At 36.8% G+C, this 1,153,433-nt stretch overlaps 5 protein-coding genes and 1 pseudogene across 5 annotated transcripts in view; 3 read left to right on the top strand and 3 right to left on the bottom strand.

The window, feature by feature from the left end:
• ADGRB3 (adhesion G protein-coupled receptor B3) overlaps positions 1-16,282 on the top strand; it is an 888,617-nt gene extending 872,335 nt beyond the window's left edge. The window contains exons 32-33 of the mRNA XM_078155299.1: positions 9,208-9,312; positions 15,472-16,282. Coding sequence (XP_078011425.1) covers positions 9,208-9,312; positions 15,472-15,660 — 294 coding nt within the window. The 3' untranslated portion in view covers positions 15,661-16,282. The remainder of the gene's footprint in view (positions 1-9,207; positions 9,313-15,471) is intronic.
• A 283,892-nt stretch (positions 16,283-300,174) lies between these two features.
• Positions 300,175-480,572, bottom strand: LMBRD1 (LMBR1 domain containing 1). Its single transcript, XM_021000136.2, has 16 exons — positions 480,489-480,572; positions 472,326-472,502; positions 462,679-462,739; positions 441,209-441,306; positions 440,317-440,384; positions 432,194-432,279; positions 412,878-412,951; positions 368,143-368,268; positions 367,555-367,707; positions 347,209-347,273; positions 346,731-346,833; positions 339,592-339,696; positions 338,008-338,157; positions 327,436-327,514; positions 301,857-301,948; positions 300,175-301,706 (listed from the first exon to the last, which is right to left on the bottom strand). The coding sequence occupies exons 1-16, from the start codon at positions 480,561-480,563 to the stop codon at positions 301,590-301,592; spliced, it is 1,629 nt and encodes a 542-aa protein (XP_020855795.1). The 5' UTR covers positions 480,564-480,572; the 3' UTR covers positions 300,175-301,589.
• LOC110217662 (uncharacterized) lies at positions 480,030-481,091 on the top strand. The gene is made up of 2 exons (XM_078155298.1): positions 480,030-480,732; positions 480,859-481,091. The coding sequence occupies exon 1, from the start codon at positions 480,066-480,068 to the stop codon at positions 480,492-480,494; it is 429 nt and encodes a 142-aa protein (XP_078011424.1). The 5' UTR covers positions 480,030-480,065; the 3' UTR covers positions 480,495-480,732; positions 480,859-481,091.
• A 110,337-nt stretch (positions 481,092-591,428) lies between these two features.
• On the top strand, positions 591,429-988,893 carry COL19A1 (collagen type XIX alpha 1 chain). Its single transcript, XM_021000213.2, has 53 exons — positions 591,429-591,550; positions 598,314-598,440; positions 612,170-612,244; positions 613,858-613,957; positions 642,604-642,727; positions 644,862-645,134; positions 648,563-648,643; positions 657,805-657,930; positions 660,021-660,083; positions 664,350-664,373; positions 665,938-665,991; positions 694,503-694,547; positions 697,814-697,858; positions 740,330-740,383; positions 753,579-753,632; positions 755,360-755,395; positions 775,121-775,174; positions 818,970-819,023; positions 858,382-858,435; positions 876,002-876,046; positions 883,322-883,384; positions 884,533-884,577; positions 895,917-895,952; positions 896,053-896,106; positions 896,827-896,880; positions 899,325-899,378; positions 899,981-900,070; positions 900,919-900,963; positions 901,069-901,146; positions 905,378-905,413; positions 905,522-905,566; positions 905,651-905,704; positions 906,956-906,997; positions 912,165-912,269; positions 912,605-912,658; positions 912,928-912,981; positions 917,665-917,718; positions 920,149-920,202; positions 924,502-924,546; positions 931,442-931,492; positions 931,575-931,619; positions 932,282-932,308; positions 939,371-939,424; positions 943,425-943,469; positions 946,303-946,347; positions 946,448-946,510; positions 949,734-949,769; positions 949,882-949,926; positions 957,779-957,949; positions 960,216-960,282; positions 973,148-973,276; positions 981,767-981,844; positions 982,014-988,893. Exons 2-53 carry the CDS (start codon positions 598,350-598,352, stop codon positions 982,145-982,147), a joined length of 3,504 nt encoding a protein of 1,167 aa, XP_020855872.1. The 5' UTR covers positions 591,429-591,550; positions 598,314-598,349; the 3' UTR covers positions 982,148-988,893.
• LOC110217713 (peptidyl-prolyl cis-trans isomerase A pseudogene) lies at positions 862,673-863,271 on the bottom strand (annotated as a pseudogene).
• A 4,606-nt stretch (positions 988,894-993,499) lies between the features above and the next one.
• On the bottom strand, positions 993,500-1,110,723 carry COL9A1 (collagen type IX alpha 1 chain). Its single transcript, XM_078156772.1, has 38 exons — positions 1,110,710-1,110,723; positions 1,110,281-1,110,354; positions 1,108,564-1,108,641; positions 1,108,288-1,108,420; positions 1,098,293-1,098,689; positions 1,078,817-1,078,894; positions 1,077,958-1,077,978; positions 1,076,351-1,076,425; positions 1,075,793-1,075,828; positions 1,075,615-1,075,677; positions 1,067,317-1,067,370; positions 1,066,994-1,067,029; positions 1,062,882-1,062,905; positions 1,062,434-1,062,487; positions 1,059,710-1,059,763; positions 1,059,135-1,059,167; positions 1,058,180-1,058,236; positions 1,056,322-1,056,375; positions 1,051,896-1,051,949; positions 1,048,142-1,048,195; positions 1,042,981-1,043,034; positions 1,041,119-1,041,172; positions 1,040,910-1,040,963; positions 1,040,658-1,040,711; positions 1,040,008-1,040,061; positions 1,037,266-1,037,310; positions 1,033,970-1,034,023; positions 1,033,814-1,033,867; positions 1,024,258-1,024,311; positions 1,023,540-1,023,611; positions 1,021,868-1,021,903; positions 1,021,672-1,021,716; positions 1,020,417-1,020,449; positions 1,015,137-1,015,283; positions 1,014,520-1,014,574; positions 1,012,080-1,012,268; positions 1,001,248-1,001,325; positions 993,500-993,912 (listed from the first exon to the last, which is right to left on the bottom strand). The coding sequence occupies exons 1-38, from the start codon at positions 1,110,721-1,110,723 to the stop codon at positions 993,728-993,730; spliced, it is 2,760 nt and encodes a 919-aa protein (XP_078012898.1). The 3' UTR covers positions 993,500-993,727.
• Positions 1,110,724-1,153,433: the final 42,710 nt, after the last annotated feature.

The raw sequence follows: 1,153,433 nt of genomic DNA, 5'->3' as shown, positions 1-1,153,433 counted from the left end.
TCGTCTCAGGCCTTGTACCAGAAAATTAGACGTAAGATACATGCTAAGATATGGCTCTCCATAGTAGAGGCAGAATAAGAAAACAAGAGACAAGGACAATAAGAAAACAAGTGAAGGAGAGCCCAAGGTCCTTTCAGTCTGGGTCCCTGTGCTCTCAGTACTCTCTGAGGACAACACTATGTCACAATATTACACATTAATTGATGTCTAGAATGATCAAGAAGGAATTAAGTTCAATATTCTCTATTTAGCAGTACGCAGCTATGTGGCACAGTGGATAGACTGCTGGGCCTGGAGTCAGGAAGAATCGTCTTCCTGAGTTCAAATCTGGCCTCAGACATTTACAAGCTATGTGACCCTGGCCAAGTCACTCACTCTGCCTCAGTTTCCCCATCTATAAAATGAGCTGGAGAAGGAAATGACAAACCACTACAGTATCTCTGCCAAGAAAACCCAAAGAATCAGAACAAATTTGTTTGAAATGTGAATAACAAATATTCTTTATTTAAAAAGGAAGGGAAGTGTATGGTTCATTTCTGAAAGACTTTTATCAAAAATGGTTCAATTAATACTTTGTCACTTAAAAGTCATTAGTTATCTGGACATTTTTACTTAGATGAAATATCATGATCCCTGACAGTGTCAAATCCATGAGCCATTACTGTTCTTTGAAAAATTCCCCTTCCTCGGTGAGGATTAGACCATATGTCCTATAGTATCTAGGACCGGAGGGGACCTTAGAGATGAACTGTGGAATCCCCTCATTTCGCAGTTGATGCTGGGTTCAGAATCAGGAAATCTAGGTTCAAAGCCTGGATCTTCCACTTACTATCTATGTAATCTTAGGCAAGTAACTACACCTCTCTGGACCTCAATTTCCTCATCTGTAAAATTAAGGGATTCAGCGAGATGACAATCTAGCATCTTCAATCTCTAAATCTATGATCTTTTGACATTCAAGGGAAAGTGACTTATCCAAGGTCCCATAAACATTGAGAAGTTGATCTGGACTTCAAACTTGCCTCTTCTGTCACTGAATCCAATACTCTTGCCTCTATACCACACCATATTACCTTGCTTTAGGTTAGTCAAGCACCTTTATGAACACATACCCCTCTAATTGCTAACCTACCAAAAATTGAGCCCTTTTCCACCTGACTCTCAAGACATTAACTGAGGTGAAGGAAGTCTGTATTAAATACAGACTCCCTTTGCAGAAATGTTGACTCACCCTCAGCTAGTAATAAAGCTGATTTAAAGCTGTTTCCTGCTACTATACATGGAACAAGTGAAGATCAGCTGTTTGTCATCTTCTCCCAAAAACTAATTGTGAAACCAAAAATCTTCCCTCCAAAAACTGTGAGTCTTCCTTCTCAACCAAAACTGATTTTTTAAAGTAGATTTTTTGAGTCCAAAGATTTGTGGGACTTGTCTGTGGTGTATCAGTTCTAAAAGGGCATTGTTTGTGTCCAAAATCTAAACTATAAATACTGAGACTTTCCAGTTTGTTGTTATCATAAAACTTGCTACAGTCTGTCTCAAAGTACGTCTACTTTGTAATACAAAAGGCATCAAATGATCACCCTGATGTTAATGTGATTAGGAAGGTTTATGGCTGTGCCACAGGTGAGACAGCAGGTCCTCTCTGGACATGGTTTGTCTGTAGCTTCTGGTAAAGATGTTTGACCATGTTGACCTGAACAACATGGATCGTACACCTAGCACTAAAGGATGTTGGTCATCAGGGTGTAGTTATTTTTTTTTAACTTAAGTAGGGAAGAAATGTTTAGAAGGCTCCATTTCATTATTTATTTTAATCACACAATTTTAGAAATAGTAGGAACTTTACAAATAAATTTGGTAGTTAAATTGTTTTTCCCCCCAGTAGCCACTTCTTTCTGTCAGTCAATCAACACGCATCTGTGAAATGCCTCCTATATACCAAGCATTGTGCTAAGTTCTCAGAATGCAAAGAAAAGCAAAAGACAAAACCCATCTGTCAAGGAGCTCACAGCCTAACAGAGTGGACAACATACAAATAAATATGTATTAAAAAGATATATGCAAGATAAATTGACAAACAGAAAGCATTAACATTAAGTAGAATTGGGAAAAGCTTCTTATAGAAAATGGGAAGTTTACCTGGGACTTGAAGGAAGCCAGGGAGGGCAGGATACAGAGATGGGGAAGGAGAGAATTCCAGGCATAGGACATAGTTAGTGAAAATGCCCAAATTCAGGAGATGGGATGTCTTGTGAGAAGAAAAACAAGAAAGCCACTGTCACTAGGTCATGGGGTACTCACAAGGAGGCACAAAGTATAAGAAGACTGGAAAGGTAGGATGGGGCCAGGTTATGAGGGGCTTTATAACACCAAACAGAAGATTTTACTTTTGATTCTGGAGAAGAGAGGGAGCAACTGGAGTTTATCAAATAACAGGGTGATGTGCATTAGAGCTTTAGAAAGATCATTCTGAAAACTTAAGTGGAAAAGGATCATTTCAAAAAAGTTGAGAGAGGTGGGGAGGGAGGGACAAGGAGAGGGAGAAGTAAATAATACCCCTTTACTCTAGCCCCAGTGCCAATAAAGAACCAAAATAACCAGAAAAGTAGACTAAGAATAAGGAAAATCTATGTGAGAACTTGTAATTAGATTGAGAAAAAGCATCCAAAGCATGAGTAATGCAAATAAATAAATAGCAAAGGGAAACCCTTGCTGTTTGTGAAACCTACAATCAGTATAGCCAGAGCTAGGGCAAAATCTCTTTTTTTTCAGGGGTGCTGCCTGGCTAGAAGCTCTCTCTGGCATGATCATCCATGACCTACAGGCAATTTCTTCTCAAATAGTAATTTTTAACCAATTGGAACTGTTGTTCTTGTGACAGGCTTAGGAGACTTACTTGAACATAGTATCATGGATCTAGAATGGAAACAACTCTAGATATCACCAAGTCAAGCTCCGTAACTGTACAAATGGGGAAAATGAAGCTTAAAGACACTGATGATTCACCTAAGATCCCAAATGTAGTAAGGAGCGGAGCTGGAATAAGAACTTCGGTAATGTAATTCAGGCATTAGCCCTGAATATGGTGAAACAAGCTACTGTGGAAGAAAGGTCCAATATGCTGGCAGGATTGAGTGGTCTAACAGATAACTCTCCAAATCATTTTAATTGACAAGCATTTGTTTTATCTTTTAAAAAAAATTCATCTATCCCTCTCATACCACTCCTTCCCTTTGAGCAAATAAAAAAGTCAAACATAAAACACAAAGACCTCAATACATACCTGCATAGTTCTGAAAACCAGAGTCCCACACTGGCCATATCCAAAGTATGTCTTCTTTCTACATTTTAAATTCATCACCATTCTGTCAGTACATATGGCATATTTTGTCTTCCTTCTTTTGTACTCATGCTTTATCATTGCTCAGTGAGCATTTGTTAAGAGTCTACTAGGTGCTGAGTATCCAAAGAGAAAAAGAAAACAAAACAGACCTTGGCCTCAAAGATCATTCTACTTGGGGGAGAATGACATATAAAAGGATAAGTGTAAAAGATGAAAATCTGAGTGGGGCAGGAGGGAGGAAGAGCAACAATATCCGAAGTGTTCAGGAAAAGCTTCCCAAAGGAGAAGGCACTTGAGGAGCCCAGCTTTCAACGATGCTAGTAATTCTAAAAAGCAGGGGTAAAGTAGGGAGTGATTTCTAGTAATGAGAGACAGCCTGTACAAAGGTAAAGAGGTTAAAACCAAGTTTGAGGACCAGGAGACAGGCCAGTGTGGCTGGAATATAAAGTGGAATGATGCTCAGTAAACTCAGAACGATAAGCAGGAGCCACAATATAAAGGACTTAAAGTGTCAAGCAAAGGAGTTTGTATTTTATACTGGAGGCAATTGAGAGATACTGAAGATTATCATACAGGAGAATGACATAGTCAGTTTCATGCTCTAGCAAGATTCTTTTAGCAGTTGTATGGAAAACATATAGAGAGCAAAAATACAGAAAGTGGAATGTCCAATTAGAAGGCTGGTACAATCGTACAGGGAAGAGACAGCAAGGGCCTAAACTAAGTTGATGGCTATGTGAGTGTCTCCCCAAATAGAATATAAGCTTTGTGAAGGCAGGAACCATTTTTGCCTTTCTTTGAATCCCCAGCACTTAGTATAGTGCCTGACATATAGTAAGTGCTTGTTGATGGACTGACAGCATCTAACTGAGTGGAGTGAAGGCTGTAGATGTGGCAGATGCTGTGAAGGAAGAATTGGCATACCTCTCACAGAACTTCTGGGGGCCCTTTGCTTTGAGCATTTACTGTCAAGATGATCCTGAAAAAGCCAGTGATTCCTTGACAGCCAGACCTATTAATAAGTAAATGCTTCCAGGTAGAAAGGTAGGAACACAAATGTTTCACATCTAGCTTCTAATAATAATTTCTATGTACTCAATTTTTTTTAACCTAGAACCATTAACAAACCATATCAGTTGTATTTTATATTCAAAAAGCTTTGCAGTCATTTTAATATTATTTTGTGACTATGTACACAGTAGAACTTTCTGTCCTCAAAGTGCTTATGAAATTCGTTGATTAGTTCCTCACAAGAATCCCACTCCTATAAGCATTTATTCATGCAATTCAGATATAGTCCTCATTCAATCAAAATGTGATTAGGAATCCTCCAAGAAAACCAAGCATCTTCTTTTTCCTAGAATAGAGTTGGGGTTAGGTTTGTTCCCCACTGATGCTGAAATAACTTTACTTCTACTAAAGTACTCTGCTGACTGACCAGATGAAGAAAATATAAGAAAATGAATAGACAAATAAGTTCAAGGGGCTAGCCAGAGAGATTGTGGTGTGTCAAAGCTGAGCATTATCAAAAGGGCAGAAATAAAAAATGAAGAACTTAAAATTGCAGGAGCATAAGTTTAGGACACGAACTCCATAGAAAGCAAACGCAGAAAGGAATAAATGGGGAAAGGAAGAGCTGCTCCGGTGAGAAAAAGAAACAGGAAATCTTCAAAAACCTTGATTAAAAGAGATCGAAAATCAGGAGAATATAAACTGAAATGGGAGAAAAGAAATGCATAAAGGTCCATGGGTGGGGGGAGGGAGGGAAGTTCTATTGCTTATAAATAATAAAGAAGCAGTGCTGCCTGTCTAGTACATGATGAGCCTGGCACAGTGTCAATTAGACCTGGGTTCAAATCCTCTCTTTTATATAAACTGAGTGACCCTGGGTAAGTCCCTTAACCACACAACTCAATGGCTGAGATTATAAATTGAAGAGTAAGTGTTGATATTCATTAGTGAAGGGAGTTTCCTCATAGAGAATTGAAATTACAGCTTTGAGCCTCATTCTCCCCCCAAAAAATCCAAGAAGCAAAATAAAATGCTCTTTTATATCACAGATAACTGAGATATAAAGCTAGAAGGAACCTCAGAGACAGTGTCACTTTACAAATGAGGAAAATGAGGTCCAGAGAAATTAATGAAGGGAACTTGACTTTATTAGAAAAGGTAATCCTAGAAAATCTGACCCTGTTATGCTATCTGGTAGATGTTTGATTTCTCTTGGTTTTTGGCTTGGACCAGTGTTTCCATTGATGAATTCCCTGTGTGAAAACTCTTTCCACTGACAGCAAAAATTCATCTATAATTTACAATCTTAGTGAGTTGCGTGGGGGCAATGAGAAGTTAAATTATTTGCCCAGGGTCACACAGGATGATGATGATGATGATGATGATGATAACATTTGTATTGAAATATTAATAGAAATAGTATCTCATTGCAGCCTTATATCAAGCCTAGGAGGTAAGAGCTAATATTATCCCCATATTACAGAAGAGGAAACTGAGGCAGACAGAAGTTAAGTGATTTGCCCAGGGTCACAGAACTAGTAATTGTCTAGGGCAGGACTTGAACCCAGGTCTTCCTGACTCCAAGGCTACATTATACTAATGTCTCTCATTATTTTATTAACATTAGCTATTTTTGAAATCCACAAGGAAAATGTCACAATGAGATGTTTGTTTTGCCCCAGTTGAAAAAAATGTAAATAGGGAGAGTCATCAACTGAAACTCATAGCCAAGATTCTACAAGCCAAATTATTTTAAGCCTTCTGATATCTATCCTTAGTTTATTTAATAGACTTGGACTTGGTACTAAGGGTAACATTTTTTATTATTAAAAAAAAAATTAGTTCCTACCTTACCTAAACAGGATGTACTATATGATATTTGCCAGCAAAGGCCACTTTGTCTTTTAAAATACCCATTGTTACAGCAAATTCTCTCTGTCATAAATCTGTACCATCTATCACTAGTCAAATTATATTTGCAAGGTGGCTCTTCACCAAGCCCTGCCATTCTGTTTCTGCTATGCTCCCCACAACTGATGTGAAGCTAATGGCTCTATAATTGCTTGTTATGTTTCATCCTATTATCATTAACAATGCTGCCATTTTCCTGTCCTCCACTATCTGATTTGTTATCAGTGAATATCTGGAGCTAAAAATGTCAAGGGTTGGGATTATTTGGGTATTATGAGATTTTAAGTGGCAACATCTCTCACAAGTAGAATGAACAGAAAAGACACTGGCTTAAATCCAAGTTTACTGTGTATAAAAGATGTGAATCAGTATTGGTGTAAGAAAGAAGATCCTTTCATGTTATTAAATTAAAATTTGAATTCTCATGATATATTTTCATTCTTGCTCCTGAAGAAGTCAAAATACACTCCAAGAACGTCTTTGGGGACAAAAGTAGACACTACAGACCTTAGGCAAATATATCACTTTAACATTTTCAAAACAAATCCTTATGTTAAGAAATTAAATTAGCTATTTGGTTCTGAACCAAGTGTCCAAATAATACTTTAAGTTAGACAGGTAGACTTACTGATATGGCACATGTATGGAAATCAGCTCTGTTAAAGACCTCTCATTCCATAATGACTATGGGACTTTGGACTAGACACTTACCCTGTCAGTGATCAAGATAGTTCTAAGACTATATGTTGCAGAGAAGGGAATAAGAGAGAGCAATTTTCCTCATTAAGAGTTCCCTAAATCACAGGTTCAGTCCCTATCTCTGTATTACCCTATGCAAATTAAGTAACCAGAAGGCCTATGAATGAACATGCTAGGGAAACTAGGGAAATAGATTATGTATCTGGTCCTAGAGGAACACATATTAATGCCCTCTTCCTCAATTTCTAACTTCTAAAAATTAATGATTTTATTTGAATTCTGGCTCTCATCCTCAAGAGTTGGGAATGACTTCTTTCTGGTCAATATTTATAAACTGTGTCCTGCAAATTCATGGTATTGCTTACATAACTTTTTTCTTTCATTATTATTTTATTAACGTTGCATTCTCAAAAAGGTTCAGTGCAAAATAGATTCCCCTAAATAATTTAACACTATATATGTATTTGTGGAGCATTGAAGTCCATAGCAATGATTTTATCAGTTTAGGAAACATCCTGATGTGAAAAATCCTTCCACACATACAGATACATATAAACAATTTATCTGTAATTTACAGTCTTAGAAAGTTGGTTAAGTCATTTGCCTGTGATCACAGAATTAATCTGTGTTAGAGCCAGAACTTGAACCCAGGTCTTCCTTACCTCAAGAATAACCTTCTATTCATTATGTCACAACTCTTGAGAATATCACATGAAAACACTTTGTAGCAACAGAGTGCTATAGTAGTCATTGTAATATTAACAACATTAAATTTGAAGGTGGAGTAGTGGGTCAGTGGGGTAGTATGAAGAAATTGGATGGGGATACTTATGTATTTTTAGGAACTACTGAATTTCACATTTTATTCCATGGACTCTAATGATTACTTTGTTCAAGTAAGTAGTCATTCAGTTAACAAGCATCTCTTAATCCTTTGCTATGTGCCAGGCACTGTGCTAAGCACTGAAAATAGAATTATAAGCAGAAAGAAAAATAGTTCCTGCCCTTAAGAAGCTTATATTTCAGTAGGGGAATACAACACATAATTGGAAGCTGAAATGCAGGTGGCAGGGAGAGGAGAGAAAAGAGGAAGGCACCAGTATGGAGGGCAGCATATCAAAGCAGTAGATAATATAGAAGTGAAGTCAAGGAACAAAGACGTGGCTGGCCTGAGACTCCTCCTTAAAGTGGAGGTCCTGGGAGGCACCAAACCGTTGGAGGGAGAGGCTGCAGGGATAACAGATATATCTAATGTCTGAAATGCAGAGCGGGAGTGAGCTTCCAGACTGAGAAGGCTTCTAGTCCAATGTAGAGAAGCTCTGAGAGAATTAGGAGTACAGCCTGGAAAGGAACAAAGAAAAGACCACCCTGTGCCTCCTCCTCAATCAGTCAGTTGTTATCATTTTTAAGATTCCACCATGAGTCAGTCACTTCACAAAGTGCTGCAGATACAAAGAAAAGCAAGGTAGTTGCTCTAAAGGAGATAACAGTCTAATGAGGAAAACAATATTCAAACAACCATATGCAAATGAACTATGTACAGGATAAACTGGAGATCATCAACAGAGGGAAATTGCTAGAATTAAGGGAGATTTGGAAAGACTTCATGTATTTGAAGCTGATGCTTGTTCTGTGAAGTTACATCAACCCTCGGCAATTACACACAAGAGTTTAGAGCCTATGTACATTTCAGTTAATGTAGTGTCTTGGGTCAATCTTTACAGCAGGACTAGGAATTCCTTTCCCCTTTAGTACAGCCAGATCAGATTTTTGTGTTTATAGAAATAAAGCATAACAAGTAATATTTACCCTTTCAAGAATTGAGGGGCTTGTGTGCTTCATGCATCCAGATTTATATATACATATGCTGTAAATATATACATTTTTATGCATTTGCATATTCTTTTATAACAATTTTGCTAAAAAACAGTTTTAACTTTGATGAAAATCTTACACTGAGGTGATTGCATTTGTAATACATCTGTACTATCACAAGAAAACTATTTTTGGCAGTCTTGTAAGCAGAAGGAAAATTCAATATTTTATGTACAAAAACTGCTGAATAAGAGACCAAAGAGGAGATTTGGTGGAACTCATTTACATTTGCGGAGTCTACAGGGACCCCCTGACTCCTGCCAAACTCAATTTGCCTTATTAGCAAAGAGAAAATAATGAATCTTAAATTTTAAAAAAAGCAAAAATCCAATTAGGAATGAAAACCATTCTGTCTTCCCTTGCAGAAGGTCATGCATACTAGGAAGAGACATATGGAACTATTTCAGGAACTAAATCAGAAATTTCAGACTTTGGACAGATTTCGGGACATACCAAATACAAGCAGTATGGTGAGTATACTCTTATTTAGTCAGCTCAATTCACTGAATGTAAATTCAGTACACCAAGTATTTAATGCCCACCCACTGTATTATGTTCCTAGGACCCTGCTAGATTGCTGCAGGGGAATGCAGAAGAAATATATCCGAGGAGGTATGATCTCTGCCCATACAAAGCTCACAATCTTCTTGGCTAGCCAAAATGTCTGCTCATAAAAAAGAGAAGAATCCATCCATGAACCGATGTAATTAGGTGCCAAAATGAGTGGGTTAGTTGACAAATGTGACAGAAACACCTGTCTTTATGCTATGGAATGACCTCACTTATCATTAAGAAGAAGATATTTTTTTTCAAAGGCTTATTTACATGGTGCAAAGCAGACTTCAAAAGATCTATGATTCCATACGTGTATTTATTTCCTCCATTGATGCAGAATACAACTCCATGATGCATTACTGTGGCATCTGCACATAGATTCAAAGGGCCCGCATTTTATAGAACAGAAAATTGAATCCCAGAGAGCAAAGGTGGCTTGTCCAAGGTCATACACTGTTGTAGGCTGGTCAGCCCTCTCATTGTTCTTCACAACCACCCTAATAAATTAGATCTTAATGCCTCATGTTACCCCATGTGCCTTGAATGCTCTTACCTCCAAGTTTTGCCTACCTAAAACCTAAGCATTCTCCACATTCAATTTCAGTCCTATCTCTCTACTCTTCCACCCTTCCCCCAGACCAGAATCCTCCAGACTGTAATAACTGTGGTTGAGAGGCAAAAAAAAAAAAAGACTGAGGTCTATATTATTTTTTTATCTTGTTTCATGAACTGCCACGTTCAAAGAATCCATTACCAAGATGCTTTTGTAGCCCCCTCATACTCAATTTCCCACCTCTGTGCCTTGACCATGACTGTCTCCTATGCCAAAATACACTTCCTCCTAACACCCACTTCTTAAAATCCCTAACTTTATTCAAATCTCAGCTAGCTTGAACTCCTCTCATTGCAGTACTAGTTAGCAAGTGATATTTCCAGCTATCAGACTCATTTAGCCTGCTAAGGATGTAAGTTCCTTGAAAGCAGGACTACTTTACACTTATTTTGAATCCCCTAATGTGCCTAAGATGGTGCTATACTCATAGCAGACATTTTATAATCAGAAATTGATTACTTCCCTCCACTTCGTCCTAACCATCGGGCACAGATTTTTGGCCGACAAATGACATTAACACAGTTCTCTGCCTTGAGATTAGGTGGAAGTAAATTCAACAATTCCTCCAAAAAGACTGAAGCTGAATTTGAAATAAATTGAAGAAATCATATCTTCAACACCTATCAAATCCAGAAGGCACACGCAGCTAATCCAGCTGGCTGACCAGTGTTGTATGCAGTCTTGATTTCCCCCTTACTCTCTAGTCTGAGGACTAAATCATTAATGGTACAAATATATGGATCTCAGTATCCTGACAGTTTCTATTGCCCTTCTGATTAAACATCTCTGTAGCTGCATGACTTTTCTCTATTTACTTAAATTTCTATGTTGTCTATAAACATTTATTACTGCATTAAATGGTAGGTAGGGGAGGCAAAAACTGTCTTTCCTAGATAATTATTGCCCTAACTCTTCAAGAATGGGGGGGGGGGAAAGAGTTCTTTATTCTGTTTTATTGATGATAAACTTGTAAGATATGAGTTCATTATCCCTAATTAAGTCACATTATTTGTAGTAGTATATTATTGCTGACAAATCTAATTGGATAGGAAAAGACATTTTAAAAATATCAATTAGGCAATTTTTATTTTTATCTGGTTATTAACTTGTAACACCTAAATGATAGTAATTTCATAAAATAATAATTTTTTTAGGGATAGAAGGAAACTTGAAAGATTATCTTGTCCATTTTCATTGCTCAAGGCAAGATAGTAATCAAATCGCCCCAGAAAGATCATTGTTTAATGATCTCCAGAGAGAGAATTTTTCCTCTTTCTTTCTTAAATATATCTGTGTGCATGTCACACCCAAATAGCTGTTCAAAATCCTCCTTGCTGCAGCCTAAACCCATTCCCCTCAGAGAACTGTGTCTCATCAGCACAAGGCTTGAAATTAGAACAGAAAGAAGCCAGGTGGTTCAGGATATCATATTAGGTGGGAAAAGCAGAAATGGGATTTTTACATTGTGCAAAAATTATTTAATACATTGAGTATTTATAGGAAGGGATGAATAGAGGGAAGGAGGAAAGCATAAAGGAATGAAGGACTTATAAATGCCTACATGCTAGACACGTTACAAATATTATATCATTTGATCATCAATACTACCCTTAAAGGTAGGCACTCTATACTCCCCTCCCAATCTACAGTGTTATTAAAAAATCATACTTTCCTGGCAAGTGCCCTCTGGTTATTACTACCTGCCACTTCTTCCAGCTCCCCCCACCCAAATTCTGAGGCTTCAGTGATGGTCATGATAGCTCCTCACCACAAAAAGACTGCCTTCAGGGATGTGACTCGTTCCTTCAGAGCTCCAGAGGTAGGCATTATAGAAAAATCAGGCAAGGGCAGAGTGACTAACTACTTGTTCAAGGAGAGCCTTAAAATGACGCCAATATTGTTTAAGTCCTCTTGTTATTTGTTATGACAGGCAGTATTCAATAGTGGATAGTGCCCTAGCCTCAAAGACCAAAAGTCTTTGTTTTCAAGTTCCACTGCTAATAGATGCATACTAACAGTGTGACTGAGCAAATCACTTAACCTCATAGCGCCCTAGGCAGCTCTGTAAAGCTATATATTATAGTAAAAGTGAAGACCTTCATTGGTAGACAGAGTTTCTTCCTCCAGGAGTACTCTAAGCCAGTGAAATCAGATCCACCCTCTATCCCTATGATTCATTAAAACAAATTCTTAGAAATTAAACAAGACCAGGGGTGTGCTGGTAGGTGATTAAAAACCAGCTCTCCAAAAGAAACTCTATAACAGCACACATTTAAGTTTAATCTTATTATTACTATTTTTTCCACCACTTTCTTAGTCTAGAGACAATCAACAAAACAGCGAATCAAGCCCTGATTGTAGTATTTGCTCATTTCCAAGGTGTAAATGCTCACAATGAAAATTTAATAGTTATAGCTGGTATGAGCTGCCTCCAGCACACCAATGGACAAGACTCTAAAGTAAGAATCAATACAAATGTTTTTCAGCTACCCCAGGGAATAGCCATCAAAGTTATTATTCAAAAATTAATTCCCTGACATCATTTTTATGTTCTTGTTATTGGTCTCCTCATAAAAGCAAAAGAGGGAAACATTCCAAATATTTAAAGACAGCGAGTGAGCTCAGTTCTGGTTGATCCAGTTTTTATACTAATGTTACATTCAGACTTTTTTTTTTAAACTTCCAAGAGAGGTGGAGTCACTGGATGGAGTGCAGCAAATAAGCCAGACGTTTGTTTTATGTCCTTCATTAGTTAATCACTACAATCACAACCTAGATGACTTTGGACAAATCACTTAACCTCAACGGGACTCAGTTTCCTCAAATATAAAAAGAGGGGCTTGAACTAGATGACTTCTCAGGTCCCTTTCAACTTTGGATCTATAATCCTGCAGTCCTATAAGAAACTGGGGGAAAGGGAGAATGTTTAACTTCTTTCCACGAAACATATTTGAATTTCACAAACATGAGCTTATTGAGTTGGATATGTCAGCATAGAAAAGAAAAGGAAGATGTTAGATCTGCAAACAAGCTGCATTGTGTTTTAAATATATTTTTAAACTAGAATAAATATAATATAAATTGTATTATATTAATCTAGAATAAATATAAAAAATGTTTTTTTCTTTAAAAAAAGAATTAATGAAGATAAACAATCCATGTTCTCAGGAGTAAAATCATTTTAAATTTCAAAGTAAAATAGCTGGGGAAGTGTAAAGAAACCTAGACCTGGAGTCAGAGGATGTGGGGATGAATCTTGGCTATGGCATTTATTACCTGCAAGGCCTTTTGCAAATCACTAGGCCTCTGTAAAATGAAAAACTTGGATTAGTTGGTCTATAAGCTCCCTTCACCTTCTAAATTTATGATCCTAAGTGAAACTATTTTTAAAACTATTCACTCTTTATTCTAATGGGCATATTTAGCAAGAGGACATTAAATAGCCAACATCCTCTCCCGAATGATGATTCATGTTAGCAAATTTCTGGATTAAATTTAATAACTGGGCAGTTGTGCAAAGCACGGTTTCCATTTGATGTTTCCTCATAGGACTAAGCAATATGACATTCAGATCAATATGCTGTAATTTCACATCAGTTTGGTAACACACAAATTGGTCTGATGGATGGTTTCTTTTGTTTTTTTTTTTTAACTTAGATGTCAGTAATGATTTCTGCTATAAAGCTCATACACAAAACTCCACCTATTATCATGTTTCTTCATTTTGTACTAATTGTCAAATAACTTGTCATTTAAAACACAGTAATTTCCATGGCCACAAAAGAGCACAAATGCTATGCCATATAGACGTGGTCAGGACTCTACCAACAGTGAGATGCACCCTTCCCTCAGAAAAGGCATGATAAATTCATTATAAGATGATATAGTGGATATAGTGCTAGATTTGGAGCGAGGAAGACATAAGTCTTCCAAAATCCTTCCTCAGATAACCAAGTTAACACTTTTCAGACTCAGCTTTTTCATCTATAAAATGGGGTAATAACACATTTCTCCAGGTTGGTGTGAGAATCAAAAAGATAACATATATAAAGCAGTCTGTAAACCTTAAAGCAATATCTAAAGTTATTAATATTATTAAGCATTAGGAGAAAATCAGGAAATGATTCTAGAAAAATAGCTGACTATTTGGCAGAGGGGTCTTCAAAAGCTCTGTTATTCAGGAAATGTTTCCCAGAAAACTGAACAATCAGAAGGAAACAATTTGTAAAACTGGAAACGAGTATCCAAAATATGTATGAGAATATGGAAAGTTGTACAATGGAAGAAGTGAAAGAATATGGAACAAGGGAAGATGAGAAGTATTTGAACAATACAAAAAGAAAAAAGAAGGAAAGGAAAAGAAAAGAAATGTGAGAAAGCCCAAAGGGGCTTAGACATCTTTGATTTTGGTCTGGAGACCACTACCAAGGTGTGTAATCATTGGCAAGTCTTATTATCTTATAATGGCTATCTAATAATCTGAGCTCCTTGCCTATATCTCAGAAGATTCTATCACCAAATTGCCAATTTTCTATCATTTAATTTGAGTTTCCCTTCCTTGCCAGAACTAAGGGCCCTGGCAAATGCCCCAAACAAGCCACTCAATGACCATAGACCATGTGGGTACAGTGGAAAGAATGCTGGATTTAGAAGTAAAGGCCCTGGCAGCAAGGTGGCACGGTGGATAGAGGACCAGACCCAGAGTTGTGAAGACTCATCTTCATGAGTTCAAATACAGCCTCAGACACTCACTACCTGGGCAAGTGACTTAACCCTATTTGCCTGTTCCTCATCTGTAAAATGAGTTGGAGAAGGAAATGGCAAACCACTCCAGTGTCTTTGCCAAGAAAACCTCAAATGAGAGCATGAAGAGTCAGACACATGAGTGAAACAACAATGAGCCAAGCCATCTGGGACAAGTCATGTAACCTTTCTGTGCATCAGTTTTCTCTCCTGTAAAACTAAGTGGCCTCTTAGGCCCATTCCAGCTCTAAATAATAATAATAGCTAGCATTGTAAAGGAAAGCTCTTTACATATGTTATCTCTTTGATCCTTACCACATCACTGAGGTAGATGCCATTATTCTTCACATTTTACAGATGAAGAAACTGGGTCTAAATGAGTTACTTGCCTACAGCCACAAAACTAGTGTCTGAGCGATTAAGAGTCTAATCTTACTAAGATTCCTTCCCTAAATGAGTTTATTCTCTGTGCTCCTCCAGATTAGCTCTATGAATCACAAGTTAGAGACAAGGTGCTCATCTACTCTTTTTTCAATGCAAACGAATTCAAATCAGGCCTGTTCCTTGGCAGCTGGCTGCAATTTCAGATCCTCTCTGTAATTACTTAAGCTGGATTAAAGCAGCAAATAGGCAGTTACCTGAGACGCTCCAAAAAAAAAAAAAAGACACCAATCCCATCCATCACATAAATGGCTTTCTTCTCTCCTTTTCTTCACAGGAAAACCCAGCACCAAACAAGAGCCCATGGGACACTTTCAAAAACCCTAGTGAATATCAACATTACACCACAATAAATGTTTTAGACACAGAGGCAAAAGACGCTTTGGAACTAAGACCAGCAGAATGGGAGAAGTGTCTGAATTTGCCTCTCGATGTGCAGGAAGGAGACTTTCAAACAGAGGTGTAACAGAAAGAAAGCAAAATATACTGCTATGGAAAAGAGATGGCTCATTGCGCTGACACTCAAGACTTGGGAAGCCTGACATTCCTCTCTGGACATTGTGGCTACCGTACATATGTCAGGATCTTCATGTGCCAAACGTCAGTGGTGTTTTCGTACCATATCGTCCCGCTAGGCAAGCTAGTGGAGAATCAGGTGTACAATTCTTACCATCCTGTGTTGTAAGTAAACGTGGAATGGATTTGTAAGGTAATCTTTATAGATAAACCTCAAGCAACGATTCATGTTGTAACTGCTTCATTTGGTTTAGTTTTCAGAAAACTTCACCATGAAGCACAATGTATATATTTATGCAGTTTTTAAAGTTTATAACAGTCTGTTTGGCCATTACTACACTTTTTACTTTATAATATAAAAGCGAAGTTTTTGTCATTAAATGAATGTTTGTTGAGCTACATTCTTCATTGCTTTAAATGCAATAAAGTAATAATCTCACTTTTATATGAATAATATATTTCACATCTTTATTATTGCAGTTTTCTCCAGAAAGCTCAGAGTAGCTTTCTCTGCTGCAGCTGTGTATAAAATATTTAAAATGTTGTATGGTGTAAATAAACTTTTGTCTACATATCAGTTTTTTAGTGCATTTTATTTGGGATTTATTGAATTGAAATTTACATATTTATAAAGTTTTTTTTTTAATTCAGATACCGAAAAATGTATTCTCGGTTTTAATGGCATACCGTTATTACTCCTTTGAGGCTAATGATTTCTCAAATGTAAAAGTAGGTTTGTATAATAGGTTCTGTATTTTCTACTCAAAACGCTCTTTGGAACAATGTACCATGTAAATTCAGCTTGTCAGAATTCTGCTGCCATCATTCTCATATATAAATATGTTTTTTTCTATCTTATGATGAAAACACAACTAAGAGAAAACAGTAAGATACCATGCCAAAAAAAAAAAAAAGGAAATGCTTATTTTAAATAATTGAGGGCAGTGCATGTATCAAAAGAGAAGCCATGTGTGCTTACAAGTTCTTCATAGCATATAAGAAAAACTGCATTTATGCAGGATTTAAAATCATCTCAGATCCATATTCTATAACAGAAACAAAAAGGGAATGTATTTGGCAGCTCATAGAGAGGGGAAGGCTGAGGGAAGCTGTTGGTGCAAACTGTCTCTAGCTTCATTATAAGCCATGCTGGTGACGTCACTAGCCCCCTCAGATCACATCAAAGGAAATTTATTGTGGGACTTGTTTAAACTTTTTTTTGGTTGTTCTTCAGATGACTGAACATTGTATTTATGATACTGTGGCAAGGAAGGGTATCTCAAGTTTTCAAGAAGTTTATTCAAACTTGTCTGATGTTAAACCTGAGCTGCATTATCTTTTGTGACCAGCCCAAGTCTCTTAGCACAGGGGCAGTGGCTGTAATGGCTTTGGAACCAGTTTAGCTCAGGCAAAGAGAAAATGACCTACTTTCAGACAGAGGTTCAACAAAAAAGCCAACTCCACCACCAAGCTGGAGCCTTAAAAAACCAAACAAACAGCTCAGGCTTCATTCCTGTCGTTTGTTTTTATTGTTCTCAATGTAAAGATTTTGAAAAGTCTATTTTTAATCAAGTTTTAAAAAATAAACATTATCAAAATATGCAAAAAAGAATATAACTGTTAACAAAAGCCTGATTTTTCTCTAGCATAAAATTATCATGCTAATTATAATATGGTCTTAAAATTCATTAATGTTCTATGAGATTTTTTTTTGTTTTAGAAATAATACTGTCAAGGTATAAAACACACACACACACACACACACACACACACACACACACACACACAAACCTTACTATTCAGCTTAATTCCTGTAACATGTAGTTGGGACTTAAGTTTCTAAATAAAATCATGAAACTATTCAGAACACCAAATGTAGAGACTGCAGAATATATGAAGTCTTGATTTTTTAAAAAAAATTAAAACCTACAAAGCATTAGCATGAACATTTTGGTAAATATATGAGTTTCATGAGAGGCAGCAAGTGTAGTGGATGACAAACTGACCTTGGAGTCAACAGGAAACCGGGTTCAAGTCCTGCCTCTGACATATATTGGCCATGTGACCCTGGTCGAGTCACTGTGCTCTCTATGCTTAAGCCACGAAGAAAGTGCTGGCTTGAATTAGTAGAAGGAGCTTTCTTAACCAATGAAATCACAGGTCTAGTCCCTCTTCCTGTGAGTTTAATACACCAGATAGAAAAGTACTGGGGGCAGGTAGGTAGAGCAGCGGATACAGAACCGGCCTTGGAGTCAGGAGGAACTGAGTTCAAATCTGGCCTCAGACACATAACACTTACTAACTGTGTGACCCTGGGCAAGTTACTTAACCCCAAATGCCTTGCAAAAAATAAAGTCTTCTAAAATATGAATTATACAGTGTATTATACAATGTAATGAAACAATTAAAATTAAATAATGAACTCCCTTTATAATTTTTTTTCAGTTCCAATGACTTACAAAATGTTTGACAGGTTAATATTTGAGATATAAGTAGTAAACTAAAGGCTTAAAATTACTAGGCCCAATTGTTGGATGCGTGTAAGCAGGCTTTATGCAGGCCAAGACTCATACACTCATAAACTGTCAGTTAAAAGGGACTTTACTTAGAGTGCAACAGATGATTGTAAGTGGGATTCAGCAGCTGTGGTTCCTAGTAGTTTTTAGTAACTCAGTCAATTGAATTACCCTAGAAGAGAGGTAGATAAACTCCATTATGGAGAATACGGATAATCAAAAAATCATTCATTTTTGCTTTGAAAGGTTTCTTTTTTCTTTCTACTAATATAGGGTACTCTGCTCTTTAGGTAATTCATAGTACCATATAAAGATATACAAACATATTCGTATATGCATATATATATGTATACATATATATATATATATATACACACACACACACACACATATATATACATATATACACACATATATATATACATACATACATACACACACACACACACACACACATATAATTTTGGACTGAACCTCTCATTTCACTGGAATGTTCATTGGAATTTCTGAGCAAACTCCCTCTACTAAAGCAAATCAATACCTACTTTGCAATTTATGGTCTTAGTGAATTACCTATACAATGACAAAGAGATTAGATGACTTGCCCCCCATTAACCAGTATATGTCAGAAGATAACTTGAACCCAGGTTTCTCTACCATACCACACAACTTCATATAAAATAAATGTATGCATGTATGTTTTGTAGCTATAACACAATTGCTCATGTACATATATACACTCATATGCACTAAATTTGTTGTTGGGCAAAAAGGACAAAGACCGTGTATGTGTAAAGTTACAGAGGGAATATGATTTGTGTCAAAGGAATGAATATCTATAATAACAAAACCGCAGAATAGATCCTTAAAGTATGAAAGTATGCAACATATATTTGTACACACATGTATATCTACATGTTATCTATGAGAATATAAGGATGTAATATGTTCTGTGTATAGATGCATTTTAATAAGTTTTTATGATTTCATATGTAAGTTCATATAATTTCATATAAGTGAAGAAATTTCCTCTACTAATAGAAATTTGCACTCGGTCTGCGATTTATAATATTAGAAACGTTCCTGAGTGAGCATTGAAATTATTAAGTTACTTGGCCAGGGTTACACAGTCAGTATGTGTCAGAGGCAGGAGGTAAGCCCAAGTCTTTCTGATACCATAGCTGGTTGGCCCTTTATCCAGTACGTCACACTGCCTCTCTTAAACCTATCTAAATATGGGATAGGAATATATTTGCATATGTGATCTAGATGCATTTTTTCATATATGTTGCTATATCCATATAGATATCTGTAGAGATGTATATTTTCATGGATATACACAGACAGATATGGACAAGGACATAGAGTGTAATGGTCAGCCCGATGAGTTTGCATTTTGTCTCAGAAACAAAGGAATTGATTTAAGCCAGGGAATGATATAGTCAGAATTTGTGTCTTTGGAAGATTCTTTTGGCAGCTGTGTAGAACGTGGGTTAAAGAGTGAAGGGAGGGGCAACTAGCTGGCGCAGGCCCTGAAGTCAGGAGGACCTGAGTTGAAATCTGGACTCAGACCAAACACTTCACACTTACTAGCTGGGCAAGTCACTTAGCCCCAATTGCCTTTAAAAAAAAAAAAAAAGAGTGAAGGGCCTGGAAACCAGAAGACCAATTAAGAACCTACCAGAATAAACCAGATGACAGGTGATATGATGATAAACTAGTTTAGAAAGAAAGAAATGAATGGTAGACATTTTTTAGAAGGTGATATTTGGTTTCTTCCTACCCTCTTGTTCCCTACCTGGAACATATTACTTCCTCTTCCAAACATATGCAAAAGACTAGCCTAAAATAAGGAGGGTCTTTCTCTAGAAATTTGTGGGATTATACTTTCTATATGGAAGAAATATAATTGCTCTGTTCTATAAAGATTTCCCCTCTACCTTCTACTAGGCTAGAATAATCCAAGACCCTAATAATGCTCTAAGCATGTAATTAAGCAAAATATGTGACAATGTTAAGAATTTGAAATAATTCTCTATAATTTATAAAGTAGATAAACTACCTAGTAGTTATTGAAGGTAAAGGGGAGGAATAAGCATTTCTATAGCACCTACTATGTGCCAGGCACTGTGCTAAGAGCTTTACAAATATTATCTCATTTGATACTCACAACAATCCTGAGAGGTCTATGCTATTATCCCCCTTATACAGGTAAGGAAACTGAGGCAAACAGAGGCTAAGTGACTCACCCAGAATCACAAAGCTAGTAAGTGTCTGAGGCTGGATTTAAACTCAGTATTCCTGACTGACTACCAGGCCCAGCTGTCTGTCCACTGTGCCACCCTCAGTTGGCTCCAGCTAGGCAGAGTTAATTAAGAAAATATACCTAAGTTGATTAGAGTAGATACAGACTGAAAAACATTTACCTTAATTTTTTACTATTATCAACATGTAAACTTCATTGCCTTAACCCCTGAACTACTAATTCATGGCATCAAAGTAAGAATATGTGTAGTGCCTTGGATGTCAGCTGTGTCAATTTATTTCATTTTGGAAGAGCTAACATATGAATTAATATTGTGATAGGATCACATAATCCTGACTCTAGAGCTGTGAAGCCATCTGGTTCTACCCACTCTTTTCACAAATGAGATAACTAATTTTCAGAGAAGTTAAGTGACTTGCCCAAGGTCACACAGGCAAATCTGGACTCAGACCAAACATTTGACACTTACTAGCTATGTGACCCTGGGCACTTAACCCCAATTGCCTTAAAAAAAAAAAGAGTGATGGGGCAAGATGATTGCAGAGTGGACACTGCCTTCCAAATAATGTGATCTTCCAGGACAAAGAACACATACATTCACAGGCATTGTTATTACTTCAGTTCCCAACTCCTGATACCAGTAATTCATGCAATAAAAATTTATTAGCGCACAGCACTCTAGGCAAAGTGGGGGGATTTTTCATTTTATAAGCATATTAAACATAGTCTCGATACTCGAGGAGCTGACAATCTAGCTAAGGAGAAAAGAATAACAGTTTAAAAATCCAGGGCATGATATGAAATAGTAGTAAAAGCAACTCAACTCCTATCTTCTATGAGATGGACTTTGAATTTGAATTGGAGAAGTGGAAGAGGAAGAGTATTGTGGCCAGGGGGAACCACATACACACACCACATACACACACACACACACACACACACACACACACAAACAGTGGAGTTGGGAGTAAGTGTGGGTTGCCCCAAAAGAATGAAGAGATTAACTTTGCAGAAGCAAAGGGGTGTGTGTGTGTGTGTGTGTGTGTGTGTGTGTGTGTGTGTGTGTGTGTGCGCGCGCGCGTGGAACATGTGGGGGTGGTTGTTAAGCTGATCCCAAACACTGGATAACCTATGTTTACATGTAGCTTTGGAATATACTCTATGATCTTCTGCAGAGCCTTTACTTTCCCAATTCTTCAGCTCAGACAAATATTATAATTTGTTGGCAGAGGAAAGTAAAATCAGATGTTTAAAAAAAATCAGGTTTTAAAATTTGCTGCAACTAATCTATAAAATTGGGTATGCCTAAGTAGATTAATTAAATTTTAACACCTTCCCAATTTTTTTTTAGGTAAGGTAAAAAAAAACAAAACACAAAAGCCAGGGTTGTGAAAGTTAAGCTCTAAGATTTTCAACCACCTGAGGCTTTCTTGGAGAATATTATTGGCTCCAGTTGGCTCAACCTCTTAAGTCTAAATCCTTAACTAGAGGCAGCTATTTACAACACTTTGTTGAAAAAACAGAGCAAAGTCTCCATGTGCCCACATCAAGGAAAGCAAATGTTTAGCCCAACAATTTCATTCAATTCAGCAGCATTTACTTTATGGCAAAGCTCTGTGCTAAGCACTAGTCTTTGCATAGTCCTGGTCCTAAAGAAACTTACATTCTACTGGAGATCTGCCATATGCACATAGGTAAATTTCCTCATCTGTTAAATGAGGAAGTTGGACCGAAAGTCCTCTCAGATCCCTTCAAACTCTAAATCTATGATCATCTGATCCTAGGTTAATCCATGGTCATTTGTAGGAGAGAAAGTACACTAACAATGAAGAGATTCATGGAAGATTTCATAGAAGTGGTAACAGAGCTGATCCTTGAAGGAAGATAAAGATGCTAAAAAGCCTAGAGGAGAATGGGGTATATTTCAGGCCTGGAGTTAAAGTGGGAAGGAATTCACTAGGCAGGACACAGTATGTTAAGTATGGAGATCCACAAGTAGGATACAATGAAAAGTGCACAAAGAGTATTATGGAATAAGGCTGGAAGGGTAAGTTAAAGTTAGACCTTAGAATGCTTTGAAAGACCACCTGAGAAGTTCATAGTTTGCCTTAGAAGCACTAAAACTTTTCCAGCAATACAATGGTATGATCAGAATTTGTACTGTAGAAATTATTTTCAGTGGTGTGCTGGAACCAGCTCCAACTGGAACCAATGGTCAAATTTTCAGGATGACATTTACACCTTACAAATCTGCAAATTTTACAAATCAGGGCTTAATATGTCCTTGTTGTTGATTGTCTAGAGCTAAGAAAGTAATGGATAAAATGTCAATAATGCAAATTAAACTTAAAAGTCTGTCACATATATGTTTTCCTGAGGGCCAGTTGTTAAACATTTACCAATAAAGTCATGATTATTTTGGTTGCTAAATGAGAGATGGAATGGATATAGGAGAAGCCGAAATCTGGGAGAGCAATGAGGAGGACAACACAGAAGTCCAGTGAGAAGTGAGGTGGGTATACACTAGGGCAGACCTGCACAATCAGCTCTTGGGCCACTTGTGGCCCGCCAAAGGATTTCTGGCAGCCCAAGAATGATATAGGGTCATCACTGCTCACTCTCCTGTTTGTCATGTGACCTTCTGCAATCAATCATTGTCAGTCTATCTCTTGTCTAACCTACCTGCAGCCCGAAGAAGTTTTAATTTTGGCCCCTACCTACTGCCAAGTTGTTCAGGTCTGCATTAAGGTGAAGAAAATGGATAAATTCAAGACTTCTTTTGGAGATAAGAGCTTAGATTGGATGGAGGTGGGGTAAAGAATCAAGTATGACTATAAGGTTACAAACCTACAAATCTGTGTGACTAACATGGTGGTGACCTCAAAAGAAAAAGGTCTATAAAAGAGGAACTTTCAGGGGAAGATGAGTTAGGTTTTGAACTTGTTGACTTCAAGATTCCAATGGGACATCCAATTGCAGAGCTACAATAAGCAGTTCATGACATTGGTTGGGAATTCTGGAGAGAAATTGGAGCTGGTTATATAGGTTTGGGAATGTTCTGTGCAGAGATTATGAATGAATCCATGGGGGTAGATGAGATCACCAAAGGAGGGAGTGTAGAAAAGAAGAAGGCCCAAGACTTGCCCTCTATACAGGGATTACCCTAATATATATACTTAGTGTGTAGGAAATAAAAAATTATTTAGCACAGGAGAATAAGAACAGCATTGCCATTGAGATGTATGAAATATGTAGTCATGTCCATGAATAAAATAATGTAATTTGGTATAGAAAAAGATATTTGGAATAAGAGAATCATGGGTTGCTTGAGCTTGACAGGACAATAAAGATTACTTAGCTTGACCCCTAATATTGTAAAGGAGACATAAATTTATGACAGATAACGTAATATGGAATTATAGAAATAAGAAATAGTTTAGAAAGAGAGAACTTGTTAAGGTTTATCCAGTGCTCACTGGGTACTTTAGCAACCTAGTCCCCAAAGTAGAGAATGATATGGGATATAGGATCATCGATGTAGAGCTGGAAAGGGGAAACTGAGTCACAAAGAGTTTTCGTTCTTTTGCCCACAGTTGCACAGCTAATAAACTTCTGAAGTGGAAGTTGTACCCAAGGCTTCTAGACTCCAAGTCTAGTGTCCTAATCATGGCACTATGCTGTATCTCGACAGCACACCACAGCTTGCTGGAAATGTCCCCTCAGAAACACTAAACTCCCTTTGTTCCAATTCTTTTCTCAAACAACAATTTTCTAATTGAAAACTTCATCTCCTGAGTGCTGATGTGACAGGACAAGAAGGTCACACACACATGACTAGCACCAATACACGGGTTGATACACACATATCTCTCTGTAAATTGATAGTTATTCTGTTTTACAAGTCAATTTCCTGTGACCTTGGTTGGCAGGAACCACTAATCCAAATCCTGATCCTTTCTAGTTGAAATGACAAAAGTGACTTTGAACCTGCAAAGCTGAAGAAAAGACATACCCCACTACCACCCCAAGGTACAGAAACCCTAGGAGGTCCAGCCTGGAATAGCCATCTGGTCTTATTCTTCTTATATTAAAACATGCTCATTAAAGGCACCAATACTTCTCTTAACTGCATCCCACTTAATGATGGGCCTGGAGGGACCTTAAGGTGTTACTGAATATATTCCATGGCCTAGGGGAAGCCCTGTCTGTGCTGGTACTAAAATAATCAAGGAAAACTTTGCCTTTTGATTTAAAATTTCCAGAGAAAAGATTGCACAAGAAAACCTAGTAGTAAGACATTCCATATTAATGCCTTATTACCAATGCCATATTAATCAAAGCTCCTGTTTTGGGTCAATGTTTCCAAACAAATACCAAGCATTTTTAGTCTATTTCCTTTATAAAAACAAAAACAAGCAGGTCACTTTACTAACCAATGTATCCATCAATCAACAAGCATTTATTAAAGATTGACTATGCGTCAGGCAGCATTCTCAGCGCCAGGCATATAAGAAACAAAAACGTGGTCCCTCTAGGAGCCCCCATTCTAATGGAGAAGACAACATGCAAAAAACATTATACATAGAAGATATATACAAAGGAGATGGAATGTAATCTCAGAGGGAAGGCACTAGCAGGGGCCTTGGGGGAGGTAGACAATGGAAAGGCAGGATTTGACCTGAGTCTTGAAGGAATCTGGGGATGCCAGTAGACAGAAGAGAGGAAAGGGAGCATTCCAAGCACACAGAATAGGAAATGAAAAGGCATGGAGCAGAGCTGGAGTATTGGGTGTGACAAGAGCAAGAAGGCCCATGTTGCTTGATCACAGAGTAAGTGCAACAGAATTAAGTTTAAGAAGTTGGAAATATAGGCAGTGTCTAGGTTGGAAAGGGTTTTAAATGCCAAGAGGAAAATTTTATGTTTCCTCCTATAGTTAATAAGGAACTTTGTTGTTGTTGTTCAGTCATTTTGGTTGAGTCTTATTCCTTGTCACCTCATTTGGGGTTTTCTTGACAAAGACATTGGAGTGGTTTGCCATTTTCTTCTCCTGCTCATTTTACAAATGAGGAACTAAGGCAAACAAGGTTAAGTAACTTGCCCAGGGTCACACAGCTAGTAAGAGCCTGAGGCTGGATTTGAACTCATGAAGATGAATCTTCCTGATTCCAAAGCCAATGTTCTATCCACTGTGCCACCTAGCTGTCCTTAACAAGGAGCTACTGGAGTTTAATGATTAATGATGGACTGGAGTAGAGAGAGAGGCCAAAAATGGTCCAGCTGTGGGGACCCATACCAGGGCAGAGAAGCTTTGAGAGCCAAGGGAGCACAGGGGAAAGAGCAAGGGAGAAGTATATGAGAGATGTGAACTTAGAAACACAAATGATCGAAGGAAATTGTGCAAATACAGATGCCATTTCTATAAGGTTTTAGCTCTGGAAAGGACTTTATAGATCAGCTATTCCATTGCCCTCACTTTATAGATGAGGAGAATAAGGTCCATAAAGGAAAGGATCACACCACATTGCTAGGCTCACACGAGCAATAGATATTCAAATCCAAGTCCTTGACTCCAAAACCAGCAGTCTTTCTGTTACATCACACAACTTTGGGAGATCAATTTTCAGATCAATCACAATCTTTAAAAGAACCTATCACCCTTCTCTTGTTGGCCTAACCTTCTTAATGCAATGAAGGGCAGGAAGAAGGAATAACTTCTGGCAGCACCTCGTCCTGGAGGATCTAGCCTCCTTGTCACTTGGAAGAGAAACAGAATTGCCATCCTAATCTTATTGCTAACTGCCCCTGTCTCAGAATCTTCCAGCCTCAGCTCTTCCAGAATAAGTATTTCACAACTCAGTCTTCACACAAACGACCCATCCATAACCTTTCATTATTTATTTTAGTTTGTTTATTTTTAAAGACTGGATCTCCCTCTCATCTAAGCTAAAAATACAACTCACCAGTATGATCTCACTGATGGTTGGCACAGGAGTTTTGACATACTCTGGCTTTTTTCCAACATGGTCCAGTTCACCCTTCTTTGGGTAACCTATTGGATCTCTTGCTTCTGGAAGCACCATATTCATACAGGGTTTAGTGAAAACACCCAACTGGCTTTAATCCTATTGAAGCTCAGAATTCCTCAGCTCAAGCAATCCACCAGCCTCAGCATCTCCTGTAGCAAGGATTACAAGTGTCCACCACCACGGCCAGCTATTCTAATCTCTTTAACCAGCGGCGTGGAGTTAGAGCATTGTCAACTCCTAGGCAATCATTCATTTTTCCTTTCGATTTTCTGATTTCCTTTGACAGAACTATCCAGAGATCAGCCACCTCAAAAGACTAACTTGTTGGGTTACTTTGTCTAAAATAAAACATTTCCTTTTGTTTTGGGGTCAGATGTAAGCAGCCAGAGGACCTAAGGTTTAAGTCTTGTCTCCACCACTTAGTATTTGTGTGACTTTGGGCGAATCACTTGGCTTCACTGGACCTCAATTTTCTCTTCTATAAAAGGAGGGAAGGGAAGGTAATAATCATTTACATAGTGCCTGCCATGTGCCAGACACTGTGCTAAGTGCTTTTTTACAAACTTTTTTTTGTTTTACAAACATTGTTTCATTTGATCATCACACCAACCCCATGAGGTAATCACTATTATTATCCCCATTTTACAACTGAGGAAACAGAGGCTAGTAGATGTTAAGTGACTTGCCCGGAGTTCAAACTAGGAACTGTCTGAAGCTGGATTTGAACTCAGGCATTCCTGACACCAGGCCTAACCCTCTATCCACTGGGTCACAGGCTGCATCCTAACTCGATGATACCCGAGGTCCCTTCTATGATTCTAGCATCCTATGATATGCACAGTGTGGGAGCTTAACCCTCACTTTATCTTAGGTAACCAAGGCCAATACAGAATTCTAAGAAACACTGCATGTACCTTACATTTTAAGGCCCAATTTAAACCTCTTGACCAAGGGAATTATAACATGACATCTTTGGTAATTATAGCATCATCACTAACAAGTTATGTACCAGTCCCCTAATGATAAAATGTAATGAGTGGATTAATCAGACAGGAGGGATATAAATTGCCACATTCAGCTCTTTGTTAGATATGTTGAATCAGGTGGCATGCTGGCTATGGACTGACTGAGCACTAGCATCAGTTTTGCCAATCCCCCAAGAAAGGCAATAAAGCCAAAACAAACCTCCCCCACTGTCAAATCTGACAATGAAACAGTGAGCTCTTCAAAAAAAAAGCCCATTCCACGGTCCCATGAAAAGATAGAGAGGGGAACTGTTGGCATACACAGATCCTCCAATTAATCAATAAGTTGCTTTCTGTGGGGAAAAAGGAAATTGAAGATGAACCTAAGTATACTTGAGTTTGGAGGTGTGCTTGGAGATGTTTGTTTCTCTTGAAGGAAACAGAGAGGGCATTTTATCGTAAGAGGTACAATTTAAAGAGAATTTTTGGTTTTGAAATAAGTAAATTGGTGAGACAGGGTCCCAAAAGTAGGAGTAATTTTTCTCTGAATTTGTGACTAAAAGAAGGGGGAAAGGTTATTGAATAATATTACAACAAAGTATCTTTGTCATAGGATCCTAAGATTTAAATTTAGGGCTTGAAGCAACCTTAAAGGCCAAATCCAATCCTCTTATTTTAAAGTTGAGGAAACTAAGGCAGAGAAAGGTTAAATAAGTTGTCCGCATCTGATTACCTTGTCCAGACTTTCTGGGGCATCTGTCTGCTGAGAGTGTATGTTCTTCCAATGACAGTAACATCACAAACACCATGTATTCCTATAGTCAGAATATTGGCTGCAGCCCACAATTTCAAATGCTCCACTTCACCACAGCTGTGTAGAGATCCTCCCGACCGTATTTTAATTAGCATAATTAACAGCCATTGCTCACAGCCAAAGTGGGATGGCTTTTCTGTGGAGCTTATCACCTGATGCTCAAAGCCTCGGACAGTCATTTCATCCTTTAAAGAAACCAGTTTTTACGGTAGCAGCAGATCCTAGAACCAGGTGGTGTCCCTAGAGTGGTCACATCAAACTGGCCAAGAAAAACCTACAGATTCCCTCATATCATTACAAAGGGATATGCATTCCTAGTTCCTTCTGGCTAAGCAAAGACTGCTACAGAAATATTGGATGTGTTGGGGATAGAATTGGAGATGGGGAAGTCCATTACAACTCTTACTTATGGCCACAGATGCTGAAGCAACAGAACCACTCCAATTTGGGTTGTTGTTTTCACCCTCCCTATGGTATCAAGGTATAGTTACTTAAGGCTGTGCCGAGCAAGTACCTGCATTTCAGAAATTTTCATGCTGTTAAAAAGAATTTTTTTTAAAAAAGGCTGCAGGCGGAAATGAAGACTTTGTGGAACAGAAATTGTAGAGCAGAAAGCAACTTAGCACTCTGCCTGAAGAAAGGTTGTCTTTCAGTACTGCCTCTCCCTAACAACCTATGGATTAGAAACCAGGACAGTCTCTCTACCTTCTCTAAATGAGAAAAGAAAAGGATTGGGGGTGGGGAGGAACCTGTAGGTAAACGGAGAGAAGTATACAGCATATGCTGAAGATAACAAAGAAACAAGAACACAGGTGTGTCTTTCTGCCTCGGAAATGAATTGTTAGAATCACTGGAAAAGAAAACCTAGGTTGTCCTTAAGAAGGCATTGTGCAAGAAGTAAGGATAAGAGGCACTGGAAATCAGGTGAATGACAGGACACAATGGAAAGGGCTAGAGAAAGGAAAACAAACAGGTGCCACTTAGGTGAGGTGGGCTGCCATGCTATTCAATTGTAAGCAGATTTGCTTTGAGCACTGGCAGTCAGGAACTGCCCCTGTGAGATCTGCTATGCAATGGTTTTCCAGGGCCAATTGTTCCAAGAAGTAATGAATTAGATAGTCTGATTTAGGTTTCTAGATGGTATAGTAACCTTTACGCTGGACCTGGAGTCAGGAAGAAGGGTTCTAATCCTTCCTCATTAGCTGTGTGACCCTGAGCTTAAAATTCTCTGTCTCTGTTTGCTCATCTGTGAAATGAGGGACTGGGCCTGGATGGCCTCTAAGGTCCCTTCTGGTTCTAAATCTATACTTCTATAACTTTGTTTCTCTTTTGAATTTCTTAGAGGAGCCACACCGGAATCCTGAGAAAATTGATATTTGAGAGAAAGAAATAATGGAGGAATTTACAGGAAAACACCTTTGGACACTAGGTGGTAATTTTTGCTCTTTGAATCAATGAATCAATCAACAGCCTCTTATTAAGCACGTACTACATATGAGACACCAGGAGAAGTGCTGGGCATACAAAGAGAAAAATGAATTGGCCCTGGCCCTCAGGAATGCTTTTCTTATAATAGCCTAAAGTTCCTTTATATAATATCCAGCACCACTGATTCAGATTTAAAACTAGAAAATCTTTTTTTTTTACTTTATTTAGCCTCAATCTTGTCCTCATCATAAAGACAAACATTCTATTCCAATGACCCAGAGGAAACTTTGTTTAGGAGATTTGTGTGGTACTAATAATAGCTGGAGAAGGAAATGGCAAACCACTCCAGTATCTTTGCCAAGAAAATTCCAAATGGGGTCACAAAGAGTCAGACACAACTGAAAACAACTGAACAATAAAATAACAGTAGCATTTATATAGCTCATTAAAGTCTGCAAAGTATTTTACATATATCATCCAATATGAATCTCATGCCCCCCACTTTATAGCCTCTTCAGGCAAAAGCAAAATGACCACTTATCAGGTATTTTATAGTGGGAATTTCATTCAAGTATACATTAGATTAAATCCTTGGATCATATATTTAGAGCTAGATGTGGTTTTAAAGACCATCAGATCCAAAACTCCTTATTTTTCAGCTGAGAAAACTGAGGCATTTGACTTCCCCAGGGGGTCTGAGACAGGATTTGAACACAGGATTTCCTGACTCCAAATCCAACACCCTATCTACTCTGCTTTTCAAATAACTGCTGAGATCCCTTCCAACCATCAAATTCTGTGATTCTGTGATTGAGTTGCAAAGTTACTTGCCCATGGTCATACTTCTGGTACCCATCAGTGAAAGGATTTGAACCTTGGGCTCCCTGACTCCAGAACCATCATTCTATGCATGGTGTCATACTCTCTCTGAAATTCAATGAGAGGAAAGAGAAACAGAGAAGATAGAGGAAGAGGAAGAAAAAGGAAAGAATAGGGAAATGAGAAAAGAAAGATAAAGAAGCTGTCCAGCTGCAAGTACTAGATACTGAATTACTCTTCCTTTGCTCTGGTTCAGGAAGAAAAGCTGTAAAAGGAGGATAATAACACCTCACCTTCTGAAGGGAGATGGACTACACAAGCTGTTCTCATAAGGTCTCTTCTAGTTCTAAGATCTGGGATGGTAGGAAATGATTTTTCTAAGAAAAATGAATACATACTACTAGTAACCATGCAAGTCTTCAAAGCTTTGTTGGAGTGACCCAGTAATAACCATAAAGATACCATATACATTAAAACTGTATTCTTAACAAGAAAGGGGTCACACTAGTTCCACATCCTGTTATAGACATCTTAGAAACAACAGATACTTGAATAGAGTGTTCGACCCAGTCTTCAGGTCTCTCTATTGGGTAGTTGATGAGGAAGATTCTTCTATTCTTCTGTTCCCCAAAGCATTGGTTTATCATGCCTATACCACCAGTAGCATTTAATGGTTTCTCAGTGAATAACTTACATATCATCATTAGCATTTAATCATTTCCCAATGGGTAAGCCCTTTGAAATTTTAGAAGAAACTTTCAAAAAACTTTGAAGTTTGTTTTTAATGAGAAGGAAACAATGAAATGTTCCTTGTTATATTGGGGGGGGGGGAATGAAAACTTCCTCATTATATTCTAAGAGAAAAGAGATAAAAGAACACATTACACTAAACTTTCAGACCAGCCCAATACATGGCTCTCTAGAGGTGAGAGAGTTCCTATCTCTATAAAGTGACTCACTCAGCATTGCCTGATTGTTGTCACAATCTACTACCATATTGATAATGAGAAGAGAAATAGGCATATATTATAAACTGTGATATATAAGAAACACACTTAATAGAATATAAGCTTCTGGAGAATAAGAGTTGTTTTATTACTTGTATTTATATTCCCCAGGGCCTAGCAGAGAGCCCAGCAACTTGGTAAAAGGCATGTTGCTTAATTGATTGGCCCTGTTTTGTATATGGACCAATTTACAACAACAATTCACTGTTTTGGTTTTTTTCTGGAAAGGAAGAGCCATTTCTTTTAGCCACCTCTGTGGTAGGCACATGCATGTGCCCTTCTTGAGTGACTAGGCCCTCTACCACAGGTGGCTTATCCAGCAGAATGTATGCTGCATGAGGGCATGGACTATTTATTTTTGTCTTTATAATCTCAATGGCCAGTGATGTGCCTAGCACATAGTAGGTCCTCAATGAATGCTCAAATTGAACTGAGGGTGTTAATAGTATGATTTCCATCTAATAGAGGATATACCTATATCTATTTAGACATAGATTGGTATGTGTGTGTATACCCACACACATTATATAACATGTGACCAGCCAAGGGAATAGATAGAAAATGGTACAAGCTTATCTTTATGAGTATTTTTTTTAATTCTGAGTTCCACTTATTTTGTCTCTTTTTCCCCTTTTGCAATGCCTTGCAAATGTTAGGAGCTTTTAAAATGCTCACTGGATTAGATTGGATTGTTGAATGAATCTACTGGGGCTTCCAAGGTGCTAGACATTGCTGGAGAAAGTCAGGAACTCGCTATTAATTCACACTATATAATCTCAGCCAGGGTCTCAAGAGCGATGTGAAATTCCTTTTATTATGTATTATTGATTCCCTAATCTATCACTAATTTCCCACAACACCCATTCTAAGCCTTTCCACATCTATTTTATATTCATTCAAAAGACAAGTATCCACTGTATGCTGAGCCCTGTTGGGGGATACAGAGATGAATATAATATCTTCCCTAGGCAAACCTCCAATCTAGAAGACAAGGTAAGTATGTAACTGTCACATGAAACAAAATATATAAATTGCTATAAAAGAATCAATCATGAAGAGCTATAAACATTCAGAGGAACAAAAGTACACATTTGTTAAAGATATCATGGGGGCTCAGGGAAGGCCTTATTTTGATCACAGTGGGCCTTAAAGAATAGGCAGGATTATTATAAGCAATGATCAGAAGAGTATTCCATGTGGAGGGAACAGCATGGGATAAGGTACAGAGGCAACAGGAATTATTCAAGTAATTGAGAGTCATCCAAATAGTGATGACAACTGAATCCATAGTGATAGATGAAAATGAATAAAAAGGGAGAGAGTCCAACTTGACTGAAGTGTAGGGTATATGTAGCAGAGAAATAGAAGCTAAGACTGAAAAAGGAATTTGGGTCTAGAACAGGGGTGGGGAAGCTGCAGCCTTGAGGCCATACATGGCCCTCTAGGTCCTCAAGCAACGTCCTTTGACTGAATCCAAACTTCACAAAACAAATCTTTTATTAAGGGCTTAATTAATAGACAACTGGAAGCCATTAAAAGATTTTGGACAGAGAAGTTAAATAATCAGAGGAATGCTTTAGAGAGATTAATCTAAAGTATTGCAAGGGATAGATTCTATCAGGAGGGAGACGAAGTTAGGGTAACCAGGAAGGAAAATATTACAATAATCCAGGTGAGAAATAATGAGGATCTGAACTTTGTAGTTCAGGGCAGCTTTGGGTGACTAACTATTGTGGTACTATTAGACAATCACTGCAGATGGTGACTTAAGCCTGAAATTAAAAGACGCTTGCTCCTTGGAAGAACAGCTGTGGCAAATCTGGACAGCATGCTAAAAAGCAGACACACTACCTTGCCTACAAAGGTCCTTATAGTCCTTAAGTTATGGCTTTTTACAATGGAAATGTATGCCTATGAGAGCTGGATTATAAGGAAAATTGAGGCTTTTGGACTGAGGTGCTGGGGAAGACTTTTGAAAGTTCTTTGGAAAGTGAGGAAGTCAAATCAGCCAATACTTAAATTAGTTCAGACTATTCACTGTAAGGTCAAATACTGAAGCTAAAACTTAAATACTTTGACCACATGAGAAAACAGGATTCACTGGAAAAGACCCTGATGCTAGGAAAGATTGAAGTCAAAAGGAGAAGGGGATGACAGAGAATGAGATAAATAGATAATATCGTGGAAGCAATGAACATGAGTTTGGACTTGGGGAGATAGTGAACTACAGAAGGCCAAGTGTGCTACGGTCCAAGGGGTCATGAAGAGTCGGACAGGACTGAACAACCGAAAAACAACAACTATTAGAAGAAATAGGAAAGTCAGGAAGAGAAGCTTGTCTGGGGAGAGGAAAGGAAAGATTCTGGATTTATTTTTGAGTATGGTTTAAGCTTAAGGAAACAGAGAAGAAAGGGTGGAAGCAATCAAAAGGCTAGGAGAATAAAGCAGCACAATCTCCCAGTGACCCAGGCTCACCTCTAGGTGTCCAATGTCTGCCTCTCTCTCTCTCTCTCTCTCTCTCTGTCATTCTGTCTCTCTCCTTCCCATCCCTCTCTCCCTCCCTTCTTCCCTCTCTTTTCCTCTTTCCATTTCCCTCTCTCAGTTCTCCCCCACCTCCGCATATCCAAATCTGTTGGCAAGTCCACTAGATTCTACCTTCATAGCATCTCTCTTTTTAAAAAGTCACTTTGCTCCTCTTATACTGCCACCCACCATCCTGGTGCCAGTCCTCCTTACCTCATGCCTACACTACTGTGATAGCCTTCTGTTTAGTCCCCCTGCCTTAAATCTCTCCCCACTTCAGTCTATCTCTCACTCAGTTACCAAATTAATCTTCCCATAATAGCAAAGGTCTGATCATGCCACTCCACTTCTCAACAATTTTCAGGGGCTCCCTATTACCTCCGGGATCAAATATAAAATCCTCTTTTTGGATTTTAAACCTTTATACTCTGGCCCACTTCCTCCTCTCAGTGTACTCCAGGATTCAAAGACACTGACTTCCTTGCTGTTTTTTCACACAAGACCCTCCATCTCCCAACATCATTTACTGTCTGTTCCCCATGCCTACAATGCTCTATTTACACATATCCCCTACCTGTAAAGCAATCTTTTCCCTCTATCTTTTACCCCTTCAAACTACAGTCTTATCTCTCCTTCCCCTACAAGACTTCTTAGGATAGTAGTCTACATTTACTGCCTTCATTTCTTCACCCCAGCCTGGTCACTTTTTAACTCCTTGCACTCTGACTTCTGCCTCTACAACTCTACTTAAATAGCACTAAGATCACCCGTTATCTAGAGTGGCTAGACTGTACAATGGATAGAGCACTGAGTCAGGAGTATGAAAGACCTGAGTTCAAATCCAGCCATAGACATCTACTCGCTGGGCAAGTCACTTAACCCCATTTGCCTCAGTTTCCTCATCTGTAAAATGAGTTGGAGAAAGAAATGGCAAACCACTCCAGTGTTTTTGCCAAGAAAACCCCAAATGGGCTCACAAAGAATCAGATATGACTGAACAACACCTCCACTGCCAACATCATCAACTCCAATAGCCCTTTCTTGCTCCTAATCTTCCTTAGCCTCACTACAACATTTGACACTTTTTATGTTGTACCCCCTCCTTTAAAATTCTTTAATCTTCTGTCTTATGTAGTTCTAATCTTCTATCATTGTTTCTTTAATGTCTCCTTTGTTAGATCTTCATATTTCTCCCTAAAGATAGATATTTCTAAGTTTCAGTCCTAAGTTTTCTTTCTATATCCAGTGTCTCCCATTTGTTGGCTACTAGTTTGTCATAGACTTTTACTATTTACCAACCCTATGACTTCCCTGACCAAGACACCTCTCTCTGACCTCCATTGGCATTTGTATATTGTCTTCCCCTATTAGAATGCTCCTTAAGGACAGAGATTGTCTTGCTTTTGGTATTTTATCCCTGATACTTAGTATAATAGTAAAGGTACATAGCAAATGCTTTTAAAATGCATTTTTCATTCATCTATTCCTTTCATTCAGATGAATGTCTTAAAACTTAGGAACACCAAAAAAATTACTCCTTATCCCAGAATCTGCCTCTGTTTCCCCATCCTTCTTCCTTCTTTTCAGCTTCTGATCCTGCCATTTGAGTCACTGACAACTTGTGAGTTGAAGCTGTACAAAGCAGAGTGGAAAACAATAGAGAATTTTGATATGTTCCTAGTCTGTGGAATAATGTGGGTTGAGAAACACATTTGCACTCTCTGCTCAAATGATCAGTTTGGTCTTTTTTCATGACTTCAGCCATCACTACTATATAAATAACTCCAAAATCCATACATCTGGTGGTCATTGCTTCACTGAGTTCTGGTACTTCATTTTCAACAACCTGCCAACCATTTTCACCTGTATTTCTATCAGCACCTCATAGTCAATATATCCAAAATGAAACTCTTTATTTTCCTCACAGGATCATAATCAGAGATCTAAAGCTAGAAGAGACCTGAGAATTTTTTCTAGTCCTACTAAATGCATTATTGATGGAGTAGTGAATGAACATTTGTTAAATTCTTACCCAGTGTCAGGCACTGGGTTAAATGCTGGGAATACAGTGGGAGAAAAAAAAAGCAAAAATAAAGATGGTCCCTACCCCAAAAAAGATAACTCTCTAAAGGATGAAGACAACACATAAAAAGGAAGCTGAAAAGGGGGAAGAAGTATGGAAGGATTAAGGAATGTGATGGCAGAGAAAGTTTAGAAGGCAGCCTGGAGAGGAATGAGACATGGCTGGCTTTCTGCCCTCCTTAAGTGGAGGTTCTGGGAGAACGCATCCAATCACGGGGAAAGAAGGAACTTCCAATATATGAATTCCAGGACTGGAATGAGCTTCCAAAATTACAGTATTTCTGTGGCATGGTTCAGAAAGTCCAGAGTGCCACCTAGAATGAGAAATGAATTTACAAAGCTAGTAAGTGTCTGAGATTGGATTTGAACCTGTCTTCCTGACTCCAAGTCCAACCTTCTATATGCTATGCCAGCTGTCTCTCCATAATAATACAATACAAATATAACACTTAATGGTCAACCAAGAACTTTGGCATGTATTATCTCCTTTGAGCTTAATGAAACTCTTTTGAGATTAGGAGTAGGGTAGGTATAAGGACACCATTGGGATGGAACTAGGATTTCATTGACAAGGAAACTCCCCCTACTAATGCAGGTTGGCCTCTTGCCTACAACTTAAAGTCTTTGAGAGTTGCCCAATTAGAGGTTAAATGATTTACTCAGGATCACAGACAATGTTTTAGAAGCAGGACTTGAAATTAGGTCTTTCTGGCTCCAAGGGGAGCTTTTCTAGCCACTAGGCTTTTCAATATTGAAAAAGCTTAAGTTATTTATCCAAGTTCACCCAGGCTTTCCGACTCCAGGTGCACTATTCTTGTCACTGCACAGCACTTGTTTCATGGTCTGCCTTGCATTAACGGTCATCGTCTCGTGTAAATTGAGTACTTGCCTTATCCCCATATTATTCCCTTAAGGCTTAGAACTGTCTTGTCCATCTTTCTATCTAACCACAGCATCTAGCAGAGTGGCTCATCCATAATAGGGACTTGAAAGAATGAGTGATTATCAGTAGGCTTCTGCTCTGAATTTGGTTTCCTAATTAGGCTTTCCTACTGGAAAGGGATATTTTTCACTGTAAAGCATTAAAATAAACCTCCTCTGAGTTTGGGTGAAGTAAATCAGGTTTTTTTTTTTTCAGGACTGATTTCTCTCTGGATAAGGCAATAATTCCAGACCTCTTCAGCTAGAAGAATGTACCCTGAAATAGGAGATAACAACAACCTAAGTCCTCTCCTGATTAGTAGCCTACCTACTAATGGGCCAGTTTTGGAGTTTGTTGATGGCACTGGGCCTAACCAAGTTATTGACTATACAGAAAAAGCTCCTAGAGAACAGGTGCTATTTCTTTTTCTTTTCTTTTTTTATATTTAATGTATTTTTATTTATTTTGCTAAATTTTTCCAATTACATTTTTAGATTAATTTGTTTTTAGTTTTTAACATTCACTTTTATAAGATTTTGAGTTCTAAATTTTCCTCCTCCCTCCCGTCTTTTCTCTCCAAGACAGCATGCAATCTGATATAGCCTATACAGGACAGATACTATTTCAAAGAATCATGGGAGCAACGTTTGGAAGGGACATTAACATCATATAGACTGACACCTCAGGAAAATGAACTCTAAAAATGGGAAGCGACTTGTCTGAAGTCACACAGGCAATAAAGTAATAAAACTGGGTTTTGTGAAATTTAGATAACTGATTTAGATTACTGATTAATAGTTAAGAGATTTAGTTAATCATTGGAATGAATATCTATGGATTACATTTGGATTTACTTGTATAGGCCTCAGCAGTAGACTTTGTAAAGAGTTTAATTTCTCTAATTTTAAGGGCTACAAACTGATCCTGTCTCTTGAGGGAAATAAAGAAGATAGATGGAAGATGAGTCAGTCTGGTCAGGAGATGTTTACCCAGCACTGGGTCTCTCTGGTTTTGAATGGTTTCTGGCACTTCCAGAGGATGTTAACTAACTCTGTATTTTCCTTGTTGTTATGGGTCCTGAGACACCACCACCACCACCCCCTCTTGCAAGTCAGCATGATTAAGCAAAATGTACAGCCCACACTTCACCTCTGTTATAGACCAATCACAGTCTTAGTCTAGTTTGCATCACTGGACCATTTTTGGTACCCTATATAACCTGCTGCCTTTTTGACTGTATAAAAAGCTGCTCTGTCAGATTTATCCATGGTCACTGAGGGGCTTGGAATCTCACTTTATTGTCAATTGCTAACCTTACTAATAAATTGATTATGCTTAAAACTTTGTGCCTCAGTTTCTCTTTATTGCATTTTTATCACAAAAGTTTCAACTGATGTTCCTTGGTTCTAAATTCAGTGCTTTTTTCCACTGTACTACAAATGCTAGAACTCATCTCTTTCTTGGTTTCCCCAGGATTTAAGAGTCTTGTACATAACAGATGTTTAATACATGTTTGTTGAACTAAATTGAATTTTATTCCCCTAAAGCAGGATTTCTCAACCTTTTTATATATCATGCCCCACCTTTGGCCCTCTAGTGAAGCCCATAGCCCTTTCTCAGGATTGTGTTTTTAAAGGCATAAAATAAAATGCAAAGGATTACAAAGAAAACAAATTATATCCAAATAAAGCTATAAAAATATGTTTTAGAAAAGCAAACTTGTGACCCCTAAATTAAGAATCCCTATCCTATACAATTCATTTCATATGATAGAGTGGTTTCAAAGCACACTGCCATTTTTCCACGGCTCATTTTTAATACTATTGGCTTCATAGTTTAATCTACTTTTCTTTCCTAAAATAACAAGACATTTGTGCTCCCTAGAACAAGCAGAACATTTTTACACAAAGAAAGATTTCTTGTTTACCGAGGTTTTGTTGAAATCATACAGAAAGATATTTTCGTTGGACCTTGAACTGCTAAAATAATGAAGAATGTCACCTTCAGCTGCTAACTACCTCACTCTGGAGATAACCTTTTCAAATGCTATCTAACCATCTATTGTAGAAATTATTGAAATAACTTCCATTTCTGGGCTTCAGTGTAGGAATATATCCTGTCATGAAGACTGGGCCTTTTCAGAACACTTTGGAAGATATTCAGATAATGAAACAAATATTACATTAAATTATGCATTAAGTTTACAGGGAAGAGGTATTTGGATTTTTAAAAAACTGTTAAAAAAGTTACTACAGTACTTGTACTCAGATGTTCAGCCTCTAATATCTTCTCCATTGGAACCAAGTAAATGAAAACAGGTGACCACTGTCATGAAGCAATTTAGTTCTCCAGTAGAGCATTACAGAATGGCTTCATTACGAAAAATTGGCTTATTTGGCAAGTTGCTTGTTTTATCCAAAGATCATAGTTAGAACCGGATGGAAAATGTTACACCACAAATTTATGTTCACAGTATGCCCTAACATCAAATTTGTAATTTCTCAAAGATGATAAAAAAAGAAGAAGAACCTGATGGGATACACTAAAGAGAATGAATGAAAAGTGTTCTTCCCAGGACATAAAGGTTCCAAATATACCTCAAGGGTAAAGGAACATAGTGTGTGGATAAGCAACTCTATTTTAGAATACGGCCTGATATTTGGAAGGAAACATAGGCCATAAAAAAGATTAGTCCATCACAAAGGGAGCTTGGGATCTTATCCCTTTATATTTTTTTTCTTCATGGTTATCATTACATTAATGAAATTGTATCAATAATTGCTACCTATTTTGACCACTGCCTCAATACTTCGGTAGATCTGGATAATTTTCACCTATGAATAACTTACAGGCCCACTCTAATTCCTGTCCATGTTGAGTTTGATGTGATTCCATGACAACCATTTCAAAATATCTCATAGGCAATTGATTATATGAGACTAGAGATAAGGAGGGAGAATAGGGTTGGATGTATAGATCTGGGAGTTATATGCATAGAAATGACATAGGTCTGGCAGTTATCTTAATAAAGGTGACAGTAAAACTCTTGAAGGGGTATGGTAGTTCAGACCCTCCTCAACTATGACTAAATACTTATGAATCTTCCTTTTCTGGGAGAAGTTGTCTTATTACCACAACCTAGTAGGTGGGAAAAGAGATTGTCAGTAGGCACCCTAAAAAGATGAGGTCTTAAAGCTGGTCCTGGTAACTACAAGAATAAAAACAATGCCACATACTGCCTATAAGTGAGTAATTCCCAGTGTGATTCAGGCAACAGTGAGAATAGTGTGGTAACATCACCAGAAGTATCAGCAGTAGGAGTTCCCCTTCCATGTGTATTCTCTAACTGCATTTATTCCCTAAATGCATGCTTCTTCATGTGTGTTCCTTAGCTACATGTGTTCCCTATGTATGTAGATATGTTTCCTACATGTATACCACTCCATACCTGTGTGCTGGTCATGTATGTTCTCTATTTGTGGAACTCCCAACTTTTAATCCCTCAACAAGTCCACTCTTTCCACTGGTGTTATGTATATTTTTATCATGGTACAGCCAAGGTCAATGGGGGAAAAAATGTTCTATCATGACTATTCTCATTATACTATTTCATTAAATGCCTTTTGCTTTCAACTACTTGTGGTCCCTAACTCATAAAAATAAACACATCAATGGGGGCTCTTGAGTAATGGTTTTGCTTAGATGTGGCCCCTATAGTATATTGAACCTGGGATAGCTTTTCAGGGGATCTATACATGAGAGTAAAGTCCCAGGTACTATATATTAAAAACTAGATTCACCACAAAGAACCAAAGTGGGCTTAAGGCATTACTGGAAATTGAGTCAAGCTGCCAAGTTTCCACAGTGAAGATAGGGTATTGTTTTGTATTCATTAGTATATTTTGATGAAGGAAGACAGTGAGATACAATGGGAATAGGACTGGGCATAGAGTCAAAAGATCTGAGTTTGAGAGTCTGCTTTGACCCTTTCTAGTTAAGTGAAATTGAACAAATCACCCTAAGTGAGATACAATGGGAATAGGACTGGGCCTAGAGTCAAAAGATCTGAGTTTGAGAGTCTGCTTTGACCCTTTCTAGTTAAGTGAAATTGAACGAATCACCCTACTCTTCTGAACCTTGATTTTTTCACTTCTAAAATATGGATAATGATACACTTGACCTTCCTCTCTTGTGGTACAGCCACACAGTTCAAATTTAAAGCACTCCATTACCATAAAGCACCATATAAATATCTACTAGTATTACTATTAGAATGAGCAAGCTTCCACTTCCTATTCCCAGATAAATTGGAAAAAAGAACGATAGAAATGATAAAACTAGCATAGCTCTTTGACTAAATCCAAACCTCACAGAACAATAATGCAGGTTTCCAACCCCTAGAGTAGAACAACAGAATTCAATAACCCAGTGTTTGATGCAGTAGAAATATAAATTGTCTAGGAAAAACTCCTTATTTGAGAAAAAAACTATTAGGAAAACTAGAAAACTGTCTGGAAGAAATTATGTTTAGACCAACAAATTATATCATATTCAACAATCTATTTTATGTGGATATATGACCTTAATATTAAAGATTAAACTATTTTTTAAATTAGAAGAGCATCAAATCATATATCTTTCAAAGCTATGGTTAAAAGATGTATTCTTAACCAAACTAGAGATAGGGGAAATTACAAAAGATAGACAACTTTGATTATATGAAATTAAAAAGCTTCTGCAAAGACAAAATTAAGTCAGCTAGGGTTAGAAGAGAAGTAGTTGAACTGGGAGAAAAAACTGTATAAATATCTCTGATAAGGGTTTGGTACTGAAGATAGGTAAACAATCAAGATATATACATGAGATCAATAGCTATCTCCAAATACTTAAGTGGTCAAAGATATGAACAAACAGTTCTCAAAAAGAACTGCAAAGTATTTACAACCAAATGAAAGAATGCTCCAAATCACTAATAATATGAAAAATGTAAATCAAAACAACCCTAAAATAACTTACATTCTAAAAATTGACAAAAATGACAAAAAATGACAATACTCAATGATGGAGGGGTGGTACACACTAATACATTGTTGGTGGCACTGTAAAATGATATAGCCAATGTGTTAAGAAATCTGTAAATATGCAAACAAAATTACTAAAATATCCATAACCTTTGAACTATGGACTCCATTACTGGACTTATACCTCAAGGAAGCCATTGATAGGAAAAAAGTGTCAACATATGCCAAATTATTTGTAGCAGTGCTTTTTGTGATAACAAAGAATTGTAAACAAAGTAGATGACCATCAATTAGAGAATGGCTAAACAAACTGGGGTACATGAACGTAACAGAGTATTATTGTGCCTTAAGAAATGTGCCTGATGAATATGGAGAAGCATGGAAAGAGCTATATGAACTGATACAGAGTGACATAAGCCAGGAAAATAATATACCCAACAACTACAACAACTTAAATGGAAAAAACATCTACTCACTATTCACCTTGATAGCTAGGTGCTACAGTAAAAGAGCATAGATTGTTGGACCTGGAGTCAGGAAGATCCAAGTTAAAATCTAGACTCAAGCACTTACCAGCTCTATGGCCTTGAACAAGTTACTTTTGGATAATAGCACCTACCTTCTAGGATCGTGAGAATCAAATAAGATCATATTTGTACTGAGCTTGGTACAGTACCTAGAAAATAATAGACATTATACAAATGCTAGTTATTATTAGCCATTCACCAAAAATATCAAGTGAATATATGAAAAGATCAAAAAGTCCAAAGATCAAACAGAACTCAAATGAAGAGATAGGAGGACACCTCCTGCCCACTCTTCATGGAGGTGGGAGGTTCAAAGTATTTTACATTGCACTGACTTTTGGACACTTTCATTGGTGCTGTTTTTTTCCTCTCTAAAAAATATACAACACATTAAAAGGGGGCCCAATGGCAGGGGAATAGAATGGGATACTTGGGATAACTACGATGAGGTGAAAAACATAAAATCAATAAAAATTTTTCTTAAGAAAAGATCCATGTTGAATGAAGAAGATCAAAACTCAGAAGATAACAAAATAAAAATTATTGCATCCAAAGCCTCAAAGAAGAATGTGAATTGGTCTCAGGACCAAAAAGAATTCTTGGAAAAGTTCAAACAGAATTTTAAAAATCAAATAACATAGAGAAAAAGTTGGGAAAATAAATGAGAATATGAAAGAAAATCATCCAAAACAAGTCAACAGCTTGTAAAGGAGGCACCAAAAAAGAAACAAAGAAAATAACACTTTAAAAAATAGAATAGGTCAAATTATAAAAGAGGCACAAAAATTTACTAAAGAAAACTCCTTAAAAAGCAAGATTGGCTGAATGTAAAAAGAGCTACAAAAATTTACTGGACAAAAGTTTCTTAAAAGGTCAATGAAGAAAATAATTCCTTTTTTTTATATAAATTTATTTATTTTTAGTTTTCAATATTTACTTCCACAAGATTTTGAGTTCCAAATTTTCAACCCATCTCACCCCTCCCCCCATCCCAAGGTGGCATGCATTCTGAATATCCCTTCCCCTAGTCTGTCCTCTCTTCTATCTCTCCCCCCCTTCTCTTATCCCCTTCCCCTTCTCTTTTCCTGTAGGGCAGGATAGACTTCTGCAGCCCATTTCCCATATTTCTTATTTCCCAGTAGCATGCGAAAGCATTTTTTTAACCTTATGTTTTTAAAACTTTAGGTTTAAAATTTTCTCCCTTCCTCCCTCCCTCCCCACCCACCCTTATTGAAAAGGCAAGCAACTCAATATAGATTATACATGTACAGTTATACAAAACACTTCCATAGTATACATGTTGTAAAAAACTAACTCTATTTCCCTTAATCCTATCCTGCCCTCCCATTTACTCTATTCTGTCTTCTGACCCTGTCCCTTCTCAGAAGTATTTGCTTCTGATTACCCTGTTTCCCAATCTGCCCTCCTCTCTATTATCCCCCTGCTCTCTTGTCCCCTTCTCCCCCTATTTTCCTGTAGGGTAAGACAGATTCCTATACTCAATTGAATGTGTATGTTATTCCCTCCTTAAGCCAAATCCTATGAGGATAAGATTCATTCATTCCCTCTCACCTTCCCCTGTTTCCCCTCCACTGTGAGAGACTTTTCTTTTCTGGTTGTTTTTTTGTGAGATAATTTACCCCATTCTACTCTCCCTTTCTTCTTCAAGTATAATCCTCTCTCATCCCTTAATTTTATTCTCCAGATATGACCCCTTAATCTTCAACTCACCCTGTGCCCATCTATCTATCTATCTATCTATCTATCTATCTATCTATCTATCTATCTATCTATCTATATCTATATATATATATAGATATATCATACATATAATTTTTTCCTCCAACTACCCTAATACTGACAAAGTCTCATGAGTTATAAATCTCATCTTTCCATGTAGGAATGTAAACAGTCCAACCTTAATAAGTCTCTTATGATTTCTCTTTCCTGTTTACCTCTTCATGTTCCACTTGAGTCTTGTATTTGAAAGTCAAATTTTCTATTCAGCTCTGGTCTTTTCATCAAGAATGCTTGAAAGTCCTCTATTTCACTGAATGACCATTTTTTCCCCTGAAGGATTATACTCAGTTTTGCTGGGTAGGTGATTCTTGGTTGTAATCCTATCTTTGCCCTCAGAATATTATATTCCATGCCCTCTGGTTCCTTAAAGTAGAAGCTGCTAAATCTTGTGTTATCCTGATTGTGTTTCCACAGTACTTGAATTGTTTCTTTCTGGCAGCTTGTAATATTTTCTCCTTGACCTGGGAACTCTGGAATTTGGCTACAATATTCCTAGGAGTTTTCCTTTGGGGATCTCTTTCAGGAGGAGATCTGTGGATTCTTTCAATTTCTATTTTGCCCTCTGGTTCTACTATATCAGGGCAGTTTTCCTTGATAATTTCTTGAAAGATGATGTCTAGGCTCTTTTTTTGATCATGGCTTTCAGATAGTCCAATAATTTTTAAATTCTCTCTCCTGGATCTATTTTCCAGGTCAGTTGTTTTTCCAATGAGATATTTCACATTGTTTTCTAATTTTTCATTCTTTTGGATTTGTTTTACAGTGTCTTGATTTCTCATAAAGTCACTAGCTTCCAATTGCTCTATTCTAATTTTTAAGGAAGTATTTTCTTCAGTAATCTTTTGGACTTCCTTTTCCATTTGGCCAATTTTTCTTTTTAGGGCATTTTTCTCCTCATTGGCTTTTTGGACCTCTTTTGCCATTTGGGTTAGGCTATTTTTTAAGGTGTTATTTTCTTCAGTATTTTTTTGGGTCTCCTTTAGCAAGCTGTTGACTTGTTTTTCATGATTTTCTTGCATCACTCTCATTTCTCTTCCCAGTTTTTCCTCTACTTCCCCTTACTTGCTTCTCAAATTCCCTTTTGAACTCTTCCAAGGCCTGGGACTGATTCATATTTTTCTTGGAGGCTTTGGATGAAGGAGCTTTGACTTTGTTGTCTTCTTCTGGTTGTATATTTTGATCTTCTTTTTCACCAAAGTAAGATAATATAGTCTGACTCTTTTTGCGCTGCGTGCTCATGGTCCTAGCCAATTACTTGAGTTTTAAACTCTTTGTTAAGGTAAGAGTCTGCTTCCAATGTGGAGAATGTACTGTGCTAAGCTTCAGGGGTTTGTACAGCTGTTTTCAGAGATACTTGTAGGGACCTGTAAATTTTCAGTTCTTCCAAGGTGGTATGATAAGGGGTGGGGTGTTTACTCCTTTCCTGGCCTGTGACCACAAGTACTCTTTTCTGACATGTAACTGTGAGTAGGGTTTGCTCTCCACAGCCACTACAAGCTCCACCATGCCAGCACTCCTCCTCACCCCAGGATAGCCACCCAGAACTGTGACCCAGATCTAAACATGATCAAAGCAAGAAATTCCTGCCTCAGCACTGGCAAAGAGATTCCTGCAATCCCCCTCTGATAAGCCACTCAATTCCCCCTCCTCAGTCTGTGGACTGGAAGCTCAGGAAGCAGCTGCCTCCCCACGGCCAGCAGCTCTTGGGGAATGGAGCTGAGACCCTGCGCTCCTCTCTCAGCACCGCAGAAACAGACTTTTCCCACTGACCTTCTACGTTGTCCTTGGCATTTGTGGATTGAGGCGTCTGGAAACCTCCACAGCTGCCCAAGATTCAGTCCTCTAAGTCTTGCTCCAGGTTTGCTGTGGCCTGCATGCCCACGCCACACTGCGCTCCGTTCCCAGCCTGGCATGATATACCTTTCTGATCAATCATCCAGGTTGTTTTGGGCTGGAAATTTGTTTCACTCTTTTCTTTTTGTGGGTTCTGCTGCTTTAGAATTTGTTTAGAGACATATTTTATGAGTATTTGGAGGGGTTTGGGAGAGGGCTCAAGCAAATCACTGCTTTCACTCCACCATCTTGGCTCCACCCTGAAAATAATTCCTTAAAAATTAAAATTGGGCAAGTGGAAGCTAATGACTTCATGAGACATCAAGAAACAATAAAACAAAATTGAAAGAATGAAAAATAAATAAATGAAAACATGAAATATCTCATTGGAAAAAATAAGTAACCTGGAAAATAAATCAAGCAGAGAAAATTTAAGAATTATTGAATTATCTATCTTTTCATGCCTTTTGGCATGATCAAAACAAAAAGCCTAGATATAATCTTTTGAGACATAATCAAAGAGGGCAGCTAGGTGGCGCAGTGGATAGAGCACTGGCCCTGGATTCAGGAGGACCTGAGTTCAAATCTGGCCTCAGACACATAACACTTACTAGCTGTGTGACCCTGGGCAAGTCACTTAACCCCATTGCCTAGCCAAAAAAAAAAAAATTTGTAAAAAAGAAAGAAAGAATCAAAGAAAACTGTCCTGATATTCTAGAACCAGAGGGTAAATTAGAAACTGAAAGAATCCACCAATCACCTCCTGAAAGAGATCCTGAAATGAAAACTCCCAGGAATAAAATAACCAAATTCCAGAGCTCCCAGATCAAGGAGAAAATATTGCAAGCAGCCAGAGAAAACAATTCAAATATCATTGAACCACAATTAGGATAAGACAAGAGTTAGCAGCTTCTACGTTAAAGGATCAAACAGTTGGGAATATGATATTCTGGAGGGCAAACAAACTAGGATTACCACCAAGAATCACCTAACCAGCAAAACTGAGTATAGTATTTCAAGAAAAAAAAAGTGAACATTCAATGAAATAAAGGACTTTGAAATATTCTTGATGAAAAGACTAGAGCTGAATAGAAAATATGACTTTCAAATACAAGACTCACAAGAAGCATAAAAAAGTAAAGAGGAAAGAGAAATAATAAGGGATTCAATAAGGTTAAAGATGATACTTACAGCTCCTAAGAACTCTCTCATTATTAGGGTAGTTAGAAGGAGCCTCCATAGATGAAGGGCTTGAGTTGAATGTGATGGGATGATTATCTAAAAAAATAAAATTAATGGGGCAGAAAGAGTGTACTCGGAGGAAGAGGAAAGAGAGAGGTAGAATGGGGTAAATTATATCACACAAAAGAGTTGTGAAAGAGCTTTTACAGTGGGGGGGTGGAGAAAGAGGAAAGTGGGGGGAGCACGTGAGCTCATCAGAATTAGTTGAAAGGTAGATAGAACTCCGGCTTTGGAGTCAGGAGAACCTGAGTTCAAATCCAGCCTCAGACACTTGGCCCTTACTAGCTGTGTGACACTGAGCAAATCACTTAATCCCAACTGCCTCATGAAAAATAATATTATTATTAATAATAATAAATAATTTGGGGGCAGCTACATGGCGAAGTGGATAGAGCACCAACCCTGGAGTCAGGAGGACCTGAGTTCAAATCCAGCCTCAGACACATAACGCTTACTAGCTGTGTGACTCTGAGCAAGTCACTTAACCCCAACTGCCTCACCAAAAAAGAAAAAAGAAAAGAATTAGTTCAAAGAAGGAATAGCATAAACACTCGGGTACAGAAATCTATTTTATCCTACAAGAATAAGGGGAAAAGATAAAAGAGGGGTAGGGCTGATAGAAGGGAGAGTAGATGGAGGAAGGCAAGAATGACAAGCAAAACACTTTTGAGAATGAACAGGGTGAAAAGAAAGAGAGTAGGATAAGTGGCAGGGGGGATAGGATAGAAGGAAATACACAGTAATCATAACTGTGAAAAAATTTTACAGTAAGTTTCTCTGATAAAGAGCTCATTTCTCAAACATATAGTGAAATTTAAAAAAAAAAGAGCCATTCATTAAAGGAAATGAACAGGCAGTTATCAGATGAAGTTATCAAAGCTATCTATAGTCATATGAAAAAATGCTCTAAATCACTATATTAGAGAAATGCAAATTAAAATAACTCTGAAGTGCATTCTCACACCTATCAGATTATCTAATATGACAGAAAAGGAAAATGACAAATATTGGAGGAGAGGTTGAAAAATTGGGATACTAATGTACTGTTGGTGGAATTGTATACTGATTCAACCATTCTGTAGGAAATTTGGAACTATGCCCAAAGGACTACAAAACCATGCATACCCTCTGACCCAGTAATACCACTACTAGGTCTATATCGCAAAGAAATTTTTTAAAAAAGGAAATGGAGCTATATATACAAAAAATATTTATAAAAACTCTTTTTGTGGTGGCAAAGACTTGGAAATTGAGGGGATGTCCATCAACTGGGAGATGGCTGAACATTGTGTTATATGAATACAACGGAATACCATTGTGCTATAAGAAATTATCAACAGGCAGATTTCAGAGAATCCTGGAAAGATTTACATGAACTTATTCTGACTGAAATTAGCAGAACCAGGAGAACATTGTGCACGTTTTTTATCACTGCACATGCACAACCCATGTCAAATTGCCTACTTTCTCAAGACAGGGAGAAGACAAAGACGGAGAGAATTTGGAACTCAAAAAAATATTTTTAAATGTTAAAAATTGTTTTTGCATTAAATTGGAGGAAAATAAAATGTTAAAATATTTTTAAAAGAAAATATTTAAATTTAGTAAGCCAAATAATATTTGTATAATACTTCTTTTTGAAAAGAATTAAAGAGGGAGAGAAGGAGGAAGGAAAGAAGAAAGGAAGGGAGAGAATAAAGGAGAGGAAACTTGGGCTTAATTTCTCCATGTCCTATGTCATTTTTGCCTTTTTCAAATAGTTGGTGATAAAGTTCAGGATTTCTATTTCAAAAAACAAGTGAGGAGGCAGTAAGAAAACATTTTAACAAGTTTAAATGAGATTAAGATGTTAGATATAGATGGATTACAATGAATGATACTAAAATACTTGCAGCTGGTAAGGAAATCTCTAAGGAAACATGGAAATGAATCTTAGAAGATAGTTGGAATAACTGAAAACTAGAAAATAGGATTTGATTTTCTAGATTACAGCTTAAGATACAAGAATGATAGAGTCTTACCCAGAGATGAAATAAATCTAAAGAATTCTTTGCATGTAATAAGCACTTAATAAATGTTTTTAATAGAACTAAAGAAGACAAGAAAGAATTTATTTGCCTAGACATTTGTTGATTGGATCAAAACATCTTCCAACTGAAGACGGAAAAGAATGTCTTCAAATAATGACCAAAAAAAGGAGAGAAACAAATATGACATGACAGTGATTATGCCCAGTAGTTCAGAAAAGAAGGACAGAAACAATGCTTATGGCTTCAGATGCCACACACTATACACTACACTAAGACTGGAGGAAGCTCTTTACTAGAAGGCCATGCTATTTTGTCCTTGATGTTGTCCTCTTCAATGTATCTACCAGTGAAAATAGATAAAGATATAGACGGTATGCTTATCATGTTTTTGGAAGACACCAGTCTGGAAAGGGTAATATGTTAGATAACACTGCCTTAAAGAGCCAAAAATATTCCAACAAAATGGAACAGCTAAAACCAGAAGTGTGAAATTTAAGAGATAAATGGAAAGTTCTGCATTTTGGTAAAAAGAAATCAGATATTCACTTAAGAGATGGAAGAAACCCAGCTAAACAAAAAAAAAAAGAGAGAGAGAGAATGCAAACAGGCTGTATTTCTTAGAGTAATTGGGGGACTGGCCAATGAGTGCCGTGTCCTGAGAGTTTGTCCGATAGGATCTGTCAGCAAGTAAATACTTAATGTCATTTATTGGAGAGGTCTTAATTTTATATTCAGAGGATGTGCCAGTATTCTGACTCTGTTGCCTATCTGCTTACCGTGTAACAGAGAAAAGCCTTTTAATCAACTGCTGAGCTGGAACTGGGTATACATGCAAAAGATTCTAATCTGCTAAATAGACTTTTTTTCTTTCCTGGTGAAAATCAAGAACTGGAAGTTTTCATGGAATTATCGACCTATCCACACCTGGGGTGACATGAAGACATGAGCTCATAGCATAGTTTATCTGTCTCTGTTTTGTTTAGTTTCTTCTTTCTCTTAGGTGAATGAATGTTGCAGATGGAACGGACTAGGCCATGAACTAGTGAGCTTCAAAAAGTAAGAAAAGCCATCAGCGGTAGAGAAAACGAGTTCATGCCAGAACATGCTGGAAGCCATGCCCAGGAAGGAGTGCAGACCAGAGGAGAGGCCTGTGGGATCCAGCACAGGAGTCAATCAACCCAGAAGCTAAATACAATGTTGCGTAGTGAGAGAGTGATTCCTTCCATGGTGTTTGAAAGTGAATTGAAAGCAAATGCTTTGTAGCAACGACTTTAAGTTTGAGCCCATTCTCCCTAGGTATTGAAGCAATTGGGGAAGACAGAGTGTTCCAATTAAGGGAGCTATTTTTGTACTTTGGCATTGCTATGTCTTTTCCAGTTTATATTCTTTTTTAAAATTAGTATTAATTGCTTGTCGACAATAGCAAGAATTTATCACTAGTTAGATTATATTGGAGTAGTAATCACTGATGATTTATATTGGGGACAGCACCACAATGAAGGCTTAAGCCTACAGCATGAGAAAGACATCTTCAACTCCTTAGGGTTACATACAGAACTCTGAGGGGAGCATTTTGTTTGGCTCTGAGAAATTGAACTGCTAGTTGAAATATGAAATAGGAGAATAGACCAAAATCCAATAAATGCTATATTAAAAACTCAAAATCTAGAACAATGGAAAGAATAAGTCCGCCTTCCCTGATCAGGTTACACATTGAGCATTGTGTTCATTTCTGGGTGCCCTCTTTTCAGAGTATCAATGACTGACTAGACTTGGACTATGGTCCATAGGAGGATAATCAAAAAGTAAAGATTCTGATGACTATATTGCATATGGAATGGTTGAAGAGACTGTATGTCTAGTCTGGGGAGAAAAAGGAGACTGAGGGGATCCATTAGAATGTGAGCCCCTTGAGGGGCTATGTGCCCAGCACTTAGTAAGGATTTAATAAATGTTTAGCCAGCCTCTCTTCTCCCTCTATGCCATTCCACTTGGTGATCTTATCAGATCCCAGGGATTCAATTATCATCTCCATGTAGATGATACTCAGATCTATTTGTCTAGCCCTAAGCTCTCTCTTGACCTCCAGTCTTATATCTCCAACTGTCTTTTGGACATCTCTAACTGGATATTCCATAGACATCATATACTTACTTTGTGCAACTCTGCCTCACTTAAATTCAATTCACACACAAACCAAGACATCACTTGTGATGTCATTGGTCCTCTTCAAAAATGAAGGACAAACAACAATTCCAAAACTGAATTCATTATCTTTCCCCACAAACCCTCCTCTCTTTCTAACTCCCCTATTATTATTGAGGGCACTATCTTCCTCCCAGTCATTCAAGTTCATAACCTAGGTGTTATCCTTGACTCTTCTATCCCTGTTACCCCTCATATTCAATCAGTTGTCAAATCTGTTATTTTTACCTTTGCAATGTCTCTCTTATATAAACCATTCTTTCCTGTCTGTCCACTGCCACCACCCTGGGACAGGGCCTCATCAACGCACTCTAGATTATTGCCCTAGTCTGCTGGTTGGTCTCCCTGCCTCAAGTCTCTCCCCACACCAATCAATCCTCTACTCAGCTATCAAAGTGATCTTCCTAATATGTAATATTTAAACCCTATCATGTCATCTCTCTATTCAAGAAGTTCTAACGGCTCCCTATTCCCTCCATGATCAAATACAAAATCTTCCTTTTAAAGTCCTCCCTACTCTGGCCCCCTTCCTACATTTCCAGTCTTCTTATTCTTTACTTGTCCTCCCCACCACCATGTAGTATGTAAGCCAGTGACTCTACCTCCCTGCCATCCTCCAAAGACACTCTGTCTCCCATCTCTGAGAATTTTCACTAGCTGTTCCTCACGCCTGAAACTCTCTCCTCATCTTCACCTACTGGCTACTTTGGCTCCTTTCAAGTATCAGCTAATGTCTCACTTTCCACCAAAAATCTTTCCCAGTCCTCTCTAAGCTTTTTGCTTTCCCTCTGAGATTATATCTAGTTTATCCTGTACATATCTTGTGTGTACATAGTTGTTTGCATGCTGGCTTCCATTAGATTGTGAGCTCCTTGAGACAAGGGACTAGGTTTTGTTTTCTTTGGTTATTTAGGCCTTTCTTTGTATCCCCAGCATTTAGCCCAGTGGCTAGCACATAGTAGGTGCTTAATAAGTGCTTGCTGGCTAATAACAGCTAACTAGTAACTAATTAACTAACTAATAACAATATTAACACCTTGCATTTATATGGTACTTTAAACTTTGCAAAATGCTTTGTGTATGTTTTCTCACTTAATCTTCCTAACAACTCTGGGAAGTAGGTGCCCATTTTAGAGATGAGGCAATGGAGACTGAAAGAGGTTCAGGGGTGGGACCTTCTAGGTCGTTGAGTGCAGCCTTTTGACTGAGTCCAAATTTTACAGAACAAATCATTTTATTAAGGAGATTTGTTCTATGAAGTTTGAATTCAGTCAAAGCGCCACACTTGAGGACCCAGAGGGCCACATGTGGCCTCAAAGCTGTAGGTTCTCCACCCCTGAAGTGACCCAGGATCACACAGCTAGTAACTATCTCAGACAGGATTTGAAGTCAGTCTTTCTGACACTCGAGCTACTGTGCCATTTAGCTGCCTGAAGATCCTTTAAGTGAGGGAGGCAGAACTTGAATCCAGGTCTCATAAATCCAAATCCAATGTTCTTCCTATTACATTATAAAAGATATGTATAAACACATGTTGTAGGATGTGTTTTGTATACCCCAAATTAATGATTTTTAGATCTCTTCCAAAGACTAAGCTTTATTAATTCTATGAGAATATGAAATTTATGGAGATCTCAGGATCACTTGGCCTCTGCCTTCTGAGCACACTGCCAGCCACAAAGTAACTACTCAAAAATACTTATTCATTGACTAATGAATTATTGATGGTCTGGATAAGTAATAAGACTTGGGAGAGGGGACAAGAGGAGGGAATGGAGAACCTCTCTGATATTTATTAGTGTTAAAATAATACGTAATATATTATCAGACTAAAAGTTACAAGTAATCTCCCCTTTTTTCATGCTTACTGAAAGAAAAGAAATCAAAGGGTTCACTTTAGCAGAAGGAGAAAACAAAATGAAGGCTGCAGCTCCAGTTTAAACCTACTGTGTCTCTTTAGGAGGTGTTGCTGAGAGAAGGTGTTTGTGTCCACGATACAACTGGGTTTGGTTTAATGCAGTGCTTTTTATGGTCAAGCTATCCCCAAGCATTTAAACTAAGCATTCTATGTCAGGCCACAGTAATGGAAGGACCGTATTGGGAAATGCACACTGCATGGTATGTGCCAGCATTGCTTTCAAGCAGACTTATGCCTATTGACCTATTTATTTCAAAGGATCAAAGGCCAGCACCATGGGGTCATCCCTTGCACCCTTTATGAAAAGTGCTCCCAGACTCTGCTTTCCACTTGCATCAGCACTGAGAGCACAAAACTGTGTTCTGCACTCTCTTCTCTTGTCTATTTTCAAGTAGGTCATTTCTTTGAATGTTTTTTGGCATTTGTCTTTCACCATATATGTTCCTTGACCAGGCAGCCAGTGACAATTCTGAAGCTTCTTAAGAAATCATATCACCACCTCTTTATCTGTCCAGAATTCTGCTTTTCCTACCTGATGCTCTAGAAGGAGAACCAGTCTCAAACACCTTATAGTTATACCTTCCACCTCATGACTTTCGCCATTGAGGTTTTGAAATATCATAGGTTGGCATAAGAAATTAAATGGGAATATGGGGGCAGTTTTGCAGAAGTCACAGACAACACATGAAAGCCAGCAGACAATACAGAGACTATAACCAAATACTTAACCCAAATTCTACAATAAACTACTGTAAATACCCCATAAAAGAAAAAAGAAAAGATTCTGACTTCTTCTCTGGTTCAAAAGGAGGGCCAAAAAAATTTTGCATGGATTTTCTAGATCATGAAGGCACCTAGTCCCTCACCCCCACAATATGAAAGGGATAACTGTGTACTTCCCCCTAACCCCTCATTCTCCCTTGGATAAGTCACTCTAGCATTGGGGAAATGCCCAGCATTTGACCATGGGCTAGGAAAAAAAACACTAGTAAACAACACCTGGACCAGCCTGAGTATAAGCCAAGTCTACTCTACATATTACCCTTTGCCTCAAGGAAGGTTTTCTCAAGGGAGGTCAAATGAGCTTAGCCTTGCATCTGCCCAATATATATTGGACAGCCACTGCATAGATATAGGAGAGGATTTCAGAAATGAATAGAAGGGGAATGGATTGGATTATGTTTGGGAAATTGTTCAATACTTTAAACAATTGTAAACTGCTTCCTTACACACACACACACACACACACACACACATACACACACACACACACATACATGCACAAAACTCATCTGTCTTATGTTGTTTGGCTATGTATCATGGAAAACCACTATCTCAGAAGAAGGAAGATTACAGGTGACCCAAAGGGCAATAAGAAAATTAATGGTCAGCATCAATGTCCTGCATGATATTACCAATGATAAATTGCACAGAAGAAGTGGCATAAAAGATACTATCCATGAAATACATGATTGGAAAAAAGTGACTAGCTATTTACCTAGTGGTATTCCATTCCCTTAGAATCTGAGAATTCTAAAAAGCAAAGGTGGCAAGGGAGAATATTCCAAGAATAAGATACACATTGTACAAAGCCATGGAGGTGAGAAATGGAATGTCATGTAATGTTAGTACATAAAGGGGTGAAATGTGAGATTGGTCTAGAAAGATGAGTTGGTGTGAAAATGTGAAGTGATACAAATAACAAAAAGATTTGTATTTTGGTCTAGAAGCAATAGATCAAATAAAGCTATGTGAACAGATTAGTGACATGGTGAGACCTATGTTTTAGAAATAGCAATCTCATACCTCTTTGGAAGATGGAAGAAGAAAGAGAAGAGAAAACAGGGAAACAAATAAAGAGGCTATTACAATAGCCTAGGTAAGAGGCAATAAGGATCAGAACTTTTTTCTGAAGACATAAGAAAAGAGATAAGGGAAAGGATGTGAGAAATGTTGTGGAAAGAAAATATATAGAACACTTGGAAATCGATTAGATATAAAGGGTGAGGGAGAATAAAGTTGAGCATTACTACCGGGTTTCAAACATCCATGACTGGGAGAATGATGATGCTTTTGACAGAAACAGGGAATTAAAGAGTTGTGAATTTAGGAGTAAAGATAACGAATTTTATAGTAGACATGCTAAGTTCAAGATGCCTACAAGAATATCCTGGTGGAAATAATCAGAAAAAGGCTTCATAGAGGAGACAGAACTTGAGCTGTGCTTAAAGAATGGGTAATATATTGGTAGAAGGGAAAAGGATGGCTATAATATTCATGCAAAGATAAAGTCTGGAAGAATGTCTGGACTAGAACAATACAAGCAGATGAAATCTATGCTATGGGCAACACAATTTTGAAATCAATGAAAAATCAATAATTTTCAAAATATCTCAAAATAGAGAAAGAATCTGCTGGTTGGAAAAAATCATGGACATAGTTATTGCCCAAAAAAGTGATCAAGAGAACACTAGCAATTGTCAATCCACTTGCCTTTTTTTCTTAAACTCTGTCAAATCATTATAATTTGATCAAAGATATCCTTTGGGAAAATATGAAAAGGGAACAGACAGACACACACAAATTATTTTCTAAAGTAGGTCAACTTTTCTTGGGCATACAACTGACTAAAATAATGTTTTGATTATCAAAAACATTCAGTAGATCAAAACATAAACTTCAAGGCTTTCTGCCAATAAGGATTGTTACATTCACATGCTAAAATCATATGAGATTCCTTGAGAGATGCAACAGAGATATAACTTTATCCAATTGTTCTCTGATCATCAACACCAGATGATCTAGAAGAAAAGGAAGATATGTGCTTACCAATGTTGGCTGCCACTATCTTGGAGAATGCATTACACAAAACCTGAATGGAACAGGGATTTGCAATGGCTGGTGAGATTCTCTAGGTTATCTTCTTTGTGGATGACACTGTGATGATTACATCAATCCCTAAATCCTACTGGGCTTCCTCAATGAGATCTATAACACTCAAAAATCAGCCTAATAATCTGTGAAAGAAGAAAATTATATTTCTCACATTATGATATGTAGTCAAATGGAAAGTTGATAAAATTAATCCAACAGAACATATATTTTGGACAGCCACTGAATAAAGATTGTGAAGTGGGTTCAGAAATAACTAAGAAAAGAGACAGCATTATATTTGGGAAATTACTTAATACTTTCAACAATTTTAAACTGCTCCCTTACATAAAACTCATTTGTCTTCTGCTCTATGGCTATGTATAATGGAATACCACCATTTCAGAAGAATGAAAATTGCAGGTGACCCAGAGGGCAATAAAAAAATTAATGGTCAGCATCAATAGTCTGCAGGATATTACCAATGATAAATTGTACAAAGAAGTGGCATAAAGGATATCATCCAAGAAATACATGATTGGAAAAGGTGTCTGGCTAGTCATCTAGAGCCATGAGGGATAGCAGATGGATAGCCCAATTATCTATATGATACCCCAGGAAATGTTATAAAACAAAACAAAACACACCTACAAGAATGCTTGCATTATGCTGGTTAGATCCTCTATGGAGAGTTTATTATAGGAAATACATTAAATGTTTTTTTAGAAACAAAAGTAATGGATAGATTAGGATCTATACCATTGGAGAGAATTCCCATGTGGATAAAAGCATGAAATCATTGAACTCAGTATTCATGACCTCATCAGCTCCTTAGGGATTAATTACCATTTCCATGCAAACAAATCCTAGATCTAGATATCTACACTATATTTAGCCTTAGCCTAGTCCTGAGTTCCAGTTCTGTATCACTATTAGATATTCCAAACCTGATGTCCCATAAACATCTTGAACTCAACATATTCAAGTTCATTATCTTTCTTCCCAAACCCACATCTCTTCCAAAGTTCTCTGTTTTTGTTGATTGGCATCTGCATCGTTCTGGTTATTTTGATTTACCACTTTAGGAGTATCACAGGCAGAATTTGAACCTTAATCCTCTGACTCCTAAGCCAGTGCTGTTTCCACTGCACCACACGGCCTCCTAATATTGTATAACTCCATTAGTCACAGCCATTTTGGGATATTAGTCATAGCCATAAATGGGATAATTCTGGTGTTAGATACATTTTTTCTTTCAATGAATCAGTTGTAATCATTAAAAGCACTGCACAAGTACCCAAATCCAACACAGCATGTACCAGCTGTTACTATATTGGTTCTATCAAGTCCTAAAATACTACTGGGCCTCATTAATAAGAGTATAACCTAGCAATTCACATAGAAAAAAATAAGTAAGTAACAAATGTATATTTCCCAAATTTTATTGTTCAGTTTGATGGCTGAATTGTAATCTCTTCTGTTATTGCTGGTCTGACTTGATGGGCAGCCGATTCAGCTCTATGACATAGTTTGAATAACATGAGTTTTCCACATAATTTGTTTCCTCACACAAAATGGATAGACCAATATCATCTGAACGAATCTGTCACTGAAGGGGCTTTCAGAGTTCAATGAAATTCATACAATGTCATATGCTAATTGGAGTATTTGGAGATCTCATTACATCATTGATTAAGAATAGCAGTGTCATTTCCCTTTCAGTGAGTAAACCATATGACTCCATGTTTTACAGTTCACTTGATGTCAATATTCAATGGAGTGTTGCACAGAAGTATTTCCCAGTCACATCTATCATAGTTTTTGTTATTAATGTTTGTGTAGAAGATTCCTTGTTTGAGAAAAGTCTTCAAGGTTGCCTTTAATTTTGTCATGTCAATTTTTTTTTATCAATAAATAACATTTATTGAGAGAATTAGCACCACACAGTGCATGGAGGGGCTTGGTTTGGAGACAAAAACAAAAAAACTTTTGTCTGCCTCTGATACATGCTAGTCATTTGATCATGAGCAAGTCCCTTAACATCTCAGTTCCCCCAGGCAACTCTTTAAGGCTATGAGTTACAGGTGAGTTACCCCTCTGTATCAATGGAAGTGTTTTCACACTAGGAATTATCTATAACAATGAAATCAGAAATGCAGACCAAAAGACCCACCCAAAATAAAAAAAGAGTAAGGTATTTGGGGTTAAGTGACTTGCCCAGGGTCACACAGCTAGTGAGTATCAAGTGTTTGGTCTGAGACCGGATTTGAACTCAGGTCCTCCTGACTTCAGGGCCAGTGCTCTATCCTCTACGCCCCGTTCCCTAATCTTTTAAGTTACCTTTGTTACAGTATATGTGTGGTCTCATGGAACTCATCATCTATGAAAGCCTGCCTATTGTGTTTTCATCAAGGATACCCACTTGATATGCATAGACCATTCTCGTAAAGATTGTAAGGAAAAGAGAAAGCAGGAACTTGGTTTATTAGTTGCTGATATCTTCTTGGACATATTTTTCCCTCTTTTGGTAGAATTCTGCCTGTGGGTTTTTTTTCCTTAATCTTCCACTCTTAGAGAAGTCTTAAAAATTGATCCATGTGTGATTTTAAAATTGTATCTCATCCAAACATCCTTCCCAACATTTTCTTAAATGCCTTTGCTACTTCCTTACGTGGTAAACCACATACTGAAGTGGTAGATGTTAACCATGGTGATGATTTTGATATTGCTGCTGACGAAAATAGATCACTATAGAAACAACAGCAGTTCTAGTCCATCTGTTTCTTGCTTTTCCTTCTGCTTTTATCTACAAATGTTCTCTCTCTCTGGGTGATCTGGCTTAGATGCCTGTTGCACCAAGAACTCAGCAGGTTCATTGTTATCCTCCTCCTCTCTAACATTTTACAAATGAGTTTGTACCCTAAACCTGTGTTACCCATGGCTGTCTCAAATCTTCACTCACCAAGGAGATTATATTTTTGCTAATTGAGACAATTATCCTGCATCAGTTAAGCTTCTTTGACTTATTGTCTTTACTTTGATTTCCTAGTTTTTGCAGGTGATATCTACTTTAAACAAGTTAGGCTGGAACTACTATAATTATATACATTGTCCATATCAATTATATCTTTCCTTCTAATCTCATATCGATTTTGACCTTTGCTTTGACCAATGATATGACTGCCCACACATATGACTATAAAATGACTGCTATCACTGTAACCAGTCATTTCCTGTCTATTAAGATGGAGTTTAGTTGTTGGGTTTTGTTTTATTTTGTTTTGCTTTGTTTAATGAGGCTTTTTCATGCTTAATGTCTAGGACCTTCTGACTATTCTGTGGAATTAAGCATTCACGATATACAAGAATGAGGTTTCTAAGTGATCTAAAGGTCTGTGTTCTCTTTAATTTCATGATCCCAATCTGTATTTTCCATCATAGTTTTCTCTAATCTTTTCTGCTTCCATTTTTACATCTGAGTCATAGAGTAGCAAAGTATATGTTGACTTAATTTGGAAGATCTTATCAAGTTCTCACTTCTTTACCCACTATAACAGCTGTTGGTATGAAAACTATGATTATTCTCATGGCTGATCTATATGAACTCTCCTATTTGGCATTGAAAGCCCTTTACAACCTTACACAACTTTATCTTACTAGGCTTATTTCACATTACTCCCCTTCATGTATTCCACAGTCCAGTCAAACTTGTTTTCTAGCACTTCTTCATACACAACATTCCACTTACCATCTCCATGCCTCTACAAAGAGAAAAGGAGATATGGAATAAGCATTTATATAGTGCCAACTATGTTCCAAGGACAATGTGCTTTACAAATATTATCTTGTTTCAGCCTCACAACAACCCCGAGAGGCAGGTGATGTTATTATCCCCATTTTAAAGTTGAGAAAACTGAGGCAAATGGAGGCCAAGTGACTTGCCTAGGGTCACACAGCTATTAAATGTCTGGAGCAGAATTTGAACTCAGGTGGCACAGTGGATAGAGCACTGGGGCTTAGAATCAGGAAGACTCATCTTCATAAGTTCAAATACAGCCTCAGAAACTTACTAGCTATGTGACCCTGGACAAGTCACTTAGTCTTGTTTACCTCAGTTCCTCATCTATAAAATGAGCTGGAGAGGAAAAGGTAAACCACTCAAATATCTTTGCCAAGAATAACCCAAATGGGATAATGGAGAATCAGACATGACTGAAAAACAACTGAACAGCTGAACATCTTCCTGGACAGAGCTCTATTCACCGTACCACCTAGCTATCTCAAAGTCCCCATGCCTGGAATGTATTCCCTCATGATCTCTACTTCTTAAAAACCCCTAGCTTCTTTGAAAACCTAGCTGAGTGCCCCATATTATACAAGAGTTTTCCTGATCACCATAGCTACTATCCCCCCTCATTACTTTTTATTTACTTTGTACATATTTATATGTATATGTTTACATGTATATGTATATGTTGTCTCTCTTAGAATGTAAGTTTCTAGAAGGCAGGGACCATTTTACTCTAGTCTGTGTTCCTAGTACCTAGCACAGGCTGGCATATAGAAGAAACTTAATGAATGGTCCTTAATCGATTGATTGCTTATGCATCTCAAGAACATTATAAGACAAGATATCTAAGTGACTCAGGAAACAATGTCCCTCATGATCTCCTGGTAAACAAGGAAAGAACTATGGGAACTCCTTTATTTGCCTCTCCAGGAAAAAATCTATAAGTTGTCACATTTACCTTCAATTTCCTTATATATCCTGTTTTTATTTATATGAATTATCAAAATGCACACAAAGATAGACAAAAACATGGCACCAGCCTGCAAAGATTTCACATGCTAATAGGGAAGATGACATGTAAACAACTGTATATGGACAAGACATGTGGAAGGTAAGTGAGGGATAATCTCAGAGTAGTGAGGGGATCTGGGAAAGGTTTCTTTCAGAAGGTGAGGCTTAAGGTGAGATTTGAAGGAAGCCAGGGAAGCCAGAAGGTGGCAACAAGAAGGGAGAGCATACCAAGCATGGAGGAAAAACTGTGAAAAGGCAAAGGCTTCATATGGAGTGTGTATGAGGAACAGAAAGGAAGCAAGTGTCACTGGACTGTCCAGCATATTTGGAGGAATAGAATATAAGAAGATTGGAGAGGCAGGAAGAGCCCAGGTTGAGAAAAGCTTTAGATTAGCAATTATTGAGCAACTTACTATCTTAGATCCTAGTCTGGAGCACTAAGAGGTTAGGTGATTTGCCCAAGATCATACAGCAAGTATCCAAGGTTGGACTTAAACCCGAGGCTTCCTGATGACAAGGCTGATTCTCTACCTACCATGTCAAGAATGATTGTAAGAATGCCAATTGTTTAAATAATGTTTTCAGATGGTCTAAAAACAATGTCATTCTTGTGAGCCATATTCTGATACCTCAACAAGATTGCTCCAGAAGTGAAAAGATGCTGCACGGGACAAAGGACAATTTTTCCTTTTGTGGGTGATTGGCCAAAAAATTCACCATTTGCTAGTCAAGCTATTAATGATAAGCCTCTTAAGAGATAGTATGCCAAAAGAACCATAATTAAGCTCCTTGCAGTTTGCTAGGAGCTGCCAGAAATTGTACTTTGTTTTCATACCTTTAAAGGATCACCTCCACATCTATGATGATGAGGCATCAGAGTAGGACTTCTGTAGTGAAATGGCTCTTCGTCTTTATCTTTGGGAAGGGTAAAGGAAATAGAAGAAAACAACTATGGCTTTACTCTTTTCTAAACTCTGGAGTCCTCTCCAGGACTTTTCAAAGATAATTGCCTATAGTTTAGAAAGTTCATGAGTTAATTCGCTTAAGAGCCTGGAAACTATCTTTAAGACTCAAGGAGATCATCTGTAATCTCTTAAGATAATAGGCTAATTGAATACAAGATTACTTTAAAGATGCTTTTAGAAGGAGAGGCAACACTCCCTGGCATATACCCCAAGGAGGTTAGTAACAGAAAGTCCTGCAGATAATAAAATATTCATAGCAGTTCTCTTTCTGGTAGCCGAAAACTGCAACAAAATGAGTGTTCATTGATTGGAGAAAGGGTGAATAAGCTGCAGTATGTAAATATTTGGAATATAATTGCACTGTACATAGCACATGAGGAATTCAGAGAAAGGTGAGAAGATTTGGATGAAATGCTGCAGAGGAAAGAAGGCAGAACCAAAAGAACAACATATATAAAAATTACCATCATGTAAATGACAATACTACAAAGCATTTGAATCCCATTGATTTTAATAAATAATCTCACTTCTAGGGATCTAGTAATAAAACATTATCATTCTCTCAGTAAGAAGTAGAGACTATTAATATGGAATGCAATATATGCTTCCAGATATAGGTTCAGTACTAGTTGGCTTCGTTTAAATATTTTCTTTGGTTATAAGGAAGAGTGCAACAGCAGCAAGGTAAAGAGGATAGGATTCAAAGGGAAATGACTTTTGTAAACAAAAGTCAACAATATTTTTTAAAAGAAGGCTAATTGATGCATGTTTATATTTTATTAGTGATTATACTATGAATGATACATGTTTATAAGACTGAAATGACAGGACATATTATCTGCTTTTAGTAGCAAGCTATATATTTTAAATGCAGCAGCATCTAAACAGAATTCATTTCCCAATATGGGACAAATGCTTTAATTTAATATTTGGCTTTGGGAAGAACATGGGCAATATCTCTCACTTGATAGAGAGACACGGTGGGGGAGGGAGTTCTCATCTGCATAACTAAAGAGAATACCCACATCAGCAAGATCACAGATAAATCAAATCTTTCCAAGTCTGAAGGATTTTTTTTCCATCAAAAGACCCTTTACTTTATTACAGGATTCCTGCTGGATTCATTTAATTAACACTTATCACAAAAATATTTAAAATCACTGAATTTATAAGAATATGATGTACACACAGCTTCAGGAAAAAATCAATTACATAAAGGAAATAAATGTTTGTTAAGCACCTACTATGTGCTGAGCACCATACTAAGAGCTTTACCTATTACCTCCTTTGATCTTTATAACAACCCTATGAAGTATGAGTCTGAAGGATTTTGAAGTAGGTTATTTCTCCACTCTTCCCGTATTAAAACACTCAATTGATCTATTAACTCATCGATGTGGGTATTCCTTCCCAAAGGTGCAGATTATTATTTATCTCTCTGCTTGCCTATTCTACTTAACTTTCGTCAATTCCCTCCCATAAGTTCACCAAGGAGAGTTCATCCAAAAGGCTACTTTCTTCATTTTCTCTTGACATCATAGATAACAATGGAGCCCTGTGGCTATCTATTACCCTTCACTCAGGGCATCTTTATCACTCATACATTTTTCTTTCAAGACCTTCTTCCCTCTTGTTTGCCTTCATAATTCCTCATTTGTAATGCATTACAGCCCACCCACACCCACCATGTGCCATTGCCCTCTGGGTGATACTTCTATTTTTAGCCCTTGGAAAAAAAATACAAAAGGATATAAAAGAAAAGCATTTTGAATCCTTGCCTTTAACATCATGCAAGAGAACAGAATAACCTAACAGGCCCATGGATTTATGTTATTGGAATACATTTCTAACCATACTTCATATTTACATATTTCACCAACTCAGCAAAATAAATGCTCCCTGCAAAACATAACAAAAAAAAAAAGAAATGCTTCATATGAGTTAATTATTTTGACAGTTGAAAAAATGCCTCCCTGGTGGCTGCAAGAGTGAGCTCCTAAATCAGCCTGCTACCGATACTTGACAATTTTAGCACAACACATAAGTACAATGGCATATAAAACAGTGGATGGAAACATGTAGCTCCACCTGCCCAGATATTCAAAAGTCATTTCATAACCATTACCATCTAGAATAAAATTTCTTGGACATGCTCAGTTACATATACCTCAAACGTGCCTCCGAGCCAAAATGAATTTCATTGTTGGTTTTTTTTTAAAGTCTGCAATAAGTATATTTTAGATCTTTTTTTTTCTTTCTGCAGATCCTAATTTATCCGGCCCCCCTTCTCCAGGGATAAAACATAGTGTAGTATATAGATACACACACACACACACACACACACACACACACACACACACACACACAGATGTTTACCCTCTCTTTCCACTCATAGTAATTTCCTTTAGAAAAGTTTCTAAGTCTCCATTTTTTCCCTGTGCATTTTAATATTTGTTGCCAAAATTGCTAAGAGCAGAGCCCAGCCAGCCATCTAGAGCTCCCTTGTCAATCTCAGCAGGCATGAACAGTTGCTGGAGCATGCAGTATCAGTTGCTAGGCAACCTGTTCTTCTGCTGAGCCTGATATTTTAATTCTATAGAGGTAAACTCCTGGTCTGTTACAGCCTTTCAGAAATGCCTTCATTACATAATGTTGGCCATTATAAAAGAAACACCAAATGTTTTTAGAGGGGTATGAGGGGAGCAAAGAAAATTGGTGCAGCTGTGGCTGTGAGATAAGGTCAATTAGGGTTTTTATGTCTAGAAGTATGAAGATGGTGACAAGTTGAACACGTAGCCCTCCACACCTCCACCATCTAGCTCTGAGAAAGTATGAGGTCTGGGACATGGGCTTGATATCACATCAGTTCTTTAGCATGTTCTCTAAAAGTTTCTTTTGCTATTTGGACAGTGAGAACCTGGAAGAGCAAGGATATTTGTAAGGTTCTGATTTTCATGTAAGGAGCCAGTAAATCCAACTACATCTGTGTTAAGTCCAAACCTTGAGAGCAGACTGAAATGTAATTACAACCAAAACCTGAGAACACCAAACTGGGATAAGATTTAAGGTTGCATACCTTGCAAAAATAGACCCCAGAATCAATGTCGGGGGCTTTACAGCCTTCCGTAGCACAGATATAAAAAGGTCGGCCTTTCATCAGTAGGATTCTTTGAGAAGAACTGGTGTCTAGCAGATAAGCTTTGGGATATTGTCACTCAGGTTGCAGCTATAAGTTACTGAGCTGCTCAGTGCCCAAATTCTCTCCTTTGTAAAAGAGGGAAAAAAAAGAATTAAAGCCAACTTTCAGTGATGTTGCATAGAAAGATTACCAAAATTAAAAATCTGAGAATGAAATTGTTAATATTATACCAACAAATGGAGAAAAGAGACAGTCCTCAAAAGTTGTATTTTTCTCTTTCCTTATTTCTCTTTCAATTTCTTCCTAAAGCCCAGGAACATTGAACCTACAGGCTAAACAGTGATTTTGTTCCTGGAGTATGATATGCAACCATTTTTGTTCTTGGAAAAAAACTGCCACAAGGGCTAAAATATGAGCTTAATTAGGAATGAATGAAAAACCATTTATTAAGCAACTATTATGTGTCAAGCACTGTAATAAGATATAAAGGATACAAGTACAAAATGAGATGACCATCGCTCAAGGAATGTACTTTGTAAAAGAGGGAGATAGCACATATAACATAATGGTGGCCAGGGAAGGGAGTTTTGGTTTAGACACCTATAGTGATGGTGAGCAGGGGTAATTGATTGAACTACTAATAGCAACTGTAATGTTGATTTGATTATTGTTCCCAGAGAGTGCTAAGGGAAGGAGAAAGTTAGGGGACAGAGATATCAGAAACAAATTTGAACCCCTTATTAAGGCAGATATAACTATTTCCTATGAAACTAATACTAGTTGAAGAAGCTATTGCTCTAGAAACCAATAGTTTGGTTGTTGTCTTTTTAAAGTGTTGATGAAACTAGCACAAGAGGGATCTCAACATGGAAAGGATGTGTAAGAAAACTTGTCTATAGCTAGATCTGTTTAGTAAATGTTTTATTCATAATCTCTCTTCAGCTATATCCATGTCATCAACATGGAAACCTAACACAGATTTAAGGCAAGGTTAAGATAAGATGTGGTAAAGTATGGAAGGGAAGTCTTGCTGGCAGAAAGCATATATAAAAGAAGGTAAATTACTTTCTGTAGACACTGAAGTCAGCATCTCAGAAAACATGATTGGCAAAAGCAAGAGCAGTGTAAATATACCTTTCTTAGCATTGAAATTAGAAAGGGTGAATTTCAGCAAGAAGAAAACCATTCCTGTTCAAAGATAATATTTAATAGTGTGAAAAAGCATAAATGTAAAATGCTCCAAGGAATCTTGGTTTTTCCTGTGCTTGAGATAAGAGAACATTTTCCTAGCCTTTTTTGACCTCTTTTCTATGATCAAACATTTTCCTATGCTACTCTTAGGATTGAAACAAGTCCCTTTTTTCAATACCATTACCAAAGCATTATGCTAGGTGCAGAAGGTACAAGCACAAACAATGAAATAATCCCTTTTGGCAAGTAGTTTACCTTCTAATGGGGGAGACACATGAATACACATACATGTATGCATATATATGTATGCATACAAATATATGTAGCATGACTATAAAATGAATAAACACAATTTTTTTGTTGTTAAGTCATTTCAGTTGTGTACAGCTCTCTATGACCCCATTTTGTTGGGAATTTCTTATGGCAAGATACTGGAGTGGTTTTCCATTTCCTTCTCCAGATCCTTTTACAGATGAGGAACTGAGAGTTAAATGACTCGCCCAGGGTCACACAGCTAGTAAGTGTCTGAGGTCAGATTTGAACTCAGAAGGATGAGTCTTCCTGACTCCATCCCAGTACTCTATCTACTACACCACTTAGCTGCCCCATAAAAACACAAATATACACAGTAGCAAACACAGGGAAGTTTGGGAGTGAGGGCACTAGCAGTTGGGAATGAGTCAGTCAATAAATCTTTATTAAGTACCTGTGTTGTGCCAAGCATTATGCTAAGTGATGAGGATACAAAGAATAGTTTTTTTAAAAGTCCCTGTTTTCAAGGAATTCACAGTTCAATAACAGAGACAACATTTTAAAAAAACTATAATTGTTGCATATTTCAAGATGCTTAAGACTAGCTACATTGATAGTTTGTATGATTATTATGATTATGGCCTTGCTGTCACAGTAGAGAGTATACTCATTATAAGTCACACACACACACACACACACACACACACACAACTATAAACAATCAAGCTATATACAGGATAAATAGGAAATAATCAACAGAAGTAAGACACTAAAATTAAGGGAGATTGGAAAAAGGCTTCCTATGAAAGGTGAGATTTTAACTGGGACTTGAAGGAACCCAGGGAGATCAGGAAGGAGAGAGCTTTCTGAGCAATGAAAATGAAAATGAACAGACAATGGAAATGCCTGGAGTCAGGAGATGGATTGACTTGTGGGAGGAACAGCAAGGAAGCCTGTATCACAGAGTACACAAAGCACGTAGACAAGAGTATGATGTAAGAAGATATGAAAGTTAAGGAGAAGGGACAGGTTGTGAGTCATCAGGAAGGGCTTCATACAGAATAATAAAATAACTAACTTTATATAGGACTTACTATTTTCTAGGCACTGTGCTAAGCACTTTATAATTTTTATCTCATTTGATCGTCACAATAACTCTGGAAGGTAGGTGCTATTATTATCCCTGTTTTATAGATGAGGAAACTGAGGCAAACAGAGGTTAAATGACTTGCCCAGGGTCACAAACTTAAGATGTGAGTGAGACTGGATTTGAACTCAGAACTTCCTGATTCCATGCTTGGCATTCTATCCACTGCACCACTTCACTGCCTAGAAGATGGTACTTAAGTTGCACTTTAAAGAAAGAGAGAGACTCATTGAACCAGAGATTATAATTAATAGTTCACATGATCCATTGGTATCATGGAGGCAGTAAGGTTGGTAATTGCTAGAGAACTGGACCTGGAGTCAGTAAAACCTGCCTCATAATATTACTTAGCTGTATGACCTTGGGTAAGTCACTTGATTTCTATCTGCTTCTGTTTTCTCATGAGTAAAATGGGTATACTAATAGCACCTACCTCCCAAGGTTGTCAGAAGGATCAAATGAGATGTTTGTAAAGCACTTTGTAAATGTTTAAGGACTACATTTAGTACTATTTGTTGTTATGGTTATGTTAAGAGAAAGTGAGGGAAATAAGGGAGGTATACATTCGGTTGATGTACCATGTAAAACTTATGGGGAGATGTGAACAAGAGTCACATAGGATGTGTAAGAAAGAAGAATAGAGTGAGGATTTGAATTGCTGGAGGGAATACTCACACCAGTGAGATCACAGGCCTACTGGAACATTATTCTGCAGTGTTAGGCAGTATTCTGCCCAAGGCAGAGTCTTTCCCTTTCCCCAAATACAACTTCACATCCCAACAGAATTTCTTCCTGATGAAAGGGGAGTGAAGCGTATATGAATTCTCCTCTATCCAATTCTCTCCTAAAACAAATAGCTCCCAAAGTATAACTTTAAAACTAAAGCCTGGCACCAACAATCTTCCCTCCTCCCTTAAAATATAAGCACTTCAAAGGCCAGGGCCTTATCTTTCCTATGTGTGATCTGAAACTCTCATCAATTATGCCTTATTTCAATTGGGGACAGTGATAGCATTGTCTTGCTGAAGTAATTGACTTTGTAAACCCTAGAGTCCCCACCCTAAAGAGGCAATAGCTATTAGTATTGGGACCCACTGATTTCCACTTCAAAGATAGAAGCCATTAGTCTCCTGGAATCTGGAGAGTCAGAGATGGAATGGGCCTCTGAGGTCCCTTCAGCTCACTTCATCTATCTAGATCTACTGCTTCTTATGCCTTTTTTTTCCTATCACATCAAGATATTGGGGTTTTAATCATCCTTGCCAAGAATGCTAAGTAAATTACATTGCCTCAAGATGCCCAGAAGAGGTAAGCAGAAAGGAGGGAGACTGTAGAATCTAGGTAGTGTTATTTTGAGCATCACTGCAAAGCAACCTGCTCTCACCCATGTTCTAGAAGGTCACAGGAATGGGTATGGCCTCTGCTTTTAGGTGGTGCCCCCTACTAATATGATTCTTGTTTTTCACTTGATCTATTATCTCATCTATATAGGGAACTCCTGATGAAGAATTTCTGTTGTTCAATCTTGCCCAACACTTTTTGTCCCCATTTGGGTTTTTCTTGGCAAAGATACTGAGTTGCATTTTCCTTCTCCGGCTCATTTTAAAGATGAGAAAACTGGAATAAGATGAGAAAACAAGGAACTTGTCCAGGGTCACACAGATAATGCGTCTGAGGCTATATTTGAACTTAGGTGTTCCTGACTCCAGGCCCTGAGTTCTAATTCTATCCACTGTGCTGCTAGGGACTTCTATTTCTAACTGCTATTCAGCACCTTCTATGCTACTGATAATAGAGAATTGCCTAGGGCACTGAGAAGTGACTTTTCCTGGGTCACACAGCTAGTATGTGTCAGAAACAGAACTTAAACCCAAGTCTTCCTGACTCAGAAGCCAGCTCTCTCGTATTATCATCATGCTGACATGATACTGGATTATAAATATAAAGGAGACTGACAAATAACTTAAACAGGAAGAAATTCAAGAGAAAAAAAACTTTAAAAAAAAAACACTGAAAGCCAGTAGAAAGGTAAGAGCTCCTACTGAAGAACAAACTGGTCTAGAGAAAGGACAAAAGGGCATCTTCATATAGCTTTCTCCTAACTGGTTTTCATATTGTGTTAACTTTTGTATTAACTTAATAAATAAGAGTTTGAGTGATGACTTATTGACGTGGGCAACTTAGCAAAACAACCATAAAGAAAAAACTTTAAAATTCTAAGTATCAATTTGCCAAAGTGATGAGAAATCTGAGTCAGAAGGAGATGGGTTCAAGGTTGACATTCTTTTCTTCCCTGTTCATTCTTTCCTTCATTTATCCATCTATTTACTTAACAAACATTTGTTAAACACCTACTCTGAGCAAAGCACTCTGCTAGGAACTAGGGATGTAAATTAAATAGTCCTTGCCCTCAAGGAACTTCCAGCTCTTCTGAGGAGAAAGGTAAGGGCTATGTTTTAAATGTGTCATATTCAGCTGAAAGATGTACCTACGGGTTAGTGAACCAATGAAATGAAAGGATGGCAAGGAGAAAATAAACAGATCTAAACAGTGCCGGAGCTATGTTGTAGTGAAAATAGTCTGACATCATCCAATGCAATGCACAGCAAGTATAAGGCTTCATAACGTCAATTTGTTAAATTAATTGATATATCCAATGGTTCATAAATGTAATTTGCTAAATCCCCTTACTCTCTTTTTATGCTCCGCATCATCAGAATTCTGACAACCCCTTTATACAGCATCATCCATTTAATACTTTGTAGGGGCTTTAGTATTATGATTGAATGTCTTGTTTTCACTTTTAATTCTTCCATTGGATAAACAGCACATAGAATAAGAGCTTGGATTTGGACAGGGCATTAATTGTGGCTGGAAGAGACTCTTGCACCTCCAACAGCACTTCCCTGATTAAGTAAAGCAATTGAATTATAGATTAAAATAGCCAGTGTGCTTCCGTAAGCAGACAAGAAAATCTAATATTCATAGTCTTCACCTTCTGTCCTTCACTTGAAGTTAACTTAGGAAAATAATGGGACTATTTGCAACTCTGTCTAAATGATCAATACTATCTACTTCAATGCATCAAGGGCTTGTACCTTCATTGGTATGAGTACTCCCTGCACCAATGCAGCGTCTCATAGACACACACAGCACCCCCCCACCCCCAATGACTTAGTGGATGTCATTTGAGAGACACTAAGGCAGAAAAATCCATCACCCTGCAGATAATCTGTTGATAGAGCTGTCTGAATTTGGCCAGGTTGGTCATTGGACAAGAAACTGACAGTCCATCTTTGGAACATACTCAACTGACTTCCTTGCTTGATGGAACCTACCAGGTCTTGAGTTTTGCTGACTCAGCCTTCAAGAACCGTGGTTATCCCTATAGTATGATAAGGCATTGGCATAAGATGTCTAGTAGTTTTAAATTCTAGAGAAATCAGCCTGTTTTTCAACGGCAAGGGGGGGAAAGTTTTTGTTTTGCTCACATTTCCTATTTACTTGAATGCAATATTAAAGAGCATGAAATATGAACAGATAATAAGACAAACCCACAATTTAATACAGATGCTGAACCTTGTATTTTCTCTCAGAACTGAGACTGATCACATGTGCTCCAACAATAATTGAAAAGAACTAAATCTTCCCCTTTGCCCCACCCCTTGATACATGTGCATTGTTACCCCAAAAGGCTGCAAATAGCTAAAAATGCCTAAGGTTGCTATTTTGCAAGTTCTATAATCTCAGTTACTTCTGATCAAGGCAAAATTTGGTCCTTTTCCCATTCAGCATGAAGTTTTTTGTTTTTGTTTTTTTTGAAGATTTTAAGAAGACCACAAAATGTATAGGTATTACAGAGTCTGCCCTAAGCAACACTGTTAAGTAAGCAGAATCTATCATTTCAGAACTGCTAATCACTGCTAAGATAAACAATCCTTTTTTTAAGGTTGTTCTGGAGTCCATAAATTTTATTTCTTTTTAGTTTAATTTAATTTTTATTTCAACCTGCAAAAATCCATTTTCTCCTCCTAACATCTCTTTCATATATTACTTTATCTCCTCTGACACTGTAACCACCCTAGTGTAGGCCCTCATTCCCCCTGCCTGGTCTATTGCAATAGCTTTCTGATTGGCCCTGCCTCGTCTCCACCATTCTAGTCCATCATCCCCTCAGATGCCAAAGTAATCTTCCCAAAGTACAGGTCTTAAGATGTTACTCCCCCAGTCAATAAACCTCAGTAGCTCCCTATTCCCTCTAGGATCAAATATAAGGTCTTCTGTTTGGCTTTTAAAGCCCTTCATAAAGTGGCTCCTTCCTACATTTCAAGCCTTACTTCTTTCCACATATTCTGCAGTGACACTGGCCTTCCTGTTCCTCAAACAAGACACTCCATCTTCCAATAAGGCATTTTCACTGGCTTTCCCCATGCTTCTGTCTCTTCTTATCTCTGCCTCCTCGCTTCCCTACTTTCCTTCAGGTCTCTACTGGAGTCCTACCTAATGGCAAGAAATTTTTTTCAGGTCTACTTAATCTGAATGCCTTCCCAATATATCTTGTTTGTATGAGGTTGCTTGCTGGCTGCCTCCTTCCTTACACTGAGCTCCTTGGGAGCAAGAAAAGGTGTTTGTGTGTGTGTGTTGTTTTGTTTTGGTTTTGTTTTGGGGGGGTTGCCTTTCTTTGCATCCTCAGTGCTTAGAAAGGCGCCTGGAAAATAGCAAATAATTAAAAGCTACATGACTGACTGACTGATAGTCCAGAGGTGGGTAGCATGCTTGAACATCAGACTTCTGGAATCCTGATTGGTCATTATATTGATCAGAGTTCTTAAGTCTTTCAAAACTGTTTGTCTTCATGTATCATTGTTAATGTACAAATTGTTTTATGAATCTTTGCATTTCACTATGCATCCATTCACATAAGTCTTCTCAGGTTTCTCTGAATCCATCTCTTTCTTAATTTCTTGTGGCACAAAAGCATTCCATTATATTCATAAGTTATATTTTATCCAATTATTCCCAATTGATGTATATGTTTACAATGGAGATGCAATGTCTATTTAGTGCTTTGTAACCCACTTTATTGCTTATTCACCTTCTTCTTATATAAGTTAAACAATTCCCCCTCCCTCTAGATCCTCAGGTAAAGACTGGATTGCTACATGGCAAGTATATCGTAGAGCTGGGGTTCTTAACCTGGAGTTCAGGGAACCCCCAAGGATTCTATAGATAGGGTAGGGGGAGGATTTATTAATGAGGATGGGGAAAAGAAAATCACATCTTTATTTTCACTAATATCTCATTGAAATTTAGCGTTTGTTTCAATTATTTAAAAATATTAGTCGATAAGCATTTATTAATCATGTTCTATGTGCCAGGCACTGTGCCTAGCACTAGGATTACAAAGACATGAAAAGACAGTCCTTGCCCTTGAATTGCTCATAATCTAACAGGGGAGATAATATGCAAGCATATGAGCTATATAAAGTATAAGTAGGAAATAATCAACAAAGGAGAGGCACTTGGGTAAAGAGAGATTGAGAAAGGCTTCCTTTAGAAGGTGAAATTTTAGCTGGGAATCGAAGGAATTATTATCATTATTATCATCATCTTCATCATCATTACTCTAATTGTTCTCATTCTTATTCTTGTTGTTTGAAGGAAACTCTTATTATTCTGAGGAGTAACAGGGTTTTTTGCAGCTAGGTAGCACAGTGGATAGCATGCAGGGCCTAGTGTCAGGAAGACCTGAGTTCAAGTCTTGTCTACACTTATTAGCTATGTGCCAGCCCACCAAAGGGGTGCATGAGACACACAAAAAGTTGAGAACCCTTTAGGTAGAGGGTATTCTTTTTTTTTTTTACTTTTTTTTGGCTAAGCAATGGGGTTAAGTGACTTTCCCAGGGTCACACAGCTAGTAAGTGTTATGTGTCTGAGGCCTGATTTGAACTCAGATCCTCCTGAATCCAGAGCCGGTGCTCTATCCACTGTACCACCTAGCTGCCCCCTGGTAGGGGGTATTCTTGCTGATACAAAGGTTTAACTAAATGATCTTTGAAATCCTTTTCAATTCTGAGATTGTGTAATTTTCTGATTCTGGGTTAACTTTCCCAATCAATCCTCTACCCCCATTCCCAGAGGTATTTGTACAAAAATGTCCTTCAGATTCAAAGGAATAGTGGAATGACAGGGAATGAAATTGACATTTGGGAGAAGGAGGCCTACCCAGGGCCCCTCTAATTATAGCCAATAGAAGGCTGGATTATTCTCCCTACCCATATGATCTACCCTGATGATAGTATATAAGTTATATTTTATCTCCAATAAAAATAAGTTACATAAACATCCTGCTACATAACTATAAAGAAGATCCTGCATCTCCATTGCAAACACATTGCCCAAAGGTGAATTCCATTCCTCCTTATTATTCAAAACTGAAAATAGACCAATTTGTCAGGTTACTGGATACATTTGATAATTACTGAAAAAAGTTTTATTTTCCCAAATTGGAAAATCTTTCAGTAAATCTTTTAGCCCAATAAAAACTTGATATATCCTTATATGGGCTCCAATTCACAAAATAAATGGTTCTTAAACCAATCAGAAGGAGACTTATTCAATAGCAATGCTGTTGGAATTCAATAAAGGTTAAATAATAATAAATAATAGTAACATTCTGAAATCATTAATCTACCATGCCAACATTTGCCACACAAAATGATCACACATCTTGTTACCCAGGCTAATAAAAATGTCACTTTTATAAAGCATTACATATTATATCATGAAGATTGGGAATTGAAAAGATTTTAAGTCAGATAGTCTTGTCTTGTCTTCTCCCAGGGCAGGGTGAGTGGCCTCCCTAGTAGACATCTGGAGCTCAGCAAATGGACGTGTCATTCCTAAAGCTGTCATGACCAGGTACCAGAGGCCTACTATATTCCATGTCTTCTCTATACTCCTTTTCTCTTCCAAAAAGGCCCTCTTTAGTGGTACCACCTTTTCTCTTATAGGCTTTCTACTACTAACCTTTGTCTGAGAAAGAGGACAGAGATTTTGTCCTTCTCTCTTATGCTGAAAACCACATACAATCATTTGCTCAAATGATTTTCAAGAATTTTATTAAAACACTATAGAGAAAAATGCAGGGGATATGATGCAGACTATTTCATGTCTGTGCTTCTTTCCCTACCAGCTAGCAAAATGCTTGCATGTATTAGTAACTTCATAATTGTTTGTTGATTGATTCTGAGGGAAGATAATTCCATATATGAAATTCCTAATTATTATTGCTGCCTTAGCTGATTGGTTTAGGAGAGAATGAAAGGATACATTTCCCTTGTGAGCGACATGCATAGACACAGATTGTAATCACTATCATTATCATCATCTTCATTTAGAAATAATGGCTGTACTCTAAGCTTTCACCGTAATGCTGTCCTACATATTTCTGCTGTGGGACACCTCCTATTATGTTCTTTCAGGTCTCCAGTGACTAAGTTCTTCTGAATAGGGTCCAAGAATGATCTGCCATATGTTGAATCCTTCTCCATGGAAGAAAAAAATGTCATATACAAGTTTAAGGTGTGATATTTCACCTATAAAGTTACCAGAGCTTTTCCCCTGATTCTAATGAACAACTAAATAGAGGATATGGGGGGAAGGTTGAACACAAAATGATTTGTCATTGAGTAAAAAGTTAGGAGAAAATGTAAAGTGGGACCTACTTTTTCATTTGTTTTGGAAACATCAATATGAAGAACACAAGTAAAATATATACCAGATTAATAAATTTGTTCTTTTGAAAATTTAGTTGATGTACCTTTTTATTGCTGTGTTGTCCAATGATGTCAACACCTCCACCTGGAGTTGTGCTCACTGGGGAGAGCTCACTACACCAGGCCAGCCCCAGCTGCCTAACCACACAATCTTCCTGCCATGTCATTGAAAATTCATGTCCTTGGGGCAGGTAGGTGGCACAGTGGATAGAGTAATGGCCCTGGAGTCAGGAGGACCTGAGTTCAAATCTGGTCTCAGACCAGATATTTGACATTTACTAGCTGTGTGACCCTGGGCAAGTCACTTAACCCCAATGCCTTGCAAAAAAAAAATAGTAAGAAAAAAAATCCAAGTCCTGTCACCCACCCATGCATACTCCACTCCCTGTTTCCCACCTCTTGCTCTGGGAACTGCAATCAAATCAACACTGTTTCTTATGTAGAGCATGTCATTTGATTATCTTATGAGTGTATTCATTATCCTCATGACTTCCCCAGACCAAAACACCCTACCCTGGCCATCATTCTCCTGTATCTGTTGTCTTCACTTAATGGGACGAAAGCTTGTTGTGGGCAGCAACTATCTCTCTTTTTTGTGTGTCCTCAGTACTTACTGAAGTTTCTGCCACATACTAAGCAATTAACAAATGCTTTTGTTTCATTTATTCATTTATTCATTCATTCACTGCTGTATTATCCAATGACATTCTTAATCAGAATCTTTTTTCTATATCAAACTCTTCTCTTTATCGATAACAGAACTACTACATTTAGACTCTATATCATAGTCCTTTATGTGTTTCTAGAGGAAATATCACAGAACTAATTCCCAAGCCTCAGTTTCCTCATCTGTAAAATTAGAGATTGGGACTTGATGACCTCTAAAAACTCTCTAGCTTTGATTCCATGAAAAGGAAAAATAACTGTGCCATTTAAATTTTACAATTTAGGGAATGGATGGACTCTATCACATTACTCATTAAAATAGTGAACACAACTTCATATGGTAGCCTGTCAAATATTATAGTATAACAGGTTACAGTTGGTACTAATCAAAATTTAGCAGTGTGAAAAGTAGAAAACCTAGCCATAATTCATCAGAGTAGTTTGAGGCAGCAGAAGACCAGGGGGAAAAGGTAGGAAAAGATGTCATTGGAAAGTGAACTGAGTGAGAGAATACACTTTCAGCAGCTGAAAATTACCCATCAATGGGTTATGAATTACTTTTTTAAATTGTGATCAAAATTCAAATCATTATTTTAAATGCTATTTGGCACTTGACACTATGGACTTGACTACTAGATAAAATATAAATTCCTAATCCTGGCATTCAATAACCTTCACAATGTGAATCCACATTACCTTTTTAGCCTTGTCTCATAGTACTCCCTTTCTTAGAATCACAGAATCTTAGAAGTGGAAGGAAATTCAGGAGTCATCTATTCCAAACTACAACAGAACAGAAATCCCCTTGACAATATCCCTGACAAGTTCCACTTGAAGGTTGCCAATGGAGTGGAACTCATTATCAGCCCATTCAACTTCAGGTCAGCTCTAACTTTTAAGGTTTCCTTGCATTGAGCCTTAAGTGACTTTTTTTTTGCAACAACCAATCATTTGTCCCACTTCTGCCCCAGAAGGCCTAGTAGCCTAATTTCTCTTTTATATGACAATCCTTCAAATACTTGAAATCATCTATCATATCTCCCTTAAATCTTCTCTTCTCCAGGTTAAAAGGCACAATTTCTTCATCCAATCCTTTCTTGTCCTTAATCCCCTCACCCTCCTGAATATTCCCCTTAGTATACTCAGACTTACTAATGTCCTTCCTAAAATACCATGCCTGTAACTGAAAATCTCGTTCCACATGTTGTCTGACCAGGGTACAATGAATCAAGACCATGGTTTCCCTTATTCTGAATAGTACACCACTCTTAATGCAACTTCCACTTATATTTGGGGTTTCTATTATTAACAATATTTTCAATTTTAGAAAAGGCATTTTAATGGATGTGTTGGTGATCTAGAAATATCTCTAAAAGTTAATGTGCTTACTTCTTTTCATTATATCTCTTTCTGAAGTAAAATTGTTCATTCAAATAAATTCTTAACAGACTCTCGCTTTCATTTATGAAAAAGATATGAAAGCATTCACTATAAACAAAGAATACATTATTACACATTAAAAGAAAAAAGAGCTTTAACAGTTTGGGTAGAGAAATACAGGTAATATTTGTAACCACAGAGTCTCCGTTATGTTTATTTTCATATAACACCCTATTTCATTTTAAGTTCAGGGGACAATGCAATAGTTGTTAAGGTCCATGTCTTTCTGTCTCTTTCAGCTCTAGGATTTTATTTTAGATGAACCCTCAGTTAAGAAATTTCTTAGCATATATGTAGAGGCTGGACTCTCTACCTGACTTTATATCTATCTACCTTAACCTCTCATTTCTTTTTAGTAGAAGCAAAACTCCATTTATCTGAAATATTTACAGTAGATAATGTTGTAATATCTGTGGACAAACAAGAAATGGGAGGGGATTTTTGCAAGGAACCAACCTTTTCTCAGAATTTCCTTCAGTATGGGTCTTTTTCCAGTTATCGATGAAGCCAATGATTCCCCTTCAATATCTTTTTCAGACCTAGCTCAATAATACCTTTGTTCCTAAGAAGTATGATGGAAAGTCACCATGTTTCAAACTCTCAAATCCATCCCTTCTCAACTCACTTAATAATTTGTAGGTGATCCTTGGGCATGGTCAAGTTTTCTAACATACCCAACCAACACTATTTTTTGCACCATATCACTACACTACAAAGGGCTTTCCCACACTTGGTATGTATGTATGCAATATTGTATGCAATGCTATGTATGTAATATTGCTTGATTGGGCATCTTATAACTTACTTTAAGTGAGGTGGGATTGGGTAAGCCAATCAGCCCACCCTTCCATTTCTCTCTCCAGTACCTGGAAAAATACTTTGTACATAGTAGATATTTGATAAATGTTGAATGGAATTTTTAAAAATGTATTTTAAAATAACGTTTTCCAGTTTTCATTTTATACTTGTAAATCCAATGTGTAAGCAGTGCCAGCAAAAGGTCCTATTTTCTAAGGATTTGCATAGCTAGGTACAAAGGGTCTCCTTACCAGTTGGCTAGCTACCAAGGGATGAATTATTTTGTCCATGGCAACACAAGAAACAAAAATTTTGTATGATCTTAGGCAACCCCTTTCTTCTTTTGTGCTAGTGACAAAGTAGTTAAAAAGAGGGCAGAAAGCGCTAAAAATTTCACATTTTGACACGGTCTAAAATGTTAACATAAATTTCGGGCCTCTAGATGTGAAATCCTTTTCCAGTGACCAACAAACTGACATATTATTAGAGGAATTGAATCATAAGCATCTTAATATTAGTTTTATGAATAAAACCAGAAGACAAAAAGAAAGAAAGAAAGAAAGAAAGAAGGAAGGAAGGAAAGAAAGAAAGAAAGAGATATTAGTGCAACTATTCCATAAAACAATTTAAAACCATACCACAAAGTCACTAAACTGTGTATATTCTTTGACCCAGCAATAAGTTATTAGGCACATTCCCTCTAAAAAGGCCAAAAACAAAGGAAAAGGATTCACATGCACAAAGAGAGAAAGAGAGAAAGAAAGAGAGAAAGAAAGAAAGGAAGAAAGGATCATTGCAACATATAAAAATACACAGAAGGAAATTTAGAAGGAGACCACATAACATGGGTTAGGCACATGGCTCCCTCTTCTTCCCCACATTATAGTTTGGGCCCACGCCTCCTCTCCTATGATGGGGATTAGTTTTCTATAAAAGAAGACAACAGAGGACAAATAGAGGTCCCTCTATGCATCTTCTTGGTCACCTAAGGCCATAAAAGATCCAACGGGATCTGAGGGGGTGCACTTCTCCATCATACCCTGCCCTGATGACCTCTTGACCAAACTTGTTTCCTTAATGAGGTGAGGAGGGCTTTCCCTACCAAAGCTAAAGCCAAGTGCTACCATATCTTTGCTGCATTAGGATTATCCCCCTTCTTAACTGTCTAATGATTTACAAGTGCCTCATTTCATCCCAAAATTGAACCTCAACTAAGAGGATGATAGCGTTAGGCCAGCCTCTAAGAGAGACACAGATAAACATGACAGTTTTGTTACTATACTGCTAAATCAATGTACACTTTAATATTCAGTGACATCAGTACAAAAGTGGACAAAAAAGGAGATGGTGAAAACTATGCTTGAATAAAAAGAATCCATAGGCTTATAGGCTATGTAGAAAACTCATGCCTACAGACCAGGTATTCCTAACCTTTTTTTGTTTGTTTGTTTGTTTGTTTCATGGACCCCTTCAGCAGGCAGGTGAAACCTATAAATCCATTCTCAGAATAATGTTTTTGAAGACATTAAATAAAATACAAAGCATTACAAAGGAAACTAACTATATTTAAATATAGTTATCAAGATATTTTATAAACAAGATATGTTAAAAATCATACAGAATTCCTGGGAAGAATCAAAAGAAGAGGTGATTTGATTCAACAACCTCCTCCAATTATTAATTGAAATATAAAAGAGAGTGACATTTGCCAAAAATGTTTCCCACTGTAATACAAGATAATCAAGAATAACTTGTAAGGTAATAGGCCCCAGGCTAAGAACCCCTGCTATAGATTACAAAAGGAAAAAATGGCTTACCAGTTCTCCTTCAAAAGCCAATTAAAGGAGTTGGCAGGGTTGTTTTTTATCACATATACAAAAGCAACTAGAAACATCATTTTATGGGATTCTTGGTCATGGAGATATTGGAGTACTCATGATAAGCATTTGCATTTGAAAAAAAAGTTAGACATCATTAAACCTTCAAAAACAAAAGAATTCATAGGCTTATAGACTATAAAGACGTTGCATGTCTCAACATACCTTTCTTCAAGGAAAGTCAGGCCGCACAGAGTAACAACAAAATTTGTGTATATCTTAACTGAAAGAACTTATCACGTATAAATGTGGAAATCATTTCTGAATCAATTGATTGCATACATTTAGATCATCAACTCCTTAGTGCAAAAATCTAAATCAGTGCTAAATTAAAAGAACTAAAAAGAGAAGATATGGTATTCAAGTAAAACAGCTGCAACCTCAAAATTTTTAACAAGCTATTGCCACTGGAGGGGGGTGGGGAACAATGGAAAATAGACAAAATAGTTGACATTGAAAGAAACTACCATGATTTTCTAGAGAATCTTAAACAATGTAAATTAACTACCAAAACAAAGAGGTCAAAAGAACCTGAAACCCATCATAGCCAGCAAACATTTATTTCCCTGACAGGTGGAAGACAATAGAAGATTATGAGCAATGTCATCTCATAAAACAATAAGATGTGGTAGAAGAAAAAAACAAATTTTAGAAAGTTTAGTGAGAGACTCAGCTGAGCCAGAACATTCCATGATAAGTTATGAAACTGAAAGAAGGAAAATAAACCAGCTGGCAAATGGAAAAAGATTGGTCAACATTTCTACAGCAATTATCATCTTTATCAATAACAGTAGAGCTATAACATTTGTACTCTATATCATAATCCCAGATGCACTACAAAGGGAGAGTCACAATTTCAGCACTTACAGGGACCTCAAGCTTCTTTCATATCAAAGTAGTCATCTATCCTTTGCTTGAAGAATTCTGAAGACAGAATAAGGGAAGGAACTTTATAAACAATACTTTAGAGTAGACCACATATCTAATCAAATAACTGATGAAGAAAAAAAGAAAAATGATACTAAATATTATTTTGCTTATTATGCATTAAATATTTTAAGCATTTGATTTTTTAAACAAAATGCCATCTTTAAGGTTCTCATGCAGCCATATTGCATTCATATGTTAAAATCATACAAAATTCCTGGGAAGAATCAAAAGAAGAGGTTATTTGATTCAACAACCTTCTCCAATTATTAATTGAAATATAAAAGAGAGTGACATTTGCCAAAAATGTTTCCCACTGTAAAACACGATAATCAAGAATAACTTGTAAGGTAATAGGATCATAGATTCAGAGGTGCATCTTCATAAGTCTAGTTCAATCCTTTCATTTTACGGATGAAAAAACTAAGACCCAAAGACCTTAAGTGACTTGCCTATAGTCAAATATCCCAAATATTCCTTTTTTTGCAGATAACCTTGTATTTATTTCATAAAGCCCTGAAACACTATAAAGTATTCTCAGTGAAATCTATAGTCACTCAGGTTCATCCTAATTATTTACACAGGAGAAAACAAGTGTAAGAACAATGTCTAGTGTTAAGACTATGATATGTAGTTTGATAAATAGCCCATACAGCTGGTGTGTGTGTGTGTGTGTGTGTATGTATGTATATATATGTATGTACATATATATGTATATATGTGTGTGTATGTATATCAGGACACTCAAAGAAAATGGATGTAAAGATGTATGGTGAGCATGAATAGACTACAATATATGACTAATGAAGAATAATGTTCTAAAAGTAGCATAAAAGATACCATGAAAGAGAGATACAACCATAAAGAGTTGACTAATCTAATAGTAAGAGAAAAGGAAAATAGATGGATAGAGCTTGTTGCTCCATCAGTGTTCCCTTAATGTCAATAGATTTAAAAGAAAATCACTAGAACATTAAGTGGACTTCTTACAGAGGATTATGGGAGGACGTGGATGAGACTCACACAGGATAAGAAGGCATAGATGGGTTGTGATCTCTACTTTAAAGGGAGTACCCACATTAAAGATCACAGATTTATTGAAATATCTAAGGACACAAAATGGGAAGGACAAAATAAGGGAAAGAAACATAGAGCTTTAAGATGTTTTCTGAAAAAAATATACTACCAAATTACTATAATAATACTAAAAACAACTGAGTCATAATAAACATTAGTCTTGGAGGCATCTAGGTGGCACAGAAGATAGAGCACTGGACCTCAAATCAGGAAGATAGTTTAAGTCCTACCTCAAACACTAGCTTTCACACTAGGCACTTAACCTGTGTCTGATTCAGTTTCTTCACCTATGAAATGAGAATGAGAATAACTGCATCTACTTCCCAAGTTTATTATGAGAATAAAATAAAATAACATTTGTAAAGTACTTTGCAAACTTTAAAGTGTCACATACACACTAGCTAGCTATAGTGGTGGTGGTGGTGATGGTGGTGGTGGTAGTAGAAGAAGAAGAAGGAGAAGTAGAAATAGTGGTAGTGGTAGTGGTAGTGGTAGCGGAAGAGTAAACTCATTTGAAAATGCTTTCCTCCTCACAGGAGTGATGCAGAGACATGGCTATGGAAGGCAGTATGCACTGCCAGATACTGTCATTTGGTTGGTATTTGGATGGCTTGCTTAAATTTTTTTTTTAATTATAAAGACTAGAGAGAGGTATTAGAAGAGAGGTTAAGGAGAAATAATTTTGTATTACCAAAATGCAACTATAACATTGAAAAATTAATGTATGTTTTCTCAGATACTTAGGTTGAATTATACTTATCCCTCTAATATCCATCTTGGAATTCAAATTCTTAATTTGAAGGAAGTTACATATGAAGCACATGTGGTTATCAATAACGGACCATATTGCCTGAATGAGCAGGGAGTAAATCAAGGGACATATTACTGACATACCAAGTAGCTACAATCTAATCACCACAATGCAATCTGAAGGACATCTTTTTATTTTGTGAATCTTACTTCTGTTCAGCTTCTCCTGTAGATCTCCATATAATTAGCTATGAGCCCCATCATAGATGGCAACTATACTATCAGATTATATTGCAAAGAAAAAATTATGGTCCAATATATTAGGACACTGGATGTTACCTTGTGTTCAATCAATTACAAACACTCTGATCTCATTCTTGTTTACCAGAAAGACTCTGTTCTCACATGGAAATGAAAGCAGGCAACAAACTACGATGTGTTTGTGATGCTCATTGTTACTTACTATGACATAATGTTATTAGTTTTTATTATTTGTAAAGCTGTGATATTAAACACTGAATCTAAATGTGCTTCTTTAGGAATAATCGTAATTTTGAGCCAAAATATAATCTACTGAAGAAGGTTTTAATTAATTCTTTTTTCTCATTTTCTAAAATGAACATGTAGCCCATTCAATGTGTGGTTTCACTGTCCCCCAGAAGCTATCTCAGAGAGATATTCTAAGCATAGAGTCCTAGCTCTTCTTTGACTTTTCATACATTCAATCAGCTGCCAAGTTCTACCTTTACAACATTTCTCACATCCATTCCCTTCAAAAAGCTGCCACTCTGCTTCATGCCTGCATTGCCTTTCCTTGAAAGTTAACATTCTGATAGCTTTACAATTGGTCTTACTGCCTGCAGTTCCTACTCTCTTGAATTCTCCTATATAGTGTCCAAATTATTATCCAAAGCACAAATCAGAGTGTGTCACTCCTGTGCTCCAAAATCATCAGTGGCTTACTATTATCTACTAGAAAAACATCAATTCACAGGTGTAGAATTTGAGGACTGCAACTGTGAGTTTCCTATTACACTTCCCAGATTTATTTTACATTATTCCTCTTCATATATTCTATATTCCAGACAAACTAAGATATTAGGTATTCTTCAATCTTGTCCTTATTTATCTGTAAGCACTGGCACAGCCATCTGGCTGTATAATGTATCGTCACTTTAAAATGCTGCTGTCATGAAACCATTCAGTAAAGCAATTTGAAATTATGCAAATAAAGTGATTGAAATGATCATACTCTTTGACCCAAATATTCCATTGCAATGTGAATATCCCCAAGGAGTTTACTAACAAAAAGAAAGGCCATATAAACATTACCATATTTAAAGCAGTACTTTTTGTGTTAGCAAAGAACTGAAAATAAAGTAAATGTTCATTGATTGGTAGTAAACAAATTGTGGCATATGAATGTAATAGAATATTATTTTATTGTGAGAAATGATACGTATGATGATTGCAGAAAAAGCATGGAAAGATTTACTGAACTGATACAGAATAAAGTAAGAAAAGTCAAGAAAAAAACATGCACAATGGTTTCAAAAATATAAGTAGAAAGACTAACCCACACAAAAACACTAAAAGTGAATTTGCAAAATTACAAAGAACACGATTGGCTCCAAAGAACAGAATTGAGAAAACACTCCCCCGCAACTCCTTTGCAGAGGTCAGGGTGCATGGGTATAAAACATTACATATCATGTCAGATTTTTTTTCATCAATTGATTGGCTTTGCTGATTTTTTCTACTTTTTTTAATTACTTGTTTTAAAAATTGACTTTCTGAGAGCTAAAAGGATATAATAGATACAAGTAATGTGAAAATAAAAGAGATTATCCATATTGTCACCCTGAAAGAGGTTTCTCCTGTTCAGGAAGACTCATTGCTAGGTCTGGTCAAATTAATACACCAACCTTAACTACTATCTCCCTTAGGCACTGAGCTTAAGAGCCTTAGGAATTCTTAGCAGAACCAGATCTCAAACCACATGACAAGCTGGTAATCATCAAAATAATCTCCTAGTGGATGAGAAATAGAGTGGTAGATCAGTGGAATAGATTAGGTACACAAGACACAGTAGTAAATGACCATATTAACCTAGTGTTTGACAAACCCAAAGATCCAAGATTTTGGGACACAAAATCACTATTTAACAAAAAATGCTGGGAAAACTAGAAAACAATTTGGCAGAAATTAGGTCTAGACCAACATCTCACATTGTATACCAAGATAAAGTCAAAATGTGTACATTATTTAAACATAAAGAGTAATATCATAAGCATATTAGGGGAGTGTAGAATATTTTATCTTTCTATCAGATTTATGGATAAGGGAATAATTAATGACAGAGAAAAGACAGAGAGCATTACAGGATGTAAAATAACTAATTTTTATCACATTAAATTTAAAAAGGTTTGCACAAACCCAATGCAGCCAAGATTTGAAAGGAAGCAAAAAACAAGGGAAAATCTTTTTACAGTAAGTTTCTCTAATAATGGCCTTGTTTCTAAAATACATGGAAAATAGAGACAAATTTATAAGAATGAATGATTCCCAACTGATAAATAGTCAAAGAATATGAATAGGCAGTTTTCAGATGGCATAATCAAATCTGTCTATAGTCCTATGAAAAAAATGCTCTAAATCACTATTTATTAGAGAAATTTAAATTAAAGCAACTCTGAGGTACCACCGCACACCTATCAGATTGGCTTATATGACAGAACAGGAAAATTACAAATGTTGGAGGAGGTGTGAGAAAATTTAGACACTGATACACTGTTGAGGGAAGTATAAACTGATTCAACCATTCCAGAGAACAGTTTGGAACTATGCCCAAAGAGCTATAAAACTATACATACCCTTTGGCCCAGCAATACCACTTTCAGGTCTGGATTCCAAAGAGATAAAAAAAAAAAAAGGAAAAGGACATATATGAACAAATATATGTATGTATGTGTGTTTGTTGCAACTCTTTTTCTGGTGGCAAAGACTTGGAATTGAGGGGATGCCTATCATTTGGGGAATGGCTGAATAAGTTGTGGTATATGATTGAGACTGAATACTATTGTGCTATAAGAAAGGATGCTCAGGATGATTTAAAAAAAAAAACCTGGAAAGACTTGTATGAACTAACACAAAGTGAGTGAGCAGAACCAGGAGAACACAGTAACAGCAATACTGTATGATGAAGATGAAGCAAAGATGAAAGATGAAGAACTGTGAATGATTTTGTTATTCTCAGCAATACAATGATCCAAGACAATTCCAAAGAACTTATGATGAAAAATGCTATATACCTCCAGAGAAAGAACTGATGGAATTTGAATGCAGATTGAAGCATATTTTTTTAAACTTTCTCTTTTTTTTCTTCCTTTTTTTGTGTTCTCTTTTGTAACATAGCTAGTATGAAAATGTTTTGCATGACTGCATATGTACAATCTATATCAAATTGCTGGCCTTCTCAAGGAGGGGGAAAGAAGAGTAGTGAGGAACAGAATTTGGGACTCAAAATTGAAAAAAAAAGTTTAAAATTATTTATGTGTAATTGAGGAAAAAAATAAAAATTAAATGTTTTTTAAAGAGCTTTGGGAATTACAATGTCCCTCGAACAGCCCTGAACCCTTCATTGAGGGAAGAAGTCCTTGTGGAAAAGAGATCTATTTCTTTATCATCACTAGAAACACCTGACCAACTGCCACCAGCAGGTAGATAGGCACAGAAACCTGGGAGGGCAGTGCACCCCTAGACCACCCATCCTGTTTCCAGCCCCACCTTCAGAGACATAATACAGAGAGGCAATTCTCATGGAGAAGGAGCCAACTGTCCTCACCAACTACCAATCATGTTGTGGGCAAGCTAGCCTAACTAAAGTAACAAGGCAACCTGAAAGAGAGACAGGAGGCAGCAGATGCCAGGAAAATCATTAGCACCACCTTGACCACAATCTCCCCTCACATTCTGATGGAGACATCCCAGGACCCTGAACCTAAGAGCCTTGGGAATGGCAATGTTTCCAGAAAAGTGCTGTCAGTCATCACCCTGGAAAGCAACCTCTGTGGAGATAGGGCCTGTCTTTGTGTTCTTGCAGGTGCTATAATCACATTTTTTGAAGATCCAAGTCAACAAGCCAAGTGAAGAGTTTATTAAGTGTTTACTATGTACCAGGCACTGTGCTAAGCAGAATACATATGTAAGCAGAAAGACAGTCCCTGTACTTGAGAAGTTTACATTCTAATGGGGAAATACAACACATAAAAAGAAGCTATAAGTAATGAGGTGGGGAGAGAATGAAGGTTATTGAAGAACTATAGAAAAAGTCTGGGAGGCCTGGGAAAGCATGGAAGTCTATCCTTCCCATTTCAGGAATCATAATAGGAATAGCTAAAAGACTTCAATTTCCTTTTATTGAAACCTACTTGTTGATACAACATATTTTAGTCCTAAATGATTCTGAGCTAAAGATTACACATGTGTAAATGTATCTGGACATTTAAAATGTCAGTTCTACAAAACTGGGTGGAAATCTTCCTTTTTTTCCTTTAGAAAATATTCTTCATTATATAGGGCTCATTCTCTGGGAGAAAGAAAAGGAAGGACACTGGAGAAAAATATGGTGATATTTTAAAAAATCAGTAAAAACTTATTTTAAAGAAAGAGAGAATACTTTCTAAAATCCCATAAAAGTGTGATTATAAGTTGTTCGTAAATGCTACTTGGAGTAAAGAGGATTTGTCCAACTGAATAATGGTAAGGACCAATATATAAGCAGTGATTGAGCAAAGAAGCAGTTTTGTGTGATGCAGATGTTCATGAATGGATCAATGTCTTCAAAATTTACAATCCAGAGTAGTGAGTTACCCCCAAATGAGTGGGTTTTTCTTTCCCTTCACTTCCCTGCCAGGTTCCCATAAGTCTGTGTCCATTTTACCCTGAAGATATTTAATGTATAGTTGGGAAAGCATGACCCAGGTTTATGTATGGATTGTGGTAATTTTGTTATTTGTGCACTTGCTTTAATATGTGCAGTGGTTTTTTTGCCTTGTTGTTAAAGTTAATTTTAAGAAAGAAAAGTGTCATTATTATAAAAGATTGATTGTGTAAATAGAAACACTTTGTAGAAACTTAAAAAGTCAAGTAGAGAGAACATTTTCCCTCAAGAGGTTCCCCAGTACCCTATGAGAACATGAGTGTAACTGAACAGTAGTTGTTCTTTCTCTAGGAACCTAGACCTGACAGTGTAAAAGCAAGTTAGAGCGAGCAAGCCAGCCCAAGAGTAGGTGCTAACACATACCATATGAGAGGTGTTGCACTTTGGGAGCTGGTAACTATCTCACTCCACACTGGCCTTACACCTGGAATGCACTTCCTCCTTATCTTTAATTGTTGAACTCTTTCTCTTCTATCAATGCCCAGATCAGATACCACCTTTTCCATGAAGCTTCCCTGATACCCCAAACTGAAAGTGAGGTCTATGACCTCAACTATTCTTAGATTCTTTTCTGGATTGCTCCTTTGCTCTGTTATATTCTACTTGGCAATATATTTATTTGTAGGCCCATACATAAGTATCTCTATGTGTGTGTTTGTATCAGAGCCATCTAGGTGGACCTGGAGTCAGGAAGACATGAGTTCAAATCCAGACTTAAACTATTACTAGATGTGTCACCCTGGACAAGTAATTTAACCTCTGTCAGACTCAGTTTCCTCATCTATAAAATAAGGATAATAGTAGAACATACCTCCCAGGGATATTGTGAGGATAAAATGAAATAATACTTGTAAAGTATTTAGCAAATCTTTAAGAACTATATAAATGCCCATCAATTGGGGAATGGTTGAACAAGTTGTGTTATATAATTGTGATGGGATACTACTGTGCTATGAGGAAAAATGAGCTCAAAAATCTTAATATGGATAAAACTTGCACAAAAAAATTAAGAGCAAAATTAATGGAACCAAGAGAATGCTGTACATAGTGACAGCAATGTTGTTTTAAAAACAACTTTGAGTGAATAAGTCATTTTGACTATTACAAATTAAGTACAAAGGACATATGAAAGAAGACACTCTCCCAAGAAAAAAACTGATAAATAAAAGTATGTATAGAATGTTTTTACATACATATACATATTTGTGTCTAATGGTAGCCATCTCTAGGGCAGGGCAGAGGAAAGAAAAAAAGAAATATAAATGATAACTTTAATATATATTTAAAAAGAATAGCAAGTTGTATATAATAGATTTACAGTTTTATATGCAGTCATTTTATTATGCTATGCTATGGAAAGTCTTGCTTTATTCTATAAATTAAAAAATAAAAATCTACATAAATGCTAACTACTATTACAGTTGTTTTTGTTATCACACAAAGATATATCTGTGTACACATACACAGATATATCTATGTGTATACATACAGATAGGTGTATATGTGTATATATACATATACACACACACACACACATATATATATACACATTTGTATGCATGTGATGTGTATATATTTGTATGTATGTACATCTTCTTGTGGTAGAATATAAGCTCCTTGATGGTGGGAATTTCTTTTCATTTTTCATTCATATTTAGAATGAGACAAATTATTGGGGAGACTGTCTTTTTTTTTCATCTTTGTGTTCCCAACACCAAGAACAGCACCTGTCACATAATAGACATTTAATGTATATCTATTGAATTGAATCCATGTGCATTTAATATTTAGAACAACTCTGGGGATTCAGAAGCAGTGTCTAGAGAAGCAAATCTAGGTTTGAAACAAGATGGCTGCTTGTGATAATGTAGAATGGTGTTATGTAAAGGGTTCTGAACTCAGAATAAGTAAACCAGTATTTAAATCCCTACTGTGTTACTTGTTAGCTATGTGGCCATGAGCAAGTTGCTTAACCTCTCTGAGTTTATTACCTTGTCTATGAAATGAGGACAAGAATACACTACTACCACATAAGACTGGGGAAAGTGCTTTGTAAACCTTAAATCAAAATAGAAATAGAAATTACTAATATTAGTGGCAATAATAATTTCATTATATGTTAATAGTCTGTCAATCAATCAATAAGTATTTATGAAGCACCTACTACTATGTGCCAGGCACTGTGCTAAGCATTGGGGATACAAAGGAAAAAGATAGATGGTACCTGCTGTCAAGGATCTCACAATCTAATAAAATAAACTAGTGAATACTAAAAGTTTAAATTTTAATGGAATATAATAACAAATCAGAATATTCATAACTGGTAATCTAATATCAGAATGGGAGTTCTGTGCATTCCAAATGCAACTCTTCTACTATATTCTCTTCAGAGACCTCCTACACGCAGACCTCATTTGGAACGTTAGCCAATCCACAGTGGCAAGAGATTTAGCCTCAGTACCACAGGGTATAAAAGAAGGGTGTTTTAACATGACATTACCATTTCCTTTCCTACTCACTAACCAGTCACTCAAAAAACATGAACTATTTGTGCCCAACCTGCAGTAGAGCTTCTAAACTCATATTGGCCTGATCAGCCATAGTCAGACACACCGTACCTTAATCCAACACAGTGATGTCATTTTGATCCTCTTCAAGAAGGAAGAACACCAACCAACCAACCAACCTCAACAATCCTAAGGGTAGTAAATAGACAAACCCCACAGGCATATCCATGACAGCTATTTTTTTTTCTTGGTTCAAGCCCGAGATTTCATCAGTGTAGAGTCGGTAATTTATTGTCTTAAGAGAGTTGTCTGGGTTACTGAGAAATAGTGGTGTGTTGTTAAATGTTTAATAACCTGCTCTTGGGGGGAGGGTATTGTACATACAACATACTTTTAAATTTAATCTAAATTATTAACATTTTCTCCATCACTTTCTTCAGTCTAGACAATCAACAAAACAATAAACCAAACCCTGATTTGTAACATTTGCCAATTTCAGAGGCAAAAATGCTCATAATGAGGTTAAGTAACATTATCTACAGTTAATATATGTGAGAATGAGGACTTGAAAAGCCTAAGGTCAGTTCTTCACCCACTATGCTGAAATACATCTGCTGAGAATTAATATTCTGACTGAAATCTTGCCTCAGCCCAATCGCAGATAACATAGGGACCATAAAATCTTAGAGATAGAAAGGACTGGAATCAAGGCTAGCTCATTTATTTGAGAAATAAGAAAACTGAGGTCCACCAAATGAAAAGACTGGCCTAAGGTTTCTTGGTACAGGGGGACTCTTCCTCTTTTTCTAGAGAGCCTGCTATTGCAGGTGTAGAATTGCATTCCTCCTCAGTTCCCCTTTAGCCTACATTGTTATGGAATAGTGTTTCAGTTGACTATCTAGCCAACCTGCGAGTTACCATCATACATAGGTTACCAGCTTTTAATGAATTCAAATATAATCAGACCCACTTAACACTAAAATTAGATTGGGTATAAAACATAATTCTTTGATGATTCAAAAGACACTATCAACCAGTGCCTCAGTGGCATAGTTAAGAGAATCAATTATCATTGTATTGTCCTTTAGATGAAGAAAGTTCACAAGATTTGAGTGGAAGCTAGACTGACCCTATGAAACCACCTAGGCATTTCTTTCTGGAGTAAAATGCCTCTATTCTGCTTTTTCACTTGCACAAAAGTAGAGTGCAGAATGCACAAACACAATCTGAGTTATTTGGGGTGTCTGGCTGTGTGGATTCCAAGGTAAAAGGGAGAAGCCATTTCAAGAAACATTTTTGTCTTGCAGAGACATTCACAAACAGGAAATTAAGTCTAGTATCTGTAATAGGAATGACAAGGGAAATGTCAGTAAGGGGAAAAATAGCTACCAGAGCTGGAACTTTTCCCAGACATAGGGTTTAAATGTCCCTTTATAAGAGGTATATGCTTACTTTTATGAGTTATCTAACTATATAAAATATGCATATACATAATTTTCAAACCAGTTCATTGATTGAGAACGTAGGCTTCTACTAATAAAATCTCATCATTTGACCAAACTCCAACAGGTTATATAGTAAATTCTTGTTCTGGTAACAATGAACACAGATCATTTTTGGTCTATGAGATGTGGAAGATTAGCTATTACACATAAAGAGTTTAAGATTCTATTCATTTAGAAACTTATGAGGAGTTTCCTTCTACTTTAAAGATATATTCTGAATACAAGATAGCAATGTTGATCATGTGCTGAATAACAGTAGCACTGGTCTGAAGGATAATGCATTTTGATAGTAATAGTTGTTCAGTCATTTCAATTGTGTCCAACTCGTTGTGGCCCCATTTGGGGCTTTCTTGGCAAAGATACTGGAGTGGTTTGCCATTTTCTTTTCCAGTTCATTTTTTTTTGGGGGGGGTGAGGCAATTGGGGTTAAGTGACTTGCCCAGGGTCACACAGCTAGCAAGTGTTGTATGTCTGAGGCTGGATTGGAACTCAGGTCCTCCTGATTCCAGGGCCAGTGCTCTATCCACTTCGACACCTAGCTGCCCCAAAAGAAAGACTTTTTTTTTAAGGCAATTAGGGTAAAGTGACTTGCCCAGGGTCACACAGCTAGTAAGTGTCAAGTGTTGGATCTGAGGCCGGATTTTGAAATCAGGTCCTCCTGACTTCCGGGCCTGTGCTCTATCCACTGTGCCCACCTCGCTGCCCTTTTCCAGCACATTTTACAGGAAACTGAGGCAAAAAGGCTTAAACAATTTGCCCAGGATCACACAGCTAGTAAATGTTTGAGGCCAGAATTGAATTCAGGTCTTCCTGACTAGTCAATGTTTTATCCACTGCACCACCTAGTTGCCCCTATTTTGGTAGTAGAATTTATTTTGAAAGATCTGTCATCTCATAGTGTATTCCACTATATCAACACAAATGTTAAATCCAGCATGCCTCAGTGGACAGTACTCCTAAATGGCAGAGGAAAAACAACCTTTTAGCACTTTCTTGCCTTCTAGTAATGAAACTAATGTAGGTTATTTTCTGATAAAGGATTAATGGGCAGAGTCCAGATACTTTCCAGTTGGTAGGATTTTCCAGAACTTGTTATCCATAGGCATGGCCTTCAACAGAATAGGAACACCTCCACAATACAATGAAGCATCTTTCAAACATTTAGCTAAATTTATTTCCTCTTTACTTTTCTGTCCAAAATGGCTCTAGAAGTTAAATGTTAGGAAGAAGTTATTTTTTCCTCTTTTCTATCACATAGTATGCCAAAAATCTGACAATGCATTTTTATAAGCTGCAAGATTTTCATCCAGTTTTATAGACCTAGCAAGTTTCAAGGGGTTCAGATATATTTATACAAGTTCAGCTCAAATTCAGCTCATAATCATTTAGGATTAATGCACATTATTATATTGACTACTGACACATTCCAATAAAAAGAATGTGAAGTATTTTAACTTTTCCTATTATACTCCACGAAGTGGGGTGAAGATAGATAAAGGCTATGATAACCTGAGACTAGACCACTTTAGTGCCTTTATGATTTGACTTCCTAGAAAAGCTAACTTCACCAAATTACTACTAACATTCTATTATTTGAAAATGGGGCCATAGACATGTTAGCTCGGTAAGCTTCCCAATATATAGCCAGTCATGGGTGGAAAATAGGTCAGATTCTATTTCCTGATTCTGAATGACAGTAAATGAAATTGTTTATTTTCCTTAGCTGCCTCTAGAGAGTCCAGTCTATAGCACATATATATATATATATATATATATATACATATATATATATATATTTATACACACACACACACGTGTGTGTGTGTGTGTGTGTGTGTGTGTGTGTGTGTGTGTGTGTATCATTGTTATTATCTGAGTCTTCCACCACTTAGGAAGGTGTTTGGGATTCAGCCTAGTAGCGAAGAGTTAACCAAGGTTGTCAACAGTCATAAACCATAGATTCCAACTCCTACTTTGAGAGATAAATCTTTTCATCTAGCCAACTGAAACTCAGCTGCTCAGCTGAAGGAAAGAAGGCTTCTCCATGTATGGTGTTTTAATTTGAATATGTCTTTTAGATTCTAAAATTCAGAGCCGCTATTAGCTCAATGCTCACTGCCCAAATGCCTTAATTCATGCAACATTAGGTTTTAGGTTCTAGGTGATACTCAGTTACTATTCTGGTAATTCTAAGTATGCCACCATCTAGTTATGGTATAGCAGAGTGAATCATAAAAAATATTATAAAATAATGTTGGAAAAACACTAAAGGGACAGGGGAGAAGAGGAATGATTTCAATGATTAAGACATGGAAAAATAATGGATTTGCATATGTACTCCTCAGCGATATTGTAAAATCCCAATGGTAGAAATAAAAGAGCTAACATCTGTCACTTAATGGTCATGGTAAAGAGAAAAAAATTATCTCATTTTACACTGATGAAGTCACAGGCAAGCCAATAGCTCCTGGTTTGTTTTGTTGTTGTTTTTTTCTTTAACTCAATCTGTGTTCTGAATAAAATTCATATCACCCAGCAGGCAGCTTCTATGGCAATTTGGCCATTGTAAGAAGATAATGACCTTTCCTTACCATTTTCCCCCTCTAAAATTTTAGCTTTCTTTATTTTTAGTTCAATTTTAATGAAAACTAACCAGACTAAATTCATTGGAGTCAGAAAGGGGGTAATTTTAATTAACTGCTCCAGGAAAGAAGTTATAGTTGTATTGAGGTTTCTGCATGATTCACTTGGGTCATTGTCTTACTGAAGAGCAACTATGGATGCAGAAATAATTGTCCCGCTTTCAGAGCAATGGTTCAAAAATTACTCACATTACAACTGAATGCTACCTTAAATATAAATGTAACAATTAGAAACTTTCTATCACACTGTGGTAACAAGGGCTCAGTGCAAGAGCAACACTGTTTGCTCTCTGTCCATTAGGGGTAATGCAGATTCACCCTACCAGAAAAGATAAGAGGAGAGCTTTTTATCTATTGTCATTTTAATGTCCATCACTACTGGTTCAATCCTCTACCAGTAAAGTCTCAACCTAGTGCCTCTTCATGGCATGGAGGTGACTCTGGATTCTCAAAGGCAATGGCCATGAAATACAAACTTCAGTACATCTTACCAAGCTGGAAAAAGCTTGTTTACAGAATTTCAAAGCTGCAGAATATATTCATTCAACAAAGATTTATTGTATACTCCAGTTATCTGCCAACCACTATATTAGGCTCTAGAGATACACACACCAAACCAAAAATAGTCCCTGATCTAAAAGCTTGCATTTTACTTGGGGGGAGGGGCGGGGTGGAGAGACCGTGTAGACTTGAGAAACATATACATTTTGTTATGGAGGAAAGGAAAGCTGAAACAACTAGAAGAGTCAGGAAGGGGCTTGTATAGGGGGTGGTTCCTGAGTAGACCCTCAAAGGAAGCTATGAATTTTTGAAGAGACAGAGGTAAGGAGACTCTTAGTGCTAAAAAGGACCTCATATGCCATCAAATTCAAAACCTTCAACTTATAGATGAGGAAGCTAAGATCCACAGAGGTTGTGACTTGCTCAAGGTCATACAGGTAGTTGACTGTCAGAGATGCGATCTAACTCCAGAGCTAATTCTTATTCTATTATACGATGTCACCTCTTCCAGGCATGGGGAAGGAACTTCAATAGACAGGCTCAACAATGGATTGTGTATTCATTGAACTGTAAATTACAAAAATCAGCCTGAGGGTCACAGAGGTTCATCCCCAGAGAATTGATTAGCAGATGAAGACATGTTCAGGAAAATTCACTTCACCAAATAAGGCAGCCTCTAAGGGAGCCGCTACATGGTACAGTGGATAGAGCACTAGGCCTGGAGTCAAGAAGACTCTTCTTCCTAAGTTCCAATCTGGCCCCAGACACTTAATTAGCTGTGTGACCCTGGGCAAGTCACTTCACCCTGGTTGCCTCAGTTCCACATCTGTAAAATGAGCTGGAGAAGGAAATGGCAAACCATTCCAGTATCTTTGCCAGAAAATCCAAAATGGGGTTTCAGATAATCAGACACAACCTTCAACAACTGAACAACACCAACAAAGGGTAATGTGTTTGAAAGTGGCATTGGCGGAAGAGGTACTCACTCCGTTAAAATCCCTTATCCTTGAAGCACAACTTCAATATAAATACAGCCATCTAAAAGAGACCAGCCCAGCATTTCCTGAACAACACAAACAACACCCACAGACAGAGATAGATCGATTATAGCAGGAGCTTAAATTGTGGACAGAACACTGAAAGGCTAATAGAATAACTCTTTGCCACATCCATTGATCAATCAGTAAATGTTTACTGAGCTCCTGCTAAGCCATTGAATTGTCTCTGGGTTTTTTGTCGTCTTAACCTCAGTTAATTCAGCTCGAGATGTTGAAAACCAGAGATACATTCAAATTACTTAGTTTGAAGACATAAAGAAGGAAGAGGAAAGAAGAGGACAGAACTTTGTGAATTTCTTGAATTTTTCTTTCCCATTTGAAATCTCCCAAGTGAGATTTCGGGACAATTGTGTGGTGCAGTGGATAGAGTGCTGGTCCTGGAGTCAGGAAGACTCATCTTCTGGAGTTCAAATCTGGCCTCAGACACTTAATCAGCTGTGTGACCCTGGGCAAGTCACTTCACCCTGGTTGCCTCAGTTCCTCATCTGTAAAATGAGCTGGAGAAGGAAATGGCAAACCACCCCAGTATCTTTGCCAATGAAAACCCACAAAGATTCAGACAAGACTTAAAGAACTGAACAAGTGAGATTTCAAAAAGAATTCAAAAGGAGAAAGGAGAAAAAAAAGCAGAAAATGTTAAGAGTAGGAAAAGAGTACAGTTTAATAATTCAGGTAAAGGACAGAATGGAAGGGAATAGGAATATTTAGGGTAAGGAAAAAAAGAATTTCAGAGTTAATCCAAGATAATAAAAATATAAAGGGGATAAGGATAGCAACATGGCAGAAGGAATAGCCTGAGTTCAAATTCTTCTACAAACAGTTATCAGCTATGTGATCCAAGGTAACCTCTCTGAGCTTCAATTTCATCAACCACACATAGAACCAACTCTGGGCTATCCCTTAACTCACACTCAACAGGTTGGGTGCATTGAATGGACAATAGCTACCTAGACTCAAGGTACTTTGTGGGTCTATATTCCTAAGTCTATAAGTCTACACTCTGAAGTCTTGTAAGACCTTACTGTTGTGTTTGCCTTTAACAGTCAGCCTATAACACAAGAAGCTCAAAGCAAAGAAATCTAAGACAGTATCACAAAAATAGTAACAAAACATTCCCCCCATAAATGTGAGGTACATCATCCCACAAACAGTGCGAGAAGGAAGAATAAGCGTATGCATAATGTACACCGTTAGACAAACATATAGAGAACACACGGCCAATATGGCAAGCTTCTTGGCACTTCTGGGCTTCAGTGTCTAAAACCTTTCTTCTTCTTGTGATATCCTCGCACTGCTCCTCCTTGAAAGTAGAATCTCAGATAGGAAAGTCCCTCATCTGGGCTTCCTGTTTTCTTAAAGCTTATTTCTGAATTGTAGGACTGGCTTTCTTTTGGATCAATAGCCGGCTATCTTTTCTGCTATCAGGGGTCACACTCTTCAAGGCTATCTTCTGCCTTGACTATCTTTTTATCCTACTGCCTATTAGGTTTGGTTTCTCCTATTGGGGGTGAGTAGCTTCACTGTGAGGCACCATACTATAATAAGGGAGCGAAGAGAGAATCAATCTCACCCTTCCACTCACTCTAATTGACAATCCAAGGAAAAAGGCAAGGTACAATTTTCTCTAAAGAGCTGGATTCTTCCTTTGTAGATGGCTTGCGTTTCTTCTGCCAGGAGTCATATTACTTGGAGTTTCCCTTCCTTGACTTTTTCCTAGCAAATGTATCTTTGCTTCTTTTTTATGCCAATTTTTGTTATTTTAATATTTTCAATTAATAAGCATTAATCTTATTTCCCTCTCAATAAAAATAAAGGAAAGCCAAACCTTTGTAACAAATCTACATAGTAAAAAAGAAAAAAATCCTGCACTGTCCACATATAAAAGTTATGTCTCATTCTACATTTTGAGTCCATTAGCTGTCTGTCAGAAGGTGGGAGGCATAGTTTTTCATCAGTCTTTTGTAAGCATGGTTGATCATTGCCTTGATCACTGATCACAAGCTCTTAAGTCTTTCAAAGGTGTTAGTATTTACAATGTTATTATTGCATAAATTGTTTTCCTAGTTCTATTCGCTTCACTCTGCACCAGTTCATATAGATCTTCCCAGGATTCACCGAAGCCATTCCTGTCATCATTTCTTGTGGCACAATATATTTCATATACCATAATTTATTCATCTATTCTCCAATAGATAACACATCTTCCTTTTTTCAGTTTCTTGGTATTACAAAAAGAGATAATGATTTTTATATGTATGGATATTTTCTCTCTTTAGAAGTGTATCTTTGCTTTTTAAAGGGCCACTAAATTCAGGGATAAGAGGAAATTCTTCATACTTGGTTTAAAATATCAACACTTTTTTGTCTATATTATCTAAACCTTCACATTCTGTGATTTTGTCAACTGAAAGGGGGGGGAGGTGTCAAGTGATCAATGACTTCCCGATGAACTCCACTCTCATTATATATTAAATGAGGAAATTATGAGCACTTGCTCCATGGGATTATTGCAATGGCCAAATGTAATGATTGTACAGGAATCATTTTGCTGACCAAAAGGTTCCACATAGAGGCAGCCTGGCATAGTGGACAGTGAGCCCAACTCAGCTTCTGAAGGCTGAAGTCCCACTTCTGATATATAATGGCTGTGTAATCCTGGAGATGTTCCTTAACCTCTCAGTGCCACCAGGAAATTCTTTAAGACTAGCCCACTTCAGAGCAGTTGTGGACTTCTAGTGGTAAAGGGATTTTCCTCATAAGCAATTGCCTGCACCAGTGTAATCACGGATCTCATACAAAGCTGAGGAAAAGTGCTACATAAAGGGCAACTAATGCTGGAAATGACCTCAGAAATCATCTAGCCCAATGCTTTCATTTGACACATAAGGAAACTGGGATTGTGTGAGGTGAAATAACTGGCTTAAACTCAAAGTATCTGTACAGTTTGGTACAGAAGACAGGAGATCTGAATTAGAAGAGGAAGGGGAGAAATAGTACAGTGGTTTTAAAAATGAAATGACTTGATGAATAACATGACAAGCTTACTTACATAGCAGCATTTTCAATCAAATTAAGAGGATACAGAATTTGAGGAGGCAATGTTTTTGATTATCAAAAAGATAAATAATAGTATATGGACAAAACTTTTCCCTGTTTTTAAACCAGTGGTTTATTACTTGATCTATCGGTGACTTCTCTACAGCAAGAGTAATCAGGGAAGACCCCAAAATGTTGAATGGACCCCTGTTACAGGACATGGGAAGTGTTAACATGGACTCTGTAATAACTGTGCTAAATGTTAGAACTTCCCTTCTTCACAGGGGAGCAGGACAGTGGAGTTATACAACAACCAGTCAATTAGAAGGATTTCTGAGGATCAGGGCTGCTTGACATACCTGTAATTCTTTGAGAGTAAACTCTAGTCAAATCTGGAGATGCCTATAGCTACCAGAAACCACAGAATCAGCCTTGACCTGCTCAAGGGCAACCTTCAGTAGCAGCTTCAGACTCAAGACCTTGCTCAGGACTTTCTAAACACCTTACTTCCTGGCTTATTGCGTCTACAGACCTTTCCTTCCCTTTAACCCCACTCCTTGCTCGGAAGCCTCTAAAAATTATTATCTCACTCTTTTCCACACCCCCTTTGAGCAGCTGAGAACACACTCACTCTCTCACTCTCTCTCTCTCTCTCTCTCTCTCTCTCTCTCTCTCTCTCTCTCTCTCTCTCTCTCTCTCTCTCTCTCAGAGATAGCGTGTAAGTTCTCCCTTGCAAGTTCCTCTTCTCAGACAATAACCACTTTTAACTGGTGTATTACACTCTGTTTAATTTCAGGTCCCTTTTAGGGGGCCTGGGGTCTTCTTTTAACAGAATATATGAACAATAATAGCATAAGATGGGCAGGAATGGATGGGTTGAAAAAGGTATTCACATTGATAATATAACAGAATCATTGGCATGTTGGGGCCTAATGATGCTATTTCTTGCTGCTTCGAATGTGGAGGTCACCCAGGCAAGAGTTTATAGGATTTAGAGATAAAAAGTATTTCAGAAATGATCTAGTCCAACTCACTTATTTTACCGATGAGGGAAAGAAAAGGCCCAAAGAAGAGAAGTTGAATTGCCCAAAATTACACAGCTAATACTATAAGTTGTTTATTGGTCTGATTCCAAATTGATTGGTCTTCTACTACACCAGGTTAGCTTTTCAACCTGAGCACCAGTTTTCTCCTACGTTTTCTTCTCAGTATTTGACTTATTTTTTTTCCCTTTTTTTATTTAGAATTTAGCAAATAGCAAATAAAATGGGCATCTGACAAAAGCTTATTTGTTCTTTACAGACTGGCTCTGTGCTCCCAAAATTACCATCCCATTCCATTTCCAAATGAATACAGGAGCCAAGGCTATATCCTTATTTAGGGAACCTAATTCTTGAATAGATTCTTGGTTTTAGATATACACTCCCTGAGGCTGTTTTCTTTCTGTTGTTGTATCCTCTGCACCTAATGAAGTGCCTGGAATACAGTAGGTGCTTAAGAAATGCTTACTGATTGATTAGTACTGACAGCTAGTGCTACAGTAACCTGAATCCAACAAATCTTCCTTCTGAATAGGGAAACTATGAGGTGGTAAAGAGGTGCTAAATACTGTTAATACTCAAGTTGAACTTTTCTCTATGACACACTCAGAAGAAGTGAAGGAACAATGAAAAATAAAATCCTTTAAAGAGAAAATGGGGAACAATATTTACCACACATCCTGGTATAAAGAAAGACAAAAGGGATATACTAATATTCTACCAAGAAGTGAGAAAAGAAAAAGTTGTTTCTGTTGAAGCTATGGGATGTCCCTTTTTTAAGAACTATCTCCCTAATAGAGAGATCTTCCACATTTGATCTCTTGTTCTTCCATTCCATCCTTCATGGTGCTGTCATGCTTATTTTCTTTATTCACAAATCTGCCATAAAATCTTTTAACAGTTCTTTATTGCCTCCCAAATGCCCTAGCATAACCTGATTCAAGGCCCTTCACCATCAGCTTCCAGTTTACTTTTTCAGCCTTATTTCATTATCTTTCTCCACTTATTCTATGATCCATACAATTGGAACTATTTTTCTACCCACTGAAAAAGCTCTGTGCTTTCCCAGCTCTCTACCCTTTGCTCCCACTATTCCCTATGCCTATTCCCCAAGTCCTTCCTCCCTTTCTTTGCTGTTGCTTTCTTACCCATTCCTCAAATGCCAATGCAAAAGCCACTCCTCCAGGCAGCTTTCTCTGATTACCTCTTACAGTAACAACCTTCACCCTTTCAGACCTTCCATAACACTTAGTTGTACACTGGGTATACCTTATATGCATTCTAGACCATAAACAACATGTCTTATCAAAATTTTACATCTTTCCCAGCACGTAGCACAATACTCTGGACCATTTCATAAATATTTATTGAATTTAATCAAAATAGCTCTACTTGAGGAGTGGTTAGTATGATTACTATAGGGGAAGTTAAACCTTTCTTATTAAACCAATCCCACTAAATGTTGACTGCCACCATAGTCTTCCAGGATGGTATTCAGGTAGGGACCACAGGTGAGCAGATAAAAGTGCAACAGCCCTCTGTCATTTGATTTTCAATTAAGACTTGCATGAGTTTCATTTTATTTTTATCATAAAGCATTTTAAAATTGGTTTTATCTTTCTTTTTTATCTTTCCTTCCTTTTTTCCTTCTCTTTCTTTCCTTCCTTCCTTCAGCCAGATAGTAGGAAACCCCATTGCCAGGAAGGGCATCCTTCTTCCTTTGTATTCATCTTGTCCTACCACCCCCCCACCCAAACCAATCCTAGAACTCTTCCACAGAGGATTGGCACAGGAGGCATTCTCCCCTTTTCTCTTCCCCTTTTCTTTAGGCTGCTTGACTTCTCTCAGGGTTACCATGAAATGGAAGTAAAAAATCATATGCCTTCCAATAAGACTAGTAGGCCTTACCATCTGCTTCATTATTGCCTTGTAAGGTCCTCCAGGCCTAATCATCTGCCCTTCCTTTATGTGACTATGTCATCTCTCCCACCACTGAACCCTTAGGACTTTTATCTAAGCCATGACTGAGTTTTCTTTTGTAGGCTGTCTCCCCCATTTTGAGTATGAGATCCCTGAGGAAAAGGACTGACCTGTGTTTCCTATTTGCATCCCTAGTGCTTGGCACATAGTAAACATTTAATAAAAACTTTTTCATTCTTCACCCCCACCCCTTTCTTCCTGTCTTTCATAGCTCCACTCAGGAATTTAGTGGCATTTATGAAAAAGATGATCTGCTTATCAGGATAAAAGTTAAGTGTTCAATTTCGAGTACTACATTTTAGTATTTTCATTTTACAGATGAGGACTATTCTTCCATTTGTACTGCACCAAGACAGATAAATTAATTTATTGAAGAATGCTGGCTCTGATTCAAAATTCACAGCTCTCAAGTTTACTATCTGGAACTTAGCCACTGGGCTATTTGTGTCATTGTTATGCGTATTTGTCCCATTTTATGATTGCATTTCAGATTAATATCCTTGGGAATGATTTATTATCTTATAAAGATGCATCTCCTAGTTGTTGTTGTTGTTGTTGTTGTTTGTCTCTTCTTGACTACTCAGTGTTTCACTTCCCTTTATTTTCTTCTGTCCCCAGTGCTATAAACTAAAGTTTCTGCTTCAATTTTTTCAGCTGTTCCATTAATTTGATGTTTACTCCTCATTCCAATTCACTAATAAAAATGCTAATTACAACTATAGCTAATACCAACTGCTGAGGCACCCCACCAGCTACTTCCCACCTCCAAATGGATCAGTCTCATTTATCATCAGGCTTTGCTTAGTCAGTGAGATTTCAATACAACCAACAGCTTTTCTCCAAGTCCAGTGAACTCCAAAGATACTGCATCCAAGACTTTTCATAAAACCTGTATGGAGAGCAATGTTATTATCTCCTAATTTAATAACCACTGGAAGGGAAATACTAAATATTAATATAATTTATTTTCATTTATTTTCCACCTTATCTATTTTTAAAATGAGCTCATAGATTTTTCTCTATTTACCCCCTCAATATTAATCCCATGCATTTAGCATTGATTTCTCCCATAAGAGGAGCAGTTATTGGTCTTCACTTCATTCTCCTAGTTAAGCTTAGATTGTTTCTTTTCTAAACCTATGATTGTCTTTATAATTTTCCAGACACTTAGAGGTATTATAAAGTGTGGCATCTCTACCTGCTCTCTTAACTATAGTTTAACATTCTAAGCACCACATCTTTTTCTTCATTTTCTTAAAAGCTGTTTTGACAAATTCTTTAGTACTTTGAACTATTAAGGTTTTCATAACAAAAAGAATTGGTTTAAATGAGTATATTACCTTGATTTGTTTTTAAGTCCTCATGAAGACTATGCAATCCTCCTTTCATTTCTTAGAATATCATACAATTCATCAATAGCTAGGACCTTGGAGATTATATAATCATAGGATCATAAGCCTTGAGCTGGAAGGGACCTTTGAAATCATATAATTCACCTTTTCATTTTATATATGAGGACACTGAGTTCCAGAGAGGTGAAATGACCAGCTTCAGGCCACACAGGTAATAAGTAACTGAGGCAAGATTTGAACCCATGTCCTCTGGCTCCAAAACTAGTTCCGTTTTCACTATATTTTGCTACCTTTCTGTATCAGCAGATGCAGAAAAGGTTTTTGACAAAATACAGCATCTGTTTATGTTCAAAAGTACTACCCTAAAAATAAAAGTCTTTTCCAAACTCTTCATTTTACACAGGAGATGGAGTCCCAGTAGGGTTAAAGGATTTGCATAAAATCACAAAGGTAACAACAGAAGTGTGCAAAGCAGGACTTCAGACATCAGAATAGATTCTTTCACCATGCCATACTTCAAGACCTCATTAAGTCAGTAGATCTGTTATCTCATCAATGCAGTATTCCTAATAATTGTATATATCAAATTCATCTGCTTGCAACTCTTATCCATGCTTTCCCATGAATCTTTCATAGGAAGTACATCCAATATAAAGGGATCCTTTTTCTAAGTCTCTTGTATTAGTACACAGACTGACCATCCCTCATTCTTTTATATATATATAAAATTGGTCCACTTCTTTTTCTGATCATATGATCAAAATGATGTTTTATATCGATTCTTTGGAGCAATTCTTTGTCCCTAAAATGTCATAATCTACTTATGATCACTTTGTGTCTCTCCAATATTTTTAGGTGACCTGCAGTTTGTATTCTTCAGAGACTATGGTATTCCATATTTGGTGGACATAGAACATCACCAGAAGAAGACTAGCATTAAAAATACGGATTATTTTTTCCCCAAGGAAAAACTTTGAGGTCATTAAAAGCACTGCACAATTTTCCAAATGCAATGCAGACCATGCTTCTCATCCTGTTCAATTCTATTCCCCATTTACTATCAGTCTATGGACTGACGCTATCAGGAAGGGTGTACGGATGGATCAGCTCAGTGAGCTCTCCATCTAACTACATATCACAGCCTGGGTAATGGGTATTCTTTATTCATGTGGGGTTTTTTCTCCCTTTTGGTGTGGTGAGGCCCAACTCTTTTGAATAATTCTATGGTTCATTTAGAAAGTTCTATAATGTTCTTGGACTGGATGAGTTAGAACAATGATTTCTACAAACAAGAACAGTGTGGAATCAAGACAACAGGCTATCTAATTTCATTATGCTTCTAGAAAGCTTGACATTACTGCCAAGGCAGTGAACAGACTAGGACATACTAATCTGAAGAGACTATGGGGGAATGCATTCCCATAGGAATGAATGGCATGTCTAGGCAGGGCAATGGAAAGCACCTATTTAGCTTGAAACACTTGTTCCTAGAATGTTTCAATCAAAACTCAATCACCAGGCTCCATGCACTGCAACTACATCAATCTCCTTGCTTGCAACGTATATTCAAATTACTAATTTCCATTTGTGTTTCAACTCTACACTACTCCAAATTGATCCTTTGTTTTCCCAACCCAGTTGTAAGACTATAAATTCCTCAGCCATATTCTGCTTGGTTGGAAAACATGGCTGTTCATATGTCCATGGTCCAGTTCTCTTCTTATACACACAATAAAAACAATGCCTTGACTAAACTGTAAAAATGTAGAGTATCCAGTAACTTCTTCCAACTTTCCATAAGGAAGTCCTCTTCCATGCAGAGTCTGCTGAACAAGCTTCATAACAGTGGCAAACAGCTCCATTAAGCACAAGGCATACTGGAATAATCACAGGATTGAATGAAGTTTTCTATGTTGTTGATCATTAAAGGATTGTTATATGATAGAGTTTTTAAAGAGGAATTTGCTCTACTAAATTAAATGTTTTTTTATGGTCACTAAGCAAGTATGGTGGGAGCTTATATTATTTACATCTTTTAGACCACTGGATACATGTAAAGATGTCCTATGCTATAGAATATTGTGTGAAAGCGTTCCTGTTTCCTTCTGATATATTTTTCAAGGATGGCCTCAATACATATAGAGATTAGGCTTTAAATTGTAAGACTAAAATTGTAGAATTTTATTTAAATGTCAATAATAATAATAGCTAACATTTATATAGTGTTTTACAATTATTTCATTTGATCCTCACAACAACCCTGGGAGGTAGGTGCTATTATTATCATCCCCATTTTACAGAAACTGAAGCAAATAAAGGTTAAATGACTTGCCCACATAGCTAATAAGAGTCTATAACTGGATTTGAACTCAAGTATTTCTGACTTCGGGTGCAGCACTTTATCCACTGCATTTCCTAACTATCTCTACCGACTGAATCTCCCAAAAGCTGTGGCAAGTCAGAGAGAAGAAAAAGATGAAGTAATTTCTGGGATATTTCTAACCTAAAGGAATGCCCTAGGTGGGGAGATGCTAATTTCTCCTAATCACAGAGGTCACTATAAAATATTTATGGCAGGACATCAGGAGTTACTGGAGAAGTTGAGATGATGTCAATATGACCTGAAGGAGACTGTGTCAGAACAGCTATGATGAACTCTGCTTAACAATCAGCTAGGACCAGAAAGTGTGAACCAGCCAGCATCTTTGCTTCTCTACTTTTCTTTGTTCTTGGAAAACATTGCCCACGTCCTTTCCCCCTCCACCACTCCAAGAGACACTGGTATGTATGGAGAACTCCCAACTCAGAATATACATTTTGCCCAAACTCTAACTCAGCATTCCATCCCCCACCTATGTGACTTTGCACATGTACTATGTGTCTGGATCTCTTCCTTCTCATCTCCACCTTTTAGAATCCTTTGTTGCTGTTTGTTTCTGAGTCATTTTTTTCAGTCATGTCTGACTCTTCATGACCTCATTTGGAATTTTCTTAGCAAAGTATTAGAATGGTTTGCTATTTCCTTCTCCAGCTCATTTTACAGATGAGGAAACTGAGTCAGACAAGATGAAGCCCAAAGTCACACAATTAATAAGTATCAGAGGCCAGATTTGAACATAGGAAGATGAACCTTCTTGACTCCAGGCCCAGCATTCTATCTACCTAGCTTCTTTCAAAAGTCATTTCATTTCAAGTGTCACTTCGCCAATGGGAAACCTTTCTTGATCCTACCCACCCCCCTTCTTCCTCATATTATTTTGAATTTACTTACTTGTGTACATATTGTATTACCCAAGAGAGAATGTCAGCTCACTGAAAGCAAAAACTGTTTTCCATTTTCTCTATCTCCAAGCAAAGTAGGTATCTAAAAATGCCTGTCGAATACATTCTTGTGAAATTAAATTGATTGCTTATCAAACACAACTATAATTGGAATGGTTTGGGAATAGTCCTATCAACCAAAAGTCTAAATTTTCACCTACTCCGTAGAAACTTTTCTGCCTTTTACCTGGTTAGGTTAATCCCACTGCATATGCTTCCTATTTCCCTCGACTGGCATCTAGGTAGTAGTTACAAAGGGAAGTTTTTTGCCAAGTCAGAAGGTTTACTCAACATGCTGTGTTGTGATCCAACTGCCCTAAGGACATTTAGTTTTAATATTTCATTATACATTACAGTCACTTGATGAACCTACCTATGATTCCTTTCCTGTAAGTTAATTCTATTGCAGCATGGACTACAGTGATTCCATTCCTTTCTATGCTGGAATACCTCACCCTCCTAGAAACAAAGTTGTCTATTGTCCTCACATGAATGCCAATAAGCACATCACCCAGGAAACCAGAGAAGCAATTCTAAAAAGAGCCCTCAAGAGCTGACAATCAGCTGAGTTGCATTGAATTCTGACAGTTACTGAAGCCCATAGACTTCTGTATGCACATGTATGAACTCATCCTTTCCTGGGGGAAAACTCCAAGAGTTTTGGACAGCTTGAGTAAGGAAGGTGGGGGGAGAAGGGAGGCAGCTAGAAATCAGAGGAAGTTATGAAATGCGTTCCCAATTCAAAGATCATGAGAGCCAACCTTTCTCATCAGGAGGGTGAATCACCTCACTCTTGGTCTATTGTAATAGCCTTCTGGTTGGCCTTCCTATTTCAAATCTCTTTCCACTCCAATCCACTAACCGCTAAGATGCCAATAAGTGATATTCCTAAAATGTAGACCTGACCATATTACTCCCCTACTCAATAAACCCCAATCACTTCCTATTACCTTCAGAATCAAATACAAAATCCTCTGTTTTCACTTCTAAAGCTCTTCACAATCTGGCTCCTTCCTACTTTTCAATTTTCCCACACTCGCCTTCCCATACTCTATAATCCAGTGACACTTACCTCCTTGCTGTTCTTCTCAAAAGACTCTCCCTCCATTCTCCTGACTATGCATTTTCACTGGCATTCCCAATGCCTGGAACGCTTTTCCTCCTCACCTCTGCCTCCTGACTTCCCTGGCTTCTTTCAAGCATCAGCTAAAATCCAACCTTCTGGAGGAAGCCAAAGAGTTAGAAGTATGAAAAAACCAATTCTTCTAGCTTCCATTCATTAGTTCAGCTAAACTTCTTATATTTCTTTGTATCTTTTCCTAGCACTTAGCACATGAATTGCAACTCAATTCAGTTCAATAGAATAAGCAGTTACCCTGTGCCAGGAACTATGTGCCAGGGGGTAGGAACAGAAGCAAAAAGTTTTTTACCCTCAAGGAGCTCACATTCCATTGCCAGGAAAATACAAAACAGGCCCATAATAATATTTATTAAATGGATTCATTCTTTCCCCATGTTTCCTAAAACCATGCAATATGATGTAAATTTATATAATTCTTCATTTTGTGGTTCTAACACCATGACAGTTTCTCATAAATCACCTAAGTTTCTGAACACAATTTTCATTAGGAGGTCAGAGATCGACTAAGACATACAATCTCATTTTAATTCCAAAATGCATAAATTAAGGAAACACTGATCTAAAAAAAACACTGGTCAGTAAATAATTGAAGGTACATCTCTGTGCTTCCAATGACATTGGGAGAAGTTTTATCTTCATTGGGCTTTTACAATCAAGTCCTTAAATAGTAAAGCTCCATTAGTTTTTTATGGAGATCAACTTTCCCAATTTAGGACAGGTTTTTTTTTTTCAATTAACAAAGCCTTTCTTTCCTGATTACTCCCTCTGAAACAGAGATGACCATGAAAGAAAAAAGGATTATCATGATTTGGGGAACATCTGATGTCAAGAGAAATAAAGAAAATGAAAAGAATGATATATCCAATGGCTCCAACAACATACATTAAAAGATACTTAAAATGAAATTGAACTGAGCAAGTGGAAAACTAAAAATTATATTGGAGATCAGATAATAAAACATGTCTCCATCCAGGGCAAAAAAGGTAGCTGCTGCTAGGGTAGAAAGTCATATACATTATCAGAGGTTGTCTTAGCTTAATTGCTTTTCTTTGTTATAAGAAGAAGGGGGAAGGGAATAAGTATTTGCATAGGACCTACTATAGACTATTCAATTTTATTTAATTAATTAATATATTTATTTTACAGATCTTACCTCATTTGATTCCCCCAACAATCCTAGGATGAAAACGCTATTATTATCCCTGTCTTACAGTTGAGGAAACAACTTGTCCAGGGTCACACAGCTAATAAGTGTCAAGGCCAGATTTGATCTTGGGAAGGTGAGTCTTCCTGACTCTAAGCCCAGCAATCTATGCCACCTAGCATTACAAAAAGGCCTGACTTCAAGTCCTGAATAAGGGTAGTTAGGTAGCATACTGCCTCTATTCAGGAAGACCCGAGTTCAAGTCTTGATTAAGTTCAGCTAGATGGCATAATGTATTGAATAATGGGCCTGGAATCAGGAGGACTCATCTTCCCAAGTTCAAATTTGGCCTTGACACTTATTAGCTATATGACTGGGGGCAACTCATTGAACCCTGTTTGCTTCAGTTTCTCATCAGTAAAATGAGATGAAGAAGGAAATGGCACCAAGAAAATCCCAAGTGGGGTCATGAAGAGTTGAACATGACTGAAAAATGATACAACTTCCTGAACAGAAGCCCAATACTCTATCCACCGAACCACTAGCTCCCTCCTTAACAAGGGAAGGTTCAACTGGAGTGGAAGTGGTGGCTGTGGGGGGACAGGGACATATTAAAATACAAGTAGGCATAAATACATACATGTGTGTATGCGTATTTTAAAGTATTTCATGTGCTTTTAATAAGAACCAGAAATAAAATGGAGGAGCATCCAACTAGGCATCCCCTGCAGGACAACATGCAGGAGGTACAATAAGGAAGATTTTTAATGTTACTTTAAAAAATAAATAAATAAATGTGTGACCTTGGGATGGGTGACTTAATTCCCATGAGCCCCAGGCCCCTCTTCTATAAAATGCCAAAGTATCTCATCATGAGTTTGTAGCTATGATGGAGAAAGATCTTGAGGAAGTATGACATCCTAGAGAGAGTGTTGGATTTGAGGGCAGATGATCTGGATTTGAATCCCAGCCTTGTCACTCACTACCCGGTGATATTGAAAAAAACACCTAGCCCTCAGGGCCTGAAGGTCCCCACCCCCATAAAAATCGATCAATAAGCATTTATTACATTTTCAGCTTTGAGTTGAAACCAATTACTCTTTTATAGGCTCAAATAGGGTTTGCATATTCATGAAAATGGCAAAGGGGAGGGAGGGATCAGTCACTATTTTCATACCTTCCTTCTTGATCACAAATGCCTGTTTCCAACTCCGATAGGACCTTGAAGATCTTTGAAACACATCTTGTTATTAAAATAGCGTTCACTGCAAAATAATAGCAGCAATTGCTTACATTTGCATAGCACCTTTTTTGCATCCTTGATCTCCTTTGTAATTAATTCACAACAATCCTGAAAATAGGAAAGTCAAGTATAATTGTTTCCTCCTTATAGATGAAGAAACAAAGGGTTAAAGAAGTTAGATAATTTACTCCAATTTAGTCAGCATATAAGTAAATTGCAACTATAAACTAGGACTTTTGACTTCTAGCCCAAAGCTACTTCCATGACCCAACATAAAAATAGCATGTTTTTCAAAGTTAGGTCATACTTTCATATGTGGTAGAACTTAGAAAATAATAATTTTTAAAATTGGCAACCTCCCCAGGCTTTTGTATTTGAAAACTAAAAAAAAAAAATGCTAAAATAATCAGATAACTTATCTTAGTATAAATATATACTTTGCAGGTGAAATATCAGCTCATACATAGACCTGGAAAGGAGCAACTCCCTCACCATATAAACATCATTTTTTTTTTCTATTTCATAACCTCAAATTCTATCTGGTAGAAATTACTCATGTTTTTATTGAGGGTTGGGAAACTAGTTCTCCAAATATATTAACTGTCTAGCCCAATGTTTCACTGACATCTATAAATGGATCCAAGCACTTGGTATTTCTATTCATAAAGTGATTCTGCTTTAAGATGAAAGACTGCAATGGTTAGGAGTAAGCCTCAAGAACACCATGTCAGGTAGAAGTGGGCAAAGCAGAGTTTTCTTCATTCCTAAGTGGCAGGTTTTATGGTTCAAAGACCACAGGCTTCAAGAGTAACATCAAAATACAGATTTGTTATTTCTTGCAATTACAGCATTTCTTTCACAGTGTGCCACCAGTCCTTTCGGGTTCTAGTCAATCACTGTGCTAAACCGCCAACACTGCTCAAAAGATGCTTTATCAGCTGGAATTTTTCCAGGATCCTTTTGGTATTACATTTCAAATAAGTCTGTTGCCATGTCTAACATTTCCTAGGGTTTCTAGATCACTACTCAACTCCAATTTTCTCCATCTACTTATCAAGAAGAGAAATCTGCACACTGAAAAATAGCAGATCAAAGATGGTTACAAGAGAAGTGAAGCCTCTAGAATATTGCGATAAGTATCAGAGAGCTCCTAGTAGCTTTGAATGAGTTTAAGTATCTGGGGGGGGAGGGGGGAGGGGGGAAAGGGGAGGGGAGGGAGAGATTGCTGAATTGTTAAACTTTGAAGAATTATAAGAGATGGAAAATGCATCCAAAGTCAGGAGATGTGCAAATATGCTCATGATTTTTTGGGGGGGAAGATAAATTCTAGAAATAACAGATAAATAAATACTAGTCTTGGATAAAATTCTGGAACATTTTTTTAAACCGATGAACCCCTAGAAAGGAAAATAGTTATTACTGGAAACTAACCAACTAATAACATCTCACTTTTTTGTAAGATTATTTGACTGGTAGAACAGAGAAGCTCTATTGACACAATATATATGGATTTCAGCCAGGAAGTGTTCAAAACCTCTCAAGATAACCTTGTAGAAGAAAGGAAGATATGCAGGCTGAATGATGCCACAATTGGAAGAATCCATGACTATCTGAGAAATCAAGTCCATAAAGAGTGATTGATATTAATATAAAGGGAAGTCGGCAAACCTCAGAGTCAGAGAAAGAATTTTTATCATATTTTTGGATGACATGAATTTGGAAGAGAAAGCTACTGTATGTGATGACAGGATTAGGATTTATGGATGTCTCAAGAGGGGATCAAAATAGCATGATGAAATTTAACAAAGATCAAAGTCAGACATATGAAATATGGGAAAATCAATTGTATGAGCAAAAATATGCAGGAAATATAATTTAATGATAGATCATATTAAAAGGACTTGGAGCTTAATATGAGGAAATAATGTGATGCTGATACCAAAGGGGATGGGGAAAAAAGGTAAAGCCAAGTTAAGCTGCATTAATGCAAGTGTGATATCTAGAATGCAGGTGATGCTAGCCTCTCTGTATTCTGCATTAGCAAGAACACATCTGGACTATTATTGTATTTGGTTCTGGGCACCACATTTTGAGATTAATATGGGCAAAACCAGAGAGCATCTATAAAAGATAACAAATATAATGAAGACTATAGAAACTATGCTATATGAGTAACAGGTGGAGGAACTGGGAATGTATAGCCTGGAGAAGAGAAAGAGCCTAGTCTTGGGAAAAGAAATAGGTTGCTAGGGTTTGTGATAGTGTCATCTAGAGGTAGGTAGAGTAAGCTGTGAGCATAGAAAGATAATCTGTTGGTCTTGACTATTCATGGTAAAAGGATATAGGGAAAGCATTATAATTGATTTCTGCAGGTAAACTCAAATATCATTTCATCCCTCAAATATCATTTCACTTGCCAACCCTCTGATATTAGGACTTATGATCAATAACCTTGTTAAAATGCAAACAAACCTGAGGAAAGAAAAGAAGATAATTATATAATAATCTATCAACAAAATAATTACTTTCTGAATATTTAGGAGTTGATTGTCTTAATTTTTTTTAACCATTCGTAGAAATATTACATTCAAAATTTGCTTGGCCAAGACATTCGCAAGTATGTTATGTTTATGCAAGAAGTAAATAAAAATACAAAATTTCATACTTTTTACTACAGCAAAAATATTACATTCTCCAGCTGACACTCAACTAAAAACCAGTAACTGTATGGAACTTCAGAAATTTTAGATATTGTAGAGTCTCCATGTCTCATTCCACTAAAGGAAGGAAATAATACATATGTGTGCATGTGAATGTGTGTATGTTCGCACATATGCTCAGCAGGTGAATTTACCTCCTATTTTATTGAAAAGATTCAAGTCATTTGAAGTGAATTCTCTCAATTTCCTTCCCTCCCCTCACCTTCACTATGTTATCATACAGTCTATTCTCCTCTCCGGTCTCAAGGGATGATGCTTTCATTTTCAAAGACAAAAACCTCACATGACAGAGCCAGGATCAAGTGAAGAAATATTTATGAGAAAGCTATTTCATAATTTGGGGCCATGTCCACCAAATATTTCAAACATTATTCTCTAGTCCTTACAGTACTTGGTGAAAAAAGCAAAATAAAATAAGGCCAGTATTTCATAACTCTAATCATGTGGTCCCTGTACCAAAACTCTAGATTTTCAGTAATGACGGAAAATTCATTTATTCAACAGTTTTTTGAACAACTAGGTGCAAGGCATTGCAGCAGATACAAAAATGATTGAGACCCATTCTCTGTCCTTATGGCACTTATAATCTAGGAGGAGAGTAAAGAACTATACTCTCCTTTACATATTTTATGATTCAGCCAAAGTGGCCTGCTTACCATTCCTTGTACACAGTGGTAGGCAGGAGCCAGGTCAAACCAGAGAGTCAGTTGTTAACTTTTCAGTGTGAGCATTTACACCTTGGGAATTAGGAGTTGGTGTGTTGTTGATTTACTATGATAGTCTACAGTCTAAAGGCATTTACTGTTTTGTTGATTGTCTGAAGTCTAGAGGCATCTATTGATTTATTGATTTGCCTAGACTCTATATTTAAGAAAGTGATGGAGGAAAATGTTAGTAATGCAGATCTGTCTTGAAAGATTGTGTTCTGCATATAGTTTTTTAAAGTTGGCTGTTAAACATTTACCATATACTACTTCTCACATGTAACACCTATCTTCGTGCCTTTCCATCTACCTCACAGTTCTAGACCTTTATTCTCCCTGCTCCCTTGTTGTTAATAACTTCTCCTTAGAAAATACTTTGCATATTATTTTTCATGCATATGTAGTGTCCCCCAATAGAATGTAAACTACTTGAGGGCAAGGGCTGTTTCTCTTTACCTTTATGTCCATATTACCTAGCATAATCTCTGGCACATAGCAAGCACTTAATACTGTTTCTTCAGTTTTAAATGCACATATGTTACTCTGATATAAGGTATTAAAGATAATATTTCTGTGAAAAATTTGCCTCATCCTAAAAATTCAGAAGAACACATTTTACAAATAATGAGAAATTACTCACTTGTTATGTAAATTGGAGTTTGGCGATATCATATACCTATTTATTTCATTAAAAATATTCTATACCTTTTATTATATTAGTACAAGGCACTTCAGAAAATGTTAAATATGTCTAATGCTAAACATGTTCATTACTCACTAAAATGTTCAACATTAACTTTAAAAAATTCCTTCTGCCAAAAAGTACTTGGATAATCCAGTGGATCTGAAGCCTCATCCATATGGCTATTCCCTTTAACAATACAGATGGCAACCTATCACGCTTTTATCCTGTGAAGCTCATCTATATCCTCTCATGAATTCTATAGAAGGGTTCCATCCAAAATGCAAGAGGCCTTCCCCTACATGTCTGGACATAAAGTAGATACTGTAATTACCTAAAATAACCAGTATTAAATTATTTATCAATGAATAGGGCAAAACATTGCTCCCTATCTTCTATGCCTACCTCCAACAAAACTACTCACTCTGAATGGAAGTCTTATTCATTCTTTCATATTCTCTTCCCTACTTCAAATGTCACAAAGTATAAAGATGATGATAGGGAATATTTTCATTTGTTTGTTGAAAAAAAAATAGTGCCATAGTAGCTTCTTTGTGCAAGACACTATCTTGGGCACTGGGAATATAAAAAATAGACCTAACACAGGTCCTGTTCTCAGGGAGCTTAGAGTTTAATTGGGGGCCCAGTAGAGATGGTAGAGAAAAGAAATCACATAAGTAAATACAATAAAAGGTAGAAGGAAAGATGCCCTGGCAAAATGCTATGGGCAATTTGAAGAGGGAGAGATCCTTATCACCTAGATGGATAAGCAAGAAGAAAGAAGGGTTACATGGATGTGATAGTCTCCGTGCTGGGCATGAGACTTCAATAGATGGATATTGGAAGTAGAGTATAATTCATTCCAAGAATGGAGGGCAGAGTGAAAAATGATCTTAGGAGAGGGAAGGATGGAGGACAGAGTAGTTTGATTTGACTGTAAGATAGGTTATATGATGCTAATAAGGTTGAGAAATTCTAGATGAGGTTGAAGATCAGGTACACTTATAGAGAGCCTGGAATACTAAGACTGGGAGTTGGTATTCATTAGGAAATGGGGATGGTTTTTGGGGGGGTCAGGGTAACATTATTAGAGAAATGTGTTAAGATTGCCGAGGGGCAGCTAGGTGGCACAATGGATAGAGTACCAACCCTGGAGTTAAGAGGACCTGAATTCAAATCCAGCCTCAGACACTTGACACTTACTAGCTGTGTGACCCTGGGCAAGTCACTTAAACCCCAATACCTCAAAACAAGAAGAAGAAGATTGCGGAGGCAAGACTGGTGGCAGCATAGTGCAGTGTGAAGAGCATCTGAGTTTTGAATCAGAGGACCTGAGTTTAGCTCCTGGCTCTGCCACTTATTTCCTTTGGGACTTTGGGTAAATCTCTCAGTTTATTTATCTATAAAATAAAGGGTTTGCCATAGATAGCTTCTAATGCCCCTTTAAGTTCTAAGTCTATGGTTGGAGAGGGATTAAATTGGAGGCCGAAAGACTGGTTAGGAGACTCTTACATTAGTAAAGGTGAGAAGGGATGATAGGTGGAATAAGGATAGTTGCCATGGGAATTGAGAAGAGGGGCCAGATGTGAGAAATATCAGGAGGTAGAATCAACAGTACTTGGCAACTGATTGATTGGATGTGTGGGATGAGGGAGAAAAAGGTATCAGAGATAGTTATAAGTTTGGTGCCTGGGAAGATAGTAGTGCCATTAATAGAAATAGAGATGTTAGGGGAAGAAGCAGAATTTGGAAAGAAAATGAGCTTAGCTCCAAATATGTTGGTTCAAGGTCCAGCAAAAATGTCCAGAAGACAGTTGAAGATACCAATCTGGAGCTTGGGGGTGGGGAATGATGGCCAGAAGTATGTAGAAATGTAGATTTGAGAGTCATTTGCAGAGAACTGATGCTCAAAACCATGGAAGAGATGAGATGATCAGAAGAGAAAGTAGGGGTAGCAGAAGAGACAAAGAGAGACCATGATTAAGGGGTGAAAAAGGAGGACTCTGCAAAAGACAGAGGAGTGGCAGAGATATAGAAGAATTACGACAACATAACATCATAGAAGCCACCAAAGAATAGAGTGTCCAGAAAGAAGCAGTAGTACAAAACCATCTAAAGCACTTGAGTAAGATGAGGGAAGAAAAGAGGTTACTAGATTTGAGGATAAGATTATTAGTGACTCTGGAAATAGTTGTCAGTGGAGTGGTAAGGATGGAACCCTGATTGCAAGGCATCAAGAAGTGAATGAACGGTAAAAAAGCGAGAGCAGCAAGAAGTGTGGAAACTTCTTTCTAGGAGTTTGGCAAAGAGGGAAAGGAGAGAGAATGGTGGCTTAAGGGAGTGGTGGGGTCAACAGAAGGTTTGTAGGCTGAGGGGAAAGAGCTAATAAAATACCACAGAGAGAATAGTTCAGGTGTTTAAGAACACAGTTAAAGAGGTTTCCTTTGACAATTAGGAAAAACACTTCTTCCTCTAACACTAAAAAGAAAGAAAATGAATGAGGACTGACAGATGAGGAGCAGAGGACAGAAGCTGAGGGAATTTACATCAAATGGTTTCAATCTTTCCTTTTAAATGAAATGGGATGTGAAGTTATCTAGATACTAAGAGTAAACTATAGGCTCATCAATAAATGCATAGAGAATTCTGTTATATGGAATCTCTCTATAGGAGGGGGGATGAAAGGGATATAGAAGGAAAGATAAATATATCAATAAAAATCTATTTTAAAAGAAACAGATGGAAGTAAAGCAAATATAAAAGTTGCTAGCATCAGCCACTATGGACAACACATATGCAGAGACCTGAGTGCACCCATACCAGTCAATGAGCTTGACTCCTACTTTTGAAACTTCGTGTAATATATCCTTTTGGGGTAGGCCAGGAAGTCCTGTAAAGGATGGAACTGTGAATTAGAAGGATAGATTTGTGAGTTTGCTGACATGCAGGGAGATGACTTTAGATTGGCTAAGAGACTCTAGAGAGAGAGAGAGAAAGGAGCAGAGAAATGTACAAAGGACAAGGCAAAGGGGGGAGAATGCTTAGACTTTGAAAAGGAATGGGAGGCCTGTGAAACTGCAATAATGGACCAAGAGTAAATTGTCCAAAACGCCACTTGATTCCTGCACCTCCCAGAGACCTGGAAGAGCAGACTTCCAAAGGGAGAATGTTCTCTCTCACCAGTTGGGCAGAGGTTTTGTTTTGTTCCTGAATAGCAGAGCCCCCTGACTTTTGTGCTTTCTATTACCCAATCTATACCTTTCTATTACCCAATCTATACAACTTTCCAGATTATTAGTGGGGTGCCTGCTCCTCCCTTTATGCTATGGTTCTAAAAGACTTCTGTGCACCCAAGTCTAAGCTTTCTCTCTCCTCACTCCACCTCTCTGTCCTTTTGTCTGCTTTTCTTTCTCTGGTTTATCATCCATTCAGGAACCAAATCTTCCTATACATACATATATATATATATTGATAATACATATACATTCACATATATATATATACACACACACACACACATATATACATATATATACATATATATGCATACACACACATTTATTTATTCATTCATTCATTCATTCATTCATTCATTCATTCATTCATACATAGCATCACAAGGCTCTCCTGAAGGGGAGCCTGCCATGGCAAGGATGTGACATTCTTATACAGGGAAAAGCTTTGAAAAGTTTAGAGCACTATCCAAAAACAAAATGCCATTGTTAGGACTTCCAGCATGACTCCAAAAATCTGCTATATGCTAAGGTATCCTAGCTCCTAATGCTTTATTAAAATATCCCAGGGGACTCCTGTAGATAGTGTGATACAGTGAAAAGAGCATTAACTGCAGAGTGACAAGATTAGAGTTCAAATCCCTCCTCTTTGACACTGCTTGTGTGATCTTGCATAAGATATTCGGCCTTCCCAAGGTCTCATTTTCCACATTTGGAAAATGAGGGAATTGGCCTCTGAGGTCCCTTCCAGCTGTAGGTCATGATGGAGTGGGAGACGGAGTGGGAGACGGAGTGGGAGACGGAGTGGGAGACGGAGTGGGAGACGGAGTGGGAGACGGAGTGGGAGACGGAGTGGGAGACGGAGTGGGAGACGGAGTGGGAGACGGAAAGATATTATCAACTGCAGTGTACTATTCTGGCTGCTACCTACCTCATGCTAATCACTAGGCTCCCAGGAAAATATAACAGAACAAGAAAAAAAACTGCAGGTGCCACATATCAAGAAATTATAAATAACTTTGCATAAGTATTGGTACCTGAAGACAAAATGAAAATCATTAGAATCATAAATGCATTATCCCCAGAAAGAAACCCTAAATATGACCCAGAAGTTTAATAAACTCCAGCCATCAGACCAGAGAGGAATGCATAACAAAGTCCCTCTATGGGCACATACAAACAGTTGAACTCCACCAAGAAGAAAACAAGCATTTATTAAGTACCTACTATGTGCCAGACATTGTACTAAGCACTTTACTATTCAAATCTCACAACAACCCTTTAATTTGAGGTAGGCACCATTATCATCCCCATTTTACAGATGAGGAAATTGAGGCAAACAGTGACTTGCCAGAGTCACAGAGCTAGTATCGGAAGCTAGATTTGAACTCAGGTCTTCCTGATTTCAGCCAGCATTCTATTCACTGTGTCACATAGCTGTAAGAAACATTACCTACAAGAGCCTGGGTTCTGAGTGACTCTAGAGCTGAGATTCTTAACTAGGGTCCATAAACTTGGGAGTTTTTTAAATATATATTTTGATAACTACAATTCAATATAGTTGATTTCCTTCTTGCATCTTGTTTTATCATTCTGAAAAAGGGTCCACAGACTTCACCAGACTGCCAAAGACATCTTTGACATAAGAAGTCCTGAGCAAAATAAAATATTATCCATCATCATCAAAATATAGAACTCTATATAACTTGTCTCCATCTCACCTCTGGGAAATTTCCTGCCCTTTGTCAACTTTGTACATGAGTGGTCTCCAAAGCGGGAGGGAGTCTATAAAATAACCCATTGGAATACAAAACAATATAGGCATGTCTTTTATATTTTTTAATCTAAAAAGGAATGGACTGAAGGGAGTTCTACAAACAAGAAGGACCAGTACCTTCACTTATTCATGCACTTTCAATGAATTACATTGTATTGTAGTTTACATGTGCTCAGTTAAGTGGATTTATGGATTCCATCATCAATTTTTAACTAAACTACCTCTCACTAGAATAGATAAGTGTCTTAAAAAGATTCCTTCAAAGAAACCAGGGGAAATGGCAGAGCTGACACTCCTGCTGCTCCTAGTACAAGCACTTTGTCAGCCACATTACAAAGTAAAAACAATGACTAACTGCATATGCCAATAAGTCAGCCACAGAAATTTGAAATTATCAAGATTATGTGAAACATGGATTTATATCTACATCCATGCTTAACAATGAATCTCTCCCTAAGAATATACTGTACCCTGAGATCTTAGCTAATCACAGTATGAAGTCATTACAATTAGCAAAATACTTTAAAAACTAAGCTTTTGTTGGCAAAAATAATGTAAACATATCACCTATAAAAACTTACATTTGCACAGCTTAAAAATTTGGAAGCAGAATTTTCTAACTGCTTTAAAAATCTTCCAAATAAAGAATTTCAGTGGGTAGTAAATCTGTTTATTAAAAATATAAAACTTCAATACCTTCTGAGTTAGCAAAGAAACTAACAAACATCAGGGAAGATGGAAATTTACCATGCCAATTTCAACAAAAACCTCTGAATAATTGGTGTATAGGACTAAAAAATGAGTCTCATGATTTAGTAAGCCAATAACAGCTATACTTCTTCTACTTGGATCATATGTGTTTGTAAGACATCTTTAATAGCCATTTTTAATAGCCATTAAAAGCAAATCTCAAAATAAATTGAACTTCTAATACATCTTTCAAACTATGTCACAGTGTCAAAAACACTATTTTAAAAAAACAAGTATATTCACATTGTTCTTATTAATATTTTCTTATACATTAATAATTAAAACATTAAGAATAATTTTGAGACTGCTGGCAAGAGGTCCTATCCACCAATAGATACACACCCCCAACACACACACACATGCACAAAAAGCCTTAGACAAAATACACTATGTTATTGTTTTTAAAAATTCATTATAATAAACATTGTCTAAAGCCACAAGCTAATGTCATTAACAACAGAGAAATATTAGAAGTTTTCCAAACAAGTTCCAGAATATCAAGTGGGGATGTCTATTATCTTTACTATTCGTCTAATATGGAACTAAAAATGCTTACTATAACAAGACAAGAAGAAAAAAATTGAAAAAAGAAATAGTCGATGAAAAGGTAAATTTATCTTTATTTATAGACAGCATAATGGTTTACTTAAGAGAAATCCAGAAATTTAATGTTAAAAAAAAAACCTGAAAACTACAGGCGAAAAAGTCCATCAATATCATTGATCTGTCTGTACACTCCCTAAAACAACAGCTGGAGGAAATAAAGTTCTTTCAAAGGAACTATAATATCCATAAAATAGTTTTGATTTAGCCTACTAAGATGCTCAGGACTTATAAAAATACACCTCCACAGCACTCTTCATAGAAATCAAGGAAGACCGAAATAATAGACTGTGATTATTTATGATTGGGCAGGAATAATATAATAAAATTGTACTTCATGGTGGGGCATTATTGGTTATCAAGCAGGCCCATAAAGTGTCTGCCTACCTGGAACTGAAAGATTGGTTAGTCAGTCAGTAAGTGTTTATTGTTTATGTTATACCAGTCACTGCGTTAAGCAGAGAGAGAGAAAGGAAAAACAAAGACAAGAACAACCACTCCCTGTCCTAAGAAGCATATATTTTAATGGAGAAACAACATGAAAAGGGAGGAAATCATTTATTAAGTGCCTACTATGTGTCATATGTTTTACAAATATTAGCTCATTTCATCCTTACAACAACCCCAGAAGACAAACGCTATTATTACAGTTGAGTAAACTGAGGCAAAGGGGGGTTAAGTGACTTGCACAATATGACGCAGGTAGAAAGTACCTGAGGCTGACAGTGAACTCAGGTTTTCCTGACTCCAGGCCCATCACGCTATCCAGGGCACCACCACATTGACCCTATGTAACTAGCTATATGGAATATATGAGAAGGTAGTCTATAAGGCAAAGGTATTAGCATTCAAGTGGACCAAGAAAGATCTATCACAAGCTGGATTTCAGCTGAGTCTTGAAGGAAGTCAAAAAAACTAAGAGGCAGATGCGAGGGTACAGAGCTTTTAATCCACAAATCTGAGGAAATGATTGAGTGTAAAACAACTCCAGGATGAGCTTCGATCTTCACTGAGTGATAAAGAGCTGGAATTCATACAATATTTAAGGTACAGGGTCTTTGTTTCTCACAATAACTCTAAGAACGAGGTATTATTATTATCTTCATTTTCTAAATTGAGAAATTGAAGCTGGGAAGTTTAAGCAATTTTCTTAGCATCAGACAGCAAAATTTAATACCAAGTCTGTCCTGTTCAAGGTCCATTTATTGACTCTACAACACATGAACAATAAATCCAATGTTGAGAAGGGCAATCACAGTCTGTGAAAGATTTGGAAATTAAAGTATATTTTTTCAAATGAGATTCCAAAAACCAACTAAAGGGAGACCCCTTAGGATAAAAGTCCTAAGCTATTTGGTCTTATGCACTGTGAACTTATCCAATGAATTATCCTTTATAAGGAAGAATATTCCTATAATTTACCTTCAATTGTACATCAATATTTAATGGTTTCTGGTGATATACTAGTTGATCAGGGCATAACTCTTAGCAGAGATAGTGGAGTAATTCAGTATTTTGGGAGTCCTGACATCCAATATCGTTGAATCTATTCTAGCATTGAACAAAATCATTATCCTGCCATGTGTGTGGCCTTGTGTTCCTTTTTAAAAGGGAAAAAGGTGTCTCTGAGGAAGAACAGGAAGTCAGAATTACCCTGATCCATGGGTGTGCTAGAGCCCTCTCCAATTCTTTTTTTTGTTTGTTTTGTTTTTTGTTTTTGTTTTTTTGTTGATGAGGCAATTGGGGTTTAGTGACTTGCCCAGGGTCACACAGCTAGTAAGTATCAAGTATCTGAGGCTGGATTTGAACTCAGGTCCTCCTGACTCTAGGGCCAGTTCTCTATCTACTGCACCACCTAGCTGCCCCTCTAATTCTTAAATTATAAATACAAGCATTTATACCTCTGAAATTGACAAGCTACAAATCAGGACTTAATTTATTACTTTGTTGATTGTCTAAACTTAAAATAATGGAGAAAATTTTAATCATATAGCATGCCTACTTTTTTTTTTTTTTTGGAGATCCAATTGTGTTTTTTTCTTAGTCAGTGGACATTCTTCAAGCCTAAACTGAGCATCACTGGCCTCTCAGCCGGGACCCAAGAGGGGAGCAGTGAGTGGAAAGAAGGGTAAAGGTACAAAGCAGATATAATCACCATGAGGCTTCCTTCATTCTGTTCTACTTTACCTTTCTCAAAGAGCTAGTCTGATTCTGAACAAATAAAGGAAGATAAATTTTAAAAATAAAATTTAAATTTAAAAAATTAGAAAGGAAGGAAGTAGCTATGAAGGAAGAAAAAGTGGCATATAGGTATAATGGAATATTTTTGTGCCATAACAAATGACAAATACAAAGAATTCAGAGAATCTTAAGGTTTATACTGTTGCAAGGCAAGTTAAGTAGCATCAAGAAAACAAATTATATAGTAACCATAAACACCTTAATAAAACCACACTAAAAAACATCAGAACTCAAATAAGTACAATGGCCAATTTTGACTTTTAGAGGACTGATAATGAACTTAACTCTAGACAGCTCTACAAAAAATGAAATTAATTCTACCATGACAAATAGGATACAACTATGCTGACATGGTTTGTTTGTTTGGTTTTTTCCCCAGAATCAACTGTCCGGATACAGTCAGATCATTCATTGGCTTAGAACAAGAGGCATAATCAAGACCAAATTTGAAGAAAGAATAAAGATGAGGAGATATAGCAGTTTCAGTCCACCTTGTTTAAACAACTGTTGGTGCTCCCAGTATGAAAAAAGGACAACAGCAAAGACATGGACACTATTACCATTTCTTAGAAAGACTAAATTCATATAAAATAATCAACATAGTAAAGAGACTGAAAATGCCCCCAAAACTGCCTCAGTCAACAAACACAAGCTCCTTGCCAAGCAGAAACATAGCAGCAATATTATTTTAGAAGAGCACATTCTAGATTAAGGAAGACCATTTCCATAAACTCATTTGTCATATCTTTACACAGTTTTCTACATGTTTATAATTGTTAAATGTCATCAAAAATAATTGCTATATTTTGCAAGATATGTTTTAAATATCCAGAAAGAGCAATCAGAATTTCCAGCATGAGATCCCTGGAAAGAACATAGATCTCTAGGATATATGCCTAGCAGAATCCATTTAATCATCAGTAAAACGTAACTTATAACATGTAATATAACAGTAACATGACTTTTACTTTGTAAACTGTTCACTAAATGCTTATAAAACACTCAAGCACTACTTTAGTAGAACATATACATTTTCTTTAAGCATTTTGTAAATGAAAACTTTTCAGTTGGGTTCCCAAATACACATATTTTGTCTGCTACGATACACAATGATAGGTTGTTGGTGACTGAACTGTTCCTTAATTAACTATTTATTTTTTTCCATGAATCTTCAGTGTATTTCTACTAAAGCAAAACATTACAAATATTTATTTTAGTTTTCTGGGAATCCAAATCCTAAAATAGCTTGCAAAAAGGACCAGAACCTAAAGTAGAATCAGAGGCTTGAGAGGCTGTGGTTCAGGGGAAAGAGTCCTAGCTTTGGAATCAAAGGATCCAAGTTCAATTCTTACCTTTGATCTTTGCTGCTTTTGCAACCTTGGTAAGTCATGACTTTTTCAGGCTTCAGTTTTCTTCTCTCATTTCAGGTGGTTCTAGAAAGCCTTAGAGGCATCTTTCAGTTTTCTTGCAGAGTTTACAACTGTCTTAAGATTTGAAACAAAGCCTCAGAAATCCTAAAAACATAACAAAATGATCATATGTGATCCTATGTATTATCAGAAAAGGAGATGAGCCGCTCGTGGAGCAAGAAGTATACTGAGTATTAGATATTAATTTATTATTAATATTAAACATCAATTTAATTTGAAGTTTATTATATTTATTACTAAAATGTGTGTTATATCATAAACATATAACTATGTATTATAATATAAAATATGTCATATGAAATATAATCATATTGTAATTTATGTTTATATTATAGTTGATTATAAATTTGGTAAATTAATATAAGGCCTCAATTTAATTACATATTAAAAGAACTAGAGAAGGGATCACACTATGTTTAACCTCTTTTAAAGATTTCTAGAAAGAAATCAGTAAGAATCACCCAGGATGAACCAGTATGGCAAGTTAGCAAACTGTGCCAATGAAATAATTTGATCTATTGAAGTAAGGAACAGACAAATTCATCTCTCTGGACTACAGTTCTCTCATCTGTATAAATGAAGGGGTTGGACTGAATGACCTCTAAGGCCCTTTGCAGCTCTAAATCTGTGACCACATCAAAAGATAGATACAGAAAACAATGCTTTATCACAAGAGACCTGAAAATAGTATGAACAGCATTCTTACAAAATGAGAAGATATCATTCTGTGTCATGTTATTGAGGGAAAGATTTTTCTTTGAGAAGCCAGACCAGATCAGTGTTTTTCATGCTGATCAGCTTAAGCAGCAAAGTCCCCCCAAAAGTAATTTGAGACTCTGGATAACCCCTTGCTGCCCACTAAGTTGGTCTTTCACATCCCTATCAATCAGTCAACAAACATTAATTAAGCAATGCTGCGTGCCAGACATTGTGCTAGATGCTTGAAGTTGAGATACAAGAACAATGAATGAAACTCTCTCTCCTTTCATTAAGTCTAAACTCTAATAGAGGAGAAAAATATGCATGCAAATATATAGTGTGAATATATACATGTGTGTGTGTGTGTGTGTAAATATACATTATGTATATGGTAAATATACACACACATACGTATATACAAGGTAGTTTGAAAGGAGGGCACCAGTAGCTAGAGAAACTTAGTAATAATAAAGACAACATTTATGCAGTACTCACTAAGGACCAAGCACTAAACTACGCACTTTACAAATATTATCTCATGATCCTCACAACAACCCTGGGGGGCGGAATTGTTACAAATATATTGTTATCCTCCTTTTATAGATGATGAGGAAAGTAAGACACATAGAGGTTGGATGTCTTGCCCAGGATCACACAGCTAGTAAGTGTCTGATATTAGATTTGAACTCAGGTCTTCCTGACTTTGAATCCAGTGCTCTCTTTATTGTGCCACCTAGCTACCTAAGAAAAATTTCAAGCAGAAGATCATGCTTGAACTGCAGCTTAAAGAAATGGGGGACTCTGTGAGGTAGAGTTAAGGAGAGGCTACATTCCAGGTAGTTAGCCCTAAAATGGTCAGTACCAGATCTCTTTTCCCAAAGTTCCAGAACTGGTGAGGGACTCCAGGACTTCAGCTAATCTGCCCCAAACTCCGAAAGAGAAATACTTTCCAGTTAGTGATTAGATGACAATTTTTCCTAAACTGTTTTCCATGATTAGTGGCTGTCTCATGTTAGGCCTGACAAAAACTGGGGCTTTCGTCATATGTTTAAAATACACAAAAAGATACACATCCATATACAACCACACACGTGTATATTTACATAATCACCTCTTAAATCTGTTGCTTTCATTCTGATCAACACAATACCAACTGTGATTTCAGAGAATTGAGGACAAAATGTACTATCCATCCACCTCCTGATGGAGAGGAGATGGATGGACTCAGGTTGTAGAATGAGACATACATTTTTGGACATGGCCAGTGTGGGGATTTGTTTTACTTGACTATGAGTATTTATTAAATTAGTTTTGTTTTCCTTTTTTTAAGTAAGAGGGGGAGTTGGGGAGAGAAAATAAGTGATTGTTAATTGAAAAAATAAAATTTAATTTTAAAAAAGTTTAAATAGTGTTTGTAATGGATTCTCACTATTCTTATAGAACAGATTCAAGTGCATAGGTAGCTACAGTACTGTCCACTTGTACCGTAAAGTGCTGAAGGATATATTCTTTGGAAATACCACCACTTAAAAAGAGGACTTAAATAGGATAGGATACCAAAGCTTGTTGGGATATATGGACTTTATGTTGTGGTAGTGATTTGTTGTTGCAGCTATTATTATTGACGGCTTTGGGGTGAGGTCAAGTGAGTACCAACATCCACTCTCTTTTTGGGGGCATCAGAGAGAAGGAAAAAAAATATATAGTGGCTTCCCTGGCCACAGGTAGCAAAAGAAGCAGATGCAATACTTTGTTTTTTGTCATTAAAGCCATCAGAATCATCAACACAGAGGACATTCATCTTTATCTCATTCCCTGGAACACACTAAATAGGTCTTCCAACCTAATAATGTGATGCCCCAAAGACACAGGGAAATGAATGAAACATTGGTTGGGAAACAGAGATAAGGCTAGGAGAAGGAAAGAATATGATCAGCGTGGAGGCTACAACCTCAATATGTCAGCCACAAATCTTATAAATATGATATATCTGTGGGTGCAGGCTCTTCTCTGCTCTTAAAATTTTATCTAACAGCAAAGACGAGAAACACTTCTTTTAATCTCTTACTGGCCCAGAGATTGCATCTTTGCTTTCAGATGAACTCCCCATTATGTTTACGTCTCTCCTTTATATCTCTATTCCTTACAAAATAACACCCTGATGAGCCAATAGTCCAAATGCAGGGCTATACATCCCAGCTAACCCTTAACAGCACACTGTTCTCATTGCTGTATGCTGGCAACTCTCACATTACCAAGTGTCGCTGACATATTAGGGGGATACAAGTAGCACAGCTGCTTCCCAAGAAACAGCTCACAAAGTGTCTCTGATCAGAAGCTACTTGCCCTAAGCCTAGCTATGCTCTTTTCTGCCAACAAAGGATATACCATATGGATGTTAAGGAGGAGATGTGATTTAAGTCAATATCTTGGTGACAGCTAGGAGTCCAAAAAGTGCTAACATCATGAATGATTGGCATAGGTGACAGGTGAGGCCAAGAGGCAGAGCTGCAATAATGAGAAAACTTAAAGGCAAGAGCCACAGTTGCTAAACAGAACCCATGAGAGTCTAGTCCAGAAAGCTCTGAACCTCGGGCATCTTTGTGATATGATCAACAGCACTGTCCTCATATAGGAAGAGCATTGGCTTTAGCAGTATTGTCAATTATAAGAATTCACTAACCTCACCTCACCTTTTTTTTTAACCAGACTACATGAAAACCGATTCTTTTTGACTCATCCAATATAACCTGGCATTCCTTATGTGTAAATGTAGACACCAGCAAAATGCCTGGCACATAGTAAAGCATTTAATAAATATTTTTTCATTCATTCATATGAGCTCTGAAAATAAATAATCAACCCATGGCAAGTATGGATTAAAGTATAAAAAGGTATGCAAATGTTATTATTGAAAACAGATATTTATTTAGCGCTCATTACTAAGAGGACAGATGCTAGGGAGTGATTGTTTCTAGAGATGAAGATGTCACTTCCTTCATCAGGCTTATAATCTAGTTGTGGACACCAGACATGAAAATTTAATAAGTGAATAGCAATACAAGGTGGTAAATGAAAGGTGTTAAATGAGTGTTATAAACAGCAAGTGATCTGAATTCATGCTATTTGACTGTAATCTCCTTGAGGAAAGCCCATCTCATTTTTTTCATCCCTGTTATTTCCAGTGCCTAGTGGAGTGTCTTGCTTGTTGTCTTGCTTGTTGTTTTTTTTTCCTTCTTTTGGTTCAGACTTGTTATTTCATCAATGTGGAAACTCCCTAGTATGAAACTCCTTTCATTGATATTTGTCAGTAACTCTTCTGTAATGTATAGTCTTAAGATTTGCTTGGGGGTACTGAAAGGCTAACTGATTTTCCCCAAGTCATATAGGTAGTATATTATCAGTCAGGCTCTGGACCCAGAGAAGCCAACCATCTGCCCACTACAGTATGCTACCTCTCTCCTTAGACAAGGCAGATCCTTAGATGTCAGACAAATGTTTATTGACTAGAACTGAATTTTAAAATTAGTCCAAGTGTGTTTGTGTTTTACTGAAGTTCCAGTGAGGGCATAGCCAATCCATATTTTTCTTCAGAGTTTTATGAGTGTACCTTGAAATAAGCATGAAGAAAAACATTATCATTGAAAATTGCTTTGCTGCTTTGACTTTATTTTTTTTTATTTTTAGGCAATTGGGTTTAAGTGACTTGCCCAAGGTCACACAGCTAGTAAGCATGTCAAGTGTTTGGTCTGAGGCTGGATTTGAACTCAGGTACTCCTGACTTCAGGGCCGGTGCTCTATTCACTGTGCCACCTAGCTGCCCCTGCTGCTTTGATTTTAAAAAAGTATATCATATCCTTGGAAATACCTAAAAAGGATCTAAAATTTCTTTGCACTATTAAGATAGTGTCAGCATGTGGGATAATTTTTCTGGAGGCAGAAGACCTGAGTTCATATCTTCCTTCTGCCATTCATGAACCATATGATCATGGGCAGGCCATTTAACTTCTCAATTTTTTTTTCATCTGTAAAAGGGGAATGAAAATATCTGTACACTTACCTCACAGGCTTTTTGTGAGAAAAGTCTTTTGCAAACCTTAAAACATCATGACATGAATTATTATTATCTGAAGTGAGGGTGACTTTAGGCATCTACTAGTAGGAGGAAGAAAAAAAAAGATGATCCCACAGCAAATCCTTTTTTCAATACCTCAAAAGATCTATGATTTCATTACTGTGGACATTTCCTCCACACCAAAACAAAAAAAATCAACCAACAAGCGCTTTGTTAAGCAAATCACCTACTGTATGCCAGGCACTAAATCAAGAATTGGGGCTACAAAGACAAGAGAAACATTATTTCCTGCCCTCAAAGAATTCATTCTAACTGAGGAGACAATATAAAATAAATACAAAGTAGCCTCAGATGGGAGTACATTAGTTGCCAAGAGGATCAGGTAAGGAGATTTATGGAGATCTCTTTATGATTTGCTAAGTCCATAAAAAAAAATCACTCATCCCATAAAGGTCAACCAAATGATAGACCCCTCCATACTCAGGTAGGCCAGCCTTAAGACAACAGATACACAGCTCATCCTCAATCTCCTTCCTGCTTGGTAGAACCTATCAGAGGTATAACCTGCTGGCATAGCTGTCAAGAAATCAAGTTCACAATTGGGAGACAGTGACTTAATGAGAAATCACGACACAGTAGAACATATCCAAAAGAATGAAAAATTAGAAAACAATGTGAAATATCTCATTGGAAAAACAACTGACCTGGAAAACAGTCCAATAATTTTTTAAATTCTCTCTCCTGGATCTATCTGAAAGCCATGATCAAAAAAAGAGCCTAGACATCATCTTTCAAGAAATTATCAAGGAAAACTGCCCTGATATATTAGAACCAGAGGCAAAATAGAAATTGAAAGAATCCACAGATCTCCTCCTGAAAGAGATCCCCAAAGGAAAATTCCTAGGAATATTATAGCCAAATTCCAGAGTTTCCAGGTCAAGGAGAAAATATTACAAGCTGCCAGAAGGAAACAGTTCAAGTACTGTGGAAACACAATCAGGATAACACAAGATTTAGCAGTTTCTATATTAAAGGACCACAGGGCATGGAATATAATATTCCAAAGGGCAAAGGAGATAGGATTACAACCAAGAATCACCTACCCACCTTCAGGGGAAAAAATGGTCATTCAGTGAAATAGAGGACTTTCAAGCATTCTTGATGAAAAGACCAGAGCTGAATAGAAAATTTGACTTTCAAATATAGGACTCAAATGGAACATGAAGAGGTAAACAGGAAAGAGAAATCATAAGAGACTTATTAAGATTGAACTGTTTACATTCCTGCATGGAAAGATGATATTTATAACTCATGAGACCTTTGTCAGTATCAGGGTAGTTGGAGGAAAAAATTTATGTAGTATATGTAGATAGTAGATAGATAGATAGAGGGCACAGGGTGAGTGAAGATTAAGGGGTCATATCTGGAGAATAAAATTAAGGGATGAGAGAGGATGATACTCAGAGAAGAAGAAAGAGAGGTAGAATGGGGTAAATTATCTCACAAAAAAACAGAAAAGAAAAGTCTCTTACAGTGGAGGGGAAATGGGGAAGGTGAGAGGGAATGAGTGAATCTTATTCTCATAGGATTTGGCTTAAGGAGGAATAACATACACATTCAATTGGGTATGGAAATCTGTCTTACCCTACAGGAAAATAGGGGAGAAGGGGACAAGAGAGCAGGGGGATGATAGAGAGGAGGGCAGATTGGGAAAGGGGTAATCAGAAGTAAATACTTCTGAGGAGGGACAGGGTCAAAAGAAAGAATAGAATAAATGGGAGGGCAGGATAGGATTAAGGGAAATAGAGTTAGTTTTTCACAACATGTCTACTATGGAAGTGTTTTGCATAACTGCACATGTACAACCTATATTGAGTTGCTTGCCTTTTCAATGAGGGTGGGTGGGGAGGGAGGAAGAGAGAAAATTTGAAACCTAAAGTTTTAAAAACATATGTTTCAAAAAAATGTTTTCACATGCTACTGGGAAATAAGAAATATAGGAAATGGGGTACAGCAGTCTATCCTGCCCTACGGGAAAATAGAAGGGGAAGGGGATAAGAGAAGGGGAGAGAGATAGAAGAGAGGACAGACTAGGGGAAGGGATATTCAGAATGCATGACATCTTGGGGTGGGGGGAGAGGGGAGATGGGGTGAAAATTTGGAACTCAAAAACTTGTGGAAGGGAATGTTGAAAAATAAAAATAAATAAATTTATATTAGGAAGGACAAAATAAATATATAACTTTCCCTCTGAGTTTTAAAATTGATAATTCTAAAAAAAAAAAAAGAAAGAAAGAAAGACTGCACAGCCAAAAAAAAAATCTTAGAAAGGACATTTCGACTGACAAGAGAATAATGTCAAAGGAATGATATTTTCTGCCAGTGTTTCTCTGAACACCTAGTGATATTTCCCTGGAAGTCAGTTGGCACTGTTGGTGGAATGCTAACATTTAAGACTTAACTTACCTTTCAGTAAATTAATGCTGCCATGTACAAAATAAAGTAATTTTTATTTTTGCTCTAAAAAAAAAAGAAATCAAGTTCACCTCCATTTCCCAGTGAGGCAACAGAGCAAAACCTTAGAGAAGAATAACAATGTGAGGCTGTTTTATAAACTTAATAGATCCAAGGGTACTACCACCATGGAAACAGATTGTTTCTATGCAATATTACTTAAATTTTCAAGTCAACAAGCATGTATTAAGTGACTGCAATGTGCTTGGCACTAAGCTAAGTAAGGCCTGGGGATGATAAGAAAGGAAAAATATTTTCTCTTTGCAAGGACCTCACAGTCTAATGGGGAAAAACATGAAAATGACTTTGTATAAACAAAATATATACAAGATGATATTTCAATGACTTAGAGGATATGTGCTCTATATATCTTCCTGTATGAGGAAATCATCAAATAGGTGTTGTAAAGGCAATCTGTTCTTCCTATTGGAGGAGGTAAAATGACCTGCTCTACCTTTTGGCTCATTAGTGAAAATCAAATTGGAAAGGGATAATAGGTGCTAGAACTGGACACCAGGATATGGGGCCATATTTTCTTCTTTAACTTTTTACCCTTCTGTATAAGACAGTCCAGGGTACCAAATTTCAAAATAATTCTCCAGGGCAAAATAAGACAAGTGTGTATAAATGAATACTACCCAATTCTAAACTGAGTAGTACTTAACTTCTAAGCTATTCTCTTTAGCTACAGTTCCCCAGACCTAGCTTGAAAGGTCCCCCTTTCTTACCTGGATTGTAATTGTAGCAGACACCCATAGAACTGATTCTTGCAGCCAATTAGCATAGAGGCTTTAATTTCCTCTGCTTTTCCAAAATGGGCTAGTTTGTCCCCTCTTAAAGTATCCTGGTAGCTCCCTCTGCTCTGGGCCTCACCATATCAAGACTGGACACCTGATCAGCTTTAGCCCTAATGTAACTCAGAACACCTGAGCTTAAGCTAGCAGCAGCATAAACTGTCCTGGGTAGCAGGAATTCTTGGTGCAGTCTACGACATCTGGCTCTGTCCACCACTCTTTACTATATTGTAAGGTAATAACCTTCTGCCATCCTCCTCCATAACATTTGGCAAATGAGTTTCTACTCAGATAGCCAGTGTTGCCTTTGGCTTACTTGGCAGAGTATCAACGGGTTTGTTGGCTGAAGTGGATTGTGGGCCCTTTAGCCTCCTTGTGCTTTATATTGGTCAAAGTCCTGTAGGAAAAGGTTATAATCAGTGTTGCCCTTTCGTTAGCTATTTTCCATTTTTCAGCATCAATAGTTTATCAGTAGGTCAGATTGGAGCTGTCATCTTTATCCTTCCTTTTACTGTAGTTTGGTATTGATTTTGACTTTTGCCCTAACAAGTCAATGGCCTGACTGAACACAAGACAGCTGATTTGGAAGAGGTTGCCACATTGGTGACCTGTCATTTCCTGTTTGCTAAGATATAGGAAATTGCATTTTTTCAATGATATTAGTCTGTACTTGCCTGCCCTGTTCCTCCTGACTCTCTTCTTGAACAGAATGCTCTTGAATCAAACACAGGAGGCTTCCATATAGCCTTTGTTCTATTCCCTCTGTTAATCCTAAATTATATTTTCTAAGATATTATTCATTGTCCTACTCTACAAAAAGTTACCAGCTATCTGTGAATTGATAACATAAGTATGTATTAAATATCTACAATGCCAGTCACTGAGCTAGGTGCCAGGGACACAAGTACAGTGGATGGGGGGGAAATCCCTGCACACAAAGAGCTTACATTCTATTGTATTTATATCATATTAGATCACAAGGTTTCACTCTGGACTTCTCTCTGATATCCCAGAAAGATCTTCATCCTGGAAGGTTGCTCCAGCCCTGAAACTCCCACTTTGGAATAAATACCCTCTGTCACTGCAGCTCCTCCCTCTGATTAGATGACTCCTCCCAGAACCTCCATTTAAGGAGGGTGCCCAGGGTCAGTCATCTCTTCACTTCTCATCTGGCTATAATCCTTATTCCTCTATCTTGTGGCGAGGTACCTTCTTCCCTTCCCCCTCCCCTGTACAGCTACCTTTTGTCTTCCTCCATTAGCATGTAAGCTCTTTGAGGGCAGGGACTGTCTTTTTGCTTCTACTTGTGTTCCTAGTATAGAGTCTGGCATAAGCTTAAGTAAGGGCTTAATAAAGAATTGTTGACTGTTGACTAATGGAGAAGACAGTGAAAACACATAAGTATGTAATATATACATATGTATAGATAATAAATACAAATTAGTTAAATATAAGGAGGAAGAGAGTTAAATATATGGGAGGAAGGGCACTAGCAGTTGGGGGATGAGGTAGGCTTTATGAAGAAAATGGTATTTGAATTTCATCTTGAAGTAAGAGAGTGACTCTATGAGTCAAAGGTGAAGAGAAAGTAGATTCCAGGCAAGTGTGATAGCAAGGGCAAAAATACAGGGAAGGGAGGCAGGGTGTCATGTGGGAAAAACAGAGAGAAGGCTAATTTGAAAGAGGGAGGTACAAAATGTTCAATGAATCTGGAAAAATATGTTGGCGCTAGCCTACGAAGGGCTTTAGAAACTAACATAGAAGTTTATGTATTTTTTAAGAGGCAAGGAGCCATGGGAGTTGACTGAATAAAGGAGTGACATGTCAGTTCTATGTTTATGAAAAATTACTTTGGCAGCAACATGTGGCATGCACTGGAATGAAAAAAGACAAGGCAGGGAGAACAATATGAATGCTATTGCAATAAAGCAAGTAAGAGGTGATGGGAGCCTGAACTAAGTTGATTAACTATGTGAATACAGATGGGATAAGATGTGAGGGATGATGTAGAAGTAGAAACAGGGAGATTTGTGGGTACAGCAAGATATGTGGGCTGAGGGAGAGTGAGGAGTCAAGGATTTTGCTGAGATTACAAACCTAGGAGTCTGGAGGGATAATGGTGCCTTTAACAGAAACACAGCAAAATTCAGAAAAGGGTAGTTTTTTGGGGGGAAAGATGGATTCAAATTTGAAAAGTCTCTAGGACATACATCCATTTTGTTCTCATTGAGTTCTTTGTAGGAACTCTTCCTCTTCATTTGCTTTGATAGATGTTGGTTCATAAATTGCAATGATTTTCACAGTAATCTTTTTGCTTATCCTCATCATAAGCACTGTAAGGGAAGACAATTAGATGTTTCATGAAATAATGTTTCCTCTTGTCATTGGGCATATTTTGAAATCTTTACCATCTTCTTTATTTGTCTCTCCAAAGAGAATCTATGAGCCGTACTTCCATTTAGTTGCAACATCCTTACATCTTTTGATGTCATTTACATGGAGAATGTCAGAATTGATATGGGGAAGTTCCTCAAATAGCATATATACTTATGTGTTGTTGGGCAAAGCTCTCACTTTTGGAATACCAATAGATAAATTATTATTTGTTAATAGATGGGTCAAAAAACCTTAACAAACTGCCCTTTTTCTGCCATTGTCAGTGGCATTGCAAAAGCAGAAGATAAGCAGGGAAGACTAAGGATCATATTATGCTTTTCTTTATTTCATGGTTTGCCAACATCAAAGAATTCATTGTCCAGTAGCCAATCCACTAGCAAAAAAGAAAAGAGAACAAATCCTTAAAAAATCATCTCCATATTTGTAATTCACCAGAAAGCAGTCTCATAAATCATATAGCAATGACCATTATCATTACAATACAGATTGGAAAACAGAGGTACCAGACAAAAAAATAACTTGCTTAAGATCTTATAGAAAATGAACAATCAGAGCTTGATTCCTGGTTAAGTGTGTTATCTACTAAATGACTCCACAGAGTTGTCCCTGGGCTTCTCTCATGCTGTTTTCTCTTTCTCTTTTTGTTAATTAGTGCTTGGAGACTGAATTGTCTGGCTGTTTGATGGGGGTAGAGGAAGGAGAGATATCAAGAAGTCTTCTGGGCATTCTGACAACTTCAATAAGAGGACATTTAAAGCCAGATTCTTTTAGACTCAATATTCTGTGTTTTGATGGAGACTTCAGTCCCATGAGGAAAATACTATTTAATTCTCCAGGGTGTTTTATACCATAATTAATGTTTCCAACAAATCCTGACCCATGTGATTGAGTATCAAGCATTATTTTAATGCTCTCTCTCCTCGGGTGGATTAACTCATATATATTTAAAAACAACACCTTTTTCTGGCAGAATCTGAAATAAAACTATTGCTAAGTTAAGAGAGTGGGCCAATCATCTTTGCAATTATTACATGAAGAAAGAACACTCTCCCACTTCAAGAAACACACCACAGAATCCTAAAGTGTGGCCAGATAGCACGACCCCTTAAAAACTGCCAGTTATCTCCTCCAACTACTCTTCTACAGCACTGGCCTCTTTACCCTGTACTTCATCACTTCAAACCAATAACCGAAGTCACTGCATGCTATGATGCTTTATGAACTCAGAGAACTGATATGGAAGATGAGATAAAACCTTATCTTTCACATGCCTGCTGTGAATTTGCTTCTGCCACCCAAACACTCTTGTATCCTTACATGCACCTGATACCTGACAAAACAAACAACTGCAATCACTTCTTGGCCTGCAATGACAGTACCATTGTCCTGAGGTTCATCTCTCAAAACTGAAAGCCCATCACTGTAAAGGGTAGATTTTCTGGGCTTGTGCCTTCTCTTTCCTCTGTGATCTCTCCCAGAAAATGCTTCTAACACACAATCTTTTCCTTCTCTCTCACTGCTTCTACCTAATCAGGTTCTGGGGTTTTTTTCTCCCTAAATAGTCTTTTCTTTTGTTCATTTTACTTTTCTAAATATCATGAAGCCAAACTACAAATTATGCTATAAATGAGACTCTAAGGAACCACATTTATCTGTTCCATTGATTATTTTATGGTTGTGTGTGACCATAAATGAAGGAGCAAATAACCTCTCATCAGTTTTATTTACTTAGATTAATGTCATTTGGTTGGGGTTAATCTAAAGGGTCCCTAAAATGTTCCAGTGGAGATTAATGGAACATTATTGAGAAAATGGAAGAGTGATTTCCAAAAAATATTCCACCGACCCCTGTAGAAATATTTACAATTCTCTCTTTCCAAGACTATGGAAAATCATCCTCAGCTCTTCCTTCTCCCTCATCCCACATATCCACTCAGTTACCAAGTCTTGATTCTACTTCCACAACCCTCACATCTGCCCCTTTCCCTCCCATCTTCTAAATCACAAACTCACCCCAGACAAGACCCTCATCACTTCCCCCCCCAACTATTACAATATCATCTTAGTCTCCCGGCCAACATTCTCTCCCATCTCAATTCTATCATCCACATAGCTGTCAAACCAATATTCCACATTGAATTTGGGGATTATTGGGGCAGCTAGATGGCACAGTGGATAGAGCACTGGCCTTGAAGTCAGGAGGACCTGAGTTCAAATCTGGCCTCAAACCAAAAGCTTGGCACTAGCTGTGTGACTCTGGACAAATCACTTAACCCCAATTGTCTAAAAATAAAAAAAAAAAACCATAAAGTAAAAAAATCAAAGATTGTCTTTTACCTTTTTTTATATCCCCAGCACTTAGCACAGTGCCTGGCACATAGTCAGCACTTAATAAGTATCTATTGAATTACTGAAATTGAATTCCAGAAGCACATCTCTGTCCATGTGACTCACTTGCTCAGTAAACTACAGTGGCTCCCTATTACCAGTACAACAATAGACAACCTTCTCTGTTTGGCTTTTAAAGTCAATTTGGTTCCAACCTATCTGTCTTAGTTGATTTCATACTCACCCTCCTCATCTATTCTACCATTCAGAGGTCAGCAAGCAATATCAGAGAGCCAAATCCAACCTGGGCTTGCTTTTCTCCCTTTAGTGAGCCAAGAATAGTTTTCATATTTTTAAATAAATGCTTATCTATTTAAATAATTTTTCATTTAAAAATATGAAATACATTCTTACCTACCATACAGTACAGACAACTGCACTGAGTGAAGGATTTGACCCGTAAGCTGTCCTTTGCTGCAGTCATGCTATGTCCCATAGCTGTGTTTTTACAGAGGTTTTTTCTCCCACCTGCCCTAAATGCCTAGAAAGCTTCTCCTTTTTCACCTTCACCTCTTGGAATCCCTGAGTTTCCTTCAAAACTCAGTCCAAGTGCCACCTCCAATCCAAGGCCTTTCTTAACCCCACCCCTGTTTTTCACTTCCTTTCACCCTACCCCTCAAATTATTTTGTATTTACTTTGACTATATTTTATATTTACTTAACTGTGTGTAGGTTGTTCTGCCCTTTCCTCTCCCCCTCCTCCCCAAACTTAAGTTTCTTGAAGGCAAGCCATTTTGTCTTTATAACCCTAGCTCTCAGTACAGTGCCTAGCACATAGCAGGCATTTAATAAATGCTCATTGAATTGAATTGGAACTAAATCTGAAAGAGAATTGAGTATGTTGGAAATTAAACAATGACAAAAACTAAGGATATTATTTTGACCAAATTGGTCAGTTCAGTTAGTGGCTCATTCAGGTTTGATTCATTCTTTTCATTAAGTTGACAATGTTTTCTGCTTTTTTTTTTAACTGATTTGTTGGCCTTTTTTTTTTTAAATGTTAGAACCGAAGAAGCATGTGAAATAGATTGGTTCTTTTTTTTTTCCTTCTCCATCCAGTAATTCACATTTAAAACCCACTTGTTTAAAAAAAAAATGTTCATTAATACTAAAAAGAAAAAAAGTTTCTGAATCACAGAAGGGACTAAACCTTCTCTTTTTAGGAAGTATTTCCTCTAACTTCAGTAAGCTTTTCTCTGCAGTTTATAGTTTTAGAAAGTTGCCTAAAGTACTAAGAAAATGACTTGCCCAGAGTCACAGAAGCTAGTTAAGTGGTAATAGCCAGACTCAAACCTAAATCTTCCTGGCCCCAAGGCCTACTCTCTATTCACTACACCATAGCCACAGTATCATAAACAACTTAAAGATTTAGATAACCATTTTATTTGTTTGTTTGTTTTTCTCTAGTGGCAAAGTTGGATGGGGTAGGGGAGGGCCTGGAGAGGGAATGATTGAAATGATTAGGGAAAGGGAGGGTGTGGCATGGTATAACGGAGAGAACACTGAAACTAGAATCAAAAGAGGTTCAAATCCCAAATCTGCTCCTTACTCTCTGTATGATTCTAAGCAAATCATTTACCCTTTCTCAGTCTCAATTTCCTATCTGGAAAAGGTGGGGGGAGGGTCTGAGGTTTGGACTAGATGAACTCTGAGATCTCTTCTACCTCTAAATCTTCCTTAAGAAATATAAGATTCAACAGGAATCATGCTGTGACGGAAAGGTATTACAAAGCAAATTCCTGTCATGATTTATATCTGTTTCTTAAATAAGTTCTTTGTTGATCTTTAAAGTAGTCCTAAGAAAAAAATTTCACCTAAGTCACATGAATGTGACTATTGCCTTCTACACAACCCCATTCCCTAGTGTGAGGCAAGTTTGCTATTGGGGAGAATATGGCCCTCCCTACACATACAGTATGCACCTGCAAATAACTGATGTTGGGCAAAAGCACTTATCTATGTACATTCATTACACTTAGCCAGAAAGCAATGCCTCTCTGTAAGGAAAAATATTGCCCCATTAAATAAAGTGTCATCATTGAGGAACAATAATTCTTTTTTATTTTCCTTGCGAGGAAATCTTAATAACTCACTCATAACAGTTATCTCCCAGTAAACACTGAGTTCACGAGGAAAGACGGTTAAGCAATATTAATCTGGTATGAATACCATAGGCTGCTTCTAACCAGGGAGAGTTTACATATATATTGCAAATCTACATACCTCTGCAAGCCATTGCCCACAGCAGGAGACAAAAGTAAAATCATGCACTCTTCCCACCCATTCCCCCACCCCTGTCCCAATTTCAACCCCTCCATTTGTGGAAGGCCACATATCAAGAGAGAGATCTTCCAGTTCACTGAATGGAACTAACTCTAACCTTCCTGGCAACCACAAATTTTCATCTGTGAGAACTATGTTTCATGAGTAATAACGAGTAATTGGCATTTTGATGCCCTTGGACTCTAACCAAGAAAAAAAAAGTCTGTTTTATTGCTTTTCCTCTAACTGGACTGGCAGTTGGGGTAGAGAGAAATGACTTGCAAGGGCAAATATTAAATGCCAATCTTGGTTCTTAAAAAATGTCTCTATGTATATAGGATCAAAGCTTTAAAATTGGAAGGAGTCTTAAAGACTATCAAATCCAACTTTCTAATTTTATAGATGAGGGAAATGAGGCACAGAGAGTTTAAGAGACTTGTCCGTGGTCATGGAGTTAACGAGTCAAAGGTGGGGTTTGAACTGAGTTCTTCGTAAGTCCAAGTCCAAGGCCCTAGGCACTTTGCTGTGTGCTACCCCAGTAGATAATATCCCTTTTGCTATACATACAGATATATATTTGTTTTTGTTGTTGAGTTGTTTCAGTCATGTCGGATTCTTCATGGTCCCATTTGGGATTTTCTTGGCATGGATACTGGAGTGGTTTGCCATTTCCTTTTCCAGCTCATTTTACAGGTGAGGAACTAAGGCGAACAGGGTTAACTGACTTGCTCAGGATCACAAAGCTAGTGTCTGAGGCCAAATTTGAACTCATTCCCTCCTGACTCCAGGGCCGGTGCTCTAGCTGCCCCCACCTACCTACCTACACACACACACACACACACACACACACGCACACACTTATATGTAGATATAAATACATACAAAATATGTAGCTATAAATACATACAAAAATATTGTGCAATTATATACCCACATGGACACACACAGAGCCCCTCTGCTAGAAGTATTTTAATCCAGAAAAAAAAAATTGGCATTCTTCTACTCACAGAGCCATTTGTCTGAACTGGCAATTTGCCTGCAGGACCTCCCTCCTGACAGAATTCTTATCATTAAGGTCAACTGTAAATTTGGAGTAGTCAGCGCAGGGCAAAAGGAAAACATAGTCTGAAATATTTCCCTGAAACTTGGCACCAGATGTAAACATTGAATGTATGGCTGGAAGCATCAGGCTTGAGGAAATAATTTGTGCTGAAAATCAATAATTTTAAATCCCTCACTAGAGTTGGCTACTTCAGTACAATATCATTTTTTTTCTTAACGATAGTTCCTTTTTTTTCCTCCAAGAAAGAAAAAAAACATTATATGTGAACAATGAAAGTGGGATAATCTGACAAAAGCACTAGATGGAAAATGTGACTTTGGGCAAGGCAGCCACGGTTGGGGCCTCAGTTTCCTCAGCTGTAAAATTAGGATGTTGAGCCAGAGGATCTCTAAGGTCCTTTTTTCAATTCTAAAATTCTATCATGGCTCTATGTTTCTACCAGGGACAATAAGTCTCTAATAGCTAACCAATTAAATTATTCCAGGGATTTTTGTCTCTCTCTCCCAAAGGATGGAACTGGTGTTTCATTCTGTTGCAGATGCTAAAACTGAGAATTGCCTTCATAATCACAGCAACAAATCGTCAAAAGGAATCATGCTTGGATGGAAAAGTATTACAAAGCAAATTCGCTTCATGATTTATATCCATTTCTTAAATCCATCAGAAGTACACAATGGATCCAAAGTGTTAAACACACACACACACACACACACACACACACACACACACACACAGAGAAACACAGAGCTAGTATTATGTAGCTTAAGGGGTTCAAAGACAAGTAACATCCCTTAAAATAGTTTTCCACTCCAAACTAAGAATACTGTTAGGATCAGCCTACCAGATGATAAAACTTGCTTTTGCCTCCATGCCTTCTACCTCAGCCAGGTTTTCTTCATTAACTATTAGTCATAGTAATTAACCTGCCCCCTGTTAATTATTTCCTGCTTTGAATATATTTCTTTGCACATAGTCTCCCCCATTACATTGTAGGACAGGTACTGTCTTTTGTCTCTTTTTGTATCCCTACCACTTAGCATAGTGCCTGGCACATAGAGAGCACTTAATAAGGGTCTATTGATTGATTTTATTAGTTGGTTACACTAATTGGCTTCTCTTGTCAGAACAACCACATAAAAATTCAGATCCTGAATTACCTGTCTGGCTAAAAATATCAATAAAAAGAAAAAGAAGATGGACTAGATCTATGATTCCACTGATATACAGTACTCCCAGATGAGGATCTCCCCTCCCTCCACCAACACATAAGAGTTGCCTAGAGCACTGAGAGGTGCCCAGGGTCACACAAGGAACAGGTGACAGGTAATATGGGAGCAAAGAAAACCTGCTAGAGGTAGGTGGCACAATACATAAAGCAGTGAACTTGGAGTCAGGAAACCTGAATTTGAATCATATCTCAGACTCTTACTAATTGTACAACTCTGGGCAAGTCATTTAATCTTTGTCTGCCTCAGTTTCCTTATCTGTAAAATGAGGATAATGATAGCACCTACCTCGCAGGGTTGTTGTGAGGATCAAATGAAATAACAGGTAAAGTGCTTTGCAAACCTTAAAGCACTAGATGAATATTATCTGTTAACTGAAGTATCAACTCCTGCCTCTGATGCATCAATAACTCATTTCTATAGTGCTTTATGGAAGCACTTTTTTCAGGGCAATCTCGTGAGAGGGGTTGTACAAAGATTATTAACCCCATTTTACAGAGAAGGAACTGAGGCTGAGTCTCAGAAATGTTGAGCGGCTTGCTCAAAGTCATGTAGCTGGTAAATGTCAGAGTAAGGATTTAAAACTAGGTCTTCTGATTCCTGGACTTCTTGTTCAGTCATTTCAATCATGTCTGTCTCTTCCTGACCCCATTTGGGTTTTGTCTGGGTTTTTGTTTGTTTGTTTGTTTTGGTTTTGGTTTGGTTTGGTTTTTGGCAAAGATACTGGAGTAGTTTGCCATTTCCTTCTCCTGATCATTTTACAGACAAGGAAACTGAAACAAACAGGGCTGAGTGACTTGTCCAGAGCCACACAGCTAGTGTCTGGGGTGAGATTTTGAACTCAGGTCCTCCTGACTCCAGGGCTATCCACCAGTTACCCTAGACCTCTTACCATTATCCAACCTAGTCTGTTCTTCCATGTTATTTACTTGCATCCTCTCACTTTGCCTTATTATTTTGATCCATGCAGGTCCTTTGGCTGTTGACTGTTTGTTTAGATTTTAGATTTCCTGCCTTTCTCTGCCGCCAATATTTGTGTCCTCCTGCTTTATTGTCTGTCAGCTTGGCTTCTGACCTGCTAATTTCCCTAAGATTTTTCTGTATGGCCAGACTCCAGCTTGCTTACTTAGTTCTGCCTCACAGCCTTGCTCTGACCTATAATATCTGGTTGAATTTTCACTCCAAGATTGTGCACCTGGTTCCAGACCCCCCAGGTTTCAAGCCCAGCATGCTGCATTGTCCATCCCATTACTTCACCCACCCCAAACCCCTGACTCCTGGCCTAGACAACTCTTCTAGGCTTGTCTCCCTACAATGTTCATCACCTATTGCCATCTATATTCTGGAGCTGACAGCCCCTCTCAGCTACCAGAAAATGGATAGTTTTCAACTTTAACAAGTTGTGTTATCCTCAAAGGTCCTCATATACAAGGATTAGCTGAAGCCTCAGGGAAGAATAAACAGCTGAAAACTGATCAGCACAGATTGTGTCTCTTGTAGATATCTACGGCATCTTTTACCCATGTATTATAGCACATGGAAGGCAGTAAAGGCTTATTAATGATTGATTATCTGACTAAGGGCCTATAGTATTATAAGGCTAATTAATTAAGTGGAGAATCAGCTTCACAAGCCTCATGTCCACCATCAGACTGCCTTCTCTAGGGATGGGAAATGGGCAGTGAATTTAGCTAGTGCCACTCCTTTAGGCAGATCTAGTTTGTAGATAATCATGGCATTCATTATTGCTCACTCTTCCAGTTCTATGGCCTGCTGTTTGTGGGTCTAGAGTAGCCATAACACTGGACCAGTGGAGACGCTAGTAACCACCCTACCCACCACCACAACAACAAACAGGCGGCAGCTAGATGGCACAGTGGATGGGGTGTTGGGCCTGGAGTCAGGAAGATTTGAGTTCAGATCTAGCCTCAGACACTTGCTAGCTGTGTGACCTTGGGCAAGTCACTTTACCTCTATCTGATGAAGTTTCTTCAACTGTAAAAGAGAGATAGCAATAGCACTGACTCTCAAGGTTCTTGTGAAGGTCAAATGAGATAATACTTGTAAAGCACTTAGCATGGTGCCTGGTATGTAGTAGGTGCTTAATAAATGCTTGTTCTTTCCCCAACCCCCCCTTAAAAAGAAGACCTAGGACCAAATATTGGAGGTACAGCAACAGCTGCTGCTCCACTCCTCCATGTTTTCACACATGGCTCCCTCTGTACTCACTCCACCCAGCCTGACTGCAAGTTCTTTCTTACCATCATTTCTAGGCTGGTTCTCCCAACGATACATAAGCCCCCTTCAACTATCTGACTATGAAATATCCTGGCAGACCTGTCAGTGCAATCAGCCACCACTCAATTCAGCTGTTGTCAGGAGCCCTAGGATCCTGGGAAAATCTCAGAGAATCATCCACTATCTTCTGCATGCTCTTCCTTTCTTTCACCACTCCCAACCCAAATGCCCCCCCAAAAGACTACCCTGCTCTCAAGGAGGTTACTATCTAGTTAGAACAAAAATTTAATGTTTACAAAATAATAGAAGATGATATTCAACTAAGGGTTCAATCGTGAGCTACAGACAGGAGCAACTAACTATAAGAGCCCAAGGAAAAGGGACTTCAGGAAGGACTAGAGTGGTCAGAGCAGATTTAATAGAGGAGGTAGGAACTGAGCTAGTTCTTGTTGAATGGAAGAGATTTAAATGAGCACTGGAGAAGGCAATCTGGATGAAGGGAGTAACATGACCAAAAGGCCAAAGGTCATAATGGGTTTTGGAGAGAATGAAGAGACTACAGCTGAAGGTATGCACATGATAGGGAATAGTTAGTGGGAGGAAACATAGATCTTCACTCTAATTTCTCCTTTCCAAAGCCAAAAATGTTCTAATCATTCATTCTGTCTCTCTTTCATGTGAATTTTAAAAGCTTAAGAAAAAATGATTCATTTCAACTTCCACAAACATTCACTGAGTGCTTATTGTATATAGAGACAGAACTATGCTAGGATCTAGGGGAAGATACAATGATAATATAGATCACAATCCTCTCCTCAGTGAGCTAACAATGGAGGGGGGGGAGAGTAATGTTATAACACAAACAGCTATCTTTAAAAATGACCCATATTAAAGGACATGAAAGGTATCAGCCAAGTGCTATGTAAGATGCAATTGGGTCTTGCATGAAGTGGTGAGTATTTCAGTCACAGGATGTACAAAGCTGCAGAGGCAGGAAGTCACAAGGCATGAAGAGGAGATGGTGGGTAGTCCAATTTGGCTGAAGTAAAGGTGAAAAATAGATAACATGAGAGAAATTTTTAAATTACTAGGTTATAAAGGGCCTTGGATACCAAGCTAAGGAGTTTGAACTTTACCCAGTAGGCCACAGGAAACTCTTAAAGGTTTTTCAGAAGAAGTGGGGCATGATCTTATCTATGCATAAATCATATTAATCTGGCATCAGTGAGAGGAACAGCTTGTAGCAGAAAGGCAGGAAGACCAAGTAGAAAGCTATTATAATAGTTCGTCTGGGCATTGATTAAGGCCTGGACTAATGTTATTCATTGGGAAAAGAGAAGAGGTGACAGTTGCAGGAGAGATTGAAGAAGTAGAGATGATAGAATTTGACTATTGACTGGATATGGTAAGGAGGAGAAAAATCAAAGACAACCTCAATGTTTCAAATACAAGTGACAGTGATCCCACTGGCAGAAACTGAGGAGCCAGGAGGAGAAGCAAGCGTAAGGGTAAAGTTAATAAAAATGATTTGTTATAGGCTGTATTTGAAGTGCTAGTAAAACATCCAGGATGTGGATCTAAAGGTTGAGAGAAAAGTCAGTGCTAGAGATACAGCTTTGGAAGTCATATGCGTAATGATGCTTAGAATCAAGGGAGAAAATGTGTTTGCAAAGGAAGACAGTATGTAAAGAGCAGAGACAGAGGATGGTGTATAACCAATGTTAAAAGGGACAGAGAGGGACTGGTTAAACAGGTAGAAGGAGAAACAGAAAAGTGCATTGTCCTGGAATCCCAGAGAATAGAGTATCCCGAAGTAGGGTATGGTCAGCCATATCAAACCTACAGAAAGACCAAGGAGGATCAGAACTAAGATTTAGATTTGTTAATGAGGCTGTTCATGATCTTTGAAAGAGTAGTTTCCAAGGGAGTGGGGACAGAAGCCAGATTGCAAGGGATTGAGGGTGAGTGGGTGGTAAGGAAATAGAGACATCTGGTAGAGACTATTTGTTTTTTCAATTTTAGCAGCAAATGAAAGGAAAGAGATACAGCAATAGTTTAATGGAGATAAAGGGTAGAGAAGACATTTTTGAGTTTAGGAGAAGCCTGAGTACCTTACAACAGTGACATGCAAAGTAGACATCAATTATAAGAAACAGCTCTTGGATTTACCCCTTCCTCTCTATTTTCCCTGCCACCAGCCTAATCCAGGTCCTTATCACCTCATGTCTGAATTACTTTTCTCTCCTAGCCGGTCTTCTTGAGTAGTCTCCACTCCCTTTGATCTAGCTAACTGCCAAATTAATCTTCCTGAAATAGTTTTCATTCTGGAATTATAGTTGGAAAGTTACATAATGATAATAGACTCATCATAATGTATCACCTGTGGAGCTGCTGGGGCATCACTATCCTTTCCACCTTAATCCTTTTGTCTCTAGAGATTTAACCAGTCACCCAGGTCATAACAATTAGCTCTTTATTTTTTTTAGCCCAGAGGTGATATAATAGCCTCTTAGGTGTACATAATTCTTTCCCTTGGTGGAGTTTATATTAAATCAAAAGTTAGGAGTATAATTACAATCACTAAGTGCCCCTACTTAGGAAAATTCTTAATACTTAGCCAGAAGTTTGACTCTCTGCCTTAATTTAAATTTATGGTTTCTCTAGCTATCTCCTGATTTCATTACGATTGAGACAAAATCAGGCTATGGGAAATATTTGGGTAAAGAAGTGAGCAGAATATTTTACAGTGTCCATTAACAAACATGGGGGCAGGGTGGGAACCTGAGAAAATGGCAGATGCTTTTTGGAACTTTCCTGATTCCTTAAAGAGAAACTTCAAGAGGTAGTCTACCTGTAAGACTTCTATTCCAAGATTCCTATGGAGCTAAAGATTTTCCTTGATTTCTCCCTTCTCTGTCACAATTCAGTCCTACTTTTTTCTTTCTTTTTTTCTTTTGGCTCTGTGCCACTGACTCTTTGTTGGCTTGGCTCCTTAAGTCCTGGGTGACTGGGGAGGCAGACACCATCTCCTGCTCACCTATTAAAAACCTTCAGGATTTCCTCTCAGTGTCTATCCCAGACTGTGAGTGTCTTTTATGAGCTCTAGGGCATGAGTCAATTCTCTCTCCAGCTCAAAGACCGAGATAATCCTAAATTATTTCTCAGGGCTGAGAAAGGAATGATTGTCCCTGTGAACTACAAATCCCAAGATGCCACTCAGTTCTCAAACTCCTGTTTGAGAAGGATATATAAGATATAGATAGATACATAGATACATATATATATATATGCACATACACATATACATATACATGTTGTATATCTATATATACATATATACATATACACACATATATACATATACACATATATACACACATACATACATATGTATATATACATATACACACATGCATACATATATATATATGTATCACATACACATATACACATACATACATATATATGGAAGGGACCTTAGAGGCCATTGAGTTCAAACATCTCTTATCACAGATGATGAAACTGAGACATAGGTTAAGTGACTTGACCAGGTTCACACAATTAGTAAATGTCTAAGGTAAGGGATCTGCCCTATCCACTACACAGTCTAATCCCCATGTTCTACAGGTAAGAAAACTGAGAGGTTAAATGATTTGCCTAGTCACAAAACTAATTAGTTACCATTCTCACCTGAACCCAGGTCAATTCAATGAAACAGATGTTTATTAAGCACTTACTACAAGAAAGGCAGTGTGGAATATTAAGAAAATATTGACTGATGGTGGAGGACCTTTCATGACAAGATGAGTTTGGTTTTCCTCTTATTTGTATGACTATTCTCAGTTTCCTCTGCCCTTATTTCCCACCTGGCTGCTTGCCTGGATTTCATGATTTCCAGAAACTCACCATTCTGCAAGATGAAGACAGCTCTGAAATTCATACCTTCTCACCACATCTCCCTGCCTCTGGTTGGATAGGGTAGAGTGTGGACATTGGAAAACTATTCCCAGATCTTTCATTATTTAAGGAGAATGTTTAGGGCATTCATCTCATCATTTCCTACCTGGTTATTTTTCTAGATCACAAACTCTTCATCCTGCAAGATGAAATCAACTCTGTGACATACCTCCTCAGATCATTTCCCACTCTAGCTGTAAGACTTCATCATTTCCTGTTAAGGGGTACCTACCCTCTTTTTCAGCTTCTTTTGCGTTCCCCCCGCCAATTAGATTGTAAGCCCTTTGAGGGGAGGAGCTCTCTTACTTCCTTTTTTAGAACCCTGGTGCTTAGCACAGTGCCTGGTACCTGGTAGGTACTTACTTAATAAATATTTATTGACTCTGACTCTGACTCTGACTTTCCTGGATCATCCTCCATTTCCCACCTCCTAAATTTGAGTATACCCTGAGTCTCTGTATTGAGATTTTTTTTTCTCTTATTATTATTCACCTCTACGCAGATAACTCACATATCTATATATCCAACTCTCATCTCTCTCCTGAGCTCCAGTCCTGCATCACCAACTGCCTATTAGAAATTTCAAACTGAATATGGCCATAAGTCACATTTCAAACTGAGAAGGCTATAAGCCAGTCCTGCACAACATACAGCCCACGGGCTGATGTTGGGTGGCCCATGAAAAACATAGCCTTGCCACAGCACACTCTCCTGTTTGTCACATGAACCACAGCAACCAAGCACTGTCAGTCCATCTCTAGTCTAACCTATCTGTGACCAGAAGAAGTTTAGCCTATTTTAATTTTGGCCCCTACCTACTGCCCAGTTGTACAGGTCTGCTATAAGGCATCTAAAATTCAATGTGTACAAAACAGAACTCACCATCTTTTCCCAGTCCCTTTCCCCTAATTGTCTCCTGTTTCTGTCAAGGGCACCATCATCAAGGCACCCAGATTTGAAAAGTGAGCCATCTTTAACTCCTCTCTCATTCCACATATCACATCAATTGCCAAGTATTGTTTCTACCTCAATATCTCACATCTGTCCCATTCTCTCTTCACACAAACACCACCCTAGTCTAGGCCATAATCACCTGAACACTGGCCTCCCTGCCTCAAATCTCTTTCATCTATCCTCCTTATAGCTGCCAAAGTGATTTTCCTAAGACACAAGTCTGAGGAAGTTATTACTCAATAAACTTCAGTAAGAGACCAGAAAAAAAAACGGTTGAGAGAACTGACAAAAAGAGGTAAGAGCTTGAATTTGAGCAGTAGAATTGACAGTGAGTATGGAAAGGAGAGGACAGGACCCTGGGTAACCAGGAGGATGGTGGTGCCATCAACAAAAGGAAGGAATAAAATAAGCATTTATTAAGTGCCTACTATATACCAGGCTTTTTGCTAAGCACTTTATTAATGTCATCTCATTTGATCCTCACAACAACCCTATGAGGAAGGTACTATCATTATGCCCATTTTACAGTTAAGGAAACTAAGATGGACAGAGGGCAAGCCACTTGTCCAGGCTCCTGCCTCCAAACACCCAGTAAGTGTTTGAGGTCCTATCTGAACTCAGATCTTCCTGTCTCCAGGTTCAGCACTCTCTCTAGTGTGCCACCTAGCTGCCAGAAATAGGGATGTTAAGAAGAATAAGGATATTTTCTGGAAAAGATGAATAATTTGTAGGATCATAATTTTAGACTGGAAGAAATCTTCGAGGCCACCGAGTACAATCCCCTCATTTTACACACGAGGGAACTGTGAGAGAGAGGTCAAGTGACCAGCCCAGGTCACATAGCCAGTATGTCTGAGGTGGGATCTGAACTCAGGTCTTCTTGACTCCAAGTCTAGTACCCTATTAACTGCCTCCCATTGTTTGTCATATGTTGGATATAATGAATCCTAACTAGGAGAACAAAGGTGAAAGAGGAGTCTCCACCAGCTCCTCTGCTTGTCACTCCCCTGTTCAGAAGCCTTCAACGTCTCCCCTTTGGGTACAAGTCTGAACCCCTTGCCTTTCTATTCAAGCTCTTCCATAACTCACCTCACCTTACATACCCATTCAGGTAAGTCCTTATTCCCTAACATGAACTGCCCAGTCTAGCCAATCACTATGCTTTCTAAAGCAATCAGTCCTGCTTGCAGAACTTTAATGAGTGAGTTTGCATAGCAGAGGGGCCATTTTAAGCAGCTATATTTAAACACAGGTCAGCTGCTGTGTGTGTTTTATCCTGGAGGCAGAAGACAATGCTTTGAGAACTAGAACCTTCGAGGGAGCGGCAACGCTGGGTGATGTGGGGCCAAGGGGCTGTCTGGCTCTTGCCATTGCAGGAATTGGCTAGAGGGAGAAGGCAGGCCTGGCCCAGGGGTGCCATAGTAATGAGACACCTGAGGCTGGCAGCTATTTCATATTTAGTAGGCTAGTGGAGGACTATGGGGATGGTGGCCACAGGAAGGAAGCACAAGCACTCCCTTGGATGTGGGCAACCATAGGAGAAGGCCCATTAGCCTTGTGCTACTTACAGTTCTGCCACAACACACAATTGGCGTTATTAAAAAGCTGACTGCAACAATTATGTGGACATGTTGCCACAGTTGTCCACAACTGGAAGGGAACAGGATAAAATCTCTCTCACCATCTAATAATCTTATTAGCGCTACATTAGATGACTATCATAATTATTTCCTAACTCTTCTTCCTGTTTCCAGTCTGCCCTTTCACCAATCCATACTTCAAATCACTGAACAATCTACCTAAGGCACTGCTCTAATTATGTTACTCCTTCAGTTTTTTCCTAGTTTCCTCTTCTAGAATGAAGGACAAAACAGTAGCAGCAGCAACCTATAAATAAAGCATAAATTCCTGATCCCGGCATTTAGACCTCACCATAACTTGGCTCCAAGTTTCCTTTGCATCCTTATCTCATCTTTAATCCCACCCCCATCACCTCTTCTAAGTTTCCTCCCAATGTGGTTACTCTTTACCTTGTCTCACCCGATCTGGCCTCTATACCTTTGTCCCTCTTTCTCACACCACTTCCATCTGTTCAAGTCTCTGCCCTCAAGGACTAAATCAGATGTTGCATCCTCCATGAAGTTTTCCTGACAATTTGGGTTGAAAGTACTTTCTCCCTCCTCATTTTTTTTTCAAAATTTCTCAAAACATTTTGAGTGGATATCTCCTTCCCACTTATTTCACTCTCTCTTGTACTGTGGTTATACATGTACTTGTCTTTCCTTCTATTAGATTATAAGTTACTTGACAGCAAGGTTTATGGCACATCTGCAGGGAATGTATCCTTTGGCATAATGTTTCCACAGGAATGCAAGGACTGAGACAATTCCCAGCTGCCTTCATTGCCAGCGTGAGTTGGAATTTTGGAATGAAAATATGACATCTGATGCCTGAGCAGGCTGCAGAATTCTGAAGGGAAAAAGAGAGATAGAGAGATGGCAGCCAGAGCCAAAATATAGTCTAACTCATTCCCCTGCCATTGCTGATGTTAGATTCGTGATAGGTGACATTCCATGAGTGCTAACTTCTGGCACATTTGAGTGGTGCCCCCTTTTAGTGATGGGCTGCAAGAAGGCTAGACCAGGAAGCCCAGAGATGATCGAGATTTTACAATGCTTAATGTAGAAGCCCAGTGCCCGGTGCTAGAATTACCTACAGTCAGAGTGGCTGTCATCATTCTTTGCATGACAAGGCACTCACTTCCACAACAAGTACTATAATTGATGGCTATCAGCTTCTCCCCCCCCTTCCCCATGATGTTCTCCAAGGCAGGAGATGGGAGGTATAAAATAAACAGCTGAATGCCCTGACTTCTGCTCACAAGTTGGTATGATAAAAGAAGGTAGAAACTGATTCCAACCTATGGGGATGAGGTTTGCCTTCAGATAGAGGGTGAGAAGCGTTTGGAATATCATGTGCTATGCTATAAATAGCAACCAGGTTGGTTTTGCTACTTAGTATTTTACTAATCTAATTAAACTATTGTTTAACTCTCACCTTAAGGTTTTGCCTTTCTTTGCATCTCCAGTGCTTAGCACAGGGCCTACCCCATAGTAGGTGCTTAATAAATGTTTACTGACTGGCTTTAAAAAAAAATACTGAATCTGAAAAGAATGGGAGTAGCTGGTAGGTGGGGGCAGAGCTCATGAGTGACAGACACATCGTGATTGATAGATAACTCCTAAAATTATAGCTTTGAATGTAACAGGAGAGACATTATACAGGGTGACTGACAGTCACTTAGCACTGACATGTTCAATCCATTACACATCCATCTTTGTATATTCAGCACCTTCTACAAAGCCATCCCTTAATAAATGGTTTTTTGAATTGAATTGAATATGTAGTATCAGTTTAGTTTCATATTGTTGTTGTTTATACTCAATTTTCAAAGAGGACTGATGACATCACAGGTGATACAAATGAATTGAATTTAAGCAAGGCAAAGTTGTAACAACTTCACTCTCTCTTCTTGAATAACTGACCTCCAGGGGCTGGGCAAAAGTCATAAGTTTAGTTTCATATTAAGTAGACCCAGAATAGTATTGTGGGAAACATGCTGACCTTGGAGTCAGGAGAGAAATGGGTTCAAATCCTGCCCCTGACACTTCAGTTTAACAAGCATTCATTAAGTCCCATCATGTGCAAGGCACCATGCTAGACACTGGATGTACAATAATTAAAACTCAACAGCTTCTGACCTCAAGGAGATTACATTCTAATGTAGGGATATATTGTGATAAGTAAATAAGAAGTAATTTGAATAAGGAAAAACATTAACATTTAGTGATATGGATAGAGATACAGTAAAGCTTCACAGGGAAGGTCAAGAGATACAATGATTCTAAGAGGTAAACAGGAGGAAGTGGTGTAGAAGGCAGCTCCAGTGAATTCCTTAAACAGAGACGATGGCTTACAGGTACAAAAAGGTATTTGTTCAAATTTTGGTTTTGCTACTTCCTAATTGGAAGCCTTGAGTCTTCACTCGTCTGGACTTCTTTCTCCTCACCTGTAAACTGAGAATGTGATCCTACAAATTTCAAGGTCAGGAACTGGCTAATTATCCAGTTTGGCTTGAATTGGAGTGATTTGATTGGGGTAAATAAACACCTCCCCTTCTCTTCTTTGTATTGTTAGAGGATTATGAATGTGAAACACTGTATCTATTTTCAGGCTTTTTTCAATGGTTATTTTTGCCAAACTGATTTTGTCTCTTTTTTCTTTTTTTTTTTTAAATAAGGGATGGCTTTGGATGAAGGGGGAATATATTAGGAAATGTAGGTAATGTAAAACAAATGAACAAAAATTTATTTTAAAAAGAATATTGCTGTAGTTCAAGGTTTAAATAAATATTTCTTGAATTTACTTGAATCTGTTTTGCCTTGGTTGGTTCCTTAACTGCTTTAGCCTTGTGGGTTTTTTTGTTTGTTTTTTTTTACTGTTACTTTTTTAGATTTGATTTCTGCATGTTGATCAGGCTTGCATTCTAAGTTGGTTTCAGCATCTGCTAGCCCTTCCCTGTCTCCCATCTTTAATATGAGGCTTTTTCTTTTGATACTAGTACTGTTAGCTTGGAATTGTATCCTACGCAGGGCCCCATGTCCCCTGCTTTTATGTTCCTCCACCACTGCCTAGCAGTCCCTACTGCCCCTATATTCTAGTATTCTGATGACTAATTCCTGATGGCTGAACTCAAGTAGTCTGGTCAAGAAACTGGGGGAAGCAGAAAATGAAGCAGGAAGGTACTGTTGGTCTTCATAAGCTATAGGTGGTACTAACTGCCATATGGCCACTGAATTGGAAAAGATAGATTTGTGTCCCAGTCCTAAAGAAGTAATGCCAAAAAATGTTCAAATTACCAAACAGTTGCACCCATTTCACATGCCAACAATGTTATGCTTAAGTTTCTGCAAGTTAGGCTTCAGCAATATATGAACCTAGAATTACTAGAACTACAGGCTATTTTTCGAAGGGGCAAAGGAAAAAGGGACCAAATTGCCAACATTTGCTGGATCATGGAGAAAGCAAGGGAGTTCCAGAAAAATATTTACTTCTTTTTCATTGACTATACTATAAACTCTTTGAGTGTGTGGATCACAACAAAATGCGACAAGAGCCCAAAGAGATGGTAGTGCCAGATCATTTTACTTGTCTCGTGAGGAACTTGTATGCAGGTCAAGAATCAACAGTTAGAACCAAAGATGGACCAACTAATTGGTTTAAGATTGGAAAAGAAGTATGACAAGGCTGTATATTGTCACCTTACTTATTTAACTTATATGCAAAGTACATCACATAAAATGCCAGGTTGCACACATCAAAAGCTCGAATTAAGGTTGCTGAGAGAAATATCAATAATCTCAAACATGCAGAAGATACTACTCTGATGACAGAAAGTGAAGAAGGATCAAGAAGCCTCTTGATGGGAATGAAAGAAGAGAATATAAAAGCTGGCTTGAAGCTTAACATTAAATTTAAAAAAAATTAAGATCATAGCATCTGGTCCCATCACTTCCTGGCAAAAAGGGGAAGAAGAAATGGAAGTAGTGTTGGATTTTATATTCTTGGGCTCAAAGATCACTGGCAGATATGACTGCAGTCATGAATTTAAAAGACCCTTGCTCTTTGGAAGGAAACCTATGGCAAATCTGGACAGCATGCTAAAGAGCAGAGACATCACCTTGCTGACAAAGGCCTATGTAGTCAAAATTATGTTTTTTCTAGTAGTAATGTGTTGGACTATAAGGAAAGCTGAGCACTGCAGATTCGATGCTTTTGAATTGTGGTGCTGGAGTCTTTTGAGAGTCCCTTAGACGGCAAGGAAATCAAATCAATCAATACTTAAAGAAATTAATTCACACTATTCACTGGAGGGTCAAATACTGAAACTGAAGCTTTAGTGCTTTGGCTGTATAATGAGAAGATAGGACTCATTGGAAAAGACCCTGATGGTGGGAAAGATTGAAGGTAAAAGGAGGGGGTGGCAGAGGATGAGATGGATGGAAAGTGTCATGGAAGCAATGAACATGAGCTTGTACATACTTCAGGAGACAGTGGAGTATAGAAGGACCTGGAATGCTATGGTCCATGGAGTCACAGAGTCAGACAAGAAAGAACAACAAAAATGGCCATATATGCCCAAGTAACATACTTCCTTTAAAACATTAATAAAATTCTAACAAAGAATTTAAAAATCCAATTATGCAATTTATAAAGAAACCAAGGTCTTGAACAAACTATTCATTAAAATTGGAAGGATTAGTATATGAGCTTCTCAGAAGAATATTCTGAGTAAAACAAATATCTGCCAGTCATTCTGTTCTCCAGCCATGTGATGAAAATACATCTACATTCGGCTTGACTTCATCTGTCTTCCAATATATGGAAATATTTTATCTCCTCCCCTTCTCTATGAAACAGGTAATCTCCAACTGTACTTTTAAAGGTTGAGAAGCTGTAAGGAATGACACTTGCTTAAAAAGAAATCAAGAGTTCTAATCCAATTATTATTTCAATAGGATTTTATTACAGGTAGGTTTGCCTTAGGCATTAGAAATTATTTCATCTCTAAGGAAGATTTAAGTAATTCTTTTTTTGTTTTGGGGTGTTTTTTTTTTGTTTTTGTTTTGTTTTGTTTTTTGCTTTTTGGTGAGGCAATTGGGGCTAAGTGACTTGCCCAGGGTCACACAACTAGCAAGTGTCAAGTGTCTGAGGCCAGATTTGAACTCAGGTCCTCCTGACTCCAAGGCTGGAGCTCTATCCACTGTGCCACCTAGCCGCCCCTAAGTAATTCTTAAGATTCTTGTTATATTCTTTTGCATATCATGGCTTAAAAATAATAATAGATCATATAAAGTTTGCAAAATGCTTCATATATGCAGTGGTCCCTCCCTGCCACCCTCTTTGGGGAAAGACCACCCAAACTTGCAAGTAGTTTTCTGGAAGACAAATTGAACTTGCCAGCTGAGGGAAGTGCCTTCTCATATTCAAGCTTAGCCATTATAATTGTACAGGTTTTTTTATTTGCAATATCCTCCTAATTAATCTTTCTGTCTATAATCTCAACCCTCTCCTTTTCATCAACTAGGTCTGCTTTGAATTTGATGCCTACTGAGGTCCCTTCCAGTTGTGAGGTTGTACAATGCTGTGATGCCCTTGATGCTTTAAATCCCGCAAAGTAAAACTCCCCTCCTCTACCCCTTTCTGCTCATTCTTGACTAAGAGCAGTAATTATATTGTACATAGTTGACTAGTAAAAAACTTAGCTGCCAACTGGCTTTCTATACAATACTTGGGACCCTTGGCACCAGATAAAATGCTAGTTTCTTTACACCCTCAAGTAAAATGGAAAACTTTTGAAAAGATTTTCTCATAATCCACTAATACTGCTCAGTATGGGCCTTTGGTCTCTAAGGACAGAAGATTTAAAAGCAATCTGTTGAAGAAAGTGGAAATGGGTAAGGAAATGGGAGAGCACAATAAAGAACAAGAATTTTTTTCCCCTTCAAAAACCTTAAATAAACAGCAAGGTACAAAAAGAAGAAAGGTACATTGCCTAACAAATGGTTTTTCTATTATAAGGTGATATTTGATCAAAAATAAAATAAACATGACTGCTTTTGAAGTATACCACAGGTCATGCAAATCTTCTACAGACCTATCTAGCAAATAGAGATATATCTAAGTAGATGCATGGAAATTCGTTAGGGGAGTCAGAGTAAATATTAGTTCATACCACTCCAGAAATCAAAATAAAGCAAAAATAAAATGAATATGACTCTCATGGTCTTGCAAGTAATTCAGATATGGCAGATCATTATTTAAAAATTAAACTACAGGTGATCTCTGGAACAATAAAATCACTGGGAATCAATGTTTTTTTCTGAATAGTTGCTTATTAAGGAAAATTGTATGTGAATACTATTTTCATGGGTTCCTATCAAATGTCTAGAAAAGAATCCTTAGGGGAACTGGGAAGGAAATGGACTCAAGATATAGATAAGTCAAACTTAAAACAGGTTTATAAATTTTAAACTAGAAGTTATCTTAAAGATCACCTAATCTGGCTCCCTCTTTTAAGAGATGAGAAAACTGAGACCTGTAGAAATGAGATGACTTTCCATAGGTCACACAGGTCGTAAGGAGCAGAGCCACGATTTAAATCTTAAACCTAGTCATTTGATTCCATATCTAGTGCCATTTCTAAACATAGTGCCTATATCTACAGCTGAATGAGAACACAAAAGCTACAGAGAAAAAAAAATGCATCCATGACATAAAGATGGATCCTTAAAAGAAGAAGAAAAAAAAATAGTAGAATATGAAAGAAAGCCAAGGACAAGGAGCTAAGAATGCATGGTTGTTAACCAGATGAGAACCATTCAGATATTCCATCTCCCATAAAAGGGTTCCAATAAGGATGGCATACCAGAGAGGAAAAAAGAAAAAGTGAAAAAATAAAAACAATTCCCAACATTTCTAACATTTAATGTTAATGGCTTCCAGGAAGAAAGGTTTTGTAATATATTGTAAGAAGAATTTAAAATAAGTCCAACATGAGTTCAAACCCAGCTTCAGACATTAGCTGTATAACCCTGTCCAAGTCACTTTGCCTGCTTCAGTTACCTCAGCTGAAAATGGAATACTAATAGCACCTTCTCTCTCAGAGCTGTTGTGAGGATAAAATGAGATAATATTTGCAAAGCATTTAGCAAAATGCCTAGCACAGCATTTAATAAATACTTGTTTCAGGGGCAGCTAGGCACAATGGATAGAATTCTGCCCTTGGAGTCAGGAGGACATGAGTTCAAATCCAGTCTCAGACATATGACACTTACTAGCTGTGTGACTCTGGGCAAGTCACTTAATCCCGATTGCCTCATCAAAAAAGCAACAACAACAACAAAAAAAACTTGTTTCCTTCTTTCCATTCTGGAAAAACAATTTGAAATTATAGAAGAAAAGAAGAAGAGTCACTAATTTGTTCATACCCTTTTCCCTAGAAATCCTAGGCTGGTACCTCAAGGACTAGAAAGATACAAGGAAAGATTTAACACGAAGTAGGCACTTAATAAGGCAGCTAGATAGTGAAGTGGATAGAGTGCTGGGCTTGGATTCAGGAAAACTCGTTGTCCTAAGTTCAAATCTGGCCTCAGACACTTACTAGCTGTGTGACCCTGAGCAAGTCACTTAACCCTATTTGCCTCAGTTTCCTCATATGTAAAATGAGCTGGAGAAGGAAAAGGTAAACCACTCCAATAGGACAACCCAAATGGGATAATGAAGAGTCAGACACGACTGAAAAACAACTGAACACCTGAACATCTTCCTGGACAGAACTCTATTCACTGCTGGAGAAGGAAATGGCAAACAATTCCTGTATCTTTGCCAAGAAAACCCCAAATGATGTCACAAAGAGTTGGACACAACTAGAAATGACCAAACAACAATAATGGGCTTAATAAATATTAGTTAATATTTCATAAGTATTTATTAATATTAGAAACACTGCTATGTATATTATTTAATGAATGTTTCTATTAACTACTTAATAAATACTATTTTAATATCAATAAATTTTAAATAAATATTAAATTTAATGATAAGATTTATTATTAATAAATATTTACATTTAGGTATTGGTTTAATAAGTATCAAATAATATTAATAAATATTTATTGATTGATAGTAATACTTCTGTGTCATAAAAAAACAGAAACAAGGTAAATGGTTATTGACTATGTCAATCAAAAATCATTTATTAAGCACCTACTATGTGTCAGGCCCTTGGCTAAGGATACAAAAAGAGGCAAAAGACAGTCTTTGCCCTCAAGGACGTAACTAATAGAGGAGACAACAAGCAAACAGATATGAAAAAACAGACTATATGCAGAACAATAGGAAATAATTAAGAGAGAAGCCACTATAATAAATAGGGGTTAGGAAAGGCCTTCTGTAGAAGATGGGATTTTGGTTGAGACTTGAAAGAAACCAGAGAGATGAGGGGGCAGAGATGAGGAGGGAAAGCATTCCAAGAGTGGAGGATAGTAAGAGAAAATGCCAGGTTCATCTTGTTGGTGGACCAGCCAGGAAGCTAATGTCACTGGATTGAAGAGGACATGTTGGGATGTAAGATATAAGAAGACTGGAAAGATAGCTAGGCGGATCTATGGATGGAGTGCTGAGCATGGAATCAGGAAGACAGAAGTTCAAATTCAGGCTCTAACTCTAACTCACTAGCTATGTGATCTTTGGCAAGTCACTTAACCTCTGTTTGCCTTAACCCACTGAAGAAGGATATGGCAAACCACTCCAGCATCTTTGCCAAGAAAACCCCATAGAGTGGTGTTATGAATAGTCGGACCCTACTGAACAATAACAAAAGTTTATAAAGGGCTCTAAATGTCAATCAGAGAATTTCACATTTGATCCTAGAGGCAACAGGGACTCACTGGAGCTTATTGAGTTAGGGAATAACACCGTCAGACCCATGCTTTGGGAAAATCACTCTCATGGCTGAACAGAAGATAGGTTTTAGTGGGGAATAGATATGGAGTATATGAATACAATGGAATACTATTGTACCATAAGAAATAAACATGAGCCCTTCAAAGAAATATGTCGAGTTAACTGATGTGATTCAGAGCAAAGAAAGAAACAGAAAAAGAATATATCAATTATTCAGTTAACAAACATTTATTAACAGTTTATTATATACTAGTCACTGAGCTTGGTGCTGAGGATGCAAAGAAAAAATGAAACAATCTTCCTTCAGAGAGCTTATCAGTTTATCAAGTAAGACAAATATTATATGAGCTAAATGTACACAGACTATATATAAAATATTAACAAATAAATGCAATTATTACAATAATATAAATTAAAACAACATAAAAGGGCAGCAAAACTCAGATGAACTACAGTGACCAGTCTTGGATCCAGAACACAGATCATGAATCATATTCCCCTTCACACCCGTGAGAAAGAAGTGAGGAGCTATGGATATGGAATGTTGTATGTAGTCTAGGTCACTGTTGCTTAACTCTTACCAAGGGAGGATTGGGTTGGCTATGTTTTGGGGAAGGTATAATGAAAACTTTAGTGATATAAAAAAAGGCACTGGTAAAAACTTGTTTCAAGAAGTAAGATATCAGTCTTCCTTTTTTCTCTTTCCTTACCCAAATTACTGGTAAGTAAAGTTCACTTGGGAATTGCATATGTCATAGACCTTGAGAGCTGTCCATCCACTTATGATCAAAAAAGAAAAATTAATATAGAACAAAGCAAAAATATAAACATTGAACATGAAAGACACTTTAATAGAACACAACGTGGTGGTATAGGATAATGAACACTGGGATAGGAGTCAGAAAACCTGGATTAGAATCATTAGCTACATGACTTCAATCAATCAGTCAATAAACATTAATTGAACACCTACTATGAGACAGGAACTGTCTAAGCACTGGAAACAAGTCTTTTCTCTTCTCTGGACCCTCATTTTTCCTAATCCATAAAATCAGGAGGTAAGGCTAGAAAGTCTCAAAGGTCACTTCCAGTCGCCACACCAAAGTTTCTAGAGTCCCTGCTACCAGAGATGTATGTCCTAAAGACAAACTCTAGAACTCTAGAGACGAAGCCTAAGATAATGGGTTTAATCTGACCATTTAATGTGGGGTATAAATTTAGTAAAGGTAAGACCGGCCACTAGACCGTTAGCTGCTCATTGAGTGGCTGTGAATTATGCTGCGCAATCCTCTGAACTTTTTAGTGACTTCTCTTCTGCTGATTCATTTACCTCAGGGACAAGAAGGCTCTTAAATCCTTGGTCTTTCTCTCTCTCATCTAATTGTAAGAGAGCAACTTTATTCTCAAAAATCACTTGTCAGATACTTCTTTGTAAATGGCACCATGCCAAGAAATTATGCCAGCAAGGGCCTTACCCTGTAGAAGAAGCTCTCTTTACCTAAAGAAATAAGGCCTAGATAATTCTACCATCTCTGGTATTAACTGCAGGTTTGAATTGAAAGGTCACCTAATGTAGTGGAAAGAAACCTAGACCTAGACCTGAATTTGAATCCTGGCCCTGATACTGTACGACAATTATCAAAGAAATAAGCATTTATATGGTACCTACTTATGCACCAGGCACTGTGCTAAGTTCTTAAGTTATCAAAGCTTTAAAAGGCACTGAGACTTTTGGGACATACAGTATATGCAGCAGTGGTGTGGTGGTACTGTATAGTTCTATGCTATGAGAGTAAGCACTGTCTTCAGTCTTTTTCACTCCTAGCCTTAGGCACAACTATCTTAAAGGCAGCTAGATAGTCAAGTAGAAAGGTTTCTGAGTCTGGAGTCAAGAAACTCTAAGTTCAAATCCAGCCTCAGACGCTCTGGACAAATCCCTGACCTTTTGTCTGCCTCAGTTTCCTCAACTATAAAATGAGGATAGTAATAGCATCTACCTTGCAGGATGATCGTGCTATATGGTGTTACTATTGTAATTATTTTGGAGCATCAAAAACCATGCCCATAAAAGATAATCAATATATCAATAAATGTTGTGTGTGTTCTAACTGTTCCACCTACCAGCCATTCCCCTAATTCTCTCCCTCTTCTCCAGCCTTCCTATGCCCTGAGACACAACAATATTGAAATTAGGTCAATTAATAACTCCACAATGGCCTCTACATGTTTAAGTGAAAGGAAGAGTCAATCAATGGGCAAACTTCATTGTTGTCTTATTTTCAAAAATTGCTAGAGCCACCCCAACCTTCAGCAACCACCACCCTCATCAGTCAGCATCCACTAACACTGAGGCAAGACGCTCTTCCAGCAAAAAGATTATCACTCACTAAAGGCTCAGATGATAGCTAACATTTTTTAGCAATAAAGTTTTTTTAAATTGAGGTCTGTACATTTTTTTAGACATAATACTATTGCACACATTAAGACTAGTATATAGTGTGAACGTAATTTTTATATGCACTGGGAAACCAGAAAATTTTTGTGATTCAGTTTATTGTGATATCCATTTTATTGAGATAGTCTAAAACCAAACCTGCAATATCTCTGAGGTATGCCTGCATACAGCTTTGCAATGCAAAAGTGTTTTTTTCTTTTTTTTTTAATCACAGTTGTGGGATTAAAACACAAAACAGAAACATAAATGAACTTTTAATAGTTAAGTCCCCTACCCTAGAAAACTTCCTCTCATATGTCTAAGAAAGAAAGAAAAAGCAAATCACCATGTTGGATATTGCCCTCTGGTTGGTTTTGGTAAAGCTGGATCAACCTTAAAATTCTCTGAGTATTGTTGTTCATCCTTTGTACTCAAAGAGGAGCAAAGACATCACTATGTTCCTGTCAAGGCACAGTGTATTACACTGTGGCTGATCAGTCTGGTACAAGCTTGGAAGACTCCACCATAGGTTGGGCACAGATAGTCTGTTTGAACTTTGGGGATGGAGATGTCTCTAGTTTTGTGTATCTCATATTTCCTTGTGCTACTGTGATTCTGCTTTGCTCGAAAAGCGCAATACATTCTTTGATTTAGGCATGCCATGTTGGTTGATCCTGGACCTGCATCTTCCACGTCTCACAATCAATACTAATTCTCCAGAGAGACCTTGAGAGTGTCCTTCTGCCACTCCTTCTGACTTCCACATGAGCACTTGCCTTTTTAGAGTAACAGTCTTTTAGGTAAACATACATTTGGCTTTCGGGCTCTATGGCAAGCCTATTAGAGGTGTGCTATCTGAAGTAGAGTTTGAAGGCTTGACTGTTCAGCTTGAGAAAGGACCTCAGTGTTCCGTACTTTTATCTGGCCAGGTGATCTTCAGGCTCTTCCCAAGACAATTCAAATTGAAGCAATTCAATTTTCTGGCATGTTGCTAGTAGATCATCCAGGTTTCACAGGTATACAAAAATGAAGTCAGCACAATGGCTCTGTAGGTTTGTAGTTTCGCATAAGCTACCCACAAAGTTTCTGATCTTGGCATCCAGCACTGAAGAACTCATGGCATAGACTCATGCTCCCACTTCCACGTGATTATTTGGCTTCCCAGCTCCTCAAGTTCTGTGGACCCCTTTCCCCACAATTCTTTAGGATAATCAGGAATAGCTTGTCAGTCAAAGTCTAGCCTCAATCACAGCTCTGCCGCAAACCAGCAGGCATTCCCCTGCAGTGGACTGATCCTTGGCAATACCAAAACAGTGCTATACACTGAAGAAATCATTTATATCTATATTCTTGAACTTTAATCAATTCTGTAAAAATGTGGTTTTAAAAGTTAGAATCTAGTATAAGCTAAAATTTGTATAACTCCAAGATTTTTAACAGAAATCAAAGATGTATGAACCAAATTCTAAAGAAGTTCTTGGTATTTTAACAATGGCTTTTAAATTAGGAATATTTAAAATTCTAACTTCAAAATGCAAGGATTAGGAAAGGGACCTTTTCTGTCTTCTTTATGAATGGAAAAGTACACCTCTCTGATTGGAAAAAGGCATTCATGCTTACAGTTATATTCGCAATTATATAGATTCTAAAATCATTTTTATCATCATCTACTTCTTCATCTTGACTCCCTGCTGAACCAGTTCAACTTTACATTGTTCTCTTCTCTTGAGTCCCTTGCCCTACCAAGTTTCAGCCTTGGATTATTTCTACCACTCCTACTCATATGGTACCTAACAAAGCTGGAGAAAATCATGAAATTGTGCCTCCTAGGTCCACTGCCAATTCAAGTTATATAATCTCACTTGGGCCCCTACTGCAGTAAGGCAATCCCTGTTTTGTTGTTCAATCATTTTTTCAGTTGTGTCCAATTCTTTGTAATCCCATTTGGGATTTTCTTGGCAAAGATACTAGAGTGGTTTACAGATGAGAAAACTGAGGAAAATAGGATTAAATAACTTGCCCAGGGTCACACAGCCACTAAGTGTATGAGGACAGATTTGAACTCAGGAAGATGACTCTTTCTGAACTTCAGGCCTTCAACTCTATCCACTGCACCACCTAGCTGCCCCTATCTCTATCTCTATGCTGATAATTCTCAAATCTACTTATGCAGCTCTAACTTTTCTGCTAGCCTCCAGTCTTACATCTCTGACTGCCTAATTAGAAATCTCAGATGGATATTCTGTAGACAACTTAAATTTAATATGTCCAAAACTGAACTTGTTATCTTTCTTCCTAAGCCCTCTCTTCTTCCTAACTTCTATATAACTGTCAAGGGCACCAGCATCCTCCCAGTCACCCAGACTCACAATCTAGGTGTCCTCCTCAACTCCTCATTCTCTCTCACCCTCCATATGCAATCAGCTGCCAAGCTCTGTCAATTCTACTGTCATAACATCTTCTGTATATGTTCACTTCTCTTCCCTGACATTGCCATCACCCTGGTGAAGGCGGTTATCACTGTATGCCTGAATTATTGCAATAGTCTTCTGGTTGGTCTCCCTGACACAAATCCTTCCATCTCCTACTCAGCTTTCAAACTGATCTGCCTAAAGGGTTAGTGTGACCATTTCATCCCCCTCCCCTACTCAAATGTATAAAGATAGACTAGAAAGGGAAGAGATTTGAGGTAGGAAGACCAATGAAGAGACTGGTGCAATAATCTAGGTGAAAGGTGATAAATTCCTAATGGGTGATTGCCATGTAAGTAGAAGGAAGGGGAAAGATGGAGCACATAAAATAATAAACTTGGAAACTTACTAAACAGAAGAGCGAGGGAGGGGGAGGAAGAGAGAGGAGGGAAAATTCCAGGGCTTCATACAAGCGTAACTGAAAGGATGAAAGTGGGAACATTAGGAAGAGAAGAAGGCTTAGGAGAGAAGATTATGATTTCTCTCTTAGACACGTTGAGTTTGAGATTCCTAGGGTACAAACAGTTAGAAATGACTAATGTGCAATTTGTAATATGGAGGTAAAGCTCCAAAAATCAAAAATTGAAAAAAGACAAAGTAGAGAGCTAGACTGCCTATCTCTATCACTGGGATCCAACCTGTAGATTGAGCATACAGCCTCTATCGAGTCTCAAATCCAGCCAGAAGACAGAGCCTTGCCTTCAGATACATAGTCTGAAAGTTCATGGACTAATGGAGATCATTCCCCAAAGATTAACCATTCCCATTAAAGATTTAGTATTACTGAAAGCCCAAAAAATACTTTCGAGGGAGGGGAGCCATTCAGATGACTTTGGACTGCCTAAAGATAAAAGTTACAAAAAGCCTAAGATCTTGATCAATAATTCCCTCTAGGTCTTAGGGCCACTTTGAGTTGTGCCTGATTTGATGTTATGGTCATGCTGACCTCAAACTACCTGACTAAATCTCTTGTTTCATTTCTTGAGTCTTCCTTGAACCCTATTGCTTTCACTCTACTTGCTTGTTGCTGCCACTTCAAGCCCTGGTGACTTAGGACTCCCTGACTTTGATATCGCCTGATCTGTGATACTCACTCTACAAGGTGGTCATGACTCCCTCTATTCTATAGAAGAAGACAAAAAAGATAAACCCTCAAAGAAAGAAAACCTAAAAAGCCTCAAGGAGAAATGTAGCTAGGGTCCATGGAAATTGCATATAGGAATATATGGAATATAGGAATAATAGGAATAATAAATATAGGAAATTGCAATGTACTTTAATATCATGCATCTGTTCATACAGATAAACTTACCATATAGGGCATGTTTCATACACTGGGTCATATACATAGCCTAGAAGGACTTTTGACTCTAAATATAAAAATCATGGTAAATTGAAAGAAGCATTCTACTTCAGTCTTAGAAGAAAAGAAAAAAAAGATTGAGAACAATTTATAACAGTGAAGAATATCTAACACAGAGGTATAATATTTACTTAACTTTTAATTGCGTATCATCTTTTTGCATGTGATGGAAAGTGATTACTAATAATGGTTAATGTTGATACTTACCTCTTTAAATAAAGAGCTATATTCTTCAGGTTTAAAAAAGCATAATTGAATCAAAATGTATTTACATAGTTATTTCTCAGTTTTCATGAATATTAGAAACCTAGTTTCTCTGACCATCAGGCACTACCCCTACCTAGTGGAAATGTGCATATCCAAAGAGCCTAGGATGAAATAAATATCCTCCGGGGTGATTGCCTTGGAAACTCAAAACTAGAAAATGTCAGCAAACATCCCAATCATCACAGAATTAACTGAATCCCAAAGGACTTGCTGGCAGCTTACCTTCTAAAACATTATATATTCTTCAGACTACAAAATAAAGAGATTAAACTAGATTCACCATTTTCAGATCATCACATTTGTCACTTACATCAAAAAATATATCTGTTTTAAATGTTCTCCATAAATCATGAACAGTGACAGTTTTCAAAACAACAGGCAATATATATACTGCCTCTAGTCTGCATCTCTAGCTTGTCAGTGTTCATGTGACAGGAATATATCCTGATAATTTGCTTTGAATTTGCAGTTTATGATGCTGCCGAATCTTTCCAGTGATTTATTGTCTGTGTAGAAGGCCAATATTTGCATCTTGACTCATTTCTGTAGTCCTATTGAAGTAGTCTTGTGTCCCAGAACCTTCAAGGATTGCTATGAGAACAATAAACCCTCTGTTATATAGAGACTTGTAAGAATTCCATTCCTGTTATTTCTGAATAATATCACCCTTTCATTCTTATCCTAAGTGTGACACATTCAGCACTGAGTTCACCAAAGGGGTAGAATGTTTTGGAGTGTCATTACTGGAAATAACAAAATAGCAGAGAACCATCCTTGGCACTTACTGGTTCTAACATTTGTCCCTCGCTTCACTTGAGAAGGTTAGCACTCATTTGGGTGGATAGGGGGAGAAGTAAAATAACTGGTCCACTCTGCAATTGTACAAACTATACAAAATGATAGTAGTTTGAGTTAGAAAAGTACCAAATTTTCCATTTTCAGATGCCCGTTTTGGAATTTGAAAATATGCAATGGCATTAGTTGTATGGGATTTTTCAAGTTGGTCAATACCCAGGTGAGTACCACAAAAACTGAATTTGAAATTAATTTTCTTTATAATAATACCTTTGACATTTTTCAAGGTATCCCCTTATTATGTTCATTTTCATTCTAAGTTTTTACTTGGGGAAAAAATGAAATTATTTTGTGTAAATCCTATTTCTGTAATTTTGTCATTCAGTTGTTTAGTCATGTCTGACTCTTTATGACATTGTAGACCATACTGTCTGTGAGGTTTTCTTGCTAAAGACACTGAAGTGCTTTGCCATTTCCTTCTCCAATAGGTTAAGGCAAACAGAACTTAAGTGACTTGCTCAGTGTCACGCACTAGTAAGTGTCTGAGGCTGGATTTGAACTCAGGTTTTCCTTATTCCATACCCAGTGCTCTATTTACTGAGCCACATAGTTGATTCCTAATTAAAGTTTTATTTTACCCCACTTAGATTCTCTCTCTCATACTGAAAACCAAAATAAAAATGTTAGTCCAGTGCTTGGATTTTATAATTGCTTGTTGACAATTTATTGTTGATAGGAATGTGAAAAGGACATTTTTCTAGTCTGTGTGTGAGTCCACAAAACCTAAATAACCTTGCAAGCTCACAAGAAAAGTTTCCTGGTCTGGAACTTTGATTCTCACATCTACGACATGTTGCATGACATCTGTATAAAACACTATGAAGAAGCATGCTGTTGGCATGTTCATTCCCGTGGTGTTGTCCCCTCAGTTCTTCAGGGGGAAAGGGAACATGCAATACTGGTTATCTTTGGTACCTACCTGGTACCTTACAGCCTGAAACTATCATCATGACAGGGGCTTTCCTAAAGCGGCACTATCCTTTCCCCTACTTACCCTCAATCGAGGGGATCATGGCAGAGTAACTTTCAAAGCAGGTATGCAAGGAGCTTTGATTCCTCACTTGGCTGTATCTTAAACAAGACTAAATAGAATTGTTTCTTTGTACTTTTTATTTGTATCATGCCATAACGTGATCCAAAGTGTTACACATAGAAAGAGTACCAGATAGAGAGTTGCAAGACCTAGATTTTTTCCGACTTTGTCATTAACAGATTAATTAAGGTCTACATGACCTTAGTCCTGTTGAATGGATGGATTTTAAAAAAAAACATTTATTCCTCTCTTGGGAGTCAATTTCCTTTTTTGTTAAATGTAAAGGGAAGCAGGAGGAGGATTCAAATTCTATCCAAGGGGCAGCTAAGTGAATAGAACACTGGCCCTGTGTCAGAAAGACCTGAGTTCAAATCAAACCTCAGATACTTACTATCTGTGTGACCGTAGGCAGTCACTTAACCCAGATTGCCTCAAAAAAACACAGTCCTATCCAGCTCTAAAATAATGTGATTTGAAGCTTAACTCCATCCAATAAAGTGGAAAATACAGAGTGAAGCAGATGGCAATCTCATCCAGTTTGCACTCCTCGATATTTTTACATTAGCAGATATATGTCTTGGGCTTTTTCATGCTTAATAGAAACAAAGATATTAATCCATCCATTCTAATCATTCCCCATGGGGATTTGAACAGATTCTGAACTGATCCAAAAATCTAGAATGATTTCCATAGCACATGTTCTATAATTATATGTTAATAATGGAAAGGTAGTATTTTAAGGTACAGTGCTGAACTTGAAGGCATTTTTTACGTGTGTTCAAGTCTTTCCTTTAACACTTACTAGATATGTGACCAGAAGAAGTCATTTAAGCCCCAGCATCTAAAACTACACCCTTGAATTTGCCTACTAAGTTCTAGATGGCTTACTGCCTATATTAGTGTAAGGGGTACCTACACTGGGAGCTCCACATGCTTACAAAATCATAGATCATTCATGTATTTGGATACAGAAAGACTGTACCTATATACCTTTGTTGTTGTTTAGTTGTTTCAGTCATGTCCAACTCTTGGTGACCCCATTTGGGGTTTTCTTGGCAGAGATACCAGAGTGGTTTGTCATTTCCTTCTCCAGTTCATTTTACAGATGAGGAAACTGAGACAAAGAGGGTTAAATGACTTGCCTAAGGTCACACAGCTAGTAAGTGTCTGAGGACAGGTTTGAACTCAGAAAGATGAGTCCTCCTGACTCAGGCCTGGCACTCTATCCACTGTGTTAACTAGCTGCCCTCTTTCCAAGTACCCAGGTTCAAAAAGCCTTAGCAGTATCCTTGTCTCTTTCCAGCATTTTCTTGAAGTCCCCCAGTGAGGGGAAACTCATTAACTCCTCAGGAAGCCCATTCCACTTTTGGAAAGCTCTAAGTATTCAGAAGTTTTTGCTTATATCAAACCTAAATCTCTCTCCACAACCTCTACCTGTTACTCCAAGCAAAAAACAAGCTTTTTCTATGTTAAGGCTCTTTAATACTTAAAGATAACTATCATGCTTCTAAAGACCTCTCTTCTTCACGTTGAACATCCCCAGGCCTTATTCTAGGCCTGGTACTCTATCCACCGTAGAACTCAGCTGCCCTTATATACCTATAGTCAGCTATTTAGCAATCTTCCCTACCTGGAATGCACATAAAAACCAAGAAAACAAAAGCATAATCATAGCTCACATTTGCATAGCACTTTTAGGTTTACAAAATGCTTTTCTCACAGCCATCATGTGAAAAGGTAGCATAGGTATTATTGTCCTCATTTTACAGGTAAAGAAACTGAGGCTCAATCTGGTTAAGTGGCTTTCCCCAGTGACAAGATAGGAAGCCAAACCCAGGCTTCTTGATTTCAAAACCACTATAGAGGGCTATCTTTAAAAAAAAAAAAGCCCTTTGAGATATTAAAATAAGATGCCACACATTCTCTATCTATGCTTTGTTAATTAAGGCCCTAAATTTCACTGTCTGACCAAATATCAATGTTCATGCCCCTATACACACACACAAGTTGAGACTACAGGTTCGGTCCAGGACCATTCCAAAGTGACTGAAACACCCAAGGTGTTTGGGTCTCAATTTGGCCCAGATACTCCCATTTAGTCTCTGCTCAAGGCTAGCTGGCTGTTTGGAAGCCCTCCTGCCTGGAGCTATTCCTCAGCTTGATGAACTCTAAGCCCCCTGTTTTGTCTTTGCAATTTGACTTTCCCAGTTCTTAAAAAACAGCTTGGTTCACTAATTTTATGTGAGCTCTGTTGAACTTGAGTCTGGTAGTCAGCCACTCTCAGTACTGGAAAGAATAAAAATCAAAGATCTCCTCCCTGTAGGAAGGCCTTTCTATTTACAGCTTTCTAGCTGGGCCTCTGCTGCTACATCCATTTTCATACAGGATTTCATGGTCTCAGCTGGTCCTTTGAATTTCAGGTCCTTCCAGCAAAAGATGCAAGTCCTCACTTAAAGCATATTCACTCTTGATTTACACATGATTCTAATAAGTTTGTTTAGCTGCTTTCCAGGTCCCCAGAAGATTAGAAGCAGCAAATTAAAATGGGGGAAGTTGGAATGCTGGAAGCAGATATATTTATAGAACCAAGAAGCCATTGCCTGATTGGGGAGTGCAGGGGGAAGGAATAAGCATGTGCATAGTATGTCTTATGTGCCAGGCACTGTGCTAAGCACTTTTAACCAATATCTTGTTTGCAATAGTAAGCAAAAATTGAAAATTATAAAAAGTCAACAAAGGAACTAAAAAAACAACAAAGAAACTTAGGACCATTTAGTGCAGAGGCAAATAGCCATAAACATCAGAATATGAATAAATGGGAAACTAGGGCTGATTGGCGATTACTCTACCCAGACTATTATTTGAAAAAAGCCCCAGTCAGAGAAGACTTGCAAGAACTGATGCAGAGTGAAGTGAGTAGCACCAGGAAAGCAGTTTGTACAATGACATTATAAAGAAAAACAACTTTTAAAAGACTTTAAAAGGGGTGGGGAATCTGTGGCCTCAGGTTTTTGAATGTGGCCTTTTGACTGAGTCCAAGTGTTACAGAACAAATCCTTTTATTAAGGGGATTTGTTCCGTGAAGTTCAGATTCAAAGGGCTACACTTGAGGATCTAGAGGGCCACATGTGAGGCTGCAGGTTCCCCACCCCTGGACTTGAGAATTCTGATCAATTCAATAATGAATCTGATTCCAGAGGACCTAAGATGAAGCACATTACCTACTTCCTGAGAAAGAGAGGATGCACTTAAAATGCAGAAAATACACACTTTTGGACATGGTCAAAGCAGAAATTTGCTTTGCTTGACTATGCCTATTTGTTATGAGGGTTTTTCATTTCCTGTTTCTGTTCAGTTGAAAGGGGGCAGGGAGATAGAAGAGAAAAAAAATATTTGTTCATTGGGGAAAAAAAGTTAAAATTTTTAAAAAATAATAAAACCCCAGTCATGATGATTTATTTTGTTCTTAACTTTCTATCTCTATAGCCATCCCAACCTCTCTGCTGCCAAATTTATACCTTTCCTTCCCCCCTACACCTGAATCCATGTTGTTGTTGTTCGGCCATTTTTCAGTTGTGTCTGACTCTTCGTGACTCCGTTTGGGGTTTTCTTGGCGGAGATACTGGAGTGATTTGCCTTTTCCTACTCTAGCTCATTTTACAGATGAGGAAACTGAGGCAAACGAGGTTAAATGGCTTGCCCAGGGTCACATAGCTAGTAAGTAAGTGTCTGAGGCAATGATCCACAGTCAAATCAACTTTTCTACTATTCAAGAATGGAAAATCTATTTTCTTCTTTGGTCCTATTCTCTATCCTGGTAACTTATCAGACCAAAATATCTCCCCTCTTTGGGTATTGTCTCCCCCATTAGAATGAACATAAGCTCCTTGAGGGTAGGAACTCTCTTTGCTTTAATACTTATATCTCCAGTGCTTAGCATAGTATCTAGCTTTAGCACTTAGTAGGTACTTAATAAATGCATTTTGATATAATTCATTCTTTCAGGATATGAAGCCCTGAGTTATAAAAATATCCATTTATGTTTCAGATATTTAACTTAGTTTAAGAAGAAAAGGAATTACATAATATATGTTACAATACATTCCAACTCTTGTGGTTAATACAAAACAAAGTTTAAAATATATGTGTGTGCGTGTATATATACATATATATATATATATGTATGTATATATATATGTATATATATGTGTGTGTGTATGTGTATATATATATATATATATATGTATGTATACAAAACAAAGTTTGGTATTTAAAGGAGGAAAGCATCAGAGATGCAGAATACTCAGCTGTCAGAACACAGAATAATTCCTTTCCCCAAAGGTCTAGATGGACCATGTTTACAATCTAATGATCATGGGATTATAGTTCTTATGGCTGAAAGGGACCTTAGCTATTAGAAGACTGTTCTGAAGAAACCCATCCAATGTGTTCACCTGCTGGGCAATTTCGCCTAGTAAATGATTTCTCCAAAACTGCCTGTGCAACCACCAGCTGCCATAATGACATTGATCTACCTGTGTCCCCATTCCCTCAGCAGCAAAAACTAACCAATATTCCTATTACCTTCCACACAAGAGTGCACTGAGAATTAATTAGCTGGTATTTTTCAAAACAGTTTAAAGGTATAAAATACTGATTATAAATATGCTAAAAGTAATTATTATTATAGTAGCCACTAGACAGGAGAGAAATCCAGCAATCCTGATTAGTGACTTGTAGAGAAGATAGCACTGGCCATCTGTGAAAGAAATACAGAAAAGAGATTTGATTTCTGCTGTGTCAGAAGCAAAAGCAGGAGAAAAAAAAAACAACCAAAGCCTAATGAGTCTGAAGACACTGATAATCTCCTATCCCAGATCCCTCAAGGTCCCTCTCCCACTTTTTCCACATCATGAAATCTCACCCCCAGCCACAAAACCCTTTCCAGTGAAGTGAAAGTGAAGTAGATACTGATAGCCCAAGACATTCTACAGATCATGTAATCTGAGCCATCACAAGTAACAAATGTTTAATGTCAATAAGAGTTTCTTTTGTATGTCAGCTGCAAGCTTTGCATTCACAGATATGTACCTACCTGTAAGGATAATCCATGCCCATTTCAATATTCCTTTCATGGATAAATGTCAGTTTTCAGAAGTAGGAGGGTGACCGTGATTCATTTCTCACCAGGCTGCCCTCTGGACTTCTTCAAGCTGCTGAGCTGGGTACCTCCCTCTTCCCCTTTCCAGTTTCCTTTTGTGCGTTATCTTTCCCTATTAGAATGTAAGTTCCAAAAGTTCAGAGACGGTCCTTCTTTTTGCTTATATTTGGCTTAGCACAGTGCCTGGTAAGTAGTAAGCACTAAATAAATGTTTGTTGCCTGACTTCCATGTCACACACACACACACACACACACACACACACACACACACACACACACCCCTTCTAGAACCTTCAAATAGCTACCTGTTGCCTTTAGGATGGAATTTTGAATTAAATTGGAAATCCTTCACCATGTGGCTTTATGACTAGGCTTATTGCACATTATCACCATGATACATTCTATCCCAATTGGCCTGCCTTGCTGTTCCCCAAATTCGGCACTTATTTGTATGCCTTCGTATCTTTCTTTACCCAGGCTGTCCCCCATGCCTTATAATCACTAATTCCTAAACAATTCCCCTTAGGATCCTTAGCTCCCTTCAAGGCTTAGCTCATGTGCCATTTCCTATGGAAAGCCCTTCTCATCTTCACCCTTAAATTATCACATTTATTTTTATCTGCCAAAAGGTAAAGGGGTAATATGATATTGGATAGAGAATTGGCATTGAGATCAGGAAGACTTGGGCCCAAATTTTATCACTGACCAGTACTGGTTTGTGACTCTAGGTTAAACTGCTTAACCTCTCAGTACTCTAGGCCAGAGGTAATAAACACAAGACCATTGGTAACATGCAGCCCTCAATGCTCCCAAGTATAGTTTGAATTCGATTAAAATGTAATTGGGAAATATTTAACAAAATAAATAAAAATACAATAAAAACATAGATAATATTACATTTTAAAGCAAAGTCACTAAAACAAGCCAGAAGGATCTGTGTGAATGGATTAGTGTCCCCATTTCTATTTGAGTTTGATCCCACTGGTCTAGGCAACTCTCTAATACTATAAGCTACAAGAAAGGGTTGACCTTTGCTAGCATAAAGAGTGTTATCATCTAGAAGTTCTTTTTGTCAATTAAGTCACATGTTCAGTCCTTATACCCCTAATGTGTTATAATCTACCTCCTCCAATAGAATGTAAGCTCCTTGAGGGCAGGGAATGTTTCATTTCTATGTAATACAGAACCTTATACATACTATTTGATTACTAATATTAGTTTTTGTTTGGATTCTGTTGTATACAGACTTTATTAGTTTGCTTTGTACTGGATTCACCACAATAACATACACATGAACACAGGCTTTCAATAAATGCTATTTGTTGATGGTGGATGGTTTCCATATACATGCATGCTTCATTTTATTGCACTTTGCTTTATTGTGCTTTGCAGATACTGCATTTTTTTTTTTACAAATTTGAGGTTTGTAGCAATCCTGGGAGCAAGGCTATCGGTACCAATTTTCAATAGCATGTGATCACATCATGTCTCTATGTCACATTTTGGTAATTCTCACAATCTTTCCAATTTTTTCATTACTATTATATGTATTATGGTGGTCTCTAATCAGTGTTTTCTGATGTTACTATTATAATTGTTTTGGGGCACCACAAACCAACCCATGAAAGATAGTGGACTTAATCAATAAATGTTGTATCTCTTCTGACTGCTCCACCTACCAGCCATTCCCTTGTCTCTCTCCTCTCCTCAAGCCTGTCTCTTCCCTGAGACACAACAATATTGAAAATAGGCCAATTAAAAACCCTACAATGACCTCTAAATGTACAAATGAAAGGAGGAGTCAATCAATGAGGTAAACTTCATTGTTGTCTTATTTTAAGAAACTGCCACAGCCACCTCAACCTGCAGCAGCCATCACCCCAATCAGTCAGCAGCCATCTTGTCTTAGACAAGACCCTCCAACAGAAAAAAGATTATGACTCACTGAAGGCTCAGATGATGTTTAGCATTTTTAGCGATATTTTTTTTAATTAAGGCATGTACATTGTTCTTTTTAGACATAATACTATTGCACACTTAATATAATACACTATAGTACAAATGTAACTTTTATATACACTAGGAAACCAAGAAATTTATGTAACTCACTTTATTGTGGGGATCTGGAACTGAACCTGCAATATTTCTACAGGTATTCACCTGTAGTAAATGGCATCCCATTCTCTGGTAAGTTGAGTTCTCCTTATTTGTTTATATTTCCCTTTACTTCCTCCATTCCATTTTTCCTTAGCTTGCTTTCTCTCCCTCCTAGGATGATTCTTTCTCTTTTGAGCAAAATACTTATTACTATAAATGTGATCTTCCATATACTCTGTCAATCTCTCAAAACCTTTTCATCATTCTGCTGTATTCCTCTCTGTCCAATTTTCTTTGGGTTCCCAACACACCTACCTCTGCTGCTGACAACTTTTCTCCTACCTGCTCTTAGCACTATAATTAAGAAAACCCACTCATAGTGTCCTGTTTCTCTCTTATCAGTAATTCTTGTATGGTACCATCTGTCTTTTCAGAAGCTTGTACATCTTCCCATCTGCTGTCTGCTAAACCACTACTCCCCTATCATTGAAAATCCTTCCTAAATGCTAACTTATTTAAGAAGAATAAATTCAAGACTAAAAGATTCAAATGAGATGTCTCACCTTCAGTTTCAAGCTTCCATGTCTGATACTTATTCACATCAGGCTAGTGATCAAGAAAAGCTAACAATAAAATAGAAAAGGGAGAAAGTTTTTTTTTAAAGAAAATATTTTGGGGAGCCAAGATGGCGGAGTGAAAGCAGCAACTTGCTTGAGCTCTCCCCAAACCCCTCCAAATACCTATAAAAATGGCTCTAAACAAATTCTAAGGCAGCAGAACTCACAAAAAGACAGAGTGAAACAAATTTCCAGCACAAGACAACCTGGATGATTGATCAGAAAGGCATATGGTACAAGGTTGGTAGCAGAGCACAGCGCAGCGTGGGCCTGTAGGCCACAGCAAACCTGGAGCAGGCCTCAGAGGACTGAATCACGGGCAGCTGTGGTGGTTTCCAGACTCCTCAATCTGTGAATGCCAAAGACAACCTAGAAGGTCAGTGGGAAAAGTCTGTTTCTGTCAGTGCTGAGAGAGGAAGGCAGGGTCTCAGCTCCAGTTCCCTGAGAACACAGCCCTAGGGTAGGTAGCTGCTTCCTGAGCTTCTGGACCACAGACTGAGGGGACATCGAGTGGCTGATCAGAAGGGGATTGCAGGGATCTCTCTGCTGGTGCTGAGGCAGGAATCACTTGCTTTGCCTGTGCTTGGATCTGGGTCACAGTTTTGGGAGGTGGTCCTGGGGTGAGGAGGAGTGCTGGCACAGCAGACCTTGTAGTGGCGGTGGACAGGAAACCTTCCTCACAGTTCTGGGACAGAAAGGAGTGCTTGTGGTCACTAATAGACCACAGCACAGGCCAGGAAAGGAGTAAACACCCCACCCCTTATCATACCACCTTGCAAGAATTGAAAATTTATGGGTCCCTACAAGTATCTCTGAAAACAGCTATATAAACCCCCGAAGTTTGGGACAGTATACTCTCCACATTGGAAGCAGACTCTTACCTTAACAAAGAGTTTAAACTCAAGTAATTGGCTGGGATCATGACTTTGGTGACAAAGAAGATCAAAATATACAACCAGAAGAAGATGATAAAATCAGAGCTCCTACATCCAAAGCCTCCAAGAAAAATATGAATCTGTCCCAGGCCTTGGAAGAGCTCAAAAGGGATTTTGAGAAGCAAGTAAGAGAAGTAGAGGAAAAAGTGGGAAGAGAAATGAGAGCAATGTAAGAAAATCACAAAAAACAAATCAACAGCTTGCTAAAGGAGACCCAAAAAAATGCTGAAGAAAATAACACCTTAAAAAACAGCATAACCCAAATGGCAAAAGAGGTCCAAAAAGCCAATGAGGAGAAGAATGCCCTAAAAAGAAAAATCGGCCAAATGGAAAAGGAAGTCCAAAAGATTACTGAAGAAAATACTTCCTTAAAAATCAGAATAGAGCAATTGGAGGCTAGTGACTTTATGAGACATCAGGACACTGTAAAAAAATCCAAAAGAATGAAAAATTAGAAAACAATGTGAAATATCTCATTGGAAAAACAACTGACCTGGAAAATAGATCCAGGAGAGAGAATTTTTAAAATTATTGGACTATCTGAAAGCCATGATCAAAAAAAGAGCCTAGACATCATCTTTCAAGAAATTATCAAGGAAAACTGCCCTGATATGTTAGAACCAGAGGGCAAAATAGAAATTGAAAGAATCCACAGATCTCCTCCTGAAAGAGATCCCCAAAGGAAAACTCCTAGGAATATTGTAGCCAAATTCCAGAGTTCCCAGGTCAAGGAGAAAATATTACAAGCAGCCAGAAAGAAACAATTCAAGTACTGTGGAAACACAATCAGGATAACACAAGATTTAGCAGCTTCTACATTAAAGGACCAGCAGGGCATGGAATATAATATTCTGGAGGGCAAAGGAGATAGGATTACAACCAAGAATCACCTACCCAGCAAAACTGAGTATAATCCTTCAGGGGAAAAATGGTCATTCAGTGAAATAGAGGACTTTCAAGCATTCTTGATGAAAAGACCAGAGCTGAATAGAAAATTTGACTTTCAAATACAAGACTCAAGTGGAACATGAAGAGGTAAACAGGAAAGAGAAATCATAAGAGACTTATTAAGGTTGAACTGTTTACATTCCTGCATGGAAAGATGATATTTATAACTCATGAGACCTTTGTCAGTATTAGGGTAGTTGGAGGAAAAAATTATATGTATGTATAGGTAGATAGATAGATAGATAGATAGATAGATAGATAGATAGATAGATAGATAGATAGAGGGCACAGGGTGAGTTGAAGATTAAGGGTCATATCTGGAGAATAAAATTAAGGGATGAGAGAGGATTATACTGGTAGGGAGAAGAAGAAAGGGAGAGGTAGAATGGGGTAAATTATCTCACAAAAAAACAGAAAAGAAAATGCTCTTACAGTGGAGGGAAATGGGGAAGGTGAGAGGGAATGAGTGAATCTTATTTTCATAGTATTTGGCTTAAGGAGGGAATCACATACACCTTCAATTGGGTAAGGAAATCTGTCTTACCCTACAGGAAAATAGGGAGGAAGGGGACAAGAAAGCAGGGGGATGATAGAGAGGAGGCAGATTGGAAAGGGGTAATCAGAAGCAAATACTTCTGAGGAGGGACAGGGTCAAAAAAAGAATAGAATAAATGGAGGGCAGGATAGGATTAAGGGAAATAAGAGTTAGTTTTTCACAACATGTCTACTATGGAAGTGTTTTGCATAACTGCACATGTATAACCTACATTGAGTTGCTTGCCTTTTCAATGAGGGTGAGTGGGGAGGGAGGAAGGGAGAAGATTTGAAACCTAAAGTTTTAAAAACATATGTTTAAAAAAAATATTTTCACATGCAACTGGGAAATAAGAAATATAGGAAATGGGGTACAGAAGTCTATCCTACCCTACAGGAAAATAGAAGGGGAAGGGGATTAGAGAGGTGGGGGAGAGATAGAAGAGAGGACAGACTAGGGGAAGGGATATTCAGAATGCATGCCATCTTGGGGTGGGGGAGGGGTGAGATGGGGGAAAATTTGGAACTCAAAATCTTGTGGAAGTAAATATTGAAAACTGAAAATAAATAAATTTATGTTAAAAAAAAGGAAATATTTTGCAATAGATGAAATATCCCAGAATGAAATGGAATCAATAAATCAGTCAATAAACATTTATTAAATACTATTCCCTGCCAGGAATTGTGCCATTTACTGGGAATAAAAATATGAGTAATGAAACAGTCCCTATTCTCAAGGATCTTAATTCTATTAAGGAAGACAATATGTGCACATATACATACACATACAGAACAAATATCCAGGACAAGGACAGGACCTGAGATTCATTAATCTAGAGAGTTCCTAGATTAGGAAATTTCATCAGTCAATGAAAATCAGCACCTGTCCTGTAACATGGAGGCGTAAAGAGCTGCCAGGAGCACTGACAGGTTTAGGAACTTACCCAGAGTCAGACAGCTACTCTGTGTCACAGTTAGGACTTACAATTAGATCCTCCTGGCTCTGAGGGCACCTCTCTATCGCTACCCCATAGTGCCGGTCACAGACTAAATATATACAAAATAAATACAGGTATTAAGGAGGCAGAGACTGTGTGTTGTGCAGTGCCCAAAACTTTATGGATGCTCAGTAAAAATTTAAAATGAACAAAGTAAAAAGTAATGGTAGTAGAAAGAGTAGTTCCCTAGTTAAGAACGTAAGCTCCTTGGGGGCAGGGACTATTTTGCTTTTTCCTTATGTCCTTAGCATCTAACTCAAATAGAGTTGGAGCTTGATTAATGTTTAATTAACAAATTAATTGATAAATTAAATTAATGAATGCTTGTTGATTGTTGGTTTCTATGTATTCAAGGCTGGATTAACTAAGAAAAACAATTCGCTTACTAAGATACTAGAACTTTTAGTCAGATGGCCCATTGCTCTTCTTACTCCCGCAGAGCTCTAAGATGTGCATGGCAACATTTGGGATTGTTGACTTCTTCAGGGCTATATAAAGAAAAGGGAAGTGAGCCAATGTGGAGACTTGCCTAAGGTCATACATTCCCAGAATTCTAAAATAAGTTTGCTTCAGAGGACTCCTTTCCTTTATTATGATAGTGCATAGACACTCCAGAAGATTAGTACCTCTCCGAGCATAGACTATGAATAGCTTCAAAGATGAAAAATAATAATAATAGTAATATCCCAAATCATATCTAGAAAGTAATCCAATGAACTATAGTGATCTAAATTATGAAATAACTGAGTTAAGAGTCTAAAGGAACCTTAGAAGCCATCAAATCATCTGACAAAGAGTCCTCTCTACAAAATTTAGTCTTTATTTGAAGACTTCTGATGATGGGAGGCTACCCACTTACAAAGCAACCCATTCCACTTTTAATCAGTTCTAATTATTGGGACTTTTTTCTGCAAATCAAGCTAAAATCTGCCTCTCTACAACTTCTACCTACTGTTTCCCTTTTGACTCAATTTCAGAAATATTCCTTAGTCATCTACTTAGTGCCAAGCACTGTACTGGGCACTAAGGGTTCAATGACTTGATCTCAAGGAATTTATATTCCAGTGAGGTGGTGGTATTGGTGAATATAACATGCACACAAATAAGCAGAATACAAGCTAGTTTTTTTTTAAAAAAAAGAGAGAAAATTTTCCACTGGGCATCCAGGAAGACCACAGACAGAAGACACAGACTGAGCTAAGTCTTAAAGGAAAATGAGAAGGACTAAGAGAAGTGGAGATGAAGGGGCCACGCATGCCAGGCTTGAGGGTGGCCAGCATGAATCCACGGAACTGGGAAATGAACTGCTAAGTTCAGGGATCAGCAGAGGCCAGTGTAGCTGGAATGCAGCAAGCATCATGGGGAATAGATTAAAATAAGGCTGGAGAGGTACATGAAAGCCTGATGATGAAAGGCTTCAAAAGTCAGGCAAAGGAGATTGTATTTTATCTTATAATCAATGAGGAGTGACTGAAAGATTTGAGTAGCGGAGTGATATGTGCCTAAGTAAGATTATGTTGGCAGCTATGTGGAAGATGGATTAGAAAGGGGAGAGACTGGGGAAAAGAAGACCAATTGGAAGTAAAGTATAGCTGGGAAGTCATAAGAAACTGTGGAGATATGAGTAGAGAGGAGGGGATCGATGCAAGCCATGCTATGGAGGTAGAATTAACATTTTCAGGCAACTTATTGAATATTTGGGCTGGGGAGAAAGGTTCAATATGAGACTGAGATTTTGGAAACTGGGTGATTTGGAGTTAGGTGGCCCTCTCAAATGAAAACAAGAAGGTTAGGGACAGGCGTGGGCCTAGAGTGTATGTTTTAGTCTTTGAAGTGCCAACTAGGTATAGATCTCAACCTGGGAGATGGTAATGTGAGAACAAAGTTAAGAAGAGCAATTAGGTCTATAGCTCATCATAAATGAGTAATGGTTGTAGGAGGTACTCCATATTTCAGCTACCTGCCCTGGAAAGGTAGAAGACTTCTCTATTGTTGACAGTAAGTCCACAATTAACAACTCAATACCTTTCAGCTTGGCATCACCAATCATCACTATTCATCTTCTCATCATAACTGGATAATCGCTTTCCTGTTACTATCAATGGATTCCACACCATCATTTCTTGTAGCACACAAAATAAAAATAAAAATGCTTCCCATTTAGATGCTTCAATTCTCAGTTCTACATGAAAAGCCTTGTATTTATTAATTAGCTTGGAATTTTCAATGGCCTTTCTCCTTTCCTTCCTTTTTGGGAACATTTTTCCACCATTTTATCTTTAACTAAAAGTTAGGATTTCTCTTCTGCCTCATCACCATTTTCTCCTTCTTTGTTTCCTCCTTGAATCTTTTTTTCCAGTCTTTCAAGGAACACTTCATTCTCCTTGATAATCTGGAGAGAGAATATCTATTCCTTTATCCATTTTACCTTTTCCACAAGAACACAGACCAACCTGAATTTATTGCAGACATAGGCTTTACTTGAAACTGGCAAAAACACAAGCATAACTCATTCACTGCAGACCATAGAAAGTTCTCTTTGCCCTCTATTGTTACATGAAGCCAGATTCTCAGTCTCTTGGTTTTTTTCTTAGTAGCTCTCTTGGCTAACTCTTGTGACTGGCTAACTACTGCAACAAGGTTCTAGTTTACCATGCATGTTTGCTATATTGAGAGCTCAAGAGTTGTTGCTTGTTGCTCTAACTCAGCCACCCAAAGGTTCCTTGATGACCTGATAACTAACTAAATTAACTTAGCATCATCAACAACAGATATTTGTGGAGTGATTACTGAATGTCAATTAAGGTTCTTGGAGTTGTGAATACTAAGAATTTGAGATATGGTTCCCCTTTTCTCAAGGTACTAACTCTTAAATGCAGCAGTAAACTTTAATCAATTGTCCTTTCACCGTCCCAAGCCCCCTCCATAAAGCATGTCTGCAAACACAAAAAAAGACACTTTTAGTTCAGGGCACCTGAACACCAAGACAAGCTTGATAAATAACACAATGACTAGAGAGGAAGCCTCAAAAATGACTAAGGCAGGCAGGCAGGCAGATTTATGAAAACAAGTAAGAATAATTAGGTATACAAAGTATGATTACACAAAGACATAACTGCATGCACATATCCGAAGTAAACGAAAACAAAATATAGAGAGAATGTATAGTGATTTAGGTCTCCCATTCTGTTCCTCTCAGCAAAGTAATAAAATAAATTCAATTCAATTCAATTCGGTTCAGTTCAGTTCAATAAACATTAATAACAGCAGCAATGGGGACAGAACTATGCTATGCAAGGCATTAAAGATAAGAAGTTTAAAGTCCTCTGGCTTTAAGCCTGTCACAACCTGGTTCTAACCTACCTGTCTAGCTAAAAAGGAAAAAGGGTAGGGGGTATTAACAGAAGTTTGGGAGAGAAGAAGCCCTTCTCTGGCTGTTCCCATCTCTCTATCCCATGGGATGGGGGTTGGGAGAAGAGGGGAAAAGTAGAAGGAAAAAAAAGTGCATCCCAACTGGCAGTTGGGTATAGTTCTAGAGGTTGGGTCCTGAACGATAAGGAAGATAGCAGCTAAGTGTTTTTCCTCTCTAGAAATAGGTTAGGGGGAAATGGGATTATATCTTGTTAAGAAAAATTTATATTAAAAATTAGATTTCTTCATACTGAAAATAGTAATAAAAAAAGGAATGAGATCTTGATTTAAGTTAATTAAATCTCTATCCTTAGAGATTTTTAAATTATGTTAGATGGTTGTCTATTCAGTATAGCACTGATTTTAGAAGACAGTAGTTGGTTGTAGAAAAGTGCCTGAACTTGATAGCTTTTATCGGGTCCCTTCAGAACAAAAATTTTCTCACTCAACTTTCTGTGATTCAATTTTAAAAAAATATTTCTCTTTATAAGAACTTGTGTTTAAACTATATCTATCTCAATGGAGTTTAAGATTATCTTAAGAACATTGCTCCTCAATTTTAGAAAATTTCTGGGATGCAGGGAGAGGGCAAACATTACCTCATTCTACTAATATGAAGACTGAAGCACTCAGTGGAGAAGTAACTTGCCCAATACTATAGGTCAGGTGTGAGGCAAGATTCTCTCTCCCAGTCTTCTTTCCTCCATACTTCTGAAGGACATAGATGACACAGTGGCACACTGCAAAGGCAGCAGCAGCTTCTACTAAAATGAAAATCAAGACAAATGTTAAAGATGGAGAACTTCATAATTTGAATATGCCACAAATACGGTATGAGAATTGGCATTCATTAGTCTCAGAGGTGGCTTGGTTATCAATTTGCAACACTGTTCATGAGTGATGGGGTCACCCCTGTATCACAGGTATAAATTCCAATATCCTTTGTCTAGTTATGACGTTTTCCCTATATGTAAAGTGCTTGATGGCTGAGTCCTGTCCTGATCTTTATCTTTCCTTGTGAGTGCAGACCTGCGAAGTTTAGCAATCACACAAAACAAACACCTCAGCAAAAGCAACAGGAAATCCCCAAGCTTGATCTTTATTTATAACTGGGAAAAAATGGAATAGAAACAGCAGGTCAACACACAGAATCTTTAAAAAAAAAAAAGAGAGAGAGAATATGGCAGACTCAGGGAATATATAACATCTTCTCTATTAATGTCTCTTTAGACACTCTTACTTGAAGCAAAAATAAAAACATTCAGACAACTAAGCATTTTATTTAAATAAGTTTTTATTGATGTGGTTTTTTATGTCATCATAGTTCTCCCCAGTATCCCTTCCTATGCCCCTCACAGAGAGTCAGCTCATAAAACAAAAGGTTTTTTTTTTTAAAGAGAGATTATGTTATTTAAAGGAGGAAAAAAAAACCAGGACAAGGGACCGATACATTGAAAGATTCCAAAAACATGTGTAATATGTATCACTTGTGGATGTCCACATTCCACGAAGAGATAGGTTAGGAGCATCCTTTCACATCTCTTCATTCAAGTCATACCTAATCATTATAATATTATCACATTAATTTTTGATTTTTTTTGGTGTATGGTTGTTCTGTCAATTTGCGTTGCTGCAAATTATTGTACATGTTGTTTTCTTGGTTTTGCTTACTTCATTCTGCAACAGTTTATGTAGATTTTCCCATGATTCTTTGTGTTCATCACATACCTTATTTCTTCCAACACAGTAATATTCCATTACATTCACGTACCACAATTTGTTTAGCCATACCTCAAGCGATGGGTATCGACTTTGTTTTCAATTCTTTGCTATCACAAAAAAATGCTACTATAAATATTTTGGTGTACATGGGGACTTTCTCTTACCACTGACTTCCTCAGCAAGCCTAGTAATAGAGTTTCTGGTTCAAAGCATACAAACATTTCAGTCACTTTATTTGCATGATTTCAAATTGCTTTCCAAAAGGGCTGTACCTTTTCACAGCTCCACCAATACTATATCTATCATCCCACAATCCCTCCAACTATTGCTATTTTTTTGTTATCTTTGACAATTTGCAGGATGTGAAGTGAAACTTCAGAATTATTTTGATTGCATTTTTCTTATTATTAGTGATTTTGAGCATACTTTCATAAGCAAGTGTTTAAAAATTGATGTGCTATTGAAAAACAAAGCCCACCAAAGAAAGGGGCCAAAGGAAAAATTCTGCAATGTGCCTTGAATGTAGGAAATACTCAATAAATATTGGTGGAATTCAATTGAATCTGAATAAAAAATACTAAAAAGTTCAGATAATCATCTAGATGTTCCCAAATATCCAGATATCTGATCTTTATGTATGTAAAACACGTAGGTGATTAACTGAATGTTGCAATTTTCACCCAGATGCTTACTATCACTTGGACAGAGCCAAATACTAATGTTCACTTTTTGCTAGTGTATTTCCAGCAAGTTTTTTGTATGAAAAGATAATAATACTACTCTGAGGCTGGTTTTCCCATGTGAAAAATGCCAGATCACTGAAACTTTACAGTTTAAACTTGTTCAGTTGTTGTTGTTGTTCCACTTGGGGTTTTTCTTGGCAAAGATACTGGAGTACTTTGCATTTCCTTCTCCAGCTCATTTTGCAGATGAGGAAACTGAGGCAGAGTTAAGTGACGTACTTAGTAAGTCTCTGAGGCTGGATATGAATTCATGAAAATGAGAGCTCCTGATTTGAAGCCCAGTGTTCTATCCACTTTACTTGACCAATGATCGATATCACAGATAATATATATACACATATATGTACAGATATATATATATATATTAAAAAGAGAGATCAAGAGCATGAGACAAAGAAATACTTGCAAATATATATATATATGTATACATATACATATACATGTATACACATACATGTATATGTATATATATATATATGTATATCTAATTTAATGACATGCCAGGTTCTAATCCTACCTCTGCCTTTAATTTGTTATTGGTGCTACTATTTGACTATATTTGAATTTCTAAATTTGCCAAATGAAGGTAGTAAAAATAATAAGTTTGCCAACATCCTGAGGTTTCCAGTGAGTGTAATAATAAGGATATTCTGAAATAAAGAAAAATGTCCTGATAGTAAGCTTTGTTACATGATTTTGATCTGCTCAAGATAGTTTAGGAGAGAGCCACAGAGCTTAGATCATCAAAGACTTTTAGATCAAGAAAGGGACTTGAAGATCATCCATATGTAATCTCAGAGCTAGGAGGAACCTTGATGATCATCAATTACCAAGTAGTATCTGAAAAGGAATTCTTTCAGCAACGTATCAGAGAAATGACCATTTGGACTCTACCTGAAAACCTTCTAATGAGAAATGAATCAATGAATAAAAATAAATTTGTTAATAACTTACTATGTGCCAAATAGTATAATAAACCTGGAAGATAAAATACAAAAATGGGGTAGTTCCTGCCTTCAGAAAAGAGTCTAATTTAAAGTAGGAGACATTACAAATTACAAAGACATTACAAAGTAGACGTTACAAAGGTGTTTTGGTCTGGAAGTTCACAGAAATGTGGAATGTACTGATTGATTGACACACCCTTATTAGACATAATGATAACATTGATTTGATTACTGTTTCCAGGGCAAAAGGTAGAAAGAATGAAATGGGAGAGGGAAGGCTTCTTAATACCAAACAATTAGGCAGGAATGCATTCTGAGGAAGGGAGGGGTGGAGAAGAACACCCTGAGGGAAGATAAAGTTGGGAGATGAGATGTTATGTGTGAGGAAGGGAAGACTTTCACTACATACACTTGATTCTTACTTCAAAATATCCATCATTTCATTACTGTGACTACTGTTCCACCTACCATTCCCACTGCACCTCAGTACATTGTTAAGTAAGTTATTGTAGTCAAAAAGACCTAGCACCTTTTGGTGCTTGGTTGTGTCTGGGACCAGCTAGATATAGCAGGCTGAGGTTTCACCAATCAAGTCAACATGACCCCAATCCCATTACTTGCTTGTACAACTCAAATTGTTAGAAAGTTGGTCACTGTGTCATGCCTAAATCTACCTCTCTGCATCTTCTAACAACTACTCCTTATTCTACCTTGTGGGACCAAGAAGAAAAAAATTAATTTCTCCTCTACATGACAGTCCTTCAAACACTTGAAGAGAGCTATCATTTTTCTTCATTTTCTTCAGGCTAAAAATCTCTAGTTCCTTCAACTGGTCCTTGTATGGCATGGTTTACTATACCCTCACCATCTTCCTGCTCCTTCCCTGTATGCATTCCAACTTGACAATATGGTGTTTTAAATATATTCATATTATATATCAAATATCAAATATCTTTTGCTTATATCACTTTCACCTCCAAGTACATCCTTCATTTCCCCCTCCTTAGAAGAGCAATCTCTTTTAACAAAGAATTCAAAAAGGATTCGGAAGAGGAAGCAATTTAGTAAAAGCAACCAACAAATCTGACCACGGATGCATTGTTCCACCACCATAATCTCCCAACTCTGTAAAGAAAAGAAGGAGGGGGGTGACAATGTGTTGCTTGTTTGTTTGTTTTTTTAATATAGCTCCTAAGACTGGACACAGTACCCTCAATGTGTTCAGACCAAGACAAAATACAATGGAAATATTACCTTCCTCATACTAATCACTAAATTTCTCTTATTCAGCCTGAGATGGTTTTTAAATTTTTAGTTACTTTCGTGACAGTATTGGATTGTAATAGGGTTGAAACTTATTATCCATTGTATGGGAATTAAAACATCACTTTTAAATTTCATCTTAGATTCAGGTAATCATTCTAACATGTAGATATCTTTTTGGAATTCTTTTCTACCATCCAATATCCTAATTATGTCTCCCAAAGTTGTGTCATCTGTAAATAATATGAGGAGCATGCATTCTATGCCTTCATCTGTGTTACTGATAAAAAACCATTGAACAACCAAAGACATATTCCTGTTGCACTCCAATTGAGACCTTTTTCCAAGTTGACATGGACCTATTGATGACTACTGTTTGAATCACTTAAACAGATCCAAATCTAACAAACTTTATCATCAAGTCTATCCATATCTTTCCAACCTGTCACAAAGATAACTTGAGAGGCTTTATTGAAAGTTTTTGCTAAAATTTAGGTATGTTAGCTTTATGGCATTCCTCTGATCGCTGGAGTAACAATCCCTTCATCAAAGGAAATGAGATTAGTTAGACATGATGTGTTTTTTAAAGAACGTTTTTATTTTATTTTTCTCACGTATAAAAACAATTTTAACACTCATTTTTTATCATTTTTTAATTCCAGATTCCCCCCTTCTCCCTCTTTAAGTAGGAAATCACTTTGATATAGATTACACATGTGCAGTCAAGCTAAAATATTTCCATATTAACCATTTTGCAAAAGAGAACACAAACAAAAAAAAAGGGGGGGAAGAAAAACAAGAAAAAGGAGGTTTAAAAAAAGTATGTTTCAATTTGAATTCAGATTCCATCACTTCTTTCTCTGTCAGTGGATAGCATTTTTCACCCTAAGTTCTTCAGAATTACCTTACATCATTGTATTGCTGAGAATAGCTAAGCCATTCACAATTAATCATGGGACAATATTGCTGTTACTATGTACAGTGATCATCAGGCTCTTCTCACTTCACTTTGCATGAGTTCATACAAATCTTCCCAGGGGTTTCTGAAACCATTCTGCTAATCATTTCTTATAGCACCATCATATTCCATCACAATTATATACCACAACTTGTTCAGCCATTCCTCAGTTGATAAGTATCCCTTCAATTTCCAATTCTTTGCCACCACAAAAAAGAGCTGTGATATATAGAGAGACAGAGAGATAGATAGATAGATAGATAGATAGATAGATAGATAGATAGATGATGTGTGTGATATATATTTTTGTATATATAGGACCTTTCCCTTTTTCTTTGATCTCTTTAGGACACAGAACTAGTAGTAGTATTGCTGGGTCAATGTGTATGCACAGCTTTATAGCCCTTTGGACATAGTTCCAAACTGCAGAATGGTTGGATCAGTTCACAACTCCACCAAGAGTACATTAGTGTCAAAATTTTTCCATATCCCCTCCAACATTTGTTATTTTCCCTTTCTGTCATATTAGCCAATCTGATAGGTATGATGTGGTGCCTCAGAGTCATTTTAATTTGAATTTCTCTAATCAGTGGTGATTTAGAGCATTTTTTCATATGATTTAGAGCATTTTTCAGATAGTTTGATTTCTTCATGTCTTTTGACCATTTATCAATTGGGCAATGACTCATATTCTTATAAATTTGACTCAGTTCTTTATATATTTGAGAAATAGGGCCTTTATCAGAGAAACTTGATGTAAAAAAAAATTTTTTTTCCTGGCTTTCTTGCTTCCTTTCTAATTTTGGCTGCACTGCTTTTGTTTGTTCAAAACTTTTTTAATTTTATATACTCAAAATGATCTATTTTACATCTTTAATGTTCTCTATATGTTGTTTGGTCACAAATTCTTCCCCTATCCATAGATCTGATACATAAGGTGTTCTATGCTCCCCTAATTTGCTTACATCACATGATGTTGATGAAGCCATAATTTTCTTTCCCAAAAAAATTATTTTATTCATTTTTACAAACATTTCTCTCTTTTTCCTACTGCCACTCCCAATTAAACAATTGAAAAAGAAACCCTCATAACAAATATGTATAGGACACAGCTTCCCTGGCCACCCTTTTCAGTACTTGTACTTTCACTTACATACCAGAACTCACAGGTCATGGTGGAGGAGTTGGTATACTCTTAGTCCTTATTGCTATTTCTAGGCTCTCCCTCTACCACCATCACACATTATTATCTCTCCTCAGTTCACTGAGTCCATATTTACCACCTAATCAAGTTTCTGGTAGCTATTTTCTACCCACTCCAAAACAATCTCCTTTTCTCTACCAATTCAGTGTTTAGCTCACAATCTTTCCTCCTCAACTCCTGCCCTCACACTAGGGGTCTTCAAGATAGAAAGATGGATAGACAGACAGACAGATGGATAGATACTCCCTCAAACACCCTAATGTTTCAGCTCCTCAATTTACTCATTTCCCATGATCATACCCCTCTACCCCATCTCATGTACACAAAGAAATAATCATAACCTTGATCATATCATAACCACAAGTGCTCTACTTCCATTTTCATGAACTCTGAACTTCCCTTATCTAATCACAGTCCACTGTCATTCTTCCTCTCCTTCTTCCTTACATCTCCTAACCATGTTCTTGGTTCTCATGACTTCTAATACCTCCACCCCTCAGTTTTTCCCCAGATCATCATGCCTACATTCACTGTATTCTCATTCTTTCCACATCTTGATACTTTGTTGAACCAGTTCAACTCTACAATGTCTTCTTTCTAAAGATTATTGAAATGAATTATTTGGATTATTTCTGCTGAACACTGTCTTTGGTCCTACTCATGTGCTGTTGAATGAAGAAAGAGAAAATCAAAGAACTGTAATGATTGGGTCTGCTACAGATTTATATTACATAATTTCCAAAGGGCCCTGTCTGCAGCAAAACAATCCTTTTACACCAACACTCCTCCCCAAAATTGACTCACTATCCCATTCACCACAGTTGGCTTTTCCAAACCTTTTCATCTCTCTTCAAACCTGCCATGGCTTTTCCTCCTTCCACCCTCTAACCTGAGAACTTTGCCTCATATTTCACTGAAAAGTTTTCCATTTTGTTTCATATTTCATTTACCGAGGATTCTCTCTTCTCCCCCTCCTCCTCATCTCACATCATTCAGATGCCTTTTGCCACTGTTTTCCTCATTCACTCCTGTCTTACATAAAAAGGCAGCCCTTTTTCTTACTAAGGCAAACTCATTCCTATTCCATCCAGTCTTCACCAAAAGACTGCCTCCTCTAAACATCCACATTCTCTCACTTATCTTCAATCTCCCTGTATATTGCTTGCTTCCCTACTACAATCTTTTAATTGCTAAATCTAATGGCCTATTCTCAACCATCATTCTTCTTGTCCATACTGTAGCCTTTGATACTGTAGATCACCATCTCTTTGATATTTTCTTCCCTCCACGTTTTTGTGACACTACCCTCCCCTTGGTTCTCCTCCTACCTGTCTGACTGATCCTTCTCACTATCATTTTCTGAATCTTCATTGAGCTCACATGACTAATGACTAGTGTCCCTCTACATTTACTGATTTCCTCACCACCCATGGATTCAACCTATGCTGATAATTCTCAAATGTACTTTTTCATCCCTAACCTCTTTCCTAACCTATAGGCTCTCACCTCCAACTGCCCATTAGATATATCAAATTGGACATCCTGTAGGCATCTTAAACTCAACATAACCCAAGCCAAACTCGAATCTTTTCTCCCAAGTACTCTCCTCTTCCTGTCATTTTTATTATGGTCAATGGCACCATCAACATTCTGGTTACCTGGGCTCACAGCCGATGTGTCATCATCCTTGACTCTTTCACTCTCCTTCACCATGCAGATCTAATCTGTTACTAAGTCCTGTCAATTTTACCTTTGTGACACCTCTCTTGTATATCCCCCTTCTCTCTTCTGACAGCACCACCATCCTGGTTTAGGCCCTCATCTTTTCACACACAGATTATTGAAATTGTCTGCTGATTGGCCCTCCCTACCTCAAGTCTCTCCTCCTTTCAGTCTCTTCTCCACACAAATGGCAAATTGATCTTTCTAAAGCTAAAGTCTAACCATTTCACCCTACTATTAAAAAAAAATCCATTGGCTCTCTATCACTCTTAGGATCAAATAAAAAAATCCTGTATGTTTTTCAAAGCCCTTCATAACCTAGGCCCTTCTTACTTTTCTGGTCTTCTTATACCTTACTCTCCTCCACTTATTTTGATGTAGTGACACTGGACTCCTTACTCTTTCTTACACAAGACCCTCCATCTTCCAGCTGTGTGCATTTCCTTAACTGCACCCCTTTGCTTGGAATGCTCTCCCTGCTTGTATCCAATTCCTGGGTTCTCTGGTTTCCTTCAAGTCACCTTCTACAAGTAGCCTTTCCTTATCCCCTTTAATACCAAAGCCTTCTTTCTAAGATTATCTCCAATTGTTTATACTTCAATTGTACATAATTGTTTGCTCTATTTTTTGTTTGTTTGACTGATTGTTTTTACTTTCTTTGCTTCCTCAATGCTTCAGGACAGTGCCTGGCCCATTATATGCATTTAATAATTGTTTTGCTGATGTTAATTTATTGACTACAGCAAAACCAAGCTCCACATTGGCCTTGTAAAGAAATGTATGTTTTATTCGACATCTTCAGTTCATCAACTCTCTGTGGCAGGTAGAGAGTGGCATGTTTCATCTTCAACTATCTGGTCTCATGGTTTATCTTTGCATTGATCAAAGTTCTAAGGTCTTTCAAAGTTCTTTTTCTTTATAATGTCATTTTAAAAACTGATTTCCTTGTTCCGTTCATGTCATTCTGCAGAGGTCTTCCCGGTTTCCTCTAAAACTGTCCATTTCATCATTTCTTAAGACATGTGACAAATTAGAAGTCCGAGGGACATAATTTCTAGCAATTAATAATCAATTTATTAATTATGGCTAACAAATAATTAATAAAATGAGGCCAGTGGCTTTCTCTTATAAACCAAAGACACCCCCTAGAGGATATCCAATGCTTAAAAAGCCTTTGGAAAAGGGGGTATACCTGAGGGTGGAAATCAACTCTGGTTGGTTAACAATGAGGGGGTGGACATATTAATGAAGAAGGAAGCAAAGTCTTTTAGCTCTTCCTGCTGAGAAGTGGTGGGATCACAAGATTTAGCCACCTCTAACAATCTGGACAAAAGAATCTATCTCTACCCAGACTTCTCTGGCTGGTTTTCCCCTTCATAAGCTTGGTCACCCTGAATTCTAATGGAAGGTCCCAAGGACAGGAGCTCATTTCCTAAGGGTAAGATCTCACCTAAACTGTATTCTGTTTGTAAGGTCTTCTAGTTGGGTAGAGTCCCACCCAAGATCAAAAGGCATGTACCATGAGGATTTGGGCAATGTCATCTACCAGCAATGTCCTTCAGAGGCTGGCTGAATAACTTACAGGGGTTGGTTTCTGAATGAGGAAATATCAACGGGAAACCTTAATCTTAATTTAATAATTGGCTAACATAAGAGAAAAATAATCATTTCTCTCAGACACAATAATATCCCATAGGTCCTTTGTTTCTAGATTAAGGCTATTACAAAAAGAGCTGCTATAAATATTTTATACTTACGGATCTTTTTATTCTTTTTTTGATTTCTTTGTATAAATAGGTCAAAGAGTATGCAAAATTTAGTGACTTCTCGAGCATAATTCCAAATTGCCTTCCAGAATGACTAGACCAATTAATTCTTTTGCCTACAGTGCATCAGTAGGCCTAGTTTCCCCATAGGCCCTCCAACATAAAGCATTTCTTCATATGACTATAAATTTCTTCCTTTGAAAACTATCTATTTATATCCTACGACTATTTATCTATTTGGGAGTGCTTCTTAGTTTTATAAACTTAAATCAGTTCCTTTATATCTTATAAGGGAAATCTTTATCACAAAAATATGCTACAAATAAGTCAACTAGATGGCTCAGTGGATAGAGTGCTGGGCCTAGAATTAGGAAGATAGGAAGACCTGGGTTCAAATCCAGCCTGTTCAAATCCCACACAACTGTGTGACCCTGGGTAAGCTACTTAACCTGTTTGCCTTAATCCACTGGAGAAGGAAATGGCAAACCACTCCATTATCTTTGCCAAGAAAATCCCATGGAAAGCAATGATCATAAAGAATTGAACATGAGTGAACAACAACAACATGCTGCAAATATGTTTCCCAGTTTCCAATTTCCTCTTTAATTTCAGTCTTTTTTTTTCTTGCAGATATTTCTGACTCTTGTGACCCCATTTGGGTTTGTTTTTTTTTTTTGACAAAGATACTAGAGTGATTTGCCATTTCCTTGTCCAACTCATTTTACTGATAAGAAAAGAAAGGCAAACAGGGTTAAGTGACTTGACCAGGGTTACACAGATCATAAGTATCTGAGGCCAGATTTGAACTCAAGATGAGTCTTTCTGACTCCAGGCCTGCTACTCTATCCGTTATGCTACCTAGCTACCCTCCCCTTTAATGATAATTGCATTAAATGTGTTTATGTAAAAAACTTTTGTTTCTTTTTATTTAGTAAAATTATCCATTTTATCTCTGTGATTCTCTTTATTGCTTGTTCAGTTATAAACTTTTCACCTAACCATAGATATAAAAGATAATTTCTTCCTTGTTCTTCTAATTTACTTATGCCATTTGTTTTAGATAGATATTTTTTACTGTATTAAGGAAAAGGCCATTTATTCCTATTCTTTCTAAAGTTTTTTTTTTTTTTAACAGAAACAGGACTTGGATTTTGTCAAGAAACTTTTTCGGCATATATTGATATATTTATATGGTTCTTGTTACTTTTGTTAGTAGCATGATTTATTATATTTATAGTCTTTCTCATGTTGAACCTTTCTTATGTTTATACCTACGATCCTGGTATAAATCCAACATGGTCATAGCATATAATATTTTTAGTATTTTGTTGTGGACTATTTGATAATCTTATTTAAATTTTTTTTATTAGTGTTCATTAAGGAAAATGGTTTTCTTTTCTAAATGCTCACAAAACATTATTTTCATAAAATACTCTAGGATTTTGTTGAAATCCAAGTAAAATTCATTAGCCCATAGGTTACATTTTCTACACTGCTTCCTTTTCCGAAAATGTAGACATTTGGCCATCTTAAGTCTTGTAGAATCTCTCTAATTTCTTCCTAATCTTTCTGGCATCAACAACAGTAGCTTATCAATGACATGTCAGTTTTTCTAGAACTTGCCTAGTGCATCTTTCCCCATCTCTTCACTTACCTTGATTCTCCATCTCCCTGTTATCATTTTTTTTTCTCTGCAGTCTGATAATAATTCTTCTTGGAAAAGAAAATGGAAGCAAAGAGTTGAGTAGTTTGGCCCTTTGTCAATTATCATCGTATCATGTACCCTGAGAAACAAATCTGCACCATCTTGAATCTTTCTTTTACCACCATACACCTTAAGAAGCCCTATTTGTATATTTGTGTTCATTTGTATCATAAACATAAATTGCAATCTCCTCTACTTAATTATGACATTTTTCCTTTATGTAAAATGCTTATCATTGCCCTTTCATCTTTTCTTATGAATAGAGACCTGCAGAAATTGGTAATCATTCAAAACAACACCTTAACCAGTCAAAGCTAAGTAGTCTCAACTCATTCTGAGCTTCAGTGCCCCAGTCCTACTGTGAAAAGGACCATGTCAATCTTTTGTATTCTTTCCATGTGACTTGCTGTTGTTTCTACCTTTTATATATGTCTTTTTTTAAGTCAATTATTCTAACAACCAACCAACCTACAAGAATCTGTACCAGCTATATGTTATTCACTGTGCTAGACACTAATTATAAGATGACAACAATAGAACAGACCCTTTCTTCAAGGTTGTTGTAATTCAGTTGTTTCAGACTCTTCATGATCCCTTTTGGGCATTTCTTGACAAAGATACTGAAGTGATTTACCATTTCCTTCTACAGCTCATTTTACAGATAAGGAAACCTTGGCAGACAGGGTTAAGTAACTTGACCAGGGTGACACAGCTAGTAAGTGTCTGAGGCCAAATTTGAATCCACGTCTTCCTGTCTCTAGGCCCAGAGCTCTATCACTGCATCACCTAGCTGCCCTTCCTCAATGTAACCACATGCATCTCCTAAACTATTTCCTTCTTTTCTTGTTTATTGGAATAGTTTGTGTTACTTGTTAGTTCTCAAAAACAAAATTCTAAAAACAGAATTATAGGGACACAAAATTTCAGGTAGAAGGCAGTGTACACAATCCAAACTATTCCTGAAAAGGAGTTCAAAAAGTCATGCAACCTGTGTTTGAAGGCCTCCAATGAAGAGCAATCCACTACTTCCTGAGGCAACCCATTACATCATGGAACAGCCGAACCTGCTAGGAAGTATGTTCCTTACATCAAGTCAGAGCTGGAACTAATACAGAGCAGTCAAGGTTTTGCCCAAGGTGCTGATATCAATCAATCAATAAGTATTTATTGAACACCTGCTAAGGCACCGTGCTAGGTGAAATGAAATAGTCCTGCCCTCAAGGAATTTATATTCAAACAGAATAAGGCATTCAAGAAATAAGCTTCCTCCCTTAAGGAAAATAACCTTCCTCTTCAGCCCAAATCTGGTGTAGCATGAGCCACTTGGCCCATTCCTGTTCCCAGCATGAGGATTCTTCAGCTGTGACAGCCCTCTCCAGGGCCAGGCAGCCTGGAACAGACAGCCCCAGATGTTCTGCTGGCATAGATATCTGTGCTAAGTGGGACAGCTGGGATCAGCGGGATCAACAGGGAGAGCAGCTGGGAATCAGCATGTACATGTCTTTTTAAATCTAGCTTTAGCTGTCAGTGGAGACATCAACGTTGATTTCAGTTGACAGCTCCCCTTTTTCTCCTTATCAGAATCATTTCTCATTGTGTCTTCATCATTTCCTTCTCAATAACTTCTCATTCCTCCACGATGACTTCACTGTAGAATTTTGGTCTATCTATCCTTTGAACCTTTTGAAATATGCTCTTCCCAAAGACAGGCGCATGTGAGATTGTCTTAGCTTTTCTATTTCTCTGTCACAAATTTTAATATGGAGTGATCATCTCCACCAAAAGTTTTCATCACTAATCCATTATGCCCAAGTTACTCTACTATCATCCTTGGGTCATCTTTCTCTGTATGGTTTTAGCCCACAGGATCCTCCCTTTTTTTCTCTGAAGTCTTTGAAGTCTGCTGTTCCAAAATCTAGGGGTATATCCACGATGGTACCCAGTTTTCCTGTCCTGCATTACAAATTCTAAGAGGGAGCAAAAGGTTTCTATTATTTATTTTTCTTTGTCTATTATGTTGTGTCTTTTTTAAAAAAATTAACATCTGTTCTACCCTTCCATTGAAAAAAAAAGAAATAAAAATAAAACCTTAAATATGTGTAGTCAGGGAGAGACATCTAGAAGGTTAAGTGGGCAATGCCTGGACTTGGAGTCAGGAAGACTTGAGTTCAAATCCAGCCCCAAATACTTACCAGCTATGTGATCCTGGACAAGTCACTTAACCTCTGTCTGCCTGTTTCCTCATCTATAAAATCAGGATAATAAAAGCACCTACCTCAGGGTTTGTTGTGAGAATAAAATGAGAAAATTTATAAAGTCCTTTGAAATCTAAAAGTGCTCTATGATACTATTATTATCAAGCAAAACAAATTGCAAGATTAGCCATTATCCAAAAATGTGTGTCTCAGCCTGTAGCCACTCCCCTTCTTGTCAGTCAAAACCAAGTCCAGAATAATTGTTTTTCCTCTACCTTTTGAAGGATGAAATTATCCTTAAGGCCCTTAAAAAGGTATTCACCACTCTGCTTTTGGGAGAGACAGAGACAGACAGAGACAGAGACACAGACACAGACAGAGACACCAAGAGAGACAGAGACAGAAAGAAAGAGAAGGGGAGACAGAGACAGAAAGGGGGAGACAGAGACAGAAAGAGAGAGACAGAGACAAAGACAGAGACAGCACTCAAGCAAATGTCCAGATAATTGAGTTTATCCAGTGTTAATTCTGTCATGCTTGGAGTCTGCTTAAACTCCTAATCTGTTTCCTTCTGTGCAAGTAGTCTGCAGTATACTTCCATCTAATATTGCTTCTATTTTCCCCTCCATTTATCCTCACCTGAATGTTCCCCACAATGGTTCCTTCCTTTGAATCTTAGATTTCTTTAAATTAATTTATCTTCTGAATGTATTACTTCCCTGTCTCTTTTAGCTATTCTGTTCCTTTTGAGTGTGATATTCAAAGTCATATTCTGATCATGAGTCCCATTTCATCAAGTCTCAGCAATACTCATGAAAGTGATTTTTTCTCTTTTTGATAGTATGTCTAGGCCACCTTATTTACGGTCTGTATTTTACATGTTAAAATTTGAGGTCACAGATTTCATTACTGACCCTTTTCATTTGTTTTACCTTCTACTCTTTGTGTTATCCTGTTTGGCAGGAAGTTTTCTTCCTCCTCTGTCCTTTTCAGTTTAAAGTGTTCTTGATCAGGTTCACAAGATTCAAAGGAAAATGTATTTTGGTCAATACTTTTTAGATACAGTCCATCCTTGGCCAAAATTTCATCATTCCTCATCTATTGGATAGATTGTGAGACCTGCAGTCAAGAAGACCTGTGTTGGAAGCTTGTCTCAAACACAGATTAGATGTGTGACCCTGGAGTCTTTGTCTGGTTTTGTTTTTGGTTTTTTTGATTTTAGGCAATTGGGATTAAGTGACTTGCCCAGAGTCACACAGCTAGTAAGTGTCAAGTGTTTGGTCTGAGGCCGGATTTGAACTCAGGTCCTCCTGACTTCAGGGCTGGTACTCTATCCACTGCACCACCTAGCTGCCCCGCTGGAGTCTTTGTCTGGATTTTTTTCTTTATCTATAAAATGAGGATAATAATAGCACCTCCTTCCAGGTTTGTTGGAGAATCAATTGAATTAACACTTGTAAAGCACTTTGCAAAATTTAAAGTACTAATTCTAGCTATTGTTATTATAGCTATTATATAAACTCCTCTGTTTGGATTTTTTTTTACACTTTTCCCACATGGAATCTATAGACTTTCCCATGTATTTTGGTTCTTCCAAACTTTTCCACACACACAGGACTCAGTCTCCCATTCTGTGACTTTGCACTGGTCATCTTCCATACCCCAAAAGTACTTCCTTCTTATCTCTACCTCATAGAATCCATTATTTCCTTTGAAACTTACCTCAAGCAACACCTTGCATAGGATGGCTTTCTGGATTCCTTAACTTAAACTGCTGCTGTCCTCCTCTAAATGCTTACATATTTATTTGATATTTATTCTTCACATATACTTACATATGTACATATTATTTTCCCTATAGAATGTAAGCTCCTTGACAGCAGGAAGTGTATCATTTTTGCATTTGTATACCCAATGCCTGTCACGGTGCCTAGCACACAATGGACATTTAATGAATGTTTGTTGCCTAATGGATTGATAACTCACAATCCAAATCTCATTCTCAGACATGTCCTTCTTAGCTAGTTGTTCATTTCCCAATCATATACTTTCTCTCCAGTTTTTCATTCATTTCATTCACACATTTATTCTGAACTTACCACCTTCAGTCAGCAGTAATGAAAACATGGCCTGTGACCATAATAGCTCCAGTTTTTCCTGCACAGAGCATAGCATTTTGCACAGTGTGTACTTAATAAAGAGTTTGGGTCCTGCCTCTGACACATACCAGCTCTGTGACCCCTGGGCAAGTTACTTGACCTCTCAATGTTCTACCCAGCTTCTAAGATTATAAGCTGTAGAAAAGGTGCTGACCTTCCTTGGTAGAAGAAATTTCCTTTCCTGGAAGTTCACCAATGTAATCACAGGTTCGGTCCCTTTCCTTATGCCTATAAATTTAATTTAACAGTTGCTGCTTTCAAAAGTTCCTAACATAATATTAGTGATAATAGCAATAAATTTTGCATTTGCATAGTCCTTTAACTTCCCAAAGAGCTTAATATACAGCATGTTATTATATTTGTGCCTCAGAAATAGAATTTATTACACTTGTGCTCTTTCAATGAATCATCACTAGCTTCCTCTTTTTCATCAGTAGGAGTAGACCAGCCTGGAGACGAGCCACCTGGAAAATAGCAGCAACCTTCAAGGAGATTATATTCTATCGGACAAGATAGCATGTATAAGGATATACAAAATATATGGAGTAATAGGGAAGTTTGGAAGAGGCACAGGTTGGGGAAGGAAGGATAATAAGGCATTTGGTAAGAGCTGTATCATAATTCTTCTCTTCTATACAAGTTAGGCTAGTTTTTCCTTAACAGGCATTGAAACTATGCTCAAGACTTAATTGACTCAGGGACTAAAGACTCAGGCTGTTGATATTGCTTCCTGCAAAGGTGCTCTTTGATGCTTGGCCAACAGACCACCAGGGGCAATTCAGAGTCAGGGGACCTTTGCTCAGGTGAATCAGCTGTCTTTGATGATTACCTTTGTTGACTATCCTTCACCTACTAGGGCTAAGCAAACCTTATTTTGTTAATCATTGAATGACTGACAAATTTCTCATTTCATTCTAATATCAGTTTCAAACTACCAGAGGACTAGACTGAGTCAGGTCCAAAACAGAACACAGCTATTGCTCACAGCTTCAGGGAGAAGGAAGTTCCATGAAGCTTAATGCTATGGAGTGGAGAAGTAGGTGTAGGAGGGAGGTAGTAGTGGCATATTCCATGGAGCAGCGGGATTTCCAAGCTTCATAACTAATATAAGAGCTGCCTTCAGACTGAAATGAGAAAAAGTGGAATGAAGACAAATAAGAGTGAATCATTTGTGTCAGCCTCTTACACCTCCAGAAAAGACAAATTTCCTGTGATTTCTTGCTATTCTAGATGTCCTAACTTTCCAGGAGCCTTTTACCTTGTGATAAAACATTATATTTGTGGCTAGGAAATGCTTATTTAGTTAGAAGGACAGTATGGCATAATGGATTGAATACTGGACTTAGAGTCAGAAAAACCTGAGTTTAAGTCCTGCTTTTTGTAATTGTGCTATAGCTGTATGACCATGAAAAAAAATCATAATGTCTCTGAGCCTCAGTTACTTCATCTGGGAAATGGGAATAATAATAATAATGACATGGTGCCTGCATCACAGGGTTGTTGTGATGTTCAAATAATGTATGTAAAGTGCTTCATAAAACTTAAGGTATATAAATGATAATTACCATTATTATTGTTGTGGTCACTTTTAGAAAAAATTACCAGGTTTCACCCAATAGGTCTTCTTTTATATCATGATTTATATAATTATTCAGTATATATAGCAGCACTATAACTAGCTAATGTTGCACCAAAGGCAAGAATACTAATGCTTTCAATATTCATTTGATATTTTTAATCTTCATTTTTCAGTTTTGTCCTCCAGAGGTAAGCACTTCATTTGCCTCACTATTCTTCCAATTCTGACATATCATATGTCCTAGAAAGAAGAGAGGAGTAAACACGGGGAGGTGGGAAGATACAGAAAACCAGCTTTGCTTACTTCAAAATTTTGCATAAGGTTGACCGGTCTGTTTGGTATACTAAGCACCTTATTTTGGCACTGACGGGCTATTTTCAGATGGCTACGCTAATATTGCCCTCACCTTAAATGGAATCAATGGCATTCTTCCTTCTTAGAACAGAAGAATATAGTAATGCTTTTATCTGGTCCTCTTTAGCTTCCTCCTGATTCTCTGACTAATAAGTAGTATTCTTAGATCAAAGAAGCAGTCCCACCCACTAAATGCCTCCTCCCATGCATTGGAATAGAAGTATCAATTTTTTCCTGAAAACTGCCATCCTATTCTAAAAGAAAGTAATCATTATATTGAGCAATTACCTTCCTTAGATGGACAGGTAATAGTTTATCATTCTCCTGGACCCAGTTACAAACTCAGTATGAGCCAGAAAAAATCCACCTGAAATATCTCATCCTCTATGACCTCTTCTCCTTTTGTTTTTTTCTCCCATGATTGAAACGGGCCCCAAGTATACTATTATATTTCAAATTTTATCACAGATCAGACCTCTACTAAAGTAGCTGAACATTTAAGATATTATTGATATTGCCATGAATTAATAAGAAGATAAAACAAATATGGGGACAAGACAGAAGTGAGCATAATGGAGTTTTTGATGTTAAGTGAGAATGAGAACATGAAAGTAGCTCAGTATTCTATACATATAAACAGCTCAATAAATGTTTAATGAAGAAGAGAAGGGGGAAGAAGAGGAGAGTTAAAAGATGGAATGCTGTTTCAGTCAACACCCACATACTAGTAAGAGAATGTTCAACAGTCATTCTGTTCCATTTCTTCTCATTCCTATACTGCCTCACAGTGGAGCAAAAAATGTCATACAATTCTCTTCTTCTAGTGATAATAATAATAATAAAAATAACTATTATTTATGTAGCATTTCATGGTTTTCAAAGCACTTTACATATGCTACGTCATTTAATCCTCACAAGAACCCTATGAAGTAAGTGCCATTTTATAGTCATAACAGATGGGGAAATAGAGGCTGAGAGAGGTTAAGTGATTTGCCAAAGGTCACACAAGCAGTGTATTTGAGGCAGGACTTGAACTCAGGCCTTCCTGACTCCTAGTCTAGCATTCTTTCCACTACCTAGTTGAAGTTAGTTATAAATAGATCAATTTAACGAGTAGAATAACCAAGGTAAAGATAAGTAACTACTTCAAGGAACCAATAAAATAGACAGATTTTCAAAGAAAAATGACAACTTATTGCTTCTTACTAGGAAATTTTAATTTCCCCCAAATTAATGACTTGTTTTATTCCTAAACATCTTCTATTTTATTCAGAAAAAAAAATACTAAATGTCTCCTTTCCACTAGTTGCTGACATATCTTGATGAGAACCCTCTGCTATACTCAAAGGTCTGGGAGAGCAAAAAAAATGAGGTTTAGCAGATATCTGGAAGTGGATATAGCATGTCAAAATGCTCAATCTACTTCTTTTTTTACACTATGTACAATAAACTACATGATCACAGTATGCTAGTTCCCTGAATCTATAAATATTGGGAGTTGTGAACTAACAGGGGGAGCCCCAAAGGGTGAGCACTCATGAAGAGCTTTTTTATTTTAATGTTCTGAATAATATTTCATTCCATCCTCTATATTAACTCAAACCCAGACAGTAGGGATTGAATCCAACCACTAGGTGAATGAGAGAGAAGTAATAAAGTACGTATAACTAATCACAAAAAAAAAGAAGACTGGAGAGGGGAAGGGAGGGGTGAGAAGAGGAGAGATCACGGGATCATATACTGAAATGGACTTCTTAGACCATCTAGTTCAACATGCTCATTTTACAGATAAAGAAAGGATCTGACAAGGTGGCAGACGAGAGTAGGGGAGCCAGATCTATATGATGTAATAAAGCAATCAACACCTTTTCAAAACTGAGTTGATAAAGATTCAGTCTACATGACACAGTTAAAGGGTGTTAGACAATTAGAGCAAGATGATCTAAAGGCAGGAATAGAATCAGAGTCAGCAAGCCAGTGGGGAAAAGATAACCAGAGGAAAGGTCAAAGGCATGATCAGGAAGCTTGTAGTAATGTGTTGCATGCAGGGAGCTGGGCTTGAGGGGAATGGGGTGGAGTGGGGCAGGGTTTAGCCAGGGCTGAAAGCCTGCAGACTCTCTGGTTTGTGTGACTCACCTCTACATTCTCTGGTTCTCCTGAAAAAGAGATGTCTGGTGTGACTGGCAGCAAACAGGTCCTACAGATAAGACTTTTCCTTTTCATTCAGAGTATCAAAATGCCTACTGTTCACAGCTTCTGCCTGTTGGATTCAATTTAACCTCCAAAGTCGCTTTCTGCTGCAGCTGGTGTTAATGACCTTACTATCTTGCAATAGATAGATAGTAAGTAAAATTCTTTCTTATATGGAAATGGGTCTTGGCTATCTCCTTGTAGCCCATCTCCAATTTGTTCCCTTTAATTTCTCAGAATGAGGAAGGAAGGCCAGGGACGGAGGTGTCTAGAACTGGTAATTCCATGCTTTGGGAAGAAGCTGTTTAGAGACCATTTAGAGTTCTGACACCCACTTTTGCCAATCATGAAAAGGTTTCTATAACAAACAAGTCTCTCACTCATTTCTGCCCATTGGAAAGCTTAGAGGAGTTGTAAAAGTTATTTTCCATAAAATGCAAAGATTATTTATGGGACCAACTTGTCTTCTTCCTTTGGTTCCAAGCACTAAACATTTGAATATAACAGAACTACATTCTAAATATATTTGTATTATTATATGATGCATCTGTAATATGTTTATATATTATAATGATATGTAACATATGTATATATTGTATGCTATGTGTATAATATAAATGTGTTTAGAATATGGTTCTAAATTATATGCATTAGTTATATATAATTACTAATTACATACATATGGAGAGAGAAAGAAGGAAGGAGAAAGGGGAGAAACTTCTAATTGTTTCCAGAAAGAAACTTCCTTTCTTTTGGTGAGGCAATCAGGGTTAAGTGACTTGCCCAGGATCATACAGCTTGTGAGTATCATGTGTCTGAGGCCAGATTTGAATTCAGGTCCTCCTGACTTCAGGGCCCATGTTCTATACCCTGTGCCACCTAGCTGCCCCTCTTCCTTTCTTTTCTAAAGGAAGATATTCTGTATTTAGTCTTGGATGAAATAGCAATGTTCATTCCAAATTCCATTTGGGTTAGACTAATAATTTCTTTTTTATTTTTTTTCTTTTTCTCTCTTTTATTTTTGTTAAGACAATTGGGGTTAAGTGACTTGCCGAGGGTCACACAGCTAGTAAGTGTCAAGTGTCTAAGGCCAGATTTTAACTCAAGTCCTCTTAGTCCACCTAGCTGCGCAGTGGATAGAGCACGGGGCCTGGAGTCTAGAGGACTTGAGTTAAAATCTGGCCTCAGACACTTGACACTTACTAGCTGTGTGACCCCCGGCAAGTCACTAAACCTCATTGCCTAGCCAAAAATAATGATAATAATTTCTGGGAAATTTGGGAGGGGGAGGCTGTGATGTGGTGATGGTAGCATCCCTGTTTGTGATTTCATCACTATTGGGAAAAATCGGAAGGAAATTTTCTCACCAATAAAGATTGCCAACTCGTATCATGTTAGAGAGTTCTCTGGTGCACTGAGATATTAAGTGACTTTCTCATGGTCATAAAGCCCATAAATATCACAGGTAAGACTTGAACTAAATCTTTCTGATTTCAAAACCAGTCTTCTATCCACTTATACCACACTACTCTAAGGAAGTCATAAGCAATATGCCAGGCAATTGAATTTTGCTTTTTTACTTATCCCTATAGGATCTAAGTGATATCTTTTTCTGAGGGATAAAATTTGATGATCTTTTATCGTTTGATCTTTACAACTAGCAATTTTGATCACTTATGAGTCCCAAATGCCAAGATTTATCTTTTCAGTTTGTTTTAAGACTCTTAAAGTGAGAATGATAATAGTTAGTTAATACAGTAGATAATGGTATAGTGATTAAGGAATATGGTTGTTGTCAAGAAGACCTGAGTTCAAGTCCTTCCCATAATTCATCTTAGCTGTGTGAACCCTAGGTAAGTCATTTAGCTTCTCAATGCCTCAGGAGACTGTCCCTAAGGCTATACCTTGCTGGATGGCTGCTGACCTGAATTGGTAGAGGGAGTTTCCTCATTGGGCATTCTCTACATACACAGTGGTTCTCAGAGTTTGGTCTGAGGTGTCTCCAAGACTTTTTGAGGAGCTCTATGAGGTCAAAACTACTTTCATAATAATACTAAGATGCTTTTGTTTCTAATATGGTAAATACAAGTAGATATAATTGACATAAACAAAAGCTCTCAGAAGAAGGTTCCTTGATTAATTTTCAGAGTGTAAAAGGGTCTTCAGACCAAAGAGTTTGAGAACTACTGTTCTATGCCAATGAAATCCTAAGTCTAGACTGCCCACCAAATATCGGAGAATCAAAAGTGTATTTCTTCCACACACTGGAGTAGATAAGTACCTCAATATTATTTTACGCCATTATTGTTTATAAATGTTACTTATGTTAATGATATCATCTTTGATTTATTGAGTCCAAGGAATTTTAATTATGTTACATGTTTGCAAACAAATGTTTAATTTGTCCTGAGATGATCAAACAGCCATAGACTGTGATAGCTGGAATGTTGTTATCCATAAATCTAAGTGATAAATAGCCTATTTATCCACTTCCTGTGTTAGTCCTTCCAAAGGTGTTTGTATTCTAAAAGAAGGATTGTTCACCCAAAGGAATGACTCTCTAATGGTGAGATTTCAGGTAGTGTGACAGGCAGGAAGGGAAAATTGGGGAAGGGGAATATGAGACCTTTCTGGCACCCCTCCAAATTTATTAATGTTCCAAAAAAGCTCAGCACCTGAAGGCTGGACCTCTTAGGGAAGCAGTAACTGAGAAACACTAATACCTCCACTCTCCTGTGCTTCCCTGAGTTATTAAACAGTGTTGTATGAAATCTGAGGGGGAAAGGTCATTAAAAACTGAAGGAATCAATGAATGTTTCCTAGAAGAGGTAGCATTTGAGCTTTAAAAGGTGGTAGGAAGAGGGAAGAAAGAAAAAGAACGAGCTGAGATGCAAGCCAGGGAGCATAGCACATGTTTAATGGACAGAGAGTGGTACAAGCTGGCATGATATTGGATAAGGTTGGAATTGAAGTTACAGGTTGGGGCCATGCTGCAGAGAACCTCAAAAATCAGACAGAGGAATTCAGCCTTTATAGGGAGACCAAGCAACTAAATATTTTTGAGCAAAAGATGATCTAACTAGATATATCCATTAAAAAAAGCATATTCTAGGGGCAACTAGGTGGCACAGTGGATAGAGCACTGGCCCTGAAGTCAGGAGGACCTGAGTCAAATCTGGCCTCAGACCAAACACTTGATGCTTACTAGCTGTGTGACCCTGGGCAAGTCACTTAACCCCAATTGTCTAAAAAGAAAAGCATATTCTGTCAGTGATATGATTAGGGTGAAAGAGAGATGGGGTAAAGGCTGGAAGATCTGCAATAAAGCACCAACAATGATTCAATTGGGTGGTTATGAGGGCCAAGACTAGGGTCCTAGCTATGGAAATGGAAGGCATAGGGCAAATTTAAGAGATCCATCTTTATGCACTTACCATGGAATACTGTTTCTTTTAGTTATATTTCTTATTCTTCCCCCACCTCCCTAATTTGATTGTAAGCTTCATGAGGTATTTCTTGAATGCCTAGCATAGTATTCTCTATATAGCCGACACTTTATGTTTATTGTATTGTACAACATACCATTGACATGGTATTGTACGAATGAATGAATGAATGAATGAATGAATGAAGCATTTAATAAGCACTTATTAAGCACTGTACTGAGTACTGGGATACAAATAGAAAATTAAGACAGTCCCTGCTCTCAAGGAGCTTACATTCTAATGGCATGGTTTATAGTATGGCATAGGATCATATATTACATTATATCTCATTGTATCATATCACAATGATTCCAGATCACTGATTCCCAACTCACAAATATCACTCCAATATCACTAGGTCCTGAGAAGCAGCATGCCAGAGTTGATAGAGAGCCAGTCTTAAAACTAAGAAGACCTAGGTTTAAATTCCATCTCTGATATATGTGGGCTGTGTGATCTTGGGTAAGTTACTTAACCTCTCAGTGATCTAGGCAACTCTCTAAGACTAGAATTTTCAGAGAAGGTCCTGACTTGCTTTGATAGAGGGAGTTTCCTCTGCTATGTGTCAGATTGTTGCAGAGTGTATTGCTACTGTCCAGGTATAGGTTGGACTAGACAGCCTGCAAAGTACCATTAAGCATTGGTATTCCATGATTCTATGTCTTCACTAAAGTGAAGTCATATTACAAGAGTGAAGCCATATATTTCAAGAAGCTGAGATAAAATGAGCCCCAGGAAACATACACTACGTATTTCCTAAATTAAGCAAGAATAGGGAAGCACAGCAAGATCATAGGTTCATAGTTTCAAAATGGGAAGTATCTTAGAGGCCTTTTAAGTCAGCCTCCCATATCAGACAGTATAGTACAACATAAAGCAAAGTAACACTACACAATACAATACAATACAATACAATACAATACAATACAATACAATACAATACAATACAATACAATACAATACAATACAATACAATACAATATAATACTAAAGTCCAGGAAACTGAAGTGAATTGCCACAAAGTCACATAAAGACCAAGAGTAGGGGCCTGGATTGGAATCCAGGTTCTCTGACTCCAAATCCATTATTCTATACCATGCTCACCCTTAAAACTGTGAGGATCTTCAAGTAAAGAAAAAAACAGGGGTAAAATATCTCATTTTTCCTGTTCAAAATAAGTTCCTTAAAGGCAACTAATGTCATTTTTGTATTTTTGTATCATGTTGTATTTTGCATTATTGTATTTAGTGTTTAGTATTTTGTATTGTATTTTATATTATTGTATTAATATAGAGCTTAGGAAACAGTAAGCACTTACTATATATGGGTTGGGGTTTTTTTCATTCATTCATTCAAGGGTCTATCTTTGGATAGATGACTAAAGGGAAGAAAGAAGTTTCCTAGAATATTTAGAAAGTACTCCCCTTTCCTCCATTCCCCTACCTCTAATCTTTTAATTTTCTCTCTATTTTTAAAACTAGCTAAAATATACATTTACTAATCTTTGGAACCAAGAACTGCAACTAAAAGACAGCAAAAATGATGGTAAATATCCTCACAGCAACATTTTCATAATTAGAAACATGATCACGTGCATGTTCATTATTCCCCAGATTTCTGAATGTTTTTACATATCTGTATTTGACAAGCCAGAACAAGCAGCTGAATCAAACATGTTGAAATTCAATAGGGACAAATATAAAGTCCAATTGTAGGTTCAAAAAATCAATCTCCCAGGGGCAGCTAGGTGGTGCAGTGGAGAGAACACTGGCCCTGGAGTCAGGAGGACCTGAGTTCAAATCTGGCCTCCAACACTTGACACTTACCAGCTGTGTGACCACTGGCAAGTCACTTAAAAGTCAACCTCCCAAGTAGATAGCAGGAGAGTGTGGTTAGATACTAGTTAACGTGGAAATGCTATTTGGGTTTCAGTGGACTACAAACTCAATATAAATGAGCAATGTGACACGGCAACCCAAAAGAGAAGTAACGCGATTTCTGGCTATTGAGTCATAGTGTCCAAAATGAATGAGGTAATATCCCCATTTTACTCTACCTCAGTTATATCTGTATCATTGTGTTCAGTTCCCAGCCACACATTTTAGGAAAAGCATTAACAAACTTCCAAAGGTGGAAGAAGAGACCATCCTACTATTAAAGGATCAGTTGAAGGAACTTGGAATATTTAGTCTAGAGAAGTCTTTAGGTAAATGAGATATTTATCTTCATGCATTACAAGGGAACACAGAGGCCATCTAGGCCAACCTATACCTGAATAAGGATTCCTGCTACAGGGACAGCTAGATGGTACAGTAAATAGAGCACTGGCCCTGGATTCAGGAAGACCTGAATTCAAATCTAGCCTCAAACACTTGACACTTACTAGCTGTGTGACCTTGGGCAAGTTGTTTTACCCCATTGCCTCACCAAAAAAAGGGGGGGGCAGCTAGATGGTACAGTGGATAGAGCACTAGCCATGGGGTCAGGAGGACCTGAGTTCAAATCCGGATTCAGACACATAACACTCACTAGCTGTGTGACTCTAGGCAAGTCACTTAACCCCAATTGCCTCACATACACACACACACACACACACACACACACACACACACACACACACACACACACAAAGAATTCCTGCTACAAAATCCCTTGTTAATTCCTGTTAATTATTCCTCTTCTATCCATCCCAGATTAATTAGGCTTATTCTCCATGGTCCCAAAAAGCAGAACTAATGATGATGATGATGATAGATAGCATTTATATAACACCTTAAGGTTTGCAAAGTGCTTTACAAATATCTTATTTTATCCTCTCAAGTGAGGGGAGGGAAGGGATTATACATTTATTAAGTGCCTTATTATATATCAGGCATTGTGCTAAGTGCTTTAAAAAATATTATCCCATTTGCTTTTCACAAAAACCCAGTGAGGTAGGTGCTATTATTATCCCTATTATATAGTTGAAGAAATTGAGGCAGACAGAGGTTAAATAACTTGTTTAGGATCATACAGCTAGTAAGTTTTTTAAGCTAAATTTGAACTCAGATCTTCCTGACTCCAGGCCCAACTAGCTGCCTATAGGAGTAATGAGTCAAAGTTGCAGAGGCAGGCTTTAGCTGTATGTAAGGAATACTCTTCTGCCATATTAAAACTATTCAAAAGTAGAACCACATAATCAAGAGCTAGAAGGGACCACAGAGGCCATTCAGATCAACCTATAGCTAAACAGAATTCTTGTTAACAAAATGCTTGCTACAAAATCCCTCGTTCAGGCTATTTCTCTTCTATCCATCCCAATCCAAAGATCATTCTCATTAGAAATAAAAACAGAGGCCCCTGTGCATTCATATTAGTCTCTTAAGGAAGGTATCCTTTTTCTTTCTCATCTCTGTTTTCTGTGTTCACTGGGGGCCAATCATCAGGATTGTTGTAAAGGGAATTCCAGTTCAGGTACAAGTTAAATTAAGTGATTTCTGTGTTCTAATTCTGAGATATCATGTAGTACTTTTTATTTGGGAGCAGGGAGTAACATTTGTTATACTTAGGGATGCTGCTTGCTATTAAGGGAGGGATGCCTCTAGGTAAGGGAATAAGCCAGGGGTGGGGAACCTGCAGCCTTGAGGCCACATGTGGCCCTCTAGGTCCTCGAGTGTGGCCCTTTAGCTGAATCCAAACTTCACACCTAGGAGGGCACATGTGGTCTCAAGGCAATAGATTCTCCACCCCTGGAATAAGCTATAGTACCCAATCTGGGCCTTGAAAGAAGGAAAGAATGTCAATATTCAGAGATTGGGTGGAGGGCAATTCATTCAAGGTATGAGAGACAATGGATGCCATTACTAACCCATTTTTTACAGACAAGATATAGGCATTGTAGGACAGAGGCAAAATCATTCAGCTGGAACTCAGCAGACCAGAATTATTATCTTCATTTTGCCACTACTATGATGAGTGGCCTTTGACATATTATTTAACCTCTCTGGATCTCAGTTTCTACATTTGTCAGTTGATCTACATCAGCGGTCTCCAAAGTGGGGGCTAGTCACGGCCCATGCCCAAAGAGGGCTGTGGCCTGAACCCAAAGGATCCATGAACAATGAATAGAAGAAAGGAAGACATTCTCTCCCTTTGCTGTACTGGACAAACCTCTACTCTCCACCTTTCTGAGCCAGTGTCAACACCTCAGAGCAGTTATAACTTAAAGCAATAGCTACCAAGAGAAGTGCAAGAGCCTTTAGGAAAATTTCTGACCTACCTCCTACCCCTGCCTAGATCCCTTCGGCTGTGGCAGGTACCCTTCGAAGATAGGCTCTGCATTCTGGGCTCTGGGGTAGGGACCAGTCAAAAAGCCCCACCCTCTTCCTTTTCATTTTGGGTAGAATAGAGTGAGGATGACCACTGCTCACAGCTTGAGCAGGCATGGATGGACTGTGAGCTTCATCACCGATCTCATTACATTATCTTTTCCTCTCATTTTCCAAGCTTCCATATTATTGTGGAAAACCACCATTTTTCCAGGATATCACAACCTCATTGCCATACTCTGTTCCACACTTTCTCTCAAACCATATATCCGATCAGTTGCCAAATCTTAGCATTTCTACCTCTGAATGTCTCACATTTGTATCTACTAAGTCACTGTGCATATGATTTTCCTGGTTTTGCTTATTTCACTTTGTATCTGTTTCTGTAAATCTCCCCATGCTTCTCTACATTCATCATATGCATTGTTTCTTACAACACGGTAATATTCCATTGCATTCAGATACCACAATTTGTTTAGCCCCACATAATGAGGGGTTTTTTGCTACTACAAGATGTGCTGCTATAAATATATTGGTGTACGTGGGTCCTTTATTTTGTCATCGATCTGCTTGGAGTATATCCCTCGTAATGGAATCTCTGAATCCAAGAGTATGAACATTTTAGTCATTCTCTTCATATAATTCCAAATTGCTTGCCAGAATGAAAATACCTTTCCACATACCCTCCAAAACTGAATAGCCCATCTTTAGTCATCTTTGCCATCTTTTGCTGGGGATGAGTAGAAACCTCAGTATTGTTTTAGTTTACATTTCCCTTATTTCACTGATTTAGAGTATCCTTTCATATGGTTGTTAATCGTGATTCTTCTTTTGAGAACTATTTGTTTACATTCTTTAAACACTTCTCTATCAGGGAATGGCCTCTGCTCTTTGGAATGTGTGTGTGATGGAGGAGGTAAGTGCAAGAGAAGGAAAAATAAAAAATGACTCCTAGGCTTCAAACCAAGGTGACTAGGAGGGTGGGTTACTATCACCAAAAATATGCTGATTTAGAAGGGGCATTGATTTGAGGTGGGGAGAAGTGATGAGTGATGAGTCCATGTTAAGTTTGTGGTATTGGTATGGCAACCAGGGAGAGAGATTTAGTTGAAGATATTTAGGGCTGTAATCCAAGGGAGAAATTAAGTCCAGTATATGTATTTCAGAGTCATCCGTAGAGAGGTAATAATTGAACCTGTAGGAGTAGAAGAGATCAGCAAGGGACAGCATATATAAAGAGAGGATCAATAAGTTCTCTTTTAGCTCAAAGAGTCTGTGAGACTGTAGAGAAAATCATTTAAGAAAACATTTATGCTTTTTAAATCAGTGACTAGATAACTAGATGATGGGAATCAAAGAGAACATGGCAACACATTAGAAACACAGGTTAGAGTATTATGACAACAGTCAGTGAGTACCTATAAATTCTGCCATGATAATTATTCATCTGTGGAAAGATTAGGTATATATAATGACACGATAAAACCCTCTCTAAACATCTCTGAGTTTTAAAATCCTATGGAAATGAAGGTGACTAAACACAAAGCTACAGAACAGTCATCATGAAAATAACTAAAGCCACACTTTTCTTATTTAAAAAAGCAAGACTCATAAAGTTTTAAGTGATGTTGAAATGACAAAGACAATGATATTGAAAATAATTATTGATGGAGAGACTAATTTCCATTAGTCCTCAATAAGTGCTTTAGAATGACTATGGACATAAGGCTAGAAGAGATCTTAGACTTATCTATTCTAACCTGGTTATTTTACAGATGCAAAAACTTAGACTCAGGAATGCAATGTCTTGCCAAAGATTATTCATTCATTCAGTTAGTCAACCAGTCAGCCAAAAAGAATCTATAAAGCACTTATGTTTCAGGCACTGTGCTAAGCACTGGAGATAAAAGGTATCTTAGCGATGGCACTGTCAGGATTTGAACCCAGCTCCTCAATCCAGCATTCTTATTACTTAACCAAAGTGCTGTATTTTTATGTGGAGGATATGAGACCAAACCTACTTTTCATTCAGAAGCAGTTAATCAATCAGTTAACAAGTATTAAGTGCCTACTACATACCAGGCACCATAGTAGGTGCTGGGGAGAAAAGAACAAAGAATGAAGCAATTTATCAAGGAGCTTATGTTCTGTGATGATTAAAATGGTTTTGAGAGACAGTTTCTCTGTAATTTAATAATTTTATTAATAAGGCCAGCACATTTATTAATAAAAGGATGGTCATTTGGCCATCTCTCTTAGACCAAAGACCCCTAAAGATGGTGGTCTCACAGTTTATATGCCCTTCAAAGAGTTGGTGCTCCTGAGGGGTGGCAATTGACTCTGATTGGTTGACAATTAATGAGAAATGAATATTACAATGAGAGGCTGGGCTATATTACAATGAGGGTCTTGAGGTACATGACTTGGATCACCCAAATTTTGGTCAAAGGGACTTATCAATTTCCATATCACCTGTCTGACAAAAGGGGGAATCAACACTTCCACAGAACTGTCAGAGCAAACACAATGAGCAGAAATACACTCATTAGCCCAAACTTAGAATTTCTTTTACTGTCTGATTAGATCTTGGCCTGGATAAATCTTTAAGAGAGATTTCCCACACTGGTTGGTTTCTGGATGAGGAAGTAGAAAAGGGGAAAAACCTCAGTCCTAATACAATTATTAATACAAGTTATTAAATACAAGAAAGAGATAATTAATTTCTCATAGGTCTAATGTACATGTATAATTATATGTGGCTTAAATAGAAAATGAATAAATACAAATATACACATACACTATAATTTACTATATAGTATATATACATATATACACATACATATTGTCGTTGTTCAGTTGTGTCCAACTCTTCATGACCCCATTTGGGGTTTTCTTGTCAAAGATACTGGAGTGGTTTGCCATTTCTTTCTCCAGCTCATTTTACAGATGAGGAAACTGAGGGTTAAGTTAGTTGTCCAGGGTCACACAGCTAGAGAGTGTCTAAGGCCAGATTTGAACTCAAGAAGTCTTATCTTCCTGACCTTAGGTCCAGCATTTTATCCACTGTACCACCTAGCTTATACATAAACACACACACACACACACACACACACACACACACACACACACACACACATATATATACATACATATATATATATACATATATATACACATATATATGTGTGTATATATATATACATATATATACATACATATATATACATATATATACACATATATATGTGTATATATATATACATATATGTATGTATATATGTATATATATATGTATGTATATATATGTATATATATATACACATATATATGTGTATATATATATACATATATATACATATATATACATATATATATATATACACATATATATGTGTATATATATATATACATATATATATATATACACATACTATTTGTAGTATTGAAGTACAAGGTAGTTTGGAAGGGAATGCACTGGCATTCAGGGAGATCAGAAAGGTGCAGAGGAAGGTACATATTTTCATGCAAAAATTGATGTTTGAGCTGCATCTTAAAGGAAGCAGACTGACTATTATGAAGAGGAATTGTACTTTTAAAAACAAACAACAAAAATGGCTTAATGGAGAGAGCACAAAGTAAATACCCATCAACTGAGGAATAGCTAAACAAGTTAAAGTACAAGAATGGGATAGAATATTACACTGCTATTAGAAAGTAAGAACATGATGAACTTTGAAAAGCTTGGGAAGACTTATGGGAACTGATATAAAATGAAATAAGCAGAACAGGAAAATAATCTACACAATGACTATAGTAATATAAATGGAAATAAAAACAACAAAAAAAATAGAAATGAATGATTTCACATAGTAATGACCAATTTTAACAACAAAAAAGACATCTGAGATGATATTTCCCCCCAGATTATTTGCAGAATTCAGGGAACATAGATGTAAATGCTATATATAACACCAGGCTTTTTAAAATAAGCTGGTTAGTTTTGCTGTGCTTTTTAAAACCTTTTTTTAATTCTTTACTATAAGGGAACCTATAACAACTCTCTGGGAGTTAGAGGAAAGATACAGCAGGGAAATATAGGGAAAGTAAAAGCAAAAAACATAAATAAAAACTTTTTAAAGTGAGTAATCAAGCAGAGCCCCAAAACCAGTTCTTCTAATTTCAAGGTCAATATTCTTTCTGTGACAACACCTCCCCCAAACCCTCCTTTCTTCTTTGTGATCTCTCTTCTGGCCATTTGTCATTTTTCTGTCTCTTTCCATTAATAAGTTGGACTGGTTCACTAGCTTCTTCTCTCCTACTTGCAAGTAATTGAAAATGATAAATAGGCATGTCTGAAGAGAAATATAGAGATGGGCCGTATTCACTTAAAGTATACTAAATTGGAAAAAAAACTTTTGGAGGAAAATTTGAGAAATAAGAGCTATTGTGTTCACAAGACACACAGGATTATAGATTAGAGCAGGAAGGGATCTTAGAGGTTACCTAAGATACTTTACAGAGGAGATGATTGAGGTTTAAAGATGTTAAATCAATTGCCCAAGAGTACACAGATATCAAGCAACAGACCTAGCATTTGAATCCAGAACCTCTGATGCCAAATCCAGCACTGGTCACTTTGTACCACTCTGAAGAAAACTCCTTAAAAAGAAACTCTTTCCTTCTCCTATTAATACTTCTACGTTCATGACATTAGTTTCCCATTCCACTTTAACTTTATTCCAATGAGGGAATTATAATTCAATGTCACATTATATTATCCTTCATCTCTCTTTTGACCTCTATAATATTTCTGTTATAGGCTGAGCATCTTGCGTGAAATTCCCACCCGCACTTTATGCAAGTCATTTATGTTGTTCCCTTTTGTCTTGGCCTATGTGTTTTAAGAAGCACAGGCCTTCACATTTTAGCCACTTGTTAAGCATTTGATTTGATTTCTTAAACTTGTCAGTTTGCTACTGTCTCAATGGTGACATCCAGAACAAAAATCTGTCTCATCAGTTCTAAGTTAACCTAGCTGAAGCATACTACATGGCCAATTTGTTCCAGAAATAGAGAAAAACATCCTGAATTGGAGCTGCTGGTGTGTGACCTACAAAGATGAAAACGCGATTGATGAAACTGGGGCATTTCTACATACACTCTCAGCTCCTAAAATAGAAAACACACAGCTGACCCCATTTCCAGGCTAGTGCTTGGCTGGGCCTGCATTGAGAGGGGTGAGAGAATGCTATGGAATGGAATGAGATGCAAGCTTCCATATGGTTATTTAATATCTGTGGGATGCAATAAAGGGATAGTTGCTGTCCTAATATGGCATGCTTTTCTAAAGTAGCTGATAACTGAGGGCTTGGCCTTCCTTCCTTGACGAATCTTTCTGCAACATTTGTGAAAGGTGATCTCTTTTATCTCTTTGACAATGAATGGCATTTAGGTAAAGAGATAAAAAGGTGGTTGATTTTTTAAATATTTCTAAATTTCTGGATTTTGCTGCCCTATAGACAAAATATTCAGATGTGACTAAATTTTTCACTTTTTTAATCCACACGTATAGCATTTTTATATACATTTTGGTCATAATATGTTCTCATAGGTTTGGAGACTTAAAAGAGACAATAAAAACAGAAGACATAGCACTAATAATAATAATTGACATATGTTATACTTTAAGGTTTCAAATTACTTCATATGTATATATATATATATATATTATATATATATAATTTTATTTGATTCTGACTGAAGTCTCATGAGGTAGGTGTTATTAACATTACTATCCCCATTTTACAAATGGGAAAACTGAAGCCCTGAAAGTTCACAGAATCACAGATTTAGCAGAGGTTATTAACCTTTTTATTATATCATGGACCCCTTCAGCTTTCTGGTAAAACCTATAGAGCCCTTCTCAGAATGTTTTAAATTTATAAAATAAAACAGAATTATAAAGGAAACCAATTATATTAAAATGCAATTATCAAAATATCAAAAATAGTGGTGCAGTGGATAGAGCACCAGCCCTGAAGTCAGGAGGACCTAAGTTCAAATCTGGCCTCAGACCAAACACTTGACACTTACCAGCTGTGTGACCCTAGGCAAGTCACTTAATCCCAATTGCCTAAAAAAAAAAAAAATCAAAAATACAAATTCCTGGGCCTCAGATTAAGAGCCTAAGATTAGGTCTATAAGGAACTTTATAGGTCATCTAGTCTATCCCCTCAGTGTAGAGATGAGGATACTAAGGCCCAGAGGATTAATTTGATTTTCCCAAGGTCACACAAGTAAGCAGATTTGAACGTGGGTGGTATGGCTCCAAGTTCAGTGTTCTTTCAAAGGCATCACATTGCCTTGATCCTGGTCAAGTAGCATATAAGACAAGATTTAAACTTCCTATCCAGACCCCTGGATCCATTATGAGAGGTATTTATTTGGCAGATTTTAACTCTCATAAAGGAAGATCCAGGGGCTAAAATGAGACCCCAAGGGGTGGGGGCAGAAACAAGAGAGAGCAGAAACAAGATAAGAGGGATTCAGAGGGGTTCTAAGCAGCTGAAGGGAGAAGGATACATCTGGGGTTGGTCTCAGTCAGCAGAGGAAATATCCAGGCCTCAGGACTTCAGGCAAAGGCAGGCAGAAAAAGGGGGTTGGGTCGGTCATGGTTCTGCAACAGGCCACCTTCTGACTGGTTACATACAGTTTCTGCCAAGCACTTCAAGTCCCTAAACCTAGTTAATATGTGGAATGTCTGAATCTCACCATTTCTACACCCAGTCAACTCAATGGTACTATCAAAAGCCATAGGTTTTATAGAGAAGGCAATGGATTCTTGTTCAGTTACATTTAATAGCTTTTCCCTCTTTTATGTAATAGGCAAGGAGATGATAGGGATTGGCTAGAGGAGGCCTAAATCATACAAGCATGGTACACAGAAATTTCTAGTATGGAGGAGGGTAGACGTGGTATATAGGAGGTAAGGACTGATCTAAGAGACAGCCTGATCTAAGCAAGACCTAAGTATATCAGAGAGGCCTCCAAAACTGAGATGGTTTTTGTCAGGTTTAATTTTGTTTGTTTGGGGATTTTTTTGCTTGTTTGTTTTGTTTTGTTTGAATTTTCAAATTAATCTCATTTTAGGCTATAAAGGAAGGATTATATTCTGAATTTAAAATTTGTGAACTTTTTTTTCTTACTTTCAAGCAATCTGAAGAAGGGAAGATTGAAAGTGTTCTTCTTTATCTCTATCCTGTGAGAAAACAAGAAATTTCAATTTTTCAGTAAGCAAAAAAAGTGAAAATATAGTAATGCTAAAAAAGATGGTAAGTAGCTCAAAGCTGTCCTGAGTTTTTGGTAATAATCAATCCAAAAAAGTAACTTAATCCTAAATTCAAATTTTCTTGCTTAAACACTGGAAACAGAATCTTATTGTTTTTTGCTCAAATGTAAAAATATTCCTACTCTTCACCAGGCATTCAATATATCAATAAAATCATAGATCTGATTAAAAAACAACAAAAACAAAAAACTTCCTATTACTTCCTCTAGTATGCAATCTTAACACAAACATTTGCCTATTCTAAGGATGAAGTAATTTCTTGCTTTCCAACTCTACCTCTTGCTTTATAGTCCATAATGCTTTCTTCTGGATTCTTCCTAATCTGGTAATTTCATAATTTCCACTACAACAATTGCTGCCTAATTCTTTCCTCCAATAATAGTCATGACCACTGCTTTCAATTTTTGTGGATACTTTGTGGATACTTACCTATTCACAGACTCTATAGCCCAGGAACCCAAGTGGGGGGGGGAGTATAGTGGGGGGGTGTTGAAGGGTTAGGGGGGAGGCAAATGCCCTAACTCATTTTCAACCATAGCCATTGCAGCCAGTTGGCATGACTTCAAATACTCCATCACTACACAGATGGCCTACTCATACTTGCAGAAAATATGGCAGCTCTTAAGAGATTCATTCATACAACAAATGAGTTAATGTTTGTAAAAGAGTTGAAACCTAAATGAACTATGTCACTGCTAAGTAGAATCATTTCAGGGTTGGTCCAAGGAGATATAACTAGTGACATGAAAAAGAAGTGCTAAATTATGACCTAGTTTTTGTTGAAGTCAACATTGTTGGGTGCCTACTATATGCTATTCTAGAATAATAAAAACCGCCAACAATTACATAGTACCTTAAGGTTTGCAAAGGTTGCTTATGCTTTTTCACTTCATCATTACAACTCTGAGAGGTAGGTACTATAATTATCCCCTTTTTACAGATGAAGAAACTATGGCTGAGAGAGATTACTTGCCGAGGATTACACAGCTAAGTGAGAGGCAGAATTTGACCTCAGAACTCCTTGATTCCAGGACCAGTGCCCTATCCATTATACCACCCAGCTGCCTGAGCACAAAATAAGGATGAATGAGACAGGGTGTCTGCCTCCATGCATTTTGCAATATAGTCTGGAGTTTGTTATCTGCTATTAGCATTTCTCTATCAAGAAAACTTTGAATTGGATATAACTTTTCCCTAATCTGCCTCACCCTCATCTCACAGGCACACAATCTTAGAAATACCTTTCCCTCTCATCTCAAAAATCAAATTACTAGTCCTTTCATTTCTACTTCTGCAGTATCTATAGTATCATTTCTACTTTTGTAATATCTCTTGAATCTGTTCCTGCCCTACTCCCACTGAACTATCCTTACTCAGGCCCTCATTTCTTCTACCTTAGGTTATTGTAATAGCATTCTAATTGATTCTACTGCCCCCAGTTTTTCCTTTGTTCAATGCATCTGCCATGAGGCTGCTCAAGTAGTCTTCCTACCACATTAGTCCAATCACATCACTCTTCTACCAAAACAAAACAAAACCAAACCTTCCCTGGCTCCCTGTTTCCTACCCAATAAATATAAACTCCTGGCATTAGGTAAAAGCAACTCACTTTCTGGTGCTGCAAGGTCTCAGTGTCCTTTCTCTACTTCTAGAGTCCTAGTGTAGATCCCCTCCTTTTCTCCTCCATCTTCCCTTCCCTTAGTCTCTGCTAGGTAGAAAACTCATCAAAGGTCCCTTGGTCTGCCCTTCCATGAAATGCAACTATCAATTGCCAAGTCTAGATAGATAGATAGATAGATAGATATTAGGTACTTACTATATGCCAAGTGCTACTTAAGCACTGGCAATACAAATATAAGCAAAAAAGATAGTCCTTACCTTCAAGGGACTTACATTCTAATCAATAAAAACAAAACATCATAGTGAGTTGGAGACGGAAGGCTCCCTCTGTTGGCTGTCTTTTCTATAGCTAGAGGTCCTATTACTAGAAATTGCTTCCTCCCTCCAGTCATTGGCTCTCTGTGTCTTTCTGTCTAGGGAATGTTCACTTCTGCTCTCTGATGGAAGCATTGCACCTGTACCTCTGAGTCTTTCCAAGTGACTTCCCAATTGTCAGGCCAAGGTGTCCCATGGCATCCTGGGCCATCTCCTGTCATCCTGATCTGTATCTTGCCACTGGACACAGATGGCTCCAGAAGAGAAAGTGAGGGTGGTGCCTTTGCACAGCCCTCCTTTAAATCCAATTCACTTGTGTGTCATGGCACCACCTCCCTGATGTCATGGTCCTCTTCAAAAACAAAGGACAAACAACAACAACAACCAACTGTCATATAGAGATATACTGGTAAATGTTTAACAACCAGCTTTCTATAAGAGAAAGAGAGAGAGAACACTTGACAAATTTTTAAGTTCAATCTTGATCGCTGATATTTTCCCATTACTTTCTTAAGATCAGATAATCAATAAAACAATAGGTCAAGCCCCAATGTGTAGTGTTTGCCCTTTTTGAGGCATAAATGCTCTCACTGAAAATTTAACAGTTGGCTCTTGTGAGCTGGTTTGAACTGGCTCAAGCTCACCTCTACAGTTAGAGCATTTTGTGCTGGAAATGTAGCTCTGCTGTGATACACATGGCTGATGGGAATGGGAGAGGAGAGAATCTCTTCTCTCTCTTCCTACCTTGTGATAGAAATGCAAGGGTCTCCACATAACTGCTCTCAGGTTGGACTGATTCTCACTCTTTAATTGCCCCACTGTCTTTTTAAAGATCACCTAGGTAGGTGGCAAATAATTGTTGATATGAAAGCATTTCTCTCCTCTGACTCAATAAGGGACAGAGGTGTTCATACTTCACATAAGGATGACAGGATATTAACATTCTCACAAGATTGCAGCACCTTATCACCTGTGACCACATTCCATGACTACCTGTTCCTTGAGGGAACCAAGGGGAACCAAATCTCCCTTCCCTTACACTGGCATTCGAAGTCCTCTACAATCTGACTTCAGGACAGCTAGCAGGAATGGCCATATCAAATAGGTGTTTTGCTTTTTAAACTACTGGGAAGACCGGGGTATGTGTGTAGGCAGCATGGAAGCAGCCAGTGAGAGACTGAAGATTAATGAGAGCAGGATGACAGAAGTGGTAAACTCTTAGAGAAATGGAATGGTATGGAATGGAATCGAGGCTCCATGTAGAGGGGTTTGCCATGGCAAAGAGAAGAGATATCTCTTCTGTGAGCCAGCTGAGAAGGAGAAGTTAGTAGGGAAAGACATCTCAGTGATGTGAAATGAGGAGGGATTAAGAGGGAGTCTCAGCAACTCGGTTTTTTTTTTAGTGAATTATATACAGCAAGGTCCCCAAGAACTCAGAGAGCAGAAAGAGGGTGACAAAGAACAGAGTTAAAAGTTATAAAGCATAGGGAAAGATGGAATGATAAAAACAATAATCAAATAAAGGAATTTGGAAATTATTATATTTATATATTTTACACAATTGGGGCCAGAATGTGCCTTATTATTCTGATTCTCTTTCTTCACTCTAGTACTTCATATAAGCTTTCCTAAATTTCTTTGCAATCTTTATATTTGTCATTTCTTATGGTGCCATAAGATTCTAATACATTCACAGACCACAATTGATTTAGTTATTCACCAATTATTCAACATGTGGGTAATTCCTTTTTTTTTTTTGGCTGTTACAAATAATTGTGCTATGAATATTATTGTACATATGGGCCTCTTTTTCCTTATAATATCATCCTTTGGGTTTAATCATAGTAATGGGATCACTGGGCTTAAGAGCATGAACAGTTTTGTAGCTATTTTTTTGCATATTGCCATAAACAGCTATATGTGATGCCATAAAGTTTTTTTTTAATAAGTGAGTTAACTTTAACAAGATAATAACAGAAAATATCATGTTGGTTTCCTTGTCCACTTCTGTATATTTTTCTGGATATTGTTGCTGGATACATATGTGTTTGTGTGTGTGTATGTGCACATGCACATCTGTTTGTGTTTGTATGTGTGTGTGTGTGTGTGTGTGTGTGTGTGTGTGTGTGTGTGTGTGTGTGTATCTGTGTGTATGCCCGGATGCATGGAGAGGGGTAGAGAAAAAGAGAGTGAGTCCTGGTCAGTATTATGTTTATCCTTTAACCTTTAGTGACTAGAATGTTACTTTACATATAGTGAGTGCTTAAAGCATGTTTGTAAAATTGAATTAAATTTTTTGTTGTTGACTAATAGTGTACTTCATACTCTCATACTTCATACTCTTCATAATCTATTTTTTGAGAATTTATTTTTATTTCTTATACCCAGTAGCAAATAAAGCACTGGACTTAAAGTTAGGAAGTCCTGAGTTCAAATCTTGCATCAGTCACTTACTAAGTGTGTAACCTTGGACAAGTTATTTAATTTTTCTCAGCTTCAGTTTCTTCACCTGTAAAATGAGGATACTAACAAGTCCTACCTCTTAGGGTTTTGGGAAGATCAAGTAAGATAGTGAATAAAAAGTATTCTGCAAAGCTTAAAGGACAATATAAATTATAGTTATTAATGTTATTTAATTCAATTTAACAAACTTGTGCTTTCTATATACTAGGCACTATGCTTGGTTCTGGTGATATAAAGTAAAAAAAATAAAAATAATAAAGACATGGTCCATGTCTTCAAAGGCCTTGTGATCTAAAACTCTGAGGATATATTTACCTACTTAGATCAATTCAGATGACACTTTTTGGAAAATAACAGGGATTTTATAATAAGCAGCAAAAAAGAATTTCTTATCTAGATTACACATGTTAAAATCCTAAGAGCAACAAATCATGATAAGAGCTTTCCCTGATAAGAGCTTGGAAGCAAATGCATATCCATGGCATCTTGATTTTATTCATTTGGGTGTTCAGAAAAGTTCGAAGGAAGCAGACCCAGAGAAATGATGGAACTGGTGGGCCCTGAAGGGATGCTTCTCATTAAAAATCATCTAATCAGTTTCTAGGACATTTATTAAATAATTCTTGCCCAAGTATTCTAACTCAATTAACTATTATATATTAACACTTTTATCAGTATAACATATTAGACTTTTCTATTGGTCTTATGCAACATATAATTTTAAACTTTGTATTTGATAATGTAATTATAATAAGTATGAATCTAAAGCCAAGTCCTAAATTTCTTCCTCCATCTTGTATGCCCATGATATGTTTATGATGAATGGTAGGCAGGCACTAATACAGATTTTATCCTCAAAAATTCTAATCTATGCAGGTTGAAGAAAGAAAATCAGAATAACAAAATGGGAACTGACTAAAACTATTTCCTAAAATAACAATAACATCAAGAACTTATTTTTTAAAAGAGATCAAAAGGGAAAATAATCAGGATACTTTTGTTGCTAATAAACACCTTTAAAATTCATTATAAATAATTTTAAGCTTATAGCATTTCACATTATTATTTTTATTTTCTTTATTTGAATGTTTGCAGATGGTTGCTCTTTATAATCACTTTTAAAAATTACATGTTTCTCTCAGAAGTACTAGGCATACATATCAAAAATGGATTCCACATTACTATGGATTTGTTGTTATTGTTGCCATATGTAATGGGGTCCTTCCTACACATACCCAGATCAGCTAATATGGTGGCACTGAGCTTCTGAGAGAAAATATTCTTGGAGGTAGAGAAGAATTGGAATCTGAGGGGGTGCCTATAATGAACTAGTTATGGTATATAAATGTGATGGAATACTATTGTGCTGAACTCTCAGCAGTGTAATGACCAATCAGGATTCCAGACGTCTAATGATAAAACACCCTTCCCACCTCTTGCTAGAGAGGTGAAGGACTCAGAATGCACAATGCCACAATTCTTTTATATGGCCAATGCAGACATTTGTTTCGACTAACTATGCAGGTTGTAATATAAAGAAAACAAAAGAACCATGGATCACTTTCATGCTTTGATAAGGCATGATGATAGGGCTTTATGGAGGAGCAATATCTTAGTAGGGAAAAAAATGAGCATAATTAAATTTTAAAGAGAGACAGAGAAAGAGAAAGAGAGAGAGCAGAAGGAAGGAAGGAAGGAAAGAAGGCCTTTGTTTCAGGAAAAAATATCTAAGTCATTAAAATCACTGCATACAGCCAAAAGAAGAGATATCAGAAGATACCTGCCCATACTCCTTTGTACAGGTAAGAGATTCATGAGCATGGGACATTGGACAGATTTTTTACTTTTCTTTGCATTTATTAGTTATACTGAATTTTCTCTATTCTTCCTCTTTTGTTTTTCCTTTTAAAAACTTAGCTGCTATATGACTCTCTGGGATGGGAGAGGGGAAGGGACACTTAGTGAAATTCTGGAGATATAAAAAACAAAAGACATCAACAGAGATTTGTTTCAAAATAAAAAATAAATAAAATAAAAGCACTGCACAATTTCCCAAACTGAATCTAGTCAGCTTTCGTCCTCCTGTTTGTTACTGGTCCCACTTTACTCTCCATCCTCAGTGTCTGTCCAAGTGAATGCACTGATGGACCAGTGCTCTGGGCCATCCATCCAATCACATAATAAAGATTGGCTGTTATAGATGACATCAAGCTCCTAAACATTGCAGAGCCTTCTAAATTAGATCTATAATCTCTCAAAAGGGTAAAACAAGTGAAACTACAAAACTATCTGAATTCAATTTAACAAGTATTGAAACTGATTTTGTGCCTACTCCTGCACTCCATTTCTCTATCAGGTGGGATCAGACAATAACATCTTCCGCAGGAGGTGGGCTCTCTTACCTATTAAGTGACAGTCCCCTCTCTTCTGCAAATATTGAGAGCCCTTGTACAGTTTCAGCCTTAGCATTTAATCTCCACCACACTTGGAGTTGGGAGAAAAGGAGAAATATTTCATTTCCTTGATTAGGCTGCCACTCTTTCAAATTACTCCCAGGAAATGTCAGTGCCAAGAAGAAATATCTTGGGGACTGTGACTGAATTAAAATTGTACAGAAGAAAAGCGGGCTGATAATGAAATTATCCTGGATACCTGTGTTGTCTGGCAGGTGAGCTCTCTTAGCTGTTGGGACATATTTTCTCTCTGGTTCTTCTGCTCCAGGGATGAGCACAGCTCACCCCATCTCTCTGATGTTCTCAGAGTTCCCAGGGAAGCCAGCTGGAGCCTTCAAAGTAATTAAGGATACCCTGGTGTGGCAGATGCTGCTTTGCTGTGATTTCCTCAGAGTCACAATGCAACCCTTTTTGTTCTATGCCTATTTTTAGATTGGCGTATAATAAGAGGATGAAATATGAGTGACTTTTTGAACTCAAGTTATCTGTCAATCACAGAGAGCAAACAGGACTGGCCTATGACAGTTACCAAATCAGAGCTAAAGAATCTTTCAGCATTTCAGGGATGAAAGCAGAGAGAAGTAAGAAGGAAAGATGAGTATATTTTCAGTTTTATTTAGTCTGTATCTTTCCTAAGGGTATTCACTCTGTAGTTTAGATGTGAGCTTGAAGGTTGGATGATTTTTGCTGCTGTCCAGCAAAAATCAGTTTCTTGCAACTCATAATGGCATAAAACACTAGCAGTAAAATTTTGTTCATTAGTTCACATTCACTAAACCCCTCCTCCAAAGGTTACAATACAACACCTTAACTCACCCAGCATGATATACACATGTATGTGTCTATGTATGTGTGTGTGTGTGTGTGTGTGTGTGTGTGTGTGTGTGTGTGTTCCTACAGAAGCAGTATCATATAGTAGATAGACAAATGGCCTCAAAGTCAAGAAGACATGGATTCAAATCCTACTTCGGCCAACATACTGACTGTGTGATCCTGGGCAAATCATTTACCTTCTCAGTACTCTAGGCAGCTCTCTGAGGCTATAAATTGTAGCGAAGATGCTATCTGCATCAGTAGAGGGAGTTTCTTTACCCAGGAGATTCTTAGACCACAGAAATCTAGTCTCTCCCTATATTACTGCAGTATAAAATTGCACAGCAATGCATCTTAAATATGGAAACAGGAATGCTGGGGATATGAAGTAAGCAAAACTAGAAGACCAAGAAGGGTATTATCTTGAAAATTCAAAGGAAATTAAATGCAAATTGCCTTTAAATGTTAGTTCTGTTCTTTCTCTAAATCAATGAATGAAAATAAAAAATTCAACCTATTGTTTCTTGATTTCATTTTCCCTTCTCCATTATCCTTTTATATTATCATCCTAATCCAATTCCTCTAAATATTAGCTCCCTTGTTTGATTTTATAAAATTATTTAAAAGAAAATAATTTAATCTCTAGAATTCTAAAAGAATAATTAAAAGCTCGTCACAAAGGTCTCCATCCAATAACACCAATGATGTATTTTAGTCAAGATAATCAGAGCCATATAAAGATAGTGCTACTGAATCTGCCCTACTCATATCCACCATAAATACACACACACACATGTGCGCACACACACACACACACACACACACATCACCACCACCACCACTACCACCAGCACTGACCATGGAATCGTAATTTCGTTGATGAAGATAATTCCCTTCTACCAATGTAGATCAAATATTCTACACACACACACACACACACACACACACACACACACATCACCACCACCACCACTACCATCAGCACTGACCATGGAATCGTTGATGAAGAGAATTCCCTTCTACCAATGTAGATCAAATGTTCTACACACACACACACACACACACACACACACACACATGCCTGAGGGCACTGAGGTTAAATAATTTAGCCAGAGTTACACAGCCAACATGTACCAGAGGCAGACTTGAACTTAAATATTCTAATTCAGAGGCCAGAGCTCCAACTACTATGCTGTGCTGAAGCATGGCCTAATAGGGAGACTATTGGTCTCAGAGCCATATAGTTTAAGAGTCCTGAGTCCTGGATCAGAAAAATAAGTTGTATGACTACTAAGCAAGTTACTTCTGGGCTACTTCAAGAATCCTTTCCAACACAAAGTCTTTCCCAGTGTCCACAGTAATTGGTCTTCCTCATCCCAGCCCCAGATTATTCTGTATTTTGTTTGTACAGATTTTATACTTCTTTATTTGCATACCTCTCCTTTCTTCCTAGTAGAATGTAAGTTCCTTAAGATACAGAACATGGTATCCCAATCACCTGACAACAAAAGGCGCTTACTAAATGCTAGTTGAATTGAAATTAATCATCTTAGTGCGTTTTTTAATGGTTATAATAATACTTACATTGCCCAATTCACAAGAAGGACTGCAAATACAAGTAACTTTATTACAAGAAAACATTTTTATTGACTCCCACTCTTCAGACATGTACTATTCAAATTAATGAAAACAAAAGACACAATGTGGTATAGTAGAATAGATAGAAAGCATGTCTGGGAATAAAGATAACCTGCGGCCTCTGACACACATTAGCTATGTGACCTGGGGCAAGTGATTTAACACGTCATTGCTTCCAGGCAGTTTTCTAAGACCATAAATTACAGAGCAGCTGCTGATCTGCATCCATGGAGAGAGTTTTTACACTGGAAGTTCCATGAAATCACAGGTTTATAGTAAAAAATAAAAATTAAAAATAAGAATAAGAATAATGGTTGACATTTATATAGCAATTTATGTTCTGTGAATCATATCATATACATTTTCTCATTTTGTCTTCACAACCCTATGAAGTAGGAACCACTGCCATTAAGAATAGGAACTGGACTTATGAATTCTAATGTACAGGAAAATCCCAGGGGAAGAAATTTCCTCCACAAATACAAGTAAACACCTTCTCTTTAAATTATAATCTTAGAGAGTTGCATTGAGAGTTTAAGTGACTTGCCCTGGGTCACAAAGACAGTATGAGTCAAGGGAAGAACCTGACTTGAACCCATATCTTCCTGGCTTCAAGGCTGGCTCTCTATCCATTATGCCTCACTCCCATTTTCCACAGCAAGCTCCAAGTGGACTAAGTGAACACTGAGCATAATCATCAGAGGCAGGCTTTAAACACTAACCTCTCTGACTCTCAAAGTCAAGCATCCTTTCCACCACACTATTACCATCCTGACCAATGTTATCAAAATAGAATAATGTTTATTAAATTCCCACCTGACACAGTTTGTGCTGCACATCGTAAGTGATAAAATGATCCCTGTTTTCAAGGATCATGCAATGTAAATAAGACAATGAGACAGGAAAGAATGCATATAAGCATACTTTATGAAATAAATGTCCCCCTAAAAGTTGGTTATAAAGTCAATTTCTGAAAATTGAATCAGAGTTTCCCTTTGACTGACTCAGATTATAAAAATGGAGACATGTCCTCCTAGAAAATAATTTGGCCCTAGGATATGATAAAAATCACACTAAAGACTTAATGAGCCTCTTTCAATCATATTGCTGAATGTATTAAAGGAGGAAAATGAAGAGTGTCTGACACTAAAAATAATCCTCAAGAAAAGTCTGTGGTTTTTCTTAAGAATATTGAGCTGGGCTGAAAAGAAAAACTTGCCTCTGATTTAAAAAGAATAATTTCACAGACTCCTTTCTTCTTTGAGAGGAAGGTATTTAAGCATTTTTCCATTAGAGGTGAGAAGAAATCACTTGGCATGCTGTTCGCTACAGTAGAAAAAGCACTCTACTGAAAGGCAGGAGATCTGGGGCATAGGCCTTATTCTGCCAGGTGACTTAACTGAGTTGTAGAAGACCTTGGATAAGTAATTTTCTGGGCCTCAGTTTCCTCACCTGTAATATAAAGGAGAAAGACTAGATGCTAGTTGAGTAACCTCTTAAGGGATATAAACTGTTTTGGATAACATTCTTGGAATATTAATTTTTGAAGAATTAGGTTTTTGAAGGGCTATGTATACACATACATAAGTGTATATGTATTATAAACACATGCATATATGTATACTCATATATGAATATGTTTATATGTATCGATGTATACTTATGAAAGGTAGAATGATGTAGTGAATAGAAACCAAAAAGTCAGAAGGCCTGAGTTCAAGTCCCCTCTCTGACCCATACTTTTCAACTCTGAGTAAGCGCTTGACTTCTCAGACACTCAAACAACTCTAAGACAATAAGCTATTGTAATGTTGCTTATATACATTAGAGCTTCCTCACTAGAAGTTCCCTACACCAATGAAATCATAGATTTGGGTGGGCATGCATAATGGAACAAGTCAGGGGGATGTGGTGAACGGAGGGGAGGGTTGGGGACCATTAGGCTTGGAGTCAGGAAGTCCTGAAACCCAGTAATGCCTCTAGTATTTACTTGCTACCAGGCAAGTCACTTAACCTCTGCCTGCTCCAGGCAATTCCCTAAGACTTACATATTAAGTCATAGAAATGTTTTTGTGTCTCATCTTCCATCTATTTAACTGCTCCTTTTTTAGATCATCATCCATTATACACAGAGAGACATAGTCCAAGAATGGATAGAATGCTATCCAAGTGCCTTCACGAGGTATCCTGGGACCTATTCTCTCTCTCTCTCTCTCTCTCTCTCTCTCTCTCTCTCTCTCTCTCTCTCTCTCTCTCTCTCTCTCTCTCTCTCTCTCTTTCTCTTTCTCTCTCTCTCTCCCTCCCTCCCTCTCGATACTCTCATGGGTTATCTTGGGCAAAGAAATAGTAGTTCCCCTCAGCTGAATCCTTCCCAATTCATCATGTATGCATACAGTTCAATAGAATATTCAGTTGACAAACTATTCATTTATCTTATCCCTTAAAGTTCATTTGTATATATCCAATCCACATGTGGACTTTAGGACAGTTTGAAATATTGTCCTGCCATATTAAAGTGACCCATTGAAAGCAGATTAAGTATTTAAGGGACCTTTTATTAGTCTCTTAAAAGTTAAAAAAAAAATAAGGTCACTTCTATGTAATATGGTGACATGAAAGGACTTAGAAGGGCCCAGTTTGTCTTTCACAAGCACTTAAGCAAATTTCTAAAAATGCACCAGGATGATAAACAAAACCAAAGAAAAGTAGCAGTAAGGTCCCATACACATACGCAAATGATTCTTTTTTCAACTGATGCCAAAGAGATTTTATAACACGCATACACACACATGTATATAGGTATGTACATATACCCATATATAACAATCTAATCTGCACTGGTCTATGATTTTTATTTTTTTAATGGAACAGTTTATAACAGTTAATGTGACATAATGTTTATATCAGTCAATATGATATCTGTAATAGTTAAAATGATATAATACGAAGACCAAATATTGAATATTTGTGATTTCTATTGAGGACCTCACTATAATATGCAGGTGGTATTTCTGTACACTTCTTCCTTGAACAGTAGAAAAAGATTATCAGATTTGCTAATCATCACATTAGGAGGTAAGCAGAGCTTAACTCTGAGGGAATAAGGTCTGGAACAGGAGGTAGAGGATAGAAAAAGAAAGCAGTATAGCACTAAGCCCAGGAAGCTAGGAAGTCAATGAATGGAGTCAATGACTAAGTGCGAGGAGGCCCACATAGGGTCCCCTCTGTGTTTGAAGTAGGGCAGAGAGGATAGAACCCAAGGGCTCTAAGCATGAATCTATCCGCCTCCAAAACTAGCTGTTTTCTCTTTCATCATACCTAAATTTTGCCCATTAGTGGGATTAATTGAGACACAGGCACAAGTTTATTCTATTCTCTTGGCTGAAAGAACCCCAGGGTATGTATTTAAGGAGACAAGTGGTTTTTAGACCATTGTTCTAGATGATCTCTAAATTTCTTTCCAGCTCTTACATTCTAAGATTCTAGCTAACATTCTAGTTAAACTAAGAGTTCTATTTTATTTCTTGACTTTTAAAAAAACGAATATTGGCCCAATAGGTATATAAAAAATACTTATCTGCTTTGGAGAATGTCCTGGCTAGATCTATGTTCCTTTTCCCCCATCTCTCTCCTCTCCCTACTCCCATCCCTCTCTAATTAGAGAGATTAGCAAGTCAGCAAGTATATTTTAAAGGAGCATTTTAAAGATCAGAAATCCAAATTGAAATACAAATTCAGGGGCAGAGCCTCGAGTGCCACCAGGGAGCTTTTTAGTCCCAAGTCACATTAAACAGTGAATACCACATTTTTCTAAAGAGGTATTTGCTGGATTGGTCAGTTTATTTGCTATCCTTTCTAAAAAATGTTTTAAGCTAATATGTCTGAATCTGATTATGTGTCCTGGTTTGGACTGGGGGAAAAAAGCACTTATTTCTCTTTGTGCATGAAATACAATTCTAACCCTAATCACCCTGCCCCCCCGACTATCCCATGTAAGCTTCTTGGGTACCAAGGCTATGCTGTACTTTCTTTGTATTCCTAGCATTTAGCAAAGAACCTAGCATATAATAGTTGCTTTAAAATTTTGTTGACTTTTATTGAATTTATTTGAACAGTCTTTTTTTCAGTCTTCATCCTTCTTGTACAGTCCTGGACTGGTTTGAGGAAACTTTTGTTCTTTTCTTAGATTTTGTTTATCATTCTTTCTTTGGGTACATTTTAAAAAATTTAATTTAAGTGCTTGTGAGAGAGAAACTGGGCTCCTCTAAGACCTTTCATGTCTTTCATATTAAATAAAAGTGGCATTATTTTTTAAAAAGTTTTTAAGGGAACAATAAAAGGTCCCTCAAACACTTGGTCTATCAGTTTTCAATGGGTCACCCTAATGTGACAGGACAAATATTTCAAACTGTCCCCAAGTCCATGTGTGGGATAAATATACAAATGAACTGTAGGGAATAAAATGAATGAATAATTTGTCAGATAAGTATTTAATTGAACTGAATTGAATTGAATTAGGTCCAACGTAGTACCAGAAAAAGGACAAGTATTATATTCGGTTTGAGAGGGTGATGCCTATGTTAATATCATCATGGTAGCAAAAGTAGTAATGATGAGGTAGAAAAGGATGCATGAGGCAGATGGAGCAAGCAGGAGATGAGATAGGAGATAGGATGCAGGATGTGACCAGCCAGAAAAGTGATCAAAGAAGACTATGCATTGAAGCCTCCACCATGGACTTAGCTGTGTGCTTTCACAAAGCACCCTCAATTCCAGAACAACTCTTCTCCTCCCTTTTTCTTATTCTCTTTGCTTATCACCTCCAGACCACCTGATATCCCAGGCATTTTGAAGCATACTTGCTCCTTCCATTCTCTTGTCCCCTTCCCCCATTCCATAAATTATATTTAAACCATACTCTAGATGAAGCTTACCGCCTTTGCCTCCTACAGGAATCAGGGGCTACTGTGCTACCCTGGGGAGCAGGGCTTATGGCCTATGCTCTGTCTCCCATGTGGCGTAGAGCCCACTGGGGCTCTGCCTCATGGTAAGCAGGACTGCTTGGATGCATCACCCCAATAAATACATTTCTTTAAGTTGAAGACTTTCCGAGTGAATTCATTCAGAACTCTAGGACCCACACGTCTATTCCTCATCATTTCCGGTAGCTCCCTTGGGGTCCACCTGAACTCATTACCAATGGCTATAGAGAAGGTTTAAGTGAATTCTTTCACACCTGAACTAGTTCTCTCGACTCTAACTTCAACAGTAATAATAGTGGCAATAATAGCTCACATTCATATAGGGCTTTAAGATTTTCAAAGTGATACACACACATATAAAATTTGGTCAGATCTTCATGTCACCTACATGAAGCATATGTTATTACTATTCTCGTTTTACAGATGACGGGATTGAGGCTCGGAGAGGTTGTCAATCAGTCATTCAACAAGTCAGGCACTGTGCTAAGTGCCAAGGACATGAAGGCAAAAAACAAACCAAAACAACAAAAATCAATCCCTGATCTCAAAGAGTTCACAATCTAATAGGGAAAACAACATGCAAGCAACTATGTAAAACAAGAAGCAGCATAAATTGGAGGATAATCCCAGAAGAAAGGCACTAAGAAAAGCCTGGAACAGATCTTGTAAAATGTAGAACTTTCTTTCTTTCTTTTTTTTTTTAACTAGTCCATGGGGTTAAGTGACTTGCCCAGGGTCACAGAGCTAGTAAGTGTCAAATGTCTGAGGTCAAATTTGAATTCAGGTCCTCTTGACTCCAGTGTCACAAAGCGAGTTAGATGTCAGATGCTGGACTTGAAATTAAGTCTTCCTGACTCCAAACCCAGTGCTCTATAAATTATGCCACTCTATTATAACAGTATCAAAATGTTTGATTAAATGAAATCGACAAAGTGGTATAATAATAACATCCAGATCGCATTATGATGGCTCATTCCACCCTCCCTGGCCAACTAATATCAGTCTTAATCTTAATCAAACCTTAATTCACATTCCAGAAGAATCTAAGCTTTTTGTGGACAGGGATAGTTTTGCTTTGTTTTAATCTTTATACACTCAGCACCTAACCCGATACCTGGCATATAGTAGCACTTAAATGCTTATTGAGTGAATGAATTGAATAAACTAGAAAGATTGCAGCCTGGGGTTATATCAGTATCACTAATGAAGTCAGGATCATGGATCCAGTGCTCAAAGGGACCAGTTAGCTTCACGTAGGGGAAATGTCTATTATATCAACACAGACAATACCCTTAACCTCAGCTACCTGTCTCAAAAATGTATGCTGCTGAACAGAATGAATGGGAACATGAATGGTTTTGTAGCCCATCACTGCTACTGGAAAAACAAATCCAACTGTCTGCTCAACTGACAGTGGGTCAATAATAACATCCTTTCACACTACGTTATTAACCTTGCTCAGCTCAGCAGGATTGTCAGAGTCTTTTACCAGAATGTGATGAGGCTATTCAGAATCTTCCTTGACTATTCCACCTTGACAAAACTGAATGGAATGGAATGGAATGACAAAACTGAATTACATCCATCACTTAGAAAAGGGTTATGGGAATGAGGCTAACATAAGCACTGGAAACTAATGTCTGACCACGAGTATCTCCTTCAAATGGCACGCAGTCTTTAAATGTTCAGATCTCAGTCAAGTGCTCACGTTAAAGTCAGTTTTATATAAGCCAGGTGATAGTTACACCTGCCATTTTGAGCAAATGTTTCTGCATATTTAAAAAAAAATGACTGGAAATCAATAGTCACTTTCTTTCAAAAGCCTCTAACAAGGAAAGCTGCTTTTCGAAGAAAATATCTGCTTTGATCCTGACTTGAAAAGGATAATAGGAAATCAATGGCTCTCTCATGAGACCCATTTTTGAAAGAGAGATTTAATATTGCCACCACCTTCAGTCATTAAGCTAAACAATTAATAGGCCTTGTAGGACTTCTGATTGCTAAGGAGTATACAATTCAGGCAATTGGCTCAGAGTAAAGATCAAGGTACTTTCAAATGAAAATATCTGGTGAGCTAGTATTTAGGGGATGTGGAAAGTAGGAGGGTGGGAAGACAAAACTAAACAGACTGAACTAGAACTAAGTACCTAGGGACCTAGTTAAGATAGAAATAGTGAAATAGTTTCTCTTAGGAAAATGTGTTTCCTGAACATATTATTAGTTGGTCCTATCCATAATAAATTTAGGAATTAATGAATAAGTGAAAAAAAATGTACTAAATGCTTAAAATATGCCAAGCACCATGATAAGTGCTGCGGATACAAACACAATAGCAAAGACAGCTTATATTTGTAATGAAGGACTGGCTAGCTTGGGCCCAGGCTTTAAAGTGCAAACATTCTCTACCTGCTGCCAATCCAACCCATGGAACTTCAGAAACCATTTTTAGATATGATAACCCAGGGGTCCAAACTTCATGGTGCAAAGTTTCCTAATTGGCTTCAGTGTCAGAAGGACTGATAACTCAAGAGGCATAGAAATGGAGCCGAGTTCAAATATAAAAGAATTGGTGCAACTCATATTTTTCTTCCTGTCAAGAAGTGCTATGAGGGAGAGGCATTGGTCATGTGTCTGCAAAAGCAAGCTCCTCCTTTTCTTTTATATTTATTCTTTCTTGGTCTTAGATGAATGAGTATTCAGAGAGAGAGGAGTGCCCAGGTAACCAGTGAGCCTGAGATCCATCAGAGTCCTAAGAGAGACCTCACCAGCAACTGTAACTTGTTGCAAGAGTGATCAAGTCTAAGAGCCAGGCAGCCTGCTTGACCTAGCCTGGCAGTTGATTAACTTATGAGGTGAGATATGTCTCCTAGCAAGGAACTGGCCCAAGGCCGAGCAAAGGAGCAATTCATTGATCACTGAAGCAATACCATGAATCAAACTTGATAGGGTTTGGGGCAGTTAGGTGACACAGTGGATAGAGCACCAGCCCTGGAGTCAGGAGGACCTGAATTCAAATCTGGCCTCAGACACTTGACACTTAACTAGCTGTGTGACCCTGGGCAAGTCACTTAACCTCCACTGCCTTGAAAAATAAATCAAACAAAAAAAACCCAACTTGATAAACTTTCCTCAAAGTTAAGGTTTCTTCAAAGTTAAACTCCCAGGGCCAAGAGTCTCAAGATATCCATGGTTCTACATGTTCCCTACATATGTGCCTCTCTACCCTTGTGCTAAAGTTTAAAGGTCCTTCTGTAAAAGCAAATCAAAAGCAATGGGTTATTCAATATTAGGAAGTATATCAGAGGACCACTCTTGATCAATAGTATTAGAAGTCACAATGTTTCAGCACCAATCCTAGAGCCTTGAAGGGAATAGTATTCATTGTCTCTTGGGATCCTAACTTTCTAGCCTAGTAGAAATGAGGTGCGTAAAGCCAGAAGGGGTATTACATATTCTAATGGGGTAGAAAACAAATATATGGGAATTGGGATTCGGGGGGTATATTTTGGTTTGGAAGTTACAGGATGGTGAGTAGAGTCACAGGGGTGTAAACCAACATGCCCTTTCCGGGAACAATGACAGAGATAAATTAATTGTGATTTTCTAACAGGAAAAGGAGAAGGTTAATAGGAATTACCTGCGCAATGGTATGGCAGTTAGTGAGAAGACCAGTTGTGAAGTGAAACATGGCTGGAGTCCAGATCTATATAGAGTAGTTGACTGAGGCAACCACCGGTCAAGACAGCTAGGGCTAAGGGCAGGACTTCTGGGAATGAAAAGGTCACACTCTCCTAAGCCTAGTATGGCCCTTAAGGAAAAAAAAAAGTTTTTAGTTATTGTAGTCAATTAATATGCTCAAAAGCAGACTGAAATGCTAACCCACTGCCTAGCATGGTTCTTTGTCACAGCAGGTATTCAAAAAGTATTTACTGAATTGGACACAAATGAAACTTCTATGTTACCTTTTTTTTTTTTTGCCAGGAGCAACATTATATAATAAAAAGAGCACCGAATGCAGAATATCCCAGCATGAAACCCAAGCCTCTCACTTATCAGTGGGACAACTGTGGGGGGCTCTGTGATCTTGGTTCTCTTCAGGAGAGAAGGCCAGGGCCTCTGCTGCCAATCAAGCTTCAGCTTCATTGATTATCTAGCATCCAACACCAGAGAACACAATGGGGAAATTGCCAGGTTCCTTGTGTCTCTGAGTGAGCTAGCTGGATGCCATTCACTCCTTGGCTTTATCTCTTTGGGAATAATGGCACTTTTCTCTTGTTAATCTGAGGTTGGTATCGATTATCTAATCAGATCAATATGCACACATGTATAAGCACTGTTCATGCAGCACACAGGCACACACACACATACACACTGATCACAGGTCTAGAACCAAAAGAGACCTCAAAGGTCATATAGTATACCCCCCTCCACTTTACAGATGAAGAAACTGAGGCCTAAGGAGTTTAAGGGACTTGACTAAGATTGCATAGGTAGAAAGCAGCATCAGGATTTGAACCTAGATCCTCTTAATGCTGAAATCAGCACTCACTCCATTGTGGGATTATCTGGGGGCTTATAGCCCCTTTCCTACTTAAAGAAACTTCTCCTTTAGCTCCTATTCCTCCATCATTCCTATTGAGGTTCTTACACAGACTTAGCTGTTTACAGTCATTTTAAGCAGAATTATAGAAATGAGTCAAAGCATGTTAATATCAGTGTTCCCAGCACTCATATTTGATCTCTCTGGGATCCTCTAGTCTCTGAATAAATTCCCCTAGCTACAGGCAGGCCCAAATCCTAGAAGTTATGTTCCTCCCAGTTAGTCCCAGAGGTATGATTGCAAAGTTATCTTCCCAGGGTTTCTCACGAATGGTAGAGAGCACCCACTGATGCAATGCAGGAACTCTGAACAGAAATGTCTCCCCAGGGGTGGGGGAGTACAGCTTGAGTAGGCAGGGTTGGCACTGAGAGTTGAGCAGTAGGTTCTAATTCCTTTACTTTCCTTTGGTCTTCTCCCTAACTCTTTGTCCTATTGATTTGGGGGAACGTTTATTGGCCTTTCCCACTAGGAAAGATTACTGTCAGAGTAACTAACATTAAAGCAAATGGATAAGAGAGGCAGGAAGTAAACTTCTCTGATTTGACCATTTGCTGTCCCCCAGTATCTTCCTCCAATAACCCTCAAAAGTACTCATCTCATGTCCCTCCCCGCTCCTTGTACATACCACCCAGCTCTGAAAGTTAAAGAAGCAAGTGAAATCTGTCTCACACCAGGAATGGTGGGAGAACCTAGAATAAGTTACTTAAATTCACTGGACCTCAGTTTTTTAATCTGTAAAATGAGAGAGTTTGAGGGGCAGCGAGGTGGCACAGTGCACAGAGCTCTGGCCTTGGAGTCAGGAGGAGCTGAATTCAAATCCAGCCTCAGACACTTGACATTTACTAGCTGTGTGATCCTGGGCCAGTCACTTAACTCCGATCACCTCACCAAAAAGCAAAATAATAATAATAATAATAATAATAATGAGAGAGTTGGCTTAGGTCATCTAAAATTTCTTCCAGTTCTATGTACTATTGATCTTCTGATCAATAAATAAGGATAATATTTGTTTATCAGTTTCTCAGGTTTCCTGTGAAGATCAAGTATGACCAAGCAGCTGAAAAAATTTGTAATAAATATAAGTTACTTAAATCACTAACTGGTTACTGTTGATCTGTAAGACATATATAACCATAGTATCACAGAATTTAATTTCTATTCTAAATAATTTTAAAACTGAAGAAAAAATATTGCTTTAAAACTATTTCTTCCTTAAGAAATCAAGATATCTAAAATTTTCCTTCTATTCTTTCATTAATCATCTCTCTACTTTATTTCAAGATACTTATAATACTATTTAAAATTAAAGGGTTTCGTAACTAGTCTTAGAATTTTAAAGCTAATAACTCTGAGTCAGAGTGACTTCAGGAGAAACATTGAAATAGATTAAGGAAGACTATTCACACAACTGTGTCCCATTCAGCATTGTCATTCTGATTTTTGAAAGAACACCACTTTTTTTTTTAAAACAACAGGAAAACATGCCCAAAATACACTGGAGGCAGTAAATTGAAAAGCATCCCAGTTTTGTTGAGTCTTTCATGCAATGTTACACTTCCTGTTAACACGAAATAAGGGTGTATCAGAAAATTCTGGGAATTTACTCTTTTTTTCTTTGTTTTTAACAATTAGGATGAAAATCTCCTGTCCCTGAACTACTTCAGTCAGATGTTGTTTATCTTAATACCCTTTCTTAGGTTGTGCTCACAGATCAACTTATGCATTTCAATTGTTTGATTTACTTTGGAAGTTTCCTTCCCCACGCCTTTCAGTGAGTGAGCAACCAGACAAACATACAAAGGCAGAGACTATTGCACTATATTCATATTTGTCAAGACCTATGATAAATTGCAGAAGGTCATCTCGACTGGTAAAGAATGTTAGACACTGGTGCGAACATCATTGTAGAGCAGACTAAAAGAGGCAGTGGATGTGGGAGGATGATTTGTGACAAGTCCACACTTAGAGGAAAAAGCAATTACTCAGAGAAGTTCAGCAAATTTGTTTCATCTTTTCTCTGATTATTTTATATTCCAGTTTCATGATGAATTCTAAAAACCATGCTGATTAAGCCTGCCAAAAGAGCTGGTCAGTGGTAGGGTGTGATTTGAGAGACAACATGAATGATGTTCTTTGAGGGGATACATAGCATCAGGCAGAAATCAGCAATCCTGTCACTGTGGAGTCATTCTGAGCCAGTGCTTAACACAGTGCCTGGTACATAGGTGCTTAATAAATATTTGTTGACTGATTATTTCCTAATCCATGGTGCACCTATTAGGTCCAGCAGTATATAGCAGTAGTTGGGACATGCACACACACACTTTGTGCTGAATTACCCACCTCTATTCTGGTGTAGACAGGGTGGTTTTTTCCTTTTTTTTTTCCTTTTTAATACTTTGTAAGTAATTAGATGGAGTAGTAGATAAGAGTACTGGGCCTGGAGTCAGAAATCCAACATTAGATACTTACTAGTAACACAAACCTGGGCAAGTCACTTAACCTGCTTGCCTCAGTTTCCTCAACTGTAAAGGGGGGATAATAGCACCTACATCCCAGGATCAAATGAGATATTTGTAAATGGCTTTGTGTAGTGCCTGACATATAGCAGGCACTTAATGAATGACTTCCTACTGCTATTTCCTCCAAGAAAGCAAACAAGCATTTATTAAGGGCTTATTTTGTGCCAGGCCCTATACTGTGCTAAGTACTAGGAGATACACATGAGGCATGCTGGTAAATGTTTAAGAATGGGATCTCCAAGCAAGATAGATTTTTTTAGTTTAATCTGTATTTTTTAACAGTGTGGATTTTTTAAAAATGTATTTATTTTATTTTTAATTGATGGAATAAAACAAGCATTTCCTTAACAGTGTAATTAAAAAAGATTATTGTGCATGAAAATGCAACTCTATTATGTGCAACTTGTTATAAATTCATAATAAAGTTATCATGTAAATTTCTTCTCTTTTTTTTTCCTTTTTTCTTTCCTCCCCCTGCATACTTCTATTTATCAGTTCCTTCTCTGATGCAGATATCATCTCCCTTCATATGTCCTTTGTAGGTAATATCTGCATTATTAACATTTTCTCAAGGTCCCTCAAATCTAGGTGATCAACAAAACAATAAGTCAAGCCCTGATTTATAGCATTAGCTGATTTCCAAGATATAAATGCTCACACTGAAAATTTAACCATCCACTCAAGAACCAGGTTAAGCTGGCTCCAGCATACTCTGAAATACACCGAAAGGCAAAAACATGATCCTTACCCTCCATGAGTTCATATTCTGAGGAAGACAAGATGCAAATAATCATTTATATACAAGATATATACAATGAAAATGGAAGGAAATCTCAGAGGGAAAGCACTAGCCCGGGAGGAGAGGGAAGTCAATATATAATCAGGGTACAGTGTAAGACAAATTACAATATCTCTTTCAAGCAATGTGGTATTTTCCAGCAATGTCTGTCTTCATTTGACTTACAATGCAATTGGGGAAACAGGAAATACACATAAAATAAAAACTGACTCGGGGCAGCTAGATGGTGCAGTGAATAGAGCACCGGCCCTGTATTCAGGAGGTCCTGAGTTCAAATCCGATCTCAGACACATCATATTCACTAGCTGTGTGACTCTGGGCAAGTTACTTAACCCCAACTGCCTCACCAAAAAACAAAACAAAAATAATGACTGACTCTATAAAGCAGTATATGCCTTGTGTGGAACAAGTAATAAATGATATTGAAATTCAAAGAAGGGAATAAAAATTGAGGGCTAGGATGGGCAAAAACTATGGAGCACTTCTCAAGTGGCTATTTGTCCTAATGTACTCAAGGGTTCAAAAGTATTGAATTTAATGTGTTCATATCTGTAATATCCAGAATGGCCCTAACAGATTCGGAAAGAAGAAAGTTAAAGATATCGCTCTTCATATACAAATACATGGTTGGATGAAATGTGCTTTTATATGTCTGTCCACACGCAGATTAGTGAGTGTTAACAGTTTCAACCCCTCTTCTCCTCCACGGGGCAATGAGGACAACATAGGCCAACATAGGGTTTGGGGTATTATCTGACAAAGAATGGTACTGATAAAAAGGGAAAAGATAAGAATAAGACTACAGTGATTAATAATAATAATGATAGCTGATGTTTATGATTTATAAAGATTTATAAAGCGGTCTCTATCAATTATCTCATCAAAGATAGAGAAATAACCATTGGATCCAAATCTATGTGAATGAGAAGGCCCGTCTATAGGAAAGGGCCACAGGGCTCTGTTTCTAGCTTAGTTCTTTTCAATATAGAATAATCATAAATTTAAAACTGGAAGAGACCTTAGAGATTATCTAGTCCAACCCTCAATTTACAGATGAGGAAAATAAGGCCCAGAAATGTTAAATGACTTGCCCAAGGTCACACAGGTAATAAGCAGCAGAGACAGGATCTGAAGCTAAGTCATCTGATTCAAATTCATAGTTCTCTCCACTGCGTCACTCCCTGACTTAAAGTGAAGCATAAATAGCAGGCCAAATAAATTTGTTGGATGACATGGAACTGGAAAGGATTTCAATGAGTGATACAATTAGGATCCACAAATATCTCAACAAGCTGAAATAATAAGCCAAATATAATAATGATAATGACAATAAGAATAATAATAAGAATAGCTTGCATTTTTATAATGCTTTAAAATTTACAAAATACTTTACAAATATCTCATTTCATCCTCACAAAAATTCTAGAAGTTAGATGCTATTATTGTCCCCATTTTACAGATCAAAAAACAAACAAGTGAAATCATTTGCCCAGGGTCACTCAGCTAGAAAGTGTCTTAAGGAGGATTTGAACTTTGTTTTTCCTGATTCCAGATCCAGTGTTCTGTCCACCAATTCACCTCGCACAGATAGGGATAAATGTAAGGTCTTTTATTTAAGCAGAAAAACTCAAGACGCAAATACAAGATGAAGGAGACATGACTAGACAGTGACTCATCTGGGTGGAGAAAAAAAAAACTACAGGTTTTAATGGACTAAAGCTTTTGTGTGACCCTGGTAAGTCACTTAACCCTGTTTGCCTCTGGTTCCTCACCTGTAAAATGAACTAGAGAAGGAAATGGCAAACTACTCCAGTATCTCTGCCAAGAAAACCCCAGAAAGGGGTCACAAAGAGTTGGACATGAATGAAATGACTGAACAGCAACAAAAGCTTAATATAAGGAAACCACGTAGCATGACAATAGGTGAGGCTCATTGGGAGAGAGAGAATCTTCCAATATCACTGAGTATAGGCTCAGTGGCCACTTGTCTCAGATGCTATATCAGGGATTACTGTTTTGACAGGGGTTGGACTAAACAGCCTCCACAATCCCATTCAATGCCAATTATCTATGATTCAATGAATGAGAAACACTACTTGAGGTTAGTTGCAGCAAGTATTCATTCATTGGACTCTAATAATTCAAGGCCCCTCTTCCTGAGGTCTAAAATTGCAGGGAAAAAGAACACAAAGGACCTTTAGCACCCTGTAAGTGCACCTTTTATGTAATCACCCTGGGCACTTCCATTAGCAGATGCCACAAAGCCTCCCACCTATTGCAGTGATGGGAATAATAGTACCTGCAATATGTATGTACTTTAGAGGGTTATGGTGAAGATCAAATGAGATAATGGAGGGAAAGAGGTTTGCAAACCTTAAAGTGTTATAGGAACGCTTGTTATTAAGGGAACTAGTATGATGTAGGCGAAAGAGTGCCAGATATGGAGTCGGAAGAGAGTGAACTTCTAATCCCTCATCTATGTGATAATGCAAATGTCATTTAGTCTCTCAGTGTGTCAGTCTCCTCAACTATAAGATGAGAATGATATCAGTAGTACTGCTTTGAAAAGGTTACCAGGATCAGAAGATATAATGTTTAGTCAGTGAAGGAACAAATGAAAAGCATTTATTAAGCACTTACTGTGTGCTAAGCTCTGAGAATACAAATGCAAAAGCAAGACAGTCCCAGTTCTCAAGGAGTTAATATTCTCTTGGGAGACAACACATACTTGAACCTCTGTTTTTGGCCTTCCTACTTTTGCTAGGGTCACCTAGTTAGGAAGTGTCTAAAGTAGGATTTAAATTTTAGTCTTCTTGACTCCAGGTCCAATGGTCAATCTATTCTACCACCTAGCACTCATAACTCAGTCATTTATCAGTTGTGTCCAAATCTCCATGACCCCTCTGTGAGATTTTCTTGGCAAAGATACTGGAGCGGTTTGCCATTTCCCTCTCCAGCTCACTTTACAGATGAAGGCCCTGAGGTAAACAGGGTTAAGTGACTTGCCCAGGGTCACACATCTAGTAAGTGTCTGAGGCCAGATTTGAACTAGGAAGATGAGTCTTCCTGACCTGGCATTTGTTCCACATTGCACAACCTAGCTGCCCCACCTAGCATATCTAGAGATAAATGTAAGGTCCTTTATTTGGGTACAAAAAAATCAAGATACAAATGAAGGATGAAGAAATCATGGCAGTCTTATATCTGTATATAGGTATCTAGGGAAAGGAATTATGTTCTGGCAAGTCACTAAACTGAGAGTGCAATTAGAGGGCAATCCATTGACACGCTCTTTGCAGAAGCAATCGTTGGGGGTGTTTTCATTACTGTTCTCAGAACAAGAGAGGGAAAGTAGGTTGGGCAGTGGGGAAGGTAAGGTAGTATACATGCAAGAGAAGTGGGAGGAAAATGGCTTGGGTGAAGATGGGGACCCACAGCCCCAGACAGTGCAGAGTTGAGTGGCTAAGTGCTTAGCCAGTCCTTTAAAAACTTCGAAGTACCATCTATACCAGAGTTTCCTTGCCTGGGATAGCCATAGCCCTAGTCGTACTGACCTTATTCGTCAGGAGACTAAAGGGAATATTTGGGGAATAACTACGTATTCTGAATGTAGTAGTGTTAGTAAAATAAAATAAAATATGGCTTGGAAAAAGAATGATGAGGAGGGAGTGGGGTAGAAATGAAAGGTAGCAAAATAGTCAATTTGGAAAATCTGAGACAGCTGAAGGAATAATTTCTGCTGAGCAAAACCAAATTAATGAGGTTTAGATACAAAACCATTTTCATATTGAGCCAGAAAAAAATCAGTGACAATGATCCAGTGAAAGATAAGCTCATTGATCTCTGCAGTAACCAGAAACTCCGAATTGATTTCTAATCAATAAAGTTAGAAAATTTTTGCCATGCCCTTGTAGAAGCACATCCAACTCTTACTACATGTGCTTACAAGACTTTTGAATTCTGCTTATGACATCTCAACTCTGTGAATCAGAATTCTCAGTCTTGCTCTCAGTGAAATCCAAAGCAAGAAATAAACTGGCACTCAACATGATGTACAGCTCTCTCTTTCAAAGCCTACTTGATTAATAAAATGCTTGGTTGATAAGAAACAGAATCAAGGATCTAGTTAATTTGTTTCACTATGTTCAGATAAGCACAATGCATCAATTTTGTAGTATTTAACAGCTTCATGATGCTAAAAATGTTATGTAATGAATAAAGTTTTGTTTTTGAAAAATTAATTAACCTCTTCATTTTATCTCTCATGTGTATATACATAGTAAACTCTAGGATTCCTTCCTTCCTCTTTTCTTTCTGAATGAGGAATATGGGAAAATTTGCTAAAAACAAGGGGTATAGGGACCCCTATACTCTATAAATAATTTTTATTTTCTTTCTTATATGCAACTTGCCCCTAACTACATTTTAGTTAACAAAGAGTGTGTGTATTATTCACTCTTTGTCCAAAAATTTTGCCATGTTCAAAAAGTTCTTCCTGATGAATAAATATAAGTCCTTTATCTCATCTCTTCCTGGTTACTTTATAATTCCTTCTTATAATTTATATATTCCTTCATAATTCTTGTCTGTGTATACATATATTTCATTTTAATCCCATTAGAATAAGTACATTAACTCTGTATTTCATTTAAATATATTAGATCCTGACAATCAAGGGATGAAGTGGTGTTTCAACTATATTATAACACAAAAGAGATTTAACTCTTCACTACCTAACAGTGAGGGGTGAGGAAGGGCAGAAACACAATGAGCACAGTTATTATCTGTCATATCTTACCCTGGTTCCATATGCCTTTATGAATTTCATATTCCTACTTTCCAGCATTAGCCATTGACAAAACTGTAAAAAAGCAAAGTGATAAAAATAAAATAAATGAAACTTTTCTTTTTCATTTCTGAGCAACAACAACAACACACACACACACACACACACACACACACACACACATTGTCCCCCTTTCTCCAACGACTTCAATATTTTCATTCTGTCTACAGGTTGCACAAGATGCAACAGAAATGATATTAAAGAAGATGTACGTCGATGATTTTAGCTAAGGTAAAAAGTACTCTCAAACTAAAATAAAGTTTTACCCTTAAAAAAAAAAAGATGCATTATCATCTCCCTGGGGCTATACCCTAAAGATCTTTGGGCCTTCCAATTTAACTTGCAACTGAATCTTCCTATATTCCTTGAAAGGAAAGACTGTCTCATTTTTCCATCTTAGCATAGAACTTGGCACACAGTAAGAATATTTTTTTTCCCTTTCATTCATTCTCTAGTGTAGCATAGCAGCTAGGCCTACTTTCTTTATTAGTATCCTCTGGATCTTCCCTGACTCAATTTCCACCATCAAAACAAACTTAGAGTAATAGAATAATAGAATCCCAAAGTGTGAGGACCTCAGAAGTCATCTGGTCCAAATAGTATCTAAACAAGAATCTTTCCTATAACAAACCAGACAATTAGCCTTCTGGTCTCCACATGAAGACTTTATGGAGAAACCAATTACCTCCCAAGATAATCCATTCAACTTGGGGACATACCTAATTGTTAGAACATGTTTCCTTATTCAAGCCTAAATCACTTTAATCCTCTCTTCTCTAGGCTAACCATCCTTCATCTAATTCCCTTACGATAACAGCTTTTAGTCCACCACACTCTCTTTTCTGAGCCTTCCTCTGGATGTCCTTCCTAAGTGTGGTACCCAGAGCTGCAAATGATATTCCAAGTATGGTATGACTACAGCATAACTGACCCCTGATAGCCAAATTCCCTCATTTTACAGTTGAGGAAACTGAAACCAAGGTAGATTAAATTATTTGTCCAAGGCAATATGGGTAGTAAGCATCAGAGGTGAAGGATTTGAACCCAAGTCAACTGACTCCATGGTCAGTGGTTTTTCCATTGTACACTGCCTACTGCCACCTCTCCCTTCCACCTGTACTATGCACCCATTGTATCAGGATCTCATTAAAACAACTAAAACAGGGGCATCTAGGTGGTGCAGTGGAAAGAGCTCCAGCCTTGGAGTCAGGAGGACTTGAGTTCACGTGTGACCTCAGACACTTGACACTAGCTGTGTGATCCTGGGCAGGTCACTTAACCCCTATTGCCAAAACAAACAGACAAAACAACAACAACAACACAAGCACTAAGACACACCCAAAAAAATGCATTCTCTGTACTTGGGATGCAGCTATGATCCAATGGAAAGAGCAATTTGGAGTTAATCAACCTAGGTTCAGACCCCAGTGGTTGTATGACTGTGGACAAGTCACTTAACTTCTCTTGGCCTTAGTTTACTCATCTGTAAAATGAAAAAGTTGATGTAGATGATCTCTAAAGTTCCTTTCATCTGGAAATCTTACGATCATATAGCCAAGGAATCTTTCTTGAATGAACAATAAGTTATTTCTTGAATCGAAACCCATTGAAAGAAGAACTTATTCAGTGACACAGAGAGAGAATTTATTGAGAATAATCAAGCATAATGACAATTAGAAAAATGTTTTTCTCAGTTACAAATACATAAACCCATCAAAATGACTTTCATATATTGAAATGATCATTCTTAATTGTAACCCTGTGTTACAAAGCACCCAAGCATTTCTCAAAGCAGTATTGCACTGAACTGCGTTCCCTGGATACATTTGGGCCACATGGACATAGCTGAACATGAATCCCTTGTACAACATTCAAGACCTCCAGTGATAGTGAGGTCCCTTTTTCCTGGATCAGCTTATTTCTTCTTTTGGATAAATTTAATTGTTAGGAAACTTTTCCTTATATGGAGCCAAAGCATATGTCTGCAAATTTCTACCCTTTTCTTTGATTCTGCCCCCTGGGCATAAGTGGAACAAGTATAATATCTCCCTCACAAAAGGGTTTTTTAAATACGTAAAGCCAGTGATCATATTTCCCCTGAAGTTTTATTATCTTCTATATAAATGTTCAATTCAAATCAACAAACATTTTTTAACTATCTGCTCTACTAGCTATCCCTTTTGGGGTGACTGCTCTATCCAGTTATCCAATAAGGGAAGGGTACCCAGCAGAAAAAAAAACACAAAAGTTATTCCTTCAAAATGAATAAGGAAGGGAAAGATTAGAAACTTCAGAAAATTATCCTCAAACCCCACCTACTACTTCCTGTCTAGTAAGACTACATGCCAGCATTTTCATGTCTTTTCTTCAGTTCCTCTTCTTGGGGGTTGTAGGAATACTGTACCATCTGCATTTCAAGGTCTTCCAGATCTGAAGGTCAGGGGAGGTAGCCATAGCCAAGAGATAAGGTGGTTTTGAATCAAGGAAGTTCTGCCTTCTCAAGAGCATAAAAAGTGCTTCTTCAATCAAGCCATATGACTTATGCTAGGGTCTGCTTACCTGAGACCAATTGTTTTGATTTGACTTGAATGTGAAAGAGATGAGTTTTTATCCCCTCCCCCACAGCACATGCATATCATTTTAAATAGTTAGAGGTAACAGATAATTATAATGTTGTACAGATAGCTAATTGGGTAGCTTCCTAATACTCTTCCTTTCAACAAGGACTAATGTGATAAAGTAATTCATACCAAAGGGTTTTTGTCTGATAATATCTTAATAGGTTGTTAGCCTTCCAAGGTAACATACTTGTAAAGAGGCTGTCAATGCCTTAACCCAAAGGGACAATCCATCAATCAACAATCATTTATTAAATACTCACTCTGTGCCAAGGTCTAGAAATACAATGCCAAAAGTGAAATAGTCCCTCCTCTGAAGACCTCAAAGTCTAACCAATTAAGATCATAAAGTTAGAGTAATCCTCAGAGGTCATCTAGTTCAATTCCCTCACTATACAGATTAGGAAACTGAGGCCGAGGGACAGTAATTTATTTGCCCAACATCACAAAGGTACTAAGTACCAGAGGCAAGATTTTAACACAGTTTTTCAGCCTCCCAAGCCAAGGCTCTTTCTACTATATCATGCTGCTTCCCAGAATGCAGGCTCCTTCAACTGTCAGCAAACATGTATTAAGCACCTACTAGTGCATTCTACAGTACTAGGAAGCAGAGGTACAAAGACAAAAATGAAATAATACCTGAACTTAAGTTGTTTGATACTGGGGATATCAGACAATGCCACAGGCTGATGGGAAAGCTACCTTAGGAAAAGAGGATTTTTAGCACTACTCAATTCAATCAAACCACATCATAAACAAGTTCCACCTGGCTTACCCTTAAATGGTAGTTAGATGGCACAGTGGAGAGTGCTGGGCCTAGAAACAGGAAGATTCATTTTCTGGAATTCAAATATGGTCTCCAATACTAGTTGTGTGATCCTGGGCAAGTCACTTAACGCCAATTGCCTCACCAAAAAAAAAAAAAAAACCAACAGTAATAAAATAAAATGAGCTAAAAATCATTCCAGTATCTTTGCCAAGAAAACCCCAAATGGGGTCATGAAGAGTCAGATATGACTGATACAAATGAACAATAACCCTTAAAACCAACTTTGCTGCTATCTACTGGTTTTTGCCACATAAAAGGCTCTTCCCTCAGCCACCACACAATCAGGATCCAGGCTGCAGTAACATCAAAAGAGCCTGACTTTAGAAGATCTCAGAGAGGATGGAGTGAGAAGCAATTTTTTCATCTCTCTGTTATCAGAAGGGTATGGACCCTGGTGATAGAGAAAAGTGATTTTCCCCACATCATTTTATCTAGGAGTAGGTTGGTGTTGCTTAGCAGGGGCAAATCAAAGCACTTTTAGTGATCTTTAGATTGAAGAAGTTGCATATCTGCATTTCTTTTAAGATATAAATCCCTGTAATCATTTCAGTTTCAAATATACTGTGCCAGATGTCTTAATAACCTTGGCATTTATATAGCATTTTTCATTTTCAAAATGCTTTATAAACATTAACCAATTAACCCTCCCAGTCACCCTAGATATAGCTGCCCCAAGTAATATGTTGATGAATATTGACTTCTTGTAGGTAAGTGAGGAGGTTTTCCATAATTTGGGGATGGCAGACATTTTCCAGAGCGCAGAGGATATTGTAACCTCTGAAAAAGAGTCCAAATTAAACCACTGTTCTTAATAAAGGGAATGAAACCAGCAAGGAAATAAGCACAGTGAAAGGAAATTTTCTTTTTTTTTTCCTCTGTTCCTTGATGAAATTCAATGCCCATTTCCAGGAGCTCATTCTTGCAAATGAAAGGAAACAACTGGAAGTCTTCTCTAAACTGACAATTTGCTCTTTGTGTGAATTAAAAGGTTCCATGCCTAAGAATATAAATCAGAGTTCATGGTAACATTCAAAATCGGGGAAAAGTTCAAAGTATTGTTAATTGTAACAACACTGGTGTGTCCCACTTTAAGCAAACCCATTATATGAATTTCTGGCTTTGCCAAAAAAGGTATATTTTACTCTACTTAAGGATTTACTGCAGTATGCTTTCAAATAGAAACATTCCTAGCATTTAAAATATTATATAATTTAAAGAACTTGATTTATACATAGCTGGAAATTAACATGTGGATTTGTTTTGGAAACAGTTTGTTTTTATAACTATAGCCTATGCTTGGATGCTCACAAATTCTTGCTTTTCTTTTTCTTAACAAGCAATTCCTAATTTATAAACTAGTTATGTTCAAAAAGTGACCTTTTGACTTTTTAGTCAAAAGACAGGAAAGGAAGTAAGGGCCCATCAGTTGAGGGTTGGCTGAACAAATATACAGATATAAAGACAGGTCATATGATTTCACTAGTACAAGAAAATCATTGGCAAGGAAACTTCCAGGTCAGCACCTTCTCTGAAACTTATGTTCTTAGAGGTTCCTAGATCACTGAGAGGGTAAGTGACTTCCCTGGGGTCACACAGCAAGTATATGTCAGAGGAAGAATTTGAACACATCTTTCTAGTTTTGAGACTGACTTTGGATCCACCACCCAGTACTACATCTGTAGATGTAAAAGAACATTTAAGTGAGCCATAAGAAATGACAACCATGGGGAATTCAGCAAAACATAGTAAGGCTTTTTTAAACTGATACAGAATAAAGAAAGCAAGGGTGGTAGAACAATATATTAGTAGCTGCAATATAGTAAATGAAAACAACACTAAAAGGCTGCTGAATTCCATTAGAGTACAAACTCCAAATCCATTAGATTGTGAGTTCCTTGAGGGCAGAGACTATTTTTTTACATATACATATATACATACCTACATATGTATGTAGGTATATATATATATTTGTGTGTATGTGTGTGTCTCTCTCTCTCCATATATATATATATATATATATATATATATATATCTCCAGTGCTTAGCACAATGCATGGCACATAGTAGGCACTTAATAAATGTTTGCTGACTGAATGACTGACTTCTGAACTCAGATGAAACAATGAGCAAGATTGGTTCTAGAGAGCAGATATTAAAACATACTTCCCTCTCTCCTCAGGATAAAGAAGTGGTCCCCAGTTTCTAATCAGCTTTTTCCAAGATTGTCTTTCCAACTTCCTGGTGATGGACCTTCCTAAACTTAACATTTTTATCCTTAGAGCAATCAATCAACAAACATTTATAAAGCACTTATGGTCTAGGTACCATACGAGGCACTAGGGATACAGAGACAAAAATGAGACAGTCCCTGTCCTCAAAGAGCTTACATTCCATCAGAGCATACAGCTAGTCAGTCAATAAATATTTATTAAGCACCTGTTATGTTCTAGGCACTGTGCTAAATGCTAGGGTTACAAAAAGAGGCAAAAGACAGTCCCTGTCCTCAAGGAACTCACGGTTTAATGAAGTCCGTTGCTAGGCCTGTACTCAGAGACATTCTGTCGAATCCACTAGAGGTTTCAGTGTCACCTCCATGGTTCTATGAGTTAACAGAGTAGGGCCCTGTGGTCATAATTATAGCATGTAATGCTGACAATACTCTCTTGTTCACTAATTGTGTCAAGTGTATATATCTCATTTTTCCAAGTGGAGGGTCAGGGACTAAGTCTTACATTTCACTTTTAACTTGTAATATTTAGCATATTACTGGGAAGATAATAACTTTGCATCCAGGACTGTGATAGCATGAGATTCAGCATAGCATAATGGATCTCTGAGGTCTAGCCTTAGATTTAGGAAGACCTAGTCTGACACATACTGGTTATTTAAGTCTGGGCAAGTCATGGAAATTCTCAGATTATTTGGCAACTCTCAAAGCCTATAACTTATGAAAGAATTATTGATCTCTAACCAGTGGAAGGAATTTCCATAGAGATGAAATCATCTGTCTGGATTACTAACCCGAATAAAAACTACTCAATAAATATCAGTTGCTTAATTAGCTGGAATGGCAATGTGATGTAGTAGAAAGAATATCTGCACTCTAGCCATGGCTCTGCTCAGTATATGCATGACACTGAGTATTAAAAACCATCATTTGCATGTGTAAATCGCATGCTAAGTACCTAATAAATATCATTTTATTTTACCCTCATGACAACCCCATGAGGTAGTATTATTGTTATTACTATGATGTAGGAACTATTATTATCTCTATTTTAGCTGTGAGGAAAATGAGGCAGATAGAGATTGAATGACTTGTCCAGGGGTCACTCAGCCAGTAAGAGTCTGAGGTAGGATTTGAACTCAGGTTTTGTTCCCTCAAGGTCTGGCATTTTATCTACTGTGCCACTTAGCAGTCACCAGAGAAGTCTTGGAACTTCTCTGAACTTCTGTGTTCTTATCTGCAAAGCTGGGTGTGCGGGAAGTTAGACTAGGTGGTTTGAAGCTCTGAAATTCTGGGACTGATCCCACCTACTATCTACCTATCCAAGATGGGGACTTAATGTTGAAGGACAGAGGGATGGTAAAGAAGATTAGATGAGGATATGATGAAATATTAGAGACTGATAGTGTTATAGGGAATGGTTTCAGTATATTTGTCCAGTTATCTAAGACCCCAGTTGATCAAAAAAAGTGAACTAAAATAATTTTTCTTCTCCCCCATTGTCTTTCTCTTATCATGTTGGTGTTATACATAGTCAACTATCTTAGTACAAGGAGTAATTTGAGGGATTCTGGGAAGATGAGCTACCCCAAACTATCTTCCTTGCCAACTTTTTCCTGATGCCTGAAACTCAGCAATCAGAACACCATTCAATTAACATAAGGCCCTTATTCTATACAAGCACTGTTACAGGAACTGGTGATATAATGGTAAATATGACATGACAGTTTTCCCTATGTTGTTGACAGGATAGGACAGGATAGGTATATTTATGCCCATTTTACAGATGAAGAAAACCTGAAAGGGGCAGCTAGGTAGCACAGTGGATAGAGCTCTGGTCTTGGAGTCAAAAGGACCTGAGTTCAAATCCAGTCTCAGATACATGACACTTACTAGCTATGTAACCCTGGGTAAGTCACTTAACCCTGATTACCTCACCAAAAAAGCAAAAAACAAGAACAAAAAAAACTGAAACCTAGTACAATGGAGTGATTTGTCCACTGTCAAGCAAGTTTTAAGTTAGAAAAACTTAGAAACAAAAAGCACAGAATAATACCCATGAAGTAAACGCCAAAAGAGAATCCCTCAATATGCAAATTCAAAAAAAAAAAGGGTTAAAAATCTGGAGTCCTGGATATCTCAACTGAACATTCAACCTTGCCAAGGACCATAGATAAACATTCCTACTTCTGGCTGCCATAGCATACAATAAGTATATGGAAGCAAATTAGTCCCGAACAATTTGCTTGTAGCATTTAATTTTGTACCAAAAAAAAAAAAAACCTGCTGATGTGAAACAAGGTTCTGGCATAATTCACTTTTACAATTACCCAAGAGCACTTCATATCCCAGGCCAGTCTAAATTCACAGAAGTAAGTTACCCAAGGAATTAATTACTGTCCAATTTATTACTTCTCCTATCATCTAAAACTGTAGAAGAAACTGGTTACCTGGAAAATTATATATTTTTTGAACACGTCATATTTAATTTGAGGAGAATGATAAGGCAGAATGAGCAAGAGTTTTGTTTCTTGTGACTTCAGATCCACAGGTGTGCCCTCTCTAAAGGGAGCTGAAGGCAATGTGTCAGAAGCCCCTTAGCTAATGCAGCTGTGTGTTTTCAGCACCTCTGGGAATTTACCATCTTGAAGTCCAGGGTTGCAGAAATCAGCCCAGAATTTAGCAGCTGCCAACTGCTAATTACCCAGTGCCAGACCTAGTCCTAGAACACAACAGAAATCGATTTAAGCCATGGGGTGATCAACACTTGATTTATTTTGTCAAGGATAGTAGTGTTCTTTGAAGCAAAACCAATAGTAATACAAAATCCAAGTCTTTTCTGTTTACTTTATTCCCCAATTTGGGAGGAATATATTCAGTCCTCCTCCCTCCTGGAGTTAGAATATCAAGTAGCCTTCACAATGAACACTGTTGCTGATTTTTTTAAGTATACAAACATTAATATTCAGATGTGTTGCTTTCAGATTCCTTTTTAATTTTCTACATTTAAAATTTTCCCCTACATCAGCACAAAAGAGAAAGTTCTGAAGTTCAGAGAGAATTCTGAAATTCAGGTTTAGAGAGAAGTTCTAAAATTCTTAAGAGCAACAATTTAGAAAAGGGAGAAGTGAACCAATTCATTTTTCATTTCATTGACTGCTTTTATAGTTGCTGAATCAGAGGCTACAGTGTGTGCCTCTGGGATCTTTGGAAATGAATGAATGAATGTATGAATGAATGAATCAACATTTATTATGTACTTTGTGTCAGGCACTTGGCAAGCAACAGTCAGCTGTATGCATTCATCTTAAATAAGTCTTGAAGACACATTTTCACTTAAAAGCAGGGTCAGTAAATCCCTAGACCTGATGCTATGCTGCAGTACAGCTAGGAACACTTATTCTCACTCCATAATAGATCTATGTGGATTTACAGTGTGAGACACAGAGCTGGGATACTAGGTTCTAGTTCTGGCTCTGTCAATAATTTAGCTTTATTATGTTAAGTAGGTCATCCTACATGTCCTCCATGGACATGAGTTTTTAACAGAACTGAAAAATGTTAGAGCTGAATGAGATTTGATGGAAAGCAACGTTTGGCTGTGAGAGCTGGACTACAAGGAGAACTGAGTGGAATCAATACTTTCTGATTGTGATGCTGGAGAAGACTTTTGAGAGTGCCTTGGACAGCAAGGAGGCCAAATCAGTCAATATTTAAAGAAATTAATTCAGGTTATTCACTGCAAGGTCAAATACTGAAGCTGAAGCTTAAATACTTTGGCTTTATAATAAAAAGATAGGACTCGGAAAAGACCCTGATGTTGGGAAGGATTGAAGGCAAAAGGAAAAGGGGACAGCAGAGAGAGAGAGGGTAAGATGGGTAGATAATGTCACGGACACAATGAACATGAACTTGGACAGACTTCCAGAGACAGTGGAGGATAGGAGGGCCTGGAGGTAAATGGACTCACAAAGAGTGGACATGACCAAGCAACAACCTTTATTGTATAGAAAAGGAAACTGAAGCTCAGAAATGGGAAAGGGCTTGTTGAAGGCAACAGATAGTAAGCTACAGAGCTGAAAACTGAACTTCCAGCTGACAAAGTTGGAACGTGAGCCTGATCTTTCAACTACGGAACAGAAATTTTTCCTGATCTACAAAATGAAAAGGTTGAGCTAGTTAATCTCTGCCATACCTTTCAGCTCTAAAATTCTATGTATTTAAGTTTGTACAGTTGTGACACATTGAGTAGTGCATTAGGGAAACGATAATCACATACTGGAAAATCAGTCCAATAATTTTATCTTACATTGACAATGGTGAGAGAATAATTTTATTTGTTGAGGGAAAGATGGGGGAAAGTAGTCTTTCAGTGATATAACAATCTAGTTGGATTTTTACATATTGAACATAAGCATTTATTAAATATTTCAAGGTGTATATATTGCCTTCCCTTCAAGAAAATGTAAGTTCCTTGGGGGCACGGACTGTTTAATTTATGTCCTTTTATCCCTAGCACTTAGCATGTAATAGATTGTTTAAAATGTTTGACTGTTATTAAATCTATCATTATCAACATCATCATTATTGTTGTTATTGCTAATAATAATGATAAAAGAAGCAGTGTGGCATAGCAAATAGAATGTTAGCTAACCTTTGAGTTAGGAAGATATGGGTTCAAGTCCTTCCTCTGATAGTACTAAGCTACATGATGCTGAGTAAGTCACTTAATTTTTCAGTGCCCTGGGAAACTCTAAAACTTTAAGATGCAGAAAAGTTGTTTATATGGAGAAGAAAGTCTCCACACCAGCAAACTTCTCATACTGATTAAAATCACAGGTCTATATAAAAATAAAACAAAACAAAAAATATACCAATATAATAGTAAATATTCATTTCTGCTGTTTCCCTAGTTTTTGATGTATAATGGTGTTACTATAGAAAAACTCATGTTTTTTTAAAAACCTCTTATGAACTGCTTAAACGTATTTAATCAATTTTTCTTTTTACTGTGAATATGACAATTGTCAAGGGAAATATTTAAATATACAAAGAACAAGAGAAAATGTTGCATAAGAAACCGTGACTTTCTGTTACAATTTGTTTTTAAAAAGAATATATATATATGTACATATACATATAATTTAACAAGGTAGTAACAAACCAATGCTTTTGCTTTCCTTTGTACATTTAAAAAAATTATTGATACACTTGTTGGGCATGTCTATCACTATCCACTCACCTATCACCCTTATACCCCTCCCAGTAGAAGCCCTCCCTTGTAACAAATACGTATCATCAACATACTGGCCATGTCTAAAAACACGTCTCGTTCTGCATCTTAAATACATTACTTCTCTATGAAGAGGTGTGGGAGTTTTATTTGGTTCATCACAAGTCTTTCAAAGTCTCTATGGTTCACTGTTTTGATAAGAGTTCCAGGGGATTTCAAAGTTGTTTCTGCTCATATCACTATTGACATCCAGGAAGTAGTTTTGCTTCTGCTTGTTCAAATCCTATCTTTAGAGCTTTGTTCCATATTGGATTTACAACCTGAAAAGGGATATATCCTCTTTTAAATAAGAGCCAAGTATGTATGTGGTGCTTGCTGCAGAAAAACAATGCAAATTCTTTGAATTTTCCCTATAGTTACCAAAAATACTGATCAAAAGGGAAAACGAGATGCTTGGAGTAATTCATCTCCCTTTTCTTAAAAAAGAAAATGTAGTGGAGGGAACCTATGCTCATTCAATGAGGAGAAATCTTTTCTTGATTGGGGAAATGAAAGTCATTGAAATCTCCTGCTGATGGAGAGGAGATATATGCTATGACTATGAATTTTTTCTTTCCTACCAACCTGGATTAGAAAGACAAACCAGGAGAAAGAAAAAGACTGGGTAGTTAGGAATGAGGAGTGCTGAGTACCACTGGCTAAGTAAGAAACCCCACAACAATCTTTCTAGATAGGGTAGTTAACATCTGCAGGAAGGCTTGAAGGAATTTTGATACCTGGTGAAGTGGCCACAGAGTCCTTCTGAACTATGAACAAATCCCAGAAAAACCCAACTCTAAATTTGAGAAATAAGAATATGTACAAAGAGGCTATAGCTTATTTCTGGTAAGAAATGCACAAGAAATGATATAAGATATAACAGAAAGGAAATACATGATTGTGGCAGTTACCTGGTAAAGTCACTAGAGACCTAGGCCTGGAGTTAGAAAGACCTGATTTCAAAAACCACCTCATACACTTCTCAGCTATATGACCATGGGCAAGTCACTTAACCTCTGCCTGCCTGTTTCCTTGTCTATAAAACAGGGATAATAATAGTACCTACCTCTCAAGGTTGTTGTGAGGATAACATGAGATAATATTTATAAAGTGCTATGTAAACTTTAAAGCACTTTATAAATGCTATCTATGATGATGATGAGAAAAGGAGGTGAAGTGGTCATTCAGTAAAAGAGAGGTAAAGTATAACCAATGTTACACTGAAACCCATAAAATGAAAAAAAAAAAAGCCAGAGGAAGGCCTCCAACACATTGAGTAGATCCTTTCTGTAAGATTTATAGGAAACCTTGGCCCCAAATTGTATAGGTGTGCTTAAGAAGGTACGTATCTGCACCAATGGATTGAAAAGATCATAGACCCACTGAAGTTGGGTTCAAAGTTAAGTGATCATCCTTATAGTACAAAAGAAACAGGCATTTAATGGAATATTAATAATAATAGCTAGTATTTATATAAAACTAAAACACAAAATGCTTTACATATATTATCTCACAAGAATTCTATGAGGTAGATACTATTATTATCCTCATTTTATAAAGAAGAAAACTGAGACAGAGAGCAATTAAGTGACTTACCAAGGAGGGTCACACAGCTAGTAAGTATTGAAAGTAGGATTTGAACTCAGATATTCCCGAATCCAAGTTTGGTGCTCTATCTACTGTAACACCCAGCTACCAGTGTGGGTTCAAAGCTGGACTGTGTAACCTTGAACATGTCACTCTTATTTTTCTGGGCCTCAGTTTCCTCATCTATAAAATAAGGGGGTTGTACTGAGTGATTTCTAACGTCCTTTGTCATTCTAAATCAATGATCCTTAATTTTTTCTTTAAGCCTTTTTTACATATATACAAAAATATATCTTCAAAACATAGTAATTAGGAATACAATTTTATGTTAGGCTACTTAATCAAGAATTTTATCCTGATACCTCCCAAATAGAATAATTGAGTAGAAAAGCATTTCTTGATGCAGTCACCACCATCAGAAACCTCACTGTTCAGACCATACTCAGAGCATTATCATGATAGCTCACCTTAATGACAAAGTGTCTAGTGAAAATGAACAGCCTCCTTTGTGCAGGCCTTAAAAAATCCAAACCTATAAAGTGATGGAAAATGCCAAAGTAACCAAACTTAAGTCTCCCTGTTAACATACAAATAAAAATCAAATTATCCGAAAACCTGATCATGATGCAGATTTTCCTAGGCCATTGCAACATTTTTCCTTTTCTTCCTGGAAGTGTATATTCATGAATATGATGGCAATATAGTGTTGGGATTTGGGGAAGAAAGGCTTTTAAAAATTGAATGGGAATGGGACAGCATAAATAGCTACATGGTAGTTAGGCGGTGCAGTGAATAGAGTGCTTGGACCTGAGTTCAAATATGGCCTTAGAGACTAGCTGTGTGACCCGGGAGAGTAATTTAATCATTGTTTGCCTCAGTTTCTGCAACTATAAATTAGGGATAGCAATAGCACTTACCTTTGAGGATTGTTATCAGGATCAAATGAAATAATGTTTGGGAAGTACTTAGCACAGTATCTGGCACATAGCAGGCATTATAGAAATGCCAGCCATTATTATTAAGTCAGAAATTCTTGATCCCTTTAACAGAAGGCAAAGAAATGTAAATGGAGCTTCTAATTATATAGTATTTTTGGTGGTTAGAAGGTGGCACCTGAGAGCCTTGCGTGGAGCATTCAGTTTAAGGGACCAAAAGCCAAAGCTGATAACACACTGAGCATTTTCTCTGTTCTGGATCTGTCTTCTAAGGTTCCTCCAATATTGTCCTCCAAACAGTGTCTTTGTCATTGACATAAATTTAGAATCATAGGATGTAGAGTGATCATTTAGTCATAATAGTAATGCAGATGCTTCTTGCTTGAGAACAGAGGAATAACAACAAATTCACACTATGCAAATTCAACCGTATGTAAAGAATTCTGAAAGAAATCCTCATTAAAAAAAAACACCTATGTTAACTTTGCCGTACAGCACCCTCTCTTTCTGCTAGATGTTCCCAGCCTCCCATATCCTCATCCAAAAATATAAAACCTCCAAGTGAAAATAGAAGAAGGGACACTCATGGAGAGATGGCAAGATTGGAGGCTTAGCTTGAGATCTCCGGTGGTAAGAAAGGAGACCTTTGCCCCACTCTGCCCACCCTCCCTCCCCACTAGTCTGGATGCATGTTTGTCTCCCATCAGTCAGCACTCAGGTCACTACATGTTTCTCCCTGGCCCTGTGTGTCTGGTTCCATGTCTGGCCCCCACTCGTCTGCCCCCCAGTGTTCTTCCTCTCAGTTCTGGGCAGGCCTATACCCGGACTACAGGTCCCTATGTGTTTTGTTCTTCCTCCTATTCTCACTTGTCTTTCTCTGTCCCTCACATGTCCTTGTACCATGTCCTTGAACCATGCACCACCTTTCCTCCTTCCTTCCCTCTCTCCCTTCCCCACATCTGTAGGCAAATTCCCATTATGTAAAAATCACAAGAGGTCTTCGGAAAGGTCCACTTACATAAGGCAAGAACTGTCTGTCTGTAAATAGCAGTTTGGTCCCATTTATATAAGACTCTCTTCATTGGTGGAGATCAATGACTCCATGCTAGGTGCCCACATAAGGAATAGAGCTGATGAGAGCTTGGGAGAAGAGAGACCCTTGTCTTCTGACTTCCCCCTTCAAGAAAGAAAACACTTAGCTCCAGATTCTCTTTAGGGAGAAGTCCCTGAAAGGAGAGAGATTCTGGGAAGAAGCAAATATGTAGAGGAATTGACAGTAGAAGTTATTCCTGGGAATTTCATACTAGTCCACCCTTTGAGGATGAAGAATTGCTTGAAGAGGTAGAAGCTTTTCTAATCAAATGAAGCATTACTATAAAGAAACAGACTATCACAATTAAAGAAAGGGATTTTACTTCATCTGTGAGTAAGGCTGAGGCCATACCCTCTGTGGTAGACAGATACCATAGGCCCCAAATTGGCATTTTCTCAGAACATGAAGCACGTCCCCCAGGAAAACAACCTTCAACAACTTGGATTGGGCAAGCAAAAGAATGAACCTGAGATACGGGAAGCTAAAGTGACAGGGAGCCTAAGGGGGGACAGCTGCGGTGGCAGTGAATAACCTCATTAAGAGATGGCCAGCTGTCACCTGACATGAATATACACAAACTTTAGCTGAGACGTACGAGGTGGTAGATCAGAAGAATTCTATACTAATTTTGTCTCTAATACTATGCAGTGCAAAGGAGAAAAGCCTGTTGAGTTTCTCCTCAGAGTGGAACAATGAGTTTGAATGCTGATACAAATAGGCACTACGGATCCTGAGAATGCAGGTAAAATTGCCCTGTGGAGATTAGGACAGGGCCTGATGCATGACTGTCATACATCTGATGCCAACTACTCATACAAAGAAACTATTGCCAGCAATGTCTGAAGTGAGATAGGTCCTCCTTATATAATACTAAGGAAGACTCAGCCTCAGCAGGCCCAGACCTTCTCCAACATGAGTCATAGAAACAAAACAGAACAGCACCTCCAGTGCTGAGAAGCAGGAAAACGTCTGAAGACAATCAGATGAGCGGGGCAGCTAGGTGGCGTAGTGGATAGAGCACGTGCCCTGGATTCAGGAGGACCTGAGTTCAAATCCGGCCTCAGACCCATAACACTTACTAGCTGTGTGACCCTGAGCAAGTCACTTAACCCCATTGCCTAGCCAAAAAAAAAAGACAATCAGATGAGAGATGCGGGGAGTATACAATTCGAGATGACCAAGAGAATCAAAAGCATGGTATGAGAGCACCTCCATTAAGTTATCATCAGAGTAATGGAACCACCTTCTGCTGTAATTGTGGATTAGTTGGCCATGTTCATGTTGTGCATCATGTACATGCAAAGAAAATGCAGCACTAGTCATGCAGAAGCTAAAATCTTCTGATCTAGCTTCAGTAAGTCAGGGACAAGGGAAAGAGATTATGCTAGTCCCAGAAGACAGTCATACCGACCTCAATCGTCAATTCCTTATGGGTCTATTCCACCAGGGACTCATAAGACCTAATGCAGAAGTGATGATAAAAATTGAGAATGTGAATTGAAAAGCTGTTCCCAAAAAATGGATCTCTAGGTACCACCATTTTCCAACCATTTTATGACAGATATTTGGGGAAAATACTTTTAAAAGCCTTTGACAATCCTTAGATCTGGTAGTTTGAGTGATAAAGACCATACACGCCTGAGTGAGCTTGAAATTTCCCAAACAAGTTATTGGTGTCAACAGAAAAGTGGACAACATGTCTCTGGTCCTCTGATTGTAAAGCCAATGCAAGTTACAATACAACACAACACTTTTCAAAATGCCTCACTTTTGGGGTGCACTGAAGACTGGTTACAGATCAAGTGAAGTCAGTACACTTTGTCTTTGGGGCCTCAGCTCAAATGTACCTAGACTTCCTCCAAATGCCTTTCAAATGACTCCTCTAAGTAACTACTTGTGCATGGGTATGTGCATGGGCATGTGCGTGGGCCTGTGCACAGGTTTGACCTTGAATACAGGAACCTCCTTCCTACCTTCCCTCCTCACCCTGCCTCCAACCAATGAGGTAAGAGCCAGTTTTCTTCTGCTTCTGCAAATCAGGCAACATTAGCAAGAAGGGAACTGGAGCTAATGTGAATATACAATATGTGAGGATCTATGATAGCTGCCAAGGTGAAGAAGTAGCACAGAAACTTGAGAGGGAAAGAGTTTTGTCCTTTGATCATAGCTGAGGGCTTGAGGCACACAGAATCTGAAAGCAATTGTGTGACTGCCGATTGCTACCTGGAAATGACTGTAAAATCATCCAAGAGAGGAAAAACCCAACTAATACAGCTTAAGGTCTAATGTCCTGCTTCCATTGAGTTTGGTTTATTGCCTGCATCTAGAAGGGTATTACCTCAATCTGCTTTCTCTTTTCTTTCCCCTTCTCTTTTAAAAACTCTCAGGAAAGGGGTTGGGGAGGGGAGATACAGTACTCTGCCACTAGGGTATCTAATAGGGCTTTAAATTTAGAAACAGTTTCTTTCCTTATGGGTTATGTGAGATTGTTTTCCATACAGCCTGATTCCCTCGGGGTAGGAGTAGCATTGGGGCTTTTATCCTCTAGGGGAACGGAAGGGGAAAGAGCATGGTATATGTATTGCAGAAAAGAGCCCAAGCAGGGAGGGAAGGAAAGGGAAAGAGATGAGTTTGGACAGGGAAAAGTCATATGGCTAGGGACAAAGGAAAAATAGGGAAGAGGAATTAACATTCTGCTCCTGAGCTCACCAGCCTACTTCTGCAGCAGGCTTTGCAGCTGGCCAATCAGAAGAGAAAAGCAGCCAGATTTTCTATTATAAGCCTGTTTTTTTAAGTGTGCAGAGTTGGAACAAGGCAAATGTCAGCTCAACATGTAGTTCTTCGAAAACAATTTTGAGAAAGTTGGTGAAATGTACTGGTAGATGTGTGTGTGTGTGTGTGTGTGTGTGTGTGTGTGTTGTGTGTGTGTGTGTGTGTGTATTTGAAGAACTGAAGTACTGCTAGTTCAGAGAGACAATACCATATATAGGGCAACATCGTGAATAGGGCTGGACTCAGGGTCTTGGGAACCCAGGTTCACATTCTATGACAGCATTTAGTTAGCCTTGTGATGATGGACAAGTAGCTTAACCTCTCAAAGCCTCAGTGTCCTTAACTGTAAAATGGACATGATGATGTATGTGCTTCATGGATTATGTGATGAAAGCAACTAGCAAACTTTACAGTTATTTAAAGTTGTTAATACCAAAATTTAACTGTTTTGACTGTAAATTGCTGGGTGTTTTAAATTTTTTTTAATTTTTAAATTTTTTTTAAATTTAAAATTTTTTAAATCATGGATAGTTTGAGAGTAATACCTTCCAATATGGGTCAACCTCCTTGACCACATGTGCAAATCCATGTTAGTGTCGTGAAGTTAATTGAATTGAATGTAGCACATTCGAAAGAGTGATGATTGAGAGTTCAGGGACCTCGATTCAAAGCCCATTTCCTCTGCTTATTTATCTGAGACCTTAGGTAGGTTCCCTCATGCCTCGGTTTGCTCATCTGTAAAATGACAATGTTGGAATAGATAACATTTAAGGTCCTTCCAACTCTAAATCTATGATATTATAAATCTGTGCCTGAATTTACACATTTTTTTTTCAAAATTGGAACTGAAGGCATCCCAGCTAATTGTCCTGTTTGTTGCCTCAGTGACCTTCCTCCCACTTCACTACAATAAACTTTCCTCTATGGTGCTCTTTCTCTTATTTTAATTTTGTGGCATTAGTCTGTGGTCTTGTTTTTCTCAGTTTTCTGTCCTGCCTTACTTTTATTTTTTAAGATTTTCTGATCTTGAATGTAAACAAAACTCTAGATAAAGGACTGTGTTGGACTTTAATTGCTTTAATTAAATTAATATTACTTTAATGGGGGAGGAGGGAGGAAGTATGCAGTTATTCTCAATGATTGGTACAGCTTGAGCAACTAAGGATGAGCCCTGGTCCTGCCCAGCACAGGGACACTCTGTAACTAGGAGTCAAGAGACATGAATGTGAGTTCTAGCTCTGTCCTTAACTGTCTATATGACCTTGGGCAAGTCCTTCTACCACTCAAAGAATCAGTTTCTTCATTTATAAAATGAGGGCATCCAACTAGATGATCTTTAAGGTTCTTTCTAGCTCGAAATCCTATGATCTAACATTTCCTTTGACCCTCCTCCTATTAGAGGTGATCATCTCCCTCCCAATCTTGCAATCAGTTATAAACTTACGGATCTCAAAATCTGGAGGACAAAGAAACAAAGAGTTATGGGATTATGTAAATAAAGACCATAAAGTGGTATTTGATTCTCCTGGCAACAACAGGCTGAACCAGGTTGATTCTCTCTTGAATAGAGCCTCCACTGTTTAGAGATTATTACCAACACAGGAGATTCTGATAAGAGGAACCATTGAGAAATCCATTTCCCACTGGAACAAACTAGACCCTTAGTAACTCTTCACACCCTGAGGTTTGCAGATTTCCTCCATTTCTTTTCTGATTCTGACTCTTACCTTCTCCTACTGAATAGCTGTGTACTCTAAAAACCTATATATAAAAACCCAATCTGTACACTTCCAAGTTTGTAGATGCTCCCAACCTGAAATGATCTTCCTTAGAGCAATAATAAATATCTTTTCTTTTTGTTTTGGCTTCTCACTTTCTGACCCATAGTCTTGCAGACATGATAGTGGGTGACATTTTCCTGGGCTCTGAAGAAACCCATACTGGGAAACTCCCACAACAATATGGGCAGCCCAAGGGGTAGAATTTTAGGCAGAGAGAATTTTCAGCAGGAGTTCTTTTTTGTTGCACTTTAAATCATACCTTCTCATCAGGCTCACTCTGAATCACCAATAGGATAATTTGGTTTGACTTACAAGACTGATGATTCACCCTGAACTCTTCAGGAATATTTCTATGGCACAAAGTAAGACAAACCTATAATCTTAAAATACTCCACTTCAGACACAAGACTTATGATGAAGCTCTATGATAGTGCCAGACTGACAATGAGAAGATCTGGATTCTTGGCTCTGTTTCTCAGAATCATAGAACTGCAGAGGTAGAAGAAACCTTATACTAACATAACTACTTGAACCCTGACTGAAACCTTTCATTCAGCCAAAATTCCCCTCTACTTTGCTTTCCACAAAAGATAGCAAGAAAGTTGTCTTGAGACACACACTTTTTGGAATGGGGGCTTCAGTTACTCTCATGGCACATTTTCCTATTAGTCTTTTTCTTGGGACAAAAAAATATGAAAGGAGAAAATTTGCAAAATTCTCATGCATAGATAAAATGAAGAAAACAATACAGTGTTTTTAAGAATATTCCCATTTTCCTTTATATATTCATACTTCAGAAAAAAATAGCTTCAAAATAATTTCATTCAAGTTGCTAGTGACAGAAAAATCTCAATTTACAAACTTTGTTTCAAATTGGTCCTGGACCTTTCAAAAATCCTACTACTGCTATTGGGGGGGAAGGGATTAGATAATTCTGTTTACACAAAGGGTTGCCAGAGGCACAATGTGCAAATCCATGTTAGTGTAGTGAAGTTAATTGAATTGAATGTAGCACATTCAAAAGAGTGCCGATTGAGAGTTCAGGGGGTGGGGGGGAGGTTCCAGGAAGGTTAGTACATTAATACACTAGTGGAGGTATGAGTTGGTACCACTGATGGGGTGCTTGGGTGCCTTGCTTGGACCCCAGTTCCAAGACCATATTTATTTCTAGCCTCAGAAACACTATCCCTAGCAAGGGGACACTATGCATAGCAGTTACTCATGAGTGGGCCTCAGCAACACACTTCTCTCTCTCCCTGGTGCAGTTACAAATCTTACCTACAGGAGTTATAAGTTTGAACTAGCTTTGTACTGGCTTATAAAGATGTTCGTATCCACTGGACTCCCTACCTCATTGTCTGCATCCAGGACCCCTCGTGTATATCTTAGACTTAGGACATATGTACACTCCCTACATCTATCTTGTCAAACAAGACGTTGATTGGTGGCAAACTGAAAAACCCTCAATCGGTCCTGACCACTAGTTAACTTAGCGATGTAGCAGGCCTAAAAACCACACCTCCCTGTAGCTCCCCTTGAACTTTTCCTGGTGAACTCTGGGTAAAGTGCCTGCCCAGTAGATACAAAAAGTGCATGTTCCTTTAAGAACTGACCACTCCTTAACCACTTCCTAATCCCACCCTGAATCACCTAGTTAGCATATTTGGCCCATGTTTTACTACAGTTTATTCTATATAAACTTCAACTGAACCCCTCCAAGATCACAGGTTCCTTAAGAACTTTTGCCCACTGAAAAGTATAACAATAAATCTTTGCCAACATGACTTAAAGAATGTCCATGATGTCCCTGTCCTCTACTTGGGTCCTTAAGGGGGGGTGTCTCTGAACCTTTCTGACTGCAACATCACCATCATGGCAAACAATTTAGAATTATTTCAAGTCAAGTCAATAAGCATTTATTGCATACCTACTATGTGCAAGATACTTTGTTAAGTGCTACAAATAGAAAGCAAAGCCAAAAAAAAAATCGGTCTCTCCTTTCAAAGACCTCACAGTCTAATGAGGGAGACTACATACAAACAAAATATACACAAGGATAAATTAATGGCCCTAGCATTAAAGGTGGCAGGCAGAGGCTTTTTGTAGAAGGTTGGATTTTAGCTGAAACTTTAAGGAAGGCAGGAAGACACGGGGCAAAGATGAGGAAGAAGAGCACTCCAGGTATGGAGGACAGCAGTGAAAATGCCTGGAGTTAGGAGATAGACCTTCTAGTGTAAGGAACAACAAGATCAGTACAATGTGGAGGGGAGTAAGATGTACGAAAACTGGAAAGGTAGGGAAGGGTCAAGTTAGGAAGGATCTTATTTTCTTTTCTTTTTTTAGGAATGTTAAAAGCCAAACAGAGGGTTTTAGATTTGAACCTGGAAGAGTCCCTGGGGTTTATTAAGTGGAGGGAGCAGGGAGTGGTGACGTGGTCAAGATGGCGTGATGGTACCAGGACCCCAAAAGGAAAGACCATGTCTCTGGGAGCAACCCAAGGTCTCAGTGGGCCCCTGTGAGAAAATTCTTTCCTTGTTGCAGGCAAATGCAGATCTGACCCTCTAATTCCTCAGATAAAGGCTATCTGTACAGGTTTAGGGGTGCTTACCTAAGGGCTCCATCCCTGGAGCCTGGCCTCCAAGAATTGTGCCTCTGGCAACCCTTTGTGTAAACAGAATTATCTAATCCCTTCCCCCCAATATCTGGTGTCAATTTTCCCATTCATGCCAGAAACCCAGATCACTGGCACCTGCTCCCAAGGCACCTGGACTTCTTTTTTGTTTGTCTATTTGTTTTTGTTTTTGCTAGGCAATGGGGTCAAGTGACTTGCCCAAGGTCACCACAGCTAGTAAGTGTTATGTGTCTGAGGCCGGATTTGAACTCATCCTCCTGAATCCAGGGCCCGTGCTCTATCCACTGCTCCACCTAGCTGCCCCGCACCTGGACTTCTTGCATATTCCTTTGAAGACTGACCACTCCTTAAAACCCTCCAGAACAGCTAATTAGCATACTTGCATTCCTTTCCCTGTTCCTTTTTTGCTTATAAGCATTAGCATCTTCCTCATTAGCTTGAAAGTTCCCTAAGGAACTTTGCAGCTTTATTAGTATCACAATAAACTTTGCTATTTGACTGGAAAATGGTTTGAGTGTGTAAATTCATTCCAAGGACACTGCCCTGTACCTGGTAGAATCAGTTGAACTGTTCATGCTCTTCGACTCTGAGATCCCATTGTAGGGCAGCTACTCCAGGGAAGTCAAAGGTAGAAAGATCCCATATAAATCAAAATATTCCTAGTGTCACTTTTGTGTGTGTGTATATATGTGTTGTGTGTGTGTTAGCCAAAAATTGGAAATGAATTATAACTCATCAATTGAGAAATAACTGAACAAATTGTCATATGTGAATATATAGTATTTCTACAAATTACAGAAATATTATTGTATCATAAGAAACAATGAAGGAATTCAGAACAACATGGCAGGGCAATAAAAGTGTGCTGGATTTGGAGATGGAGGAACTGGGTTCAAAGTATAGCTCTGCAACTTATTATTTGTGTGACTTTGGACAAGTCACAATTTCTTTGGGCCTTAGTTTCCTTATCTGTAAAATGATACTATGCTTAGATAACCTTGAGATGTCTTCTCGCTCTAATTCTATGATTCCATGAACAGTTAAAGGTAGTTGACATAGAGAAGGCCAAAACAAATTTACTATAGGCATGTTAGATTAGAAATACTTTGCCTTTTTGGGTACTTAGGAGTTTATTTTTTCTTTCTTTCAATTATTTGACATCGTTGGATTTCTACAAATGAATGAATGCACTGTTTTGTAATTAAATATTCGCATTCTTCTTCGCCTCTTCCAGACTACAAGAACACTTCTGGGGAACATTTAGGTTTCAAGTCCTAACGTTCCACAATTCTAAACCATTGTGCTTGCCTCCTATCTTAAAAAGTCACCTGGCAGAAATAGCTAGAAGGAAGGACACATATAAACAATGTGTCCGTGTTTGGGGCAGTCTCTGACTTTTAAATATAAATTGCCTAGATTAGCAGAAGAGGAAATAGAATATCTAAATAGACCTATTTTAGAACAAGAAATTGAACAGGTCATAAATGAGCTTCCTTTACAAAAAAACATCAGGACCAGACAGATTTACAAGTGAATTCTATCAAACATTTAAACATCAACTAATTCCAATATTAAATAAATTATTAGGAACAATAGGCAAACAAGGGGTCCTACCAAATTCCTTTAATGAAACAAATATGATACTGATACCTTAAACCAGAAAGAGTAGAAAGAAAGAAAATTATAGACCAATTTCATTAATGAATATGGATGCAAAAATCCTGAATAAAATACTAGCTAAAATATCACAACGATATATTACAAAGATTATACAGTATGACCAAGTGGGATTTGTACCAAGAATACAGGGATGGTTTAACATAAGGCAGACTATTAATGTAATTGATTATATCAATAACAAAAGTAACAAAAATCATATGATTACATCAATAGATGCAGAAAAAGCTTTTGATAAAGTACAACACTCATTTCTATTAAAAATACTTGAAAGTATAGGTATAAATGAATTCTTCCTCAAGTTGATAAAAAGCATTTATCTAAAACCATCAGCAAGCAAGTAGTGGAGATAAGCTAGAAACCTTCCCAGTAAGATCAAGTATGAAATAAGAATGACCACTGTCACTAATATTATTCAATGTTGTATTGGAAATTCTAGCAATAGTAATAAGAGGGAAAAAAAAGAAATAGAAGGATTCAGAATAGGGAATGAAGTAATAAAACTATCTTTTTTTGCAGGCAATATGATGGTATACTTAGTAAATCCCAAAGACTCAAATAAAAAGTTAGTTGAAGCAATTAATAATTTTAGCAAAGTAGCAGGATGTAAAGTAAATCCACATAAATCATCAGCATTCCTATATATCACAAACAAAAACCCTGCAAGAAGAGATTGTAAGAGATACCCCATTTTAAAATAACTCTTGACAGTATAAAACACCTGAGAGTACACCTGCAAAAACAAACCCAGGAACTATGTAGAGAAAATTATTTTGAAAATTGTATACGAATTAAATCAGATTTAAATAATTGGAGAAATACTAACTGATCATGGGTAGGCAGAGCCAATATAATAAAAGTGACTATAATTGACTATTTTACCTAAACTAATTTATATATTCAATGCTATCCCAATTAAATTACTAAAAATTATTTTACTAAATTAGAAAAATAACAAAATTCATTTGGCAAAACAAAAAGTCAAGAATCAAAGGAACTAATGAAAAAATATAAAGGAACGAAAGTTAGTAATACTAGATCTTAAACTATATTATAAGGCAGTAATTATCAAAACTAGTACTAGCTAAGAAATAGAAAGGCAGATCAATGGGACACAGTAGACATACAATTTACAGTAGCAAATAAATAACTTTGTATTTTACAAATGTAAAGACTTAAGAATAAATTATTTGGTAAAAATTGTTGGGAAAACTAGACAGTAGTATGACAGAAATTGAGCATAGACCAATTTCTTAACCCATTTACTGAGGTAAGGTCAAAATAGATGTATTTCCCAGATATAAAGGGAGATATTACAAGAAAATTAGCAGAACACAGAACATATTACTTATCGAACTTACAAACAGAACAATTTGTGAATAAAGGACTAGAGAACATTATGAGGTATAAAGTGGATAATTTTGATTACATTAAATTAAAAAGGTTTTATACAAATAAAACCAATGTAGCCAAGATTACAAGGAAAGCAGAAAATTGGTGGGAGGGAGAGGGAATTTATAGACAATTTCTCAGATAAAGTTCTTACATTTCAAATATACAAAGAAGTTGGTCAGATCTATAACAATACAAGTCATTCCCCAATTGATAAATAGTCAAAGGATATTAACAGGCAATTCTTAGATAAAGACATCAAAATAATTTATAGCCATAACAAACGCTCTAAATCATTATTGATTAGAGAAATGCAAAATAAAATAACCTTAAGGTATCATTTTGCACCTATCAGATTGGCTAAAATGATAGAAGAGGAAAGTGACAAATGTTGGAGGGTATGTGGAAAAACTGGGACCCTAATTCATTGTTGGTGGAATTGTCAACTGATGTTTTGAAAGCAATCTGAATTATGCTCAGAGCTATTAAACTGCCTATACTCTTTGATCCAATAATAACACTAGTAGGTCTATTTCTAAAGATAATTAACAAAAAAAGGAAAAGAAACTATATTTATAGCAGCTCTCTTTGTCGTGGCAAAGAACTGGAAATTGCAAGGATGCCCATCAATTGGGAAATGGCTGAACAAGTTGTGGTATATGATTGTGATGCAATACTACTGTGCTAGAAGAAATGATGAGCTCAATGATCTTAGACAAACATAGATAGACTTGTATGAAATAATGAAGAGCAAAATGAGCAGAACCGAAAAAAAGTTTTATACAGTAACAGCAATATTGTTTTAAGAACAACTTTGAACAAATAAATCATTTTTACTATTATAAATATCCAAATTAAATACAAAGGACATATGAAGGAAGATGCTCTCTGCATCCTGAGAAAGAACTAATAAATCAAAGTATGTATAGAATTATTTTACATTCATACATATATACATAGACATACACACACATTTGTGTCTAATGGTAACCATCTCTAAGGTGGGGGGAAGAAAAAAAAGAAATTTACATGATAACTTTATTATATATTTAAAAGGCATAGCAAGTTGTACATAATACATTTGCAGTTTCATGTGCAATCATCTTTTTTATTATATTATATTATATAAATGCTTGTTTTATTCCATAAATTAAAAAGAAAATAAATAAAAAGAAAAAATCTCAGATGAGAATGGTACAAATTAGCAGTTGATTTCAACTTACCAATTTAGCAGTTTGGCTTTGACTCTGGTTATTATTTGTAGTAGTAATAATAATTAGTAAAAACTATTATTCGTTATACTAATAGCATTAATATAATACCTTCTATGTACCAGCCCAATGCTAATTGCTTTGTAAATATAATCTCATTTGATCTTCATGACAGCCCTGGGAGATAGGTGTTGTTATTATTTTACAATTGAGGAAACTGAGGCAAAGAGAAATTAAGTCATTTGCTCAGGGTCATACAACTAGTAAGTGTCTGAGGCTGGAGTTGATCTCAGCTCTTTGTGACTGCTGGCCCAGTGCTCTATACTGAGCCACCTACCTGCCCTCAGGTGAACAGAAACATTGTTGTTTGTCTTTTGTTCTTGAAGAGGACCATGATATCAGGTAGGTGATGTCATGACTTGCAAATGAATTGGATTTAAGTGAGGGAGGGTTGTGCAGTCATCAGCCTAACACTCTTCTCTGGAGCCTTCTGGGTCCAGTGGCAAGATATATGTCAGGATGACGGGAGATGGCCCTGGATACAGTGGGAGACCTTGGCCTTTTTAAACTAAGATTTTTCCCAGGTCTCAGTTTGTCTGAGGCAATGCCCTTTCAGTGATTAAGGCTAGGTAAGAATGAGGCAAAGAAGGGCCTCTTTTACCTAGTCAAAAAAAAAAATCAATCTGGGAGGGGAAGACCCTCGTGGTTTCTGGCCAAAACAGAAACAATTGCTATTTACATTCACTCTGAACCATTAAAGCCTAAATAATGACCAAATAAGGTTTGGGCTGGGACCTATTGTTGGCCAATCAAAGAGAGCCAGAGTGATTTGGGTTTAAGGCATGGTCCTTAAAAAAGAAATCTAGCCTGTAAATCCCAAGATATCTTGTGATTGAAATTTGTATTCCTTTAGGCAGAGCACCCACAGGTAAGAGTATGACCCCCTATATGGACAGAGGGAGGTGAGGGAGGGAAAAAAGGGAAGGAAAGAAGAAAAGAAGAAAGGAAGGAAGGAAGGAAGGAAGGAAGGAAGGAAGGAAGGAAGGAAGGAAGGAAGGAAGGAAGGAAGGAAGGAAGGGATTGTATTGCCCAGCTGGAATTATCCAGTTGGGTCCCCAGTGGGTCAGCTACTGATCTTACACTTGTCGTTTGTCCTTCATTCTCAAATAGGACCATGACATCCAGAAGGTCATATTATGACTTGAAAGTGAATTGGTCACCAGCCTCATTCTCTCCTGTGTAGTCACTTGGGTCCAGTGAGCAGGATGACTGCAGATGGCTCCACAAGAGAAAGATTACTTTCAGATGGAAGGATGATGATGATGATGAAGATGATGATAATGATGACAGCTAATATTTCTATAGAATTTTAGAGTTTGCACAGCAGTTCAGGTACATTTTCTCATATTAGCTTCATAACAGCCCTGCAAGGTACTTACAGATATTTTTACACCCATTTTACAAATTAGTAAACTGAAACTCAAAGAAGTTAAGTGTGCCACAGGCACACAGTTGGTAAGTGTCAAAGGTAGAACTTAAACTCAGCTATTCCTGACTTCAATTTCATTATTCTAATATAGAATCAGTGACAGCCTTAAAGCCCAGTTCAAATACCATCTTTCTCATGAAGAAACAAGATTTCACTAAGCAGAAATAGGGAGAGTAAATAGAAGAAATGGAAGAGATTACTTTTTAGAAAAAGGAAATTGTGAGGGGCAGCTAGGTGGTGCAATGCATAGAGCACCCACCCTGAAGTCAGGAGGACCTGAGCTCAAATTCGACCTCAGACCAAACACTTGACACTTACTAGCTGTGTAACCCTGGGCAAGTCACTTAACCACAATTGCCTTAAAAAAAAAAAAAAGAAAATTGTGTAAGTGAAGATAGGTAAGGAGGAAAGCACAGGGTAAGTTTAGGGAATGGTAAGTAGTTCAATTTGATCATATTATGACATCTATGAATGGGAAAAATGAGAGATAGGATGGAAAAGTATGTTGGAACCAGCTTCACATGCGATACTCCATTTCCCATCCTCCTGCCTTTGCATTTTTCCCCACCTCCTTACCTCCCACCATCCCTGTGTAACTCAGGTATTAAGCCAGGAGCATTTTGTGCAATACTTTCCTAAATGACAGAAAGAGTGATGTCTTGGTGGTGTCTAAGACGCAAAAACCCTAGCTCAGACTTTCTTTAGGGAGAGATTCATGGAGAGAGAAAGAAGACTGAGAAATAGCAGACATGTAGAGGTGATAGAGTCTTCACATGTCCCTGATTTCCAGCTTGCTTCCCCAGACTTCAGAAAATTTCCACTAGGGTGAGATTGAAGTGGTTCTCTTGGTTAAGTGAGTTCTCAGCTTGATCCCATCTAAAGAGTTCATTCACTTTGAATATATTTCCTGGTATATTCTAATTGGCAGAACTCGAATTTCTGTTCCCTATCTATGATATTTGTATTTAATTTGCTTACTATTCGCTGTTGGTCTTTTGCATAACTAACATTTGGTGGGAAGGATTCATACTTGAAGCTGAACCCTCCCCCTTTAAGAGACCGCATCCAGGAAAGTGACTTGAACCTTAAAGAACTATGCCCCAAGGCCAGTTATATTTAGGGGGCAGACAGATATAATTCTACTCTGGTATACCCTTTTATAAAAAAAAAAAAAGAGTAGCCACCCTTCTCTCCCTCCCCTCAAGAATGGGATCACAGTCTCTTTTGGAAAGGAATAAGTAGAATTCCAGAGCTATCTATCAATGCCTTCCCACAAGCTGCATTGGATGACACATGTGGACACATACATCTTATATAAGCAGCACACGTGTCCTATACCTGGACACCCTCTTAACCTTCCACTTGCAGATCCATGCCACCTCCTCCAAAAGACCTTTCTTGGTTGTCCCTCTTCTTCCCTCCTATTAGGAGCTATCAGCTTTCCCTCTAAGCTTACCTTCTATCTACTCTTATCTTGTATATCCTGATTTATGTATCTGTTTTCTATCCCATTAGAATGCAAGCTTTTTGATGGTGGGGATTATTTTCCCCTTTTTTTTATATATCCCCAGCACATTGCACAATTCCTGGCACTTAGTAAGTGCTTAATGAAAGCTTGTTGACTGATTATAGAAAGCCTTAGTCACCAGGCTCTTTTGAGTTTATCTTGTAGGTTATGGGTAGCCACTGGGGAATTTTAAGCAGGGGGAGTAGCATGAGATAGATCCCTTTCAACTCTAAATCTCTGATACTATGAGCCTATGATCAGAGCTGTGCCATTAGGAAGATTCATCTGGCAGCTATGTGGGGACTGGATTAGCATAGAAAAAGAATAAATGTGTGTGGGGGAAGGAGGGAGACATGGGGAGGTGGGAGCAGAGCCTTTAGGAAATTATTGAAATCATCTAGGTGATGAGGAATACTCACCTGAATGAAGGAGGTGGCCGAGAGAAAGAAAGGAGACAGATGGGAGAAAAATTGTGGATGTAGAATGAACAAAATGATGGGACTGGCTAGAAACAGAGGAAGAGGAAGGAGTCAAATATATCTGAGGTTTGAGGCTGGGGTGACTGGGAGAACTTCTGGTGTGCCCTAGTTTAACAAGTAGAAAAACAGGAGCAGCTAAATTGAAATCACATAAGCTACGTTGATAAAAGAGCTGTCTCTGCTAGAATTAGGGAAACAAATGTACTCTTTCTCTAGTCTAGGCAAGACTACTCCAGTCACACTAATTTATGGCAGAACTAATAGCATAACCAGAAAGGCTCTAAGTCACCACTGCATACCTTGGCTGACAGCCGCTTACAAATGCCTCTGTCAATGGCTCATAGAGGGGAAAAGAAACCCCATGCAATTATGTGTTTCGTTTTCTGTGGGAGGTAGTAGCACAATACAAAATAAACCCCTGATCAGAAAATTTCAGATGGTTAATAAAGTATTACAGGGGTGAAAAAAGCAAAAGGAGGAAAGATGTTGGCTCACAGATTCTGTATTAGATTAGGGAGCTGCAGCCCAGCAAGCAGTGAATGCTTTGGAGGAAGCCAAGTGACATTCAGTCCTTAATCTCTATCAATTTACTTGTTCGCACGGAATCTTTCAAAGTCGTACTTTGTATTAGAGCTTGGGAAAGTAATAACCTGAAGTTTTCAGGATAATATAATATTAGAATGTAGGTTTTAAAGATGAGTTAAAGAAGCCAGTGAAGAGGTGGGGAAGGGGTGGGAGGGAGTTGTGATTTACTTCCAAAGAATAGAGCCACTGTTTTCTAAAGAGAAACCTGATATTTATCGAATAATGGAAGCACACTATTACTTTAAATGAAAAGTAGAAAACAAGTCGTGTACAATAACAAATGAATCTCATTTTTTTTCTGGAAATAATTTTACATTGTAATTATATAAAATTAAATGTACTTACTGTGAGAATCATTGTGAAATTGAGGAAAAAAACACTGGGTCAAATTGCATGCTGACATTTCATAATATGTACTATGTATGAATTGCAAGTGGGCCTACATACACACAAAAGCTGTTTCTTTTGTGTTTTTAGAGGAAATATATCTATATGTTATTAAAAAGTACCATACATTCTGTCAGTTTGCTAGCTGTAACAAACAGGTTGTTTTGTACATGCTGTGAATTTTAAATTTACGCCAGAATTTCGTGATATTGCAAACATAATTTTTTTTCCTTAAGATTTCCCATTCCATTCAATGTTTTAATTATTCAAATCAAGCTTTTCTTCCTTCTGGTAACCCAGAGAAAATGAGTTCTAAGAAGAGTAGGAACCCTCTGATGATTCCAACTCTTTATTCATTATTTTGGCAACCCCATTTTTCTCTAACTTCAAGATTCTTTCAAGCCTCCTCTCATTCTTCTCTTCTACTTTGATCATGAATAACAACCTCCATTTTGATGTTCTGGTAATTACCTGATATAACACAAGTTGACTTGAATTTATCTATTTTATCTATAAAAACTATAAGCTTTGGCTATAGTTCCACCAAAATTCTACCAGAATATATGTTCCTGAAGGGTTGGAATTGTTCTGTTTTTGTCTTTACACCCCCAGCACCTAATACAGTGCTTGGCACAAAGCAGTCACTTAAATAAATGGTTTGCTGGTTATTTCTTCTCATTATCACTGTCCAGCTTTCACCTTGAAATCCATTGTCTCTCCAGCCAGTGAATGTAGTCCTCTTATCAAATTCAGTTTCCCTTTTGTCATCCTTTTCCTTGACCAATCCTGTGTCTGCACATCTCCACAATTTGAAATATGACATATTCCTACTGCAATGAGGCTGCCCTTGCCAAATTCCCTCAGCATTGTGCTTTACTTCATATCCATTCTTTGCTTGTTTAATACTGTGCATGTTACTTCAGATGGTGTAGTGCTAATGATTTCATGATCATGTGGTCCAGTTGACTGAGGTCTATACCATTAAATAGTGAATAACACCCTCTTTGTATATACTTATGATTCCAGTTTAAATAGCCTGTCTCACAGAGACTCTGCAACATAATCTTTAATAGTCATTGTGAAGAAAATTAATTGGCATGGCTGAAAGTGTGTGAGGCACAGAGAAAAAGGATTTAAGAGAACTTCTTTCCTAAGAGACTAACTGAATTAACTGATACAGAAAGAGCCAAAATAGATATTTTGAGAGACCTGAGTTTAACTCTTATACTATGGAGAAGACATCTTGATAAGACACTTTAATTACTAGCCTGAAAAATGGATTCTTGAACTATGGTTTCAGTTATCCTGGAGGAATTAGTACTTGAAACCTACAAATACTGGGGATTCTGGCTGTGACTCTTCTCACTTTTCACTGATGCATTGTTGATATATTTAAATTTGTTTTAAATTATCTTATTAATAAAGTACCTAATCAGAAACACTGATGTTTGTCTAATTTTATGAAATCAGGGTTTGATACTGAAAAGAGAGAAGGGTCATGGGAATAGGTTTTTCAAATCATGGTAGGGCTCAGAACAAATTGATTAATGAGAAAGATTGTACATTTCTATTAATTTATGATGAAACATGACAATATGCCCCTTACTCAAGAACCTGGGATAAAAATGAATAAGGAAATGAGTCAATAGCAGTTAGAAAGGGGTGAGGGTTAGTGGGTGGTTGATTACTATATTGTACAGTATAAGCTTCCATATAAGCTACACATAAAGTGTTATCCCTAAAACCTTGCTACATGCTGTTTATGTCAAGTGTTAAAGGCCAAAGTTTAGGCCCTCTGTACATATCTGTGACTTTCTTGACTTTACATATTCTGAAATTTTGTCATTTTGTGTCAGCATCTATATTAGAGTTCTCTTTCTTGCAAGATCTCCCTAGTAAAGGCTGGGGATTTTGAGAATCTCCTTACACGGGACCTTTTTGAGGTGTGTCAGTTAACAGAGACATACAATTCCTACAGATTAATTCCCATGGTGATTATTCAAGCCTGCAGAGAGTTATAAGTTTCTTTTTGTAATGGCAGGATCACATATAGACCAGAAAAGTTTCTGTGCTAGTCTTCCACTGAACACAAAATAGGACTTATTTATTCCTGAATGGAGAAATCAGAACACATGTAGAATTCACACAACAGTGTGAAAGGAGAACTGATTCCAGTACTACTGGAAGTATGGTAGCAATTCTGATCCCTTGGGCCCATCTCTCAGAATCTGGGTTGAAAATTATCTCAGATAGCATCAAGAAGAGGGATACTTATCCATTTTTTGTGTCACAGACACCTTTTGTAGCTTGTTGAAGGCTAGGAATACCTTTTCAGAATAATGTTTTAAAATGAATAAAATAAAATGCATATTATTACAAAGGAAACCAATTATTATGAAATAAAGATGCAATTTTTCACCATCCAAGTTCACAGACACCTTGAAATCTATTCATGTCCCCCCCCCAATCTAGAATCTAGAATAGACTCCAGAAAGAATAAGAGTCCCCTCTATGATATATACCTGACATTTGGTTATCTAAGCTTTAGTTGAAGATGGCTATGCTGTGTTTCCCCCCTCTCAATTCTTGACCCCAAAGTAGCCCAGTCCACTTTTGAATAATTCTAATTATTAGGAAGTTTTCCCTTTTATCAAACCTATATCTGCCTTTGTAACTTCCACTCGTTGCCCCTAGTTCTGTGGTTAAGGAGAAGAAGCATGGTAGGATGGAATATGTACTAACTCTGGAGGCAGATGACCTGGGCTTAAACTCTGCCTCTAATGCTTACTACTTCTGACCTTGGGCAAGTCAGTAAACTTCCCTGGGTCTTAGTGTCCTCACTATAGAAAGCAGTTGAACTAAAAGGCCTCTGAGATTCCTTCCAGTTCTAAATATATGAAGTTTAATCCCATTTTGATAGGACAAGTCTTCAGATATTTGGTGGCAGCTGTTATGGCCACTTAAAGCCTCCTTTTCTCCAAGGTACACTTTTCTACTTACTTTAACTTATCCACATCCACCCCTTTCACCACCCTGGTTTCCTTCCTCTGGATACTCTATAATTTATCAGTGTCCTTTTTTTTTTGAGGGGTGGGGAGTGAGGTAGGTGTGATAACAATAATAGTACTAATAGCTAACATTTAAAGATTTGCAAGATTAGCTATTTCATTTGACATGCCCTATCTTGGAGGCTATAATTTGATCCAATATAGGTTTTTTGGGTTTTTTTTAATGCAAACATTTATTAAGTGGGCACTGTGTACAACACACTGTTCTAGGTTCTGTGCATAATAAAATGACATAAGTTATGGCCCCTGATTTCAGGAAGCCTAAACTCATGGAATCATTACACTCCCAGAGTAAAAAGGGACAGGGAATCCAACCTGACCAGATAAGGGTTCATCCAACCTTTGTTGGAAGGCCTTTAGTGGTAAGAATTCCACTATCTCCCAAAGCAACTCTTCCCAGCTTGGATTTGTTAGGAAGCTCTTTCTTCCATCCAGCCAAAGCCGGCCTCTCTATCAGTGACCTTGAAAAACTGCATGCAGCTCACAGGCACGGTACAACAGGACTATTGCCTCCCTGGCTCTGGATATTGTGCTTCTTTAAGGTACACTAAAAATCTGTTAGTTTATCACACTGGTGACTCATATTGAGCCTACAGTCCCCTAAAGCTCTCTTATCTTTGTCAGGCAAACTTCTATCTAGCCACACCTTCCCAACTCCCTGTGGAGTTGATTTTCAACTCAAACATAAGAATTTACACTTATCTTAGTTACATTTACATCCCTATTACATTTTATTCTTTTAGATATTCATAAGTATACCTAAGATATAAGCAAGTGATGAAAACAGGTAGGGGTATGGATTTGGCCCTTGAGCCATAGTTTGCCAATCCCTCTAGTCTCTGAAGACTTTTTTGAAGTCTGCCTGTCATTCAGGGTATTAGTTATCCTTCCTAGCATAATGTGATCTGCAAATTTGGTCAGCAAGCCATCTATGCCATTGGCAAAAATGGTAAATAGCATTGGCCTAAGTACAAATTTCCAAAGCAATCTACCATCCACCAAATGCACTTCAGTGAGTACCCAGAAGCAACGTGGCTGGCCTTGGCAAATCCTCAGAGATGGTGACATTCCAATAGGACTTTAAAAGACTAGGGTTGTGGAGCAGCTAGGTGGCAAAGTGGATAAAGTACTGACCCTGGAATCAGGAGGATCTGAATTCAAATCTGGTCTCAGACCAGACATTGACACTTACTAGCTATGTGACTCTGGGCAAGTCACTTAACCCCATAGCCTCACCAAAAAAAAAAAAACACCAAAAAAACCAAGGGTTATAATGACAGATGTTTGTCTCAATGCTCCTGATCTTCACTCGCAAAGTCTACAATAGGGGCAGCTAGGTGGCATAGTGGATAGAGCACCGGCCCTGAAGTCAGGAGGACCTGAGTTCAAATCAGGCCTTAGACCAAACACTTAACATTTACTAGCTGTGTGACCCTGGGCAAGTCACTTAACCCCAATTGCCTCAAAACAAAACAAAAAAACAAAGTCTACAATAATGAAGAGAGTTCCTCTGCTGAAGTATAGGATATGTCTAATCTCCACCTCTATATGGCTGTCAGTTTAATAACTCTCATTTTTTTCTTTTAATGAGAAATGACCATCTTAGCCTGTTTGTTGCCCCCACTAACATTTTATTATTTCTTGAGTCTTGTCCTTTTTTTTTGGGGGGGGGCAGAAAGGCAATTAGGGTAAGTAACTTGCCCAGGGTCACACAGCTAGTAAGTGTCAAGTGTCTGATCTGAGACCAGATTTGAACTCAAGTCCTCATGACTCCAGGGTCAGTGCTCTATCCACTTTGCCACCTAGCTGCCCCCAAGTCCTTGTACTTTTACAAACTGTTTTCTTCAGGCACCTTGAACTGGACCTTCTTCTTTTTCCTCTTTATACTTTCTCACTTGATAATCTTATCAGATCCATGGTTTCAATGATCACCTCTATGTTGATGACTTCTAACTCTATATGTTCAGCCCCAGTCTCTCACCCAAGCCATAGTGCAACAATACCAGTGGCCTATTTGACATTTTGAACTGTATATCCTACAGACATCTCAAACTCACCATGCCTAATACAGAAGTCTATGTTTTCCTCAAAACTCATCCCTCTATTGAAGTCCCTTATCACTATCAACCAATGGTACCACCACCTTTCCAGTCAACCAAGTTGAGAGCCATGTTATGATCCTCAACTCGTTCTCACATACTCAATCTACCTCTCTTTCTCACCACATATCCAATCAGATGGCAAATCTCATCTCTATTTCCACAAAATTTCATGCCTACATTTCATTCTCTCCATTTACAAAGCCACAGAGCCCTAAGTTTAGGCCCTTATCACTCCTTTCTAAGACCATTGCCATAGCTTCCTAATTAGCATTCCTCCCTCTAGTACCTCCTCACTTCCATCTATTCTCCACAGAGCTACCTATGGGATTTTCCTAAAGTAGATCTGTCCCTATCACCTCCCTCTCCTCCTTTTTTAATAAACTCTAGTGGCTCCTTATTACATCTAGGATTGAATATAAACTCCTCTGGATGGCATTTAAAAGTCTTCACAACCTAGCCCTTTTCTGTCTTTCTAGTATCCTTACATATTACTCTTTTCTACTCACTCTATGGTTCAGCCACACTGGTCTATTTGCTGCTTTTCAGCACAATTCTTCCTCTTCGTGTTCATGCCTTTGCACTTATTTTCATGCCTAGGATTCTCTTCTTCCTCACTTCCATCTCTTAGAATTCCTGGATTCCTTCAAGATTCAGTTCCAAATCCTTCTACCTGCCAGTGGCTTTTTCTCTAAGATTACCTTGTATTTACTTTGTACGTGACTTGTACATACCTAGTGTGTGCACCCCCCCCATCCCCACACAAAAGCATACATGTGTTGTCTCCACCTTTAGAATGCAAGCTCCTGTAGGGAGGTATTTTTTCACTTTTTTTCTTTTTGTCCCCAATAATAAGTATATACTTAGCACTTAATAAATATTGATTGATTGATTTTTGGCTCACTATTTGCTCTATTTTTAATGAAGGAAAACATGTTTTAGACTTAGCAACTAATGTAGCCTTGGGTCTTGGGAACAGCTATCTACTCACCAAGGACAAATGAAAACATGTGCTAGAAGAATAACAAAGAATGCTGATTACAACTATGTTATTTCACTGCTTCCTGGGAGAAAGGAAGGGACCTCCTCTCCCTACCTCTACCAACAGTTAGAACTTGTCCGTGACCTTGTTTCAGAATGAGAAACAAAAGTCTATACTGAATCATTTCCCTTGAATAGAGCACGTAGACATAGGTTGGAGGGTGCAAGATAAAGGAATATGGAAAATAGAGGCACAAAATGCTAGCCACATTGGAAAAAATACATCTGAAATAGTCTGCTGAAATAACCTTGTTAAATCTAAGCTTAAAAAAAAAAAGATTGTGACACACATCTAACAGATTATCATAATTAAAGATAATAACCTAACATTTTGAATATGCCATTTTCAACAGAAATAGAACTGATAGAAGGAGAAGAATTTTTAGGGAAATATAAAAAGCCTCATGGTTTTGAGTTATATTTGTTATTGTTGTCGTTAGGTCATTTCAGTCATGTCTGATTCTATGTGACCCCACTTGGGGTTTGCTTGACAAAGATACTGAAGTGGTTTGCTATTTCCTTCTCCAGCTCATTTTACAGATGAGGAAACTGAGGCAAACAGGGTTAAGTGACTTGCCCAGAGTTACACAGCTAGTGTCTGAGTCCGAATTTGAACTCAGGTCTCCCTGACTCAAGGTCTAGCATTCAATCCACTGTGCCACTTAGTATCTCAAAAAAGTTAATGTAGTTTTAAGCTATTGAAACTTATAAAGCAGGAAACAAATTGCTTACATACAGGGTATCCCAAAAGTTGTAGTGCAGTTTTAAGCTTTGAATCTTTAAATAATAGCTATTTTTAAAAATTAAGACTACAGTAAGACTTTTGGGATACCTTGTATATAAGCAGTTTGTTTGCTTCTCATTAAGTTGTGACATTTTAAGAGTGTTCAGAAGATGATGACCAAGATAGTAGAGGAATTTGAAACCATGCTATATGAAGAAAAGTTGAAGTGGATATGTTTAGACTAGAGAAAGCCTATGATACAGTTTCTTCCAAATATGTGGGCATTTTTCCTGTGGAAGAGGCATTAAGATCGTTTCTCACAGCTTCAGAGGAGAGAAGTGTGATCAATAGGCAGATTTCATAGGATTGTGGGTTTAGAACTAAAGGGGATCTTACAGATCATCCAGTCCAACCCCCTAATTTATAAATAATAAAACTGAGACCTGTACAGGTAGTTAGTCGAGCACCTGCCCTGAACATCTTGCCATCTATCCTGCTGCAGCACTCACCTCTCTTAGTGGCAATAGCACACTCTGGATGTAGAACACTCTGGCCAAGAGCTCTAGGAACCATGGCTCCTTCCTAAGAGGAGTTAACACATTCAGCTTTGGAATTCTAGTCTGGGACTAAACTGTCTGATTCATGTGTGATTACATGCAAATATATTTAACCCAATATATCTAGCTGACCCCAAAATCTTTTTTTTCACATCCATTCCCCCTGAACACAGAAAGGTTGCCATCGCATCAAGAGAACCTGGGTTTTAATCCTGTCTCGGACACTTGACAAATGTATGACCCTGGATAAGTCACAACTTGTTTAGCCTGTTTTCTCATCGGTAAAATAAGGTGATCAGACTCCCGACTTCTAAGGTCCTCTTCAACTCTAAATCTATCTTATCACCTGCCCTTGACCCCTCCCTCCTTACAACTCTGGCTAGAGAACAGTAACAAAATCAACACTACCATTGCCTTTGGGAAGGATGTGCAATCATCTGCTCCACTTTTCTACTCATTCTATTCACCATTCCTCTCATTCCCTAGACTAGAAATTCCCAAACTTATTTGGCCTACCACCTCCTTTAAAAAAAAAAATTACTCATTGCCCTCCTGGAAAATCGACTTTCTTTAACCCTTTAGTGGATTTTTTTTAAAATTTGCACTATTTCAAAAAATATATATTTTTTCCAAAAAAATTCCACATCTTATACTTAATAATTTATTATAAATTTGTAGGGTTTTTTTTCCTGCACTGAAATGCTGATGATGCAATATTGTGTCATGTAACCATATAGCATCATACTGTAAACAAGTCATTACACACACACATTCCTGCTGATGCATGCTGGACTTCCAAACAATGCTCCACATGCTCGCCTGCCAACACTTGCTTGTTAAGACCTCTTGATGGACTTGACCATTGATTGGTTATAACTTGCATTTTGTGTGTTTACTTGGAAAATAGTGTGATCCCTATTGCTTTAACTCTGTTACACAACAGATGAAACATGTACAAAGCATGTACAAAAATGGTTTTTCAAAATTTTCTTATCTTTTTTTCTTATTCTTCCACAGCCCCCTTATTTTTTATCCAATACCACCCAGTTGCACCTCAGGCTATTACTCCTCCCCTGGATCATCCCAGCATCCCTCAGGGAGCAGTATTGCCCACTTTAGGGACCTATGCCCTAGACCAAAGTTTTCTGTCCTAACACATACTCTCTTATATGCCCCATGGGCTGCCTAGAGAGATGGTGGGTTCTCCCTTCTTGGAAAGCTTCTAGAAGAGGCTAGATGGCCACCTTTCCAGTATCTTACAGTGGGGATATCTTTCAAGGAAAGATAAGTCAATGAACATATTTTAAGCTGTCACTATGTGCCAAGCACTGTGCTAAGTTCTGGGGATTCAAAGAAAAAAAAAGGCAAATAGTCTCTATTCTCGGGGAGCTCAGCGTCTAATGGGGAGACAACGTGCAAATAACTATGTACAAACAGAATATATACAAGATAAATTTCAGGGGAAGGCACTAAGATTAAAGAGAACTAAAAAAGGCTTCTTGAAGAAGGTGGGTGATTAGCTAAAACTTGAATGAAGCCAGAAAAGCCAGTAGCAGACAGAGAGGGGAAGGAGAGAGTTCCAGTCATCAGTGACAGCCAGGGAAAATGCAGAGTTGGGGGTATGAAGCATCTTGTGCAAGAAATTGTAAATAGGCCAGTGTCACTGGATCTCAGAGTGTGTGGAGAGGAATAAGGTTTAAGAAGACTGGGAAGAGCCAAGTTATGAAGAGCTTTGAATGCCAAATAGAATATTATATTTGATCCTGGAATTAGGAGTTAGGGGTATCATGAGGCTCAAATGAGATAATGCATATCTCTGCAAATCTGTAAATGCAATGTAAATTCCAGTTATTATTATTAGCCTACAGACTTTTAGTCTGGTGATGACTTCATTTCCTGAGCTTCTACTGAACTGCTGAGCTCAAGCTATATTTATAAACCAACATAAGGGTATGCTGGTAAATGTTTAACAACCAGCTTTGGGAGCAGGGGTGGGAGATGTACACACACACATGTATACACACAAACACTTGTGAATTTAATTTGCATTATTAACATCTTCCTAAGTCTAAACAATCAACAAAATACTAAATCAAGCCCTCATTTGTAGTCAGTTGGTCAATTTCTGAGCTATACATGCTCACACCAAAAATTTAACAGTTGGCTGGAAACAGCCGGTTAGAGCTGGCTCAAGCACACCTCTGGTAAGAGGAGCCATTGGAATTTGTAGACTAGGGGAGTAATATGGTTGGAAGATCACTTTGATAACTGAGTGGATGTTGAACTGGAGTGGGGAGAGACTTGAGGCAGGGAGACAAAACAGAAGGCTACTGAAATAGTCCAACTCTGAGGTGATGAGGGCCTACACCAGGGTAATGTCAGTGTCAGAGACATCAAGAGATGTATAGGTAGAAATTGACAACTGATTGGAAATTAGAGGTGTGAGAGAGGAGTCCAGGATGATACCTCAGCTGCGAGGCTAGACTGACTGAGAGGATGTTATACCATCAACAATAATGGGGAAGGTGGGAAGAGGGGAGAGTTTTGAGGGGAAAGATGAGTTCAATTCTGGACATGTTGAGTTTAAGATGTCTACAAGACATCCAATTTAAAACATGTAAGAGGCAGTTAGATAGGCAACACTGGAAGTCTTAGAGAAGTTAGATCTGGACAAATCTGAGAATGCATAGTGCTCATAACTGAATCCATGTGAGCTGATAAGATTACCAAGTGAAATAGTATAGAGGGAGAAGAGAAAAAGGCCTAAAATAGAGGGTTGGAGGATATCCACCATTAGTTGGAATGTCCTGGATGAAGATCCAGCAAAGGTGACTGAGGAGCTGTCACACAGGTAGGAAGAGAGCCAAGAACGAGCAATGTCATGAAAACCTAGAGAGAAGAGTATCAAGGAGAAGGGGGTGATCAATAGTGTCAAAGGCTTCACAGAGGCCATTTAATGGTTCACCAAGGGGCCCAGATGAGAGCAGGGAGGAGAATATAGCCAGTGTAGGGGTGAAAGAGCTGAGGGGGTAGAAGGATTAGAAGACACGATGAGGAAGAAAACTAGGGTTAGGAATGCAAGGCAGAGAAGTGGAATAATAGATTATGATGGGTCGGAGCAGATGGCTGCTGAGACCTCTTTCACTTCTCATATTCTATGATTCTGTGTTGTTTACTACTATTAGAATGTAAGTTTCTTGAGGGCAGAGACTATCTCATTTTTGTATTCGTATGTATTCTCTATTCTAACACAGTGCTTTACACATAGTAGACAATTAATAAAGTTATTTTTTATTCATTCAAGTATTCATTCTGATTCTTTATATCCAGCACTTACTCTTTCCAGTGCCCCATACTACCTCTCCCACACATCATAAGGAAGAATTGCCTAGAACTCAGAACTTTCTGGAAAATGCAATGATTTTCCTGAGATAGTGAATTCCTCACCCAGCAAATGCTGGATGGTCACTTACCTATGGTTTGGTCTTTGGTTAATGCTTTGAACTAGCTAAATTCTAAGGGCCCTTCTCATTCTAAAATTCCCTGAATTTTTATAGATTGAGTTCATCTATCTTGAGTCATACCTGTACAGTAGGAAGGGGGAAGTCAATTTCATTTCACATCAGTCACCACCCAGGAAATAGAACTCTGATGAATTTTTCCTTCCCAAAGCCAAACAATTCAAAACAAAGCAGTTACAACGAAGCAGGAGACGATTCCTCTGGTATATCAGACATAAGCTGGAAATCAAACAAAATAAACAACCTTCCACCTTTTAAAAAGGTATCAGGGAAATGTATGTCTCCGTCTTTCTGAGGACTTAAGGTGGTCATTTTTCTGAAATCAGCTAGAACATCATTAATTCATGACACTTTTGGAAAAGTCTATTGTAAATCATGGAACTTCCCAGATACATTTAGCTCTTTTCTGGAACAGCTAGCAAAAGGCACTAGTGGAAGTGCCTCGTGTACTTAGTTGGTACATAATCAAAATTAGGTTACCTTTGAGACTTAGTTGCCTCATTTGCAAAAGGGGGATAAAATACTTTGCCTATCTCACGATTAGGGGGTGGGAGGACAGACTTGTAAATCTGAATTCATAGATTCAGAACTACAAGGGACTTTTAAAGGCTAACTTGTCCCTCTCTCATTTTATAAATGAGGAAACTGAGGCTGCGAGAGGTTAAGCAATTTGTCTATGATCACATAGCTCGTGTCAAAGATAGGATTTGAATTCAGGTTTTCTAGACTACAAGTCCACGGTTCTACCTGCTAAACTAGTATGCTACACTATTTACTTGAGGTTATTTTTCAGGAGGGAAACATGCGTACTTGTAATTAGATATAACAACATAATTAGCTAAATGAGAATAACAAGATGCAAGTTAATGTAGGAAAATGATTCTATCTGCCCAAGGGTGAAAGGTGGGGGCAATAAGAGAATGGATTGCTTCTGGAAGGCAAGGTGGAGTAATTGCCATGTGCAGAAATAAGGATTTAGCTGAAGAAACTCCATACTGCTTATACCCTTTGGTGGGGGAAAAGGGGTGGGATAAATTAGCCAATCAATCAACAACTGCTACTTGTGAAATTGTGGAAAGAGCACTAGATTCAGAATCAGATGATCTGTGTTCGAATCTTAGCTCAACCACCTACTACTTGTATGACTGTAAGTTGCTTCACCTCTTTCTGTCTGTTTTCTCATCTGGAAAGGTAATAGGTTATCTTTATGTTCCTTTCTAGTTCAAACATCTTTGATTCTGTGCTTCTATGTAAACAATTGTGCCATTCATCCTTGCTCAAAATTTGTAATGACTTACCTTCGACAATCTTGCTTTCAAAATCCTCTGCAATATGAGGCCAAGCTACCCTTCCAGGCTTCTCTCAACTAGTACTTTTTCAAGAATCCTGTTCTCCCTAGTACTCATTCAATAACACAATACACTAAGTATAGTGAATGGGACATTCAACTGACATTCTCTATGATCTCCTGTGTTCAGACTTGAATCGTTTCTTTTCTGAAAACCCTTTCCCATTACTACTTGTCCTAATTTTATTTATCACTCCAAGGCACCACCACAAAACCTTCTTTGAGTCTCATGATCTTTTCTCTCAGCCAAAGATAATCCTCCCTTCCTTCCCTAAACTCCTATATGACTTGTTTATATTTCTTTTGTGGTAGCTATCAAATTCTATTTCTACTGTATTTCCATTTATTCCTATCCTTGCTGCTCTCCTTGATTTTAAGTGCCCAAGGGAAGAAACTGTATCTCATTCATGTTTGTATACTTCATAATCTGCTTTGCACAAACTAGGTACTCATTGAGAGGCATCATAGTTCAGTGCAGGGGTGGGGAAACTGTGGTCCTCCAGGACCTCAAGTGTGGTCCTTTGACTGAATCCAAACTTCACAGAACAAAACCCTTTAATAAAAGGATTTGCTCTGTAAAACTTGGACTCAGTCAAAAGGACGCACGCAAGGATCTAGAAGGCCACATGTGGCCTGGAGGCTGCAAACTCCCCACTCCTGGCTTAGTGTAAGGAGTGCTGAATTTGGAGTCATAGGTCCTGGGGTCAGATCCTGGGTCATCTACTTATTGCCTGTGTAACCTTGAGCAAGTCACCTCATCTTCCTTTGGCTTAGTTTCCTCATCTATAAAATGAGTTGGATGAGGTGACTTCTAAGGTTTCATTCACTTCTAAACCTGTGATGCTATATATCAGTGAATCTCTCTGTCCAACTACTCAACTATCCAAATAGGTAGTGAACAGAATGCTTGGGGATCAAGAGCTGATTTGATTCTGAAGGCTTACTGATCTGGGCAATCCATGTGATTTGGAGAACCCATAATCAGGAACCAACTGTAAATGATGCTGCTTTTTAAAAATGGCATCAAAATCCAAAGACTTGGAAACTAAACTTTATTCTTTTACTTTGCAAATATAGCTTAACTTTTATTATTGAAATTTCACAATACAATCCAGAAGGATAAAGTAAAATCTCAAAAGATTTTAAGTGGAAAAAGTCTTAGAAATATCAAATTTGGGAATGCCAACCAACCTTGACAATTATACTGCAAGTGAGGAAACAGCCAGTAGTTTGACATGAAACTGGCAAGATTCTATTTTTTTCTTCCAGTTCACGGCATAAAACTGACATCATAAACCACAGATGTACCTCATTGAACAGAAGTACTCCTGAGAAGTTGTCTGTAAAGTGAATGTCTGCCAATTAAATCACATTCTTTCTCCTTGTCTCATACTTTCAGAATGATTTTATGCATTTTTTTTGTTTTCACATAATCTTCATTTCCAAATATATCCTTCCTCCTCCCCTACTCATTAAGTTATCCCTTAGAATGGGGGGAGGGGAAGAAACAGAGGAAGAGACAGAAAGACAGAGACACAAAGAGACAAAGACGACAGCAGCAGTTCAGTAAAACTAACCAACCTATTAACTAGAGCTTGACAGTACGTAGGATGTTCCTCATCAATAGTCTCTTCCATCTCTTCACAGACAGCAAAGAGATACAGTGTCTTTTATTTTTAGAGCCAAGCTTGGCCGTTATAATTAAGAAGCATTTGGTTTTGCTTTGTTTGTTCTGTCCAGTTACATTGTTGCAGTCATTGTATTTCTTGTATCCTGGTTCTGCTTACTTGGCTTTGTGTATTAGATCATGTAAGTTTTCCCATGCTTCTCTGAATTCTTCAAATTCATTGTTTATTAAAGAGAAGTAGCATTCATGTCCCACAATTTGTTTATGTTTCCTAATTAATTTTCCCCTTATTTAAATGCTTCCCTTTGGGAAAAAGGTTGGTCTTGAGACGCAACAAAACAAAGAAGGACATTGTAAATCTTTAAAATTAGTCCCATATCTTTTAAAAATGAAAAGTATATGATTAAATATTTATAACAACATGAGTGTAATTGGACATGAAAATACAAATACTACTTGGTAGCAATGGTATGGGCAATTGGATGCTATCGTGGATAGAGTACTGGGCCTGGCCTCACATACTGACTAGCTGTGTGACTATGGGTAAGTTACTTAACCCATGTTTACCTCAATTCCTCATCCATAATATAGGAACACACTGGAGAAGGAAATGGCAAACTATTTCAGTACCTTTGTCAAGAAAACCCCAATGGATAAGTCACAAAGAGTTGGACATGACTGAATGACTGAACAGCAAGCCATCGGTATCTTCCCCCTCTTTCCTCTTTCCCAATATGAATGTTTGTCTGAGGTCATGAGAAGTCTAAGCAATAAGAGCAGCACGGTTCTCACTCACTCCCACTTTTCTACACATGCCTTTCTTCCTCTTCCACCTTATCCAAGGATTAATTAGAGGAAAATATTGAGAGTGTTGCTGGCTTTGAATGATTTAACTCAGTAGCTAAAATGAATCAATTAGGGAGAATTGGGGTATTTAGCTCCTGGAGAGGTACGGCATATTCCCTTCAGAGAGGGAAAGACAGTCAAGAGTTGGGAATACCTATATTTGAACTTAGAGCTACTGAAAGGGGTATCATTCTATGGTGGAAAGAAAATTAACTCTTAAGTCAGAGGGCCTGGTTCAAATCCCATCCCTGATACTTTCTACATGTGATACTTTTGGACTGGATGGGTTATGGATCCATAATTGTATAACTCTGCTCAAGCTAGAGAACCCGAAAGACCTTTCTCCTGTCCATCAGTCAGTCAAAAAGCATTTATTGAGAACCACTACATACTGGTCACTGTGCTATATCCTAAGGATATACTAAGAGAGACAAAAACAATCCCTGCCCTCAAGGAGCTTACATTCTAACAGTGGAGGAGACAACATGTAAACAACTAGTTACAAACAAGATATATGTAGAGTAGATAGGAGGCAATCTGAAAAGGGTAGGGACTATCAGCTGGGGGGAACTAGGAAAGTTCTACAGAAAGGACTTGAGATGGATTTTGAAGGAAGCCAGGAAAACTAAGAGGTGGAGATGAGTTGGAAGCACATTCCAGGCATGGAGTACAGACAGTGAAAAGGCATAGAGTTGGGAAACAGAGTTATATTGGAGGATCTCCCAAGTAGTTTAGTGTGGCTAGAAGGGAGTAAGGTATGAAGACTGGAACCAGGTAATGAAGAGCTCTTGCTCCATTTCCCCTCAGGCTTCCAGGGATACCCGTGAAGGGCTGTGGGGTTCTTCTAATGCTATATCCTCAAGTACCTATCCCGGGGGGCTTGAGTTTCCTCCAATAACAATCTCCTAGTGCCAGTTAGTTTCTCCTCACTATTACTGATACCATTACTTAGCACCCCACTCTCAACTAGTTAACATTAGTTAGCTTGTATGAAGGGACATTTACATAAAGGACATAGCAATCACAGATGTACAAAACATTATCTTGAGCTGAGAGCCAATGGACTTGGTCTCTCATTTGTTTTTAAGACATTGTATCTTGCCTGCTGAATCACTCCACAGCGGAGATGGACTCTGTAAGAGTCTCCTTGGGGTTGTACTCCTCATTTGGGCTTGAAAGGGGGAGAGGGAGCCATAGAGACAGGGAAGGAGAGAGAGGAAAACGGGGATGGAGATGGACATGGAGAGAGGAGAACAGCAGAGTGAGTCATGGTGCTTGGTTAAACCTGCCCTAGGGTGCAAAGAGCTGCAGAAGGAGCCATCTCCAATTGAAAGTGCAAGTAGCAATACCTCAGCGCAGGCTGGAAACAAGGGAGAAATTAATACATCCATTCCATTAGCAAAGGGAGAGAGCCATACCTTAAACCACTGATCCTGACAGTCAATGCCCTCTGCATCTAACTCCAAGCCACCTTTCTAGTCTCATTTCATACTATTTCCTCCATGTGTAATTTAACTAGGATAAAAATTCTATGTCATGGGAATTATATGTAGGGTTTTAAAAATTATTTCAAACCAAAGTATAGGAATTTAAACATAACTGTTGATTACTGGGAAGAATTCGTAACAGCTGAAAAATGGAATATCACTAGATTCAGAGACTTTGAGAAAAGGTCAGTCGCAATACCTAACCAGCAGGAATTCTAGAACCAGTAGCCACAGATGCAATCTAAAAGAAGTAATTAATTTGTGTAATAATGAGTGTTGGTCTTTTCTATTATACACATTCATTCCTCCCTGAAATAATGCAGGGTCTCTCAAAAGTTAGTGCTGTTTTCAGCTGTTTCTTTGGGACACTGTATATTTAGGAGTTCTGTGGGTCTCTATTTGCATGAGAACTCATGGCTAATATCATGGTTCTGTCCTGGGCCATCTTTTCTTCTACCTCTTTACTACTCCTCTTGGCTAGGACTACAATATTATATTCAACTATATATCCCATTTGTATCTAATCTTAGTATATGCCTGACTTTTGGTCCTGTCCTGTTCCCAAGAGTGCTACAGATACTTTATGTATAAAAAGGAGCACAAATTTAATATTGCATATAAGTGCTAAATAATGCCATACAGTCTTGAGTACCAATCTGGGATAAGGAGCCCCCAAAAATGTAGAACGTGGTCCAAGAAAATGATCCATAGGTTGTCTTGGTCATATCCCATACTGATTCCAGGACACCTTTCTTTTATTCCCCACAGGGTAATTTTATTTTTTTGTAGTGAGTTAAGCACAGCAACCAAAGGATGAAGTGTCCTGTTTAGCTTTTCCATTTACAGTGCTGTGACCTTCCTTACGGTTGGTTCAATGTATTACTGATGTGTGAATTTCTATTTGTAGAAATGAATTTAAGTAATGGATGAAACCACTGCATTTGTTAAGATCATAGAATAATAGATTTAGACCTGGGAGGGATTTTAGAGGCCATTTAGTCCAATTTCCTTATTTCGCACAAGAAGACCCTAAGGACTACATTGGTTAAGTGATTTGCCCAAGGTCATGAAGGTAGCAATTACAGGGGCAAGATCTGAATCCAGGTACTCTGACTCCAGAACCAGTGTTTTCTCCTCTGTATTTGTTTAACTGTGATATACTGAAACAGAACTACAAATGCAATTCCCATTTTGGCAAATTCCATAAGTAGCAGAATTATTTGTACTCATGGTTAAATGTAATATTTTGCACACATACGTAAATTTGTGGGGTTTTTTTTATACCTAGCTGCTTTACTTTTAATTTGCACAAAAAATTTCAAGTTTTTTCTTTTTCACACCGTTTTTTTTTTTTTGGCTAGGAAATGGGCTTAAGTGACTTGCCCAGGCTCACACAGCTAGTTAAGTGTCAGTGTCTGAGGCCAGATTTGAACTCAGGTCCTCCTGACTCTAGGGCCATTACTCTATCCACTGCACCACCTAGCTGCCCCCTCACTTTTACAGCTTTTGCAAGAAAGTTAAAACATCTCTCTTTCTTCTCCCTCTCTTTTGATTTTTGGCATTCCTATACTCAAATATCTTTAATGGCTGCCCACGAAGTCTAAACTCCTGAGCCTTGCAATAAGAGGTTCAACGGGGATGTCCCTAGGTCTCTTTCCAGCACCAGTCATGTCTTCTTGTCACAGTTATTGCCTAATAAATGTTTGTGTTGCTCTCTTTTATCTTCCACTACTCCCTTAAATATACTCTATATTGCAGGCAAAATGAATGCCTTTCCCACTTCTATTACGGTGTTGATTCTACTTGTTTTTCTGCCCAAATAGCCCATGTGTCAGTACCTCTTAAAATGCTAATAATAGGATCTTTATCGAATTTTAAAATATAAAAAGTACTTTATGTATATTATCTCATTTTACCTTCATAAGTCTATGTATGACATAGGAGACAGAAAAAGGTACAAGCATTTATTAAGCACCTACTATGCATAAAGCAATATGCTAAGCACTTTATACATATTATCTTAGTTGATCCTTACAACTCTGTGAAGTACTTCTTATTTTACAACTGAGGAAACTGAAGCAGAGATTAAGTGACTTGTTTAAGATCACACAGCTAGTGTTTGAGGTAAAATTTGAACTGAGGTCTTCCTGACATCACGCTCAGTGCTTTATCTATTGCATCATATAGCTGCTTCTTACTTGTCATTATTCTTATTTTATGGATGAGGAAACTGAGGCTACAAAGAGGTTAAGTGATTTGACTAGGGTCACATAGCCAGTAAGTATTAGATATAGGATCTGAACTCAGGTGTTCATGATTTTAATTCTACTCCCATATCCATTATGCTATCTTTTTTCCAGGGCACAAATTTAAAAAAAGAAAATTTCAGTTCCAAAATCTCTCCTTCTTCCACCCTGCTTCATCCATTGAGAAGGCAAGAAATAATGACAGCTATTATACCTATGAAGTAATATATTATTTCTACATTAGCCATGTCAGGGATGGGGGAGGGGGAAGCAAGGAAAATGAAAAGTAAAAAATATGTTTTGATCTGCACTCAGAGTCCATCAGTTCTTTCTTTGGAGGCAAATAACACTTTTCATCATGAGTCTTTAGGAATTATCATGGAATAGCTGTCTTTCCCAGTTGATTATTATTACAATATTGTTGTTACTGTGTACTGTGTTCTTCTAGTTCTGCCCACTTTGCATCTGCTCATTTAAGTCTTCCCAGGTTTTTCTAAAACCATTCCATCATTTCTTACAGCACAATAAATGTTCCATCACAATCATGTACCACATCTTGTTCAGGCATTCCCCAAGTGATGATAGTCCCCGCAGTTACCAATTCTTGGCCACTGCAAAGAGCTGCTATAAATATTTTTTGTACATATGGGATTTTTTCTTTTTCTTTGAATTATTTGGGATATAGCCCTAGTAACGATATTGTTATGTCAAAGGGTATGTAGTTTTCTAGCCTTTTGGACATAGTTTCAAATTGTTTTCCAGAATGGTTGGTTGGACCAGTTTATAACTCCACCAAGAGTGCATTAGTGTCTCTTATGTTCCTACGACCCCTTAGCATTTCTCATTTCCCTTTTTTGTCATCTTAGCCAGTCTCATGAGTGAGGTGGTATTTCAGTTATTTTAATTTGTATTTCTCTAATTATCAATGATTTAGAGCATTTTTCATGACTATTCATAGCTTTGATTTCTTCTTCTGAAAATTGCCTATTCATATCCTTCGATCATTAATCAACTGACCAATTAATCAATACATTTGGCTCAGTTTCCTATGTATTTGAGAAATAAGACCTCTATCATAGAAACTTGCTGTAAAATTTTTTTCCTGTTTCCAGCTCGCCTTCTTTGGTTGCATCAGTTTTGTGTAAAACTTTTTAAATTTAATGTTATCTCCCATGATCCTCTCTCTTATTTAGTTGTGAACTCTTCCCTTATCCATAGATCTGACAGATAATTTTTCCCGTGCTCCCCTAATTTATATCATTCTTTATGTCTATACCATGTATCCATTTTGAGCCTGATGCATGGTGTGAAATGTTGGTCTATGCCTAGTTTTTGCTAGATTGCTTTCCAGTTTTCTCAGGAGCTTTTGTTGAATAGTTCTTGCTCCAGTAGCTAGAAAGTTTGGGTTTATCAAATACTAGGTTATTGTGGTAATTTTTTTTAGATAAAAATCTTTGACTTTATTATGACAAAAAAAAAGCTATCAAGAGAGCCATAGGCATACTTTCCTACTTAAAATTTTTTGAGAATAATCTACATATGAATTGAGGGCATCCTTGATGAGAGTATTAGAAAGGATTTCACAGAGGCTTTCACAAAACTTTTAAAGACTCTTAACTTTGTATTCATATTCAACATATTTTTATATGTACTTTTTAACTTTTCTTCTCCATTAGAATGTGAGCCCCTTGCAATAGGGATTGTTTTATTCCTTGTGCTTGTATCCCAGATACCTAGTACAATGCTTGGGATGTAATAGGCACTTAATGCTTTATTGAACAAAGGTTATCTCCTATGCATATGAAAAAATAATACAAGAGTTCTTGATTTAACACAACTTGTAGATGGTGAGGTCTTCCAGATGCTACCATCTGTTAATGCAGATTGCATTAAAAAAAAATCCACACTCACTCAGGAATTCAGCTTAATTATTCATACAGGAAACACAAGTGGATGAAGAATACATGAGGTACAAGTGATGATATGCAGTTGAATAGATAACTTAGGTATTACTGGTATTTATATATTAGACAGATACTACTAATGAACAATCAGGCCCAGAATTCAACAGAAGAATGGATTGGATTGCCTTCAGAAAACTACAGACTTCTTTTAATGACACCCAAATTTTTCCTGGAACAAAGATCCACCAATATTCTTCTGGTGATTAAATACTACTGTCTGTAATCCTCTAGAGTTGAGAATTACCCAAAAGGCCATGGAGAAACACACGTTGTTTTGACCACATATATTTATTATAAGGGCTTATTGGGAGGATGGAGGGGTGGTACAAGGAAAGAAAAAAAAAATCACAAATGAAAACTGCCCAGACCTATTAATATCAGAAGGCCAAGTGAGAATTCATTGGTCACCAACTAAAAGAAACTCCCAAATGAAAACTACCAGGAATGTCAGTCAAAATGCAGAACTTTCAGGTTAATATAAACAAAGAGGGGTGGGGAGCAGAGAGAGAGAACAAGCAGCTAGAAAGAGCTGAAGTACCAAGAAGCCAGAGTTTGCAAATTACTACCATTATGTAGGAGCAAAACGCTTAGAATTCTAAAGAGAGCAAAAGAAAAAGCTTACAAGCACGAATAACTTAGTAAAACTGAGTATAATCATATGGACCTTCAATGAAATAGAGGACTTCCAAATATTCCTCATTAATAGACCACAGCTGAGTAAACAGAACTGGAAGGAACTATATCATGATGAAGTATTTATAACTGGGGGAAAAGAAACAAATATAACCTCAGAAGATTAATATTTCACGTTGAAAGAGCTAAGATACAGGGCAGTTTTGTTATGTTTTTATCTTAAAATGAAAGAAGTAAAGAACACACTAGGAAATAGAGGGAAAAAGAAGCTAGAATGGATTTCAAATAATCACAAGACTATACAAATATGAAATGGATGAAAACAGGATGCACTTGAACCTCAATGGACAAATGAGGGTTGAATTACACACATACACACACTCACACATACACACATATGCACACAGAGAGTCTGGTATAGAAATTAAATTCCACAGAGAATCAGGTAGGGACAGGGAAACAATAGAGGGGACTGAGAGGGCAAATTCAGGGAGGGAAAGGCAAACTCTATCTTTGGAAGGCATGAAGGGGTGTGGGAGTGATTACCCTAGGTTACTGTGGTCATTTACTTCTATATGTTGTGTGCCTAATCTATTTCATTGATAAACCTAGTAACAGATTGTTCTGATGATTACTGCTTTGTGGTTTTAGTTTGAGATCTGATACTACTGGGCCACCTTCCTTCACTTTTTTTTTCACTGATTCCCTTGGTTCTTGATCTTTTGTTCCTCCAGCAGAATGTTATTATATTTTCTAGCCCCATAAAATAAATCTTTGGTGGTTTTATTGGCATAGCACATCAAGCATATTAGTTAAAAGAATTTTTTCTTTCCTTTTTTTTTTTTAAACTGGAGAGGAAGTGATAGGAAGGAGAGAAAATAACTTTTTAATTAAAAAAATTAAATTAAAAACACAAAGTTTGGACTTATAAGACCTCTTCCAGCTCCAAAGCTATAATTCTGTGATGTACATAAATTTAAGCAATTAAACCTTAAAACTGCACTAAGATTTTTGGGATATCCTATAAATGTAAATTAACAAAAGGACTAGAGGGTGACTACTTATCAATACAAGAAAATTTAATGTTATTTTATGGAATTATTTACTTAGTACTGGCTAAAATGCCAAAAATTATTCCTATCTCCTCACCTAACTCCAACCTGTGGCCACAAGGGCACATAAACTTGAGGAGGTAGAGAAGGGTGCAAATGAAACGTGAAAGCCATGTAGGCCCCAAGGTACAGTCCCAGAATAATGGATTCTTTCAAGCAACCCCAAAATGGCCAAATACTGAAATACTGGGGTGGGGAGAGGAATCAGTTCCTTTTCTTTTGGCAATGATAGACTTAAGCACAAATTTCAAAATGAATTAATACTCTATTAATTTGGAATTACAAGGAATAGACAGTAGTACCCTGGAAGTTTAATTCCTTTGGTATCATTTAGGTATATGAAGATACTACAGCAGAAACCCTGGTTCCAATCCAGAAGTCAAATTAAGGTTTGGGAACACATTCCTTCTTATCAGTGACATCTTTTTTTTTTTTAAAGCAATTGGGATTAAGTGACTTGTCCAGGGTCACACAGCTAGTTAAGTGTCAAGTGTCTGAAGCCATATTTGAAGGCCGCAGAGCTATCCACTGCGCCACCTAGCTGTCCCCAGTGACATCTTAGCGTAGGAGAATATTGATGTTTAGACCCTAAATTGTACTTGAAAATTGTAGACTTCAGAAATTTGGAAGGGATTCTTTCCACTCCTTTTACTCAATCTCAGTTTAGTCCAAATTCAAAAGATTTTATGATATCACCTAAAATTTAAAAAGAAAAAAGCTGGCAACCAAACCTTACTAAGTTGAAAGCCTATGATGGCCACACTAACCACTTTGTTCAAAAAGACCTAATTTGTATGGTACACTAAATCATTATAACTACAATATTCTACCACTTATGTAAGGGTTGACTCAGTTTTTTTTTCTTCTCCACATTTAGTCAAAGTCACTGTCAACAGGTGATTTATGGTACATTTTTTTTGAGGGGGTGGTGGTGATCACAGTCAGAAATGTTTAGGGATGAACCCATTATGATTAGAAAACCAAGAACCACCAGAAAAATATGACATTAATACTTATATACAAGCAATTCTTTATGACAAAAATGTAATTTATTCATTTATAAAACTGAATATCATCAAATGGATTTAACACATCCAAAGTGTACATATAGTTGAATTTTTATTAAGTATTATATAAATGTAAGTTACTGTTGCACTTGGGTTCCCCTAATGTTTACCAATAAATCAGGTGACTAAAAGCTGGGAGGGGCCTTAAAAATATCCAGTCTAACCACTTCATTTTGCAGATATAGAAATTAAGGCCTCCCAATTTTGCATTTTGCTTAGGACACATGGGGAATAAGTAAAGCCAGAATTTGAACTGAGAACCTCTAACTTTCCACTGGTAGCAAGCTGTCACTCCTAATAACTGGCACATTTAAAAAATATATGTGTGTGTGTACGTATATATGTATGCACACAACACACATATGGGTTGTTTATAAAGCAACTAGACTGTATCTTGTTTGAACAACTTGTGATTATGTTCAGCAGTCCACACTGCTTTTCATTAGTGCTAACTCTTTCTTACATCCCACACAATTTTTTGACTATACAACCTGTTAAGAAAGTCATTTAACAATTAAAGCTATTAAGAATAACACAGTAATCATTCACCAAGCAACAGATTCAGCTTTGATCTTTGCAGAGCAAATTTATTAGTGTCATTAGGAAATAATGCCAGTACATATTATAATTCTGGTTAATGTTTCTCAATCTTTCTCTGACTTGGCTTTCTCACTTAGAAATGGTGAAAACTACCTATTCAGCTGCAGATATAAATGTAATACAAAAAATGTCAGTTTGTATTACACTGATACAGAATGAGATGCTGCTGGATTCCTGAAGGCTTTGCCAGGGAAGTGCAAGCTAAAAGGATCAGAGTATAGTGCCAGCTGAGGACCAGCCTAGCCCAGTCAGGCACAGCTTCAGCTAGTGATGACTTCAAGGTAATAAATTTTTCCAATAACTCACAAAGATAGTCTACTAAGGCACAAAGTGGTTTGTGATGCTCACTGACGAAGGAAATGCCCATACTGATGAAATGACATCCTCAAATTATTTATTGTTAGTAATCTCATAATAATGAGGCCATCAAGTTGCCTAGGTTTTTATCAGCCCAACCACACTAGATAAGGGTTTAATATACTTATTATTCAGATGCTTAGAATGAGACACTTTCAGTTAAATAATAAAACACAACAGTTCTGTTTCATAAGTGCTATTTTAAAAATCCCTAATCCATAGCTTTAACCACTTTTCAGAAGCAAGTATTATTAGCAATGACAAATATGACCCGATTTAATACAGGAACTTGAAATTTAGGCTTAGCTAATAAAAAGTACTTCTAATAACCCAGAAGTTTTTATTACACCAAACTCTGAAAAATGTATCATAAGAGTTTTAGGGAACCATAGTTTCAAGCATAATGCATTTGCAATAACATGCATGTTACTATTTACAATTTGAAGAGAAAAATTTTTTAAATCCTTATACATAAACTGCATTTGAATGGTTTAGTGACTACAATACACTTTTTATTTTAGCTGTAACTTTACATAGTAAGTGAAAAACAGAAGCTGTGTATTGGGAGCAATATTTATTTATCACCTGTAATTACATGAATATTAGGTACCAGACAATTAATAAAAGACATTTTATAATTCCATATGACTTCAGAGAGCTAAAGGCACAAGTACCAGTGATATATTACATCTTAAAAGAGCAACAAAAGGGAGCATTAATTTCAGAAGGTTTTAAATCAATTTCAACACTATTATACATCAGAGAAAAAAAATTCCTGAAAACATTCCCTCACTGAACCAATGGATGTATACTTACATGTTATTATAATTATCTTCAACATTAATATGCTATGGTACAGTAATATTCTTTTATAAAACAACAAAATACATACTTTTTGATAAGTCCATGCTCCCACTTTTGATGGAAATCAGTTGGCTCAACCTACTTAGGCTAATGATTTATATTTATATGAATGTTATATTCAATTAATGGACAATTATTAATTTGAGAAATGTTGTCAAGAATACACAGATGGTTCATCATCACTTAAGTCTGAATCATCTTCATCCACTTCCCCTTCAATGACTGATTTCTTCCCTTTACAACATGATACTATTAATCCAATTAAGAAGACCTGCAAATTTAAAAAAAAAATGCTTTATTGAAAAAGAGGATGAAAACAATGCCTTAAAGTTCAATGACACTATTGGCCTACCAATAGGAGAAAAAAATGAAAAATTTAAAAATACTCTGTTAGAGGCAGAATAATCACTGATAGACTTACTGCAATGAAGGCCCAGTTGCCAAAATAATAAACAGCACTGAAGAACCAGAACTTATGAAGGAACAAGTATGTTCTTGTGACAATGCACTGATCTATAAAGTAAAATTGAAAAGAGAATTATCACAGAGCAGTTGCAAGCTTGGCTATTTAGGATGTCAAGAATTTTATTATCTAAGTAAACACAAACTTTTAACAAATAAATAATACAGATAAAATGATGCCTTTTATTGAAAACTGAGGTATTTGCTGGCTAATGCATTTGTAATATATTAAGTCTTTCTAATGAAATAAAATTACAGCTGAAACAAATAAAAAATGTTCTTGGTGCAAATCGATCAGAACTGAATGAAAAAACAATTGCAATCTAGTTATTTGTTATATTTTTTAAGGACTCCTTAAAACTTAAAAGGGATTTCTTGTGTGCCTCTGAAAAAATAGAAAACATAAGAAATCAAGAAAATAATGATCTGTTATCAAGTTTCTTGCTTGAATTTTACAGTGAGAAGAGTAAGATTAATCTTCTATCATTTTCTTATTGATCCTATTTACAATTAATTGATTTTGTCCTGTCATTGTTCTTTGTCTCTGAACTTAGTTGAGAGGTCAGTTGCATGTAATGAGTTAAGTTTAAAAACTCTGCTCTCCTGCTTTAAAGAATTTAACTGACCTTGGAGAATGTGTGTGAACAGAAAGGGAGTTTGGGCCTAATATCTTTACTCCATCAAGGTATCCTTCAAGTATGTCTGCTTTGCTGTTCAAAAGTCTAGGCCACTATTTCACACCTGGACTCAAACAAAGAGTACTCCTTAGTCTCATGAGAGGAAAAGGGAGAGGGGAGTCATTGCTAGCTCCCGTTACCAAACTTTCAACCAATAGGTTGTTTCCTGCACCTCAGCTCTGTAACCAATTATGTTGCCCTTAATCCCATGATGTCATGGGATTAACTCAGTTCTGTCTTTTGTTCTGTATTCCCCCCAAAATATGGGGAACTGTCCTCTTGCTTGAGGTCTTTGTCATTAATGGTGGCAAGCCACTGACCCATTTATTGACAGGTAGCATGCCCCTGCCAATAAACGTCATCTTGTGTGGAGATCTACCTCAGTTTGACCTTTTGTTAAAATTCAATCATGACAACAGAGAGTACTATTCAGATGAAACATGTAATGAATAATGTTTTTTCTTCAACTAAGGTCACTCTGCTTCCATAAAATTGCAATCTTGATTTATCTAAATGTTTCATAGGGTCATATATTTAGAGCTGAAAGCAATCTTAGAGGCACTGAGTCTACTCCCATTCATTTTAAAAATGAGGAAACTGAGGCACAGAGAGGTTAAATGATTTGCCCAGAGCCATACAGCTAAGAAGTTTCTAAGGGAGAATTTTAGCTCATGTCTTCCTGACCCCAAATACAATACTACGCATTATTCATTATGTCATTCAGCTGCCTCCATTATCTTAACAATTTATCTGCTTATATTAAGTTGTGTTTTAGCAGATATCTTAAGTGATCATTAGTATTAAACAGGACTACTCAGACTTGTTTATAAACAAGTCTCAGACACTGGAAGTAAATCTTACAATGTGTTCTTACCTATTTTTCAGTATTAATTGGACATGAGATTAGAAATACATTTTGGATTTGTTATTCAAAACAGAGACAGTACTGAATTTGATTAGCAGGTTCAAATCTTAGCTCTGATACTTAACTAGCTGTCTGACCATGGGCAAGTCACTTAACTCTCTGGGCCTTCCTATTCTCAAATGAAAAATGATAGGGTCAGACTTTTCCAACTCCAAATTCTATGATTTTAAGACAGATGTGTTTAAACTATCTGCACAAAAATACATTTATAAGAGATCAAAACCAAACTATTCATTTTTTGTTCTCATTGTCTATTGTAAGTTTCAATACACAAGAGCTATTTTTCTCAAAGCATAATATGAAGAAGTACTGTTTGAGATTTATCTGTTTTTTAGAGTCTAAGACTTTGATGTCATAAAAAAACACTACACAATTTACTAAAAAAAGAAGCAATTTGACATCTTACTTGAAGCACTCTTCACCTATAAGCAGTACCTGTCCAAGATTTTATATACAGTATTATACATATTTTTGGTAGAGATCTGTGATTTCATCTATGTAGGTGACTACTGGTGTCAGAAAACCTTCCAATCATTTTATACACACACATTGTTGATTATCCCAAACTACTCACTGCCAACAAAGGCCCATACATATGTTAATGTTATATGACTACCATGATCCCACAAGAAGTTAAGATGGTAAGTAACCCCAAGCACAATGGAAAGGGCCATAGTGGGAATTAAATGTTACAATGATATTATTAACGATCATTTGCACAGAAGTAGCATAAAAATGCTTATATATAACTGGAAAAGGAAGTGAGCTGGTTATGTATCAAGAATGTGACACATCAAATATAGCCTGAGTGCTACACTGGTACCCTCATAGGAGGCCTCCTGTATACTGGATAGAAAATTTATGGGAAGATATGGAAAAGAACTGCATGAAACTGGACGATATAGTGGGGATACAATTGGCTGTACCAATAAAAACCAACAGGTCAAAGAAGAAATTTAAGAACTAAAATATTTTTTCTTTTGCCCCAACACCTCTAATTCTCCTTTGGTTCTCTTCCCTATCACAAGTATGATGTATCATGTATCATATATATCTGTATACATGTCTTATCTCTCCATCAATAAGACTATGTAAGTTCCTTGAGTTTGGAGGCTATGCTATTTTGTATCCCTAGCACCTGGCAGGTGCTAGGCGTTTAAGAAATGTTTGCTGATTTTGTTAAGTGAAGTCTCCTTACTGAAAAATAATTTCAGCAGGATTTTGGCTGTACCTGCCCCTAATGCACAAATATTACAAGCATACCTCATTATTAACAGTATAATTTAAGACTAAGGCACTCTACACTTCATACTTGGACTTCAATATTTGTTCCTGCATTAAGATCCCAACAAAGGACAGTCACCGAAGGAGTCTGTGAAGAGCTAAGGTCCCTTTCAGACCTAAAATTTTATTACAATAATTGTAGATTCTTACAGGATATTACATAGCTCTATACCTAAGATACTTTATTACCTTTAGCTACAAAGGACTACAAAGCCAATCATCCCAGCAAAGTGCTCTTCATATCATGGCTATTCTTTTCAAAGAGCAGTGTCATTTTACTACTATATCAAAGAACTTTTTACCTTTTATTCTTCTATGCTTGAGATTTATAGAGGAAAAAAATTACAAGTTTTAAAACTGGCAATATTCCAACAATTTCACTAAAAATGAACTTTCTTGCTAAGAAAGATAAAGTCTAACTAAAGGGATACTTAAAAAAAAGGCCTAAGGCATTGTAGTAGAAAGATCAGAGGTGTCAGATAAACTGAGTTTAAATTCTGTCTCTTACAATTAGTATCTGAGTGACCTTGGGTAAGTCACTTAACTCCCTGAGCCTTAGTTTTCCTCTCTGCAAAAAAAAAAAGGGGGGGGAAGGGGAGGAGGAGTTTGGACTAAATGACCTCTGAGTTCTCTAGGTCCCCTTCTATTTCCAGATATATGGTTCTAGGATCTTACAAAGAAGAATTCAAGATTAATACTAGTAAGACAATATAATTCTAAAGAAAAAATCCTTAACATGAACTTTAAGCTCCTTTTAAAGCAATGACAATAATCACAGATGATTTAGTATTAGTGTCTACCACAACCACACCTCTACACGTCTAAATTTATTCTAGTTCTTAAAGTTGTCCTCATCTTTCAGTTTCTTATACAAGTCTCAAATGGATTTCTTCGTAAGGATAAATAGTTGTAACATGCAGTAACAAAATAATTGGCTAAATATTAATGCATTTAGAGAATTTCCTCTCGATATTAGTGTCTTATTTGAAAATAGGTTAGGTCAATGACTATTAAAAAACATAACTGATGACAATGGTTGTGAAAATAAGAGCATCATCTTCTAAATTTATGTTTTTCCCATGGAGAAGTCAAGAGTCCAGTGTCATCATCTGTAGACTTCCAGCTGGTCACCTGAATTACAGATACTGTAGTTGAGAGATCTTACAGATGGCTCTTTATAGTTACGTGACTAAACAAATTATGAGAAGCATTTTGAACTTGATTCTTCTTCAAGATATATTTAAACTGGGGCAGCTAGGTGGTGCAGTGGATAGAGCACTGGCCCTGAAGTCAGGAGTACCTGAGTTCAAATCCAGCCTCAGATCAAACACTTGACACTTACACTAGCTGTGTGACCCTGGGCAAGTCACTTAACCTCAACTGCCTAAAAAAAAAGATACATTTAAACTGCAGAAATTTAGTTATTGAACTACAGAGAACAAGAAGGGTAATAAGGTTATGACCTGGATAGGTGAAATGAATATCCACATTCTAAAATCACACAACTACCACAGTTAAGTTTAAGTGTCCTGAAATCATTTAGAGTACTACAATAATTTTACTGTACACTTCTGATCAAATCATAGTTACTTAAAATAGTGTAGGGATATTCTCATTAAACTATAGGGATAAAGTCAACAATGAGGATAAGTAAGTATATGAATGGCTTCTGATGGATAGATCTGTTGAAGTAGTACAGCAAAAGTTCAGAAGAAAAAAAGAAAAAAGAATGACATTCTAAAAGGTTTACTTCCAGAAGCAGAGCACAGGAATAGGAAATGTTTCTCTCTAGCTCTCTCTCTTTTTTTGACGGTATCATTCTTTCATCTCCTCTAAGTCTATATTCATATTACATAATAAAATCCATCTTACAAGAAATCACTGGAGTCTTTGCTCTTCACACAAGAGTTCAGAGACATTGACTGACCTGACTAGTCAATACATGATATATAAATGACAATAAGTAAACCCTATATAACACTTCTCTGACCAATTATGACATCATCAATAAGCAATTATAAGCCAAACCCATCATAACATCAAACCTCTGCTATAGTCATTCTGCTGATCACTCAAGATGAAAACTGAAGTCAACATTGGATTTAGCTATTTTTTGAGAACTTCTTGCACTAACACTCTCCTTAACTCACACTATATATTATATGTACACAAATGTTGTTCATATAGCATAAACCACCCACTAAAACTTTTTTTTAAACACAAAGTCATGCTTTCAAGAAACCAATTAATCCAAGTGAAGGTCTGCCAGCATTCTTTAGCTATATTATAGCTGACTGGATAATTGGCTTTTCAAATGTGCACTAACTTTTACAAGGTCAATTTCTAGTAGGAAGCCTCTGTCATTTTAAAGCACACTAGAAAACACTATTTTCTCTTTTAGGATGGGGACTATTTTTTGCTTTTCTTTGTTATCCCCAGCACTTAGCACAGTGCTTGGTACATAGCAGGTGCTTAAAAAATGCTTGTTGAGGGGCAGCTAGGTAGCCTAGTGGATAGAGCACTGGTTGGAATCAGAAGGACCTGAGTTCAAATCCAGCCTCAGATACATAACACTTACTAGCTGTGTGATCCTGGGCAAGTCACTTAACCCCACTGCCTAGCCCCCCCAAAAAAAAAGCTTGTTGGCTTGATTTAACAATATATTTAAAAGTGCTAATTCATGGTAGATTTAAAGTTATATTCAATCTTTAGCTATAAAGATATAGATCATCATCATTGAGCATTCTATAAGATAATTTTTTTGTTTTAAGGTCTTTATGGAGTTTGTGTAGTTTGCAAAAAAGAAAAACAGAAATTTGAAAGTAAGTAAAATTTTGTAGCAAAGCTGACAGAAAAATTAAAAGGTAACCTACACAAAGAATAATGTATTGGCTACACAATGAAACATGCTAGCTTTTGCCTTCAATTTTGAGGTTAAAACAAGGAAGATATGAGAGGCATATGTCTTGATTGTAACTACTAGCATTGTATCTCAAATAAAAGCTGCTGAATTTGATATTTTCTGATAAGTATCTTACCTTTCCTAGACAATTGCAATAAGTATTCTAAGACTTCAAAATGTTTTCAGTTACACAAAATAAATAGTAATGGTTCACAGACCTAAACTACATTAGAATACAGAGGCACCAATCAATTAGTAAACATTAATTAAGCACTTACTATGAGCCTAGCATGGGGAAACAAAAGACAAAAATGAAACTCCCTTCTTTGAAGGCATTTAGATTCTATTGGACCTTAATTTCCTCAACCATAACATGAAGGAGCTGGACTAAATGATTTCTAAGTTCATTTTGACCCTAAGATTATTTAAATCCCACGATTCTAAGTTACCATTTTGAAGTGAATTCTGCACCTATAAGGTTCAAGTTCATGTTCAGAGTTCTAAAAATATGGTTTCACAGTTGGTTAGGACACCTATGGAATATCAGGTAAATCTATAATAACTAAGTATATAGCACTTTAAGTTTTGCAAAGTGTTTTACATATATTACCTCACTTAATTTACATTTAAGAATATGATTTCAGCAAGCTTCTTGCACATAAACCCTAGAATGATGACTAGGGTATTGCAGCATTTCAGTTCAGCAGACACAAATTTAAGCTTTGAATTTAGAATTATCAAATGTCCATATATTTACAATGGTGTGGTAAGACCAGCAATTCGGATGTAGGAGAAAACATGCAATAGAAGGATTTCTAGTTCTACTCCAGTGTAATTGAAACTAGAGTAATCTACAGACAATAAGTGCTAGCTGCCAGGGGCATGAAGAGATGTGAAAGAAATTTACTCCCAACCCAACTATCAGATGGCCTCAGGGAAGTTGCCCCTGTGGGGAAAGTGAAATCAGAAGGTAGATTTAACCCGGCATATTTTTACTGTACTGTCTGGGTACAACTCTGGGTCTGATTCACAAAAGAATAAAATCCTGGGTTATGGGTTAGTTCACAAAAGATTTGTGACCACTGGGAAGAGGCTGACAAGCAGGAGCAATTAATAAGACATATCTGCCCAGTAGATGACAATATCAGACTAGGAGACAGAAGGATCAGTCTAATGCTACAAAATTTATACCTACTGAGGGCAAATTCTTTGTTAAAAGTCTCAAACTTTCAGCTACACTTTCAAGCTTTCATGGCCCACCTTGCTACATGTCACAGATTGCTTCCCCTCTTCCTACAGGTATTGTTATGGCTTCAGAAATACTGCCTGTGGGATAAGGCAGCTATATCCATGTTTCTGTTCACTGGATGGTAATTACACTGATTCTTCTAGTGCTGCTATTCACATCAGGAAGGCAGCATATGAACAATGCATACATATATACATAACTGAATTGCTACACATCCAAACTTAAAATCAAGTTCTGAGATTTTATGTACAGAGCTTATCAGCAAAGGTCCACTTCAAAGCCACAAATTCCAATTTGTATATGACTGAGAGCCCACTGTCAGTAATTTTTCTACTAGAGAATGAAAAAGGCTTCAGATGGTCCTTACTTTGCATCGAAATTTATTTCTAGGCCTTATAGGCCAGTGTCTATGTGCAATAAAAAGAGCTTGCTTGGATTTGCAAATGCAAACATGGCTGCAAACATGAGGTAGCTGATTAAGTTGTTGAAGGTCTAATCACATTCCTCATCTCAATCTTTTTCAAATGGTGCCAGAGGGTTCAGACTAGTGTGTGCTTTAGCCCCTCTGTCTCTGGTACTTCACTCTATGTCTATGAATGAAATCACTTAGAGCTTTAATGATAACAATGTCACAATTCTGTATCAATGTGATAACAGCACCAAAAAATGCTAATAAAGTCTTTAGCTCTTGAAAAATCTTCAGACACAGACCAATGAAGAACATATCCAATTTCTTGGGAGTCAGTCTTCATTCCCTGATAAAACACTACCCAACTCATGTATTTGATATAGCCTCTACAAAACTGAGACTTATCAGCTGGCAACTTCAGGCCAGGATCTTCTAAGTTTTGTAACAGGCTTTCTCTTCATGTTCTTTTATCAATCTTTTTAAACCCAGTAAGACTGTCCAGAAATAACAATGTTACTTCCTACTAGTTGAGATCACCAACTACCTTTTCCATGAGCCACCAGAAAGTTGAAGCCACCCAGAAAATTCCTTGGGACATACACTTCAACTAGCAGAAACCTATTATGTTGATAAAAGCCACCTTTTTCTTATCTTCCAATACTGAAAATCACAGGCTACCTAACAGATAGTATAGGCCACTTTGAATTTGTGGCATGATGTACCTACCCATCTTAGTTCTTTTATCTTAAGTCCTATCGTCTTTTACCTAGACTACTTTACTTAGACTTCTTCAATAACATCACTGTGAGGGAGGTATACAAACTATAGTATTCCATGACAATCCTGCTGACTAACTTGTTTGGTGTACTGAGATCCTCCATCCTAGAAAGAGACATCCTCCAAACTTGAGCTTAAAAATGTGAGGAGTTAAGGTAGATTGTGTATACTGATACACAGGCACATATCATTCATCAGTCAGATTTTGATAAAAATAATAAACTGGTTTTGTTAGTTAAAAAAAATATGATCAGTTGCACTGTATGTTGAATTTTTTCATCAAAGACCATATGGGTTTGTATCCTCATCTGGGTGACTGAAATTGGTAAGTTAATTTGTTTTTAATTTTCTCCATTTATATCAAGACTCCATAATTAGATATTTATGGCTACAGATCTGTGATTTAATTGAAGGAAGTCCAGGGAGAAAACTATCCCCATCAAAGAAGACTGGCAATTTTATGCCAGTTATTCTACAACTTGTAATCCTAAAGAACTGTTCAGGGCACAGAGAGATGAAAAGTGACTTATCTAGAATAACACAGCCTTTATGTGTCAGATGTGGGTCTTGAAACTAGGTCTGACTATAAGGCTAACCTTCTATCTGCTATGTCACACTAGCCTGACCATCACTACATAATTCTCATAAAATATTAAAAACCAGAATGGAAGTTCCCAAATATGATATTATAGTATAGTAGGTTTTAATGTGAAAATCCTAATAATGTACTTGCCAAACCCCTGCAAATGATTTATAAAGCAAAGATGAACAATCATTATAGATATTATTAAAAGTGAGGACACTGTCAGATGAACTAAGAAAAAAAGTACTTTCTAATTAAAAAAGAAATGAGTAAAATTAAATTATCTAACAGGATACTAAAATTAGACATTTATGAAGAGTATAATATTTGAAAATATTTAGCAACATCACCTTTCCCTAAAGTACCACTTAAAGATACTACTTTTATCTAGGTATTCACCTTGTATCTTGTTTACACCTTTCCTTCAACAGATCACCCTTATATGAACCTCACTAGACTACGCTTAAAATAACCATAAGTAAATCTGCATTATGACAGTATTTGTTTTGTTTTTAAACCAAGAAGTCTGCGTAGCAGAAACAAATAGTTCAGATTCCATTATGTGTTTAGAAGCAAATAACCAAAAACAAGGGTCCAAGAAGAGAGGCAGGGACTTGGAGCCTAGCAAACCCTACCCCTGAGCCTTTGTTGGTACCAGAGCACAAGTAAGGAACCATACATTCTAACATGTAAAAACAAACAATCACTCATCCTATTATTAGCATAACTATGTTTTACTATTGTTAGGGATAGCCAAAACTCTTACTAGAAACTGCAAGAAGTGTACAGGCTTTTGGGCTGCACATGTGGTTCAAAGGTAGGAAAAAAAAGTATTCTATTTTTTTTGGAAAAAAGCTGCCATAAAAACTTAACAGCTTTCTTTAATGAGCTCACAAGGGGAACCAATTAGATGGATTATTCATTATCCTACCTACACGTTTTTTGCTTCTTTGGAAGGCAGCACAGTGTAAAGTGTACCGGAAGTTAGAAGACAAGAACTATATATAGTTCCTGGCTCTGTCACTAATAAACTCGGTGTGATTCTGGGTAAGTCATTCAACTTCCCTGGAACTCTGCTTTCCTAATCTGTAAAATGAGAGCCTGGGGCACATTAGTGATTTATAAAGTTTCCTTTATAGTTCTAAAATTTTATGACTAATCCTTGTACTGAAAATGTTCTGGATCATGGATCAATGGTGTTCTAAATCATTAATTTAGGTACTCTGAAATGGATTGCATTCTGTTTTGCAAATTTATTGTACTTCTCAATTCCATCCCCAAATGAGAAGACTGGATTAATGGCAACTTACATTTCACACAGTTCTTTATAACTTATGAAGCCCTTCCTGACAATGATCCTGTGAGATAGGTCAAAAAAATATCATTAGAATCTCCCTTATTAATAAGTAAACTGAGGCTCAATTAAATTCAGCAAGTACTTACTAAACACTACGGGCAAGGCACTATGCTAGTTCGTTGTCAGAGGAAAAAAAGAAAAGCAAAGTGAAAAAGCCATACCCACAAGGAATTTAACAATGTGCTACATAGAGCAGGAAGGGAAAATAACATGTGCAAACTCAGAATCTAGTATCAGATCTGGAACCCAAATCTGGGATCTTCTGATCCCCAGGTTTAGAGTTCTTTATGGTTCCCATTCTGACTATCACACACTATCCCATCAAGATGTTTGTAAGCTTCAAGCCAAGTTTGCATGCATTGTAAAGCATGTGTTAACGAGTATTCAGAGTAAAAAACTAGAATGTTGGTTCTTGGTGGCAAACTTTTCCTAATAATTAAGCAATTCTACATTATTCATCTTTAAAGGACAGCAAATGGAACCAAACATTTTAGGAGAATCTTAAATTGCTCAAAAGGAAGAAGGAATGTATTTAAAAAAAAACTTCTTAAGAGTATAAATGTTTATTTTAAAAATCTACCTAATAAATAATATGGCAATATTTTCTTTAATAAACTACTGATAAATATTATTAAAATACAACATATGCAAAACCATCTAGAAAATGATAGGGAAAAACCTCCATTTAACATAACTGCAAAAGATCTAAAATATCTGGGAGTCTACCTGCTAAGACACAAATAGGAACTATATGCATACAACTAAAAATACTCCTTAACAAATGAAGACATCTAAATAACTGAATAGTAATTTTTCATGGGTAAAGCAAGTTAAGTATCATAAAAATGACATTATTATTTATTCAGTGCCTTATCAACCAAATTACCAAAGGAAAGAGAATAATACTAAGGAAATTCTGGAGGAACAAAATGTCAAGAAACTCAGGAAAAATAATAAAAAGTGGGAAGGAAGGGAGCATAACAATATAAGATCTTAAACTAAACTATGAAGCAGTAATCATCAAAATGATTTGGTACTGTGGAGTCATCCAACCATTCTGAAGAGCAATTTAGAACTATAACCAAAGGTTTATAAAACTGTGCATATCCTTTGACCCAGCAACACCATTACTGGATACTACTGTATCGAAGAGAAGAGGACCTATTTGTGTAAACATTTATAGCAGCCCTTTTTGTTGCAGCAAAGAATTGGAAACTGAGGGAATGCCCATCAATTGGAGAATGGCTGAACAAGTTGTGGTATATGATTGTAATGGAATACTACTGTGCTACAAAAATGATGAGCAGGATGTTTTCAGAAAAACCTGGAAAGACTTATGTGAACTGATACAGAGTCAAGTGAGCAGAACCAGGAGAACACTGTACACAGCAACAGCAATACTATATGATGATCAACTGTGAATGACTTAGCTATTCTCAGGAATACAAAGACCCAAGAGAAATCCAAAGGACTCATGATGAAAAATGCTATCCACCTGCACAGAAAGAACTGATAGAACCTCAATGCAGATCAAACACACTATTTTTCACTTTTTTTTTTTTTGGTCTGTGTTTTCTCTAACATGACCAATATAGAAATATATTTTGCATGACTGCACATGTATAACCTATAATTGTATGCCATCTCAGGGAGGGGGGAGGGAGGAAGATAATTGGGAACTCAAAATTAAACAAAAAACAAATGTTAAAAATTGTTTTTACATGTAATTGGAAAAAAATAAAAACTTTCTTAAATGATGTAGTACTGGTTAAGAAATGGAGAGTGATCAGTGGAACAGATTAATTATACAAAATATAAAAACAAATGAGCACATAAGTTTGATAAACTAAAAAAACTCTTTAAAAAGTAGAGTGAGAACTTACTATTTCCCACAAAAACCCAGGTAAAATTAGAAAGGAGTCTTAAAGAAACTAGGCAAAAACAGTATCTTATATCACATACCAAGGTAACCTCCAAATGGGTACATGACTTAGATATAAAGGATGTCATCATAACCTTTCAGATCTATGGGTAGAAGAAGAGTTCATGACCAAATAAAGGATAGAGAGACTCACAGAAGATAAATTTGTCAATTTTGATTAAATAAAATTAAAGAGACTTTGTTGAAACAAAATAAGTACAGCTAAAATTAAAAGGAAAGCAGGTAACTAGAGGGAAAAAAAATCTTTTCAGCAAGTTTCTCTAACAAAGAATTTCACTGCCAAAATATATAGGAAACTAATTGAAATTTATAAGACTAAGCCATTTCCCAAATGATATGTGGTCAAAAGTTATAAATAAGTAGTTTTTGATGACAGTCCTTTATTTCTAGGCTTAAGGAACATGCATTTTATTTGGCAGACAATGGAAAGGTCAAAAGAGAGAGACCAAAAGATGTAGCTAAGACGACAAGCACAGGGAGCCCCTAATCAAATCAGTGATGATATAGTCAAGACCCAACCAAATAGGCTTGAATTCTAAACTAGAAAATGATCTAGATAGGTAAGTGTAGAAAGAATTTTGTAGAAATGTGGATGTCCTTTAAAAACTATGGGGAAAAAAAACACCAACCTATACATAATATATGTCACAATAAATCATCAATAACATCCTGCCATTATTATAATGCTTTGAGCATTAGCATAATGTTTTGATACCGTGTGTGTGTGTGTGTGTATACACACACACACACAAACACACATATATGTACTATATACACACATATATGTATCAAAGGAACATATATGTATATATATATAAATGTGCATGTATGTATGTGTGTATACACACACACACACAGATATATGAAAGAGAGAGAGAGGGAGAGATTCCATAAAGGTGTGCGAAAACTTTTCTTTTTGGTATACTTAAGTATTTTCTCTTTGCTTTATATTCTTACTTTAGGAATGCTCTTTGTTTCTAATTGATCTTTTTTTGGTGGGGTGAGGAGAGACTGGATCTATCTTGCCCAACCTAAAAGAGTAGTAGCTACTACTCAGAGAACTGACTCCACTGCTGATCAGCACAGAAGTTTGATCTATTCTGTTTCTGAGTTGGGCCAGTTCAACTTCTGTAGGCAGCTTTGTAACTCATCCCCAACCCCTTGATCTTCGACCTCACCATAACTGTGCTAGACTTAATGTGAACATCCTATCCACTTTAGCCCTACTGCAGCTCACAATTCTCAAAATTCAAGCACTCTCCAGTAGTAAGGAGTGCAGACATGTGCCACCAGGTCTACTGACAGCTGCTCCTAGTATTTTGGCTTTTTAAATTTCTTGATACTCCAGACATCTTTAAAAGTCTGATTTTCCTATGTGTTAGATTTATATGAATGCAGCATACCTCTCTACATTTACTAAATTAAGCCAATTTTGTAGCTTCCTTCCAATATTAAATATAGGTGGAGAGGGTGAATAATTTTTGAAAGCCTAAAATAGAGCTGCATTTCACTAAGATCTTTCTTAAATGGTTAAGGGGGGAAGTCCTTAAAAGATAAGCTGTTTAAATCCCAACTCTGCTTTGTAATCCTGACATAAACCAATTAACCTCCCTGTAGCCTAGTTTCTCACTTGTAAAACAGCACCTACCTCTCTGGGGTTACTGTCAAACTTAAAATAATGTATATAAAGTGCTTTAGAAACCTTAAGGAGAAATAAAAATGTCAGTTAAGCTAATGTTATTTAAATTACATATGCCATAATAAACTTATTACATGCAAAAGTTACAGAAAAAATAGGCCAAGGAATGAAGGTATCGATTTTATTTTTTAGCTAACAGATTTTGTCTCTATATTTATACAGGGCATAGGGATCGTGGAAAGGCTGAGTTGTATAGTTTTCAGAGAGAGAGAGAGAATCTGTCAGCTAACATTACACACACACACACACACACACACACACACACACACACACACACATACACACACGTACTTTTTTGAGAGGGAACTATTCCTTTTATTTTTGCCTAGACCTATGATTTCATTGCCTGGGGCAATGGCAGGTTCAGTAATTTGCTCATGGTTCCAGTGCCAGTGGAATCAAGGTCTTCTTGGCTCTGAGACTAGTTCTCTTTCCACTATAACAGGCACTTTCCCTAATATTATTAATTACCTTTGCACTTGATAAAACAGTTTGTGAGCTCAAAAACATGCAATACAGGTGAATTTCACTTTAAACAACCCTGAAACGTATTAATATGAATTTACACAAAATAACTGGTTTCACAACTTTCATTTTACAATATAACTGATTTCAGTAGAGATCTCAGTAAACACACAACAATTCAACTTATTTATAGTCAGTGTTTTAGGAACTGCAACCAGATATGTCTACATGCTTAAAGTCCATGTGACATACAGTAAATGAGGTAAAACTGTTAATTTTATGATGAGAACACACAAAGAGCTCATCACATGACCTAGGGAGTTAAGGGCTCTAGTCCTTGACCATCTCAGGAATTGGGAGTCTCCTTACCACCAAGACCAACTGGGAGGTTAGGTGGGAAGACTGACCTTAGGAAAGGGGTACCATGGCTATAGGATCCTAGTAGTGGAGCTAGGTCAGAGGTTCCCAAACTTATTTGGCTTATCACCCCCTTTTCAAAAAATAAATTGCTCAGTGTCCCCCTGGAAATCTACTTTCTTTAACCCTTTGATTTTTTTTAAAGGAGTCATTTCAAAAAAATATAAAATATTTTTTGAAAAATATGACATCTTAAATTTAATAATTTATTGTAAATTTGTGTTTTCCTTTCCTGCACTGAAATTTTGATGATTCAGTATTGTGTTATGTAACCATATGCTACTGTATTGTAAACAAGTCATTATATGCAAATATTCCTGCTGATGTACCCTGGACTTCTCAACAATGCGCAACATGCTCACCTGCCAACACTTCAAGACCTGTTGGCAGACTTGACCACTGATTGGTTATAACTTGCATATTGTGTGTTTATTTGGAAAATAATGTAATCACTATGAATTTAACTACTCTGTTACACAACAGATGAAACACGCATGAACGGTTTTTCAAAATTTTCTTCTCTTCTTTCTTATGCTTCTACCACCTCCTTATTTTGATTCAATGCCTGGCTTGTTCCAGCACCTCCTAGGGGCTGGTATTGCCCACTTTGGGAAGCTATGGGCTAGGAGAAAGAACAGGGATGTGCAGACCAGTGGACTACAAAATGCAGAAATAAAAGTATCCAGAACTCTAAAGGAAGGAAGCATTTCTTACTCAAGGAAGTGGGTTCCCTGGGCCAGTCACCCTGCCTTAGTTATGACTCTGGTTTTATACTGTTGGGGACAATATGACTCACAATCATCATTATTATTGATACTCTTTCTCTTAGTAGAAGCCCTTTCCATGGATCATGATGGAGAGGAGAGGAAGAACAGTGAAATGACAGCCTCATTTACAGGGTTGGGGGTGACTTTTACTACATGGCTTTTCCTATCACCATTACAACTGACCCTCTGGTCTGATCAACGGTCTCTTACTTTCACCAATCTTCTATCTATTCATTCTATCTATTCATTTTCTTCATTCATAGGTGGTATAACTAATTCAGGCCTTTATCATCTCCTACCTAAACTACTGAAATAATCTCTAAATTGGTCTCCCTGCCTCTAGCATTTCTCCTGTACCATCAATTCTCATACCTGCTAAAATAACCTCTTTAAGGTACAAGTCTACATATGCTAATACTAGACTCAAAATCCTTCAGTGGCCTCCTATTGCCTCTAGGATAAAATAAAAGTTCCTCACATACAGATCTTTCTAGTAACTCCCTTTTTATCCTTAGTTCACACTACTGCCCTCTGTATTATCTTCTAATAAAACCTGATTGTCTCTTTCCTACATTTATCATTTTATTTCCAGCCTCTGTACAACTATTTGCATAATATATACACCATGCCTAGAGCTCTCAGACAGAAAGGACTCTTTCATTTTCGTGAGTTTTGGCTGGCCATCTCCCCTCCTCTCATTCTCTACCCATGTATTTCTTCCTCCTCTCCCCTACCCCCATCCCACCTCTACTTCCCACAAAGTCTGGATGCTTGGATTTCTCTTTTCTTTGCATATAGTAACAACTGCTGCCACCTCACATTTGTAGAGCATATTTAGTTAAAAAACACCTTACATTTATTCTCCTTTGATTTTCATCATAATCTAATGAGGAGGCAAGTATTATCCCCATTTAAGGGGTCCAAAAAGGATAAAAAATCTCCCCAGGTGGCATAATTAGGGAAAGAACCATGATCAAAAAATTCTTTGACCCCAAATCCAATTTTCTTTTTATGACAGTATGCTCTGTTTCCCTTTTGCACCTTCAATTATCTGCTTATTACTTATGAAAAAAATTCAAAAGGCAAAGATCACTGATGAGACATCAGAAGAATTGAGTTCTAGGCTTGGTTTTGCCACTAGGTAGTTGGATCATGAACAACTCAGAATTTTTCTATGCCTTCCTTATCAGAATAACACAAATTCGGACTAGAAGATATCTAAAGTCCCATCCAGTTCTAAAATTATTTTTTATTCTTCATTATAAAATACTTCTTAATTGAGGTGCTTTTTATATGTCAGTAGGCCTTAAAAAAATTGCCACCTGAGTCTATGCTATTTTTTTTTGAAAGTATCCAGCTTTCTTGGAGTCACGCTTTGAATGTGACATCACATGCCTACCATCTCTTGTATAATGAATCATCATGACAAGGCTATTTTTTGGTCATAGCAAATCATCATCATACACAGATTTGCTTGAATGGAATATGAATTTCTACTGACAAATTGTTTTTTTCCTCTAAAAATATATTTTAAAATTCTTAAAACAAGCTATTGCCAATGATATTATTCTCTTAATTCCTTTATATCCATTTAACTTTCTACATAGTATCTAGGTATTTTTTTCCAAAAATAATTCTAAGACCTTTTCCCATTATAACTCACATACAGATAGAGGACTCTGAGCCTGATTTTCTTAGTTGTTAAGTCTGTTCCGGTAATTCATAAGCCAAATTCTCATTTCTCTTTCCAGCTTAATTGCCAATATCACACTCTAGTTAGAGAGTTTTTTTTTAATTCCTGTGGTTTAATGCATCAGTTACTTTTAGAATCATAGACTAACCTGGTGTTTTAACCCCCTTTTCTAGGGATGTAATTTTATAGGAATAACTTCAAGGTAAAGCCTGTGCTTAAAGATGATTGAGAGTCCTCCTTGCACTTCCTTTGGGAAAAAAAAAGTCTGCAAAAGTCCCCTAAACTGGAGGATATATTTAATCAAAATGGATCTGTAACAATCAGGTTAAGAAATAAAATGACTTGTTTATGTAAACTAGGTTTTTCAATGCCCAAAAAAGACAACATGCTACATAACAAAAAAATGTGGCAAAAATCAAGCAGGCAAACTGATAAAAGACAAAAAATAAAAGGTCTCATGATTGTTTTGTAATAAGAGTTTCTTCTAAAACATTCCCACCCATTAAATACCTAATATTCATTCCATCCTACCCTGAAGACCAATTGCAGCACTGACCCTAGGTAATCAAAGGCTGTACCAAAGAAGTGTAGGATCTATCAGGTTTTACCAAACCAGCAAGGCTTTTTAAAAGTGCACTAACCCTCTGGCAGCTAAGTTACCAGGTTGGTTTTCAACATTCACTTCCTTAAGATTTTGAGTTCTAAATTTTCTCCTCCTCCCTTCCCTCCGCTCTCCCTAAGACAACGCAAACTGATATAGGCTCATCATATTAAACATATTTTCACATTTGTCATGCTGTAAAGATGAATGGACTTCACTTAAAAAACAAATTCATTTTATATAAGAAAAACATTAAAGTTCTAGCCAAGATAGGAACTAGAGATTAGAGTAATCCACTAGAGATGAAATCAAACTAGATTAAATAGAATTTTTATACTTTAATTTTAATCTTTTCTTTAACTTGTTGGTAAAGCTTCTCCCATCTCCCCAAATTAGACCATTTTCTTGTAGCAAATATGCTTGGAGAAAAAGATGGAACAGAATTTTCTATGTTATGGTTAAATTGGTGGTAGAGAGAATGAGAAGGTGGTAGAGACAATATAAGAAACCCTTTGTGGCAACAGCTGTGGTTTCTGCTATGGAGGCTTTCTTCCAACTTTTCAATGGCATTATATCCCAGGGGAGTATAAGGATAAGACATTCTCTGTCCTCATGGGATTTGGTAGCTAGTAGTAGAGATAAGACACAGAAATATGAAAATATAATAAAATATACAAAGTATCATTTCAGTTTGGAAGAAGGGATTATTTCCAGGTGATGGTGGAGAAATCAGGGAAGACTTCAAGAGAAGGTCTAGAAAGACAAGTAAGAATTTATAGTCTAGAGTGGAAATGAAGACAGCATTCTAAATAGGAAATACACACCAAAATGTTAAAATAAGAAAATATATTATTAACAAATGAGTGTTATAGACAGGAAGTGCTAGGAGAATTCAAAGTAGGGGAGGGAAAAAAAGATCACTCTGCTGTATTGTTGAGGGTCAAAAGCTTTTTCTTTTTCTTCTTCAAATTAGGAACTATAAAGCAACTAGGACCAGTATCAAAGCCATTAAGATAGATGATGATCCATATAAAAAGTTCTGGGAAGGGAGAAGCTGACTTAAAACAGAGGTTGGCAGTCCATCACATTATGATGCCCTAAAATGAAGCTGTACTGATCTCTCTCTAACAGATCTAAATGTAGACTTTTAATAAGAATTAGAGACAACATTTTTTAAAATGCCCTGCCTCTTCTGCTTACTGCTTAAAAGGGAGGTTCAAAGTAAAAAAAAAAGTCTTACTAACATCCTATCACCTTAAAAGAAAAGACCACCTTGGAAGTATCAAGCACAGTGTCTTGCACACAGTAGGCACTTAAAAGATGACTGAAGAATGAAACAATCAGGTTCTTTTAGCCCTGATTATATTCCAATACTGTGAGGGGTTTTGCTTTAGTTTCTTTTTTTTTTTAATTAATTAATTTTTGGTTTTCAACATTCACTTCCTTAAGATTTTGAGTTCTAAATTTTCTCCTCCTCCCTTCCCTCCTCCCTCCCTACGACAATGCAAACTGATATAGGCTTATCATATTAAACCTATTTTTCACATTTGTCATGCTGTAAAGATGAATTAGAACCAATGGGAGAAACAACGAGAGAGAGAGAGAGAGAGAGAGAGAGAGAGAGAGAGAGAGAGAAATAGCAAACATTATGCTTCCATCTCCATTCAGACTCCTTAATTCTTTTTCTGGATATGGACAGTACCGTACATCATGAGTCTTTTGGAGTCGTCTTAGATCCTTGCTTACCGAGAAGAGCTAAGTCTATCAAAGTTAGTCACCAGACAATGTTGCTGTTACTGTGTACAATGTTCTCCTGGTTCTGCTCACTTCACACAGCATCAGTTTGTGTTAAGTCTTTCCAGGTTTTTCTTTAAAAAACATCTTTGCAACAAGCATCTTTGATAAAGATTTTGTTTCCAATATATATAAGAAACAGATTCAACTTTATAAACATAAGAGCCACTGCTCAATAGATAAATGCTTAAAAATATGATGAGGCAATTTTCAAAGGAAGGACAATCATATATGAACAATCATATAAAAATGTTTTAAGTCACTAATAATTACAGAAATGCAATTAACACTACTTTGAGGTTCTACCTCACACCTACCAGTTTGGCAAATATGACAAAGGAGGAAAATGACAAATGCTATACGGGCTTTGGGAAAACAGGTATAATAATGTACTGCTGGTAGAACTGTGAACTGTTCCAGCCACCTAAAAAGCAATTTAGAACTATGCCCATAAAGTTATCAAACTGTTAATACTCTTTAACCTAGCATACTCTATTAGACCTATAACCCAAAGAAAAAAATTTTTTAAATGAGGAAAAGGATCTACATGTACAAAAATATTTATAGCAGCCTTCTTGTGGCAGCCAAAAAATGTAAACTAACGTCCTTCTAATATAGAATGACTCAACAAATTGTAGTACATGAATGTAATGAACCATTTTTCCACAGGAAATTGGGAAGGCTTTTATGAACTGATACTGAGAGCAGAGAAAAAAACTAGGGGAACAATTTATACATTATAGTGGAAAAACAACTTTGAAAGATTCTGGAATCTTGGCAACAATAAACCATGAGTCCAAAAGAATGAAAATGAAACATGCCACTCATTTCCTGTTAGAGGTGATGGTTTTACAATGCAGAGACAAACACTGTTAGACACGGTTAATGTGGGAATTTGTTTTGCTGGACTATGTAAATATGTATTAAGAGATTAGTTTTTTGGAGATTTGTTTGGTTTTTTAAAAGTTTGTTTAAAAGGAGAGAGAGACAGTAGAAGGGACATATTAAATAATGTTTTTTCTTAAAAAAAAACTAAGCAAATACTAACACACTAAGAGAATGCTTATGCAGAAATATATAATATAGACATGTTGATTTTTTTTAAAAAGATAACCCACTTTACTGCTTAAACAAATAAAATTTAAGTGCAATATACAATTATTTAAATTAACTTCTCTACTAGAATACTTTAGAATTATTATTTTGGAACCGAAACTTACAGTTCAACAATAATTTCACTAATCTTGTCCATGTCTACTGGCTAAAGGCAAACTTTTGATGCAAACATATTATCATTTGTGAATATCTCTAAACTCACCTCACATTAAAGAAAATGGTAGTTTTAACTATTTTTTGAAATTGTATTGCTATAACAACATCTTTCTTAGTGGAGGATTATTCATTAGCACAGGAAATTTCAATTTAAGCATTTATGAATTTCAGAGTTTTCTGGAGAATAGCCATTTCCTTTAAGTAGCTATTTCCTATAATTACTAAATTAATGCAGTAAAAAGATATAAGCTTAATATATATACATACACATATGCATGCATACATACATACATATATAATATCACACACATATTTAAGCCATTAAAAACTGAATAGATTTAATTTATATTATCTATTCTGGTGTTTCTAGTTACCATGTAACAAAAATATAACTGGCTCTCCATAGCTCTACTTCCTCCCCAACAGAAGCTGATACAACAATCAGTCTCACCAGCTGCTTTCCATATTTCTCCTCTTTTCCCATCTCCTTAAATGCAACCTCAAGAGTTTTCCTAAGGTGTATACTATCTGTGGCACTTAATCTGAGTCTTATGTTGTATTGGCTAAGTCCCTTCTCATGTCTTCCCTTTCTTCTTCAACCCCAGAGTCACTAATGGAATCAATTCTTTTCAAAGGCTATCTTGTCCTTCAACTCTCAGCACTGCACTATCAACAGTTTAAGTACATTTGGAAACATCAAGGCGTGAATTTACCAATTCCTAAGTTTATAGGTGTTCTTCAGAGTTAAAGGTGACAAGCATTAATCTATTATTAATAAACAAAACATGGCAAAGTAATGTACTTGACTAAAATTTTCTGAGCTAATTTTCTGATCTCAGTGAAAAGGTAATGTTATGCCAATAAAAAATATTTTCAACAGAAAATATGAAACAACCAAAAGAAAACAGGTTTTGTTTTAATTAGCATTTCCTCTTCACAATGTGTGTGCATGTGTGTGCATGTGCGTGTGTGTGTGTGTGTGTGTGTGTGTGTGTGTGTGCATGTGTGTTCAATGTCTGTGATTAATCTGAAAATTAAATTCAGGTACACTGTTCACTAACTGTATTAATTTGCAAATGCAAAAGTTTATGATTCTAAGATTATTCAACCAATTCTCATGTGGTATGATCTCAAAGCCCTTCTCTATTCTTGGAGACAGATGGGTCATATACTTTGTTCTTGTCATCACCCACAAATATTCCACTTTGACATCCATAAACTCTGAAATTCCTTTGCTTGATCACAATCTGTTGTCATTCCACCTCTCATTTGCCTTAAAACCTCACATCCTATTCTTCATCATCACCTTACCCTCCAATCTCAGTTCTTACTCCTGCCTACCTTTTCTTCCCTTCTTCATCTTGCTCCAGTTTATTCCCACCACATCAGTAAGCCTTGCTAACTGGACCCATTACAAATATGCTAGATAATCTCAACTGCGATGTCATTGCAGCAACAGTCTTTTTATGGTGCAGTGGATAGAGCACTTGGAATCATAAAGACTCATCTTCCTGAGTTCAAATCTGGCCTCAGATATTTACTAGTTGGGTGACCCTGGGCAAGTCACTTAACTCTGTTTGCCTCAGTTTCTCATCTGTAAAATGAGATGGAGAAGGAAATGGCAAACCACTTCAGTATTTTTACCAAGAAAACCCCAAAATGGGTTCACAAAGAGTCAGACATAACTGAAATGGAATAACAACCATAAAATGACTCACTATACCATTCACCAGAGGCTTTTTCCAACCTTTCATTATTCCTCAAACCTCCTAGAGATTTACCTCTCCTCACCCTCTTGACTGAGGACTTTGCATTATATTTCCCAGAAAAAAATGAGGCCATTTGCTGAGAACTTCCTCTTCTCCCACACTTCTCATTTTATATATGCTAGGTGGCTTCTTCCTGCCAAGGTCATTTTTACAGATGCAGAACTGAGGTAAACCGGGTTCAGTAACTTGCCTAGTATCACAAAGCTTGTAAGTGTCTGAGGCTAGATTTGAATTCAGGAAGATATTTTCTTTACTTTTCTTTATTTTAAAAGGCAATTGAGGTTAAGTGACTTGCCCAGGGTTACACAGCTAGTAAATGTCAAGTGTTTGGTCTGAGGCCAGATTTGAACTCACGTCCTCCTGACTTCAGGGCCAGTGCTCTATCCACTGCACCACCTAGCTGCCCCCAAGATATTTTCTTGATTTCAGGCTGAGCAGTCTATCTATTGTGCCACCTAACTGCCCCTTCTTAACTCTTACAGTCTGGCTTCTGACCTGATAATTCAATCAGAAATACTCTTCTTAATTGCCAAATCTAATGGCCTCTCTCAAACTGCATTATTCTGAACTTCTATGCAGCCTCTGATACTATTCCTCAACAATTTCTCTCTCTGTTTTCAGGACACTATTCTCTTCTGGTTCTCTTCCTACCTATCTGTCTGCTCCTCCTTGATACTCCTTTGCTGGATATATGTCCAGGTCATGGCCTCTTACTTGGGGTGTTCCAAAGGACTCAATCTCTTTTCCATCTATGGTATTTCACTTGGTGAGCTCATCAGCTCCCATGGATTCAATTGTTATCTCTATGCTGATAATTACTGCAAATTTACTTAATTCAGCTCTAACCTCTAGGCTGACCTCCAGGCTCACATCGCAAACAGTTTATCGGATATCTCAAACTGGATATCTCTTAGACATCTTAAACTGAACATGCCCAAAACTGAATTCATCATCTGTGTTCCTAAGCTTCCCTTTCTTCCTAACTTCCCTATTACTGCCAAGGTACTACCATCCTCCCAGCCACTCAGGCTTGCAATCTAGGTATTATTTTCAACTCCCTACTGGTCTCACTCCCCATAACATCCAATCAGTTCCCAAGAACTGTTTATTCTATTTTCATAACATCTTATATCCCACCCCCTCTCCTTCCTCCCCTTCTCTTCTCTGACACTACCATCACCCTGGTACAGGAAGTCATCACATTACAGTGACTGGCACACTGTAGGCCCCTAACAGTCAATTGATACTAGGATTACTGCAACAGCCTGCTGGTTGGTCTCCCTTCCTCAGGACTTTACCCAGTATAGTACATCTTGCACTCAGCTATTAAATTTATCTTACTAACATACAAGTGTGACTATGTGGCTCCTCACCCCCATGTTCCATAAACTTCAGTGACACCTTACCACCTCCAGGATCAAATATAAAATCTTCTGTTCACATTTAGAGCCCATCATAAACTGGCTTCCTAATACATTTCTGGTTTTCTTTTACTACAAACACAAACTCTGCAAGCCAGTGACACTGGCCTCCTCGCTGTTCTCTTCACAAGACACTCTATCATCTGACTCTGCAGATTTTCACTGGTTGTCTCTCCTGCCTGGAATGCTCTCCCTCCTCAACTCTGCCTCCTGGCTTTCCTGGATTCTTTAAGCCCTAGCTTAAATCCTACTTTCCAAAAGAAGCCCTTCCAGATTCCCCATAATTCTAGTGTCTTCCCCTCTGTCAATTATCTCCAATTTGTCCTATAAATTTTTTGTTTGTAGACAATTGTTTTCACGTGGTCTCCCCATGAAACTGTGAGCCACTTTCTTTAACCCCCAGAACTTAACACACACCTGACACACAGCAGGTGAGTAATAAAAATCTTGCTGACTTGACCTGGAGTCAGAGAGACCTGGGTTTAAATTCTACCTTAAGATACTTGCCTAGCTGTGCGACTAGAACAAGCCACTACATTTCTAAGACTCTAAGTTTCCTCATTTGTGAAACAGAGACAATAATGGCATCTACCTAGCAACTTAACAGGGTTGTTATGAGAAGTCAATAAGACAATATATAAAAAGCATTTTGCAAACCATGAAAAACTATACAGATATGAACTATTATTATTGTGGTCATCATCAACCTAGTTACATTCCTCTAGATACTCTCCAACTTACAAAAACCAATGCTTAAATCTGGTGCCCAGAATTTAACATTCAATACTCAAGACAGAGAACAGCAAGATTATAACCTTCCAAATTTTGAATGTGACCCCTCTTTTAATGAAGTTTAGCTTAGACTGCATTAGCTTTTGTGGCTGACAAATCATACTGATTCACAGTGACCTCGCAGTCTATTAAAAGCTCTAGATCTCTTCTAAACAGAATGTTTTGTATAGTTATGCTTCGCCCCTCTCTCTGAGTCTACTTTGCATTTATCTGTATCAAGTTTTATTATATTAGATTTGGCTCAATGTCTTAACCTGTCAAGACACCTATAATTGTTATGAGGCTTGGCCAATTTCACATAGTTAGTAAAGGCCAGAAATAAGACTTCCATACTCCAAACCCAAAACTAGCTACTATATCAGGTTGCCTCCAAATAAGAAAAATAAAAATGAACAGACCAAATGAAACAGGACTGCAAATGACTAATTCTACAAATTACACATTTGTTAACCTCAAAAACAAAAGATCTGTATACTGGATTTTAATTCAATAGTGAGCGCCCCCAATTTGCCTTTTTGGCAATTGGGGTTAAGTGACTTGCCCAGGGTCACACAGCTACTAAGTGTCAAATGGTTGGTCTGAATCCGGATTTGAACTCAGGTCCTCCTGACTTCAGGGCCGGTGCTCTACCCACTGTGAAACCTAGCTGCCCCTCCCTTTTTTTTTTTTAACTTCTTTACCATGTATTTAGCATAGATTTGTGATGCCTAAGTATATTAAAATATTTAACAAAAATCTCTCACCTTCTGGAGCATCTGCATCACATTTCCTTGGCACAGAGAGTGTATGGTTCCCTTTATGGTCAACATATGTTGCATTGCTCTGGAAGAAGAAAAATAGTTAGGATACAACTTCTTTCAATGGAATATTATATTTCTAATGATTTTAAAGTGTTTTAGTAAAAATGCTTTAATCTGAATGTCAAAGCTCACAAATTTCTGTAGTAAAGGGAAGCAAAAAAACCAAAACCAAAAACAAAAAACCAAAGCCACCTTAAAACAGAAGAACTATTGACGGAACAGGAGCTAGAGGAGTTCTGATAGAATACAAAGAGGTAGGGCAGCTAGGCAGCTCGGTGGATAGAGTACTGGGCCTGGAGTCGGGAAGACCTGAGTTCAAATCTGGCCTCATATACTTACTAGTTGTGTGAACCTGGGCAAGTCAGTTAACTTCTGTTTGCCCTAACCCACTGGAGAACAAAATGGCAAGCCATTCCAGTATCATCTGCTAAGAAAACCCCATGGACAGTACTGGCATGCTATGGTTCAAGGGGTCACAGAGCTGGACACAACTGAACAGCAACAGCTGAAATAGATATACTACAAACTCCTATAAATAAGCCATTGTAACACAATAATACTTTACAATGATAGCACTGGTGTCATGTATTGTTATACTAAGTTACATACGATGTAGTATAAGTAGTACTTACACAGTAACCTACTTCAAGTTTACAAAGTTTGTTACGCATTAGCAAACCTAAGACAGTATATCCTATGGTAGCAATAAACCAATTCAGTGGCACAAGAGCCATTGACAAATGACAGAATAGGCCACATTTTTTTTAAGGCCATCCTTTTTTCCCCTCTAAAATCTCTTGTTGCCAACCTGTCAAAGTCCAAGAGAAGCATTATGTCTAATAATCTCTGAATGGTAATAAATTTGAACCTAACAAATAACAAGACTTAATTTAAATTCATATTTTTTTCTCCAGGACACACCAGGGTAAGCCATCTATTCTAACCTGTCTTTTTTACATCATCCCTGGCAGTTAGTCACCAGTTTCTTTTTAAAACCATTCAGTGACGGGGAACACTGTACCTCCAGAGACAGCCTGCTTTGATATAGCTCTATTTGTTAGGAAGTGTCTTCTTACATCAGTGGTCTCCAAAACTTATGCAATAATATATCCTCCTACTCTTAAAAAATAAGTAATAAACTGCTATGCCTCTCTTCTTTTTTGTGGTACAAATAGCTTAAAGTGAATTGATAACAGTTTAATTACTAACCTATTTAATTATTTTAATAACAGATTTTAAAGATTTTAAAAACTAGACCAAAGATATTTATTCCTTTACAATTTTCATATTTATAACATAACATAAAATAACAACCAAGTACATGTAGCTGTCCAGAAGCCACTGGTCCCAGGAGCTCATTCAGAGTTGAGGGAGTCCCAGTCTCTAGTGAATAATGTGCTACCAGAATCATATGATAGAGACACAGAGGGAATTCAGGCTCCAATAATCTACAACTTGAAAGACATAATGGTAGAGTAGATACAGAGCTCACTATAGAACCAGGTTCAAGCTCCTCCTCTGACCCATGCTGGCTCTGTGACTCTGAACAGGTCGCTTAACCTCTTTGTGTTCTAGCCAACTCTCAAGCCTCTAAACTGGATGGACACTGCATTGATAGAAGGTACTTCCTCACTGAGAGTTCTCTGCACTGAAGAAGTCATGATATGTCTCAGGGAGGTTTGTTTTTCACCACAAATTTCTGAAAAGTTATATAATGGATAATACTGAGATTTATAATTTTTTTCCTGACCATTAATTGAGGTAGATATTTTGTCTTCCTAACAGCTACTGCCAAAAATCCAGTTTCACAGAAATAATGTTACAAACAGTAGTAATATTTGCTATCATTCTGTTTGAAATTCAACAAAGAGTTCCTTTATGGGTCACCAAAACTGAGTAAGATTTTCAGGTTCAAACATTTGTTTTGACTTTAAAACTATCAATTCTTACTATTTTTGATCACATGGAATAACATCAAATGTATTATATTTGTCCATGGCTAATTGGTTATCTTTCATATTTAGAAATATCAAGGTCTTTATAAAAAGAGAATTGTATCTCTAGATCAGTAAAATGGCAAGTAATTGAATCTTTACTTTTTTGACTGACCTCATAATTGCAGGGCAGGTATTTTTAAGATTGGCAAACATGAAAACATATTCTGCAAATGTTTGCCATAGTTCTAATTTTTCATAACTGCAACTGCAATCATTTTCATTAATGTAATTTGCCTTTCCAGATCAGAATATTAATTTGATAACCTTGAACTGATTTAGAGTAATTTTTTAGAAACTGTCTACCAAATACAAAAGTTTTGGGAGGAAATTGTTACAAAAGTAATTTTTTTTGTTTCATCTTTATTATTACCATCAAGAAAACAACAATTTCTTCTAGTATATCTCCTCACAAAACACCATGTATTTTACCTACTTGCTATTTATTCTTCTTATTCTGTATGTATTTCCATATGTCATTTTTGTCTTCCCTGTCAGAACACTAGTATTCTTTGTGAGTAAGGATTATTTTATTCTTTGCATTTGTATCTAAAGTGACTGGCACATGATACATAAATACTGACTGATTAAAAAAATTCCAATGATACTGACCATTGCTTTTTATCTTTGATTCTTGTATAATTAAATATACTTTCCCCTCCAACAGAATTCCTAGCCAGCTTCCCAGCCAGTTTATTCTGAGTGTTAGAGCTCCTGACACCTTTTAGGACAGTGACACTCATTTGTATTCATGATGTTATCTGTCCTTGCTTCCATCTTCCATATAATAATCTAAATTGGTTGAGTTCCCTGCAAATCCATATCATTCTTTTGAGATAAGCTCCCTCATTCCATCTTCAGAACCTCATCCTTAAGAATTTCTAATTCCTCACAGGCAGACTTCCTCTTCTATAGCATGATTGAGTACAGGGTACAGGATCCTAGCTAGACTTTCTCTGAATCTTTTTGAAGTATGTTCTCCAAAAACCAAGAGTGCATGTCACTCTGTGCCTGGCTTTCCTCTTCTTTCATGAATTTTAAGATAGAATGGTCACATCTTTTCCACTCTATAGTTCTCAACATTTTTAGTTCAGCCACCAATTATTCTTTATTTGGTCACTGTAGGTACAGAGTAGCAGTTCCACTTGTCACTTCTATCTTTGAAAGGACCAAGTCACCACAAAAGCAAGCCAAGAATTTAGCTGCTCTGCTTTTGGCAGAGAGACGTAACACATGATTGGAGAGCTGACATAGTCTAACACTTTTATAGCACGCCTCCAAGACAGGCTTGTGATCTCTGTCCTGAGCTCCTAGTTGATCTCCTGCCTTGGTCTAGTTTATCTGTAATACACACTTCCACAAAAAATAACACTAGTTTCTCTTTCTGGTACTTATCCACATGATCACTACCATGTTTCCTGCCTCAGATTCCATAGTTCCTCAAAAAAAAAAACACCTTTCACTTCAATGCTTTGAGGCACCTATGTATGATCTTTGGCATGTCATAGTCCAAAAACACAGATCTACACAGCCCTCATTCATGTCTGCCTATACTGTACAACTCTTCCTCCAGTCATCTTGTAAATTCACAATCAGGGATCCACCAAACATGCTGGTAGAGTAGGGGATGTTGGGGGTGAGGAGTGGTAGGGAAAAGGAAGAGCTTCTTCAAGAACTCTTGATATTTGAATGTATACAACTGAAATATGTATCCTATCCATCAATGACTTCCTGACTTTTTCCTTCAGTCATATATTTTTGATGATCCACTGTGGTGGATTTATGGGAAGACACAGGGAAAAAAAAGTCACATAGTAGAAAGGCATGTATGGGAAGCAAATATGTATCACTAGAAATAGTATCAACATCAATGAATCAGAGATTCATCTAAGTATGAAGAATAACTTCACAGAATGAAAAGGTATGGATGGGGTGAAATCTATCTCAATGAAAGGAGTACATACCTACATCACCAATATCACTATATTAAAGATTTGTTACTTCACTGATGTTACTACATTGATGAAGATTACAAATTATGTAGATAAGTCTGAGAGAGTTGCACAAGTCTCAAAAAGGATCAGATCAGTATTTGTGAGAGTTATATAAAAAGGCTTACAGAAATAATGAGGAAAATACACATCTTGAGCTATCACTGGATTATTTAGCTCCTACCCTTCCATATTCTCTGTATTCTCTCCTAAACCTACTCATTATCACCTTAACTTCTAGCTATTCCATTTCCTTTCAATCACCCAGGCCAACAGTCCTATGCTGGACTCCTTTTACAATTCTTTATGCTATAGTTCATCAGTTCAACTACACACTGTCCTTTACTCCCTAACCCCTTTCTCTCTTATCCTATAACCTTATTTACTCCTTCCCAAATCAAACCTTGGGTTACCCCCACCACTGGCCTACTTTGCTTCCCTCTCACCTATGCTGCTAAATGGTGTTGGAGGAAATCACAAAACTAAGCTGACTGAGTCAAGTGTAAATTTATGCTAAAACCTTAATTGGGTCTTCACTGCTGCGTGGCTACTTTTTTTTATTGTTCCGTAATGGATTACTGTGAATTCCACAACAATTGTAAACCCTTTTTCCCTCCCTCCTCAAGCCTCCAGCAGCCTTTCCCCACCCTAGCAGCTAAGAACTTTGCCTCCTAATACAGGATGAAAAGAGACCAATCACAAGGTTCTTTCCCTCTAGTTTATATTTCAAAACCTCAAAAATTATCCTTTATTTCTCCTTCTTAGATCCTGTCTCTGATCAAGAGGCAGACTTAGATTCCATCACCCCCTGTCTTCTCTGGTAGCTTATTCCCCAAATCATAAGTTTTCTTTCTTAGCTTCAATATCTCTCAACCTATAGTTCTTTCCCTAATGCTTAAAAACATTCCTAAGTCACCCTCAACCTTAGAAAACTTTTACTTGACCTTGCCATGCTCTAGTGCTATTCTTCTCTTTGACAGCCAAACTCCTAGAAAAATATCTACTTTTTTCTCAAACCCCTGAAGTACTATTTCTAACCTCACCATTTGGCTTAAAACTTCTCTTTAACTGCGAAATCTGATAGATTATTCTCAGTCTTCACCTTCTTGACTTCTCTGCAGCACCCAACATAGCTGAGCTCCCCTTCCCTTGTCCCCTGGATATTTTCTCCTCCCCAAATTTTTGTGACACTGACTTTCTCTTGATTCTCCTTCAAACTGATTGTGCATTCTCAGTCTCTTTTACTGGATCATCATTACTTCCTGTCAAGGGGTTGGTCTTTGGTCCGCGCCTTTACTCTCTCATCCATTTCTCAGTAATCTGCTCCCATGGGTTCATCTAAATGACTATGAAAATCAATCTATACAATATCCATTCCTATTAAAAACACTAGAGAGCATAGGAACAAATGGAGTCTTCCTTAAAATGATAGATAGCATCTATAGCATCTAACTAAAACCATCAGGAGGAATTAAAAGTATTGGGGATAAGCTAGAAGCATTTCCAATAAAATCAGGGGTGAAACAAAGATGTCCATTATCACCACTGTTATTCAATATTGTACTAGAAATGTTAGCTTTAGCAATAAGAGAAGAAAATAAAAATGAAGGAATTAGAATAGGCAAAGAAGAAACAAAACTATCACTCTTTGCAGATGATATAATAGTATGCTTAGAGAATCAAGTAAAAACTTACTTGAAATAATAAACAAATTTAGCAAAGTTGCAGGATATAAAACAAGCCCACATAAATCATCGGCATTTCAATATATTACTATATCCCAATCAAACTACCAGAAAATTATTTCATAGAGCTAGAAAAAACAATAACAAAATTCATCTGGAAGAACAAAAAGTTCAGACTATCAAGGGAAGAAATGAAAAGAAACTCAAGAGAAGGTGGCCTAGGTATACCAGATCTTAAATTGTATTATAAAGCAGCAATCATCAAAACTACTTGGTATTGGCTAAGAAATAAGAGTGGTGGATATATGGAATAGGTTAGGTATGCAAGACACAACAGTCAATGACTATAGTAATCTATTATTTGATAAACCCAAAGACCCCAGTTTCTGGGATAAGAACTCACTCTTTGACAAAAACTACTGGGAAAACTGGAAAAGACTATGGTAGAAACTAGGCATAGACCAACATGTTATACCCTATACCAAGACAAAGTCACAATGGGTACATGATTTAGATATAAAGACTGATACTAAAAGCAAACTAGGAGAGCAAGGAATAGTTTACCTATCAGATCTATGGAGAAGGGAAGAATTTATGAACCAAACAAGAGATAGAGAACATTATGAAATGCAAAATGGATGACTTTGATTACATTAAATCAAAAAGGTTTTGCACAAACAAAGCCAATACAACCAAGATTAGAAAGGAAGCAGAAAGCTGGGAAACAATTTTCATGATTAAGGCCTCATTTCTAAAATACATAGAGAATTGAGTCAAATTTATAAGAATATAAGTCATTCTCAAATTGATAAATGGTCAAAGGACATGAACAGATACTTTTCAGAGGAAGAAATTAAAGCTATCTATAGTTATACAAAAAAATACTCTAAATCACTATTGATTAAAGAAATGCAAATCAAAAAGACTCTGAGATATCACATCACACCTATTAGACTGGCTAACATGACAAAACAGAAAAATGATAAATGTTGGAGAAGATGTGGGAAAACTGGAACACTAATGCATTGTTGGTGGAGTTGTGAACCAACCAAGCCATTCTGGAGAGCAATTTGGAACTATGCCCAAAGGGCTACATGCAATACCACTTCTATGTCTATATCCCAAAGAGATTATAAGAATGGAAAAGGACCCACATGTACAACAATACTTACAGCAGCTCTTATTGTGGTGGCAAAGAATTGGAAATTGAGGGGATGCCCATCAATTGTGGAATGGCTGAACAAGTTGTGGTATATAAATGTAATGGAATACTATTGTGCTATAAGAAATGATGAGCAGGTAGACTTCAGAAAAACCTGGAACAACTTATATGAACTGATGCTGAGTGAAATGTACAGAACCAAAAGAACACTGTACACAGTAACAGCCACATTGTGCGATGACTGACTTTGATACACTTAGCTCTTCTCAGCAGTACAAGGATCTAAGAAAACTCCAAAAGACTCATGATGGAAATACTATCCACATCCTGAAAAAGAACCATGGAGTGAGAATGCAAATGGAAGCATGCTATTTGCTCTCCTTTTCTTTTGTTGTTTTGTTTTATTTCTTCTTCGTGGTTCCTCCCATTAGTTCTAATTCTTCTATACATCATGACTAATGTGAAAATATGCTTAATATGAATGTATAAGTACAGCCTATATCAGATTACACACCTTCTTGGGGAGGGGGGAGCAGAGGGAGGGAGAGAAAATTTAAAACTCAAAATCTTATGGAAGTGAATGGTGAGAACCAAAAATAAATAAATTATTTAAAAAAGAAAGAAAATCATTCTATAAGCATTTATAAAGTTCCTATCATGTGGTAGGTGCTGGGGATACCAAGACAAAAATAAAATCACCCCCACTCTCAAGGAGCTTCTAGATCTACATAACCAACCCTAATCTTTCTTCTGGTTTATGGTACCATACCACTAATTGTCTGCTAGACATTTCTAAGCAGAGGTCTCACGAGCATCTGAAAACATTATTTCTGAAAGAAAATTTAATATATTACACTCCCAAATGTACCCCTTTCCCTAACTCCCTCTTTTCTGTTAAAGGTGCCATTCATGATTCCAGCTAGGCTGGCAACCATGTCATCCTCAATTCTTTCTTCTCCTTCACTTTCCATATCCCTTCAGTTGCCAAGTGTCATCAGTTTCACTGGTTCAGTATTTCTCATATCCATCCCCATTTCTGTATTCCCATAACCAATTACCCTAGTTCAGGTTCTCACCATCCCCAGACGAGACCAATGCAAAAGCATCCTATACTGAACTATGGGCTTCAAGTCTCTACTAATGCAAAAGAGTTATTAATTCCCTTCTACATGCAAAGCACTGTGTATATACTAGGAACTGAAGATACAAAAAACAAAATGAAAGACGGTTGCCACTTGAGTTTACCTTTTGCTTGTGGGGTTAGGGAGGCAGATATAAAATATAAACAGGTAAGTTTATACTTAATCATTTAAGTAAAGCTGGGGGTCTAACAATTACAGGTTATAGGAAAGGCTTCCCTCTGGAGGTGGCTCACAAGCTGAGCCTTGAAGGAAGGAAGCTACAGAATCTGAAAAGTTAAGGTGAAAAGGAAGTGCACTTCCAGCCTGACTGACATCCTATGCAAATGTGCAGAGTTCAAGTACAAAGAATGGTCTTCAGAAAACAATAATGGGCCAGTTTGTTTGGAATGCAGAATGCATGAACATGTAGAGCAGGGTAATATGGACTAAGTCTAAAAAGGTAGGTTAGTGCCAGGTTTTGAAGGGTTTTTAACGTCCAAGTGGAGTTTCTATTTTATCTCTGTGGTAAGAGGGAGCCACTGAAAGTACTTTGAGACATGGGAGTGACAGTCAAACTTACATTTTTGTAAAATTACTTTGGCAGCCATGTGTAGATGGACTGGAGAGGGCACCATATAAAACGAATGTTACAAGATGCCTAAATATTGCACATTTGTGTTACAGACTTCAGAGGACAACTATTTGAGAGAATAGCCAAACTGCTCACAAACTCTAGTCTTCAGTCAAATTAAACAGGAGCCAAAGAATACCACAGCATGGGCATGAATCACTGTTTGTTTAGCACACACATTTAGTATATATACACACAACATTGCTAAGTAATGGCATAGCTTCTTCATGCAACAAGTAAGGGTGTGAAGAGAGGTGATAAAAGAACAAGATATACTCCCTTTCTTCTAGTAGCTTATAATCTAACTGAAACCAAGGCAAAACAAATATGAAACACGTATACAATACAGCGCATGGCAACACATGAAGATATGCCACAATGAGTACTATACTTTGATCTCTAACACTCAGCATAGTATCTCACACGTAGTAGGCATATACTCATGTTTGACACATTCAATTAAAAGACAGTCACCAATGGAAGATACTGTGATTTCAGAGGGCTTTGTGAAGTAGGGAAAATAAATTTGAGAGATTTGAATAGTCAGAAGAAAAAGGCAAAAATATCTCAGAAAAGGGAATAATCAAATGATTTTCAAATATAAAATATATATATTTGTGGAGACAAAGATAGTTATGTGACAGAAAAAGGCCAAATTAGTGAAGGTTTTGAAGGCTCATGTCAAAAGGTTAACCTTTGTTCTGTAGCAAAACACAGCCAATGAAGTTTTATGAGTGAGGAAGAAACATGATGTTATTTTAGAAAGATTAGAATGATTATGGAAATAGTACATAACATAGGCTGGAAGAGAGAAAAGATTAGAAAGAAGGAGACACAGGATGTTGAGTTGTCTTCTCTCTCCACATTAGTTAGAACAGAACTAGAAGAGAGTATTCTTCCATGCTCCTAGAAAATAAATGTAACTGAAATAGCAGAATTAATAAAGGAGCTCCCTCTGGGCCAGGACCTATGGGGGCTAAAATAACATTCTTCTAAACTATTTCCTTTTGGGAACTCATATTATTAGTCACATAGTCATTCAGTTAAAAGGGAATATTAGGAGTTTTAATAAAGCTCTGAACTAAAATGCAACAGCTTAGTACCTTAGGATTCATTTAAGAAAGCTTTCTAATGAAATTTAGTACATATTCTAATGAGAATTTTACAATAAATATGAATAATATAAATATAGTGTTATATAAATTAAGAAGTAGTTTAAGAAGTAATCTGATGAAACTGATAATCTTATGTCATACATCATTTAAACCACATCTACTTTCTCAGTATAATTAACATTAACTTGTAAATCAGGTTAAAAAAATCTTCAAAGATTAGAATAGTAAGGTGATGTAATTAAAATGAGGAAAATTAAGAGGATAAAAATAAGGTCCAAAACATGGATTAAAACACCAGTTACCCAAATACAGGATGTGGGAGACTTGATTAGGCTGCAAATTCATATGATGAAGGTATATGGATTTTGGTGGACTATAAACCTGACTCAACATGAGTAGGACTCAACTTAAATAGTGGACAAAAATGCTAATGCTTTAGGTTGCATTAATAGAGGCATAATGTCCAGAGAAAGTAATATTATAGCTCCATTGTACTATGCCTTAGTCAGATAATATGTGGTACTGTGTCTAGTTCTGGGTATTATCACATCATAGAGAGGTTACCAGTAAGAGCTGCGGATAGCCAGGATAGCAAAAGGGACAAAGAGTTATGCCATACAAAGATCAGTTGAAGAAATTGGAAATGTTTAGGTGAGAAAGAGAAGACTTAAATAGGAAGAGGGAGGTCATGATAATGTTCTAAAAATATATAAAGGGTTATCATGTGAACTAGATGGCCTCTATGTTCTGTTCCAGCTCTAAGATTCTATAGTCAAGCAAAATATAGATGAAAATATCTTAATATATAGTGCTCACCTCTATTAAGTATTTTTGGCTTCCATACATAACATACTGGGGGGCAAGACTGTAAATCATATAGCTAGTGTGAAGGACAATCAGCAGAAGTATCATGCAGAGAAATAAGAGTGCTTGGGGTCTGGTTCTACCTCTTCTGATCCTGTACAACTAGGGAAAAAAAATGTAGCATTAATACATTAGCAACACTGTTTAAGTAAAAAATTAACCTGGAATTCTCTGTTAAAGGAAATGCTTTTAATAATCAATCTTTTCCAAAAAAAAGTCTAAAAGCTCCTAATCACTGCTGGTGGTTATAAATGTGATGAAAAAAAAAAGCTCTTTCCACATAGGGCTTTTAGGTTAAATCTAGCTTATTTGTTTATAGAAAACAGTTACTGCAAAAGCTGCTAAGTCAAAAAGGGCCTATAAATGATCAATTTTAAAAATCAACAATCTAGATACTATAATATTACTTAACATAGTCAATATTTTTGTATTAACTTGAAGAGCAGGAGTTAATAATCTGGTGTTGACAAGTCTTTTTTCTTCTTTTTTTTAATGTTGATACCTATTTCAACATAACTGGTTTCCTTTATAAGCTGAAGTACTTTGTTATATGTATTTAAACACATTATTCTGAGAAGACAGCTATAGATTTTACCAGACTAATAAAGGGATACAAGGCACAAAAAAAAGTTAAGAACGCCCTGTTCTAGAGCATCCTTGTTTATATGAAGATAATGAGTTGATAAAGTATTAAAATCCACAAGAATTACCTCTAGTTTTATCTGAAATCATTAGGATGATTTCAGTATTAAAATTTTAAATATTTTACTTTATATTTAAGTTATAATATGAAGTCACATGAAGTCAACTGAGTGACACTACCATGTCCATGAAATATATTTATGAAACGTTTAAGTAAACTGCTATGAAAATTGGTTTGTGACAACCTCTGAAATGGGTATTTTTACATTCATTCCAACTATGGGTAAACCAATATTAAGAACAAGTGAAATATAAGGGAATCAACTGATTTCTTTCAAGTCACTAGAAACATTAAAATATGGTCCATTAACTTTGACATCAAATCCAACATCATTATATTATTGTTTGATTTTTTTTTAAGCTTTCCACACCTATTTTTATGTCTGTACATATAAAATGGCATCAAGGAGGTGGATTTTTATTAAATGAACTCCCAAAGTTCAAACATCTTCATGGGTTTACCTTAAATACTACATTTAATTTGGGTGGATATTTAACATAATAAAATTGAATAACTTCCTTCCTCTAGCTGCACAGAAAAATATATTTGTGTATTGTATAGCTTAGTCTCAAAGCTCTTAGATTAAATGCCATACTTTAAACTTCAGTGTATAATGAATGCTATCAAGCCAATGTTACAGAAAATTACAACTAGAATATAAATTCTATAAATTTAAATGTCTAATGAAAAATTAATAATCATTTTTTGATAACTTTGGTGAAATTGTTCCCTTTATCCTCACAAAACAAATAGTATAGCTTGGTATTAGATGCTGCATATATAGGAAAAAAAAACTAAAGTGATTTTCATTAATATATATTTTTATTACTCACTCTGATCCAAAAGAACCATATGCCAATATTCCGAATCCCAGCCATTGAAGTGAAAATAAAGTACATAATTATAGTTGTTATAAGAAGATAATCAAGTGGGAAAACCTGAAACAGAAAAATTCAAATTTAATACAGAAATACACTGTGAGAGTGGTACAATATAAAAATCTGCCCAAGATAGTTCAAGATAATCTTAATATAGGCAAGAGTTCAAAACATAAAATTCCAACAAATTCTAGGGTTACTATGACCAAATGAGAAGGAGGGAAAAATAGACTGCCTAATTAATAAGAACCTATTTTAAGCAATGCTTTGGAATAAATTAATATTTATAAGTATTTTAGTAAGTGGCAAAAAAGGTCTCATTCAAAATCAATGTGAAAGAAAATGCATAATTCTTTTAGGACTTCAATGAGCTACCTATATGTTTAAGAAATAATTTAGGGAAATAGATACAGATATGTAATTATAATTTAAAAATAACAGAATTTAAGAAATTAGTCAAAATAGAAGTTACTTTCAAATTAAAAAATATAGTGGCATACAAAGCAAATGAACCCCTTATTAAATTACAAATAGTTATTTCTTAGCTAAAACCTTATAATGTGAACAATACCAATTGGTGTACATCCTTTGCAGTGTTAAGCAATGTTAAAATTCTCAAAGTCTTTCTTAGCAACACTGTCAGCTGGGTAACACTGGTTTCTAAAACTGCTAATGGCTATTTAGTTTCCACAGAAAATATCTTCAAAAAATGGTATGCTTCCATTCAGGAAATGACAGCCACATTAACAAGTTATTAATTTGTAAGGGAAAAGAGAGGTGATTATGACTTATTAAGAAGTAGCAATGTCTTGATATGTTGACACTTAAGCAAATTATGCTTATGAAATCTGAATTTTATAAACAAGATTTCATTTGATGAGTAACTGAATTTTCAAATGTTTAGCTTAGTGATGCAATTTGATCTAAGCTCTTAGAATGCATCTATGTATTCATATTTCATATTAATTTCAATTAGTAACCATGAAATTATCTGTTATTCTTATTTGAAAGAATTAAAAAGTTTAAAATTGGGGAACATTTACTAATGCTTAATTACAGTAATATCTTACCTACAAAGAGGTCATTGATCTACTAATATTGACACATCCACAACACAGCTAACAACCAGATGCAAAAAAAAAAAAAGATTTTTCTAAGCAGTCAAAATAGAGGCCATAAAGTCCATACACATTATATTATGAAAACTTAGGCATTTTAATACTGTGAGTGCCTAAGACTTTCATTCATTTAAGTCATCATTACTTTCATTTGTACAAATTGGCAGTTTCAAACCTTCTCATCTCTGCTCAAGGGCTCTTATAGCACATCTTTCTCCTCATCTTCCCAGTAGAAGATATTGTTTTATATTTTATTGAAAAAATTTAAGGCATTTGTCAAGAGCTCCCTTTTTTCTACTCATATCACAACACTCAGGCATCTTCCCCAGCTATTTCTTCTTTCACTCCTGAAAGGTGTATTTTTCCCTTGTCAAGGCCAACCCCATTTCTATCTATCTATCTATCTCACATCTTCTTCTTTCTTTTAAAGAAAACTGTCCCCATTATTATTCCCACCCTATTATCTTCAATCCCTCTCTCTTTACTAGATCCTTTCTTGTTCTATATAAACAAATCATCACCATTCTTTAAAAAATATTCTAACCTGATCTCACCATCCTGACTATTGTACTCTATCTCTTCTCTGCCTTCACTGCTAAACTCAAGAAAACAGTCCATACACAAATGTCTTCACTTCTCTTTTCACTTTTTTTCTAAGCCCTGTACAACCTTCTGACTTCATAATTCAACCAACACTCTGTTACCAGTGCTCTTAACTACCAACTCCAATGTCCTTTTCTCAAACCTCAGCTTTCTAGACCTATATAGCATCTGATAATGCTTATCACTTCATCTTACATAATCTCCTTTCTAGGTTTTTGTGATACTGTTCTTTCCTGGTTTTCCTCCTATTTATCTGCTCCTTCTTAATCTCTTTATGTCACTCAACCAACCCTTTTGTTCTCCCTCTACACCACCTATGATTTGTAATTACATTAGCTCCCATGGGCTCAATAATCATCTCTATGGAAGTGATTCTCAAGGCAAAGTGTGCATCGCTGCGTGTTCATAACTAAGGCTGCAGTGAAGTTATGCAATGCAACATGGGCAAACACCACCAGAAACACCATGGATTCATTAAGCATTTGATTTTGGATTAATTTGAGCATTCAGAAATCTTTCACTCCTGCCAAATTTTTCACAATCCCCACAGTTAGTTACATGACCCCAAATGGGGTCATGACCCAACCCACATTTTAAGAAGCACTGTTTAAGACTACTCATTTGAAAGCTGAATTGAAATAAACCCAGAGTCAATGTCTACGTTAAAATACAGAAAATACTTATTCTATTTACTGCTAGAAGACTGCAGTGATTTAGTAGCTCTAGACTGATTCTGAGAGCCAAATTCAGAGGACCTATGCTGATGATCTCATTTCTTACTATATTTTCTATATGTCTGTTTCTACCCTTTAACTCCTAGTGTGGTAGGTACACATACTCTTTCTGGACTACTGCTTTCCCTGTACCCTGAACAAGACCATCCCAGAGAGTATATCATAGGGATAAAAATTCCAACTAGAGCCACAAGGACCTCAGGGGGAAATTTATGAAAAAGTCATAGTGAGTCATTGGCCAGGTAAAGTCAGCAAAGAGAGACAGCCAGAGATCAGTGGACACAAGGGAGAGGATCTGGTCAGAAGTAGGCCACAAGCAAGCATTATAACACCCAGGGAAAGCTGTGAAATGGGGCAAGATGAGGTCCTACACTTAAATTGGAAAACCCTCAGAACCTAATGGAACACCTCATTCAAAGTAGCAAATGGCAGTTCTGTTTACCCTCTACTCAGTTGCAGGTCAAGGCTCTATGATGGATGAAGCAAAGCACTTATGCACGGAGGCTGCAATCCAGGCTGAGCAGTTATAGGCCCAGAGAGAAGCAAGTTTAGAGACATGCAGCAGTGATGTGGCTCAGATCTCAGGGGCAGAGCAGGAGGATCTCTGTTCTAGCTCCTGTCCTATTGTGAAGCCTGTAAAGGAAGAGTCAAACCAGGCCTAACCTGCACAGGAATAATCAGGACCAAGGGGAAGCTTGTAGTTCTGGCTGAATGCTGTTCTAGCTGAATCAAGCAGTAGTTTACTACTGATCAGACCCAAACTCAGATCAGGAATTCATACAGCTCAGACCAGGGGAAAGCATACCATTTTTGCCCTGTGTCAGATCATACTGGGAGCACCAAAAGCTTGCAAGGTTCGCAGCTAGAACTGTCACTGAGATCCTGGAACCACACAATACTCAATACCCCAAGTCAACAAAGCAGTCTCAGCACAGATCTTCCCTCTAGAAGTACACAGAATCTGGCTCCAACATTAAGTCTGAGATCAAAGAAGTAGTTTGGAAAAATGAGCAAAAGAAAAAAGAATCTCACCATAAAAAGCTCTTATGGTGATACAGATGCTCAAGACACAATCTAGAAAAAGAAAATGACCTCAAATATCTATAAGCAAAGACTCAAAGGAAAACAGCATGGTTACAAATTTAACTGGAACTCCTGGAAGAGATGAAGAGAAGTTTTTTTTTTAAAGTCAAAAATATTTTTTAATAAATGAAATGAGAGTGCTAGAGGAAAAACATTGGAAAAGAAATGAGAAATATGGAAAGATAATTAACAGCTTGGCTCAAAAGGTACAAAACTTGTCCAAGCAAACTCACTGAAAATTAGAATGGATAAAATAGGAGCTCCATGATTTTCATGAGATGACAAGAAGCATTAAAGCAAATTCAAAATACTGGGGGAAAAAAACCAGAAGAAAACATAAGGTATGTCACAGCAAAAACAAGTGACTTTAAAAACAGGTTCATGGGGGAAAAAATTTAAGAATCATTGGACTATTTGAATGCCATAACAAAAAAAAAATAGTCTAGCTATCAAATTTTAAGAAACTATGAAAGAAAACTGCCCAGATTTCTTGGAACCAGAGGATAAAGTGAAAAGATATATCCTGAAAGAAACTCCAAAATTAAAACTCCTAGGAACATCATAGCCAATATTCAATTACTAGGTCAAAGGAAAAACACTGCAACAAGCTGTCAGAAAGAAATTCACATACTGAGGACTCATAGTCAGTATTCACACACAATTAGCACCATCCATTATAAAGAAGTGAAGAGCTTAGAATAAAATATTTCAAAAGACAAAACATATAAGCTTATAACCAAGAATAACTGATTCAGTAAAACTAAGTAGAAAAAAAAAGGGCAACCCTTAATTCATAAATGGTCAAAGGATATGAACAGGCAGTTCTCAGAGGAAGAAAGTAAAGATATCTATAGTCATATGAAAAAATGTTCTAAATCACTATTGATTAGAGAAATGCAAATCAAAATGACCCTGAGGTACTATATCATACCTATCAGATTGGCTAACATGATAAAACAGGACGATGATAAATGCTGAAGATGTGAGAAAATTGGAACAAAATTGGTGTTGTGAACTGATCCAACCATTTTGGAAAGCAATTTAGGGCTATGCCCAAAGGACTATAAAATTGTGCATACCCTTTGACCCAGCAATATTACTTCTAGGTCTGTATCCCAAAGAAATCATAAAAACGGGAAAAGGACCCACATGTACAAAAATATTTATAGCAGCTCTTTTTATGGTGGCAAAGAATTGGAAATTGAGGGGATGCCCGTCAATTAGGGAATGGCTGAACAAGTTGTGGTATATGAATGTAACGGAATACAATTGTGCTATAAGAAATGATGAGCAGGCAGAATAAAAAAAAACAAACTTGGAAAGACTTACATGAACTAATGCAGAGTGAAATGAGCAGAACCGGAAGAACATTGTACACAGTAACAGTCACATTATGGGATGACTGACTCTGATAGACTTAGCTCTTCACAGCAACACAAGAATCTAAGATAACTCCAAAAGATTCATGGAATCTTTGGAAACTGCTATCCACACCCAGAGAAAGAAATATGGAGTGTGAATGCAGATGGATGCATACTATTTGCTCTCCTTTTCTTTTGTTGTTTTTTTTTATTGCTTCATTCTCATGGTTCCTTCCATTAGTTCCACTTTAAATCATGAGTAATAGGAAAACATGCTTAACATGAATGTATACGTAGAGCCTATATCGGATTGTACGCCATCTGGGGGGGGCAATAAGAAATGGGAGAGGGAGAAAATTTAAAACTCAAAATCTTATGGAAATGAATGCTGAAAACAATAAATAAATAAACAAACAAACAAATAAAGACAAAAAGGGGAAATATAGGCAAGAGAATAAAAAACCAGACCTTTAATGAAATAAGGGACTTTCAAGCAATTCTGATAAAAAGACCACAGCTGTATAGAAACTCTTAAGTTCAAATACAGGAATTAAGAGAATCATTTAAAAAAAGCAAATACAAATGAACAATTATAAAGGACTAATAAACAAGGACAAATTGCTTAATTTTAATATGGAGAGATCATTCTCTTTGAGCCCTATCATCATCAGAGCTTACAGATGCTTAATTAATTAGAGAAAACTTGGGGGTAGTTCTATTATGTCTTGATAAGAGAATAAGCAAAAAAGGGGAGTGGAGCAATATACTGGATGGGATCAAGGGAAAAGAAGGTTAGGGAATATTACTTCACATAATCAGGGTGTGTAAGTAGCCATCTATAAAGGTTTGGCAAGAGAGTTACTGCCACTTGAACCTCATTCTCATCTGACCTGGTCAAAAGGGGGAAACATATATATATATATATATACACACACAGCTGATTACAGAAATCTATTTTCATCAACAAAGATATACAAGGGAAACAAGGAGGAAGAAGGAGGAATCAGAGAGACAACAGATTGAGGGAGAGATGATTTCTAAGCAAAAGAAACTAAAGATGTACTCAAATATTTATAATAGATCTTTCTCAATTGGCAAAGAATGGCAATCTAGGGGGTTATTATCAATTGGGAGAGACTAAACGAGTTATAGTACATAAATGTGACTAGAATTCTATTGTGCTCTAAGAAATGATGAAGGGGATGGTTTTATAAAAACCTGGAAAGACTTACATGAACTGACGCAGAGTGAAGTAAACAGAACCAGGAGAATAACTGATATAATGATAACATCATAGTAAAGACAAACAACTTTAAAAGAATTAGGAACTTTGATAGATATAATGATCAATCACCAATCCATAGGACTAATGATGAAACATGCTTACCCACATCTCCTGATAGAGAGATGAAGGACTCAAAAGTACAGAATAAGACTTTTTTTTTTTATATATCCAATGTGGAAATTTGTTTTGCTTGATGACACATTTGTAACAAGAGTTTTGTTTTTCTTTCATTCTCAATTGTGAGAGAGTTAGGGAGGAAGAATATAGATTTGTATTGATTGAAAAAATAAAATATAATTTAAAAATATTCTTTTAGAAAAAATAGCTGACCATGAAGAAAAAGAGACCAAAAACCTATAAAAAGTATATGGAAACTAAAACAATCTAGTATCCATGAATCATTTAATGTAGGTCTAAACAATTATACAAATCAAAATAGGCCTAGGCCCTAGGAAATCACCACATTCAGGTACAGTTCAAGTAATATACATATTAGGCTCCAGTCATCAAGAAAATTTTGAATTATGATCACTATAATTTGAGACTAAGATCCATTTAAGAAAGATTTTCATAATAAAATTTTAAATCCAAAACAGAGGAAAAACATTTAAGTTATTTGAAAAACTTTGTATGAAATGATTCTTTCCCCAGTGATGGAAGTTAAGTGAAGGGTTAATGAAGTTTTAAAATTTTCTGTCACTAGTTACAAAATTACTTCAAAAGTATTATATTCTCTTGCTCTTCACTTTCCCTGATTATCAAGGTAATGTTTTTATATGAAGCAATTAAGAGATTTAATTTATATTCTATTCTAAAAACAAAATTCTAGGTAGGGTTGAGTTTTGAAGCATCTAATACTATACATTTATTATTATTATTATTATTATTATTATTATTATTTATTACTCACCGTCTGTAGTATAGGTAAAAGCATATTCAGTGGATTAGTCAAGTTGGTTCCAAAAATTATGAATCCAGAATCAATGCCAGCTGAATGAAGAGCTTTGTCCAGGCTAAAGTTAAAAAAAAAAAATTAAGGCTTGAATTTTTACATGGAACATTGCATATTTGAAAAAATGGAGAAATGACCATAACCTAAACACAGAATGCAAACTGGTGGTAGAAATATACGTACAGAAAATTGAACTTCATTTAAATATTTTACAGAACTACATTCAGTTGATTCAATTGAGACAGGATAAAGAAATACTGCCCTTTAAAAGAACACAGTTAGCCATTCTTTATGAGAGTTAACACTGTAAAATATTTCAAATAAAGTAGGTAACTTAAGATGAATAGACTACACTAATGGATTTCAGCAAGGAAAAAGTATAATATTACATGATTTGTGTAAATGATTTAGGAAAACTACACTGAAATGTACTTACCTGGACAGAAAGAGAGAAACTGTGAACAGCAGTGCCACAAGGATGAAAAATATTCCCCATATGATCTAAAAACAAAAATATATTACTAAAATGTAGCTCAAGATGCTCTAAAAGTTTATATTAAAAGCACAAACACATTATGCTCAATCTTACTGATCATGAGCTATTAGTGTGCCAGTGTTTCAGTAAAAATCAATCCAAGGTACATTTTTATTTAGGATATAACTCCAGTTCTCACATAAGTTTTAATAACTTGAAAGACTATTTGAGTGAGAATGCTTATACAGGATAAATGGTATTCACACAACTTCTGCAGCAAACTTTATTGGTAAGTAAACAAAAGAAACAAAGATTCCTTGCTAGATGATATAATTCATCCTGAGAGACTTACACCTGAGATTATCTCATTAAACTACATATAAAAAACTCATGAAAGAGTTCTCATGACCTTATTGAAAACTTTAGTTTTAGTTGGAAAAGGACTCAAAAATGAAGGACTGAATTAAGTGCTCTGAATGAAAAGTAAGAGAGAAGCAGGACAGAAGAGAAGAGAAGTATTGTACCACTATTCATTTCCACCATTATAGACTCTGGAATGAATGCCCACTAGGGCACCATGAGAAGCAGGTACTTAAATTGAAGAAAGAGGGCCTAAGCAGCAGTGAGGAGCTAGGAAGACCAGACAAGAAAAGAAATCACTGGCATGCATGGGGCAAAATGAGCTTAGGCCCAAACTCAAACTAACTTCTTATGTAATAAAGAACTTAGCTGTAGGGAACTTTAAAAATGCAGTAGTTCAAAATAGGGGAAAAATTTCCCAACTAGTAGTATCAGGGCAGGATTCCAAGAAGAGCTGGACTCTGAAGACAGAGTGCTGACAGGACACTCAAGAAAGAGAAGTCCTGGGACAGGAAAGCACAAGAGTATATGAGGAGAATGCTCTGCCATTCAATTTGGCTATAGATGACAAGGGAATGGAAGGTAATAAGGCTAGAAAGGCTGATGGGAGTTCTGTTATAAAGATACTCGAAAACTTAAGTGAAGGAGCTTACACTTTTTTTTCTTTTCTTTCTTTTTTTTTTTTTTTTTGCTTTTAGGCAATTGGGGTTAAGTGACTTGCCCAGGGTCACACAGCTAGTAAGTGTCAAGTGTTTGGTCTGAGGCCGGAACTGAACTCAGGTCCTCCTGACTTCAGGGCTGGTGCTCTATCCACTGCGCCACCTAGCTGCCTCCAGGAGCTTACACTTTAAAGAGTATATGATGGAGAGCTGTTGAAGGTATTGTACTTGAGTAAATAAGTGACATGATTAGAACTGTGTTTTAAGAAGAGTAAAATGATTACAGTGTCAGATGAACTAGAGAGGAAAAAGAAGGCTACTGATATAGTTAAAAGCAGCTCTAGGAATGTAAGGAGAAAGTTTCCCTTTTAACTGAATTCCCACAGCATATAGTAGATCCTTTATAAATATTTGCAGAATTGAAACTAAAGAAGGTAAAACAAGCATTACTTATTAAGCGCCTACTATATGCCAGGCATTGTACTAAGCGCTCTGCAAATATTCTTTCACTTGATCGTCACAATAACCCTGTGAAGAAAGAGAGGCAAACAGAGGCCAAGTGCCTGGCTCAGGTCACATGGTAAGCATCTGAGGCTGGATTTGAACTCAGGTCTTCCTGACTCCAGGCCCTGTGCTATTGCCTATGTCATCTTGCTGCCTCTGGAACTTTAAATGGGAGAAATATTTTGGAGAAAAAATACATAGATCTTAGTGACTAGACTGGTGGTGAGATGAGAAGGGGATATAAGAGAGTCAAAAGACAAGGAAGCTACAAAGCTTAAGTAAAAGGTAGGATATTTATGAATTTTATGAAACAATGGTAGCTTCATTCCATATTTATCTCCTCTGGAATGGAAATGTAGTAACAAATTAGAATGAAGAGCACTATGTAATTGCCTCAGACTATTCTAGGTATACACATATGCCTCATGGTAGAGTTGAGGGGGAGGTAGGTGGGGATAAAAGCAAAAACCTGGTGGCTGAAGGTAGTGGAAGGAGATAAAATCAAAAGAATGTAGAATCTTAAGGATGAACTATATACATGATGATATAAATTTAGTTTTTAAAATTCAATTTAAAAATTTACTGAATACCCATAATGTGTAAGACATGATTTGTTGTATCTCCAATAAAGTTCTGGAAACATATCTTAAAATTTATTTACAAAGTATTCAAAGTGCTAAAGAAAATGCATCTAATCCCCCGCAAACTCTGTCACTGACTACGATGATCACAAATTTAACCTGGCTCACTTAATTGGTATATAAACTAAAGATAAACACATTATGTTCTCATTACTTATATAAAAATGATAGCTTACATATGTGCATGAGTACAGTGATTAAAGGCTTATGAAACACTTTATGCATTTTGTGGATGTATACAACAACCCTGTGAGGTAGGTAGTGCAAGCATTATTGTCCCCATTTAAAAAAGAGGGAGAACTGACTGGAAGTGAAGGTTAAGCAACTTGCCCAAAGTTTCAGAGACAGCAAGAGGCAAAACAAGAATTCAAAGCTGAGGCTCCAGTCCACAAATCTAGTGTTACTTCCACTAGAAGGATGCTGTTTCACATATATAAATGTTAATATTTAAGGTATTTTGGAATCCTAATATATGTGTTATAGATGAACACAAAATTAGAGCTAATATAGTTAGTATAAAATGCTAATATAATATACCATAAGAATTTCTAGTAGCCTATATAGTACTGAACTCGGAATCAGGAAACCTGGGTTGGAATTATGCCTCACACACTTACTTGTAGTGTGTCACCTTGTCAACACCTTTCTGGGGCCTCAATTTCCTTATCTGTATAATTCATGGCCTCTAATGTATCTTCTAGCTCTTTTTTTTAAAAATTAATTTTTTTATTTTTAGTTTTCAACATTCACTTCCATAAGATTTCGAGCTTTAAATTTTTTACCCTCTCTCTCCTCCTTCTTCCCCAAGATGGTGTGCAATCTGATATAGGCTCTACTTATACAATGATATTAAACATAGGTTGAAATTAGTCATGACATAAAGAAATTTTAGAACAAGAGGCACCACAAGAAAAAAGAAACAAGAAAAGGAGAGCAAACAGTATGTTTCCATCTACATTCAGACACCAAAGTTCTTTCTCTGGATGTGGATAGCATTTTCCATTACAAGTCTCTTGGAGTTGTCTAAGATCCTTGCATTGCTGAGAACAGCTAAGTATACCAAAGTCAGTCATCTCACAATGTGGCTGTTACTGTGTACAATGTTCTCCTGGTTTTGCTCATTTCACTCAGCATCAGCTCATGTAAGTCTTTCCAAGTTTTAAACAACATATTGTGGGATTATGGTTCTTAATCCATTCTGCTTTCTGCTTCAGTTTTTTTTTTTAACTTTTTTTTTCTTTGCTAGGCAATGGGGTTAAGTGACTTGTCCAGGGTCATACAGCCAGTAAGTATCAAGTATTAGAGGCCGAATCTGAACTCAGGTCTTCCTGACTCCTGGGCTGATGCTCTATCCACTGTGCCACCTAGCTGCGCCCCCCCACCCCCAGCTTTATGGGAGAGTTCATCCCATTCACATCTGTGATTATTATTTGTGTCTTTCTCTCCATCCTATTTTCCCCTGTTTATGTTTATGCTTTCCTCTCTCCTTTCTCTCTCTTCCTCCTCATTAGAAGTTTGTTTTCGACCACTGCCTTCCTCAGTCTGCTGTCCCTTCTATCAGTCCCCTCCCTTTTTTCCCCCTTTACCCTTTCTACTTCTTCCCTCCCTTCTATCCACCTCCTCCCTTTTCTTTCCCCTTTTCCCCCTATTTCCTATAGGATAAATTAGATTTCTATACCTAACTGATTATGCTATTCCCTCTTTGAGTCAAGGGGGGGAATCTATCAGAAATAAAAAACTAAAATTAATATTTTGAAATTTATATTTTAAGCATAAGAACAATGTAAAAAAAATACACACTCATTAGAGACCAGATACCTCTCCTCCCACAACCTTCACTTAAGAAGGGAGCCCAGGGCAGTAATCTTTTCATTTCCTACCCAGCTATATCCCTCTGGACTTCTCCATCATGTCCCTACACTGGGTATTTTCCCCTCCCCCACCTCTGCCTTTCTGCTTCCTCTGCTCTGTTGTCTTTCCTGGTTAGATTATAAATTCCTTGAGGTCAGTAAATATCTTTTGCCTTTCCTTGTATTCTCAGGGCTTAGCAGGGTGCCTGCCACATAGTAGATGTATTAAACTAACTGACACACTCGTTTACAAGCCTTTAAATGAAAATAAATCCACGTGAATTGAACTATTATATTCATATTTGGACATTAAAAATGATTATTTTTTAATTATGTCTACAGACAAGTAAATTCTTAAATACTAGCAGGTAAAGCATAAAGTCCTTGACTTTAATTTTTTTTTAAAGTATAACACAAACAAGTAGTGTCAGAATGCCAGTCATATTAAAACTTCAGGATTAAAAATTAGGAAGACAATAAAAAAGGTTCTACATGAGATCATCTTAACATGAAACATTCCATTACAAGTAACATTTACATTCTCAAAGAGTTTATCCAGGGATTTATTATTTCCTCATCTTTTGGTTGGCTGCTGATCCTACCTGGGTTGCTTTATTTCAATAAATGAGCTTTGCTTTATCTTACTGGGACCAGGGTTAAAATAATCCCTTTCCAACTCACATTCATGTATTGTTTTCCATCATTTAAATGTGAGCTCTTTGAAGGCAGGGACTGTCTTGCTTGCTTATATTTGTATTCTCAGCACTTAGAACGGTACCTAAAAAGCATAGCAAATTCTTAATAAATACTTGCTCGCTCTATCTACCTATCTCTCTCTCTCTCTCTAGTATTTTTATCAAGTACCTGGAGCCACATTTCCATTTTACTAGTTGTTCTTTTTCTTCTTATATAAAATTTAGTGACGGGGCTAGATCTTCTTTAGTCCTACCACAACAATAACTCTGCATTTAGAACAAAACTGAAAAATTTCTTCATGTCTCTCCCCACCTCCACCAGGCCCTGGCATAGTACTTCACATACATGGTAGTCACTTTTTTAAAAAAGGGTTTTGAATAAACATAAAGAAAATCAGATATTGTGAATTTCATAAATAAATATTTTTAGAGTTTAACACAGGAATAGTTTTTTCCCTAAAATTAGAATATATTAACATTAAGGAGGATTTCTTGGTTTAATTCTGACAATTGAAAATTAATGGCTACTAGAATCTTGATTATTTACAAAAGACTTAAAATGCCAAGCAATTTTAAGCAGTTAAACATCAGAGATGTATTCTTTTAGAAAGATTAAGGGGCAACAAAATAAAAACAAAATAAAAATAAACAAACAGGTTTCTGGACAAACATATGCTTTAGTCTAAAAAGTTGAAGTGCAAACTCTAACACTCCCTTAGTGACCTTTTAGCAAAGGATTTCTTTACAAATGTTTTCCCAAGATGTATATTAAATGGTGGTTAATAGCTACCTCTCATTCTACTTCATGATCAATGACTATGAAACCAGAGATATCTAATTTGAAAACTTTAATTAACAAAAGAATCTATTTAGAAATGAGAATTTTTCTAAGTAAAAAAAAATTTCTATGGAATAAATCAAAGATAGATGTAGAAGTTCAGTGACACATACAGCAATGTTTACAGAACCATGCCAAAGACTATTATTTCATATGGTACTTAATGTCACATTTTTTTTTCCTGCTTGCTCTATTTTAAAAGCCTCATCTTAAAAAGTTAACTTATGATATATTGTACTTTAGAAAAAAACATTTTCAATTTATTCCCCAAAATAAAAGTGCAGTTCATAAGTTGTAAGCATTCCAAAAAAGTGCCCAAATATTTTTTAACCTTTTATTTATATATACATCAGTCAGTGCCTCAAGGTAGCACCCCCTCCCCTACCTCCCAAAAAAGGTTCTTGTCAAAGGTCAATCAGACTGACTGTCAAAGGACCCTGAGGGTAAACAGATGTCACCAGAGACCAAAAAGGATAGAGAAGCAGCTCATAGCTGAGCTCTGGAATCTTAAAGTCCTGGCAGGTGATATACAGTGCCTGGCACACACACTGAGATAGTCAGTCACATGGAACAACACGCTCAGAGATGAACCCACCCAGAGACGGACTGTCACAGACATATGGAAGGACCCTCACAGTAACTCTCAGAGGTACAACCTCAGAGCCAGTCACACACACAACACTAGACACTCAGAACTAGTATAGAGACAAAGAAACTCTCACAGAGGGCACTGAGACAAAAAACTGGTTTTCACTGGATACCTCTTTGGGACTCCCTTCAGAAGAAAAAGCTATAGAACAAATACCAATAAAGAAAATTATTTTATCTAATATTTAGAAGAGTACCCATATCTCATAATTAAAGTTTTTAGATTTTATCATAAAAATATTTATTGTGTGGAGAATTTAAATATATATGAAAAAACTTACCATTTGCAAAATAAACAGAAACCATAAAATATATTTTATTTAACAATTAAAATAAACATTTTGTGATTTTTTTGTTATTCTAGTAGTTTACTTTTTAAAAATCCAAATTACAGAATTAATCAAGATCTGGGTGAAAAGTGTGTGTGTGTGTGTGTGTGTGTGTGTGTGTGTGTGTGTGTACACATACACACAAACATACATATAAAGATATATATGAAAGCAGGCAGAGTTGAAAGAGTGCTTTAGCTAAAAAAAAAAGGAGTGAAATAAGATAGAAGAACTTCCAGTTTTTTATAACCTAATTATCAACACATTTGGAATAGACTAAAGCTGATCCACCACCAACCAACATATTCTCTGGATCTACTACACACCTCCAAACAGGGATTAACTTGGCTATCTAAAGTAACTTAATGTCATTCATTCTTTAAGTATGGAAAAATGTTCATTTTTTTTAAATTTGGGGCTCTGTTTTTGCTGAGAACTTATCACTAAAGTCATATTGAAATTAAACTCTTGGAATCCGGCCCCAGTCTTGAACACTATTGAAAATGTTCTCTCAAAAGACAAACAATGATATTCTAAATTAATCCAATTTGCTCAATCCAATTTGAAACCAGTGACCTGTGTTTGAATGCCAACTTTGCCACTTACCACCTGAATAAAATTGGGCAAGTCATTTATTTCACTGCTTTAATTCAGTTTCCCCATCTATAAAATTAAGAGGTTAACCTAGATGATTTCTAAGACTTCCAGTGCTAAATACTTTGATTCAATAGTCTTTGTTTTAGTCACCAGGTTTCTTTGCCATTCTACAGTATAACACATCACTAGAACTTCTCTCCCTGAAACCTCATTTTTTATTTTCCTCCATTAGTCATCACATTCAATCAAGTCCTTTCAATTCTTGTTAAAATTTTCATTATTGTTTATTGAATTTCAGCAAAAAGGATGATGACTAGTATAGTCTCTCAACAAGGGAAAAGGCGGCTTGCAGGAGAAATGGTTATGCTTTTCTTTTTCCACTCTGCATTATTTCATGAAGGTCTTTCTAGATTTTTTTTTGTAATAGTACTTAGACATTCCCCTCTTAATTGTATCATGGTATTCTAAAACATTAATTAACAAAATACATTTAACTAGTCATCTACTGTTGGACATTTAGATTTTTTGCAGTTTTTCTGTGATTACATATAATACTGCTATAAAAATTTCTGATCAGATAGTCTTTATAGCACATGCTATAAAATAGCATTCCCAGATTAAAGTGTATGTTTATTCTGTATAATTTTTACTCTGTACTATTATATTGCTCTCCAAAAAGATCTTTACAAAAGTCTGAAATTTCATTAGCAATAAATGAAATTCTGTTTCTCTACAAATTCTGCCAGGATTGAGTTTCATTGCTTTTAATTATTTCTGAAAATTTCATGGGTACAAAGTGGTAATACAAAGTTGTTTTAGTTTGTAGTTCTTTGCTTAGTAAGGGTGAACAATTTGTCAAGTAAATATTAAATATTTTCTAATCTCCTTTTGAAAAAGATTTATTTATATCCACATCAATTCTTATTCAAATTATTTGTCATACTTCCCTTCATTTCTAACTCTATAGCTATCTGCTATCTCACTCTGATTACTGAAAACTTAACTTATCTTCCTTTATTTTACTGAATAATAAATTCAAAACATGGCTCGAAATTCCTTTCCAAGGCACCCAAACACTAGAATAACCACAATCAGGATTTTTTTGGGGTAATGTTACATTAATATTTACAAGTTCAGGAAATTTAAGATTAATTATGCTTTTAAATGTTTTACTTTTCTAAGTTTACAGTGTTTAATTTGAAAGGCAATTTGGAATGATCCAAGTTAGAGTTGGAGTCAACCATTCTGAGCTAGTTTTTTCATCTCGAAAACAGGGGCAAGAGGACATATCTCACAGAGCAGCTGTGGGTCCCAAATGAGATAATAAATCTAAAAAGGTATGCAAACATTAAAGCGCTACATAAATGTGTGCTATTGTTAATTTTGCTATTGCTAATATTTGAAATATCGTCTAAATAATTACTAATAAAACAAGTAGAATGGTCATCTGTCATATGAAATAGTAGCTGCTAGCCTGAGGAATTACTCTTATACTTCTGGTGCTAATATCTGATGGTTAAAAATTAATGAATCTCAATCCTTACCACTAATCCAAGTAAGATAATGGATTATTTATACTCAAATGGAAGGTACCTGATTTATCCTGGTAAATATTCTACATATTCCTTATTAGGGATAAGCTAGATGTCTCCTGATAACATGCTTGTGCATTATACTTCAAATTACAGAGATGTAATAGATGGAAATTTTAGAAGAACTGTAACTTACATCAATCTTAAACTATACAATAAGCTTAGAGATTTGCTTTCATGTTATTGCCTGCTGGTTAAACATACTTAAATAAGCAATTATATCATAAAGTCTTTTGTCACAAAGTTGTTTTTGTTGTTGTTGTTGTTGTTGTTAAATCACTGGCTTAAAATACTTATCATGTAATATCATTAAATGGAATATTTTTCTAGAGCAAAAAAATCTAATACATGATTAGTTTGGCACATATTTCCTCTGATGATTACTCTGGTCTTTAAAAGCTTTTATGAAGTGATACTGACACATGTCCAATCAATCACTATGTTCATTAACTATAATGACAAGGTTCTCATAGAGAATACAATTCTTGACTTTGACAAACATTTAGGCTCTGTACACAACTACTATAGAAGAAAAGTACTGAGCACTTTTTATTATATCTTTCTGCAAAAGTTGCTGGATTTCTCACTTCCCTACGGGACCCTTTTCCAGAAAACCATGCATAATTGAAGAAAGAAAAGGGGCTAGACCCCAGAGGCCAAGGTAGTCTGTCTGGAACCCCCTCCTACTCATCCTCTGTCTATCCTGCAAAAAAGTGGTTGATGTTGATTTACTCCAGTAGTGAAAAAGACCTCTCCCCCCAACTCAATTAGCATACTAGAAAAATCCACAATTTAAAATTTATAAATAGGTGAGAGAGATATAGATACAAAAATCCTTAAGCAGAGGAAAATTTGGCAGAAGAGAAGCAAAAAGGTCAACAATATTAAAAGAATATTAACTTACAATAGGAAGAGTATTAAAAAATCCAAAATCAAACTATTTTATTTTGCACAGAAGGGTGAAAATTTTGAGTTGCCCAATAAGCATTAGATAAGGCCATAAGTTCAATGTTAATGAATCATCCATAAAGAGAAAAAGAAAATTCACCTATCTGCACATGAGGCCTCTCTAGAAAGTACTTATATAAATATTGTGACTAGAGGCTTGCAGAACCTAACCCTATATTTTCACTTGGGAGCTATTACTTGGTATTCATTAATTCAATGTTCATACAGATTTTATAGAACATAAATACTGTGACTGACAAGAATTGACTATATATATCTGTACCTAGAGCTAACCTTAGGCAAAACATAATAGTAACAGGTTTTAAAAAAATTTTCCTAACTTCTTTTTTGTTTCCTTCATTCAATTCCTAGTAGCACTTCTTCCTAATATTCCAGAAGCTTCACAGAACTTTTTAAATACCCAAAGTCCCTACTATAATGGCACCTTGCCAACAGCTGTCTCTCATTTTCCTAATGTCGTAAGCTGCAAAATTATCATTTTCTTTCAAGTCTACTTCCAACCAAAACCTTCCGTTTGCATATTTCTATGAGAATAAGTGACAAATGTCTGGAACTAAACGGTATCTTAGAGATCTAGTCCAAGTCCCTCATTTTACACATCAGGAGACTGAGACCTAAAGAGGATAAGTGACCTTTCTAAAATCACAAAGAAAAGGAAAGAAATGAACCAGGATTTCAGCCCTGATCTCTAACTCTAAAACCAATGTGTTCCATTAAACTATACTGTCTGTCTATTAGCACAGATGAATTTCTAATTGTTGGAATCGGTATAACTATAATACAATGAAGTGAATTTTGTCTTTTAAGAAACTTCTTAAAACAACTTTTGGGTAGGATCATTAGATAAGTATGTTTATCTAATGAACAAAACAGACAAAGAATGCAGAAAAAATTAACATCTCACACATTTAATCCATGTATAGGTTCAAATATAAAATGCTGGATGAAGTAACATACATAATGTGTTCAATAACTGAAGTGGATGATTTTTTAAACAACCTCCACACCTTTCAACAAAATTATTTTCAGCAAAAATCACAAAATGAAACAAATAACAATGGCTAAGGAAAATAGTGAAAATTTTCTTTAATCAAATTTCATATAAATAATTATGCCAGTAAAATAGATAAAAAGTAGATATTATAGTACAAAAAGAAAAAAAAGTAGCAGATTAGTACTTTAAAATATATTAATGCAGGCCTGCATAATCTGTGGCCCAAATGTAGAGAATGTTTTCCTCTACATTTTTCGTGCTTTGCCCGAAATCCTTTGGTGTGCTGCAAGCAAGGCAGTGGTCCGGTTGTGCAGCTCTGCATTAAAATTTTTTTTTTAAAGAAAGAAAATCTACATGTTGATCTGTCATGGTATCGAAAGGCTTACCTTCTATAAATTTTCAATAATTTCATCAAAAATAATCTTCACATATCAAAAAGCAGTAACGCCATATCTATAAATCTGTTTATAGTTGACCAAAGAATACTTTTTTATTAATTTTTATTTTGAAAAGTTTCTTTCAATAAAGCTATGGCTATACAAATAGATAAAAGTTTTAAGCTTGAGGATAAGTTTGGCAGAGATTCATAAAAATTCTATTTCACAAGTGAATTTTAATAAAACTGAAATATCTGACTGAAATATCTGCAAAAGATCAAAATTAGGCAACTAACAAATAGCGCCACTGACGTACTTCTTTTTTAATTTGTCTTTTAGTTTTAAAATAATCAATTAACAATTTTAAAACAACACATTTCAATCATAAAATTTTAGTGAATAAGTTCAATTAAATGTTTCATAGATGTATTTAAATTTGCACTTAAAAATATTACATATCTGGCAGTTCACGTTCTGTTTAGCTGTTTTAAATTTTAAACACAAATACAAACTCAAATTGTCACACAGAAGGATAGAACTGAATAAAGTTCTGATTCTTCTTTAAAATCACTGCGCTATTACTGTTTATTTTGAACCTACTGTTTAAATGCATGATTACATAGAACCACAGGGGTTGGACACATGAACACCTGAAATAAGCTAGAATGATTCCAAACCATTATGATCTTATTATTGAAACTAATACATTTAACTGAATTCACATGTGTCAGGGGGCCCACTGTGCTCACAGAGCAATTGTTTAGAACATTTAAAAAAAGATATTTTTCAAGGAGCATTTTATGACTGACATTGTTTGGAATTGCTCATCTATGATGATAACAAAAATCAGAATAACTTTTAGTTTTAAGAGTTTTAAAATTCTCTACAAACAATGTATTCCTATATTTCCTGCACCCAGTGGACTGATCCCACCACCCTGTCCCTGGTACATCAGAAGCCAGATGACTTCTCTGTTGAACTTCATTATTAATGTCTCTTTAAAGGGGGGAAAAAGTCTTGTATATTTTTAAGCAAATGGAATACTTACACAGAATATTCTATTAACTATTAAAATTTAAAGTAAAGTCAGTGACAAGTTTTTAGAAGAATAGTAAAATTCATACTAATATACTTTTAACATAGGTAATTAAGTATAGGTAAAGAAACTGAATCAGAAAAGTCAAAGACTTACTTGGGATTGTATACACAGTTCATGAATAACACAGATCAACTCCTATTATAAGGCTTCTTCTACTAGAAAATATACTATTCAATTTGTTACAATATTTACTCAAATTCCTAACACACACACACACACACACACACACACACACACCCCTTCACTGTGGCTAGACGGTGGAAATACAAAAATTGAAAAAAGATGATCCTTGTCCTCAAGAAACTATATTCCAAAGAAATGTCAGAGGAGCAAAACTTTAAAAATAAATTGGGGAGTAGGGGAAAGAGACATGTTGGGGGACATATGTAAAAGTCTAATTAGATTAATTTCCAAATCAACTCACTGATATTATAGTATTTAGTCCTTTTTTGGAGGTATGTGAGGGGCACATCCTATGGAGGTGTGGGCATACAAAGTAGCATCTTGTTGAGAAAACTAAGAAAACAACTGAGTGGATCTGAGAAACAAGATGATTAGCTGACTGGGACTTGGGAGCTCTACCCATCAGAGGAAGACCCTCTTTCTGACATCTAGAAAAACAAGTTGAAAGACAGGAATTCTCCCTTGGACTTCTACCTTTTTCCAGTTCAGAAGAAGCAAATGATTCAACTGAGCCAATAAACAGAAAAACACAAAAAGCATTCAAACAGCCTAACAACTCCCCCTGAAAAGGAACTGAACTTAGAGTTGCTACTGTACTTTGGAGTTACTAACTTCAAAGTTAATAATGATCTCTTAGTTGCCAAATCCACTGACCTTTTTTAAACCCTCATTTTGCTTGACCTCTCTATAGCCTTTGACACTTGATCACTCTCTCCTCCTTGATATTCTCTTCTCTCAATGTTTTCAAGACATCACCCTTTGCTAGTTCTACTATAAATCTGATCATTCATTCTCTGTGTCCCTCCCTCTATACTATATCCTTGATGATATCATTAGCTCATGTGAATTTAATTACCACCTCTATGTGATGAATTTCAAATCTACTTATCCCGATGCAAACTCTGCAGTCTTCCAAGTCAACTGCCTCTCAAACACCTTGAACTGGATGTCCAGCAGACATCTTAAACCCAATTATGTGCAAAACAGAAGTCATTATCTTTCTTCCTCAACTCCTTTCTACCCTTCCTACCTTCCCTATTACTGTAAAGGATAACACCATTCTTCAGTACTTAAAGCTCACAACCTAGGAGTCATCTTGGATTCCTCACTCTCTCTCACCACCCTACCCCACCATATTCAACCTGTTGCCAAGGCTTGTGGTTTTCACATTTGCAACATCTTTCAAATTTTCCCCCTTTTTGTCTCTGACGCTGTCACCACCCTCATCACATTTTGTCTGGATTATTGCAATAGCCTGCCGGTAGGTTTGGCTGCTTCAAGTCTCTTTCCACTCCAATCCATCTTCCAATCAGCTTAATGATTTTCCTAAAACCCAGGCCCAGCCACATGACCAGGACACCCTCAATAAACTCCAATGGTTCGCTATTGACTTCAAGATCAAATACAAAATGCTCTGGCATTCAAAGTCCTTCATAACCTAGCCCCCTTCTACCTCTGCAGTCTTCTTACAATTTACTCCCTGACAAATACCCTTCCCTCTTGTAGTAGTGGACATTCCATTTCTCAGCCCTAGGCATTTTCTCTGGCTGTCCCACATGCATGAAAAGCTCTACCCACTCCACTCCAACTATTGATCTCTCTGGCTTCCTTTAAGTCTCAACTAAAATACCATTTTCTACCAGAAGCCTTCCCTAACCCTCTTAATTCTAGTCCCTTTCTTCTGTTGATTTCTTTCTATTTATCTTGTACATAGCTTGTGTGTATATACTTGTTTGCATGTAGTCTCCCCCATTAGATTGTAAGCTCCTAGAGGGGAGGAATTGTCTTTTGCCTCTTTTTTATTCCCAGGGCTTGGCATAATGCCTGGCACAAAGTAAACGCTTAATAAATGTTTATTGATTGATTAGCTGAGGCAACACTTTGCATTCTAATGAGTGCCTCTTTTCCCACAGAGTCTTTAGGTCTTCCCTGTCCAACAATCATACCACCTGTTGTTTTATAATCTTCCCTTCCTATATGCCCCAAGAATAAAACTACTTTGAAGACTACCGAACAAGCTATTTTCCTTATTGGATGTATGTGGACTAAGAACCTCTACATATCATCATTCAGCAGCAAATGTTCTCTAAATAAATACCTTTTGTCTTATTTTCAGGCTGTTGGGGAGGATGGTCTTGTTCTTTAAAAAAAATGAATCAGTTCCATCCCCCTAACAGTCAAAGGAAATGAACAACCAATTTTCAAACAAGAAATCCAATCTATCAACATTCAAATAAAATCCATGCTACAAACCACTAGTCACGGATGCAAAAGATCAGAGATAGTGCCTTCCCTCCAAAATAAAACAAGAGAAACAAAAGGGAGGCTAGAACAAATTACAAGGAGGCAAGGTATTGTTAAACATTACATATTGAATTTACTATATATTTTAAAATAAAATTAAGTTGTACTTAGTAGTAGAGAACCAGTTTCATACATAATCCTCCCTTTCTATAAAGTATATGGAAATATTTTATTTGGTGTTTGTTAAGTTCAAAATTTTAAAAATGCAATGAAAAATAAGTAAGTACCTTTTGTAGTAAATTTGTAGTCACACTAGGAATGAAAAATAGCTTTATGACAAAATCTGTATCTGAAGCCAAATTTACTGAGATAACATTATAGAATGCTATTTGTGGGCCTCAGAGCACTATCTGGCTAGAGGCACCATGCTGATCTCTATTAATATAAGCACTAAGCTAGTTAAACAGCTGCAGTAAGGTAGAATTCTGGCCTTTTCCTATATTTGAAGAAGTCTCACTTTTACACACAGTTTTCCTTTTTTCCAAGACATATATCATATGGACTGATAGGATCACAGGCCAAACAATTGTAGATTTGAGAAAGAACATTCCAAGTCTCTCGTGTGTGTGTGTGTGTGTGTGTGTGTGTGTGTGTGTGTGTGTGTGTGTGTGTGTGAGAGACAGAGAGAGAGAACAGGAGTGGGGTGCAGGGGAAAGGAGAGGGAAAGGAGAGGGATGGATTTAGTTCTGTGGATGTATGTTGTTGTTGTTCAGTTGCTTTTCAATCACACCCAAGTCTTCCTGAGCGCACTCTGGGTTTTCTTGGTAAAGATAACTCATTTTACAGATGAGGAACTGAGGCAAACAGAGTTAAGTGACTTATCTGGAATCACACAGCTGGTAAGTATCTGAGGCCAGATAAGAATGCATGAAGATGAGTCTTCCTGACTGTAGGCTGAGAACTCTATCCACTGCACCACCTAGCCACCCTTATGAATGCATAGCTTTTGTTAAATAACTGTAAGGCAGCAAAACCCAGTAAGTTTCAGTAATTCAAAGTTAATGAAGAACAAGGAGCTATGGGATCATACAAAAAAAACCCCAGAATATAAATACATAGCTATATCCATTCATTCTTCATTATATCATGAGTTTTTTTCCCTAACAAAAATCATACAAATAGTCAAGCATATGTTTGTGCAAGAAATTCACTGGTATAATATTTTTCAGATAATTAACTACTTGTTATATCTAGTAAAGTAAGTCTCTAATCAAGAAGAATAATCAGTTTGTGTCCCTTGTGTTTTAGATTTATACTAATTTAAAAGAAAAGAAAAAAATGCTAACAAGACAAAGCAGAAATCGTAAAGATTTTTCTCCTCTAGTTTTTTTTTCCCCCCTGTTCTGTCAGGGTAAAAACAAAGAAAGATACAGCTTGTTCTTGAACTGCTTAGCTAAAGAAAGAAAAGTAACTCTATTAAAAGTAAAAGTTCATAAAGGTACATATGGAAAAGGAAGAGCAGCAGGCAGCACTACTATTTACATTTAGAACAAGTTTATCTTTTAACAAATATCCCAGTCTGGTTCTTGCTGCTGAAAGTGAACATATCAGCCCCTCCTCTTCTTAAGGGCACGTTCAATAAAGGGAGACAAGACACTAACAACTATCCCCTTAGTTGATGGCCACTGCCAAACCACGCTGCCTCCACTTTAGCCATCTGCCTCAACCGTCTCCCATAGGAACAATACAGATTCTGTCCCTCAGTCTTTGGGTTCTGGCAGGTGACTTTTCACCTTATCTTGTCTAGAGCAGGCATCTACTGCACTTCTTGGCCATTTGCATATCACAGGGCATCCTCTCAGGCTATCCACCTCAACCTCCAGCTACTAGAAAACACTCAGACTCTGCCTCTGGGCCCCTGAGATGTTACAGATGAGCATTTCATTTATCTTGCCCAGAACCAGGCCTTTACTTCACTTACCAGTCATTTCTAGACCATGCCACAGAGCATCCACCCTTGTTTTTACCTCCTCTTTATGGTTGCCTTTTCCCATTAACATAATTCCTTGAGGCAAGTTTAAGCACAATGTCAGAAAAAGCTTCCAACATTTAGGGCTGTCAAAAGAAAAATGGATTGCTTTGGAAGGTAGTTCTCCCTCCTTGAAGGTTTTAGAGCACAGGATGGGAATGCTATAATGAGTATCACTTTTGTACATGATTTGGGCTAAAAGACTAACATTCTTTCTAACTCACAGATTCTTTGATTCTGAAATTAGGAATTTCTTTCTATGTCTTGGATGATATTTCCCTTGCCTTGGTTTTACTTATTAAATTCTAATTATTCTTTAACATGCAAATCACAGGTCACTTATTCCATGAAATCTTTTAGCCAGAAGTAATTTTTCCTTCCTTTGAAATTTTAACACTTCGTACCCTTCTTAGGTACATTCTACCTCATAGAATAATAACTTGTGAACATGTCTTTTCTTCTCTTCTAAGCTTTTTTAGGGGAAAGGATCATATAATATTCATCTTTGTATCCCTCTCAGGGTCTAGCACAGTACCATGTTCTTTATGTGTTTGAATGAATTGCTGTTTTCCTGACTAGGTTTTTTTCCTGCTAACAATAAAAACAAAAATCATGTGATTATATCCATAGAGGCAAAAAAGGCCTTTGACAAAATATATGCTCATTCACACTGTTACTTAAAATCAAGAGCTAGCACTACTCAAAATGAGGAAACAATAGCACTTAAGGATTTTTTCTTTAAATTGATAAAAAGTATTTATTTAAAAACATCAGCAAGTGTTATCTGTAATGGGGATAAACTAGAAGCCTTCCCAGTAAGATTAGATGTGAAACAAGGATGCCCACTGTCACCAATATTATTTAATATTGTACTGGAAATCCTAGCTATAGCAATAAGAGAAGAAAAAGAAACAGAAGGACTCAGAATAGGGAATGAATAAAACTATGTCTTTTTGCAGACAATATGATGATACATTTGGAAAATTCCAAAGACTCAACTAAAAAGTTAGTTGAAACAATAATTTCAGCAAAGTAGCAGAATATAAAGAAAATCCACATAAATCATCAGCATTCCTATATGTCACAAACAAAACTCTGCAAGAAGAGATAGTAAAAGATATCTCATTTAATGTAAGTCTAGACAGTATTAAATACCTAGGATTACATCTGCCAAAAACAAATGTAAGAACTACATAAACAAAATCATAAAAAAAACTTTTTACATAAATAAAATCAGATTTAAATAACTAACTGTTCATGGTATTATAAAAATGACAGTTTAATCTAAATTAATATTTATTAAATGCCATCTCAATTAAATTACCAAAAAATTATTTTACTGAATTAGAAAAAATAATAACACAACTCATTTGGAAGAACAAAAAGTCAAGAACATCAAAGGAAATAATGAAAATGGATAATTTTGATTACATTAAACTAAAAAGGGTTTGTACAAATAAAACAAATGTACCCAAGAGCAGAATGAAAGCAGAAAATTGGGGAAAAAATTTTTGTAGGCAGTTTATCAGATAAAGATCTCAAAAGAGTCATTTCCCAATTGATAAATGGTCAAAGGATATAAACAGGAAGTTTTCCAGTGAAGAAATCAAAACAATTTATAATCATATAAAAAAATGCTCTAATTCATTATTGATTAGAGAAATGCAAATTAAAACAACCTTGAGATATTATTTTATACCTATCAGATTGGCTAAAATAATAGAAGGGTAAAGTGACAAATGCTGGAGGGGCTGTGGAAAAATTGGGATACTAATTCATTGTTAGCGAAATTATGAACAACAGAAACCTTTTGAAAAAAGGCCAGTGGCAGAGTGAAAATGTCCACTGTCACCATTGTTATTTGATATAATTTGATATAATTCTAGATAGCAATGGTACTATGACTAGAAACAATAAGAAACATAAATTGAGATGTCAACCAGAAGGAACCTGACTCTAATCTGTGGGTGGCCAGAGCCAATCAGAAAGGGTTAGGACAGGAGAGTCAGGAATCAAACAGAAGTTAATTTCAAAATGAGGGAAACAACTTACAAGCAAGGAAGGACACATGTGTCAGGCCCAGCCCCTACTTAGCCTGGGGGTGGGGGGAACACCGGGAACCGGGCAGAAAAGGCCGCTTTAGTGTGGCCAAATCTCAATACTCATACTAATAATGGCTGTGCAGTGAACTGTAGTCCTGACAATGAAGGGTAACAGCAACAATGTGACAAGTTTGATTCATAGCAGAGTTTCATGACTAGAACATGGATACAGCAGAGCACTTATCTGAGCTCAGAAAAATACCTGGTGCTGGTCAAAGCAATATAATAATTACATGAAACAATTCTGGGATTTTGCTGTGGTTGAGATGATCCAGAGAGTGAGCACGAAGGACTGTTTGTTATCCTAAGTCCAGGGCAGAGATTGCTTGCTGAGCCTTAGCTCTGGAAAACAGGGTATCTCCTAGTATCTTGACACACCATACTATTCTACCATTCTATGCAAGTGTAAATTTTTCCAAAGCGCTTTTAATGAGACAGACAAGGCTAGATAGTCTTTCTATTTTACACTAGGACCTAATGGAAGGTTAGTTATATATATTTATTCCTAGGAAACCGTGAAGTAAAACAGAAGTAAAAGCCCAAGTATTTGTTTATGGCATTTCTTTTAGGATTAGCTGGGGATTCTGCTAATTTTCTACAATGCTGAATTTAGTTCAAATGTCATAAGTTAAGGACCAATTCCCACTCTGCCTATGGGGAAAAATTAAAGAAATCCAGTGTACCTAGGGGGAAAAAATGATTACATGTGTTAAATGCATGGTCATAAAAGTAGTCACAACACTGATCTTCACCCTTTGACCCATGGCCTTTTTTGAATTTCAATTTCTTCACCAGAAAAGCATTTTGCCAGCAAAAGAAAACAAAGTATCTTCTTCTCCTACGGGACAATATTCAGATGAAACCACGTATGTCATATAGTGTCTAAGCTATAACTATGAGCTACAAAAAAGAGGAATTATATCATTCTGGTCTTCTAGTCACTCTTGGCGATGAACACATATGCTCCTCCTACTTTAGTCTGAATTGTGAGTGATGTGATATTTACTAGTGATGTGACCTTGATACCAGTGATCACAGATGATTCAATTTCATCAGAGTAATTAGATTTACTTTGGGTTCCTGGCTCCTTGCTTTCGGATCAGTGCCAAAATAGATGTTCTGCTTGCCCAGTAATCTGTATCCTTTCTTCTGCCTTCTTTCTGTTACCCCTTCTAAAACTAAAGCTTTTAGGTAAGCATATAATGAAATAAAATTATAGCAAACTGTAACAAGATCCTCTAGCTAAAAGTTACCCTAATTACTAATCCTTCCTCAACTCACATGTCAAGGTAATTTTCCTAAAATACACATCTGACTATTCCCTCTCCCACCTCTATTCCCCCCCTGCTCAAATGGCTCCCATTGGCTCTGTCCAGATTGGGGCATGTCTATGTGGGTGCTAAAGAAACTATTTTTGGCAATGAATAACAGTATAAACTCTACAAAATATCACAGAAATGTGCTAGATTAAAACGTGCTGCTCAAATGATGCTCCCTTTCCTCTTGGAAGAATAATTTTTGAGTTTCTATATAAACCTGAGGCACTGTATAAAACATGGGAAAGTGACTAATATTATTTTATTTAAACTCCATTTACCTTCAAGGGTCGTAGGACACCACAAAATTTTGTCCAGCAGCTCTTCTCAATGAATTCTAGGTGCCTCTCTCTCCTTTTAAGTGTCCTCAACCTTTCTTCAAAATGTTTTAAGGCCCGTCTATCCTTTGCTGGCAGAGGTCGACCATCTTTGCTCTGTAAATAAAAGTAGAATAAGTGTAACATGGAATATAATCATTCATTTATAAGCTTCCAATTGGCTTTAGTGTTTCTGAAAGTTAAAGAGTGTGACTCACAAATATACTCTATGTATGTATGTTTGGAAACATTTTTATCATGTATAGAATCAGGGAACAGAATTATAAAGAGTTTTAGAAGTCATTATCTCATCAGCATTCTTATTTCAGAGGAGAATAAAGAGGCCCAGAATCATAAATTAGATTTAGCCAAGGTCATATAACTAGTTAAAAAATAGACTCTGGGCTAGAACTTGGGTCTCCTGACTCCCAGTTCAGTAATCTTTCTATTATACAACTAACTACTAGAAAAGACAATTCTGTCAATGATTGAGTCACAATCATATCAGCAATAGAAAGAAAGCTGATTTTAATTTTAATAAAATAGTCTAACCTTTGATTTAATCCTTTGAATGTGCTGTTCCACTTCTTCAATATCTTCAGTGTTCTCTAAGCGTTCATATGCAGCACTTCTAGTACCTTTTATTAGATTTAGAGGTAGGGCTGACATACCATAGGCCTAAAACAAAAATATAAAAGAGAATTAAAGGCATGTTTACAATATTAGTTCAAACTAAATTCCATATTATTTCGTAAGTCTAAACATATTTTATGCTTTTAACTTTTACTATCAGTATAGAAAATAAATTTTAAGAGAACTGAAAAGTTACAAATTCAGATTAAATTTCTGATACTTTAAATGGAAAGTAAAATCTCATTAATTTAAGCTAACTAGGAGTAAGATCAGTGTGAACTAGTAAAAATTACAAACTATTAAAAATGTCATAAACTAATTTTATTATTTTGAAGCTAAAAACAGGTACTCAGAAAATGTTTTGATGACTTACTTATGATAATAATTACTCACTTAAATAGTGCTTTAATAATTGAAAAATATTTTACCGAAACCCTAATATAGATAACATAAATATTATCCTCATTTTAAAGAAGAGAAAACTAAGGGGCAGCTAGGTGGTACAGTGGATAGGGCACCAGCCCTGAAGTCAGGAGGACCTGAGTTCAAATACGGCCTCAGACCAAATACTTGACACTTACTAGCTGTGTGACTCTGGGCAAGCCACTTAACACCAATTGCCTAAAAACAAAACAAAACAACAACAACAAAAAGAAGATGAAACTAAGAATAAAAGCCTAAGCAACTTGCCCATGGTCACACAACAAGTAAAAATCTTAGGTGGTACTCAAATTCGTGTTACCTAATTCCACAACCCACAATGCTACAACGTCTCTGGGACACATAGCAGGAAGGAGCTTGAGGAATTACTTAATCCAACCCCCTCAAATTGACCGATGAAGAAAATGAAGCATAGAGAGATGCAATAACTTTCTGCAGATCACACAAGTGGCTAAGGTCATCACAGAATACATATTCCTTGAGTCAATTAAGTCACCAGGCATTTATTAAGTACCACTATGTGCCAAGATCAGTACTAAACTGGGAATATAATGAAGGGAAAACAGACAGTTCCTGCCCTCAAAGAGCTTATATTTTAATAAAGAAGCAAACACGTAAACAACTAAATTTATGCAAGTTAATTACAGAGTAGACGGTAGGCACTCAGAGGTGATGGCATTTGTAGCTAGGATGACTGGTTAAGGCTTCCTGGAGTAGATGGGGATTTGAGTAGAGTCTTCAAGGAAGTCAGGTAAACTAGGGTGGGCATTAGAGGGAGAAGACTTCCAGGTATGGGTAGCAGCTAATGCAAAATCATGGAATGTCTCTGTGAGGAACTGCAAGTAGTCCAGTGCTGCTGGATCATACAGCGTATTAAGTAAGGTGGGAGAATAATGAAAAGGTAGGCAATGGCCAGGTTATGAAGATCATGAAGTGCCTAACAAAGGAGTTTATTTGATCTTAGAGTTAATAGGGCACTGCTGGAGCCATTTGAGCAAGGGGCTGTCATGGTCAGATGCATGCTTTAGGAAAATTACCCTGACACCTGGGTGGAGGAAGAAATATAGTGCAGAAAGGCTCAAGGCAGTGAAGAGGAGATGAGATTCCGATATATTAATCAGAGATGTTGTGAAGATAGAAACTATAATATTTGGCAAAGGACTGGATATGTGCAGTGAGTAAGAAGAATTGAGAACAACACAGGATTTGAGCCTGGGTGAGTAAGGGAAATAGTAGTATGTCTGACAACAGGAGGGAAGCAGGGAAGAGGGGAGGCTTTTGGAGGGCAAAGGATAATGAGTGATGTTTTAGGACATGTTGAATTTAAGACACCTGTGGGATCTTTAGTTTGAGATACCCAAAAGGTAGTTGATGATGTGGAACTGGAACTCAGCAGAGAGATGAGGATATATGTATATGATGATGTGTAAGTGTGTGTCTATGTGTGTGTATGCACACAATACTCATTTATATATATATATATATATATATATATATATATACATACACACACACACACACATATATACCCATTTCTTTCTTTCTATATCTTTCTAGCAAGCTAGCTAATCTCTCCTGTCCCTCAACAACTGACCTATAGAGATTTAGACATATAGATATAAATATACCTCTCTCTCTCTCTCTCTCTCTCTCTCTCTCTATATATATATATATATATATATATATATAAATATAAACACATATATGTATATATACACATACATACACACATATATGTATAAATCAATTGCATAGAGACAGTAACTAAACCTGTAAGAGCTGATGAGATCACCAATGAAGACAGTATATAGGGAGAAGAGCATGAGGACCCCGGATGGAGCCTTGGGAGATGCAATTTGAGAGGAAGACACAAATGAAGAACCAAGAAGTTGGGCCAGGGACATCAATCTGGATTCTACTATGCAGGTCATTAGTTTTCCTGAACCATTTTGGTCACAGACTAGAGGTTTCACTAATCATCAATGTGGATAAGTATACGTGTCACTCATTCTTCAACAAAAATTGCTGGGAAAACTAAAAGCAGTTTGACATAAAACAACATCTGACAACACATCTCAAGTTAAGCTTCAACTGGATGCATGACTTACATATAAAAAAGATGACATAACAAACAAATTAGAGGAACAAGAAAGAAATTATCTTTCAGATCTATGAATGGGGTAATTGCTCATAACTAAACATGGGAAAGAAGATCACTGAAGATAATTTTAACTACATAAGATTTTTTGAAAGTTTTTGCACAAACAAAACTAATTCATCTAAAATTAGAGGATAAGCAATTAACAGGGAAAAATACTTACAGCAAGTTTCTTTTCCCAGTTGATAAAAGGTAAAAAAAAATACAGACAGGCAGTTTCCCGAGGGAGAAATTAAAGCTATAAACAGCCAAATGGGAAAAAAAAACCACTTCAAATAACTAATAATTAGAGAAATGCAAATCAAAGCAACTTTGTGGTTCCACTTCATACATATCAGATTAGCAAAGATGACAAAAAGGAAAATGACAAATGTCAGCGGGGCTGGAAGAAGGGCATATTAATATACTTTTGGCAGAGCTGTGACTTGATCCAGCCATTCAAGAAAGTGATTTGGAACTATGTACAAAAAGTTACATAACTGTGCATATCCTTTGACTTCATAATACCATTACTAAGAATATAACCCAAAAAGATCAAAGGAAGAGGGAAAAAAAGCCTATGTGTATGATAAAATATTTATAGTAGCCCTTTTTGTCATGGCAAAGAAGTGGAGCTACCCATCAATTGGGAAATAGCTGAATAAATCATGGTATGTGAATGATGGATTACTATAGTTTCAGAGATACCTGGGAAGACTTATATGACCCGAGGCAGTGAAGTGGGAAGAACTAGGAGAACAATTTATACAATTAAACATTGTAAAGACAAACAACTTTGAAAGACATTAAGAACACTGTGATCAACACAAAGACCTATCATGATTCTAGAGGATTAATGATCAAGCACACTATCTACACCTCCTGACACAGGGGGAAGGTCTCAAATGCAGAATGAGACATTTGTTTGCTGGAGATGGCTAATGAAGGAATTTATTTTCCTTGACTATGCATATTTGTTATGAAAGGTTTTTTTTTTGTTTTCCAGTGGAAGACAGGAGAAGCAGGAGAACAGAAAAAAAATTTCTGTTCATTGAAAAAAAAGTACACTAAGTACACCTGTTCACTCAAGTGAATGTTGTGCATTATGGAGTATTTTGATTGATTTTTAACACAAATGTTGCTAATTAAGTCTTTAAAAAATCATAACTTCACAAAACTAGCTGTTTAAATATATTGTTTTCTTTCCTATTTAATATCTTAATGTTTTAGAAAATGTTATTAAGAATTGGTTGGTTTGAATATAAAAATTATATTATGGCCCTGTGTAGGTAATAATACCCAGTGATTTCATTTATAGCACTCATTTTTAATTATAATTTTCCTTAATCTTTTTTCTTTAGTTTGATATCAACATCATGCCAAAAAGTTCAAATAAAAGTCTTAACTTCAAAACATTTATGAGCAAAGCCTCAAAACACAGCTTGGGCACAAATTTAATGAGAATTCATGTAAGAAATAAAGCAAGAATATACAAAATATAGAAATAAGAGCCCTTAAAGAAAAATCTGGAAAAGAAATAAGGGCTATGGAAGAAAGACTTAGAAAGACAATTAATAGATTGGCACAAGAGATTAAAAACCTTATTCAAACAACAAATTCCCTGAAAATTAGAACCAACCACCATGAGACAACAAGAAATATTAAAACAAAGTCAGAAGACAAAAAAAAATTAATTAACAAAAACGTAAGGTAATTCATAGCAAAAACAACTAACCTGGAAAACAGATTAAGGTAACTTTAGAATCACTAGACTACCTGAAAGTCATGACCAGAAAGAAAGACTAGACATATTTTAGGAAATCCTTTAAGAAAACTACTCTATTATCTTAGAAACAGACATCAAAAGGGAAACAGAATTTGCTGGAGACCTCCTGAAAGAAACCCCAAAATGAAAGCTCAGAAGGAATATTACAGCAAAATCCAGAGCTTCCAGATCAAAGAAAAAAAATACTACAAGTAGCCAGAAAGAAAGAATTCTGGTACCAAGGTTCCACAGTCAGTATTACAAGTGATTTAGCAGGCCCCACTGTAAAAGATATTCCACAAGGCAAAGATTATAGGCTTATAGCCAAAAATTATTTACTTAGAAAAACTGAGTATAATCCTATAGGAGAAAAAAAGAATGGGCCTGAATGAAATAGAGCACTAATAAGCATTCTTGATGAAAAGATCAGAACTGCATAGAAATTTTGAAGAACATAGGAATCAAGAGAAACATGGGTAAACAGAATAATAAGGGACTAAACAAGGATAAACTGTTTATATTCTAATATGGAGATGTATTATATGTGTGCATATATTTATTCCTTCTAAACCTCATTATCATTCTCCTATTATCATCAGTAGTCAGAGAGCTTGTCTAATTAGACAGAAGTCCTGGGAGTGGCTCTATTATGTTCTGATATTATTAAGACAAGAATGAAAAGAGAGGGGAAGAGGAATACATGGGGATGGAGATGGGAGTGGAGGCAGGGAGGGTGTGAAAGGAATAATAGGAGAAATTATCATCCCTAAATGGAGTGCACAAGTAGCAGGCCATAAAAACAAGGAGGACAGGATGAAACCAAACTGGTCAAAAGAAGAAAAGAATACATACACATTTAGAGCTGGATGTTGAAAAAGGGATACAGGAAGGAAAGGGAAGAACAGAGGTAGGAGAATAACAGGGAAGGAAGATTAAGGGAGTGATTAGTCTTAAGCAAAACAAAATTTAAGTATTTACAAAGCTATTTATAGCTTTTTTTTTGCAGTAGCAAAGAATTGGGACTCAAGTAGGAAATGGCTAATCATGTTATAGCACATAAATGTGATGTAAATATGATAGAATATTATTATGTAATAAGAAATAATGAAGAGGATGGTCTCAAAGAAACATGGGAAGATCTGTATAAATTGATACTAAGTGAAGTGAGTAAAATTAGGAGTACAATTTATGTAATCACAATAACATAATAAAGACAAACTGAAAGATTTGGGAACTCTGATCAATGTAACAACCAACCACAATTCCAGAGGACTCATGATAAAACATGCTGTCCACCTTTCTGATGGAGACGTAAAGGACTCAGGGTACAGAATGATCATGGTGGGGAAGAAACAGGACAGGAAAAAAGGCAGATTTTTGCTGACTGAAAAAAAATTCATTAAAAAAAAAAAGAAAGGCATAGAGAGACATGAGAGAGATTTCTATGTAGATGGAACAATTTAGCAGGCCACTCTGGCTACAATACAGTTTGTGGAAAGGAAAGTAGTATGTAATAAGCCTGGAAAACTAGGGTAAAGCCAATTATGAACAACTAAATGCCAAATAACATATGTATTATATCCTGAGAGACACTATAGCTTCCTAAGCAGAGAAGTGACATGGTCAGGCTTGAATTTCAAGAATATTAATTAGGAGGGCAGGTTGGAAAAGAGAGAGACAAGATGAAAGAAGACCAATTAAGCTATTGAAAGAAACTAGATGAGGTCTTGAACTAGGGTGGTTGCTGTGTGAGTAAAAAGAAGAGAAGAGATGCAACAGATACTATAGAGGCAGAATTGATAGGACTTGGCAAATGATTAGATATGGAGGCAAGACAATGAAGAGTCAAAGATGACTCTCTAAAGGATGTAAAATTAAGATTAAAGCCTTTCCAAATAAAGTTGAAAGTTGGGAGAAGTAGATATATTCTGTTTTTGACATTTTGAGTTTAAGAAGTCTACAGGACATTTCAGTGTAAGTGTGGAACAGGCAGAGATGTAGGACTAGAGTACAAGAGAGATGTGAGAATTGGATACCTAGACTATTATCAGTAAAGAAATAATAGTTAAATCCATGGAAGTTAATAAGATCATCAAAGGAATGTAGAAAGAAAGAACCCTGTAGTATGCAAGCACATAGAAGATGGGACATGGATTAGTATCCTATAAAGGAGACAAATAAGGATCAGCCGGACAGTCAGTCATTGGAAACATACTGAAATACAAAGAAAAAAGAGAGTGCACAGGCAAAGATATGGCAGATGGGCTAGAAGCCTGAACAATAAGAGTAACTGAAGTAAAAAGGATGATCTAGAGAGGAGAGAAGATAAATCACTGAGGTACTATTAGATAGTGGTCAAACTTTAAATTACTGTTACACAATGGCTTGTTGAACCTTCAATACAAGGTCTAGTTTTGCTGAAAACATACTATGTTCTTAAAACGTCAGGCAAAGAAAAGGTTTATAATTGAAACCCCTCCCCTCCATAAGTCACAGCAGTATCTGATCACTCAAAGTCAAAATGTTAAGCCAAACAAAAATCTTATCTATTTTCTATTATTTGCTCCTTTGCAGATGTGAAAAGGAATTGCCAACAACTTTCTTATGAAAATCTTTTATGTTTGAAGACAGTAATTAAATCACCATTTTTCTAAGACTGAACCCAAATCCTTTCATCCTTCCTCATTTTCCAATCTCCTTCATCACTTTGGCCACACTTTTCTGTACCATCTAATTGTTAAGGTTTCTATGGAAATGTTACGGAAATGACTTTATAAAAGATGTGTTACCATCAACTTGAGTTTCTTGGACATCAAGGATCACTGGGCCTTTTCATCTGACTTATAGCTAAAACTTCCTATGTGTGCTTTCTTCCCCATTTGGAGTGTGTGCTCCAGGGCCTTTCTTGTTTTTCTATTTGCATTTCTAACACCTGACACAGTATTTTATGCATATGTACTAAATAAATGTTTTTATATTAATTATTTTATATCCTTTTAAAGTCATTCTAAAAGAAGCAAAAGATTAATTTATAACCTATGTCAAACATTTAAAATATCAACCTAGTATTATTGTCTCACATTTTCAACAGCACTTAGTTGATGGTTCTAAATTTGTCTGACTATAACATCCCCTCACTCAGGCCTTTTAATAAACCTAGTCTTTCCCACTCAAAAAAAAGTGCTTTTTGTTTTGATGTCTAAACTTTGCCTTTGTTACTATTTAATTTAATCCTATTTCAAAAGGATCATTTTCTACTTACATTTAATAGAATTATGCAGAACATGGGATACACTGGATACCCTCCAATGGGCTTTAGTTTTACAGAGTAAGAAACCATGCGGCAGTAATTGGTAATAGTCTCATTTTAAAGTATTTGCTAATCATTAATTAATTGGTTTGTTGAACTTTCATTTCAAGATCTAAGTGTTGCTGATCATATATAATATTTGCTACAATATTTAATATAGTGAGCCAATTTCTTAAGCAGAAAATAACTTTAAAAATGGGAGGTTTATATAAAACTCTTGATACTATTTTTTAAAAAGAAAGATAAATAAGGGCTCTTAATCCATGAATACCATTACAAAGACCTTTAGCTTTTTTTTTTAGAGGGGTTGGATTTAATCTTCACACATATGAAAATAAAATATTTTAAGAGAACAGTAAATATAATCTTGGTAAACAGTCACTGTATAAGAGCATAGAAAACCTAGTCTTAAAAACTGTTCTAAAAAAGTGACTAAAGAAAAGACAATTCTCATTTAGATGACTAAACTAACATTTTCATCTCTGTATACAAGTTAAATTTCAGTAAATACTAAGAAATCCAAACAAAAACATCTGTCTATAATATACTTGATTTTCACATATTCCACAAATCCCAGAGTTATTTTAGCTTTTGGATTCAACTTTAAATTTTTTTTTAAAATTTAACTTTGAAGAAAAAAATTTAATGAGTTTTTTAAAAATAGAAATACTACCTTTTGTAGAAACATACAAAACATTCATTGCTTACCACTGCCCTCTAGTGAATTCTCCCCAAAAGTAAATTAAAATTGAGTTGAAAACTGAATCAATTTTTAATGTTTCTCAGGATGCACAGCAACCTCCCTGACAGTATTTATCTCAAATGTAAAAGAAATTCCAAGGTCCTTTAAAAATTAGCATAATATGAAGGATTATATATATGCATGTGCATATAAAATACTTTCATTACTAATGTCTATGCATGTACACAATATTTGCACTATATTATCTAACTAGTATTTATTAGATGTTTTCTTTGCCACTTCCACTCTCTTCTCACCTTAAACTACTTGACCACCATGAGGTCTAAGAACATGTTTTTAAAGATTTTTATTTTGATGCTTAGGGAAGGTAAAGATCAGAAGAATGATAAATTAATAATATTAAAAACAGATATTAAATACTACAGCATATTATTATCACATCCCCAATGGCCAGGGATGTTCCAGAAATATCTCCCCCAAAGACAGCTGTGAAGAGAAAATTTAAAAGCAAAGGGAAGGAGGTAGAGTAAAGTCAGTTATCAGAAAGCAAGCAAGCAAGTTGTCCTCTTGTTCTACTGCATTCCCTTTCTTTCAAAAACATTGGGCTGGGGGTGAGTAGGCAGAAATGTTTCATCCAAGCTGTCAGAACTAAAAGATAAACAAAAGTGGAATGAAAGTTATTTTTGTATTTGGATCACTGGATCTGAAACCAAAGTTTGATACAAAATACGGAATTAGCAATTGCTTGCTGACTGGTTAATGAATGTATGATTATACAGTGCTTTATAATTAGTCTCTTCACATCCATTATTTCATCTGGTCCTCCCCAAAACCATCTGAGTTAAGTGTTGTGTCCATTTTAAAGTGAGGAAGATAAAGGCTTAGAGTTCATAGCCATGCAGTTCGTAGGAATAGAGCTAGGTCTTAGTACTCCAAGTATTATATTCTTTGCATTACAGCTTTCACTAGAAGACAAAAACACATCTTCAGCTGCAAATATAAATGGAGAAGTACCTTCTTGGTTAGAAGAGTAGTCGAGGGCACTATTGAGCAACTCCAGTTAGACATGCGTAATACTGAAAGTAAAACATCTTTTTTTTTTAAACTGAGGCAATTGGGGTTAAGTGATTTGCCCAGGGTCACACAGCTTGTAAGCATCAAGTGTCAGGTCTGAGACCGGATTTGAACTCAGGTCCTCCTGATTCCAGGGCTGGTGCTCTATCCACAGCGCCATCTAGATGCCCCAAAAGTAAAACATCTTATGAGGTCAAGATGAACAGTCCATTTTACAGGTTCTATTTAATCATATCTCAGATATCAACAATAACTCCTTAGCAGAAATCATTTGTTTTGGAAGGGTAATATTCTTCCTTATTTTCCTTTTTTTTTTTTAAAGCTAGCATTTATATAGTGCTTTTAGAACTGCTTCATTTAGTCCTCACATCAAAGCTATAAAGCACTTTATCCTTTTTCTTTTTTTTTTTTTACAGATAAGGAAACTAAGGAGAGTTATGGTTAAGTGACTTGACAAGGGTCACAAAACTAGTATGTATCTGAGACAGGAATAAGTCTTTCTGAATCCAAGTCCAAAGCTTTCACCCACTTTGCTAGCTCACTACCTCAAATGTAAAATCACATATATTTATAGTTAAGAGGACAGTGTTTATTTCACCATGATAATATATATTTAGACTCTCATGATATAAGTTAAATAGATGAAAATACTATGAATATTTTGTTACTTTACAATCCTTGAGATCTCAACCAGTAATACTGCTAATAAGACAATATCGATAAGTTTATACCTCAATTTTTTCCCCAACAGCTGTGCTCATCTATTTTCTTCCTAAAGATTTTCTAGAATTATGTCAGATAAAGTAACGCTTTTGTGATAGGCTAGAAATATATTTTAAAATTGCTTTTGACATTACTAAACCTAATAGCTAATGTGATCGAAATCTATCTTTTCTTCCTCTTCAACCTTCAAAGTATTTCAGGGCCTATCTGAGCAACTCCAGCAAAATATCCCTAATACTAGAAATGAAGATTAATAGTCCATTCTCTATATATGTTTAGTCATCATCTCAAATATTAGCAGCTTATTCCCGGAAGAAATTATGTTGATTTTTGAAAGACACAGCACTGTGTAGTAGACTTTAGAAGGCTGATCTCAAAAGAAGACACTGGGTTCAATTCTTGCCTCTGATAACATAATAACAAGTCCCTTAAAATTCTCAGTGCTTCTAGCAAACTTTTAAAGAAAATAAGTCAGTCAGTCAACAAGTATTTATTAGGCCTTTACTCTGTACCTGGTACTGTGATAAGTACCGGGAATATAAAGACAAGCAAAAACACAGTTTCTTAACTCAGGAAACTCATGTTTTAATGGGGATGACAACATGTAAACAACTAGGTACAAAACAAGATATGTATGGAGTAGATGGAAGGTAATTTCAAAAGACAGGCATAAAGGAGGAAATGAAGAAAATTGGGAAAGAGCTCCATAAAAAGTAGGTTTTGAACTAACTTCTAAAGATGTCAGGGAAGCAAGAAGGTGGAGGTGAGAGAGAATATTCTAGGTAGAGGAGATAGCCAATGCAAAGACACAGAGATGAGAAAGGGAGTGTTCTGTGTGACGAAACAAGTAGGCCAAAGTAGCTCTATCACAGAGTACACAGAGTGGAATAAATGTAAGAACACTAGAAAGGTAGGAAAAGATCAGGTTGTAAAAGGGTTTTAAAAGTCCAATAAAGAATTCTATATTTGATCATGGAGGTGAAAGGAAACCAGTGGAGCTATTTGAATGGGGTGGGGGGAGAAAGGAAAAGGGAGGATGATATAGGAAGATTTGTGTTAGGAAAAATATTTTGGCAGATGACAGAAGGATGGATGGGGGGGAGGCTGGCGAGGGAGATGGGGATTTGAGGCACAAATATCAACCAGAAGGTTATTGACATAGTCTGGGCAAAAGGTGATAAGGGCCTGTCCTAGGATTGTGGGTGTGTTCATATATAGGAAATACCAGTGAAAGTAAAAGTATAAGATCTGACAATAGGTTATATATATGTAGTCTTTGGGAGTGAGGAGTCAAGGATGACATCGACAGTGAGATCTTGGGTGACTAGAAAGATGGTGGTACACCTGACAATAATAGGAAAGTTAGGGAAAGGGAAGGGTTGGGGGAGCAAAGATAATTATTTTGAACATGATGGAGATACCAACAGTTTGAGATGTTCAAAAGTACATTGGTGATGGGGAACTAGAATACCAGAGAAACTAAGGTTGGATATATAAATCTGGGAATTATCTGCATAGAGATGATCTCTATGGCACTTACGGAAGCTGTTGAGATCACCAACTGTACAGGTAGTGTAGAGGAAAAAAAAGAGGTCCCATGATGATACTCCGAAGGACCCAGGGAGTGGTTGGAATCCGGACAAAGATCTAGCAAGGGAGACTAAGAAGGAACAGTCACAGAGATAGGAAGAAGACAGCTAGGAGGATCAGTGTCTTGAAAATCTAGAGACGAAAAAGTATTTAAGAAGTATCTGAGGACAGGGTCATTGACATTGTCAAAAGTTGCAGACAGTGCAAGAAGGAACTCTTGAATGCAATAAAAATTGAGGAAAGGCAGTTTCTAAATTGGTAAAGGGAGTTTCATCGCCAAGGAGCTCCCTTTACCAATGAACCAGAGGTTCAGAACAAAAGTCAGACAACAAATTACTAAATATTTTTGTTGCTCAATCTGGAAGAGAACTTTTCTTTTCCCCAGGTAAGCTCTATACTTTATTTTATTTTTAAAATTTTTTTTGAGGGGCTAGGCAATGGGGTTAAATGACTTGCCCAGGGTCACACAGCTAGTAAGTGTCAAATACCTGAGGCTGGATTTGAACTCAGGTTCTTCTGACTCCAGGGCTGGTACTCTATCCACTATGCCACCTAGCTGCCCTTATGCTTTATTTTTAAAAACATTCAACACCTTGACTAAATATTTAGCCAACAATGTATATGTTACCTAGATATTATATAAATTTTCAAAATTTCCCTACTTGGTGGCAATAAAAAATGTAAATATTAGTATTACTATTTCTGATTAGGAGTCACATATGTTAACTAAAAACAAAGTGGTATATCAATTCTAAATGTAAGCTAAAAGTCTTAAGCAAGTAAATATGAAGTATTGCTTTATTTTTCTAAAATTGAATGTTGGGGCAGCTAAGTGGCACAGTGGATAGAGTAACAGACCTGAAATCAGGAGGACCTGAGGTCAAATCCAGCCTCAGATCAAACACTTACTAGTTGTGTGACCTTGAGCAAGTCACTTAACGCCAATTACCTAAGCAAATAAATAAATGAAATAAAATTGAGTGTCTAATTGTTTAGCTATTTTTATAATTAACAAGGGTGGTCATAATTTTAATTAAATTTAAATAACCAATTAATTTTTAAGGCATGATAAGCTCTGAAATAAGTGATGCATAACTTAGGATCCATACTTGGCTGACACATGTAAGACGTCCTTTGCCTGAGTCCTAATGCCTTAATACTTAGATTACTGATGTTATAACAAAGCACAGTATTTTCCCTTTTGAGAACTGATTATTCTAAATGCCAAATTACTCAACATGTTGTTTTCTTACTTCTTACTCTCATCTATCTTCAAAGAACTTTTAAACTGATACATTCAACTTCCCACTATATTTAATTTCATCTTCCATTATTTACCACTCTTCAAATACACAGAAAATAAATTTGTGGCAAGAGAGGAAGCTCTTAAATAATCTACCAACTTCCTTCTCCTAGATTCTGCTATTTATTTGCCAAATAAGAATGGACTGCAGCAAATTGGAGGACTCATAGAAGCTTGGTCAACTTTAGAATTTGTTGGTATAACCTTTAAATAATTAGGAAACTGATGGTGTATTTGTGCCTGCCACAAAGTCGGTGCTTAATAAATGTGCGATGACTTGCTAACTTGCCAAGAATTGTGCTGAGTGCCAGGGACATAAAGAAAAACAAAAACATGGTCATTGGCAGAAGGAGCTCACCTTCTAATACAGGAGTCAGCTTACAAACAATTAAGAACATACAAGATATATACAAAACAGGAAGAAGGGAAAAGACATTTATTAAGTGCCTACTATATGCAAAGCCTTGTGCTAAGCGCTTTATAAATATTATTTCTTTTGAATACATGGAAATTAATCTCAGAAGGAATCCACTGAGGGCAGCATAGGGCAACTAAGAAGTGGAGATGAAGGAGAACATTCTAGGTTTATGTGACAGCCTATGCAAAGACACAAAGTCCAGAGACAATTATCTAATGAGAGGAAAAGCAAAAAGGATCACAGAGTTCACAGACAGGAAGGGTCAAGTGGTGAAGGACTTTAAATTGCCAATGGATTTTTTTTTTAATATGATCATGAAGGTAATAGGGAGGCACTGGAATTTATTGAGTGTATTTATGGGTGTTGGGGCGGGGGACTGGCTACATGGTCAGATCTGTACTTTCGGATGACCACTTTGGCAGCTAAGATTACTTTCAAATTTTCAATTCATATTCAAATGAGGTAATATTTGTAAAATGCTTAGCACAGGGCTTCATCATTCCACCCAAACTTCACTCTCTAAAGTTACAAATGATCACTTGGTTGCCAAATCCAACGGCCTTTTCTCAGTCCTCATTCTCCCTGACCTCTCTGCAGCCTTTGACACTTGCTGATCACTCTCTTCTCTCTAGATTTTCAAGACATCACTCTCTCCTACTTCTGACCATTCCTGCTATCTTCTTTGCTGGATCCTTTTCCAGATCATGCCAACTAACTACAGATGCTCCTCAGGGTTTGAACCTGGGCCCTTTCCCCTCTCCCTCTACACTACTTCATTTGGTGATCTCATCAGTTCCCACAGATTTAATTACCATCTTTATGCTAATGACTCTCAAATCTATCCATCTTGTCCCAAACTTTCTGCTGATCTCTAATCTCACATCATCAAATACCTTTCAGATATCTCAAACTGGATGTTCATTAACATCTTAACTCAATATCCAAAGCAGAACTTATTAACTTTCCCCCTAAACCTTCCTCTTCTCTTAACACCATCCTTCTAATCCTTCTGGCTCATAACCTAGGAGTTATTCTGGATTCCTAATTATCTTTCTCCTTCCTACCCCCAATCTAACACGTTGCCAAGGTCTACTAATTTTACCTTTGTAACAACATCTCTTATACTCCCTTCTTTTCTCCTCTGACACTGCTCCAACTTTAGTGTGGGCTCTCATCACATTATGGCTAGATTACCGCAATGGCCTGCTGGTGGGTTTGCCTCCCTTAGGTCTCTTCCCTCTCCAATCCATTCTTCATTCAGCCACTCAACTGACTTTCCTAAAACACATGTCCAATCATGTCATCCCCTTCCCCCAACACTCAATAAACTCCAATGATTCCTTATTGCCTCCAGGATCAAATACAAAATCCTGTTTGGCATTCAAAGCCTTTCATAACCTAGACCCCTTCTACCTTTCTAATCTTCTTATACCTTACTCCTTGACACACATTTCTCCATCCACTGACACTGGCCTCTTGGCTGTTTCACAAACAAGAGATTCCATCTCTTAGTTAGGGGCATTTTCTCTTGCTTTCCCCCATGCCTGGAATACTCTCCCTCCAACTACTGACCCCCATGGCTTTCTTTAAGTCTCATCTAAATCCCATCTTCTACTTGAAGCCTTCCCCATCCCTTCTTAATTTCAGTGCTTTCCTTCTTTTAATTATTTACTATTTATCCTGTATTACTTTGCTTTGTATGTATTTGTTTACATGTAGTCTCCCCCATTAGATTGTAAGCTCCTTGAAGGCAGGGATTGTCTTTTGCCTCTTTTTGTATCCACAGTGCTTAGCACATAGAAGGTGCTTAATAAATGTTTACTGATTGATCAAAGATGTACAGGACTAAGAAGAGATCTGAAGTAGGGAGACCAATTAGAGTGCTACTGCAAGTCAGGTAATAAAGGGTCTGCACCAGGGTGGTGGCAGTGCCACAAGAGAACAGCATATACAAGAGATGTTGTAAGGACAGAAACAACAAGATCTGGCAACAGACTGGATATGTAGGATAAGTGCAAATGAGGAGTCAAATGAAGCTGAGCCTGGGTAAGTGAAAGGATAATAATGCTCTTGACAGTAATAACAAAGTTGGTAGGAGGGGAGGGCTTTTTGGGAAAAGGTAATGAGTTATTTTGGACACCTGGAACTTGAACTGGCTAAAGTACATCCAGTTCAAGATGTCTGAAAGGCAGTCAGTACAAAACTAAAACTCAGCAGAGATATTAAAGTTGGATATATAGATTTGGGAATTATCTACAGAGAGATGGTATTTGAATACATAAGAGACGATGAGAACAGTAAGTAATATGGACTGGAGGGAAAAGGGAAGAGGACCTAAGACAGAGTCTTGAAGAACTCTTGTATTAGGTGGTATCATTTGGAAGAGAAGGAATGATCAGGAGAAAGCACTCTCACCAAAACCTAGAAAGAACACATTACACAATAGAGGGGGATCAGCAATATCTAACTAACTTAGGACAACTCCCAGGTACTTTAATTTCAGTATCAGAACAAAATGAGACATTTGTAAGTCATTTAAGTCAACAAAAGGAGATGTAGCCAAAGCAACAGAAAGATACACCTTCAACAAAGACAGGCATTGAGAACACCCTGAGCTGATTCAATTGAGCTCCCTAGTCTGAAACACTCATCAGTGATCCATCAGACAAGCATTAGAGAAGGCAACTAGAGCTCCTCAAAGTTACACACTCAAGTAAGCAGGAAGTGATGTCAATAACCTGAGTCTTCTGTCCCTGAGAGGACCAAGCCTCAAAGATGGTCTCAATAACTTTTAAGGAAAAAATAATTTGCATGGGGGGCAAGGTTAGGACATTGGTACTAAGACAGTGTGAGAAGACATAATAGTAATGTTAAGATAAGGAAGGAAGAAGAGTAAGCTTTCAGCAAATTAATAGTTTCTTGGAGCCTTTGTGTGTTGGGGAATGAAAGGGTAACACTTTAAATGTACAAATCCTTATTATCATTTTAAGAAGAATGAGTAGCAAAATCAGGATTAGATTCTTGACATGATTCTTAATTCCTAGTTCAGTTTTCCTTCCAAAAAAGCATTTTCAGTTCATGGCAAGATGAAAAATTTTAAAGTGTTATTACCCTTTCATTCCCCACAGATAGGAGGGTCAAAAGATATGAACACAAAGTACTCAAAAGAAGAAATGCGAATTGACAACTATATGAAAAAAAGTTCCACATCAGTAATAAACACACACACACACACACACACACACACACACAAAACCCTGAGGTTCCACCACTCAATAAACTGTCAAAGATGACAAAAGACAAGTTAGTCAATGTTGGAAGGGTTAAAGAAAGATTGCCACCACTATTAATAGTTAATTTTAGTGGAGATGTTAATTAGTACAACCATTGTGTAAAAAAAACTGGAATTATGTTAATAAAGTGGCTAAAATAATTCCACTGTTAGGCATATAACTGAAGAGATCAGTGACAAAAATACACTCCACACGCTCCAAAATATATTTATAGAGTACTTTTTATGATATCAAAGAACAAGAAACAACGTAGATATGCAAAATGTAGTACATGAACTTAGTGTAATATTACTATGCTGCAAGAAATAACAAACATAATGAATACAGAGAAACATGGAAAAGCTTACATCAATTGATGCAAAGTGAAAAAGAGCCGAGAAAATAATACATATAATGACTACAATAACATAAATGGAAAGAACAGCAACTGTAAAATAACAGAAAATGAATGGTGTAAAATTACAAAGAACCAACTTTAGTTCCTAAAGGAGACTTGAAAAGTTACTCCTCTACTTTCTTTGCAAGGGGGCGAAGGTTTCATAGGTATGGGTCTTTTTGGCTCCTCTTTTTACTTTTTAAAAAAATATGTTATAAGGGATTGTTATAAGGGATGGTATGAGGGGAAGAGGAGGGATCTGGTGGAAATCTAAGTGATTGTAAAAACAAAAGGTATCAATGCAAATTTTAACCATTGTTTAATAAAAGATATTATTTAAAGGGCAGTATTTTATGCGGGAGTTCTTTTTCATGTTAGGAAAGTTTACTTTTCAACAAAGAAAAATCTAGCACAATCTTTCTAAAGAGTGAAAAATAGGCTTTTCTGGTCTGACAGCTGGAATTACTCTCAAATCTTTTAAATGTTTTGTTCCCTCAAGAAAATAAAGAGAGTAATTGCTCAGAAGTTACACCAAAAAGACACAAAAAAATCAAATAAGTTATTAAATCTTTTAGCAAAATACAAAACAAATTATGTTAATCTTTCGAGGACAAGTTAAATGAGAAACCAAAAATCACTCAAAAATTAATCTGCCTATCATACTGAAAGTAATATATTATTTGGCCATGCACTCAAATAGCAACTTACAGTTAACGACAACTATTGTATTAATACCTGGGGCTAGATAAAATCATTTCAGTGTAAAATACATTAATAAAAATACAGATGCAAATTATATCATCTGTGAAACTGCTTCACAGTACCGCTGCCTCAATTTTTCATTTTATCATGAGGCTCCATGAAGACAGATCAAGAAGGTCATGGAAATACACAAGCTCCATGAAGATCATGTATGTTTAATACAAAGTTTCAAAGTTTGGGGTTTGTTTCTATTTTATTAAAGTATGTGATATATTACAGTACTGTAAGATGAAAGGTCTGTTCCTAATTCAGTCTAAAACTTACTAAGGTTATAAGCTTAAATAGGTTGTTCAAATATATTTACAAAAACTCCATTTGCTTTCCCTTAAGAAAAAAAGTTTGAGAGTAACTTCTCTTCACATGTTTGTAGTTCTAATAAAAACTTGGTAACTTTCCTAAGTAAAAGATTTTCCAATCTCTTCCCACTAGAATTGTAATACCACTCCCATATCACATCAGACCCTTAAAACCAAGACTGAAAAGAACTACAGGATTATCTAGGAGAAAAAAGTTCCATTTTGGGATAAGACTAGAGGTCATTAAGAAAGTGAAAAGGAGAGAAAGATAAAACTATATCAAAGTTCATTCACTAATTCATTTAGTTAGTACCTATTAACCCCTGGTAACACTGAGCAAAACACAAAATTAGTGAAAAATATTGTCCTGTGTTCTAGGCATGTTAATTTAGTTGGGGAAACAAGATATACTCTTCCTGAGGCAGCTAGATGGTGCCATGGATAGACACTGGGCCTGCAAGCAGAAAGACTTGGTTCAAATTGAGCAGAGGACAAATACTAGCTGGGTAACACTAGACAAGTGACAAGTTCTTTATACCTCAGTTTTCTCAACTGTAAAACTGGGATAATAATAGCACCAACCTCCCAGGGTTGACACAATAATAAAATAAGATGATATTTGTAAAGCACTTAGCACAGTGCCTAGCATGTAGTAAGTGCTTTTAAAAATGTTTGCTAAAACTAAGAAATCAATTTTTCTCTCTCTCTCTCTCAGCAAGAAAGCCTGTAAAATTCTCTTACCATTTCCCATTAGACTGTAAGCTCAAAGGCAGGGGCTGTCTTTTGACTCTTTTAATTTCCCCAGCACTTAGCAGTGTCTGGCACAAAGTAGGCACTAAAATGTTTACTGACTTGTTGTTTACTGATTTCCATGCTGTTTAACAGCAAATGAATGATCCAGACAAAATCCCTACAACAAAAATTTCGGAGAGAAGAGAATGCCTGTAAAATATAATCTCAGAAAATAATTTACAGGTTAATCTAAGAATCTCAAAGTTCGAAGGGGACTCAAACCCTTATATTAAACCTACATTTGCCTCTACAACTTCCATCTACTAATCTCATTTTGCCCCCAAGGTCCAAGTAGGACAAATTTAATTACTCTTCCAAATGAAAGTCCTTCAAATACTTAAAGACATCAATCATATCCCAAGTCTTCTCTTTTCCAGGCTAAAAATTCCTAGTTTATCCAAATAATTTTAAATGACATGAACTAGAGGTTGCCCTCTTCTTTACTATATCCAACTTATTTTCCTTGTGATGTTTATTTCAGCCACAAAATAACTGCCATCAGCACATAGTTGGGAAAATTTGCAAATTTAATCAATCAACTTGGTCCCAATTCAAGCAGGATACTAAAAAAACCCCAAAACTATTATAGGCATTCCAGTTCATATAGAATTTTGTCAAGCTTCTGAAGTGTTCTATTACTGAAATATATGTAAGCCTACCCATATTTGTAAATATAATAAAACAAAAGAGAGAGTTTTGATTCAGCATTTTTACAAACTTGGATTTCATGGGTCACTTTGTCATGAGAAAAGGTCCTATTTGGGGACTATAACAGGGGAGGAATCACTGGGCAGTGGTTTATTGTGCTTGTATTAAGATTGACCACTGAATGTAGAATACTCCATATACTATCAGGCTCAGTAAATATGTTGGTTAGTTTCGCTAAACTGAATTTTCCAGTTTTCTTTTTAAAGACAGTCTGCTTAGTAGTGGAAGTGGAAAGGATATGTTAAAAAATGGTGATGTAGAAATAAAATATGTTAATAAAAAATTTTAAATACTGACTCATCTGTTATGAGGAAAGACAAATTGGGAATCAGGAAATCCGAGTTTTAGTTGCAGTTCTGCTAACTAACTAGCTGGATGAACTCAATAAAATCATTTTTCCTCTCTTGGCCTATTTCATTACCTATAAGATGAGGGGTATTGGTTTAGATGAGCTTTAAACTCTAACAATCTATTTGCAAATGGACACATTTCTAATAAATGGGCCATGACAAAGCTAAAGCACACAGGTACTTCCCTCTAAGTATGTAAAACAGCAAGAACAGAGAAACTGCCACGCAGGGGCAGCTGAGAAATATGGCCTACCATACAGCTGGCTGGCAGCAACTGAGGATAGCACAGTAGTCAGCTCAGCTTAGAAATGAGAACAGTTAATGCCACAGAAGTGACCTGTGAAACCAAGCAACAAACTCCCTGGAAATGGCCTATGAAAAAAAAATTCCCCAAGTCAGACTGTGATAACTCTGACAAAGATCTCATAGCCAAAATGTGTATAGGAAATTGATATAAAAATATAAGAACAAGAGCTATTCACCACTAAATAAATGATCAAAGGATAAGACCAGGCAGGCTTTTTTTTTATTAAAATGCTTTATTACTGCTAAAAAAAAATGACAAGAATACAAAAAAATTTTAAAAACCCTGAAACATATAAAACAACCAAACTAACAAAGCCAAACAGAAAATTTAAACCTAATCTCAGAAAAGGAAATAAAATTCTTTACCACTGCTTTAAAAAAAAAAATAAAGTAACTTTCCAATGACTTCTGGCACATTCCCCAAACAGAAACTTCCCCAATGACAAAGTTAAGCAACATATATATTGGTCATGTCTAACAATAAATGATTCTTCCACAATTATTTTCTACCACTTCTGGAGAACATGAGAAATGTTTCATCAAGAGTCATCTGAAGTCTAAATCAACCTAAAGGATCAGATTCCTTTAAGTCTCTTAATATTGTTTACAAAAGAAAAAAATGCAAATTATTAATAACCATACAAAAACATGCTTCAAAATCGCTAACGCAAATTAAAACAATACTGAAGCTTTTACCACATTCACAGATTAGAATAGATGAAAAGAGAGAAAGACAGGCATAGAGATAGATTGTTAGTGGAGTTATAAACTGGTTAAATAATTCTGTGAACAACAGGAAATCCTGCAAGTCAATAAATAGTTTACATTCTTTGATCTAGCAATAACCATTATTCTTAGTATGTATATACCCAAAGGAACCACAGACAGGGAAAAGTCCCATAAATACAAAAATACTTGTAGTAGCAGCAAATGTCACAGAAGAAAATGAAAATAAAGAATTCAAGGGAACTTCCTTGTATGAAACTGATAAGGAGTTAAAGCAAATACAACCAGGAGAACAATTCACCAAATGACTAAAATAATGTTAAAGTAAACAACATTAAAAGACATCAGAATTCTAATCAATTCAGTGACCAATCACGATGTCTCAAGATTGACTGTGAAGCATACCTTTTTTGCTCATCAAAGAAGTTATATGATATAGGTAATAGATTCAGAGCAGAAGGCGTCTTTACATACCATCTAATCTACCTCTCTCATTTTATTAATAAGGAAATCAAGGCCCTAAAAGCTTAAATTACTTGGCCAAGGACACATAGATAACATGCAGGAGAGCTGGGATCAAAACCTAGGTTTTTAAGTCCAAATTCAGTATTCTTCTCACTATACCATGATGTCTACCAATGCCTACTACATTGAATGAACTAAGAAATTCAAGACATACAATGCTTACAAGAAACCTATTCTGAAATAACAATGTGTGGCATAAGACCAACCTCATCAATTCTTGCGACCTTATATCAGTAGGATTCTGAGCTTTCAAAGAATGAGGTATTTTAGTAAAGCTACTGGGGAATTCAAAGATAAAGTTCCAAGTTCCAGTTACGAATCAGGATAACATAAGTGAAAACACTCGGGAAATAGTAAAGTACTACACAAACATGTTATAACTATCAGCAAACTGCTTCACTAAAGACATTGTCCCTGCCAGACATTAAATCAAGCAATCTACCTACACTGCTCAGTATCTAGCACCACAAAAGACATTCCTTATCACTTCTGGGCCAAAAATAAATTCTACCTCCCAATGGATTTGTGGCCAACTTATCCAATATCACTTGATGACCAGTCTGAGAAGTAAGATGTTAGAATGGACCTAGCCAAAGCCTTTCTAGCAAAAATAAGATTCATAGTTGCTAACCGAGATATTACTGGAGCTTTTTCAGTGAGAGGAGATATAAATGTCATCTTATAACTATGTCATTCCAGGAGGTAAAGAACAAGATTAAATCAAGAACTGTCCCTGTAGAACCTATAATGTAAAATCCTTGAAGACACGGATTGTTTAATTTTTGTGTTTTTATCTCCAGTGCTTAGAATAGTGCCTGGCTTATAGTAGGCATGTAATAAATGCTGATTGATTGAGTGGTAGGCCAGGTCTAAGAAACAATGTTTTGACAAAGACTGTGAAGAAAACTAGGTAGGTGCGCTGTAATCCTTAGATATAGAAAATTACTCAGATGCTATGTAGCTTTGGTCACTCTCTTCCTGACTGAATGGACTATAACCCTGGACAAATGGTACAGACTGAACAGATTTCTCAAAAGAAGAAATACAATCTACTAATCAGATGGAGGATTTTTTAAGATGGTTTAAAATTTTTTTAAATTTACTTTATTTTGAACTTAAGAAATAAAGCGAGCATTTCCATAACATTATAGAATAGAAAAAAAGATGACTGTACATGAAACTGTAAATTATATACAACTTGCTATTCCTTTTAAATGTATAATAAAGTTATCACATAACTTTCTTTCCCTCCCCTTTTTCTTCCCCTTGCCCTAAAGATGGTTACTATTAAACATAAATAAATAAATAAATAAATACACACACACACACACACACACACACACACACACACACACACACACACACACACACATACAGATAGATAGACAGACAGACAGACACATATAGACATACTTCTATTTATCAGTTCTTTCTCTGGATGCAGATAGCATCTTCCTTCTTATGTCTTTTGTAGTTAGTTCGGGTATTTATAACAGTCAAAATGACTCAATCACACAAAGTTGTTCTTAAAACAACATTGCTGTTACTGTATATCATGTTCTCTTGGTTTTGCTCATTTTGCTCATTATTTCGTGCAAGTCTATCCATGTTTTTCTAAGATCACTGAGCTCATCATTTCTTATGGCATGGCAGTATACCATCACAATCATATACCACAACTTCAGACATTCCCCAATTGATGGGTATCCCCACAAATTATAGTTCATTGTCACCACAAAGAGAGCTACTATAAATACATTACAACATACAGGTTGTTTTCCTTTTTCCCTAATTATCCTGGGAAACAGACCTGGTAGTGGGTATTGCTGAGTCAAAGTGGACAAGCAGATTAATAACTCTTTGTTTAAAATGGTTAAATTAAACAGTTAAAATGGTTTTAATCATACAACATATGCTAACAGCTGAGAAGACCTGCTAGTGTTACTTCTGGTCCTTCCTATCCTACAACTTAAGAAATTCTTAAACCAAATCTGGAGAGACAAAAAGAAGATATTCCTAAGGAACTGTTTATTGGCTGATACTGTTATTATAGAGTCTAAAGGGTAAAGCTGTAAGGGGCAAACTTAGGATATAGTTTAGTCTTTAGAATGACTGAATTAAATAATGAATTCATCTGCATTTCAATCAAAGATTATTCAACCAACCTCGCCAACCACCAACCTTTCCATCTGTAAGTCAGGAAAAAAAAAATCACAAGTTACTTTAAAGAGTTAATGAAATAACACATGATAAATGGTCTTCAAAAAGGAAAACTGGTATACTACTGCACAAATTTAGATAGCACTGTAATTACTATTTGGCTAAAAAGACGGTACCTTAAGGAGTAGATTTTCTTGAACACTTGAGAGGTAATGATCATGTTAGTGTATAACTGGGGGACAGGAGTCTGATGCAGGATTTAAGTAACTTCTCCCCTTTCAAGAAATACTCTGATGGAAAATAACCAAATAACCATAACCCTTGAGGAAAAAGAATGAAATGACAGCAAAATGGAAATTAATCAAATGAACAATTTGAATTCTGATGATCTCTTCTACAAAATACTTTTAAATAAAGGTACTATGGGCAAAGAAGTTAACGTCTTAAGAGCTGAGCCAGAAAAATTATCGATTCCTCTTTTGTGGATAATTCTATTAGGAGGGGAAAGGAGTGGTTGTTATACAGGCAATCATAAAGACTAAAGTTTTGATAAAAGTTCAGCTCCTGTCCTTGCCCTCTCCAGGACTTCAGGAACTGGGGAGGGAATTTTGAGGTCTGAATAAAAGTGTGCAGTGTAGTTACAAGTTAAAAATAAATAAGAAAGATACATTTCATTCATTCTTTAAATTTCTTATTTATTTATTGTATTCTTTTCTTTATAAATTTTGAGTTCCAAATTCTCTCCCTCCCTCCACTGCCTCACATATCCACTGAGAAGGCAAGCAACATATCAGTTATACATGTGAAATGACGCGTATTTCCATATAAGCCATATTTTTTTAAAGCAAGAAAAATAAAGTAAAAAAATTATACTTAAATTTATACTCAGAATTTATCAGCTCTCTCTCTCGAGAGGTGGATACCATTTCTTTCATCATGAGTCCTTTGGAATTGTCTTGGATCACTGTATTGATCAGAAGTTAAACCTTCCACAGCTGATCATCATTACAACACTGCTATTATTGTGCACAATGATCTTTTGATTTTTCTCATTTCCCTTTGCATCAGTTCATATAGGTCTTGCCATGTTTTTTCTGAAACCAATTGCCTTGTCATTTACCATAGCAAAATAGTGTTACACCATAATCATATGTCACAACTTCTTCAGCCATTCTCTGATGAAATATTTCCTTGATTTTCAATTCTTTGCAACCACAAAAAGAGTAGCTATAAAAAATTTGTACATATAGGTACTTTCCCTTTTATCTCTTTGGGATACAGACCTAGTAGTGGTATTGATGGGTCAAAGGGTATGCATAGTTTCTGGCTCCAAATTGTTCTCCAGAATGGTTGGTCCAGTTCATTACTCTACCAACAGCTGATTAGTATACCGATTTCCCCCTCAGCTCCTCCAGCATTTGTCATTTCTGTTAAGTGTGAGGTGGCACCTCAGGAGTTGTTTTAATTTGCCTTTCTCAAATCAATAGTGATTGACACCATTTTTTCATATGACTATAGATAGCTTTGATTTCTTCTTTTGAAAACTACCTGTTTATATCCTTTGAACATTTCTCAAGTGAAGAATGGTTCTTTTTATAAATCTGACTCAGTTTTATACTCAGTATATATATCTTTTAAATAAGACTGTTATCAGAGAAATTTGCTATAAATTTTTTTTTATAATACTTCATTGTCTATAGTACCTTTTAGCAAAAGTAGTTTCCCTGATTATCCCATTTAATAACATGTAGTTTTGCTTTAGCTTTGTCTGAAATCAGGATTGCTACCCCTGCCTTTTTTTAGTGCAGCTGAAGTATATTAAATTCTATTCCAGCTCTTTATTTTAAAATGTTGTGTATGTCCTTCCCTTTAAGTATCTTCCTGTAAACAACATATTACTAGATTTGGGTTTCTAATCCATTCTGCTATTCACTTCCATGTAACCAGTGAGCTCATCTTATTCACATTCATGCTTATGATTACTGTGTTTTTCCTACATCCCATTCTTCTTCTTTTTCTTCTTCTTCTTCCTCCCCCCCCTTTCTTGTCTCTCCTCAACAGTTTATTTTACTTCTAACCACTGCCTCCCTTAATCTGTCTTCCCTTTTATCACCACCCCCTTCTATAATCCCATACCCCTCCTATTTCCCTACTGGGTAACATTTCTATATACAACCTAGCGTGTACATATATTCTTCCCTCTTTGAACCAATTTTGATGAGACTGAGGTTCCAGAATTGCCTACCATAGACTCTCCATTTCCCCCCATTGTAAAAGCTCTTCCTTGTGTACCTCATTTATGTGAGAAAAATTTTCCCATTCTACCTTTCCTTCCCCCTTTCTCCTAGTGCATTTTTCTTTCTCATTTTTTTTAGATCAATTACAACATAATTGACTCACATTCATGCTCTCTATGTAAATTCCTTTTAACTGCCCTAATATGATAAAGTTCTTAGGAGTTAATATCATCTTCCCATATAGGAATGTAAACAGTTTAACTTTATTAAGAGTCTTATAATTACTCTTTCCTGTTCACCTTTTTGTGTTTTTCTTGAGTCTTGTGTTTGAATGTCAAAATTTCTATTCAGCTCAGGTCTTCTCAAGAGAAATGCTTGAATGCTCTCTATTTCATTAGATATCCATTTTTCCCCCTGAAAGATTACACTCAGTTTTGCTGGGTGATTCTTGGTTCTAATCCTAGCTCTTTTGCCCTCCAGAATATCATACTCCAATCTTTCTGCTCCACTAATGTGGAAGCTGCTAAGTCTTGTGTGATCCTAACTGTGACTCCATGATATCTAATTGTTTCTTTATGGCTCCTTGCACTATTTTCTCCTTGACACAGGAAGCTCTGGAATTTATCTGGGAGTTTTCATTTTGGGATGTCTTTCAAGTGTCTGGTGGATTCTTTCCATTTTTATTTTACCTTCTTGATCTAAGATTTTGGAGCAGTTTTCCTCAATGGTTCCTTGAAATATGATATTTAGGCTCTTTCTTTGATCACAGCTTTCAGGTACTCCAATAATTCTTAAATTATCTCTCCTTGATCTATTTTCCAGGCAAGTTGTTTTCTTGATGTCTCATGGAGTCATTAAATTCCACTTGCCCAATTCTAATTTTTAAGGATGTATTTTGTGAGATTTTGTACCTCTTTTTCCATTAGGCCAATTCTGTCTTTAAAGGTGTTATTTTCCTCAGTATTTTTTTGTGCTGTAAATTTACCAAGTTGTAAATTCTTTTACCAGCTGTAAATTCTCTTTTCATAATTTTATTGTATCACTCTCATTTCTTTTCCCACTTTTTTCCTCTACCACTCTTATCTCTTTCTTTAACTCTTCCAGCATTGGGTCCAATCAGCATTTTTCTTTGAAGTTTGTTGTAGGTATTTTCACATTATTGTCTTCTGAGTCTGTGTTTTGGTGTTCCCTGCCATCACAGTCGCTTTTTATGGTCACGTTCTTTTTTTGCTGTTTGCTCTTTTTTCTAGCTTATTTCTTGACCTGCTTCAGGCTTTTTTCTGCTGCTATTTTCAGAGCTAGTTCTGGGGGTCTGCAAGTTTTCTGTGCTTCCAAGGTGAGGTAATATGCAAAGAGACAGGGTCACTGCTCTACTGATCTGTGCTCTTCTCCAGGCAGGACCCCAGGTCCCCTGCAGCCACAAGCACTAGCATCCCTTTGTCTTGGAACTACAACCAGGGCCCCTGATCCCTTATAACTGACTCCCAGTGCTCTTCTCTACCCTGGAACCGCAACTCAGAACTGTGTGTGGGCAGTAGAGTTGTCAATCAGTGCCAGCTTACCCAGTGCAAGCAAAGGTTCTGCAGTAATCTCTTTTTGACCAACTGTCTGACCCCCTTACTGTCTTTGGGCTGAGGGCTCCCAAAGTTGCTGTTACTGCTGCCCTGTGGGTGAGCTTCAGACATACCTCCACCCTAATGTCACAAACTTCTCTGATGACCTAAGTTTTCTTAGGCTGGGAAAATGTCTCACCCTGACACTGGCTCTGTCACTTAAAATTTTGAATTGAGACATTATTTTAAAGTTGTTTGGAGGTGAATGTTGAGAGGGTTCAGCTGGGTTGCCTTTAGTTGCCATCTTGGCTCCCAAAAGATGTACTTTAAAACCCAAGACATATTGTGGTTAAATATGATCTAAGTAATTATTTATTTAAAGGAAATTTTAAGCAGAATCAAGTTAAACTTATAGTCACCAGGACGTGGGACATTCTGTCCTATATCTCCTATTTCCGGGTATTGCTATTTCTCTTTTTTTGGTTCGAGGATCACTCATATACATTTGCAGTAAGGTGTCACTATCTTTGCTTTGTGCTGTGCTCTGAATCACTCCCAACTGCTTGGTAACCTGAATTACCCTTTAATGCCTTTGATGTGGAAAAGTAGTAAACACAAACCTTCTTGCCTGATACAGTAATTCTTACTATTTTAGCCTTGCTTTAAGATACAAAAAAACCAAACAAACCAAAAAACCACACCACCACTACTCACTACTCACTATTCCCCAAACACAACTTGTTCTTTCCTGCCTCTATGCCTTAGTTAACACTGTTCCTCCTACTGACTATTTAAATAACATCTGTTCATATCCCATTTATAAACATCTCTCCCTCCAACAAAGCTTTGTACCTCTCATATAGTAATTATCACATACTGTCACTTTGTTATTTAGTTATTGAGGTAGTTGTCTTGTCTCTCCCCTACCAGATCATAAACTCCAAGAAGCCAAATAAGAAACTCCTTTCTATCCTTCACAACACTTAGTACTGTGCCTTGTACATATCAAATATGTGAATGAGTGAAAAGGAATTCAAAGTGCTATTAGTAATGTCATTTTTAAAACAGTAACCAAAATACAGCAGAGACTACTATGTATTTTATTGGACAGACTTGGGAAATAATACAAAATCTCAGGGCTATAAAGGACCTTAGGTAATTTATTTTAACTTGTACCTGAACAAGAATCCCACCTACAGCATATCTAAGTGGTCATCAAGCCTTTGCTTGAAGACCTCTAGTGAGGGAGAAATCACCACCTCCAAGGAAGTCACTCCATTTTTTGACAGCTGCTAGGAAAGTTTTCTTCACAGCAAGCCAAAGCTGCTTCCTTGCAACTTCTATCTTCTTTCTCCTAGTACTATACCCAGTGAAGTTGGAAAGAACAACCATATCTCCCTGCCCACCATTCCAGGTCTTCTAATCTCTGGGCTTTCTTCAACCAATCTTCATACAGCACAGTCTTGAGGCCCTTCAGCATCTGAGCTGCTTTCCTCTATACATTCTCCAGCTTAACAATGTCCTTTCTAAAATGTGACACCCATAATGTTTTGTCTATTCTGGCCAAAGCAAAGTGAAACAAAACTATGTTCTCCTAAGTTTTGGACACTATGTCCTTCTTAAAGCAGTCTATGATCTAATTAGCACACTGTCAACATAGCTTATACTGTAGTCTACACATAAAAATGGGTAAGTTAGTGGGAAGCAATTCATATCAATACAGCCACTGAAGGATTTCTTTAGACTACCAAGTACATCTACTGAATTTAAAATCTGATCATGATTACAAGGAGAGATGTTATATATTTTTATTCAGATTTTTTTTTCAGGAATACATCAGCTGTGAAAGAGGAAGTAAAAATCTAATTATATCTACTTAAACTTCAAGAAAACAATTTAAAAATAATAAATTTACTTTAACACTTCCGATACTTTAAGTGCAAAGAATAAAAAAGAAATGAAGGCAAAAAATAAGAAATCCATTAAAGCAATAACTAAGGGAAAAAATACTAGGCAAATTAACAGTTAAGCAATCTACTGAGATCTGTTTTCATAAAAGCATGATAAATATAAACTGACTAGACCCAAGGATATGACTATTTAGACAACTTATTAATAATTTAGGACATTAACAAGTAGGTTTAAGAAAAAATACCATATAAGTATAAATAGAATCTTAGAACTGAAAAAACCTCAAAGGCCATCCAAGCCACTATAGCTGAATAAACACCACCTCTTCAACTTCCACCATGTTGGTCAGAAAAGGTTTCCAAGATGCTAGGACTGAAGAATGACACACAGACTTTGTACTTTGACCAAATCACTTCAATACCACCTCTCAGTTTGCAGAATAAATGAATAGCTAACATAACTAATTTAAAATATTCAAAGAATTTACATACAGAAGAAAGCACAAAGATAGATAACAAAATAAAAAGGAAAAGCAACTGAAGTATAATTAATTTGCCTATAACTCTGAAGTTATCATTAATTATCTAACATTCCAAACCCTGAGAGTAACCTACAAGCCACTACAAAATGAGGTAGGAGAAGAAGAATAGGTACACTCAGGAAGGGTGGTTAGTAAAAGCAACTGTGGTCACAGGAGTGGACGTGTGTGTCAGGTAATATTAATATTGTGGCTTTAAAGATGAAATCCAAAAGCAACTCTGTGTTGTTCTGATTATGGGGGGGGGAATAAAGAAAGAGGGAAGCAGAGGGGAGAGAAGATGTGCACAGTATAAGACAGGCAATCCAAAGTTCTTATATTCCAATCTGGGAAAGAGTAGTATAAAGCTGGGAGCTGTCACACAATCTGTTAGAAACAAAGGGATGGGTACGAGGAGTCTGCTCATTCCCAGTTTAGGAAAATCTCTAATTTTCTGCCCATAATGACTTGGGGGTAGTAAAACAATTGAGTTAAGTGAAATTGAAGGGTGGGGTGACAGTGCCACTAAAGATTCTTAAAGTTATCCTTAAGCATCTTAATAACATCAAGCTATAAGTTGGGTTTTTCACAGATGTGTCAAAACAAATGGTATCAACACAAAAAGTTAAGGTTTTTTCACCTCTTTGTATCTATCCAGGAACTAATGAAGACAAGAGGAAATTCTGACTTGAACTAGCCTATTTTAAGTCAAAAAACATATTCCTTAATTGTTTAACAACAACAAAAGTGCAATGAATGTGATAAAAGGTGTGATTAAAAATGATAAAAATAACTGGCTATAGAATTCAATTATACAATTTGTACAAAACAGAAAAAGCAAGAAAACACTAAGTTCTTCCTCTATATGACATGAATTCAATCAACCAGTGATATGCAAAGCAAATCTGAACCTGTAGAAGAGTTTCATCCTCATAACCAGTACAGATGGTTTAAAATGATTTTGTGAGACTGCATGAACGTATACTGGCATTTGGAATATAAAAGAGGATATTCACAACTATTTAAGAACATCTTGAATATAGCATTGGAATTTAAGAAATCACTTCTGTAGTGAACAAATGCTACTCTGGATATGAAAGTCGCCATTTTTCTTATAGAAAGTATTTTAGGGAGTGATATAAAATGACTGTACATGGAACCAATTTTCTATTTATAACCACATCTTCTAAGTAAAATCATACATTGTTTTCAGTTATCTAATAAAGATCAGCTTACCCATCACTCTAATGCCCCATCATAGAGTATAAAAATAACTCTAGATTCAAGAAATACAAACTCTGGAATTCAACCAATCCATCAATCAAAAGGAACTTAATTGTCTTTACTGTGTGTCACTGTGCTAAGCACTAGGGATAGAAAGAAAAAAAAAAGTAAAAAATAGTCCCTGCCCTCAATGAACTCACATTCTAATGGGAGAGATAACATGTGCATAAATAGAAAATTACAAGACACATACACAGTAAATGGAAAAGGTAATTGGAGAGAGGAAAGCAGTGTAGGAAGGGGAATGGGGAACAGTCTCCTGTAGAAGATCTGTTTAGAGCTGAGTTTTGAAAGAAGTTAGGGAAGCTAAGAGGTAGAAGTTAAGAGAAAGAAGGAGGGCTAGTGTAAAGACACAGAGATAGGGAGATGGAGCATTATGTGCAAGGGGAAGTAAGTAGGCCAGAATAACCAGGCTGGAGAGTTCATGGAGAGAAGTAAAGTGTAAAATGCTTGGAAAGATTAAAAAAAGAAATGGTTAAAGGTTGTGAAGAACTTTAAATGACAGAGAAATTTATATTTGATCCTGGAGATAACAAGGAGTCACTGGAATTTACTGAGTGACATGGTCAGACTCATGATAAAGGAAAATCATTTTGGCAGCTGAGTAGAAGATGGACTATAGCAAGAAGAAACTTGAGACAGGGATCCCAACTAGAACATTATTGCAGCAGAACAGAATACAGATGATGAGAGACCAAACTTGAGTTGTGGTTGTATGGGGGAAGAGAAAGGGACCTAAATAAGGAATATCGTACAGGTAGAAATGACAATATTTAGCAATGGACTGACTAATTATGTGGGTGAGAGATGACACTGATGTTGCAAATCTGGGTGATAAGAGCTAACAATAATAATAGCAACCATTTATATAGAGCATTAAAGTTTACAAAGCACTCTGTATTTCATTCATTCAATTTTCGTAACAATCCTGGAAGTTAAGTGCTATTATTATCTCCATTTTACAGATGAGAAAACTGAAGCAGACTAAGGTTAAATGACTTGCCCAAGGTCATACAGCTAGTAAACATCCATGCCAAGACTGGAACTATAGTCTTCCAGGCTCCAAATTCTATGCTCTAAACACAGACAGAGAAGTATCCTCTACAGTAACGGGGAAGTAAGGAAGGGGAGTGGAGGAAAGATAATGAATTCTGTTTTAGAAATGTTGAATTTCTGATGTCTATAGAAAATCCAGTCCAAGATGTCTAAAACGCAGTTTGTGATATGGGACTGTAGCTCAGGAGACAGACCAAGGCTGGATATATAGATTTGAGAATCATCTGTATAAAGATCACTACTGAACCTAGGAGAGCTGATGCGATTACCAAGTGAGATAGTATACAGCAGCAGACTTTCTTTGGCAGACAGACTCTTTGGCAGACTAGTGAAGTCTACGGGCACCTTCTAAAAAAAAAAGTATTTTTTAAAAATGTTTAATTTTTAGGCAATTGGGATTAGATGACTTACTCAGGGTCACATAGCTAGTACATGTGAAGTGTTTGGTCTGAGGTCACATCTGAACTCAGGATCTCCTGATTTCAGGGCCAGTGCTCTATCCACTGAGCCACCTAGCTGCCCCTCCAAAAAAAAGTATTTAAATGTATAAAATACATAGGATTAGAATACCAATTAGAGTGAAAAAATAAACAAACAAAAAAGAAGTTTCTGTACCTCAGGTCAAAAACCCATGGTATAGAGGGAAAGTCAACAGATCCATAAGCATTTATTAAGTGCTTACTATGTATAAAGCACTGTAATAAACACTAAAGACACAAAGAAAGGCAAAAACTATTTCTGCCATGAGGGAGTTCACAATCCAATGGGGAAAAAGAGGAGGGCCCCAAAACAGAGTTTTTGGGAACACCTATGGTTAATAGATATGACATGAATAAAGAACCAGTAGGGGAGACTCAAAGATCTAAAAGCTTTAGTAATGACCCAGAGGCAAACTGTATGTCAGCCAGGGGAGTATGAGCTCATGTCTCTCTCACTTTTCAATTAAGGACTGTTTCACTTTTCTATTAGTATTCTAAGAATAGCATGGCATGTAGTAAATGCTTAATAAGTGCTTGCTGTCACCCAACTGAGGTTAAGCTAGAGCAGACCTGCGCAATTTGGCAGTAGGTAGGGGCCAAATTAAAATGGGCTAAACTTCTTCAGGTCACAGATAGTTTTTTAGCAGCTCACTTTCCAAATAAAGGTATAATTAATGACTAAACTTTTGCAAATAAATCATTTTTTTTAAAAAGGGAAATTTCAATTAATATCAATTAATTACACTTTCTACTTAAGGTTTTTATTTATCATGAAATCACATTAATGTTAAAAATTACTTTACTAAGGGGTACAAGTTTTAATACATTTTTCATGTTTTCTTACTGTTTAAATTTAATAATGACTGAAAACGCAGCAAAAAGATATGACTCTCGCTCCTCTGGTTGGTTGGCAAAGATCACATGACAAACAGGAGACAATATGCAGTGACAACCCACCTGCCAAGTTACACGACGGGCACAATAGTGACTAGTGGAAGGTGGGTTAGCAGGGCACAGACAAAGCACTCGTTGCATCTTTACTTTCTTTTACATCCTCTACATCTTTTGTGGGTCACATCCTTTGGTGGGCCGCAAGTGACCTAAAGGCCATACGTTGTGCAGGTTGGAGCTAGAAAGGCATAATCAGGCTGAATTTAGAGTCTTTTAGTTTTAGACTACAGAAAGTCTTGAAGGCCATGTACTAAGTCATAGATGCCATAGTGAACAAAGTACCCACAGTGATGAAATAACAGTTTTGAAAACTGACAAAGTTTTTGATTCTTTTTATTTTTTAATTTTATTTTTTAAATTGGCTTATTTTTAGTTTTCAACATTCACTTACACAAGATTTTGAGTTCCAAATTTTCACCCCATCTCACCCCTCCCCCAACCCCAAGATGGCACGCATTCTGAATATCCTTTCCCCCAGTCTGCCCTCCCTTGTGTCTCTCCCCTCCTTTCTCTTATCCCCTTCCCCTTCTATTTTCCTGTAGGGCAGGATAGATTTCTGTACACCATTTCCTATATTTATTTCCCAGTTGCATGTGAAAATATTTTTTTTAATATGTATTTTTAAAACTTTGGGTTCCAAATTTCCTTCCTTCCTCCCTCCCCACCCATCTTCACTGAAAAGGCAGGCAACTCAATACAGGTTATACATATGCAGTTACGTAAAACACTTCCATAGCAGTCATGTTGTAAAAAAATTAACTATTTTCCTTAATCCTATTCTACCCTCCATTTATTCTATTCTTTCTTTTCACCTTGTCCCCCCTCAGAAGTGTTTGCTTCTGATTATCCCCTCTCCCAGTCTGCCCTCCCCTTCATCATCCCCCTGCTCTCTTGTCCCTTTCCTCCCCTATTTTCACGTAGGGTAAGACAGATTTCCATACCCAACAGAGTGTGTATGTTATTCCCTCCTAAAGCCAAATCTGATGAGAATAAGATTCACTCATTCCCTCTCACCTTCCCCCATTTCCCCTCCACTATAAGAGCCTTTTCTTTTCTGTTTTTTTTGTGAGATAATTTACCCCATTCTACCTTTCTCCTCTTTCTCTCTGTATAATCCTCTCTCACCAATTAAATTTATTCTCCAGATATTACCCCTTCATCTTCAACTCACCCTGTGCCCTCTATCTATCTATCTATCTATCTATCTATCTATCTATCTATCTATCTATCTATCTATCTACATATCTATCTATCCATATATACACATAATTTTTTCCCTCCAGCTAACCTAATACTGACAAAGGTCTCATGAGTTACAAATATTATCTTTCCATGCAGGAATGTAAACAGTTCAACTTTAATAAGTCTCTTATGATTTCTTTTTCCTGTTTACCTCTTCATGTTCCACTTGAGTCCTGTATTTGAAAGTCAAATTTTCTATTAAGCTCTGGTCTTTTCATCAAGAATGCTTGAAAGTCCTCTATTTCACTGAATGACTATTTTTACCTCTGAAGGATTACACTCAGTTTTGCTGAGTAGGTGATTCTTGCTTGTAGTCCTATCTCCTTTGTCCTCCGGAATATTATATTCCATGCAGAAGCTGCTAAATCTTGTGTTATCCTGATTGTGTTTCCACAATACTTGAATTATTTCTTTCTGGTTGCTTGCAATATTTTCTCCTTGACCTGGGAACTCTGGAATTTGGCTACAATATTCCTAGGAGTTTTCCTTTGGGGAATCTCTTTCAGGAGGAGATCAGCAGATTTTTTCAATTTCTATTTTGCCCTCTGGTTCTTGAATATCAGAGCAGTTTTCCTTGATAATTTCTTGAAAGATGATGTCTAGGCTCTTTTTTTGATCATGCCTTTCAGATAGTCCAATAATTTTTAAATTATCTCTCCTGGACCTATTTTCCAGGTCAGTTGTTTTTCCAATGAGATATTTCACATTGTTTTCTGATTTTTCATTATTTTGAATTTGTTTTACAGCATCTTGATTTCTCATAAAGCCACTAGCTTCCAATTGCTCTATTCTAATTTTTAAGGAAGTATTTTCTTCAGTAAGCTTGTGGACTTCCCTTTTCCATTTGGCCAATTTTGCTTTTTAGGGCATTCTTCTCCTCACTGGCTTTCTGGATCTCTTTTGCCATTTGGGTTAGGCTATTTTTTAAGGTGTTATTTTCTTCAGTATTTTTTTGGGTTTCCTTTAGCATCACTTCAGTTTTTCCTCTACTTCTCTTGCTTGCTTCTCAAAATCCTTTTTGAGCTCTTCCATGGTCTGGGACCAATTCATATTTTTCTTGGAGGCTTTGGATGTAGGAGCTTTGGCTTTGTTGTCTTCTTCTGGTTGTATGTTTTGGTCTTTGTCACCAAAGTAAGATAATATAGTCTGACTCTTTTTGCCCTGCTTGTTCATGATCCCGGCCAAGTACTTGAGTTATAAACTCTCTGTTAAGGTAGGGATCTGTTTCCAGTGTGGTGAATGTACTGTCCCAAGCTTCAGGGGTTTTGTGTAGCTGTTTTCAGAGATAATTCTAGGGACCTGTAAATTTTCAGTTCTTCCAAAGTGCTATGATGAAGGGTGAGGTGTTTGCTCCTTTCCTCGCCTGGGCTCTGGTCTATGAGTGACCACAAGCACTCTTTTCTATCTTGGAACTGTGAGGAGAATTTCCGCTTCACCATGCCAGTGCTCCTCCTAGAGCTGGGACTGCCACCCAGAACTGTGACCCAGGTCCAAGCACAGGCAAAGCAAGAGAATCCTCCACCAGCAGAGAGATCCCTGCAATTCCCCTCTGATCAGCCACTCAATTCCCCCTCAGTCTGTGGGCCGGAAGCTCAGGAGGCAGCCGCTGCCAGGGGCTGAGCTCAGGAGCTGAGGCTGGGACCTAGCTTCTCTCTCTCACCATAGAAACAGACTTTTCCCACTGACCTTCTAAGCTGTCTTTGGTGTTTGTGGGTTGAAAAGTCTGAAAACTGCCACAGCTACCTGTGATTCAGTCCTCTGAGGCCTGCTCCATGTTCACTGTGACCTGCACGCCCATGCCGAACTGCGCTCCTCTACCAGACTTATGTGATATACCAGCCAGGTTGTCTTGGACTGGAAATTTCTTTCACTCTGTCTTTTTGTGGTTCTGTTGCTTTAGAATTTGTTTAGAGCCATTTTTTTTACAGGTATTTGGAGGGGTTTGGGGGAAGAGCTCAAGCAAGTCACTGCTTTTACTCCGCCATCTTGGCTCCACTCAAAATTTTTGATTCTTTCATGAACAGGGTGGGTACTCTTTCAGCCAAAACTGAATGGAATTCTTCATACATCTTACTTTATTCTTATACAGGTTTTTTTCAGAAAATTGTTATAACCTTTGGAGCCTCATTCCTGTTCTTTCAGTATTAGTTCTATTTTCACAAAACTATTTTATAGCTATCAGAGTGGGGAAACAGAGGGGAATGTGTGAATTTAATCTAAAGGATTTGAATAAGTGATACTGTTAAAATGTCTGGAACAATATAAAGTCAGGTCAATAAATCTGTAAATTCTTAGACCAGGTTTGTGTAAAATAAGAAAGGCAATGAAAGGAACTAATCTATCTTAAGCTAAAAAATATTACATAAGAAAATAAACTTTTCATATGCAGATATTGGGGGTAGAGGAAGTGGAATATGAAGACCAATTTGCAATCACACCAATCAATTCATTTGCAGGAATTAGCCTAAATAATTTTTAGCTTGTTTAGGAAAATGACAATTCAAACTTTACTTTATAATAAATTATATTAAAGATATGAAATGTTTATAGGAGATTTAGAAATCTTAGCTAACAAAAATTCTCATATATGCATTACAAAATTTTCATAACAAAGCTGAAGTTAAAGCAAACGTGGTTATCTAAATTTTGTGTTAACAGCAGAGCACAGTATATTGTTCTGCACATGGTAGAGAACATTTGTTTAATTTGTGAAAATTTTCCCATTTGATATCATGCCCCTTTTTCATTCTTATTCTAAAGGAAATTTCCTCATCTTTGGCATGTACCCATTAAGATCATATGTGTGTGTATGTGCATATATGTATGTATTTACATATATATTATCGAACCAGAAAGTCTTCTAGAAATCATCTAATGCAAGAGTCTTACTTTGGGGGCGGTAAGCCCCCAAAACAAAGATTTCCTTAAAATCCTGAGATTAACAGGCCAGGAAGCAAATATCAAGGGAGAAAAGTATTTGCAATGAAGTCCCTGTCTAAAATGAGACAGGATGAACCATTTGTTCATTGGATTTATATTCCTCATAGGAACCCTAATAAAACACAAAAAAGAAAATTTAATGGGACATCTAGTTGAATCTGCCAAATAAGGCTTTGAGATCCATTATAGGGAATAATAAAACCTAAACCTAAAATATTTTCAAAAACTTCAGAAAAGGCCCACAACTCTATAAAAACTACTCTATATGTCCCCAAAAACTTTAAGATTAAAATGATTTGGCTTTAGGATATCCCTTGGTAATACTGTTGTGTAAAATTTCTAAGTACACATATTTATTATTAACATTAAAATCCCCAAGAATAAAATACTGAACCAATTTTGGGACTAAATGCTTTTATTCATTCACTTTTCTTGTACATAAGAAAAAGAAAATATTGATTATAATATATTATAAGATGTATGCTAGAGGATTGTGATCAGAGTTGAATAACTGACTATAAATCTCTAGACTCCATTTTATGTCTTCACCACTAAGCATTTTTTGGGGGAAGAACTAAATAAGATATTTATTATCACTAAGGAACTTGACATTCCATTAGCAGTAAAGTATGTTTCACAATTGACCTTAATGGCATTTTTCCATTTGGGGGCAGCAAAGTCAAGGGCTTTCAATTCTGCTGTCTCCACCATGTATCAATGACTAACACAATTTAGGATCATTAATTTCAGGAGACTAAACATCCAGAACTTAGAAAATACAAGGTCCAATACTATCCATGAAATTTATCTGTTTGAATTTTCACACACAACACAGTAGATTTCAGATTGTTTTACAAAGTACACCAAAACTAGTAATTTCCCAATACCACTAGATCAAAATACTCATACAAATCTGGGACCTCAATGATTTGTATGTTCTCTTCAATGACGCAAGTACCTATCTGCCTATCTTGCATGACTCCAGTTCATTTCTTCATTTTCAAGGGCACCCAACCAACCTGAATCCCTTGCTTTCTTCTAATATTCCAAAGATACCAATGGAATACTCAGTCTGTCTGGCTGCTACTCCTTACTCTCAATATGTGATTAGCTCATTTTCTCTCTTGATATATTTTCCTTGATGACAGACTATATTACGGCTCTTCTTCATATTTATTTATCTGTCATTATTTGTTATATGAACAATCTACTCACACTCACAATGTGCTTCTTCACTGCCCTCCAAGTGACACATTTTATATCAATATGCTACTTGTGTTGTTGTATGGTTGTCATAGAATACTACAGGCTCTGAAGAATTATAAATGAATACCACTAGTCCAAAGTATCTTTGGATCATGATATGTCAAATGCTAGTTTTATACACTGTCAAAAAAGCATATGCCACCAAATTTTATATAGAGAGTCTTTTAAAAGGCAATTTTTAAAAATTGCTTAATTTAACTATGATAATAAAAGAGCCAAAAGTAATTTTCTTCCCCAGGTAATTCTAATATTCTAGCAGAATGAACTAGTTCGTTGTACTTAATGGTACTAAGGTAAAGAATTTTACACCTATGTATGCATATATATGTACTTACATATATATATCTATGTATATGCACATATATAGATTATATACAGACAAAAAAAATGTCATTATCAGAGACTTTTGTTTTCTCTTAGCTAAGGCTATAACATTAAGTAAAAAATGTAACAAAGTAACACATCATACTTTAATAATATAAGTTTGCAAATGTGAACTTTCCAGATAACTGAACCTCCCCATCACCTGGATGTGACTAAACTTATTATATCTCAGCTTCAGTTCAGGCACACAGATTTTAAATCTTCTTCTTCTTCTTCTTTGTTTTTTTTAGTATACATCAAACATATCGTCATGAACAACAATTATTAACAATTAAACAACATGTTGTTAAAAAAAAAAACAATGCCTTCAGGGATATAAACAGATATAGGTCAATTTGCTACTAATTAAATTACTTCAGATAGCTTAGATGATTTATCCCCCTCTTCCTTTCCCTAATGCCAGCATTTTCTTTCTATTACTCACCGTGTAGCTGACTAGCATTGTTTTAATTTTTTTCATTCATTTCATTGCTTTGCACATTGTGCTTAATGAATGGTTGCTACACTGAATTCCTTTACTCGACAACTTCCATGGGTTTTTGGACTATACCTGTAATTTCTTTGAGCTAGTGATATTCCTGGCCAGAAAACTTGTTTGTCTGATGAAAACTGGCTTTTATAATGCAACTTACCCTTTTACAGTTTAGTATATTTATATATGAAACACTGTGGGGTACAAAGATAAATATAATATGATCCTTGATTCAAGGAATTTACAGTACAGCAGGGAAAATGCAGTATTCAAAATAACATGCATTAATTTAATCTGTTACTGACAAAAAAATAAAAAAACAATTAAGTAGGAATTATGGTTTTATGTACATGACATAAAAACATAATCTCTTCCTTACCATCAGTGTGAATGAACAATTAACAAGTATTTCTTAAGCACCAACTACTGGCCAGAGACTGATAGGAACTGGAGATATAAAAACAAAAATAAAGTAATTCTCTTTCTTAATAAACTTACATTTTATTGGGGAGACAACCATGTATATATGTAGGCATAAGCAAAATAGATGAAAGTTTTGTTTCAGGGAGGTGGCACTGGAAGCTGACATAGGGGTGGTATAAAGAAAGCCTTAATGTAGAATGAATGGAGCCTTGAAGGAAACAAAGCCTTGAAGAGATTCTAAGAAGTTGGAGTGAGGAGGGAATATATTCCAAATATGCGGAACAGCCTAAGCAAAGACACAGATTTAGGATAGAGAGGATCATGTGTAACAGTAAAAAGGTCAGTGTGCCTGGACTGTAGAGTACAAAAAGGAAAATAATAAGTAATAAGATTAGAGAAGTAGGTTGGGGCCAAGTTACAAAGGGCTTTAAATACAAAAAATAAAAAGTTTTAATTTTATCTTAAAGGTAACAGGAAATCCCTGGAGTTTGCTGAATAGAGGAATAACATGGTCAGCCTGATGCTTTAGGAAAATCACTGACAGCTGTTTGGAGAATGGATTGGAGTGGGGTAAGACTTGAAGCATCAATCATTCTATGTGGGATACTGCCAACTTTTCTGAGAAAAACTGCTCTGGTAGGGAAAGATTAACTATGGAGTCTTTTAAAATCTTCTGTTAAGCTAAAGACAGAAAGCAGAGAATAAATTCTACCTATAAGTCTATGAAGAAACCAAAATGGCCTATGGACTTCTAATGCCCAAGATGAAAATAGTTTTCAGAAGTCATATGAAAACAGAAAGAAATCTGATTCAGCTAATGTGATATAAGGAAGCTGGTGTTTTAGTGAGAAGGTCTGGGTTCTAGTCACAGGTCTGGGATTACATCATTTAATTAATTAATGACTCAATTTTCTAACCTGTAAAATGAAAATAATAGCTATGCTGGCCAAGGAGATTATCTAACATAATGTAGATGCCAGCATTTTACAAGCCCTACATACTTTCCTTTACCTTAGTTAACAAGGTTTTTTTTTCTCTTTTGGTCCAAACAAACTTGAGATTGCATTGATGTGGTGAACTCCAGATGAGCAAATGCAGATCACAAATGCTCTGCAATTTAGAGTCTTAATGAGTTACCTGAGGGATACTAAGAGATTAAGTGACTTGCCCAGGTCACACAGTCAATAAGTAAGGTCTTCCTTACATAGTCAATAAATAAGGTCTTCCTTACTCGAAAGCCAGATATTTATACATTGCTCCATTCTCAAATATGTTATACTGAATATAACTTAACCTTTTGATGAATCAGTGACATTAACTGAAAACATTAATTACTGTACTGTCCTTTAATACTCAAGGACAACTACAGAACATAAGGCTAGTTTTTTCACCACTAAATTAACACCTCCAAATTACTATGCTTTCATAATTTGTCTTCTCTCTCTTCTGTAACAGTTATAACTGCTGCCTTATTTTATGCTGTAAAACAAAGAACTTAAGGGTAGATCCATACCACTCCTTTGAAGCAGAATGCAATGATTTAATGATGACTATTTTGCTCACTGTTCAGAGAGTTTCCATGTTTACTTCTGGGTTTGCAGCTATGCACAGCTAACATAACCACTGAAGATAGAGCACTCTGGTTCTCTGGATAAGTGTTCTAGTGTTACTATATAAATGTTTGCTAAAATGAGGGCTAAAGACTAAGTGCTAAGGGAATTAGTCATATGAGCACAACCTAAAATTTAAAAAATTTGGATTACCGAATTATTATGAAAGTTCTAAAATACCAGATTTTGAACAACCTTGTTATCAAATCATACAAAGCATGTCACTCCAGCTTAATAACGTGTTTAATAATGATTACTGAATTAAACATGTTGCATTCTATAAACCATAAAAGAAATAAAAACATAAGATGATTATTATAAATGAGAATAATCTTTCAGTCTTATTGGTTTTCAAGGAAACTTAGTCTCAAAACAGAAGAACATCTCAAAACAGAAAAACAGCCAACTGATTAAGACCACTGACTTAGGAACATTATGCCCTATTACATTTTTTTTTTGGCGGGGGGGGAGCCAGATTCAATTTAAATCACTTTGACTTAAAATGCTCTTTCTAGATAAACTACTTGACAAAAATCAGAGGACAGTCAGGAGTATTCCACAAGTTTTCACATATATGTAACTTTACTGTCATAAAAAACCTAAATGAAGTCAAGTCAACAAATATTTATTAAGCATTAAAAATGTGCACAGTGCTAAGCATTGGAATTACAAAGAAATAAAAGAGCAATTACTTCCCTCAAGAAATTTACAAACTAATGAGGGAGACAACATGCAAAATAAAACTATGTACAAAAAAGACATACACAGGATAAATGGAGATAATCAACAGAGGTCAGATACATAGCATTAACAGAGACTGGGAAAGGCTTTTTGTAAACGGATTTTAGCTGAGCCTCAAAGTAAGAAATGGAAGCCAGAAGACAGAAATAAAGAGTTAAAAAATTCCAACTATGGGGGACAGCCAGTGAAAATGCAGTTAGGAGATGGGAGTCTTGTGAGAGGAACACAAGTAAGACCGGCATTACTGCCCTTAAGAGTTAAGAAATTGAATCACAAAGTTGCAAGAAGCCCACCAAAAAGTTAGTTACAGTGTCAATATGAAAACCTAGGACTTCTGACTTATAGTACCATGATTGTTTTTCCATCCGTGACTTGCTGCCTCCATCTATAAACCAAATATAAATTAATCATCTCTCTCTCTATATATATACATATGTATGTGTATATATATGTATGTATATATGTGTATATATATGTATGTATTGTGTATATATACATGTATGTGTGTGTATGTATGTATACACACACACACACACACACACACACACACACACACACACATATATCAAATGGTAAATTCTTATGTTTGGAATAAAACTGACCTATCTAAACACTTGAAGAAACAAGAGAAAGAATTATAGCTTTGTTGGTCAATTTTGTTTAAAGTTTTTAATAACATATCAGGATGTTTGAAATTAAAAATAACAATTATTCTGCTAGTCCATTGTTTTACAAAAACTTCATATCTTTTTTTGCTGAGACAAAGCTATATTGGAAGAATATCGTAAGCTTTTCTTTTGTATGGACTGGTCTCCTTTTCAAACAAGAAACAATAAAAGTTAGGTGCTATAAATCTTTTTTTTTTAAGTTCCAGAATTTTTTTTTAAAAGCAATTAGCTCTCTCTTGTAGTGTGAAGTAGAGAAATGTTTAATCTTGAAATTTTCTCCAGTAACGTGACCAAGGGAGTACTACATAGTCTACTTATAAATGAGCTGAATTCAAATTTACCTATTATAAAAAGCCTTAAGAAACAAAGGACATGTACATACAAGAGTTATATTCCCAAAGACCATTCAGGGTGATAGCAACGTAGGCTATATTACAGGATATAACAGCCTTGCATAGAAAACGATTGTGCCTTCACGAGTCAAGATAAAAAGCGTGATTTCTACTTTTGGTTGTTGCTTCCTTTATGAATTGACATTTCTAGAAGTTAAACACAACAGAAAGCAGCACCAAAACCAGATCAAAATAAAACAATTACACAAAGAGTAAAAGAGGACAGGATGAAGGTAACAAAAGCACAAACAGAAATGGTTTGGAGTAGGACTCAAATTTTGTACCCCAGAAGTCCTACCTCTCAAAGGGGACAGAGAGAATAAAGAAGGAAAATATAACAGTATAATTCACAGTGATATAGTGGCTATTCTGTCTTGGATTGCAAAAACATTTTATTATAAAAGCCACTGCAGATCTTTTCCATTTTTCTTTAGTTAGTTGTTCCATTTTTATTTGTAAATGCCCTAAGGATGACTTAATTTAGCTGGTTTCTTCTAGTTCCAAATCTATAATCCTATGATCATTCATGAGATGACAGTCATAAACTATGGGAAAAAAGCTAAAATTATAATGATCAAAACTCTTGCTCAAGTTTAGTTTAAAGTTTTTGTTCTTCCTTAATAGCATGAGTATTTAGTATTCTTCAATGTCTAATGTTTGCAGGGTGACATGAAAATACAAATTTCATTAAACTGTACAAATACATAAATGACTTTAATAAAACACTAGAAGAGGTTTTGGGAGCTAGGAGACAAATCAGTGACACTTACTGTGTATGTGATAGCTGCCAGCATTCCAATCAAGGTCAGAGTACTGATGGAGAATGACAAGGCAGCTAAACCATCTGTAATTAGAAAAAAAATACTGGTGAAAATTCACACAAGGTACAGATATTTACTTATGACTCGTCAATAATATTTTTACATAATTTACAAAAGATTAAATAAATGATATGTAAGCTACTTGGCACTCTTTTACCAACTTACCAAGAAAATGCAAAGATAAATATTTGATCAGAAAACCTAATACTTACAAATTCTTTTGTTTTTGTTGGGGTATTTTTGGTGAGGCAATTGGGGCTAAATGACTTGCCTGGAGTCACACAGCTAGTGAGTGTAATGTGTCTGAGGCCAGATTTGAAATCAGGTCCTCCTGAATCCAGGGCCAGTGCTCTCTCCACTGCGCCACCTAGCTGCTCTGTGTGTGTGTGTGTGTGTGTGTGTGTGTGTGTGTGTGTGCACCTAGCTGCTCTGTGTGTGTGTGTGTGTGTGTGTGTGTGTGTGTGTGTGTGTTTTGGCAAATTCTTTTGTAAAAGCCATTTTTAATCTACCTTTTACAGACTGGAAATCCTTGGTAGAAAGGAATTTGTCTTCTTCTTTATATCATGCTCCTCTCACGCCACCTTGAGCTAGCTCCAAAATATATTCCATATGTCTGGTACTAAATAAAATACTGAATTTAAACAAATTAACATCTTGCCTGATGTTCATGGTATTGAAAAGGGAGGTGAGCAGATAAGACATTCAAGGAAAATATTCCCCTACTTTCCACATCCTACACCAGAGTTCCTCTTAATGACAAAATATATAAACACAGGTGCTAAATCAAAAGGCAAAACAGGTAATCTTAGTATCACTTCTCCCATTTCCTCCATAAACATTTCTGTATTTTGAGTACTGTTATTTTGAAGAATATTTCAAATATGTATCAAAAGTAAGATTTAGTACTCTGGAAAGAACAGTGGACTTGGAGTCTGAAGATCTGAGTTAAAATCCTGACTTTGCCTCTTTCCTTAGGTGAGTCATTTAACGTTTTTGGGCCTGAGTTTCCCCATCTATAAAATGAGGTTGTTGGACTAGATGACATCTAAGATTGCTTCCAGCTCCAAATCTATGATCCTATGATAATATGAAGGGACTGGGCATTAATTTTGTTTTTGAAAGGTTTTTAATATGTACTCCAACTGTAAAAGGACAAAATTATTTTCTGAGGAATACACCTCATTATTATGAAGAAAATAGAGAAATAAAGAAAGATTACCTGATATAGAGCTTTATTTCAGATATAACTTCAAGAACATATTCTTTCTAAGACTCAAGGGATATTTATTTTTTAAACCCTGAATAATTATATAAATATAACTGATACAACAAACTAGACTACCTGCAAATAATTATATTTGGAGGACTGGAAGAATTATACACTTAAAACTTTTGTTTTAAGAAGAGGCATCATGGCATAGTGGAGAGAGAGGCAACCTCAAAGTCAGAAAGACTTGAGTTGAGTCTTACCTCTGACATGTATCTTACGAACCTGGGTAAATCACTTAACCTTTAAATACCCCAAGAAACTCAGACTAAAGCGTAGGTACCAGTATGCTTTAGTGAAGATAGTTCCACAGATGTTCCTTATTTGAATGAAACCACAAGTCCAGACAAAACACACACAAACACAAGAACCTTTCAAGGGATAGAGACTGGACCTGTGATTTCACTGCTATTATAGGGAGCTCTCAGCTAAGGAAACTTCCTGTCAGCATAAAATCTCTAATTTCTCTGCAACTTATAGTCTTAACAAGTTGCCTAGGGTGTTAAGTGGTTAAATAATTTGCCTAGGGGGTCACAAAGCCTGCATCCATCAGGTGTGGAACTTGAACCCAAATCATTTTTTTAAAATTTTATTTGAACTCAAACACCAGAATACAAATAAAGAATAGAGAAAAAAATCATAAATTTAAATATTGGAACTTAATTGCAAAGTAAGAAAAAAAAAGCACGTCATGTGCACAGCAGAACATAAGAGAGGATTCAAAATATGTAACAATTAATTTTCATTTCAAGAAAAGCTATACCATAAATACTACATGTTGTGTCAAGAGCTGGCCATCTTTTCTTTGCTTCCTTGTTAAGTTTTCTTTCGTTCTTTGCTGGGCACTTTTTAAACTTTGTTCTTTTTTTCCTTTGCCCCCTCACCTCCTTCCTCCCCTTGTCACCCCTTCCTCTCCATTACCCGCCACCTCAAGGTTGCAATTGAGCATGGATACATTTCTAAATAGGTATTGATGTATACATACATGTATACACACATAAACATACATACATGTATACATAAAAACATACATTATTTTCCTTAAGAGATTATACTCCTGTGTTTCTGTTTGTGCATCTTTTTTTCCTATCTCTCCTAACTCCTCTACTTTTACAGGTGGAGGGTAGTTAACCTTCCCTTATTCTCCCATCCCCCCATGTCTAAACCCCATTCTATAACCCCCTTTTAACCTATCCCTTTACCCTCCCCTTTAAAGATCCCTCCTTTATCCTCTCCCCACTCCCTATCCCCTTAGAGTTTTATTTCTTTTAAATTTAGAAGACTTTTACACTCTTCTAAACATATAGGTATTTTCTCCTCTTAAACCCATTCTCAATGAAAGCAGGTTTCCAGAACTAAAAGTCCCCTCCCCCATCTAATTCCCCTGTATTGGTTCTTCCTCTTGCACCTCATTTGTGAAAGATAATTACTCTTTTAGCTGTTCTTGAATGGTTTTACTTTTTGAAGTCTAATCATACTCAGGCCTACCACAATCTTTGCTTTTTTTCTTTCTTTCTTTTCTTCCTTTCTTTTTTTTTTTTTTGCAAGGCAATCCGGGTTAAGTGACTTGCCCAGGGTCACATAGCTACTAAGTATCATGTGTCTGAGGCCAGCTTTGAACTCAGGTCCTCCTGACTCCAGGGCCAGTGCTCTATCACTGCACCATCTAGCTGCCCCCACCGAAATCTTTCTTATAAGTTACTTAATTACTAGTAACAATCTTAGATATAGATTTTACATCTTCCATACATAAAAGGCAAACATTCTGTCCTTATTTAGTCTCTTGTAACTGGTCATTGGTATTTTTTCTCTTGGCCTTGTATGTCAAATCTTTTATTGAGTTTAGGGCTTTTTGTTTTTTTAAATGCCTGTAAGTCTGACAATTGATCAAGCGTCCATTTTTTTTTCCATTCAGAATTATGCTTAGCTTTTCTGGGTATGATATTTTTGGCCAGAAACCCAGTTCTTTTGCTCTTCAATACACAGTGTTCCAAGACCTGCAATGTTTTAGTGTCACCACTATTATGTCTTGTGTGATTCCAATTGTGTTACCAACATATGCAAATTTTTTTTTCTTGTTGCCTGTAACATTTTGTCTTTGAGCTGGGGGTTTTAGAATTTGACTATGATATTCCTGAGTTTTCATGGTAGGATCTCTTTCAGGTGGTGATCTTTCTATTTCTGTTCAACAAAAGGAGTGATATTTGAACGATTACAACTATTCAAAGATAAAATAGATTGCCTCATGAGAATGTAAGATTCCTGTCATGAGAACATTCAATTAAAGGCTACCTTACTATGTTGAAAAATATCATCTTTGCTTTTGATGAATTCATTTCCATCTTTAAAATTTTATGATTCCACCGCTAACTTTATAACAGGCATTTATTAATAATTCGTTATCAATTTTAAGTAAAACAAAATATATCATTAATATTACACAGGATTATAGCTATAGGGTGGTACATTCAATCACTACCTTATTAGAACTTAACAGACTTCAGTAGGAACCTGTATTATTTCAACATTATATAACTCCTAGAATTTAGCACAGTTCTCTGTATATATCAGGCACTTAAATGCCTGATGAACAAATCAATCAATTCTAGTCCTTAATATTAATTTACTGAAGTGCATTTTAATACAGTACTCAGGATTCAGTACCATAACAGGGCTTATATTACACAAATCAGCCCCTTCCCAATTCTATTACTACCCTAATAAATAACAAAGATCTCAAAGCTTCACAAATATGATAGTAGAGGGCCACTTTAAGGCAGCAGTGTCAAACTCAAAAAGAAAAGGGGACTACTAAACTGTATATGGGACAGCTAGGTAGTGCAGTGCATAAGTGCCAGGTCTGCAGTCAGGAAGAGTCATTTTCCTGAGTTCAAATCTGGCCTCAGACATTTACTAGCTGCGTGACCCTGGGTAAGTCACTTAACCTCATTTGCCTCAGTTCCCTGTCTGCAAAATAAGCTGGAGAAGGAAGTGGCAAACTAATGCAGTATCTCTGCCCCAAAACAAAACAAAACAAACAAACAAAAAAAACAAATGGGATCACTAAGAGTCAGACACAATTGAAATGACTGAACAAAAACTAAACATGAGGATCTTGGGGAACCCATATTGACTAAGAAAATTATCTTAACATTATCTATGTTTTATTGAATTTTACTTATTTTGTTAAATATTTTGCTAACTACATTTTAATCTAGTTTGAGCCACACTTAGGACTGTTAATGGACCACCTGTTTGATACCTCTGCTTTAAGGTATGGATGGATTATAACAGAGGGCTACTAAAGTTCCTTCCAAATCTGAAGTTTTGATTCTTTAAAGCATATTTCTCTCTCTCTCTTTCACACACACACACACACACACACACACACCCACACACACCAGTGTCAGTCTGTTTTAAGGGATCTTTTTGTTCCCCCAAAACAATTCAATTTCTCTGGTCCTCAATTCTTCTGGCAAATTTTAAAGACTGAAATAGAAAGCCAAAACAATCAAACTGTATCACAATATACAGGAAAGAAGATTAAATTAATGATCTAGTGCAGTTATTAGCAATACTGTAAAACAAAGATTCCCTTATAACCTGAGACAGATGGAGAATGGCTCTTATTGATACAAATTCAAATCAATTAACTACATATATTAGGAATGAGATCTTTATTACAGAAACTTGATGCAAAGATGTTTTCCCCTAATTTCACAGTTCTCTTTCTAATTTTAGCTAGGTGGGTTTTGTATGCTCAAAAATTTTAATTATAACCACAATTGTCCATTTTACCTCTCGTAAACCTGTCTCTCTCTTGTCTGGTACATGAACTCTTCTCCTAGCCATGGATTTGACAGGCAATTTCTTCCATATTCCTCTAATTTGTTTATGGTACTACACTTTCTGTCTAAATCACGTCCCCATTGGGTCTATTTGGTATGCAATGTGGGATGCTGGTCTAAGCTAGTTTCTGCCAGACTGCTGTCCATTTTTTAAAACAGGTTTTGTTAAATAGTGAGTTCTTGCTCAAACAGCTCATCTTTGGACTTATCAAACATTATGCTACTATGTTCATTTGCTTCTATATAACGTACATCTAATCTGATGAACTTCTCTATTTCTTACCCAATACCAAACTGTTTTGATTACTATGGCTTTGTAGTATAGTTTGAAATACGGTGCTACCAAATTACCTTCCTTTCCCATTTTTTTTATTAATTCCTTTATAATTTTTCACCATTAATTCCTCCAGATGAATCTTGTTTTTTCCTAGCTCTATAAAGCAAACTTTCGGTAGTTTCAATACTATGAACAAGTAAATTATTTTGTAGCAACATCTTTTTATTATATTGGTTCAGCCTACCTATGAAAACTTGAAACTTCTTCAATTATCTAGAATTGTCTTTATTTCTATAAAATATTTTATAATTGTAGTCATATAGTTTCTGTATATGTCTGAGCAGGTAGACTTACAAGTATTTTATACTATCTGTAATTATTTTAAATAGAATTTCTCTATCTCTTCATGCTAATATATTGAAATGCTGATAATTTATGTCGTATTTTATGTTCTACAATTTTGCTAAAGTTGTTAAATTATTTAAATTAGTTTTTAGTTTACTCTCTAGAGTTGTCATGTCTCGTTTCCTCTTTGCCTATGCTTATTCCTTTAATATTTTATTCTTGTCTTATTGTTGCATCTCACATTTCTAGCAATATAATAAAGGGCAACAGTAATAGTGGACATCCTTGCTTTACCCCTGATCTTACTGGAAAGGCCTCTATCTTATCCCCATTATAGATAATTCTAGCTTTTGATTTTATATAGATACTAGTTATCATTTTTAGGAAAGCTCCATTAATTCCTATGCTTTCCAGGTGTTTTTATATGAGGAACAGATGTTGTATCTCATCAAAAGTTTTTTCTGAATCTATTTACATAATTATACGCTTTTTACTATTAATATGGTTTCTAATTTTCCTAATATCAAACCAGCCTAGAATCTTTGTGATATGCTGCTATAGACTCCTAGATAAATTTAAAATTTCTGCATCAATCAACATTCATTAGGAATATTATTCTATAGATTTCTTTCTCTGTTTTGATTCTCCATGGTTTAGGTATCAAAAATCAATTGTTCTTATAATTAACTGTTCTTTAAATGTTCAGTAGAATTTAATTGGAAATCCACATGATCTTGGGGTATTTTCCTTTGAGAATTTAATTATGATGAGAAGATAAAAGATTGTTACTATATTATTTTCTTATTGATCATATTTGTAATTAATTGATTTTGTCCTGTAACAGCTTTTGTCATATAATTGCTTGAGTCCTGGTTCTTTGTCTTTGAACTTAGTTCAGAATTCAGCTGGACAGTAACGGGTTAATTTTAGAATCCAGTTTTCCTGCTAATCACTGATCCATTCTTGCCTCAAAGAATTTTGCTAACCTTGGTGAATATATGTGAAAGTGATGGCATAGGGCCTGATATTCTACTCCACCAAGTTATCCTTCAAGTACGTCTAATTTGCCGTCCAAAAGTCTAGGCCACCTGGGCTCAAACAATGAGTACTTGTTATTCTTAATCTCATGAAAGAAGAGGGGTTGTTGCTAGCCCCCATTACCAAACTTCCAGCCAATCATGTTGTTCCCTGCACTTCAGCTCTATAACCAATCATGCTGCCCTTAATCCCATGATATCATCTACCTTGTTCTATACTCCCTAGAGTATAGAACTTGGGGTCTTTGGAATAAATAGAGGTAAGCCACTGACCCATTAACTAATAAATACCATGCCCCTGCTAATAAATTTTATCTTGCTTGTAGATGTGCCTCAGTTTACCCTGCTGTTAAATTCCAGTTTCTACAATGGCTTGTTAAATTTCTTTTTTTGAAGATGGAGTTATAGAAGTACTTTATTTCTTGTTGTTAATTTGGGCAATTTATATGTCTGTAAATATTCAACCATTTCATTTAGATTGTCAGTTTTATTGGCATGTATTTGGTCAAAATAGATACTAACAATTTTTTTTTATTTCTTAGTTGGTTATGAATTCAACTCCATTTCTGATAATGGTAATTTAGTTTTCTTTCTTTTTAAAAATCAAGTTAGCTAAAGGCTTATCTATTTTTTTAATTCCAAAATTTAACTTATTAATTCAATGGTTTTTGCTTTCAATATAATTAATCTCTTCTCTGACTTCAGGAATTTCAAATAGATATGCTAGTTTATTTAGCTTAACATCTAATTTGTTGATGGGCTCTTTCTCTTATTGATGAAAGTGTTTAGAGACATAATTTTTTCCCCTAATAACTGCTTTGGCTGCATCCCAAAAATGCTGGTACGTTGTCTTGTCATTATCTTTAATGAAATTGACTATTTCTATGACTTGTTCTTTGACTCATCTATTCATATCTCTCTAGATAAATTTCTCTATATCCACACATATGTGCATATATAGGTTGTCATACATTATATATGTATATTGATTTAATCAGACAAAAGTCCTCCTCCTTCCCCATCCCTGTCTCGAGAAAATTGAAACCCACTACAAACATGGATAGTTGATCAAAACAACTTTTCACGAAAAGTTTCATTCTATATTAAATCCTTTACCTCTCTATCAGGAGGGAAAGTGAATGTTACGTATTCCACTAGAATCATTGTTGGTCATTACATTTATAAGAATTAAGAGCAGTAGTTTTCCATTACATTTATATACCATAATTTATTCATTGATTCCCCCAATTTTAGATATCCCAAATTACCATTCTTTGACATTTCAAAAAGAGCTATATTTATAATCACCATTCCTCTTTTCTCCTTTTCCTCCCATTTCCCTACTAAATAAAATGTATTTCTGTACCTGTGTGTATATATATTCTTCCTTCTTTTAAGTAGTTTAGATCAGTGAGTTTCAAATGTCAGCTGTTGCCTCAGCCCCACCCCTTCCTTCTGTATTAATGTCTATTTGCACACTGATTATGAGAGGTAATTTTCCTTAACTTTCCTTTCTCTTCCCCTCCAGTGTATTCCTCTTCCCTTCTTTCCATTCTTAAGATCATCAAGACATAAGAGAACCACTACTAGGCATTGTCCAACTGTACTCCTTTTATGACTCTTCATGATGACAGGCAGAGAGGACACATGTATTATCTCCCAATATGTGAATACAATCAGTTTATTTAGTCCTTTTTCATTATTCATTTGTTTACCTTTTTAACTTTCTCATCCCTCTTGTATTTTAATTTTAGAGTTTCTAAACAGCCAATCAATATTAACCTTTACAACATCGGACTTTCCTTTCATCATGAGACACATCTGCAGCTGAGTTTCCTTTCAGCTTTGGCCCATACACTTCATTAGTCCTAGAACTACTTGTAGTCATTCTCCATTCTTCCTCAGTAGTGTACTGGACACTTTCTGATGTGAGGGGCTCATCTTCCAATGTCATTTCTTCTATTATCATTTTAGCAGTCTATGGGGTTTTCTTGGCAAAGATACTGGAGTGGTTTGCCATTTCTTTCTCCAGTGGATCACCCTTTGTCAGAGCTCTCTACTATAACCTGTCTGTCTTGGGTAACCCTGCATGGCATAGCTCATGGCTTCACTAAGCTACACAAACCCCTCCACACTGACAAGGCAGTGATCGGGAAGGGGGCTAGGGTGTCAATATTGAATTACAGATCAATATTGTATAGGAACCTGCAATGCAAAATCCAACCAAGGTAACTAAGATAAGCTAAGTGTGGCCAAAGAATAGATGAAAAGATTAAACATCAACATCTTGGGTGTCAGTGAACTTAAATGGATGGGAATCAGTGAATTTAATTCAGGTGATCACTACATATATTTCTGTGGGAAGAGAATAAATGGAATAGCCCTCAGTCAATAAAAAGGTAAGAAAAGCAGTAATGACTGTCAAAAATGACAGACTTATGATATCTGTTAAAATCCAAGGCAAACCATTCAACATCACAGTAATAAAATCAAAGCTCCAACCACTGATGTTGAAGAGGCCAAAGTTGATCAGTTCTATGAAGATGTACATTTTTTAGAAATAACACCCCAAAAAAGACATCATACTCATCAATAGGGAATTAGAATGCTAAAGCAGGAAATCAAGACAACTGGAGTAACAATCAAGTTTAGTCTTGGAATATAAAATTATACAGGGCAGACACCAATAGAGTTACAGAAATATTCTTGTTCAACTACCCAAAGGCAACTCTACACATGGATCTCACCAGATGGTCAACATGGAAATCAGACTGATTATATACTTTGCAGCCAAGTGAAAAACCTCTATACAGTCACAAACAAGACCTAGAGCTGACTGTGGCTCAGATCAGGAGCTTCTTATTAGAAAATTCAGACTTAAATTGAAGTAGAGAAAACCATCAAACCATATAGGTATGACCTAAATAACATCCCTTATGAATATGAAGAAGAAGTGTTAAATAGATTTAAGGGATTAGATCTGGTGCCTGAAAAACCTTGAATGGCAGTCCACAGTACTGTACAGGAGACAACAACGAAAAATATTCCACAGAAAAAGATGGGCTAGAAAACAAAATGGCTGTTTCAAGGCTTTCCAAATAGCTGAGGAAATTAGAAAAGCAAGAGATAAAGGAAAAAGGGAAAGATATACCCCACTGAATGCAAAATTCCAGAAAACATTCAGGAGAGATAACATTTTCTTAAATGAGCAATGCAAAGAAATAAAAAACAACACCATGGAAAAGAAAGATCTCTTCAAGAAAATCAGAGGTATCAAGGTAACATTTCATGCAAATACAGACACAATAAAAGATAAAAAATGGTAGAGACTTAAAAGAAGCAGAAGAGATTAAGAAGAGGTGGCAAGAATATACAAAAGAACTATACAGGAAAGACTTTAACATCATCAATAATGATAATTGTATAGTTAGTGATCTAGAGCCAGCACCCTGGAGAATGAAGTTACATGGGCCTTAAGAAGCACTGCTAACAATAAGGCTAGAAGTGAAGGAATTCCAGCTGAGCTATTTAAAATCCTAAAAGATGACACAGTTAAAGTGCTGCACTCAATATGGTAGCAAATTTAGAAAACTCAACAGTGGCCACTTGATTTGAAAAGATTAGTTTATGTCTCAATCCTAAAGAAGGGCAATGCCAGAGAATGTTCAAATTACTGAACAACTGCACTCATTTCACATGCCAGCAAGTTTAGGTTTAAGATTCTGCAAGCTAGGCTTCAGCAATGTGAACTGAGAATTACCAGAAGAACAGGCTGGTTTTTAAAGAGGCAGAGGAACTTGAGACCAAATTGCCAATATCTGCTAGATTATGGAAAAAGCAAGGGAGTACCAGAAAAACATCTACTTCTGCTTCACTGACTACACTAAAGCCTTTGACTGTGTGGATCACAACAAAATGGAGCAAGTCAGGATCATCAAGTTCCTCTCCTGAGGAACCTGTATATGGGCCAACAAGCAACAGCTAGAACCAAACATGGAATAGCTGACTGATTTAAGATTGAGAAAGGAGTATGACAAAGCTGTATGTTGTCACATTATTTATTTAACTTATATGCATAACAGATCACGTGAAGAGCCAGGCTGGATGAATTAAAAGCCAGAATAAAGATTTCCAGGAGAAATATCAACAACCTCAGACAGATGACACTACTCTGACGACAGAAAGCGAAGAGGAATTAAGAAACTTCTTGATGAGGATGAAAGAGGAGAGTGTAAAATCTGTCTTGAAGCTTAAAAAAAAAAACACAACCTAAGAGCTTGAAAACTGGTCCCATCACTTCCTGGCAAATAGAGGGAGAAGAAATGGAAATACTGTCAAATTTTATATTTTTTGGCTCAGAGATCACTGTAGACAGTGGCTGCAGGCATGAAATTAAAAGACCCTTGCTTCTTGGAAGGAAAGCTATGGCAAATCTGGACAGCAAACTACAAAACAGAGACATCTCCTTGTCAACAAAGGTCCATAGAGCCAAAACTATGGCTTTTCCAGTAACAATGTATTGTGGCTGTGAGAGTTGAACTATACAGAAAGCTGTGCACCACAGAATTGACGCTTCTGAATTGTGGTGCTGGATAAGACTTTTGAGAGTCACTTGGACAGCAAGCAGATCAAATCAACCAACACTTAAAGAAATAAAGACTATTCACTGGAAGATCAAATACTGGAGCTGAAGCTTAAATACTTTGGCCACATAATGAGAAGACAAAACTCATTAGAAAAGACTCTGATGCTGAGAAACAGTGAAGGCAAAAGGAAAAGGGGACAGCAGAGGATGAGATGGATAGATAGTATCATAGAAACAACACATATGAACTTGCTCAGACATCAAGAGATAGTGGAGGATAGAAGGAACTGGTGTACTATGGTCTATGCAGTCATGAAGAGTTAAACACAACCAAACAACAACATAGCTGTTGTCTTTTCATCAGGAATGCTTAGAAGTCTTCTGTTTCATTGACGGTCATAAAATTATATGCAGTTTTGCTTTAAAAGTTATCCCTGACTATAAGCCTATATGTTTTACCTTCTGAAATATTGCATTCGAACTTCTCTGCTTCTAACTGTGACTCTTTGGTACTTGAATTCTTTCTTTTTGGCTGTCTATGGGATTTTTTTTCTTTGACCTGGAAGCACTATATTTTGGCTATGATGTTCCTGGAATTTTTCATTTTTAAGTTTCTTTTAGGTGGTGACTAGTGGATTCTTTCCCATTTCATTTTGCTCTCTGGTTCTAAGATATCTGGATAGCATTCTTTTAATATTTCTTGAAATAAGATGTGTAGGGGTTTTTTTGGCATGGCATTCAGGTAGTCCAAGGGTTGTTAAGTACTTTCTTCACCACTGGTTTTTCAGGTCAGTTCTTTTTGCTACGAAATAATTTACATTTTCTTCTATTTTTTTCAACCTTTGAACTTTATTATTTCTTCATGTCATGGAGTCCTTGCATTCCATTTGGTTTACTCTAATGGGAAGATTTGTTGCTTGGGCAAGGTTTTGTACATTTTGTGACAAGCTGTTAATTCCCTCTCCAATACTTTCTTCCTTAGCTTTCATTTCTTTTCCATCCTCCCCTCCCCCAAGTACTCCCACTCCACTTAATAAAACATTTTAAAGTTTTTCTTCTGTTAAATTCTTACTTCATCTCTTCTAGGCATTCTAGTTGAGCTTGTGCCCAAGCTTTATTTTTCTGATATTTTGCTTAAAGATGTTTTGGAGTCATTCTCTTCTACATTTGTGTCTTAATCATCCTTGCCACCATAATAAATTTACTGCATTGGTGTTCTTTGGGTTTTTTTTTTTTTTGTTAGCTCATTCTTCTTAGCTAACTTCTTGACTTTTTTTCCCCCTTTAAAAAAAACCATTAATTAATTTAAATTGTTGCAACATTCACTTCCACAAAATTTTGAGTTCTAAATTTTCTCCCCTTCCTTCCCGTCCTCCCTCCCCAAGACAGCATGCAACCTGATATAGGCTATACATATTCATTCATATTAAACATATTTTCACATTAGTCATGTGGTAAATAAGAATTAGAACTAATGGAAGGAATCACGAGAAAGAATGAAAAAAAAAGAGAGAGAGAGAGAGAGAAAATAGTATGCTTTAATCTGCATTCAGACCCCATGGTTCTTTTTCTGGATGTGGACAGCATTTTCCATCATGAGTCTTTTGTTGTGTTTTTTTTTCTTTTTTTTTTAACTCATCCTCTGCCCTCTATTTATCTATCTATACATATACACATACAATTTTTTCCCTTCAACTACCATAATACTAATACTGAGAAAGGTCTCATGACTTACAAATATCATCTTTCCACGTAGGAACGTAAACAGCTCAACCTTAATCTTAAGTCCCTTATGATTTCTCTTTCCTGTTTACCTCTTCATGCTTCTCTTGAGTCTTGTATTTGGAAGTCAAATTTTCTATTCAGCTCTGGTCTTTTCATCAACAATGCTTGAAAATCAAATCCTCTATTTCACTGAATATTCATTTTCCCCCCAGAAGGATTATACTCAGTTTTGCTGGGTAGGTGATTCTTGGTTGTAATCCTATCTCCTTTGCTCTTTGGAATATGATATTCCAAGCCCTGCAGTCCCTTACTGCAGAAATTGCTAAATCCTCTGTTATCCTGATTGTGTTTCTACAATACTCGAATTGTTTCTTTCTGGTTGTTTGCAATATTTTCTCCTTGACCTGGGAACTCTGGAATTTGGCTACAATATTCCTAGGAGTTTTCCTTTGGGAAATCTCTTTCAGGAAGTGATTGGTAGATTCTTTCAATTTCTCTTTTACCCTCTGGTTCTAGAATATCAGGGCAGTTTTCCTTGATAATTTCTTGAAAAGATGATGTCTAGGCTCTTTTTTTGATCATGGCTTTCAGATCAATAATTTTAAAATTATGTCTCCTGGACCTATTTTCCAGGTCAGTTGTTTTTCCAATGAAATATTTCACATTGTTATCCATTTTTTCATTCTTTTGGTTCTGTTTTACAACGTCTTGACTTCTCATAAAGTCACTAGCTTCCAATTGCTCCATTCTAATTTTTAAGGAAGTATTTTCTTCATTGAGCTTTTGGACTTCCTTTTCCATATGGCCAATTCTACTTTTGAAGGCATTCCTCTCCTCATTGGCTTTTTGGAACTCTTTCGCCATTTCAGTTAGGCTATTTTTTAAGGTGTTATTTTCTTCAATATTTTTTTGGGTCTCCTTTAGCAAGCTGTTTACTAGTTTTTCATGATTTTCTTGCATCACTCTCATTTCTCTTCCCAGTTTTCCCTCTACTTCTCTTACTTGCTTTTCAATATCCTTTCTGAGCTCTTCCATGGCCTGGGACTGATTCATATTTTTCTTGGAGGCTTTGAATGTAGGAACTTTGGCTTTGTTGTCTTCTTCTGGTTGTATGTTTTGATCTTCTTTGTTACCCAAGAAAGATTCTATGGTCTGACTTTGTGTCTTTGTTTGCTCATGATCCCAGCCAATTACCTGAGTTTTAAACTCTTAGTTAAGGTAGGGATCTGCTTCCAATGTGGAGAATGTATTGTCCCAAGCTTCGGGGATTTTGTGCAGCTGTTTTCAGAGATAATTTCAGGGACCTGTAAGTTTTCAGTTCTCCCAAGATGGTACGATCAACGGCGAGGTGTTTACTCCTTTCTTGGCTTTTGCTCTGGTCTATGAGTGACCACAAGCACTCTTTTCTGTCTTGGAACTGTGATGAGGATTCTCTCTGCACCACCACCACAAGCTCTACTATGCCAGCACTCCTCCTCGCTCCAGGATTGCCACCCAGAACTGTGACCCAGATCCATGCAAGGGGAAAAAGCGAGAGAATCTTGCCTCAGCACCAGCAAAAGATTCCTGCAATCCTCCTCTGCTCAGCCACCCAATTCCCCCTCAGTCTGTGGGCCGGAAGCTCCAGAAGCAGCTGCCACCCCAGGGCCATGCTCAAGGACTGGGGCTGGGACTGCGCTTCTCTCTCAGCTTAGTCACAGACTTTTCCTACTGACCTTCTAAGTTGTCTTTGGTGTTTGTGAGTTGAGAAGTCTGGAAACCGCCACAGCTGCCTATGAGTCAGTCCTCTAGGGCCTGTTTCAGGTTCGCTGAGACCTGTTTTGCCTGTGCACCCACACCAAAATGCAGTACTCTCCCAACTGGGCACGACAGACCTTTCTAAACACCCATCCAGACTGTCTTGGGCTGGAAATTTGTTTCACTCTTTTTGTGGGTTCTGATGCTTTAGAATTTGTTTAGAGCCATTTTTTTACAGGTATTTGGAGAGGTTTGGGGAAGAACTCAAGCAAGTCACTGCTTTTACTCTGCCCCTTCCATCACGAGTCTTTTGGAGTTGTCTTAGATCCTTGCATTACTGAGAAGAGCTAAGTCTATCAAAGTTACTCACTGCACAATGCTGCTGTTACTGTGTACAATGTTCTGGTTCTGCTCATTTCACTCAGCATCAGACCATACAAGTCTTTCCAGGTTTTTCTGAAGTGTGCCTGCTCATCATTTCTCATGGAACAATAGTATTCCATCACACTGATATAGCACACTTGTTCAGCCATTCCCTAATTGATGGGCATCCCCTCAATTTCTAATTCTTGGCCACCACAAAAAGAGTTGCTATATTGTGGGTCCTTTTCCTATTTTTATGGTCTCTTTAGGATACAAACCTAGATAACTTCTTGACTTTGGAAATGGTGTTAGGGATAAGCTCTGAAGCACTTCTGGAGGAAAGGTCTGTCCTGTTATTACTTTTTCAGAGTATTGAGTGTTGTATTTCAGGGACAGGCTGAGGAACTATAAGTGTTCAGTACTTCTACAGATCCAGGGCAAAGTCTGATCACTGCCATCTGGTTTAAGTTCTGCAAGTCCTTGACCTGGGTTTACTTCTGAGCAAGAGTTGACTGCTGTTGGACTCAGCCTCTATCAGCTAAGTGTAAAGTTCCATTGGTTCAGAGTGGCAGAACTGTATGATCCCCTTTGGTCTGGGATTCCTGTCCTGGTTATTATTCTACATGTTGTACTACATGTTTGAAATGAGCCTTCGCTGTACTCCTGTGGTTTGAGCCATACCACTGCTGCTGGTTTCTGAACTTTTTCAGTTCACCAACGACAGCCTCCCTACCCAAGAACATCACCCTCCCCCAACCTATAATCCCCCTATGTGCAAGTCTCTTTGTCTATACTAGACCTATGACTTGGAACTAAGTAGTGGGTGACAAAGCTGCCAGTTCATACCTGTCCCTGTGCATACTAGTATCTCAGTATGGGTTTGGAACCTCCTCTTGTCCTGGTACACAGCCTCTCCCTGGGTAATGGAGCTGGCAGGTGACGTGCTCCTTGCCAATCCTGTCCCCAATCTGTAGTCTTCCCTATCTCTCTAGGTAGACCTGAGCTGGAGAAATGACTCACTGTGACCTGTTCTGGATTTTCTCATTAGAATTCTTTGTGGTGCACTTTCTAGAAGTTTGGATGAGTTTTGTGAAGGGGAGCTTGCTGCAGTGCTTCCTACCACTTGGTCACCTTGGCACACCTATTCTTTCAGATTAATTTATTTTGTTTCTAACTGATGTAACAGCTTTGCTTCAAAGACCCTTTACTGAAAATTATTTTTATGTCATTGTGCTCAGTAAGGGAAGGGAGTACAAATTTACATAGTACTTGTTATGTGCCAGACATGGCATTATGTGCTTTTCACAAATATTTACTAATTTGATCCTCATAACATCCCTGGAGGGCAGGTGCTACTATTACCCCCATTTTATAGTGATAAAACTGAGGCAAACAGAAGTTAAGTGATTTGCCCAAGGTCACACAGCTAGTAAGTATCTGAGGCTAGATTTGAACTCAGGTCTTCCTGACTGCAGGCCCATCACTCTACTTATTGTGATACCAGCTGCCTCCTGGGAAAATGAAAATGCATTTAAAAGATGCATTTAATATTTCTGATTTTAAGCATTTGTGAGGTTTTTGTGCCCTAACAGATGTGCATTCATTATAAGACAATTTCTATGAAGTTGCCATACACAGCTGAAAAATAGGTACACTCCTTCTATTCCCATTCAATAATCACCAAAGCTCTATCATATCTACCATTTCTAATACTCTATTCAGATCTTTTGGGGGTTTTTTTGAATTTTTTTTTCCTATTGTGGTTGTTGACTTAGCTAGATTGTGGTTTTTGACTTATTTTGACTAGATTTATTTAGGTCTGAGAGAGGTAAACTGAGATCCCTGATTATTATACTTTTACTATTTCTTCCTGAAACTCATTTAACTTTTCCTTAATCAATTTAAATGCTGTGCCAAAAATGGCACATGTTCAGCATTGATATTAATTCACTCTCTAAAGTACATTTCAACAAAATGTTGTTCTTTATCTCTTCTAAGTAGGTGTATTTTTGCTGCTGCTGACCATGACCTATGTTTTTATTTAACTTCGGCTGAAATATTATAGATTTTGCTCTAGCTCCTTGTTTTAACCTTACATTATCTTTCTATTTCAAACCTGTATCTATTAAACAAAATACTGTTAGATTCTGGTTTCTAATCCATTCTGATATCCTCTTCCATTTTATGAGTGAGTTCATCTCATTCATGATTAGGATTGGTAATATATTTCCCTCACCCTGTTTTTCTAAGTTTCCTTTCTCTTGCTTCCCACCTGCTCTTTAAGAGTTTGTTTTACTTCTGACTTATCTTTCCCTCTTATTCCTCCCTTTCCCTTAACTCCTTTCTCTTGTATAAAAACACATGGTTTTTTTCCCCCCTCCTTTGAATAGTTGAGGTGAGTATTGTTCAAGTGTTATCCACTCCCCTCCCCCATCCCCACTCACTCCTCATTTTATGGACTTTTACTTATGCATTCTACTTACAACAGATAGTTTTCTCTACTTGTTTCTCTCCTTGTCCTCTCAAAGTGTATTCTTCCTTCCTTCTCTTTCTTTTTTTAAGATCATCAAAACATAAAAGAATCATTCCCAGATGCTCTACCTAATTATATGGCCTCTGATAACAATAGAATTCTGAAGAGATATAATTTCTTTATTTGGGAATGTAAACAGCTTAACCTTGCTTAGTCCCTTGATTCCTCACTCATATTTACTCTCAAGGAGTTCATAGTTAAATGGGGGAGACAATATGCAAACAACTATGTACAAAGACAATACAGACAGGATAAACTGGAATTAGCTGAAGAGGAAGGTGCTAGCAATAAGGGGGATCAGGAAAGGTTTCTTGTAGAAGGTATTATTTTAGAGGGGACTGCAAGGAACACAGGGAGCCAAAAGATGAAGAAGAGAATTCTAGGTGCAGGGGACAGCCACTACAAATGTATAGAGTAGAGAAATGGAGAGTAAAGGTAACTAGTTTAAGATTAAAAGCTAAGTGTTAGGCCAGTCCAGAAAAGGATGCAATAGAATGTAACTTACTAATTTTTCCAATACCCTAAACAGTATCTAAATGTCTTAAAAGAGAAAACAAATACAAAGAAACTACTAATTTACTCTGTACCAAACAGAATCAGGTGCCTCTATCCAGGACAGTTTGTATTAGCAAGCCTGGCAGCCACTATCTCTATTTTTACTGATAAAAGCAAGATATTAATAAACAATTACAAGATGAGAAAATTAGGAAGTCATACCTAAACCTCTAAACATTAATCTAATAATCTTTTTAAATCAGGGAACAACAGAAATGTTGATTAATAGAGAAAGAATGTATCTATTAAAAAGAAGTTGTCACATATACAGCTATTGAGTTTGTATTGTTCATAAGATCATTAAAAAAGATCTTTCATGTGTTAAAACATACATACACATTTTTGTACAACAGTCACTTTTAATATATACACTGCAAAGTCAGTTTCAGTATTTAAACTGTCTTCTACGACAAAAGCACACTCATTCCTAATTTAGATCATTCAACAAATATTTATCAGTTACTATGTGCTGAGTACCATGTTAGACCCTAGAAGAAGATTAAAAGTTTGGGCAAGACAGTTCCTGCCCTCATAGAGTTCAGGATAATAGCAAATAATAATAAATAGGACCACAAATTTAGAGTTAAAAGGATCATAAAATCAGAGAATTTGTGTTATAAGTGACTGAAAAGCTACCCAGTTCAAGTCTCCAATTTTTTAGATGAGCAAAGTAAGGCACAAAGATGTTAACTGACTTGCATAAGGTAACAGAGATAACAAAAGTGGGATTTTAATTAAGATCCTCTGCATGCCACTGCTCTTTCTAATACGCTAAATATAGTATTTAATATCAGAGTAATGACATAAATGTGGTGTCATAAACCACAAAATAGACTGCATTTCCTTACTTTTAATAATTTATAAAAACATATGCAATCTCTGATATACATGCATATATATATATATATGTTTTCATACATATATATTTAGTTATGGCTGTTATAGTTATAGATCTATTACTCTTGCTAATGCTTTCCTTAAAAGAATACTTACGACTACTTCCAAGTTCTTCAAACAGGAATTTCACTTTTTCCCACTCCGTAGAATTTTTGTTAGGAACACTCAAAGGAACAAAAGCACTATAAACAAATAAAAAAAACACCTTAATGTATTTAAATATATAAGACTTAATTACAAAGTTATTAATAGAGATATCACTAATGGTTATTTCCACCAGAAATGGATCTAAGAACCTCACAAAAGAAATCAATTAGTAGTATAGAAGGGGAGTGAAGAAAAATTTCCTCTAATAAACTTCATTATGATAAAAAATTAACACTGTCAAAACTTTTCTGCTTCAATTTATTTTACATTTATGTCAATTTGTACTGCTTTAATGTTTCATACTTTTATGCAATCTATTTCTCATATATTAAAATACTTTTTAAATACTGGAATTATATGAACTGCCAAAGTATGAAGGAATAAGTGGTATAAACAGCATCCACTTATAAGATAGTCCCTCAATTCATACTGAAACATTCTTGACTATATTCAAAGTGCATGGGGGAAAAAAAGTCATAGTGGTCCAGTTAAGATTAAGGGAAAAAAGGTGAAAGTTGAGCTTCAATACTGCTAAGCAGTTCTAACAAATCTTACTGTCCCTTGCAGTAACTCATTAACCACAGCAAAGGCTTTAAGATTTTCTCTCTCCTCAAGCCCAACTCTCCTTCTAAAGATCCCCTTCATCACATACACAAGAAACTTGGCCTCAACCATCCTGAAACCATTTTACAATGCCTTTTATGTTATACTTATGAAAGAGATGGGGAGACAAGGGCTGAATGATAATACAGTTGGGTGGATTTGCAACTACTTGAACAAAAAGATCCAGAAAAGAGTCATCAGTAAGTGTAAAGGTTTTTTTTTTAATACACTATACATCAAATTTAATTTTTAAAATTATTTTTACTTAAGTTGAAGGCAGGTCTCTTGTAAATATCTTTTTTTTTTTGCTTTTTTTTTTTTGGTGAGGCAATCAGAGTTAAGTGACTTGCCCAGGTATCAAGTGTCGGAGGCCAGATTCTTGTAGATATCTTGTAGAATGTCCTCGGTCCTGAGCTATTCAACATTTTGAATCAATGACTTGAAAGTGTACATACCCTTTTGTAAATTTATAGATGGTATAAAACTTGATGTAATACTAAAACTATGGATGACTGAGTCCAAATCCAAAAAGATCTCAGCAGACTAGAATGATGTGCCACATAAATGAAATTTAAGAAGATTAAATGTGAAGGGTGCTGATATATAAATGTAATGGAATACTATTGTTTTATAAAAATGATGAAAATGAGAGTTTCAGAGAAAACTGGGAAGCCTTCTATGAACTGATGCAGAAATATGAGAACAATTTTTTAAAAATAACAACGCTGTAAAAAAAAAAGTCTGAAAGGCTTAAAAACTCTGATCATTGCAATCAATAAATCAACTACAATTCCAGGAAACTGCCAACGAAGGGTGTTACCTGCCTTCTGACAAAGAGACAGACTCAAGGTGAGGAAAAAGACCGCTATTTTTGAACACAGCAAGTGTAGACATTTATTTTGCTTAACTATGTATATCTGTCACAAGGGTTTTGTTTTTTCTTTCCTTTTTTTCAATGAGGGGAGGTATGAGGTAGAAAAAATAAACTTGTTAACTGACAAATATATTTTAAAAAGAAATTGCTATCAAAATAACAATAAAATGTAAAAAAAAGAAGATGATAAATTCTATTTGAAGAAAGATATCGATGGAACCCCCAGGTGTAGACATTCAATAAACAGTTGAGAACGCATAGAGCTAATAACTGAATCTATGAAGCATGCCTCTATCACCAGGGAAGGAATTGCAATATGAAAAGAAGGGAGTCCAGGACAGAGTTTTGAGGAACATCAATATGTAGGGGGTGAAAATCAAATGTTTAACCAAAAAAGGAAACTGAAAAGGTAAGATGGGTATTAAGAAAACTGGAAGAGAGCCCATCCAAGAGTACAAAATCAGTCAGAAGATTCATACATTTCAGTGAGGGTAGGGACTGAGAAAGGGCCATAAGATTGAATAGCTAAGAGATAAATGGTAACCTTGAAGAATTATTCAGTAGAATAATGGAGGTCAGAAGTCAGATTTCAATAAGGGGGAAGTGGAGGTAATGAGTATAAACAACTCTAGGACTCTGATTCTAAAAGGCAAGAAAGATAGAAAGGATAGCATGAGGGGGTGAAAGGGTCAAGAAAGATTTTGTAAGAATAGAGGAGATATGAATGTGTTTATACATAGCAGGGAAGGACAGAGTCAAAGATAGATTGACGATGAAAGTGACATGGCAAGGTCAAAAAGGAAAAGCTGCTGAAGGCAAAAGGATAGGATGGAGGGCATAAGTAAAAGGGCTATATGTGACACAAAGGGTTAATTCTTTGCAAGAGCTGGGACCAAAGGGGAAAAAAATAAAAGGATGGGTAAAGTGAGGACATGTATATAGCAAGAGGAGACAAGTCTTTCTAGGTGCATGGCAGAGAGAGAGAGACAGACAGACAGAGAAAAAGAGAGATCTCTCTTCAGGCAATGGAAAGGTCAGACAAAGAGTTGCTTTTTGTATTTTTACATGAGGAGCGAAAGGAACCTGGATATATTCATAGGCAGTAAGTTAGAAATCAGTAGAAAGGGAGGAATTAAAAATGAAAGAAAATGAGAATGATCACTGGGACAAACTCCTGGAGGAGAAAGGAGGAGCTGAGATCAAGAACACAAGTAGAAGTGTTCTTGCCTAGAACAATGATAGGAGGAAGAGGAGTGTCTAAAAGTGGCAATGGAGAGAATATGCAAATTTTTCTTTCTGGCCTACTGTGCAAGGGGCATGACAGAAGTAACAACCTGCATGGAAGTAAGTGTCCAAAGACACTCTTCTGAAAGGGTCAGGTTTTAGGGGGCAGCTAGGTGGCACAGTGGATAGAGCACCAGCCCTGGATTCAGGAGGACCTGAGTTCAAATCTGGCCTCAGACACACAATAACATTTACTAGCTGTGTGACCCTGGACAAGTCACTTAACCCCATTGCCTCACCAAAAAAAAAAGAAAAAGAAAAAGAAAGGGTCAGGTTTTGGTGAGTACTGAAAGATGGAAAAAATTTGAGATTTAAGGCACAGTACAGAAAGCAAATCTTATCTTTGCAATCACTTGCTTAGTATGTTGTTCATATCCAATATTTTTCTTTCTCTTCTCAGTTCCCAAACTCTAAATGAAAGCAGTGATGAAAATTCCACAGTGTCCCCAAATTTCTTAGTTCCCTGCCTAAGACTTCACGTGATTCTTTTCAGATATCTTATAAAAGACTCATAACAGCACACCCGCCAATTATTCCCCACTGCTGGTGGTTCATGTAAAAATCAAGCGTCTCGGTAGGTTCTTAGTCATATTCTGTAAATGTGACACTTCTTTTCCTTCTGCTAATCTGTTCATAATATTCTTTTATTCTTTTCTGTCATTTGAATCTTTCTTCCTCATCCCCTCCTTGGACCATTTCTTCCATTGTGTCTAAAAAATTTTTGCTCTTTATTATACTAGAGTACATGCGGGCATTTATCAAGTTCTTTTCTTTAGTAAGAAGAACAATTTTCACAATACATATATGATTGCCTCTGGCAAAAAAGCTGGCACTATCACTAGTAGCTTTACCTTTGGTAGTAAAAAAGGCTAAAAGTTCTGAAGTGGAAATGGTATTTTTGTGGTAATCTTGAAAACATCTACAGAATTAGCAGGCATATCTAAATAGAGAGACAAGGATATGTAAAGTGACAGGGATATCTAATAGATGACACAGGGAATCACCAAAAGTAACTAGAATTAGGAAGGGCTGATCTAAAAAGGCTTCACAAAATAGGTAAAATTCAATTTTTCCAGTTCCTCAACTCTTCAATTACTACTTTCCTAACTAATTAGAAACATATTAATAATGTTAAATCAAAAGCTAGTACAATAGAATTTGTAGGCAATAAAGGTTCAGACAACCAGACTATGACATATCCTTTGGTAATGAGAGTCCCAACAGAAAGAAAATTAATATAATCCATCTCCTTAATATAATCCATAGACTGAGTGCTGGACCTGAAGTCAGAAAGAGAGACCCAAATGCCACCTCTAACAGGCCATGTAGCCATGGGCAAGTCACTTCATTTTTTTAATCCTCAGTTTCCTCACCTACAAAGTGGAGAAAATAACCCCATATGGTACCTATCACACAAGACTACTGTTAGGTTTAAATGAAATAATATACATAAAATAATACATAATACACGAAATAATATGAAACAATATACACAAAACAGTTTATAGTGCTTTAAAGTACCATAAAAATGTCAGTTATTACTTGGAAACAGGACAATAGCTTTCAAAACCAACTTTAGAAAGATAAGTTTTACAAATAATTCTTTCTACATATAGGTATTTACATTTTCCCATGTCTTTCAAAATGGTTAAATCTGAAATTTTTCCTTTAGTCAAAATATAGGTTGCGCAACCCAATTTATTCCTCAAATGAACTTAACATGGACTCTCATAATACATAAAGTTCTTAAATACCAACAGTCTCATTTCGCCCAGTAGATAATCCTGTGGGATAAAACAAGTGTTATTATCTGCCTTTTATAGAGCGGGATTTATAGAGTCATTTGATCTTCACAACAACTCTGCAAGGTAGGTGCTATTATCCCATTTTACAGTTGAGAAAACTGGGCCAAATAGAGGTAAAGTGACTTGCCCATGGTTACAAAACTAGTTAAGTGAAAAGGGAAAGATGTAAAAAGTATGGGGGAAAAAAGAGAAATCTATATCTTCTGATTCCAAGTATAGCATTCTTTCCATGTTATCTTGGAAAAAGCAAAGTTAAAGTATTTCAGTAGGTGAGAGAAAGAGGTAAGGAAGGAAAGATATATTGAGCTTCAAACCTATCAACCTTGAAGGTCTTAAAGGCGTTCCTCACATTACCATTTTAGAGACTAGACTTGGCTAGAATCAAACTCACTAACTTTACCATAAAGTCAGGTGCTGTTTTTACCAGCAGTTATAAATCATTTATTTACAGGCAAATTATAAGAAAGTTATAAATATGTCACTTTCAATATAAGCCATATTACTTCCAGGAAATAAGATGAATCAGTTTAAATTTAAACATGACTTGAAGTATTTTTTATGTAATAATTAGAACAATATTACTCTAGATATAACCAAACCTCAGTTAAAAAAAAACACTACTTTTTATATCTGCAAAATGACAGAACTGCTCATTACATTTACTAATAAGATGAAAAATGTATTTATTTTTCAGTGGCATACTCTTTCCAGATATCCAAAAAATAAAATTGAGTCAAGCAAAAATAGCATTCAACATCTTTTGAGTCAAAGCAAATCAACAAACATTTATTAAGCATTTAGTCTGTGCCAGGCACTGTGCTAAGTATGATGAATAAAAGGAAAGGTAAAAACATGGTCCCTGCTCTCAAAGAGTTCATATCCTATTAAGGAAGACTATGTAAACAAGTATACAAGAAGGCCTAGTGCCGATTAACACTAAGAGGTGAAATCACACAGCCAGTATGTGACACAGGTAGGAATGGAAATCAGCACTAGCTCCAAGATCACCTCTAGCTACAATGTCAGACTGCCTCTCAAGTAACACTATCACACTAACATATTTCATTTTTTAAAAGTATCTGCACGAAAACTAAATTTTCATTATGGACTGATGAATAAATACAGAAAACAAAACAGCATTCTATTTGCATTCTTCCCTTTTATCTTACATAGGGCCTATCTCTTCCCCTCTCATGCTTTCTTCAAAGGTATTCCTGATGTATCTATAGATTCTCATACAAGTTTTATAAAAATGGAAAGTGTAGTATAATGGATAGAGAGTTGGCTATAGAAAACCTGAGTTCAAGTCTAAGAGATATTATGTGTCTCTGGACAAAACACTGAACCTCTTAGCTCACCTATTTTGCCCAGGGAAATCTTCACATAGTTGGAGGGGACATCTCCCTAACTCACCAACAGGTCTGAAGCCTGTCAGTTACCCTCAACTTAGCCCATCTGCTAAGATAGTTTACCAGGGTGTGGCTGCTGCAGATGCTACAGATTCTTGGAGCCACAGGTGAGAGCTGGGTGAACACCAAAGGTGAATGAGCAGCCCTGAAAATAGCTTGGCAGGCCCTCACATCAAATGAGCTACTCCTCCTGAACACCTCATACACCCAATTTCAATGTGAATTCCGTGACTTAAGTGTGGCTTCAGGATGAGCAGCTGCCTAGAAACGAAGACTCTCCATATTCACTGACTTCCTGTATCACTTTGTTCTCATTTCTTCTGTTGTTGTTAGTCATTTTTCAGTCATGTCCAACTCTTCAGGACCCCATTTGCAGTTTTCTCGACAAAGAAAATGGAGTGGTTTGCTATTTCCTTCTCCAGCTCATTTTGTAGATGAAGAAACCAAGACAAAAAGAGTTGAGTGACCTGCCCAGGGTCACACAGTTATTAAGTATCTGAGGCTGGATTTGAACTCAGAAAGCTAAGTCCTCCTAACTTGAGGCCTGGCATTCTATCCACTGTGCCACCCAGCTGCCTCTCAGCCCTCAAATCAAGAATGTCTTCCTTCACTCATATACCCAAATCTCATCTCCACTCAGCTATTCTAGCTCACAATGATCTCTTATACTTCTCTAAATTCCTACCGTATTTACTTAGTACTATAAACTAGTATATCATGTGTACATTTGGCTCCTTGAGCTAGACTATAAACACATGCTTTTCATCTGTCTTTTTGCTTATTTTCACACTATAAGTGATCACTTCTTCCTATCAGTGTGCTTGCTTAGAATAACTCCTCCTCCCTACCACATACACATACATACTTTCTAATGATTTACTGTCTAGAAAAAAAAAGACATTAAAACTTGTTGGAACTGCATTTAAAGGAAAAGCAAGTACTAAGTAAGGGTCTCTCTTTCAAGTAAAATCAATGCATTAATTATTTAGTTTGCTAAGTTCCACATAATTGAAACTATTGGATAAGTGTAATATGTTACTGTATGCACAGAAACAGCCTTATGTATAAATAGGAAACAAATGAATAGGAAATATGTTTCTATATACATACACACACACACACACACACACACACACACACACACACACAGAAATGCATGTGTGTGAGAAACCAAGCTGAGCAGTGGGGGGGGGGTTTGCGCGCGTGTGTGCGTACACCCACACATGGGTGACCAAATGCCTTCTTGGTTTGGCTCCACCATCATCTTCATTATGTCCCATCCAATCACAAAATGTTAAACTGGAAAGGACTATGGAGTTCATTTAATCCCAGAGCCTCATGTTAAGGACAAGGAAACCAAAGCTTAAGGAGGTGACTTGTAAAAGGTCAAACAGTTCAATGTTTTCTCCATCATATTAACCTCCCTCTCTACTTCATTTCTTTTTTCAATTTTACTTTAATTTGCTAATCAAGAGGTATTTTAAACCAAGACTGCCATATATCAAAGTACACAAAATTAGTGACAATTCAAGCTAAAAAATAAAACAAATTTTTTTCCAAATAGAATATTTACAATGAAAGTAAGAAATTAGTGTGCTAATGAAAAGTGGAGAAAAGTGGTAAGGAAAATTTTTGAATGGCATTTATATTGTACTTTGCAAACTCTAAAGTGTTTTACATATGATAACTCTTTGAGGAAAATAATTTTTTGGACCAGTCTTGGGATTTCACTGGCATAGAAACGTCTTAGAGAGGAAATTTTCCAAACAATGCAGAAAGTCTTAGAGAGTTGTCTGTAGCACTAAGAAGGTAAGTGACTTGTCTAAGGCCACAAAGCATGTGAGAAACAGGGGTGAAACTTGAACCCAGATCTTCCTGACTTTGAGGTTAGCTACCTCAGGTAAATCTCAGAAACTGCTTTACAGTCAAGGAAAAGACTCAAAGTTATTAAGTGATTTGCCCAAGACTACATACCTACCAAGTTTCAAAGGTCACTCTGAGCCCAGCACTCCTTCCTCTTTACCAAATAACCCCTCAAATAAGCACAAAAAAATGATGAAGAATGTTAGTATTGTTCACACAAATGACAATACTTACCCAACCAAAAGAAGAAGTGCACAGATGACAGCAAATCCCAAAGTATACTTGAAGGCTGTTTTAATTTGCTAGAGATATTAAAGAAACAATGAAAGATTTAGGAGACATTGTAAGTTAAATTTTTTTCTATCATAAAATCTACAAAGTGGTTATGTCAAAAGCATATTTAATTTCAAAATGGAACATTTTTCATTTTCAAGGTTTAAAGATTCAATAAGTTTTAAAATTGTAACATGTCACCTTAAATACACTTTTGCAAACTATACCGTCTAGTCTTAAATTTTTATTGGACAATTAGGCCTTTATATGAACTATAATGCCTAGCTTCCCATCTTTCAGTGCCCTACCAGTAGGAGACTATTTTAATAAAATCCTTAAGGATAGATCTTTCTCCTCAAAGTAAGAAAAATTAACTAATTTTCTTCCTTTCCTCCCCCCCTTTTTGAATGAAAAATAAGAACTGAATTTAAAATAAGATGCAAAAATAAGCATTTTGAATGAAGCTAAGTGACCATTATATTCAAAGTTTTGTCAAATACTAATAATAAAGTTAATGGCAATTAGAATATCTAAATCTTGTAACTATAAAACAAGTTAAACCAATTAGCAACATCTACCATACAAGCCTTAATAAAAGTGTGTGAGAGAGCAAGAAAATGCTTCATGAAAATTTTAAGCTTTTCTTTTATAAAGCTAAGGAACTTGGACTCCACAATGAGAAAACAGCACAAAGACCACTAGTCTACCTTTTCGTGTTTTCCTCTGACACTCAAGTTCTTTATACTTTTTATTTGGTGGAAAAAAAAATGAATAAGGAAGAACATCATCCATATTCTCATTCTTAGGCAATTTTTCCTAAGCTAAAATGTCTAAATAAAATAGGGATACTTACAGTACATCTACTAGCATCATCTTCCTCCTTCTCTTCGTAATAGAAATAGACAAATGGTATCCACAAAAACACACAGAACAATATTACAGAATATAAAGCTGTGAACAAAGAGAAAAGGCTCAATGATTTTATGGAAAAGTGTACTGATAACTTAATTGCACAGTATAATAGATTATATTACAATGGATGATCTAAAATACAACAAATTTCTATGGCATCTCCATTATAAGCATTCCCTACTCTGCCATATATTTAATTTCTCTTTTTTTCCCCTCCTATGATCATACATCTAAAGCTAAAAGTATCCTAAAAGACCAATTAGTACAATCCCCTCTTTGGAGGTTAGGTGACTTGCCCAGTCACATAAGCAATGACTGTCAAAGGCAGGATTTGAACTCAGGTCTTCTGATTTTATAATAAGTTGATTTTTCCCTTCCATTTCTCCCATTTTGCCTCTGTCCTCCCTTAATCCTGACCCTATCTTCTTACCCTCTCATTATAACTCAGTGAATTGTTTAATTATATTAGTTCTAATCATTTGAAGATCAGCAAAATGGTAAATAAATCTAAATAATATATTGAATAAGTATATCTAAGTTCATTCCATTATATTTCACAACTAATACAGAAGTTACAGATTTACCTCAGAAGCTAAGCTACATTTTAGAATCTAAACGATAATAATTATGTAAATACAAATACGGAAAAAACTCTGTAAGATTTAGAGACATTATTCCTTCCTGTTTTGACTGAGATATGTACATACCAAGTATTCCCAGTATATAATAAATAGTTCCTTTTTTTTTTAAGCTTTTTGGTGAGGCAATCGGGGTTAAGTGACTTGCCCAGGATCACACAGCTAGTTAGTGTTGAGAGTCTGAGCTCAGATTTGAACTCAGGTCCTCCTGACTCTAACACCACAGCTCTCTCTACTGCCAGAATAAATCTAAGAAAGTTTCACAAAATCAATCATATTTACCCTTTACTTCTACAATAAAAATTAGATAAATATGCTCACATAAAGAATTAAGAGGACAATTTGCAGAATGAGAAGGGCTAGGAAAATCACCAACTCCACAACGCTGTGACTATTTCCATTAGTAATTTATTTTTACTTCGGCATAATTTGCCAACTTTGGGAAGCTCTCACTAATCTCCCTATCTCAACACCAGCATCATCAGCATCAACAAGAGTTTATTAAGCACTTATTCTGTGCCAAGTACTGTGCTAAATGCTAGGAATAAAAAGAAAGACAAAAACAATGCCTCCCACATTTTAATAGGGGAGAGAACAAGTAAACAACTATGTACAAAAAAAGTTAAATACAAGATAAATTGGATAATCAATAGAGAAAAGGCACTAATAGATTACAGACAAAGAAAGGCAAAAGGTAGAATATGAGCTGACTCTTGAAAAAACCAAGGGAGCCAATCTTCAAGATAAGAAGGAAAATAATTCCAATAATGGGGGGGAGGGGGGAATGGGGCAGGGGCAGCTTACAGTCAGTGCAAAGACTCAACTAGGAGAAGTACTGTATACAAGGAATAGCAAGAAGCCCAGAGTCACTGGATTACATAGAATACACAGAAGGGAGGTAAAGTATAAGACAAAAAAGTAGAAAATGGGAAGTAAAGAAGATGATTAGAAAACAGAAAGGGGTCAAGATTTTTTATCTCATCCTGGAAGTAATAAGAAGCCACTGAAGTTTACTAAGTGGGAGGAAAGGGAGAAGTCAAGGAGAAAGGGAAAGGTGATATGATCAGAACTCTGCTTCAGAAAGATCACTTTGGCAGCTGAGTGAATGAGACTGGAGTTGGGAAAGACTTGAGTCAAGGAAATGAACCAGAAGGCTATGCACCTTATACCACCAGGTATAACATGAAAAGGACCTGCATCAGAGGCAATGGCTATGTGAATGGAGAGCAAACGTTGTTTGTTAGGAGTGAGATTGTGTGGGTAGAAGCAATAAAATTTAGTAACAGACTGGATATGGGGGGTGAGCAAGAATGACGAGTCCAGGATGATACCTAGGTTTTAAGTTCAGGTAACTACAAGGAAGGGTAGTGAGCTTGACAATGAGAGAAAAATTTGGAAGATGAGAGGGTTATAGAAGGAAGATAACAAGTTTAGTTTCTGAACATGTTCACTTTCAGGTATCCCAAATGACAGATCAAGACATCCAAAAGAAAGCTGGTGACTTTAGACTGGAAGTCAGGAGATAAGTTTAGGACTGGATAAAAAAATCTGAGAATCATCTCCATAGAGATGATAATTTAATCCAGGGGAGCTGATGAGATCCACAGATAGTATATACAGAGAAGAGGGCCAAAGACAGAAGAATATGGAGAACATCTATGGTTGGTGAATAAGACCTGGATGAAGACTCAACAAAGTAAACTATGGGAATTTCTAGATATGTGGATCATCTAACTCAGTAACTTCCCAAAAGAGAAAAAAATAAATGAAGACATTTACAAACATGCCTGATCTCTAGACCTAGAATCTGCCAGCTGATGCTGCCATCTATATTTTATGACAAGATTTTCCGGCCTAGAAAAATCTATAAATAAATGCAAGTTTCAATTTTATAACTCCAAAGTGTCAAATATGAAGTTTACTCATAACAAAGGAGCCCAGATTACACACACACAGAGTTATTTAGAAGGGTGGAATGTTGAGATTTAAGTGGCTCTTTTTTCTTCCTTTGGAGACTATCGTAAATAAAAATAGGGCATTTTAGGCTAGTTTGAAACACTGTGAGTAGACTATTAATACGTAGTTTACAAATTATATTAAAATTCCTATCATATAGAGCTAGATTTTTCTATAATTCTTCTGATTTAAATTTTTTTTTTAAATTCTACTCATTTTTGATGGGGTCTAACATAGCTTCAGGGGTTCAATGGCTACAAACATATAGAAGTTTACAAATTTGAGCATCAACCAAATTTTGAACACATAGAGTATATTTGTGTAAAAACTACTCCCTTAAATAAGGGGGTTCATAATCTGGGGGTCCAAAGATAGTTTCTGGAAGTCCATGAATTTGGATGAAAATTACATTTGTGTTTTTTCATTGTTCTCTAACTAAAATTTAGCATTTCCTTCAGTTATCTAAAAACATTCTGAGAAAAGAGTCCATGGACTTCCCCAGACTGCCAATGGCATCCACAGCACAAGAGGTTAAGAATGCTTGCGTTAGAGAAGAAAAAAAAGATGAAAGAAGTAACATTAGCAGAAAAGATATGCACTTTGAAGGACAAAGTTATAAGAATAACATTACAGAACATTTAGTTTTGAAAAAAAAATGTACTTACCAAGTTAAAAATATATCCCTGTTAGTTCTAAAGTAGTAAAAATCACTAGTCAAAAGTATTTATTAAATCTTAATAATTCTAACTTAAAAGAGGCTATAGCATAGTAAAGAGCCAGGCTCAAAGCCAAAAAAGACCTGCATTCAAGTCCAGCCTCTGACCCATACAGCTGTGTGACACTGGGCAAGTCTTCCAGCTTCTCAGTGAATTTAAGCAATGCTAAAACTAATATGCAGAGAAAGTATAAGAATACCAATCAAATGACAGGTCTAATCTCTATCTAACTCTAATTCAAGATATACAGTGTGTCTAATATAGGCTTTCTTTGATATATATACAAAATTGGAACAGATCAATAGTCCTTCTCAGTTTCCTTTGCTGGATCCTCATCCAGATAACATGCTGTACCTGGAGGTGTCCCATAGAAGTCTGTCCTGGCCCCACTTCTCTTCTCCCTCTGTAATACATCATTTGGTGATTTATTTTTTGCCTCTTTTTTTTATTCCTAGTGCTTAGTATAAGGTCCTAGAATGTAGCAGGTACCTAATAAATGTTTACTAACTGAATGATTAGTGATATTGCTAGATCAAAAGTATACGCACAGTTTAGTAACTTTCTGGACACAGTTTCAAACTGCTTTTTATGACAGAAAAATGCAATAGAATATTGCTGTAATGTAATTAATGACAAAAGAGAGGATTGCAGAGAATCTGGGTAGTATTAAGTGGTACACAATGATATAAGCAGAACCAGAACAATTTATACACGGACAACAATATTATGAAGAAAAACAACTTTGAAAAACTTAAGAAATCTTAACAAAGCAATAGCCAGCCATATCCCCAAAGGATCTATGATGAAATATGTTACTTCTTAATAGAGAGGTGATGAGCTCAAGATGAAGAAAGAGGTATATTTTTGGATATAGTCAAATATCTGGCTTTATTTTGCTTGACTATGCTCACCTGTTGCAATGGTCTTTTTTTTTTCTTTTTTGGTTTTTCAGTTGGGAGCTGGAAGTATGAGAAAAAAAGGAACAACAGCAATACTGTTGCCTCAAAAAAAAAATACAACTTTTTTTAAATGCAGAGGAACTGAAAGAAGTTCAGAAGAAGCTAGACATACAAGGCATTTTTGAAAGCAATATATATGATGAACTAGAAACTCTTAAAAAGTAAGAGCTATGAAATGCAGATTGAAAATTTCATACAGAATCCTTTTGTTGTGGCCTACTGTGTATATGGAAATGTTCTCTCTATTTTTTTGGCATTTAAGTTCTGAATTTTAAGAAACAAATAATGTAGAAAACAAAATCTAATCAAGTACTAAAATAATTTAAAATTTAAACAATTCCTGTAGTGACTGATTTAATAAAGGAAATAAATCACCAATTTTTCTATCAGTTTCCCACTGCATTGCAGACACCTTTAAAAGATGCCCAAGACTTGGTGGCATTTACATAAAGGAGAACACTTATATTTTCTCAAAGTAACTAAGATCTATATCAATATAGTTTTCAGCTCCTGCCCCTACATATTGTTTCTTCTACCCCACACTGGTTTGGTTCTGCTTTTCTGATGATAGTATTTTTTAGCTACCCCCAGTTTCCTTCCATAATTTAAGAAATGAAAGAAAAGTAAAAACAGTATTGAGATACATGAAAGAAAACCAGTCAGGGACTTCATGAGGAAGAGCACTGTGGTGACACACTGGGATAAAGAAAATTATGAAAAGGAGAAGTCCTGACACTGCCACACCATTCCACCTGGACCTCCAACTCCTACCACTGGGCCATTATGACTGATGAGAGTTCGCTACAGCTGGCCTTACTGCAGTCACATGACTCTGTCTCATGTCCATATTCTTGTCATCTCACCCCAGGCCCGCTTAATTGTCCTATACAGCCTCATTCACCAGCCCTGTGATTTCACCCTTCCCTGGCCACCACTACCTCACATATGTTGTTTCACTATATTAAGATGTAAGCTACAAGACAAGAAGGATAGAAATGTCTCTCTTTTGTATTTGTATTCCGAATACTTAGCATACTGCATTTAGTAAAAGTTCAATAAATGAGATTTTTTTTTCATTTGTGAGAATGAAAGGTAATTATTTTGTACCTAATTAATATGATAAGAGTAAAATCATAGATACCACCTCCTAACAGAGTTGTTGGTTTCTGCTCTCTTCTAAAGCCACAGATTCAACAGTTGGGAAGGAATTGATGAGATCTCCAAAGGAAAGAGTAAAACAAGGATCCACAGGGCTGGAAATTCAGGCTGGCCTAATAACTACAGTTTTAGAGACAGTTAAGTAATAATAGAGAGAGGAAGAAAATATAGCTAGTATAGTGTCACAGAAGTCAAGAAATGGTTCCTTTCACCATCCTTCAAAACAGTGATTAGATCACAATCAAATCAAATTGATCATGGATCACAATCAAACCAAATTGATCATAAGTTTCTCTAGAGTAACAGTAATGATGTTATTAGTTTGCAGATTTTGCAAAACAATACTCCTAATGAGGTAGACACAGCAAGTATTTTCACTATTTTACTTATTAGTTCAACCTTAGTTTAGTAATTTGCCCTGTTAACTATTCAGGTCCTAGCAGAATGTAAGCTCCCTAAGGGAAAGGGCCAAGTTCCCTTTTGCTTTTGTCTTGCTACCGCTTAGCACAATGCCTTGTAACCTTAATTTTTGATGAACTGAATTTGAAGTCTAGCCAGCCCTCTAACAACTCTATCATGCTGCCTTCTCAAGGGACTTTTATGCTTTTCATATTTCCCAGTAACTGACGAGGCACAAAGATGTCTTAATATGTATTTACTAAATTGTGCAGTCAACAAGCATTGAATGCTGTGTGCCAGGCACTGTGCTAATCATTAGGGATCCATAAGCAATAATTTCCTATTGTTTTTATTATTCCACTACTTTAGCCTTTTTTTTAGGTATAAAGTTGACATTTTTAGAGCTAATTAAATTTGTTCAAAAACCACTGTTGATATTTATAGCATTATATAGCTCCCTCTCACTCACCCAATATTTAGTATTTAGTAGATTTTTAAAAAACATTTTCTCATTCAATCTCAGTTATTTGTATTCTAAAAACTAAGCATGATTTGGTCAACATCTTTCTAAGTATGCTTTTACCTAAGAGATAAAGTATAATAAAAAATTGAAGATCTCAGAGTGAAGCTAGGAAGTCCTGGGTTCAATTCCGGCTCTCACCCTATGTGACTATGGACAAGTCATTTAACCTTCATGTCACCTTGAACAAGTCACTTAACCTCTGAGAGTTTCAGGGAACTCTCTAAAACTAAGTCTTCCAGTCTTCCTTAAGTGAAATAAGTTTACAAAAAGAAATAACAGCTCCTTAACAGACTGAGGATTGCTTTCACTAAACATTGTTGGCTCAGCTCTAGAGACAAAGTATCTTTAAAGAAATATTTGTTTTGGTATGGAACACATTAACACCAAACGAAAAAATGTTTAGAAAAGAATTCATAATACTAATGTTAACAGGATTGTTTGGGATACCTTTAGAAAGCAAGGTAATAATGATGAAATGGTGATTTTATTTGTTTTTAAAATGTAAAGAAGTCCATATAGCATGAAAAGATCCCATGATGACACCAATGCTTAGAGGTACCTCCTTGTCAAACAAAGGATAGAGGTAAATAGGAAGATTAAATTGCATTTGTTACCTATTTTCAACTGTATAAAATTGAAAACCTTTTTTTGCACAAACAAAATCAATGCAACTAGCAAAAAGAAGCTGACAGAAAAAATTTCACATGAAACATCTTCAGTAAGGTCTGATATCCAAAATATGTAAACAGCTAACAAATATATGAGGTTAAAGCCATTCCCCAATAACTAAGCAATCAAAGAACAATTCTCAAAAGAAATTTTACCAATTACTATTAACCACAGAGTTCCAGAACACCAATAATAAGGGAAATGCAAATCAAACAAACTCCAAGGTTTCACTTCATGCCCAGCAAATTGGCAAAGATGACAAAAAAAAAAAAAGGAAGTCAATGGTGGGTAGTGTGGCAAGAGAGCAAATTAATACAGCTAAGGATAAATCCAAATATTTTGGAAAGCAATATGGGATTATGCTTTTTTTAAAAAGTGACTAAAAAGATCTAATACACCTCTTGACCCAGGAATTCTACTGCTGGCATAAACCCCAAAGAAGTCAATGATAAAAAGAAATACCCACATATGTGAAAATATTCATAGCAATAGTAGCAAAGAAATGAAAATAAAGTAATGCCCAATAATTAGAGAACTGTGTAAGAAATGATTAACATGACGACTGCAGAGAAATATAAGACATGAACTGATAAAAACTAAAGTATGCAGAAACAAGAAAACATTACACACAATGTAAATTAGAAAAGAAAACAGATAACCTCTAAGTTCTCTTCTAGCTCTAAATATATCACACAATAAAAAACTAAAATTGAATATTGAGAAATTATCATGCTCAGGTTTGGCTCCAAAGAAGAAATGTAAGAAGGCACCTTCCTCCCTGCTATGCAGAGGTAGGAGACTATGGGTATGGAACACTATATATAATGCTAAACTTGGCTGATGTACAAATTAGTTTTGTTAACTTTTTTTCTTTTATCTTATTCTTTACTATAAGACGTGTTTCTCTGAGAGAGGAAGGGATATACTGGGAACATAGGTAATAGAAAAGAAGTACAAACAAAAACTATAAAATAAATTTCCTATCCTTTGGTAAATAGCCACCCTGGGCAAAGAGGCAATAGGCAGCCACTGAATTTTTCCTTCTAGTACAGTGGTTAGCTATGGCCATACCATAACATAATAATAGCTAATAATAGACAGTATTACATAGTGCTTTAAGGTTTATAAAGTGTTTGACACAAGTTTATCTTGTTTAATCCTCAGAACAATAACGTGAAAGAGATACTATTATTATCCATATTTTACAGTTGAACCACCTAGATGCTAGAGGGAAAACTGATTGAAAGAGTAATTCAGAAACTACTTAAAACAGTGACAAGATGATAAGGGTCTAAATTAGTATCAATATGAGTGGAGAGAAATTCTAAGAGATCCTGTGGAGGTAGAATCCATACAATTTAATAACTAATTGGATTTGGAGGGGTGGTGGGAAGCAGTGAGGGAGAAAGATGAATCAAGGGAGGACATAAACTGTTTTGGTTATGCTGAATTTGAAATACCAATGGGACACCCAAGTAAATATGTCCAGCAAGCAGATGGTAATGGCAGACTGAGTTCAAGAGAGGAAATAAGGCTCAATAGATATGGAAGATATTTCATAAAGGTGATGAATGAATCCGTGGGAGCTGATAAGTTTGCCCAGAATACAGCTAGATCTATATCAGAGATCAATCTTGTAAGATAGAGTAAGTTATTAATGGGGAAAGGGAATAAGCATTTATATAGCACCCACTATGTGCCAGGCACCTTGCTAAATGCTTTATACAAATATATCATTCGATCCTCATAATAATCCTAAGAGACAGGTGCTATTATTATCCACATTTTACAGCTGAGAAAACTCAGGCACAGGCAGGTTAAGTGAGCTGTCCAGGGTCATACAGTTAGCAAGTGTCTGATGTTGGATCTGAACTCAGATTTTGTTGACTCCAGGCCTAGTGCTTTATCCACTGCTTTATCCAGCTGCTTCTATTAAACCAATTGTCTTGACAAGGAAAGTGAGGCTTGGAAAAGTTAAGTGACATTCAAAGCCATGGCTTATCTGACATCAGGTTTTCACCGGGACACCTATACTTTTAAGAGTTGTACTATATACTAGTAGAATAACTAGGACTACAACCCTGATCACCAGACTCAATTCAGTACCCTTTTCAATACATCTCATTCTTATTCCATATCAACATTATCTCTCTTCAGTTCAACTAGTACGTTACATTTTACACTATAACACATCACTATCCAGAGATCATTATCAAACAACCTCAACTATCTGGAATATAAGCAAAAAAAAAAAAAAAAGAAATGGCATGTGACCAAAACAAATGTCATTAAATCATAGTACTTAACTCACAGGAAGCTCTTCTGAACCTCTGTATTTGTTTGGATTTTTCTGAACAATTCTATCATACTTAATTAGCTATTTTCCCAGCTATCTGTAATAGACATGTTTATTTATTACACTTCATGTAAACAATAACGAACTATTTGTATTGATTTAAACACGTTGCAAGATGCTTCCCAAAAGCAAAATAGTACTGTGAATGATGCTCTAAACACTCTAGACGCTCCATTACAAATCCATGACAACTCAAACAAACCTCATGTGAAGCTACAATTCTTCCAGCTTTAATTTAATACACATAAAAATACAGGTACATTCAAATATCTCCTATGCTCAGGATACTGCACAGGGAACTCCTAATTTAAAAAAATTAACATGAAGCTAGGAAAGAAAATGACAAAAATCCTGATCAAAATTTATAAATTACCAAGAAAATTACTTTTCTAAATACGTACATAAAACTTACCACCACCTGGAGGCAATACTGTATCAAAACAGTAAGAGATTTAACTGTAGTCCACAAAAGAATTCCTTTTTTATTTTCAAAACTGACTGCTTATAGCTCCATACTTGCATTCTCAATTTATAGCACTATTTTCAGTGCTTTCCAAATTTATTAATACATATGAAGAACTAACAGCCTTGTAGGAAACATTCCAACAAAATACAGAATTCTCTATAATTCCAGCAGAAGTTATGCATTTTTCATGTTTTCTGATTCAGCAGTGATTCACCTGGACAATCAAAAACTTTCTAAGTTATAATATTCTACATCACTTTGTGAAAGACGCCAAATGTTTTGATACTTTCTCAAGAAACGAAAAAGACATAAGAACACAAACACTGGGATTTCCCAATACATCAAATACTCTGTACACAAAATGTCAAGAATCCTATTGAAAGATTACAGGGGAAAATTTTTTCTGGATCTGAAAATGTCCGTGGGTTGCCTTTTTTCACTAATGGTCATAAAAGTCACATTATGGAATTAATCTAAAATTATTTAAAAATTTCAATTTGGAAAACACACAAGGCCAAAGGAAGTTAAGTCAACAAACATGTTAATAAGAGCCCATTATGTGCCAGATACTCTGCTAACTGCTAGAGATACAACAGCCAAAATGAAATAAATGGTCCCTATTCTCAAAGAGGTCAGAGTTTAATGGAGGAGACAACATGAAAACAAATATGTACAATTCAGATACAAACAGGATAAATTAGAGATAATCTTAAGAGGAAAGGCAAGAGGCAGAGACAGGGATGGCAAAAATTCCAGACATTAGGGTCAGCCAATGAAAATGCATCAAAAGATAGAATTTGGAGTGTCACATTCAAGAAACAGCAAGGAGGCCTGGATTGAAGAGTATGTAAAAAGGAAAACATAAGACGACTGAAAAAGGCAGAAGGAACTAGGGTTATCAAGGTCTCAATGTCAAACAGGATTTTAAATTTGATCCTGGAGGTAATAGGGAGTTTACTGAATTAGGTGCTGAAATGTTCAGACTTGAACTTTTAAGTAGGTCACTTTGGCAACTGAGTAGAAGATGGACTGAAGCAAGGAGAGACTGGAAGCAGGAAGACACTACTGTAAAGTCTAGGTATGAGGTGATTAGGGCCTGCCCCAAAGTGGTGGCAGTGTTAGAGAAGAAAAGAGGAGTGAGAAGGGGAGGATGACTCTTGGGTTTTCAGCACTGGCAACTAAGAGGATGGTGATGACTTCAACATTAATTCAAATCTTTTTAAACAAGTTCTGGGTCAGTTTTTAGATTGAATGAGATTATAAAAAACAAGTATTTTTTTTATTTATAATTTCTATTTAAATTGGATAAAATTTAGTGTTAGCATTAACGACTTAACTTGGGCAGCATTTATAATGCCTCCTCAGTATAAATCTAGTTTTTAGCTCTTTTGAGGCAGGTACTGACTTTCATTTTGTCTGTGCATCCCCAGAGTCTAGCATAAGGCTTTATATAAAATAAGTTTTTAATAACCGCTCACTGATTTTTTTTAAGTTACCACACACTGGATCTCAACAATTGAGTAATTTCTACTAGTTAGATCAAAAAATAAAGTGAGTTTTCCCTATATTTCTATCCTCTAAAATACAAAGCATTAAGGTTCTAGCCACCTACTATATTGCTGTGGTTACCCTTAACTATATAGATTATACCATTAAAAAAGTTCTCTCAAAGGGAGACACACACACAAATGCTTATATAGACATACACACATATGTGTCTCCAGGGATACTGAAAATAACACTAATTGTAGACTATATTCAGGTTTTATACAAAGTAGATATTTTGGGAGGAAAGACCTACCTTTGCACTAACACAGTAGCTTAAAAAAAAGAGAATAACAATCTTTACACAAATACATACAAGGAATTCTCTTATAAAGTGAATGATACTTTTAACTCAACAAGCAATCTGGACTGTTGAAGGTCATTTTACCTAAAATCTACATATTCTTATGTCCAGAGTTAGCTCTGCTTCTCTCTTCAATCCAAAGCTGGCACTGGCATCATAGAGGAAACACCGGTAGTTGGCAAAGACATATGTGACATATAAAATGAGAAATGCTAACAAACACTCTCCAATCTCTTCCTTTCAAGACCACCTATGTAGATGACCCTCAGGTATCTCTCAGAATGAAAATCAATTCCTCCAAGTCTGACTCCAACTCGCCCATACTGAAAAGTTGTTTTTTTTTTTCCTTTGAATTTCCAGTTCTGTGATTCTACTGAATTCTTTCATACCTGGTGATTTTATATATTAACTTCTAACTTGGTGTTTCACATAGTAATTTCCGTAAAACTTAAAGCCAAAAAAAACTGAGAAAATGCCAATTTTTGAATGTCAAATCAGCTTCATTTTTTAATACCTGAATATCTTAAGTCCTCCTAGTTAAAACATCCTGGGTCAACTAACACATCCTCTTGAACAGTCAAGCTCTCAAATGGAGATGAGAGACAAAGAAAAACAAAGAGTCCTAACTATATTGTCTCAAAAGAACAGACACTAATTATTCTAGTCCAAAAGAAAATAATTTATATCTATATACTTGAATAATTGGTAATTTAAAGGAAACAGAAAGAAGTCTTAAGCCAGACAATCTGTTAAATTTCCATTTTCAATTGTACTCTCATGATTTCTTTTGCTCCCTGCTCTTATTTCCATTTACATCTCATTTCAACATCACAATTTAAATCTCTAAAAGTACTCCCCCTAAATGAGATCTGCTTTTATTAATTTCACATGAGATTCTCATCTAAAATGAATTTTAAAACAGAAGGGCTCTCCCAAATGCAACATAAATGGTCGAATACCAAATACTTCTCAATAGAAGTTGTTCATTCTATTTGAACGTGGAAGAATTTTTAAACTTGATTTCTATTTCATTATTTAAGCTTTCTATTTAATGATCCAAACACTTTAATAAATCTTAAATAGAATTTTACACTATACAATTTCCAACTACGACAAGGCCTAGATCATTATTTTACTACTCATAACACTAGGAGATAACTGTAAAGAAAATATTTAAGAGTAAAGAGAAAGAATAATGTAAAATTATAATATGATAGTACAAATAAGAGAAACATAAGTTTCAGTTTCCTAATCCTATTTTATGAAAACCTTAGCAATAAGAATAATGGCTTTTATTTTAAGTATTATTGCAAATTATTTGTCATTTACTTCAGAGTATCATACAATTGTAACAACAAAACCACTACTCAACTTTTAAGTTAATATCATTGATTGAGAGATGGCTAAACAAGTAGTGGTACATGAATGTAACAGAATACTACACATTAGAAATGTCCAATGCGATTAACATGAAAAAACAAAGATTTACATTAACTGATGCAAAATGATGCAAACAGAGTCAGCAAAACAATACACACGACAACATATGCATAAGATGACAATAATTTAAACGGAAAGAATAATGACTTCAAAATAATAGAAACTGAATATTGAAAAATTATAATGAACCAGGTTGGGTAGTGGAGCCAAGACTGCAGAGTAATGGCAGGAACACATCTGGCGCTCTTTCAAATTCCCTCCAAACACCTCAAATTTAAAAGAACACCTCAAAATGAATTCTGGAGCAGCAGAACCAACAAAAAGATGGGATTAAATAATTTTCCAGCCCAAGACAACATAAATGGTCGGTACAGGTGAGAGTGGAGTGCAGTCCAGTGTAGGGCACACCCTGGCAAGCCAGGAGCAGGCCTTGATGTAGTCTTCCAGAGCTCTCAGCCTATAGACAGTAAGGGGGGTCAGACAACTTGTCAGAAGGAGATAACAAGGGACCCTTTGCCAGCACTGGGTGCAGGACTCTGTTTTGGGTCGGAGGTTCTGGGTGAGGAGGAGCACTGGCACACTTGAATATGCAGCCATAGAAGAGTAGAGACCTTAGTTACAGATCGAGGATGGAAAAAAGTACTTGTGGTCACTCACTGACCAGAACACAGGCCAGGAGAGCAGTGACCACATCTTTCCTTAGATCATACCACCCTGGTAGTATTGAAAAATTACAGATTCCCAGAATGAGTTCTAAAAACAACAGCATAAAAAACATGAAGCTTGAAACAGTGCTTCACCCCAGGAGCAGAGCCCAACTTTAATATAAAGTTAAAAGTCAAGAAATTGGCTGGAAAAATGATCACACAACAATAAAAACAACAAAAGAATCCCACCATAGAAAGTTACTTTAGTAACAGGGAAGATCAAAACACAAACTCAGAAGAAGTGGCATATGAGTGTGAAGGAAAACTGTTACACTATAAGAAATGATTAGCAGGATGCTTTCTGAAAAACCAGGAAAAACTTACATGAACTGATGCAAAGTGAAGTGACCAAACCAGGAGAACAGTGTACACAATAACAGCAACACTATATGATAATCACCTGTGAAAGACTTTGCTGTTCTCAACAATACAATTCTGAAGAAGTTATCGACAAAAATGCTATCCACCCGCAGAGAAAGAATTAATGGAGCCTGAATGCAGATCAAAGCATACTTTTTTAAACTTTATTTTTCTTGGGTTTTTTTTTTTGGGGGGGGGAGGCTGGTCTGTGACAAGATGACTAATGTGGAAATATGTTTTCCATGACTGCACATGTATAACCTGGGCAGCTGGGTGGCACAGAGGATAGAGTGCCAGATCTGGAGTCAGGAAGATTGCTCTACCTGAGTTAAAATCCAGACTCAAACACTTACTAGCTGTGTGACCATGGCCAAGTCATTTAACCCTGTTTGCCTTAGTTTCATCATCTGTAAAATGAGCTGAAGAAGAAAATGGCAAACCACTTTAGTTTCTTTGCCAGGAAAACCTGCAACAGGGTCACAGGGAGTCAGATACGACTGAAGACAATTGAACATGTATAACCAACATCAAACTGCTTGCCTTCTCAATAACGGGAGACAAGAGGATGTGAGGTAGGGAAGAAGATAATTTGGAAATCAAAAGTTTAAAAACCAAACATTAAAAATTGTTTTTACATGTAATTGGAAAAAAATAAAATATTTAAATCTACTAAAAAAAAAAAGAAAATTGGTCAATTTTGGCAGGGAGGAAGGGAGGCATTAATCTTTACAAAAGGATCCCTCTGGGTTCCATACTGACTTAGAAAAGCCCATATTAGCATTATCTATGTTTTATTGTATTTTCATTTGTTTTGTTTGATACTTCTCAAGTATATTTTAATCTGGTTCAGGAATGTTGTAGGCTACATATATGTGTTTGACAGCTGAATTAAATCTCCAATTCTTATCAATTTTTATAACTTCTTTTAAGTCCATTCCCACTGCTACTACTCATATTCTATAGCACGTCATATCTTTTTCCATAAAATAAGTGACTGAAAGTAATTAAAAATATTGGATACCCCTGTGATTATTGTTTGTTAATTGTGAAAAAGCCCTTAATTTGGTGGAATAAAAAGGCCACCTAAAGGTTCTCTTCTGCATGTCAGTCATATAAATTCTCTTAAAGATACAGAGAATTGGCCTCATGATACTCTGATTAAAACAGTCAAGGCAAAAACAGGACAGTCTTTGTTTGCCAAAGGTGTTTGTCAGGGGCAGAGAAGATTTCAAATGAAAGACTGCTTCCCTAGACTAGGTGAAGTCATCTAGATGCTACTATTTGCAGAAAACATTACCTACTACTTGCAGAAGACATTACGCTGATTGCATCAAGCCCCCAAATATTAATACTGACTCCTAAGTGAATTTCATGGGCACTTAAGAATTTGGCTTTACTATCCACAAAGGGAAAAAAAAGCCAATACAGAATGCTTTTTGTCCAAATTTGATATGCAGCTGAATGAACCACTGGCACATACAGGATGCTCCAAAAAATGTTCGCACTATTTTAAGCTGTTTAAGCTAAAACAAAAGCTATTAAAGCTTAAAACTGCACTAACACTTCTAGGACATCCTGCATATATTTTGGACAAATGTTACAAACCAACAGTGAGGTGGGCCCAGAATACAACAGGAAGAGAAAACAGACTGGATCAATTTGAGGAATTGCACATTGATTTTAAAGACCCTAAGCTCCTATGTAAAACAAAGACCTACTGTTTCATAATGATATTCTTCCAGAAATAACCCAAGGCTCTAAGTCATAGAATGTCACAGTTTCCAAAGAATTAAAGTTGGTCACTCAAAGCATCAAGGAAAGACAGGTGGTTGGCATGAACAGACTACTAATACAACTTCATGCTCCACTTCTACCTAGGCAATGTCAAGAGATCTAAAGTTTCCCAATCACATTAGGTAGATCCCCTGTAGAGAATGTACATAAAGACACGGACCAGAGTTATATAGGATGGGAAAAGTCAGGTTCAGATCTGCACTTTAAGAAAAGAGTACCCACACTAATGAGATCTGTTTCAGTAAAAGAAAAGCAATTTGGTATAGTAGAAAGAATAATGGACCTGGGGTCAGAAGACCTGGTCTGAATGCTGGTTCTATCTACTGCATACCAGTTGTGTCCTTGGGCATATCACTTATCCTTTCAAGGCATAAGTTTCTTCATTTGCCTATTTGAGAGCATCAGATGATCTCTGAGGTAAAAAAAAAATCTTGGAGGCAACCAGCATTAAGTGACTTGCCCAGGGTCACACAGCTAGTAAGTGTATGAAGCCAGATCTGAGCTCAGGTCCTCTTTATTTATTCCAGGGAAGGTATTTATACACCTATGCAGCTTCCTGTGTAATCTATGAGCCTAAATGAAAGCAGAAAAGGTAGATAGATCATACAGGCAAAAGCAAAGGATACTCACTAGACTATCCAACATCTCCACTGGTATACATGCAATACCAAGAGAACTAAAAAAAAGGTCCCAAGTACACTGAGTAGACCTTCTTTAGAGGATTACATAGGAGGACACTGATGAGAGGGTAGACATAGGTTATGATCTACATCATAGGAGGGAGTACCCACATTGTTGTAGTATTTCACAAATTGAAAGGCTGGAAATAATGAGGACTATCAGAGGCTAAATTAAGTTTCATTCATACCTATACCAATGTTAGTCCTTTTTTTTCTCTTCTCTTAAGTGTCTGATCTACTCAGATATCCTAAGCCATAAGCATAATTAATACCACTATATAACTACACCTTTATGTAATACATGTATTTAAAATTCAATTTTTGCAAATCAAGTCAATTTAAATATGCTGTCAAACTGGCTATTTAAAAGAATCCTCTGCCAAGATAAAAATTAAAAAATTACTGCTATCTTTTGTGTAAATTCAAAATTTTTCAACATGTTTATCTTAAATTGAGGCAGATATTATTGTTAGGTATCCATAGACTAAACATTTGAATAAATTCCTTAAATAATATGATAAATTTGTAGTGAATTTAATAATATCTTAACTCCAAGAAATAAAGTTCACTTTAAAGCATGAGTTAAAATGGTATTTTTAAATGAAATAAAATAATGTGCAATTATAATAACCAAAGAATTCATGATTAAAGGACAGATAGGACCTTAAAAATAAACGGACAATTTTAATGCATAAAACTTAAAAATGTTTGCAGAAACAAAGACAATGCAGCTGAAATTTGAAAGGAAGTAGGTAAGAGAAATGTTTGATACTAGTGTCTCTTATAAGGGTCTAGTTGTATAAGGATACTGACAAATAAGGAACTGATTCAAGCTTTTTTCTCAACAAGTACTTTTAAATTAATCTTGATTCAAATTCATAGGAATATAAGCCAACTTTAATTCAGAGATGGGGAATCTGGGGCCTCAAGACCACACGTGGCCTTCTAGGTCCTCAAGTATAGCCCTCTGACTGAATCCAAACTTCACAGAACAAATCTCCGTAATAAAAGGATTTGTTTGGTAAAGTTGGACTTAGTAAAAAGGTCACACCCAAGGACCTAGAAGGCCACATGGGGCCTCAAGGCTACAGGTTCCCCACCCTTGCTCTAACTGTTATGGACAAGGTATATGAACACCTTGATTTCTAATGAAGCAATTAAAGTTAGCAATAGCTACAAAAAAAAAATTCTCCAAATCACTAATAATTAGTGAAACGTAAATAAAAGGAACTCAGAGATTCTACCTCATATCCATAAGATCAACAAAGTTCACAAAAAAGGAAAATGAGTTTTACACAATTGTACACATATCAAATTGCTTACCATTTTAGGAAGAGAGAAGGGGAGAGAGGGAGGGAGAAAAATCTGGAATTCAAAATCTTGTAAATATAATTATAAAGCTATTTTTGTCATGGTAAAGAACTAGAAAATAAGGGAATACTCATCAGTTAGGGAATGGCTGAACAAATTTTTCTATATGAATATAATGGAATATATGTGCTATAAGAAATGATGAAACAGGCAGTTTCAAACAAATCTGGGAGGAGCTCTATGAAATAATACCAAGGGATTAGACGCAGGAGAACAATTTTTATACAATACGATTTTTATACAATAATAACAGTGTCAAAACAAACAATTTTGAAAGACTTAACTTGGATCAAAGCAATGACCAACTTTAATTCCAGAGGAAAGATGATGACCCATGCTACCCACATCCTGTCAGAGAGGTGACAGACTCAGGGTGCACGATGATAAATTAATTTTTTTGAAATGGTCAATATAGGAATTTATTTTTCCTTTTTTAAAAAGGTATTGTTTGTTGTTGTTTTTAAAGCAGATGAGGAAGGAGAAAGGTGAGAGGGAGAGAAAATGAGATTGCTATAAAATGGAAAAAACCAAAAACAAGCTTGACCCTAGAAAGGAGATAAGAAAAAGCACCTCCCTCCCTTCTTTGCAAAGATGGTGGACTACAGACATGTAACATTTCATACACTTTTCGGATTTGTTTGAGAGTTGGTCAGTTAGTATCACTATATAGATTTCTTTTTATTCTTTGTTTATGGCTCTCAGAAATGTTAGTGATATAAATAAAAAGTTTTTTGAGAGATTTTATAACATGTTAAAAGTATTCATCAAGAATGATCTACATATTAACAATACAGGTTTAACAAAATTAGCACCAAGGAAAATAATGAAATGTATTGTCTCTACTACATTCTAGATGAAAAAAGGATAGAAAGGGGATAAGCATTAAACTTCTATAATATAATATTTAGTATATCAGCAGCTAGAATTAAAATTCAAGGGGTACTTACAAATATGATCAGATCTCCACACAAGCTGCCAAAGTAATTTTCCTAAAGTGCAGGTGTGACAATGTCACTTCTCTATCCAATCAATTTCAATGGCTCCCTAATGCCTCTAGGGTCAAGGTAGGCTTCTCAGTTTAGCTTCTAAAGACCTTCACTAGTGCCAATCTACCTTTTCAGCCATATTATAAATTGCTTCCCCCTTCCCATACTGCTCAGTCCAGCCAAACTGGCCTTCAGCTGTTCCTCACACACAGAGCTCCTTCTCCCAGATTTTTCAGTAGCTGTCAACCATGCTGGAATTTACTCCCATCTCACCTCCATTTCTCAGAATTCCCCTTTTCCCTCAAAACTGCTCAAATGACACCTTATACACGAAGTCTTTCCTGATCCCCACAGTTACAGTGCTTTCTTTCACTCCTTCCAAAAGTGTGTGTATGCATGCTTGTTTACATATATTTATATATCTATATCCTATGTAAATTCTTTGTTGTTGTTAAGTTGTTTCAGTCACATCAAACTCCCCATGGCCCATCTAGGATTTTCTTGGCAAAGATAATGGAGTGGTTTGCCATTTCTTCTCCAGCTATTATACAGATAAGGAAACCAAGGCAAATAGGAATAAGAGACTTGCCTAGGGTCGCACACCTGATAAGTGTCTGAGGTTGCATTTGAATGCAGGTATTTCTGACTTCCAGGACCAGTGCTCTATCCATAGTGCCACCTAGCTGCCCTAAATTCTCTGAAGGAAAGAATTGTTTCATTTTTTTGTCTTCGAGTCTCCAGCACATAGCAATATTTGGCACATAGTAGGTACTTAACAAATGCTTGTTGATTTCTTGATTTTGTAAAGACATAAAAGCTTTCTACATTGTCAATTTAAGAGATTTTTAATGTGAATTTCAAACTTAAAACAATCATCACATACTTTGCTCTTTATCAGAAATAAAAAATTATAAATCATCTGAAGCATTAGCAGTTTCTTATTTTGTCTTAAAACTGAAATATACCTACTATCAAAAACAATCACAATTTTTACTTAAGGCCTATTTACTCTAAATAAGAAAACCATGAACAATTCCAAAACTATTTGAAAACATGAAACAAAACACAAATCAGCCTTGTCCATATCTACTAAACTGGCTGATATAAAAGGCCATTTCTTACCTCCAGAAAGCAAAGCTAAGAAGCCTGCTTTTATTTGTATATAGTCTTTATAGTTTATTAAATGAAGGAAAATGCAAAAGTGAGAGAAAAAAAGAGTTTATTATCCTTTCAACTTAACAGGGGATATACATGGATTTCTGACCTGAGGAAAAAAATTTTAAAGTGACCCTAAAAATAATTATTCACAATCATAAAATTTTAAGAAACTGTCACTCTCAATTAATCATGCAAACCACCCTGAGACTTCGAGCATCTACTTTCATTTGTGCCTTTTGCTAAATATCACACATCTGAAACTGGTTATTATGCCCTGCCTATAGAGGCTTAAAAAGTAAGCTAGGAAAAAAAAAAGTAAGCTAGACAACATGGCTACCAAGATATTACCCGCCTCCTTTATTTTTTTCTAAAATCTCCCCATTATCCAACTTTGCCATTTTTCTCTTAACGGCAGATTTCATTATTCAAACTTTTGATCACCAAGTTTTGCTACTTCATTTTTATGAACTTCCACATCTGAAAATTCTCTTGTACCTTGTTTGCTAGCAAATACTTTTTCTTATTACTTGGCATAAGAGAATATGAAAAAAGTACCCAATATATTCAAAACCTCACAAAACAGCAAGGAATAGAACAAAGTAAGGTCTTTTCCCACTTCATCTTTTGCTACAGCAATTTAATTTGAGTTGAACTTATAAGAAGACCTCATAGAGTGTAGCAAAGCTGCTACTACTGAGAAACCTATACAGCCAACTTTTCAGAGACTCGGAAAACCAAAAGTTTAAGTCAGAAACTGAAGTTTAGGTATCTTATAAAAGAAAGATAAAACTGAACGGAAAATAAGGAAGCATTAAAGATGAATTTGGGTTTATGGTTTTTTTTTAGTAAGAAGGCTAAAGGCTTAATATTATACAGTACAGCTATAGTATTATTATTATTATTATTATTATTATTATTGCTTTTTGATGAGGCAATTGGAGTTAAGTGACTTGCCAGGGTCACACAGCTAGTAAGTGCTATAAGTCTGAGGTCAAATTTGAACTCAGGTCCTCCTGACTCCAGGGCCAGTACTACTGCGCCACCTAGCTGCCCCTAGCTATATTATTTTCTTCTGTGGTATAAGACATGGAAACAGCAACTTCATACATAATATTGCCTTACATTTGACCAGATAATAATTATTAGAAGATTCAAAAGTCAAAAACTTGAATCTTCTTAGACACAGAACAATAAAAGTAGTAAATAAAACACTAAAAGTTACTTACTGTAATATCCATATAATACAGTGTCCTCAATTTGTTTACTAACATTACTGTTAGCCCAGTCCTAACAAGAAAAGAAAACAGTAGAAATGTTTCATTAGGCAACATTCATTTGTATATCAAAATTTAAGATTATGTTTTTGTGAATAGTTAAGTAATTTTCCATGAACATTTACAAACTGGAACTGTTTTTGGCATAGTGTTGCATACATTAAGTGGGAAAAAAGGAATCTGTAAGAAAAAAAGTCAGTTGTTAGGTACTCCTTTCAATTCATTCATTATCTATATTATTCTTTTACACTTTCAACTTTTAAAATGTGACTAATTCAAATGCACATTTTTTCAACTTGGGTAATGAATAATTATACCAATGCTGAAAAGAACCTGAGGTGTAACCTAATTCACCTCCTCATTTTACATGTAAGAAAACAAGATCCAGAAAGGCTAAGTCAATTGCCTAAGGTTAAAAAGAGTTGAAACAAGAACCTAGGTCTCCCAATTCCCAGTCCAGGGCTCTTTCTGCTATAGGAAGGTAACAACAAAAGTATAAGCCTAACATCTAATCTAAAACTTCTTTACTATCATAACAATCAATAAGCAGGCATTATGGAGCTTGCATATCATATAAGTACCATTCTAATTTATCCAAAAATCTGTACCTTTAAAACATTACAAAGGGAATTGGGGAAAGGCACTAAGGAACTTTCATAAACATAAAAACCTGGCAGTCTTTTAAAATTCCTCACACCGAAATGTATTAAATATTTGAAAACAAATCAGAAATTTTTTTTGCTAATTTCAAATATTATGGCATTAATAACTACTTCTAATAAATTATCTTTAAGTACATGTGTTAAAATTTTCAAAGGCTATTTATTATCAGATAATTATATTATCTGATCTTCACAATAACTCTGTGATATAATCAAGGCAAATACTATTGTTTTCATGTGGAAATGAAGAAACTAAGGCTCAGAGAAATAAAATGATTTGCTCAAAATCATTTATTATGCTTGAGATAGAATCCAGTTATTGGCTTCAAGGACAGTATTCTTTTTTACTACTTTTCTACTCTCTCATTTACAAACTGTTTTTACAATATCCTTTATAGTTATGACCAGGCACTTTTCAGATGAAGAAATTAAAGCTATTTATAGCCATATGAAAAAGTGCTCTAAATCACTATTAGAGAAATGCAAATTAAAGCAACTCTGAGGTACCACTCACACCTATCAGACTGGCTAATATGACACAAAAGGAAAATGATAAATGTTGGAAAAGATGTGGGGAAAATTGGAACACTAATGCATTCTTGGTGGAATTGTGAACTAATCCAACCATTCTGGATAACAATTTGGAACTGTGCCCCAAGAGCTATAAAAATACCACTTCTAGGTCTGTATCCCAAAGAGACCATAAAAAAAGGGAAAAGGAGCCAAATGTACAAAAATTATTTATAGCAGCTCTTTTTGTGGTGGTAAAGAATTGGAAATTGAGGGGATGCCCATCAACTGTGGAATGGCTGAGAAAGTTGTGGTATATGAATGTAATGGAATACTATTGTTCCATAAGAAATGATAAGCACATGGATTTCAGGAAAACCTGGAAAGACTTGAACTGATGCTGAGTGAAACGAGCAGAACCAGGAGAACACTGTACACAGCAACTACAACACTGTGCAATGATTAACTGTGATAGACTTCTCTCTTCTCAGCAATACAATGACCCAACACAATTCTGAAAGATTCATGATAGAAAATGCTAACCACATCCAGAGAAAGAACTATGGACTCTGAACACAGATCGAAGCACACTATTTTCACTTTTTTTTTTCTTTCTCATGGTCTTTCCCTTTTGTTCTGATTCTTCTTTCAACAACATGACCAATGCAGAAACATGTTTAACATGATCCTACATGTACAACCTATATCAGATTGCTTGCAGTCTTGGGGTAAAGGAGAGAAGGAGAAAAACTTGAAACTCAAAATTTTACAAAAATGAATGCTGAAAACTATCTTTACATGTAACTGAAAAAAAAATAAAATAATATTAAGGAAAATAAAATAAAATATCCTTTCTATTGATCTTAAAACAGTAGCATCTATAATTCAATGTTTTTTAAATGTTTTAGGAACTGTCTATCAGAATTATTACCAACTGAAACTTCCAAAATATTTCTTATTACCTAAAAAACCTCAAAAGTACAAGTAGAATGAAAAATTTGATATTCTTCTAAGTCACTATTCTAATCTATTAATATAAGGACTTCATACATAACAAAGGAGAATGAAGATTATACATGTATTAACTCTATCCCTCATCAAAGGTCAGTGACAGCACAAGGTTTTATTTTCTTCCTTTTTAAACAACTACATCTTGGGGGAACAAAATTTTTACTTTGTCAGAGACTGCTGTATTGCCACTTATCCTTTTTTATTACTTAAACTAAATAATTAGGATTAAATTTGAAAATAAAATAAAATTTGACCTTAGAAGACAAGAAAATATATGACACTCTTAAATTAATAAATTAAGTTTTTGTACAGACACATTTAAAAAAAATAACAATCTCTTTTAGTGTGGGCATAGACAAAATCTTGGTGTTTAGGTCACCAAGATGACTCAAAATCCCATCACATAACACCTGAGACAGTAAACATTTGATGATAATATGTAAAAGAAAGAATTTCATATTAAATTTTATACAGTAGAATTATCATTGAACATTTAAGGAATCATATTGGCTTGTGTTTGCTCCTAGGAACTGAAGATGACTCCATCGATCAATGGTACCAAACAGGTGGGACTACTTGGCTCTGTCTCATCTATCTCTCGCTGCCAAACGCAAGGCAAACAGATACTATAATTTGACCAGCTTTTCAAAGTGAGTCTTGAGTTCCAAAAACAATCACAAATCCTGTAAACTCCCCCTACAGAAAAAATCCACAGAACTATTTATTCAAAGGCAACAAGTGAGCAAATCCCCCAGGACCTACTTCTTTCTTTCTTATTCAGGGTCCTCCAAGTCTCTTCCTCTCAGTAAAGTTTGAGAATGAAGAGAATTTTCCCCAGTGAAGAAAACAAAAACCCTCCAGTTTTTTGTAAGATTAGGTTTTGGATTGGGTTGTAGTTTGGCAGTGAATTTCCATGCTCCTCTGCCCACTTTCTCAGCTGTATGCTTCTTTTTTCTTTTTTTAAGGTCAAAATGTGAAAGCAGTTTTTACTGTGACTTATTTACTAAATTCATTTGGCTTTTAAATTTTGGGTCTAGCTCCTAGGATCTAAAGCAAATGTGTTGAGCCTTGCTCCTTTCATTTACCCAAATCTCATCAAGTAAACTGTTACTATTTTGAAAGCACAACTACGTACAACATATACAACATCACTCAAGCATGATTAGATTACTTGGCGTTTATACATAGCCTTTCCTCCAAGGTGTTTGATGTACTTACTGTCAAAAGAGCTTAGCTCATGAAACAGACTTTTTTCCTTACATACCAAAGAATGTTAAGCTTTTGATATGTTTTATAAACCACTAGTTCCCAAAGTAGCATCCAATGAAGTCTGGAGTCAAACAGAGATCTTGAGTGTCCAAAGAGTTACAAGAGAGGTTCAAGGACTGGCACAGAATAGAAAGAATAGAAAGCAAAAAGTAGGAGACAGAATTCCAGAGAGAAAGGGACAAAGAAGATTGTGGCTGAAAACAGGAGAGGATCAGACGGTGATGAAGAAATTATAAAGTTCTTAAGACTAAAGAATGACTAGCAATGAGTTATGAAGAAAAAGATCTTAGAACCTTAAAATCTAAAAAGATTTTAAACACTGAATTTTTTAGCTACCAAAGTACTAAACTGGTTTTGACCTCTCCAAGTTTTACTTATTAAGATGTTTTATTCTCATTTGACATGTAGTCTAAAACAAGAGTCTTGTTCATTTTACAGAAATCATGAAAAGGGCTTTTAAGTTTAGCTTCCTAATTTCTCCTGAGAGGTAGTATAACAATGGATAGAGCTGGCCTTGGAGTCAAGGAGACCTAAATTTAAGTGTGGCCTCTGGATTCACCATGGTAGAGTCAAGTTAAAAGATGTCTGACTGTGGCTGATCAGACCAATATGAGTTTGGAATGCTCTACCATAGGCTGGGCACAAACAGTCCATGTGAACATTTGGGGTGGATTCTCTAAATTTGTGCATCTCCCATTTCTTTGGAGCTTACTTCAATTCTACTTTGCTCACAGAGCACAGCACCTTCTCTAAAGAGGGCACACCATGCTGGGCAGGCTTGTGTCAGTGTCTCCCACGTCACACAATCAATTCCAAAGTTCTTATGAGGGACCTTGAGAGAGTCCTTGTATCACTTCTTCTGAGCATCATGTGAACACTTGCTCTGTGTGAGTTCTCCATAAAATAGTCTTTTTGGCAAGCATATGTTTGACATTCAAACAACACAGCCAGCCACTGGAGTTGCACTCTCTGCAAAAGAGTTTGAATGCTTGGCAGTTTAGTTCAAGAAAGGACTGGTATCTTACCTTTCCAGGTATCTTCCTAAGAGAATTCAAACAAAAGCAATTCAGTTCCTGTCACAGTGCTGGTATACTGTCCAGGTTTCACAGGCATACAACAATGAGGTCAGCACAACAGCTCTGTAGACCTTCAGTTTGGTATGCAGTCTAATACCTATCTCTCCCACACTTTCCTTCAGAGCCTCCCAAACACTAAGCTACCTCTGGCAATGCCTATGTCAACCTCATTATCAATGTGTACATCCCTAGAAAGTATATTGCCAAGGTAAGTGAACTTAGCCACAGCATTCAAAACTTCTCCATTTGCTGTAACCAATGGTTCCACATATGGATGATATGGTGCTGGCTGATGGAGCATCTGTGTTTTCTCAGTGTTAATTGTTAGGCCAAAATTAGCACAAACAAGAGAGAATCAATCCATATTTTGTTGCATCTCAGCTTCAGAAGCTGCACTGAGTGCACAATCACCAGCAAACAAAAAAAATCATGTGCCAGCACTCCCTTGGTCTTGGCTTGTAGCCTTTTCAAGCTGTAGAATTTACCATCAATACAGTCGCTCACCTTGAGGCCATGTTCATCTTCTTTGAAGGCATTTGACAACATAGCTGAAAACATCGTAGCTAAAAAGCATGGGAGCAAGCACACAGCCTTGTTTCACTCCACTGGTGACTGGGAAAGTTGCAAGAGCATCATCCATTATCCAGAACCTGGGCAAGCATGCATGCCACCATGAAACTGATATACAATACTGATGAACTTCTCCAGGTAACTAAATTAGGACATAATTTTCCATAAGCCCTCATGACTGACAGTATCAAAAGCCTTGGTCAGATCTACAAATGTTATATACAGAACTGTGTTCTGCTCTTGGTATTTCTACTGGAGCTGTCTGGCAGCAAACACCATATTGACCATTCCTCGGGCCTTTCTAAAGCCACACTGGCTCTCAGGTAGATAACTCTAATGCATATTGACTGTGTGACCCTAGGAGAGTTACTTAATCTACTTTTTCAGTGTTCTAGATAGCTATCTAAGACAAAAGGTTGTAGAGAAGGGGCCTATCTGCATTGGTGGAGGGAGTATTTGCTTTTCCAATAGCTTCTTATTAATGAAATCATAGGTCCAGTATCTATCCCTTCCTAATAATATTTAAAACTAATTAGTATCTTATCCGTGTTGCTCTAGACATATATTACTGCCTAAATTTATACTTTAGCTACATAGAGGATCTGTTGTTTTTTAGTTGACTGCTTATAGCAAGAAATAATAAATCCTTTAAAACGTCATACCAAAAAGGCAGGAAAGAGAATTAATAATGTAAACTCCTGGGGGTACATTGCACTAGCCACCTAAAAATACACACTTTCTCCTTCTCAGTGCCTCCACCATTAAACAAAGACAGAAGGAACCAAGAAGAATAACCCAAGGGCCAACAGAAGAGGAAAAGCAGTGATGACAACCCCAAACTGTGCCAGATTATAAGCAAACTGTTTTGGTACACTTCCTTCTGGCCTTTATATGAAGGGATTGCCAGGCTCTGTAGCATCACACACAAAATTAAATCTCACAAAGCAAGTCCATCTTCTTTTTTAGAACATTTTAAAACAAGCACTATCAATTTGGAGAATGACTCATCAGAGAAAGACTTCAAGGTCTACTTATATATCCAACCTATATGACAAGGCTAGGCTATATTAAAACTTATTACTACCTGCTCTGTTTTACTCTGTTGTAGCTAATTTCACAGCTGTTCCTCATATTCTCAACAACTGCCAAATCTAAAATTTCTTTTGTTTATGTAAGTGTACAGCTGAGAAGAACTTAGTAATAGTTCTGTGAGACAGATATCGAAAAAATTCTTCCTAGAGCAAGGCAAAAAGGCATAGTAGAAAAAAGTTCTGGGTCTGTGATTAGAAGTAGGGATTTAAACTCTAGCTCCACTACTTAATGCCTTTATGACTCTGGGAATATCACTTAATCTTTCTGGGTCTCAGTTTCCTCACCTGAAAAATTAAGAGAGAGTACAAAATTACTTCTAAGGCCTCTTTCAAATCTATATCTTAAAGCATGAAAAACGGATCTGTGATCTTACTGATTTTGACATTTCCTCCAATGTAGCTCATAACTCATCAATACCCATCCTGTGTGATTCTTGTCTTCCCCTACACTTGTCAAAGGAAGACCACCCAAGATGGTGGAGACCTTCCCTTTCTCCTAACATCATGGAGCATTCAGGTAATCTACTGTCATCCCTCAGCATATAACCAGCACATCTTGCTTTCCTATCACACATGTCTCTGACAACATCTTTTACTTATGTTCTTCTGCAAAGTTCCTTATGGGTAATATAGGGAGAGACTTGCTGGCATCCATCACGAAGCTCCCCATGACAGAATCTTAATGTAAGAAAACAGGTACTAAATAAATGCTTACTGAATTAAGTAAGTAAATTGGCTAATCTAAAAGAATTAGCTTTATAAAAAATATTTTTAGAAAATTCATAATGAAAAAAAATCTGTCAGATCATAAATCCTAAAGACATAAGCCAGGGCTCAATGACTTTGGATGTAGGAGCTATTCTAAGTCTTTAGGAGCCAAACAATACTATCTGACTTGCAAAGAAAGAAAAACAAGAGTAAGATAGGAAACATCTTACTGCTGACTCCAGTTTGGAAAAGCTAAATGGGGCTTATGGGGATCTAAAGTAAGGTCTTAAAGCATCCTTTGGAAAGGCTCAGAAGGAATTGAGACTATTTAGCGATTGTACTGGCAATAAACAGCCTCCATCATCCACAATCCTGTCCAGAAAAGAATGAGCCTGAGCTGAAAGGCTGGTACATACATATGGCAGTTGAAAAACCTAAAGAGACGCTAGGCATATACCCATACCAAACGACACTGTGGATTTCAAGATGTAATGGTCGTAAATTACAAAACACTCAAGCAAGAAGTATAAAGTATACTGTGATAATTTCTGATGGACTGTGCCAAAAATATTAAGCACCACAAGCTAGGCAACATGGCAACCTGGTAGCTAAACATCTTTGGAGTCAAGATATAATTGACAGAATAAGACTCTATTCCTGAATAAATAAGCATTAAAGCTATATCTGTGACTATACTGAAAAAAAATTAAGTTGCTATAAAAGCTCAATATTTAGATCACTTATCTAAACACAGCAGAGTCTTTTACATGTAATCCAGACTGGGCAAGAAAAAAATCTTAGAGACCGAATAATGTACTGTATGTTCAAGAAGTATACTATCTAATTTAAAAATAGGAAGAAAACTTTTAACACTCTGAAGCTGCCAAATCCTTCTATCCTGGAAATGTACAAAGTTTACAAAGAATTAAACATTCTCACAGCTTTTAAAGCTTATTTATAACTTGGTCCTAAAATGATAGAACTATTTCTCAGAAAGGACTATTTTACATATCAGTCATTTTTAAAAAATAAAGTGCTCATCACCAAAGTTCTTGGCTCTGATTTGACACAACACATTGATATTTTATCAGTGGAAAGTATGTTAAAGAAGCATTATTATTATATGCTCTAACACTGCACACTAAGGACCATGGTAACTTTCCACCTGACTTGCAGATGAGACCCTCCTTCAATTCTCAGTGTCTCCTCTTCATTGAGAGCAATGACTATCTCACTTTTGTATTTGTATCCCCAGCACTTAAGGCAGTGCTTTGCATATAGAAAGCACTTAATAAATGCTCTCTTTTATTTATTCTTTCATTCCAAGTATCCCAGGACTAAAATGTTTGAAGAATGAACAGGAAAGGTATACTTTCTATTCTTATTAAGTAATACAGATCAGAACACAACTAATGGATGAATGAATGAAACCACTGAAAATACTGCATCACTAGGAACTTAAAACAAAAGTGCAAGTCCCAGTCAAAAAGACTGACAAATATAATTGAGCTAATGAAAAGCAACAATACAGATGATGATGATGATGATGATGACAATAATAATAATGATGATAACTTTTATATAACACTTACAATGTTACAGGCCCTGGGCTACGTGCTTTACAATTATTATCTCATTTTATCCTCACAACAATCCTGAGAGGTAGGTGCTTTTAATATCTTCAGTAGTAATTGCTATTATTATCTGTATCGTTGCTTTTCATTAACTCAGATTTAGAGCTCAATCTTTTTGAGTGGAACTTAAACTTTTGTTTATATTACTTTCAGATTATAAAAGAGGAAACTGAAGCAAACAGAAGTTAACTTACTTGCTCAGGGTCACACAGTTGATATGTGTCTGAAGCCAAACAAATTCTGGTATTCCTGATTCCAAGCCCAGGGCTCTATCCACTGCACCAACTAGCTGTCTGAGATGATAAGGGTCACTAACAATAATGATATATATTCTTAAATAGGAAACCAGTTTTTTGGAGTCTAGCAAAACAAAATAATAGTCAACAACCTAAAACTCATCTTAAGTTTTGGAAAGTCAGTTCTGACTTCCGTATTTCTGAAATGCTTACAATAGATTTATAGACTGTTTGAGTTTAAAAGTCCTTAGAAATCAGTTAGTTCTATTTCCCCATTTTATAGATGTCAACGCACAAAGATGAAGCAACTTTCCCATGCCATACAACTAAGTAATGGCTAAGCCTTGACTAGAACTTGGGTTCCCTTACTATCGGTCCAGGGCTTTTTCCTAATACCATGACGCTTCAAAAAGGTTTCCAGCACAAAGCTTGAATCCCAAACCCTGATCTTAAATACTTTATCCTCTAACAAACAGACCAACCAGTCAAAAGTACTTCCAAATCAACATTTACCATTGTTAAAGGACTAAGTCCTCCAATTTTACCATAAAAGTCCCCAAGTTTGGAGAAAGCTGGGTAATAAAAGTCTAACAGCAGTACTTAAAAATGTTTTCAGATGATAATACATATCATTTGGAATTAGAACAAGAATGAAAAAAAATGAAATTAACTGAATGAAATCTGGTATTTAACTCTTATTTGCCTGCAACATTCCAAAACAGAAACAAAAAACACATATCTGAATCAGCTACTAAAATTTTTGACCCACTTAAATTTTTCTAGGCATTTTGTTGGGGTGGGGAAGGTTTGAAACTGCTATATGGTATATTACCTTAAATGTACCATTTTGATTTTTCATATAAGAAACCAAAAAAATGTCCACTGGTAGAAGTGCTGATGTGATGAGTGCAATCGCCAAGGAAAAAATTGCTGTTATGGTGGAGACAACTTCACTTTCTCGTTGACTTTGGTATTTCCGAACATACACCCAGCAGAATGCCAAAATTGCCTAAAATTAAAAAAAAAAGTAGTGTTACTATAATGAGCAGGTTCCCAAAGATACATAGATAACATTATTATGAAAGTTCATGAAAAGCACCACTCTGTATAACCAGAGAATAACTGAGGATTTATAACATGAGTGTTAAGTCAAATGCACTTTGAGATGGATGAAAAAAATTATTACTGGCATGGTGCTCCCTTAACTCTGCACCTATCACAAGGAATAACCCAACCTATTTCATGAATGCAACACAATCTCAATCACAATGCTTAAAAAGTAGATACTAAGTACTAAAACCTAACATATGAGCAGAATTCAGTACCTAATGGATTCACACAATATTGCTGTCAAAGCGAATTTGAAATTTTTTTTTCCTTATATCACTAATCTAAGGGTGTTAATTAACTGTTGCTCTATCCTAGAAAGATACTTGCTAGTGGAACATCAGATACTAACATCAGAAACCGAATACTATTTGAGTCAACTGCTGACAGAGAGAGGTTAAAAAGTACAGCTGAAAATTACAGATAACCACATGCAATTAACACATTAAAACACATTAGGTCTTAATGAACCCTAGACATAGGTTTGGGTAATCTATCAGAGGAAAGCATACTAGAAACATGAGTACAATATAAATACATTATACATCAACTTCAGGTCTCTAAAAATTCTATAAAGGAATGTTATAAATACAAAGTTCACTCTGTCCCTAGCTCTTTTGTTAAATTGATAACAATCATTAACTTTACCTGACCAGGCAGGTGCTGCACAGTTTTCCTCCCCAAAAGCTTAGACACCACACAGGCTAGCCTTCACCTTCACCCCTCTCCAAGGTAACAGTTATCTGGGACCTTTACTTGATCTATGAGGTTTTATGCCACTTAGCCATTCATGTCCCAATGACATAAATGAGAACATCAGCCTAAAATTGTAGTGTTAATAAAATCACCTTCCAGAAACAAATCAGATCTGTCTTTATTCCATGGCCTCAGCTACCTTTATTCCACCCATCTCAACAACCCTTAAAAAAATTAGAAAGAACAAAAAAAATTTATATATCTTACATACACACACACACACATATACACACACATACACATATCTTTAGTCCAATCCATCATGGACACTGCTGTCTGATTAATCTTTTGAAAATACAATTCTGATCACATCACTCCTCCAACCGTATACCAAATGGCTCCTTATCATCTATAGGAAAAACTCCAAATTCCACTGCTTCATACAAGGCTTCAAAAGCAATTCAGAACCAAACTACTGAGTCCAATATTTTCCACTAGTCATCTGCATAAAAACTCCAAACTAATCTACTCTACAAGTTAACTCATACCATTCTTCTTTCCCTTAACGCTCCCCAAAATGCTGTCTCCCCTGCTTCTCCACCTACCCAAATTCTACTAATGGCCTATAGTATCAATGTCATTTTTCCACAGCATCTTGTTTTTCTATAACACTTCAGCCCACAATAACTTTATCTGTAAACTCAAAAGCATTTATTGCTTGTGACACTCTTTGGCAATTAATCATGTATTGCCTTGTGATCTCTTTTAACGTTCAAATGTCTTACCCTCTAATAGATAAGCTAAGGTCAATCACACCTTATACTTCTTTGTAATATTATTCTACCAAGTATAAAGTTTTACACTTGTCCAGAAGTATTTCAACATCTGCTAATTAAATCATTCATTTTAAATACAAGTTATTTCTTGTTCTGGAAAGGATTTTTTTTTTTAATTCAACTTACTTCCAAAAAACCAGCATAAGTATGAAAGGGAAGTGAAGTTATAATAATAAAAAGCAGCATTTGGTTTACTTTAAGTTAGAAGACAATGGGCTCAAGTCCCAGCTTTGTCGCTCATTCTTCATATAATCTTGAACAAATAACAACAAATTTGAGCCTCAGTTTCATGTGGAAAAGTGAAATGATATATATCCAAATCCTACCTACCCTTATAAAGTTGTTGTAAGCATCAAATGAGATAAAGCTAGGCCTAAAAGCTCTTTACAGTTTTAGTAGCATGTCAATAATTTAGGACAAGCAATTATTTTGATATAGTTTCATTCTATAGCAGCTATGGCCATGTGTATGTGCTTCAGAACACAGGCTGACTCAGAGCCTCTACCCTAGTAAAGAAAAATTTGGATTGAAGTGGTCCCTCTTTATTATGTTCTCTAGAAGGTGAATGCTGGATTTCATGCTATATAGAGTTCACTTAATTTTTAATTGTGATTTTTGGATATTATTTCAAGAAACTGTGCAAAAGTTGTAGCTTTTTTTTTTTCCTTAAAAGTTGTAGATCTTAAAGAGCATATTTAAATGACTGTTAGAGATATTGTGGTGGTTGTTGCTCTATTGAAGTCAATCATTCATTTATTTTTTAGATGTGATCAGAGAATTTTTCTTGATTGTGCATTTGTTATAAGGGTTTTCTTTTGTTTTTCCGATATGAATGAGGGGATTGGAGCAAGATCTCCTGCTGACTCCATTCCCCTTATCTCCTACTGAGCTTGTCCCGAGGGAAAGTAGCAAGGGTCCTAGAGTCAGGCAGACTTCCACCCATTCAGGCCACCGTTTCCAATAGTGGCTACACCTTCACTAATTTCCTTCAGCTCACTGGTCAAAGCCATACAGTTGGAATACTCTTTGCTCCCCATGACCACTTTCAAATTCTCTTCCTACCTTTATTATTAAGTAATTTCTTCTCCTTTGAGATTCATGAAATTCATATCTACCATCCAATCAAACCCCCTGTAGCTGTTGTCCACAGATATCCAACTCACTCCTTTTCCTTCCTCAATGAAGTTGGTACCTCATTCACAAATTCTCTCCTCTTCAACTTCTGCCTTCATACTGGGGGGTTTCAACATACAACTGACTCTCCTTCAAACACTTTTACCACTCATTTCCTCAACCTACTAACTTCTCATGAACTAATCCTCTATTCTAGCTCAGTTACAGGCAAAGACAGTCATGCTCCATTTTTGCCATCATCCAAAAATGCACTTAACCCTCCCTTATCTGACCATAATCTACTGTCTTTCCACATCTCCCTCTGACCTAACCTAACTCTACTCTTCATCCACGCCATCACCCCAATCCCTCAATCCCTTGGTTCTCTCCCAGGTTATTTACCCTGCACTAGTCTCTCTCCCCTTGACCCTTTGGTGAACCAGTTCAATTCTACCCTATCCTCTTCTCTTGAATACCTGACCCTCTTATAGTGGTCATTGTGTCTTGCCTCCACCTTGGATCACTGCCAACATCTGCCATCTTCACTCTTGTAAGACATGCCTGTTGAAAAAAGGTAGAGAAAATCAAGCAGCTATTCTGACCCAGTTCACTACAAATCTGTTACACAACCTCAAATGGGTCCTCATTGCCATTAAGCGATCCTATTATATCTCCCTTATCAACTCTATCCCCTTCTCCACAACTACTTTTCCATATGCTTTCATCCTTCCTTAAACCTCTCATGGCTCCCCACCCCCCAACCTTCTCAGCTGAAAACTTATTTTCCTATCTTACAGAAAAAGTCCTCTTCTCTTCCTCATCCCTTATCAATCAGATACTTTGTGCTATTACTGTCTCCTCCACCCTTGTCTCACATGATAAAGTGGTTAATCCCTCAACCTGAACAAGCAATCCCATTCCACCCCTTCTCTACCAATAGACTGCTCCCTCTGTCATCACTACTCTATCATTTATCTTTAATCTGTCTACTGTCTCCTTTGCCCCATCTACAAACATGTCTATGACTCCTTCATCCTCAAAAAAATCATTTGATCCTTTTTCCATCTTCACTATCATTCTAAATCTCTTCTGCCTTTTGCAACTAAACTCCTTGAAAAGGCTACCCTTTCCTCTCACTCTTCTTAACTCCTTACAATCCAGCTTCCAACCTCATCATTCCATAAAAACTACTCCCTCCAAAGTTACCAAAAATCTTTTCAGTGCCAAATTCAATGGCCTTTTCTTAGGCTTCATTCTTCTCAACTTTTCTGCAGCCTTGGACTCTGTTGATCACTTATGGCATACTGTACATGATTAATAAAGGCTTATTGACTTGGAAACAAAATAATTTTTAGTCATAAAAAAAGAAATGGAATCAATCACACCAAAGCACAAAGAAAAGTGAGGTAAAAAAACAAATTTTAAAAAACACCAAGAACTAGGAAAATATTACTTTAAAAAAGCTGAATAAATCTGCAGAAAACAGAGACCTTCATTAGGACATGGCACCTGGATGGGTTGTTACTGATTCCTCTACATAGTCATCTTGAAGTTGGAAAAATAGTGGGAAGATAGTAAAAATGAAAAAAAAATGTTTTTCATGGATAAGAAAATATAAAGTGGAGTACTAAAAATCTGAAAAAGGTAATTTCTACTGATGAGACTCATAGTATTACAAAAATTCCCAAATGGGGATATAATACTACAACATGACCTTCAACCATGTCCAGGACACATGTTACAAACAGTTAAAAATATATCAAAGAAATGGAAGTAAACATTATTCAGTGGCCTGGGAACTCATGTAATTTAAACTGCACTGAAAACTTCTGGGTTATAATCAAGCTAGATTTGGTTTAAAAAAAAAAAGAGTTGTTTGTCAAAGGTACACTTAATATCCAATGTGATAAAAATGTGATGTCATGATGAATAAAAAAGGTGTAACATCTTGTGATGTCAATGCTATATAAAAGTCTAAAATAAATCCTGCAACAAATGGAGGATATACTGCACACTAGAATTTTTTTAAAAGAGGTTCAATAGAATAAAGATGAAATATGCCTCTCACCTCCTGATACAAAGGTGATAAATTCAAAATTACAAAAAAAAAGGGCAAAATATTTTTAGACATGGCTAATGTTTACATGGCGCTTATTATGTGCCAGGCACTGTGCTAAGCATTTTATAATTATTATCTCATTTGATCCTTACAACAACCCTGTATGGTAGGTACTATTATTATTCTAATTTTACAGATGAGAAAAGAGGCAAATAGAAGTTGAGTGACTTGCCTAGGGTCACACAGATATTAAGTGACTAAGGTCACATTTGAACTCTGGTCATCCTGACTCCAGTTACTGCTCTATCTCCTGAGCCACCTAATTGCCCAAGAAGGATTAGTTTTGTTCTGCTTTGTCCCTGAAGGGCAGAACTAAAACGAATAAATATAAAAGCTGCAGAGGGACAGATTTATTAGGCTTGACATAAAGCAACTTCTCTAACATTCAGAGCTATCCCAAAGCATAATGGACTTCCTCAGTTGGTAATGGGTTCCCCCTCACTGAATGGCTTTGAGAAAAGGCAGAATGACCACCTGTTGGTACCACATTTATAAGCATTTACTTTATAAGCATTTAGTGCCAAATAATGTTGTTCTAAATTGATTAAAACCTCCAATATCAAGGTCCTGATACCTGCTTCTCACAACTTCAAAATGCAATGACTATACCACTGCTAAAGAATCAGTCTAAAAAAAAAAACCACTTCCATCACACCATTATCCTTCTTCAGTTTAAAATGCCCTTCTATATTACAATGCCCTTGATATCACATCAAGTTCAAAATATTCTGCCTAACTTTCAAAGGGGTGGGGAACTTTTGGCCTCAAGGTCACACGTGGCCTCAACGGCAGGTTCCCCACTCCAGATCTAACCTATCTTATGTTTCCAATCCTATTTACCACCGCTCACCAATAGCCTACTCAAATCTTGCAGGTCTATTTACAATCCCAAAAGACATTTCATTTCACCACGGTTCCTGTGTCCTTCCTCTACACCAATTCAAATCCAACCTTTTAAGATCTACCTCTTCCTTGAAGCCCTCACTAATTATGCCAATACTGACTCCCTTTTCTAGTACCTACTCAGTTTAGCACTTATTCTCTGATTTGCTCCATGTTAAATCTTGTCTTCCCTACCAGATGTCTAGTCCTAGAGGGACCATTTTCTTTCTTCTCCCCAGAGGCCTAGAACCCAATAAATATTTGAAGACTGATTTATAACAGCTACCCTAATGCCACCTGACTATGCCATTGATGACCTGACTTTTTTCTTCTAATCCTTCAACCTGTCTAAATCATTTTCTTTGAAGGCTTTCTGCTACAGCACTAACCTGACTTTATTTACTAGCTGAATTAAATTACTGCATTAATTCCAGACCCCAGTATGGAAAATGCAGAGTAATCACCTAGGTAAACAACCCAAGTCTTTACTACAGCTTAGACATCCTGTCAAAAGTGGGCAAAGTTAACTAGGAGAATAAAGCAACAGCAAAGAGGAAAGGAATGAAGAGAAAGTATAAGACAAAGTGTCCAAGGATGTCCAAAGTTTTTACACTTCACAGGAAAATGAGTCACAGGACCATAGTGCTAGAGTTCTTAACCTGGGGTTCATGAATGTTTTAATATTTTGATAACTGAACTATAATATAATTGGTTTCCTTCAAAATTCTATGTTACATTTTACAAATTTAAAAACATTATTCTGAGAAGGGATCCATAGGTTTCTCCAGACTGCCATTGGTCAATGACACAATAAAAAGACTAAAAATCTATGATCTAGAATAACCCAAAAGAAACTAAGCTCCTTAGGAACAAGTGGATGTTTCTTTTTAGTCCTTTGTATCCTCAGTGTCAACCACAGGGCCTGGCATATAGAAAGTACTTAAATGCTTTTTTATTTTAAGGTTAACAGACTTAAAGCTACAAAAGGCAAGTAGTCTAACCTCTCATTTTACAAATTGATACCCTGAGTCAAAATGAGTCAAATAAATGTCACAAGGTTGCAGGCTAAGGGGCATCAGAGGCCAGGTATGCCAAGCACGTCATTTTATAAATGTGAAAATCCAAGCCCAGATAAATAATCAATTAAGAATTTATTATGCTTCAGGCACTGTGCTAAACTACTAAAGTTCAGCTCTAATCCCTAGCCCGAAATGCCTGCAACCTTACTGAGTAGGGCTGAATCAGATTAAAACGTAATTGGAAAATATTTGACAGAAAAAAAAAACCACAACACAATATAGATAACGTTAATTTAAGGTTTTCTAAGTCAGTATGAAGCCCCAGGGATCCGCTTCCACTTAAGTCTGACACCACTGAACCACATTATTTCCTAAGGTCTCTTCTAGATCTAACTATATTCAGAAGCTTTTGGAGTTTGTGATTCCTTAAAAAATCTTGATAGCTGTACTTCAATTTGTTTTCTTTGTAATCCTGTGTATTTTATGCACTTAGAAACATTGTTTTGAAAAGGAGGTCCATAGGCTTGACCAGACCAACCCATGGGACAGGGGGGAGAGTGGGCGCCTGACCCAGGAAGTCCGAAGCGGCACCCACGTCACGATGTCGAGAACCGTACAATGGGAAGAGACCTTGAACTCGGGGCGTGGGCAGTGGGTGGGGGTGCGTGGGATGACGAGGGGGGAAAGGGGGAAGGGGGCAGAAAGAGCCCCCGCTCCCCACGTCTCTTCTAAATATGCCCTCTGAAGGCTCCCGGGCTCCCGAGTCCGAGCACAAACACGTCCTCCCACCCCAGCCCGGGATGCCACCCTTCTCCCTCGTGTCAGTGTCTCCAACACAGGGGAGGCCGGCACACGTCCCCCAGTGCGGCCCCCGCAGTGACAGGCCCGATGCCTGCTCCCCCTCCCGCCCCAGGCTCCTCCCTAGCCCCGACCGGGAGGAGACAAGGGAGGGGCAGGAAAGGAGCCCGCAAAAACACCCAGTCCCCCCACTCCCAGGCCGTGGAAAGGAGGCGAGGCCAGGCCGGGCCGGGCCGGAGTCGGGGCTGCGGAGGCCTGCGCTCACGGGTCCCGTCCGGTCCGGCCAGTCCCCTCGCCGGCCGGGACAGGGGAGCCTTTATTTTCGGCGGAGAGGGGCCGGCTCTGGGACCAGCTCCTCCTCTCTCCACAGCCACAACAGCAGCAACGACGTGACAGGCGGCGGCGGCGCCTCCTCCTCCTCCTACCAGTAAAAGCAGCCCGAAGATCCACCAGCCCATCACCAGCTCCGCGGAGGCGGACCCGCTCCCTGCCGCCGCCATCTTCGCTTCCGGCCGGGTAATCCCGGGAGTACAAGGTGCCCGGCGAAGAAACCTGCGAGCGGCCTGGGTCGCGCCGCTCGCGCAGCCTAAAGGTTAAAGGGGCAAAGGGGGCGGGGCCACCGGTCACCAAGGAGACCAGCCCACTAGCGTCCCCTGCCGACCGAACCCAGTGAGGCTAGTAGGATGAGGTGTGAGGAGGGGTCGGGGGAGGGAGGAAGTTGGGCTCTGTGGCGTCTGACGAGGGTGACGTCATAACCCCGCCTCCTCCCCATCCTTCTCCCTCGTTCGCCCCCAGCTGGTGTCTAGTGATGCTGCGAGCCTGAGGCCTGCAGATGGTCTATTTTTGAGCTGCAAGTCCTTTAAAGAGTGTGAGGACTGAGTCTGATGAACTGGGGAAGGCAACACAATAGAACCTCAGGAATTGGAGAAGACGAGACCTGGAATTCCCAGCAAATTTTTACTATGAAACTTCAGGTGCTCCAGGAATAAAGAAAAGTATATTTTCCTAGTGTCCAATTATACCAATCACTTTACAGTTTGCTAAAAGTTTTCCTTTCAAGTGTCCTGCGACATAGATAATGAAAATATCATCCTACGTATTTTACAAGTGAGCAAATTGAAACCAAGAGAGATTACATAGGTATCTTTCACATGATCACACCATTTACTCCCAAGACCTATTCAGTCAACTAATCCCAAACAATAGTATGGGGGGGGGGGTATCAATTGCAGAATTTAGAATCACTTAATGTGAAAACTGAAAATGGCCTTAGAGATGATCTAGTACACTCTCATTTTACAGATGAGAATATTAGAGCCTCACTGAGAGGTTAAATGGCCAGTACCTTTCAGGTAGGACTGAGTTGCTGAACGAAATGGCCCAAAGAGTTATCTAGCTTGTGCTCTTTCCACTTGATTTCATAGATAGACATTCATGTTGAAAATTAAATACTTTCCACTACTATATTTATACCCCAAAGAGATCACTGATGAAAAGAAAGTACCCATATGTACCAAAATATTTATAGCAGCACTTTTTGTAAGTGGATTCCAATCCTAATGATTTATAAACAAAGTAAGTGCCCGTTTATTGGGAAATGGCTAAATAAATTGTGGTGCATTAATGTAATGGAGATTGATTTACAGTATTAATGATACATCAATCCAACGCTCAAAAGACCCTTTAAAGAATTTGATAAAATAGTAAAATTCATTTGGAGAAACAGAAGATCCAGAATATCAAGGGAAATAATTGAAAAAGGTAGGAATTAAAGGGAGATTAGCACTTCTAGTGCTCAAACTACATTATAAAGAGCAACAGCCATCAAAATCATTTGCTAATGGTTAAAAAAAGGTAAGTAGATCAATTGAACAGGCTAGATGACAGAGATTTAGAAACTCTGGGACTCAATAATTCAATGTTCAATATAACCAAAATTATGCAGAAAATTACTTTCCAGTTCCTAAACACTGTTGGGAAAACTGAAATGCAGTCTGGAAATGTTATTATTAGTTTTGAGTTTAGACCAATATATTATGCCTCGTTCCAAAGTAAATTTAAAATGGATATACCTTTTACAGCTATGGATAGGACATGTATTCTTAACTGAACAAGGGATAGAGAAGCAAAAGATCAAATAATTTTGATTATATGAAATAGATTTTTCACAAAAAATTAATGCATATGAGTTAAGAAGTAAAGTACCTGAACAGGCAAAATTTTGTATCAAATTTGTCAGAGAAGGATTTAGTATCCAAATATATAGACAAATAAAAGATACGTAAGACTAAAAGCTATTCTATAATAGATAAGTGGTCAAAGGATATAAAGCAAAAATTCTCAAAATAACTGTGAACTATTAATATTTGTATTAAAGAATGCTCCAAATCACTAGTAATACGAGAAATGCACATTAAAGAATCTTAAGATTTTATTTCATACTCAGCATATTGATAAATATAATGAACAGGTGAATAGTCAATGTTGGGGAGACTAAAAGAAAACACACTAGTACACTGATGGTAAAGCTGTGAATCAATACAGCTATTCTGGGATGCAATTTGGAATTATGCAAATAAAGTATCTAAAATGTTCATACCCTTTGACCCAGATATTCCTTTAGTAGGAATATAATCCCAAAGAAGTCACTGATAAGAAGAAAATCCCCATATCCACCAAAATATTTATAGCAGCACTTTTTTAATTAGCAAATAACTGGAAACCTATTAATGCCTATCAATTGGGGAATGGCTAAATAAAATGTGTTGCATGAATGTAAGAGAATATGTTCTGTAAGAACTGGCTAATATGATAAATACAAAGAAGCATAAAAATATTGACTTAAATGAACTGATGCAGAGTGAACTAAGCAGAGCAAAGAAAACAGTATACAAAATGAAAACAACAATGTAAACAGAAAGAACAACCATCACAAAAGTATCAATGCTGCAAAATTACAAAGGACAAGCCTGGCTCCAAAAAAGAGAAATTAAGAGACTGCCACCTCACTCTTGAAAGGAGGAGTAGTCTACCTGTTGATACGATGTGTATATTTTCAGACTTTTTCAATATATTTATAGGTTTTGCTGATTTTTTCATCATATCTCTTTTTCTTTCTTAAAATTTTTTATTAAATCTAATCAAGTGGGTTAAATGGATCCAAATAAGTGGATCAATCTGATCTTAGAAAACATACTGAGAAAGGAGGAGGCAGACAAGGATAAATTACATTACAGGAAAATACACAAAATCCTATTACAGCAGAGGGAAAGAAGGGAGGGGGAGAGCATTGTTTGAACCTTACTCTCATCAGATTTGGCTCAAGAAGGGCATAATATAATCAGTTAGGTATAGAAATCTAACTTGCCCTATAGTCAGTAAGAGGGAAAAGGGGAAAGAAAAAGGAGGGGGGAAAGAAGGGAGGGAAGAAGCAGTAAGAGTAAAGGGGAAGAAAAGGGAAAGGGGAAAGGGACTGAAGGAGGCAGTGATCAAAAGCAAAACACTAGTGAAGGGGGGAAAGGAAAAAGGAGAAAGAAAAGCATAAATGGGGGGGGAAAGGATAGAGGAAAAGACACAGATAATAATCGTAACTGTGAATGTGAATGGGATGAACTCTCCCATAAAACGGAAACAGATTGCAGAATGGATTAAAAACCATAATCCTACAATATGTTGTTTACAGGAAACACATTTGAAAAAGAGTGACACATACAGGGTAAAGGTAAAAGGCTGGAGCAGAATATGTTATGCATCAGCTGAAGTGAAAAAAGCAGGGGTAGCAATCCTGATCTCGGACAAAGCAAAAGCAAAAATAGATCTAATCAAAAGAGATAAGGAAGGAAACTACATCCTGCTAAAAGGCACCATAGACAATGAAGTAATATCATTACTAAACATATATGCACCAAATGGTATAGCATCCAAATTCTTACAGGAGAAGTTCAGGGAGTTACAGGAAGAAATAGACAGCAAAACTATACTAGTGGGGGACCTGAACCTCCCCCTCTCTGCACTAGATAAGTCTAACCACAAAATAAACAAGAAAGAAGTTAAGGAGGTGAATAGAACATTAGAAAAGTTAGGTATGATAGACCTCTGGAGAAAACTGAATGGGGATAGAAAGGAATATACTTTTTTCTTCGGCAGTACATGGCACATACACAAAAATTGACCATGTACTAGGGCATAAAAACCTCACAATCCAATGCAGAAAGGCAGAAATATTAAATGCATCCTTTTCAGATCATGACGCAATAAAAATTATATGTAATAAAGGGCCATGGAAAGATAGACTAAAAAATAATTGGAAACTAAATAATCTAATCCTAAAAAATGATTGGGTCAAACAACAAATCATAGAAACAATCAATAATTTCATTCAAGAGAATGACAATAATGAGACAACATACCAAAACCTATGGGATGCAGCAAAGCAGTTCTTAGGGGAAGTTTTATATCTCTAAATGCTTACATAAATAAAATAGAAAAAGAGAGATTAATGAATTGGGCATACAACTAAAAAAACTAGAAAAAGAACAAATTAAAAATCCTCAACTAAACACCAAATTAGAAATATTGAAAACCAAAGGAAAAATTAAGAAAATTGAAATTAAGAAAACTATTGAACTAATAAATAAAACTAAGAGCTGGTTTTATGAAAAAACAATAAAATAGATAAGCCTTTGGTTAATTTAATTAAAAAAAAAGAAGAAAACCAAATTACTAGTATCAAGAATGAAAAGGGGAAGCTACCACCAAGGAAGAGGAAATTAAAACAATAATTAGGAATTATTTTGCCCAACTATATGCCAACAAATTTGACAATCTTAGTGAAATGGATACATATTTACAAAAATATAAATTGCCCAGATTAACCGAAGAGGAAGTAAAATACTTAAATAACCCCATCTCAGAAAAAGAAATTGAACAAGCCATTGATGAACTCCCTAGGAAAAAATCTCCAGGGCCAGATGGATTTACATGCGAATTCTATCAAACATTTAAAGAACAATTAATTCCAATACTATATAGACTATTTGGGAAAATAGGTGAAGAAGGAGTCTTACCAAATTCTTTTTATGATACAAATATGGTGTTGATACCTAAACCAGGAAGAGTCAAAATAGAGAAAGAAAATTATAGACCAATTTCTCTAATGAATATAGATGCAAAAATTTTAAACAAAATACTAGCAAGTAGATTGCAGCAACTTATCACAAGAATAATACACTATGACCAGGTAGGATTTATACCAGGAATGCAGGGTTGGTTCAATATTAGGAAAACTATCAGCATCATTGAGCATATCAACAACAAAACCAACAGAAACCACATGATCATCTCAATAGATGCAGAAAAAGCTTTTGATAAAATACAACACCCATTCCTATTAAAAACACTAGAAAGCATAGGTATAAATGGAGTCTTCCTTAAAATAATAAATAGCATTATCTAAAACCTTCAGCAAGCATTATATGTAATGGGGACAGGCTAGAAGCATTTCCAATAAGATCAGGGGTGAAACAAGGATGTCCATTATCACCACTGTTATTCAATATTGTACTGGAAACCTTAGCTTTAGCAATAGAGAAGAAAAAGAAATTGAAGGCATTAGAATAGGCAAAGAAGAAACAAAGCTATCACTCTTTGCAGATGACATGATGATATACTTAGAGAATCCTAGAGAATCAAGTAAAAAACTACTTGAAATAATAAACAACTTTAGCAAAGTTGCAGGCTATAAAATAAACCCACATAAATCATCAGCATTTCTATATATTACCAACAAAGCCCAACAGCAAGAGATAGAAAGAGAAATCCCATTTAAACTTACTGTAGACATTATAAAATATTTAGGAGTCTACCTCCCGAAACAAACCCAGGAACTCTATGAACACAATTACAAAACACTTTTCACACAAATAAAATCAGATCTAAATAATTGGAAAAACATCAGTTGCTCATGGGTAGGCCGAGCTAATATAATAAAAATGACAATCCTACCTAAGCTAATTTACTTATTCAGTGCCATACCAATCAAACTACCAAAATTATTTTATAGAGTTAGAAAAAGTAATAACCAGATTCATTTGGAAGAACAAAAGGTCCAGAATATCAAAGGAACTAATGAAAAGAAATGCAGGGGAAGGTGGCCTAGCAATTCCAGATCTTAAATTGTATTATAAAGCAGCAATCATCAAAACTGCTTGGTACTGGCTAAGAAATAGGGAGGTGGATCAGTGGAATAGGTTAAATATGCAAGACACAGTAGTCAATGACTATAGTAATCTATTATTTGATAAACCCAAAGACCCCAGCTTCTGGGATAAGAACCCACTCTTTGAAAAAAACTGCTGGGAAAACTGGAAAAGAGTATGGCAGAAACTAGGCATAGACCAAAATAAAGTCAAAATGGGTTCATGACTTAGATATAAAGGCTGATACCATAAGTAAACTGGGAGAACAAGGAATAGTTTACCTATCAGATCTATGGAGAACAGAAGAATTCATGACCAAACAGGAGATAGAGAACATTATGAAAAGCAAAATGGATAATTTTGATTACATTAAATTGAAAAGTTTTTGCACAAACAAAGCCAATGCAACTAAGATTAGAAGGAAGGTAGAAAATTGGGAAAGAATTTTTACAACCAGTCTCTCTGATAAAGGCCTCATTTCTAAAATATATAGAGAATTAAGACAAATTTATAAGAACACAAGCCATTCCCCAATTGATAAATGGTCAAAGGATATGAACAGACAGTTCTCAGATGAAGAAATTAAAGCCATCTATAGTCATATGAAAAAATGCTCTAAATCATTATTGATTAGAGAAATGCAAATCAAAACAACTCTGAGGTACCACATCACACCTATCAGATTGGCCAACATGACAAAACAGGAAAATGATAAATGTTGGAGAAGATGTGGGAAAATTGGAACACTAATACATTGTTGGTGGAGTTGTGAAATGATCCAACCATTTTGGAGAACAATTTGGAACTATGCCCAAAGGGCTACAAAAATGTGCATACCCTTTGATCCAGCAATAGCACTTCTAGGGCTATATCCCAAAGAGATCAAACCAATGGGAAAAGGACCCACATGTACAAAAATATTCATAGCAGCTCTTTTTGTGGTGGCAAAGAATTGGAAATTGAGAGGATGCCCATCAATTGGGGAATGGCTGAGCAAGTTGTGGTATATGAATGTAATGGAATACTATTGTGCTATAAGAAATGATGAACAGGCTGACTTCAGAAAAACCTGGAAAGACTTATATGGTCTGATGCTGAGTGAAGTGAGCAGAACCAAGAGGACTTTGTACACAATAACAGCCACGTTATGCAATGACTAAGATTGTTAAACTGAACCCTTCTCAGCATTACAAGGATCTAAGACATCTCCAGAGGCCTCGGGATGGAAAATGCTGTCCACATCCAAAGAAAGAACTATGGAAGTCGAATCGCTATCACTTATTTTTACCTTCTGTTGAGTTTTGTTTCATCTTTCTGATGGTTACTTCTATTGGTTTTAATTTTTACTTATAACTTCACTAATGTGAAAATTTGTTTAATGGGTATGTAAATGTAAAGCCTATATCAGATTGTGTGCTGTCTTGGGGAGAATGGGGAGGGAGGAAGGAGGAGAAAAATTTTCAACTCAAAAGCATATGGAAGTGATTGTTGATAAATCAAAATAAATTAATAAAAAAATTTTTAAAATTTTATTTCTTATATGCCATGGCTGTCTAGAAGGTGGGAGGGGGTTGAATACTGGAAGAATTCTGTTAATATAAAAATAAAGGATACTGATAAAAATTTATTTTAAAAATAAAAAATAAAAAAATTTGCAAAATTGCAAAAAATAAGCATGGCCCCAAAGAAGAGATGTGAGAAATCATCTCCACCCCAACTCCTTTGCAATAAGATGTGAAAAGGCATAGAACATTACATATGTTTTCAGACATTTCAATATTTTGATCAGTTTTGATGATTTTTTAATCTTCCTCTTTTTCTTTTTTCTTTGAAAATAATCTTGTTCTAAGAGATGGCTATTTTAAAGGGTTAAGAGGAAAGACACTGGGAGAAATTTTGATTATGTAAAAATGAAAGCAATAAAAACTTATTTTAAATGTATTTTTCAAAAGAAAAAAACTAAAAAACTACATACTAAGCTCTGTAGTAGGTAGTTTAGGAGAATATTAGATAACAGAGATAATAGTCTCTCAATTTGTCTAGTTTCAATTTAAAAGGAAGTTGGTATTTCTTATTATCAAATATTATCGAATATCTAATATCCAGTTGGGGTGTTGTTACCTCTGTGATCTCTTTGGTATTTTTCAGAGTTAACAGCAGTTGCATTCACCGCTCTATTTTTCAAACCCATCATGGTATAATAGAACTAGGTTCTGGTCCTAGCTGTGTCTCCTTAGCCAAGTCACTTAACTATACTGGGGCCACAGCTTCTTCATCTGCAAAGTAAGGGAGTTGGCTTAGATAACTTCAAAGTTCTCATCTACTCTTAAAATTCTATATATCTTCAAAATCTTATGGAAGTGAATGTTGAAAACTAAAAAGAAATAAATTTATTATTTAGAAAAAAAAATTCTATAAATCTAAGTTGACAGCCTGTATCCATGGGGGAAAAAAATGTAAGTTACAAATTACTTCAAATTAATACCATACTCTAGAGGCAAAGATGTCATGTACAGTGATTACAGTGAAAATGAATGATGGAAAATTTCCTAGAAGAGATAAATGTTGATATATATTATTGTCCCAGGATTGTTTACAAAATTCTATGCGTAGAGGGTATGAACAGCAGGGCCTATTCTGGAGAGATGACATTAAAGGAAGCCTTTGTTCAGCCTTTGACATCCTCATTAAAACACCACATTTAGAAAATTGGTTACATCTCATTTAACATTTAACAAATATGTGTGCCCCTACTCTTTGCCAGGACCTGTTCTAGGTACAGAGGGATATAAAAACAAAAATGAAACAGTAAAGAACACATAAATAGAAAAATTAAAAACAAAGTATGTACAAAGTGCACAGAAAGTAATTTGTCTGGGAGGGGTCTCTAGCAACTGGAGGTATCAGCATAGGCTTCTGGTAGTAGGTGGCACTTGACTTTAGCTTTGAGGAATGCTAGAGATTTTAAGAGAAAATAGAGGTAAGGAAGGAGTGTATTCCAAATATGGGTAAAATCATCCAGATAAGAAATGGAATATTTGGGATTCAGTAAATAGATAAGTTTGATCAGAAGGTCTGCTATGTGAAAAGTAACTTGCATTAAGTTAGGAAAGGTAGTCTCAAGCCAGATTGTGAAGAGTATTGAAGGCCAAAAAGAAACTTTATGTATCTCATTTATGGTGTGTGGGCAGCATCCTTGGACTGGCTACTTGTTTGCCCACCAGCATCAGCCTGAGGATGAACTATTGAGTCAAAAGATTCTAAATGATTATTTTGATCTATGTCAGTTATACAGTTGAGTGCCTACCAGCCTCCCAGCCTAACAAAAAGGATCAGACAAATCTTCAAAAGATCAGAAAGCTGGACAGAAGAGAGATCAGAATTGGGCTCCCGAGGGAGGAAAAACCTGCTTATCCAAACATTTCCACCAGAAAACTATTCTGCTCCAGAGATGGCAGCAAAGAGGAGAAAGAGCTCCTAGAACCAGTCTTCTGGAAAGAAAAGGAAATCCACTCAAGCTTCCAAATCAATTTCTTTTGGGGAAAAGAAGCGCACATCTAGCACAACCTGAAGAGCACCAAAAAAAAAAAAAATCTGTGTAGCCCCAAATAGCTTCCTTATTATTCTGGTATCATATCTTTATGCACTCCCATAATTAGTTGGCATCCACACAAATTACTATCACTGACTGTCCAACTATTAAATATGTGTGAATCTATCAAACATTGGCCTGACTCATCACAGTGTTCTTGCTTTGAAACCTTTACTTGGAATACATTGCTCCCTTCTGCTTTGTCAGCTCTCCTAATCCCTCTGTTCTCTTCTACACATAAGAGATAGCTCTCTATTCTTCTGTCTACTCTCTAGCCTTCTACTACAGTGTTATGCCATGCCATTTGTCACTTTCGGGTCACCTCAGAGGCTATCTCTCTACTCTTTCTGATTAACCACTTGAGAAAAGATACCTTGCACTCTTTCTATTCCGTCATGTTCCAACATTGAGTCGAGAAAATTATGAGCCAAAAGGAGTTTTCAAGTTCTGAATATACTATTGTTTGTTCTTTGTTTCTGAAGAGGACCAATGACATCATGAGTGATGTCTTGACTCATGGGTCAATTGGATTTAAATAAAGCAGAGCTGCACAAAGTTATCAGCCCCACTGCTGCCTTCCAGAGTCATTCAATTCCAGTGGCAGGACAAGGTCAAGACAACTAACAGTGGCCCGAGATGAATGGATGATTTTGGCATCATTGCCTGAACAAGCTCTAACTGCTCCACAGAATCTGTTTGAGCCTCCTTTGTGGCGATTGGAACAATTGTTCTCATCCACATTCTACCAGGGGATGTCTTTACATGCTTGGGGTAGACATGCTCCTAACTCACCAACAGGTTTAAGGCCTCTCAGTTACTCTTAGCTTATTTTATTCTTTGGTATTTTAAATACATTCATTTAAAAAATAAAATAAAAATATAAAAGATGAACAAAAATGAGTTAATAAAAATGAAAGGATTTGTTCTGTGAAATTTGGATCCAGTCAAAAGGCCTCACTTTAAGGACCTAGAAGGCCACATGTGGCCTTAAGACTGCGGGTTCCCAATGCCTGGGCTAGAGTTATCTCTCTCATTAGAATGCCAATAATAGCTAGCTCATGAAGTGCTTTAAGGTTTATGAAGCACTTTACAGAGATTATCTCATTTGATCCTCGCAAGACCCCTGTGAAATAGGTGCTATTTTTATCTTCATTTAACAGATGAGGAAACTGGGGCTTAGAGAGGTTCAGTGACTCACACTGAACCCACAGTAAATGTCTAAGGTAGAATTCAAATTCAGGTCTTCTTGACTCCAGGTCCATCCAGCACTCTATTAACTGTGCCACAGCTAACTATAAAAGATGCCAGCACAAGCAGGCACAAGAAAAGGACCAAAATATTGGGAAATCAGGTTGAATAAGACAGCAGATCAACTCCCTAGTACTCCCTGTATTTTCAATTTGATGTAACACATACTTCCACATCCTAAATCCCTTGTTCTATCAATCAGTCTCACTATTTGTATTGTCCCTTGGAGTTCAGCTTTCTATGGATACCATAGTAAAAACCCATTCTAGCTTTTCACTTTATCTTTGTTCTCCTCACAACTCTCTCCTCTTCCCCAGGTAAGCATAATCCTTTCCTATGACTAGGGAGGTTTTGGACACTCACTGTTGGCTTTACCTTTGATGGAACATGATGATCTCTTTGAAGGATAAAGTTTAGAATCAGAACACAAAAACAGGAAGCAGAGAAGAAACAGTGTTTAGAGCAATAAAGTACAGTTAAACCAGGAATAGTGGTGAAGATTGTCTATTTACAGTGAATTTAGGGGAATTTGGAAGGCCTAACATTCATAGGCTTACTCACTTATCTGCAAGAAACTGAATGCTGCATGTTCTGTTAAACTCCATATATAACAAATCCTCTTTATGTACCAGAATTATACTCTTCTGTCCAATTCTCCAAATTGCTACTTGTCTTTGAATTCTGCTGATATTGGCATTAACCCAACACATCTGATCCAAGCACCATTTCGTCCCTCTCCCTCCATTCAGTGTTGTGTCATAGACTCTGCAATTTGGGGAAACCTATGAAATGCTTCTCAGAATAATGTTTTTAAATGCATAAAATGTTGTTCAATCATGTCTAGCTTTTTGTGACTCCATTTGGGGATTTCTTGGCAAAGGTACTCAAGAGGTTTTCCACATCTTTCACTAGCTTATTTTAGAGATGAGGAAACTGAGGCCAGGGTCACACAGCTAGTAAGTTTCTGAGGCCAGATTTGAACTTGGGAAGATGAGACTTCCTAACTCCAGGCCTGGCACTCTATCCATTACACCACCTAGCTGTTGTTATGTGGAATATGACTATACAAAAGCCATATGAAATAGTGGATAGAGGACCCAACTTGGAATCATGGAGACCTGGGTTACTACCTGTGTGGCCATAGGCAAGTCACTTAAACTCAGTACTCCTAGGCAACTCTCTAGTAATAAATAGCATTTATAGTGCTTTAGTATTTGCAAAAGAGCCTCTCTGAGATGTTAAGTTACAGGCAAACTGCCAATCTGCATTGGCAGAGATTGTTTCCACACTGAGAATTCCCTATATGGATGAAATCACAAAACCTAAAAAAAATACTATGTTTTACTGTACTCAGAATATCACTTATTTTCACAAATAATGAACTGGATGACTCCTTGAACTTTCCAATTGTTTTTTTTCCTAAAAACTATTTCTTTGGTTTATCATTATAAGCAAGATGAGCCTCTGCAGTATTCATATTCAAAATTTAAACTTTCCCAAGTTGAAATGGGGTCTTCTTGTTATATTTGTTATCATAAACATAAGGATAAACTGGACCAAAAGTAACAATAATGTAAACTTATTGAATTCTCTTTTCATGTAAGATGAGAGGCAATGTGCTTTAGAGGAAAAGCCACTGGGCCTAGAGTCAAGATGAAATAGGTTCAAATTCTGTTTTGAACACTTACTGCTATTTAACCTTGGGCCAGTCATTTAATCTCTCTGAGTTTCAACTGTTAAATAGGAATAATAATGCCTACAGTACCAATCTCACAGGATTGTTGTGAGACTTAGATGAAAGTAGAATACTTCATGAACCTTCAAGTGTTACGTAAGTATCAGCTCTTGTTAATTCTCAGTCATTTTAACATTCTATAACATAGGAATATATTCACAGTCAAGTAAGATAACTTCTCTTCTTCCCTTTCCTGGCTGCCCATAACCCATCCCCAAAAGCTGAAACACTGACCACCACCCTACCGTAGCCATAGGACCTCTAGTTTACAGGGCTGCAATAAGATGGGAGTAACTAATTTGCTTCCTTTCAGTAAGACTGAGGACCACAACATTTTACCATCTGTCTTATTTCCATACCTTCCAGTTACTCCTGCCCCATATGACTAATAACATAACAAAAGGATCTTTGGGCCATGATAGCCACTTTACCTGTGCAATGGAATTTTCTGTTATATATTGCCTCCCCCAGATAAAGTAAACTCCTCGAGCAAGACTGGATCACTTTTTTTTTCTTTTACCCACAGTGTTTGCATTACAGTAAGGCTGTAATAAATGATTTTTTATTCATTCTTTAGGTTTTAGTTTCTTTTTTTTAAATTTTATTAATTTCTTTTGATTTTTCAACAATCACTTCCGTATGCTTTGGAGTTGAAAATTTTTCTCCCCCTTTTTCCCCCCTACCCTCCCCAAGATGGCGCACAATCTGATATAGACTTTACATTTACATACCCATGAAACATATTTTCACATTAGTGAAGTTGTAAGTAAAAATTAAAACCAATAGGAGGATAGGTTTTAGTTTCTTCATCTGAAAAAGGAGGGGACTGGCAGAAATCTAACAAGATGGTAGAATGAGGAAACATGAAAGAAATGGGATTCTCAGTCCTCCTGCATAAATACATTAAAATGTCCCCTAAATAATTGAATAAATGGATAAACAAGTACATTTTATAAAAGGGGGAAGAAAGAAAAAAAAAAGGAAGTCATGACCTCTCAGATTTCATTAAAATAACTCCCAGTGAGGAAACTCCCACTGCTAAAACAGATTAATACCTACTCTGTAATTTATAGTCTTGCCCAAGACTCTGATAGATTAAATGACTGTCCAGGGTCATGTAGCCATTATGTATCACAGATGGAACTGGAACCAAAGCTTTCCTGACTCAGAGGCCAATCCTCTATCCACTAAATCAAACTACTTCTCTTAAAGGCAAAGAAATGAGCAAACAACAGGAAAAAAAAATCCTCCAACATGATAAAAAAAATTGTAGAATAAAATATTCCCATGAGAAATTGCTAGATGTAAAAAATAAAAAATTAACTTCAATAATAATTCAAGAAGCTAAGCCAGACCAAGCACAACACATCAAATTAAATGACAAAACTTTTTAAAGAAAAGAAGGATGATCTGGTGTCCACTAAAAACCAAAGATCTGGGCCAGCTAGGTGGCGCAGTGGATAGAGCACCAGCCCTGAAGTAAGAAGGACCTGAGTTCAAATCTGGCCTCAGACCAAACACTTGACACTTAGTAGCTGTGTGACACTGGGCAAGTCACTTAACCCTAATTGCCTAAAAAAAAAAACAAGAAAAGAAAAAAAAGATCTGTTGGTTGTTGTCTTCATTGTCAAAGAGGGTCAAAATGACATCACTATGATGGGGTCAAGGTACAATGTGTTCAACCGTGGCTGATTAGACCAACATGATCTTGGAAAGCTGTTCCACAGGTTGGACACAAGTAGTCTACATGAATATTTGGAGTGGAGATGGCTCTAAATTTGTATATCTCCTGTTTCTTTTTAGCTACTACAATTCTACTTTGTTCATAGCGCACATGGTCTTCTTTGATGCGGGCATGCCATGCTGGGTTGGCCTATGCCAGTGTCTCCCATGTTTCACAATTGATTCCAAAGTTCTTCAGAGAGACCTTGAGAGTGTCCTCATATCACTTCTTCTGACCTCCATGTAAGCACTTGCCTTGTGTGAGTTCTCCATAAAATAGTCTTTTAGGCAGATGTATATTTAGCATTTGAACAATGTGGCCAGTCCTTTGGAGTTATGTTCTCTGCAGTAGATACTGAATGTTTGGCAGTTTAGCTCAAGTAAGGACCTTAGTGTCCAGTACCTTATCTGCCAGGTGATCATCAGTATCTTCTTGAAACAATTCAAATGGAAGAAATTCAGTATCCTGGCAAGGCACTAGTATACTGTCCAGGTTTCACAAGCATACAACAATGAGGTCAGCACAATGGTTCTGTAGACCTTCAGGTTGGTAGGCAGTCTAATACCTCTTTTCTCCCACACTTTCCTTCAGAGCCTTCCAAACACTGAGCTAGCTCGGGCGATATGTGTGTTAACCTCATCATCTATGTGTACATCCTTGGAAAGTAGACTGCCAAGGTAAGCAAACTTATCCAGAACATTAAAAATTTCTGTATTTGCTGTAACTAATAGTTCCACAAATGGTGCGGTGTTGACTAGCGGGGAACCTCTGTTTTCTTGGTGCTAATTGTTAGGCCAAAATTAGAACAAGCACAAGAGAATCAATCCAAGCTTTGTTGCATTTCAGCCACAGAGGCTGCATTGAGTGAACAATCATCTAGAAACAAAAAGTCATTCACCAATTCTCCCTCCCTTTGTCTTGGCTTATAGCCTTTTCAAGTTAAATAATTTACCGCACTCAGAAGCTGGTGCTGATGCCATTGTTGTTCTAGTTGAAGGTGTCTGACGTCACTGAAAACATGATGCTAAAAAGCATGACAGCAAGCACACAGCCCTGCTTCACTCCATTGGTGACTGGGAAAGGGCAAGAGCATCATCAATTATCCAGAACCCATGCAAGCATGTCATCATGAAACTGATGTACAGTACCGATGAACTCTGGGCAACCAAATTTTGCCGTGATTTTCCACAAGCCTTCATGACTGATAGCATCAAAAGCCTTGGTCAGATTGACAAACACGACCTCTCTTATGCCCCTGGCATTTCTCCTAGAGTTGTCAGGCAGCAAACACCATGTTAACCATTCCCCAGCCCTTTCTAAAGCCTCTCTGGCTCTTAGGTAGATGACCATCTTCCGAATGAAGGATCAGCCTCTGACAAGAATCTTCCGGCAATGACTAAGAGACACCCCACCTCCACCCTGTGATTGTTACAGAACAACCTATTTCCTTTTCATTTATAGAGATGGATAATGGAGAAATCCTTGAATTCCTGGAAGATAACTTCTTCTTGCCATATAACCCACAATATTTCAGTCAGCTTTTGTAAATCCCCTGCTTTGTAACTCTCTGCTGGAATAGAATCAACACCAGACATTTTGCCATATAAGAATAGCCTAATGGCATTCAAAGCCTCTTCTTCAGTTGGAAGTTTGGCTAGAGAGGGATTGACTTCAACCTGAGGTATAGTTAATGGTTTCAGCATTGATTGATGACAATCTGTAGAGAACCCTATGGAAGTGTTTAGCTCATCTTTTCAGGATTATGTCCTTATCACTAATCAATGTGGGTCCATTGTTACTGAGTAGTTGAGATGCACTATATGTCTTTGGCCCGTAAATAGCCTTCTGGGCACCATAAAAGCTCTTTGAATTGTTACTATCAACATAAAACTGAATTTCATCTGCCTTCTTACTGAGCCAAAAATCCTGTTTCCCTCTAAGCTTCACTTGCACTTTACTTTTGAGGCAGTTAAACACTGCCTTCTTAGAGAAGGACAAACTGTCCTGCTGTAAACCCTGTGGAGTTCTCATTTTTCATTTATCGGCTTCTGAATTTCCCCATCATTTTCATCAAAAAAATTTTCAGTTTGAAGGCCAATTCTCAGTAACAGCAGTAAATAGAGCAGAATGTTCAATAGACACCCTGACTGGGAAAAATTTATAAGCAAATATAAAGAAACTAGAAGACAAAAGTTGGAAAGATTATAGAATCATAGAGCAGGTAGAAACCTTAGAAGCCATCTAGCCTAACAAACCACTCATTTTATAGATGATAAAACTATCATTTTGACAAAAACTATCAGAGACATTAGGTAACTTGCCTAGGGTCACATCCATAGCAAGTGGCGGGGTTAGGATTTGAACTAAGAGACTTTGATACCCGATCCAGGACTCTTTCCATGCACCATATTGCTTCCTTTCATTCACTGGTCACTGGCAGAGAGAAATACCATTCAAGAATTTCATTGATAAAGTGTTTTACCAGAGGTTGAGAAGACAAAACCATTTATCAACACACTTCAATTCGTATCATACAGAAATATTCATCCATCAGAAGAAAACAGAAAAAGCTCAAACACAGTTTGGAGAAAGTCAAGAGAAATTGAACTTCACCTAGGATCAGAATGGCTCTTGTGAGCTAGTTATTAAATTTTCATTGTAAACATTAGTACCTCAGAAATCTGAAATAGTTACAAGTCTGGGCTTCATTTGTTGTTTGAAGAAAGTGATGAAGAAAATGTTCATAATGCAGATTAAAAGTTAAAGTGAGTCATGTGTACATTTTTGGAAATCCTGGCTTCACCTTAGAATCTTCTACTTAGCTAAGCTATGAATAATATTTGAAGATTAAAAAATATTTTCCTATCCTCCACCCTTTCAAACATTCCAAGACTTGTTTATATTTATTGACTCAACTTCTTCACTTCCTACTCACTCCTTCTATCTTGATATCTGGCTTCTGAATAAAAACTGCTTTTACTGGATAGGTTACTGATGATGTTTTAAATACTAATGAAACTAACACTAATTAAAATACTAATACTAGGCTTTTCTCAGTCCTCATTCTACATGGCCTTTTCATAGCTTTTGACACTGTTGACTACCTCCTCTCTCCTTCTGGTCACTCTTTACTGGCCTCTATGGTGTTACTAGCTAAGTTTTCTCCTGCATGTCTGATTTTTACCACTGAATTGTCCTTTATTTGGATGTTCCCCAATGATCTGCTCTGGGCTCTCTTCTCTTCTTTGCGCCTACTATCTTTGTTAGAAATCTCATCAATTCCCATGGGTTCAGTTATCCTCTCTATACAGATAAATCTTAAATCTATAATTCAGTCTTTATTTCTCCCCTGAACTACAGTCCTGTATTTCCAAGAGCTTGTTGAACTCCTCTAACTCAAGTCCAGAATGATACTCTTTATATTTCTCTCCACATTGTCTCTTCTCACAAATTTTTCTATTTTTGTTTTACCATTCCTGTTGCCAATGTTTACCTCTTGAAGGCATCCATTAAGGAAGGAGGGAAGGAAGGAAGGAAGGAAATAAGGAAGGAAGGAAGGAAGGAAGGAAGAAAGGAAGGAAGGAAGAAAGGAAGGAAATAAGTATTTAATTATGTCAGGCATTGTGCTAAGCACTTTAATAAATGTTATCTCATTTAATCCTCCCAACAACCCTAAGAGGTAGATGCTATTATTATCCCCATTTTATAGTTGAGGAAACTGAGGCAAATAGGGTTAAGTGACATACCCAGGGTCACACAACTAATAAGTATCTGAGTTTGGATTTGAACTCGGGTCTTAACTCAGGTTTTCCTGACTCCAAGCCCCGCATTCTATCCACTGTACCACCTAAATGATCATATCCTACAAGTTGCTAAGTCTTTTCCATCCTGTCTTCAAAACATCTCTCACATCCAATTCCCTTCTCCCCATTCCCCTATTTCAAACCCTCATCTCTGATCTGGACTATTTTAATAACCTCTCAAATGGTTTCCCTGCTTCCAGTCTCTCCTTTCCAACCACCTACCAAAAGTGTATTTCTAAAACACAAACTTGACAATGTTACAACCCTTTTCAAAAATCTTCAATGGTTCTCTATTGCTTCTAGGATTAAAAAAAAAAATCACAATTTGGATCCCCTCTAACTTTCCAGGGTTACTTGGTATTACTTCCTTTCATGTCTTCTCTCCTCCAGTCAAAGTTGCCTACAAGCTATTGCCTGGGCACAGTGCTTCATGTCATGCTCCCATACATTTGCCATGGTTGTTCCCCATGTCTGGAATGCACAGGTCCTCACCTCTAACTCTTAAAACACTTAGCTCCCTTTAAAACACAGTTGAGGTGCCACCTCCCACACGAAGCCTTTCCTGACTGCCCTCTTCCTCCTCACCACTTTTATTAGTGTTCTCTCCTTTGGAAAAAAAAAGTTGTTTTTTAAAAAATAACTCTGATGTGCTCTGGATTGTTTTAATTGCATATGTTATATTCTACCCCCCCCAAATAAAAGCAGTAGAATTTAAGCCCCTTAAGGACGAACCCTGTTTTGTTTAATTTTTTTTTTAAATCCCCAATAGTTAGCATAGTGGCTTGTATACACTAAACATTTAATAAATGTCTGCTGAATTTAAATTTCTATAGGGAAAAAAGAATCCTACCTGAAGTCTTTGATATGAAACCAATCCTTAAATAAACCTGGAGAGTTCCGGGTGAAAGTTTGGTAAGCCTTTGAAAAAGGAGAAGCCAGGTAAATATTCATCTGATTTGGCAAAACAATAGAAATATTATGAGCTAAAATTCAAGGTAAGCAGAAATCCAGAAAAATTCATTATGAACTATTTGAAGTAGTCCCAAGGGATGAGAGGTACTATGGAATAGTAGAAAGAGCAAGAGATTCAGAGTCAGAGAGCCTAGGTTCAAATGCTACTTTTGAATCTAATATTTGTGTGACCTTGAGCAAGTCACCATCTTTCTGGGTCTCAGTGTCCTCATCTGTAAGATGAGATGGTTGGACTAGTCAAACCTTAAGGTCCCTTGTAGGCAGCTAGGTGTACAGAGCATTGGACTTAGAGTCAGAAAGTCAGAGTTCAAATTTGGTCTCAGACAGTTCTAAGGGAACCTAGCGGAAAAACCGGTAAAGGAGTTCAATGTGTTTAGGGTAACTCACAGCTCTAGACTGCAAGCTTCAATTTTATTTGCCTATTAGAAAACCTCTGCAATGCAGGAAACTGCTTCTCTCTTACTGCTTGACTGTTGATCCTCACTGCTCTTCAGCTGGGTAAATCCTGTTCTTTTCTTTACTGGAACAGCCTTTAAAGCTCTTTCAATTAATCATCCTCTTTAAAAGGCCATTTAGAAAGGCTTAGCCTTTAATGTGAATAACGTTTCTGTTTAAGCCAGACAGGGGTCAAGTTCAACAAACTGTCTCTGGGCTATACAAACCAGCCCTGCCAGTTATTCAAGTTAGCCCAGGTGGTACTGTGCTGTTCAGTCAGAGCTCATAGACACACATCTAGTCTCACTAGGATGTGAAAGCAGCTGCAAAGCCCCTTAACTTTTCTTTCTCAGGCCAGAGGTGGCAGCAGAGAGCAATGAGGCCTTAAAAAAAAACTTCACCTTTCTCCAACTCTAGGGAGTACCGAAGGGCAATAGCAGTCATTAGAGAAGCCAGTATCATGGAACAAAGAGTGATTAACAGTATCAAAGGCTGCAGAGAAGTCTAGAAGGATGAGGATTGATTTTTAAAAGTGTTATTAGATTTGGCAATTAAGACATCATTAGTAAATTTGGAGAGAGCTGTTTTGGTTGGTTAAAAGATGTCCCATCAACATTTCAAATTCAGAGAGTATAAAACACAACCTAAAATACTTCCCCCTAAACTTCCGTGTTGTCAAGGGAGTGATGCTATGTTCAGTCTTCCAAGTTCATAACCTTAATTCTGAAATTTAATCATTTGCTCTTTACTGTATCACTCTATTCACATACCTCTTGCATCCATCCCCTTTTATTTACTCATAAAGCCACTACTTCTTTGGTCCCTCTTCAGATGGATTATTATAATAATAATTAATGTGTAATCGATCTCCTTGCTTATGTTCTGTACTTCTCTCCAGTGCATCCCACCACTTATCTGCCAAAACAATCTGGCTAATACATAGCTCTGACCATGTCGTTTCTGAATCAAAAACCTTTAATGATTTATTGCCTATAAGATAAAATACCACCTCTTCAGGGTGCCATTGTCAAACCCTGATACCGTGGCTTAGATCTTCAGTTTAGAGTATAAAGAAGGCATTGGGGGCCATCTCCAGTCTTCCTGATCTATATCTTGCCACTGTGCCCCGATGGCTCTGGAGGAGAAAGTGAGGCTGGTGATTTAGCACAGCCCTTCTTCACTAAATCCAATTCACTTGCAAGTCATGGTATCGCCTTCCTGGTGTCGTGGTCGTCTTTGACAACAAAGGACGAATAACATAAAGAGTGCATGAAACAGAATAATGTGAAATGAAAATTGAAAGGTATGTTGGAACCACATTATGGAATGCTGGAAAAATTAGGTTTGAGAGATATATAAAGAGTTGTAAGGACTTTTCAGAGAACTTACTTTTTGATACAAATATATATAATATATATATATATATATATATATATATATGACACATAAAATTGATTATGCTCTATGGCATAAAAATTTTTATATAAATTCAGAAAAGCAGAAATATTGGCTATTGCTTTAAAAGAATATAATATAATTAGAATGGTATCCTTATTACTTTAATACTTTTAATGGATTTGTGATCTCAAAAGTGTGGGTTCTCCCTCCAAGGCTACAGATCACAACTGATTCATGCCTTTTAGATTCTTAGAATTGATGTCCATTTCCTACCTTAAATCTTCCACAGGGGTTCTGCGGTAGGCCGGCCCAGGTTCAGACTAGACTGGTACGTCAGTTTGAGATTGAAATGAAATGAGACACACATAGTTCATCTCCCAGTTAGCAAAAGGATTTCTACTTAACGGTCTCAGGGGAAATATATTTATCAGAAATGCAACATGAATTCAACTGAGTGCATCTTTTCTGCATTGGTGGTGTTGGTCATATTGCTGATTTGCTGGTCAGAAGATTAAAGAGAGAGGACTGAAGACTTCACGAACTGGATTTTATATTTAGGGCACCAGGAAGATACATCAATGGCAGGAGTCTTTCTTTAATCCCTAGAACCAATTAAGCTTCCAGGACAGCTTCAATACCTATTAAGGAAAGAAATCAATCCAGCCCACATGGTGGAGGAACTCTAGCAGATATTCCTTCTATGACAGGTTTCAATCAATATTCCAGGGTTCTTTCTCCAGATATTTTAAATTAATGCAGGTACTAATGAAGCATGCAACTGCTATTACTTTACTCACTCTCACAACATAACTGACTCAACTTCTATTTCTGATTATGCAACTGTTTGAAATATTTTGTGCTACCTTTTACAATCAGTTCATTGATTATTATTTCCTAGTCACCCAAGAAACAAAAAGGAAGATAATCTTTGGTTCTGTGTGGCCCCCTGCTATTCAGTGATGACTGGAGAGTAAAGGAAAAGGGAGGCAGAGAAAATCATAGAGTTACCAGGTATGATGGTACTTACCTATAATTTCTGCCACTAGGGAGGTTGAAGCTGGTCAGTTGCTTTAGCTCAAAAGTTTTGAGCTGCAGTAAGCTGCTTGGGTATTTACACTAAGTTTAGCACCAGTAAGGTGAATGAGTCCCTGGGAGCAGGGGCCACCAGGCTGCCCAGGGAGGAATGAACCAACCAAGGTCAGAAAAATGGAGCAATTCCTTATGCCCATAAGGAATGAGATTGGGCTATGAGTACCCACTGCACTTCCAGCCTGAGTGAGATAGGGAGACTCAATCTCAATAAAATAAAACAAAATAATAACCAAACAGTTTTTAAACTGTTTATAAATATTAACTTAATGGATGGTACTCTAATTTTGAAATCCATGTTCAATGAATAAGTTTATATAATATTGGAAATACTGATTCAAATCAATGTTGATATTTTCACTACAAATGAAATCAGAAGTTATCAATAAAGGAAATATTAATAAAATTGCAGTAATGACTAATTTGGAAATAAAAATTATATGCTTAAGAATGATGGGACCAAGGACAAAATTATAGGAACAATAAGTTAAAGATAATGACAACCATAATACAACATATCAGAATTTATGTGATGCAGTTAAAAGAGTTTTCAGAGAAAATTTTATTTCTTTGAAGGAATATAGTAACAACAGAGGAGAAGAATGAGATATTATCACTTGAAATAACTTGAAAACCAGCAAACTAATAATCAGAAATATGCACAAAAAGAAAGCTCATCAAGATTAAAAGAAATGTTACCAAAATCTGGAGCAAAAAAATTAATTCATAAGCAAAACAAAGAATTGGTTTTTAGAAGTCCAATAAAATCTTTCACCTTTAACTAATTTCACTAACATGAAGAGATAGGAAAGCTAAAATATCAAAATGAAAAGAGCAAAATTGCAATGAATAACAAAGAAAAAAGTTAATTAGAAAGTACTACACATAAATTTATGAAAATAAAATTGAGATTTTGAAGAAAATGGGTGATTGTTTACAAATCTATATAAGTATGTATGTATATATATAGTGGCTACAATGATAAAAAAAATAGCCTAAATAAATTAATATTACAAAGGAGACAAAATCAGTATTTCTATATGTAGACAATAAAAATAAGAATAGTTATAAGAAGCAAAATACTATTTAAAGTAAGAATGGAATATATTAGTCATCTGGAAATTTATTTGCAAAGACATGTAAAAGACACATAAAATCAAGTTTAAACCAGTTTTTAAAGAAAGGAAAAACTTGGGGCAGCTAGGTGGCGCAGTGGATAGAGCACCAGCCCTGAAGTCAGGAGTACCTGAGTTCAAATCCAGTCTCAGACGAAACACTTGACCCTTACTAGCTGTGTGGCCCTGGGCAAGTCACTTAACCCCAACTGCCTTTAAAAAAGAAAAAAAAAGAAAGAAAGGAAAAACCAAGTAACTTGAAACATCCTCAATGGAAAGATTCTCAATGTTCATTGTTAGGTTGAGTTAATATAATGAATAAGCCAATTATTGATCTAATACTATAAAAATCAAAATGCCAATGACATACTTTAGAAAATTAGACAAAAATAATATCAAGATTCATTTGGAAAAATAAAAGGCAAAGAATATCAACGAAAATTATGAAAATGAAAAAGAAGGAAGGAGGACTTGCATTCTCAGATTTCATGTTACAGTATAATGCCTTAATTACCAAAATTATTTAGTACTGGATAAAAAAATAGAAAAATAGATCTGTGGGATAGCTTAGATAATAATGGACTATATTAAAATGTGTACCACAATCTCATATTTAATAAACTTTCCATCATAAAGCATTGGGAGAATATTCATTATTCCACAAAGTTTATTGAAAAAATAGATAGTTTGGTGAAAAATAGGAAAAGATGAATATACTACACCATATATCACAGTAAATTCCAAATGGATAAATGATTTTAATGTTTCTTTTAAAATATTATTTTTTAAAAAGCCACAGACAATAGGTTGTTTATCTCTGAACAACTATGAAGAAAGGACAAATTATTACTAATCCATAACTTGCTTCTGGGTGATGTGAGCAACAAGATGATAGACTAGACATTTTCTCTAATCCTCACAGCCTCTCAAACCTCTCTAAAACAGAAATGATGTGCCAAAGATAAAGCAATTTGAACTGTTTCCATGGTCCAGGACACCTAGAATCCAAAAGAAGGTAAAAAACAAAACCAAAAAACTCAGGACCTGTTGCTCGCTGACCTGAGCTCACTCAGCATCCCTCCCCTACCTGCTACACTACTGGCAGTGGAAACTGCATTAGCAGACACAGGGACATGACACAAGCTTATATCAGAACCCACTCCTATACCCTGCTCTTCCTTCTTCTTTCTAGTTCTGTGGAGATTTGGCCTCCAGGCTGAGGAAATTTGCTTGGACCTCAATAACCAGCTGGCCACTGCCCTTCAGTAGCAGAAGTTCAGGAGCTCACAATTGCTGGAGCCAGGCTAGAAAACTGAGAAGCAGAGATAGTGGAACCAGTCACTAAGACAGGATACTGTGCTTGTGAGGGGCTATTTAGCACTCCAACGAGACAGATGGAAAGAGCGCATCACTTAGCTGGAGCCAAGTGTGACCACCCAAAAGTCATTTGGGGCAGAGATCTAAGCTAATGAACCATGAATTGCCCGGTGTGGAAGGAGGCTGGGATGCTCTGAGATCCAACCTCCGAGAAAACCACAGTCAGAAGGGAGGGAAGTGACTGAAAAGGAAAATAAGAGAGAGGAGGAAAAAAACCTAAAAATACCAACGATTTTATAAAGAAAAAAATCGCAAAGACCCTGAACATAAACAGATGAATCAATAGGAAAAACAGTAACAATCAAAGGAAATATGGCTTCCATATCCAGTAAATAAGTTCAGGCATCTATGAATAAATACTACAAAATAAAGGAAAATGATCTGATACTTGGTGAGACAGAGGACCCTGTGGAATTTGAGGAGAACATGGAACCATACAACATGCTGTTCCTGAGTGGATTTAAAAGAGAAATGAAAATTGTGAGAGCAGAATTTATGTCCTACACAACAAAAATATTAAGTATAACAAAAAAAACCCTTGAATCTGCAGTAATAAGCCTTACCAAAGAAATAAAGAGAAAAGAAGAGATTAGGAATGTAAATATATAGAAGCAAAAGACAGCATAAAAGAAGAGAGGCAAAAAACCAATAATATTAAAAGAAAAGATGCTCACTATGCAAGCAAAATGAAATCATCTCAAAGATAATTTGCATAGAATTAACCTAAGATCATAGGTCTCCAAGAAGAACACAACAGGACAAAAAACCTCAACACTGTAATGAAGGAAAATTCTGGACAGAGAACTGTTCTATGGAACTTCTGAACATAGAAAATGAAATTTCAGTTTAAAGAATTCATATATCCAGAAAAAAAAAATCAAGGTTGCAAACTAAAAGACACATAAGTGGTTAAATTCAACAATTCAGTTCAGAAACAATCCATGACTTAGGATAAATTGCTAGATATAAAACATGAAAGATATTGTATAAAATTAAAGACTTTTTGCACATTGAAAAACAATGCAGTATGAATAAGAAGGAAAAAACAGAGGAAACTATTTCCATTAAACAACTCCAGTTAAAATAGATGTAAAGTATGTAAGGAACTACAGCAATAAGCAGCATGGGACAACACTCTGGGGATTTGTCCTGGATGCTAATGTCCAAGGGTCATATTTCCTTCTCATAGATCACCACTTTCCCATGTAAGGTCACAACAAATGGTTTAAGGCTGACAGAGAACCACTATGGGTAGAAGAGTACCACCCATTATGTGGGCAAGGACATATCCTACCACCATCATCTGGCCATAGGTCACCAAACCTTGAGGATCTCATATCCCTCTTCTGGGGCTTGCCCTTCCCCATTTCTATGCTAGTATGATTGCAGCAAACCAGGGTATATTATTGTAACCTGGAGAACAAAGATCCCAAGATCAGCTTTGGGATCAGAGATTATGACTGTAACAAAAGCAAAGTGTCTTAAGGGCTCCATGTCTTGTTCATCAACTAAATTTTCCTCAGGTTCCAGAATTCCATGTATAAACTTCAGAGTCTTTTTCCAGTAGACAAGTAGTCAAAGGTTTTGAATAGAACATTGTGTAAGAAAGAAACACACATTTTCAAAAACAAAATGAAAAAAACTGTTCAAAATAGCTAATAATCAGAGATGTGAATTAAAATAACAGATTTTGCCTTACACCCTTCAAATTGGTGAATATAATCTAAAACAACAAAACTCAATGCTGGTGTGGCTAAGGTAAAGTAGAGAAACTTTAATGCTGCTGGTGGAATACAAATTTGTCTAATCTTTGAGAATAACAATACGGAATAATAACAATGAGTTATAAAAGTATACATAACATATGACCAGAATTAGAACTATATCTCAAGAAAGTTAATGATGATTTTTTGAAGACCCAGTAGCATAAAGAAAAACAAACTGGAAATAAACTTCTGGTGTAAAAATTGTGGAAACATCAAATAAATTGTGGCATATAAATGTAAGGGAATATGACTATACCATAAAAACTATGAAATTCAAGAAATATAGGAAGATATAAAGTTATGCTTGTTAAAAAAAATAACACAAAAATAAAAATACACATATTAACTTTTTTTTGGGGGGGTACAAAGTAATTGGGGTTGAGTGACTTACCCAGGGTCACACAGCTAGTAACTGTCAGGTTTCTGAGGCCATATTTGAACTCAGGTCTTCCTGACACTAGGGCCAGTGCTCTATCCACTGCACCACCTACCTGCCCCTCCAGTAACTATTACTATGTAATTAAAGAAACAATAACAGAGACAAATTTGTTATATATAAGTGAAGAAGTTAAAAATAATTTTAAAAAAATCAGGAATAATGTGGGTATCGCTATTTTGGAGTCAAAAGGAATTTTTTCATGGTGGAGTTAACTAGTAAACAACGGAAGTTTACAGATGTGTACAATCATTTAAAACCTTTGTTTTGTGTTTCATCTTCATGATTATTTTTCTTCATCTTTTTCTTATGCTTCTTGTTCATGTATTTTTAACATTCTGTTTAAAAAATTGGCATGGAAACACTAACAATACCAATTAAACTTGCCTAGTAACTATACTTATATTAATTACTTTCAATGTATAAAGTATCATTACAATTTTTCAGTCTTTTTACCTAACTCTTGTTTGTATTCTGTTTTGATCCATATATTTTCATTCACTTTCCCTGAGACTGATCATATTCCCACCCTCCAGAAGGAAAGTTTCAGATAGTTTACTATGAAATATTTAGTGCCTTGGATCCAGAGATGGCCCTGAGGCAGAATGTATTCCCCAACAAGGGATGCAACAGTCTTTTCAAGTTTGTCTAATCCACATCACATAATTCCATCAGAGCAGAGTGCTGGGTGTATAGTAATCACTTAATGAGGTGGATGGATAGATGGCTAGATGGATGGATAGATGGATGGGGATAGATGGATGAATGGATGAATAAACATAAAAAATTACCCTAGATCACTCCTTTGTTAACCAGACACCCTAAATCAACTAAGCATTTTTAAATGCGAATCTCTAGCTGTTTAGAAAGAGTATGCATTTACCTAGCTGGAAGATAAGGAGGTAGATTAACAATTAAGGCCTCTTACTAGAATCCACATCCCAAACTTTCTATGCATTTAATGAGTAGCAGACATTTTAAAAAAGTTAGAAACAAAGATGACAAAGGTGACGTGGATAGCTTTATAGTTTACAAAGCACTTTACATATGTCATTTTACAGTATTAATAATAATATTTATATTTTCTGCATTACAAAGTGCTCTCCTCACAACAATTCAGTGTTAGGGGGTAATAAGGTAGCACAGTGGATCAAGTGCTGGACCTGTGGTCAGGAAGACCTGAGTTCAAATCCAGCTTCTAATACTTATTAGCTATGTGACTCTAGGCAGTCACTTAACCTGTTTGTCTCAATTCCTGTACTGTAAAATTAGAATAATAATAGCATGAACCTCACAAGGTTCTTGTAAGGATTAAATGAAATAATATTTGTAAAGCATTTAGCATAGTGCCTGTCACATAGTAGGCTCTATAGAAATGCTTATTCCCTTCCCCTTTCCTTCCTTTAGGTGGGTGGTACAAATGGTATCATTCTAATTTTACAAATGTAGAAATTAAGGGTCAGAAGGTTGACTTGCCCAAATTTACCCAGTCAGTATCGGCAACTGGAACATGTTGCAATTCCAATGTTCTTTCCTCTACATCCCAGCTGCCTCAACAAATATTCTTGGTTTAGCTAATATCTTCAATAACAGTCTCTTTTTATGTGGTACTGTTCACATAGTATATAATGAGGGCAGTCCAAAAAAGACCCTGATTCTATGGAGCCTGAGCACAGATGTGGTGTTTCATCTGTATATTAAAATGCAGATTTTTCATTAAAAGGCAAAGTCTTCATTTCTAAAAGTTGAATGAATTGCCACTTTAAAAAATGATTACAGTTGATTAAAATTGGCTAATGAAAAATGGTCAATGCGAAAATATTTTGTAGGCCTTCAGCTTTTTCATTTAGTTGTAAAATGGATCTTTCACTCATTTCAAATCCTTGCTATTTTGTGTTGATAAAGTCAATAGAGTATTGATAGACCAATAGAGCTCAGCAATATTGCTTCCCTTATCTACTTGAGTTGTAGCACCAATTAAAGATGACCTTGTTCAAGTTGACATATTTTCAGCAATATTATAAGGAAGCTGATTTTTTTCCCTATATTTTTTCTTCTTTATGTATTATTCTGGGCCTTTTTGTCCATCATTACTCCTTTCTTTCTAATTTCATTTGCAAAAAGTAAGAATATTATCCTTCCTTTTGCTAAATAATTTTTTAAAAGCCTATCCACCTACTTGCTTACTCCTACTCATTCTGGACATAGGCCCAGTCAAAAACCTTGCTGTCCATCACCCACTGAAGCCTCCTACTGCCTATCATAGGCCCATCTGCTCTGTCCTACCTATCTGGTAATATTGAAGCTTCTACTCCCTTATTTTCTAGGCCATGTGCTGTGTTTTAGGAAACGCTTTCTTAACCTGCCTAATTTTATCCAGCCGTGGGAAAGAAAATGCTAGGAACCTATCCTGTGAGTAAGAGCTGAAGGTCTAAGCTAAGTCCAAATTGATATTTTGCTCCTGAGAGTAGCATAGGGACAATATTTAAGGCTGAGTCTGCTTTCCAAGGATCAACCTCATAAAATACTGAGAAGCTTATTACTAATAAGCTGTTTTTTTGGTTATGAATTCTATGGCCATGGCAATTCATAAAATGAACTGAATAGAAAATTATTCTCTGTCCTATGCAGCTCTCTTCTACTTCTGCAGTCACTATGGCAGAGTGGCAGAAAATGAGGCAAGTAATTAACAAAAAGATCAACAAATTTTAGGCTATACATTAACATTTACTTAGCTGTTGTTACTCTAAATGAAGGGTCTTTGTCCAGTGGCCCATAAGTGGATAAAATATTACTGGTAGAACTAAGTTACATCAATCCACATTCTTAATATAAGTGAAACTTGAAGAAAGAAGAAAACTGAAGCTAAATGGAAGAATGGTTCCAAGGTCCTTTTGGTAGAGGCCAAAAAAAAGGTAGCATTTGGGGTTTTATTATACATCCAAAAGTATAAGAAAAGTAGTTTTACAGAAGACTTGTTCATATCATATGGTGGTACTCATAATAAGTGTTTGCAAAGCAACTATAAAAATATTTGCAGCTTATATACCAACATTTGTTGGAAAAGATGAAGAGGTTGAGAAATTATACGAAGAATCAAGAAGATGGCCCAAATTAAATCAATGAATAATTTGGTAATTGGTTAGGTAGATGAAAAGATGAAAATAGGTAGGAATGTTAAATCCATTGTGCTTTATGTAGGTTCAAATGCCATTATTCTGGTTAACTTTTTCAGCTGAAATTAGCTAGAGTTCTTCTATTGACTTAAGTATAAGCACTGAAGGCAGTATGTAAAAAAGAGCAACCAAAACTAATAATATAACTTCCAAGGAAAGGCAAGCACTTAATGATTTGGTCGATCAAATTGCATTTATTTACTTGTTACTTTATCTATTTTACTTAATCACTCAATTACTTAATGAAGGAAGGGGAATCCCTACTCTGATTCCCATACCACATAAACTAAATCACATGTTGACTGAGATATACAATAGAGAATACTGAATGCAACATTTCATTTAAACACCCCGAACAATCTTATCATACCCAGAATGGCAGAAACAATGACAGTGTATTGGCGTTCTGAATGTGAAGTTCACAAAAAGGTGAATAGAGGACAAATACCACTTCTGTGTACAACAATATAGTGGAGAGGTCACTGTATCTAACCAGCCCCATGCTCCGTTATGCTCCTTCATCCTCTAGGCCCAGAGGGAGAAAGAGCAGTGGAAGGCTGCATGTGCCAGACAAGTAAAACCATCGTCGCCACTTTGACCACCATTTCCTCAAGACCTCAAAGGAGACAGCCCATAGCCCTGAGTGCAAGAGCCTTGAGAATGATCCCCCCAAACCTCCAGAACTTCTCTTATTCTAGCTATCACTGAGGAGAGAAATCACTGTGGAGAGGTGGTCCATTTTTCTCGCCACCACCAGTGACACCTGCTGCACAAACTCTTCTGATATCTGGCAAACTTGCAATCAATGTCTTTTAGGCTAGAGAAAGCTGGAGGTTTGTGGTACTGTTTCAATGAGCTAGGATTTAGCACCTACTCCATGTCAGGCACTGTGCTAAGTATTGATTGACATTCAGTTATTTCAGTCATGTCCAACTCTTCATGACTCCATTTGGCATTTTCTTGGCAAAGATACTGAAGACATTTGTTTGCCTTCTCTTCTCCAGTTCATTTTACAGATGAGGAAACTGAAGCAAGTGGAGTTAAATGACTTGCCTAGGGTCACACAACTAGTAAGTATCTGAAGCAGGGTTTTACTCAGGTCTTCCTGATTCTGGGATGGGGACTCTAACTGTTGCACCACTGCTAGCTAAGTATTAGAGATATAAGTGCAGAGATGTAGGAATACTTCTCAATTCTCAGGTTAGTACCTTTGTGGACTTTACTGGTTTAGCTTCTCTTGGCTTAAATAGGCTCTCCACTGTGGCATTGAACCCCTCTGTGATGATCAGAAATTGTACCTTGGGCTCAGTGTGGCCTGGTTTTATAGGAAACTCAAATAACCAGCTTTTAGCTGATACAATGGGTTCAAAATTTGTTTGTGCCAATATACTAATATACCAATATAATACTTCAAGGTATCTATTAAGTATTTAGTAAATAACTTATGATAAAACAAATTGGTCCATCCTGATCAATACAAACAGTACTGGGTCAAGATAACCAGATAACCTTATTATAAACATTTGTTTATCAGACATATGTAAGAAAATTATTTACATGCTCATTAAACTCAAGATGGAGTCACTCATAGTAAGAGTGTTCCTGTAACATATGATGATAAATATATTAGCAAATATGGGTTAGAAGCTTTATATCTAGATCATGAATATTTTTTTCAAAGGAGAATCTCTTTTGTAGAGATGGGCACTCTTCAGGTGCATATAATACTACATACAATGTCAGGTATTTTTTTGGATGTATTAATTAGCTTTGATGATTTTCTTTTTCTCTTTTTTTTAAATATTTTTGCAAATAAAGGATGGCTGTCTACAAGGAGAGAGGAAGAGATATAGGGGAGAAATGAAGTGATGTAAAAACAAAAAAAAATCAATAAAGTATACTAAAAATATTACCAGCAATGCAAGGCATTTTGTGAACTAAATAAGTAGTAAAAGTAATAAGTGTTTCATGAATTCAGAGGAATGGGAATTCACTGTGTGCTGGGGAATAGATCACTATTTTGGAAACTGAGCCAGATTATGCAGGATATATAGGATTCATGCAGGTGAATAATTCAAACTCAGCAAACATTCATTAAACAAACAGATTCAGAGTATTGTGCTAGCCACTTAGGGAGTACACAAAAGTTAAACAAGGACATCATTCCTGCCCCCATGGAATTTTTACTCTAACAAGGGAAATACAATGCATATACAAATAACTCTAATATGAAATAGGAAATGATAAGCCTGTGAGAGAGGTACAAAGTACTATTCAATTTCAAGGAAGATAAGATCATTTCTGTCTCTAGGGATCGGGGAAGGCTTCATAGAGGAAGTGGCATATGAGCGGTATCTTAAAGGATGGGAACGTGGAAGAGAAGAATGTTCTAGAAATAAGGAATGGTGTGAGCAGAGGCTTGGAGGGAACAGAATGCAACATGTCCAAGAAGAGGAAAATACAATTACAACTGTAACAGAGGGCCTGGACAGTGAGAGTCCCAACCCTAGAGTATGCTCTTCCTCCTGTCAGCCCATATGGAAAAGTCTGGGCAACCTATTTAGAGAAAGATATGTTGCTGCATAAAATCCAAAGACTCTGCCCCAATTCAGAGCATGTACAGGTAGGTATTCTGTTTCTGGTCCATTTACATTAATGGTGAAGAGGAACCTTTTTGGTTGATTGCTAAACTGGAACTGAGAGGCAGCAAAGACACCCACAGGGGCAACTCTGCCCTCTTTGCTGCACGGCTGGACAAAGGTGAGGAACTCTGTCTCTCTACCGAAGCTGACTTATGGCCCATGAATACAGGCCTCTCTGTCTTTATGTTTGTTCTTTCTTGCTCTTAAGTGGAATATTTTATATATCTATGTCCTTGTGAGCTTCAATAGGTGAGGAGAGGGAGCTGTTTGAAGTTTAGGCGCTGGAGTACCTGCCAGAGTTTTGTACAATCCCTATAAGCCATGGTGATCCAGCACAGCATCAGATGGGATCCTGTAGTCAAGATTCTGTTTTCTGAAGCAACTCCATTCATTGGCTTTGCCACAGTTGGAAGTGAACTTGGTGGGGCAAATGTTTGTAGCAACCACTTTAAATGTGAGTCCGGTCAGGGGGAGAATGACGCACACTTAAGGGAAATGCTTTTGTGTTTTTGTTCTTGTTAGATCTTTTCAGCAAAAAAAAAAAGCTATTTGGTGCTATCAGACTGGCTAACATGACAAAACAGGACAACGATAAATGTTGGAGAAGGTGTGGGAAAATTGGAACACTAATACATTGTTGGTGGAGTTGTGAACTGATCCAACCATTCTGGAGAGCAATTTGGAACTATACCCAAAGGTCTATAAAATTGTGCATACCCTTTGACCCAGCAAGACCACTTCTAGGTCTGTATCCTAAAGAGATCATAAAAATAGGAAAAGCATCCACATGCACAGAAATATTTATAGCAGCTCTTATTGTGGTGGCAAACAATTGGAATGGCTGAACAAGTTGTGGCATATGAATGTAAAGGAATACTATTGTTTATAAGAAATGATGAGCAAGCAGAGTTCAGAAAAATCTGGAAAGACTTACATGAACTGATGCTGAGTGAAATGAGCAGAACCAGGAGAACGTTGCACACAGTAACAGCCACACTGTGTGATGACTGACTTTGATAGAGTTGGCTCTGCTCAGCAATGCAAGGATCTAAGAAACTCCAAAAGACTCACAATGGAAAATGCTATCCACATCCAGAGAAAGAACTATGGAATCAGAATGCGGATGGAAGCATACTATTTGCTCTTCTTTTCCTTTGTTGTTTTGTTTTATTGCTTTATTCTCATGGTTCCTCCCATCAGTTCTAATTGTTCTTTATGTCATGACTAATGGGAAAATATGCTTAATATGAATGCATAAATAGAGCCTATATTAGATTGCACACTGTCTTGGGGGGTGGGAAGAAGCAGATGGAGAAAATTTAAAACTCAGAATCTTATGGAAGTGAATGTTGAAAACTAAAAATAACTATATATATATATATATATATATATATATTTAAAAAGCTAATTGATGTTAATTGGTTAAATGATAATAGAGGAGATTCTAATTGTAACTGGTAATTAGTATGGGATAAACTAACCAGAATCAGGAAGTCTCTCACATAGTATTAGAGAACTGTCCCAATGACCCTCAGGGCCACTCTCAGATCCTCAAGGGGCAATGTAGCCAGCTTTGCTCTGGGGAACTAGATCATCAGTTTGTGTGAGTTGAGATAAAGAACTCCAGAACATATGAAGACTATATGTGGGGACTCATCTAGGATAAAAATGTACCCCTTCACATTGTCATGGATCCATAAGAGAGATTCTCCATACATAAATTTTGTTATGGTTAGTTTGGGGGATCCACTGGAGAAAAACTAGCATTTTTTATCTGGTTAGTCATTAGGTTACTAGTTGTTAGTATCTTCATATATTTAAAAAATGTTTAGCTTCCTCTCAACCTTTAATTCTCAAAGCTAAAGATTGAGTACATTTCTTAAACAATTTTAATATACAACATATTTCCTCTGGGTATCTTTTTGTATTTCAGAAAACAACATAATTAGACATTCATTAAGTTTTTCACCATAAAATGTCTTCGTTCATGTTTTTTTATTTTAATTTCATTTCTTTTGCATATCAAGGAACCACAACTGTCATAATCACATGGGAGGATTATAGTATGTTTTGAAAATACTAAAAAACCATCATCCTCCCAAACGAGAACTTCGACAATCTATTTTTACACTTGTAAGTCTTACATGGTCTTACATCACTAGAGCAAAGTGACTTGCTAAATATTACAATAATCAATCAATAAGCTAAATAATTGACTAATATCACAATAATTAGATTTTAAAAGAATTCTATTAGATTCATTTTCACCACACAGTGAATTTTAAAAATTGACATTGTTTTCCAGCCTTAAGTAAAATCCAGGAGGTACTTTAAAATCAGCAAAGATTTTGAATAATTGATAATAATTTGATAAGATTTTGAATTTTTCATCACTACAGTGTTTTAATGGAGCTTATATGTGGGTGCTCTCTACACGCCTGCTGATTGTAATTCATACATACCTTCTTATCCTTAATTGTTATTATACACATTTTTATGTAAATTCTCCATAGATGATTCACCCATGGAACAGAATTTTTCCTTCCCTTATTTAAATGGAACTTAAAAAGGAAAAATTATGAAGGCATAATTGAGAATATAGGTATTTCTTACTCTTGCTAATTTTATATGATTTTTCATATAAACAGAATCACGACGTTAACTTTTTCATAGGTATCCTGCAGTTTTAGTGTTTCCATAAAAAAGGTAATTGATCTGTTTTTTATGCGTGGGTAGTTATGAAAATATTAGATTTCTTTACAGAGCAAAGAAATAAAATTTAACTGCATTTATAAATGCTACAAATATTTCCTTTAGTTACTAAATTCATGGAAGAGAATAGTAGCAGTTAACACTTATATAGCACTTATACTGTGCTAAATGCTTTACAATTGTTATTTCATTTGGTCCTCACAAGAACCTTGTGAGGTAGATGCTATTACTATCTCCATTTTACAAATGAGGAAACTGAGACAAGGCAAACTGGCTCAAGATCACACAACTAGTAAGTGTCTGAGGCTAGATTTGAACTCAGGTCATCCTGACTCCAGGCCTGGTGCTCTATTCACTGTGCCACAGAATAGGCCTGGAGAACCCCTGGAATTCCCATTGTAACATAACAAACAAGCGATTATCCAGCTTCTGCTCAAAGACCTCTAAAAGAGGGGAAATCTTCAACATCTAGAGGCAAACCATTCCATTTTCAGATAACACTAATTGTTTGGAAGCCTAAATTTACTTTTTTGCAATTTCTACCCCATGCCCTTTGAGGTCAAATGGATCAAGTCTAATCCCTCCTTCACATGCCAACTTTTTAAATACATTTTTTAAAATAAAATTTCATTTTCAAACAAAGATCAGTCCTCTCTCTCTCTCCCATTTCTCTATTGTCCTTCCCCTTCCTTTCCCCCTTCCCACATTGAGAAGCAATAAAAACAAAACTGTTGTTACAAGCATATGCAGTCGGGCAAAACAAAATTTCTCATTGGCCATGTCTAATATATATACATATACATATATATGTATATACACATGTGTATTGTGTGTACACATATACACATACACAGACACATATACACATATATGTATATGTGGGTCTCAATTAGCACTCTGAGAGAATCACCTCAACATATTTCATCATCAGTCCTTAAGAATTGTCGTTAGTCATTAACTTGATAAGAGTACCCAGGTTTTCTTGTTTTAAAAATATATTTTGTGTTAATCAGCTGAGATTAGCCTTCTTGCCACCCCTCCTCAGCTCGCTGTGAACAGAAGATAAGCAAAATTCATTAAACATGTCTATAGTCAAAATAAATGTCCACATTGGCCAAGTTAAGAAATTTTATTTTCTTATTCTGCATTCTCAGCCCTTCCTCTCTCTATCGGGAGATGGGTAATATGTTTCATCATTAGTCTTCTGGATTGGTCATTATTCTGATTAAGAGTTCAATACAATAGTATTCCATCACATTTATATACCATAACTTGTTCATCCATTCCCCAATTTATAGGCATACTCTTAGATTCCCATTCTTTGCCATCTCAAAAAATAAATCTATAAAACTTTTCATACACTCTTAGAATTTGTTTTAGGGCAGCTAGGTGGCATAGTGGATAGAATGCCAGTCTTGGAGTCAGGAAGACATCTTCCTGAATTTGAATCCAGCCTCAGACACTTACTAGCTGTGTGACCCTGGGCAAATCACTTAATCCTGTTTGCCTCAGTTTCCTCATCTGTAAAATGAGCTGGAGAAGGAAATGGCAAACCATTCCAGTATCTTTGCCAAGAAGACCCCAAATAGTTGTCAAGCACAACTGAACAATAACAAAACCTTTCAAACAACAACAATAACAATCTCCACCTTAATCTACTCCCTATAATTCCCCCCTCCCTCCTTTCCCTTATCCTCTAATTTCACTAGTGAATGAAATGTATTTCTGCATCCAAACCGTGTGTTTGTGTGTGTGTGTGTGTGTGTTTTCCCTTCTTTTGATCATTTAAGATGAGAATGAGATTCAAGTGTCTGCCTGCCCCAGTGTCACTCCTCTTTGTATAGATGTCTACTTGTGCCCCCTTATCATGTGTGATAATTTTCCCTAATCATCCTTTCCCTTCCCACCCCCCATCTCTAACTCCAGAGTACTCCTCTTCCCCTCTGCTTCCATTTTTTTTCCTTAAGATCATCAAGACATAACAGAACCACTCCCAGACCTTGTCTAATTGAACTCCCTTTATGCACCCTGATGAGAGATGAGTGGACACATGTTCATCTCTCAATATTTGCTGTTTATATAAGAATATAAGCAGTTCATCCTTGTTTAGCCCTTATGTTATTCCAGAATCGTTGGGTTAGGCTGAGGACGTGTAAACTTTCTGTGTTCCCAAAGTAACCTGATCCAGTCTGATTGCTGACCCCTTAGTCTGAGCTCTGCAAATTAGACTTTGGCAGCTAGATGGCTTAGCAGGTAGAGTACTAGGCCTGGAATCAGGAAGACCTAAGTTCAAAATAGGCCTCCGACACTTACTGGCTGTGTGACCCTGGGCAAATCATTTGAGTCGTTTGCCTCAGTTCCTCATCTGTAAAAAGAGCTGGAGAAGGAAATGGCAAACTACTCTAGTATCTTTGCCGAGAAAACCCCTACAGGGGTCACAAAGAGTAGAATGTGACTGAAATGACTGAATAACAGGAGTGGACTGCTGCTGGTCTCTGCTCTGTTAGCTCAGAGTGACAGAATTATAAGATATCTTTTTTTCTGAGATTCCTGACCTTCTTAATCCTCTGAAGGCTAGGATAGATGTTGGAAGTCAGATTCTACTTTGCCTCTGAGGTGTGAGCCATACTGCTACTGCTTTTGCTGCTGTTGCTAGCTTCTGAACTTTCTCCTTTCTCCACACACAATCCACAGCTACCCCACTGAGAAACACCACTACCTTATGTAGGTCTCCTTCTCACTCTACTCTGAATCTGTGACCTGGAACTGGGTAGTGAGCAAGAAAGCTGCCAGTTGGCACCTGTCCCCATCATAGTGCTCTGGTGTGAGTCTGAGACTGGGGGAAATCTCTCCCTGGGCACAGGAATGCTTCTCTAAATATCATACTCCTGGCCTTACCCCACCTCCAGTGCCTACATATCTCCCTGTCTCTCTATGCCCAATTGAGCTGCACAAAGGACTCACAGTAACTTTTCTGTATTTCTCCATCAGGATTTGGTTTGATACCTCTATAGATATATTAGGAGGAGTTTGTAGAGAGGAAATTATTGTATTGCTTCTGACATAGGAAAAATATACTATCTTTGAGTTCATGTGGCAGGTAACTGCCACTAAAATATATTTATCAAAATGAAGAAATTATATAGGTAAAAGCTTAGGTTTTATTATTATGTTCAAGCACACTTTCAGACCTCAGAGAGAATAATAAACCTGAACAATCATTAGAATTCTAACAAGTCCTCTTATAGGCAAAAGTATATCAGAGTGACAGAGAAATAATTATTTTACACATTGCAATCTCATACATTCATTCCTCTTAGGCCGTAAAAGTTAAAGAAAAGATAGCATACTTCCTTCAATGTCATAATAGTTGAACAAACTTAGTTAAACAGAATCATAACCACACACATCCACTAAGGAAACAAAAGTTGTCAAAAATGTTATTGGTAAACTAAGTAAGGTTATAGACTGAACTATATTTAGAGGGTTCACAAATAGGCTAATTGAGGAGGAAGATTTACATGTTACTAAGAAGTCAAAGATAGTCAAGATTTTTTCTCTGGTTCCTTCTTGTCTAAGGAATGTTTAAGGCCCTAAGCAAAATTTCACATTTCGTGAGACAAGTTTCAATCAGCTCAACAGTCTCTCAAGGAAGAGAAACAGCCCTGACCGTCCCTAAATCTTATTGTTCCATAAGTCAGGTTTTGGTTAGGTGAGGTCGATATTAACCGAAGATAGGGGGCTTTAGTCAACCAAAAGTTGAGGAAGAATGGCCCTGAGACCTAATATAAAATAATTAATAAAAGGAAATAAAAAATTCCCATTATACTTCCTATCATCCTGCTATCTTGCCTCCATTTCCCCTTTAAATATTTGAAAACAGTTGTCATGTCTCTCATGAATCTTCTCTTCTCCAAGGTAAACATTACCAGATACTCACATAAGGACTCAAGGCCCTTCACCTTCTTGAAGACTTTTTCAGCACTTCAATGTCCTACTTAAATTCTGGTGCTTATGGTAATTTAGATGAAATTTGATGAGGACAGAACACAAAGGAAAATCCTATAGTTATTCCTTGGAAACTCTGCATCAAAGAAAAAATATTAATGCTATATTTTGTATTTGGCACACAAAACTTTCAGAAATATTTTTTTCATTTAACATTAGCCTAATATCCAAACCATTTCTAATTTAGAGTGAAAAATGTCCAAACTGGTATATGTTCTATAGGGTCTCAAAATATATTTACTCCAAGGTGATTTCAAGTAACATTTATGGGAACCTTGAAGAAGAAAAATAATGACATTAAAATACAGTTTCATGTTAACATTTCAGAATAGTTGTGACAACTGTTATTATTCTGTTCCTTCTTTGACCAATAATCTTTGCTGGGATGAATATAGAAAAGCTTTTCTGAATAGCAGAAGAAGGTACTTCCCTTTTGAGGAATGGAAGGCACTTCCCTTGGGTGGATCAGAGGCCAACTGCTTCAGGGGATGGAGAAGGAAGAGACAGCCCTTAGGTGGGTCAATAACCCAAACATTTCAGATGGTTTGTCATCTGGGCTTATCATTGCTTTAAATTTGTTTTTCACCCTTAAGTCATTTCCTTGAGAAAGGTCTCCTGTTCTTAATCTAACTGGGCTTCCAAAGGGGACAGGTTTGGAAAGGATTTTAAGGTAAGTTAAATATTTATTTCTTAACACTTTTAGTTGAATAACCAGAGACAAGTACAGATCTTTGAGATACTCTACCTCCGGCCATGTTGACATTGAGCCATTAATGACTGCTCTTTGGATTGGCTGGTCTAACTGGTTGTGAATCTTTCTGATAGTATTATTATTGTCCACATCTTTCAATCTTCTCCATAAGAAGAGCATGTGACGTGTGATAAAAATCTCTGTTTAAAAATCAATGGAGTTCATTTCATCTATCAGTTCAGTACCTTAACAAATGAAATAAGGTTTGTAGGGAATGACCAGCTCTTTGTGAAATGTTGCTGACTCCTTGTAATCGCTGCTTCCTTTTCTTGATATTCACCAACCACACCTTTAATGATCAGTGTTAGAATTTTCCAAAAAGTGGAACTCAAGATCACCGGCCTATTGTTTGTATAGGTCTTCCCTTTTTTCATTAAGGCGCAGCTAGGTGGTGCAGTAGGGGCAGCTAGGTGGCACGGTGGACAGAGCACCTGCCCTGAAGTCAGGAGGACCTGAGTTCAAATCCAGCCTCTGACCAAACACTTGACACTTACTAGCTGTGTGACCCTGGGCAAGTCACTTAATCCCAATTGCCTAAAAAAAAAAAGAAAAAAATGTTAAAAAAAATATTAGGCAATGCCTGCTGTATAGATTACTATAGTGTAAGATCTAGGATTTAAAACTACAGAACAGGAACTATCTTTTACTTTTCTTGGTATCTCCAAAGTCTATCACAGTGCCTGGCAAATATTAGGCACTTAACAAATATTTATTGGCTGACTGACTTTTACTTTTAAGTGTATATGAAGTTCTACATGTAACTTTCAAAGATGTCCTGCTTGCCTGTATTTCCTTTGAATCTTCCTTATGTTCAATTGAAAAAGATTTGTCAAGGACTCTCTCATTCTCTTTTTGGCAGTTCTATAGATAAACCTCCCCTCTTTCTACTCTACCTCCCCAAATCAAAAATTAAAGAAAAACAAAACTTTTTTTTTTATATATAGAGTCAAGCAAAATTAATCTCCATATTGGCCCTGTCCAAACATGTAGGTCTCATTCTTCACCTTGAATGCATCACCCCTCTGTCAATGTTTTATAATTGATCTTCTGGGATAGTGGTAGGTCATGAAATTGATGTGCTCTTAAGTCTTTCAAAGTGGTTTGTATTTACAATATTGATGTTATAGAAATTGTTCTGATTCTTCTCTTTTCATTCTATATCAGATCATATAAATCTTACAAGGTTTCTCTCAATTTTTTCTTATGGCCCAGTTATACTCATTCCTCAAGTTTTCTATTTAAGCCAACATATCTGATAATTAAGATAGTTTTGCCCACTTTTTGCTGATGCTTATTTCTCTAATTTCTTTCTCTTATCTTATTGTTACAGCAAGCTTTTCTAGTAGTACTATGTCAAATGATAGTGGAGAAAGATGTTTTACCCTTGAATTTCCTGGGATTGCTGTCACTGTTTCTCCTTTGTAAATAACACCAGCTCTTCGTTTTAGATATATGGTTTTGATCATACATAATTAGGGTCCTTCCATGTCTATGTTTTTAAGGGTTTTTTTTTTAGACAAAAGAGTGCTGTAGTTTATTAAAGTCTTTTATCAACTTCTATTGATATAAGCATGTGGTTTTTGCTCTATTTCTTATTCATATGATGAATTATGTTAATCGTTTCCCAGTGTTGAAACATCCATGCTTTCCTGGTATAAATCAAGCTTGATCACCATGATTAATTTTTTGGATATGTTTCTGTAGTCTCTTTTCTGCCAAAATTTTACTTAAAAGTTTTATTTCAATAGTCCTTAGTGACATTGGGTAATGGTATTTTTTCTTTCCTTTCTTCTTCTTCTGCCAGTTTTTCTAAATGGGGTGTATTAATCTATTCCACTATGGCCTCACTAGCCATCCCTATATCTTTCTAGACCAAAGTGCTATTTCATGATGACCATTGTCTTTTGTGTGGTGTCTACACCATTTAAAATACAACATCTTTGAAAATGAGGACTATCTTTGCTTTTTGTTTTTGTGTCCCCAGAGCTTAGCAAACTTGTCATATATAAAGTATCTAATAAATGTCCTTTCACTCACTCTACACCCTCACTGTCTATGAAGATACCCCATGTTGCCTTTTCCCCAGCTGTTTCCTGTCATTATTCTCTGCTATTTCATTGCAGAAGGTGTGGTGATAAGATAATATTAAACCTTTTCATGAACTGGTCATCACATCCTTAGCTCCACCAATCCATCCATCCATGCTCTCTACTTCCTACAGTTCTCTTCAGCAGGCATTGTAGCCACACTTTACTCTCATTATGTGGTTATTTTCCCGTCCTCAGTTCTGTTGTTGTCCTCATCCTAATGAGGGGAAGAGAAAGAAGTGTTAGATTTTGAAGTTCTCAGATCATCTGCCAATGAACTAGACAATTAAGAAGTTCCCCATAATATAATTAAATCATTTGTATGGGGATGTGTGGTTCTTTTAGTGAGGGTTACACCTTTCCTAATTTCTCCTAAAGACTAGAAGACTAGGTGTTCATCATGAAATTATTGAACTGTCTGATTCTATCAGTCTTAGTACAATATGCATTTGAGAGTGGAACTCAAAAAATCTGTGCCTTTTAAAATCTAAATCTTGACTCCTAGTTTTCATCCTCAGTTTTGCCATAAAATTTCTAATGCATAATTCTTGAAATAATATGAAATAAACTACTTTTGGTATATAATGTCAGTTGTATAACATCTTGGTTGCCCAAATATAGATATACACAGAATATTCTCTATTTTGGTCTATAGAAACAATAATGAGATATTGAAAAATAAAGATGCTGGAACTTATTCTTATTTTCAAAATCTGTATTAGGTTTTTATATAGTTAGTTACTATTTTGAACATAACAGAGGTAGAAGCAAACAATGCACATTAACCTCATTCTCTTACACACTATGTCCACAGAAATATGCCTTTTTTTTTGTCTCAAGGCTTTTTGTTTTATTTTTTATTTATGCTTCATAGCATATTTCTATATTGTAAGTGTAAATATGGTATAGAAAATATTTAGTTAAAATAACAACTGTGTTTGGAGCTGTCTGTTCTTTCATCTTAGCTATGCAGATCACTAGACTAAGAAAGAGGGAATAGCCTATTCTGACAGTCTTGGCTATTTCAGGGTAATCAAGTGGTGTGTATCAAGGCACTGGTATGGGGGAAGGGTAGGCTGCACTCCTTTCTGAAAAGGTATACTTCCTCCTAGTGGCAGTCTAGCAGCCACTATTCCTGACCCCTGTGCTCCTCCACAAAATTGTGCCACCTCTACCCACTACTAGGTCACCATCCTAGGTAGCTATGGTAATACTTTCCTGTGGTCTCCCTCTCCACCCTTCTCCAAAATGATTTCATCTGTGGTAGACTATTCTCTGTAACACTGCTGGCCTCTACTCCCCTCAGTGTCTTTTGTGCTTCTGCCACTAGCCGCACTACTATAGTCGGCCCCAAGTCTCCAGTCTCACCACCATCTGTTTTTGTCCCCAGGTGAAAGGATTCCTAGTTATGCTTAGGCACTCTGGTATGTACTTTTTTCTCATACTGACATCCTTCTTCCTGCTCCCTCACTCTGCTACTTATGACTAAGTCAGTCAGTAAATATTTATTAGGCATTTATTATGTGCCAGGCATTCAACTAAGTGGAGAATAAAAAGAAATGGAAGAAAGTCCTTACCTTTAAGGAACTCATATTTTAATGGAGGAGAAAATATGTAAATAAGTAGTCAGTAAACATGTATTTATTATTTACTATGTGCCAGGCACTGTGCTAAGAGCTGGGATTACAGAAAAAGGTAAACACACAAAAAAAATAGTTCCTGCCCTCACAGAGCTTATGTTGTAATAGGGTAGACAACTTATAAATGACTAGATTAATGCAAGATATGTACAGGGTAGATAGAAGGTAATCCAAGAAAGGAAGGCATTAGCAGCTGGGTTGACTTGGAAAGGGTCAACCCACAGGTGAGATTTGAGCTGAATTTTGAAGGGAGCCAGGGAACCTAAGAGATGGAGGTGAGGGGACAGAGTATTTCACATACAGGGAACAGCCTGTGCAAAGTCATGGAGATAGGATATGGAGTGTTGTATTTAACTAGTAGGCTAGTAGGCAGCTCAGTGGAGGAGAAATTGAAATGGGGAGAGACTTGAAACAAAGAATCTAGTTAGAAAGCTACTGCAATAATCCAGGAAAGAAGTAATGAGGACCTGGAGGAGGATTGTGGCTGTGAGACTGTATTGAAGGGGTTGTATACAAGGTAGAAATGACAAAACCTGACAACAGATAGGACACATAGGGTAAGTGAAAGTGAGGCATCAAGGATGAAATCACGATTTGGGGCTTGGGAGGTATCCTTGACAGTGCTAGGGAAATTGGGAAAACAGAAGAGGTTTGTTGGAGGAGAATATAATGATTCCTATTTTGAACATAAGAGATCTTTGATATCTTTCATGAGGGTAGCTTTAGTCAAATAAGACTAAAAGCAAATTTCCAAAGGTTTAGAAGAGAATAAGAGGAAATGAAGTGGATTCACTTAGATGTTTTTCTCAAGCAATTTTGCCATACAGGGAAGGAGAGATAAAGGAAGATAGTGGGGATAGGCAGATGAAGTGAGAGTTTTTTAAGGGTGAGGGGAACACGGACATGTTTGAAAGTGGTAGGGAAGGAGCCAGTAGCCAAGGAAGGATGGAAATCAGTGAGTGCTTCTTGATTCTTTGGGAGGATCCTAGAGCTCTTTTGCTTTTGCTCCTCCTCTGATGCTTCTAAAGGTCTCATTTGCTAAAACTCCATCTTCTAGTGATACTCTTGGTCTCCAAATTTGTTGTTCTATAAATTCTTTGCCATGAAACTGCCATTTTTGTTTTTTCCTGTTGCAACTGTTGCTAATTTGAGGAAATGTCTTTACTCTTTTAGAGTAAGTCTGCCTGTACCACCATGCCTTGGGACTCTATTATCAGTCAGCTTCACAGCTTTGCCCTGAATGTCACAGTGGCTCTGTCACTTATTATATGTGTGACTCTGGGTAGGTCATTTAATCTTCCTGGGCCCCAGTTTCCTCTTCTGCAATATGAAGGGGTTGTACCAGATGGCCTTTGTGGAAAGATTAAAACACTTCTTTTATAGTTCAAATGAAATATCGAGAAATGAATATTTCTCTAAAGTCATTTCTAGACTCTTCTGTTAGTTTTTTTTCCCTTGGAGGGAGGGGATTAGAATACAATACTGTTAATTACATTGCCACTGGAAACATAAATTAATGATAAATCAACAAGAGGATATTTACTCCAAAGCAAGTAACATGGGAGCTGTTTGCCAGTACAAATGGTTAACCTTGATCTAGGTGGCTACAGTCAGCTTTGATTGCAGGATTGTCCTATAGGAGTATTGGGAAAATTGGGCCATGGGGATTCGGAAGTAATGTGGCAGGAGCCCATGAGTTAGGGAAGAGATGGAACGAGCCTTTGATTGTCACATATTTATTTATACCTCTTAGGCCACTAGACAGGCAATATGAAATTAGCGCAGAAATTTCTAAATTAAAAAAAAACACCCACTAAGAAGTCAAATTCCCTGCACCTGCCAAGATAAATGACTTTAAAAAAAATTACTTTTAAAAAATCTGTCTGTCTCTCATCACTAAATCTATTTCTTCATCTGTAAAATGAGGGGTTTAGAAGGCCTTTCAAGATTGTCCATGACTCTGTGATCTTGTAAGCCAAACAATTTAAAATGACAACCAAGTAGAAAATCTCATTTAGACAAAAATCTTCACTAGTTTGTACATTTCTACTGAAAGGGATTTGTTTTAAAGCTCAGGATCTTCTCAAATAGTTATTGAGGTCCCTGGGAGGAAGCTCCAATGCTAGGGGCATAGATTGGCATTTGCTTAATTTCCTGGAGCAGTTATTGGTTTTTCAACAAAAATGACAGAAACTTTAATTTCTATTCCTTCCCCTACAATCCCCTCACTTGCAATATTCTTCGCACCATCTTCTGTTAAGGATTTCTCAGGAAATCCTTGGGAAATCAATACATCCTTAACTCCTATGGGGTTTGGGGGTGGGAGGGTGTCTGGTATTGATGAGGGAAAAACCAGTATGAGGGCCAAATGAGTGGAAAAAATGAGGGCTTTCTTAAATATGGTATATAGTAGGATACACAGAATAGTCAGAATGAAGAGCAATGGTTTCTATGTGTCCCAGAGAACAACTCTGGCTCTATACAAGGCCCGTAGATCCCTCCCACCTCCACTCAGTTCCCTACCCCCTACCGTACCTCCTTCTACCTTTCCCTAAAGTAGCATCAGCAAACCCAGATTTCTTCTTTTAGGAGAATGTGTAAATGATCAAGATCAAATGCTGAAGTCACAGAAAATGGATTAATGGTGGTAACCAAATCTAAAACAATAAAAACAACAAAAAGCCTCCTATCTACTTTTTTCCTATTCTGAAGGGATTAGGTTATTGATGCCTGAGAACCATAGAAGATAGTGATCAAGGAAGGAATTGAATAGTGTAGGGTGAAAATTCAGTGACTTTTCTTCTATTTGATGAACTAGAATGTTAACCCAAAATTGTACTTTGACATATCATACCTTTTCCTTGTTCAAGATCGCCAAAATATGACATCAAATTGTCTTAGGTTAGGGAGATATATGAGGACTTGGGAGGGCCTATGTCAGTTTGTATATGTCTTTCTATAAGCTAGAGATGCTATGACTTAGAATAATTTTAAATTAATAAAAACTGTTTCTGGCAGATATGCCTAAAGTGCTGAGTACAGTATTAGTATTTCTTCTTCAAGACCTCTAAAGTCCCTTCTAGCTCTATAACTATGACTCTGATTCTAGAAAAGAGATGCTAAAGCATCTGGAAACCTTTTTTTTTTTAATTCTTTACCCAAATCACAAGAAGGTTTCCAGCCTTGATTACCAATCTAGTTTAGAGCAAATTAATTCCCTTCACCCAATCCCTGTCTCAGTACCCCATTCCATGTTTAGCACCTCCTAATGGGTATCTCTGGGTCTAGGTACAAATACTTGCATCTCGTTTTTCTTTTTTTCTTTTTAAAGGCAATTGGGTTTAAGTGATTTGCCCAGGGTCACACAGCTAGTAAGTGTCAAGTGTTTGGTCTGAGGCTAGATTTGAACTCAGGTCCTCCTGATTTCAGGGCCGGTGCTGTATACACTGTGCCACCTAGCTGCCCCCCTGCATCACCTTTTCAATTGTCCTTTCCAGTCCCATTATATCCCTCTCTTAGCCAAGAGAGAGTACAGAACTAGGCAAATTATTCAACAATTTGGACACGCCTCAAGAAACCACTGGAAGTACTAGAGGGAGTAGAACAAGCTTGTGACCTCTGCCTTACTCTTGCTAACACAGTAAAACTATTATCTATCCATTTCTTCCCCTTATTACCATCTAATTATCATCAATCCTAATCAGTTAACCCATCTGACCCAAAATCTACCCCTACAGGTTTAAGAATTACTGGAGTTCAGGATGAAATTAGATGAATCACCATAAAACCCCTGAATTTGTCCTGGATTCCCTATAACTTTCACAATAATTCCATCAGAAGACAGGTATGTTTACAATAAGCAGGCTGATTTTCCTAGTGGATGCACAGCACGAAAGCAAAAATTGCTTCTGGCAACATCAAGGACATGATCCTACTTGGGAAATACAAAGTGATGAGAAAAGGTTCTCAACAGAAACACACTTGCTTTAGGATTCTTTCTGATCAGTTATTTTACAACCACTCTGATCCCAAGAGAGAGACTTTGGGATTACTGATCAAAGTCGCTTTCTGTGTTTGAACATTTGGTTCTCCATTAATGTGAGGTCTAAACTTCTCATCTCCTGCCTGTTGCATTAGTTCTCTGGGGATTAGAATTTACTCTGTAACTCTTGATTCTTAGAGAGTAGATTTTATTTTGCTTACACAATTACAAATTCTGTTTAATATATTTTCCCACCAAAATCATCTTATATGTAAATTGTTTCACCATTATTATTAATGTAATATGTTTGACAAGTTTTTGAATTTTTCACCTACAAAGCTAAAAAAAAATTTAAGATAGCTTTTGGGCAAGTATATATACACATATACATTTATATATATATATATTTTTTTCTTTGTAGCTTTTCTTAAATTTATCTTTAAAAAAAATCTATTTGTGATAATACCAGGGTGTTCCCTCCTCTCTCTCTTTCCCTCTCTGTCTGTCTCTCTGTCTCTGTCTTTCTCTATCTCCTTGGGATAGGCTAACTTCCCGAAAGTCAACAAAGTTATCACTATATTTGACTGGCCCAAGGGACTGTGGCTTAAACTTGAATATGCCTTTCTGGCCATATTGACATGACTTCCTGGTTACCTAAGGTTATGAAAAGGCTCCCTCAAGTAGACTCGGTGTCCTTCCATTTAACAGATATCACAAGACTGGGTGAGACAACATACCCTGTCCTATTGACCCAATATTCCCATAAGGAGGCAAGGGAGAGACCTTATCTACCCAAGCTAAATGCTACCACAAGTATCCTTGTTGAATATCTTTTCTACATTTTGGATTTTGTTAAAAGTTGCATGAGATACACAGGTCTCATTTCATTCCAGGGGCAGCTAGGTGCACTGTGGATAGAGTGCTGGGCCTGGAGTCAGAAAGAGTCATCTTCCTGAGTTAAAAACTGGCTTCCAATACTTACTAGCTGTGTGATCCTGAGCAAGTCACTTAACCCTTTTTGCCTCAGTTTCCTCATCTGTAAAATGAGCCAGAGAAGGAAACGGCAAACCATTCCAGTATTCTTGTCAAGAAAACCCCAAATAGTGTCATAAAGACTTGGACAAAATCAACAACATTTCATTCCAACACCAAATGTGAAATGGCCTGAGTCAGGCCTGCTCATTAAATCATGCATTTAAGGTAAACGTACAAGATGAAAATAATGGCAGAGTATAGATAAGAATAATTATGTATAAACTTATTTTTGAATAGAATAGAATTAATTACCTTTAAATGATTTTTATATACTAACGATAAAAATATTTTAAGGAAATTCATGGCAACTGACAATTACAGTATTATGGATGGGTTGTAATCTGCCATGTTAGACAGAGAACCAGTGTCAATGAGATCTCAGATCCATGGATATATCTTTTGTATCATCAGTTCTTTTAGTTCTACTGTGTCTATTTGGTTCATAGGATCATGATTTAGAGATGGAACAGACCTATGTAATAGTTGAGGAAACTGAGGCCTAGTAAGGTGACTTGCCCATGGTCACACAGAGTAAGTGGCAGTGTTGTAATTTGACCTCAGGTCTTGTGACTCCAAGTTCAGAATTCTTTCTACTCTATTATTTTACCTCTCTCATTGTGTATTAATATTTTAGATATATGGAAGGGCAACATGGCACAGTGGAAAAGATGCTAGAGGATCCAGTAGTAGTCAGAGGACCCAGGTTTGAACCCCAGCTCTGATACTATATGTGTAACCTTGTGTAAGTCATCTGTAAATTGAGGGGGAATGGACTAGAGGACCTCTAAGGTCACTTCCAACTCTAAATATATGATCATCTTTTTCTAGAATTACAGATCCAGTGTAAATATCATAGGATGTCACCTATTATTTGTAGGTATTTTGTACTGGGAAAAGTGAAGAAGAGGACAAGCTCAAACTGATTTAAAGTCTTACACTGAGAACTATTGCTCTAAGAAATAAGGTTACCTCTTTTGTTATAAGGAGCTATTTTAAAATATGTTGAATTTCTACTGTAATAACGTTTCACCTTTATGAAGTACCCTATAGTTACTCTCATGCAGGCTGCTTCGTTTGATCCGCAGAACAATTCTTTGAAGTCAATGGTGCTGTTATTATTAGTCACATTTTATAAAGGAAGAAACCAAGGTTCAGAAAGGTTAGGTGACTTGCCCAAGATCATGCTGCTAGTAAACAGTGAAGCTGGGACTCAAATTTAGTCCTTTTGGTTCCAAATCTATTGTTCTTCTCCCTACACCATACTGCTTCTGTAAATAGATTATGACTTTGCAGCATTTATTGTCAATGTGAATGTTCTAAAATTTTGAAATATATTTCTGAGTATATGCTGGTTATTCTGTCATTTTAGTTACTTAATGAATAATTGAAAAAGCTCATATAGGACACATCACACTGCTTACATATACAAGACTGGTGAGTTATTGAGCACAAATAGATGTTTTTAAATAAAAATAATTTGGGTTAACTAAGTCAATATGTATTCTCTTTCTAGTATAATTTTAATTCTATTCTTTTTAAAGTTTGTTGGTGGTTTTATACACATACACATACACACAAACATTGGAAAATCAGAGTTTGAAATCCAACTAAAGCAAATCAAACTTGAATAAAAAAGAGGAAAATATAGATATATACATAGAGCTTTAAGGGAGGAGAGGACAGAGCAGGGAAATTAGGCTGAAGGGGCAGAATTTTACAATTGAGAAGTGCTCTATGTTTAAGGTATTTTAAAACTTTTATAACTTTATTTTTCATTAAAAATTAATATATACTTTTTAGGAGAAATGCAGTTGGATTAAATGAAATCATTCTTCACATAACAAGCTAGATTTTGTGGGAAAAAAAAGGTACTTTTAAGTTTACTTTATCACCAAACCAAACTTACAATGAATTTGTGCAGTTGATTTGTCTCTGAAAATAGAGGCTGGTAATGAAAGTACTGACATAGACTTAACTGTGTATAAATCTTCCAAATTATGATCTGTTTTATAACCGTGGCTGTGTACCTACAGATAATTCATTTCATAAGAAACTTTAATGATCTAAGATAACAGCAGTTGTTGTAAAGCTTATTCATTCTTTTAAGGGAATAGGAAAACACTGGGTGCATTTAGAGTTCTACTAATTAAAAACTTCAAAATACTAAGCCATCTATCATTTAGCAAAACTTTCTACCTATAGTCTTGGGAATCTCAACTCTCCATTGTAATTCTTATGCATCAAACCAGATGATGCTCTGTAGTTGTTTGAATTGCTATCAATTCCCAAAATAAATGTCCTTGTGTGTATGTGTGTATATATTCAAGTGTAACTAGTATATAAATATTATATATACATATGTATGTATATACACACTTGTAATAATAAGAGCTTAAATAAGGAGGGAATTGAGAATTTCAAATCTATTGCGTTCTTCTGTCCTCTGTGTGTGTGTGTGTGTGTGTGTGTGTGTGTGTGTGTGCGTGCGCGTAAAACTCCACCCACAAAAACCATCAGTCATATAAAGTAGTTAAACTTCGGAGAATAGGAGAGGGGAAGAGGGGGAAGATCAGTTAATCAATCAACAAGCATTTATTAAGCACCTACTATGTACCAGGCATTGTGAATACAAAAACAAAAATACAACATTCTCTGCCATCAAGGGATTCATCTTCTATCAATTGTCTTTTAAAAAAAATGTGTATGTGGAAGGCACCTCAAAGAACAGCCAGTCCAAGCCACTCATATAGCTGAGGACATTGAGTCTTAGTTGCTCAAAGTAGCAGCACCAGAATCAAGTCTCCTGCCTCAGTTTATCATACCATGCCATTTAGGACCATGGGATAAGATCACAGAGTTAGAGCAGGAAGGGGCCTTTAAGGGCCTTTAAGACCATTTAATCCAAACCCCTCATTTTACATATGAGGAACTGAGGCACAGAGAGCTTAATTGACTTTGTCAAGGTCACACATGTAATAAAACGCAGAGTTGGGATTTGAACCCAGAATCTCTGAACTTCCCATTGTATCAAACTACTAGCTATAAAATAAAGGGGGAGGGGAAGGGATAAAAAACTTTAGTTGGGGCTGGAGGAGGGGTGAGGAATAATGGAATAAGAGAAGAGGGGAAGATTTAGAAGAGATAATAATTTAATTCCTCCCTCCCTCCTCCCCACTTTGCTTCAGTTTTCTGCCTCATTAGTCCATGACTGTGTGATGGGTTTAAACAGGGCCACAGAGACCTATGTTGTAGAGATATATTTAGGTAACTATGATCTAGAATGTCTCAGTACCCACGTATGGTATTCTGGTGTTACAGACCTCCACTGTTGATCTTCTAAATTGTCTTAGGCTGGAAAAATCTCTCCCCCTGATCTTTTCTTGTCTCTGCTGATCCAAGATTTGATTTGAAGGATTATTTTAAAGTTGTTTGGAGGGGGAATGTTGGAAAAGTTTGGCTATGTTGCTGCCTCTAATCTACCATCTTGAAATGATTTTTAATCTTGAACCCCTAAAAGAATACCATACTTGCCCAGAGCATAGCAAAAGCACCAGTGGTGGGCCTTGGAGGCAGATGTGACAGTGGTAGCAACAGCAGCAGCTTTGAGAGCTCTCAATACAGAGATGGTAAGGGAGTCAGACAACTGGTCAGAAAGAGATTACAGGGCACCTTTTGTTGGCACTGGGTGGAGCTGGTGCTGATTGGCATCTATATTGCCCATTTTTAGTACTTGTGTTCAGTCACAAAGGAGGAGGGTCCCTGATCACAGTTCAAGGCAGAGAAGAACACTAGTGCTTGTGGAGACAAGAGAACAGGGAACATGGTCACAGTTCCAGGCCAAGAGGAGTGCTACCATTTGTGGCTGCAGGGGAGCAGGGGCCCTTCCTGGGTAAAGAACAGAGACCAGACCAGGAGAGCAGTGACTATACTTCACCCCTGATTATACCACCTTGGAAACACTGAAAACTTGCAGATTCCCAGAACCAGCTCTGAAAATAGCAGCACAAAAAGGCCTGAAGCTTGGGACAGTGCACCCTCCAGTCCCAGGTGAGCAGAGTCCAACTTTAACATAAAATTCAAAGTTAAGAAATGAGTTGGAAAAATGAGCAAACAACAAAAAAAGAACTTGACCATAAAAAGCAGTGGTAGGGAAGACCAAAACACAAACTCAGAAGAAGACAACAATGTGAAAACACCCACAACCAAAACCTCAAAGAAAAAATGCTAATTGGAGACAAGTACAATGAGAATCCCTGAGTTAAAGAAAGAAATGGGGGGGGGGGGGAGAAATGAAAGCAAAGAAAAAAAAACAATAGGTAGGTAAAAGAGGCACACACAAAAAAAGCTGAAGAAATTAATACCTTAAAAAAAACCAGAATTGGCCTAATGATAAAAGAGCTACAAAAATTCACTGAAGAAAAAAACTCCTTAAAAAACAGAATAGGCTAAATGGAAAAAGAGGTACAAGAGCTCACTGAAGAGCTTAAATAAGGAGGGAATTGAGGATTTCAAATCTATTACATTCTTATGCCCATTGTGTGTGTGTGTGTGTGTGTGTGTGTGTGTGTGTGTGTGTGTGTGCAAAACTCCACCTACAAAAACCATCAGTCACATAATTAGTTAAACTTGGGAGAGGAGAAGGGGCTGCCATTTCCTTCTCCAACTCATTTTACAGATATGGAAATTGAGGCAAACAGGTTAAGTGATTTGCTTATAATCACACAGCTATTAAGTGTTGAAAGCCAGTTTTTTTTAAAAAAAGAATGTTAAAATAAATAAATGTTAAATATTTTAAAAATTATATCCCCTTAAAAAAAAGATTAAAAAATCTACTTTTCCTGATCACTTTAAAGGTGAAGATCCCAGCTTACTCTAACTCAGCTTTGCTCCCTCCCAGCAAATATTTATTATGCAAAAGAGCATAACAAATAGCAAGCCAATATATTTATCAAAGTAAGTAGTGACTTAGTCATCAGGGATGTTACGAAGATAAGATGAGATGATAGAACATACAAGGGCTAAGGGACGTTTGACTTGAAACCAATATGAAAACTCAGCTCAACAAAGGAGAGAATGATGTCTTCTGGGAAGTCTATTAGCAGTTCCTGGAAGTGTAGGTGCTGAGTCAAGAAATACATTGGCATGCCAGCTTTCCCCACAAGTCTGTGGCTCCAGAGAGGTCTTCCATCTGCCATTCAAAGTTCATGCTTATCCAGTCTTCTTTATCCGCCTACTTCTTTCTCTTTCTTTGGTTCTGTAGTCTTTTATTTTCTCATCATAGTAAAGATATCCTTCCCCATTCCTGACTACATAGGTTCTATAAGAAAATATGAATGCTCATTGTTATGACTGTGATGTTCAGGAGAGAATGTCAAAGGTTCCTTGCTGGTGTTTTGAGAGTCATAGAAATGTCAGCCTTAAATTTATATTTCTTGCTATACTTTTCAAAGTACCTACATGTATAATACCTCTTTTAATTCTTACAATAGCTTTATGAAGTAGATGAGATAAGGATTAGTATTCTAATTCCACAAATGGGATTATTCAGACCCAAGGAGCACAAGGAACCTACCCAAGGCTACAGAGTGAATTTTTGAGGAATACTAAGGGTTACAAAAAACTAATGAAAATAACTTCAATAAGCCCCACATGAAATTAGTCTCATGTTTTAATTTTTGGGGGGAATCTGAACCTGTGTTTTTCTTTGCATAGAGAACTACCAGGTAAGGAAATTCCTTCTACCAATATAAATCTGTAACTATTACTCAGTTCATAATACTAGAGAGATGCCTGTCCTAAGAGGTTGGATAACTTACCTTGGGTAAGTTGGGTCACACAGTGTGAATCAGAGCCAGGACTTAAACCCAAGTCTGCCTGACTCCAAGGTTGTCTTTCTATGTACCTGACAACACTGTCTTTCTCATAATTTAATATACCCTGTAAGCTAAATAAATAAATATGAAACATGGTTTCTAAATTCATGTTATTTAGGATGTGGTTGGAAAGATAACAGTTAAATGTTTGAAGAGTTAATACAACTAATCAAATAATAATAAAATTATTGTTTCAAACAATAGTGTTAGAAATGTCACAGAATCTCAGGGTCAAAAAGGAACTTAGATGTCATCTATTCTAATTTAAATCTGCGTAGAAATCTTCCTTAAAGCATCCCCAATGACAATCAGTCATCTTGGCTCTACCTGAAGCCCTCCAATGATGGAGAAAACACTGACTCAAGGCAAGCCATTTTATATTTGAACAGGCAAATGGACAGAGAATTTTGCCTTATAAGGAGCATAATATAGCAGAAAAATTCCTGGATTTAGCATCAGAAAATCCATCTTCAACTTAGATTTATAAGTTCAATTTTGGGCTGTGCCATTCACTTACTCCTTATGTGAACTTGGGCAAGTCATATATATCTTCTCTGGTCCTCAATTTCATCAATAAGGTGCTGGGACTATATCACTTCTCAGATCCATTTTAGCTCTAAATCTACAATCCTCATGTGTGATGACTAATATTGATAAACTTAACCCTTCTCAGCAATACAAGGATCTAAGATATCTCCACAGGACTTGTGATTGAAAATGATATCCACCTCCAAAGAAAGAACTATGGAAGTTGAATTGCTATCTTTTTTTTCTCTTCTGTTGAGTTTTGTTTCCTCTTTCTGATGGTTCCTCCTATTGGTTTTAATTTTTACTTACAACATCACTAATGTGAAAATATGTTTAATAGGAATGTAAATCTATAGCCTGTATCAGATTGTGTGCCATCTTGGGGAGGAAGGGGAAGAAAAATTTTTAACTCAAAAGCATATGGAAGTGATTGTCGATAAATAAAAATAAAATTTTAAAAAATCTATGATCCTTATGTCCTAAAATCTGACCCCTTGTTGTATGATGAAATATAAGGACATATCATAAATATTTCATTCATTCACTCATTTCTACAGAGCACAGTCTCAATTTTGCCCTCTGAGACTATGAAGAAAAATATGGTCTTTCTTCCATATGACAGCCCTTCATGTACTTGAAAACAGCTATCATGTCCCAGTAAGTATTTATTTTTATGTTTCATAGATCTCATGAGCAATCTGATAAAGCCTATGTATGCTTTATCAAAAAATTTGTTTTTTAAATGCATAAAATGAAATACAGAGAATTACCAAGTCCAAAGTGCAGTTATTAATTTTTTTTAGAAGTTCCTGGACCCCTAGGTTTAGAAGCCTTTTCCCAAGTCTTCTCTCTTCCTAAGGGAGCACATGTATAATTGCTAAATGAATAGTATGGACCAGAGGGAGGTGGGGAATCTGAGACTTGAAGTCACAGGTTCCCCACTTCTGGGACTATAAGTATCTTAGGAATTTAGAGGAAGAAGAGATTTCAGTGAGTAGTGTAATTTGGGAAGGCTAATACACAAAGAGATTTGAGTCAGGTCTTGAAGGGTATTGAGAAGCCACATGATAATGGATAGAGAGCCCACCTTGAAGCCAGGAAGAGCTGAGCTCAAATCCTCCCTCTGTCACATACTATTTATGCAATCCTGAACAAGTCATTTAATCTCTCAATGTTCTAGAACCAGAGGTATCAAACTCAGATAGAAATGGGGGCCACCAAACTTTACATAAGGATTTCTGCCACAGATCAGCTTAGAAAACCACGTATTAACATTGTCTTTAACCTATTGTATTTTTGTTTATTTTGGAAAATATTACCAATTTCATTTTAACCTGGTTCAGCAGTACTTGGTGGGCTATGTGTTTGACATCTTTGTTCTAGGTAAGTCTCTAAGACTATAAGTTGCAAAGAAGGTGCTGACCAGCATTAGTAAAGTCGTCAGGGAGTTCCTTAAACCAGTGAAATCATTGATCTGGTCCTTATCTCTAACCCTTGAAAGATGCATAGGATTTGTATTAGTAAAAGGACAAGGAAATGATGGAAGGAGGTGGGGGAGACAAATTTTGTATCCAGAGAAACCGCGAAATAGTCATGTTAGCTCTGGAAAAAGAAATTGTGTGTGTGTGTGTGTGTGTGTGTGTGTGTGTACTTTGTATAAATGGAAACATAATGCTAAGCTTGTAGCACAGGCCAAAAAAAAAAAGACAAATTTTTACTGAATAATAGCTTTCTGGATTATAGTAGTTAACTTTTTTGTTCTAAATGGCATAATCTAGGAGGGACCCACGTGACGGTTCCCAATTTTGCTCAGTAAGATATTTGCTGATAACTAATAATTACCATGGCCTCATTTTCAACCAGGCTGTTTCCCACATTCTGAATTTGTCGCACTTGAATTAATTTTCCAGCTGACATTTTGAAGCATTGTACCAGCTTTTCCTTAGTATTTGATTACCATATCACCATGCGACCAGGGATGATGTTCATGCTAAAACAAAAATTTATGGTCAGCAGTAGTATAGTTTTTTGAAGTACAGCAGAAAGAGTGCCGATTTGGAGCCAGGGGATCTGGGTTGAAATTCTGACTCTTTCCCTTACTGTGTAAATCTTTCAGCTCTCTGGACCTTATTAATTTCCTCATCTGTAAAATGAATGTGGTGGAGTAGATAACTGCTAAGGTCTCTTTTAGCTCTAAAATCGATAGAGTTATCAATTCAAGGTTCAACATCAGGGTCACGGACTGGAGATGGTGACCATGACAGCTTACCATTAAGGAAGAATTCTCTCTATACTAGATTTGTATATGGCTTGGAGGTGTTGGGCTATGAAGTAGCAATTGACTAGAGGCAAAATGTTCATATTTATGGCATACAGGGTGGAGTAAGTATCTCTTAACTATCTTTTGCAGCTAGCTAGCTTTGGGGAAAGGTAGGGTGCATTTGTTTGTTTATATGTATTACTTGTAAATTCCATTACTCATTTCACTCAGTTTCAGCATCACACCAGCTATTCAGTTAATGGATGGCCATCGTGAAACAAATAAAGGAGAGAGACCTGAATAACAGATCTCACTCTTCAGTTTGATTCCACACATTTTTTTTGGAACCACTTTATGTACTTGGTCATTCTGTTTTGGGCTCACTGTTGACTCTCAAGTCAAATTGAGACTGATACTGTGCATTAAAATATCTATTTTTAAAAATTAATTTATTTTGATTTATCAACAATCACTTCCATAAGTTTTTGAGTTTTAAATTTTTCTCCCCTTCCTTCTCCACCTCCCTCCCCAAAATGGTGCACAATCTGATATAGGCTATACATATACATTCCTATTAAACATTTTTTCACATTAGCGATGTTGTAAGTAAGAATTAGAACCCATAGGAGGAACCACCAGAAAGAGGAAACAAAACAAAGCAGAAGAAACAAAAATAGCAAATAGTATGCTTCGATCTGCATTCAAACTCCATAGTTCTTTCTTTGGATGTGGATAGCATTTTCCATCATGAGGCCTTTGGAGATGTCTTAGATCCTTACATTGCTGAGAAGGGTTAGTCTATTAATATTAGTTATCTCACAACATGGCTGTTACTGTGTACAAGGTTCTCTGGTTCTGCTCACTTCACTCAGCATCAGTCCATACAAGTCTTTCTAGGTTTTTCTGAAGTCTGCCTGTTCATCATTTCTTATAGAACAATAATATTCCATTACATTCATATACCACAACTTGTTCAGCCATTCCTCAATTGATGGGCATCCTCTCAATTTCCAATTCTTTCCTACCACAAAAAGAGCTGCTATAAATATTTTTGTACATGTGGGTCCTTTTCCCATTTATATGATCTCTTTGGGATATAGCCCTAGAAGTGCTATTGCTGGGTCAAAGGGTGGGCACACTTTTATAGCCTTTTGGGCTTAGTAAAACATCTCTGTAAAGGAACATCCCAAAGAGATGACAATTTGGATAAACCTCAGGTGTTTCATATTAAGGGAATTGGTAATTATGGTATCAAAAAATAGCCTCACACTAAATGCTATTGTCATGGTCTCATAGCCATGTCAGTGGATCCCAACATTCCTTGATCTTGTCTGCTCTCCAAGCTCTGTGTTTTCCCTGAACGCCCTTTGACTGGTTTCAGTAATTCAGCATATGTGCTCTCTCGGCTTTGTTCCATTCTTGCATCATAAATGAGTCTGACTTTTTTTTTGGCACCACAATGACTTGCTCAGCTCCTACTTTGCTGCATCTGCAGCTGTTACTCATGAATCCCACCAACACAGAGCTCAGGCTTCAGGTTACTATTGTTATTCTTAGTGCTGCTCATAACAATAACCATAATACCATTAACATACTTTCATTATTTGCTAATCACCTGAAGTATTCAGGGTAATACAATACACATAAATGGATTGTGACGTATGCTCTGTCTTTTAGGAGTCTCCAGTTAAAATGAAGGAGAAAGGGAAATTAAAAAATTTAGTTGTCTTAATCATTTAACATTTGTTGATTACTTGTCATTTGTCAAACATTGTGATTGGCCCCAAGAATTCAAAGACATATGACATGATGCCTACCCCAAAGAGCTTACAGCTTACTTTGGAAGCTTGGCAGGACATAGATCTAAATAAAAATAAATAATAACAGAAGGTAGTATGTGCTAAATGCCAAATAAAAGGCATAAAAATATGGGCTACAAAAGGAGAAAACTCTGCAGCCTCAGACATATTTTGTAAGGAAGTGGTTAGACCTGAGGTGGGCTTTGAAGGAAGCATACAATTTAGATCAGACCTGTACAACTTGGCAGTAGATTCAGGCTGCAGAGAGGTTAGACTAGAGAGAGACTGACAACGCTTGGTTGTCACAGGTCATGTGACAAACAGTAGCATGCATAGTGGTAATCCTAAGTTTTTTTTTGTTGGATTTTGATTCAGATCATACCTGCTGACTATGGGTGTCCCCCTAGGCTCTGTCCTGGGACCTCTTCTCTCTTCCCTCTATACTAATTCACTTGGTGATATTATTAGCTCCCATAGACTATGGAATCCAACTCAATGAATAATCATCATCTGTACCTAGGCTTCTTAAACTTTTTCTATTTGTTTTCCTTTCGGGAGTTTAGGTTGTGTTCTTTGGTGTTGCATGGCCTGAGGGCATGCACAGTGCAAAGTGCAAATGATTGGTGTTCAGAACCAAGGCTGCAGTGAAGTTGTTTCATGCAACACCATGGACAAGCTGCCAGAAACACCTCAGATACATTAATGTATTTGATTTTTAATTAATTTTGATTGTTGTGCATTCAGAAACCTTTTACTTTTTTTTTCCCTCAGCAAGTGCTCCTTTTATTTTATTATTTTTTTTCTGGGCATCACACTTTAAATTTATTTATTTTTAGTTTTCAACATTTACGTCCACAAGATTTTGAGTTCCAAATTTTCACCCCATCTCACCCCTCTCCCCACCCCAAGATGGCATGCATTCTGAATATCCCTTCCCCTAGTCTGCCCTCCCTTCTATCTCTCCCCACCTTCTCTTATCTCCTTCCCCTTCTACTTTCCTGTAGGGCAGAATAGATTTCTGTACCCCATTTCCTGTATTTCTTATTTCACAGTTTCATGTGAAAACATTTTTTTAAAAATATGTGTTTTTAAAACTTTAGGTTCCAAATTTTCTCCCTTCTTCCCTCCCCACCCACCCTCATTGAAAAGGCAAGCAACTCAATATAGGTTATACATGTGCAGTTATGCAAAACACTTCTATACTAGTCATGTTGTGAAAAACTAACTCTATTTCCCTTAATCCTGTCTTGCTCCCCCATTTATTCTATTCTTTCTTTTGACCCTGTCTGTCCTCAGAAGTGTTTGTTTCTGATTACCTCCTTTCCCAATCTGACCTCCCCTGTATCATCCCCCTGCTCTCTTGTCCCCTTCTCCTCTTATTTTTCTGTAGGGTAAGACAGCTTTCCATACCCAATTGAGTGTGTATGTTATTCCCTCCTTCAGCCAAATCCTATGAGAATAAGATTCACTCATTCCCTCTCACCTTCCCTTGTTTCCCCTCCACTGCAAGAGCTTTTTCTTTCGTTTTATTTTTTGTGAGATAATTTACCCCGTTCTACCTTTCTCTTTCTCCTTCTCCCAGTATAATCATCTCTCAACCCTTATTTTTATTCTCCAGATATGACCCTTATCTTCAACTCACCCTGTGCCCTCTATCTATCTATCTATATCTATACATACATATAATTTTTTCCCTCCAACTACCCTAATGCTGACAAATGTCTCATGAGTTATAAATATCATCTTTCCATGCAGAAATGTAAACAGTTCAACCTTAATAAGTCTCTTATGATTTCTCTTTCCTGTTTACCTCTTCATGTTCCACTTGAGTCTTATATTTGAAAGTCAAATTTTCTATTCAGCTCTGGTCTTTTCATCAAGAATGCTTGAAAGTCCTCTATTTCACTGAATGACCATTTTTTCCCCTGAAGGATTATACTCAGTTTTGCTGGGTAGGTGATTCTTGGTTGTAATCCTATCTCCTTTAGCCTCTGGAATATTATATTCCATGCCCTGCGGTCCCTTAATGTAGAAGCTGCTAAATCTTGTGTTATCCTGATTGTGTTTCCACAGTACTTGAATTGTTTCCTTCTGGCAGCTTGTAATATTTTCTCCTTGACCTGGGAACTCTGGAATTTGGCTACAATATTCCTAGGAGTTTTCCTTTGGGGATCTCTTTCAGGAGGAGATCTGTGGATTCTTTCAATTTCTATTTTGCCCTCTGGTTCTAAAATATCAGGGCAGTTTTCCTTGATAATTTCTTGAAAGATGATGTCTAGGCTCTTTTTTTGATCATGGCTTTCAGATAGTCCAATAATTTTTAAATTCTCTCTCCTGGATCTATTTTCCAGTCAGTTGTTTTTCCAATGAGATATTTCACATTGTTTTCTAATTTTTCATTCTTTTGGATTTGTTTTACAGTGTCTTGATTTCTCATAAAGTCACTAGCTTCAATTGCTCTATTCTAATTTTTAAGGAAGTATTTTCTTCAGTAATCTTTTGGACTTCCTTTTCCATTTGGCCAATTTTGCTTTTTAGGGCATTTTTCTCCTCATTGGCTTTTTGGACCTCTTTTGCCATTTGGGTTAGGCTATTTTTTAAGGTGTTATTTTCTTCAGTATTTTTTTGGGTCTCCTTTAGCAAGCTGTTGACTTGTTTTTCATGATTTTCTTGCATCACTTTCATTTCTCTTCCCAGTTTTTCCTCTAGTTCTCTTACTTGCTTCTCAAAATCCCTTTTGAGCTCTTCCAAGGCCTGGGACTGATTCATATTTTTTCTGGAGGCTTTGGATGTAGGAGCTTTGACTTTTGTCTTCTGGTTGTATGTTTTGATCTTCTTTGTCACCAAAGTAAGATAATATAGTCTGACTCTTTTTGTGCTGCTTGCTCATGATCCTGGCCAATTACTTGTGTTATAAACTCTTTGTTAAGGTAGGAGTCTGTTTCCAATGTGGAGAATGTACTGTCCCAAGTTTCAGGTGTTTTGTGCAGCTGTTTTCAGAGATACTTCTAGGGACCTGTAAATTTTCAGTTGTTCCATGGTGCTATGATGAAGGGCGAGGTGTTTACTCCTTTCCTGGACTCTGCTCTGGTCTATAAGTAACCACAAGCACTCTTTTCTGCCTTGGAACTGTGATGAAAATTTTCTCTCCACAGCCACTACAAGCTCTACCCTCCTCGTCGCCCAAGACTGACAACCAGAACTGTGACACAGATCTAAGCATGGGCAAAGCAAGAGAATCCTGCACCAGCAGAGAAACCCTTCAATCCCCTTCTGATCAGCCACTCGATTCCCCCTCAGTCTATGGGCTGGAAGCTCAGGAGGCAGCCCCCGCCCTGGGCTGCACTTGGGGAATGGAGCTGAGACCCTGTGCTTCTCTCTCAGCACCACAGAAACAGACTTTTCCTGCTGACCTTCTAAGTTGTCTTTGGCATTCCTGAGTTGAGAAGTCTGGAACCCACCATGGCTGCCTGCGATTCAGTCCTCTGAGGCCTGCTCCAGGTTCACCGTGGCCTGCGTGCCCATGCCCCCCTGTGCTCCTCTACCAGACTTGTGCGATATGCTTTTCCAATCAACCATCCAGGTTGTCTTGGGCTAGAAATTTGTTTCACTCTGTTTTTTTGTGGGTTCTGCTGCTTTAGAATTTGTTTAGAGCCATTTTTATAGGTATTTGGAGGGGTTTGGGGGAAAGCTCAAGCAAGTCACTGCTTTCACTCCCAGCCCAACATTTTTTGTGGGTTGATGGAAATACTTTGGTAAGCTACAAGTGGTCCTTGGGCCATATGTTGTGCAGGCCTGATTTAGATGAATAAAAAAGGGGAAGGAAAGGAATGACATCAATAAAGGAAAAGAGGTAAGGATTCAAATGGTGTGTTTTGGCAATAGTCAGAAGACCACTTTAGCCATAGGGGATATAAGGCTGGATGGGTAGGTTAGGGTCCAAAGAGTCTTAGCTTGGTATAATGCAAAAATCACTGGATTTGGGATCAGCAGACTTACTTTTAACAACTGGCCTTGCTATTTATTATCTGTGTAAATTAGATAAATTGTTTAATCTTTTTGGGTTTCAGTTTTCTCATGTGTTTGTCTATATACACAATCTTTCAGGTATTTCTTCCTCTAAAGCCAAAGAATGATTTCTTTGAAAAAGATTGAGAGTTTTTTAACAGACTAGCAGTACAGTACAGTACAGGTGGTACAGTAGATAGAGTGCTGGGCCTGGAGTCAGGAAGACTCATCTTCCTGACTTCGAATCTGCCTCAGACACCTACTAGCTATGTGACCCTGGGCAAGTCATTTAACCCTGTTTACCTCAGTTTTCTCATATATAAAATGAGCTAGAGAAGGAAATGGCAAACCACTCTAGTATCATTGTCAAGAAAACCCCAAATGGGGTCACAAAGAGTAGGATACAACTGAAAAACAACCGAACAACAACAAACGCAATATGAGTCAGTACTGTGATATATCAACCAAAGATGTAGATGTGATCTTAAGCCACACTCAGAGAGGCTTGCCTTCCAGGAATAAGAAAATGATAATCCTGATGTTGTCAGCATTGGTCAGCCCGTGATTGGAGAATTGTGTTCAGTTTTGGGCACCATATTTCAAGGAAGGACATTGATGAATGGGAGAGTCTCTGGAGGAAGGCAACCAAAATGCTCAAGGACCATGAGATATGCCTTGATGATCCTTGAGATCATGCCTTGTAGTAAAGGAAATGAGAATATTTAGCCATTTAGAGATGACCTGGGGAGAACATGATAACTCTCTTCAAGTATTTGAAGGATTATCAAGAGATTAGACTCATTCTCCTTGGTCCTGGAAGACACAAGGTGAAACAAAGGGCAAAAGCCTCAGAGAGGCAAATTCGGGTTGATGTAAAATAAAACTTCTGAATAATTTGAACTATCTAAAGATAGTCTTGAGAAGTAATGGATTTCTCTTCCATGGAGGTCTTTAGGGAAGGGCTGGATGGCCAATTTTCTGGTATGTTGTATACAACTTTCTTATCTAGAATGACTCTGAGACCCCTTCCAGCTCTGATATTCTGTGATTCTGTTAAATGGCAAATGACAAGAGACAATCTATTCATCCTATTCCCTTTAATGTAGGCTCCTTGAAGGCAAAGACTGTTTCTTTTGTGACTTTTTATCCTTTCCACAGTGTTAGATGTTTAATAAATATTTGTTGACTGAGCTGAATTACTCACTCTTTCCCACTATCTATTGCATAGCTGTTGCTAGAATCTTTCCCCCTTTCTCCTCTCTCAGATCAAACGGTTTTACTTTGAGGGAATGGATACTTGAGGATTTCGAGAAGTGCAAAATAAAATAGTCAAAGAATACGAATAGGCAATTTTCAAAGGAAGATATCTAAGCAATCAACAACTATACTAAAAATGTTTCAAATCACTAGTAATTAGAGAAATACAGGTTAAAGTAATTGTAAGGTTCTACCTCACATCCATCAGACTGTAAAAGATAACAAAAAAAGAAAAATGGCGATAGTTGGAAGGGCTATAGGAAACCAGTGCATTGTTGGTAGAGTTGTAAATTGATTCAGCCATTCTGGAAAGCAATTTGGAACTGTGACCTAAAAGTCATTAAACCATTGATAACATTATGAGGCCTATACTAGCCCAAGAGATCAAAGAAAGAAGAAAAGGACTTATACGTGCAAAAATATTTATAGTAGCTCTTTCTGTAGTAGCAAAAAACTGGGAACTAAGGTGGCATCCATCTGTTGGGAAATGGCTAAACAAATTGTTGTTTTTCAGTCATGTCCAACTCTTCATGACCCCATTTGGGGTTTTCTTGGCAAAGATACTGGAGTGGTTTGCCATTTCCTTCTCCAGCACATTTTACAGATGAAGAAATTGAAGCAAACAGGGTTAAGTGACTTGCCCAGGATCACACAGCTAGTAAGTGTCTGAGGCTAGGTTTGAACTTAGGAAGATGATCCTTCCTGACTCAAGGCCCAGAACTCTATCCACTGTATCCCCTAGCTGCCCACAAAACAAATTATGGTATATGAATGTGATGAAATAAGTGCTTTCAGAGAAAACTAGGAAAGCTTATATGAACTGGTATATAGGGAATGAGCAGAAGTAAGAAAAGATTATATAATAACAATATTAAAAACACAAGCAACTTTGAAAGACTTGAGACCTTGGATCAGCACAATGACAAAACCATGATTACAGAAAACCAAAGATGATGCATGTTATCCACCCACCTGGCACAGTGGTGATGAACTCAAAATGCAAATTTTTGGTGGTCAATTCTGGAATTTGTTTAATTTTCTTTTCTTTCTAGTTTTGCATAGTGCCTGGTATGTAGATGACATAAATGTATAAATGATAGTTGCCTTGACTTGTTGATTTTGTTCAATGGGTAGGGAGAGGTAGTAAGTAGAGAAAATTAATGCCTGTTAAATGAAAAAATAATAAAATTAAATTTAAAGCAGACAAAAAAAAAAGACAAATATCACTCACACCACCCTTGACCATTGACTGCTGATAATATTGGGGAATCTGAATAGTCCTCTCCAGCAATCCAAGATATAATTTGCTATAGAAAGGTATTGAGGGGAGAGATTGGTCAGAGTCTGAATAAGTGTGAAGTGTTCCCAGAGGTGGAGGACACTTCTTTTAGGTGTCAGAGAGGGAAAGAACATCAAGATTATTTTTCACCATACCTGAAATAGGAGCTGGTGATAAGGACTCTCTGGAAATTAGAGTCTAATAAGGACCTTGCTCCTTAGGAACACTTTTGTGTAGCCAAGTTTCAATAGGAATGGTAACAAAGCAGAATAACTTCAGTGAGAAGTCCCTACTTTGATGCTCTGCCTCAGGGATAATGGCATCTTCTGCCAAACAGGGGCAAGTTTTGAGGTTTCCTCCCCTGGTGAAAAAGATGGATTTAGGTCCACACCAAGGACACCTCTTCCCGACTGATTCATCAAAGACAGAAAGCAGAGGCTTGTGAGCAATAAGAAAATACATGAAGAGAGACAAGAGGGAGCAACACCTGGCCACGTTTGCTAGGAACAACAAAGAACTGCAGGAAAAGGCCGTGATAGATCACAGCCATTGCCGGTAATGACTTCTCCCGGGGCCTTTCTCCAGGAGAACAATGGCTGGTGACATCTGCTGGAAGAAATAGAGAACTACAGAGAAAGGGGAACCAGGGTATCCAAGTCTCTTAAGTGATAGGACAGTGTAGATATAGTGTGCCTAGTGGAGAGTTTCTGTTGGCTTCCCAATGGTTTTATTTTAGGTTGAGTTCAACAACCGTCCCTACCCTTACGAAGCTTTGTTTCTACTAATAAGGCACACATACAGATCTGTATATGACAAGGCTGGGAGTGAAGATGACAAGGGAGAAGTAAGACAAACCGTTTTAGGAAAAACATCTGAGGAGAAAGGGGATTATAGAAGGCTTCATGGAGCTGTGAAGGAAGAAGATAGGGATTCTGAGAGCAAGATTTCAGGGGAAAATATTTTGCAGGCAAAACGTAAACAGGTTTATATAAATGCAGGGAGAAGGGAGGTGGAATATTACTTTTTATCCTGACAAAAAGGCCCTGAGGCAGCACAAGAGTACTTGCATGGAGGGGAAGTGGATTGGCTTGCAGAACTATAGGGACATAGTAGGCATCACTAAAAGTGGAAAGAGCACTGTCAGAGAGCCAGGGTTTGAATCTCCTCTGGCACCTGTGGGACCTTGTGCAAGTCATTTAACCTCCTTGGGCTTCAGTTTCCTCAATTGCAATAACACTAGAAGGACTTCAAGATCCCTTTTATTTTCAGATTTATGATCTCATGTCAAGAAAAAAAAGTTGTCGCAACAGAAGTGATAAAACTTGCCTGTTTTATGATTTTTCCTAGGTCAATTCAATTCAATAAATATGTATTAAGTGTCTACTGGATATCAAGACATCTCTATTCCTTCAAAACCCAGCTTGACAGAGACTCCTTGTAAATATACTCAGAGCTAATTTACGTGATAAATGTGACACAAAATGGGGTAGAAATCCACCTATCTTCCTCACTAGAAACTGAATAATATAGATATTCCCTTGCCCTTCATATGACTGGAAAAAGACATATGTATTGAGTTTTCTCCTAAAGTATAGTGTCTGATATATACTAGGTGTGGGACCCTGAGTAAGTCACTTAAGCCCTCCATGCTCTTGGCAGCTCTTCAAGACTAAGTTGCAAAGAAAGTTTTGATTGGCATTTGTAGAAGGAATCTGTTGACTCAGGAGGTCAATATATCAATAAAATCACAGGTCTAGTCCCTGTCACAGTCACAGTAGAGTGGAAAGAAGTTTAGCTTTGGAGTCAGAATATTGAGGTTAAAATATCACCTCTGTTCCTTGCCCCACTGTGTGACCTTGGCAAATCACTTAACCTCTCTGGGTCTCACTTTCCTCATTTGTAAAATGGAAGGTTTAGATTATATGAGGTCCTTCAGATGAGGGTCTCTGAGGTCCCTTCTGGTCAGGGGGTTTGTTGGAGCCATTCTGTATGGGCTTTCAAGCAGCAGATTGCTGAATTTTCAGTGTGAGCATTTATAACCTTAAGAGAGACACTGCAAATCAGGACTTGAATTATTGGTTTCTTGATTGTCTAAGAAGATGATGGAGAAAATGTTAATAATTAAATTTAAACTTATAAAGATTAAATTTGTGTTTGTGTACTTTTTTTTGAGATCTGGTTCCTAAACATTTATTAGTGCATTATGTTTCCAGCCAAAAGTCTATTTTCCATTAATCCTTCGGCTGTCTACTTACAAATAAATGGAAGGGAAGAGTGGATTAACAATTATTCTTGACTCTTAAAGCTTCGAGGCTCCCTCTCTTGTTATTCAGTCATGTCTGACTCTTCATGACCTCATTTGGGGTTTTCTTGGCAGAGATACTGGAGTTGTTTGCCATTTTCTTCTTCAGTTAATTTTACAGATGAGGAACCAAGGCAAATAAGGTTAAGTAACCTGTCCAGGATTACACAGGAGTAAGTGTCTGAGGTCAGATTTGAACTCAGGAAGATGAATCATCCTGACTTCAGGCTTAGTTAGCACTTTATCCACCTTGCCACTTAGCTGCCCTGTCCTCTCAATGAAAACGAAAACAGGTGCTCATGGGTATCTTTGCTCTTGAGTCTCTGCAGCACTAGCAAAATTTTGGCAAAAGGGCTTCCTGGATCATTCTGGACTGATTAGCTCCAATTCTAAACTTCTAGGCTTAGGTGTGTCAGTTTTCACCTACTATGAAGACTTTGCTTTTTGTTTTTGGGTTTTTTTGGCCCTGGGCAAACATTTTAGGGCCATTTAAAAATCTTCAGGTTGCTCAGAGACTTAATAAGCAATTATTTAGTGAATTTGATCAATGTAATCAGTGAAACTGGGTAAGTGGGGCCAAAACATCCTCTTTTAAAAATTAAATTAAACCTTACTGACTCACTTATCCAGGTCATTGATCTCAGCATTTTATTTTGTCTGTCTGCTTATAATTACCAGAGAGAATTTTTTTCCCTTGTGGTGGTGGTGGTGATGATGATAATGATGATGCAGACACTTGGCTCTGTTTTTTTTTTTTTTAATATAGATCCTGCATGGTACTTTTTGGGAAACTGTCTCCTAGCATTACCAGATCACCTGATCTCATCTGATTGCCAAACAATTCATTCTGTATTCACAGATGAGGATTGATGCTTTTGCTTCTGTTGGCAAATGTTCTGGAACGCATGTGACTTAGCCTCTACCATTCTTCTACTACAAATTTTACTTCAAAATTACATCCTAATGATTGTGATGGTGGCGGGGGGGGCTGGCTAATGAGGAATTTACACAGAATTCTTAAAGCATGAGTTGTATACTCTGTAGATATATATATATATATATATATATACATATATGTATATATGTGTGTATATACATATATGTATGTATGTGTGTGTATATATGTATATATGTGTGTATATATATATGTATATATGTGTGTATATACATATATGTGTATATGTATGTGTGTGTATATAGATAGATAGATAGATAGATAGATAGATAGATAGATAGATGGATAGACAGATACTGTCTACTACTATGTAAGTATGAATTCCTGAATATGAATGTTGGAATATCCCTTTCCCTAGTTCAGAACATGCATAGATATTTGATGACTGTTTCTTGTCAGCTAATTTTGTGGTAATAAATAGCCTTTCAATTAGCTGGTGAGCTGGAACTGAGCATGTATACAAAAGTTTTGAGGAAACAAAATCCAACTCTCTTACCTGGTGCCTTTCAAGTGAGTATGAAGATATATCGTGAGCTGTTGGTTGGGGAAACCTTGAATGCATGGTGTTGCTGCGTTTCTGTCCCTGCTGCATTTACTATTTCCTGATCTTAGGTGAATGGGAAGGAATAGAAGTGATTATGATGTTGGGAACTTCCAAAGTTCAGAACAGTGACAAGAGGTCTAGCAATTGTAGTCCACAGCAAAGTCAGCTGGTAGTTACAGCAGCTGGGCCTGGAAGAAGCACACCCTGAGAAATGACTCGTTTGACGTAACCAGCAATGAATAGACCCAGCAGCTGAGATACTGTGTCTTCCTACTGTGTCATACCCGGAAGTGAACTTTGCGATGATCATCACTTAGAGTCTACTCTTACCAGCAACCAAGGTGACAGATGAGAATGCACTCCCTACAGTGGTGTGATAGTAAATGTTTAACAGCTAGCTCAAGTACATGATACACTTTTTTCTTTCTTTCTGTTTTTTCTTTTTGGTAAGGCATTCGAGGTTAAGTGACTTGCCCAGGGACACACAGCTAGTAAGTGTCTAGTGTCTGAGGCCAGATTTGAACTCAGGTCCTCCTGACTCCAAGGCCAGAGCTCTATCCACTGAGCCATCTAGCATCAATAAAACAATAAATCAAGTTCTGCTTTGTAGTGTTTGCTTATTTCCAAGGTATAAATACTCACACTGAACATTTAACAATCAATTTCCTGCCATGGGGCAGCTAGGTGGCACAGCAGATAGAGTCCTGGTCCTGGAGTCAGGAAGATTCATCTTCCCGAGTTCAAATCTGGCCTCAGAAACTTATTAGCTATGTGACTCTGGGCAAGTCACTTATCCCTATTTGCCTTAGTTCCTCATATGTAAAATGAGCTGGAAAAGGAAATGACACACCACTCCAGTATCTTTGCCAAGAAAATCCCAAATGGGGTCATGAAGAGTCTGAAACAACTGAACAGCAACATCTCTGTACTCCCTGGCTCCAGCACATCTCTGGCTCCATCCCACCTCCATCCCCAATTTCAAAGGTTTTCCTAAGGACTGGGCCCTCATTGGCTGGTCCCCTTATTACATAAGAAACATTCATTGCTAAGATTTCAAATAGGTCCTATCTTAAGATAGTACATTTTCCCTCACAGATCTTATCCTTTAAATACCTGTGTTAAGTAAGAAAGAAAGGCAGAGAGAGGCATAAAGGGTGGGGGTGGGAAAGCCTTGGAATTCTCAGACCTATTAAAAGTATAAATCATGAGTAGATTTTTTTTTCTAATCCCAGCTAGTGATCAGTGTATATACTAAAGGATGAGGATTTATAGCCCTTGTAATTTTATCTTAGATAGTGTAACTGCAGTTTCTATTCTTAGCTATATAAATGCTTTATCATTTTTTCACTATTACAAAACCATTTGCCCCAAGATCCTTGAGCACAGTAAATTCCACTGGCGCCTCAGGGTTAAAAGGAATAAGGACAAAAAGTTGCTTGTTGTTGATATTATAGTTGTGATCTTATTAGTTTGTTGTATGATCATTTAAAATATCTTCTTAACATATTTTTCAGAGGAGTCCTGTAATTTTATTGGCATAAAGAACTTCTGGTGACAAAAAAAAATCCCTCTACCTATGGAAATCATCAGCTATTTTGCCACTTTTAGGATTAGAAAGGTGCCAGGGGGCCCCAGGGATTGATGAAGAGACTTATTCAGGATCACACAGTTAGTATATGTGAGAAGTAGGACTTGATTCAAGGTTTTCCTGACTCCAAGGCCAGTTCACTGTCTACAGAGGGACACAACTTCTCTTTTTTTTAAATGTGGATTTAAAATTTTCTTTTTCCTAGTTTATCACAATCTTCCCAGTGATCATAGATTTAGAACTGAAAAGGGACCTTAGAAATCATCTAATCCACACCACTCTCATTTTATAGATGAGAAAAACTTAGTCCCAGAAAGGTTAAGTAATATACCCACAATGACAGCAAGCAAGAAGGGGAGAATTCAAACTCAGGTTATTTGACTCCAGATCTAGACCTCTTTCTACTATATGATACAGTCAGAGATTTTAATTTGTTCAAATCAGCAAGCCCAAGCAAAACATGCTCATGCAATGAAAGTAAAGAAACAAGCATTTATTAAGCACTTACTATGTCCCAGACATTGTACAAGCACTATACAAACATCTCATTTAATCCTCACAATAACCTTGGGAGGAAGATGCTATTAGTATCCACATTTTACAGTCAGGGAAACTGAGGAACTGAGAGGTTAAATGACTTGCCCAAAATCACATAGCTTTTTGTCTGAAGCAGGATTTAAGCTTAGGTCTTCCTGACTGCAGGCTCAGTGATTTAACTACTGCACTACCTGGCTGCCTATAGAAACAAGTGTGAACTGTGATTGCTGACCTACAACTGAATTAGCAGACAATTTTTATAAAAGTAGATTAATACAGATGCTCTCATTCAAACAAATGACCACAAGTGCTCCTATGTAGCAAGCTATTATTTCAAGCTATTATCCCATTATGATATTGGATAAATATATAATGTCTTCATATGGGAAGGATTAAGCAACTATCCCACTCACTACAGCAGTTCTTCCACATCTTTTCATTTTTTCTCCAATCTCCCATGTCTCCTTCTCTTCCCACTCTCTCAGCTGAGCACCTTGCCTCATATTTTACTGAAAAAGTTGAGGCACTGAAAAGCCCTTCTCCCCTCTTTCTCCCTTCACACCATCCAGATGCCTTCTGCCATTATCTCTTTCTTCACCCCATCTCACATAAGGCAGCGAAGGCCCACTTGTACTTCTTTCTGCTACTCTGCCATTTTGGCTCTGCCTCTTCTGTTACCTAATTTCAACAGGGCTCTCACTGGTGCATTTATTCTTCACTGATTGACTTTTTATAGTTTCTATTCCCAGCTTTCTCTTCTCTCCTCAAGCCACTTACACCATTCCTTCCTACCTCCCTCTCAGCAGAGAATGTCAACTCGTGCTTTTCTGAGAAGATTGAGGCCACCAATCATGAGCTCCCTCTTCTCCCTAATCCTTGACCTCAAATTTTTTCAATGAGATCCTGGTTCTCCACTATTCCTCCATTCCAATCTCTGATCAAGAAGGGATTCTTTTCTTTGCCAAGACCAATCACGCTACTAGTGCTCTTGGAGTCGTCCATCTTCTCCAGGAACTTGATTCTTCAATTATCCCTTTGTTTTTCTCTCCTTATCCACTGGTTTCTTCACTGCAGCTTACAAACATGACCAGATAGTGTCCATTTTTAAAACAAACTAAAACCTTTTGTTTGACCTCACCATCTCTTCAAATCATTATATATCTCTCATCCCTTTCATGACAAAAATCCTAGAAAAATCTGTCAACATTCATAATTGCCACTTCCTTACATTTCACTTATAATTTGACTTTTTCCCCATTGGCTAACTGAAATGGTTATTTCTAAGGTTACTAACGTCCTCTTCATTGCTAAATTCAAAACTATTTCTCAACGTCCTGTTTCTTGACCTCTCTTCAGTGTTTTACATTGTTAATCATGCCTGTCTCCCTCTCACTTTCACAACTTTTCCCAAGACAACTTTCTCTTATTTGATTAACAAGGGACTATTTTTATCCAGAATAACCAAGATAAAAGAAAATCACCATATGGAAATGCTAATTGAAGAATTTTATTTGTGTCTTTTTGAATCACCAGTAAAGTTGCATACACATTTGGAGGTGTTGTTTAGTTGTTCAGTCATGTATGACTTTTTGCGGACCCTATCATGAGCCATAGTATGTCAGGCCCTTCTACCCTCTATTATTTCCCAAAGTCTGTCCAAGCTCATGTTTGTTACTTCCATGACACTATCAATCCATTTCATCCTCTGTCATACCCTCTTCCTTTTGCCTTCAATCTTTCCCAACATCAGAGTCTTTTCTAATGAGTTCTTTCTTCTCATTATGTGGCCAAAGTATTTAAGCTTCAGCTTTGGTATTTGTCCTTCCAATAAGTAGTCTGAATTATTTTCTTCAAGTATTATTTGTAGGTATAGAAATGTACAAATGTTATTTTTAATTGCTTGGAATTATATGTTATTGTATAATCCTAGGATAGAGATATGCTAGTCTTGATCTCAACACTGATACTTTCTACCTGTGTGACCTTAGGCAAGTCAGTTAATCACCCTGAGCCTCAGTTTCCTAATTTGTAAATTATTGGCATTAGATGATGTGACCTCTAAGGTACCTTCCACCTCTCAGTCTGTGATCTTCTTGTTTGAGGGGTTTGTGATCTCAAAAGCAAAAACAAAATCACACATTCTTCCAATTTTGGGATTAATAATATACAAGTCACTTCTAAAATATTCAATACAAAAAGGATATAAGGACTCTTGGGCTTCCACATTATTGCCACCTTGGGTCACAGCCTTGTTCTGGTGTCCCAGCATAAAGTTGTAAATGTAATCACAATGCTGCCTAGAACTGCAGGCTGATTTTTAATGGTCTAGTTCTTTGAGTGGCCCAGCCTAGTTTCATATTCAAGAGGACAAAGGGATCTGGAGTCTTTCACAAATCCTCCAATCCAGAGTAAGTAAAACAATGGTAGGCTGAAGTAGCCCATACTAGCTGTATAGAGTTGATTGTTAAATTTTCAATGTGAATATTTATATCTCAGAAATCAGTAATTGCTACAAATCAGGGTTGATTCTTCATTTTATTGACTGTTAGATGAGAAAGTGATGGAGAAAATGTTAGCAATGCAGATTAAACTTAAAAGTTTATCTTAAGTATATTCCCCCCTAAGCCAGTTGTTAAACATTTACCAGCACACCCCTGAAATAGACTTCCCTCCAACCCCCAGAACCTTTGATTGCAACCAATCAGGAGTAGGCCAGATAAAGATAAACATAAGAGTTAATAGAATTCTTTTGGTATTGGACCTGTATCCATGGATTCACCAGGCATTATAACTTCTTCTGTTACTGCACACCCCATCCTCTTTCCTCTGAGGGAAAGATCATCATTTAATCAGACTGTATCTTGAGAGGAAATGTGAAAAATCTGTTTCACTACTTCCAGTTAGGACTGCATTTAAGCTATCCCAGAAAAATAATTGTCTATGGCCTTTCTTCAAAACTCTCCAAGCATCCTTTGGTCACATTTTTCAGTGTCACAAAAATTAGTCAGGAAACTCTTCCAAATGTCAAACCTAAATTTCTTCTGCTACCATTTAAGCTAATTCATTCCTTTCCCATTAGATAGATTTTGAAGGGTTAGCAGCTGTGCACCAAGGTGAAGAGGGCTCACAGCTGCCCTACATTGTGAATTCTATCCCCTTACTCTCTCCTCCCCCCCTTCTCCCACCCATTAAGAGAGGCAAGTGTGCTTAAGTAAGGAAGTAGGTGTGAGTGGAAACCAGTCCCTGGATAATGGGGATGAATCCTAGGGCAGATTTTAGTGTGTAAGGCACTAGAGTTAGCCTTTGATTTGTGTGACTATGTTGAAATAGACAGTAATTAAGTTAATAATTTGAAAGAGGAGAAATGCTGGTTGTTGTGGATATTATTGGTGAATGATGTTTCCTTTTGTGTCAGGTGGAATTTTGGATCCACAATCCATTCCTAGTGGGTGCTTATCCCTTTAGGGTCTGAGGACAGATATGAAGAGAGAGTATATACTGGTGCTGTATGGAAGCTGGTCTTACTCATTAGTTTTTTGTGCTCTGATGTGTTGGGTCCTAGTGCTACTTGGAGCAGAAGGAAAAAAAACCCATTAAGAATGTACTATTTGTCAGGCACTATGCTAAGTGCTTTACAGATATTATCTGTTTGACCCTCACTAAGGTGCTATTATTATTCTCATTTTACAGTTGAGGAAACTGAGGCAAGCAAAAGTTAAATTGCCCAGGGTCACACAGCTAGTAAGTATCTGAAGCTGAATTTGAACTCCAGCCTTCCTGATCAGCACTCTCTCCACTCTGCCACCTTGTTGCCTCTAACACTTCAAGGAGTCCTTGATGATGGCATTTACCAAGTGGAGGTGGTGGTGTTGAGGATTCTATGATGACAAAGCCCTGACAGAAATAAATATCTTGTTGATGCAGTTCTTGATCTCCAATAGTCTATGCTCTGGAGGACAAAGAGCCCAAGATGAGGTCAGGGTTGACTCAGAGCCTAAGCAAGAGAGAATGAATGGATCCATATATGATATCTAATCTCCAATGGACACAGAAAGCAACTGCTACAATTAACTTAGGAGCAATGGGACCTTTCCAAGCAGGGGATTTGAATGTACCAGTTCAGAGTCCAACAGATTAATAATACATCATTTTAAGGGCAACTAGGTGATATAGTGGATAGAATGCAAGGCTTGGAGTCAGGAAGAGCTATCTTCCTGAGTTCAAATCTAGCCTCAGACACTTATTAGCTGTGTGATCCTGGCCAAATCACTTAGACTTTTTGCCTTAGTTCCTCAGCTGCAAAAGGAGCGGGAGAATGAAATGGTAAACATTTTAATATCTTTGCCAAGAAAATCTCAAATGTCAGACGTGATGGAAACTCCTCAACAGCAAAATAAACATTAGCAAATACAAATTTCACGCTCATGTCAAGACATCACTTTTGATGTCATTGGTTCTCTTCCATAATGAAGGACAAACAGCACTTAAGATGAGCTTTCAGTGAAGCTAAGAATTATAAATGGTTAAAATGAGGATGAGTGTATCTCAGTTATGAGGACTAGATTATGCAAAAGTACAGACATGGGAGAAAGAATATTAAATTTGGGACGCAGTTAATAAGTCAGTTTGGCTGGAACATGGAGTACAAGAAAGGGAATAAAACTTTTCTTACTCTCAGTTGTTCCATCTGTAAAATGAGATGATAATTCTGAAAAGTACCACATCACCCTTAAAGTTATTCCGATTGTCCTGGTGTAAGTAGGCAGCAGCATATTGTCAGTGCCAAATAAGATGTGTCGTAAAAGACATCATGAAGGTGATGTATAATTGGAGAAAGAAGTGGGCTGGTCATGAAACAAAAGGAAGGATTAACAGATGACAGGTTGAGTGCTGCACTGGTATCCAAGAAATACTAAATGATCTAGAGGGAAACCCTAGTACATGGGGTAAATTCCACATCAAGGAATTTTTGAGGAGGATTTGAGCCAGAAACCTGGGTGAGAAGGCATTCTTGAGTTGCAACCTACACCAGCAGAGGGAGTTACCACACTGATAAGGTGATGGAGCCATTGACACAAAGTATTTTTCTTAACCCAGTTCTTTTCACAGCCTGTAATTAAGGCAAATGAAAGGAAATGGGGGAAAATATTTTGGGTCACAATATTCAATGCAACTGTAAATATTTTCCTTGTCTTGAGAGTGCATTGTGTAGATATGATTAGAAAGATGTTTTTCACATTCCTTCTTTGTAGTTCTATTTTCTCTTTATCATCATTCTCTAATTTTAATTTTGAGCCTTTTTCTTTATCCTTTTCAGTCCTCCCCTCCCCTATTTTAAAATTAGTTTTGTCTCAATCTCATCACTTCTATTTCTTCCCTCTTTAGTCTCACTTGATTCCCTCACTTTTTCTCCGTTTCTATCTATGAGCAGCAGATGTGTGTAGGCACAGTCATGCTACAGCAAGAATCTGGACTCTAAAATAACTGCTCCCCATGCCAGGGTGTGTTTGTTCCAGGAGAGCAGGTGAGTGATTACTTGTAAAGCTTGTGATGAGTCAGCCACATTTATATGTTTAGACTTTTTTTTAAGGGTAAATTTTACAGTATGAACAGAGATTCAAAATGCAGGGAACTTGAACAGCAGGGCCAGCAAACTTTTTAAAAAACAATGTGCCAAGGTTCTGACCCTTCCCTTTTGGTGTGGACAGCATGGATCTGCACATGTTCTGATTCTTGAGAAGTGGGGTATTGAACATTTGATGAGTGTTGGAAGGGAAATGATGAAGGCAATGAAGGTGTGTGTGTGTGGGGAAGTAAATTCTTCCAAGCAGTGGAGGATTGAAGGGACTTTAAACATTTGATGACTTCGATTATGTGTGTGTATGTATATGTGTATGTGTACCACACATGACTGATTCTTAAGAATAGAGATATTTGACTTTTGTCTAGCCATTGGTACGATGGAAAAATCACTGGTTTTGGAATCAGAGGACATGGGTTTAAATTCAATCCCTATTGCTTATTCCCCATGTAACTTTGAACAAGTTATTTAATCTTCCTGGGTTTCATTTTCCTCATCTGTAAAAATGAAGGGGTGGGACCAGCTGACCTCTAAGATTTCTTCTACCTCTAAATCAACCATCCTATGAATACATGATCCTGGGAAATGGCTGGCAACAGCTTCCCCTAATAATGGGAAATGAGTGATAGGAATCAACCCATATTTCTGGTATGTGTTCTCTAGGCTGGGTACTGACCCTATTTAGATGAATGATTTAGACTTGAGATGTTGCGAACTCAAAAAGGTTTTAAGGAGAGTAATGGAAATGGTTGGAAAATTAGAAAATAGGTACTGTTGGGAATGACTAAAAGAATCAGAATTATTTAACCTAGAGAAAAAGTTAAGTGATGTCATTCATCAACAAATATTTATTGAACACCTAAAATACAAAAGATTCTGTATTAAGTAATTTGAAACTTTATTGGATGTGTGATCTCATCCATACTGCAACCCATCTACACATTATTATCTTATACCTCTTGTTTGTATTCTCCCATATATCCTTAATAAGAAGTTCACTCAACATGATGGAGGCCTTTCTCTATCTAAAACTTATTTTTGATGCATACCCATAGGAGGAAAAAAAAGTTCAAATCCAACTTCACACACTTAAAGGCTTGGGCAAGTCACTTAACCTCTGATTGCCTCGATTTTGTCAACTGTAAAATGGGGCTAATTACCACACCTGCCTTGCAGAATTGTATGAAGATAAAAAGAGATAAAATTTGTAAAGCATTTAGCACGGTGCCTCACACATAGTAATGCTATATAAATGCTTATTCCCATTATAAAAATATAAAAATCAGAATGAAAAAGATGAGAAAATATTAAATAAATCACAGTATAAAATATTTTTTCTATTTTAATCATTAATATTAGAAAATACTTTTTGGTCTCACTAAACTATTTTAAGAATAATATTTTTAGTGAAGGCAATACGTTTGCATGTTTATTTTAAGAAATCTTGTTTTAATCCTTTGTGATACAATGATTTGACACTCTGCTTCTAAGTTCAGTTTATTCTGACACTTAGTTTTAATGACTGTAATAGCTGAAAAAGACTCAAATGGATGAACTGCATCCTGCAAAATTATAATATTAATTTTAAAATTCCATCCATCAATTATACAATTTTTGTTGTTTTGAGGCTAGTAAATTTCCATCTTCCCAATGTTAATCAGTTGTTCTTGGAAACTAATCCATAGGCGTTGCATTTTTATATTTTTAATAGATCAGTTTAAAACCCACTGAAACTCCTCATCCAGAAAAATTTTTAACAACTTAAAAAATTCTGTTTTCAAGTTTTTAAAGCATGTAGATGTTTGTTATGGGTGGGATGCTTACGTTATTTTTTGAAACAAGCATAGTTTTTAAATGTCTGCTAATTTTGATGCTTTCAAATAATCATTGGCTAATATCTCAAGGTACAATATATATATATAAGATGATGTTTGTTATTATTGATAGTGGATATAGATTCAAATTTTAAATAATCTCAATAATTTTAATTTTTTTTCTAGCCCTGTCAGATCAAGTAGATCATAATTTCTCTGCATATTTTTTTAAAAAGCTGGTTATATGACTAATGAAGAGCTTGTACTAGCAGGGGTTCTTAACCTGGGGTTCATGAACTTTAAAAAATATTTGATAATTGCATTTCAATAAAATTGGCTTCCTTTGACTCGTATGTATTTCATTTTATGTATTTAAAGGCATGATTCTGAGAAAGGTCAGAGGTTTCACCAGACATAAAATAGTTTAAGAACCTCTGTACTAGGGATAGGAGAAATGTAATTCCTATAGTTTTCTTGTTGCTTGTGTGTGGTCTCATTACAAGTATTATCTTTAATCTATTGTGTCTTTTAAAGAATCTTCTTAAGCCCTATGTTTGTGAGGGACAGTTTACTCAAAGCTAGATAATATGATTCATAAATTCAGTTTCCTAGCACATAATCTGCAATATATTGTAGTATATTGAAAGTCAATGAACATTATGGAGATGGAGCCAAGATGGCAGAGTGACAGGGAGAAATACGGCTGAGCTGGTTAGAAAATCCTCCAAATAGTGCTAGAAAATGTATCAGATTGACTCCTGATGGGGAAATAATAATAATAATAATAATGAAAAGCCACAATGAGTCTGATTCAGCCCAGTTTGGCATATGGTAACAAAGAAGTCTATAGACACTGAGAACTGGGTCAGGGCAGGGGGCACACAGAGCACCCTGGCACCAGGGAGAAGCTGTGCACCAGGGCAAGGTGAGGTCCCAGACCTAGGCTACCCCCAGACCCATACAAGGCACTGAACAGGAATAGGACCCATTGGCCAACGTCGTTGCCCATTACCCAGCTCTGGGTCACAGATCTGTGGCAGACTAAAAAGAAGACCTTCCTATGTTCAGAGTAGGAAGGCTCTGGGTAGTATACTGAGAAAGGAGGCATTTTAAAAGCCAGAATAGCAGAGCAGGACCTAAGTTCCAAGTTCCTAAGTTCTGTCACTCCGAATCAGCAGAACTTCCCAGCTGACTGATATGGCTGAGTTCAACAGAATTCTACTTTTGCTCAGACTTAAACCTGGGTCAGGAACTTGCAGAGCTCAGACCACTTGAACCTTGCTTTTGGGTAAAGGAAAGAATAAGTCACACACAGTTGAGTACAGGAATATATTTTATTCAAAATAAATATTTTTTTCAGAACTGATTTTATTTGGGTAGGTAACTGAGCGAGTCTCATTTGTAACCAAGGTGGAATTTGCAGTATGATGTTATGTTCACACTTTTAAAATATATCCGTATGTATGAGAATTTGTAAAAAGATGTAAACAAACATTGCTTTCCAAGGTCCGGTTTCCATTCCCTTGTCTCCCCCCACCAAAAAACAAACAAACAACCAGCCTCAAATTCAGCAAGGCCAATCTGTTCAAAATAATTTTAAAATTAAAGGACTGATAATATCAGGTATACCAAGAAACTCTGACAACAACATCATGTTTTTAAAATAAAATTCATAGGATTACAAAGGAAAGCAATTATATTGAAACAGTTATGTGTCTGTATTTATATACAAAATACATACATACATACATATATATATATATATATATACATGGTATATACATACACATGTGGTATGTATGGTTCTCATCTCTAAGTTAAGAACTCCTGACTAAGGTGATGAATTCTTTAGCCATGTATGTCACCTCTTGAAATAGATTTAAAAAAAAAAGTGGTACTCAGGCTTGTATAATGCCTTGTTTAAGTGGCAGAGTAGCAGAAAAGGGAGAAAAAGGTGCCAAGTGAACCAGTGTGAGCCATAAAATAACATTTTTTCTCATCTTCCCTGGCATCTAAGGAAATGTAAAATAAGTTACTTCAAAATTATCTCCAAGTTTTTTTCTTTTTCATCTTTTTTGTTAGCTTACTGGTAAATGGGTCAGATACAGATTTGCAGCTGAAAGGGACCTCAGATGTCTTTGAGTACCACCCCTTCATTTTCACAGATGAGGAAGACAAGGCTCAGATAAATTAAGTAATTTGTTCAGAGCCACAAAGCTTGTACCTGAAGCAGGATTTGAATCAAGATCTTCCATACTCCAAGTCCAGTATTCCATCCACTATACTGTGGCATCTAGATGTCTTTAGGCAACATTGCTGTCCATGTACTAAAACTCTTAGAGGTTATTCTTCTCCCTTCTCCCTCCTCCCTTGTTAGAGATAGAAAATAATTCAATTGTCATTAGTATTTTCTGAAGTACTTACTAGACTGTAAGTTTTTTAAGGGAAGATATCAAATCTCACACATTATAGTATTGCATTTTCCACAGTGCTTAGCTCAGAATATTGCAGAAGCTTCTAAATGAAATTCATAATTATTCATAAGAGTTCTACATTTTTACAGGAAAACCCAAGTAGATGAAGAATGCCAATTGCCTAGACCATGATACGCAATTGGATGGACAACCCATAGATCTTGTCCGTCACCACAAATACCTTATGAGCTGTGCCCAGAATTGAGAAGAAACAAAAGAGTATATTGGGTTTCTTTTGGGAAATTGTGCAGTGTTTTTAATGACCCCTGTTAATGAACAAGCTCCTCTCCAAAACAAAGATCCATCTTTTTTTTTCTTTTTAGTAACAGTATTGTTCCAGTGCTGCTGTATGACTGAGAGTCAGGGAACACTACTGTTTCTAAAAAAAAATTCAAGTTGAAAGGCACTTAGTGGACTGACAACAGAGGGACACATAGAGGCATGAATAGACTGTGACACATCACTAGCAAATAATTGCACAGAAGAAAAGTAGAAAAGATTCATTCAATAGAAATATGATTGAAAAGGGAATTATGTAGCAACAATAATACTCAGCATTTACATAATGCTTCAAAGTTTGCAAAGCACTTTTCATAAGCTCTCTCATTTGATCAGCCTGCATGTTCCATTGATATCCATCCATCAATTTGGTGTCAAGAGATCTAGAACAGCTGTCTCCAAAGTGGTGTGCATGAATCCCAGGGGTGCATAAGACAATCCATCAACATATAGGAAGTGAATATAACTTCTATTTATACTTTTTATCTAAAAGAAAGAAATTAAACTTTACTAATATTTAATAAATGGGTTGACAATGGATATCTCTCACTCAGTATGTTATATGGTTCCATGTCATGTATACCAAGGTATCTTGAGGACAGTGTGTTTCTCGGGCTTATAGATTTCAATATAGAAAGGACCATATGTCAATGAATCCAAATTTCTCATCTTACAGATGAAGAAACTGAGCTCAGAGTGGTTAAGTGAATTATCATATAGCTGGTAAGTATCTCAGGTTGGATTCAAAACCAGGTCTTCCTGACTCCAGGAAGCACGCCACACTGCCTCTCAGTTCCGCAACAAAGAGGTGTTAACAGTGGCACCATCACTTGTTCCTTCACTTTCTTTTTTAAAATAATATTTTTTTCAATCATCAAAAATTTGCCTTCTTACCCTGACCCCCCCCACACACACACACTTAAAAACTAAGGAAAAACAAAGCTGTTACAAACATGTATTATCAATTAAAACAAATTTCCACATTGGCCATGCCCCTCCTCCAAACTGTCTCATTCTATAATCTGAGTCCTTTATTTCTCTATGAGAAGGTTGGTAATATGCTTCATCATTAGTGTTCTGGAAGCATGATTGGTCATTACCCTGATAACAGATCCTAATTCTCTCAAAGTTGTTTGCCTTTACCATATTGCTGTCAATTAATTGTTCTTCTAGTTCTGTTCACTTCACTTTGCATTAGTTCATGCAAATCTTCCCAGGTTTCTCTGAAACCACTTCCTTCATCATTTCTTACAACACATTTATGTACCATAAATTATTCATCATTTCCTAAATTTATGAACACCCCCTCTGATTTCTATTCTTTGCTACCTCCTAAGAGCTATAAATATTTTTGTTCATCCTTAGAGTTTGTTTTGCTTAGAACTAGTCCATCTCTTAATCTACCTTCCTTTGAATTCCCCCCTCCCCTTTCCTTTCTATTCTTCTGTTGAATGGAACATATTTACTTTTTTTAAAAAAAAATTTAAATATTTATTTTTTGGCAAAATAGTTGAACAGCAGGGTACCTTGTATATATTGCTACACACTGCAGTACAGAAAGGGAATGGAATGGTGAACTTAAATTCTAGTGGGCCTTCTACAGTATGGGTTCTCGTATAGCTATTGCAAAGCCAATAATAGTGTAACTTTATGCACTTGATTAATTTAAAATTAGTTGTTACTGCACTGGTATGTATATATTCCATGCTGGTCACAGGAATAAATATACATTCAGATATTAAATTGGCATAACCCCAAAAGTACAGTACAAATTTAAAAATTATTATGAAATGTGATGGAAGATTATCAACAGCGTTGTCTCACAAAACAGTGAAAAGGAAGAAAGAAGAAAATGAGAATGTAAAAGGCTTAGCATGTGATCCAGGTCATTCTGAGAGGATTTATAGATGAAACTGGAAGGACAACAAGAATTCTCATAAAGGTATTATAGAGATGAAAAATGGTATAGGTCAGGCAGCATTTCTATAGCAGTCTATTTTCATCCCTAGTGACAGTTGATGAAACCACTACATTTGGACTCATTCACCTCATTCCCCAATGTCCTATATGAGGAAGTAGAAATGACACTCAAGAAAATGAGGTCAAGAAGAGTGGTTGCAATCAACCAATGATCAATGGTAGAGGCAATACAATTTTAAAGGCATTTGGGGATTGGTTTTTAGGATATCTCAAAGAGGAAGAGATTACAGACTAGAAATATCACCAGAGAGTATTGCTATGTTGTAATGAAAATAGATCCAGATTTGGGTTCAGAAGTCCTATGTTCAAATCTTGGCTCAGTAACTTCATTCCTTTATGACATGGGGAAAGTCATTTAACTTATCTCAGCCTCTGTTTTCTTGTAATCCATGTGTCCCAGCACCAAAGACCAGGTCTACATGAACTGGGTTTCACCATGAGGATTCCTTATAGAAATGTGTCTTTGGCTGTTTTTGGCCTTATCCAGAAGATTAGAATTTGACTTGAGTTTAGACCTTAATCCAGCTACTGCAGGAGCACCATCATAGTGCTCCTGTGGAAAAGTGTTTCCAAACCTTGCATAGCAATTTTCCCCTTTTAACAAGAGAAAAGGTCATATTCCACCCTCTTTTTCAGAAGACAATCTATGCAAATAACGTTCTTGGCTCATTTTTTGCTCAAAAAAAAGTTAAGAATTTATTAAAATTTTATAACATTACAAAATAAATCTTGCACAAACAGCAAATATAGTAAACACAGATATTAATGTGTTGATAAAATCCTTTACAATAATTTTTATAACAAAATAATAAAGTTAGTGTTTATATAGTGTGTTAAGATTTGCAAAACATTTTACATGTGTTATCTCATTTGATCCTGACAACAATCCTGTGAGATAGGTGCCTTATGAGGGCAGCTAGGTGGCACAGGGGATAGTGTGCTGGGCCTGGAGTCATGAAGACTCATTTTCCTGAGTTCAAATCCAGTTTCAGATGCTTAGTAGCTGTGTTACCCTAGGCAAGTCACTTAACCCTGTTTGCCACAGTTTGCTTATCTATAAAATGAGCTGGAGAAGGAAATGGAAACCACTCCATTATCTTTACCAAGAAAATCCCAAATGGGATCATGAAGATTCAGACGCTACTGAACAATAACAGTTTTACAGGTAAAGAAACTGAGGCTCACAGGGTAGGTGACTTGCCCAGAGTCACACAGTTAGTAGCCATTGCTTTTCCCAAACTGAATAGGGATCTCTTAGTGCCATATTTGATAGCCTTTTCTGTCTTCATTCTTTATGATCTCTTTGCTGCGTTAACTGACATTGCTGACCATAATTTTCTCTTATATTCTTACTCAGTCTCTCCCAGGTTTTCCTGCCACTACTCTCCTCTCCCCTCCTATCCTAGTTCTTCTTCTATCTGTCTGACCATACCTTGTGCTCCTTTGCTGGCTCATGATCTGTATCATGACTCCTAACTGCATGTGTATGGGAAGTGAGGTGGTGCAGTGGATATAGTGCTGGGCCTACAGGTAAGAAGACTCATCTTCCTGAGTTCAAATTTGACTTCAGACATTTACTAGCAGGGTGACCCTGGCAAATCACTTAACCCTGTTTGCCTCAGTTTCCTCATCTGTAAAATGAACTAGAGAAGGAAATGGAAAATCACTTCAGTATTTTTGCCAAGGAAACCCCAAATGTGGTCCCAGAGAGTGGGACATGACTGAAAAAAGACTGAACAAACTGTGTGTGTACCCTAAGGCCCTGTCCTGGACCTTTTATTCTATAGTTTCTCATTTGGTAACTTCATCAGCTTACAAGGGTTTAATTATTTTATGTATGAAGATGACTCACATATTCATATTCCTAGTCTTTCTCCTGAGCTCACCTGAGCTCACATCACCATATACTTATTGGATATTTTAAACAGGATATCCTGGAGATATCTCAAAGTCAATATTTTGAAAACAGAACTCATTACTTTCCTGCTAAATCCATCCTTCAATAGAACTTCCTTATTCCTATTCAGTTTCCCCCATTGGTGAGTCTAGTGTCAGCTTTGACTAGCCACTCTCCTTTATCTTAAGTAATAGGTCAGTTGCCACTTCTTGCTATTTCTTTCATTCTTTTTTAGAAGAAATTCATTATTTGCTTGTTTTTAACATTCATCTTTCCAAAATTTCAAGTTCTGAATTTCATCTTCCTCCTGCCCCTCCTTCAGCTATCATTTTTACCTTCACAGTTTCACTCCCATTCAACAATTTTTCTTAACTTCTTCAGCCAGCTTTAGTTTAGACCTTCATCACCTCTCACCTGGACTACTACAATGACTTCCTAATTGGCCTCCTTGTCTTAAATCTCTCCCCACTGACTCAAATTTGTATTCACTTGAATATAACTGTATTAAATAGTTGTTGTACTACATTCACTGACAGTAAGAGGAATTCACTGATGATCCCTTAATTTGTTGACCCTCCTTTGAACTTTGTTTTTATTGAACAAAGGGGATGTATTTATTTAAGAGTTTTATTGAGTCGATCCCCACACAGAGGCCAATGTGATTTTCCTCAAGCTCAGATCAATCCATGCCACTCCCCTATTCAATAAACTCCATTGATTCCCTAGTGCTTCTAAGTATAAATTTCTCTATTTGGTATTTAAAGCTCTTCACAATCGGTACCAACCTAACTTTCCAACCTCATTGTATACTACTTCCCTTTCCACACTCTGTGGTTCAGCCAAACTCTGTTCTTCACACTAAAACACTTCATGTTCTGTTTCCATGCCTTTGTACTTCTTGTCCCCCATGCCTGGAGCATACTTCTTCCTTAACCTTGTCTCATAGACTTAGGCACATCCTTCAAGACAGTTGAAACACTGCCATCTACATGAAGCCTTTGCTGTCTCATAGATTTAGGCACATCCTTCAAGACAGTTCAAGCACTGACATGTATATGAAGACTTTGCTGATCTTCCCAACTGCTAGTGCTACTCCCTCTCTAACCTCCTTGTATTTTATTATCTTGAATTTATTTTGTATTTATTCTATAAATTCTTATAAATGTATGCTATATTTCCTGATAGAATCTATACTCCTTTAGGGCAGGGATTATTCCAATTTTTTGTCTTTATATTGCCAGCAACAAGCACGGGGCTTGGCAGTTGCTTAGTAAATATTTTTGATTGAAAAACTTATTGTTCAGATGGAGGCAGACTAAATATATAATTTTATTCATCACAAATGAGTTTCCTACATATTTGGATTTATAAATATTTACATCTTTAAAGTGAGAATTATTTCTGTGGACCAGTTAAGTGGCTAGCAAATAGGCCTTTACTTTCTTCTATTTAATTTGTGGTACAGGTATTTTTTAATGAGATAAATATATAAAAAACTACTCTTTTTTTTTTTTAGTGAGGCCATTGGGGTTAAGTGACTTGCCCAAGGTCACACAGCTAAAAATACTATTCTGTAAATTTAATATTCACATAGCCACTGTATCTTGCTAGATCAGGGTATGAATGATTTTACATTGATATTTTGAGTATTCAGTTTCTTAAATATATACACTAGATATACAAGAGTCAGGAGAAATTTTCCATTATGAAATTATTTTCTTTCATCTTTGTTGTTATCACTAAGAAAAATGACAATTACTTTTTTTTTAGTTTGAATTCTTTTCAAGATACAGGAAAATCAGAATGTTTTGCAAAATTATATAAATACCTAATGCCCTATTCTCACACTACTACACAATTTTGCACAGAGCCTTCCTGCTAATGGAATTTTTTAATAAAGCTGATTACTCTTGTAACAAATGGAAAAACCACATGTAGCTCTGCATTCATATTTCTCAATACAAGTGATTGTATGGAAAGCATAGAATGTGCCCAAAATGAATGAGAGGCCAATAGATCTGCATTTCATCTTAATATCAATTCAGCTGTTCAATTGAAGACTCCAATACAATTTTTCTACATTATATAATTTTCATTTAAAAAAATCTGTCATTTATATTACAAATTTCTCTTGATATGGCATTGCCATCAACAAGCTTACAAAGTAGCAAATCTTCCCTTATGTCAGTTCTAACAACATATCTTATATATGTAATCATGCATTTTTACCTTTAACTACATCTGTTGTCTCATCCACTTGTGGCACAAAATAGAAAAAAGTTTAGTTTTTCAACAAATTGATTACAAACGTCTTTCTTCACTAATACAGGCAATATTTAATGCCACACTGTTTTCCAGTAAAATGAAATCCTTTGAAGATCTTCGTATATCATTTATCAAGATTTGATCTTAACACGTCCATAGCTTTGGGTAGCACCAATGTTTCTATTATCAAACGGGTTTTTTACATTTAGCAGTTCTTTAATCAACCCTGTATAATGCAAGAAATCCTTCTGATGTTACATAGTGTTTTAAAAGAATATTTTTCACACTACAGCACACAATTTTCTCTGGAAAAATTCCCATATCTTGCCAATGTATTCTGCATACACACTTTCAAAATATTTCCGTTCATTAGTTACACACTCTATGGAAGTAAAATATTTGCACAAGGCAAGCATAATGATCTTTCCTTCAAAAGCAGAACTTGTGAATCTCAATTATAAATATTATAGATCTTATTTTCTGGTCTTGGGCTTTTTACTTTGTATTACTTTATTTCTACTACTTATATTATCTCTTTATTGCTTTCTTTATTAGCTTTAGCTGATTTGGGGGATTTCCTATTCCAGCCAGTTATGTATTTGTCCATTATGAAAAGATATTATTTTCTTTAAAAATTAAAGCAATAAACATTTTAACATTAGATGTAAATGTGACTGGTGATAAGTTTGATCTATTAACTGTAACTGTTCTTTAGTTGCTTCATTTTTAAAAAAAGTTGCATATAATTTGGGGGGAGAGACATTTTATATTTATTATTCTTACCAAAAGGAATTATGTGGAGAAATGTAACAGATATTATGCTATTTTAACTTCCATACAAAGCTTGTTTAACTTCAAATTTCGATACTTTGTGTTCAGATGAAGGAAACAATGCAACATCACAACTTATTTTGTGAGGAGTCTATATTGACTGAAAATGATAATGGTAGTTCATCCCACATGAAAATTCCACATGCACTGACTCAAATTTGTATTAACTTGCATATAGCTGTACTAAACAGTTATTGTATTACATTCAATGACAGTAGGAAAGAATTCACTGATGATTCCTACATTTGTTGAATCTCATTTGAACTTCGTTTTCATATATTTATGAAAGGGCATATATTTATTTAAGACTTTTACTTGAAAATATTCAATAATTTTGGTCATTGCTTTGAGCCCTGATACCTCCCCCAGACCCAGGAGTGGGGTGGTCTTTGTCCCACAATTTGGCAAATTCTGGGTGGATAGATATTCATACACAGAGATGGATGGATGGATGGATAGAGATACATAGGTAAGTGATAAAGAGATAAATAAACTGTTTAATAAATGCTTACTATTTTCCAGGCACTGAGTAAAGTTCTGGGAATACAAATACAAATAGACTTATTTTTCTTTCCCTGAAAATGCAGGATTTGCTTAGGTGCTATCTATAATTTCAGGTAGTGTCAAGTATCACATGATATATTGTAATTTCTTCTGGACAACATCATAAAAATTGTGTAACAGCTTTATTTCTATTACCACAACAATTTAGATTAAATATAGACAAAGAAATTTACTTTACATCTTAAATTTTTTATTAGTCAAAGAAACACATTTCACCTGAATTTTAAAAAAAAATTCAGTTTTTGGTCCTTAAAAACACTACCAAGATTTGTTACTTTTCTTTTTTCTGGAAAATTGTTTTTTCTAAATAATAGACTGTTTCATTCTACATAAATTTGTTTTTGTTGTAGCAAAAAAGGAAGTCCCAAATTTGAAAGTGAACTTTTATTGAAAGAAGATAAGTGCCAATATGAATTATGTGTCATAAAATATAATGAATCTGTAGAGTCTAGTCATAGAATCATGTGGCATAATTAATTAGTAATGTTTTAAAATTAATTTAAAATACACACACACACACACACACACACACACACACACACACACACACATATATATATATAATCAATAAGAATTTATTATATGTCAACCACAGCCAAGCAGCAGACTAGGAGATGGGGATACAAAGATATAAATGAAACAATCCTTACTCACAAGTACCTTACATTCTATGGGAGGAGGAGAGAAGACAACAAATACATATATGATTATATACAGATGTAAGGGTCACCTGAGTCAATCAATTAAATCATCCCACCCCACTTAAAATAAAATGGAATGGATAGCCTCTCAGTTTCCTTTCAGCTCTAAAACTATGATTCATGTATCACAATTTGTTGGGCATTCCTCAGTTGATAGGCACCTGGTTTTTGCTATTATAAGAAGTAATGTTATAAGTTTTTTGGTCTAGATAGTGCCTATCTTTCTGTCTTTTCCCTCTTTGGGGTATGTATCTAGCAGTGGGATCTCTGGGTCAAAGGAAAAATGTTGGATTTTTCTAAATGCTGGACCTATGCTTCTGTTTGGTGGTCTCCTCCAGTCTAGTATCAATTAAAATGAAATGACTAATGGATATACTACAGCTATTACTGTTCAATATTTATGAATAAGCATAGTATGTAAGACATGTTTTTACATTTGGTCACAATGGAAAGTGATGGATAGGGAAAAAAAGCCCACATAAGGGACAATGACCTATAAAATGTGCATTTATGAATCTAAATATAGGCTACAAAAAGGATGCTGTTGTGACTCACAAAGGGGATGACCTATTGTAATTAACTTGTATGGAATGTGATAGATTAGCTCTTGTCAGAATTAGGTGAAATTTATTCAGCAGATTGTTATATTTCCTCTACTGATTGCTTTTGTTGTTTTATTTTGATATTTGGGTTTTTTTTCACTTTTTGGTGAGGCAGTTGGGTTTAAGTGACTTGCCCAGGGTCACACAGCTAAGTGTCAAGTGTCTGAGGCCTACTTATTATTTGAATACATTTCCTTAAGAACTTCAGTTCTTACTTCCTTAAATGGTAGCAGACTGAATAGGACAACCAGAGACAGAAGTGTATAGTAAAGATCAAATGAGCTATATCTATGTATATGTATATATAGTATGGGTATCTGAAGGCTCAGATTGGTGGGAAGAAAACAGGAATTGTGAGGATATCACTTTTTCTCTATTCAATGACAGGCAGCATTTACTGATTTGGAAAAATGCCTGCCACTATTATTTTTGTAGGATGCTCCATTCTCCTGTCTTGGCCACTGATATACATTCTCTTAGTCCCCCTTAAAGACTATACATTCCTGGTGTTATAGTTATCAGAGATGACAAATAGCCCTTGGGCTTTTGGGATGACAATTTGGGATGCTAGTCCAAAGGAGAAAGCACTGGTAACCCTACATTAACTCACATTGAATGACCAACTTGTAGTGGAAAGACTATATGTGCAAAAAATACAAAAAAGAAGTCCCCCCGAAAGGCTTTTCTGAGCACTTTACAAAGGGGGCAGAGTGGTACAGTGAAAGAGAATTTGATTTGGAATAAGAAGATAAAGGTCGAAGCCTTAGTTCTGTTATCTGTCTCACTTTGGGCAAATGGACTCAGTTTCCTTATAGGCAAAATGATATCATTGTATTAGATGACTTCTAAGAGCCATTCTGGATCTAAACTCTATCTCCTGTGATCACATGAATTAAATAAAGCATCATCCCAAAACAGTGGGTACAAGAAAAAGTATATTTAAAATTTTTTTTATTTTTGTGTAGAAAGATCATCAGGACAGGCAACCTAAGTTCCACCTCTGGCATTGTCACTAATTAACTTTTTAACATTGGACAAGCCATTTTATCTTTATGGAAAAAAAATGTTCTTCATTTCTAAAATAAAGGGATTGGACTAAGTCATCTCTAAGCTTTCTTCTGAATCTGAAGATAAATAATTATCAGTAGCATAAAGACAGACTCAGTTCTAGCTAAGACTATTTTCTTTTAAAATTTCTTCCAAAATGTTTTTCTAAAGGTTCCATGGAGATGGAGCATTGCCATCTAGAGACAGAACTTACAAACATGAACATAAATATTGTGTACAATCTACCACATAAAGAAGGAAGGAAACAAATATTTATTAATTACCTACTATATGCCAGGCATTACACTAAATACTTTTTTGTTGTTCAGTCATTTTAGTAGTGTCTGACTCTTCATGACTCCGTTTGGGATTTTCTTGGCAAAGATATTGGAGTGGTTTGTCATTTCTTTCTCCAGCTCATTTTAAAGATAAAGAAACTGGCAAATAGGGTTAAGTGACTTGCCCAGGATAACACAGCGAGTAAGTATCTGAGGCTGGATTTGAACTTGGGTCTTCCTGTCTCTAGGCCTAACACTCCATCCACTGTGTCACCTAGCTGCCCCAAGTGTTTTGCCCATATTATCTTATTTGACCCAGCTCTGAGAGGTAGAACTATTATTATCCTAATTTTAGAGTTGAGGAAATTGAGGCAGACAGCGGTTAAGTGACTTGTCCAGGATCTCAGAGCTAGTAAATGTTGAAGGTTAGATATGAACTGAGGTCCTTCTGATTCCCGGCCTATCAGTCTATTCACTGTGATTCCTGGCTGCCATAATCACTCAAAAGGATTCAGCATAGCTATCCACAGTGGAAAAACCAAATGGATAAAGAATGCATATTGTCCAAACTGATAAACTGTTGGATGGACAATTCAATGAGCTCATCAATAAGTATGTGTTCCATGGTTATACATCACGCACCAACGCACAAACTAGATTCAGAATTGGAAAAGAGGGGGAAGTTGTATGAGCCTCTCAAATCTGATCCTTCAATATTAGCCTTAAATGATTAAAATTATTTTTTAAGATCACCTTATTATTCCAGTGCTTCTGTATGGGTATTAGCCACGGAATACCATGTAATAACATTGCAATACCAAATGGAATACCATTTAAAATATCCTAAAGAAATAAATTTGAGGAGCACCCAAAAAGACAACAAAGAGGTAGGTATGGGTACAAGCAGTTGATGATACAACACATTATCAACAAAAATTTGTTCAGGAAAGGTAGCACAAAGAATGTCATCAGAGAAATGTAGGACTGGAAAAAGAATTGGGTTTTTCATCTAGTAAGAAAATTGATGGACAGCATGCATTCTGCATTGGTATTCATGTAATGTCAATTTTTTTATTTTAATATCCATATTCTCTCCCTCTCCCTCCTTTTTTCCTCCTCTTTCCACCTATTGAGAAGACAAGCAATATGATATCCATTACACATATGAAGGTATGCAAGATATATTTCTAAAATGTCAAGGGACCAAGAAGTTCCCTAGTATTTTGAGAGGCCTCTCTGTGGAGTATATATAGAAGGATATGGGCAAGAATCACACCAGATGAGCAGACATGGATGGATTGTGTTTTGTATCATTGGAGAGAGTATGTACACCGATAAAAGTCACAAATACATTTCAAACTATGTGTTAGTCAAGGCATTGGAGGAGAGAAGAGATTCAAATAATTGAAAATATGGCTTCTATGTGATTTTACAATCTAGTTGTATGAGACACTGGCATTTCAAACCTTCTCAAGTCTTTATTGACAGTCATCATATGGAAGACAGATTAACTTATTCTGTTTAGTCCCAAATGACAGAACTAGTAGCAGTGGATGAAATGTGCAAACAGGGCAAATTTAAGCTTAATTGAAGGAGAAAATTTCCAGTAATGAAAGCTATTCCAAAGTAGACTAGGCCAAATCATGTTGGAGAGGATTAATTCATGTAATTAATTAATTCAATAAATATTTGCTATCTATTAAGTACTGTTTTAGGTGCTGTGAGAAATAAATACTTCCCATTCTCAAGTAATTTAATATCATGGACCAAAATTTATTTGCCTTTCATTTCTAATTTGCAGGAAAATCTTTCCTATGGAACTTTGTACCTGTCTTGATAGCACTCCTGGCCAATGGAAGGGAAAATTTCAAACAGATTAATCCCAAAGAACCACTTCAAAAAAGCCCTGTGCTTTAAAAACTAGCTAGGTGACACAGCAGATAGAGTACTGAGCCTGGAAGGCTGGAAGACCTGAGTTCAAAACTTGCCATAAACATTTATTAGCTGAGTGACTCTGAACAAGTTTTTGTCTGCCTCAGTTTCCTTAATTGTAAATTAGGGACAGCAATAGCATTTACCTCACAGAATTGTTCTGATGATCAGAGGGGATAATCTTTATAAAGCAGGTACTTAATAAATGATTTTTTTCCCTTCCTTCTCCTTTAAAAAGTAACTAATGATTGATCACTGATAGAAAACTTTCCTCCTGAAAGTTCTTTCATCAGTGTAATATCTACATACATCAGCATTTCCAGAATTTAAATATTTCTCATGGTTTAGCCAACTCCCACCCCATTCACCTTTTAATACCAATTCAGTAAATGTAGCATATACATTACATTAAAAAAAAATTCCAAAAAGTGAAATGAGAGGAAAAAAAGTTTATTATTCAAAAGATTCATATATTTGGAATTGGAAGAGACTTTAGAGGACATCTAGTCCAACCACTACATTTTACAGATGAGCTCCACTGGGATGAAATGATTTGTCCAAGGTCACCCAGAGTAGTGTCAGAGCTGGGATTGGAACCCAGATCCTTGGACTTTTAAATCCAACACTGTTTCCACAGTACTCTGATTTTCCTCTGATCCAGATCCAGGGCTCTTTCCACCGAATCAACTAGGCTTTAGTGTAAATGTTTTTCTTCTGCTATTTCCAAAGAAAATATGAGTCTTGATATCATTATGATTCCTTGTATACTTCTTGTACTGTAGATACTTTCCAGAGTTTTCAACTCTTTTGGACAAATGGGATGGGGAGAAGGGAGGAGATCATTATACACTGAAATTATCTTTAACTGAGGATGAGAAGCAACAGTACTTAAAGAAATTATTGTGTAACCACCTTTCTAAGTAGAGCAATCTTGTCTGTAACTGGATAGCCAGGGAGGCCTGATAAAATAATTCTGATTTTTCTGCCTTTCTATAAACTCTCCCCTTAATAAGAATGATGATGATGATGATAATGACAACTAACATTTATATAGTACTCACTATGTGTCAGGTATTATGCTAAGTGCTTTACAATTTTTATCTCATTTTATCCTCACAACAACCATGGGAGATAGGTGCTATTATCACCCTCATTTTACTGGTAGGGAAACTGAGGCAAATGGGGGTTAAGTGACTTGTTCAGGGTCACACAGCTAGTAAGTGTCTGAGGCTAGATTTGAACTCAGGTCTTTCTGACTTCAGATCAAAACACTCTAATCATTGCATTACCTAGCTGCCCCATTCCCAATGAGCATTCTTTATTTGTTTGTTCACATCACAAAGGTCTATGTTTCCAAATGAGTCTTCAAATATTGCACTGGACCAAATGTTGTAATGTTGTAAATGACCAAGGTATTATCCACAGCCAGCTGCAACATATAAATGCTCCTTTTTAATATCAAGGCAATTTTGGCATGTGTTCTCTGCGGTATTATATAACATTTGATCTCTCCTATTCGTGCCTTCCAAATATTTATTATGGCCCATAATCTTTCTTTATGTGGATGCGCTAAACCCAGCAATGAATTTGTTATATTCTAGAAAAGAACATTGGCATTATTTTCAAAAGTTCATCACTTTCACCCAGAAAATGGTTACCTGATAAGAACCTGGACCTTGGAATTCCTTACTAACAGTCTCTGTGAATACTAACTAAGCTGTATATCAAAGTGCCAACATAAATCTGTGAAACCATTGGCAAACAGCATCGAGGAATATAAAATTACTTTAAATAGGCAATAAACAGATGTTACAACAGGAGACTTGATTCTCTCTGGTGCCCAAGTCACTCCCTAGTAGAAAGTAAGGTGCTTAAGAAGGTTACATTAACTCTTTCAAGCCACTAGGAAACTATTCAATACTGTAGAGGGCACAATGCAATGGTTTACTACCAGAGGATGACAAGGACTGGAAAAAAATGGTAATTTACAATATAATTGTTTCACTCTCTCCTTTCTACCAAGTTAAAAAAATGTTGACCATTGAAGTATATTGCAGTGGTACTATTCAGAATGTGACCCCAGGGTACTAATCAATTAACCATATCTAGTAAGTGCCACCCACTGTTCTAGACACTGGGGGATAAGGAGGGGTGAAATTAAAAAATGAGACAGTTCCTACCCACAAGTAGCTTGCATTCTACTGAAATCTGGAAAGCCCTGGGATAGGAGAAAGCACTTGAGCTGATTTTGAAGGGAGCTAGAGATTTCAAGACACAAAAGTGAGGAGAGAGAGAACTGGGGAGATGTATAGAAGACAGCCAGTACAAAGGCACATAGGTAGACAATGGAACTTCATTCAATGGGGTGAAAGAACTATTTGAAAGAATTTTTCTTTATTTTTTCCCAAAATTTGGCTGGAAAAAATATGCAAGGGAGGGAATCATGTGAATAAATATACTAACTTTGGGAAATTATACAAACTTTTTTTAGGTCCCTGGGGGTCACATTTTGAATAGTACCACTGCAATATACTTCATAATTCTCAGCATTTTTTTGAACTTGGTAGAAAGGAGAGAGTAAAGTTAGCCAATTAGTCTGGAGCATAGAGTATGTGAGTAATGTGAAATTTAGAAAGATTGGCGGCACACAGAAGGCTTAGGAGTTTGTATTTTGTCCTAGTGGCAACAGGGAGCCACTGAAGCTTCTTCAGCAAGGAAGTTTCACAAATGTAAATTAAGTAGCTATATACTAGGTGGATTGGTGAAGGGAGAGATAAAGAGATCAATTTCAATAGTCAAGTGAGGGGTGAGGAAGGCCTGAACTAAAGTGGCTAAGTACCTACTGTACAAGTGCAATACACTGTGGTAGGAACAAAAAAAGACGCTTTAAAAACTGACTTCCCCTTCTCATTTGATTCATTATGTCCCTAAGTGTGTGATAGTGAGTTAAGCCCCACTGGAATAATCAAAAGTATATATCTATATGTGTGCATAATTACATTACATCTATAATTTATACAGGTATATATAACTGGGTTACATTATGTATATACATATATATATATATATAATTTATATAAGTATAGGAATATGTATGTGTGTGTCTATTTCCCCCCACTCCCCTTCTCAAAGAAAAGAAGATGGAATCATGGTGTGGCCTAGAATGGAGAGGGTCTTGGGCTAACTCCTCAGGTAACTGACACTTCCCAGCCTGCAAGATATCATGCTCTTGGATGAATTGGTTGAGTTGTAGATTGTGGACAGATGTATAGAAAACCATATTATGTTCCAGGCTCTCAGACATGACCTGTGGTTATTAATAGGACAGAGTCTCATCCAACTGCCACATTTTTGATAAAACAAAAGATGTCTCTTATTATCACAGCCTCACCTGTAAGTAGAAGGCTAACTGCCAGCTAATAGCTGCTATTGCTGCAACTATTGCTAGCTCACATTCATAAAGACTATTAAGGTCTGCAAAGTGCTTTGTATTCGTTATCTCAGGTTTTTAGAAACAACACTGTGAAGTAGATCTTTTATTATATACCTTTTACCAATGAGGAAACTGAGGCACAGAAAAGTTAAGTGATGTGCTCCAGGTCACATGGCTAGTATGCGTCTGGGTGAAATTCAAACCTGTATCTCCCTATTTCCAAGTCCTGCACTCCATCCATTATGTTGTGCTGGTCCTCTAAGCATAGTCTTGACATGTAAACCACGCAGGGGAAACGAAAACAGTTCAACACACAGTCCCCTTGGCTGCATTTCCATGAGTCAGCATACCAGAAGAGACATACAGAGATGCCCACAACTGAAAAAGTTCCCAATGATTGCAAATAATGCAGCTACAGTTTTCTCAAACCCCAGAGGCTTATTTGGGTCCTGGTCTCTCTCCTTCTCCAGTAACCTAACCTGTTACAAAGCTCCCTGGTAGCTGCCAGTCTATCAACTATCAGAGCCTCTGCTCTGTTCTTCATCCCTGCCTAAGACTCCTCACCACATGCTATCCTTGTGTATGCATAATGATTCAATGTAGCTCAATGTAGACTCACTCAAGCTCAAGTGGCCTTGATACTTTGCCTAGCCATAGTACTGACCCAATTCACTGCTCTCAGCTTTGCTACTATGTCTGGGCATGGTGCTAACAGATGAAAAATTACTGATAAAATTAGTATCATTTGGTCGGTGCCTATATTTCTAAGTGTGCATGGGCTAGCTTAGCCCTGTCAGGTGTAATCAAACAAAAAATATTCCTTTAATTCCTTTCTCAGAGGAAGTAAGGCAGAACCACATGGCCTAGGATAGAGAGGATCTGGGACTAACTCTTTAGATAACCTTTGGCATTTTGTGACCATATCATCTACCCACAATGTGCTATTTTACTGGAGAGATTGTTGATGTATTGATGATGAAGGGGATATAGGAGGATTATGTTATGTTCAATACTCCCAAATATGTGGTTAATGAGTCAGAGTTGTTGAGTCTTTAAAAATATATCTTTTATTACTTATGAGACCTTTTTCCAGAAATTCTCCCAACATTATTTTTGTTGTGAAATATAAACGATAATTTAACATGTAGTTTAACAATGCAAATAGTTTTCACCTTTGGGTTGCTTTTTGTTCTTATATATGCACGTTAAAAGTAACAAAGAGCAAAAGATCACATAAAGAATACATTTTTGTTTCATCATGTCAGCCACCAAGATCCCATTCTAATGAGTCTTTGTGAGACAGAGGTGACACTGGATGTTAGCTGCACCTGCAAAGTGCCTCCTCTGACAAGGATGACTGTGTAAGCTTTGAATGCAGCTTGAACACAATTTATATGTATTTGCATCCGAGAACCAGTGTAGGCAAGTCCAGTGAGATTTATCTCGTCCCTGAAAGGTTTGTCATCGAATAATCTTTTTTTTTTTTTTGGTCACAGAAACTCCGCATCAACTTAGGGTAGGTTGGGGATTTGTGAGAGTTTGTGATCTGCACCAGTGGGGTGTGAGCTATTCTCACTAATGAACACAGCATGAATGGTATGGTAGAAAGAACACTGGCTCTCCAGTTAGATAACCTAGACTTAAAATCTTGGCTTTGCTATTTAATTATCTGTATGACACTGGGCAAATCACTTGACTTCCCTGGGCCTGTGTCTTTATCTATAAAATGATAAAATTAGATTAAAACACCTCTGAATTACTTTATAGCTTTAGATCTATGATCTAAATTACCAGTGTTCCTTTACATGACTATTATATCCATCTCTCTTACTTTATCTCTTCCTCTTGCCTCTAGGATCAAATACAAAATGCTTTATTTGCCAAGCCCTTCAAAACCTAGATCCCCTCCTAACTTTCCAGTCTTCTTACACCTTATTCCCCAACAAATACTCTTTGATCCAATGGCACTGGTCTCTTGGCTCCAAGCATTTTCTCTTGCTATCTAGCATTCTTGTGCTCAGACTACTGACTTTTCTGGTTTCCTTTAAATCCTAAATAATATCCCACCTTCTACAGGAAGCCTTCCCTAACCCCTCATTAAAAGATACATATGTGGGAATTTTTTTTTAATTTTCAATTAAATATTTTTTATAAGGCAAAATTTTTAAAATGCTATTTGATGCATGAATTTCTGGTGCAAATAGTAAAAGTAAACTGCACCATTTTTTTCATATAACAAATTTTCTTTGCTATAATCAAGTATATAGAAACACAGAACGAAAAATGCTAGAACAAAAGCTGTATGACAAGTTTTAAGCAGAATATTCAATCTTTAAAGAAAGTAAATTAGATCCCGAAGGAAAAAATTATTTCTCTGTATTTTCTATAATATATATCCTTGTGATAGGTAACAAAGTCAGAGAAGTTAGAACAGGTAAATTTAAATGTAGTAGCACAGCAGCTGTAAAAATTGATTTTCAACACAGAAAATGAATCTCAAAGTGTTTTGTAGGCTACTTTTGTGGATCAGCTGCTGTGGTTCAGAGAATACTGTGCTATGAACTTCAGTTTTTGAACCACTGACAGTTTTTTTTTCTGATCTTTTGAAGCTAACGAAGTTATGACCTGGTCAATTTCATCTCTGATACTTGGTCACTTAAGATAAAAGAAAAAGAAATATAAAAGAGACAGAAACAGTGGTACCATGTGTTCATGGCCACATGGAGAGAGGCTGCTAGCAGGACATTACTACTACTTCTTTCCCATCTGGAGGCTTATGGCATTTTTTCCTCATTACTTGAACAGCTCCAGGGAAAGAAATTTTGTCTGTTCATGCCTTATGAATGCAAATTCAATTCCAGCTCCACAGCCAATTAAAATGCTATAAAACACACAGACAAACAATCTTGCACATGCTGTAAAGAGATAGGCTTTTCTGATGCCTAGAAGCAAACTCCCTAAGCTTCCACGTGGATTTGCAGCAGGAAAATATATATGCTCCAAGAGCTGAGCCCCATTGGCTAGTCAATTATTACATTAGAATCAAAGGAATGCAAATAATTTTAATAATTCATCAAATATTCATCCTCTTTGGATCTGCTAACTTTCTTATCAGTCAATGAGGTTGACCTTTATGTTATCCCTTACGGTCATTATCATCTTTATGCTTTTGATTATCCTGTTCTATAGAATCACAGAATCTCAGAGTTGGAAGAGATCTCAGATAGAAACCTTTTATACTATTTTTAAAAAGATCCTACTACATCTATATTTTGTAGAGTATTTGGCATAAATAAATATTTTAATTTGTCCAAAGACCTTTTCTGAATCAATCAATGTGATTTGGGATTGTTTTATTTTTGATTTTGTTGATTGTTTTCCTAATGTTGAAGCATTTTTCCTAACCTTGGTTTAAATCCAATTTGTTTATAATGAATGATTTCTTGGCTGAATTGCTGTAGTCTGACAGGACATTATTTAGGATTTTTGAATTGATATTTATTAATGGTTTTTTCTTTGCTTTATCCTTTCCAGGCTTATATATTAGGTTTATATTTGTCCCTAAAAGGAATTTAATAGAGTGCTTTCTCAATTTCTGAGAATAAATGTATAATATTGGTATTAATTGTTCTTCAAAAGTTTGATAAAATTCTCCTGCAAATTTTCAATTAATACTAGGTATTACTTTATTCGATCTCATCATAGTTTCAAGTGCTGTCATAACCTGGTTGCCTTCCTTTGTACCAGCTCTAGCTTGCCAATATTCTTCCTAAAATGTGGTGCTCATAAAAGCACTCCAAATATGATCTGACCAAGGAAGCAAACAATATAAATATCTCATTCCTATGTCTAGAAACTTTGCTTTTCTTAATGTAGCCTAAGATCAACTTACTTTTTTTGTTTGACAAGTCATTCTTGCCTCACATTGAACTTATGGTCTACTAATACTCCTAGAACTTTCTCACATGACAAGTTGCCTAGTTATGATGTCTCCATCTAGAACTTGTACTTAGACCAAATGTAATAGTTTTCATTCCTCCCCCTCCCGCCCCCCCCCCCCGCTTTAGATTTCATCTTCTTATATAATGCTATTATTCTGGTCTGGGTAACTGACAAAAAGAAAGAACTACTAACTCTCACTAAATGAAGAGTAGGGAGGAGGGAGAGGAAGGGGAGTATCTTTCTCACTGGCCACTATTCTGGATCACAGAGCCTGCCAGTGTGGTGATAGGATATTGGGATATGGAAGAATGTGTCAAAATTTTCCTGCCTATATGCTACATGTACCTGGGTTTGACTTGGTAATATCCTTCCTTTCTTGAGGGGCTCACATCCAGTGCAGGCAGGGAAGGCTAGCAAATGGAATGAGGAGAGTTAAGCTCCTTGAGAGCAGGGACTGTGTTTTGCCTTCCTTTGTATTCTTAAGGGCTTAGCACAGTGCCTGGCATATAGTAGATGCTTAATAAATGCTTGTTGACTTGACAATTGTGGTGTATTTGACAAATCCATGATTAGTTACAGAGGGGAGTGGGGTGCAACTCATCTTCTCATCCTCTGATTGGTTAATTGCCCACCCGTTGGGGTAAATTGACAGTCTCCTGGAAGACATTCCAAATTCCTATTCCTAATCATCATCTCTCTTCAAAGGGTTTTTATGATGCTGCTCTCTCCTGGCTGTCTTCTTAATTATCTATCCACTTCTCTGTCTTTGTTGGATCATCATCCATGTCCTTCTTCATTACCATAAATGTCTCCCAAAACTCCATCCTGTGCCCTCTTACCATCACCATATTCTTCCTTGGAGAACTCATACCTCCTATAGGTACAATTATTATTTTTATGCAGATAATTCCGAGATATCAATATCTATACCTACAACACTGATCTCAATCCTGATCTTCTATCAACAACTACCTGTTGGTCATTATCAACTGAATATATCCCTCGCATCCTAAATTCTACATTTCCTTAACAGAATCCCACTAAACTCACCTCTCCTCCAAACATCTTCATTCCTATTGTGGGTACCACTAGTGAGTCAAGTTCCCAATTTGTCATTTTTAATTTTACCCTTTGCCTTACTCCTACACCCAATCAATTGACAAGTCTTGCTGATTCTACTTCCACAATACACCTATCGTCTGAACTCATCTCCCTCTCTTGGAATCCTTATCTTCCCTTAAAACTCAGCTTATGTGGTACATTTTATGGGAAGCTTTTCCTGATCACCCTAGTTATAGCTGTCTCTCCCTCATTAAAGCAGCATGTACAGTCAGTTATGAATTACTTCGGATAAGCATTCATTTTGATGTAATTTCATTTTGTGACAGCAGTGGTTGTATTGTATACCTCTATTGATACTAGAATGACTCAGAAAATCTGACCTTCATCAGATGAAACCAGACAGTTCTCTGCTTATTGAGTGCTGGATTTCATGCCATATTTATATGTTCCATTGCCCTCTTTTTACGTATTTTAATTAAGTAGTTTTTAAGAATGGATGTTATTCCAGGGAAACCTGGAAATTCCATGATTATTAGAGACATTATGCTTGCTGCTAGTGTAAAGAAGCTAAGTATTTCAAGGACCACAGTAAGGACCACAATGAAATAGGATCAATTGCACCCCAGCTCAAAGGCACATGCAGTCAAAATTGAGAAACAGTGCCAAGAAGTGACAAACTATTGCTGTAGAATTGCCTAATTAATTCTCAGAAAAAAAGCAAAGACTTTTGGAGGAACTTGGAAGATCCAGGAGTAGTGATTGATTCCTTCCAGTTCAGCATAGGTTTCCCAAAGCTGGAAGAACACTGAGATGAGTAAAAACAAACCTCATAACCACTGCTAAGAAGAAAGAAAATACTTGTTATTTGCATGACAATATGAAGACTGGAGTACTAGAGATTGGGAAAAGGTAGTTTTTACTGATACAACTCACTTTTTTTATTCAAAGCTATGTTAAAATCATTTTCAGAAAAAGTTTAAGTAAGCCTGTAAGATTCAGAATTTTCCATCCATCTGTAATATATCCCAAATTTGTTATGGGATATTTTTACTTCCAGTGGGCTTGTAAGTCTTGTCCTGACTACAAGAATGATAAATTCTAATAAATATATTTATGTGCTGAGACAGAATTGTTTCTGAGTTGCAGAATTTCCCAAATGGAAATGGGATACTAAAACACATCCTTATATCATGTCACACATCATAAAAGTTTAAGAAATTTATCCTAGAAATAGAGATGAACATGCTTCGGTGGCCTGAGAACACATCTGGTTTAAACCATATTAAAAACCTCTAAGCTATACTGAAAAAAAACCCCAAACTATTTGTCAAAGATATACTTAATATCCAATGGTTTTGTGATGAAGAATTAAATGTGTGTCAAAAATCTTGTGAACTCAGTATGATAGCATGTAAACCAAGTGAGAACAGGAAAAATATAACATACTTTGTAAAAAAGCTTTTTTAAGATATAAAAGATATATATATATATATATATATATATATATATAAGATACAAAAAAGTTGTAAGACCTTGATATGTCAATAAATTTGACTATAACTATGACCCAGTTAGTTTGCACACAACTATAACTATCTGTTTAAATGTTGGATCCTTTGAGTAGAATGTCAGCTCCTTGAGGGCATGAAGTGTTCTTTTTTCAGTTTGTTTCCCCTAGTACTAGGTACTTAACATTGTTTGGTTGGAGAGAATTCATTTCAGGGTTGAGGAAACAGCATAGGTAAATGTATTTTTGTGAGAACAAAAAAAATAGAGTGAATGGCATTCATATGAAATAAGGTTGGAAAGGTGAGATTAAGTCATACAATAGAGTGTATTGGATGTCAGAGCAATTTTTAAAAATATTTTATGGTATGTGTAATTGACTGTTTTTGATCAAGGGAGTTACATGGTCAGATATGCTCATAGAAAGAACACATTGGGAGTAATATGATAAGGGAGATCCTGGAGAAAGGCCAGTCAGGAGGCTATTATTAATATTCCAGGTGAGCGGTAATGAAAGCCTGAATTATACTGATGGTTCTAGGAGTAGAGAGAAGAGAATGCATATAATAGGTATATACGGAATTAATCAGACTTGGGAAATGGTTAAATTTATAAGTTAAAGAAAAGGGGAAAACTAGAGATGTCTGAATTTCCCAGTCTGATTTCAAACCTGATTTTCCTTATCTATAAAATGAAGGCGTTCGACCTTGTAATCTTTCAGCTCTTTCCAGGCTCTATAGTTTAATGGCTCTATATTGGAGTATTACATAAGATTCTTACATATTTAGATTCAGTGGCATTTTTTAAGCACCTACCATGTATTAGGCACTGTTCCAGGCACTGGGGATACCAAGACAAAAATAAAACAGTCCCTAGCTTCAAGAAGCTTAAAGTTTATTAGTAGGCGGCAACATGGAGAAAGCACCAGCTGCGGTCTGAAAAATGACTGAAAAAGATGTCTCAGTACAAAGGGAACTGATCCTGGAGTCTGGAAGATCTGAATTTAAATCCAGCCTTAGATATTTACTAGACCAAAGTAAAACCACTTAACCTCTGCCTACCTCAGTTTCCTCAGCATAAAATGGGGTGATGATAGCACCTACCTCACAAGATTGTTTTGAGGATTAAAGGAGTTCATATTTGTAAAGTACCTACCATAAATGCCTGGCCCATAGTGGGTGCTCAATAAATGCTTGTTTCCTTCCCTTTCAACTTTCTATTGGGAAAAAAACAACACGTACCCAGATAAATACAAAAACTTTTGCAAAGTTAATACAAAGTCATTAGAGGCAGAAGAAAGAGCATTAACCACTAGGTGGTATCAGGAAAGGTCATATATTGGAGGTTACAATTAATTTGAGTGCTGAAGAGAATCGATTACTAATCAATAAACATTTATTCAATGCCTGCTATGTGCTAAGCACTATTCTAAGTACTGGGGATACAAATATGAAGAAAGACAGTCCTTGCCCTCAAGGAGCTCATGATCCAATTGGGAAGACAACACACAGAAGGAAGTTGAAAAGGTGGGGGGGAGGGCAGAGTACCTGATGTGGGAACATTGTGCAGAAGTCCATCAGAGAAATACCAAAGTAGTCCAGGCAGGTGAGAAATGAGATGTCTGAATTGAGCTCTCTCCTTAAATGGAGTTCATAGTCCCATCCTCCAAATAGAGAAGCAGAGGGTAGTGATGAGGAGAGTACCAAGAGAACTAGGGATTCCAAGAAATAGAAATCAGTAGGGAAATGATTCTAGCTATTGGAGATAGCCAGTGTAAAGGCATAGGAGCAGGAGATGAATGTATTTAATAGCAAAGTGCTAATGGGCCAATTTGGTTGGAAACATAAGCCTGTGAAATCAGCCTGGAGATATAGGTTGGAGCCTAAATGTGAAGAATTTTAAATTATGAACAGAGGAGTCAGTGCCAAAGGCAATAGTCACTGAAATTTCCTGAGCAGCAGAGTATGATGCTCACTCCTGTGCTTTAGGAATATCAGTCAATGTGCCACCTATATGAAGGATGGATTAGAAAAGGTAAAAGCTAGAGGTAGAGAGTCCAATTAGAAGTGTATGGTAGCAATAGTCTAGGTGAGAGGTGATGAGGGTCTAAAATAGGGTAGTGACTATGGAACAAGGGAAACAAGCATTTGGTAAATGCTTGCTATGTTTATTCCCTTACCTCTCTTTCCCCTTCTATTGGAGAAAACAACATGTACCCAGACAAGTAAATACAAAATACATACAAAGTTAAAGTCATTTGCAGGGAGGAGAGACAGCACTAAACACTAGGTTGTATCAAGAAAGGTCATATATTAGAGATTATAATTAATCTGAGCCCTGAAGAGAATCAATTTAAAAATATTATTTCATTTAATCTTCACAACAACCATGAGAAGTAGATATTATTATTTCCATTTTACAGTTGAGGAAGCTAAGGCAGACAGAGGTTAAGTGACTTGCCTAGGGTCATAAAGCTACTAAGTGTCTGATGCTGGATCAGATTTTTCTTTTTCTAGTTCTAGCACTATCCACTGCTCTACCTAACTGCCTCTATTCTTTAGGAGTGAAAGACTGGTTTTCTTTAATACTTAGTTGGAAGATCCTTTAAAAAAAAACTAACACAATGTGTAGTATTTATTACATAGGCTTTCTTCAACATTCACTTTCGTAAGATTTTTGAGTTCCAATTTTTTTCCCCTTCCCCAAGATGGCATGCAATCTGATATAGGCTATGCATGCACAATCATATTAAATACATTTCCACACTAGTCATGTTGTGAAAGAAGAATCAGAACAAAAGGGAAAAACCCTGAGAAAGAAAAAAAAAGAGAAAATGATGTGCTTTTATCTGCATTCAGACTCCATAATTCTTTCTCTGGATGTGGATAGCATATTACATCTTGAGTCTTTTGGAATTGTCTTAGAACATTGTATTGCTGAGAAGAGTTAAGTCTATCAGAGTTGGTCATTGCTGTTACTGTATAGATTGTTCTTCTGGTTCTGATAACTTCACTTAGCAGCAGTTCATGTAAGTCTTTCCAGGTTTTTCTGAAATCTACCTGCTCATCATTTCGTATAGAACAATAGCATTCTATTACATTCATATGCCACAATTTGTTCAGCCATTCCCCAACTAATGAGCATCTCCTTAATTTCCAATTTTTTGCCACCACAAAAAGAGTGCTATGAATATTTTTGCACATGTGGGTCCCTTTCCCTTTTTTATAATCTCTCTGAGATACAGAACTAGTAGTGGTATTGCTGGATCAAAGGGTATGCACAATTCTACAGCCCTTTGGGCATACTTCCAAATTGCTCTCCAGAATGGTTGGATCAGTTCACAACTCTACCAACAGTGCATTGGTGTCCCAATTTTCCCACATCTTTTCCAACATTTATCATTTTCTTTTTTTGTCATATTAGCCAATCTGATAGGTGTGAGGTGGTATCTCAGAGTTGTCTTAATTTGCATTTCTCTAATCAATAATGATTTAGAACATTTTTTCATATGACTATAGATAGCTAGATTTGATTTCTTCATCTGAAAACTGCCTGTTCATATCCTTTGACCATTTATCAACTGAGGAATAGTTTGTATTCTTATAAATTTGATTCAGTTCTCTATATATTTTAGAAATGAGGCCTTTATCAGAGACATTGGCTGTAAAATTGTTTCGCAGCTTTTTGCTTCCCTTCTAATCTTGGTTTCATTGGCTTTGTGCAATTTTTTTAATTTAATGTAATCAAAATTATTCATATTGAATTTCATAATGTTCTCTATCTCCTGTTTGTTCATAAATTCTTCCCTTCTTCATAGATGTGACAGGTAAACTACTCCTTGCTCTCCTACTTTGCTTATGGTATCACCCTTTATGTCTAAATCATGTACCCATTTTGATCTTATCTTGGTATACAGTGTAAGATGTTGGTCTATGCCTGGTTTCTGCCATACTATTTTCCAGTTTTCCCAGCAGTTTTTGTTAAATAGTGAGTTCTCATCCCAGAAGCTAGATTCTTTGGATTTATCAAATAGTAGACTACTACAGTCATTGACTATTGTGTCATGTACCTAAACTATTCCACTGATCCACCACTCTATTTCTCAACCAGTACCAAATAGTTTGAAGATTCTTAAAGTACATAAATGAAATGTGAGATTTAAAAACACACTTCACAACTTTTTTCCACATGGAATGGAATGCTAGCATTGACACCTCTGCTTTATCCATACCTAATGCTAATGTCTTACTTTGTGTGAAAGATACTAATCCTTTGAAGATGTTCTTATAAACTGTTGAAAACCATGCTAGTGATAGCCTCATTCTCTCTGATTTCCAAGCCATGTGCATTTCACAAGCTAGATCATTTTTTAAAAATGGAAGAAAACATATAAATAACAAATGAGAGCAGTGTATCTTCCAATAAAAATCTCTACTACAGAAGCAATGGTGGAAACAACACCTTGAGTCAAAAGTTAAATACTGAATATAATTGAGACTATAAAAGTTGTAGGTGACTTCTTTTAACCCTTAAATGTAAACATTTAGGCCAAAAATGAATAGAACTTGAAGGGAATGTTGACGATGATAAGTCTGTATTCGGTAATTACAGTTAACAGTAACGTCTGTTCTATTACTATTGATGCATTGAAGTAATTTGCTGGGTTTTTGTGTAGAAGTCATGTGTGCCAGTGCCCTGAAAATTCACTGAAGAATGAATACCCTTATGTTTTGGTAACTGAGAAGTTAGCTTGGGGCACTGCAGAATTTCTTTCTCCTTGACAAATGGAAACTATGGAATAACAACAATAAAAAAGAAAGTAAAAAGAAAATACAAAAGGATCTGATAAATGCAATATTAAAAAATTTGAAAATGAAGAGGCATAACGAAAAGGATTAGACAAGAGTGAGGCTCCTTAAGGGGAAAATGCTCCCAAACATTACAAACCTATTGTTAACGTACTGAATAATGTTCATTTTAAATGGGTTATACTGTACATCTGGTGTATTCAAAGAATAGAACTAACTTTGAAAAAAAAAACATCAAATGTAGTTCACTCCTCTGGTGGCACAAAAACAGTTAACCATGTCCTACACAGAACATAAATGTTGAAAGGTTTTCATTTCTAAAATAGCTTTTTTAGTACAGAAGGGATTCCCACATGCACACAGCTAAACTGGGCATTAGAAAGGCAACAAGCTGTTTGCCAAGATTCAGAGTTCTGTCAGAAGCCCCTATTATTTTCAGATGTTAGGTCAGGGACAGCAGTTTCAGGGGACTGTTAAAGGAAAGACTGATCCTTTCAAATTTTACTTAGGATACATAAAGTGCTGCTGGTTAGGAAGAAGAGACTTTCTATTTTAGGTCACTTTCAAATTCAATGACAAGAATTTTAGAAAAGACCAAAACTTGGCAGAGGATGAGTGTGAGTGTGAGCGTGCGTGTGTGTGCATGTGTATTTGTGGGGGGGGGGCTGTATGGAAGAGCCTGATGATCAAAATGTCATTTTGAAACCAGCATTATTAAGACAGTGAATGAAATGGGAATACTTTCTTAATAAAAAATGGAAACTAGATCATGTAGCTGAGGTTTAGGGCAGATGCAGTATAATGAATAGTAGTAATTTGAAAGTAAAGAATATAGTTTCTCCATTTTTTATTGTGGATAGAACCTATTGGTTCTAATTCTTCCCTACAACATCACTAATGTGGAAATATGTTTAATAGGAATGTATATGTATAGCCTATATCAGATTGTGAGCTGTCTTGGGGGGGAGGGAGAGGGAAGGGGAGAAAAATTTAAAACTCAAAAGCCTGTGGATAGAAAGAGATATATTAAAGTGATACCATAATGGATATAATCATGCTTGGATATTTCAAATGACTGTTGAAATATTTTAGAGAATTGTGAAATTTAAAAAATGTTTAAATTATTTTATTTTTATTAAAAACAAATCAGATCAATTTCTTGAGTATTTTTTTTATTTTCATGTACCAATTAAATATGTATCCATTGTGTAGAGCTTTATTCCAAGAGAAATTAGAGCCAGAATGCTCATTTCAAAATAATAAATGTTTTTGAATATAGGGAATATAACTTAACAGAAAACAAATGTTAAAATATGGATTCTAAGGTAGGTTTTGTTGTTGTTGTTTGTCAATGGAATGAACACCAAAAGATATGAAGTTATGAATCACGTCTTTCAAAATGGTCATTTGAGCAGTGTGACTCACTTGGTATTGTGGCTAGTTGGCTCTTCTCCATTGCAACTAAAAATTAATGATTAAAATCATGTAAGAAGAGAATATTTTATGAGATTTAAAAAGATGATATATAAGGAGAAGGTTTGTATCACTGTGGATAAGGATCTAGATGATAAATGATCTGAAATTTCTGATACTTATGTCAGCCAGGAGGACATACTAAAAAAATCTATCAGTCCATTCTTTTACCAGCACTTCTAATATTTATTAGTCTTACCAGTGAATGGCATGTCAGGGGACATCAAATATCTGTGCTGTCAAGTTATATTTTAAATCATTTAGACCCAGCCCATGATGATATAAGTAGCTTACTTTTTTATTCTTCATTACAATTTTAAGCTTCTAAGACTTCTGATTATTATTAATCAATAAAGTGATATCTCTAATTTGTATAAAATCACGTTCCTAACCAATGACATCTCTGAGCTACAGCAAAAAATTAAAACAAGATATTATTCTCCAATGTCCAGGTTACCTTTCTATGTGCTACCTATTTTTCTTTCTCCAGTGTTCCTATTTAAATACAAAAGATATGAAGAAAATGGTCATATTCAGATGTCGAGTAGCCCCAAAGTTCAAAACGAGAATTACTGGCGAGCATTAACACCTGGACAAAACTATTTCACTTTAAGAATGGATGATATGGCCTTAGAAACAGTGAAAGTGTTACTTGAAATACACTGTATCTTAACATTATTTAAAAAAATGATCATGCTTTAGCTCCCCCCCCCAAAAAAAAAACTTGTAATAGAAAACTGGGGGTGGGGAGATGATGTTCTTATTGATCAGCTGTTAAGATCCCATTCTCCACCTGTGGGTACCTGCTATACACAATACTTTCTATTTACTACTTCAAAACCAGAAGTCAGCTACTCCCCAAACCTGAAAATCAAATAGTCCATTTTATTATCTATGAAACAGCTTGCAAAACATACCACATCACATCGTTTTCTGGGATAAACCTTATGGTGATTAGAAAAGACCTGTGCATTTCTTGTTGGTGTCCCGTCTTGCAGTGTTTTCAGTTCTTGCTGAGTGGGAGGGTCACACTGTGTGAGACTAATAAGGACAGAGATGCATCCCCTTTCCCACTCATAGGGAGACTCACTCAAGCAACTCCTCAGCAGTTACAGCAGCCTTGTACGGACCTCTACTGTGCTTCTGAGGGACTTATACAAAAACTGAAGGTAAGCTGTTCAAATCTGTAACTGGCTCTGCTTTCCCTGGCATACACACATACATTCTATGCATGTAATCTGTCCACGTAAATGGTCATTCGTGTTTATCTACTTCTCAGTGTTTTAGCTATGCTCAGTAAGTCATTTACATAGTACACTATGGACAAGTATATAGAACATACTCAAGTGAGACTACATAGACACGTATGTACCTTTCATTATAGATTCCATACAAATTTAACATTATAACATGGCCATGTCAGTTTGGTGTGCTACATACTGGGCAGTATATCTGTAACGCAGGTTTGTCCATATTATAGCTTGGCTGTAGATAGGTATGTCTGAATACAGGCAGGGCAGTTAAGTATGTGCTGCTGTGTGTAGACACTAGCAGTGCATTGTCGTAAAGAATATCCTAATGATTCTCTTCATAGTGACGATGCCCTTGCTATAAGAATATAAATCCAGAATAGGCAATGCTGTTAGATATTAATGTAGATATTCTGGTGGCCTAGGTCCAGTAACTTAATTTAAGATGTGTTAATATGTTAGACATTGAGAACATAAGTATAAATTGGTGAAACGAGAGGTTCCTGATCTTCAGTTCCTGCTTAGGGTGGCACTACCTACCGGGACATTCTGGAATCTGCTCCTGTGTCATGGCCTAGGTGACACTACGGGAGGTAGGAGAGGGGAGGAGGGAAGCAGCTTTAGCTGCAGCGGCCCGGGCACTGTTTCTGCAGGAGTGCCCCAGATCCCCCCCTTCTTAATTACCATGCAGCACGCGGCTGCTACTCTCCAGGCTAGCGGCCACCTCCCGAATCCTCCAGTTGCATCCGTGGCCGCCGTCCGAAAGCCCAGGTCACCGCCGCTAGAATGCTGCTGGCCGCGGTCGCCGCTGCATGAATGCCTTCCGCGGCCCTAACCGGCGCCGCTGCACGAACGCCCGCCTCTGTTCGTGTGGTCTCAGGCGCCGCGGGAGTGTTCTCGCCGCCCTCAGCGCGCAGTCTCGAGGCTCGGGCGCAGCCTAGCTAGGGCGCTGCAGGGTCCCGCAGAAGTTTACTGGCCTGGTGCCAAGAGCACTATTCCCAAGTGGGGCGGCGAGGAAGTCAGCAGCCAAAGGAGCGTGCCAGCAACTGAACCAGAGACCTAGCGGGACCCGGGAGGGCGGAAGCAGGGGAGGAGGGTGCATGGAGAAGAGCTGGGGACAGGCTAGGTTAGGACCAAAACGAAGAAAGAGACGATGATAGAATTGAGTAACTAGTGTGAGTGAGGTGCATACAGCTAACAGTACCCAGAGAAGCTGGAACTAGTTTGGGAGACAAGCTAGGGGAGAGAGGTAGTGGGTGGGAGAGTATCAGGAACTCTGCAATCGTGGGCGCCTAATACATGTTAGTTATATTGAATTAGAGAATATTGGAGAGACTAAGAGGGGCTTGGTATCAGGTTATGAGACAACAATTTGAAAGAAAAAATTAGGAATATCCAAAATGAGAGGTTGAGGTTTAGGGTTGGGCAGAAATGACTGAAATTGTCCCCTCGCCTTCCTTTTCAACTCTGACCACACTTCTTTGCCCATAATATTGTTTACAGTTACTGTGGGGAAAGTGCTTCTATAAACCTGAAAGCTCTGTGTAAATATGAATGATAATTTATTATCCTGGTTTTGGGAGGTCAAGAGGAATTAGGAAGTAAAAGGAGATGAGAATAGAAAGGGTTCCCGGAATCACTTTGTACCAGCCCAGAAGTGGCATTGTGCGCAAGGTGTGCACAGTTAAAGCTATCAGAAGAAATAGGTAGCCAGAACTTTCACTTTGTCCCTAGCTCAGGAGTCGACAATGTATACTGGAAAGTGCTGAATTTGAAGTAAGAAGACATGGGTTCAAATGTTAGCAATTCATTCAAAATCTTTGAGCTTCAGTTTTCTACTTTGTAAAATAGAGAACTGGACTAAATGACCTCTGAGGCCATTCTGGTTCTAAAGCTATGATCTTACGACCAATGCTGTGATTTTTAAACTAAAACAAGATCTGTTCACGTTTCTTGGGGAGTGCAGTTCAAGTGCCAGTTTCTAAAGTAAGGATTCTTAACTTGGTGTCCCTGGAAACTTGGCAGGAAGGAAGGGGGAGTCTGTGAATTTGGATGGGGAAAAATTACATCTCTATTTCAATACAATTGGTTTCCTTTGTGATCCTGTGTTTTATACATTTTATACATTTAAACACACTACCAGAAGTTTCATAGGTTTCATCAGACTGTCACAGGGGTCAATCTCTCTTTCTCTCTCTCTCTCTCTCTCTCTCTCTCTCTCACACACACACACACACACACACACACACACACACACACACACACAACCTTTAAGAACTCCTTACCTAAATGAAACCTATGCTGATCCCTCCTCACCCCAACTTGCTAGTGATTTCTCCAGGCCACTCCACGGTATTTAATTTTAGATATGTGTATTGTCTCCCCCAGTAAAATGGAAGCTCATTGAGAGCAGTGGCTATTTAGTTTTTGTATTTTTATCACACTGACTACCACAGTGCTTGGTACACAGTAGGCATTTAGTAAGTGCTTATTGAATTGACTTGTTGGTCCTTTACACAACAGCATTTTCTTAAATGAGGCCTGTGGAGGCAAGGTATTGCAGCAGAAAGAACAAATCTCTCTTGATCTATTGTACTATTTGATCTTGGGGAAGACACAACCTCCTTGGATTTTGGTTTGGAGAAAGTTGGACTAGATGGGGTCTAAGGTTACTTTCTTGCTCCGGGAGCAGTGACTTTAGGGATCAACTTTTAGAATAATTTGTCTAGATTTTCTAGATTTGTCTAGGATTTTCTTAGTTTGTAGACTATTGGGAATTACCTGTGAAGATGTTGGTTTGGAACTGTGGATGTGAATGTGGTCCTGAAAAGCATCCCGATAAAAACCACCTCTCTGAGGAGAAGAAAGTTGGTCAGTGTGAATAGCCTTCCAAGTAGCAGAAGAGGAAGGTGGTGTGGAAGTAGGGAGTCAATTGCCTGGGACAGAAAGGGGATGAACACTAAAGTGATGATTTCCTACATAAAGCATGTCCAGTCCTATTGCTAAAAACTTTGAGGAATTTAAGGGTGTGGTATTTACTTTTTTCCCCCAGAAGAGGCAAGAGAGGTCACAGGAAGTAGTTAGTTCATTCTGAACCTCAATATGAAAATGCCATTCAGATAACAAAAAGAAAGATGAAAGGTGATTAAAAATCATTATCCCTATTGTGACTTTCTGTATCCGAATTACTGACTCCTACAAGTATGATGACAAGTAAACTGCCCAACACACATGGATGCCTATCCTATTCTTAAAACTTTCTAGTAAGAGAAGTTAACATCTACCATATTATTTAATTTTAAAATCACCTTTTTGGTGAGCAAGCTTTTCTTCTGTCATACCTAAATCTCTCTTGCTATGATTTTAAAAACTCACCTTCTTACTGTTTCTCACACACAGCAATTCATCTTCCAATTCTGTGCCTTTTCCCCTGGACATAGTCCCTCTTTCCTTTTCCTTCTTAGAATCCTCTACTTCCTTCAGGACTCAGTTCAGCACTACTTTCTATCTAAAGCCTTTCCTCATTCCTCCAATATCATTATATAAAGTAGAAATGATGGAAATGAATGGATCTGGATGAATTTAGTCAGGAAAGGCTTCATAGGGGAAGAGAATATTGAACAAAATATTACAGTCAGGGAATAGCATGGTTTGCCCAAATAGAGCAGGGAGGGCATTCCGGGCAAGGGGAATGGCATGTGTCAAGGCTTAGAGTTGAGGGTGAGCAAGTCATGTGCCTGGCTGAAACAGAGAATCCCAGCTGGAATGTAACAGGAGATGAGGGTAGTTAGATAGTGAGGTTGGTGGGGGAGGGGAAAGAGGCAGAGGAAGAGGCAAAGGTAGAGGATCTTCAAGCAAAAACAGTTTAGCTGTAATATGGGAGGTATAACTGTAGATTTTGGAACAGAGTAATGGATTATGTGATTCTTGCTGCTTTTCATATGATGTGTTGGAGTGGTAGAAACAAGGCTATTGAACATGTTGTTTTAGTCATTAAAGCACAGCTGGGACAAGGCATTGGTACTTATGAGGCAAGATCTGAAAACCAGTGACATGGGGAGTGTTTCTATGCACTAGTGGCCTTGAATCTTCACTATAACACATGCGCTTTTAAATTTATTACAAAGTTACATTTACAGAGGACTTTGCAAAGTGTTATGTTATTAGTACCTCTCTGAAACAAAATAATAATAGCTCAAATCTGTCTCCAGAAAACCCTTGAAGAGTTAACTTAATGATGGAAATTTTAGTCACTTGCAGCAGGGTCAGAGGTAGGGAAAGGTTCATAAGATTGTAGATCCAGAGCTGGAATGGACATTAGAGATCATGGAGTCTAAGCCCCTCATTTTAGAGAGGAGAAAAAAGGAGGGCCTTAGAGGTAAAGTGACTTGCCCAGGGTCATACAATTAATAAATAAGATGATAACAATAATAACAGGTGGAGTTTACATAGTACCTACTGTGTAGCAGGCACTGTGCTAAGTAAGCACTCTATAATCATTTTCTCATTTGATCTTCAGACAACAATCCTGGGAGTAAGTAGGTGCTATTATTATCCTCATCTTACATTTGGGGAAACTGAGGCAAACTGTGAAGTGATTTGCCCAAGGTCACCTAGCTAGTAAGTATGGTAGGATGGAAAGAGTGTTGGCCTTGGAGTCAGAAGACCTAGGCTCAAATTCTGCTGAATGGGCAAATCATTTAATTTGCCTGAGTCTGATTTGTTATCTGCAAAATGAAGGGGGCAGACTAGATGATCTTTTAGCCTATGATTCTGCTCTGAAATTTCCAAGTCTGTGCTAGTCCTTGTAGTCCTTTGAAATTGGACTATGTAAAAAGAAAATACCAAGTGTCTGACTCCTGTTTGAGAAAGCATGATATAATGGATAGAGAACTAGACCTGGAGACAGGAAGATGTGAGTTTGAATCCTGCCTCTCACACTTCCCAGCTATGTGACCCTGGGCAAGTCACTTAATTTCCCTGGGCTCAGTTCCTTCATCTGTAAAATGAGAGGGTTGTATTTGATCTCTAAGATCTCTTTCAATGCTACATCTATAATCTTATGTGTCTAAGGCAGATTTGAACCTAGGTCTTTCTGATGTGCAGTCAAGTGCTGTATTAATTATACCATACTGACACTCAGAAAGGATGAAGCTGATTGGTCAGACAGATCTTCTAGTGACTGCTTTTTTGTGGAGTGAATCATTTCACTCACATTCCCTAAAGTTAAATACAGAACTCATGCCAGCCTTGAAGTGTAAAAATGAAAACACAAAACTACACTTATCTGGCATTTTTATTTTCACTCATTTTGGTTTATTTCAGGAAATATATATTTTATTTGTTAACTCTATTTGTTGTGCCCCTCAATCTATTCCTATCGCACCCCCATACTGGTCTTGTTTCATTTCATAAAATTCCCAGAGAACTCATTCTATTGACTTAAGGCCCTGGAGGTACCTGTTATTAGCCTGATTTTACAGATGAGGAAGATGCACCTTAAAAAGGTTAAGTAACTTGACAAAGCTAGGTAAGTGGCAGAGCTGAGATTTGAACTCTGGTCTGAATCCAAGACCTGTGGCCTTTTTTCCCATACCATACATATTAGTGAGCTAACTCATTAAAAAGATTAATTTATCTGACTAACTCTTCACCATCTTTTGTGACCTAACAGTAAACAGGGTCCTGAAGGAATGAAAACCAAAAGAATAATATTTTGAGGGGAGGAGGTGGTGGTACAAGAGTGACATTATGAAGCATGTCTTGCTTTGGCATTAAATTGTTCACATGTTTATGTTTTTTATCCCCAGTGAAATTTCAAATTACTAGAAAGTAGGCATCATTTCTTAGAACATTGAGCCCCCAGGTTGAAAGAGCTGAAAAGAGGAGCTAAGTAGAGAGGTATAGATGTTACCATTTTCACAGTTCTGCCAAAGACTGGCCTTAGTAGCTGATAAAACAGAAAAAAAAATAGTAACTATATTTCTACTGACTGTTGCTTACATCTGTACTTAGGGTACCAGAGGAGATGGTGACTGAAGTTTTTTCTAATGATTTTTTTAAAGCCCCCACATCTTGCATAACACTCTTCTTCATTTGTCCTTGGCAATTAAAACTTTTCTTCTGGTTTTCTCAATTCAATTTGTCTAATTCAGGGATTGGCACACTGCCCTCAGGCCTGCCACCTGTCTGCTTTTCTACAGCCCTAGACTTAAGAATGGGTTTTTTTTACATTTGTAAATAAAGTTTCATTGCATTTTAAAATGTAAAAATCATTTGCTCACTGGCCGTGCCAAAAAAAAAACAGGTGGTAGATGGGATTTATCAGCCCTTGGTCCAAGTTGCTCCTCCATTCAGAATTTCAAAGAATTGCCTGACACACTGCAATGGCAAGTGACTAGCTCAAGGTCACCCAACCAGTTAGTGTGAGAAATTGTACTGGGACCAAGGTTTTCCTAGCTCTGAGGCTGTTCTCTAACAGCTAAGCCACCCTGCTTCTCATTGGTCACACATCTGAAACTAAACTGTAAACTTTCTCAGAACATTTTAATGTGAACTAAGACATTCACATTACATAAGATGCACATGTTTTTTGCTTTTTTGTGGTATTTTTATTTGTGAAGAGGGAAATAAAGGGAGTTTGGTAAAATTAGCCTCAATCTGAAAACTTTCTCTTTTGCAGGTTTGTGGCCACTGGTTCACCTGAATTCCAGGGGCCATGAAGGACATTGGCTGTTGGATACTTTGGCTTTGGATGGCTCTCTTGCTACTTCCTGCCTCCACTCCCATGACAGTCACAGCCAAGTCAGGTAGTCAGGCCAGCTTTTTGGCAAGTAACCAAAAGTTGGTCATATCCTTGTCCTGTGAATCACTCAGTCACAAGAAATAGATATGATAAAGGTTGAAGAGCCCATCCTGTCCAACTGCCTCCTGGGGTGGAATTGCTTATAACACATTTAGTCATATCTTTGTCCCGTTAACCTTTAGGGGATAGAACTTCCATCATGTATCTTTGAAGGATTCTGGGAGGTTTTCCATAACATTTGGTCTAATTTAATTTTCATTCTCTTGTTCTTATATTACTTAGTAACAGGCTAAAATAGCCTTCTCTTTCCTTCTTAGAGATTCTTACAGTTTTCAAATATGTGAAATATTGCATAACTCTTTTCCTCCATAGCAATAGCAACTCAGTTCAATTAAAGAAATACTGGTTAAGTGAAGATGAGAGGTGGCATGGCACAGTGGATCCTTTGAGGACCTTGGTTCATGTCTTGTTTGTGTCCCTGACCAAATCACTTAACTTCTTGGTCACCAGGCAGCTCTCTAAGACTATAAAATGTAGAGAAGGTGTTGATCTGGGCAGAAGTCACAGGTTCACTCAATCAACAAGCATTTGTTAACGGCTTACTAAATGCCAGGCACTGCACTGGGGATTTAAAGAGAGGCAAATAGATAATCCCTATCCTCAAGGACCTCACATTCTAATGGGGATATCAGGAAGAGGTAATATTCGAATAACTTTGTACATATGAGATAGTTGCATGGTAAATTAGAGGTAATCTCTGAGTTAAAGTATAAGCATTGATAGGGACCTGGAAAGGCCTTCTGTAGAAGGTAGGATTTGGTCTAAAAAAGGAAAGCAGTTACTATGTGCCAAGCAAAGTGCCATCTTTTTAATTTAATCTATAAATACAATAAATCCTCAATAATTAGGGCTAATTGAGGAAGTGTTTGGTCTTAATTAGTGTAAAATAAAATAGCTTAGAATATTTCAAAAGGAATGCAATTTAAATACTTGTAAGTATTTATGGCAATTCAAACTAGGTTTGGTTTTAACTAGTTAAAGGTCCCTAGAAGTCTTCCTATACTGAAGGAATATGAACAGTTTGGAGGAGTGTCAGTTATGTCTGAATGGAAATAAGTGCTTTCAAAAAATTGTTATTTGTCTCAGCAAGAATCTAGAAGCATATTCCATATGTCCAGTGATTGGGAGGATGGCTAACAAATTGTGATGTGTGGATTTAATATAATATTATTCTATTTCATGAAAAACACAAAGAAATATGTGAAGACATGTGAAATGATACCAAATGAAGGAAGCAGAAACAAAAGAACATATAAACTGATTATAGCTAAGTAAATAAGAATAATAGCAGCCGCAAAATTACCTGGATTAAAACACAGAAAAGAATTTCAAAATAAGAATAAAAACAAACAGGGGTCATTTGTTTTATACCTTGTTAAAGTTAATACATACTTTTTAAAAATAAGCTGCAAGTAACAGAAGTTTGTGGTTTCATAGTTTTAAAAAGTGCCTCTAAAGCATTTAAAACATTTACGTCCCCAGTGGTGTTTTTGTACACTGTTATTTGATAATTTTAGCATGCAAAAATATGCACAATGTGAAAAACAGCTCAACTTTTCTCTGAATTGTCACAAATTCTGAATTAATAGAGTATAATCAATTAATCAAGCATTTGTTAATCACCTATATTCTAGACATTGAGGATGCAAAGACAAAACTAACAACAGTCCCTGTTTTCAAGGAACTTATATTCCAATGGGGGAGAAAACACACATACACACACACACACACACACACACACACACACACACACACACACATATATATATATATATATATATGGATATACAAAATCTTTTCCTCCAAGGACTTTGGCTTCTTTATCCACACAAGAGAGCTCAAGAGGTTGGACAATATCTACTATCTAGATTGCAACATGCATTGGGATGAAAACCCACAGAGCTTGTCCAATAGTATGTCTAATATCTAGAAAAGACAATAGAACTGGCCGACATGTTGGTGTTGCAGAAGAGCTTTTAGGAAATTACAAACCTCTTTTATTGACCCTAAGTTTCTCTCGAAAACAAAGGCCCATCTTTTCAATACTAACATAGTACTAGTGTTGCTATATGTTAATGATACATGGAAGACCATTGCCTCTGAAGAGCTAAAATAGGTATCACACAGAGGGCAATGTGGAAGAGCATGGTGGGGGATAAGCAGACTGAAAGAATGGAGGAACATTATGGTGGGAGTGAATGTAATGGGAAATAAAAACAAGAATAAAGATTTCATTCAGGAATTTTATGATAGAGAAGATGAGCTAGTACCCTCTTTTTACAGATAAGGAAACTGAGGCCCAGAGAGGTACAGTGAGTTTGAAAATTAAATTATTTACTTTACAAATGCCTTTGTGTGTATCTCCTACTTCTTCTGTGGGAGAGAGGAAAGGAGGGAAAAGTGATGTTTTTCCATAGAAAGAAAAAAAGCCATAGTAACTTATTACAAGAGAGTTTGTGACAGTGGTAAAGTTGGCTCTGATAACATGTTTTTGTTCTCCAGAATTTCTGTATAAGAACTGATAGTAGTGCTAATTGCTAAAATTGGCTAAGGGGAGTTTGGTTTTGTATTAGTGGGTAAAGATTTGGAATTTAGCTAGAGAACAGGAGACTTTTTAAAATACATCAGAGAAGGCTTTGTAGAACATCGTCCTGGGCATGGGTATGGAAATAAACAGTTCAGATGATGACATTGGTATTAATAAGTGAGTCTTCAACAATAGTGACAAATTGCAGGGCATGTAGTACAAATAACTGTTGTTTTCTTCCTCCTGATTACCTTCCCTCTTTTTTATATTCTGTAGTCCATCTTGTCAGGGACAGTCACCAATTTTAGACTTCTTACTCCTACAGTTTGTGTTATGCCATCAAATCCAAGGTACGTTGTACTTGGAACTAACTTTTCAGCTTCAATATTTACTACCTCTGTGACCTCAAGCAAGTCAGTTAACCTTTCTAGCCCTCAGTTTCCTCATGTGGAAAAAAAATAATAGGTTGGATTATATGTACTATTAGGCTTGGTTGATTTATCAGTTAGTTTTGCTAAATTATTTCTAACCCTTCCCACTCCCAACTCTGTTATTTTATTTTATTTTTGTTACAAAGGATAGTTTGTTGGGTGGGGGGGGATATATTCAGAAATATCTGTCCACATAGATATAGATACATCTGTCTATGTAGCATACTAATGAAGGATTTGGACTAGATGATCTCTAAAGTTCCTTCCAGTTCTATGATCCTTAAAACACTTTACTGCTCTTTCTTGAAAAGGTTTTTCCCAGTGGAGAAAATTCAAAATTAGTCTGAATTTCAATGAGAAACATTTATATTATATGATACAATAAAGAGAATTAATAAAACAAGCTATAGGGGAAATTGCTTTTGTGGTTGATTATAATTATGGAGTAAGAGAAGAGGCACTTGGGAAGGCTCATATCCTGAACATGCCTAGGAAATAATTCAAGTACAGTTCACTTTGTGTTAATTGGCAAAATGTCAGCTTAGTGTTCCTGTTTTGATTGTCAAAGAGACTGCCAGGCTGTGCAGGGCCAGATTTGGACCCCTTTTCTACGTGTTAAGATCGTCTTAGTTCACCAGGTTCTGTTTTTAGTTTTGTCTTGTGCAGACCTGGTGGTGCACTCCCTAACCATTTACCGGAGGGAAGTAACTACTTCTAAAAATAAAATATAACAAATCTAAGGCAGAGGATCGGGTTTCAGCTCTGGAGCTTGTGAAGTTGTCAACAGTGTTCTGTTAAACCTAAATATATGTAGGATAGGTTGTGCCTTCTAATTGCTTTTCTTTATCTGCATGATATGCTTACTGGTTTCTTTTCAGAGGACTTTCTTACTTTGAGGGAGGCTTCAGATTAATAGGGAGAAATGAATTAGTCAGATTTTTAAATCTTGACTATGTTGTGGATTCTCCTCACCTAGGTTTTTTGATTGTCCTAATTGTGATACAGAAATCATCCACGGTGTTGCTTTGCATTGGTCAGATAAGGAACACTTGTAAACTGGAAGACCATGGATGGACTTCCATTTGCCCTATGCTTCACAAAATAAAAAGTTAAGACGTATTATCAATTTTCACTTATCTTGGCAAAGGGGTATAGGGAAAAAGGGCATGGGGAAAGAAACATGCATTTATTAAGGACCTATTTGTACCAGGCACTGTGCTAAAGCACTTTGCAAATATTTTCTCATTTGATTCTCACAACAACTCTGGGAGATAAGTGTTATTTGTAGTTGTTGTTCAGTTATTTCAGCCACGTCTGATTCTTTGTGAACCCATTTGGGGTTTTCTTGGCAAAGATACTGGAGTGGTTTGCTATTTCCTTCTCTAGCTCATTTTATAGATGAGAGACTGAGGCAAACAGGATTAAGCGACCTCCCCATGGTCACACAGCTACTAAGTGTCTGAGGCCAGATTTGAACTCAGGAAGATGAGTCTTCCTAACTTTAGGCTTGGCACTCTATCCACTTCACTACCTAGCTGTCCCTAAGTGTTATTATCATTCCTATTTTACAATCGAGGGAACTGAACCAGATAAAGGTGAAGTAACTTGTGTAGAATCACAAAGTTAGTAAGTATCTGAGGCTGAATTTGAACTCAGGTCTTCCTGACTCGAGGAACAAAGTTCTTACCCCCTGCACCACCTAGCTGTCACGAGGTTAGGGTAGAGAGAACTGAATGGATAAACTAAGTCCAGAGATAATCGCCCAAATCCAATTTAGTAAAAAAGATTCAATCTATTTCCCCAAATTTCAATATATCAGATTTTTTAACAAGGAGCCACAATTTGAGTTTCATTTGCTCTTCAGCTTGTCTTGATAGGTAGGGGTGCTAATGTGTAGCAAAAAAAAAAAAAGGGACAGAAATAATGTAAAACTCAAGTCCCTTCCCCTTCCCTTTCAAATCGATCCCTCTTTCAGCTGCCAGTGATATTCCTAAAGCACAGTTCTCTTCATGTACTCTCCCAAGCAAAAAAAAAAAAATGCTCTAGTGGCTTCCTATTGTCCCCAGGATAAAATAGAAACTCATTTGTCATTTAAAGCACTTTACAAATTGATTCCAGTCTATCTTTCCAGATTCCAGATTCCAGGCTGATTATTCCCCCTCATGTCCCCCACAGTCCACTAAGCCAGGTTGCTTCCTCCTGCCTTTGCCTAAGCTGTTCCCCGCACAGTGTCTTTACTCTTCACTTCCGACTCTAAGATCCCAAACTCCCTTCAAATTTCAGCTCAAGTGCTACTTCCTACAAGAAGCCTTTCCTGATCCCCTAGATGCTTCTACTTCTTCCCTCTGAAAATTACCTTGTATTTTCTTTGTGTGTGCTTTCTAGTTACTTGTATGTATTCGTATTGTTTTCCTTAAGCCCCTTGTGGGCAGGAAAGGACTGTGGTTTCATATTTGTCTATATGTCACTAGATCATAGCATAGTACCTGGCATATAGTAGGCATTTAAAAATACTTGTTTGGGGCAGCTAGGTTGTGCAGTGGATAGAGAACGGGCCTTGAAGACAGGGAGGACCTGAGTTCAAATCCGACCTCAGACATGTAACACTTACTAGCTGTGTGACTGTGAGGAAGTCACTTAACTCCATTGCCTAACCAAAAAAAAAAACCTGTTGATTAATTGATAACTGGTTAAGTCTCTAGGTACTTGAGAGTGCCACATAAGATAATGGAAAGAATGTTGGATTTCAAGTCTGTGGTCCTTGGTTCAAATTTCTGCTCAACTTTTTCTGTTCAGTCATTTCAGTAGTGTCCAACTCTTTGTGACCCCATTTGGGGTTTTCTTGGCAAAGATACTAGAGTGGTTTAGACATTTCCTTCTCCAGCTCATTTTACAGATGAGGAAACTGAGGCAAATAGGGTTAAGTGACTTGCCCAGGGTCACATAACTAGTAATTATGTGAGGCAGAATTTGAACTCAGGAAGAGGAGTCTGCCTGACTCCAGGCCTAGCGCTCTATCCACTGCACCACCTAGCTGCTCAGCTACACACTGCTCGTGTGGCCTTGGCCAACTCACTAACCCCACTGGGTCTCCATTATCCTAGTTGGACCAGATGACTTCTAAAATCCTTTCCAGCTCTATGCCTGAGATCCTATAAATATCATTGTGGCAGTAAGTTTTTCTTTTGTTTAGATTCTTTTATTTCTTTTATTTAGAATTAAACTTGAGCCTATGTAAAATTTGAACTGCTAAAAAACTTACTGCAGTACTATAACCCAAAAAGGAACGAACAACTTTTTATTAACAACTTAATCTAAACGAACAACTTTTTGTACATGTATTTCTACTAAATTACAAGATTAACTTTAGTAAAACATGGTTTCTTTAATTTGGTTTGCAATATTCAATTAAAAAATACCATTTTTACTTTCTCCTAGCCCACAGTATTCTATGTGTATTCTCTCACATGAATAACCAGTGTAGTTATATCCTAAGGCTTGGGGCTTTTAGTAACCATTGTAAAGACCCACAGGCTGTTTCCTCCCTCTGTTAGGAATTTTGTTTTGACATTTTTGTTGTTGTTACTATAAAACACCTGAAGGCTCTCATATTGATCCACTTATGAAAAAGAATGCAAAACAATAAGCAATAGTTGCATGCCTGAAGCAAATTGCTGTTCTTTTCTACTCTAATCTTCAGGTTAAGTGTTATAGTAGCAGCACTGCTATTAAGTGAGCTGATGGAAAATGGAAATTTACCATTAGGACAAACTAGAAAACCTGCTAATGGAGATGTAGGGATCATGTATCTGCTGTATATATTTCTATTGTCATAATACTATTGATAAAAATAGTTACATGATATAGACAGATAGACATAGATATAGATACAGTTACATAGTGCTTGAATAGCTAAGGAGCTTTGGAAAAAGTTGCCTATATCTGCACCTTCTGTCCCTTGCCCTCCCCCCCCAAAAAAAAAGATTCTGGGAAAAGTCAGAATGAGAAGAAAAGAGATAATAGCTGGGATGCCCTTAATTCAATGAAATATTTCCCATTAGGATATATTTGGCCTACGTGGATTTGCAAAAACTGTACTACTCTCCATACTTGGAAATACACATCCTCCTCATTTCTGACAATCAAGATCCTTATCTTTCTTCAGAGTTCAAGTCAAGTTAAGGGACATTTATTAATAACCTACCATCGGGTGGATTGGGCTAAGCCTATAGGATTCAAAGAAAAACAAAACAATAAGAACAGCAATAACATCAGTCCCTGATCTTAAGAAGTTCACAGTCTATATACAAACAAGATCTATGGAGTGAAGGCACTAAGATGGAGGACTGGGAAAGGTAGTAGTGTACTTAGCTCTAAAGACACAGGGTGCAATAGATTAAGCACTGATCCTATACTCCGAAAAGATCTGAGTTCAAATCAGATCTCAGACACTTACTAGCTGTTTGATCCTGGGCAAGTCACTTAACCTCTATTTGTCTCTCAATCTGAGATTCAGATAAGATATTTGTAAAATATACTCAGCCCGGTACTTGACACATAGGAATAGGCAGTATATAAATGCTTATTCTCTCCCCTTCCTTTTTCCTTTGTTATCTGTTATATTTTCTGTGGAACTTAAACTGGCCAATTACTAGTGGTCTCTCTACCTTAGTTTACCTTGTATTTGTTTCTCTGTGTGCATAATGTCTCTCTACAATAGAATGTAAACTCCTTAAAGACAGGAATTCTACTCTCTCATTCTTGTCTTTATACCTCCTATGACTGGAGCCTTGCCCATAGTAGAAACTTGGTAAATGTTTATGAGTTAATGAGATCAGAATTGTTTATGAAGGAATTTATCCAGAAGATGTAAAGACAAGTGGAGAAGAAGGAAAATCCTAAAATGCAACATTTATTGGCTACTGCGAATTTTTAAAAGTGTAATTAGCCTTGAAGGTTTGTAAGAATTAAAGGCTTTGGAAACAATAAGAGCATTATTACAAGGACGTTATTTCGAGAGGGAAACCTGTTTCAATGAGAGCTTCCTAGCAACATAGGAGAATGTTTAAGCTTAAATATTAGAAATGATCTTTTAAGCCAGGGATGGTGATGATATTTATTTTTGCTCTTGAAAAAGAAGCATCAGATAAATTTTTTTTTCTTTCAAGCAGAAATGCTTTGTTATCTTCTCTTTTAAAAGTAAGAAGGCCGTATTGTTCTCAGAGTCACCATGGTGTAGTGGAAACTTCCTTGGACGGAGAGTTAGAAGATTTGCATTATGGTGTTATAATACTACGTAACAGAATTATATATTAATTCTTCTTTACTAAAGAACTACTCTGTTAGAGAGCTCTCTGACTCGGAACATTGCCTAATCTCTTTCTGCCGCATTTTTGTCATCTTTAAAATGAATGTGTTAGCCTAGAAAGGAAAGAAACTAGTGTTTAAGTGCCTAATATATGCCAGGTGCTTTACAAATATCTCATTTGATCTTCATCGCTACTGTGGGAGGCAGAACTTATTTCCCTCCCTATTTTAGTTTATTATTGTTATATTATTATTTTAGTTTATTTAGTTTATTCCCAAATGACATTTGAGGAAACTGAGGCAGATACAAGCAAGTGACTTGCCCAGAGTCACAAAGCTTATAAGTATCTGAGGCAAGATCCAAATTCAGATCTTCCTGACTTGGGGCCCAGCTCTCTATTTACTGCACCATGTTGCTACCTAAATGATTTTTAGGGTCACTGTCAGCTCCAGCACCTACTAATACAATGATCTTTATGTAGAAATAATAAAAATATATGCATGTTATTTATGTGGCCATGAAGTTTGACAGCATAGTAGATTTAGAGTACATAGGTACTTTAGAAGCCAGTCTAGTCCAACCTTCTAGTTTCCTAGAAAGGAAAATGTGTCCTAGGAAAATTAAGTGTTCTCCCTGTAGTCACATAGGTAGGTAGCATCAGAAAATAAATTGAAACCCAGACGCTCTAGGTTTTTTTATTTTGATTCAATTTTATTTTTATTTACAAATGCAAAGTATTGCCCTCTCACTTCTCCTCCCCCACCATTGAGAAGACAAGAAAAATAAAACCCATTACCAGTATGTATGGTCAAGCAAAAAAAAATCACAAATTAACCATATCCAAAAAGAAAAGAAGGAAAAAGAAAATATGTCAATCTGAATCCATCACCTCTCTATCTGGAGGTAGAGAGCATGTTTTGTCATTAAGTTGTATAGATATACCATGGCTCAGAATTCCTAAGTCTTTCAGAGTTGATTATCTTTACAGTATTGCTATTATAGTATAAATTGTTCTCCTATTTCTGTTTACTTCACTTTCCTTCAATTCACAAAATCTTCCCAAGTTTTTCTGAAAACATTCCCTTCTGCTCTGACTCCTAAGGAGGGGATGCTTTTAAAATTCTACCATATATCTCTTGAATGCCCCAGTTTTCTCTTCTGGAATATTTTTATCTTTTCAGTATCTCCCCTATTAAAGAGGCCCTGGTGATATTTTATCTCAGTCCTTTTATTCAAAAGAAAAGTGGATTTGGGAAGCAATTAGTTCCCCTTTAGGAATCAGTTCATGACTATTTGCATTTTCAAAGAAATGAACAGAATAAAATTTCAAGCATAGATTGAAACTGAATTGCAAGCATATTTTGGGGATTGTGTCTTTCTTACCACTCAGGTAACTGCCTCCACTGCCTAAATATGAAACTGTGCTCTATTGACATGTTCTCACAGGAAGAGCTTATAAAAGCTTGGACCTCTGCACTGTCTCCTCTTCTACCCTCATGCATTCTTTACTTTGTTTTCAAAAGATGTGTGTATACAAACACACGCAATATAGATACATGATGTATACACATATGTATATACATCTGCACAAATATATATACACATATGTATATACATATATGTATACATATGTGTATGCATACATGCAGGTTTTTTTTTTTTTAAAGGAGAGATGGTAGAGACCCATGATTTCATTTGGGTAGGGAACTTTCACTTTCAAAACTCTCTTCCATGCTTCCATCCATCTGTCTGCAGTTTACAATCTTAGGGAGTTTACCAAGGCCTTAAAATGTTAAGTGACTTGAGTAGGAGAACACAGTCAGGACATATCGGAAGCAGGGCTTGCAATATGGCCAGGCTGACCCTCTATCTATCATTCCAGGCCACTTCTCTTTACCAGTACTCAAAGGGATTAAAATATCTACACAGTATGAGCTGCATTGCTGTTGCTACAATTGATATTTAAGAATCATGTACAATAAAACAATGTTATATTATTATCAACCTAAAATAATTAGCTTGTAAATCTAAATTACATGTTTTGATCTCTGTCTTTGTATCCCTAGCCCCTAGCACACTTCTAGGCACCTAGTAACATAATAGATACTTAAAAAATGCTTGGTGATGATTGATTAACTGTGATTACTGAATTTTTTTTCCGAATGGGTAAAACTTACTAAGCTTACTAAAACTAAAGTTTTCCCAACCTAAGTTCATGGATATTACCAAATAGACACTGAATGTTATCCATATTAGCGTGACATATAGATTTTTCAGACCATCTTGTATTTAATAATCCCTTCAAAGAATTTAACTAAAACATATTTGGTTTCTAGTTTGGCATTAGACCAGACCTTCTCCCTGTTACTAAAGAGTCAGAGTGGAAAGTCCCGGATTTTGCTTCTGTCTTCAAACTGATTTTGACAGGCTTGTGTAGGGACTTCCCCCACATATGCTGTGAGGAACTAAAAACTGACCTAGCTGAATACTAGCAGAGTTGTAAGGAAAATAAGAGTAGAGCTTACTTTTAAAAAACTAAGGTTTATATTAGTAGTTGATCTTTTAAAATATAATAAATGTTAGCTGCTCCAAACCTACTTATACATCAGAAATATAGTCCCTTTATTATATAATATATATATATATATATATATATATGAAAAATTCTTATCATTACTCCCTTAAAAGTGGATTGAGTTTTAGTTAATTTTTAACATTACTTAATTTAACATTGTTTACAAAATACTTAATGATACTGCTTTTTAAACCTCACTTCCAAGTCAAGGGGGAAGAAACAAACATTTTAGATTTTTCTAGGTAAACTAAAATTGCTAAATGTTACCATTACATTGGACTCTGTTCAATTTTTTATTATTCAAAGTCCCCGAATCCACCCCCACAAAAAAAACCAAACAACCCAACTCATCCCTCTACTGGTAAAGAATTCAGTTCAACTTAACTTTAAGTTTAATTAGTTTAAACTAATTAATTAGTTAAAGTTCAATTAATTAAACTTTAAGTTTAATGAGAATACCAGCTTTGGGTGTTGATGGTGAGGTGTATTGCCTTCTTCTTGGTGTGTCCTAGGAAGGAGTTTACCTTCGTTATTGGCTTACAAGGCCAGTATTTTTGTTAAATTACTTGGACTCTTCATTTAGGTTTCAGTATGTAGTTTTCAAATAGTCCTGCTGTAGGTATTAGGATAATGATTAGGAGGAAGTATGTGATGGATGCTACTTGGCCAATGGTAATGTAAGGTTGTTCTACTGGTTGGCCTCCAATTCAGCTAAGGGTAAGTAGATTCAGAACAGGATTTGTGAGATTGGTCGGAATATTAAGCTGCACTATTTGGATGTGTGGAGGAGTGGGATGATGAGGAGTACTTTTGTCGAGAGTCTACTGTGTAAGACATTGTGCTAGGTTCTAAGTGATATGCAGTACATAAATAAGAAACTCTACTGGAGTTTCCAGGCAGCTAGGTGATACAGTGGATAGAGCACAGGGCCTGGAGTCAGGAAGACCCAAGTTCAAATCCAGCCTCAGATACTTACTGTGTGATCCTGGGCAAGTCACCTAACCCTGTTTGTCTCAGTTCCTCATCTGTAAAATGAACTGGAAAAGGAAATGGCAAACCATTCCAGTGTCATTGCCAAGAAAACCCCAAATGGAGTCATGAAAAGTCTGAGACAACTAAACAACAACAAAAATTTGAATTTCCAGTATATTAGGCAATGTGACACATATTTGCATCTCTAGCATATGAAATAATACATGATAAATGCATAAGAGAGGTGCAGGCATAGTTCTACTTGAAGTTTGAGGAAAGAAGGGTCATTCCTGACTGAGGAGAATCCTTCAAGAACAGCCATTGTTCCCTCAGCTGTAAATTGAGGATAATTTTATTTATCTAATAGGATTGTAAGAAAAGCCTTTTACAAACTTTGAACCACCATAAAAATGTGTTATTATTAATGTGATTCCACCGTTGGGATAAATTAATATTCAATTAGCCCCTGAATTGCTCTATAGAAAAAGTAGCATAAAACTATGTATATTATTGATTAATAAATGTTATTTGATGATAGCAGTTGTATAGTGGAAAGGACATTGGGTTTAGAATTAGTACATCTGAGTATAAAGCGCTGATGTGCCAGCTGGTCCCTCCCTAACCTTTAGTAAGTTACTGTACCCAAGAGGGTGCTGGTAAGTGTTTAACAATCAGCTCTCTGAGGCGAAAGAAGTAGGCATAATACACTTGAGTTTAATCTGCATTATTAACATTCTCCATCATTTTGTTAAGTCTAGACAATCAACAAGACAAAAACTAAAGCTCGGGTTTGTATCATTCGACTATTTCTGATGTGTAAATGTAGTAGGTTAGAACAGGCTTGAGTGTACTCCTGATTGTATGTATTGGGCCTCAATTTTACCATTTGTAAAATTAGGTGATTGAACCAGATCAAAAATTCTTAACTTTTTGTGTCGTAGAACTCTCTGGCAGTCTGATGAAACCTGTTTATCCTTTGTCAGAATAATTTTTTAAATGCATAAAATAAATACATGGATTACGAAGGAAACCAATTATTTTGGAATGTCAAAATTTAAAAAACAAATGAATCCACAGACCTTATGGACTAGAAGGTCTTTATAGTCCTTCTAGTCTGATGTCCTACAAGTTGACATTGATTGTGGCAGTCACATATTTAAATAGAATATAAACTCTGTGAGGTTAGAGGTCTGTCTACCTTATGCAACTCTGAGTGTCCCAAATTTCAACACACATAATAAACACTCAATTGCTGGTTGATTTCATTGGGTGTGTGTGTGTGTGTGTGTGTGTGTGTATGTTTCATGTGTGTATGAGTGTGTACATGTTTTAAATCTACTATATAGCATTGGTATCTCTGTATGCTGTTTCAGCAAAAGGCCTTGATCTTTCTGTTTTCATTTCCTTAATTCACGATTGTCTTACCTTTTATTCTAACGCTTAACGTCACTTGGCACTCTAATTTGTGACAGAATGAAAGGTGTTGTATTTTAACTTATTCTCTTTTTGGTGTAAATAGTAAAAAGCAATCACCAAGATTATTTTTCCTAGTGGATATATGATTAAATGTCTTATTTTTATAGTGAATTGGAAAGTATAACTTTTCTCTTTTAAAATACCATGTTAAAACATAATTTGAATAAGAAAATTTAATCAAGTTTAAAGGATATGCTTTTTATTTAATTCCTCTTGGATACAAGGGAAAGGTGGCATTCAAGTAACTTATTTACATGTTTTTACTGTAGTTGTAGATTATAATTAGAAGAATGACTGGAAAGCTTTAATGTAAAATGATTAAATTTTTATTTGCAGTGTTGTAATGAGAACCATAATATGTATTCTCACTGTATTCTCTTATAGAAAATTTGTGTCCTGAACTGACAGCAGATGGACAACAATTTATACAAATCAGTAGAGAGAACTTCTCTATTTCAGGTGAGCATTATAACTTCATCCAAAACCATGAAAAGGATGGAATTTGACACAATATGTCTTATGCAGCTTTTTTTTCTGGGTATATAATGTATTAATTTATGTGAGTCTTTGCCATTAATCAAGGACAGTGTGTTTTCTATTCTTTGTAATCCGCTGAGTACCTAGCAAAATGCTGTGCACATAGTGGGTATTTAGGACACATTTATTGACTTTTATGGAATGGTATTTGCCATATTCTTTGTAACTTGGAGCCAAGGTAGAGCTATTTGAAAGTTCAAATGCTGAAGATCCTGGCATAGAATTTTTGGAAAGTGTTTTCACTTTTACAGAAAAAGAAGAAACACTAGAAAATCGTCCAAGAAAGGGATAATGGACAAGGTTGAAATCTTGAGATTCAGAAATGATTTTTGAATGAGTGAATGAAAACACATTTATTAAAACTCTGTGCTAAGCTACCAGGATTGCTCCCTTGGATGATGGTCTCAGTGGCCTTGAAATAATGTTTTTTTCTTCATTACCTTAGAAAGAGGGAACTAGATTTTTCATAATTTCTTTGTCACATTGTAGAACTGCAATCTAGTTAAACTTATTACTAATTCTTGTCCCTGATATACATTGCCAGTGTAACCCTGGGCAAGTCAGATAATAATAATAATAATAATAATAATAATAATAATAATAATGATAATGATATTGATAGCAGCTAACATTTATACAGCACTTATTATGTGCCAAGCATGGGGCTAAGCATTGGGGATACAAAGAAAGGTGAAAAACAGGTCCTGTCCTCAAAGAGTTCATAGGGGCAGCTAGGTGGTGCAGTGGATAGAGCTCTGGCCTTGGAGTCAAGAGGACCTGAGTTCAAATCCAGCCTCAGACGCTTGACACTTACTAGCTATGTAACCCTGGGCAAGTCACTTAACTCTGATTGCCTCACCAAAAAGAAAGAAAAAGGAGCTTACAGTCTAATGAGGGAGACAACATGCAATCAACTACATACAATCTATGTACAGGATAAATTGGAGATAATCAACAAAAGGAAAGCACAAGCATTGAGACATCAGAAAAGGCTTCTCATAGAAGGTGGGATTTACCAGGGAAGCCAGGAAGTGGATATGAAGAGAGAAAGAATTTCAGACATGGGGGACAACCAGTGGGATGTGGAATTTGAGGAATAGAGAAAACCAGTTTGGCTCGCTTATGAAGTGAAAGAAGAGGGCTAATAAAAAAAAATGAGACAAGAAAGATAGGTTGGAGTCCAGGTTGCAAAGGACTTTAAAAGTCAAAGAAGAGTTTATATTTGATCCTGGAGAGAATAAAGAAGAATTCACTGGAGTTGATTGAGTAGGGGAGTGTTGTGATCGGATCTACACTTATGGAAAATCACTTTGGCAGAATCATTCTGCAACATCAGAGAAGTAATTTCATCCTTTTGTCCCCTATATTGAGAAAATTTAATCTGGAAATTCTGCTGACCAACATTAGTAGCATTTGAAAAATCTCATCAATCAATCTATATAGAGGAACAACAATAACCCTTCCAAAAGTCAATGTCTCGCCAATTTTTCTTAAGTTTACCTACTGGCTGAACCAAGTCATCATTTTTTTTACAGGTTTTGATTTGGGACATAGCTTTTCTCTGAGGAAAGTGTCCTGTGGAGATGAAAAAACTTGTTTTAAACTGGGAAATGCACTTCTTATTAGAGATACTCAGTAAGTAAAACTGTTATATTTCTAATAGTTCCACATAAGCTTCTTTCCTGAATGATTAAACCTACTATTAACTCAGAAAATGGGTCCTGATATTGTATGTCTCTTTAAAGTCCTTAATCAATATCCCATTATGATGCCTTAAAAGATTCAGTGGCAGAGCACAATATCTCACAGATTCTATGAAGGTGGAAAGGTTCTGAGTACAGGCCCAAAATATGGGCTTTATGTCCGCTGTCTGAGTCACAACCTAGTAAAGTTGAAACTTACCTTCAGAAGGTCCTACTCCAGGCAGGAGCAGGTAGGAGGCTAGGGGCAGCTAGGTGGTGTGGTAGATAGAGTGCCAGACCTGGAATCAGGAAGACTCATTTTCCTGAGTTCAAATTTGGCCTCAGACACTAGCTGTTTGTCTCTGGGCAAGTTACCTAACCCTATTTGCCTCAGTTTCCTCATCTGTAAAATGAGCTGAGAAGGAAATGGCAAACCACCCCAGTATCTTTGCCAAGAAAACCCCAAAGGGGTCACAAAGAGTCAGGCATGATTGAAAAACATCTGAACAACAACAACAAAAGGAACAACACAATGAAATCATAGTTCTTTCTGGGGTTCTGAAGTAAGAGATTTTGTGCTCTATATTGAAATGCTTCGGGGAAATTAGCCTACTGTATGTTTTTATTTGTAATAAGTTTTCCATTAGAATTGCAAATACATAGACACACACACACACATATATATTTATATACGTATGTGTATGTACCTCTCTCTCTCTCTCTCTCTCTCTCTCTCTCTCTCTCTCTCTCTCTCTCTCTCTCTCTCTCTCTCTGATAGGGCCTGGCACAAAATATGCTGATTGATTAAATGGATCTTCATTTTAGGAACTCTAGAAACTTGTGCTATCTATATAGTAACTACAGAGACACTACCATCATGTGAAAGCATAGGAGGTAGGGAATGCACCTTCTCTACAGCTTTAGGGAGTTTTAGAGACTTGCAGAGACCTGAGAGATTTAAGTGACTTGCCTAGGGTCACTCAGGTAGTACATATCAGAGTCAAGACGTGAACCTAGATTTTCTATGTATTATGCCACATTACCTTTCATATGAGAGGAATTATGAGAAAGGAAATGAAAATCAGTTTTGAAGAGATATTTCAGTTATTTGAAAGTGCCAATTTTTAAATTTCTATGAGACTGTAATATTTTACTTTTACCATGGAGATTTTTAAAATGTGAGATTCTAAATCTCTAGAAAAAATGCTATTTGATAGCTAAAGCAACTGCATTCAGAGTCCAAAGTTAATGTATGCTATATTTGCATATGTTTGCTATATTTGCATCTTTTTTTTTTAAACCAGCAAGTTGCCTCTTCCCATGGAGCCATGGTGTGTACAAGGGCAAATGACTTTGCTTTTATGTGTTGGAGCAACTTCATTTACATCCTTTCTCTTTGACCATAGTTTATAAAAGAGGTCAGTCTTTATTCCTCTACTGCTTTGAATCATAAAGAAGAGAAATTATTATACAACAAGAGCTCATATTCTTAGTGTTCATGGTATATACTGAAAAAGATAAATAAGAAAACAAAAGCTCTCCTGATTGCATGCAGTCCCCACCCCCTTCATTATTGATATTTCCCCTCTTTTAATTTAAAGATACGTTTTCCATAGTTTTCTTTGGGAATTTGTGTTGTCTAATGACCACATAGGAGCCTAAGAATTGAATGCTTCAGTATTTTTTTTTATTGTAAGTTTGTTTTGTGACTGATTTGTTCTGTTCCCTTCAAAAAAAGATTTTTTTTGCAGCAATATCTTTGATTTTTAAAATGGTTTATTGATAATTTTTGGTTTTGTATATCGTAATAATTTCCTAATGCTTCTTTTCCCAGTTCCCCCTCCACCAAAAGATTTAACCCTTGAAATATTGACAAAAAGATAATTTACTCTACTAGTTAATAATAGTTGACATTCAATATTTTGAGACAGCTATGGTGTGGTGGATAGTGAGCCAGCCTTAGAGCAAGAAGTCCTAGCTGCAAATCCTATCTTTGACACAAACTGGTTGTGTGACTCTGGGCAAATCAATTGACTTCTCAGTGCTCTAAGCAACTCTCCTAAGTTGCCCAGAAGGCGCTCACCTACTTTGGTAGAGGGAGTTTCCTCATCTGGAAGTTACCTATGCCCGGTGAAATCACAGGTCTAGTCCCTATCCCTAATAAGGATATTAACAATAATAATAGCTGACATTTATGCAATATCTTAAGGTTTGAAAAGCACTTTAATAATCAGTTGCACAAGAGTGAATGGTTGATATAGTGTTTTACAGCTTTTAGAACTAAGAGTTTGGCTCTTGGCAGGTGGCATGTAAACACAAAATACTACTAGTTGACATTGCAATCACAACATAAGAGTAAAGCAGACAGAGTAAAAATAGAATTGAAGCTCTCTTTGATCTCATATGAAACAATGAGGAGTGTCTCTAGTTATGTGTGTTATTTCATTGTCATGTTGGGTAATTTAATATGTGAGTTAGCCAAGTTAGCTGACAAGTCTGCTGAGAATCTCAACATTGGGATTTCTCAGTGTGAATAATCACTGGACTCTCCTACTCTTAAATGCTCCAGATAAGCAGCATAGGAAAGTAGGCAACAATTCATGTAGAAATGTGTCCTTCCTCCACTCTTCTTCACCGACATTTTTTTCTTGTAAGATACACCCTTCCCAACATTGCTTTTCAAATGACCCATTTAAGAACATTTTAAGTGAATTTATTTTCTAATGAGATTAGACTTCAAAAAATAAAATCTTCATTAAATGTTAAGAAACAAATGTAGGTGAAAAGAGAGTCATTGGATATAAGGGATTATCACAAATCATGGCCAGACAGGGTCAGCTGAGGCAGGTGCAGCTTCACCCAAATTTGTGTCTTAGCAGTATTGAGTTCTGGTGACATCAGGCGCACAACCTCACACACTTAAATTGCGTCAGTTCATGACTAGAGAGTCTGTCAGAGGTCATAGAAAATCTACAGTTAGAACAGCCTCTTTAGCAATCTCTCATTATCAAACCATTTATTTTTATTATAAAGTTTTTATTAGTAGTTTATTGTTATAGTTTATATTATCAACATAACAATTCATTAATTTTAATTGTCATTAATACATTATTAATAATAATAACATATTATTAATAATTTAAAGAAAGGTAGCCAGTTCTACTCCAAAACTCCAGTTCCACGCCAAAACTGAAGCTGTTACCTCAACCTCTTCATCTTCTTATCCCCATAAAATGTTGCTGATTTAAATCCCATCAATGTAATTGAGTGGAGAAAGGATTAAAGTGGAAAACTTAAAAACATTTTTTTTGAATCATTATTTTTGTGGAAACATTTCATACGGTTTAGTCACTGGAGAGAGAATATGTCTTTATTCAGGCCCAATGACTGTTTGCCCTTGAATCTTTATAAACACAACTATGTGGCACAATTTTATATTTATTTTAAAAGCCTTTCACTTTAAATCTCTACTTGATCCATTGACATATGTAAATAACCTTTTTGGCTGTGAGTAGCAGAACTCTGGTACCTCTACTACAGGAAACTGGAGGGTGTCTGATTAAGCTGACTAGCTAGTGTCAAGTACCTTGGCGCCTCTCCACTTACATTTCACTCATTCAGCCAAAGTGTAGGTAATAGTAAACTGTGCTGCTAGGGTACTTCTCTTGCATGATGCCATTTTGATTTTTCAATGAGCCCAGGGTAAAGTTACAGCTATTTATATGTTTGTAAATAAGCTACCATGCAGAGTCAGCATGGGAAAATGTGGGTGCTAATTTATATTGAAATGGAAATATATCCTGTGACTGTACCAGATGAATGAATGAAAAAGCATTTATTAAGCACTTACTATGTGCCAGGCCATGTGCTAAGTGCTGGAAGCATGAATACAAAAGAACTTATAATTCTAATGGAAAGGCAACACAAATAGGGAAGTAGTGGCTAGAAAGGAGTGTTTTGGTTTGGGAAATTACAGGAATGGCAAACAAAGTCATAGGGCAGCAGATGCAATGCTGGTGTTGATTTGATTATTGCTCCTAGAGCACCATGTGGAAGGCAGGGAGTAGTCTATGCAGTGTGGTGAGAAGATAACCCGAAGGAAACATAGTTGTAGATCTGGGGCCAGATAGATACAGTATGACTAATATATACTTACATACTGTAAGGTAGTGAGCTTGCTGGTCATTGTGGCTCTAGTGTCTAGAACCTGTCACTGATAAAGGGAACTCAAAGGTCATTTATACATGAGGCGGTAAATGTAAAGAGGGAAAAGAAATCCTAGTGTAGTGTCAATCAGGCCAGATTTAGTCAGATAACCTCAGGTTTAAATCACAGCTCTGCCACCCACTAGTTGTGTAACCGTGCATCTGTGTAACCATGCAAATGACTACCTCTCTGGTCATCAGTTTTCTCATTCATAAACTAAAGGGATTGGACTCAATGGGCCTCTCTATGACCCTTTCCAGTTCACAAATTATTATCCCATGATCTAAGTGTAGGATGGATTGGGAAAGTGGGTTTGGGGATCCAGAATGTATCTAGACTCCCAAAAGCCCTCAAGATACCAATAGTCAGAGAAATGAAAGACCCCTAGAAGTAACTCACACCCTAGGATTATAAGCTGGACCCAGCTGGGTGACTATTCATGGGAATACTTAATGCTATTATCTAAGCATTCCCCCAAATAAAAAACAATGGGCCCAGATGCCATGTTACCCAGTTTATAAAGTTCTTGTTTGAAAGAGAAAATCCTAGCTTGTTTCTTTTGCAAATAGCCTTGATTATGGATGGAGGCAGGGATCATACCTTAATTATGTCTATACAAGTTTTTTCTTGGTGATTATCTGGGCAAATTGGTGAAGTTTCAAATGAAAATACTCATTAAAGTTTCCACCAGTGGGGGATAATCACATCGTTATCCTGGCTTATTTGGTAAACATGGTATTTACCAATGTTTCAATTGTTGCATTTAATGAAACTTGTTACAAGTAAAAATCTGTTGGTAATTATGTATTTTAGAAAGGGTAAAGCACTTATGATAAGTAGTTTATATACACATTTTATACATAAATCAAGTCTGTAATTCTAATGGTACAACACACATGCCAAGGGTGATTAGTAAGCCAATCCCAGCTTTAAAAGGGAAATAAACTCCATCATTCAAAGTGATTTCTATGATGAGTTGATGGCTTTAGAAAGTGAAGCATTTTCTAAAGATATGGGGTTACATGAGTTTAACAACAAAAGATGAAATTTTTTGTTGATAAAATTAGATTTTCAGATGGTTCTAGTCACATAAATGCAGCTAAAAATTTGGGGTTCTGTTCAGCAAAATATTTTTATAAAGGACCTTCTTCCCTTTAAAAAATTACAAAATAAGTGGCTCTCCAAAAAAGGAATCCTTCTTTCTGTGGGTTTTGCCTGGAACAGGGGCCACTCATATGATCTTACATCTAAGAGACTGAAATAGGAAAGTATTGTTTGGAGCTTTCTCTCTTCTCCTGCCTCTGTCTACATAGTAATAATAGACATAGATATAAAATTTCTTTTTGGGGGCAAGGCAATTGAGGTTAAATGATTTGCCAAGGGTAGAAAAGTGTCATGTGGCTAGAGCCAGATTTGAACTCAGGTCCTTCTGACTCCAGGGCCAGTGCTCTATCCACTGTACTACCTAGTTACCTTGATACAGAGCTAAAGTGCTTCAGAGCACTGCTTGGGTTGAGCCATACTCTAAGCCTTTGAGTCAAGTACTATAGGCTCATTATCCTTGTGTTATAGATGAGGAAGGGGCTCAGAGATGTTAGGTGACTTGCATATGGTGACATAGCTGGTAACAGAAATGGTATTGAAACCCAGGTTTTCCTGACTGCAGTCCTAGAAAAGTCCAGTACTCTATCTATTGTCATGCTATCTCTCATTTTCCCCATCTCCTAATTTCCATTGTTGTTAATATTTTTACTATTAGAATAAAGTTATAAAAATAGAATTTCAAAGCTAGAAGGAACCTTAGAGATCTTTTGGTCCAATCCTCATATTTCATAGAAGTCTAGGCTCCCACAGCTAGGTAGGGGCAGAACTAAGAGTGCAACCTAGGTCTCTTGACTCAAAATTCAGTATTCTTTCTAGTCTACAATGCCATCTTCACACATTTTACATGAGCAATTAACTCTCAACAAGCAAAATAATAGACCCTAAGCAAATGGTTAATTCATAAAGCAGTGTTGTGCTTAAGTACAGTATTTTTAAAGAACCCTAGAGGACCCCATTAATATACTGAATATATTTCTTATTGAATTGAGCTCTTGGGTCCTCTTCAATGCTAAGCCCAACAGGGGCTGGCAGGATAGTAGAATTGTCTGTATTAAGATATAAAGAAGAGTGTATGTCTATTCTAGGCACTTACTTGTTTGTGGCTTAGGAACTATTTTCTAGCAATTGATTTTTAAACCAAAGAACTTACGGCTTTTGAATACAAACGATAGTCTAGTACAGGAAATTCTCTAGTCAGTAAGATAGAGACAATAGAATTTAATGGGAAAACCCTGGATTGGGCCTGGGAGACTAGATTTATAATTAATTAGCTATGTGTTTTGTGGCAATAAACATGAGTATTCTAGACTTTAAATTTTAAATGAGTATTGGTCTAGATGCTCTCTATGGCCCTTTTCAGTTTTAGAATTCTGTGATTTTTGTAACAGAAACAGATATCACTATTGTAATTTATACAAATAAACTTTTGCATGTTTTAAAAGTAGTGCTCATTTTACTATCTAAGGAAGGAATTTCAAAAGAACATATGTTAATTGGTGGTTTTTTCATGAGAATGATTGCAATGGATTAAATGGCCAGCTTGGAAGTCTAAAGGTCATTATGTGTACCAGCCACTGATTCGGAGGTCCTTATCCTTGTTTTATGTCATGGATCCCCTTGCCAGCATGATGAAGCCTGTGGATCCATGCTCAGAATAAAGTATTGAAATGCATAAAATAAAATACTTCAGATTGCAAAGGAAACTAATTATATTGAAATATTAACAAAAACCAAGTTCAGAGACACCAGGTTAAGAAACTGAACTAATATGATCATTGACAAGTGAGAGAAAAGAAATACATGTCTCAGAAATGTAATAGCTATCAAAAAATGGAGTTATGAGCCTGAGTAAACAGATGTTTGTACAGTTCCATGATAAGATATATAACATATTATACTAGAATCACAGAACATTAGAGCTGGAAAAAAATATCCACAAATTATTTTGTCCAATCACCTTCTTTTTTAGAACAGGTAATTCAGGTATGGGAATCTTATCTGATTTGCCCAAGGTCACCCAACTAGTTAGTGGTAGAGTAAGGACTAGGAGCCAGGCATCTTGATTCTTTGTTTATTTCTCTTTCCAATACACCTATGAATTGTGGTTATTAGTCAATAAATTTAATTTGGAGATTAACTTGTGCATTAATAGCCTTAAAGCACTTAAATCCCAGTAAAAGATCATTGTCTATCTTGTTCTTTAAAGCCTCTAGCACTTCCAGAAGACTACTACAGAAGAGATTGACTTTATTAGATGGTTCAGTGTTAGGAACTCTTCCTTGACATTGAACCTTATTCCTGTTGATTGTTTGTTTCATTGTTTGAAATGGAGAACAGCTATGGAGGATTTTAGACTATACTAAGAGAGGCGCAGTGAGGTGATAGTACCTCTGTACTCTTGCCCTGGTCAAACTGCCTCTGGAGTATTGTGTTTAACAATGGGCAGTAGTACACTTTAGAAGGGACGTTGATAAGCTGGAGAGTGTCTATAGCAAGGTGACCAGGGTGGTCAAGAATTTCTATATTATGCCATATGAGGAGTAGCTGAATGAACTGGGAATGCTAGCCTCAAGAAGTGAAGACTTAGGGAGCACATAGTAGCTATCTTAAAGTATTTGAATGGCTGTTCTCTGGAAGAAGAGTTTGATTTGTTTGTCTTGGCTCCAGAAGGCAAAACCAGGAGCAGTGAGTGGAAGTCACAGAAAAGCAGATTTGGACTTGATGTATGGAAAATCTTCCTACCAAAGAGAGCTCTTCTGGACTACTTGGAGTGGTATAGTGTCTTTTTCATTAGAGGTATTCAAGGAAATACCAAGTAAGATTTATCAATCAAGCACAGATTAAACTAGATGGCCACTGACAGCCCTTCTAATTTTAAGATCTTGTGTGATTTAGGTTTGAAAAGGATATTGGAGGTCATCAAATCCAACCCTTTCATTTTACTTATGGGTTAACTGAGCCCTAGAATGACTTGCCTACATTGCCTACAATAATTATAGGTAATATAAAAGACGTGTGGATATTCAAACCTGGGTTCTCTGATTCTAAATCCGGTATGATCATTGATTTGTATATTTGAGTAGAGAAGCCCTCGCCCTTCTCTTATAAAAGCTACATTTCCTTCCTTCACACATACAATTCAAGTCTAGAATTCACATATCTTTCCTCATAAGGCTTATTTTCTTAATTCACTTTTCATTTTTATTGCTTTTCCTTAGAGCCTCTCCAAATACTCAAAAATCTGACTTTAATCCTAAAACACAAGTATGTACAATACTTAAGTTAGGGGGCTGCTCATTGCTTATATGCTGTGCTCTATAACTATTTATACGTCCTTTTTTTTTTTTATCATTTTAGGTATGTTGTCATTTTGTAGAAAGGAAGTTCCCCATATAAGGCCATGTGACTTAGTTAGTAAGCTCTCCAGCTGTTTTCATGAAGCACTGACTGTTGCACATAAATCTTACTGTCATCACATTACTGTTTGTAATTATTAGTTTGGCAAGGAGAGTCAGCGAAATCTTGGGTACTTTAAAGTCTTATTCTGCTTTATAAAAAGTAAAATTTAAAATTCAGAATAATTAGATTTTTGTTAAATAGTGATATTTATTTTAAAAAAACTGCATATGTCAGTTTGAAATACATTTGTAAAATTATCAGTACACAGCACATATATGCTATTTAGGATGGCATTATATACAGAATATTTAATTTCTCCTATGAAATCTCAGCTACCACAGTAAATAAATAATAATCTAACGTAACATATCTCCCTGAAAATGTCAAGGGAACTTAATTTATGAACAACAAATTATCCAAGGGCAATTATGCCCTGGGAAAGGGGTATAAAATGAAACAGCATCAACTGAAGGTCTTAAAATACTTTTCTTAGAAAGGCTTGGTGCTGCCAACATGAACTTCAAAATTTTTTTCTTTCTATACATACACATATATGTGGAATAGTTATAAACTGATTAATTTATATAAGAATCTAGAGAATTTAGAAGAGGAAAGAATCCCACCTTCTCTTCATACTATCACAAAATTCACACTCTGTAAGTAAAATTACCAGAATGTTGTTCAAAAAAGGTAAAGAGAACATGAGTGGTTTGAATTATTGCTAAGGCAAAAACTGTGAACAACCAACATTTTTCCTCCCTCAAATGCTTTAGAAGCTAAGAAAAAAAGGTGCATTGGGCTAACTAATGACATGCTTCTTCTTTGACACTGTCCCTCCATCTCTTTTAACTTTATCCTCTTGATATAGTTTCTTATTTATTCTTTTGAACCACTAAACAAAGATAAAGAAGCAGGGAAATAGAACAAGTTATTGAATCTCATTTAAGATATTAAAGGGATACTAAATAGGCAAAAACATATTAGATGAAGGGTAAAATCCAGCTTACTTTTCTTATTTTTGTTTTTGTTAACAATTAGTCTTCCCTTTGTGTGGAAATGTAAAACATTCCACATTTCTGATAATGTACCCAGAATCAAGGATGAACAAGTAGGAACAATTTATGTGCTATAAAGTCAGATATTGTAATCTCATTGGTTAAATCTCATTTCTTGAGTCCCCAGTTGATGTTCACACCAGAAAAAAGCAGTGCTAACTCTTCAGAGATGTTGTTCCCATAGATCAATCAGTCAGTCAGTTAGTTTATCAGTCAATCAGCAACTATTTAATTTAACATCAAGTGGGGATGAAGCCCTGTGCTAGGCATTTTAAGGATGGGGAGGATGCAAAGTAGAATAAGAAATTTCTTACAGAAGCCTGCAATCTAGTAGGGGAGATGATATGAACACAGATAGATAATGGCATGAGATATATGTGTCATATGGCTGGTATGGCAGTATATGCTATATCAGTTCAGAGGAGGGAAAATTGTGACTGATAGGATCAAGAGATTCTTCATGAAGGAGGTAAAAAAGGCTCTGAGAAGAGGGAATGGTGGACAAGTCAGAGAAGTCCCAGAGTAGTGAAGCCCTGTGATAAATGAGATGTTCTAAACTGAGCTCTTTCCTTAAATGAAGGTTTTGGAATTCATGGCTCTAATCTCCAATCAGAGAGGCAAGGCTGATGAGATCTTGTGGGATGATGAGATAATCTCAATAATGAGTTTTGTGGGGCATGGTGGGAAAGATAGAAAACTCCCAAAGTGTGTAACCATGTGAGAAATGAGTATGTACATACATACATACATACATACATACATAATATACACACACACACACACACATACACACACACACACATACTTATCATTATATGTGCCATTCCATAATAATAGCTAGCATTTATATGGTTCTTTAAAGTTAGCAAAATGCTTTATATGTTACCTCATATCTTGAGATTCTCTGGATCTCTGTACACATGTACACAAGTATATGTACAAATACACACATGCATATTTATCTGTAGTACAGCTTGGTAATAGATGTTTTTTATCCACTTTGTTCTACCAGTGTGGATGGTTAATTGAAGCTTTTGTACTACTGTAGATTTCCCTGAGGCTTTGTGTTCTGAGCTTAGTTCGATTAGTAAAATGACATTGGTAATATGAGCATTTTATCATCTGTCTCACCATTGAAGGAGAATTCTTTTATTTGATCTTCTATTTGAAATCCTCTATGATACTGGAACCACATAAGTGGTTCTTTTTATGCCTTATTAGATGTTAATATTAAATGTATTATTGAATTCAACCATCTCTGGGTAATAGTTGTCCCAAAAAACTCATTTAATTCAAATATATTTATGGAGATACCTTGTTTGAGGATGCATGTGCAGAGGAAATACCTTGTTTAAGGTTTCGCTTTAACCTATTGAGTCAAATGCTTTTTAAAATCAATAGACAATACAGTGAGGTTTTATATTCTCTACATTTCTCAATAAGTTGTGTGACTGAAGATGTGATCTGTTTTAGACAATTATCTTTGAAAGCCTATTTGTTCCTTTCTCACATTTTAAAAACAAATATTAGAAATATTATTATTAATTTTTAATTACATCATTATTATAATTATAAAATTATCAATTAAATTAATTATTAATTAAAAGGCTCCTAGAGGGTGGGGACTGTTTTTTTCCTTGTATTTATATCACCATTACCCTTCACAGTGCCTTGTGGAATAGACCCTTATTTGGTTGAATTGATGTGCATATAGCTCATTTTCAGAGATATTTTTAGACAGGAGGAATTAGAAGTAATATAATAAATGTCTGGGGTAAAAAGGCTGGGTTGTGAAGGTCTTTAAATGCCAAATAGAGGAGTTTTTATTTGATCCGGTAAGTAAAAGGGCACAACTAAAGCTTCCTGAGCAGGGAAGTAATATGGTCAGGCCTGTGCTTTAATGTCATTTTGGCAGCTTTGTGGATGATGGTTGGGAGAGGGAAGAGGAGAGAGACCAATTGAGAGCCTATTGCAACAGTATAGATAGTAGGCTGTTGAGGGGCTGAACTAGCCATGTGAAGATAGAGAAGGGCACAATGAGAGAGATGTAAATGTAGAAGGGTAAGGAAGAGTGAAGAGTCAAGGATGACTTGAAGATTATACAACTGTGAGATTAGAAGGATGACAATGTTCTTGACAGAAATAGGGAAGTTAGTAACTGGAGTAAGGAATGTGGGGAAGAACAGGTGGGGAAGAAATGCAAACTCCCTATGCAACATTGTCCCCTCCTCTCCCCCCTCCAATGGTCATTCTATCTTTGTTTAAGGATCTTCAGTAATGGAGAAACTTACAAACTTTTGAAACAACTCATTTTATGTCATGTCATTGATAACCACTTACAGTAGAATGGTGGTAGTAGAAACCAGATGGTAAAGGCTTGGGGAATGAGTAAGCAATATGATTAAGTAGAGGCAGTAAATAAAGATTACTTCTGAGACTTTTTCTGGTCAAAAACAAAACAAAACAAAAGTGATGGGACAGTAGTTTCAGGTAATATAGCTTAGCAGGAAGGTCTCTCTCTCTCTCTCTCTCTCTCTCTCTCTCTCTCTCTCTGTTTCTCTCTCTGTCTCTGTGTGTGTGGGGGGGTTGGTTTTTTGTTTGTTTATTTGTTTGTTTTTGGTGTGTGTGTATTGATTTTTGGGTGTCTCCAAAATGACTAGGGACTTTCAATAAAACACATGAATTTTGACTATACATTCCTGAAATAATCTTAATTGGTTACTGTTATTCAAGGAAATATTTTATGTTGTGCCTGAGCAAAAAATTTTTAAAAATCACAGAGAAATGTGCCAGGGCATTGTAGCTCGTTTGGGGGTGGGAGGGACTTAGAGACCTCCACAGGAGAAGCTAGCCAAAATGATGTTGAAAGCAATAGGTTTTTATTTGTTCCATTTGAATTTACATAAGGGAAATTTGCTAACTTAAAATATCTATAAGGAATGGGATGAGAAAGGGAGAGAGGGACTGGGATATATTGAGATCATTCCTTAGTGAGGTCACTCCTTACCTTCTGACCAAGCACTCAGCATTTGCTAGGTTCTCGCCACTCCTTCTACTTTGTTGTGGGCATTTGTGGGTTCTATTCCACATGGCAGGGTCAAGAGGGATGCAGAAGAGGTCCAGATGTTTTATAGGGAGTGGAAGTGTCTTTAGCAGGTGCATTTGATTGATTACCTCATATGTCACACACTGGGAATTGCTAATCAGCTAGGAAGCTGAAAGTTTCTAGCAAGGAAGATTCCAAATATGGGATGTGCTGGGGCAGGTATTAATAGAAGGGGCTAGGTAGTGGGAACCAAGGAGGAGGAGAAGTTGCATCCAGAACAAAAATGACCTCTGACCAAAAGTTCCCCCTAAATGAGAGGATTTCAAACTATTACAAGAATTCATATAGATTCTTTTAGATTGATGGGCTCCATGTAACAAGTGTATCTTTTGGAAAGAGAAATTTATATTCTTATATAAAAATGACAACTATTGTAGAAGTATTTAATCCACAATATATTTTAAGTTTTATTATAATGCCTTAACTATAATTCTATGAGGAATCTGTGAGGGGATTGATAGTTCATCATTTTCAAAGGTTCCATTGCTTCTTAAAAATATAGCAAGCATACCCACTATAGATTCTGTGGGAAAAGCTATTGAAGCTAGTGATACCCTAGAAAAAAGGATATTGTTGTGTGTCAACTGATAAATATCTGAAATACTTAAGATAAACTGTACAAGTTAAAAATGATCGAGGTAGCAAAAGGATTGCCAGCATCATTCCCCACTCAAATTGTTGAGCTCCTCTTCATTAGTTATGTCTATGAAACCGTTAAACTTTCTACTTGTTATTTTGACAAGCTTTTAAAAATACCAAAAATATTTTAGTAGATTTTGGTAGAATTTTTAGGCTTACTAATTTATGTATGAGTATGTTTTTATATATACATACGTATATATTTGTATGTTCATGTTTAAACATATATGTAATTGGTTTCACCAATTCCTCTGGGTATGACCATTAGTTTAGTGAGATAGCCAAATACTCCAGGTATATGGGATTGTATAGAATGAACATCTCAATAGATGCCTGAGATTTTGACTAAATTTATTATATATTTTGGTGTTATGTGGATACAATTTGTGAGCCAATGGATTTAGAAAACCTAAGAATTCAAAAATATTCTTCCTTTCATATGAATTATACATTGGAGAAGTCACTGTGCTCCAAATGCATTTATTTTTGGGCTGATCCCAGGGGAAATAAAAGAAGGCAGGAAGGATAATAATTTTTTAAAATTAGAATTATTTATAGGAGGGAAAAGTGAGATTTAGAAGATTTAGTCTCATCATTTAGAAAAACCTATTGAGCCACATGGATTGGAAGATCAGGAAACATCCTTGATTTGGATTATCTTGAGACAAGTTTTATTCTGAGGTCTTCTGGAAACTTTGCTTCTAGAATCTGGATAGGTCCAGATTAATCCCAATCAACTGTGAAGTGGAACATAAAAAGCCAAAATAAGAGAACTAAAATGGTATTTCATGGACCTTTTACATCACAGGAAAATATGAGCTAGTGTTCCCACACCTACCTTGGGCCTGCTTTCTAAAATCATAGTCCACTAATAGGAAAAAAAGGGTAGGCCATGGACAAGATTTTGTCCACGTCTTATACTACAGATATTGCTACTCTATCTTTAAGAGTCAAAAAAAATGTCACAGAAAAGGCAGTTTGTGCTAGCAGATTGAAGTCAGTTGAAAAACATCTTTTTATGAAGTGCTTCTCTATGGAGTCAGGGAGAGAGTGTGCATGTCTGTTATCTATGAGAATTCTTCATTTTTCGATTCTGTTTGGCTCTTTAAGATACAGTAGCAATATCTGTAGTCTTAAAGAGAGAGCCATTTGAAACTAGGTAACTTGTATAAATGCCACGTTATAGGAGATCTTGTTTTAAAATGGAAAGCCTTTTATAAATACTATATTGCTATTGTTAATATGTACATCCTGAACAGTTTGTAATGGGAAGAGAGATTATTAGGATCAGTTGCCTAAGCTTTGTTTTCCCATTAACAAGCAGTCTCAGTTTGAATCCCCTCTGCAAACACAAAAGGGCTAAGATTTCAGTCTTGGTAGATATGGTGCTAAATACATCATCACCCACCCCAGGGAAGGCTTTTCAGACTAACCCTCTGAGCTCTGATAGCCAAATTGTTTATAACATGACAGGTGACGGCATATGTCAGCTGGAAAAGAAATGTCTTGCTATAAACTCCAAGCATCTCTCACTTCACTCTCAGGAAATGTAATTTGTATCATATTTCTCTTCCTGGAAGATATTCAGCAGGTCAGAGGCTTCATTGATACTTGTAAATACGGAAGTTCATCATAAACCCTGCCTCAGTCTTGGTCAGAATGGAAGAATTAGCTTGGAAGCTGGTTCTTGAGATTTAAAAATAGAATTTTTCCATCATACTTTTTTTTCTTCTTAAAGAAAAAGGTAAATAAAGGATTGTCTTATTAAATATGATCTAGAAAAATTTCATTTCAGCTTGACCAAAATAGCGCTGAAATGAAAGATGATTTTGTTGTGTTGTGACTCAAAAGAATTGCATTTCAAGTAATTATAATTTCATCAATGAAGTCTTAAAAAAAACAACCTATTTCTTCCCAAACACAGTGTTTTAGATAAGAAAAGCACATAAGCTTCGCTTGAGGCATCACTTATATTTTGTTCAGATCACGAAGACTCTTCTTCCAAGAAACTGATACTTATGGGCTTAAAAAAATCAAGGGTTTGTAAATGTTTGTTTTCTCTAATGGTTTAAACATACTCATTGAGCAACATCAGTTGCAAGATCAGGAAGCCATCCCTGATCTGGGACATCTCAAGAGACAATTTTATACTGGCTCAATTTTCTTTGACAATACTTTAATTTTTTTTTTCTTTAGGAGAGTTAAGACTCAGGAGTTTTTTTTTTCTTCCTAATTCAGTATTTATACTGCAGCACTCACAGAGTATTTAACTATTCATTTCTATATATGGAAAGAGACACAGAGAGAGAGAGAGAGAAGGAAGGAAGGAAAAAAGGAGAGAGGAGAGAGAGAAAAAGAGAGAAGAGAGAGGGAGAGAGAGATCTTCCTTGTCATATTCCAAGCAAGGAGAAGCAAGGATTGGCTTAGGTACCTTCAGAATCTGAGATGAGACCAGCGGAGCCAAGATCGTGGAGTGAAAGCAGTGACTTGCTTGAGCTCTCCCCCAAACCCCTCCAAATACTCATAAAAATGGCTCTAAACAAATTCTGAAGCAGCAGAACCCACAAAAAGACAGAGTGAAACAAATTTCCAGCCCAAGACAACCTGGATGATTGATCAGAAAGGTGTATCGCGCTGGGCTGGGAGCGCAGGACAGCGTGGGTGTGCAGGCTACAGCAAACCTGGAGCAGGCCTCAGAGGACTGAATCACAGGCAGCTGTGGAGGTTTCCAGACTCCTCAATCCACAAATGCCAAAAACAACATAGAAGGTCAGTGGGAAAAGTCTGTTTCTGTGGTGCTGAGACAGGAAGGTGGGATCTCAGCTCCATTCCCCAAGAGCATGTCCCTGGGTGGGGGCAGCTGCTTTCAGAGCTTCCGGCCCACAGACTGAGGGGGAATCCAGTGGCTGATCAGAGAGGGATTGCAGGGATCTCTTTGACAGCGCTGAGGCAGGAATCTCTTGCTTTGCCCGTCTTTGGATCTGGGTCACAGTTCTGGACTTCAGTGCTGGGGTGAGGAGGAGCGCTGGCGTGCTAGAGCTTGTAGTGGCTATAAGAGAGGAACCCCTCCTCACAGTTACAGGACAGAAAGGAGTACTTGCGGTCACAGGCCAGGAAAGGAGTAAACACCTCGCCCCTTATCATACCACCTTGGTAGAACTGAAAATTTACAGGTCCCTACAAGTATCCCTGAAAACAGCTATACAAACCCCCAAAGCTTGGGACAGTACACTCTCCACATTGGAAGCAGACTCTTACCTTAACAAAGAGTTTAAAACTCAAGTAATTGGCCGGGATCATGAGCACGCAGCGTAAAAAGACTCAGACTATATTATCTTACTTTGGTGAAAAAGAAGATCAAAATATACAACCAGAAGAAGACAACAAAGTCAAAGCTCCTACATCCAAAGCCTCCAAGAAAAATATGAATCAGTCCCAGGCCTTGGAAGAGCTCAAAAGGGATTTTGAGAAGCAAGTAAGGGAAGCAGAGGAAAAACTGGAAAGAGAAATGAGAGTGATGCAAGAAAATCATGAAAAACAAGTCAACAGCTTGCTAAAGGAGACCCAAAAAAATACTGAAGAAAATAACACCTTAAAAAACAGCCTAACCCAAATGGCAAAAGAGGTCCAAAAAGCCAATGAGGAGAAAAATGCCCTAAAAAGAAAAATTGGCCAAATGGAAAAGGAAGTCCAAAAGATTACTGAAGAAAATACTTCCTTAAAAATTAGGATAGAGCAATTGGAAACTAGTGACTTTATGAGAAATCAAGACACTGTAAAACAAATTCAAAAGAATGAAAAATTAGAAAACAATGTGAAATATCTCATTGGAAAAACAACTGACCTGGAAAATAGATCCAGGAGAGAGAATTTAAAAATTAGACTATCTGAAAGCCATGATCAAAAAAAGAGCCTAGACATCATCTTTCAAGAAATTATCAAGGAAAACTGCCCTGATATTAGAACCAGAGGGCAAAATAGAAATTGAAAGAATCCACAGATCTCCTCCTGAAAGAGATCCCCAAAGGAAAACTCCTAGGAATATTGTAGCCAAATTCCAGAGTTCCCAGGTCAAGGAGAAAATCTTACAAGCTGCCAGAAGGAAACAATTCAAGTACTGTGGAAACACAATCAGGATAACACAAGATTTAGCAGCTTCTACATTAAAGGACCGCAGGACATGGAATATAATATTCCGGAGGGCAAAGGAGATAGGGTTACAACCAAGAATCACCTACCCAGCAAAACTGAGTATAATCCTTCAGGGGAAAAAATGGTCATTCAGTGAAACAGAGCACTTTCAAGCATTCCTGATGAAAAGACCAGAGCTGAATAGAAAATTTGACTTTCAAATACAGGACTCCAGTGGAACATGAAGAGGTAAACAGGAAAGAGAAATCATAAGAGACTTATTAAGATTGAACTGTTTACATTCCTGCATGGAAAGATGATATTTGTAACTCATGAGAACTTTGGCAGTATTAGAGTAGTTGAAGGGAAAAAATTATATGTATGTATATATATAGAGATAGATAGATAGAGGGCACAGGGTGAGTTGAAGATTAAGGGGTCATATCTGGAGAATAAAATTAAGGGATGAGAGAGGATTATACTCAGAGAAGGAGAAAGGGAGAGGTAGAATGGGGTAAATTATCTCACAAAAAAAAACAGAAAAGTCTCTCACAGTGGAGGGGAAACATGGGAAGGTGAGAGGGAATGAGTGAATCTCATTCTCATAGGATTTGGCTTAAGGAGAGAATAACATACACATTCAATTGGGTATGGAAATCTGTCTTACCCTACAGTAAAATAGGGGGAGAAGGGGACAAGAGAGCAGGGGGGTGATAGAGAGGAGGACAGATTGGGAAAGAGGGTAATCAGAAGCAAATACTTCTGAGGAGGGACAGGGTCAAAAGAAAGAATAGAATAAATGGGAGGGCAGAATAGGGTTGAGGGAAATAGCGTTAGTTTTTCACAACATGTCTACTATGGAAGTGTTTTGCATAACTGCACATGTACAACCTATATTGAGGTGCTTGCCTTTTCAGTGAGGGTGGGCGGGGAGGGAGGAAGGGAGAAAATTTGGAACTCAAAGTTTTAAAAACACATGTTTTAAAAAAAAGTTTTCACATGCTATCGGGAAATAAGAAATACAGGAAATGGGGTATAGAAGTCTATCCTGCTCTACAGGAAAATAGAAGGGGAAGGGGATAAGAGAAGGGAGGGGGGAGAGATAGAAGAGAAGGAAGACTAGGGAAAGGGGTATTCAGAATGAATGCCATCTTGGGGTGGGGGAGGGGTGAGAAATTTGGAACTGAAAAACTTGTGGAAGTGAATGTTGAAAACTAAAAATAAATAAATTTATATTTAAAAAAATTTTAAAAAAATAAAAGAACCAGTAAAAAAAAAATCTGAGATGAACAGTCTTGCATTGCACTAGATGACCCCTGAAGTCCCTTCCCATTTTGAGTGTTTTTGATTCTTTGTAGCAGTTGTTTTAATATGGGGAAGAGAAGTAGGGTTTTTTTTTCTTCCCTTGAAAATGTGTATAAACTCCATAATAACCTTGGGGTCTTTAGCAAAAAAGTCTTAATGAATGTGTGAGCATGATCTTCTCCCCACCCCATTAAAACGTGAATCTGTTGGCTACATATCATCATGTACTTCATTAAAAATGTTTGTTATTTCTTCAAGTTTCTCCTTCATCCCTTGCATCCCCACCCTAGTGATGCTTACCATCTGGAAGGGAGTATGGAACATGAAGTTCATTTTCTAAGACAGCATTTATTGGTTTCTCATTAATTGGGCAGCAGGGAATGTCCGTTATTTGTGCAGTTGGCGCTCACCTGGTCCTGAAAGACCAAACACTTCACCTTCATTAAGCTAGGCCTTTTGTGCTTGGGCTGCCAGACACTGTCTTTATTCTATGGAGAGGGTTGTGAGCACAGACTTACACTCATCTTTATACTTCGAAAATAATTAACTCAGAAGAGGCTGTAAGGATGTTTTATATCTATGATAAATTGAAGATTTTTAACATGATAGCAAAGTATCTTTAAAAAAAATTTTAAGCAACTAGGTATCTATTTAGTCAGGTTGCTTGTATTTATTTTGATTTCCCCAGGGCACTGAAAAAATAGCAGATAGTTTAGTGGCTAGAGAGTTGGCCTCAGAGTCGTGACTGCTGGGGTTTGAATTCTATTTCTGGCACATACTAGCTGTATGACCCTGGCTAAATCACAACTGCTCAGTGATCTAGGCAAATTCCTGAGACTCAAAGTTGCAGAACATTTTGCTGATCTGAATCAGTTTCATTACCTGATTCTTTCTATGCTCATGAAATCGCAGGACTAAACCAAAAATTAGCAGATATTGAAAACCTGTGACTGTTGCTATAATGTACAGCATAATACTTGAGAGACTGTTGTGTATGGTGTTATGGAAAGAGCCTTAGATACAGGAACAATCCTACCTCTGGCACTGACCATTGACTTCTGAAAGCCTCAGTTTTTTCACCTGTTAGATGGGGATTCTAATATCTACACTACTTGCCTCAATTTATGAGGATTAAATGAGGTGGTATACATATGAAGTATTTTGAAAAAGTAAAAAGGCCACACAAATGCCATGTTATGGGAGGTCTTCTCCTTTAGAAACTGTAGTGTGCCACGACTCCCAATAGCATCCCAGGAAGAAAATTGTCTTCAAAAAAATTTGGGCCTATGTTTGAGGGAGAAGTGCTTAAAAGTCCATTCTCCTCCTGTTCAGTTTTGGGCCTAGCTCATTGTTTGTTCAGTCACATCACTGAGATCACAGATCCATCAACTATCAAAGAATTTTGTAACTGAAAGACAAATACAGATGTCTTTTATCTCCATTAAAAAGATTTACATATTTTAATCCCCAAGTTACTGTGTTCTGTACTGTAGTCTCATAATGTTCCGAGTATCTTCTGAACTACTTCTCATTTCTTATAAATTCTTGGTAACTATTTCCAATTTCTACGAAATTCCTAAAGAGCAGAGGAAGCTAAGTGTTTAGCAGCTTCTTTTGGAGGTAAAAAATGAATCTGTACAAATCTAAAATAAAAAGTGGTCCCTATTTTAATGCATGTGGGCAGCATGTAATAGAAAATGGAAGCCAACTTTGAAGTCAGGAGGATTTGAATTCCTGTCCCTGGCACATATTGCCTTTGTGGCCCTGAGCAAGTCATTTAACTTCTTAGTACTTCAAGCAATATTCCAAGTTGTAGGATAAATATTTCTACTTGCATTGGTGAAGGAAGTTTCTTCACTAAGACTTCCATAAATTAATGAAACCAGAAATCCAGTCCTTATCTTATCGAATCCTTATCTATATTAACACCTTTGTAAGTCATCTATAGGTCATTCATTCATTCACTGATTCATTCAGTGTATCTATTACTACAGTACCATGTGCTAAGCACTTTTTGTTCTGATTTCCTCAAGAAACATTAAAGGAAGGAACTGTAATAATGTGCTTCTTAGTAAGACTATCTGGTCTGAGGAAAGACCATAATAATCACTTTACTAAGTGCTCAAAATATACTTTATCATCATTATTGGAAATGGGATTTAGAGCTGGATGGGGTCTTAGAGATTATTTAGCCCAAGTTCCTTCATTTTCTAGATGAGGAAACTGAGGCACAGAGAGATTGTTACTTGCCCAAGGTCACACAAGTAACAAGAGCCAGGATTTGAATTTTAACTCCAAACCCATTGTTCTTGATACTGCCTCATGTTCCTTCTACTTTGCATCATATCATTGTTTTTGTCCACGTATTTTCCCGTTATTAGATTGTAGGAAAAAGGAGAAAATTAAATCTAGTACTCTATATTTTTATATAGAAAATGTTTCCCTTTTAAATCTTGCCCATCTTAGTCTTTGTCCTGGAGTAGTCAAAACATTTTTCTGGTATCCTTCTACTTGATTCTTTATCACCTTACTTTTGCTGTCTTTCCAGACAGTGCCCACATGCTGCCCTCCAAGTGGCTAGGGTCCTTACATTGCAGGGTCTAACCTAGGATTATTCTAGCCAGTCAGCCTACACTTCTTCTCTCTTCCCTCCATAAAACCTTATAGATTTATGTGTCCTGTTTTCTACTTTTCAAGATAACTGCTAGTTTTCTGATAAACTAATCCCTACTGAGGGGGTTAATGTTTTACTCCTTGCAGCAAGTATTTGCAATTTAGTAAGAGTCTTCTATAAACACAATACTTTAGCAAAAATAGATGCATCTCTAATGCTGAGATTTTCAGATTCTGTGGCCAGTAAGTGAGAAACCTGAGGGGGTGAGGGGCAAGGGAGAATTTTAGCAACCTTCAGAGAATAGCCTTATTGTTAAAAATATTTTAAAACTTTGATTAAATTTTATTTCTTCTCCTCTGGTTTCTTCATGTAATTTAAGTGATCTAAACATGTTAGTCTTCCTCCCTTTTGACTCTCAGGATCGTATATAAATTCTGACCAGGAAGGAATTTTTCTTCAATTATCTGGCAAAGATAATGGCAAAGCAGAACAACTAGACTGATATTGTAGACAAAAGTTGATCCGTGACAATGGTATGATTTCAGTATAATTTATTATTTGAACTGTCTAGGATATTTTGAGGTTTGCATCAGTAATAAAGGAATTTGTCATCCTTCAGTCTTCAAAAAATATGAGCTTCTAATATATAATCCTAGGTACCAGGTCATGTCTCCCTATGTCTTTGGTAGGTGCTAGATTTTTGCAACTTAGTGACGTGCTATACAGTTTCTACCATTTCTCTGTGTAATCTACATTGACCACTAAATGGGGGCTGCTAAAGCATAACCCTCCTGTAATTTCTGGCAGCAGTGACCTCATCCTGAATTGCCATCACAAACCCTCCATTTTCACAAATAAATCGCCATGACTCATATATTTGTTCAATGGTTCTTTGTTGATATATTGGTGGCTCAGTTTCATGTGAATGTCTCCCACGGAAGGATCTTTGATTCCATCAACCAATCAATAAGCATTTTTTTAATCACTTCGATCTCTGCTGTTTCAGAGGCTACATTCAGAGATAAACCATTCTCAATGACATTAGACAAATCCAGTAACATGCACCTATTTTCAGTATTTGTTACTTCTCAGTAAAGTGACATCTACTTGATCCAAAAGCATTTCTCCAAGTTTTGCCTTGTTTTATCACATGCTCTGAGAGTACAATCTTCTTCCTGCTTTTTGGTGAGGAATGCTCGTCTTTATATAAGCTGCATTAGGGTATCATCTTCATCATCATCTCATTCTTATTTCTTTTTATGGGATTTGCATAAAAATAGTCCTGGGGCAAGCCAAGCCAGTCAACAATTATTTATTAAGCACCTACTAAGAGGCAGACACTGTGTTAAGCACTGGAGACACAGATATAATACACTAAACATTCCCTGACTGCAAGTCAAGTCAACAAGCATTTGTTAAGTGTCTACTATGTGCCAAGTATTACGCTAAGTGATGGGGAATAAAAAGAAGGCAAAAATCAGTTTCTGTTCTCAAGCGGCTCACATTTTAATGGCAGAAATAATATTTAAGCAACCATGTATGAACAAGATATATAGGGTAAATTGGAGATAATCTTAGAAGAAAGGCATTATGATTAAGGAGAACTAGGAAGGGCTCCTTGCAGAAAGTGGAACTTTAGCTGAAACTTGAAGGAAGCCAGGGAAACGGGGAGGCAGAGATGAGGAAGGAGAGAAGTGTCAAGAGTAAGGGATAGCCATTGAGGAAGGAGATGGTATCTTGTATAAGAAGAACAAGAATATCAGTATCACCGGATCCCATACCACTTGGAGAAAAGGAAAGGCAGGTGAGGGCCAGGTTGTGAAGGACTTTAAAAACCAAATAGAGGATTTTATATTTGATCCTGGAAGCATTTGGGAGCCACTGGAATTTATTGAATGAGGAGGAGGAGGAGGTCAGATTTGTGCTTTAGGAAGATAATTTGATACCTGAGTGGAGAATGAACTGGAGTGGGGCAAGACTTGAGGCAGGGAAAACAATCAGCAGGCTAGTTCAGGGGTGAGGTGATAAGAGCCTGCAATAGGATAGTGGCAGTGCCAAAGGAGAGAAGTGATCATATAGGAGAGATGCTGTGAAGGTAGAAATGACAGTACTTGTCATCTATTTATATAGAGGGGAGGTGAGAAAGAGTGAGTCAAGGATAATAACTATTATTCTTTTATATTTAGTATAATGTGGGATTTTGCACAGCCAGATGAATTTTTGAAATTTCAATAATGAAATGATTGTTCTTTGTATTTTAGTAATGATAATAGCTAGTATATAGCACTTTAAGGTTCAGCTAGATAGATAGACTGCTGGGCCTGGAATCAGGAAGACTCAGCTTCCTGATTTCAAATCCAGCCTCTGACACTTATTAACTGTGTGACCCTGGACAAGTCACTTAACCCTGTTTGCCTCAGTTTCTGCATCTGTAAAATGACTGGAGAAGAAAATAGCAAATCACGCCAGCATCTTTGCCAAGAAAACCCCAAATGGTATCACAAAGACTTGAACACAACTGAAAATGACTGAACAACAACAAATTAAAACTTGTGAAGTGTCATTTGATCCTCACAGCAAATCTGTGATGTCGGAACTATTATTATCCCCCTTTTAAAGATAAGAAAACTGAGGCTGAGAGAGATTAAGTGACTCATCCAGGGCCACACAACTATTAAGAGTCTGAAACTACATTTAAACTCAAGTCTTCCTGATTTGAAGTCCCATGCTGTATCCATTGTATCATCTAGGTGTATTAGAACGTAAGCCGATCCTCTATAGGCTCACTGAGAGAATTCTTAGTATAATTCCAGCAGTGGGCAGGACAACAAGGATGATATGCACTTGATCCTGTTCCCACATAGTTTTAACTTCTGTTGCTAGGCTCCTGTATTTTCAAATATTTTTGTTCCACGTAGCTTGGGGTTTGCATTTAGTATCAACATCTATTAAAATATTCTTTAAAGCTATTATTGATTATTAATATTTTCATTTAAGAGTCAGATGAGACATATAAAAAAGGGAATTAACCCTCTCTCATCCTATTTCAATGTTTGTACCAGAAAAATCTGACTGTATTTTACATGAATGATTCAACAAGTGATAGCAGCAATATTTATTTTCAATGGAAGTGTCACTGAATAAAATGGATAGAATGTCTTAGAGGAAACCACGCCCCTTTCAAAAATATTCAAGCTCAAATAGCTCAGACATAGTGTGCTGTCATTGTATATCTCTGGTATTTGACCAAAGTATGATTCAGTTGGCTACCTTTATATTGGAAGCTGCTACATGGCACAGAGAAATGATATTAAAACATTTATTGTTAGTATTTGTGAGGTTGTGAATGCAGAGTTATGCCCTAAAGTTAAAAGTGTGTTTTTATTTTTTTATTATTTTAAATACAAGAATTTTTAAAATCATTATGAGCTTAATAGAAATGTATTTTGATACACAAAGAACAAAAAATCAGGATTGTATATGAAAACATGAACTTCTAACATGTACATTTTATTTTTTTAACGTATAAGTTAAGTTTAACAAGGTAGTAATGAAATTGCCATTTGCCACCAGGATTTTTAAAATTTTCTTCTTTGTGTTTTAAATAATGCTTTATTGATACTCCTTTCTATTTTTTTTTTTTGGTATCTTTGTTACTACCCACTATTTCATATCTCCTTTCCTTCCCCTGCCCAAAGCCTTTCCTTGCCACAAATACAGTCCAGCAAAATGCATCAACGCATTAGCCAAACCTCAAAATGTATGTCTTATTCTACAGCTCTAGTAAAACACCTCTCTGCCAAGAGGTGGAAGGGATACTTCATTATAATTTTTTTGAAGTCATGATTTGTGACTGGGTTCTAAGGACTTTTCAATGTTATTTTTCTCTTACATTATTGTCATCATAAAGTAAATTGTTCATTTGGTTCTGCTCATTTCTTTCCACATCAGTCTATAAAATCTTCCCAAGTTTCTCTGAAGCCTTCATTTTCATCATTTCTCTCAGCAAAATCATAGTCTATTATATTGATATAATACACTTTGTTGATCCTTTCCCCCTACTGATGGGCACTCACTTGGTTTCCAGTTTCTTTTCTAAAACATGAAGTGTATTGCAAATGGATCTTTCCCATAACACAGAGATTTTTCTGCCTACAACTGGCAAAGAGTCTAGCTAGTGCATTTTTAAACGTAGATTATATAACCACAAGAAGGAAGATGATAGTGGGTTTCTTCCTTCATTAATTACCCTAGGCTAAGTATTAGATCTGGAGAAAGAAGTGGCAAACCATGCCAGTATCTTTGCCAAGCAATTGCCAAATGGGGTAACAAAGAGTTGGACATGACTGAAAAATGACTGAACAACAAAAGTATTATATAGTACAATGAAATTTATTAATCTTGCATAATATCCTTTTTGCATAATATTAGTTTAAATAATTTCTCTTCAGCAATGGAAAAACTGTATTCTTGAAGTACAATACCTTTTAGTTTCTGGAATTAGATTTTTAATTACTGAGCAATTCACATTTCTTGGAATTGTGTGTCATGTCGTTTTTAGGAGATATTAAGAAATCTTCCTTCCCTAGATTAAATATATTATTATATAGTAACAGTAATAAAAATTTATCTTATCAGCAGTATGCATTTCCAGTAGAAATTATATTTTAGAAGCATTCATGTGTTCTTCCATAAGCTTAAAAAGGAGTTAGTATTGCAAGTCATTATCTACTACTTGCCCATCCTAGTTGGTCTCTGACAACGAGTTTGCGGAGGAATAAAGTGCTACTTACCGTTGCTACATATTCACTTTGATCAGAAGTAGCTGAATTATGGGCTTGTGTGTTTTCCAAGTTACTAAGAGCTATAGACCAGTTCTTGACTTACATGTTTGCTCTAAGATTTTCTCTATTTCCTTTATTTTTACCCATGAAAACATATAATTTTGAAGAAAAAATTAGTTTCCCTAGTAGCATAGAATTGTGGAGTGAGAGGTGGCTTTGAGAAAACCAGATGATAGAATGCTGAGCCTGGAATCAGGAAGCCCTGAGTTCAAATCCAACCTTTGTTTTCCTCAGTTTTCTCAACTGTAAAATGGGGATAATAGTAGCACCTACCTCACAGGATTATCGTGGGGATCAAATGAGCTAATTTTTGTAAGGTGCTTAGTGCAATGCCTGACACATAATAAGAACCATATAAATGCTTATTTCTTTTCTCCTTTCCCCTTCCCCAAGTTAGGAAGACCTGATTTTAAGTCCCCTGTCTGGTTCATGAAGACAGTGTGACCCTCAGCAGCCTTCACACTTTTCTTAGCTGGCATGAGAGTGGGGAATTCTGCTATTTTTCTTAATGCATTTGAATTCATAGTATATTTGAAGTGTTTTTTCTAGGTTTGTTTCCTTTTTAAATGCAGATAATACTGAGGGAAGGAAATGTGGAGCATTTCTTTTGCCCACTATGGTAGGAGTAGAGTTTATTTTATATAGGCTGAGCCAGTCCTTTAAGGGAGGCAGTTTGGTTTCCTTGCTGCCTGAAGTATAAAAGTCCTAAAGGCCATTGAGGATTTGGTGTTAGAAGACTTAGTGGAATTCCCATTGCCTTGCTGAGATATCTTTCTAGCATTGCCAATTGTCCTGGAATATGAGGTGGAGGTTGGGGTCAGTCAATAGTCAATAAACATTTATTAAGTGCCTACTGTATGCCAATGGATAGAGCACTGGGCTTGGAGTCAGGAAGAGCTGAGTTCAGATCCAACCTCAGACACCTACTAGTTGTAGGGCAAGTCATTTAACCTATGTTTACCTTAATCCACTGGAGAAGGAAATGGCAAATCACTCTAATATCTTTGCTAAGAAAACCCCATGGACAGTATGGTCTACACAGGGTCACAAAGAGTCAGACATTACTAAATGACTGAACAACAACAATAACAATAAAACGATATGCCAGTTGTTCTGATAAATTCTGAGGATACAACAAGAGGCAAAATACAGTTGCTGTCCCTCAAGGCACTAAGGATCTGATGAGAGGCACTAAAGTGGTAGAGTGGTAAACTTTTGTTTGAGTAAGTACCCTTTTCAACCTCAGGAATTGATTCATCTTAATTATTCTCATTAAGTTATTTTTATTTTGTTTCATGGTCTGTTGCTGCCTCATTACGTTCTAATCCTGAACCTGAATCACAGGAATGGCCTGAGCTAGGCCTGGCACAGAATACAATATTCATGAATTCATTCATCAAACATTTATTAAGCTTCTGCTTTTTGTACCACTGTGCAGGTGCTAGAGGAAAGATAAAATTTAGAATGTACATGACCTCTGCCCTCCTAAAGTTTACTGCCTATTAGGGAGCTAAGACACAAACACAGATGCTTATATCATAATAGCTTTTACTGTCATATGGAAGGAATTTGTTTATTCCCTTTTCTATAAGAGTAAAAATAAGTCAAAAAATTGAAGCTACCTTTAGTGATATTTTGGGATTATTACTAGAGGTTTAAATAGCCTTATAATCAAAGGAGTTTAATGTGATAAAAGAAGTTTAATGTGATAAATCCTCAGCTTTAAGTAACAGACAATATAATCCTTTATATTTATGTCATTACTAGATCCCTCTAAAATTCAGACTAGCTTCATTAATTGCTGGAACTTCACTATTAGAAGTTACTATATAATTTACCCCCTCCTCCACTTCAGTTTCAGTGGCAAAATATCTGCAAATATACAAAAGCAAAAACAATGTAAGTGTGTTCTGCATCTTCCATTTTGCTTTACATAATTATAATTATCTTACAATTCTAATAATGGTTTTAATAATAGGTAGTATTTATATGGCACTTCATGGTTTGTAAAGGACTTTACACAAATTATCTCACTTTGTACTGACAGAAGTGATAAAGAAGCCATAGCCAAGAAGTTGTGTCCCATTCAATGTAATGGTTGAGTTTGTCTTTTTTTAAAGCTATTTTTTAAAGTGTTCATATGTTCTCTTTAATAGATTGATAGCAATAGCTTGGATTTTGTTTTTTTTTCCATAGGAAGATATTTCCCAAAGGACTTCCAGGAGAATATTCTGTAGCAGCCATATTCCGTGTAAGACGAAGCACCAAAAAGGAACGATGGTTTCTGTGGCAATTGTTAGATCATCGTAATGTACCACAGGTAAGAAGACATAAGAGTTCGTACTACAGTTTTGTAAGATAAGGTTAAGGAAATATTAGCTTGTGCCAATACACATAAAGACAAGTCTATTCCCAAAAGTCTTCCCATAATTTTAAGAAAAAATAAAATTAATTAAATGGCTGACACAATGGTTGAGGGTCAGAATTCTTCTTAAGTCTTTTCTGTTATAACGAATTTGACAAAAATCAACAAATACAAACATTTCCTAAATTCAAGAGCGGAAAAAGAGTATCGTGTATGAAACTGCACTATCTGATGGAATTTATATGACTTGGTTTCCTGGCTGCATGTGGTTGAGTTAAAGGGAAGGAATAAAATATCAAAAATAATTTTAAGGTTGTGCAAATGGGAGAGTAGATGAATAGTGATAGAAATAGTTGAGTCAGAAAGAGAAATGTGTTTAGGAGAAAAGATAAGTTTTGTTTTGGCACATTGAGTTAGAGGTACCTCTGGTAAATCCAGGTGGAGATGGCTTATAGGCAGTTGAACATTTGGGTTTGGACCTTAAAAGAAAAGTCAGAAATAAAAATATATTTTTAGAAATCATGCATGTAGAGGAGGTAGTTGAAGTCATGGTAGTGAATGAGGTCATCGAGGCACTGAGTATTATATAGGAAGAGAAGGGAAGAGGAACAAGGAGCAAATTGTGGGGGAAATGTCCAAAATAAGGAATCTGGAAGAATGAGCATGTGAAGCCAGTGAAAGAGACAGAGAAGAAGCAATTTGAGAGGAGAATATATTTCTCTCCGAAATTAAGAGAAGAGAAAACATTTGATAAGGGGTTGTCAATAGCTCAAAATGCTACAGAGAGGCCAAGGAGGATGAATACACATTGTATTTGGTGATGGGGAGGCTGTCCCTTTAGGGAGAACAGCTTCAACATAGTGGTATGCACAGAAGTTCAACTGTAAGGGGTTGAGTAGGGAGTAGGTATTGAGGAAATAGAGGCATCAAACAGACAACTTTTTCAAGACCTTTTGCTTGAATGGAAGGAGAAATATAGGATGATAACTATGCAGACTAACAAGTTTGAGAGAGGGCTTATTTTACATTAAGGAGACCGCAGCAAGTTGTCAGGGCATGATTGAAGATAGGAGAGAGTGGCTCTGCCACGTGTTCACAGAATCACACCTCAGGCAAGTCACTTAACATTTCTGAGGTTCAGTTTCCTCACCCGTAAAATGAGGATGTTAGACCAGATCACCTTGAAGGTTATTTGCTCTGAATGTATGATCCAATGATCCTATTCCCTGATTGTAGGAGAAAAGATAAGAATGCCGACAAGGTTTCACGAATGAGACTGAAGAGGCTTTCATCAGAAGACCTCATTTTCTAATGGCAGCTAGGTGGTGGAGTGAAGAAAGCATTAGCTCTGGAGTCAGGAGGACCTGGGTTCAAATACAGTCTCAGATCAGACACTTGACACTTACTAGCTATGTGACCCTGGTTGAGTCATTTAACCCCAAATACCCCCCCAAAAAAAACCCCTCACTTTTTTCAGTCGAGGAGGCTGTGTACCCAGTTGTCAGTGCTAGTGTTGAAGATGAACTTAGTGGTATGTTCAAAGGTTTGGAGCAGTAGTTATGGGAAATGAGATAAAAAGTCTTTGAAAGTTGATAATATCTTAACTGAAGCTATAGTTACCTAGACCTTATTGGCTAATGGGATTTTAATTAACTTGGACACCTAATTTCCTCATTTTTTTGACATCCAGTCAATAAACATTTATTAAGTACTTATTACACACTAGTGGTTTTGCATTGGCCTGGTGAGAAAATGATTCATAGATTTGGTTTTTCTCTGAGTTCTTAAGATATTGCTTGTACACATCTTGTTGTGGCAGTCTTAATATTTTTTAAAAATTCTTTTTGTGATGAATTTGATCATTAATAAAATAATTTAAATATACAGAGAATTAAATGATTACATTAGAAACAGTGAACTTTTACACAGAGTTTTTTTTAAACCACAGGCATGTTAAATTTAATGACATAACTCTGTTTATGTCACTTCATTTCTTTTTGTTTTCTTTGATACCACTTTCCATTTTTAAAAGCATATTCAAAATATTTTTTTAAAGAATAAGGTATGTAAACGTTTTACATTTTTGCAGGTATCTATAATAATTGATGGTACAAAAAAGGTGGTGGAACTGATGGCCTTTCATCAGGGAGAAATGCTACACTACATTTTTAGAAGTCGAGAAATTTACTCTCTATTTGACCGGCAATGGCATAAGCTTGGCCTCAGCATGCAGTCCAGGATCCTTTCCCTCTATGTGGACTGTAATTTAGTTGAGAGAAGACAGACAGATGAAAAGGACTCCATTGACTTCCATGGCCGAACTGTCATTGCTGCCCGGGCTTCAGACGGCAAACCTGTAGATGTAAGTAGCAATGCTGTGGCCAGAACAGCAAATGAGTGATGCTTCTATGTTAAAGCAAAGTATCATTTTTCTTTGAATCCTTATTTTATGTATCATTCCAAAGGCAATTGTGCCAATATTAAGTAAAGAAGATCACCTCATGTAAGCTCATTAATAGTTGCATTATATGTATATACATACAGATGTGGATGTATATACGCAGAAATGTATGTATGTATACAATTATCTCTTCCACATTGTGGGAACTGAGGTGTGACATGCCCATGATCTGGAAAATCTACATAAAATTTTTTGGCCCTCCCTTCATACCAAAGAAGGAGTCTGATTTTTTTTCTTTTTCTTTTAAGGGATGTTTGCAGTGCCTTATTGTAAAATTTAGGTTAAGTATTTGGTCATAGGATCTGTGTTGTCCACTGGCCTTTGTGAGTTGCCTGCAGCTTCTGCAAAACTCCCCCCAAATTCCCATTTAATTTCTTATGCTGACCGGTCATATATAGAAACCATGATGAGAAAAGTCATGATGTGGAAGGTATAACTGTACCCATGCACATATATGTTTGTATCTGCACACATCTAGTATAAAGACCAGAAAGCTGGCTTCAGAATCAGGGAGACTTGGTTTGAATCCCTACCTCTGACTCCTATTGACAAGTGGCTTATCTTTTCAGGTACCTAGACGACTCTTTAATACTATAAATTGCTTAGCTGTGTCAATCTCCATTGGTAGAAGAAATTTCCTCACTGTGAGTCTTTTACCAATGAAAATCACAGGTTCAGACACATTCATATCCAGATTGCCACCGCCCCCCCATACTCTCTCTCTCTCTCTCTCTCTCTCTCTCTCTCTCTCTCTCTCTCTCTCTCTCTCTCTCTTCTCTCTCTTTCTCTCTGTCTGTCTCTGATACTAGACCCATGATTTCATCTATGTTGGAACATCCTCCACTGATTAAGAGCAGCAATTTATCTATAATTAAAAGTCTTAGAATGCAGTTGGGGGCCCTAGGACATTGAGAGATTTGTTCATAGTCACACAGTTGTTAGGTATCAAAATCAGGTTTTGAACCCAGGCAGGTCCTCCTGATTCTAAGACCAGAACCTCTATTTACCATGCTACGCTGGCTTTCATAATATTCATATAAATAGGCATAATATTTTGACACATAATATAGGCTGGACAAATTATCTGGGAACAGCAGGTTTAAAAGAAATTGGGTCCAGTCAAAAAGAGTAATTTTATAGAAAATTAAATTCTGTAAAATGTGAAAGTATGATGCATAATATAATTACATTAAAAGGTTGCTTGCTTGAAATGCAAAGGGCTGGGGAAACATGAACTTTAAATGATTCCAGATTATCTGACATTCTTATTTAAGAACAATAGGCTCTGTACATTCAGCTTCATAATAGCAGTTGCTTTGCATTATGCACTATATTAAATAAGCAGCTATTGGTTTAATAGTATTCTCTTGGGCTCCAGTTCTTCAGGCAACATTACCATCAACTGTATAATTTGGGGAGGTGGTGGATGTGGTACAATATAAAGTGTGCTACTGGAACTGCAGGTAGAGGAACTGAGTTTGAATCTTGCCACTGAGTACCTGTGCAACTTTGTACAAGGTGTTTAACCTCTCTAAGCCTTAGTTTCCTCAAAGGTAAAAGGAAGGCATTGAACTAGATGATTTCTAAGGCCTCTTCCAGTTCTAAATCAACGATGTTATGACTTTGGGAAGAGTAGTCCAGGCTTACAAAATCTTACCAATCTGAAGATGCTTTTACATTTATCTCTAAGGCTGAGATGATTAATATACAATCTGGAGAAGAAAGAATATAAAACTGGGCTTTGAAGATTTTTTTAAGAAGCAAACATTTACAATATAGATTTCATATTGGTAAATTTACATAAGTAGGATTGCAAACCCCCTCCCCAAAAAAAAAACCCTAACCACAATTTGGATGCTTTCAAAGTCACCTGTAAGAATATTTTATTGAGGTAACTCACAGCGCTTGGGCAGCTAGGTGGGGTGTAGTGGATGGAAGATGAGTTCAAATCTGTCCTCAGACATTTACTAGCTATATGACCATAGGCAAGTCACTTAACCCTGTTTGCCTCAGTTTCCTCATCTGTAAAATGAGCTGGAGAAGGAAATGGAAAACCACTCCAGTATCTTTGCCAAAAAAAACCTTAAATGGGGTCACAAAAAGTCAGACATGGCTGAAATGACTCAACAGCAACAAATAATTCACAGCTCTTAAAACAATTGTACTTAATTTCCAAAATACACAATTCTGATCATTAAAAGTACCTTGTGCAACTAAAAGCACTTTTGAGAGAGTTTTAAAATAAAATTAAGAAAAGGATAAGGATTAGACCTGTGATTTCATTAGGATAGGGAATTCCCACATGAAGAAAGTCTTTCTCAGGTTAGAATCTAGTCTGCAACTAATAGTCTTAGAGAGTTGCTAACAGCACTGAGGTTAAGTGACTGGGCTAGGGTCACACAGTTAGTAGGTGTTAGAGGCAGGACTTGAATTCAGGTCTTCCTGGCTTCAAGGCCAACTTTCTATCCGCTATGACACATCACCTCTCAAAATAGATAACATTAAACATAAAAGGAGAAGTTTTAAATATCATTACCCAGGAAAATGTTTTCCATTTCAGGGGTATCAGGTAAATAAGAGCAAAGATTGAGTAACAAATAACTATAAAAGATGGTACAATGAACTATAGTAATTATAAGATAATTTAGTAGCTAGAGGTGTCTTACTGCAAAATTAAAGGCATACCAAAAGTATCAGTATCCTTTTAGAGGATTCAGATTGGGGATTAAATCAGCCTTGAAAAAAATTTTTTTTAAATGAAAGAAGAACTCTGGTACTACAAAAATGTTAAAATTCATAAATCTTAAACATAGTTTATATGGACATATAAACTTGCAGACTTATTTCATTTAATTATTGAATTCAGATTGAATAGTATCTGTGAACTAATCATTCTCCACTAAGAGCTCTGGTAAAAGGGAGTTAAGCGTTTTCCAGAATAGGCTTTGCTTTTTTGTATTCCCTCACCTCCATTTTTGATAGACTAGTTACTCAGTTTTGGTATATCTTCTCTTTGACTTCTCCACTAGATATTCCTTTTCCTTTCTGGTATAAGAAGATCAATAGACTTGTCAATTCATAACATTGTTATTTGGTTTCTTCTAATGAGGACAAATATGCCTAATGACCTAGGAAATGGTTAAATCCCAGCATTAACCCATTTAATCTGTCAAAAGAGCTTCCAAGAAGTCAGGTTTAATTCCAAGTTTTCACTTTGGATATGTTCACACATTCCATGTGTGTTTAACCTCCATACATACAGTGCTTATAAATAAAAATAGCAAGAAGAAATCTATAATGGTTGTTTGTCACTTTATGTTTTTCAATAGATTGAACTTCATCGCCTTCAAGTTTACTGTAACCCAAACTTTGTAGCCCAAGAGATGTGCTGTGAAATATCAGATGCTAAGGTGAGTTGTTTTTGTGTGAAAAATAAGTGACAATTGACTTGCTCAGTCCACCTTTTACCTTCCTCATCTATAGATTTTCAGTCATTTTAGTTATGTCTGACTCTTCATGACCCCATTTGGAGTTTTCTTAGCGAAGACACCAGGGTGGTTTGCCATTTCCTTCTCCAGCTCATTTTATAAATGGGGAAACTGAGGCAAACAGGGTTAAATGACTTGCTAAGGGTGACATAACTAGTAAATGTTTGAGAGAGCATTCTGGTCCTAACTCCAGTTATTTTCCACATTTGCAAAAAGAAGGGATGTGATCAGATGGCTTCTAACATCTATTCCATCATTTTTGCAGCCTGTGGGGACTGTCCAGGACTACAGATGCAGCAGCAGCAAACTCAGCAGGCAGAAATGGGCTGTCGCTGTGGCATCAGACCAGTGCTCAGGGACAATAAGGGGACTGAGCACCTTGGCAGGAAAGATGCCAGGGGGCCCCTGAACTAGCACTGGCAGCAGCAATGGGTGCCACCTGGCAGCTCTGTTGCCCGTTTCCCAGTTCTGGTCAGAGTTCATAATTCAGGGCAGAGAAGAGCAGTCAAATTGCAGGGGAGCAGGGTCCCTACCTGTGTAAGGAGCTAGGAACAAGTTTCAGAATATAGCTGTGTGTCTGCCCCAGAGCAGAGCGGAGACTCAGTTTTAACCGCTAGGCCCACATGTAAGCCTGCAGTAATAAACTAGGGTAGGAGACTAAAACCAAGGCAGAGCCAGCAGTTCAATCACTTCTGAAATTGCAGAGTATCCCAGCAGAATAAGTGTGACAGAGTCTAGCAGCAGTCTACAGGAACTCACTCACTCACTAGTCAGCAAATCCAAACCAGGTCAGGGATTTGCAGACCAGGAAGGCAGGGAACAGACTTCTGCCCGGAACACACGACTCTGGAAGCACCAAAAATTTACAGGCCCCCAGACTGTGCTACAAAAGCAATAGAAAGACATAAAAGATAATGTCAGGCAGACATTCCACCTTCACCCCGCCTTTTACCTCTACCCCAAAGCAGAGTCCAATACCAACATAAGTTCTCAAGTCAAGAAATAGCATGGAAAAATGAGCAAACAAAAAAACTCAAGACAAAAATACAGAAGAAAGTTGGAAGTGGGCCCCTTTCCTTCCAGTGACTGAATCAGCAGCCGAAAATCACCTATACTATGGAGCCTTTGAAGACCCTGATGGAGTATGTGACCAATCACAAGGGATCATTTAAAATTCTATGTATTTAGATTTTTTCTTATGAGACTTCATCCTAAGTGCTATGCAGAATTGCTGAATGGGTAAAAAAAAATCTTGAGATTGAAAAAGATCTGAGAGTTTTAGTGTACCACAAGTACCATATGAATCAAAAATGTGTTATGGCAGCCCCAGAAGCTAATGAGCTCTTAAGTTGCATTAAGAGGCATAGCAGGACTAGGGAGGTGATAGTCCTGGCATGACTGTATCCAGGGTTTAGTGTTCAGTTCTGTGGACTATGTGTTAGAAAGAACATTGATAAGATGAAGAAAATATATAAAAATATAAGCTCCTTGACGGTAGGAATTATTTCATTCTTTGTATTTTCATCCCCAGCACTTAGGCACTGAGGCCCAATGTACCTGACACATAGTAGGTGTTTAATAAATGCTTACTTTTGTTTGGTTGATCCAGAGTTGGGCAACCTGATTGGTTGGTGAGGGCCTTGAGTTCACATTACATGAGAACCATATGAAGGAAATGGAGATGTTCAGCCTGAAGAAGAGAGGTCTTTAGAAGCATGATAGTTATCTTCTAGTATTAAAGGGTCTTAACATAGAAAAAGCTTGTTTTGCTTGGAGTAGTAGGTGGAGGTTGTGGAGAGAGATTTAGGTTTAATATAAGCAAAAACTTCTGAATAATTAGAACTTTTCAAAAGTGGAATGGCTTCCTGAGGAGTTAATGAGTTTCCCCTCACTGGGGGACTTCAAGAAAATGCTGGATGCTGCTAAGGTTTTTTGAACCTGGGTAGTTGGAAAGAGGGCAGCTAGTTGACATAATGGATACAGTGCCAGGCCTAAGTCAGGAGGGCTCATTTTCCTGAATTCAAATCTAGCCTCAGATACTTACTTTGTGTAACCCTGGGCAAGTCAGTGAACTCTGTTTGCCCCAGTTTCCTCATCTGTAAAATGAGCTGGAGAAGGAAATGGCAAACTACTCCAGTATTTTTCCAAGAAAACCCCAAATATGGTCAATGAAGAGGTGGACACAACTGAAACAATTAAACAACAAAAATTGGAAGCATGGTAGTGCCCCAAACAGAAATAAGAAAGTTTAGTAAGAGGAGTGAGTTTAGGGGGAAGATTATCAGTATTCCTCTGGATATGCTGCATTTTGGGTACTGAGTAGGACATGTTTGGAGTTGTTCAGTGGGTAGTTGTGGATATGGGCCTGGAGTTGTGAAGTATTGGATATTTAGATTTGGGAGTCATATGTGTGGAAGTTATTACTGAATCCATAGGAGTTAATGAAATCACCAGTTCCCATTTTCTCAGTTGCCAAAATTATCTTGCATTAATTCTCTATCTTATTTGTCATATTAAGTCAATCACTAGGTCCTACTGATCCTTTCTTTTGCAATGTTTCTTGAATTCCCTTCTATCAGTACTCCTCTTCACCACCACCACCCCCCTCACAGAAAATAACTTTTTTTTATATTAATGCTGCTTTATCCTGTCTTTACTTTAAAGTGCAGATTGAGTTTCTTAACCTCATGGAAACCTTCTTCAACTATCTCAGTCTACAGGGATCTTCCTTTCCTGGGTTCACCTAACACTTATTATCTGGGCCATTCTTTTAGTTATTTTAATCTGTTACTTTGAAATGTCCTTTTCTGACTAGACTGTGAACTCCTGAGGTTTTGAGCTATGCTTTATCTCTCTCCTCTCCCACCTCGGTGCCTGGCATATAATAGCATTCAATAAATGTTCTTGTGGTTTGCTTAATTTTTCCTCAAGTGAAAAATGTGTCCCGTAGAGGTATATAAAAAGGATTAGTACTAAAACAGAACAGAAGAAACAGATGAAAAGTGAAGGATTAAAAACGCATTTCTTCTTTTCTTAAGCTTTTCCCAAAGTATGCTTCATTCATTTTCCCCCTAAAAAATTCATATGAAAGTTTCAGCAATAACTCATTAATTCAAAATAAACTTTTACTTCTGTATTCAGCTTGGTCAATTGAATAAAAAAGTCACCTACCCAATTGAAAAACAGAGCCAATGTATTTTTCTATTCCTACCAAGTTATTTTTTCATATATATATATATACCACACACACATATATACACATACATACACATGTATGCACATATATTCATATGCATATATATAGCTACATAGATATAGATTTATGCTATGTAGCATGCTCTTAGAGAGGGCATCCTAAATTCAATGTATAGATCCCAGTCCAAGTGAGATGAAAGGCAGCCAAATATCCTTCTATAAATAGAGAGGAAGATAATTTTGTGTGCCAGCTCACAGGTTTGAAACACCTAGACATCTTGGAGCCACACTTTTGAGTGCAGAAATTATTAGTTCTTAAGAGAATTTTTTTAAAAGTTAGAATGACATGGATTTTGGTGGTGGAGCTCTTAAAATCTGTTCTGTTGTGGTTGAAAAGTAGTTTTTTTTAAAAGCCCTTTAAATAAGTTTAAGCATGAAGTTCTTGACCAGTACTAGCAGAGAGAGAAAGAAAGAGAATAATAAAGCTATGTTTAAAAGAGATGTAATTGAAGTTAGTTTTAGTATAGTAATATGGGATTAAAAGCACCACATCAATCTAGTGTGTGCTGAAACCTGGAAGAAAAATTTGTGTTTTACTAGGCATAGTGCCTGATAGGTTTTGAAAGTTTATCAGAGCATTTAACAGTATGGGTATTACATATGAACTAAGAGCATAGAGATATTTCCCTGCCCACAATCTTCTTTTGGGTGTACAGGAATCATTGACCATGTAAGGAATATTTTGTAAATTGTTTACAAATAACAATACTTTGTATGGAAGATTAATGTATTATGTTTCTTGTAAGCAAGGACTTATTCATATTGGAGTCCTCTCTAGTACCCAGTATAGTGCCTTCACATAGAAAGTATTTAATAAAAGTTTGTTGAAAGAATGAATGTTTTATTTGTAAATAAAATAAGTTAATGAATGAAGATATGTTTGAATAAATCAACAGCTTTCACTTTTACTGACTGCTTCTGTTAAACTTCTGAAAGCAATTATATACCACTAAAAATGCTTTTAACTTTGAAAATTAAAAATGTCATTGAAAGTCTAGCTTTATGTGCCCATTTAAAAATTTATGTTAGAATTTTAAATTACAACAGTGTTTCAGTACTATAATTTTACTCTTTCAGATGACACTGTCTTCACTTTAACCTGCATGCATTCTGCTATTTAAATTAGATTTCCAAGAGGCAGTGGCCTTGTATTGTTGTTTCACATTTGCTAATTCAGTAGGAATTGTGGGGAATTAAAATATGGGGTTTTTTTTAAAGAATAAAAAAAAAAGAAAGTTTAAGAAATCCTAGACAAGAAAAAGACTTAAGAAAGAGAATCTATATAGGGAGAATGAGGAGCAGATATAAAGAGCAAGAAGTTGTTAGTCTGTTGAAAATGTTTGAGAAATGCAATAGTAAGTTTAAAGGACAATTAACTAACCCTGTCAAATTAAACTAAGAACTTTCGCTAATAAGGAGGCCAGCCTTGTATCTTGAGCCTTGTATTTAAGCTTGTACCTTTCCACAGCCTTATTTTGATCAGAATCTTTTATTGGCACTCTTTCATTATAGTAGCAATAACAACAGAAATTGGGAGAGAGGTAAATTAATAATTACTGTGGGTGAAAACCAGAATAATCCTACCCTCCTGGGCTCTGAATACACTAAAAAACCTGGGGTACTGCTTTGGCTTAGGTACTTAGTAGTGACTAGACTATAAATTTACTTGTCAAGCCTGGCCCTAGTAATATACTCTAGACACACTAGGCACTTACTGGTATTTGTTAAACTGAATCATGATATGTATTACAATTTCTTATATAACCACCAACTGTTTTAAAAATGTTTCTTCCTTCCCCCAAATAAATAAATTCCAATACATTTGTATTTGCCAAAGCTGTCAGCTGGTTCCAGCTGCTAGCCAATTACAGAGAATATCCAGGAGCCTAAAACAGAGAAAAAACAAGTTTGCTCAAGATTAAAGTCCCCCAAAAGAGGCATGTTTCATCTTGCTAAAGTGAATCAAGCTCCTTTGGTAAAGCTTGGACTTGGCTTGATGCTCTGACTCCCCACCCAGCCTCCTTCACTCCATTCCGTGAGGAGTCCCATCTCCTTTCCTTTCTCTCCACTCCCTGTGCCCTTTCTCTCCTTGGACTTTCAATTCAAAGTCATCTGTTGCTTTCCAGTTTGGATTCCCTTAGGAACATAGATCCTAATTTTTTTTTTATGGTTTTGAAAAACTCATTTTACTATTGAGGAAAAGGAATCCCAGAGAAGTTCAGTCCTTTACCCAAGGTCACAAAGGTAGTAAGTGGAAGAGTCTGGATTCAAATTCAGTTCTTTAGTCTCCAAGTTCAGAGTTCTTTCTATGGTACCATGTTGCTTTTCCTGTGTTTCGTCTGAGGTCTCTCTTTGTGATGGCTCTCTGCTTTCTCTTCTCAAGGCAAACTCACTACCTGTCCTGTTCTTTATCTCCATATTAGCTCAGATTTCAGTGGCTCAATCTAGTGGTGTGAATAGAGCACTAGGTCTGGAGTTAGGAAGATCTGAGTTCAAATTTGGCCTGAGACACTTACCAGCTGTGTGATTCTGGGCAAGTCACTTAATAATTATCTGGCTCAGTTTCCTCAACTGTAAAATGAGGACAATAACAGCATCTACCTTCCAGGGTTGTTGTTAGGATTAAATAAGATAATATTTATAAAAGCATTTTATCACTGTGTCTGCAACATAGTAGGTGCTTAAGGCTTGTTTCCTTCCATCCACCCAGGTTCTGTTGCCACTTGCATCTCACTTTGCCATTTAAATTCTTGTGGGCACTAGCTTCTGAACATATCTATCCCAACAGATAGCCAAAACTAAGTGGAGAAAATATATCTTTTTTTATTCCTGGTCAAACTGGAAAACACTGAATCTGATACATTTAATTGTGGTCGCAATGAGGGTCTAAACATTCATTGAATCACTGACCTCTGTTTTTTGTGATTTTTTTGCATTAAAAATGTTTTAGACATGTTTAGAGTGAAGGAATGCGCCTAAAGACTTTGTTTTACATTTTATTTCAACCCTCGAGACTAACTGCTTGCCTAGTAGGCTTGTCAGTCATCCAGAGCAAAAGGTGAAACTAGGTCATGAATCACTGACTGAGAACCAGTGACCCAAAGAATATAATTTTATTATAGGTTACACTGTGCCTGGCTTTTGAGATAGAGAAAAGTTCATTGTTTTATTAATTATATTGCACAGTTCAAATGTGCTTTAATTTTTAAATTTAGTACCTTTTCTTTTTCCAATTCAGCAATCATTGGTGAAGCTATATGTTGTAGTGTACTCTAGCCAGAATGACCTGGATTCAAATCCCATCTTAGATACTTCTAGCTGTATGCCTTTGGATAAGTCATTACCTCTCTATGCCTGAATTTTCTTGTTTTTAAAAAAAGATGACTGGACTCAATTGCCTCTCAGGTCACTTTCTACTCTAAATCTATGAGCCTGTGATAATTTATTAATTACCTGATGTGGTTAGAGCACTGCAGTGGATGCTGGGGGAGATATAGAATTAAGATAAAACAGTATCTGTCCTTAGGAAAGTCCATAGGAGACTGAGGAGTGGTTAGAAAGATAAGAAGTAAAATAGGAGGTTATGGGCTCTCTGAAGTTTAAGGAGAATTATCTAATAGGAGAGAGTCAGCAGTGTCAAATGCTGCAGAAATCTCAAGAAGGATAAAAATTGAAGAAGAAAAAAGTCCACTGGGTTTGGTGACCTCAGAGAGAGCAGGGAGATATGAGCAGAAGCCTGATTCCAAAGAGAGAATGGGTAGTGAGGAAGTAAAAGCAGCCTGAGTAGACAACTTTTTCAGGAAGTTCAGTTGCAAAAAGTAATGGATATAAGGGACAGTAGTTGGAAGGGCTTGAAGAATATAAACTTGAGGGCAAAGACTTTTTTTTTTAAATCTTGGTGTTTTTAGCAGCTAGGATAGATACTGGCATAAGGTAGGTATTTAATAAATGAATTAATTTGAAAGGGTCAAGAGAGGCCTTTAGAAGGGAATATTGAAGCTTTGTGGAAGAGGGAGAGAAAGGAGATGAATTCTGGAATAAGGTCCTGAAGGAAGCATGAGGGAGGACATTCACAGGCTTGAGAATAGGAGCTTTATAAGTAGAGATATTTCTTTTCTTTTTTTTAAATAGTATTTTGTTTTCCTCCCTAATTACATGTCGTGACAATTTTTAACATTCATTTTTACAAGATTTGGAGTTCCAAATTTTTCTCCCTCCTTCCTTCCCTTCCCTCCCCTCTTCCTAAAATGGTAGGCAATTTGGTATAGATTATACATGTAAAACATGTTTCCAAATTAGTCAGAGTTGTGAAAGAAAAAACATCAAAAGGAAAAAAAAATCATGAAAAAGAATAAAGTAAGTGAAAAAAGTATGCTTTGATCTTCATTCAGTGTCCATCAGTTCTTCATCTGGATGTTTACTTTGTGAGTCCTTTGTGCTTATCTCAGATCATTGTGTTGCTGAGACGAGCTGAGAAATTCATAGCTGATCATGATACAATATTGCTGATACTGTGTACAATGCTTTCCTGGTTCTGCTCATTTCACTTTACATCAGTTCAGACAAGTCTTTCCAGGTTTTCCTGAAATCTGTCGGTTCATTATTTCTTGTTGTAAAATATTATTCCATTACATTAATATACCACAGCTTGTTCATCCATTCCCCAATTGATGGGCATCCCCTCAGTTTCCAATATTTTGTCACCATGAAAAGGGCTGCTATAAATATTTTCGTACATGTAGGTAGTAGGGATATTTCTAAGTATGTTATGTTTACGAAATAGCTTATTATCATTTGATCTAAAGATAGCTATCAAATAGAGGTACAAACTTTATGACATTGTAATTGTTGGCAATAGTGCTAAGTGTCATTTTCTGTCAGCAATTTTTCAATGTAAGTATTTTAGTGCTTTCCATTATTAAAACAGAAAATTCATTGGCAACCACTGGTTACATTCTCAGGCAAATTCAAAAGGGACAGGTCCTTATTGCTGAAAGGGATAAAAGACTATTTTATCCTATAAATTTAGGTCTGTTTAGAAACCTATGTGGACAAGTATTTGGGAAAGAGAGAATTGTATGCATGCATGCGTGTGTGTGTGTGTGTGTGTGTGTGTGTGTGTGTGTGTTCTGTTTGAATTACTCTATAGAAATTCTCTAAATTGTTTCTGAGTCACTGGATAATTACCAAAAAAACCCCTCAAACTTCCCACTTTTCTTTGGCAATTTGTGTCTTTTAGCATCTGTTGAAATCACTGGACTGTGTTAAAAATACATTGTGACAAAGTAAATTTTATCTTGGTTCAATTTTTTAAAAAAACTATGACTATTTTCTATTGTCCATAACTTTAGGTCTCCTTTGCTCAAGTAGCCAGCATCATAAAGCTCAGATGGTGTGCTTTTTGTGTGCTGATTGCCTTTACAAAATGATGTATTTATTTACTAGTTTTATCCAGCTATGAAATTTAATATTGTTATTTCAGTATAACAATATAATAATAAACATTTTATAGAATTGTAGCAGTCAAATACTTGTATAAAGTACCTGTAGAATTCCTTACTAAAGGCATTATTTTAGTGGCTTTTCAGAGGAGTATAATTTTATCACAGGGGATACATTTCTGTTGCACAGTGCTGCAACAATAATCTCTGTGCAAGAGCAAATGTTATGTTTCTCTATCATCAGTGGCCACTTTCTATTAGTAAGGGATCAGTGGAACTGCCTTTCAACAATCCGGGCAGCCATACAAAATGGAAAATTGATGGGGGGGGGGAGCATTGTTGCTTAGGAACTGATTTCATTCACTATACCTTCAATTTGTATTTTAGTGCCCACAGCAGGACAGCTTTGGAACTACGGCTTCACTGATGGCAACTGCTCATGCCAGTAAAATTTCTGCACATCTGCTGGCAAAGCCGGAACTTGCTGAACGATGCCAGTGCATTCCTAACAAGGTAGGAGAGCTTCAGCCCAGGTCATGTTGAAAAGATATAGAATAGGGTGAATCAGACCCCTCAAATGTGACCGCAGGTACCCAGGGCAGGCCTGAACACGTTGAAGATGGGAACTAATGTCCCAAGCTACTCAGGTTGCTTGTTGCTATTTCCCCTGGCTAGTTCTGAGACCACTTAGCCTGACAACTGGGCTCTGAGCTAGAGGAGCCCTTTGTGCCCCATGTACCTGGGAAGTAATTAATTTGGTTTAAAGTAGAAAAGAGTAGAATTTTAGAATTGGAAATAAGCCCTTCATTTTACAGATGGGGAATCAGAGGACCGGGGAAGATAAACAAGTTTCCTAAGGTCACATACCTAGTTATTCTTCATCATTGGTAGAGATGGGATTAGGTCTCCTGGCTACCAGCTCTTTCTGCTCTATTGCTCTATCTCTTTAGACTTTGGAGAGAAAGACCCAGCTGTCCTCTCTCCACTCCAAAGTCAATTGCCAGTGCCAGGTTAAACAAAAACAAGAAACAAAAACTGCAGTAATATGAAAAGCAACAACAAGGAAGATCAGACATTTAGAACTAGAAGATACTTTATTTGCAGATGAGGAAATTGAGGCCCAGGGAAGTTTAGTGACTTGCCCAAAGTCAAGGGCGTACCAAATGGCAGAGCTAGGATTTGGACCCACGCCTTCTGATTCCACACCTTTCCTCTATAAAAACAGTATGCCGGCCTGCCTTTATTTTTTAAAATTTATCTCTGTGGATGTTTCAAGGTTTCCTCTCCCCAAGGCTGTCCCCCTGTTCCTTTACTTAGGAATTCCCCTTATTCTGATTCTTCCCTCCTTTCCTTCTTATTCCATTTCTATCCTCTTTCAAGGCAATTGCCCCTCCTGCCCTAGAACTGTCATCCTTTCTTCAGTACAGGGCCAAAGAGAGAATATTTAACATCTTTTCTTTCTACTTCTGTCTCATTGTCATAGGTTGATGTGAGGGTAGTTTCTTGACTATCACCTAAATCCTAAGAGAAGTCCTGCTAGTGTGCTTCCTTGGACTTACTCAATTGCTCCTGAGACATTAACCTCATACTCTTTCACTAAGCTTGCAGTCTTTGTTGGGTTTTAAGTCCACTACACAGATAACTTTGACTGTGTTGAGGATGCCTTCTGTTTGTGTTCTTTGTGTTTGGATAGATCTGTAATTATAATTTATGAAACATTACATTGTGTGTGTAAGCTGATGATCCTGTATATTATGGGTTCTTTTAACCTTTTTTGTGTCATAGACCCTGCTAGCAATTGGTGAAGCCCATAGATCTCATAATAATATTTTTAATTATATAAAATTAAATATATTTAATTGCAAAAAATTGTATCAAAATACAATTATTGAATTATTAAAAATGCAAGCTCACAGACCTTAAATTAAGAATCTCTGCCATGGATCTTTCACTTGCAAAGTCAGGAACAAGATATGGTACATTTAGTTTTTATTCAGTGGGTGTTAGGGGTTGGGAAGTATGTCTTTTGCTGGCAAAATATAGTGGAAGAAATTTGCTCCTTCATTGTTCTTTTTCATAATTGGCTACATGCTCCAGGTTAAAGAATGGTATTCACTATACTGTAGCAAAGGTTTTTATTATTATATTCAGTCTCAACCAGCAAATACAGGCAACTGTTGGTTGTCTATCCTAAGTGGGAAAGATAGCACACACAGATCAATGAAATACTCATAAAAACCAAGAACTTTAGCGTGGTCATTAGTTTCAGCTTCCTCCCCCATCATAGTTTACAAGGCCAATTTGAGATTCGCCTCCTCTCTCTTCCCTGGATTTCTTTTGGTAAAAAGAAGCTAAGAAATAGCTAAAAGCCTAAAAGGAGGAGCAGGGAAATAGCTCATCCATATATTAGGTAACCAGCCCTTGAGCTATTAAGAGTTAGTTGACTATACAAAAGTAGACAAATGCCTTAGACAGAATTTAATGATGACCAGAAGCTATGCTGCTTTACTCCACCATTGTCAGTCGAATATTTATGAGCAAGAGGATTTTATATCAATATGTTAACTTTTGGGGAAGTAACTTGGAAATTTATTTTTGTGCAGGGAGAAGCAGGATTGCCTGGAGCTGCTGGCTTACCTGGTCCTAAGGGTGACAAAGGGGAGCAGGTAAGATAGCCAATCTAATGTCTGTTTGTTAGGGAAAATGTTTAGTATGAATAAAAAATTATACACATGGTTCTGTTCAGTTCTGCTCTGGCCTTTTCTAGCCTAGTACACATTGAAGATGTAGGGCAAAACTTGCATTTAATGAACAACATAAAAATGTTAACAGCTGAAATCTGCAAGAACCCAGTAGGCTTGAAGCAATAGTTTTTAATTGCCATGTTGAAATCATAGAGAAGCTGGCAACTATCGGGGCTACATGCCTTTGTAGCTTTAAAGAACTCTGGGCAAAATTGTGAATTAGGCAGAATTTATTTTTGGCTCTTCTCCAATCCTTCTTTTCCTTTTCCTCCTTTTCTTCCTCCTCCTCTCTTCTTCTTCCCACTTTTCCTCTTCTTCCTCCTCCTGCTCTATCTCTTTGTTTCTCTGTCACTGCTGGTCTCTGTATCTGTTTGTCTACTCCCTTGTTATATTCTTCCTCAAGCCCCCAGTGCATTAAGTCTGATTCTGTTTGCCCAGGTCCCAGTCCCAGGATGGGCCCTGGCATGGTATCATGCTCTAGACCAGGAATTCTTAATCTGTTTTGAGGCATGGCAGTCTGGTAAAGCCTGCGGACTCCTTTTCAGAAAAATACTTTAAAATATATAGAATAAAATACATAGGAAAACAAAGGAAGGTAATCATATCAAAACATATTTATATAGTTATCATTATATCTTAAAAAAATAAATTCATAGACCCCTGAAATGTGTCCATGATTAGAAACCCTTGCTCTAGACCTTCTTCCTCTCTCTGTTCCCCCACTTATCATTCCAATCAAAATTTATTCTTCTGATATTTAATTCCTTCAAAGCTCTGTTCTCTGAGGACTAATAAAGATGAGCTCATTTGTGCTATGGCAGTGGCTAAGCAATATATAATGTATTATGCCTCTCAAGCAGTAGAGTTGCATTTTAGGAGAGTCTTTCAGTGCCCTAACTTTAAGGAGTGAATAATGTTGGAATTTCAGACAATGTGACAAGTCAGTGAATGAGTGGGACATTCACTGGCACCCCTCAAGTCACATCATGGGGGTGCCTGTGTGGCAAAAATATAATATTAATGGTGATACAATTTAACTGGCCATAACTATAAACTTAACATTTGAGTAGGATCTCATGATTTAAAAAGCATTTTAATGTGTATTATCTCATTAAATTGGTTTTTAAAACAATTCTGTGAAACAGAATAAATATTCTCTCCATTTTACAGATGAGAAAACAGAGGCCAAGAGATATGAAATGACTTGCCTAAGGTCACAGCAAAGCAATAAAAGTGGGATTTGAAGTAAAATTTTAGGGCTCATCCCACAACTTCAAACTTTTTTGTTGAAAAGTAATTAATATCTGAGATCATAATTTTATAAGCCTTACCTTCAAGATGTTTATAAAAATTCCCCTCCTTACCAAGCAATATCATTTTGTGTGATTCTCCCCCAAAGTCAAGAGATGTGTCACAGAATGGAACACATTGAGAAATACTAATTAAGGAGATCACTGACACAGATAATTTACCTTTGGGTTTGTCTTGCATGATAGGATTTCTTCATTCATTTTCACAGCTATATTTTACAAATGACATTTCACTTGTGTTAGTATTTACATTTTCATTTTGCTAAGTACACAACAGCAAAAGTATCCCTAAGGTTGTGCTGGGAAAGTATGAAAACAGACTAGGATAAAAAAATTGGCTTCGGATTATCCATGAACTAGAAAACGGATAAACTTTTTAACTATATGCGTATTAACATTTTTGTGATTTTTCTTTTATCACCTTCATTTCCAATTAAGTTTTCTCCTTGTGCCCTACCCAACAAGATATCCCTTATAAAAATAATTTTTTTTAAAAGAGAAAGAAAAAAACTTTCAACAAACTTAATCAAAACTGATGCCTGACAGCATATGTAATGTTCCACACACATAGTACCCCACCTCTGCAAGGAAAAGAGGTGAATTTTTCTCATCTGTTCTCTAGGACCAAGCATGTTCATTATAATTGCTGCTCAGCATAAATTCAGGTTTTAAAAAGATATAATCATGAGATGGAAAAAAGGGGAGGCACATTAACATTTTATGAAGCTAATTAGACATTACGGCAAGCGAAAATGACTTCAGAATGCTTGGGGTGTCAACTAACTTTTCTCTGAGCTCAAGCAAAGCTGAGCTGAGGTCTCCTTAGGCTTTTATTCTCAAGTTTTTCTGTTGTCAGTTATTTTTCTCTTCTTTTTCTCTGTGTCCTCCTAACTTTAATGTACATTAGATGGAAAAGTGCCATCTTTTGTATTCCATACTAGCATAGATTTTACAGTGTTACAACAGGTACGCCAATAATGACTATGCAGTGTGAAAATTAAAAAGTTAGTTTGCTTCCAGGCACACTAAATAGTTATTTGAAAATGACCACACAAAGTATAATCATACTGAGGGAATGATTTTTTCCTGCCCAGGTTTCTCCTGTAGATTACCAGTATAGGAAAGGACAATTTTCCCTACTTATATAGTTGTTATTTACAATTTTCAAGATTGGTGAGAACAAATAAATTAATCCGCAAGCATTTATTAAGCACCTACTGGGTGCCAGGTACATATGAATGACATCATGGTGAAGGGGATAGAGTCAGGACATAGACCAAGTCAAGAAAACCCAGGTCTATCACATCCTGGCTATGTCACCCTTGGTAAGTCATTCAAACTCAGCGCTCCAGACAGTGCTGTAAGATGATAAATCATTGAGGAGATACTTTTCCTAATACCCCAAGCTCCTGATATCTATTCCATCTCTCCCCCAATCTTCTTGTACGTATCTAGATATGTACATGTTGTCTCTCCCTCATTCGAATGTAAGCTTCTGGAGGGCACATGATGTTTCACTTTTGTCTTGGTGTCCTTAGCACAATGTTTGGTACATAATCCAAACTTAAGTGCTTATTGACTGACAGTCAGACCTAAATTAGTTGAAAGAGTTTCCTCGCTAAGGGTTCCCTGTAGCAATAAAATCACAGACCTGATCCAAAAATAATATGCCAAGAAATGCTCTTACAGTGATTTCCAGTCTACAAATGATTTGATGCTAGTAAAGGCTGTCAAAAATAAAGTAAGCCTGACTTGGGACCCATGTCTAGTAGTAGAAGGAGTACTAGACCTGGAGTCTGAAGCACAATGGTTTAGTCCCAGCTCTGGCACTTACTAGTTGTGTCCCATTGGCGTGGCATTTGACTTGACGTTTAATATTCTGTCTTGTAGGTAACATGGGAATAATAGTTTTACTACTTACCTCCCAGGGTTGTGAGGAATGTACTTTATAAACTTATTCAAATAGTAGTTATATTTATGTATTTATTTTGTGTATTCTTATAGATGGACAAGTTATTCCTCTTGATAGAATATGAGCTTCTGGAGGGCAGGGACTATTTCACTTTTTCACTTTTATATCTTCAGGACCTAGCAGAGTGCTTGGTGCATAGTAGAAATTTAATAAATTCTTGTTGATTGATTGTTATTAAAAATAAAGAATCTGCCACTGAATAGATATTTTACTCAACGAAATTTTTGAGTCCTACTAAAGAGTGCAGCCATTATATTATAATTTATAGGCCTTTTCCTAGAAAAGACCATTGTGGCAGCTGAATATTTCGTATGTGAACCACGCCTTGGACGTAGACTTTTCTAGAGAATGAGTATCAGAGTACAAATTATTTCCTGTCTTTGGTAAGGAGGCAGTGTGACAAAGAGGATAGAGTACTGGATTTGGAATCAGGAAGATGAGTTCAGTTCTCACTTACTAGCTATGTGTGACCATAAAGAATTCACTTAACCTTTCTGAACCTCAGTTTCCTCATCTGTAAATAAGGATAACAATACCTGCAGTGTTTATATTACAGGGTTTTTGTGAGGCTCACCTGAGAGAATGTTATGTAATATGTTCGCAAACTTTAAAATGACAAGCACCACTCATTATTATTATTATTATTATTATTAAATGAATTTTAATAGCACTAATAATAGCTATGATTAATTAGTGATCATCCAGGATCAGTGTGAGGTGTTATTATTATTATTATTTTTGCTTATCCTGCTATAATATTTGGGTCACTACTCTTAAGTGGCAAGTGATGTTTTGGGGACCTGCTAATTTGGAGTAATGTGGAATTTGATAATAAATGTTCAGGCCTCTTTCAGAATGATATAAATTTCCCTTTCTTTTTTCCCACTTGCTGCATAATGCCTGAAGACCTTCTGTCCTGACAATCCTTGTGTAAGTTGGCATCTATGCAAACAGCTGTTCATGTTTCTATTTAAGTATTATTTCAATTTAATTTTATAACCATTTATAATTATGAGAAAAACATCATCCAGAGTAGTCAGAGAACAAAGTTTTTGCTCCCTACTAGATTATGTTTTGAGAAACTGAGCAATTCTAGATCCTTCTAAGCACCATTTAACCAAGGGAGTCTGTCAAGAGGTACAAGGTAAGCATTTTTTGAAGCAAATGAGTTTTATGCTCAAGTCCTATCTGTGGCAATATATTACTGCCATATGTTATGGTATTGCTTTAAAAATCATCACACTATTATTGTTTTTCAGTTTTAAAAAGTTTTCTTATTTCTATTAGAACTGAATTATTTTTAACTTCTCATTGTGAATGATATTCCAGTGTATCTGTGATGTCAAAGATGTGGGAAAACCATGTTGGTATGCATCAAAACTCATTCATGTCCTCCCATAAATCCTTCTTAGCAAATCTGTCTAGTGTTCTGGAAGCCTTTCTTTATGAAATAAAAGTGTTTCCCTATTTCATGAGTACTAAGACTCTCTATCATGCTATACTTTTGGTACATGACCAGCCCAACTCATTTTCTAGTCACATGGTTTTGATGATGTCTTCTATACCACTTTTCATTCATTGATAATGCTATATAGTACGCTTATGACTCAAGTGTATTTTTCTATTGCCCTTTGTGAATGAATATGTCAAAAATGTTTAAACTAAAATCACTATCTTTGAGACAGATTTATGTTCATTGTTTGTTCTTTGTCTTTCCATTCATTCTATGTCACTCCATTAATGTGGTATACTTATTTATTCATTAATCTTTATAACTTCTCATGGAAAAAAGTTTGAATACTTATATTTGAATATAGAATTGTAATTGATGTTCTACTTCAGTGGCCTCTTACCATGACCATCCTAGGAATGCCTTCTCTGTCAGACCAGAACTCACCCTAATATGATTTGAAATAATAATTAATACTTTTCCTTCATTCAGACTTGGTTATTATAATTTTTCTTAATCTATTCATTTCATTTGCTTAGCAATTGTAGTTGGCAACCAAATTACTTAGCAACGAAATTACTTTCTCAATTCTATAAGACCTGTGATATTATCCTCTTCCATTTCATAGTTAGAAAATTTCATTGGTTTTATAAAAGAGCAGTTCATTTTCATGGTTTTAGAATTTGAGGTTTGGGGAGATTGGGTTCTATTGTTGTGGTAATTTTCTAGAAATGTTTTTTTTTCAGACCTTTCCCCTCCATTTCTCCAATTTATAGTCATATGGTTCTTCTAAGATCTCTTTTCATGGTTGGGGCTGGAATTGGGAGGATGATGGTTGAATTGTTATTTTCCCCTTCCCTTCCAGAGAGCTAGAATGTTACAAAGCATCAATGGAAAATTGTTAACATTGGGAACCTCTTATCATACATTTAAGGGCTGGACAAGGGTTAGTTTAAATTTTAAACTAAGAAGTAATTCATCTGTGAAGTATCATATTATCTTTGTCAAAAATATTTACAAAGCTTTAAAATTTCTCAATTTTAGGGTACAGTTGGTATCAAAGGAGAATATGGGGTCCCTGGAATTCCTGGGGTAAAGGTAGGTTATTTTGGTATGTGAATAGACACAAAATCATAATGAAGCATGATGAGTGGGAAGAAACAAAAACAAAAACAAAAAACAACAATACTCATGTAGGAATCAGGAGACCTAGTTTCAAGTCTCAATTGTGACTTTGGGAAAAATTGCTTAATGTCTTGAATACTGTTTCATCTTCTATAAAATGATAGATTTTGATGAAAGATGATCTTTAAGTATTTTAAAAATCCAGAGTGTAAATGAAAGTCTTCTGGCAATTTTGTAAAGAGTATATAGAACCTATAGAAAGGCCTAAAGCCTTAGCACAGTGCCCTGCACATAGTAAGTGCTCGATAAATACTCTATCATTTATTTATCTATCATCTTTCTGTCTATCATTATTATTAAGGTCCTTATAAAGTCTTGCTACTCCATATTCTTATATTTGGATTAAGATGCCATGTGAAACAAATTGATCTGTTTAGAATTTTATCATAGTGAATGAAACTAACCTTTAAATTCTAGTGGGCTAATGTGTTTTAATAATTAGAAAAATTATTAATGAACTTTGAGAGGACAATGTAAATTCATATAGCATATCAGATGCGGTGTTTTAGTGTAAACCAAACTTAATTTCTCTGTGCCTGTAATTGTATGATGAGTTCAATTTGAAAAAGAAAGAAACATGCTAATAACATAACATAAGAAATAGAGAAATAGTAAAAATTGTACACTCAAGGAAGTCATAGATATTTGGCTGAGATTGCAGGTTAAAATTTCTGAAAGTAAGATAATAATGACTTTGTGCTAAGATATAGGAAGGAAAGAAACAAGAATTTATTAAGTGTCTACTATTTGCCAGGCTCTGTGCTAAGCACTATACAAATATTGATCCTCACAATAACTCTGGAAAGTAGGGTTATTATTATCATCCCCATTTTGCAGTTGAGAAAACTGAGGCAGACAAAAATTAAGTGACATGTCAAGGGTCACACAGCTAATAAGTGTGGGAGCCCTCATTGAACATAGATTTTCCTGACTCCAGGGCTAATACTTGATCCAATGAACTTCTAGCTGCCTCTATATATGGGGATACAAAATTTTTAAAAAAAATTGTTATCCCTGGCTCTTAAGGAGTTTACTTTTGATTGGAAAAATGTACATATGCTATGGAAGACACACACATATGTAAATATTTACAGAATAAATATGAGCTAGTTTAATACAAGGTTGTTAGAAGGAGGAAAGAAGTCTGCAATTGGGGTGGGGATCAGAAAAGGCTTCCTGTTAAAAGTGGCTCTTAAGCTGTATTGGGTAGGGCACAAGGAGAAGACTTAATTGGAAATGAAGGTGATGTAAAATAAAAGAAAAATCACAAAAATGTTAATATGCATATTGTTAAAAAGTTGATCAGTTTTCTAGTTCATGGGTAATCCGAAGAGTCAGACAAGTAGGAGGAGAACCAAAGAGAGTTGAGTTACAAAAACTCAGAGAGGAGAGATGCATAAGAGGAGAGAGTGTAGAAACAATGTACATGAAGTACTTTGTATATCTTAAAAGTTTTACATAAATGTCAGTGATCAGTAGTAAGAATATTAGTGATGATATGGGAAAAAACTTGCTCATATAATAATGTCAATTTGGAGATATAATATTGTGGGAGCTTAATTTAAATAAATAAAATTTCTTTAAAGAAATTGTCTAATACTGACTTGAATGCACAGAATCCCAACTGAAAACCAAAGTGATATAATTTAATTAATTCAGGATGAATTATCATCTCCTGATGATGCATATCAATTTATGTACATTCTTATGTTAAAATAGGATTATGGGTTGATTTACATATTTATATTCAGACAAGCTTTGATTTACCTAGACTCTCATTTACCAATGATTCTCTAGTGACTAATTCATAGGAACTTCCTCTCCTTTACTGTTCCTTGAAGCTTACCTAGGGTAGAATTCTAAATAGGACAGGATAGCCCATGACTATGACAGAGTTTACTACATGAATATGTGGTCTCTGGTCTAAATGGACAATTTCTTGTATGATAAGAAGCAACATGTGGGAATTTTTTTTATTTTTGGACTGGACTGTGAAGATATGTATTTTTTTTTACTTTAGCCAAAATTTTTTAAAAAGCTTTTAAAAATTGTATCTCAAATTTTATTTATGTGTGTGTGTGTGTGTGTGTGTGTATATATATATATATATAATATATATATATATATATAAAATATCTATTACATATATATTCACATGTGCGCATATAGCTGTATATACATACTTCACATATATTTGTTGAAGGAATGAGGATAAATCAGGTTCATCTTTTCCATTGTTATTTAGGAACTATGATGTTCTTTGCTAACAAAATAAGAAAAAACAAGGTTTTTATTTCCACAAAAGCACATCAAAGAGTAAAAGTCCAGTGATTGTCTCTATCAAGAAAGAACAGAGCTTCGCTAGTCTGTGAAGGAAGATCGTAGCTTCAGGATATAGGGTTTCCCGATTTTAGGCACTCCTGTAAATAGGCTTTAACTATCTTGATTGAGGACTATTATTAAATCTGATGCCAAGGCCTCCATTTGCTCAGAAGTGTTAGTTGTGATATCCTCTTCAATGGACCGAAGTTGGTAAGAAAAGACTGCCCCTAAGTTGCAGTGTAGTAGCTAATTCAATATTTCAGCAAAGTTTAGCAGGACAGAATAGCTCTAAATTCTGGACGTCTTCTAATGCAGTTGTCAGGCTCACAAACAAACCTTCAGTTTTAACAATTCCTACTCCAGGACTCAGTGATATGCTGTTAAACTCCCTTTGTCATTGGTCCAGGTATCTCTTGACGAAGTCTTTTGAATTCTAATCAACTCAAATGCCCTATAATACTGACTTTTGGTCTGTTTCTCAGAGAGCTTCTCATTGAGAATGTAATCTTAAGCTAGCTCCTAATGATAGATGATTTCTTTAGATTTAACTTTTTACAACTGAAGAATGGAAATGTATGAAGTTCTTTCAAAGTAGTTGTTACAAATAAACACGGCATCTCTGCAGGTAATAGATGCACAGAGAGATGTAAAGTGCACAGAATTGTCAATCACTAAATATTTAATGAAGAGCATAACTATGGCAGTTTACCTCTACCATACATTTCAACATTACTATCTGGAGAGTGGTAAATCAGCAGTAAAAATGGAATTACTAAAAATTACAGATTGGGTATTATGCTTTGATGCCTGTAGCCCCATCAAAGGATTATCTACACTGAGGTCAGCAACACCAGTAATTTTAACGTTGGCATTCTGATTAATTGCCACACTATGCACGGTAACTACCTAATGTTTGCCTACATCTATTTCCATAGGTGTTTCTGTAGGTGAGTTCTTAAAAGATGCTGAGAGTGGAATATATTTCTCCTAGACATGGAAGGGATCTCATCTATAGTTCATTCCCTTTATCTGCAATGCATTTTTTTGATTTACTGTATATGTAGATATGTATTGAGGGATTTAAAAAATGTTTATTGGTTTCTAAAAAATATTAATTGGCTCAAAGGGAATAGCAGGAAGGACTTGAAATTTTTTTAAAAAACAGTGAAAATGGGATTAAACAATATAGACCCTGGTGTAGTGTGAAATGATCCTTCCCTTGTTATTCCTCATTAAATCTCAGTGTTCATTGGTTCTGGAGGCTAGGGTCTCAAAGGTAGTATTGAAAAGAGGAGGGTAGCAAAAGGGGAAAGGGAAAGACAATAGACAAGGGGAAAAACCCATAAAATAAAGTCTATTGCTGCAGGAATGTATCAGAATGTAGGTTCCTTGAAAGGAGGGAATATTTTGGTTTTCTCTTTGTATTCCTAGAAGGAGCACAATACTTAGTAGGTACTTACTAAATGCTTCTTGGTTGATTGACTAATTTATTAATGATGATCTCTAGTTCTAATATTCAATGATTTCTCTATGTTCTTCACTGACCACATTGGAATTAGGTAATTAAAAAGGGTCAGTCAATAAATATTAATTATATGTCAACTTTGAAAGAAAGATTAAAGGCAGTCCATGCTCTCAAGGAGCTCACAGTCTAATGGTGAGCTAATGGGATTTGTCCTATCTTGTGTAATGTAATTAAGCCTTACTTCAGTCTCTAGGTCCATCCTTCAAAATGAGAGACAATAGATAATATAAAAGAGGGTATTAATGTTAGCATTCTGAACTCAGAAAAAAGAATCTGTAGGCCAGTGGTTCTCAAGAGTATGCCAGGATACATTAGTATGTTCTGAATCTTGGGTGCCCCATATTGTATGGAACTTGTAACTCATGTGACAGTCTTCTGAGTCTCCCAGACTGCACAGTGAGCAAAAAAAATTTTGAGAACCACAGCTATATATAAAGCCCTAAGGACTGAAACAACCTCTGTCTGACTCAGAGGCTATCTATAGGCAACAGATTAAAGCAGAGAGAAATAGAACTTTCAGATTTGTGTTTGTAAGAATGGCCATTATCCTGCTGTTCAGATCCCCTTGAAAGGAAGGGAATCAAAACTGTGTCACACATAGAGATGTTTAGCCTGGAGAAGAACACAGTAGTGAGAGGGCTGGAGATTGTGCCAAATGAGGATCAGCAGAAAAAAAAAACTGGAAAACATTGAGCCTGGGGAAGAGAAGGTTATTATTAGATGTCTTTGCATATTTGACAGCCTGTGAACCAGTGCTATTTTCGAGGTTCCTAGGATTTTTCTTCAAATGAAAGAGAATTGATCAAGTTCTTTTCTCCTTTTCCTTTCTATATTTAGTGACAACACACCTCTTTAAATGAATGGTTTTGTGGTATATCAGCATCTGTGCTAAGAAAGGAAAAAGCATGCTGACACATAAGACAGTGACATAGTCAAATGAGATATAGTGAAGCATATTCTTTGCAACTGGCTGAGGCCCCAGGAGAATTAGAGATAGGGGATGCTTCAGGTTTTGGAGTTTGTTTCTGGAGATGGGCCTCCACTATCTGTCATCTCAATTTGTGACTGTATATTGGATGTGTGTTAAGGGCAGGGGAGAATGCAGCAACAATGTATTCACAGTTTTCCACTTTTATTCAGAAAGGACCCATTTATATGTGTGTGTTGTGTGTGTGTGTGTGTGTGTATGCAGATATATGTATATATCTATATGTGTGTATGTATATGCATATATATGCATATATATGTGCATATATGTATATATATACATATATATATATATATATATATATATATATATATATATATATATATATATATATATATACGTCAGTGATATTTCACCTGTTTTCTTGACTTTGAGAGGTTCTAGGAAAGTAATTTAAGGGGAAACCAAAGTTACCTTCAGTCCTATATCTACAGGATGCTTTGGGAGCTATGAGCATTGTAACTTGTTTAGGGGGCAAAAGAGTGGAAAAAAGAAAAGAACAGAGAGTATTATTATCCCATGGCTAATTTTGTACACCTGTTCTCATACAGACCGGGACCTACTGTCATGATGGCCTTGTTTTGACTCTTAATTATTAACCTATAAATCATCAGTGCCCCAACACTTACACTTTTACATGTGTGGTCATTAGCTCATGAGGGCTTTTATGGCAAAACAAAGAATAAAATTACCATTAAATTTCTTCCTGGACTGAATTTGTCATTTAACTCTTACTCCTCTTGAACTAACCTCCAAACTGTAAAGCATGTTTGCTACAGATGCACTTATTAGGTTAACATTTACCCAGGTGCTTTTGCTTAATACTTCATATATTTAGGTATCTTGCTTCTATGAAATGGGTTGGTAGGCAATAGTGGAGTAGGTGAGAAGAAGTGCTAAGGTTGTGGGGGGTGGAAATTGGAGAAAGAAAGATTTAGGGCTTGATACAGGAAAATCTCCTCCCTCTCCCCCCCAAAAAAAAATTAGAGCTGTCTAAAAGTGAAATTGACTACTTTGGTTAACAGTGAGTTTGTTATCATTGTTGTTCTTCATGTAAAGACCACTTATCAGGAATGGTGTGGAGAAGATTTATATTCAGATACAGTCACTACTGCTTCTCCTCCTCCTACCACTACTACATAATTTTTATATAGTGCTGTAAGGTGCAAAGCACTTTACATATATTAGCTTATTTGATCCTTACAACCACCCTATGAAGTATGGACTATTATTATCCCCAATTTATAGATAAGGAACCTGAGGTTGAAAAAGGTAGAGAGCTTCATGTTCAGTTTGGATTCAATCAAAGGACTGAACTTGAGGACCTAGAGGGCCACATGTGACCTCAAGGCTGCAGGTTCCCCACCCCTGATTAAGAGACTTATTCAAGGGCTCACAGCTAATACAGTTTTGAAGCAAAATTCAAACTTAGTTCTATATGATGCTATCTAGTGCTCTGTCTACTACATGTAGATGCCTTCTAAACTCTTTTCCCACTCTTAGATTCCCTGGGGGAAGCATAAGGAGGACGCGGATAATCTGGAGAGTATCCAGAAGAGGATGGTCAGGATGAGGAAAGGCCTCACGTTATCCTGTCACATGAACAGTAGTCAAGTCAAGACAAGCATGCATTAAGTATATACTATGTGCCAGGTACTGTGGCTGTGAATACAAATAGAACTAAAAAAAAAAAGACAGTCTGTCTCTCCAAGGAGCTTAGGTTCTGATGGGGGAAGTCAATGCATAAAAAGAAGCTGAAAAGCAGGGGGAGAGAGAGGCCTTAAGAGGAATGAAGGAACAAACACAGCTGGATGGGGCCCTTCCTTAAAATGCAAGTTCTGGGAGGAACTGACTAATCAGGGAAAGAGGATGCAGGGATGGAGGGAGCTTCTAGGATGAAAAGGCTGCTGCACCCTGGTGGTAGATTCATGTACTAGGGTAAGGTGCTTGCCTGCTGAGGATTTCAGGTTGTGGAGCCCTCATTCCTATGTGTCCTGGAGAGGTCCATTCTGGTTAATCTCATTGAAGAAACACAAGGAACTGGGGATGCTTAGCCTGATGAAGAGAAAACTTAATGGTGATAAGAAGGCTGCCTTCGTCTCTTTGAAGGATTATCACGTGGAGACATTTTTAGGTTTGTTCTTAGCCTCCACGGGCAGAAGTAGAAACTGGAGGTTACAAGAAAGGCAGATTCGGACTTGACAAAAGGAAAAACTTGCTAACATTTAGAGATATCCAAGAGTAAAACGATTACATTGGGAGGTACTGGATTCTCTTTCACTACATGACTATTAAGCAATGAGAGTGGGAACTCTCCCAGTTCCAAGCTACTAGCAATAGCTTGTGTGATATTGAACAGGGCCTGAGCTGAGGAAGGGGTGAGAGTTCTAGAGCAACATGAGGTAAAGATCTGGGCATAAACTATGAAATGAGGACTATATAAACCTGGAGAGTGGGAGCGGAGGAGGTTGAATAGGGGATAGAGAGATGAGATTAGAGGGGGGAAATTTTCTTGGGGCAAAATAATAATTGTATATGGGACATACAGTAGTCATTGTCCTTCCTCTCTTCCCATTTCTTCTTTCTTTTCTCAGGATTGTAGATATAGAGCTGGAAGGAGCCTTAGAGGGCATCTAATACAGTCTTCTCATTTTACAGATAAAGACAATGAAGCTGAGGCAGGATTAAATGACTTACCCAAATCATCTCGTGTTTTCCTGCTGAGCACTCAGGGATTTTCCTTCAAGTGCCAACTCTTTGGCATATTTCTGGATCCCATGTCAGTTACCTAGATATCCTTTTTATTTCCTTTCAAGGAATCCAGAGATTGGCCTGGATGACTCCTTCTTTCATTGACACTAAGCCACTACTTCCAAACAAAATTCTTTTCTTGCCCTGACTTGCAAAAAGAGACCCCTGTTCTGCTGCCTCTTTCAAGATTTTTCAGGCTGTTTGTGGTTGGTGTTGCTGTTGGCTTTGGTTTTGTTTGATTTTGTTTGTACCATTAGCAACAAAGAGAAAACAGCCAGGGAAGTGAAAATGAAAGCAAGAGGAAAGTTAATAGTTTGAAAAAGTGTTACAATAAACATTTTTTCAGTTATTGATTAAAATGTAAATACAATTAGGTTCTCATTTTTTATTCCAGGCCTCAATCTCATTTTCTTCCTGCAAAATTTTAATTTCCTGAGATTTCTTCTTCTTCTGAGCAGGAATTCCAGGCTCATATTTGTTAGTTTTTACAAAACTACCATTAAAAATCTCATGACATGCTGGAAAGATGAGTGAAGGATTCAGAGGGAATTTTCAGATATTAGATGGTAATTGACCTTGTGATAGAGTCATCATTGCTGAGACATTTTCATATTTTCTGTGCCTAAGACCTTAGGCAACTTGCAGATAGCCTTGCAAATAGGACTTTCCAAGGGATACATATAACCAAGAGAACACAATAATGATCAAACAAAACCCTGGAGAAACAATAGACCAATGTTTGGATCAACCTAGTTCAAAAATGGGTTGAATTAGATGGTCAGAGTTCCTCTCCACCTCTAAGATTTTGTGATTCCTAACGGCAATTGGGCATTGGTCTGTTTATCCTGACAACCAACCTATATGCCTCCTTTCTTTCTCCTTGAGAAAGTTACTTACACTCAATGCCTTCACTTTCTCCCCTCTCACTGTCTTCTAAACCCTCTGAAATCTGGCCCCTGACTTTATCATTTAACTAAAACTGTCCTCTCAAAAGTTTCCAGTGATTTCTTAATTGTCATATCTCATGGCCTGTTTTCAATCGTCATCCTGCTTCACAACTCTGCAGTATTTGATAGTGTTGACCACCTTCTTCTAAATACTCTTTTCCTGGTTTTCCTCTTATCTGTCTTCTTGCTACTTTCCAGTCTACTTTACTGGCTCTTCATCCATATCACATCCATTAAATTGAGTGTCCCTCAAGGATCTGTCCTAGGCCCTCTTTTGTTCTTGCTCTATATTATTTCATGTTGTGATCTTGTTATCTTCCATGTTAAAAAATAATATTTTATTTTTCCCTAGTTATGTGTTAAAACAATTTTTTAAAAAAAGTGTCAAGTTCCAAATTATATCTCTCCCCCTCTTCCTTTTCCCTGAGATGATAAACAATCCAATATACGTTATACATGTGCAATCATGTAAAACATTTCCATATTAGTCATTTTGTATGAGAAGACTCAGAGAATAGAGAAAGAAAGGAAGGAAGGAAGGAAGGAAGGAAGAAGGAAGGAAGGAAGGAAGGAGAGAGAGAGAGAGAGAGAGAGAGAGAGAGAGAGAGAGAGAGAGAGAGAGAAGGAAGAAGAAGGAAGGAAGAAAAAGAAAAGAAAGAAAGAAAGAAAGAAAGAAAGAAAGAAAGAAAGAAAGAAAGAAAGAAAGAAAGAAAGAAAGAAAGAAAGAAAAATGGAAGAAAGAAGGAAAGAAAGAAAAGAGGAATGGAAGGAAGAAGGAAAAACAAAAATAGTATGCTTCAGTCAACTTGTATAGGTTCAATTATCATCCCTAAGTAGATAATTCCCAGGTCTATATATTCAGCCCCAGTCTCTCTCCTGAGCTCCAGTGTCACAGAGCCTTATAGGCATCTCAAAATGAATGCCTCACAGTCATTTCAAACTCAACAGGTCCAAAACAGAATTCATTATCTTTTCCCCAAAAACCCTTTCCTCTACCAAACTTTCCTATTATTGCTGAGAGTACTGCTTTAATATCATTCTTAACCCCTCACTCTCACTCATTCCATAAATCCAATCCATTTGGATTTATTGTTATGTTGTGAGTTTGAATATTCTCAGGAGATAACTTCCCTGAGCAAAGTTTAGGACACTCTGGTGTCAGCTGTCTTGACTGGCAGTGATGTGAGCTCTTCTCTGAGAGGGCAATATCAACATGCTTGTGCCAGTATTTGTACAGGTACAGATTAGACAGAAGTAAATTAACAGATTCAAGCCAGGTCAGGAACAAATTATACCATATTTAGTCAGGGAGCAAGTTAAGGATCCAAGGTCAGGAAGTCCCCTATAAACAATCTTTTTTTGGAAAAGGGAGAAAGGATATTTGAAGCAGTATTAAGCATCTGAAAAAATATCTCTAGTTGCAGAGAATGCAAAAATTATTCAGAAATAAAGATGGTGTTTGTTTTCATGGAAGCCTAGCATTGTGGAATGGATCAGTGCATGGGATTACATAGCACATGGAGTTAAGACTATTTGGGCTAGTAAGGAACAGATAGAACAGTTATTGAAACACTGTCTGGGTCACTGGACCAATTTATATAGGTACCTGGAAGCCTTGGTTCTTAGTCATTGTGTAGAGGTTAGTCTTGCAAGACCAGTTAATGAGCACCAGGGTCTTTACAAAGACATCATCTCAAGGGAATTTAAGAAGTCAGTAGGATAAAAACAAAGCCAGTTGTGTTGAAGCTTTTTTAAAACTTTAGAAAAGTGTCCCAGAGGGCACCAAACTGGTTTACTCCCAGATTTAAATTTTGTGGGTTGATTTCTAAAGTCTGCATGGACCAAATGAGGCATCCCTCACAGTTCATTTTCTCTTGAGAGCATTCTATACAGAAAATCCACTTGTCTCTTTACAACTTCTTTCTAATGGCAGTGTGAAAATAGAGGTAACACATCTTTGAAAGATGTCTAACAATACCAGGAGATAAGTAACATATATGTGCATACAAAAAGGAACTGCGATGTTAGCAGTACTTAAACATTAGGAATACTCTCTCCCCCTATGGCCAATACAAATCAGAAGTGTTTATGACTTAATCAATAATTCTTATGGAGTTCTCTGAAGCATATAGGGGCAAAAATTACTTACTCTGGGTCACATGATATGAAAAAGGAAGGATTGGAACATAGATCTATTCAGACTCCAGGCCAGCACTCAATCTACTACTCATAGAACCTCTATGAGTAACTTAGATCTTGCCGCATCATTTTACTTCACACCCACCCCCAACACTTCCATGAAGTAAGATGAAATTATTCCAATTTTATTGGTAGAAAAACTGAGGCACAGAATAGGTACCATGCCTTTGGTCATGGTCAGTGGTGTCACTTAAATGAAAATCCAGGTTACTTACTTCTGGTCTAATGGTCTCTCTTCACTGGATTTAGCTGTTAAGATAGTGAAACACAAATGAATAATAGAAATGTCATCTGTTTTATTATTAGCTCTGGTGCGTGAACCGGGAATAACAATTAAATTAATAAAGACATTCTGAATGAAAATAAAAGTACAACCAGCATCAGAAATGGTTTATCTTACATTAAATTAGTGATCTGAGTAAGTTGTAAACTATATTAACAAAGTATAAGCTTATCCAGCTTTTGTTGTTTTAAAAGTGAATGTTACATTTGGGAAATGTTTCTTATTGAATTGCAGTTTCTGCAACATTGAGAGGCAATGTGGTGAAGGAATGGAATAGTAGACTTGGTGTCTGGAAGACATAGGTTTAAATTTTGCCTCTGACACTAGCTGTGTGGCTATGGGCAAGTCAGAGCCTATTTCCTCGTCTGTAAATTGAAGGTGACGATAATACCTCTCTTATAGTGTTGCTGTAAGGCTACAATGAAATAACATTTGTTAAGTGCCACATAAATGTCAGTTGCCATTTTTATTACACTCAAAATACTGCACATTTAATTTTCCTAAGAAATGTTCTCTGGTTAAGAAAATTATGGGTAACTTAAAATATACTTTTGTCAGTGCTTTAATAGAATGTAGCACTGACAGGTCTCTTTGGATTAATGCTACTTGTGTAAACCTTTAAGATTATGCATTCTTCATCTTCTTAAATCCTGAGGCTGCTATCGAGTTATATAGAAAGCAAGTATCAGAGATTAACTTTCATTCTAATCCTAAATACTGTAATCCTTTTCTTTTCCTCAGAGAATTAGGAAATCTTAATAGCTATATTAGAAGAGAAAAATGGTAAATTGTCCAAAAGTATATGTATAGTACTTATAAAAACAAAAATCCTACGTTTTCAAAATAGAATTCTTTGAGGAAGATTTATAAATTATGAAATAATACATTGTCCTGTATCAGTGGAATTAAATGTAAGACCAGTACAAAAGCATGAGAGCAATTAGAAATTGTATAGTAGCTACAGCCTGTACTTATAATTAGTGTGATACTGTGATAAATTAAGGAATTAGCAAGTAAATCCTATTGTACTTAAAACATACTTGTATTCTGAATTTCTGCCAGGTAGTAGTTAGTTAGTTAGTACATTACCTAATGTCGCTGTACTAAGGAAAATGCCAGTTTAGAAATAGTATTTTTCTTCTGAACCTTGGAAGAAAAAATAGTAAAATAGTGAAGTGTACCATTTTAATGAAATGAATATACAGAAAGTGTGCCATGTGTACTTTGAGGGGAAAATAAGATATGCAACTAAAAAGTAAGCTCCTTTTTAATTATTATAACATAGTACAAATTAAGACCATCAAAATATCTACAGACTTAAACTTACAGAAAAAAAATTATCTTCTTTAAAGAAATAGAGTCAGTTCAGCCAGGAGACTGCTTGCTAGGTTTATGTTATTTTCTGTCATGGTTTCATATACTAAAAACTATTCAACTTAGTAACTGTTAGCAGTTAAATTGTGACTTCTGGTAAGCTAGGTTGGACAGAGGCCGCTGTCAGTCAAATAAGAAAATTGTATGGCTCATTTTCCAGGAGTGGTGAATGACAAAATGGCCAAGTTAGAGAGATACATGTAAACACAAACAGAGAGAGAGAGAGAGAGAGAGAGAGAGAGAGAGAGAGAGAGAGAGAGAGAGAGAGAGAGAGAGAGAGAGAGAAAGGGGGGAGAGAAGAAGTGAGACAAGTATCAGGATACTGTAAGAGCTAAACATTCTCTAGATTTTTCAAATTAAAGTGTTTGCTCAAACTATTCAGATACCTGCCTCGATTCTCTGCCTCAGCCCAAGTTCATTGACAAAATCAGTGCTACTTTGCTAGAAGTTTTAAAAATGAAATCATCTTTTTCCTCCCTAAGAAATAATTGTTTGCCATAGCAGTCAATAACTTAGTAATGAACACAAGGAGTAAATATGGAAAAGATATTAATGAATACTTGATAAATTTGTGCTAAAGCCAATTTCCTATGTACTGTCCCACTCAGAATCTGTTTTTAAAGGCTTAGTCTACAAAGTAATTTTTCTTGAAATTATTAATAGTGGACATTTGTATAGTGCCAAATATGTGCCAGACACTTTAAAATTATTATCTCATTTGATTCTCACTATAACCTGGAATGGAGGTGCTGTTATGATCCCAATTTTACAGGTAAGGAAACTAACACAAACAGAGGTTAAGTGACTTGCTGCAGGTCACACAACTAGTAAGTATCTGAGGCTGGATTTGAACATAGGTCTTCCTGATTCCAGATCTGGTGTTCTATCCACTATGCCATGTAGCCACTTGTCTCTTTCTCAAGTTGTTAATATGCTCTTATTTAAACTTGTATAATGTTTTATATTTATTGAGCTATTAAATTATAAATCACATTTACTATCAGTAAAATATGCCCCATCTCATTCCAACATCCTAAATAGAATATGAAAAATACTTTTAAAAATGTAACATTTACTGCATTATGACAGTGGCTATTTTTAAAGCAACTGTTGAATAAGCAATATGAATTTGATGCCTCATATTCTGAATTTTAAAAAAAATTGTATCTGTGATTTCATTGGCAGAGGGAACTCCCAATAAGGAACTTCCTCAGTGAAAATTGACCCCTGATCTGTAACTTATAATCTTAGAGAATAACCTAGGGGCACTGAGAGTTTATGCTCAATACCTTACTTGGACCTAGAAACAGGACTTGAATGCAGGTTTTCTTTATTCCGAGGTCAGCACTCTAACTCTTATACCACACTGACTTTCTTCTTTAATAGTGAGGGGAATATATTTTGAAACTCATCATCGTGCTAAAGCACCAAATATGAAAGCTTGTAAATTAGGCTTGAAATTCTACAGAATAGATTTTTTGTTGGTTGGTTGGTTTTGTTTTGGTTTTTTGTTCATTTGTTTGTTTTGGCTAGGCAATAAGGGTTAAGTGACTTGCCCAGGGTCACACATCTAGTAAGTGTTATGTGTCTGAGGTCAGATTTGAACTCAGGCCCTTCTGAATGCAGGGCCAGTGCTCTATCCACTGCGCCACCTAGCTGCCCTTCAGAATAGATTAATTTTCAAAATTTAGCAGAATGGTACTACAACAAGTCATTCAAGAATAGGACTTGCTATAAGACAAAGAACAGGAAAAATATTATACCTTATTCAAAATTCTGAATTATTGTGAAGTTATTGCTCTGAAAGCTTACTTTGGGGAAACGATATGGTTTACTTCAGACCACTAAAAATAAACATTAAAAAACACCTATTGGCTAATTTTTCTCAGACTAATTGAAAGTTGATAAGCTGATGAATGCATGCCTAGCACATTGGGTATAAACAGGTTTGGGATTTGTCCGATCATTTACTGTAGTTGAATGTTCAGCGTCTCTGAGGCATAATATCTGTGTTCAAATCCTCCCTTTAAGCTTATTACCTGTGTGACCTTGGACAAGTCAGCCTCCCTGGGCCTCACTTTCTTCATCTGTAAAATGAGAGTTTTGGACTAAATAGCTTCAGAGATTACTTCTAGATCTACTTCTATGATCAGGTATTCAGGTTCTCATTTAAAAAAATAGATTGAGGGGCAGCTAGGTGGCTCAGTGGATAGAGCACCAGCCCTGGAGTCAGAAGGACTTGAGCTGAAATCTGGCCTCAGACACAAAGCCCTTACTGTCTGTGTGACTCTGGGCAAGTCACTTAACTCCATTGCCCAGCCAAAAAAACAAAAAACAGGAAAGCTCCTTGAGGAAAGATAATTTATTGTGTTTTATCTTTGTATCATCAGCACCCAGCACAATGGCTGGCATGTAGCAGACAATTAATAAATGCTTATTGAATCAATTATAAATGAATGACATCTAATACACTCCAAATCAGCCAAACGTTTGCATATATAACCCTTTCAGATCATCCTAGGCTTGAGGCATTGCAGTACTCCAAAATGTAAATTAAGATAGCCCGAGTCAAAATGACTGGTTCTTTGGGAAAGTTAGTTCCTTCCTTCAAAGAAAGCAATATTATATTCAGCTTGCTATGCCAATAGTAAATGCTTCATCAAGATTCAAGACAGAGTTAAGCATACTTTGTTATGATTCATAAATTACATACTACTGTATTATCTAGAAAAAAAGCCAGAAATCAATTTATCTATCCCTTTATCTCCAGATGGAATTGAACCTAAACCTAGAAATTTGAGCTTTTTTGTCATTTATTTTTTAGGGATGTTTTCCCTGTATATGAGTCATTTCATATAACAGCCTGAAGTCAAGATGACATCACCACTTTACGAATAAAGAAACTGAGCTTCTAGAGGGCAAGAGCCAGGTGCAGGAGGGCACTTAAGGAATAACATTTAGTGAGAGGTACCAAGTTACAAGTCTTGAAATAAAAAGGCTAGCCATCTTCAATACCTAGGTGCATTTTACAATGGACCTTTTTTCTCATATTTTCAAAAGTAGCAAACTTTTGGTCATTGATGTAGTCTGGTGACCAAACTAGGAAGACCTATTGGGCTTCTATAATAATCTTTGCATTTCATCTCTGAGAAATGTTCAAGCCGTGACCTTAGAGTTCCTGTTTTTCCAAAGAAGAAATTTTATGAGAGACTCTGAGCTTTAGGAAATAAAGGCAGATGCTATTAAAGTTTATGAAGGCAGCAGGCAGGACTGCTGGTTGCAGTGAATTATAATATACTCCTTGATAGCTCTGCTTCAGGTATAACATAATGCCCCCAGAGACTGAGAAGCTTATAGGCAGCCAATGAAGAATCTGGGGAATTCTTTTAAAATTCATTTGCCCTTCCAGCTATGTTGTCAACAAGAACTGTCCCACTGAATTTTTTCATTGAAATAAAAGAGTATACCATTTTTGGAAATGGGGGAGTATTTATTCCTTTTTTTTTTTTTTGCAGACAGAGAAGTGAGTAAAAATAACTGGTTTGATGTTTTATTGGTTTTGCATTCCGTATTTCCAGCTCCAACAGTAATCTCTGACTACTGCACCAATCATATGATATTATCTCTCCAAGAATCTGTTGAGCTTTGAAAATTAAGATTGAGCTTCTACTTTTCAAAAATTTGCTCTTGGGTAGAGTGCACATTTTGCCTCTGCTTCTGTTCTTCATGAAGTCAGCAATGGAAAATAAACGTAATATCTTCCTGAAAGAGGGTTGAAATGCCCAGAACTTAAAGGCATTAAAGGGAAAAAAATATGACCAGGTGGAAAACTATTTTATCTGCCTTGTGTTTGCCACATGTCTGCATGTTTGCACTATGAATTATCAGCTAATGATGGCCAGTTTAAGATGGACCTTGCCTCATCTAATTGTCTCATCAGTATTTTTGCAGTGATGCTTCACAAAGCTGAAATAAACAGAAACTTGATAAGGGCAGAAGGTAATAGGAGGACCGGAAAAAGGAAAATTCCTGTTAACTCTGCAACTTATTCCACTTCTCTAATGACTTCTTATTCCCTTCTAATTCCTTCCACTTGCACCCAAGAAGAACAGTTGGCAGACAGATGGATAAGAAGTGGCCCACATGTGTTGGGTCTGGCTAGACACTGGATTTTTGCTAGCCACATTTTGAGAACTTGGTTTGCTTGCACTCCTGGTTGGCTTGAATGCTTCACTCACTTCATTAGCATGCAGTCTATAAATATTAAATTATTATAAAAGAAAAAAAATCTCATCTTTGCTCCTCTGCAGAAATAATGAGTGATTATTTGATTGAGGGGGAAAATCAAATAGATACTTAATTCTTAATTCAAGTACATGGCAAGTGATATTTAGGATGGACTACTTCTGTAGTGCTTTGTTAAACTAGCCTTAGCAGTTGAAAAAATGGGAGAAAACTTGTGAAATCAGAGAAATTTTCAAATAGATGAGAGTAGTTCATCCTAGTGATTCCTGATGAAGAGGACTCATCTTATGTTAGTAATGGTGCAAGAACAGGTCAGCTCTATAACCCTACCGAAAAAAAAGCTCCTTTTTTTGTGGAATCTTTATGTGTTCTCTGATATCCTGAGAAGCCTCTGTGTTTAATTAAAATGTACATTTAAGGAAGTAGGATTGAATCAAGTCAAGTCAAGTCAATAAGAATTTCTTACTTGTGCCAGTCGCTCTGCTAAATGAAGGAGAATACAAAGAAAGTAAAAACACAGACCTTGCCCTCAAAGGACTGACATTCTAATGAGGGAGATAATATGCAAGCAATTTTGTACTTACAAAACATATACAGAGTAAATTGACATATTTTCAGAGGGAAAGGACTAACAGTCACCTGCTAGCATAGGTGGAGGATTAAAGGTAGACAGATAATGGGGGAAAATCTCTTGCAGAAGGTAAGATTTAAACCAATTCCTGAAGGAAGCAAGGGAAGCTAGGAGGTGGAGAGAAGGTACCTGGCAAGGGAACTGAAAGTGAAAAGGTACTTTACAAGAAATGAAGTGTTGTAATTAAGGAATATCAGAAAGGATGGTGTTGTTGTATCATAGAGTACATGGTTGGGAAGGGGTGGAGAAGGGGAAAGGAATAAGGATTTATAGAACACCTACCTACAGTGCCAGGCACTGAATTATCACAAATATTATCTCATTTGATCTTCACAACAACCCTGCAAAGTAGATACTATTATTCTCCCCATTGTTAAAGTTAAGGAAATTGAGGTAAACAATGGTTAGTGACTTGCCTAGCATTACATGACTAATGCTTGAAGTCAAATTTGAACTCAGGTCTTCCTGACTCTGGGTCTAGCACCCTATTCACTGCACTGTCAGTTGCCTCTGCTCATAGAATATGTGGAGGGGAGTAAAGTTTAATAAAACTAAAAAGGCAGGAAGGAGTCAAGTTGCAAAGGACTTTAAAAGACAGAGGATTTTATATTTGATCCTGGAGGAAATAAGGAGTAAATGGAATTTATTGAGTAGGGGAATGACATGGCTAATCAAATAAGATGAAATTTAGCAGGGATGAATGTTAATTCTTAAATCTGCTTTCATAAAACAGACTTCACAGGAACAAGATAGAGAAGCCATGGTTAGACAGCAATTTGTCTAAAAAAGATCTGGAGGTTTTGGTGGTCTGCAAGATTAATATATGAGTCAATTGATATGGCAGGCAAATGAGTTAACATAATCTTAGGCTGCATTGAGAGGCATAATTTGCAGGAATGAAATGAAAATCTCTTTTTACTCTGCAGTGGTGGCATATTGGGTTCCAAGGATCATAATTTAGGAAGGATTTTGATAAGATGGAGACTATTTACAGAACAGCAGCCAGGTTGGGGAAGGGACTTGACTTCACACGATGTAAAGATCAGTTGAAGAAATTCAGGATATTTAGCTTAGAGAAGACTCAGGGGAGCTCTGGTAGCTATCTTCTGATGTTTAAAAGATTATCTTGTGAAGGAGGAACTAGTCTTGTTCTGTCTATTACCAGAGGATGGAAAGAAAAGAGATAATAGAAGATGCAAAGAGAAAAATAGGCTTGATGTCAGGAAAAACTTGCTCTTCAGTTAGGACTGTCCTGAAGTGGTACGGGAGATGCCTCAGGGAGCAGTAGATCTTTCCTCATGGGAGGTTTTCAAGCTTAAGATGGATGATTACTTGTTGGGAATGTTGTAGGACTGACTCTTTTTCAAGTATGGATTGCATTAGATGGCTGCTGGAGGTCCCTTCCAAATTTGAATTTCTATAATTCTGCAAATCATTTTCAATCTCATATTTTCCACTGTAAACATTAAGTCTTTTTGTTTTTCTAGAATGAAGTATATAATGGAGGGAAATGTGCATATAACTTGAAGTTACTTCTTATTTTCTCTCAAGGAGGTTATACTATTCCTTATCTTCAAGCAAGTATAGATTTTCATATCTCTTAAGAATTATTGAGGACCCCCAATAGCTTTTGTTTATATAGGTTATATCTATCAATATTTACCATACTAAAAATGAAAATGAATAGATTTCAAAATATTTATTAATTCATTAAACTGCCATTAAGAAACACTATATGCCAACGTAGATAACACATAATTTAAGAAAAATATATTTTCCAAAATAAAAAATAGTGAGATGAGTGGCATTGTTTTACATATTGTTTTTGCAAATCTCTTTAAAGTCTGATCTAATAGAAGACACATGGATTCTCATATCTGCTACTACGTTCAATCTGTTGTGATATACTTTGCGGCTATTGTTGTCAGAATATATGAAGAAAATCCGGCCTCATGAAAACATGCAGTTGGAAAAGGGAGGAGTATTTTACTAGTCTTTGTGTATATTCTTCTTTGATACTACACCACAACTCAACAGGTGTTAGTTTCTTAAAGGGTAGATGCAATGTGGAATTTCAAACCATATCAATGAACTTTTTGGACTCTGTTACATTAAAATACATTGCACTTTGAATGAATCTTTTGCCTATGCATGATTTTGGCATATCATGCATTAGTCATTCAGAAAATATTAGCTCACCAAGTTATGTACAGTCTCCAAATGTTGATAAATCTCATTATACAATAAAAAAAAATCACATTCACTAATATCACCTCTAATTTCATCAGAAATATCTTTAAGTATTGGGACGCTATCATATAAAAAAGTTGTCAAGTTTTCCAAAATTCTAATTTCAAATACTGTCAGTTGATTTTCTTGAGATGACAGGCTTACTTTGTTCATTTTTGAGAAAATGTCTGCCAAATATCCAAGTCCAGATAATTATAGTCTGTCTGTCATATTTGGTTCTTTCAAGTAAAAATGGTGTTCTATGGGGGGGAAAAGGAACTCAGTCACACTAATTTTTGTCCTCAAGACAAACATCATCACTTTGTCACATAGTAAAAGTGCTTTATGTATACTTCCCACTTCTTCACACAAAACATTGATAAGATGCATTCAAAGGTCAAAATTTAATAAAGTTAATGTATTGCTTCATCAAAGACATTCTTAAGCAAAACTGACTTTTTAAAAAAGTGTGTGTGGCAGTGAAGAAAATAATAATTATTAGTTCAGTTTGATGCCTCTGCCTTTATTCTCTCTAAGGTGTCAGCAGTTTTACCCACCATTGCTTTTAAGCCATGAGTGCAAATGTTGGCACAGTTCTTCCAGGATAAACCAGGAGTTTCACAAAAGTTATCCAACACATGCACAAAGGCCAAGAAAATAGTGATGAGCATGGACATGACTGCATGTGAACAACGAAACACTGAGAATGCTAAGAATGAGGTGTGAAAGAGGGTGAGAATGACCTATCAAAACAGATTCTGCAAGAAAGTCAGAAGCATAAAGTTGGGTGGATGGATAGGTAGGAGAGAGAAATGAGTGAGATGTAGACAACCATGGGAGATTAGAGCTGAACGTGGCGTGAGAGTGATCTGGGTGGGGTGTGGAAGGACACCCATGGTGTATGGAGTGGAGAGAATGAGCTCAGTGCGTGTTTGGATTCCAACCTACCTCCATCACCTTGCATTTATTTTGTATATGTTTATTTGTATAATTATTATTGTTCATTATGGAACGTCAGTTCCTTGATGTCAGGGACATTTCATTTTTGGCACTGTATCCTGAGTACCTAGTGCAACAACTGTCACATAACACATACATTCTTTCTGATGAGTTGATATGCTACTACAAAAAATACCGTTATGAGTGTATGTGTTATATATGTGACATTTCTGTCTCTGTCCTCCTTGGGGCATATACCTAACTAGCAGTGGCATCTCTAGGTCATGGATATGTTAGTTATTTCTTAAAGCATAGTTCCAAATTGCTTTCCAGAATAGTTAAACCAGGTCACACCTCTGCCAAAAATATATTGGTGTACTTGTTTTCTATAGTTTCTCCAATAAAGCTTTTTTGTTGTTGTTCAGTCATTTTCAGTTGTGTCCAACCCTTCATGACCCCAGTTGGGGTTTTCTTGGGAAAGATACTAGAGTGGTTTGCCATTTCATTTTTCTAGCTCATTTTACAGGTGAGGAACCTGAGGGAAACAGGGTTAAGTGACTTGTCCAAGGTCACACACAGCTAGTAAGTGTCTGAGGCCAGAATTGAACTCTAGTCTTCTGACTTCGGATCTGGTTCTCTTATCCACTGTGTCTCCTAGCTGCTGGCAACTTTGACTAGCCTCAGGGTTAATTTTAAAATGATCAATAACTTTTGTTTTTACATAATTTTTACTTCCAGGTGTATCTCTTCCCTTCCCCCACTCAAAGAACCATTCTCTCTAAGGAAGAATTGAACACAGAAAGGAAAAGGGGATAAAAGCAGTTTGCAAAACTAACTCACATGTCAACTGAGTGTGACAATAAATTGTTCCATAGCTATCATCCCTCCCTTTTGCTAAAAAGGGAAGGAAGCACTTTTTCATCTTTTCTTCTGAGCCAGTCTTGGTGGTTGTAATGACACAGCGTTACAGCATTCATTTTTTGTTGTTGATCTTTTCATTTTCCTTGTTGTACATATTGTTTTCCTAATACTGTACTTGGCATCAGTTCACAGGTTGTCTTACAGGATTCTCTGAGTCCTTTATATTTATAGTTTCTTACAGTACAGTAATATTTCAGGGTTCATTCTTGCATGCAGGAGGTAAGCTGGAAAGGAGCAATAAATGTATCATTAAAATCTGGCCTCAGGCACTTACTAGCTATATGACCCTGGGCAAGTCACTTACATTCTGTTTACCTTAGTTTCCTCATTTTTAAAATAAGGATAATAGTAGCACCTACCTCCCAGGATTATTATGAGGATCAAATGAGATAATGATTGTAAAGAACTTAGCGTAGTATCTGGCATATAGTAAATGCTATGTAAATGTTACTACTACTACTTCTACTATTACTATTACTACTACCTACTACTTCTACTACTGCTACTACTACTACTACATGTTAATCAGGGAATTGTTTTTATGGCACCATCTCTCCCAAAATAATGCAAACCCTGCGAAATCAGATGCTGTTTCATTTTTGTCTTTATGTCAGTAACTAGAACATGGTAGGTGCTTAATAAATGCTTGATGATTTGTTGATTGATGGAAGTGAATTGAATATCATCCATATTTGGTCTATGGCTATTAACCTAGAATCAGGAGCCCATTGGTCTGGGGTAACCCCCAGTGAGTGAGCTCTCATGGGGAATTTTTAATGTATTTTTGGTGGGGATTAGATATTGCTAACTGCTAATGCCCAGTCTTCCACTCACTGAGAAGTTTGTTGTTGTTGTTGTTGTTGTTGTTGTTGTTGTTGTTGTTTTTGAGAGGGAGTTAGGTGACTGTTGGTAGGTTAGAACATCCTTGGAAGAGGATGGAGGATCACTGGTTCCAGTTTTGGATCCAGACTATGACTTTCTGAAGATCTTTACTGAGAGGGAGCCCTATGTCTGGCAGAAGATGGATTAATGAGAGTAGAGAAATAGCTCTGAACATTTTTAGTCAGTAGTAAGAGTTAGGACTACATACCTTAGTCCTTGCTCTTATCAATCTCATTTACCAAAACAATTGTAACATAGCTTACTTTTTGATACTGTATTGTATGAAAGATTTGTTTTCTTTAGAATAGGGTTTGTTTAAATATCTGTATTTGCATCTACTTTGTGTTATAAATAATGGTAATACCCATATGTGGTGAAAGCATATAACTATGTGCTTAATATCCTTATTAAATTCTATTTATAGGAATGTTTTTAAAGTAATATTCTGGTGAAAGATTGGGTTTGGACCTAGAAAGGAGTATAGTTCCCTTAGACAAAGGCAAACATGTAAGGGAGCAGAAACAGATGAAGCAGGATATCAAGGAGATGATTGGTATGGTAACAACATATTATGCATTTTATTTCATAGTACAGTTAACTGGTCTTTATAAGAAGGGAGAAAAAGCAGCTTTTATGAAAGTCATTTCATAAAATGGGGTCTGGGGAGTTGGGGAAGATCAAGAATGTCTGTATTGTGCTATCATATAACTAATGCCTCTTCAAGTCCAGTGGATATGAATGAAGACATAGGCATTCCTTTCTTTCCTTATAATTTCTCATTTGCCAGAAGGGTCAGAGAATAAGCAGCATTTATTTGGTTGGGATGGGTGTGTGTGTGTGTGTGTGTGTGTGTGTGTGTGTGTGTGTGTGCAAACCAATCACTGCAAATTTCTTAGTTATAAGCAGGCAGTTAGGGCTCACTTATTTGAGAGAAGTCAAAGATTTTTTTACACCAAACTGGCTTGAAGCTTAAGAGCTCCCTGAGAATGCTTTTGAATTTTGTACAAAATTAAAGAATAGGTGAAGTGTTTAACCTGTAAATAAGACTTGGTTTAAGTTAAGGAGTATTTGATAATAGAGAAGAGAAGAGGAAGGGCTGAGTTGCCCAATTGGAATGGCCAGCTAGGTCCCCATTTAGGCAGCTCAGAGGACTTACAGGCTGTTGCTTGTCATTCATTCTTGAGGAGAATCATGACATCAGGGAGATGATGACATGATGCCCAATTGACTTTGATTTGAGTGAGGGAAGGCTGTGTAAAGTTACCAGCCTCACTTTCTCCTCCAGAGCCATCTGGGTCCAGTGGCCAGATATCAATCAGGATGACTGGAGCTGGCCCAGGATGCAGTGGGAGACCTTGGCCCTTTTAAGCTAAGGTCTTTTTAGGTTCTCACTTTGAGTGAGGCAATGCCCATTCAGTGAATAGGCCTCTTTAAGAAATGAGTCAAGGGATGGCCCCTTTAATAAAAAAAAAAAATCAAACTGGGAGGGGAAGACCCTCAGGGTCTTTAAAACCAATAGGAGGAACCACAAGAAAGAAGAAACAAGAAAACAGAAGGGGAAAAAAAGAGCAAATAGTATGCTTCGATTGCAGTTATTTTTCTTAATCAGCAATGTGCAGCGGTGGATTTGTTCTGTGAAGTTTGGATTCAGTCAAAGGGCTGCACTAGAGGACCTAGAGGGCTATGGCCTTGAGGCTGCAGGTTCTCCACCCCTGAAAGCTATCCCTTTGACCACTAGGCCAGGGTCTCAGATCAATCACAACACAACGGCACTCACCTGATGATAGCTTACCCATATTAGAGATAAAATGACTAGGAGGAAATAAACAGCTTTTTGAGACCAGATCTTGAATACCTAAATTTTTTTTTTGGTTATTTTAGGCAATGGGGTTAAGTGACTTGCTCAGGGTCACACAGCTAATAATTGTTATGTGTCCTGTCTGGATTTGAACTCAGGTCCTCCTGAATCCAGGGCCGGTGCTCTATCCACTGCACCAGCTAGCTGCCCCAATACCTACATTTTTGTTACAATTATTGTTAACATGGTAAATGAGAGAAACTAGTGGAACCATGGGAAACCAAAGAACTGTGTCGCACTGCTATTTCAGTATGCAGATGTGGTCTTTAGACAGGATATATGGGAAATAAGGATGTTTACTGATGCTGGTAGAGATATGGCTGGTCTTAACACTATTGCCTTTGGGTAGAATTGCTTTGTTGTTATGGATAAGGATAATCTAAATAAGCCTTTGTTTATTAAGAATGGAGATAGCTTCAGATTTGTATATGCGTTTGCCTCTTGTTTCTGAGAAATTTTGTATGAGTGTGCTTGAAAAGTGAATCTGTGATGAGATGGTAGTCTAGGCTACATGCCTATGAAAGTGATTGATCTGAGACCCTGCCCTTATTTTTTTGAGAGCCCCAGATATTGCACCTGTAAATTGACATAGAGACTTTTCATTTACTATGAACATTCAGTTACTTGTCCCATGAGAATAACCATTGGGGTCCTTACCATCCCCATGGAACTTGGATTTGTGTATTAGACAATCTCTAGTCAGAATATTTCAAAGACTGCTATTAAAGGAAAGCATAACTTTAAATTTGTAATAATCATAAAAGTGGCATTAGAAAGACAGAGAGGCCAGGAAACCTGAATTCTAGAAACTGATCTTCCACTTGCTGCATGACCTTGGAAAAGTCACTGTCCTCATTTTGGCCTCAGTTCCTAATTGATCTCCAAGCTGCTTTCTAAAACTCACATTCTGTGATTATGGAGAGTAGAATGTTCCCAGTTAACAAATTTATGGCACCATTTCAGAGATTCAGTAGTGATAGAATATTTATGCAAGGCCCACAGTATGCACAACAGTATTCTAAGTGCCAGGGAACACAAAATGAAATGTCATATCTACCAGAATATATAGAATGAGTCCTGTGTAGACCTAGGCTCATAGTAAGACAGTGGCCATCAGTACTTAGAATACATGGTGTCCACGTAATGAGCAAATATGTAAAAAATGACATGGGTATAATGATATTTGTCTTAATACTTTTTTCCAAAAGTATTTTTGGCACTGGATCAGTTTACATCATTGGGTTACATACATCTTGTCATTGTGTGCAACTTGTAATATGATATAAACGTTAAATTGACCAGCCAATTAAAGTAATGCTGTCCTTTTCGGACAAGTGGACATACTTCTGCAATGAGTAAGAGAAGCTCCATTTCCATGGGAATGTTTCCTGGCACCAGATACTTGGAGTGTTCTTATAACCAGTAAGCCAGAAAATGCAAGTTTCTGATAGACTAGAAAAGACCTGAAAACCAGCATTGAATTCCCTTCTGTCAGGTCTATTATAGCAATGGCTTTATAATGATACTTACTACATAGATAAGTGGATTATATTTTATTCTTCCTTCAAAACTTAATTATAAGAAGGTAACATACTTATCAGTGAGCAGCTAGTTCTACTCATTCTCAATTTATATTGTAGTCTAGTAATTGAGGAAAGTAAGTTTTTAAACCTTTTTTTTGTCTCTGTATGCCCAGTGTCCAACACTGTGCCTGGCACATAATAGGTACTTAATAAGTGTATTGATAGATCGATAAGCCTATAGAAATATTTGTGTATTTAGAACCATTGAAATGTGTTGTTTCTGTATATTACCTAGACCTGTAAGCTCCTTATGGGTAGGGACTGTTCTCTTTTTTCTCTTTGTATTCCCAGCACCTGCTATGGTGCTGAGAACAGAGCACGTGGAAGATACTTAATGGACATTTGTTGAATTGCACTGTGGTAAAGCTCAAGAAGCCAAGGCAAATTATTGTTACCATAAACCTGTTGTTGTTCAGTTGTTCCTGACTCTTCATCACTCCATTCGGTATTTTCATGGCAAAGATACTGGAATGGTTTGCCATTTCCTTCTCTGGCTCATTTTACAGATGAGGAAACCAAGGCAAACAGCAATTAAGTGCCTTACCCAGGGTCACACATCTAGCAAGTGTCTCAGGCTGGATTTGAACGCAGGTCTTCCTGACTCCAGGACCAGAACTCTATCTACTGTGCCACCTAGCTGCCCTTATTAGAAACTTACAGCTCTCTAAAACTTAACTGAAAATGTTCTGCTATTTTCAAACAGCAGCACAGAATACTAGACAGAGATCTGGCCTTGATGTCAGAAAGATCTGGGTTCAAGTTTTGCCTCTGGCGCATACTGACTATAACTTTGAGCAAATGACTGCCCACTGCTCTAGGTACCTAACATCTTAAACGGTAGAGGAGGTGCTGATCCACACTGGTAAAAGATGTTCCTTCTCTATGCATTTCCTATACCAACAAAACCATAGGTCCAGTCACTTTCCAAGTTTATAAACTGTGTTGTCAGAGATCAGAGAATTCCAGCAAATGGAGACTGATAGGTGTCTTCTAAAAACTCTTTTTGCACAAGGATTGAAAGAAATCATAGATTTTTTTCTATTTAAATTTCTCCAAAATTGTTTATTTTTGACTATGTACATTCAATATGACATCTGAAATTAAAGGCAGTCACAGTACCATCAGTAGGCTTGAGACACTTGTGTCCTTTAAAATACAAATGTCCCCTATTGCCTCAGAGATTTGAGTATTACCTGAAAAAAAGGGTTTATTTCAACAGAATCCTGCTCAGAAACTCTAAGCTTCACTTTCAATGCCCTAATGCCTTTGTTCACTAGAAATCTTACTCTTCTTTTTTTGCCTTTTTGGAGGGACTTTTAAAAATTGATACCTTTTGTTTTTGTATCACATTCATTTCTGAAGGTGTCTCTTCTCATGCCCTTACCCAAAGAACCCGTAATGAAAACTTTAAAAGAAGGAAAAAAACCAGTTCAGCAAACTGTCTAGTACATTATCAATGTTTGAAGATCTATCCATAGTTCTCACCTCTGCAATGAAGAGAGGAATATGTATTTTCTCAATCCTTATTTGGGGCCAAGGTTGATCATTAAAAATTACATGAAATTCGACTTTGCTTTATTGTTCTTTCATTAAATTATTATAGTCCTATATGTTATTTTCCTGTTTCTGCTTACTTCACTCTGGTTCAGTTCATAGAAACTTTTCTTACTTTTTTTTCTGATTTCTTCACATTTGTTATGTGTTAGGGCACAGTAATAGTTCACTGCATTAACATAGCATGATCTGTTTAACCATTCTCCAATCAGTGGGTATCTACTCATTTTTCAATTCTTTGCCACCAAAAAAAATGTTGCAATGAATATTTGGGGGTATATGGGAACTTTCATTTGTCTTTGATCTCCTTGGGGCATTATGCCAAGCATTTAGGCCTCTGTGTCAAAGGGTATGCACATTTCAGTTACCTTTATAGTATAATTTCAAATTATTTTCCAGAGTGGTTGGACTATCTCACAGCTCTTACCCACAGTGTACTTAGCATGGCAGTCTTTCTGCTTTGAAAATTTCCATCTTTTGTCGTCTTTGTCTGTTTGCTGGGTATGAGGTGAAATCTCAGGGTTGTTTTGATTTGTGTTTCTCTTCTTATTAGTGATTTGGAGCAATATTCCACATTAATGTTAATAGTTTGCAGTCGTTCTTTTGAACAATTGCAATTGTTTATTCATACCAATAACCATTTATGCATTGAGAAATTGTTTATGGTGATTATGTATATACACACACATCAATTTAATTTCCTAAATATTTTTCCAAACTTCTTTCTAGTTTTGCCAAAAGTTCCTGTCAGATAGGAAGTTCTTTCCCAAGTAATTGATGTTTTCTAGTTTATCTATCACTAGGTTATGGTTTTTAGTTATTTATTTAGTTTAGTTATTTACTATATTTAGTTATTTACTATTTACTTATCTAGTTTATTCCACTGATTTACTTTTTTAAAAAAATTTCCAACTACTAATTGGTTTTGATGATTACTGCTTTTAATATAATTTGAAGTATGGAAGTTAACTGTTGTCCCTTAATTTCTACTTATTTCACATGAATTCCCTTGAGTGTCTAGAACTTTTGTTCTTCCAAGTGAATTTTCTTGTCATTTTGTATAGTTCTGTAAAGTGTTCTGTTGATAAGTACCATACTCATTTTTATTATATTGATGTGACCCTATCATGAGCAACAAATCAAATGTTAGTCTTTTGTGAAGTATATAGTTCACTTGTGTGGCTATTTTTCAGGGTGAAGATGGTTTACTTGGTGCCCCCGGACCACCTGGTCAAAAGGTAAAAATAATTTTTAATATTCTATTTTTTTAACCATCATTAGCATTTAAAGTTAGAATAATATTATTTTGAACTACATTTAACATAATGGAATCTCTTCAAAAGTCCCAGTAGAAACCCACACACTTTCATATCTTCTTTTCCAACAGACATGTTAAAAGGACTGGCTCTCAAAAGGACATACCCTAAACACTTCTTCCATCAGTGATTTTTAATAATGCTCCTTTTTGTAGAACACCATAATGGTACAATTCGTTGTCCCATAGGGATAAATTTATTAGCTTTAGAACTGCTCCATACCTTTAATGAACCCAGAAGTCCAACAACCAGAGACTTAAATTCAAGTTTGAATCTATCATTTTCCTGACCATGTTCCTATATTTGATTATCTGAAACCAGCTTCCATTCTGAAAATTTGTATCAGAACAAACTCAGTGCAATGATGCCAAATGAATAAAGTATTCCAAAAATCTCAAAGAAGGTATAGAAAATGAACCCCTTCATGAACATTCTCCAAGAAATAAGAGATTTGTAATCTTGATTTTGAATGAATAAAAAAAGCATTTATTAGCCACTTACTATATGTAAAGCTCTACGTTAAGTACTGGGAAAACAAATAGAAAAGTAATACAGTCCCTGTTCTCAAGAAGCTCACATTTTAACAGAGGCCAGACAAATGATTTGCAATATTCAGCTTCAAGTCAAATGGAGACGTTTTGTGGTCCTTAGAGTGCAGCAGCAAAACAGATGGTAACACTTCTCATTTAATGTCATTTTCACTGATAAAAGAACCTCTCAGTTTGTGATGTTGAACCATTTGACAATGCCAAGACCTTTGGTGGTAAGATTTTTCTTTCCTGGGTCTTTAGTACCTATGGCTGTAGCACCTGAAGGAGCAGTTGCCAGGCTGCATCTCCATGATTGTTGAGGAAGGTTACAGCATTAACTGGATAACTGAAGCTGCTTATCCATATTTTATTTTATGAGAACCTCTGTCTTTTAACTAGATTTAGCTATTTCCTAAGGGATGATGTAGGTTTCGGGGGGAATAAGCATTATTATATCTGACTTGAATTACTAGAAGCTCTCTGAGGGCTTTATTCTGGTAGCCGAGAAAAAAAAAAGATAGGTAAGGTACTTCTCATTATACCGGCTACTATCCCATTGCATAAACCACACCATGGCAGGGAAGAACATTATTGATGGAGTGTGACGTGTCCACAAGAGCTAAGGGAACAATTTCCGGGATCCAGATAAGTTTCACAGGTCTCTTCACTAATGTGCCAGAAGTGCTGTAAGTTGTCATTTTGAAAAGGTCCTTAGCTACTTCCTGTTATGACTTTTTTTTTCCCCCAATCAAATACATCTGTCATTAGACATGACTGAGTATGAAGAACCCAGAAATGGCAAGCATAAAATGGGAAGGCTGTGAATTTCCTCACAGTATTTCTTGACGAAATCATTCATTGATACAGCAAGTGGTGTAGCCAAGAGTCAAATTCCAAGCCAAGGGACATGTAGATTTATCTGCTGGGAAATAGCTTTGGACTTTCCAGCAGCTGTTTCTGGTGGCTACATCATGCTGACTGGGGTGGCTGAGGTGCTGGAGGCATTAAGTAGCTTAGATGTCAGCTTACATTAAGTGGTGAGGTTAAAGTCTGTATTCCAGGAATAAAAAGTAGATTTCTGTCTCCTGAAACAAAATGCTAAACCTTTACCCACTTTCTACCAGTGTGTCCTTTTTAAGGGTAGATCTAACAGATTGTTTTTTTAATACATTTCTTACCATCTTTCAATTTTCATGATACCAAGTAACATCTTCTCAAAGATCTTGGGGGAAAAAAGTGGAAAGGAAGAAGTTTTTCTTTCTCTTCCTTTATTTGTTGATTCTGTCATCAGATATTTATTGACTGTCTACTATGTGTTTTAGCACTGAACTTCTTCCTATAGGCTATCCCTGCCCTTCACACAAATATAAATATCTTGTAGGATTATAGAATGGTTATTATGCTCAGTGGTTTTGGTAAAGAAAAAGAGTTTTCACCTTTTAATTCAATTCAATATTAGCTGTGTGATGTGGGCAAGTCCCTTAACCCCTTTTTGCCTCAGTTTTTTTTCTGTAAAATGGGGGTAATAATAGCACCTACTTCCCAGGGTGGCTGTGAGGATGAAATGAAATAATAATTGTAAAATATTTATCACAGTGTCTGATACATAGTAAGTACTATGTAAAAGTAAAATAATAATATTATTATTACTGAAGTAACAACCATTTATGAAGTGTTGACCATATGCTGTACATTGGGCTAAGCATTAAGGATACACAATACAGTCTTTGTTTGGTCACCAGTGATGAGGGCTGCTACATCATCTCAACAAGGTGCATATCCTTCATCAAAGAGCCAGACTACCTGTCTTTCTCTAGGGATCACCCCCATTACATAGTATAGATTTTGTTACATTAAAGTCTACTTGAGTGGGTATGAGGGACAGTCAAGTTTTGAGGGGAAGATTTCCATCTTAGACATGAAGAATATGATGTCTAGTGGAATATCAAGGTGGCAACAGCTAGCAAATATGGAGCTGGTGTGGAATCTCTAGAGAATTCTACTATGGGATGGATTCTCCTTTTGCTCTTACCAACTTTTCTCATGAGAAAACCTAATTGTGCTTCAATTGAATGACACTGTCATATCTGAACTTATTATATCTGTAAATTAAAAATACTAATTTGTTAAAAAAAAACTATATTACCAAAACATTTATGCATGCCATATACACACATGCTTATCTCTATATGTATCTAGATAGAGAGAGAAAGAGAGAAAGAGGAAGGAGAGAGGGAAGGAGGGGAACAGAGAGAGGGAGAGTGAGTATGTGTATATTCCATCCTCCACTCATTCATGCTTCTGTGCTTTATAAAGATGTGCAGACAACCTTGAGCTTTTGAAGACTATACCATGTCCTACAAAGCTGGAAATTTTTGGAATGTAAGCTTAAGGACATATTTATTTTAAGTCTCATCTGAAGATGAGGCTGGCCAAGTTAGGACAAGCTCATCATCCAAAATTGGCCACCAGGTGATTAATTTTCTGGCCCCAGCAATTCATGAAAGCTATCTACTAAGGTTTGGAAGGGTTCCTGTCTATATCTGGGGAAAAAAAAGCACCCACCCCCATGAAACTGTTGATATCTAATTAGATTGAATTTAATTTTTTCAAGTATTGAAGCGGTATTGTTACATGTGCTACATTTCTATACAACAGGGAGAGCACGGTTTTGAAGGAAGAAAAGGAGAAGTTGGTGAGAAGGTAAGGCTTTTTAAAAAGAAACTTTTTAATAATAAGTATTTGTATATTATATAGGTTATTTTTAGCCCTCAAAATAAACCATTTCATTTGTATTCTGCTTTTCATATAAAACTGTCTGATTAATTGTTCAGTGATAATAAAAATATGATTCCAACTAAGTTAGACCAATTCGAGTCTTAAAAGATTGTAGTAGATAGTTTGTCTTGCTTTGAATGATATTCTGTATTTGTACAAAAATATGCTAAATATTATGATTGATACCATTTACAAACCATCCTCCATGGTTTTGCCCACACTGCATGTATCTTTTATGTCCATGACTATTTGCTTGCTGTCTTTTCCATTAGGTTGTAAACTCCTTGACTGTAGGAGCCATGTCATTGCCTTTCTTTGTGTCCCCAAGGCCTTGGCACACTTTTGTTGTTCAGTTGTTCAATCATGCCCAGCTCTTTGTGACCCTGTGACCATAACCTGCCAATACTGTACAGAAAGTTTTCTTGACAAAGATACTGGAGTAGTTGCCATTTCTTCTCCAGTGGATCAAGGCAAACAGAAGTTAAGTGACTTGCTCAGGATCATACAGCTAGTAAATGCCTGAGGCCAGATTTAAAATCAGATCTTCCTGACTCCAGGCCCAGCACGCAATCCTCTGAGCCACCTAGCTGCCACCATTAAGCACACAGTAAGGGCTTAATAAATGCTTGTTGTGGATGATGATGATGATTGCTAACAAACAGGTCTGATATTATTGCTCATCTATTAAATGAACTCTAGTGATTCAAGGATCAAACATAAACTCCCTAATTCCAAACTACCTTCATAGGCTAATATATTACTGTAAGCATTCTATAATTCAGCTGAATTGGTTTTCTTGGTAATCCTTGCAGAGAACATTCCATTTTTCTCATTGCTTTGCTCAGGCTATGCCTCATGCTTAGAACGCACTCTTTCCTTCTTCTGTCTCTTAGAATTCTTAAGTTCCTTCAAAGCTCAAGTCAAATGTCAACTGAGACATGAGTCCTCTCCTAATCCTCCTAGATGCTAGTGCTTTTCTGCCCATAGTACCTTGTATTTATTTTGTATCTACTTATATGTGTATATTTTTTTCTCCCTGATAGAATGTAAGGCCCTTGAGGGCAGCGACTATTTTTCTCTTTGTATCCCCAGCACCTAGTAGAATGAATGAAACATAGTAGGTACTTAATAAATGCTTGTTGATTTATATAGTGTTCATAACAATGTATTCCCTAACAATGATTGTTTCATATAACAATACACATATTGTCATTAGAAGCAGTTAATTACAATGGTCATTGTGAATTTGCTGATAATTTATTGTGAAAACTGTTTACTATCAATGACTTGACTATTGCAAGAATCATTGACAATACATCTTTTTAAAACTGAATTATATCTATGTGCAACAAATTCGTAGCTGTCTAGTTTTTGTGCTTAGATATTGTTTTTCATTCATTGTTCCGTAAGATTTACTAAACAGAAAACAGAAACACGAGGTGGTTTGAGTTTTGCCTTCTTTGCCTTCCTTCTCTTTTCCTGCTTTCCTACACCAATGACTGGCATACATCTTCAAGGAGGATCAGGAATTAGAATATATAATCCAAGAAAGGACTCATCTGCCTTAAATAAGCAGTATTTATTATTAATAAGTAAAAAAATCACCTTTATATACTGCTTTTAAGTTTACCAGTTTCCTAACTATAATCAAGACTTTCCCATAACAAGTAAGTATCAGAGCCAGAATTCTAACCCAGAACTCTGGACTCTGAAGTTCAGTGCATTTCCACTATGAAGTGCTGACTGTGTATACTTAAATTTCTTGGTATCCATTAGCAATTTGCTTCCCCAATGGCTCTTCTATGTAATGCCTGAATATGTATTATAATTACAAGGTAAGCAACTTATGTAAGCTCTGTGGTAATTACTTTTAGATTTATTAAGTGCAGCAAACATCTGTAAGAAATTGTGATAGCAGCATAATTTATGAGCACTCCATTAAATGATGCCTGTTTTAAATGAGCTGCTTTTTTTTTAATGGGTCACTTTGCTGAGGGCTCCTTATATTTCTGCACTAGAACTCCCCTGATTCCAAGCACAGAATTTAAGTAAAAAGCTTTGCTTTCTTATGCTTCTGATTTATCAGTGTGTTTTGCCTGTATTAAACAGCATCAGAATAAATAAAAAGAATCGACAGAGTCTCAGTAATTTAAAGAGGCACCAAATCATTAAACCCATGTCTAGGTAGCTCTTTTTGTGTTTTATGTGCACATTTGATTTCAGGAGGTAATAACCTACTCCTGGGCAAACAAAAGAAGGGATCTTTAGTTTGCAAATATCCCTCCAGGTTCCCCGTATCTATTTTTGTGTAGGATAAATGACAGTGTATATGGTTTGGCTCATATTCCAATACTTAGCTTTACTGGGAGGTGAAAAGTGTTTATGGGGGTGATCAGAAGGAAATGAGGCATCAAGATTAAAGACGATCTTGTCATAATTCAAGACAATAATAGTTTGTAGCCAGATACATGATTCCTACTGTAATTCTTAAACTTCAAAAAGGCACCACCTTGGGAAACTAGAGGTTATTTTCTAATTTTATGAAAAACCTCTTTTTTCCTTTTGATTTGCTATTATGTATTAATTGTAAATTTTTGATGTTTCCAATCAATTTATTACAATAAAGTCAAATCAAGTTAATAAGCACTTATTAAATACCCACAATATTCTAATCTAGACATTATGCTAAGGCCAGGTTAAAGATGATAAACTAGCTATAAGAAAATTGATACTTTTCTTTCCTTAGAAATTCAAAGTGTGACAGGCATGCTAATCACATATTATTGGGTAACTCTAAGAAAGAGAAACTCAAAATGCTTACAATATACCTTTTTCCAAACATAACATAAATTTGATTTTCCAATCTTTACATGAAAAAATCCATGAACCTTGTATACAGTTTTAAAGTGATCCAGCTTTCTCCTTTGTCCTTCATCTTATTACTCATCTTTGAGTCATTTTAGTAGTGTTTAAAACCAACTATTATTCTAAGTGCTCCAATATGTGAATTGTAAAATAAAATTGTTCTAGGAAATTTTATGAATGAAGCTATCATATCCTTTAATCTGAAACCAAAATCAACTCAAATATCAAAAATCCCAGCTATACAAAAACATTAAAATGTATTACTATAAAAACCACATTTCTTAAAGTGATCTTGAATAAAGGCCAAATGGAGGAATTTCTTGCTTTCGTAGAATCCAAATGAATGTAGGAAGCAACATTACAGCCCTGTTTTTCTACCTGATTGGTTTCCCACAGAAGCATCATTGTCAGTCTTTGTCCAAGAATGAGCCAAGGAACTTGCCATGTGATAATGATGATCTCATTGAAAGCTACAGATGTGAAACATCAGCACTCAGTAACAATTGCAGATACTCAACAAATTAAAAATGAAATCCATAATTCTGTCAAATCAGCGCTTAGGTGAAAGGTAGGATAGAAGAATAACAGACCTACTGACATTTTAACTTGCAGTTGTTTTTATTAAATGCACACATACAGGTACACACGCACACACACTACACACACCTCTAGCTATTTCTCTTGACAACAAATCCAGGTTTAAAAAATAATTCAGTTTCGCTGTCTAACCGTTACCTTGGAAACAAGAGAGGTTATGGCACACCCTTGCCCCAAATTTGATGAGCAGAGTACATAATTATCCACCCAAAGACCAGTAGTGTAGATTAAACAAACAAACAAACAAAAAAAAAAAGCAGGGAACTAGACACTTTTGCTGCCTTATAACCCCATGTTATATCCTGAATTTGTTATCTTTGTCATTGTGGTACAATATCTCTTTTTTACTTTTTACTGACTTTAGTTTCTTCCAGGTTATGGTTACTATGAGGAAAAGACCAGAGGCAACCCTTTATGGGGGTTCACTGTTGAATGATGTAGGGAGGGGTGGGGAACCTGTGGCCTCAAGGTCACATGTGGCCCTCTAGATCCTCAAGTGCTGCCCTTTGCCTGAACCCAAATTTCAATGAACAGATCCCCTTAATAAAAGGATTTGTTCAGTAAAACTTGGACTCAGTCAAAGGTCTTCACCCAAGGACCCAGAAGGCCACAAGCGGCCTCAGGCCATAGGTGCCCCTCTCAGTTCAGCCTCTCAGTTCAGCAATATTGTTGTTCTTGAAAAGAACCAATGACCTCAGGAGGGTGATGTCTTGACTTGCAAATGAATTGGATTTAGGTGAGGCAGAGCTTCAGGAATATAATGCTAAAGGATGAGAAGAGTTCTTTTTTGATAATGGCCATTTGTAGGTTATTTTATGAACCAAGTATTTATCTGGGTCAAATTTACAGTTTGTATACTTTAGGAAAAACATTAGATCTATAGGGTTTGGTTTTTTTAATATTAAGAGGGAGGCATTAATATGAAGGGAAAAAAAGCAAATATCAGCACCATCATAGGACCTATTTTTTGAAGTAGTTGCTCCAAATCTTGCTAAAATTCTAATTTTTAAAGTGGGGTTTCAGAAGATCATAGCTTTTTAGTATTGAAGGAACTAATTTTCTGTTTTCCTTCTGACCTTGGCTACACTTGTTTTATTTGCACAAACCCTTTTTAATTTGATGCATTTGAAATTATCCATTTTATACCTCTTTGCTTTCTATCTCTTGTTTATTTATAAATTGTTAGCCTTTCCATGAATCTGATAATATGTTCCATGTTCTAATTTTTTTGTAATATCTCTCTTTATATCTAGGTCATTTATCCATTTTCACCTTATCTTAGTAAATGGTGTAAGATATTCATCTATGTCTAGTTTTTGCCATACTGCTTTCTAGTTTTCCAACCAATTTTTTTTTGGGGGGGCTATGCAGTGGGTTTAAGTGACTTGCCCAGGGTCACACAGCTAGTAAGTGTTATGTGTCTGAGTCTGGATTTGAACTCAGGTCCTCCTGAATCCAGGGCTGGTGCTCTATCCACTCCCACCAATTTTTAATGTGAAGCTGTTTACTAAAAAAGGTTTGGATAACTGTATTTCAACATACCTTTTTCCTTCGTAATCCTATGATTTTATTTTATACATTTAAAAAACATTCTGAGATGTGATCTAAAAGTTTCAGCAAACTGTTAAGACACAAAAAAGATTAAAGAACACCTACTCTAAGTCTTCTCTTTCTTAGGCTAAAAATCCCAGCTCTGTATCTGATCTTCATATGGCTTAAACTCAAAGCACTTCTCCATCTTTTTTTGCCCTGCTTTGTACTTTCTCCAGGTTATCAGTAGTCTTCTTAAAATTTGACCTCCAGAAGTGAACATCATGCTCCAGATGTGGCCTGACGAAGGAATAGCTCAGTAGGCTGATCATTTCCTCTTTCATGGGTGTCACACCTCTCTTAATGTAGTGTAAGATTATATTAATTTTCTTGATTTCTATATAACATTGCTTACTTATGTTGAGCTTGAATCCATTAAGACCTCAAGTTTTCATTTGATCTATTCTTCAGTCATGCCCTCTTCAACTTGTGCTTGTGTACTTGATTCTTTGAAACAAGTAAATATGTGTATGATTTCACATTTATAACTATTGAATTTCAGCAATTTTATTTGACCCAAGTTTCTAAACGATCAGCATCTTCCATTATCCAGTGTGCTAAGGTATCCTTAACAGTTTTATATTATCTGAAAATTCAATAAGCATTCTTTCTGCTTTTTTTTTTTTTGTGAGGCAGTTGGGGTTTAGTGACTTGCCCAGGGTCACACAGCTAGTAAGTGTCAAGTGTGTGGTCTGAGGCCGGATTTAAACTCAGGTCCTCCGGACTTCAGGGCGATGCTCTATTCTCTGTGCCACCTATGCTTCTTTTTCTAAATGGTTGGTAAATATGTTGAATGGTACAGAACAAACACAGGTTTTGGAAGGAGGTTGACCAAATTGTCAATGAACTAATAACAGATCTGGCCATTCAACTAGTTCTGAATCTACTTAACTGTGCTGTTGGTTTCTCCACATTGTTCACAAGATTAGCATGATAGGCTTTGCCAAAAGTCTAAATCTAGATATGCTACAGTCTGGGCACTTACACTATTTCCTTGCTCTTATGGGATAATAACTGTCAGAAAAAGATGAAGTTAGTTTGGCATGACCTGTTCTTGCTGAAGTGATGCAAAATCTTTATGATACTGATTCCTTTTCTAAATATTTATTAATCATCTCTTTAATAATACATTTTATTTTGCTAGGAATTGAAAACAGGCTCATGTAACTTGCAGATTCCTTTCCATCTCCATTTTTGAAAAGTAGTACAACATTCTTGAATTCTATAGCACTTCTTTTATTCTTCAGGATCTTTCAAATACTGCCAAGTAACTCAGTAATCACAGCTGACAGTTACTTTGGTGACTTTGGTTATTTTATCTTGGCCTAGTGAACTGAACTAATGAAAAGCATATAAGTTACATGTTACTCTTTTCCTACTTATCTTGTGTACATATGCCCTATAATCAATTTTTGCCTTGTCTTTTCTAGTCCAAAGATGACTTACCTTAACAGAGAAAACAGAAGCAAAATTAAAATGAGTAGCTCTGCTGTTTCTCTCTTGTCAGCTATGGTCATCCTTTCTTCCTTGATCAGCAGTACTATTCCCTCTTTGATCCTCCTCTTTTCTTTATATATAGCTTTTTCAAAAACTTTAAAAAAAATTTTTAGGTTTACTTGACTGCCTCATTCTGAACAAATGTTATAAATGATGAGGCTAGTGAAGAAAGATAAGAATGACAGAAAGGAGTTGGAAGTTTTGATTTTTTTAACTTTAGGATTTTAAAATGTCTTTGCCAGTTCAATGGGTGAAGAGTATTATATCATATTTGTGCCTTTTCATTTATGTAGTTATTAGAGAACTCACAGTTTTTTATATTTTAACTGATAATTTGTGTTTCTTCTTTCAAAAACTAATAATCCACATCTACATAGAGTTTGTGATGGGTGTTTTGTACCAGCTGTACTTGCTATACCATTTCAATAAATATCCTTTTCCAAAAGCTAATTAAGTCTAGATGATTAATTGATAATCAACCCATTCCCATAGTTGGGAATACACTGGTAGGAGTTCATGAGTAATACAATTAGAAAGATATCCTCTCTAGCCCCTCAAGGCTGCTCCTTGTCCTCTGAGGGGACATATAGGAGTCAAGCTCTTGGGACTTGTCTCATTAGTGAGCATGTGCTGTACAATCTTTATTTTTTTTTAATCTACATGTTATCTTTTGATGTGCAAAAGCTCTTTAATTTGCATGATCAAATATATTTTGGGAACCAATTTGTTGTTTAATCATTAAGTTTTCCTTCTCTCCATAATTCTAACATATATAATTTCATTTCCTTCTTTTTTATTTTTAAAAATATTTAAATTATTGATCTTTTTGGAATTTATTATAGAATATGGCATGAAAGGTAGATCTTATCCCATTTTTTACCATACTATGATAACAATTCCCAACAGATTTTAATAAATAATGATTCCTTTTCCTAGTATTTTATAATTTGGATTTATCAAGCACTTTCCTGTTATATGCCTTTGCTTCTAATTCTGGATTATCTATAATATTCCATTGATCCTCTTTTCTGTTTTTTTTTTCCCATTATTAAGTAGTTTTTAAAATGGCTACTTTTGGGGCAGCTAGGTGGCATAGTGGATGGGGGCAGTGAGGTGGCGGAGTGGATAGAGCACCAGCCCTGGATTCAGGAGGACCTGAGTTCAAATCCAGCCTCAAACAAAACACTTGACACTTACTAGCTGTGTGACCCTGGGTGAGTCACTTAACCCCAATTGACCCCCCCCCAAAAAATGACTACTTTTAAGTATAATTTGAGATCTGGCATATAGTCTTCCCCTGACACTCTTCCCCCATATGCACATTTTTTCCCCTCTAAATTTTCCTTGATAATATTGGTTGACTTGAATTATATTATTCTTCCCTATTATTTTGATAACTTTTTCTAACTTAATGAAGTAGCCCATTGGTAATTTGATTACAATTGCATTAAATCTGTAAATTAATTTGGGTGGTATTTCTACCTTTACTGTATCATCTGCATATACCAAAGCATGTCATCATTTCTCTAGCTTTTAATATTTTCTTTAGGTCTGTTTAATTTTACATTTGTTTTCATGTAGATCTGGTTTTGTTATAGTAAATTAATGACTACATATTTGCTATATTGGCCTTATTGGAAATTGTATTTCTCTTGCTGCCTTAGGAGACAGTAGATTTCATTTCACTAAAAATCAGCAAAGGCTAAAATTACCCATTCTATTGTAGAGGGGATATTTATTTGTGTGTGGATTGGATTAGATGGTCTCTGAAGTCCCTTCAAAGTCAGAGATTCTGTGATTCTTTCTATCAATTTATTTTTTTTTTACTGTTATTCATGAGACAAAGATAAACTCATTTTACAGATAAGCAGAGGTAAAGAGAGGTAAAATAATTTGTCGTAGGTCATGCAAGTTTATAAGTAACAGAGTCAGGATTTGAACTTGGCCTTTTACCGGATAATCTTTTCTCTTTCTAGGTCTCACTGCCTAACATCTGTTGATATCAAAGATAGCATTTACTTTGATGAATGCATGATAAGAATATTACCTAAGTGCTTAAAATATTATGCATTGTTAAACATATTTTTAAAATAATAAATTTATGAAAAAAGTATTTTCTCTAACTATATGGGTATTTCAATATCCATATAGTACACTCCTGAATGCTCTTAAAAAATTACCACATAATGTACCTTTCTGAATGTTCTCACAAAACTGCAGCTGTAATTCCAATTTCTTTAATATTTTTAGCCATATTTCATCTCAGAATTTCTGTTTAGTTAAATATCTTGTCTTCATCATTGATTTTTAAATGAGAAGATTATTTAAAAAATCCCTGGTTTAGCATATGATAATTAGAGGACCTCACCTCAAAAAAATAATAGCTACTCATGGAATTTTAGAGCTAGAAGAGATCTTAGAGACATGTAGTCTAACTACCTCATTTTGCAAATGGGGAAATTAGAGCCCAGAGAGGCTAAGTAATTAGCCCAGGGTTACTCCACAATAGCCCAAAGTAGAACCTAGGTTTTCTGATTCTCTTCAATGCTCCATTGTTTCAGGTACCATAAGTGCTTCTCATATGAATAAAGCAAACTTTGGGGCACTTGCAGCCTTCTTATTAATACCATATAACTTTAAAACAAGTTCATGTAGCTTTTCATAGACCAAGCCAAATCAAACTCAAATATTCGTAAGCTTCATTGCTTCCTCTTTCCTGTCTCTTCTCCCATGATGTGCAAAAAAGCTTCTTTCCCTTCAGTGGTTGCATCTGGAGAGTTATCGAGGGTGAGAGACTATGATGAAAAATGTCCCCTTAGACAAAGCCTTAGCTGAAGCACTTCAGAGCTTAATCAATCATTCATTTCCATATCTATTCAAATGAATATTGAATAACAGTAGCACTGAATTCATTCCTCAATACTCTGCTGCTGCTTGTTTCCAGCATTAAAAATTTATCAACACCTGTGACATGTGGCATGTAATTCTAATGTCTAAATGCTATGCTAATGACAGTAATGTATCACTCACTAGATAGTGTTAGGTTGATTTATTTTTGTTTAAAGTTCATACTTAACTCATAACAACAGAGGTTAAAAAGTTAAGACTTTAATTTCAAGTAGTAATACAAGGGAAATATGATTTATTTTGGTAATACATCACCAAAATATTGGCACCTTATATTACACATCAGGAAATTATGGTCATTCAGCCAATCATGAAAGATTATCTATTACTTGAGCAATTATAGTTTCTGATAAAGTGTAACTTTTTTGCATTTTAAAATATATTGACTTTAAAAGCAGTTAATTTCATATTCAATTTCTGTCATGCCAATGATATGTAGAACTTGGGCTTTGAGTTTGAAGACACAGGAACTCTTGGGTGTTTAAATTAAGCTATATGGCAATTCTGCTCAAAAGCAACTCAGATCACATGTTTATCACGTGCTAGGTGTTGGAGATACAAATATAGAAATTGTACTAATCTTGCTTGCCAGAAACTTACAATTTAATGCAGGAAAACACTTGTGCACAGCAAACTCTGATAAAAAAAAAAAGGAGGTGAGAGACTTTAGTTTAGACAAAGTGCTATATGAGAAATTAGATGAGGGAAAGATCACTTTTACCTGGTGGGGAGTAGAAAAGTTGAGGATTAGAGTAATGAATTACCATTTAAGCCCTTAAAGGTTTGCCAGTACATGTTACATATGTGATCTCCTTTGGTCTTCACAACAACCCTGTGACATAAGTGCGATTAGTATCCCTATTTTACAGATAAAAGAAAAAACCTGAGGCTGAGGAAGTTTAAGTAACTTATCCAAAGTCGTACAATTAAGCTAGTAAGGGTCTGATGCAAAATTTCAGCTCAAGTGAGGAAATACGCACTGGAACTCTAGCATATAATACCTTCTTTCTGAACCAATGAATCAGATGAGATCATGTTATCATCAATCAACAAGCTTTTACTAAGTGCCTACTATATGTTGGGCCCTGGGAATTCAAGGGAAAAAAAAATTGCCCCTGCTATGATAGAGCTTACAATTCTTTGGGTGCAGGGGGGAGGGAGGAAGGAAATATATACGCATATAAATGGCTGCTGCTGTTTGTCCTTCGTTCTCCAAGAGGACCATGATATCATGAAGGTGATGCCACAACATGCAAGGGAACTGGATTTAAGTGAGGGAGGGCTGTGCAAAGTCTGGTGACTATACACACATATGCATAAATACATACATACATATATACATATATATACACACATGTATATACAAGGTAAAGTAGACACAAGATAAACTTCAATCAGAAGGCACTAGTGGCTGAGAGAAACAGCAAAAGCCTGTCCTGTATAAGTTGGTGCCTCAGCTGAGTCTTGAAGGAAACCAAGGTGACTCCAAGATGCAGAGGGCAGAAGAGAGAGCATTTCAGGCATGAAATACAACCAGTGAAAAGATATAAACACAGAAATATTGAACTAGAGCTAGGCCTAACTTCAAAGGCCATTTAGTCGGCACACCTAACTTTAAAAAAAATGAAATGAAGGCCCAGGGATATTCTCCTCTTCCTCATCTCTTCTCCCCCTTCGTTCCCTTCTCTAATCCCTCTCCCTCACCCTCTCCCAACCTCCTCTCTCTTTCCCTCTTTCCCTGTCCCCTCCTCTCTTTTCAAATGTCAAAACAAAGTCTTCAATCGCCAGCCTTTTAGAAACTGAAACTTATTAAGCAATCAGCAACCTACCTTTCAGATACAGAACAAAAACTCACATTTGGAATTTGAATATTGTAGGCAAGAGCTCTCTTTTCACTCTATCACATTGGATATAGATATTTCTGTTACCATTCAACAGAGGATTGCTATATATGGTTTTCAAACCTTCTCCCAAATAGTAGCTGGGCTTACTATTCCAGTTCTAGATTTTATTATAAATGCTACTACTAGAATCATGTGCATGCCCAGGGTCGCATATCTCAGAAGTGTCTGCAACTAGATTTGAACCCAGGTCTTCCCAACTCCAGGCCCTGAGCTCTATCCACTCTGCTATGTAGCTCCCATTATAATCTAGCTCTGTGGGATTTTGAGGCCTTTAGCATGGTTTTTATGGACTTAATGGTTTCAAACAAAGAAAGTGCCAAAAATTAAAATAATGCTTAATGGAAGTCAAAGTTGAAATGTGTATTTTTAGGATTTCAGTGGAAAATCTGTCATGGTGGCCCCCTGCCATATTCTGAGTGAATGCAAACACATTAAATGCCTTTATTATAAACAAACAATTCTCCCATCCTCACACTGAAACAACTGTGGATATTTTACCTCACCTCCTGTGGCTTTTCTCTCATCACCTTCCAGTAATTTAATTAATGTCAGTATGTCCTATGTTTATTTTATTTGTCCCAGTAAGACACAACCCTGCTGCAACTCTTCAAAAGTACTTAGGTTTGACAGCTGACTTGAAAAATGGGGCTCAAGTCAATTCACTTAAAAAAGCATTTATTAAATAACAACTATGTGTTAGGCAGTAGGGATACAAAAACAGCAGAGGGTATGATCTATAATGGAAAGGGTTGAGTACATAAATATGATATAAGAAAGAGTAAGTTGAATACAAGAGGGAGATTCAAGCAAAGTGCTATAAGAAATTAGAGAGAGAGAGAGAGAGAGAGAGAGAGAGAGAGAGAGAGAGAGAGAGAGAGAGAGAGAGAGAGAGAGAGCTCTTCCTCCTGGGTGAAGAGAGTCGAGGAAAAGGTAATATCATAGTTGGGCCTTGAGTGAGTGAAGGACTTTCTTTGCCTTCAGTCTGTGACCTCTCCAATTTCTCTTCCCTATTGCTGCCTGAACAATCTTCCTCAAATATTCACTGTGATCATTTCCCTCCTCTACTTGAAAGTACTCAGACAAACAGAGGTGGGCTGGTTGATTCCATTCTAGGTAGAGAGTAAGCGCAAGCATGGAGATGAGAGAAGGGGACCAAGAACACAGAATGTAGTTTGGTCTCATTTCAGATTGGCTGAAATGTAGGCCATGTGAAGTAGAGTAGTAGAAATAGAGTTGAACATATTATTTGATTCCAGATTGTTGAGATCCTTGAAGGCCAGAGGGAATTTATGCTTTGATTTAGTTGGCAGTATGAAGCCATTGAAGACCTTTGAATAGAAGAATTGTGAAATGTTAAGATTTCACAGGCAGTGGTATGGAGGATGGATTAGAGACATTATTCTTTAAAGAGATGATTTTATTTCATAGGCTAAGCAAGTACAGATGAAAACTTGAACCAAGTTGATTGCAAATGGAGTAAAGAGGAGGCAAGAGTTGTATTGTAAAGGTGGAAGTAACAAGACACAGTGACTATTGGGATAGGTGGGGCAAATAAGAGGGCAAAAATAAAGACATTTCTGAAGTTATGAGCCTAGGATCCTGGAAGGGTGGTGGTGTGCCATTGACAGAAATAGAGAAGTTTTAGGAAAGCATAGGTTTAAGGACAGAGTATTAGATTTGGAATCTGAAGACCTATGTTCAAATCTCACCTTTGTCTTTAAGGAGCAATGTAACCAATAGCAAGTCAATTTATTTTTTGAGCCTCAGTTTGGGGCTTTATCTGTAAATGTAGCTTTGAGGAAAGGGTAGGATGGAGAGAGAGCTTAAAGCCATGGAAATGGATAATCTCACCAAAGAGAGAGTTTTGAAAGGGAAGAAGAGAGTGGAGGAGAGGAATGTGGAGAATATCTAAGACATAGAAGGAATATGAAAAAAAAACAATAAAAGAATCAGAAGAGGAGCCATCAGAGAGGTAAAAGGAGAGCCTACATGTAGTATTACACAAGTCTAAATATCACAGATGTTAGGTACAGGAGAAAACAATAGCTGGATTGTTTGTAGGCTAAAGGGATGGAGCCAGTGTAAAAGGAAGGGTTGAAGATGTGTGAGAGAGCCAATAAAGTAGAATTAGGACAAACTTCCAAATTTTATATATAATGCCAGTAGTTCAGTTCAACTGATAATGAGTAATAGATCCATCTTTCTATTTTATATGGTAAGGTTATAGATAATGGAAGGGATAAAAATGGAAATCCCTATATAATTCAAAGACCTAATTTTGGCTAAAGATAAATTTAAACTTTTTGCTTAAACACTAAAAAGTAGCAATAGCTATTGTGATATAGGTTTACCCAGTGTTAGCCCAGTCTTAGTGGAAGTGGCAAAAATGAATAAAATAGGAAAGTGAAAAAGAAAATAATAGTAAATGATGACAATTAATGGACACAGATTACTGACAGATAAACCATCAGCCCCTAAATGATCAAGTGGCTAGTAACACAAGTCCTTACCACCAATGTCCAAATCTTACCTTGCATATAGGATTAAGAGGTCCTTTAAAAGGAATAATATTAATCACTCAGAAACTTAAACCTACTGGGGAGTTATGCTTTTATTTAATACAGCCCCAGAGTACTTAGGCCCAGGCAAAAATAAATCAGACTAGGCTGTCCCAAATTCTAATAAAAATTGGTAGTATGACCTATAGCATCTTGAGGCTACCAATATTCATTATTGCCATCCGATATATCATCATTATGACTGCTAAGTCTAGGAAGGCCTGAAGGCTTTTGTATCTATTTGGAAGGCAGATTTAGTACTTAGAAGAGATGACATCCTTCAAGAAAGATAAAATTATTTTTTGCCCTTTTTGAACATGGATTTTATCCTTGTATTTTGTAGTACCTCCTACCTAATTTCTACAAACTCTCTTAGAGAATTAGATCACAGCATCTCAGAGCTGGAAGGGACTTCAGAGGCCATCTAGTTATGGGAATCCATTTTACAAAATACCTGGCAAATGGTTAGCAGCCATTGCTTGAAGTTTTCCAGTGAGGTTGAACCCACTAATTCACAGATCATCATATATCGCGGGTGTTAAAAGGGCCCTTAAAAGGATCTTAAAAGGTATTAAATAGGCCCTTTGGGTTTCTCAGATTAAGGAAAGGAGGTTTCATTACCATTTTTGTTAAATTATAACTTATCTATCATAACTTTCATAACATAACATTTAGACATGTCCTGTAACATTGGTACCACTCCTAAGTCCATACACATTCAACAAACAACAATTGATTGTATATTAGCTTTGTGCTTGTTACTTTATTAAAAATCCCAGGTACACAAATCACACAAAGACATAATGGACCCTAATGAGCTTGTAAACTCTTCAGGGAGACAGAACAGATATAAAAAAATTTAAATAATTAAACTAAAATACAAAAGTAAAATCATAGCTAACATTTATATAGCACTTTACATATGTAATCTGATTTATGTCTTACTTTTTACATTGCATTTGTGCTCTGTAACATAGGTTCTATTTTGCAGATGTGGAAACTTAAGCAGAGAGAGGTTAAGTCGCTTTCCTAGGGTTATAGCAAGAAAGGATCTGAAGCAGGATTAATTCTCAACTAAATGGTACTGCCATTAGCAAGAACCTTGAATTTCTAGTTAGAAAGCCTGATTTGTAGTGGTTTCTCAGTAATATGAAATAGTTCTCATGCTAAACATTAATAATAATAGCCAACATTTATAAAGCACTTTATGCTTATAAATTACTTCCCATTTACATGATCTCATTTTATTTTTACAACCTTATAAGGTAGGTAGGGAGAGGGAAAAGGACTGGACCTGTGATTTTATTTGTATGGGAAACTTCCAGATGAGGAAACTCCCTCTGCTAATAGAGATCAGCACCTTTCCTGTAATTTACTATATCAGAGTTGCCTAGAACACTAACAAGCTAAGTGACTTGTTACTTACATAGCCAGCAAGTGTTAGAAGTGAAAGTTGACCCTGTTTTTCCTAGCTCTGAGGTCAACTCTCAAGTATTGTTTTTTTCCCCGTATTGCATACAGATGAGGGAACTCAGGATTAGAAAGGGCAAGTGATTTGTCCAAAATCCCACAGTTAGCAGATAGGAGATTAGGGGTTTTAACCTCTGGTCTTTCTGACTCCACACACAGTCTCATTTCTACTATATTATGTTGCTTTGTTTTAAAAGTATTTGGTGGGGGGAGGTTTAAATCTTCCTTCTTCCTTTGCTAACTTTTACCCAAGTTCTTACATTTCGTTTTGACTTTTCCTCCTTTGTATTAGTAACAGGTTAATTATAATGTTTTCATTTTTTTCTTTTTTCTTTTCATTTTTCTTTCTTATTTTCCATTTAATTTCATCTACCCCTTGCATCTTCTGTAGCATTTTATTCCACTTTCTTTAGTACTTGTTTTCCTTGGCCCTCTTCTTAATCCTTGATTCCTCCTTCAGCTAATTTTGTTTTCATCGCACTCTCAGCTGCTGCTTCTGCAGAGTGCTGGCTTACCTTTGTCAATTTCAGGCTACCTAGAAAAGAGGATAGAGCCACTTACTTCTTTGCAAGAGAATCTAATCAACAGTTATAATGCTTCTAGTATGATAGGAATCAGGAATGATGAGTTATTATGGAATTTGGGGGCAGATCTGATAAAGACTGGGAAGAAATGTGACTAAATAGATTTTTATGGTAGCTACTATAGGAACACATATAGTTCTTAGAAAAAAATCTTGCAGTAATCACTACTTAATCTATAAGCTAATCAATATCTAACAATTCTCATTTATTTCATTGTCTCTCCACCAGCAGTTGGCATTATTTATCAAAATTTATGTTTATGAGAATTTCTAAGAGTATAGGAAGATTGTACTAGGAGTGGTAGAAAACCTTGACTCACTTGTGAGCCTCAGGTGACAGGTGTAACATTCTGATTTAAGAGATCAAATTAAATGAAGCTATGAGCCTTTTCTCCCATTCATGCAGAAAGGAATACTCCTCCTGGCAAATACTGAATGAGTGTGTTCTGCTGGGTTGCAATAGCTGAGTTCCATTCTGTAGAAAACCTGAGATGTTTGTTATTTCAGCTGTTGTCATGAGTGGATTATATATAGAATAATTGGCTACATAAGAGGACTCCATGGAGCTGTGCTCATGTCTCCCTTTCTAGCCATTAAAGGAATCATTCTTAGTTCTATTTACCTCCTAATTCTCACAGTATTTATCTTCTAAGGCAAGCGTCTTAAAATGATGTTTTACAGCTATGACCTATGCTTCCAACAGTGGATAAAGTAGGAATAAAAGCAGGGGCAAAAGTAAATTGGTCTCTTCTCTTTTTGCTACACTTGTCTAATTTCCCATTTCTTTCTCTGGAAAATGATACATATTTTGCATAGTATAGTTTGTTTTTTTAAAAACAAAATGCTGAACAATTAATGTATTTAAATCAGGGGCTCTTAACTTGAGATATGTGAACTTTAAAAAATATTGGTAAATATGTTTAAACATAATTGGCTTCCTTTACAATACTATGTATTTATCATATGCATTTAAAAACATTTTGAAAAAAAATCCTTAGACTTAATCAGACTGCCAAAGGGATTAATACCACCAAAAAAGTTAAGAACCTGTGGCTTTAAATAGAATTACACATAAGCAGTATTTGCCTAAAAGAATTTAAAACTATATTTTCTTTTTTACTTTCTTTTTTTCTCAATTATGTATAAAAACAATTTCAACATTTTCTTTAAATTTTGAGTGCTAAATTCTCTCTCTCATTCCCTTTCTTCCCCCCTCCTTGAGAAGGTAAGAAATTTGCTATAGATTATACATGTATAGTCATGCAAAATATATTTCCATATAGGCCTATATTTTCTTAAAATTATTTTAAGTACTTGCACATGACCTGCCCAGTGGAGTCCTGTTGCAGGGAACATTTCTTTGGTGACTAGGTATGTGCCAGGTTCTTGCTGATACTGATCTCTTCCTCTCATCTTATGTTTAGTAAGGTTCATAGGTGACATTGGTGGAGCTCCTCAAGATGCTAGATATACAAGCACCAAGCACGATGCTAGGACCCATAATTGGTGCTCAGCAAATGCTTGTTGATTGATTTGCAGAATTTAGCACTGGAAGGTCTTCAAATCTAACCTCCCACCCAATATAGGAATCTCTTCTATAAAATCTTGGCAGGTGGTCATTTAGCCTCTCTAGTCATGTTCAACTCTAAAAAAAAATTCTTCCTAACTTTGGATCAAAGCCTACTTTTCTGTAACTTTTATACACTCACCCTAGCCCTGTCTTTGAAAGCAAAACTAAATAAGCTTATTCCTTATTCCGTATGGTATCCCTTCGAATACTTAAAGGCAACTATCTCATGTCTTCCTTAATTCTCTCTTCTCTAGGTTAAACATCCCCAATTTAGTTATTAGTTCTTCATTTGAAATCAGTTTCTCACAAAATGGTATTAAGAACTGAACATAGTACTTCAGATATAGTCTAGTTAGTGGAAAGCAGGACTATTACCATTTGTGATCTGGACACTATAAGCCTAGTATTTTATTCTCATCACCAGAAGGTTGGCCATGAGGTGATGACTTTCTTTTATTCACAGCAACTCATTAATCAATCAACCAGGAAGCATTTAAAAGCCTGCTAAACATCTAGCACTGTCCTAGGTGCTGAGGATACACAGATTTCTTCTTTTGGACACTGCCATTGCATATCCTTTGACCTTATTTATCTATCGCAGAATGGCTTTTAGTCATAAAAATTTGAATCAGTTCCTTATATATCTTGAAAATGAGACCTTTATCAGAGAAACATGTTGTAGCAGTTTTTCCCCAATTACTTGTTTCTCTTCTAATTTTTTCTACCTTAGATTTGTTTGTGAGAAATCCTTTTCATTTTATGTCAAAATTGTCCATTGTATCTTGTGTGATTGAGAATACAAAGACTATGTTAGAGCAGTTGCAATATGCTTTGATGGAAGGAGTGTCAATATCAATGAAATCATGGATCCTTTGAGGTGCTGAATATTGAATTAGGTTTTTGTTTTTCTTTTTTGGTGTAACAACAGCAACAACAGCAGCAGCAACACCAACAATATATCCATATATACTGGATTTGTACCTTGGTACAACTTTCAGTGAACTTACAGAAGATTATCTTGATCCTTTTAATTTTATTCAGCCGCAAAATGCGGTTACTTGTTCAACCTGTGCAGTAGTCGATAGCACTAAATATAAAGGAAAACCAGTAGGATAGTGACTCATCCCAGGACTATTACTATTTGAACCCCACAGAAGAAAGATCAGAAGTATTAGGTGTTAGCAGCAGTAACCGCAGCAACAACGATGAAGCCTGGCATTTTCCAGGGAGACAGATTAAACCAATTATGATCTGCCTAGGCTGTTTAGTTGGCTCAGTGGGCAGAGTGCTAGTTCTGGAGTCAGGAAGATATAAATTTTGCCTTCGGGTGTTGGAAACTAGATGGCGCAGTGGATGGGTCACTGAGCTTCAAACCTGAATGGGTCACAAAGAGTTGGGCAACTCAAATATGACTGAACAACTTACTAGCTAGTGCAACTACATGGCACAGTGATTAGAGTATTGCACCTGAAGTTAGGAAGACTCATCTTCCTGAGTTCAAATCTAGCCTCAGACAATTACTACCTGTGTGACCTTGCGCAAGTCGCTTAACTCTATTTGCCTCAGTTTCCTCATCTGTAAAATGAGCTTGAGAAGGAAACGGCAAACCACTTCAGTATCTTTGCCAAGAAAACCCCAAATGGGGTGACAAAGAGTCAGATGTGACTAAAAACAGCTTAACAAAACTTACTAGTTGTGTGACCTGGGCAAGTCACTTAACTTCTCCCAGCCTCAGTTTCCTCAGCTATAAAATAGAGGTAATAATAGCACTCTTCTCACAGATTTGTTGTAAGGGATCAAATGAGATAATATTTGTAAAGCACCTTACAAATCTTAAAATGCTATATAAATAATAGCTTTCGTTGTTTTAATAAATCCGTTAGTTTTGCTGTTAAAGAGAACTAAGTAAGTATGGCTTCCAAATTAGAGAGAGTATTTAATCAATTTTTTAAAAAAATGACTTGATACATATGGATGATATCAAACTTTATGGCTCCACCTAAATAGCTCCCTCATCTGGTGGAATCTAGTGGAAAACTGAATGGAAAAAACACAGAACAATTAACACCTATGTAATACCAGTCTTAATGTACAGTTTCAGAACTATAAGATGGACCTTAATGCATTTGGAGAATAACCTAACAAAAATCCTTACAGTGCTAAGGAAACACAGGGTCTATTGCTCCAAGGCAAGTATAGAAAATGAATACTTCCTTGCCAAAAAGTAGGAAGAGGTTTGACAAGCATTCTCAGAGCATGTGATAAACAACTAAAAAAAATCCTACAGAAAGACTTTTGGAACAAGCCGACAGCACTTCACCAAACAATAGTAAAAGCTGATTATAGGTACATCCCATTGATTTGTCGAGTGTTATTGAAACTCAAATGGAGCCTGTGAAACAACTAAGATTCAAAAATGAAATAAAATTCTCCATGGGCAAAGTCAGTAATCATTTTGTCTATGAAGAAGCATTAAAAAATTGGATGAGTCACCCATTTGTTTGTGGAAGTGAGAGGGGGAAAGTGTGTAGAAATTCAGGCCAGGTCATTGCCATCAGGAATTTCAGAAGAGTTAACCTTGAGGAACCTGGACTTTGTGATCAATGTGAAATATGCAAGGAAATGGTAGAAACTGTGCAAAACAATCACTGTCAATTATGCAAATTTAGCACCTACATATACCTAGAGAGATAAAACAACATGGCTAGAATTATACTTCAGAGGCTTGCTGTCTTTCATGGATTGACAGATGACAAATCTCCATGCTACATGTATAGATCTCAAAATATATTGGAGAACCTGATGAATAAACTCTATTGGAACCAGAATATTCTCAGCATGAAATCTTGCCCATAATCACTCAGGCACAACATCAATACATAAAAGCTTAAGAAAAATATTTTAATTGATGCCATCATACCAAATACTTTTAATCTCCAAGCTGCAGGTTATGAAAAGCTTTTGAAATACAGTATATCTCCAAACTTCTAGTGCAGGTAAGTTTTAAAAAGTTGGAAGTGCAAATGCTACAAACTTACAAAAAACACTTCAAAAATTAGTTGTTTAGAATGTTTGTGTTGATAGATTTCTTTTTAAAATTTAACACAATTATTACCTTGTGTATATATATATATATATATATATATATATATATATATGCATACATATATATCACTCTAGTCCTTTTTTGAAATTTGTAAAAATTTCCATCTGCTGTTCAGTGACTGAAAGAAATTCATTTGTAAGCCTGTCCTTAAGACCATCAAAAAACAAGGTTTTGATGCATTCATGAGAGTTTTGACAGGTCCTCACAAGAAAAGGTTTAATGGAGATAAATCAGATGATTGAAATGGCCAAGCAAGAGTACCTCTTCTACTGATCCATCACTCTGAGAAAGTGTCATTCAGAAAATTAAAGTAAAAAACTCATTATTGAACATTCACAAAAATACATAAGTATAAAAGAAATTTAAATAATTAAACTTTCAAATAATGTTTTTGTGTATTTGTAGCTTTTGTATTTCTAAAGTTATTAAAATTTAAAGCTACACTAAGACTTTTGAGACACCCTGAATAGAGAGGAAATAAAAAACATGTGGAAACAGAATGAGGTACATAGCCTTCCTCTCCTCTGTTTTGGTTGTACTCAGGATGCTTTCAGGGAGCTTAGAGAGGATGAGCTCATGTCCTAATACAGAGCAGTTATTTCATCACCTATACAATTACCTATAGAATATTAAATATAAAAGAATGATGGCAAGATAACAACTTGTTCCAGGACTATTTCTATCTGAACTACATTGAAGAAAGTGTGAATGAAATGAAAAAATAACAATGGCTAATTTTATATAGCGCTTTAAATTTTATAAAGCCCTTTTTATCATTATTTCACATAATACCTGAGAATTGAGTCATATTGAACTTATGGTTAAACAAAACATCCAAGTCTTTTTCTGCCTGAATGGTATCAAAATAGATCTTCCTCCTTCTTGTACTTTCATATATTTTAACCTAAATATAATATTTGACATTTATCTTTGTTAAGTGTCACCATTTTAGCTTTAGGCCAGCATTCTAGGTCTTGAGATAATTTTGAATCTTATCTCTTCTAAATGTGTTTTATTTATAAAATTTAAAGCATACTTTTAAAGCCTTCATTCAAGTCATTTTAAAAATGTTGAATTGGATATTACAATGGACAATCCTGTACCATGCCAGTAGTGATCTCTTTCCAGGTTAGCATCAATACATTATTCATTGCTCTTTGGATTTGGTCACTTAACCACTGTTAACCCATCTTAATGTACTATTACCTAGTTCATCCATCTTCATTGTTATTAGCAATTGTTGTCAAATGCCTTAATGAACTCAAAATAGACTATGTCAGTGGCATTTCTCTGATCTCCCAATCTGATAACTTTATATTAAATAAGTTCATTTAGCATGTCTTATTTTTTATTAACCCATAGGGGCTATCAGTGATCAATACCTTCTTTTCTCAGTATTCAAAAATTCAATAATTTAATTAAATAATGTTTAAGTTATTGATATATTTATTTGGTATTTATACAATTTTAATTTCCTTTTTATTCTTCTTTTAAGACCAAATATCCATCTTTTACCCCTACTAGAAGTGCAGTGGCCATTCATAGACTGATCCCACTGCTGAAGCTTTAACCTGCTTCTAGCCTGAGCTGGTTTTGCATACTTTGGGCTGCCCACTGGCCCCCCACTCCCTCTTGCTTGTCATATTGGTGCCAGATATAGTGTAGATACCTAATCAGCTTTAACTCTATTGCAGTTCAGAACCCCTGAGCTCAAGTCATCCACCAGCCTCACAGCCTCCCTAGTAGCAGGTATTATAGGCACGGATTGTCATTGTCTTTTATCTTATTAAATTTTATTTTTAATAATCAAGCATTTGTTTCCTGTCCCATTTATTTATCTGCACTGGAAAAGGAAGAACAATACCTTTATAACAAATATGCATATTCAAGAAAAACAAATTCCCATGTTGGCCATATACAAAATGTATGTCTTGTTCTGCATATTTAGTTTATCACTTCTCTGTCACGATACCACCTTCATTTTAAAATGTATTCTCCCCCATTGCTTACCCGGTGAGCCATCTTTTGTAACAAAGAATATGAAAGAAAGAAGAAAAAGTATTTCAGGAAAATGTAACCAACACACCAATCCAATGTGATAGCATATGTAATATTATATCTCTGTTGTTGCCCATCTTTGCAAAAGGAAGTAAGTGCATTTTCTCATCTCTCTATGATCAAGCTTCCTAGTTATCATGATTCTGTACTATTCAGTTCTTTTTGTTATTGGTGTTCTTTTCCTTCACATTGTTGTGGTCATTGTCAACAAATATTTATTAAGCGGCTATCATGTGCAAGGCATTGTGTGTTAGGCACAGAAGATATAAAATAGTAACAACAATAACAATGAAAACATCCCTCCCCTCTAGGAGCTTACATTTTGCTAAACTATCTATTAAATAATCCATTCTGGAATTTGGCTGAGAATCAATGTAAGCATCTGGTCTGTAGTTTTTATAATCTTTTCTCCTCCTCCTCCCCTTTTGAAAATTGGAACATTTGCTCATTTCTAGTATCATTACCACCTTTTACATTCTTATGATTTCTATAAAGATATAGCAAAAAGTCTGAGAATTTATGCAGTGTAGGTTGTAATTTGTTTGGGCTTCAAATTTTTAATTATGTCAAAGGTACTAGATATTTTGTGTTATACAGAGGAGAAAATAAAACATATAGATCATCAATCCAGTCTCACAATTCTGATTTGTATGTTAGAAAGCCATCAGATTTGTCAATCGGGAAGGAAAATTAGTAAATGTACAGGACATAAAGCTTTGATATTTTAACACCACAAGAAAACACGTTTAACTTTGTAAAGATCATCTCTTGTTATAGGAAAGGGTTAAGAGTCTTCAAAAGGAAGCATGTAGGCCTTTTTAAGAAAATAGTTTGTAATCATTTACCTTGAATGAATAATCCTGAATCAGGGACCAGCTGGGATAGTGACATTTATGCACATGAACTTTAAACGGTTCTGCAGTACCTCCAGAAAAAGGCAGAAGGAAAAGAGGAGAGGAAATAGTTGACTCAGAGTCTTAGAGGTCTGGTAGATGAGGCTTAATATGGGAGAAACACAATAATTTGAGAGTATTCAACACTCAAAGTGAACAGCAGAAAAGGGATGAGAAAGAAACAAAACCTTTAGTTTAACTAGTAGCTTGAGTATGTGGTGGGACAGATGGGGCAGGGAATCACAGTTTTCTCTGCCATTGCTCTAACTTTCTGAAAGTTTTAGAAACTTAATATTTTTTCATACTCAATCATGTAAATTTCCCTTATTTTTAATTTTTTTTCTGAAAAATGCTCTACTGGGAGTATTTGACAGTTTATGTGGTTAAAATGCATATTAATATTTCTATTGAGTTCATAACCATTATGGTCTAGTGTGTAAATATACACCAAGGGACATTTTAAAATGTGCATTGTCATAAAATGCATATTTAGGGCCTTTCCATATACATAAATTGGACCTAATAGATTACAAAAGCTCCAGTGGAGCCATTTGGGTCTTTTGAAAACACATTTTAGGGCCTCGTTAAAATGAATACTTTTTACATGTTAAATTCTAACTACTTAGTTTTTGCTTTAGGAATTTGGGCTGAATATGTATTTTTAAAAAACTAGGTTAAGACAATATGTCAGTAGTTGGGAATTAACTTTCTTGTATTTTAATTTCATATACATTATTTTATGTATACGATATCACTTTTTTAAAATTTCTACAAATTCTCAAACAACAGAGAGGATGAAAGATTCATTATAGGCCAAATGCAAATTTTAATTACTTTCTACAAAATGTCTCCTGCTGGGACTAGGTCAACATGCTAAGCTTTACAATTAAAGGCAACATTTTTTAGTTTTATATAAAAGACATGAAAAACACATTAATGAGAGCTTATTAATTTTGTTAATGCTGGTAATTATTAACATAGGCAGTGACTTTTTCTTGAAGTGTCAGATACATATATATGTACATATGTATGAAATATATATGCATATATATACTTGTATAATGGCATAAAGTTTATTCATTACTACTCATCAGCGGGTGTTTTCATTATAAGTTGTTTAGAAGTGAACTTCATGTTTTTCTAGTTATATAATTTCCATTGCTTTTGGTCTGAGCACATCAGATGAGTAAGTAAAGGGAAAGTCACTTTTACCATCATACCTGTGGGCATAATTCAGATTCTGTGGGCCAACTTTTCCATCCTATACTGTTCCAGAGGAACCCTAATGAGGAATCAGCCATTGGCTATAATAATTATGGTAATAGTAATTTCTCCTCCAGATCCTAGCCTTCCATTTAGTTTGACTAGAGGAAAAAGACAGTATTGCTATCACTGAAATGCTGAGGAAATCCTCAGAACTGGCACAAGAACTCAGGTGTTGACAAGGGATTCAGCCCATTTCTGAGACCTTTGGGGATGCATCTCATATGTGACATGTAACATGAGAATTCACGACTGTAGACACTATGCAATTTGCTTAACCTTCTAGACTTCTGTTTCTGCATCTATAAAAAGAGGAAAGTGGATTTTTTCAGCCTCTAAACTCCCTTCCAGTTTTAGGCCTATGACCCTATGAAAAAATTTCTCATTTAAATCCAGGGTGGCCATTTCATAGTGAATTTTAAACTTTTGCTCTTTTTTTGAATATCCCATATAGACATGTTTTAAATAGTATTTATTGAATAATTGTTAGTAATTACTGAAATGAAACATGAAATGGTAAAGACCTGAACTAAGAGTCAGGGAAACGAGTTTGAACTTCATCTAACACATTTATTTAGCATGTAACCCTGGCTAAATCATTTAACTTCAGCTTCTTCATCTGTAAAATGGGAACAATAAATGTAGTACTTTTCTCACAGGGTTGTGGTATCAAATGAAATAAAGTATATAAAGTATTTTGCAAACCTTAAAATTACATATATATATATATATATATGTATATATATATATATATGATTTTTGTTTTTATTTTTATTTCCCACAATACACTCTAACTGTTCACTGTAATACACAGGCATATCTCATTTTATTATGCTTCACAGATATTGTGTGTGTGTTTTTAAGAAATTGAAAGTTTGTGGCAACCCTGTGTCAAGCAAGTCTATTTGGGCCATTTTTCCAATAGCATGTACTCACATTGTTTCTCTGGGTTACATTCTGGTAGTTCTCATTATATTTCAAACTTTTTCACTTCATTTATTGTATCTATTACAGTGATCTGTGATCAGTGATCTTTGACGCTACTGCTGTAATTGTTTTGGGACACTACACACCACACCTCTAAAAGATTGCAAACTTTATCGATAAATGTTGTATGTGTTCTGCCTACCCCACCAACAGGCAGTTCCCCCATTTCTCTTCCTGTCCTTGGGCCTCTCTATTCCCCAAGCAATATTGAATTTAGGCCAATTAGTAACCCTACAATGGCTTCTAAGTGTTCAAGTTAAAGGAAGAATCAATTGATGCGGCAGACTTCGTTGCTGTCTTATTTTAAGAAATTGCCACAGCCACCCCAGCCATCAGCAACCACCACCATCATCAGTTAGCAGCCATCAACATCCAGGCAAGACCCTCCACCAGCAAAAAATGATTATGACTTATTGAAGGCTCAGATGATGGTTAGCATTTTTTAGCAGTGAAGTATTTTTAGTCAAAATATGCATATTTTTCTTTAGACATAATACTATTGCAGTTGATAGACTACAATATAGTATAAACATAACTTTTATATGCACTGAGAAATAAAAAAATTCTTATTATTTGCTTTATTGCAGTGGTCTGGAACTGAACCTACAATATCTCTGAGGTATACCTATACACAGGATTCCCTCTTTTACATTACGTAGAAATGAATGAAAGTCTTATTAATAAAAAAAAAATAAAGACAAGTGCTCTGAATCCTGCTGTGTATATTCCTTAGAAAATAACTACTCTTGTAAGCATATCCTATTCCCAACTAGATCGACAAATTAACACCTCTTCATGGTAGTCTACACCTTTCCCCACATAAGGCTGCCAGGTGTTTTAACAAGATATGCTGAGAAATACGCTGTATATTTTCTTCTAATCTGAAGAATCAATCAGAGCCAGCCTCCACATCTACTTCTTCTCTGTATATGGTGAACACAAGCCTTGATAGAATCATAGAAACACAGAATATTAATCTGGAAAGGGCATTTGAATAAAGGCTATTAGAAAGTGGAATATATAGAATGTCAGAGCATAGTTCACAGAATGTCCTCAGAGATCAAATGAAGGAATGAACAAAGTTGGTTTCATTATATGCACAAAAGCAAGAAGGAACACAATTTTATGGCACATTTGGTAATCTCATCTGATGGTGTTCATGTTGAGCATAAAGATCATCATGAAGATAATTGCACTTTATGTGCTGACATCTGTTTCAGAGGATGGAGGATACATCCCATGAAGAATGTGAGAGGATCCAGCCTAAATTAATATATACCTCAGTGCTTTGAATAATAATAATGACAACAATAGCTAGGATTTATGTAGCACTTTAAAGTTTGCATGTGTTTCACATATTTTATCTCAGTGCGGTCATGGTGATGGATGGATGCCAAAAAGAAGTTGGAAAATAGTTTGGGATCAAGAAATGAAAGAGGAGAAAGGCTTGTGGACTCTTGCAAAGTTCCATGCCCATACATAATTATGTTCTTCAAGGGGTGCTTTGGGAGATACTGAAGATGTATTCTGGACTAAGACCCAGTAATTTAAGTTCAATATTAAAACAAAATAAAACAACTATAAGTCATTCAGCAGTGAACATGGAGTTGATTCATCTGAGCTAAAATCTCTTGCATGCCTTACCCATTATGATACATCAGCCAGATTTCTGAGACCCTCCTCCCCCTCTGACCTCCCAAGTACTTATGGTTGCTTTGTGCTCAGCTGATGAGGAAGGGATGCTAACACTCTGAGTCCTTACTCCCTTGATGCAACTAAGTCTTGGAATATCTTAATAGCTTTTAAGGAAAAACTAGCTTAACCTAGCCTGAATGAAGGAAAGGGGTTAAGATAGCTCCTACCACAACATTTTTGTTTTTGCTCAGTTTTTTCAGTCCGGTCCAACTCTTTGTGACTCCATTTGGGCGCTGGATACAAGAGTGATTTGCCATTTCTTCCTCCAGCCCATTTTACAGATGAGGAAACTGAGGCAAACATTAAAGTGACTTGCCCAGGGTTACATAGTTAGTACATGTCTGTATCACCTAGCTACCACAACATAGAAATCCACAAACAGCATCACATACAAAATTGACTAAATAGCAAGAAATGACTGATTAATGACAGAATTACATGTCTTTGTGCTGTTAAATCACTGGAGAAAGGAAAGATCAAAATTGTCATCACATTAGAAAAAAAGGTTCAAGAAGAGAAAGTAAAAGCATATATAATAAAAGTAGCTCCCAATGTTAACTATGAAAATGGGAAATGAACAAAGGTATAAACCAATAGTTTTTACTCTATTACTATTTCTTAGAGAAGTTGAAAGTAATGCAAAACAATTATGCTGAAAGCCTCCATATCAGCCACATGATCAATAGCATATGTGTTCTCCTTACCAAGAAAAGAGACAGCAATCAATAATAATGGTTTACTGTATGTACTCATTTATGAAACATCACATTGAAGATAATGAAAGCAGCACCTTTTCCAAAATATGTAACAAATGTCATTGGAAGTGATAATGAGCTTGTAGAGAACCCACTGTGAAAGTCACCTAAGCCACATCAACACATGCACATTTGTAGATGAAACTATGAGGAAGATAATGTGAAATCAAATGCAACAAACATACTGGTGTTTCTATTTCAGTCTCTTCTCATCCATCATTCCTGGTGGTCAAGTTCATTTTTGATAGAGAGTTTAGGTCTACTTAACTCTGCCTTCTTTAGGGTCAGAGGCAAAACAGTATACCTTGTACAATTCAAAACTTTCTAAATAGGAAGTTGGAGGTGTCGCTTTTCAAGGGAAAACTCAGTTTTATATCAAGGGGGTCCTGCCTAATTCACAAAAGAAAGTAGTTTCTTCTATCCAGTCAATATGGCATGTCTCATTATTTTGACTCTACCCAAATGAAGTGGAGTGAATTTTTATCCCTTTTTTACTGATTACAAACAGAAGATATCTTGGTTGTAATTATGATATTTCTAGGATGGCTAAGCTAGCAAACTCCTGACAGTACATTCTAAGTAACCTACCTTCATATATTTCCCTCAGTACAGTCATTATCCACCTTTAAAAACCAGGATATTCTCTTTGACCCAGCAATAGAACTCAGGTCCTCCTGACAATACTTCTGTCCACTATGCCATTTTGCCTTTCTCCACACAAAGATCTTGGTTTTCAGAAATAATGTTTTTGAAATCCATTAACTTACAAAAATAAGAAAAAAATTCCCATATCTAACCCAGAGATCTGCTATAAAGATTGTACTGAACTGAATAATTTACAGGACTTTCTCATTTTTACTTTAACTTTTGTTCTACATTCACTGTTCCAGAGCATTGCCATCTGCAAAAGAAATGTATGAAATCAGCAAATGGCTAGATATGGTTAAAAAGAGCTAGGAATAATCATGAATAAAAAAGAGAAAGTTAAAAGTTATCTTTGGCCAGAATACCAAAATGCAACATTATGTTTAATATTCATGGGAGTACAAGAAATTTAGGATTTTTTTATTCATTGATTTAGTTGACATCTCCTTATGAAAAATAAGGACCAGATTAGGAATATATCACCCACCAATTGCTTTATGTAATCACTCTGTATGTATATGTGTGTAACTAAGGATAAAGTACTAGATAGCTACATAATAGTTAATGTAAATGCTGATATAAAATATAATTCTAGCTTACAGTTTGCTGGATAAAATGGAATCTTCACAGATAATTAAATATGGAAATGTAATTCTAAATAAGGGTTAATTAGTGTAAAAAAATAGACTACTTTTTAGATCAGGCAGTACCACAGTAAGTCCCACAAATGTTCTCATGAATAACTATTTTTTTAACCCATATTTTTGGCACTTGGTTAATTGTTTTCATTTCACAGATTTTATTAAGAAAATAACTGTCAAGAGTATCTCCACTTCAATAATGAACGTATCAATCTATCTATCACAGATCCAGTCCCTTTTCCCTGTCTATAGATATACATGGATATATATGTACTTTAAATGTGACATTTAAAAACTTCAAGAGACATAATTTCTAGATAATTAATTATTTTATTAATAATGCTAGCATATTACCAATAAAATCAGTCAGTGACACTTTCAAATGCTAAAGATGAATAATGGTAGTGGACTCACTTAGAAGAGTAGGTGTTCCTGAGGGTGGCAATCAACTCTGATTGGTTAACAATTAATGAGAGAGAATGAATATTACAATGAGAGGTGGACATATTCTAATGAGGGTCTGGGGGATTTAATTTGTATCAAGTCATTTACTTCCAAATCAACCCCAGCCTCAGGGAACTCTAGACAGAAGATCTATATCCCCCCACTCAAGCCTGAGCAGAACTCAGTGGGCTGGGAATTCCACCTTAGATTAAATTTCTTGTAGAGTTGTGTGGGCTAGCAATATCTAGATTAAGAAGGATGTTAATCCTATCTGCTATTATCAATCCTTTGGAGGCTGAGCTTTGAAATGAAGATTTTAGAAAAAGAGGGAGAACTTGGGCTCTCTCTAAAGCATTGGTTATTAACAATAATTTATCTCATCTATGTATATATAATAGGTATGTATGTATGTATGTATACATATAATCTGTTTGCTGGATATTAGTATACACATACACACACATACATAATATATATATGTACATTCATATTTATGTATCTATGTATTATCTATGTCTATAGCTATCTCTTTATAAAGCTAATGGACTGGACCTGTGACTTCATTAGAACTAGGAAATCTTCAATGAGGAAATTCCCTCTGCTGATGTAGGTTGGCATCTTTTCTTCAATTTATGGTGTCACCTAGATCATTGGCATCAAAGTCAAATGGAAACTGGGGCCACTAAATCATACTTAAACATCCACATATATTGACTTAAAAGACCACACATGTTAATATCTATACGCACACATACACATATACACATATATATGTTATTAATATTAATATACCAACACATTAAAATCAGATAGGAACTACATTTTAATCTGCTTTGGGCCATGCTTGGGAGTGTTGTAGGCTGCTAGTAGCCCTCAGGCCATGTGTTTGATACCCCTGACCTAGATCATTGAGAAGTAATGAACCCTGTGCAGACACAGCCAGGATGTGTAAGGATCAGAACTTGAACTCATGTCTTCTTCATTCTGAGGTCAACTCTCTGGGCATTATGTCATGCTACCACAGTAGCCATATTTTCATAAAATAATCTTTACTTTTATTTGTAAATAAAGAGCTCACATTAGTTACTTGCTTACTGAAAAGAGTAATGAAGAAGTCTGAAACTTAATTGTTAATTCGTAGTTATAATGCCTACACTTTGTAACTTGGAATTCTTAGCTCTCCAGAGTGTGATTCTTAAATCAGCTGCTGCCGTCAAGGCATAATGGCTACATTGCAATCAAAGTCAGGATAGACGTACTTATATTACGAACATAATAGTACTCATCAGTTCATATTTGAATGCCCAAAGGATGTATAGCATTCCCAACCTCCATACTTTTGTTTATGCCATTTCATTTACTTAATGATCCTTTACTTTCTTCTCTATTTGAGTCCCAATCTTCAAGACTAGCTCAAATTGGGGGCGGAGCCAAGACAGCAGAGTGAAAGCAGTGACTTGCTTAAGCTGTCCCCCAAACCCCTCCAAATACTCATAAAAAATGGCTCTAAACAAATTCTGAAGCAGCAGAACCCACAAAAAGACAGAGTGAAACAAATTTCCAGCCCAAGACAACCTGGATGATTGATCAGAAAGGTGTATTGCACAGGGCTGGGAGTGCAGCGCAGCGTAGCAAGGGAGCACAGGCCGCAGCGAACCTGGAGCAGGCCTCAGAGGAGTGAATCACAGGTAGCTGTGGAGGTTTCCAGACTCCTCAACCCACTTAAGACAACTTAGAAGGTCAGTGGGAAAAGTCTGTTTCTGTCGGTGCTGAGAAAGGAAGGCGGGGTCTCAGCTTCATTCCCCAAAAGCATGGTCGGGGTGGGGGGGGCAGGACAGCTGCTTCCCAAGCTTCGGGCCCACAGACTGAGGGGGAATCCAGTGGCTGATCAGAGAGGGATTTCAGGGATCTCTTTGCCAGTTCTGAGGCAGGAATATCTTCCTTTGCCCATGTTTGGATCTGGGTCACAGTTCTGGGTGGTGGTGCTGGGGTGAGGAGGAACATTGGCATGGTGGAGCTTGTAGTGGCTGTGGAGAGGAGCCCCTCCCCCACAGTTACAGGACAGAAAGGAGTACTTGCGGTCACAGGCCAGGAAAGGAGTAAACACTCACCCCTTATCATACCACCTTGTGAGAACTGAAAATTTACAGGTCCCTAGAAGTATCTCTGAAAACAGCTGTACAAACCCCTGAAGCTTGGGACAGTACATTCTCCACTTTGGAAGCCGACTCTTACCTTAACAAAGAGTTTAAAACTCAAGTAATTAGCCGGGATCATGAGCAAGCAGCACAAAAAGAGTCAGACTATATTATCTTACTTTGGTGAAAAAGAAGATCAAAATATACAACCAGAAGAAGACAACAAAGTCAAAGCTCCTACATCCAAAGCCTCCAAGAAAAATATGAATCAGTCCCAGGCCTTGGAAGAGCTCAAAAGGGATTTTGAGAAGCAAGTAAGGGAAGTAGAGGAAAAACTGGGAACAGAAATGAGAGTGATGCAAGAAAATCACGAAAAACAAGTCAACAGCTTGCTAAAGGAGACCCAAAAAAATACTGAAGAAAATAACACCTTAAAAAACAGCCTAACCCAAATGGCAAAAGAGGTCCAAAAAGCCAATGAGGAGAAAAATGCCCTAAAAAGAAAAATTGGCCAAATGGAGAAGGAAGTCCAAAAGACTACTAAAGAAAATACTTCCTTAAAAATTAGAATAGAGCAATTGGAAACCAGTGACTTTATGAGAAATCAAGACACTGTAAAACAAATCCAAAAGAATGAAAAATTAGAAAACAATGTGAAATATCTCATTGGAAAAACAACTGACCTGGAAAACAGATCCAGGAGAGAGAATTTAAAAATTATTGGACTATCTGAAAGGCATGATCAAAAAAAGAGCCTAGACATCATCTTTCAAGAAATTATCAAGGAAAACTGCTCTGATATATTAGAACCAGAGGGCAAAGTAGAAATTGAAAGAATCCACAGATGTCCTCCTGAAAGAGATCCCCAAAGGAAAACTCCTAGGAATATTGTAGCCAAATTCCAGAGTTCCCAGGTCAAGGAGAAAATCTTACAAGCTGCCAGAAGGAAACAATTCAAGTACTGTGGAAACACAATCAGGATAACACAAGATTTAGCATCTTCTACATTAAAGGACCGCAGGACATGGAATATAATATTCTGGAGGGCAAAGGATATAGGGTTACAACCAAGAATCACCTACCCAGCAAAACTGAGTATAATCCTTTAGGGGAAAAAATGGTCATTCAGCGAAATAGAGGACTTTCAAGCATTCCTGATGAAAAGACCAGAGCTGAATAGAAAATTTGACTTTCAAATACAGGACTCCAGTGGAACATGAAGAGGTAAACAGGAAAGAGAAATCATAAGAGACTTATTAAGATTGAACTGTTTACATTCCTGCATGGAAAGATGATATTTGTAATTCATGAGAACTTTGGCAGTATTAGGGTAGTTGTAGGGAAAAAAATTATATGTGTGTATATAGATATAGATAGATAGATAGATAGATAGATAGATAGATAGATAGATAGATAGGGTGAGTTGAAGATTAAGGGGTCATATCTGGAGAATAAAATTAAGGGATGAGGGAGGAGAAGAAGAAAGGGAGAGGTAGAATGGGGTAAATTATCTCACGAAGAAAAAGCAGAAAAGAAAAGTCTCTTACAGTGGAGGGGAAATGGGGGAAGGTGAGAGGGAATGAGTAAATCTTATTCTCATAGGATTTGGCTTAAGGAGGGAATAACATACACATTCAATTGGGTATGGAAGTTTGTCTTACCCTACAAGAAAATAGGGGGAGAAGGGGACAAGAGAGCAGGGGGATGATAGAGAGGAGGGCAGATTGGAAAAGGGTGTAATCAGAAGTAAATACTTCTGAGGAGGAACAGGGTCAAAAGAAAGAATAGAATAAATGGGAGGGCAGAATAGGATTAAGGGAAATAGAGTTAGTTTTTCACAACATGTCTACTATGGAAGTGTTTTGCATAACTGCACATGTACAACCTATATTGAGTTGCTTGCCTTTTCAATGAGGGTGGGTGGGGAGGGAAGAAGGGAGAAAATTTGGAACCTAAAATTTTAAAAACATATGTTTAAAAAAAAGTTTTCACATGCTATCGGGAAATAAGAAATACAGGAAATGGGGTATAGAAGTCTATCCTGCCCTACAGGAAAATAGAAGGGGAAGGGGATAAGAGAAGGGGGGAGAGAAAGAAAAGAGGACAGACTAGGGGAAGGGATATTCAGAATGCATGCCATCTTGGGGTGTGGGGGTGGGTAAGACGGGGTGAAAATTTGGAACTCAAAAACTTGTGGAAATGAATGTTGAAAACTACAAATAAATAAATTCATATCAAAAAAAATTTGTTTTAAAAAGACTAGCTCAAATTCCACCTTCTGTGTGAAGCCTTCTTCTGTAGTTTTGCGTTCATACAAGCTGTCCCCTATTTCAGGAGTGTACTTTCTCCTCATCTCCACCTTTCAGAATCCTTATTCTATATCCCTATAGATGCTGGTTGCCTTGCCTTATTTTCCTTAAAGACTTAAATTTAGATGCTACCTACTTGGTGAAGCCTTTCTAATTTCCCTAGTTTCTACTACTCTCTCCCTCTATTCTCAAATATTCCTAGAGCCCTCTGAGACCTCATTTTGCCTTTTGCTCCCTTTCTGAATCATTCTTATGTGTCTTATATGTGTTCATATAAGCTAAATCCATACTGCACTGCACCCACCCTCCACCCCAAGTTCTTCAGTGGCTATAGCTATGTAGTATTTGTCTTTGTATTTCCAAAACCTAGCATGGGACATAAGCATTGTAAACACTTAATAAATCTGTGTTTAGATGAATTACTTCTTTAATTTAGCTTATAGTCATCTCGCCCTCCTCTTTTATCTTACAGTACTCATCATTTTGAGCACTCATTTAGAAATGATCACATGCTACCATGTACTGTAGAGCAATGTGGTAAAGAAGATAGAGGACCTACTTCAGAGACAAGACCTGTGTTCAGATTTTGCCCTTATCGCACTGACCGTGTGAATGTGTACAAATATCTTAGAATCCAAGGCATCAGTCTTAAGTTATAACAGATGAATTGTGTATATTCATAAACAGAGGCAGTATCCACCCCAGAGGTCTTCCCAAACCATTGGAATTATATACCCCAATACTGTTACTTTTTAAGCATGTTTGTGTCCCATCTCCTTTTGTGGTTTAGTCATTTCAATCATTTCCAACTTTTTGTAACCTCATTTGGGGTTTTCCTGGCAAAGATACTGGAATAGTTTGACATTTTCTTCTCTACTTCATTTTACAGATGAGGAACTAAGGCAATCAGGATTAAGTGACTTGCCTAAGGTCACATAACTAGTAAGTGTCTGAGATTGCATTTGAACTCACAAAGATAAGTCTTCCTGATTTCAGGCCCAGCACTGTATTAACTGAGCCACCCAGCTGCCCCATCTCCTTAATTAGGTGGTAGTTAGACAGCTAGGTAGCTCATTGGATAGAATCCTGGGCCTGGAGTCTGGAAGACCTGAGTTCAAATTCAGCCTAAGACACTTACTAGTTCTGTAACTCTGGGCAGGTCATTTAAACTTGTTTGCCTCAATTGCCTCATCTGTCAAATGAGCTGGAGAAGGAAATGGCAAATCACTCCATGATCTTTGCCAAGAAAACCCCAAATAGGGTCACAAAGAGTCAGACATGACTGAAACAACTGAACAAAGCCTTTTGAAGTGAGGAATTGTATCTTATACTGCTTTTTCTCCCCACACCTTATTAAAATGCTTTTCTACTACCTGATGGCATAGTTGATAGAATACTGGACTTGGAGTGAAGAACAACTGAGTTCTAATCGTACCTTGGTCTCTTATTAGCTTTGTGACCCTTGCTTGGCAAGTCACATAATCATCATCATCATTATATCTAGCATTTAAAGTGTTTAAAACACTCTAAAAATATTATCGCATTTGCTCCTCATAACAACTCTGGCACGTAGGTACTGTTACAATCCACGTTTTATAGATGAGAAAACTGAAGTAGATGAAGCTTATGTGACTTTTCCAGGTCACCCAACTGGTAAGTGTCTGAAGCTAAAGCTGAATTCAGGCCTTCTGAACTTCAAGTCCAGTGCTCAATCCACCATACACTTAGCATTTAACCAATTTTAGTTTCAGCTTCCTCATCTGTAAAACAGAGATAATGATAACATCTACCTCCCAGGTTGTTGTAAGGAGAAAATGAGGTAATATCTGTAAAGTACTTCGTAAACTTTAGAACACTATGTAAGAATTAGCTATTATCATTACCACTGCTACTGGTAACCCACTAATCTTTGTTGATGATTAAAGAACTGAATGGTGTATGATCTTAAACATTTGGAGGATTTAATGTGAATAACTTGGCTTTTATGGAGGCCGGCAACCTAAGAAAGCATTACCATTTTCATGCTGAGATATTTTACAAAAGGAAAACTGATTCTTCTGGCCACAGTCTTGAGAACGTCCTTCAGCTGGGGCCATCATTGGAAAACTTAAGCCAGTGACAGAGTAAAAGATCTGGGAAAACTTGATCGATTTTCATTGCCCAGTCAAGTGATAGGGGAAAATCCCCTGCCCATCTAGACAGCTCAAGTAAGGGATCTGTTGGAGAGAGCCTCTCAGAGATAGTGAGTCATTAAACCCCTATCATATTCACCCTGGAGAGGCCATAAGGAGCATGTTTCCAGAGCTGTCATCCTCATAGCATTCTCAGGGAGCAACTGGGATGGGTTGAGTCATTTTCTCTGTGAGGAGGATCAAGTTTCCTGCTGTCCCATTCACAAAATGAAGCAAAGAAAAGTTTGAGAAAAGACTTTATTTCTGACTCTGCAGTTTGGAAATAGTACTACATAGCACACTAACAGTCAAACTACTTTAAGATTCCATTGTAAAATTTGGAAACAGTTCTAAATCTTCAGCCTGACAAACTGACCAACAAACCCAAACCAAAAATAAAAAATAGCCTTTTTTGAAGTGCAGCTTACTTCAATTTTTGTGATGTAATTTGGATATTTCATAGGTTATGACAAATTCAAGTGTCAACGAAAAGCTATAACTCAAGAAAACAGGTCTTTGAAATCTTAGCTGATCATTAAAAAATCCTGCAGGATTTTTCATGACCGACTTTAGATTTGTCTTGAGAATAAAAGGCTCAAGTTGGAGTGGAATAAAATAAGAAAGTAGAAAAAGAGAAGAAAAGTGTTCCTATCCATAAACTCCATGCCTCACATTGCTCTTCCAAATCATCTCTAGATCCCTAAATAGCAACTAGGACCCACAAGTAGGAATTGTAGAGGAAGAGACGAGCAGGAAGACCAGTTGATAGAGAAGGAGAGAATCCATGCTAGAGTAGAAAGCAAAAATTCAAGGATAGCCAGGGAGCTGGGCATTTGTCTGATGCAACCTAATCCTCCAAAGTCATGTTCTTTTTTATTGCAATAACTTTTTTTTTTAACCTACTTATGGGTCCTAGTTGCTATTTAGGAATCTAGAGATGAGCTGGGCTAATATAAAATGAAATGTTGTTTTATCTACGCTGTGCCAAGGAGTTAAATGGCTAATCAAATTATAGACTACATCCTGGTACTATGAATTCTGGGACTGAACTCTGTAGCCATACTGACCTTGTTTTTGTATGGAATTGGAAATTGGAATATGGAATTATACAATATTGTATTTGAAAAAGTGGACTGACAATTCTGACTTAGAAACCTCTGGACTATATGGGGATTTTTTTTTAGATAATTTTTTTTTTTATAATAGGACTTGCTATTGGGAGAGACATTGGAGAGCAGGTCTTAGAATCAGGAAGGACCAACTCTGACACACACAAGCTATGTGACCCTGGGCAAGTCACTTAACATCTCAGTTCCCCAGGAAACTATTTAATTATAATACATATGCATATAGTGTTCATAATATGACAGGCATTGTGTTAATCACTTTATAACTATTATCTCATTTGATCCTCACAATAACCCTGTCAGGTGCTATTATTATCATCCCCATTTTACAGATGAGGAAACTGAAGCAAAAAGAAGTTAAGTGACTTGCCTAGGGTCACACAGCCAAGCATTATCTAAGGCCAGATTTAAACTCATATCTTTTTGACTTAAGGCACAGTGCTCTATCTCCTGTGTCATTTAGCACCTCCAAGTAGTTTATCTCTAGGAGCTCCATAGATTGATGAAATCACAGTTCCCTTGCCTCCTTCCCCCCAAAAAATTTGTTTTCTATGTCCAATCATTGCATGATTTATATTACTATGTGTACTCCCTCCCCTGCTGCAAATTGTATTTCCTCTCTATTTTAGTAGAAAGTCTTCATTACTGAAATAATTCATCACCTGTTGACCAACTAGCATCTCTGCACTTGTTTAGGCTGGTCCTCAGATGATAGACATTCAGTTAATTGCCAAAGCTATCCTGGGCTTTCTAGCTTGTTAGGACCTGTGATGGTTCATGTTTTGCTGACATAACCTTCAGTATCTGGGGTCCTCCCCCCCCCACACACACATATATACTACAATGAGGTATCAATATAGGAAACTGGTGGAAGTTTTAATCTATTATATTAACTTAATCATGTTTGTGATCTGGAGCTACTAATATATTTATTCGATTCCTTAGTGACTTATTTAAGAAATTTGATAGGAACTGATCTTGCAAAAATTATTTTATTACATTTTCTCTCATACTGCCCATGGAGACAAAATTGAATTAGGCTCATGTCACAAGTGAAATTAGGTGAGTAATCTTGGTTCCATGCCATTTAGTTAAAAGAATTATGAACATTTTAAGACATAAATAGACTTTTTTTAGAGGGATAATAAAGTCCCTCTGAGATCTCAGCTATTCAGAGCATTGCTACTGTTTGCCTCTGAACAGGGGTTTGTAATAGACCTTTAGTACAAGTTCATTTTGTGATTTTACAAAATAAACCAAGTCCAATCTCCTTAGCAAAGATACTGTGTTAGTAAGGTTTTTGGCATAAAGTGGAAAGGGCAAATAGTCTTGGAGAAAGGAGACCTGGGTTCAAGTCCTGATGCTTAGTAGTTTTTACCATGGGAAAAAAGTCACCCTTTCTGAGCCTCAATTTCCTTATCTGTAAAATGAGGACAATATTACTTGAAATACTATGCAACTTGTCAGAAAAGGGCTCCATTAACCTTGATGCACTATATCTGTATGAGTTATTATTATTTCCATAGCACTTCTAACTCCTCAAAATACTTTAATCCGTTGTCTCACTTTAAAATATTATTAAATTATTAACCTAATATCATATATCTAGTTAAAGCATAGGAGGACTAAACTCTAGATTTTGACTCTGGCTCTCAACTTCTTTTCCACTAACACACATTGCTTTACTTGATACTTTGACTTGGGTCTATTTTTTTATGGGCACATTTAAAAAATTCTGAACTTAACCAACACACAAAAAAAAATAGTGTTTTCTATACAAAGTAGAGCACAAAAAGAGAATATAATGCTTTTTTAAAGGATATAACAAATTCAACTCATTACTTCCAAAACTGTTCTGCTTGTCTATGATTTTTTTCTGAACTACCTTCTGTACTCCTCTTTGCACTTACTAAAATGTTTCAATGTTATGACAAACAGGCAAATTTCAGAAAAAACTTGGAAAGACTTACATGAACTGATGCAAAGTGAAGTGAGCAGAACCAGAAGAACATTGTATACAGTAACAGCAACATTGTGTGTTGATCAACTATGATTGACTTAGCTGTTCTCAGCAATACAACGATCCAAGATAATTTTAAAAACAAAACTCATGATGGAAATGCTATCCACATCCAGAGAAAGAGCTAGTGGAGTCTGACTGCAAATAAAAACATACTATTTTCACTTTTTTTGGTGTTTTTTTTTCCTTTTGTTCTGTTTCTTCTTTCACAACATGACTAATATGGAAATATATTTTACATCATTGCACATTTATAACCTATATTAAATTGTTTACCATCTTAGGGAGAAGGGAGAAAATGTGGAACTCAAAATTTTATTTAAAAAAAAAAGAATGTTAAAAAAATAAAATGTTTTGGTGTTGGCCCAGATCCAGTGCATAGTTGACCATCAATAAATATTTGTTGAATTAAGTTTGAGTGAAGCTCATCAGCTTTTGAAAATTTATCCTATTCCTCTGTCTATTCAGTTGTCAAGTTGTACTAATCATTGTCATTTATTCTTAATTGATATCCTCATTATCACTACCATCAATCAAACATAAACCAAGCACTTACATGGTACTAAGTACTTAACAGTGTCAAATTTGGATGACAGATCTTATTTTATTCTTTAAAAAGAAATTGTATATGGGAAAATATTTTGTCCTGTAAGTTAAAAATAATGTATGATAAAAGGCACATCTATATGACCAAACTTTATCTCTGAACTTGGTTGTGAATTGGGAATTTCTTTTTCAGTTTTATATTTAGTTGACTGGTGCTCAACAGCCCTTGTTGTGTTCTTTCTTAGCTTATTGATTCTTTATCAGAGAAATATGTAATAAGAAGAAAATATGGGTTGGCAAGGATGAGGAATGACAGATGTACAGCCGTAGTGTACCACTGGTATCCTCTCTATCTGAGGAAAAAGTAAGAAAGAAAACAGCAAGAATACACACATTGGGTGGATTCTCTATGCCAAATTCATGGAAGGATATGGAAAAAAACACATCTAGAGTGGACAAGCATAGGTGAGTTGGGATCTTTATATGAAAGGAACATCCAGACCAATGAGGTCATAGATTCATTTGAGTATTGAGTATTTATTATTTATGTTGAGAAAAACTAATCATAATATAAAATAGCAGCAAAATAAAATGGAGAATTTACAGAAAAAAATCATACCTTAAGTCTGTGTTAAGCTTCTATTCCTTAATACTTGACAGAAAATTATTTTTAAAATAATTTTGATCCCAAACTCTAACCTAGTAGATTTCATTTTACCAGGTCAGATGTTAGGTTTTAAAGTACTCCCACCCAACCTCTGTATGGAACATAAACCTAGAGGTGAACTTAGCTGCCCATGATTCTGATAAATTGTTCTAGATTAAAATCTCTTCCTGCCTTTTAGCTTTGCTATATATACTGCACTGGGGAGGTGTACATGGTGATCACCAGCATTCAGGCGTCAACTACCTCTCAGTTTCCATACTTGCCTGAATGACTCTCTTATACCTTCTCCCCTCTCCCTTGAAATAGCTTCCCAGAATATAATCTCACTTCAATATAATCTCATTACAGGAATAATCTTACTAATCTTTGCTCTCTCTCTCCATTCTGCTGTGCTCAGTAACAAGACATAGATTGGTTGTGATTTAAGTTTGTGTAAGGAGTTCCTTTCACTGTTGAAATTACTGATTTTCACATATCTTTCATATAAATGTATGTCTATATGTGCCTGTGTGCATGTGTGTGTGTGTGTGTTATGTATTATCTTACCTTCACCTAGGATCACCTTTCAATATTGTCTTTGGGGGCTGTTTTATCACATTCTAAAGGACATTTCTCAGGATATGCCAAAGCTTTGCTCTTATAGTGTTTAACAACATTTACAATATAATGCATTAATTATAATTTTAAACTTCCATACTATAGTTTTCTTGTGTTTGTTCTACTTTTGTGCAAAGTGGGAGAGCTAATTCTCATTTTCTGCCTTCTTTTTCTGAGGCTGAATTTAAAAGCAACCTCAAAACATTTCTCCTTCCCCACAGAAACAGAGCTTCCACAGATACTCTATCCCTGCCTCCCCACTGTAATTATGTAATTAACTTCCCTCTTCCCCTATTTTAATATCATTGCTTGAATATACTTAGATGTGCTTACCTTTGGCCTGTATATGGTATAAGTCTCATACAGTCAATTTTTTTATTTAACATTTTTACATTGTTGTTTTTGTTCTCTGTATTTTCAATACGGCCCAAGATTATACTGCCTTAGAGAATGGAGTTTGCATTTTTGTAGTGCTCATGGTACAGTGTTTAATATTGTGCCTCTTCATATTAGGCACTTAATAAGTATTTTTGATGATGAAGTTGAATGATTCTAGCCTTGTATTCTTCTACTTAATTATTGCCTGCTCCTCTCCTCTGAAATTTTTTCTAATTCTATGAGTATTTGATTTGGGGAATCCAGGATTATTCTTTAAGGAATGTTCTTCAGGGTATTTGCAAATGTAGCTTTATGTAGTAAGTTGCAGAACAGAGAATCTAATCTTTTTTTTCCTTGTAATGGTGTTCAAATATATTATTTTTATTGATTACATTTCCTTTTCCCCCCCACCCAGGGTGAAGAGGGACAAAAGGGAGATCCAGGACTGGATGGCATTCATGGAAAAGATGTAAGTCTAACTCCATTTATTTTTAATCATGTAATCTATTTACATTGATATTTGATATGCAGCTTATACCTTTGAACTTTGATGATCCGTAGATCATAAGATTATAGATTGAATACTAGAAAGGCATGAGAGGCTTTCTCATTTAGTCTGTTCTCTATTTTATTGATGAGGAAGCCCAGAGAAATTAAATACCTTGCTCATGGTCACACAAGTAAAATGGCAGACCCAAGTTATCTGATTCTGAGTCCAGTGCTCTTAACACTATGAATCAATTGTCACAAGATAAATCTAAAGTGCATGAGGGCAATTATCCACATAACTCAGCAAAAGTCCCACTTTGGTCACAGAATTACTTCACACTTATTGGTGTGTTAACTTTGGATGTTAAGACTTGAAGTAAACATTGCATAGGTGTAATGGCCAGTATGATATTCTATTTTGAACTAATGACTTTGAAAGCCCAGAGTTAAAATAAAACTAATATTTTTTTAACAATTAGAAAGCACACAATATAGCAAAGCTTTGGTCCACTGACCACATATTATTATGCAACACAAAAAATAGGTTTTCTTTATAGCCCCTGGTTTTACTTATAAGTAAATTATTATTATTTTTTAATGTTTATTAAAACTGGTGACTTTCAAGAGTAGAAAAGTTTATTATACTTGTAAGAAGTGCAATGAGGTAAAATGCAAAGAGCGTTGGCTACTTTGGAATGTGGGACCCCAACTTCAAAATCCTGCCTTGTCCGTTACTACCTGTGTGACCCTAGGCAAGATACAGTTAGCTGAAAACAAGCATTTATTAAACTCCTGCTGTTAATCAGGCACCATGGTCATTGCTGGGAATACAAAGACAAAACTACAATTGTTCTTGCTCTTATTAGTGATCTCTAAGGAGGGAGACAACATTTGTTTTACACATAGATATATGGATATACACATAAATACAATGCCCCCAGGTAAATTGATGTAGGACCCTGCTGTGAACCTTTAGAGCAAGAGGAGTCTAAAAGTAAGGGTTTTTTTGTTTTGTTGGCATTTGGGGTTAAGTGACTTGCCCAGAGTCACACAGCTAGGAAGTATTATGTGCCTGAGGTCGAATTTAAACTCAGGTCCTCCTGACTGTAGGGCCAGTGCTCTATTCACTGCGCCACCTAGCTGCTCCTAAAAGTAGTGTTTTGAGACTTTGGAGAGTAGCTTCCGATGCCCCATGAATCCTCCTCCCTGACTGCTTTGTTAACTTTATTACTGGTGGGGTTAACGTGTGTTTTCATTTTCTATACCTCCTTGAGAGATTTTTTTCAAAAATTATTTATTTTTTTCTGAACTTAAGGAATAAATAGCAAGCATTTCCATAATATACTAGAATAGAGAAAAAGATGATTGTACATAAAACTGAAAATCTATTATGTACAACTTGCTGTTCCTTTCAAATATATAATAAAATTATCATGTAACTTTCTTATTTTTCCCTTTTTTTCTTTCCTCCTCCCCGCCACCCCAGAGATGGCTTCTCCTTGAGAGTTATTTCCACCTGAGGATACTGGAATATGATTTTAACAAAAGGACAGTTTGTTTAAACCCTCCTGTTCTGAGTGAATCCATTGTATCAGATGCTGGAGAGTGACCTTGACAACTAGATATACAGATCTGAGAGCCATCTGCATTGAAATGATAATTGAATTCATGAAAGGGAAAAGAGAAGAAGGCACAGGACAGGGTATTAGGTTATATCCACAGTTAGTGGGCATTAATCCTGCAAAGGAGACTGAGAAGCAGTAGGTATCTGAGTCTTGGTTTACTCATTCATAAAAAGAGATCTTTAAGATTTCTTCTGTCTTTGCATCTACCATTCTGTGAGTCTAAGGCACTGTTCTATAATGTGACTAAACTGAAACCAATGTCTGTTCTGAGGAAAGAAGAATAAGAAAAAGATAGCTTACAAGTTCACAAAGGCAAAATGGTACAGAGGAAAGGGTATAGGATTTGAAATCACAGGACCTGTGGTTCACTTCCTCACACTGACAATGATAGCTTTTGGAATCTTGGGTAAATCACTTAACCTCAGTTTCCCCATCTCTGACATGACTACATAGAGTATGGTCATGTAAGCATTCCAAGGTGATCAAGAGAAGCTTTCCCCCTTCTCTCTGTCCCCATCTCTGTTTCTATCTTTCCTCTGTAACTGAAGCCTTCCCAGAAAAACTTTTGCTCACTACATCTTTAGTTTAATGCTTAACATCCAAGGACATCTATAAAATGGGGGTGGGCTAGATGACTTCTAAGATTCCTTCTCATTCCAAAGCTATGAATGTGTAAAATATGGGGGAATGAAATTTTAAGAGTATTATTAAAGAAGAAATAAGAGTCAGGAGATAAGGAGCTAGGAACAATTACATAAATTTAGCAGTTAGGGTAGAATTCCATTGGTATTTTGGAGAGATAGTGTTATGTCATGAAACATTAGAGGTTTCAGGATATCCTTTAGAACTGTGGTTCTTAATCTTGTGTATGTATACACATGCTCACATGTGAGTGAGGGACCCCTTTGGCAATCTGGTGAAACTTAAGGACCTTTTTGGAATAAATGCATAAGATAAACATACAGGATTACAAAGGAAAACAACTATATTGAAATACAGTGATCAAAATAAAATACAAGTTCATAAACCATAGCTTAATAACTCCTGATTTAGAATATATCAATCAAGAAGTATTTGGGGCAGGAGGAGAGAGGTGTTGCTATGTTCTTCTATGTGCTATCAGATAAAATAAGTACAAGGTGTGTACCTGCTATCAAATTAGACATTTTCCCCATATTTGCTAGAGAGACAGCATGAAAAAAGGGAGTGAGAGCTGGACCAGTTTATATGAAAGCAAAGGCCTGTGTGTCAGCCAGAGGCATTGGGGAAAACTACTCCTTAATAAGTTTGGGTGCTGAGAATAACATGTTAAATAATGAGAGTCAGTTCGATGCAAAGCTTTATTGCAAGCAGTGGAGAACAGGAAGAAGGGGAGAGAGGAAAAGGGAACTTGACGTACAACTTGGGCGTATACACTAACAGAATGGAACTCATGACAGCAATGCTGCACTGGGGAGCCCAGAGACATGTGACCATTCAGCTGGAAGTGGGTCCTCCAAAGTGCCCTTCTGAGGGTGGAGTTCTTGTACTGATTCTGGGCACCCCCCCTGGAGTTGACTGAGTTGCATATCAGGAGTCAGGACAAAATATTATTTTGGGAAGCTTATTATCAGGGAGAGGAAACAAGCTGGTGGTAGTCAAAATATTATTATGGGATTTGTTATCAGGGAGAAAAAATAAGCTGGTGGTAGACAAAATGTTGTGTGGGGGACACAGCTGTACTAACCTTTGAAAAACATTACTGTTAGTATTTTTCCATGAGAACATTGTATAGGCTTACAGCATCACTTAAGGGGAAATTGTCGTGGTGGTGTCAAGATCATCAGGCCTAATCTTATAATAAAGGATCTTCACTGATCAACCCATACATGGATGTTACCCTCCCCTAGTAACATATTGGACAAAAGTGAATCCAGCCACTATTTAAATAGCTTCAATGTGGGGGAACCTACTACTTCTGGAGGCATGCTTCTTTTGTACAATGCAAATTATTTTGAAGTTTTTCATGATATCAAGTCTACATTTGTCTCTTTGTAACTTCTAGCCATTGCTCCCAGGCCCACCCTCTGGGACCAAACAAAACATATCTTCCACATCACATCCCTTTAAAGCTTAGAAGACAACTGTTCCTTCCAAGTATTTTCTTCTCTAAGCTTATATCCCCAGCTGTTTCAAGAAAAACTCTTGGGACATGTATGCAAGGCCTTTTACCGTTTTGGTTACCCTCTTCTAGAAACTCTTCATCTTATCAATATCTTTTTTCCCCTTAGGCAATTGGGGTTAAGTGACTTGCCCAGGGTCACATAGCTAGTAAGTGTCACGTGTTTGGTCTGAGACCAGATTTGAACTCAAGTCTTCCTGACTTCAGGGCTGGTGCTCTATCCACTGTGCCACCTAGCTGCCCTGAATCTTATCAATATCTTTAAACTCTGATATCCAGAATTAAATATGTTTCAGTTGTGGTCTCACAAGGGCGAAATACAGAGGGATGCCATCCCTTTTCTTCCTGGAAGCTATGCCTCTACAATGTATCCCAAGATCACATAAGCTTTTTTGATTGTCACATCATACTGCTGACTCATGTTGAGCTTGCAACCCACTGAAACACCCAGCTCTTTCTCAAAGAAACCACTATTTAAACCTACCTTTCCTATGGTGTACTTCTGAGATGGTTTCCAAGTGTAAGATTTCACGTTTACCCATATTGGGTATTATATTAATATATTCATCCCAGGGAAGTTGCCTATAAAGATCTTTTTAGATACTAACTCTGCCATCCAATGTATCAGTTATCTCTCCCAGCTTTATGTCATCTGAAAATATGCTGAATATTTTACCATTCATGAAATTGTCAAACATTACTAAGGAAAGCACAAATGCCTGGGACACTGCACTGGAGACCTATTACCAGATCAACACTGAATTATTTTAAATTTTATTTTATTTTCAATACATTGAATTTTTAATAGCTATTCTTTGAGTTCCTGCCAGTCAATTGGGTCAAAATCCACCTAATTATAATACTGTCTATCCTTTCATTTCCTATTTATCCTATATCTCTACATCTCTTCAAGAAAAATACTTCATCAAATACCCTGCTAAAATCTAAGTAATACAGGGGCAGCGAGGTGGCTCACTGGATAGAGCTCCAGTCTTGGAGTCAGGAGGGCCTGAGTTAAAATCAGGCCTCAGACACTTGACACTTACTAGCTATGTGATCTTGGGCAAGTCACTTAACCCCAATTGCCTAGCCAAAAAAAAAAATCTAGGTAATATCTATGCCATTTCCTTGTTCTACTACTTAACAGTAATAATACTGTTAAGAGAAGATATAAGCTTAGTGTAGCATGACCTGTTCTTGAAGAAATTATGTTGGTTCTGTGATTTTTCCAGGAATCAAGGTCAAATCCACTAGACCATGGTTTGCAGACTTTATTCTCTTATTTTTTAATGGGAATAATATTTACCCTTCTCCACATCTACAGTATACTTCCCATTCTTCGTGATCCTGTAAATATTGTTGTAACTCACAACTCACATCTTCCAGTTCTTTCAGTCCCCAAGAATGTAGTTCATCTGAGCTACCTGACAACTGTATCAAGTAGAGTGAGCTATTCAGTCGGTATCTCAATACTTATCTTGAGTATTAACTCTCTTTTACCTATTTTTGTTTTGTCAATTACAGTGCAAATGTCGTTCACCTTGGCTGAGAAAGAATTTAAGAATGAGCAGTTCTGTCCTCTCTGTTGTCAGTTTTCATCATCCCATCTATACCAAGTGGCATTCAATTCCATCCCTTCTTTGAACTTTTTCTTTGCTTCAACACAGCTTAGAAAACCCTTTTCATTGGGTTCACATTATGCGTTTGATATTTATTACTTGTGTGACTTTAAGCATGTCACAATCTCCCTGGGCATCAGTTCCTTCTTCTATAAAATGATGAGATTTGACTAAGTGGTCTCCAAGGTTCCTTCCAGCTTAAATTTATTATCTGCCTTATGGTCCTTAGCTTTCCTTACCAGCATCATATCATTCCAAGTGTTGGCAGACCAGACACTTTTTTACATTCATTGTTACCTGTTCTTTGTTCCATATTTGTATGCATCTTTTAGAAAATCTAAGTTGGTTGGTGATTTCCCTGTGCAGTCATATCAGAAAAAATCACATTTTCCCCTCATAACTGGAATAGTTTCCCTTTCAGCCTTCTAAATGCCATCCATGAGAGTTTCTCATCATTCCTGGGCTAACTTGCCCTATAGAATTTTAGACCATACTACCCAAGCTACCCTTCTTCTGAATGCTTTAAATCTGCTTTCTAAAAATCAGGGGTGTTTGTCAGACTCCACCCAAATTTCCTCTTTTTCTCCATCACAAACTCTAGCAGGGAATGGCCACTCCGTCCTAATGTTTCCATTGTGATATCCCAGCAACCATTTCTTTCCTGTTGACAAGAGCCAGATCCAACATAAAATAATCCCTTTTTGTTCCTCTGCTCTTTGAATGATGAAATGATCATTAAGGTAAGTCAAGAGGTATTAGCTGCCCTACTTTTTGCAGCATGAGAGCGTTCCAGCAAATATCTGTATAATTGGAGTCCCCCATCCCTACTACATCATGTCTCTGCACCAGTTTTGAGATCTCTTTCACAAACTCCTCATCCCTTCCATCCCTGTCTAGGCAGTCTATAGTATATTTTGATGACAAAATCAGTTGTTTCTTCCTCCATTTTCTCTCACTCAAATACTCTTTGCTGTGCTTTCCCCACATCTGCTTTCTGGATTTCCTTACCATGAGTATGCCTTCCTAGTACACAATACTGTCCCATCCCCCATCTTGTTCCTGTTGAATAGGGTAACTCTTTCTAAAGCCTTATATCCTATCTCACTGAGTTTCAGTGATAACTATGAAATCAAATTTGAATTTCTCCTTTCATTAGAACCCTCTAATTCTGCATTTGGGTATTTGTGTATGAGCATTTAAGGCCATAGGGGCAACTAGATGGCACAGTGGATAGAATGTCAAGCCTGGAGTTAGAAAAACTCATTTTCCTGAATTCAAATTAGGCCCCAAACACTTACTAGCTGTGTGACCCTGGGCAAGTCACTTAACCCTCTTTGTCTCAGTTTTCTCAACTGTAAAATAAGCTAGAGAAGGAAATGGTAAACCATTCCAGTATCTTTGCCAAGAAAACCCTGAATGGGGTTGTGAATAGTCAGATGTGACTGAAAAAATGACTGAACAATAACAACATTTAAAGCCATGGGTTTTACTTCTGGCTCCTTTTTTCATTTTTTTTTCTTCTGTCAACATCTCTGGGTATCTCAAATTCTATTCTTGTTACTCAATTTTAGCTATCTTCTATGATATCTAGGGAAGTTTTTTTTCCTTCTCATAGGCATTTTAGTTTTAAAGCCCTTTTGAATAGTTTTTCATGACACATAGAAAATGGATTCCTACCAGTCTTTGTTACTTATAATGCTCTTAGTAAGGAGTCTGTTATATCTAGATTTAAAGCCATTGTCCACAAGTCCAAATCCCATGCTTAGATATCTCTTTCTTAGCCACTGTTCACTTCCTGTATCATTTTTCTCTCCTCTGATTCCCTTGCCCTCAGTGGGTAGCAGTGAGGAAAACATAATCTTTGCTACTGTAGCCTTCAGTTTCCTGCTCAAGATTTAATAATCTTTGTCAATACTTTTAAGGTTCTTTCTGACAGTATTATTTGCACCCCTTCTGGTGATGTAAATCACCCTGAAGTGGGTAGCACTTATTATTTCGTTAAGTCCTAGGATGTTCTGTGATATGTCTTGTATTTATGCCCAAGGACAACAAGAAGTTCTTTATTGTTATTATCAGGTTGACAAGTAGCTGCCTTAGTACTGGTGAGTAAGGAATCATTACTACCACTACTCTTAACTTCTTTCTATGACCCTTGCTGCAAGTTCTCTCACCTATTAGCTTCTGTGGCTTTATTGTAGAATTCCTTGGAGTACAAGCAGCTGCTCCCTCTTTTCAGAACACCTCAGCTCTTATATCTATTATGCTTATTTTTGTCCATCTCTTAGCTCTTCTATCGACCATAGATTCCTTGAGGAGAGAGAATGTTATTATTATCTTGGAATCTCCCTCAGCACCCATCGTTGAGTTTTGCAAATAGTCAGTGAGCGGTACATCTTTTTTTTTTCCCATTTAAATGAACAGAATTTCTGTAATTTAGAAAACAGTAGGTGATAGCAATTACTAAATGCAGAATCTCATTTTTCAGCTTTTTTTAGGCTAAATAAGGTATATTAGGTACATGTTGAACTTTTTGTTTTTTTCAAAATTCAATCCTCCATGCATTTTAATATGTCATTAAATTAACTTTTATTGTGGGCTTACATGAAATAAATTTTTTCCATCAAAGAAATGTTGGAAAGTCAAAAAAATTGAAATTAGATTAGATACAACCATAAATTCCATTTCATTACTAATGGACATGACTGCTTTTCAAAAAATTCAAGTAAGCTGTTGTAGATTAAGGTAACTGTACAAGTCATCAGATTTAGTCTCATTTTCCATATCACTATTATTCCCTTTAAAATTCAGTAGGAATTCACTACTGATGTTTCTGAAATAATCATGTTAATCTGCTTATACCATTTTAATCTATAGTACTGAATACAGAAAAATGAAAAACACATGAAGTCAAGGGTCTCCCCTGGTGGCAGCTGTTGTTATATTGCTGTGGGATGTTAGAAGGATCAACAATTTTGAACAAACTGAGTTAGTTTTTCCACCTTCTGATTTTTTAACAAAATATACTATAAAGCAGCTATTTTCCCAATCCCAAAAGATTAAAATCATAGTCCAACTACCATTTAGATTCTAAGTAGAACATAACATTCTATAAGAGAGGGCCTAGCTCACTCTGACACACAAAGTTAATTGCTGTGCTTTTTAAGAACCTTCACATGTGTGAATTTTATGAAGAAATGTGATTATAGGTACCCACTTTTATCAGGAATGAATATTCTACTTGCTTCTTAGTCTGTTCCATTCGCTTCTTTATAGTTTATAGTCAGCCCTATGCTTTCTCCCTACCCTGTTGGCTCCTGCCATGTCAGCACTCAGCAACTACTGATAATAATACCTATGTGAAACAATTAAAAAAAAACAATCAAAGACAAGAGATTACCAGACTGTTTTGGGTGGGGGCAGTTAGGTGGCACAGTGGATAGAGTGCTGGGCTTGGAGTCTGAAAGTCTCATCTTCCTGAGTTCAAATCTAGCCTCAAACATTTACGCGCTGTGTGACCCTGGGGCAAGTCACTTACCGCTCTTTGCCTCAGTTTCCTCATTTGTAAAATGAGAAGCATATGGCAAACCACACTAGTATCTCTGCCAACAAAACCCCAAATGGGGCCACAAAGAGTTGGACATGACTGAAAAATGACCAAACTAATAACAACCAATCTATTTCTTGGACCCAGCTATAGTACCTTGGTCCCCAAATCAGTCAATAAACAGGTATTTAGTGTCTACTATGTACTAACACCATTTTACTTTATCATAGAGGAAATTTGTCTGCAACGGCCCAAACAAAAAAGGAAGCATTGACAAATATAATTTTCCCTTTAATTTTATTGCACAGGAACAAAAGACAAGTTATGATACAAATCCCCATTAAACTGAATGCAGTCCATGAAACAGAAATTTTACTAATAATCTCATTTACTTGGATCAGGAATTAAGTCCTGGATATGTTATATAAGAAGGTTGTCATCTTAAATGTTCACCTAACAACAGGCTGCCATATTTAGACATTCTCATTGTGACCCTTAAGTTCATCAAGAATTTTTGTACGGGGCAGCTAGGTGGCACAGTGGATAGAGTATCAGCCCTAAAGTCAGGAAGACCTAAACTCAAATCCGGCCTCAGACCAGACACTTGACACTTACTAGCTGTGTGACCCTGGGCAAGTCACTTAACCCCAATTGCCAAAAAAAAAAAATTTGTAAACTGGGTAGGTTAACTGGGTAACTCTTAAATTTTTTAGAGCTAGGTCCTGATGAGTGCACATCATGAATCCCCTGTAGTGGCAAAATTATTTGAAAGTGCACTGCATATTTCCATTGGGCAGGAATCAAAGACTGTATTTTACAGAGTTGTAAAATAGTACTTCAAATAGTACAAATTTTAATACATGCATCCACTTCAGGAGCTTCATTTCACTAATTAGTACCTAGTTGTGTTTGCTTCTTGAGTATCGGAGCTAACACTTAACAGAACATTCTTGGATCTCCCCAGTATAATTTCAGCTACTTAAAGGCAAGCATTCCTTACTTTTCATATTTGCATTCCCAGTACCTCACACCATGTCTGTCTGTGAAGGAAACACTTCACAAATGCTTTGGGGGTGTTAGTTAGAAGCCATGGCTGACTGACTAATGCAGATATTTCAATGAGCAAATAACCTCAATTATTTTTTCCATCTTCTGATCTTTTAACAAAATAGATCATAAAATAGCTACTTTCCCAACCTCAAGAGATTAATATCATAGTCTAACCACTATCTGAATTCTAAGTAGAATTCTAACCTACTCAAATACTTGTTGAATGATCCATCAAATTCCATTTTACCTGGAAATTATAGGGCTAAGCATGGACAAAATTCAGTTCTCTTAATTCAAAGCAATTCTGCCCTTCATTTGATGGTGACAATGAGAGACAGAGAAATAGAGATTTTTCTAAGGGATTCATGTCATGGAGGAAATAGATACACCCTTGCATCTGTAAGAACTTGGCCAGTAGAGGTGGAGGGAATCTGTGCCCATGAAGTAGCTGCCAGCTGCCCATTGCCGAAACATATGCTTCATAAAAGGAAGTGGAAAACCTCTGTTTTCACTGATGTGATTCCAAAGAGGAATCATCAACAGAAGCCACTGAGGTCTGGATTTCTTCCGGGTAGCACCAACCTTAGTACCTATAGCAACAGTAGCTGTTGAAAGGAAATTACAACAAGAGCAATTTCACATTTATTATCATGCTTTGAGGTTTGCAAAACAATTTCATAGCCACTGTATGAGGTAGGTGGTCTGGAAGAAAGGGCTATGGTAAACCCTATTTCTTAAAACCCTCTACAAAATGCCCACCAGCACTATTTGAGAGGACTTCTTGGGAATAGTCTCTAACATAGAGTACTCCCTCTGAGGAATGTTTGGTAATGGAGAAAGGCTGGTTCTCAAGCTTGTCTTTGACTTTCCCCCTAAATGCTAAAAAACGGAAACACAAGAAGAAAATAAACTAAACCAAAAAAGTGCCTAAATTAATTATGGCTATTGTTCACATGACCCATGGTATGGCTGAAAGAGTTCTGGAATCAAAAGTCCTAGATTCACATTAACCACTTGAGTAAACTTAGTTAAATTATATAACTACTCGGGAATCAAAAGTCCTGGATTCACACTAACCACTTGAGTAAACTTAGATAAATTATATAACTTCTCTGGACCTCAGTTTCCTTATCTACTAAATGAGTGGATTGAATTAGATAGCCTCTAAGCTACCTTTATGTATATGATCTTATCACCCAGGTGAAACATGAACAAATCAATCATCATGAATTTTGCCTAAATTATACAAGTATTTGAATGAGTAGACAGAATCCCGCAGTATGATTTCAAATATTTTCCAATATATGTCTATGTATTTATAGAATGCTTTGTGCATTTATAAATATTAAAGGAACTTTTGTATACCATTTGAATCTTTCTGAGGTTGTGGGTAGGATGGGGTACTACTTTTAGAGTTCCAAACCTACGTTATTTTTAATCCACATCACAACAATGTAAACAGCCTCTTTCCCCTTCGATGTTAATAAGCACAGGAGACAGACTTAATGAGGAATCAGAATGTTCTATTGGTATGGAAGAGAGGAAATCTAATCATGGACTACGAGGATGAAGGGGAACTGACTTCCTTGGCATTTCATTCTGTGACTTAATTTTGTTGTCTCTTTTAGTTGGGGGCCATCTTTCTCTCAGTCTTTGCCCCTGATAGTCTTCAACCAAGAAAATGTGTACTTTTAAAAAATTTTAGTCACAACAGCTAGTTGCAGGAATATCATGGTTTTCTTTCTCAGATGTTCAAACATTTTGTGACCATCTTTGACCACAAGAATTGTGTTAAAAAATACTTTTTAGGGCTCTGGAGGTAAAGGAGAACACTGTACTTTGATAATAAGACATAAATTCTTCAGACTTTGTGGTTTTCCTCGTGGATTTTTTTTTTCATTCATCTTTCTATTTTTCCTTGAGAATGTCAAAGTGTATAAGGAAGAATTATAGCTAATGAATCTTGTCTAGTAAAGTAGTCGTAAGACACAAATTATCCATAGCCTATTCGAGCCTCAGTTTTATCCATGCCTTTTGATTCCTCAGACTGTTGTTAAATCTGCACCTGCCTCAAGCAGGGTCATTTCAATTCTTTAATTTTCTTTTTTTTTCCCCTCCCAGTTCATCACTGGTTTCTATATTGAGTGACTCCAGGTGCTGGTATTTGGCATTATTCATTCACCTGGAATTTGCAGGGCAGTAATAGCTTAAAGCCCTCTGGCTAGCGCAGTATGGTGCATAGATCTATATGCTACATTGTGTGATTTTCTGAGTATTTCTTTTATTCCATTATTGTCCCTTTCTAGCCTATAGTGTAATATTAAGGATGAAGAAAGATTCTTTTTCCTATTTATCACAGACTCAGTATGTGTCTATCCACCTCTGTTTGTTTACACCATGAATGCATTCAGCCATGGAACTGATCTCCTCCAGTGAAATCTATTGTTATATCTCTGAAAGCTGTCGTTTCTGAGCCAGATCAACTGAATACCCATTAAAATGCCCCAGAGCCTGGAAAAAAATGCATGAAAATATTCATCTGATAGGTTTTCAGTGTTTTATGTTGCTACATTTGATATCTTTGCAAATCCAAGTAAGGAAGGCAAAGGTAGATAGGGATTAAAGACATGGATGAGCTTTAAAAAAATCTAAATCAGTAAAGTGATTTTTTTTTTTGCTCCCATTTTGAGAGTTGTGAGAGAGTGAATCTTTCTTCGCCCTCTTCCCTGCCCCTCCACATTTTGGTTTCTAGATAGAACTGCAAAAAAAAGCTTTTGATTTAACTCTTGAATTTTTGGCAAGCTTAATAAAGGCCAAATCAAAGCTAAATCAGGGGTATTTACAGCATCCACAAATTTAATCTAAAGTGGATACTTAAAAGCTCATATAGTTCTAAATGATGTGCTTCCAGATGGTGAATTAATGTAATTTTAGCAGGAAGTGAAGTTGCACAAATATGCAGTATTTGGATCACTCACTGATTTAATGTTTCTGTCCCCACCATAGCCCAGATGTTGCTGATCATTTTAGTGCCAGTTGTCTCTACCTCTCCCCTTGCTGTGAACTGAGAAATCAAGTTTGGGAATTTAGTCAATTCTGGTTTATTTCATTACTAATTGTGTTAATAAGGGAAGTTTGCTGTGAGTTGTTTACAAAGATCTTCTTGTTTTGTACAGGGTTTGAAAGGTGACTTGGGTCCTCCAGGTCCACGTGGCCAGAAAGGAGAAAAGGTATTGTATTTCCCCAAAGAAATGCTGAGCATGAATAAATGAAAATCTTTACCTTAACACATATATGCACACCCCTTTCCCCTTTCCCCCCAGCAATTAATTTTCACTAAGAGAGTATTAACTACCAAATGAATTCTGAAATTAACCAATTGCTGTTAAAATAGCACAAGCAAGAAATACTTTTTGGATCATTTTAATATCTCCCTGAAAACAATTAACATGCTAGTTCACTCTCACTATCAGCTGTGTTGCTCTACAACAGGGTCATCCCCTCAGCTTGCTTGACAGCAGTAGCTGTTATATCATCACACTAGGTGAAACCTCCCAAGGCAGCTGTGGGAACAGTGCCAGTAGCAATGAGGTGTGCGTCTGAAGGTGAAGCAGGTGGTTGTCAGGGGGAGATAACTAACTTTGCTCCACAGATTGCTCGCTCCATTTATCCCCACTCTTCCTCATTAACTATCCTGTAATGGTATATTGGCAATGACTTTGAAAGAAGAATAAAGAAAAATTAAAAAGCAAGCATTAAACTGAGCAAGGTCACTGGTCTCAACTTTTTAGACAGTGGCCATATAGTGGCTTTCTGATGATAATAGAATACATCTTCAGCTTGTCTTCTATTCTCAACATTATGTGTCTTTCTAGAGTCCATGAGTTCTTCCATTTTAAAAGATGAATAACTGTGTTTGTTGTCTTCTGCCTAAAGCTGGGAGAGTTACTGTTCTACAGGGTCCAAACATGAACACTATATGTAGCTAAGAGTTCCATTATTCCTAATTTTGGGATATTATGTACCAGTGTTCTATCTTGCAAATAGGCCTTAGCCCCACCCTCTATTAGGGGTTACTATGAATGGCCAAATCGTGGCCAAAGCTGAGCAATGGTATCTGTTTCTCACAAGTGTCTACTATTGCAGTGCCTTAATAATTAGAATGAGAGCACTGAAGATCAAAAGAAAATAAGTTTGCTAATTATTGTTGAAGTCAATAAAATTCATCTTTTGCTCTTTAAATTTAAGTGATCCATTTTTCAGATTCTCGAAGATATTCAGATATTTAAATGTATTATCAATTGGGAAGTCCCTCCAGTGAGGCAGATTACAACCTGTCAATTTCTCAGATACTTTGCATTAATTCCATGTGTTTTTCTAGTTTTCTAGCTATACCTGGTCATCTGAATTTACTCAAAGGTCAATGAAACACGTTCAATATTTGTAATTTGTATAGACTTGTGAAGCTGCCTGCCCTGATATTCTTTAGAAGAGGCAGCAGGCCATCTTCTTGCAGCTGGGAGGCATGAAGTGGGTTGAGCCACTTATTATTTCTGCTGATCCTGATAGTAACTTTGCATCAGAAAAATTATCTGCTGCTGTGACATTTCCCAGCTGCCCTGTTGGCAAGCCACCAGGCTTGAAAAGATATTCATTCTAATTTTGGATTAGCAGACAAAAGATTAGAAAATTAGATTATTTTGGTTCCTTTGAAACCTGTCCTTCTGCTGTAAAAAGCATGTGGGGATGAAAGGTGATTTTTATATTGTGGAAGGGAGTAGCAACATAATACAATTTTCATGCTATACAATATTTTCTTGAGATGAGATCCTGTTTTCCATAACTACAAAATTGATATTATACATGGTTATTGGTTCCAACCATCAAGAAGAATAAGAAATAAAACGTAAATAAAAGTTGGTAATTGTGATTTTTTCCCCCCTTTTCATTGTTTTAGGGAGAAATGGGACCTCCAGGACCACCAACCTTAATCGTAAGCACTTGTAAAAACCAAAATACAAATTAAAAAAAATAAATTCCCAAATATTTTCAACCAAATTTTTATCCACACTACACTGTTACTACACTTGAAACTAGAATTATTATTTTTAGAGCTCCAAGTTACTATGGAAATAACTTTATGGATAAGGTCGACAAGGCCCAAAGAAGGCAAGGAACTTGCCCAAAGTCACAAAGCTTGTTGGATGATACCAGAGCAGGTACTAAAACCCACAGCTTCTAATTCCCAATTCAGTGCTTTGCCTCTTATATTTTACCTCGAATTACCTCATATACTGCCATTGAGATTATTGTCATAAAATGCTGCTGCAATTTAAAAACACATTTAATATTACATTCAAATGGAAGCATCATGGTTTATCTTTACTGACACAAAAATAAGTTTTATAAAAATAAAGATTTCAAAAGGTGAAAGAAAACTACTATGCAAACTGATTGTTGCTCAGAATTCTAGGATATTCGTGTGGTATATTTTTAACATTTGCAAATGAATATATAAAACTACAGCATTTTGAAAAATAATTTATGAGAAACAGATAATGAATCTATAATGGAACTGTTTTAGAATTAACTAGTTCATTTTTTATTTATTAAGCATAGAAGCATAATTATATAAATATTCTATTTGGGCACAGCTTATATTATAGACTTTCTAGGTCTTTAAAAGTTAACATTTAATTAAAAATTCTTGGTCTAAGAATGACTTATTCTGCCTAATTATAAAAGCAAAAGGCATTTGTTTGAATCAAGTTTTTTTTTTTAAGATCAATTGTAGCTATAATTTTCTGATGCTGACATTATTTATTTATTCATTCAGTTTATAAAAATGGTGCCCTCTAGGTGAAAGTATTCAATTTAAAACAGTCAATTAATATACATAGAAAGAACAGCAGCAGTTAATAGCACATATTAAATATTTTAAATTATCGGCTTTAAAGCACCAGCCCATCAGGGAAGGTCAAGTTAAAAGAATGTCTTGTACTATTGTGAACTGGAGCTCTGTCACATCAGGAAAGGGCAGGAATTCCAAGGACCATTAAATGATCCTGTGACTTTGACAGAATTCATACTTCTGCTCTAAAGACCCATTGTGGGCTACACTCATTAATATATGAAACTAGTCTTTACAACCTCTCTGACATGAATGGCATGTGTTTTTATTCACAGATGGAGGAACTGTGCTGAAAAGTATGCAATGTACCTAGGGGTACTAAACAAATGAAGCTTTGGAGCTTTAAGCTTTGGTTTTAGGGAAGGCAATACAAACAATCCATTTGAGATATCACTGTAGAGGCACATTATTTGAAGTGTAGATATTCAACAGAGTTAATTTTTGAAAATGTTTTAGCATTCGAATTTTAAATTACTGTAGTACCCCTTTCTTGTTCAGTGTCCTTTTCAAGTTATTAAAACAAAATTTTACCCACTATAGATGATTTGATAAACCCCAGAACAGAGTCAAGCTAGAACCTGCCTGGAAATCAACAGAACAGTCTGTTATTAGAACTCTAGCATGACCAGAACAAGGAGTAAAACATGTTGAAGAACTCCAGTTTCCATTAAGTTTTCATCTGTAATCCTTAGGGACTGGAGTTTCAGTTATGGTCATGATGAGCTATTAAAATTTGTACCTGTCCCTCAAATCCTGTAACTTCTCCATGGCATTTGTGCATTGCTTTGTCAAAGAAAAAGGGTTTTGTGGCTCACAAAGAAGAGAAATAGATATTCCAATTTAACAAGCACCTCTATGTTACTGAAGCACCTAGGTTAAGGAAAAGACTTAACTAAATTCTCTGGTGGCTGAAACAACTGGAATGAACTTTTAAAACAAGGGTAGATTATTTGATCTGAATACCTTACTTTAAGAATTACCTTAGGGGTTCGGTGAGTGGTATTGATACTCAGGCAACAAAGTGTGTGTATGAAGTCAACTTACAAAAAATTTAAAAAAACCTTTCTTCTAGTTAGTCCCTGCAAGTGTCTCTCATGGGTGTTCTTTATAGCATAGTGATACAGGCCCAAATAGGCATCAATGGAAGAAATCACATTTATCTTTAAAACTCTCCAACCTCACCCCTGCAAAACTTCCCCCCCAATAGAATTCATGACACCTTATATGACAGATCGATTTTAAGAGAGAACTTGGGAAATTAAGCCACTGCATGAAACTATGACATTTTAGATAGAAGCAATGCTCTAATAAAGACTAATGGTTTGTGCTCAATATTATTCCAATTGTAGCATGTATATTATTTTTCTCATGACATTTAAAAAGCAAACACCAGATATAATAAATTTTAGTTCCATGGTTTCTTGTCCATTGATTTTATTTTTTAAATAAATTTCTGTTAATGCTTTTTATTATCACTAACTTTCCCCCCCATGACCCCTTGGAACTATTCAACTAGCAGTCAGTCAACTAGCATTTATTAAGTACCTACTATGTGCCAGGCACTTTTCTCTAACCCCCTTCCAGAGAGCCATTCCATATAATATAATATTATGTGTATGTATGTATATGTGTGTGTATATATATGTGTGTGTGTGTGTGTGTGTGTGTGTGTGTGTATGTATGTATGTATCTATGTATCTATGGCAAAAAAAGAATGTTAAAGAAAATCAGCAAAACTGATCAATACTTTGATAGTCTGAAAATACGTACAATATCTATCAATTGATTTTAAAATCTTAATTCTGCATAAATGTATTATGCTTTTAAATACCTTTTAAAATTATTCTTCTGTATTTGTATCAATAGGTCCAATATTCAATAAAGTTCTACTATTTTACCGTATGGTTTTTGTCAGGATACCGAAGTAAGGCTTTTGAAGCAAGGCAGGGATTGTTGCTGAAATGACATAGTTGGCTAAATTTCCTTCTGTCTCTCTCTCTTGTTCCCTCTTTGGCATCTACAGCTTAAGCCTGTGCCTGTCCTGTCAGAGCAATGACAGATGAAGGAAGGTAGTGCAGCCATGTCTCTTGTAAAGTATATGAAAACTATTCCGCTTGACACCTGATCTCTTGCTTTTAGTTTCCAGGAAAATGACTGTCCATCTATGTTCCTTTGGCTCTGTCCTTTTTGGGAGTTATAAAGTACTCATCCAGATGGCACCAAATGTTTACACAGAAGCCAAGGGTTAAGTCAGTCATCTGCAGAAGTACCTCAGACTTGCTTACCAATCAGATATTTGAAATGCCAGTTCTTGGAGGCCTAGATAAATCCAGCTCAAGTGAGAATTAGGCATGAGATGTAGCATAGCTTCCCCCCAGAGGAAATTGCATTACATACTACAAGTCTAAATAGGCTTGTAAAGCAACTCTCAGCTGGTCATTCATAAAAAAGCACAGAAGAGTTGCTAATTATTTAGACAGGCAAAACCTTGGCATGTTTTCTTTGTAAGGTGTTTGAAGCCAAGTCTATAGGGCCTTTCAGTTGTTTCAGAAAATAACCTAATCAAAAATAGACCAAGTGATTATTTAAGGACAAAACAAGTAATTTATTGATTTTTAAACTGTTGAATAGTTCCTTGTGATGCTACATAAATGTTTTTGTAGCCCTTTTCCTGGGCATCTATGTCACAATGGATATTTGGAGGAGATGTCATACTCCTTATCATTTAGTCAATCAACAAGCATTTTTATGTGTTTAATGTGGAATTTAAGTTGTCACCCAGAAGTCCAAGAGAACCTCTTCACTGAAGTGGAGATTAAGATCAATTCCTACCCTTTTTTACCCTAACACCACTTAAAACATGCTGGCCACAATATGTTAGAAGAATATTTTATTAAAAAAAAGTGAAACCATAGAACATTATATATTTACACAGCATTGTTGAATTTGGGAGTTGGAATGGACCTCAGTGGCCATCTAGTCAAATCAATAAGAAATCCCCACTATAACATAAATGACAAGTGATCATTCCACTTGTCAGTGCTTGAAGATGTCCAAGGAGGGGGAACCTGCCACGTATTGAGGAAGCCCATTCTACTATTGGACAACTCTGTTAACAAGTTGTTCCAGACATCAAGTATAAACCTTTAATAGTTTTCAATAATCTATAGGATAAACCCCCAAACTCCTTAATCTGACATTCAAGGACCTCTATGATCTGAATCCAATTTACCTCTCCAATTTTATCTCTTACTACTTCTCTTCCCATACCATATTATCCACCCAATCAGACTATTTGCCATCCCCCGATGGTGTCAAATCCTATATTTTCCTGCTTCTATGGCTTTGCCTATGACATTTCCCATGCCTGGAATTGGCCTTCTTACAAAGATTTTTTAATGAGTCTTTCCCAGTGTGACTTACGAGTCACAATGTGAAGAACTTTCTTATACTATGGTTCCCAGGAAATTTTCTACCCCTACTTCACCAGATTCCACTGTTCTCTGCAATGTCTTTAGCTAGCCTTTCTAAATCATTTAGGGTACTTACAGTTCTCCTTGCATGCTAATCAGAAAAGATTTTCTCCTAGTTTGGCCAGTGGTTGAAATCTTTTCCTGTAGAACTTATATCTCTGGTAATCAAATGCCAGATCAGGAATTTCCCCTTATTAAGACTTGTTCCATATGCCCATAGTTCACTGGACACACACAGAGGATCACCCTGGAAAAGGGTTTTAGCATCATTTTTACAGAGTAACTCACTTTTCTTCACCTTGGGAATCTATCTTTAGATGTCCTCTCATATACCTGCCAGCTTGTCTCTGCCTTGCTATTGTCTCTGTTCAGGATGGGCTACATTTTACTCCATTTTCACTGTTCTTCTAAACTTACTTGAAAGAGGATCAAGTGTTCTTCCCCCAAGGTACCCTAGATCTCTGGGGACTTCCAGGCCACCTTGGTTCATAAGATCATAAATTTATAGACAGAAGGAATCTCAGAGACCATCTAATTCAACTCCCTTATTTTATAGATGAGGAAAACAAAGCCCAAAGAGGTGGCTTGTCCAACATGACACAGATAGTAATTGTCAGAGTTGAGATTCAAACCCAGATCCTCTGATTCCAAATCCATTACCCTTTCCATTTCCTCCTGAATGCCTTCCCATGAGGTAGTGAGGCATATTATACAAATCAAGCATGTGCATAAGGAACAAACCGCCAAGGTCACATACTCTAACAGTATTTTCGTAACTGTAGCAAAATCTGCTTGATAGATTTTTTTAATTCTATTGATTTATTCAGAAATTCAGTCAAAATGCTTTGCTGGGCATAATGTTTAAACAATAATTGTCTGAAGACCAGCTAAAATGCTAAGTAATGCTTCTGGGCTCAAAATGGCATTTGTTGCATTTGCAAAGAATATAACCCATAGGCAGTTAGGATGCCTACTGGATAGAATGCTAGTCCTGGAGTCAGGAAGACCTAAGTCCAAATCCTGCCTCAGACATTTGCTAGCTGTGTTTCCCTGGGCAAGACATAACCTCTTTCAACCATAGTTCTCTCATCTATAAAATGGCAATAAAAATAGCACCTACCTGACAGTGCAGCTTAGATTAAATGAGAGGACATATGTAAAGCATTCTGTAAGCTGTAAAATGTTATATGAATGCTAGCTATTATTTTCTCATGAGGAATATATGCTTTTGTGGATTCAAGCCTATACATTTGCATGTTTAACATACAGATACAAGTACAGACTTCTAAGACTCATGGCCCTTAAAAAATCAAATTCAATCTATTTGAGACTCTGTCTTTGACACATATTAGTTTACATGCCATTCTTGTCATTCACTTGAATTTGGATAATTTCTATTAGTTCATAAGTGAATGAATTTATTTAATTCATTGCTAACATTCTGAATCTCATGATCCATCTCACTCTTTGAAATTAACAGAATTAATTTATTAATTTTCATAACAGACCAGTAGAATGATACATTCTTTCCTTTAAAACAAAATTGTATTTAACTGGCTATTCGCTTGTTGAGAAGGAAGGTCTGTACAAATAACTGAGAAAAAGAGATGCAGTGATTATATTTTAGGCTATTTTTATCGTCTCTGTAAAACAGTAATACAGGAGAGCTGATGCTTAAGACCTCTAGGAAGATTTATGTTTCAGCCTCAGAGAAGATTTATGTTTTGGAAAAACCCACACTCTGCTCAATTGACATGGAAATGATTTATATATCTTTCATTAGAAGAATGATGGAGAATAGCTCCCCCTGCCCTTCTAATGCCAGTTAGCTTTTAGTATGCTTCTATATGAAAGGAAATTAAAACATTTTTTTCCAGGAGCCTAAATTTTGCACTTTTTTTCAGTTAGTAAAAGAAACCTTTTTTTCTATTAAAGCACTGTACATCTACCATTTGAAGCTTTTATGAAATAGCTGTTTCACTTTCTTATTGAAGTGATTGGCTCTTTGTTGAAAATAAATTAGAATATCTCCCAAGTGCCATTAGAAAAAAATATGAAAATTGACAGGTCTTTACAAAAATGAGCTATGTAGAGGAATATGTATTTGAACGCATTAGTAAAAATTTGCATAAAGATGAGTTGAACTCTGTTTCACTGTATTTTTAGTTAATTTTTTTTTAAAGTTCAGGTCTATGACCTTATCATGATATTTTTAGAGTGGCACTCAAAAAAAATAGTACTCAGGAAGGAATATGAAATGTGTATAATTAGCTTTTAAATAGAAACAAATCCTATAAAATATTGGAAATATATTTTATTTTACAAAGTAATAGGAAAACCCATAGTAAATTATTGACTCAGGGGAAGAGGGCTATATTGATGACAAATAACACTGAAATAAACAAATTGAGGTAGGATTTTTATTCATGTGAATTCAGCTGAAGCCTTTAAAAGGTAATTGCTGAAAAATATTTGAAGAGTACATTTCTGTCCTTTAAGCTAGTAATTTATTAATTTGAAAAATAAAAGATAAATGGAATTTTAAGTAACTAAGTACACATTACATTTATATGTAAAGGAAGCATTCATCTCTAATCCTTATGAAAAACCAACAGTAAATATTTCTAGATTTAAAAGAGCACAGTGAAAATATCCATAGTACAGAATAAAATTACAGAATTGGAAGTGAATGGAAAAATAGTGTGGTGCCAGCCAATGCTAACCAGCATGTGAATACATAGCCTGTTGCTGACAATTGATTTTCTTTTCTTATATTGAAAATAGTTAACCATAACAAGTTTACCATCACTTTTGTAGTGACCTCTTCTCAGCATCATGCACAATATAGTCAGCCACACTTGTATTCTGATATTTTAGTACTCAGTGTGATAGGAGGAAGTAGAAATAGCAGTTTTGAACATGAATTTGAGAAGCAGTGTTAGATTAGAACAAGTACAAACAGAAGGAACCCTTGCTGGAGGTGCCATAGTGTTTCAGATGCTGAAGGAATGATTTTCATAGTATTTCAGAGACCATTAGAAAGTGTTGCACTATTTCCTCAATATAATCTAATCCATTTACTTGAGTACAAAAAGAATGGGGGGGGCGTGGAAATGCAGATTAAATTATTGCCTTCCCCCCAAAAAAAATGCAGTAGAGGATAAATGAGCACCTGCTGAAACACATACTTTTGCTCCCATTTTTATAAAATCTTTGTAAATATTCTAAATATGTATCACTAGTGGTCACATCATCATGAATGTATTTTGCAGAGTACAAATTGGAAAGGGATTCTCTAAAGGCAGGCAGTTGGCACAGTGGAAAGAACACTGGCCCTCCAATCAGGAAGACCTGAGTTCAAATCCAGTCTCAGACACTTATTAACTGTGTGACCTTGGGCAAGTCATGTTATCTCTGTCTGACTCCGTTTCCTCAACTGTAAATGAAGATAATAGTGGCATCTACTTCCCAGGGCTATTGGGAGGATTAAATGAAAAACATTTGTAAATTTTGGAAACCTTAAAAAGCTTATGATGATAATCATTATTATTATTGTTATTATTTTTTATGGCAAGTTCCTGTTTGTAGATGGCATTATGCAAATTTCATCAAGCCCCATATTATTATGGAACCTCTTCAACTGCATCTGTAATTGCTCAGTTCACTTTATTTTAGTAATCCAGATATGAAGACACAAGTGGATGAAGAATGTATACTGTGAACGTGATGAAATGAAGTTGAATGGAAGGCCCATGGAACTAGTCCATTAGTACACATATCTTAAGCAGGTATTGCACATGGATAGTAGTTGGAGTGTTAAAACGCCTAGGAGAGGGATTCCAGCATAAAGACAGATACTTTGCAAAGAATTTATGGGAAATGGTAAAGAATCAAATGGGGTAAGGAGTTGTGTGTGGATGGGTAGGTGGATGACTTACCATCTCCATCTGTGAAAGGAGCACAGATTGATGACTTCCTGGATCCATTGATCCATCATCATAATTAATCAGTGAATGACAAAAGTGTTCACGTTACAGATCAAAAGGAATCTGCTTAAATCATATGTTTTATTACTACAATTGCATGTGCACAGCAGCAATACTTTGGAGATTGTTACTATGCACAATTAATTGTAGCAAGTTACAATACGTGCAGAACAGTGCATTTAGAAAGAATACTGGATTTTGAGGCAGAGAACCTAGGATTGAATCCAATCCCTGCTTCTTACTTGCATGGCTATGGGCAAGTCTTTTAACTTCTTTTGGACTCAGTTTTCTCACTTTAAAATGAGAGACTTAGACTAAATGTACTAGAAAGTCCTTTTCAGCTCCAAATCTGTGGTTATATTCTGATACTTTTTACCATCTTTGGTCCATTACAACTAAATAAGTCATTTTAGTTTTCAGGGTCTGAATTAATAGAGATCTTAATTAGCCATAGATTAGTCTACCTTGACACTTAAGACTGCCAAATTGGCCAATTAATTGTCTTGCAATCTAATCATATAGAAATCACTGTAGGAATTGTTGCATTGGTAGTTAAATGCTCACCTTTGTTTGAGTGTATCCACACAGAGTTTTGAAAATGTCTGCCACTGAAGAATTCTTTGCAACCTATTCTGGGGACATGCTTGCGGCCACTGAACTGTGTCGAAGCCAGTCCAATCATCTGGGCTGTTTTCATAATCAAAACGAATCATCACAACTGAATCAATCATATACTTATTCACATCAATCATTAAGACTGATGACAGGAATGGATTGGACAGGCAGACCGTGGTCTTCATATTTTTATCAGCAAAGCTTAGGACCAAAATAAATCAGTCTGCCTGGAGTTCACAAAATGGGAAACTAAGGGAGTAAAATCACTTAATTGCAATAAGCCCTTAAATGTCACTTGCTTTTACAATTGTTCTTGCTTTTATTTAGAGATAGGTTTTATAATACCTTTTATCCCAATGGACCAAGTTGCTTTTCACAAGGTAATCACCCTTCTATGATCAAACATAAGGTAAATTACAGTTACATGGGTTACATTTCACCCACTATGAAAGCAAGATGCCTCTGAAGAGTAGTTTTGCAATCTGCAGAATAAAAAGATGAGAATTTCATAAACTATTTTTACATAGGAGAGGGCAGTGTGGCATAGAGAATGGCCTGAAAGTCAGGAAGACCTGGGTTCAAATTCTTCCTTTACTCATACTATGTGTGTGACTGTTAGCATGTCAATTAACCTTTTGGTGACCAAGGCAATTCCCTAAAAGGATAGCTTAAAAGCAGGTGCTGATCTGCATTGGTAGAGGAAGTTCCTCTCTCTATAGGGGTTCCTAACACAGGTTTGGTCGAAAACAGGTGTGTGTGTCTGTCTGTCTGTGTCTGTGTGTCTGTGTGTGTGTGTGTGCATGCACGTGTGTGTGTGTTACATAGATCTCTATTTCTTTAAAAAAAAAAAAGAATCTTGAGGTTGACAATTACAGAAAAAGCATTTCTCTTCTCTCAGGATTTCTCTTCTATTCTCTGGACTTCTATAGAATCATAATATATTAAGCTATGGAAATGCTTGATTTATTTCATAAAGCAAAAAAAGTTTTTTTTAAAATTTAGAGATGGCCAGTCAACCTCCTCTTTGGGACCCCCTCGAGGCAGGGACAGCTCTAAGTCCCTTGCCAGCAGGAAGCAGTTTCAGAAGCCAAGACCTTTGCCCCTTACCCCTAAAAAAATTGGGTTCCATTTGTTTGATGGGAGGAATGATGAGGATAGCAGCTAGACCCCAAAAAAGGAAAAACCCTGCACTTTCCCATGTGGCCAAATTTCTGGCATTTGCCTGAGGCTATAATTCCATAAATTAGTCTTTCATTGTGGCTACACCCAATTCTCTGTTACCTTCAACCTAACCTAGCCCCCCTATGGCCCCCATCCACTTAATTCTAGTTAGGCTCCATTGTCCAGGTCCCAGGAGTTCTGTTCACCCCAGTTTACTGCCCACTCCCATTCAGATCTTCCTTAACCTCCTCCTCCAGTCACCCCAAACTACTCGGCCATTCCTAGATCCCTCCCACAGTCTTTCTGTATATAAGGTCCATCTTGTCTCCATTAAGGTGCTTAGATTCTTAAAATCTAGCCAATAGCTCACAGGTGCTCAGACTCCTTAAGAGTCTGCCTAACATGACAGATGTTCTAATAAACCTTGTCTTTGACTAAAAACAAAAAATTAGAGGTGGAATGGACCTTAGAGGCCACTGAGTGCAATACCTTCATTTCATAAATAAAGGAACTGAAGATCAGAAAGGTCAAGTGACTTGTCCCAAACCCCACAGATAGTGAGTTTCTGAGACAGGTTTTGAACTTAGGATTATCAACTCCAAGTCCAGTATCCTACCTGTGACATCACTCTGGTAACGTTTGTATCATTCTTACCCATAGTAGCATATTTTGGGGAGCTAGGTGTACAGTGGGTACAGTACCAAGGCCTAGAGTCAGGAAGACCTGAGTTCAAATGTGAACTCAGGTACTTACTAGCTGTGTGACCTTGGACAAGTCATTTAACCTCTATTTGCCTTAGTCTACTGGAGAAGGAAATGGCAAATCACTTCAGTATCTTTGTCAAGAAAACCCCATGGGCAGTATGGTCCATGGGATCATGAAGAGTAGGACATGTCTCAACTGTTATTCCAGAACCAGTGCTCTTTCCTTCGTGCAATATTGTCTCCCCCGTACCATCTTTGAACTCAGTAGGGTCAAAGAAGATTGCTAGATCTGCAGTCAGAGAACCTGTGTTTGAATTCTTGTGTTTGTGTGACCTTGAGAAAGTCTCCTATCATCTCGAGGTCTCAGCCTCTTCATCTGTAAAATGAGAAGATCGGACTAGATGACTTCGAAGGTCCTTTCCAGCTCTAAATCTATGACCCTTAACTGGCAACCATCTCTAACGACTGACCTTGATTTTTAATGTGTCTTTACTTAATGTGGGCTGTCTGTACAAAAGTCATCTCCTTGTTGTTGTTGTTGTTGTTGATGTTGTTGATGTTGATGTTGTTGATGATGTTGTTGATCTTGTTGATGTTGTTGTTGATGATGATATTGTTGATGTTGTTGATGTTGATGTTGTTGATGTTGTTGTTGATGTTGATGTTGTTGATGATGTTGTTGATGTTGTTGATGTTGTTGTTGATGATGATATTGTTGATGTTGATGATGTTGTTGATGTTGATGTTGTTGATGTTGATGTTGTTGATGATGTTGTTGTTGTTGATGTTGTTGATGTTGATGTTGATGATGATGTTGTTGATGTTGTTGATGATGTTGTTGATGTTGTTGAGGTTGATGTTGTTGTTGATGTTGTTGATGTTGATGTTGTTGGTGATGATGTTGTTGATGTTGATGTTGTTGATGATGTTGTTGATGTTGTTGATGTTGTTGTTGATGTTGTTGATGTTGATGTTGTTGGTGATGATGTTGTTGATGTTGATGTTGTTGATGATGTTGTTGATGTTGTTGATGATGTTGTTGATGTTGTTGATGATGTTGTTGATGTTGTTGATGTTGTTGATGATGTTGTTGAGGTTGATGTTGTTGATGTTGATGATGTTGTTGATGATGATGTTGATGTTGTTGAGGTTGATGTTGTTGTTGATGTTGTTGATGTTGATGTTGTTGGTGATGATGTTGTTGATGCTGTTGTTGATGATGTTGTTGATGTTGTTGATGTTGATGTTGTTGATGTTGATGTTGTTGTTGTTGTTGTTGCTGCTGCTGCTGCTGCAGCAGCAGCAGCTCTTTTTACTGGAAGCTCAGTGGTGAAGTTAATCGTTCCCTGGGCATGGAGTCAGGAAGATCTTAGTTCAAATCCCACCTCAGACCATTACCTGCTGTGTAGCCCTGGGCAAGGCATTTAACCACTGTCTGACTCAGTTTCCTGAGCTATAAAGCGGAGATAATAATAGCGACTACCTCCAAGGATTGTTGTGGGGATCAAACGAGGTAATATTTGCACAGCAGTTAGCGCAGTGCCTGGCACATAGATACAAATACTTGTATCTTTTTTTCCTTCCTAGTTGAAAATCATGTATATATTTAGGACTGAATGTTCTCATAAAAAATGCACAGGAGTAAGTTTCTGCTACACATAATTTACCCCCTCAGTTTCCAGTGCTCTTGCATTTAAATGGCTCAGGGCTCCATATAGACAAGTAAACTTTTCTTTTGTAATTTCATTTACCTTATTTGAAACAAAAAATTTGTCCTAACAGTGTTGTAAGAATTAATGACAGTCATGCTTTATCTTACATTTCAGAAGCTATGAAGCACATTGCAAAGCAATAATCAGAATGCTTAAAATAGACTGACCTGCAAAAACATTTTTTGTTAGAAGTTTGTTGGAGGTATTAGGTGTGCTATAACACTCCTGACAAGAAAGTATAAGTCATGTCTTACAGGAAAACTTCCTTCTTCCATTTCAGTTGATTGAGAAGTTAAGAATATGCTTCGACTTCTTTTCTGAAGCCAGATGTGTTCAGGTGTAATTAATCGTCACTATCAACACTCCTAAACATCAGCAGTTATTTGTTAAACACTTCAAAACTCTGCTCTGTCCCAGTTAACTCACAGTAATGTTTCAGTTGAGTGTTTATATGTCCTTGTTCCATGCTGGGATTTACCTTTTCCTGAATAGTGATTAGCTTTTCCTGAGAAAGATAGATGTATCCGGGTATACTGTGCTCTGAAATCTAAATTGCTTGAACTAGCTTGGATTATTTGTTGCAGACATCTAATGTAATCAAATATACTATTTCCTCTTCCCTCATACAAACCTGCAATAGTCTTATGAATTCCATTTTCTTTCAATTTTTGCAATGTTTGCACACAGTAGATGCTTAATGTTTATTGAATCAATTATTAGAGATATTGACAAAAATGGATAAGCATCGTCCTTTATCAACTGGTCATCAAATATCTAATGGATGCCTGAGAGTCATTTTTAATGAATACTCACATTTAAGTCAATTGAGGATATGTACAAAATAAATACACAGCAATTAGGGACATTAATAACTAGGGTAATCAGAAAAGGTAAAGGATTTGGGGATTTGAACTGAGTGAGTGATTCTAAGAGGCAGAGAACTAAGAAATAAGACAAAGAAGTAGAAGATATAACATTTTCTATGAGGAACAGAAAGTAGGCCAGTTTATCTGGAATGTAGGAAGTGTAAGAGGAGCAATTTGCAATCAGTCTGGGAAGAAAGCCTGGAGCCATATTGTGAAGGGCTTTAAATACCAAGTGGAGGAGTTTGGATTTTCTCCTAGTTGAAGTAAAGTCACTAAAGCTTCTTGGGCAAAGGCGTGACTTGGTCAAAGGAGAGCAGGCATATATCACATTGGCAGCAGGGTAGGATTTTGATTAGAGGGGGAAGAGACTGAAGTTAGGGAGAGCAGTTAGGAAGTTATTAATAGCTAAGGATTTGGACTTAGGAAGATTTACATTCAAATTCAGTCTCAGATACTTACTAGCCATGTGACCCTGGGCAAGTCACTTAAACTCTATTTGTTTCAGTTCCTCATCTGTAAAATAGATACACACTTGAGAAGGAAATGGCAAACCACTCCAGCATCTTTGCTGAGAAAACCCCATGGTGTCCATTGTCACACGGTGATATGCCATGGTGACACCATTGTCACATAGAGTTGGACACAGCTGAACAACAACAAAAATAGCTAAGGAGAGAAGAGATGACAGCTTGGACTAGTGTGATTTTGATGTGAATAGAGAGAAGGATATAAGAGATTTCAAAGGGAGATAACTGACCAGACTTGTCAACTGATTTGATAGAGGGGTGGGGGAGACAGGGTAAAGAGGGGAGGTTGACCCCTAGGTTTCAGACCTAGGTAACTAGGAGATTGGTGTTACCCTCAACAGAAATAGAGAAGTTTGGAGGAGGAGGAGAAGTATTTTTAGAGGTAAAGATCATGAGCTCTATTGCAGAAAGACATTTACATGGTTTCTCCTTCACTAGAATGTGAGCTCCTTGAGAGCAGAAACAGTTTTTGCCTTTCTCTGTGCTTAGCACAGAGCCTGGCCCAGAGTAAGCACTTCATAAATGTTTGTGGACTGAGTGCCCTTCTGGAATAAAAGAGGAAATTTAAAGACGATAAATTCAAATTGGGGGCACTGAAGCTTAACTGTAGCTGTAGTTCTTGAACTCCAGTTGGTAAATAGTGTCATTTGCTTCCTGTACTCACAGAAGGGATCAATGGCTTGGATGATCCAAAACATACTTCCTTGATTTTGAAATTCAGAATGATCTTTCTACCACAAATTGACCTTACTAATAATAGCTCAAGCAGATATTGAAATGATTTAACATTTCTCTAAACACACCAAGTGACAGCTGAGAGATTAAGTTCTAAAGTATGTAGGAGGTCAAAAGGAGCAGTCCTGGGATTAAATTTTTTCCTTGGACAATTCATACAGATCCTCACAGGATAATCAAGACATCTATATTTCCTGTAAATTTGTCCTACAGCTCCCAGATGGATCCTGGGCTAGGGAGGTAGAAAGGTGGTAGGACATTTATGGGTGTTTTAAGAAGTAAAGGGATTGGGGGGGGGAGGGTTGAATGAACTTTTTTACATAGCAGATTTAATATTTAAATAGTTCCTTTTAGCACAGAGGGTTGACTGAATATAGCTTATCATTAATTTCGCTCCTATGGTAAGCATTCTGTGCCTGCGTATTTTAAATGAATCATGTTTAGCAACACTGAGAGAAGTGTCAGTATTTGGAGTATTATCCGGGATGTTCCTCATCAGTTTGACTCTTCGTGAAGTGATAATAGTTTTCTTCAGAATATGAAAAAAGACTCTAACTGAAGGTCAAGATTATGTTAGTTTTGAGGAAAATAATACATCACCTTGTTATCATTCTGTATTTTCATACTTGATAAAAATCAATTCTGATGATTGCTTTCCCACGATTACATATTAGGAACTTGTCACCCCTCACAAACTGAAAATAGGTCTAATAAGTTAGCTTTCTTCAATAATTTTGTATATGACAATCTGGTTCTGGTGTATCAGGGTTTTTGTTGTTGTTGGTATAAACCAAACTCATCTCATGGTTTTTTTAAATTTTATTTTCACAATTCTTGTATTTATTTTAGTAAATACACTAAAACTAAATAGAACTAAAGCCTCCAAATATCTCTATGAATTTAAATTAAAAATATTTGTTAAGCACGTACTACAAGCTAGGTACTATGAAAGGCATTGGTGATATGAAGAGATAATTAAAATAGTCCCTGCCTGAGAGAGAGAGTGGGAAAGAGAGAGAGAGAGAGAGAGAGAGAGAGAGAGAGAGAGAGAGAGAGAGAGAGAGAGAGAGAGAGACAGAGAGAGAGAGAGAGAGAGAAAGAGAGAGAGAGAGAGAGAGAGAGAGAGAGAGAGAGAGAGAGAGAGAGAGAGAGAGAGAGAGAGAGAGAATAATTGGGGGCATCAGAAAGGTTCTTATATCGGAGTTGTGCTTTAAAGGATTTGTATGAGGAGGAAGTCATTAGGAGTTATACAGCAGATATAGGGAACTACATGAACAGAGCACGTACTTTGGAGATGAATTATCATGGACCAGGAGCCAGTAATAAGCCAGTATAACTAGAATGGCTACTATATAAAGGGTAGTAATATGAAATGTTTGGAAAGGTAGGTTGGAATCAGAGTGTGAAGATAGAATGCCAGGCTAATGATTTTTTATTTTATCCTGGGACAATAGGGATCCACTGGAAATTTTTGAGAAGGGTGAGATTTGTGTTTTTGGAATAGCAGTCAACAGTTGTATAAAGGATGAATTAAAAAGAGAAAAGATTGGAGGAAAAAAATGAATTTCTAAAAATGGAGAAAAAGAAAAGAAAAATACTAGAGGTAGGGAGAACCATAGGTGGCAGTTGAAATTGTCAAAGCAAGATAAAGGTCTAAACTAGGATGAAGACAGAGTGAAAAGAGAGGAGACAGATGCATGAACTATTGTGGAAGTAATTTCAAAAATATTTGACAACTGACTGGATATAAGGATTGAAGGACAGAGAATAGTAACAGATTGCAGACCTTGATTACTGGAAGGATAATTGTGCCCTGTATTGGAGAAATTTTGAGTTGTAATGGTTTGGGAAGAAAATATTCCATTTTGTGTTTAAGAAACCAGTGAGGCATCCAGGTGGAGATGTTTAGCCAGGTAAAATGGAACAAGAGCTCAGCAGGAAAGATGAAGGCTGGTTATTATAGATTTGAGAATCGTTTCCCTTGACATAACAATTGAACCCATTCTGTGAAATCATTCAAATTATAAATTCTATTTTACATGCCTTAGATTACTGTTCTAACCATTTATAAAATGTATAAAATTTAGTTTTTAAAAAGAAAAACAAGGAATACATGTATCATCATATTACTGGTCCCTCTGCAAACAATTCTAATGACATTGTTTTAAACTCATCTTCAGACTAAAGTACACAAAGGTTAAGTAGCTAGTTCACGTTCTGAGGAAGGATTCAAACTCTGAAATTCATGACCACAAAGCCAACAACTTTATCCATTCTGACACCTAGTTGACATCATATAACATTTGAATTTTAGTTGTAACCTTCTTGAGGATGGGGTTTCTCTTTCACTCTTTTTTAAAATTTGTATATTTCTAATGCTTAGTATAGTAACTGGCAGGCAATTAATAAAAGTTTGCTAAGTTCAGTTAAATTCTAATCTTCAAAAAGAAAAAAAACTCATTCAGAATAGTCATATACTCTCAAAATCATGATACTGTATTGCAAGAAACGAATCCCATTAAATTTCTTAAATCTCATTAATTTATTTCAAATTAGAGAACACGAGAAATAAAGTTGAACTGAGCCCTGTTTAGATATATATGAAATTGGATATTAAGATGAATCTAAAGTTTTCCTTGATATAACTGAATCCTCAAATGTAATCACTCTCCTTACATAATTTTTTTTCTTTTTTTGGTATTTTATATTTGGTTTTTATTTTCAGTTTCAAATTTGCTTGCTCCCTCCATCCTCTCCCCTACTCATTGAAAAGGCAAGAAATAGTATACCCATCATACACATGATGTCATCTTGCATAAATCCTTGAGAGATAACAATACCAATGTCCTGATCCTGAACCTGAAATGTGGTATAAGTTGAGTTATGAGTGGCTGCTTCACTTGCATATTTACTACTGGCTAGAGACTAGCATCTGAGGTTCTGTCTTTAAGAGCAAAAAACATGGCTTCTGTTCTGGGAGTTACTAATGACTTAGGTTATAATTTCTGTCTCAGTTTCTTATCAGAAAAAAAAAAGGATTACTCTGCCTTACTACAGAATTGTGGGGATTTGTTAGGTGATGTCATTGCTAAGCTTCACATTTCCCAGCAGTAGGGTACTAATCTTGCAACAGCAGTAAAAGTTACAAAAATAATCATAATCTTTGTCCGAATAATTCCATTGTGGGAAATGTGCCTTAAAAGTGTTACCTGAAATGAACAATAAGAAAAAGAGCTGTATCTTTGAAGATTTTCATAACAGCATTATATGTATTAGCCTAAATGTTCAACAAGAAAGAAATGGTTGAATAAATTGTGGGACATAAAGCAACAATGCAATTTAGATTAACAACTACAAGGTATGTGTGTGTGTGTGTGTGTGTGTGTGTGTACATATATAAAATCTGGAAATGATTTTATGAAATAATTCCAAATATAACCAACTGAAGTATAGGATACACTAGAATCATTACCACGTAAGGGGAAAAGTGAAGAAAGAATGGACAAGCAAAATAGCCTGATGAGGACTTAGAAAGAGTGACTAAAAAAACCGTTATTATTTACTTTAGGCATTGCAATTCATTAATGTAAATAAGCAAGTTTAGCTGATTGTATTGTATTTATTGTAATTAAATATTAGAAGGGCCCTACCTCTGTTACATACTGGCTGCGTGACTATAAGTCACTTAATTCCTTGTTCTAAATTGGAAATTCAAATAGAAATGATCCCTACAAGCCACATATTGACTTGAAAAAATTAACAAATTAACATTATCTGTGTAGTATATGGGGGTGTTTGAAGAGGAATAGTACCTCTGGTGTGAGGGTTATCACTTCTCTTCAGGGCTGCTTATTCACGCTTGGTGTCTGTCTGGTACCCAACTTTCATTTGTGGCTCCAAGAAGCTGTGGCATGAACAGAAGCCACACCTTGGTAAATCATTGGCACCAATGGGCCTCAAACCCATTGGTGAGTTAGGGTGGGGTATCTCCCCCAAGTATGTAAAGATTTCTCCCCATGGAATTGGTAGATTAAAACAATTGGTTCCAATGGCCTTGAAAGTGGCTGAAGCAGGTGCTATGGAGAGCTTAGAGCTTAGTCCAACGTTGAAGACACTGAGGTGATCCACTGCATCCCAGACCATTGCAATTTGTCTTAACTTTTGTCTTGCCAATGGACTTCAATGTCTATGGAAGAGAGAAATGAGGATGATGACTTTGTGCAAGTCTGCTTCTCTTAAATCCAATTCATTCATGAGTCAACACATCACCACGTGATGTCATTGGTCCTCTTTGGAAACGAAGGACAAATAACAATTGTATTTTTATTTATTTTGTTAAACATTTCCCAATTGCATTTTAGTCTGGTTCTGGTTAACTGAGGCTGTTGGGCTGCCACCTCGAAGGTCTAAGCAAATCTCTAAGACTGTAAGTGGCAAAGACATCATTATCAACCTGCACTAGTAGAATGAAGTTCCTCACTAGTAGTCCCCTGTACCAGTGAAATTACAGGTTTAGTCCCTATCTCCCCCCAAAACAATAAATAAATTATCATAAGTACTCTTGAATATGAAACAAAATGCTAAAATATCACAAATATATGCATTTATTAAGCCAAAATGATGACCATTTTCTCTTAGAAAAAATTTCAGCCCAAATTCTATTTATCACCTGTTTCTTAATGGCAAAAATAGGATGGATTATGCATGTTGTTGCTAGTGTCCATTGCCATTTATGTCATTTCTGTGTAATGTAGCCCTGATTAGAAGCAAGTCTTCATTGGGAGTGAACATTTGGTCCTGACATCTGGCTCTGGGACTTAGTTATTTTGCTCTAGACTTTGTTACAAGTGTAAGATGTTCCAGGCAAGGCAATTCATCATTATTAATGTATTACACAGTCTAACCTCTGAGGAGCTCATCCCTTTAAAAACCTTAAATTGTCAAATAAGTATTCATTTCCACAATATCTTTAGGAGGCAGGCAAACTCCAAAAATACCACTAACAATTATTTCTTTTTTCCTTTGCAGGGTTCCTTAGGACTAGAAGGTCCCCAAGGTCCACCTGGGAAAGAAGGTCAAAGGGTAAGTAAACTTTGAACAACTGGCAGGCATTAACTAAGCCCAGTCATTTTGTGTCTCTGAACACCAATAAAAATAAAACTCAAAGATGGCAGCTGGGTATGAAGTGAATGTTAACTAATAGTACTTTGAAATTTGAGGTTTGTCTTCATTAGACTGAGGTTTCCCAGTTTGGAAAATCCTATGTGTTTTAGAGCCTGGCATCACAGATGCAAGGGACACTGGATAAAATTAATCAGGTGTGTAATTTAATCTAGAATACTGAAATAGCTAATATTGAGTATTGGATTTTTGAAATAGGTCAATAAGGGTCTTGGTGAACTATCTTCCCATTCAGTATGTCTGTATAATTCATACATTGGTTTTTCATTCCTTAACAAAATGAAATTTTCTTTACACAAGGGAAACATCTTTTTTCTTCCCCTTGCATTTATTACATTTGAGTCATAATTACTATCAGAATATTTTCTTCATGTAACTATTATTTTGTGACCAGATAAATTTATCTTTGCAAGTTGATTTTTTAATTTAAAATATCTTCCTAGAGTCACATAGTCAGAATTAGAAGGGACCTTAGAGATTAATTTAACCTTTCCAACCTATTCAGAAATCTTTTCTACAGCATCCCAAAGGTTCAGATTGTAATGCATGCACATCCTGTCATCATCTATAATTCTTGACTATGTATTCTGAAAGAGTGTAAGAACCATTCTACCCAGTGGGATGGAGGCTTTTGTCTATTTATTATTTTGTATTTCAGAGATACTAATGCTGTACTTGAAATTTACATCCATTATGCCTACCTTTTACTACATGATCATCTTGTTCTTTTCCTGGTTATCCATCTCTTCAATGGGATCCTATATGGTATATTTTATACCTAGTTTAGGAGGACATTTTTGCTAGCAACAAATTTTGATTGTATGTAGTTGTATTCTTTATTTCTAATTCCTATTTTTAAAAAAAAATTATGAAGTAAATAAGTAAAGTAGCATTCCATAGAAAAGTTCATTCTTTAAATGTCTCATAACTAGGGAAGTAAAATATTTGGCTAGTATAGTTCATACATCCTAAGTCAATAATTGTAGTTCATGTATTATTGAATACCTACTTTGTATAAGTTCTATACTGGGTGATGTGATGGAAGAAAGATACACAGTATTTTACTATATCCCCAAAGATATTATAGACTAAGAGGGGGGATAACACATGAACAGATACAATTGTAATATAGACAATATGTATTAAGTGTCAAATGAGTGGCACAAATATTGTTCAAGTGTGGAAGAAGAGTGAGTCTCTTGAGCTGGCATTTGATCTGGATCTTGAAGGACAAATCAGATATTGAGAAATGGAGATGGCAAGAGTAATGAAGGAGGCTGAGATTTTGTATTCCAGGCTGAGGGAAAAGGAAAAAGTCACAGATGTGGGAAAGTTCAGCACATTTTCATGAAATATGAAGAATGTGGATTATCTGGACCACTGGGAATAACTGGCAAATAAATTAGGAAAGATTAGAGCCAAATTGTTGAAGGTCTTAAATTCTGGATAAAGTAATTTAAGCTTTATTTAGTAGACAAGAGGGAACCATTAAAGTTTTCTGAACAGGGAAAGGACACTACCAAAGCGGTCCTTTAAGAAGATTAATAGGATATCAGTGTGCTAGATGAGTAGAAGAGAGGAGACTTTGAAGTCATGGAAGGCCTAATGTAATCATTTAAGTATGAGATGATAAGGGGCTTAAACTAGTGGGAATGGAGAAGGAGGGACAGAAAAAAAGACATCATGGAGGAAAAATCTATAGCAACTGATTGGATATGGCAGATTAGGTAGAATCATATAGTTTTGCCATATCTTCAACAAAAGTCTCCTAGGCTGATGTGCAAATAGGCTAATGTCAAACATAAGCCCCCATGTTCAATCTTCAGGACACCATCTTTTATCTAATTCCTGCTACTTCTGGATGATTTCAAATAATCTTTACTTCATTAAGATTCCTGGTAATACCTAAATACTGTATAAAATCATTAGCTAACTTTGATAAACATGTATGGCTGAAGCTTTGAACTTCAGTGATTCAAGGAAATGACAGTATCTTTAAGAGAAATAATATAAGCAGGAGGAGGAATCAGTTTTGAGGGAAAGATAACAAATTCTGTTTTAGATATGTTGAATTTGAGGTGTTGGCAGGAAATCCAGGTGAAAATATCCAGTATGTGGTTTGAGATAGTATTAAAACTCAAGAGAAAGGTTGGGGCTGAATATAAAGATAGCTTGTTCAGCTACAAAAAAATTCATATTTGAAGCCAGGAGAGTACATGATATCTCAAAAGAGGATAGTATAGAGATAGAAGAAGGTGGAAGATGAATTTATTTAGAAGCATATTATTGTTCAGTTGTGTCCAACTTGTCGTGACCCCATGGACCATAGCACACCAATACTGTCCATGAGATTTTCTTGGTAAAGGTATTGGAGTGGTTTGCCATTTCCTTCTCCAGTGTAGAACCTTATGTACAAGGAACATAGTGCATTGCCTTAAGAGAGTTTTATAAAGAAATGAGGTGACAGTAGTGTCTAATGCTGTGATTAGGGTAGGTTAGGCTAAGGCTATTTATTGCTAGGTATATGTCATTATGCAAAACCCTTCACTTTTCTGGCACTCAGTTTTCTCATCTATTAAATGAAGTGCTTAGACTAGAAAACTTATAAGGATCATTTTAGTTCTAAATTCTAAGATCCTATGAAGATAAAGATTGAAAAGAGGATCTGATGTCCAATAGGATATTGGCAGCCTCCAAAACAACAGTTTCAGTCACGTTGATATGCGAATTTTACTACAAGGGGTCAATGAATGAGGGGACAGGAATGAAGGCAGCTACTAACAATTTCAAGATGTTTGGCTATGAAAGGAAGGAAAAGAATAGAAAAAGGGATAGAAGATATACAAGGAAGGGCTAAATTTATAAGCACTTCATTAAGGAGTCTGAATTTTTTAAAAAGCTTCTTTAAAAATTCATAGGAGGTATTCTGTTTCCTAGTGGCACCTGCTAACATAAAAAGTAGCCCACAGAGGATTATGAGTGCAAACTTGAACAGGAACTTAGATTTTGCTTAACCAGTGCTCTCATTTTACAGCTGATGCTAGTAGCCTAAAATAAAGCATGTTATATGTAAGAGGCAATGTATTATAGTACATAGAATGTACTATATCTCAGGCACATACTATCTGTCAGACTTTGGGCAGATCATTTAATCTATAAGTTGTATGATTCACTATGCAACTGATTAAATCTGTAAGTTGCAGCAAACATACTGACCAGAGTTGGTAGAGGGTGTGTCCTCATTGAAAGTTCCCTGTACCAATGAAATAACAGTCCCAGTACTAATTAGGTGCCTTTCATGTAGCAGATACTACGTAAATTTTTGTTAAAAAACTAGAATTTGAACCTGGGTCTTCTGACCCTAAATGCAGCACTCATCCAACTACTTTCGTGATGCCTCACTATTCTTCATGATTCAATGGTAGAGTTTCCATCAAATTAGTATTTCTGTTTAGTTACCCATAGCGATATCTGCATATTGCCATGTTTAGGGCTGTACTGCCATTCTACCATATTATGTCATTTTTTTCAAAAATAATTATAATTCTATGTAGCACACTATTACTACAAGGTGAAAATAGGTCTTTATCCACCATAGACAGGAATCTCTTCTGTTGGACTAAGAACTGAGTGCACATAATGATTCCAATTTTGATTTCTTGCATATTTCATTTTGATTTCATCAATATTTTCATGCCTCACATTTTTCACCTCTCTACCTTCCTACAAACTCTTCTATGTTTTTGTTTGTGTCTTTCAGACAAATATCCACTTGATTGCCCATTTTCATCATTCTCATGGAATGATAGATTTTGTTTTCTACCTAAATTCATTCTACACCATGACCTGGAAGCCTTTATCCAGTGAACTTCACTGCATTCTAAATAGGACAGAGAACAGCAATTCAGTTCCCCCTCCTTGTTTCCAGGGAATCCTCTTTCATCAGCCTATAATCTGTGTCAAACTGTCTGGGTGCTACTTGAATAATTGTGCAGGTGTGTTGGGTGATCGTGTGTTTGGTAATCATGGGGGTCATTTAGTCTAACCCTTTACTTTATAAATTAGAAAACTGAGGTTCAGAGAAGTTAAAGCACCTTCCTGAGTCCTAGACCTCTCTTTGCGTTACTGGTTTCCTTTCAGTTAATTCTGACATATCACTAGTAGGGATACTCCCTTCACTGATGGAGAAGGCATCACTTTCAGACCTCATCTTTTGAAATTCTTATCTACATTTTCCTGTAAATCTGCCTCAAAGGATCCATCCAATACCTCAGAAACAATCCAATTCTTTCTTTAGTATCTTGCAGATAATGGTGCAGAGCTCAGCCACCTTTCTGTTTCTCCTGTATCTTGGTGCCATCTATGATTTGTACTACATTCTTTTTCAGACGTAGATAATATTAATAATGTTTCTATGACCCTTCTCAAATACAAGTTATTATTCATGATATGCTCCAGCCTACTTACACTCCTTATGCATAGGATGACTCATATATTTACATGTCCAGCCCTCCTCTCTCCTCTAAATTCTAGTTTCACATCACCAGTTCCTGATCTATTGTCCAATAGACATCTCAGCACATACAAAACAGAATTTCTTATATTTTCTGTAAAACGGTCTTGCCTCCTAATTTCTCTGTTTCTTTTAAAGATACTATTATTCTTATAGTTACACATGTTTGAAGCTTTGGAGCCTTCCTTGAATCTTCACTTTCCCTTACCCCACAAAATGCAATCAGTCGTCAAGTATTATTGAGCGTGTTGATTCCACCTCCATAACATCTCTTGCATCTGTCTCCTCTCCCTACCTCCACTCATGCAGACACCACCCTAGGTCTACCCCTCATCACTTTTGACATGTATGGACTATTATAATAGCTACCTAATTGGTCTTCTTCCCTTGTTCTTTCCTCTTATCAATCCATCCCTCCACACAGCTGCTAAATTGGTCTTCCCAAAGCACAGTTCTCTTCATGTCAATCCTCTACAAAAGAATCTTTAAGGTCTCCCTATTGCCTTTGGGATAAAATACAAATTCCTCCATTTAACCTTTAAAGTCTTTTAAAATCTATCACCAATATGTCTTTATAAATTGATTTCCCACCAATCCCTCTCATGTGCTCTTTGTTCCAGCAAAACTAGTTTACTTGTTATTCCCTGTGTATGATATTCCATCACCCACTTGTCTGCCTATCCACAAGCTATACCCCATGCATAGAATATTTTTCCTCCTCACTTCTACCTCTTAGAATCCCCAGCTCTTGTCAATGCTCAACTTAATTACTACCTCTTGCAAGAGTCCTTTCTTTGTTCCCCTAGTTATTCATGCCTCTTTCCAGAAATTATTTTAGTCATTTAATAACCAAGGATTTTAAAGTGCCTACTATTTTCCAGGTACTGTGCTAGGCATTGAATACGATAGAAATACAAATGCAAAAGTGAGGCACCCCAAGTGACTCAGAAACACTTTAATCTGGGTAGCTCTGCCTCACTGTGAATATGAAATCTAAGTATACACATTTTATATTTACTGATCTGTGTTCATGTTGCTTCCCCCAATCTCACCCCTCAAGTGTAAGCCATTTGATGTTAGGGTCTGGTGCATTGTTGTCTCTGTATTCCTAGCATCTAACACAATGCCTGGTTCACCTAATCAACATTGAATGGAGCTGTAAGCATCTTTTCATTGCCCTTTAATTTTGAGGTTTTTTGAGAGCATGCATTCCATAATTCATAAATATATAGTATTGCTAGAAAAATATTAAAGTTTTTAAAATGGACTTCTATTTGGGCAGCATTTTGTAATTACCTAAAACACCATGCAGTTTCCAAAATGCTATCTAATTCTATGACTTCCTCTTATTCAATTCTGACCTAGTTTACTCACCATCTGAAATATCTGCCTGAGATACACATATGCTGTTTACACACACACACACACACACACACACACACACACACACACACACATTTCAGCATATGGAAAATGGCACCTGAGCTGACCCTTGAAAGAGGCTGAGGTGAAGAAGTCGTGTACTACAGTAATAGGAGACAGTTTGAGCAAAGGCCAGGAGGTTGAAGATGGAATCTTGGGTTGGAGGAATTGTAAGAGGGTCAGTTTGTCTCTAACATAGAGTGAATGAAGAAGGCAGAGCTATATAAAACAAGTCTCAAAAGGTAGGTCAGAGACAAATTGTGAAGGGGCTTAACACTATAGGCCTCCTAGAAGTGATTGATGTTGAAACACAGTGGATGGTTGAACCAGGTTATCTCTCCGGTCATATCTGTGATGAAATCTGTATGATTTTTGACACATGGACACTATGTTTTTGGTGTCATGTTGCTTTAATGAGTCAATGCTTTTTGATTTCAATAAATGATAGACACAGCAACATCTTATGTTCTCCACACCTCTGTAAGGTATGTGACTGAAAATGATGATTATGTATGATGATCCATGAAAGTCTGCCTGTTTCCTTCTCAGGTTTTCATCAATGATAACCGTGATATATTCATAACAACTCTCATAAAGATTTTATCAAAATGATAATATAGGCAAATTGTGTGGCAGTTGTTGACGTTCTCAGTCACCTTTTTAGGTAATAGTATTGTCTGTGATTTTCTTTTTACATTTTAAAAAAATCACCTTCATTCATTTATTCATTCAGCAAGCATTTATATACATGTTCATGAGGCACTGTGCAAGGCACTGAGGGAGAAATAAAGTTTAGAAACCCTCCTAGAGATGTCTTGAACATCAATTCCTGAGTGCCTTTAAATCATATCACCTTCATCACAGATTCGCTTCTCTTGACACTTGAGCTAGGCCAATCACTCTTACTGACTTTACCTTCTCAAGGACCATTTCCACTTCCTCAAAGAATACACCAGGTACTGAAGTGGCAAAGCCAAACATAGCAATTCTCCTGATGTTGTTGCTGATGAGAAAATATCATGATAGGAATGCTGGCAATTCTGTTCTATTTCATATCTATCTGTTGCCTTCCAGTTTCATCTACAAATGGTCTTTGAATGATATGGTTTAGATCAGCAGCTCTTAAATATTTGTTGGGGGGGGGGTGATGGACCCTTTCAGCAATTTGTGGAAACCTGTGGATGCTTTCTCAGAATAATGTTTTTAAGTGAACAAAATAAAATACATGGGATTACAGAGGAAACCAATTGCATTGGAATACATATGTATACAGACACATCTATCTATATTTACATATATATATATATATACATATACCCATATCTACATATATGTTGATATATATTTTAAGTTCATGGACCCCAGATTAAGAACCCTTGGTTTTGATTAATTCAACAACAAATTTCTATCCAGGCTTATTTTTCCCTTAACTGTTTTTCACTTTTTATGAAGTGTTACCAGTTACAGCCTTTCATCCCGGGATCTCAGGTTCATGGACTTTCATGGACTTTTTTCTCTAAAGCCATATTGCCCTTTTATGCTGTTAATCTCTACTAGATAGAGAGATCTAGTGTTTGATGTAGTTTGCAATATCTTTTTTTGTCTTTTTACTTTTAATCTGTTATTCATGTTTACCTTTAATCAATTGATGATTTGACTAAACACAGCTGATTCTAAAAGGGCTGATATGTAGGTGAGACCCAAAATATTAAGATATAATCAATTTTTTTAATTTATTCATTCAATCATTTATTTATGTAATGGAAATAATATTTGATATTTGTAAACCGTGTCAAGCACCTTTCAACTTTGTTCTTGAAGAAGATATCCATGATTGATGCAACTTAGGCTTCCAAGTCATCTCTATGTCTTTGGTCTCATTCATTTCTTGAATTCATTTCTTCCAAACTTCAAATTTTTCAACATAAATTTCCCCATTCTCTGTGCCCAACTTCACTTTGAGACTATTGAGCATTAAGATTCTTGTCTTGAGGACTTTGTCAAATGCTTTATAAAATTTCTCTATTCATCCTCTATAATAAATAATAGTATGTAATCTATAATTATCTTCCCAAAAGTTTGTTTGCTTTTGTTTTTCAAAATATTGCCAGGTAAGATGGCCAAGCATCTCACAAAATTTTACCGTGTTGCCTATAAGCCAGCTTGTCATTTATCTTTGACTTTCTTATGTCTTCTAGCTTCATTTATAATAAGAATATCAGCAGTGGTATGGTTCTGACCCTTTAGGATTATGTTAAAGATCATGGATTAGGAATAAGTTCAGGTTAGTATTTTACTTTGTCTAAGATTCTATCATCCTTAGTGCAGTGTGCCCTCTTTTCTAACATTTTACCTCCATCAATGTATAATTAGGACAGTGTTACCAAGGACTGAGAGATCTTTGTGTTTTTATTTGTTTCATGGTCCACCACAGCCAAAAAGAAAAAAATTCATCTCCCAATCATTAGAAATATACTCAAAGCCTTTCCAGCCTGGTAGAGCCTACCAAAACTTGACTTTGCTGGCAGAGCCTTTGAGAATCCAGGGTTAACTCCATCCACACAATATTGAGGTGTTGGTACAGGACTTTTATATAGAATGTTATTGTTTAGGAAACAAATGTAGTGGGAAAAATCAATTTGCTTCCTATTGCACCCCTGCTCAGCATCAGTTATTTGAAAATATTTGTCATTTGAGTTGACAACAGAGGAGAAACCAAAAGAAGCCTCATCTAAGAATTTGACTAAACTAACTTCTAATAGCTAAATGAGAAATAACATTCTTTCCAAGGTGCCATTATTTAAATTTAAAATTAGACCTTCCATTATGTTCCATTAGTATTTGTACCAACACTCCAGAAGACATTTTCTTAGTTTTATTGTGTTTTCCTTGGATAAATTGGAATGTTGGGATGCCAATGGGAAAAGGACTCATTTTATAACTTAGTTTGTGTACACTTTGTCTTGTGGGTAAAAGAAAATAAAAATAAAAGAGTGAATAAAGTCATGTTCTAATTAGTCAGTTAACAAACATTTATTAATTGCCTATTAAGTGCCTGGAACTGTGCTAAGCATTGTGGATATAAAGGTAGGCAAAAGAAAATCTCTGCTCTCAAGGAGCTTAGATTCTGATGAGAGACACAACATGCAAATAACTATTCACAAAAAAAAATAGATACAGGATAAATTGGAGATAATCAACAGAAGAAAGACACTAGCATAAAAGGAGATCAAGAAAAGCTTCCTGGAGAAGGTGGGATTTTAGCTGGGACTTGGAATCCAGGGAAGCCAGGAGGAGGAGAGGAAGAAGAACATTCCAAGCATGGTGGATAACCAGTGAAAACACCTGGGTTTGAGATGGAGTATCTCATTCTAATAATTCACAGATTACACAAATCTATGTAAATATAGAGCATATTTAAAATATGCCAAGATCATTTTTTCTTACCAAATAAAAATAATTGTCCAGAGTTCTTAAGAATTTTTATCATAAAAAAGTCAAGAAGAACAGAAAAACAGAATTGAATTGTACTGTAACAGCATTTTGTATATTGGAGATCCTCTAAAAAAAAAAGGTCAGTAGAAGCCTAATAAAGCCTAATTATGCTAAGTTTTAATCTTACTCCCATTGTATATGGCATTGTAGTATAGTGAAAAGAACATTAAACTAAAAGTAAAACAATTTAGGTTTGAAATCCAGCTCTAACACTTATTGGCTAGATGACCATAGGTGTCATTTCATCCTCTTATACCTCAGTTTCCTCATTTGTAAAGTGGGGATAATAATATTTACCTTCTATATTACCTCACAGGATTATTGTGACCACAGAACTTTGTAAATCTTAAAGCACTATATAGAGTTGCAATGTAGGCTAGTAGTTGTGGACTATGCTTGAAATCAGGAAGACCAGGATTTGAAACTGACCTCTGACACTAGTTATATAACTATGGACAAAATATGGCAGCTACATGAGTAAAGGGCATTCTACAGAATGATCTTCCAAAATTACTGTTAACTTCCTGGAGTCACAAAGTTTGCATCTGCATCGTTTGCTCAAAATATGATTGTGTCATTCTTTGTTTATATTATTACTATTTATGGGGTTTCTTAAGAGATCTGAGGCTCTTTGACTGTTTTTAGTGTCTTCATATAGTAAGCAGAATTTTGTGTCCTTTTCTAATCAAGTTATCCATTAATCCTCATATGTTTCCTTGAAAACCTTGTGTTATTAACTGCACATTTGTAAGTTGGACATACTTTTTTAAAAAAGAGTTACAGGAGCTGAATTTCAAAGTTAAGAAACATAGACTGAAGAATGAAGTCTAGTTGAAATACAAATTTTTACACCTTAGTTTGCTTGAAGTCTAATGCCATTTTGATCCCACAGCCAGCTTCAAACTGATTGGACTTCAGGCTGGGCTTAGAACAGCTGTGGTGCTAGTGACTACTTACTTCAAAGGATTAATGGGAAGAAAGCACTATAAAATCCTTAAAATGCTATGTAAATGTGAGTTATCGTAGTTATCACATTTCATTAAGGCTTACATAGGTTGAAGGATCTTAGCCAGAGTAGGGCACAACCAAAAGAGAAGAAATTCAGTTCAATTCAGTGAGTACTCATTAAACTTCTATAATGTGTCAGGTGTTGTGTTAGGGGATGAGGCTATGAAGACCAAAATGAAAACAGTCCCTGCCTTCAAGCACCCTATATTCTACTGGAAATCATGTTGTCCTACTTCTGCCACAATTGTTGAAGGTTTGTACCACTTCTCCCTCTTCCTAGAAATGTGATGGAACCCCAGAGAGACTCTTACCATGGCTACATGCCCGTGAATTGCAGTCAAGTCCACTGCTAGCCTTTCCTACTTCAGCCCTCATATTTGTAACTGGGCCTCACATACCAAAACCAAATTCAAACTTTATTTAGTCAGTGTTACAAGATTTATGCCATCAAGAAAGAAGTTGATAAATGTGGTATTAGGAGCACAAAAGGAAATTGTGTAGCAATTGCCTTGACTATCACATCAGAGAGATAAAATGAGGTAGTTTAAAGAGTTTACAAATTAGCCATATCCAAAAAATGATGATTTTTTTATTACAACACTATAATGTTACACAAACTTCACCCTAGCTTGTGGGTATTTTCCGGGTTAGACTTTTTTAAAATTTAAGTCTGTTCTTTGAATCATCAATTCTCCCCAAATTTTCCAAATTTCCCAAATTTTCAGATGTTTACTTAACTTTAAAAGCTTGTTGCATTGTTAGTTGTAAAGGTGTTATTTTGGTAAACATCTTTTTTTATAGAAACACTTCTCTAATGTTCTAATGAAAGTCAAGGGAGAATAAAGTTCAGAAAATGAGTTTCTGGACCTAAGATTTCATTAATATAAGAACTCCCAAGTGGATAAGCTTCTACCAATGCCCATATGCAACTTTTAGTCTCTGAAAGGTTTCTAGACACTGAGAAGGTATATGATTTTTTTCAGAATCACAAAGAGGCAGCTTGAGCAGAGGTTATCCTCACTCCAAGAGGAGCTTTCTATCCACTAAACTACCTTGCTTCAGGAGAAAATTCTGCCCATTCTATTATTCTTTGAACAGCTGAATGCATTTTCTATCACTAAAAACATGTTTAAAAGAAAACAGGTTTGAAACTCTTGCTTTCAGCAGCAAATTTGCCTGGTAGCCTTAACATACTGAAGGTACTGATAAACGGTTTTAATTTTGTTTCAGAAATGCCTGCTGTGGAAAAGCAGTGAGGGCTGTAGTTTCTCCTGTCACAAGCTAAATTAGTCCAGAGTGGTAAGAAGTAAGCAAGGAGAATGTTCTTTCATGCCCATAAGGAAAGGGAAGCCAAGAGACCTCAGGGATAGGAAGAAATCTCAACCCTTGAGAGAGACAAACACTAGACCACATGGGATTGGAAAGAATTTAATTTTATAAGCCAAGTAAGAGGCATTTTCACTCATTCCTTTAGCAAACATGTATTTCTTGCCTACTGATGGAAGAGATATAAAACTTAGATTAGACTATTGGTCTCATGGATTTCAGTCCAGAACAGGAATAAGACAATGACACAGGCCCTTAGATGCACAATGTTCTGTGATAAATATGTCCAGGGAGAGGGACTGGACCTGTGATTTCATTAGTACAGGAAACTCCTGAATGAGGAAACTACCTCCACCAATGTAGGTCAGCATCTTCTCTTAAATTTATTGTCTCAGAGAGTTGCCTTGGTTAAGTGACTTGCCCATAGTCTCACATTCTTTCTGGCTCTATATCTAATGATGCTATGATTATACTCCTTTGTCTTACTAAATCCTACCCGACCAGGAAAAAGAGACAAATAAAAAAGTAAAGGAACTACTACCCAAGTCAATGAACTTATATCTGAATCTTATTTGAATAGTTGGATAAAAGCATTCGTTTTGGAGTTCCTCTGTACAGGACAGTTTGTGGTAGCCTCTTCTTAGAAGAAGGAAATTATTTCACACAATGCTTAGATAAAATAATGAGACTAAATCCCCATATATTTTTGAATTCTTGAATTCTGACTGAAAATATAATTTCTATTTTTTGAAGAATTAGAGAGTCATATGATGCTAAAGCTAGAAGAGAACTTAATCCAAATCCCTCTTTTTACAAAATAACTAATTGTGTGGCCCAGAGAAATTAAGCAACTGTATCCACCAGTTATTTGAGTTTTATAGTTATATTTGTAAAGAATTAGTACACAGAAAAGAATGATGGATTTGGAGTCAGAGGACAAGGATTTGAGAATCTGGACTTTTACTCATAGCTTATAGGACACTGGCAAGCCACTTAATCTCTCTAGGCCCAGTCTTCTCTTCTGTAAAATGAGAGGATTGAGTTAGATGGTGTTTGAGGTCCTTGCTAACTATTAGTCTATGGTTCTATTTTTCTTAGAGACAGTTGGTTACAATCCTGAGTTGTCCTACAACTCACTTGAACCCACACATTTACCTGAAGACAATTATATTGCTGACCTTTACTGCTTAGTGAGATGAACACCATCCATAATCAACTGAAGAACTGTGGTCCTTGGGCTCAGAAAGAATCCTGAGGGTTAGTTTAACCTGATTTATTGACTTCACATCATAGAATCCAAGAGACATTGGGATTTGATGAATAGAAGAAATTAAGGAAGGAAAAAAGCATTTATTAAGTTCCTACTACGTGCCAGACACTATGCTGACCACTTTACAAATATTATCTCATTTGATCCTCACAACAATCCTGGGAGGTAGATGCTATTATAATCCTCATTTTATAGATGAGGAAACTGAAGCAGACAGAGGTTAAGTAACTGAGGTAGACAATTTAAGTGTCTTGCCCAACGTCACACAGTTAGTGTGTGAGGCCAGATTTGAATTCTGGTCTTCCTGACTCCAGGTCAAACACTCTACCCACTGCACTAGAACACTTCAGAGTAAGGATGTCCTGGGTTCGAGTTCCATCTTTGATACATCCTGACTATGTAACCTTGGGCAAATCACTTATCCTTTCAGTGTCCCAGGAAACTCCCTAAGTTCCCATATTACAGAATAACTGCTGACCTTCTTTAATAGAGAGAATCTCCTCACTGGGAGTTCTTTATGTTAATAAAATCACAGGTCCAGTCTTTAAAAAAAAACGATAGAATTAGACAATCAGAAACCTTAGAGATCATGCAGTCTAATCCTTTCATTATAGAGATAAGGAAACTGAGGTCAAGAAAAGTTAAACAACTTGTCTCACATCACATAGCTAATGAGTGGCTGAACTAAAATCAGAACCAAGGGTTTCTATCTCCCAGTCCAGAACTCTTCCTCGTTCCATATATTTAGGAACAAATGTAGTCAATTTTAAAGTATCTTATCAATATTCAGATTTGTTTATTTTCAGGGAAGAGGATTGTTAACAGCTCCAGCAAATCTATTATTTCTTAAATTGTATGTTTATTTCTAAGACTGAAATTCAATCATATCTATGACTATATTTAGCTTGTCTCCTTGTACCCTTCCCACATTGCAAAAGACCTCTGTGGGGTTTTTTTGGGGGGGGGGTTTGTTGTTTTTTTTTTTTTTTGCTGCATCCAGAATATAAAGCCATTCTGTACATGTAGCTGGCCACAAGCATTATCCGGTCAGTAGGACAATGGTATAGGAGTTATCTCTGCTTTCTTTCTAGCAGTTACTGATATCACCCATGATCTTAGGAGAAACACTTAGCTTCCCTGAGATTCAAGTCTCATAATCTATAAAATTAAGATATCTTTTCTCTGCTTAACTCATAGGCATGCTAAAGTACACTGAGAGTGCCCTAGTGACAGGTGCTCCAGCAAGAGATGGTCTTATAAATACAATGTACTTAACAGCAGGAGGACTTTAATTGGGTGGAATGGCTGCAAGCATTTTCCTACTATACACATTCCACTCTACACTAATACCTCCTCTAACAGTATCATCTCCCCAGATGTTATATTAAATATAAGCACAGTTATTTGGTAGATTCATCATTTAGGAAGAAAGTAACCCATCCATTAGGGACACTACCTTGTAAATTAATCTTATTTCCCTGATGTGTTTGTGGATGCCAACTCTAACTTTTAGTCTCCATTTAGTAATGATTTGTATTAATTGCATCATTTTTGTAGAATAAAAAATCAGTTATCAAAGATCAAAAATGTTTAAGGAGTGATTATTTTTTACATTGCTTTTTTGAATGCCACCAAGTTAGCCACTCAACCAGGTATACCAGATTTTAGTTTCATGAAAAAACAAAGTGTCTACAATCCTCTCAAAGGATATCATGTAATTTTCTAACCAAATCAGTGATAAGGAGTTTTAGATTCCAAATTAAATATAAATGCCATGCTATGGTAGGTTTCTTGGTCTGGGATACATAAAGGTTTCAAAGTCAAACATGAAGCTACAATATTATGTCACAGTTCCAAGAGCAGTCAGGGATTCCCATTTGAAATCATGTAAGCAGAGAGCAAAGTATTGTGATCCTTTTGAGATACAGAACTTAGTGTAACAGTAATGGTAGCATTTCTTGAGCTTTATAGTTAGTACTTAGGGTCCACCTTGTGGTATTTGTCATAAAAATCTGTATCTATTTTCTGCACTTTTTCAGCACAATTAGAAGACATTTATCAGCATTGATTTGAACTTTTTGCTCTATGTAATAGGGTAGCTAGATGTTGCGGTGGATAGAGTACTGCACTGGAGTCAGGAAGATGCATCTTCCTGAGTTCAAATCTGGCTCCAGATACTTACTAGCTATGTGACCCTGGGCAAGTCACTTAATCCTGTTTGCCTCAGTTTTTCTTCATTGTAAAATGAGCTGGAGAGGGAAATGGCAAACCAGTCCAGTGTCTTTGCCAAGAAAATCCCAAATTAGGTCAAAGAGAGTCAGGCATGACCAAAAATAACTGAAATCTGTATAATAAACATTTAAGAAAATTATTAACTGTGTTTACCAAGTGCAGTACAGCATAATATATTTATTCTCATTAGTCATATTTGTTAAATTTTTGTTGATGAAAGCACCACAAAATCACTACATTGTTGTTTAATGAATCATAGGTTTAATATGACTTATGTCCAGTATTTTAGCATTCAGCATGGTCTGTGAGTCAATGAACAAAGACTGACAGGGGATTATGTAGATACATACTTAATATTCCAGCACCCTGTGAAATCTAGTGAAGCGATTAAATCAGGAAAAATCAATGAGAAGGGTTGAACAAGACATTTCTGTGATTAAATGAAAAGAACACTGGCTCTGCAGTCAGATGACCTGGGTTCAAATTTTGCCTCTGATACTTACTACCTGTATGACCTTGGGCACCTAATTTACTTGAGTATCACTTTCCTCTTCTGTGAAATGAAAATATTGTACTAGATGATTTCTGAAATCCTTTCTACCTCTAGAAGGATGATCCTATAGTCCATTGTAGCAACTGTCCACCCTTTAATTTCTCTGTGGGCCTCAATCTCCTCATCTATAAAATGAGGGGGGTTGTTATCAGATGGCCTCTAATATTCCTCCCAGCTCCAAATGTATGATCTTAATGCTGATTGATGCTCTGGTACTAGATAATGTAGTGAATAGAATGCTGGATTTGGAGTCAGGAAGAAATGGGTTCCCCTCACACCTCAGATAGTTATTACTAGCTATACCTTGAGCAAATCACTTAGCATTTTTGAACTTGTTCGCTCATCTTTAAAATTGTGGTGAGGCTCAGATGTATAAAATAATAATGAATAATGATATCAATAACAATAAACTAGCAATTACATAGCACATTTTATACGTGTATCTTCTCATTATATCCTCACATTCAATCCTATGAGGTATGTTTTATTATTATCATCCCTATTTTATAGATGAGGAAATTGAGGCTGAAAGACGTTGTGACTTTCCCAGGGTCACACAACTACTAAAGATCTGAGGCAAGATTTGAAATAAAGTCTTCCTGACTCTAAGTTTAGTGATTTTACAAACTGGGCCACCCAGGTGTTTCTAGATAGAAAATGCTTTGCAAACCTCAAAGTGCCATGTAAATACCAGGTTTTATTATGGTATACAGTGGCAGGGACTGTAATTTCAGAATAATTTATTTATTGCTCACTGATAGCAGAGCTATAATGGCAGCCATATGCAAGATTTGTTCATCTTGTACAAAATGGCCTTTTTGTTTTGTTTTGTTTTACTTTTTTGCCCATATATTGGGTGCTGTGAGCTGGCTCCACCATACAACCAATAAGTAACTTTGAAGAAGAATAAGAGCAAAATATGTAATTAAGGATATATATATATATATACACACATACATATATATACATATATATGTATGTGTGTGTGTGTGTGTGTGTGTATATATATACATATATATGTATACATATATATATATACATATATATGTATACATATATATATATATATATGTATATATATGAACTGACTACATGGCAAGGTGAGGGATGACAGATGAACAGGCAAGTGTGCTCCACTGGTATCCTAACAGTGTCAGGAACAAGTAAGAAAGGCCAACAGCACTTTGGGTGAACCCCCTGTGATGAATTTGTGGGAGACTATGAACAGGATGGATTGTAATTGGCATCATCAGAGGGAACTCACAGGTCAATGAGATCACAAATCCTTTTGAATATTTGGGCATGCTGGGTGGCAGAGTTTAAGTAGTAATCTCATAAGAATTTTTCCTTTTCAGGAGCTGCCTCCTTAAGTAGTAAGCATAGGTAATTTCAAAGTGAAAAGGAGAGAGGAAAGGTTAGTTGATAAAGGTACAGTTTCACAGAGTTGACCTAGATACCTCAAGTAGCTGGTAGAAACTTTAGAATATCTTCACATTCATTTTTGCTCTACATCTCTCCCTATGAATTCCCAATAGTATTTTAGCACAGCAGTTCTTGTACTAGTGACCATTTATATCGATATAGAAAACTATTCAGCCAAAATAGAATTCTAAATTCTTGGGAAAATTAATTTTATTAGTATAACATAAATGATGTCTGGGTAAACTATTACCAAAATCAAATTGTTTTCATTTTCTTTGTTTTCACATTTTATACCTCTATTTGCATAATTTAAGATGCCATTTTGTTTTTCTCAAATGGCGTGCAATTTTTGAAGGAGTCTAATTAAATACACTTAAAAAACCAGTGGGTGTCAAGAGACTGGTTTACTGTATAGTAAATAGTCCTATATCACTTTAAAAAGATCTTCTCTATGTATTTCTAAAGTGACATATACTATATGTCTGACTGACTATATAGGATTTTTAAAATAAACCATGCTGTTCTTTTGATAACTGATGGTCTGACAGTGGTACATTCCTTTCTGCATTCACAGATGTTGCTATAGAGACAAAACCTTTTCAAGGGATAGCACAAGCATTACTAATTTTGAAAAAGTTACGCTACTAATTTTATAATGAAAAATAGTTCACTGTTCCATTTCTTTTTTATTTTCCAGAATTGTGTGACGAGTGTGTCTAATACATTTTTATGAGAGTTTCTGGTATACAAAATCAAACCAAGGAATGAAAAAAGAGCAAATTCCCCAAAGCATTTAGTGGGATGGAGTTTTCATTTTTAATCTTTTATTTTAAAGACTCATAACATTCCTAATTATCTCCCTCATACTCCACCTCCATACTCTCCTCTTTTATCTTGCTACTCAATTTCAAATCTAATTACCTGTAATAGGTTTTCTTGCTTAAAAACAAGCAATATATTTGCTTTCTTTTCCTGCCACACCATTTCCAATAATTAGGCACATTTTCCAGCACAAACACAATTGCAAAAATTAACAAACCAATGAACCTTTCTCAGATCTTTTAATCAGTTCTTTTGCACTCTGAGATTTGCTAAGTATGCCACAATGTCACATAGACTTTTCTAAGCAAGGTCTCTTAGGAGCATGTTGATACTGAGATGACTTAGAGTTATTTTACTCAGTCAGCCACAAACATCAATTTAGTTTCATGAAAGAAGTAGTGGCACCATCACTCCTTTAGAAACTGGAGATTAGAAAGTAGAGATGTTCACTGGAGTGGACATCTATACCAAGGTTGCCATTTCTAAAGAGAATCTGAAATGTTCTGAGCATTAATGCTATCAGGTACCCATAGAATCTGTATGATGCAAAAACATAGAATGATAGGGAAGGATGGAGAAAGAACATCATAGTTAGGAAACAGGGTGCTTAAGTTACTCAGTAGGGTTCTCTAGTTATTCAAATTTCCTGTTAATAAAAAGATACCATAGTACTATATATAGATGATGAATTAATATCACTGGATTTTTTTTGTAAGAATATACAGGCTCCTATCCTGAATCTAATACTTATTACTTATATGATCTTGGGCAAGTACTTGACAGACATGCCTTACTTCTTCATGAGGAAGTTGGATAAGATGATTTCAAAAGTTCGTGACTGAATTCTTTGATCTAGAATTGTCAAAGAACTGTAATACAAGATACACTTACCACTAAAATTATACTAAATATTATTCAGGAGTACTTTATTTTTGCTACTTGGAGTTAGCATTATGTAAATTAAATATCGTTGCATTGACAATGCTTGGACTATCATTGAAAAGAAATTTTTAGTTGATAAAATGACAAATAAATGAACCTTTACTCCAATTATCTAAATATTTGCCAGGATGAGTATTCAGAACCCCCATTAGTATTCCATAAGTCCCTTCAGATATTTGATTGCAATTATATATATATATATATACATATATACATATATACACACACACACATATATATATATGCATATGTATGTAGATATGCATATATATGCATATATACACACATATATACATATATGTTTGTGACATTCAACAGATCATCAAAAACAATGCTATTTATAATATATATGCTGATGTAGAATTTCTTGAACTGTTTTATACCTTGAAAATGTTTCACATGGTATTTTCTTTTTCCTCTGAAATATAAAAAATTATTTTAATCTTTCTTTTTTCAATTTCTTAAACTTTTTAAAATTGTACAGATACCATATATGAAACCAATATAATATTCCTTTGTTCTAACTTGCCCAGTTTCTAATATAACTACATTTAAAACATTTGCCACGTGTATCTTAGAAGAGTATCTAATATTTTGTGCAATTTGCAGTAGTTTTTTAATCTCTGATCTTATGTTTTCAAATTTATCTTGCTAAATTACAGTATTAAAGGTGATTTATGGTATTTTAACACTTGTCATATGTTAATAATTTAATTAGCTTTTTACAGCTTGAGCTACTTTTTAAGAAAAGGAAAAATGAAGTAATGAGATGGCATTGGTTATCTTTTACTAGATAGTAAATAAAAGCTTAATTTTTTTTCCTGACTCCTTTTTCTCCTTTGTGCTTTTTGTCTATGGGAGATTGTGTATGTGATTCCCTTCCTTGGGCCTAGAACTAGATGACTCCAAAGAGCAAAAAAAAAAAAATTTTTTGGCAGCATAATGACTAAACTACATGTTGCTCTTCTGTAGCATAGGGGAGGAAAAAGGCCATCAAGATTCTGCTACAGCAGGAATGCTTCCTGGAACTTTGAAGCATGAGAATTTCGTCCTTCCGTTTTGTGGACAATAGAACGCTTTCCTTGAGTCTCCATCACCCACTCTTCTTCACCCCAACCTAGTTTCCTTGCTTTTTCCTAGGATAATAAAGAGCTAAGAGAGGGAACCAGAGCTAGTTTATGACAACAACTTATATGTTTACTGCATGGACTGCTGAGACTGAGAAACACTTCCTTGTGTTTAAAGCTGATATGAGCTTTTGAGGAACTTATTATTAATAATAAATAGGGCATGAATCTTGGAGATATATGTTCAACAAAGATGTTTACTAAAATCATGGAGAATGTTGAGTTTTGTGTCAAATAGAAGAAAGATTTTCTATCTAGGGAGAAATCTCTCAGGTGCTCCATTGAGGAAGACATTGCACTGACAGCATTAAGTCACCTATGCAATCAAACATGGCACAGTTTCCTAAATGAGATCTGTGGTGTCTCAAAAGAACTCAGCCTAAACATCCACACAGGAAAAACCTGAGTGGATATATAGGTGGCTCAGTGGATAGAGAATTGGACTGGAGTCAGGAAATCCTGGGTTCAAATTCAGCCTCTGACACTTATTAGCTGTGTGACCCTAGACAAATCAGTTTGCACTAGTTTCTTCATCTTTAAAATGGGGGTAATAATAGCATTTACTTCCACGGGTTGTTGTAAAGATTAAATGAGATAATGCTTGAAAAGCACTTGATGCCTGCCATATACTAAGTGTTATATAAATTCTACCTATTATTATTACCATTACTTATTGTCCAAGCTATGATATGCATTTGGATAGACAACATAGAGATTTGGTCCCATCAGCAAATATATCTTAGATATCAGTTGTTCAATCAATCAACAAACATTTAAGTGTCATCTATGTGTCTGATATTGGGATGGGTGCTGAGAATACATGCCCAAAGAATGGAATGATTCTTGTTTTTTAATGAGCTTAACAAATGGACAATGAGCTTGACCTCAAATTTAACAGGAGGGTGTCTACTAGATTGTACAAGGAAAATTGCACAGTGCTTTTACTAAATATAAGCATGTCCCAGAAACAAGATAACACCTTTGTAATACTGTATTCTTTAAGTAATTGTATGTCTGCCATTCACTGTAATGCTGTAATATTGAAATATTCACAATTACAGGTCATGCAAAAAGCAGTGGAGAGATGCATGGTGGGCATAAACATAGATAAAAATTGCACAGAATGAAAAAGCACAGAAGGATTGTGAATTGTACTGGTAGAAGAAGTAGCCTTTGTACCACAGTAAAATGATCTTTATCTCAGCAGATACACCCAGAAACAGTTTTACCAGGACCACCCATTTGCTGTTTTATGCCCTGGGCGATACTCTATTTGAAAACTATTGTCTATCAGGTTCAAATGGAATGGAGTAGTCCATATGCTTAAAAAAGCTGGGGGGAATTCTTTCCCCATATTCCCATTATATTAGTTACTCTCATAAGGTCCTCTTTACTCTAGTGTGCTGGAATATTCAGCCAATTATTTAAATGTGGAATAAAAACAACCAAAAATTAATTTTAGTGTAAATTGCATCTTTCTGGCTGGTGGCATTTTCCTTGACATAATTTATTTTCTAGTCCACTGAGCAAATGTCATATTTAACCAATTGTAAAGCAAGTTTTACACAGCAGTGGTAATTATTCTATAGTACGTTTGGCTCACGGGCACAGTACTAATAGCAGCGTTGAGAATTATCTGTTCCAGTTTCCAAAGTCACTTAATGTTGGTAACTCTTTATTCTCTGTGGTTGTTTGGCCTAGTCACTAAATACCAATTAAAACTTTGTTTCCCAGCCCTACTCCCAATACTTGGTTAGTAACTTATTTATTTAATCTGTTAATACCTTAACAGCATTTGGAAAAGAATCTCCTACATAAATTAATGTATGAATAAATGAACACATAGTAGGAACTTTAAAAAGTTTGTTGAGTTGAAATTTATGCACTTCAAAGAAATATTTAAAATAAGAGTACAAGATATCATGAAAGACCATTTGATTTGAGATTTTCACACTGGTAACTTTGGGCAACATTGTCCCATTTGAAGATCCTTGGTTTCCACCTGAAAGTAGAGTTAGTCAGCCTACTAGATCTTATAGGAGATACGGTAATGAATAAGACATGGTCCCTACCTTCAAAGAGCTTACAAGCTAATCATAGAAATATGACAGGGTCACAAATAACTATTAGACAAATTTGAATGTGATGTGTACTTTAGAGATGTAAAGGGCTGCGAGAATTCTGAAGTCGAGATCATTTGACTTAAAGAACTAAATCAGGACCTACTTTGTGGATAAAGTGGTACTTGTACCAATCCTTGAAAGAAGAGGTGGATTTAAGCAAGTAAGGATGAGACAAAAAAAAAAGATACATTTAAGGCCTAAGAGATAGGGCATAGTGAGCAAAGGCATGAGAATGTGACTGTTGTTTCTCTCTATATCCCCATTGCTTACCACAGTGCCTTACACACTTAGAAAAAAAAATCTGAATTATGAGATAATCAGGGTAAGGAATTCCCAGTGTGGAAACTCCCTTCAACTGAAGTGGAGCAACAACTATGTGGCATAAATAGTCTTAGATTGCTGCTTGGAGCACTTAGAGGTAAATTGACTCATCCAGGGACACACAGGCAGGACTGGACAACAAGCCTTCCTGATTGAGGCTGGCTTGCACTGTACACTATAACCGTGTCCTTTGACCATTCACATCATCAGTGCAAAAGTGGAATTGAATTAAGGAGGCAGCATGGTTCACTAGAAAAAAGAATGCTAGGTTTAATGTCAGAGAACTCAAGTTTGAATCTAAGCTCTGGGCCAGTCAGTTCAGTTCACTATGGGCCTTGGGTTCCCCATTTATAAAAAAAACTAGGGTGCTGAACTGGATGGCTTCCAGTTCCCTTCTAGCTCTAATGCTATGAATGCTGTGATACTAGAAATAAGCAGTATGTAATTAATTGGCAAAAACAGGAAATTAATTACATTTTCATTTGCAGGCTGAGTCACACACTGTTTATTGCAATCATTGGTCTGTGTAGTTTCCTTTTTAGATTCTGATGGCCAGCCCTAGCTTTAATCCCTGTGTGGAGGACCAGAGTGAAACTCTCCATCAAAGCCACAGGCTGAAGTCCAACTGATCAGTCAGTCAGTCAATAAATGTTTATTAAATGCCTACTGTATACCAGGCACTTTGGGAATACAAAGAAAGGGAAAAGTCCCTGCACTCAAGGAGTACAGAGTCTACTGAGGGAGATGACAGGTAGACAACTATGTACAAACAAATTATACACAAGGCATATATCAGGATAACCAGACATTTCACAAATACCCGGCATGCACAATAGGGTAAGGGACAACAGTTGTTTTAATGGAAACTGTAACCATTATGGGAGGGGAACCCCCTCAAAGCATATGCTTTATTGATGATAGTTTAGCTATCTTCATAAAGAAATGACAATATTCTGCTGAACATTTTATTTCAGATAAAGAGTAACGTAAAGCACTATATTTAACCCTAGATGAAACTTCCACCCATATGCATATAGAAGCCAAGTTCCTAATCTATATGGACAAAATACACATACATGCATATACACACAAATACGCAAGATCAAATGGGTTTTGATGGCTAGAGAGCTATCCTCAGGGATAGATGATGAGGAAGAGGATAAAGATAGATGTGGATAGATTGATAGATATGTGATAGATGATAGATTGATGATAGATGATAGAATAATTTTAAGCACATACTATGTGCCAAGTACTGTACTGTGTTAAGCTCAACAGTGTAATTATTGGTAAGCAAGATAGCCCTTGTCTTCAAGGAGCTTACATTCTAATAGGAAAGACGACTTGTGAAGGGGAGCATAAAAGGGAAGCTATCTGTGCCAAAGTGTGGCATTGGCTGGTAATTGCCATGAAGGGCTGGTTCAGGGTAAGATAAGATGAAAGCTCAACAATCAGAGCTGGACCTAGGGGCATAGTCCAAGGTTGTGGCAGAAGAGAGATGAGGATGATGGCCAGAGTAAAATGAGCATAGTAAGGAGAATAACTAATTTGAAGGTTAACCTCTGACACATACCAGCTGAGTGATGCTGTATAAATTATATGACATGTCAATGCCCCTAGGCAACTATCTAACCCTGTGAGTTGCAGAGAAAGTGCTAATATGCATTGGTAAAGAAAGTTTCTCACTTGGAGCTCTCTAAGGGATGAAATCACAGTTCTGATTTGTTTTTTTTTAAAGCATATTTAATTAGCAAGAAGATAATGAATGTTGTAATTATGATACCTTCTTACACATTTAACACTTCTCATCTATATCCTTGTACTGTGTAGACAGGATAATATCAACTTTCTGTTTAAAGCTTAGGTCTTGTGGAGAAGAATGGATGAAAACTGGAAAGGCCTTTTCCAAGATTTACCTATCATAAAATCACATTATCTTATAGCTGGAAGAACCTTAAGAGATCATATTGTCCATCCCCTGTCTATAGGTAGATCAAGTATTATCCCTATTTTACAGATGATGGAACTGAAGCCTAACTGTAGCGACCAAGTGGTACAAGTTGCCTGCTTCTCATTGCAATGATTCCTCCATTATACTTTGATACACAATCTCTGGTATTGTTTATATGTGCTCCTTGACACCCACTCTACCCCTCACTGTCTGTTGAGGACTTTTATACTGATAGACTAAATTAAGGGGCTGGCCATCTAACTGCACATTGTATTTTTAATCCATCTTTTTTTTCCTCCATGGATTATTTGATTTTTTTGAATTATTGGACCTCATTAAGGAGGTTCTATAGTATTGTAAGACTTGATGTAATCAATGTGATGCATCCTAAAAAAAAGATACATGTAGAGGACCTCATCATTTATAGGGAAATCCCTCTTCTTTTTGGAATTTGTTGATTGTTGATGGGGGTGCTATGCATGTAGCAGCATGGCAAATGGCAAAACAGTCTTCTGGATAGATGGCTGGTTAGGAAACATGGTCATGTCTGAGGCCTGGGTAGACAGTGGGGTAGGTAATTTTCCACTCATTCTAGTCACCAATCAAGAAGGCTCAGTCACAGAGCAGGTAAAGTAGAGATGTGTCTGAGGACACTATATTCTGCCATTGAAAAATCATTTCCTGTAGCATGTCAGTTCTTTTTTTTTTGTAAGCAAGACACACTTTTAAGTTTAATTATATTATTAACATCAAAACAACAGATCAAGCCCTGATTTGGAGGTTGACAATTTCCAAGGTGTAAATACCTACCCTAAGAATTTTTTAAATTTTTATTTAAAGTTTTGAGTTCCAAATCATATTCCTCCCTCCTCTCCCTCCCTCCTGAGATATAACAATCAGATATAGGTTATACATGTGCAATTATGTAAAAATTTCCACATTAGTCATTTTGTACAAGAAGACTTGAATAAAAGAAAAAATAAAAGAAAGTAAAAAATAGTATGCTTCAGTCTGTATTCAAATAACATCAGTTCTTTCTCTGGACGTGAATAGTATGCTGCATCATTAGTCCTTTCGGCTTGTCTTGGATCATTGTATTGCTGAGAATAGCCATATCATTTACAGTTCTTCATTGAACAATATCACTGTTACTGTATACACCATTCTCCTGGTTCTGTTCACTTCACTAAACATCAGTTCATGTAAGGCTTTCTAGGTTTTTCTGAAATCATCCTGCTTGTTGTTTCTTATAGCATGATAATATTCCATCACAATTATATGCCATGGCTTGTTTAGCCATTCCCCAATTGGTGGGCATCCCTTCGATTTCCAATTCTTAGCCACCACGAAAAGAGCTGCTATAAACATTTTTTACAAATAGGTCCTTTCCCCTTTTTTGGATGTCTTTGGGATATAGACATAGCAGTGGTTTTGCTGGATCAAAGGGTAGCATATCAGTTCTTATGCTTTCACTAAAGATAACACCAAAACATTTGACAATTTATTCTCATAAAGATTTTATAGAAATGAGAAAGTAAGCATATGTTAGTAGTTATTGATATCGTGTTGGTCACTTTTTTTTAGCCATCATCACTATTGTGATTTTTTGTAGATTTTTTTGATATCTCCCTCTCTTTCAGATAACTTGAAAGTTGATTCCTCAATCATTCAAAATTATAATGCCTCTGGCACGGATGCTTAGTCAGACTCAATTTATTATTCACATCTTTGTCTGCATTAGTGTCATTTTCAGTTCTTATAGCATGTTGGGGACATAAGTACTGTATTTAGATTCTAAATGTGGTAATTCCACTATCATCAATGATGATGTTTTACTGAAGAAATGCTAACAGATATGTTCCACTTTTTATTTGCTTATTCTTCTCCCTCTGGTTTCATCTATAAATACTCTCGGGATGCTTTTTCTTAGTTGAGTATCATACCAAGCTTTTTAAAGACTCATTTTCCACTCCACTGCTTTTGGCAGTGGCATTGCTCAATAATCTTTTACCTTCCTCTCTGTAACATACTTTTATTTTTCAAATTAATTTATAGTCTAAACTGGGGCTGCCTGTGGCTGCCATGTTCATCCTGCAAAAGAGAACAAGTGTTTACTGGCTGAAGTGTTTCTTTAAATGTTTTAGATTTTTTTCTTTATATCAGTTAAACTTCTTAATAAAGTGATAGTACATATAGATGTCTCTTCCTTTACCTATTACCCATTTTGTGTAATTATTTCCTCATATGAATAGGTGAGGTTGAAGTTATTGTAATTAAATTCAGTATTCTTTTCATTCTTGCTGCTTTCTTCTAATTTGATTCTGATTTAAACTTTCACTCAAATTAATCAATAGATTGACTAGACAGCTAATTTAATAATTACTCCCATATTGGTAAACAGTTGTTTCTTCCTTAGTAAGATATAGTCAACTTCATATTTGTGCAGAACATGCTCTTAGGTAAAAATCACAAGTTCCATTTATGTTAATAAGTCAGTTTCCCAGAGTATGGCTACTACATCCCCTTAGGGTGCTAGAGATAGCCCCAGATAGTTGGAAGTTGTTTCACTAGCACTGTAACTCACAAGTTCCCACTGGGGAGCTTTTGCCCATTATTATCAACTAGTCAGATTCAGTTTTTAGAAAGGGGACCATACTTAAAGTAAGAACAGTTGGTATAAAATATCCCTCCAGAATTCTGTCATAGTCTCCCACTAGTACATATAGAATCCAAAGAAAAGTTGGCTCAAGCTTAGAGAGCATATGTGACAAGGGGGTACCTCACAGTTCCTGTAAGTTAATTTAATATGTTCTTGGAGACTTTGCTATATCCTGTGCTCTGAACTCCTCTTATTATTTATTGCTAGTCATTAAATGGAAAGGGTATAGCCTGTATGTAGTGCCTATCATGTGCCAGGCATTGTGCTAAGGTCACTAGGTAGTTTCTTGTTCTCTTCATTAGAAGTTGATTTCTAATTGGTGCAAAAAAAAAACTATTCTGAGATTTTAATTGTTTCATGGAAATTCATGGGAATTTGCTATTTTACTGATAAACCTGCTGGTTATCATGAGCTTGAGGGATTGAACAAAAGTTCTTTGTGGGGGTGGAGGGAAGAGTGGAATATAGCAACCTAATGAAATTTAGTCAGTCACCTAAATGTTTCTAAATATCTGAGTATTTATCATACAGTATTTGAAAATGACAGATTAAAATTTCCCATCTCATCAAGAAACTTTGATGTCCATTAGACTTATAGCCCCTTTACCATTTAAAATGTATTTCTTCTGGACAGTTTATCTCCAATCACCAGATTAGAGACCTTGTCCTTGCTTCATGAAGGAAAGTCTATAATTTAGATTTCTCAGGCTTATGTGTTTTCTTTTCATTTGAATTCTCAATCCTGTTTTGACATAAGGGATTCATTTCTTTCATTTGTTGCTTGGAAATGAATGGGACTTCAGTCACGTAGCCCATCTATTAAGTAAAGATAAGAAGGAAAATTTGGCCCCTATAGCTTTGGCATAGAATCATAAAATATCTTCAAGTAGAGGGAAGATTTCCTAGTGAAGAATATGAGTTCTTGATTTTGGTTCGATCATGCCAACCAGAAGTATATAAACTATCCTTTCTTTTTTGGAATCATGGTGTTACTATGCATCAATGCATATAAGCAAATCCTTTTTTTTTTTTCATTTGAACTGGGCCAGTTGGCTGACATACTGCTCATTAATCATACATATTAACTTGAGTACTTAAGGCTTTAAAATCCAACTTACCCCTCTCTCCACAGGGACTAGTTCCTGTTTTCAAAATGTGATGACATATGCTTCAGACACTACTAATTAGGCCATTCCCTTGAAAATTTATCCTGACATGTTTCAAGAATACTTTTTTCTCTTGAGCACAAATTCATTAAATTATTAATTTCCTCTTATATGCCTCATAGGATTCCCTGTATAATACAGTTTGCTTATATCTTAAACATTTATTAATCGTGTACTTCATGATAAATATTAAAGTTAATCAGCACAATTGTTTGAATGGTTTCTCTTTCAATTTAAAAAAAATGTGGAACAGGTGGATGTTAGAGCACAGAAGCTATTATGTTCATAGACATCAAACAATAAATGCAGTTTAATAAATGTAATGTACATGTGAATAGGGGGACTGCTTAGATAGTAAAGACTTCATTATCTTCAATAATGGAGAGAACTGGTAGCACAGACAGTCCAAAAGGGATATTCCCAAATGATTTCTACTGAATTTTCAAATGTACTATTTATCACGAATTTTGCAACTGCTTTACCTTCCAAATTATGCTCAACTTTGGCTGGCATTTAAGTTGGCTTGCACTCTCTGAATGCACTCCAATTGAAAGTAGGAATCAATTGGTAGGAACAGAGTGCTTCCAAACATACTAGAAGACAAGTTAACCAGCTAGGGATTTTAAAACTCATACAAAAAAATCTAGAGAAAGCATAATGGACACAGAGATAGTAGGGAATGGATTTCAGGTCAGAGATCACTCAGTAAGGATTAGAAAAGGAAGAATGGTGATTCCCTGCTCAGGGACACTGAAGCAGATACTTGTCAACCTGATAGCCGCAGTAAAGTGTCCCATTATCTTATCAAAATGGGTGACACCTATCCAGTTATGGTCATTTATGCGGGCACAAATAATACTACCAGAAGGAACATAAAAGTATTGATAAAGATTATTGTCTTGGGCAGGAACCTGAAGACCATAGGAGCAAAAATTATGTTTTTCTTTCTCTGCCCTTTTTGGAAAATAATAGCTGGCTAAAATATATGGTGTCTAAAAATGGGGTTTTGATTTCTGGATCATGGCTTAAAACATGATGACAGATTCCTGCCTAGAGATCGAGTTCACCCAACAAAGGCTGACATGAATATCTTTGCCAGGTATCTCACAAATCTAATCAAACGGGATTTAAGCTAAAACAAATGAAAAAGGGAGAAGAATGTATATGTATGTCTCTTAAGTTAGATACCATTTAGAATAGCTAAAAAGAAGGAAAGAGAATAGCAGCTGAGACACCCATAAATTCACAATATTTGAAGGGCTCACTTGTGGGAGAGGGATTAGACCTTTTCTCTATGGCCCCAGCGGGCAGAACTAGGAGCAATATATGTGAGTAGAGGACAATTTGGTCTTAATGGCAGAAAAACTTGCTACGAATTAGGTCTAACCAAAAGTGGAATGAGATGCCTTGAGGAGTTGTAGGTTGCCCCTCCTTGAAAGTCTTCAAACCATGGCTGGATGTTGACCACTTGTTGGCTACATTATGGTGAAGATTCCTTTTGTGTATGGGTTGGATTGGAGGGCCACTTAGGTTTCTTCCATTTCTCAAACTGTGATTCTGATTTAATGCCCAATCTTAGAAGTTTTGGCAGTAGTAAAGAGAGCATGCTTTGATAGGAGTTTCTGCCTTTGGTGAATATCATTAGGAAGGGGCAAAAAAAAAAATCAAGAAAAAGAAGTTGAAGAGTAGTTTACAGAGGAAGTTTCGAAATTGACATGGGAGGGCTTCTGATTAGTTTTGGATGATAGTGCAATTTATTGGAAAGAATCAAATCTTTCTGAAATATCATTTGCTGGACTTGGATTCAGAAGAATTTGGTTCCAATCTCTTTTTGATCTTGGGAAAGTCATTTAATCTCACCGAGCTTCAGTTTCCTCATCTATGATGTAGGAATATAAATATTTATACAACCTGCCTGACAGAAATATTGTGAGAAAAGTATTTTGAAAACTGCCAAGCACTCTATAACTCTTACAATTAAATTAAGGAAGATATTATCATTTCCTTTTTATACAGTTTTAACAAATCCTGATTTCTAGCTATACTAAATTGGAAATTGCATTAATTTCCCTGATGGGATTATGAGAGCAGATGAACATTAAGCTTACATAGCACTAATGCTTATTTTTCAGTTGTAAAGGAAATCCATTGGACTGCTTCTAGAATTCAGTTAGTTCTTACATCTTGTCAGCTCCAAAACTGAAATATCTCTCACATCTCTTTTTCCTCTCTTCCATTACCATGACCCACACACATTACCAACCACCTGGACTACTGCAGTAATCTCTTAACAAGTGTTTCCACTCTTATTTTCTCTCCCTCATTAATCCATTGCCAGAATAATTTACAGAACTATGTAATTTTTCATTTTTTGTACTCCCAGTGCCAAGCAGAATGTCTGAAACATAGTAGGTAGTTAACAAATGTTGGCAGAATTGAATTTAGTTGCTATATTTGTTCATCTGGCTCTTACCAGGATGACAAATTGGTCTGCTACATATGATACCTGGCCTTATGTCCGAGGCATTAATGCTATTGTCATATTTTTAAAAATATATACTATGGAACAAAATAGGGTTAATGGTATTATGATGGGCAGGAGGTGGCACAGTGGATAGAGCACCAGGGCTGGAGTCAGGAAGACCTGAGTTCAAATTTGACCTCAAACTCGTACTAGCCGTGCGACCCCAAGCAAGTCAATTAACCCTGTTTTCCTGAGTTTCTGCATCTGTAAAATTAGCTGGAGAAGGAAAGGACAAACTCTTCCAGTATCTTTGCCAAAGAAAACCCCAAATGGGATAATGAAGAACACAACTGAACAACAACAATGGTGTGATTACTAATGTTTTCCTTAGAAAAACAAATATTCCACTCCCATTTTTATACGCTGCTTTCCAAAGATGCTTTTACCAGCTTCTTCACGTCAGATATAAATCTTACTATCTTACTTCTGTTCATATGGAGAAAGAGAGAGAGACAGAGACAGAGATAGAGACAGACAGAGAGACAAGACAGAGAGACAGAGAGATTTTCAATTTCCAAGATATTTTGCAATGTTTTCCTGTGCAATTAACTCCTCATCCACAGATGTTGGTGCTAATCAAAGCTGTCTTCTCTTTCTTGACACTTTCTTGATACCTTGCTTAGACTGAGCTGATGCACAAGCGGAGGGGCGAGGGGGGGAAGGAAGGGGAGGGGAGGGAAGAGAAGGGAGGAAAGATAGGGGAGGGGGAGGAAAGGGGAGGGAAGAGAGGAGAGAGGGGAGAGGGGAGGGTGGATGGGAGAGGGGGAGGAGGGGAGAGGGGGGAGGGCAGAGGATCACTTAAGAGCAAGAAAGTATTTGAAAAGAGTCAGCTGTGTTGGTGAAACCCAGTCATTTAGAAGGACTACTCAAGCAGGTATATCATTTTACCAATTTGGGTCTTGAATACCAAACTTCATGTAAGTCAAATTGTTACTCTAACTTTATCTTCATCATTATCATAATAATTTTTTTTTGCCAGCTCAGCATGTCATCTGTTATTGGCATTCTTCACTTCTCCAAGCTCTTAGAATACTGAATGCTTATGGATAAAGTTTCCAATTTAAGACACAAAGATTAGTATGCTGCAAGTCATCCTGTGAAGATTAGGTTATTTTTATTGTTAAAATTTCTTTGCTGTTATTTATTTAAATAGCCTTTTTTTGTTCTGTTGGATGAATTGTGGCATCCTTTCATGATTTTTTAACTGTGCCTACATAAGCAAAGTAAATTACAGAGTTAAGATAATTAGATAATTTGAGCAAAACTACACTATTGGGGAAAAAAACCCATGTTGGTTTTGCTTTTATTCTTAGATGGAATTATACAAATTGGTATTCTGTATGATTCAAACTCTCCTCAATGGCTCATCTTCACGTCACCTCATGTAAACACAAAAAAAAGCCAACAGCTCTATTAGAAAATCTTTGAGGTGTTCACTACCCACAAGGGAGTGAAGCATTACATTTTCCCACCTCCATTATTTGTTAAACTCCCAAAAGTTTGTCAAGTTTCAGTACTAGAACATGAATGACATATAAATTAATACTTTACTACCACTCTCCCCCAACCCCACATTAATGGACAGGAATAGTGGTACAGATAATATAAACCATGAGATAATCCATAATTTATATTAATTGGTTTTTGGCATGTGCTACATAAGTTCTTCTTATTATAGCAAATTTACCTATGAAATAATGTTTTACTTAGGCTAGTAGTAAAATTTCTTGGATCTGCCTAATTAATAACAAGCAATGACAATGGAAGAAGCCCCATGAAGAGTTCTGTCTGGAAGGGAAGCCAACACTTTAAGGATTGCAAAACACTTTCCATATATTGGCTTATTTGATCTCCATAACAATAATATTGGCTAACACGAACATAATACTTTAAGGAGTGCTGAATGCTTTGTGTATGTCATCTTATTTGATCTTTGCAATAACCCTATGAAGTAGGTGTCATTATTATTATTCTCATTTTACAAATAAAGAAACTGAAGCTCAGAGAGATTAAATGATTGTCGGGAATCACACAGGTAGTGTCTCAGGCAAAATTTGAACTCAGGCCTTTTTAAAAAAAATTATTTTTATTTTCAGTGAACAAGCATTCATTTTTCGCTCTTCTGACTACCTTTCCCTTCCCCTCAACTTAGAAGAGAAAAAAGAAAAACAAAATTCTGGTCAGTCATCCATGCATAAAGTCAATAATTGGTGATTGATTACCATTTTAGGAAAAGTTACCATATAACTTTGAAAATATTCCATAAGATTTGCTAGCAAAAATATTTTTCTCTGAGTCTGAACATGATCATGTTTAAAACTAGTCTTCTTATTTAGGGAGACCTGTTGTTCTGGGATACGTAAAAAGTGATCTTGGCAGGATATGGAAAAACTAAAGGATTACACTGTTTAGAATTTTCCAGTTAGCCCCTTCTAAATACTTAATCAAACCTTTCAGCCAAACTTAATAGCCAAATATCTATATTACAGTCTAATAATCTCCAGTTCCATTACAGAGAAAATAAAGATTGTCATGACTACTATATACAAAGTTAGGCCAGCAGAATATAATTAATATATTGGAGGATTTCTAAAGTTCCCAGTACTTACCTGGAATTGTAAATATATACATGCACGTGTATATATAGCCAATATTCTAATCCCCATGAAAGTGTTATAGATCAGCACACTTAACAATATGCGATAAAAGGTTTATTTTCATCCATTCTAAAATACAGGCAGTTCCTAATTTATGAACACCTGATTTATAATGCATCCCTTATCTACAAATGGCTACCCAGGAATGAGTGCTTTAGCAAATTGAGCATTGGAACTTCCCCTTCCTTCCAGTTTTTTAAAGGGAATTTCTCTCCCTCTTTTCAAATTCTTTTCTCCATCTCTGCTCCAGACCAGACCACTACCTTAGATATTCCACTTTGCCAACTCTAGTCCCTGTTTCTCACCTCATTGCTATGCTAGTCAAGGGTGTTTACAGTTGCAAAAAATAGCAATGGCAAATGAGCAAGAGAGAGATAAGGGAAGGATTCAACAATTCAATTCATCAAACATTTTAAGGCACCTACTGGGTGTAAAGCACTATGCTCAATACTGAGTCTGTTAGAGAATTTGGATAAACATGATCCCAGCCCTCATACACCAGCCAGTCTAGTAGGAGAAAATTGTGCTTACATAGGTCCCTATAATTGTAGCAGAAAGAGGATTGGCTTTGGAATGAGAGAACTTCAGTCTGAATTCTGTCTCTGCTACTTGTGTGCCCTGACTTTGGTCCTCAGCTTCCTTATTTGTAAAAGTTAGATTAGATAATATCTAAAATTCTTTCCAACCTTTTCTCTCAAATGAAGATTGGTACATTTAAGATGAACATCAAATTGCCCTGTAATGTCCAAGATGGGAATTAACCAGCAGAACCCAGTAAGACTTTATGAAAGCGGAGATGGCATGTGAGTCAAACTTTAGAGAATGAGCAGAAAAACCAAAGAGCAATTCTGTGGGGAGGAGTAGTGATGGGCAGCGAGGTTTGGCCTTGGAGGTTTTTTGACTTTAGCTTGCTGTACTGCAAACACAATATTCCATCTTCCAACTTTGGAAATTTTCCCTGGCTGTCCCCCATGCCTAGAACTCTCCCTCTTCATCTTGGCTTCCTTCAAGCTGCAGCAAAAGTCCCATATTCTGCAAGAAGTCTTTCCTAGTCCCCTTTATTCTTAGTATTTTATTCTTTGTATCCCCAGTGCTTAGCAAAGTGCCTGACATTCAGTAGATACTTAATAAATGCCTACTGGATTAACTTTATCACTTCAGTATCTCTCTTTTCTATACCTTCCTTCAGGATCATGAAAGAACACATATATATAGGACATAGATAAAGGAAAGCATGAGGCATGTTTGGGGGACATAAAGTAGCCCAGTTTGAGCATGAGTGTATGACAGAAGGGGGCATCCAAGTAGCACAGAGCACCAGCCCTGGAGTCAGGAGGACCTGAGTGCAAATCCAGCCTCAGACATTTACTATCTGTGTGATCCTGGGCAAGTTACTTAATCCAGATTGCCTCAAAGAAAAAAGAGAAAGAAAGAAAAAGAAAAGAAAATGGTATGAAAGAATGCTAGAAAGGTAGATGGGGGGGTAGGGATGATTGCCAGGCAAAGGCATTTGAACTTCACTTGGTAGGCATTAGGAAGTTACTGATGGTTTTGAAGGAGAAATGTCTTTAGAGGTATGAGTATGTGTGTAGGATGAATCAGAGGGGAGAAGAGAGTAGAGGCAGAAAAACATGTTGAGAGGCTATTACTGAAGTCAAAGTGGATGATGATGAGAGCTTCTACTAGGGGTAGTGGCAGGAAGAATAGAGACTTGGGGATGAGTAGGAGAGACATTGCAGAAACAGGATCAGTGAAATATAGAGACCAAGCCTCACTTCCCTATCGCTATTGTGGTTTATTGTGGCTTGTTGTGGTTATCACTCCAGTAATTTGTAAACAGATGTTCTTATAAAGCAGGAATGGGTTAGGACAGGCTGCCTCAGGAAGCCGTGGATTCCCTCTTACGAGGTCCTCTAGCCAAAGCTAAAGGATCACTTGCCAAGTATAATGTAGGGAAGATGCTTGTTTATGTAAAGTTTGAACTAGGTAACTTTAGAGATTTACTTTCTAAGTCTGAGACTGTAATATTTTTAGCTCTAGCCCCAATCTCATTTTTTTTTATTGGCTGTTGCTCTTCTCCACACTCCAAGTCCTATATGGAGATGATCAGGAGATGAGGCTGGGTGGTCCTCTTATATATAGGTGACTCTCATTAGAGCCCATTATGGTTCCAAAGATCCAATATCCCACCTTTACCACCTGTTTATACCCTTTCCTTTCCTTTGCCTATAAGAATCATTTTTTAAAAGGAGCGGGAAAGGGGGAAGTGGAGCCAAGATGGTGGAGTGAAGGTAGGGAATTGCCTAAACTTTTTCCAATTCCCCTCCAAACAACTTAAAATAATGCCTCAAAACAAATTCTGGAGCTGCAGAACCAACGAAAGGATGGGGCAAAACAATTTTTCCAGCCCAAGATGACTTAGGTCAGGAGAAAAAGTCTGTCTCACTGAGAGTGAGAGTAGAGCATAGTCTGGCACAAGCCATGCCCCTGCAAGCAGCACACTTGGGGGTGTCTGAATTGGCAATGGTGGCTTTGACAGCTCTCAGTCCACAGACAGTAAGGAGGTCAGACAACTGGTCAGAGGGAGATTTAGTACCTTTGTTGGTACTGGGTACAGGATTCTGTTGCATTGCCCATGTGTGATTCCAGGTCTCAATACCAGGGCAATGGGGAGCACTAGCAAAGGCCACAGGGGAGCAGGACCATAGTCACAGTTTCAGGGAAAAAAAAGAATGCTTGTGGTCAGTCACAGAAAAGAGCAGTAGCTATACCTCTCCTTAGATCATACCATTTTGGAAGACCTGAAAACTTACAGACCTCCAGAATTAGCTCAGAAAACAACAGCACAAAAAGTTTGAAGCTTAGAACAGTGTCCTCTCTGCCTTAGAAGCAGAGCTCAACCTTAACATAAAGTTAAAAGTCAAGAAATGTGCTGGGGAAAAAATGAATAAACAACAACAAAAAAGAACCTGACCATAAAAAAAAAAAACACTGTGGTGACAGGGAAAGTCAAAACACAAACTCAGAAGACAACACAAAGTGAAAACTGCTACATCTGCCTCAAAGAAAAATGTGAATTGGTATCAGGCCCAAAAGTAATTCCTGGAAGAATTCAAAAAGAATTTTTAAAAAATCAAATAAAGAGAGGTAAAGGAAAAATTGGGGAAAGAAAATTATAGTGATGTAAGAAAATAATGAAAAAAGAGTCAAGAATTTGGTAAAGGAGGCAGAAAAAATACTGAAGAAAATAACACTTTTAAAAACAGAATAGACCAAATGGTAAAAGAAGCACAAAATCCACTGAAGAGAAGAATTTCTTAAAAAGGAGAATTGTCCAAATGGAAAAAGAAGTGTAAAAGTTCAATGAATAAAATAATTCTTTAAAAATTAGAATTCAGTAAGTGGAAGCTAATGACTCCATGAGGCATTAAGAAGCAATAAAACAAAATCAAAAGAATGACAAAACAGAGGAAAGTGTGGAATATCTCATTGGAAAAACAACTGACTTGGAAAATAGACCAAAGAAAGATCATTTAAAATTATTAGACTATCTGAAAGACATGTTCAAAAAAAAAGTCTAGACATCATCTTTCAAGAAAGTGTCAAGGAAAACTGCCCTGATATTCTAGAACCAGAGGGTAGAATAGAAATTCAAAAAACCCATCAGTCACTTTCTAAAAGAGATCCCAAAATGAAAACTCTCAGGAATATTATAGACAAATTCCAGAGCTCTCAGATCAAGGAGAAAATATTGTAAGCAACCAGAAAGAAACAATTCAAATATCATGGAGCCACAGTCAGGATAACACAAGATTTTATCAGTTTCTATGTTAAAGGAGTGGAGGGCTTAGAATATGATATGCCAGAGGGCAAAGGAGTTAGGATTACAACCAAGAATCATCTACTCAGCAAAACTGAGTATAATCCTAAACATTCAATGACACAAAGGACTTTCAAGCACTCTTGATGGAAAGGCCAGAACTGAATAGAAATTTTGATTTTTATGTATAAGACTCAAGAGAAGTATAATAAAGTAAACAGGAAAGAGAAATCATAAGGAATTCAATAAGGTTAAACTACATGGGAAGATGATACTTGTAACTCATAAGAACTTTCTTGTTATTTGAGCAGTCAGAAGGAATACACATAGACAGAAGTTATGGGTATGAGTTGAATATGATACGATGATTATCTAAAAAAAATTAAATGAAGGGGTGAGAAAGAGGGATACACTGGGAGAAGAGGGAAGAGAGAGGTAGAATAGGGTAAATAATTACCTCACATAAAAGAGGCACAAAATAGCTTTTATAGTAGAGGAGAAGATGGGGGATGTAGGTGGGAACATTGGAACCTTATTCTCATCAGAATTGGCTCAAAGAGGGAATAATGTACACAGTCAGTTGGTATAGAATTCTGTCTTACCTTATAGGAACATAGAAGGAGAAGAGGATAAGGGGGGAGTAGAAGGAAGAGCAGATTGGGGGTGGCAGTAATCAGAAACAAAACAATTTTGAGAAGGGACAGGGTGAAAGGAGAGAGAGAAGGATAAACAGGGGAAATAAGATGGAAGGAAATATCTAATAAAGATCTCATTTCTCAAACATATAGAGGACTGAGTCAAATTTATAAAAATATAAGTCATTCCCCAATTCATAAATGGTCAAAAGATATGAACAGACAGTTTTCAGATAAAGAAATCAAATCTACCTATAGTCATGTGGAAAAAATGCTCAAAATCACTATTGATTAGAGAAAAGCAAAATAAAACAAACCTCTCTAATACTACCTCACATCTGATTGGCTAAAATGACAGAAAAGGAAAATGACAAATGTTGGAGGGGATGTGAGAGAATTGGGACACTAAAGCACTGTTAGTGGAGTTGTGAATGGATCCAATCATTCTGGAGAGCAATCTGGAACTACACCCAAAGGACTATGAAACTGAACATACCCTTTGACCCAGCAATACAACTACTGGGTCTGTATCCCAAAGAGATTTAAAAAAAAAAAAAAAGGAAAAGGATCTACATATACAAAAATATTTATAGAAGTTCTTTTTGTAGTAGCAAAGAATTGGAAATTTAGGCGATGCCTATCAGTTGGTGAAAGAATAAATAAGTTGTGATATATGTTTGTGATGGGATACTATCATGCTATAAGAAATGATGAGCAGAATCATTTCAGAAAAACCTGAAAAGACTTACATGAACTGATACAAAGTGAAATGAGCAGAACCAGGAGAACATTAACAGCAATATTATATGATAATCAACTGTGAACGACTTAGCTATTCTAAGTAATACAATAAGAAAATTTCAAAGGACTTATGATGAAAAATGCTGCCCTCTTCTAAAGAAAGAGCTGATGGAATTTAAATGCAGATCAAGCACACTTTTTACTTTATTTTTCTTGTTTTCTTTTCACCTGTGTTTTATTTCATGACATGACTAATATGGAAATATGTTTTACATTATTGCACATGTATAACCTATATCAAATTTCTTGCCTTCTAAATGAGGGGGCAGGGGACTGAGGGAAGGAGGAAGAGAATTTAGAACTCAAAAGTCTAAAAACAAATGTTAAAAATTGTTTTTACATGTAATTGGAAAAAATATATATATTTTTAAAAGAGAGAGGAAAGGCAGGGTTAGAACACAACCTTTTTAGCCACTATCTGCTTCCTATTTTTACTAAACAAACAAACAAACAACGTTAGGATATTCCCCAAAGTCTGCATTCTAACTTCAAAGATGGGAGTATGTAGCTGTGAGAATTCATTCTGTTCCACCATGGGGCAGGGAAGGAAAGAAACTCTGGCCAGAAGCAGCCAATGCTGATATTCCAAAGGGAATTCAATTCAGGTTAGTGCTAGACAATATATCAAGCAACATGAGTACTAGGACAAAAATGAAACCTGCCCTAAGTCAATAATAGCCCCTGCCCTCAAGGTGCTTACATGCTATTAGCAGATCTTGTATTAGCATATACAAAATATATGCAAAGTAGATACAAAGACTTTTTTTTTTGTTCGTGTGAGGAAGGAACTAGTAGCTGGGGGGGCAGGCAGGGATGATCTAATAGTTTTCCAATAGGAGGTGGCACTTAGGCTTTGATTTAAAAGAAGTGAGGGTTTTTATAAAGCAAAGTAGAGGAGGAACCATATTCTAGGCATGAGAAACAGCTTATGCAAATGTACAGAGGCAGGAAATGGAATGTCATGCATGAGCAGCAGGGGCAGTCTGGCAGGAACATAGAGTGAATGTAAAGGGGACAGCAACTCAAGCCAGAGTGTGACGGGTTTTATAGAACTTGGTCATGCTATTGAAGGTATACAAGATGTACACAAGTCAATAAATTCAAAGTATAATGCAGACAGAGGGAGAGAGACAGAGAGACAGAGAGAGAGACAGAGGGAGAGAGAGAGACAGAGAGAGACAGAAAGAGAGAGACGGGGGAGAGAGACAGAGAGAGAGACGGAGAGAGAGACAGAAAGAGAGAGAGAGAGAGAGAGAGAGAGAGAGAGAGAGAGAGAGAGAGAGACAGAAAGAGAGAGAGAGAGAGAGACAGAAAGAGAGAGAGAGAGAGAGAGAGAGACAGAAAGAGAGAGAGAGAGAGACAGACAGACAGAAAGAGAGAGAGAGAGAGAGAGAGAGAGAGAGAGAGAGAGAGAAAGAGAGAGAGAGAGAGCGAGCGAGCGTACATTCATAGGTAGTAGTTGGCTAATGACTGGCCTGATTAGGAAAAGCCTCATGTAGTAAGTTGCTCCTGAACTGTGCTTTGAAGGAAAGTAGGGAAAATATAAGAAAAATAGCAAAGCTTTAGAGACTTTAGAAAAAACAGGGTGTGACAAAAAGAAAGGGTGTGGAGAAACATATTGCCCCATCACTTCACAGTTCTTCCCTATCCCCAACCCAGCACCTTCCTCCATCCTACTTTCTTCTCCCCCTACCAATGGAACCTCTGCCTGAAGCCGTGAGATGTATCGCCAGATGTTTGAAGCGAGGGAAGGTCACATACAGTCTTTGACTAGGGGTAAAATGACAGGAAATCCTCCAAGCCCCTGGAAAGCTGCCGTTGGAGATGTGTTACAGCCAACGCTGGAAATATGAACACATTTTCCCATAGGGACACTATTTAAAGTGATAGTTTGCTTCACAGTGAATACTGTTAATGCAGTCCTATACTTCAGACACAGTACCGATTAAATGGGATTTGATGCTGTCCTGGATTCCTAATAACATTGTTTCTAAGAGAAAAGGCATCCAAGTGTCAAACAGCCAACATACAAATTACCTTTGGGAACACAGCTTGTTCGTAAATCAGAAGCTGCCTCTAATTTCACACATAAAGATCAAATAAACATTTTCATATTATGTACAGTACATCAAATAAAACCAAAAAAATCCTACAAAATGGACATTATTTCAACAATTTGAATCCACTTTGATGGCAATGTTTAAATGCCCAGGAATGACAATTTACTTTTGAAGATAAGTACATGCAGTCATAACTAACAATCGGTACACCTGAGTTGGAGAGTAGGGGAACACCCCGCCTCAGAGGAAGAGGTGTAACCCCAGGAGACAGAGGGGAAGAAGTTGTCCCCAGAGTACCATGAGGTTTCTGTGCTATTCTTTCTGGAGGGTGGGGGTGGAGGGTATGAACAGAAGGGGAATGTGAGGAGAGGAAGCTTGTCTTGGGAAATTACAGAAAACCCTGAGAGTGGGACAAGTAGGAGAGTAAGAAAACACACATAAACACACGCGCACACACATCATTACACACTATTCGTAAAAGGGACTTACATGATTATGTAATTCAGGACAATGATATGCATCATTTGAATCAGACGCATGGTAGTGCAAATGCTGACTTGTGAATGCTTTATTTATCTATGTCTTGTGGAAACGTGGACCACGGTCACTCTGACATTTGATTAATTTTAAAAATGACCACTATGGCAAAATTAGATGAATGATCTGCCTGATTTTTACCCCTTTCCTCCCAAATCAGTGTAGATGCCTGCTTTGGAGAAAAGATAAATAGAAGTTGAACTTTTGATTTGAACTTAACAAAATCAGAGAGTTCCTTCCTCCCTGCAGGACGAGTAAATCACACCTTCAGTTGTCATTGATTTCACCTCTCTTTGTGTGTTTGTGAATTAATAAATTATAGTATTTTCTTGGGCTAAAAAAGTTTTAACATTGATTAGGCTCCACAGGGGACTAATTGCTTTTTGTTTACAAAAAGAACCAATATATTGAGTTTTAGGAAATGTGCAACCTCAGATACCATAATGGATTTTATTTGTGGGTCTAGTTTTAAGGATTCCTAATATTGAAATGTGTGCTCATCCTAATGCTTGTTTATATCTTCTGCCCACCAGAATGGCTCCTAGGCCTAGATGTATATGAGGAAGAATATATGACACCATAGCTAATCTTCTCCCTCTACATATTGAAACAGCATAAAATAACCACTGTAGTCATGAGCCAGGAATAACAATAATAATAGCTAGCATTTCTATAGTGCTTTAAGGTTTCTAAAAACTTTACATTTATTATTTCATTTCATCCTCACAACCATCCTGGGATATAGGTGCTATTATTAACTTCATTTTAGAGAAGAGGAAAATGAGCAGGGGTTAAGTAACTTGCTTAAGGTCATACACATAGTATCTGAGGTCAGAGTTGAACTCAGGTCTTTTTTGCTTTGAGGTCCAGCCCTCTGGATGACAAGAAAACCAATCTCTTATCAAAGTCCTAACTTCATATCTTCACTTTTCTAAGCAGCATAGAATGTCTTTCCTTAGACTGTTAAACTGTAGCAAGACTTCCCAACCTTCTCTGCAAAAGTAGGAGATGGTATATGTACTGTCAAACTCAGTTCATGTTTTGATTAGTGGGGAATAAGCATTTATATACCACCTACTGTATTTCAGGAACTGTTCTAAGCACTCTACAAATATCATCACATTTGATCCTCATGACCCTGGGATATAGGTGCTATTATTATCCTCACTGTACAATTGAAGAAAGTGAGTCAGACATCATGAGGCCCAGCACTCTGTCCACTATGATTAAATATCCAAAACGATAGACCTTATCTCTGGTTTGACTCTAATAAGATGAAATTTGATAGAGGAAAATTTTCACATTTTTGTCTTACACATGGGTTCCAGAAATCTACTTCACCAATGCAAGATGGAGGAGGTTTAAAAGCATTTTGCCTAAAGAAGATCTTGTAGTTTTAGTGGATTGCAAGATCAAAATGAGTCAACCATGTTTTATGGACAGCCAAAAAGAAGATGATCTTGGGCTTGATTAAGAAGCATGGATTATAAGAATAAGATTTTAGCCCTGTAATACTTTGCTTTTGTCAGACCACAGAAGGAACGAGTTATCTGTTGTAGTAAAGCTTCTTTGAGAGGCATAGGATGGATGGTCCATAGCCCATAAGGTTCCTTTCAACTTTGAAATTTCATGGCTTCCTGGCTCTGTGAACCAAGTCAGTTGACAGATAACTTTAAAAAGGGGAAAAAAAGAAATTTTCATGATAAATTTATGGCATATTTGGACAAAATAGCAAGTTGTACATGGTACATTTGCAGTTTCATGTGGAATCATCATTTTTCATTGTGCTGTGTTATAGGAATGCTTGTTTTGTTCCATAAATTGAAAATAAAATAAATTTTAAAAAAGGAAGTAAAAAACCAACATATAAAGAGTAGACATTTCAGCTCACAAATGAAATAGCAAAATAATCTGAGATTTTAAAAAAGTTGGTTAATATACTGTCATTATTTAATGGGTTAAGATGATCAATACAGTTACTGTCGAGTTCCAAATGGTAGCACTATCAGATATAATGGAATTTATTATTAGGTCATCTTACAGATACCTTTAAGCAACAGCAGAGAGGGTGGAGCCTACCAATAAAAATTAATATGATGCAAAGATATTGCTTAGCATTATTATGAAGAACTAGCTTGTGGCATTTAGAACTAATTGATGGTATAATCAGTGATACAGAGTTGTGTGGATTTAGAAAGATTTTGATCTTGGTTAACTTATGCTATCACCAAATGTGTTTGAAAAATTTTCTTATCTTAAACAAACCAGAATGGTAACATTTGTGATTTCTATTTGTCTTTTTTGTTTAAAGGGAAGGCGAGGCAAAACAGGACCCCCTGGAAAACCAGGACCACCGGGACCTCCTGTAAGTAAATAGTAGTGGCTATGGCTTTTAAAAAGTATTTGCTTATGGCATTTTAATATAATTTTTATCTACCTTTAACTTCAACGCTCCTGATACATACACATGTACTCAGTAAACCCTTCCTCTTTATAAGTGTTGGATTCAGACCCAAGTTGCTAATGACCCTGAGTACCACCCCAATTGCAGCTGCTCAGCGGTTCAGTTGTTCCACTTAGACTCTGTGGGGAGTGGTGATCTGGGGAGAGAGGAAGGTAGAACCTATACCTCCTGCACTCTAAAAGCAGCCTGGATGTCAAAAGCATGCTGCCTCCCAGGGGTGACTATTTCAGGATTCCAAAGAGAGAGGCCCTGGTCTGTCTCTGTTCGACTCTGATTTTCTCACTGTCTTAAATGACTCCCCGTGATAAATAAAGACACTGTCTATTCTGTGTGACTCTTGTCTATGTTATCTCATGAGTTTGACACAGGAAGTCTACCTACTGTACTGGAGACCTTTCTCACTCTCTCCTGACATCCAGAGAATACCACTGAAACCTTCTAGCTGTCTATCTGTCATCCCTAGTCCTTGCCATGTGACCAGCCTATCCTCTGTTCCCCTCATTCATTTCCCAGATGACATCTTTTCCTCAGGGTTCTTTAAGACATTCCAGTAAAATATAAGCTTCCTGAGAGCAGGGACTATTGTCTCTCTTTTTGTTTGTATCCCTAAGTGTTTAGTAGGCATTTTGTAAATACTTGTTGAATTGGATAGACCCTGGAGAGACTATTGAGTACCTAGAATTTCAGATCTAGAAAGGATCACATAAATAATATCACTGAAGAGGAAGGAAAGAGAATAAGCATTTATATAACTCCTACTATGTTCTGGGTACTGTAACTAAGCACTTTACAAATGTTTTTTCACTTGACATTTATGGATTAGGAAACAGAAGCACATTTATGGATTAGGAAACTGAGGCACAGAGCGGTGACCACTGTCACACACACCTAGTTAATGACAGAAGTGGGATTGGAGCCCAGGTCTGACTTCCAGCCCAGCCACTCTTTCTAATACACTGAATTGGCCACTAAGCTTGCTACCCAAAGGGCCACTTAGATTTTGTGCAAATGCACTAAGTGAGCAGGATAAGTCACAGCTGATCCATTTATTTTTGCCGCTCTGGCCATCCAAGCGGACGGCCACTTTATTGATTTAACTGTGGCAATTAGCCTGAAAAGAATGGATTGAGCATCCTGGGATGCAGTCTTTCAGAGACTGCATTGTTGGCTTTTATTGCAATTTTTTTGGCAAGATGAAGAACATGAATTGGAATTTCCAATTATTGTCTTGTGGTTTAAAGCAGAGAAGCTGGTGCATGCTAACAGGGCAGATTAGACCTTCACGTAGTTTACCAAATGTATGAGGCTGTGTTTAAGAGAGGATAATGATTGTCTCAGAGGAGGAATTCAAATGATGAAGGCCTTTGTGATTGAGCTTGCCAACTGCCTGAGTAGCGTAAAGGATTAAACCTCATTCTGGAATGAGTACTCGACTGTAGATCAAATGAGTTTACTGAAGAATTAAAAAGATTAAGAAATGCATAACTATATGAAAGGATTTATAGCTTTGAATGCTAGAGGTTTTTAACTTAGAGGCAAACATGTATGTATGATTGGGCAGTGAGAGGGCAGAGAATGAAAGATTGGCATTGTTTTACTTAATGTATGCAATTCAGAATGTAAACCCAGACATAGGTCTGATGCACTGTGTTCATTAAACCTTGAAATGCACAGCATTTGGAAGAAAAATTGGTTATCTGTCATAGGATTTTTTTAATGTAATGATACCCACTTGGCTGGATTACAGTAAATAGAAAAAAATCCATACAAGAAGGAAAAGATTCTTTGAATTAGAGGTTAAATTTTGATAAGAAGCTAGAGGAAACACATGGCTATACTGACTGTCAGCTAGTTCAGTGTTTACTTTTTCTGCCTCTTGGACAAATATACGTCTGCTTAAACTACTTCTACAAACTAACATTTTATATGTCTTTTGTTTCTACTAGGATGTCTCTATCATGGCCTGAATTGATTAAATATAGACAAGACCCAGGAAAAAATGGAATCAACCCATGTTTTATTGTTTTTGTCTTTACATTAGAGAATATGGGCAAGAATGGTTTTGAGAAAGAATGTGAAGCAATAGGCTCCATAATACAACTCTGATTTTCATAGGGCTTTAAGGTAAACAAAAGGCTTTCCTCCCAACAGCCTGGTATGGTAGGTAGTGTAACTACATTATCCCTATTTTACAGATGAGGAAAACCAGGTTCTGAATCCTAGTGACTTGCCCAAAATCACATGGTTTATAAGTAGTGAAGTTGGTATTTGAACTTCAAGACTTCCAGGTCTAGGTCTTTGCACCACACCATGCTGCTTCTCACTAATACAACATCATGAAAACAAATAAAACAAGTTTTTGTAATAATCTCATTTCTAGTATCCCAAATAGGACCTCCCCTAAGGTAGGGGTACTTAGCCTTTTTGTGTGTCATAAACCCCTTTGGCAGTCTGTTGAAACTTATGGACTCCTCAAAAAAATGATTTCAAATGTATATAACAAAATATAGATTGTCCCAATGAAATGAAACTTTAATAGCTTAAAACTGTACTAAGAGTTTTTGGGATACCTAGTTTATAAAATTACAAAGGAAATAAACTACATTGAATAAAATAAAACAAAATATGTATGCATGTGTATATACACACACATGCATACCTAGCCACATTTACAGGCCTACTAAAATTTACCAACAGAGTCTTTGAGGGGGTCCATGGACCCCAGGTTAGGAACCTCTGCCTAAAAGAAAGGAGTGTTTCCTTCCCTGTAGGTGGGTTAAACAAAAAATAATTTCTTCAACTTACATGCCTATTAAGGTCTTGCTCAGGATAATCATTTAAAGAAACTTGGCACGGAAACAGAACCCTAAGTTCATTGCTGTTTTCATTATATTTATTTTAGTACTCCAGAGATCCATGACTTCACCAGTATTTCCTTTACTATCCAAGAAGATCGCAACCCCTCCACAGTAGATAGTTTAATAAACTGTGGCCAAAAGATAATTCATCACTTTTTGACCAATTACCTGGTAATGAGCCTTTCTAAGCTTGGTGGGGCTTATTTTTAGACCGACAAATTCCATAATCTGCTTAGTCTTTTAGGATATTTTTTATGTGTATCCCCGCCACCATGCTGCCCTCAATAGAATGTAAACTCCAAGGCAAGGACTACTTCATTTTCGCCTTTGTACACCCCATGCCTACAGGACCTGGCACTTAATGCCAGGGTCCTAATACATATTTGCTAAGCTGGTAGTACTTGTCAGACTGAGCACTCTACAAGCATAGCAGAATCACAGACTCAGAGAATTTACAGATGGAAGAGAACCATGGCTGTCTAATCCAACCCAAACCCAAAATGTATTTTCAGAATGTACTTGACACGTGGTCATCCACCCTCTGCTTAAAGACCCCCCAAAATAATGATAGTTATTTTCTTTCAAGGTTTGCAAAGTACTTTACAAATATCTCATCTGATCCTCAACAGCCACCCTGTAAAGGAGGTGCTTTTAGTTTGCTATTATTTTAATTCAGGTCTCCTGGTCAAGAGCTCAAATCACTATACTACATAGATGCCAAGAAAGAGCAACTAGGACACCATAGGGCCTTTGAGTCTATGTAATATGAGGATAGACTGAAGGAATTGGGGATGCTTAGCCCAGAGAAAAAAAGCTTCTTAGAAATCATGGTAGCAATCTTCAAATATCTGAAGGACTATCACATAGAGTAGGCATTATTCACTTTGTATCCAGAGAACAGAGTTGGGAGTAATGGGAGAAATTTGCAAAGAGAAATATTTTGGATTGATGTCCTAACCATTATAGCTATCCAAAAGTAGGACGGCCTGTCCAGAGAGTTGATGGGTTCCCTCTTTTTGGCAGCTATGTGGCACAATGGATTGAACACTGGAATCTGAGTTAGGCAGATGAGATTTCGAATCTAGTCTCAGAGACTTACTAGCTGTGTGACCTTGGGCAAGTCACTTAATCTGTGCCTCAGTTTCCTCATGTGTAAAATGAGGAATAATAATAGTACCTTTCTCTCAAGGTCGTGGTAAGGACAAAATGAGATCATATTTGTAAAGTACATCACAAACCTTAAAGTCCTACATAAATGCTAGCTAATATTATTTTTAATTTTTATATTATACTATTATATATCATATATTATACTGTATTTATTATTATATATTATACATACTTATATATATTACACTTATTTTAATAATAATTGCTATTATTATATATATACTATCTAGCTTACCAATATCTCTCTTAAACTGTGGTTCCCAGAAGTGAACACCTTAGCTATCAAGAATGCCCTGTTACAGAGTGTTGTTCTTAAATTTATTATTGAATTAATTTTAGTATCAATAGGATTTTCCTTGGGCCATACTTGCATATCATTTCTATAAGACCTAACAATTATATTTTTATTTCTTTCAGTTTTATTTCTTTTTTTTCCTCTCTTCTTCTCTCCCTCCCTCCAACTGTTAATTTACTGGTATGAAATTCCCAACATGAGGAAATTCCCTCTACCAAGGCAGATTAATGATTGTTCTGCAGCTTGTGGTTTCAAAGAGTTGTTCACAGCATGAAAGGTTAAGTAACTTGCCCAGGGTCACAAATCCAGTATATGTCAAATCCTTTGTACAGCAAAGGACTTGAACCAGGTCTTTCTGATTCCAAGCTTTCTATCCCCTGCTTTATCTTGCCTCTCATTTAAAATGTTGTTAGCCTTCAATTTTTATCCATTTTTTTCCTTCTCAGTAGCTTTTCACAGACCTGTGCTAAGACCCAATCTGTAGCACAATGGAGTTTACAGAGAAATGGAAGAAGTGGTAGCTACCAACAAAAATCTCCATCACAAAATTTCGGCACCCATTTCACAATGGACAGTCCCCTACTGATGATAGAAAAATATGTGCTATCCCTCTTTGTGAGCTTGCAATATAAAAATAATAAAGTATATAGAATGAGTAAGGCTTATTTTGCCAAATACAAAAAAAAAATATCGTGCCATGTGGAAAGGAAAAATAACAAGCAAATACTTAATTATGGACCTCACTGAGAACATGAGTAAAGGGGATAGGGATAGAATTTGTGATTTCATTGATATAGGAATCCATGTAAGGAAATTCCCTTAGACCATTCCAGGTTGCTTCTTCCCTGGACCTTGTAATCTTAGAGAGCTTTTTAGAGTCACACAGCCAGCATGTATCACAGGCAGAACTTGTACCCATATCTTCTTGGCATTAAGCTGACATTAAATGTCAGTTTTCTGTCCTCTATGCTATGCTGCCTCTTGGGGGAGAGATATATGGAGATATCAAGAAATATCAAGAAATTGAAATATAAACAAAATGTACAGATTTTTTAAAAGTATCTGATCCTCAAAACTCTGAAACAAAAATCTGAAAAGAGGCCTTTTGTCCACTGTGGGTCATTCTAGTGCACTGGAAATAACAAAAAGAAAATTAGTTATGGCATATGAATCCTTTCTCCCTCTGACCTTAAGCAAACTGCCCTCCTTTTAAATATTACAGGTAGTCTCTGGGAGAAGCATTGTTTTTGTTTAGGAATGCCATATAAAGATGAAGAGTTAATTTAAGAGGAAAAGTCTTTTATAGCATAGAAAGCCCTAGAGAATAAAATAGTTCTATCTAATCCTTTCAAGTGTGATTATTTTTATTCAAATCAAATTCAACATTGTTTCCTTCCATACTTAAGAAATACCAGTATCAGAACAATATTTCTCAAGCTGGAATACTTTGCAGAGGGTCATTTCCTACAAATCCTCTTTTAGATGGTTTTGATTTCTTCTGAAATAAGCTCCATAAAGAAACTGCTCTCTTGGAGCAAAAGACTTATTGGATATATAGTGACTGGTCTGGACCTACTAATTGAATTGTCTTTACATTAGTAACATGGTGCAATGAATAAAGCTCTGACTTGGGAGCCAGGAAGAACTGAGTTCAGGGCCTACCTCTGACATATACTGGCTGTGTAACCTGACCTTAGGCAAGTCACTTAAATTCTTAGCCCTTAGTCAACTCTAAAGTCACAGGCATTTTTAACTTTGGTTTCATGAACTTTATATAGATAGGTAGATAGCTAGATAGGTGAAATATATATATATATATACATGTATATATTTTTATATAATTGGTATCTTTTGTAATCCTATGCATTTTATCTTGTGCATTTAAAAACATTAGTCTGAGAAGAGATTAATAGGTTTTACCAGATTGCTAAAGGTGTCTGTGACACAGAAAAGAATAAGAATCCCTGCCCTGAGAGTACAAGTTGCAGAAAAGTTGTGGGCCTGCCTTTGGGAGAGGAAGTTTCCACATCTGGGAACTGGCTATCAAAGTTTAGTTCCCTACATCAGTTTTCCAAGATGACATTCTACTCATCACTCCTCCACAGACTGTCACCTCAAAAAGCAATTTTTTTTTATTCATCCAAGAAAAATCAGTTGAAATTTCTACCCCTGTTATGGTTAATAAAACCTTAATTAGAAATAATACTTATAAAATGAGAGTATTTTGTTTTCCATGTAGCTGAGAATTACCAGAAAAGTCTTATTTTCATCTTGATAGTTGAATTCATACTGATAATTCTTCATTGCATATTTGTGTGATCTCATCCTGATAGTATAGAATGTAACCCATCCAAACCTTCTCATCCCATGTAACTCTGGTCCATCGCCTCCCATAAAACAGCTAGCTAGGCTGGCCTTTGGAGAGCTGGCAGAGTCTGCTGCTGAGACTATCTGAAGCTTCTCCATGCAGAGAGAATCTAGTAGAGTTTGCCCTCTGCTGGCATATGCTGCAGGTACCTAAGGTCATCTTTAAGGCATGAATCAGAATAGGATCTTGTGGAAAATGTTTTTGTCACAAATATTTCTAAAATGTATTAATAATCTTTTTCTGTCTTATTAATCAGGGCCAGATATACATGTAGAAAACAAAGGGCCTCCTGCCTGACCCCCAAATATCTCTCTCATCTGATTGATATGACCTGAAATTTCTTTAATGGACAGCAAAGCTTTTCATCCAATAATGACAGGTGTATTGAAATGCAAATCAATCAAAAAGCATTGAGTAAGAATCTACTATATGCTAGGCACTGTGCTAGGAAGATACAAAGACAAAAATAAAATAGCCCCTGTCATTGAGGAATTTATATTCTACTGAAAAAGATAACATGCATTAGTAGGTATAGAAAAAAAGGAGAAATGTAAGTTAATTTGAAGGATTGAAGGCACTAGCAGCTGGGTAGTTAAGGAATGGCTTCCTATAGAACGTGGTACTTGAGCTGTCTTGAAGTAAAAAGTAGAGGTTCCTACTTCCCTCCCCCTCCCTAAGAAATGGTAACATTGGGTTTAATTTCCACTAAAGTGTAGATGACTATTGCCAGATTCCTCTTTCAGACGGGGTGTTTATAGACTGTGAGCACAGGACACTGAACATCTGAGGGGGGGGGCATCATGGGAACTGGGAAGGGTTCAGAAAAAAGGAGTGGCAGTACCAAAGAGAAATTTTGTCTACTCACCAATTTGCCTTCTACCAGCTTCTCTTACTAAGTGTGGAATCCTGAGCCTAATTGAATCTTTCTTTGATGAATCAGGATGGTGTGGTGCCTCTAGGTCATCGTTCTGAGCATCAATTCTAATTGTGTAGCATTGCAACTGTAAGAGATTGAGCTGAGTCAACCCTGACCTCCCAGAAATTGATTTTAGTGTAATCCCTGATATTAGCTTATTTTCTTGGGATTTGCCTTCTCCTTTGCTTTGCTCCACCCCCTCAAAACCCCATTTGCAGTTTAAAAATTTTGTCTAATGAAAGTGTTTTTTTTTCTCCAAATATCTTTCAGGGAAGCCACTCAAAGAATAATACAAACGTAGAAGGCTGTTCTACGCATGCACACAAATAAGCAAAATCTTGAGCAATAAATAGGTGATTATAACATTTAGATTTAATTACTTAGTGATAATTTTCCCCCCTCCTGTTTATAGCTTACTCCCACTCACATGTTGCTTGGTTACTTATCTAAACTTTTTTTTTCCTGCCAGGTTTAGTTAATTTTAGTTTTATGGTGTTTTCATTCTCAGATAGATATTACTACATTACCAGCCCCCTGGCCACATCACTGAAAACAGTTCATGAAATTGGGGAAAGAGAAAACCTTCAGGAGATACAAAAGCTATCTTCAGATATTTGAGAGCCTGTCCTTGCAAGGAGGGATTTGGATTTGTTTTAAATGCTACTGAAGAAAACAAGTCAGGACTGGAAAGGTAGTGGTTGCAAGAAAGTAGTTTTGAGAATTTCCTGATCATCAGAGCTGTCCAACAGGAAATGGGTTGTAAGACAGAATGGAAAGGATGAGACATCAGGGACACTGTAGAGGAGACTTCTCCATTGGATGGGAGATTGGACTCATCACTTCCAGTCTATTTCAGCTCTCTGATTCAACGTTCTAAATAGAGCACTGCTCTCCATATTTTACTTAAAAGCCTTAAAATAAGTGTTTCAATTATCCAAGTAGCCACATGATTTGGGGAGAAGGAGAGAGGAAAAGATGGACAGAAAGACAGACAACTAGACACAGAGACAGACATAGAGAAAGACAGAGAAAGACAGGCACAAGGACACAGAGAGGCAGAGACAGAGAAGAGAGATAGGAGGAAAGGGGAGTGAGATGGGATGAAAGAGAGAAAGTGGGGGGGGGAGAAAGAGCTTTCTTTTGAACTAATGAGGCTTTGTTTAAAATTTAGAAAGCCTAAGTTTATTTCAAAACATTCTCATTTTCAGTTGCTTTGTAAAAACTGAGGAAAAGAGCTAGAAATATGAAGGGGGGGAGGCACACAGGAGAATTTGTCTAATGAGCCATTACAAATATCCATATGAGCTCACCCATTTGACATTCTCCTTTGCCTTTCATTCATCACTAGCGTTAAAAAAAAAAAGGCATTTATTAAAAAGCTACATTAATTTTAAAATGTGTTATTATTTCTTCCTGATACTGGGCTCTTGATATCCTTCCCTTTCTTCCTGGCATTGTTTTTGTGCATTGTTCAATTAGTGTAATATGAGAGCCGAGCAGTGTTCTCAAATTTGTCACAATTTAGTGCGTGGTGATTTATGCTGAAAACGGGAAGCCGAAAAATCAGAAACGTAAGACAGCAGCACCCTCTAGTGGTGGATAATTCACTACCTGCTCTTTCCATTTTGGGCCTGTTCTAATTGTTAGAAAATTTTTCCTTACATTGACCCAAAATCTGCCCCATCCTTCATTATGTGAAAGTTATTGCTATTGGTGAAGAGTTTTTCAATATATGAGCCTTAAACATAAATTTTACATTTTGTAATTTATCTTCTTTATTTTATGCTAGTTTTTCTACTTAGCAGATATCCTATGTGAACTTCTATTTGTGTATAAAATAGAGCTATTTCAACCATTTTTACCATCAAATCATTCCTTGAAATGAAATCCTTACTTCCTGGGACTATTAAACGACCATCTATTGAAAAAATACCTGATAAGATCAGTGTATGTCAATTGGGTGGGTATTTTCTCTCACAAATAGTATGTCTTCTAAAAAATATTGGCAAGCGAGCACATACAATGTAACATAGCAAACCCTCCTTATGAGATTATAAATATTCCTTCTTTGATCAAGCTTTCATGTTTTGGCTTTAAATTCCACATTGAAGAACCTCTTTCAAATTCAAAATATTAGTAGTCAAATTTTTGTGAACATGAGATTTAATTAGATTGTGTCTATCCATTCAGTGACTACGTGACTTTGAGCAAGTCATTTAACCCCCCTGGGCCTCAGTTTCCACATCCATGAAATGAAGGCATTTGACTAGATGATCTCTAAGGTCCTTTCCAACACTAATGTTCTATGAATAGTCCCCAAAGTGAAAACAGCAGATTCATTGGTTCTTAAGACATTCAAAGCACATTCAATTTCAGCCTTGATTGAACCCACTGATCAACATCTATTTCATTTTAAATGGAGGATTCAGCCACATGCAACACAGACTGTCTTTTCTTCTCTGATGTGAATTCTGGTCCTCGCAGCCCGACTAGCTAGTAACTAGAAATGATTGATAGGCATAACATTACACAGAGATAGCTAGTGCAGCTGGCTCTTTGTATGTGGAATTGAGAGTGATAAAGGTAGCTCATATATATGTATTTGTATATATGTATGTATGTATACATATATACATTATGTATGTGTATGTATTGCTTTACCGTATAGAGAGATAATAGATAGATAGATAGATAGATAGATAGATAGATAGATAGATAGATAGATAGATAGATGGATATTCCATTACAAAAAAAACTTGCCACACAAGCAAAACAACCCTGGAAGGCATAGAACAAATGATATTATTCCTACTTTATAGAGAAGGAAACTAAGGTTAAATGACTTACCCAGGGTCTCACAGCTAATAAGTATAAAATCTGGGACACAACCAGTCTTCAGACTCTACTCAAATACAGTATTGAAGGTTTATTTCCCCCATCCCATCTGCTGTTTCTATACCTATTTTCTCAATGCCCTCAGAGTCTAGGTAGATGGAATTAAATGAATCATTTCAGCATGTAGCAGAGTTCACCTAAAAATGTGTCATTGAGTTTATTAGATAAATGGACACTCACAAAACATTTTAAGCAAAGATTTTGGATTGCTGTTACTTCAAATATTCTGTAGGTGGAAAGATATTTGTACTTTAATGTAGTTTACAGGTCATTGTGATGGTAATATAATATAATGTGGTTTCTAGAAACTTTGAACATAACAAAAATTTGTGGTGGTGCGGGATTATATCTTTCCTATCAACAAGAGACCTCAGTGATGTCATCTCTCTCTATAACATGACCACAGACAGTATGTGGTAATTTTTTATTTAATTTAATTTCAGGAAAAACTAAGCAGTTATTTAAATCAAAATAAATAGTAATTGTACATTGTTATATAAACAAGAGAACTATTTCATATTAAAAAGCACATTAAGATCTATAAAATTAAAATCTCATCAGTTAATCATTCTGCCTGCCACTTGTCCCTACAAGGGTCACAGGTCCAGAAAGAACAGCTGTTGGCAACATTGCTAAAATTCCCATGTCACCTTATGGAGTACACAAGTACTAAAATATGCCATAGGAAGCAGCTGAGGATATCAATCTCATTTAATTTATTAGAAACTTGTGCTTGGCTTTAGTTTCTGATCAAATTTATTTGGTACATTGTTAGCCATTTCTTAACTTCCTGGGTAGTTGAGGGGCTTAGGGGACATATACAAGTAGGAATGAGTTTGACCTTCCTCATTTCCAGGTATTTTTGTTTTTCCCTTTCATTCTGCAGCTGCAACTTACTACTCTTGAGCTATCTCAGTGATAACTGAGATATTGAAGAGTCTCATCACTAGTTTCATGTGATTCTCATATTCTCACTGATTTTGGAATCATAGACTTAGAGTTGGAAGGGGACAAGGTCATAGATCCAGAGGAAAAAAGTAATCTCAAAGCTGATCTAGACCAAACCCCCTATTTGACAAATGAGGAATCTAAAAACCAGGCAGTTAAATTACTTAACTAAATTCACTTAGGTAATAAGCGTCAGAGAAAGGATTTGAACCCAAGTCCTTTGACTCTGGAGTTCTTGCCACTCTACCATGCTGATTTGGTTATTACATAGCCCACTCCATTTTATAGATTAGGGACTGAGGCACAGAGAAATTAATTGACTTACCTAAAAATCACACAGGTTATAAATGGTAAAACCAGGATTTGAGCTATGCAGACCACAATTTACAGGTACTAACGTGGCAAAGTTAGGCTGTGAACGCAGGGTTTCTGACCCTACACCCAAAGCTCTTAGATCAGAATTATAACTGGAAGTGACCTCAGATATGAACCCTTTTATTTGACATATAAGAACAATGGAAGGCCAAAGAGATTCAATGATTTTCCTAAAGTCACAGGGAATAAGCAGTGCAACCAAGGCAAAGTCCTTAGATTCCAACTCTGTTGACTATCTTTGTGATGGGCAATCACTAAAGGAGTTGGTGAATTTAGTTTTCATTGGACTTTGAGAAGGTATTCAGAAAAGATATGTGTTCTGTATGTGGAAATGAGATGAGATGAGATCACTGAGGTCTCTTGTTGACAGGAAAGATGCAATCCCTCACAACCACAAATTTTTGGTCTGTTCAGAGTTTCTAGAAACCACATTACATTATATTGCCGTGACCTGTAAACTATATTAAAATACAAATATCTTTCCACATCCAGAAAAACATACATTTGTATAGTGATTTCAAAGCACTTGAGTTAAGTAACATTTCTGTAGATTAGACAGGACTTGGATTATTATCCCCATCTTGGCTAAATAAAAGTTAAGGGACTTGCCCAAGGTAATAAAGTTAGCAAATGACAAAATCTTAGTCTGGTGCTTACTGCATTAAGATGGAAGGCTTTGGGAACAGAGAATAAATAGCAAGAGCAACTATGTGATTACGGAAATGACTATTCTCTTTGAGTCATCCATCAGAGTGGAAAAGTAAGAGGAATCGTGACTGAAAAACAAGGACCATCCTGTGTGACTAACACGAGGGTAAATGTAATTGTTCTTGATCCTGAAGCTTAGTGACCGATTTTTCTTCATTGGACCATTTCTTAAATATCTTTTTTTTTCCAGGACAAATCTGTTTTGTTGTTTCATTTCATTTTTTTAAATTAATGAGAATTTATTTTCTCCTCTCCCTATGCCCCACCCAATTTAGAAGAAAAAATAAAAACAGAACCCTTGAAACAGATATATTTTGTCAATCAAAACAATTTTCTATAATGTTTACATTCACTTTTCATCTTGAATCTGTCACCTTTTGTTAAGGAGGTAGGTAGCATAAATTACCACCAATCTCATAATACAGGTTAAAAATTATAAATATGTTTTTTTTAAAACCTCCCTGACCATATCCTTCAGGCCTGGAGTTCTTATCTTGGATCCATGAATGATAGATAGATAGGTAGATAGATAGATAGATAGATAGATAGATAGATAGATAGATAGATAGATAAATACATACATACATACATACATGTATACAGAAGTAGATGGATATATTCCAATTATTGTTTTCTTTTGTAATCTGTTTTATTTTATTAATTTAAAAACATTCTGAGGTCTTTAAGCTTTACCACACTGCCAAAGGGGTCCAAGACATAAAAGGGGTTCAGAATTCCTGATTTAGGACGTTAGGTGTTGTTGCCTTTGGCCAATTGCTGCTAATTAAATTCACCTTTAGGAAAACCTAAAGGTTAGGAAACCCCTGAAGCTAGAATCAAAAGTGAAGAATGCAAACACAGAGACAAATTGCAAATGATGTCAAAGCACCACCACCACCACCATCTCTCCACCCCCTACCGCAATCCCTAGCAACAGGTCAGCCTGCCCCCAGTAATTCAAATCCCACATATGCTTTTAGATTCTTACCATTCAGGCTTTATGTCTGTGCCACCAGACTAGTTATCTTAAATAGCCAGCAGTTTGCCTTGGAAATCTCATTTCCTCTGCCTCAGGAAATGCTGTCATTTTACCAACATTCAGAAAGAGAATGAATGTTATCAGTTAATTACAGTAAACAGAAAGTCAAAGCATGGATAAGTGGGGGCTGCCAGCCTGGGCCCTGTCCTGCAGAGAACTTTCTGGGGTGACATATTGGAAGATGCCTGAAATTAAAGATGGGAGGCTGGGAACAGTGAGCCCCCACTGTTTATTTTGGTCATTGCTGGTCTTTTTGTACACCACTGGATGCAAATAATTTGTTTCACACATCCCCATTCTTGCTCCTTTTCATGCCCCTGTTGCTTTTATCACCTTCTGTTAGGTCAATAAAGCTACCTCTGTGGTGTGGCAAAGCACTCTGGAGATCCCTGCTGTTTTTTATATGGCAGGAAGCTGACAAATAATATTTTGCTGTTTGCTGGACATACCGTGGCATGGATGAATCCGAAACATTTTATAGCTGGATAGGCAAACAGGCAGCATTTTTTGAGGTGATTTTTATCAACCCCTCCTACTGAGAAAACCATTCAAAATGTTCCACAACCACCATATCAATTATGTCCAAAGGTCTAACACAGATGAGATAGATTTGTTTCATGGTGTCCCAGAGGTGATGGGAGCCCTTTGCAAATGGCTGCATCTCTTCTGTTTGGGGGCAAGGTAGAGTGTTAAACCAAATGAGCTTCATATCATAATTTAGAAAATCTGTTTTTTTTTTAAATGGATTAATTATCCGCACTGAATGTATTTACTTTCACACTCCCCTCCTCCCACTCTTGCTCTAAAATGACATGTGAAACCAAGGACTGTGCAATGCTGGAAAACAATAAGTTTGCATATTCAATATTTTGCTTATTCATACAACCATAAACTGTCCATGCTTGAGTTCCCTCAATTACACAGCTCAATATTCAGGCCAAAAACAGACAAGCCCAACTCAAGTGAGCACTTCACTGGTATGCACAGAGGAACAAGTTTGAAAAATGTCCAGAGTGGAAGAAGTATAAAAGCCTGGTTCAAGAGATAGGGGCTACCTTTGCTGCCATTCTTCACCTGATCGTTTCACTGCTTCTGAACTTCTGAACTGGGATGCTAGCAGTTTTTTAGACTGAGAGGCTTTGAGGCTACAGATCTTTATAAAGTACTGTACAGGTATGTGTCAGTAGGGAAGAGAGGGTAACAATGAGCAAAACATACCAGGTGACATTAAGGTATCAGAACATCCAGGATTTAGGAAGGATTCAAACAAGGCCAACAGCCTATAACAGAACTGTCATTTAATTTTTTTGAAGTCCCCACAAAATATCGTGAACCATGCTTGAAAATCAGTTATGAATGTATGATCTTAAATACACGTAATCCCCAGTAGTGAGGCAGGTAGTGTTTACCTCCACTCACTGCACGCGAGTCCAAAGGTAACACAACAGTAGTACTTTTGTTGTTCAGTTGTTTCAGTCATGTCCGACTCTTTGTGACCCCATTTGAAGTTTTCTTGGCAAAGATACTAGAGTTGTTTTGCCATTCCTTCTACAACATATTTTACAGATGAGGAAACTGAGGCAAATAGGGTTAAGTGATTTGCCCAGGGTCACATAGCCAGAAAGTATCTGAAGCTGGATTTGAACTCAGATATTCCTGAGTCTAAGCCCAGGGCTCTATCCTCTGTACCACCTAGTTGCCTCCTAGCATTCCCTCTGCTACTTGTCTACTTTGCCTAGCAATGGTACTACTTCCTTAGGACATAGTAGGTACTAATAGTGCATGTTGATTATCTTTCTGCTATTCTTTTTGCTCAAACTTTTATTTTTTATCTCTTTAATCTTTCTCACCCCCATTTTTTTAGTTGTCAAATCCTGTTGTTTCTACTTTCTGAACATCTATTGTATGCCCCCTTCTCATTTCTGATATAGCCCCCCACTACAGGGCAGGCTCTCATCTACTTACACCTGGACTATTGAAATAACCTTTCTGTGGTCAAGCTGCTCCCTCACTCCCACTTGGCTGTCAAATTGATCTTCCTAAAAGGCAGTCCTGACCATATCAACCCTACACTTTCCCCAAAACTTCAATGGCCCCCTATTACCTCCCAGCATCAAATATAAAATCTTCTGTTTGTCTTTTCAAGCTTTTATGACCTGGCCCCTTTCCAGTCTTCTCCCACCTTAGTCCACTTCTTGTATTCCCTGGTCCAGTGACACTAGCCTCCATCTCCTGGCTTCCCTGGCTTCCTTCAAATCTTAGCTGAAAGGGGCAGCTAGGTGGCACAGTGGATAGAGCACCAGCCCTGAAGTCAGGAGGACCTGAGTTCAAATCTGGCCTCAGACCAAACTACTTGTATGACCCTGGGCATACTTAATCCCAATTTCCTTAAAAAAAAATTAATTTAAAAAAAAACCTCTTAGCTAAAGTCCTACCTTCTGCAAGAAGCTATTCCCAGCTCTTCATAATCTTAGTGAATTCTCTCTGAGATTATCCCAAATTTATCCTGTGTATATATAACTGTTTACATGTTGTCTCTCCCATTAGACTCTGACCTCCTTGAAGGCCAGAATTGGTTTGGGGGTTGTAGTTGTTTGCCTTTCTTTGTATGCCCATGTTTAGCACAGTGCTTGGCATCCAGTCAGTGCTTAATACATGCTAGTTGGCTGACTGACTGTCACTCTCCCCACTTCCTGCAAGCCTGAAGGATGTGGGCACCCCATTAAATGTTTGAACTTTCGAAGTTGGTTAAAATATTGATTGATGTTGCTGGGAATGATGTCCCAGGCCTCCATTCAAATACACCCCCATTATTCTCCATTCTTCTGCCTTCTAATCTTCCCATTTCCTTCATCTTTTCCTCCTTCGTATTTATTTTTAATTTGCTTCTCTCATACCTTATTTCAGCCTCTTCTATATTTCTAATGGAATTTAAACTCCTTGAGGGCAGGGCCTGTTTTTTGTTTTTGTTTTTGTCTTTGTATCCTCAGAGCATATTTTGTTGTTGTCCAGTCATGTCTGACTCTTCATGACCCCGTTTTGTGGTTTTCTTGGCAAAGATACTGGAGTGGCTTGCCATTTCCTTCAACAGCTCATTTTACAGATGAGGAAACAGGCAAACAGAATCAAGTGATTTGCCTAGGGTCACACAGCTAGTCAGTGTCTGAAGCTGGATTTGGATTTAGGTTATCCATTCTGCCACCTAGTTGCCCCATTGTAAGGTCTTAATAAAGAACTTGCTGACTTGAACTGAATGCTTCCATATGGTGATATTTTCTTACTCTTCCTCACCTCAACTTAAGTAACTTCCTTAGTTTTTTTTCCCTCTTCTTAACAAGTCCCTAACTTAGATCAATTTGTCCAGACTCAGTGTCCAACTCTTTTCAAATAGCTCCTTGTGCTCTATCCTTCCCTGCCATGGTCCCTGATACTCCACTAAACTCAGAATTATATCCTCTGGCCGCTTTGTGGTTCTCACCCTAGACCCCTCTGCTCACTTCAGCATTGCTAATGACCTCCTTATCCTTTTCTGTCATGGACATCAAGGGTCTAATCCTCTGTCCCACTTCTCTTCTTATGACTACCATTATTCTTTCAGTTCTCTGGTGTCTTTTCATTCCTCCCACTAATCGTGGGATCACCCAGGATTTGGTCCTAGGCCCACTGTTTTTAAGCCGAGAGTTAAAGTGTAACTGATGCCAGTTCCAATTCTGTGATTAGTTTGTGTAAAAAGCTCACTCTCATTTCTCTCCCTGAAAAATCTCACTTTGTCTAACCCTTTGCTTAGGATCATAGGATGACAGATCGAGCTCTTTCTCACTGAAATCCCTACTTAGATGTGGACATGGTTATATAACATGTGCAGAGGTATTCAGCATCAGGCAAATGGCCTGCATTAGCCTCAGGACCCTCTAAATATTGATTATTCAACATAAACTAAAATATGAGAAAATGGCCACGGAGGGACAGAGTGAACTTTTAGTTTAAAACTTATTGATAGCCTAAATTAAACAGGGTCTGTAACATTTTTCGTCTTGTATTTTCATAAGGAATGACATAGTTCCTAGCACATAGTAGGTGCTTAAGGAAGGGAAGGGAATGAGCATTCATTTCTGTTGAGTTATTGAATTCAACTTTGATTAAAATTATTTTGTTAATTACTTTAATTATTATGTATCTTTTTGATAGTCTACTTCCTTAGCCTAGAAGAGGATTTCTTAATGTTGTTTGTGTCCTGGATCTCTTTGGCAGTCTGGTGAGAACCATGGACCCCGTCTTGGAATAAGGCATAAAATAAAATGCAAACCAATGATATGGAAATACAGTTATCAAAATGTATGTATTTTTAGAAGCAAGTTTACAGATCCCACATTAAGAATCCCTGGGCTAGAACAACTCCCTCACATTACTCTACTTAGTTAGAAAGTGGTGAATTTTTGTTGCTTTGTTTTGCTTTTATTCTCAAATCATACCTTTTTTCTATGCAGCAGGAAGGAAACAAGCATTTATTAAATGCCTACAGTGTGAATGGCACTGTGCTAAGGGTTTTATAAATATTATCTCATTTACAGCTAAGGAAACTGAGGCAGGTAGAGGTTAAATGATTTGTTCAGGGTCACACAGCTAAGAAAAGTCTGAGGTTAGACTTGAACTCAGGTCTTCTTGAATCCAGACCCTACCCTCCAGCTCCAATAATGAGGATAATCAGGAGATCCTTATGTCATCCCAGAAAAGATGTCCTGATTACCTCGGCTGCATCTAAAAAATGCAACCTCTTTTCTTAAAGCTTAACTTTAATAGTTAAAAATAGTAAAGTAGTAATAATAACACTGTGCTAAGTCTTTTACAAATATTATCTCATTTGATCCTTCCGACAATCCAGGGTGGTAGATGCTATTATTATCCCCATTTTACAGTTGAGGAAACTGAGATTCAGTGACTTGCCTAGGGTCACACAGCTAGTAAGCATCTGAAAGCACAGCTGAACTCTGGTCTTCCTAACTCTAGGCCCACCATACTATACCACCTAGCTGCCCAAGTAGGAAAAGTTTCTCACCTGTACTTCCAGATTCTCATTTTGATACACTGCTCCTCCCTTCCTAGTTCCTCCTCTTTGGTGATTTCTTCTCTTCTTTCCTTCAGATATAACTAAGTTCCTTCATTCTCTGTCTTTCCTTTCCCTACCAAGTCCCTCTCTTGAGGAGGCCATCCACTTACTTAATCAGAGTATAAATTAGATTTTGATGAGCCTTAAGATAGACTTCCCACATATATTTGCATGTTAGTAGTAGATGTATGCTTTTCCAAAAGATGATTATTGACTCTCTAATTGTGGAATCTTAGATGTCCACAAATGAGATTAAAAATTTCTTAGATTGGCACTATGCTAAATGCCGAGTATAGGGCCAAACACCTTACATATTCCTTTCAATAAAATTCAACAGATATTTACTAAACATCTAACATGGGCAATTAAGAAATCATTGTCAACCTCAGAGAGAGCAGTTGTAATACAGTGGTAGGATCTGGAGTCAGATTACAAGGGGTTAATGGATGATAAGCAAGTGGAGACACTGAGTATAAATCAGGGCATCACAGAATGTGAGATTTAGAGGGGTCTCAGTGGCCATGTTCAAAGAATAATCCTTTCACCAACATATATGACAAATGGTCATCAAGTTTTTAATTCATATATTGTTGTTGTTCAATCATGTCTGACTCTTCATGACCCCATTTGTGTTTTCTTGGCAAAGATACTGGAATGGTTTTCCATTTCTTTCTCCAGCTCATTTCACAGATGAGGAAACTGAGACAAACAAAGTTAAATGACTTGCCCAGGGTCACACAGCTAGTAAGTGTCCGAGGGTGAATTTGAACTCAGGAAAATGAGTCCATTGTCACCTAGCTGCCCTGACTCACACGTAGCAAGTGCTTAATAAATGCTTATTGACTTCACTTGATGACCTCTGAAGCAGCTCATTTCCTTTAAGAAGACCTCTAAAAGGCTCAGATTCTTGTAATCTATCCAATAGCTCACTAACGTTCAGACTCCTTAAAAGTCTGACCAATATGACAGATGTTCTAATAAACCTTGTCTTTGGCTGAAAAAAAGAAGAATAGCTCTAAAAATTAAATGTTTTTCTTTAAATCAAGCCTAAATTTGCCTTCTTGCAATTTACTATTGTTTCTGGTTCTGCCCTTTGGGGCCAAACAGAACACTTTTAAGTCACATGGTCTCAGTTTTATATGTCTAGCTTTCAGGTATTTGAAAACACTTATCATCTCCCCAACAGGTCCTTTCTTCTACAGGTTAAATATCCCCCTTTTCTTCAGTCTCTTATCTGGTATGAATTCAAGACTTTTAACCCTTTTTGGTTGCCATTCCCTGGATCCTCTCGAGTTCATTTGTGTCCTAAAATGTGGCAAGCAAAATTGAATATACTAGTCATGACATGATTTGACCAGGGTGAGGTAAAAAGGAATCATGACCTCCTTAGTCTTAGAAGGTATGCCCATTACTATAGTCCAGTAAACCATTAGCATTCAATCCAGTTTGACTAGAGCAAAGGGGACATGAATGGGGGGAGTGTGTGGTAGTAGGTAGTTTGTGAGCAGATGGTGAAATACTTTGAATGTCAAATTGAACAAGTTAGACTTTATTCAGGAGGCAGTGGGAAACCATTGAAGGTTTGGGGGGGGGGGTTGTGTATGTTTTGTTGACAGTTGAGTCACATGGTCTCAGTGTAGAATAGATGAAAGGAAGGAGAGGCTAGAGGCAGGGGGACAGGGCAGGAAGTTATTGTAATGGTCCACAAAAGAGTTAAGGAAGGTTTGAACTAGGGTGGCAACAGAGACAATAGAAATGAAGTGAATGAGTATGAGAGGTGAATAAATTAAAAAGATTTTGTGTTTTTTACTATGTGACAGGCACTGTGCTGGGGATACAAATAGAAAAGACAATATTTGCCCTCAAGAAACTTATATTCTAATTTGTTGTTGTTCAGTCATTTTTCAGTGGTGCCAGACTCTTCATGACCCCAATTGGGATTTTCTTGGCAAAGATACTGAAATGGTTTTGTCATTTCCTTTTCCAGCTCATTTTATAGATGAGGAAACTGAGGCAAACAGAATTAAGTGACTTGCCCAGGGTCACACAGCTAGTAAGTGTCTAAGGTCAGAGTTCAGCTCAAATCTTCCTTACTCCAGGTGCAGTGTTCTATCTACTGTGTCACCTAGTGGCCTCTATAATTTAATAGAGGAAAACAAAAAAAGGGGGGGGAGACTGGCATCCAGAGAAGGATATCAGGTCTGGGAAACTGCAGAGACTGTTAGTGGAGTTATAGGGCAGTTGATAGTTGGTACCAAGACCTTTCATTGGGACTTCCAGAACAAGAGGTGGGATGGGAAGGGTATAGCACCGCACCTTGGTATGGGGTCTGGATTTAAGCTCTCACATACAAGCTCTCACAACTCAGTTCAGCATGACCTAGGGCAGAGTTCCAAAGCTAAGTGGCATGAGTCCTCGAGGGCATAGTTTCTAGAAGCAAGGCTGTAGGTGCAGCCTCAGGACAGTAAAGCAATAAGAGAGCCAGTGCAACCCCGACGTCTTTTCCTCCATGATAACCAGGTGCTGCTACATGTGTTCAGTATTGGGCTTTCCATGCAGGAAGGCAAATGATGCAGTCAAAAGAACAGTACTAGACTACTGACTGACCATTTGATCTTGGACAAGTCAGTCAAACTTCTCTGATTCTCAATTTCTTCACATATACGTGTCTGGTAATGAAGGCAAATGATGCAGTCAAAAGAACAGTACTAGACTACTGACTGACCATTTGATCTTGGACAAGTCAGTCAAACTTCTCTGATTCTCAATTTCTTCACATATACGTGTCTGGTAATAATACTTTACTTTGCCTACCTCACCAGACTGAGTGGAAGAAGCAATGCCTCAGCACTGTTAGGGCTGAGGCTTCACAAATAGCTCTCCTGGGCACATGCCCAGTGGGTTGGGGGGATCATGACCTATGCCTGTAGCTCTATGGATCACATGGAGCAGACGTTGATGAAGCTCGTGATTACCAACAATAAAGCCAACTGCACTAAGCCTAATCCGTTCACCTTTGGGTAAATGTGATTTTTCTTAGGGGCACGTCTGACTTTTCCCTAATTCATTTCCCTATTCAGTAAATTCCAGTGACTCACTGTAGCTTCTAGTATAAAACATAAATTCACCTGTTTGACATTTAAAAGCTTAGGTAACTTGGCTCCAACCTACTGTTCCAGCTTTGTCAAATGTTTTTATTCCCTTTCCTACAATCCAGCTAAATTAGCCTTCTTGCTTTTCCTCACATTTACCCTTGCCCTAGTAATCCCCCATGCCTAGACTTCATTTTCTCCTTCCCTTTTACCTCTTAGAATCCCTTACTTCAAGATTCAGCTCAAGCAGGACTTTATATAAGAAGCTCTTACAGATTTACCCAGCTGCTAACGCCCTCAATCACTAAACTACCTTGTATTTGTTTTATTTATATTCTGTTTCTCCCCAGGGTGTTAGAGCTAGCCATGTGTGAACATTTCAAATAACAGTGATAATAATGATAGCTAACATTCCTCATTCAGTCCTTTCAGTTGTAGCTGACTCTTCATGACCCCATTTGGGGTTTTCTTGACAAAAATACTGGAGCGGTTTACCATTTCCTTCTCCAGATCATTTTGCAGATGAGGAACTGAGGCAAACAGGGTTAAGTGCATTGCCTAGGGTCCCATAGCTGGTAAGTTTCTAAAGTCAGATTTGAACTCAGGATGATGAGTCTTCCTGACTTCATGCCCAGTACACTATCTACTGTGTCACCAAGCTGCCCCAACTAACATTTATGTAGCACAATTATCTCATTTGATCCTTAAAGCAACCTTGGGAAGTAACTGGGGGGTAATAACCTCCATTTTATAGATGAAAAAACTGAGACAGAGGTTAAATGACTTGCCCAGGGTCATTCAGCTAATGTCTGAGGCCAGATTTGGACTAAGGTCTTCCTGACTCCAGGCCCAGTGCTCTATCTGTTGTGCAACACAGCTGCCTCACCTTGGAAATGTGCAAACTGCTACAAATCAGGAATTAATTTATCTTTTCTACTGATTTTCTAGAATTAAGAGAGTGATGGAGAAAAATGTCAATAATGCATATTAAACTAAAAAGTTTGGTACTCATTTTTCCCTTGGAGAGCAGTTGTTGAACGTTTACCAGCACATATGCCTGATCTACTTATCTAGGTTTATGTTCTCTGCCAGGATTAAGGCGCTTGACAGCAAGCAGGGGTCCATTTTTGTCTTTTTATCGCAAGGGTCTAGTGAAGTGCCTGGCACACAGTAGGTGCTTGGCAGTTGATTAAATTGGTCCCACCTGTTGCTGATTATCAGCTCCACATATCTGGCTACCTGAATTCTCTGGGATTAGATAGTAGATTAGCACTGAGCCTAGATTGGGATTGCTATTTGATCTGTCAGGCAGGACCACAGGCCCCTGCAGCTGTTAATGATTAATCCCTTCTTTTGTGTGTATGAGCACAAGCGGGCGCAGCGCGCGCACACACACACGCACACACACACACCTCCTCTCTGCCACTGCCACCGCTGCTTCCCTGCCCAGGGTCAAGGTCAGGAATTTTAGTCATGACCAAAAACTGAGCTGCTTTTTCATCTCTGGTCTCCAGTGGCGAGGATCCCTTAGTAGGACTCACTAGTCTGCCTCTGCTTTCAGGGCTAAGTGGTTCAGAAGAGAGTGGTCCTCTATTAATGGAGCTTTTGACAAATAAGTGGTCTGTGACCAAGCTTAGCTCACAGTAACTTGCCCACCTGTCTATCGAGACTTTATCTCTTATTTGAAAACAGGTTTGAATATAATAGGGGAAACTAGCTGACCATAATCCATAATCAGACTTAATGGACTGAAAGTCAGGAGATCTGAGTCTCCTATCTTTTCCACTATCTGGTCTTCAGTTTCTTCACCCATAAAATAAGGAGTTGGACTAGGCAGTCTCTAAGGTCCTTTCCAGGGCCAATGTGCTATGATTTAATTCTATTTTATGAAGCAAATGGGAAAATATATGCAAAAGTACTCCTTAAATTAAAGCACAATGCAAAGAAATACAAAGTATCATTGTGTCATAAAGTCTGGGAAAGCTATTTCTTAGCACCTGGTATTCCTGAAGCCGTCAGATAAATTTGCTAACTATAAGTTTAGCCAATTTCCTCCTTATGAAAACTTTTCTACCTGCTGTCATGACAAAATATCTATGAACTTAGAAACATATTTTGGACAATTAAAAATTATAATTTCCTACATAGGAGTCAAGTATTTCAAAAGTTGCTATGCAAGTAAATAGATACTTCCCAGATTCAGATAACATGCAGTAATAAGGAAGGATGTAGGATCCATTTGGCTTGATAACATTCAGGAAATGGGGTGAAGGAAGGTATCATGGGACAGTAAAGAGGAAACAGCCATGGAATGAAATCAGAAGACTTAATAATGAGTGCTAGACCCACCACTTGCCAGCCAAGTGATTTTGGATGGATTGTAAATGTGGATTATAGTTTTTATAGAAAATGAGGTATTATTTGTAAAGTGCTTAGCACAGTGCCTGGTACATAGTAAGTGTTTAATAAATGTTTATTCCTCTTTCCCTCCCTTCTTCTCCCCCTTTACTATGTTAAAAATATTGATGTAAAAGGTGACCAACAAAAGTAGCAGGGAAAGCTGGAAACAGACTAGCCTAATCTTTTCATATAGAATGGAGGAGCTAGAAAATGACCTATGACTGGCCAAAAAGAGGACATGGAGATGGTGCAGAACCCACAGGGCAGAGTGCAGGGAACACTAAATGATCTGACCAAAGAAGAACTGGTAAAACATGAAAGGCAAAGACTCAGAAAAAGACAAGAAGACCATTCCTGTTTTTCCAATGGGTACTTGTAGAATGAACCCAAGATCTAACAAGTCCTAATATAGCAGTTGTTCTTTACTTCATCATACTTTGATAAAAGGTAAAAGTATGTAGTGGATCTCTCATTTACTACCTATGTAGCCTGGGGTGTAGGGTGTGCTCAAAGAAGACTAGTACCTCTGACTTGAAGGCTGCTGAACCCTTTTCAGGGCTGCTTTCCACCTTTGGTGTCCACCTCTTCCACCTAACTCTCACCTCTGGCTCCAAGAAGGTGTAGCATGCACAGCAGCCACACCCAGGTCAACCATTTTGGCAGATGGGCTAAACCAGGTTGAGGGTCACCGAGGGGTCTCAAACCCATTGGCGAGTTAAGAGAGTGTCTACTCCAAGCATGTGAAGACTTCCCCTGGTGAATTGGGTGGATGAAAACCATCTGTTCCAACAGCCATGAAGACAGCTGAAGCAGGTTCCATGGAGCACTTAGAGACTGGTTAGACATTGAAGGCCAACACCATCTACTCTGACAATCCTCCAGCATACTCTAGGTATTTGGTGGTGGTATTACAAATTGCGTTAGCCTGCCAGGTACCTTGTCTGAGCAAGTGGACTCATTCCCCACTAACAGTGAAGTAGAGTATGGCTGGATAAATAGGTGCAGGTCTGTTCAACCTTCTTCATTTTGACATTCTTGAGCATCAATGTTATCTCAAAGTTAAGAGTATCAGTATATCTCACCATTTTCATAAGCTATCAAGGGCGGATGGAGGAAGGGAATAAGCATTTATTAATCACCTACTTATGTGTCAGGCACTGTACTAAGTATTTTGCAAATTATGGTCGAATGGTATAGAGGTATTATGGCAAGGTGGGAAGTGGGCAGGGTTTGGAGTCCAGAAAAACCTGGGTTCAAATCCCAGGTCTCCTACCACTCTTTGTATGATCTTGGATGAGTAATGTAGCCTCCCTGAGTCTCAGTTTCTTCATCTACAAAATGAAGGGGTTGTACATGGCTCCAAGCTCCAAGCTCTAAATCCACGATCCAGCCTTGCAATGACAACAACAACAAAATACCCTGAAAGTTCTAAACCAAAGATGATATGCCCTCTGAAATTTAGCCCCCTTCTCCATTCTGATTAGAAATCACCTGAATCACTTCTCAATTGGGGCTGTCAATGCTTCTTCCATTAGAGAAAGTGACCTCTCTAGGTCCCTGAAATAGCCACTCATAGCCTGCAGTTGCCACCAATCCTGTAACTTCTCCTTCCTGAAAAATGATTGATGGCGTGTGAGTCTGACAGCTCTTGCTGGAATTAGAAGCAAGTGACATAGTGGATCTTCTCCAGAAGGGCTTTTGTGCCATGGCACAAAATAGAAGCAGTGCTGCTTAGTCTGAGAGATGATCCCTTGGGGAAGTGGATAAAGGCCATGTCAGTGGCAGGTCTTTTAGGTTTGTGCTGTACATCTGACACATAAACAGAGAGAGCTACCCCTCCTCTGGGTATTCTCAGTCTAGCTGTGATGACTCATCTCTGCAGAAGCCAGGGCTGTTTCTTTCTGACAATTCCAAAGGAATCAAGTGAATAATTACCATTCCCACTAAAGAGATCTTGGAGGGAGACCACCTGAGGATGCCATACTGAAGTTGTCCTTCAGTCTCTTCAAGATTCCTTCAGTCAAGATGGGAGTCCTTTGGGATGGCTTGTGTAAAGTTATTACCTACAGTGCCACCAGTAATGGAGGGCTGCTAGCTGTAAATCTCTTTTGCATTAAGCTTGGAATGTGTAGAGTATCCAGTCTGTCTCAGGACTTGAGTGAGAAAGAGAATGGAATCCTAAACTTTAGTCATCAGATTAAGTTACAAAGCCTAAAGCTCAGAATAGGCACATTTGAGGGCACTAATTTGCATTTAGGATCATTTGTCATGCTATGAGAAGAGTTTGGAAGTATCTATTGCAAGCATTATTTTTTGTAATAAATAAAACCCACTTTTAGCAACTGACAATTTATATGTTCAGTCCTTTCAACGAACTGCATTTTTATTTGTTTTTACAATGTTTTGAAGTATTGCAGTGAGCTAGTCATACCTTCTCACCCCTTCATGTGGTCAGCTTCATGACTTCTGAACAGGATTGTGGTTGCACTTAGCATCCTACCAAACATAGTTTTTCTGTATACAGGTAACAAACCTATGATGCACCACACCTGTGACCTTGACATTTTGAGCCCTATGCACCAATATTACTCATTGCCCATTTTTTGTTACAGCAATTGATTCCTAGAGTTTTCTCTTGTCAGATAGCTATAAAATGCAAAAAGAAAAGAATTCAAGAGTGTATAAGGTTCCTGGCCTAGTTCTTGCTGAAGGAAGAACCACAGCATTTATACAAATGGGCCCTAGTTCTGGACTCAGACCAAAATACGGATTAAACTAACTAGTGATAATCACCTTCATATATATCTTTATTATCCATTAGTTACTTACCTTGTGTTTCATGGCCATGGCATATTGACAAGAACACCAGGATGAGAGTTATGTCATATAAATAGGTGTGGCTATATTTTGATCTGCAGGAATAGAAGGCATACCCACGTCAATGAGATCACATTTCCATCAAAGCATCCAATAGAGAGCTTTTTTCTAGTTTCTGATGTCCTAACACAATGTCCTAAAAGTTCCTCCATAAGTGATTTCACATATGCAGTTGGGGAGGTGGGTTCTAAGGACTCTCTCTGAGAACATTAGAGCTTTCAAACACCATGCTTATAATCCAAAAGTTTGGACAACAGCCCCCGAATAGGATTATCTCAATTGTTATCTCACATTACTGACCCAGCATACTTTATACAAAGCCACCCAGCAGGAAAACAGCATGAAAGATGTACAATGCCAAAACAATACTTTGCTGACATTAGTTCTGTTTTTATTTCAGTGAGGTAATAGCATCATTTGTCTTTCCAATCATAGCTAGAGTTTCATTACTCGTGAGAGCTATTATTTTCTCAGGAGTTATACCAAACTGCTCCTATGCATCCATCACTACATCTTTATGTCCTCTACTTTTGATAGCACAATACCAAAGGATAACATTGCAGAGATCTTCTGTCACATGAGTTCATAAGTAACATCTTTCACAAATATTAACATACAGAAGTGTCACAGAGACCAGGGATATCACTTCTAACAAGCCAGTTAGTATCATTACCACCAAATTATTCCTTAAAAGTGTATAGTCTCCTAAAACTTGTGATTTTTTGGTAGACTGTATATAATGCTGCAATTTAATTATCTTTACTTCTCTTTCCATTTCCTTATATTCCAAAGAACATCTATATATGGTATAATTACCTGTAATACTCCATCTTCTTACCATTTCCTTTTGGGAATGAATGAATTGTATATGATTTTTTCCCTCTAATAGCTGAATACATTGATACTTGAATACTTAATGTCAGAAGTCCTATACATTCATTTTCCTTGTAGTGAACGGCCTAAAGATTAGAATTCTTTATATTTCTGTTACATAGATTCTATCAGCTGAGCAAATGTCCCTACCATACTGCCAACATGACACTCCAAACTGTTCCTGTCATAGGGTTTTTCCATCTTAAGTAACCAATCTCACCACCTTACATGTAAGTGCCAATAACTTAAATTCACTTGTGCCCCAGGCTCCTAGTGCATATTTCCTTGTTATCCTTTGCCATTGGAGAGACTAAAGGGAGCTCAGAACCCTGCCATTCAGATATACTAGGTACTTCAGAAACAGACTAGACATGTCATCATGGCTTCCTAATACTGTTATTGCTGAATGGTACTGAGGTGGAGCATGAGAACCCAGACCTCCTAAATACAAATCAGTAAATAAGTGTACAACAAAGTCTGGCCAGCTCCACATGGATGCAAAGAAATAACCCATTCTCTCTCTCTCTCTCCCACCTCTCTCTCTCCCACCTCTCTCTCTTCCTCCTCTGTCATCCTTTCCTCCCTTTCTCTTTTTCTCTCTTCCCTCTGTTTCTCTCTCCCTTCTTTACCTTCCTCTTTCCCTCCTTCTCTTTCCCCAGTCTCTCCCTTCTCTTGCTTTTTCCCTTCCTTTCATCTTGATCTTTTTCTCTCTCTACCCCCTCCATACACATTCATAAGTTTATCCTTCCTACTCATGCCCTACCCACTCTTTCCTTTCAGAAATGTCACTGTCGGGGCAGCTAGGTGGAGCAGTGCATACAGCACCAGCCCTGGAGTCAAGAGGACCTGAGTTCAAATCCAGCCTTAGACACATAACACTTACTAGCTGTGTGACTCTGGGCAAGTCACTTAACCCCAATTGCCTTGCCAAAAAAAAAAAAAGAAAGAAAAAGAAAGAGCGAAATGTTCCTGCTTCTCAAACCTTCTTGCACAGGAACTAGCTCCTATCATCATATGTGTACCACCAGCATTGAAAATACATATTGACAAGGTAGCTAGGTGGCACTGTGGATAAAGCACTAGCCCTGGAGTCAGGAGGGCCTGAGTTCAAATCTTGCTTCAGATATTTGACACTTACTAGCAGTAGGACCCTCAAGCAGGTCACCTAACCCTGATTGCCTGAAAGAAAGAAAGAAAGAAAGAAAGAAAGAAAGAAAGAAAGAAAGAAAGAAAGAAAGAAAGAAGAAAAGAATAGAAAAGAAAAGAAAATAGAGCATTGGCCCTGGAGTCAGGAGGACCTGAGTTCAAATCCGGCCTCAGACACATGACACTCACTAGCTGCATGACTCTGGGCAAGTCACTTAACGCCAACTGCCTCACACACACACAAAGAAAAGAAAAGAAAAGAAAATACATGCTTTTAAACTATCCCAGAATATAATGGTTGCTTTAGACACATAATAGCTATTAAATGAGATATTTGTAAAGTACTTAACCCAGAGACTGGCATATAGTAGATGCTTAATAAATCTTTGTTCCCTTCTCTTCCCCCCTTCCTCTGTTGATATTCCCAATCTCTCTCAATATCTTCCCTCCCTCCCCATGAACCACATCTTCCATTTCTCCAAGGACAGAGGGAATGAGTATATTCCCCATATTAATCCACCCACAGGGTTTTTCTTGAGTGTTCATATATTGTTGTATTCTGATTACAAGTTTTCTCACATTCAGTAGATTAATCATTTCCTCCTTCTCCCATGATGTTATCTACTTGCTCACTCAATTCTTTTTTTTCTTTTCCACAAAGTATTTTTTCTTCCTCTTTATCATGTTCTAATCTGTCTTTGTCTCTTCTGCCTTTTTTCTTTCCTATTTTGCTCTGTTCATGTTTCTTCCACCCTCAATTTTGTACCTTTCTGGATCTTTAATTCACTCTCAATATTTTTGCTGTTATCTTTTTTTTCTATTTCTTTCCTTTTCTCTTAGTTTAATTTCTTTTTCTTTCAATTATCCCCTTTATTTTTACTCCTCTCCTATTCAAAGTTTCTTCTGTATTCCATTCATTTTTATGAACTTTGTGTTCTTCAGGATGGCATAGTGGATAGAATGAAGGCTGGACTTGGAGTCCAAAAGACTGGGATTCTAACTCCACACTTATTAATTGCATGACCGTAGACAAGTCATTTAAACTCAATAAGACTCAGACTTGATTTCCTGGTCTACCACTTTGTTCATTCATAAACCATCATCCTAGAAAACCTTATGCACTCACTTCTATAACTCTCAAACTGCCAGTCCTCATCCTTTAGTAACTCCTGCTATCTAATCTCTCTCTTCTTGCTCTGTGGATCCTGAACATTAATGGAAAAATTAATGAAACTGCACTGATTTCACCCACCAAAATATAAGTATATAATCTTAGGTAAGTACTCACAGCTGCTCAGCAATCTTTCTTTTATATTCTTTTTCTTTCCTTATCTCAAGTCACTTAACCTCTTAGTGCCCTCAGGCATCTCTCTAAGACTTTTAAGTTGCAGAGAAAATGAATATCTGTATTGGTTGAGGGAGTTCTTTACTGAGACCTTTCTCTACTTGTGAAATCATCCCACAGGTGAAAAAAAAATCGTTCTTTATAACAACTCTTTCAGACTTTTTCTTCTCAAGTCCCCAATCACACCTAAACCTCCATATTTATAGTAGATGACCTAACCTTCCCCTTCACTGAGAATCTTCATTTCATTCAATGTAAATTTTCACAACTTCAATTTTCCATCCCTCAAAATTTCTCAACCATCATCACTCAATCTCTTCCTTCCTTCTTGTCATAGAACTTCATACTCTGTTCAATAACAGTTGGTTCCACATCTACACACAACATGGGAACATGCTTGCCAGCAACACCTTCACTGAAGAAGGTGTTGAAAGGTTCATTGCCACCCACAGTGGTCTTGTCAGTTGGCATCTGCCCATCGGGCTGGATACCATGTTCCAGGCAGTACAGCTCCCAACAAGCATTGCCAGTCTGGACACTGGCCTGACCTACTTGGATAGAGATTCACTCATGCACAAAAAAGGCATGCAGGAGTCCACTAAGAAGAAATGGAAAGGCGAACAAAACAAGTTTCTCATCTACTGACTATTAGGGAGTCTCTGGACAAGAAGTTAGTGAGTGATATTTTTCAATGTGTATATGTCTATCCATATCATTCTCATGTTCAAAAATCTTCAGGCTTCCTATTGTCTAAAAGGTAAATTCCAAATTCTTTTCCTGTTAATCAGGGTCTGCCAGGTAGGTACTTTAGTGGATAGACTGCTGGACTTGGAGTCAGGAGGGACCATGTTTGAATTCTACTGCAGGCACTTGCTAGTTGTGTGACCATAAGCAAGCCTCTCTGTGCTCCACCATCCTAGATTGTTATATGAGCCAGTTAGACACAGTGACTGCCCTGAGATTGCAGCAGATAGTTCTGAGGGAGTAGATGATGGTGAGGGATATTCATTTGTGTTTCATCTTTTTCTTCACACTAGGTATGTCTCTTTTGTGTTCTATGAAAGTGTTCTCTATAGCCATTAAATGTCAATAAAAGTGTGATACTTGCAAAGAAGAAAAATATCTTGGCCATGGTATGAACAATGGATTGGAGCAAGGAGTGGGTGGAAGTAGAATGATGTGTTAGCAGGATTTGCAATAATCCAGGTGGGTAGTAATGTGAATAAGGAAAATAGAGAAGAGGATATAGATACAAAAGGTTTTGCAATCTCATAATTTGTTAAATGAATGAATATGAGAGATTAGGCAAAGGGAAGACCATTGATAATCGTGAAGTTTCAAATTTACTAGAGTGGGCGAATGTTGATTTTGTGTAAATAAAAGAGTCAGTAGGAGGAAAGAGTTTAGGAAGACATATAATAAGTTTAGTTTGGGACACTGTGAGTTTGAAATGCTAGTGGGACATCCAGGAAAATATTTCCTATAGGAAGTAGGAAATGGGAATCTGGAGCTCAGAGAAGAAAATAGATATAAATTTTGGAGTTATTTAAACTAGATGTAGTAGTTAAATCTGTAGAAGTATATATAAAGAAGAGTGCCAAGAACAGATCCTTACAGAACACTTACTTTAAAGGGTCAGGAAGAAGATAAAAATCCAATGAAGGACCCTGAATAGGAATGGTTAGAGGAGTAAGAAGAAAGCTGGAACCGTTTAGGATTTCTGAGGTCAACAGAATATTCAATGGAAGGGGATAGTAAAAGTGTCATATACTATAGAAATATCAAAGAAAATCAGTACTGCAGAAAAAAAGGCCATAGGATTGAGGATTAGGAAATCATTTGAAGATCTTGGCGAGTTTAATCTCAAAAGAATGGTGGAAGTAGAAACCTGACAGCAAAAAGTTGTCGAGAGAGTAGGTATTAGGGCAGTGGTAACATCTTGCTGAGACAAATTGTTCAGGAAGGTTAGCAATGAAGGAGAAGAACAATAGTTAAATGGGCTAAAAGATCACGAAAAAGCTTTATTAGGATTGAAGACATCTAAGGCAGATGAGAAGGAGACAGTGGAAATCCTAATTAAAGATATATGGGGTAAAGCAATGATTACAAAGCAAGGTCCTGGAGGAGATGAGAGGAAACGGAAGCAAGGACAAAGGTAAAGAGATTAACCTCGTTGATGAGTAGAGATGTTTTCTGGAATTTGCCATGTTTACAATATAATTTATCATTTGATTAGGGCATAACTGTCAATTGGAGGAGTAAAGTTATGGCAATGTAAATGTTGGCAATACTTCTGGGTGCATTTTCTGGGTATAGTTTTCCAGTGTGAGCATTATATATCTATGCATTACAAAAATGCAAAATTCATAGATAATCATGGTTAAATTCCAGGGCAAGCTATTTGCAAAGAGATTGGTCTGTATTGCCTAAAAGGAAGTACAAGAAATTATGCTGCGAATTCAGTATAATCCATCTGGATCAACGTTTGGTAAAGAGGAAAATGTATTACTTTGGGTCTAGATTACTTCACTGGATCCTCCAGAGAGTCCATATTAATGAAATAATTGCAAAACCACTCATTTCTCTTTAGCAACTCTTATAAATCCCCTTGATAAAAGGATTTGTTCTGTGAAGGTTGGATTCAGTCAAATGGCTACACTTGAGGACCTAGAGGGCCACATGTGGCCTCGAGGCCGCAGGTTCCCCATTCCTGTCCCAAGCCATTCCAATGTGTCCCTGAGAATGTCAGCGCCCTTCCCAACTGATGACCCTCTTCCTTGGGTAACCATCTGACTTCTCTTGGTCCTGCTACTGGACATCTCTGAAAAAAGTTGTAAGACTGATGTGATTTCACTCAAGAAAAATTTATGAAACACAACCTCAAATGGGACTTCAGCTACTGTTCCAACATTCTTTTGCCCTATTCTTACTGACTTCTTGTATAGAAAATGTTCCAAATGTTTTCCTTTTTCCTCAAGTCCCTGGTTTCAAAAACCATATTTACGTTGGGTGATTTATCCTCACAAATCATTGGGAAGGCCGTGGTCATATTTATTTTATCACAAGGCTAGTTCATCTTAGTGCAATGACTTAAAAAAAAAACTCTATTGCTAAAGAGATGAGGGTTGGAGGGAGAGGTAGTCAGGGCATGCAACTTACTTCTAATGTAGTAAGATTTTTTTGACTGGGATTGGTACATTGGTGTGATGGGAGGTAGATTGGAGTAGCACGCTCTTTCAGAACTGAAATAGTAAACTTGCAGAGTTAATCTCAAAGTTTCAATAAAAAAGTCAACACACATTTATTGAGAATCTGCTATATCCAGGCACTGTGCTATTTTACAAAAGTAAAATTGTTCCTATTCTCAAAGAGCTTACATTCTATTAGGGAAGTAGTAAGGACAGGGCACACAGGTAATTTGGAATGCAGTATTTGGGGATGTGCCATAGGAAGTGTGGAATGCTCAAAGCAAGACCTGCATGATGTCTCATTCGCCTTATGTTCTTCTTCTGCCACTCAATGCAATCAATCATTCAAGTACTTTCTTTTTTTGTTGTTGTTATTGTTTTTTAGGCAATGGGGTTAAATGACTTGCCCAGGGTCACACAGCTAGTAAGTGTTATGTGTCTGAGGCCAGATTTGAACTCAGGTCCTCTTGAATCCAGGGCCAGTGTTCTATCCACTGTGTCACCTAACTGCCCCAAGTACTTTCTTTCTGTCATGTACCTTCAGTATTTCCCTTTCCATTGGCTCTTTCTGAAAGCCAGTAGTCTTTTGTTTTTAAGCGATCATCTTTATTTCTCAATAGTATATAACTACACCATTCAGGATGTGGTTTGTTTTCACATGACAGACATTTACAGATTACTCTCACTTTATAGCACTTTAGGGCAGCCAGATGGCACAGTGGATAGAGTACCAGCCTTGGAGTCAGGAAGATGTGAGTTCAAATTCAGCCTCTTATTAAACTTATTTAGTGTACACTTTTTAACTGTGTGGCCCCGGGCAAGTCACTTAACTCGGTTTGTCTCAGTTTCCTTATCTGCATAATGATCTGTAGAAGGATGTAGCAAACTGTTCCAGTATCAAGAAAACCCCAAATGAGATCATGAAGAGTCATACATGAATGAAACAACTCAACTACAACTCACTTTGTGAGAGGTTTCTTGTGACAACTTAAAACAATGAAGTAAAACTAATAACAGAAATAACCTGAAAATGCACATAAAAACACATCTGTAGCACACCTCACATCCATTTTTTTAATATAAATTTATTTATTTTCAGTTTTCAACATTCATTTCCACAAGTTTTTGAGTTCCAAATTTTCATCCCATCTCACCCCTACCCCCACCCCAAGATGGCACGCATTTTGAATATCCCTTCCCCTAGTCTGTCCTCTCTTCTATCTCTCCCCTCTTCTCTTATCCCCTTCCCCTTCTATTTTCCTGAAGGGCAAGACAGACTTCTGTACCCCATTTCCTGTATTTCTTATTTCCCAGTAGCATGTGAAAACATTTTTTTTAAACATATGTTTTTAAAATTTTAGGTTTCAAATTTTCTCTCTCCTCCCTCCCCACTCACCCTCATTGAAAAGGCAAGCAACTCAATATATGTTTGTACATATTCCAGTAGTGTAAAACACTTCCATAGTAGTCGTGTTGTGAAAAACTAACTCTATTTCCCTTAATCCTATCCTGCCCTCCCATTTATTCTATTCTTTCTTTTGACTCTGTCCCTCCTCAGAAGTATTTACTTCTGATTACCCTCTTTACCAATCTGCCTTCCTCTCTATCATCCCCCACTCTCTTGTCCCCTTTTTCCCCTATTTTCCTGTAGGGTAAGACAGATTTCCATACCCAATTGAATGTGTATGTGATTCCCTCCTTAAGCCAAATTCTATGAGAATAAGATTCACTCATTCCCTCTCACCTTCCGCAGTTTCCCCTCTACTATAAGAGACTTTTCTGGTTTTTTTTTTTGTGAGATAATTTACCCCATTCTACTTCTCCCTTTCTTCTTCTCCGAGTATAATCCTCTCTCATCCTTTAATTTTGTTCTCCAGATATGACCCCTTCATCTTCGACTCACCCTGTGCCCTCTATCTATCTACCTATCTATCTATACATACATACATATAATTTTTTTCCTTCAACTACCCTAATACTGACAAAGGTCTCATGAGTTATAAATATCATCTTTCCATGCAGGAATGTAAACAGTTCAATCTTAATAAGTCTCTTATGATTTCTCTTTCCTGTTTACCTCTTCATGTTCCACTTGAGTCCTGTATTTGAAAGTCAAATTTCCTATTCAGCTCTGGTCTTTTCATCAAGAATGCTTGAAAGTCCTCTATTTCACTGAATGACCATTTTTTCCCCTGAAGGATTATACTCAGTTTTGCTGGGTAGGTGATTCTTGGTTGTAATCCTATCTCCTTTGCCCTCTGGAATATTATATTCCATGCCCTGGGGTCCTTTAATGTAGAAGCTGCTAAATCTTGTGTTATCCTGATTGTGTTTCCACAGTACTTCAACTGTTTCCTTCTGGCAGCTTGTAAGATTTTCTCCTTGACCTGGGAACTCTGGAATTTGGCTATTATATTCCTAGGAGTTTTCCTTTGGGGATCTCTTTCAGGAGGAGATCTGTGGATTCTTTCAATTTCTATTTTGCCCTCTGGTTCTAATATATCAGGGCAGTTTTCCTTGATAATTTCTTGAAAGATGATGTCTAGGCTCTTTTTTTGATCATGGCTTTCAGATAGTCCAATAATTTTTAAATTCTCTCTCCTGGATCTATTTTCCAGGTCAGTTGTTTTTCCAATGAGATATTTCACATTGTTTTCTAATTTTTCATTCTTTTGGATTTGTTTTACAGTGTCTTGATTTCTCATAAAGTCACTAGTTTCCAATTGCTCTATTCTAATTTTTAAGGAAGTATTTTCTTCAGTAATCTTTTGGACTTCCTTTTCCATTTGGCCAATTTATTTTTTAGGGCATTTTTCTCCTCATTGGCTTTTTGGACCTCTTTTGCCATTTGGGTTAGGCTATTTTTTAAGGTGTTATTTTCTTCAGTATTTTTTTGGGTCTCCTTTAGCAAGCTGTTGACTTGTTTTTTGTGATTTTCTTGCATCACTCTCATTTCTCTTCCCAGTTTTTCCTCTACTTTCCTTACTTGCTTCTCAAAATCCCTTTTGAGCTCTTCCAAGGCCTGGGACTGATTCATATTTTTCTTGGAGGCTTTGGATGTAGGAGCTTTGACTTTGTTGTCTTCTTCTGGTTGTATATTTTGATCTTCTTTTTCACCAGAGTCAGATAATATAGTCTGACTCTTTTTGTGCTGCTTGCTCATGATCCCAGCCAATTACTTGAGTTTTAAACTCCTTGTTAAGGTAAAAGTCTGCTTCCAAAGTAGAGAATGTACTGTCCCAAGCTTCAGGGGTTTGTATAGCTGTTTTCAGAGATACTTGTAGGGACCTGTAAATTTTCAGTTCTTCCAAGGTGGTATGATAAGGGGCGAGGTGTTTACTCCTTTCCTGGCCTGTGACTGCAAGTACTCCTTTCTGTCCTGTAACTGTGAGGAGGGGTTCCTCTCTTCATAGCCACTACAAGCTACAGCACACCAGCACTCCTCCTCACCCCAGCACTGCAGCCCAGAACTGTGACCCAGATCCAAAGATGGGCAAAGCAAGAAATTCCTGCCTCAGCACTGGCAGTCCCTCTCTGATCAGCCACTGGATTCCACCTCAGTCTGTGGGCCGGAAGCTCTGAAAGCAGCTGCCCTCACCCAGGGACATGCTCTTGGGGAATGGAGCTGAGATCCCACCTTCCTGTCTCAGCACCACAGAAACAGACTTTTCCCACTGACCTTCTAAGTTGTCTTTAGCATTTGTGGATTGAGGAGTCTGGAAACCTCCACAGCTGCCTGTGATTCACTCCTCTGAGGCCTGCTCCAGGTTCACTGCGGCCTGTGCGCCCACGCTGCACTGCGCTCCCAGCCCAGCACGATATACCTTTCTGATCAACCATCCAGGTTGTTTTTGGGCTGGAAATTTGTTTCACTCTGTCTTTTTGTGGGTTCTGCTGCTTCAGAATTTGTTTAGAACCATTTTTTATAAGTATTTGTTGGGGTTTGGCAGACAGCTCAAGCAAGTCACTGCTTTCACTCCGCCATCTTGGCCCCCCCCTCAGATTTCTTAAAACAAAATGAACAGAAATCTATGTTCTCTGGCTTCCATACCCTACCCTATAGGGGAAAACAAATACATTTCCCATGACAAATATACATTTTCAAGCAAAATAAATCTCCTCAATGTCCATATACAATATATGTGTGTATGTATATATGTGTTAGTATAGTACCAAATGTTTTAAACATGTTGAAAGTCAGTGTAGAGCATCTGGACATGGAGGCAGAGGACCTAGGCTTGAATCCTGATTCTGCAACTTCCTTTCTCTATGGCTTTGATCAGGTCACTGGACTTCTTAGGCCTCATCTGTCAAATGAGTGGATTGGACTCTGTGGTCTCTAAGGTTTAAATGTCTGTGCTTCTCTCATACATTAATTATTTTCTGTTCATACAAACCTCAACCTAGAAATATCTTCTAGGACCAGAAGTGAAGGAATATGTCTCATAAAATATCTCTGTTTAGCCTGACCTATATAAGAAACTTGTGCATGTTATTCATAATCTCTATGGATCTGTTCAGATGGATTTCTTCATATATCCATTCTTCACATATCAAGTACTTATATTAAGTACTTGATACCATGAGCAGAACTCACTACTAAGTTGCTGAGATGCTTTGGTACTAAGATAAACTACTAAGAAATTTTACTCTGAGAAATCTACCAATAATTCTGCATTGATAATACAGCAATGATTGTATTTATTAAGTTTTACAGGAACAACAAAGATGATCCTGCCATTAAGTTTATCACAACTTTTTTTCTAGTAAAAGGTACTGAAAATTCTGGAAGTCAATGACAAATATTAAAGTGATACCAGTTGGGAAGAAGGAAAAGGGAAGAAAGAAGCATTTATTAAGCATGTGACAGGTTCCGTGCCAGATTCTGGCACAAAGACAAAAGCAAACCTGACCTCAGGGAACTTGGTTACCCTATAGTGAGGCAGTGCCAAGTTCTAAGTTGCTAAAACATCAAAATTTTATTGCCCATATACTGGGTGTTCCAAAAGGCTTACTGAATGCAGTTTTAAGCTCTTAGCTTAAAGCTATGATAGTTTGTTTTACTAAAAAGGATATAAAGTCCAAGAGATAAATTCTGTTTAAAAACCAAGTCATGCCTTCCAAAACTAAGCATATTTATATTCCAATAGGATGCAAGCTCTTTGAGGACAAGAATTGTTTCGCTGCTGTCTTTATATTCCCAATATTTAGCATAGTGCCAGGCACTTAATAAATGGTGCTTAATAATAGATTGTTGATTGACTGAAAAAGATGAATGGAGAAAAAAAACATTTTTACCCCTCGGGACACCTAGTCAAAGTCTTCTTGGATATGGCTTCAAATTCCAATTCTTTAAAAACTGATAATCCATGTATTATATATATATATATATATATATATATGCACACACACACACACACACACACACATATATATATATATATACATATATATCTATGTGGCAACTCTTCATCAACCAGAATAACCAGCATGCTTCTTTCCATAACCATGCCAGATAAAAGAGGATTTATAGTAAGATAAATTCATTTTAAATGCTGTACTGAAATATTAACATGTCGAGGGTTCTCTGCCATATAACTATGCAAATATTTCTTTTCATAAGTGTTTATGACTCAATTCAGATTCATTTCTAATACAGGGTCCTCCTGGAAAACAAGGAAGACAATATACTCTTGGAGGATATTATAACAAGGTATTTATTTTCTTTTATGGTATTTTTGTGTATATAGTGAATGGACATGGTAGGGAGTCTAAAAATATCTTTGTCCTAACTTCTAGTATAGTCTTTGCATACCCTAACTGGTAAGTCCTTAGCACCCAAACATAAGCAGGCAAAGTATTTTCCAATAAAAAAAAACCCCCAAGAAACCTTTATTCAAAATTATCATTAGTTATAGTTTTTTTTTAAGTGGGGGTTCCAAATTAATTTATTCTCAAATTTTTCTACAATTAGAAACATGTCTGTATTTCTATGTGCATATAACATGTTATTGTAGTATATGTTATATTAAAATATAACATATCAAAATGTTATAAATATTTCATATATACATATATGTACAGACATATATACATGTATAGAAATGAATATAGGTTCCTTGAGGTTAGGGACTGTATTCTCTTTTGTATCTGTACCCCCAACACTTAGCAGAGTATTTTGTATGTCATAAGCATTTAATAAATGCTTTTTCATTCATTTGTTAATTCATTTATTCATTTACTCACTGCCACTTTCATATCTGTCCTCCCCCTCTCCCAGTGTTTTCCAAGGAAATGGTATAAGGGGATCTTACCTCAGAGGGAATTGGGGAGATCTTCACTGCAGGTCAAGTTGTATGATACCCCTTCTAATAATACCACCATCTATCCAAAGTACAAAAGTGTGGAATAAATATTCGTCCCCTAAGATAAGGAATCTTCAATGTTTTGTAACAAAGAGCTACTTTTTATTTCCCCAAAGTCCTATGATTCCAAGAATAGCAAACAGGATTTTGACTGTAAAATTGCCAAGTGTAACAGGAAAGGGGGTACCACTCCCATCTTTGATCCTCTCTGTAGTGGCTGGCATTCATGGCAAACTATAGAGGGAAGGCAGATTGAAGAGGAATAAGGCTTCAACCCTAACAGTAGATCTCATTCTATGAGTTGAAAACACCTGCCACAGATGATCATGGATTTCTAAGGTACTTGAGAAGCCGGCCCAACCCCGTCATTTTGCAGAAGAGACTGAGAGAGATTACATAACTTGCCCAAAGTCACAAAAGTAATTAGTGACAGAGGCAGGAATTAAACATAGATCTTATGACTCCCAAACCAGAGTTCTTTCAATTTTACCATGGTGCTATCTCATTAGCATTAATAAGCTGGGGCTAATTATGCTGAAATGCAAACATGCTGTTGGAATTATTCTCATTTTATTCCTTTCATCTGTGTTTATATTTCCAAATTTTGTGAATCTCCATTTCTACTTCATATCCCTTTAGAAATCCCAACTTGGCTTATAAGTTGAAAAGTTGGCTACTCAGTAGATAGAGCACTGGTCCTGGAGAAAGGAAAAACTGAGTTTGAATCCTGCCTTAGATACTAATTAATTGTGTGATCCTAGGAGAGTCACCTAACTGATATGTCTCAGTTTCCTCAACTGTAAAATGAGGAAATAATAATAGCATCTACTTCCCAGGGTTATTGGTTACAGAAGGAAGCATGCTAGTTATTCTCATTGATGGAGAGTTACCATATATACAATACATGTATGTATTATCAGTTTTTAAAGAATTAGCATTTGAAGCCAGAGCCAAGAGGGGTATGGGGTGGGGGGGGATTGTAAATAGTAATTAGCTAGCTAGCTTCATACAAAGTTTAACTAGGTGGCACAGTGGATAGAGCACTGGAACTGGAGTTAGGAAGATTTGAGTTCAAATATGACCTCAGACACTAGCTGTATGATGACTCTAGGCAATCTTTATCTGCCTCAGTCTCCTCATCTGTAAGTGGGAATAATAGCACTTATTTTATAGGGTTGTTGTGAAGATAAAATAAATAATATTTTAAGTGCTTAGTACAGTGCCTAGCAGCACATGCTTAATAAATGCCTCTTTCCTTTTTTAATTTTAGAATTTTCAGTGACTTTTGATAGAAAAAAATGGACATATTTGTGACAAACTGACTGACAGGATCATCTCTATTATTTCTGTACAACTTTTTTTTGAAGCTTAATACATAAAAATACTTTTTATTAAAATAAACTGAGTTTACTCTCAACAACAAGGATTGTTATATATTACAAAATAAAAACAACTCATTTCTATCCACAATGTACCCAGATCTCTAGGATGTATTGCAAAATATTCAAACTAATAAACAGTAATTGGCACCACTGTGATAATATAAACAAAGAACTCTTAAAGGGTGGGATATTGTAATCACCTTTAGTAAATTTACAAAATGGTGACTTTACTATTTAAATATTTATTACCCTTTCCAAAAACTTTCGAGTTCTAATCTCTAAAGATCTCCCAAATGAGTTGGCATAGTGAATTTGTCTTTGATGACTCAGTTTTTCCTTAAGCACATATGGGAAGGGGAGAGATTTATATTTGGAAGTGAGTTCAGAATTAATTTGATTAGACCTTAAAGGGATATTTCAGAAGAATGTGTGCTGTAAGGACTGCCAGTCAAATTGGAGTCAAGCTTCCTGGAATTTGAGCTGGGCAGTTCATATTTAAAATGCAATGCTACCAGGACAGCATTGCTGCCCATCAATGTTTTCATTACAAATGGACATGTTACTGGAGGAGCTGAACTTTATCAATTTTTATATTCTTACTATAAATGAAAGAAGAATGTTACAGATATATGGAAAGTATTCTTTAGAGAGGCAACAAAAGGAACAGATGAAGTGAGTTTTATCATGTGCCCCATCATTACAAGAACTATCACTTCACAGGACATTTGGTCATCGTCCATTATAGTACTAATGGCAAGTACCTGCAAAAAGATCACAATGAAAATAGTTGTAGTTTACATATCAATATTAATAGCTGAGGATGAAGTAGTAAAGAAATCGTATGAAGAACCTGTCAAAACCCTATAAATTAAATCAACATACACTCATACTTGGTGACTTCCATACAAAAGTGAGAAAAGGGGAGGATAGGGAGAAATAGATGAGAAAATATGATTCAAGAAAAAGAAATGAGAGAGAATAAAGACTTGTAGATTATACAAAAGCCTTATTATGTTTCTATATCATGAACTCTTTCTTCAGAGACAAGATTGTTAGCACTGGACATGAAGGGGAGGGCACTGAATAACATCAGAAAGAATGAAACTGACTACATTTTAATGAATAGGAAATGACTTTATATGGCTGTGAAAGTTATCCCTCAGTTAGCTGTCTGTGCAGAGTCAGATCACTGACTCATTAGAGGTAAAATCAGAATTTATGATAAGCAAGAAGAAATAGTATCCATTAGAAAAGATATGGCATAGGATTAAGAAGTTTTAACTTTAAATTTAAAAAGTGATTGAAAATAAATAATAAGAAATGGACAACAAAAATTACATAGACATTGACTATAATAATTCCTTCCAGAAATTAGACCAGTGTCAAGTAACTGCTACAACAAGGTGATTAAAAGAGACCAAAAAAAATACCTTAGCTATGAGAAAGAGATGACTGGAAAAGAAAAATCAGGTTAGCATATGCATTCACCTATAAAATCTTATCTTAATCTCTTATAAAGCAGACAGAAGCAGTGAAGAGTAAAACCAGTCTAAAGAAAGTTTGGTGAGCTTTCCAACTAATCCAGGACATCCTAGGGGCATCCAAAGATGAAAATGGAACAAACAGAAGAAGAATGGGAAATTTTACAAAAACTGCCACAATACTTTCTCTTTAAAGTATACTCCACCACACTTGGACTCTGAAATTACAGCCCCCAAGGTGCTTACAGAAAAAGTAGAAATATCACTAAAGAGAAAAATATGAAACGAAAAGATAATCAGTTGGATTGTTTCCATAAAGGAGATTGTACTGGAGTCAATACAAATGTGAAGCCATTGAGGGATGGGATATTTAAAGGAACGGAAGACACCAAAGGTATATAAAAAAAATCTAAGACCATATAGATACGAAAAAAGGTGAACTAGAAAACATCAATACCTACTAACATATATTTATTCTGTCATCTGTACAAAATATTTATCAGGGTCACCTATACAAAAATTGACGGCATCCTCAATAAGGTTAGTAAGAGGGAACAAGTAAGTTTTCACAAATGATATTCAAAAACAGACCACATCTTCACCATTTCTTTTTTTTTTGTACTTTAGTTTTTATTTCATAATCATAAACTTAACTCTGTTGTCTAGCCAGACTTGTGGAAGGAAAAAGGTAATGAAATCCAGAGCATTGCAGCAAGTGAGAGCGCAAGGATTACAGGGTATAAGAGCAGATGGGGTTGGGGGTGCTCTTTCCAGCTACAGAGGAATGGTTTAATGGTTATTAAGACAAAAAAACAAAACAAAAAACTTATGACAGTTGTCCACAGTCAGCAATGGTGATCTTGTTGGTTTTGCCATCCCAAGAACTGAAACGTTCCGTGGCTTCCACAATGTTCATGCCTTCTTTCACTTGGCCAAAGACCACATGCTTGCCATCCAACCAATCAGTCTTAGCAGTACAGATGAAAAACTGGGAGCCATTTGTGTTGGGTCCAGCATTGGCCATGGACAAGATGCCAGGACAGGTATGCTTCAGGATGAAGTTCTCATCAGCAAATTTCTCCCCATAGATGGACTTGCCACCAGTGCCATTATGGCGTTTGAAGTCACCACCCTGGCACATGAACCCAGGAATGATTCTGTGGAAGCAGGATTCCTTGCAACCAAATCCCTTCTCTCCTGTGCTCAGAGCACGGAAGTTTTCTGTCGTCTTTGGAAACTTGTCTGCAAGGAGCTCTAAAGTAATTCAGCCCAGGAGCTCCTTATCGACGGCGATGTCTAAGTACACGTTGGGGCTGGCCATGGCCACAGATGCCTGGGATGGGCGCGACGGCAGAGGCGGCGGGGATAGGCGTCCAGAGAACTAAACCGAGATGAGGACTCCCGGTCGCGGCGTCTCCAAAGCCATATCTTTACCATTTCACAATTGCCTGAAAGATGTAGAAAATACAAGATGTAATCGTGCTTAATGTTTGTCTTTTAAAAAAAAAAGTAACATTTATTCTTAACACTTAAAAAAATTTTGAGTTCTAAATTCTCTCCCTCCCTCCAGTCCCTACCCCACCCTCTGAGAAGGCAAACAATATGATACTCATTATACATTTGAAATCATGTAAAACATTTCCATATTATCCATGTCACAAAAAGCAAGAAAAATAAAGTGAGAAAATTATGCCTAAATTTTAACTCAGAGAGGTAGATAGCACTTTTTAACGTGAGTCCTTCCAAATTGTCATGAATGATTATATTGATCAGAGTAGCTAAGTTTTTCCTAGTCAATCATAATTACAATATTGCTATTACTGTGTACAATGATCTGGTTTTGCTCACTTCACTTTGCAGCAATTCAGTTAGGTCCTCCCAGGTTTTTCTGAAACTCTCTCGCATCATTTCTTATAGCACAATAGTGTTCCACCATGATCACATATCACAACTTGTTCAGCCATTACCCAATTGATGGACATCCCCTCAGTTTCTAATTCTTTGCCACCATAAAAAGAACTGCTATATTTTTATACATATAGGTCCTGTTTCTTTGATCTCTTTAGGATCCTGACAGGTCAAATGCACAGTTTTATAGCCCTTTAGGCATAGTTCCAAATTATTCTCCAGAATGGTTGAACCAGTTCACAATTCCACCAACAGTTCATTAGTGTTCCTATTGTCCTACATGCCCTTCAAGATTTGTCATTTATTATAGGTGTGAGGTAGCACCTCAGAATTGTTTTAATTTTTGCATTTCTCTAGTAAATGATGATTTGGAGCATTTTTATATGACTACAGATAGGTTTGATTTCTTCTGAAAACTGTTCCTATCTTTTGACCATTTATCATTTGCTGAATGGCTCTTATTTGTATAAATTTAACTCAGTTCCCTATATATTTGAGAAATGAGGCTTTTACCAGAGAAACTTTCTGTAATTTTTTTGTATGACTTCATTGTCTATAGTGTTGTTGTTGTTCATTCATTTCAGTTGTGTCTGACTCCTCATGACATCATTTGGGGTTTTCTTGGCAAAGATACTAGAGTGGTTTTCCATTTTCTTCTCCATTGTCTGTGGTACCTTTTATCAAAATGTAGGCTCCCTGATTATCTATCTCTTTTAATTAGATTTATTTTTGCTTTTGCTTTGTCTGCAATAATGATTGTTATCCTTACCTTTTTTTACTTCAGCGGATATATTCTAATAGATTCTGCTCCAGGACCTTATTTTAACCCTGTGTATGTCTTTCTGTTTCAAGTATGTCCCTTGTGAAAAACATAATGTAGGATTCTGGTTTCTAATCCATTCTGCATCTGCTTCTAGTTTATAGGTGAGTTCATCTTGTTCACATTCACAGTTATGATTACTGTGTATTTCCCTGCATCCTATTTTCTTCTGTTCTCCCCTCTTTCTTTTTGCCCTATCTGTCCTCAAGAGTTTGTTTTCCTTCTGACCACTACTTCCCTTAATCCATGTCCCTTTTATATCACCCCTCCTTTTCTTTTTTCCTCTTCCCCTTCTACTGCCCTGTTGCGTAGGATATATTTCTATAATCAACTGAGTATGTAGAAAAATTCTTCCCCCTTTGAAACAAATCTGATGAGAATGAGGTTCAAGTATCACTATGTACTGCCTCCCACTGCAAAAGCTTGATCTTGTGTGTTTCCTTTTTGTGAGATAATTTTCTTCATTCTTCATTTCCCTTTCACCTTCTCCCAGTACATCCTTCTTTCTTACTCATTTTTTAAAAACTTGCCAACATAATTAACTCCTACCCATACCCTCTGTCTATGTAGACTCCTAACTACCCTAATAATTCTAAGGAGTTACATGTATCATCTTCCCACATAAAAATGTAAACAGTTTAACCTTAAGTCCCTTATGATTTCTCTTTCATGTTTACCTTTTTAAGTTTCTTCTGAGTCTTGTGTTTGGATGTCAAATTTTCCATTTAGCTCTGACCATTCATCAAGAATACTTGAAAATCCTCTATTTCGTTAAATATCAATTTCCCCTCCCCCTAAAGGATTACACTTATTTTGCTAGATAGGTTATCCTTGGTTATAATCCTAGCTTCTTTGCCTTCTGGAACATCATATTCTAAGCCCTCCACTCTTTTAACACAGAAACAGCTAAATCTTGTATGATGCTGACTGCGATTCTATGATATTTGAATGGTTTCTTTCTAGCTGCTTGTAGTGTTTTCTCTCTGACCTGGGGGAGTCTCGAATTTGACTATAATATTCCTGAGAATTTTCATTTTGGAATCTCAGGAGATGATCGGTGAATTCTTTCAATTTTTATCTTGCCTTCTGGTTCTACGATATCAGGAAAATTTTCCTTGATCATTTCTTGAAAGATAATGTCTAGGCTCTTTTTTTTGTGCTACTTTCAGGTAGTCCAATAATTCTCAAATTATCTCTCCTGGATCTATTTTCCTGTCAGTTGCTTTTCCGATGAGATATTTCACATTTTCATCTATTTTTTCGGTTTTTTTAAATTTTGTTTTAGTGCTTCTTGATGTCTCATGGAGTCATTAGTTTCCACTTGCCTCAGGAATTATTTTCTTCAGTGATATTTTATACCTCTTTTTCCATTTGGTCTACTCTGCTTTTTAAGAAGTTCTTTACTTCAGTGAATTATTGTGCCTCTTTTACAACTAGGCCAACTCTGTTTTTTAAGGTGTTATTTTATTCAGTATTTTTTTACAAGTTGGGAAAAGACTTATTTATTTTATTATTTTTGTTTTATTAATGTTTTATTTTTCCCAATTACATGTAAAGACAATTTTTAATATTCATTTGCAAAAATTTTGAGTTCCAAATTTTCTCTCTCTTGCCTCATTTTCCCTTCCCTGAAATGGTAAGCAGTTTGATATACGTTAGACATGTGCAATCATGCAAAATATATTTCCATATTGGTCATGTGGTAAAAGAAAACACAGACCAAAAAAAAATTAAAAATAAAGTGAAAAATTATATGTTTCAACCTGCATCCAGACTCCATCAGTTCTGTCCCTAGAGATGGATAGCATTTTTTCATCATGAGTCCTTTGGACTTGGATCACTGTGTTGCTGAGAATAGCTAAGTCATTCACAGTTGATCATCATACAATATTGTTGTTATTGTGTACAATGTTGATCTGGTTCTACTAATTTCATTTTGCATCAGTTCTTATAAATCTTTCCAGGTTTTTCTAAAATCATCTTGTTCATCATTTCTTATAGCACAATAGTATTTCATTACAATCATAATCCACAGGATTGTTCAGCCATTTCCCAATTGATGGGCATCCCCTTCATTTCCAATTCTTCACCATCACAAAAAGAGCTACTATAAATGTTTTGTACATGTAGATCCTTTTCCTTTTTTTATCTCTTTAGGATACTAGCAGTGGTATTGCCTAACCAAAGGGTATGCACAGCTTTATAGCCCTTTGGACACAGTTCCATATTGCTCTCCAAAATGGTTGAATTAGTTCACAGCTTCACCAACAGTGAATTAGTGTCCCAATTTTCCCACATCTGCTCTACCATTTATCATTTTCCTTTTCTCTCAGTTAGCAAATCTGATAGGTATGAGGTGGTATATCAGAGTTGTTTTAATTTACATTTCTCTAGTGAATAATTATTTAGAGCATTTTTTCATATGGCTATAGATATAGCTTTGATATCTTCCTCTGAAAACTGCCTGTTCCTATCTGTTGCCCATTTATCATTTGGGGAATGACTTGTATTCTTCCAAATTTGACTTAATTCTCTATATATTTGAGAAATGAGGCTTTTATCAGAGATACTTGCTGTAAAGATTGTTCCCCAGCTTTCTGCTTTCCTTATGATCTTGGTTGCAATGATTTTGATTGTGCAAAAACTCTTTGATTTAGTATAATCAAAATTATCCATTTCACATCTCATAATGCTCTCTATCTCTTGTTTGATCATAAATTCTTCCCTTCTCCATAGACCTGACAGGTAAACTATTCCTTGTTCTCCTAATCTGCTCATGGCATCACCTTTTATGTCTAAATCATATACCCATTTTGATCTTATCTTGGTATATGGTATAAGATGTTGGTCTATACCTAGTTTCTGCTATGCTGTTTTCCAATTTTCTGAGCAGTTTTTGTCAAATAGTGAGTTCCTGTCCCAAAAGCTTAAATCTTTGGGTTTATCAAACACTAGATAATTTTGGTCATTTACTACTATGCCTTGTGTAGTAATCTATTCCAATGATCTACCACTCTATTTTTTAGCTAGCACCAGATTATTTGGATAATTATTCTTTTATAATATAGTTTGAGATCTGGTACAGCCAGGCCACCTTCCTTCACTTTTTTTCATTGACTCCCTTGATATTCTTGACCTTTTGTTCTTCCAGATAAATTTTATTATTTTTTTTCTAGCTCTACAAATTTTTTGATAGTTTGATTGATATGGCACTGAATAAGTAAATTAATTTAGGTAGAATTGTCATTGTATTATATTGCCTTGGCCTACCCATGAGTAACTGATATTTTTCCAATTGTTTAGGCCTGATGTTATCTGTGTGAAAAAGTGTTTTGTAATTGTGTTTACATAGTTCCTGGGTTTGCTTGGCAGGTAACTCCCAACATTTTTTTTTAATATTTTCTACAGTTTTAAATAGAATTTATCTTTCTATCTTTGGCTGCTGGACTTTGTTGATAATATGTAGAAATGCTGATTTGTGTGGGTTTATTTTTATATCCTGCAACTTTGCTAAAGTTTTTGATTATTTCAACTAGGTGTTTTTAGTGAATTTTGTAAAATTCTCTAAGTATACCATCATATCATTTACAAAGAGTGATATTTTCAGTATTTTTGTACCTTTTTACCAAATTATTAAATCTGTTATAATTTTCTTGCATTACTTTCAGTTCTTTCTTCAATTTTCCTTCTATCAGTCTTATCTCTTTCTTTATCTCTTCTAGAAATTCTAGTTGGCCTTGTGTCCAATTAGCATTTTTCTTTGAGGCTTTGGTTGGTGCTATATTCATATTGTTATTTTCATCTGAGTCTGTGTCATGGTCTTCCCTGCCACCTTATTAGCTTTTTATGGTCAAGTTCTTTTTTGTTGTTTGCTCATTTTTCTAGCCTATTTCTTGAATTTGAACTTTATGTTAAAGTTCGGCTCTACTCACTTGGGAGTAGAGAGACCCTGTCCCAAGCTTCAGGGTTTTTCATACTGCTGGTTTCACAGCTAGCTCTGGGGGTCTGCAAATTTTTCAGTGCTTCCAAGGTGGCATGATCTAGGAAGATGTGTGGTCACTCCTATCCCTGTCTGATTTCTGGTCTTTAGCCAAGAAGTGCCTCTATTCCCATGAAGCCACACATGCTAGCATTCCTCTGGGCCCTGGAACTGTGACCAGGTCCCCTGCTCTTCTATGAGATCTAGGACTCCTCCCTGCCTTGGAACTGTGACTTGGGCTCCTACTCCTTTTTAACTAACCACAAACCCTCCTCTCTACCCTGTAACTGCAATCCAGAACTGCATATTGGCATTGTAGTTGCCCATCTGTGCCATCTCTACTCAGTGCCAGGAAAGTGTCCCCATAATCACTTTTGGACCAACTGTCCAACCCCTTGCCATGTCTGGGCTGATAGCCATAGAAGCCACTGTTATGACAGCCTCTTAGGCCCACCTCTGGTGCTGCTGCAACCTGAACTTCAGGCCAACCCACACCCTGGTGTCACAGACCTCTCCTGCCAACTTCTTAAGATATATTAGGCTAGAAAATGTCTCACTCTGACTTTTTGTTCGTTCTACCACTCCAGAATACAATTTTTGGAGGGGAATGTTGGGAGACTTAGCAGGGTTGCTGCCTGTACTCTGCCATCTTGGTTCCACCTCACTTAATTGTTCATTAATAACAAAAAAGCATTCAACTCATCAGAACAAAATGCTGCCCTACAGGCTCTTTTACCAGCTGCCTCCTACCCGTATTTCCAGAACATTTAGGATTCCTTAGAAGATGCAAATAATCTTGTTCAATGACTCTGATAATAAACATAAGGTAAAGCATAAAATAAGGGAATAAATGCTTGCCAAAAGTATTTGCTGCTGAGATGTAAGGGATTCAACACAGTCTAGGTCAAGGAGGGATTTTTTATAGATGCTGAAGTCCTCTAGATCCTCCTGCTTCCTAATTACCTTGTGTTGATTGCATCAAACTCAGAGACAGTGAAGATTTTGTACTGTCTATCCACAAAGGAAAGAACAAATGGATAAAGAATGAATTATTGCGGGGGCAGCTAGGTTGCACAGTGGATAGAGCACTGGCCCTGGAGTTAGGAGGACCTGAGTTCAAATCCAGCCTCAGACACATAACATTCACTGCCTGTGAGACTCTGGGCAAGTCACTTAACCCCATTGCCTAGCCAAAAAAAAAATTTCTTTAAAAGAATTAATTATTGCCTGGATTTCACTATGCCTCTAAACAAGAGCTTGTCCAATAGTATGTATATCTGGGATAGACAATATAGATGGACCATGAGTTGGGTCCAGAATGGAAAAAAAGGAAGAGAGCAGACTGGATTGCTTTCTGGAAATTTCACCACACTTTTATTGACCCTGAACTTTCTATAACAACAAAGGCCCACATTTTCAAAATAATTTGTTAGTATTTCCATAAGAGAGGAGAGACTTGAAATACCACTGCCTCCAAATTACTAAAAGATAGGCATGACACAGAGGGAAATGGAAAGGCAAATAATGGGTTGTAATTATAACAATGAAGGACTTTGAAAAAGAACAGGATTGAGGATTTCAGAAAGGAATTGTGTAACAGTTAAGTATGACAGGTAGAGGCTGGAATGCTCCACTGATACCCTTGTGATGTTAGGGAAAAGGAAGGAAGGCCTCTAAAACATTGGGGAGATCCCTGTGGCAAACTTTTGGCAGGATATGAACTAGAGTTGGACGGGATAGACCAGCATAGATGGGTTGCAATCCACTTTGTTGGAAGGAACTCTCAAATTAATGAGGTCACAGATCCCTTTGAGAATAATCTAAATGTTACCTTAATCCTATAGGATAGCAGAGTAATCAAGGAAAAATACATTTGTTTTTGCATTTTAAAATTATGAGTTCTTTGATTACTATAACTATTCAGCATCAAAACTAACTTTAGACATATCTGGAAATAAGTGAATTGTAAAAATGTCAAAAGCCTTAGTCTGCTTCATTCTAGAGTGCATAAGAACTATTTACAACTAAGGCAACTCACAATGGACAATGGAAGAAATTAGTCAATCAAAAGTATTATTAAGTGCTTATTATTATCAATCAACAAAAGCATTTATTAAGTGTTTACTATATACTTGGTACTGTGCTAAGTACTGAGAATACAAAGACAGGCAAAAACAGTCCGTACCTTCAAGAAGTTTACATTCTAATGGGGAAGACACCATATAAATAACTAGGTACATGCAAGATGTATGTGGGGTAGATGGAAGATAATCTTGCAGGCGGAAGGTACTTGTAGCTGAAGAGACTGGGAAATACCTGCTCAAGGTGAGCTTTGAGCTGATTCTTAAAGGAAGCCAGGGAAACTAAGAGGCTGTTGATGAGGTCATGGTAGAGCACTTCAGGCACAGGAGAGAGCTAGCATGACACAGAAATGAGAGGAATGCTGTAAGCAAGGAATGTCAAGCCAGTATAGCTGGATTGTAGAATATATGGAAAGAAGTAACATGTAAGGAGGCTGGAAAAAAAAGAGAGGGATCAGGCTATAAAGAGCTTAAAATGCTAATGAGTGGTGTTTATTTTCAATCTTGTAGTTGTAAAAGGAAGCCACTGAAGCTCATTAGGTGAGGTGCGGGTGACAAAGATATCATGGTCCAGCCATGGTGGCTCAGTGGCTAAATGGAGGCTAAATTAGAGTGGGGAGAGATGAGGCAAAGAAGCTAGTTAGACATTTATTAGTGCCCACCTTTTTCATGGCAACCCTGGTGAGTATTTCTGGCTCTTTATTACTCTTAGCTTTAGAAAGCAGAAAGTCACACACGTGGCAATTGAGAGTGGGGACTTGTTTTCAGTCAGCAGAGTTTTCCTTCTGTTTTTGATTGTTTATTTTTTTTGCAATTCCTTGCCACCATGGTGTTTGTAGGAAAAAGAGAAAAGAGCAGAGTGATGAATGGAGATGGCAAGGAGAGGGAAGAGTCAAATGGGAGACAAAGGTGGGAAAAGGGGGGACAGAGAAATCAAGAGACAAACATAGAGGATGATACAGAGAATATGCAATGGAGTTTGGGATGGAAGTATTGGAATCAGAAACACATGCATAAGACTCTAAATTGACCCTTGAAAGGGTCAAGTTGCCATTGATTTGTGTTACAACAGCAACATGAACAGCTGGGTAGTCATCCCACTTTTCAGCAATAGCCTTATATAGCAGAACTTCTGTCAAAGCAGCTGGTAGTGGGCTTATAAGGGTCCCTGAGGAACAGTGACCAGAGCTAAGGTATAATTTGCCTATTAGCAGCTTTACAGAAAGTTGGGTCAAAACTTGAAGTTTTCTTCATGCAGAATAAGGCGGATCAGGATGATTTTATAAAAAAATTATAACAGTTCTTTGCTGATACATCAGAGATTACAGCAGCAACCAGTAGGTTGGACGTCACCCCTACACCCAGCAAATTCCACCAATGCCAAGCCTCAGAGTAGCATTTCCAGAAGCAAACAGGTGACTGTAGCCTCCATTTGTTAGAAATTGCTTAAATTCCTTTGCCTCTTTAGAAAAATTCTCAATTTCCCTCTTTTGTATTCTAACCCTGCACAAAGAGGAGACAGTCTTCTGCCTCAGAGTCACCCCTCTGAACCAAGCTGAAAGACCTTGAGAGATCAGGAAAAGATCCTTCTGTCCTGTGTTCACAACTCTCATTGAACCTAGGCATGGGACTGCCTGCCTATTCATAGGAAAACATTGGCTGACTGTGCCCAGAATGCATGAAATCTATCTGGGCTTGAAAAATGGGAGCAATGAAAAGTCCTTCAGACCTGAGCTAAGAAGAGGAGACATACTGACAGAAGGCAACAGAAGGCACAGAGAGAAATTAAAGGAGGGGGAAGAAAGCTATTTTTAAAGAAGAAAATTTTCACGAACAAGGGAGATTAAAGTATGTGAGTATGTGTCTGAGACAGACAGAGAGACAGAGATACATAGTGAGACAGACACAGAGACAGAGAGGTCTATATGTGTGGGGGGGATATGTTTGCATATGTGAAAAAAAAAGAATGGAGAAGGGGAAAGTTGAGAGGGCAGGGGAAGAAGAAGAAAAACACAGAAGATAAAGATTTTCTACTTGGAAAAAAAAAGGCCCTCCAGAGCAGCTGCTTGCTTTGCAAGACTGTTTCTAAAGAAGCAATACTAGTAAGCATATTCTTTCCCTTAAGGAGAATCTACTTGCCACCCAGCAGCCATTCTCCTTGGCTTTAGTTCTGGGAATTTTAATAAAAATTTGATAAGCTCTGTCAACCTCTAAAAACATCAGATCCAGAGCCCCTCATGACATTCTAGCTGGGAAAAAGGACTGTTATCAGGGGAGGCCAAATACTTACAAATTTTACATTTGATCTTATTTTCTAAAGATCCACATTGAAAATGCAAAGTCGTGTTATCTTTTATCGTCACATTCAATACAATTTGCAGAGATTCAGTCTCAGCTGTTGAAGCTTGAGATTGTGCCTCCCAGCAACCAGTTTCCAGTGTTCAGTTCTCCAGATTGTTCATCCAAAAAACCAATTTTCCAACAAAATAATCCATTTCTCCCTTCAAGTTTCAAACCATGACTTCATTTGGATATCCACAGACTGCCAGAGGACAGAGGGTCTTTATCCAAACTGGAATGTTTCCAGAGCTCTTCCTGGCTGATACATGAGATGCCATGGCAACATATTGGGCAGGGACTTCCTCAGAGCCACCAAGATCATCCCTTCTCTCAGGTCCAGATAATTTGGAATTAAAATCTTGAGGGAAGACCTCTGTCTTTCCATTCTTGTGACCTGTAGTGTATTTCACCAGAATAGTAAAATTTAAAACCAGAAACAATTGGGAAAGTTGCATGTTACTCTCTCAGGAAGCTGTCTATTCAAATATTTACCAGAGCCCCAAACTAATAGATTAAATTCAGTAAAATTCAAGGCCAGAACTGCAACTGCCAAAATGAACAATGGCCTTAGCTACTTTTATTGGTTCTATGATGTCAAATAACCTAGTGTAGCCACCACTAGGAAGCTCTCCTATGTCAAATGACTAATGTTAAGCATATGCATGTGTGTATGTGGTATAACTTTTGTGTTGCTAATCTGAATCTGGGATTTCATTGACAAGGAGAATCCCTATTGTCAAAGTTCCTACCACTTGTGAGGATTAGCAACTCTCTGTGATTATCAATTACAAACCAACACTCTTAGAAATTCTGTAACCTATAGTCTATGGCAGTAAAAGGTTAAGTAACTCGCTCGTGGTCACACAAGTTGATATGTGTTACAGGAAAGACTTGAACCCAGCACTCTGAATTTATGTGTGTGTGTGTGTGTATCTGTATATACGTATATGGGGGGGTGTATGTATGTACACACACACACATACTTATATACATAATCTATATCTATACATTAGGTACATGGACTCATGTGGATCTGGTAAACCATGAATTCTTTGAGAGCAAACACTGTAGCACAGTGCCTGGATTATAATAGGTGTCTAATAAATGCTTATTGACTGACTGGTGTAATCCCTGCTTGTCTAAGGAACAGTGGGTTCTAATGACATGTGTGTGTGTGTGTGTGTGTGTGTGTGTGTGTACATGTAGGTACATCATTAGTGTGGACTCTTCATCCAACTTCAAAGATCACAAATTTCTCTAACTTAAACTCTTAGAGAGTTGCCTGAGGTTCAGAGAGGTTATGTGATTTATCTATATACGGAAGGAAGGAATAAGCATTTATTAAGCACCTACTGTGTGCCAGGCACTATGATATTATCTCATTTGATTTCTACAACCTTGGAAGGTAGGTGCTAATTATAATCTCTATTTCACTTGAGGAAACTGAAGTAGATGGAAGTACTTATAGGTACTTACAGGATATATATGTTGTATGTACAAATTTATGTATATTGTACATATGTGATGTGACTGTTTACATATACATTTGGGGTCGTAATACCCATCTCTGGGCCATCTTCAGCAGAAGTCATGCTTTGTGTCATCTTCTAAAAATGTGAATTGTGATGATTCCATGGGTCACAAAATTTCTAATTTTAGTTTTATTGGTAAGTAGCTCATATCCCCTTGCAGAATGAATAGAAAGTTCAATGGTCTTCATTGGTATTTAAATGTTGTTTTTCTATGTAGGGAAAACAAAAGTTAAACCTTTAATAGCGTTTCTTAACCTCCAACAAATGCCAGATGGTGTTACAGAGTTGTCTATCCATTGGCTTCAGAGTATCTGAGACCCTCCAGACTACTCAGGGGGTGGTGGTGAGGGAGAGGCAGAGAAACTTCTAACCACAACTGACTCCTGTAATTTGTCTTGGTCCAAAGGCCCTTCAGGTAATTTCTATAAGCCTGAGTAGCTCCACTTTCAGTGAACTTGAGATGGCATATGGTGGAGACCCACCTAATAAAAACATCCAGCTGGTATCACATCAGGACATTTTGGTGATCCTAAGGTGGGGAAAAGGGAAAGGGAACATGCATTTATTAATCACCCACTAAGTGCCAGGCACTGTGCTAAGTACTTTACAGGTATCTCATTTGATCCTCACAACAATCCTCAGATCATCCCACGGGTTTATATAATTTCCCTGCAGGCTGATCCAAGGCACCCACTTAGTTTGTTCTACTCTCTAGGACACTGCTGTTTCTAAAATTCATTTTGTTTTATTTGGGGGGGGGGCAATAGGCAATGGGGTTAAGTGCCTTGCCCAGGGTCACAAAACTAGTGAGTGTTATGTGTCTGAGGCCACATTTGAACTCAGGTCCCCCTGACTCCAGAGCCAGTGCTCTATCCACTGTGCCACCTAGCTGCCCCCTAAAATTCATTTTAAATGAACCTATAGAATGGGGTTGTGAATTGTTTCAGAAGTCATCTAGTTTGCACATCTAGTCAAAGGGTTCCACATAACTGTTTCATTATATCATTCTAATAAAAGTAGATCAGTGTCTGATGACATGTTATCTTTAAATATCTAAAAAATTACATTTTGAAGAAAATAGAGGGAGTAAATATTTGAAATCCCATGACTATTCTAATAATTGTGTTAAACTGCTTCTTTTGCTTACAGCAGCATGTATAACATTGAAAACCTATTGGGAGAGCTCAAATACAGCTCCTGTTCTTGATGGTTGAAATTAGTTTTAGAGTTTGTATATTTCTGTGGCCACTCAAAAATAAGTCATTTGATCTCCAGAATTATATTAAATAAAATTTAAATCATATTAATATACATGTATTTTATTAAATATAAGTATCAAAAGTCAACAGTTTAAAAAATTAAGAAACTTCTTTTTTATTGTTTCAATTTAGGGAAACCTCAGTGAGAATGGAGCAAGTGTCCCTAGAGGAGAAAAGGTAAATGGAATTTGAATTTTTTTTTTAATTATTGAGTTTTTTTTTCAAGTTACACTTTTATGTCTCAGGGAAATGGCTGCATTTTTAACAGTTAAGTCTAAGCACATGGGGTGGTCATCCAGTTTGCTATGTGAAACACCTGCCTGCTGGCTATGTGGCAATGTGGGGATTAGCCAGGAGGGCACTTTTCAGGAAAGATTGTTGAATAGCATTTGGAGATGGTGCAAAGAATGAATCAAGGGGAAATAGTTATAACATGGTGAATGTTTTTAACCTACAAGTTCTGGTTTATAATTGGATATTCCTTCAGTTTGTATAAGTGAAAAAATTCCAAACATTTTGTGGCAGTGGATGATCCCTTTCTATTTAAAAAAAAAATGAATCATTTAAGCATTCAAACATAAACCTTTGAGCTTTATTTTAATGTTTTATGATAGAAAAGGATAGCTTACACATAATAATGCCTGGTTTCTCTCAAAAGTGAATTATCTCACTACTGAACTTCTGCTGAATTTCTGTTATGTTCTCACTTTCTAATTTCTATCTTATTTATGAATGACTGTGTGAACCCTAAAGTGGGCAGGTCCATTTTTAAGGTCACCAGAACTTCCCCCATTTCTACCCTCTCTTTCTTCCACCATTGCTTCAGAAACTGGTAAATTTCAATTCAATAGTGACTATAATTGCATTTCCTAACCTAGTTACAGCAATACATATTAAACCTCTAACTAGAGATAAGGTGGTTAAAAAATCCTGTAGAGTATAGAGTAATAAAGTCTCTGTCCGTGGTGCTTTCATTCACCTACTAAGAATTCTCATGATTAAGGGCAGAGCATTTTGACATGAATCTTGAAATTATAACTTACATGTCATATGCCAGCCCACTAAAAAAAATTGTGCTCCAATGCAGAAAATAGTGCCAAAGTGCCAATTCAGTGGAAATGGAGAACAGCAGGGAGTCTAATTTTATGTCCTTTATGCTTTGTGTAGATTGACCACTGAAAATGAAGCCTTCTGCAAGGGGGAAAAAAACTTTTGACATTCTTGAAAATAAATCAGAAAATTTAACTTGTCAATATTTTTCATAATGGGATATCTTAAAGAACCATAACCCATTCTAGAAAATGAGTCAGAGTTTTCAATTAGTTGTTGTAAAGTTAGCAGCAGTTACAATTTATTTTTTAAAAAGTCATTCCTGGGGCAGCTAGGTGGCGCAGTGGATAGAGCACCGGCCCTGAAGTCAGGAGGACCTGAGTTCAAATCTGACCTCCAACCCAACACTTGAAACTTACTAGCTGTGTGACCTTGGGCAAGTCACTTAACCCCAATTGCCTAAAAGCCAAAAAAAAAAGTCATTCCCAACTTGTCCCACGAGACAAATGAGCCCCCCAAAAAAGCTGTGGCCCTTTAAAAAGGATCTAAATGATGATTTATTTCTCAAAGAAAAAAAAAACAGCTGGCTTGTGTTTTGCCAGAACATACTTTATTCATTAGGAAACCCAAGTTACTTTAGGAACACTTAAAACCTCACAGTGATGAGAACTGATTCTGTGGAACAGGTGTATCAAGCCCTGAAGAACTTAACTGTTGCTCAAATCTCCTCTCTCAGAATCTTAAATGAAGTAGAATTAGAGAGAGCCAGTTCCATTATGAAAATAAGAAGAAGAAGAAACAGCCTAGAGGACACAGCAGAGATCTTGAGACAATGTGTGATACACATGAACCAATAAGATTAGAATGCATAACTAACTGAAGGGTAGAAAAACTGTACAAATAAGTAAGGCATTGGAATTGGATAAATTGACTAAGAAACATGAATGTTAGATACCTAAATATAACAATCAACATGTAAATAAAATCAGCACATAAACATAACCTTTCAATATTGGGGTTTTTTTTTTGTTTTTGGGTGAGGCAATTGGGGTTGACTTGCCCAGAGTCACACAGCTAGTGAGTGTTATGTGCCTAAGGCCAGATTTGAACTCAGGTCCTCCTGACTCCAGGGCCAGTGCTCTATCCACTGTGCCACCTAGCTGCCCCTCAATATTGGTTTTGAAAAAAACATTAATGCTTCCTTATGTTTCCATTGCTCCTAGATTCCTCAATATGCTTGTTTTTTCAACAGTACAAACTGAAATGTGTCCATGCCTTCTCATCCTGTGCAATCTAAGTCTATCTCCATAGACATATATATATATGTATACATATTATATATATATATATATATATATATATAATTTATGTCTATATAAATCTTCTGCAGAGTCTATCCAATGCATAGGAGACCTTATAGAGTTTGCAAAACATTCTCTAGATAGCAATGCAAAGCTTGAGCTGGGTGGTCTATCTTTTATGTCTTGCTCTCAATTTATAACATCCTACTTACTTTTCAGTTATATAATTCAATCATTGGTAATACACTACATTACATTACATCTACCATGTTTTTCCCTCCATTGCCCTTTGGATCACCCATAATTTTGATTTTGGGGTGACTGTAATTTCCTGATTTGCAGTCAGATCTCATTATGAAAATACTGGTTTAAAAAGTGACCTGGAAATATTGAAAGTGCTATGAAATTTATTCAGTGCAGCTTAGCCTTCATCCTGTTTGATTCTGGGTCCAGATTATTTGTCCACTTGAAGTGCCTGTCTAAATTACATGTATTAATTCAACTGACTGACCATTCACTACAGAATATGTTTGATAGGCATTCATCATCCATTTGTTTTTTTTTCCTCATGGGGATTATCAGATCTATCGTCTGATATCTTTTGAGAGATCAAGGATCTCACTGAGGACTCCCTCTAGTATTCTTAGGCCTGATATAGTAAGCCAGAGGTTATTGTTCAGTTATTTCAGTTGTTTTCAACTCTTTGTGACCCCCATTTGGAGTTTTCTTGGCGAAGATACTGGAGTAGTTTACCATTTCCTTCTCCAGCTCATTGTACAGATGAGGAAACTGAGGAAAACAGGGTTAAGTGACTTGCCCAGTGTCTGAGGCCAGATTTGAACTCAGGAAGTTGAGTCTTCTTGACTCCAGGCCCAGCACTCTATCTACTGCACCACCTACCTGCCCTATGTTTTTCACAATGCCATTACAAATAGAAGCATATGGAGGATCAGTTGGGAATTCCTCTTCCATTTGGACTCTCCACAGTATTTTAAATAATATCCTAGGAAGAATACTGGCAAAGGTATTTATAAACTTTTTAGCAGTTATAAATGTGAGTTATTACTATTAAGACTAAAGTGCCACAGGACATGTCATTCCATGAGGAATGGTAAGCTCTCAAGAATGAGACTCTGAACATTCAAAAAGAATTCCCCTGAAGTGGAAAAGAGATATCTGTCTCAAGAGACAGATGTGGCTGCCTGGGGGACTCACTTAGATTCTAAGTAGACATATACAGATGATGGAAGCAGTGGCCGACAACAGAGGATAAATATAAACAATAATAACTAACATATAAATAGCACTTACTAAGTACCAGGCCATGAGACAGCCCTATGAGAATAGTGTCAGGAATGCCAACGCTCAGAATGAGCCAAATCAGGTCAGCAAACGTAAGGACAACAAAAAGTGTTGGGTTGTTTTTTTTTTTTGGTGGGGGGTGCCTTTTGACTTAATTTGTTTGTTTTGGTGAAAAGGGAATGAAAGTAGGGATGAGGCCACTGCCCAGTGTGGATGAGATAATGATTATCAACAGAGGGAAGGCAGAGCTGTTCAATTTGGGGGGAGTTTGTTTCTGTTTTCTCTGCCAAGAAAAATGATCTTTGGACTGCGATGGACAGAACCAAAATGGCTATTAGGCTACCCAACAGAAGTAGGAGGGAAAGAGAAAGAAATTATCTAGTCTCCCTTGATGAGTTTAAGTCACTTGTCCTAGATCATCTACGTTCTACAAACTATCCAAAGGTGAGAAACGCACGGCCTCAAGGCCACACGTGGCCTTCCAGGTCCTCACCTGCAGCCCTTTGACTGGAACCAAAGGATTTGTTTTGTGAAGTTTGGATTCAGTCAAAGGGCCACACACTTGAGGACCCAGAGGCCCACATGAGGCCTCAAGGCCGCACACCCCAGTTTATGCTAATAAGTCTGATATTGATTCCTGGAAAAGTTCTAAAACTAATTATTAGAAGCGTGGTACTTCCCCATAAATCTGGAGTAACCATTGAGGAGCTCATCTATTTTGACAATTATCATCATTAACATCCTTTGCATTTGTTTAGAATGTTTTTAATTTTCAAAAATATTCTACTTAATGTGCTAAACAATATTATGAGATATATATTAAATTTTCTGAATTAAAAAGAACTAGATTTAGAGTCAGAGTACCTGGCTTTGAACCTAGCTCATCTACTAACTCACAGCTTCTACTCACTACTTACTAATCTTGGTCGTCACCTCACTTCTCAGGACCTCAGTTTTCTCATTTATTAAACAAGATTGGACTAAATTATTTTTAAGGTCCCTTCCAGTTATAAAATTTTAAGCTTTAGTATGTATGGAGAAAATGACTTTATAAGGTTATACTACTGAGTAGTAGGGGCTGCCAGATGGCTGTGCTAGGCCTGGAGTCAGGAAGACCTGAGTTCAAATTTGACCCTGGGCAAGTCACTTAACCTCTTTTTGCCTTTATCTAGTGGAGAAGAAATAGCAAGCCACTCCAGCATCATTTGGCAAGAACCCCATGGATAGTATTGGCATGATACGGGTTTATGGGTTTATGAAGTCAGACATTATTGAATGACTGAACAACAACAACTGAGTAGAAGTCTTATCTCTTGACTCATAGACCATTGATATCTCCATTAAGCCATACTGAATGGTTTCTAAAGTTTATGTGCAGGAAAATGTATGGTAGCAGCTGGTGGCAAGTTGAACTAGAAATCATCACCTAAGCCAGAAAGCCTATTGTGCATAATAGTACAACTCTCTATCCCCTCCCTTCGTATGAATAAAGCTTCACAAATAGCTCACTGCCCTTTGGAGGCCCAATTTTCCATTTCCAAGAAGCTCACTCCACTCTTCTTTTGTGAGAATGAGTTTTTCTTTTAACCCTAATGTATACAAAACATGGCAGTCTCTAGCAAGCAGGGAAAGTGGAAATGCCCACCCTTTGGTTCTTTTACAGCCTGCTCTTTTTACCAATTAGTGATTTTTTTTAGGGTAGAGTCTTCAGTTTTGGACTTTTTGCTAGTCTTGTATAGTCTAATTCTGGAATCCCAGCTTTACCCAAAGATTCTAAGTGAGCTCTAAGCCCTGAGGTTCAATATGAACCATTGATTTCATCTCTAAAAGAAGGAACATTCTTATCTTCTCTCTTTTTATGAAACAAAGTAAGTATTTAGAACAAAAGTTAAGGTCTCTCGATGCCAGAGGGAAGCAGTGAGTGTGGAGTGAGTAAAAGACTCACTATAGAGTCTACTCTTTCTAGAGAAAGGAAAAGGATAGAGGAGAAGAAAGGTAATCAGTCTCTATCCCCTTCCAAGCGGGATCAGTGATGCAGGATTCATTCTGGACATAGTTTACATATAAAACATCCTCTGACTGAGAATTTATAGCCATTAGTTGCAATCTCCAGCATCAGCTTTTCCATAGCCCTACGTATATGTCTCTCACTAGCAAGATGTCTGCTTTTTCCTCCTCCTCTGTGCTTACTCAACTTCCTATCTCCTACCAAACAAACTTCTCTAAAAGTAGGAGGAAAAGGACTGAATCAGTGGCACTCTGGGGAATGCCTCTAAGTCAATATTTGAAACCCCATGGGAACTTAGCAGCTACTGAGAAAGACTGTCCACCAGCAAGCAGCCTCTCTCTCCATGCTCCATGTATAAGCCTTTTTGAGAAGCACTCCAAAAGAAAAATTAAAATCACTTTGAAATTTGGCAAAGGATATGAAGCCAATGGGTGATCAAACTCCTAGCCAAACTGAAGCAATGGTAGATAGAATTGGTTTCATGTATGGCTTCAAAACAGATTTTCTATGGTAAGTAAATCCTGTACGTTGAACAGTTTCAACACCATCATCCACAGATACTCCAAGAGAAGGCAAGACAGGAACTGCAGAGTTTTTCAGGGCTGGAAAATAACCTAGTCCTTCATTTTACAGCTGAGGGAACTGATGCTCCTTTTTTTAGGCTTAGAAAAGGTGAAAATATGAGAAAGGTAAATGTGCACAAAAACAGTATAATGGCTATTATTTTGCAAGGAGATCTTGAAATTTAAGGAATCGGCCCTAAAGAGCTTCAAAAAGCCTTGATTCATTGACCAGTCATCCATGGATTTTGATGAATGCCAACAGAAAGCAAGAGGGGTAGGGTGTGTCTGCAATCTAATTTATGTTCTATTTCCTTTTATAAGTAGAATCTCTAAGATTGTACTTTCTTAGACATGATCTTATAAAGCTTTGTTCCTTATAAATCAGTCTTTAGAAGATTCTTTGATGAGAGCATCTTGGGCTTCTCTGAAGTTACTGCCATCACATCAGCAAGAATGCTTTCTTTGTCTCTGCTCAGCAGTAATGTCAATGCTAAGAATAACTTAACCTCATTTTCATTCATATGACCACATGCTTCCAGAAAGAAAAAAATATGATGAAATGTCTGAAACTGAATTCTGGATAATTGTGTTTCAGTTAATCAACATGACATATTTTGGATCACTAAACTAATGTGCCTTATCAGCTACTATAAGATAAAATACTTTCCATTACTTTTTTCCTCCTCACCCCTAAATAGATTTTTCCATTTAAATGTTTTTATTGCATTTTTTATTGCATATTTTACGTAATAGGAAGGAAATTGATGGATTTTAAAAGACCTACAGGCAGTAAGAACCACTGACAAACACTTCATTGCCCAAAGCATTCAATTTGATATAGAGCTTCTCATTCTCCCCTTCCTGTGTGGTAACAGCTAAATTCTGTTGTTAAAGGGAAAAGAGAAATTCAGTGGGGGGGGAAGCCTTGAAAAGAGGATCAAAAAAATGAACACATAATCAAGTCCATCCTGTTAACTACCTCATTAAATGTATCATACATCTTTTAAACAAATCATACAATATAGAAGTTCTTGCTTTCAAGTACAATCCTCATTTTTGTTCCTTGTATATTGAAATGTTTGTGTTTGTTTATTTTTATTAAGTCCATAATTAAAAAGAAAAATGTGTAAATAAAGAGAAAAAACCACTGCATTTTGAAGACATACGAAGTCATCACAATTCTTGATTTGATTTTTTAATGACATCTTTCTTTGTATTTCTTTGAAAGGGTGAAACTGGACAGCCTGGATTTCCAGGACCAGTTGGTCCTAAAGGACAAAAGGGAGAAATGGTAAGTATTTAAGACATGAGTGCAAGAAGGAATCGTCTAAATAGTGTTATCACTTTGCTGAATCTGTGTCAATTCTACATTCTTTCACTGTGTACCTTTTAAAGAAATATTATTTGGCCAAAATAAACCAGAAAATAAGCACATAAGTCACTCAATCAGTTAGGATTTAATAGGCAACTATTACGATCAAGGCATTATGCCAGATAATGAAGATAAAAATAGCATAGTGAGTATAGTATATAGTATAGTGAGACATTACCAGTCCTTAGATTTTACTGTGGGACTTAGATTTTACATATGACACGTTTGTGGATAAGTAAATACTAGATAAAAATGCAAAAAAAAATGAATATAGTGATTAGGAGAGGGTCATTATAAATGAAGGAGGTAGCACTGGACTTAAGCCTTGAAAGGAATTAGTAGTTCCAATGGACAAAGACAAGGAGGAATATTATTCCAGGCATGAGGCCCAACCAGTGCGAAGACTGTAAGAGATGAGATGTTGTATGCAGAGAACCACAGCAAGTAGGCCAATGTGGCCGAAGCATAGAGTGTGTAAGAGGAAGTAATATGTAATCAGCTTGAAAAGATTCTGGAGCCAGATTGTGAAGGGCTTTAACTCAAACTGAGGAGTTTTTATTTTATCTAGTCTAAAAGCAATGGGAAGCCACTGAAGCTTCACATTTTCAAGAAAAATATCCAGACTATGGTTCTAACTTCTCTAAAAAAATTCCAAAACCTTCACACCTATTTAGTCAACTATTCATCGGCCTACACTAGTGAGTTGTTCATTCTGAATCTAGGGTCAAAGCAACAAGCATTTATTAAAGTCCTACAATGTGCCAGGCCCTGTGCTAAATGCTAGAGAATCAAGGTGTTATCTTAAGTCTGATTTGAACCTATCCAAACATCTTCCTGGCCAACCTCATTTAGAATTTAATTCTGTCTAGTTGAACACAAACAAACAACAGTATAGTTCATATTCAAATGCAGCTGCACAAAGAGATTGCATAAGTCATAGTTTTAGGAAGTGACATGATTTTTAGTTTTATCTTAAGCAAGAAAGAAAATGGGTCTCAAAAATGTTTTAAAAGTTGTCGTCATTGACAAAATTAAATAAGCAATGTCAATCATTTTTTTCTTCATAGGGCGAGCAAGGAAAAGTTGGCTTACAAGGAATAAAAGGTGACAAGGTATGTATGTGCGATAACTAAGAATAATAATGAAAGTATTTGCATGATTTTTCCTGTACTGCAGCTTAGTAAGTTAGGCACCTTCAGAAGCTGCATTAACTCATGTAAGCCATTTAAATAGAACTTCAGAATACTCCTACAACCGGATTCATAGGACATCAGAGCCGGAAAGGAGCTTAGAGGCAAAGCTCCGCAAATCCCAAGGGCCTGGGCATCAAGGTGCCATGCCACCTAGTGATATCTCATAATGCCTGATATTTGTAATGCACTCTTCCCAGAAGCTACTGAGAAACTACAGGAATGTTCTTTGTTTTTACATCATTAATGTTTTACTATAATGATAACTTAAAAACATGTGTGGTACTCACTTGGGGATTCCTGAGGCTTCCATTATATCTGACCCACCTGTAGGCTTGGTCTCCCTTCACAATGAAAATTTCAGAGAAGAGGAACAATAGACTACTTCAATGTCAGTTTGCCCCAATAAAATGTGCTCAGTTTCCTTTTGGGCCTTCCAGGGGATCCTTCAAAACTTGCTGTATAGGGGCAGCTAGGTGATGCATTTGGTAGAGCTCTGGCCTTGGAGTCAAGAGGACCCAAGTTCAAATCCAGCCTCAAACACTTGACACTTATTAGCTGTGTGACCCAGGGCAAGTCACTTAACCCCAATTGCCTAGCCAAAAAAAAAAAAAAAGGTTTCCATATGAAGCTTAAAAAAAAAAAAAGACCTTCTGTATACCTTATAATTTAGTCCCAAGGTGATGCTAATTTGATTTGGACCTGAAGTTGAGAAGCCAGGCTGCAAATAATACTGCCCTTAAAAAATCCTTGCAAAGAAAAAAAAACCATTTGTTTGGCTTCTAAATTTGACAGCTGGCTCCTAGATCCAAACTGAATTTGTCAAGCATTGATTTAAAGACCATTTAGTACAACCCCTTCATTTTAAAGGACTGGAAACCTGGACCCACAGATGTTAAGCGATTTGTCTAAGCTCACCATCTAGTTATTGGAAGAATCAGGACTAAAATGCAGGTCACGTCATTCCTGGACCAGTAGGAATCTAGATCCTAGGCCGTAACCCTCTGCATAATATGGCTTCACTTACTGTTTCATTGTTTCCTTCTGTACTAATTGATTGGTCTGATTTAATGTGCTGCCATTAGCCTTTAATCCAGATGATTGAATCCTTTTATGGAGATGGCAAAATCTTTCTATTATTTCAGCTGTTTCAGAAATAACAGCATCTCATCTCAGTAATGGGCTAAGCACAGAAGCAGGCAAAAGAAAGGCAATATGTCTGTGACACACAATGTTAATCAGTTTCTCCAGTTTGAAGAAATCGGGTACATTCAGCCTGAAGATAAGAAGATTTGGTGGGGTACATGATCATTTTCTCCAAATATTTAAAGAACTGTCATGAAGAAAATTGAATGAATTTGTTCTGTGAGACTCCAGAAGGAAGAAATAGAACCAATGGGAAGAAGTTAAAGGATATAGATTTCAGCTCAATATAAACACTTTCTATCAATTGGAGGCATCTGGTGGCTCAGTAGATAGAGAACTGAGCCTGGAGTCAGGAGACCTTAGTTCAAATTCAGCCTCAGACACTTCCTAACTGTGTGACCCTGCAAAAGTCACTTAACCTGTGATTGCCTGACAAGATGGATTCAATAGATTAACTGGAGAAAGAAATGGCAAACCACTCCAGCATCTTTGCCAAGAAAACCACATGGATAGGAGGTTCTTAGGGTCACAAAGGGTTGGCTACAGCTGACTGACTGAACAACAGCAAAATCAATTGGTGCTATCTAAAAATGGAATGAACTGCTCATGTAAGATAGTGAGTTCTATGTCCCTGGAAATGTTCAGTCAACAACTCAGTAACATGCATTTAAGTGCCCACTACACAGGCAGCTAGGTGGCTCCGTGAAAAGAGCATTGGACCTATAGTCAGGAAGATCTGTGTTCAAATCCAGCCTTACACACTTATAACTCTGTGACCCTGGGCAAATTACTTAACCTCTGTCTGATTCAATTTTCTCAATTGTAAAATGGGGATAATAATAGCACCTCTATCTCACAGAGTTGTTATGGGGATCAAATGAGATAATATTTGGAAAGCACTTACTACATACAGTGCCTAGTACATAGTAGGCAGTTTAATAAATGCTTGTTTTCCTTTCCCTCTCCCTTCTGTTTGCCAGACACTGTGCTAAGGACTGGTGATACAAAAAAGCCAAAAAACAAAAACAAAACAAACAGAAAACATTCCCTGCATTGAAAAAGCTCACACTAAGAGGGAAGACAACATTCAAGCAATCATGTACAAACAAGTTATAGACAGGATAAGTTGGAGAGACTCTCAGAGGGAGAGCACAAAGGTTAAGGAGACCTAAGAAATGCTTCCTGTATAAGGTTGGACCTTGAATGAAGCCAGGAAAGCCAAGAGACGGAGTTGAGGTGGGAAAGAGGTTCAGGTATGGGGACTGCCAGTGAAATTTTCAAGGGTCAAGATTGTGCTACACATGAGGATCAGCAAGGAAGCCAGTATTTCTGGATCACAAATTGTGTTTGTGGAGGCGAGGAGGTTAGTTGCAGGGTAAAGAAGTAAGGGTAAGAAAACTGGAAAAGGTAGGAAGGGGACAAATTTTAAAGAACTTTAAAATCCAAATATAGGATTTTGTATTTGATCCTGGAGGTAATAGGGAGCCACTGGAGTTTAATGAACAGGGAAGGGGGTAACACAGTCTGACCTGCACTCTAGGAAGATTAGTTTGATAGACAAATGGAGGATGGGCTGGAGTGGTAGAAGGCTTATGGAAAAGAGATCAACCCGAAGGCTATTACAATAGTCCAGAGACAAATTAATGAAGGCCTGGACCAGCATGGTGGCAGTGTCAAAGTAGATAATGGAGCATATAGGAGAGATGTTAAAAAGGTAGAATTGACAGGACTCAATAACAGGTTGGATGTAGGCAGGGTGAGAGAGAGTGAAGAAGCAAGGATGATACCTCATTGTCTGGGGAACTGGTGAAACCCTCAGCAGTAATACAGAAGTTCAGAAGAGGAGAGGGTTTGAGGTGAAAATGAATTAGGCCAATTTTGGTCATGTTAAATTTAAGAGGTCTATGAAACATCCAGTTATGGATGTCCAGTCAACAATTGAAGATGAGAAATGGAAGTCAGGAGAGGCATTAGGTCTAGACAAATAGATCTAAGAATCATCTGAATAGAAATGATAATTAAATTCATGAGAGCTAATGAGATCACCAAGTGAAATAGTATAGAGGGAGGAGAGAAGAGGGCCCAGAATGGAGCCTTTGGGAACACCCACAGTTAGTGAGCATGAATGAGATGAAAATCCAACAAAGGAAATTGAGAAGGAGCAGTCAAACAGGTAGGAGGTAAGCTCAGAGAGGATAGTGTCACAAAATCTCTTAAGAAGAAAATAGCTGAGGGCAGCTAGGTGGTGCAGTGGATGAAGCACCAGCCCTAGAGTCAGGAGGACCTGAGTTCAAATTTGATGTCAGACACTTACTAGCTATATGACCCCAGGCAAGTCACTCAACCCTAATTGCCTTTACAGAAAGAAAGAAAGAAAGAAAGAAAGAAAGAAAGAAAGAAAGAAAGAAAGAAAGAAGGAAGGAAGAAGGAAGGAGGAAGGAAGGAAGGAAGGAAGGAAGGAAGGAAGGAAGGAAGGAAGGAAGGAAGGAAGGAAGGAAGAAAGAAAGAAAGAAAGAAAATAGCCTCCTATAGAAAAACAGAGCACAAATATAGTATGATCTTACATAGATGCATATATATGTGTGTGTGTGTATATATATATATATATATATAAATACACACACACACACACATATGCCTAATTGTAGCCTTCTGGGGGCAGGGGGACAAAGGAGGGGAAATAACAAAGTAAAAAGTACACAGGAGAGAACAAAATAAAACCTATGAGGAAGTAAAGAAAAGATGGACAGCTCTGAACACAATATGTAGTATTTATTATATGGGTTTTCTTGAAACAAAAATTTATTGCTTTGTATTTTGAATCCTCTCTTATGTTCTGCAGTGCACATGGCAATTTTTTTTTCTTATTTTTTATTTTAGTTTCAAATAAAAAATTTTACAAAAAAGTTAAAGCAGGAAAAAAAGTAGGAAGGAGAATGGAGTGATCAACCTTTTCATAGGCTGCAGAGGGATTAAGAAAAAAAATCAGTAGATTTGGCAATTAAAAAATCATTGGTAACTTTGAAGATAACTGTTTCAGTTGCATGATGAGGTTAGAATCTAGACAGTAGAAGTAGAGACATTGATTGTAGACTGCCTTCTCAAGAAGTTTAGCCACAAAAAAAGATAGAGAAAAATGGGATGATGGCTAGCTCGGATGGATGGATCAAGTTAAGGGGTTTTTGAGGATGGGGGAGAAATGGGCATATTTGTAGGCAGTAGGAAGTAGCCAATAGAAATGGAGAGGATTAAAGATAAGTGAGAACATGAGGATGATAAAGAGAGCAATCTACTGGGGGAGATGGGGATAGAATGGAATCACTTTCATGTATACAGGGATTTGTCTTGACAAGCAGGGCACTTCATGTGAAACACAGGTGAAGAAGATAATAGTTGAAGGGCATTTGAGTGATGGGAGATAAGGAGAGAAGAGGAAGCTCTAGAACGTTATCGAGTTTTTCAGCAAAATATGAGACAAAGATCTCATCTGAAAGAGTTGGGGAGGAGGAGCCTTGAAAAGCTTGAGAAGCCATCGAAAGTTTGGAAGAACCACTGTGATGAGTGGGATAGTAAGTTAACTAGGAAGGTGTAAAATGATTGCCTTTCTGCAGTCAGGCTCTAGTTGAAATAATATAACAGACATTTATAGTGGATCCAGCTTTTTCCATCAGCATGTAAGTAGGAGCAAAAGTGGCAGATGATAAGAATCATCCAAGACAGAGGCTTAGCAAGGGAGATCTTCTGTAGGTAAAGGAGCAAGGGACTTGAGAGAAGAGGATCGTATAAAGCTGAATTGGTTCAACAAGGGTCAAGATGGGGAAGAAAGGAGAATGTAGCCAGCGCTAAGCATTGGAAAGAACTAAGGGGATGAGGAATTAGAGGTCACAGTGAGGATGAAGAATGGGGTTAGGAGATACAAGGCAGAAGAGGAGGCAGAATGACAACAGATTATAAGATAAAGGAATTTCGGAGTTCATAAATAGTGAAGTAGAGTATTTGTGGATAACAAGATCAAAGGAATGCTCACCTTCCACATTACCACTCAACTGGCTTCTTTCAAGTTCTAGTTAAAATCCCACCTTCTATAGGATTTCTTTCCCATTTCTGGGTTTTCCCTCTTTTGACTATTTCAATTTTGCTCTGTATATAATTTGATTGTAAATAGTTATTTGCATGTTCTCTCTCATTAGATTGTGAGCTCCTTGAGATCAGGGACTGTCTATTTTCTTTCTTTGTATCCCTGTTACTTAGCAAAATGCCTGACACATAGTAGGCATTTAATGTGATTACTGACTGACTGATTATCTCTGTGTGACCCAGAAGTGGGGCAGAGAATCAGATTGTGAGAAATGATTAATTTGAGGAATTGGGAAATTAGGGTTTTTGAAGGAATACAAATATGGATGTGGAAATGCCCTAGTATGAGGTAGGAGTTGGGAAGAAGATAAATACTATGAGCCAGGCACTGCACTAGCTGAGAAAGGAAGGAGATTCTGGAGGCAAATAGACAACAGTTAATGGTATCTCAACTGGGTGTTAAATATGAATTGAATGAACCTCAAAGAAGGAGAGGTTACTGAGTGATGGTGGTAGAGGGGAAGCCCAGAAGTGGCAATGGTGGGAAGGAGCATACCAATCCCTTACCTCTATTAGTGAACCATGGGTTAAAAGTGAAAGCAAAACCAGTGCTGGTGAGCATGTCTAGGCAGTGGCTGGACACTCTGAGGATTTGATTAGATGATCTCTGAAGTCTCTTCAAATTCCCAACATTTTGGGATTTTTTTACATTAAATCAGTCATACAAGCTTCAAAATGTATGTACCACAAACCAATTTATTGACTAGCTACATTTTCTTCTCATTTTGTTTTTTAAATACAATTATGGCTGAAGAAAAACAGGAGAAAACTGGAAATGTCATATTAGCTGTTACTGGGCCATATGTGAAAATGGGGCAACATGAACAAAATAAATATTGTTGATGGATGAATAACTGAATGAGCTGTTGCGCACTCAGGAGCATAGTGTTGCCATAGATACAGAGAGTCAGTTTGATTTATGAAATGCACCAATACATTTCACATGCCTACCTTAGAGTCCATTTAGGTCTCAAGGCTACCTCCAGCTTAAAACACAGTTATACTAGAACCCACTCAACTGTCAAAAGACTCTGTCCTTCTCTCCCAAAAGACGCATCTTGAAGAGGACAAAATGACTGCTGTGCTCCTAACAGCCAAGGCTCACCAGGGAGAAGGTCAGCGTTACTGAAAGCCTCATGTAGTGTCCCATATGCAAGACATGCTTCTCTCTGGCCATCTCCATGTCATGTCACTTCTCTCAGCTTCATCGTTTGGCCTACAATCTGGTACTCTATCTCCTGCCCTGGGTTCCTTATTGGTTAGAGTTAATCATATTTAGTCCTATCCTGACCCACCAAGTTATTCTCTGGACATTTTAATGCCATTTCACCATATTTATATCACCTTCCTCACCCTCCTTTCTCTTTTCACTCTGGGAACAGTAGTGAAATCAACAAAACCATTCCTTGAAATATGTCTTTCAATTGCCTGATGACTTAACTCACTATTCCTGTGACTTCCCAGACTCACTATGGCTACCAATGTCTGAGATGTTGTTTCATCTATAAGAGGGTAGGCCCTTGAAAGCAGAGATTTATTTTGCTTTTTTAATTTGTATAACCAGCTCTTAGCACAATCCTAGACCCACAGTAAGTGTTTAAATGTTTTTTTTAAATCATTCATTTAATTTTTAAATATTTTAGTATTTTACCATGCAAATAAATATTAAAACTAGCACATTTAGAAAAATCATGATTCTATACATTTAAACATATCTTTACCTATTTTAAAGCATTCAAACTAAGAATTCCATTAACTTCTCATCACCTCAAATTAGTTCCAAATGTATAAGACAAAATAGAAGAAAAACAAAATAAAGACAGGAAAGGAAAGATATCCTCACAGGGAAAATCGCTTCAAATAAATGCAAAATGAATGATAGAAAAAATGAGTAAAGAAAAAAGTCTGTAATACAATGAATAAATATTATGAGACAAAGCAAAAAATGCAATCAGAAAGAATACTTCTGGGATATGTCAGTCTATTCTTTTATAAACTTACTTACCACCTCTTCAACTTTCCAAGCCAAAGTGCTCTTCCCTGGCTATCACTTCCCTATGCATATTGTTTCCCCAGTTAGAATATAAACTCTTTAAAGCCAGGAGCATCTTTGCTTATGTATTTGTATCTCCAGCACTTAACACAGTATTTCACACAAAGTGCTTAATAAATGCTCTATAGAGCATTTGGATCTATAGAAACATTTTTCAGAGAAATATCTGACATAAAGATGAAACTAAAATAAATGAAGGATAATGGCCATTCTTAGCTACAGGGAAGCAATGAGAAAATGTATCTTCCTTTCTTCGTTGGAAAAGTGGGGGACTACAAATGTGGAATATTGCATATATTGTCATATGTAGTTGTGCTGTTTCATTTTGCTGGGCAAAATCTTTTACAAGGGAAGCTTCATTGGAGAGGAGAGGAGGAGAATATTTAGAAATGAATGTGACATTAAAAGGCATCAATACATTTTTAATCAACTGAAATAAATGGAAAAAATGAGACTTAAAAGTTTGGAACATTTAATTTAAAACCTCATTTAACAAGTAGAGGAGTAAATTAATTTAAAAAAATTTTTTAAAACAAGCAAAAAAACAGTAGAAGGAATGCAATGGTTCTTCTTATGACACCACACCTCCACCAGGTAAGGAAGAGACAAGGAATTGGGAAGAGGGAGTAACTTCTAAACCATACTCCTACCTGGACATGGCTAAAAGATAAACAATAGTGGAAGGATTATATCAATAGAGGGAGAATCCCTGGGTTCTGTGTTTTGTGTGAACAGAAGAGATCATTTGTTTGGAAGTATGTGCAAAGTCTGGGATTGTATTGGTGCTAATGAGCTAATTATAAAAACAATACAAAAGAATGTGGTGGATGGAAAGTAAAACAATTCTAATCATGTATATGAATGTATTAGACTGCAAACTAGGAAAGATCTTTGCAATAAACATTTCTGATAAAAATTTAATATCCAAAATCTTTAGGGAAGAGAAACAAACTTATGTAATAAGAGTGATGTTCCAATGAATAAGTGGCCAAAAGACATGAACAATTAGTTTTTGAAAGAATCACAGACTATTAACAACCATTTGAAAGACTACTCAAAATCAGGGAAATTGAATTAAAACAATTCAGTGGTATTATCTTATAAGATTGGCAATGATGCTAAAAGATGAAAAACCTCATTGTTGGTGGATCTGTGGGAAAACAAGCATGCTGATGTTCATGGAGCTGGGAAGTGGTAACTATTTTGGAAAACACCTTAGAATTCTGTGGAAAATAATTGTAAAATTGTTCATTCCATTTGACTCCATCAAGCTTACTACAAGATTTATGCTGTAAAGGGATCACTAACAAGAAGAAAAAAATCTATCTTTATGATAATATTCACAATTAGATATACTAGGGTCTTAGACCCCCATTATCCTTCACTTACTCTTCATTTCTAGTCATCTCTTCTATAGTCTCAATAACCACTACATTCAAGAACTACAAATTGCCAGATTAATGCCACTATTCCTGGATAGGTTGTGTCCCCATTCACCATCCTTGTAACTTTTGGACTAGAATTCTCCTCCTTGGTCACCACTCACCTATATGTGTAGTCTATGTCATCATAATGTAAGCTCCTTGAGGACAGGTGCTTTGTTTGCTTTTTTTTTTGTCTTAGTATCCCCAATCCTTAATACAGTGCTTGGCACATAGTAAGTGCTTAATAAATTGCATTTTATTCATTTACATTCATAGCATAAAATCTGCAGTCAGATGACTAGAACTAAAAACATAAACAAAGAACAGCTGAATAAAATGTGGTACATGAATGTAATAGAATATTGAATTGTAATGAATGATGCATATGAAGAAATCAAAGAGATAGGGAGAAATATACACAGATGCAAAGTAAAGAAAGTGGAGTCAAAAGAATTATAGAGAAACCAACTACAACCATTTAAATTTTTAAAACTGTTAAGAAGCAGCAAATCTCATATTATAATGTTCCTTATTAAAGCCCACTGCCCTCCTATGTTTTAGCAAACGGTAAATAATCAAAGCATAAAGAAAAACTATAAACCATTCATTTACTTTTTTCAAGTACTTCCATTGATTATATTTTGTTTTTTATCAGCTTTGTTAAAGTTTATCAATAATAATAAATTTTTAAAAATTCAAGATAATGGTCTGCTACTTCATGGCTCTACAGCTTTCACACACATTCTGTCTTTCTGTTTTTATTTGGACTGTTTTGAACCCTACATTAATCTCACAGCATTATAATTTGTCAGCTATTCAGAACTTCCTAAGTAATATTAATGACTAATTACTTTTCCATTTTGTGGAAGATTTTCAAAATTAATTCCAGTGGGCTACTTTTTAACTAGCACAGCCATTCTGCATGACATTCTAGTTCATAGTTTTTATGGTTTGGGGTTTGGGTTTTGGTTTTTTTCCTGAGATTAAGGCTCCCTGTCTTGCCCAGACTGAAAGTACAGCATCCACTCACTTGATGATACTGAAGTTTTGAACTGTTCCATTTCAGACGTAGGTCAGTTCTGCTTTCTTTAGGGTACCATCTCTCTTCCTATGGGTTCCCATAACTGGTGCAAAACTTGGTGCTAACATCATATCAGCTCAGTCTACCACACCTTAAAATGCCCAAGTTCCAGCTATGCGCCAGCCTTAGCCTCCTCTAGTACCACAACAACACAATGCTCTCTACTGTGCTAATTCATTGTTAATAAATATTTGTAAAGGAGGGTTCAATTTGATCTAATATGCAGCCACATTTAAAGAGTTAATGTCTAAAAGTCAATCTGTAACATAGTTATAATTGATATGGCTTTCTATGCACATTTATAAGAAGAACCTTTTACAAACGGGCAAAAAAGGAGATTCATTAAGTAGACATCAACTTCCTTTCCGATGTTTTCCATTTCTTCTGTTTCCTTTTAGATTTTACTTGTCCTTCCCTAGGGTAGGAGGAGGAAAGTAGACTTGATGACAAAATATATGGATTATAGGAAAAGAAAGAGAATAAAATATTGACAGGGTGCAATGAAGTAATTGAAAATGGAGGAGCATTTGTTTGGTTATTTGGTACAGTGGAGTGGTTAAAGATGGAGGAGCATTTTTACAATAAATAATGTTGATGAGGGAGTCCATGGGAACTTTACTTGATTCCTGTGAACTCTGAATTTTTTTACTTTAATCTTTGGAAGTTATTGAAGCTTATTAAATGGTGTCATTTGTTAGGTTTTTTCATTGTTTATTGGGAGTACACATTTTCTTTTGCAGTTAGTGATTAGGCATTTATGGTCATATAAAATCAATCCAGCATTGGGCAGTTGACTTGGCATTGGCAGCTATGGACTTGGAATCAAAAGATTGAAGTTCAGGTTCCACTTTACCCACTTCCCTGCTGTGTGACTATGAGTAGATTTCTTTACCTCTCTAGTCCTCAGTTCACATCTGTAAAATGAGGGATCTGGAAGAGATGATCTTTAAGGTCTCTTTCAGCTCTAACTCCTATGATCATATGGTACATTTACATGAAAACAAAATATCTGGGACATGGTAGTTTAAGTGTTCTTCTTGGTTGTTTTTTAGTCATTTGAATTCTCCATGAGAAACTGAGCACTGAATTATAATAATGCTGGCTGAGTGGTGTCAAATGTACAAAAGGTTATATATTAGAATAACATTTTTATCGAAAAATAATGATTATGAGAGAAATGGGAGAAATAGCATTTGAATCAGAAAACAAAATTTTGTAGCTACTGAGGAGAAAGAAAATTAGAAAAATATTATTTACTTAATTTATCCAAGGTTTAGATTGTGACTAGTCTGTGAAACTTTCTTAGCTTTACCATATCATCTAAAATTTTCCATCTATTGTATACCAGTCAGTTACTATTCATATAGGCTGAACAATTAGCATGTATTTCTGTTTAAATTTAAGCTTATTTTATTTACAGGGAGCAACTGGGATAAAAGGATCACCAGGAGTGAAGGTAATCTCATTACCATTTTCATTTCTCATCTATAAACTGATAGTGTTTCCTCAAGCTATTTTGAATATTAAGTAATCATTTTTGGTCTTTCTCAATTTAGGGTGAACCTGGAGATTCTGGTCCCCCTGGACTTGTGGGAAATCCAGGAATTAAGGTAGGTATATGAAATTATAGTAGAGATAAAATGAAAAAAAAATCCTACATTCCAATTTTCTGTTTAAAGCAAAAGATGTGGGTTTATCAGTCATACATGATTTGATGACTTTACAGTGCTCTCCATGATGTGTACATTCACTTATTTGCTGTACTCACCATATCTGTGCCATATGATCTACAACATAATGTTGATGCTTTGGGAGTTCCAAAGGTATATTTGCCATTAAATACCTAAAAGTCAAAAGAATCAAGAGGGGTAACAAAAACCATAATCCTTGGTCTCAATCCTTAAAATGATTTCCTTCTACTAGGAAAGGGAATTTAGATGACTTCGTGCCTATACCAATTACCTAGCTTCCAAATACTTGAATTCCAAGTGTAGGAACCTTTTTGCAGGAGTGTCCCAACTGCTAGCAGCTGTTGAGTGAGATTAGCAAAGAATATACCCTATTAATGGGTAAGGCATGTAACCCAGGCATCACCTGCTGTTGATAATAGACCTCTTTAAATGGAAACTTTGGTAAAAAGTCCCTTTAAGTCTAATGTATTCTAACCTGCTACCAAGGGACAGTAATATCTGTGACAATCACACATTCCTATAGACCAAGAAATTATTTAATAGTCACAAAAGGTGTCACTGAAGTCATTATGTGTATTGGGGTTATGTTTCGATATAGTATCTTCTTTGGAGCTAAAATACATATCAACTTCTATACAGGGTCAGCAAGGACCAGCAGGCTCCATAGGACCCAGAGGACCTCCAGGAAATATTGTAAGCATAGAAGACATCTGTGTTTCTGATTTAGCAAAATGAGATATCATGTACTAAAAGCTTTGGGACTAAGCTTGCAATAATCCCACCAAAAACAAAAAGATAGTTTCTGAGAATTTTAAGATCTCTTCATGTGACCACTTTATTTTATGTTTTCTGAAGTGCATGATTTTCAGATGGAGCAGGATATGAGTCATCACCTCCACTAAATGCTTTTGCACCTGCTCACTTGAAGTCAATAACCAACTGTGACACAAGGCCCTGTTAAATATCATTAGCCTACTTAGGGATTCTTTAAAACTATTATTAATTAAATGTTGGTTTTAGACTTCTAGGGTATGAAGAAGGAATTGTGAAGCAATCATGTAAGATTAAGTAATATTTCCACTGGATTGAAAGAAAAGTGGTCTTGGTGCGGTTACTGGCCAATTATGTCTGAGTCTCAAACATGAAAAAAGACATCAAAATACTTCTTACATCAATATACTCATTCAGAATAACTGAAATATCATTAAAGTCAGAATTACAGAATTTAGAGTTGGAAAAGACTTCAGTTAGTCCAACTCATACTAGAAGAGAATCACAGCTCTAACATACCTGATGAATGGCATTCCAATCTATCTTGAATTCCTCCAAAGAAGGGAAATCTACCATTTGGGTTCTAGAATCAGGCACATGAATTGGGCAGTTAGATCATCTTGTATATTTGGACTACTTTGGTGTTTTTGGTGAAGGTTTGCATATTTACTTTAAAATCTATAGATATGAAATTCTTAAAATGAGATACATCCTAAAGCTTTCTGTATGTGTCATGGAATTATTCATGCATTCTTATTTGTAAACACATGTATTATTTACTGGATATCTTTTACTCATTCCCTTCAATAACTCAAGGCACTTGTATCCAGTGAGACAGGAATAAAGTTGGAACATCAAGGGAGGATATTAGGGAAAGTGAAATTAGGAAAAGGCAAAGAGAGTATCTGTTACAAAGAGCAAATGCAATTTCCAGTATTAAAAACACTTCATCTATTTCATTATGCCCCCAAACTGTTCTTCCTGGAAATACTGCTAAAACAGCAAATGTTTTGAATGAGCTTTGTTTGGGTAATGGATGTATTTCCCCAGCTGGAGCAGAGACTCAGGAGCAAATTGTACATAATTTATCATGATGACCTAGGCTCATGTTACCTTGGTCATGTGATGTGTGGAGAAAAGTATTTTATTAATTTTGTCACCTGATAACACAAAAACACTAACCTGATAATAACATAAACAAAATAGCAAAATATAAGAGATAGGAGAGGAAGAGGGGATCAAAGGAAAGACAGAGTGAAAGAAGGAGGAAGATGGAATGAAGGAAGAAAAACAGAAATGTGAGAAATACAGCAAAAGTTAAAGAGATAATGAAAGGGACATCTAAACTAAGCAAGAGAAGAAATAGGAAAGGAGAAAGAAAGAATGAAAGGAAGGGAAAGAGGGAAGTAGGAAAAAAGGAAGGAAGGAAGAGAAAGAAATAAACATAGAGAATGTGAGAAATAAAGAAAAAGAGAGTTAAAGTAAAATAATGAAAGGAATATATAAATTAACCAAGAGAAAAAAATAGAAAGAAAGAATGAAAGGGAAAGAGAAAAGAGGGAGGTAGGAGAGAAAAAAGAAAGGAAGGAAGAAAAGATGCAGAAAGAAGGAAGAAAAAGAAAGAGAAAAAAAGCTGATTCATAAATATAGGAGCTAGAGCCACACTTTGGCTGAGAGGTAAGAATAATAGCTAGTATCTCAATCAGTCTATTAACATTTATTAAGCACCTACTGTGTGTCAGACATTATACACTGGTGATACAAAAAGAGGCAAAAATAGTCCCTGCCCTCAAAGAGCTTGCAAATCTAATGGGGAAAAATAACACACAAATAAACACATTCAAAGCTAGCTATATACAAGATGAATAGGAAATAATTAATGGAGGGAAGGCATTAGAATTAAGAGGGGTTGGCAAAAGCTTCCAAAAAATAAAAGCAAAAAAGGAAGAAAAGAATGTGAAATGCCAATAAGTAAAAAAGATTCCTGTCCTTTTTCCTTCCTACGGATTGTTGCCATATGTTACAATCAATTCCTCTTGAACCAGAAGTCTCCCTTGTAACTATGTTCCAAAGCATTTGTTCTCATTTTGTCTTTGGCAGAAACTCTTCCAGGAGGGGAATGAGTTTTGTGTCTCCCTTTATCAGTCGATAAGTATATCAACTGTTTCTACCAGGCCTCACATAAACCAGTGGGCTCAAGTACTCCTACTAGGAATTCTCTTACCTGGCCCAACAGTCCCCAAATGGTCTAATTTCTCTGTACTTCTTTTATTAATATAACATTCTTAGTATTAAGAATCACAAAAACAAGTCTGCCTTAAAATCATTTTTCAATAATTTGTTTCCTTTATTTTGGAATTGCCCAGGGATTACCAGGAGAACATGGTATTCCAGGAAAACAAGGCATTAAAGGAGAAAAGGCAAGATTTCAATTTGATTTTTTTTTTAACATATATATTTTGATATATTTGAAAGATATAGAAAAGCCTTCTTTCAGGAAAGTGAAAAAAATAGGATTGAAAAGGACTGGCTTTCCCAAATATGTATAGCATAAAAAACCTATAGACATAGTGAACTGAGGATCTGTGAAATCTGATACTCCATCTCTGGCTCTCTTACTAAAGCAGTACGTTAATAAGAAGCAATTTAACCTGGAGAGGGAAGGGGAGATCTCTTTTACTGATCTTTACTGGGGGATATTAATGCTGTATACAGATATTAATGTTGATTGGTTACTCAGGGAATCCTTTTAAATTATTTCACCTAATATTTTGTAGAGATGCCACCAACTAAACACATATTTGAAATTGTTATTTGCATAACAATGCCACTGTGCCTGTTGTGAAACAATAACAATAATAAATAATAATAATAATATGTGGAGCTTTAAGGTTTGCAAAGACAGAGACAGAAGCAAGCAGCAGACAGAGACATACTAGTCAGGAGGCTAATGTAATCTACTAGCTTCTTTCCTTAAAAATTACTTAATAATTAATTTATCATTTTTTTCTACCTTTTGTAGGGAGATCCTGGTGGAATTATAGGACCTCCTGGATATCCAGGTCCAAAAGGTGAAGCAGGTCCCCCAGGTATAAGCCTGCCTGGTGAACCAGTAAGTATGATTCTTAACATTCATATTTCCCTTCATGATAATCACTGTATAATCATACATATTTCTAGTTTTGAGTAGCTCATATGGGCAAATCAATGTGGGTAGCCTTATTTCACCCTTTAGATCAGGTCTGCAAAAACATACAGACTGTAGGCTGCTTGGTGCTCAGCAAAGGATTTTGGGGGGCCTGCCACTGCACGCGCTGTCTTGTTTGTCACATGACCTGCAGCAACCAACCATTGTCAGTCTGTCGCTAGTTACCTTTACTTGAAAAGTGAGCTGCTAAAAACCTATCTGCGGCTGGAGAAATTTAGCCTGTTTTAGTTTTGGTCCCTACCTATTGCCAAGTTATGCTGGTCTGCATTAGATGATAGGTAAGCCTGCTCTGTCCAGAACTAATGCAGAATCTTGAAGCTTCATCAAGAAGTCCGGCAGAGGTTGGGTGGGGAGAGTCATTTCAGAAAAAAAAAAAAGGTCAAGTCTAGGCTAAGGTCTAGGTAGCACATGGAAAATTCTGTGTAGTTATAAACTTTAAACAGTTATACATAGTATTACTATTTCATAATCCTTTTTGTAACTTTTCTCTAGTGTCAGTAACATGAATTCCTACCACCAAGAAATATATTTTAATACATGTTTTCATTTTAAAATAAAACATACCTTCCATCTCTTTAAAGTCATTCCAATCTGTAGATTGCCTAAATCTTACCTTCCTTTCCTAAAGGCAAAAGCACATGTACTTGGAATGATGATCTAAGTAACTTATTTTAGACACTGACTTTCCAAAATCTCTGATTGTTCAAGGAGACAAAAATAGTGTTCAACTACTTGCTTCTTCATTCTTTCAGGGCTTTGATGGAATTCCAGGGACACCTGGTCCACGAGGGCCAAAGGTAGGAAAATGATAAGACTTCTACATTAAAAGAAATTGACAATGTATGGCAGCAGAAATATGTTCTCCTTGAGGTATACATTAGTGGAAATCTGTCATTTCACAGGGTGAAAGAGGACTGCCAGGTGTTCATGGACTCCCTGGTGACATCGGACCTCCAGGAATGGGAATTCCTGGCCAACCAGTAAGAGAAATGAACTGAGGACTTTTGTGAACATTTATACCAATAGGATATGCTTCTTGATATTGTTCTTATTGTTTCAACTATCTACAAGACATTTAAGGATACCTGGTCACTTCCCATGGTCCCTGAACTAAGCCTGTCGGGACTGTCTGAGATCATAGAAGGGACATGTGGATATCACTTAAGTCTAAACATTAACTGATGCTTGAATCCATTTCACTTATTTTCTGGCTTAAAAGGTGATATCATCTGAGAAATAATACCAATTCTATTGAAAAACTGCTTGGATCAGGGACCTTTCTGATTGTAGACATAGTATAGTTTCATAGAAAGGATGGGCTGTCAGGAAAAAAAAAAAAGAGAGAAAAGATTACAAACTTATGGAGAAGAGGGGAGGCAGCCTTCACAGAAATTCAAAGCAATGCAGGAGATAAGTTGGAGAAAGGAACAAAATTGAATGTATCTATGAAATTGGCCTGAACAAGGTGAAAGCAGTGAAAAGACTTTTGGAAAATATTAGTCTAGTCAAGGTAGCAAACTCCTGAACATAGAGAAGAAAAGGGCCATAGAACTGCACACAGCTGGATTTGATTCAATTGACAAAGTTATATTAAGCACTTACAATGTGCCAGGCACCATGCAAGGCTCAGAGGATTCAAAGACATAAAGGAAATAATTCCTGCCCTTAAGAAGTTTATGTTCTACCAGGAGAGATAATTTCTACATATAGAAATCTATACAAAATAAATATAAAGTAATTAGGAAAGGAAGACTAGTGCTGGAGGAGATTAGGAAAAGCCTCCCCTACGAGGGTATTATTTTAACTGAGCTTTGGAAGGAAATGAATTCCATTAAATGGAGATAAGGAGGGAGTACATCTCAGGCATGCAGAATAGCAAGTGCAAAGGCATAGAGATGGAGATTGAATGTCATGTGTGAGGAACAAGGAGAAGGCCAGTTTGCCTGGATTAGAGAGTGAGTGAAGGGGAATGATGTGAAATAATCCAGGAAAGGTAGGGTAAAGCCAGGTGAGGAAGGTACAGGGAACATATATTTGATTTAAGAGATAATACTGAGTCACTAGAGTTTATTGAGCATGGAAGTGACATGGTAAACTGATATATTTAAAAGCTAATAATTTGTTCAGGGGAAATGGCTTTCTAAGACCTAAGGCTAAAGCTTCTGATAGTGACTCTACCTTTACTCACTATGGGATTGGAGACAGTCACTTTACCCCCTTTCTTTCATGTAAAATAAGGACAAAAGAAACCTATTGTTCAATTGTGTCCAACTCTTTGTGACCCCTTTTAGGGTTTTCTTAGGAAAGATCCTGGAGTGGTTTGCCATTTCCTTCTCCAGCTCCTTTTACAGATGAGGAAACTGAGGCAAACAGGGTTAAGTGACTTGCCCAGGGTCATAGCTAGTAAGTGTCTAAGGCTAGATTTGAATATGAGTCTTCCTGAGTCCAGAACTGGCACTCTATCCGCTGTGCCACCTAGCTGCCCCAAAGAAACTTCCCTTAAAACATGTTTAATGACAACTATTAAAACATTACAAAACGCTTTGACAATGGCACAGATGCTGAAGCAGACAGTGCTCTCTATTTTCTCAGGTGTCAAGCCTTCAGGGTAATTCAGAGTAATTCAGAACCATTGCTGGTTCTCCTACTTTGGAGCTGTGCTGGCCAGTGGCTATCAACCCATAGCAACCTGACCAGCGCATGTCACTTCCCTGGTTCCTTTCCACTGCCCTCAGACACACACAGGCTAGCAGGATTCCTAACCTAAGGATCCCTACTCTTTCAGGAACACAAGAAAGCACATTTTCCTTATTCCAACCTTGGGTAAGCTGATCCACAGAAAAACAGAAACTCATGCAGCAGATTGATATCCCTTAGCAGCTGATCAGATCTCCAGCATTGAAGGAATCTCTGATGCTGATCCTTAAAGAACCCGCATTATGTACTTCTACCAGGAGCAGCAGTTAACGAGAACATAATTATAGCAGTGTGAGCTGTATAGTTGCTCTCCCTCTGCTGAATATTGAATGGCCTTTCTCTCAGTTTCTCTCCAATAAAAGCTCTGCTGCCTGTGATTATATGGTGGATGTGCCTTTGGTCAAGTACATGTGGATTTACTCTCTTCCTGGCTGGCACCTTCATCCTGGGTATATCTAGGGTTTTCCCCTATTGTCAGTAGTAATTAAATTCACACCAATGACAATTATGATAAATTATAAAGTTCATATTTTTAAATGGGTAGAATTATGAAGCACTATAAGAAATAGTTTCCATATAAGAGTTTTAGCAATTAGGAAGGAGTAGAAAGAACATTTTAAAATTACTCCTAAAAACACATAGAATTTGAAAATAAAAGAAGGGTGAATAAAATGTTCTTTTAACCATACTCTTTTTTGGAAATGGGTCTTTGTTGAATTTATCCAGAGATTTAAAAGGTGGAGTGGGTGGGAAGGGGCCACAATGAAGTAATCTGTTTTGTCAGGCAGTTAGTTTTCCAGAGAAAGAATATAAGAGACAGCTGGAAATAGAAGATTGAGCAAAGGAAAAAGTAGTATTGGGAATTATAGTTTGGGAATTCTTAGTCAAAGAAAATACAAAGGAAAAAGAGAGAAAAAGTAATAAAAATCAAATTGATAGAAAAGAAGCAGCTTGGAATAGTGGAGAGAGAGTTGGCCTTAGAGGCTGGAAGTCCTGCATTTGAGTTCTGTCTCTTATTCAGGATAGCCACGTGACTCTTGGTAAGCCACTTAACTTGTCAGTGACCCAGGCAACTTTCTAGGACTACAAATTGCAGAGGAGCTTCCAGTCTACACTGGAGATAACATGCTGTTGCCCTTGCCAAACACAAAATTTGTGAAGGGGTAGACTCTTTTATTTTTGCTTTTATATCACCAGTGGGAAGGAATACAAATGGAAGCTAAGGAAAAGAAAGGAAAGTGATGAGAAGGAAAGGGAAGGGAAGGAAAGAAAAGCTAAGGGATGGAAAGGCAAGGAAAGGGACGAGATGGGAAGGGAAGAGATAGGAAGGGAAGAACAAAGAAGGGAAGGAAAGAGATGGGAAAGGAAGAGATGGGAAGGGAAACTAAGGGAAAGAAGGGGAGGGATGGGAAGGAAAGAAAAACTAAGGGAAGGGAAGAAAAGCTAAGGGAGAGGAAGAGAGGAAAAGACCAGAAAGCTGCTATCCAGGTGTTTCATCTACCTATAGTGTGAGGTTGATCTGCCCACTTTCAGTTATTGTTATTGTAGGATCAAGGAAGAGTCTAAATAATTAAAATATTTAAACAAATCCTAAGCTTCCTTTTAGTTCCCCTAAATTTTAAACTTTTAAAATTAGAAAAATTGACTGATTTGAGTTTTACTTCCTACCCTGATGATTGTATACCAGCTCTTAAGGCACCATCAAACAATTAATGAAAAGCAGCAAGGAAAAGAAGCCATGGGCCCAGACCTGGAGCTGGAAGGGGCCTCAGAGGCCAAGCTACTTCCTTCATTTTATTTATGCAGAAAACAAGCCTAGGAAAGTTCAATAACTTGCCCAACACAAGTAGTAAGTTATCAGAGGTAGGATTTGAACCTTGATATTCTGACACAAAAGCCAGTGTTCTTTACTCTCTATCATGCTGCATCCAGCTTGATAAACCTTTGCTGCAGAAATAAGAAATGGGTATATTATTTGATGGGCAGCTGGTTGGCACAGTATATAGTGTGCTGGGCCTGGAGTCAGGGAGACCTAAGTTCAACTCAGACAGTTACGAGCTGTGGGACCCTAGGCAAGTCACTTAATCGTGTTTGCCTCATCTGTAAAATGAAATGAAGAAAGAAATGACAAACCACTCCAGTATCTTTGCCAAGAAAACTCCAAATAGGGCCATGAGGAGTCAGACACAGCTGAAACAACTGAACAACTGTTGTTTGAACAGCCATATTTTTGCTGAAAAGAATGGGAATTTCTATTAATAGTGAATTTTTTAAAAACCTGAATTTTAAAGACATTAATATTTCAGCTGTAATAAGTGTGTGTGATTTATGGGGTTGGTTGTTTTATGTTAACTATATGGAGACTTTGTTAAATCTTCCAAAGAGTTGTTGGATTCAACTAAATAATTTACAGTCCTTTCAATGCCTAATATATAGTAGGCATTTAATAAATGCTCATCCTAACCTATCTATACCTAAAGAGAGAATTCTGATTGATTGTGCTTTTATTTGTAGGGATCCAGAGGACCCTCTGGAGAGCCAGGTATTCAGGTAGAATCTTTACTAAGTCATTTGGTTAAGTGAATATAGTATGCTTCATAGACAGTAATTGTCAGAAGACTCCTGTCATAAGTAATCATGATTTCTCTGTCTTTTCAGGGTCCTAGAGGCCTCCCTGGGTTACCAGGAACTCCAGGGACCGATGTGAGTAACAGGTTTACATTCTAATATTTTACATTAATCCTATCTTCATTTGAGGAATTTAAAAGATGATGTTCTCTTTTTTAGGGAGCTCCAGGGAGAGATGGGAAGCCAGGGATGCCAGGTCCCCCAGGTGACCCTGTATGTATGCAAGCTGAGCCTGGTTTATGTATTTGAAATTCCCAGAATTTCACACAAAAGCCAAACAGTTCTATCTGAGCATACAGATTTTTATCATCACAGCTAATTAGAATATTTCCTTGCTACCTGGTGGTTTTGTTTGCTTCCATTATTTTAGAGAGAAAAATCAGACTGTGTCAGCATTGTTTTGTGATAAACATTCATTTTCTAAGGTTTGTAATTCAGCTAGAAAAGTTTGACCCCAGCTGAGTTTGGGCATTTAATGTTTCAATCCAATAGCAATTATAGTCAAAATATAGGTAGAGGTTTGACCCTTCCTAGTGCTAGCTTCTTAATAAATCTCATTATTTTCCAAATGAAACCTTAACAGGTAACTAGCCTGGATTATTATATGCATTCATGAATGCTAATACTTTAAGAGATGGAAATGACTGTGATAATTGGAAGCAATAAGTTTTTCAAAATTAGTTTAGATCAATAAAATTTTTTCAAGGTTTTGCTTTAGAATATATCTTTATTTTCAGGTACAATAAAATCTTCTTAAATAGCTCGGTACCAGAATTTCTAAATGTGGCAACCACATAGAACATGGCAATCAATTAGTCATTTTGAATGATGAAGTCTCCATCTGATCCCATGTATTTAACCATACAAATCTCTCACCATTCCACACCCTGAACCTTTTCTGACTTAACAAGCCAAGTGTGGGTATCTATTTGGTCTTTATTTTTAACTCTACTAATAAGTGAATCAGTTTGTAAGCTTAAAAAAAATCTATTTTAGCTTATAGAATCACCATGCTAAAGGACATGGTAAGGTGTAAATAAAAAATAAAATAAGGGTCTGCCAATATGTATGTCCCTCTCTAGCCTTATTTTGGCTTCACTGGGAAATAAAAGTGAAGAGATTAATGCAAAAATTCTCTCATTTTTCTAAACAGCCTGCACAACTACTTTTCAGTGGAATAATATTTTCTCTTTCTAAATAAATTTTTCTTTGTAATCCAGCCTGTAATCAGTGGGAGTATTTGGGGGCATTACTGCAGGTGAAATATTCTCAGAAAAGGGTAATTCTTTTGCAATGAAATTCTTGGATCTCTCTCACTTGAAATACGTAAATTGAATGATATGTGACCTTAAAATGACATTTATTCTGATGACAAGGATGTAGCAAACTGTTATAAATTTAGGGTAGATTCTATTGTTTGTTTATTTTTAATTGCATTTATTTGTCTCTTTGGTCTTATTACAGATTGCACTTCCTCTTTTGGGAGATATTGGTGCTATGTTGAAGGTAATCCACTGTTATGTAAGATTATCTGTTTCTGTTCATTTCTAAGGAAATAGCCAGGATACTCTTACAAGATGGGGCTTGTTTAGTTTCATCAACGATGTTAAATTTAAAAGGTAGGATATATGTTTTAAAAATAATTAAGGGATGAATATTGCTCATTGTGTTTTGTGCCTTATATTAATCCCTCTACCATGGCTGCTCTACTTCTCTTGGGGAAGGCACAATAGACCTAGTCCTAAAGTAAGCTATGTAAAGGAGATAGTAACGTTAGCAACCCTGAACAGATTATTTTCTTTTTCTATAGGAGTTTTTTCCTAATAGAAAACGCTCTGCAGTGTTCTCTTAATAGGAAGTTACATACCTTGCTCCCTCATGGGAACCATTATCCCATTTGCTTTACTTGTCTTGAGTAAGTACAATCTAATAGGGAATAAAACCCAAATACAGATAACTAGAATACATGTGTGAAAGACAGAGTTAGAAAACACAGTGGTAAGCAAGATCAGAGAAGAAAGGTTAATCACAGCTTGTTTTCACAAAACAACATAAGGGACCAACATATCATATCAAGGAACTGTACAAAGAGAGGAGAGAGTACTACCAAGCATAGCAGCTAGCTTATTATTAAGTTGGATGGAAATCATTTATCCATCTACAAATTCAAAGTTAAACACAAAGTTTTAGTTTTCGCTCTGATGTTTCTCCATACTTCTGCTTAACAAGACATTGTGTTTTGGAGCAACTGAACGTAAAAATAATCTATGTCTGTATCTATGTGTTGTGAGCAGAAAGTGTGGGGACTGGGGCCACAAGCACAATGCAATATCCCTTTTTTTTCTAGTCCCCTACCTTGTGTGGGTTATGTACCTAGCTCTTGTATGTATCACAGTTATATTCATAGGAATAGCAGCTCTCTCTGTATAAGAATGTGTTGTTAACTAAACCACAGCATCAGCCTAATGATCCAGTAATGAGAGGAGTGTTCTCTTCCTAATATTGTATGTGCATTTTTATCGGAGTAATAAACATCAGAAGGCAGCTAGGTAGCCCAGTCAACAGAGTGCTGGGCCTGGCGTCAGGAAGGATCATCTTCCGAGTTCACATCTAGCCTTAGACACTTACTAGTTGTGTGACTCTGGGCAAGTCACTTAACCCTCAGTTCCTCACCTGTAGAATGATCTGGAGAAAAAAATAGTCAACTATTGCCGTATCTTTGCCTCCCAAGTGGGATCATGAAGAGTCGGATACAACTGAAACTACTAAACAACAACAACAATAAACATCAGGGCCTTTAATCTCCATTAATCAAGAGCTGTCATTAGAACCTCAAAACAATTTTAAAAGAAGAGTTTTAAAAATAGCACCACATACATTCACTGAATGTAGGAATTTCAAGTTGTATAAGATGTGTAGAGAAGTAGTAGGGTTAAGCCAGTTAAAGAACAGAGTAATCTCGGGGGCGAAGGCTATCTTTGTTTGAATATACTTGCCTCTTGTGGATACAGTCCATAAGTCCTAATGTGCTTATAAGAAACAAGAGAACCCTGAGGTGCTGTGGTTCCAGGGCTTCATTAGCTAAAATAAGAATCACTTGCAATAAATGACCTTGTAAAGCGCTTTGTAGGAGGAAAAGAAAAGAGCTGTTCATGTAGCAAGAATGAGAGACAATAGACAGCTAAAATTGTGGATTGGCGTCTTATATATTGAAAACAGAAGCAGCATGTCGTAGTGCCTGGAGAGTGGACCCCAGAGTCAGGAAGACTTGGGTTCATGGCCTGCCTCTAACACTAATTGGCCAGGTAACCCTGTGCTTAAACTCTTAAATTAGCCTTTCAATGCCCCTAGGCAATCCTTTAAGACAGTAAGGTGAAGAGTAGGTGCCAATCTGCACTGGTAGAAGGAGTTTACATACCACTGGAATCACAGGTTCCATTAAAAAGGACAAGAAGATGGCCCTTGCATGTTTCTGATGGATTCTTCAGAGGAAGTTTGTGAAAATATATGAACAAGAGTCCTGAAGACCAAGATAAGATGGAAGGGTTTTAGCCTGAGTTGGCAAAAGGAAAGATGAAATCACAAATCCATTGAGGTGTCCAAGTTTCAGAAGCACTTCACCAACATAAGGTACATACTGCCTATATGTACTATGCTCCTATTTACAAAAATATGGTCAAGGCTCTAGCAATGAACACCTGATAGAGTAATGCATCATTCTAAAAGAAAACCTCCTGGGGAACCTCGAAGACAAATACAATAGCAAATTAATCAGAAAACAGAACAGAACAATAAAAATGAATATGATTTATGAATACCAAGCCTAAATCTACTGGAGGGGTAATTTGGTAGTTTGGGGGTTTTTTTTAAAGAAAAATAGAAAAATAATAAGCAGCTGAAGGCAAATTTTGAATGGCAAAGGATGATAACAGATCTAGGAGGAAAGAGACTATAATTCTTACATAGGTCTTGGCATTAACTAGCTGCATCACCTAGGACACAATCTCTCTGGGCCATAGTTTCCTCATTTGTAAATTTAGAGTTTGGGATTAGATGACTTCTTAGGTTCCTTGCAGCTTTTGCATTCTATTATTTTATTGTTTGTTTTTGTTGTTTTAGGCAATGGGGTTAAATGATCTGTCCAGGGTCACACAGCTAGTAAGTGTTATGTGTCTGAGGTCGGATTTGAATTCAGGTCCTCCTGAATCCAGAGCCGGTGCTCTATCCACTGCACCACCTAGCTGCCCCGCATGCTATTATTTTAAAGGATTCTAATGGACTGAATAGTAAATCCTTCCTCTTTACCTATAGTATGTCAAGTGAACAAGAATTCTTAAGCCCCTCCTATGTACAGGGCACTGTGCTAATCACTAGCATGTTATATTGAATAGTAATTGGATGTAATATGAATATCATATGTTTAAAATGACATCTTTTCTGAGCATTAAGGGTTGATGTTATAAAGAGAAAAAAAGAAAGCTTTTTGAATAGAGTCTCGGAGTTGGAAGGTACTTTAAAGTCATGTGACACAGCCTCCCTCCCAATCTCCTCTGTGAAGTTCCTGACATTTTGTCACCTAGCCTCTGCTTGGACACTATGAATGACTAGGAATTCAGTTCTCTGAAAAACGATCTGTTCTACTGTTTAACATGTATGGTTATTAGCAAATCTTTCCTTATATTAAACTGAAATCTGCCTCCCTACAATTTTTACCCCTCCTTCCCTCTAGAATAATTCCCTCTTCATTAGGTCAGCCCTGAAAATATTTCAAAACATCTATCATTCCCCTTCCCCAAGTTTTCTTTTCCCTAGACTGAACATTCCAATTCTGTTAAAAAAAATTCTTCATATGACATTTAAAGAGTATTTATTTTCCCAGATTGGAAATGAACTTTTTTCATCCTGTATGTTACCTAGGACTATGTACCTCTCCTAAGTTCTCCTTCATTTTTCTGTTGTTCAGTCATTTCAGTTGTGTCTGACTCTTCATGACCCCATTTGAGGTTTTCGTGGCAAAGATACTGGAGTGGTTTGTCATTTCCTTTTCCAGATGAGGAAACTGAGGCAAACAGGGTTAAGTGATTTGCCCCAGGTCACACAGCTAGTAAGTGATTTGAACTCAGGAAAGTGAATCTTCCTGATTCAAAGCTCAATGCTCTATCTACTGTACCACCTTAGCTGCCCCCATTCTTCATTTTACTTACTGTCCATTTATTATCTAGCATTGCATATTTGTGAATTTGTACTATCTCCATATTTTAAATACCCTTATCCCACCCTCGGATCATCCTGAAATAATTGTGGACTCTGTAGTAATAGAGACCATGACTTAATTATCTTTGAGTTTCATATAGCACCCAGAACAGTGCGTTACATGCACTATGAACTTAAATAATTGGATATTTCAAAGAGCTGTGATGTCATCCATGTGGGTACTCTCTTTACCAGTGTAGTTCATAACCCATCCTTTCTGAACTTGACTAGCCTTGTTCTTAGAGGGCAGACATAGACTCCTTTGATGTATACTCATTAATACATGCTATTGCATGAGAGTTTTCTAGCAGCTCTGCCATACTATTGATTCATATTAAGCTAATGGTCAAGTAAAGCCCCCAGGGTGGTGGGTTTTTTTTTCAGAGAGGAGAGGGAAGGAAAGGGGGATAAAGGAAGAGAGACAAAGAAAGAAAGAAATACAAAGAGAGTCAGAGACAGAGAAGAGAGACAGAGAAAGACACACACACACACAGAGAAGTCAGTAAGCATTCATTAAAAGCCTAAGCCACAGAAACTGTGTTAAGTGCAGGAGATACAAAGACAAAAGTGAAATAGTCCCTCCTCTCAAGGGGATCATCTTCTAATAGTGTACATATCTAGGCATATACAAATCAAAAACAGAGTAACCATGAAAGGGAAGGCACTGGAATCTAGGGTGATCAAGTAAAGGCTTCCTTCAGTAGGTGGCACTTAAACTGAGTCTTTAAGGAAAGCAAGGATTTCAGTATATTGGAGGTGAGGAGGTACAGCATATCTAGGCATGGGTGAGAACCAGTGCAAAGGCATGGGGCAATGGAATGTTGTGTGTAAGGAACAGAAAATAGGCCAAGGTTGTTGGATCATGGAGTATATGAGAGTAAAGTATAAGAAGACCAGAAAGCCAAGAAGGGATCAGAGTTAAGAGATTAGGTATGTGATAAATCTTATGTTTGAGTTGTGAATCCAAGCATTAAAGCATAAGGTTCTACTAAACTAAATCTAAAAGTAATTGAAATGCAATTTCAATTTTCAAAAAGGAGAAAGGTGGAAACTACTTAGTACTTAGAAAAGGAATTAATAAAGCAAAAGACAGGGAATTTCCTTAAATTTTTATCAGTTTTTGGATTTGATATAATAATCCAATGTCACACTAACAATTATTTCTCAGATGAATTCCTCCCCTGGTAAACAAATTTATTTTCAAGCTACGTTCTTTTTTTCCAAATAACTTTGAATAGTTTTAAAAGGAGAAAACCTTTCATTATAGGCTTTATTTTTTCATATATTCTAGTGTTTATGGCAACAGCAACCTTTAGTCTCTATTTCTAAATTGAAATAGAAGCCAGATCCTGAGGGATTTGACCAAAATGTGCTTACTATGCATGACTAAAGTCACTAGGCCTTTGTCCATTCCTAACAGAATGTTTGTGGCAGCTGTCATCCTAGTATCCCGGGGTTAAAAATTGCCAAAGGAGAAGAAGGAGGAGCTGGGGAACCTGGAAGAAATTATTATGCAGCAGGGAAGGTAAGCATGGAAATGATCTCAAAGCACTTTCTATTCCTCTTCTGCCCTTACCATGGTCTAATTGGTATTGTTTTTATTTGTATACTGTGCTATCTCATCTTATTAGACTTTAAGCTCATGAAGGGAGACACTGTGTCTTATTTATCTTTGTATATCCACCAGCACCTAAAACATTATATTGTAGATGGTATTCAACTAATAAATATTTATTGAATTGAATTATACATAGTAGGCATTTAATAAATATTGTTGAATGAATGCATCCTGAATATGTGCCTTTTGTGGAGTGTAGATATGACAGTTCCTTTGATGTATATTATTACTATTGCCTTCAGGGTGATACTGGGCCAAGAGGCCCTCCAGGAATCCCTGGCAGAGAAGGACCAAAGGTAAGGGAATCTTTTTTTTAAAACCTTTCCTCTTCCCCTGGCCCAAATCCTTAATTCCGGGTAAAAAGGTAAAGAGTTGTAGAAACTACATGGTTTGGTATGTGGGGATAGTAACTTGAAAAGCAGCTACATTGGCATAGTTACAGAGACTGAGTGTTTTGACTGATATCTGGCTCTTCTTTGAAGTCTGCTCAGCACATTCAAAGTTACATTCTCCTAGTGTTTGCTGGAAAACAGTAGAGTGATTGTTACATATGGTGTCTTCATAGGGAAGCAAAGGTGAGCGTGGATATTCTGGATTACCTGGTGAGAAGGGTGACGAGGTAAAAATGAATCTTATTTTAATTATGTTTTCTGTTACTACTAATAATTAAGTCTCTTTTTGACTGATGAAACATTAGCAATATATAAGATACTACTAAACATGGAATTCCTCTCCAATAGGTTGTTTTGCAGCCCATGTTAAATTGCTAACAAATTAATAAGATAAAGATTTATGTATGTTTTTGTCAGTTTCAAAACCTTTTTTTTTACTGTCTGATTTTTCATATAACAAAATGTGTTGCTGTTTACTGCTAGCTTTTCCATTTCAAACATGAAGAAAATTGAATCGCCAAGTAAAATGGCCAATTGAAGGTCAAATATGCTTTGAGATAATGTCTCAGAATTTCCGCTCTGGGCCACAGTTGTACTCAGGATGCAATTCTGTGCCTGTATAATTCACATTAACTCTTGGAAAAAAAAACAATTAGGATGATAAATTGTTGTTTATTTAGGCAGTTTTAAAACTAATAATTCATAATGAAAATAAATAAACCATCTGGAATATGCTAACCTTGATGCTAATGTAGGAAGCCAGCATACCATGAAACAGATTGGTTTTTACAGGTGAATCTACCTATCATTTATGCCACCATAGTTGTCTATACTGTCTTCACATTACTAGGTATTATCATGCGTTAGTTTTTTCATTTGTATTGATGCTATTTTGAAAGTATGTTCTTCCAAATTCACCTCCAAGGGCAAGAATTTTTTATTTTTATTTTCACCCATAAATAAAGCACTAAAATAACAAGAGTAAACAAGTTTGCGCTTTCTTAAATTCCCTAGAAGACAGCACCAGAGTGCAATAACAGTAACAGATTTTAAATGGTCCAACAGCTTTTAACTGCCTAGATTCAAGAGGTAGATTTTGGAAGCAATTGAAAAGGTAATAAGAGAAAGGCCAGGAAATAATTGGAATTTAGTTTTTTAAAGAGGCTTCAAGGTAAATTCATTAAAAGTTAATTTTTATTGATTCTGTAGGGTACTTTGCTCTCTTTGTGGACTAAAAAGCTATTGCATGCTGCTCCACTAGAAATAGCTACTGGTTCTAATATATTGCATAAGGAGTCCATAACACAGGACACAATATAACCCTCATACAAGATTTTACACAAAGCTATTAATGAATTAAGGGATTCCAGTGGTTTCAAGTTACCAGCTTCCCAAATGTGGACATTATAAATCAAATAACCAATCTATTAATTCAGCTTTCCCCTGATTCTTCTGAGCCATGAACAGAAATCATAATTTCTAAAAATGATTTTTTTAGAAAAGTAATATAGCCCTTACACTCTATCATTACAGCAACTTGGCACTGTGGTTTAAGAGCTAGCCTTTAAGACAGGAATTCTCTGGGTTCAAGCCCTACCTCTGATACTTACAAGATACTTACTTAGCCACATAGCCATGGAGAAGACAAAACACAATTTCCCTGTGCCTTGCTCCAGGCAAGTATTTATATATCTAAGTTGCTAATATGCATTGGTGAGGGAGTTTTTCCAATGGTAGCTCCCACTAGTAATGAAATCAGGAGCCCAAAACATTCTTCTCAATTGCCGCCCCCCAATCTATTAGTCAAATAAAAGACTTCCCTAATGTGAATGCCATTTTCCCAGCTGAAAAAAGTCTCTGACCAGTTGCAAAGTACTTTTATATTTTCAAGTCTTCCATTCCCCCTTGCCTCTCCTTCCTCTGACAGGATACTTTTAGAGAGAAGGTACACATCCACTGCTTATGGCAAAGTGACTTCATTTGTCCAATGTTCATGATTTACATTTCTACAAAATTTATTGCAAATACCAAGGGAACAACTTGTTAGAAGCTGGTAGAGGGCAGACACACCTCTCTCAACACAATGGACTCTCACTTGGTGCTCAAGGCTTACTAAGCATGTTTTCAGGATAATATGGCTAATTAAGATATGGGGAGCTACTGTCAGCCATGAATTATTACAATGGGAAATAAATATTCACTAGGCAATTACTGAGGGAAGACTTATGAGCTCAAAATATCCAAGCAATGAAGGGCCATAGCTCTGATGATCCCTGGGATGGACATATAGTAAATTTTAATTTCTACTTATGCTTGGTACTCTGTGCTAAATGGAGTGCCCTACTACCTATGATGTATTTTTCTTCCTCAATGACCAGCTTGTCTCCTAAAATTATCTTATTGCCCTTTATGAATCCACAGTAATTTCTATCTATGCTACAACATTTCAGCTTGTTCAGAGAAAGACTGCTGAGAATGTATTTTTTTATTTATGGCCTGCAGTTTATTTTAAAGTTTAATGTGGTCATCAAAGGTTAATGAGCCCCAAGCTTATAAATTAGAAAATCTCAGGACTCATTCAGCAGCTCTAGACTGATACAATGGTCAAGAAAGAATTATACATGAAATAGAATACACACACAACTTTGTAGGAATATGAAGATTTTTAAATGAACCCTTTATGATATTCATGTGGCCTAATCCATAAATAGCATCTTTCCAAAAGAAAATGTTTCTTTTACATTATTAGAGAGATTGATAATGGATTAAAAAGATGCCAAAAAAAGTGTTCTTAGTTAGGTGAGATGCAATGTTACACAGTGGGATGTACAGGGTGTCCCAAAAGACTTTGTGCAGTTTTAAGCTATTAAAGCTTTCAACTGCACTAAGACTTTGGGATAACTTGTGTAGAAGGAAAAGCACTAGCTGTACTTTGAATCGTCCCTATAACTACACAACTTTGTGAACATGGATAAGTTATTGAAGTTTCCTGGCCCAGGCCTCAGTTTCTGTTTCTCCTTTCCTCCCCTCAGTGTCTCTGTTCTCTCTTTCTTTCCGTCTTCTCTCTTTCCCCCCCCACTTCCTCTTCCTCCCTCTCTCTAACTCCTTCCTTCATTATTATTACATAGTAATATTTAAAGTTTTGAAGGACCTTAGAGATCATCTCGTCCAACCCTCTAATTTTACAGATGGTAGGACTGAAGTCTGAAGAGGTTATGTGCCTTTACAACAATGTCATGTATTATGAAAAACAATAGAAAAAAATAATTATGGGAATTTCTAGTTATTGTATTCATCTGTTTTTGTCTTTGTCTTTGTATATTGTTGGACAATTAGCAAAACATATTCACATACATGCTCATGTAAACTTTACATAAGCCATATGAAGTAGTTAAGGCAAATATTATTATCCCTCCTTTCGTTGTTGAGGAAAATGAGGTTCAGATAAGTTAAATAAAAATGTTACTGTCATTTTTCAGTCATGTTCAACTCTTAGTTAACCCTTTTGAGGTTTTCTTGGCAAAGACACTGAAATGGTTTGCCATGTCCTTCTCTAGCTCCTTTTACAGATGAGGAAACTGAGGCAAATAGGGTTCAGTAATTTGCCCAGGGCCACATAGCTAGTAAATGTCTAAGTCTGGATTTGAACTCAGGAAGAGGAGTCTTCCTGACTCCAGGCCCAGCACTGTATCCAATGCACCACCTAGCTGCCCCTAAAGAAAAATACTATCTATTATCTTAAGCCTTACAAGAAAAATTCAAAATAAAAATATTTTGCTATTAATTCTTAAGCAGTGCCATCAAACCTATGTAACCTTAGTCAAGTCACTTTACATCTCAGTTTCTTCATCTGTAAAATGAAGGAACTGGATCAAATGATCCCCGAGGTCCTTTCCATCTCCAGATCTATGACCATGAATCAAATTCAGATTTGCTCATAGGCTGAAATTCTTATGAAAAACAAAAACTAGTAGACCAGTTTAATTTTTTAAATGTTGAAAAGCTGTTTCTAATGAGGAAATTGTCATCTTTAAAAAGAAAACTCCTAGCTGATTAATAATATTATTAAAATAGCTTTTGTTCTGGGATATGAGTTGACAATCCTGTATTAGATTTGAAGATGAAAATCATAACTAAAGTACAAGGAACAGTTTTATAAGACATTTGTTCAATCAGAAAACACTTTTAACTAGCAATTCCATGTATTCACATAATGAGGGGATTATGCTGGTGATGAAAGGATTCCCTAATTGAATCCAATAGTACAGGTAATATTTAAGGTCCATTTCAGATCAAGAATTCTGGGTTTCTGTGACCCCCCTGGTCCTAAAAAAATCCTAAAGAGCTTTGTGAATTATCAAAGAAAAATCAGATTATGGTGGCTATAACTTTAGCATTAGGTATTAGGCATACCAATATTTTTGAACTTGGGTAAGCTATGACTGGAGTGCAGTTTTTAGTTAAACAGAATGAAGTAGGGACTAGCCTCATGAAGTAGTGAGCCTCTCATCACTGGAAGTGTTCAAAAATAGATTTAGAGCTCAAAGGGGCATTGGACCCTATCTAGTCCAACTACTTCATTTAACAGATGAGGAAACTGGAACACAAGGAAGTTAAGGGACTTGCCCAGAGTCACACAGATAGTAAGTGTCAGCGGTAGAATTTAACTCAGATCTTTTTATTCCAAATCCATTATTGTTCTTTCTACAATAACAGATGAGATTTATAGGTTACACTAGATGACCTCTTAGGTATCTTCAGATTCTAAGATTTCACATTTCTGTGACTTGATCATCTAGAATAATTTTTCCCTGACCACAATAGATAGTAAGACCTTTATAGCAGATACAGTGGGTGTGGTGTTTTTGCAGATGTACAGTTATTTTATGTTAAAATTATGTCCGTTTCAGGGTCTTCAAGGAAGTCCAGGAACTCCAGGAGCCCCAGGACCTATTGGACCTGCTGTAAGCATTTCATGTTACTATGTTTTATTTCACAAGCTATTTCCTAATGCATATAGTATATAAGGCTATGGAGAAAGTAGTGCCATACTAGTTTTCAGTCAGCATTATTTGCCATCCTTCTGAGTATTAGGGACTCTCCATTAGTTTCATAGAATAAGAATTTTGTCCATAATTCAACAACATATTCAATTTAGCAGTTCAGCAAGCTCTTGTTCAGCACCTAATGTGTGCAGAGCACTGTTCTAGTCCTAATCAGAAAAAGAATGCTTAGAAGCCAAGTCAGAAGGACCTCCACAATCAACAGCCAACCTGGGAGTGATAGTTGTCTCTCATGGAAGTCTTGCTGTGCCCCCAAAGGCAGATTGCCTTGGGAGTCTTTTCCTTGCCCACACCTTTCCTTCCAGGCTCAGCTCCTGTCTTTCATTGTACATAACATCTTTCCCATTGATTATTTGATCTTCTCTGAACCATTGTATTTTTAATCTCTGCTACCAATTTAACTCTCAGTTGTATACAGTCTTCTACAGTGTAAGTTAGTTTTGACTCCAGACGTTACTTTGGGGAACAGGGATTGTGCTTTGTATATTTTTGTGCCCTCCCCCCACAGTGCCCAGCACATGGGCAAATAGTGGGTAAGAGATTAATGATTGGCTAACCCATTTCTACTCATTCAGTTTCAGTGTTCAGTTCCTCACAAGGTTTTTAACAGTCACTGCTGTAAAGCGATTCCATTGATCTTACATGTTTTACAAAAACACAACTACCTAACTTCGTGCTGACCACAAGATAGGCGTTCCTTAAAAGCTTCTTGAATGAATTCCCATAATCCATAGCTTCATTTGTCCTGAGACTTAGTGCTCCTCATGCAATATGCATAGCAATAGGTACCACTTTTCTCTCACCATAATGCAGAAAGTCTTTAATCAAGACATTATCCCTGTGTCTCAACAGCAAAGTTACTGCATTTTGAAGATAAACTAGTAATTGGATTAGGTGAGCTGGGAAGAGAATTTCTCTTTTTTATTCTTAAGACATTAAATGAGAAAGGTTTTTTCCTGTGTCAGCGCAATCTCAGTAGACCCTACAAACTTCCGTTCTGGGTCTACTTGACCTGAGCACAGTCCAGTAGTTCTATGGGAATTATTGTTCTTGTGTACAGATGTGGTCATGTCACTCCTTATCTCAAAAATCTTCAATGGGTCCCTGTTGACTGTCAAATAAGCTTCAAATTCTTTAGGATCTTAAGGCCCTAGAGAATCTGAAACTACCTTTCCTCCTTTCCAGGCTTCAGTCATATTATTCCTCTGTCTTCGCTCTTTGCTTCAGCCAAACCAGACTTTTCTTTGCTCTCCAACCCACCCTGTACTCTCCCACCTCTCATTTTTCCATATGCTTAGAGTAGCTCCCTTTTTACCTGCTCAGTTCTTCTTACTCATATTTTACTTCATACTCATTTAATTCATACTCATACTTTAAAGTCCAGCTCAAACGCTGGCTCCTTCATGAAGCTTTCCTCTATCTCTGTTGCATCTTGTAGGTTGCTAATACTTTCTCCAGTCAGACCTCACATTGTTTTTTAACCCTTTTAGCCTGTAATATTATGTTACTGCTATCTTTATAAGTGTCTTATCCACCTACTAAACAGTAGGCTCCAGAAGATGAGACAATATTTTATCTAAATTCTGTGCCTGTTTCACTGCCTAGGACAGTGTTCTTCATACATGAAGTGATAAATAAATGTTTCTTGTTATTGGGGGAGCAGTTAATTAGGAATATGCTATAAGCAATACAGCTTACAATGCTTCTGAGTTCCCTGATGTACACTGGCTAGAGCTGACATTTCTAAGTCACTTATGTTTTCCACACAGTCATCATAGAGCCAGCCTTCACACAACCATAAGCATAACTGAAAATTGTGTATTAACATTAAAAGCACAGGGACAGGCTACTAAAGGAATTATGGGAAATGTGGCTTTTATATTCCAAAAAAAGGCTAAAGTTAGTTTTTATTTTCTGTTGATATGATGCAGAACACATAGCCCAGTACAGAAATCATTAATTCTCCAGTTTCTTGAAGTATTTAAAAAGTTGATGGCTTTCAAAAATTATAGCCCATTTAGGAATACATAATGGGTAATGTTATGTAAATGACCATTTAAACAGCAAGTCTAAATTCTTAGCTGTATCGAAAGGTTCCAATTAAGGTCACTACATGTAGTTGGCCAAGGTGAAGAAAGCAGCCACAAAATACAAATTTTACCATTTGAAGGCTTATCAGTCGCATGCAGCTGTTCTATCAGCCAGAAGAAATGTAAACTTTTAGGACTGATTTAATTAGGACCAAATGACCTTCAAATTGGGTAAGTTTTAGCAGTCAAACTTTGGTGTCATTTTATTGTTTTCCTCATAAACCAACCTGGTGTGTTACAGGGCTCATCAGGAAGAACTGGACATCCTGGTCCTCCTGGAGCAAAAGGTGAAAAGGTAAACCACCCCTCCTAAAAAAATACCCTATGTACACATACACATCTGTGTGTGTATATGTGAATGTATATATGTGTGTGTGTGTGTGTGTGTGTATACACATTTATGTATGTGTATCTGTGTGTCTGTGTATGAAATTGTTATAACCAAGACTCAGATACTGATAGGACAGGATAGACAAGAGGAGGTAAAAGTGGGATCTCAAGATAAATCCAAAGGGCTGAGTGAAGTTGGGTGTGAGGGGATCTGAACATAGGAACAGAAGCAGCCTACAGGAATAGGAGCCCAAACATGGACCCCATACTGAATGGTCTAGACACAGGAAATCCATCCATAAGGAAGAAGACAGGCAGGATCTAATCACATTAAGCAAGAAGTCCAAGATGAATCCAAGAGTCATGAGGTCTGTCTGATCAAGCAGAAACAGGAGCATTTATTAGAGGGAGTTGCAGTTGACTGGGACATAGGGCAGCAGATAGAAGGGACCCAAATGAAGTCACCCTTATGTTCAAAGAAAAGGAATCCAATCCTTGAGGACAGCAGTGCACTAGGCATGAAATCTACAAGTTGAAAGACTAGGTATAGAGCAGGGAACCTAGCTGCTGAAAAACAAGGGTACAAGCTAGGGGTATCTAGGTGGTGGCACATTAGATAAAGTTCCAGGCCTGGAGTCAGGAAGACTCATCTTCTTGGGTTCAAATCTGGCCTCAAACATTTACTAGCTGTGTGACCCTGGGCAAGCCACTTTACTCTGTTTGCCTTAGTTCCTTATCTGTACAACGGGCTAGAGAAGGAAACAGCAATCACTCCAGCATCTTTGCCAAGAAAACCCCAAATAGGGTAACATAGAATCAGACACAGCTGAAAAACAACTAAATAGTAGGAAGAGTACAAAACAAGAACAAGTTACTGGGAAACTAAGTATTAGACAAAGACAAATTGTAAGGGTCCCAAAGTCAGAATAAGACCAGAAGATTGGCTCCGTCCTGAGCTAGTAAAGAACTAAAACTCCTAATATCTGTTTCCCTAAGTCCAACCTAAGGCAGAGCAGAGCCTATACACTAAGCCAGAGGTGGGGACCTTGGCCTTGAGACCACATGTGGCCTTCTAGGTCCTTGGGTACAGCCTTTTGACTGAGTCCAAGTTTTACAGAACAAATCCTTTTATTAAAGGAATTTGTTCCATGAAGTGTGGTTTCAGTCAAAGGGCCACACTTGAGGACCTAAAGCGCCACATATGACCCCAGGGCCACAGATTCCTCATCCCTGGACTAAACTGAGTAAGCCTAGCTACTAATGATAGGGGAATTGGAGGGGGGTGGGGCAGGAAGAGGGTAGCATGACATTATACTGTCCCAGGGAAAATTCATTCTTTTTTTTTTTTCAATTACCAAACAGCATCACTGAAAAGAAATGAGGCATAATGGTAGTGAGTAACAGAGAAATGCTAACATAAATTTAAAGGAAACAATGTGCTTATTCTATAGAGTTTTAGAAGATTTGCTCTGGTAATGTCACAAGGGCCCCCCTTATTTTTTCATTCATCTCCATCCTCTATGGAATCCATTCAGACATTCCATTGCCTTTGAAGTTAATGGGAATTCCACACTCAGATGAGCTTTGGGGCACAACATAAGATGAAAAATGAGTTTCAATTGTAGATATTGTGCCAGAAAGTGTCTTTTAGTGGTCATACATTTTTCATTATTAATTGACTTGTGAACACTTTGGCATAATTCCCTGAAAGACACTTTGCCACCACTCACTCACATCTAATATGGTTTAGAGACACCCACAAGGATGGACTGCCTGGATGTGTGTTTAGGCAAATGCAAAGACTTGGTATTCTGAATGAGAAGTTTTGAAGGACTCAGTAGTGTACTTTATGTGAATATAAAAGATGGCATGATGCTTTTTATGGGAATACCTGGTTACCACTCATTTTTGACCCAAACTCAGGAAATGAGCTAACATCTATGGGCCATCAAGATACTTGAGCCACATGAATAGGGAGTGTGTAACTTTCCCTTCTTATTCCTTGGGATAGTGTAAAGAACATTGGCTCCTGAATCAAAGAAGGTAACTTCAGATTCTGCCTCTAATACTACCATTGTGACTTAGGAAAATTAATCAACAAACATTTAAGTGCTCACTATATGCCAGGCACTATGCTAGATGCTAGAAATTCAGATACAGCAAATGAACAATCCTTAGTCTTGGGAAATTTACAATTCTCTTACCCTCCCTGAGCCTGAGTTTCCTCATGTGTGAAATAAAAGGGTTAAAGAAGTTGGCCTGAATGTAGCATTACATGCAAACCCATGCACAGACTCTGCTGTTGTTTGCTTTAGATACAAAATTATTGTCCTGAGAAAAATTAGGAATACTACAATACCTTGACATTAAAGTTTCTAAAATCACTCCACCATGAAGAAAAGGAAACTTTTGAATTATGTTTTAAAACATGCTATGAAATATATTTTCTCAAGTTAAATCCTGAATTTCTTTTCTCATAAATTTTTCATCCTGATTCTTTAGAAAAGAATAATCTGTCCCAGACAATTTTTACTGTAAAGGAAATCTCGCCAAAGTAGTATTCTATAGTTATTACTTATATTTAGTAGGACACACCTATTTTTTTTTCTTTTTTAGATTGTACCCATGATTTAATTTAGAGAAACTCTTAGTGAGGAAATTCTCTCTAATAAACCAATCAGTGCCTGCTCTGCAACCTATAGTCTTAGAGGGTCACCTGGTACTCTGAGAGTTAAGTGATTTGCCCAGAGTCACACACCCAGTATGTATCAGAGACAAAACTTGAACGCAGGTCTTCCTGACTCAGGAGCTAGCTCTCTGTCTATTATGCCACACTGCCAAATGAAGAAAGCTGTTCATAATGGTTTTGTACATAATTTTACATGAACATGCCCTTGGCACACAAAACCTGAAGTGGATACAGTGGGATCAAGGGAGAAACAAGCCTACAGAAGGCATGAAAGTGTCCCAGCCCCCTTTGTCTTTGCATAGAGGCATCACCATGTACATCAAATGTGTAGGGCAGATGTCACTTAGAACCAGATGTGTGACTACCTGGGGTTGCTAGCTCACTATTTCTGTCACCTGGACATAATTCCTATCAATAGGAATGATAGAAGAAGAATATAAGAAGATATACTGCCCTTTTCTGTGCGGAAGAAATAGGTTGGACAATTAATCAGCAATTCTTTAAGTACATATACTGTGTGCCAAGCACCATGCTAGGTGCTAGAGATACAAATATGGTATATGGAACAATCCTTAATCTTAGGAAATTTGTATTCTTCTAATCTCCCTGGGGCTCAGATTTCCTCATCTGTAAAATAAAGGGGTTAGACTATTCCTTGAGTTATATTAAGGGGAACGAGAGGGAGGGAATCAGAATGAATGATCAGGCAGGTAGAAACAAAATGGTGTAACAGTATTTTTTTCAAAGGATGGTTCTTTTGACATTCATATTTATGGTGTATAGACACTAGGTGATTATCACCACTGTTACTCAATGTTGTACTAGAAATTTAAGCTTTGGCAATAAGAGAAGAAAAAGAAATTGAAGGAATTAGAATAGGCCAGGAAAAAACAAAACTATCACTCTTTGCAGATAATATGATGGTATACTTAGAGAATCCTAGAGCATCAACTTGAAATAACAAAGTTAGCAAAGTTGCAGGATGTAAAACAAATCTACACAAATCATTGGCATTTCTATATATTGTTAACAAAGCCCAACAGCAAGAGATAGAAAGAGAAATTACATTTAAAGTTCCTGTAGACATTATAAAGTATTTGGGAGTCTACCTGCCAAAAGAAACCCAGAACTATATCAACACAATTACAAAACACTTTTCACACGAATAAAGTCAGATCTAAATACTTGAAAAAATATGAGTTGCTCATGGCTGAGCTATGACAATTCTACCTAAATTAATTTACTTATTCAGTGCCATACCAATCAAACTACCAAAAAATTGTTGTAGAGCCAGAAAAAATAACAAAATTCATATGGAAGAACTAAAGGTCCAGAATATCAAGGGAAGTAATGAAAAGCAATGCAAGGTAAGGTGGCCTGGCTTTACCAGATCTGTAATTGTATTATAAAGGAAAAATCATCAAAACTACTTGGTACTGGCTAAGAAATAGAGTGGTGGATCGGTGAAATAGGTTAGGTACACAAGACACAATAGACACTAGGTGACGTATAGAAAACAGTAGCTAAACCAAATATTTTCCAACTGTAATACATATAATTTTTATACATTTTCAGGGCAATGAAGGATCACCTGGAAAACCTGGACCACCTGGACCTCCTGTAAGTTTTTTTTTTCATGATTGAAAACTTTGAAGTTCACATTTTTAACAATGATAACTTATTACCTAATCTATGTTTAGATATAACACAAAGCTAACACAAATTATCATATATAATTAGATATATATGTATCTACATATATACATATATATAAAATATATATCATAAATAAATAAACCATATACCCATTTAACCTTGGAAAGTCTTGACTGTCCCCTATGTGTTCTACATGCAAAACACATTTAATTTTGTCCTTTATAAATATTTTATTGCTCATTCTGCATCAGTATAATTATGTGACTATTCGTTTCTCATACTTGCCTGCACACACCAAAGTACTTTCCTCAAGTCTCAGCCCCCAGGGGTCAAGGATAATAAACAAATTAGAATCAAATCAACTAGCATTTACTAAGTAGCTGTCATATTTAAAGGATTATGCCAGGCAATGTCGAGATACAGAGTTTAGGTAAAATATGGTCCCTGCCCTCAAGGAATTTGGAAATAAGATGCATAGTACGTGAAAATCTCCTTGTGTAATAAATTAGATAATAATTTTTATGATCTTGATGATAATGAAAGACATATGACTTTCCATATATGGAGGACAGAGGAATAATTTTATATATCCTCTTCAATCAATATAAATCAAAATGATTAGATATAACTAAATCATCTTTGAGGTCCATTCTAGCTCTTGAGACCTATGCATTGAATTCTTTCCTCATCTGAAGCTATGTTCAAACGATAGCAGTGCTCTGTAGTCATACAGGGTTAAAGATTCACCCCTCCTCCCAGAGTCATGAGTAAAGAGCCTTTTTATCTGAGACAAAAGCAGCTGAGGAAAGGGTAGCTACATAGAGAACTATCCAAATATAGATGAGAAAGAACTTCAGCATTGCTCTTGCAAGGGTGGGATGAAGCAAGAATTGAACCATAAGAACCTTGGCTGGAAAGAAGGAATGGTTAGACTAATTGTCATTAGGATGGTGACTGCCTTTGGTAGAATTCCTCATGAGGAGGAATTATCATCCATTTTAGCACCCTGAAACATAATACTGCTCTGCCCATACTGGTTCTGGCTTTAAGAATTACAAGAGCTCTTGTTCCCTAATAAGTGGGAAAAGTGAACGTTGAATCTTAAGAGAAATAAGATATTTAAGCAGCAAATTATTTAAATATTCTATTTTTAGCCCAGGCCATTTCCCCCAGTTTTTTTTTTGTAGTTTCTCCTTGACAAAAAGCAAATCATTGGAACAGGAAATATTTGAGATCCAAATTATGTTGCACGAAGTCCCTAGAAGTTAGACCACAAGGGATCAGGAAAACAGTTATCATCAGAAATATTCCACAAGTACAAGTCTGAGAAATCCTTTCTCCTGGAAACAGCTAACACCTACTTAATTTTATCATCATCCTCCCTTTCATATCACTAAGAACCCATAATTTAAAGAGCTAGGAGAGAGAACACTGATTAAAACTAGCATTTTCTAGGTAAGCGCTTGAATCATATCTCATACAAGTAGAGGGGTCAAATGAGGCTAAGGGGAACAGTAAAGGGTAGAAAAGGGTAGTCTAGGTGTTATTGCTGCATTTTTGTGCAAAAGCAGCTCAATGTTTCTTAGGATGAAAAAAAATCATACAATCCTGGAGAGTAGAATAGGAGTGTTTAGTTCAAATGGGAAACAGTATCCTCAGGGTTTTGATCAGAGCATCCAGAAGATATTCCTGAGGTTGGCATTATAAGTCATCAGCAAGTATTTATTAAGCACCTGCTATGTGTTAGACACTGTGCTAAGCACTGGCGATATAAATAAAGATTTCTTTTAAAAGGCTCCTCCTAAAGGAGCTCTCAAAGTCTAATGGGGGAGACAACAGGCAAACTATGTACAAACAAGATATACACAAGATAAATTAATGATAATCACAGAGAGATTAAAGGATATTGGGAAAGATTTCTTGTAGAAGGCAGGATTTTAGCTGAGATTTGAAGAAAGTCAGAGAAGCCAGGAGGCAGATATGAGAAGGGAAAGAAGTCCAGGCATGGGGGACAGCCAATGAAAATGTGAGAGTCAAGAGATAAGAGTGTCTTAGGAGGCCAGTGTCATTGATCACATAGCATATGGAAAGGACAAAGGTGTAAGAAGGCTGGAAAAGAAGGAAGAGGGCAGGTTATGAAAGGCTGACATGTCAGAACATGGTTTAGGAAGATCAATTTGACATCTGAGTGTGGAGGATGGACTGGAGTGAAGAGAGACTTCCTGGCCAACCAACCAGTAGGTTGCAATACTCCAGGTATGAGGAGATGAGGGCCTGCACTAGGGTGGTCACAGTGTCAGAGAAGAGAAAGGATATATAAGAGAGATGTTATAAGGTAAAATGGACAGAACATGGCAAGTGATTTGATATGGAGAATAAGAAATTGAGTATGAAACTAGGTTGAGATCCTTGGCAACTGGAAGGATTATGGTTCCATAAATAGCAATAGGAAAGTTCAAGAGAGGGAAGGGTTTGGAAGGAAAGAAAATTAGTTCAGTTTGGGGACTTCAAAAGTTTTAAGTTTAACTAATGTCCAATTCAAGATATCCAATAGGCATGTGGAGGTTCAAGATAGGAGGTTAGGATTAGATAAACGGATCTCAAAATCAACAGCATAAAAATAATTAAATCCATGTGAGCACATGAGATTACTGAGTAAAATAGTGCAGAGGGAAAAGTAAAGAAAACCCAGGACAGAGCATTTGGGAATAAATGCTACAGTTAGGGGGCATGACACAGATGAAGATTCAGCAAAAGAGAGTGAGAAGTAGCAGTCAGGTAGAAAGAGATCAGGGACAAAGCAGCATCATAAAACCTATTAGAATGAGAGTATCAAGGAGAAGAGGGTGATTGACAACGTCAAAAGCTGAGGAGAGGTCAAGAAAGAAGAGGGCTGAGAAAAGGCCTTCAGATTCAGCAATTAAGATATCATTGGTGAACTGTGAAGAGAGTGTTATCTGTTGAATGAGAGGTCAGAAGCCAGACTGCAGAGTTAAAAAGAGAGTGAAAGGAAAGAAGTAGAAGTACTAGCCTTCTCAAGACGTTTAGTCAACAGCCGATGATGGGAAGAAGAGAGGTAAAGCACAGTCTTCCATCTGAGTGTGCCTTCCAGCCCCTGCTACCTGTGTCCCCTGAGGAAAGAGGAAAGGCAACCCAGAGCTAGAGCCCAGCTTCCATCTGCAAGATCTTGACTTCCATCTCCTCTTGCATGGAGTACCTTCCATATTCTCTGAGGGAGGAGGAAGAGGAAAGGCAGCAGGGAGTGAGACTTCTATCTCCTGTTGTGCTATTGCCTGACTGATCTCCAGCCTTTGGAGGAAAGAAGAGAAAATAAATGGGACCTTTCTATTTGTCCACACACCTTTCATCTCCTCTGGCTCATTTCTCCTCTCTGAACTCCAGCCTCCTCTGGGAAGAGGAGGGGTGCCTTCACTTAATGATTAACACATTCAAATCTACCCTCTGCATCCCAGAGAATCTGAACCCCTGTAAGTCATCATTCCAGGTAGAAAGAGATCAAGGAAAAAGCAAAAGAAGGTGATTGACAATGTCAAAAGCTATTCCCTCCCCTCCTGATTTCTAATTTCCACCACCCTCAATCCTCCTACTCTAACCAAACATTACCCATCCCTTCCACTATGCCAGTTTAAAAACTGGCCCTCATCTTAAATCTTCTCCTGTCTCATTTCTTCCATCCTCACCACTGACGATACAAGCCTCCCTGGCCATCCTTTCCAACACTGGCTGAACTTTCACTTATTCCTCATAGCTCACTGGTTGAGGCAGGGGAGTTGGAATGTTCCTTGTTGTTTATTGCCACTTCCAGGCACCCCACAAATACACCATATTTATGTCCAGAAATTCTGAAATTCCCTTATCTGATCACAATCTATTGGCTTTTCAGTTTTCCCTCTGCTGTCCCATACCAAAGCTTTCTTTTTGTCCACACCATGACCTCCAATCCTTCGAACCCTGACTTCTTTCCCAGGCTACCATCTGTGCACTATCCACCCTCTCCTCTTTCTCCCATACTGGCCCCTTACTGAACTAGTTGAATTCTATGCTGTCCTCTTCTTCTGGGTCCCTGGCCTCCTTATCATATGCTATTTTTTTTCCTGTCATCCCTCAGCCTTGGATCATACAATATCTGTTCCTTTCACTCCTACATGTGCTGCTGAGTGATAGTGGAGAAAATCCACAACCTTTCTGACTGAGTCCACTACAGATTTATGCTATGTGACCTCAACTAGGACCTCACTGATGCTAGGCAATCCTGTTATATTTACCTTATTGCTTCACTATCCCACTCTTACACTGGCTCTTCAAAGCCTTTTCATCTCTCCTCAAGCCATCCAGGGCTCCCTATCCCTCCATGCTCTCAGCTGAGAACCTTGCCTTATATTTTACAGAAAAAAATTGAGACCATTCACCATGAACTCCCTCTTCTCCACTCCTCCTCATTTCATACCATTCAAATGTCTTCTGCCACTATTTCCAACTTCATTTCTATCTCACACAAACACATAGCCTTATTTATTTCCAAGGCAAATCATTCTACCTTAAGAAGCAGTCCCATTCCATCCTGCCTTCAACAAATTGCTCCTTCTGTCATCCCTAATCTCTTACTTCAACTTTTCCCTGTCTACTGGCTGTTTCCCTAATGCCTACAAATATGCCTGTGTCTCCCTCATCCTTAAAAAAAAAAACCCATCACTCAGTCCTTCCATCCCCACTATCCTCCTAAATACCTTATGACTTTTGTGGCTAAACTCCTTGAGAAGTCTGTCTACAATAGTCCCTCCACTTTTTCTCTTCTCACTCTCTTTTAACTCTACAATCCAGCTTCTGGCCTCATCATTCCACTGTTACTGTTTACTGTAAATTTACCAATAACCTTCTGATTTTCAAATCCAATTTTTTCTCAATCCTCATTCTCCTTGACCTCTCTACAGTCTTTGGCAATGTCGACCACCCTCTTCTCTTTAGTACTCTCTTCTCTCTAGGTTTCAGGACACCATTCCCTCCCATTCTCCTCCTACCTATATGACTGCTCCTTAGTCTCCTTCGCTGACTCATCCAGGTCATCCTCACTAACTGCAGGTCCCATAGTACTCTGTCCTGTACCCTCTTCTATTCTCTCTCTATACTGCCTTGGTTGGTGATCTCATCAGGTCCTATAGATTCAAATATTCTATTATTCTTTATGCCAATGATTTTCAAATTTACTTACCCAACCCTCACCTCTCTGTTTTACTTCCAGTCTCACATCTCCAATTGTCTTTCAGTCATCTTGAACTGTATGTCCAGTGGACATCTTAAACACATCATGTCCAAAACTGAATTCACTTTCTTTCCCCCTAAACACTTCCAAACTTCCCTATCACTTTCAAGGGCTCCACCATCCACCTAAGCCCCAGGTTCATCTTTAACTCCTTACTATCTATCACCCTTCCATATTCAGACTGTTGCAAAGAACTATATGTTTTACCTTCCCATCTCTTAAATACATTCCCTTATCTTCTCTGATATGGCTACCATCCTGATGCAGGTACTTATCACCTCACACCTGGTCTATTGCAGTAGACCTATGCTATGAAGTCCAGCAGACATGAGAATCTCAAAGTGGTGATCTAGTATCTATTGCTTCTTCGTTTTTATTTCCAAATGGGATATGCAATCATAAAAGAGAAGGCACAGTTAGGAATATTTGTCCACACAAAGAGGAAGAATTTGGCTGAGGTGACATTTACTATGGCATGGCCAACATTTTAGTTAGAGAAGATCATCACCTCTAACTTCTTCATTGTATAGCAGCAGAAACTAAGACTCTGAGGGAGTGAAAAGCCTTACCTGAAGTCACCCAAGTAGCTGGCAGAAGAGCCAAACCAAAACTATGAACATCCTCAGATTCCCAGGATAGCTATTATTTTATTTATAATGGGGTCTGAGGAAGCTCAGATATTTACTAGCTGTGTGACCCTGGGCAAGTCACTTAACTTTGCCTCAGTTTCCTCATCTGTAAAATGAGCTGGAGTAGAAAATGGCAAACCACTCCAGTATCTTTGCCAAGAAAAACCCCGAACAGGGTCCCAAAGAGTCAGATATGACTGAAACAACTGAACGACAACAGGCAAAGGTTGGGGTTTCCCTGAATGAAAATTTCCTGTCTTAAAGATTCTAGAATTTTGTTTTTAAGTGTTTATTGATTTTGGACGTTACAAGTTGCATGTAAACTTTGTGCCTACAAAGCTGTTCCCCATTTTTCCTAGGGATGCATTTTTATGAATAAGTTCACACTCTGACATACAGCATCTACTCCTTAATCATCTGTGTCTTATGAAGAAACTGTGGGGAAAACTACTTTTCAGTAACCAGATTTTCTCATGTTCCCATTTTTATTAGTTGTCTTGTGTGTTAGCCTGTGATATACGCTACAGAGGTCAGCAGGGTATAAACAATATAAACTGGTAATTCAACAACTGAATTTTAATGAATAGGTACTATTTTCCTTTGTATCCATAATCTAGGCTTTAGCATTTATTTCAATCTGCCCTAAAAGTGCTTTTATGCTCCAGGTGTGACTCAAATGCTTTTTACCTTTTTCTTTTACAGGGGTTTTTGTTTCTGTTTTTTTGCCCCTAGGGAAGCTAAAAACAGAAGCTGAATTTTTGTTACTATAAATTCCATCATCCATAGAATTAACTTATTTTCCTATTTGAGTGTTTTGCCATTCTTGGAGTTAGCAGCATATATTTCCAAAAATCCAGTATAAATCATCAGTTCTACTGGACCATTGACATGAAGGGATGGAAATGATAATCACTGCATATGTTGAATGATTTCTTTTCTCATCTTTCAGAGTATGCCACTCAGCGAAGGGAATGGAATGAGCAGTTTATATAAACTCCAGGTAGTTACTTTTTTAATCACTTAAAATTATTTTCCAGTGTTATATAAGTATTAATTGGCACTTTTTCCCCTTATCAATTTAGGGAGGTGGAAGTGTTGCTACTTATCCTGGACCCCCTGGTCCTTCAGTGAGTACTCATTTCTTTTAAGTAATCTCACATTAACCAAACAGTGATCATGAAAAGATTCTCAAAGTCAGTGACAGCCTTCACATTGAGTTGCAGAGAAAATTTTCATAGCACAAGGGAAATAATTAAAAGACTTGGGTTGTGGTTGCTAAAAGTTTCTCTGCATTAAAAACAAATAATTGGAATTTTGTCTTACTGTCATACTCTCTGAAACTAAAAACATAAGATCATAGATTAAGAGTTGAAAGGGACATCACAGGTCATCAAACCCAGTTCCCTTATTTTAAAGATGAGAGGACAGAGACCCAGAATGGTTGTAACTCGTCCATGGTGACACAGATAGTAATCAGTAGAGCCTGGGATATTGCTCCAAACACTTACCCCACCAGACAACCCTATTTTTGACTAGATACTCGTCAGGTATTGATTTTTAAGGTAGAAGAGTTGCTCTGGGCACATATAGAGTTTGCATGATTTTTTAGTCATTAATATAATTACTATATTATAAATTACATTTAACATATAAATAAATATATTATTATGAATAATTGTAATTAATATAATAAATTCACCAGAAGATGAGCCAATGCAAACTGAGAGTGGGTGCTATGGTTCTATTTTTGCTAATCACTTAAATATATATTTTAATGCTTTCCCTATAGGGTCCAAAAGGAGATCCTGGTGCAATGGTATGTATTCTTTTGCTTTTTGCTCCTTTTGAAAAATAGCAATTCTTTCTAAATTGAGATTGGGGAATACAGTGAAGTGAGTCTATCTTTCTAAATATTCATCAGTTGACATTTGAAAAGAATTAGGCTTTGGCAAACATAAGAAAGGCAATATACTTATTTTTTGAAAGATCCTTCAATCTTCCTTCCTGACACCTGATATTGTTACTGTCACTGGGACTCATCTCTCAGCCTTAGCCTGTTTCAGAAACCATCCTTTTAACTCAGGAAAGAACACACAAACAGACCTGTTGATAAATAAAACATTTTCTCCTGGTGGGATTTTTCCTATTGCTGATTAATTATTTTAACAGACTGTGGATTTGCCCATTGGTATAGCAATTCCTAGGGGAATTTTTGAACAAAGTTTCTACTATAGAATGCCCTTCTTAGGATGAAATTCTCTAATACATGTGCCAGAAGAAAAAAAAAAGAAAGAAAGGCTGTTTGTTTGCTTTGTAAACATTATGCACTGATCCCAAAGGAGAAGATTTAGTATGCTGTCATAAACCTACTTATTAAAAGTAATGTATCAAGAGGTTAACTCTCAGCATGTAATGAGAATACCTTATCTAATAGCCAAGAAGATGATAATTGGATGCAACATCCCTCTCAACCATGGAGCTCAACTCTAAAAAATCTGCCGAATTTAATTAGATTTCCTAATTCTTTGGCATTTTTTTTCTATTCTGTCCTTTTCAAACATATGTTCTAGCCTGAGTTATCCCCTTTAATGTCCCTTCAACCTTCAAGTATGGATTCAAAAACCAATAGATTCTTTCCCATTGTCACGTGAAATATTTAACAGCTATTTCATTCTGCTTCTATCTGATGAGATTAAATTAATGGATTTTAAGTCAGTGAAAGAGCAAGTCAGAAAAGACAACCATTGCACATCTGACTAAATTTTAAATAGAAGATTGATGAACCCAACGTTTTCTCTTTTTCTTGGTAATTGGAAATATATATTCATAACTTTAAGGACAAAAACAGTTATCGTTCCCTTTAAGCCCTCTTTAGCCAGTGCTACCATACTACCATATTTTCAATTGGATAGATATATAATTTAGTGGTTATCTTTGTTTCCTTACTCAAAAGTTATCGGTTCTTCACTTGTAATATTTTTTATTCTCTGTTTCAGTATCCTAATTCCTCAACCTAATTTAAATCATTTTTTCATGTTATCAGGGAAGTGCTTGCTTATTCAGCCTTTCATTTTCAATCCAAATGACCAAAATGATCTTTTTGAATCATCCAGATAACTCCAAGATGGTAAATTGGTACCAGATACAACATAATTAGCTGCCCTGCTGGCAGTTTTGCTACACTATTGATTCAGCTTTACCCTCATACTAATAGTGCTGTTAATATGAGAAACTAAAAATTCATCGTAGGAAAACAAAAACAAATTCAAATTTATTTAGGTAGGAAAGTGAGTGACAACTAAGATAGACTGTTGGATAGGTGTGCATGAAATTTGAACCTGGTAGATCAGTCAAGCTCCAAATTTAAACTGGGAAGCAGTCTTCTATTTTTAGGGACTTATACAACAAAAATGTGAATTCTTAATATTTTTAATGTGCTTGTGTGTAAAGGGGCGGGTGGAAAGGAGGAGAGAGAGGGAGAGAAAAAGAGATCAGACTGAGCCAGGGAAAACATAATCTAAAATTTGTTTTCAGCATCCCTCTGCCTTGCATTCCTTTCTCACCTGCCCACTCCCAGATGCTTGTTGTAGAGAGGCAATGCTTTAACCAAAAAGCAATAATTATGGCTGGTGGAGTTTTAGGCACTGTAGGAGGAAGGCATAACAGCTGTTTTGAGGTGAAGTTCTGTTTGAATGACTCTCAAGGCCAAGTACCTACTCCACATAGTACGTGGCTTCCCCTTTCTCTAGATTCCATGTGAAGCCCCATCCTTCTTTTGTTGATATTTATATGTTACCATTTCCAGTTATAATAATCTTGTAAATCTTTGTGTCAGAGGAATATCCAACAATTATTTTATGATCTCAGATGTCACATATTATTCCTCACCATAAAAGATAATAAACACTTTGAGGGAAAAGACCACAGTATCTACTTTCAATTTAACTTCATTCAATAAATATTTATTGAGCATCTACTACCCGCCCATGAGACACAAAATTGTAAGACATAATCCCTATCCTTGAAGAACTTGTCTTCCTTTGTAATTATACAAATAATACTCAGCAGTGGCAACATTCCATCTGTTACCTCCATACCTGTGCCTCATGCCTGGAATACACTCCATCTTTACTTATGCCTCTTAGAATCCCTTGCTTCCTGCAATATGCCTTGGATTCCTGCTCATATACCTCTTCTTAACCTGATTCCCCCGATTCTCCCTCCTAAAATGATCACATATATACTTACTGTTTACGTGTTTTTTTTTTCTTCCCACCCTACCCCAACCCTGCCACAGTGGAATGTAAGCTGCTAGAGAGCAGGGATTATTTTGCCAAATATAGTGTCCTGTATATAGTAGGTAATTAATAAATGTTCATAGTATCTTAGTGAATGAGATGGTAAAAAGTCAAGTAGACTGTTCAACTTGAGCCACAGAAGTAGCAAATATCTCAGTGAGGTCCATGGTTCCAGTGTCTCATCATCCTCTCCACTGTTTGAGGATCTTGATATTAGGATTAAGATCAAGAAGACTAGTTATTTCCACACAATATGCCTTCCTGGTGGAGAGTCTCAGTTTACTTAGTGAGCATTGCATAAAAACAAAAGGATTTTGATGTTCCTAAAGTATAACTGGCCAATGAAATGTCCTCCTTCACTTTAACTATGCAATTTGTAGCCTATGTGGAGAATAACCGGTCTGACAAGCAAAAGCTGTCAATCACACAAACCCTCAGCAATCTCTAACTACTACTCGTCCACATCCTTATTAATTCTCATCCTGAGTTTAGAAGGAAATCAAGGTACATCACTGATATTTTTTTTCATAAATTAATAGGAATGTGTGATCTTCTTATTAACCAAATAACTCTGAGCCCCAAGCCAGAAACAAAAGAAACCTCTTTTCCCATAAACTTTTGTGTCCCACTTCTCTCTCTCCCTCCCTCTCCTCTCTCTCTTACCCCCTCTCCCTTTTCCCTCAAACCCCACATTTCAGCAATTACCTGTGAGAAAAGTCATAGCCAATGTCACCTCTAACCATAGGCTGCAACTGCTGACTCATCCAGACCGTAGACTTACAATTCAATTCCCCTAGGATGGCAATTAAAGTCTTTTCCTAGGATGTCTTCACTACAGAATAAAAGATAAACTCAGTTCCTATAAAATGTCACTTTGGACTATTTTTCTTTCTTTGTAACAGTTTATTCACTCATTCTCTCAAGAAAGGGTAGATCAACTCAGAAAAACCAGATTATAGGTGACAAGGTTGCTTGGTGAGCAGAGAATGAGAGCAAGGTTATGTTAATGTTCCTAAAACGTGGCAGGCCAGTGAAATGTCCTTCTTCTCTCTAGCTATGAACTGGTGTTGCTTATTAGCATCAGATCAAGTGGACAGGGTTAGAGAAACACTAACAACCTCATACTCTTTGATTCTCCTTTTAGGCACTGTAAAGTCTAATGCCCTGTTTTCCTTTGCCAATCACATATTACTCTTTTCAAGATGATTTATCTCATATTAGTTACATTTAGATTGTTCTCTTCATGGTGAGATTTTGGGAGATAGTCAGCATCAATAAACTATGCTTTGAGGCTTCCAGATGTAACTGCCAAAAAAGAAGCAAACAAATCCATGTGCACACAGTGAAAGCAACACTTGCCATGCATTCATATACCCAGAATCATTTGTCAAGAAGAAAAGACTAGGAAGATGGGGAAGAAAGGACTTGAAATTAGCACAGATGAAGCATGTTTTTTATCAGTTGCCTCCTCCATTGTAGGCATTTAGCTTGAGCCTATGAACCATTCAGGGAAGCTGCTGATGCTAGTGAAATTGAGAAGGCACTGTCTTCTTTCCTAGATGTCATCATTTGAGAGTAAAGATGGGGGAACTTCAGAGCCACCTTTGAAAATAGAATTTCTTAGCCTAGGGCTACATATCTTCCCCTGCCCCCAACCTTTGCTGTGAAAAGATTTCAGGGGATTCTTGATCTTGGATGGAAAAAATTTAACATTTTTATTTCCACTAACCTCAAAATGAAATTTAGTATTAACTTCAGTTAAAAAAAAAAACCTTCTGAGAAGGGATTTATAGGCCTTACCACAGTGCCAAAGGGTTCCATGAAAACAGAAAGGTTAATAGCCCCTGCTCTAAAACAAATGTCTGATTAGCTTAGTCTGGGTCCAATTTTCAGCAAAAGTTGGATCAAAAGCATTCCTAAAAATTGGACTAACTAAATACTAAATTTTTATTACCCATAGACACAAACAGATTGGTGGAGCCTCTATCGAGGAGCCTCCACTCTTTCAGAAACATGGACAGAATACATTTCCTTTATACCCTCTCTCCAGAGGGAGAAGGATAAAATGACATAACAGGATAATTAATGGAGGCATTGCAGATATGACAATGATGTGTATTGGCAAGGTGGAAGAAGGCAATCAGATCAAAATCTTTGTGTAGTTTGACATTCTTGGACTTTGTATGTGACTACATGGAATTCCCTACCTTCATCATCTGGAATTGTCTTTCCACTGGCCTAGAGTTGGAGTTTGTGTCTTCTTCCACATCATCTCATGCCAGATTGGTACAAAGTGATTGAGTCCTACCCTTGTATGGCTTGGAAGTCCACGAAGCCCGGGGTAGATCCCTAAATAGTTGGGTGGTGGGAAAGAACAATGGAAATCAAGATTACTTAAGAGAATTCACCCCAATTAAAACTAACTAGGTTCTTATCTTAGAAAGTGACACTGAGGGTCCCCCATGTCTATTCTAAAGAGATTCATTCATGTATTCAACAAGTATTTATTAAGCGACTACTTGGTGCCATTCACTGAGGTATATTCTGGGGATACAAAATAAATAGTCTCTGGACTCAGAGATTAAACATTTTTTGATGTTACCCACAGAAGACGAGAGGTAGTGTGATACAATGGAAAGAATGCTGGGTTTGAAATCAGAAAACTTTGGATAAATCACTTAATCGCTTGGGGCCTCATTTTCCTCATCTATAAAATTAGGAAGTTGGACTATATGACCTTTAAGTTCCCTTCCAGGAATGTCTGATCCTAAAGTATCATCTCAGTGTGCTAGTATCATCAGCAATACATTCACAAGCCATCTCTTCAAATAGGTTATTTAAGCAACTCCTTCATATCATCCATTTGATTCTTATTTGTTTTATTTTCAGAGGTAATATTTTCTGACCTTGTGGGTTAGAAATTATGAGAGTGCATCCTGCTTGGAGACTACTATCTCCTACATCCTGACTATAGATATTATTCTCGTTTGGCTGACTGGTTGCCTATTAATGGACATTTAAAAATTTCTAAAGCCCCAGTGCGTGAAAGACTATCAGACTACTTATTAAATGTTCATTAATGAGGATAGGATAAGAAATCATAACAGAAATTTGAGACATGGCAATGTTTTCAAAGTAAATTGGTGTTATGTCTGCCCATGTTTGTGCATAAATACATTTGCATTATATGCAATTATGGAAGTTCTTTCCTATGTAATTGTATTTAAATGCCCCAGTGTCCTAAAAGGGGAGTTTAATATGACAATCATTAACTGGATTACTTTAAAAAAAACAAAAACAAACTAATATTCATCTTTTCCTACTTGTAAAGTCCCTTCTTGAAATTTCTTTTATATGCTATCAACTTAATCCACTCTATTTACCAATCCAAGTAGACCACAGACTAGAACATGTAAAACAATCAAGTAAAATGAAAAGTTCTTATGTCTTTCCTGTGTCTTAATGACCAACAGTGTGAAAAATTCCCTTCTTAAAGTACCAGAAATGTCAATTTTCAGGCGTTTCTCTTAATAAAACTTTCACAATACACAGGCCCCTTCATAAAATAAATAAGGACTATAAACTTCATTGGGTGAGTTCTGTCTTCATCCACTCTTGAAATGTGTGGACAAATTTTCTAGTAATCAAACAGCCCCAGGTGCTTCTATAATTGGCAGACTTTGTTAGAACCTGTCCATTCATTCTAATTCTGCTTGAAATTGGTCTGGAGTTGACCTTGACCGCTAGAGGGATTCATTCTGATTAAGTTCTTAATCAGAATTGAAACAATCAGGAAATAAACATACACTGCTCTTGGGAATGACTTTTTCTTCAACAATTTTTAGAAAAACAAACAGCAATAATGCATAGACAGATAAAAGGTGAGAAAATATATTTCTATATAAATTTAAGCTTTACAAAGCAACCCTGTATGTTAGATAAGTGTTAAGTATTGTTATTGTTTTACAAATAAAAAAAATGAAACTCAGAGAGATGAAATGATTTGCTCATGGTCACACAGCTAATAATTGTAGGATCTGGGATTAGAACCCAGACCTCCTAACTTAAAGTGCTCTTTTTATTATGCCATGCTGCTTTCCTCCATCATTGGTAACACCTTTGTTAGCTATAGCTCTAATCAGTACTTGGGTTTTCTTTGCAAAGATGTACCCTGTTATTGTTGTTTCAATACTTCAAGTACCTATAATTTCATCAAGGTTGGGTACTTCCTCCATCAATATAGCTCACTATCCCTCTTTAATTGAATAAATGGTCTTTAAGAGTTGATCTGGCCAAAACAATACATTACCTTGTGGCCAACATGGTGATGAGTCTCTCCAGACTTAACTAGAATACTCTTCAGACATGTATTCCTTTCCCAGACCTCTACTCGAAGCTCAGTCTTTCTATCTTAATCAAACCCATCAGAACTGCTCTACCCTTCAAGATCTCAGGGTCACATCCATATCACAATGATGTGTTAAAGTTGGATTTTAGTCAAGATGCTGTTGAATGAAATATTTTAAAACACTTTAATCCCGGTTACTCTTTGTTTTCTACTTCTGGTTTTTTTTTTCTAGGGAGAACCTGGACCCATGGGGCTCCCAGGACTAGAAGGATTTCCAGGTGTAAAGGTAAGACTGTCATAAAGCACCTGAATTAGAAGTATTGTACTGCTATTTGTCAGCCTGTCACAATGTTTTCATTAACAGAAATGTTCTGCTGTTATTTATTTCCAAGGGAAACTCCTTAATTTAAAAAGACAGCAAGGACACTGACAGATGGTTGTCTTTATCTGCAGTTGTAGATTTTATGTGGAGTTAGATAAACCTGTCAGGAAATATGACCCCAAATATGAATATATATATGTATATGTATATATATATATATATATATATATATATATATATATATATATACACACACACACAGAGAGAGAGAGAGATAAATACATAGAAATAAACCTATATTTATGGAGTGAATATACACATGTGTGTATATTTACATATGTATATGACAGAGAAAGAATACAAAAGCAGCATGACATAATTCAGGGATTCTTAACCTAGGGCCTGCATACATTTTAAAAATATTTTATAATTATTTCTTTTTTTTTTCCTTTGTAACCTTACCTGTTTTATTCTATGTACCTAAAAACATTCGTCTGAGAAGGGATCCCTAAAACTTTTCCATATTGAAAAAGTGATTCATGACATAGAAAAGGTCAAGAACCCATAGCATACTGCTTATTGCAGCCAGGAAGACCTGAGTTCAAATCATGCCTCTGGCATATACCAAGCTATGTGACTCTGGGGAAGTCACATAACCTCTCAGTGCAGTAGGCAATTCTCTAAGACTAAATGTTGCAGAGAAGGTGCTGACCTATATTGGTAGAGGGAGTTTGCTTATCTGGGAGTTCCTTGTACTAATGAAATTACAGGTCCAGACCCTATCCTTATCCCATGATATACATATATGTACATATATGTATATATATATATATATATATATATATGTATACACACACACACATACATATATGCATGTGCATGTCTATATACATATTCATATAGAGAGAGAGTTAGGTGTCACAGTTGATAGAGAATAGGATCTGGAGACAAGAAGAACTGAGTTCAAATCCATTCCCAGACACCTACTAGCTGTGTGACCCAGGGAAAGTCACTTAACCTCTGTTTGCCCCAGTTTCCTCAACTATAAAACAAGGATAATAATAGCACCTAACTCCCAGGCTTGTTGTGAAGATAAAATTTAATATTTATAAAGCCGTTTCTAAGCTTAAAGTGCTATATCACTGCTAGCCATGATGATGATGCCATGCATGTATGTGTACATGTATGATGTAGGTCTTCCTGTAGAAAACAAAATTCTTCTCTCAGAGAAACAAATAACTGGAAGTACACTTGAAATAGTGTATTCTAAGTTCCCAGTCATACATTATTATGTATGAAAAGTGGAAACTTCTACTTCCAAATTAATGCACAAAAATAGAAAAATAGGGCAGGTAGGTGGCACAGTAGATAGGGTGCTGGGCCTGGAACTGGGAAGATTCCTCTTTTTGATTTCAAATCCAGCCTCAGACACTTATTAGATGCATGACCCTGGCCACTCACTTAACCGTGTTTGCTGCAGTTTTCTCATTTGTAAATTGAACTAGAGAAGGAAATAGGAAACTACTCCAGTATCTTTGCCAAGAAAATCCCAAATGGGGTCACAAAGAGTGAGACATGACTGAAATGACTGAACAACAACAAAAATAGAAAATAACTAATTAAAAACTCTTATTAATGGGAAGTTATCCTTGTTAGGTAGATATAGAAACTCTATGGGCTTCTAACACATATATGTAATATACACACAAATATGTTATATATGTATGCATACACATGCCATATTTATATATACATATGGAACTCCAGTTTAAACAACATCAGTTACAGAATCTGATATTATTACTGTGTCTAAGGGAGAGGGAACAGAATCAGTAGCAATATTTTAAGTGTCTATAGGAGAAACCATTTAAACAAGGGTTCCAAAGGTACGTGTGTATACATGTATGTGACTATATATCCATATATATATGCACATACATACATACATGCATGCATGCAGATGTATATATCCATACATGTGAATGCTGAAATAAGGGGGTGGGGGAAATGTGACTACTTGCATGAACTCGTGTTTATTTACCATATAGGAATGACTAAGAGTGATGTAGGCCTTCCCGTAGAAAATCAGATTTCTTCTCCAGAAAGAACATTTATATGACATAAGTCCATAAACACTGATATCTATGTGTACCATAGAAGGGTAGGAGAAACTCTCACTAAATTGCAAAAGTATTTCAATTAATTATTTTTCCATTATCACCCATTAACTTAGAAGCAACAGTTTCCACTGTTGATAACTTAAAACTAGTTGCTCAGAGTATAATATTTAAAAGATATATCCAAATTTTGTTCCTCCTTGAGAAAGACTATGCTTTCTTTAGAGAGGTCTACATAATAACCATAAAAACAGCATTTATATAGCACCTTAAGGTCAGCAAAGTACTTTATAAATATGAACACATTTTATCCTCAGAACAACTCAGAGAAGTCATTATTATTATTATTCTCATTTTAAAAATGAGGAAATTGAGGATGAGAGAAATCAAGTAACTCATCTAGAATCACACAGCTGGTTTGTAGCAGAATTTGAACTCAGGTCTTCTGATTCCAGATCTACCTCTTTGTCAACTGTACCACCTAGCTGCCTACATTTAATTACTAGTATATGTAGCATATTAGATGATGCCTCCATTACTCAGTCAATATTATATTTCTATGAATCCAGAAAGTGGTAAATAAACATGAGTTCATGAAAGCAGCCAGTTCCCCATTTTCTACTCGTTCCATGTTTCTTCCTCCACTTATGAACTTGACACACTTTGAGCAGACACAAAGGTGTAATGGAAAGATCATTGGAGTAGGAGTCCAGAGATGTATGCCTTAGCTCCAGCTCAATTACTAAATAACTACGTCACTTTGGGCAAGTTATTTAACCACTTTGGGCCTCAGTTTCCTCATATGTAAAATTAGGGGGCTGGATTCAGTGCACTCTAAGATTCCTTTGAGCACTAAAAAATCCTATCATCCTACTTATGGTCACCAGCATTTCTTTTTTTAGTATAGTCAACTGCTGATGACAGTAAAAGTTACCTAGGATACCAGATTACCTCATTTTCAAATGACTCTCATGAGAGCAATTGAACCAGTGTACTGTTAAGAACAATACAAGCTAAGTTTTCTTCCAGCTGGAGAAATGCATATAGCTAGAACACTTTTAGTTGTTGATATTTTCATTTCCACCCTCCACGCAGAAAGATAAGATTCTGTGCAGGTAGATGTTCAAGATTTTCAATCTTCTGACTAATGGCTTTTTTTAAGCACATAAAAAATAACTTAGCCATTGTTTTAACACTATTTAGCATTGCCTACATCACTTTTAGTCACTACATTTCTAATAGCCTAAACTTAGCCACAATATGTTTAGCTTTTTGTTTTAAATATTCACATTGGAAAAATAATAATTTGAATTCTTAGTTACATTAAAGCCAATGTTTTTATTTTTGTTTCTTTACTAAGAAAAAAGGAAAGACCTGGTTGGTTTTATTTGTGTTATTATTGTTCAGAACTGGGTCTAAACTTGTGATTTCATCAGTGTAGGTACTCTTCATAAGAAAACACTGTCCACTGGTGCCCATAGGTAACTCATCCACAGCTTATAATCTTCAAGAGTTATCTGGGGGCACTAAAAGATTAAATGACTTGTCTAGGATTATAAAGCTTATATGTGCCAGAAGAAGTACTTAAACACCATAATCCTCCTAGCTCTAAGACAAAATCCACTGTCGGGTCCCATCTCTGGTTATACATGTTAATTATTTTTTCATGTATGCTGCACCCCCAGCTACCATCTATTAAGATTTAACCAGATGTAGAAGATTATTTTAACCAGTAACTTCATACCTAAGTATAGCATTTCTCCCCCACCTTCATCAATGATTTGATTTTTTATGGTTCTACAAAGAAGTTTCTGAAAGGATTTGTCTTTTTTATTTCCTCTGGTCAGGGAGATCGAGGCCCAGCTGGTTCACCAGGAATAGCAGGAATACCGGTGAGTTTATTATATTTCACAAGAGGTGAAATTATTGTAAATTATATCTTGTTGGTAAACTTACAAATTTATGGTAAGATAATTAATGAGGGTTAAGAATGAAAGAACAATTATCGTACCAATTTGGTTGCCAGACATAATGACACCATTTTCCCTCTTCCATTGTAAAATTATCCCCTTCAATATATTTTCAAGTTCTTAATTTAGTAAAGATTCCCCTATTTTCCAAGGAAAACTGGTTTCTATTCAAAAGTAGTTCACCATCATGGTCATTTCACTGAAAAGGATGCTTCTGTGTTTATTACTACAATGTTCATGCACACACTTTTTCCTCCTCTCCATTAGGGATCTATATCATCTCTGACCAGACTGAGGTTTATAGGATCCCACATTATCACCACCATGTGGTTCTCCATTCTCTGTCTTTTTTCTTCTCTTTCCTTCATTTTCTATTTTGTATATTAATATGCTCTCTCTTTTCCATGTTCATTCTATTGAACTTCCAAAGCTCTAAAAGGCTACTGATGATAAGCAATGTATAAGTACACAAGTGCAATTTACAAATGCAAATTGGGCTTTTCTCTTCTTTATTTTATCTCCAAGTCCCTAGTTATAATCCTTGGCATTCTAGAGATGATATCTGGTAGCCCCATTGTTCATGCACTTCAAGTGGCTTGCAAAAAGCTATAACCTGCCTTAGGTTTCACTTAGCCCAGTTTTATTAGCTGAGCTTTATTACTGTTAATGTATCCTCATAAATTAGTCCTTCAATCCTCTCAATCATTTTTGTTGCTCATTGGTGTCAGATATTTTAATCTATTCAAGGTCTCCTCAAATGAATAGAAAGTATGGCACAAAAGGTTGGAATCATTTAGCAGAACCCTGGAGATCATTCTAGTCTTCATTCAGGTTGCTCTAATTAAAATTTTGTGGTCACGCTTCATGAATAAAGGACCATTTATCCTTTTGCTAGGTGCCCCTGCAGAGTAAGTTCATGATAACTTCACAGAGAAGTCATTGGGAACATAGCACTTCAGGCAGCTGTACAAATGCAGAGAGAAAGATGGCAGACTCCCGGGTAGAACCAGAGCCATTCCCATTCTCCATTACTCCATCAAGCTACCCATAAGATATCAAGAGGATCAGAATGCATCCTTAATCTGAATGCATTGTGGAGCCTCCTGATTCACAACACTTGTTCAAATTGTTTTATACTCCAGCAAGAGAGGGAACATGGAATAGTGGAGAAAGGGCTGGCCTTAAAGTCAAAAAGACTTTCAAGCCCTGGTTTGGACACATCCAAGGTAGTATGACCTTGGACAAGTCACTTAATCTCTCATTGTTCCAGGTAACTCTATATTGCCTGTTTTGCATTGTGAAGGGAGGTTCCTTGTTGGGAATTCTTTATACCAATGAAATCATAGTTCTGGTACAACAACTAAAATAAAATAAAAGATTAGAAATAGGTAGACAAATAGTAATAACATGATGAGGTTGATTTTCTTAATAAACATATCAATTCAATTAAAATATATATGTATATACATATGGAGAAAGAGAGAGAGAATGTTGTGTATGAGACATTGTGCTAGAGACTGAAGAGCCTCCAAAGAATAACAGTCTGTACCCCCTTCCCTACCTCGTCCTACCCCCTTCCCATTTATTTATTTAACGGAGCTTACCATTTATTAGTATGTATACATCAAATAGAAATTCTTCTTCAGAGTAGACACCTCCAAGGCTATGTGACCTTGATCCAACCAAACTGCCATTGATCAGGACATTTTTGGAACCCCTTTTTAGGAAATGCCATAAAAGCAAGTCACACAAGAAAAGTAACCTCATTGTTTTTTTTTCCTCTGGCCAGAAACATACTTATACAGCTTATTATTCTCCTAAATTGACTCTTAATAAGGGTGGTTATAATATACTCCCCTCCCCAAAGAGGCATTAAGTATATTCATAGTATCTGAATAGACTCCAAAGGCAATTCCAAGAGAGGAATTCTAAACAAATTTGGAGCAAATGGCAGATTCATTGGAATTGCTTCTAAGGTTTCTTCTTTAAGGATAGCTAGATGGCACCATAGTGCATAGAGCACTGGGCTGTGAATTAGGAAAACTCGTCTTCCTGAGTTCAAATCTGACCTCAGACACTTACTAGTTGTGTGACCCTGGGCAAGTCACTTAACCTTGTTTTTTACAGCTTCTTCATCTGTAAAATGATCTAGAAAAGGAAATGGCGAACCACCAAATTATCTTTGCCAAGAAAACCCCAAATGGGGTTATGAAGAGTCAGACCCAACTGAAACAACTAAACAAATGACTACGTTGAAGGAGGACAATATCCTTTTAGATGGATGAGTTCTAATACATTTATATAAAATTCAGTCTCATTGCCTTTTAAACAGGTTCACCTCCTTGATAACTCTCTTTTGGGATCTAAAACCTCAGAGCCCCATAGCTAGCATTTATAGCTAGCATTGATATAGTGCTTTACAGTCTGCAAAGCACTTTTTAAATGTCATCTCATTTTATTCTCACAATAACCCTGGGAGTTAGGTGATATTATTATCCCTATGTGACATGTGAGGAAACCGAGTCTCAGATTGGTTAAATAACTTCCCCAGGGTCACATAGCTAGGAAGTGTCTGAGGCTGGATTTGAACTCATCTTCCTCACTCCAGTTCCAGTACTCTACCAAGTTGTACCACCTAGCTGCCTGAAATAGTCAAATGGCAATCCCATAGGCAAATGTACTCCTTTAAAATACAATGAGGAGTGGCTCTCTGTGCCATAATGAATATAATGTTTCTCTTTAATTCCTTTTCCAGGGAAAGTCAGGAGCCCCAGGGCCTCCAGGAATGCCAGGAGAACCAGTGAGTGCCTCTTTAGCATCTGAACTCTTTTCAATACCTGTTTTGAAGTCAACAATTGTTCACATACATGTGTGTGTGCCTCTGTGTGTGTATCTTTAAGGGTGAAAGAGGGCCTGTTGGAGATGTTGGCTTCCCTGGGCCTGAAGGACCTGCAGGAAAACCAGTAAGTTTAAATTTTGATGTGCTTGTTTGTGTGGTTTTTCTTTTGTTTACCAATATCCAATAGGTATGATTCTTAGGAGAATTCCAGATAGGATTCTTAGGAGAATTAAGGAGAATTAAGATTGAATAAGAAAACTATCAAGAAAATTATTCCAAATTCAGCAAAGAGAACCTTTCATTTGGTGATTCAGCCCTGAGTAAGTCCATTCAGCATGAGTTACTGACTTTGTTGCCAGAAATGGTGTTGGAATGGGTCCAGTTTTATCAAAATGTGCTAAGGAATTCTTGATTCTTCCCTAATTTCTCAAACACTCTTAGGAGTGTTGGTGGGGAATGTTTTGCCACATAATAAAATATAAGAAGATAGGAGCCTCACAGACATCCCACTTGGATCTTAGGCAAAAAGCTTAGATGTCAATTAGGTTTCTTTGTTGTTCTTCTACTTCCCTTTGTTATCATTGCTAGACAAACTAAGCTTGATGGTAGAAAGAGTATTAGGCTCAGAACCAGGAAGACCAACCTTATATACCAGCTATGTGACCCTGGGCAATCAATTTCCTTCTCTCAATCTCCATTTTCAGAATCAAATGAAATAACATATGTAAAGTGCTTTGCAAATCTTAAAGCACTATATAAATAAGTACTATTTATTATTATTGTTGTTGTTATTGCACTGTCTGTGCAAATCACTAGTTTGACATGTATTGCTTCATTGTGTCTTGAAGCAGTGTGTTATTACTAGCATATAGCATCAAGATGACATTATAGCAAACATCTCTACTAAGGCAAGTATTTTCTTTAAGAAAAATATTATAATATCCTTCCATTGGAAATGACAGTTGGAAGAAGAGAAAGGTAAAGGAGAAAATCATTTCATAAGATTGTAGAATTAGAACTGTATAACCAGTCCCCTTCCTATTTTTCCAATATTTGTAAATTTCACTCCCCTTCATTTTGTCTATGATTCAGACACACTGACCTACTTGCACATACAAGTCTTCTCAGATTTCTTGAAAACTATCACCTTTGTTGTTTCTTATGGTACAATAGTATTCCATCACATTCATATACCATAATTTGTTCAAGTTCCATCTTCTACAAGGGACAGTTCCCTGTCCTCTCAGCTACTAGTACTTTCCCCTTTCAAATTACTTTCCATCTACTATGTAGCTTACATATAGTTAATTATTTGCATGTTATTACATGTTACATATTACATCACATTAGAATATAATCTCCTTGAGAGCAGGAACTGCTTTTTCTTTCTTTGCATCAGCAGCACTAGGACACTGCCTGGCACATGATAAGCACTTAATAAATACTTGTTGACTGATTTACTGACTAGAACTGAAAGTGACCTTTGAAGCCATGGAGCCCAATCCCCTCATTTTACAAATGAGGAAACTGAGGCACAGAAAGGGTAAGCCTTTAGGAATCATCAACTCATAACACCATAGAATGTCAGAATTGAGAATTTTAGCCAGACTCAAGCTAGTTAGCTCAGTTGTAGAGCAACAAACTAATAACTAAAGGCTATAAATTCAGTCCCCCTGTGGGCCACTTACTTTTGCTCTGTTTCAGAACCACAGAGTCTATCCTTTACTCCTGTCAGCCATCTAGAGAATGAGTGCCAATAGTTCTCAGAGGAAATTGGACAAGATAATGTGAACCAGTCTGTACAAATCCACACCCATCGGTAGAAAAACAACCCTACAGGCGGCGGGTTAAGAGCAAGAGTCTCAGGACTTCCTGCTTAACATGATGTTTTGCAAAGAGTAGGCACTTAATAAATGTTTGCAGGAAAGAAGGAAGATAGTCTACAGATTTTCTTCACTAAGCTACAAAAGACAAGGAGGGCTAACATGATCTTTGAAGACAGTGAATTAAATTTTTACTCTAGATTTATCTTCTTTCCTCCAAGTGACAGAGTTGGCTCCTTTCACATCCTCTCCTTAATCAGCTTTATCTTCTTTGCCTGTGTTTCTGATGTAATAAATTCTGTGAACCTTATACTTCAAGTAACATGTTCTTATTTAAAGTACTCACCATCATTCCCAGGATGTTTCTGAGAGGTTGGGAGATTTTGGTTGGCTTATCAACCATGACAGATTTTAGTGTAATTTACAGCAGTGAAAACACACAGTTGTCTGCACTTCCATCCTCATAGAATCCATCCTGGCACAATTCAGGTCTCTTAGGCTTTTCAGAGGAGCATGTCCATGCAATTGCCTGCTGGCTAAGAAATCATTTTCCTTACCTTGATCTCTCCCTCTTCAAATCAAATCTCAAAAACACATCTGCAGTTAGGACTCTAGGTATTTGACTTGACCCCAAGTGCTTTTGCTTCTCACATCTCCCAGACAATAGTCCTCCCAATCTCATAAATCTACTAGTGGGACTCTGCTTTATTATCACCTCAGGAATAGCCCTGAAAAGTTCAGGAGACTTCACAATTTCTAATAAAAAAGCACTTATTTAGTACTCTCAGTGACAGTGATTAAGGGTTCTCTCCTACTTCTTTCACCATGTGCCTACTGAGAGACGTGAAGCCATCTTTTGATTGGCAGGTTATTTCATGCTAGGAATTTATTCCAATCATACAGTGAAACTTGTTTCGAGTTTCAGTTGAAGACATTTAATGAGAGTTGCTCTGCACAGGAATATATTAGAGGATAGTGTTGCTTTGACTCACATTACCATGAAAATCCACCATAGCAACTACCTGGGAGCATCCAGATTTTGCAAGGAATCATGCACTGGGATCTGTAACTAGCAAGTAATAAGATTAAGAATAGCTAATATTTTTTATTATATGTATACACATATATATTGTGTGACTATATATTATATATGTATATACATAGTTTACAAAGCACTTGACATGGATTATGACATTTCATTCTCACAAACAACCTGTGAGGTATGTAACACATTATTATTGTCCCCATTTCACAGATGAGGAAACTGAGCTCAAAGAGGTAAAGGACTTGTTCAAAGTTGCACCTAACAAGTCAATTTGAACCCTGGTCTCTTGTCTCCAAGGCCATGGCCCTCTCCATTATACCATACTGCCTCATCAGTATGATCTAGGATCTAGTGGACAAGGTCACAGAACAGTTCCCTTAAGTGAGACTCACCCTATTGAAACATTTCCCTCTCTATGCTTTCTTTTCCTTTCCATGTACACCCAGATGCAAGTAACAATGATTTCTCTCTTTTTACAGGGAATAAATGGAAAAGATGGATCACCAGGCCCTCAGGTATGACAACTACATTTAAAATCAGATTTATAGTCACCTGCGGAAGCCTTAATACTATTTAGACCAGTCAGATGTTGGCAAATATGTGTCTCAATTTTGATATTTTTTTCAGGGCCCAATGGGCAAACCTGGAGACAGAGGACCCAAAGGAGAACGTGTATGTATATAACCATTATTATCATTTGAGTTGATCTACTATAACTGGCATTATCATTGTTCTGTTATTACAGAATGAGTATAAGTATAGTTACTTGTTCTAAAAACCCCATAATTTAAGGTGAATGAAGATATAGGGAGAGAACAGGACCCCAAGGCTAGTGGTGTATTGGTAGGCATGCAGGAGACCCTACCACAGTAAGGTACATTGCCAGTGTTTCATGCCTGCCAGCAATAGACATTTCAGCCACAGTGTTTATGTAATGAGAGTGCATATGTAACTGTTTAGTCTCTACAACTACCATCCTCCCATAGCTTCCTAGCTTCATGTCATGGTCATTTAAATTCAGCAAGCCTTTAATAAGTGCTTACTCTATTCAAGGTGGTGGGTATACAAAGATAGATATGACATATCCCTGCTTTCAAGGGCAGTTTATAATCTAATGGAAAGTACTTGGGAGAAAGGCATATCCATAAATAACTGATAACAAGTAGATGTGGTAAGGGCAATGGCAAGACGTAGGCAAAGTGCTGTGGGTAATTTAAGGAATGAAAGCTCATCTCAGGATGAGAAAGGAGAGAAAGAATGGATGACTTCATGAAGGATGTAGTACCTGAGTTTGACCATGACTATGAAGAGAATGAGGGATTTCAATAAAGATTAGGAGAACCCTTTTGTGGCAGGGATAATGATATAAGCAAAAGTAGAGAAACAGAAGAAGACAGGATGAGAAGGAAAGATAGGAATAGGGGATGGTGAATATTACAGTTTGGCTAGACTACAGAATGCATGAAGGAGGATTGTATAAAATAAGGCTAGAAAAATTGGTTGGAACCAAATCTGGAGGCCCTTTGAGTGCTTAGATCAGAGTTTATATTGCATTGGCAGGCACAGGGAAGCCACCACAGTTTTGTTTTTTTTTTATTAGAGGAATGATGCAGAGCATTTGCAAGACCATTTGGGCAGTAGTGTCAAGAATGCATTTATTGTAAAAGGGATAAACTGGAGTCAGGAAGACCAATTAAATGGATATATTTTCTAAGTGAGAAAAGAGAAGAGCATTTGCCATAGAAAGAGAAAGGAGGGGTTGGATATCAGGAAGCTTGTGAAATCAGAAATGAGAAGACTGGCCAACTGATCACGTTAAGGGTTAAGGGAGAGAGAAAAATCCAAAATTACTCTTAAGTTTTGGGGTTTTTTAATTTGGGTCTACATCTGTGATTTCATTAGTGAAAAAATTCAGTTTGTGAAACTCCTTCCAATAATACAGATTTCAACTCATCTGTAGCCTAAAGTCTTAGACACTTGGAGTTCATCACCATAGATATGATTATTAAAGCCCTAGGAGTATATGAGTTGACCAAGGTGAGCAATGTAGAGAGTGACAAACCATCAGACAAAGATAGGACTTGAAGGGATGGGAGAAGGCTAAGTAACCAGCAAAGGAGACTAAAAAATAAGTGGTCAGAGAGGTAGGAAGAATGTAGAATCATAGAAGATAATACAAGAGAGGTATCAAGGGGATTGAGAGAGTATCAAGAAGGAAAATGGTGATAATCAACTATTAAATGTTGTGGTGTTATTAAAAATTGGGGCAAAGGAGAAAAGTACATTAAGTTTGGCAATGTGGTGGCCCTGGGTGACCTTGGGGAGAATCATTCCAGTAGATGGTGGGGAGGGAAGCCGTATTACAAAGGGTTGAGGAATGAGTGACTAGTGAGGAAGTGGAAAAAACAAGTACAGACTCTTCTTTCTAGAAATTAGACAATGAAAAACAAGAGATAAGATGATAAGTTTGAAAAAGTGTCAGGGTCAAGGAAAAGGGTTTGTTTTAAGAGAACTCTACCTCCACAAAGTCCTATTCCAATGCCTCAAGGTCATGAAGACGGGACTATGCCAATGAAGTGTGAGCTCATGCTGAGACCAGTGCAGACTCAAGTGACGGACTGAGTATGCTGTCTGAGGACCAGCCCATAAGTATGGTTCATAACCATTATGTTGGCCACTACATAAAGAATTATTTGGCCATGGTAGGCAAAGAAACAAAGAAAAACAAAATTCTCAAATCCATGTGACACTCTCCTACTTCCTAAAGTAACAGTGAAGAGAAAAATGAAATCATCCATAAACCTTAGTAGGTTCTCTAAAACTGAGACCTTTGTCCAATGACAAACTGACATAATAATCTTCAATACTAGAAGTTTAAATATTTATATAGTACCTGCTATGTGCCAGGCACTGTGCTAAGTGTTTTACAAATATTATCTCTTTTGATTCTAAAGACAACCCTGGGAGGTAGGTGCTGTTATTATCCCCATTTTTACAGTTGGGGAGACTGAGGCTTAAGAGAGGTTGAGTGATTTGCCCAAGATCACACAGCTTATAAGTGTCTGAGGCTAGATTTGAATTCAGATCTTCCTGACTCCAGACCCAGCACTCTGTCCATTGTGCCATCTAGTTGCCACAGTAAAACTTAATAAATGCTTTGGCTAATCTAAACTGGTATGTACAAAGGCAACAAGAAACATCATTTCAGGGACACTTGATCATCTCCTCTTATAAGGCTCACGATAAGTATAAGCACTTTGACAAGATCCTCCAAATCAAGTCAAAATAAATGTTGACACTCAGAAACTCCAAAGCAAAAGTGGATGGGCACTGGGAAAGGCGAAATATATATATCGGAAAATCCATCTCAGGTTTGAGAAATGAGAAACCAAAGACTTGTGTAGCCCCCTATCAGATGGCCTAAATGACTCCTTTACAACAGCTATGTGCTTCATTTGTAAAGTACCCTGAAATTTCACACCTATGTATAAAAAACCAAGATATTTTAGAAGAGAATCAGAAGGTCCTGGATATGGCAAAAAATGAGTAACAACAAAAAAATGAAAATGCCATCCACTGGCATATAGGAAAAACACTGATTATTAATATTGGAATCATATAAGAGCCAGCTAGCTGTGTGCAGACTATCCACCAGTTACGATAAAGGTTAAAATCAACATTAGATTAGTCAACCAATCAGTCAACAGGTACTTTTTATGTGCCAGAAACTATGATAAGCAAAAACAGTACCTACCCATGAGAAACTGGATTAGAAGAAAGGATAAAGATAAGGAGACCCTTTGCTAACCTAAAGAAGCCACCATAATGAGAAGGCAGAAAGAACCCAGAAAACACCAGACAGTTGTTCTTTCTGACAAGTGGTAAAACACTGTAGCCAAAGGCAATGCCAGAGTAGAGTACAAATTCTTTGTAAAAAATACAGAAAAACATGGCATAAATTTAAGATCAGTGTAGCCTTATAAAACAGACAATAAGCAGTAGGAGTGAAAACAAGTTTATGGAAGGCTTGGAATGAGACAAACACAACCACGTCATCCCAAAAGCATTTTGAGTGAAACTAGCAAGAGGAATGCTTCCATATTTCAAAAGATCTGTAATTTTGTCACTGTTGGCGCCCCCTCCAATGGTGCAGATAACCACTAATACATATATCATCCCACCCAAATCTTGTTCATGTCCTCCTGCAAATCCTCTACAGGAAGGTCATTTAACATGCTAGTGGTCTTCCTCTAGATGTCTTGACATTGCCTGAGTACACATTGAGTGCATGGGCTATCTGTCTTTTATCCCCCGCTCTTAAAATATAATTAGCCCCTCATCTTCTTCAGGTAATACATCTCCTAATGTTTCTACACTGTTTTTGGTATACAATCCTTTTGTCATATGCTGTAGCTTATTCACATCCATCATGCATTTCTATATTGCTCCTGGGATGACCTGCAATTTTAATTCTTCGAAAATAGAAGCACTCCATGATTTGTAGCCATGTTGCATCATAGGAAGACTATTGATGTTAAAAATGTGGGCCTTTATTTCATGGAGAAACTTGGAGTCTTCAAAATCACTGTGCCCCTTTCAAAGGGCAATCTAACACACTCTGTTCCTCCTATTCACTTTTTGGTTCAGTTCATTGTAAAACCTGAAGTCTCTCTAAAATATACATACCAACATCTGTCCATTTGAAAATAACCAGATTGCCAATGGCCAAATGTAAGGTCTATGTAAGTTCATGCAAAACTATCGCATGCTTAGACCATGTACAAAAAAAAAAAATTTACTTTTTCCTTTCTCTTCCTTTCAGAGCCCACTAAAGCTATTGTCCTCTTGGGCTGGATTAAGAGAGGCATGGTTTCCAGAATAAAGAAATTGTTGTTTAGGCATTTTTCAGTCATGTCTGACTCTTCATGACCCCTTTTGGAGTTTTATTGGCAAAAATACCATAGTGGTTTGTCATTTCCTTCTCTAGTTCATTTTACAGATGAGGAAACTAAGGCAAACAGGGTTAAGGCACTTGTCCAGGGTCACACAGCTAGTGAATGTCTGAGGCCAGATTTGAACTCAGGAAGAGGAGTGTTTCTGACTCCAGGCCCAGCACTCTGCATAACCTAGCTGCCCCAGAACAAAAAGATAGCGATATCAATTGCTATCAAGCAAAACAACATAAACTGTTCATAAGTGGAAATGCCTAGCTTGGTACAAACACATATATTTAATTTTTAAAAGCAACTCCTATACAATTAAATCAGAATTTTTAATAATCCAATAAGGCACAGAATTAATTCTAAAAAGAAGATGTCAGCAGTACTAGATAGTTATCAGTCTGTGTCAGGTTGGTGTATTTATCATTGAGCTAAGAATTTTCCTCATGGTCCAGGTGGTTGATAGTTCTCATTAAGTATTTTTCTCACTCTCTCACACACAAGCAAAATTGGGCTTTTATTTTGTGGAATTCAGCTTCCAGGTACTCTAATGGTCAATGCCCAGATAATCCCAAGAGCTCTAGCCCCAAAAAGATTTGGCTTTAATAACACTGCTCTCTTAAGGTGACTACAGCTAGACTACATTTGTAAATATACCTAGAATGTCAGTCAGGAGAACTTCGTAGGAAGAAAAATGAAGAAATGCACACAATGCAAATGCTAATTCCCATTTAGGGAAACACATCTGCCTTCTAGTGGACAAAATAATTTTTCCCATTAGGAAAGACATTGAAGGCCACTCAAAACCAAATGAGGTATTAACATACAGTACTCTGACCAGTGTAAATGTCCATTTACCTCTGATATAAGGAGATTAAGAAAAATTGACCAATTAAAAGATACTTGTATGACATCTAGGTTTTGAATTTTTGCAAGTTTTTTTTTCCTTAAGGAAGTAATTTGAGAATTCTAAGGAAGTAGCATTGCACAGTGGATAAAAAGCTGGCATTGGAGAAGAAAGACCTAGGTTCCCATCCTTCACTCTGACACATACTTGCTATGGGTTCTCAGGCAGCTCTCTAAAACAGTTAAGTTTCAGAGCAAATGCTGATAAGAGGAGTTTTCTGATACCAATGAAATCATAGGTCTGGTCCAAACAGGGGTGAGACAAACTTAGAAAGGTATCACAGAATCACAGAATCTGAATTAAAAGAGACCTCATTCTACGTTATAGAATAAGAATTCTTCATAATTTATCTAAAAGGAAATCATACCACTTTTTTGGAAAACTTCCACTAGGGAACCTACTACAGTACTGAGTTCACTTCAGATAGTGCTAATTATTAGGAATGTTTTCATATCGATCCTAAACTTGCTTTTTTGAAAATGGCACTCATTGCTTCAAGATCAGCACTTTTATCTCAGTACATTATACATATTTATATTTATTTATACCTATGTCTGTATCTAGCTATATGTTTAAGTGATTACTAGAAAAGAAAATGGAATTTCCATGTTAAAAAAAATACTTTAAAATGTTAAAAAATCACCTGGCATAAGAAATAGAGCCTTGGTATGAGGAAGACTTGGTGTAAGTCCCACCTGTAACTATACTGATATATGACTGTGGACGAGTCAGTATTTCATTTCCTCAGACCTCTCTAAAACTATAAAGTACAGATGAATAGCTAGTCTGCATCTGTAAATGGAGTTTCTGTACCAGGAGTTCTCCCACACGACTTCAAATGACACATCTGGATCAAAAAGCAAAAAAAAAAAAAAAAGGACAAAGACATTATATTATAAGAGAAGTAATTATTTCTGAAAGGATGATGGCAATAGAAAACCTCTTCTGGGCCAGATTGGACCTACCTTGACACATGGCTATGTAGACTTCCCAATTTCTAGCTGAAAAAAAAAATAAAGAAAAAGATTTTTGGTTCCTCCTGTGCCTTCCAGAAGAGCATCCTTCTATACTTGACTGCCCACAGAGAAATTAAAGAGTCACAACCTCATACCACTTCAGCCTCCCAAAAGAAAGAGAAACAAGATGGAGATAAAACCAAAAAACTCTCTGCTCATTTGTTCAATATGAGGTGAAAAAAGAAGTGCAGGAGAAAAATGAAGGGACCTTTGCTCTCATGGTCATCCATAAGCGAAGAGAACAAACTAAAGAAAAAAGCTGAAATGATCTGCTTCGTAAAGTCAACTGTTTCCGGTCAACTCAGATCACATAATAGGATCCAGGTCTTATTTCTCAGCTCTACCCCTGAGGATGAAACAAGGGCTTATCCTCTATATTCCATGGTCTATCAGCTACAATATCAGGTCAATGGAGATGGTATCCCTTTTTCAAGGAAGGAATCAGTTGTGAGTCAATAAGGTCCTGCCCTATTGACAAGTAGAAAGACACATTCTCAACCTAGCCAACATAATTCATTGGAGACCACCATTTTGAATTAAGGAGATTGTGCCCTATTAATAACAGAAAGATACTTCCTGATTTTGTGATACATTGGGGACCACTAGGCCTTCTAGTACAGTAGTAGAAAGATAGCTTCTAGTATAATAGGCCTCAGTATGTCAGTTATTAACTCTGCTGTTGTACTATAATGCTAAGTATGACTGAGCAAGCAGCTTCATTAATAGTCCCCCAGGTGAGATATTAATGATACCTATCATCATACCCACCATATTATAACTGAGCAGACAGCTTCCTAACTTACTAGTATGCTTCTCTGTAACAGGCATTTTAGCCCTTGGAACATCCTAGTATTTGTTTGTCTTTTTTTTTTTTAATTTAAAGAAATGCAAGGGAAATGGAGGTTTTTACATTTTCCATACTGCTCATAACCAAAAGAATAAAACTGTCTAATATTTATGAATGGCAAGGCAAGCTTGGTGTAAAACAAGCATTAGAGGAAATTTACAACAAATTCAGATATAGCCAAGTAATAACTTTCTAACTTCTACTGACTCATATCATCTAATGAATGGCCATCTTGAGAAAATCTCTCATGGGTCCTTCATTTATGCCTTTTGAGAAGACACTTCACTCTTAGCTATCTAAGGACAGATAAAAATGGCTTCCATCATTTATGTTGGATTTTTTAATGCTTCCCTTTCCCAAGCGACTGGGCTTGTATACAACTTAAAGCAGATATATGTGTTCAGGGTACATCTATCCGCACACACACACACACATAAAAATGTACAATATATTTGAAATACAAGCACAATAAACCGCAAGTCTAAAAAGCAAGAGTTTCAAACGGAAAGCAAAATAAGACAAAGCAGGAAAAAAAAAACAGGTCAAATGCATGAATTCAAGAGAAACTGAGTGCCCTAAAACTTGATAGATTAGCCTTTTCATGGACTGGTAGAAAATTCAAGTGACAAAATCCTCTACATCAATTTATCTTATTGCTTCAATGACAACTTAGGCCTAAGAGTTACATGGAGCAACAGCATGAAACAGTAAGCATTATAGACCATGGCAAATAAGTGTACTTTGATTCTTTCCAGCCTTGCTACCTATTAAAATGAGTGTAGTGCCCTAAGCAATTAATCATTTTCTCTGATAGGGTGATCAAGGAATACCAGGAGACAGAGGTCCACAGGGTGAAAGAGGAAAACCGGGCCTTCCAGGAGTGAAGGGAATCATAGGCCCCATGGGACCCCCAGGAAATAAAGGCTCTCCAGGAACTCCTGGCTACCAAGGGCCTCCAGGTTCTCCAGGGACCCCCGGAATTCCGGTAAGCCACATCAGAGTTGCTTGTTAAAAAAAAAAAATCATTATTGTTGTGAATTCAATAATCAAACAAGACATGGAAAACAGGGGAAAAGACTACACCACAAACTATGAACTTTTATCACATTCAGTATATTATTTTTTAAAAGCACATATGAACCTAACCAAAGTAGTAACAAATTGCTTTGTTGATTTTTTTTATGTACCTCCCCTCTCTTCTCTCTGTACAGCTTTTAAGATGTTTTATTGGTGCCTTTTTTTCTTTTCATATCTATTGCTGACCATCAACTTGCCTTCTTCTCCTCCTCCTTCCCTCAAGAGAAACTTTCCTTTTTTAAAAATATGTAGCATGGAGCCAAACCAAATCAAGATATTGGTGATTTCTGAAAATGCATGTCTGGTTCTGTACCCTTATTCCATCAGCTCTCTGCCAAGTGGTGGAAGATATCCACCATCACCAGTCTGTTGAAGTCAGGATTGCCCACTGATTTACTCAAAATTCTGAGGTGTTTCACAGATGTGGTTCAATGCTTTAGAATAAAATGGACCAAAATGATGTGAAGTCATACTTAGACCAGATCTATATCACACCAAAACTCAATTTTCTTGAAAAGACTGTTGAATGATGGCCATAGAACAGAATGGAAACAACCCTGAAGGCCTTCCCAGGGAAAACTGTTTGACCTAACCATGGTTTTTGGTTAAGCCTATGTACAGAAGCCAGCCTATTTATTAAAAATCCTCACTATGATGGCTAGTAAGTATTCAATAGTGGTAAAATCTCTCAGAGTAAGAAGAAAATGAGGTCAAAATGAGGTCTGACTTCCTCACAAGGATGTCACAGGCATTAGACAAAGTATCGCTCTCATGAATTGGGCCTTAGGTCTCCAGATTTTTCCAGATTTGGTCTTTGTCTTGAATGGAATTTTCACATGCCTTCCTTCTTTCCTTCTTACCCTCTTGTTACCTTTCTTACCTCTCCAAAAACTCTCCCTTTGCAGGAATTTATTTTAATGATTTACCAGCAACAGCTAATGTCCCTAACTGAAGTAACTTATTTTATAAACCATGCCAAGAGAGTTTCCAATTTATTTTGCCCTCTATACAATGAAAATGGAACAAGGAAAAAGGAATTTACTTAGAGTTCTGTGCTAACCTTCTTTCCCTGGCCATTGCACACGCTGCTCATAATCTCCAAAATTGAACAATTAGATATTTCCTTTTAAAAATAAACAAAATACATTTTTTAAATCCCAGTGGCACCAAAAGCAATAGCATACTGATTAAAATTCATAGCTGGTGGTATAAAACATCAGATTTGAATGATGTTTAATAGGGATTTGGAATAAGTTTGGCACCTGTGTGTGGCCTTATTTATCAAAAAATAGCTTACATAAGAAAAAAAGCTTACACCATTAAGCTTGACTGGAAAGGCTTTATCTTTTCTTCTTTCTCTCTAGTTCTCAGGTCTGAGCTACTACCGCTTTTTTTTTTAGTTGAGTCCAAATGATGGTTCAATCTGATTATCTCTGTGACTATGTAAACTTCAGATTTAAATCATTTTAGTAAGGAGAGTTTTATTTAGTACAGATACAATAATATGTAGTTTTCAGTCCTAAAAATAAAGTCTCATTTTGGACCCAACGAATAATATCCACCAATTTATTATTTATTCCAGGTCCTGCCTGGAAAAGGTTTGAAAACCTACTAAACCAACTCTTAACTCTTCCATTTCCCAGTTTCCTTTAGTGATCAACTTAATTCCTGTCAGTCAGTCAACAAGGATATATCAAATACCTCTCTGTGTTAGACATTGTGCTGGGCACTAGGGATTTAAGGATAAAATCTGATCTTTGCCCTCAAGGAGTTTACATTCTATAGCTACCATCTTTGGGAAATCTGTTGTAATAATAATAATAAAAATGTCTAGTCTTTGTAGTTTCCGAAAAGGAAATGTGTATATTCTTTAGTTAGGTAATGCAGAAACACTTGTCCATATATAGTAAAAAAAAAAAAACACCCTTATGGCTAATATATAAACACAGCCCAGAACAAGTTTTGAAGCTAATTAAGCACCTCAGTTTCTTTTCAGCATTTGATTAACAAAAACAAAACATATTTGCAGCTTCCGCCTTGAAGAACATTGTTCTTTGATTAAACTTATCTCTTTAGTAGTTGCAGGGATATAGTTAGAAGCCCAACTTTTTTTTATTATTCCTTCCTCATTGTGAGATGCTATGTTATAACAATCCATTCATTTTTTTCTTCAGGCTGATGCAGTTTCATTTGAAGAAATAAAAAAATACATAAATCAAGAGGTCCTGAGGATTTTTGAAGGTTAGGACATGATTTTCAGTGTCTGTGTTTCTGAAAGTATTTCATGGAATAACCTAATTCTGGATTAGATATGAGCATGATTGTAGTGGGGAAAAGGGCTCAATCTGAATCAGAACACCTCAGTTTGATCTCAGTTCTACCATTTACTGTCTCTGTAACATGCTTAACTTTAGAAGAACCGGAATTTAAGAATACCTTGAAGGACCAAGCAACTTTGTTGACTTACGTGGTCCTTCTAGTGTGGTAAGTTACTTTGGATGTCTGGTTCATAGTTTCCTCATCTAAAAGAAATCTGGATGATTTCTAAGATCTCTTCCAAATCTAAAATCATATTATGGTAGGTCATCTAGTCCAAGCATTATAGAAATCCCCTCTACAACATTACAGATAAGAATTCAGCCTCTGCCTGAACACATCCAATGATGAGAAGTTCACTTCCTCACAAAGTGGCCAGTTCCATTTTCATAGAGCTCTAATTGTTAGAAAGTTCTTCCTTTCATGAAGCAAAGATCTGCCTCCATAATATTTGCACCTGCTGATAATGTTTCAGCCCTCTGGAGTAAAACAAATTCCACTTTTTCTTCCATATGATAATCCCTTGAAATGTTTGACAACAGCTATTGTATCCCCCTAGGTAGTTTGTACATCTTTAGTTTATCTTGGCTTGCCACCATTTTCTGTCCTGGTCTTCCAAATACACCAGCTGAGCAATGGAACTTTTAAATTACACAGCCCAGAACTTAGCACAATATTCTACATGTAATTCAACTGGTACGACTTTTACAAATGATGAAACTTTAGGCAGATGGAGGTTAAGTGACTTGCTTAGAGTCATATAGCGAGAAAGTACCTGGGAAAAGATTTGAACTCAGGTCTTCCTGACTTCAGGTCCAACACTAAATATGGGAAATACTTTGTAAATGGGACAATACAGAGCACTGCAACATGCCATGAGATATCTCCTCACAAGGTTGACATCAACCCATCAATCTTTTAGCAGATTGTAGTGCAACCAATTGTTAGTTCACCTAACTATACTATCTCACACTATTATTAGCTCCATCCACAAGACTATCATGGATATCTTTGGCATTGTGCTTATCTACTGACACAAGGTTAGTTTGGTACAGTAATTCATTCTAGGACAGAAATGCTAAACACATGGCAATGCTGCCCACAATACTCCAGAATGCCGGAGAAACTGGGGTGAAATATAATTTGGAAATATTTAACAAAATAAGCAAAAATACAAGCAGCTAGGTGACACAGTAGACAGAGCACTGGCCCTGGATTCAGAAGGACCTGAGTTCAAATCCAGCCTCAGACACATAACACTTAATAGCTGTGTGACCGTGGGTAAGTCACTTAACCCCATTGCCTAACCAAAAAAAAAAAATACAATAGAACATAGATAATGTTATTATGTGGTTTTCTAAGTCAATTTGCAAGCCCCTAAGGATCCTAATGTACAATTTATTGGCCCCATTTCTATTTGATTTGAGTTTGACACCATTATTCTAGAATTTTACCAGGAAGTCAAATTCATTAGTCAATAATTTCCAGATTTAAATATTTGTTTTCTCTGCCTCTCTGCCTTTATCTCTTTCTCTGTCTCTATCTCTCTCCTCTCTCTATGTGTCCCTCTCTGTGTGGGTCTCTCTCTGTCTCTGTTTTTCTTTTCTCTCTCTCCTGTCTTTCTTTTTATTTATTTAAAGCTACCAGAATGGGATTTTCATATTCTCTCTCTCTCTCTCTCTCTCTCTCTCTCTCTCTCTCTCTCTCTCTCTCTCTCTCTCTCTCTCTCTCTCTCTCTCTCTCTCTCTCTTTCTCTCTCTCTCTCAACATTTATCTTTCTCTATTCTTCTGGCGTCATAATGGTTCTGTATTGACATCTGCAACTTCTTATATTATGTTAGGATGTAATTCCTCTGAGCCTACATACCTGAGCCCAATTCAGTAGCTAAGTGCTTTTTTTTCACCCATCTTGAGCTTCACTTTTCTTTCAATCATGTTTGTTCCACCTTTCCCAGTTTGATGACTGTTCTCTATAATAGAAGAGATGGGCACAAAATAGTAGTTGTGTAATTATCCTATCTTTAACATATAATACTAAGCTTGGAGCGAGCCCATCGTTCCCTAGTTTTTCCAGACCAGGGGTAAGGAATCTGTGGCTTCAAGGCTATATGTGGCCCTCTAAGTCCTCAAGTGTGGCCCTTTGATGGAATCCAAATTTGTTCTGTGAAGTTTGGATTCAGTTAAAGGGCTGCACTTGAGGACCCAGAGGACCACATATGGCCTCAAGGCTACAGGTTCCCCACCCATATAAGGCCATTGCATTCTTCATAATTCATTTAGGACTTCACACTTCCAGACATTAATGATTGTTATAGATTCATTCCACACTTTTCTATTCATCTTTGTTATTTGCTTTCTTTTTATTTTTGGTATATACATTTTTTTCAAATATCAGTTCATCAAACAACTTCTTATACAGTCACAATTATTTAAGAGACCTTTTCCCTTTTTTCTCATTGGGATCTTTTGTGGTTTCATTGTCAAAACTTTGTTTTTGGAGTGTCTTGTCTTTCTTATGCCATCTTTCCTTTTAGAGACTGCAACTATGGGATTTTATTGATCCCTGGCTGTGCCCAGAATTCTTTTTTAGGAAATGCAATATGATAAGGCCCTTTTCTGCCAGGGCTTCTGTTCCTTCTGTTTTGCCAACCAACCAGTCCTTCCTTATTAGTCATAATTAAATCCAAAGTGATGGCTCACCTCACTGCTTCATCAATTTTCTGAAATGTTCATACTGTGGCCCATAGTATGCTATCAGGTGACTCATGAGTCATCAGTACAATGTTGTTATCTCAAAAGTTAAAATGATGCAAGGGGATAGTCAGAGAAGTGACAAGGAATGTTTTTGACATTTAAAGTCCCACATCCAATTTAGTTAACACACCTCACATGGCTACTATTTGCAGGCAACTGTGCTAGATACTGAAAATACAGAGATGAAAAATAATGTTCTATCTTTAAAAAAAAACTTACAGTTTAATAAGGATCATGACAGGTATCCAAATAAGTATGATGTGGAAAAGTGGAATATGATAGGGACAAAGGAGAGCCAGGAAGAGTGTTCTGAGAAATTTGAGGAAAGAAAGATGATGTCTCTTGTTTACCTGTGGAAATCCTCTTCCTTCAAGGCTCAGCTCATTTACCACAACCTCCAATAAGCCTTCCAGCAATGCTGCTCCACCCCCTCCCAACCCCCACCACAGCTAAAAGTATTTTCTCCTCATCAGATACCCCTAGAGAACTTTAAGTAGTGCTTTCCTTTTCTCCACTGCATTCTGATTCATGTTATATTCATGTAACTAGATATTCAGACTGATTTCCCTGTGGGCAGGGTAAGAATCTGAAACCTAACTGTGTATATTCGGAGAATCACAATCTTTTACAAAAAGCACCCACCCTGGGAGGAGTTTGTGCAATAACATCCTGGGTTGGAAGCATGTCTAATTTGAAAGAGGATGTGCAATAGAGGCTGCACAAATACTGCCTCAACAGGGAAGCTTGATGCTGCAAGTACCGGTGTGTTTTCTTGTTATTGGATATTCCTCCGCAGAAGAACTGATGCAGGAGGTGTAACTGGCTGTCCTTTCCCACGCTCACCCTGGTTGGTTAACTGTATGTTAAAAACTTATTTCTTTAGTTCTGCTTACAAACTAACTTATTTAAAGCTTTTTAAAAGCTAGTTTACCCTTGATTAAAAAAGAAAAACTATTGCCAGTTGCAAATTATCTATGACTTAACATCTGCTAATTGTATGGGGAGAAGAGGAGAAATTATAATGGATGAAGCCAGTGACAAGATCGGTCAGCACAAAACAGTATAGAAGATTAAACCTTGACTTCAAAATGTTAGGGCTTCCACTAATATTTGGCTAAGCCAAATACGAGAGAACGTTCTGGCCTTGGTTTTATAACTCATGTTATATGCTCTTAAATATCAGAGAGAGATGAACCATGTGATTCAGGCCCCTTTACTCCTAGGCTATAGAGGCATGAAAAAGCAGAATTCAGGTGTCAGAGAGTACCACACATCTAGGGATGTGCTGGAGTCAACTCAACTTGGGAAGCCCATTGTTATATTTTCAGTGTGAGCATTTACACTGTAGAAATCAGCAAATTCTACAAATTAGGGCTTGATTTGTTGTTTTGTTGATTGCTAAATTTAAGAAAGTGATGGGAAAAAATGTGAATAGTACAGTTTTTTTTTAAAGTGTCATATCAATCTTTTTTTGGAGAGCTGGTTGTTAAACATTTGCCAGCTTTGCCCTGTATGCATCTCAGTGAGGCATTCATCCTCCAAAAAAAAGAGGTATGAACAAAAGATGGCCTATATTCCTAAACTTCTTTGGCTTTCACTTTCAACCTACATCTTTAAACCTTGCTAGAGAGTGCCACCTGCTGGTTACATTTATTTGTATAAATGCAACCTATCAGCCCCAGTAGATTGGAAGTGCCTCAAGGGAAGACCCTGCATCCTTTTTTATTTTTTTTTTAAATCTCTGAATTCCCAACACCAAAGACAGAAGCCTGGCATGTAACAGATGCTTAATAAATATTTCTGAGATTGAATCTAATTGAATGTCCTGAGAGAAAATATTATTTAACCTGGAAGTTAAGAAGTGGTTTGAAGATGTGTATGAAGAGCTTCATAAAAGGAATGTTAATCAGCTGTTCTCCCTCTCTACAGAAGGTGGAAAAAGAGAAAATAGGTTCGTTATAACAAAAAGAGTAATTAAACACTAGAATAGGCAACCAGGGAAGATTATGGAATCGCTGTTCCTAGAGGTTTTCCATTACTTTGTTGTTGTTCTTTGCTTGTTCCTTTGTTTAATTACACTAAAAAAACATAAGTCTTGAACTGGGTTAGAGAATGACCTAGAGTAGATGACCCCGTGGTTGTCCTTTGAAACTCTGAGATCCAATATATTGCCTTCTTCATCACTGTTGCCTTGGTGCCCCCATTCTCCAAGGAAGCCAAACCACTGGGTTCATTTTTTAAAGTGATTGTAATGGATTTGCCTTAACAGGCAAAATGTGGGTATTAGCTGTCAGTAAACTTCCATTAGAACTATTTAATTTCCTGGTCCATTAGAAAGCATGGCCAAAAACTGTTTAATTGACAAAAGATCTCCCAAAAACAGAGGAAAGGCAATTAAGAGCACAGACGTTCACATTTCATTTAGAGCATACAAAACATATTATTTTAAATTATCTAGTACTTGGACAGGGTTCATAAGAAATAATTAGCCTTCTGCTAAATAATTATTTTGGTGTGTATTTTAAAAGTGAATAATTTACAGCTGTATATAATTATTTAAATGATTTTTTCCTGTTTTGTTTAAAAATTATAAATTACCCAAAACCAACTGTTTTTTTAATTTAAACCCATTCAGCCCACGTATGAAAAGGGGGGAAAGTGAGTTCTGAATACTTTTGCTTATAAGTCAAAGGTGTTTGAAACAGATGTGCCTGTAATTAAGTTAAATGGCACTGCAATGGGGAATTGCTTTTCTGGGTAAAACTAGAAATGATTTGCCAATCAGACAATTGAAACTTTTAATTTAAAAAAGTACTTTATTATTATTATTGCTAATGTAACAGGTTGTCATGGCCAAAGTATAACCTGCAGGCCCCACTACTATCTTCCTAAGGTCAGAGGAAAGTGAGGAAAGTGCCTGGTACCTTGGAAATTCTCCCCCTGCGGCAAATTGTAGAAGTACATTGATATGAGTGGCACAGGGCTGGCAGTCATGGAAGACTTAGTTGTGTTCAGCATTATTGGATGGAGCATTCCTTTATCCATTTGAGTATTTTGAGTACTGAGAATTTGCTAATACAACAAAATTTCAACAGAAGTGAAAAAATAATGCCTAGTCTGTAATCTAGTAATAGAAATAAAACTGTACTATGATATATGTGAGCAAAATAAAAAAAAATACTGTTTCTGATACTGGTCTACCTGCTATTCCTCACACATGCTCTCCCATACTACTATGCCTCCTTTAAAGACTCAGCTGAAGAAGCCTTTCCCTCCAGCTGCTAACACCTTGCCTTCCAAGCTTATCCTGTATTTGGTTTGTTCGTGTTTTGACTAAACCTCTATGTGTACTTGTTGTTTCTTCTATTTAAATGCTAACTTTTGTCTTTGTGTCTCCATCAGCATTTAGCATGGTAACTGGAACATAGCAAATGACTAATAAATGTTTATTTTTTTTAATAAATGCTTGCCAAATCAAGTCAATTCAACGAGCATTTATTAAGCACTTATTATGTGCCAGGCACTATTCTGAATGATAAGAATACAAATACAAACAGAAAGATAGTTCCTACTTTGAAGGAGCTTACATTCTAATGGGGCAAGATAACAAATAAAAGGAAGCTGAAAATTAAGGGGAGGGAGAAGAATTGAAGATGGGGGGATGAGCAAGCAAAGTAGAAAGCTTGCTTTGGTGATTGATGGATGTTTAGACATACCATCTATTATATCCATGGGAAATTTTCCTGGAATATGGCTACACCAAGCCTGTTGAGTTATTTTTTTTTATTTTGTTTAATTTTTTTTATTATTTTGGAATGTATGTGGTGTTGGAACTAGAGATGTATTTCACTTTATATACCAGGTGTATTCTTGAAAAGTTTTTTGTAAATTGAATTCTTTAAAAAAATTACATAATATTTAAAGACTATTTAGTTAAATAGTATTTAGACCATTTAAGAAAGTATCTTATCATTTCTTTTGTAAGCTAAACATATATTTTATAAAGTGAATAATCACTCCCTCCCAATTTAGCATTTATGTAAAACTATATCTGGCTCTATTTAATTTGCTTAAAGTGATGTATACCAGTAGGCTTAGAAGATAGTCTTATTAAACAAGCTTAAATGCCTCTAACCTACAAAAGAATAATTATAAAATGAAGGGGTCAAGTCAGATGATCTTGAAGGTGCCTAGAATTCTTATGTGAACAAATGAGATAATTTGTAAGAGTTATTATAATAATCATTTTACCTAAATTAAGCCCATATAGTTCAAAGATATTTCACATTTTTATAATACAAATTAATGGAATTGTTATTTTTTAGAAATCTGCATTGGCAAATTGCATTATGGAATATCTATTCTAAGAAGCAATATGTATGAATGATATTTCAAATTGAATCCTAGTCTATATGTCATCTAGGAATTAAAATCTTCATAAGAAACCCCACGATAGCATTTATAAAAGTATGAATGGTAGTACTTATCTGCTGTTTGAGTTTCCTCAAATTAGGCTCTATCTACCTTATAAAGTCATAACTCCCATAAAATAGCATAACTCCTAATATAGGAAGTTTAACAATCCTTAATTCATAGACTTGAGCAAAATTGTTGCCTGTCCAATGATATTTTATTGTTGATAGGCATTCACTTTATAGTCAAAACTACATTAGTTAAAATCTTATTTTTTGTATTTCTTTGCTGTTTATGCCTTTTTATCCAGACCTATCACATTGCTTAAATTGCTAGATCTTGTTATTAGATTTTAAAAAGCAATGTACAGAAGATAGAAGCAAAGCCAGATAACAGGAGATGATCATAAGAGTATAGCTCTGCCCTCTAAAAATAATGTCAGTAATGCCAAAGCTTGGAATGAACTGGTGAGGCTGGTAAGGGAAGCTAAGGACAAGGAAAAGGGCTTGGTTAGACAGATTGGGAGAAAAGGGAGAATCAAAGAATGAATAGAATCATTGCTTAGGGTAGATGAATGATGACAATTGGGAAAAGAGAAGACAAAGCCTTTTTTTATTTTGTTTCTGGGGGTTTTTTTTCCTGCAGAGGAGAGTGATTGTTGTACTAGAAATGACAGGAGGAAAAAATACGTAACAGGGAGTTGACATCCACAATAAATAAGGAAATAGAAAGAGAGCACTTAGCTGTCCTTGATAAATTCTAGTTGCCTGTCCCAGATGAACTACATATTTTGGTCATAAAAGAACTGACAGATGTGATTGCTGAGCTACTGTCAGTGATATCTAAAAGATCATGGAAAACAGGATACAGCAAAATGTTTACTATTGTTCAGTCATGTCCTACTCTTCATGACCCCATTTGGGGTTTACTTGGCAAAGATACTGGAGTGGCTTGTCATTTCCTTCTCCAGCCCCTTTTACAGATGGGGAATTGAGGCATAAAGGGTTAAGTGACTTGCCCAGGGTCACACAGCTAATGCTGAGACAGGATTTGAACTCAGGAAGAGGAATCTTCCTGATTCCAAGCCCGGTGTTCCATTTATGCACCACCTAGTTGCCTACAGCAAAATTAGAGAAGGAGAAATATTGTCATGATTATCCAAAAAGGGAAGATAACAGCACTTTAAATCATAGGTCACTGATTCCTGAGAAAATTCCAGGAAGGATCATTAAAGAGATGGTTGGTAATTATTTAAAAAGGAAAGAGGTGATTATGATCAGCAGGACTTCCTTAAGACAAAGTCATGCCAAACTAACCTCATTTATGTTTTTTGAAAAGATTACTAAAATGATGAGTGAGGGGAATACTATGGATATACTTTATCTAGATTTTAGCAAACTTTTTGATAAAGTACATTATACTAATCTTGTGAAAACTATGGAGAAATGTGGACTAGACAGTAATACAATCAGATATTGGATGAGTAGCCAGACTCAAAGAGTAATCATTAATAATTCAGTATCAACCTGGCAAGGCATCTACAGTGCAGCATCCCCCCAGTAATCTGTACTTAGCTATGTACTACTTAACATTGTTATCAGTGACTTACTTGTATAAAGGCATATGTTGCATGCTCATCAAATCTGCAAATTTGCAAATGATACCAAGCTAAGACAATAACTAAAACACTGGACGACCCAGTTAAGGTCACAAAGGATCTTGACAGGTTAGAAGGGGTATCAGCATGGGGCTAAGTCTAATAAGATGAAATTCAATAGAGATAAATGTAAAATCTTACACTTGCATATAAAATAGCCAGCTCCACAGATTTAATAAGATGAGGAGCCATGGATGGACTGCAACTGTTCTAAAAAGCTGTTTTAATGGACTGCAAGCTGAATATGAGTCAGAAGTGGCATTTGATAGTCAAAAAAGCTAATGAGATCTTGGGCTGACTAGGAGTAGAAGAGTTTCCAGAAATAGAGAGGGATTAATCTCACTCTATTCTTCCCTTATCAGGCCTCCTCTGGAGTATTATATTAAGTTCTTGATATCTTGGTTTAAGGAGGACATTGAAAATCTAGAGCATATTCAAAGGAGGACGACCAGGTTGATAAAAATCCCTGAGTTTAAGACACATAAGAATTTGCTGAAAGAGCTGAGCATATTTAGTCTAGACAAAAGAAGATTCAGGGGGGAACACGATAGCTGTGTTCAAGTATTTGAAAAGGATGTGAAAGAGGGATAAAATTTGTCCCCAGAAAGCAGAAACAGGAGTAATGGGTAGGAGTTACAGAGAGGCAAATTCAGGTTTCCTAACACTTGGAGCTGTCCAAAAGTGGAATAGCATGCCTAGAGAGGTTATAGAGTTCCCTCTCCTTGGAAATTTTCGAGCGGATGCTGGATAACCATTTGTAGAATATGTTCTAGTGAAGGTTCTTTCATATGAGTGTTGGACTTTACGGCTACTGATGTCCCTTCCAACTCTCAAATTCTAAGATTAAGTGAAATTTATGTATTTAAAGTTTATAAAGTACTTATTTCATTTGTTGCTTACAAAAACTCTTAGATATATACTGCGGATGTTAGCATCCTCATTTTAGAGATGAGGAAACTGACGCTCAAAAAAAGTTAGATAAGTTGCCCATGATTAAAAGGCTTTGAACCCAGGGCTCTCTGGACTACAAGTTCAAAGTTCTTCTCACTACATAATGCTGACTCCATAAAGACTACAAAATGTTTCCTGGAACTGTCTCATAAACTAAGTTGGTTATTTGCTTTTGAAATTAGTCCTGATGTACAAATGGAATCTTCTAAATAGGTTGCAGAATATAGCTCCTTCTTTGAAATTCAGATCCTCATCATCGATTTCACAGACAAAAGTCCCTGAACAAAATGTTAACAACACCTTAAAGCTTTCTACCTCCTTCTTTGAAGAAGGGTGATAACCTTAAAGGAGATTCTTCAGAGATCATCTAGTTATTTTACTGATGAGGAAAACTGAGACCCAGAGATGTTAAGCAACTTGCCCATGGTCACACAGAAATAATGAGCAGAGTCAAGATCCAAGCCCAGCTCTTCTGAATCTAAAACCAGAATTCTTTCTACTGTACCAGCTACCACCCTCATAATTCATAATAGCTACATATTTAAATTTTTACTAAATTTTGGGTTTTTTTCCAGTAATGAGGTTATTTGTTACAGCAGATGCATTTTTGTGGTAAACAATAAAATAATGAACAGTACGAGAAAGAAGATTTTTCCATCTGCCAAACTTATTATTTCTCATATTTAAGATGCCATAAATGAATGTCATTTAAATACATGTAAATGGTTCAGAGGGCAACTAGGTGGCGCAGTGGATAGAATGCCAGGCCTGGAGTTAGGAAGACTCATCTTCTGAGTTCAAATCCAGTTTCAGATACTTACTAGCTGTATGACTCTGGTCAAATAACTTATTTGCCTCAGTTTCCCCATGTGTAAACGTGTAAAATGAACTGGAGGAAAAAATGGTAAACCCCTCCAGTAGTGTTTCCAAGGAAACCTCAAGTGGGGTCACAAAGCGTTGGACATGACTGAAAACAACTGAACAACAAAAACCACCTTTTCTATAACTTACGGTTTTAGAGAGTTTCCTAGAGCACTGAGAGGTTGAGTAACTTGCTCATGGTCACGTGACCCACATGTGCCAGAGGTAGGACTTGAACCCAAGTCTTCTTGACTCTGAGGCCAACTTTCTATCCACTAAGCCACACTGTCTTGGTCAGGCCTTAATATACAACATGATAAACAGTTTCTTTAAAAGACTTTCAGGCTGACCCAATCTATAGGAAGCCCAGGATGAGCAATGTACTTGGAACTTGCCAGTGCTCTCTACTACAGTTGATATATATAGACAAGAAGGATTATAGTTAACATATTAATTTTCTCAATTTATACATTCTTATTTCCAACACTTTCCTTTGGTACATAGAAAAATATAAAAGAGAGATGCCTACGATCCTAGTCAGTGTGAGGAATTTGGTTAGTACATGATAAAAGGTTCCCAGAAGCATTGCATAGTGAATAATAATAATAATTGCTAACATTTATATAACCCTTTAGTATATGCAAAGCACTTTACATGTATTAACTCATTTGATCTTTACAACAACCCCGTGAGTAGGTGCTGTTACTGTCTGCATTTTTACAGATGAGGAATCCAAGGCCCAGAAAGGTGAAGTGATTTGCCCAATATCAAACAACTGTTAAGTGTCTGAAGCAGAATTCGAACTCAGAGTCAGAGGCATTCAGTATAGGTTGCTGAATATTTAGCTTATTCTTTGAAATTCAGCGCCTCATCGTCAATTCCACAGACAAAAGTTCCCAAACAAACTGTTAATAACATCTTTCTACCTCCTTCTCTGAAGAAGGGTGATAACCTCAAAGCTGGAAGAGATTTCAGAGATCGTGTGCTCTATCCAGCCAGCTGCCTGATCTAGAGTCAGGAACACCTAGTTTAAATCCTGCCTCTGACACTTACCAGCCTTATGACCATAAGCAAATCATGGAAACTCCATAAGATTTCTTCTAAGTCACAGTGGTTTGATATCTGCATTGATAAAGGGACAAAAACCAACAGATCCTTCACATATTAGCATATGATAAAGCATAATAGGAAGAATTCGGTTTGGTTTTGTTTTTTTGTTATTTGGTGGGTTGATATCTTTGAGGGGAGGGAGTAAGGAAGAAAGCAAACATTCTACCAAAGAAGATCTAGAACAATTTCAATAATATTGATACTTTGTGTCCTTGTATAACTTATGAAAGTGTCCTTCAGAAAACAAATATGAGTAATTGTTAATGTGTGTGTGTGTGTGTGTGTGTATGTGTACATATGCATGCATATATATTGACCTAGCATAGCATCATATCGTGAAGTTGTGGTAAATATAGCCCAGATTTTCATTCTTAGAATAATTCATCTATATTAATAAAACAAAGAACTCAGGTCCCATATACATTTAAAATATTTCTGTGGAATAGCTAAGAGAAGGAAGGTATTTTTAAAGCTATTTTTAAAATGTGAAACTGATGTGATATGCCTAAATATAGTTCAGCAAGTCAAAGTCAGCCCAAAAATTGTCACCAGAATGTGATACAGACTCAGCTCGGGGGAGAACCATTTATCAAATCTGATAGAAGTAGACAGCTAATCTCTAAATTTGAGGCAAAGAATCCAAACCTACTTTTCCATACAAGACAAGGTCTGGAAGTCTAAAATTTCCAAATAATTACCTGGAAATTGTTCACTGAATTGTATAGAGTCCAGGAATTCTTCACTTTTTTGTGTGTCATAGATCCCTCTGGTAGTCTGGTGAAGCCTATGAACCTCTCTACTCAGAATGGTATCTTGAAGTGTCTAAAATAAAATATGTAGGATTGCAAAGGAAACCAATTATGTAGAAATATAGTTTTTGAATGATTTAAAAAAAAAACAAAGTTTATGGAACCTGGTTAAGAATCCCCTGGTTGTTAAGGAGGCAGAATAAACAGGAGAGATGGGTTTAGGTTGTGTTGATATTTACACTATCTACTTGGGATTCTGATGTATTTCTTTTTTTCTGGACTTTCATTAACAAAGAGAGGATGGCTGTATTCCTGTCCCAGATGAAGCTACCTGCTGCAATGCTCTCTGCCCAAGGTCATGGAAAACCAGGGCCGCCAGGCAAAGATGGATTACCAGGCCTACCAGGAGATCCTGGTCCCCGAGGTAAGCTTTCTCTACCAATTTCTACCTTTCAGGCTTCTTATTCAGCTAATCCTTCTGAAGACAGCAGAAGCCATACAGAGTTTCTTAATAATGAATGTTTTAAGACCATAGCAGTGTTTTACAGACTAGTGATTAACCACTAGCACTCGAGATGTGTGCTACCTACTAAAAATTCTTAATCAATATAGTTGAGCCTTAAATTGACCAATTTTAAATACTGCTAATCTAAATTCAATTATTTATAGCAATAACCATTATTATGTTAACAATATGTAACATATATTTCTATTACCATTGATATCTAGGAATTTCAAAACTCTCATTTTTCATATGAGCAGAATTTACCAAACATATTTAATTATTCCTATTTACTTCATGAAGAAACTGAAGTGACTTTGCCACAAATGATGGTTTGGTCCAAAATATTTTTTCAGGGATAACTATTGACAAAATTCAACTTGTAAACACTCTCAAGTCCACTCTCTTTCCCTAAAACTCTGGTTACTGACCTGCAGAGCAGCCAGTACAGACTCAGGATCTGACCATGTGCAGCTTTAACATGGGAATATTAAATGCAAATAAGGAAATGCTTCTAAAGAAAGAAAGAAATACCCAGTCTTTTATGTATTTCCTCTCTATCCTCCCTTCCCACCACCACATTACTTTTTATCTCCTGGACCCTGTTTGAAATCAAAGGAAACCCTGCATAAAGAAGGGAGATAAGCCTTAACTTACATTTTAATGAAGTACATACCAAATCTGCTCTTCACTCAATAATTTCCCTTTGGTGCTATTTCCCTGCATATCAGAAGTTTTCTTGTTTCTGTACAAAGCATTCCAAACTGTAAAATTCATCTTATTGTTCATCAGAAATTAAAAAGCTGCAACTGTGTAATCAGTCTTCCCAAACTCTCTCCTGGTTTATTTGGTTTTAATTAGTGTTATTACTAGTGTCATCCCACCTGATTTCTTATTAGTTGGCATGGGAGAAGAAAGCATCCAGGAAAGCCATTAAGAACTCCCTGTTCTCCCGTCAATTTCTCACAAATTATAACTAGTAAGAAAGGCACAGAAAAGACAAAACAGATAAGAAAAACTTCCAACAAATGGCCATTCCTGCCATTATTACATCACTCAGAAGTCTATATCATTATGTAGATATTGCTTAATTTGTTCCCTTTTGTTAGTTTGGTTTGCCCTGAAGTCAGAGGGAGTCAGACAGAAGAGTGAGTACACAGCTGAAAGTACATGGAAGTGCTATAAAACTCCATAAAGCCTAAGGACTGTTAACACTGATATGAGCAAATGCATGGTTGGAGCTTGAAAAGTGAAATGATCACCAAAGAAGAGAACAATCAGAAATGAGAGATGAGGGAAAGAGTTCATGGGATTAGAGGTGATCTGTAAAGAGTGACAACTTGTTCCTTCCCTAAACACTTAACATGGCTTCTACAAACCAGTGTTAGATTGTCCAGGCAGAAGGCATTCTAAAGATAGGATGAGCAGTATAGGAGGTTGTGAAAGAATAATTCTATTAAGTAGGTTTTGAAATTGGGAAATGTTAGGTACATTTTTAAGAAAAAATGTTTTTGTTAAATACCTAGCACATAGGATCATATATTTAGTGCTAGAAGAGACCTTAGAGTTGATCTAACCAGAGTTGATCTAGTCCACACTCCTCATTTTTCAGGTGAGGAAACGGAAGTTCAAGAAGGTAAAAGATTTACTTTGAGTCACAGGGTGTGACCTGAATTTGAGCCCCAGTCTGACTCAGTGCATCCCATTAACAGCATCCACTTTGCAAATATTTTTTTCATAGTATAATTAAAGCTGGGTCCATAATAAAATGGCTTAGCAGAGTACCACTGTTATTCCTGTCAGAGGGAGGAGTAAAGGAAGACCTGATGGACAATTTCACTTGAATATTAAGGAATGCCTTACCTAATTTATAAATGACACACTTTCTGCCTTTTTAACAAAGCCTCCATTTGTTAAGATTGACAAGCTGACATGTTACCCTTTTTAATGAAAAGTTAATTTGAAGCTACAAGGGAGGAATAAGTAATTCAACAATCTAAGCATAGTTCCCAAATACTTTATTTCACATACACGAACATAAGTATCATAAAGTAATTTCATTTGTAATTTTAAATGTCTTCTAGCCTCCACTACTGTCTCTTTTTAAGTGTGCTTTGTAAAAGGTTTCAAGGTACACAGCAATTAAAAAAAATATAAACTCTCATAGAATCTAAGGCAACTAAGTAAACTGTTTGTAATATGGAATTTCAAGTGAAAAGTAGGAATACACTTAAAAGAGAATATACCTCTACAAGTATATGCGATGCTAATTAAATTGATTTTAAAAACACAGAGAAATCAGGCACACAATTGAAAAAAAAATGTTTTAATAGTGCTGGTATTGGCTTGTGAAGAGGAATACAGCTCCAGTAATATGTGTATGGCTGTACATAAGTGACTGCATTAGTGCCCTGAATATTTTAGCATTTAACTTGGAGTCAAAGGACTCCAAGACCGGCGATGCTATTTACTACCCAGGTGACCTGGAACAAGTCATTTAATCACTCTAGGCCTCATCTTTAATTTGAGGTTGTTGGATTAGGCAAATTCTAACATCACACCCAGCTCAGGATCTATGGTCTATGATCCTATGAATTCGAATTGTTTGCTCTCCAAAATTTAACAGTGTTCTCTAGAAGAAAAGAAAATGATGTTCAACCTGCTAATGCAGTGGTCAGCCTCCAGGCTGCCGGCTCAATCAGACTGATCCAGAAATTTCATCCTTGGTATTCAAACACAGAACCTCATCAGAAATCTCTAGAAAGGAGGCTGTTTGAACATTGTATATGTGGACTTGTTTGTGAGGAGGAAAATGAAAAATCACTTCAGGGTTCAGTGCTTTGGTTTACCAATATGTACAGCTAATCTTCTTGTTTTCACATATTTCTTTAGGAAGAAAGAAATAGAAAGATGCTAAATAAACAGTAAAACCATTACACATCCTTTGAAGTATGTATTTAGCAGTGAGAAAATCAACTCTGAGAATGTGTGAGATTGAGGTCCAAGTTTAAGAAAGGAGTGTTTAACTCTCACCCATATCTTATGGAATAATGTTATATCTCATATTTCAATTGCTATTCCCATGCTCTCACAATAATCAGTCAACCAATCAAAAACCATCAACATGGTGGATACTTAAAGTGCCTACTATGTTCCAGGCCCTATACTAGATGCTGGGCCTACAAATATAAAAGTAAAATCCTCCCTGCCTTCAAGGAGCTGATATTCTATTGGAGGAAACAAAAAAAAAGTATAGATATAGTACATATCTATAGATATATAAACATTTACATATACATGTATGTATTATATATAATATATATCTTCATACATGCATATAAATGCATATATTATAAAGAGAATATACAAAATAAATTTAATTCCTCAAAATAAGGAGACCTTATTTATACATATATAACATATGCATATATATGTTGTAATCCCTAAATGTTGTCTTCTCAAATAGAATATAAGATTCTTGAGGGGAGGGATCATTTCATTTTACCCTACAAAATTACATTGCCTTTATTACATGTGTATATATACTAAATACAAAATAATAGCAAGGTAATTTTGAAGGGGGATGCACTAGAAATTTAGGAAATCAGAAAAGATAAAGTAGAAGTTGATATTTAACCTGAGGTTTGAAGGAAACTAGGAACTCTAAAAGGTGTAGGTCAATAGGAAATATATAACAGGCCTAGGGACAAGAATAGACAATTATGCTTCCCACTTTCAGTGACCTTATTTGCACTTTTCTTATGCTCCAAAAAGCAAGGATTTTAAGGTTCTACTTTAACTGTCTTTCTGGACAATTTTAGATTATCACCATCTCTGCAGGGTTTCAGTTAGTCCAGCTCTACTAAGTAAATTAAGAGGAAAATTCTAGGTGTTTGGAATCACTTCTTTCTTGCCTAAAGTGCACACCATTTGATCTACGTGGTGCTGCCACCAGGGGAGCAATGATGTTCCTCATTTAGGACAACAGTAGAAAGGCCCAAGAAAATATAATAAGCCAATGTCCAGCAACGTGAAGAAAAAGGGGAGAACTTCCCTAATGGTTCCCCTGATCAGCCACGTGAATTTTAGAAAGGAGAAGTTATTTAAACTTTTCTGACCTCACTTGCCCCTTCAGCCCCCTCAGTATTCTGAAGAATCAGTCTGATGTTGTAGCGAAAAGGCCCTTCCATCTCAGAAGCCTCTAGGTTCCTAAGGTGGTTGATATTGCCCCCCGGGGGGTGCTGGCATGATCTGGAGGGAATTGGTAGCAGCCTTGGGGGCAATTAGGGGGCATTGAATAAAAATAAGGGGGAAGTAGAAGCCTAAGGAAAGAAGAGAAGAGAAAAAATTTTGAAAAACCATTCATACATGTTTCATCTGTTGTGTAACAGAGTTAAAGTCATAGTGATTACATTATTTTACAAATAACACACTAAATGAAAGTTATAACCAATCCGTGGTCAAGTCTGCCAACAGGTCTTAACAAGCAAGTGTTGGCAGGCAAGCATGTTGTCAGGAAGTCCAACATGCATCGGCAGAAATATGTGCATGCAATGACTAGTTTACAATATGATACTATACAGTTACTTGACACAATACTATGTCATCAAAATTTCAATGCAGGAAAAAACCCGACTAATTTACAGTAAAGTATTAAATTTAAGATGTATCGTTCTGTAAAATAGTTTATATTTTTTGAAATGATGCAAATTTCAAAAAAAACCCTGTTAAATGGTTGAAGACAGTAGATATGCAGGGGGGTGCTGAGTAAATTTTTTTAAAGGGGCCACAGGCCAAATAAATTTGGGAACCTCTGCTCTGGAATACAGAGCTGGACATAGGACTCAGAACAAAGATACTTCACGTCCATGAGTTTGCTTCGATCCCTGTCTCTGCCAGGTTGAAAAGTACCAGATTCCTCTTCAATTCCTGTTCTTTTCAGATAGACAGACAGATAGACAGACAGACAGACAAACAGACAGATAGATAGATAGATAGAGATATATAGATAACTTCTGTTATCAGACCTTTCCTGATTCCTCCAAGTATTAATACTCAGTCCCTGCCCTCATATCATTGTGTAGTTATTGTGTATATATCCTGTATTTACTTGTCTAGGAATATAGTATATCCTCCTAGTAGAATATAAACCCCTTGAGGGCAAGAATGATCCCATTTTTTTTAAGGCAATTAGGGTTAAGTGACTTGCCCAAGGTCACACAGCTAGTAAGTGTCAAGTATTTAGTCTAAGGCCAGATTTGAACTCCTGACTTCAGGGCCTGTGCTCTATCTACTGTGCCACCTAGGTGCCCCTAATGATCCCATTTTTTAATTTGTCTCCCAGTGCCTACTATAGTGCCTTTTACACAGTAGGTGTTTGATTAAATTTCTTGTTGAATGATTATGCATTATCACATTAGCCACAAACATGCTACCCCAAAGGGCTCTTCTATTATTCAAAAGAACAATTTATCTGACTAGTGTAGCTATAGACCTCCAAAGTCTAAGTCACTAAACATCCATTTCTCAGTGCCTGAAAATTGTATCAAAGGGAACACAGAAGGGTCTTGATATATGCCTTCAACAGGAGCCATATTAAATGTGTAATAGACAAAGTAATAAATATTTATCTGGTATGCCCAAAGACATGTAAATGAAATCTTTAAATGTAAGTCTAGAGTTCCAACTGAAGCGTTAGTACCAGATTTAATTATATAGCACATCACTTTCATAATAAATCAATACATGATCAGTTCCTCTGGATACCAGAACCACTCCTTTTACTTAATATGTACATGCACAGATGTAGATATACATATATCTATGTGTGTGTATGTATAAATATATACACATACTCAATACAGGCTCCAAATTAATAAGCGAATTCACTAGTTAATGTCAGCTTCATATTTCAATTTCCAAATGTTTTCATTTACTAGTTTGAATTGAGTTATCCTTAGCTCAACAGGGCCATTTCTACCTATTATTCATTTAGTCCAACCACTCACTGAATATATACATACATATACACACTTGTGTATATCTATAGAGAAACAGACAGACATATTTGTGTCTCATCTATTTTTTAAAGATTGTACCATAACAAAACTATTAAAGTAGAGGAGTCAAACAAAACACAAAATTTTAATTTGAATATTCAGGGTGTTGGTACATGCTACTATAGCTCTAGTCCTTTCACTGATAGAAAGTTTGACATTGCTTGGCTATTAGTAGGTATTTTTTTCTCCTCTGATCATCAACACCTTCTCATGTAGTTGATCTCCCAGAAGTGTAATGACAAAGGCCATAGCTGAATTGTCAAATATAACTCATGTAAAGTTTGTTATTTTTTCTGTAATGGGACATTTTTGATTAGGCACTTCTAATTGCCCTTTGATGAAGCTGACTAACTTTTTTTTCCTTATTGTTTGCATCCTACAAAAATAACTTCTGCAAAGGACACTTGAGAGATGTTTTCAGTGTTCATGTATGCGAAACTACGATGTTATACCAATATGCTTTAGACATCACTTTCTATACAATACAAAGTTGTATTCTGTCTTTCTAAAATAAGCATCGCCAATCCCACACATAAATCAGTAGAAGTTCTTTGCTGTGTAGATATATGGCATACGCTTCAATCTGTTTACTAAATATGCCAAGTTTTTCTTGATCATTTCATATTTGTGATTGTGCACACTTCAAAAACAAAACCTGTGGTTATGAAAGTGCTCATGCTGTTTGGAAATTAATGCAGGCATTTCTTTTTTCTTGCCAAGTCAAAGATCAGACAGTATTAGATGTATATGAACCAGGTCACTGACTTGTTGGAATATCTGCAAGCCAGAAGCTCTCAAGGCCTGATGCCTCTTTAAGTATACTGAAAGCCATGGGGAATTTCAAGAATTTTCACATGCTGTTTGCAGGAAGCCATGAAGTCTACAGATTTCATGTACTTACCATCACTCTGTTGTAATGAGACACAGTTATTAAAATGCATGACTAAAGCTAATTTTTTCTGAGTTGATTATTTCCTACTACCATTTTATCTTTTGCTGTGTCAACTGCATGTTTCAGCATGATTATATTGTTACTCTGATGTCAAATGTTCCTTTATTGTTTTGATTAGATGAAAAGGAAGTGGGAAAAAATTACCATTAGTCTTCTAGTTTGTTTACTGCTAAGTGGGTTTAGGAATTAGTACAATTTGGTGTTGAATTTGATGTGGACCTTAGATTAAATTTAAAGGTCTGTAGTGTCTGGGTATCTTTTCTTGGTTGTAAAGCAGTTGCATTCTTTGGAAGCCACTATATTTATATCCTTTGATATTTGTCTATGAGTTCTGATGAAAAGTAATTTGTGGTAGACAAATGGGCCAGCACTGTCCGTTTGGGCTCAGTTGGCTTAAACTGAAGAAATGTTGCCTGATCAATATTTGTTCAACTTATTCAACCACTATTTCCTCTCCTTTTTTTCTAACTCTTACTATAGCTTTCAACTCATAGGGGGAATAAAATCTCAGACCTCATAAGGCACAGAATCTTGTACATTAAATGGAAATATAAATGGTAAATTGAACCAAGCCCTGATTCTCTATCCAATGGTTTACAAGCATGGATAATGTCACATATATACTCACATTCTAGCTGTCATGTTGTTAATACACATAATGACTTCATTGCTGTTCTGAAACTTGAACTATTTCATGGCTATTTTATTTAATTAAAGGAATGACATTTAAGGCAAGACCCATTGAATATGGTAGTTTAGCTTTTACAGCAACAACAGCCTCCAATAGGTATTTATGTCCTTTTCTGTTAAAAGATTACATAGACTTTCAAAATTATTTGAGGAAGAAGGTGAAAGTTTCATTTTAGTTGCTTTGAGCCCCTTTTGATGCTTATTACCTAGAGTTCGACCAAGAGAACATGAATGGTAAATTTTTCAGAAATGTCATTATAGTTGTTATGAAGAGAGAATCGATGATTGTGCCAGTGAATACAATCTCCAGTAAGGAAACACACACCACACACACACACACAAACACTTTTTTTTTTTGCAATTTAGTAGTTTTAAAGAATTGCTTGGAGTCCTGAGAAGTTAAATGACTTCCCCATAGTCAAACAGGTAGTCTGTGTCAGAGGCCAGACTTGAACCCAAGTTTTCTTCACTAGATTATCTTTTATTTAAATGGATGATTCATATCTATGATTTTATGGATTATTGAATTTTAACTTGAGATTGATATGTATGTTTAACCATATGGTTGAGACCAAAGAATACAGCTGCCGTTTGATCTCAAGGTAACATTTAAGAATAAGGAAACATGAAAATGGTTCTTGCATTTTGCTCTGCTGTTATAGAACACTTTTACTGTTTTTGTGTTTATCTTTTTGCATATGTCTTATGTAGGTTACAGAGGACAGAAGGGAGAAAGAGGTGAACCTGGAATTGGGCTCCCAGGGAATCCTGGTCTTCCTGGGCCTTCAGGTAATGGTGGTATTGTCTTCACAAAACCAACAAGCCTCTATTTGTTGCAAATATCCCTTTGTCCCCTTGACATTTCTACTTTACTATGTGTCATATTATTGGGGTGGGGGAGCAGATGAGGATATGCCGCCCCCTGCCTTCAAGCTAATGATTTCCTTTATTTTATTAGCCACTTGTATGCCAGGCACACCCGGTGCTCCAGGGCCTCAGGGTCCCCCTGGACCTAGTGGAAGGTGTAACCCAGATGATTGCTCCCATCCTGTGCCTCATGCCCAGCCACCAGGACGTGAAAATGGAAAGTGAGCAGCTTCCTGAGAATGACCTGACGCCTAGTGATGGCCTCTACCAATTGACAAATCTGTGGAACTTGGTTTGTTTTAATCAAATATACACTGTCCTGGAGCAGCACTTTTAGAGCATTTAAGCCAAATCCTTTGACTCTAGCTTCTGATGTAGACACTTCTATACTTTTCCCAAGTCCATTCCCAATGATTTATTTTAATTTTACTGTGGTTCTAATTGAGATTTTTCAATGAGATAAATAGGCCCAAACATTATCACAAGCATCTCTTCTTCAAAAAGAAGCTATTGTCTTAACAATTCAGTTAGACTGAAGGTTGTACATACTTTTATTATCTCATCAATATGAATTTCATTTAGCCTCTCGCTCTAAGGCATAGAAGAGACAGAAATACAAGTTGTCTTAAAGTTTAAATTGAATGTTCTCGCTGAAGTTTTCTATCAACTTTTACTCCAATTCACTTCATATTGAATGTTTCCATCTACTTTTGATGGCCTAAGGGTGATGCTACCGCCTTCCAATTTATGCAGACAAATCTTTTGATAATTTTCTATGTGACAGTGAGAGAAATTGTGTTGCTCTCCTGCTTCTCATGAGACTCTGAAGATTATGAGGAATTCAAAAACTGACCTTTACAACTAAAGCAGTCTTTTGTTTTTGTTTTTTATCCTGATGATTAGCTCAGTTCAAAGCTGAGCAGCATTAACTCCTGTGATATAGGGAAAGAAAAAAGTCAACACAAATAGCCATATATTTCATCAAAATATGTGTACTTCTTCAGTTGCCTATACTATGACCAACCTGCTAAATAATGTCTTAAATGGTGAAACAGAAAATGGATTCCGTTAAAAACAACGGAGTGAACTAAAGATTCTTTATCACATCCAAAGCTGCAAAAGACTCACAAGCTTTTGGTACCTGGTACCACTTGTTTCCATGGCTTAATGACCTATAGAGGACATGTCAAGAAAAAGCCATCTAAGCAAAGAGCAGTTGGGTCCATTGCTGCCAAAAAGAACCCATGCATCACAAAACTGGCTGGTTTTTTAGGGACATCCTGAAAGATGAATGGGAAATGGTAGCAGGTATGCAACATCAGAGTGATAGTCTATATATCCTGAATGCCTTCCCCAAAATAAAGCAAAAGACGTAGATCAGATGAGAGAAGGCACTCACACATCTCTGTTCCAGCAACCTATATTTAGAGTGTGAAAGATGGGAGTCCTTTAAAACATTTATATCAGCTCCTGGAAAAGGAAGTCCAAGGAGTGGGGGAGAGAGGGCAGGGAAAGGGGACAGGAGAGGAACTAATGACTATGTTGTCTAAAACCAAATGAAAATGGAATTACAATCACCACTGGATTGCTAGTCAACATATGATGTTAAGTAGTATTTATTAACTTTGCATAAAGTTACCATTGGTCATAAGAAGCGAGTTTTTCTTAAATGTTTGATGACTATACTTATATAGCTAGTCAGATGGATTGTAGAGGTTCAAAGTCCATGTCACTTGTAGGGTGGGAGTGTCTCTCCCCTAACACTGTTGCAGAAAATCCTCACTTCCTGACTTTCTCTTCTTTATAAAGAGCTTCCAGTTTTCCTAGAGCAGAATGGAAAATGAGCTTTTGTCCGTTCATGGAAAATAAGGTTAAGATGGCAACTCCATTGTCAAAGACCTACAGAGAGTACAATCAGACTCTAAAATTGAAACAGATTGTGAACGTAGTCATGTCTGTGGAGCATGACTGGAATTGAAAGTGGGAAAGAATTGACTTGGCACAACTGAAATTGGGACATTTCTTGTACGTAGCTGTACTCATGACTTTAGTTTTCATTTTAGTTCGATGAACTGCTGACCAGGTACTGTACACATGTCTAGGAATACCTAGAATATGTTTTGTTGTTATTGTTTGTTTTGTTTTAATTAGTTTGCATTGATTTATGTTGTACCTTTTAAGTGATTCCAAGTTTTCTCGCAATTTTTGTGTTTTTTAAATTATAAATTCCTGTTCAACACCACTCTATTTCTCGTGATGATACCTACAATGGTGCTGTAAACAAACTATATGAATGGAATCTTCATAAGTGTGTTTCCTTAACAGGATGTTATATTCAAAAGAAGTGTACAGAGAGTTGTGACTTGGTGCTAAGTGTATATTTTGAGTTTGGGGCTCATTGAAATACAATTTTCAAAACTTTGTACCTTCCCTGATGAGATTTTATAGTGTTCATTTACTTGAATTTGTCAGGAGGTTGAACATTTTTGTATTTTAAAATATTATTTTTACACACTAATTTCCCATTACTTGTTTGTCTTTTTGCTCCTTCACTAGATTCAGAAATATTTATTGTACTATTTTAATGTTTTGACAGATGGAAATATCTCCTGGTTGTGAGCAATGTCATTTGTGTCATTGTTTTCTTGAATTTATGCTTTCACATGGTTTGTTGACCCAGTTCATTTTCTCCTATCATGAGACATGTTCATTTTAGTTTTTAGAGGATCTGATACCATTATAAGTGACTCTACTCCCATACTCATGTATATTTGCAGGAGTATGGTTTCTTTTTCTATTCTTTGATGATTTTTTACTTGGTAATTTTGATTAAGGTCTTATTGGTTTACTCCTGTTTTGAGGATTTGTATTAATGATTTTTTTCAGATTTTTTGATAAAGAAAAATGATTTTATTTATTGTTATTATTATTATTGCATTATTTGATGCATAAAGCAAAGCAGAATTGTCCCAAGGATACAAACTCCCTGTTTGTACCAGGGAATTGGTAACTGGTTTTCACCTTAGAATAAGTAAGGATGTGGAGTTGAGGTAAGAATTTCCTTCCCTCCTGTTTTATTTGCCCCCAAATACATTTGCTGCTTCTTATCATCTTAGTAAATTTGCAACACAGCAAGGATGTTTGGGTTCAAATAATACAGGACCAAATGAAGTAGTGATTTGGCCATCATCCAATTATTTCAAAACAAGTGAATCAGAAAATTCTCACTTCAGAATGAACTTTTTTTTAAAAGTACCTGGTTTGATTGTGTTCTGGATAATTGCCAAGTCCTTCTTCACTTCATAGAATAATTTATTTCATTCCAAAATGTTTTTTTGCTTTCATAGAGATGTCATTAATGTCTGATCTCCACAGCAGGGAGGAATAATTAGTAAATTCATGAATTATCATCTGTTTATACTTCTGACAAACAGCATAATTGTTTGACTAATAAGGTCTATCTTGATGACAAGGCCATCAATAATTGACACTGTGTATGCTTTTCCCAAGTTTGTTTGAATTTCTCAGTCTTACATTTCAATTTAAGAGCTGAGTGAGCTCAGGCAGTCTTTTCATTTGGGAAGTTTCTGACCATAGCATAATAAGGAATGACAAATTAAGACAGCCTTTCGAAGTTAGGGTGCAAATAGAAGGATAATTCAAGAGTTTATTAAATGGTCTTCTCTACTGGGGACATTTATTCTATAGCTTTAACATAGGTCCACACACAGCCTTAATGGTAAATGTGAAAAAAAAGGAGGAAAAAAAACTCCAAAATATCCTAACTTGGTCACAACTAAAAAGAATGTCAGTTCCCTATATTTCATGACTATGTTTATTTATTTAAAACCCTCCCTAAAGATATACTAGATATAAAATTGTCATTTGAAGTTTTTCTTATAAAACAACTGTATATATGGGCATGTGTTTCAAGCTTCAAGGCTCAGATTTATTTTCTCCTTAGGTTTTCTCAACTGTTGAAAGCCTGTGATATACCTCCTTTTGTCCACACGATGGTGTGCAGAGCTAATGTGTTTAGAAGAATTGAACAGGCTTCTAGAAACTCAAAGCTTGACAAGTTCATTGGCAATGCCCTAAATCAAAGCTTTCTTTGCACTTTCTAATTCTTTAGGCTTCCTTGACCTCTAAAAAAGGAGATGCTGGCAGGAAGAACTGAACTAGCAATTTTCTTTTACTAATTTTGTAAGCTTCTCTTGTCACTGAACACTGGATCTGCCATAAACTTTTTTGTTTAGTTTTTCTCCTTCAGGAAAAATATTCCTGGACATCTTGCAGATTTTTAATTTAGTTGATTTGCTTCCAGTTCCTATAGTGTAAGAATTCACATCAAGGCACTTTAAAATCTTTAGAGTATCCAAAAGCCTCTAGAGTATCCAAGACACCCCTTGTTGACAGACAAATGACAAGAAGCACATCTGTGTATCAGAACAAGTCCAGTGTTCATAAAATCAGGTCATTACTTAAATCTCTATAGTTTTTGAAAATGTTTAAACTTTTATGTTAAGATTTTTGTATTTCTATTTTTTCTAGAAACAGAGCACAACTATTTGTAGTTGTTTACCTCAGTTACCCTCATAACTTATCCTTCTGACATTAGTGATAAGCAGCCATTGAGAACTTGGAGGTCGGGAGGTGAAGACTCCTGAAGAAGTCACAGCAGCTGTGTTCATCTCGTTTGTTCCATAAATTGCTTTTCACGTGTGTCTGAGCCCATTTTTGAGAGGAGATGTATCTTCTTTTTTTTCCTTAGTGTTCTCTTTTCTGTGACTTCAGAGAGGAATTTTATTGTTCTTTTCACTTCACCATGATGTTTCCCTGATTTCTAAGTAGGAGGAAGAGAAGGTGCTGATAGGGAGAATGAAATTAGCAACTTTTTCATCAATCTGTTAATGTTCTCTAGCTTATTGAACCTTGTCCCTTCGTATGCTGGCTGCTGAGTGTGACATTGTACATTTTTTTTTATTTCTCAGGAGGGTCTTGGGAAACAAGATAGATGGAGCATTTGTTTTGATGATGTAACATAAAGGATAACACATTCTAAATAAATAATATAAACTGTACTATTTAAAAACCTTTCTGCCAGAAGCAACTTGGTTGGCTTAGTTAATTGTCAGAACTGATTCAGTCAGAGAAAAACTCAGTTCAACAAGTTAAACAGTGTTTGCAATGATAGGAAGAAGGGCAGGAAACTGGCAGGCTGGGAGTTGGACAGAATTTGTGATGGTGGCTACATAGACACCAGCATCAAGTCATCTCACCTCTAAAATAAGGCTTAAGGACCAAATCTATGGCATAACCTAAGATTTTGGGGGCCTAAACAGAAAATTTTTTCAGGTTGACTTCTCTTTGTGATTTACAGTACAGTTAATGAGTCCCCAGTTATCTCAACTAATTTGCCCAACATGAATCATGATCAAATGGGATTTTTTTAATGTCATGAATGAATATAAGTAAGAATTTGGGACTTGATCATAATAAGCTCATAAGTATAAAGAATACAAGTTATTTTACTGTCTTACTGAATTTTTAAGTGTATTTTAGGATTGAACATTTTTTTCAATGATTGTAATTGTATTTAAATTCAGATTACATATTGTGGCATATTTTATCATTGTATTTATTTTTAAATAATGTTTAAGCATTGAACTCTCCTGGTTATGTTTATTTCTTGTATTTCATGTTCAAAATGAGTAAGGTTCAATTCATGTAAAGGAGAATGGCATTAGAAGATTTATGGAGTATTCTTGATGGATATAATACTTTGAGTACTTAATTCTAACATTCTTTTATATGGAAGTAATTCCTGAAGTCAGTGGCCATGTTACTTGCTTTTGCAATAAGGACTTGGTCCTAGTTATAAGGATAAGGACTATACCCATGATTTCATTTTATAGGGAACTCCCAGATGGAGAAGCCCTTGCTCTTTACTAGCACAAATGAGTTAACATGTGTCAGACAGTTTAAGAATCTTAAAGCTCTATATAAATGCTAGCTGTTAGTAGTAGTAGTAGTAGTAATTATTATCACTTATAGTCTTAAAAAGCTACCTCGAGCACTGAGAGGTTAAAGGACTTGCCTAGAGGCCCACAGCTATTATATATCAGAGGCCAGATTTGAATTTGGGTCTGCCCTACTTTAAGGCCAAACTCTTTCCATTATACCTCACTGCCTCTTTGCCCTAAATGGGGGACTAACTTTAAGGAGGAGGAGGATGCTAACAATGAAGCTATTTCTTATCTATTGTCACTGACTGAAGTACAGAGTTTTTCTCCATTCTTGCTAAAATTTTATATCAGTAATTCTTGAAATATGTTCCAGGATCTACTGAAGGTCCATGAGGAAGTCCATGCTATGGTTTCTTGTCAAATTAATGTTTAAAACTCAACGGTAGCTATAGTTTTGTTTTGGTTAAAAGTTCAGTGTCACTTATGAGCATTAATAAAAGATCCCACCTCACTGGGCAAAGCACCAAAAATAGTTCCCAGTTTTTCATTGAGTCCAGTGAGGTTTGTGTTTTGTAATGGTCATCAGGCATGGGTGAGTAAGGAATCTTTGAAGTAGTCTGTTAACCAAAAAGCTATTTGAGAATACCTGGTGCAGAGGGACTTAAACAAACTGAGAAAAATCCCAAATTAACTCTTGGCACACACACAAATATTCCATATGGTTTCCCACCCAATTCAGGGCATGTTTCAGTATACCCTAATTCCATGTCATAGTTGTCTTATTATTATTTAAGACATGTAAACAAGTAAAAACCAAAGTGTTAGCATGTGAAAAGGCATAATAAGTACTGGGAGGCAGGAAACTTGATGGAATCTAGTCCTATCCCACTAACCATCCTGTGTGACCTTGGGTAAGTCATTTAATCTTGGCCATAGTTTTCTTGTCTAGAAAGATGTACCGGTGTCTGAAGACCCTCTCAGCTCTCTAATTTTGCATGGGAGAGAAGGGGGAGAGAGAGAGAGAGGAGAGAGAGAGAAGAGAGAGAGAGAGAGAGAGAGAGAGAGAGAGAGAGAGAGAAAGTTCTTTTCAACTTTCCGGAACAAAATGAGTTTAAATAACCTCACAGAAGAAATTAAATATGTACACCATCATTCTTTATTATCATCTGACTACTGAGAGGCAAGAATTAGGAATAAGAACTAAATATAAAGGTCTCATTTTAAGAAGAAGTCAACATAGGAAGCCAGTTATGCTAACAGCAAAAACAATTTCAGACATTATTCTCTTGGAAACCAGGTATAACAAATCTGTGCCATTTTCTTTGGTCAGCAATTTCAAGTCTATTTGAATACAATGAAGTTATTCCTAGATACAATTATCCAGTCTTAATTTTGTCTTTATCAAATATTGGATTTCATTAAGGCCTAGATATGATCCCAACCACTATTGTTCCTCCCAAGCAACTTAAAGGTAAAAATTTTGGTTTTTCAGTCATTTCAATTATGTCTGACTCTTTGTGATCTTATTTGGGGGTTTTCTTGGCAAAGATACTGGAGTGGTTTGCCATTTCCTTCTCCAGCTCATTTTAAAGATGCGGAGAAGTGAGGTAAACAGGGTTAAGTGACTTGCCAAGAGTCACACAGCTAGTGTCTGAAGCCAGATTTTAAATCAGGAAGGTGAGTCTTCCTGACTTTAGGCTCTGCACTGTATTTACTGCCCCACCTAGCCACCCAAAAGATAAAATACATACCAGAAAGCTAGTTGGATATTTTCCCTCCATTAGCTTAAAAACAATAAAGACTTAATCTAAATTACTCTAATACAAATATATCAAAGGAATAGATTTCAAATTAGTTGTGTCTACTAGCCATTTAGGATCTCAGCTTTTCCTTTGAGTAACTGTTGTACTGATAAAGTTGATGGAGTTTGCTGATCCAACTATGGAATTGTTTGACCTTGGGCAAGTCACTTAACCCCTTGACCTCTCTGGGTCTCAGTTTCCTCATACATAAAATAAAAGGGTTGGCCTTAAAATGGTATTGTTCTCAAAAGAACAATACCACAGAATTAATGTCATAGCTGGCCTGCCTTTTCCAGGGCTGCCACCAAATACTTTAAAAGCCATTCCAAAGAAATAAAAATAACAGACACAACCTTGCCTTTATATAGAGCTGTTAAGTTTTTCACAGGAATTCATTTTTATTCTCATACTCACCCTAGAAGATTGGTAGAGCAGGTATTATCAGAGGTAGAAAAAGACACACACAAAAGTATCTTCTAAAAGGAGGATTTGGAGGAAACTAATTTTAAGGTTTGCAGAAACCAGGTTCAATCCAATGATATTTCTGCATGGGAATGTTTGTTCAGTTATTCATCCCCTCCTTCCCCCCAAAAAAATTGAACAAAAATGCCCGTAACTACACTTCCCATGAAGCTTATTATTTATCTCCTTCCTGCCCAAGTTCTGCCAAATAGTGAAATTAGTTACTCCAAATCACACATGCCAGTAAGATCAGTGATTTGCATACTAAGTGGTCTTAAATGGTCTAATATTTGGAATGAAATCAATAAGACCTGAGAAACCCACCCTGGAAGAGACTCAGAGATGAACTTCATTCATTAACCTGCCAGTTTCCAGCCAGCTCTGCTTACTTGACCCCCCTCTCAGCTGCTACCCCAAAAGATAGTCCCTCCATCTCATTGTTACTTCTTGGATTAGGCAGTATTCATACCTTGAAAAAGCCAGATACATGATTTAATCCCATATTCCTCAATTCCTCCAGGTAAGGAAACTGCTGGACAGTTTTCTTTGCATTTCAATTCAGTAGAAAGTCTTATGATACTCTGTGATAATGGCAAGCTAATCCACTTTCCTGAAATTTACAATGTATTGTTCCTACTCTTTTGAACATGTTCATTTTACTTATTGTATTTGAAAGCACACATTTCCTAACCAATACTGCTCACTTTAGCTGTGAAATTTTCAAACACAGTATTTTAAGATAGAAATCTGGTTTGAAAAGTAGTTGGATTAAATATATACTTTTCAAATGCATTTATTTGTTCTTTATTTTCTTATGACTTTATTATTACAACTGGGGGAAATGTTTATTTGGTTATCTAATTTTTCTTTTCTTGTATTTGATTATCTCACTGTAGTTCAAATAAAAGTGTCTTGGTGGAAAAAAAAGAGTGGAATTTCTTGGCAGTTATTAAATTGATAATGGATTTTATGATCTGAAGTAGTCCACCACTATCCTAGGGAAGTTCCACCAGAAGCCTGTATTTCCTACACATTTATTTACTATTTGGTATACCACAGAAGAGAAGAGAGCATGAAAGGGAAGGTGGCCTCCTTGCTGGAGGTCTCTGCAAAATGCAATGATCTTTACAGCCAAATGAGCACTGTAATGCTCAAGCATTTTTCCAAGGAATTGGGTTCATTAAGCAGTTCTGATAAAATCCAAACAGAATACAAGATTAGACGACTGATTCAGCTAAACAAATGCAGGTGAAATATTTTTTAGTCAGTGAATAGCTTATGAAAAAATATATATCACTGCAATACATTATTAGTTCTCCCCATCGATCTAAGAGAATTGAGTTTTACAGACTACCTGAAGACACTGACTGCTTTGATCTATTGTTATATACCCTGGGACCAAGTATCTCAACTTCCATATGACATCAAATGAAAATGATAAGTTCATATGAGATGTTGGAAGAAAAATCAAAATAATATGATTGCACAAATAACAAGGTCTCTAAGAGATGAGGGAGTACCCACTCTTCAGCCCAGCTGCCTCACTGTTAGATAACTTTTTTTTTTTTAATGAGAAGATGTAAGCTTGGAAATGTTTTTGCATCAACCAAGTTTTGAGCAGGGCCTCACAGATCATACATGTGCTGGCGGAGATAGCTTCCCAGCAAGTCTTATCTCCTCCAAGTCTTTATTTTTTATACTTTAAGGCTACAGTAAAGGAAATAGAAATGGAGAGAGGAATTTCATTTCTGTCTCTACAAAGAAATAATGACATTAGTTAACCTGTGCGGAATACAGAAATCCCAGGAACGCCATCATTTTCAGGAAAAATGTATTCAAGTACCTCCCCTTTTCAGGGGAATAAATATTCCATTTATTCTGTACATATGCTATACATTCCTATTTATTTACATGTTGTTTCCCCCATTAGAATGTAAGCTCCGGGGGCAGCTAGGTAGCGCAGTAGATAGAGCACTGGCCCTGGATTAGGGAGGACCTGAGTTCAAATCCGGCCTCAGATACATAACACTTACTAGCTGTGTGACCCTGGGCAAGTCACAACCCCATTGCCTAAACAAACAAAAAAAGAATGTAAGCTCCTTGAGAGCAAGACATTACCTGCCTTTTTACCCCCAAGATTTAGTATAGTATATGGTACATACCAGGTAATAATAAATACTTGTTGACTGCCTGACAACACCAGCCCTTCATGCCCCTCTGGTCTGGGATCTGAGTGAATCACTGCTTTTTGTTCATTGCATTCATATTATTGAAAATTGTTTTGATATGGATTTGTGATTTCATCCATTGATTTTATTTACTTTTACCTTTTTTTAAAAAAAAAACTTTTTCAATTAACAAACATCTATTTTCTCTCCCTCATGCCTCTTCCCTCTTCTTCCCCCACTGAAAAAAGAAATAAAAACAAAGCCCTTGTAACAAATATTTACACAGGGAGCTCACAGGTGAAGGAGGTCACTCTACTAATGCAGATAGACAACTATCCTCTTCAACTTAACATTTTAGAGAGTTATTGAGCACTGAGAGGTTTGGTGATTCACCAATTATCAGGGGTTAGGAATCTGCAGCCTCAAGGCCACATGAATCCTCAGGATTCAGTCAAAGGGCCGCACTTGAGGACCTAGAGGGCCACATGTGCCTCTTGAGGCCACAGATTCCCCACCCCTGTTTGAGATACTTAGACTACAGATATAGCTTTGCAAATTTTAAAGCATTACATAAATGCCAGTTGTTATTGTTGACCATGGTTATTGATACAAAAACATGCAAAGAGTTAAGAAACTGTGTTTATTTCTTTTTTTTTTTTGGTACAATGAGTAATGTTACTTTAAAATAAATAACCTGACTGATAAAGCTTATGAATTACTGGACATCATGACTCCATTAACAGTGGCTCATGGCCCTGCTGCTTTGACTTTTCACAGAAGGAACCAAGGTGGAATTAATTTCCCAAAACAATAAGGATCACCAGAAACCATAGCCCAGAATGAAAACCCATGTGCGATTTATGGAGGCCATTCAGCATGGCACAATGCTTGCCATGCCCATCTAGCAATAATACATTGACAGAGATTTGTATCACCATATCAAGTCAATGTAGCAGGTGTCTTCATAAGCATTCTGGCAGCCATCTCCTTAAGAGCCAGAATGGTGATCTGAGAATAAGGCTTAACTAGATGATGAAGGTAACTGCTGCAACTGAGGGAAACCAGTCTTTTTTGTTTGTTTATTTATTGGCTCAGGGGCCCAAAATACAGTATCATGTATGTATATAGCACACTATAAATCAGGGCTGCTGGTAACAGGGATGTATCTTTATTTAAAGGGATCTGGTTTTGCTAACCTTGCCATTTTTTTTCCTCTTGAGGAACAGACAGAAAATCTTCTTGTATAGCACCATTTTTCTAAATCTGATTGTCAAGTACAACTTTTGTAATAATGTTAAAAACAATAATGAAAGTCTTCCTCTTGTTCAGCGGCTTTGTGTACTGCTTCTCAGTTTTTTCCCGTTGCCATCAGTTATCTGTGGAAATAGTGATTAGACACCAGACCTGTCACTGATCTGGCCCTTTGCTGAAAGCACGCTGGCCAGCCTGTACCGTACAGGAGGCTGGCTCACAGAAACCAGGGGGACCAGCAGGGCCAGGGGGACCAGGGACTCCAGGAATTCCTGCAGGACCTGGAGGGCCTCGTTCTCCATCCCGTCCTTCTTTCCCATAGCTTGCTGGACCTGGATCACCTGAGGAAAATAAAAGGAGGAAAATGAATAAAATATACATTTACATGTGTGTATATATGTATACACACACATACATGTGTAAATTGGAGAAGTCTCATGGGCAAAAAGACATAGAATGGACCAGGTCCTTTCAGTTTGCCATTGTTCAATTTATTCTGTACAATATATACCAAATCTGAATGCTTAATAAATCTTTAAGAAGGAAGAGGTCTATCCCTTCCCTGAAAAGAATAGACTTAGTTTTCATTGATTCTTAGAGTTGAAAGGGACATTAAAAGTTAACTTGCCCAATCTCCTAGCTGGTACATGAAACCTTTCTATAGCATCCTTGTCCAATTCTTATTGTCTAGTGATTATTAGACCACTAAATTGTGTATTCAGAAGTCTACAACAGTCACAGATTGGGGGGAGGGAGGATTAATAAACAAATGGATTATACCCAAGGAAATTCAAGTATGGTATGGCCTGCCATACTTAAGCCATTTCTATATATACCTTGTGGGTAAGATTACAAACATAACTGTAGATCAGTTCTCCATATTGCAGCCTTCCATGGTGGTAAGGTATTCCTACCTAAACATTTGATCAACTCCCACGTCCCAAAGACAAGACTTTTCTTGCCATTCTACATATAGTCTTATAGAACATAAGCACCTTGAGGGTTGGGACCGCTCAATGCCTTACACATAGTAGTCACTTAAGAAATGCTTGTTAAATTGAATCAAATATTTTTGTCAATAAGAGATCCTTGGAAGAGCATACAGGCAATAAGATCATAGGATCGTATATTTACAGCTGGCAGAGATCTCAATCAAGGTCATCTCCTTCATTCTATAGATAGGAAACTAAGGTCCAGAAAAGCCAAATGACTTCCCCAAGGTCACAGAGCTCATAAGTGTATGAGGTAGCATTAAAACCCAGGACTTCCTGACTCCAAGACAGCACTCAATCCGCTATACCACACTGCCTCCAAAAGGCCTTCTGGGAACCAAATTTGGACCATGGTGATAAACACAATGAATCCTAGCCACTAGATAATTAAGATTCCACACCAAGAAAGGACAGGGAAATTTGACACAGCTCCAGAGCATTCACAAAAACTGGAATCCAACACTGATCCCCCTCAAGCATGAAAGTCAGTGACCAGCTTCAACAAACTTCACTAGAGATTTTGCCTTATTGCTCATGAGAATGGCTCAGGAGAAATTGGCTTTGTCATATTGTTTAGTTCTGGCAGTAAAGTATTGGTGAACCTTTGGCAATTGTTCACAAAGCTACAATTAATTTGTTGGGTGGTTTTGGTCAGAGAGGCTCCTCTGAGCCATGTATTCTCCAGTGTTCATGCCATTCCTGAGGAGTAAATAAGGCAGAATGGTAAGAGAGGTCATTTCCAGCCCTAGAGCTATGATTCTTTGAGTACATTAATAATGTCAAAGCACACAAAAGGGGGAGGACGGTGCTACTTTTTCATAGTACTGGCCAAGACTGCACATCCCAGGATGCCTCATTCCCCCAAAGTGTAAGTCATTCCCAGGGAGTATCTTCCTGGATGGATAATTTACAAATGATATACCAATTTTTAACCTGTCCCAGGGTAGTAAGAGAGCTATATCATTGGCTAATGCCCACTTGCTCTCCTCTTATGCTTCTTATGGGTACATCCGTAAGAGCAATAACTTAATGATTATAAAGTATCCTTGCTAGACATAGGCTTTAAAGAAATGCTATTACCAACCATTCCAACTTTTTATTAATGTTCATGTCATTCACTATACCAGCGCTAGAGGGAAGCATTGTGCTATGTCTCTGGATACTGATTCAGGAGATTGGATTCTCAGGAGCATTTTAGCCAAGTTATGCTTTGCAAATGAAAGGGGCTGTGTTTGCTGAAATTTTGTAAATGGCTTTTTATATCAGATCAAGCCTTTGTAAATCCACAGCTTATTATTTTTGGCCCAGAGTCTCCCTCCAAGAACACTGAGGGTTTCATATTTGGAGGGTGGGAGTTGCCATTGAGCTTAATGGTCAGCTTTTAAAGAGGCAGTATATATTTAAGGAAATCGTTGTGAGAAGCTGTTTATTTGAAGCCCACAAAATAACTAAAAAATCAGCTTAGCATCTATTGTGCAAATGGGGAAAGCTTCTAGGGGGCATTTTAAGCCTTAGAATCACCTAATACTCACTTTAAAAAAAAATCAACATTTAAAAGGCAAGTTTGCTAATCAGAAAATTTTAACAAGTGAAAGAGCTTGTAAAATGCCATGGACCAATAGCCCTTAAATCTTCAGTGCCTATAACCTACACATGAGAGGCTATGAAAGAAAAGGAGGAAGGGGGAAAGCATATGGCCAGTGGTTTTACTCCATACGATCCGTATTTTATAGCGATCCCAAATGTCTGACCTCTGCTGTATCATCCTCAATAGGGAGATCACACTCTTAAGAGAGGCATTAGGACCTCAGCATAGCTTCTTCTTCAAATGTGCAAAGTATGATTCATGAATGGAATGGAGATGAGAGGGAACCAGCTTACAGAACCTCGGTTAATAAGAGAAACAAACTAAACGATAGCAGCAGTCAGCCACAATTGAGAATAAGAAAAGAAAAAAGAAAGACTGATGTCTTCAAAACCCAGCAATTGAGACAGCAGAGCAGCATCCCTTTCGATTGCGGAAGGGGACGGTGAAATTCTGTAAAATGTAAACTCCTTGAGGCCAGGAGCTGTTTCATTTTTATCTTTGTATCCCAGTGCCTAGCAAAGTGCCTTGCACGTGGTAGGAGCTCAATAAATGAGATAATGATCAAATGGGATAATAATCATTGTAAAGCACTTAGCACAGTGCCTGGCACATAATGAGTACAACATAAATATTGTTGTTGCTGTTGTTAAGTGTTTATTGAGTTGAATTGGATTTGACTTTGGTGTCAGAAGAGCTGGGTTCAAATTCCTGGTCTGTCACAATCTGTGTGACCCTGTGGGGCATGGCACTTCATTTTTTCAGGCCTCAGTTTTATCATCTGCAAAATGAGGGAGATGGACTAGATAAAATATAACTTCTCCCCAATAACTGTGCAGCAAAGATCACAGAGGGTCAGCACTGAGGCATGGAGAAAAAAAAGCAGAGAAATGAGAGAGACAAGAGAGTTCAAAGAAAAGAAAGAAACAGAATCAGAAATTGAGTCGGAAGGAACCTTAGCAGGCACCTGGTCTGACTCCTACACAAAAGGAGTCCTCACTAGAAGATACCCAGTGAGTAACACACCAGTGAGAAGGAGAGTTCCTTGAGGGGAGGGACTCTTTGGGCCATTCTTTACATCTCCAGTGCTTAGTACGAGGGGCCACTTAATATAGACCATCAAGTGGTCATCTAACCTCCACATGAAGACCTCTGGTGAGGGGAAGCCCTCCACCTCTTAAGGCAATCCACTCTACTTTGGACAGATATGATTGGTAGGAATTTTTTCCTAAGATCAAGCCTCTATTTGCCCCTTTTTTCTATTTCTACCCATTACTCCTCCTTCTGCCTCATAGAGCCAAAAAGAACAAGTCTTAACTCTCTTCCATATGACAATACTTAAATACTTAAATCCTTAAAGTTTCCTATCCTATTCCCCTGAGTCTCCTCTTTTTCCAGATTAAACAAGATTCCTTCAATTGATGATTTTACGACATGGACTCAAAACCTTTCACCACCCAAGTTGGACATTCTTCAACTTAAACTAATGGCACCCAGAACCAAACACAAAACTTCAGAAGCAGGATGATACCAAAGGGAGGAAGATGAGGATAAGAAATTTAAGAAGGGAATAGAGAGAGAAAATTAAGAGAGAAAGGAATAGCTGAGTGACAAAGAAGGAGGCATAAGGAAATAAGTGGGAGAGGATGAGACATAGAGGGAATGGAGGAGGAAAAAGGAAGGAGAAAGGAAGGAGACAGAAGGTGAAAAGAACAGATGTGAGGCATGCAAACTGGGAAACTTCTCCATATGCTTCTACTAGTAAAATTATAATGCTGAAAATAAGACCACAGAAAACACACTTTTGTATTATTTTTCTCTAAAACAAAAGTGAGAAGAAAGAGAAAACTGGAACACAGTACCTTCTAGTTCTAAATCCTATGATCCCTTGAAATATATCAAGAAATCTTTTTCACAGACACTGCAAAAGCAACTTTTTGGTACAGCCCTTTTGGAATTGTCACCAAATCCTGGGAGGGGGCACTTCACTCTACAGCGTAGGAGTGTATCTGATATTAAGAAACACGTTAATGAAGTCCCAATGTGAAGAAGTGGTTTAGGAAGAACTCAGATGATCTCCAGTTTTTCCATTCTGATGCCTACCTACTTCTTTCTTAGGATCCATCATAGAACGACATTAAACAGCTCCCTCAGCCATCTTTAGTACCACCTCATGCTGGATTGTCCCAATAAGCCTTTCTTGGAACAGAAATGTCAGAAGCAGTATCCAATTTGAAGTTTAAAAATATGAGCTCTACCACTTACTATCTAAGTGACTTTGGGTCAATTGCCTCGGTTTCCTAATCTATAAAATGGGGAAGAAAATACTTGCACCACCTACCTCATAGAGGTATTATGAGAAGTCATATAGGATCGTTTGTACAAAAGATTTTGTAAACCTTTATTTTTTTTACCCCCATATGATGTTCTAGCAAATCGAAAGGATAACTGTCAACAAGAGACTGCATGACAGAGTGGATAATCAAGTTAAATCTCTGAGCCATGCTGGCTGTGTGACCCTGTACAAGTCATTTAACTTCTCAGTGTTCATAATTAATTCTCTAAGACACTGACTTGTATTTGGTAGAGACCCTATCCCCACCTCTCAACTTAGTAAGTGAAATAGGTGCCAATAACAGAGAATGATGTAATCAATACAAGTAATTAGGCCATTTACTAATACCAGTACTAATTGTAAACAAAATTGAGACAAAAACAGTTTACAAGAGCTGTCATATAGACTGCTAGGTCTTTCACACCCATAAGGCTGTGAGCTCCTTGAGAGAAAGGATCTGGGTTGGGTTTTTGTTATTGTTATTGTTGTTGTTGTTGTTGTTGTGTGGTTTGGTTTGGTTTTGGTTTCGATTTTTCATTTTGGTTTGATTTAGTTTCTTTGGCCTTTCTTTGTATCCCCAGCACTTAGCACAGGTGCCTGGTGTGCGCAGACCCCTAGGAAATGTTTGTTGATTTGAGAGTAGATGTCATCAATATTTCATTATTACTGGAACCACCTACTCTGGAATGGTAAATTCCATTTCTTTGCTCCTCTGTTCCATGCATTACACAGTGGATCAGATCATGTTAAATAATGAAATGTGCAGCATCGTCTTCCTCTTATCATCTCCTTGAATGCAGCTGAATTCTTCCCCTTTTCATCAATCACCAGGGCCTTTGGCAGTCCTTAGTCAACATCTTGAAAGACCCATGAATCAACAGCTTTCTAACAGTAATGCTTTTTCTGTTTCTAAATTTATTCATTTCTTAAATGCCATTTTAAATAGAGATGATATATCACCAACAGCAAAGGGATTATTAAATTAGGAAACTAAGACATGATTTTAACATCAATGAAAACCGGCAGTGATGAAACTACATAAGCCTTTGGCAGTTTTTAAAAAGAGAAAGAAGCATATTTCTGTATTTTAAGTTTTCAAGGGCCAATTTTCCAAAATTCCCAATTTTTCTTCTGTCTTCTATACTAAAATGGGTGTTTTGGGATTCTGTCTAAACTACAGTTGCCACAAGACAATCTAAGATAAAAGGTCCCTGAGCTGGCTGGGTGCAGATGCATTGAGACATGATTCCGCAGGGGCCTATTGATCTTACACTGAATTGTTTCTAGACCTTGCTCCGGTGCTCCCACTATGGAGCTGAGGCTATGAATCAATTTTAAATGGATTGATAGTTCTACCCTAATTGCTACTGATATTTACTACTGGAAGCAGCAGCAGGAGGCTGACACTACTCTGGTAACATAAGCACCCAGGCTTCCACTCACAGAGTCTTCTGTCACTAAGATGCAAAGAGTTCAGGACAAACCTCATGGCTGCTTTTTAAATCTGTCTTTCAAAAATGAGAGAGTCATAAGATCACCAATTTAGAATGGATTTAGTCCAACAGTCTAGCTACTATACCAGGAGTTTTTAAGGATTTACTCTGAAGCAATTTCTATTTGTAGAGATTATTCATTCTACAAAATGAAGTGAAAACCAAATTAATGTGGATAATTGATGATAACTCCCACATGACTATGCTTAATGCTATTTCTGTACTTTTTATTGGGGGGAGAAGAATTATAGTGGGGAAATTGTTCACATATTTTGCAGTACAAAAGGCTAAACTTCTGGTCCTCAGTTTCCTCACCTATAAATTGTAGACAATTACGGCAACTATCCAAAGATTTGTTGTGAGGGATGCAATTGAGAGAATTTATGTTGTTGTTCATTCTTTGTTTTCAAAGACGACATCATGATGTTGGAGTAAAATAGTGGATGATGGGTGATGTCTTGACGTGTGAGAGAACTGGATTTAAGTGAGGCAAAGTTGTGCAAAGTCATCAGCCTCACTGTATTCCAGTGCCATTGAAGTTCAGTAGCAGGACAAAAGTCAAGACAACTGGGATGTAGTGGATGACCTTGGCATCTTCAATGTCTGACCAAGCTCTAAGCACTCCACAGTGCCTGCTTCAGCTGCCTTCATGGCTTTTTGGAACAAATTGTTTTCACCCACCCATTTCACCGGGGGAAGTCTTCACATGCTTGGATTAAACATCCTCCTGACTCACTGACCAGTTTGAGGCCTGCCCATTACCCTCAACTTTTTGTTGTCCTGTCTGCTGAGACAGTTTCACCATGTGGTGTGGCTGCTGAGCATGCTACAGCTTCTTCATTATACAAATGTGGGCTATTATTATTTTGCACCCACAGTGACTGTCAATTACAGACCTCTGTTCATTTAAGTAGGTTATAGAGAAAACCTTTTAGTTAATAGCTTGTGTTACTTTACAGAATTAAGTATTAAAATGTCTTATCTTTTTAAATGACCTATAATGCAGACTTTGTACTGATTAATTGCCTTTTCCCCAATTTATCTGAATTAATGAGTTATTAGTCTACATTCTCCCTCAACCTTTTTTCTTTCCTTTCATTTTTTTGGCATTGCATTGGCATTAGATGCTCTTAATATCCTTCATGTATTTCAGATAGTTTAAACCAAGAGATACACATTTCCACACATTATACCAGAGAAACAGATCTTTGTGTACTGGGCACATATCCTGTATATAATGATAAGAAATGTTCTCATCCCCATGTTTTTACCTGGGAGACCAATTGATCCTGGCAAGCCTTTGGGTCCTCTTCCAGGAGGTCCTCTCTCACCCCTTTCACCCAAGTCACCTGCATTAAAATACAGAAATGTTGTTTTCCACAACTTTTTTTTAGGAAAAAAAGAAAACCTTACCTGTTTATAGCAGTGAAAGCCATGGAGTTCGCTAACATAAAACTGTTGCCAAACTGGATGTTATTTTAAAGCATAGTAAGATACTTGGGATGAGGCATCATGAAATGCAGAGGCACTGCCTGCACTGAATGCCACCCAACCATATTAAAATATAACTGGGAAATGTTTAGCAAAATAAATAAAAATACAACAGAGATACTGTTAATTTGTGGCTTTCTAAGTCAATATGGAGCTCCCAGGGATCCCTTGCTCTGAGTCGGACACCACTGACTATAGTAGATGGAGAATGGGCCTTGAAACCAGGAAGTTCTGGGTTCAAGTCCTGCCTCCACTGGCAATGACAACTGCCTAACTCTGGGCAGTTCACAATCTCTCAGCACTGGTGTCCACTCTCTAAAACGGAAAAGGTATAGAGAATGTGCAGGCCTGCATCGTTAAAGGCAGTTTCTTTATCTGGGAGCTCCCAAGAAACACAGCCAAGGGGTACAGTCAATAGACTGATGCTCTTAGAATCAGGAAGTACCAATCCAGCCTTAGATTCTTACTAGCTATATGACCCTAGGCAAATCACTAACTTCTGTCTGCCTCAGTTTTCTCAACTATAAAATGGGGATAATAACAACACCTATCCCATAGAGTTGTTGTGAGGATTAAATATTATTTGTAAAGGGCTTAGCACAATGCCTGGCATATTGTAGGTGCTTAATAAATGCTTGTTTCCCTCCTATCTATACCAATAAAATCACACAACCTGTCCTTCTCTCTCTACTAGTAGTAATACTAAATGGTGAGACATTCTTCGTTCACCATCAATAAGAAGCACATTTTGAGTTCTTTTTCTAGTAGTGTTAGGTTCTCACTGAGCCATCCACGTTTGGCCAATGGCATACATTTGCAATACAGCTGTCCAGGGCACAAGGCTATCTTCTATGTCTGTAGAACAAAGCCAACGTCCAGGAAGCCAGTACCTTCTTGTCAGTAGCAGTATCTTGCCCATATGAGCAGACAGGCATATACTGTCCAGACAATCCATGTCATTGCTAATCTCCAGTGATTTCTTTTCTTCTATTTCCTTACATTATACAGGAATATTCTACAAGTAGAACAACTTTTTCCCCCTTTACACAGCTGTTTCACATCAGGTTCATTCACTCTCAGGTCATAATCCACCTCATTTGGCAATCAAAAATAATGAACACCACACCAAAAAACAAAAAGGAAACTGTGACTGCCACAAGTCACTGCATAAGCAAATATTCCTGTGCAGTTTTCTGTAACATTAAGGTAAATGTTTGAATAAAAATGATAATAGGATTTATATAGCACCTACCATGTGTGCCAGGCACTATGCTAAGTGATTTACAATTATTATCTCACTCGATCTTCACAATAACCCTGGAAGAGGTAGATGCTATTATTATTATGCCCATTTTACAGTTGAGAAAACTGAGGCAAACAAAGGTTAAGTGACTTGCTCAAGGTCACTTGGCTAATAAGTATCTTAAGTAGAATGGGAACAGAGCTCTATCCAGGACACCACCAAGTTATGCATGTGTGTATATTCCCTGTCTCTACATCCCTTTGCCTGTCTGTCTCTCTGCCTCTTACTCTCTTTCTTTTCATTGGATGAATTCCTATCTGTCCATCTTCTAAAATCCATTTCAGATATGTAACCTTCCTTGGTCTGTCTTCCCTTCTTAACAATCTGTAACAACCTCATGGAGTAGTTTCATAGCTCACTAATGCATCTATCATATAACATTTTGTATCTGTGTGCTCTAGAAAGGCAGGAATCATATCTTAACTCTGTATCTCTCTCAATGCTACAGTATCCTGCACAAAGTATATACTTAATGAATACCTATTGTTCCTATCTTGTTCTGAGTCAGGTTTATGTGATTCTAGAAAGGAGGCTTGCCTAGATTTTAGAGATATGTTAAATCCTATGCAACACAAGAGCCTTATTCTTCCTTGTTTTGTAGTGAATTTAGAGTAATGTGGCTCAGTCCAAGAGTCCATGTAACATGATCTTATTATCAGGTAATTTTGAGCTCAGTGGCATAGATACAAGGGCAGTATTAAGGCAGCAAAGATAGCAGGTTACTTCCTTGCAATCCATTGTAGAAAATCAACCCAGTCTTCAAGATTGAGTGTGGAAATAAATTAGACTTTAGAATTCAATTGAAAACTCCATTTTAATTTAAAATTCCCATCTCTTGTCTCCTGTGGGTGTTGGTGCCTTTGGAGGCAAGCCTTAAGAATGACGCTGATATGACATTTAAATTGCTAATTTTGAAATAGCTTCTTAGCTGTTAGTTTTTAAAAGGATAATTGTAATATCTTAATGTAACATCATCATCTAGATGATCTATGGAAAATAACCAGGTCTAAAAGATTGAAGCTTATCTGAAAGAAGAAGTTTCCTTCTCTTCCACTTATATTATGTAATTGGGTTCTTAATTAAAATGATTTTGAAAAGCTAGTCATTTCATTCTGAAAAATCCTTGTACCAGAGTGAGTACAACTAAAACAGAAGCATCATGGGTATGTAAACTTTCACCTTAATGTTACAGAATATCAGGATTCACTGGAGATATACGTATATTATATATATACTTAAAATACACATGTGTATGTATATGTATATGTGCACATGTGTGTGCTTACACATATAGGCATACATTTATAGGTCACATGTATATGTATATATACATGCATGCACATATATATATATATACATACACACACACACACACACACACATGCATAACTTGGTGGTATCCTGGATAGAGCTCTGTTCCCACTCTACTTAAGATACTTATTAGCCATGTGACCTTGGGCAAGTCACTTAACCTCTGCCTCATTTTTCTCAACTGTAAAATGGGTATAATAATAGTAGCACCTACCTCTTCCAGGGTTATTATGAGAATCAAGTGAGATAATATTTGTAAAGCACTTAGCATAGTGCCTGGCACACATGGTAGGTGCTATGTAAATCCTATTATTATTTTTATTCAAACATGTTACAGAAAACTGCACAGGAATATTTGCCTATGCAGTGACTGGTGGCAGTCATGGTTTCCTTGTTTTTTGGTGTGGTGTTCATTATTTTTGATTGCCAAATGAGGTGAATTATGACCTGAGAATGAATGAACCTGACATGAAACAGTTGTGTAAAGGGGGGGAAAGTTGTTCTACTTGTAGAATATTCCTGTATAATGTAACAAAATAGAAGAAAAGAATTCACTTGAGATTAGCAATGACATGGACTGTCTGGACTGGACAATTTATGACCTCTCTGCTCATATAGGGAAGGCACTGCCAATGACAACAATGTACTGGCTTCCAGGACATTGGCTTTGTTGTACAGACAGGGAAAGAAACATTAAGAGAGATAGAAAGATGGAGAGGTAGAGAAAGATATAGTGAGAGACAGAGAAACACAGTAAAAGAAAGACACATTCTAAATATGGGGAACAGTATGGGCCAAGGCCATCGTGTTCAAAGGATAGAGATAAATTCAGTTTGGTTAAATCACAGAATACAAGGAAGGCAGTAATATGGGTCAAACTAGACAGCTAAGTTGATATTAAATTGTGGAAGGTCTTAAATATGACACAAAGGACTTAAAATTTTATCTGGGAAATAACAGGAAGCTACTGAGGATTTTTAACCAGAGGCATGACATAACCAGTTCTATGGAGAAAAGAGGGGGTTTTTTTTGTTTTTGTCAATTAATCATATCCAGTTCTTTGTGACCCCATTTTGGGGGTGTTCTTTGCAAAGATGCTGGAATGGTTTTGCCATTTCCTTCTCCAGTTCATTTTACAGCTGAGGAAACTAAGGTAAACAAGCTTAAGTGACTTGCCCAAGGTCACACACCTAGCAAGTATCTGAGGCCAGATTTGAACTCAGATCCTCCTGACTCCAGGACTAGCATTTTATCCACTATTTCACCTAGACTCCCTGAGAAAAGAGGTAAGAAATCCAATCAGGAAGATACTGTAATGGTCCAGGCAAGTGATAATGAGGGCTTCTATTAAAGTGGCAGCAGCAGAAATAGAGAGGAGATGAATGCAAGAAGAGACACAATCAACAGAAATTAGTAACTGGTTGAATATGTGAGAGGTAAGGTAGAATCCAGGACAGAAACAAGGATCTGCCTTTCTAGAATCTGTTCTTTGTTTCTTGAGATAGGTCCAAGGTGAGACTTGCCCTGAGTAAGAGATGTACGGACATCTTCATCTCAAGAAGAAAAACAATTCTCTGGGAACAGTCTTTAAAACTTTAAAAACTCATTACCAATCTAGAATTTCTATTTCTTTCCCATCTTAGCAAGTTACAATTGACACTCCCATTCTCTATGAAGAGATTAACACTTAAGGTAGTGTTCTTCACAATTATGATATAACATGGGCTTTTTTTCCCCCAAATATGAATCTGCATATTGACATGTCTTTTTGAGTCACACCAAAATGTCTAAAAATAAAAATTATGCTTAAAAGATCTTAAAGCCAACATAGATTATGAAAATTTTGAAATAATACTAATAGTTTGAAAGACTAATTGAGTACTGGGCTCACTTCTGAAGCAAATACATTAAAAGAAAAAAAAGACTAATTTAGGACTAACAAAAATAATACCAAAAAAGCCTACTTTTATATACCTTATGTTCCTAGTTCCCTTTAGGTAAAGGAAATTTTAATGTGATGGACCACATTGCATCCATGAACTGGGTGGGACCAAATAATTCCTCATCTATTAAAGGAAACCAATAAAAGTTCATTTGATATAAATTTAATGGGTGGGAGACATAGAGTAGGCACTTAATAAATGCTTATTGAATATAAATGACTGAGAAGCAGTAAGATTACTAGCATGACTTCTGAAGGTCAATTACTTAAAGTTCTTCTCCAAAAAGGATGGTATTCATATAGCATACAGTTATAATAGAATGCAAGTACAAACAGCATGTATCTTGGTTCTAAGGTGACTTTATACTACTATGTTAAGCATGTCAATGAAAAACAAGGTAATTTATAAGTATTCTTAGTCTAATGAGCTTTGGTGCTAATTTCTACTGACTTTTAAAGCAGAAACTACAGTGTCTCCCAAAAAAGAAAAAAAAGGCAAAAAAGGGAGTGTTTGAGGTTTTTTTCTTTCTTGGATTTCATTTATTTTCCTTTTTTTTTTTGAGATGTTAGGACATGGCCTGAATTGATAACAGTATGCTGTACAAAGTCTTTTAGTCCTTGTTAAAAAAAAAAAGGATTCCTACAAGTAGTCCTTTGAAAAGGGGTTCTAAATAAAGTGACAATGTGAGAATAAACCAAAAGTTAAATATTCATGAAGTCTCTTCCCTCCCAGTCATCATTCTTTCTGAATTTGTCTGTGAAAATCCAGAAAATGACAGTAATGCTAAAATCTATATCCCCTCTTATTTGGAGTGCCTTGGGCTAAAAATCTGTCCTAAACTGTTAGTATACGAACAGATCTTAGGATACACTTGGGACATAAACTTTAGGGATTTTTAGAGCATAGGAGGATTTATGCTAAAAAAAAAAACAATCGTGTTATGTTTACAGACTGTTAAGTAGGGACTTAAGAGAGGGTTATCTCTAAGGAGAAGCCTGACCGCAACCCCATCCCTTAACCCCATCACCCACTTTTCAAAGGAAAACTGAGAACAGATTTTGGGAAAGAAACAGCATTATCTGTTCTCAGGGAAGCCACTAAGAAAAATGTAAACAAATTCCTGGAATAAGAGGATCCTTATTGGATCAAAGCCATTATCTGAGACACCAACTACTTTGGCTGCTTCGAATTCATATCACAAATCAGGAGATCATTTGAAAGAAAAACAGCTATTTCATCAAACTATACTTGACATTTGAATTGGCTGTTGGTGGCATTTGCTAGTTTCTATATGTAGATGGGAGCCTTTTTCTCTATTAAATGGAGTTCCTGGTCTACTGCTGACACACCTGATGAAGCCACATGTCAGAACTATAGAAAAAGGAGCTACTTTGGAAGCAGGCTCCTCAGCACCACTGCATCCTGACCAAATCCATCACCTCAGCTGTAGAACAAATCTCTCTCAGGGGTGCACACAGGCATTTTCATTCTTTAAATGAATGAGGATGGGACTTAAGGGGAGACAATTAGTGACTGACCCAGATAAAGCCCTGCCTCCAAACACTTCCATTTCCTTTTGCCCGAACAAAATGGGCCCTTGCCGACCTGTGGCTTTCTATATAAAGTGGAAATCTGAAATGTGTTCCTTCCCTCTCAGAGATAAGTTGAGTAATTGTTAGTGCTCTAAAGGGCACCGAGAGGCTCTCAACAATGTGGTCTGGACCAGCAGATCGATCTGAGGAAATAATCGATCGCAAAGAAATGGAGAACACAGGAAATGGTTTGCCAAGTGAATAGGGCCAGACCATTCAGACCAGCATCTGAGTATGCGTGTCCAAACCAACAACTGAAAACAGGCTAAAGAAAAATAGCTATTTGTCCCTCTTGGAGAAAATGCTTCGGTATCTTCAGGATCTCGGTTTCCTCAAGGTACTTTACTGTGGCCAACCTCTGAAAACTCAGAAATATTAGTCAATTTGCCAGATTTGCAAAGAAGCCCCAATTAGATTCCCCTGTTTTGATGAGCAGTTTTGCACCTGCAAAACATCACATATGTAATTAACTAAATTGCTCCAATCGAGAGCCTGGTTAGCCGACTGTACCAGTAATTCACTCCTACATCCACAGAAGCAGCTTGCTTGCTCTTTGACAATTTACACCATAATATTTACTGCTAATTGGAGCAACACATTAAAGAAATTGTTTTCCTAGTTTGTGATGATACATCTTTCAGGTGTTCCTGAGAATGCAACCTTGACTCAGGGATGTCCTTTGGGGTAGCACAGCAGCTCTAGGCTTTATTTTTTTTCTGCAAACCAGTCAGCACATTTACACACCAATTTACTCTGCATATCTGCACCAAAGAGCAAGTGGCCTACAGGTTTGACCTTATGAATACCCTAATGTATTTTGGAATTCTATTTTCTATAAAATAATGGATCAGACGACCATAGATTTAAAGCTAAAAGGGACCTCAGATGGCATCAAGTTCAACTGTCATTTTTAGATGAAGAAACTGAGGCACAAAGGATTTAAGTAATTTGCCCAGGTTCACACAACTGATAAAGTGTCTGAGGCAGGATCTTAACCCAGGTCTTCCTGATCCCCAGTGTAATGTCTCATTCACTATACCATGATGCCACTCAAAAATGAATGGTTTTAAACTACCTTAAAAAGAGAAGGAAGAGAGAAAGCTCTCATTAGGAAAGGAAACTTTAATGTGATGGACCACAATTCACCCATGAACTAGATGGGACCAAATAATTCCTCATCTATCAAAAAGAGCCAATAAAAAGTTCATTCAATATAAATTCAATGGGGGGGAAGGGGTTACATGGTAGTCATTCAGTGCTTATTGAATGAATGATTGAGGAACGCTAGGGTCACTGATATGCTATCTGAAGTTTACTTATTAAAAGTTCTTCCCCAAAAACATAGTAAAGACTTGTCAGTTCATAGCACTCTACCACCTAACTTCTCTATCTCCTTTGCTGGCTCATCCTCCCCTTCATTTGGAGGTCCTCTGAGACTCATTCCTTAGCCCTCTTCCCCAACAAACTACTTACTCCCATGACATGAAGTATCATCTCTCTATGCAGATAATGCACATAGATATGAATCATACACATGAATTATCACTATAGAGGTGGTATTTGATGTTATCAGAGAGAACCCACAGTTTGCTGAAGGAGACAATGTATACAGAAGGGAAAAGGGTCAGGGATAGGTGTGTACATGTATACATGTGTATATGTATCTGGATATAGATGTTTGTCATTGTTTAGTTGTTTTCAGTCACGTCTGACCCTTCGTGACCCCCCTTGGGGTTTTCTTGGCAAAGATACTGGAGTAGTTTGCTATTTCCTTTTCCAGCTCATTTTACAGAGAAGGAAACTGAAGCAAACAGGATTAAGTGACTTGTCCAGGGTCACACAGCTATTAAGTATCTGAGAATAGATTTAAACTCAGGAAGAAGAGACTTTCTGACTCCTAGCCTGGCACTCTGCCCACTGTGCTACTAAGACGAGGCAGCTAGGATATAGATATAGGGACATATATATGCACACATCTTTGTGTATGCATATGTGTGTGTTATATATATATATATATATATATATATATATATATATATATATATATATATATATATATATATTGTATATACATACATACATGAAATGAGGAACTAGCAATAGTGTTGCTTCTATTTTTGGACTTGCCCTTGTAGAGAACTCCAAGTGAGGAAATTCCCTTCACCAAGGGAGATTACCACCTGCTCTGTACCTTACAATCTTAGAGAGTTGCCTGGGGCACCAAAAGTTTAAGTGACTTGACCAGGGTCAAAAAGCCAGGATACATCAGAGACAATACTTAAACCTAGGCCTTCCTGATTCCGAGACAGACCCATTATCCACTATACCCTGCTTCATCTCATGTATATATAGGGTCAGGTGTGTGTGTATATATGTGTGGATATGGTTGTATGAGTGTGCCTACGAATTTCCAACTTAAGCAGAATAGTACAATGGAAAGAATACTGACTCTTCATTCCAAGGACCTAAATCCAAATCCCATCTCTGACTCTGTTTCCTATGAGACTATAGACAAGTCATTTAAACTGTCTTGGCCTCTATAAAATGAGGACTTTGGATAAGATGGTCTATGAGGTCCATTCTACCTCTACATAAACCATCCTCTGATCTCCACTTGGTTAACCTGACACCAAGTCAAATCTAATGGGTCCCAAGCCAAATTAATTTATCTTCCTCCCAATTCTTCTAGTTCTAATTTTATTTTCTTATTTATTTCATGCCTGCCACCTATCCTCAGAGTCTATATGGACAAGCCTTTTTTTCTGAGCCTTTGCTATTACTTATTAATTATTCTCTTCTTCATTTACCTTTCAGGCTTCACAACTTCATTGTATACAGTGGGTTTTTTTTCTTTTTACTTATATCTCTTGCCTCAGTTTCTGGATTGAGGCTTTGTGTCAGGGTCAGACCATACCCCTCCTCCCCCATACACACACACACACACACACACACACACACACACACACACATGCATGCATACATTTATACACATACTCTTGGATGGGGTAGGCAAACAATACCTGGTTCTTCCTCTTCTATAATCTGGATCCCTTGCCATAGTTCTAGAAGGATAACTCATTTCTGGTCTCCTCTCTTCTGAAGCCCTGACCCAGGATTAGGCCCAAGTTTCACCCTCTGCCTCCAACCATGGCTTCTGCCTTCCTCTTTTGATACCCAGAATGGGTTCTGGTCTCATCTCCGTCTCCATTTCTTTAGGTGCTAACTAGATATGGAAGATTCCACTGGCTTTAGGATACTTGGAGAACCCATTGACATCCTCAACTCTATCTCCATCTTCTTGGGCAGTACCCTTACAGGAAGTAACTTTGTCCCCTCCTACAGCTCCTACAGAGCAGAGCAGAGATCCTGTCTGGTGGCTATAGAACCTGATCAAACTATCCCAGGGCTTCTGGCCATATTCTTATACAGTCCTATATTGGAAAAGGGAGTTTTATGGTGATTCCCTGTGGTTTCATTCATCAATACTTCCTCTAGTACCCTTTTAAATCTTTGCTGGGGAGTTTCTTGGAGGAGCTAGACTCAACTATTAACCTTTCATATTGCCATCTTTACTAGACATTCGCAAAATTCATCTTTCCTTCCCTACCCCCAGAAGAAACCTATAGCTCTTCTTAAGTATTTCCACTTAAGATAGGACTATCCTTCTAATGACCTCTTTGTCACTCCTGACATCCAGTTACTACATCCTATTCCAATATCTCTCACAACCTCCTCCCTGTTCATGCTGTCACCACCTGACATCAGGCCCTCATCATACTCTTACCTGGACTACTATAATGGGTTTCATTGCCTCTAGTCTATTCCTTCTCTAATCTCTCCTTGCATAATTAATCTTCCTAATGCACATCTCAGACAATGTCTCTTCCTTGCTTTAAAAACCATCATTGACTCCCTGTTATTGCCTATAGTATAAAATACAAACTTCTTAACTTATATTTTTGCTCCTCAGCTTATACTCAAAGCCCTCTACAATCTGGCTCCAATCTACCTTTCTTGCTTCATTTCACACTAGTCCCTTTTAGATTCTTAGCATTAAATTTAAACTGAATTTCTAATAGTTTATAAATCCATTGCTCAGCCTCAGAGTATTTGCCCAGATCATCCTCCATATCTTAAACATGTTTCTATCGCATCTCTACCTGTTGCAATTCTTCTGTTCTTTCAAGACCCAGCTCTGTGAAGCATTTCCTCATCTTTCTAGGTAAAGGTTAACTCACCATTCTCAAATTTTTGAAGGGAAATTTTTTATAATACTCATTCTTATAAGGAAAAAATATACTCATTCATCCAGTAAGGCTCTCTAAGTAACAGGATTATGCTATTTTTCATATGCCCTTTACCAATCTGTGTCTTTCACGTAGCAAATGCTTAATAAATGTTTATTAATTTCAGTTGTATAATATCTATTATGTTACTATTTCTACCCATGAAAAATCACTTACCTTTAGGGCCTCTCAAACCAAGTTCACCAGGAGGACCTTTAAGACCAGGGAGTCCACGGGGTCCAATCTGGCCTGGAAAACCATTCTCTCCTGGGGGCCCAGGTGGACCTGGTGGTCCAGGTCTTCCTGGTAGCCCAGAAGCACCTGAGTCAGGCCTCCTCAGGCTAGCAGCCATGAGGGCTAGATTCTCTGTAATGAAGACAAGGAAAAGTTTTCAATATGGAAGGACTCAAATTAAAGCAAGATTGAATTTCTAAATCTGCTCATATATCAATCAGCATATATTAAGCACCTACTGTGGGGCCAGGCATTGTGCTAAACGCTGGAAATACAAGTAAAACATTTCCTACTCTCAAAGAGCTTACTAAAAAAAAAAAAAGCTTCATAGCCAACAGTGAGAAATTAATCAAGTCATAACTTCTCCATTATCTTTCTGTTGTGAAACTTTATTTTCTGGGGGCCAGGTGGTGGAAAGAGCACATAAAACAAATATCAGACTTTTTGACAAAAAGGTGTTCTATGAGAATCAAAACTCAACCTGAATCCTCCAAAAGTCTAGAAATGACTTAAATAAATGACCAAGTATGAATGGGCAGCCAGTTATCCTGGATAGGTTAGAAAAGAAGGATGAACTACTTAGTATTGTAGAGGTACAGGGGCCCAGATGAGTGCCAAAAAGGTATTCAAAACCAAAACCCTGCTCACAAATTAATATTCAAAGTCCACCCCAGATTTATCTCCATGCTTCAGCCATGCCTGTTTATCTTGACAAATAAGAACATTCTGGGAGTCAGGAAGTCTCTAGAAATAGCCTCTAGTTTTAAGTTTTCTTGAAAATATTCCCTCCAAAGTCATTTCATGCTTGAAATAGACAGAGGGAAATTAAAAATAACCTGCTTCATTGAAGCTGTCAAATTCAGTCTTAAAAATTAATACCTTTTTGTACTTTTTTCAGAAACCATTAAATAGACTATGAATCTTCAACAAGATCATGGAGAACAATGCCAAACAAGGAAATTATCCCATTAACAAAATTAAAGACTCAGGAAGAGAATTGTTGTTTGTGACAAATGGAAGTCTGTTTTTAAAGAGTGAAAAAGAATATGAATTTTATAAATGAATAACTTTTTATAACAGTTGATGTGGCTTAAAGAAAATCAGATTTGAAGAATCTGAATAATTATTGATCTCTTGGATTTAACTTACCCTATTTTATACATATTTTGGGGAGAGGAAGGTTAAATCACTTTCATGTTCTAGTTACATGATTTTTTTAAAAAATTAAATAAAATGACACTTCTCAACCAACATACCTAAATTGATGCTTTACAAAGAAATATGCATAAGCTATATATTTTATTTCTTCTTTGGTTCTAGGTACTTTGCCTTTTTTAATCTTTGTATTCCCAGTGTCCAGCACAGTGGTTTGTATGTGTATGCATTTAATAAGTGTTAGTTGAATGGACCTGAATTCCAGGAATTTCCATAATTGTATAAATTTAATTACTATAGAGTACAGGAAAAAAGGCAAGGTATTTATAAAATCAAGTATTCCAGAGAAGGGTTTTTCTTTCATGGAAGAATTGCTTGCTAACCAGGCTATAAGGAAAAAAGACCTTAATATCTCAGCTAAGGACCATTCTTTAGACCATCATTTCCTTTATGGTTTCAGAACCAATTTAGGCAGAGATCATGATTAAAGGTAGGCACACTATGACTTTGGCTGGATTTTTAAGACTTAGCAAATATAATTTTCAGAAATTAATCATTGTCATCATTTTTAGAAATTAATACTTAGTGATTACCTAAGAGATACGAACGTTATTTAACCCTGAGTGAAAAATAAGATCTGTTGGCATTTTAATATCCCCATTAGCAGATTGGTATTTCATTTCTATTTGCAAATGATCCACCGGTTTGGGGGAGAACCATTTACAGTCTTTTTCAGGTGCATCCCACTGAAACACTAGATGATAAGCTGCTACAGGTCCTGGAATGTGCCACAGTCTTCCTTTTTTTCCTTATTTGAGTACCAGACACACATTTGGCCTTTACTTGTTGGATTAAATTGAACCAAGTTGTAGAAGTAAAAAAAAAGTGGAGACAAAGATATTTCTGTCAAAATACTCATAAGTTCAGCTAGCTGACAATAGGAAGCAGAAAAATGCTGCCTTCTTGCAAATTACCCTCTTACCAAAGAGGCAGGGAAAAAAAGAAAAAGAAAACTTTTTTTAAAAAAAAAATAGCGAAATTGCTTTCCCAATATATCCTCAGGGCACCAGTGGCTTTTTAAACGCAAGCCATCCAGAAGCTATTTTTTTCTGTGAGTTTATAAGATATTATTGATGGTGACACATTCAATAAAATAGGATTGACATTGTTATCCAAATTCCACCTTCTTTAAAGCACGAAATAGTCAAAGCAGTTGTAATATATTTACCTTGCATAACTCTTAGGCAAACCTGTTTAATATGCTGATCAGTTGGTGCTCTACCCTGGGACAGGAAAGAGAAAAGGCAGTTTATACACAGAGCTATAAAGAAGGCACTGTTAAATTGTGAGCTGACAAACACTGTCAGAGGGATAAGAGCTTATGCATTCAGGATGACTGTCTATGGCATGGCTGTCACAAATAGCCCTTCTGGTAATAATAAACTTTTTTTTTATAAAATGGACAAATTCTTATACATCTCAGAGGTTTAAAGTAATTTGATTCTGAACTTCCCAATCTTGAAATATTTTCCTCAAGGGACATGTTACCCCATGAGAATATCAAGCACTTATCTGCTGGTTTATGGGGTTACTTGTAATTTTTATCCTTTTCCTAAAGGGTGGGAAAAGCTAGGGATGAAGGGGAAAGAAATGGGCATGGAGAAAAAGGGCTACAGGGGCCTGCTACCTTTGGGAAATCTACCTAGTAGACTTGTATCATAAGAATTTTCAAAAGTTGACCCAGCCTCCTTCCACACAAATTGATGTGTTGTTTTGGTTTTTTGTTTGTTTGTTTGTTTTCTGGTGAAGGCTGCAGAATAAAATCACATGAAGAGCAACACTTACCGCTGGGCCCTGGATGCCAGGAAGACCTGTCGCACCTCGTTCACCTTGCATACCTCGTGGTCCAGGGGGCCCTCTGGATCCTTCCACTCCAGGTAACCCACGTGATCCTTCAGGTCCTCTTAAACCAGGTTCTCCAGGGTTACCCATCTAAGAATAAATGAGGCATGCTAACTCCATTTTCAAAAATTCTGATTAATTTTATTTTCATTCAACTATCAAGTATATGGCTTTTCTTTTGTCTCTTCCATCATTTAAAAAAAGAAGAAAAACAAAATCCATGCAACAAACATGCATAGTTAAGCAAAACAAATTGCAAATTGAATATGTCTATTATTGACTATATGTGTCTCATTCTGAAGGTTAGTCCCTCACCTCTTTGTCAGGAGTCGTATAGACTCTGGAATCATGGTTTGTCATTGTGTTAATCAAGGTTCTTAAGTGTTTCAAGTTCAATGCTGTTTTGAAGCTACTGACTTTCTATTATTAATGCAAGAAATTTTGCACTGAAGTCCAACTCCAATGGCTCATCACAGTAGAGAAACGATCATGAGCTCTCAAAGTCTATTCCAGCAGAGTACAAGGCCCTGTCATATCCTACGAAGCTGGGAAGACTTCAGCTATGGCACTGTATGTGGGCTTAATATCATAGGGTCAAGGGCTTAGAGCTGGATGGAACTTTAGCCACTGAGGGACCTCATTTCACAGATGAAGAAATTAAGGCATAGACAAGTAAAGTGACTTGTCCAAGATTTTGCAGCTCATAAGTGATAGACAGGATTTGAATTCAGGTCTTCTGTCTCTATATCCAATCATTTTTCTCTCATCTGAGAAACAAACCAGCTAAGATCAAAGTGGCTCATCACCAGATTGGCCATAGGGTGATGAATTTTTTAGCAATTGTCAAAAACTACCTAATAAAGTTAACGTTGACATCTCCCTTTAAGGTTTGCAAAGCACGCTATATATGTTATCTCATTTTATCCTCACAATAACCCTGTGTGTTGTGAAATAGATACTATTAGTATCACAGAGGGGATAATTGAGGCTGGAGTAGGCTAAGTGATTTGCCCAGGGACACACAGCTAATAAATGGCTGATGCAGGATTTAAACTCAGGTCTTCCTGACTCCAAGTCCAGCATTCTGTCTACTGCACAACCTAGATCACAAAGCAAATACCGCCTGTGTCAAAAGTGAGTATTCACATTGATGATACTAAATTTGCTTATTCTTTTCCCCCACTTTTTGGGAGGGGAGATGCGTTTCCCCTTGCCCCTGACCTCCTATCTAAACAATGGCTGGTGATCAGTCAGTTAATAAACATTTTCTAAGCACCTACTATGTGCCAAAAAGGGTGCTAGGTATTCAGGACACAAACGTCTAATGGATCATGAGAACTGAAGTAGTAAGATTTGGAGCTGAAAAGGACTTTAGGGATCACCTAGTCCAATACCGCCTTATTTTAGAGATGAAAAAACTAAGGCTCAAAGAGAGTTAGTGACTTGCCCAAGGTCACTTAGGAAGGTAGTAAAGTGATATATATTTGACCTCTGGTTCTCTGACTCCAGGATCCAGCGTTCTTTTCACCGTACCACAAGTCACCTAAAGACCCCTTGGTGGCACAGAGGATAGAGCATAGAGGATAGAGGATGGAGCCAAGAAAAACTGAAGTTAAGTCTAGCCATAGCCACTTACTAGCTATGTGACACTGAGCAAGTCACTGAACTTGGATCTGCCTCAGTTTCCTCCCCTGTAAAAAAAAAGGGGGTATAATAATGGCACTTCCTTCCTAGAGCTGTGCAGATCAAATGTGATAATATTTGTAAGGTGCTTAGCAGAGTGTCCAACACATAGTAGGAACTTTATAAATACTTGTTTCCTTCCTTCTATCATTAAGCAAAGTATATGATATCCATCTACAACTCATCAATCTCTTAGATTTCTAGCTGGAGTTAAATTATAGGATGCCATTTCCTCTCTGTATATCTCAAACTATTAAAAATGCTATGGCATTTTAACTATTAAGATACATAAAAAAGCAAATGACATATCATGAGATCCATATTTGCTTTTGGACCCCCATTTCCTCTCCACATATTATCTACATTATTATAGATATTATAGCACCACATAGATTATGATAGCACCAAATCCATGAGAGTGTTTAAGTAATTTCCTGGCAGTAAGTTCAACACTGAAGAAGTACTGTTAACTTTTTTGGGTAACAAAAAAAGCCGTTTAGGGTATAGCTGCTAGATTGTCACAACAGAGTGACAATATAGTCAAGACTGGAAAGAAAATTTCAGGGAAAGAAATGACCATTCAGTTCTCAAAATATCCTACAGAGAATATGAGGGAGCCAACAGTGATAATAAAATTAATTGTTGCATTTTTTTCAGTTGTGTCCAAATCTTCATGATCCCGGTTGGGGTTTTCTTGGCAAAGATGTTGAAGTAGTTTGCCATTTCATGCTCCAACCCATTTTATATATGAAGAAACTAAGACAAACAGGGTTAAGTGACTTGCTCAAGGTCACACAGCTAGTAAGTATCTGAGGCCAGATCTGAACTCAGGAAGAGGAGTCTTCCCATCTCCAGGCCCCATACTCTATACACTATGCCATCTAGCTGTGAAGTGTCACATAAAAGAGGTTAAAATAAGGGAACACAATGAGATAAGACTTAACTAAGTATTGAGGAAGTTAAAAACAGTCATCAGAAGAGTAGAACTGAAAAAGACCTTAGAGATCACTAATTCTACCCTCCCCATTTTACAGATGAGGAAACTGAGGCTCAGAGAAGTAAGGGACTTGCCCACGGTCATATTGGCAGCAAATGGAAGAACCAGGATTTGAACCTAAGTCTTATAACTACAAATTCAGCCATATGAGAACCACATATTTTCTTAAATATAAACCATATATATAAAAGAAGGTTGGAATTTATATTTAAAACTCACTCTTAAAATCATTTCCCATAATGCATATCCAAAGATCATTTCTAATAAAAATAGACTAAATTCACATTTTGTCACACTATCTCTCCTGGTATTTGTGGCAGAAGCAGCTACAATGTCCTACTGTTTGCAGAATATGAATGAGAGGATAAAAGAATGGAAGGCAGTAAGAGAATTTTAATGTTCAAGAAAAGTGTGCTTATAAAAGCAGCATATTCCTGGCTCTGTTTCATGAATTTAACATTATCTAAGAAAGAGCTAATTTCTTGAAAGCAAAAAAAAATGAAATTTTAAACTAAAGAGCAAAAAATAGGAGATAAGCTAATATAATTTACTACCTTACATGCAAATACAACTCAGCAAATGTTTATTTCTGCCATTCCTTATTTATAAAGGGTTGGCCTCCATCTAAGCCTGTCTGCCAAAAAGTAATTCTCTAGTGAAATTGTGGCACAAGGGGCTATATGTGGGACAATAGGAAGTGAGAGCTTGTAGTGCTAATGAAATTCTACAGAATGCTAATAAACTCCCAGAAGCACCTGAAATGACCCAGGATGGTTGAAGGTCAATAGCTGGAAAGATACCAGAAGTGATATATAGCAATACACTATGAAGCCCTTGAGTCACTTCTTGGCAACATAGGAGACAAATTTGTAGTCACACTGAAGGTGTGTTAGTGGAGTTAGGACACAAGACAGATACTTTTTGACCGAAATAGATTCAGAGTGGGGGCAGTCTACCTGGGAAGGGCAGGCCTACGCAAAAAGTCACAGTCTTGGGCCAAAGGTAGAGCAACTAACACTAAAGCTTTGGATTACAATGTCCAAAAGATGCTGAAAAGGAACAAGAGGAGCAAAGTTTTCTACTTCACAATTCTGCCTAGGACTATCCTGGGCTAAAGAGAAAAGTGGGGAAGGGCAGGATGTGTCCCCTGGCCCAATTCAGGGAAAGGGGCAAATCCGAGGTCAATGTTTTTTTTTTTCATCAAGAGCCTGTAAGCTGAGAATTTGATCCAAATTTAAATAAAATTAACTTAATCATTCTCTCTTTTGACCAATGGACAGCTCTTTTGATTAACTCAATCATTCAAGGCCTTAGAGCTAATATGACCTTGAGTATTCCTTACATATACATATAAGGAAGAAGGATTTTTCACTGCAAAACCCCATGAAGATTTTGTTTGCATATTTTCCTGACTTATGCCTTGTATTTGACATTCATTGAGATAGCTAGGTGACACAGCAGATAGAGCAGTGGACTTGGTGTCAGGAAGACTTAAGTTTAAATCTTGCCTCAGACACTTACTGGCTGTGTGACCTGGCAAGTAACTTAATCACTGCCTGCCTCAGTTCCCTCATCTGTAAAAATAGAATAGCAATATCACCTACCTAAGGAGGTGTTATTGTGAGGAGAGAATACAATTAACATTTGTAAAGAGCTTTGCAAAACCTTACAATGCTCTAAAAATGCCAATTATTACTATTACTTTAAGAGTTTTTAAGCATAATGCCCTTTGACCATTAAGAGACTCAAATAGTGTAGAAGGAGTGTGTATTTCTCTCTCTGTTTTTCTCCCTCTCTCTCTCACACACACACTCACACACACACACACTATGTAGGCATCACAACTGGCAAAAAGAATTGTTTGGTCAACTACCTTCTGAGTGTTCAATAAGCAGACAGTGCCTTAAATTAAAATTCCCCTTCATTTTTCAATGGTCAAAACTATTTAAAAACAACTACTGCCTTAATGAAGGATTTCATGAAAGCTCTGGACCTCACATGCAATAATGCGAGACTTCTGACATCACAAGGAAAAAAGGATGAAAGTCCTCCAGCTGAAATACACTTTAATGTGATTTCTTTAGCTAACACACCATTCTTCCATTGTGACTCTCATGTCCCAATACATAGGAAATTATGAAAGCCAAAGAAACATTTTTCAATCTTATAATTACTAAGGAAATTATAATAAAATACTGATGCTTTTCCCCAATGTGTGCAATTTAATTTTTTTTAATGACCAATTTGGACAGAAAATTGGAAAATGTATTGCCATTTAATGGTGACCGAGCCATTCCTAAAGAAATACAGAGACTACTCTTAAGCAGGGTTACTTCCAAAGTGAAATGTGTTTCCATAATGGCAAAGAGTTTTCTATTGATTCAATCTATTATTTAAATAAATTTGTAAATTTGGTTCTTCATTTACTTAGAGGCAAGTCCTTGAAGAATTGATGGTTAGAGATGGATTTCAAAAGTAAAATGCTGCAGATGTTATACAGTTTTATTGATTTTTTTTATAATATTACTCTTTATCATACTTACAGATCCCTTTGGGCCTGGCAATCCTATATCTCCCTAAATCAATAAAACAAAATTATATTAGAACAATGTATTCACAGTTGAGATAATTTTCTTAAAACTTTCCAAACTGGATTGTATTATTGAAATGTTGGAGGAAATATGATCAAATTAATAAAAGTATAATGTCATAAGATGTGAAATATCATTAAAAAAGTTCCAATACCTTACAAAAATTGCAAAGTCTAAGTTCCTTTTTATACTCTCGGAAACACTTTTTTTAGTCTACCTCACCAAATAAGGTTTTCTTTCATAATTTAAGAAAAAGAGTGAGTATGAAAATGTCCCAAAAGTGATCATGTTGGCTAATAGAAAAAATATGTTCATTCAAAGATGTCACGCATCAGTCAATCAGCACTGGAAAGCAAATGGAATTCATTCTCTTTGCCTAGAAATGAATATCTAGGACTCAGAGAAAAACTGAGATAAGCTTTTTTTTTCCAAATTTACTTGACAATGGGGACCATTTTGCTAAATCAAGTATCACATTTAGATTAGAGTTAAATCTCCAAAATCAAATAGAAAATCAAGTCCCAGTTCTGATAGCTTTTTATTCTAAAAATGGTTTTAAAAAAATGATTTGATGAGAAACGTAGCCATCTTGCTTTAAAAAAAGATATCAAAATAAAAAACTCCCCACATTTTTTAAAGATTCTAATCTGTTTCAATAACAAGGAAATGACCAAACAGTTCTCCAAATTATTTCCTAGGAGCATCTAATCCATTAAGAGTTAATTGTTTGGAAACTTTAAAACTACAGAGGAGGATTCACAGGATACCTTTCTATCAAGGATGGTGATTCCTTCTCTCCAACATATTTTCTCAATGGTAGGAACCATTAATTATTCTTGGACAAAGCAAGGCATAGGAGAATTATTTATAGACCTGCATGCAAATTTTCTTTCACTATCACCTAGATGCATCATCTAGAGATAATTACTTTTTTACCCCCAAAAGATGTAGTGGAGGAGACAGGTCCATAAGAGATTAAAAACTAGAGCGTTTTCCCCTGACTCCACTTGGCAATTTTTACCAATAATAATAGAAGTGTGCTTATAGACAAAATAGTCCAGATTTTTCAGAATTCAATGAAGAAAAGAGATTTCAATTTAAGAACATGCAGAATTTTAAAAATCTAAGGAAAACAAGTCAAAAATATTTATAAAGTTTGGTTACAGACCACTTTAAAACAGAAGTGAAATAAATAAGAATGGCTTACTAGTTCTCCTCTTTCTCCTGCTTCACCTTCTTCACCAACACGACCCTAAAATTAAGGCAAAAAAAAAAAGCCAGTGGTCCCACTCTTTTTAAGCTACATCCATACAACTTCACAGTGGCAATTGCAACTTACCAAATACTAAATACTACATAGAGTATTCAATGAAACATCACAAGGATCAAATTATAAGACTTACTTGTTCTCCCTTTGGACCAGGCTCACCAACTGAACCCTATATTAAAGACATTGTGATATTGTCTCAGAACGTGGAACTTAAGAAGTGGTGTTATTTTTTTTAAAAATAAGATGAAATTACAATAGAAACATGAATTAACCAACTCCCTCTACCCATACTAATGGAGAAAGGTAAGAAACAATATCTCCCTTCATCAATGTAGGGCCAGATGCCAAAGTCAATTCACTGTAACAGTCATTAAGTATATACTATATGCAAGGCAGCAAGTGCTGGGCATTTAAAAAAGCAAAATGAAAACATTCTCTGCCCTCAAGAAGCTTACATTCTACTACTGTAAATGGACTATAATGTAATTTGTACATAGAGGTGCACTAGAGCCAACTTGAACCAGTTTGACAACCCATTGTTAAATTTTCAGTGTGAGCACTCACACCTTGGAAATCAACAAAAAGTTACAAAGCAGGTCTTGATTTATTGCTTTGTTGATTATCTAGATTTAAGAAATGGAGCAAATGTTAGTTATGCTAATTTTTGTTCAGAGAGCTGCTTTAATTCCCCTGTTTGCCATTGTAATAAATAAAATACAAGAGAAATTAAGGGAAAGAGAGGACACCAACCACAGGGAAGGCTTCTCACAGGAGGTATCTTTCTAAGCTGACCTTGACAGAAGACAAGGATTCTAAGAGACAGAGATGAGGAAGGAATTTATTCTAAGCCTTAAGGAAGAGCTCATGAAAATGCAAAGAGGTAGGAGACAGAGTGTCAAGGTCTAAAAATAGATAATAATTTATAGACAGAACAGGAAATTTGAGTATAGCTGCATAGCATGAACCAAGGCCAGAAAGACAGTCAAATTGTAGAGTGTCTACGAAAGTATAGTCTATCCCATTGACAATGAGGAGCCACCAAAAGTTTTTGAGCAGGAGAATGCCTTGGTCAGATCTGTGCCTTGGGAACACTGTTATTGGCAGCTGTAGAGAAAATGGACTTAAAACATGACAGAGTGGAAGCCCTTTGTATCCCCCACACCCAGCACAATGCAGGCCACAGAGTAAATGTGTGTTTAACTGAATTGAATGGAAAGTGAGAGAGACAGTATGGTATAATGGAAAGAACATATCAGGAGACCTGGGTTTCAGCACCAGCTTTGATAATGACTAGCTGTTTGAGCTGGGGAAAATCACTTGACCCCTGTGGGCTTTGGCTTCTAGATTTGTAAATGAGAGAGATGGAGCTAGCACTCTGACCCAAGGGTCCTTCCACTTCTGATGATCTGTGAATTGATGATCATAAAGGGAATTTCCTTTCTCAATCCATAATTCTTTTCTCTTTGGACAATAAACAATTACCATCTGGAGAGATTTTTTTTTCATAATCTCCAAAATTTAAAGGTCATATAATCCAACTCTCTCATTTTTCGATAAGGAAACAAGCCTAGAGGGATGAACTTCCCTCCTCAGAGGCTACCCTCTTCCCTCTGCACCACATCACATCATAGTAAAGAGACTTGTCTGCTTTGTAAGTGACTGAACTGCATTCTAGGGAAATTCTCCATTTGACTGAAACCATCCTCCTACTTAGTCAGTGGAGCCTCTGTATAACCATCTGTTAGTTTATAAAATACAATTAATGCCCGATGACAAAGTAACCTCTTTACCATCTGAATCCTTACCCTGTCACCTTTCAATCCAGGGAGTCCAGGGGGACCGGGAAGGCCTGGAAGGCCTGGGCTGCCAAGAGGACCCTGTAAATCATCAAGCACAAAAACAAAAAGCCAGTGTAACAGCTAACAATCTAAGCACACAGTCCCACCAGCCAATATGCGGCCTAGCTTGCCTGGCCATTTCCTGAAGCAAATACAAACCAAGTATCTAACTTTTCTCCTGTAAGCAGCTTGTCCTTCATGGCTTTTTTTCCCCCTCATGAGATCACCAACTCCCATGGTTTACATTCCTCTACAACAGTGGGCTCTTTCAGCTTGGGCCTCTGCGAGGCAGTACCCCCTCTTGCTGTGTAAATAAGCAGTGTAGATGTTTTAAAAGACAGCATTCATGCATCAGGGTCCTGAATTCCAGGAAAAACCACAACCCAAATGTGGCACCCAATGTTTCCCACCATTTCAGAACACATGTCACAGGCCGCAGTTACTAACATGCCCCTCCATATGTGGCCTAGATGGCATTTTTAGTTGTGCCATTTCAAATATTGCTACCTTTCATTTCCAGGCATTCACAAAGTAATGGAAATGAAATGTGGTTTATGAGTGACTTCTCCTATATTGTTTCCTTCTGCTTCTCTGTACTGGGTTCACCCATCTCTCCTTTCTCATAATAGCATGAATTAGAGAAAGTAAATACAAAAAGCTGAGGAATAAAAAAGGCATCACTTACCAGTTTACCTGGTGAGCCTGGAGGACCACTGGGTCCTAATTCTCCTCTGCTACCCTGTAAAGGCAATTAATTAGCATGAAAGAGCCCTTTTTCCAAGTTCAAGTGCTTCATGAAGATATAAGTAAAATAATATTCAACTAAAAAACATTTTTATTAAAAATTGAAGTCATCACAGTAGCATCACCATTCTTAGATAATTAATTTGAAGCCAGAAATCATATCTATCAATTCAATTCAATTCAATCCAAATCAATTTAACAAACATTTAACAAATACCTACTATGTGCCAGGCACCTTGCTGGCTGCAAGGAATACAATGGCCAATACAAAAAAAAAAACAATGGTTGCCCTCTGGGATCTTAAATTCTATTCCAGGAAGGAAAAAAAGTATGTTCACAGGTAAGTCTTTTTTTTTAAACCAATCTGTGCTTTCATCAGATTGGGAACTCCCAGTGAGGAACTTCCTCTACCACATAGGTCTCTCTTGGTAGACACAGATAAGAAAATATAAAAATGTAAACAAAGATTTATACAAAGCAATTGAGGGAGAGGGAGGCAGCCTAATGGGACGAAGAATTAGGGAGAAATTGATTGTCACATTACCTAAAATACCTAAATCAACCAGTAATGAGAAACTCTTTTGATGAATATAAATAAATAAAAGATCCTAGTGTGGGATTTCCCTCCATCCAGGTCAATTGCAACCTCTCTAAGACTTAGTAGAGAAAAAGCAGAGTAGACTGAAGAGCATAGAGATTAAGTGATTTACCCCATCATTCTATTAAGCATCAGAAGCAGGAGTCAGTGAATACTTAAACTATTTGTCAATTATAATGATACTTAGAAAAAATACCTTACAATAGTCCTATGTGTATGGCAGCTAGGTGGATAGAGCACAGTGGATGGAGTGCTAGGCCTGGAGTTAAGAAGATTTGAGTTCAAATCTGACTTCAGACACTTACCAGGTAACAGATCACTTAACTCTGGGCAAATCACTTAACTCTGTTTGTCTCAGTTTTCCCCATCCGTAAAATGAACTGGATTGAACAACAACAAAAGTCCTATGTGTATGTATGAATAAATACATATGAATATATGACAGTGTGTATATATATATGTATATATACACATACATATATGTGCAATCGTATATCTTTAGTATCTGAACAGAGAATACAGATTTAGAAAGCATTTAAAAACCAATATCTAGCAACAATCCTGAAGCTCAAAAGGATCTAGTAGAAAAAAAGAACTCTACAGTCAAAAGATTTTGTCTTTAGATTTCTTGGTATACTCTAAAATACACAATGGGTAGAGATGTATAGAATGAAATACAGCTCTTTGTTCCCTTTTTAAAAAAAATATTAATGATGTAAATTGACTTTGGAAACTTCAAGAGAGAAAATACTGTGCATTCATTGTAAAAAATAACATCTGATTCAGGACTGAAAGCTCTTTGATGGCAGAGACCACATGGAACCAAGTTCCCCACGGTGGTACAGCAGTGCTATGCGTTCTGGAAGTGGTAAAAAAAAAAATGCCTTATTTTGCTACTAAGATGAGGGACAGCATAGCATAGGTAGAGAGCTGACTTTGAAGTTTGAAATTCCTGGGTTCAGATTCTGAATCTAAAATATACTGGCTGTGTGACTAGCCAGGTCACTTAACCTCTCTCCAAGACTTTAGAGTTAAGAAAAGATTCAAATCTCCATTGGTAGTGAAATTTACTTACCAGTGAAATCTCAGGTCCTGTTTAAAAAAAATCTTTAAGACACAGTTAACTATGTTAAACACTGAAGCTATTCAAGAAATAATTGTATTCCTGATGGAAGATACTTTTTCTTTCACAGCATGACTTACGTGGAAATGCATTTTGCATTACTACACATGTCAAATTGTTTGCCTTCTCAATGGGGAAGGGGGAAAGAAAAGGAAGAGACAATTTGGAACCCAGAACTTGAAAAAAGAAAGTTGAAACTGTTTTTACATGTAATTGGGAAAAAATAAAATATTAAATTAAGAAAAGAAATAATTGTATTCCTATAAATCTCACATTTGGGAGGGAGTGGCTATTCTTTTTTTTTGTGTGTGTTTTACAATATTTATAACTGTACCCAACAGCATCATTCTAATCTTCCTTACAAAGTAGGCATCTGCCTATATCTTACAGTAGAACTATATTTCAGGAAAAAGAACCCAAAAAAATCATTTAAGCAATGTTTAAAGTTTTGAACATTTCTGAAATCCAGTAAGAACTCCTTACTGAACTGCAATAGGCTCCAGATATATAACATCAACATCGGATATACTGATAGCTCAGGGACAACAGTTTCATGAGCTTTGCTGTAAGCTGGAAGCAAATGCCCAATTTTTATTAAACAATACTTCCAGTTAAGGAAACAAATCAGCTCAATATCTGGAGTGAGCTTCTTACTCAAAGCCTGCCTGCCAATATGCCTATCTATATTCTCAACTACCTATTCTTCTAGGTCTTGCAAAGGTTTGCAGGTGGGACCTATCATTAGCTTGGGCCATTTCTACTGTGGAAATCACTCTGGGAAGGCCTGCACTACACGTATGTGACTCTAAATGAAGAACTGGCCAATAAAAATGAAGTATTTCCTGAATGCAGAGTGTGAATATCAAGATTATGTCCCACTCCAATGATTAGGTCTCACACTTCAAAGTTCAAGACTTCTTTTCTCCAGGATACCTGCTATGGTGACTAGTTCAAATCATTCTTGGGCAGAATTGTGGCTTAAGTCCCAAATAACATAATGCTAAAGTGATCTTAACTGGGAAAACAAACAATTGTAGTGAAAAGGTGTAAAATATAATTTACAACACCAGAAAGTAAAACTTCATTGTCTGGGGCATACCCTGAAGCATTCACTTCTGAAGGATTGAACTTCCTCACTTTCTTATCATTAATAAAAGTGAATGATTACAGCATTCATTTTTTTCCTCTTCTACTTACAAAGTTGTGTTGTTCTTTTTCTCAAAAATGCAACTAAGTAAAGGTTTTGTGGGGCTCCATTTCTTTAAAGAGTTATATTACCATGAAAATCCAAGTATTTTCTCTGACTTTCAAAACTCATTTCCCTCTTATTTCAATCAATCAGTCAGCCAACCAATATGTTAGGCACTGTCTTAATTGCTAGGTATGTTTTTAAAAAAGGCAAAAACAGTACCTGTCCTCAAGGAGCTTAGATTTAAATGGGGGAAACAACTTGTAAATAAATAGGTACAAACAAGATTCATATAGAATAGATGGAAAGCAAGTAGGGGAGCCAAGAAAGGTCTGCTACCAAAAGTAAACTTTCAGCTGAGTACTGAAGGAATATAGGACAGAAGTGTGGAGAAAGAACACTCCAGGAATGAGGGACAACCTATGAAAAGGCAGAGAAATGGGTGATGGAGTGGCATGTTAGAGGAACAGCAAGAAGGCCACTGTTGCTAGATCTTAGCCTCTGTGGATAGAATGAAGAGTAAGAAGACTGGAAAGGTAGGAAGGGGGTTAGGTTTTGAAGGTCCTTGAAATCCAGAGGATTTTGTATTTGAACCTGGAGGTAATAGGGACCCACTGGAGTTTACTAACTAGAGGTTGAACTGCTCAGTCCCAGATTTTAGGAAAATCACCTCTACCTGAGTAAGGACAGACTAAAGCAGGAAGAAAGTTAAGTGAGGGAGGCCAAGCAGGAAACCATTTCAATAGTCCAGGTGAGAGGTGATGAGGGCCTGAACAAGGGTGGTAGCTTTTTCTGTCCAGAGAAAAGTGCCAAGAAATGTGGAGATAGTAATGATGAGACTTGGCAACATATTGAGTGTCTAAGGGGAGAGAGAGAGGGGGAGAGGGGGAGAGAGAGAGAGAGAGAGAGAGAGAGAGAGAGAGAGAGAGAGAGAGAGAGAGAGAGAGAGGAGAGGGAGAGAGTATAACAAAGAGATTGGGAGCCTGAGTAACTAGGACGATGATGATGCCCTCAGTAGCAGTAGAAGAGTTTGGAAGAAAGGTGGTCTTGAAGAGTGGGGAAGACATTCAGTTCTGTTGGGGCCCTCTTGAATTTGAGATGATGGGACATACAGTTTAAATAGGCATTTAATGATGTAGGACTGAAGCTCAGAAAAGAGACTAGGGCTATATACATAACTCTGAGAGCCATTAGTCTGGAAATAATAATTAGAGAATTCATAAGCTGATGAGATCACCAAGTGAGAAAATATAAGGAAAAAAAGAGAAGGCAGTCCAGGACAGAGCCTTGATGAGCTCACTTAACAAGCTTCATAAACATTAGTAGACCCTCAGTAATCCATGCCCCACTCAGTGCCCCACAGAGTCAACTGTCACTATTGTGTCTGGAACTTGAACAGACACAAAGCATGCATGAGAATTAATTAAAGGAACTCTGGCTATTTAGCCTGAAGAAGAGAAGACATGATAGCTGTCATCAAGTATTTACTGTGACATGATGATTAGATTTTTTCTGCTTGGTCCTAGAGGGCACAACTAGTAGCAACAGGGGGAAGTTGTGAAGACACAAAATTTAAGCTTCACATGAAAAACTTCCTAATGGTTAAAACTATCCAAAAATGATGAATGGGCCAACTCAGGAAGCAATGGGTTCTCTCCTCAGACATCTTCAAGCAAAAGCTGGATAGTCATGTGCTGGGTACAATGAAATAATCTGAGATATGTGCTGGACCAGATGGTCACTGAGATCCCTCTCATCTTTGAAATTCAGTGACCCAAGGGTAAGATCCATGAATGTAGGAGTGTTTGTCCCTTTGTTTATGCAGAATGGAGATTCTTAACCTTTTTTGTGTCGTGGACCCCTGGGGAAATCTGGTGAAGCCTATAGACTCCTTGGAATAATGGTTTTAAATGCATGAAATAAAATATATAGTATTACAAAGGAAACTAGTTGGAATACAGTTATAAAAAAATCTAACAAGTTCGTAGACTCCAGATGAAGAACCCCTTTCACAGAAGATGCTTTTAGAGACTACAGGACTTCTCCCTTTCTTTTCAATTCCATCCTGTAAGTCCTTGGCTAGCGAGTTCTTAGACAAGTCTGCAGCAATATGCTCTCCAAATGAAGAAATAAAATATTTACTTATGAATCAATGACCCAACAGGGATAAAGATGTTGCTTTGGGCTGGGACAGTGAGTGATTCTGGGGCCAGGTCTTATGGTTTCCGAAAATAATCGGGTTTTCTCTCTAAGGTCTATTATTTCACTATATGAACTAATGAAAGGATATTAGCATGAGTGACAGGGATACAAAACAGTAATCGGTGCAAGCACAGATTAAGCTAAACAAATGCCATGAGAAGACTAATTAACTATGACACTGATGACAGGAACTGCAATGACAGAGCTGTTAATTAAAAGATAGAAGCTGCTCCACATCAGCGAGCTGGGGCGATAACAATATTCTCAGTTGGAGGTTGGAAGTTAATATTTTTCTTCAAAATTTTATCCATTCCCAATTCTCCCAAACAGATCAACCATCGCTGAAAAGGTTTCAATTCAAGATTCAGAGCTAGAAAGGACCTCAAAGGTCATGTAGTCCAACCTCCTCTTTTAGCAGATAAAGAAAATGAGGCCCAGTAATCTTGTGACTTAATAGAGACAAAACTTTGAGTGGAAACAAAACTCAAAGCTAGGTCCTCTGACTTCCCAAAATCTTGGGGTTTTTTCCCACTCTATTAATAGCCCAGAAACAACCTTCAATAGAAAGAATAGAGACTAAGGCAGAATCTTAACATAATGAGAATATCATGATGAAGGAAACTTACAGTCAAGCCAGCTCAAATCTCTTTCCATATTTAGGAAACATTTTCATAGTTACCACTTCTCTGGTGTCCTTTCCCCAAGGTTTAGGGTTTAGAATTATTCAAGTTATACAATCCTATGTGAAAGGTACATTGCCTGTTAGAAGAAGCCTCATTTTGCAACCTTCAGCATGTGTAAGTAAGGATGGCAAATTCTTTGAAAGCAAGGACTATGTTTCCCCCCCTTTTTTTTACCTTTTTTTTTCCTTTTCATTCCCAGTGCCTAGCAAAGTATTGACAATGCAAATATATCCCTAGCACTTAGCACAGTGCCTGGCATATAGTAAGTGTTTAATAAATGCTTCTTGTTGTTTGTCCTCATTTTCAAAGAGGATCAATGACATCACAGATGATGTCTTGACTTGCATGTGAATTGTATTCAAGTGAGGCAGAGTTGCAAAGCTGTCAGCCTCCTCTCTCTTCCAGTCAAGGAAGTCTAGTAGCAAAACTAAAAGTTAAGACAAGATAAAGACAAGTCAAGATAAATACTTATTGACTTGAGGGAAAGAAAAGCTACAATCAGCTATATAGAGCTTCCCTTTCCACCTCACTGTGCCCATTCTAACACACCTACTAATGCATTTAAAAGCTAATCAAGGCATTATCATAACTTTTGGAGAGGTGTAATCTATATCTACATAATTTTGTTAGTTATAAAACACTATTTCAGCTTCATTTCCATGATTGGTAATGCTGTGTTATCACTATTAGATAGTAAATGGTCCCTGGGAAAGGAACAGTCTTGTTCAATTTAAGCCTGCTAAACGTGCCTTGACAAACACAGATATGGGCCCTGCTGTAAGTCTTGAGTCTATCTAAAGAAACTACTAAAGCATTCAATCAAAATCAGCCTCATCTCCTTCAAAATCATCCATCACTGAACAGGCTAAGCAGGTATCTTTCTTAATAAATCAGGACCAGTTGTTCGTTCAAGAAATCCACATAGATAGAGATCATGGAACATGACAGCCATTTTTAAATAACAACCACTTATCTCGGGGTAGTGTTTGTGAATCTTCATTTAATAATGTGCCTGTTTATAAATGGATCTATTACATTGGCACAAAATCATGGGAAAGACATATCCATTGACACGTTATAGTTGCTGAGGTTGTTTTACAAAATCCCTCTAACTTTTTTATTGAAGAGTCCTTAATTTTTAGGATTAAAGAGAATAGAAGCATCTATTCTAGAACTGGAAGGGACCTTAGAGGCCTTTGTGTCCAGATCACTCCCTTTGCAGAGGCAGAAACCAAGGCTCAGAGAGGTTAAATGATTTTCCCTGGATCTCATGGCTAGATGCAATTTGAACCCAAGTCTTCTTAATTCTAATTTCAGTTCTCTGTACACCAGAAATGTCAAATGCAAGTGTGGCCAGAACCAGATTAAAACATAATTGGGAAATATTGTCTACAAAATAAGTAATACAATTTGTTGTTGCTGTTGTTGTTCAGTCAGGTCTGCCTCTTCATGACCCCATTTGGGATTTTCTTGGCGAAGATAGTGGAGTGGTTTGCCATTTCTCTATATAGCTCATTTTACAGATGAGGAAACTGAAGGTTAAGTGACTTGCTCAGGGTCACACAGCTAGTAAGTATCTGAGACCAAATTTGAACTCAAGATGAATATTTCTGACTTCAGGCCCATTGTGCCACCTAGCTGCCTTTAGAATATAGCTGACCAATAGAACATAGATAATGTTAACACAGTTTTTTAAGTCAATATGTGACCCACAGATATCCTTAATTAGTGGTCAGTAGCTTTAATGTTAGTGGCTCCTCTTTCTATTTGAGTCTGATACCACTGCAATATACCATGCTGCTGGGATAGTTGGCTGGTGTTTACACAGCTTAAAAAAACTCAGTTGTTGAAACATGTAAAAACATCTACAAATGGAATCACAGCTTTAAAATCTTGCTGATGTAAGAAGTAGAAAAACAGAAAATCACTTTACATAATCTAGATCATATGCTATATACTAAATGCTTCTCTCTGGCAAAAGGAACACCAATTAACCCAGAAAGTCAGCTATAGATCAATGCTTTATAAACCCATTTTATGGGATTAAAAGTACACTTTGACTAATTATTTTACATTACCATTGTAAGGACTTATTTAGTCCTGATTTAATTATAACTTTTGTCTATATGTCACAATGATATAAAAGACCAATTCAATTTTATAGTCCTATTATGGACTGTTCTCTACTAAAGTCTTAGTCTAACATTTTTTCATGGCATGGAGGTGACCCTGAGTTCCCAAAAAATGAGCAGATGAAGCTTAAACTATAACAGGTCCTTGATCAGAGTAGAGGGATATCTTTATACAAAGGGCAGATCCAAGAAAGGGTTGATGGAGCTAGTTAATGTGAGGGATGATGAAGGAGGATATAATCCTAAAACTGGCAGGCTGGTAGAGTCCATGTGACATACTTCTCTCAAAGATGGAGCGTTCCATTCTCCTACCATAGGAGGTCTGACACAGACCTGTTTTGCTGAAGCATGCAAATCATCCCTCAATTTGTTCAAGGAATGAGTAATAGAAGTATCAGTTCTGGAGGGTTCCTGCAACCCCCCTCCAGATGTGTTTTTCACCACAAAGGAAGAATTTGAAATCAGGTGTTTAAAGTGAAGTTGTGAAGTATGTTTAAAGTAAAGACCTATAATTTTCTTCTAAATTAGGATGAAATGCATTAAATTCCCAATTTTCCAATCAGTCTCAAATCTACCTGTTGTTATCCCAGTTCATTCTGCCCTGACTTGCCTCTGTACATTTTCATAATCCAACCCCCAAAGCCTAGAACAGACTTTGCCCACGTCTCAACCTATCAACCTATCAGGCCCCTCTTTTTGATCCCTCTTGAAAAAAAGTATATTTTATTATAAGAAAAAGGATGGATCCAAGAAACAGAAATAGAACTGACATAATAAAGTGATGATTAGATTTTAGATGAGGAGAGATCAAAGGAAAGGGGGGATTTTGTCAAATTCTAATTTATTTCTGTAAGACCTCATCCCTCTCGAAGATGGTAAGCTCTTCATGGGCAGGAGTCATGCCATTTTTTTCACATTTGTGCACCTAACACCTAACCTAGTGCTTTGCATATTTCTTTTTCTATCTCCAAGTGAGAAAACTTCCTCTACCAATGCAGATCAGTACCTACTCTGCAATTTGTAGTCTTAGATTCTCCAGGAACATTGAAAGGTTAAGTGATATGCCAAGGTCAACCTCTATTTGTGGGTGCTTTAATTTTTGCAAAGGGGATTGAATTTTTGAAATTGAAATTAATTAGAAGATTTACGTTACTGTGTCTCTTACAAAATGCATAATTCCCCAGAATAATAGTAAAGTACTAAGGGTTATTTTAAATTCTATAAAAATGCATTTACAGACATTGATCATCACAATATACCTGTGAATGAGACATGGGAAATGGCAGTATCTCTCATTTAGATGAAGAAACTGAGGTTCAGAGAACTTTTAAATAATTTTCCCATAGTTATACACCTAGTAAGTGTCAGAGCAGGACTCAAATTCTAGGTCTTCTGAGTTCCATTATTAGAAGTTGCCTCTTAAAAAATCATTCCTTCTACAACCAAAGGAACTGTTGTATATCCTTTAAGAACTTTTCTTATTTCTTGAGGAAAAAAATCTATTTCTCGTCTCAACTGCTTGCATAATCAGGCTAAGCCTAGGAGAGATGCAGAAAAGACAAGTACTTACTGGTAGCCCCCGGGGTCCTCGTGGTCCAACTTCCCCTGGAGGTCCTTGTTGACCCTGTTTTCAAGATGATAGGTAAATAGCAAGTTAGGAATAAATGGCCTTTTGCCTCCTGGTGACAGAATTAATGAATTATGAAAAAGAGAAACAATATCTTACTGGTTTGCCTGAATTTCCCATAGCACCAGGTACCCCAGGAGTACCTGTATTACCCTATGAGGTAAAGATAAGCAAAATTCAATCAGAACTAATTATCCACTCGATAAATTCACTAGCAAAGCAAAAGTAGAAGGGAAGCTTATATTAATTAGAACTAAATGGCATTAATTTGTTGATTGCTTCTCTAAAAATTAGGAGGTTGTAGAGGCTTGCCATCGTTCTACCCTTAGAACTTAGAATTCTGTGCCTAAGCCTAGAGCATGACATTCTGCTTGTTAGAAGTGTTTAAAACAACAATAATGAAGGTTATAAACCTAATAGGAAATTTCATGGAGTCTCCCTTTACAACGTCCCCCACATCAGTCTTTTTTTTTATCTTCTCCACTACCACTGCTCTAGATAATGTCCTTATGACATAAGGCCTATAATGTTACAACAGCCTTCTAAAGGGTCTCTCTTGATGCCAATCTCTCCCCACTCTAGTCTAGCCTGCACACCACTGTAAGTTAATTTTCTTAGTATGCCACTGTGCTCTCATTATTCCTTCCTGCAAAATCTTCAGTGGCTCTTCATTGCCAAGAGAATAAAGCAAAAATTCTTTAGCCTATAACCCTCCACAGTCTGCCTCAACCTAATGATAATAATAGCTAACACTTATATAGCCCTTGAAGGTTTGCAAAGCACTTTACGTATATATTATCTCATTTTATCCTTATAATTCTGGGAGTAATAATGAATTTTATATTGAAATGTACATCTATATGTCATATATGTATACATACATATATACATATATGTCATATATGTACATAATATAGCTACATATAGATATATAGTCAGAAGAGCCTCATAACAACCTTGAAAGGTATGTACCATTATTACTCCCATTTTACGGATAATGAAACAGAGGTTCAAAGAGTTAAGTCAAGAAGAATTTATTAATGTTATTTATTTATTAATATTAAGGCTGTGACATGCCTAGGCTCCCACAGCTAATTAAGTATCTGATACTGATGCAAACTCAGGTCTTTCTGATCCTAAATCCAGCACTTTGTTCACTGTGCTACATAGCCTATCTTGTCTCTGACTGCACAAACCAAACTCCCCTATACAAACTATTTAGTTATTACTAATAAGTATTATAATAACTCGCATTGATAGAGCTTTCATGTCTATTTAAGAGCTGTCCCCACAACAACCCTACAAGTTAGGGAGTATAAGTATCACCCATTTTTCAGATGCAGGAAACCAAGAGACATAGAATGACTTGTCAGTGGCCACCAAGCTAATAAATGGTAAAACTGAGATTTGAACTTGTTTCCCAGCTATAAATAATCCAGGTTATTTGCAATGTGCACATTGGTCTATTACAGCTTCCAAGTGCACCTTGTGCCTTTTGTTTTCCTTTTCTCACTCTCTAGGCATGAAAAGCCGTTCCTGCTCCCTCCACCACGTCAAACCCTACCCAGCCTTCAAGACATAACTTAAGTGCTCCTTCCTCCACAAATCATATCCAGCTTCTTCTAACCTACTATGATTGTTCTCTCCTCTTATCTCTTACATAACATTTGTCGTCTAAATATTAAACCAATCAGTTATGTGCTGCCTTGTAGCTATTTAACTTGTACCTTAACTTAACTTCTTGTATATTTAACTTTTTAATATGATAATTTCACTTTTTGTTGTTTCCCCATCTAGTATCCTAGATCTAGGGCTGAAAGCTACCTTAAAGGTCATCTAGTCTAACTCCCTTATTTTCCAGATATGGAAACTGAGGCCCAGATAGTTTAACAACTTGCCCAAGGTCACACAGGTAGAAAGTGGAAGAGCTAGAATTTGAACTCAGATCCAATGACTCTAAGTTCAGCACTACATGTCCAGTGTTCTTTCCACTGTATCATACTGCCTCCCATTAACTAGGAAGCTCCTTGAAGACAGACTATGATATACTTCTTTTTATCTCCTTTAGCACCCAGACTTTTAATAGATAGTAATTGGTTATTGATAAGTATTAAATACTTGGTTATGATATTACTTGGGTAAGTTAAGAGTTTGTGCAATGGGATTATCCATATTGAATGAGTCCTAAGTCACAATGTCCTAACTAGGGCTGATGGAGTAACAAACAGGCACTAAGTTGTCTCTCATGGTCTTTAAAGGGCAGAGAGAAACAGTACATGCCTCCTTATTCAAAAAGGTTTGTAAATATCTAGTGGGAGATTAGGGATGGCTGGACATGAGATTCTTACTTTCTCCAACTCTTGCCCTTTGCAAAACCTCCATCCAACTAGGGCATTCTCCTATCTTCAACACCTCAAAGCACAGAATCTTACCAACAACCTTGTGAAAACCCATAGCTAGTTATCTTTGGCTATTTACAGATACAAAATCACATTCCCTAGGTCAGAGGACCTGAAATTTTTCATGATAAGGACTCACTTTGTGCCTCGCATGAAGGCTTCTGATGAACTAGGGAAATAGGTGAAAAACTGGCATGACAGGGTATCTAAGGCTTAGTGGTAGATCTAAATTATTGATTGGGAAGATCTGCCAGTAAGTCCCAAAGAGAGGAGTGTAGCCAATAGCTACAGAGTCAACATTGATAAATCTGGGTCTGTGATCAACCAGTTGGGGTCCTGGAAGGCAGTCACTGAACATTACAATCATTTGATCCATGATAGCTATGGAATTATGGCCTTAATTGAACCAAAGAGAGGCTTTTCTGAATTTCTATATTAACTTCACTTATTCCAAATCTAATTCCAGCAATTTCCATATTGTGCCATATTTATTTTTCTGATACTTTTTCATTAATTCTTTGAAAAAAAAATTCTTTGAAAAAAAACTTTGGGTGGTACATTATCAGTGTTTAGTGAAGCAGATAAGCATACAATCTTATATCTCTATACGCCACTAGCCACTTTAATGATGTTCATTAGTATGGAGTACTGTAACTTAACGATCCTATTCTTTCAATATAAATTGTACCGAACAATTTATCTCTGTCCTTTCACAATGTAAAAGGATGACATTTTCATTAGATGAGCACAAAAATCACAAGCAGCAAGCTTCTCTTCAAAATATTTCTGTTCACACGTCTGAGAAAGAGATTTCATTATCTTCTTTATTCCTTTAACACCCTGCCTCTTATTTCTTCCAAATGTCAAATGCATTCAAGAAAGAGCTTTTACATTTTGCTAAGGTACTTAACACTCTTGCCTTCTTCTTTCTCTCACATGTCTAATGTATCATAAAAGTCAGGTTTTAGGATCTAAGAAGTAGAAATATTCAAGTACCTTTTCACCAGCAACACCTTTTGCACCAGGGGTTCCAGGTAAACCCTAAAAGAATGTACACAAAATGTGACCAAATGTATCATCTGAATATCTACATGGATTTCCCTAATTTTACATTGACATATCTGAAGACCACTATAAGGTATCAAGAACAATTCACACTTTTTAATGTTTAACCATGAGAGTCAGATTTGTGCTACTCATTACAGCATAGGACAGGATGGCTACTCAAATTTCAAAGTGAATTCTTTGGGTCTTCCAATACCACCTTATTATATTTGTCTTAGTCTTCACTAATTGAAGCATGAACTTACTACCATATTGAAGCAACGGGAAGCAGACTAATTTCTATAATTCTAATATTTCTTTTTTCCCAGTTACATATAAAAACAATTTTCAACCTTCATTTTATTTATAATTTTGCGTTCCAAATTCACTCTCACCCTTCCTTCTCTCCTCCCTCATTGAGAAGGCAAGCAATTTGATAAAGGTTATACACATGCAGTCATACAAAGCATTTCCATATTAATCATGTTGTGAAAGAAAACACAGACCAAAAAAGAAAAGAAAAGAACACCAAGAAAAAAATTTTAAAAGTTTGCTTCAATCTGCATTCAGATTCTATCAGTCCTTTCTCTGGAGATGGACAGCATTTTTGATCATAGGTCCTGCAGAACTTTCTTGGATCTTTATATTGTTGAGAATAGCTAAGTCACTTACAATTGATCATTGTACAATGTTGCTGTTACTGTGAACAATATTCTCCTGGTTCTAAAGCAGGGTAATTTTTTAAACAGGGAATTACCAAAATAGAATCTGAGGCCATCCAGGCCAACAACAGTTCTTGTGGACAAATGGGTTAGATGTAACAACAGGTAGAAAATGATGGAAGAGAGAACTACAGAAGATATGGAGCTCTAAAAAGGAAGAAGCCAATGTGTCAGGAAGATATTTGGAGTAAGCTAGAGTAGGCAGCTATCAGGAATATTAAGATTCTGTATTCATTGGCTATGAAGAACTTGGACACAAAATTTTCAAAAAGGATTAAGAAATTTAGTCAAAGATTAAAGATATAGGGGACTATAAGCCCAGTATCACAAAGTATTCTTTACAGCTGACATTAACCAGGACCATCATTTACAATTAGATGCCCAAGAATGGATGATGCTCTTTTAATATAAAACTCTCAGTTATTCACACTAATGTAGGACAATACTGGCATGAATAATTATAGTCCAGAAAAATGCCAGGTTTGGGGAGTAGCTATGCCTTAGCCACATCCCCTTCTCCTGCCCAATATCCTTTCCTTTCTTTTCTGTCCCTTCTCTTGAATCTCTCTTATGTAGAAATTTCTAATTCTTAGAACCTTTCAGTCTAGAAATGTTCAGGGTTTTTTTTTTTCCAACTGATCGGCATCTCTCTACCTGTGACCTCAAAGGTGAGAAATGAACTAGATTCCCCTGGGCAGGACCTCTCCCTTCTTGATAAAACACTTGAGTGGCCCTGATCTCCAAGATGTCCTGAAGCAGAGAGTGAAGTTGGCACCAAGATTTCTCTTCCAAGACCATTATGGATTCTTTCCCACCATGACCTAACGACTACCATGCATAGGACTCCTTGGCAACATTCCTGGTTACAACCTTTCTATGCCCTTCCCTATACCACTTTGGAGGTATCGGTACTGGCTTCGCTGTGTGTGGTCAGCAGAGCCCCCTAGTTTTGAGACATCGATCGAAATGGGCTTCTCTAGTATCCTTTTTATCTTACCCCTGCCTCCCTGCCCTTACACCTTGATCCAGGATTTCCAGTTAAAACACATTGACTTCACTGAAATGCACCAAATAAAAGAGCTTAATCCTTTTCAACTTTGTCTGGCCCATATAATTCTCCTGTGAATCACTTTGAGTCCCAACAACAGATCCAAACAATACAACAAAGTAGTATATGATCCAAAACTCATCACTCTCACATTGCTCCTGGTTTCCACTCCCATTTTCCTTGAGTCTCAACCTTACTATCAAGAACATCAAAATCTGAGCAGGGAATGAGAGAAATGGTCTTAGGGAAAATAAGCCCAGCATCAAGGTCAATGGAAGGAAAACACAGTAAGCTGATGAAAAATAAACATTTTTAAAGTAGAAATTTTAATCAGGAAAGCATCCTAAAGAAACTACCACCCCAAATTTATAAAATTACATATTTTCAGAAAAAAATTTATGCATAATTTTATCTGAACTTTGAGAACTAAAAATTATCACTAAAGCTTAATAAGTGACAGAGCAATAAACATTTTTGTTTTTATTGTTAACTTTTGATTTCACATAACCTTCATTCCCCAGTATGCCTCACCAGCCTAATAGGTAGCCATTCCTTCTAACAAGGAATTTTAAAAGAGAGAGAGACAGAGAGAGAGAGAGAGAGAGAGAGAGAGAGAGAGAGAGAGAGAGAGAGAGAGAGAATTCAGCAAAATTAACCAATACAAGTCCAATATTGTATGCAGTGTTACACATCCATAGTAAGTCCTCTACCTCTGTAAAGAAAGCAGGGAGGTATATTCTCATAGTTCTCCCTTTGTAGCCAAGGTTGGTCTTTTAATTTCACAGCATTCAGTTTCCATCTTTTCATTGCTGTCCTTTTCAATTACACCGTTGTAGTCATCATGAATATTGATAAATTTTTTATTCAAATCTTCCTTACATATAATTATTAATTTAATTAGAATTTTAAGAACTAGATACTTACAGGAAGCCCTTGCCTTCCTATATCACCAGGAGGACCAGGTTTCCCAGGTTCCCCCTGAAAAAAAATTTTTATATATTATCAGATGAAATGTCACTTGAGTCATAATTTTGTTACTTGGAAGATAGTAATAGCATATACATCCTATATACAAAGAAGCAGCATTTCATAGGAGGTAGAGAGTTGGCCTGTGAGATAGGTAGTTTTAAGTCCTATCTCTGGCACTCATTAGCTGTATGATTCTGAGTAAGTCTTTCAACCCCTCAGTGTCCTGAGCATCTCTCAGTGACTATAAGGCGCAGAGATGTGTTCCCTATAGTATCAGGATTTCAGAAATCACAGGCCCAATCCCTTTCCTTGTCCTTATCCCTGTGTCATGTACATTAGAGGAAACAAACATGTTGGGAAATTCATAGATTAGCTATGTAAAATAATACACACTGGCAAAATGTCATATGACTCAAGAATATGGCAGTATCCATTATTCACTCAACAGTCATACCCTCTCTCAGTCTACTTTTAGTAATATATCATTTTTACAATGCTATTGAAACCAAGCAATCTTGCTACAATGACTAACACTGTAACACTGTGGCTCTCTCTTTTTTTTTAAAGACCACCTAAATTGCACATTGATTAAATCAAGCAACTACCTTTGATCCAGGCATTCCAGGGATTCCATCTCGACCATCTACCCCTGGCAAGCCCTGGAGATATAAAAATCATATATGGAAATTAGGAACACGGGCTCTTTCTTTCTTTAGCTACTTGCTAAATTCCAAAACAACTTAGTAATTATTTAAAAAGAGACAGGCTTTCAAATAATAAAAATAGAAGTACTATCATTATAACTAACATGACTATAACACTTTAAGGTATTCAAAGTGTCCCATATAAGTACATACATTCTCTCCTTTGGGACCTGGGAGGCCATTTATCCCTCTAGGACCCTGAACACCCTGCAAAGGGAAGAAGAGAAGGGGGGAAAAGGCATTTAAGTGTAATATACACAAGAGACATCCTATTATAGTGTCAAAATAATTATTGTATCTGTTATATCTAATAGAAATAAAGGTTTTTGCAAATGCAGGGTTTGAGGATATTTAGAACTCACTCTGTCACCCTTGGGGCCTGCTTCTCCTAGTGGTCCTCTCTGCCCTTGATCACCCTGAAAGAAATACATTTCTTATTAATAATGTAGAGGTTGCAGTCTTTTATAAAATAATAAATAAGTATGCATATTACATAATGTAGTTGCTATTTTGTTCCCAGTGCTTTTTTCTACATTGCCCTGGAATGAATCAATATTTTTAAAAATAGTGATATAAAATGAAATTGGCTTGGCTATTAATGCTTCCTCATTGACTGAACTGAAAGATCACAACTTTGGCAGATTCCTTCTACATTTTCAAGCTAGGACCTATAACATATATGCTTATGTATATCTCTTTTGTCCAAACTGCAGAAGACCTTAAAATTAGCCACTAAATCTGCACACCACCAACATTCATTGAGTAATGTCAACCAAATGTTCAGAAATTCAATATTTTGTGGGAAAAGGGTCTGGTTCAGGAAAATATCTTTCCTCCATATTATTTCAAGTGCTTTGGCTATTTTTGGTATAAACTAATGTTGATATTGGGCTCTTTGGACTTATAATACATACACAGTAATAACAATATATTATCATGAAGACATGAAAATAATTCTCATAAATTATTCTCAATTTTTTATTTACAGTCTGGCACTGTGGAAAGAGAGACAAGCTTAAAGACTGGAAGGTTTGAGTTTAAGTGCCCCCTCTGATACAAATGCTAAGTGGCCCTTGGGCTACTCATTTAAGCTCCCTGCATTCTAGAACACCTCTTTAGGATTAAGTTGTAGAGAAGGTGCCGACCTGCATAGGTGGAGGGAATTTCCTCCCCTGGAGTTCTCTACACCAGTAGAATCACAGGTTCGGTCTATGTCTCTGTCTTTATCCTATATTTACTTCGAAGTGTCATAATACGGTGATAGATTTTTATTGATTCACCCATACTCTCTTGCCTAATCTTCCTTATGACCAACAGCTTGTATCTATACTAAGTTAGAGGCATCGTCAGTATACACAGAGCATAATAATCCTATGGTGCAGGTAGTGCTATATAACAATAATCATAACAATTACAAGAATAACATATACGAGGGGCATTGGCCCTGAAGTCAGGAGGACCTGAGTTCAAATCCAGCCTCAGACACATAATACTCACTAGCTGTGTGACCCTGGGCAAGTCACTTAACCCCAATTGCCTCAGCAAAAAAATAAATAAATAAATAAATAACATATATAAGAATTAGGAACACAGGCTCTTTAGCTATTTGCTAAATTCTCAAAGCATTTGAGTAATTATTTTAAAAGAGATGGGCTTACAAATAATAAAAATAAAATTATTATTATTATTATTATTATTATTATTATAGCTAACTTGGTTATAACAATTTACAGTATACAAAGTACTGCATACTACAGTCCCACTGAACTGGCCTTACTGCACCTCACATACGACCCTGCATCTCCCACTTCTGCACCTCGGGTTGTTTCCTGTGGCTGGAACGTTCTCCCTCCTCTTCTCTGTCTCTTAGAATTCTTAGTTTCCTCCCATGTTCTTCTCTCCAGCCAAGAGTGCATTCCACCCCAAATAACCTTATTTCTACTTTAATATACTGATATATGAACCTGCTACCTCTCCTTGCTAGACTGCCAGCTCCTCAAAGGCAGAAGCTGTTTTATTTCTCTCTTTATATCCCCAGTGCTTAACACAAATGCCTGGCATATAGTAGACACTTAATAAATACATGTTGGTTGACTGATACCCAAAGCATTTTGAAACATGGAAAACAATTGCAACATCTATCATTCCATCTCTTCTGTTATAATTAATAAAACAACAACACATTCCCCAAAATTAAAGAGTTAAAAAGAGAAAAACAACTTACGGGTGCACCAGGAAGACCCTGAGGCCCAGGCTCACCATCAAGGCCACGAGCTCCCTGCAGAATAGAAAACAAGTGATAATAATATTCTCACAAAAATAAAACCAGGCATTGCAATGAAGGGTCAGTTATAATATGTGAATGGGATGGGACACTATTGTGTTGTAAGAAATGATGAAGGGGATCATTTCAGAGAAACCTAGGGAGCCTTACATGAACTGATGCAAAGTGAAGTGGGCACAATCAGAAGAACAATTTATATAATAAGAGTACTATAAATAGAAATGTCTTTGAAAGACTTAGAAACTCTGATCCACACTATAACCAACTACAGTTCCAGAAGACTGATGATGAAACATGCTATCTACCCTCAGAAAGAGAGCTGATGGACTCAAGTGCAGTTTGAAGCATGTTAGTGTGTGTGTGTGTATGTGTGTGTGTGTGTGTGTGTGTGTGCGTGTGTGGAACACAGCTAATATAAGAATTTATTTTGCTTAACCATACATATTTGTAATGGATTTTATATTTCTTGCTTTCTCAATGTGTGAAAGAGAAGGTGAGAGAGAATTAAGAACTAAAAATAAAATTAAATTGAAAAAAATTTCATTAAAGAAATGAAAAACATTTTTAAAAAGAAATGAAATGTCATCTTAGCCTTTCCCCAAAATACATCTTTAGGGTTGACTTACCAGCTTGGAAAGTCAGTAAGTCCTTAAGCCTAAGGGCTGCCTCTAATTGACGTTCACATACCCTTCCTCTAACATGACAATTCTTAAACTTCTTGTGTGTCAGAGACTCTTGGCAGTGTTATGAAGTCCTAGGACCCCTTCTCATTTTTTTAAATGCATAAGATAAAATGCATAGGATTACAAAGGAAATTGATTGTGTCAAAATTAAGTTTTCAAAGTAATAATTTTTTAAAGTTCATAGCCTCAGGTTAAGAACATCTGCCTAACAGCATACGCTAAGAAGTAGTCAGTTAAGCAGTTAGCACGTTGAGGCATCAGTCCAAATTTATAGCTCACACCATGAAAAACATTTGAATGATCATACTGCTTTGGTCTGACACATCTATACAGCCTTTAAGAATTTTTTTGGTAAGTTAATATCGCTATTCCATCAAGACTTTAATAACAATAATAATTATTATTATACAAACTACACTCCGGCTACTGTAATAAGCTCTTTCCAATTATTATTTCATCTGATCTTCACAACAACCCTGTGAGGTAGGTGAAATTATTACCCCCATTTTACAGATGAGGAAACTGAGGCAAACACATTAAGTGATTTGCCCAAGGTCACACAGCTAGTAAGCGTCTGAAGCCAGATTTGAACTCAGGTCTTCTTGATTCCAGGCCCAGTGCTCTATCCAACTATGCGACCTAAGCCTAGAAGACTGATAATTAAATGAATTTTTTTAAAACCTTGAGACATAAATAACAACTGTTCTGGAGTCACATTCCCAGAGTTTCTAGAGCATCTGGGCAAATCTGATAGTGAGTCAAGCTCCGATAGACACTGCAATAGCAGCTGTTCCGGCTTCTGTTGCTACAGTTGGTTGCAGGCATTTCTGGGACTCCAAAACTTAAATCATACCAGAAGTCAGAATTTCAGGCACGCCCTACAAAATCTTTCCCCTTGTCACTTTTACTCCCATTTTTAAGCTCCAGTTTTCACCTTATTCCTATTTTTTTTTTACATTAGACCCCCACCAAGAGATGGCAGTTAGATGGTGTCGTGGGATGGAGTGCTGGGCTTGGAGTCAGGAAAACCTAGCTTTGAGTCCGACCTCAGTTACTAGCTACCTGAGCCTTCGGCAAATCATTTAACCCTTTCAACTTCAGTTTCCTGATCTGTAAAGTGGGGGTGATAATAGCACCTACCAGATAGGTTATTATAAAGATCATATGGGATCATGTACATAAAACACTTTGTGACCTGAAAGTATTATATAAAGCCAGATATTACTACTATAATAAAATTTATCTATGTCTGTATGCCTAACAGTCAGATCCCTCCTAACACAGGTTTGCAATAGCTTATTTCAATTGCCACTTCAAAAGATAATTTCTATCTTTTATTATCATTAGCAAGGTGAAAATAATAATCCAAAGATAATTAATGTGATCCACTATTAAATGAGAAAATATTAATTAGCATATTGTTAAATGTGTAAATATATTATTACATATATAAATTATAAAATCCCTTATACATTACATGAAGAAAGGGCATTGTCTCTGGAGTCAGAAGGTCTGGTTTTACCTCCTGCTTCTGAAACTTAGACTAGCTGTATGTCCCTTGAGTCATTTAAACTCCCATCAGTTTCCTCCTTTGTAGAACAAGAGGGTTGGACTGGATAACCTCTAATAGCCTACCATACATAGGACAATGATTCTCTGATACCCAAATGTTACAACTCTCTCTGCATTTTTTCTCATCAACAAAGTAAGGACTTAAAATAAAAATAAAATAAAAAGGGAATGATGATCACCTTAATACCAAATGGCAGAAGAGACAGCACAAGGATCATTATTGTTTAGACAGCACCTTAAGATTCTTAAGGTCAGTGAGGTGGAGCAGTAGATAGAGCACTAACCCTAGTGTCGGAAGGACCTGAATTCAAATCCAGCCTCATATAATCCAGCCCTGGACAAGTCACTTAGCCCTGTTCACCTCTGTTTCCTCATCTATAAAATGGGCTGGAGAAGGAAATGGCAAAACACTCCAGTATCTTTGCCAAGAAAACCCCCAATGGGGTTACAAAGAGTCAGACACAACTAATCGCCTAAACAACAAAGAGGTTCTAAAGGCATTGCACATATACCATTTCACTTTATCCTCATGACAAGGTAGAAGGCTATTCTTCCTGCTACTACGAGAAAACTTTAAAATTTGGATCACAAAAATAAATGGTTTGATGCTGAACTAGAAAGATGGATTATCAGTTCTCACAACAAGGTCAAAGTTATTCCCATTTTACAGATAGGATAACTGAGGCTGGGACAAGTAAGTGACTTGCCCAAGATCATACAGCTAGTGACCGAGGCAGAATTTAAACTGAGACCTTCATGACTCCAAATCTAATATTGGAGCTACTATACCACCTAGATTTACACCTTTACGTGACACAAATAAAGAGAAAATAATCTGATGGATAAAACTGTACCAGGTTGATGAGAAAACATAAAAAGAGACAAAAGAGGAGACAGATATTGAAGTAAAACAACAGTTTAGAAAAGGCAACAGTGAGCATTTAGAATTCACAACAGCTTTACTATGATTCCAAGCTAGTATACCAATTGAATCTGAGGCACCCAGAGAATCATGACGTTCACTGATCCTTAAGAATTAGGAGAGGGCAAAATGTTACTCTGCATTCCCTTAGGTGAAGAATGAATGGTGCAGGAATAATAAAATAACCCTCATAATTCAGCATTTATATAACTATTGCAGAACGCAAGCTCTTCCAGCAGGGAGTATCTCACTTCTGTCTTTGTATCCCCAACACTTAGCATAGCATCTGGCACTTAGTAGGTATTTAATAAATGCTTGGTGAGTCCAATTGAATTGAATTATGATAGGAGAGGAACTCTGACCACAGGAAGATAGCTCTTATATCAGAATTCATGAAAGAGCATTTCTGCTTGAAGGACAACTTGGCAAAGACTAAAGCAAAGGATGGGGAGTTTTTTTGTTGTTCAAAAAACACGAAGTGGAAGAAATTCTCAAAAGAAAAGCATATCAGGTGCTGAGTGAAGTGAGCAGAGCCAGGAGAACACTGTACACAGTAACAACAACAATGTGCAATGACCAACCTTATTAGACTTAGCTCTTCTGAGCAATGCAATGATCTAAGACAATTCCAAAAGACTCATGACGGAAAATGTCATCCATATCCAGAGAAAGAACTATGGAGCCTAAATGCAGATCAACGCATAGTTATTTTTTCTTTTTTTTTCTTTCTTGTGGTTTTTTCCCTTTTGTTCTGATTCTTCTTTCACAACATGATTAATGTGGACATTTAAAAAAAACATATGAGGAAAAAAACTCATGCTTTGCTGCCAACTAGCCTTGAGATTTGAGGCAAGTTACTCTGGCCTTCAGTCTTTCCTCATCAAGAAAAAATAAAAGGTTTGAATTTAATGACTTCCAAAGTCCTTTACATCTCTGAGAACCTATATTCCTAATGCTAGTTAATTTTTTTCAGTGAACAATCATTTGTTTTAAGGGATGATTAGGATCCAAAAAAGTGAGGTCTCTGTATCAGCAACTTAAAAGTTCAAGAAGGATTAGGAAACAATATATAAATGAAAGGACATATAGGAAGAAAAGGTGATTTAAGGGCTCCTAAGTTCATGTCCTCCACAAATGAGAAAAACTTAATGTGTTTTTGAAGGCAGAATTGTATAGTAGGGGACAAGGAGGAAGAGAAGAGTGCCGTACTTGGAGTCAGGAAGACCTAGTTTTAAAACATGGAATATTTCATGAATCTGTCATTCATATACAAGAACTAGATAACCCACCTCATTCTACCATTTTTTAAATGATATTTGTTTAAATCATTATTTAAATAAAATCATTTAGCTTTTAAAATCAGTAACTGGAGTTAAGTATTCATAATCATCTTCATAAGTTTCCTGACCTAAAAACAGAATGGTGGGGATAGCCTACTGAGCACTCATAACTTAACAACAATGGTTATGACAGATCATATACTATGACCAGAAAACATAAGAATTAAAGTGTTTTGAATGATTCTATAAATAACAATGGTCTTAAGCAACTGATGTGCCTAATAATAGGGATATAGTTGAATAAATTATGGTACATCCAAGCAATGGATTATCATAATGCAATTAATACTAACAAATATAATAGAGGTAAAGGAAATTGGAAAGACTATTGTGAAGTACTGCTATGCAAAAAAGCATAAAGAGAAGACCAGCATACATGCTAAATATGTGAAAAGATGAATGTGAATGAAGAATCCTGATATAGTCTTAGAGTGACTAAAAGTTATCATATATTATACATTTAAATTAGCTAATACAAATGTACATATTTACCTGAAAAAAGGGTAATTATTTGTATGGCTTTTCAACATTAAGTTTATAATAAATAATTTAATTTTTTAAAAATAAAATAATTTTTATCTTACTTTATCTCCTTTGGCCCCAACTATGCCGGTTATTCCTCTCAAGCCTTGAGGACCCTAGAAATTTTTTTTAAAAAAAAGAAAGAAAGAAAAGAAATTTTAACTGAGATGTATTTTCTTAAATAATTTTTTTATTACTTCATGTTTCCTCTGGAGTAGGCTTTGTGCTGGTGAGTAGGTTAAAGTCTATATCTCTCTATAAGAAAAAAAAAATCTTTAAAATTTGGATGACAAAAATAAATGGTTTGATGCTGAACTAGTAGATAGATAGATTGTCAGTTGACCTAGGCTGAAACATTAGAAAAGCAGAATGTTTTTATAACCAAAATGTACATTTGTGAATGATGATATCCCTTGTTAGGAAAAAAAATTACAAAGCCTTTCCTTAGCCTTGAAAAGTAAAAAATGATTTAAATAGTATGCAAATATTCATGCAAAGCTAGAACTGGCATAATTACTAACAACCAGACCTGTAACTGATTTTTTCACAAACCTACCAAAACTTACATGCTCAGGCCCAAATTGACAAAAGGCTTGTCTTCTAAGACAAATTTTCAAATTGTCTAAGAGTTCTTTGACATATAAGTTGTTTGAAATATGAATGGTTTTTCCCATAGGAAAAAAATGTTATACTTGATGACTGAGTAATTAGACTAATACACTTGGCCTCAGTGAATCATAATAATGTACTTGAAGCCTAGTACTAAAATTTCTACAGTAGAAACACAGTCTCTATAATAGAAAATATTATAGATAATCACCATTTCACAAACAGTTTCTATGGGGAAAATGGATTTCAGGATACCAGAGACAAATATCCCATGTCTCCCTTATGAATACATTGGTGTTTGGGTGTGTAGGTGTGTGTATATGTGGGTGTTATGGGTAAATGCAAGAAATAGGGAAGAAGTGCAAGTTTGTGTTGTTCCTAAAGAAATGTCAGGGGTTCCAATAGGGGATGGGTTATATGGTACCCCAGATACCAGTAACTTCTCAAATGTTTACATCTGCATAGAAGAAAGTAGTTTTCTGGTTTAAACAATCATGAGGTATTCTGAATTAGGAAACAAAAGGCAGTCATGATGTGGAACATAGAGGCCCTTCCCAAGTCAGATGTTTGTACCTAGAGGAAGCTGGTGGTGGTAGAAAGAGTGCTAGATTTTGTGCCAGAGGACCTGGGTTTGAATCTTAGGTCTCATGTGTTTTATCTATATAACTCTGGAAAAGTCATTTAATTTTTCTGAGTCTCATTTTCCTCAGCTGTGTAACATTTAACAGATGTTCCAGCAGCATATGGGATCCTTGTTTCATTAAATCAATCCATTTTGCCTTAGCTGTCTGTGGTTACTCTCTAAGATTATATGCTGCATAGATTGAAGAAGTTTGCTCACTAGGAGTTCCCTATACCAATGAACTGACTGATCCAGTTTTCAAACATCACTAGAGTTAAGGTAAAACATTTCCTTTAACAAATATATTCTATTAAATACTGATCAATATGCAGAGTGCCTCAGGAACCTTTGGCCACTTTTAAACTTTGATAGCTTTTAATAAACTTTGAAAACTTAAAATTTAAGTCCTTTAATATATTCTTTATCTAAAAAAGAGGCAGAGTAGAAACAACTTCTTAGCCTTTCATTCACCATTCAGTTTCCTCTACCTTGAATTCTAGCATGTTCTTAGGCAGATCCCAATCAGCAGAGCTCCTTGAATTAGGGAGTGTAAGTGAAGTAGAGAAATAGAGCAAGTGGCCCAACTTCTTCCAACTTCAAATGTTTGGGTTCCTGACCTTTTTAGATGTTTTTCTCCAGGAGAGCAAGAACAATGTTTGTTTCCTACATCTCTCCTATAATGGTGAGTGCACAGCCATGTTCAATGAACGTTTGGAAATTATTGCTCCTATGATTATGGTTATTTATTCCAACAGGAAAAACAGGGTGTATTAATTCCACCCTCATCTAGTGCTTCCCAAAAATGGACCAGTCTAGCATAACATAATGCTTTGAAAAAGGAATGCTGTTATTCCAAATTAATTTACTATGCATATTAGAGCAGAGAACTGCTAAAACACAAGGGAATGCCTTTTTATTAAAATACGTGATTGCCAGCAATTAAGAATGTTCTAATTAGAATGATAATATGCTGTGTTAAAAAAAACCCTAAACTAATCAGTCTGATCCTACCTACTCCATATTCAAGAGGCATGTAATTGCCAAAGGACAAGTGGGTAGGCTTTTGAACATGGAATATATATGGAACACGTTTCTTTGCTCTGTGGATAGCCTTTTGGGCACTTAAACCTTATATCTGTTTTTTTTTAAATCTTAAGTGATCATAAGTAATAGTGCTCCAATGGAGACACAACTTTGATAGAAAAAGTCACATCACAAACAAATTGGAGGAGCAAGGAAGAAATTACCTTTCAAATGTATGGAGAAGGAAATAGTTCATAACTAAACAAGTACAGGATCACACAAGATAAAATGGACAATTTTGATTACAAAAAAAATTAGAAATGAAACAGATAACTGGGGAAAAAACATCTTTGCAATAAATTTCTCTAATAAAGGTCTCATTCCCAAGCTATATAAGGAATTGATTCAAATTTAAAATACTAAGAGCCATTTCCCAAAAGATAAATGGTCAAAGGATATTGAACAAGCAGTTCAAAGGAAGTTCAAATTTCTTTCAAAGGAAGAAATCCAAGCTATCAACAATCATATGAAAAAAAATGCTCTAAATTACAGATAATTAGAGAAAAGCAAATTAAAGCAACTTGGAGGTTCTAACCACACCTATCAGACTGGCAAAGATGACCAAAAAAGAAAATGACAAATGTTGGAGGGAATGTGGGACAACAAACAGATGGAGCTATGAATCAGTTAAGGCATTCTGGAATGCAATTTGGAACTATGCCCAGAGAGTTACTAAACTGCATACCCTTAGACTTAACTATACCACTGAATAGTGGTAGATACTATTTTATCCCCAAAGAAATCAAACAAAGAGGGAAAAAATATGTATTTGTACAAAATATTTATAGCAATTCTTTCCATGTTAGTCAAAAATGGGAAACCAAAAAGCTGTTTTCCCATGGGGGAATGTCTAAACAAATTATTATATATGGATATAGTGGAATATTATGGTGTCATAAGGAATGATGAAATGAACATTTTCAAATCAAACTGCAACCTTTATGAAGAAATGCAAAGCAAATTAAGCAGAACTAGGAGAACAATTTATATAATGATAACATTATAGAGAAAAGCAACTTTACAAAACTTTGAACTCTGATCAACACAATGATAAACCACAAGTCCAAAATAATTAAGATGAAAAATGCCATTCACCTCCTGACAGAGAGGTGAAGAATTTAAAATGTAGAGACTTACATTTTTAGACATGGCTAATGGGAAAACTTGTTTTGCTGGACTATATGGATATATATTAAGGGATTTATTTTGGGAGGTCTTTTTTTAATTTGCTCATGGGGGTAATGGGAGAAATAAATTAAATTTAAAATTCAAGTTCCTCCTTCTGCATGAAACCTTTTCTGATTTCCCTAGATGCTAGAGCCCTTCCCTAAAATTATCTTGCATATATTTGTATGCACTGTTTATATGTACCTATCTTCCCTAACACAATGTAAGCTGCTCAAGAACAGGGACTATTGCAATTTTGTCTTTGTATTTCTACTGAATAGTATGTTTCCTGGTACATTAAGAAAAGCTGGTTGAATGTTTAAAGAATACTTTACCGGAGGTCCTTGAGCTCCCACTTCTCCAAGTTCTCCTTGGTCACCTTCTTCTCCCTAAAAACAAAACAAAACAAAAAAAAAACAGTAAAAACTGAGAAATGTCATGTAAAAAAAAAAGCATACTGATATCCTCACTTAGTCTAATTTGGTTTTTAAAAGTTTGCTTGCCTGTACCTTAAAATACTCTAAAGATAAAATATTAACATGAGAATATTGCACCAAAGAGCCTAATCCTGCCAATGAAAATGTTGTGCTTTAGCCTCCGTGGAGCTACAGAGAATCACATTCAACCAAATAATTTCATGTGATTAATCTTCTCCAAATGAATTCCTTATAGAATATAAACCTAGACAACTTGAACTTCTGCATTTTCCTTAGCAATAATCTACAAAGTGACACAATTTGGCAAAAGCTTCTTTCCTTTTAATAGCTTTTCCGAAAAGATGCTTTAGGAAACTCAACTTCATTTCTATTTTCATTGTCCCTTTGTTACATGTTAAGAATAATCCACCTTCATTTCTCTCAAGGTCTAGCAGTAATAGCTAGAAATTTCTGCAAAGGAAATGACAGTCAATTCCAACTATCAGCGTTAATGGAGAGGAACAAGTGATTCAGATAACCTAAAGCAGTGTATAATGCCAAAAATCAGTTATGTTTGGTGTAAGAATGTATTATAAGTTTTTTTGTGGATGATTTACTTCCCTAATTATGTTAAGATTGCACTCCCTAAGTACCAATAAGTGATAGTAGAAGGAGGCAATTCAAATAGTTGGCAAAGGACATCAGTCTGGTACATATGAATTGTTAGGAATAATTCCCTAAATGGATAGAACACACATGGATGAGCAACAGTTTTCTGCATACCTCTAAATAATTACCTCTGTAAAGCATTTAGGGTGGGGGATGGGGGGAGAATCAAACAAAGATAATTTGCAGTTTGCGGGTTGTAGATTTTTATTCCTTAGTTTATTTTTCATCATGTTAGGTCTCAATTCAGATGATTAACTCCTAGGACAATACTGTATCTGTATTTCCATCAAATCCAAAAACCTGGAGGTTATTATTGCAAATCTGCTAAATAGATTAAAAACAAGAAAAAAGTGGTAAAGTGGACCTGCGGTCAGAGAACCTGAATTCAGATCTCATCTATACTTCTTACTCCCCCCAGTATGAACTGGGGGAAATCTCAAAGCTCTATGCCTCAGCTTTTTCATCAAAAAAACTAGGGGGTTATAGACCTTGAAATAAACACTCTATCTATGTCATTGCATTTGGTCCTCTTAAAGCACTATTTAAATGCTGCATGATTGTTATTATCATCATCATTGTCATTATAACATGAGATCACACATCACAGGGTAATTGAACTGACCAGGAGACTGTCCCTTTATCAATGAAACCACAGGGCTACCCCCCCCAAAAAATCCTATTTTAATGGCAAGTTAAAATAGTTCCTTATTGGCCAATTTTCAGGTCACCTTTGCCAGGAGTCTGAGGTATGATCCTCAATAGGGCAGTTCAAACACTGAAGGTATTTCAGTCCGATAAAGTGGGCATTTAGCTAAATCTATCTGTTCCTTACAAATAAACCTGCTTTAAAAGTATCTTCACTTGGCAAAAGTTCAGATTTATACATTTGATAAAACGTCAATTTGTATATCTAATGCCTCTCATGGGGCCTACACAGCAGTTTTCTGCATTCCTTCTTAGCTCTGTCAACAGTACAAACACTAATGTCAAATAAGAGCCTTGGAAGCTCTTTGTCATCAATTACTGGATCCTTGGGGTCCTTAAGCACTTACTGAGTGAGCCTCCATGCAAAGATAGGCTAAATCCTTTGCTATTCAATCAATGACTGCTTACATGGTCTGCAATTATATAAGAAGACATCTCTGGGTACTCTTCCAGGTAGGAAATTCAGCTAATTACCTAGAAATACAATCCAGTAACTTCTACTTAAAATGCCAAATATTGTGAAATCAGCAAGAATTTGAAAGGAAAGGGGAATTAACTCTATGGTATATTTAAATATATGTGTGCTTCAGTAAAATGTAAGCTCTTTGAGGTCAGGGACTGTTTATCTTTGTTTCCCCAGCACCTAGCATGGTTCTTTGCTCATGGCAAATTCTCTAGAAATGCTCATTGAGTCTGCACAAGGTCATTTCAATTGGCTAGATATTTACAAGCTTTTTGAGGAAATGTTACAGGAGCATCATTTGCACACAGACTATCAGACAATGGAAAAACGTTCCTTAAAGTAAATGGCAGGTCAAAATGTTAGGATAGTTTTTGTTACTGCTGTTGTTGTTGTTATTGTTGTTTTGTATATCATATAAGACCAAAACTTTCCTGTGGTTCTCTAACATAACGGAAGTCAACAGAAAGAAATATATAATTCCATGTGCAAGTATTCCCTTTCAGAGGCAACTTTTCAGGGTTACACAATGTCTAAGTAAGGTTAATATGTTGATAAGGAACATGTTAATAAGGGAAGTGAATCTTCTTTGTGGTTCCAGTTAACCTCATTTTAGGGGTTATTAGGTAACTAGGAAAGAATAAGAATCAAAGATGATAAAGTAAATATGAGATTTCAACAGACATTCAAACTTCTTGAGGATGCAACCAAAAGTTCTTCTTTCTGGATATTCATTTCCCAGTCTGACATTAGGTACACACAGCTATTGTATTACTGATGGGTCAAACAGCTCAGCTACATAGGAACTACAAAAATATGAAGTTTAGCAATGATTGACAAAACCCTAATTTGAGCTCTACACTGTGTAATAGAAGACAGAAGATTAAATTGATTGGTACAGGTTATTTGAGGCTCTTCACAGACTACTAGCTGAATACTGTTTATGGATATTAGAAGGCATTGATCTTTGTCATCAGGTCCTTCTTTAGTCCCAAAAAAAACAGAGCAAACTAAAGATGAACAAAAGTGGCCCCCCCAAAAAAGGAATATATTTGCCAAAAATCTAGAAGTCTACCATTTCTAAGAATAAAATAATGTGAGTTACCATGCCATAGCATGATATAGTGCCAAGCATGTCTATAGTTCTTTAAGGTTTCTGAAATGTTTATCTCATTTGAGATAGCTAGAGTGATGAATTTGGAGTCAGGGAGACATGAGTTTGAACCTTGCATCAATTAGCTTTCATTGAACCACTCAGAGTTTCAGTCTCCTCATCTGTAAAATGTGGACAATGATTGTAGTAACCTCACAGGTCATTATGAAGATCAACTCTAATAATGTATATTAAGGATTTTGCAATCCTTAAAACATTATAGAAATGCAAGCTGCTATAATCATCATCACTATTACTATCATCATTATTAATATTCCATAACAAGAAAATTCCTCCTTTTCTTTCTTCTTGAAATCAACCTAGTTTGACCTGAACTGAGTTTGAATCCCCTAGATTAAGGGTAACTCATTTACCAGTTTCTTTCAGGGTGTGAGACAGCTGAGTCTTTATGACACTTACCAATAAGTCACTAAACCTCAGTCCCCTCAGTACTAAAATATCAAGGTTCATATCTGATTTTTCCTCAATTCACTCTATTGCACAACCTCATACTGTAGTAAGGAAGCTCACAGCGATGATATGGGCACTACCTATCTCACGAAGTTGTGGTGAGGAAAACTTTGTAAACCATAATGTGCTATATAAATATGTTATTATTATTATATCTCCATGGAAGCCTAGGAGATGGAAAGGCAAGCACCATTCAACTAGCATTGTTATTGAATATCTTTGTAGACTGAAAAATGCAGTTAAGTGTTTTTTTAATCCTCTCTAGATTTTAACCTTGACTCTTCTGTTGGGAAAGACATTAGATGCAATTAATGGTAATGGATTTCATAAGGTGGCCATCTTGCTATTAAGTTAATAAAATTATATCATTTATACCACCATCAAATAGCTAACTCTCAGACTTAGCTGTACAAAAAAAATAAGAACAGAAAATAAAATGAGATACGACAAACAAAAACATTTCTGACCTAGAGCTGAGGAACCCTAAAGTTCAAAACCCATTATGAAACTCTCTTTTGGCTGATGCCATCAATTCCTTGCACACCTGCAATAAAATGACTGTTTGAAGGAATGAAGCAGTTAGCTAAATAATGATGAAATAGTAGAAGTATCAAGGAAGAAAGCCCAACAAGAATGCAATTCACTTGGGAAAGAAAAAGAAGACAGCAAATAAAAAGAAATACCTAAATGAATGCATAAAAACTGTACTTAGTTTGCTTCTTATAACTGAGCTACTTTAAGTATATTGAGGCAGGTCAAGAATATCAGCATATGCCTCTACAGATCCTGCATTTAGGGGGGAAAGGATGCCATTTAGTAATGGCAATGCTGGTATTAAGCACTGCTTCTCAATGCCAATTTTCCAAGCAAATATTTATTTTTCTTACCTTGTGACCTTGTCTTCCTGGTTCCCCAATTTCTCCCTTTGCCCCTTTGTGACCCTACCAAACATAAAAAATAATTATTATTTCAGTTCTTATCTCTCACTAAGAGGTTGCCCTAAAAAAAGCGTTCCTGGCATCCCCACATCCACAGCAATATAGTACTGAAAAAAGAGCCACTAAAGTCAAGCGAAAAAAATATTGCTTTAAATACCCCTTCAATCCTCATATTATACGGATGGAAAGATCTCACATTATCCATTGTTCAAGTCACCTATAGCAGCTGCTTTCTGTTCTCTGAGGCTATTTTTCACACTTTAAAATGAGCTAGTCATAAACCTCAGTCATCTAGAAGCCAGGAGGTGGTAGTCTTAATTCAACTACCCATCCCATATCTCCAAATAAATGGAAAAGTCTCTGAAAAAATATGACCAGGCTCCCTCCCACACACATATACACACATAACCCTTTCTGTAAAGAAAGTCACAGGCAAGGTCATTGCCAGCTGTGTGATCCTATCAACCATTTCTATACATGAAGTGAGCTATTGAGTGGTTCCCATAAGGGAAACTGGAAGTAGTCAGTGGTGGCAACAGGAGCTTTGAAAGTAGCTTCAGTTGTTCAGGAGCCTCTTATGGTATGCGCTCTTTGGGTGGAAACCGAGGGAGTTTGTCTTGCTCTTGGCTTCCAAAAGCCCATCTCATTCCAGAGTTGAAAGTCTTTATGGAAGAAGATTACCCTCTAACCAAATCATTCCCAGTTCTGGAGATCACCAGGGGATGATGTGTTCTACTACAGAGTCAGAGTAATTGTTTGGAGGCAGTGCTGTTTAGACTGAGGCCACCAGAATCTAAGGGGATCTTTACTGGTAGATCAATCATTTTCTCCTGGTAGCTCTTCAGATTGGAACAAAGGCTTCCTCTGTGCCTCTCTCAGGGCTGGCTCTAACCAGACTGAGTTCAGGGACTGAGAGAAGAGAGAGCAATTTATCCCACCACAGAGTCACTTGAGATTTGTCTGACATACTCCTTTTTGGGAGGTTGAATATTCTCCCAAAAGAAAAAGAGATATTGCGAGTGAGAAAGAAGGGTTTGAGAATCCTGCTACTCCAACATACAGTGTCCTATTATTTGTATATTAAATATTTTCATATATATTTAATGTTTTAATATGTGTTGATATTATTATTTAATAATCAATATTAAACATCATTGTATTTGTATTTATGATTAAGTTTGTGATTTTTAAAAAGAATTTTAAAGAACAAGTTTCTATTTTATAATCGCATTTTATCTCAAGCTTTAACATTTTTTTCCCTTAACACCATTCTGATTAAATTCCCTGCCCGTGCATTTTTAGCACCTGCTTCCCAAATGGACTAGATTAATTATGCCAAAACATAGACAAACCTCTGAACACCTGATTTTTGTATTTCATCTAATCCCAAACTAAACACTTTCTTGGTGTTTTCCTTCCTGATTCACAAAGGAGTCATAAAACTAAAATCTCCACATTAGCAGGGAATCCTATTAGCTACAATAAGTGAAATCTGTTAGTAATGCCTAAGATTATATTTATATAAACATATTATTCCATCAGAGGGACAATTTTCTATCAATATGATCTCTATACATGGAAGAACAGAACCAAAATAAATGTTTCCCATTTTCTATGATAGGTAAACTCTCATGTGGCTCTGGAGGAGAAAGTGAGGCTGGTAAATTTGCACAGCCCTCCCTCACTCAAATCCAATTCAATTGCAAGTCATGTCATCATCTTCCTGATGTCATGGTCCTCTTTAAGAACAAAGGACAAACTATAACCACAACTCTAATAAATGTAATAATCAGATTAATTCCCTTACCCTCAAGCCTGGTAGACCTGGATATCCCGAACGACCTGGTGGACAGGAATTGGGACACTACAAAAACAATTCCACAGAGTTAGGATTTTAAAACCAAATGGGCCGATCAAGTAAAAATTTTCAGAAGTTCCAACTGGCACTTAAAGTAAATTAAATTAAAAAGAGTGTATTTAATATATTCCCTTTCAAAATTTCATTTCACTAGTTCTGTAGTGTATTTCACCAATATTAATTACTAATATTTTAAATGAGAGGCAGAAAATAGCATAGTAATTAGAAATCTGGTTTTGGACTCTGGAAGGCCTGGATTCAGATTCTACTGCTAATATCTCAGTGCCCTAGGTCAACATCCTCCAAACTTTTTAAATCACGAACCCCATTAGAAAAACAAATTAGCATGTACTTATAATATACTTAAATTTATTTATAAATGTTATATACATACATATGTTTATATATATGTGTATATATACCTATATATACATATATATATACATATATATGTATATATATATATATATATATATATATATATGTACTGCTATGTGACTCACTATCTGATTCAAACTGAAAAGTGGAATGAGACAGAGACCTTAGTGTTGATTGCCTTCAGCCCATTCTCAAAGGGGCATATCTCACAGCAGAGAGGTGTTCTGGGAGATGAGGGCTAAAAAGATGCCCTACTTACAATGGAAAATCATACTGAAATAGGGGTGATGAAATAATAAATATTGGTTCAGTTCTGAGTGGGGCCATACAATAAGAATGGAATAATTCCACGCATGGAAAAAGAACCAACTAAGTCCTGTATTATCCACTAGGAAACTGTGCTTGGATACAAATTACTTGGCCATCCAGATACCAAATGAAAAAGCCTGCTTAGACAAGCCTTCCTAAAGAAGGAACGCATTGTTTTTGATGGACACAATTTTATTCATAAAAGCAAACATCTTACCAATGGATCTCCATCATGAACCCCAATTGTCCCCTTAAACAAATAAAAGGAGCAAATGTTACAGAATATTCAGAATCATAACTTTTCAAATAAACCAAATATAATTGGTTCAAATATCCATGGCCAAATGGTGGCAGAGAGGCATCTTCCAATAAAATAAATGAAGACACTGGATAACTAACAAGACATGGTAATCTAAAGTCTCCTAATCATGGGACTAGTCTTTCGAGGGAGCTCTATAATTGCTTTTTCATACTTTGAGGGGTTCCCCCCCAACATTGTAAGGAAAAAGTTTGAGTCCTAAAGGTAAATGAATTACCATCCACTACTATCTAGAATTTATTTTTAAATTCTTTATACTGAAAAATATTAATTTTTCACATAATTTTCTATCTTTAAAGGATTCATGCCTTCAATAAGAGATGAAAATAGATAGCCACATTGGAAAATGAGGCTTGTTATAAATATGGGATAATAATGACACTTTATGTTTCCACTCATTTCTTTGTTCACTTTATAACTACATTTGTCATGACTCTCTGGGCCATGGAAAGATCATAAGTCTAAAAACTTACACTAGGTCCTGGGGGACCTGGAGGGCCAGGTGGTCCTCTTCTCCCGGGATCACCCTAAATATTGGGGATATAGCAAGTAAATGTTTATACAAATGGCAATTCATGACACAAAACACAGAAGAAATGACGAGGTACACAAAGACCCACAGAACTCATCTAATGCTCAAAGCAAGCAAGGAAATCAATGAGTCCTCTCTAATCTAATAATCTCCATAAAACAAGAGCAAGATAATGAATGAGCTCCATCTCTCAAGCTAATAAAATGAGTCTATACCTGAACACAGGAAAATAGGAAAGCCAATTCTATTGGATAGGGATTTATGTAACTGAGACAAAGAAAAATTAGAAAAAATTCTTCTATTTGATTTTTATACATATTGATAAAACTAGCAAGCATTGATAGTACTGTGAATACTTAATTATAGCAAAAATATTTCCTTCATCATGAAAAATTAGCCTCAAATGAGAAATAGGTTCATCTTTGCAGTTAGTGTCTGTCTCATGCCAGTATTTTTCATATTCTATTCATCATTTGGACTATTATACTCACTTAGAAAATTCCAAGTAAGCTATGAAGATGGCAATGTGTTTTAACTGGTCTCGAACCCAAAGTTTATCCATGGCATGTGATTTCCTTTTTCTTCCTATTCTGCCACAAGAAGCCATTAAAACATTTTAAATAACTTCCACCTTATGATTATTTCAAATTTGTTTCCCACTCTTACCTCACCTATCCACAAGGGTAGTCACTCCTTAAATCTTACCATCACCTAATATTGTTCTCTCTCCAAAATTTTGATCCCTAAAAGTCCTTTCTCTGATCATAATTTACTGTCCTTCCATCTCTCTCTTCCTCATTTTTCCTAAACCTCTTTATCTTCCACTGCAAACTCTGATACATCTGCCCTACCTTGTTCCCCCACCCTATCATCTCTGCTCTAGTGTGACTTTCTGCCTTTCACAGTCTTGACTCTAGAGTTAACCAATTCTAATACTATGTACTATGCTAGTATTGTGAAGAATATGTGACACAGTCTGCCCTTGTGGAGCTTCCAAATTCTAAACATTTATATGATGTTACTGTAACAATTATGAAATGCTTACTACAAGAGTTGATATTTTAAATATTTTACTTTGGCATATGTAAAGTGTTCTTTATCCACAGTTATGTCTTTACAGCAAAGAGGATCCATATATAAAGTGTGTTGAATAGCAAACACATTGGTATTTCAATAAATTCCGAAATCCAGAATGGGTTTCATTTTGATAATGTATCCATTTTAATCTGATATCCAAAACTTTAATCCTAATGTACGTAAATGTGATTTTTGGTGCTTCTATATGGTAGAGGAAAAACTGTAGAGCAATACCAATATAATGAGCGTTGACTTTTTATACAGAAGTCCTAGATTTTAATTCCAGCCAGAGGTGTGCTAGTAAATGTTTTAACCATCAGCTGAGGGAGAAAAGGAATGCATATACAACACTCTTAAATTTAATTTGCATCATTAACCTTTTTTAAGTCTAGACAATCAACAAAACAATAAATTAAGCCCTAATTTGGAGCTTTGTCCATTTCCAAGGTAAAAATACTCATACTGAAAATGTAACAATTAGCTCTCACAAACTAAATTAGATCTAGTCCAGAATATTCCTGATTCCCATTTTATTATTTATTAGTTGTGAGATCTTATGCCAGTTACTTCAACTCTTTGAGCATGAGTTTTCTCATCTATAAAATGGGGTAAAAATATACATACTTCCTACCTCATAAGGTTGGTAGGGAATTCAAACGTGTTAATGGATCTAAAGTATTTTGAAAACCTTACAATATATACAAATTATCCATTCTTACTATTATCATTGTATTCACGATGCTTTAATATAAGTGGTCATAATTTTAGGCTATTAATTCTCCATTTCATACAAATGATCTAAAGAAAAGAACCTGGTCTGGGAATTAAGAGACTTATTCAGTAATACCCAACCCTTCCTGACTTCATTTGGGGTTTTCTTGGCAAAGATGCTGGAATGGTTTGCCATTTCTTTCTCCAGCTCATTTTACAGATGAGGAAACTGAGGCAACCAAGGTTAAGTGACTTGCCCAGGGTCACACAGCTAATAAGTACCTGAGGCTGGATTTGAACTCAAGTCTTCCTGACTCCAGGCCCAGCACTCTATCCACTGTGTTCTATTCAGTGTTAGAGACTTCACCAATTAGTGGTATAACCTCCAGCAAGTTACTTGCTATATTAACATGAGATCAACAGTTCTCAAACATTTGGTCTCAGGATCCCTTTACATTTTTAAAAATGATTGAGGTTTCTCTCCAAAGGGCTTCTGCTAACTCAAGTTACATCTATTGATATGTATTATATTAGAAATTAAAATGTCTTAGTATTATTATGAAAATAGCTTTGACCTTATGAGCCCCTGGTCCCCGGACCATGCTTTGAGAAATAGAGCTTTAAAGCATTGCTAAAAATAAATGTTTTAAACAAACAAATGTTAAAAAAAAATATCCTGGACCATACTTTGGAAAAAAGCAGCAGACAATAGCAAAGTGATGTTCCTATCCCAAGAACTCATCACTATTACAAACTAAAGGCAAATACTTCTACATCAACAAGTCTGCAAGGAACCATGCATATTTGTAATAATTTCTTCCTCACTGATATCTTCTAATAAATCAACATTTATTGAAAAGTAATCCATGATACTCACTGATGGCCCTACACGACCAAGTTCTCCAGGAAGGCCTGATGCACCGGGAGGTCCCTAATGTCAATACACGAAAAGGAAATCAGTGATTTAAAAAAAAATACTTTGTCAAATCATGTTTAAAATCTGATTTGGAGATATGTGGCCTTGGCAGCTTGTTCTCCCAATGAGATAGTAACACATTTTATAAATGACCAACTACTCTATGTGGACCAGACATTTCATAAACTAATCCAAAAGCAAATTTCTACCCAGAGACACATAGCATAAGAGGATTGCCACAAAATAATGGGGAAATATTTTCAGTCACCAGAAGAAAGATTAGCAATAAGATTACTGCAGGGCAGAATATTATTTATGGAATAAAGCTAAATAGAGAACAATACAGAACATTCTTTTGTCTAACCTCACCTTTTTAAATAATCTAAATGTTTTATGAAATGATACTTACAGGTGGTCCGGGAATACCACGACCCTGGAAAAATGAAAATATTTTGTTTTATATCATATAATTTATCCACGCACATGTAAACTAGACACATGGAGATATTTCTTGAAAATAAATTACATGGAATACTATTGAAGTATAAAAATGATAAGCTGATTAATTTTAGAAAAAATAGAAACACTTGCATGAAATAGTGAAGAGTGAAATGAGCAGAACCAAGAAAATGTGGTACACAGTAACAGCAATGTTATTCTAAGAACAACTCTGAAAGACTAAGTCATTTAGAGTATTATAAATCCTCAAATCGACTACAAAAGACCTATGAAGGAAGATGCTACCCACATCTAGAGAAAGAACTGATGAATAGAAGTATGTATAGTATGGTTTTACATATATAATTATATATTTATGCCAAGTGGTAGCCTTCTCTAGGACATGGTGGGGAGGAAGGGAGAAAAATGATTTAAAATGCACAGCAGAAAACAAAACAAGACTTAGAAGGAAGCACAGAAAACCAGGGTAGCTTTGAAAATGATGCACAGTATGAGTTACATAGTGAGTGGGGTGGGGTTTAAAGCAAAAAGTGTGAAATAGAAATTCACAGTTTTATATTGAATCCTCCTTTTATTTTGTGCTGTATACATGAAAATATTCTCTTTTTTTCTGTCTTTGTATTTAAGTTCAAAATGGATTAAAAATTTTTTAAAAGAAAATAAATTATAAACCATATCACCAAAGATGGACATTATACCTATGTTTAAATTTTTTTTAATATGAAGTGTTATTTGTCAAAAAAAAAAAAAGACAAACAAGCCTTCATTTCTAAAAGATTTATTTCTTAGAGTATTACCAAGGGGGATAAGCTAACCAGTTAGATTTTTCTCCCCAGTATTTTACCTCAAAGGCCTGTCATTTCAATGGTGTAGGTATTCCCTCTAATGATACAGATGAGCACAGCTTCTCATTTTGGAGATGATGTTTCTGTGTTATGGTGATGAAAAGAGTTACCATTCTGCAGTCAGTCACTCAGCAAGGATCTATTATATGCTTTCTATGTGCCAAGAACTATATTTGCTAAGTACAGTGGGGTGGTCCTTAGATGACACAAATGGTCTGTCATCTGTTGCCAGGACAATACTAAAAGTCTTTTTAGTACAATAGAATCTGCCAGAGCTTGAGCTCGGTTGGCAAAAACCCAAGATCACCTGCACACCATGATGAGGCAGCAGAAGAGGACTTGAGAGGAAGAATCAGCAAGAGATGTTCCTTTTAAAATGTTTTCTTTCTGTTTTCTTCTTTAATGAAAGTAAATGAAATCACACAGTTTTGCTTACAGAATACTGGCAGCTGTAATTCACATTCATAGGGGTGTCACATTTGATGATGATTTAAAATGCTATTTTTCATGTTTTCAAATGCAATTCATCTTCATGTAATTATGACTACAACATGAGACACGATAGAAACTGGATCCGTGCTTTCACTGGATAGGTCACAGAGGTGTCAAACTAGCAGGAAAGCAAGCAGCCAGCAACACTCCCCAATGCTGTCAGAACCAGATTAAAATGTAACTGGGAAATGTTTAACAAAATAAACACAATATGCAACACAACATAGATAATGCTAATTTATGGTTTTCTAAGGGATCTCTTTCTATTTCAATTTGAAATTATTCCTTAGGAAACTCCTAAGTGATAAAACTCCCTCTATTAATGCAGGTCAGCATTTTCAATTTGTAGTCTCAGAAGGCTGACTGGAGTGCTGACAAATCGAGTGACTTGCCAGGGTCACCAGTTAGCATGTGTCAGAGGTGAAACTTGAACCTGGGTCTTCTTGGCTTTGAAGCCAGCTCTTTATCCACTATGCCCAGCTCCCACTTTTATAAACTTATGAATGCAATGTGTTAGTTCCAAAGAGACTTGGGTTAAATAAAAAAGTTTTCTATGCATTCACAAAGCACAGAATACTCATTTCTGTGCCTAAGGAGATTCACCCTTTTGAAACAATTGGAAATTTATGCTACAGACTCCTTTGGCCCCAGTAGTTAGAAGAATTAAAAGTGCCCTACCTCCACACACTTTGCCATGCTGAATTTGATCTTATATCAAGTCATGCTATCTCTGTTCTGCATTGCTAAGAGACGTTTGTCACCATACTCTACCTAGAGCACTATCCTTTTTCCATTCCCTTCTCAATCTGATCTTTTTTTTCCTGAGATCTCTCCTGGCACTTTACTCTTCTGTTCTTGATTCTTTTTCTTCCAGGTAGGTGTCTCAAAATCAATCATCTTTCCTGCTACCTTGGCAAAGCATGGCATAGTCCATTACAATGGCCATATTAGGAATCAGAGGACCTGAACTCCATTCCTCACCGTACTACTGTACCAAGGTCACTGTAGCCATATGACCTTGAGCAAGACACAACTTCATTGAGTTCAGTTTCCTCATCTGCAAAATAAGGAAAGGGGAAAGAGAAAGACCTGTCCCCTGCCTGCCTCCTAGGGTGAAGATCTAAATTAATTACATGTGTAAAAGTGTTTTGGAAACAACAAAATGCAAGAGAAATGTAGGTGATTTTTATTACATGGGTTTCTCTTAAATCTTCATAACCAAAGCATCCAGTAAAATCCTTAGGGATTCTGTTGGCGAATTGTCTACACAATTAGGTTTTTGTTTTGTTTTGTTTTTATTAATAGTGGAGGGACTTTTAGAAGGATGTGTGCATTGGGATTTGAAATGATGGGAGGGAGAAGATAGAGGGACACTTTTTGAGATGTATTGGATTGAAATTGGGGGTATGTGGTAGAGGGTGGGGGGATTTTTAGAGGGATAGATGAAATCGGGGATGGAAGGGGGGAAGAAGGTAAGGTAGCAGGGATAGGGTGAAAAGAGAGGATGAGAAAAAAAAATAGTGAGTAAAACAAGCAATTAGTTTGATCATTTTAACTGAATTGGCTAGTTATTCACTCCTTCATTCAGTCCTTCATTAAGTGAACCTTTATTTAGTTACCATTACGCACTGGGCTAGACAATGAATCAGTAATAACTGAGACAGAGCCAAAGGTAAGCAATGTGTTTTCAAAAATGTTATTCATTAGATGTACTTTTATAACAATATTTATTGAGAGGTACACTTATTTGAACACATTTCTTACGCAAAACAACCAGACTTAAATAATAAAAATGTGGAAGTGATATGTTTTGCTAAAAAGAGAATGAAAATATATTTGTTGACTGTAGACTACTAGTCAACAGGTTTCAAATTAAACAAGAGATTTGGATTTTGCAAATTTTATAAATCAAGAGATTTGGTTGGAGAAAAAGTAATGCAAGTTATTCACTTCAGAAAATAATTGTAGTATATGAATGCCTGATAGGAAAATGAAAAGATGCTAAGATATAGCAAGGGAAGCTCAGAGAAAAGAGGAGAAGAATGCAGAATTTAAAACTAAAAATAATAATTTGTGAACAACAACAAAAAAAAAGAAACAGTGGATGAGAAGTAGTTTGCCAGCTCATTCTCTCTGTGAGGCACAGTTACAGTGATCTATGCTGACAACCTGGCCTCATCAGTAAATCTCAGCCTAATGGTACAATGTGGAAATGACAAGTCTGCGAACAGGATAAGAACTCCCAGGAAAACTGTTTTTCGTTAGAGTTAAAATCAAGATGCAGGGAGGTTACCACAATTTATTCATGACTATTGGACCTCTGCTCTTGGTTTATCACGGGGTATGGTTTTTCTCTCATGCAGCTATGCAAGAATGATTTTCTTCCCTAAGAAAAGATTGGGTTTCCTAGAAAAGGAGCACTTAAGAAAACTGAATAGTAACCAATCAACCCCTGAATATTGTATCATACATCTATGTACTTTATTGCCCATTTAAATTCCTCAAGAATTATTCCACTCACAGAAAGAAGTAAAATCTCATTACAATGAATTTCAGGGTAGTATTCCATTTAATCTCATGCAATTAATTGCTATAGAATATTTATTTTACCAGGCAAAACTTTAACTATATTTCTATGTAAAATGTTTCACCAGGAATATCATAGAGGCAGAATTAAACATTATCAGGCTTTAAATTCATACAGTATCTAAAATGTTTTACTTACAGGAAATCCACGTGATCCTGGGACCCCAGGTTCTCCCTAGAAACACAAAATAATTTCTTTTTATCTAGTTTTCAGAAGAATATGTACACATGTGGATATGTGCAGATGTATACATAGGGTGGGAGTGAGTGGGTGTGTTGGGGTGGGAGGTTTGCTCATGTAAGATATAATGGCATCTTTATAAATGAAGTCATTTGTGTACCTTTCAAAGACATTTCTTCCTCAATAGGATTATTTCCATTATTTGAAAACTAAACTAATATACTTAAGGAAATTTTCCTAAGAATGAGTCTTAAACATTTAAGAAAAGGTTTTTAACTTACTTTTTGTCCTCTTGGACCAACTGAGCCAGGCGATCCATCAGGTCCTGTCAAGCCCTTTCAAAATGATACATGTAATGTAAATGTTATCCCATATCATTCTTTGATAAATTGCTATGCAAGTAATTCTGCTTAAATGAATTAAGTATTGTTACGATGTTTCCAAATTAATGGTACAAATAGCTTCACAGGAATACAACTCCATACTTTATTCAAAGAACAGCAAATTCTAAAGACTTTTGCCTGTTTACGGACTGTGAAATTAAATCAATCTATTAACAAGTTTTGATTTGACAAGGACATTGTGACCAATTCAATCTTTTGTTTTCTATATCAAAAAAAGATTCCTTCTGGTCCAGCTGATTAAGTAGTTTATCGCATTGTTCAACACATCAGCTATATTTTGTTGGTTCTCTCTGTCTCCATATTGTAAATGTTATCCTGGATAATTCATTATGACATAAAAGCCTTCATAATTAAGTATGATCAGATGCAGAATATGCATTCTTGTCTTGGTTCCACCATTCAACTACTAACTGTACTTTATTTTCTCTATTTATAAAATGGAAATGATATTTGAACACTTGCCATCTCCCTACTCACAATAATGTTTTGAGTTTAATGAAATGTTTTTAAAATATTTTTAGCTCCTCAGAAGGATTCTATAAGTTGTTATCATTACCACATAGAAACTTAGTGCATTTACCTCCTTTCATTTGTGATAAATAAAATGTAATTGTGTTCTAGACAGAACATTCATGGTTCAAGGAATATATAATAGTCTCAAAGGTAATGCTTGAGTAAATTTATTTATCCTTTTGGTTAAAATATATCATTCATGCCTGGTGGAAGGAACTTATGAGTAAAATAGTAGAAGGTGATTGAATATTGAATCAGATCCTGACTCTGTCATTAATTAGCTGTGTGAACTATGACAAGGAACTTCTCACTGGACCTCAGTTTCTTCATCTGTAAAAAGAGGAGTTGCACTAGATGATCTCTAAGGCTTTTTCAGCTCTAAATCCTATAAAATGCATTTATTCACATCATTAATTCATATGCACATGCCAAACAAATCCTCTTTAGATTCAGAGCTTAAACCTATTGTCATGAAATTCTATGTACGTACTATAATTTTTATATGCCTTATCATCATCTCAGATTCCCTATACTGAGAAGCATTATGGTAAAATTGAGAGCACACTAGATCTAAAGTCGAGAGATCTGAGTTCAAATCCCACCATTAATACTTACTAATTGTGTGATCGCAGTCAAATTACTTAACCTGTCCGAGTCTCAGTATGGAGATAACATCTCTAAATGATGATGACAATAATACCAAAGCAACTTGTTCAGAGGGCTATTATGAGAATCAAATGAGATAAAAGCTAGCTAGCACTCACATAGAATTTTAAAGTTTCTAAAACACTTTACAAATTTTATCTAATTTTATCCTTACCAACCCTAGAAGGTAGGTGCTATTATAATTTCCATTTTATAGATGAAGAAACTGAGGCAGACAAAGGGTTAAGTGGGGAGGCTAGGCAATGGGGTTAAGTGACTTGCCCAAGGTCACACAGCTAGTAAGTGTTATATGTCTGAGGCCAGATTTGAACTCAGGTCCTCCTGAATTCAGGGCCAGTACTCTATCCACTGCACCACCTAGCTGACCCCGGCAGACAAAGGTTTTTAAATGACTTGCCCAGGGTCACACAGTTGGTAAGTGCCTGAGACCAGATTTGAACTAGGGTCTTAGACACCAGGTCCAGCATTCTATATGCATTTAGATACATAAAGCACTTTGCAAAATATAATGTATTTATACAAATGAAATATATTATTCTTTACTTTATTTCAGTTAATTCTTGATTATTGAAGTACAGCTGAATTTAGAAAACCATGGTCAAATACGTGTCTAAGTTTCTGTATTTGGCATGGCATTTAAACTTTATTTTGCTGTTTTCCATTTTTTAACTTTTCTTTATTCTGATTCATTTCTAGCTGTTGGCAAATAAAGTAAAACTTAACAGTTGTATCAATTTGGACCTAAAAAAACAAAAGAGCAAATAATATATTCTGAGAATCACCTATTATCTAGTTTCTAACAGTAATTATTAAGCAACATTTGGTTGGGAGTAAGGGTGGCAGTGTAACAGAATCCTTGAAAAGCCTGAAAGCAACACCTAAATAAAAGATCATTAAGGAGGAAAAAAAGCTACATTAAATCTGTCGTGTTCTCTGCCTAAAGGCATGGAGGAGAGTGCTTTTATATTAATTCATTTTGAAACTTATTTCATTGCTTGTTACTTTATACTTCTCTACAGCAATTAATTTTCTGTAATAATCATGTAGATAAAGGAAATGAAAAGGGAAAGATTTGAGTTCATAAAGTTAATTACTGGACATTTACAAAAGGGGAGAAAAATCAGACAGGCAGAACAGCAAGAATTTTTGACAAGCTTTCTTTGATTTTTTTAAGCTCTGTAATCTAATTACAAGATTATAATTTGGCAACAGGACAAATGGTCACTTGCTGAGTTCCTATTATAACATCAAAACAGCTATCTTAATTTTACCCAGATAAATCATACCTTTCTTGAGAATCTATACACAAAATAAGATACATTTTATAAACCTGGGCCCAAATATGACTGGTACAAAAATGTTACTCATTATAACTTACCTATAACCATAGTCCTATGCATAAATATTGTAAGACCAATAGAGGTAAATTCCCAAAAACAAAACCTTTTCATCTGTTGGCAGACACTTGCTGGAATATTCATAAAAAAAATGCTGAAACTCCTCTGTTCTGCTGTTCCAGAACAGAGGGGTCTCTGGCTGGGACATTTCTCACAGATGAGATATGGCTTAAATATTCACATATTGTATTCTTTGTTACTGTTAATAAATTATATAGGCAGCAAAAAAAAATGCTGAAGCCATGATAATGGTTCTGTATGCTACATCAAACTAGTGACTCAGTCCCAGGTTGATCTATGATAGTGGTGGAAAGGATTGGAGATGCAGTCTCATAAAAGTAAGAGGCAGAACTTTTCTGACAACTATATCATTCTCATAAAAGGGAAAGTTTCCACATGGTTAACCAGCGGTCTGACTATTATACCTCTTAAATAGCATGAAAACACATTACAGGAATTGACATTTCTGGAGCTAACTTTACTCAGGATCAAAATGGAATTTTTAAAAATAGTCCCAGAAAAGCTATGCAAGGTCAGTCTGTAATTCAAGACCAAAATTTGGCAGAATACAACTCAGAGTGGATCTTCACAAGTCTCTCCCCACCCTATTCCAGAGTAAATTAGGTTGTTCCTTGTAGGAAGACATCTTCATACCCTGGAATCATCTTTTGTTCAGCTAGATCTAACATGTGTGTGTAGAGAATAAACAAATGCTTGAATGAGTGACTGAAACTGAAAGCTCTGTTAGAACAAAGATTATTTCTATATATCCCTACCATGGTAAGAGTTAACACTAATATCTCTATATTCTAAAGTTTGAAATATAAATGTGTGTTGTGTGCATACATACCCACAAACATATACGTGTAAAACATAAATCATACACACATACTTGATATTTGTATCCCCAGCAGCTAGTACAGTGCCAGGCACACTGTAAGTCAAGTCATGTCAAGTCAATAAGCATTTATGAAACACTTACTGTGCTTCACATATACTGCTAAATGCTGGGGATAAAAAGAAATGCAAAAACAGTCCTGCTCTCAAGGAGTTCACAATCTAATGAGGGAGACAACATACAGATAGCTATGTACAAATGAGATATATACAGAATACATTGGAGATAATCTCAGAGGGAACACGCTGAGATTAAACAGCAATGGGAAAAGCTTCCTGTAGAGGGTGGACTTTAGAGATTGTGGTTGTATATGGTTTATCCTTTGTTCTCAGAGAGGACCATGACATCAGGAAGATGATGACATGATTTGCAATTGAATTGGATTTGAGTAAGGGAGGGCTGGACTTCAGAGATTTGTAGAAAGCCAAGGAAGCCAGGAGGTAGAGATGAGTAGGAAGAGAGTTCCAAGGATGGGAGGCACAACCAGTGAAAATGGCCTGGGATCAGGAGACAGAGTGTTGTTGTGAGGAACAGTAAGGAAGTCAATGACACAGGATCAAAGAGTACATGGAGGGGAATGACTTGTAAGAAGAGTGGAAAGGCAGGAATGGGCCAGGTCATCAAGGGCTTTAAAAGTGAAACAGGATTTTATATTTTATCTGGGAGGCAACAAAGAGTCTTGATAAATGTTTTTGATCAATGGGTTGATTTCTTCCCACTTTCTTTTCATTTTCACTCTTCTCTGTTCTTTCTTATTTTCATTGCTTTTTCTTTTGGAAAAGATGATTTTGTCTTGCTTTTTTCTCTCTTCATTTTGGAGAAAAACTGAGAAGGTACTTTCTCCTGTATCATTCTCAGAGTTCCCTTAGTTTTCTGAGGACTAAAAGGCTGAGAAATCCTTTCCCTCTTGGGTTTTCTGCCTAATCAGAAGCACCTCAAGAAGACTGAACCAATGGAATCCTGGGAAATATCTTTATTGTTCAGTCCTACCTTGCTGGACACTCCAAGCCGTAGCTTCCCCTCTTCTTCCCAATATTCTCTCTGAATGAGTGAATGTCTTCTCTTTTTCATAAAACTTAATTCTGCCCCTTTCCCTTTGATGTCTTCTCTGCCTGACCATAATATGTGTGTGATTTACTACTAGAAATCATTAAAGCTAAGTTCCTAGTGAAAAGTAGTAACCTGGTTAAGCAAATTCCCATTTTGATTTTCAGTGTGTATTTGTCTTTGAGCTGAACTGTCCCCAATAGACTCCTGAATGAGATGCATAATCAATTAAAAGAATTCAGTTGAAATATCCACAAAAGAAAATGTCCATTGTTCAGACCATGATATATAGTCAAATGGATAGCCCGTAGAGTTGATCCATCAGCACCTATATCTTCAAGAGACACTAAGGATAGAAATTGAATTGGACCTAGAACATCATAGGAAGGAGGCATTGAGCTGGATGGACTCTGGAAAATAGAGCTATACTTTTAATGACCCCAAGCTTCTCTCTGGATAAAAGCCCATCTTTTTAAAATTGGATATTCTTCCAGAGACGCCATATGCCTGGATGTCATGGAATAATACTAGAGTACCCCAAAAATTGAAGTTGTGAGTCACCCAAAGAACAATGAGAAGGCTTGTGGTAGTTCTGACTAGGCTTCCATGTGACCAACAAAGAACTGCACAGGACAAGCAGCATAAAGGATATGATTAAAGAAGAATGACCAGAAAAGGAGGGAAAACAGGCCCATAATTACAGCAAGGAATAGGAGACAAGGTGGTACAGTGGAAGCAGCACCGACTCTGGAGTCAGAGGAGCTGGATTCAAATCTCACCTCTCAAATACCACCAAAAAACTTTGTCCTGAGGCAACCTCCTTGAGTCTCAGTTTCCTCCTAGGTAAAGTGAGACGGTCCAACTAGATGGACCTTGAATAGTCTTATAACTCCAGATCAACGATCCTCTGATTAGCAGACAGTACACACACTTCATAGCACACAATGTCAAAAAATCTAGAGGAAGGTCCTTAGTGCCTTGGGTAGCCTCCCAGAAGACGATTTTAGAGAAATCATGGAAAAGATTTAAAGAACTAAGAAGGAATGTATAGATAGATCTGCACCATTGGAGGAATAACTCACATCAATGAGATCACAGTTTTATCTACATATCAAAGTACGATTAATATATACATATATATTAATTCTGTAAGCTGAATAAATTTGCATTCTAGTTTTCAAAGAAAAACCTAAGAGAGTATGAGTCATTGGGTATGAGCTGCCAAGATGTCCTTTTGCTGAAGTTAAAAGATCCAAAGTTCACAAACTTGGTCAACTGTATATAAAAGAAGCATCTTTCCATAAAAGATGTCTCCCTAATGGATCTAATTTAAGTACATTATCCTTGATGTGGTAGCTTTAGTTTTCAAGAAATTAAGGTATAATCAAACACAGATATCCATCACTTACAGTTCACTTCAATTTAGATTCTCCACGGGGTCAGAAAATTTAGCAATGGAGGAACCTTAGAGATTGACAATTACAATCTAGCTCAGAAGAGGTTGAGAGGTTTACGCTATAGACAGGTACTGTGGCATTATATCCTTTGGCCCCATTGAATCTCATGGTGGAGTGGGGATCAAAGGACTTGGGTTCAAATGCCCGAATTGTTACTTATTACCCTGGGCAAGTCACTTAACCGCATTGCCTAGCCAAAATAAACTCAATTAAAAAAATCTAAAGCTCTCTCCAGTTTTTAAAGACAAGTGGAGGACTATTAACAGCAGTACTTCCTAAAATGAATATTAGGAGGTAAGAGGGATAGGAAGGTATTTAGCCTCCCTAGCAGTCATATGGTGGGAAGAAATAAATTATTCAATCAACAAGCATCTACTTAGTAGCTACTACATTCACGTACTATCCTAGGCACTGGAGAGTTCCGCGGCTCACGTATTCTCAAGCACCCAAAAATTAGCTAGGCAGCACAGTGAATAGAGTTTTAGACTTGAACACCTGAGTTCAAATACTGAGACACTTACTTAGTTAAGTTTCTCAGGGCAAGTCACTTAACCCTTGGTCTACCTCAGTCTCCTCATCTGCAAAATGGGGATAATAGCACCTACCTCACAAAGTTTCGAGAATCAAATGAAATATTTTTAAAGAACGTCGAATAATTTAAAGTGCTGCCAATGTAGATTAGCACCTTCTCTTAAATTTAGAGTCTGAGAAAGTTGCCTAGGACCCTGAGGTTAAATGACTTGCCTGCAATCATCCAACTAGAATGTGTCAGAGGCAAGACTTGGAGCTAGGTGTTCCTAAATGCAAAGTTGGTTCTCTATCCATGGATATTATTATGATACTACTATTCCTCTTCTTCTAAGAGGATCTATGACTGTCACCAATCTCTAACGCTTCTTCCTGCATTCCTGCCTGGAGTCTGCAATGATAACTCAGCTTTTCTTTCTCCCTCCATTGTCTTCATCTACCCATAATCCAAAGCCATGGTTCTCATTGGAAATCAAGGAAATTAAATAGACCTGACTGCAGCTCAATATTGTCTTGTTTTCCTTCAGAATGGTGTAAGCACCAAGCACTAGACTTGGAGTCAGAAGAATTATGTTGGACTTGAACTGGAATCAGCAGATCTGGTCTTGAACTTTCTAGGTATAGCTTCGGGAAGTCTCTTGTTTGTTTTTTGTTTTCTTTTGGTTTTTTGGTGAGGCAATTGGGGTTAAGTGACTTGCCCAGAGTCACACAGCTAGTAAATGTTATGTGTCTGAGATGGGATTTGAACTCAGGTCCTCTTGACTCTATGGACAGTGCTCTATCCACCGCGCACCTAGCAGCCTCATTGGGGAAGTCTCTTGATCCCCTTAACCTCAGTTTCCTCAATGGTAAAAACTAGAAAAAGAGGATACTACTTATACCACTGATCTCACTGGGTGCCTATAATGAAAGTGCTTTTTGAACCATAAAGGGTTTGTGTAGAGCATAAATGTAAGTTGTTATGTTCCATTCTTAGGGACATTCTTTTATCTAAACTTTTTTTTAATCCCCCCCCAGGGCTTAGCTTTATGCTATGATAATAGGAATTTAAGAAAAATAGGAAGAAAAGAAGGAAGGAGAGAAAGAGGAAAAAAGAAAGAGAAAATTAAAGAAAAAACAAGACCATCAGATCTTTTCTCTAACAACACCAGATGGTGAGGGCAAGTCCCAAGAATGTTCAAGATTGATTTAAACATCCCTTCCCCAGCGTAGCAACAAAAAAAGCCTCACACCTCAACCCGTGCCTACTTCCCTGCCTCAAATCAGTCAGTCCAAGAATCACTGGACTGGATCAAGCATTGAGTGGGGTGATAGCGGAAGCAAAGTTAGTTCAGTAAGCGAGAGACAAGGCACCTCTATATTCCTCTTTTTGCAGAAGGGGGAAAAAAAGCCAAACTGTTCTGAGATTCTCCACAATCCCAGCTCTGTTTCTGAGGGGCAGAAATACCAGCACAAGCTGAGTCCACTTTCCAGGGGTGTTTTCCCCACACTCTAAGCCCAACGCTGTCAAAAAGCCTTCTGCAACATAGCCAACTAAAACTAGGCACAAGGTGGTATTCAAAGCCTCTCCATCAATTAGCTCTCAACTTTCCCATCTCTTTCAATCTCCAATCCAACTCCAGCCCACCTTTCTGCAAGTTCTACCCCAAGTCAATAATTATGTACTCACATCTGCTCCTGGTGTGCCAGGTAAACCCGGAGCTCCTGGTTTTCCTGGGTCTCCACTGGGACCCTGATGGGGTGAGGGGAAGGAAGAAGGGAAGAGTGAGATTCTCAAGATGAGGCACTTTTCAAAATAGCAGAGCTTCAAAGCATTTTTAAAAGAAAGGGAAGAGGCCATTACTTACCGGGGGGCCTGGGGGACCCTTTGGACCTCGATCTCCCTAGAGCAAGAGAAGAAAAGGAGAGAGGCTTCAGTGAGTGACCCAGGACACTGCCCAAATCCAGATTGCACACAATTTCAAGGACACAGTTTGTACAGGGACATGGAGTGGGAAAAGATAATGCGGATGGAATGCAGTACAAATAAGACTAGGGAAAGAGGAATGTGACACCTTGTCCCATAGAAATACCCCTGTGAGGCAGAAATTTATCCATCACCACCAGCAGCCCCAAAGCATATACACGCAAGAGGGAGTACAGAACAAACTTGCCTCTTTGTCCTATGGGTACCAGCAGACCGGTATCCATAGTGATGGATCACGAATAGAACCAGGGTGATGGGGCAGGGGCACAATTTTAGTTTCGGTTGGTTTGGGAAGTTTAGGGGTAACAACTCATGGACCCATCCTACAGCTTCCTAGGGACAGCCTTCCAGTTGCAGGATCCTCAGGGAGGTGATCAGGGAAGGGAAGAATCAAGAAAGGGAGGCCAGAGACCTCCCCCACCCCAGAGAAAACACTTACATCAATACCATCAATGCCTGGAACTCCTGGGGGACCGGGAGGCCCAGGAGGCCCTTGGGGACCCGGCGGACCTCTCTAGTGAAGGAGGACACACAAAGAACAATTTAGAGGATTGAGCACCTTGGTCCATACCCCCACCTCCACCTTCCCACTTGTCTCCCAATCAGGCCAGCCCAACCTGAAGCCCACAGGAGTCTCTGAGTCCTAAAGCAAACCCTGAGCTCCAGGACAGCTGAGCACTCAGCTCCTTATAGGTTACCTGACAAGTTATTCACCACTTTTTAAAAGCAACATTCTGGGAGGGGTCTCTATCTAGTTGAGTCTTCCACTGCTTTAGCAAGTGATCTGGATTCTGGATAAATGAGTCTAGAGTTACCACCTAAGAGCTGTGTATTGAATGAAAGTGTAATGAGTCCTACCTCCTTTAAATGGTCTTCAAATGCAAAAGGAAGGGCTCACTTGATATCTGACTTTAGTCAAAAACTGATTTTGCATTTTAGTTAAAATTCTCTAACCAGATTCTTAAAAAATCTCCAAAATAAGAACAAAAGCTCAGATTAGCCTATAACCTTGTTTTGCAAACTGAATTTATTTCAATCCCTTTCTTTGATTTACAGAGTAGAAAGGGAGAGGAAACTACTGACAATGAAAAGATAAAGTTAAAGGAGTAAGCTAGGAAACACAGTCTCCAGGGAACTTGGAGAAATTCTGCCTTGCAGAAAACTCTTGCCTTGAAAACTGCGTTCAGCTCCACAGTGGAGTGGTACTTTTCATATCTAGCAGCAACGTTAGCTTATATAGGAACTGTTTACATATGTAGTTATAAAGTAGAAATATTAAGAGTATGGGGAGGGAGGAGTTTTTTACTGTGATTAATAAAAGCCTCCTAACTACACTTGGTCAAAGCAAATTCTGTTTTCATGATTTCAGAGCTCCATCTGCCAGACAGGTTACAATGGGAGCTTTGTAAGTGAAACTTCAAACCTCCATTACCCTCGCTCAACCCCATCCCCCATACCCACTAGAAGAGGAGGGAGCAGACAGTTAGGCTAGGGCTAGAGTCTTCAGGAAGGTGCCTTTAAGACTTGGCTGCCCAATGTCAATCCTAGATCTTTCAAAGCTCCCTCTCTTACCTTTTACCTTGGACTAGAAGGAGGAGGCTCTAACCTCAGTTCTTTTTTTAGAGCCAGATGTCCTACATTTGCACTCAGGGAATCTGCCTCATAACTCTGATGAGCTTTAATATAATTTAAATTTAAAAATAACAATAACTATGCACCCATCCAATATCATCAACTTCTTTCCTGAGCATCTAGCCCTGTGAGGGCTATCTGCCTGACTTTCAGCTGGCTCAGAGGGCATTGAGTCCTCCCCTGCCCTAGCACAAACCTGAAATGTTACAGGACTAATGACTGCAGGAAAAGCTGTTTGATGGAAGGAGAGGAGATGATCCCTAGCCTTGGACTGTCTGACATTCTCTGATACTCTTCTCCATTTTGCATTTAGCAGGACTTATCAGGTCTTCCTGAATGCCTTCCTTTTAAATTTTTAGTTTTGAAAGCAGAACAAAAGAAAACAATACCCACACTCCCAGTGACTAAACTTACCTCCCCGTTGCTCAGGCTTGGCTGCAGAAGAAAAATATGAGAAAGTAAGAAATTGATTACACAAATCACACAAGAACTTACTTGAGCCACGCACAAGCAAAGAAAGTGCAGAAAGACCCAAAGACGGAAGGGCCCTCGGTCCTGGGCAGCAATAGCCATGTTCACCACCTCTCTGGCTAATCCACGAACTACACTGTCCTCCCTGTTGCCCCTGCTGGATTTTTAGACCCACAAGACACATAAAGTGACCTCCATCAGCACCTTAACTCGCCACCCCCACCCACAGGTCTGCAAAGCAAAAGCCCTGGGACACCAACAGCAAAGGTAAACCAGCAGCTGGAGGCGTCTATTTCTTCTGTTTATGAATGGTCCTGAAGGAGGTTCACCAGGATTGGAGGAAACCTGGAGGCTGAGTCGAAGCAGGATAGAATGACAACAGTCCCCTTTAACCCTTTCTGCAGAGGCAGCCTCAGGTTGGAGAAACTCCATAAATGGCCCTCCCAGTCTTGGCTTCTATGTCCTCACCATAGCTGCCCTAGGCATTCAGTTTCACCTTCAGCTTTACTGGGAATGACAAGTGAAGCCTACCAGGGATAAGTGTTAAGAAAAAAAAATGGCACACAGGGAATATTCTGTGACTTTGGACAGATGTACTGGGCATTCAGAAGAAAACACCAAATTGCCAGCCAGAGGTTATGTCAAAGTGCTTCCTGAAAGACAAGCTGGAGGTTGGGGTTTGAGCTTTCTGTATGAACTTAAGTGGATCAGGTGGGTAAAGATATGTAGCTAACTCCTTAAGGGAGGGCAGCAACTAGAAAGGTAAAGAAGGGGATGGAAGAGGAAAGTGCCCTAGCTTTACCCGGACTGGAAGTTCATGGCAAGTTTCTCTTCTGGGTCTCAGAGGGTCACAGTGAATCAGCAACCACTGGAGTTCAAACTAGAGAAAAACAAAACAAAGTTCAGCTCCTTTTTGAACAGAAATATGTGTGCATCACTAAAACCCTACTATGATCATTGTTTGGCTTAAAGCTCAGCTCCCAACAGGCCACCTCCTATGTGAAACCATTTTTGAGCTCCTAGGTCCTCCCCATTAAATTTTATTTGTCTTTGTTTACTTACGTATAGAATTAGATGTGTATGTGTTGATTCCTGTATAGAAAGTATGCTCTTTGAGGGCGGGGACTGTTTTCACTTTTGTTTCTGCATCCAGCAGTTACTGTAGTACCTGACACACAGTAGGTGCTTGTAAAATGCTAGTTAGTTAACTGATTATGTCTCCAGGACCTACAGCAGCATTGATAAATACTTGCTAAGTGATTATAATGCTTATCACTCAGAGGCAACCCTGGGTTGTCAAAGACTATGCCAACACAAAGCATCTTTGGCAGGTCCTACCTAAGTGGAAAGACTATAGACCTAGAAAGAGACTGTGAAGACCAGTCCAGGTACAGTGATCCCTTCAACATCAGACCTTCTCCATCATGGTTTCAATATATCTCAGGTCGGCTTAAGAAATTAAATGGGAATTTGGAAGGAGTTTTGCAGAAGCCACAGACAATGCAGAAAAAGTTTATAAACCCAGAAATGCATAAAAATATGTATAGTATTGTATAATATCAATATATTTTATCTTTTAATATCATAATAATTCAGATTTCTTCTCTGGTACAAAGGGAGGGCCAAATTTTTACATGGATTTTCCATGTAAAATGGCACTACATCTCTCCCCCCTCCCCCAATGGGGAAGGGATAACTGTAAATTCACTGAGAATCAGCAACTGAAGGTCAGTTACCATGTGATGAACGTGGAGTCAGGAAGACCTGAGTTCAAATCCAGCCTCAGACATTTACTAGCTGTGTGACCCTGGAGTAATTATTAATGAAGGGGCATTAATAATCACTGGGAAAGGAAGTTCACAGAGATGAAATTCTGTAATGAAATTAATGAAACTGAAGTAAAGATACAGCAAGTATCATTAAATTAGGGTCAAGTGATATAATGGAGAGGCCATTATGTAAAGTAGCACAAAAGCTATTTGGGTGATTGTAGGGTACCTTGACCCAGGCAAATTGGGTAGTATAGAGCAGTGGTATCAAATTCAAAAAGAAATCGGGATCATACATAAGGATCCCTGCAGGCCTCATATTGACTTAGAAGAACACATATTAATATTATCTATGTTTCATTGTATTTTTATTTGCTTTGTTAAGTATTTCACAATTATATTTTAATCTAGTTGTGGCCCCATTGAAGGGTGAGTTTGACATCTCTGGTATACAGCATGTGCTTTTCTTTGAATGTAACTTTCTGGTAGAAAAGGCCAGAAAAAACTTACCCTTTCCACACATTCAAATAAAACTTCTCTGTCCAAGGACCCCAAAATTCTGGGTACCATAATGGCATATGATAACCAAATGGCTACCATAAAGACTTGCCAAAGAGGCACAGGGCTACATCTCAGCCCTTCTCCCCTCAAACAAAGCAGGAAAGAACACCTGTAACTAGTGGATGTTCCTAGTCTCTGTGGAGATAGAAAAGGATTACAAACAGCAATGCCAAGAGAAGTGGCAAAAGATAGGGTAAGTAAAACAGAAGAAATCTAGGCGCCAAGAGAAATTTAGAGTATTGGAGAAGAGAGAAATGCTGGAATGATGACATCCTTAGAATCTGAGAGGTCAAAGAGTAGGGAAGAGTAAGGTCTGGTGGGCTATGAGATGTGAAGTCAGGAAAAAAATGAAAAAGAAAAAAGGAAGATTTGAACAGAGGGTAATCTTATCTAGCTGGTGAAAGATTTTTTTTCAAAATATTAAGGACTAGTCATACAAAAAGTAGAAGCAGCTAGATGGTTCAGTGGATAGAGTTCCAGACCTAGAGTCAGGAAGACCCAAGTTCAAATCCAGCCTCAGACACTAGCTATGCGACCCTGTACAAATCACTTAACCTCTGTTTACCTTAATCCACTGGAGAAGGAAATGGCAAATCAATCCAGTAACTTTGCCAAGAAAATCTCATGGACGTGTGCTATTGTCCATGGGATCACAAAGAATCAGACATAACTGAGTAACAACACCACCTCATTCTCCCCTCTAACACACACACACCAAGTTGTTAGTTTACTCTTACTCCTAAAATTAATTTTTATCACTTTGTACAGATTTTGCATTTATTAATTCATTTATTTCTGTGCATATTACCCCATCTCTTCTCACTCCCTCACCTGACCCCCAAAAGGAAGCTTCTTGAGGACAGGGGGTGTTCTGTTTTGGGTTTTGTCTGTGTATTTCTCCTGCACCTTGCACATTGTTTTGTATATAGTAGAGGCTTAACACGTGATTGCTGAATTGAATTGAGGAGGAAAGAAGTTGAAAGTAGGGAATGAGCACAGTAATGGGAAGAGTGTTGAGATCTGACCCAGGAAAGCACTAAAGCAGTAAAACGGCAGGCATAGATTTGAGGGTCACCAGAAAAACCTACAGAAAGCTTTTATCATCCTCAACTATATTTTTTGTGAGGAAGTTACTTCATAGGCACTTCAATCCAGATAAATTGGTGTTACTGAGTAAATAAATTCTATTTGTACTTGGAAGCCTTCTGGCAAACCACCAGATCATAAATCTAGACACATTAGGGCTCTTTCTTCCATTCAAGGGTGATATTTCCCCCTCTAAAAATCGATATTATTAGACCTGCTAAATCTAGAGAGGGGTTAAATTACTGTCTTATTACATCTAGGAAGATATATTGGGTTATATGACTGGATGTAAGGGTATATGGGCAGACAAAAATCAAGGAACAGAATGTCTGAGGTCCTTTACTCATGCCCATTTCAGAGTTTTTGACTGAGGAAGACTGCAACCTAGCTGTCTTAGGAAGTCTGAAGCTCAAAGAGGGTTAGTGACTTGCCCATGGTGACACAGCTAATAAGTGTCAGAAGAGGGATTTGAATTTCTGCCTGCATGATTCCAAGCCTAGCACTCTATGCATTACATCATACTTCCTCTGCTGTCAGAGTCAAGAGATTAAAATGAGTCCTGTGAAAAGGCAATGTGTCTTAGTGGACATATTGGTGATCTGGAAGCCAGAAAGACATTCTCAATGAATTCCAGTCTCACCTCTGACATGTACTAGCTGTGTGACTGGGCAAATCTCTTAACTTCGCAGCCAACTTCTAACTAAATTTAGCACTTCCATCTATTATGAATTCAGACAACAAATATTATTCTATAGCACAAGTCTACCAAAAGGGTGCATGATACAAAAAAGGTTAAGAACTTCTGCTATAAGTTGAAGAGAAGGTGCCAACCTGCAATGGTAGAGAAAGTCTTCATCCAGAGAATTACCTATACCAATGAAATCCTATCCCCTAAAATGAAGTCCCTATATCCTATCTCCTAAGAAAAGAGGTCATGGGATAATAAAAGAGGCTATTTATAGTCCATTAAAGTCATTTGCATACAGATAACACATCTTCAGATAAATATAGTATTTCTCTTTTTAAAAAAACTATTTGCATTATAATCACCTTAGAAGCTTTAATTATGTGACTAACCAAGAAACCTATATCCTTTTTGTTTGGTTTTTTTCATAAGGATTGTCTATTACAAATACAAAGCAATTCCTGAACGTGGATTTTGTCCAAGTTTGCAGTGTTCTTTGGGCAAAGGAGAATATGTGTTTAAATATTAAAACTACTTTAGTGTGGTAGAGTTTAATAGGTAATCACACACAAATCCATCTATGAGCACAGACCTGGTCTTTCAGCAGGCCCTTGAACCAAGGATTAGTAAATTTATCTGTGCATTAATATAAACACCAACTAAGAATATTAAGAATTTTGTATATATCTACCCTTTGGAGGCGCATAGTATGAATCCCAATTTTCATATTATTAAAGAAAGATTGGCAGATAGCCTGGGAAGGAGTCCTTTTCATTTAACACTTCCAAAAACAGCTGGTTATAACACCTTCACTTTAAGATATCATGAGAGGTAGCACTGCATACATAGTAGATAGTGAGCTGTCCTCTGTGTCAAGATGTACTGACCTGGATTCAAGTCCTGTGTGTGATACATATTGGCTGTGTGACCCTGGGTAACTTGTTGAATCTCTTAGTATCCTAGATATCTCTCTAAGACTATATATACCTCCTCCATTTTGACATAAAGTTGGTATGCAATAGCCTGCCTTTCCAGGCCGAGGATATAAGTTCAGTTCATGGCCATGGAACTGAACAAAGCTACCTGGAATCTATTGGATCAGAACCATATCGTAAGACAACATGGCAGAAGCTCACTGGACTAAGATAAGGAGACCTGAGTTTTACCCATTCATTTGTTCACTCATTTGTGCAAAAGCTATTTACTGAGTGCCTACTATGTAAACATAACTGCTAGGTACTGAGGGAGTACAAGAGCCCTTTGTCTTTATCATACTCCCTACACCCTAAGAGTTTACAACCTAGGAAAGAAGATGAGACATGTATATAACTATGCTATCAAACTGTACCTGGTTAGTTAGTTATAAGTGGTACAGACAACAAGTGCCTAGCATTTAAGACCTTCTGCAATAATTACAGACTACCTTTCCAACCCTAATTCATATTACTCTCCCTTTCAGAGGCTAGAGCTATGGGCCTGGAGTCAAGAAGGTCTGAGTTGAAATCCAGCCTCAGACGCTCACTAGCTGTGTAACCCTGGGCAAATCACTAAAATAAGGAACAAAAAACCTTTTTGCCTTTATCTGTAAAATGAAGAAAAATATAACCTCTACCTCCCAGGGTTGTTGTCATATATATTATATATGACATATATGTAATCATTATATATGACATAATATAAACATATATTAAGTGCTTTCTATATGCCAGACACTCTGCTAAGTGCTGGAGATACAAGGAAAGGCAAAAGACAGTCTTTGCCCTTGAGAAGCTCACAGTCTAATAAGAATGTCAACATGCAAACAAATATGTACAAACAAGCTATATGTGGGATAAACAGGAAATAATCAACAAAGGGAAGGTGGTAGGTAGGGGGATTAAGAGACATCAGGAAAAGCTTCCTTTAGAAGGTGGGGTTTTAGCTGGGACTTGAAAGGAGCCAGGTGTTTAGCACAGTGCCTAATATATAGTAGGTGTTTAATAATTACTTATTTCGTTTCTTCCTTTGCATTCACTATGTTCCAGACAAATTGGCCTACTCCTCATACTCTAACTGCCTCCACATATTCATTCATGTAAATCTGAATATGCCTGGAATGAATTCTTTTCTCATCTCTATTTTTCAAAGTCTCTTTTTACCAGAGGTCACCTCAAGTGCCACCTTCTTTGTGGTCTTCTGTGTTTCTTCCATGTTCTCTACCTCCTCGAAGTCTCTTGGAACACTTTGTGTGTGTCCATGTGTCTTACTTTGTCCTCCTCACACACTACCTTGAATTCTGGTACATGTCAGATCTCTCTAGTAAACAGGGCTTCTTTAACCTTTTTTTATATCTTGAACTCTTTGGGCAGTCTAATAAGATCTCTGGACCCTCCTCGGAATAATTTCTTTAAGTACATAAAATAAAATACACAGGATTACAAAGATATCATTTACACTGAAATTATGTCATTTCCCATCCGGGTTTATAGACTCACCCCACACACCCTGAAATTTATCCATGGATCCCTTGGGGTAGGGAATCTGTGGACCCCAGATTAAGAGGCCCAGTTCTAGTAGAATGTAAACTCCTCAAGGGCAGGGATTGTGCCATTTTTCTTCTTTCTATCTCCAGTGTCTTGGATGTGGTTGGTAAGGATGTAAAAAATGTTGGTTGAATTAGGATTGTGAGAAAAAATTGGTAGGTTTTGGAGACATTGAATGTGGAAGATGAAGGAGAAACTAGAAGATGACTGTGACATGTCTAGTCCTAGGTGACTAGGAGAATGGTGGGACTCAACAGAAAAAGTGAAGTCAAGAGGAGGTGGTGGTTTAAGGAAAGGTGTCTGGTTTTACTCTGAAATTCTATGGTTTACTATTTTTGAGGCCCTGGGCAAATCTCTTTACTTCTTTGTGACTCAGTTTCCTCATTTGTAAGATGGAAAAGTTGTTAGATGACCTCTAATATTCCTTCCAGCTCTGGAAATTCTATAGTAGCTAATAATAATAATAATAATAATAGCTAGCATTTATATAATGTTCACTATGTGCTGACCGCTATGCTAAGCAATTTTATGTGAAAATATTTTACTTTTTTATGTTTTATTTTATTTTTAATTTATGGAATAAAACAAGCATCTCCATAACATAGCATAATTTTAAAAAGATGATTGCACATGAACCTGCAAATCGGTTATATACAACTTGCTATTCCTTTTAAATATATAATAAGGTTATTACATAAATTTCTTTTTTTTTCTCCCCACCCTCCCTAGAGATGGCTAACATCAGACACAAATATGTTATATATGTATATATATATACATATATATATATATATTTATACATACATATGTAAAATCATTCTATATATACTTCTGTTTATCAATTATTATCTCATTTGATCCTCACAAGAACCCTGGGAGATAGGTGCTGTTATTATCCTAATTTTACAGATATGGAAACTGAGGCAAACAGAGTTTAAGTGACTTGCCTTGGGTGACATAGCTAGTGTCTAAGGTCAGACTTGAACTCAGATCTTTCTGATCTCACACCCAGTCCTCTATCCACTGCTCCACCTATTGCCATAATTCTGCCTATAATTCTATTAGTACCCAACTACGCTAATCAAAGACGAATAATAAAAGAGAGGGGAAAGTAGGCTTGTATGTCTCTGTAAAATTCCTTCTGAATTCATTTATGTTCCATGAAAGGAGAAAAACAATAAATGTTGACTTTTAAAATTGTCACCAGTTTGGGTAATTTTTAAAATTAATTTTAAAAAATTTAACTTATTTACTATTTATTACTATTTATTTAATTAATTTATTTTTAAATTACAATTTTAAAAAAACCTATTTTGTTTTCAAACTTGCATCAAAAACAAGTTGAACCACTGTTTAGGTTTGTATTCAGACTAATCTATAATATCATTTTAGAAATTTCTTTCCCTGTAACCTGCTCCATGAGTATGACACCTCACTAATTTTATTGCCCTCTAGTGGAAAATACAAGAGAATATTGTCCTATAATACACAGTTCAGGCCTCAGAAGAATGATTCTCTCAGCACGCCTTTGGGGGAAAAAATCCAATTGCATCATATAGAAATGTCACAAACAATTTCCCCCACTGTGAATTATATAGATGTCCACAGACACTACAGCCATATCTTTTGTATCAATTCCATAATCACAAATAGAAGACTTCTCTTGTTGCTTAGTCAAACCCCATTTGGGGCTTTCTTGGCCAAAATACTGGAGTGGTTTGCCATTTCCTCCTCTGGCTCATTTTACAGATGAGAAAATTAAAGCAACAAGGCTAAGTGACTTGCCCAGGGTCACACAGCTAGTAAGTGTTGGAGGCCAAATTTGAACTCAGGCTTCCTGACTCCAAGCCCAGCCATCCACTGGGCCTCCTAGCTGCCCATCAAAGACAGCTAAGGAAATATAAGTAATAATTTAGGAGTGTGCTACATCAGTTGGCCAAACTAATATTAGCCAAGCATAATGGCCATAGCAATGTTTCTCACATGGCATTATAGGAATTAGAATAGGATCTGTGATCTCAGTAGCATGGGAAACTCTTAGATGAAAAAAACTTCCTCTATTGATGCAGATTTGCTCCTTTTCTACAACTTATAGCTTCAGAGAATTGCCTAGAGCACCCAAGAAACTTACCTAGGGTGGCACAGCCAATATGTACCAGAAGCAGAACTTTAACTAAAGTCTTCTTGGATCTAATATTGCCTCTTGTCTACCACATGATGCTGCCCCTTGTACCATAACAAATGATCTCATACAGTGCTAAATAAAAATATCTAACATTTATATATGGGGAAGTAAGACTCAACCACATGAGTTCAAATCTGGCCTCAGACACTTACTAGCTGTGTGACCCTGGCAAGTCATTTAACCCTGTTTGCTTTAGTTTTCTCATCTGTAAAATGAACTAAAAAAGGAAATGGCAAACCATTCCAGTATCTTTGCCAAGAAAACCTCAAACGGGGTGACAGAGACTGAAAAATAACTTAACAACAACAACAAAAACCATTTATGCAGCCCCTACTATGTGCTGGGCACTGTATTAAGCTCTATATAAATATTATTTCATTTGATCCTCACAACAACTCTACAAGGTAGGTGCCATTATTATCATCTCCATTTTATAGATGAGGAAACTGAGGCTAACACAGATTAAGTTATTTGCCCAGAATCACATAGCAAGTAAGTCTGAGGCCAAATTTGAACTCAGGTCTTCCTGACTCCAGGCCTGGAACTCTATTCACTGTACCACCTATAAGAGCTGATTCTAATGATAACCTTGAAACTGATTTTCCCATACTAATATCCCTGAGAAATTAATTTAATTGTTTGATATTGTACCAATATCAGATATTGATTTATTTGGGGATAGAAGACTGTCATCTTTGGAATCAGGAAGACCTGGATTCACATCCTGCTTCTGACACATAGGAAAATACCAACTCTCAGTACCCAAGGCAATTCTCCAAGACTGTAATTACAACAGAGAGGTTGCCATTCTGTATCAGTGGAGGCAGTTTCCACACTAGGGAGTCATCTATACTAATGAAATCATAGACCCAGACCAAGACAAAACCAAAATAAAATTTTAAAAAGCAGCTATTTTCTCCTTCCAACAATGTATCCATCCCTTGCTATATGGTAAAATAAACACTGAAACAACTATGTGCTCTTACAGAGAGGTCTAACAAATGCAACTGAAAAGTCCTATATTTGGAATAAACCTTAAAAAATATTATATCTACCTCTAGATAGCTGGTGTCACAGTGGTTAGAGCAATGGGCATGGATTCAGAAAGACTCATCTTTGTGAGCTCAAATCTGGCTTTAGACACTTGCTAGCTGTATGACCCTAAGCAAGTCACCTAATTCTGTTTGCCTCAGTTTCCTAATCTGTAAAATGAGCTGGAGAAGGAAATGACAAACTACTCCAGCATCTCTGCCAAGAAAACTCCAAATGGATCACAAAGAGTTGGACACAAGTAACACAACTGAACAACAACAATATATCTGTCTACCCAGTTAGGTTTGCTTAGATCATACTCAGGGGAATAAAGGAATAGTGTGTGAGTCATATGTTCTCAAGGAACTTTATCCTCCATCAAACATGCAACAAATCCTCCATGTAGATCCTTGAAAAGGCAGAGAGAACCTTGTTTTCTGATAGAGTTGTGCCCAATAACTTTCCTCAGCAATCAGAGTGACAATTCACAATAAAGAACCTGTTGTAAAATAACATGTTTTTATGAGGTGCTGCCAGGAATTCAAGTTGGTTTTTTTTTTAGCAGGATAAATGGTATGATCATAAAATACGTGCACAAAGGAGAATGGGAAATACGGAATTTATTTCTTTAAAATCAAAGTAAGCAATGTATTATAGCAACACATTGGAAGAAAATATAAAGCATTCTGAGGCCACTAAATAACCATGAATGATGAGGAAGCATTGGGGCTGTATACCACATGAGCAACTATATTGAAAGGCTTATGAAAAACCTCTTGAAATTGGTTTCCTTTTCCAATTTAAGAAAAGGGGAAAGGACAAAAGATAGGCAAGGGAAAATCATGGACTAGGACAATATAAATGAGTCTTTTAGCATTAGGAGTCCATCAAGTCTTATTTTCTATTGCATTTTTTATGATGCTGTTTCCAGGGCTTGCTTTTGACAGCTGAAGACACCTTTAGAACAGAAGCTTTGCTTTTGATTTATGTTACTGAAGAAAAGGCACAAAGTCAAACACCATTCAGAATATATTGAATTACTGTCATGTGCCAGAGATCAGAAAGAAGTAAATTTCATGAGGCAAATTAAAAAGATGTTGTTGTGTTATTCTTATCCTAATGCTGTTCTCCATTTTAATTTAAATTTTCTAACCTATGAGTATTGCATATTTATTGTCTCCATGTATGAGAATGAATGGACTGGGAATTATGATTCATACCTCATATGGATCTCAGAATGTTTGGAAATCAGTGAGCATTAACCTCTCCATTCATAAGAATGGTACCAAAGACATTATTTAATCTTGACATGAGTACAAGCTAACAAACAGATATATTTTTTAAATAGCTAATCACTTTAAACTTCAGCTGATTGAAGAAATGCCCCCAAATCTTAATCTTCAAAGTATATGATTATATTAATCTTTGCACAGTGATTTATAAGCACAAAGCATCTTCATATGCATGGTCTCATTTGATTCTCACAACAATCCTGTAAGGTATGTCCTGTTAGGTATTATGATCCTCTTCATTTTACTAATATGGAAAGTAGGGTTCACAGAATGTGAGACCTGCCCAAGATCATAGGTTCACAGATTTAGAGCTAGAAGAGACCTTAGAAGGACAACTAATTCAACCTTTCAGTTTCACAAATGAGGAAACTGAGGCCCAGAAAGAGTCATAGGATTGGAGGCTTAGAGCTGGCTGAGACTTTAGCAGTCCAATTCCCTTTTTGTTAAATAAATTAAGGAGGAGAAAGAGAAGGAAAAGAAGAGGGAGGAGGAGGAGGAAGAACTAAGCACCAGAGAGAAGTGATGTACCTAAAATCACAGAGATATTACTATTAGAGGCGACAGAAACAGGATTTCAACATTGTACCACACTGCTTCATCAAAAAGCGTAAGTGCCTAGTGAGTAATTTTGGAGAACCCAGCTTGTCAGAACCCAGGAGCAAAGCAGATTTAATACTGAGTTATGTCTTAATCGTGTCAACATATTCCGGTTGAATGGTAGAATCAAAATATTAGAAATTATTGTTCTTCTGGTCCTATTTTATTACTATCTATTATGCTAGTTAAATATTGGGCCAGTATGTGCTTGCCACATAAACACAGGCAATAACTAGACAAAAACATTTTTATATTTATGTCACATTAGTTCACTTAATTTAAAATTAAATCTACATGGATCTAGATTCCCAGCAGCACAACCGAAATCAAAATTAATAAAACAAACATATTACCTTTCTCTCGAAAACATGTTTACTTTTAGGAAATTGGTAGGAAAGCATAATCAAAACATAACTAATATGATTACTATTTTGATGTATGCTAAAATATGAATTTGTATATGTATGATTTTAGATACATGTCTATCTGATTGTGTTTGGGGAGGAAGATGCTTTCTTACAGATATTTGATTTATAAAAGGGTCTATTTTTCTCCAATTAGTTTCAAAATTATAAATCCATCTCCTTATGAAACCAATTTAGTATTATATGTTATCTATAGCCAAAAATGACTTCTGACTTTCTGGTATTTCTTTACCATGCCACTGGGCCACAAAAACCTCCTCACCCTGTGTTCACTCCACCTTTGGACTTCTCACACTAGAAGTTCAGTCCACACCTGTGGTTTCTTATGATTGGCCACTTCCTTCCTGAACCTCCAATTAAAAAGGAAAATGGCGAGGCCAGCCATGTCTTCATTCTCTCTAGGCTTCACTTCTGATGCTCTGAACTTTCTCTTCCTTTCTTCCCCTGACCCAGCCCATGCTACCTTCTCTCCTGCCCTCCTATTTCTCTTTTCAGTTCCCTTTTGTGTGTTGTCTTTCCCCCATTAGTATGTAAGTAGGGAATGTCTTTCTTTCTGCTTATATTTGTTTTCTGTGCACTCAGTCCAATGCCTAGTACATAGTAAGCACTCAATAAATTCCCACTGACTCTATCAATATGAGATATTACAGATTCATCTGGTAGATACATAGGAAGTATGTTCCAAGCATGGAGATTGTTCTATAAAATGCAGACAGGGTAACGAAACAACTACTAGTCCAAATTGGATGGAACACAGAATGTATGAAGAGAAAAAGATTGAACGAAGGTTGGAAAGGTAGATTAGAATCAGATTGTGAAGGAGCATAAATGTCAGGCTACAGCATCTGTGTTTGATCCTAAAAGCAAAAGGGAACAACATGATCAGAGCTATGTATTAGAAAGGTTCTTTGTTGCTTATGGAACAATGGACTGAAGATGCAGTGACTAATTGCAACATAAGAGGATTCATGGTGAAGTGTGCTTCACTCCTCTCACAAGAGAAGTGAAGGACAATAGATGCAAAATAAGATATACTTTGTCAGATGGTGTTAATGTATTGTTTTATTATAACGAAGAGTTCTTCAAGGGATGGGGGTATGAAGAGGGATAATTGAAAATATCCATGAGAGAACGGTAGCTAAGTGGCACAGTGGATAGATCATCAGCCCTGGATTCAGGAGGACCTGAGTTCAAATCCAGCCTCAGTCACATAACACCTACTAGCTGGGTGACCCTGGGCAAGTCACTTAACCCCATGGCCTAGCAAAAACAAAAAACAAAAAAAAGAAAAAAGAAAATATTCACGAGTGAGCAGAACCAGGAGAATATTTTACATGGTATCAGCAACATTGTGTTGCTATGAACTATGTAAACCATGTGTAATGACTTAGCTCTTCTCAGCAACACAATGAGCCAAGACAATTCCATAGGACTCATGACAGGAAATGCTATCCACATCCAGAATAAGATCTAATGGGTCTGAATGCAGACTGAAGCATACGATTTTCACTTTCTTTTTTTGTGGTTCTTTTCTTTTAGTCTGCTTCTTCTTTCCTAACATAGCTAATATGGAAATGTTTTACATGATTGGAAATATGCAGATAACCTATATCAAAATGCTTGCCATCTTAGGGATAGGGTGGCGAAGGAAGGAGGGAGAAAATTAGGAACTCAAAATTGTTTTTTAAAAAATGGATGTTAAAATGTAATGAAAATGAATGTAAAAAATTTATGTGTAATTGGAAAAAAATAAAATACTATTTAAAATAAAATAAATATATCAATGTAAAAAAGAGCATTGATTTTTAAAGGGGTTTTTTTTGTTGTTTAGAATATATTGGAGGAAAGTCAGCATTGCATAGTGGATGCTAACACTGGTCTTGGTATCAGAAAGGCATAAGTTCAAGTTCTGTCTCAGATAGATAGGTAGATAGAGAGATAGATAGATAGATAGACAGATAGATATAGATAGATATATATGTATATGTATATATGTATATGTATATATGTGTGTGTATATGTGTATGTGTTTGTATGTATATGTGTATGTATACGTATATGTGTGTGTATGTGTATGTGTATGTGTATATGTATATGTATATGTATATTGGCTATGTGAATCTGAGTAAGTCACTTAACCTCTTCATGCTCCCAAGCAATTCTCTCATTTGCAAAGAAGGTGTCGATCTGTATTGGGAAAGGGAATTTCCTCACCAGGAGTTCCCTATGCCAATAAAATCAGATCCGGTCCCCCAAAAGTTAATTTTAAAAATTTAGAAAGAGTATATTGGAAAAAGGAAAGACTATAAGCAGGGAGAACAATTAGGAAGCTGCTTCAACAGTTCGGGTGAGAGATATCAAAGGGCTAAAGTCTGATGGCATCAATGTAACTGGACAGGACAAGATGGATCTGAGAGATGTTGACAAGGAATAATGAGTATTATGCCTGCTGCCTCCATTTCTGCTTCACTAGTCTTCTCTTTAGTCTCCAGCAATATAGTGATTGTTCACTGAACAAACACACAATATAAATTTATTAAGGGCATGTACTCTTTTTTTTCTTAACTTTCTTTTTCTGGGACCTAGCATAGCTCCAAGAACACAGTGGCTTCTTGACAAACTCTTGTTGAATTGGACTGAACTTCTGTTAAACTCTGTGTTTAGAGCTAAAATTCTACTGAAACTACTTTCTTGGAAATCACCAGTGACCTCCTTGTTACTAAATCCAATAAGCTTTTCTCTTTCCTCATTCTTCTGGATATCTCTGATGTATTTAATACTGTAGAATACCTGGTCACTGAAACTCTTTCTTCCCTTCACTATACTCTTCTGGTTCTTTCTCTTCAGTTGCTATTTCTCTGACTGTATCTTTTGAATGCATCTTTTCCTCCTCTTACCCACTAACGAGGGAAATTTCCAAAGGCTTAATATGTGGCCTTTTTTTCTTTTTTCTCAACACTTCCTTCTTTGGACAACACATCCATTTTCAACTACCACTTCTATGCTGAAGCCTCCCAAATCTATAATTCCAATCTACTTTTTCCCATAAGTTTCACTCTCATTTTTCATGTTTCCGTTTGGTTATTTCAATGCCACCTCAAACTCAATATATCTAAAACGTAGTACGTCAGCTCCCCATGGAACTTCCCCAAGTCTTCCTTCCAACTTTCCTGTTTGTCAGTGGAAAACCATTGTTTCAAATGCAGAAATATGAAAACTTGAAGTCATCAATGACATCCCTCTAAATGATTTTCCTTATCCATTCAATTTCCATGTCATTGATTTTTCCACCAAAAAGTCTCTCATATCCAACCCTTCTTCCTCATTTCCATTGTCACCATCATAGTCCAGGCCTCACATTATCTCACGATGCAATCATTGCAACTGCCCTCCAGCTGGCCTTCTCCACTCCACATTCTCCCTATCCCTTCTATATTGCACACTGCTGCTTTAAACATTGATTTTAATTACAACACAGGTGCAGGTCCTGGCTCTACATTTATGAGCTATGAGACCTTGAACAAGTCACAGAGCCCTCTCAGCCTCACTTTCCTTATTGCTAAACAAGGGCAATTGCACTACCTCCGACATAGATATGTTGTGAAAATCACATTACTGAGAAGCAGCATGGCACTGGATTTAGAGTCAGAAGGACCTGGATTAAATTTCCACTTCAGATACTTAAAGTGAGGAGCCCCTGCTAACTTCTCTGTGCTTCAGTTTCATCCTCTGCAAAATGGAAGGAGGGCTGGATTCATGCCTTCGAAGGTCCCTCCAGCCCTAAGTCTATGAACCTATGATATGAGACAGAATCTGTGAAGCACTATGCAAACTGGGAACTTTCATAGAAATACCAGTTACTTTCATGTTTTTCCCTTACAAGAAAAAAAAAAAGACCTCTAATACTATTCTATTTTCTACTTGAAGTCTAAACTCCAGTTGGTTTTTAAGGTCCCCCACAATATGGTTTTATTCTACCTAACTTAATTTCCTGTTATTTCTAGCATGTACCCTCTGCTCTTCAGGCTAATCCCCTGACACCCCATTCTCTTTCCTGCTTCTTTTCCACACTCATATTGTTCCCCTTACCTGCAGTGCCTCCCTTCTTTCCCTGCTAACAATCCCTCAACCTCCAGCTCTAATTCTCCTTTTTCATTATTATTTCTTTTTCTTTTTTCTTTTTTCTTTTTTTTTTTTTTGGTTAGGCAATGGGGTTAAGTTACTTGCCCAGGGTCACACAGCTCATAAGTGTTATGTGGCAGTCTGAGGCCGGATTTGAAGTCAGGTCTCCTGAATCCAGAGCCGGTACTCTATCCACTGCTCCCTTTAGCTGCCCCATCTAATTCTCCTTTTTCCATGAAGTCTTCTCCAACTTTTCCTGCTGCCCTCACTGAATGCCAACTCATCTAAACTCCAGCAACATTTTATAGTCTGTATGATAGAGTATAAGGCAGCTAGGTGGTATAGTGGATAGAGTCAGGAAGACCCGAGTTCAAATCCAGATTTGGATACTTACTAGCTGTGTGACCTTGGACAAGTCACTTAATCCTATTTGCCTCAGTTCCTCATCTATTAAATCTGGAGAATAAAATGGCAAACCACTCCAGTATCTTTGCCAAGAAAATACCAAATGGGGTCAAAAAGAGTCAGACATGACTGAAATGACTTAACAACAAGAACAAAACCACAGAATATAATCCAACCTCCTGCCCCATCTCTGCTAATTGAAATCCAACCCATTCTTCAAGGCCCAACTCAAATGCCTTGTTCCCTTTTCATTTCCCCTAGTCAATTGATGTCACTCTATCTCATTTGATCATATAGCACTTTGTTCCTACTTGTGTTATATAATTAACAACTTCTTATTTATGTAATATTAGTGTACGTATTTTACCACCCGTAAGAGATGATAAGATCTTTGAGGATAGAGATTCTTATTTATCTTTCTCTTTCCCACAGCATCAAGCAAAGTTCATTGCATATAATATGCATTATCTATGTGTGATATATATATATATATATTATAATACTTTCAATAATGTCAATATTACTTCAAACTTAATGTTTTTAAAACCTACAATATCATTTCCCCATAAAAACCAGTTCTTCCTTCTAACTTTCCTGTTCCTTCAATGGTACCACCACCGCTTCTGATGACAAAACATGAAAACTTGGAGTCTTTTATTATTTTTCCATCCAACTGATTTCCCATATCCAGTAGATTTCTATGTCCTATTGATATTTCCTCTAGAAAGTCTCTCATATATGACCCTTCTTTTCCATCTCCACTGTCACTATAGTAATCCAGGGATCTCATTATTTCATGGACCAAACATTTCAACTGCCCTCTAACTGGCCTATCTCACCCCATAATGATAATATTACATTAATAACTTTATTTTTGAATAAATCATATCTTGTCTTGCCCCCCAATTGCTTTGTATGTGTTGGTATTATCTCTCCAACTATCTTGGAAATTCTTTGATTCATTCATTCAATGAACATTTATTAAGCACCTACTATGTACCAGGAACTGTGCTAAGTGCCAGAGAGCATGGACTATGTCTTTTAATTCCTTGTGTATCCTTACAGTGGCTAATACTTGCTGAGCACATTCTAGCTTATCAATAAGTACTTTTTCACTGACTGACTGAAATCCATCAAGCTCAAAAGATCAAATACTGTCTTGTGTGCTATAGTCCAGACTGAACTTTGTAATTGTGGGAGTATGCATTTGACTCTGTTGTGCAATAGCAAGTCTAGAAAGCCTGTGGCGGGGGATCTTGCCAGCAGAAATAGCAAGGTGCCACAGGGCTGGCTGCCATCAGATTTCTAACCTCTCTATTTGAGGTGTAATAATTCATTAGTTGAGGAAATGCTTTCTCAAGTGTCTACAAGCCAGAGCAGAAATGTGGCAGCTACAAATTGCATCCTGTCCATCACAGAACATAGATATTTCACACTATCCTTCACACTCATCATAATTCTTGGAAAACAAGCTATTTGAACAGTTCCATTACTACAGCTCCAGATAACTTCTTTTCTTTATAGAGGCTCAGAGAAGGCATTTCAGAATCTCTGTATCACACCAACTGATTCCAGGAGTATGAGTTTTGTGTTTTGGCATTCAACTTTATAGTTCAAATGTAGATTGACATAAGTGACCCAATCATTAATTCACACATCCTAGCTTTAAAAAAAAAACACTCCTGCTTTTAAAAAAGAATTCTGAAATATCTTCTTAAGAGATTGGTGCTATTCAGTCTAAGTTCATTGGGGATTAAAATAGTGGCATTACATGGTCATTTAGGTAGAAGCTATTTAGTAGTTATTATTATTTCACTTTTATGACCACAAATCTCCTGAGTCAAATATTGTTAAAAATCCTTTTGTCACCTTAAGATCCTAGGATTATAGATTTAGGGTTGGAAAGGACATTAAAGATCCCCTAGTCTAACTCCTCCATTTTATCAATAAACAAACTGAAGATTTTCCATTTCGTGCAAGATCTAATTTTTCAAAATATTACATACTGCATCTTTTCTGCCAGGCCTGAAATCATGTGATTCTATGATACCATCTCTAATTACTGCCTTCTTCAGCCTTTCCCATATAGCCTAGTGATTCTTTTTACAAGACCTTAGATTTGTCCTATTCAAGACCTGCTTGACTTAGCCTAGCAGTGAACTGACTCAAGCAGACAAGATACTGTGTCTAGAAAGTTGAGGAGCTACTCATCCACCAGATATGCCACATCCAGAAATTAACTTGGTAGGAAGAATATTTTCTGGCAATGACTTGAAACTTGAAATTTGATCTCCCAAGGAATCAGGGTGGTAGGGGTGGCCAGTGTGTCTCTGATTTTGAATGTTGCACTTCATCTTTCTATACTTGCTCAATAAATATTCATTTATGAAAGCTTTTCACTTAAAAAAATGATGTATATAGTATCTCCCCAACTAGATTGCTGTCTCCTCTTGGCCAGGTTCTATTTCTTCATTTGGGTATGGATACAAACTATAAAATGTTGCTGGAGTTGGGGCAGCTAGGTGACACAGTGGATAGAGCTCCAGCCTTGGAGTCAGGAGGACCTGAGTTCAAATTTGGTCTAAGACACACAATACATGACACTTACTAGCTGTGTGACCCTGGGCAAAGTCACTTAACCCCGATTGCCTAGCAAAAAGAAAAAAAAAAAAGAAGAAAATGGAGTTTAGATAAGTTCGCATTCAGTGAAGGCAGCAGAAGTTAGAGAAGACTTCATATAAAAAGAAGAATTAGAGCTGAAGGTTGATAGTCCACACCATATTGTCATATCTAGGGCAGGCATTGCATAAACTGTTATAAAAGCCAGAAGATATTAGATCTAGAAGAAACTTTAGAGATCGTGCAATCCAACCTTTTGGGAGGAGCTAAGCCCTATAACTCCACACACCAAGGACTCATCTTCACTCTGACATTTTCTACCTGCCACCTCCCCCACCTTTCTACATTTTCCTGAGAAAACTACAAATCATCACTACCATAGGCTTTGGAAAGGCTATATTGATGGTCTTCTCTATTGTTTGACTCACCATCTTTGGGACTTCCAAGACTAGAACTATCTTCCACGGCCCCTGCTCCCTTTTGTGTGTTGTTTACTCCAACAGAATATAAGCTCCATGAGGACAACAACTGTCTCCTTTTTGTATTCATACCAACAGAGTTTAGCCCCATGCTTGGCTGTATATTTAGAGCTTGATAATGCTTTTCACTCATTTCATTCATCCATTTTACAGATGAGTAAATCGAATCCTAGATATTTACTCAGAATATTACCAAAGTAGTCAGACGTATAGGACATATGCAATCCCAACTTCTCTGACTTTTAGTCCAGAGCTTTTTTCCATCATACCATGATGCTTTCCTGGTGAATAAGTGCATGCATTCATGAAAAAATGAATAAATGAATGAGTGAGCAAATATGTTGTATTTCGGAAACTTGAAAGAAAAAAATGTTAATTAGCTAAGGCAACAGAGACAGGCACACACATACAAAAATGCATATTTGCCAAAGATATTTGGAGAATACTTTTGTCAAACTAATTTTTTTAACATTCTCAAATGTATGATTTTTGTACTCACCGGAACAGAAACCTGAGGATTATCTGTGAGCTTTCCTAGAACAGCAAAACCATCCACATCAATCTTGCCCCTTGGCTTTATGGGTAAGGATTCAATCTTTTTGCAGTCAATAAAGAGGGTGACACTTCTCCTTTCCACACCAATCATAATTTTATGCCATTGAGAATCGAATAAAATAGGAGTATTTGAAAAAGCTGCAGTTTGGAGGCTGCCATCCACGCCTTTATAAGAAAATGAAAGAGACTGAGTTTGGCCATTAACCTTCATGCCAACTTGCTCTTTCCCCAAGGAATCTTGTATCTGCCAGATGCTCCAGTTCTTTTTCACAGTGCTTCCAGTCATCCGAAAAGTTGTTAAAAAGGAGTATTCTTCTGGTAGTCCATTGGGATACAAATTTCTGGGTGGAACCAAAAAAAGTAAACATGAATCTTACTTTGAGTTCCATAATTCCTTTTTAGGTTTTCAGTAATTCCCCAAATTCCAGGCTTAAAGAAAGACTGTAGTTTGAGAATCTTACCCTTCACTATTTGGCCTTTCATAACATTCAATAAAGGTCTTCCCAGAGACCCAAGCATGCTTCTATTTTAATACTCAGTTTTGGAGAACATGTAAAAGCCACCACTCTCCTAGCCAAGGATGGCTAGGTGTTTCCAACCTCAAGAATCCCAACAATGTCACCATTTATTCTAGCCAAAGAGCTACTGTTATTCAGTCTCTGTACCAGGGACCAGACTATATACTTCTACAAAGTTCTCAGCAACTTTAGGCCCTGCTACTGAGAAATAATTAAGAATTCAAATCACTTCCACTAGTTTAGGAAAGCTGATCCATTAGGAAAAACCATCAAAATTTTAATCAGATGAATATATATTAAATAATTTCAAGATACTAATAATTTCAAAGTAATTGTACATTTTCAGATTTACTTAGATTATATATATATAAAATATATATATATACATATATACATGTGTGTATATACATACAGGTATGTATATATGTTATATGTATGTATGTGTGTATATATATATATATGTAGTTTTATATATATATAGTTATATAGTTATCCCTTCTGTATTACAGGGGTGAGGGGTGTGGTGCCTCCACAATCTAGAAAACCCACATAAAAATTTTTTGGCCCTCCCTTCATACCAGAGAAGAAGTCTGAATTATTATGGCATCAAAAGATTTTAAATGTTGATATTATACAATAATATATTTCATGCATTTCTGAGTTTCTAAACCTTTTCTGTGTCATCTACTGGCATTCGCATGTTGTCTGCTGCTTCCACAAAACTCCCAAAAAATTTCCATTTAATTTCTTATGCCCACCCACGATATATGGAAACAATGATGGGGAAAGTCCCAATATGGAAGGGAAAACTATATATAATCTTCATGTCACCATGTCCCCAGCTTTCTTATACATTTACTCTTGGAGCAGAAAAATTAATAAAACATTTATCCCTTGCAAATCCCAGCCCTCATTTTGGATTTTGTTTCTGTTTTGCAAAAGTACATTTGTTCTGCTTCCAGTTCTTTCTTAGGATTGTGCTTTGTCCTTGTCATAGCAGATAAAGGGTTAAATAAGTTACTACTGTCTGAGCCAGAGAAGGGATCCAAGTAGTAAAGGGCCTGTTGGTAAAAGTAGTGAGTGTGAGAGGCAAGGGTGAATCAGCATTCACTCTCTATCTCTCCACAACTGCATCTCATTTTCCCACTCTTTATCTGTCCTCATTACTACCCATACACATACTCTGTTCAATTTCTCTTGTGCTGGAGAAGCACCCCATACCACACTCTTAATCCTATGGGAAAACACATAGTCACCTAGGGCTACACCAGCTTCCTGATGACTCTTCTACTAAATCAAAGCTGCTCAAACTTGAACTTAAAGCGAAAGGAAATTCCAAATTTCTTACTAATCTGTCAGTAATGACAGGCCAAAAATGAAATGGGCTGAAGGTGGTCAGTTGTCCCTCATTAGAAGTACAAAGACTGAATGACTTCCACAGGTATGTGATGAAAGTGAGTAATTCTTGTTCTGATTTGGCTTGAACTAGATGCTTTCTGAAATCTCTTCCAGCTTAGGTACTCTGTGATTTTGTGAAATGGTATTACTATCGCTCTTCCTCTAAGAGACTGTCCTTCTTTCTCTAAGCATCAAAGAAAGACTAAGGAACAAGAAATCTTAGGAGAACTAGATTGCAATTAACTCTGTTATTGTCCACTGTATAATTGAGGGATGTGCTACTGCCCTTCAGCAAATCTCAAAGATCAATGATCATTGCTAAGTTTTGAACACGGTCCAGAGTTCAGACTCAAATGACCTCCTCTTGCCCTCCCCCTTCTCTAATGATCCATTTTTCAAGTGAAAGTATCAGGAACAAAGGAGAGGGAATTACGTGAGAAAATAAACATTTGATTTGTTGTAATAATATTTCAGTTACTGAAAAAATATAGTAAGAACTTATAATGAATTGGGCCTTATCAACTCAGTACATTACAATCATCTATTGTGAAAACAGAAAGCTTCTGTTCTAGAAATCTTTATGAATTTCTGTCAATTTCCTAGTTTCATAGGCTATCCACCTTAATCACTTAAGTTGACAAAATGACCCAGCCTTCTTCTGGAATTTTTTATCATAGGATGTAAGAAGAGACCTTAGAAGACATAGTCAAATCCTGTTTTACAAGTGAGGAAACTGAAACCAAGAGTTGTAAAGTGACTTGCCCAAGGTCATAGGAAAATTTAGTTTACAGTTTGAATCTACTAGTTCATAGTCACGCTATGATGACTTCTTACTTGTACTCAGTCACATGGCTTTTTTGCAGCCACCACTGGGGACCAGAATGTTGAGGCAAGCCTTCCCTCTTCCTATCAGTTCACTGCCAAATCAGGTAAAAAAAATAATAATTCTAAAGGAACATGTAAGGGATAGGCTAACATAGAAAAGACAGCTTTAAAGCTGAAAAAGATCTCAGAGACCATCTAGTCTAATCCCTCATTTTAGAGATAAGGAAACTGATGCCATAGGGAATTTCAATGATTTGTCCACGGTCACAAAAATAGTAAGTCAGAAGCAAAATTTGAACTCATACCAAGAGAATTCAAAGCAAAAGATAGAAAAGTTTTAGCTACCTTGCCAGAACGACTGATTTATTTTTTCATACCTTCATTTTCATATGGTTCAGCGAAGTAGGACAATAATTTCCAGTAAATCCTCTGATGCTTTGTAGGGTTTAGCAAATAACAGAACACTTGACCTTCTTCTGGGATTATTGTTGGACTATTGTGCTTCCACCATGGTTCCTCTTATAGCAATCATTTTCTATAATATTTTTGGATTCTTATTCCTAGTGTTGTATTTATCTTTTTATCCATATACTTAGAAACTAGTTACTGATGTTTACTACTATTCTTCTTATTGCAGAATACTTTTCAATTCCACTTAATCGCTCACTGAGCTCTTACTCTCTGTTTCACATCATTTATCCTGTACATTTTCAAAACACATTTTGAAGCCAAAGAAGAATAAAACCTTTATTCTAAATTTTTTTTATTCTGGCTGTTTTCTTTTTTTGTTTGTTTTAATTAAAGTATTTGTCAGTTGATATTGAGATGTATAGTTTACTGTTTCAGAAAATCATAAAGTTTAGCATTTATGTGGCACACTTCAAGATTTATAACATGCTTTATAAATATTACTTCATTTTATAACCACAACAACCCTGGGAGGTAGGTGCAATTATTATCCCCATTTTACAGATGAGGAAACTGAGACAAAGAGTTGTTAAGTGACTTGCCCAAGGTCACCCAGCTAGTAAGTGTCTGAGGAAGGATTTGAATTCATGTCTTCCTTACTCCAGGGCAGCTAGGTGAACAGTAGATACAGTCCTGGAGCCAGGAAGACTCCCCTTCCTGATTTAAAATCTGGCCTCAGACACTTTCTAGCTGGGTGACCCTGGGCATGTCCTCATCTATAAAATGAGCTGAAGAATGGCAAACCACTCCAATATCTTTTCCAAGAAAACTTCAAATGGTGTCATGAAGAGTTGGACACAACTAAAACACCTGAACAACAACAAAAACTTCCTTATTCCAGGTCCAGCACTCTATCCACTACACCACTTAGCTACCTTTAGATTATAAGTAGGATTATAAGAAGGATGAGTAATCCCACCCCTAAATCTTGTGCCTTTGTACATGTTGCTGAAAGAATCTGTTTCCTTCCCATTCAAATACGAATAATATTAATGGAGATGTTGCTATGGCAATTAGCTGAGAAAGCTGAGCTGATAAATCTGTCTTCTTTCTCTTCCCTTAAGCAATATTGCATTGGTGGTGAATGTTCCGAGAAAGACTCTAAGGCTACTAGGTGAGATGGCAGGCTTCTAGTAAAGAAAGTTCTCAGGCTAGGAATAGTCCTGGAAGTAAAGCCAGAAATCATTTAGGATGGGCCATGTGGAAGGGTACCTAACTACTTCACACACACAAACACACACACACACACACACACACACACACACACACACACACACACACACACACACCCCTCTAGAGGATCCTTTTCTTTAACACCACAGTTGTATATTTAAGTGATAAAGTGATATACCACTTGATAGAGAGCTGATGATCACGAAAAGAGAAATAGATATATACTATATAGAGGCAGAGAGAGAGAGAGAGAGAGAGAGAGAGAGAGAGAAAGACAGAGACAGAGACAGAGACAGAGAGAGAGAGAGAGAGAGAGAGAGAGAGAGAGAGAGAGAGAGAGAGAGACTGCCCCCCCAGAACCTCCATGTAAGGAGCACACTCAATTCAGTTGTCTCTTCATTTCCCACCAAGCTGGTATCTGGACTCCTGCATCATGCTCCCTGTGCTGGATACCTTCATTCCCTTCCCCTCCTTTTAGGCTTCCTTTTTTCATGTCTTGTCTTCCCCTATAGAATGGAAGTTCTTGGATGGCCAAGAGTATCTGTCTCTTTGTTTGCACTTTATTTCCCAGCACTTAGCACAGTATCTGACACATTGTTGTTATTGTTGTTCAGTCATGTTCCACTGGGGTTTTCTTGGCAAGAATGCTAGAGTGGTTTGCCATTTCTTTCTCCAGCTCATTTTACAGATGAGGAAACAGAGACAAACAGAGTTAAGTGATTTGTTCAGGGTCACACAGATAGTAAGTTTCTGAAGTTGGATTTGAACTCAGGTCTTTCTGGCTCCAGGCCCAACATTCTATCTACTGTATTACCTAGCTGCCTAGCATATAGTAACCACTTAATAAATGCTCATTGATTGACTGACTGACTCAGAAGATGGGTACGAATTCTGGATGTGCTACTTAATATCTGTATCATCTTGAGAGGCAAGTCTCCTCCTCTCATAGCAATCGGCCTCAATTTCATCTATAAAATGAAGAAGTTTTCAGGGATGTGCTAGAGCCACTTTGAACCTGAGAGCTGATTGTTAAATTTTTAATGTGAGCATTTACATGTTGGAAATTTCAGATGCTACAAATCAAGGCTTGATTTATTGCTTTGTTGATTTCTGGACTTCGGAAATGGTAAAGAAAATGTTAATAATGTAGATCAAATTTCAAAGTGGGTCATGGGTACATCCTGGTTTGTTTTTTTCTGGAAAGCTGGTAATTAAACATTTACCACCAGCCCACCTCTGGCTTTATTACATGATCCCTAAGTTTCCTTCCTGCTCTAAATCCTATGAGGCTATAAAGCCAATGTGTTAGAAAACTGAAGATGGAGAATTTAAAAAAAAAGATTTTCAATATCTCTCCAAATTGGCCACATTGGTCAATTAGAAAACACTACTTTTCAGGAATATACCTATTACACGAAAAATAAAGTATATCTGGCCATTAGTCAGTAAGATCCACTGCTGTTACCTCCACTTTGTAGAAGCTGTCTCTCCTTCCCCATAACTAAGGTTTAAATATGAGGGCTCTGCAAACGTGGAACTGCAACCAATGACCTCTATCGCCTTTCCTAATTTTCCAACTTCACTATTATCAAGATGGAAGAGCTACTTAACTTGTTTGACTGATTGAATGTGTTACAAGGACTCTGACTCTGATGAGGTCAGCTAAGGAATAGCTTCACCCTGGACTCACTGAACAATTTTTGGCTATTGAATCACTTGAGAAGGAGAAAAAATCACCAAGACCAAGTATCTTTTCCAATAATTCAACATAGCAAATGACTAAAATGAAGAAAAGAGAGGGAAAAGTCTAAAAGCAAACCTCATTTAAGAAAATATGATTAAATATAAGTTTCTCTGTGTATATTTCATTATTTTTATTTCTTTTTTGGAGGGAAAGGAGGGTCCTGGCCTATGACTCCACTGTTATAGGGCATTCCTATCCACTCTGCCACTTGTGTTTCATTAATACTATCATGTTGCACATCTTGATCCAGACTATGCTTCAATTCCAGAAACATCTATTAAATATCTACAATATGCTTATTGATGTGCTTGAAAGTAAGTAGGAAATTTTTACATGATAAAAATATAAGTTTCCTTCCTGCTCTAAACCCTATGAGGCTATAAAGCCAATGTGTTAGAAAACTGAAGATGGAGAATTAAAAAAAAAAGATTTTCAATATCTCTCCAAATTGGCCACATTGAACAATTAGAAAACACTACTTTTCAAGAATACACCTATTACACGAAAAACAAAGTATATCTGGCCATTAGTCAGTATGATCAAATTTAATACTTAATAATTAATTAATAATTAATACTTATTATATTAATAATTAATTTCCCACCAAGCTGCTATCTGGACTCCTGCATCATGTTCCCTGTGCTAGATACCTTCGTTCCTTTCCTCTCCTTTTAGGCTTCCTTTTTTCACGTCTTGTCTTCCTGTATAGAATGGAAGTTCTTTGATGGTCAAGAGTATCTGTCTCTTTGTTTGTACTTTATTTCCCAGCACTTAGTGTAGTATCTGACACATTGTTGTTGTGGGAAATAATTAATAATTAATACTTAAATAATTAAGATAGATGATAAAAATGTGATCATAGATTTAGAGCTGGGACTTTGGGAATTTGAATCCAGGTTCTCAAGCTCACTGTGCTTTCCACTTTGCCACACTTATGCATAGGACCACACATTTGGAGCTGAAAGGGTATTTGAAGATCATGTAGGCCAACCCTTCCACATCATAAAGAAAGAAGATTTAAGTGACTTTCTTATAGTCACAATGGTAGTAGCACCAGAGGCAGAATCTGAATCTACGTCCTCTGACACTAGAGCAAACATTTTTTCCATTACTTTTAATATAAAAAATGGAAAAAAATTTGTAATATTTATGTTGCTGAAAGACTATGTTAAATCATACAGATCATATAAAAAGATAAGCATTACCAAATTATGCCTGAATAAATATAATAGCATTCAATCTCACCGATTTAGGGAAACTTCTTAGATTACATTATTGCAAAGATGCTGTCCAAATAAATAAGTAAATTTGACAGCATTCAGAATTTAAAAGCATTTCATTCCATAACGATTTTTTTATTATGTTACCATCTGCACCAAATTACTTAGAATAAGAACCATTGGTATTTAAGCAAAAAAAAAGTCCTTTATCCTTGACACATCTGTTGATGATCTTAGCTAGCAAAGAAGTTGAGTTCATATAAAAAAAATTAATTTAATTGTCATGGAAAGTGAGAGAATTGAAATGCTTTACTAGAAATAAATTATACATAGAAAATGATGAATTAGCCTCTTAGACATGTTCTTTCTTAGCACATAGTTGAAAGCTGGAAAGAGAAGACGAGGAAAGTACTACAGTCACCATTAAAACCTTAGGCCACAATTTCTTTCCTGCACTCTCACAAAGTGACTTCTACTGTCTCTTTCTTTGAACAGTGAACTTGAAGTCCAAAGATCTCTTTTTGCATGCTGGCTCTGCCACCTCCTACATGTATGACTGTAAGAAAGTCACTTAACTTCCCTGGCCTCGAGTCTCCTCATAAGTAAAATGTTAACCATAATATTCAAACTACTAAAAAATCTATTTAAACTACTAGGCTATAAGGTTGTTGTGAAAAAAGCACTTTGTAAACCATAAAGTGCTATAAGAAATATCAGATATTATAGTGCTAATATGGCTCCATTAGCCTAATATTCTATAGCACAGAAGCTGCCTTTGAAGAGACCAAACATTCTCTGTATGACCAGAGTTGTCTCTTTCTAGAGCTGTAGAAGTCAACTTGACCTTGAAAGCAAATTGAATAGAATATATGAGTGTTATCCAACCCCAAGATCCCTTACCCCATGGATCTGGAATAGGATTAGGGAAAGAATGTTATTAGTAGAAAGGTTTTTTTAGAATTTTTTCCCTTTTTTCCTTATGTAGATTCAGAAAATATTCTTGAACATTTTTTTCTTATTATTTTTCTTGTGTTCTATAAACAATTCTCTCCTAATCTGATCTTTATATTCCCATACCAAATCTACCCTACCCATGTATTTTTTTTTAACAGACTGACAATAGAGGGAGGGTATTTAGGAGGTTGGGTTTGGGGAAAGAAAATCTAGCACATGTATTGCAGCCCATAAAAATTGCTTAACAATGAACCTGGGTGTTTGACTGGTGAACAGGGCTATAGACAGGGCAAACTGGTGCAGCCTTAAACTCACAGTTAATGTATACATCAATTCTTTAATTACCAAGCTGGAAAACCAGTCACCACTAATAACTGGTGGTAATTTTAGCGCAAATCATTTCATTGGGAAGAGATAAAAAAATAGAAGAGGTCTTAAAAGGTTTATATTAGCCTAAAGTAATCACTTGCATATTTGAAAATAAAGATGAAGGAAACAGAAAAATTCTGTTGATGTATTTATCATGATGCCTTTAAATTTCCATTTTTCCAGACATAAAAAATTTTATCCTATAAACTGATAGGTTAAAAAATATGAAGATAAAAAGCAAACCAGCACCAGAAATTTAAATTTTCCAAAATTATTACAATTAACATACAATGAGCTTCCACAGTGTTCTTCAGCTGGCTACAAAGTTTCTATCATATCTAACAAAAATTCTTTGCACATTAAGCTACCACATGAATCTAAATTATAGATCGTAGTTAAAACATGACAAAACCTATACTTCATTTTAAAACTGAAATGATACATCAAACGTTAGGTAATTTTAGAACAAGCCCAAATCACTAACAATTGGAAACTCATTTTATAACAATGGTACTATCAACAACTAACAGATACACAAGAGCACGTCTGTTACAAATAATTCAAAAGATAAAAAGCCTGCTTCTAGGTAAAGAGGTCCTTATTCTAATGAAGAATTATTTTTCATTACTGCTGCTATTGTTAATGTTGTCCTAGTTGCTTCTGTTCACTCGCAGTTACAGGGACTTGTAAAAGGACAAGAAGAGTGCTGTGTTTCAGCACTAGGCTGTTTGAACAGCACCTCTGTAACCCCTTCTATCCACTCAGTGGCGCTTAGTTGAATGAATGCTTAATCTCCAGCATTCTGCACAGTGGGTCCTTTCAGTGAAAACCAGACAAAATTATAGAATAACAGAGCTCAAGGGAATAAGCAGACTTCCTGTACTGATTCTATAATAGCCTCACTGATTTTTTTTTCCCTGGAAAGGAAAGTAATGATATACATTCTGAAAACAAAGAGGAGCTATACATACACAGATTCAAATACAAAATAACCACATACATTAACATAGCCATAGATTTATGGATGGATAACCACACAAATCGATATGTAGATTTTACATAGAAATAAGCATATTTATTGCCTAAAGAAGGAAAGAAATTAAAAACAGGCAGATCTCCTTCTGCATTCAATTATAGTAGTAGTAGTATACAGAAATATAAAATATTATAAGGAGTGGTAACTTTTGAAGTTGTCCAATCCAGCTAAGAGTATGTAGTTTGGTACAGATGAAAAGCAAAATACTACAAACAGAATAGATATAAATGTTACCTGGTTGGGATCCTGAAGTCTACATTATTTCCCAATTTATAAGCCACTTGTAATGATGTTGAGCCTGTAACCTTCTGGATAGCTCCTCTAGATGCTGCTTTATCTACCTGGAACTGAGAAATTAAGTCAAATCCTATAGAAAAGAAAGAAAGAAAGAAAAGATTATTAGTCAGATTCATTTTATTCTGTTCCATCACTTTCATGAACCAGAAATGCAGGTAAATAAATTCTAGAAAACCAGTGTCAATATTTCCAGTAAGATTGATGTTCACTTGCCTGGTAAATCATCCTGGCCAATCCTGACTGGTGGACAAAGGTCATTCTCAGGATTAGGAGTCAAGGAGATGGGAAACCCTGCAGGAAAGAAAGATGACTGTTCTAATTCATCATCTACAAATGAATCTGCATCATGATTAAGAGCTAATAATTTACAATCAAATTCCTTAACCGAAAGTTGTTTATAATAATTGAATGTTGTAACAGAGATTTGGACAAGAGGTTGATCTGATTGACTTCTTCTAACCAAAGAGTTAACCAAATTAGATTTTTTTTCAACATAAGATGGAATGATTCTAATTTGCAAATTCTCCATTTACTCTTACCCTGGAAAAGGTGAGGGAATGAAAGGGAGTGGGTTTCTTAAATAACTTTGCTAAGCACAGTACTTGGCATGTAGAAAGGCCTTAATAAATTTTTTTTTCATTCATTCATTCATTTTGAAGCACAGCTACACTAATATCTACTGAATGGTACAGTGTCAGGAGCCTGGTGGAAACCTTCTGGTGGTTTAGATTTTTTAAAAAGGTCCTTTCATTAAGTCAACGAAATTTTAGAAATTTTAAGAAAACCACCAAATGGCCCAAGGCCAATTCAAGTAGCTCCCGGATGGTGAAATCCTTTGCAGCCTCACCTTCTTTTAGAATTTCCTTTTCCCACAATGACATTAAGGAAGGGATCAAGTACATTTTACCACCTCTATTGATTTGGAGGATTCATATATTTTAATGGATTGATGCTGGGGGATTAAAACACCTGGATCTGCTAGTTAAATGGTCTCTCTTTAACATGGAAAGAGGTGGTAATAAGATGTGGAAGACAGAGGAAAAGAAAGAAAACCAGCCTTACTTGAAAGTGACAAACAGGAAAGTTAAACATTTACCTAAATGGGGTGTGAAAGTATAGCAGGTATCCAAGTTAAAAGCTACTGAAAGTAGAAGGTAGGGGAATGAAACCCATTTTTCTCAACTGCTGAAAGGTTTTTGGGCTTTCCTGAACTGGGCATTCAACTGTGTGTAAGCTTCGGTAAGGGATGCCCTGGACTCCTAGAAGTCCACATTCCATCAAACCCTTTTCTGTTTTCCTTAAGTAGCTATGTGTCACCCATAAGGGATCAGGGCTGCTCCAAAGCAGGTCTAAATGAATATTCTCTTCATTTGCCTCCCTCTCAGTCCATCTAAGTAGCTGCTTTACCTTTCAGCAAAATGTGATTACAGCCAGGGTTTCAGGTCTAAACCCAGCATGATTAAAAGAGAATCAACCACCTGGCACCCACTCACCCTCAAAGCAGGATCACAAGGGAAAGTTGTGAAGGAGACCACTGTCTCTCATTCCTCAAATAAGGGAGGCAGCCTCATATAGTGCTTAGAGTCCTAGACTCAGCATCAGGAAAATCAGGCTTTGAATTCTGCCCCAATCACTCACTAACTGTGCTCTCCATGTAATTTATCCTTTTTCAGTCTGTTTCTTCATCTGCAAAATGAGGATTAAAGAAACTATTGCACTTTCCTCACAGGATCAACTGAGATAATGAATCTAAAGGGATTTGCAAACCTTAAACCACTGTATAAAGTCAGCTGTTATTTTTATCATCTCCATCCTTCTTCACTCACTCCCAACTAGATGAAAGGTATAAGTAATATCTTGAACAACATGTTTTCTGCATCCATTCTAATCCCCTATTTCCCATACCTGCCAGAAGAATGAAAGCACTTACTTCGGTAACGCTGGACAGTTGCAGATACCCAAGGTCCCAGGAAACAACATATGAAGAAGAAAAATTGAATTTTCCTGTAAAAGAGAAGTGGGGGAAGGGAGGAGACTTAAACAGAATTCTCTCATAGGCTTGGGACTTAAAGACATGTTTGATGAAATTGGTGGGGGGGAGGCTGTTGCCTAGCAGAGGAAATAAATCCAATTCCATTATAGTTTATTCATTTCATTGTTACTTTGGAACTTCATAGTGAACTTCATATTTGTGACTTTACTGAATTTATCACCTCATGTTCACACACACACACACACACACACACACACACACACACACACACACACACACCCTTGCATATTTCATTGTCAAGAGCATAGAATCTCAATTCTGAAATGTGCCCAGTCCAAGAAGCACCAATGTTTTCCCTATTCTTACCAACTGCCCTCCATTTTTCTAGTTGTTTTCCTTCTTCTGCCAACTGCCCCCCTTAGAAGGGGGCTACAGCGGGATCTGGGTTATCCTAGTACCCCTTGAATGCCACTCCAGGATTGAGAAGTCCAGGATGCTATAGGGGCTCTTCTTGCCCTTACAAGGGCTGAAAGAAAAAGGAGTGAACTAGAAGCAACTGGTGGCACTTTAATCCTGAGGAAGGAAAAGGGGGTGGAGAATAGTTTGCTTTGTGGACCCTGGTCAAGTTAGGGGTGGATCCTGAAAGGTAATGAGGTTATAAAGAGGGAGGAGCAAGCAAAGGAAAAGTTTCTGCAAAATGATTCAAGATGCAAGAAAAGCTGGTTCTGGAAAAGTCACCCAGAATTCACCAGAAAGTTGCTGCAGAAATATAATCACAATATTTGGAAGACTGAGTGAGAAATGGTGGTGGCTTAGAATTTTGAAAAAAAATGTTCAAGTAAATCACTCATCTCTTATTCCCACCTTGGCACTGAGATTGCTAGAGGTGCATAGATGGTGCCCAGGTCCCAGCTGCTCCCAGATCCAATTAATACATTTGCCTCAATGAATCAATTTTACTACAGCTAAAGTGAACTTCTTGGAAAGCAAGCTTTACCAGTAGGATTCAAGCACACAAGTAAAGTTAAGTCAAACAAAAGCAGAGTCAAACAAAACACTAGATGGGTAAATAGCTGTCACTGTCCCATCTATCTCCATAAAGGAATTTAACGTGGGTTCAACACTAGGAGTATGGTTTTGGTCTAGGGAAGGTTGCAGTACCTTTAGTCCTGAGCTAATTCATCCCAAAAAACCTTTTAGGTGCCAGATGAAGTTAGAAGATCTAATCAGTTCAAAGATCTATCCAAGTAAGAAGTAGTGCATAAAATGCTAGACTTGGAATTAGTAAGACCTTGTTTTGAACCCTGCCCTTAAACCAATCTCTGTGACCATCGACAAAACCTCTTTATATCTCTAAGCCTCAGTTCCTTTATAAAATGGGGAACATAAGGCCTGGAGCACCTACCTCATAAGGTTGTTGTTAGAATCTAATGAAATAATGTATACAACATGATTTGAAAACTTTAAAGTGTGGCTTAAATGCTAATTATTATTACTGATAGAAGGGGGAGTTCTGTTTTAGCTTGAGCAAAACTTGAAGAAGGTTCTTTCATCCTTTTCCTCATAGTTATAAAATAAACTGATTTGTTGTGCCCTTTCAATGCCATAATAAAGAGGAAAAGAAACCCATTGGCAGAGACTGTCTCCTTTGCTCTGAGTCTAGTTTGCACTCCCATGTGTATCAGAGCTACCTCACCAAAGAACCTTCAGCAAACTGAGGAGTTGATCAGACATCAGACAAGCTTAGAAAGTTTAGCTAAAATGGTCATAATACTGTAAACTTATTTTTATACTTCATATAATATAATATACCCTAACATATAACAATATAATATAAACTAATTTTATATATTCTTAGAGATTCCTCAGGACATTTGGTAAATATTATTTATTGAATTAGGAGAATGAGTGACTACTATCCAAATCCTGTACCATCTGTGATTTCTAAATTGTTAGTATGTAAAAGACTATTTTAATTGGAATTAGAGGCTGGTTAATCCTGGAAGCTAGTTCAGTAATTAACCCTACCTATTGAACACTCTGTCTCTTGTATGACTGGTTTGTCCCTGTAGTTTTCCATTTATCAGCTATAATTCTAAACTATTCTCCTAGGCACAAGGCTCTTTCTTATGTGAGCTCCCCAGTGTATACTTACTCCCTACTGATTCATCCTTACCTTACCCCATTCTCCTGTATCATCCAATACTAACCCTCTCCAATCTCCTCATACTCATCTCAATTCTCTGGCCCCTCTAGTCTTTCCTTTTTCTTCTATTCATCACCCTTATTCTGCCTACGAAGTCGATCCAATGGTCAGCAACCTCAATGATTCATTATCCTTCCTCCATTGAATCCCATTCATTCTTGAACTTCTGCTATCTCAGCTTTGGTTAGCCCCACTATCCATCATCTCTGCCCATCCTCCTAAGATGCTGATCACAGCTGGAGAAAGGCACAAAACTGTGCTGATGGATCTCCTATAAATTCATGCCATCTAATCTCCAATGAGCTCTCCCTACTGATCATCAATTCTTTTATCCTTCTTAGAAATTCCCTATTACATTGTCCACAATAGTTATTTCAAACATTTTCCTCAAGCCTCCATCTCTCCAGTAACACCCTCACCCTCAGTAGGTATTCCACCTCCTACTTTATTTTAAACGCAGTGTGTGCGTGGAAAAGTGTTAAATGGAGTTGGAGTCAGAGGATCTGGATTGAAATCCTGGCTTGGCTATCTAAGCGTGTGACCCTAGGCAAGTCACTTAACCCCTCTGAGCTTGCTTGTTTTATAAAATGAGGAGGTTGGAAAAGGTCATCTCAAAGTTCCCTTCCAATTCTACTTCTATCAACCTATAATCTACCTTAGTTCCTCCCAACCACATTTAGTAGACCTTAAATATTTCTGATGATCTGTGATCTCATTAAGGAGAATATGATGGTGCAGACCAAAGCCCAATTGGGGCTTCTTATCCTCTGTAATTCTTGTCCATGTCCTCCACTAGTTCTCCACTAGTCCATTCAACATACTAGGGGCATTCTTCTAAATTTCTTGGCATTACACAAATACTAATGGAGCTCACTGGCTATCCACATAGTATCCCTAGCCCTCCTTATATGACTGCCCTACCTCCTTTTCCATTCTTACATCACTTCAGTGTTTTTCTGTTATGCTACTTTTGGTGAACACTTCCAAACTAGAAATACACTGCAGCCTACTCTTACACAGCATTTAATTCATCAAGGTCCTTTGGATCACCTGCATTTTTTATTCCCCTGAAATTGTGTTGTTCCTTGATTCAATCATATAGTATCATGAGAGGAATATTGGTAGGACAATTTTTTTTTATTTCAGGCATAACTATAAGGTTATTTAAATCATTGCATAATTTCCTAAAAGCATTCTTCTTCCTATTTAGTTCTAGAGTCAGTTTTCCTAACTGCTATGAACAAAATACTCCAACTCTCAGCTCCTAGTATTTTCTCTGGCTATCCTTCATGCCTGGAACTACCTCCTGGCTTCCTTGGCTTCCTTCAAATCACAACTAAAGTCTCAATTTCTATGGAAAGCCTTTTCTAATCTCTCTTAAGTCTAGTGCCTTGACTCTGTTTTCTCCTATTTATCCTGTATACAGTTTGTTTGTACTTGTTTGCTTGTTTTCTCCCCCAATAGATTGTAAGCTCCTTACAGACAGGGACTGTTTTTTGCCTTTGTTTGCAACTCCAGCACTTAGTACAGTGTCTGGCAATAGGCATTTTATAAATGCTTATCAGCTGACTAACTATTAGACCAGTTCCATGGCTTGTCCATCCAACTTCATGCCATTTTCTCAACAATAGGCATTCTTCAACCACTTGGTTTTTCCAGTGTGGATGATTGGATCGTTGAGTGTATATCTTATTTAAGAGGCTTTACAATGCCCTAGGACTCAATATAATCAATATAATGCCATCTGCAAATAGAAGCATCTAGAAGACCTAACCACTAAACTCAAGATAACTCTTTCAGTTGGACCTTGCATTAGACATCCATCATGATAGGCACAAATACCTCTAGCAAGCAAGTATTTCCTTGTTTTACCCACTTCTTGATATTAACTTTCAGAAAGTCATCAAAGTCATCTCTGTCACTGCATCTTTCAATAAATCTTAGATGATTTTAATATACCAATGGGAAACACCTTTGCTAAAAAAAAAACTTTAAGTCAGTATTTCATGCTATAGAATTAAATCAAAATAATCAACTTAAAAAACATTTATTAAGAGCTTTCCATATAGCAGCTTTTGTGCTTGAAGCAGAGGATAGAAAAAAACAAAACAAAAACAATATCAGCCCACAAGGAGTTTGCCTTCTACTGGAGATGACAACATGCACACATATAAAGTATATAGAGAAATCCCCCAAATGAATACAAGGTAATTTGATAAGGGAGACATTAACAGCTAGCAGCACCAAGAAAGGGCTCATGTAGGAGAAGGAAACTCAAAATTCTAAGAGGCAAAGGAGTACATATGGATGACAAGCTGTGCAAAGACAAGGAGATGGAAAGCAGAATCACCACAAGTGTGGTGAACCATGGAAAGTGTAAAAGACAGAACCAAATACATTTTTTTAACTTTTTTTAATAGTAAAGCAATGATAAGCACAGTAGGATCTTGCACTCTTTGTACCTTGAAGTCAATTATGTGACCATAAAGATATACTGCTGTAGATTATTAATTATGAAAACTTTTTTGCTGTTGCTGCTCAGTCATGTTGGATTTTTTGTGACACCATTTGGCATTTTCTTGGCAAAGATACTAGAGTATCTTGGCAAACTATGCCATTTTCTTCTCCAGCTCATCTTACAGAGAGGAAAGTGAGACAAACAGGGTTAAATGACTTGCCCAGGGTCACACAAGTATTAAGTGCCTGAAGCTGGATTTGAACTCAGGTTTTCCTGACTTCAGGCCCAGAGCTCTATCCACTGTGCCTCCTAGTTGCCCATGAAAATCTTCTCATGATCTTCTCAGGATACTATCAATAGGTATGTCTACTATTCCCACAAAGATTTAGTAGATATAGAAAAGTAGGCATAGGATCAATTGCTATTCATATTATCTTGGTCACTTTTTGTTGGTTGAAATGTCTGGGACTTTTTCCAAACATTTGGTATCCTCCCCATACTGGGAAGTGATCTCAACAACCCTCAAAATTGTGTTGCCTCTAGCACAGACACCCTCTGTATAAATTTGATGTAATCCAGATGTTCTTCTTATCTTTATTTGCCTTAGTCCCAATTCTACTTCTAACATTACACATAGGTGACTATGCTATTAAAAATGCAAATGTCTTGGCTCCACTGTCTTTAAAAGGGAATATAATTTGTTTTGGAAAACTTGAAAGATTTTTTTAATTTTTTCTTCTGTTTGTTGTCCTCTTTCCATCGTCATTATTCTATGCTCTTGGGGACATCTTACTTGATTAGGTGAGAGCACCAAGCTTTCTATAAATTTATTTTTCCCTCCACTACTTTTTGCTGTTTTGCAAGTTGATACCACTCAAAATTGTCCACTACCTTCCTCTGTAAGAGTTTACAAACTTTTTTCTAAGTAGATATTGCCCTTGGCTGCCATATTTCCCCTGCCTATCAAGAGATCAACTGTTTGCTGCTTAGGTGGCCAATAATATCTTTTGGCCTCCTCATGATGGCAATTAATTTACTCAATTAAACTTTTTAAAGAAAGAGTTAAGTCTGTTTTATCTATTGGTCATTTTTTTCAGGATCATTAGCTTGCTTAAGTAGGTCATGTTCAACTATTTTGTTGCACACTGTATCTTCTCATTTTTATTTTTTCTTCTAATTTGATATTGATATTAATTTTTTTTTTGCTTTAACAAAGCTGGGCCTCATAAAATTAAGAGGCTGAACCAGATGGCTTCTGAGGTTCAGTCCAGCTCTAAATCTATAATCCTATGATCCTGTTGGCCAAAGGTCTAACTATATGCTGACAGATGATTAGAAAATAACTTCCACACTAGTATACAGTTACTTCCTTTCAGTTAAAATATAGTCAATTTAATTTTCCTGAAGTTATTTAATGCTTGCCATCCCCAGTGCATCCCAAATCTCTTCTTAAGGAAAGTATTCATGATCTATTGGGATGAGGCTTCTATGTGGTTTATGAATCTTTGATCTCTTTTGTTTCTTGATATTAAACCATACTTCCAACATTTTTTACATACTGCTCCATGTCCACCTTTGCACTGAAGTCAGCAAGTATTAAAATATGTCTTCATTTAAATTGTAGAGTCTCAGTGAGTTCTTGGAATTTCTCTACTTCTTCATCCTCTGCAATTGATGGAGTTTTTAAAAAGTGCATTTATCTTCACTGCAGCCTTTTCACAAGTGTTCATCCTGAGGCCCCCAACTTTCCCATAAAATCATGGTTTTTCCTGCCTTTGGATTCACAATAAAACCAACATTAACAATTCTTTTATTTGCCTCTCTGCAAATAGAATCTGTGCATCATCCTTTTACAATTTGCCTAAGTTCCTCACGAATGTGAGTTATTTTATTGATTATAACAACAATAATAAAACCTCTCCATGTCTCTATCAATTCTATCTCCTTTCCCCCATATATTATTAGTAACCCTCTTCCATTCCAAAACTAACTTCCACACCTTTGCCCTTCATTACTTTACCCCTCCCCCACTGTTCTTAGGATGCTCATTCCTCCAGCTATCACATCACACCCCCACAATAATTGCTTTACCTCTACTGAAATCTTCTCTAGCCTCAAAAACAAAAATTCTTCAGAGAGCCCTGTTTCTACCTTAATTGAGAGAACTTTATCTATCACCATTGCTGCCAAACTTCTACCAAGTGAGTCAGTCAGTCAATAAACATTTATTAAATACCTATTATGCACCAGGCACTATAGTCAGAATGGGGGATACAAAAAGAGGTAAAAGACAGTCCCTGACCTCAAGGAGCTTACAATCTAATGGAGGAGACAACAATCAAACAAATATGTTTGTTATACTATATTAGGATATATAGGAAATAAATAAGAAAGGGAAAGAACTTGAATTAAGAGGGATTTGGAAAGACTTCCTAAGGAAGATGGGATTTTAGTTGGAATCTGAAGGAAAACCAGAGAATTCAGCAGGCAAAGATCAGAAGAGAGAGCATTCCAGGCACGGAGGACAGCCAAAGAAAATGCCCTGAGCTGAGGGATGGAGTGTCTTGTTCATGGAACAAGTGTAATTGACACTTATTGAGCCTACTTCTTCACTCTTCAACCCCAAGTAATCTGACTTCCAAGCTTAATACTCTACAGAATGCTCTTTCCAAAGCCAATGGCCTCATTATTAACAAATCTTAAGATTTTTCTTTAGTCTTCCCTAACTCTCCTTATCCTTTCTGGTCATTTGACCCTGAACATCATTCCCCTTCTATTTGATTTCCATTGTCTTTCATCACTCTGTTGATTCCCTGCCTACCTTTTGGCTATTTTTTTGTCTGAGTTGATAGAGTGCTGGACCTGGAGTCAAGAAGACCTAAGTTCACATCCTGCCCCAAACACTTATTAGCTGTGTGATCTTGAGCAAGTCACTTAAGCACTGTTTCCTCATCTGTAAAATGAAGATAACAATGGGACCTATCTTCCATCACTGCTGTGAAGATCAAATGAGATAATGTTTATAAACTGCTTTGTAACCTTAAGGTTCTATATAAATACTAGCTATTGTTATTATTATGTCCTTTTTCTGATGCTTAAATGTTAGAGCTTAAAGTTTTCTTTCTTTCAACCTTTTCTCTTTTGGGGGAGGTAGGGGGGTTTGCTAGGCAATGGGGTTAAGTGACTTTCTCCAGGGTCACACAGCTAGTAAGTGTCCAGTATCTGAGGCCAGATTTGAGCTCAGGTCCTCTTGACTCCAGAGTCGGTGCTCTATCCATTGGGCCACCTCAATGCCCCCTACTTTTTCTCTTAATATACTCTCTACCTTTGGTAATTTTACCCATTCCTATAGCTTTAAGGATCATCTCTATGCCAATGTGTTTGAAATCTATTTTGTTAACCTTGCCATCTCCATAGAGTTTTCGCAACTTGAATATTTTATATCATTCACTCCAGAAATGGGCAGGAGGTCCAATGGTGCTATTTCCCTAGTAATGATAACTCTATATAATTAAATGTTATAAGTATTTGGGGTTTTCTTTTTCTTTAAACTATTATCCAAGGTCTGGTAGTTTAAACAAAGCTGAAAGGAAAAGAGATCTGTTCATTATTAGTTTAGTCTCACCTTATCTTGGGAACTTTATTTAAGACTGGTAAGTCTTAAATGCAAGAGGTCAATTAAAAAAATTACAACCAGTAAAAATATGCACTGCAGACTTCCATCTTGAAAGATGTTACTGTATTTCACTCACGTTCTCCCTATAACTCCATCCACACTCCCATATATTATAAAGCAGATACACAGACCATTGCTAATATGACAGTGGAGTCCCACCCTCTATAACAGAGGTTCTGAACCTGGGGTATGTGAACTTTAAAAAAAATTACAACTGTAGTTCAATATAATTAGTTTTCTGTGTAAGCCTATGTATTTTATTTTATACATTTAGCAACATTATTGTGAGAAAGAGTCCATACTCTTTACAAGATTCCCAAAGAGGTCCATACATTCTCACACACACACACACACACACACACACACACACACACACACACAAGTATGGACGCGGGCTCTAGAATGTAATACAAAAGCCAACCTCTTTTTGGGCTGGCTGCTTGAGACATTTATGTCCAAAGATGCACAAACATCTGTTATAATAAACACAAGTTACTTCAATTTAGACAACAGATATGTTTGCAAATAGCACTGAATTTTCATCAGTCAAATCATCTTCTAAATATATTAGGCAGGCTTAATATTTAATAGAATCATCAAAGATACAGATGGATTATTTTAGGAATTTTTACCCCCAACTTTAAAAAACCACAAATCCAGAATTTTAAAATTTTTATTTAAATCAATACATATGAGTACCCTCTATAATCCCAGACTACCGCTGCTCCATAGTAGTATTATAAACTAGTATTTCATTAATGCATTCTAGACAAACCCCACTGTAACTTTGAGAATCCTTGCTTAAATGTTCACTCCAGATGCAAATTGTAGAGGTCAGAGATTCCAGGCAGCCCTTGAGTTCCAGTGACCTGAACTCCTCTGACCTGCTTACCATCCCATTTATAGCATTGCTCCTATGGAACTAGCTGTTCCCACAAAATCTTACTTCAACTAACATCAAGTAATTGCTATATGCAAAGCACTCTGCTAGGTAGTAGGGAATACTTCCCTGAGTATTCTGAAAAAAGAAAAGTGTTCTATAAAATTGTGTCAAGTGCCTTCAATTTTACAATATGGCAACAGAAAATATTTCTTTTTAAAGTGAGGTTGTTGTCAGCCCATAATTGACTAAAGGTGTTAGGAAAATACAGCTGTTTCCACTGCATTCTCATTCCCCCTCCCAATTTCTACTTCCAGTATGGCTATGAAAGATGAGAAGGAGAAGGGAACCACAATCACTCAGAGAAGCTATCTTTGCCTCTCCTGTAGTTGGCTGTCAGACTCTACATAGAAAGGCTCATAGGACTGAGTGAGTCAAGTATGTACACACTCATAATGTTAGGAGTCCACATCCCCCTAGTCCTTTTGGTGAATCACTGTGGTCTCTACAGGCCTGCTAGACTCAATTTAAAGTCCCAGAAAGTTGAGTCTTGTCCCAGAATCTTACCAGAGGTTACAGTTCCTTGGTGAAGACTATCTATGTCTTCTTCTGGTGGAGGTCAGAGCAGGACAAGGAATGCCCTTGATGAGGCTAACCACAGGCAAGGCAGGGGCCCCTTACCTGACAAAGAGGCCCTGGGGCTCCCCCTATAGTGCATTATCAGCATAACACCCAAGAAAGAAGAAAACACCATCCAAAGGGGATTTAATATAAAACACATTTAAATAAAGGTTCACTTTTTTAAAAATACATATTAAAGATCCAGAGCTAGAGTTCTTAACATTTTCTTATCACAGACCCTTTTGGCAGTGTGGTGAAGCCTATGAACCCCTCAGAATTTTTTAAAATTTATAATTGGAAGGAAATATTAATTTTCAGTTCAAGTTTAATGAAAATAAAGTTTTAATTTTTTTCTTATCCAAGTTCACAAAACCATTGAAATCCAACCACATCTCCTTAAGGTGCCCTTTCCCCAACATTTATATCTCCCCTTCTAGGGAAATATTTCCCAGAAATATCTTTCTAACACTAGCTAATCTTAGCACAAGCACTTACATTTTTATCTTAAAGGGAAAAAAAGATTCAAAATTTCTAGTAGGACGTGGCAATTCTGTTAAGATGCTATAAATAAGCCAGAGCCAGAGCCAGAGCCAGAATTTTGAGAAGGAACTTTCTGGCTAAGATGAGGATTACCAATCAGAGCTGTCAAAAATGGACCTCCCACCAGTTTTCACCAGACTCAGTTTTATTCTTTCTTTAATCTATTTATTTTTGTTCTGTGCATAAGGAGGTAACATAATTATCTGTACCGCACCAATAGGCATTATTAGCTGAAGAACATTAAAAATAAGTACATTACTATGTAAAAATAAGATAAGTTTAAAAAGTTTTAAAAAACGAAAGTAAAAATTAAAAATAAATACATTATTGTGATCAATCAATAAACATTCATTAAGCACCTCCCATATGCTAGGCACTGTGCTAATATGAAAATATACATTTATGAATAGTAAAAGCCTAACACAAGCCCCTAACATGCGTTCCAAGGAAGAAGGGTTTATAAGATTACCGCACATTTACATTGTCTGTCCCTAGCTGTTTGCAGGTTGTCTCTTCATTAGAATGGCAGTCCCTTAAAGGCAAGGATTTTATTTTTTACTTTTTTTTTGTATGCAGTCTTAGCACAGTGTCTCTCACACAGAAGTGCTTAATGAATGCTTGTTGATTATTGACTGACCTGTAGACCAAGCTTGCTTGTCTCTGGGAAAGGGACATCCCCAACTTAGAAGACATCCTGTTCTTCCTGGACTACATTCCCGCAGCTCTCTGTCAGTAGTCAGCTCATCATGCTGCTCTTGGCCAGGACACAGCAGTCTAACTCCTCTGTCCAATTCAATTGAATTCAACAAGCATTTGTTAAAGGCATAAAATGCGTCAGGCCCTGTAGTAGGCTGGAATAGAGACAAAAACAAAAGTAGTCCTTGTCCCCAAGAAGCTTATTTTCTAAAGGAATTTTAATTACATTCTAATTCTTGGTTCTATAATGTGTGTCAGATAGAGTGCAACAGGAAATCAGGGATAGAAGAAGGCATGTTTTATTCTGTTTTGGGGGGGTGGGGTTCCTTTAAGGTGGTGTTGTGAGGAAGGACAGCTGGTAAGCAGAAAAAGGTATCTGTGATATTAGAATTATGGAAAATAGGTAGGCCCTAGGTGTGGGCTGATTACAGAAGTGTTTCTGCTCCAGAATGTAAAGCCAGGATTTCTTAAGGGAGTCAGACAGAGGGACCAGAATTTACCTAATTAATTAAATTAGCTTATTTGAGGTGGGAGCAGAGTATGTGGTGAGAATGTAGACGGAGATGACAGCTGAGACTTGTAGGAACACAATGGCACACCCATAGTTTTGATACTCAAGAGCAGTCTTCTCTGATGCTTCCATTAAGGTGAACAGGCTTTTTCTGATCCCGTATGGGATCCAGGGCCATGTGCCCAGTCATAATGGACCCCAAAATAAGGGGAACAATGATGAAGCTAGATCCTCTCCCACCGGAAAATTGTTCCATGGACACCAGGACCTAAGAACATGAGTATGTCCACCTTCCTAGTCCATAAGAACATTTATGGTTATTGGAAATGCTTATTTTATACTGCTGTAAAATGTTGCAACATTTGTCCTTCTGCATGTCTCTCCTTCCAATTATCTTCCTCTATTCTTCTCAGCCCTGAATTTTGCTGAGGAAAAGACAGCCTTTTTCCACATAGCCCAAGTTTATTTTCTCTGGTCCATAGAGTTTCACACTGCTTATACACCTAAATCATATTACAAAATAGTAAGTATAATGAAAGCTTAATAAATATTGTTGAATCAATGGAAAAAGCATTTAGTAAATTTAGTAAAATGAATTTAGTAAAAAAAAAAAGTAAATGTCTACTGTACACTAAGCACCATCCTAGGTTTGGGAATTCAAATTTTAAAATGACTTATTCCCTGGGCTCAGGAAATTTGCATTTTAATAGGATACTACACTAATAAGAAAGTGCAAAACAGGGAAGACAATTTTGGTCTGAATTAGAATCACAGAGACAGTGAGCAGGACCATAAGGCAGTCCTTTCCAGCAACAAGATTAACATTGATTTGATTACTCTTCCAAGAGCAAGATATAGGGTGTAGAGTTAGGGAGGGCATGTGGAAAGATGTTTGGGGCAAGGAGTGAATAGGATATGAAACACTGTCTGGGTATATGGGACATGGAGTTAGATAGAGTGGATCAGATAAGTTTATACTCAGCACTTAGCACAGTGCCTGACACAAAATAGGCACTTAATAAATGTTTATCGAATGAATGAATGAATGAATGCTCACTAACTCACCAATCAGGATAACTCAGACAACCAGTTCAGCCCTAGTGCAAGAGTTCCAAAGCTGAGTAGATTAAGTCCCTGAGGAAGTGGGGTACGGTCTCTTGAGATCTGGTCTGGGAGATGCTGATGGGAAGGGGGAGGGCAGTGACAGAACAGATGGCAAGATGTCTGTGATGGATGAGATATGAATGCATGAATGAATGAGTGAATGAATGAATTTCTCTTAGTACAGGGAGTCCCCAACCTAAAATCATTTTGTGTTCTAGAAGTTCATTTGTAAAGCAGTTGTTTGCAGTTCAGAACCTATTTTCCTATAGAAGCTGCATTCTAAATGGTTGTTGAGTTCCTAAAACCAGCTCGTAGAAATCTATTCATTTCATTGTATAATTCAGTGGATTACATCAGGGGCTCCAATCAGTGGAGACTTGGGGACACCCCTTTGGCATCAGATCCTGCAGCTAGAGGAGGCTCCCAGGGGTGAGACTCTGGGTTGGGAATGAGGAGGGGGTCCAAGCGTCAGGCAATCAGAAGAAGAAGCCAATCCAGGTCTCTGATCTTTAATATCAATGGGAGCAACCAGTGGCCAGTGAAAGTTTAGGGGAAAATAGAGGACAGAAGAGTAATTACTGACAAGGGACACTCTAGAGGTAGTGAAAGGGGAAGATAAGGGGGGACCTGCAGCCACTCCAGCTGGTACAGTAATGCATCAGTAAGGGACATTTATAAGTCAAGTGTTCCTAAGTCAGGAACTCCCTGTAATGCCAGTTGCCTATTAAAAGACCACAATGTGATTCTTCCACGAGGCCTTTTGAGAGCTGCAGAGCTGCCAAGAAGGATGATGAGCCCTATTGATCCAATAGAAGATCTATTAGGTAAATTAACTTGGCACAATCAAGCACCAGAGCCTGATTCCTTTTGCATGATTGTCTACAAAATGTTTTATTAGATTCTGTCATCCAAGCTAACTTTTTTTTGGCACAGTGGGGCAAATCTGGACCTATGGAGGGAATTCTCAGCAAGGAAACTCCTACAAATTCAAACGGACACTTGCTCTGTTGCTTGTAATCTTAAATTCTGATTCCCTTAAAAGGTAAATGGCTTGCTCAGAGCCACATCAAGCGAACTTTTATAGATAAAATACATAGAAAAAATCTTGGTGCATCATATGAAATTTTGCAAACATTAGGTTCTCTACTGCAAAGGCTACATTACTAGTTAGAACAAAGAACACTGGAGTAGAACCTGAGGTCAAAACCTAGATGTACAAGACAATGGCCACGTGACCTTGGACAAATCACACTTTGAACCTCAGTTTTTTCATCTGCAAAACCAGCAGACAAAAGTACAAAGACAAAAGTGAAAACAATCCCTACCATCAGGTTTAGCTGGGGAAGACAACATGCATACATGTGCAGACATATGTATGTATATACTATGCACAAATATATGTATGTATACACAAAATAGATGCAAGGTAATATGAGGGGCAGCTAGGTGGCACAGTGGATAGAGTGATGGGCCTCAGGAAGAGTTGGGATGACTTTCATTCAAATCTGACCTCAGACGTTTACTAAATGTGTGACCCTAAATGTGTGTCATTAACCCTGTTTGCCCAATTTCCTCATCGTAAAATGAGTTGGAAAAGGAAATGGCAAACCACTCCAGTGTCTTTGCCAAGAAAACCCCAAATGTAAGAGTCAGACATGACTGAAATGACTGAACAACAAGCAATAATAAATATGAGGGGGAAGGGAGCAGAGAGACAATTAGCTGAGGGCATCAAGAAAGATCCCATGTGGTACTCGAACTGAGCCTTGAACAAAACTAGTGGATTCTAAGAGATGAGCTCCCTCCCTTTTGCAGATCACAATCTTTCCAACGTAACTGATGATTTCTAACAGCTACTGTGGCAGAAATATGCTATAGCCAACCTAATGATAGGTGTTACCAAATGTAACTACTGTGGTCCTCAGGAAACGGATATCTGTTCCATATTTGGAGCCTTTCCATCTTGGGATCTGCCAGATATTGGACTCTATTTACTCAGCTTTCAGGAACCCAGGGCAACTTCTATCCCCATCACACACTGGTCAAACATTTTAGTGGCAGTACCACAATACATAGGAAAAAATGTTTTTCTCCACTGTATTGGCCAGTAGGTGGCAGTGTGACCTTGAAGTTAGAGGCTCAAACGGAGAAAAAAGAAGCTCCAACTTGGTTTTCTGCCCTTGGTCTGAGAGACACGATTACATTTTTTGAGCCAGTTATTTCATTTCTTCCTTATTTTCTTCAGATTTAAAATGAAGCTTTAAAAAAAAAAAGAATTGCTTCCCTGGCTATTGCGGCATCCCTGTTGGAGTTAATGAGCAAAAAGAAACCAAGCATACTGAGGTCTATTGAAGTGTCTACTGGATGAACAAATTAAGATGAATAACTCTTGATTCTCCAATTGAAAAGCTATTCCTCTCTTCAAAAACAAACGGAAAAAAAGGAAGCAAAAGCCTAGAAATATTTGCATGGGCAAATCAGGGTAATTACTGCCATGGTCCCTTCCTAATGGGCCACACACTGTTACCCTGTCCCTCCAGTTGCTACAGTGTCCTATTCATCTGGATTAGAAGAGGATAGAATATACATCCCTACATACAATCAACCCCCAATAGCTTCAATCCTCACCAAGACAAATCACTAAGACACTCCCCCCTTCCTAATGGCTAGATGTTACTCTTTGTGACTATTTTCCTGGTTCAAGGATACCTACCCTTATGTTAACCTTAATCTGATTTCATCTGTATACAATTTGTCTAGGACTTTGGGGTGGTGAAAGGGTACAGAATGGGAATAGGGATGGGCAGAACAGAGGAATAGAGTGTGATTTCCGCCCCCCCCACACACACCCTTCCCGGCTTCTAGGAGAGAGCCCAAGTTACTGAGTCCACCCAGGTGAAAAGTCCTCTGCCATATCAAATCACTATTTTTCATTATTCATTTTTTAAAATTCACTTTAGGGATTAACTTTCTGTCTCTTCTCTTGTGGAAAGGAAGTCTTCAAATTATACAGGATTTAAATATGTGGGAATCAATTGATCTGCTTTGGAAATTCAGGAAAGTGAAGGGAAGCCTGGGTGTATAAAATAATCCAGAGAGATATGCCACCAGATCACACAGATTTTATAGACATGGATAAAGGAAAAAGGAAAATTAAAAATTAATTTGGATGGATCTGCAAAGCCTGGTGCAGTGGAAAGATTGTTGCAGTCAGAGGTGGAAGAGCTGGGTTAAAATTCTGTCTCTACCACTTGGAAAGGTCCCTTAACTGTCTGGACCTCAGTTTTTTCATCTGGACCAGCTGACATGTGAGGTCCATTCCAATTCTAAATCTATGGCTAACTATGGATTTAGATCCTTTAACTTAATCTTGTAGACAATTATAGCTAGCATTTACATAAAGTTCTTAGGTCTTCAAAATATATATTTTCTTCTCTAATCCTCACAGCTACCACATGAGACAGATGCTATTATTCTCCCCATTTTCAGATGAAGAAACTAGGTCAGAAGGTTAAGTGATTTGCTCATTGTTACATAGTAAATAACCAAGGCAATATTTGAACTCATTTCTTTCTGATTCCTGCTTTATTACACTAATAGAAATGCAGTATTTATTGTCTAATCTGTTGTATAATCATTCATATATCTATATATCTATTTCTGGATATATAGATTTCTTATCTCTAAGGATATCTGTTTCTAAGAGACAGCATGGCATAGTGGATAGAAATAACTTCCAAACTACAAGAGTGTGGGTTCAAATTTTGGTTCTGACACATAGTGATTGTATGACCCTAAGCAAGTCACTTAATTTCTCAATGCTCTAGGCAACTCTCTATGACTATATAATCAGCAGAGAGGGTGCCAATCTGTTGCCTTACTGAGAGAATTCCCTGTATCAAGGAAATTATAGATTCATTCCCTATCCTTATCCCCCCCTACTACTTTGGGAACTCAGTGGGATCAGGCATTGTGTTGTTTTTCACCTTAGTATATTCCCAGCAGATAATACAATAATGCCCTGTCCATAGTGGCCATTTAACACATTTTTGTCCATTGAATTAAATGTAGATATAGATGGGTTATGCAGGTAGCATCTCAGGCAACAAGATCATGTAAGTGCTAAACATAGTAGAAAATCAAAGTGATAAAACTATCTCTGCAAATGCCTGTGATTTTTACAAAGGATTAGCTTTGGAAATAATCAGATTTCCCTTCAGATCCAAGGTGTCTCGTTCAGAATGTTACCATTTCTCCAGTTCGTGGAAGATCAAACCAGTTGAATCATCTCTTTTAAATGTGCAGAGTATTCTTAAAACACTTTCCCATTTCTCCCATCCTTTAGCTCTTTCCCCAGCTGGCTGTAGGTTGGGAGGTAGATTCTATTTTGATGGAAAGTCCGGTCAGCTGCCAAAGCCGCAGCTGAGAAAGAAACTCAACAACTGCCTCCTTATGAGGAAACACAACAGCTCAGTCAGGAGACAATGAAAGTAAATGTTCCCGTAGAAAAGGGACTAGAGAAGAGAGTAAGTAGGAAATATGTCAACAACCAAAGCAATCACAGCAAGAGGAAAACATAAATAATGCCATAAATGACCCACCTTTGTTCAATCTAACAGAGCAGTCAGAAGAAGCCTAAATAGCATCTCAATATTTATTTCCTTTTTCATTTAAAAAAAACTTAAAATTCTATTTATAATTACACAGATCATCACAAAAGCCTTTAGTGCAGTGTTAAGCTTTAGACTGCACTAAGTCTTTGGGGACATCTCATATAGTTTATCCAAAAAGAGGCTTTTAGGTTTGAGGTAAAAAAATCATACTAACTTATCTATATGGTGGTTTTAAGGTTTGCAAACTTTCCTCACAATAACCCTGTAGAATTTGGAACTATGCCCAAAGGGCTATAAAAATGTGCATACCCTTTGACCCAGCAATAGCACTTCTAGGGCTATATTCCAGAGATCACACAAATGGGAAAAGGACCCACATGTACAAAAATGTTTATAGCAACTCTGTTTTGTGGTGGCAAAGAATTGGAAATTGAGAGGATGCCCATCAATTAGGGGATGGCTGAGCAGTTGTAGTATATGAATGTAATGGAATACTATTGTGCTATAAGATACGATGAACAGGCTGACTTCACAAAAAGCTGGAAAGACTTGTATGGTTTGATGCTGAGTGAATGAGCAGAACCAATTGTACACAATAACAGCCACATTGTGCGATGACTAATATTGATAAACTTAACCCTTCCCAGCAATATAAGGATCTAAGACATCTCCAGAGGCCTTGTGATAGAAAATGCTATCCACATCCAAAGAAAGAACTATGAAAGTTGAATTGCTATTTTTTTCTCTTCTACTGAGTTTTGTTTCCTCTTTCTGATGATTCCTCCTATTGGTTTTAATTTTTACTTATAACTTCACTAATGTGAAAATATGTTTAATAGGAATGTAAATGTATAGCCTATATCAGATTGTGTGCCATCTTGGGGAGGGTGGTGGGGAGGAAGGGGGAGAAAAATTTTAAACTCAAAAGCATATGGAAGTGATTATTGATAAATCAAAATAAATTAATAAAATAAAAAAATTAATTTCATTTAATTTTTTAAAAAACTATATATTCTCTTTTTACAGATGAGGAAACTCTACCCATGGTCATAGAGCTAATAAGGATCTGAGCCCTGATTTGAATGGAATTCTCTAATAATAGTTTAGGAAGGAAAGAAAAACATTTATTAAGTAACTATGTGCCAGGCACTCTTCTTTACAAATATAATCTCATTTGATGCTCACAGAAACCCTGAGAGGGAGGTGCTATTATTATCCTCATTTTGCTGAGAAAATTGAGGCAGACAGAGGTTAAGTGACTTGCCAGGGTCACACAGCTAAGAAGTATTTCAGGTTGAATATGAACTCAAGTCTTTGTGACTCTAAATCCAGCACTCTATCCACTGTGCCATGAATAAAGAAGGTGAAGTTTGTCTTTGGCACCCAACCTCCCTACTCAATGCCTTTAGACTTCATCACACATTTGATCGTTTTAATTTTTACAATACTATTTTGCTCTTCATTACAGACATACTTTGCGTAAGAATGCCAGGTCAACATTATTTCAAATAACATCTGTGGCAGAAGCAACATCTTCATCCCTCCCCAAGTCTCAGCTCCATACAGGTTAGGCTTAAAATGCATTGAAACATTCCTTGAGATTTGGTTGGCTCAGGTGACTAAGGGCTCTGATTATCGGTGTCACTTTCTCATCACCTAAGAATAAAAGCAATTGAGAAGATCTAGGGAACTGGGGTCGGGAAAAGAGGGGCCTCTGTGTTTGATGGGAACTCAGCTGAATGCACTCAAGGGATTCTCAAATGCTTATTGCTGTTGAGTATCCTCCTGCTATGGCTAAATATGTCTGCTTTTGTTAACTGTTGAAGTACCTATGAATGTTTCATTTTATTCCAGTATCCTAAATTACCAAGAGTCAGGCCCACACCAGAATGAGTGGCATGGTTTTGCAAGATTAAAACAATGCACTCATTGATATGGGGCATGGGCAATGCAGAGGAAGGTGAGCCTAGATTGACCTTCATGCTCAGGTGTTGCTGTTGGTGATGGCTCTAGAAATTGTGATTCCTTCTGTGAGGTAACCTCCACTACTAGGAGATAAGAAAGTAAGCTTCCTGTGGCCATTCAGCAGAAGGGAATGTGATTGTGCTGTGTCCTTGAGAGCTGTAATGAAAATAATTGTGGTAAACTGTGTTTTAGGCCCTCCAACTCTGTTGAGCATTCAAGCCTGCTAAGTTAAGTCTCCTCCAAAAGAGACAACATTTTGAAAGAAGGAGAAAGATATTTTTTTTCTCGTTAGAAAAGGACGAATTTTGAAAAACAAGTTGTTGCTACCCTGGCTGAGCCTAAATATCTTGATTTTATTTAATGATCATTACCATCCAGTTGTCTGGTGAAGGTTGTCTGGGGAAAAAAGGATCCCTTTCAGCATTAAGGGCTTCATATTTGCATAAACTATTTGCTTTTGAATATCTTTTGGGAAAAATCAATGCAGCCGAGCCTGCAGTCCTCAGTCCTAAAATCTTATGTGGACATAGTCAGCCCTTGAGGGAAGACATGAGGCACCTCAACAGTAACAGAATATAAACCAAGGCAGATCCCTGGAATTTGGGGCTCATGTAACAACTGCCCTGCAAAATTGTATGAGTTTTCTTGACTTTTGTTTGTTTTTTAATTTGGAATTTGAAAGACTAACTACAATTTGGCTCCATGGATTTTGTTGAGAAGCTCTGATGCAAGCCTCTGAGGGGATGACATTTGATAGGGAAGTACAACCCCTCAAAGGCTTGTACCACAGGAAATTCTCCCCAGGAGCCCAGAAACATTTCTGGAACTGGAAATATAAACAATGTGTCAATTGCATACCATTTAATTAACTGATGACAGGCAGAATTATGGCATCGGTTTAAAATTTTTCCATTATCACCCCCAAACTGTGAATCATGTTTCTCTCTATGGAACTTCCAGTGAGAGGCCTCTGAAGAGCATAGAACTTAAGGCCCAGGAGCAATTCTCCCAACCCAAGCAGAAATGACTACCACAGCCAACTGCTGCTACAGTAGATAGCGTGCCAGACCTAGAGTCAGGAAAACCTAAATTCAAATCCTGCCTCAGATACTGACAGCTGTGTGACTCTAGGCAAGTCACTTAATCTCTGTTTCCTCAACTGTAAAATGGGGATGATAATAGCACTTACCTTACCCAATTATTGTGAGGATCAAAAAAGATATTTGTAAAAAATGCTTAGCCCAGTGCCTGGCATATAATAAGCACTATAGAAATGCTTATTACCTTCCTCTCTACTATTTACACATGAGAAATAGAGCATATGCACTGGCCTAGAATAGTCTAGCTTAGTTGCGTTTTGTGTTGCTTTATGTCTTTCCCCTGACATAAGACAGCAGTCAGGAGCATCACCCACAGCATTCTTGCCAAACACAGGAGGCCACTGATAGCACGTGCCCCCAGCGACCTTCTTCATAAAGGAGTAGAATCAAGCTTGCTATAGTGGGACAGAATCAGGCCCCAGGAATGTCAGTGCATAGCATTTAGGCCTACAATAACACTCTCCCAGTATAGAGCAGAAAAGCTCAGACTCTAATAGGCAAATAGGATTTATTAAGCACCTGCTATATACCAGGTGGGCAGCTAGGTGGTGTAGTGGATAGAGTGTGGGGTCTGGAGTCAGGAAGATTCATCTTTCTGAGCTCAAATCTGGCTGTAGATACTTACTGTGTGACCCCAGGCAAATCACTTAACCCTGTTTGCCTCAGTTTCTTCATCTATAAAATGAGTTGGAGAAGGAAATGGCAAAGCAGTCCAGTATCTTTGCCAAGAAAAATCTCAAAATAGAGTCACAAAAAGTTGCACACAACTGAAATGACTGGAACAACAAATATTGCAGGCACTATGCAATACAAATTGAGGCAAAAATCAAATAGTCTCTGCTCTCCAGGGGCTTATAGTCTAATGGTGGAAACAGCATGCAGATAGCTCTATACAAACAAGATATATGCAGGATAAATTGGATGTGGTCTCAGAAGGAAGGCACAAAGATTAATCAGTGAGCGGGTCAATAAACATTATTAATCTCCTACTTTGGATTAAGCTCCAGATACTATACTAAGCACTGGGCATACAAAGAAAGGTAATGAAGGTCTCTGACCATAAGGAGATCACAGTCTAATGGGGATAGATGACATGCAAATAACTGTACAAACAAGCAATATATTGGATTAATTGGAAACAATCAACAGAGGGAAGGCGCTAGATTTAAGAGGAAATTGGGAAAGGCTTCCTGTAGAAGATGGGATTTTAGCTAAAAGTTAAAGAAAATCAGGGAAGCCATGAGGCAGAGATAAGAAGAAGAGTATTTCCAGGCATGGAGGATAGACAGCCAATGAAAATGACTGAAGTTGGGAGATATAGTATCTTGTACAAGGAACAGCAAGGAGACTGGATGAAGAAGTATTTAGGAGCGGAGGAGGCGGTTGGGTATAAGGTGTAAGCAGACTGAGGGTATGAGGGGGCAGGTTATGAAGGACTTTAACCACCAAGTGTTTTTCATTTTACTTTATATCTTAGAGGTAATAGGGAGTAACTGGAGTTTATTAAGTGGGGAGGGAGAGTGCTTGGTGATTCAGTCATATCTGCACTTTAGGAAGATCACTTTGATAGCTGGGGTTGGGTGATCAACCAGCAGGCCACTGCAATACTACAGGGGTGAGGGCCTGTACCAGGATGGTAGCAAGAAGAATGGACATATGCAAGAGATGTTAAGAAGGTAAAATCAACAGGCCTGGCATAGGCTTCCTGCCAAGGAAAGACTTGAAGGCAGCCAGAGAAGCTAGGAAGTGGAGATGAGAAGGGAAAGCACTCTTGACATGGGGAATAGCCAGTGAAAATGCTAGGGACTGAGAGATGGAGTGTCCTGTGTAAGGAATAGCAAGGAGACCATTGTCTCTGGATCAGAGTTCATGTAGGAGAGTAAGGTGTAAGAAGTTTGGAAAGGTAGGAGATGATCAAAGTTAAGCTGAGGATTTTATATTTGATCCTAGAGGGAATAAGAAGACACTAAAATTTATTGAATAGCAGGTTGAAAAGGTCAGATCTGTAGTGGCAGTTGTCCTGCCTGGAGGTGGGGACGGGTGGAGGAAGAAGGTGATGCTGGCAGATCACCAGCAGGCATCAGAAAAAAGATGCTGGCCCCCATGGATCAGTAGATCAGACAGCAGATCTGCTCCTGGTAGCCAGGATAGTCCAATGGCAAAAGAGTGGGCACTAGCATATGCAGTGGCCTAAAGCACTCCCACTGTAGCCCATTAATTACTATAAAACTGTTCCCTCCTTATTACTGCCAGGACAGCATCCAGTGATCATTCATTGTACAGATCCTAACTAGGACTTAGAGGACCATGGGTGACATTGTTGGGAGGGGGCTTGTTTTATGGCACAAGGGAAAGTGAAAGTGTTTAAGCAGCACCCAAAGAAGAAGAGGAACAGTTCCTCAGAGGCCTCTGATGGAGCAAAGATTTTTTATTCTATGTCTTTTCTCCATGGGCTTTTCTGTCAGGCTGGGGGAGATCTTGCATGTTGGGTCAGGAAACACTAAGTGGGTGGCAATACAAGGCCATTCTCCCTGACTTGTGATGGAGATCCAGAGAATGCAGGAAGTATCATCAACTTTGCTATAATCCTAAGACCCTTGGTGCTGCTTCTACTTATGGTTACATCTTTACATTGAGAATCCCACAGTGAAATGCAAAGATTTGGCTTCACCCATGGATCCATAACACAGATCTAATCATTTAGACCTGAGACTTCATGCCTCGAGGGATGCTCCCAGATTTATTCTTTAGTGAACTGTTGTGTTGTTTGTTCTGTTGTGGTTTTTCTCTTTCTCCTTTACTGCTACCTATATCAGACTTCTTGAGTACTGGAGGTCAAGGTTGACCAGGAACAGTCATAAAGTCATTTTAAGTAGAAAAAGGTCCTTTAGAAAACCTTAAGGACCTTACTACCAAGGGGTGGAGTGTACTAAGAGCAACAGTTTGGTTTTTTGTTTTGTTTTGTTTTGTTTTTTTCCCCTGGGTGGAAGCACACCAACAAATACATGAAGCCAGATGATATCATTGCACTAATCTCTGGGCTCCCAGTGCAGCAAGTCTGAAGATCTCCTCTCCTCTCCCTTCTACTACCTTCTGGTCTTCAGCTGTCACACAGTTTCTTAGCTGAGCTGTTGTGACTAATCTCTGCAAAGTTCATTGCCTCGGGTTATTTTAGCCCTTTTGAGATGCAGATCCTGGCCAGCATACTACAATTACTAACTACAAAAGCAGTTAGTTTACACAAGCATTTTTAGTCTACCTTTTCAACCACCTTCTATCCTTCTATCTGGCCATCCCAATCTAACTCTTACCCAAATTATGGTCAGAGAATTCCTTTAATTCCTATCATACCCCTGGCCTAGAAAAATCATTCTCAAGGACTTCACTTAGAAAAGCTACAAAGACTCTGAATGAGGCTATGGAGAGAAGGCTTTTTTTCAACTTGACGTCATTCACCTTACTGTTTTTATCAAAAATCAATGGGATAGGTCTAAGTGTAATGGGGTATGGGCCCTGGGAAACCCACTCACCCCACCAATTTCCTAGAGTTTTCTCCTTTTCCCTCATAACCAAGTCAATGGTGTTCACCTGAGGCATCACCCCTTCCCAGTTAATTAACTGCCCTTTCCTTGTCTATACCTGACCTCCACTCCTTAATCCTATCTAGACCCCAGTCTCCCTAAACCATGTGGTCCAGATCCTTGATGTTCCTGTCCTTCTCAGTTACTTCACAATCACCCCAGACTACTTGGCCACCCCTAGATCCCTCCCACAGTCTTTCTGTATATAAGATCCATTTCACCTCCATTAAGGTGCTCAGATTCAACCTGGCCAATGGCTCAGATTCAATCTAGCCCACTTGTCAATACAAGGGCCACAAATGTTCAGATTCCTTAAATGTCTGGACATATGGTGGATCTTTAATAAACCTCACCTTTGGCTGAAAAAAGGCATGGTTGGGCAGGACCTGCATCGCTATTTCAGGGTCCCAACACCCCTAAAACTCAACAAGTAGAGATGTCTAAAAAAGATCTTTGCTCTACCACCATTCTGAATAGAACCAGTGCCTATTGTTGCAGTCTAGGGGTAGGGGTGGGGGGTCCAGAGCCCTAACTGATCACCTTTCATCATAATTATCCCTATTTCACTGATGAAAAACCAGAAACAAAGGAGCATGTCAAAGTTTATAAATTCTACTTAATGGAAAAATCAATAGAATTCGAATTTCCTAACTTCTTGTCTAGCACACTTTCATTACACATACAATAAATAAAAATGCAACAAGCAATGTATAAAAAAAAGTAACATTTCACCTCATTCTCTAGAACGGGAGGACTGATTCTAATGCACAATCTTGCACACTAAATTACATTCTTAACATTTAAAAAAAAATCTTTACAAATATTACCTCTTCCTCCCATTGCCCCATACCCCCAGCCCCACTGTGAACAATTAAAAATAAAACAGAAAACAAAACCCTCAACACAAACATATATAGTCGAGCAAAGCAAATTCCCATGTTGGTCATGCCCTAAGTCTCATTCTGGATTTTAAAATCATCGCCCCTTTGACAAGGGGCATGTGGTGTGATTCATCTTCAGCCCTCAGATTTGGGGTTTATTACTGCATTAATCAGAGCTATATAGTCTTTCAAAGTTTTTTTTCTATAATGTTGCCATCAATGTGTAAATTGTTCTCCTAGTTCTGCTCACTTCAGTCTGCATCGTAGAGATCTTCCCAGTTTCCTCTAAAACTGTTCATTTCTTACAGCACAATAATATTCTATTATACTCATACCAAATCAAGTCAACAAATATTTATTAAGACACCATGCTAAGTTCTGGAAATACAAATACAAACAGAAAGAAAAAGTCTCTACACTAAAAAAAAAACTTACATTCCAATGGAGAAAGACAACACATAAAAGGAAGCTGAAAAATGGGGGTAGGGGTTGGGGAAGAGGGCAGTCAGGAGACATATGAAGGCACCAGGGAAGGCATCATAGAGAAAGTACACAATGCTGCTTAGAGAGGAATACAGACATGGCTGGCCTCAGTGTCCTCCTTAAATGGAGGTACTGTGCTTCACCTTTTCTGTTTCCTGACATGAGATTGGTGTCAGTCATCCTTTTTTAGTCATTAAAAAAAATATATCAACAAACCACTTACTGTCCAATCTAATTTAACAAGCATTTCTTAAGCACCTACTGTGTTCAAGATACTTTACTATTATGGAAAGTAAAACAATCACTCCAGGAGTTAGGGCAATTCACTTGTAAAGTAAGATGGCATCAATCCAAGGACAGGAAAACTTGTGTCCAGTTCAGAGCAATGAGTGGTATGAACACACCAGTCCTTCCTGTTTGGCCAATGGCAGCATCAGTAATGGACAACCAAAAAAAGCAGCAAGAGGTCTGGTAAAGCTTTGCCATCTTAGACAAAAAGCTAATAGGTAAATTAAAATATATATAATACTTTAAAGAGAGCTTCAAAGGGTCATTGAGATACTTGGTACTGTTTCTGGCAACCTGGAAGAAGGCATGAAGCCAAGAATGGGAGATGTGCTTTGTGTAGTGAAAAGATTTGAAATAGAAATTGCTGAACAATGAAATGAACTTTGAAGTGTGGCTAAAAGGGAGAGGCAGAGAAAAATGCACAGGTTTAGCTACTGCAACTCATACAAACTCAGCACATCTGTGGTGCGGGTCTTAAAACCAAATCAGTCAAGGGTAACAAAATAGTAAAGAAACAATAAAAGAAAAAAATTGCCTAGTGTTATCAGCCTGGCCAAGCATAACCTACTACACAGTATTAAGTTCAGCAACAGATGTTGAGAAATTGTAGCTGTAGAAGGCTGGGTTTTTGTTTTGGAGTTTATTTTTTTTTTTAAAGTGTGTATATTCTCCCAAGTTTCATTATCTGTCTAGACACCAGCCAATGACAAAAATATGTGTGAAATATTATTATAAGAACCCCAGGGTAACCAGTGGAAATTAGTCTCATGTTACAATATTAGAAGATGTCATTTGGCTACAGATTTGTCCCACTATAATAGAGACATCCATAAACATACCCTATAAACACAGAAGACAAGAAATAATGAAATTTCTGTGTTGTATCCAAGAGCTAAATGATATACTCTGAGTACACTATTAGGAGTACAGAGGGAAAGCCACCAAGTTGGCTGACCTTCACTCAGATTTATAAATAACCATAAAAAGAGAGATTTTCAAGAAACTGAGAGACTGAAAATGGCCTCGAGGTTGTACTAAAAAGTCTGTGGAATCCACTGAGTTCATTCCAATTATTCTATGTCCAAAGTGAAGCCAGCTGTGAATTCAGCAGCAATTTACTTAGTTGAAATTCACGTGCTTCTTTTAAAAAGTGATTGTTTCTGTCAAAACCCAAATACTGTCATTTACACAAATAAGAAATAATTGGAACTACATTGTTTCCAGATAACATCTTTCCCTTCAAATAATATATATTTTCCATAGCTCACTGCCTTACTCTCAACCTTTCCTAATTCTACCAGTTCTGTATGGCCCACCTCTAATGCTTTCTGGTTCTCAATTGTTCTTTTGAAAACTATTTGTTCACATTCTTTAAATGTTTATCCATTGAGGAATAGCTCTTGATTTTACATATCTGTGGTAAGGTTGATTGAGGACCCCTAATCAATTAAGCCTCCCGGACAACAGAGATAATGAACTGTTAAGAGGGCATGAAACCTCGAATGGCTTTAACACCTCAGTGAACTAGTTTCACAATTCAAATGGTTCTAAACTGGGAATGGTCCATTCACAGCTTGTAAAGGAACTCCTTTAAAGGGTATGAAGACATTCCTCATTCAAAGCTGAAGGGGTTATATGGCAGCCAGCCATTGGCTGGCTGAAGGATAGGCCATATATCTGGTGACATTTTTTAAAAAACTGTACAGCTTTGTAGATCTAAGGAGTTAATCACAATAAAAGAAGTTCTGTCAGGAAGGAAATTTTGCCTAAACAGTCTGGAGTAGACTTAGAGATCCCAACTGAGTCACTTGCCCAAGAGAGAAACAAGGAAGGCAAGGAGAGATGGTGAGAGAATGAATTAGAAGGAACCACAGCAGTCATTTATCCCAACCTTTCATTTTACAATTGAGAAAAATGGAGGCTCAGAAAATTAAAGCAACTAGCCTACTAGATAATAAATGGTAGAGCTGGCATTTGAACCAAGGGCCTCTGACTCTAAATCCAAGAATTTTTCCATTGCATCAATCGCTCTTTGCTCCATTCACTTTATAATTACCCACTACATTTGTAATACCACTCCACCCAGTGTTACTCTACCTCTGTTCATCTTTCTGACCATATACAGTATACAAGGACTTGAAGACCTTCTACAGTATAGATTCTTAAACTTTTCCCTCTTCTGTGAATATTGCAACTTTCAAGTGCTCTCAAATCTTTTGCTTGACATTTGCAAGAATGGACATGAGTTATAAACTAGATGGTCTATGATTTTAGCATTTAGGCTTGAAATAATTTCATTTTATTGATTAAGAGTTTGGGAATTGCTTTCTTTTCTCTTCTTTTAGGGAACAATAGGATTCTCAATCTCTCCTTATCTCTCAGTCACTTACTACTCTAATTAATCCCTAATTCTTTTATATTTACCAAATCACTAGAGACAATATAAGTGATAAGTTTCTTATATCTATCCCACTTCAATAGGGAGACCATTACAGGAAGGAAGTCTTTGTACTCTGGTTTCTGAAGCAACGGGAAATGTTTTTTTCCAGCCACTAATGGAAAAGGGAAATAGTTTGATGGCAAGAGGAGGTGTGACAGGCACAGGATCAATATAGTAGGGGAGTAAGGCAAACGTTTTGACTGTTCATCAACTGATTCCCAAAAGGCCCATCTTTAGTAAAAAAAAAGAAACTTTCAAAGACTACCAGATCCTTTCTAGAAGCAAGGACTGGGGCACACAGGATCAGAATATATAAAAAAAAAATCTAATAAAACACTGCTCAATCATTTCCTTGCCATACTACCACTCCAGTCTCTATCTCCATCTGGAACTAAAGGATCCACATCTCTGTTACCTTGGCTTCTGATTGATTGGTAAGCATTCACTTTATCTTGCCTGATCTCAGGCCTAACACTTCCTAACCATCTCAATACAAGGCAGCCCTCACCCCAAACCCTGTTCTTCAATTCGAAGTCTAAGAATAGTAACCAAATAAGCACTACCATTCCTGGAGGAGAATAAATTGCTTTATGGCTCCAATCACCATTCATTCTGACTTTCTTGTCCAAAACGCTCCTCTGTGACCACCACTCCCCTATATATGTTATCTTCTATTAGAATGTTAGCTCCCCAAGGACAAGAACTGTCTTACCTATATTTGTATCTCCAGTTTTAGCACTGTGCCTGACATATATGTAGTTATTATAGACACTCTAGAGGGTTATTATCTCAACTCAAACTCACACTGGCAAGTCAGGTCCCCCAGAGCAAGGCACAAGGCATCCCTTGAGGATTTTAGGAGTATTCTTTAGCATTCTTAGAGGTGTTCTAGGAGATGTCTTTCTAATGTATCAGCTCAAATCTCCATTCTGGTATATTCTCCCCAATATCAATCACCAATAATAATATCTCCCCTATGCCATGTATTGACCCAGTTATTAGTATCCCAATATTATTTTATCAATTAGCTTTTACAAAGAGATATTTAATAAGAAGATGGAGCAAGAAGCAAAGTACAAATATACTTACCACCACCCCCAATCAAGGCCACAGTCTCCCCCTATAGTACCTCAGTCCCTGGAAAAAGTAGTCTCAGGCTTAGTAAGGTGGCTACACAGCATTCAGCCCTCCAAGATCCCATCTAAATGTGGCACAGATGTTGGATAAGTCACTCTCTCTTGGATGCCGTCAATCCACTGCAGTTCTAGGTAAAATACATCACTCATCACTACAGTACTGGTGGTTCACCTGCCTTGGCTCCTGACAAACTCTGACATGGAATTTAATTCTTGGAAACTTAGTGGCTCAACATTCTTCAGGTCATAGCCTAATCTGTTCCATTTCTAACACTCCTTCACCTAAGAGCAGGAGAGAAAAATTCAAAGACACAAAGAACAGAGAAGCCATATTCAGGGTCCTGTGTCAGCCCAGGTAGAGACATAGATAGCTATGAGCAAGATGCTGCCACCACTGATACTCCCTTTCTCTCCCCTCCTGGAGCCTTACAACATTCCTCTTGTCACCCATACAGTCAAGAAAAAAAACCTAAGTTGCCTAGATGCGAATCTTTTGCACGCCCTCCTAGTCTAGCTCAGCAGCCAATTAAAAAGGCACACAGCGGACCAGAAGCAGTCATAGAATGTCTGAGCATGCTCTAAAGTGTAAAGCAGGATGCTTCATTACACATGTCCAGAAGCAAGCTCACTGACCACCCACATGCATGCTCCAAGAATGGGCTCTCATTGGCCAGTCCTCTGTTACACATAGTAAATGCTTGATAAATACTTATTCATTCATGTATAGGCTACATGCTTTGTTAGTAAGAAAATAGTGGTATAGTGCAAAGATCATAAGCTAGGACTTTGAGTTCTAGTCACAGCTCTGCCATTAATGAATCTGTCTAGGCCTTACTTTCTTATTTTTAAAGAATGATAGGACCATATTAGCTGATGCCCCTTTCTAACTGTAACATTTGGTGATTCTTATTTACCTTAGAATGCCAGAGCCCTTGGGATCATTATTTTTTCACTAGATTATTAGGTAAATTATATGTCTGCTCAAACTGGTGGAAAAAGAAATACAGTCATATAGATTTGGGTTACCAGATACAGTAAATGTAGAATGAACAGGATAACTGTGCCATTATTGGGGTAATGACTGACTGGTCCACATTTGTATCTACTTTGGATATTGGAATAGACTCTAAACCTAGCTGTTTCTTAATTAAAATGAAGTTAGAAATTTATATTTAAAATAGAACCAGAACCATTCACCAAATTATCTCCTCTCTGCCAGAAAAATTTTAAAACTGAGTCAGTGTTTCTTGAGGGAGTTGCCTGACCTAGTTATCTTCATATCAGTGATGCATGACAATGCTAAACCAGCTAACTATGTAATAAAGTGGGTTCATGAGGAAAGTTATTTTTATATGCTAGTAAGGATCTGTGCCAAGAATGCAGGAGAAACATATTATTACTGCTGAAAACCAATTAGCATAAGGCCATTGGACTTAAAAAATAACAGTCTACTCAAGGAGATTTTACAACTCCAGCAACGAACCTCACACCATTTGGGAGGCCTTCTGCTTCAGAAAGACATCACTGATTTCTATCTTCAATGTTCAAATGCTTGCCATGTAAAATGCATTATGGACAAATTATAGGATGGTTATATTTTTACAAATTTTTAAAATTTTTAAATGAGAATCAGTAAAATGACTCCAACTCAATTTAGAATGAATAAGATGTGATTATAAACCACTCTTTAAAACTCTTAATTATAGGCTAAATTTACATGGATAAGGTATTTTCTGTCACATTCCTCTAAAGTCTGTTGAGTTGTAATGAACTGATAAATATTCCATTCTATCTCAATTTTACAAAGAACTGGTTTATGTTCTCAAGTTCCCTGTACCATTGTCCTTCCACTGTTGCCCTGTTACTCTTTAACTCTGGGTGATTTCCACTGTCTACCTTCTCCAGTCCTACTCCTAAGCTACTACCAAGACCACTACTGAAGGAACTCATGGAATTATACTTGCTGGTTACACTACACATCCTTGCTATTTAACCACAAGCAGGATTTCACTGTGCAACACTTTTTTAAAATCTCTGATTGACTCCCATGAATAGATCATCCTCTTTATGCAGATGACTCCTAAATCTACACATCCCAGCAACTTTGCCTCCTACTTTACTGAGATTAAGGCAACTGTTAAGTTCCTCCATCTCACCCTGTCCCCATTCCATAACTTCATCTTCAATTTTTTTTTCCTTTGGTACAATGAAGTGGCTTAAATCTTTGCAAGGTCGATCTCCTTATTTGTCTCCTTGACCTCCCCTGTCCTTTAACATCTGCCTCTTAATCCATTCATTTCCTCCCCCTCTATATGTGTCTTCCAATCATCTTCAGTGTCTCCCTAGCTACTGGTTACTTCTTCACCGATTACAAACCTGCTAAGGTCACACCTATCCTTAAGAAAGTTTCTCTTGATCTTGCTATCCCTTCAAACTATTCTTCTATATGACAGGCTGCAACAAAATTTACTCTGTATCAGGTAAATACAAAAAAAAAAAGGTGGAGTTGCAATCATACTATCAAATAAATAAAAAATACATATTTCTCAGCATGGGCCTCCTAAATCTACATATCCAGATCTTATCTCTCTTCTGAGCTCCAGTTTCACATCACTAACTGCCTTCTGTATATCCTCATCTGGATGTCCCATAGATATATCAAATTCAACATGTCCAAAATGGAATCTTTTTTCTCCCTAGCCCTCAAAACACATTCCTCTTCCTTAATTCCCTATTACCGTCTAGGCTATCCGCATCCTCTCAGGCACCCAGGCTTACAATCTTGGGGTAATTCTCAGCTCCTAACTTCCCTCTACCTACACATATCCAATCTGTTGCCAAGTGCTGTCAATTTTACTTTTGTAATATATTTTATATATACTCCCTTCTCTTCTCTGATACCACCATCACCCTGGTACAGGCCCTTATCATGTCATGCCTAGACTATTGCATTAGCTTTCTGGTTGGTCCCCTGCTTCAAGCCTCTTTTCCCCTCCCCCATTCCAGCCTACCCTCTTCTCATCTATCCAAGCGATCTTTCTGAAGTGTAGTCAGTAGTCTCCAGTATAAAACTCTTCATAACCTGGTACAGTCCTCTCTTTCCACTCTTCTACAATTTATTCCCCTTCATGTATTCTTCGACCCAGTGACACTGACTTCCTCAAAAATAACACTCCATCTCCCAACCCCAGGCATTTTCACTGGCTGTGCTGCATTCTTGGCTTTTTCTCCCTCCTCTTTTCTACCTCCTGTCTTCCCGAGCTTTCTACAAGTCTTCTCTAAAGTCTACCTTCTACAGGAAGCCTTTCCCACTCCTCTTTAATCTTAAGACCTTCCCTCTGAGATTATTTCCAATTTGTCCTGTACCTATCTTGTTTGTACATAGCTGTTTGTATAGTGTCTCCTGCATTAGATTGTGAACTCCTTGAGAGCAGGGACTGCTTTTGCCTTTCTTTTTATCCCCAGCACTTAGCAGTGTATGTAAAACACAATAAGTGCTTAAAAATGCTTGTTGATTTGCAATAAGAATATATATCAGTCACCCAGGTTCACAACCTCAGAGCCATTCCCAGCTCTTCACTCTTCCTCACCCTGTAAGTTAAGAATTAACTGCCATGTCTGCCTCAATATCTCTTATATCAATCTATTTCTTTCCATCCATCCTATAATCTCGCCCAATTTAGGACTTCATTACCTGAACTATTCCTAATTGTTTTCCCTGCATCCAATTTCTTCCCTTTCAGTCCATCTTTCACAAAGCTGCCATAACAATATTCCTAAAGCAATAGTCTGAACAAGTCACTCCCCTGCATAAGAAGCTGCATTGTCTCCCTATTGCATCTAGGATACAATATAAACTCTTCTGCTTTATATTTAAAGTCCTTAACAGTCTGGTTCCAACTTATGTTTTGAGATTTATTTTATATTACTTCCCTTCACCTATTGTACTGTACTGACAAATTAGGCTACTCTGCATATGGTATTCCATCTCCTGCTAATGCACCTTTGAATGGGCTATTCCCTGTACCAAGAATGCTTTCCTTCCTTACCCCTCACCTTTTGCTATCACTGGCTTCCTTCTAGATGCATCTCTAGTGCTACCATCAACATTAGGCTTTTCCTAATTTCCACCACTACCACCCCCCCCTTTAGTACCTTCCCCCACCCCTCAAAAAATACTTTCTATCTACTTTGCATATAGTTTTATTTATTTGTCTCCATATAGGTTATTCCCTCCCAGTATAATATAAGCTTCTTAAGTCATAGACTAGTATTTTGTCTTTATATCCCCAGCACTTAGCATAATGCCCAGTTATAGTAAGTGCCTAATAAAAGCCTGTTGAATTGACTTGAACTTCCCCAAGTCAACAAGTCTTTCCCATAAAAGCACTCTCACCCATGTAAGGGTCATCTTCAATTAAGGCCAGTTGTAACAAGGGGCAAATGACAATGCGTGTAGGAGTTAGGGGGAATATGTATCTGTGCAATGGGGAAGTATGGAGAATGAGTGGAGGGAGATGCAAAGCTCATGATGCCATTAGTTTAGAAGTTTTTCCAGGTATAATTTTCTAGATTCATAGAAAAATCAGTATTCTTAAAGAGATTTTATATTTCATACTCAATAAATTCAAAGAATAAGATACATTGAAATAATCAGAATACAGAATCAGAATCAGAAGTCTGTAAGAGATCTCAAGTCACCTGAGCAGGTGCCATGCCTGACACAAAAGGAGTTGGATCATAACTCAGAAAATAAGGTAGTTTGTTTATAGCTACAGAGAGGTTTATGATAGCAATTCAGGATAGGACTTTGCCACCAGAAATTACGTAAAGGTTAGCCTTAAGGAGTCCTAACTTACTGATTGATGCAGATTATACCAGGAAGTAGTGGAAACTGTGTACATCTCACTACGATTGCAAAAAATTAACCTCTACTGGACATGATCAGATAGATAGAATTGTATACCAGAATAGAATTGTATACCAGAAGCTCACTATTCTTTACCAAAAAAAAAAAGACGGATTCTCATATTACAAATATAAATCCAAGAATATCCTTGAGAATTCTGCCAGTAAACTGCCCTGAAACTGGAGCATTATTATAGACACACCTGTTGACCTCAACCACCTAGACATAACATTGATCCTTGTATATGGATATAGGTTTTTGAGTTTAGTCTTCATAATATATATATATATATATATATATAAACAAATAAAAGTATCTGTTTAATTTAAAATTGCTCCGAACCAAACACAGAAGATACTTTATAGCATCCTGCAGTATATTTAAGTTTTTATTGTCTTGAGTCAAACATAAACATGTTTTATATTAGTAAGTTTGGATTACTCTGCCCTTAATTGCTTCTTATCACAATAATATGGCTAGTGTGAATATGATTTGTTTCCTTTTCCCTTTTGATTTACATAATGTTCTTATAAAGAAAAATGGGCTAATAAAGATACCATTGAAGAACTATCTGATAAGGGTGAATATAACAAGTTACTCCATAATTTAAATTTGAAATTGTAAATGGATTTGGTCTAAGCATGGATTGAACATTAAATGGTCATATTTTTTGAACCAACACAATTTCATGGCAATTTTGCCTAAGGAAATTAAAATCTTATTCTCATATTTGTTATTTTCCAACATTCTCAGTTTCTAGCTACATTTATCATGATGATGATGATCATCATCACACTAACTTATACATATAGTGTGTAATGAGGCTTTAGCACATGCCCAGATCACCTAATATGGAGTCACCCATGTGGAAGACACTTGGGCCCAAACACATGGTATTCTGCATTGGTCTATCACATGACTCAGAGCATCACTGAAAGCATAGCTGGAACTCTGCATCTTTAATCTGCCTAAGGGCAGCTTCTCTTTTTTCTTCTCTTTCCTGTGTGGAGTGAAACACTACATGGTAAGGGGTGCAGGACCTAAGGATCAATATCCACCCTTCCTGGACATATGGCCCCAAGAAATAAGCTTGAGATTTTGATCTGTTTCATTTGTCCTTTTCAGTTCTCACTCCTATCCCAAAGTCCATTGGTATAGGATTCTTTCCTTATAAGTAGAGATGAATACCTTGCCCTACATGAGGGGAAGGGCAGAGGTGGTAAGGGACATAAGTTCTTGGCCAGGCCCCCTTGTGAGGACTCTTCAAGCTGGAATCCTTCAGAACTCAAGGCCAATCCCCTGTAAGTCCCCCTTCAGGACTCTTCAAGACCATTCTACCTTTTGGGACTAGTCAAATTTCAAGTTTTCTTTGAGTCTCCAGTTGGCTTCCAGCTTCAAGTGATAAGATGGAAGAAGCCAGCCTCACTTTGAGTTGCTGAAGGAAAAGACTCTGAGAAGATACAAGAGAAGCAGGTAGTCTCTGTCACTTCCCCATCCCCAGCTTGCTCCTCCAGAAACTTCAGGGAATTTCCTTTTGGGTGAGATCCAGGACCCTCTCTCTTTGTTGAGCTGTGTCACCTTATTCCCAGTGGAAGAGCTCCTTTACTCTGTATTGCCTGATATATATTCTTCTATGTGTATTTTCTTTGATTTCTGTTTTACTATGATTTAGATAAATGGGTTTCTTTGCTATTTCCTATGTATGTTTATTGCCAAACTGGAATTAAGTGGGAAAGAAGTCAAGCCTTGGATTCAGAGCTTGGGATTCCCCCCCAAAAAAAAAACTAATAAAGTGATCAAATCCAACCATATCTCTTACATGAACAATATTTAAGTGAGAAGACAATATATTTCTTTCTCCCTATCCCCTCTCTCTAAGAGCAAAGTGGTGGCCTCTGGCCCCAATTTCCTGCTTCCTTTCCTGGCAAAAATGAAAAGGTGGGAGAAGAGGCTAGAGATGTCTATTCTGCCTCCCTTCAAGCCATCCAAGGACAGAATCCTGATTGTACATGGAGCCCCATTATACATATGAGGCCTAGTCTTTGCAACACCGGTGCAGGGAATGATGTCTTAGACATAGGAGCTCAAGCTACAGGGACCTCGGAGTCCAGAATTCCAGGCTAGATGTACTCAGACTAGCACAGAAATCTTGAGAAGCCAGGGTTCCAGGATACTAGCCTGAGTGGAGGAGTTCTGGACTTCAACTTGGTGAAGCTAATGCTATATAAGAACTAGGTTAAGTGTGACCCTAATCACCCTCCCCTCCCTAGAGACCAAGGTGGTGGGTGTGTGGGTGTGTGGGACAGAGACCACTTACTCAAAATTAAAAACAAAGACTATAGATACCTTGAAAGTAGAAAGGAGTTTATTGCTTTCTCATGAGAAAGGGTACCGCCCCTACTCACCACTGCCGGGCAGGAGAGTATGAGTTTGTTACAGAAATCAAGGCTTATTTATGCCCTAATACGAGCTCCTCCTCCCTAACTCTTTTCCCCTTATCCCATTGGCTGGGCTTTCAGGGGGGACATCTATTCATGGAGACACAAGTTTGCCCAGAGACCAGAAAAGGTGGGAAGTTTTGCAAGAGCAAGCAGTTCAGGTTGGGGGTAGGGCTATTCTTTTTTACTATGTGCTTAAAAACAGGGTCTGAGCAGGGGAGGGTTTTGAAAACAATACAAGAACTATTAACAAGAACTACTGACCCTGTGAAGTGAAGGAGGCTTCAATTCTGAGAGATCATCTCTCACATGGGGAAGTGGAGACAAACAGAAGGAGGTACACACCAAAGGTATTGAGAGAAAAAGTTTCTTATAATTTTTCTTGCTATATATTTGAAGTAAATATTCTTTTGTAAAAGCTAATCTACTAGATACAACTAAATTGGAGAAATACAATCTATGGAAGCCCTTGCCAATGGCAGAGAAAGGAAACCATTTCCCCATCCCCTAACGAGGTAGGAATGGAATGTATCAAACCTAGTCCTCACATGGCTGGACCAGAGTCCACCAATGTTAAAATGCTTTAAAGTCTGAAAAAGCACTTTATGTGATTATTTCATTTGATCCTCTCAATAATCCTGTGAGGCAGGCTGCTATTATTATTCTTATTTTATAGAAGAGGCTCAGGCTTGCCAAAGATCACACAGCTAGCACATGTCTAAGAAAGGATTTGAACCCAGGACTTCCTGCCTCCAAGACCTTTGTTCGATTTGCTATAAATGCTACCTTTCTCAAAGACTGCATATATACTCTATACCTCTACAATCTTATGCCTCTGGTGGCAATGATGTTGAGTTTTCAAAGGCTTTGCCAGAGTAACGTAAGTTCTGGAAGCCCTTCCAAATAGAAAAGGCTAATGAATATGTCACAAATATACACTGTGACTATGCCTCAAAAATCAGCCTAGCTATATTTAAGGAGGCTTGATGCCATATTGGCATTAGGCTGATAAAACCCTTTTCAGCCATAGCAACTCAATGACCACTTACAAAGTCGTAGTGGGATTGCAACCTATACTGTTAGAGAGTATGCCCATACCAATTAAATCATAGATCCTTGAAATTTTGAAACAGATACATATCAATAAAAGAAGGTGACATCTATCAGTGGGGATGAAAATGTACAATAGCTAATAATAAAAGCACTATGTAAATCTCTCAATAAAAATGATATACAAAACTGGATTTTGGGCAATGTCACATAAATATGGAAAATGTGTTTACTTCCATTCATATTGCTTTAAGGTTATTCAAAAGCTGAAACCCCTAGAGGAAAAAAAAGAATGCATTAAATATGGTTTTAAAAATCTGGATTCATAAGCTACAATGACAGCTTTCCATAGAACTGTCAGAGTCTCAAAGATGCTAATAAAAATTCCCTATTATTACAGTTTTCTAAACACTGCTAAAGTTTTCTGGAAGGTTCAAATAGGTTTTCTTTCCTAAGAGGTCATTTTGGATAGAATTACCATCAAGCTTTCTTTTAAAAATTCTTAATATTTTATTTTTACATTTCCTAGATTTCTCCCAGTATCCTTCATCCTGCTTCTCCCAAAGAGCCATCTCATGTAACAAAGAATTTTTTTAAAGACAAAAAAGAGAGCGAAAAGAATAATAGAAAAAATCAGCAAAACTGATCTAAAAAGTCTAAAATATTTGCACGTTTCCACCACTGTGGACATCTAATGTCAATAACAGAGTGTGGGGAGGTGTCTTCTCATATCTCTTCTTTGAGACTATGCTTGTTCTTTGTAATTCACTGTCAATTATTCTATAACTGTTCTTTCCCTTTACATTATTGTACCCACTGTGTACATTGTTTTCTTCACTCTGCTTACTCTTCACTTTACTTCATGTAAGTGCTCCTCTGCTTCTCCCTGTTCATCATATTTGTTGTTTAAGGCACATAATAATATTTCATTCCATTAATTTACCACAATTTGTTTAATTATTCCCCAGTTGATGGGCATCTACTTCATCATCAAGCCATTATAAGAGGATTGATCATAACACATATCAAAGCTTTTATAAATTCCCTTTAGGCAGGAAAACCTTTATAGACCTTGGTCCAGAAATTGGAGAGAGAACTCTATATTTTTTTTAAAGTGTGATAACCAAATGGCACAGTGGATAGATTGCTGGGCCTCATGTCAGGAAGACTCTAGTTTAAATCCAGCCTCAGACATTTACTAACTGTGTTACCCTGGGCAAGTCACTTAAGCACTGTGAGAATATAATAGCACTTACCTTACAGTATTGTTGTGGGGGTCAAATGAGATAATAATTGTAAAGTACTTACTAAGTGCCTGGCATACAGTAAGTGTGCAGGCTGTATAAATGTTCTGTTGTTGTTCAGTCATTTTCAATCATGTCTGACTCTTCATGACCCCTTTTGGGGTTTTCTTGGCAAAGATACTGGAGTGGTTTGCCATTTCCTTCTCTAGCTCATTTTACAGATGAGAAAACTAAGGCAAACAGGATTAAATGACTTGCCAAGAGTCACACAGCTAGTATATATCCGAAACCAGATTTGAAGTCAAGAAGCAAAGTCTTCCAAATTCTAGGCCCAGCACTCTATCTACTGTGCCACCCAACTGCCCCTATATAAATGTTAGTTATTATTATTAGCATCCTCTAGCAGAAATTGATACCAGTGTTCTTTGTTAGCTTTTACTGACTAATCTTTTAATAGACTACGTCTAGCGCAGCTCAATATTGTGATAGGAGCAATTGTTGTTGTTGTTTGTCCTTCATTTTCAAGGAGGACCAATGACATCAAGAGGGTGATGCCATGACTTGCAAGTGAATTGGATTTAAGTAAGGCAGGGCTGTGAAAAGTCACCAGCCTCCCTTTCACCTGTACAGTCCTCTAGGTTCAGTGGCAAGATCAGAACAACCGGCAATGGCCCTGGATGCAGTGGGAGACCTTGGCATTTTTAAGCTAAGGTCTTTCCCAGGTCCCCAAAGCCAGAAAGTAATGATATAGGAACCCCTAAATTGGTCATGAAGCAAAAGAAGCAAGTTGTTAATGGAAGCAACTACATTGCTCCCCAGGTAGCCTCAAAGGTTTCTTTAAAAATGGTTAATCTGAAAGAGTTAAGTAGAACCAGTGACCTAGAGATAGTATCAGGATATAGACACCACCAGAATGATAGAAAAGAAACGTAAGTAGGTTAGTAGAAACCGTATTGCTCCTCCACAGCAAGATAATTCCAAGTTATCCAAAAGGGAATTGGCAAAGAATACAGAAAATCCAACATACTGTGGTTTTCTTCCCCCTCCAAAAAGGACAAACAGGAGTGTCAGTAGATCAACAGGTTCCTTCAAGAGAAAAAGTAAATGAATTTTGTGGTCTCCAGGACCAAGGATGCTTTTCAGGCCTCCAAGTAGAAGAGCGAAAAGAAACACAAGGCAGGATCTTTAATGCTTTCTATTGGAACTGGTTTTCTGAGTGATCTTTGAGAATTCCAACTTCCAAAAAAGAGTAGGTAGAAGAAATATTTTCCATCACAAGGCAAATAAGCATGCCAAGCTGTCATTAGCAAGGAATCACATTAAAAATATCATTATTTTTTCAACAGTAAAAAGTGATTTGTAGCACAAGAGCCAGTTCAGAAGCATGGTTTCTTTTTATTTGATCAAGGGCCCTGGGAAGAAATTTCATAGTGTTGGAAGTAAATTGAAAGATCTTTAATGAAAATTACTGTAGAAGAGATCAGACCTTGAGAACATGAATCTTTAGACTAAGGCCTTTCTATATTTCATAAAATATTAGTGCTTACTAATTGGGATTAGCTCATGAAATATGTTAGCTGTCCTGGGTTGCTTGCAACTATGAGTCCCTTTTTTTCTTTTTTTATGTCAGTAGTATTTTGTTTTTTTCCAATTGCATGTGGAGATGGTTTTCAACATTCATTTTTTATAGGAATTTCAATTCCAGGTTTTTCTCCCTCCCTCCATCCCATCCCCAAGATGGCAAACAGTCAGATATATGTTGTACATGTACGGTTATGTTGAGCATGTTTCTACATTGGTCATGTTGTGAGAGAGGAAATGGAACAAAAGGAAAAAAACACACACAAAAAAGTGAAGATGCTATGCTTCAGTACGTGTTTGGAATCCATCAGTTCTTTCTGTGAGTTACTTTCGAAGATTAAAATTGTATGGCTAGCCTTGGGGGGGGTATAGAGAAGAATTATACATTTTCTTTCAATTTTTCCTTTCACAAAAAGAGGAGAAATCATATTCAGATTTATATTTATATATTCCAGGATAGACAATGATCTTATTACTAAATAGGTGAAAACTTAAAGGACCGTTTTGGGCAGTGACACAAACAAAACTAATAAACATTGGTTAAAAGAGTCACATAAAAATAAATGAAAGACACACACATACACATGTACTCAATGCAAAAGATTAAAAATCAGGGCAATGAGGTAGTGACACTATTTATAAGTAGGAAATTCAGTGCAAGCTGAGGCACAAATATATACTTAGGCTATTGGAAATTCTGCAATTTACTCATGCCCTGTAACTTCAGCACCCATAATTATTGAGTAGCAAGACAAGTTCAGGCAAAAAAAAAGAATGAGTTAAATGTACTTATAAACATATAAACATATATATATATATGACTTAATTCCCATGTTCCTGGAGTGTGAATAAAAATTCACAGAGTACTAATTTGAGGATTTTTCGAAAGGCACACTGTCACCATAGGCCTGTGGGAATTGAAGAGGACAGAAATAGCTATCAAACTAACTGTCAAAATTTTTCATAAGTTTGATTTTCCAGAAACTTAATTTTTTTTTACTATAGAGGGAAAGTGAGATACCAGGGGTAAATCTAGGGGGGGAAATGAATTAATGAATGAAGCATTTATTTATACTTACTAAATGCAAAGGACCATGCTAAGCAAGGGGAATACAGATAAAAAAGTAAGACAATCCCTGCCCTCAAGGAATTCACATCTTAATGAGAGAGACAGTATATATGCTAAGTTTCAGCAGTAAGTCAGATGAATGTAAGTCCATAGTTGTGCAGCAGCAAAGCAGATGTTAATGCTTCTTCTTTAATGTTATTTGCTTTGACAAAATCATATCAGTTTGTGATTTTTAATCAGTTAGGTCCAGATTAGTGTGACTGTTGAATTTTCATGAAGTGGTCACATATATTCGAATTTGTACTATTTGAAGTCCTAATTATGTAAAATATAGTAATTAGTTGCCCAATGAAGATTTGCAGTGTGAATTCAAATTATGCAATCACTTTATAGGATTCATTATTCACACTAATCAGAACCTAGCTGTATTTGACAGTGCCAAAAACTTTCTTTTTTTAAGTCTTCAGTAGGTGTGGCTGCAAGAAGGAAGAAAATAAACGTTTATTAAGCACTAGGTATGTGCCAGGTACTGTGCTTAGGTCTTTACAAACATGACCTCATTTAATCCTCACAACAAATTCTGAGAGTTAGGTACTATTATTATCCTCATTTTACAGTTGAAGAAAATGAGGCAGACAGAGGTTTGACTTGCCCAGGGTCACACAGCTACTAAGTGTCCGAGATCAGATTTGAGTTCAAGTCCTCCTGACTCCAAGTCCAGTATTCTCCATTGTATGACCTAGCTGCTTTCTACAGGAATAGTTTCCAGACTGCATCTCCATAGGGGTTGCTTCCCTAGATGATGGCTGAGGATACTGGGCTGGAAGCACTGCTGTTCCCAAGGCTCTTCCATACAATGTCCAGGACTTTCTCCATCAGATCTGAGGAGAGTTAGTGGTCAAGATGGTGGTAGCGATGGACTTGCCACGCATATGCTGCCTCCTAGCTGTCCCCCAGATTGCCTTGCTGCTTCAATTAGGCTAGCTTGCCTGCCCTGTGTGTGTGGCAATTGGTTGGGATGGCTGGTCCCTTCTCCTTAGGCTCAGCCTCTTTGGATAAAGGTAAGCTTTGAATTTTAAGCTGAATTAAATGGTTTGGAAACAAGTTGGTATGCAGGAATTTTGTACTAAAGAGTGCATAAAAGCAGTTATGCATTTTTCTCCCTTTTTCCATCAATGTTGCTGGCTGACTGACTTTTCAGTCAGCATCAGACCAGCCAGTATTGGTTTTAAGTAATTATCATACCATGTCTGACCTCCCAGATGCTGACTGACAACTCAGTCAGCCAGTAATAGAAGCACAAATTCTAGAGGATCCTGGAGAAATAAGCTTATTTGAATTATTCTCCCTTCCAAAGGGAGAATAACACAGCTAGAACTCATAGCACTTTAACATTTATATTCACTTTCCCTATAATGACTTTGTGAGGTAGACGATACAAGTATTGTCCTCCCTTCATACACACACACACACACACACACACACACACACACACACATTACAGATGAGGAAATTGAGACTCAGAAAGGATAAAGCAGTTAAAGTGCTTCCTTACCTCAAGTCCAGCATTCTTTACTACACAGGCAAAAAAGATCCAGTGCTATTCTGAAAAAGACAGGG

Source organism: Phascolarctos cinereus, unplaced genomic scaffold, assembly GCF_003287225.1.
Source record: "Phascolarctos cinereus isolate Bilbo 61053 unplaced genomic scaffold, phaCin_HiC Scaffold_5;HRSCAF=322, whole genome shotgun sequence".
In the NCBI taxonomy this organism is placed as follows: Eukaryota; Metazoa; Chordata; class Mammalia; order Diprotodontia; family Phascolarctidae; genus Phascolarctos; species Phascolarctos cinereus.
Note: the sequence above shows the minus strand (reverse complement) of the source record. Positions and strands in the feature narration are given on the sequence as shown.

Bases quoted from the DNA above. Each gene is read 5' to 3' on its own strand.
- LOC110217662 (XM_078155298.1), top strand. From the start codon at position 480,066: ATGCCACCCTTCTCCCTCGTGTCAGTGTCTCCAACACAGGGGAGGCCG.
- LMBRD1 (XM_021000136.2), bottom strand. From the start codon at position 480,563: ATGGCGGCGGCAGGGAGCGGGTCCGCCTCCGCGGAGCTGGTGATGGGC. The intron at 462,740-472,325 runs GTAATATACCAT...TTTTCTTGTTAG, and splicing joins ATCAAAATGGTACATTTAAG to GACTGGGCTAACAGTAATGT. The intron at 339,697-346,730 runs GTGAGTAATAAA...TTTCTGTTTCAG, and splicing joins TTTTACCTATACTACAGACG to GTTTTCCCACTTGATTATCT.
- COL19A1 (XM_021000213.2), top strand. From the start codon at position 598,350: ATGAAGGACATTGGCTGTTGGATACTTTGGCTTTGGATGGCTCTCTTG. The intron at 895,953-896,052 runs GTAATCTCATTA...TTCTCAATTTAG, and splicing joins AAGGATCACCAGGAGTGAAG to GGTGAACCTGGAGATTCTGG. The intron at 949,770-949,881 runs GTATGACAACTA...TATTTTTTTCAG, and splicing joins ATGGATCACCAGGCCCTCAG to GGCCCAATGGGCAAACCTGG.
- COL9A1 (XM_078156772.1), bottom strand. The intron at 1,051,950-1,056,321 runs GTAAGAAAAATA...TTTTGTTTTTAG, and splicing joins CAGGAAGACAAGGTCACAAG to GGAGAAGAAGGTGACCAAGG. The intron at 1,001,326-1,012,079 runs GTAAGTGATTTT...ATTTTAATGCAG, and splicing joins TGGTTTGAGAGGCCCTAAAG to GTGACTTGGGTGAAAGGGGT.